Source organism: Lutra lutra, chromosome 3 (assembly GCF_902655055.1).
Source record: "Lutra lutra chromosome 3, mLutLut1.2, whole genome shotgun sequence".
Lineage (NCBI taxonomy): Eukaryota > Metazoa > Chordata > Mammalia > Carnivora > Mustelidae > Lutra > Lutra lutra.
Window position 1 is genome coordinate 56019518 of NC_062280.1, and position 922918 is coordinate 56942435.

The 922918-nt window shown below is 39.8% G+C and overlaps 3 protein-coding genes, 3 long non-coding RNA genes, 2 other non-coding genes and 3 pseudogenes across 19 annotated transcripts; 5 read left to right on the forward strand and 6 right to left on the reverse strand.

Moving 5' to 3' along the window:
* Positions 1–54222: 54222 nt before the first annotated feature.
* LOC125096619 (U6 spliceosomal RNA) lies at positions 54223–54330 on the reverse strand. The gene has a single exon (XR_007126293.1). It is a non-coding gene; the product is annotated as a U6 spliceosomal RNA (small nuclear RNA).
* Positions 54331–184390: 130060 nt separating this feature from the next.
* CCDC148 (coiled-coil domain containing 148) lies at positions 184391–457695 on the reverse strand. Its single transcript, XM_047721825.1, has 16 exons — positions 457236–457695; positions 389634–389696; positions 388551–388672; positions 381154–381257; positions 375260–375342; positions 374902–375053; positions 373168–373263; positions 372906–373087; positions 354064–354202; positions 351712–351918; positions 296471–296611; positions 268678–268796; positions 220863–220980; positions 218298–218438; positions 213939–214108; positions 184391–185916 (listed from the first exon to the last, which is right to left on the reverse strand). Exons 1-15 carry the CDS (start codon positions 457258–457260, stop codon positions 213962–213964), a joined length of 1839 nt encoding a protein of 612 aa, XP_047577781.1. The 5' UTR covers positions 457261–457695; the 3' UTR covers positions 184391–185916; positions 213939–213961.
* Positions 245959–255630, reverse strand: LOC125094921 (methylosome subunit pICln-like; annotated as a pseudogene).
* Positions 457696–457877: 182 nt separating the features above from the next.
* PKP4 (plakophilin 4) lies at positions 457878–704992 on the forward strand. 10 transcript variants are annotated; one of them, XM_047721815.1, is made up of 23 exons: positions 457898–458015; positions 489762–489892; positions 535492–535628; positions 594362–594474; positions 623061–623095; positions 642767–642898; positions 643008–643198; positions 646690–647242; positions 652851–653039; positions 655311–655530; positions 662828–662960; positions 664071–664284; positions 678653–678836; positions 681930–682047; positions 683576–683767; positions 683967–684140; positions 688153–688303; positions 691584–691779; positions 697051–697135; positions 697259–697376; positions 700082–700210; positions 701949–702022; positions 703983–704992. In XM_047721815.1, the coding sequence occupies exons 2-23, from the start codon at positions 489877–489879 to the stop codon at positions 704229–704231; spliced, it is 3603 nt and encodes a 1200-aa protein (XP_047577771.1). In that variant the 5' UTR covers positions 457898–458015; positions 489762–489876; the 3' UTR covers positions 704232–704992. The 10 variants fall into 10 exon arrangements, with proteins under 10 accessions (XP_047577775.1, XP_047577771.1, XP_047577772.1 ...); XM_047721816.1 differs by having other exon boundaries at positions 655314–655530; XM_047721817.1 differs by having other exon boundaries at positions 642767–642892.
* LOC125095438 (uncharacterized) lies at positions 602513–641073 on the reverse strand. Its single transcript, XR_007125884.1, has 4 exons — positions 641002–641073; positions 628289–628370; positions 610540–610642; positions 602513–602591 (listed from the first exon to the last, which is right to left on the reverse strand). It is a non-coding gene; the product is annotated as an uncharacterized LOC125095438 (long non-coding RNA).
* LOC125095437 (uncharacterized) lies at positions 702407–714344 on the reverse strand. 2 transcript variants are annotated; one of them, XR_007125882.1, is made up of 4 exons: positions 713638–714344; positions 711395–711519; positions 709950–710044; positions 702407–702454 (listed from the first exon to the last, which is right to left on the reverse strand). It is a non-coding gene; the product is annotated as an uncharacterized LOC125095437 (long non-coding RNA). The 2 variants fall into 2 exon arrangements; XR_007125883.1 differs by lacking the exon at positions 713638–714344 and adding an exon at positions 712209–712253.
* Positions 714345–714351: 7 nt separating this feature from the next.
* On the forward strand, positions 714352–732201 carry LOC125095436 (uncharacterized). Of its 2 annotated transcripts, XR_007125879.1 has the most exons (4): positions 714352–714719; positions 723843–723975; positions 730568–730789; positions 731259–732201. It is a non-coding gene; the product is annotated as an uncharacterized LOC125095436 (long non-coding RNA). The 2 variants fall into 2 exon arrangements; XR_007125881.1 differs by lacking the exon at positions 730568–730789 and having other exon boundaries at positions 714360–714719.
* A 78623-nt stretch (positions 732202–810824) lies between these two features.
* DAPL1 (death associated protein like 1) lies at positions 810825–831396 on the forward strand. The gene is given in 5 exon segments (XM_047722803.1): positions 810825–811203; positions 820051–820138; positions 822682–822742; positions 831117–831162; positions 831165–831396. Coding segments are annotated over 5 exon segments (495 nt in total). The 5' UTR covers positions 810825–810971; the 3' UTR covers positions 831233–831396.
* A 1142-nt stretch (positions 831397–832538) lies between these two features.
* LOC125095538 (keratin, type I cytoskeletal 18-like) lies at positions 832539–837442 on the forward strand (annotated as a pseudogene).
* A 1265-nt stretch (positions 837443–838707) lies between these two features.
* On the forward strand, positions 838708–897832 carry LOC125095539 (tetraspanin-17-like; annotated as a pseudogene).
* Positions 893713–893904, reverse strand: LOC125096702 (U2 spliceosomal RNA). Its single transcript, XR_007126356.1, has one exon. It is a non-coding gene; the product is annotated as a U2 spliceosomal RNA (small nuclear RNA).
* Positions 897833–922918: the final 25086 nt, after the last annotated feature.

Sequence of the window (922918 nt, forward strand, 5' to 3'; positions counted from 1 at the left end):
TCGTTGGGCATCAATATAAGAGTTTCTGATTCAAAAAAAAAAAAAAAGAGTTTCTGATTCAGTAGGTAGACTAACTTCCTGGGGCTGCCATAACAAATTACTACAAGCTGGGTGGCTTAAAACAAAAGAAATCTATTTTCTCTCAATTCTGGAGGCTAGATGTCTGAAACCAAGATGTTGGCAAGGCCATCCTCCCTCTGAAAATTTCCTTAGGTAAAGAAGAATCCTTCCTTGCCTCTTCCCAGCTTCTGGTGGTTTGCTGGGAATCTTTGGTGATTCCTGGCTTGAAGCTGCATAGCTGCAACCACAGCCTCCATCATCATATGGCATTCACTGCTTGTATTTGTATCTCTGGGTCTGTCTCTTCTTCTTAAAAGGATACCAGTCATATTACATTAAGGGTCCACTCTACTCTAATATAACTTCATCTCAACTTAGCTAATTGCATCTGTAATAACCTTGTTTCACATTTTGGTATATGAGGTGTTAAAACTTCAACATATCTTTTTTTTGGGGGGTGGGGAGACACAATTCAATCCATAACAGGAGTTCTAGGGTGGGACCCGATAACTTGCATTTGTTACAACTTCCCAGGTGTACTGATACTGATGCTGCTCCAGGGATCACACTTTGAGGACCAGAGGTCTGAAATATCTACAGAATAGGACTACATAGAACTACAAGTTGGATTATACTATAGAAATCACTGTGTTCAAGAATTCTATTTTAAAGCACACTTGAAAGATTGTCATCCAGTCTGTGCGTGAATACTTCCAATGACAGGGTTCTCATTACCAGCAGAGCAGACTTCTCCACAGTTATGTCTGTGAAAATTCACACCCTTTGAACTTTCTAAATATCTGATATATCTAGATATATCTAGATATCTGATGGCAGCAGAATGTCTCAATATTGTACTCGATCTACATTTTCTCTGTGTGACAGAATTCTCAGAATCCTCAAGATTCTGGCTTGCTTCTGAAGGCACACTTGTTAAGGTTCATGGGGTGATAATCATGCCTCCCACTGATTATAAATTAGAAAGAGACACTGGAATCTAACAGATGAAGATCAAAAGGTCAATTTGATTTCCAGTAAATATATAATGGAGAGTAGAACTTGGACCTTGAGTGCAGTCAGCCTTCCTCATAACCCCTATCTAGTTTGACTTACCTGACATACATACAGAGAAGCAGGACAGTTTAATCTATTCCATTGTGCAAGGTTTTGAAGGTAAGAGTTACAGCTATTACCACATAAAGAAAGGCTCCACCACTAGAAGAAGACAGGTTTTCCCAAAAGGGAAAGGAAAACTACCTTGCTTCTTTTCTCCCAAACCCACTCATCTAATAAAACAGCCTTCTCCTCTGGTTGCCAATCTACTAGCCACTCCTTTGTCTCCTTCAAACATAACGCCAATGTTATTAATAAAAGCCCCCCTCTCCCACATTGCTTGAATGTCTCAGGAAGTTGACCCTATTCTCAACTCAAGCCAATCATAGTACCTCTAATCCCATTGTAAGTGATTGGTTCCAAAGTTCAGGCTTCAGCCAATCATTGTATGGTATTACTCCAGAGCCTGCTGTTGGACCAGGGATGGGCACATGAGACAAACTCGTCTAATTAGACTGAATGAGAACTGTTGTCCAACAGTTGAAAAAGAGATTTTTTAATGAGGAAGCATTTTGTTCCAGGACTGATGGTAGCCATCTTCTAACCAGAAGAAGAGTCAGTCTGAAGAAAAAGTGTCCACTCAGAGGCTGGAAGAGTTCAGAGAAGAGCAGAGAAATAGAGCTCCATGTCCATTGATGTCTTGTTGGCTCTTTGTTTTGTTTTGTTTTGTTTTTCGTTCTTGTTTTTTGTTTTTAATTATAAAAGAAACTAAATTTCCTTATTGTTTAAACTAGGTATACCATTGTTTCTGTCATTTCCAGGTAAAATGACTCTCACCAATAAAATACTCAAATATTGTTCCCTTGGGTTAGTGAAGGTTGCCTCATGGAAACCTAAAGAAATAGAACAATAGCCCCACCAGGGCTCTGCTTTAATTTCATTAACGCTGCTCTTAAAGGATGTGCCCTTCACTGGACAGATTACCCTGGACACTGTGCAACTGCCAACTCCCAGGACTCACCACGGTGCCTTCCACAGACTCTATGCAATCATTTATTCAACAAATGCAGGTGGAGACCGTGTTAACATTTTCAGCAGACACATAACACTTGTCATATTAAGCTCAGATAAATTAAAACCCCTAGAATATTTTTTATATAAATTGATGTCAAAGCTGCCTGTTTCCACCCTGTATCTGAGCTGTTGCATGTGTATGGAGTTTACTTTTTAACGTTTTTACCCAAAGGCCTTGAGGTTTATTGCTATTCAGTCATACCTAGGAGTTCCAGCTCTGTTGACTGCAGCTCTGTTGAGATAATTTTTAGTTGTGGTTTCATCATTTGTCACGTCAGCTATTCTTCCTATTTTGGTATCAACTTCCAAAAAGGTAGACATTCCTACTCTATCTTCCTATGAATCAAATAGCAAAGCATTGACTGAAATAGCAGCCATAAGAGAAGACGGTTCACTGGAGTATTTGCCAAGAGTAACCACTCTATCCCTTTCTGTGCATTCCTGACTTGGAAGGTAAATTAAAAACTCTTGCCTTTTCAGAAAAGGCTGGTTCATAACTTCTGCCACTTCTAGTCCACTTCCTCTACTTCTACCCATGATTGGTGATTAGTGAATTGTGGAGAAGGCCCTAGAAATCCTGCCTGAGTCCTCTCTGAGTTCTTTGAAGTTGCCTCTACTCTAGGAAACTCTTCTCCTCCATCAAACACCAAGTTGTCTCCCCAGGGGAGGCCCACAGTGGCCCAGCCATGCCATGACTGGATAGGGTTGCAATATTAGGAATTTTTAGTGGACATTGGTGTTCTTATATCAGTTTTACCCAAAACAAGGGCGTAGGGGTTTTTTTCTCTGTTGGGTTGATACCTACATGCATTTATCCATTGCTTCTGAATCTGGATAGATAAGAACAATTTGTTATTAACTGCCTGTTCCCAAACAAAGCTCAATTAAAGGTTTTCTTGTTTGTTTGTCTGTTTGTTTGTGTATTTTACTTTTTGAGTAATCTCTGCACCCAATGTTAGGCTTGAACTCACAACCTTGAGATTAAGAGTTTCATGCTGACTGAGCCAGGCAGGTGCCCAAAACAAAGCTCAATATTAAACAACATTCTACATTTTATTGTTAAAGGGCACTAATTCCATCATGATGGCTATACCTTCATGACCTAATTACTACCCGAAGGCCCCATATTTTAAGACTATTGCACTGGGGATTAGGGTTTCAACATATGAATTTTGGAGAGTACACAAACACTCAATGCATAGCAATTATTATTTTCTTTTAAAAACCTGAATTAGGGACGCCTGGGTGGCTCAGTTGGTTAAGCGGCTGCCTTCGGCTCAGGTCATGATCCCGGCGTCCTGGGATCGAGTCCCGTGTCGGGCTCCTTGCTCCGCAGGGAGCCTGCTTCTCCCTCTACCACTCTGTCTGCCTGTGCTCACTCTCTCTCTCTCTCTCCCTGACAAATAAATAAATAAAATCTTTAAAAAATAAATAAATAAATAAATAAATAAAACCCATGAATTATCTGCTGTTTAGTAAAATCTAGATGCATATTAAAATGAATTAGCCTTCAAGTAAAACATTTATATTTTCCATGATTCCCACTTTTCTTCCTAATAATCAAACTACTTCTCCATATCTCTCTTTTGAAGCCACTCCCATGAACCACAATTCCTCTAAGATTTCTGTGGCTGTGAAAGGGCACTTGGATTTCTTTCAGTACCTTAGAACATAATTCCCAAGGTCCAGAGTCTTGAACTCATAAAAACCAAATAAGTGAACTTCTACCAGATATTGTTTCTTGAGAAAATTAAACAAACCATAGCAATTGTCACTCCAAGTTGTCAACTGTCTATGAGAGACTCAGAGATCCATGGTTGGTAACAATTTGGTACTTTGTTGGCCATCTGGCTCTGGCCCACTCTCATAATGGTAAGTGGCATTAGTTTGCCTAGCTGGTGACAGCCTAGTCATCTGCCCAACATCCCCATCTCAACTGTGTGTTCTGCATGTACTCTTTTATCTCTTCATGGTGATTACAACTGTTCTGTCTTTATGAAAAGGATGCTGAAAAAAAGTGATTTCCTGTTGTTATGATGGAAGTAAGAAAGGTCTAAAGAAAAGATGACATTCTTGAGTTTAAAAGTTTATAGAGGTCTTCTCTCAAATGTCCCATGAGTGCCAGTGAACTCATTTACTTTGGTGGTGTGATAGCTTATTGAAATATTGATTTGGGGACGCCTGGGTGGCTCAGTTGGTTGAGCGGCTGCCTTCGGCTCAGGTCATGATCCCAGAGTCCTGGGATGGAGTCCCGCATCGGGCTCCCTGCTCAGCGGGGAGCCTGCTTCTCCCTCTGCCTCTGTCTGCCACTCTATCTGCCTGTGCTCACTCTCTCTCTCTCTCTCTCTGACAAATAAATAAATAAAATCTTTAAAAAAAAAAAAAAGAAATATTGATTTGTATTGTACTCCAGTATTTTCTTCTCTCTTCATTTTAAGAAGATAGGTCATTGGTTGGCTGAATAGGAAGCTGTTTTTGGAATAATTTTATTTCCTATCTTCTGGGAAAAACTGAACATGTTGAAAAGGTTATACTAAGAATTTGAGAGAAAGATTAGAGAGGAAAGAGAAAGAGATTTTCCCCAGACAGAGAAGGGTTAGGATTTGATGGGGTTGTGATGCCCTTTACTAGGAGAAGTAGCAAGACCTCAAGACCTTCTAGCTTCACTGAATTCTGCTGCAAAAGAGAGAACTCTGGCTTCTATGGATCATGTGGCAGGTGAACAGAGAGAACAACAGAAAAAATGACATGGCCTGATAATTGGATATTTTGGTAGAGATTGCTAAATTTCATCAATATCTATTTCACCTGTCCTTCCTGGGTACACAGGTCAATTCTACTTCTCTGCCAGTCCCTTTGCATTTATTTAAGCAGAGCCAAGTGCCTAAGTTGGCTGAAGTAACAGGCACCACTTTTAGGCCCAGCCCTTAAAGATGTCTTCATAATCTCTCCATTACCACCTTAAATCACCTTCTGGTCTGAATGGCAGAAGCAAAGGATTGCAAATCCCCAAGGATGATTGGAATATCCCACGAGAGAAGGATTCCTGAGCTACCATTTAACACGAGCTGCCCAGCATGGCTTCCTGACTAGGAATATCCATGTTGGACTTCACGTGACTAAGAGACAAACTTATTAAGACACTGTGATCTGGAGTTCTTTTACACAATAACCGGCTTTAATTGCCTTGCCTAATTCAGATGTCGAGTCCCTCTTTCCCATGCAACACATGCCTCCCAGATCCTTACCCTTGGAATAGAGTGGGACACCCAAGTAACAGCTGAGATAGAGCTGTTCACTGGCTCAGTGGAATCCCAAGAGCTGCATTTTGCTTGATTTAAAGATAATACATTACTTTGAAATAAGACTTGACATTGTAGACCAAGAGTTTTATCTCATTTTTCCATTTGAATTCCCTTTTCTTCCTGGAAAAGACATAAATTGAGGAATCTGGCCTCCCGACAGACAAGATTCCCCAGCACACTCCTAAGAGGGGTGCTCCCTGCCAAGGTACGCATCAGCTTTCTGGCCTCCCACCCCATCCTTTTATTTTTCAGCCCTTTGAGCTCCTTCGAGGGTACGGGCGTGAACCTTAGAGGTCTGGACAGCAAAGAGTTATGCCTTTCTTTCAGGTCTTTTCCTTCTTCAATCAACTAATTAGATCAACATTTCAACTCGAGGCCGCTCTGCTGGTCTTAGCTCACACCATCACCTGAAATACAGCCCGCCACACACATGCTTTTGACAGCAAGAGCCGCTCAGAACCTCTCCATGCCTCTATTCCAGGAATAATCCAAGGAAAGGGGTGGTACCTGTGAAAGCCCTGAGTGCTGAAGGCCTCTCTGTTGATCTGCTTCAAAAGAACAACTACCCTCAGTCTGCCTTTATTTTGCATTATAGCTCTTCTTTTTCAATGAAAAGTCCCTGCTCTCTATTCATTATAAAGAATAAAGAGCTTTTCAAGTGTGAGTTGCTCAACCCAGAAGGGAACAGAGCTATTTTTAAGAGGGTTTCATCTCTGAGCTGTTACACAGGCCAGCCTGCCAGCAGCAGAGGTCTTCCAGGGAGGCCCAAGGCAATCGCAGCCTCTCCTCAGGAGGGGATATTCAAGAAGGAAGCTCCTGGGGCAGAAACATTCTAGTTCTCTGGCCCACAGATAGCCCTGGAGCCTTCACACCTGGCTCCTCTAGGCAGAACCTCACAAGGGGGTCGGGGGAGTATTTTTTATTCTCACCCATTTGAGGTTTGCCTGCTGCCTTAGGTTTCTCACATCTACTTCCTCCAAATAGGAAACAATCTGCTTGATTCTCATCCAGGAGCACTGAGAGGAGGGGGGGGGGGGCGCCTTTATGTCCTCTCCTATCTTCGTCAAACCATATGCAACTGGCAGCCACCACACTTCTCTCTGTGGGAAGAGGATAATCAGAGCTGGATTCCTGAATGAAAGGAGGAACATGCAGAGTCGCCTGCCTCCTGTCCAATGGTAGTGGAATCTTTGTGGCCTGACTCAGTCCGGAGCTCATCTGAAGTCCGTGTCTTTGAGGGATTGGGATGGGCTGTCAGATTCAGAGTTAGAGGGACCTGGGTTCAAGTCTCACCTCTTGGGCCTCTGTTCTTTTAGGGTAAATGAAGATAACAGTACCATCCTCTCAGAGGTACTGTAGGGAGGATTACCCATCCCGCAGTGTCACATATATGTTCATCAGTGATCTGAGGGCTGGCAAGATATACTCTCTAGATTCTTTCAAGAGCCAAAAATGGTGCCACTGGATGACAGAAGAGATATTGACAATTTGATGGAACTAACAATTCAGGAGGCTTGAGATGACCTTCTATTCTCCCATTCCTTTAGGCATCTCCAACAGAGAGAAGGGGTAGGGAATTGAAACTATTCCATTGTTCTGGTAGCTTTGGGGAGTAAAAGAAATGTGTGTATACTAAATGGTGGGAGGGGACCAAAATGTCAACTAATTTCATACAAAGAACAGCTAAAAGAAATAGAGAAACTTTTTTCATTATAATATACCTTGCACCATGAAGGTACAGAGCTTATAAAGATACATTTCAGTGATTTTTAAAAGGAAATATAATAGCCAGAAAAATACAGGCTGATTGGACCAAAAGGTAAAGATAGTGTAAATATATACATATGGTAAGGTTGTACTGTTACAAAGATGGGGCAACCACTTAGGCTCTGAGCTTCCAGTAAGCCAAAGCAGAAAGGGAAATATTATGTTACCAAATGTATATCTTTCATGAGGAACCCCCTACTGCTACCAGTTCCTCATCCTTTTTTATCATGAGATTCATAAGCATGGATAATTATCTTCAGGAAGAGAATACTTAGGGAGTTTCACTACGGCCTCTTTCAAGTGTTTGATGGGCTGCCAAGTACAAAAAGGAAAGATTGCTTTGGGTAATTCCAAACCACAAAACTAGAATCAATGAGTGTAAGTTAAAGGGAACAGATTTTGGTTAAAAATAAAGAACTTTCTAACAATTAGAGTTGTCCATAAATGGAATGAGCTGTCTGGCAAAGAAGTGAGCTCCCTGTTACTGGAAGTGATCAAACAGAGGCTGGCTAACCATCTGTTAAGGATAAAAAGGATTTGTACATAATGAGAGAATTATGCAACAACATAATACAAGGCTCTTCATGACAGTTTTATTTATAATAGTGGGAAAGAAAATAGAATCAACCTAAATGTCCAACAATAGGGGATTAGATTATTATGGTACTCTCCTATGACTTTTTTTTTAAACAGATTTTACAGATGTTAAAAATCAATAAAATGATGACATGGGAAATGCTTATAATCTATTACTAAGTGGAAAAAAACAGGCTACTGCAGCATATATTGTGTGATGCCATTTTGTAAAAAAATATTTGTGTATGGAAGAATAACACTAAAAAGGACATATGTGAAAACATTAATAGTGATAACCATTGGTGTTTGAATTATGTGTGATTTTCCTCCTCTGGGTTTCTCAGGATTTTCCAAGTTTTCTATGTTGAGCACCCACCACTTATGTAACCAGGAAAAAAAAGTAAGAAGAAAAAACCCCAAAGAGTCTCTTATTAACTAGTAGCTTCAATTAGATGATCCCTGCAGTTTTTCAAACCTAAGGTTCTATGATTTTTATTTTAAACTTAGGTTGATTGTTTTTCTCATATAATAACTTATCTTTTAAAAAGGTTTTAATCAAATATAAACACACTCCCACCAAAAAAAGGTTGGCTTAAATTATAAAGTTCTTGGTAAAATCGAATGCATTTCTGATTGCTATGGCCATTTTCATCGGAAGTCTCTTTTGAAGATACATGGGATATCAATGGAAAAGTCTGACCAGTAGAATAGAAAGAGCTTACGATTTGGAATCGGACACCACTGGGTCTCAAATTGACTCCACTACTAACCAGACTTAGTTTCCTTAACTTGAATATAGGATAATAATAATAATAATGATGATAGCGAAGATCTACAGAAGATTCATTATGTGCCGGACACTGGTTCAGTGCTTCATATGCAATGGAATCTTCAATAAAATCCTCCGAAGTGAATTCTATTCTCCTTCTTTTTCAGATGATAAAACTAAAGCACAGAGAATTTCCATAGCTTGCCAAGATCAGACAGCTCTAAGTGATGGAACACAAATTCAACCTCAGGCAGTCTAACCTTGGGAACCATAGTGTTAACCACTGTACTATTCCACCTTGTAGAGTTGTAGAAGAATTAATTAAATTAACATACTTTTAAAGCGCCTACCAGAAAAATAGGCAGTCAGGGTGTTAAGTTTTTCCCTAAACTTTTCCATAGCTATTCGGCCCCAGAAAGACTTTTGATTATCTTCTCCAAGAATGCATTCAATGAACATACTGGAGAAATGCGTCTCTGTGGTAAGCAGTCTTACAAGTTCATTATCAATGGCATTCATGTCAAACTCAGAGATATTAGAAATCATGTCCCACAGGATTCCATTCTGGGACTGATTCTTTAATATTTCATCAATGATTTACATGGATAGAACAGAAAATAAGCTCCTAGAGCTGACAGATGATACATGCTGTTAGCAGATGACACCCATCGTCAGTTAGGAGGGCTAGCATCCAGGACAGGATTAGAATTCCAAATGGTCTGGCAAGATGGAGAAGAGGTGGAGGCAAAAAGAATGAACTTCATTAGCAACTAGCACAGAGTAATACATTTATTAAGAGGGAAAACATTATATCGGCATATCAAGGGCAGTGACTAGCAGTGAGTAATCATTGCTGGAAAGAGTTAATGGTTAAAGTTGCTCATAAGCTGGAAATGAGACAGAGAATCAAGTATGATTCTGGAAATGTACTGAAAAAATAAGACTATGTTGGAGTAAATCAATTTTCCCCCGTTATATACCATATTTTAAACACTCTTGAGTTCTGTGTTTTTTCCTTCAATATTGTTCTGGACACCCTGGAAAAGGTATACAAAAAGCAAAAGACATTTTTACCATTATAAAACACAACCTGGGGAAATAGTGAAGGAGCTGAGATCTTTTAGTTGAAGAAGACAAGTCAGTTGCTGACAATTGATTTAAAAATTGCTTACTGAGCAGCATCTATGTCCCAGCCTTCGTGCTGGGTCCTGGGAGACAGAGAGAATCAAGATCTGGTTTCTGCCCTTGAGAAGCTCAGAGACAAGAAGACAATCACTCTTAAGTTACAAAGATGGTTATTTAGAACTCTGATATTTGGGTCGTTCCTGGCTAACTCCTATGCATCTCTTTCTTTTATTTCCTCTTTCTTCCCTCATTTCCTCTTCTTTTCTTTTTTTCCTTCCCTTCCCTCGATGTTAGGTCTGTGACTGGAGCCCTCCAGCATGGCAGGTTAGCTAGGTATATTCAATAGGGTCTCATCTGAGACTTGGCCAGGATACTAATCCCTTCTCTTCTTATGTTTCAAAATATTTCTATAAATGTATCTTTCATCCTCCACACACTTCCAAAACAATTGTAGGCAATGAAGCAAGACTGGGAGAGAGAAAAAAAGTAGGTTCCCGGATGCAAAATAGATCAGTTTGGCTGGAGAGAATGCTAGAGTAGATATATTATGAATTTTATAATATTAAGGAATTTGAACATTCTCTTACTGATAACAGAAAGTCAATGAAAGTTTGTGGAAAAGGGGGTGACAAGATCAACTTGTGTTTTAGAAAGAGTAACTTATTGCAATAGACAGAATGGGTTGGAAGGGGACTGGCTGGAGGAGGGGTCTTGTTAGAAGGTATTATTAACCAATAAAAAATAACCAGAATTAGACAATAGAATTAAAAGAGATAGAAGATATGTGGATATGAGAGACACTAAACAAGAAAAATAATTAAGATTTCATGCTTAAGTAAATATGAGTACCAAGGGAGGGAGAGAATTTGAAAACAACTCCTAGATAGTAGATAAGGAGTTTGGGAAATGAAAATGTACCAAAATGGGGCAGTGGGAAATTGAAATGTTCTGTGGCAAGGGACTCATAATGGGTTCGGGGCCAGATATGTTGTCTTTTTGTTGATGGAATATATAAATAAAAACCATATATCCAACAGGGAGCTAGGAATAGATTTTCTAGAAGATCATCCTCACAGAGGTAATAGTGTGTTTTGGACACCTCCACCTGTATATCCCACTGACACATCACACCGCATGCCCAAGACTAAACTCTACTGTCATTCACAAACACAAAATTTAATTTGTGTTTCTCCTCCAGGTTAATTATGCTTTTAAATATCCAGGCTACCAAAATCAGAATCATTTCTGGCACCTTCGTCTCCCATCCTTCCTGGACCCATAAGCAACTAGCCATTAAAACAATTAATTCTAAAAGCAAAATACGTTGTATATCAATTCCTAGTGACATAGTTAATGCTCGCATGATTTGTTCCCTTAACTAGAACACAGTTTATAGCAGATTTTCTTGCCACACGAGCCTGTATTTTTCCACTGGCTACAGAATGAAATTCAAAGTCTTCCAGGAATGAACATACCTGACCAGCCTAATCACTGAGAATATCTATACATACCCAACATGAAAACCCCATCAGTTTCCTTGCCTTACTTTAATGATGCCAGACATTTCTATGCCTGATGTACCTTTATGGATGATGTTCCATTATTTTGGAATAATTTTTTCTACTTAAGGAGAATAGCTTTCAAGTTCTGAGTTCCATGCTAGTCCCAATGTGAAGGTTTCTCTAATCTCCCATTGCTTGTCTCTCTTCACTCGTGTTGCTTTTTTTGAAAGCAAGAGTCTGACCAGGGAGGTGAAATTAGACATGGGAAGAAGCAAAAAATATAATAAAAGTCTAACCAAAGGATTGATGGACACAGAGAAGGGAAAATTTCAAGGTAAAATGACAGTCTTGGCTAACCCTGGTTCACTGGAGAGAATTACTGTCTCAAAGAAAGGAAAGGAAAGAAGGAAAGGAAAGGAAAGGAAAGGAAAGGAAAGGAAAGGAAAGGAAAGGAAAGGAAGGGAAGGGAAGGGAAAGGAAAGGAAAGGAAAGGAAAGGAAAGGAAAGGAAAGGAAAGGAAAGGAAAGGAAAGGAAGGAAAAGGAAAGGAAAGGAAAGGAAAGGAAAGGAAAGGAAAAATAATTAATTTGACTTTGAGCATGTTTGAGTTGAGAGACTGGCACTGAACCCAAGTCAAGCTGATAGGTGAAAAGCCTTACAGAAATGAAAAGAGTCGTTGAGGCTAGAGAAAACCATTTGGAAGTTATATGCACAGAGATGATACCTGATGTGTGGGAATAAATAAATAGAGGAGTCCATTAGGGAAAATGTTGTTCTGAGGATAGAGCTCCAAACACATTACCGGAGTTCCAGCCAGGATGACAACTAAGGAAGACCTGAATTCACTTCCTCCAAGGATACACCAAATCTATAACTGTTTATAGAGCAATTCCTCCTGAAGAAGGTAGATGAAAAAGAGAACAAAGAGAGAATGAATGGCAAGAGAGACAGAAACAGGCTAAAAAAGGGAAACTCCGCCTGCCCACTTAGTGAACTATAGTCAGGAGAGATGATAGTACTGAGGAACCATGAGCAGATTCATCTGTGCTGGAGCTCAGAAAAAAAACAAAACAAACAACAATAACAAAAAAACATGGTTTAAAAGGGTGACTAGAATATAAAGGATCCGTCTGGTGAGTGCCACAGTTTACATTTGTCCTCTACCTTGATAGTACAGAGAGGAGCAGGGGTCCAGTGTCCAGAGCCAGCCTGCCACCTCAGCAGGCCCTAGCCCCCTTAGCCCACACCAGCTTCAAATGCTATAGGGCACAGGAAAAAAGGTGTACTTTAAAAGAGCAACTAGAACATAGAAGAACTAACCCTAGAGCCCTGCCAAATGGTAAGGGGCTGCTGGGACTCTCTCTAGGCCAGAGGGGCTGGCAAGCATCATGGTTTACATTCCTCCTCCACCTGGGATGGGAGCAGGGTGCCAGATGTGAGAGCAAGGCTACCATATCAGTGACACCCTGGTACCTAGCCTACACCAGTCACAGCTGTCCCACCAAGGCAGCCCAAGCTTACTGGGACATCCTTGGTTAGCCATCACTATGACTCTGGCCATCTTGCCAAGGTGACACACATACAAAGTACACCCAGAATACTCTAGGCCAACACCATTTCAACTCTAGATGACTTGCTGGGCCACCCCCCAAAACAGAGCACCCCAGGATCCCATGGCCATGCTTGTCTCAGCTCTAGCTCCCCTGTCAGGGCGCCCCCTGCACAGAGTGCCTCAGGATCCCCTGGCCCATATCCCACCTTGGCTCCAGTCTTTCTGCTAGGGAGCCCCTGTGTGGAGTACCCTAGGGTACCCTGGCCCACACATGCCTCAGATTCAGCTGCCCTGCCAGTCACCCCTGCATGAAACACCCCGGGAGAGCCCCATTTGTACCCACATGAGCTTCAGCTGTCATTCCAGCATGCCCTCGACACAGAGAGCCTCAATCAGTTCCCACTGAGGCTCCAGTCATCCTAGGAAGCCCCAGCACAGAGTGCCCCAGGACCCTGAGCCATGCCAGCCACAGCTCCAGCCAGCCAAAGTCACCTGGCACACATAGTTTACAAAGGGGTTGATCATACACAAGATCATTTTTTCAAGTTTAGGAGAAGTAGCTGTTCCATTCATAGAAACAAACAGAAAGTTGAGCAAGATGAGGAGAGGAATATGCTTTAAATGAAAGAACAAGACAGAACCTCAGAATAAGTACTGAATGAGACAGTAATAAGCAATCTACCAGATAAATAGTTCAAAGTAATGGCCATGTAGATGCTCAATAGACTAGAGAAAAAAGAGGGTGAACTCCCTGAGAACTTCAACAAAGAGATAGAAAGTTTAAGAAAGAGCCAATCAAAGTTGAAGAACATAGTAATTGAAATGAAAAATATACTAGAGGGAATCAACAGTAGATAAGAGGATACAGAAGAGCAGACCACAATCTGGAAGATAGGGTAATGGAAAGCCCCCAAGCTGAACAGGAAACAGGAAAAAGAACTTTTAAAAAGATGATAGGTTAAGGGATGTCTTGGACAACATCTAGTGCATCAAACTGTTGCATTATAGGGATCCCATAATCCCTATGAAGGAGAAGAGAATAAGGGGGCAGAAAACTTATTTGAAGAAACAATACCTGAAAACTTCCCTAATCTGAGGAAGGAAGTAGACATCCAGGTTCAGGAAGCACAGAGAGTTCCAAACAAGATGAACCCAAGGGGGTCCGCACTGTGATACATAATAATTAAAATGTCAAAGTTTCAAAATAAAAATGCCAATTCCTCACATAGAAATATAAAATTAAAAGCTCCGAGAGTAGGCATCAAAATCTGCATTAAACAACAAGATCTCTGTGTGACCTTACGCTTACTAAAGTTTTTAAAGAGCTACTTGATATTAGAATGACATTTTTTTTTTAAGAATGACATTTTAAATTCCTTAAGGTTGCTTAATGTGTGTGCCAATATAATGAAGTATGTGTCTGTATGGTGGGGGTAGGGAGTGATGGATGGAGTACAGAAGAGTGCTGAAGTTCGACAGACATGGTAGTCTGGGAATTGGTTATGAAAACGAGAGTCTTTTTGAGGGTGGAGAGTGTGGTGAACAGCTAGGATGACAGAGGGAAGGTACTGGCGACTGAGATGTCTTCCTTGAATGAGTGCTTGATGCCTGTGGTCCACAACACAAGTCTCTCTGTAAAATAAACCCTGTTATGGTGATAGTTTTCAAAGACTATTATGATAAATAAACTAGATAGGCAAACATAGAATGTAAAACATGTATTTATATTTGACCAGTTCCTAAAAGATAAAAGTTGACATTTTTAGGAAAATGATATCATTTTATTTTTTTTTCTTTTTTTTTTTTAAAGATTTTATTTATTTGACAGACAGAGATCACAAGTAGGCAGAGCGGCAGGCAGAGAGAGAGGAGGAAGCAGGCTCCCCGCTGAGCAGAGAGCCCGATGCGGGGCTCAATCCAAAGACCCCGGGATCATGACCCGAGCCGAAGGCAGAGGCCCAACCCACTGAGCCACCCAGGCGCCCCGAAAATGATATCATTTTAAAATTCAAATAATGCTTGACTCATTATTTTGAATAATCTTTATCACTACTGATCCTTCTCAAACTTTAACTTAACAAGCTATAACTACTAAGTTAAATAATTTTATTTTCTTTTAAAGATTTTATTTATTTATTTGAGAGAGAGAGAATGAGAAAGAGAGCATGAGAAGGGGGAGGGTCAGAGGGAGAAGCAGACTCCCTGCTGACCAGAGAGCCTGAGGCAGAACTCGATCCCAGGACTCCAGGATCATGACCCAAGCTGAAGGCAGTCACCTAATCAACTGAGCCACCCAGGCACCCACAAGTTAAACAATTTCAATAACTAGCAGTTTATCTAGTTTCTTGAATTTCTTAGCCTCAGTACACATTAGTCTTAGGAATTCTCTCTTCAGAAAGATAAATAAGCTTTACATATAGACAATATATAGTAAAAGCTTTCTACTCTATAAAAATAGTTGCCACCAATTGTAAGCTTATCTATTACAGAGAACGTTTATGAGGAAAAAAGAAAAATAATAAACATGTCTGTCACCCTTAAATATTTCTTCGTGTGCTTTGTGACTCCCTCCCTCTCATCCCTCTTCACCTTCTACTTGGTTCCAAGGTGATCACGGACTCTGCTGTGGTCATTGTAGATCAGCTTGCATTTTCTGGAATTTTGTGTAAATGCAATCAAACAGTATGTGTGTGCTCTTGTTTTTGTCTGACTTCTTTCACTCAGCATATTATTTTGAGATTTATGCAGACTGTAGTGTTTGTAAATAATTCATCCATTTTTATTGTTGAGTTGTATTCCTTTGTGTGACCATACATTTATGTTAACCCATTCACCTATTGATGGACTTGTTAACTCTTTCCAGTTTGGGGCTATTACGAAGAAAGCTGCTATGAACATTAAAACACACACACACACACACACACACACACACACAAGTTACTCATTTCGTGTATATATATTTTTAAAGATTTTATTTATTTGTCAGAGAGAGAGAAAGAGAGAGAGAGAGCATGCACACAAGCAGGGAGAGTGGCAGAGGGAGAGGCAGGCTCCTTGCAGAGCAGGGAGGCCAATGTGGTCCTTGATCCCAGGACCCTGGATGCATGACCTGAGCTGAAGATGAGTCACTACATCCCATGATACTTGTTCTAAGATGAGAGGAGAAATTCTGAGTAGCAAAAGAACTAGACAGAGTTTGGCCACTGAGGTGAACTTACATATTTTAGTTTTCCTAAAAGGTGATTTTTTTGGTCTTTAATCTTTTATCGGAAACTTCCAATTTCTGAGATGCTGTACTTGTGATTTCAGGAAACTGCTCGATATGGTCCTTTTTGATTCTAAGTTTTGAAATTTAGTCACTTTTCTTTCAAAAGAGGTATTCCATTCATATATGAGGGTATCTAACCAAAAAACAACCACCAAGTATCAGGACATAGAATTTAAAAAGAAGTGAATTAGTAAGGTCTGTTTCACGTGATCTATTAACATCTTGGGGTGGGATGAGGGGCTGGAATAAGTTGTGTTAAAATGGATTCAATTTGACCAAATTACAGATTTTGAAAGAACTTTCCTTTCGCACGGCCATTCTTTGTCGTTTTTAGAGGAATTTACTGAAATAAAAATATTGTAAAAATGCATACTTGTTGGACACCTGGGTGGCTCAGTCCGGTTAAGCATGTGTCTTTGGCTCAGGTCATGATCCCAAGGTCCTGGGATCGAGTCCCACATTGGGCTCCTTGCTCAGCAGGGACCTTGCCTCTCCCTCTGTCTGTTGCTATGCCCCCTGCTTGTGCTCTCTCTCTCTCTCTCTCTACCCCTGATAAATAAATAAATAAAACCTTAAAAAATACATGCTTGTTGTAAAAATAATCCAAACAACCCATCAATATAGAAGTAAAGAGAAAACCCCTGTCATAATAAGCAAGTTGGCCTGTACCCTTATAGACTTTGCAGAATACATACGCAATCATGTGTATATGCAAAGGTATACACATATACCTTTTTCTGCATGTCACTTGTCCAACTTCCACCATCTCATTCCCACTAAAAACAACAAGCTACAGCAATTAACAATTACATTAATAAAGGTTACATTTTTATAGGACACCCACACACGTTGCATCTCACATGTATTATATCCTGATCCTTATTCCAATGAGGAAAAATAGGCAAGAAGGAGATCAGTGGTGTCATTTTATAGGCAATGTCTCCTTTACACAAATTCTCAAAGCTACTTGTTCTGAACAAGTTGTAACTGGACTTGGGTCCTCTGCACCAAACAACATGTTTCTTTTCTACAGCATACTGTTCCCCACAGTGGGATTTCCACATCTGAGTCTTCCCAACCTCAGCTACAGTATCCTACAGAGTATGTCAACTCAAAATTGGACTAGATATGATTTTGAACATTACCATGTATTTGTCTAGTAGTTTTCTTTAGATAGGAAAAGAGCGGCCTTCCAAGTTTGATCTACCAAGTATCTCGATTACATCTCAAAGTGATGCCAATGGGGGGTACAAGGAAAACTCTACAGGACCCCGCACTGATGTCTCTGCATGTAATCCATCTTCATCGGTAAGTATGTCTGGCAATGGCAAATCTACTGTCGAACACTGTCAAAACAAGATAACAAGCCCAAAGTGGAGTCACTTATGCTAAGTGCCACATCACCAAACGGAGACTTAATTCTAGTTTCAGCTGTTCCAGAAATGATATCTTAAACCAGTCAATCAGGAACCGCCTGGTCAACACTAGTTAGGGTAATCCTGCCTGGTAGACCCCCAGCCCTTAAAGAAAAGTAACCTTGCAATAACCAACCCACGTTTTTGCCTGGTGAAAAAGGCAAAGAAGACCTGTTTCCCTCAGCCTGTAAAAGGCTATCATTTCGTACAGCTCCTGGGAGCTCCATTCTGTCTGCTAGACTGGATGCTGCCTGATTTGAATTTATTTTTGCCCAAATAAGCTCTTAAAATTTTTCCTATGCCTAAGCTGATCTCTTAACAGCTCTAGCAAAGGGAAGCTTGTGGGAGAGAGACAGGAGGTAGAATAGGGGAAAGAGCACTGATGTATTTCATTTCTGAGAAACATTGTTTCCCCCCACGTCTTAATACTTAGTAAGAGGCACTCATCTTACAAATCCATGGATCTTTGATTTGGTAAATAGCGCTAAATGAGGATTCACTGAAGCTAGATTCTTTTTTTTTTTTCTTTAAAGATTGTATTTATTTATTTGACTACCACAAGTAGGCAGAGAGGCAGGCAGAGAGAGAGAGGGAAGCAGGCTCCCTGCTGAGCAGAGACCCCCCCCCCCCCCACCAATGCGGGGCTTGATCCCAGGACCTTGAGATCATGGCCTGAGGAGAAGGCAGAGGCTTAACCCACTGAGCCACCCAGGCACCCCCTGAAACTAGATTCTTGATGAAATTCTGGTACTTCCCCATTTGGGGAAGGTCATTTAATTCCCCAGTGTTGTGAGCAAGAGGTGACAGATGTAAAGCTCACTACAGGCTACACAGGAGTTGCTTTTAATACTGACTAACATTTGTGGAGGGTTTACCCTATTCCAGTTACTGTTCTTAGCACAGTGAGAGGATTTTCTCATTTAATCCTCATAGCAAACCTCTTAGGAAAGTCCTATAAATATCCCAGTTTTAGAGATGAGCAAAGTGAGATTTCGAAAGTTCAAATGAATATAGCTATAGGTTAAAACTGGTACGTGGCAGAGCTGGGAGTTGAGCAAGGAAGTATGAGGCCAGAGGCTCCCCCACTAACCCCAATACTATTGACCTACTTGCTAGCTATGAGTTCACATCCTTGTCCTTTTATTTTCCTTCTTCCTATTCTATTCCTCCACAGGTTTTCTAGCTGATCTTGATTTATTATAAACTCAGATGCCTTCAGGATTATAAACATAGAACTGGTGAGGGATGGTAAATGTTAGGGATGGTAAGCAATATGATTCTGAGCCTGCGTGCGTGTGTGCGTGTGCGCCTGCACACACACACACACACACACACACATATACACACACATAACACACACACTGTGTATCACATACCATGTTGACTTTTGGATTACCTTTTGCACAGACACACACACATGCACACATATACACACACATAACACACACACTGTGTATCACATACCATGTTGACTTTTGGATTACCTTTTGCACACACACACACGCATATTAAACAACACATCAAATAAAACTGAAAATAAAATAAAACAAAACAACAACCCTGGACTGACTTTTTCACTTTTGGATTACCTTTTGCACACACATACACACACACACACACACACGCATATTAAACAACACATCAAATAAAACTGAAAATAAAATAAAACAAAACAACCCTGGACTGACTTTTTCAAAACTAATACAAATTAAATTTAGTAGGGCTCTTGGAGGGTCCCCCCCGCCAAAAAAAAGTGTTGATTTCAGCTTGCTAGTCTGAGAACTTCCATTAAGTCTGCAAGTAACAATATCTATTCTGGATGGATTAGAGCAACACCTGCAAAAACTTCAATAAAGCTAAAGGAGATGCTGAAGTGGAGGAGAAGGAAACCCAGAGTGGATCTACAATTTCCTAAAGAGAAGGTCTCCAAAATGGCATTTTTATGGAGCCCTTCCTATCAAAAAACAGGGACTTTCTTTTGTTTCATGTATCTTTACGTTATACCATTTCTAAGAAGGACTAGAGGTCCTATTGTACAGATTACTCAATTAAAGCTCTTGGGTGTGAGTATAATTTGCCTAAGTCTTTTCCAGTACGCTAGCTAGCTGGGGTCAGAGGGCAGATGTATCCTGAAGCCGATGAAGATCCTCAGTTTTTTCCCAAAGCCCACAATCTGATTTTATTCATAGTTTTACGTTCTTTTTCTTAAAGAGAGCCCTCCCAGCTGTTTAAACATCAGACCCCCAAAACATAGATCCATACTGTAGGGGAGTCAAGGGCTGTGCTAACCGCTATCTTGAGCAAGGTGCCCTCTGACTCCAGCTCCCTCCCAGGTGAGTAGAAAGCTGCGAACCCCACGTTCTCTGGCCAGCTCCGGTAATGTGGACTTGATACATCCTGGAGTTCTCCTGGGGAGAAGCATCTACCTCTCCTCCGCTGGTTCACCATGAGGAGACATCGTTGACGCTATTTCGGCGGGCAGCTGTGGATTTCCTAGTAATTGCGAGGTTGCCCCTCGCCGGCAGGAAATGAGCCCCTAGCTGGCAGGAAATGAGATGCCAAAAGGAAGGGGGAGTGGATCTCTTCCAGACCTTTACAGCTCTCAGATTCTACTGAACCAGTAGCCAAAACCCTCTTTAGCATCTGAAAGGGAAGGCAATTGTATGGCTAAGCCTCTCTCTACCACCTCCAGACTTTTCTTAGCCTGAGAACAAAGGGAGAAAAGCAAACAGCACTTCACACTCTTATTCATGGGAGGTTAAAAGAGACCTCCCACTATACAAAAGTCCTTCTAAAGGTCAGTTTGGGAGTGTATTGAGGAGGGCGCTGGCCAGGGAATGAAATGTTTACCATCACTCTTCAGCCCGCAGCTGACTCTGTTTTTCTCTCAGCACGTGCACGGGGTACATCTGTCAGAATTGGACATTTTCATCCCCAGTTCCCTTGCTAGTGGTCAAATTATACTTCCTTGGCCCTCCTCAATCTTTTTCGGATTCTGAATTCCCATGGAACTAAGGAGGCAGGGTTACCCTGGGCCAGGACACCCCCCTGGGGATGGTTATTCATTCATTCATTCATTCATTCATTCATAGTCATCGAGTCAACAGCGACTGGCTGAGTATGTGACCTGTATCCAGCACTGTGCTAGGTGCCAGAAGGACTCGAGGATGCGGGAGCTGATGTGCTTGTCTTAGAGCTGCCGTTCCATGGGGAAAGCCTGCCATTACACAATGAAGCACATGCTCCGTTTTTTAAGTACGACTGTGATAAATGACTGAAAGAGCACAGCATGCAAAGGGAGGTTAACATGAGAGTGGCTGACCTCCTGTGGGCTGTCCGGGCGGGTGGGGAGGGGGGCTTCCTTGAGGAAGTGAGAGGAGGACTCAATTATGTGCCAGGGCAGTTGAGATCATGCTGGCTGTTGCAGGCAAAAAGTCCCTGACTTGGAAAAAATCGGGCTGGGCACAGGAATTGGATGACTACATGTGGCTGGAGGCCAGAGGGCAAGCCAGAATGGGGCTGGAGATTTGGCAGGAGGGGAACTTCCGTTGGGCTTTGTATTCTGTAAGCTTTGCCTTCTATCTCCAAAGCAATTGGGAAAAGGGGGGGCAGTTACAGGATTTGATAAGGGAAGTGACTTAGGAGGTTTGTAGTGTCAAGAAAGAGTTTTAAGGTCCAAATTCAGGGAGACCAATTAATAAGCTCTATCAAAAGTCAAGATAAGAAGTTCTCATATTTTAATAAATTGTCTGGGAATCCTGTTAAAAGGCAGATTCAGATCCAGAAGGTCTGGAGTGGAGCCTGAGACCACATTTATAACCCAGGTGCTCAGGTGCTGGTCTATACCAGAAACATTCTACCAGGAGTTTTAGATTAAGGCTCTTGTCATGCAGATGAAGAAAAGCAGACAAACTTGAGAGGGATTGTGTGGGAAGTGTCACAGGTCTCTGACTTGGGCAACTCTAGTGGGAGTTGCATTCACGGAGACAGGATGCACCAGAAAAGAAAGAACAAGTTTGGGTGACAGGTGAAAAGCTCAGTTCTGGACGCGCTGAGTTTGATGTTTTAGGAATCTGTAAGGAGGCTATGTTACATATAAATCTGAAGCTCAAGAAAGAAGAGGAAGCTGGAGATACAAATTTAGGAGTTATCAATATGTAAATGGCAAATGAAACTATGAAAGTGGATGCTATCAGCATAGGCAGAGGGAATGCAGCAGGTGGCACGAACTTAAATTTGACCTGCTGTCCATCTGTTAGTCTTCTAAGTGTCTTGGGAAGACAAGAGGCCCAAGGTGAAGCAAGTATTTAATGACTGAGTGGGAAGGAGAAGCCAGCAAAACAATCTGAGACAAAAATGTCAAAGATAAAAGAAAAACCAAATTGTTATCCAACAACGTGGGGAATTCTTTCTCGCTGACCGAACAGCATTGAGACTGGGGGATGGCTTGAGATTCCAAAGGTAAACCCTGTCCATAGCCCCAGTGGCTGAGTCGTGGTTGACCTAAACCAGACATAATCTCGTTCGACTCTGCCTGAAGATTGGACCAGTAGTGGGCTCTGACCCATGAAAAAAAGGGCATGGTGGGGGGGCACTGAGTGGGGCATTCAAGGAAGGCATTTTGCTTTCCTATGAAAAAAGGACGAGAACGGGAAGAGCTTCATGGTGCCGCTACGCAAATCCCCCTTCTCTGCTGTGAACTCAGACATGGTGTCAGAGCAGTGTCAGGCATCCTAGGACTGAGAGGGATGAAATGCGGGTGATAACAGCTAAGCATAGCAGAATTAAAAATGAAAAAGTGTCCATGTTGCAGATGACACAGCTGAGCTGCTTAGCTGCCCTGGAACCACTTTCTTCTACTGATTTCGTTAAGTGAGATGATAAATACTCGTACTCCTTAAGCCACAGTTGGGGCATTCTGTCACTTGGAGCTAAACCCACCTCCCGCTGTTAATTAGTGTATATTGTGTAGTGTAGACCGGGAGTTTAGGTGGATGTGGTTCAGATAGACACAGCGCTTCACTTCGGACATTTTGTGTGTTTCCTCATCTGCAAAATGGAGATAATAATGGAATCTCCCCCAAGAACTCTCCTATACTGTTGGTGGGAGTGTAAATTAGCAAAACTACTTTGTAATTTGGCAGGATTTACTAAAACTGAAAATGCATGAAGCTTAAGGCCTAGGCATTCTACTTCTAGGTAAATCTTAGAGAGATTCCTGCCCAGTGCATTGAGTGACATGTACAAGTTTATTGGTTTGAAGCCCTTTCTGTAGTAGGAAAGAAGTAACAACAGTCTAGATATCCGTCAGGGGGAAATACATAGGTAAACGATCATATATCAATATGATAGTATACCACGGAACAGTTTAAGCAGATGAACTAGCTCTCCCTATATATATCAACATGGATGGATCTCAGAAACATAATGCTGAATAAAAAAAGCAAATTGCAGAGTTAGACATGCAGTATGATCCATTTATATATATTTTAAAAGCAGACACTACACTACATATTTTTGTGGATCTGTAAGTCTATGGAGAATAGATTGGAACCACATACATTAGATACACTCGGGAATGAGGGATAAAGAAGATAAGAAAAAATAGGGGTCATGTCTAGACAGATGATTATATCATGCCAGTCGCGGGAAAGAATGACTGACTGGATCAATTCAGTTCTCTGCACCTGCAGTTCAACCTTAGAAACAAAATAAACCAAAACATAATAGTATCACTCTTCTAGGATGAATGACATTATAGCTCGGGGGCTCATAGTAAGGGCTTAACAAATGGTGGTCATCATTATTATTATGTCCACTTGCTGTGCTCTGCCTTTTTGCTTTCCATAGGCTCTTTCTATTAGATCAATCTTAGAAAGTGGGGGAATTTGGTTGGCTGCTACTCTCTGCACCCAAATTTCCAATTCCCATTTACTGGGTTGAGAGTCATAACAGCAAAAGTCTTGGTTTGGGCCAGGGATTGATGTGCATGAAAGCTACTCTAATGGGTTAAAAAAAGAAAAAAAATGCCACAAAGCGCACCCAGCGGCAGCTCCAACCTCCCAACATCCCAAATCATCCCAGAGACGGGAACACCTTGCTCTTGGGACTCCTTGCATTTTGCATACATAGCTCACTTAATCACAGCTGGATTGAGCAAAACAAGACATTGCTGGACATGTGAAAATTGGGAATTTCAAGAGAAAGACCTGGCTTCAACTTTTTCCACTGAATCGGAGTATTTTCACTGCCTTATACCTACCTACAGCTGCCATTGCCAAAGCTGAGGTTCCTGCTGCGTGCAGGGCTCACCTCCAGGTACAGTTTTGAACCTGTCATGCAAGCAACGGAAGAAGCTCTGGTTCACCGAGGTGGAAGAAGGAAGGCAGTAGAAGCATACATTATAGGTCGCAAAATTAAAGGAAATACTGCAAGCCAGGTCTTGGGAAGAAAGGAAAAGAGGAAGCTACAAGATCTTACTAAGGAATATATGTGTTTTCTTTAGTCATGGCATGGGAATAGAACATTCCACCCACCTAGAGTCTCTGTCATTCTCCCTGAAGAGTCTGACTGGATTAGTTTGGGCTATATGCGGTGCCTTGTGATCAACAGTCCTTTTAAGACTCCATAGAGGGGCGCCTGGATGGCTCAGTGGGTTAAGCCTCTGCCTTCAGCTTGGGTCATGATCCCAGGGTCCTGGGATGGAGCCCTGCATCGGGCTCTCTGCTCAGCGGGGAGCCTGCTTCCTCCCCTCTCTCTCTGCCTGCCTCTCTGCCTACTTGTGATCTCTGTCTGTCAAATAAATAAATAAAACCTTTAAAAAAAAAAAAAAAGACTCCATAGAATTGGGAAGCAGTAGTCTCCCCCGTCAAAGACAAGCTGTTTCCAATACAAGGGGAAGGATGCTGGCCTAGCAAAAACAGCAAATGTCTGCTACACTGTTAAATGTAGTCTGCATCTAATTAGGAATTCCAAAGGTCACAGATAGAAAGATAACTTCATCATCAGCTTGTTTAGTGACCTGGGGAGCTTAACTTCACAATTCTCTCTTCCGTACTGGCAAAGTGGGGTTTATGACACGTACTCCTTTCTTCTGTCACCAAAGGAAGTCTCAATAAATTAACAATAACCCTGAGCTGGAAAGGGTCTCAGATGTCTTAAGGGAGTGATTCTCAATCTTGTCTTGGCTGCACATTAAAATCACCAGGGACACTATTTTAAAATGCACACACTCAGAGATCCTGATTTAATTGCTTTGGGACAGAAGGTTTGGGCAGCAATACCTTTTTTTTTTTTTTTTTTTTTGGACCAGAATACTTGAAAAGCTCCCCAGTGGGGTGCCTGGGTAGCTCAGTTGGTAAAGTGTCAGACTCTTGATTTCAGCTCAGATCATGACCTCAGGGTCCTGAGATGGAGGCCCGCGTCTGGCTCCATGTTGTGCTGGGCGTGGAGCCTGCTTAACATTCTCTCTCTCCCTCTCTGCTCCTCCCCATTCACACTCTCGTTCTTTAAAATAAATAAATAAAATATTTTTAAAGTAAATAAATAAGTAAATAGTTCCCCACATCCTTCTAAATATGCAGCCAAGGTTGAGAAGCCCTGGGATAAACTTATAGAGATAGTTTGCACTCATTCCACTGTCCTCCTATGGAAAGTCCCTCTGTATCTCTGAAAGGGGTCTGTCAGATTGTTTTAGTGATTCCAATGAGGGGAGTATCTTAGTGTGCTCAGACTGTGATGACAAAGCACTGCAGGCTAGATGGCTTAGCAGAAATTCATTTTCTCACTGTTCTGGGAACTGGGAAGTCCAAAATCAAGGTTCTAGCATGGATCAGTTCCTGGTGAGAGCTCTCTTTCTGACTTGCCGATGGCTTCCTCTTCACTGTGTCCCTTCCATGCAAAGTGGGAGCAAGCTCTCTGGTGCCTCTTCTTATAAGGATACTATCCCATTGGATCAAGCTCTGCCTTATAACATCACTTAACCTTAATTACTTCAATAAAGGCGCTATCTGCAAATACAGTCACATTGGGGTTTGAGGTTTCAATATGAATTTTGATGGGGGACACATTCTATCCTTATCAACAAGGTCACAGCTCATCGGGTGGTAGGGTGACTCAAGTTATTAGAGAGCTCTTCATATTAACCCCAAGCCTTTCTTTTCCTAAATTCTTTCTATCTCTTGGGTCTTAATTCTGCAGAAAGGTTTAAGAGAAATGCAAGGCAACTAACACAAGAATGATGATTTTGCAAGCATTATAATCTCTGGAATTTCAGGAGAATACTGTGAGCAGGATATCATTATCCCCAATTTACAGATAAGAAAACTGACACCAGAGAGGATGAAACATCTGCCTAAATCCATAAAGCTGATAGGTGCTGAATGATAATTCAGACTCAAGTCTTTCTGCCTTCTAAGCCCATCACCTCTTCTACACAAAAACCCCTTGGATGTAAAAGGTTGACTGACTCCTGAGAACATGCCTTGTCCATCCAAATGCTGGGTTATTGCTTGTTTTTGCTTTTCTATCTCTCCCTTTTCCCCCTTTATTTCATCCTTCTATTATCTACTTTTCACCGTACCTCTGATTTACTCTTTTCACCTCATAATCTTATTTTTCCTCAGTGCCTTTCCTGGAATTCCTTTCATTTTATCAACTGTAGCATGGACCAAATTTTAGCACGTGTAAGAATCATACAGAGATATTCTGATTTGCTAGGTAATGTGGGCCCCAAGGATGTACACCATGGTTTGTTTATAATGTGTTTGTAATGTTTTTTCTACCTGCTTCCTTTCCCCCTTTTTACTGCACAACATTTCTCTTTCATTTTTGGGAAGTGCTTTTAGCCCGCCCACTCTGTGTGATTCTGGTGGATCTACTGGTCATGTGGTCCCATGTAATCCACCATAGGAATGGAAGGACAGGAAGCACAACAGCATGTCAGAATGTGAACACCATTTCCCTGGACACAGTGATTGGTCTACCTTGTCACTCAGCAGCTGATCCATGAAGGGCCAGTCAGAATCCTTTTAGAGAATTGTCATGGATGCAGGGAGAAAAAGAGATCTTTTCCTTGCTGTTGCTGCCTGTTGGTGATGCTGGCAGCCATTTTGTCTTCCCTTGGAGGGAGTCTGCCTGGGAGTGAAATGACCACGGAGGGAAGGAGAGCCTGAAGATGAAGAGTGAGAGGAACCAGTCCCCATGCCACCGCATCTAGATCTGCTGAAGGCTGTTTCTCCCTTAGGTTGCCCATTCCCTTGAATCAGCAAATATTGTTTGGTATAAGCTTATTAGAGTTGAGTTTTGCTCCCTGCAACCACACTTAAGCTATAAAATGTGTCCATTTTGTCCAACGTTGCACTCAATACTTATTCACGAAATATGCAGCAAATTAGTGAACAAGAGAGCATTCTCTGTTTCAGAGAGCATTGTACATTTACTTTCCTGGGCCTCAGAATTGGCTGAAATAAGACAATTCTTGATGGAACTTCATATAGAAACTACTTCAGAATCTGTCTTTGATTCCTGGGCTGCAACAGATACTGGGATGGGAAGGGTGGTTAAGAATCCAGGATTTGGGGGCACCTAGGTGACACAGTCAGTTAATAGATGACTCTTGGTTTTGGCTCAGGTCATGCTCTTGGAGTTGTAAGACTGTGTCCTGCTTTGGGCTCTGTGCTGAGTGCAGAGTCTGCTTGGGATTCTCTCTCTCCCCCTGCTCCTCCCCCGTCCCTTGTGTTCACTATCTCTGTAAAATAAATAAATCTTAAAAAAAAAAAAAAAAAAGAACCCAGGGTTTGGGTTGGGTAGAATTGCATTCAAATATGGCTTTACAACTTGCTACAAAACTGTACCCTCTCTGAGGCTTAATATTTTCCCATTTGTAAAATGAGGTAACACGATTTATGAAGCAACTATCACTTTGGTCTGCTTCATTCCTCTTGCTCACTCTTTCTTTCCCCCATAACTGAACATGCTCCTCTGGCCCAAGTGGGGCATTTGTCTCAAGCAGGGCTGACAAGAGTGCCTTTATTTCAGCAGAGTCAAATTAAACTGTGCCTGGAATTCAAATTATCAGTGAAAACCCACAGGGAGGGGAAGCAATTTAGGTAGGGTCATCTGATGATGACAGTGCCATAGAATGAGAAGAGAACCTAGAGCTGTGACTGAGTCCCTCAGAGCGGCTGTGGTTTCTGTCTTGCCTAACCCTGTTTGTGCAGCTGTTCTGATTCATGAGCCAGTCCGGAGGTCTTCTTCGGATAAGCTCTTTTTTGTTTATGTAGGATATAACCAAAGAGCTTTAGTGAAGGAATCCACCTCAAAAGTTAGCTCTGAGAATTAAATAACAGAATACACGCAAGGTAATCCGCTCAGTACTGGGGATATTATCAATGCTTAATACATGTTAACTAGTACTCCAATTTGACCTCCTGATTTGTGACTCCTAATGGTTAAACAAGTAAACCCCTGCTTATTACCCAGAAGTCAGCTATGTGGAGTTTCCCATGTGAGAAGGGGTTTGTGAACACCAGCATCTACTCTTGTGCCTTCAGTGAGGGTAAGAATCAGATGGGAAGATCTGATTCAGTAGCTCAGTGGTAGGAACGTTAAATTGGAAGCCACCAATCATCTTCTCTATCCACGTGTCTTGAGCCACATGGCGGTTTTCTTCTGATTGGCAGATACACGAAACTCCCATTGTTTCTCAGTATCAGGTCTAGAAGCAGTTTGGTCTTTGAGAAGATGAAACCTCCCCAAACTGATTTCATACATATTACACGTGTGACATCAGTCCCTCTGTAGTCCCTCAAAGATGCCAGGTCCTAATTCCTGGAACCTAAAGATGTTAACTTATAAGGAAAAAAGGGTGTTTGCAGATGGGATCCAAGTTAAGGATCTTGAGATGGAGAGATGATTCTGGATTATCTGGGTAGGCCTTACATGCTGCCACAATGCCCTTATGAGAGAGGCCAAGGGAGATTACACGTACGCACAGCACAGAGGGCCATGTGAAGACAGGCAGAATTGGAGTGATGTGGCCACAAGCCAAGACAAACTGACAGCCACCCGAAACCGGAAGAGTCAAGGAACAGATTCTCCCCTAGAGCCGCCAGAGGGAGTGGGCCCTGCCGATGCCTTGATTTCTGCTTAGTGAAACTGACTTTGGATTTCTGGCCTGAAGAACTGTAAGAAAACAAATTTCTGTTGTTTGAAGCCATCAAATTTGTGATAATTTGTTACAGCAGTTTCAGGAAATGAATACATCACCTAAATACATTTGTCAAATGTATTGAAAATCTGTCTAACCAAAAGCTGTAAGGGACAGAAACTTTATTCTATTTATATAAATTATTTGGCCCTTTCCATTCTACTAACTTGCCAAAAAGCTGAGAAACGTTGTGCTTTTATTTATTTATTTTTTTTAAAGTAAGTTCTGCACCCAACATGGGGCTTGAACCTACAATCCCAAGATCAAGAGACACATGCATTACCAACTGAGCCAGCCAGGCACCCCCAAGAAAACTTGTTAATGCAAAGATTCAACTCCTCCTGTAGTATCATATACAAACTGCCTCCAACTGAATCACCTTTCTTGAACAGGCACACAGGTTGCTTGGCTTCTGGTGCAGTTTTCACTGGCCGTGGATCTCAGCTGCAAAGCCCTTTGGCCCCTTCTGAGAAGGAATGAAAGAGTAGGGCTGACCACAGATAAGAAGCCCTTTCCTCTCACGTCTCCAGGAGCAAGAGACTGGTTCATTGCACAGTGACCTTCAGACATCCCTTCTCTCCCCATGGGGTGGGGTCAAGTGAAGTCAAACCTCTTGGAGGGAAAATCAAGAACATCACTAAAGACTTCTTCTTTCATTTCCCTCCCTCTACAGCAAGGATCATTTTCATTTTTCTAGTATTTTAAAATATTGTACAATTGCTTGTAGAAAAAAATCATACACCATGGAAGAATGTATAGCAAATAGTGCGAGTTCCTCTCTCTACATCTTCCCACTTTACTCCTCTCCATATATGTAACCACCACTAAAAGTTTGATGTTTCCAGGGCACCTGGGTGGCTCAGTTGGTTGGATCACAAACTTCAGCTTGGGCTGTGGTCTCAGGGTCTTGGGATCAAGCCCCATATCAGGCTCCTTGCTCAGCAGGGAGTCTGGTTCTCCTTCTCCCTCTGCTGTTTCCCTGACTTGTGCTCTCTCTCTGAAATAAATGAACAAAATCTTAAAAAAAAAAAAAAAGTTTGATGTTTTCTTCCAGAAATTTATTTAAATGCTTATGTACTCCATTGGCATGTGCTTGCCTGTATGTGTACTTGTACACATATAGACACAGAGGATTTAGGTAGGTGTTTTTGTTTAAAATTGTATCAATAATGGAAAAGGGTTAAATACTAAATCAAAGCAAGTCTGTTATGCCAAGATCAGGGCCATGGTTTAAAAAAAAAAAAAAGTAGAACACTGACACTCAAACTGGGGACATTTGGGTAGATACTATTTAAGATGATGAACCCTTGACTTCTTTGAATCCTCCTGGCTTACAGAAGTGACCATCCATCTCTGTTAAAAGCTAGCACTCTTTCCTTGCTTGAAGATGATGCAGAGGTCTTTCCCTGCAGGGCAGAATGTGCCTTCCTCATAATCGGACCCCATTTTTTTTTCTGGTCATTAGGCCTATAACTAGGGTTAAGTTTCAACATAACATAGCTAGGGACATGGTGGGCCTGATAAAAAGGAAGGAAAGAGACTCTTACCTAAAGGAGTTATAAGACCTAATCAGAATGTACTGGCAGCAGCTGACGGAACATTAGAGGAACTGGATTCTGAGACTGCTCTGTCAAGCAGGCTAGAACAATATACTGGAGAGAGGAGAGTTTATTGATTTGTGGACACTTCCTAAAATATAAGATTTAACATTCTGTCAAGGATCTGAGCAGACAATGTGAAATCTACTAGTATGGGTCCTAGAAGCAAGGAAAAAATGATGGCTCATGCTAAATGAAGGGGAAATGCCAAAATTGCTATCATAGACAGTGGAGAAAGGGATGAAATGCCCTGGGGAAATGGGCATGCTCAAATGGAAATGTATGTAAGGCTGAAAGAGACCTCAGATGATTATGTACCCTGGAAAGGACTATTGGATACACCATCGCCAAGGTCATAAGTAATACACTCATGAGAGCAGTAATAGCATTATTAAAAAGTTCAGTGAGGAAGCTCTTTTATAAGACAGGGTTAACAGTAGGAAAGGCCAATACAGAATTAGGCTCCATAATAGCAGTGGGGATGATAGAACTCCAAAACCAGAGAGAGTGGGTAGTGCCACTTAACAGCCAGAAGGAAGATGGATGTAATTTTCTTAATGAGTGGCAGAGTCATAGGGTATCTAAGGGGGCCTGATCTGCAGAGAGTAATAGAGATGTTTAATGGAACACAGTATGCCTAGGAGCAAAAGAGACGGGCACCCAATAAGGGTAGAACTCAGCTTGTTCCATCAGAAGAAATAAAAGATAGATGACTGCTAGATTGAGGGCAATTAAACGTTTTGATTTCTTGCTCTGCTTCTGGCCCTGAATTGGTTTTTGGATACAGACCCATTGACTGAATAGTCACTTATAGTTAGGTATCCCAAACATTCTGGGGACTGTGGGAAACAAAGGTCTGAGTTAATATAGATATTCAGAGACCCAAAGTATCATTATGGTCTTCCTGTTAGAATGGAGGTTTATGGGGGCACCTGGGTGGCTCAGTCATTAAGCATCTGTCTTCAGCTCAGGTCATGATCCCAGGGTCGCAGGATCGAGCCCCACCCACATTGGGCTCCCTGCTCAGCTCCCTGCTTCTCCCTCTCCCACTCCCTCTGCTTGTGTTCCCTTTCTTGCTGTGTCTCTCTCTGTCAAATAAATAAAATCTTAAAAAAAAAAAAAAAGAATGGAGGTTTATGGAGTCTTGACCAAGGTCCTGCTTACTAGTTCTATTGGTCCACCTAGTCGTTTTCATGATCTCGGGGTATATAATTGAGATTGACCTATGCAGTAGTCGGTACAACTCCAACCTTGGGTTCTTGGCCTTTGGTGTATGGGCTCTTATAGCAGGGAAGTCCAAGTAGAAGCCTCTGAAAATATTTCATCCTCTCCCCAGTCCCAACCCAAAACCAAAACCGATATCATGACTCCAGGTTGGGAGATGGCAAAACTAAGGATATAAAAGATGTAGGAATGGGGGACTCTACCACATTCTCCATTTAATTTGCCAGTCTGTCCCCAGAAGAAGATGGGTCTTGGAAAATGATAGCCTACTGCAGACTTGAATGATCTGTCTGCCTGATCGCAGTCACAGTACTAGATATGATTAACATATTTGCTAGAGCAAATTAAGGTGGTTTCAGGTACATGATACATGGTGATTGACTTGACAAATGTATTCTTTTATATTCTGATAAAAAAATAGCATCAGGAACAGTTTGCATTTACATAGAGTAGATAATAATACATATTTACAGCTTTTTCCCAAAGCTATGTTAATTCTATGCTTTCTATAAGAATATAGGCCAAAACGATCTGGACCATCTGGATGTCTCATAGCACTTCACACTGACCTATTACATCAATGATATTATGTTAACTGGGGCTAATGAATAAGAATGGTTAACATACTAGAGCACTGAGTAAGACGCATACTCTGTGTGAGAAAAACCCTACAAAGAATAAGAATCCTGACACATAAATAAAATTTTGCAGCCTTGTAGCCAGTGGTGTGCCAGGGGGTAGCTTTCAAAGTCAAAGACAAGTCATTGTCTTGACTTCCCGCTGCAGAATGGAACTCCTATCCCTGAGAGGTTGCTGTCAGTTCTAGAGATGGCATATACCACACCAGAGAATACTTATCTAGCTCAGATACCAGGTGACAGGAGACGATGGCAGCTTTCAGTAGGTGCTGGCACAAAAAAGAGTTCTTCTGCAAATACAAGTTGCAGCGCGAGCAGCCTGACTGCTTGAGCCCTCTGTAGGGCTTTGTGGTATTCGAGATACGCGGCAGGAAAAAGGTGCAACACAACCACAGGGCTTATAGCAAAGCCCAGTGGGAGAATAACAGTGCAGACCCCTGAGATTCTGGCACAAGGAGCATTATATACTTAAAACACATGTGCACTCACACACACACACACACACACACACACACACACACACACACACTTCTGGCATGCTAATGGACATTGGGACAGATGGAATACCTGCCCATGAGACACTAAAGGACCATGCTTCCATGAGCTGCCCATCAAGAGCTGGGTTCACGTGAGGTTACTTGAATCCTGCAGCCGTTTGTTGTAAGAGGAGCATGAGCTCAAGCGTGGGAAGGACTAGACAGAGAGCACAAACAAGCTGCGTGAGCAAGAGCCCATGACCTTCACCACTGGGCACCAGCTCCTCTCCCTCACCGCACTGTGATGGTACTAGGAATCTCTTATCCTCAGCTGACGGAAGAGCAGCATCTACAAGCTTGGTTTACAAATAGAACAGCTTAGTCTGCCGGTGCTTAAAAATGGAAGCAGCTGCACAACAGCCTTATTTGGAAGTGGCTTTGAAAGACACTAGAGAGGGAGAATCCTCCTAATGGGCAGAGGTTGGGGTGCTGCACCTGCTTATCCACTTTGTGAGAAGGAAGTAGCCTGAGGTTACAATATACCCAGATTCACGGGCAGGCACACGTGAAGGAGTAAGATATAAAGGATGGAACAAGGCGGTTGATGAGCGTAACGGGAATGGGAGCAAAGCATGAAAATCTTTGTATTATATGTTAATGCCCACCTGAGAACACCAATCATGGAGAAAGATCTAAACAGCCAAGTAGACATGATGATTCCGTCAGTCTCGCTCGCCAGCTACTTGGGTGCTGGCTCAGTGGGTCCATGAATGCAGTGGCCATGTGGGAGAGATGGATGCTAGACATGGATTCAACAGCATGGCTTCCCGCTTACCAAGGTGGATTTCACTGTTGCTGTCATCACATGCCCAATGTGCCATCAGGAGATACCAATGCTGAGCCCCCAGTACAGGGCTGTTCCTCAAGGAGACCACTGGTGGCAGGCAACTTAACTACATCGAGTCTCTTCTATCCTGGAAAGGCCAGAGGCTTCTTCTAACAAGAATAAACACATATTCTGGGAGTGGGTTTGCTTTCCTGCCTGCAAGGCCTCAGTACTGGAACTATCCAAGAATTTATGGACTCTTCTATCCCTGAGAAAGGATCCTATGTAACACTGTGTCAGAGCCGGGAGCCTATTTTATTTTACAAGATGGTATGGGAGGGCTTCCTGACTGGCTCAGTTGGTAGAGCGTGTGACTCTTGATCTCAGGGTCATGAGATCAAGCTTCACGTTGGGCATCGAGATGACTTAATAAAGTAACTGTTTTTTTTTTTTTTTTAAAGAGGAGGTAGGGATGTGGGCCTACGGCAAATGGATCCATTGGGCATACCACACACTGTACCAATCAGAAACCACCTGTCCGATTGAACATTAAAATGACCTTCTGAGGACACAGTTGAAATGCTAGCTTAGAAGCAACCCTCTGTAAGAAAAGGCATCCATCCTCTGGAAGATTGAATCTGAAAAAACTTGTGTGACACTATATCCCCAAGTAAGATTAACTCACAGATCCAGTAACTAAGGGATGGAAGTAGGAGTCATCTCAGTTACTATGTCTCCCCGTGACCCACTGAAGACTTTGTCTTTTTTGACCCCATAATTCTAGACTCTGTAAGGTTAGAGGTTCTGGTTTCCAAAGGGGCACACTTTTGCTAGGGGACCTAGCAAGTGTCCCATTGATATACAGACTACAATTGCCATTACGAGTGCCACTAAGCACTTCAGTTTCCTTGTGTCCAGGGACTGGCAAACAAAGAGAGGAGTTACCACCCTGGAAGGGGTAATGGGACCTTGATCTTCAGGGGGCAGTAGAGGTGCCTTTACACAGGGATAAATATGTATGGCCCCAGATAATACACTTGAGTATGTTTTTGTACTCTTTTGCTCAATGGTGATGGTAAGTGGACATGTCAGCAGTCCTTGCCTCCAGGTGTCCAGGGATGAATCATCACCCTCAGGTGTGGGAGTATGGATACCACCATTAGATAATTCACCAAAATCAGCAGAAGTAGTGCTGAGGTAATAGGAATCTAGAATGGGTATTGGAGGAGAAAGACGATGACTATCACAGTCTTAAGACCAGTTCTACTGGTAGGGTCTGCAATTTGTCCCACTAACCCTTTACTTCTAAGCTTCTTTTGGAAAGAGGGGGACATTAGAATCCTAGAATAATAACTCTCCAACTATATATGTATGTACCTAAGGAAATGGTTCCGAGTGACACCAAGAGGGGACTGGAGTGGATATGGACGTGAGCTACAATGATCCCCTTCATGGAAAGACTTGCTGTTCCATCTGTCAGCTCCTTCAGACTCTATCTCAGCTACCTTGCTCAAGAATACATGCTTTCCAGGTGTGTTCCAGATGTGTTCCAGGATACCTTTCCAGGGTATCCTATATCTGATGACTTGTCACATGAAGGTGCAAAGTCCTGGTCACTTGGGGGGTTACTGTGGAACAATTCTGATTACTAGGTATACATTCCAGAGCTCCCAGTGCAGATGGTTTAAACTTTGCTAGAACCACATTATAGTTCATCTTCTCTCTCTGTTCAATCATTCTTCCTTCCCCTTCTTTCCATGAATGCTGATTTTTTTTTAAAGATTTTATTTATTTATTTGACAGAGAGAAATCACAAGTAGGCAGAGAGGCAGGCAGAGAGAGAGGAGGAAGCAGGCTCCCTTCTGAGCAGAAAGCCCGATGTGGGGCTCGAACCCAGGACCTGGGATCATGACCTGAGCCGAAGGCAGCGGCTTAACCCACTGAGCCACCCAGGCGCCCCAGAATGCTGATTTTTTAAAAAATATTTTATTTATGTATTTGAAAGAGAGAGAGAGACAGTGAGAGAGGGAACATAAGCAGGGGGAGTGAAAGAGAGAGAAGCAGGCTTCCGGCTGGGCAGGGAGCCCTATGCGGGGCTCGATCCCAGGACCCTGGGATCATGACCTGAGCCGAAGGCAGACCCTTAATAACTGAGCCACGCAGGTGCCCAGTGAATGCTGATTTTTAACAGCAATCCTTCGCATTAAACTTGACCTCAGAGTTTGTTTCAGTGGAGCTCAGCCTATAATGCCATCCTTAACCCCTATTCTGAAGATGTGAGGAGGGTATCCTCAAAGTGGCACCACTATGGAATGGGATGTAAGAACTGATCAGGGTGAGGAAAGCAGATATGTGGAAGCGAGAATGACAGCACAATTCAGAGGAGTACGCGAGGGACTTAGTCAAGCAAGTACATGTTAATTAATTCATTAGTGTAAATAAAAGAAGAATGGTTTTTAAAAATATTTCTGGGTCAGAGAATTTTCCAGGTCAGGAAGAGAGGTTTCAAGGGAAGATAAAAGAAGACAACATTCTTGCTTCAAGATCTTGGGTAAAGCCACCTATTTCATGGTGTCATCTGCTTCTGGAGGCCGAGTAGGTTCTGGAAATCCTGAGTTTGCGGTCACTCATAGGGATGGCTCTCTAATGGTTATAGAGGTGATGACCTAGATCTAGCTTGGTGTGTCTCATGTGAATCCAAGATTTTTTATTTTGGGGACAGTGCAGATGGTTAGCAGTACTTCCTAAGGCCTCTCCCTGTGAGGCGATGATGTGTTTTCTTCTAAAAGCTGTGACACACTCTCCATCTCCTGCTTGTAGAACTCAGGCCGCGGCAGACCCGCACACCCTGGGAGACAAACTCCAGGGCCAACCTCGGGCAGCCTCAGGCAACCCGCTACAAGTAGTTGTAGCTGCGCCCGTAAAGGAGCAAGTTCAAGGTTGTTCCGGAGCCTGGTTCTGCCAGCGGGGAAGCCTTGCGGCGGCTCCCTGTGCCATCTGTGTCTCCCGCGGCCACCGGATCCGTTTGCTGCCTGCCCTAGGACCGTGGAGGGTTGCTCTAGCTCTTGGGCCTGGCCGCAGGGAGCAGCAGAGCTCGGGCGGCAAAGCTCAAGGAGACTCCAAACTAGTCAATATTTAAAATAGAGTGGAAGCCAGTGTTTTCACTGTTGGAAAGGGTAAGTATAAACACAGGAAAGGAGAAAATCAGAATACATGCTTGATCTTGGATTAGGGGACGCACTAATGTGAACTCTTTGGTTTTTAACATATAGATATAGAAATAAAAAATACAGATGCAACTGTGTGCGTGTGTGTGCGTGTGTGCGCATGCGCGCCTTTGTAGCTAGCTGTGTCTACTGAGAGGGACTGGGAGCAGTGGCATGCTAATATTAAGGAGAACATTGAGCACTCAAATGTGGTTTTTATTTTTTTTTAAGATTTTATTAATTTATTTGACAGAGAGAGAATATAAGCAGGTGGAGTAACAGGGAGAGGGACTGGGAGAAGCAGGCTCCCTGCTGAGCAGAGACCCGGATGTGGGCCTCGATCCTAGGACCCGGATCATGGAAGATACCATTTTCCACTCTCGGAACTAAGACTCGCGGGAGACCCGGCTGCCTCCAAAGCTGGGGCGGGAAAAGAACAAGATGATCATAAAAGACCGTGTTGTCCTAGAGAGCACGTTTTGTTAGCAATCCTGAAGCGTCAGAGAGTTTATGCTGTTTGCGAATGAAGACACTAGTCTGCCACAGTTTCCCCACTGCTCACAGAGGCCAGGGAACTCCTGAGTCCGGCATAGAGAAGAACACACTTGAAGAAGTTCCCGCATTGCAAGCAGCCGGAGCGTCATATCTGCATCAGTTGTCCTGTCTCTCAGCCCCGGTGGGGCCGACACAGAGTGGGAGCTGCGCATGCAGAGTCTGTCACAGCTGAGAAGCCCCAGGCTTAGGGAACCTGTATGCTGTCTAGAATTCCTTTCCACTTGTCTTGATTTGACTAATAGTGACTCACCTTCAAGACTCAGCTGTCTTTTTTTTTTTTGGAAGCCTGCTCTACATCCCCAGTTCGGCCTAAATGCTCCTCTTCCAAATGCCCTTCACACTGTGCATTGCCTCTATCCAAGTACTTAGTTATTTAGAGAGATGCATTCCTGTTAGACTGTAAGCTTTTTGATTCCAGAGACGGTATTTTACTAATCTTTGTATTCCTTGTGTGAAGTCCGATACCTGCAAGAGTCATTATTCATTCAATGTTTTTTGAGTGTGTGCATTTGAACTGAACCGAACCAATAAAGGATTCACAGTTGGTATGAACTTGACTTGCCTGGCTCATCCAGTTATCGAGACCAGGGACAAGGAGTGTCCAAGTTGGGGAGGTTTAAGAAGGGAATGGTAACACAAATGCCTACCAGTTAGGGAGTGACTACATAAACAATGACACATTCATACTATGGAATAGTCCACAGTAACTTTAAAAAGAGAGAGAGAGAGAGATGGCCCTGTATATACTGAAACAGAAACAAAAATCTACAAAACATACTAAGATTTTTTAGAAGAATATTGAGATTGAGGGTGATATATAAAATATTACTATACCAATATTTGCAAGTCTGTGCATGTGTATACTTATGTGGGCATACATAAATGTGTGTGTGTTTTTTCATTTACATGACAGACTCTGATGTTTGCTCACCTATTGGTCTTCTTACCTTCTTTCTTGCAATCATATGTCTAATCCCAGGGCATGAATTATATATGATTGGTTTAAACCATCCTGACTATTCCATTTCTCTTTGACTATAATGGGTTTAGAGGCATGTCATCAAATTCTGCTCTGTTGAGAACTTTAGGAAAAGACTATCCTCTTAGGAGAAAACCATGAAAGGAAAGTCTTTTGCCCACTCATACTCCTCTCCTATTTAGATATTGCTCAAAGTCAATGTGTGATACTGGTATGCTTGGAGTTCCAGCAGCCATTCTAGGACCACAATGGGAGACTCGGCTGATATGCTGAGAATGGCCCAGAAGAAAGATGGGAAAAGCCAGACCATTGACTTCACCATGGGCTTCCAGACCAGCTAGGGACCACCTACATCCATACTGCTCTTAATTGAGGAAGGACTGTCCTAATGGTCGTCACCATTGGTTGAGTTTTTTTGTCCTGCACAGCCAGAATTATCCTATTTGCTGGGTGCTATTATTATTTTACAGCAATATCATTTGAGCATTCCCCTTTGCATTCTTAATTACAAGATGTAGAATATAGAATACTTATATTCTTGTTCTCTTCAGCTTCCTACTTTTTCCTTGTCTTTCACCCTTACATCCTCTGCAACTTTTTGTACTTTAGCTTTCAACCACCGCTCCAAGCAAAACAGGAAAGAGTCCACATGGCCAAAGGCCTGTTGGATTCCCCATCAAACCAGACCTGTTTCTGTTTCCCTTTACCCTCCACCTAAAATATCGGATAACTTTTTTGGGTTCAATTAATACCTGGGATTTTATAACCCTCTTGTGGATATTTATAAGGTACAAATAATCAGAGATAGAAAGCTATGATGAACTGAAGTATGGTGTCTTTCAGACATTTGCTCAAGACTTAGGGTAGTCCAAGAGTCACATTGTATTTGAAATCTCTCATCTGATTCTGATAATTTGCTTAAATAAAATTTGTCTAGTAGTTCTAGATGGAAAGATCTCCATATAAGGGAAGAAACCTTCACATACTAAGTATAAGAGATGAGGGGGTAAAAGAGTGGGGATGATGACAAAGTCATAGGAAACCAAGTGTAATGGGCTAATGAGGAATAAGCCTGTTATAATAAGAGGTGGGAGTGCCTGGATGGCTCAGTCAGTTAAGCATCTGACTCTTGATTTTAACTCAGGTCATGATCTCATGGGCCTGAGACTGAGCCCTGCATCAGGCTCTGCGCTCAACAGGGACTCTGCTTGAGACTCTCTCTCCCTCTGCCCCTCCCTACTGCTTGCTTCCTCTCCCCTCTCTCTCTAGTATAAATAAATATGTCTTTAAAGCCATAATAAGAGGTGAACGTGGACTCTCTTCATAAATATTTTGCTGTATTAAAGAAGTTTGGCTTGAACTTCAGGGAGCTGAGTCCCTACCTTGTCAATATTTTTGTGACTTTTGAAATTTTCCTTCCTTCCTTCTTCTCATTTATAAAGTGGGATAATGGGATTGGTGTGAGGCTCAAAAGAAATCATGCATGTGAAATTACTTGAAAAAGAAGATTCAATGGTAAATGTAAGCCACTTTTTTTTTTTTTTAAAGCTATTAAGCTCAAAGAGAGAGGTCTTTCTGGCCATATACAGATATTCACATCTCCCATCCCTTTTTTTCCCAACATATAAAACAAACATGAGTGGATTAAAACTTATTTGGCCTCAGGAGTCAGAAAATTTGGATTTGCATTTTGCTGTTAATCCTTGCTCAGTTTTGCACAATCTTAGACAAGTCACACTTCTGTCAATCTTTTGCTATCTGTATGTCAGGAAGTCCTCCTTACTTGTTTTCTTCCCTTCAAGGGAAAGATGTCACACTTCAGTAGAAATAAATCCAGACTTTTGGAAAGATTGTTTCACAACCCTCCCCAGGAGACACCAGGAATGGGGCTAGCTGGTAGAGGGGCAGGAAATTCTAAGTGATCAGAATCAAATGGCCACAGGTCATAAACCCAGATACTTAAAATCTACTGGCAGGGACTTCTGGGTGGCTCATTTGGTTAAGCTTCTGACTCTTGATTTCAGCTCAGATAATGATTTCAGGGTTGTAAGATTGAGCCCTGAGTGCCCATGTTGGGTTCCCTGTTCAGTGGGGAGTCTGCTTGAGATTTTCTCTCTCTCTGTCCTTCTACCCCTCCCCCTCCTCTAAAATAAATAAATAAATCTTAAAATCAACTGGCAGAGAATCCTTGGTGAGGGTCAAGTATTCCAAACAACCAGGAGTTTCCTTAGTCTTCAGACCTTTTATATTCATCTTAGTAAAAAAATGTTAAATACCATTTAACAATTTCTTATACATATGGGATTATTAAAACCAGTAATTCTTTCTTTTAAGAGTATAATATAGTGATTCAACAATTGTATACATTAGTGCTTATCATCTAAGTGTACTCTTCATCTCCTCCACCTATTTCACTCATTCTGCCCCCCCAGCAGCCACTAATTTGTTCTCTATATTTAGAGTGTGATTTTGTCTTTTTTCTTTGTTTTTTTCCTTAAATTCTACATATAATTGAAATCATATGGTATTTGTCTTTCTCTCACTTACTTCACCTAGCATTATGTTCTCTAGATCCATTTATGTTGTCTCAAATGGCATGATCTCATGCCTTTTTATGGATGAGTGATATTCCATCATATATATAATATATATCATATATTCTTTATCCATTCATCTACAGATGAACACCTGGGTTGCTTCTATATCTTGGCTATTATAAATAATGCCACAATAAACAGAGGGGTGCATATGCCTTTCTGAATTGGTGTTTTCATTTTCTTTGGGTAAATACCCAGTGGTGGAGTTATTGGATCATACGGTATTTCCATTTTTAATTAGCCATCTGTATGTCTTTTTTGGAAAAATGTCTACTCCTGTCCTCTGTCCATTTTTAAATTGGATTTTTTTTTTTTTTTTGGTATTGAGTTGCATAAGTTCTTTATACATTATGGATATTAGCCCCTTGTTAGATATATCATTTGCAAATATCTTCTATTTATTAGGTTCCTTCTTTGTTTTACTGATGGTTTCCTTTGCTATGCAAAAGCTTTTTACTTTGGTGTAGTCCCAATAGTTTAATTTTGCTTTTGTTTCACTTGCCAGAGAAGAATTTTCTTGTAGTGTTTTTATCTGGTTTTAGTATCAGAGTAATGCTGGTCTTATAGAATGGATTTGGAATCTTCCTTTCTATTTTTTAGAATAGTCTGAGAAGAAAAGGTATCAACTCTTCTTTAAATATCTGGTAGAATTCACCTATGCAGCCATCTGGCTTGGACTTTGGGGTTTTTTTGATTACTGGTTAAACATCATTGCTAGTAATCAGTCTGTTCAAATTTTCTATTTCTTCTTGATTCAGGAATATAACCATATATGAACAGACATTTCTCCAAAGAAGACAACCAGATGGCCAACAGATACATGAAGAGATGCTCAACATCACTCATCATCAGTAAATGCAAATCAAAACCACAATGAGATATCACCTTACATCTGTCAGAATGACTAAAATCAAAACCAGAGGAAACAGCAAGTATTGGTAAGGATGTAGAGGAAAAAAGGAATCCTCTTGCACTATTGGTAGGAATGCAAACTAGTGCAGTCACTGTGAAAAACTGTCAGAGGTTCTTCAAAAAAGTTAAAATAGAACTACCTAGAGTCTCTGGGGGCCCTCTGGTTAAGTGTCTGACTCTTGGTTTTGGCTCAAGTCATGATTTCACAGTCTTGAGATTGAGCCCAGCATTTGGCTCCAAGCTCAGTGAGATGTCTACTGGAGTTTCTCTCTCTCTCTCTCCCCCTCTGCCCCTCCCAACACACACACACACTCTCTCTCTCAAATAAATAAATAAATAAATCTAAAAAAAAAATAGAACTACTCTACCATCTAGTAATCAAACTACTGGGTATTTACCCCCCAAAATACAAAACACTATTCAAAGGGACACATGTACCCCTATGTTTATTGCAGCATTATTTACAATAGTCAAATTATGGAATCAGTTCAAATGTCCATCAACAGATGAATGAATAAAGATGTGGTATATATACATAATGAGATATTATTCAGCCATAAAAAATAATGAAATCTTGCCATTTGCCACAGCATGGAAGGACCTTAAGAGTATAGTGGTAAGCACCATAAGTCAGAGTAAGACAAATACATATGATTTCACTCTTTTATGGCTTTTAAGAAACAAAATAAGTGAACAAAGGAAAAAAAAGGAAAGAGAGACACCAAGACACAGATTCTTAACTATAGAGAACAAACAGGATTACCAGAGGGGAGGTGGTAGGGGGATGGGTGAAATAGGTGATGGGGATTAAGGAGAGCACTTGTGATGAGCTCTGGGTGATGTATGGACTTACTGAATCACTGTCATGTACACCTGAAGCTAATATAACACTGTATGTTAACTATACTGGAATTAAAGTTTTAAGAATAAAAATAAATTTGAAAAGAGGAATATAACCATATAATAACAACCTAACAATTTTAAGTATTTATGTACCCAACATGGGAGCACCCAAATACATAAAGTAACTATTAACAGATATAAAGGAAGAAACTAATAGTAATATAATAATAGTAGGGGATTTTAACATTCTACCTACAATGGATAGATCACCCAGACAGAAAATCAACAAGGAAACAATGACTACATCTTTTTTTAAAAATTATTTTAATTTAATTTAATTTTAATTTTAATTTTTTGAGAGAAAGAGAGTACAAGCTGGGCCTGTGAGGGTAAGAAAAGGAGACAGAATCTCAAGCAGTCTCCATGCTCAGTGGAGGGCCTGACTCAGGGCTCGGTCTCACAACCCCGAGATCATGACCTGAGCCAAAATCCAGAGTCAGACACTTAACTGACTGAGCCACCCAGGAACCCTGGAAACAGTGACTTTGAATGACACATTGGACCAGAGGAATCTAACAGATATATTCAGAAAATTACATCCCAAAACAGTGGTATACACTTTCTTTTCAAGCACATATGGAACATTCTCTAGAGTAGATCACATGTTAGGCCATGAAACAAATCTCAACAAATTCAAAAAGATTGAAATCATATCATGCATCTTTTCTGATCACAACTGTATGAAACTAGAAATCAATCACACACAAAAAAAAATCCGGAAAGAGCACAAATACGTGAGGCTAAATAAACACACTACTTCACAATGAATGAGTTAACGAAGAAGTCAAAGAGGAAATTTAAAAAGTACATGAGAGGAATGAAAATGAAAATGCATTGGTCCAAAATCTTTGGGATGCAGCAAAAGCTGTTCCAAGAGGGAAGATTAATACAAAAAGGCCTGCCTCCTGAAACAAAAACAATCTCAAATAAACAACCTAGCCTTACACCTAAAGGAGTTGGAAAAAGAACAAACAAAACCCAAAGTCAGTGGAAGGAAGGAAATAATAAAGATGAAGGCAGAAGTAAATGAAATAAAAACTAAAAAAATCCAGTAGAACAGATCAATGAAACTAGGAGCTGGCTCTTTGAAAGAATCAACAAAATTGGTAACCTTTTAGCCAGAGTTATCATAGAGAGAGAGAGAAAGAGAGAGAAAGAAGACTCAAATAAAACCAGAAAGGGAGGAGAAATAGCTGACATCACAGGAATATGAAGGATTATAAGAGAATATTATGGAACATTATAGGTCAACAAATTGGATAACCTAGAAAAAATAGATACATTCCTAGAAACAAATAACCTTCAAAAACTGAATCAGGAAGAAAACCAGTAACTTAATTCTATCAAAGTCCAACTCCCTTTTTTATGATAGATTATTTCATGAACTGCTTATCATTCTTTCATTTAAAACATAGATTAAATAAATGTTTAAATAAACATAACCTATATATGTATGTAATTTCAAAAAAAAGCAGCACAGTGCCTAATTGTAAACATAAAAGGTTGCTTATATTACTACAATATGCAAATGTCCAGGTATGACGAGCGCACATAATAACATAGTCAGGGGTTCGCATCTGTATTTAGAGTCACTGTAGTGAGACTGCTATAAATGTAGACTGACAGAAAGTGCTGTACTAGAGACTCAAAAACTATGTCCAGCATTGCTACTCATGATGTGATTTTCCTAAATGTTGCATAATTTATGGTAAATTTCTAACACAATATTCCTAGAAAATTGAAGTCTATTACATATGTGCAGGAAATACTTGGCACTTATTTGTAGAATTGAGTTAGGTTCTAAGTTCAGATAATTAAAAACCCACTTTCACCTAAATACATGTCTTGGTGGATGTCAAAAAGTATGCAGGATATGAGACAACCCTTACTCCATGGGACTATGCCAGGCGCTTTAAAAAATGTTGGTACTGGCTTTAAAAATGCCAGTACCAGCCCACTAAATACTAGTAGTTCCCAGTTATTTTGATATTATAAAAACCTTGCAACAAATGTTTATAATGCCCTCAGAGAGTGATATCATGCTTATTGAGAAATTCTGCTATAAGCACTATCTGGCATCAGTATGTGTTTAATTCCTATTTATTGATGGGATGGATGAATGAATGTATAATGTTATATTTCTAAAAATAGCTAAATTTGATGGCAAGTAACAAAAAACACAGCTAACTCCAGTTTAGACAAACTTTTTTTTTTTTTTTAAACTAAAAAGTTTAGAGTTAGACCACCTAGGTTTGGTGCCACAGCTCACAATGTTGTCATTGTCTACGGTTCCTATTTTCCTTCCATTTTGCCATTTGGCAAATCTGGTGTTTTTTTTTAATCGCTTCATAAATTAAAGATTACCATAGCACTTCTGGGGTTTATATATGTATTCAAAGCAGAAAAGGGGAAGGAGGAGGAAAGGATTATGACTAGAAGACTTCCTTTTCTGTCCTATTGGCCAGAACTATGTCCTACGGCTAGTGCTGGTTGCAAAGGACGCTATGATCCTCCCACTGAAAGTAATAATACTGTCATGCAAAATGTAAAATGCAAAGAATGAAAGAAACAAGATCTTCCAGATACATCACTGAGCCGCCAAGAAGTAAAAATTCTAAGAAGCTAACAAGTGAAATGAACATAGATCTCCTACAAAGTGCGGAAGTACTAGGCATGGCTTTCCTTGGACATATGTGCCAAACCCTGATGGTCTTTCAATGGTTTTCACTTTCAATGGTTTCACAGAGAGTGGGGATTGGGGACAGATGATAATATTTAAGGCCTGCCCAATGTAAGAAGTGTAATAGAGTTGGACTCAAAGTTGGAACATGAAAAGGCAAGCCACAGGCTGGTAGAAAATATTCATAACTCTTTGTATTTAGAATATAAAAAACTACAAATCAGCATCAAAAGAAATATAATTTAACTTTTCAAATGGATGAAGTTCTTGAAAAGACCCTTTAGAAAAAACAACACACTTGTAGCCAATAAGCACATATAAAGGCACTCAACATCATTAGTCATCAGAGAAATGCAAATTTAAACCATGAGATGCTATTACACATCCATTAGAGGAGTTCACATTTTTAAGGATTAACCAAACCAAATGTTGGTGAGATAGAACTTGCATACATTGCTATTGGAATGTAAAATATACAAATACTTTGGAAATTGTTTGGCAGTGTCTTGCAGTCTTAAACACACACTTAATATATACCCAAGAGAAATGAAAACACGTATCTGTACAAAAACTTGTGCTTGCCAGGTGCCTTGGTAGAGCAGTTGTTAAGTGATCACCTCCTGGTTTCAGCTCAGATCATGATCTCAGAGTTGTGAGACTGAGCCCTACATTGGCAGCACACTTAGTGCGGACTCTGCTTAGGACTCTTTTTTCCTCTACCCCTCTCCCACATCCTCCCTCTCTCTCTAAAATAAATAAATAAATCTTTAAAAAAAAGGTGCAGTTGAATGTTCATAGCCACATTACTAATAATAGCCAAGATATAGAAACAATGCAAATGCCCATCAGTTGATGGATGGTATACCACAGAAGGTGGTATAGCCATACAATGGAATATAATTCAGCCATGAAAAAGGTGCTGATACATGCTACAACATGGATGAAATTTGAAAACATTATGCTAGGTGAAAAGAAGCCAGACACAAAAGCCACATACCATATGATACTATTGTATGGTATATGTCCAGAAAAAGCAAATCCATACGAACAGAAAGTAGATTAGTGGTTGTCCAGGGCTGGGAGAGGGAAAAGTAATGTGACTTCCAATATGTATTAGGTTTCTTTTAGGAATGATGAAAATGTTCTGGAATGGGATAGTGGTGACGCCTAAACAAGTATACTAAAAACCACTGAACTGTACAGTTTAAATTGGTAAAGTGTATGGTATGTGAATTATATGCAATGTCGTCGTTATAAAAAAACAACAAAAAATATATGTAGAAAGGTCACTGACACTGCCACCATCCCAAGATTACCACCGCCATCATCTTGGTGCATAGATTTCCAAACTCATTTTTGTGCATCATATGTACATTTTTAAAGAATAAAAACTGGGGGGATGCCTGGGTGGCTCAATCAAGTGTCTGCCTTTGCCTCAGGTCACAATCCCAGGGTCCTGGGATAGAGTCCCGCATCGGGTTCTCTGCTCAGCGGGGAGTCTGTTTCTCCCTCTGCCTGCCACTCACCCTGCTTGTACACTCTCGTTCTCTGACAAATAAATAAATAAAATCTCAAAAAAAAAAAAAAAGAATAAAAATTGGAGCGCCTGGATGCCTCAGTTAGTTAGGCATCTGTCTTCAGGTTAGCTCAGGGTCCCAGGGTCCTCAGATCAAGCGTGTGGCTCCCTGCTTAGTGGGTAGTCTGGTTCTCTCTCTCTCCCTGCTGCCCACACATGATCTCTCTCTCTTTCTTTCTCTCAAATAAATAATAAAATCTTAACAACAACAACAAAAAGAATAAAAATTGGGTCAGACCATATAAAAGATATTTTTACCTATAATACATAATTTTAGAATTATAAAGTAATGTCAGACTGGAGGGTGATTGTTTTCTTCCTGGCACCTTGCTAGAGAAACTTCCACCCTTTCATCCTCAAGTATGATGTTAGCTGTGTAGAGTTTTTGTAGATGCCTTTTATTAGATTGGAAAGTTCTATTCCATTCCTAATTTCCTAAGTGTGTTTTGTCATGAAAAGGTGTTGGATTTTATAAAATGCTTTTTCTGCATCTGTGGAGATGATCACATAAGATTTTTTCCCTTTATTCTATTCTTATTATTCTATATTACATTATACAGATTGATTTTCATATGTTGAAATAATCTTGTACTCCCACAATAAATCTCACTTGGTAAGGTATAAAATCTTTTTATATGTTTTGCCAAATTTAGTTTACCACTATCTGGTTGAGGAGTTTTGATTCTGTATTTATAAGGATACTTATCTGAAGTTTTCTTTTCTTCTGATGTCTTTGTCTTGCTTTAATATCAGGCAAATCCTAGCCTCAAAATACTGGCCTCTCTTAATATCTGCAAAAGCTTATTGAGAATGGTATTAATTCTCTAAATATTTGGTAGAATTTACCAGTGAGGCCATGAAGTCCTGGGCTTTTCTTTGCCGGGAGTTTGTTGCTTACTAACTTAAGCTATTTACTTACTACATGTCTCTTCAAATTCTCTATTTCTTCATCGATCAACTTTGTTTCCAAACTGAGGATTTTAGAGGAGGGGGGGGGGATGAGTGAGCCTGGTAGTGGATATTAATTAAGGAGGGCACATATTGCATAGAGCACTGGGTGTGGTGCATAAACAATGAATCTTGGAACACTGAAAAAATAAAATGAAATAAATAAATAAAATAAAATAAATAAAAATATAATCATTAAAAGCCCCCCTCCCCAAACTTTGTTTGTTTCTATGTTTCTAGGAATCTGTCCATTTCATTTAGGTTATCTACTTTGTTGACCTATAATTGTTCACTGTATGCATTATGTCTTAGGTATCTCAGGCTGCCATGACAAAATACTGTCTATGGGGCTGGTTTAAACAGTAGAAATTTATTTCACAGTTTCGAGGCTGTCAAGTCCAAGGTGCTGGTTGATTTGGATCCTGGTAAGAGCTCTCTTCCTGGTGTGTAAACAGCCACCTTCCCATTATGTTGTCACACAGTCTTTCTTCAGTGCATGCACATGTTGAGAGACAGACAGATGAAGAGAGATATCTAACTCTCTTCCTCTTCTTCTATGGTCATTAATCCCTTCATAAGAATCCCATCCTCATGTCTTTTTTTTTTTTTAAGATTTTATTTATTTATTTAATTGACAGAGTGAGAGAGAGAGAGAGAGAGAGAGAGTGAGGGAACACAAGCAGGGGGAGTGGGAGAGGGAGAAGAGGGCTTTCTTCTAAGCAGGGAGTCTGATGCGGGGCTCCATCCCAGGACCCTGGGATCATGACCTGAGCCTAAGGTTGATGCTTGTCTGAGCCATCCAGGTGCTCTCCATCCTCATGTCTTAATCTAATCCTAATTACCTTCCAAAGGCCCCATCTCCATATACAGGTGATATTTTGGGAAGGGGGAACACAAACATTTAGTCCATAATATTCCACTCTGGGCTCCATCAAATTCATGTTTTTCTCACAGGTAAAATATATTTTATGTATCCCAACAACCCTAAACATCTTAACTTACTCCAGCATCAACTCTAAAGGCCAAAGTCTCATTTAAACATCTAAATCAGATAGAGTGAAACTCGAGGTATAAGTCATCCTGAGACAAATCTTCTCCAGCTGTAAACCTGTGAAACCAGACAAATTATGTGCTTCCAAAATACAATAATGGGACAGGCACAGGATAGAAATCCCTGTTCCAAAGGCAAGAAATAGGAAATAAGGAAAGGGTAATGGGTCCCAAGGAAATCTAAAACCTAGAGGTGAATTCCATTAAGGCTTGAGAGGACTGTCTTTGGTTCTATGCTCAGCCTTTAGGACCACTGAGCAGAGATCTTGCCTCTGAGCCTTTGTTGGACAGGGATTGTGCCCCAAAGATTGCCAGGTAGAGGTCTTGCCCCCAAGACACTTCAGGGTAGGCCTGGCCCAGAGCTCTGCATGATGATTCCAGTCCCAAGGCCTTTGTCAGAGGCCATCTTCTCTGTTGAAACCAAGGCAATGGCTCTGATGATCTCTGAATCACTTTTAGGTCATTTTTTTTCCTTAAAGAATAGCATAGGTTCTAACTGAATAGCATTATCATCCAGTCCTGTTAATTTCATAAAGTCTCACAGACTTTCTTCGTTTTGTCTCACCTCCATTTCCCTCAGTTCAAACTGGCAGTACTTCTTACATAATCCCACAAACCCCTTATCAAGAGATTGTCCAGCCAGAACCCATGGTGTTCTCTTTAATAAATGTGTTCTAATTTTTTGTAATATGTAATTATGTAATATGGATAGGGGGAGAATCTTTCAAATATCCAAATTCGGATTCCTTTTTGCTTAATAATTTATTCTCCAATTCGTTTCTCTCTTGTATTTTAATATGAGCAGTCAGGAGGAAGCATAACACTCCTTCAAAACTTTGCTTAGAAATCTTTTCAGCTAATTCCAGACTTCAAGATATACTACAAAGTTGTAGAAACCAAAGCAGTGTGGTACTTGCACAAAAATAGACACATAAATCAATGAAACAGAATAGAGAGTTCAGAAATAAACCCACAATTATATGGCCAATTAATCTGTGACAAAAGAGGTAAGAATATGCAGAAAAGACAGTCTCTTCCATAAATGGTGTTGGGAAAACTGGAAAGCTACATGTACAATAATGAAACTGGACCACTTTCTCATACCATATACAAAATAAACTCAAAATGGATCAAAGACCTACATGTGAGACAAGAAACCATAAAAATCTTAGAAGAAAACATGAGCAGTAATTTCTTTGACATTGGCCTTAGCAACATTTTTCTAGATATGTCTCCTCAGGCAAGAGAAACAAAATAAAAATTAACTATTGGGACTATACCAAACTAAAAAGCTTTCACATGGCAAAGAAAACCATCAACAAAATAAAAGGCTACCTACCGAATAGGAGAAGATATTTGTAAATGATATATCTGATAAAGGGTTATTATTATCTAAAATGTATAAAGAACATAACATATATAACACAACACCAAAAAAAAAAAAAACAAAAAAAAAGATTCCCAAATAATCTAGCTTAAAATGGGCAGAGGACTTGAATAGACATTTTTTCCAGAAAACATCAGATGGCCAGCAGATACATGAAAATTTACTCAACATCACTCATCATCAGGGAAATGCAAATCAAAACCATGATGAGATATCACCACCTGACACCTGTCAGAATGCCTAGAACCAAAAAAGACAAGAAATAACAGGTGTTGGGGTGCCTGGGTGGCTCAGCTGGTTAAGCCACTGCCTTCAGCTCAGGTCATGATCTCGGAGTCCCAGAATCAAGTCCCGCATCAGGCTCCAAGCTCCATGGGGAGTCTGCTTCTCCCTCTGACCTTCTCCCCTCTCATTCTCTCACTTTCTTTCTCTCAAATGAATAAATAAAATCTTTTAAAAATAAAATAAAATAAAATCATGAGATGTTTCATACGTACACAGAAATTAAAAAAAAAAAAGAAATAACAAGTGTTGACAAGGACATGGAGAAGAAGGGACACTCTTGCACTGCTGGGAATGCAAACTGCTGTAGCCACTGTGGAAAACAGTATGGAGATTCCTCAAAAATGGAAATACCAATTGATCCAGTAACTCCATCACTGGGTATTTACCCAACGAAAATAAAAACACCAATTAAAAAAGATATATGCATCCCTATGTTTACTGTAACATTCTTTACAATAGCCAAAATATGGAAGCAACCCAGGTGCCCATCAGTAGATGAATGGATAAAGAAGAAGTGATATATTTAAATAATGGAATATTATCCAGCCATAAAAAAGAATGTGATCTTGCCATTTGCAACAACATGGATGGATCTAGAAGTTATTATGCTAACTGAAATAAGTCAGAGAAAGGCAAATACATTTGATTTCACTTGTACATGGAATCTAAAAAAAAAATGAATAAACAAACAAAAAGCAGAAATGCAGCCATAAATACAGAGAACAGATTGATGGTAGCCAGAGGGGAAAAGGGTGGGTGATGGGCAAAATGAATGAAGGAGAGTGGGATTACAGGCTTCCACTAATGGAATGACTAAGTCATAAGGATGAAAGACACAGCATAGAGACTATAGTCAATGATACTGTAATAGCATTGTATGTTGATTGATGGTAGCTGCATTTATAAAGAGCACTGCATAACATATAGACTTGTCCAATCACTATGCTGTACACCTGAAACTAATATAACATTGTGTATCAAAATTTTATTTTGAAGAAAAATAAAATGTATTAAAAAATCATTTTTTTAAAGATTTTATTTATTTATTTGACAGAGAGCGAGATCACAAGTAGGCAGAGAGGCAGGCAGAGAGAGGGAGAAGCAGGCTCCCCACCAAGCAGAGAGCCTGATGTCGGTCTCAATCCCAGGACCCTGAGACCACGATCTGAGCTGAAGGCAGAGGTTTAACCCACTGAGCCACCCTTCTAAACTAAATATCCAATTTCATAAATCGCAAGTTCTATTTTCCACAAAACACTAGAACAAAAACAATTCAGCCAAGTTCTTTGCCATTTTATAACAAGGACCTCTTTTCTTCCAGTTTCCAATAATATGTTTCTCATTTCCATCTGAGATTTCACCAATGGCCTTTAATGCCCAAATTCCTATCAATATTCTATTCATGATTCTTTAGGTCTTTTTCAAGAAGATGGAGCTTTCTCTTCAGCACTCCTCTTCCTTCTGAGCCCTTATCAGAATCTCCCTTAATATCCATATGTCTGGCATGGACCTCCAAACTCTTTCAGCCTCTATGGCTTGTCTAGTTCCAAAGGTACTTCATGGGTTTAGGTATTTGTTATAGCAGTACTTATAAAAATCTGTCTTAGTTAACTCATGTGGCCATACTAAAATGCTACAGACTGAGTAGCTTAAACAATAGAAATTTATTTTTCATAGTTCTGGAGGTTGGGAAGTCCAAGATCAAAGTACCAACTAATTTGGCTCCTCGTGAGAGCTCTCTTTCTAATTTACAGAGAGCCACCTTCTCTTTGTTCTCACTTGGTCATTCCTTAGTGTAGGCACCTGGAATGGGGATGGGGTGGGGAAGAAGGTTAGGGAACAGAGAGGAGAATCTTTCTCTTCTTCTAACTTCACTAATCTCCTTATGAGAACCCCACCCTTGTGATTTAACCTAGCCTGAAATACCTCCCTAAGGTGCCATTTTTAAACACCATCCATTGTGTGTTAGGACTTCCGTAAATGAATTTTAAGGGATGTATTCAGTCTACAACTCCTTATAACCTGCCCCCCCAACCCCATAAAGTTGGTAGTTATGTCTTTTTGTTGGTAATTTTAGTAATTTTAGTCTTCTCTTTTTATTTGCTTAATGAGGCCAGCTAAAGATTTGTTGATTTTGTTAATCTTTTCAATGAAGCAACTTTTGATTTTGTTGATTTTTCTCTATTGTTTCTCAATTCTCTATTTCATTTATTTCCCTCCTGCTTGCTTTATATTTAGTTTACTCTTGTTTTTCCTCATTCCTTAAGGTGGAATGTTAGGTTATTAATTTGAGATTTTTTTTTCTTCTTTTTCAATATGGGCAATTACATCTATAAAGTTCCTTCTAGGCACTATTTTCACGGTATCCTTAAGATTTAGCATGTTGTACTTTCATGTTCATTCATCTCAAGTATATTCTTATTTCTTTGTGATTTGTTTCTTGACCCTGTGATTATTTATGATTGTGTTTAATTTCCATTTGTAAATTTGTCTCATTTCCTTCCATTTTAATTCCTAATTTCGTTCACTGTGGTTGGAGAGCATACTTCACGTGATTTTAATCTTTTGAAATTTATTGACACTGGTTTTATGGCCTAATATATTTCCTATTCTGGTAAATGTTTCACATGTACTTGAGAAGAATGTGTACTCTGTAGTTGTTGAATGGAGAGTTCTTTAGGTCCTTGTTAGTTGAGTTATAGTGTTGTTCAAGTTCTCTATCTGCTTGATGACTTTTTGTCTAGTTCTATCATTTTGGAAAGTGAGATATTGAAATCTCCAATTATTATTGTTGAATTGACCATTTTTCTCTTCAATTCTCTTTTGTTTCATGAATTTGTTATATATATATGCTTATAGTTATATCTTTTGGCAAATTAACTCTATTATTATCAAGTGTCCTTCTTAGTCTATAGTAATAATTTTTATCCTAAGGTCTACTTTGTCTGATATTAAAGTAGCCATTTTAGGTCTCTTCTGATTATTGTTTGCCTGGTATATCTTTTCCCATACTTTTACTTTTGACTTCTTTGTACCTTTGAATCTAAAGTGTGTCTCTTATAGACAGCATATGATTGGGTTTGGAGGTTTTTGTTTTCTTTGTTTTGTTTTAATCTGTTCTGAAAATTTCTGCCCTTCAATTCAATCCCTTTTCATGTAATGAGATTACTGATAAGGTCATGTTTACATTTGGCATTTTCCTATTTGTTTTCTAAATGTCTTTTTTTTCTTTTTTTGATCATTTCTCCACTATTATTTTTGTTTTAAAAGGATATTTTCTAGTGAACTATTTTAATTTTCTTGTTATTTCTCTTAATGTATATTTTTAAAAATTTACTTATTTTAGAGAGGAGGGAGAGCCAGATGGAGAGAATCTTCAAGCGGACCCCCCCCACTGAGCATGGAGCCCAACTCCGGGCTCGATTTCACCACCATGAGATCATGACATGAGTTGAAACCATGAGTCGGTGCTTTAACTGACCGAGCCACCCAGGAGCCTTTCTTACTATATTTTTTGAATCATTTTCTTAGTGGTTGCTATGAAGGTTCAATTAACATCTTAATTCATAACAATCTAGTTCAAATTAATACCAATTTAATTGTAATAGTATGCAAAATCTTTGTTCCTCTATGACTCCTCTCCCCTCATTTGTGCTGTTATTATAATGTAAATTACATCTCTATAGATTGCATGCCCATCTACACAGAAAATACAAGGAATGCTTTGCACATTTATAAGTTATCCTTGCACAGGAGCCATGTTAGTCTTTTTTTGTATTGTTCCAACTTTAATATATGTGCTGCCAAATTGAGAACAACATGATCTAATATTGACATTAGAAACTACTCTGGCTTCCAGTGTGAAAAACAAATTAAAGGGGAGGCCAGTCTGGAGGTGAGAAGACTAGATAGAAATGCTGAAATATATCAGGTAAAAGATGATAGTAGAAGATAGACCTAGAGTTCAGTACTAGAACACTGGAGAAGAGATATAGACAATGTATTTGAAAGATATTAAGGAGATAGTATTAACTGGCCTTGGCAACTGGATGTATAGTTGAGCAAAAGGAAAGAGTCGAAATGACTAATTCTCTGTATCATGCAACTGAGAGAATTATAGTGCTATTCACAGAGAAAGATAACATTGAAATAGAAGCTTTGCGAAAAAATACAATGAGCTCGATTTTAGACTTTTTAAATCTATGATGCTTGTAGGATATTTAAATGAAAACGGAGACGTTCAGTAAAGATGGGATATGTAAGTTTGAAACTTAAGTGAGCAATAGGGCCTGTGGATAAAGATTTGAGAGTGATTAATATGTAGATAGAAATGAAAGTCTTGAGAGTTTATTAGAATGTCCAGTAAGTATATATAAAGTGGTAATAGAACCAAGGATGGAATCTTAAGGAATAGGAATATTTTGACTTTAAGGAAAGGAAGACGATTCATCATAAAAAAAAGTGAGAATAACTCTGGAAGTATCAGGAAAACCAGAAGACTGTGTTGTCATGGAAGTTGAAAGAAGAGAATATTTTAAGAATTGAGATGTAAAAAAAAAATAAAAACAAGGAATAAATAAAAAACATAAAATAAAAAATGCATTCTTTTTTTTTTTTTTAAAGATTTTATTTATTTATTTGACAGAGAGAGATCACAAGTAGACGGAGAGGCAGGCAGAGAGAGAGAGAGGGAAGCAGGCTTCTTGCTGAGCAGAGAGCCCGATGTGGGGCTCGATCCCAGGACCCTGAGATCATGACCTGAGCCGAAGGCAGCGGCTTAACCCACTGAGCCACCCAGGCGCCCAAAAAATGCATTCTTTTCATTGGATTTAGCAATAAGGAAAACCATCAATTACAGCAGTATGTTAAAGATAGCTTTGAGTTCTTTGCTATTTCTTCCATCAAGAAATAAAATCAATTTCCCTCCTCTTGAAGCCCTATTGGGCTTGTATTGACCAATAAAATGTGGGAGTGGTCTGATTGTTTAACTTCTGAGACTGGACAACTTCTGCTTTCACAAACTTAAAACACTCCCTCTTAAAACTCAACTTTCATGCTGTGGGAAGCCCACATGTGGAGGAGCCATGAGAAGAAGGACTCATTTCCAGCTGAGCTCCCAGCCAAGAGCCAATACCACCTGCCAGCCATGTGAATGAGCCATAGTGGATGTTCTAGTCCAATCAAGCCTCCAGATGAGCACAGCTCCAGCCAATGCCATGCAGAAAAAAGATTATCTGCTCAAGCCTAGTCAACCCACAGAATCATGAAAGATACTAAATGGTGGCTGCTGTTTTAAATGACCGCGTTTTGGTGGCAAATTGTTACTTAGCAATCGATAATCTATTTTATTACTATTTTGTAACATTTATAAAAGACAATGTCCTGTTGAGGTATTGTAAGTATAAATTTCTATGGGTTGAAGAGTATCTTGATGAATAGGAACCGGAGACAACTATTTTAGTAAGTTGATTATGAAAGAGGGATGCCTGGTTGGCTTAGTCGGTGAAGCATCTGTCTTTGGCTCAGGTCATGATCTCAGGATCCTGGGATTGAGTCCTGCACCAGGATCTCTACACAGCAGGAAGTCTGCTTCTCCCTCCCCCCACCAATAAAGAAATAAATAAAATCTTTATTATTATTTTTTTTTTAAGACTTATTTATTTATTTGACAGAAAGAGAGAGATCACAAGTAGGCAGGCAGAGAGAGAGGGGGAAGCAGGCTCCTCACAGAACAGAGAGCCCTACACGGGGCTTGATCCCAGGACCCTGAGATCATGACCTGAGCCAAAGGCAGAGCTTAACCCAGTGAGCCACCCAGGCACCCCAATAAATAAAATCTTTAAAAAAGAAAGAGAAAAGCTATTTAGAGCAGTATATATAAGAAAGTCTGAATTTAGCAAAGGTATTGTTAGGTTTTAATATGAAAAATTTATTTTTTATCTTTTATTTTATTTTTTTGAGAGAGAAAGAAAGCTCGTACATGCATACACTCATGTGAGTTGGGTTGATAGGGGCAGAGGGAGAGGGAGAGAGAGAGGATCTCCAGCAGACTCCCCATTGAGTACAGAGCCTGATACAGGGCTTGATCTCACCACTCCGAGATCATGGCCTGAGCCAAAATCAAGAGTTGGACACTTAACCCTACTGAACCACCCAAGTGCCCCTTTAATATGAAAAACTTAAACGGAATTTAAGAAGGTGCATCCCTGTTCTACAGCAGCAATATTAATATACTTATAAGACAAAAGAAAATACTTATAACTATGGTTCCCCAGTGACCCTGTAAAGAGGTCCTTTCCACAGAAAACATTGAAAATACAGAAGAGAGATGTGTTAACTGGTGGAGAAAGGCTCCTGAGGAGATGAGAGCAAATTTTACCTCTTCCAACTCTCCCAAAAAGGATCTTATTAGTCTCCTTAGACATGATCCATTATAGAGTCCCTAACATATGGACTCTCCATCCTGACTCCTTGCATTCACTGTTTGCATAGCTGCTTTTAGCTCAAGCACTAATCCTTCACTTTTTTTTTTTTATTAAAGATTTTATTTATTTATTTGACAGAGAGAGAAACAGCAAGAGCAGGAACATAAGCAGGGGGAGTAGGAGAGGGAGAAGCAAGCTTCTTACTGGGCATGGAGCCTGATGTGGGGCTTGATCCCAGGACCTGAGCTGAAGGCAGATGCTTAACAGACGGAGCCACCCAGGCACTCCGCACTAATCCTTTTCTTTTTTTTTTTTTTTAAAGATTTATTTATTTATTTATTTGACAGAGAGAGATCACAAGTAGGCAGAGAGGCAGGCAGAGAGAGAGAGAGAGAGAGAGAGAGAGAGGAGGAAGCAGGCTCTTCCTGCTTAGCAGAGAGCCCGATGCGGGGCTCGATCCCAGGACCCCAGGATCATGACCGGAGCTGAAGGCAGAGGCTTTAACCCACTGAGCCACCCAGGTGCCCCATGCACTAATCCTTTTCTAATCATTGATGGCTAGTGTCTTAGGTTGTATTAGCTAGGATATTATGTTTTGGACCAGAAGTAACAGAACATATATTTAAAGAGGCTGAAATATAAATCTGAAGTTTGAGGTTTGGTTAATTCAGCCACTCAACAGCATCATCAAGGTCCTAGGTTCTTTCTTTCTTTTTTTTTTTTTAAAGATTTTATTTATTTATTTGACAGAGAGAGATCACAAGTAGACGGAGAGGCAGGCAGAGAGAGAGAGAGAGAGGGAAGCAGGCTTCTTGCTGAGCAGAGAGCCCGATGTGGGACTCGATCCCAGGACCCTGAGATCATGACCTGAGCCGAAGGCAGCGGCTTAACCCACTGAGCCACCCAGGCGCCCCAAGGTCCTAGGTTCTTTCTTTAATTTCCTCTGTCATCCTCATACTTTCATCTCATTCTCTTAGGTTGGCTCCTGTAATTGTCTCAGGATGACTGCTGCAGTCCCAGGGGTTATATTCAGATGTCACAGGACAGAAATAGGTTTCTCCTTGCATATTCCATTCCCGTAAGTCACATAGCAGATTTCTCTTCTAATGGGTAGAGTCTCATAATATGCCCAGTCGATTGCAAGGGTGATTTTAGGTAGGCTTTTTATACTTTCTGAGCTTCAGTTTTCACATCTGTAAAGTGGGTAGCACAGTACCTGTCTTAAAATTATTGTAAGGAATAAAAGAGAGGATACTATTAAGTGCATAGCGCATTGCTTTGTTCACAGAGCCGCCTTTCTCCTATTACATCCTCCATACTGTGTTTAGAGTTTATTTTCTAAGAAGCAAACTTGAGACTCTCCTCCCATTTAAAAGACCATAATAAACTTGATTTGTTTCCTGTGTGCCAGGGTCTACTTTTCCAAAAGCACTCAGAAGAGAGAAAAAATTAATGGAGTGTGGATTAGAAAGGAAAATGGTTAATGGGCAAGTAATAGTATCTGCTACACAGGACTAACAATGTACAAGAAACTGTTCTGGTTGCTTTGACTCGGGGGTGGGGGTGGGAATTCCCATGGGCTGGGTAGAAACGGAGATGTCAGAATTTCCTTTTTGGGGTAAAGGGTGGGGATCCAGAGCACAGATGGAGTACAGGTTCCGATATATGTTTTTGGGTGATAAAGTGGTTGAACATTCAGCATGATTTATTCTTATCCCAACTCTATCCCTCATAGCTTGGCCCTGGGCTCGACCACAGCCCTGCATCTGAGCCAGAATAATAAATCATGAAGTTCCTTAGGCTCCAAAGAGGGTGCTAACATGAATACTGAATAGTATTCCTGTTATCATGTTACTAAATTAAAAAAAAATGCATTCTTACATGCAGTGTGCTTTCTCTAGAAACAATTAGATTTCCCATCTAGACTCTCCTTTTGCTTATCTCAATAGACACAGTGCCATCTACTGAAAATAAAGCACCAATAGCCATGATACCCCAAGGGATTCCCAGGAGAGCCCCCCTCTCTGTGGGCTCCCTGTCTCACCCACCTCCCAGATGGACTGGAGGGAGTAGGCGGAATCCACAGGCTGTTCTCCTGTCACAAACTGTAATGCATCTGTTCCCTGGTGCTTTCTGTGAGCAGCAAGAGTAAGACGTTCCTGTAGGGACCTAAGGAGCTCGGCCAGAAACTTAAAGTGTCTGTGAAAGCCCTGTTAGGTTATCCTCTTGCCTTCCTTTGACCAGGTATAAAATTAATCTATCCTATCCAGAGGAGGCATGCTTTTCTACTGAAGCATAACAAGGATTACTGACACGTTTTCCTTTGGGTAATTACGATAGGTTTTTTTCCATGTAATAGTGTAGCAATGTATTAAAGTCTTTTGATTTTTCAGTGAAATTTGTAGTGGGTCGACTAGATAAGAGATTAAGAAAAGAATCCTGGAACATTATTGGGACTGTATCTTTGGGGTTTGGGGATAACCTAGGTTGCTATGAAAATTCATTTATGCCAAGTTCCATATTCTGGTTAATTGTGTTCTCTCCAGATTGCAGTGTCTCTTAGTTTCATAAATGGAGAAATGGAGAAACAAAAGGAAGATTGTTGCTTACATTGAGCCTCCCCAGTCAGGAATAAAATAGAAAATGGAAGCTCTTTAAAATGCACAGCCTTCTGTAGGACACATTCAACTCTTGTCCTCTGTGCCCCTCACTCCACCATTCTTCCTCCCCAGGAATCTTGGCTCCATCTGGTTGTAGCCCTTCAATGACAATCTATAATTTAAAACACTAGTTTGAATTGATTCTGATTTGGCTTTTGGTAGTCAGAGCTGGCATTCCTTCTTTTCGCCCCTCCAAATCTGGCCCCATTTTCTCTCCTTCACTTGCTGCTCATTCTTTCTGCTTTCTTCTTATTAGATTCTCCACAGCAAAACTTCCCACAGTTAAGTTTGTGGTCTGGTAATTTATCATGAATATTCTTAAAATTGCCTCATTAAAAGGGGCATTTGAAGCTGAAACTTAAGTGTCTGTTACCACGGTAACCAACAACTCTTTAGAACTGCCTGCCTAAGCCATAGAGGTAAGGATTGTTGTTGGCAGAAGTTTGAAGGTAGGCAACTAAAGACTAGTGGGCAGGAAAGACAAAAAAGGAAGGAAGGAAAAGGCCTGTAGGCCCTGATGTGGAATTCTCAACCCCAAGTCGGGTATCCTTCTAACCAACAAGACAAATCAAGTTGGTACTATGCTCCCATTCTTGACATCACACAGTTCAGGAAATTGGGGATTGGAAGTCCTTTTTACCATCAGGTTTCGGGGGGGGTGGATTTCAAAGTTTACAACCTGAAACTTATGTAATCATATGTTACCTATTCTTGAGTCTGTCATTTACCTCTCTGTGCCTCAAGTTATCATTTTTTTTTTAAATGGGCAAAATACTCTCTATGTCACCAGGTTATATGAATATCAGCGAGGCAATAAAAGTGAAGCCTTTTTGTAAACAAGGTGCTGCATCCATGCAGGCTAAAACCCATGTTTTGAGTCTACAACTGTTCTCTAGAAGCTCTTCTGGGTTACCATCAGTCAACTTCTCTCAAAGAAAAGACAATTTCTCCAATAGTAAGTAGTGTCAAACTAGCTTTATTGATTGCTTTTTCCAAGCCAGGATTCTTTCTCTAGGCTTTCCATTATTCACTGGGCCTGTACAAGAGTGAACACTGGCTTTTAGGCATGTCTTGAACTGTTATAAAAGTTTTTATAAAAGAAGTATATTTGATAAATAATGAAGGTTACAAAAAGAACAAATTACATTTTTTTTAAGATTTTATTTATTTATTTGACAGAGAGAGAGCACGAGCAGCAGAGAGAGAAGGAGAAGCAGACTCCCCTTGGAGCAGGGAACCAATATGGGACTCGATCCCAGAACCCTGGGATCATGACCTAAGCCAAAGGCAGACGCTTAAAAAACTGAGCCACCCAGGCATCCCATACAAATGTATTCTTTCATCTTTTGTTTTCTTTGCCTTTCCAATTGCAATTTTGGATAAAATGTTAAAGACACAATCAAGAATGGCAAGCATTGTAGGGACATTGTAGGGACAAATGTCAGGTCAGGGAATGGATATGGGAAATGTAGGAAGATTTACATTTAAAAAGTAGTTAAATGCTTAGGAGTCTTTAATATGTATTGCTTTCTTGGTAGAAATACAATGTGTTGAATCAATAGGATTAGAAAAATAAGACAAAGGGAAAAATACATTTTGATGAGCAACATATGGAGGCACACAGACATATGAAGACGAAAATACTGCACAGTATTGACATTCTTAGGACCACAAGAGAGAGGGGACACTTGGGTGGGGTCTTGGTAAATTATTATGGAACATCATAACCAGGAACATATGGAGAAGAGTTGGGTTATGAATATAAACTAATACTTTAAAAACGCCATATCTAGTACTTCATGGCACTGCCCACTTTTGTTGTTTCTCTTATTAGCATAACTGCCATCGGCATAAATAATTGAAATATTAGTGAATTTTTGATGACTCACTGGTGTGCCAGCATAAAGGAGCTGGGATAGGCAAAGCTCATTCTTCAGGTGCTCATCAATTGGCAATCTGCTACTTCAGATGTTTTCATTTCCTTCCTCTTATCAAGTGAGTAGGAAAGCAAACCTTCGAAGAGATGGGTAGGATATGGAGTTCCTCAAACAGTCAGGTGTTCAAATCAGAATGGGTTCACCATCAAGGGCTCCCGAGTGGCTCCATTGGTTGAGTGCCCGACTCTTGATTTTGGCCCCACTCTTAATCTCAGGGTCATGAGACTGAGCCCCACATCGGGCAGCGGGAGTCCACTGAAGATTCTCTCCCTCTCCATTTGCCCTTCCCCAGCCCGTGTGTGTGTGCGTTTGTACGCCCATGCTATCTCTAAAGTAAATCAATAAATCTTAAAAAAAAAAAAAGAATGGGTTCACTATCAGATATGTCTTGCATGCATTTTGAGAATAGACAAAACAATTCCACACAAAATCGCTAGTTTTATGGCTAATGAGAAATGTCCAAAAACATACTTCTTACTGTTTATGTTTCAGACCTTATAAATCATGAAATGTAGTTTCAAATTGTAGTGTAAGACCTATAGAGTAACACGGGTATTGCTGTTAGCTGTAAATACAGTTCTGTATTATGGTTACAGCTTGCTCTTCCTAAAATAAAACTCAGCATTTGCTGAATTTAAGTTTAGCTTGGCTTACTTCTCTGCCAAACAGAATATAAGTATACCGGATACAATATTACGTTAGCTTTCTTTTCAACATCAACCCCAAATCTGAATGTTCTTATTGTTCATTATTAAGCTTTCATGCAAGAAGAAAAAAGAGAAAATTTAAGGGCAAAATCTTTGGCAACAGATTGACTTAGTTCAGATCTTAACAGTGGTACTTGGTTGATTGCTACTCCTCACTTTATCTTTAAAAATTGGGTGACAAAAATGCCGATCTCTTATGGTAATTATGAAGTTTAAAGAAGCTAATCGATGTAGATTGTACTGGGGTATGTGTATAGCTTTAGTAAATAATACTCATTCTCCCCACCCAAGTTCTGAACCAATTAAGAAATTGACAAAACTAGGGCAACAGGAGATAATTGTCACCAAAAAAGCTGATATTGGGAAGTATGGGCTTCCTAACACTGAACACCAGAAATAAACAGACTTACCACCTGGTCAGCAGCTGTACAATATGTCTTCCACTGGGAAAAGGTATTTGCTACTAAGCTTAAAGCATGCCTGAGATCAATTGAGAACACATGCTCCCTGTGAGGAGATTTGCTACAGTGAGAGGAAGAGGTTGGATTATAAACACCCAGCTTCTTCCAAGCTCCCTAATGAGTTAATCACTCCTCCCATGGAGGAGAGTGGAAGGTATGCAGGTGTGTTACAGCTGAAGGACCTCCCTCTCATGGGAAGAAACATCAGGAGTGGAGAATTAGTGTTCCTGGCAACCGCATGTTTAACACAGCATCTGGCACAAAGAAACACTTATTATATGTTTTATAAGATAAACTGAGGCATATTAAAAAAATTAAGAGTGAATTTCAGCAAAAACTGATTCACATCGGGCAGCATCCTGGCTAGCAGATAAAAGGAGATCCGAGGAACTGTACAAAATGAAAGACTTATTGTCAGAGGAGAGCAGGAACAAGGAAGTTATATGAGGCAAAAAAGAGGGTTGGTTTTTATAAGGTCACTTTCTGTTAAGGGATGGCAGGGTCTATCAGGCAGATCACCCAACTAGTGTTGATCAGGCAAATCCTGATTGAGTAGTTCAAGATTCCATTTCTGAGAGAGCTGAGCCTAATTAAGTCTCAGCTTGGTGGTGTAAGGTTTAGCATACGCCTTTGGGACCGATGTCTTGTTTTTAACATATGTCATTTATGCCTTTTATAATTATTGATCCTTAAGGAAAAGTGAAAATACAAATTATATTTTAGATCTCGATACATGTGAGAGAGTGATAGGTGGCATATCTAGAGAAGTGGAGAAAATCTGGTAGGAAAGATCTTCATCTGCCATCATGTGCATTTTTATTTTGTTTTGTAGACAGTGGGTAACCAAAAATAATTTTAAGTTGGGGAGAGATCCTCAAGCTTTCATTTTAGCATATGAATTCTCCCTGCACTGTACAGGAGGGAGAAGACACAGTCTTCACAAGCCGGGCACGATGCTATGAACTCAGCATAGGAACAATGTTATATATTTGTAATGGTCTCTCTTAATTGTCACAATAATCTTGAGAATGATGTTGTACTCTCATTACTCTACTTTTACAGATGAGAAAGCAAAAACTTTAATAGTTTAAGTAATGTCCTCAAAAGACTCGCTTAGTGTTTAACTGAGAAACCTAGAATTTGATCTCATATCGACTGGACTCCAAGACTCAGCGCTCACGGACATTCACACCAGGCTCCGTGCTTAGAAGGCCCCATTCTTGCTTTAATGCTCTGCTGTCACCAACTCGAAATTCTTAATAATTTTCCAATAACAGGCTCCAGATTTTCATTTTGCACTGGTTCCCTTCAATTATGAAGCTAGTCCTACCAAGACATCTTTCCTTTCCACTACCCCGGTCACCACTTTCATCAAATCTGGAGATTCTACACGAATAAAACTCCTCTTTGAATCAAAGAAATGTGGAAAACTAACAAGTGTAGGTGGAATATAAATGTGTGGACGATTATATATGGCTGTTTTCGTGTTTATACATGTAAATATCCACAATTCAGAGCCACATCTCCTTCACCAAACAATCCTTTCTCAGAATTTCTTTGGTTCCTGAGTCTCCGCAGGGCTGCAAGTGGGAGCCAGGCCAAGAAGTGGTGAGGACAAGGTCTGAGGTTTAGTGGGGGGTAAATACATTCATGTCTAAACACATGTGTCTGGTCATATTCCAAGTCCAAGTCCAAGTTAATTTAGGGTTATCTTTTTGATGTTTTCCATATTTCAGCTACCATCGTTGGCGCAAATAATTAAGGATGATGGAATACATACCGGCCCAATTTTGCAACTTTTTTTTTGAAGTTATAGGCCCACTGAAGGGTAGGTAGCTCTTATTGAAGATGGAGAAGGATATTTTAGAAAAGCATGCTATGTGAGAAGCACTGTATGGGTGCCTTCTTTTTTTCCTTCCTTCCTTCCTTCCTTTCTTTCTTTAAAGATTTTTATTTATTTATTTGAGAGAGTGAGCAAGTGAGAAAGAGAGCACAAGCCAGGGGATGGAGGTGGGTGCAGGGAGGAGGAGTAGAGGGAGAGGGAGGAGCAGACTTTCTGCTGAGCAGGGAGCCCAAGGGAATGGGGAGGATGCTTGATCCCTGGACTCCGAGATCATGTCCTGAGCCAAAGGCAGACACTTAACCTGACTGAGCCACCCAGGCCCCCTGAGTGCCTTATTTTCAATCACCTTATTAAATCATGAGTTCACAATTCTCTTTGAGATAGTTGGCTCCTCTTAATATCTTTCTCAAGAAAGAACTTTTTTAAAATTAGAGAAAAATAAGAAAGTACAAAAAGAAAGACTCTAGAAAAATTATTCTAAGTCCTTCCGTATTTTTTTTCATATGCACACACACATACACACATGCAGTTACAAAATGGAAAATAATGGGTACATGGTTTGTAACCTGGATTTTTTTCTACTTAATGTACCTGGCGTTAATAATTTTGGGAAAAAAATTCAATGGTTTTTTTGGGCATTTTAATCATTTCCTTTATTTTTATTTTCATTTTTTGCCATAAAGATCCAAGGTGCATCCTGTGACCCTGAGGAGAGCCGAAGATGCTTGGCCACACTATACCACATCCATTGTACCCCCACATGATTGTAGAGACAGTAAATTCTCTCTTCTTTGGACAGAAGAGCTTTTTTTTCATGATTTTACTATAACTTTGGCTGTGCCTTTATTTACCAGGGCTCTGGTTAGGAGATATGACAAGTCCCTAAACATGCTTTCTCTTTTTTTTTTTAAAGCTAGGTTCTATTTTTCTCTGAACTTTTCTTTTCTTGTTAAATGATTTTATGATTAATTGATTTTCTCACATGTTGCCCTAGAGCTTGTTTACCTCCTATCAAATAAGTGGAAGGTTTCCAATCTGAAGTCAGAGTTAGTCCTGTTGTTGCATATTGTTGCCTAATTTGAGCTCTTAAAAATGACTTTTAATGAGTACTATATCCTAAAAAAAAATAATTCTTCCAATTAATTCTAAACCTTTGATAGTCATTTTGATGCTTGTGTTTTTCAGGTTTTTCATGGCTATTAAGTCCTTCTAGAACTTTCCAGAATTTAGCAAAGAAGCAGCAGCCTGAAAACCAGCATTTTGGGTAAGCTCAGATATTACTTGTATGGGCTTAAGACACTTTTCCAAATCCTAGGTTGGCTTTACTGGAGGCCATACTGATCAGGGCTCATATCAATGAGAAGTTTAGTAGGGAATTGCTAAAAGGAAAGCCTCTTCAGGGGCACCTGGAGAGCCATTCCAGCCCTCAACTATCCCAGCCATTTCTGAGAAATGGGTCTGTGGTAAGACCATGTAATTCCATGAGTATTAGTCCATTTTTGTACTGCTTTAGTGGGGAAAAACCTGTGATAACCTCACCTGGGGCATTTCTTCATTCTCCACAAGACTAACCACAACCATGCTCCCATGGACCTATGGATTAAGAAGGATCTCAGCATGTTCCAAGGAGATGGGTATACCCTATGATCCAGGAGGAACTAATTTATATTCTAAAAGAATTTCAAGATCTTGCTAAAATATACATCAGTAGAAACCTGGGAAATATCTGTGCATTCCAAGGGCATTTATCCAAAGAAGATATAACAGTAGATTGGATTGAACTTGTTGACATAAGTGCACCTCCTAGGAATTCTGGATTTAATATGTCAGTTCATGAAGATAGAGGTGGTTCTAACATCTTTTTTTTTTTAAGATTTTATTTATTTATTTGGCAGACAGAGACCACAAGTAGGCAGAGAAGCAGCCAGAGAGAGGGGGGAAGCAGGCTCTCCGCTGAGCAGAGAGCCCCATGCCGGGCTCCATCCCAAGACCCTGGGATCATGACCTGAGCCAAAGGCAGAGGCTTTAACCCACTGAGCCATGCAGGCGCCCCCTAACATCTTTCTTGGTTGATCAATTAGAACTTGGACTTAGTACCTGCCTCTCTGCCTGCTTGTGATCTCTCTGTCAAATAAATAAATAAAATCTTTAAAAAAAAAAAAAAAAGAACTTGGACTTAGTGTGACCTACATTTAATGAGATGACATGTCAAAGCTTCTTTGGCATGATGCAGAGGAGGAAATGCACAGGCTTAGAGAGATAAGAATGTTGGATTAGATTTATCACGTGCAACTTACATACCATCCCCACACTTTTGTTCCACTAGAAGGCCCTGCATTAAGCCATTGAGAAGAGGGAATAGCTGCATCTTTGAAACACAATGGTTGCTCTCATTTGAAGGCCAGGTATGAATTGTCGGGGACGCTGTCATTGATTATGAAGTGCTATTGGTATGGTTTCTTCATGCGTAGTTTGTTTTTTTAAAATTAGGTTTTATTAAGTTTCTTGGTCTGGATATTTATGTTTTTCCACAAATTTGGAATAATTTCTGTCATTATTTTTTCAAACATTTTTTTTCTGTCTCCTATTCTCTCTCTTTTCCTTTGGGGACTACAATTACATGGGTAGTAGATCACTTGAAGTTGTCCCATAGTTCATTGATGCTCTGTTGATTCTTTTTCCAGTCATTTTTCTATGTCTCATTTTGAATGTTTCTATTGTTTTTGAATTCACTAATGCTTTATTCTACAGTGCCTAATCTGCTTTTAATCCTATCCAGTATACTTTTTATGTCAGGCTTTGTATGTTTCAACTCTAGAGGTTTGATTTGGGTCTTTTCTTTTTTATAAGATTTTATTTATTTATTTGAGAGAGAGAAAGAGAGGAGAGGAGGAGCAGAGAGTCAGGGAGAATCCCAAGCAGCCTCCCTGCTGAGTACAGAACTGGATGCTGGCTGAGTCTCATGACCCTGAGACATGACCTGAGATGAAATCAAGCTTCAGACACCTAACCAAAGGAGCCTCTCAGACACCTCTTAATTTGGGTCTTTTTTATACCACCTTGCATTTCTTTCCCTAATACACTTATGGTTTTCTCTACTTTCTTATACATGAGGATTATAATTATCATGCCCTTGACTATTTATTTCTAATATCTGTGTCATTCCAGGTCAATTCTTTTTTTTTTTTTTTTTAAGATTTTATTTATTATTTATTTGACAGAGAGAAATCACAAGTAGACAGAGAGGCAGGCAGGCAGAGAGAGAGGGAGAGGGAAGCAGGCTCCCTGTCGAGCAGAGAGCCCAATGTGGGACTCGATCCCAGGACCCTGAGATCATGACCTGAGCCGAAGGCAGCGGCTTAACCCACTGAGCCACCCAGGTGCCCCGAGGTCAATTCTTTTTTTATCTTATTTTGTTTTGTTTTAATTACAGTGTTATTAACATACTGTGTTGTATAAGTTACAGGTGTACATTACAGTGATTCAACAATTCCACACATCACCCAGTGCTCATCACAGGTGTCCTCCTTAATCCCTATCACCTATTTCACCAATCCCTCCACCACCAGACCCCCCTCTGGAAACTATTAGTTTGTTCTCTTATAGTTAAGAATCTGTTTTTCTTGGTCTCTCTCTTTCTTTTTTTCCCCCCTTTGCTCATTTGTTTTGTTTATTAAATCTCACATGAGAGTGAAATCATGTATTTGTCCTTCTCTGACTGACTTACTCACTTAACATTATACTTTCTAACTCCAGGGCACCTGGCTGGCTCAGTTAGTAGAGCATGCCACTCTTGATCTTGAGGTTCTGAGTTCAAGTCTCATATTGGTTGTAGAGAGTACTTAAAAATAAAATCTTTTATTTATTTGAAGAGACCACAAGTAGGTAGAAAGGCAGGCAGAGAAAGAGGGGTAAGCAGGCTCCCCGCTGAGCAGAGAGCCCGATGTGGGGCTTGATCCCAGGACCCTGAGATCATGACCTGAGCTGAGGGCAGAGGCTTAACCCACTGAGCCACCCAGGTGCCCCAGTGTTTTTGTATTTTGAGGATAAATGTCCATTGGTGATTACTGGATCTTAGGGTAATTCTATTTTTAACTTTTTGATGAACCACCATACTGTTTTCCAGAGTGGCTGCACCAGTTTGCATTCCCACCAATAGTGCACTAGGGTTCCTTTGTCTCCACATCCTTGACAATACTTGTTTCTTATGTTTTTTATTTTAGCCATTCTGACAAGTGTGAGGTGATAACTCATTGTGGTCCTTGATGATGAGTGATGTTGAGCATCTTTTCATGTGTCTGTTAGGCATCTCTATGTCTTCTTTGGAGAAATATCTGTTCATGTCTTCTGCCTGTTTCTAATCAGATTGTTTGGGTTTGTTGTTGTTTTTTTATTTTGTTTTGTTTGGCTTTGTTTTGGTGTGTGTGTGTGTGTTAGGTTATCTAAGTTCCTTACATATTTTGGATACTAACCCCTCAGCTATGTCATTTGCAAATATCTTCTCCCATTCATTGGGTTGTCTTTAGTTTTGTTGGTTGTTTCCTTTGCTGCGCAGAATTTTAAAATTTTGATGTAGTCCCAATTGCTTATTTTTGCTTTTTTCCCCCCTGGCTCAGGGGACATATCTACAAAGATGTTGTTATGGCCAATGTCAGAGAAATTCCTCTCTGTGCTCTCTTGTAGGATACTTATGGTTTCAGGTCTCACGTTTAGGTCCATAATTTATTTTGAGTTTATTTTTGTGTATGGTGTAAGAAAGTTGTCCAGTTTCTTTCTTTTGCATGTAGCTATCCCAACAGCATTTGTTGAAGACTGTCTTTTTCCCATTGCCTATTCTTGCCTCCATTATCAAGGATTAATTGACCATATAATTGCGAGTTTATTTCTGGGCTCTCTATTCTGTCCTATTGATCTAATGTCTGTTTTTGTGCCAGTACCATATTGTTTTGATTTTTACAGTTTTATAATGTAGCTTGAAGTCTGGATTTGTGATACTTCCAGTTTTGTTTTTCTTTTTCACGATCCTTTTGGCTATTCAGGGTCTTCTGTGATTCTATACAAATTTTAAGATTGTTTTTTCTACTTCTGGGAAAAAAGGTGTTGTTTTGATAGGGATATTCTGGGCCAGTTTCAATTGATTTTTCTTTATCATTATGGGTTATATTTTTTTTCCTTTTTTGCATGCTTACTAATTTTTTATTGGATGCTAGTAACTGTGAACTTTTTATTTTTAGATGCTGTATGTTTTTGTATTTCTATGTGTACTATTGAGTTTAGCTCTAAGATATAGTTAATATACTTGGAAATAGTTTGATATTTTTAAGGTTTGCAAGACTTAAACTGATGCTTTCCCCTTACATATCATGTAATTTATTCCTGAGTACACTACCTGGTGTCCCGTGTATTACAAGATATTTTTCATTCTGCCTTGTGGGATCACCAGCTATTCCTGGTTATAGGTGAGCTCTGAAAATTGTCTCACCTGCTTCTGAGTGTCTTTCCTCAACCCTGGATAGTTTCCTCACATGCTTGTGTTCATCACTGTCCAGCTGAAAAATTTCTTACTTAGAAATTTTATTTATAGGATATCATTATATAAATATTATATTTATAAGCTATTTTAATGACAAGTAATGGAAACTCAAATTAGATGAAGTAAAAAAGATTACAATAATTAAGATTAAGATAAAAAAAAAAAGCATTGGTTGACCCATAAGAAAAATCTAGGCATAAAACCCCCTCGAAGACAGTGGATGAAGGAGCAAATGAGGTCTTCTATATTGTGCTCACTTTTGCTCTTTCTCCAGCTATCTTTTGCTTCTGATTCTCTTTGCACAATATTGTATGATTTCTTATCAGAGAAAGCTTCTTCCAAGCAGATGGAAAGATGGTCCTAAGCAGTAGCAGCTTACATAATCATCCTGTTAATTCTTTCCCTAAGTCCACGTATTAAATCTCAAGGAAGACTTATTGGCCTGTTTGGGTAACATGCCTATCACTGAACCATATATTGTCCCTGGGAGGTGGATTATTCTGACTGGCAAAGCCAGAGTTAGCTCTATGGAAAACATGTAAAATGAAGTCCTTGCAGGAAAGAACAGTTTTGATATTAGAAGATATTGAGGGAGGGATATTGGGTAGACAAAACAGTAGTGATCCCCAGCATCCAGTTTCCCCATCTGTAAAATCATCTAAAATGTGATAATGTATTACGAGTTTGGCACAGTGTCTGGACTGTAATAAAGGCACAGTACATCTTACTGTCACTAATCTGAGCTTGGTATCAACAGACGTCAGTAAATTTATTTGCTTCTCTGCATCACTAATTCCGGTAAAGAAGTTTCTCCGTTGTCTCTCTGGGTCAAGAGTGACTTAAATTCCTACATGGGGGCCTCAGTTTCCAGGTAACTGGGTTTCTTATCCATTGTAATTTCTCAAATGCACCTGTTTCTGCCTTGCTTATGCAGAGATCTTGTATAAGTGTCAAATTAGCAGCAGGAAGCAGTCCACTGATTAGCAGTCCACTCATATTGGGTAATATTTTTAAAAGATTTCATTTTTTTTTCTTTATTTGACAGAGAGAGAGAAAGAGAGAGAGCAAGAGAGATCACACAAGATCACACAAGCAGGGGGGAATGAGAGAGGGAAAAGCAGGTTCCCCACTGAGCAGGGAGCCCAACACAGGGCTCTATCCCAGGACCTTGGGATCATAACCTGAGTTGAAGGCAGACGCTTAACTGACTGAGCCACCCAGACATCCCTTGAATTGGTAATTTGAAAAGAGTTTAATAAAACGAATTATTAATAAACGTGTTGGCAGTTTATATGGAAATCAGGAAGGGTAGTCCAGGAACCTGGGCTAGTCAAAGGCCTGATGGGAAAAAAAGGACAATAGTAATTGAACCGGGGGCGGGGGGAGGTGGAGAGTACCTGTCAGGGCTGGGGTATTCAGACGGCCTGTAATGACCCCGAAGAGAGGGAGCCGGTGAATAGATTACCTGATGTCTACCTCTCCCTGGTCTCCAGTTCTGCCCACAAGGTGAGACCAACGGGAAGCCACAGGACAAGGAGACTGTCGTTATAGTCCAATAAGCCAGCCTCCTGCCGATGGCACAGGGAAGGGTGGCAAAGAGTAAAGAGTAGACTAGAAACATGCAGCATATCCTACAAGCCCAGTGCTCTAACCCCTGAGCTATGGAGCCGACCCGCAGGCGGCATGTCCTAGATGTCGGACCTAGTTCAGATGTTTATCCTAGCTATGAGCCTCGCACCTATCTTCGTCCCGTTGGTTGATTTCCCAGCCTATTTGGGTTCAGACTTTTGTCCCTCTTCTCAGAACATCCTATTCCTGATCGTATTCTCAAAACCTTTGTATGTTCAGGATTTCTCTGGTCCTGAGGTAGGGACCTCTGAACTTCTGGAACCCCGAATGGGGAACCAGATCGCAAGCCACAGTCCGGGATTTAAGAAAACGAGATGCCAGTGGCAAGCGCCTGACATGTGCACCCTCGTAACAGGAGGTTTTGTTCTTCAGCTGTGAGCAACATCAGGACATGTTTTGGAAGGGGTGGTTTTACTGGTTGCCTGGAGAGACTTTGCATCAAGCAAGGAGTGCTGTTACCTTCCGTGGGCTCACTGAGATTGGCTCTCAAGGCCATCTTCCACAGACACAAAACTCCCCTCATTTTTTCAGTGTCTTTAGAGAGGAAGCCACCAGTATAGGGCACAGGGAATAAAAATTCATAATAATAACAATAAAAGAGAGGGCGATGAGGTCAAAAGAAGTTGCTGGAAAAGTACACCGATAAGCGTGAGTCAAGGCACCGGGCACAGTCATAATGAAACAGAAAGTGAGAACGACTGAAGGTAGACTTTCAGCTTGGGACCCACAGGCGGTCCCGCAAGGAGACAGAAGAGCAGGCCTCACTCCAGCTTTGGTTGCGACAGAGAAACCTGAGGCCAAGCAGCTGCCCATTAACGCAGTTAGAGGAAAACGCAGGTCTGGCCCTGGAGTCTTCTCTTTATTTTGAATCTGGACTTTTGCTTTCAGAAACGCCTTGGAAGCAAGGCTGTCAAGGCAAGCGAGGAGAAGAGAAAACCTGGCCGTCTGGCGGGCCAGCGCCAAACAAGAGCTTCAGTGAGCAATTTGAGATGGTGGGTGATTTCAAGCTGGTCCCTGAAGAGATGGTCCCAGCGGTGGGTGGAATATTCTGGATCTATTACCTAATATCTCAAAAGAAAACTCACAACCCGAGTGCCCCCTGGCTCCAGTGCATGTTTATTTTCACAGCCTTTGTCTTTCAGAGATCAGCACTCTGTTGCTGTGTTGCTATTGTAAGGATGGAAAAAATAGAACCATTTTAATGTTGTGCTGTTTGCATTTTCCAACAGTTAAGAAGCAGCCCATTATTAGCTGGTAACACTGTTGTGACATCAGTGATGACTTTGCTGCTTGAGTGCAGCTCATGAAATATTTTCCTCCCTGGTACAATTATTTTTCTTTTTTCTTTTCCTTTTTTTTTCGTCTTTCACCTTTCATGTTTCATCTTCATGCAAATGAGTGGCTGAATGGCCATCCCTGCTGCCAGTGTTTTCAAGAATTGATGACCAAAGAGGCTTACTAACATGTGAGGCTGGACCCAATTTCAAAACATTAGACCCCCTCTCTGATGGCTGTTCCTTACACGGGCCGGGGAGCTGTCCCTGCTGTGTTGGAATGAGCTGCGGGGGTAGAGCGGGGAGAGTGGGGCACAGAGGAAGGACGTTGCCTGTACCCTGCGCTGCCGTGGGTGCCAGAGCCTGAGTAGGGGAAGAAGTTGTTCCATGACGGGGTAGGAAGGGGTGTGGGAGTGGTTGACCTGGCCTTGGAGACTTGATGGGATGAGAAAGAGACCCCTGCCAGGGGCGGGGACGGGGGTGGGGGGTGAGGGCAATAAGAGATTGGTCATACACAGAGGGATGGATTCAATGAGAAATATATTGAGGACAGTTGGGAGTCAGGCTTCTTATTATTGGAGAAGAGAAATACACACAAAAAGAGGAAAATAGAGGTGCCTGGCTGACTTAGTCCGAAAAGCACGTGACTCTTGATCTCAGGGTCCTGAGTTAGACCCTGGGCATAGAGATTAGGGCGTAGAGATGACTATAAATAAATAAATAAATAAATAAATAAATAAACAAACAAACAAACTTGGAAAAAGGAGAGGAAATACAAAACTCTGTGACATAAGAATTAAATGATAGATGTTCGTACGGTCTCATGGTTTTCAATGTCAGGAGATCCAGGAGTAAATATAGATGTAAAATATGCGTGTGTGTGTGTGCTTTCCATGTTGCAACCCTTCTTTCATGTGAGATTGTTTCAAAATAAAAACTAAAATCTGTTAATGTAGGAGAGTAGTACTATGTAAAATAGAGATATAATGCTAACAAGATTTGACTGTTAAAAGAGTCGAGTGCTGTAATTCATGTACCGGGTATGAGATAGTGCCTGGCACATAGGAAGCCCTCAGTAACTATTATTATAATCCCCGGGATAAAAGCATGTCACGAATACTGCTCTTCATCTCGTTTTTGTTTTCACTAAAAACGCATCTTGGAAATCTTTTCATAACAAGACATACCTGTTTATTTAAAATTCATAAATCTAGCTTGTGTTCTTTATTGTATTACTTTTATAATTAGAAAACAAAAACAAAACCCCAATAATCGTGGGGCATAATCTGCCTTAGTATGTCATCTGCCGATGACTCATAATTTAATTAATTCTTGTTGCTAATGGAAACCTCTGGTTGAACAAGGCATAGTTGTATTTTAATAGCAGTTCTTTAGCGGAAAGAATAAGAAAAACATACCCAACACCAAATCTATGAACACATGGATATTTACACTAATTTTTCCTATGATTGCACAGCTCTGACTCAAAAGCCTTGGGTGATTAAAGCGCCTCTCATAATTCATTTCTTTATTCATTTTTTCAATCTATGGACAAGTCCCTATTTTCCAATGCTCTGACCAGGTACCATTCCTACTAGGGAGAAAGCAGTGAACCCCACTCCCGCCCCCATGGGCTCTCTTATTCTATTGGTGGGGAGACAGATAATGAACAAACACCCAGTCTTATATGACGTATCAGTTGGTGATAAACATTTGATCAGTCCCTTTCCTTCATGAAGAAAGGTAACTTGGTGGTTTTTTTTTAAAGATTTTATTTATTTATTTGAAAGAGAGACAGACAGGGAGAGAGGGAACACAAACAGAGGGAGTGGGAGAGGGAGAAGCAGGCTTCCCGCCAAGCAGGGAACCTGATGCGGAGCTCTATCCCAGAACCCTGGGATCATGACCTGAGCCAAAGGCAGACGCTTAATGACTCAGCCACCCAGGTGCCCCTAATTTGGTAATTTTTAAAAGTTTATGCCTTACTAATCATTTGGCTTTTAGTAACCTTTGGAGCTTCCGTTTCCATATACCAAATATAAAAATAATAATAATTATCTTATAAGGTGGCTGTAATCAAATATGTTAAGTGCCTGGCATAAAGCCAGCCCCCTAGCAGGTACTTGATAAACAGAAGTCATTATTAAATGTAGTTACACAATTTGGGGTCCTTGCCTTTGTGACAAAGATAAAGAGGGTTGCTTTGATTTACGGGGAAGCTGTTTCCTTCCCTGGGTTGGTTGTGTCACCGATACATCTCCAGACCTTACCAATCTGTTCCTACCTGGTTAGTTACATTTCCTTTACTGTCTTTTCACACTTCTCCCTCACAGCGGTAGAAAGTCTGTAGTTCTATTGGGTTACCTTCCAGGAGGAATCCCAAGCAATGTGTCATGGTTTCTTGTCACTTACCCAGGAGTCCACACTTTGGATGGTCACCTGGGCACTGTCCTATAATTAGGTTTTCCTGGTGTCTCTTCCCAGAGGCCCAGGCTTGCACTGGAGTCTGCAAAGCACATCAAGTTTACACTTGGCCTTGCATAATATGCCTAATACATGGGTCTATATCCCGAGAACACTGAGAAATGGGAAAGGGTTTAGGAAGAGAATGGCTTGACTTCACTTGTGTTTTAAAACAAATCCCCAGGTTGTTCTGGAAAGAATGGAACAGAAGAGTCAGGAGAAGAAGCAGGGAGAGTGGGGCTGTGCTGTAATCCAGGTGGAAAATGTAGAAGCTGGACTGGGGTAGGGACCAGGTCAGGGAAAAAGCATGGGCTTGGCATTTGGTCTATCTGGAGCCAGGAGTCACAGTACTTGCTGATAAGGTTTTATGTAAGAGTGGGAAGGAATAGGGAAATTTGTAGTTTAAACATTTGGGTAATTTATTTTTTAGTTTTATTTATTTGAGAGAGAGAGGGAGAGAGTGTGTGTGCACACACGTGTACACATATGTGCAAGGCAGGGGAAAGTCAGAGGGTGAGAGAGAATCTCAACCAGACTCCCTACTGAACATGGGGTCTAGCATTGTGGAGCTCAATTTCCTCACCCTGAGATCATGACCTGAGTCAAAATCAAGAGTCAGACACTTAACCTCCTGAGCCACCCACATGCCACAAAACATTTAGGTAAATGTATGAGGCTGTGCTAGTCATTAAAAATGAGAAAAACCCATAACATTTAATAAAAACTCTCCCAACTGCCAAGGGAATCTCATGTTGAGTGCTTGACCGTGCCGGGACCCATGGGTACAACTTGGGGTTCACAGCTGGCCTGAAGCAAACCTCAGAGTCCCAGCCTAGCCCCTCGAGGACACTACATGGCTGGGACCAGTCCAAGCCCCACCTGCAAAATGTCCAGACTTCTACAAGCCTCAGTCCCACGCCTAACCCATCAATCCCTTTGGAGCTAAGCCCTTTCCTCTTCTATTCTGATGCCTTTCTATCTTCTACCTCAAGATAATTAAGGACAGGCAATGTTCTCAGCTTCTCCACCCAGCCAAGGCAATCAGCAAAATACCCCAAAGTACATTTTCCAAAGTATGGACTCTTCAGTAAGTACAGTAAGTCGGGGGAGAACCCCGTTTACAAAACTCGATGGCCTTAAAAAGATCCATTGAATTCTTTCTGAACACAATCCAGTTAAAAGTGTCCACAACTGGAGAGGAGTCAAGATGGCAGAGAAGTAGCAGGCTGAGACTACTTCAGGTAGCGGGAGATCAGCTAGATAGCTTATCTAAAGATTGCAAACACCTACAAATCCAACGGGAGATCGAAGAGAAGAAGAACAGCAATTCTAGAAACAAAATCAACCACTATCTGAAAGGTAGGACTGGCGGAGAAGTGAATCCAAAGTGACGGGAAGATAGACCGCGGGGGGAGGGGCCAGCTCCCGGCAAGCAGCGGAGCAACAGAGCACAAAATCGGGACTTTTAAAAGTCTGTTCCTCTGAGGGACACCGCTCCAGAGGCTTAACCGGGGTGAAGCCCAGGCGGGGTCAGCGTGGCCTCAGGTCCCGCAGGGTCACAGAAGGATCGGGGGTGGCTGAGTGTCGCAGAGCTCACAGGTATTAGAACAGGGAAGCCGGCTACAGAGACAAAGCCGAGGAGTAAGCGCTAAGCTCAGGCTTACCTTGAACCGGTCACAGGCTTGGTCAGCTCGGAGCACGGCCCGAGGCCAGGGTGACGGGAGTAATTGGGTGCTGTTCTCTGAGGGCGCACTGAGGAGTGAGGCCCCAGGCTCTCGGCTCCTCCGGGCCGGAGACCGGGAGGCCGCCATCTTCATTCCCATCCTCCGGAACTCTACGGAAAGCCCTCAGGGAACAAAAGCTCCCGAAAGCAAACCCGAGCGGATTACTCAGCCCGGCCCCGGGTAAGGGCGGTGCAACTCCGCCTGGGGCAAAGACGCTTGAGAATCACTACAACAGGCCCCTCCCCCAGAAGATCAACAAGAAACCCAGCCAGGACCAAGTTCACCTAAGAAGGAGTGCAGTTTTAATACCAAGGAGAGCAGCAGAATTCCAGAGGAGGAGAAAGCAAAGCCGAGCTCATGGCTTTATCCCCATGATTCTTTAGCCTTGCAGTTAATTTTTTTTTCCTTTTTCACTTTTTTTCCTCTTCTTCTGCTAAATTTTTTTAAACTTTTACCCTTTTCTTTTTTAACGTTTTTTAACTAGTTTATCTAATATATTTTTTCCTTTTTATATTTTTTCTTTATTCATTTTCTTCTTTTAGTTGTTTCTTTTTTTTTTTTTTTTTTTTTGTCTTTCTGAACCTCTTTTTAATCCCCTTTCTCCCCCCACATGATTTGGGATCTCTTCTGATTTGGTTAAAGCATATTTTTCTGGGGTTGTTGCCATCCTTCTAGTATTTTACTCGCTCCTTCATATAGTCTTATCTGGACAAAATGACAAGGCGGAAAAATTCACCACAAAAAAAAGAACAAGAGGCAGTACCAAAGGCTAGGGACCTAATCAATACAGACATTGGTAATATGTCAGATCAAGAGTTCAGAATGACGATTCTCAAGGTTCTAGCCGGGCTCGAAAAAGGCATGGAAGATATTAGAGAAACCCTCTCGGGAGATATAAAAGCCCTTTCTGGAGAAATAAAAGAACTAAAATCTAACCAAGTGGAAATCAAAAAAGCTATTAATGAGGTGCAATCAAAAATGGAGGCTCTCACTGCTAGGATAAATGAGGCAGAAGAATTAGTGATATAGAAGACCAAATGACAGAGAATAAAGAAGCTGAGCAAAAGAGGGACAAACAGCTACTGGACCATGAGGGGAGAATTCAAGAGATAAGTGACACCATAAGACGAAACAACATTAGAATAATTGGGATTCCAGAAGAAGAGGAAACAGAGAGGGGAGCAGAAGGTATATTGGAGAGAATTATTGGAGAGAATTTCCCCAATATGGCAAAGGGAACAAGCATCAAAATCCAGGAAGTTCAGAGAACCCCCCTCAAAATCAATAAGAATAGGTCCACACCCCGTCACCTAATAGTAAAATTTACAAGTCTTAGTGACAAAGAGAAGATCCTGAAAGCAGCCCGGGAAAAGAAGTCTGTAACATACAATGGTAAAAATATTAGATTGGAGATTGACAGCAGACTTATCCACAGAGACCTGGCAGGCCAGAAAGAGCTGGCATGATATATTCAGAGCACTAAACAAGAAAAACATGCAGCCAAGAATACTATATCCAGCTAGGCTATCATTGAAAATAGAAGAAGAGATTAAAAGCTTCCAGGACAAACAAAAACTGAAAGAATTTGCAAACACCAAACCAGCTCTACAGGAAATATTGAAAGGGGTCCTCTAAGCAAAGAGAGACCCTAAAAGTAGTAGATCAGAAAGAAACAGAGACAATATACAATAACAGTCACCTTACAGGCAATACAATGGCACTAAATTCATATCTCTCAATACTTACCCTGAATGTTAATGGGCTAAATGCCCCAATCAAAAGACACAGGGTATCAGAATGGATAAAAAAACAAAACCCATCTATATGTTGCCTACAAGAAACTCATTTTAAACCCAAAGACACCTCGAGATTTAAAGTGAGGGGGTGGAAAAGAATTTACCATGCTAATGGACATCAGAAGAAAGCAGGAGTGGCAATCCTTATAACAGATCAATTAGATTTTAAGCCAAAGACTATAATAAGAGATGAGGAAGGACACTATATCATACTCAAAGGATCTGTCCAACAAGAAGATCTAACAATTTTAAATATCTATGCCCCTAACGTGGGAGCAGCCAACTATATAAACCAATTAATAACAAAATCAAAGAAACACATCAACAGTAATACAATAATAGTAGGGGACTTTAACACTCCCCTCACTGAAATGGACAGATCATCCAAGCAAAAGATCAACAAGGAAATCAAGGCCTTAAATGACACCCTGGACCAGATGGACATCACAGATATATTGAGAACATTTCATCCCAAAGCAACAGAATACACATTCTTCTCTAGTGCACATGGAACATTATCCAGAATAGATCACATCCTTGGTCCTAAATCAGGTCTCAACCGGTATCAAAAAATTGGGATCATTCCCTGCATATTTTCAGACCACAATGCTCTGAAGCTAGAACTCAATCACAAGAGGAAATTTGGAAAGAACCCAAATACATGGAAACTAAACAGCATCCTTCTAAAGAATGAATGGGTCATCTAGGAAATTAAAGAAGAATTGAAAAAATTCATGGAAACAAATGATAATGAAAACACAACGGTTCAAAATCTGTGGGACACAACAAAGGCAGTCCTGAGAGGAAAATATATAGCAGTAAAAGTCTTTTTTAAGAAACAAGAAAGGTCTCAGGTACACAACCTAACCCTACACCTAAAGGAGCTGGAGAAAGAACAAGAAAGAAACCCTAAACCCAGCAGGAGAAGAGAAATCATAAAGATCAGAGCAGAAATCAATGAAATAGAAACCAAAAAAACAATAGAACAAATCAACGAAACTAGGAGCTGGTTCTTTGAAAGAAAAAGATTGATAAACCCCTGGCCAGACTTATCAAAAAGAAAAGAGAGAGGACCCAAATAAATGAAATCATGAATGAAAGAGGAGACATCACAACAAACAGCAAAGAAGTACAGACAATTATAAGAACATACTATGAGCAACTCTACGCCAACAAATTTGACAATCTGGAAGAAATGGATGCATTCCTAGAGACATATAAACTACCACAACTGAACCAGGAAGAAATAGAAAACCTGAACAGACCCATAAACCAGTAAGGAGATTGAAACAGTCATCAAAAATCTCCACACCAACAAAAGTCCAGGGCCAGATGGCTTCCCGGGGGAATTCTACCAAACATTTAAAGAAGAACTAATTCCTATTCTCCTGAAACTGTTCCAAAAAATAGAAATGGAAGGAAAACTTCCAAACTCATTTTATGAGGCCAGCATCACCTTGATCCCAAAACCAGACAAGGATCCCAACAAAAAAGAGAACTACAGACCAATATCCTTGATGAACACAGATGCAAAAATTCTCACCAAAATACTAGCCAATAGGATTCAACAGTACATTAAAAGGATTATTCACCACAACCAAGTGGGATTTATTCCAGGGCTGCAAGCTTGGTTCAACATCCGCAAATCAATCAATGTGATACAACACATTAATAAAAGAAAGAACAAGAACCATATGATACTCTCCATAGATGCTGAAAAAGCATTTGACAAAGTACAGCATCCCTTCCTGATCAAAACTCTTCAAAGTGTAGGGATAGAGGGCACATACCTCAATATTATCAAAGCCATCTATGAAAAACCCACCGCAAATATCATTCTCAATGGAGAAAAACTGAAAGCTTTTCCGCTAAGGTCAGGAACACGTCAGGGATGTCCATTATCACCACTGCTATTCAACATAGTACTAGAAGTCCTAGCCTCAGCAATCAGACGACAAAAGGAAATTAAAGGCATCCAAATCGGCAAAGAAGAAGTCAAACTATCACTCTTTGCAGATGATATGATACTCTATGTGGAAAACCCAGAAGACTCCACTCCAAAACTGCTAGAACTTGTACAGGAATTCAGTAAAGTGTCAGGATATAAAATCAATGCACAGAAATCAGTTGCATTTCTATACACCAACAACAAGACAGAAGAAAGAGAAATTAAGGAGTCCATCCCATTTACAATTGCACCCAAAACCATAAGATACCTAGGAATAAACCTAACCAAAGAGACTAAGAATCTATACTCAGAAAACTATAAAGTACTCATGAAAGAAATTGCGGAAGACACAAAGAAATGGAAAAATATTCCATGCTCCTGGATTGGAAGAATAAATATTGTGAAAATGTCTATGCTACCTAAAGCAATCTACACATTTAATGCAATTCCTATCAAAGTACCATCCATTTTTTTCAAAGAAATGGAACAAATAATCCAAAAATTTATATGGAACCAGAAAAGACCTCGAATAGCCAAAGGAATATTGAAAAAGAAAGCCAAAGTTGGTGGCATCACAATTCCGGACTTCAAGCTCTATTACAAAGCTGTCATCATCAAGACAGCATGGTACTGGCACAAAAACAGACACATAGATCAATGGAACAGAATAGAGAGCCCAGAAATAGACCCTCAACTCTATGGTCAACTAATCTTTGACAAAGCAGGAAAGAATGTCCAATGGAACAAAGACAGCCTCTTCAATAAATGGTGTTGGGAAAATTGGACAGCCACATGCAGAAAAATGAAATTGGATCATTTCCTTACACCACACACGAAAATAGACTCAAAGTGGATGAAGGACCTCAATGTGAGAAAGGAATCCATCAAAATCCTTGAGGAGAGCACAGGCAGCAACCTCTTCGACCTCAGCCGCAGCAACATCTTCCTAGGAACATCGCCAAAGGCAAGGGAAGCAAGGGCAAAAATGAACTATTGGGATTTTATCAAGATCAAAAGCTTTTGCACAGCAAAGGAAACAGTGAACAAAACCAAAAGACAACTGACAGAATGGGAGAAGATATTTGCAAATGACATATCAGATAAAGGGCTAGTGTCCAAAATCTATAAAGAACTTAGCAAACTCAACACCCAAAGAACAAATAATCCAATCAAGAAATGGGCAGAGGACATGAACAGACATTTCTGCAAAGAAGACATCCAGATGGCCAACAGACACATGAAAAAGTGCTCCATATCACTCGGCATCAGGGAAATACAAATCAAAACCACCATGAGATATCACCTCACACCAGTCAGAATGGCTAAAATTAACAAGTCAGGAAATGACAGATGCTGGCGAGGATGCGGAGAAAGGGGAACCCTCCTACACTGTTGGTGGAAATGCAAGTTGGTGCAACCACTCTGGAAAACAGCATGGAGGTTCCTCAAAATGTTGAAAATAGAACTACCCTATGACCCTGCAATTGCACTGCTGGGTATTTATCCTAAAGATACAAACGTAGTGATCCGAAGGGGCACGTGTACCCGAATGTTTATAGCAGCAATGTCTACAATAGCCAAACTATGGAAAGAACCTAGATGTCCATCAACAGATGAATGGATAAAGAAGATATGGTATATATACACAATGGAATACTATGCAGCCATCAAAAGAAATGAAATCTTGCCATTTGCGACAACATGGATGGAACTAGAGGGGATCATACTCAGTGAAATAAGTCAATCGGAGAAAGACAACTATCATATGATCTCCCTGATATGAGGGAGAGGAGATGCAACATGGGGGGTTGAGGGGGTAGGAGAAGAATAAATGAAACAAGATGGGATTGGGAGGGAGACAAACCATAAGTGACTCTTAATCTCACAAAACAAACTGAGGGTTGATGGGGGGAGGAGGGTTGGGAGAGGGGGGTGGGGTTATGGACATTGGGGAGGGTATGTGCTATGGTGAGTGCTGTGAAATGTGTAAACCTGCCGATTCACAGACCTGTACCCCTGAGGATAAAAATATATTATATGTTTAAAAAAATAAAAATAATAAAATTTAAATTAAAAAAAAAAGTGTCCACAACTCCCATTATGAAGTACAACATTTCACATGTTGTAGACTGTAGCATCTGTACTCAGATTTCTGGAAACCTAACCAGCTTCTCCAAGAACGAGAGAGAGCAGTGCTTGCTTCACAGTTTTGGAAATAAGTGGGCCATTCACAGGAAAAAAAAAAAAAAAAGAAGAAGCAATTTCCAAGAATCAGTTGTTTTGGCAAACAAGCTAAAAAGCAATCTCTAGTGGATGCCCTACCATGTGTACCTGAAGGACCCTTTCTCATTTCCATTCCTTTTTCTCTTTTTCAAAGATTTTACTTATTTATTTGAGAGAGCAGGAGGAGGAGCAGAGGAAGAGACACAAGCAGACTTCGCACTTAGTGCCGAGGTGACGCAGGGCTCGATCTCCCAACTCTGAGATCACGACCTGAGCTGAAACCAAGAGTCGGTTGCTTAACCAACTGAGCCACCCAGGCGCCACCATTTCCATTCTTATATAATAAATGCACTTGTAAGATAACTGGGTCTTGATCAGATGTGACGCTAGGTTTTGTTTCCAGGGCAGCTACTGCAAATGACTGGATTTAAACGTATCTTTAAGACAGGTTGGAGAAAGGTGGACAGTCCCAGTGGGAAGATCAAAGTGTACAAGTTTTTTTGTGTGTGACAAAAAAGTCATCAGCTCAACTCAAAGAGTGGTTGGGAGAGTCCTCACCCTCCTGGCTCCCTTTGCCTTGCTTCCTTCGTCCCTCAGACTTGGACTTCTCTGAGGCACCCATTCAATTCCCTCTCCGAAGCTAGCACTCAGTTCCACTGTGCCAGCCTCTCTGGCAGCAGCAGCAGTAAATTATAATAGCTCACAACATTTGTTAAGCCCTTTCTGTATACGGTTGGGCAGTGTGCCAAGCACTTTCCTTGTGTCATCTTACAACCTTGTAACAATTCTGCAAGGTGATAATATTATTATGCTCATATTAGACATGAAAAGCACCAAGCCTGAGAGATTGAGTCCTTTGCCTGAGGAGACACAGTTGGTAAAGTGTCAGAAGTCAGGTTTTTGTGACTTCAAAGCCCAAGCTCTTTCCTCTTTGCATTCAGCCCTTTCTTGTTCCCTTTCCTTGTTTCTCCCAGCTCATGCTTCCTGTTACCAGCCTCTCTATTCAGCTAACTTCCTCACAACAGATTGATCTTGCCCAGTGCCCGGGTGTCCTGAGTGTTCCCTGGCAACCACCCGGTCTTGAGGTCCTCAGCCTACCAGTGTCGTCGCAAAAGTGCTCTCTGCCGCCCCCTCCTGGCAAGCCTTCACACTGACTGGCATGCCTTGGGCAACACATTTGCTAAGAGCGGGACTTTTTTACATACTTCTGTTTTCATTAATCAGATGTGTATGTGTTACTTTTAAAATCAAAGTCAATTGTCAAGATTAGGATCTAAGAATACATTTAAGGTCTCAAAAATGGACTAGAAAGAATGTAAATTTAACTTTAATTGGATACACGGGTCCTCAAAAAAAAAAAAGTTAATGGGAAATAAGGACACTTCAAATTCAAAATTCTTTGAGGCTTTTCCTAGAAATGAGAAATTATAATTAAAAAAAAAACAGTGTGTCTCTTTAACATGATTTCTTGCTTATAAATATGTTTGCTCATGAAATTTGCTGGAGTGTTTCAGGAATGCCATTCAAAAGTGTAAATTCACTGGTGTGAGGTCATTGTTTCTTCAGCTCATTAGAAACAAGCCCATGGGAGATTAGCAATGATCTCTCAGAGCACTACATTGCTTGTGGATCCTGTTGTGTGCCAGGTATGCAGTAGGTGTTCAGCAATTGTTTAATGAATTATAAAGAGTATCTAAATAGCTTTTGTAAGTTACAGAGGGGTGGAGAAGAGTGCTATTTAACTTGGATTAACACTAAAATTTTCCTGGACTACACAGTTGTTTGGAGAGCTTATTCAATAAAATACTGTACGAGTACAATGAACTGGGTAGGTACCCTATTCTTCCCAAGTTAATGACTTTCTCAAGCATTTGGCTTTCTTACTATACTCTTAGCACCATTATTTCTAGGCCAATCAATAGGCACAATTCCAAGATTAAGAGCAATTTGGATCCTTATTCTCCTTTCATCACATATTCATTATTTTCTGTTTGAATAAGACCTGTAATCAGTGTTATTTACCAATCTTTACGGTGAAACTTTAAACCACTGATTGTTTCTGTCTTTGCAGGTATTAAATGCCATTTCAAATATCCTTTCAATAATTTTGTAATAGCTAATGAAGTCCATTTTTCCAGATTTTTCAGTCCACTGAAGGAGCATGGAACCCCCCAGGAGTCTTTAAAAAGTATGTGTTGTTTAATTGGCGGCAGCTGTTCCAGAAAGTAACACAAGTATATAAAAGTGTTTTCTTCCCCCTGTTTAATAGCTTTTTTTTTTTTTAAATCAGGGTTAAACTTATCCTTGAAATATATATGGAATACATATGAAGGTCCCCTGAAGTTCTTTGATATTGAAATTTTCAGATATTATTAATTTCAACATATGCAAGGCATTATAAGACAGTACCCTTTAATTTTGGATTTAATCACCACAATTTAAAAAACATATATTCTCTTGGTGCCCTGGATAGCTTTCTTCAAGACAAGTTAGTAGTTTATTGTGGTTAATTCTAAAACGTGTACATTCTGTGTTACTTGACTGCAACATTTTTCCTGCCTTGTCCTTGAATTCTTTCCAAAAATCATTAAGTATTGGATACATACAGCAATAGCAGATTTGCTTAAATGTCACTATTAATCCAGTTTATAACCTCCAACATTTTGTATGAAGAATTTTGGAAAGAAACCCCTTACATAGACATCTAATGTCCAGAATAACCAGTGCCAACTATCCTGATTTTACAGTGGAAGGATAGCCAAGATGCACATTTTCTGAGTGTGGTTTTACTGAGAGGCTGGGTGCAGAGGAAATATGGCTTTTAAGAACATAATCTCCATGGAAAATGTCTTTCTTGTCATAGCACTGGGCTGACTTTCAAGCCAAGGTCAAAGTACTTTCTGCGGGCCTATTTTTAGGTTTTCCATTTCTCAACGGGAGGTACCCAGTTCTGAGTTCGTGCAACACAGACTGAGTAGTGCTAGAGAGGAAGGCGGAGGCCTGGTCTCTGCGGTTCCCAGGCTTCTGTCCAGGGACTCCCAGTTTATACATCTCCCAGGTCCGGGATGGGCTGGCACCTCCAGCTAGTCCCCCCTGTGTGGCCACCTGGCCCCACTGATCGGTGTGTCCTCTCTGAAAGGGAAAGGCATATTGGGGCGCTCCCTCTTTTTGCTCTTTTGGATTTTCTGAGAGATTGGTGACCTGACATTATCATTATTAACCAAGAGCTGTCTAGATCTTCAAACTATAAACCTGAAGGGAACAGAATCAGGGAGGTCAAAGTGATTTCATTTAGATGAAAGTGGAAGAAAGCACAAAACAAGAGCATGTTGATAGAAAATGTCAAATGCCATTCATTTGTTTTCAAAATTGAATACAAGGCCCTAGACAAATCTGTAACAAAACAAACAAACAAACAAAAATCAATCAATACGATTCCGTTTTATATTATGGCTTTTCACTGAAAGAGACAAAGGAATGAAGATGAAAGGAAAGGACCAGGGGAAAGACCAGCAAGCAACCTCGCTGTAGGCAGAATCTCTAAAAGGAAAATATCTGATGTCATAATCGTATATTTTCTCCCCACAAAGAAATCGGTAGGTTGTCTTTTTTTAAGGAGTACTCCCTTAATTTGTTACAAGCAGCACCTTGATTTTATAGGAAGTTAGAAGCGTATACATTCACAATATATTTTATTTCTTCTTTTTTAGTGAGGAAAGATTTAAATCCTCTGTTCTGGGTGTTGGAGACTCTTGCTTCCTCTCCTCCCCCCCCCCCCCCCCAAATTTTACTTCCATTGCCTAACAGCCCCATCTTGTGGTTATTTGCGAACATTCCATTAAATAGATGTTGCATTTTCACAGTTATGGGCATAAGTGGGATCCTCTCTTTTACTGTTCCCTGTAGGCTGGGTGAAATTAAAAAGGAAAGAAGAACGAGCAAACATCAACTCAGTTTCCATGTCCGCAGACTGGAGAGGAGAATACATGGTCGGTGTTCAGTAAACACTCATTGAATTAACGCCGAGTGAAGGGAGAATGGTGCTAAAAGTGAAAAGGAAATGCAATAAGGTCCCCCCCCCCAACACCCTGCGGGGTGCACGTCCAGCTCCCTCATTATCTTGCCAAATCATTTCCCCTTGTACCTACCTGCTTCACTAGCCCTAGGAAGATCTCTTATTCTCTTATCGCTTATCCGTCTCGGTATCCCTACCACTTAACACACAGCTTTGCAAGGCTAGGCGCCTGCATGGGTGAGGACTCTGGTTTCACGTGGCAGAAACACAGCTGGATCTAGCTTCAGAAGAACAGGAAGGTAATGACTCCTGTAACCAAACAGCCAGAGGAACAGAGCAAGTGGTTAACTAGGGAAATCTGAAATAGGGATTTGAACGGCAGCGAGTCTCTTTTTCCAACTTGTGTGTCTGTGTATCTGCTTCCTGCCCCATTTTCTACTCTGCTTCTCCACTGGCTCTTTGTAGCTTCCAGGCTCACACCTTCACAGCTCTCTAAATGGAGGGAAGAAGATTGCTCTTCCCCGACAAGTTTTGGAAAAAGCCAGGGAAGAAGTCGGATTGGCCTGTTTGGGGCCACACTTTGACCAATTGCAATAGCCAAAGGACTGAGATACATTGATTGGCTAAGCTTGGGTAATTGGCCATCGTTCAGCCAATCACTGCGGGAAAGGATGTAGGGTCAGGGAAATGATAGAACGCGTCCTGAGGGAGGGAGAGAAGGAGCAGTTTCTCTGTGGAAGGAGGGGAACAGGTAGCTCAACACACTTAAAACAGATTCCCTCCTTTCCTGTCCTGTTTATGTCTGTCACCTCACCAATAAATATTTGCTCAACGAATGGCGGATTTTCTAGATGAGTAGAAGATCCCAGGGTAGGCTTAAGTGGTACCGGCGTAGGGTTAGAGGTGTGTTGGCTATCTTCTGGAGCGGGAGAAACCGCAAGTTTCCTTCCCTTACTAAACCTTGCAGCCTTTCCCCATCCCTGGCTATGGTCATGTATGTTCTTTCTTTGGTGGAACTTAAACCAAGAATCCTGGTTTTTTTCCTCTACTCGACTCAGTGAATGTCTTCTTTCTCCTTTGCATATTTTCTCCTTAGTTCTGGCTTTCAGGTCGCCTTTACTTTCCTGAGCACCCCTGTAGTCCTTGCCACACGGAAAGAATAATAAAAAATAACAAATATGAGGACGTTTCCAAGCTTCAGTGATCATACCAAATTGTTTCTCCTTTCAAGATATCTGAAAGCCGTGCACAACCAAAAGGAAGTTTTCCCCCCATGATGATGGTTTGGTTTTATTCAAATACTGAAGCGAGTTAGGTTGCTAAAATAATTTAAGTTCACTTTTGCTCATTTCTGTAACATTTTGCTTTGGGCATTTTGTTTTCTTTGCATCTTTATATTTTATTGTATTTTTTCCATAACTGTGTACCTATTACTTTGTTCTTAGAATTTTAGTTATTGGCGATTTTTATTTTTCTAAATAACACTGTGATGAATTCCCTTGCAATCTTTAAATCATGTTTGATTTTCCTTAAAAAAGATTCCTGAAAATGGGATTATTAAACTATATGAATATTTTTATTAAAAATGTATTTTATTTTTCCTTTGTTATAACATTTTAAAAAATGCTAAGAATACATACAAGAAAATAAGCATCATTCTTAATAAACTCACTGCCCAGAGATAGCAACAATTACAATTTTATTGTAATAAGTATATTTTTTAATGGCCCATTGTTATTCTATTATATGGGTGGATACTGTAATCAACCAAAATGCCCCATTGTTGGACATTTGTATTGTTTCCAGTTCATGCTACTTTAATTCTTACACATAAATCTTGGTGACTATATCTGAGGCAGGCATGAGGTATCCCTATTTAGAGATATGTTGAAACTTTTCTTAAATATTTAGGCCTAAGTTACCTGGGGGGGAGGGGGTCCTGTTGCACTCTTGCCTGGGCCCCACAGATGTTGGGGTGGGTCTAGTTGGCAAGAGTCAGATATTTAGTTCCAGATGGGGAAAAGGCCCGGAGTGGAGGGTGTTGATAATGGGAGAAGGTGGGACACGGTTTTTTACTCTCTCTCACTTTGGTAGGATGAAAACAGAAGCATAACCATGCATTGGATGCCCAGTGGTATGATTTGGGGCCACTCACTTGGAATAGATGTGTTTGGTGAGGAAGAGATAAGATTCTGGGTGCAGAGTCTTAACGCTGGCCAGAGGCGCTCGGTAATATTCGTTCTTTTTCCTGAGAAGGAGAGGGTCCTTATCCGTGAACCTTCTGGGTATCTTTACATATCTGGACAAACACACCCTTCCACAGCAATAAACCTAAAGGGAAAACAGCAAACCTGCATGTGGATGTGGAGGGAGTTTTGTACTGCTTGTTTGTGTGAGAAACAGCCCGGGTTTTGCTTTATATTGTTGATGGAGGAAAATCACAATCAGGGGCTTCTGGACAGACTGTCTTCTGGAGCCTCTGTCTGCCACTGACAGTTGTGGGTGCAGCCCCTCACTCCCACAGCCGGCAGAAGGCAGAAGCCTACTTCTGCAGGGTGCCCCATGGGGAGCCACTGAGCTGTTTAGCAATGAACTGCCCACCTACTGTTAAGTATTGTTCTGTCTCTAATACAGTCTTTCCACTTAGGAAAATGCGCTGTGCACGTGGCTGGGGTCTTCAACAGGCATCTGTTTGACAAGCCTGGAGTTGCAGCTCGGAGGCCCAACCTGGCACGGGCAAAAGGGCTCTGAAGGCCTTGCTGTCATGAGGAGCCAGAGCTACCGACGGGGTGGACGAGGGTAGCAGCTCGTCTTGGCAAAATCCATTAGGCAAGTTAAGCAGGGGAGCCCAGCAGTGGATGATTGCCTCTCCTAGAACCACCCCATCCAGCAGTACTCCCTGGGGGTTCTGCAAACAGCGGTGGGCTCTGCAAACAGCGGTGGGCTCTGCAGAATGGGCTTTGCTGCGGCATGAAACTGCAAGATAGCAAAGTTTTGTCCTGGGCTTCCCGGGAGCGGCGCTCAAGCCACGGTTTCCTTCGTGTTCCAATTGCACTCCGTCTCTTAGTAGAAGTACAGTTAGTCGGGGCTTTCTCCCCTTAATGTCAGAAAAGAAGTGCGTTTCTGATAATAAACCTTCCTTTTGCTGCCCGGCTCTATTTCAGCAAGACTGTGGTCCGCAAACGGTTGCCACGCAGCCTCAAACCGAGAGCCGCAGCTAACACATGGGCCTTGTATCTGTCTTTGCTCTGGACAGATCCGGCTGTTGTCTACCATCAAAAACATGAAGGCAGCTCCCCAAAAAGAATCACAGCAAATTCTACCACATCTCCCATCCTCTAATAGCGGAACTGTTGAGTTGCCCAGGGAAATCTGGTTGCCAGGTAATGGGTGGGTCACAAATTCTTTGGAGAATAATGCTTACGAACCCTCAGGCTCTGTGGTGATACAGAGTTTCAAAAGGAAACTTGATTTGTAGGAAGCAGAAAACTTGTGCTAGCAACAGGAGGGATAATAAAAGTACCTGCGATCTTATCCTGAGCATCATTTAATTCATCTTGTTTATGGTCATAAATGAAAAAAATATTTAGATGACAGATCTCTTTTCTTTTCATGTTAGTTGAGGAAAAGTGTTTAATCAGCCTTTTCCATGAAGACCTTCTTTGAGTGTTTTTTGCATTTATTGCTTTGGAGGGATCAAGTATTCTCTTAAAGGCTCTCACCTTGTACCGAAGGGTATGGGCAAATTACGTCAGCCAAAAAAATTCTTGTGAACCAGATAGTGCTGTGAGTTCTATACCATTGGTGTATTTCTGCTACTTTGGTTTTTAAAAACTAAGTTCGATAAACAAATGCTGTAGGTCTAAGTCTGGATGACACAAACCCATCCCTTCTTCCTGGGGCATTTGAACTTGAGACTAGCTCAGGCGACTTTGACGATTGTGAACCTTCATCTGGAACCCTGGAGGGAGCCAAAGGATTTCTCAGTCATCACGTGTTAAGAGGGACCCCTTCCCTCCTCACCTCACAAGCTGAACCAAGCAGGTGATGGTTCAGGCATGCGTCTAATCCTCTTCAGTTCTACCCTCTGCAAAAGGAGAGCCAAAGAAGAATGAGTGACTAGACTTTGTAACTGCTCATTACGGGGCCATTCATTACACTTTTTAGTATGCAGTATGTTAATAAGCCTCGATATTATGGCACAGGGTCCATAACTAATCTACTGTAATAAATAGGAGTAATGGCTCTGGTACCAGTGTATTCTCTGGATATAATGTGCTGCTGGCAAAGTGTGACATTTTAAATAAACTTTATTCTTGCGGTATTTAAAAAAACATAAAGGCAGTAATGAAATATAGACCACACCATTAGCTGACACAGCAATTCCCGCCTCCCAAGACCCTGCTAAATAACGAGAGTTTAAATCTTCATCTTGAAATACACAGCTCGTCTATGATTTTAAGTGAGTTGTAAAACTTTTATGGAGTGCGCCCTAACTTTATTTAAAAAATATTCTCCACTTTTATGGTAAAGGTGACCCAGAAGTACCTTGTGAATAATAGAACAACATATTTAAGCTCTTAAATTCACCTCTCTAGACAATACATGAGACTTTGTGGTACTTCTATCTCTCCTGGAAGGAAGTGAGAAGAGGGGAGAATCTTGAATTAATGATTTACCCCAAACACACTGACTTGAACTCCAGAAGTGATGAAGTTGGACCTCAAATGGGCAAACTTCAAACTCCTGCCACCAGGTTGAAAAGAGGATTCAAAAGCTAAGACCACTTATTACAGAAACCCAGAGAAAGTCAAATATTTGTATACTTGAGTGTTGAAATTGCAAAAAGTTCATACCCCCCACACCTGGTTTAGAGTTGTTGTTTTTGGACTTTCCAAAAGCTGGCTTGGGCCCGTGGGATGAGTTCATTCTCATATATGGAGAACCAATTTTAAGTCCAAAAACTAATTAAGGTACCTGAGAGGTTTTTTGTTTTTTTTTTTAATTGCCAGTTTCATCACCAAGTTGCAACTCCCCAATCACAGGAAGCTCCTGTATATATCTCTGTAAAGAAAAAAACATTCATTTTCTACCTTTCTCTCTCTCTCTTTTTTTTCTTGTTAGGCTTCCATTCTTTGAAAATAGCTGAAGTCTATTAAATACACATATTACATTTCTGTGTTTATATACACCATACACACAGGACTATCTCCAGCCCAACCCAGTACATGCCGTCCCATGTGGACATAGCAGGGACGTACCAACACGAGACAGCAACGATCCATCCATGTGTTTCTCCTCTTTTTCACTGAATCACATACAATAACTAGATTGCATCATAAACTCTAAAAACATTTAGCAAATAGTCTCTCTTATGCGGCGCCATGGTGAGCATTATTCAAAAGCCACTAGTTTTAGTCACTGAAAGGAGGTTCGGCTTTCTGCAAACTCCATGAAGTATCCACTTCCGAAAATATTTGCCAGAAGGCAATTATTCTCGGAATTCACAAGTCTTGTTAAGACCCTTTGGATGATGCGAGTGCTTGTCTGTTTCAGGATTTCTCGAGGGAACGGGGAACGGGGCACTGAGGGGTTTTTCTGCAGAGGAATCACTATGTGAGCATTAGCTGTCTTTTGATCAGTACTCAGAGGCCCCTCTCTTTCCTCTGTCTCCACTGCAGCCTCGATTTCGAAGGGAAGAAGCCAAGGAGAGACTCAGCAAGGCTGGGAGACTTGGGTCTAGCTGTCACCCCCGTGTCTTCGGGCTAAGTGTGCCGCTTAGCCTGGCTGGCTGGAGAGCAGATGGGCAGTGTGGACCGATGTCGTTTTATTTCAGAGAAGGTTAGGTAAACGGTTAGTCTGTACTGGGGCAAGTTTTAGTGGGAGGGAAAAAGGAAATCCTTTCTCTTTTGTCAGTAGACTCTTCCGTTCCTTTCATACTTGTCAGAGGAGCAAGAGGGAGAGTCAAGGAGTGGCAAGAAGGTAGAGAAGAGACCAGTATGTTGGATTTTAAGAAGGAAGGCACAAGGGGAAGAGGCTAGAGAGATGCCAGGAGATGATGCTGGGAGTGGGGCAGGGTTTGGAGGAAAGGAGAAGGAAGGCCCCATGGTGGGGGCGGGCGGGGAGCACAGAGCCCTCCTTCCGGAGAGGCTCCCTTCCTCAGGCACCTGCCCGCTGTTCACAGTACTGCTCTAATGTCTTCTGTTACAGTCTGAAACCAGTCAAACCAACATTTTGCTTTCAAAAATTATGGAGGGATCTGTGTGGATTCTTTCTCAATAATTTTTATATCCTCCAAAGTGGAAGGAAATCAAATCCTCCAAAACACACACAAAATGCATACTTCGTTTTACAACTATCCCCATAGCTTTCAATTGATGTGGACACCAGTGTAATTATTTTGAAAATAACTTCAAAGGGCTAGCATTAAGGAGCTTTTTGGGGTGATGGATCTGTATTCTGAGGGTTGTTACACAAATCTATATATATGTTAAAATTCATAGAACTGTATACCAAAAGGAAAAAAAAAGTCACTATTTTAAAAAGTAAAATAAAATTAATATTTTACTGCCACAAGAAAGAAGAAAGAAAGAAAGAAAGAAAGAAAGAAAGAAAGAAAGAAAGAAAAGCCCAGTTCCGTTGTAAGATTCAAGGTCTCTGTCTGTTGGTCTGTCGGTCTTTCTTTAATTAGCATTAAACATTAATGTGGCTGTTGGAAGGAGACTAGATTTACTTGAAAGGTCCAGACTTGCTCTATACAAATATAAATGCATCCAGCTGAGCACTACTTATTAAACACTCGTTGTGGAATTCCCAAAAAGTCACTTTCCTTGAGGAGCGGGTGTCAGTTTCCCAGCTACCCCTCCCGCCCTCAGGTGTTTGAATAGACTAAAATGCAGGCAGTCTGTGCTCTCCTTCTGACTTTGCAATGAACTTTTCTTGAACTTGACTTGCAAGACTCCTTCTCTGCCAAGTGGGCTTGATTCCTTTGCTTTCCTCAGGAAGGTGGGTGTGAGGAAGTGATTGCAGGGAGAACTGTGCAAACTGCTCTGTGCAACACACGTCTGGGCATCCTTAGGGCCAACTTCATGTACACTCACATCCAAAGCCTGGACAGCAGGCTCGAGGTAGCCTCTCTGCTCCTTTCCTCAAAAGGAGAAACAGAAAAAGAGTTGGTTTTCCCTGTTCCCCATGATATTCTAAATGATGACGCTCCTAAGCATGTGCTAGACAGTATCCCCCATGCTTCGCTATTCCAGGGAGAAGGGAGTAATGTCCAAGAAGCTAGAGAAGTCCATCAGGGCAGCAATGAGAAGGCTCCAGGCACAGGGCTGAAGGTCGGATGGCATGCCCCTGAGTTGTCTGTTTCCAGTTGGTGTCCTGATTGGTCAGGGGTCGTGCCCCACTGATGTTCTCTGATGTCCAACATAAGCCCAAGGGCAGAGACCACTGGGGCAACATAAACAAGTGGGGCAGTTTAGTGTAGGAATTTTAAGGCCCTCTTGGTTTGATCCTCCCCCCTCCCCATCTTTTGAGAGAGTCATGAGTACAGGGAAATACTTCAGACACTGGGAAAAGCATGACAGCAGTAGAATGTGCAAATAGACGCATGGCCTCAGAGCAAGTAAAGACTGATGAGAACCATGGCCAATTATGGGTCAAAAGGACAGCAGCTGGTTGGTGATAGACCAGGGGTTCTTAACCTTTATGGGGCTATGGGCCCCTATGGCAGTCAGACAAAACCTCTAGATCCCATCTCAGGATGAAGTTTTTATATGAAATAAAATACACAGGATTACAAAGGAAACAATTATTTCAAAATACAAGGATCCCATAGGTCAGGGTTAAAAGCAATTATACCTGTGTAGAGATATGGGTGGTATAATGCCAAATATTTTGATTTTTTTAAGAGAAACCAATGCCAATTTTTTTAATGAAAATTTCTGAGTTTTAAGTGTCAACATGACATTTTTCAAACACTAAACCAGACTACCTCAGCAACATGTCTCGGTTGGGTTGGCCGGTGGCCACCATTTCAAAACCTCCATGTTAGTTGTTGTAGGAGACTCTTTGTACAAAAGCAATGGTGAGAATCCCACATGATGTTCCCAGGTAAGACTGGGAACAGTATCATAGCCAAACCAGGGAAAGCCTAACACTTGGTCATTTGTCCGATGGAAGAGTACAAAATATGGCAGAAAAGATGCATGTGTCCTGTGTGCTTAGATTCAAGTCCATAAGGTCAGTCATTATTTTCCTTCCTTTGTTATTTTAATTTTAGCATCCCACCTTCCACTGTGATTTCCCACTGGGATACTTAGATAGATTTTAGGTTGGGCTTTGGAATTTAAGGTTTTTAATTTGCTTTCATCACTTCTTTCCACTAACTCTTAGTAAATGGAGGGTTTTTTTGTTTTGTTTTTTTGGTTTTTTGGTTTTTTTACCCTGATGGAAAAGAAGTGAGAGTTAGTTTCATGCTGTCAGCATAAAAAAGGTATACAGGGATAGACACTAAAGTAAAAACAGAGGGGAAGACCCTTATTTCAATGAAAATTTCTTAAAATAATAATATCTAAAAAGGAGTTTTACCTGTTCTGAACTTAACTGAAATTAGGAAAGATCAAATCAGTATATTTTCATATAATTAGAAAATATATTGATCCCTCTTAAGAGTTATGGAATCCATATACATTTGCTTATAAATGTGCCCTCACATTCCAATAAATGGAAGCCATACCATAAGGCCAGTCATTTTTTTCAAATGGAGTCAATGAAGTAAATAGGGATGACCTTTCCTAAATCAGTGGCTTCCAAATTTTTTGACCATCATACGTAGAAGAGAAGTATATTTTACATCACTGTATGTGTGTGATTACATATATACATACATTTATAAAAACAAAAGTTCCATGAAACAATACTTGCTCTTGCCAAGAGACACGCTTTCTAATTCTGTTCTGTTCTATTCCATTTTAAAATGTTGGTCTGAACCCACTGAATTGATCTCACAACCCTCTAGTGGTCTGTGAGCTGCCCTTTGAGAAGCAATGTTATAATACGTCACCATGTTTCTTTGTCTCTGGGCACAGTCCCCCATTCCCAGATTCCCCCGCAGAATACTCTAGGGCCCTTTGAGTCAGGACCCAGTCCTTCTTCCTTCATCCGTGCTTGTTGACGACAAGGTGTGTGGGTTCTGTATAACTTCCACCCTCTTCATTTTCTAATGTGTTCATTTACTCATTTTTTTCCACTCTAAGTTTCATTTATTCAAGAAAATATTTCTTGAGTATTCACTATGTGATCGACACAGGTCTTACATGGTCTTACATCCAGGACAATAGGCATGTAAATTGATTATCATGTCATGTATTAAGAACTAAGCCAGGTATGCCCAGATAGACATGGGATCACAGAGAAGTGGCACCTGGCGGTGGTGAGTCTGAAAGGATCGGGATGGGCCGGATGTCTGACTAGACAATCTCTGGCAGGCATCTCAGTGACCTCTAAAATAAGCCCTAGGGTTGCAAGTGAGTCAAGATCTGAGGGGGGTTGGGGTGGGCATGGGAAGGGAGTCTGTGATGACAGGGTGGGCTGAAGTGTCTGACTTATAGTTAGAAGACGGGAGAAGTGATGACATCATGGGGTTGTGGGAAAATGTGGAGGTCTCCCAGCCCGGTGTTAAGTTTTTGTCCCACAGAGAGTTGACATCGCAAAAGCGTGTTATTTTCATGTTGACAAAGGATCTCATCTTTCACTGTGACACTCCCTAAGAATGGATTCCTGCAAACAGCAAAGACTAGTCCTGAGCTGGGAATGAACAAGAACTCTTAAGATCACTCCTCATGAAGAACCCCTTCTTCCTCTGGAAGTTCAAAATTACAAGATCCCGTTAGAGCTGGAAAAAAATTCAGTAACAGTCCTGCAGCCAATTCCATCTTATAGAGGAGGACAACTGAAGCCAGTGGCCTGCCCAGGTCCACACAACTAGCCAGTAGGAGAGAAAGGCCTAGAAGCTGATCTTCTGCCTTGTGTCCCAGGCTGGGCGCCACCCCCATGACTACCTGAGGGGAGCTTCTGGAGGGTTGGACACAGGGAACATGGTAGCCTCTCCTTTGTTTCAATGCCTTTTGCTGCTTCTTATTCAAGCCAAGGGAGACACCTACACAAGTGGGTCACTCTTTTGGTAGATGATGGCTTCTTGTTTAGAGGGCACAGCTGAAGTGACAGGTCACTGCAGTATTTAACATTATTTAGTCTTCTTTGTTCGAACAGCAAACATCTGGGCTGGCAGGAGCTTTGGAACCTTACCCCATTAATGTCTTGAGCTCTCTTCAGCTCTAAATTCCCTCCTTCCTGGTGCGTTAGGGAAGCTCCTCAGGGTTAAACACATTCATTAGGCCTCTGTCTAATTTCATCTTTGCATTAATGAAATGCAACATTGTTAATAAATTGAATGTGTATAAAAATCACCTAAGGAAAAAGATCAACAAGGAAATCAAGGCCTTAAATGAAACACTGGACCAGATGGACATCACAGATATATTCAGAACATTTCATCCCAAAGCAACAGAATACACATTCTTCTCTAGTGCACATGGAACATTCTCCAGAATAGATCACATTCTTGGTCCTAAATCAAGTCTCAACCGGTATCAAAAGATTGGGATCATTCCCTGCATATTTTCAGACCACAATGCTCTAAAACTAGAACTCAATAACAAGAGGAAATTTGGAAAGAACCCAAATACATGGAGACTAAACAGCATCCTTCTAAAGAATGAATGGGTCAACCAGGAAATCAAAGAAGAATTGAAAAAACTTATGGAAACAAATGATAATGAAAACACAACAGTTCAGAATCTGTGGGACACAACAAAGGCAGTCCTGAGAGGAAAATATATAGCGGTACAAGCCTTTCTCAAGAAACAAGAAAGGTCTCAGGTACACAACCTAACCCTACACCTAAAGGAGCTGGAGAAAGAACAAGAAAGAAACCCTAAACCCAGCAGGAGAAGAGAAATCATAAAGATCAGAGCAGAAATCAATGAAATAGAAACCAAAAAAACAATAGAACAAATCAACGAAACTAGGAGCTGGTTCTTTGAAAGAATTAATAAGATTGATAAACCCCTGGCCAGACTTATCAAAAAGAAAAGAGAGAGGACCCAAATAAATAAAATCATGAATGGAAGAGGAGAGATCACAACGAACACCAAAGAAATACAGACAATTATAAGAACATACTATGAGCAACTCTACGCCAACAAATTTGACAATCTGGAAGAAATGGATGCATTCCTAGAGACATATAAACTACCACAACTGAACCAGGAAGAAATAGAAAGCCTGAACAGACCCATAACCAGTAAGGAGATTGAAACAGTCATCAAAAATCTCCAAACAAACAAAAGCCCAGGGCCAGACGGCTTCCCGGGGGAATTCTACCAAACATTTAAAGAAGAACTAATTCCTATTCTCCTGAAACTGTTCCAAAAAATAGCAATAGAAGGAAAACTTCCAAACTCATTTTATGAGGCCAGCATCACCTTGATCCCAAAACCAGACAAGGATCCCAACAAAAAAGAGAACTACAGACCAATATCCTTGATGAACACAGATGCAAAAATTCTCGCCAAAATACTAGCCAATAGGATTCAACAGTACGTTAAAAGGATTATTCACCACGACCAAGTGGGATTTATTCCAGGGCTGCAAGGCTGGTTCAACATCCGCAAATCAATCAATGTGATACAACACATTAATAAAAGAAAGAACAAGAACCATATGATACTCTCCATAGATGCTGAAAAAGCATTTGACAAAGTACAGCATCCCTTCCTGATCAAAACTCTTCAAAGTGTAGGGATAGACGGCACATACCTCAATATTATCAAAGCCATCTATGAAAAACCCACCGCAAATATCATTCTCAATGGAGAAAAACTGAAAGCTTTTCCGCTAAGGTCAGGAACACGGCAGGGATGTCCGTTATCACCACTGCTATTCAACATAGTACTAGAAGTCCTAGCCTCAGCAATCAGACAACAAAAGGAAATTAAAGGCATCCAAATCGGCAAAGAAGAAGTCAAACTATCACTCTTCGCAGATGATATGATACTATATGTGGAAAACCCAAAAGACTCCACTCCAAAACTGCTAGAACTTGTACAGGAATTCAGTAAAGTGTCAGGATATAAAATCAATGCACAGAAATCAGTTGCATTTCTCTACACCAACAACAAGACAGAAGAAAGAGAAATTAAGGAGTCCATCCCATTTACAATTGCACCCAAAACTATAAGATACCTAGGAATAAACCTAACCAAAGAGAATAAGAATCTATACTCAGAAAACTATAAAGTACTCATGAAAGAAATTGAGGAAGACACAAAGAAATGGAAAAATGTTCCATGCTCCTGGATTGGAAGAATAAATATTGTGAAAATGTCTATGCTACCTAAAGCAATCTACACATTTAATGCAATTCCTATCAAAGTACCATCCATTTTTTTCAAAGAAATGGAACAAATAATCCTAAAATTTATATGGAACCAGAAAAGACCTCGAATAGCCAAAGGAATATTGAAAAAGAAAGCCAAAGTTGGTGGCATCACAATTCCGGACTTCAAGCTCTATTACAAAGCTGTCATCATCAAGACAGCATGGTACTGGCACAAAAACAGACACATAGATCAATGGAACAGAATAGAGAGCCCAGAAATGGACCCTCAACTCTATGGTCAACTCATCTTCGACAAAGCGGGAAAGAATGTCCAATGGAACAAAGACAGCCTCTTCAATAAATGGTGTTGGGAAAATTGGACAGCCACATGCAGAAAAATGAAATTGGATCATTTCCTTACACCACACATGAAAATAGACTCAAAATGGATGAAGGATCTCAATGTGAGAAAGGAATCCATCAAAATCCTTGAGGAGAGCACAGGCAGCAACCTCTTCGACGTCAGCCGCAGCAACATCTTCCTAGGAACATCACCAAAGGCAAGGGAAGCAAGGGCAAAAATGAACTTTTGGGATTTTATCGAGATCGAAAGCTTTTGCACAGCAAAGGAAACAGTGAACAAAACCAAAAGACAACTGACAGAATGGGAGAAGATATTTGCAAATGACATATCAGATAAAGGGCTAGTGTCCAAAATCTATAAAGAACTTAGCAAACTCAACACCCAAAGAACAAATAATCCAATCAAGAAATGGGCAGAGGACATGAACAGACATTTCTGCAAAGAAGACATCCAGATGGCCAACAGACACATGAAAAAGTGCTCCATATCACTCGGCATCAGGGAAATACAAATCAAAACCACCATGAGATATCACCTCACACCAGTCAGAATGGCTAAAATTAACAAGTCAGGAAATGAGAGATGCTGGCAAGGATGCGGAGAAAGGGGAACCCTCCTACACTGTTGGTGGGAATGCAAGCTGGTGCAACCACTCTGGAAAACAGCATGGAGGTTCCTCAAAATGTTGAAAATAGAACTACCCTATGACCCTGCAATTGCACTGCTGGGTATTTACCCTAAAGATACAAACATAGTGATCCGAAGGGGCACATGCACCCGAATGTTTATAGCAGCAATGTCTACAATAGCCAAACTATGGAAAGAACCTAGATGTCCATCTACAGACGAATGGATAAAGAAGATATGGTATATATACACAATGGAATACTATGCAGCCATCAAAAGAAATGAAATCTTGCCATTTGCGACGACGTGGATGGAACTAGAGGGTATCATGCTTAGCGAAATAAGTCAATCGGAGAAAGACAACTATCATATGATCTCCCTGATATGAGGGAGAGGAGATGCAACATGGGGGGTCGAGGGGGTAGGAGAAGAGTAAATGAAACAAGATGGGATTGGGAGGGAGACAAACCATAAGTGACTCTTAATCTCACAAAACAAACTGAGGGGTGATGGGGGGAGGGGGTTGGGAGAGGGGGTGGGGTTATGGATATCGAGGAGGGTATGTGCTATGGTGAGTGTTGTGAAGTGTGTAAACCTGGCGATTCGCAGACCTGTACCCCTGGGGATAAAAATATATGTTTATAAAGCTGTAAAGAAAAAAAAAAAAAAGAAAGAAAGAAAGGATGAATCCCCAAGTTTTGTAGCAACATGGACGGGACTGGAAGAGATTATGCTGAGTGACATAAGTCAAGCAGAGAGAGTCAATTATCATATGGTTTCACTTATTTGTGGAGCATAACAAATAGCATGGAGGACAAGGAGAGATGGAGAGGAGAAGGGAGTTGAGGGAAATTGGAAGGGGAGGTGAACCATGAGAGACTATGGACTCTGAAAAACGATCTGAGAATTTTGAAGGGGTGGGGGGTGGGAGGTTGGGGGCACCAGGTGGTGGGTATTGTAGAGGGCACGGATTGCATGGAGCACTGGGTGTGGTGCAAAAATAATGAATACTGTTATGCTGAAAAAAATAAAAAAATTAAAAAAAAAATCACCTAAGGAACTTGTTAAAAATGCTAATCCCAGAGGCTATCCCCAGACATTCCAATTCTTAGGTCTTGGTATAGGTGAGCCCAGAAACCTGCCTTTTAAATGTATCCTTCAGGATAGTGATACATGTATCCCCCTTAGGGCACCTTTAGGAAAAAAATACAGGAGTAAGAGCATAAAGCGTTTGAAGAAAATGGAGAGTTGGCTCCCCAGAAGTTTTCTCCTCTCCTGACTGAAATGAAGCTAAAGGACCAACACGACTTCCTTCAGCTAAAACACTGAGGCTACTTAGAATAAACTCCTTTCCCCAAATTGCCAAGAAATCTCCACAAGTTGACCCTCCAAGAAACAGGATTGGGATGTGAACTGCTTGGGAAAAGATCACATTAGAAGTCCTATAACGTGGGGCACCTGGGTGGCTCAGTGGGTTAAGCCTCTACCTTCAGCTCAGGTCTTGATCTCAGGGTCCTGGGATCGAGCCCCACATGGAGCTCTCTGCTCAGCAGGGAGCCTGCTTCCCCCTCCCTCTCTGCCTGCCTCTCTGCCTACTTGTGATCTCTGTCTGTCAAATAAATAAATAAAATCTTTAAAAAAAAAAAAAAAGTCCTATAATGTAATTACCGGTGGGGCCCCCAACCCCTGGACAAAGCAGTACCAGTCAAAGTAACAGATCCAAGAGTGGCCACAAGGTGGCGATCTTCTGCATCTATTTGAAACGCTCTGCGTGTTCTCATCAGGTTTAGCTTATTTTCAATATTAAACACATCATTAGTTTTAGAAGTATGCATTAATTTTAAAAGGATGCAAAGAGAAATGGTTTAACAGGCAAGACTTCAAACTCGCATTTCAATCAAATACTGACACACTATAGATGGAAGAATTTAGTGAGATTTCCACATCAAACCACAGAAAAAAGATAAAAATCTGTTTGAGAAAAGGCTGTAGTCTTTGCAAAATGAAAAATGTCACTCAAAGAAAGTGTCTTAAAAGCTTTCTGAGAGGTTGGGGTTTTTTGGTGTGTGTGTGTGTGTGTGTGTGTGTGTGTTTTGAGAGCTAGTAGGTACAATCTGGTCATCAAAAAAATTTAAAAAGCATCATGTGGTAAAATTTCCTTTTTATTGGTCTGTAGTCAGGATCAGAAAATGAAAAAGGGAGAGAAAGAGAAAAAAGCTCTGGATAAACATAAAACCAGGACAGTTCTGAACGAGAAGTGACAGGGAGCTTCAGCTTGGCTGGTGTGGACCTGAGTTTCTCCCAGCGACACTGCTGGGCCTCCTGGGAGGTGCAGCAGCAGAAGAGGAAGCCAGTGGGCCGAGACCAAACAGAGAGGATGTGAGGGCTCACCATGGTGCAACGTCAGGCCAAGCAGCACAGCTTCAGACTACTGGGAGGCCAAGCCCTTGACAAGGTCTCTGTGGGCCTGGGACCTCTGGCACAGAGAGGCCGGTAGTTGGGTTTACAGGGAAACCAAGTCAACATTCCACAGGGATGGGCCGCAAAAGACAGCAAAGGTCTCAGGTCGGTGACGAGTGCAGGAGACAGGGTTGTTGCACACTTAGCAGGGAGCAGCCCTTGGCCACGCAGTAGGCCTCACAGTAGGAACAGTGTGTCTAGGAAGCTTAGTAAGAGGAGGGTGTGGTGGGAAAGAAATCAGTCCTCAGTTTTCAAGAGCACGTGGGAAAGTTGACCTCATATCTTACCCTCTCATTTCAGCTTCCCCCGAAGAAGAAACACTGGAAGGCAAGGGGACCGCACTGAAGAAGTACGAAGGGCCGTCAGGACTAAAAAAGGGGGCAAGGAGATAGAGCAGACCTCCATAGCTGGGCGTTCCTCACTTTTACTTTTCCTTGTTTCTCCCATTGTGCTTTTGGTTAGGGTAAGAAATGGTGGGAACGGGAAAACTCTTTTCCCGGCTGAGGGGGCTGTTCTCTTAGAAATTTGGAGAGTGCAGGAGAGATCAATGAGGGTTTTCTTTTCTTTTTTAAAGATTTTATTTATTTATTTGGAAGAGAGCAAGAGAGAGCAGTGAAGGACAGAGGGAGAAGTAGACTTTCTGCTAAGCACTGAGCCCGAAGTGGGGCTCCACCCTAGGACCTGAGCAGATCATGACCTGAGCTGAAGGCAGACGCTTAACCGACTGAGCTACCAAGGCACCCCTCTTTTTTTTCTCTTTTCTTTACAGCATGGGGCTTGTGCAAAGGCCCTAAGGTCCTGGTTGTTTTAAGGGACAGCTATCCTTTGGCTATTCTCTCTGTGCAGGCCCACTCACTACCAGGACAATCAGATGAGAGCTTTGGCAGAGAGGTTAGACATTCTCCCTCCAAAGCCAGTGTGTCTGCAGGACAGTGTCCCATGAGAACCTTCCCTGGGCTGCTAGGCAGCTGAGGGAGATGCTTACTTATAGAGCTGAGGAAAAGGGATATCTACGAGACATTCCCCTTGGGAAGATCGTTTTCCCACTGCATTATCCATGGATCTAGGGAGATGGACTGCCCAAAGCTGGATACACAGAATGAGTTCAAATCTTGCTAATTGTCATGAGGCCCTGGGTCATGAGTAATGTCAGATACAGTAGGTGATTTAAGGGTAAGCATTCTTATTTAATGACCCTCCAAATGAAAATCGTATCCTCCATCCAGTGTGATAGGTGCCTTAACTTTGGGGTACATGTTTCACTGACCTGGGTTGATTTACTTACATGCAGGCAATCAACTCTTAGAGGCAGGAATGGAGAACACAGAAGTGTGTTCTAAGAAGCAAGTTTTTGAGTTTGTTGTTGTTGTTGTTGTTGGGGTTTTCCTTGCATGGAGGATTTCATGTTTGAAGATGAGGTTTCTGATCTACAGTGAGGGGTGTTGGTGCTCGGGGTGATTATCCAATGAATAGGAGTGGATTTGCACAGATTTGTCCTCTACAGTCTCTGCATAACCGTCAGCATTGCACAGGCAGTCAGCCCAGCTCACAGAAAGTGAGGAAAGCTCACGGGCTTGTGCAGGAGCTGGACTTCTGGTGTGAGTCTCATGGACCCAGAGCTTGGGGCTGCTGCTCCACTAGCTTCCACACCCCTCACTACATGTCACACACTCACAACTGGAAATGAACTTTGTCTTAATTGAGACATCTTTGCAAGTATGAATGGTTACATCATAAAATAAGAAATACAGACAATTTCCCCTCAGAGATTTAGGAATATTAAATGAATAATAAACTAAGTGTAATGTTCTCAGATCAAAGCAGCCCTTTTTTAACTAATTGAGAGAGTTTCTTGTAATTAGATTTCTTTTAAAGATTTCTTTGAAAAAAACAATGTTTCCTTTGGAAGCAGATGCTGTGTTGACTCATAGTCAAATTACCAGAGTCTTAGACATTTTAATATCACTTTAGATAATTAGCTACATTGCTTTAATTTTCAACTACTGTGCCATTGAGTTCTGTCTGGCAACCATTTGGGTATTAGTCTCACAGGAAAGTTGCTGAATGGCCAATATATTGACTGCTTTGGCAAGGCCACAGAATTATGATATATAGTATGCTCTTTGCTGTTAGTGGAAGACTATGTAATTTATTGTCCAAACTGGGATACTTTTGAGAATAAAAGGAGGCACAATTAATAATCACTCCAAGAAAACAGTTATAAACTGGGACTTCCTTTCCTACAAGGCAAGGTCTTTCCTTCAAAGTTATTCTGCAGAAAGATGGAAGATGCAGATATTGTTATAAATGTTACTCAGGTTCTCATGAAGTTACTCGTATTCCAGGTCAAGCTCCTTTTTTGTTTGTTTTTTTTTGTTACTTAGAAAATACTCTTTAGGCGAGACATCCTAAAATGATTGAACCTCTGCTAGTTTTGCATTTCTGTAGAGGTCAGCTAATGGAAAACAGATTTAAAAAGGAGGGGTAGAAATTTGACCCAGAATTAGAAATTATTCCTGGGGGTCATCCCTCAAAATTTCAGTTGCTGGATTTTGCAATTATAAAAGCAAAAAGTTAAAGTGGGTAAGCTGTCAACCGATAGGATAAATGGAAATTCCTATTTTTATGAAAGCTTATGGTTTAAAAGAGAATTTTCAGCGACATCACGATGCCTGATTTTTAAAAGTACTACCCGTCAAACAACGAAGAGCAAGGTGTGGGCTCTTGTTATGAAGGAGACAATGAAGACCGAACATGCATGTGGACATTGAATGTAAGAGTGGGCAAAATGCAAAATTAAGCATTATTTTATGTAATACCTGATTTTAATATCAACATATAGTTTTTTTTAAAGATTTTATTTATTTATTTGACAGAGATCACAAGTAGGCAGAGAGGCAGGCAGAGAGAGAGGAAGGGAAGCAGACTCCCCGCCGAGCAGGGAGCCTGAGGTGGGGCTCGATCCCAGGACCCTGGGATCACGACCTGAGCTGAAAGCAGAGGCTTTAACCCACTGAACCACCCAGGCAACCCAATATCAATATATAATTTAATCAACAATTTGAAGATTATGATTAGACTTGAGTATTTTATTCATATTCTGAAAAGTTTATGTATTCAAATTGGCCAAAAACTTTCCATTGGATCTTCTTATGGGGAATCACCTTGTATCTGGGGCAACTTATATTCAGGCATATGTTGTCATCACCACATGGCTTTCTGTTCTGTGTAAGTTTTTAGCAACAGGCAGAGTGGATAAGGAGGTCGGCCTGATGTTCTGTCTGGGCAGAAAATTTGTCACGACTCCAGGTGATAGAGCACAACATCGAGCCTGTGAGCTATGTCTTTTTGTGTCCTAAGTCCAGCTGCTGTCTTTCAAAATACCACCATGCAGGGGGGAAGGGATCATGAGTTTGAGCAGGTCCTGAAGATTAATAGATGACCAGTAGGATCTCGCCAAGCAAAGTCTCTCAGGGCTACACTGAATGGCTCAGGGGCAGTTCCTTTCCATCCCAGGCTCTAAGAAGCCTCCATCATGGACCCAAGCCCTGCTTCGTTTGGTGTTAAGGTGGCCTGGGGTACATTTATCAAAAACCAGCCACTGTATGGATCTGGAAAGAATGTGTCATCCTGGTCTCCTCTGGCCTCCTGGGAGCTTAGAGTCTAGCCAGGGGGCTGATAAGATGCACTTGGGGACTAACCAGCTCTGTAACTTCAGGCAAATCCCTTAAACTTTCTGAGGGGACTGGAGGGGTTTTCTTCCAGAGCTATTTATTTTATCTATGAAAATAGAAGCAAAAGGACAGTGAAATGTTAACATAAATGGTACAGAAAATGAACACTTCAGAAGTAAAAAGAAACAAGGTCAGTGTGCTGGAGTGATTGGGGAAATCCTCTGGTTTCTTAGGTTTTTGTGAAAAAAAAAAAAAAAAATGTACTCCGCTACTGTGGACTAAGTTTAACAGATTTTGGAGTAGAAGTACACTGAGGGTCAGGGAGGAGAATTCACTTTGTTAGGCCTATACCTATACATAAAAGGCCCTTAAGAACCAGAGAAAATGGTCTAGCCTCACAAACCCTAAAGTAAGGTATTACTTGATATGTTGAGTGCCTTGGAGGAAAGGAAGTCATCTGATCCTGGCGGCCTCCCTCTCAAATTTGAGGACCCCATTCTCTTGATTTGGCCCTGTGAAGGAACTTCAGAGATTTCGAGGTGCTAAGAGCAGGCTTAGGGATGGGAGTGGCGTGTAGAGATGGAGAGCTGTGGTGCTGGAACACCTCCTGGACTGCTGGCGTACTTGATTGATCTGGCTGTTTTAAGGATTTTATTTCTTTATTTGAGAGGGAGAATGAGAGAGAGAGAGAGAGAGCACAAGTAGGGGGAGCAGCAGGCAGAGGGAGAAGCAGGCTCCCCGTTGAGCAAGAAGCCCCATGTGGTACTCTATCCTAGGACCCTGGGATCATGATGAAGCAAAGGCAGATGCTTAACTGCCTGAGCCACCCAGGCACCCGATCTGGCTGTTCTCTAAGGAAAATCTGGAGAGTCAGCCAGTGTCAGTTTAGAAGGCTTATAGCTTTGATGCTCTTCATTTTCCAACTTCCTCTAGTTGCCTTTTTAGTTGGCAGCACATTGCCGAATAACCAGGTGCATGGTCTTCTCTGTAGAACTCATACCACAACTATACCATCAAAAGCCTGTGAGATAAAACTGAGATGAAAGATTCCATGTCTGTTGCAATCCAGGTGGTTCTAATGCCTACACTTCTGGTTTTCCTTAAAACAAATCTCTTGGTTGGGTAAAATACCTCCTTGCTTTCCTTAAAAAGATTTCTTTCTTGTTTTAAGCAAAGATCATAGCCATCCGGTCCTGTTTATGATCACAATTAACAAAAAAAAAAACCTCCCTCAATGGGGCACCTGCGTGGTACGGTGGGTTGAGTGTCTGACTCTTGGTTTCTGCTCAAGTTGTGATCTCAGGGTCATGGGATTGAGCCCCGCATTGGGATCCACATTCAGCGTGGAGTCTGCTTGACACTCTCTTTTCCTCTGCTCATCTTCCCCAACTCTTAAATGAGTAAATAAATATAAAACCAAAAACCAAAAAACCAATCTCCCTCAAATGCCTCCTCCCCTATGTTTGGGCTTATCACTCTGAATGTACATCTGGGAGAGCTGAATGTTGCATTTTGTTCTGGGCAGCACATTTCATGAGGGGTATTAGAAACCAGTAAGTTCCCAGGAGAAAGGGATGGTATGGGATTATGACACATGAATCTTTTTTTTTTTTTAAAGATTTTATTTATTTATTTGACAGACAGAGATCACAAGTAGGCAGAGAGGCAGGCAGAGAGAGAGGGGGAAGCAGGCTCCCTGCCAGGCAGAGAGCCCAGTGCAGGCGGGGCTCGATTCCAGGACCCTGGGATCATGACCTGAGCCGAAGGCAGAAGCTTTAACCCACTGAGCCACCCAGGTGCCCCTGGAGAAGTGAATCTTAACCTAAAAATTGAGAGCTGGTGGCTGCCCGTTCAGGGAGAAATAGGACCAGATTGCTCATTTTGGCTTTGTAAAAGGAGGAACTTAATAGAACATGGGGCTCACCACCTTTGGAATGGGCTGGGGTGAAGTCATAAAGTCATGGGAAATGTCCTCGGAGAGATGAGTTGGGCCTCTTTCAGGGATGCCAAATCCAGACGCATCCCAGGTAGCTTGAGGTGAAAGTCTGAGTTTAAGCTGGGGATACAAATAGATGTATGACAAAGTGCCCACTGTCTTCCAGAAGAAACGATGTATAAGTAAAAATATAAGTTAACAGTATAGGAAGTGTATGCCCCAGACTAGGGGACATACTGAGGGCTGCGGGTTGGAACATGGCTGAGACTCAGAGAAGTGACTGGGGAGATTTCCAGAATGTGGCCTTCCCAGCTATCCCCCATCCCTACGAGTGCTCGCCTCACAGACCCTCCTCTCTGCTATGCATCCTCATGGTCCCAACACAGGGCTGGGAAGGCTGCATTCTGGAAATCTTTGAACTCTAGTTTGTTGGAGTAAATTCTCTACTGGTACCTGAATTACTAAATAGCAATGTCTTTCATACTTGACAGGCAGTGTTGGCTTCCTTGTGCGGTGCCTCAGAAAGGACAAATGTCAGTGTAGAAAGCAAATAACATCATGGCATTTTCCTGACCTCTTTCATCAGTGGAGTCTCTAGCCTTAACAGGCTTTTAAGGGAAATAGTACATTCTTTTGGCATTTTCTGGTATTAGCCTACCCACCCCTAAACCCTCAAAGCCCACTCTATAATTTCCCCCAGGGGGCCAGAGGTCATTTAGAACAGCAAGTGTAGGCAACACCCAGCTATTAGAACTCAAATTTCAGAGCTCTCCCTAAATTCTGGCCTGCAGCATTTTGGAGATGGCAGGGGGCCACAAAGTTGGGGAGACTTTGAGGTTATTTCCTGCCTGCAATGAAAGCGTGTGGTTTCTGAGGCTGGCATGAGCAGGCTGGTCTCCTTTAGGGAGAGGTGCAGCTCCCCTTCCAGGGAGGTTCTCTCTCCTCAGCACTGGCTGCAGGCCTTACTCTTGGCCCTTCTGCTTCCTTAGAGGCACATACTTTCCTGTTCTCCCTCTTCCTGCATTTAGCAGAACTTCTAGGGTGGGAAGCTTAGAGGAGTCTCAGGGTTGCTCCTGCACCCTGCTACCCCAGATGGGAGGGGTGGTGCAAACAGGGAGTGCTGAAAGGCACCTGTTCCAGAAGGGATCTTCCAGTGAGTCTCAGGCAGCCACCCAGCTAGCCAGTGCCTATGTGGTTTCCTGAGTGAAGGAGAAGCCAGAAAGTGTGCAATGCAGTAGTTGGTCTGCTGCGGCATGATTGCTTGGCCAAGATGGTGGAATAACCCTCCGGCTTTGTAGAGGAGGTGTGCGCAGACAAGCCCCACATGTTCTCATTGAGGGGTCCAGAAGCCCCTCAACACCCTCCACACTGGCCTACTCTGAGGTTTAAAAATGCTACCATAAGTTTGGATTCACCGGTTTTTTGTAAATATCCCTCTGTGGTTCTCTTTAAAAATGCAATTTCACCTGATACAAAAAATTAGTCTATTGGGTCATTCCTCCCTTGTAAGAGGGGTGTGTTGGCCTGACAGCTTCAGGAGTTGGAGAAAGTAGCCAAAGACAGCTGAATATTTTGAATTGAGAGATCAGAGCATACTGAGGGCCACATTTACTTTCTTTAGGATTTGCCATGGGCCAACACAGACCCAGTCAAGCAGCATCTCCCAGCTCAGCTCTGGGGTCCCCAGGGTAAGGCTCTATGCTCTAAAACGGATACTGCTGAAGCCCTGTTTTAGGTTCACTTTCTCCAGCAGCAAAACACACAGGAAACCAGAGTTTAACCATGATCATCAATTCCACCTTTCCAACCCTGAGCTGCTCTGTCTGGCGCTCTTGCATTCATTTGTACCATCAGGGTCTTGCCTTTGAAGTTGGCTGGAGCCTCTCAAGTCTGTTTTCTGTGGGAAGGAGTTTCGTTCTCACGGATCAGGCACAGCAGTCATGAGGGCGGGGCAAGTTCTCCACTCCTATCCCAGTCCGGAAGCCAATGTCCTGGGACCATCCCATGTAGAGCAAAAACTTCTGCTCAGATGCTTTCCAGAGAGAACCGTCCAGCAGGTGTCAGTAAGTTCTAAGATGTGCAGGGAGTCTGGCTTGAGGATCAAGTGTGCTCTTTTCCAAACCGGCTTAGCTTTCAAGGACTTCCTAGGGGGATGTGACTGACTGAAGGGCCATGAGTCATGGAGTTCCCAAAGAAAAGAGCAAGGAGGGGAAGTAGAAGTCCCTTTCCTTGCAGAGGAGAACTGAGATTTATCATGCGTCTGAGGATTCTAGGAAGTCTGTGCTCTAGAGCTCGGGCTGAGAAACGCATGGTGACTGACCAAGCAGAGATCGCAAGGCACCAGACAACAGCTCATTCTGTCTTTTCACGGCCTTGGGGCACAGTCTGGTCTGGACTTACAGAGAGGCAGCCTGTTCCAACCAGCCTCAGGTTTCTCATTCAATTTGAATGAGCCCTGACCTGAGGTAATTGTGAAGAGCCCAGGCACTGTCAGTCCAGCCCAGGGCATGCCACTCTACACTAAGGTGACCATCCATCACAGATAATTGTGCAAACTGAAAGCACTAGAACCACCATAGCTCGGCTTAGTGCCCTGTTTCTGGCTTAGCATCAGACCAAGTTCCACGAGAGAGGAGGCAAAAGTGTGGAGAAGAGTCTTTACCTCTCTTCATCTTTTTTGTTTGATCACCATGTATTGAAGACTGCTATTTTCAGGAGTAATGCTACAAACTATGAAGGGTACAGGGAGATAGAATGTTGGGTGCCTGAGGTTAAGGGATCAGGGTCTTTGAGCGGACTCCGGAATTCAAGGTCATTGTCGATCAGCTTCTATCCTGTCCTTACTGTGCTTGCTTCCAATTAGAGGAGCTCCTCCCCCAGTTTAGAGGATCTTGAATGAGTGGTCAACCAGGCATCGTACCCTACAACCAAGGGGTGAGATTGTGACCAAACCTGCTGACATCTCTATATGTTTGTTCCTTATTTCTTACAGCTAAAGGAAATGAAACTAATCCATAGGTTGACGATGTTTGATCTGCCAAACTGTTTAACGCTATATGAACACCAGCCTAAGTTTCCCAGGGAAAGGATTGACTGATGCAGAGATGTTCTTGTTGTATGTGGGATGCAGTTGTTCAAGTACACAAGTATTGAAATTAGTTCTCCCCTGATAATCAGCACTAGCCTTATAACCTAGTGGGACAGGTGATGTCTAAGAAGTTGATTTTCTCATTAAACTTAGATTAATGAGTTCTGAAGGGCAAGGATTGTGTCAAATAGTTGGCCAATGGTTTTTGAGGCCTTGGAGAGGCTCTGACATCTGACACTTGGCCAGCAGGAAAAGGATCCTGACCATGGACTTTGAAAGAAACTAGGCTCACAAGTTTGAGAAGTAAAAGTGCCCATTTAAAAAAAAGGTAAAATACCAGCTTTGCTTCTTTATTCTGATATTGGATACATTACCATCAGAGAATGGCCAGGAAAAGTGCTTGCTAAGTTTCCTAAGCCATTCTCTAAGATTCATAGTGTCACACATTCTGTTATTAAAGTGATATTTTGTGTTTTGCAGTTTTCTTTGTCAAAGTCTAACCTAAAGTCTTTCTACCTGAGCCTGAAAGGGATGGGGGGTGGCAAAGAGTCCATTCACCACTGTTATAGCCCCAGGTGCTAAGCAGAGACATCACGTGTTCCTGCCAAGTCCAGGGTGGTCTTATAATTGACCTTTGTACTTATAATTGACCTTGGCATTCATTACCAGTCCATTAGTGTGGGCCTACAGTATGCCACACAAGATGAAAGCTACTTTCCAGCATGAACTATAATCAGTGATACATGTTTATGAGACCCTGAGCAGAAATTTTGCCGGCTCTTATCTGTTCATAGGCTGGTCTAAGGCTCAGAGAAAGACATAACTTAAAAATCAATCAAGTATAGATTGTGACAGTGATGCTGTGAATATAAATGTTTATAGAAAGGCAAATGAAGATAAGACCAGTTACTTCTAAGTACTCAACATGTCAGTTTCCTGTCCCTGTGGGCATAAGATAAATATTCATTGAATGAAGCAAAGAATGGCAATCAGTTGAAAAGGGTGCAGGGTTTCACATTTCCAGAGGTGTTTTGCTTCACACTGACAGGTCCTAGATAGTCAAGGAGACCCAAGGTCATCTGTATGTGCTTAAAAAAAAAAAAAAAAAGACAGAGAGAGAGATAGCTCTTCAACAAAACACTGGGCAGTCTCAAGCCTGCCCTGGGTTGGGAAAGTTTCCTATCTTTATTTTATTTATTTATTTATTTATTTGTTATTTTTTGAAGATTTTATTTATTTATTTGACAGACAGAGATCACAAGTAGGCAGAGAGGCAGGCAGAGAAAGAGGAGGAAGCAGGCTCCCTGCTGAGCAGAGAGCCCGATGCGGGGCTCGATCCCAGGACCCTGGGATCATGACCTGAGCCGAAGGCAGAGGCTTTAACCCACTGAGCCACCCAGGTGCCCCAAGTTTCCTATCTTTAAGCTCATTTGTTTCCTAAAATCTCAGATTCGTTCTCACCTCAGTCAACCAGTCTTTAACCTGACATAGAGGATGGACATGTAAGAATCCCCATAAGGGGGATATATTAGTTTCCTAGAGCTATGATAATAAAGTACTATGAACTGGGTGGCTTAAAGCAATAGAAATTTATTCTCTTACAGTTCGGTAGGCTAGAATTTCAAGATCAAGGTGTCAGCAGGGTTAGTTCCTTCTCAGGGCCTTGAGAGACCATTTGTCCATTGCCTTTCTCCCAGCTTCTGATGACATCCAGGGATTAAGGACTGGCAATCCCTGGCATTCCTTAACTTGTAGATATATCTCTCCAATTCTCACATTCATCTTAGCATTGGTGTTTGTTCTCTGTCTTCACATGGCCATCCCTTTATAAAGACACCAGGAATGCTGGATTAGGGGCTCTCCCTACTCCAGGATGACCTTGTATTATCATCTTAGTTAATTAAATCTGCAATAACCCTATTTCCAAATAGGGTCAGATTCTGATATTCTACATGTTAGGGTATTGACATTATCTATCTATGACTTTGACATTATCTATTTATCTAACTGAGAGAGAGAGAGAGAGATTTTTGTGGGGGATAGAGGGAAACAATCCAACCCATATTAGGGAATGAGGAATTATCTGACCCTATCAATAATGAATGTTGCCAAAGCATAGAAGGTAAATCTTAGATAGGCTTGATTTGTGGTGGCAGGTCCATGGGGCCTTTGAAACCAAGACATCCAATAATGTATCCCCAATGGAAAAAAGAGTTTCTGTGTCATTGTTTTTCCATCTCAGCTTTGATTAGAATGTCACCTGTCACCTAAAAGAGAAACTTCTATATCCCATCACCAATTTTCAGATTCATCTTATTTTTGTTTCCTGCATTTGAAGATGCCAGGAACACATCTTTTGGTATTTGTATCAATAATAATGAGCTTTCTGTATTTGTTCGGGTGGCTTCTCTCCCCAGAGTTTTCTACCTACCAGGTTTTTGACATGGCTTCAATACATGTAGAAACAGAAAAACTATCCCCTAGAGGCTAAAATCATATGGGGTTGATTTGTTAGAAAAGGTAGTGTCTTTAGGATAAGTGGATACTTGAATAGTTGATGTCAAAGAACTAGATAACTCCCTTTTGACGGCACTAATAATGAGAACAACCAAAGTAATGATACTTTGTAGCATGCATTTGCTAGTTGTTTATAACTTCTCACTGGGAAGATGCTGGAATGATTTATTTTGTATTATGCAGCAACACTAGACAGACAGCTAATATTTTTTTCCAGTTCAGTTATTCATATCTCAGCAGTGCTATAGAAAGAAGTCATCTCTTTCCTTTTACTGCAGAAAAAGGAGTTTGTGCTACTCTTCACCATTGAGTTGGAACAGCCTGTGGCTAATGCAAAACCACATTGGGAGAGAATTTTTTACTCTTACTCTCTGCTTTCTGACCTCCCCAAAGTCATAACTGTCAAGTGTGGGCATTAAAAACTTTATTGAGAGTTTCTATAAAGATGATAGGGATAAAGAAAGAATTGTATGTGTCCAACACTTGGACTAGATTTAACTTTCTCCCTGGGGAACAGGTCAGCAAGACTAGTGTATGCCTGGTCTAGACCCTAGGGACCACTGGGGCATCTGTAATTTTCCCCAGGGAGGAAATGCCTTCCCTTGAGAGCTGCAGGTTTCTGCCTACTGCACTAAGGAGATCTAATCCATGTTGGCTGGTTACAGTTAGATACTCTCTGTTCCCAATTAAATCAATTATCTGAGTAATCTTTATAATGAATGGCAGAAGACTTGAGTTATCAGGACTGGCCATAGCAAAAATATCTGGGTATGTAGGTTAGGCCATAGTTGTTCTGTGGGTATGTGAGGCTAGGGCAGGAAAGTGGGCTGCGTGCACGCTGGGGCCAGCTTTCTCAATTATCACTGGGCTCTAACCAAACAGCAGAAAGAACTTTTGCCTAGAAATCAGGAGATAGTTAGTACTCTCGCTCCCTCTCTGGCACATTAACCAAGTTTCTTCCCTCAGAATGACTTACCTTTACATCTGCAAAATGAAGGAGGGAAGCCAGATGGCTTTAGTTAGTCTTTACAGAGCAAATGCTGACTGTCAGGCATGGTAATAAGCATTATTTCATTTAATCCTTATAGCCAAACTTTTATGAGAAACAAGGCACCAAGAGGATAAGTAACTTGCCCAGCATCATACAGCTAGTAATTTTCAAAGACCAGAGGCTCTCTAAGCTCCTTTCTTATTCTAATTTTAATGGGTAGTCCTGTGGAAGTCAAGTGGAAGATCCTGTGTCCCAACTAAGGCTTAGGTTAACTTAGATTCTTACTCCTCCATGGACAGTAACATAGGCATCACCTGCAATCTTTTTGGAACTCTTGAATCTCAGATCCCATGCAGAATCAGAACTTGCATTTTTAACCAGATAACAAGGTGATTGCTATGCCTATTAAAGCTTGAAGGGGCACTGATCTAAGGTTGACCTAAGGCCACATTGGAACCACTGCAAGGGGTTTCTGTTTTCTGTCCCCTGTGGTGAGTCTTGAAGGCGCTAGACTAAGGGGCCAGGAGAGGGGTGAGATACCTTCCTTCCTGCAGTTCCAAGCCATGGGCCCTGAGCAAGGATCTGTGTTTCTTCTAAGATTTCTTACCCAAGTCATATGCTCCCGACTCTCAGTTCCACTTCCAAAAGAAAGTTTCCAGTAGCCAGAAGAGACCTTTGTATCTTTGGGCTGACCAGAGTGGGGAGGCCATCGTTAACGGATTAATGGACTTCAGGGTTAAATTCTCTGATGTCCTTTTGCAGGCAGGAGAAATTGCTGTTCTCACTTTCCCACAGGCTTCCCTCCTTTATTTAACAATGACTGTACGCAAAAGCTTTCTATGGAAAGATAATTGGATTTCTAACTCTATTTGTTCAAAACTCACTTAACATTATAATGGCCCTAGTTATATTGTTCATATCAACTCATCAGTAGTAAAGTACCAATTTCTGAATAAATATGTAGATTTTTGTATATAAGTCTAACATTTTCCAGATTTCTAGCCAGAAACAGAAATCCATAAGTAAAAACAGATACCAGATACCTTGCTGCACTAGGCTTAAACTTGCTGGGTAAGTTTAGATTTTCAACATCTGAGTACTATTTTTATCTTAGCTATGTATGGATTTGCTTAGTATCTAATCACTGTGGAACTTCTGGCAAACTGGTCACGGAAGAAGAATATAGGCTGCTGTACTCACCACTGAAGAGCCAATTAAACTCAATCTAAAATGAATTAAACATATACTTTAATCTAATAGTGATTATCTCTCCCTCAGCATGGGGGTTACAACAGAACCTGGTTTCCTGAATATTGTAGAGGTTTCCCTCAGACATCTTTTAAGGCAAATGTAGAAGGTGTGTGTGTGTGTGTGTGTGTGTGTGTGTGTGTGTGTATTTCTAGGGATTTCCGTGTTTTCATTATGTATGTTGGATAGAGATTTCTTTTTCACCTTTACAAATATATGAAAGAAGGCCTTTTTCCTAAGATTTTATTATTTAACGGAGAGAGAGAGAGTGTAAGAGTGCTGTGCATTAGCGGGGTGGGGGGGGATGGGGGGAAGCAGGCTCCCCGCTGAGCAGGGAGTAGGACCTGGGACTGGATCCCAGCAAGCCGAGATCATGAACTGAGTGGAAGACAGATGCTTGACCCACTGAGCCACCTAAGTGCCCTAGAAACAAGATCTTTTTTCCATGCTTTTTTTCTCCTCTGCTCTTTCTCCTGGACAAGGAAGAGGCTACCACTTAAATAAAGGAAACAAAGCAGAATGTATTATTCACCAAGCTGATAACAGCCAAGTTGGTAAAACACAACCCTTGAGAAGGAAGCAGATGGTTGCTCTTATATAGGGTCTGGGGAAGCTCGGGGCTCAGAGATTGGTGGCCTCTCAGAAGCAGCGGTAGTCAGGGATTGGCTGTGGAAAGAAGGACTCAAGTGTAGCTGCTGCTGATTGGCTGGCTTTCAGAAGCCTGCTTACCGATTCAGAGTTGTCCTTAATTGATTGGGAAGGGCTTGAAAAGGAATCTGGTGGTTACTTTTTACTGTAATCAAAGAGCATCCAGTCTTTCCTTCTTGAATTTGAAGTATGGACACTCTTTATGTTACCTTCTGTCCCCACTGCCACCTCAGGAAGCCTGTGTATTCGCTATGGTATGAAATATTAAGGAATTTAATCTTTTTTTTTAAGATTTTATTTATTTGACAGAGACACAGTGAGAGAGGGAATACAAGCAGAGGGGGTGAGTGGGAGAGAGGCAGGCTTCCAGTGAGCAGAGAGCCCAATATGGGCTCGATCCCAGGACCCTGGGATCATGACCTGAGCTGAAGGCAGACACTTAATGACTGAGCCACCCAGGCGCCCCAGGAATTTAGCCTCATGAGTCCGCTGAATGGTAAAGTGCCACACCTTGGCACGTTCCTCTAGGGTAAATAGGAAACACATGGCCCAAATGTGGGCCAGTCCCCTTCCAGGCTTGCTCAAAGCTCACACCCCTCTTTGCCATGGAGCACAGATTAAGACTGGCCACATTCTAGCAGCCTCTGCTCATTAGGTGTGATTGCCAACTGATAGAAGATGATTGTCGTCTTCCATGGAGCAAAGTTGTTTGCCATTCTGCTCTTGAACACCTTTGTCAAATTTAACTATCTGGTGCCCCATTCTTTTAGCTGCTCCTTTCCAGTAAACCAGCTGGGGAGAGTTCCAGGCAGTTTTCCTCCAAAAATGTAATGCATTATACGATGCATGGTTGTCCTATAACTGTTCAGGGCCAAGATCCCGAGCTTCACTTTGTGGAATAGATCTATTCCTGAAAAGGGGCACAGTCGTGTGTCAATTAAGAGCACCAAGACAGATAAACATGTGGGTTCTAATTCAGGCTGAAACATCATTTACCAGCTGTGGAACATTGGGCAATTTCCTTACCTCTCTGAGCCTTAGTTTCCTCTCTTGCAAAATAGAGATAAAGCACATAGGATTACTGAACAGATTAGATGAGAGGAACACATAAGACACTTAGGATGGTAGCTGGTAGACTTAAAATGTTGGTTACAGCATAATTTGGTATTTTTATCTGTGAGGAAATCCCAGACCTGGGAGTCAGAAGGTCTGAGTTGGAATATACCTGATATTCCTAGCTGTGTGGCCAACAGTTGGTCACCAAAATAAGAATACTTGGATTGCCTGCGTTGTGTACTAACTTTGTGGTGCTGTTCAAATAATCCTAACAGGGCCTTGGTTTTCTTCCCTGTACAATGGGTGCTAATAGATACTCAGTCTAGCAGATCAGGTGGCTGTATTAAATAATATACATGAACTGATAAAGAACCACAGGTGGTACTCATTTCTTGAAGATAATCAAGATTTTTTGAAAAATAATAAAGGGAAAATTGGGGATCCTGGGTGGCTCAGTTGGTTAAGCAGCTGCCCTGCGTTCAGGTCATGATCCTGGGGTTCTGGGATCGAGCCCCATATCGGGTTCACTGCTCAGCAGCAGGGAGCCTGCTTCTTCTCCTTCTGCCTGCCGCTCCCCCTGCTTGTACTCTTTCTCTATCAAATAAATAAATAAAATTTTAAAATTAAGGGGAAATAACTTAAAACAGGAACCAAAATTTTTACCATAAATGGCATTTTTAAAGTACTGATTGAATTTTATTTTGAAAAATGAAACATATAGGGGCGCCTGGATGGCATAGGCGGTTGAGCGACCTACTCCTGTTTTCTGCTCAGGGCATGATCTCTGGGTCCTGGGATCGAGCCCCACAGCAGGCTCCTTGTCCAGCATGGAATCTGCTTAAGATTTTCTTTCCCTCTCCTTCTGCCCCTCTCCCCTAATCTCTCTCTCTCTCAAATAAATCTTTTTTTTTTTTAAATGAAACATATAAAAACAAGTTAGCTTAGCTTTTTTCCAGAATTTTATGGTTGTAATTATTTGCTAATTTTTAGAATCATAAGAATGAAGTGTTCATTTTTTTGTCTTAACCCGACAGGCAAAACGTTAAAACCTCCTTTTCTTCACATTTGAAGCTTGCTACACACTTATTGAAAAGGTCATTTTTTTGCAAAAATATTAAAGGACTTCACTCATTCTCCCAAGGGTCTCTTTTAATTCTCTGATATTTAAATGACTCTCTTTTGAAGCTTAAACTGTGTCCTCATCCAAGTCAGATGAAAGCCCACGTCTTTTGCAGGATACGCAATTTCACTTTGTTGCAATCAATTTGCATTTGATTTGCATTGTATTATTGACCTCATGGGAGTGTCCAACAAAGATCTTGATACCATATGTGAGAGTAGACACCAGCATAATGGGAAGTTATGATTAAATGGGAACTAATTGTAAAAGTGGTCAGTTAGTGAATCTTTTTCCTTCCTCACAACTTTTGCTTCCTCACCAAATCTTGGCACTGACTAGATGTAGTTAATGAGTCTCCTGCTCCCATTAAGACTGCGTATGATCTGTTTCCCGAGAATTTGATTTGGGATCAAATTCTTAAGAATCAGACTGTATTTCAAATGCCCTCAGATGGGAGATACTATTTCAAGGCCTGCTTTGATGTTTCTCAAGTAAAATGAAAAACCTACCTAATCCCTGACTTAATCTTACTTTTCACAAATCTGGATTTCCAGGAATCACATTTTCTTCAAGCAGCATGTATCTACCTTGCTTCAGTGAGTTGGGGGGTCAAATGATGTTGCCTCACTTTTCTCTCTGGAGGGATGCGGCCAGGCCCAAGACCATTTTGAAGTAGGCACAGGAGGGCCAGGTAGAGAAGTAAATTTCTCGCTTGCAGGGTAAGAGTGAATTCCTACATGGAGCACCTCTCCCCTTCCCTGCTTGCCCGGTGAGGCAAGAGCTCCTCCTAGCCCTCTGCAAGCAAGAAGAGTCAATGGTTGAAGACATAAGCAGGCCGGGGAAGCGTGGCCCCATCTTTCCTGAGCACCTCCCGATCCTGGAACAACCCTGAGATGTCTGGAAGGGGAAGTGTCTGATGTTTGTTAGGATCACAAAAGCCACCCTCCCTGCATCTTTTTTTTTTTTTTTTTAAGATTTTTATTTATTTGACAGAAATCACAAGTAAGCAGAGAGGCAGGCAGAGAGAGAGGAGGAAGCAGGCTCCCTGCTGAGCAGAAAGCCCGATGCGGGGCTCGAACCCAGGACCTGGGATCATGACCTGAGCCGAAGGCAGCGGCTTAACCCACTGAGCCACCCAGGTGCCCCACCCTCCCTGCATCTTGAACCAAACAGCACTCTCTAATCCTGTGGGATAAGCAATAAGTATGGCGGACATGGAACAGGATTTCACGGTGCTTTTGTTTAATTTCCTAAACCAGGCAGGGCAAAAATTTAAACAAACAAGCCTTTTAAGGGGATCTTGAAATGCCCCTGTCATTGTTGCCCCTGTGTTGCCCCTCATCTTAGTATGATGAGAAGCTTGTACTCTGAAGAACTGGGGAGACCCTTTTGAATGTTCTTAGCTCTTTCCCTCCTCCCAAGGAGGGCAGTGGGTGGGTAGAAGAAGAAGACAGAGAGAGAGAGACAAGAGAGAAGTTGGAGGGCAGAGGTGAGGCAGAGGCTCTGGAGAGAATGCTATGGTACCAGAGGAGAAGGAAGACACCATACTGCTTGTGGGGAGGATGCCTTGCCAGGGTATGAATGATTTCCAGCCCCCACCCCCAACCCTGCTAAGTTCCCTTACAACAAAGTGGCCGCAGCTGAAATTTCTTTTGCCAAGTCTAGGTCTGTAAAGCTCCCGCACACCATCCACAAAGACCCAAGCCAAATGTTGACAGTCTCAAAGCCTCACTTCACTACATCTTAAGGCAGTCCTAAATGCTTGTAGCTTCTCATTTAGGAGAGGGAAGAGAAATCCCCTTGGGAAAACTCCCTTTGAAGTCCTAAGCTCTGATGTTTAAAATCTGTTAGCAAACCACACATTTCTCCACTCTCTGAGGCAGCTGGTTTCTCTCCAAATAAAGCACAGGGCCGTTGAGCATTCTAACGTGAGATCTTTGGGGTCTCCTTTAAACATTGCTCAAAAGGCCCAGCTGCAGGGTGGTTTGCCTGAGACCACCTCCTACAGGCTGCAATCGTGTTTATAAAATCCTCTGGGACTGGTGTCTGGAAGGTGGGTTTTGGAACATTGTGTAACCCTGACGTTGCCAAAGAGTGTCAGGTGGTGGCCAAGGTTCTGGGACATCAGCATCAGGCCTAGAAGATGGGCGGAGGGAAAGTGAAGGCCTCTAATGAGGGCATTAGATGAACTGATGAACCAGCCTTCAGGGGTGGGCACCTTAGCTGCACAGGGGCTCACAGAACTTCCGTGGCAAAAAGGAGAAATGCATCACCTGACCTCATAGAGTCTGAGTAAACCTTGAATGTAAAGGTCGTGTTGCTTGTATCTGAACCAGGATGACGCAACAGGAAAGGACAGTTAGGGGGAAATAAGAAATATCCCTCAAAGGGCTATTATGTCCTTTTGTAGGAGGACCCAGAGAGCACAGAAGTCACGATCCATTCATACGGATGCTTACGGTCTAGTTGGAAGATGGATGAAGACAGCTGAGGTCTAAAGGGGTAGTTTTCTGGGGACGATGCACCATGCCAACTGAAGGGTTAGCCTCCGGAGTCCAGTTTCTTAGCACGAATCTGGCCTGCATCAGCTCACCCACCGTATAACCTTAGGCAAGCTTTTGCATTGCTGAGAATTGCTTTTGTTGTCTTCAGACACGCACATCTTAGCGCCCACCTCACATTTCAAATGACCTATCCCTGCGAAGCACTTAGCCCATAAAAGGTGCTCAATAAATATTAGCCATTGATATTATCCATTATTAAAAGATGGAATATAACGAAGCTGTAAAGCAGTGTGGCATGGCAGAATGTAACCCACAGTTCAGTGAAACAGAAAATGAGTTGCTTTGATGTGGGCTTGGAAAAATGGGCATTATTTAAATTCTCAGTGGAGAGGGGCAGGAATCAGTTCAGGACATGCAAAAAAAAAAAAAAAAAGTGAGAGGAGTCCCAGCCAGCCGTGTTCCTAGTCATGCACCAGACTGGACTGGAGGAATGGGAAGAAAAGAAAGCGTTTGGATTCGTTTATAAGGGCAGAGACAACAACTGGACTGGGGCAAATTCAGAGACAGAGAGGAAGAAGAAGTCTAAAACCTCTAAACAGCAGTGGATGTCAGGGAGGTGGAGTTTCAGGATGACTAAAGGGACACGAATCACAAGATAACAGAGAACCCAGAGCCTGGAGCCCGGCTGGCCCCCTAGGGTGACCTGGCGGTAATTGGGGGGTGGGGTGTGTGATGATAGGGATCTGGGGTAGGGGGGAGGGGTGGTTATGAAAGACCTTTCCAGGAAACACGAAATGAGACTTGGGGACACTCACCTGCATGGGATACACATTGTGGAATATGAAAGCCTTAACGGAAAGCTTTTTTTCATTCAGGTATTTTGGCTTTAAGGAACAGAAATGCACTCAAGTTAAATGAAGTAATTAAAAATGTGTACACAAGCATAGGGACTCAGGAAAAGCTAAACAAACAAACTAACCAAAAGAGGCCTCCGGGAGTTGGTAAGTGGAGAGTCTTCTAGAACCTAAACAGTTCTAGTAAAATGTTTGTGGGTTTCGTTTCAGTGCTCTACCCATAACAGACTTCGCTTTGTTCCAAGCGTGTGCATCTCCGTCTCTCACTTCCGACCACCTCCCTCGCCCTTCATGATTATATTTTGTAGTCTCTATAGCATAACAGGGATACTATTTGCAAAACATTGAACTCATGTTTTATTTCCCCTCTCAAATCATATTCTTTGTAGCTCTCCACCTCTGAGGCTCAGCCACAAAATCTCTGTCCTATGAGAACATAGTAGTTTTGGAAACTCGGCTTGGATGAGAAAGATTTTCTAAACACCTACAGAACGTCAGCAACTAACCTGTTCGGGTCAATCCCAGAATTCCCCGCGGGGAATGGCGATACCTTTTCCGTCTAACCTAGCCGGGTCCAAGGCTTGACTAGAACTGGCGGGAGGATGCTAGAGTGCAGTGAAGAGAGGAAAACCCCACTCTCCCTGGCCTGCTGGACTGGGGAGGGGGGAGAAGGGAGAGACACAGAGGTGGAGGAAAGGAGATTCCAGACACCTGTTTTGCTCTTCCCCTTACCTCCCACCGTTGCCTCCAGGCCACACTTGAAGAACCACGGATGAGAAACACCTGGGTAACTTGGAGTATTCAGTAGCATGAGGATTCTGCTCCACTGCTACCTGGGACCCCAGAAGGCAATCGCTTCCCACGCCACCTCTGGGACAGCTTCATCAAAGTCAAGCCGGTGGTGCCATGTGGCAGGAGAGATGGACTTCCTGTTGCTTCGGTGTTTTTGGTCTGCTTTTGGTACTCCCGTGGTGTGGATTCAACACAGAGGAAACTGAGACTTTGGGGAGCTCTATTTCTGAGCAAGACTGTTTTGATTCTGTGGCAGATGAATGGGAGTCACCGGCCTTTCACATCAGCAGGAGCAAAAGGAGGCCTCATGAGAGGGGCGTCCACCAGCTACAGTCCAAGCTGCAAGAGCCCGGATCACAGGTAAAACCACCTGCAGTAAGGTCACTTAATCCCCATTTGCCCCATACACCCAGATGTCACACTGAAATAGAGCAAGGAAGGAAATAAAATTCTAACGCACTGAGTAATGCCCAAAGAAATGTCAAAATTATTACTTCAAGCCAAAAATTGGGCTAAGGTGTTTTATTTTGCTTTTTCCCTTTTGTTACCCAGTCAGTGGGGGCTCATGAAGAAGATTAAAGGAGCTGTAAGTCAAATGAGGAAGGTACATTTTCTCTATGCTCTGGAATTAGAGTCTAAATAAATTTATAACCCTACCACAAGGGTATCTGCTGGCTCATAGTTTTCACATGAATATGGTTCATCTTGACTTCCCAGCCAGCTTTCCGATTGTGCTCTAAATCATGATTTACAATTTTATTTCTCACTAAGTGTCTCATCTGCCCGCTATTTGTTCGTTTAAGGACTCCCCAGTCAGAGAAGCTGCTTTGGACTAGATCGTCCCTTTGAGCCACGTTGTGCATTGAGATCTGACCTTTGCATCAGGAAATGGGAGCCAGCGCCATACATATGGGAAGTTCCAGGAGGGCATCTGAAGTAGATAAAGTAAAAGCGTAGTCAGTCAATTCCTTACTCTTTCACTCGTGCTTCAAGTCATGACCAAAGGAAAACTTGGAAAAGTATCCTGTAAAGGCATAAAAATGTTCCATCTCAAAGACACGTTCCTTCCTGTATCTTGCCAGTAGACTTCTGTAATCTCTCCTACCAGAAATACACTCAGGGTGTCCTGTGAATTTCACCTTCTTCTCCCATACGGGGAGCCAGGGATCAGTCAATTCTTTTTATGCACAATTTTATATGTATATATTCCAGTTGCTCACATATTACTGTTAATAGAATTTTGCCATTATATATTCGAAGTAGAATATGGTTTTTCAAAGAATTCAAATATATTGGAATAGATCAACTAAAATCACTTATCCCATGCCCAAACACACTATTCTTTTTTTTTAAAAGATTTTATTTATTTATTTGTCAGAGAGAGAGAGGGAGAGAGAGCGAGCACAGGCTGACAGAATGGCAGGCAGAGGCAGAAGGAGAAGCAGGCTCCCTGCCGAGCAAGGAGCCGGATGTGGGACTCGATCCCAGGATGTTGGGATCATGACCTGAGCCAAAGGCAGCTGCTTAACCAACTGAGCCACCCAGGCATCCCTTTTTTTTTTTTTTTAAAGATTTTATTTATTTATTTGTCAGAGAGAGAGAGGGAGAGAGAGCGAGCACAGGCAGACAGAATGGCAGGCAGAGGCAGAGGCCAAACACACTATTCTTGTTTAAGAGTCTGAAGATAATTCAGTATTTGGCAATCTCTCTGGTTGTAATTATAAAAATCAGTTATCATTGTTCTTTATATGTGCATCTGAGAGAGTTTTGGCTCTCAGTCTAAGTCAGTTTGTAATTCTTTCTCATGTTGGCATTCGCTCCAAATTTCATCCTATCAAAAAGCAACTTTGAGGTGTCTTGCAGTGTATTTCCTCCCTCATGAACATCTTTGTCAGGAACCACACATGTCCACACAGCAGAGATGTGGAGGATCATTTAAGGAGAGCCGATCATAAGGCCCATTGCAGGTGATCCACACTTCAGCATAGGCACAAGGCGGAGAGCCTACGAGAAAGACACATGGCGACCTGAAGGGGGTTTGGATATACAGATGACTGTTGGTCTACTCATTTGCTTAACATCAGCATCAGTTTAAACCTGCTCTTTTCTCAGATTTGTATGTCGGGTCAAGAGCAATATGCCAATATGAGGATTTGTTAGTTGACATCAGTTTTTTGGGTTTTTTTGTTTTTTGGGGGTTTTTTTTAGTTGACGTTTGTTTTAAACCTGGGTATTATCACCCCCTCAAAGGCATGAGACCAGTGGAAATGGGAAAACACAGAACGTCTCTTTAATTTTTTTAATTCAATGCCACTCCTTGGTGTCATATGTGAAAATAACATTCACTTCAACATCAGCGGTAATTGTTGAAACATAGGTTAAGATAGAGCCAAAGTGTAAATGAATGTACCTTCCATTATACTTTTAGGTAGGGAACAGCTGATCAACATTAGCCCATGCCCTTGTGGCTCATCCATTAATTTATTTTTATTCAGCAAATTTTTTTTTATAAATTGCTGAGGCACAGATCTCCGTAGCTAGCTGTCTTCCCACCTCAACCCTGGTATATTAGGGCATTTGCTTGTTTTGTGGGATGTCCCCTCCCAGGTCAGCTCAAAACTGAAGAGAGAAATATGTAGGGTGAACAGACTTGAGCAGCATTTAGTCGAGGGTAGGTGACAGGGAGAGGGCCCGAGAATCCACAGCCAACTCTTCAACCAGAGATGGACTAAAGGGTGAGGTTGGCTGGGCTCTGTCCCCAACCACCTCATCAAGAAGGGGCACTCAGCATTACAGGACATTGACTAAGAAAGAACATGGGTTTTTGCAAGAACTATTCTCAGAAGTTTTATTTATTTCTCATTTGGAAGGAATACTTGGACAAGAGGGGTGGGCCGGGCAGGGGCACTGTGTAGACTTTGGAGACAGTGAAAGTTAAAGAGAATTTTTTTTTTAAGTGAGATAGAGACAGACAGACAGACATGGGTGTGGGGTAGAGGGAGAGGGAAACTTAGGCAGACTCCACTCAGTATGGAGTCTGATGAGGGGCTTGATCCCTCAACCCTGAGATCATGACCTGAACTGAAATTAAGAATCAGAGGTTTAACACAGACTGAGCCACCCAGGCACCCCAAGAGTATTTCTGTGTTGCTGAGTAGTGGGTGTGGGCTTAGCCAGAGCTGAACTGCTGTGAATGGAAATGTGAATTGAATGTAAAGACACTGAGGGAGGTGCCTGGGTGGCTCAATTGGTCAAGAGTCCATCTGTCTCTCTCTCTTTTTTTTAAGTAACTAAAATTTTTATTAACATATAATGTATTATTTGCCCCAGGTTAGTCCATCTCTTGATTTCAGGTTGGGTCATGATCTCAGGGTCATGGGCTTGAGCCAGCGCAGAGCTCTGCGCTCCACAGGGAGTCTGCTTGAGATTCTTTCCCCTTCTCCCTTTGTTCCTTCCCCCCGCTCTCGCTTTCTCTAAAATAAAATAAATAAATCTTAAAGCAAAAAAAGACACTGAGGACCCCCCCCCCACATGTCTTCCTTCTCAGTTTGTCCTGGTGTAGCACATAGTCTATCCTCTAAGTCAGGCAAGTACTTGAAGAACATGGGTTTAAAGGGGTGCCCATTATTAGCTACCCAAATTCCTGACCATGTTTAACTCTATTCTTCTATTTTCTCTAGGAACTAAACCATCTAAGTGGCTTGAAAAGGACATCGGAAAGCAGCATGAGGACCTGAAGTGTGTTTGGAAATAGAGGTGAGCCCCCACCCAGTTTCAACCCCTGCCCCTCTCACAGCTAAGCAGAGTGGGCTCTTTAAAGATGCAATGTGAGGGGCGCCTGGGTGGCTCAGTGGGTTAAGCCGCTGCCTTCGGCTCAGGTCATGATCTCAGGGTCCTGGGATCGAGCCCCACATCGGGCTCTCTGCTCGGCAGGGAGCCTGCTTCCTCCTCTCTCTCTGCCTGCCTCTCTGCCTGCTTGTGATCTCTCTCTGTCAAATAAATAAATAAAATCTTTAAAAAAAAATAAAAAAAATAAAAAAAAAAGATGCAATGTGAGTGAATATGTCCTCGACCATCACTTTTTTCCCACTGTAGCACCTTCCCCCCATTCAGACACCAGTGCTCTTGGATTGAGCCCTGACAATTTAGGTCTCGAGATCTCCGTGTGGCTTCAGACATTCTGCTTGCCCACCCCCATCACAACTCAATTGTTATGTGTTTGATGCCCTTAGAGCTTCACTAGTGACTTTTACCAAAGTATCATATTCTGAAATAAAGGTTGATGATGGCTCCGTGTTGGACTTCTTCCCCAGAAGAAGACATAGAGGCTAAAAGTAAAGCATGAGAGATAGCTTATTTAATTATTTAATTATTAATTTAATTATTATTAATTAAACTAATTATTTAATAGATAGCTTATTTCAGAGGAAGGTATCCAGCATGGTAGGCTGTGGGACACATAGAGAGTGATCTGGAGGCTCGTGCCATCTGACGGTGTACCCTGGAAACCACAGCTCCTGGGGGATAGAAGCTTCATCACCCAGGCTGAGCCCCTGCTCTCTTAATCTCATCAGATAAGTTCCACGTTGTTTTCAGTGCCATGCAAACCATTTTCCCTCATTTTCCTTTCTAAATTTCCATATCTGTTTGTGGCCCAGCATTTCTTTGGAGCAGAGAAGGGTTTTTCAACCTCTTTTCATCTTACAACACGATACATTAGTGAGTATTTTCCCTACTGGGAACAACAAGTGCCTGGAAATCGTAGTTGGAGAGAACAGGCTGGAGCGATCAGATTCCATGGGAGGCAGGAGCACTGAGTACTTTAACCGACTCATGGATTTGGGATCTAAAACTATTTCAAAAATCAGTCTGTGCTAGAACGGTCATCAGCTTTCATTTGGAATTCTAAGTGAATTGGGAAGTATTACCTGCAGAGAAGAAGTTTGTAAATGTTTTCTATTCGCTTGTTATGATTGTATATTAGAATTCACATGTATTTGTTTAAGGCCTAAATCCTGTGGACAGTTTTCACTTGGAAGAGACTTGAGCGAAAAGGCTCTTACGTGGTATTGTTTATTTGAAACAAAAATCCCCTTCGCTCCATAGTTCTTCCTTCACGGTGCTGATTTCTTTCTTTTTTATTCCTAATAGTCAATAACCTTAATTCCTCAATTTTCTTTTTCTTTTTGTTTCCCTGAGTGGAAAAGTGGAAATATTAAGAATGATAGGCAATAATGAAGAGTACAAGGTTTTATGCTTTGTTCCTGACAAAGAAATGTAGCAAAGAGATGTAGTTGGGAAGATTCACGAGGAATACCTTCACACACTGAGGCTCTCCGTGGGCACATTCTGACATAGACCGTCTCCTGCATAGAGGGAACTTATTATTTTCTCAAGTCTGCATTTTGAAGAACGAGTGAGAACTGTTAGCAACTATTTGCTAAAAGCCTAGAGGCAAAGATTGTAAGTGAAAACTAGGAAGTGAACAGTTCGCTCCTATTTGTTTATGTGGATCACGTGGCTAAGTTGTTCCCCTCCCGCCTTCACGCTACTTTGTCCTGTCCTTTTTTCTGATAAAGTAGCAGATGAACACTGCATTGACATTAACTGTAAAATTCAGTCTCTAAAAGAGATCCTAGAATAAGAAGGATCTGGCATTTACTAAGTGAAGAAAGAGAACAAAAATTCTATTATTCAAGAAATTTTTTAAAATGAGTTTGTGTTTGCTGCTATCAAATGTGACTATGGAATTTGGAAAAGGTTGGCAGGCAGAACAGATAATATTACTGGTCATGAACTGTTAAAATTCATTGCAGGACACTCTAAGGACAGATCTATGCAGTATCCTTCATCTTATAGCAACCTAAGTTGGTTACTTAATTTTTTTTCTATGGAATTTATAAACCAGGGAGGATTTTGTACACTTACTATTTAAATCAACTTTAATGGTCAGTGAAATTCTTCAGTTAGATGTTGGAAAGGAAGGAGCTTGGGGACAGAATCCAGTTGGGCTGTGCGGAAGGCGTATTGAGGAATCTGAACTATCAGAAGGAATGATTAAAATGAATTAACAAATGGTACTTGGAGAGAAAACAATTACTACTCTTTACCGAGCACAGTGCTACCGACATACAACATTTTATTGAGTCTTCACTAAACCCTGCTCGAAGGACACTGCTATTCCCATTTCATGGGCAGGAAATACAGGTACACTGAGATGTAAGCAGGTTGCCCAGCTGTTCTGGCTCATACTTCTTCTAACAAGAAACCATGTGTTCTTTTTTCTAACCCACAAGGCCTTCCATGTAAATGTCCTGCGGCTCTGCAGTGGATAATTCATCATCTAGCTGCAAAACTATAGGGATGGGATTAAGGTTGCCAAATGGAGCGAATATAAACATAGGACATCTTGGGTGTGCCCAGATCTTGTATGGGACAGTTTTTTCTCATTAAAAATGACTTTAGGGGCACCTGGGTGGCTCAGTGGGTTAAAGCCTCTGCCTTTGGCTCAGGCTGTGATCTTAGTGTCCTGGGATTGAGCCCCGCATTGGGCTCTCTGCTCAGCCGGAAGCCTGCTTCCAACCCCCGCCCCTGCCTACTTGTGATCTCTCTGTCTGTCAAATAAATAAATAAAATCTTTTTTAAAAAATTGACTTTAATTGTGATAAATACATGTCGCATAAAATTTACCATACTAAAAAATTGTTTGTTGTGTATCTGAAAATCAAACATAACTGATGTCCTTATTTTACTGGCGATCCAATGTGGGAGATCATTAACATTTACTGAAAGGGAAGAACCTGAAGGAAAAAGCAGGCAAGGGAACCCAACAATGAGCCTAGAGTCCCATGAACAACAAGGAATTTTCCTAAGGGGGGAAAAAAAGATGTACCTTACTTAGTCCATCTGCTCATGAAGCTATGGGAGAAAGTATGATGATAGGGTAAACTTGGAAAAAGTGTCCTTGTGGTAACCATTCAATAAACAGTGACAGAATTAGGGGCTGTTATCATCTAGTATGGACTCAGTTTATTATCTAGAATAAGATATAGCATAATATCCTTATTGGCTAATGCTCTGGATACCAATAGCACCCACTCATTGTAGAGGTAGGGAGCGGCTATCTAAAGGGCACAAACTCTGGAAGGAGATTACCTGTCATGTACTATTAGCTCTGTCTCTCTGATCAGGTTGTAAAATGTCTATAGAATTCAATGCTTTTATTTGTGTAATAGAGTTGATATTACTTTCTTTAAGAGGTATTTTTTTTTTTAAGATTTTATTTGACAGAGAGAGAGATCATAAGTAGGCAGAGAGGCAGGCAGAGAGAGAGGGGGAAGCAGGCTCCCCACTGAACGTAGAGCCTGATGCAGGGCTCGATCCCAGACTCTGAGATCATGACCTGAGCAGAAGGCAGAGGCTTAACCCACTGAGCCACCCAGGTGCCCCTAAGAGGTATTTTTTACTCAATGAATGGCAGAAGTGGCCTTTCTTCATCACCATCAACACCATCATCATCATCATCTAGAATGGGAATTGCTAAACATTTTTGTAAAGCCTCAGATATAAATATTTTAGGTTTGATGGGTCATAATGTCCCTGCCAATGACTCATCTTTGCTATTGTAGTGTGAAAGCAGCCACAAACAATATGCAGAGGGAGGGCTTGTACTGTGTTCCAATGAAACTTCATTTACAAAACCAGGTATTGGGCCAGATTTGGCCTGTGGGCTATGGTATGTCAACTACTGATTTAAAGCAGGGATCCTCAGTCTCCTCCCAAATCTCATTATCGTGGGGAAGGAAGAAAAGAGAGCTTCGGGAACTGCTGGCTAAGTAGGAATTTATCTCTGTCGGGGCTTCAGCTGTGTATAATGAATGGCAACTGCTTTATGTATATACCTATACATATATATGATTTTATTTTTTTACAGCAATTTTAGGTTCATAGCAAAAATGAGGGGAAGGTACAGAGATTTCCCATATACTCTCTGCATCCACACATGTATAACTTCCCCCTGACCAGCATCCACCACCAGATTGGCACATTTGTTATAATTGATGAACCAACTGACTCCAGCATAACAGCATAATAACCTAAAGTTCATAGTTTGCATTAGGGTTCACTCTTGGTGTTGTACATTCTATGGGTTTGGACAAGTGTATAATGACATGTATCCATCATTATGGTATCATACAGGGTATTTTCATTTCCCTGCAAAGTCTCTGTGCTCTACCTGTTCTCCTGCCCCAAATACCCAACCTCTGGAAACTACTGATCTTTTTACCCTCTCTATAGTTTTGCCTTTTCTAGAATGTCATTTAGTTAGAACATATAGTATATGTACCCTTTTCAGATTAGCTTCTTTTGCTTAGTAATATGTATTTAAGTTTTCTCTATGTCTTTCCATGGCTTGATAGCTCATTTATTTTTAGTACTAAATAATATCCCATTGTTTGGATATACCACAATTAATTTATCCATTCACCTACTAAAGGGCCTTTTGGTTGCTTCTAGATTTTGGCAATTATGAATAAAGCTACTATAAACATCCATTTGCTGGTTTTTGTGTGGACATAAGTTTCCAACTCCTTTGGGTAAACACCAAGGAGTATGATTGCCAGATTGTATAGTAAGAGTATGTTTAGTTTTGTAAGGAACTTCCCAGCTGTCTTCCAAGGAAGTTGTACCATTTTGCATTTCCACCAGCAACGAATGAGAGTTCCTGTTTCTTCATATGCTCACAGCATTTGGAGTTGTCAGTACTCTGGATGTTGGCCATTCTAATCAGTGTGTTGAGAATCTCATTGTTGTTTTATTTTGCCTTCCCCTGATAACATATGATGTGGAACATCTTTACCTTTGCTTATTTGCCATCTATATATCTTCTTTGGTGAGGTGTCAAGGTTTCTGGCTCATTTCTTAACAGGATTGTTTTGTTATTGTTGAATATTGTTTCTTTGATATTTTGAATAAGAGTCACAGATATGTCTTTTGCAAATATTTATTCCCAGTACCCCTGCCTTTTGAGAAGTCCTGGCCTAGAGAACTAAGTAAGAAACATGTAGGCTCTCTCCCCTCTTAAGGAAGAATTGAATTTTCTGTACTTTTATCATTATATGTAACAGGTACTAGATGCTTCCTGTGTGCTGGAAACTGTCATTAGCATTTTATATACTTTATCTTATTTAGTACAGCTTAAACTCTAAAAGAATTAGTAGTATAACTATCTCTGCATTGCAGATGAGGAACCCAAGATTTGGAAGGATTCACATGATCCCACAGTCAGCCAGAGTTCAAATTCAAGCAGTCCAACTCTAGTGTCTGGATGTGTAACTCCCATACCATATCACTAGCGCCTCGTACTGGGCCTGGCTCAGAACCATTCTATAATCATTTGTAGAAGGAGCAAATGAGTGAATGGGTATATTATGCTGTAGACCATATTCTTCCAGGGAATTTGAAGCATTTTACCCACAAGTTGTTGAACTCATTGCCATCACTTTTGAAGGCTGAGGGATTTATCTTCTATAAGTCAAATGTGGAGAGCTGGGCATAGACAGATTAAGGTCTTCTTAACCAGAGGTAAAAATAAGTAGTGAAGAAAATAAGAGAGTGTTATTCCAAAGAAGGAGTTTGTTTGCTAGGTTTGATGGGACAGTGTATCTGCTGTAAGCATTTGCACAATTTCACTATGACTTTCAGCAAAATATTGGTAGCTGTGTTGAGTAAGTATCTGTGCATGTAGGAAAGTAACAAAAAGGAAAAAATGCAGGTTTGCAAATGATTAATAAGGCCCTACTTTATTTTTCATGGTTTTCTTTGTTTTGTTTTCTTGACGAAGGAAATTCTTATAATGTATGGAAAGGAAACTCAACATTGTATTTCTGTGCGTGCTTTGGAGAGTTGTGGGTTTTGCCTATTGAAGGTCATTTCTCCCTGATAACATGAGACTGTGCTGAATTGCTGTATTGGGATATGGAAAAGAGTGAGGCAATCAAAAATGTGAAAACCATCCCAAACCCAGTGACTTGTGGGAGTCTAATGTGTGTTAGGGGGGCTCCAGGGACAAGCTCTGCAGCTTTATCACAGCCTTCTCCAGACACATCGCCATTTGTATTTCCATTGCCTCCTTTCATCCCCATAAGCAGACCATGAATTTCACATTAGAGTGGGATAAGAATTATTTTAATTGTGGTAAAATCCATGTAACATAAAATTTACCATCTAATAATTTTTTTTTTAATTTTAGAGAGAAACACAGAGACAGAGAGCATGAGTTGGGGGAGGGGCAAAGGGGGAGGGAGAGAGGAAGGAAAGAATGCCAAGCAAACTCTGCACTGAGCATGGAGCCTAATGCAGGGCTCAGTTTCACAACCCTGAGTTCATGACATGAGCTGAAACCAAGAGCTGGTTAACCAATTGAGCCACAAGGCACCCCCCACCTTAATAATTTTTAAGTGTTCAGTGTCATTAAGAACATTCACAGTATTGTACAGCTCTCACCACCATCCACCTCCAGAACAGTTTTCATCTGTTAAATTAAAACTCTGTACTAACTGAACAACTCCCCATTCCCACCCCCTCTCATTCCCTGGCAACTACCATTCTGCTTTCTTTTTCTATGCATGTGACTACTCTAAGTACCTCATATAAGTGGAATTATACAGTAGTGGTCTTATTGTGTCTGGGTAGTTTTATTTAGCCTCATGTGCTCAAGATTCATCCATGTTGTAGCATGTGTCAGAAGGTCATTCTCTTTTAAGGTTGAATAATAGTCCACTGTATGTATATACCACATTTTGCTTATCTATTTATCTGTCAAGGTACATACGGGTGGCTCTGTCTTCTGGCTATTGTGAATAAGCTGCTATGGACATGGGTTGGGCTAAAGATTTCTTAACTTTTTTTTTTTTATTTGAGTATAGTTGACTTGCAATGTTACATTAGTTTCAGGTGTGCAGTATAGTGATCGAACTTCTCTATGTGCTCTGCTGTGCTCATCACAAGTGTAGCTACCATCTGTCACCATACAACATGATTACAATATCATTGACTATATTCCCTATGCTGTGCCTTTTATTCCCATGACTTCATTTCATAGTTGAAAGCCTGTATCTCCCACTCTCCATCCCTTTTCCTACTCCCCTTCCCTCTGGCAACCACTATGGACTAATAAATTTTACATAACACTGTGCTAAGCTCTGTACAGAGGAAACACAGAGGCATCCCTATAGGGGTTTCTGTTTTATTTTTTAATTTTTCATTTTTAATTTTTTTAAGTAGGCTCCATGCCCAGTGTGGGGCCCAACATGGGTGCCAAACTCATGACCCTGAGATGAAGACCTGGACTGAGATCAACAGTTGTATGTTTAACTGACTGAGTCACCCAGGCACCCCGGGAGTTTCTGTTTTAAAGTAACATCACATTTTGCCAGCAAATATCCTATCCAATTCTCAATTCCTTCATTTATTTGACATTTATTGAAAGCTTACTATGCACTCTTGTTTACTAAAGAATTTGGCATTGTCCAAGAGAAGTTCTGGCCTCTGCCTTTGACTTCTGGAAGGAAATCTCTGAGGCTCTGGAAAGTTCTGCCTGCTATGAGAGTCTTTGTTTGCTAGGGGCCTTTGGGTCATACTGGATATCTAGCAATGTATTCAGTTTAACAGTGTATTTATGGTGGGGGCTGCCTAAATTCATATAAGTCTTAGGATGGGGCTGGCCAGGCCAGAAAGATTAACAGTGTGGCCTAGGGTCAAGAAATGAGGGCAGTCTTGGGGACTGTGTCCTCTAACTTTGTACTTGTTCTAATTCCTTATACCTAGGTGTTGTGTTAAGCACTGAATGTATGCTATTAGATACAACACAGCTTCCTCATGGCAAGGGAAAGGAAAAGTTAGATTTCCAAATGCTAAGGAGAGAATGCTGGAAGTCCTGAAGCATGAAATTGTATGGTGCATTTCAGAAATGGCAAGAAGTTTGGCATAGGTGGTCTTATTTTGCTTTCCTATATTTTTCCTATATTTCAAAACTGATATAACACTATGTTAATTGTACTGGAATTAAAATTAAAAGACAATAAAATCAAAAAAATAAAGAAAAAATGAAAAATAAAAGTGAGAAGTTGATATGTAAAAAAGAAAGGTAATTGTGTGGGAGGAAATGAGATAATACATTTGTACCATCTTTAGTACAGTATCTGGCACACAGAGATCTGGAGAGGGCACATCTCGCTTTCTCTACCCATCTCCCTAACGTGGCTTCCTCTTTCTCCTCCATCCTTTTTCCTCCCCTCAAAAATTTATGCCTTTGTCTGATGCCCTAGTTGTTCATGGCTCCTAAATTCAGCCTTCTATCCAGGCCTCTCATTCCTTAAATGCCCCACACCAAAATAACTTCTTGCTTGTCATGACTCATCAAAGTTCCCATTTCCTGAAATTCTGATCTCAGCCAGATGTTAAGAAAAAGCACTTCAATTAGTTGATTAAAGTAGTCCATTACAAAGTGTAAATAGCTTATAAGCATTAATACATTAATTAGTACATGTCATTAGTACATGTTATTTTGTTGAAGCACATCTCTGGGGGGTGTGTGTGTGTGTGTGTGTAGGGATGCTCCCCATGACTTGTGTCCAACCTGAGGCTGTAGAGCATAGGTGATTAGGAGAGCAGGTGCTATGATTCATCTGCTGATGAATCACATCCAAACTCAGTCTCATATTAGCTATGTGACCTTATGCAAGTTACTGAGGCTATCACATATCAGCCTCTTTACCTTTACACAGGTCTAATAAAATTGTAGGGTGAAATGAAATAATTCATACACTATACTTTAAAGAGTGCCTGGTGCACAGTAAGTTCCCCAGTAAATGTTATCTATCGTGATAGTTGATCATCAGGGCAGTCACCACCCCCCATCATCCCACCTCTGCTTTGAATCTCAGAGAAGGTGGGACTCAATCTGATACTTCTTTCTCAAAAGTTTCCTAGTGATGAGAAGAGCATTTCCTTTTGTTTTGTCCATGACCAGAGAGCAAAATTCCAGGAACGCCGCATCCAAGCATAAAGTAATTTCAAGGTTTGTGCAATGGACTGAATGATGTACCCTTCTTCCCCGATTCATATATAGAAGCCCTAATCTCCATTGTGATGGTATTTGGACATGAGGCCTTTGAGGGTAATTAGGTAGAGATGAGGTCAAGAAGAGACACCAGAGATCACACTCTCTTTCTCTTTCTGCCATGTGAGGACGTGGCAAAAAGGTGCCATCTGCAACTAAGAGGAGGGTCCTCCCCCGCCGGAACCGCCCATTCTGGCACCCTGATCTCAGACTTCCAGCCACCAGAACTGTAAGAAGTTACATGTCTGTTGTATAAGCCACCCAGTCTGTGGTATTTTGTTATGGCAGCTCAGCCAGACTAATACACTTTGAGTGATAAGATTATCTTATAACCATCCAAGTATAAAATGTCAGAACTTTTCAGTGACCTGGTAGAAACTTACTAATAAAAGTAAGACTTTATTCATTGACATGTGATCTGGTTCACTACATTAATTATAGTCACATGCTAAAACTCCAGTCAGATGTCTTCTAGATGAATCACAAAATTTTTGTCTGAGCTGGATAAGAACTTAGGAGTCATTGATTTACATTCTCATGCAGCAGATGAGGTCACTGAGGCCTAGAGTGGTTAAGAACATCAGCAGAATCCACACAGCCAGAATCCAGTTCTTTCCCTCTGAAGCTAGCGTCCTCCCCGCACAAGGCTTTGTGCACATCGTCAGTCACAAGGAGGCCCCACTGAGGCTGTAGAGATGAATTAGCTCAAACCAGAGCTCCCAGGGAGGGCAAAGATTTCCTTTTCTGCTCTCCCTGTGCCCGTGAGAAAACACTGGGCAGCAGTATTAACCTTTTATTTGTGCTCTAACTCAGAGAAGACAAGAGACTGGAGCTTGTTTTCTCTAATGGGTCTAAAGTTCCTCCCGAGCCCCACCCCAGCCCCTCAGTGTGGGAAGTGGGGAGAGAGGGAGTGGTGGGTATGGGACTGTGGGTGGTGACATCAATATTTGCCATCAAACAGTATCCTGTCTCTTCCACTTAATCTCTTTTAGATCATTTGGCTTGTCTGGGTTTATTATTCCAGGTTTCTTCCCACTCCCCCTGCCCCTTCTCAAAATGGAGCACACCTTGAGTCGGTGTGTGCAAGTTTGTGTGCTGTTCTGCAACACTAAGTCTGGTCCCTGGCTGGTGACTGCTGAGTTGCCCTTGGACCTGCATCACCTTTGGGTGCAAGGTCAGGTAAGCTGGCCCTATCCCAGGGCTCCACAAGTCTACCAGTTCTTTCTGTGGCTCCTGTTCCTTCCCTGAAGCACATGGGAGCTTTGGTTCCTCTAGAACAGGGATGGGCAAGCTATGGCTCTCTGGCCAAAGCCCGTTTTTGTAAATAAAGTTGTATTGGAACATGATCATGTTCATTCATTTACACATGGACTATGGCTGCTTTCATGCAAATATTGAGTAGTCGTGAATAACACTGCATGGTTTGCAATGCCAAAATGTTGCTATCTGGCTCTTTAGAGAAAAAGTTTGCTGACCACTGGTCTAGATCAATGCTGTCCAACAGAACTTTCTGCAATGTTGGAAATGTTTCTTATCTGTGTTTTTCAATGCAGTGGCCAACAGCTACATATAGTTATTGAGCACTTGAAGTGTGGCTAGTAAAACCAAGGAATTATATTCAAATTTTGTTTAATTTTGATCACTTAAAACTTTTTAAAAAGATTTTTATTTATTTGAGGGAGAGAGAGAGAAACACAGAGGGAGAGGGAGCACGAGCAGGGGGAGGGGCAGAGGGACAAGCAGACTCTGGGCTGAGCAGAGAGCTTGATGAGAGACTTGATCCCAGGACCCTGAGATCATGACCTGAGCTGAAGGTAGATGCTTAACCAACTAAGCCACCCAGGCACCCTTTTTGATCACTTAAAATTTTAATTTAAATAGCCTTATGTGTCTTGAGGCTACTACATTGGTCAATGCAGATATAGACACACTGAACAGGCCTTGGAGAGCTAGGATTTCTGCCTCAGAATCTTCCCTGGCCACTTCCCTTGGCTTCTGGGACATGTGTTTGCACTCAAGGTTTTTAGCCAGGGGTATGCAGCTTTCCTCAGGGAGTGAGGAAGAACATGCTATTAGTCCCCAGTGTTCCAGATTCTTCCACTTCTACCAGATATTTACTATCTAGTACCACCCACATGTGCTCTAGGTTTTGCCCTAGAGAAAGGCTACAAAGAACAAACTCTAACTTTCCATGGCCCCCTGGGTCTGGGAGGGCAGGTGTTTTCTCCTTTCTGCTGTGGCTGAGACTTCCTTTACTGCTCTATCTTCCTCTTCCCTGAGATCACATTTGTTCTCCTCTCCTCCCAGGGCCATCAGATGGATGAGGTACAGAGAAAGAAATCAGCTTAACTATAATGGAGGGTCATCATGCTGGCATGTGAAAATACTGTTCTTAAAGGACCGCTACATTAACTTGATTTATGTAAGGTTAGGAGCTTGACTGTGCTCAGATCCAACACACATTTGTTGAGTACCTAATGTTTCAAGTCCTCAACCCATTGCTAGAAAAAAATCCTATCTGGTTTCCTCCTTTGTCTTTTCCTCTTCAACACTCCTAAACTGACAAATATAGTTTCACCATCATCTCTTTGAATCTGCTTCAACAGTTTTAGAGGAAATACTTGCACAACAAGCATAGTCTTTTCCTGAATAATTGACAGTTTTTGAACAATCGACTTTTCTGGATGGCTTTTCCTAATCCCATCGCTGGGGGTCTCATCACTCTCCCACCTGTGGCAGCACCCCCATCCTTTCCCTGCTTTGTTATTTTCCATAGCTCTCATCAGCACCTGCCAAACTCTATGATTACCTGCTTCACTAACTTCCTGTCCCCCCACTTAGCATATGGCTACATCCTCTGGTTCATGACTGTATTCCTAGAATACAGAATACTGCCTGAGAGAAGGTAGGTACTCAAATATTTTTTTAAATTTTCATTCCAGTATAGTTAACATACAGTGTTAGTTTTTTTTCTGGTGTACATTATAGTGATTCAACAATTCTATACATTATTCATCACAACAAGTGTACCCCTTAAACCCCATAACCTATTTCACTCATCCTTCCACCCACCTCTTTTCTGGTAATCATCAGTGTGTTCTAGTTAAGAGTCTGTTTTTTGGTTTGTCTCTTTTTCTCTTCTTTAATTTGTTTCTTAAATTCCACATGAGTGAAATCAAATGGTATTTGTCTTTCTCTGACTGACTTATTTTACCTAGCATTATACTCTCTAGCTCCATTCATGTTGTTGCAAAAGGCAAGATTTCATTCTTTTTTATGGTTGAATAATATCCGTGTGTGTGTGTGTGTGTGTACACACCACATCTTCTTTACCCATTCATCTATTGATGGATGTGTGGGCTACTTCCATAATTTGGCTGTTGCAAATAATGCTGCAATAAACATAGGGCTTCATGTATCCCTTCGAATCAATATTTTTGTATTTTTTGGGTAAATACCCAGTAGAGCAATTTTTGGAATGTAGGGTGTTCTATTTTTAACTTTTGAAGAATCGCCATACTGTTTTCCACAGTGGCTATACCAGTTTGCATTCCCACCAGCTGTGCTTAAGTGTTCCTTTCTTTCCACATCATCACCAACACTTCTGGTTTCTTGATTTTTTATTGTAGCCATTCTGATAGGTGTGAGGTGATATCTCATTATAGTTTTTACTTACATTTCCCTGATGATGAATGATGCTGAGCATCTTTTCATGTGTCTGTTGGCCATCTGGATATCTTCTTTGGAGAATTGTCTGTTCATATCTTCCACCCATTTCTTAATTGGATTACTTTTTGTTTGTTTGTTTTGAGTTGTATAAGGTTTTTATGTATTTTGGATACTAGCCTTTTGTCAGATATATCATTTGCAAATATCTTCTCCCATTCCATAGGTTGTCTTTTAGTTTTGTTAATTGTTTCTTTTGCTGTGCAGAAGCTTTTTTATTTTGATGTATTCCCAATAGTTTGCTTTTGCCTTTGTTTCCCTTGCCTCAGGAGACATAACTAGAAAAATGTTGCTATAGTCCATGTCAGAGGCATTACTGCCTATGGATTTTTCTGGTTTCGGGTCTCACATTTAGGTTCTCAGTCCATTTTGAGTTTATTTTTGTGTTTGGTGTGAGACAGTGGTACAGTTTGATTCTTTGCATGTAGCTGTCCATTTTCCCCACCTCATTTGTTGAAGAGATTATCCTTTTCTCATTGCATATTCTTGTCTCCTTTGTCAGCAATTAACTGACCATATAATTGTAAGTTTATTTCTGGGTTCTCTGTTCTCTTCCTTTGGCCATGTGTTTATTTTGTGCTTTGATTAATTTTGAATAAAAAAACCCTTTAGATTATACCTCATAGTATGACCTTGGTATTTTAAAATGAGCAAAACTCCTTCCCTTCTGGGGGTGAAGAGAGAAAAAGCCAAAGGAGAGAAGGCTTCAGAGATCTTTCTTTACTGGGGGAGCAAAATTTATAAAAGAACGTGGAATCCCACTCACATCATGGATTAAAAATACAAAACTTTGACAAGTTAAATGATAACTCATTGCTAGCAGAGAAGATGTATGATCCCACATGTCCTGTTTCCAAAATTTTATGTGTCATCCATCGTTCTTTACTTGATTATAAATACTGCAACCCAGATTAATTTCTGAAATTCCTTTATTTACCTAAACTTTCAATAATTACCAACTTCTGGAGGTGTCTTTCTTTTATAATAAAATAATTAGGTTGTGGATATTACTTCAGTTTCTATTTGGAACTAACTAGAATGTTTTCTGAATTACGTTTCACCTAGTATCTTTAAGCTTCAGCATGTCTTAAATTAAGCTTCTTTCTTAGAAAATAAAAAGGTACTGGCAAATAAAATATCTGAAGGTTTATCTTAAATAATACATGTAAAAGCATATCATCAACCATTAAGTATTCTGCAATAGGAAGGCATTTCTACTATCATCATTATCTGCAATCCCAAGAAAACTTTGTAATACAGTTTTCTTTCTCACTTTACTGAGAGTGTGAAATTATTTAAGATTTGGACATCGCCTAACACTTAGTTACTTAATGGAAATAGCTTAGATTTCCCATTCTGGTGAAGTGATAGGAATCTGTACAACCTCATCACATGAGGGTGGTAGCTTGAAAACACAGGAAAAAGGAACAAAAGGGGAATCAATGGAATTGTTTTTGAGTAATAATCATAGATTGTGAAGTGCTGATCTGGTTGTCAGGGACTTTGAATGAGACTTTACACGAGGGACACTTAAAATCAGGGTAGTTAGCCCCCCCAAAAAACAAGTCTTGATATGCTCTGGAATATTTTCTTGCCATAAAGGATTACCTGAGCACATTTCTTCCAGCAATCTCCTGATTATATGTAAATGAGCAAAATCTATGCAACTCAAACAGCCCAAATCTAGCGCAAATGTTTGTGACAAATCAATATTTAAGACAGGTTTATTTGTTACTTCCCCTGGGCCTTTTGTTTGAATATGACAGAGATGGGAACAGAGGGAAGAGTAGCTAGTGGAAGCAGATTGTTTCATTTCTCTGAGCCTTGGTTTTCTCACTTAGTAAATGAAGAGAGGGACCTGGTATGTACTGGATGAAGACTGCCTGCTGCAGGTTAGACTAGGGAGTTATTGAGCATTTGGTAAGCCTGAAGGCCTTCCTTAAAGCATTCACATTCGTGGAGATGGCAACTAGTGGGCAACAGAACAATATTAGAATGGTGGTAATACGAGGAAAGAGTATCATCATGTTTGAAGCCTTAGAACGAGTATAAACGATGGATGTGTTCATCAGAAGAATCAACTGCTTCCACATGTCCCCTCTCCATAGTACCTGTTTTTCTACAATATAAAAATCAGGTTGTGTGCACTTTCATATTGAACTTTTTTGTTAAATAAACTTTTATAATAGCCAAAAAAAAAAAAAAAGCATTCACATTAAAAAATTTTAAATTATTTCCTATTGTGGTTTGGTGAGCAGGGCCTGGGCTGGCTGCCTCTGGAGTGAATGAATGATCATTAAGGTACAAGAAGTCATATTGCTCCAACCCATATCTTTCCTTTTAGGAAACTGTTTTTGATGTCCACCTGTGCAAGTTGTCATTGTATCTCAGGTTGAAATGTGCCTTTTTGCTTGCTCTGTGAAAACGAAAATGGGCCCTTTATCTTTTAATTTTTTTTAAAGATTCATTTGTTTATTTTAGAGAGAGTGAGAGAGAGAGCATGAGGAAGAGGAGAGACAGAGGGAGAGGGAGTGTATCTCAAGCAGACTCCCTGCTGAGTGCAGAGCCGGATACAGGGCTCAATCCACCACCCTGAGATCAGCACCCAGGCCAAAACCAAGAGTTGGATGCTCGATCGACTGAGCCACCCAGGTGCCCCTAAGGTGGGCCTTTAGATGGTTTTCTTCTCTCAGGTGGCACAGGGTTAAGCTATATTGGTGGGTGATACTGGAGAAAGAGTGCAGGAGAAAGAAGTTTACTTCCTGATTCTCGTGAGCTCTCTCTGTGCAGGCAGCTTCACCCGTGTCCGGCTTCTGCAGGTGCCTGGCTTCTCTGGCAGCTGGCTCTTGTAGCACAGGTGACTCCTCCAGCATTGGACTCCTGCACTGCATGCAGCTGTGCTAGTGCCAATGCAGCGACTTCTTCAGTGCCCACTTCTGCATTGAGAGTGATTTCTCAACCATCTGGATTCTGCACCATGATGATTTCCCCAGTGTCCACTTCCTACAAGGCGTGAAGCTTCTCCAGCACCCAGCTTCTACAGCATGGGTGACTTCTTAAGCATCTGTCTCCTCTAGTACATGTAACTTCTCTACTGTCTGGCTCCTGGAAACCTTTGGGCGATTTTGTAGCAGAATTCTTCTGGCAAGACACCTCCCTGTTAACAGCTTTTTCCAACACCCTAGAGGGAATATTTCCAGCAAGTTCCACTGCTCTGGCACAACGGTGATTTTTCTGGCAATCTGTGAGCCACAGTCATGCCCTCCAACAAGATCTGGATCTTAGCCTTAGGTGGAAGAACTCTTTCTTGGGTGCTCTATCTCAGCCCTAAGTGTAGTGCCTGATCCTTATAGCTACTATTTCTTTATTTGTTAGAGTTCTCTTCATTTCTCAGTAGCTGATCTCTTGTTACTCTCATTTATGCTTAGATTTAACAATTCTTTATAGTAAATTGTCCCTTGTTTAAGTTACTGTGTGGTTTTTGTCTCATGAGTGGACCCAAACTGAACTACCCTGAAGGTCTCAGTAGCTCTCCCATTTATGTTGGTGTCACTCCAATAGGACATCCCTACCCATTCCAGGTAAGACATCTCTACTATCTCTACCTAGAATTAGACATATCTTACAATATATGCTTTAGTCTCTTGCCTTGAGTGAAGACTCCAAACTCATTTAATATGTAAGATCCCTGAGAAAAAGAAAAATTGTATGATTTCCTTATGATCACAAAGCCAGTTAATTAAGGATTTGGGACCAGAACCCTAATAGCCTGACTCACAATCTGGTGCTCCATCCTCTCTGCCACAGTGACATTATTCACCAAAAATATTAATTAAGCAACAATGTGCATATGGCCAAATTTATAAGTTTAAATTAAAATTTGAAAAAATGATCTAAGATATGGTTCTTAGGTAGAAGGGGTTGGGGAAAGTGTGGAATTTAGTATTAGAGACACAGGGGCTATTCACCACTAGGGAATTAGGGAAATGGATGAACATTGTTGTAAAAAGGAAAGATCTACATTACAGGTTTGTTGTGAAGAAACAAGATCATACACATGGATCACTTGTCATCACTAGACACATTTAGGGAAGCCAGACAGCTGAAAGAGCCCTTAAATCATGCTGAATCCATTTCATATCACACAATTATTTTTCCTGCTTGCTCATTTCTTTCATGTTTATTTTTATTTTTTTTAAGGTTATGAAAGGGCATGATTTCACTTATAATGACATAGGTGTATGATTTTACAGTAAGATAAAACTAAAGATACTAAACATGTCTTCAAGGAAGAGGGTGCTTTTTGGTACAGGTATATGTTATAAAGCTTCATTTTCCCCCTCACCCTCCAGCTTTACTGAGGTAAAACTGACAAATAAAAATTGCATATATTGGGGCGCCTGGGTGGCTCAGTGGGTTAAGCCGCTGCCTTCGGCTCAGGTCATGGTCTCAGAGTCCTGGGATCGAGCCCCGCATCGGGCTCTCTGCTCAGCAGGGAGCCTGCTTCCTCCTCTCTCTCTGTCTGCCTCTCTGCCTGCTTGTGATCTCTCTGTCAAATAAATAAATAAAATCTTTAAAAAAAAAAAATTGCATATATTCATGGTGTTCAACCTGATGTTCTGATAGAAGTATGCATTGTGAAAAATCATCATAATCAAACTAATTAACACGTTTATTGCCTCACAGAATTCTCACTTTCTTTTGTTTTCTCTTTTTTTATGTGTGGTGAAAACACATAGGATTTACCTTCTTAGGAAATGTCACGTATACAATATAGTATTGTTAACTATAACGACATTGCTGCACATTGATCTTCAAAACTTATTCATTTGGCATAATTAAGACTTTGTACCCCTTGACCAGACCAACCTTTCCCCATTTCTCTCTCTCTTCTGCTCCTGGCAACTACCATTCTACTCTCTGCATCTATGAGTCTATTTTATATTCCACCTGTAGGTGAGATCCTGTCATATTTATCTTCCTGTGCCTGGCTTATCTCACTCAGCATAATGTCCTTCAGGTTCATCCGGGTTGACATAAGTGGCAGAATTACTTCATTTTTAAGGCTTAATAGTGTTCCAGTGTATATATCTACCACGTTTTCCTCATGCATTCATCTGTTGACAAACACTGCCATATCTTGGCTATTGTGAATAATGCGGCCATGAACATGGGAGTGCAAATATCTCTTCCAGGTCCTGATTATATTTCCTTTGGATATATACCCAGAATTCCATGCATATTTTAAGAAAAATTGTTTTTTTCCAAAAGGCTTTTCCATTTTTTTTCTCCTTTACTTGCAACTCTTTCTGCCCTCACATGATAAGTGTGCATCTAGCAAAGAAAGGTCGAATGAGTTAGAATGAGTCACAGTCATTGGAGAGGGGTGAGCTACATGCTGGCTGATTCATTGCTCCTTCACGGAATCAAGGTGGGTAAGTGTAAAATTAACTGCATTCGGACAAATGTATCACAGGAATTACTTTCCTGTCTGTCAGGCACTATTGGCACTGAAATGTCTGGGTCATTCAGTGTCATTACCATCTGTGTTTGAAGTCTGATTCTTTGGGGCCAGAGTCCTGCTTAGGTACAAGAGACCCACATCAACATGCCTGGCCTTAGCCCCATGGCTGTCCCAGAATCTCCTTTCTGCAGCATTCTTACTTGACAAAGAGATTCAGATTCCACAAACCACATATCATTTCACATTTCTCTATTTAAATGTCCCACAGTTTTTAAAAAAGGGTACCATAAGATAATAAGATAATAGATAGTATTAAGGTAGTAATTGCCATCCTTTATTATGTGTTTATTATAAATCAGATATGTAATACATATTCTCTCATTTTATCTTCTCAACACTCCTGCGTGGTAATTACTATTATTTCCGCCTTACAGGAAAACAAACAAACTGAAGTTTGAAAAGATGATGACCTTGCCCAACAACACTTGGATCCACTTGACATAAAAAGAATTACCTTTTTTGTACACCCTATTGCCTTGGTAGGTGCAGTTTGTTAGTCTACCATTATGAAACAAAATGACATTCATATAGTGTGCTAGAATTGTGCTTACTTTTTCCTCCTGCTTCCAGAGCCAAGAATATGGCTTTTCTCTGAAGATAATGGCTTTCCATTTATCCACACATTGATTATACAAAAGGACAATGCAGGGGCGCCTGGGTGGCTCAGTGGGTTAAGCCGCTGCCTTCGGCTCAGGTCATGATCTCAGGGTCCTGGGATCGAGTCCCGCATCGGGCTCTCTGCTCGGCAGGGAGCCTGCTTCCCTCTCTCTCTCTCTGCCTGCCTCTCTATCTACTTGTGATCTCTCTCTGTCAAATCAATAAATAAAATCTTTAAAAAAAAAAACAAAAAAAAACAAAAGGACAATGCATCATCTGGTATGTTGTTGGTCTATTCTTATAAATCTTGGTGTTCTACTCTCTTCAAGTTTATTAAAGCCACAGTTCTCTTTCCTAGCTAGCTTGACTCAAGTTGGAACTTATCAAACTTCGCAAATGCTTTTTTTTTTCCTGCTTTGAAAAAGAATTGTGGCACCTTTACCAAAATCCCAGCCTCTACATTTTGTTTTCCAGACTATGTCCTTATTAGTGTGTGAATGAAGAAGGGATTAAGGCAAAGAAGTAGGGGATTTGAGTCAGGTGGAGCATCTCTCTGGTCCTGTTCCCTTACCCCTTTTCTCACCCCAAGAATGGAGAAAGAGCCAGGCTCTGACAAGAAGAGAGGGAAGATGTTCACAAATGTCATGAATGTGGGTTACTTGTTAGGAAACCCCATGTTGTAGCATTTTGAAAGTATCCATTTAAAGGCATGTATTTAAAATTTTTTCAAGTAAAATTTAGTATTAAACATAGTGAGCCATGCTTTTGTCCTATTTTAAATGTTGATTTGCAGTGTTGTTACACCTTCAATGAGTTAGAGACATAAGAATCAAGTGTTACCAGGAAAATAAAGGAATAGATACATTCTCATAAAGTAAATCATAGAATATAGCAGAATTCTGTGAAATGCTGATATTGGGAAAAGAATATAAATCCAAAAACTGCTTAGGTCAATTCTTTTTTTTTTAATTCTTTTTTTTTTCATTTTATTTTGTTTTATTTCTTTTCAGTGTTCCAAAATTCATTGTTTATGCACCACACCCAGTGCTCCATGCAATAGGTAAGTGTACTCTTTTTTTTTCTTTTCAGCTTAACAGTATTCATTGTTTTTGCACCACACCCATCAATTCTTTCGTGCTTAACAGAGAGAGGGCTATTTTTAGTGCTTAACAAAAATCAAACTTATTTTAAGAAAAATCTGTGCCCTGAACTATATAGTATGTACTGAGCCATGTTTTTCTTTCACCTGAGGACTGAGCCAGTTTAGAAATTCTCCAGTTTTTATACTATCATCTTTGCTTATTGAACAGAGCATGTGCAAGCAACATGGGAAACTGAGCCACGTGGACATGTCCCTTAAACAAGAGGAGTACGGTATGAATGTTAATGGGTGAACTTTAAGGAATGAAAGGGCTAACGCTAAGCTACAGAAATTAAGAGCATCAACTCATGAGCTGATGCTATCCTTGCGCAGTGACCATCAATCCTGGAAGAGACCCTCATGCCACGGTACAGGGGTTTTGCAGGATGCACACACGTGGTCCTGGCCTGCCAGAGGCAGGCCTTGGACCCAAAAACCCAGCATTAAGCTGGGACCTTGGGAATTCTGTACCTTCAGTAAAAAAGAATTAAATATGCCCATGACCCATCTTAAAATGGAAAGGAATTTTTTTGTCACCAATGTGGATAGAAACACAGTTTTTAGTGAGAAACTGAAACAAAGCATGACGTGTGGTTGCAAAACGACAAATTATGCCAGCGACATGGTGCTGAAATCCTTGGATAGGAAATTTATATAAACCAGGTCCCAGTCTAGGGATACCCATGGTGTTCCTGGCAGGAGCAGATGCAAAACCACTGCCTAGTGACACTTTCATAAACCAATGTATATTGGACACTCACAGAAAATGGGCTCAAAAATAAAACTTATGTATAAAACTTGGAAACAATCAGTTATGAGAGAAATCAATAGACACAAAAAAGCAGGAAAATCAGCACCTCCAAGAACTTGAAAGAATTAAACAGTCTGAAAAAAGTTGTAAAATAGTTCTGCTTAAAATTGTCAAGGAGACAAAAGGTGGATTAGAAAGATATGGAAACAATAGGACACAATTTAAAAAGAATAGGCAAAGTTGAAGAATTAGAATTACAGTATCTACACATGAGAAAACCGGTCGTGGGAAGAGAGACCTCAGAGGATGGTGTAAGAGTTATCCACGGCCACCATACACCGTGGCCTAGGACTCGAGTGAGGCACAACAACTATATACTGCTCACGAGCCTGGGGTCAGCTGGGGCTAGGGGGGTGACTCTTCTATCCTTGGTTTGCTCCCTTTTGAGGCATCAGCTGACTGTTGGCTGATCAAGGCTGGCTTCAGCTGGGGTTCCTGGGGTGACTGGTCTCTGATTTCTCATCCTCCTGGAGACTCGCCTGTGCATGTCCTTATGACAATGATGGCGGTGCCACAGGAACAACTGGCACAGTGCCTCATTTTCTCGATCAAAATAGCGACACAGCCAAGCCCAGTCGACGGGCAGGACAGGTCACTCTAATGGTGGTGAGAGGGTGTGGGACTGCACAGCCATGGAAGAGGGTAGGGATTCGGGCGACAGGAGTGGAGAAGTTGCTACAGTAGATGGCGATTGAGTGAAAAAGCTGGTTTAAGCATACCTACAGAAGAGAATCAGTGGGGAGGGACCTGAGGAAATTTCTCAGTCCATAGCAGAGAAGCAAAGAGATAGACTATGTGAACAAGTTAAGACTTTCAGACAGACTGAGATGGCCCAACGTGTATCTAATTGGAGAGCTGTTGTACGTATTAACACACACACACACACACACACGATCGGGTTTAAGGTACAGACATACATATAACTTGCTCATGCAGTTATAAGTACACATTTATAAGTAAAAAGGAGGATGTCCACCAACTTCAGGGGAGTGGCTGTCTCTGGAAAGAAAGCAGAAGTAACGTAAAGGTAAGGAAGGAAATTGCTTTGATGGATTCCTTTTTAAAAAAAAGTATTAAATATGGCAAAATAATAGCAATTGGTAAATGTGTCTGGAAACTACACAGGCATCTGTTATAGCTGCATGTTTTTACATGTTCGAAATAGTTCATAATTAAAAATTCAAAGAATATTGACTAACAGAAAATAGTGAAAGAAAAACCAACAATCATCACAAATAAGAATGCAGCGCTGAGCCAAGGTGAAGTGTTCAAAATAATCACTTTAGAAAAGTGATGACATTCTTAAGGATGGCATTAATAGAAACGTGAATGTGACCATAATGATGTACTCGAGATTTTTCGACTACTTTAGAAAAAACGTAAGTTTAACTTAATGTATTACACTTAGTAGGTTAGGAGACTACCCAAAGAACATGCTGTTCTCTGTCACTCGGCTAAACCCAAATTAGAATCAGTCAGCTTTGAAATTTCATGACTTTCTGGAATTCATCACCTTCACAATGTATTAGCATTATTTTCCCATTTGAGCCTTCTTGGGCAGCAGCAGTAATAACCTAGGTTTTTGTTAGAGGTTAGGACTGCACCTTCCTTGAGTTCCAAAAAAAATTGCTCCCTCTCTCATTTCAGGGTAACATCTGTCAAACTCACAGAGCTTCTTTCCAACTGAGAGTCTGATTTCCTCGTGTAGTCCCTTTGCCAGGTGGGACATTTTTTTTTCCTTAAAATAAACTCTATACCCAATATGGGCCTTGAACTCACAACTCTGAAATCGAGGTTACGTGCTCTACCATCTGACCCAGCCAGACATTCCCCAGGTGGCACATTTTCATCTGGTGTTGAAAAACAAACACGGGGCTTTAATCTCCAAGGCCTTGCATCTCCATGATGGGCAAGCCACGGGGAGTGAAGAGCCTCTCAGCCCTGCGCCTTTTCATTCCCTTTATAGAAACCACTCAGGAGCAGACAGAACCGGCTACGAGTAGGGTGGTAATTTGAACGAAATCTGGGGGGGAAATCTTAGGGAAACGGCAAGCCTGAGATAATGACAGTGGGATATAAAGTGGGCTTGAGGCCCATTTAAAAGGTCATTTTCAATTTTGACAATGAGATGATTTTTTTTTTAAAGATTTTATTTATTTATTTGACAGAGAGTGAGATCACAAGTAGGCAGAGAGGCAGGCAGAGAAAGAGGGGTAAGCAGGCTCCCCGCTGAGCAGAGAGCCCGATGTGGGGCTCGATTCCAGGACCCTGAGATCATGACCTGAGCCGAAGGCAGAGGCTTAACCCACTGAGCCACCCAGGTGCCCCATCAATGAGATGATTTTAAAATCAGCATCACTATTGGACTGTTATTTTAAGGAGCTATTTTCGTCAGCAGCATCCTCATAACACACACGCACCGTGGCTTGGCCATGCTTTCCTACCAACAGTGAAGTCTACAGTGTTTACCACCAGCAGGACAACGTGATAAAGAGAGATGCTCCTCCCATCCCAATCCTACCTCATCTTTATGACCCATGTCAAGTTTCCTTCTCTTGTTGATGCCGTTCTCCTTGGACTCTTGTCTTCTTTAAAGGACTCTGACATGTAAAAACAGTGGTGAAATAGAGAGTCCTCATAGCTCTGTAGCTGGGCAGACCTAGCTCTCAATCCCAGCCTTGGATTACTCATTGCAGGATCTCAGGCACCTCATTTAACCTCCCTGGACTTCTGTTTCCTCATCTGAAAGTTGGAGAAGTACTAACACACATTTCAGAGGGCTGATGTGAGGACTGACTGAGTCAGTCTGGCCTGGTGTTCTGCTGAACTCGTCACAACTATTGAACTATTGCTGCCTTTCTCCTTCTTCCTGGTCCTTCAGTCACTTTCCCCTTGTTCTTCAGATTTCCTTTCTGAGTTGAGAGTAATTATTTTGAATTTGGAGAAGAACTTTTAAATTTTATTCCTGGCTGCTGTTGATTTAAAAATATCATGCTTTATCCACAATAAAATAGCTCTTCTTGAATTTTTGTTTGATAGTCTTCCTCACATTTCCTTTTCTCAAACATTCTTAAGAACAGAAACATTTAAAAGATTGAAGTCAAGTGTATTCAAAAGCCACATGGTTTCAGTCTTAAGTGTCTGCTGACTTTCGCTGGCATCTCAGTGTGGTCGACTGACTAACTGAGGCACTAGTGTTAGTATTTAAGGTCCGCCACTGGGGAACAGGAAGTTTAAGCTTTCATCACACTGTGGGAGTCATGTACCCAGTAAGCAACTCCACCAAAGTAGCCAGGGCAGTTGTAAGTTAACTTCTTTTCATTTGGAGCTTGCCAGAAGAATGAATCTGAGCACAAGGAACATTCTGTGATGTCTCTCGTACAACTTCAAGCAGGAACAAACTTAGCATGGAGTAGGTGCTGAGTAATCACTGAGATGTACGTATGACACCTCCTGTAGAGATTCACCTCAAAACAGAATGTTATGGAATAATGTGTCTTCTCCAAGTTCGTATATTAAAATCCTAACCTCCAAGTTGATGGTATTAGGAAGTAGAGGGCTTTGAGGGGTGACTAGCTCATGAGGGTGGAGCCCTCATGAGGGGTTTAGGGCTCTTATAAAAAAGACCCCAGAGAGCTTTCTTGCTCCTTTTCTGCTATGTGAGGACAGAGGGAGAAGATAGTGGTCTGTGAACCAGGAAGCAGTTTCTCGCTGGACACCTGATCTGGTGGCACCTTGACCTTGGACTTCCCAGACCCTATAACTGTGAGAAATAAATGTTTACTGTTTAAGCCAGTCAGTCTGTGGTATTTTGTTATAGCAGCCTGAACAGGCTGAGCAGGTCCTATCTATCTAGAATGATTGACAACAGTCAAGTCCTTCTCATACCTCAACAAAGTCCCATAAATAAATGTCTGCACAGCTTGAAATATGTTCCTTTACTTATTATTCTAAATCATTGTCCAAAGAGAAATTTCTGAGTTTTTATACTTTAAATATTAGGCAATATAATTCTGAAAGGAAAAAAAGACCAGTGAAATTTTGTAAATCAAGAGGAGTTATTTTCTTTAAACATTTTTTTAAAAAACTCTAATTCCAGTATAATTAACATACAGTGTTATATTTATTTCAGGTGTACAATATAGTGATTCCACAATTCCATATATTACTCAGGGCTCACTGCCATAAGTGTGCTCTTAATCCCTTCCACATATTTCACCCATCCCCCACCCACAACCCTCCCCTCTGGTAACCCTCAGTTTGTTCTCTATAGTTAAAACTCTCTTGTTGTTGTTTATTTTTCTCTCTCTTTTGTCCCCTTTGTTCATTTGTTTTCTTTCTTAAATTCTACATTTCAGGGGAACCTGGGTGGTTCAGTGGGTTAAAGCCTCTGCCTTCCACTCAGGTCATGATCTCAGGGTCCTGGGATCGAGCCCTGCATCAGGCTCTCTGCTCAGCGGGGAGCCTGCTTCCCCCCCTCTCTCTGCCTGCCTCTCTGCCTACTTGTGATCTCTGTCTGTCAAATAAATAAATTAAATTTTAAAAAAATAAATTCTACATTTCAGTGAAATCATGATATTTGTCTTTCTCTGACTGACTTATTTCACATAGCTTTATACTCTCTAGATCCATCCATGTTGGTAGAAATGGCAAGATTTCCTTCTTTTTTATGGCTGAATAATATCCCATTGCATATACACCACATCTTCCTTATCCATTCATCTGTGGATGGACAGTAGGGCTGCTTCCTTAATTTGGATATTGTAAATGATATTGAAGCAAACATAAGGGTGAAGGTATTCCTTCAAATTAGTGTTTTTCTGTTTTGAGCTAAATACCCAGTGGAGTGATTATTGGATCATAGGGTAGTTCTATTTTTAATTTTTTGAGGCACTCCATCCTTTTTTCCAGAGTGGCTTCACCAATTTGCCTTCCCACCAACAGTGCAAGAGGGTTCCTTTTTCTCCACATCCTTGCAACGCTTGTGGTTTCTTAAGTTTTTTATTTTAGCCATTCTGACAGGTGTGAGGTACTATTTCCTTATGGTTTTGATTTGCATTTCCCTGATAATGAGTGATGTTGAGCATCTTTTCATGTGTTTCTTGGCCATCTGGATGTCTTCTTTGAAGAAATGTCTGTTCACATCTTTCTGCCCATTTTTAATTGGATTATTTGGTGGGGGGGTTGAAGTTATATCAGTTCTTTACATATTTTGGATACTAACTCTTTATCAAACATATTATTTACAAATATCTTCTCTCATTCAGTAGGTTATCTTCTAGTTTTGTTAATTGCTTCCTTTGCTGTGCAGAAGCCTTTTATTCTGATGTAGTCCCAATAGTTTATTTTTGCTTTTGCTTCCCTTGCCTCAGGAAACATATCTAGAAATATGTTGTTATGGACAATGTCTGAGAAATTACTGCCTATGCTCTCTTCTAGGATTTTTATGCTTTCAGGTCTCACATCCTGATCCATTTTGAGTTTATTTTTGTGTATGGTGTAAAAAAAGTAGTCCAGTTTCAACTCACATGTAGCTATCCAGTTTCCATTTGCTATCCAACACCATTTGCTGAAGAGACTGTCTTCTTCCCATTGCGTATTCTTGTCTCCTTTGTCAAAGATTAATTGACCATACAGTCATGGGTTTATTTCTGGGCTCTCTATTGTGTTTCAAGAAGCAGTTATTTTCTTAAAGCAAATTTCAACTTTATAGAGATTCCAGATGTCAGTGCTCTGTGGGTCCTGGAAAATATGTCATTTTGGGGGTATTTTTAATGTTATACACAATTACAGAACTTTTAAAACCTAACCAGAGTAACTCTAGCATCCCATGGCACTGAACATAGAGGCTTCAGTCCTCTGCAAGAATTGGGGGATGCTGGCATCCTCTCCACGCTCTCAGCATGGGTCAGCCTCCACTAGAGTCCCCTTCAAGTGACCCTGCTCATGGCACAGGCTTCATCCACTGCCCCTCTGCGTGCCTCTGTCTAGAAGAGTGTCATATAGTTCAAGTGCAGAATTTTAACAGAACTGTGGAGGGAGAAGTACTCCAGAGCACAAGAAAAACACTGGTATTCCTGGCCTTTGTGCTAAAGCTTCAATTCTTATTGCTTCTAAGTGTTCATGGAAAGAATAGTTTTGAAACACATTGCCAAGCTCTTCTTTCTTTCTCCGTACATGGCCATTTTCATAATCCATATTCCTATCTACCTGCTAGAGAATGGGAAATCACTTAGGGAATTAAGACTCTTAACAGAAGTCTGAGTCCCTAGGGAGGCAGTGTGAGGAACAATAAGATTTAAAAAGAATGTTTGTTTTCATTAACATAGTAGAAGGTAGGTCCAGTGAACTTGAACCCAGAGATTGCCAGATTCCAGGGAGAATTCAGTATATAAGGGTATTTCACTTGGGTCAGGTAGAAAAGGTACAAAGAAGACCTTACCTCCCTGTGATGAGGGTTGTGAGGTTGAGAGCAGGGAGAAGTAGGGCAAGAAGTTCAGACAGGGTCCCTGGTCACCATCTACCCCTGAGGATAAAATTCATCAAGAGCAAAAGTGCCATATAACTATCCAACTAGGCATAGGTCAACCTGACATCACTGGAGCCAGAAATGTGCCTCCTTCCACGTAACCTAGGAGAGGCGGCAAGTCTGTAGGAGAGTCTCCGCCTAGCATGGTGTGGGTCAGCAGTGCGCCAATAGTGGGCAGAGAAGAAGAGACAGCTCAAGACAAGGCCGAAGCTTATGTCTGGCATGCAGAGTGCTCTCACAAGGGAACAGAAGTTCTCAGATACTAGTGGGCTGCCAGCAGCCTGAGGACTGAACAAAGAGGCTACAAGAGAGGGGGTCATTGAGGCTGGAGACAAAGAGACAAACAGGCCAAAGACTTCAGAGGTGGGTGCCAGCATCATGTCCCATTAGTGCCGGATGGGCCCAGCTACATCTCAGTCACTCCATTCAGAAACCCACAGACCAACACAAGTAGCTACAGGTTCCTCACAAGAACACAGTGGACAGCGCCTGACCTGCCACCTCCCAGTGGAGCCAAAAGATGGGGACCTAACCACATGGATCCCAGAGCCCTCCTCTTCCTTACTGTCCAGAATCCAAGTAAGCTCCTCCCCACCCATCCCAAGCAGTATGTGTCATCTCACATGGGACAGGTGGGCAGAGGGAGGAAAACATGAACTTGGAAGAGAACGAGCCACCTAAATGAGACTGTCTAAAGCAAAGACATGAAGATGTTCTTGACTGGCAAGTTTAAATTCACCACCTCTTGCCCCAACTTCCAGGGTGGTGGGCATAGTGGGAGAGATCAGACAGCTGATAGAAAATAAGGTACATTTTCTTTGAACATATATGTAAAAACTTTAAGCTCCAACGTATTTATACCATAAAAGAAACAATTACATGTTTTTAAATACATCCCATCTTCCAAAAAGTATTTGATGCAGCTACAATCTATGTATTGGAAAGTAAACACTTAAAGGAAAGATCCTAAGAGTCTATGAGTTTTAGTTAGCAGGTATGAAGAATAGAATATAACACTGTGTGTTAACTATACTGGAACCTGAAAAATATGAAAATAGAATGATAAAGATACATTTAATATGTGTGATTCGACATGTAGAAGGTTAGCATGAGAAGTGAGGTAGGTTGTATCTTTTCTGTTTATGGAATGCCAATAATTTTGTGGAATAAATAAGAGAAGTAAGAACTGTCTTCATCAAAAAAATAAAATAAAATAAAAAATAAAAAAAAAATAAAAAAAAAAAAGAACTGTCTTCATCATACCTATATCTCCAGCACTTCTACACTTCCCGGAGCACAGTGCATGCTCAGTAAATATTTATTCAATGAATAAATGAAAAAGTAAACTGCTTAGCATCAGAATGGATAACTTAGGACATTGTTGAGCTCTTTCAAGCCATTGAGGTACCATGGGCCACATAGCAGAGTAGGGGGAACTAGGGTGGGAGGAGCTAAGAAGGGTTACCCCAAAGAGTTACCCCATCCTCACCATGAGACACCTGCTTCAGAAAGAGGGGACAAAAGAAAGGATGGAGGTGGGGACTTTACTGTGCATTGCCACCCCTATCTCTTGCAGGGTGTGTGTGTGTGTCTGTGTGTGTGTGTGTGTGATTGTTTCCTGGGCAAGAGTGCTTGTTGCAAGCCTTAGGTGAACTATAGGACCTTCTGTAGGTGCCTCATGGAGAGGTGCTCTCAGAGCAGGGACTCTGGGCCCAGGGCAGAAGGGGTTGGTCTTGGGAGAAAGGCAAAGAGCCCCAGGCATGGCCTCAGGAAGGCAGGCCTGGCCTAGCGGACCTGAAGGTGGGAGAGTATTTGGTCTAGAACAAGACTTGATATTTGCTACTCTTAAACTTGTGTTCTATCAAACTTATAGTGTGGGATGAATTAAGAAATATTTTTCTAAGCCCTGCATTGTCTTGTGGCACAATTTAACTGTGATTCTTTATTAAAAGAGTTAAGATGCCAATTTGGTAAGTGTAAATTTTTTAAAAAGTATTTTACTTATTTATTTGAGAGGGAGAGAAAGATAGTGAAAGAGAGCATGAGCAGGGAGGAGAGGGAGAAGCAGCCTCCCAATGAGGGGCTCGATCCCAGGATCCTGGGATCATGACCTGAGCTGAAGACAGATGCTTCACCAACTGAGACATCCAGGTGCCCCCATTAACTGCAAACTTTTAAAGTAGGACTAGGATAACCCCATTTTGGCCTTTCTTGATTTTTAAAAAAATGCCAGAATTTTAAAACTGGAAAGCCACCATGGCCCTGTCTGAGATGTTCTGGGGCACACACATGCGTGGAAGTAAAAGCACATACTGCTACTAATTGTTCCCTAAATGAAACCCTTTCTCCATCACCTCTCTGCATTTTACACACTGTTCCCTGGGCCAGGAGCACAGGACTCTCCTATTCACGCCCACCCCCCAGTGCTATTTTTGGGGACTACATCTTTCCTCAAAACACAGCTCATGCATCATATCCTCCCAGAGGTCCCTGCATTCTCCCCCCAGCCCATCCCGCACTGCTGGGCTCAGGGCCTCACTGAGTTTTCATAACACGTGTCATATTCTTTAGGGCTCATCTCTCTCCCCGACTTGAGTGTCAATGCCTTTAGGGAAGACGCCATCCATCTCACTCTCTTTGTGTTCTCAGAATTGAGCACAGGGCCTGGCATGAGGCAGATGCCCAGCCCTTACAGCAAGGTTCTTGGAGCCATCCTCCTAGCCCGGCCCCTTCCCAGAGTGAGAGGAGCACTGTTTTGGGGAATGGGTATGGTTCTATGTCTACAAGGGTGCATCCCACAGGTTAAGCAGAAAGCGTGCCAAATGCAGAGTCACCCAGATGTTATCCTGTCATACACCAGGACTCTGATTTCTTTTCTCCAGCATTAAAGGTGCAGAGACAGCATGGTCATAGGAGTGAGAACATGAAAATGCTGGCACTGTGGAGAAAGTGGAGAAAGACAGTGGGAAGGAAGGGGTTTTGTCTGAGCAGGGATCTGGCAGAGCCAAGGCAGGGCTGACCTTAAGGCCGGGCTGAGTCACCCAGTGCTGCCTGGCACACGGCCTTTGTTTGTACAACACCCAGGGACGGCCTTTGTTTGCCTCATGCATTCTGTATACATGCTTCCTAAAAATGAAAGCTTTTTAATTCTTTGCCATTAAGGTGACTGGCCTTTTGCAATACACTTAAAAAAAAAAAAATCCAGAAACAACCTACCTTAAGAGTAGGATTGAGTCTGAAAAGATTGAAATCTAGGGTAAATAATTGAAGACAAGCCAGAAGACATTCATGAGTACGCTGCTCTCATAGATTCTACAAAACTATTCTGCAATTCACCCAAATGATGAACACTTGCCTTAATTTCCCAGGGACTTCTTGTATGGGGTCCATCAATCCTTGCCAGCATTCGCTGGTACAGTTCGTGATCGAGACCATTGGCCGACAGAATTTGCACTGGAAACAGACTTGTTAATTAGTCTAATGAATTCACAGGAGTCATTAATTATCTAACACTTATCTAATTAGCTAACAGTTTCACCTGTCAGAGCCAGAGGTAAATGCCAGACTGGAATTCGGTGGTCCTCCTCATTATACCCTAAAAATAAATGGAGACATGCAGCACAGAATACCAAGTAGAAGTGTGGAGACTTCACGGTGGTAAGTGGGCATGCCGTGGCTCCGAATGGCCAGTGGTGGTTGGAAAGGGACAGCAGGTGGAGTTGTTGGAGATGGGTCATGTCCCAAGAGACACATGTATCACTGTAAACTACAAGCAGCTACTACTGTCCCAAGTCACAAACGCAACACAGTATTCAGGGCTATTTTGCCTCTAAGTTGTCATTACCTGTACTGAGATCATTTTCTTCAGGGATTTTTTAATTTTGGGGCAAAGTTACAAACATCTATTTGGCGGTAGCAGCAGAAAGATTTAGGCTGCTACAATGGTTCTCTAGTCTCTTTCTGTCTCATTCTATAAGCTTTGTTCCCTGGCCAAGATGGACCTAAGGAGGCCAGCATGGAGTTCGAGGAATTTGTCCAGACTGACTATCACCACGAAGAGGAGCATCTTCTGACATGGAGATCCCAGGTAGGATATGGACACTTGATTACTTACTGTCATGCACATTCTTACAAGGGAAATCCATTCACATTATGCAAAGTCTTGTATTTGTTGTTGTTTGGGCGCTTATGAACATTTTGAGCTCTGGTTTGTTTGAAAATGGTGAGAACTAATGTTCTTGAAGCTCTTATCATCATGGAACTTTAGCTGAGTGCCATGAGAGCTGGCAAAACAGGATCAAGATTAAGTTCCTCTGAAGTCTTTTAGATTTTTCCATCCCAAAAGCATAAAGTGAGAAGCAGTAGCAAAGTAGAAAATTCATGGATTTTTTTTTTTTTTAAAGAGAGAGAGCATCCAAGTTGGGGAGGGGTGTGGGAGGGGAAGAGGGAGAGTGAAAGAGAGAAGCAGGCTCCACCCCCAGTATGGAGTCTGATGCAGGGCTCAAACTCACGACCCTAAGCTCATGACCTAAGATGAAATCAAGAGTCGAACATTTAACCCATTGAGCCACCCAGGAGCCCAGGAATTCATGGATTTCTTTCTTTTTTTTCTTTTTTTTTTTAAAGATTTTATTTATTTATTTGTCAGAGAGAGGGAGAGCCAGAAAGCGAGCAGAGGCAGGCAGAGGCAGAGGGAGAAGCAGGCTCCCTGCTGAGCAAGGAGCCCGATGTGGGACTCGATCCCAGAACGCTGGGATCATGACCTGAGCCGAAGGCAGCTGCTTAACCAACTGAGCCACCCAGGCATCCCGAATTCACGGATTTCTTAACAGAAACTCTGTTTTCTAAAAATATTGGACTGCAGTTCTTTTCTTTTTTTTTTTTTAAGATTTTATGCAGTTCATTTTTCTACCTGGATTGGCCTCTGACAATTGGATTTTGGGTTAGGTTTAGCTAAATGAAGAAACCCTGGGAAACAGATTTTATTTAATTATCAGAACTTCTGTATGATTTTGAACGAGCAAAGTTCAGATGAAGGGGTTCTGAGGTCCAGACTTTGGATGTTTTCCTCACTTCTGATCACAAAGAATGAGACTGAGTTGGTGAGAGATAGAGTAGGGGTAAGAAAATGAAATGTTTGTAAAGTGGGACATTTTGGGGACACACTTTTTTGAGATAACCCAGCAGAGTTGTTATGGAAATCAATGGAGGACTCACATCCATGTACTGTTGTCTCAAAATAAATGTCAGTGTGCTACACCAGACCCACACTGGACCAAGGCCAGATGTGAGAGAAAGGTTCACTAGTCAACAGTTAACAAACTAACCAGCCTGGTCAAAAAGACAAGATGCCACACCTTCAAAGAGAGCCCATCTTCTTGGGGAAATGCTTCTGAGAGCTGGGTTGGAGTAAAAAAGGCCATGTTGAGGAGAGTATTTTTGAATTGATAAGGGATTTTAGAATGCTTAGGAAAAATTTCCACTGGCAATTTTAGAAGAAAGGAGGAGGAGGAGGAGGAGGAGGAGGAGGTTGTTTTAAAGGAGGGTATCATTCTAACTTAGAGCTGAACTACTGTGATTTGATATATAATTTAAGAGCAAATCACAATATTTTTCTTTCCTGACATCAACTTAAGAATGACTATCCACGTAGTAGAAAGTATGGCTTCAAATTTACCTGCTCCCAATAAATCCACAAGATCTGACAGGAACACATATGTTGGGTGAGTAATTTTGATTTTTTTATTTGTTCTGATGAGATGGATATTCTTTGGATTTTATATTAAATATTCATAAGATGGACCTCTGCAGTTATGTAAGTTTCTCAAGTTTAGAAACAATACAGTCAGAACACAGCTCATAATACAAAACAAAATTAAAACAATGCACGTTTTCTTCCCAATGGCATTTTCATTTCTTGGTTCTTGGTGGCATTTGGCTCATCTAAGAAAGTGGAGGAATGTATCAATTAGATTTCAATTAAAAAAAAAAAGAAAATGGGGCCAAAAAAGAAAAGTCGCAAAAATCATGCAAAAGGTTAACCAACTTGCATGAGTGAACAAACTCAAAGTTCAACCTCGGATTCAGCCTTTTATTCCAGGACCATGGGCTATAGCTAAGAAACAATGAAAGGAGCTTCCCAGTGCCTAAGGGAGTTTTAACTGTGTTGCAGCCTATGAAGTGATTTCATGTGCGTTGTGATGGACTTTACACAGAATTCACTTCTAAAATTCCGTGTATGTTATTCATCTCAGGGGTAGACATAAATCTGCCAAAGCTGTCTGCAAATTTAGCTCCAATTCTTGCCCCAGGTTCACAGAACATAATAGAGCATTAATCTTCATGAGGCTTAAGGAATTCTTGTGAGTTTCCCCTGATTTCCTGAGAGTTGTGTGAAACCTATTGCTTAGAGCCTTTATCATGTCAGCATTTCCGAAAATGCTCTGCTCACCCACCCTAAACAGAGGTAGCCTCTTATGTGTTCATTTCTTCAGGGAAGCCAAGGAGAGGGTAAGGAAAATCTATGAAGATGAAGGTAAGGGTAAAATGAAAGACTTCTCAACAAGCACTTTCCTTTGGTTACCAATATATACTACTGACCATTCTGCATAACTTCTCATGGTTTGCTGAAAGACTTTATCCTTCATCCTACCTTTGACCTGTGTTTTTGGAAAAGAAAACATACAAAGCAAGCTTGAGGAGAAAATAATAAAAGATACTCTATTCAGTAAAAATCTATTTCAGAAAGATCCAAGTATTGCAATGGTCAGATTCATACTGGGTTGAGTTTGATGTGATGACCAAACTGGTTTTTCCTTTGGTCATTGGAAAGTGATCATCTTAGAAATGCTTATTGATTAGCTCAATGGGATTTACATCTTCCATGGACATGCCCTCCAATTTCTTGACCAAAGGATTATCAGGCATTGGGGAAGACATCAAGGAAGACTAAAGAATAATACTAGTGGTTGTTCTAGCTTGAGAATTTCTTCTTGAAAGAGGAAATATGGAGTAGATCAGTGATTTTAAAAATATTAAGGTCCATATCTCCTTGACCCACTGAATCAGAATTTCTATGGGTGAGAGACTAGGTATCAATATCTTTTAAAGCACCCTAGGTGATCTGAAATGTTGATGGAGTTTAGAATCATTAAAGAAGATGAATGGCACTTTTTTATAGAATAATGATTTATAGATTCCGTGGAGGAAATCTCCAGATTTTCCACAGGAAAATCTTCAGAGAGCGAAAGCAGTTTTGTAGAGTAAAACAGAAAGTGTAAAAGAAGTTAGAAGAGAAAGTGGATGGCAATGTTTCCTCAAACTTTAATGTGCACAGGAATGGCGTTAGAGTTAGTTAAAATCAGATTTTGATTCAGGAAGTCTGGGGTAGGGACTGTGATTTTATGTTTCTGACATGCTTCCTAGGCAATGCGGCTGCTGTTGCTGGTCCACTGACCACACTTTGTCTAAAAAGGGACTATGGGTCAATGTCCTCTTACCCTTCACCAAGAGAAGAAAGGGGGTGTCCTTTTGTCTGGAGGCTTTGAGGCTTGTTCTGAAGTAGGAGAGCATACTAACATCATGGAATGCTTTATTTTTGAAACCAGTCATGATCCACTAACTAATTAAGAATCTGTTACCCTAAATGTTTTTGAGGAGGAAGTTAATAGTACTTCTGTTCCACTTCCTGAACAGTTAAATTTAATTCAACAAATAGAATTTGTTAAGCCTAAGGGATTTAAAAAAGATGTATGAGACAGCTTGCATGAGGGAATTCACAATCTTTCTGGGGAAACAGAAAATTAACATGTAAAATGCTAAACCAATGCTCTAGAAGCTCAGTGTGGGGAATCCATATTGATTGACCAGCAAGGAAAGATTCCTGGAAAAGCCTTCATGGAGGAGGTGATATTTGAATATGAAGTTGAAGAACAAGTAGGATTCCAATACATGAAAAATGGAAGAGAAGGGAAAGGATGGTTCAGGAACAAAGGCCTAAAGCAGGGGTTCCTAACTTTGGCTGCACATCAGACCATCTGGGAAGATTTAAAAAGTTCTTTCAGAGAATTGGGGCCTGAAAATCAGTATTTTTTTGAAAAGATTCCTGGTGATTTTAATGGGCATTTAGGTTGAGGATCACTGGAGATATATAAAGACACCAGGTTTTTGTTAAGATTTTTCGAGGTATTTGCAGGGAAATGGGAAGAATGCAGAACAAAAAAGTCCCAGATGGTTCTTGGCAAAGATGGCTTGACCCACTGTGGTGTGGGGAAGAAAACTCATTATCACTAATAATTAAAAGAGTATATAATTATTACTGAAATAACCAAAGGCTGTGGATGATGGGCTTCATAAAAACGGATTAGATTGTTTTAAGGTCATTCCTATAGTAGCAGTCATCTCACAGTCTTGCATACATGGCTGGCATTGTTTTGCTGAGAGAGGGGAAGGTTGGTGGTCTAGCTAGCACTGCTCTGCTGGAGGCCTGGACTGGGGCAGTGGCCACCTGGAAGGAAAGGAGATAGATTCAGCACAGGTGGTAGAGTGAGTCCTCAATGGAAGTGCTCCTTAAGGCAGGTTGTTTGGATCAGCAAAATTGGCACCAATGAGGGACTTATTAGAAATGCAAATTCTGACACATACATCCCCAACCTATTGAATCAGAATTTCTGGCAGAGAGCCCATGAAGTGTCCATTGATTCTTATGTTAGCCAAATTTTGAGAAGCTCCGGTCTGCAGAGCTGAAAGAGGCTGCAGGACTCATAGATTACATGCACACATACACTCAGACATAGACATACACAGGACTCCATGGAAAGCCAAGAAGGAGGCAAAGAAGTGTGTCAGATGGAGAAACAGGAGAGTGCGGCATATGGAAGGATTGCCATGGGAACCTTGGGCTGCCGGTTCAGGATGCAAAGTTCATGTATTGGGGGAAGGGGCTAGAGGACTGGGAGCCACGGCATGCCTAGGATGGATGGCGTGGCCAGGGTGTGCTGGGATGTTATACCCAGAATGAGTGGGAGTGAACAGTAACCACTGAATCACATTGGGTGATGGAGTGATGGGCTGGCACCATAAATGGCTACAGGGCCTTCTGGATATAGTCCTTTCTTTCTGGCAAGTCTGTCTTCCTTTGGCTCCTTAGCAATTTTTCTACATTCTCTCTAGAGAATCTGGTGGAAGAATGCTGCTGGACAAACAGTATCTATATTAAAATGTCTTCCTTCTTTTCTCACCTTCTGTTTTTCAGTTTAACTTACCTTATTACAATAATTTTGTATTATGCTGTCACATGTTTTGCTAAAATGAGGTTTTTTAATATCTCACTCCCTCCTTCTCCAAGCTCTTTAGCCTCGTGTCTTCTTCATGCTTTTCTTGAGCATTCCTTTTCTTGATAAGCTCTAAATCTGGTTTCTCCAGAACTATATGCCCATTCATTCTTTCTTTGCCCCTACCACAACCAAACCCAGGCTCTCAGGTTCCTACTCAGCTCTGTGCTTCCACCTCATCTCCACTTCATTTATTTCTCACTTAAATCTAATGGGACAAAGTTCATTTCCAGGTATGTTGACAAAATTAAAAACCTCTTATTAGTCAGGTAGGCTAATGCTGTTTAAATTATCAGTGGCTTCAGGGGCACCTGGGTGGCTCAGTTGGTTAGGCACCTCACTCTTGATTTTTGGCTCAGGTGGTGACTTCTAGACCATAGAATAGAGCCCTATATTGGGCTCTGTGCTCAACATGGAGTCTGCTTAAGATTCTCACTCCCTCTGCCCTTCCTGCTGCTCACTGGCTCTCTCTCTCTCTCTCAAGTAAATTAAAAAAAAATTGGTGGCTTCTTGCGCAATCTAAAATAGTGATAAAGTAAAGGGAGGTGTGGAGGTATCTACTCTGTAGGCTTTTGAGATCTATGGCCTTCCATCTCCTGCATTTGACCAGAAGGTAAGGGATTGAGTGAGATCCTGGCTTTTAGGAGCTATACCTAGGAGTAGGTGTGTCATTTCACCCACATTCCTTTGGCCAGAACTCAGTCAGATGACCTCAACTTACTGCAAAGAACTTGGAAATATGGTCTAGCAATGCCCTCAAGAGGAAAAAGATAGGGTTTAATGAATACACTTTGCCACACACTATTTTCCATGTCGGTCTCTCTAAAGCTGGTTGGTATCTTTCAGATTCTCCATGTTGGGGAGGCATAATAATGAGAGTTCATTAGTCTCTGTTTCTTATACCTCATGTGTGTCACAAACATTATCTCAGGCTTTAGGTCAATTTTGCAAGTTATTATTTTCACTCTACCTATTTTACAGATGAGGAAACTAAAGAACCAAGATAAAGTAACTTACGCCAGAACCCAGGCAGTCTGATTCCATAGTCCAGTAGCTTATATTGCACAGTCCCCGTGCAAAGAAAGAAAACGACCACAAGGGCCAAACAAAACTGGAGAAATAAGTGTTCTGTAATCTACTGGTTGTATAATCTTGCAGAAGTTTCTCAATTACTCTAAGCCTTGGCCTTGTTTGTAAGTTGGATTATTAGTATTACTTAATAGAATGGCTATGCAATTAAAATGCAACCTACCAGCAATGCTTGGGGATGTAAAAGTATTTCTAACTTTAAGAAAAACAATTGAGTTTCCTCTGCTACTGTTTCTTATTTTTCTAATATAAAGTTTATACCTTCAGCTAGAAAAATGTCAGATATTCCAGTAGGAACCCAAGCTATGTTGATACTCTAAAACCATTTAGAATGTACACATCATGAACAATTGTTTCCACCCCAACAAAACATAAAGTGTCCCAAACTAAATTGAATACAAGCATGATTATTTGGCTGCTCTGGTCCCTAGAGATAAATACAATTTTATTGACAATACTGCTAAGTGTTCAGAATTCATTACAATTCAGTTCACAGTTTAACATCTACATTCATAGCTGAACCTCACTAGTTCTCATTAAACCATAAAATAACTCAACAAAACTAACAATACTATCTTATTCCACTTCTTGAAAGTAACCATTATCCAATATTTCATATTACTAAGATGTGTTATTTCATAAGAAATATGAGAAAATTGTTTATGGAATACTGTTAGGAAAATTGTACATCTGTATTTATTTTTTCATATATATATACTTTTTAATTATAAAAGCAACTCATGTTCATTATTTGAAATTGGAGAAAATAAAAAAATATACCTAAAAAAACCCCTACTATCAAAACACAGGCACCATCAATTTATTTTTTCTTCCAACCCTTTTTAATAAATAGATTTTAAATAGATTTTAAAATAGCTGGAATTATATAATTTGTATTCTGCCTTTTTTACTTAACTTTATGTCATTAACATTTCCCCATATTATGACATTTTCTTTGAAACATGTTGTATATGGATGCCAAGAGGCTGTGCCATTGGTAATCTTGTCTATTGTTAGCTTTTATGTTGAAGCATTTTCTATTATAAACAGTGCTCAAATGGATATTTTTATACCTAAAGATTTTTCATATTACTTATTATGATTCACAGAAATGATCAAGGGAATAAACTTTTTAAAGAACTTCTGTTTTCCGGGGCGCCTGGGTGGCTCAGTAGGTTAAAGCCTCTGCCTTCGGCTGGGGTCATGATCCCGGAGTCCTGGGATCTAGCCCTGCATGGGGCTTTCTGCTCGGCGGGGAGCCTGCTTCCTCCTCTCTCTCTCTGCCTGCCTCCCTGCCTACTTGTGGTCTCTGTCTGTCAAATAAATAAATAAAATCTTTAAAAAAAAAAAAGAACTTCTGTTTTCCAAAAGGTCTGCCCCTATTCATAGTACCATGAGTTGTATGATTTTCTTTTTTTCTTTTCTATTATTTATTTATTTATTTATTTATTGTTGATTGTAGTGTAGTTGACACAGTGTACACTAGTCTCAAGTGTAGTGCAACATCAGGTTTCAACAAGTCTATAGGTTGTGCTGTGCTCACACACGTGAGAATTGTGTGAGAATCTGTGAACTATCTGTGCAGTGTTCACCTGACTTTTATTCACTTCTTTAGCAGTGAAAGAGCAAAAGTCAAATTTCTACATTCACTGCTTTGCTAAATCTTCATATTAACTCTTGTAGGTGAATTTAGCAGATACTAATCTCCTCCATAAAACAAGGTAATTGTTCTGAAAGGTTCAAGGAGGTAAATAAGTTATACCATATAGGGGGAAAGCTAGAACTTGGACCAAGTTTTTCCAAGTCCCATTTCCAGGCTTCTTGCCCACTACACTAGGTACACTCTCAGAGTCATAGAAACTGAGAATAGTCCATTAAATGGGAGGAGTATTGAATAAAGGGAGGAAGAAGAGGTAGAGGTTAGCTAGAGAAAAGAAAGAAGGAGAAGAAAGGAAGATGAAGGAAGAAGAAGGGAGGGAGGGTAGAAAAAGAAATAAATCTGCAATGTTCATTAATCATTGGTGCTAAACTGCTTCCCATGTCTCCAAGGGCATCTGTAATAGGCATAACACAGCTGGTTAAGGAAAAGGGTGGGATTAAACCTTAAGTTTCTCTGAAGAAAAAAGTAACGGTGCTTTCTCTATTTGAAAGAAAAAAATACTACACTTTGGTATTCTGAAGGTTAGTTTCCGGGAAATCATTGGGATAGAAAGCTTTGTCTTAGACATGAAAATTATGACACTACTAACTCTCTCTATCTCTCACTCACACCTGTCTGTCTCTCTCTCTCTCATACACACACACACACACACACACACACAAACACACATGCACACACAGTTGTCTGATCCTTGTTACAATTCCAGGAATCAGGCCTTTACCTTTCTACCCAATAGATTTTCATTTGCACTTATTCTCACACTCTGTCTGTCATAACCGCTATCCAACCTTATAAACTCACATCCACTTGGTTATGGACCTCTTCTGCAGATTCTCTTTTGGATAAATAAATAAATACATGCTCTGGTTTAGAACCTATGTGTTTCCACCAGAGCGCAACTCTTATTGATTGGGCCATTTTGTTGGATAGAAGGCAAAATTCTGTATATGTGTGTCTGTGTCTTTGTGTGTTGCATGGATTAGGGAGCAGATAATGTAGTTCCACATGATCAGAACTCACTGTTTAACCTATAGCAGGATTCTTTAGAGGCAGCTGGCAAAGTCTGTTTTATACACCTTGAAGATTTTCTTGAAACTTGTCTTCCTCCAGCCACATTTTTATCTTTGAATGAGAGCATGCTAGGTTCAATCTCTTAACTCCCTCAAATCCCAGGGCAGCAATTCTAGCTAAGAAGAGAGCAAAAAAAATCCATCAGTACCTGAAAACTCAGCCTTGTCTTCATAGAGTTGATAATCATTATTATTATTAGTATTATCTACAAAAGAAAAGGAGAACTCTGGGTGTGTAAAATTTAAGCCTTAAAAATTCTGATAATCCTTCTTATTTCCTTCATTTCCTTGCTTACTAGATTTTAAAAGGGTTTGCTAGCTGGTGCTGAAAAATATTAGTTGCTTAACACAATGTGAGTTTATTTCTTACTCACATTGACTACAAAGTGAATGTTCCTGGTGGCTTTCCTCCAACTGGTGATTCAGGGACCCAGGCTCCTTTCATCTATCTTGTTGTTCTGTCACCTTCAAGGAGTGGCTTATGAGGTTTCTCTGGGTGTCAACACCCATCCAGCAGACGGAAGAAGAGCATTAGTGGGAGATTTCCATAGGCTGGGACTGGAAGTGGCACCCATCAAAAAATTGTTCACATTCTAGTTGCTGAAACTTCAAGCATATAGCTTCATCCATCTGGAAAGGAGGCTGGAAAGTTGAATTGAGTTGTGTCCCTGGAAAGAAGGGAAATAGCTGTGGTGCTCAGCTAATCAGTCTTTATCAAATGGACTAGAAATCAGACCAGATTAATGCAACTTGGACAACATGGCAAAGTTAAGTCCTTTAAGACATGGGATATATTCAAAAGTGAGTTCATTCTGGCAGTCATTACTTTAAAGTCCATAATATATTTTTATAATTCTTCAGAAGAATTCCTTCCCAATACATTTCTATCTTCTTTGATAAAACCAGGAGAAATGATAATTTTGTGTGGGATATAAATCGTAGAAAGTACCACTTAAGGTCAACATTGGTGGTCTTCCACCATATTTTACTTCTCATTAAAGCAGCCAGACTGAAAATTGTGTCTAGAGGTGATACTTAGTAAGTCTGAGTTAGGAGTAAGTCCTCAAGAATGAAAATGTTTCTGTCTATACATATTATCTTTGTGTCTCCAGCAACATTCACAAATTCCTGTTGATTACAGCAGTATCTATAGTTCAAAGAAGAATTCAAACCACAAGCTATTCTAACATCTGTTTTGGTTTTATGGTCGATCTGAATAGTTGTAATTTACATTTGCTGGCACTACACAGTGAAGTTATTTTCAAACTACTGTATTTTGTAAAAAGAAAACAACAACAAAAATGAACTCTTTGTACTTAGATGTTGAGCCAAGTCCTAACTACCCATACCAACAGAGGGAAAAATGTCATGAATTATCAATAATAACTTAAGAACTCACCTTAGACCATAGTCTTACGCTCTTTGCTACCCAGCTTTTATGACTAACTTGCATTGCAGTTCATTACCACCCTTAGGCCCATCAGAGAAACCCAAAAGAGGGCACAGAAAAGACAGTAATGAGGGTGGAAGAGAAGCAGAGACCCTGGATAAAAGGATAATTACATCCTATAGTTGAAAATGAGTGTGGAACAGGAATTATTGTTAAATGGAAACAGAATGCATCATGCAATCAGACCACCCAATAATCCTAGTAAATCATTTGTGAATGAGGGCGCCTAGTCTATAACTTCAGTGTTGGGTACTTCCTTGGACATGTATTCTTCATCGCTGGGAGGAAGCTCGCCAGCAATCCTTCTGATCCTCTGCCTAATGCTGCCCACATCATTTAGGCACCACCAACTGCCTTTCCTTACTGGATTTGAACAGCTTCTTTTGTACTAAGTTCTGCAAATACAGAAACAATAAGCAAGTTCAAAAGCAAGGCCAGGAAATTGCTACATGATGTGAAAAATAGTAGTTGCCATTTGTTGAACACTCAGAAGTCACCTGGCTTTGTGCAAAGTCCTCTGCCATATCTGATCTCATTTTGTCCTTACCAAGCCCCCCGAAGGATGGTTCTGCATTTTTTCTATCTTGGAGACGATCATCTGAGGCACATAGAGACTATGTGTGTAACACTAAGGAAGTCACTTAATCAGCAATAGGGTGGGGCAGGCCCTTAAACACTACATTTGGTGCCTTATCTCTCTGACTTGGACCTTCTTCAGACTCTGTGCACCCCACCGCTTAGCTTAGATTTCCAAATGGCTTTGCTTCTGGTGCTCTTCTATGAGCTATACGTCCTTGGGTCTCTGACGTCACTGCTGTTGCTCACCAGGCTGCCCATGCTGTTAGGCGGCTGTCATCCTCTCTCTGGTCTCCAGCTCACCCATCCCCAACGCTGGTACACCCCTGATAGGCTTTTGCACAAGCTGATAAAACTCCCAGACAGTTTTATCACCGTGTTTTATTCGATTGGACACCCTTGACTGCAACACCTGTGAAAGTGTCAGAGATGTTAAAATGGGAACAAAACAAAAACAAAAAGAAATCACTAGAATTGGTGAAATAGCGTGGCGAGATTTCCAGTCTACATGATAAGGCTTATTCCATGAGAATTTCTTCTGAAGGAGAAGTTGGAAAGTCTTGGTGTGATTTCTTTAAAGCTTTAAGTTAACGTAGCACATTTTACAATGAAAACTACTGTTTGGGAATATGGAATGAGAAGACATATCTAAAACTCACAGTTCTTTTTTTCCTCCTGTTACTTGTATTCCATGGCCATGATAAGCATATGGCCTGCTAAGGCACTCAAATGAGCTGTCTGTATCAACTTAAGAGGCTGGTTGATGTTCACTATAAACAGCAACACCGGGAAACACCTACTTGAACTAAATCAACACCTACTTTGATTTTGTGATTACCTTTTCCTTTACTAATTAAGTACATCAAACTTGGCATCTGGTTGCCTTATTTACGGGGCAATGATGTAAATTAGCTAACTCATGAACATAACCCATAGCGTCTATACATACCCTTAAGTAAATTATTGAAAAAATAAAATTAAAACATTAAAGTTGAAAGCTGACCCTTGGTTCTTATCTTGGTTATAAGGCAGGTTTTGTTTACATTTATTAAGAATCTGCATTGGGGGGATCCCCAACACAGTGAAAGAGTTTGCAGTGTTCATGTGCAAGGAGCTGGTGGAGGAAAGTAGAAAGGACGTAAAGGATGGATGGATATTGCATGCACAAAAGTCATCCTGTGTCCTCCATTGGTCTAAGTACTCAATGGTTGCCCTTCAGGCGGTCATTACAAGCTAACAGAAAAAGGTGGGAAATTCTGCATACAGGAGTTCTTTCTCCTCACCTGCTTTGCATTTTCACACAATTAAACTAAGTGCCCAGGTGTGGCATTCATGGTTGGAAAAAATTCTAGGGGTAGAACATGGCATTCAGTGTCACTTTATTTAGTTTATTAGCTACCACTTAGCTATTTAAGTGGGGGGGGTCACCCTCAAAGCACACCTCCTCTCTTTAGTTTAGAACTGATTAGGCCTCCAGCAATTTTCTCTCCTCTACCCCTTATCCAGCTTTGGGAATGTTGAGCTTTTCGTACACAGGGGCCAATTTTCCAGATTGTCAAAACATGCTGTTTAACACTATAATCAGCTTGCTGAAAAGCTGCTAATGCATTTCCACAAGCTCTTGTGACCTGCTCCCGGATCTGGACTATGTTAACAGCTCTGGATACACATGGTGTCCTAAGACAAAATGAAAGTGGACTGATTTACCATTTTAGGGAACACATAGACCATTTTCCTCTTGGACTCCGGGGAGCATCCCCACAAGGAGAGTGTCTACACGAGAGCACCCAGATGGTCTTTTTGTCTCCCTGCCACAGGTCTGTATTCCGAAACAATTGCTTTCTGTCTCTCATGTGTCTGAACACTGCAGCCCTCCTAAGAGGCCCAGCCAGGCGTGCCAGAGGATAGGGCAGGAGTCCACTGCACATGTGTGACACTTCTAAGGAGCTGAATTACCTGCAGCTCCCACCCCAGAGGACAGCCCTCGTCCGTCAAATCACCAGATAGTACCTAGAAGGGAAGATGATGAAGGCCAGCTGGGCAGCTAAGTGGATTTGGACCAAGAAGGCCTCATACCTGCTTGTGAGGCTCAGATGGGGGAACCCATTCATTTAGTCATTTGTTCATTCAACAATCGTAGAATGTCTACATTAGAAGGAAGCTGAGTATTCTCCAATTCTGGCAAATTTTGTTTTACTAATCTTCACTTGACTTTTAGACTACAACCATTTGTCCTTTTTTGCACAGTAAATGGGTAACTGCAAAAAATGGTAACGTTTATATAAATATGAAACTATCATAAACAAGCAGTAAAACTTCAGAGTCAGAAATAAAAACAGCACTAGACGGATCCTGCTGTCCTGTCTGGGAAAAAGACCTGAAATATATATCATGTCCAGAGGTCAGCCAATTAAGAGCAGTCCTCACTAGGCAGACAGAGATTTCCAATTGGGACTCCTTCTTTAAAAATTCTTTCTCTCCAGCAGCCGCTGAAGGGGTGTGTGTGTGTGTGTGTGTGTGTGTGTGTGCGCCTGCACGTGCTCATGTGTGACAGAGAGAGAAAGAGAAAGAGAGAGAGGGAGAGACAGACTTTAGCAGGAATATATAAACCCATTTGTCATTTTATCATCATGTTGCATAATAAGTGATAATCATAAACCTATCAAATATCTGATTTAGAAGGAACCCAATAGATCAAATAATAGTTCATTCTCTTAATTTATAGTCGAGGAAAATGAGATTTAGAGAGTCTATTCATTAATGGTAGAGCCAGTGCCAAAGCCCAGACTTGTTAATCTTGGACCTACAAATTAATACAGCTTTGATTCATGTCTCCAGGAGGCTTACAGTGCCTTTGGAAGTCAGGACATGTTCAGTGGGAACCAAAAATGGGGAAGCCAGAGGTTCAAACTTTCCCTAGTTTAATATTCTTGATGGTGAAAGGGAGAGAACTCAGCTGAGCACATTGTGGTTATGGTTACAATGGGTTTCCAGATTTAGTGAGAGAATTAGTAGCAGGTATCACTTTATTGCCAAGATGCCCCTGGTGCCTGCCCAATGCAAAGTCTTTGTACCCAAGAGGAGAACATGTTGAAGAACACATTTGACCCTCTAATATTATGTTAAGAATGAAATAGCCACTGATTCAAAACTCAGTTCCAGCTACTACAAATTCCAGCTTAGAGGGTCTTTCTGGAGAGTTATTAGAACATAATATAACTACCAGGAGTTACTAAATCTCCTAAATATTCTGGTGATAAAGATTTTATTATAGCAAATGCTGAGGAAAATAGGGTTATGGTCCTGAGTATAGCAACACAACCTCAGCTATGCTCTGAATGGTGAGGTGTGAATGTAACCCATACTTCTACCCTCATACCTTTCAGAGTTCTCCCTGAATTAGCAGAGAATGAACAAGGCCACCATGAGTGCAATGAAATGGATTTACTCTTTCATTTAGTACAGTGGAAGAGGACTAATTACAAGGCAGCCAAATTTATATTTCCTCAGAATCAAGTCAATCTTGCAAAAAGCTCTTTTTCAAAGGCTCACTGAAAAGAGCCCCGTGGGGCGATGAGAAATGGCCATGCCCGGACACACCCGTACACCATGCCATCCCCACCTTCTGCTCTTGACAATGAGGGCTGAACTCAGTGTAACTGGCAGGGAGATGTCTCTGTCTGATCCTCGCAGATGGACACATCTATCAGCATGTCAGGTAGGCGTCAGTTAGAGCTGACTTACGTTTTCATCAGCTTTGGCAAAGTCATAATGATTATGTAAATTAATCTGAGGGCTGTTAACTTGTAATGAAGGAAGAAAATATGTCCTGTGCATGTACCAGTTTGCAAGATGTATAATGACTTTCTCTTTTCTCTCAACCGCATGGCACTGGCATTCCCTCCATTTCCATTATGCCTACGCTTCACAAACTCATCAAATTACTGCACCATGTCTGGTGCTGTGATGTTACTGTTATCGGAATTGGTACATCAGGGAGAATAGGTGAGATGGGTTGATTTCTATTATTAAATCCAAGTGATTTTTCCCTACAGGGTAGCTGCCAAAATAGAGCAACATACTCAGAGCCCAGCAGATACCCAGATGGGCTAGAAAGTGTCAGGAGGCTGGGCTTGAGGAAATTTAAAGAAATTTAAACTTAAAAAAAATTAAAGAAATCTAAAGAAATATTTCCTTTTTATCTTCCTCTTTTTTCCTCCATGGAAATCTGGCATTAGAGATCACACTGCCTATTGCCCAGATGGACTTAGGTATTCTTAAGGGGAAGAATGGAAGAATTGTTGACAAATATGTATGAGGGTAAGTGTAAGTTTTGAGTATAAGTATGAGTAAATTCTGAGGCTGAGGAATTTTATAAGTGACAGAAAAAGTGCTTGAAGGGAAAATTAATCACTAAGATTTGCCTTGTTTGTCAGCTAAGGAAGCAGACTTCAGAGCCCTTAGGAAAGCTCTGTTTTAGCTCATGTCAGCAACTACATTCCATTACTTGGTGGCTATTTTCCTCATGCACCAGAAGAGATCAGGCTGGGTTTTTAGAGAAGGGTCAGGTGATGTTTCCTAAGGTTTGGCCAGCCCACCCCCCTCCCTTTTTCCTCTGGTCAGGGGCTGTGCCTCTGCTTCCACACTGGGTTGATGCCAAGTTCTGAGGAAACCTCCTTTCTTTTTCAATCTTTTCTCCAGGAGCAGGCATTGGAAGGAGGTGATTTTACCATGTCTCCAAATGCAAATACAGACAGGACATTGTAACCAAGAAGGTTTGGTTGACAGTGTGACAGGACTGCATGGGCATTGTCAAAAGGGCTTTCAGAATAACACAGTTCTAGAATAAGTGTGACCTTGGAAACCTTGGACAAAGAATTAGAGAAGTGACTTGTCCAGTTGCCAGAACCACTGGTTGTGGAGTGATGCTTCACTAGAAACAGACATGTTCACAAGGATTATGCCCTTTCTACCACTTGACTTTGTATAGGGTCAAGTCCAGCCATGGCCCTTACAGGTGGCATAAAGAACATTTGTGGATGCCCATCCAGAAAGAGAGGGAGAATGTTGGCCATCATTGTTAAATCAGGCATCCTTCTGGATTGTTGTTCCACCAGCGTTACCCCCAAATAATAGGTGGTAGATAACAGTGCATTTGGGGATGAAAGGCATAAAATTGTTATTAAGATTGCTTATAATTTGGGGTTGTGGGTTCTAAGGATCTGTCTTCATTGCCCATGTCCATGCAGTGTACCATCCTTGATGCTGTGTCTGTCATGTGATATGAACAAGGGTCCAGCATGTGCAAGGCACTCTGCTGACCATCCAGCTCATGGTCATGGATCCTAGTTCTTTCATTTTGTGGCAACACAATGTATCCAGCCCATAGGCTGCCCCAGTATCTCAATGAAAGTCTATGAATGGTGGGAAATGAAACCACTGTGCTGTTGTGGAGACGTTCATTTTGAAGTTTTGTCCTCATTAGGAGCCTTAGCTTATTGATAGGATGAGAATATTTTGTTTTAAGCAACATTACATTCAGAGACGAAGGAGGTAAAACTCATTCCTTTATTGATGTTCCCACTCCTTAGATGAGCCAACAAATCGAGGATATAATACCTGATTAAATGGTACTTTGACCTTTGAGAGATTTTAACCAAGATATTAATGTTCTAAAATATCTAAATCTTAGGATGGTAGGTGAATAATATCACTTTTGATGCCCACATTTTCAAATTCCTTCTCAATCACTTTCCTGTTCTTGGGACAGTGTGAATAATTCAAGGAGCCACATATTTGACTTATTTTTTACTTACTTTAAAAGTGTCTGACCCACCAAGTTTCTTTCATCATGGGTCTCTCCCTGGACCTTCTTAATCAATCTCATGTTGATCAATATTGGAATTTATAAAAACCCAGAAGGATATGGCTGTTCTCTGAGTCAGGGGTTGATAAACTTCTTCTGTAAAGGGTCAGATAGTAAATATTTTAGGTTTTGCAGATCGTATGATTTCTGTTGGAACTTCTCAACTCTACTGTTGTAGTGTGTAAGCATCCAGAGATAATATGTAAATGAATGAATGTGGCTATGTTGCAATAAAACTTTATTTATAAAGACAGACTGAATTTGGCCCATGGATTATAGTTTGCAGATCTCTGCCCTATGGCATCTCTATGGAAGCATTCACTCATTCAACAAATTTTTATTGAGTACCTATAATGTGATAGGCATAATGCTAGGCTTGCAGGACAAGAGTAAACAGACATTGCTCTTACCTTTATAGAGCTCGTATGTTATCCCAGCAATAGACAAACAGTGAGTAATTACAAAGTATAATAAATGTTAAGACACACAGAGTCTAGGGCACTATCAATATATGTCCCCTTATCCAAGCTGTAAACAGAAACCAGAATGGGTCAAAAACTAGACCAAACCTGGGTTGGGGAGATTTAATGTAACTTATCCATATTGCTTTTTATTTTTTCCCCCTCCATGATTCAGTTTTGAAAGAACTGACTTATGTGCATAACTGAAGAATGAGTTGGAGGTAGTTTGATGAAAGAGTGTAGGAGAGGACAAGACAGCATTGTAGGCAGGGTGAATGGGAGTTGGCAGTAAATGGTTTCTCGGGTCCCTGAGACTTGAGTTCCTGAGTTCCCTGAGCAAGCCAGGCTTTGCAGCAATGAAAGGTCAGCCAAGAGGCCTAATTTACATGGGCTTGGAGTGGGGGAGGATGGACGTGACAAGAATCAGAAGGGAGAAAGGATAGAGATGCAAAGAAATTATAGTAATCAAGGAGTTGCAGAGATTAAATATCAAGTAGTCACATCACTTTATGAAAGCTACTTGGTGGCAGGCTCATTTACTTTATTCCTGACCTAATTTACTCAAATTTGAGCCTGAAGGCCACTACTAATTTGCATGTCCAAGAGTCATGTTTGTCTTGAAATCTAAACCTGATCACGTTGTAAATGTGAATCTGGAAAGACAGCAAATGTAAATGCCTGTTCTGAATGTTCCTATTTAATTGCATTTGCAAAAGAAAATAATTTAAAAGATGAAAATAGGGAGAATCATTAGCAGCCAGCATTAATTAATGTTGGCAGAATGGATTACATACTACATGTCAAAAGTAAACTCTAAGTGACATTTTCTGTAACCACTCTTTTAATCCCACATTGCAATACTGCCCTGGGGTCTACGGTAATAGCAGATGCTGCCACAGACTCCTTCCTTGAGCCCTGGCTCAAATAGGGAATCTTGGACGACATCACCCCCTGAAGTACTAAACTTGACAAGGAACTGCCCCAGGAGCTCCCCAGCTTTAGCAAGGGAATCCCCCACCCTTTACAGTCCTTAGCAGACACGTGATATATACCTAGGATTTTTATGAAGGTGACAAGAAGTTCTAAACTGGGAAAGCAACAGAAAATTGTCAGCAACTCTTTGTTATTCAAAGCCATATTTTACATTAAAAACTCTGCTTTAGAAAATTAAATAGTTGGGGACTTACAAAAGGGACTGAAACAGCCTTTTTGACTTACTAGAGCGTAAGAATGTAAGGACATAATAAGCAGCGGACAAACATCCATAATGAATTTATATTGAGAGTGGGTTTAATCCTCCAAGAACAAATCAAATACTAAAATACAATTAGCAATGTTAGCCAAATCTTATCTCTGTTTATGCCTTTAATTTAAATTGGTGACTCTGGAAAAGAGGAAATGCCGATTCTATGTTTCTGCCATTTTGAGGTACATTCAACCATACCCAGGGAAGAGTGGGGACCAGGAAATAGGGAGAAATATTTGGGGAGGAAGTCTAAAGGGATGGGTGGTCTCAGAATGGCACTTTTTTCTCTCAACCATGAGGGTTCCTGAAATCAGGTGATTTGCCAAGTAGTAGCTCTTGCTACAAGGGGTGGGAGAGGGGCCAGGAGAAAACACCCTCAAGGACAGACCCTGCTCATTCTAGAAGAAAGAACCTAAGCAGGATTGTTACCATTCCTTGAATGGCCTTCTAGAAATCTTGTAGCGTTGTTGCATTCATGTATGTTCATCAAATTTGGTATTATCTCATCTTAAATTATGTTCCTTTTCTTTTCCCTTGGATCAGACTTAGAGTATTATATTGAATTTTTTAAAAAATTATGTATGGAAACAGGTTATATTATCTTCAAATGTTACTTCAGGTTAGTAAAAGGGGTGTCAATACATATGTGTTATAGAATAGGAGGCATGTTGGGTCTGATAAGGTTGAGACTCTGTCATAGGCCACAGGCCCCTTCACTGGGAGGGTCATCAATAGGTTTTAGCCACAGCTTGCAAATGGTGGCCTGTTGGAGTCAATGTTTTCTTTGGCCTGCACAGTATTTTTTAAAATGTGAATTAGTTTGCCAACGTTGAAAATTTCTGGAGGTTTCACAAGAAAGTCCAGATTTTTGGCTTCTTGAGATAACATAACATTAAAAATATAAAATAATATAAGCATGGCAGCCCTGGCAAGCCCCAGCTATCATCCAGGCTAAGTTTGCTGAAGGTGAGGCCAGGCTGTTCTTCCCTTCAGACCAGGCAGACCTCATTGATGTTACCTGCTCAGCTTCTGGGACATGGGAGTTTGAACTGACTTAGATAACACTGTATTAGAGGTGTTGGCAGACAGCACTGAGGAGGAGGGAACAAGGAGAAGCAGACAGCCAGGGTGGAAGGAGCGTGTAAGAGAAAAGGGAGAAAAAGAGTGGAAAGGGAGCCAAAATGGGGACTGTGCAAATAATGGTTGGTGACAGAGTGTATCAGCCTTCCTGCTTCAACCCTCCTCACTCAAGAGGGAGCTGCGCGGGCACAGTGGGGGAGGCAAAATATCATGAGGCTTCTCCAAAAGGAAGAAGGAAGCTTCTTCCTTCTGACTTCACTAGCTGACACAGGTGATAAATGAACCCTGAGAGCAGACTAGAAGGAAAAAAGCAATCACAAAAGGGTGGCATGCAGCCCAAGACATATGTGGCAGGGAAGAAGGGAGACAAGTTGACTGCTTGAATATGACTAGCACTGTCCTCATGGGGATGGAGAACTGCAACGTCTCAACCACCATCTTGATCCTTAATAGCTTCTAGAGGCTTGAAGCTGCTTCTTCTCCATCAGCACCTGTCCCTGAGCCATCCCCCAGTCACAGAAGCAACCTGAGATTTTCCTCAAAGGGCAGATCTCCCGGCAGCCCTCCAGGTCTTGCTGTCCCAGTACAGTGCTAGCTGCTGTGGCCTCTCAAGGATTACTTTTCCCAGAGCTGGAGTGTTCAACACTACAGAGACTCCTCTCTACGAGGGATTCTTTTTTTTTCTTTTTAAAGATTCTATTTATTTATTTGATAGACAGAGATCACAAGTAGGCAGAGAGGCAGGCAGAGAGAGAGGAGGAAGCAGGCTCCCCACTGAGCAGAGAGCCCAATTCGGGGCTCGATCCCAGGACCCTGAGACCATGACCCGAGCCGAAGGCAGAGGCTTTAACCCACTGAGCCACCCAGGCGCCCCACTACAAGGGACTCTTAAGCCAGGCATGGCTGTGCTTCAGGTGCCTTGAGGGGGAAATTCAGATGGCTGGATGTGTCCTACCAGGAGTACAGACCCAAGCATTAGAATTAGCCATTGAGCACTTGGGTCCCCAGCAAGCCGCTTAGTGATGCTGCTGCCACGTTGGTAGGACATCAGGTTACTAAGAGTTCTCCACTTTCTTTCAGTCTGGGGTCAACCAGGCGGAGCACTGGGGTCCTTTTCCAGAGAAGAAAAGTTACATTGCTTGAAGGCAGCATATAAAGCCAGAGTCAGAAATACTGAAATGGAATCAGCAATGTTTGTTGCTCTGTGTAGATTTTGTGGTCTAAAAGGTAAGCTATTCATGAAAGCCTCTGGTCCAGTTCTCCTTTTTCATGAAGTTATTTTCACTTCACAGGAGAAGAAAAAGGGATCCAACTATATATTACTTGGGGTTGAACCATGCCTTGTAATTGTTTATAATATCATCATAATATCTTATGGGAGGCAGGACATTATTCTCATTATGCAGATGAGGAAACCAAGTCTCAAGGGTCAAAAGTGAATTGCCCAAAGTCATGAAGGTTATATAGCCAGGACCTGACAGCAAGTTCCACTTTCTTGATCCTGGTAGTGGCTGCTATTTTCTGTTGCAATTAAATGTATCAAGACATGATACAATTGAGATATTTATAAAATAGTTCATCAAAGGACAAAACATCAGTGGAGTAGTATGTTTTCAAAATTAATTTACATTCAGTTTTGTTTTTTCCAACTTTTTATTTTGAAAACTTTTCATAATTCAGAAAAAATTTTAAAAACAATAAATATCTACATACACTTCACCAAGATTAAATAATTTTTTTAATATTTTGCCATATTTATGAATGTTCTCTAAATATTTATAGATGTATATGTATGTAAATAGGTGTGTGTAAATATAAGTACACATACACCTGTTTGCTTTTCTCCTGATTCATTTGTAAATGAATTGCAAACATCATTCCACTTAGCTCTTGTGCCTCAGCATCATTTCCTGAGAATAAAGATATTCTCCTAATAATCAAAATCCCATTATCAAAAAAAAAAAAAAACTAAGGGAAGTAAAAAGAGCTTCATAACATCACTTACTATCCACCCATATTTAAATTTCCCTAGTTTTCCTAAAACATCTTGCATAGATTTTTTTTCTTCCTCAACATCAAGATAATTTCATATATTACTTGGTTTTTATATCTCTGTATTTTTTATGTCTAGAATAGCCCCCCACTCTTCCTTTTCTTCCTATGACAATGGATTTTTTTTAAAGAGTCAAGGCTATTAACTTGTTGAATAGACCGTGTTCTAGATTTGTCTATGTGTTTCATCAGAGTTTCACTTGTTCATCTTACTGTGCATTTCTTGTAAGTGGAAGTGAAGTCTCATGGCCTCACTAGATTCAGCTTTATGGCAAGAACACTTTATGGCAATGTAAACTTCCAGTTGCACCACCTCAGGGAGATGTAATGTGAAGATGTCCCACTATTAGTAATTTCAAATTGGATCACTTGGTTCAAGGGGTTAACTGCTATTGCTTTCCACTGAAAAGATAAACCTTTCTCTTTGTTTGGAACAAGTAATCTCTGCAGTGACAATTTAGCAACTGCATGAACACCTTGTAACCCAACCATCTTTTACCAATGATTTTAGCATGGCTTGCAAAATGACAGTCTTTATGCAATCATTCCCCCTACATTTAATAGCTGGCATTCTGCTTTAAGTTTTTCTCTCTCACACTCCTTTATCTCTTTCTGTCTGGTGGGGGGGGGTAGTTATTACTGCTTTGTGGATCTAGTTTGAATCAATATGTTGTAAATGGTTTCTGTCATTGTTTTTGATACTCAAACTCTCCCAAATTTGGCCAGGAAGAACCCCTTCTAGCACACTCTTTTGTCCTTTTGACATAATCCTCTTAGCTCTTGAGAATTTTCTTGCTTTCAAACACAACAGGATTCTCAGCACAACTTGCACTTTCCTTGCCTCAGGTCTGGAATGAGCCATTTCTCCAGGAAGCTCTGGTGCCTCTTGGTGGAGAATGGTAATAAGAAACCAAACATGAATGTGTCATGCATTTTAATTTTTGGTGAAATTATTCCAATAGAAGCACCAACCTTTGGCTACCACCAAAAAGAATCTGATGAAGTAAAATACAATTTTCATGAGCACTCATCAGAATAACTATTCTTTATGATTTTCAGTTATTTTCATAGTTATCCTCTAGGTTTTAAAAATTGTAAATTTTATTGATGGCAGAGAATAAAGCTATAAAGAAGCTATAAAGTGAATAAAATATTATTTTTTGAATAAAATATTCTTCATTAAATTGATTAAGAAAGCCTTAGAACTAAAGCAGAATAATACCATCTAAAATACTGTTTTTAGTGGAAAGCAGTCTCCAAATATTGACAGTGATATCCAAGAAAACATTGGAGCAATTTTTTTCAGAGAGATAGTTTTGCATTTCACACAGCAATTGTCTTTTTTTTTCCAAATAAAAAAAAAAAGGACATAAAATATCTCATCATCTCAAATGTGTTTTATGGTGTGCTTACTGAGTACATGATACAATACTAAGAAACCTAGTTTTCAAGTCAAATCTTTGGTTGGTAAGATTTATCTCAATTATTACCTTCTTAAAGAAAGGACTTTTTAAAAAATTATTTATTTATTTTAGAGAGAGAGAGTGAGAGCACACCCATGAGAGGGTGGAGGGGCAGAGGGAGAGAGAGAGAATCCCTAAGCAGACTCCTAGCTGAGCGTGGAGCCCAACTCTAGGCTGGATCCCTGGATCCTGATAGCATGACCTGAGCCAATGCCAAGAGTCAGACACTCAACCAACTGAGTTACCCAGGAACCCTAAGAGAGACTTTCTTCTGTCCATCAGCCTAGTGGTCTGAGTGCCCAGGCACTGGGGATTTAGCAGAGGACAACACAGACAGCCCCTGCCCCGTGGTGTCTAGTGAAGGAGACAAACAACAGCAAAGAGTGATGTATAATAACAGTAATATGTTAGATGCCGAAGAGTGCTGTGGCAAAAATTTGGATAGGGGAAGGGAACAGAGACAAAACAGAGTAGGATAGGAAACCACAATTTTAAATCACATGGTCAGGGAAGAATGCATGGAAAAGGTACTATTCAGGAAAATGGCACATCGATATCTAGGGAAGAGCCTGGGACATGCAAATCAAAGGCTCCCAGGCAGGAGCATGCAAAGTGTGTTGTAGGAACAAGGAGACCAGTGTGACTGGAGGAGGGAGAGCAGTGCAGAGTGGGAGGAGGTGGGGGCTGCAGACTGTGTGGTCACAGTGAGAACTGTGAATTTCACTCTGAGGGAAATGGGAAGCCACTATAAGGCTCTGAATAAAGAAGTGACCATATTGACTTGCATTTTAACAGGCGCCCACTGGCTGCTGAGTTGGGGAGAGCCTACTGGGGTGGGGGGCCACAGTCAGAGGCAGGGAGGGACGTAAGAGGGTAGTATGGTGGTCCAGGGGGAGATGATGGACCAGGGTGATAGTAGTGGAGGTAGTGAGAAGTAGTCAGATTCAAGGTACATTTTGAAGACAGATGCAACAAGATTTGCTGGCAATTTGATATGGATTTTGAGAGAAAGACAGAAGTTGAGAACAACTTTTAAGTTTCAGTCCTGAACAACTGGAAGGATGAAGTTAACATGACTGGACTGGAGAAAATTAGAAGTAATAGACATCAAACAGAGGCTAAGGAAGCAGGTGGATTTGTGAATCTGGAGTTTAGATGAGAAGTTCAGGCTGGAGAAGTAAAATGTAAGTTGACAGCATAAATTTGGCATTTAAAGCCACACAGCAGATGAGATAACAAAGCAAATGAGTCTAGAAACAGAGGAGAAAAGGTCTTCGGTTAGATGTGAAAAGTTAGGGGAGGTAAGGGAGATCCAGCAAAGACCAAAGAGGAGTGGCCAGTGGAATTGGCAGTACACCTGGAGAGTCTAGTGTCCCATCTCCCAGAGAAGAAACCTCCAAAGAAGACGTCAAGAATTATAACATGTTAATGTGTCTTTTAATCACAGGTAGAATTTTAATTCCAATATTTGTCCTTATAGTTGATCAATTATAATATATAAAACTATAAACAAATATATGCAGTAACATTTCTAAAAATACATTTTAAGAAAGAAGTTACAGCTCATACAAAGAGAATACTCGTAGAACCACAATGTCTCTCAGAATACACATACATGCAGATCCTTGTAATATATGGGTGAAGAATTCAAATGCATCCTTATCCTCTTTAAAAGGTCATCATTAACACCCTTCCCCCCTCCCCCCCGGGTTAGTGAGAGTGAGAGCTGCAGGTGGTGGCGGCTTGACCTTGCCCTGAGCAACTGTCCAATCAACACACCATCTGTAGGAACACCTGGATTTAGACATGTCTGCCCTAGGAAATGGCTCCTCGCATTTCTTTATTATAGAAATAACAAATGGTCACTTGAACCACGGCTCCACATAATATGCAAGTGGAGAATTGATAACCAGTTTAGTTAGACAAAAACTGCCTCCTTCTGAACAGTGCTGCCCTGGTTGTTAAGTTTGGTGATGACCATTAGTTCTTTCCTAAGAGGCACTGATTGGCAACCAGGAAGAATCTAGGCTTGTGAATGCTGGACCCTGATCCATCTCTCTTTAAGGGTGTTGTCAAAACCCCAGAGAGGGGTTATGAGGGAACTTTCTAGACTCTTAGACTCTTTTCTCTCCTGCTTCCTGTAGCTCTGGGAGCCCTGCCGACCTTTCCTTTCCCTGCGGCTCTGGACCCATAGGTAGCTGATCCCAGCCTTCCAGCACCTAGCTTCTGAGCCTCTGTTGCAGCTCTCGCCCTGAGCCGACATCTTCTGGACTGCCAACATTCACCCTACAGGTTGCATCTGTAGCTCTCATCCTGTAGTGATGGGAACTCTTAGCTCCTTCAGACGCCACTGTTTTCAAGGTGAATTCCTGTTACAGTGCCCCCGGCAGATTGACCAGCAGGTCAAATCTCAATGCATACAATGCCACCATGTCCCCATCTTTAATCACCACTTTATAACATTCTTCCCCCACAGCAGTGAAGCTCGGAAAAGCTCTGTGTGAATGCAGAAAGCTTGCTGTGCGGAACTGAGAGAGCCTTCACAAGAGGCTGCTTTAACATGGAGGAACTTAGGGAGAAGACACCAGTGGTTAAGTACCACTGGACAACGTATTTCACTTGGTAGCAATGGCTCAGAGCCCACAGGCTGTGGCTGGCCTCCCAGACCTATTCTCCTGCTCCCCCAGCCCCCTGCCATTCTGTTCCTACTGTTAGTAATGGCCACCCCCACCCTGTCTGTCCAGACCACTTTCTCTAATGGCCTTTTCTGTCCTTTGAATATCACCAGATGCCTATATAACCACTCTGACTTCATACAAAGTTGGTGATAGCTAATGGTTTCAACTCATAAACAGCTTGTTATTTAAACAAGGGTCTTCTAGAGGCCATTGTTCTAACTCAGAGGAGTCACTTGCTGAATTTGGATTGATGCAAAATTGGATCTTTCTTCATCCCCCGGGGAGAAGAAGGTCTTGTGTCCAAGTGGATTACCACTTCTTATCTTATGATTCATATCTGCTCTCACCACAAATCTCACTTCATCAGCAAGCCTTCCTTGTATGATGACCTCAACTCAACTCACTCACCCATTGTACTCCATTTCTCTGCATCACATTCACCACTATAAATTATATTCTGGTTTCTCTATATATTAACTTTTATGCTATTTTACATATATTAATGAGTTAGAGGTGTATATTTAACATCTCTCTCCATTAGAAATATAAGTACCATGAGAACGCGGGACCTTGTTTGTAGTTTTCTTGCTATACCCCCAGTCCTTAGGATAATATCTGCCATCTGGTCATTCAATAAGTATTTTCTACATGAATGAACAAATGAATGGAAGGAATGGCCATTAATTCTCATTTACCGTGAAAAATGACTATGGCAAATTCATCTGGTTCCTTCATTCCCTGACCACACTGATGGCTTGGAATTGCTAACGGGCCCCAGAGGATCTCTGAACTGTCCAAACAGGAAGAGGCAAAGCCTTAGAGTTAAGCCTTCCTTTGCTGTAAGATTCATTCCCTCCTGCTGCTGGAGCTCTAGCCCTTGGATCCTTTGATGTCTGATAGGTGTACAAACTGCTTGAAAGGTAGCCACGGACACCTATAAGTCACTGCTGTTATCCTGATCTTGTTATCCTGAAAAAGAACAGAGAAAATCCAGTGTTGCTTTAACAAAGATTAGGGTGAAGGGAAATGGTGGCATTCACAGAATTATTCCCCACTGAAAGGCTAAACCTTCAGAATAATGTAAACCCACTGTATAATGCTACATAAATGAATTCATCTATGATTCTATAATATGCATACATCTGTCTCTTCCTTCAAGCAAAATCCAATTAAAACCCTAACACTCTGATTAAAGATGATAATCCTTTTGAACTGTGAACTTGTGATAAGTATGTTCAATTTGTACCATTTTTAAAAGACAGTGCTACCTTTTGACATATGCTTGCTTGCATTGCAATAGGTGAAACCTAATATTTACCTAAGATTAAGTTCTGCTTAAATCCTCTTTTTTGTCTTTGTTTCTGTTATTTGCAGCACTCACTGTGGTTTTTTGTTTTGTTTTGGTTTTGGTTTTGGTTTTGGTTTTTAGTAAAAGAAGAATCCAGTGTTACTTCTTTTGAAATAAAAGTTACCAGATACTGGTAACTTTGGGGATATAGTCGTCTTTATGATATTACTTCATTACAATTCAATGAAAGGGAGCAGAATCTTGATTTTAACTCAATTTTATATTCTTCTGCTGGTTCCAGCAATGAAGGATAGTGGGCTCTGGGAACTGCATGACGATCACTGGTAAAGAAGATATTACCACAAGGATTAAAGATTATATTCGATCTGGAGTTAGAGCATTTCTTAACTGCAAAATAGGAAAAAATCAGGGTTTTTAAATATTATTACACAAGAGTAAGAAGCAAATAAATGCCACTCTCTTCACCCTCCCAAGAGACCAACTGTGGCTTGCAGAAGTTCAGTAACTAAACCTCAAGTCCCCCAGTTAACACACAGTTGAGCTGGGACTGGAGCCCAGCTCTGATTTGAGGCCTCTTTGCACCATGCCCTGCTGTGTCATCCCAGCAGCTCCCCATGGATACACGAGGTTCACAGTCTGTTCAGAAGACCAACAACAACAAAAGTGCAGATTTCTTTATTTTTTTAAAAGATTTTTAAATTTATTTGACAGAGAGAGAGATTACAAGTAGGTAGAGAGGGAGGCAGAGAGGGAGGGGGAAGCAGGCTCCCTGCTGAGCAGAGAGCATGATGTGGGGCTCGATCCCAGGACCCTGAGATCATGACCTGAGCCGAAGGCAGAGGCTTAACCCACTGAGCCACCCAGTTGCCCCCAGATTTCTTTATTTTAAAAGTTGTGAGCAGATAGTCATTCTACCTCAGCCAGCAAACCCTAAGGGCTAAGCATGTACCAAGATGGTTGGAGTTGGAATCAAATAAAGCATTAATTTTACACTTATGCAGTAGGATGCATTGCCATTATTTTGCCAAGAAAATTAGTGTATCTGGGAAATCAGGCATAAATGGTAGGTAATTCATTTATTACTTTTACAAAAATAAGATTTTAAAAAATTCTTTCTTCTTTGTTGGTTTTTATATATTTTTAATCAAGGTAAGCCTCTATAGTTTTATTTTATTTATTCTAGTTGTCCTCTCCTACCCTCTATCCAACTCCTCCCTTCCACCATACCAATACACTCACATATTAGAGGATCATTTAGGGCCACTGACTCAATCCTTTGTCTGGTTGGCATTGCTTGTGACCTTTTTGGCCCTCACTGTGACCCCAGTGAGGCTTCCTGGGTGCCCCTCCTGTAGTCTCCCACCCCCAGCACGTCAGGTTCCATCCTCTGTTAATCCTGACGCACCTCCAGTTGGGGGTCCAGCATCTAGCAGATGCTCAAGGACTAAAGGCTGCAGCTGGACTTCCTAGAGATGACAGCATGCTCCTCACACCAACAAGATAATGGGAACACATAAGCTGAGAGTATGGACCTGGGAGAGACCTCCGAGATCCAACTTGCCCCTCTCTCAAAGGGTGAAATGAGGCAAACTGCCAAGGAAATCCAGCTAGGCAGAGAAAGATAGATGGATGAGAACTGAGATTTCCTGTCTCCTGATCTCCACTCTCTCCAGTATTCCATAGGTATAAAAGAGTAACACATTTATCTACTGACAGATTACTTATGTTCTCTGTTTTTCTTTTTTTTTTTTGAATGGACATTGGCAGCAGCTTTCAATAAAGGAAGAAAGTTTAATATAATTTAAGCAAAGGTAAAGAGAATATATATTATATATATATTTAAGGGAGTGAGTGGGGAGTTTTCAGTATGAAAGAAGCCACCTGGGAGTATAGTACTAAAGCTAAATACTTAGATTAAGTTCTGAGTTTCCTGGAGGCCAAGTTGAAAATGGAAACACTTTGAGTTACATAACATCCATTATCTAATAAAAGAAAGCATTTGAGACTTCATCCAAATGTTCATCCGAATGTTAATCTTGAGTGAAATTGTCACCTATATTATAATAGATAATGTCTTCAATAATTCTTTTATAAAAGATTTGGGGCAATTCTTTTTTTTTTTAAGATTTTATTTATTTATTTGCCAGAGAGAGAGAGAGAGAGAGAGAGAGAGCACAGGCAGGCTGAGTGGCAGCAGAGGCAGAGGGAGAAGCAGGCTCCCCGCCGAGCAAGGAGCCCGATGTGGGACTCCATCCCAGGACGCTGGGATCATGACCTGAGCTGAAGGCAGCTGCTCAACCAACTGAGCCACCCAGGTGTCCCTGGGGCAATTCTTGATAGAGTTCATGCTAAATCTTGGTTCTGTCTAAAATCAGCATTTCTTTGGGAACCTAAAGCACTGGGGTTCAGGTATGTAGTTGTATCTTGATTTGATTCAGGATGAAGTTTAAAGTTTTTAAAGCAATGGTTCTCAAATATTAATGTGAAAATAATTTATGGGTAAGGTTTTCTTTTCTATGTAGATTTACTGCCCTCCCTCACCCTCATCCCTCATTCTGTATGTCCAGGATAGAGCCTAAGAATCGGCATTATCAACAAACCCTGGGGACGACTCAGTGGCTCAGTTGGTTAAGCCTCTGACTCTTGGTTTTGGCTCAGGTCATGATCTCACGGTCGTGAGACTGAGCCCTACATGGGGCTCTGCAATCAGCTTGAAGTCTGCTTGAAATTCTCTGCCTCTCTCTCTCCCTCTGCCCCAACTCCTGCTCTCTCTCTCGCTCTCTCTCTCAAATAAATAAAATCTTAAACACACACAATACAAGCTGTGGTTCTGATCCAGGGGACCAGTGGGACACATTCAAAAAATACCGGTCTAGAAGAACAAATTATTCTTATGCTCCTTGGCTTTGATCCACCCCTTTGAATATAAATTTTCTCCACTTGGTTTTGACTAGCAGCCAATAGCCTGAAATTGAAGATTCAGGGAAGATAGAGGATATGCATAGGCTCTGGGTTGTTGAGATTTCTATGTTTTATATTCCACACATATACCCAGTAAAGATGGGGACTGTAGGGGGCCATGAAAAAGGCTGGGGATAAGTGGAAGAGGAGCAGTCATAAGGGCCAGCCTGGAAACGCCAAAGCTAACCTTTGCTGCTTTGCCATTTTCTTAGGCCCAGCCTTATTTGGGTTCTGCAGTGCACAGGGCAATTTGTGCCTTGCCTTTCTGTCTTTGCCTACAGTTTATGCAAATACCTTCCTGGAAGTCCATCTGAATCAGAGAGGGAGGGCTGAAGTGGAGGTCCATCAAGATCTGTGGATTCCTAAAGTTTTCGTGGTGGATTTCAGGGGCCCTGAATTCCCTGAAATGATACATGAATATTTTGTGTGTATGTGTATTTCTGTGAAACAAGGTTCCAGTGACAACTTTCATCAGATGCTCAAAGGGACAATAAATGATCCCAAAGAATGCAGAATCACGAGGAATTCCTGGTGGGGCTGAGGTACATCAAGCTTCCTGTTCATGTTGGTGTGTTCCATCCCATGGCAGCCTAAGGTCAGTTAGTTGACAACTGCCTTGGTGACAGTTAGGTCACTAAGTATCTCTCCATAGGAGCCACTGTCCCTGCCCAATCTGAGGATTATGGTAGCAAAGCTGTCAGACTTAATTTTCACAAATTGTTTTGGGTAATTAGTCCCTTTTAATTGCTCATGGAAATAGTAATTTTAGGTGACAAGATTATTATATGCTACTTGTTAATGGGTCCTCCAGGGTCGAGAAAACACCGATGGGGTTGCTATGACCTGTTCTTTTCCATCTTTGGCATTCCCCTTGAAATCACCAGAAAAGACATTTAGTAAAGCCAGCTTCCACTCTGTGAAAAGTACAGAGCATGAGTTTCCTTTTATCCTTTTGCCAAGTGAAGGATTAGAGAAGGACTTTCAGCTTTTCCCTACTACTGCCAACCCAAATCAGGCTTCACAGACTTGCTGATCATTAACTCAAAGAGCTGAGGAAGTTTCTAGCCCTTCCCTTTGCTTATTTACCTGTTCAACCAAGTTGCTTTACAAGTGAGTGAGTTTTGAATACATAGGGTCCTAGGTGATAAAATATTTGACTCAGTTCAAGTTGAATATTTTCATTGCTTTTCACTTCACTGAACAGGAGAATCAGGTTGACCAGGAGTTCAGGGCAGGTCTGGGTAATGGTTCACCATGTGCCTGCTCAGGGGAGCAGTAGATGGAAGGCAGAGAACTCTTCTCAGCTCTTCAGGAGGCTGGGAATTCACTATTTACTGTGTCATTCTGGGCCATTTGTTTGACCTCCTTAAGCCCTCATTTCATCATCTGTCAAAGGGGATAAAAATAATAGCTAGCTCATAGTATGGCTGTAAGGACTCAATGATATTGTAAATAGTTGGCATATAACAAGAACTGAACCGAACAAAAAGGATAGCATCTCATATCATTACAGTCCATTTTTCCTTCCCAAATTGAGGTCTTATTAAGCAGTCTGAATTAGTGTGGAGGTCAAAAAAATAAATATTACATCCACACCCAACTTGATCTCCATGCCTTACAAGCTTGTTAATGTAAGCACATCTAATCCTATGTATACCAAAATGTATAACTATCTAAAATATTGCAGATGAGGGTTACCTAACTGGCTTAGTCAGTGAGCATGTGACTTTTGATCTTGGGGTCGTGAGTTCAAGCCACACATTGGTTGTAGAGCTTACTTAAAATAAATAAATTAATTAAATTAAATGGTACAGCTAAAGATAGAAAGTACTACATTGCTATCTATTTAAAGTAGTTAACATTGATTTCAGCTGTGTAACCATGTTCCTTGAAATCAAAGATTTCATGTGAAATTGACAATAAAGAATTTGTAGGGGACCCAGTTTTTCTCTCTGGTTCTTCTTGGTGGAAGAAACCAAAGATACTACCTTCATGTACCTTCATGGTGACTTTTCAAAACTGAGAGATTCTTTTGTTTTGTAATTTTTTTTTTAAGAAAAAGATATTTGTACTTCTCCCCTGGTTTCATATCTATCTTAAAATTTTTATTCCTATTCTTTAGAAACTAAATTCTAAAAAATTTGCTCCCTCATGGTGCTGGCTCTTAGGTTTATGCATTTCATTTCATATTTTCCTTCTCAAATTTCACAAGGGTCAGGGATCACATTTATTGGTATTTCCTGAGGTTTGCTTTCATACCTCTTCTCTATTTACTTTACTCTTCAGCAGGGGCTGAAGCAGGCAAACTCAAACATCGCACCACAGAGTAAAATGTCATCTCAGGAGTAATAGCTCGTCCTCCAGTAATACCCTCAAGCAAGAAGATCGTTCTTTAAGAATTGGCAATAGGATAGAAAGCTGGGAGCTTTGTGTGTCTAGGATGGCAAAGATCTCTCCGTATTCTTGTGCTGAACACAAAGTTTTCCTGAGCCTTAAAAAGGAGGAGAATGCTTAAGATTATCCCAGTTAACTTACCTAGATGCAGTGTTTGATGGAGTCCACAGAAATATGAATTATATGAAAAGCTAGAGGGTTCAGGAAGTTGCATCTATGTGATGGGAGATAACACAAAGTACATATGCTAGGGAGATCGGGATATTTGTCTGGTTTCTGTACAAAGATAAACCCATTTGTTCAGTAATGATGTCACCTGCTCTTCTAGCTCCTGCGCTCCGTGCGACGCATCTTGTTGGACTTAAATGTGACCAGATCAGCTTACCCCACGAGCAACAGCCTCAACCCCTAATCTCCAACTTCATCAAACAGCAGCTTGGATTTCATGACCAGATATCATAACTGTGTAGCCCAATCCTTCCCTGCAAGTTTGTAGTTCGAGTTGTAGTGCTGAAGTCATGTATTATTTGTGACGTTTTTATGTAGTTCTTATCCATGTGCTATAATCATTACAGAGTGGTTTTATAAAACCTCTTTCTCTTGAAAGATGAATTTATTGTAAAGGAATTTAATGCTTAATATTAAATTTAATTAAAATTTCATCTTAGAATAAGTTAGTCTAATAATTAAAAATTTAAAACTCCTGGATTGTAACATTTGGAGTTTCATATGTAGCATTAATTAAGCTCACATCAAAATAGATTAGCCACTTGTAGATACAGTTTCCAGACACTCTGTTTCTGAAACCAGTCCAGAAATGTTGGAACATTGTCAGGCACTTACTAGGTGTTGGACAAGTGACAGAAATTGATGACGCACATTTAGAATAGCTACACAAAAAAAGCGTTTGTGTGATGTAGGTCTATATGAGAAAGTCACCCTTCAGGAAATTTGACCACTCTTCTTTTCTACCCCCTGTGTGATTTCAGTGCAACATGGACTAGGATTAGAGGCTTATGTTTGCCTATATTTCTGATTTTATCATGGAGTACAACAATTCTAGGCCATACATTTATATTCAGATGAAAACCCTAGGTAAAGCAAAGGATAATCCTAATTTTTTTCAGAACTCATAAATGACTAAATTGCCTTCTAGCAGTTTTCTTGTCTTTTGAGGAAATGTTTCAAGGAAGCCATATTTTTAAATCTCATTTCAGTATTAACCAAATAGAGTGAGGAATTAATAACAACTGAGTTTAGACTTGAGTTCAGGATGAGAAAGTTGTGCTTTCATGTGACTGTGCTTCATGGGAGCTGCTGCCCCCTGGAGTGGTTTCTGAAGCCCGAGCAGTTGGGAAGTGTGGATGGGGGATGGGTGGGGGATGGGTGGAGGATGGCTGACCCACTTGTATAGTGTGTAATGTTGTGGACAGATATTTATACGGTCATGACTCAAATAAAGCTTAACACCAACCATAATAAAAATTATCTGCCACGTGAGTGACAGAGTGGAGGCACAGGGCGGGGTTCCTGTTGGTGGTCAACATGGTCTGAGCTGCTGGAGTCTGCAGGAGCCTGCTCCTGCTCAGAAAAGGATTTTCTCTTTTAGTCGGTGACAATAAACAACCCTCCTGAGAGGTGCATCAGTTTGAGGACTTCTTTTGGCAATAGATATGTTTGGAGTGCGATTTCTAGGGTGCCCCAATAATCAATCATCAGGTAGAAAGATCAGAGCTGAGAGTAATGTAGAATAACACTGCAGCCACTAGTGAGGTTTTCTCGTTGCTTCGTATCTTTGTAGACCACGTGGAATATTTCATAGTGCAATCCATTAGCCTTCAGGTTGAATTTTTACCTGTCAGGTGCTGGAAAATCTCCTTTATTTTCCTTTTCATTGGGAGAAGAGGAAGTTATGAAAGAGAGAGAAGAATTACAGTTGATCATCATCTCAGCTCCTGACTAGGAGTGTGCATGTGCATGTGCGTGTGCGTGTGTGTGTGTGTGTGTGTGTGTCCCTGCCTACATAAGTATATAAGTTTGTGTATGTATGTGTGTTTTCCCCACTAGTTATTTCCCATCTCAGGAAATGGTATCAGCAGAACAAGCCAGGGACCTGGGCGACCTCTTCAATGATTCTGTTCCCTCCCAGTCAATTGCCCAATCCTATTAATTGATTCTCCTAAATATTTCTCCAATATGTCCACCACCTTCCTGGTCCTCAACCCAGAGTCCTCCCAGCCAGCCTTGCCCACAGCTTCCCACAGTGCCTCTACGGCCTCCTCAAAGTACTCACCACAGCTTGCAATTATGTTGTGATTTGGGTCATTATTTAATGAATGTCTACTGCCTAGACTATAAGGTTTGCGAGGGCAAAGTCTGTACCTGTTTTATTTACTGATGTAACCGAAGAACCTAAAACAGTGCCTGTCACATACTAAGTGCTCCATAAATATTTGTTAAACGAAGAATGAATCCTCTTGTTAGCATTTCCTGTATAAACTCTCACAAAATGCCCAAAATCTTTGCAAGACTCATCCTTCCTTTAGTCAGTCCCTTGTCAGCATGGCTCCCCCGACTGTCCTTCCCATCTCACTTTTTGGATGAGGAAAGGCCTCTGTACATTAGTGTAGAGTTGTGGCAATGTCTAGAACCTGGATTTCTCCTATAGCATATGGCTTTCCCCGCTTCACAACCAAACCCAGATTACACACCTTCAGGAAGGTCTCTAAGCTTAGTTCCCCCTCACCCCATCATGACTTCCCTTCTTGTTCCTTTTGAACTAGGGTTACACTAGGAGATACCAAATTGTTCTCAGTCCGATATTGTGTTGAGAACATTCATCCTTTTTCATGAACTTGGCTTATGACCACCCAGCTTGTCCTCATTCGAAAGGCCCGTGTCTCCCTTCTACCCTTAGACTGCCATGGAGTAGCCCCCTGTAGGTATTTTCTGTCTGCTCACCTATGCCTGCCCTATGTCTGGGCACTCGCTTTTCACTTCACCGCTAATTTCATCTTCTCCACTCACTCATTTCATCTTGCCTTCCTTGAACACTCTTCAAGAAACAGGCTTGCAAAAACTCTCTTCTGGTTATTCTATGTATAGGGGTTTCTGTGCATTTTTTGATATGTTTGTTCCTTTGTTTGTTCATTCATTATAAATACATATCCCTCCTTCTTCCCTAAAATAATTAGAAACAGTTTATAAGAATAATAAAAGCTCATCCAGATAGTATAAATTAGAATAAATGAAGAAGGAAAGGGAAACGTGAAGGGAAGGGGCTTCACTGGCACAGAGCCTGGAGCTGATACTGAGATGCATAGATGCATTCCATACAGTCTAGTCATTGGCAGATGGCAGGCCATAAATTGGCTTTGGGCTAGCTAGCATTGCTTCATAAAGAGAAAATTTTACAATGTCTCTAAGATAAAATGTGAACTAATAATTAGGAGAAGAACAACTAGTCCTGATTCTAAGAGGTCACAGTGTAGTGCAGTGAGAAGCGTGGGCCCTGGAGCAGATGGCCCGGGTGTGGGAGGTGGGGTGGGTGGTGGTCAACGCATCTACTCCAAGTGGTTCTCAACACTAGTACACATTACGATCACCAGGGAAGCCTTTAAAAAACACCATTTGGAGACCTTCCTCAGGCCAACTAAATAAGAATCTCTGGGAATGGGACAAGGAAGCCCTATTTTAAAAATTTCCCCTGGTGATTTGCTGCCAGGGTCAAGAGCCAATGATTTAGAAGAATGGGTAGCCTGTGAATAGGGCAGGGTATTCCTCTAAGTGGACTTCTACAAGTTTTTATTTTTTTTTTTAAGATTTTATTTATTTATTTGACAGAGATCACAAGTAGGCAGAGAGGCAGGCAGAGAGAGAAGGGGAAGCAGGCTCCCCACCGAGCAGAGAGCCTGATGCCGGGCTCGATCCCAGGACCCTGAGACCATGACCCAAGCTGAAGGCAGAGGCCCAACCCACTGAGCCACCCGGGCACCCCAACTTCTACAAGTCTTTAGATGGTGTGTCCTCTGGAGTAGTTAAATAAAGATCAAGCTCTTTCACTTGACTCTTATTCCTCAATGTGTGTGTATATACACACACATATACATTTAACTGAGATATAATTGACAAATAAAATTGTATATATTTAAAGTGTACAATATGATAATTTGATATACATATATATCGTGAAATGATTACCACAATCAAGTGAACTGACACTACCCACTACCTCACATAGTTACATTTTTCACAATAGTCAAGATAGGGAAAAGACACTAAGTGTTGATCAATGAGTGAATAAAGAGAATGTGGCATATGCACATAATAGACTATTATTCAGTCATAAAAAGGAGGAAATCCTGCCATTTGTGACAGCAGGGATGAAATGGAAGGGCATTATGCTAAGTAAAATAAACCAAAGAAAGACCAATACTGCATAGTAATACTTACCTGTGAAATAGTTAAACGGAAAAAAAAAAGTCAAACTCCTAGACACAGAATAGAATGGCAATTACTAGGAGCTGGGGGTCAGGGAACTGGGGAGTTGCTGGTGAAATTGGTTAAAGGTTACAAGCTTTTAGTTACAAGAGGAATACATTCTGGGGATCACAGCATGGTGATTATATTCAATGCTATATTGTATACTTAAGGTTTACTTTTCTGGTAAATTTTAAGTGTCCTTACCGCAGAATAAATCTTTTTTAAAAAGGAATTATTTATCCCCTCCAAAAGGTATATGTTGAACTTCTGATCCCAGTGTGGCTATATCTGGAGATGGGACCTGTAAGAAATTATTAAGGTAAAGGAGATCATAGGGTAAGGCCCTGACTGGATACGATTAGGATACTTATAAGAAGGGACACCAAAGAGCTCACTCATTCTCTCTGTGTACACACTCATGGAGAAAGGGCCATGTGAGGACACATGAGAAGGTGGCCCTCTTCTCACCAGATATGGAATAGGGTAGAATTTTGATTTGGGACCTCTAGCCTCCAGAATTGGGAGAAAGAAATTTTCTGTTGCTTAAGCCACTTAATATTTTGTCAGCTTGAGCTGATTAAGACATATATTTTGTATGTATATAATCATATATATATGAATTATATATGTATGTATATACGTAATGAATTTACATGTATAACTCATTCACTCTTACAATGTATCAAGCACAGTGCTAGTGTGTGTGTGTGTGTGTGTGTGTAGTATATAATGATATACATACAAAAATAAACAAAACCAACAAACAAAGCCACCGTAAATAGGATAGATAGATAGATAAAACTAAATATATAGCTAACTGCCTGTCAACATAATTTTGCTCAAATGATAGTCTTAACCAACCTTTCAGAGTAATATGTATATATTATTCAGTGTAATTTGCTGTGTGATTTCATGAACAACCATGACCAGCTCTTTAGTCCCACGTTTCACTTCTAAGCACCAACAAACTAAGTAACTGACACACTTAACAGTTGCTTAGTCAAACTGAATCTTTGGTCCAAAATACACTAAAAAACTTCTCCTGGATTATTTGTATCTAGTGATAGAATGTTATTTAGTGCTTTGTAACTTGTAGATCCTTAACAAGGGCTGTAAACCATCCAGCTCAGAAATATAACAAAGTCAGTTTGAATTTTATTTCCATCACTTAAAAATATAGCTCTTAACATTTGGGACTCGTTTTGGAGACTGTTGATAAAATCTATGGGCCCACTCTGCAGGAAGAGACACAGTCACACATATACCCCCAAATCTGCATAAAACTTCATGGGTCCAGACACCCGCCTCAAGCTGTGCATGGCAGGATAACTTGTGTCCCCTACCTACCAATGTCCAGACCTCCTATCGGTGGGCCTTGTCATATTGCTGTCCTCTCCAGGTTCTGGTAATTTCTCTCCCTACCCCCTCAGATCAGGGCTGGTAACAGCTGTTCCCAGCTGCACCATCCTTTTTGTTCGCTCTGTCCTGACCCATCCCCCTTTGTAAACAGTCTTTTCAGTAACTCACTCAATACCTCGGTTTAATTGTACCATCTGATTCCTGCTGCGAACTGGCAATACAGCCTCCAAATTACATCTGGGGACCCAAAACAGTTTTGAAAAGCACTGATTTAAGAAACTCCATTCCATATGAAGATCTTTCGATTACAATTTTTTTTTACTGCAAAACAGAAGTTAGTATTTTTCTTTTAACTGGTAGAATACTTTCAAAAAGATAATCTTCTAATACAAGAATGTTTATTTTTACACATAAAAGTTCTCATGGAATTCTCCAGGGCTTGAAGCTTGAGAAACATGGTGCTTGACTTATTTTCCTAGAGGGCTGCTAGGCATCACGTGTTTGAAAGAATTGAAAGCTTGAGTAAAAGACAGATAAATGGCTTCTGTTGCTTGCCTCTAAGCTGCATGTCCCGTCATCCTGTCATGGAAGGAAATTAAAATTGTCTGACACATACTGAGTTTCATAAAGCCACACTGTTCCTCTACAGGATCCTGGGCGCCTGGAGAAGTCAGTAGTACCACAAGTAGATTTTTTTTTTTTTTTAAGATTTTATTTATTTATTTGACAGAGAGAAATCACAAGTAAGCAGAGAGGCAGGCAGAGAGAGAGGAGGAAGCAGGCTCCCTGCTGAGCAGAAAGCCCGATGTGGAGCTCGAACCCAGGACCTGGGATCATGACCTGAGCCGAAGGCAGCGGCTTAACCCACTGAGCCACCCAGGCGCCCCCCACAAGTAGATTTTTTGAGGATTTGATCTATAATCTTCATTTCAGAATTAAAGTTAAGTAAATTAATATTTAGTTATTGGAGTCTCTCTTTGTCCCTTTTTTTAAAGGATTTTATTTATTTATTTGACAGACATATCACAAGTAGGCAGAGAGAGAGGAGGAAGCAGGCTCCCTGCTGAGCAGGCAGAGAGAGAGAGAGAGAGAGAGAGAGGAAGCTGGCTCCCTGCTGAGCAGAGAGCAGGATGCTGGGCTCAATCCCAGAACCCTGGGATCATGACCTGAGCCGGAGGCAGAGGCTTAACCAACTGAGCCATCCAGGTGCCCCTCTCTTTGTCCCTTTTAAAAAATAAATGAACTCTATAATTTTTCTTTCCTCAGTCCTTTAGGACTTCTGTCTTCAAAGAATCCTAAAACAATAGCCAGTGGCTCTGCCATCCAGTGTCTCCTAAGATGAATAACTGAAAGACTTGTAATTTGCAACCTGCTTCATTATTAACTCCTTAACTATTTCCCCATTTCTAATTTGCTTTTTTACTCCCCCCAAATAGGTATCACTCAATTCAGAATTGGTATTTATAATTTGTTTTTCTAAACACTGAGCATGACAATTTTCACTAGAGGACAAAAGGCCACCATTAAACCACCTTTTTCCCCTGAAACTTTAAACTTGATTTAAATATTGTAAATATTAAGTAATTTAAAAATCATCAAGCAAAGAACCTAGAACCAATATTATATTTTATAGATGATTAGTCAAGAATTAGCTACAAAAGGCAGTAATTTAAGATTGTGTTTATTTTTTCTAAATTTCTAAAATTTCTTAGAAAAGCTGTTCTCTCTACAGTAGCTTATTCATTATCATCATGAAACACTGGACATTTGGAGTTACAGAAATCATCGGAGTAAACTGATTTTGCTCCATGCCCTATTAGAATAAGAAGAATGAATTATTTAAGATCTAGGTTCTTCTTTTCATTTTCATATCACATTATTTTTCATCTGAGTTTAAGGTCTTTTGCATTTACATGTCTTCACAACATTGCAACAAACAAAAACTAAGAGGCAAACAAAATGTTATCAATGTTCTACTTATTCTGGGTAAATACTCAGCAGTGGAAACCAGTCCACTACTCAGATATATTTCCCACACTTCATTGTCCTGCCTTCCTCTTTCTTCCACAGGGACTCAAAAGACATCACCCGTTATACAGCTGGTTCAATGATTGATTTAAGATTGCAATACCACAGATCTGCACTAAGTCAACAAGCAAATGGTAGAAGAAAGGTATTTATAAAGAACCTACTTCAGGTAAGTCATAGTAATAGGTGTTGTGGGAAAGCAAGACACAGTAACTTCCTTAAAGAATGTGTAGCTTGTTAAGTTTGAGGCACTAAGACAAATGTGTTATAATTTAAAAGATAATCTGATAGATTCCATAAGAGAAGTAGAAATAAAAACATTTGGGGGAGTCCACAGAGAGAATGATCATATGAAGCTAGGATTTGAAAACATTTCTTAGACAAGGTGGATATTTGAGGCAAGCTTTATTTAAGGGCTGTAATTTTGAAACACACTTGGGGGAAGGCATTTTCATTGAAAACAAAAGCATGAAATAAGACAAAGAAGGAAACTAGGATATCACTATTCTAGTCATGTCCTGTTTGGCTGAATCTGGGAAGGTAAAATGGGGTTCTATTATGTGGGACCCTACAAGTCAGGTTAAGGAGATGGGGCCTTGAGCCTAGGCAAAGGGAAGTGGCGGAAAGGCATAGAGCAGAACCAATGAGGAGTCTGTTGGAGGTGAGTGGGAGGAGGGGAAGTAAGGTAGAGACAAGTACCAGTAACAAGAAACTTTGTCCAGGTGTGGATGACCAAGACTTGACCGCAACCTTCCACAATATCCCAAGGTTGCAGTGAGGGCAGAGACGGATTAAAGACAAGCTGTGGCTGCCAAAGACATCATTTTCTTGTTAAACTAGTCAGCTCCCCTACTTGTGAAGGTCAGTGCCCTCACATTTTCACCTAATAAGTTAAGCAGCTTACATATTTCAGAATAAAAATTCCCTTTCATGTGAAGATGATGTGTTTCCCAAGTCTTTCTTTTGCTAAAAGGCAAAGGAGAGTTCGAGCAAAAGTGTATAAAATTCAATATATTAAAAAAAGGGTCAGTGAAATTCTGACATATAGGATAACATGGATAAACCTTGAAAACGCCATGCTAAGTAGAATAAGACAGACACAAAAAGACAAATATTGCATAATTCTTCTTATCTGAGGTACTTAGAGTAGTCGAATTAATAGAGAAAGAAAGTAGATGAGTTGTTACCAGGAGCTGAGGGAAAGAAGACAAGGGGGTTATTGTTTAATAGGTATAGTTTCCATTTGGGATGATGATAAAGTTCTGGAGATGGACAGTGGTGATGGCTGCACAATAATGTGAATGTATGTAATGCCACTAAATTAGATACTCAAGAAAGGTTACAATGGTAAATGTTATGGCATGCATATTTTCTACAGTTTTTTAAAAGCAAGGGCTGTGAGGTCTATATTGTGGTTTTTATGATGCCAAATTCTAATTTACTAGGTTTTAGGGAGAAAATTCACACTATGTGACCTGATAGGATCATGCCTACAGACCGTCCTTTCTACACAGGCCTCTGTTCTGCAGAAGGAGTCGTGGTCTCTAAGAGGTTACATAGGGAGTTAGGAGTCAGAGCAAAGGAGATGCATATAGTAATGGCTACAGTAGAAAGATTGTTTGGCCTAATGTTCCTGTCTTCAATGTAGGAATATATCTGCCAAGGAGGTCTGAATCTTTGCATTAGCCTGTCTGGGTACTCTTCCTCAAGACAGTGTAGCCAACCAAGGCTATTTTTCAAAGCACAGTTCATCATAGTCATGAATGCAGTGAAAAATATGACAAACACATCAATAGCTATCATAAAGAATGATTAAATCTAAAATACTCACTAGAGAGAAGAGGAGTGATACATGGGAATATTTCTACAGGATCAAAGTCTGATTTTAAAGTGAAAATTTCCTGCATCAACCCAATATGCATGGCTCTTGGTGTAAATGCCTTAGTGTCTCAATGAAAGGAGACCAATTAATAGGGCTATTTATCTTTGCGGGTTGACATAGCGCATATGGGACTCTGTAGGATCGAAATAAGCTACCAAAGAAGGAAAGAAACTGATGTGAAGTGGGAGAATCTGATAAGAAAAAAATGAAAGGAAATACTGAGAGGTCAGGAAGACTAGCAAGAAAGGAAGGCAGTTATAAAATCATGTTATGTGAAGGAAGAAGTCTACTGGGGTTGTGTAAGATGGAGAGCTAACATATCTCCAAAGCACTGGAAACATCTACAAAAGCTGTATGAAACAGTTTTGGAAGGGAATTAAAATATGCCTTAAAAAAAGAAAATTTGAAGTCAGAGTGGTGACCTGAATGGATACTGATAACCTGGAGGCTTGGGCTTAAAGCTCATTTAGACATGAGGTCTCATTTTGGGGGAGGCAAGGTGTTGGAACTAAGACCTCAAAAACCTAAAGACCCTCAAATCCAATAATCATGTATTCCCCTAAGAAATCCAAACTCCATGCTTGATACTCATTCAGACTTGGAATTTAAACTTATGTTATATTTCATGAAACCTCACTTAAAATATAAACAGAAATTTGGTTAGGAAACAGAGATACCCCTTGGCACGAGTAACTGCAAAACCCGCACTGGGGAACACAGACACGCCTACGTGGCAAGGGTGTGACAAGCTCACTGCAGATGAGCCCATGATAAGAAGTCAAAGAATAAGCAAGTAACAATTTTTGTGTGAGGTATAGGCAATGGACTCAAGATACAAAAAGATTAGACCCGATAATGGGAGTTACCAGAATGGAACTTAGAAAGTGACTACTAAAGAAAAGATCTTTAAAATTATTAAAACTGTAACAGGAGTAATTAAAACACAGGAATGAGAAATGCAAAAAGACAAGCTACTGTGAATAATGTTGGTGCTGCTGATGATAATAGTACAGTACTGGCCACTTGCTAGGCCCTTTTCTAAATGCTTTGCAAATATTAACTCATTTTGCAAATATTTTGCAAATATTAACTCATTTGGGGGCACCTGACTTGTTCAGTCAGTTAAGCGGCTGTCTTCAGCTCAGGTCATGATCCCAGAGTCCAGGGATTGAGCCCTGCTTTAGGCTCCCTGCTCAATGGGGAGTCTGCTTCTCTCCTCCCGGTTCTTGAGCTCTCACTTGCACACTGTCTCTCTCTCTCTCCCTCTCAAATAAATAAATAAAATCTTTAAAAAAAAATAGTAGCTCATTTAATCCTCACAGCAACATTGTATTATGAGGTATTAGTATTTTCCCATTTTAAAGAAGAGAAAACTGGGACAAAAAGGCTAAATAACTTCCTGTAGGTCACAAAAAAAAAGTGGCAGAGTTGAAATTTGTACAAGGACATTATTTATACAAATGTCTTAGTCCATTTAGGCTGCTATAATAAAATAGCATAGACTGGGGGGGTTTTATAAACAACAGAAATTGGTTCTTCCAGTTCAGTTCAGGAGGCTGTGAAGACCAAGATCTAGGTGCTGACAGATTCAGTGTCTGGTGAGGCTGGTTTCCCGGTTCATGGACTGCAATCTTCTTAGTGCAACCTCACATGGTGGGAGGGGCAAGGGAACTGCCTGGAGCCTCTTTTACAAGGGTACTTATTGCATTCCTGTGGGCTCTACCTCCATGACCTCATCACCTCCCCAAAGCCCCTTGTGCTAATACCAACACTGGGGGGTAGGATTTTAATACAGGATTTTGCAGGGAGTGGGGGTGGTAATGGTACACTTTCAATACATTTACCAGAATATAGGGTCTTAATCACTACACCAGACCAAAGAGCAAAGTTTATTTTCAAATGAAATGCCAAATTTCAAAGCCTTTCAAGATTTGAAAATTACAAAAATGAAAAAAACTTGTAATTTTGACAGAAACTCAGTAAATGAGTTAAATAGCAGATTAAGCACAACTGAAGAAAGAATAAGTGTAAAATAGAACTGAAAAAAATCTGAAAATATAGCCCAGAAAGAAAAAGAGATGGGAAATATAAAAGCAAGAATAAGAAATATAGAAAATACAATGAAATGATCCAACATATTTCTAACAGAAGCAGGAAGAGAACAGGAAGAACAATAAAGAGGCAATATTTAAAAACGTAGTGGCAGAAATTTCCAGAATTGGTGAAAGACATAAGTATTAAAGAAGTGCAGTATAAGTAAAGTTAAATCACACATGGAAATTTTGTAGTGAAAGTAAGAAAATTAAGAGAAAAATGAGCAAAAAAGAGAAAAACTAAGCAAAAAATGAGCCAGATTCACTATAAATGAACAATTAGATTAATAGCACATATCTCAAGAGCAGCCATAAATTCTAAAAGATTCTAGATTATCTAGAAGATAAGATCTCCAGAGTCCTGAGGAAAAATATCATAAATGTCGAGTTTTATACCCAGATAGTATATTATTCAGGCACGAGGACAAAGTAAAAATCCTACACTTACATTCCTGCTGAAAGAACAGCTAATTGAAGAATCTAGTTCAGGGTGGAAAAAAAACTCAGAAGAATGTATAGAATCCAAGAAGTAATGGTAAGCAAAGACACTGGTGAACATGACTGAGAAATCAATTTGGGAGATTAAAAAACAGTACCAGGTCACGTTAAAAATAGAAAACTAAAGTGTGATCAGTTCAGTCTGTGCACCATGAGGAAGATTACAAAGAGACTCCTTCAAGAGAGTCAGACTATTGAAATGATTGTCTTCTCTGTAAAAGGATGAGTTGAGGGAATATCTAACTGTTCGCGGGGCGCCTGGGTGGCTCAGTGGGTTAAGCCGCTGCCTTCGGCTCAGGTCATGATCTCAGGGTCCTGGGATCGAGTCCCACATCGGGCTCTCTGCTCAGCAGGGAGCCTGCTTCCCTCTCTCTCTCTCTCTCTCTCTCTGCCTGCCTCTCCGTCTACTTGTAATCTCTCTCTGTCAAATAAATTAAAAAAAAAAAAAGAATATCTAACTGTTCGCAAAGGGTACAAGTAAGGAAACTTCGTGACCCTGCTCTAGATGGGAGTTACTCTGAAACTGGCAGCATCGCTTGGATTCAGTGCTGCTCTTATGCCCACCACACAAGCAGCCCACCGGCTCCAAGGTCCATTTCCGCAGGCACTTTCTCTCTATCAGCTAGCTGTATTCCAAAGGAGGTGGTGCCAGCATTTTCTCTCCATTGTTTCTGTGCATTTTTTCATTCACTGTGGAAGACTAAGTAGTCTCAAGGGAATAATTTCATCCCTTGGGGCCTGACAGAGTTGGAGCCCGGCTGCAGGCAGAAGAGACACTTGGGTTCTCCCCTGGATGCAGACCACTACGACATCATGGCACTACTACATCCTGGCAAGCCACGCCAAGAAGAATGGGACAGACTCCTGTGGAAGAGTTGGCCTGGGATCACATCTCAAATATTAGTCCTTTACTTCTCTGGTCATAATCCCCTTTAAGTCTTTAAGCCTTCAATAAATCTTGTGAATTGCCACAGGCTGATCATAGCTATTACTGTGTGGAATTAAGGAAATCCCCTGTTTTCATGTTTGAAGCCAAGCTTAGAGAGAGAACAGCAACTGTCTATTGTGAGGCCAAATATGAGATAGCAGAAGATGGTCTTCAGAGCCTAGCACTGTGGTTGGAGTCACAGGACTGGCTAAGATGACAAGCTGCACCCAGGACAAGTTTGTATGATATGTAGGCATTTCCAGAAATGTGGAGAGGAGTAGCAAGTAAAAACAAAAGCTGATGGTTATGGCAAAACTAATGATAATATAAAAAGGAAGTGAAACTTCATTGTCACTAGTTGGGAAGTCATTTGGTGCTTGAATAGAAAGTTCTATAGAATAGACCTTGGAAACAATGGCTCAAATTAGCAGCCCTTCTAGAGGATTCACATTTTCATAAATGCTTCACTACTGGAAGGAATTTGGGCTCTCTGTGTGGGCTATCTCCCAGCGGGGTGGTCAGACTTCTCCCATGGTTAAGTTTCTTCCGAGAACACAAAAGCAGAAGCTGCCAGGCCTTTCCTAACCCTCAGGTCCAGAGCTGGCACAGCCTCACTTCTGCCCACAATACTGGGTAAAGAAGTCACAAGGTCATCCAGATGCAGTGTGGAGGGAAGGGACTACAGAAGGGCATAGCTACTAGGAGGCATAGTTCACTGGGTATGGTCTAAAGGAATTTTGTAAAAGGGAAAGGAATGAATGAATTCAGAATTCTTTTTTCTCCATCATTTGATAAGGATCAGACTCCATTCTCCCCCACTTTCACATCACCTCACACCTGATTTATTCTAAGTAATTGTAAAAGGCTCCCCCAAGTCCCAGTCTTCTCTCCACTTTCACCCAACTTGTACCAATTCTCATGTTAGCCTTCCAGAAACACTGTCTTTCTTTCTATGCCCAGGAAAGCTTGACTATGTAGTACTGTCTACATGATAAAGTTTGAACACCTTAGGCTTTTACTCAAGGGTCCACGTGCTTGTGCCTGAGAAGAGGGGTTAGGTTGGAGAATGACAGAAGTGAAACTCGCATGCCAGGAACTACTATCTTCCAGCTTTATCAAGCCTAACAGGTGCACAAACAGCACAAAGGAAACATATGAATGATGCATCCCTTTTTTTTTTCATCATAGGAACAGACCATAGAGGTAACAATGGTCAGCAGCTTGCAGGGATGGAAAAAACCTGCCAGATATGAACAAAAAGGCACCCAGAAATTCATTCTTTCCTACTGGAAGGATCCCATTATCACCCAGAAGAAAACTTCTGCTACCTTGTAAAGCCACTCAGCAAGCCATGTCACTTAAGACAATCTTCTATGCCCAATGTTTGAGCTCTGAGTCCCAATAATCTTGCTGCATAATATTCTACTATCTATTTTCCTGTGTCTACACTATAACTTATGCAGCTGCCCTTATATGTACCTGTGTAGGAGATTAGGGGATTTCCCATTTCTCCAGGAGGGCAGTTTGGGTTATGGTGAACCACAGAGGTCCTCTGCAGTGCTATCCCAATTTCATGTTTTAACTTCAGACTTACCTTTGTGCCACACAGTGTTTACCATAACCCTTTACCCCTTGATGCAAACCTTTGCACCCATTCATATTGGTCTATCCTCTCAGTTTCCTCACTGCCTAGTCCTTTCTCATCACTCTGCATAAGATAGGAAGAAATGGAGAAGATACAAGCTGTTCTGATGTCCCAAGAAGCTGAGGAGTTGCAACACAAGCCATGAGGGTAGCAAGAAGGACAAGAATGCCTTGTTATGTAGTCCTCTCATACCTACTGCCTTTTACTTGTATTTTTTCTTAAATACATGAAATGTTCTATCTCCACAGCCATACACTGAGCATGCTTTGGGAAAAGGACAGATGCATTTTATTTATTTATTTTAAAGATTTACTTATTTATTTTAGAAGGGTAGGGGCAGCAGGAGAGGGCAGTGAAAGAATCTTAAGTAGACTCCACACTGAACGTGGAGACTGACATGTGCCCAACCCTCCAACCCTGAGATCATGACCCTGAGCTGAAATCAAGAGCCAGATGCTTAACCAACTAAGCCACCCAGGCACCCTAAGAAGGGATTTATTTTAAACAGTGTCTTTCTACTCTATATATTTATACTTATTCAGAGCAGCAATAGATAATTGCTAGTTGGTTACCTCATAAAATGACAAAACTCTTACAGTTCACCTGTCCATCCATCAGTCCATTTTGTCACTGACTCAATCATCATTTACTGACTCTTCTCCACCACAAACCTCTGCTGGGCAGTCCCATCACTGGGCAGTGTATGCGGGTTCTGGTATTATTAGATTGCTCAGCATCTGATACATGGCACCAAATAAAATATTCAGCTTTAAAATTATAAAAATAAAGGGATAAAGTTATGAAAATAATACAAGCTCATGGCAAACATGAACACAGCATAGAAGGGTATAAAGGGAAAAGTAAGACTTCCTGGTTGCCACTCTACACAAACTTCCCATTCCAGCTATCCAAAAGTAATGGTTGAAGGTTTCTTATTTATCTTTCAGAAATTAGTATTTTTTTTACAAAAATAATATCATTCTATATGTGTTTTTCTCTTGTTGCTCCCACCTCTCATTTATACAATATATCTTGGTTTTCTTTTCATATAAGGCCATGTAACTCTCCTTGTTCTTTTTTTTAAGGGAAAAAAAAACCAGTTTTATTGAGGAGGGGCACCTGAGTGGCTCAATTGGTTAAGCATCTGACATTGGCTCAGGTCATGATCTCAGGGTCCTGGGACCAAGCCCCGCCTTGGGCTCCCTGCTCAGCATGGAATCTGCTTTTCCCTCTCCCTCTGCTCCTCCTCCCCACTCAGGCTCTCCTTCTCTCTCTCTCTCTCTCTCAAATAAATAAAAAAGATCCTCAAAAAAAAAAAAAAAAAGGGCAGTTTTATCAAGGGGCACCTGGGTGGCTAAGTCAGTTAAGCATCCAACTCTTGATTTCAGCTCAGGTCATGATCTCAGGATCATGCAATCAAGCCTGTGTCATTGGGGTCTGCACTAGGTGAGAAGCCTGCTCAAGATTTTCTCCTCCGTCTCCCCTCTTTTCTCCCACTTGTGCACTCTCTCTCTCAAAACAACAAAAAAAGTTTTATTGAGATATAATTCACATACCACGCAATCACTTATTTAAAGTATACCCAGGGGCGCCTGGGTAATTCATTCAGTTAAGCATTGTACTCTTGGTCTCGGCTCAGGTCATGATCTTGGGGTCCTGAGATGGAGCCCCAATCTGAGCCCATGTGGGCTCTGGGCTCATCAGTGAGTCTGCTTGAGGATTCTCTCTCTCCCTCTGCCCCTCCCCCCCACTCACACGCACTCTCTCTAAAATAAATCTTTTTAAAAAATAGTGTATCATTCAATGGTTTTTAGATTATTCAGAGCTGTGCTGCCACCACCACAATCCTCATTCATTATTTTTAATGGTTGCAGAGATTTTGTTTTATCTTATGCCATGAGGTCAGTAAATACTTGTTGAATTGGTTTAAAATATAGATTTGGTTGAGAAAGTGGAGAAAAAAAAGAAAGTTGTCTAGAAACATAAAAACAAAAAAGCTCCAAGGCTTCTGCTGGTCCTTTAAGCCAGTTTTAAGCAACTATGTTATACTGATATAATATGGATGAAAAAATATTCTTTTCATTTTATCTAGATCTTTTCTTTCCAGATAGCAGAGTTCTAATCCACATGGACACAAATTCATGTTGCATTGTGCTAGATTTCCTTTAGCAAGTCAATTATTTTTGCTTTCAAGGAATGCTTTATTTCATTTGGGTAAGTTTAAAAATAAATACTACTTTTAATAATCTTCCCAAATCAAGTTAGTCTGTAATATTTCAACAGTAACAGGACAATTTTTGCAGCATTTGTTTTAAATATACTGTGAAGGTAAGCATTTCAGATTAATACAATATTTATAAAATGTCTAAAGCAAGGTAAGCAAATTGTTTTTGAAATTATTTATAAATATTAGGAACTTTAAGCATATGTGGTGCTAAGTAATACTGACATGTCTGGGAAAATGTGCAAAACAGAGGGAGATAATGCAACTACTCTTTCCGCACACTTATATTCCCACATACAAAATAATACATTCTCCGAGGGGGAAAAAGGCACTTGGTAAATTAGTAAGTCCTACAGTGACATTAAAACATGTACTTAAATACTAACCTGAATCAGGCTAAGCAGTGGAAAATGTGGACTCAAATGCTATTGAAGATAGGAAAGGAAACACAGGCACTCGTTTGTAAAAAGAGGAAATGCTATGGTTGGAAAACATCTTTCTGGAGATTTTAAAAATATGACAAGAACAGGACAGATTTGATGCCACATTCCTCTCTCAGGATCGAGACTTGATCCCACGAGGGCATACTGCTCGTGGGTTCTATTATTATAGTCCAGTCCCACGCTGAGCCTCGAAGTGCAATATTCACTCTTCCTCAATGCTTAGTGTCTAAGTTCCTGAGAACTTTCCCCCTCAGGATGGCTCTGGTTCTCAGCAGTGATCGAGCAAGTGCTCTTCGTCAAGTGTATCAGGAAGCATGTACCATTTTCCCAAAACAAATTGATCAGATGTCAGAAACAGAATTCTCAGTTCTTTTTCTCTCCTTAGGTCAAACTCCATCATTCCTGGGATTTGACTGAGATCTGAAAAATACTGTATTTTATATTCTCCAGCCAAACAGTCATGATCTTAAAAAGTTTCTAATTTCCCCAAGTTTCCTTAAAAATGTATTTTACATTCGGGGTGGGGGGTGGGAGGTTGGGGGCACCAGGTGGTGGGTATTGTAGAGGGCACGGATTGCATGGAGCACTGGGTGTGGTGCAAAAATAATGAATACTGTTATGCTGAAAAAATAAAAAATTAATAAAAATAAATAAATAAATAAATAAATAAATAAATAAAAAATAAATAAATTAAAAAATGTATTTTACATTCTATATGACTTTATACTTTACCTCTGTGTCCTGGACTTAAAATCTAGCACAGCTAAGAAGATGATGGAGCTGTTTTAATGAGGGTAAAAGAAACCCCAAGAAAATATGGGTTCCATAAAAAATAAGCAAATATATGCCAGATATAGGAAGCTTCAGCCTCTTTGTGCTTTTTTAAAATGCCATATGGGACTCTGGATATGGGGAAATGGGCTGAACTCTTTTAGGAGAGAGAAAGTAATTTCTAGTTGGCCCATCCTTAGAGTGAAAAATCATTGCTGTGAAAAACAGTACTCAGCAATTAAGGTGACAAAAAAAAAAAAAAAAAAAAAAACCTGAACTGTTTTCTTCTTCCTGCTTTCTGAAGAGAGGGAAGATGTTAATTGAGAGGATGGACTACGAAGACACATCATCAGTGGAGAGCATGCGACTGTGCTTGGTACATAACAGGAACTGCAGAAAGATCAGTGTATTCCTGCCACCACAGTAGCAAACCGACTTCAGCTAGCTTACATAGAAAAGCAATTTATTAAAGAGTGCTAGGTATTTCTGCAAGACCAGAGAGTCTCTGTTTGAGGTTATCCTACTGGGAAGATGCTCAGCGCTTACCAGGAAACTGCTTCATGGAGACCCACGGCTGCTCTGGTAGTCCCACACACCTCTACGGGCATCACCTACCCAGACTGCTAGATACTACCAGTCATGCAACTTTTACCCCCCAAAGCTTGAAAGCCTCTATGGCTAGCCTTGCCAGAAAATGGATTCTTGCGCTCTCACATAGCTCTCTCATAATGAAATCTCAAATAGGTGCATTGGATTGCCATTGACTATATACCATGAGAACCAGGAAAATGGAGTAGCTAGCTTCCACTCTGGGAAATGGGTACATAATGGAAGACGATTCCCAAATGTGAGAATGGTGTGGCTGGGTAGCCACAGGGCATAGCACACATTTTCCGTGGAAAGAATGGCTCCATTATAGACGCCGGAGAGTTAGTAGGTCTTGACAGATTAGATATTACAGTGAGGAAGAGGGGGCAGCACCAGTGACTCTCAGATTTCACATGTGCATCTGTGGTGGATGGCGGTGCCATTACTGAGTTGGGGTGGGCTTGTTCAGTGCAAGAAAAGCCACCGGGGTCAAGAATTCAATGTGGGGGGATTCTGGGAAGATGACAGCAGAAGTGGCATAATTTGTTAATCTCCTCAAAGCAGCCTATAAAAAGAAACCAAAAATAGCACAATAAAGCCAAACAGTAGTCTTCAACAGTAGGTATAGTCTTCAACAGTAGGTATAGTCTTCAACAGTAGGTGAGAAGGAATTCCCATATGTTACAAAATATGAGTGGGTAAGGAGTAACCACTGACAGCTTTAAGACCTGCTTGTACCAACACCTGCACAGGACAGAGGGAAGCAAGGGACATCAGACAGACTGGAGAACCCCAAAGAGCCGAGAAGTACTCACTGGAAACTTCAGAAGACTGACAGGGGTTTTATACTCTAATAATGAATGAGCATAAAGAGCTTGCAGTGAACTCTGAAGGGGCGACAGAAGTCTGGGTCCCATGAAGTCCCACACTAAGTATTCAAAACTTACTTCTAGGACAAAGTTCCATCACTACAGGAAATGTTGCAAGGAGAATGCAAATTGAGCACCACAGGAGCGGCAAAGTCCAAGGAAATAGCAGGTCCAGTTAAAAGTAGGGGAGGATGTAGCTCCAGAAAGTAAGCGACACAAATAGAACAAAAAAGAGAGAACTATAGATCTGTGAAGTTAGAAGGATTATCTGGAGCTACAGTTATTTCTAGAGTTAAGGAAAACAAATTTTAAATATAAATGAACAAAAAAAGAATCAGATCTTCGTGTTAATGTAAACAAACAAACAAACAGATTAAGAGGCAGAATAAACATCCCTACAGATTAGGAAGGAACACTAGAGAGACATTACCACAACATGTCTTGCCACAGAGAGAGGATGTGCTCTGACATGAAAGTAGGGCTTTCATGGCTTATGGTCTGAAGCTTTGTGTCAAATAAATTGAGGGCCCATGAAGGAACACTGTGACCATGGGAGACCTTCTCAAGAGAGTTGCCAATGTTCACAGCCCTGAGTCTTGTTAAGGATTCCTTTTCCTCTTCTTATTAGGAGATGTGATGATGCAAAAGGCTGAACTGGGAGGGCATTACAATGAATTGTGGATAGAGATAAGGGATTTTGCCAATAGACTTTTCAGTGAAGGTTTATTCTAATGAGCTGGGTTTGCTACATTATTTATTCCCATCATGTTGGAATACTCATGAAGCCAAATATTCCACCAGTCAGACTGGACCTTCTCTTTTTTTACGTTATTCCAGTAACTGCAACCCCTGAGCTAGAGGTGCCTAGGAAATGGCAGGGAGTTGCAATGGAGAGGAAAAGAGCTTGAAGTCTTCCTAACAGTAATAATGGCAACTTCCAAAAACTTGCTCTTCTGATCAAATAATCAATTTTTTTAAATAGTAAGAAATATATGCTTAAGGTTTTTCTTTTTAAGATTTTATTTATTTGAAAGAGAAAGAAAGAACGCACAGGTGGGGAGGGGTTAGGAGGAACAGAGGGAGAGGGAGAAACATACTCCCCACTGAGCAGGGAGCCCAACCTGGGGCTCAATTCAAGGACCTCGAGATCATGACCTAGGCTGAAGGCAGACGCTTAACCAACTGAGCCACCCAGGCACCCCATGCTTGAGTTTTATTTGAAATGTTTCCTACCTGGGGCACCTAGGCAGCTCAGTCAGTTGATTGGCCGACTCTTTTCTTTTTCTTTTTTTTTGAATTTTCATACTTTCATTTAACCCAGTGTATCCAAAATATTTTAATTCTGATGTGGAAGCATTTACAGTTATTAATGATATTTTACATTATTCTTTTTTAAATTTTATTTTATTTTATTTCAGTGTTCCAAAATTCATTGTTTATGCACCATACCCAGTGCTCCATGCAATATGTGCCCTCCTTAATACCGACCACCAGGCTCACCCAACCCCCACCTCCAAAACCCTCAGTTTGTTTCTCAGAGTCCACAGTCTCCCATGGTTTGTCTCCTCCTCCGATTTCCTCCAACTCATTTCTCCTCTCCATCTCCCAATGTCTTCTGTGTTATTCCTTATGCTCCACAAGTAAGTGAAACCATATGATAATTGACTCTCTTTGCTTGACTTATTTCACTCAGCATAATCTCTTGATTTAGGCTCACGTTATGATCTGAGGGTTGTGGGATCAAGCCTTGCAGTGGGCCCTGTTCTCAATGGAGAGTCTGCTTGAGATTCTCTCTCTAAAAATGAATAAACCTTCTTTAAAAAATGCTCCTTATCTATAATACTTCCTAGATCTTACATAGATAATTTGGAATTTTTGATAGCTTTTAAATTATAAATTTTAAAATACTCCTTCCAAACAACCACACAAATACATTTTTTTCCCAAGCCAAAACAGATATTCCCGTGCTTGAAATGCTGTTTCTAATTTCTAACTTATTTTTACAGACTAATTTGCAAAATGAAATTGTTCGGATAATTGGTTTGCAGTAAACATGGTATACCAAATTGGTTTCTAAATTTAGAGAAAGGTTGAGTCTCCTTTTATAATAATCAAGAAATAATAGAAGTATTAATGATAATGGAGTTTCCATAATTAAAAAGCCAAATTCTGAAATAACAAGCAGAAATAAACTTTAGCAGGTAGTAGCAACATAAATTATAATTCTTGCAAATAGTTATTTTGAGCTTTTTTCATGGGATAATGCAATCTCCAATATGCAATTTACTAAATGATAAAACATGTATCATATGTGTCATAATTATGTTTCACAGTCTTGTTGAATTTGGTACTATTAGACATAACAAAGATATGGGAAATAGTGCATGAAATTCTGAGAGTCATAAAAGACAAAGTTGTTTTAATTAATGCTTTGATTTCTATGTCTGATATTTAAAAATTTTTAAAAAGTAGTAATTGTTATCCATATAAATGTTTTCAAAGAAAAATCTTGCTTACATGTAATAGGATTTGCAGATGAACTATATTTTAAATACAGTAGACTCCATGTCCTTTCTTGGAGGTTTTTGAGGACTGATTTTTGGTAATATCTCTTTGGCATAAAATGTTTTATGAAGTCCAGCTTCTCGAAGTGCTAACTCAAAACGGAGTCTAGGGTCAGAAATTATCTGTAGAAATAAAATACATTTAAATAAGTAGCAATTCATTGAACTAAATTACATTTTATTATTTTGTTTCATATTTCCTCAAGCTGTTTAACTTTTTTTCTGGGTAGATGACTATAAACTTGGTATATACAGTGACTATATTCTGTTGAGTTTTGTTTGTTTTTTACTGGAAATGTCCAGGGGCACCTGAGTTGTTTGGTTGGTTAAGTGGGAAACTCTTTATTTTGGCTCAGGTCATGATCTCAGGGTCTTGGGATAGAGCCCCAAGTTGGGGAGTCTCCTTGTGGATTCTCTTTCTCCCTCTTCCTCTACCTCTGCCCCTCTCCCTACTTGGGCTCATTCATGCTCACTCTCTCTCTCTCTCTCTCTAAAATAAATAAATAAATTTTTTAAAAAAGAAAAATAACACACACAAATTAAATTAAAAGAAAGAAAAAGAGAAGAAAAGGAAATGTCCAAATCTTCTTAGTATGATTATTTTCCAGTGTATCCCTCATTTCCAACATAAGGTATAGGGAATATCATGCCAAATTAGTCAAAAAAAGCCACATTGAAATTATTAAAAAATGGGGTGGAAAAAGCTTACTTTCAGTACTATTCACTGATTCATTATTGATAGCTAGAATTAGAAAATAAAGACAATCATCATTTAAAATAAATCTAAACCACAACCTTATACACTGTTCTTTAAACATCAATTTCTCCATCATTCAGCAACATGTAAATTATGTTTAAACACATGGCCCCTACTTTAATAACAACAACAACAAAATCAATCAAACTCTCCTTCCAAGGCTGGATTTCTATTTCAAGCAGGATTAGAAAATGTTTCCACCAATGTGATTCTAAGTGGGAATTGAAATATGAGTAGCTCAATTTCTATTTTCATTTATAGCTGATTGGGCCTTTTTCCTCTTCCCCTTCTTCTATGAACATTAAATGTCAACAGACACTGCTTGCTATGATAAGGTAGCCACATATGGATTTTAGCTAATGAGGCATTTTACATGGACTTGAAATTCCCCTAGAGGATGGGATAATAAGCTGTTGAAAGCAGCCCCTCCTTGAAGAAGCTCTTGAGCTAACAGGAGTAATAAGAATGTATACAGATAACTGCAATTCGCGTGGCCCATGTGACTGATGTTCCAAGAGTAGAAGAACACAGAGGTGCATTTCCTCATGCAGGTGAGACTAGGATGACCTCAGGTAAGCAACAGCACTTGAGCTAACTGTGATGTCCACCCTATTCTTCTACAAAGCAGAGTGGGGAGGAAAACAGAGCAGGAAAGGAAGGCACATGCAAATTTAGAGGTGAAATAGGTCAATTTGGGACCAGGGCTGTTCGGGTAGAACAATGGAGTAGCAGCAGTCTGCTACAGTGCTCTACCCATGAAGTACTAAGTGCCTAAACTTGGCTGGCAGCAAGAAGAAAGAAAACACGATGAAGGGAAGAATCAAGAGATTGTGGCAACTAAAGAGGGACGGAAATGAGAGACAATGGTGCATGCAAGTCAAAAATACAGAGATTTTGTGTCTGAGAAGCAACGTAGTTGATCCTTCCACCCAGCGTCTCTTCTGGATACAGTCTCCGTGGTCCCCCTCATCCACATCCAAGGATTCAGGCTCCACCTGTATGCTCCCTAATTATCTCCTGGATTCACCTGTCTTCTCAGCTTCTGGTTTGTGAGGTTTAAAATGTCTCATTATTCTATTTTTAAAATAGACGAAGTGAAATGGAGATCTCTCTCAAAAGCTGACCGTCATTTCCCCCAATTCACCTCCCCAGAAGCAGCCAATCAGTTTCTCGTAAATATGTTCTAGACATCTTCACCCTAGACATGACAGGAACAAAACACATTCTCTTTCTCCCTAAATCTGTTTTTACTTCTGTATTCTTATATGGTTAATGGCAGCCACAACTAATGATTATAATTTACTGAATTACTTCTAGGTGCCGGGCAATATCCTAGGCAATTGACATTTATTATCCTAATCCTCATAAGAACCTTACAGATTATTATTTTACAGATGAAGTAAACAAGACATAAAGATGTTAATAGCTTACACAAGTTCACATAGCCAGTAAATAGCGGACGTGGATTTGAATCCAAAATGCAGGCTCTCCTCAGTATCACTTGCTACCTAGTTTGGTATCATTACTCCCTCCTCTCAGAAAAAGCCATTCATGCCCCTCCATCCCGTGTTGATGAGGCCTCTGCCATCTGAAAAGGGTCTGACCCCCAAACCCACCAATTTTCTATCCAGGACATGTTGCTAACACATATCTGATTATATAATTCACCTGCTTCTGAGTCTCGCCTGTGCTCACAAGATAATGTCTTAGCAAGCTAGAGCTTCTATACTTTTCATCCTGACCGTAATCTAGGTTTCCAGTCTCATCTCCCAGCACCCACCCTTGCCGCTTACTTTACAATGAAGACACGCCAGTAAGGGCCCCTTTCTGCCCTCCTCTGCTTGGTGAAACCCTTAATTGCCTCAGCCCAGGTACCTGAAAGTTTTCCAGTTTCTGACCAATTCTCTGCCAACCCCGACTGCCCTCCCTGCTTTGGCTTCTGGAGACACACTTACATCCTTAAAATGAATCCCTTTCTTTTTACCCTACCCCTCCTCCCAACGTATTTTTGTTTGTTTGTTTTTAGTTTAAATCACCTAGAGTAAATTTTGTTACTGCTGCTAAGAATCCTCGCCTAAGATGCAGATTAGTTTCTTCTTTGACACTTTGACTTCCCTAGTCAGCGTGTCCATGCATGTCCATGGTCTGCTTACCACTGCAGCCTTTAGACCTCCACCACTGAGGTAGTCTCACCCCAGGGGCATTACTGCCACACAGGCTACTTTCCCTCCCAACCCAGCTACCCTGCTCACTTCCTCCAGGAGAACAAGTCCATCCTGTTTGGAATGCAGCCCTGGCAACTCCACAATGCCAGAGACACTGTATGTTCCATAAATATTTGTCCAATTAATAAATGAATTGTTCACAAAGAGGCACACTCAATTTATTTGCCAGTGGGTGAATGGATGCAGTTTCTTACTTTTCAAATAATTAAACATTGAGCTGCACTCTTTAGATTTGTAAAATTAATAAACTAGGGGGAACTACTCTCTCCCTTAATTTCAGTGATATCCATTCATTCATCTGTCTTCCCTCCTGCTTTCCATCCATCCATCCAAAAAGACTTTTTTTAAAAATATTTATTTATTTATTTATTTATTTATTTTACAGACAGAGACCACATGGAAGCAGAGAGTCAGGCAGAGAGAGAGGAGGAAGCAGGCTCCCCGCTCAACAGAGAGCCGGATGCAGGGCTCGATCCCAGGACCCCGGGATCATGACCTGAGCTGAAGGCAGAGGCTTTAACCCACTGACCCACCCAGGTGCCCCCCAAAAGGCTTTTTAAGATTCTTTCTCGGTAACAGACTAAAAGGAGTCAGAAGTTCCTGGAAATGGTTAAATACACCTTAATATTTTTCCACAGAAAATGATTTCTTTTATCACTAGCTCTGATGTATTATCTTCATTTTAATTTCTGAAAGCTCCCCTCTGCTTTATCCTATCAGTATCATCAGCTGTTACTTTAATAGGACTTATATTATGATTTTAAACAAATTCCAAATGATAGAGAAACATTTAAACAAAATACAATATTAACACAACTTTAAAGTTTACAAGTTTTAAAAATAATTTTTAACATAAAAATGTAAATTTAAAAAATAATTTTCGGGATGCCTGGGTGGCTCAAGTCGATTAAGCAGCTGCCTTCAGCTCAGGTCGTGTCCCAGGGTCCTGGGATCGAGTCCCACATCGGGCTCCTTGCTCCGTGGGGAGACTGCTTCTCCCTCTGCCTCTGCCTGCTACTCTGCCTTCCTGTACTCTCTCTATCTCTCTGACAAATAAATAAATAAAATATTTTAAAAAATAAAAAATAAAAAATAATTTTCAGTGACAGATTCATATGTTCAGATAAACTATTCCACGGTCACCTATCAACTATTTTATAACATTACGAATTGGGCAGTGATTGTGTGTTATCATTTAGCAGTAAAAATTACGTTAATCCATGTGGCATTCAAATGTAAATATTGAAAATAATCTGAAACCCAAAACACACACTTCCATAAATCTTACCGTCATGGCTTTTGCATCAATCATGCTAATTCCCATAATTACCTGGTATTCATTGTATGTATTCAATGTAAAGAGTGGCTTTTGAAGAATAAATTCTTCTTCAATTCCAATACCCATCCTTGCTTTCGATGCCGTTGTATCTGACATCATTCTAACGGGATCAAACTGAGCGACAATAGCAACCTAAAAGAAGAAAAAGCACAGCTACTTGGATTAAGATACAAGCTAACTACTTCTGGGGAACACTACTATTAATGTTTAATGTCTAATAAAATTTCCTAACTTTAAGGAAGATAAAACCTAAGGAAGGGCAGACAGAATATTAAACCAGGCCAGTCCTAGAAATCCATGAAGGAGTTAATGGTTTAAAAACAAAATATGTTAAAAGGCCATGATATATATTGTTTGCTACTGATTGAATAATTACAGTTACGATTAAATTTAGATAAAAATTTATATTTCTGGTACTAAGAGGAAATCAAGCCTAGAAAACCTACATACTGAACTACCCTAAAAGTAACCAAAAGATAAAAACATTGACTTTTAACCACTATCAGCATATGGCCATGGTAACAACCCCATGGAGCTTTCTAGGAAGTTTAATCTGATCAAGCTCAATCTAGAATATATTATTAATGGGTTAAGTTGAGTTGTGTTGGCATCATTGGGCAAGATGGGTGAATGCCATTGTGTAAGTAACTAGAGTTCCAAAGATTGTTGTAAACCATTGTTTTCCCTTCTACTAAAAAACTGTGTAGTCATTTTAACATAAATGCCCTTGTCCTTTATGATAATTGAATCATTCAAACCTGTATCCTAATGAAAAGAAGCCACTAATTTTGTAAATTATATGCACCATTAGTAACACCTGCCTGTTAATTCCTAAAGTCAAGAATTAGCATTAAGAAAATGGCATTTTTAATGCCATTTAGAAACCGTAATGACATAACTGAGTTGAACGTACTTTAATTATTATAGGTTTCCTAGCCAAAATGTCTTATACTATAGTTCTAAACACTGATTACAGGTAATGGGCACGGATATTTCCTCTTTCAAAGAGTTCACAGATGGGAAGAATTCTAATTATATGGACTCCGTAGTTATCAAAGTTATATTGTGAACAAGAATGTGTTTAGAAATAGTGACATTAAAGTTTTGTCCCCAGGAATGTAATTATTTGCTAATGATAGAGTAATTTAACGTTTGTTGAATCTAGGATGACAGGTCTTAGGTTCCTATGCTTTGAATTTATTTCTGTCAACTATTTTATCAAGGAAGATGACATAATAGTTGTATGCATTAACACTTCCCCTAAACTATGCCATTTAACTAGACTTCCTCAGTTTGAATCCAGTCTGACAGTTACTAGCTGTGTGACTTTGGGGAACCTATGCCTCCTCAGTTTCCTCTTCTATAAAACAGGAATATTGCTATAAAATAGAAATAACACATACATCATGGGGTTGCTGTAGAGATTGAGATAAAAACCTAAGAACATTTAGAAGAGGGCTTTATACTTAGTATTAATTTTAAAATATGAACACACATTGGGCACCTGGGTGACTCAGTGGGTTAAGCCTCTGCCTTCAGCTCAGGTCATGATCTCAGGGTCCTAGGATCGAGTCCCGCATCAGGCTCTCTGCTCAGCAGGGAGCCTGCTTCCCCCTCTCTCTCTCTGCCTGCCTCTCTGCCTGCTTGTGATCTCTCTCTGTGTGTCAAATAAATAAATAAAATCTTTAAAAGAAAATATGAACACACATTACTGCAAACCTATGGGGCAGGTACTATCATTAGTCCCATCTTTCAGAGGAGGAAAGGAAGCTTAGGGAAGTTGGGTAAAAAAATCCAAGTTTCCTCTGCCAGTAAGGACCGAGCCAGGTTGTACCAGGTTTAAAGGACACTGGAGGCCAAGTTCTTATTCAAGATTCCATGTTTCCTCCACCGACATGGAAGGGAAATGAGATAGTCATTTCCTCTCAGCCAGGAAATGGTGTCAATGGACTTTGGAGCTTATGATTTGAGCTAATTATTTTCAGATCAAAACCTCTGAAAAATTACCAAGTAAAACTATTTTATCACATTTCTCAAATTCTTACACTCCTGCTTTTGCGATCTCCTCTCTACTTTAAAAACTTTTGCCTATTTTCACTAGGCAAAGCAATGGGAGGCTTTAATTATCTCACAGAAGTTTTTAAAAAGCGGTTTTTCGCATGTTTGCTAACTAACGGGTATTTCTAAACAGAGGTTCCTACCCCAAAGAGGATTCCCTTGCTCTAGCTCCCCCAGGTTTTTTGAGAGCATAAAATCCTTCTGGTAGATGTAGAATTTCACTTCTGTAAATGGATACTCTTCAGCTATTAAACTAGAGGTAATATGGATGCATTTAAATCTTGGGAGAGCTTTTTGAAAGATGCTGATAAAGTTATTTTAATACACTAAGAAACTGGAAATCGTTCAACATAAACCTAATTGCTCCCAGGAGTGAAGACCAGTGTCCCAATTTGGAAAAGTTACATTTTATATCACAGAGTTTGTGATCTAAGCCTACTAATAATGTTATGAAGGACACTCAGAAACCACCCATGAAAATTTCCAAATTAAAAACACCTGTTTCCTAAGGGCTTCTAGACGCCTCTCTCTCTCCTCTTCTTCATGAGCGTCTCGAAGGGCCACTTCTTTTTTCTCCATCAAACGCTTTTCCAGTAATTCTTGTCTATATTTAACCCTTTAAAAATAAGGCAGAAAGACGTGAGGAAAATATCATAATAATTGTGGAAATTATATGGACAGGAGCATAGGGGCAGGAGGCATGTCTGAGGTGACATCATGGCCAGAATTTGTTCTTACTTGCTTCTGGTTGATTTCTCACAGCCACATAATCAAATACACTGGTATAAAATGCAGGCTGCAGCAATTCTAAGAACCAGAGAACTGCAGATCAGGAGCTAGGAAAATGTAGGGTAAAATCCAATCCATCTCTTTCATCGCTGAAATCATTGTATTGACTCTCAAACTATCCGTCGCCTATCACAGCTGCAGCTAATCTAACCCAGCAGATGACAGTCTCACTCCTGAGTGATTATTCCAGCAGCTTTCTGAAGAGCAGTTCTACCACAGTTTGAGATGTTAAAAAGGCTATGTACTAGTTAAACATCATACTTTTAGAAAGAATAGTAAATAAAATGCTGTAATAATATGCCAAATTACTGGAACTTAAGCCAGACTTTGTCTATATTGTCACTCATTCTGTCAAGAACGCCCTTTTGGATGTGTGTGTGTGTGTGTTAAGTTTAAAAATTGCACTTTGACTGTAGATGGCAGCAAAAACATAATTTTTCCCTTAGCATTGTTTCTATTCTCCTTAAAATCAGCAAATACTAACCCAGAGAACATTTCAGTACCTCCAAGCTCATTTGACCCTCTTTTGCTGCCTTTTTTAGACAGCCTCCTTCCCATCTTCTTGCCCAAGCCACTCTTCTATTGAATTTTAGGAATGAGATTTGTCTTTTCTAAAAAAAGTAGACACTTGGGTTCTCAAGGGAGTATGAGGTCATTGCCTCTGTCTTCCATTATTGATGGTTTAGATTTAACTTTAAGACATCAGTCACAAATGTGCTTTGCCTTTTGTGCGTATACCTGCATTTTCCACAGATGAACCAGTGAGGACTAGACCTATTTAATTCTGGATCTTGAGGTTTACTGGGGTAGCTGTTCACTACACATCAACTCTGTTGCTAAGTGCTTTGTGTGTTTTAGCTCAGACTTCACCACAACTTGATGTTGGGGTACCAGTGTTGATCCCGTTTTAAAGACAAAGAAATGGAGTTATAGACTGGTGATGTAACTTGCCCATGTTCTCACACCCAGCAAGGGGCAGATCCAGAGATCCAACCCTGGCAAACTGGCCCCAGACCTCCCGCTGACTCTGACCCTCCCACCCCCCTGCTATTAGCCACTATGCTCTTCTCTCTTCTCCCCTTGATTTTTCCACTCCCCTCACTGACACGAATACCTGCTGCATGCTTCCTCTGTGCTAGATATTATAAGCACATCGAGAAAAAGACAGCTCTTAGACACTCGTAATTTAATATAGAGACAAAAAGACGGGCCTAAGAAGTAGTCAAGGTATGTAGTGCCTTCAGAGAGGTATAAAAAAGGTCCGCTGAGATTTGCAAGGTTGTGGGAAGGACTGGGAGGCTTCAGCAAGAGCTTCAGGGAGGAGGCAGCATCTGAGCTGGGTCTCAAGGATTAGCATTTGGAGAGACATGGTAGTGGAGGGCAGGCTGGCCTTCCTGGCAGACCACCCTGGCAAGGGTGAGTCAAGAAGGGCGCTCACACTCAGGCCCATGCAAACATTGGGTTGGCATCTGAGAGTGGGTAACTTTTAAGTTTTGCCCCCTGGGCACCTTGCTTGCCTTACTGGTCACAGTCCTTTGAAAGGAAGAGTTCAAGGTGGCTAGAACAGAGTAAGGCATCTGAAGCTGCGTCATTTGAGCCGGGTGAATGAATGAAAGAGAAGCCCAGAGAAGTACTGGCAGGCTGAGTCTGGCAGTCCCTTGGTTCCTTCAGGAAGATTTGCTCCTGGGGAGGAAAAAATCTTTAAAATCAGGCTGCTCCTGAGGCTGACATTAAAGCAGCAGCAGCACAGGAGAGGAGAGGAGGGAAGCATGCAGTAGACACTTGCAGAGTACAAAACCTACAGTGGGATTTAGAAGGCAGATCCTAAACTCCTCTGACGGCCATGGCTGTCCTCCTCATCTCCCATATCAGGAGTCAGTGGTCAGATACACAGATTAAAGGAGCTACAAACCACATTGCTCCCTTTCTCCAAGGCCTCCACGTCATGGGAAGCTCTTGCTCATTCTCCCCATTTTCACTAAAGGCATGATACAACCTCCCTAATGAGGTTCTACTCAATTTATGTGCTGAGTACAAGCTAAGGGAACTACTGTGAAGGTTCAATTAAAAGATACCCTGGGATTTGATAATTACCATATGCTAATCCTCAGAACCTTTGAAAAGTTTCTCTTCCTCTGGGATATATAGGTTGCTTTGTCTGCATCAGAGTTTTGTCTGCTGTGAAAAAGTAATAGTTGTTCCACTGAGGGGAGCTTGACTAGTGAGGAAGAAGTTGCAAACGAGAATCAGGCATTTGGACCTGTGTCTGAAAAGGCCTGGCTCACAGTTTACTCTGAGGCTCACTTGCTCATTCAACAAATGTTTACTGAGCACCTGTTCTGCATCAGCCACTGTGCCAGGTACTGGAGATACAAGTTCAACATGGGAGGCATGCTCTGTCCTCACAGAACTGACAAACTAGTGAGGATACAAAGACCCAGGCAATTTTGACAAGGGGCGGGGGGGGGGGATAGTTCTGGAGAGGCCATGTGTCATAGGAGTTGGGAGAGGCACCTTGGCAGAGTGGGGGCATTCAAGGGAGACCCAAGAGGAAGTTCTCCGAATTTCAGACCTGAAAAAGGAGCAGAGGGGGAGAGAATAGGATGTTCCAGGCAGGGAAAAAAACATATGAAGGCCCCAGAGGATGACCAAAAGCGCACGATGCAAAGTGTGGAGTGCCAAGAGCCGAGGCTGGAGGGGCAGAAGAGGCCAGATGCGGGCTTTGCAAACATGAGGGCCTTGATTAGGGAAATGGGGTGATCAGAAAGACCTCTCCTGTAATATGGAAATGGATTGTAAAGAGCCAAGACCAGAGAGCGGTATCCACAGGCAAGCTGATGTTTTCCTAACCTAGGGAATGGTAGGAGGTAGATATTGAGGAGATACTGAAGAAGACACAGACTTAAAATTTATGTAGGAAATAGAATAAATTGGAATGTTTAATTTATTTCATGGGAAAGCAGAAGAGATAGAGAGAGAAAGGAGTTAACCTTTCTTTCTTGCACAATGAGCAACGGTGTCCCTTAGTACATCTGGGTACTTAGAAAAACAGGGAAAAGAAGGAAAATAGGTTCAGTTGGAACATAGACCAGCCTTCACAGATCTGGGCTGAAGACGGAGATGGGGGATCTTAATCAACAGCATGGAATCCAAGCCAAGGAGCAGATGGTATCAATCAGGAAGAGAGTGTGGGGCAGTAAGAAAAGTAGGTCTAGGAGAGATAGCCAAGGAAGTATTTAGGAAAGGGACAGAGGAGAAAACTGTCTAGGAGAACGGGAGAAATGGTGCCAAAGCAGTGAAGGAAAATGACATTAACACTCTCAAATGATACAGCAAGTTCTGATGTAACACCAAATGGTCGCTGGATGAAATAAGAGGGAGTCATTGGTGATCTTGGCAAGAGATGTCAGAAGAGAGGTGGCTGAAGAATTAGTGGAGCCCACGAGGTGGAGGTGGGTGAGGAACTAGAGACAACCCCTTCAGCAAGACTGGTGCTGCCGTGGAGAGGAGTGGGGGGAAGCTGCCGGGAGCTCGCAGCCCATCACACCTGTGTTGCCTCCCAAGTGATGATCAAGATTACTCTGGCCACCTTGAGGATTTGCCATGGAAAACTTAAGCAAACAGGCAACACACCGAAATTCTTCATTTATACAGATGCTATGGTTTAAACTCAAATAATAATTCCCTTGAAAAGGGGAAACTCTTGGTGCTGCTTTCTTCTCCCAGTCTGGATAGAAACTTTTCTTTGCCTAAAGAGAAGTGATGCAGAAAAACTCCTGGGAGGAAGCCAAATACTCACATATTCATGGGGAAAGAAAATAGCAACACAGTAAAGTCAATCATTTGGAAAATTTTCCACATAAATACCTTTAGCTATTTGAGGTGGCAGATTTTCTCCAAATTAAACTGTTGCTATGAAAGTCAATGTCAGGAAGTGGCTAAACTCAATAGTCTTTAAGTTGTGCACAGAATTCCTGAACAGGAGTCTTGCATCCATCCCTAAGTCCCTTTTATGCTCTTTGAGTTCACAGAGGTTGGAAGTGTAGCAAAATGGGCATTTTCAGCTTCTTGTCAAGGAGGAGAAGCATCCCATTGTTCAAAAGTGACAGCTGCTACAGAATCAGGCCCGGCATTAACAATAATCTGGGAAGGATTTTCTTTAAGCCTCCAGGCCTGAGTAGTTGAAGGCACAGGAAGCTTTCATGTAGAAAGGGAGAGCTGAGGTAGGTTAGGAGACTGTACGTGTGTACTGCTCTCGAACAGATGAATGGACAAATGCAAATGGCTTGGAAGCACCTTGAACCTTAGTAGCAGCATCCCTTTACTTCAGTAAAACTTCAGTGAAAACTGGGCAAAATATTACATACTAAACCTTGACCTGCCTCCTGTCTGAAACCCAGGTGACTTCAGTCTAAACAAACCTATAGCAACCCAGGGGGTTGGTAGCCTATAGTGGCAGGATCTACAATAAAAAAAAGACAAAAGTTTAGGCTGTAAATAAAACAACCTTAAGACACGTCTTAATCAGGGTACTGGAACCAGTATTAAATTCCCCCCGAAACTTTTTCAGGGAAGTAATTTGCCCTACTGAATTGAAGGCAGTTTATGCGCAAACTTGCTACTTAGTGTTGAGGTCACGTGGTTCACTCACTATTGAACAAGAACCCTTTAAACAGACACCTGCTGGGGTGCTGCTCCCAGAGGCCCGGGAGCAACAGCGTGCTGAAACTCTTCCTGCCTGTTGGGAAAGCCATTTTTGGCTCAGACGCACTCAGAAAGTCATTCTGCCCACCAAGTGGAGAGAAACTCTTTTAGCCATAGGGTACCCCAACAGGGAAGAATCCATGGATCGAAACACAGGCAGGCCAGGTGGCATCATCTGTCAAGAGGTAGATGGTGGGCAGGGGAGGGTTGAGAGAGAAGAAGGAGAAGCCAGCCCAGAGAAGAGAAGGAAAATAACGTAACTGGATGCTCATTGGATGCCCCTGGTTGCTTCTAATGATATGGGCAATGAGACTCCACTCTGGGCATTCTGTCTAGGGGCATAAGCAGAGACCAATTTCTGCCAACAGAATGTGAATCGTGATACGGGGAAGTGATATCCTGGTACAGAGAGGCATGGGGAAAGAACAAAGAGGATTCACAGACCCAAGAGATGATCCTATGCCAGCCCCAAACACAGATTATTCTTCCAGCTCAGAGCACTTACTGGTTCCTTTGTGAGGTATAAAGACAAGTGGTCATTGGAACTCTATTCTTTAACTGATTGATTCAGTTAGTCAACATATGGTTATTTGAGCACCTACTATGTACCAAGCCCTGTCCCCAGGTCTAGGATATAACAGGGAAAAATTAAAACTTGGCCAAAAATATCCCTGCCCTCTCAAGTCTTACAGTATTTGTGTGTTTTTTTTAATAAGCAGGCCTAAATTAACATTCTAATAAAATATATAAGATTGTTCTTAATAAATTATTTATCACAAAGTCTTAAATTAGCCCCTTCTTATATTGCTATAGAGTGATGGTCTTCAACTATGACAGTCATTAGAACCACTGAAACTTATAAAAAGTTCTGATGCCAGGTCCCAAGCCAAACTAATTACATCAGAATCTGGTGTTGTGTTAGTGGGGCTCAGGCATCGGTATTTTATAAAAAGTTCCCCCCAGATGATTCTAGTGTACAGTCAGTCCTGACAGCTACACCCCCTGGCCCATTGGTTCCCTAACTTGAGCTATCAGAATCACTTGGAGGCTTGTTAAAGCCCAGACCACTGGACCACCTCCAGAGTTTCTGATTCAGTAGTAATGATGTGGGGTCTGAAATTTTACATTTATAAGATATTTCCAGGTGACACTGATTCTGGTGGCCTGAGGACTACATTTTGAGAATTAGAGTATAAATATTCAGATTACAGGGATTCTGCATGACTATTGTTATCAAGACCAAACCAGATACAGCCTACTACCCAGACAGGGCTGATTTCGGTTTGCATGTGCCAAATAGCACAGTTATATGCCTCAGGACTGATCCAAACTAGAAATTCCTGCTTTGGTGCTACTGACTTTCAAGAGCAGAATCCTTCAACTTCTCCTCCCCCTCCATGACCCTACACACACAAATGACAGGTTTCCCCAACCACAGTGGCCCTCTCAGCCTTGGGCCAGTGTCAGTGACAAGCAGTTGCGAGAACCGCTGCTACTGAGCCAATTCCTTTCTCCCCAGTGGACAAAGCGCTGGTTATCCTATGACAGTTGAAAACATCAGGCTACTGGAGATACTTAAAGGGTACACTCAGTAAAATCAAAGAAGGAAGAAAACACTTGAAAGCATTTGAGCCTTAAAAAGGAGGTATGATGGGGCACCTGGGTGGCTCAGTTGGTTGAGCGACTACCTTTGGCTCAACATGGTCCTGGAATCCCAGGATCGAGTCCTACATTGGGCTCCCAGCTCCATGGAGAGTCTGCTTCTCCCTCTGACCTTCTCCCCTTTCGTGCTCTCTCTCTCACTCTCTCTCTCTCATATAAATAAATAAAATCTAGGGGGGGAAAAGGGGGAGGTATGAGCCACTTCCTTTGGAAATAACTCTTGTAGCTCCAAGGGGGTGGGTATTTCTCACACTGGAAGTGAAAACCCATAAAAGAGAATGAAGTATGTTTTCCTGGTTGCTGTGATCAATTTCAACCTCGCTGTCTGACTTCACTTGAGTTAGAAGTATGGTCTTATAAACAGCAGTGAAACAAGGACTGAAGCCTAGGAATCCAGAGTTGAATAGTGATAAGATGTAGGGAGAGGGTTACTGAAAGAATGTCGCAAATATCATATTAGCTCTTTCCCCATAGTAGTGCAGAAAGAAATTTTTTTCTTTTCCTTTCTTTCTTTCTTTTCTTTCTTTCTTTTTTTTTTTTTTTTTTTAAGATTTTACTTATTCATTTGACAGAGAGAGAACAAGCAGGAGAAGTGGCAAGCAGAGAAAGAGTAAGAAGCCGGCTTCCCGCTGTGCAGGGGGAGACTGACTCGGGACTTGATCCCATAACCCCAGGATCATGACCTGAGCCAAAGGCAGTCGCTTAACCAACTGAGCCACCCAGGTGCCCCAGAAAGACATTTCTACAACAATTTATTTACCCTCCTCTTGTTGACCCTTTCCTAACCCTTCTAGATTTCAGTAATCCTTTCCTACCCTTAAATTTTGCCTACCACACTCCATTCTAATCACATTTCAAGAGGTGCACCTTCTATAAAGAATTAAAAGCAAGAATAAAAGTCATTTTTTTTATCACACACTAGCAAGTCTAAACAAAGTGAGTGATGAAATATTCCCTTCACTGGAGCATATAACCCCATCCCACGTCACTCTTGGTTGCTCCTTTTAATAGTTTTTCTTAATTGAAAACCAGTGCTTCCCAGGTGACACTACTCCCATTGCTTCCCTTTAAAATTGTGGAAGGAGAAGGCTGGCATTTTCCTGGCTTTCTAGCACCAGTTCTAGGAAAGCTTTATCCATTGACAATGAGGTTATACCACCCTCTTTCTGATAGGATTCTTGGAATCAACTACTAGTTGCCCATGTCACTGCCCAACACTTACTGAGGGTTATTCAAAACTCCCCCCTTGCAGTCCCTTGAGCCTCAATAGCATCCACTTCTCCCCTGTCTCAACAGCTCATTCCTTTGACCAGACTTGGAGCTTGGCATCACCTAAGACTGTTTCCTACCATCTTTTTAAAAGATTTTATTTATCTATTTGACAGACACAGTGAGAGCAGAAACACAGGCAGGGTAAGTGAGAGAGGAAGAAGCAGACTTCCCACCGTGCAGGGAGCCCAATGTGGAACTTGATTCCAGAATCCTGAGATCTTGACCTGAGCCGAAGGCAGACTCTTAACGACTGAGCCACCCAGGTGCCCCAAGACTTTTTTTTATTTATACTTTGACTGAGAGAGAGAGAGAGAGCGTGAGCACACAAGCAGACAGAGCACCACGCAGAAGGAGAGGGAGAAACAGGCTCTCCGCTGAGCTGATGTGGGACTCCATCCTGGGACCCCCGGATCATGACCAGAGCTGAAGGCAGTCGCCTAACCAATTGAGCCACCCTGGTGCCCCTCCTGCCAAAATCTGAAACTGAGGAATCCTGTTCTGACTCTGATATCAGGGCCACCACATATACTGATAAAACCTGCACAACTCCAGGGGTGGGTTGCCTGCTAACTGCCTACCTTTCTTATGCTCTCATCATCTATCCTTACTCAACCAGCTACTCTAGCCCATCAGGTTCTCCATTTTTCAATGATCTATTTAAACTGTGTTCTATGTGCCAGACATGGGGCTAGATCTTCCCTCATGAAATTTACTGTTCTACTTCTTTCCCCCACTGCCCCCAGGTTATGAGACACAGCCAGATTTTCTTTACTTCATTCTCTTTTCAGTATCCCTGGGTCTATGTTTGTAAGGGTATTATGACTAGTAACCCCTACTTGTTTTCTTTTTTTTCTACATATGTCCTGCCAACTCCCAGCTCCAATCCTTTGCTGAATTTATTATGTATTTATGAGGTCGAACGTTACCTGAACACTCCACACTCACTCCTTCAAATTGTATTTTCACCAGCTGCTTAACATTCTCCCTCTTAGCAGAGAACCTCCCTTCCTACTTTACTGGAAAGGCTATAAGCATTCCTTTCCCCGACGTGCTTTGCCCACTTCCAATTATGTTAAGGCTTGTTCTTATTCAAGTCCTTTGCTTCTTAAACCTGGGCTTTTATCCCATAAGCCTAGTTGTTTCTAGGACCTTGCTTTCTAGGACCTTGCTTGAATTTCCTCCTTTCCTATTTCTTCAGTCTCTTTCTTGATCCCCCTTCATGGATCTTTTCCCTCTATAGACAAACTTCTTCAAATGGGGGAAAATATGTCTCCCAACTCTGAATCCCTTTCCAACTGCCATCCTCTTATTCATTTTCCCATTGCTGCAAAATTTTTAAAAGAAAAAGCCATACTCTGTCAGTTCTTCACTTCTCATTTAACCCAAAACCCATGCAGTCTGCCTCCTCCACTTCCTGGAAATCATTCTCCCCAATATCACCAGGGACTCTCAAATGTAAACCTAGCTTCTTTTAGAGCTCCTCTGACTTAACCTGTCCACAATGCCTGCTACTAATGAACCCATCACGAAATGCACATCCTACCCCTCTGCTTTCCCCTCCTTTTCTTTTACAGGTTCCTCCTCATCTGTCCACCCAAGATTTTTCCAACATGAAAAATCTTATTAATTTAAAAACATCTTCTGGGGAGTATGACTCCTGCTATAATCCAGGCAGCAGTATCTGTAGCCTCCACCTCCTTAAAACCCCCCAAAACTTGGATCTTTTATTTTTTTCTTTATGCAATATCACAAAATTGGTTTCAGACAAATCTCTCAAGTATAACTACTTCATATTGATAGTTATATATAACTATCAATAATACAGAACATCTGCTTTAATGGGCATCTGAGTTTGGCATAGTTTTTTTCACACACAAAAAAATCTTGGGAACAAACCTAATAACACATGCCTATGAGAAGTCTGGAATGCCACCCCACATCCTCTTAAGAGTTGAGAGGGCCAAGATTCCACCTAGTCTGTTTTTTTTTTTTTTTAATATATAATTTTATTTTTATACTTGACAGAGGGAGAGCACAAGCAGGGGGAGAGGGAGAAGCAGGTTCCCCACTGAGCAGGAAGCCTGATGTGGGGCTTGCTTCCAGGACCCTGGGATCATGACCTGAGCTGAAGGCAGATGCCCAACCGACCGAACCACGCAGGTGCCCCTCTACCTAATCTGTTATTTTAGGATTGCTCTAATCCAAAGGCAGAGAAATAAGTTCCTATTGCTTAATACCTTATAATATGTCTGTAACGATTTTAACCTGAAATATTTATAGCAGGGTTAATCATTTCAAGTATTTAAAAATCATAGAATATATAACTTTGAACAATACAACATCTTGGAGCCAAGAAAATCTTTTATATAATTAAACTTGTCTGAGGTCACAATATTTGGGATTATTAGCAATAAACCATTTTATAAATTAGAAGATGCATTCTAAAAATAATGACTTTAATATTAGAAAAGTTGTCTTTTATTAATTTTTATCCCTAATTTTTGGCAGTAATTAGATACTAGGCTAACTACCTATTATGGCCAAATCTAGATTTTAATAATTAGACCACATTGTTGTAGACATCTGTCTGGTTTATCCTCTAACATCAACCTAGTAACATCAATCCCTTTCAAATTGCCTTTCCTCATTCCTTCTAGGTCTGTTGAAACCTTTAATCAGAGAATACCACCCCCCTCAACATTCCTGGTAACCAGATACGGTTAATAATACTACATTGCAGTTATGACCACAGTGATTGGCCCAATCACTTAGCTGAAGTGTGAGCTTCAATTAAGTCAATCAGAATCTTTCCTGGGGATTTATATGGCTTTTGAAGAAGAAAAGTTTTCTTTTCTTTCAAAGGTCACTAAGTAAAAATAATGTAAATAAGCCTGGAGCTGTTCAGGAATAGTCTCCTTTCTCCCCAGTTTCCCCAGCTCAGACATATGAGAAAGTCCAGACCAATGCGCGAACAGGTAAGAGTAAAGAAGTAGAAAGAGAATGAGAAGAACCTAAAGATGCCATTTGAGTCCCTGAGGCAAGACTCACTCTTGGATTCCCATTCGTGTGACTCAATCTATTCTCCTGTCTGCCTAAGCTAGTTTGAGTTAGGTTTTTCTCAGTTGCTTCTGAGGAGTCCTTACCAATCAACATATCATCTATGTATAAGGGAATGCTTATCTTTTCATCCTCTATAACAGGAGGGCATGTACCCAGCTGTCCCAATTGATAATCAACTCATTTCCAAAATTGATGGCTCATGGAATGTTAATATCCCACAGGATGTTAAGATGTGTGCCATGGATAGTGTGTTTGGCTATTCAAGTAAGCTTCAGAAAGATAAACAAAGTGAAATGGGTTTCTTTATAGTAGAATCTCTCAGAATATTTATTAGAATATGGTGGTATGCATTATGAATTTTCAAAAAGAAGACTAGTATGCTAATTTCCCCAAATTATCTGATAATAGCTTTTTCTAATAGAATCCAGTTTGGGAAATATTACTTGTCTTTCCATTGAACAAGCAGAGATATTCAAGTAAGCAAAGTAATAGGCATAAACAGATATACACTTATTCATTTACACTACAGTGATTTGTTTCCATGTGTTGTTTGTGTTAGACTACATTTCCTGAGTACATTGGCTATGTCTTAAATGAGTTTGTATCTCTAACAACTAGCATAGTGCCTAAAACAGAAGGCAATATTCATTATTCATCAAAAAAATGAAAGAATAAATGACGAACAAAATTTTAAATGTAATGGCAAACATTCAATTAAATTTTCTAAATTGTAGATAAATAACAAGAGTCGACAGAATAAAAAATAAAGAATAAGTTGAATACACACCCTTCTGTTAAGCCTGTCTCATCAATGGGTATTCCTTGTAAGATATGTAATCATTTGAGGAGGTGACAGAGGAGTAAGAGAAGTTGAAACACTGGAGAACAAATCAGGTGCTTAGATCCTTGGACAATCTGGAACCAGGGATGCTAAAAACCATGACATCCGTGACACAGACTTGCTAGTCCTGTGGTTTTGGAGGGGCAGCAGAGGCAGGAATGACTTGGCTTTCAGCAATGATTGATGATGATCTGGAATGTAACAGGCTACCCCAGTACAGCAGCATTTATTTGCCTAATTGCCTTCATTATTTCATTTGTTCAACATATTTTTATTAAGTGCCACATATATGAATATGTAAAAATCATAATCCTATGATTTTTATGATAAGCCCAGAGCAATTAGAAACACCTATCAAGTAAACAAACACATAGTTTTTAATCCATCCAGAAGCTTGCCACTTGCCATCATAGGAATTCACTAAGAAGAGACATCTGTCATTCGACACTAATTGGGTTTTGCACAGTGACTCTTGAACTCACAAATGGTTCACAGTAGATAAAGTTTAGTGTTACAGCTAATATGTATTGCATTTTAAAAAATCTTCAAGAATCTATCTAATCATTTTATCCGTTATATAAGAAGGGAACTCATGTTGAGGGTTTACCTCACAATATTAGCTTTCTTTAAATTTTCGCACTTTGGTTTGTAAAGAAAAAGAAATAATTTAAAGGTAAGAAGGTGACAAGCATGGGTGTTTTGTTTTACTGGATTTTTTTGTGAGGAATTCTTATAAGATATGTATAATTTCTGATGACCCTAATTTCAAGAAGAGTGTTTTCAGAATAATCAAAACTGAAAGAAGCATCATATTAGACTAAAATTTTAAAAAGCCATACTAATAACATACACCACTGGGTTATCAAATTATAACATTTCAGTTTGCTTGGTTTTTTTTTTTTTTTCTATTTTCAACTTTTGACTTCAACTGGTCCGTTATTTCCAGAGATAGACATTTGTGTCATTTTGATGGAACTGGTTTCTCTTCTTCAGGAATCCCGATGGGATGGCATTGAGAACAAAAGAAACCACAATCCTCTCCCTCAAACAAATGATTTAAGTAAATAGGATTAATAAAACTTGCCTTCTCTAATATTGTTTGAAAATCCCCCTTACATTCTCTTTCTTCCTTCCCAGGTCTCTCAGAACTTCTGTAGACAGCAAACATCAAAAGGAACAAAGATTTTTATAGTGATTCAGCTGCCCACAGCAATGAAGTAAACCCTGATTTTCTTTGAGCCTAGGAAATGATCAGCGAAGAGGCTTCACAAACAGCCTCTTTAACATTTGAAGTTTAAAAAAAAAAAAATCAATGTAGCAGAATGGTTACTTTCATAAACACCTTTGGGGGCTTTTTTTTTCCTCTCCTTTTTTTTTTTTTTTTTTTTTAAGTAACCCTGCTAATCCTCCCTCTACAAACATTATAGAATATTTTCTTTACCACGAAAATATTTTCTTTTTGATTAGACATTTTAAGTATGTTTTCTTAAAAAAAACAAAAGATGAAATGTATTTTGTTTTGGGCATGATTTTCCTCATATTTTTTCCTTGGCTCCCATAAATGCTGATAGACTCTCGTCGCCCCTGGAGTTTCTGCCTCCAAGTTTCGGCTCGCCTCTCCAGTGACTTCCTGCCCAGTCATGCCTCTCTTAGCAATCTCCTCTTGGTCTCAGAATTCAGCCTTAGGGACTGAACTCTGAAATCACTGTATGTTTTCTTTCTTTAGAGGCAGATTCAGTGCACCCTACAGTCTGGCCAAGTGAACAGTGATGTTTCGATCTCAGGGGAGAGGGCCCATCCCCAGGGCCAGCTCCATGAGCTCTAATGGCAGAACTGCAATTTTTCCAGGTGAGATGCTGAAGCCAATGTTCAAGAAAGGCTATTACTTGAAGCCAAGAGAGAGATGTGTGGCTTTCTCCACAGCTCAAGCAGATAAACAAAATTGGAAATAGTACTATAGACTGAAGTGACAGGAAACCAAATTTACCGGAAAAGAGAAAATAATAAACAGGGCAGAGATCCCGATAAATTTAAAGGTAATGCCTACAGGGGCGCCTGGGTGGCTCAGTCGGTTAAGCTTCCGCCTTCGACTCAGGTCATGATCCCAAGGTCCTAGGATTGAGCTGCGTGTTTGGAATGCAGCTCAGCGGGAAGCCTGCTTCTCCCTCTGCTCCTCCGGCCCTGCTCGTATTTTTTCTCTCTCAAATATATAAGTAAACTCTTTAAAAATAATAATACTTACATCACTGACCTTCAGCTCCCCTTTTAAAGGATATATATTTTTTCTCAACAACACTGTTTAGTTACAGGCAGAAATAAATTTCAAAAAACACTGTATTTTCCTTTCCTACATTAAGCTAGAGATATCCACACCCATATTCCTTGCAACCTCTCTTTGAATGGAGAAACGGAGAAATTCCTAGAGGAGAGTTGTGGATCAGAGAAGTACAGTAAAGCAGGTGAACAAAAACACACAATTTGTACAATTTAATAGAATATCAGAATTATAGTTTAATCCCAAGCTTGGGGAGCAGTTGGGGGAAAGGTGGACAGTCTAGAAGAGAAGTAATGCAGAGTTTCCTAAGTAAGTTGCTGGTGTAAAGAAAACAGGTAATTAACTTTCATGGAATTTTACTTAATAAAAGTTATATTTAAAAAAGAGTTATGGGGCGCCTGGGTGGCTCAGTGGGTTAAGCCTCTGCCTTCAGCTCAGGTCATGATCTCAGGGTCCTGGGATCGAGTCCTGCATTGGGCTCTCTACTAGGCAGGGAGCCTGCTTCCTCTCTCTCTCTCTCTGCCTTTCTGCCTACTTGTGATCTCTCTCTGTCAAATAAATAAAATCTTTAAAAAAAAAAAAAAAGAGTTACATTAGCCAGATGATGGCCTCTCTAGACAGCTAACAAAGATACCAGAAGATGGGTTGTCTCTGTACACATTTTGCACAGAGTGTAAAGCAACAGCATGAGAGGTTCCTTAGGAAGAAGAGCTGTCTCCAGTCTTAAGACCTTCTTAGTTATCAACCTCAGAAAAGAAACAAGCCTGGCTCTCCCAGGAGCGCTAATCATGACCCCCAAACAGTAAGCCAACAGGAAAATCCACTTAGTCTAAATTAAACTAACGAAAGGTCTAGATTATTTACCCTAATTCAAGTTACTGGGTGATCCAATGGCCTGGATAGCAAAAGAAAGTGATTTTTTTTCCTTTAAAAGCTATAACATGAAGGTGGACACAATTCTAATTTCCTTTTTTTTTTTTTACATAAGGAATTACCTTACTTATTAAAGTAATCAAAATTGATAAAACTGGAAAAATAGTTTTGAAACAAAAATTAAATATGGCTGCCCCAAATGACTAACACAATGGGCAATAGTTAAATTCGCTCTTCAAATATTAACACTACATGTACACATCCTTCATCCTTACTTTTTTAAATTGAAGTATAGTTGACACACAATGTTACATTCCTTTCAGGTGTGCAACATAGTGATTTGACAAGTCCTTATGTTATGCTGTGCTCATCACAAGTGCAGCTACCAATTGTCCCCACACAACACTATTACCATACCACTGATTGTATTTCCTATGCTGTACCTTTTATCCCTGTGGCTTATTCTATAAATGAAGGCCTGTATCTCCCATACCGCTTCACCCATCCATCTTGCCCATTCCCCTACTCCTCTCCCCTCTGGCAACCATTAGTTTGTTCTCTATTTACACACAGTTCTAATTTCTTAAAGATACAGCCAACCTTGTCACATATATGAAAGGCAACTCACATTTTCTCTCCGAGTAACTCTAAATTTTAATCTTTATTGTCCTCTCCCAGATGTCACAACTCCTCCTGCCAGATTCTCCATTATTTCAAGAGAAAGAATATTCCCTAAGGCCTCCTTTTGAATATACATCTTTCTGAGATCATGTTTCTGGTTTCCCTGAAGGCTGTCACATCAATAAATCGATCTTCTGCCTGGATCCTCAGTTTTGAAAATAATTTTGTCACCTTAGCCAGGCATAGCCAGCATTTCTCTCTTACAGGTATTTGTCAATCCAAGCAGAAATGTCCTGTTTGAACTGCTTCATTTGAATGCATAAAAACATCTTATGTAGACGTTGGCATAATTGCAAGATGGACATGAGTCTTTCTGCAAATAGGCCAATTGCCAAACAGACCATAGGAAGATCCTATCTGAACCTGGTCCAACATAAAATCAGTTATGTCCACTATGTGGAAGTCTTAGGAAGGTATAGTTTGTGGAGCATTAGTCTGAGACATCATAAGGATTAACTTGTACCAAAAGCTCCCAAGTATTTAAAAAAAAAAAAAAGTATCAAAAGCCTTGCTCTTCTAGAAACGTTTAGAGCTTTCAAGACCACACACATTCAGAGAGTACTGATAATCCTCTCTCTGTTTGTAGGATTTGGAAGAGCTACAAAGAACAAAGAGCCACAATATTTGGACAAAGTGATGTATTCTTCTCTTCAGGCATATGTGATGGAAAATATGGACTTTCCCCCTTCAATTAATAAAATATCATAAGTACAAGAAGCTTTGAGTATATAAAGACTTTCTAGGAATATAATAAATACACATATTTATTTGGTAGATTTAAAGTACGGATATTTTAAATATCACCTAGTTGTATAAAACTCCAATTTTCAAGATACTCTCATATACATTACCATGAAAGAGTCAGCATAGCACATTTTATTATTCAACTAATATCTAAACAGCATTACTTACTTTTTCCACTTCTGATTACATGAGAGAGGCCATCAGCAATTAATTTTAAATTTAATTAGGATGTTTATCCTACCTGTTTCCAAACAAGATTTAAAATGATGCGTAACATTAAACCTAAGGTAAAATGGCAACATTAAAAATCAAAGAAGATACAAAACCAAGTAAAAGGAGTAGATGTTTCCAAGTAACTGCAACAAATTGAGATAGCTGGGCCATGAACTTGCCTCTCACAGGAGTTAGCATTTGCTCACCAGGCAGAAATGCGGAAACTCTGGGCTATTAACAGAACCATCTCACCATCAGGGCCCTTGGATTAATGATACTTCTGTATTTCTCAGAAAGTGGTTGGTGAATTAACTGAAATGGGATTTTCAGTGGTGTTTATTTTTAGAATGCAAATTCCTGGGCTTAACCTAAAATCACCAGTGGTAGGATTCTGGGATTATATTTTCACATAATCGTTAGGTTGTATTTTTGCTCTGTAAATTTGGACACCACTGCTTCTCTGGATTAGTGCTTGTTACATAGGAACAACTGAAAACCCAGCACCAAGAAAGTAGAAAATAAGGGGTGCCTGGGTGGGTCAAGGGGATAAGCGTCCAACTCTTGATTTTGGCTCAGGTCGTGACCTCTGGGTTGTAAAATAGAGCCCCCCCCCCAATCAGGCTCCATACTAGGCGGAGAGACTGCTTGGGATTCTCTCTCCCCCTCTTCCTCTGCCCCCTTCCCAGACCTCTCTCCCTCTCTTAAAAAAAAAAAGAAAAAGAAAAGAAGTAGAAAATTGTTTTGGTAATCAGTCCCTTGGATGCTGCTTTTTGCCTCCCTATTTCTGCTCTGTGTTCATACTATTTCCAATGCCTTGACCATTGATCACTTAATATCCTACTTTGGATATTCCCACACACTTGGCCTTTTCTGACTATAATATTCTCCTTCCAGCATCCCATCCCCTTCCTGCTCATCAGCTTGTTTTTGATTCCTGCCATAGGCTCCTGATATTTGTGTATGTTCCATCACCTGCTGGTAACTCCAGGCTCACTTTTATAGCTCTGCACATGCTGTAATCTCTACTTGTCTCGCTTGGGGATAATGTGCTCCACTGCTGTTTGTGGGAACATGTGAGATCCTCCCTCCTTGGCTTCTGGCCATCCATGCCCAAATGTGAACCTATGTAGGAGGAATTATCTCTTCTCTACCCTTTGATGTTATTTCCAGTTAATGGACCTTATTGGGTTATTCTCTATATTTGAAGTACATATCTCATGTTTTCCCACTCTCCAAATGCTCTCAGACAGAATCTACTGCTCTTGTTATTTTCCACTTTCCCCAATATATTCATTGGCTTATACTGTTGTCTCCTGTGTTTCATCATTCACTTGAAGGCATATCCAACATTCTAATTAAATTTAAAGTTCATGGTCCTAATTTCTGTGCTATAATTATCAATCTTCTAGTCATATGTTTGGGAATTCATCATCATTCAACAACCATGTAGCCCCAAGGTTTTGCTGCTCTTGTTCCCTGTGAATTTTTGCCTTTTCTCTTAAAATTTAAGGTAATCCTCTGCCCCACCCCTGACTTTTATTAGGACTGTGAAGACTTCTGCCAAAAATATTTGCTCCATCTTAAGAAGTAACTTTGTTTGTAGCTCAGACCCTGTGTTTCTGGTCATAGACCACCTTGGAAACTATTTTTTAAAGGTCATATACAGCACAACCTAAGAATTACCTATGTGTGACTGCTTCCTAAACTACCAGTGTTAGTAAGTACACAAGATGAAAATATTCCCTGTATCCAGCTCCTTCAGTCTTCCACTCAAGACTTCCAAGTTTCTGGAAAACCTTCTACTTTTCTTCAAACTGACCAGACAAGCCAGAATAAGTGAAGAGTGTCCAGTAGGTGCATGAGGTTTAGGACCTCACTTCTGAATTTTGGGAGAATTCACAGGGAGGCAGAACAGCTAATATGGCACAGCAAGTATGCAAACAGGCAATTCCATAGCAAGCCACAGGGAATCACAATTATCTCTTCATGAGACTTAAGTCCTAGGATTGCTTTCATCTGCTGGGGTAACTGTGAGCCTTAGTCAAGTGCGAAAGCTGTCACACCAGCTGGAAAGAGCCAATTGCTAATCGTTCAGGACCTTTGCAAGCTAGTTCTTTAATACAGCCATTAATAAACATTATATTAACTTACAATGAAACAAGTTGTATTTAAAAACAAAGGTAACATGGCTAACAGATATGGGAAAAGATGCTCTCAACATCACTCATTATCAGAGAAATGCAAATCAAAACTATGTCACACCTGTCAGAATGGCTGAAATCAAAAACACGAGAAAAAACAAGTGTTGGTGAGAATGTGGAGAACACAAAGGGGAACACTCATGCACTGTTGATGGGAATGCAAACTGATGCAGCTACTGTGGAAAACAATACGGAGGTTCCTCAAAAAAGTTTAAAATAGAACTACCCCACATTCCAGTAACTGTACTACTGGGTAGTTACTCAAAAAATACAAAAACACTAATTCAAAGGGATATAAGCACCCCCGTATTTATTGCAGGATTATTTACAATAGCCAAATTGTGGAAGTAGCCCAAGGGTCCATCAATAGATGAATGGATAAGGAAGAAGTGGTGTGTGGTGTATACACAATGGAATATTATTCAGCCATGAAAAAGATGAAATCTTGTCATTTGTATCAACATGGATAGAGCTAGAAAGTATAATCCTAAGTGAAATAAGTCAGAGAAAACAAATACCATATGAATTCACTCATATGTGGAACTTAGGAAACAAAACAAATGAGCGAAGGAAAAAAAGAGAGGCAAACCAAGAAACAGACTCTTAACTATGGAGAACAAATGGATGGTTCCCAGAGGGGAGGTCTTGGAGGGATGGGTGAAATAGGTGATGGCAATTAAGGAGGGCATTTGTGATGAGGATCACTGAGTAATGCATGGAATCATTGAATCACTGTATTGTACACCTGAAACTGATATAGCACTATATGTTAACTACACTGGAATTAAAGTTAAAACTTAATACAACACTAAAAAATTAACAAAGGTAATAAATAATAAAAATTCATCACTTCTTAATTATTTTACTATTACCTATGCTCTTGAGTTTATTTATATCTGTTGTGTCTGTACAGTAGGAATACTATATAATGGTATATAACTGCACATTTCCTCCAGATTCTGTGTTAGGTGACATCAGGTTGGTTGTTTGAAGTAAGCCATGGTGAAAGTATGTATACCACAGAAATCAGTAAATACTATAAATCAGGGCTTATCCCATCCCCTTCCCCAAACCCCAGCAAATCATTAAATATTTACTAGTACATTATTGCTGTGAATCCCCTTAGTAGTGAAATGGAAAAACACAAAGATAAAGTATAGTTATGTGAAATTTCTCAACTTTAATTCACTTCCCCACTTCCTCCAACCTGCTTTCCTTTCAAAGTGGTCTGACTTCTCCCAAGTCAAAACATGTGGAACCATAACCTATACCAAACAACTGACCTGAATAATGTTCATATTGAGTCATTACTTTATTAACTGGCTCTCCTAAGGTGAAGTCAGAAATTCCTTTATGTAAATTTTATATCTGATTTTTTTCTGTTCAAAATCTCTGCTCCTTTGTCTACATTGTCCCCTAGACCCTATTCTGCACATGTGTGTTTGTACCTGTGCTTGTGTCAGTGTTTGTGCATATCCATGTGCTCTGGACAGTAGCTGTATACTTACTTCTTATTAGCTAACTTGAACCTCAAATAACTACAATTTAAGCCCAACTCTGTATCTACTAAGACACTAGAAAGGGAGATCATTAAATGTCTCGGAATCAATACTTGAATTCTTAAGAGGGAATTCAGAAGGAGGTCAGCAAATGTTATTAAAGGATCAGGAACTGACTCAAGAAAATATAAAGAAAGTAAGACTCCTTATATAGCAATGATAAGGCTAATGGGAAACTGAAAGTGATCTTGGAGAATGACTAGGAATTTTATACAGAGGAATCATTGTTCTCTGTTTCCACTTGGGATGAGCTAAGAGAGATTCAACTTACAGCACTTCATAGAAAGAACTTGAGAAGAATTCAGTAAGAGAAAATTGTCTTAAGGGTTTTTTTCCCCTAAAGTTGTTTTTAATCAGCCATTTTAATCAATGATTCCATAGAAGCTTAATTTGGAGGTAGAGAGTCTTATTGCTAAAAAGTCACTCAAAAATGCAATCAATGGAAGATGGGATGTCTGGATTTTCTCCAAAAGTAGATAGGGACTTTAGCTTTCTAAATATTCTCTGACATTCTAAGCTCACCTAAAGATCATATTTACTGAGGCTACCTCAAATAGATGGGTATGTATACATAAGGGATAAGGATAAAAATACCCAGGACACATAATACCAGATCAGACCAAAAGAAATGCTCTGTCTGAGACTCAGTTTCTGATCATGAGGTCCCTTTCTGGGAAGGTGTGGGGTGGCCTTAAATAAACAAGTTTCCTTAACAACCTACCATTTGTGTGTCTAATCCCATTTTAAAGCCATTTATGCATTAATAAGTACAACCCACCCATGGTAATTACTTCCCTAGTTCTTTTTTCTTCTAGTATTCTAGATTTGTTAAATCTCTATGCATATATTAAAATCCTTTTGGAAATAGAAAAAGTATAAGCCACTAAATGTTTTAATTGTTTAATTCAATTAATTATAATTAATAAATTAAAAGTCAGAATTTACCGAACTCAAACCCTATAAGATGTAAGACTTCTACGGACTTCCCATAACTTGGATTCAACTTATCCATTTAATCTTTTCTTTCACCACAACCTTTCCCTAGCCCACTCCAAATCATATGCTTCAACTATACCAAATCACTGTCAGTTCCTTTAAATGGCCATGGGTATTTGGCAGAAAGGTATTTCCCATTTCTGGAAGAAGTTTCCTTCAACCATGAAGACTTCCTGACTCCCCCTTCCACCTCCTACCGCTCCCATTTGTTCCCATTGTATTTGTGCTTGCCTTCACCAAGAATATCTGAATTCCTCATTAGACTGTCAGGTCCTTGAAAACAGGGACGGTCCTTTTTGTTCATCACTCTTTTCCAACATAGTAGGCATTCAGTTATAATTATTAAACTTATAAATTAAATAGGTTAATAGATTTAAATAATAATATCACCACTATATTCCATACTCGAGGTTCCATCCATCAACTCTGGCAACTCTTACAAGAATGACTTGATTTCATGGTCATTATAGGCATCATTTTCTGAATCACATTAGGAATAATTCAGTCTCCCAAATACAAATTTATGATGATTTTGTACACATGCCAAGTCATGTTTTTGCTTTCTTTCCTAGTTGGTGTCTGGGATTTCTGTTGAACTTTCTGGCTAATATTTTCAGGCAATACTTGTAGTGGCCTCAAGGTCTATTTTACAGGTTGGAAAAGAGACTTTAAAACTACCATCCTATAAGAATGATCTGTAGGATAAAAAAGGCAGAAACAGTGAACTGGGTTTAAATTTGTCTTGTTTGATTTTGTATGTTATTGGTAGCACACGCTTCAGCCCTTTGTTAAACAAAACTGAAAAGCCACTGTGAAGTTCAAAAACATCTCCTCCCCTAAGGAACAAAAGCAGGAGAAACTTTCATTGTGATGAGGGAAATTAAGCCTTGATTTTGAAACAGGTTTGTCCTCACAAAGATGACTTATTAAGACAGGAAACCAAAGCAAGAGTGGAAAAATAAAGGCAGGGATGATCAGACTAGTGAAGATTAGTTGAACGTAAAGACATTTGCTCTAAAGTCATGTACAGGCTTTGCCGGGAGAACCGAAGACTGTCATGGCAGTAAGGTGTGAACTGGGGGAAAAAAATGTTGATCTATAAGAAATCTTACTTGGCTTTATTAGTTTGCTCAAAAGCATATGATACTAATGATGTTAATTATTTTATTTTTTATTTATTTTTTATTTATTTTATTAATTATTTTAAATTTTAAAATATGATAACTTAAGCTTGGGAAATAACTGTTTTTTAAATATTTTCAACTAAAAAGATATGTTGATTTTAATTTAAAACCAGTTTTGAGCTGGTAAGTTGTTTTGAAGTTATTTCCCTATAACAGAACTTAGTAGTTTTAAATGGCCTTTTGTGAAATAAATTGAGATTTTAATTCCAAGTCATGTCTCATAGGAAAATGGCAGGTGAATAAGGAAGGTCACCTTATTAGTAAAAATACAGTTATCTACTTAGATTGTTATTAGGAACAAGCAAATTTTTCTTTACCTTACCTTTGGGAATAAAAGGGTTAAATGATACAAACCTCCTACTTGTGACAGATAATAATTAAAGATTGGTGATTAAAGCATAGGTGGTGTTTGTTGTTTTTTTTCTGCCTCCCTCACTCTTCATAAACTTGCTTTCTTAATTATTTTAATCAGAAGTTTAGAGAAAAATAGGATTGATTTTATGTCACAAGACTCTGAAAAGCAACCCAGAAGTGTTGAGACACTCTCAAGCAAGTCATTCTGGTAGTGATTGCAGATCATTCTTTTTTTTTTTTTAATTTTTTATTTTTTTCAGCATAACAGTATTCATTATTTTTGCACCACACCCAGTGCTCCATGTGATTGCAGATCATTCTAATGGAAGAGAGAGGATAACCAAATGATTCTGCACAATGGTCCAAAAAATCATCAGGGATGTGGAGACAGGATTTAGTGGCATGGTGTGTAAAAAGGATGATTGCTAGATCTATCTAGATCTACACACACAAACTGATTCTTATGCCTCACTAGTTTATTTTAGGCTGAGCAGTCAACAGTTCCATCACTTTTACCCATGACACTGACTTTTTTGAAGCATTTAAAGTTGTTTTGTGGCATATCCATCGTTTTGGATTTGTCTGATTATTTCCTTTTGGTATCTAAACCTTTCCTGTCATCCCTCTTCCCCCCTGACTTTCCTTTAAGTTAGGTCTCAAACAAGACTTGATCAACTATATAACTCATAGGCCAAATCCAATCCCCCACTTTATGTTTGTAAATAAGGTTTTATTGGAACAGTGCCACACCCATTAGTTTACATATTGTCCATAGTTGTTTTCCTGGGGCAGGTTGAGCAGTGGTGACAAGAGACCACATGGCCCACAAAGCCTAAAATAATCATAGTCTGTCTCTTTCTAAAAAATCTTTGCTGATTCCTATACCAGAAAATTTATTAGATTGGGATAAAGTATTTTTGGCACAAAGATGATGTATTTCATATTGCATCATTTCAGGAGATTATTAGTCCTCCACTAGTGATGCTGTTTGTATACTTAATTAAAGTGGTGATAGCCAGATCTCCTCATTGTACAGGCATGTTTCCCCCCTCTTTTCATTGAGTAAATAATTCATGGAGTGATACTTGGGCTCTGTGTAAATATCCTATTTACCATCTAAAACTCTTCCATCTAAAGATTTTACTATCTATTGATGGCCTTCACCTGAAATAATTACTACATTGGAGATTGAAAAGTGCCAGTTTCTAAATCTATCATGTCTTCAACATTTATGAGATGACAAAATAAAACAGCCTAAGCTCATTTTCTTAGCTAACATAATGGTATTGTGGTTACATCGGTGATTATCCTTATTCTTAGCTAAGTCATGCCAAAATATTTAGTGGTGAGACTTCATGGTATCTGCGACTTTCTTTTCTTTTTTTTTTTTTAATTTTTCAATTTTTTAGTAAACCTAGATTTGTTAAACTATTACAAAGACAAGACAATCATCATCCAAAGTACTCTTAGGACTTCATCCCAATTTCACTGTTGTTATGGAAACCAACCTAAGAGGTTAGAAATTAAAGAATATAACCTAACAGGTTATAACAAAAGAGACTGGTGATACATGGCAAAAGGAGTAAAGGCTAGTAAGAAGCACTTGTGTTAGTGGTAGTATATGTGGTTAGGATGTTTGCCAAAAGGCTCCCTGAAGATGCCTGAGTGAATTAACCTGGGTCCCCAGTTAGTGAAAAGACCATTCCCCCTGTGGAGAATGAGCAGAGGCCAGAGTTTCTCTGAGATCTTTTTGTCTTTCTTTCTAAGGTGTGAGGGAATGCTTAGGCTGTACAGGGGTATAGCTTGGACTCAGCCTCCCTTCTTCCCATCCAGTCTACCTACACCTTCAAACGCCTGCGCATTCTCAACGTGTGGACCTGCGAGGTTACAGAAGATCCCTAGAGTGAAGGCAGGAAGTATAGGCCTACTCAGAGGGGACCTATACACAGAAAGTTTTGTGGTAGATGATAAACTACAAATACCCTCTTGGTTAATTCACCTTTGTTAATAAAGATCATAGTTTCTTCTGCTGGCAACAAGTTCTTGTCTCAGTATAGTCTTTCTCAAAAAAGAATTGGTTCAGATAAATTTTGGAGAAGCAAAAAGCCTTTAGTCAGCACCGACTGCACATAAGAGGCACCCAGTTCTTTCCTACAGCGAGGAGTAGAATCTCACAGCTGCATAAATCATTCTCGGTGATCACCATCTGCATCCTCAAACTGTCCAGCAACCGTTAGTGTAGTAGCTACCTCCACCCCGTCTTCACAGTCCCTTACTGAATCTTGTCCAGACTCCAGCCATGTTACACAGACTGCGCACAGACAGAGAAAGCATTCGTTCTCATCTCTTCGATGCGGCTTGGCCTTCTGCTGTTAAATGAGATAATCCTTCTTCATAGGTGTAAAATGAAGGGATGTCTCCCTGCGCTTGTTCCTGAGCTTCCATAGCCTATTCTTCTCCATCACAATCATCTGAATTGTCATCCTAGGGATCTGGATGCAAAGCCTGGCATTCACACAGTGCAGTGAACAGTGCTGATTTATCACTAGGCACAAATCTAAATTCAGCAAGAGGTTCAACATTATCATCACTGTCTTCTCTTCAGCAACAGATTCTTTTGATTCTTCCCCAGATCTGGCATTCACCATAACATACAAATACTCTCGTGGATAGGCATTTAGGTCCCTGGACACTACTGGTGGGGTATTCCTGTGAGAATCCTAATCCAGGGCCGTCTAACCAAGACAGATGGCTCTCAGCCAGGTAAGGGGTGCTGGGATGCCTTGCTGTGCAGCACAGAGCCCCTCAGCTGGGCCTGGCAGCAAGAAACTTTTAAGGAAGCTCATTGCAGCAGGGGGCATGGAGACAGGGGGCTGGGGAGGGAACGGAAGCACAGCAACCCCAGCTGCTTGCCTGCAACTCTCTTCTAATCGTGTATGGCAGACCTCCGTGTGAGGGGTGGGCTGGAGGGAAAGAGAGAGAGCAAGAGTACAAGTGATGAAGCAAATAGGGCAAAATACTAAAAGTTCGTAAATCTGGGTAGAAATTCCTTTGTACCATTTTTGCAACTCGTCCTTAAATTTGAAACCCTATCAAAAGTTAGAGGTGGAGAAAAAAGAGAAAGAAAATCATGAGTTTAATATAGATTTTTTAAAAGAGATCCACATACACACGCATAAACGCTTTGTCACCTTGGGCAAGATTAATTAAGATGTTTGTGCTGGAAAGAAGCTTTAATTGTGCTCTGCTTTGGCAAAGGGGTAGAGCGTACCTAGAGCTCTAAGTGCTTTAATGTGAAAGGGAATAGACAAAAAAGAATGTACTCAGAGGAAAGGATGGTGCTTTGGATTGAGTAGAATGTCAGCTTTTCCTAGCTTTCCTTCATTCCAGTTCAATTTATCTAGAGGCTAGTTAAGGATAGAACCCAAATACATAAGGATATTTTGCAAAAAACAACAGCATTAATGCCCTTCCCTTCTACAATCTCACTAGACCTAGGATCAGCAAACTTTTTTTAAAGGGTAAGATAATAAATATTTCAGGCCTGTTGTCCATATAGTCACTGTATGTCCTTATCACTGTGGGCCATGCAGTTGCTATATGTGTCATTGTGGCATACAAAAGCATCCACAGACAGATGAATGAACATGGTTGTGTTCAAATAAAACATTGCTTTATGGACACAGAAACTGAAATTTCATATAGTTTTCACATAACATGATCTTTTTTCCCTAACCATTTAAAAATGTAAAAAATATTCTTTGCTTACAGACAATACAAAAAGTAGAGAGAAGGGTAGATGTGGTTCAACCCAGAAAACAAAAGGGAAAAACTTACAATTGTGCCTTTGTGCTGACTGCCTTTTAGCTGCCTCACTTAGCTCTGGTAAAGGAAAGGGGCTCCTCCTCTGAATGGGGTGACAGGGCTTAGCAGCTTTGTGCTTTCAAACCATCAAACAGATAGTAAATCTCTTCCCAGACTTCCAAGATCCAAGAAGTCCATCAGTTCCTCTAAATAGTAAGGCTGTTCTAAGTTAGGAATCACTGTAATTAGGAGAAGTCATAATGTAGGTAATAACAACTAGAATCTTGGTCTATCAGCCCAGGATCCACCTGGACTAGATGATTTCTCATTTATTTCCTCCTGCAAGTGAAGTCACCTCATCCACTGTCTTTACACTGGGACCTTGCCATGGCAGATTTATGTCATGTTAACACCTCTGTGCAATCAAATTAGTTTGCCTGTAGATGTAAACTTGTCTTTTTTAAATAAATGTATGTTAGATACTTACACAAATAACTTTCTAAGTAATAACTTTTACTTACAATAATTTCTATCCTTTGATAATATTTCCATAGTGACCCTGAACCATGACATGTGCTGAATCATGATGGGTCCCTTTGGCCAGTGAGGGTTTTCCCCTAAGCCCCTCCTTCCCTGCAAATGACAAATGAGTTGAAAACCTACCTCTCCAAGAAGAGCTTATGAAAAGGAAGGGCTTATAAGGATGGAGATGGAGACGGGGAAGGAGAAATACATAACTTTTCTTAGTATTTAAATGGTTGTCAAGGAAAAGAAGGTTCAGACTTTTTCGCTTACTCTCAAGCAATAGAAGGAGAATTAATATATGGAAGCTGAGACAGAGCTGGGCTTACTACCAAAAACTAAAGAAATAACAAGAGGGAAAGAAAAAAATTCAAGAGCTGTCCAAAGATGAAATGGACTGTCCTGGAAGATAGCAAGTTCAGTATCCGGAGATACACACATACGTAGGGTATATGACCACTTAGTGAACACAAGATTCAAAAATTGAAATCATTGAACTAGGTAACTTTTAAGATTTATGACACTTAACACTTAGGCCTGACACTTTGAAATGGCACTCTTCTTAAGAAAAAAAGGGGCAAAGATAAATAATTGTAAGAGTGAGGCAATTCATATTCCTCTAGTTTAACTACAACAAAGACCAGTGTGGCTCATTCACCTACAGTAAACTGAGGCCCTATCATTCCCCAAATAGTGCTTTATGCTAGTTATAAGCATTCTCCCATATAATGACTATTTATTGAGACTGTGTGTTATCTATCTACATTTACAATGTGCCAAATATGAGGATATTATGGTATAGACACAGATTCTTTCCTCATAGAATTTATAATTTGTTGGAAAAGATAAAAATATAATTAGTAATTACAATTAAAATATGGGTGTTGAGATTGTGTAGATATAGGGCATTGTGATGGTCTTTGAACATGATGACGGAGGTCAGTTAAGTGTCTGCCTTCAGCTCAGACCATGATCTCAGGGTCCTGGGATCCAGCCCCATATCCAAGTTGGCTCCCTGCTCAGCGGGGAGTCTGCTTCTCCCTCTTCCTGTACCCCTCCACCCACCTGTGTGTGCTCTCTCTCTCTCAAATAATAAAATCTCTTAAAAAAATAAATAAACATGATGACAAATTATTTGATATTTCTCCTGTTGAGAGTTTGGGGCTAAATTCTCTTCATTTGAATCTGGTTGGGCTTTGACCAATAGATAAAATAGAAATAACACTATGTGATTTCTAGGTCCTGTGGCTTCTGCCTTGTTTGTTGGAAGATGAGTTTCTGGAGCCCTGAGGTACCCTATAGGAAGTCCAGCTACTCTGAGCCCACTGTGCTTTGAAGAAGTCAAGCTTCAGAGAGAGACCAGGCAGAGCTCCAGCTAATAGTTTCCTGCTACTCCCAGCTTTCTAGTCATCCCAGCCCAAATGAAAGAGGAATTCACCAGAGTATTCCAGCTCCAGGTATTCAAGTCACTCCCAGCCATTCATGCCTTCTAGGCTGATAGTCCAGACATCATGGAGCAGAGAAAAGCCATTCTCTCTGGGACGTGTCCAAACTCCTGACCCAATGAATCCATAAGCATAATAATAACATCATTGTTATCCCATGCCAATAAGTTGTGGGGTGGATTGTAACAACAGTTCATCACAACAGGCCCATGAGAACATGTATTAAGAAGGCATAACCTTGTTTAGGGGCCAGAGAGGTCCTCTGAGGAAATCACATTTGAGCCAAGACATGAAGGAGTAAAAATTAGCTACAAGAGTGTTCTCGGAAGAAACAGTTTGAAGAGCCAGCGGAGGCAAAAGAAATACCTGGGTCCTTCAGGAACTGGTAGAGTGTAGTAGTCCAAAAAGGAGTAGGATGCATAGGAGTCAGGTGGGAAGTAAAAGATGAAGTAGTCTGACCATGGTCATCTCATAAGCAATATCATGGCATCTGGGCTTCGTCAGAAGTGTGAAGATAAACCACTGAAGGGGTTTTGGTATCAGAATCACGTGACTGGATGTGTTTGCATTGCAGGCAAGGATGAAATAGTGAGAAGTTAGAGCCTTAATTCTGGTGAGAGATAATAGTAGGCTGATCAGGATAGCCATAGGGATCAATATTCAAAAGGTAAATTCATGGGACTCACTAAGCCTTTGGCTATGAGAACGTGAAGTGAGAGAGGGAGGAGTCACCTAGGCAGTGGAGTGAGTAGTGGTATCGATTACCCGAAAGGAAACAGTGGAGGAAGAACAGATTAGAAGGGGTGATGAACAGCTTGATCTGGGGCATGGAGAATTTGAAGTGCCAGAGAGACATCCATGTGGCAAAGCCAGGCAACAGTTGGTTAAACATTATCAGTAAGGAGGAGAGTATGGAGGGGAACTAATATTACCAAGTAAGTATTTTAATCCAGGTACTGTTATTTCCCTTGATCTGATAACAACCACGTAGGGTGTTCAGAGAGGTAAATAACCAGCTTAAGATCAGAGAGACAGGAAGTGTAGGGTAGACATTTCAATATAGATCTTCTTAATTCTAGTTCAAAGTAAAAGACACGTGGTACTACTTTCCACTTCAAAAAGAAAAAAAAGTTGTAATGCTGGGTGATACTCTTTGGATTTAGAAAGCAGCAAAATCAGCATTTGAGAATGCCTCTCTAGTCAGTTTAGTGGGTGACCTGAAAAGCTACAGTTCTGAAAAGGGGCCAAAGAAAAAGAAAGCTGTCCCACTGATCTAAGCCACAGTGCAGACAGCAATGCCACGTGGCCCCATGACACCATGGATTCACTGATGTATTCTGGATGATCAGAATGTTCGATAGAGCTTGGCTAGTGAGATCTTCAGGATTCGACAGCATACTCAGGCCTTCTTTGAAAGTTGTGATTTTTCTTTGAAGAACTAGCTCTTGGTTTACAGAGGGACCATGATAATTACTATAACTACCATTTGTCAAGCAGGCACAATGTGGTAGGCATCTTGTAACTGCTTCCATGTTTTAACTTTTTAATTTCTCATAAAAATCCAAATGAGATAGGTATTATTTTTTAGTCTACCTTTTATAGATGAGGATGGGTATCAACTGGACTTTTGACTTTAAGACAGCAGGTGACAATGAGATTCAGCTACTCATAATGAGCTGGATGCTATCTGAGACACCCGGCCATAAAGCTGGACGTAACTGGCAGCAAAGACTACTGAAACGAAAGCAGATTGAGCTTGAGGATGAGCATGACCAGAAGACACAGATAATTTGTATGAACAGGTATGTCACTGTCCACGCTGACCTCCCTCTCAACACACACATCTGGCCCAAGGGGCATTCCCAACAACTAGTTGACTGGAGAAGGGAAAAATGAGCCAGTTTTATAGCCAGGTCTACACAAAAACTGGCCCCAAACAGAAGTAGACAGCTATGGTGGATAGCTCTGCTCTGAAAAAATTCCTAAAACAAGGTAAAAAAGTGAAATTTTCCATGTGGGTATAATTTTAAGAGGACTGTCTCAGTGTACACTTTACCTCAGGTTAAGGACGAGTGACTGCCACACATTAGGTACTCAAATATTTTTAAGTAAATGAATAAATAATGAATTAATAATTTGTAGACACTAGTGAATAGTTTGGTCAGCTGGTTAGGGATATTGAAGGAATGAGATTGGAGGATTTGTAACGGGAAGATCCAGAGAGATTATGTGGATGGACCTAATGGACTGGTTCATATTGTGGGAATAATTTATGAGTGGTTTTAAAGAATTAGGTAGAAGAGATGATCTGCTATAAGTGTGTCAGTCTTCTTCCCTGGCAAATGGGTACTTGTTCAATGGGCTCATAATAAAATTCTCACAATGGTGGGAACAAGACATACATTTCTCAGGTACATGAATTTATCCTTATCAAGACTGATCTGGCTGCTGTCAGTATGAGCCCTTGACAGGGTAAAATACACCAGGGGAATTAGACAGTGTTAGCTGGTTATAACATTGTATCACACTCATTCTGTAATGGGAAAGGCAAGAAGAATTTGGACTTTCTTTCCCTGTATACCACATGTGCACTGTTTGTGCACTCCTAGTACATCCCACTAGATGATGCTTCTTCCTAAGAAACTCCCTTAACTGTGTAAGAAGTAAGGCAGTGGGCTGAAGCCCATATGCTGCTGTTCTTATTGAACAAAGAAATGGCCTCTTGAAGACTCAGATACGTCATAGCTGTGAGATAGTATTTCGTGAGCTTGGGTGCTATTTTACAGGAGGTGGTTTTGTTCTGAAGTATTGGCCAATATATTGTGCTGTTTCTCAACACAGCCAGATCACGTACAGAGGGAATGGTGCTTTTCATTATTAGCCCTAAAGGCCCATTTCCAAAATCTCTTTTTCCCATCCCTGAAATCCTTATCTCTCCTGGTTTTAACTTTGAATACTGTCACTAGGAGGATAACAATGGTTACATTGAATTGGGAGCTGATACAAATATTTGCCTTTTGGGATTTATCATACCACTAAGTAACCAGGTAGAAAAGGAGGTTACAGTGGTGGAACAGTTGGCATCAGAGGGAAATAAGAATGCTGTTTTTTAATAGAGGCAAGAAGGAGATGGAATCCAAGGAGCTCCTAAGATACCTTCCGGTATTGCATGGCCAGTGGTAAAAGTTATCATATACAAGCCAGTGTAAATCAACCCATTGGGTAAAGAACCTCACCCAGCCAAGATGCTGGCTGAAAGCAACGAGCAAATGTAACGCTTAGCAGAAAAGAAAAATCACAAATTTGAATTGTCATCTTGACTGTTTACTCAAGGTGTTCATCACCTGCCACATACACATACATATATATGCATACATATAATATGTATAAATACAGATCTTCCTTGACTTACAATGGGGTTACATCTCAATAAACCCATCATATGTTGAAAATATTATCATTTGAAAATGCATCTAATGCACCTAACCTACGAAACATCATAGCTTAGCCTCACCTACCTTAAATGTGCTCAAAACAATTGCATTAGATTACAGTTGAGCAAAATTGTCTTACGCAAAGCCTATTTTCTAAAAAGGTGTAGGAGTAACTCATATAATTTATTAAATGTTATACTAAAAGTGAAAAAAGGAATGGTTGTATGAGTATAAGTGTATCTATCAATTGTTTACTCTTGTGTGGCTGACTGGAAGCTGCAGCTCACCACCACTGCCCAGCATCAGGAGAGAGGACCACAATGCAGATCACTAGCCCAAGAAAGATCCCAAATCCTGAATTCATTTTGTATATATACGAGTTTTCTGTCTGCTTTCTTCATTTCTCTTTTCCTTATAATTTTACTTAAGACATGTTTATTGGTAGTAAACTAAAATTTATTCCATAGGTCATGGAATATTTGGATGGATCATAACAGAACCAGAGGACAATAAGGCAAAAAGATATCTCTTAGAGTTATATCTATTAATCAGAGTGTTAGGTGGAAGGAAATTTTTTTGGCAGTGTAGTATAAAAAGAAAAGTCTATTGATTTTGCCAACTACAGTTATAGACAGTAAGAGAACTTCCTTTTTTTTACTTTTCTTTCCTTTTCTTTTCTCAGCTTCTGAATCCCTCTCCTTCCTTTGAAGAAATCTATAAAATGATGTCAGATACTTGCTTTCCCACCTTTGCAACTAGCTCATGAGCATTTGACCTAGTTCAGCCCAGGGGTGCTTCACTTGGAAGCCAGTGATGCAAAGAGGCAGGGCCTGTGTAGATGTCCATTGGCAGATGAATGCGGTGTATTTATATATACATGTGGTATGTGTGTGTGTATACACACACACACACACACACACACCATGGAAATTATGCAACCATCAAAAAAGTGGAAATCTTGCCACTTGCAATGATGTGGATGGAACTAGAGGATATTATGCTAAGCGAAATAAGTCAATCAAAGAAAGACAAGTATCCTACGATCTCACTGATATGTGGAATTTGAGCAACAAGGCAGAGGATAATGGGGGAAGAGAGGAAAAAATGAAACAAGATGAAACCAGAGATGGAGACAAACCATAAGAGACTCTTAATCTCATGAAACAAACAGAGTTGCTGGAGGGGAAGAGAGTAGAAGAGATAGGATGGCTGGGGGATGGACATCTGGGATGGTATGTGTTATGTTGAGTGTTATGAATTGTGTAAGAATGATGATTCACAGGCCTCTACCCCTGAAACAAATAATACATTATATATTAATAAATTTTTTTTTAAAAAAGCAGGGCCTGTGGAGACACTGTGAAGACTCCTGGCAGAGCAGCAAGGCAGGGGTATGATTAAAAGCAGCACTGCCAACTAGGATGTCCAGAATCCAGAGATGGCAGTGGAGGAGGCGCAAGCCATGGCATCTGGTGGTCAGTGGCTGGACTTGCTGGGATGATTCTGTGCAGGGAGCTGGAGTACAGCCTTGACTCTTCTTATCTTCCCAGCCTCGGTTGTTCCCAAGCATTTTCTAAGCTCAGGTCTGCAACTGATTCTGTAAGCTACCTTAATATAAAATATTTTTATTGCAAAATTCAAGCAGAAATGGTTTCTTATATTTGCAAACTAGAACCCTAGTTAATACAAGAAGTCTGGGCTAGGTGCTTTCCAAGATTCTGCCCGGCTCTAAAATTACAAGACTCTGTAAAACTCATATTAAAATACATAAAATAAGAAAACAACCTAGATTATAAACATGTTCCTTTCACTAAGTAATTACTATTTAATATCATCTGATAGCTGTGTGTGTGTGTGTGTGTGTGTGTGTGTGCGCACACGCGTGCGTGCCTTACAGTAGTTCCAAGCAAAGGAAGGAAGGATAAACAAGTGCTCGAAGCTATATTGTATCCATCACAGTGGTGTTATTTTGTGAAAGCTACCATTACATTTCTCCTAGCCCATGGCTTTATACATCCTTCATTTAACCATGCTTGCTAAGTTTCTGCCTACCTAGCCCCACAGCTTTAGAAAATCTTCCTAGAATTTATGCCTAATAGGTCCGTATTTCATTACCTGAAAGTCCTTAGTAAAACTCCCTAACTAAGGAGTTAGCAATAAAAACCTCAGTAACCTAAAGAGTGTTTGTCCCCTCACTCAAAAATACTGTGTGGGGCATCAGAGGACTAGCATCCCTTTGCTGTAGAAATGACATAGCAAATTATTTGCCTGTACATATTGGTACAAATGTTGAATGGGAGAAAGGCAATGCAGTTTCAAAACAACCCAACCCCCAGTAAGAAATTTTTGAATATCTGTAGCATTCATTAATAATTACAATTAATTAATTAATTAATAATTAATAAGGCAAGATAAAAGTCTGTGTTCCTGTGGAGAGAATATGAGGTAAGTGATTCTTGAGAAAACCACAGCATCTAGCTATCCTATTTGAAATGGTAGCATCTGTGGTCACTTCATTGATACATACATATGAAGGACAAATAATGCTAAAAGGGTACTAAAAGGAAGCAATAATGCACATTTTATATAAAAAACGCATTATCAGGGGTTCTGAACATTGCCAGCCCTCTACCAAACACATACCTGCTGACATTCCACTTTATGTCCTAAGCATGTAACTGTAACAGACAGATCAACGTGGCATATGGTAGAAAGCCTGTAGTTTTTTAATGAGCAAAGATTTCTAAAATCAAAAATCAAAGTTGTAAACAATAAAATAAAGCAACCCAAAGTACTAACAAAAGATGCTCTCGGATTGTTGTGGTTTGGTAAGGATCATAAATCTAAAGCTGGACTTGATGATCAGGAGATAAATCGTCATCCAAGACCTCTACAATGACCCTTAGCTGAGCCATCTCTGCCCAGCTGGTGCTCCGTCTGCCCGCTGGCACAAGCTTGCTTATTTATTTTCACATTAAAATTACTATACATTGCTTTGTTCATAAACTTCTTAGCCTCCCTCTTATGCTTGCTCAGCTAAGATTCATTCAGGGACCATTACAATTAAGTCAAATAATCTGTGTATTCATGTTCCAATGTATGAAAATACACACACACATACACACACACACACACACACACACGTCATAATTCATTATGTTATACTGATGAGCAGGTTCTCAGTATTATTATTTTTGACAGAATTACCTCTATGAGTTGGAAAATAGCATGTTGGCTACCAGTGGATTCTATTTCAATCTTTAAATTTTTAACTTGTGAAACATTTCTAATATCCTTTAAAAGACAAAACAGACAGTCTTACTAAGAACTCTATTTGTTTAATGCCTCACAGTGATCCTTGGTCGGCATCATTTGGCACATCTACTTGGAATGGAGATTTGGTTGACAGAGATTTAATGAACAAGAGCATTCCACTAATTTTGGGAAATCTCTTGCTGAGAAGCAAAAACATAACAAATGTTTGTAAAGTTTCTGTTAAAGTCACCCTAATAAACATACTCTTTAAAAATCACAGATTAGACTGTGAACCCACTTTAAATGTCCTTAATGTCTTCTAATACAACATGCTGAATTTTGCATATTGTTAAGAAAAGACACGGAAAATAGAAACATCTGGTTTTACTACTTAGAAAATGCAATAATTGTCAATTCCCTGCTGTTGGCAAGCACCCCCAAACACACACTAGATTAACAAGGCCAATTTTGTGTTAGAAAGGCAGCTGGCTCTAGTTTCTTCCTTCCCAAATGGTCATCACCATCTTAAACTTCAAATATGTACTGTTTTGCAACAAAGAAAAACTCCTTTCTTTTGGAAACAATAACTAAATAACTAAACAACTAAATAATAATTTCTCCATTAAACACACACCCATGCACACGTATGCACACACATACACGTTTGCTTAGACAGAAACATGCAAGATTTTTGCTTGCAGAGGATTCTTGAATTGATAAACTCCTCCATGAATATAAAGTTTCATTTCCATGACTTCCCTGGACTATTTCAATGAGGGAATAGGATCAGAAGAAAAAAATTCAGAGGCGGGTCTACAAAAAGTGGGATCTTCTCAAGAATCCAATAGAAGATTTGGGTCCAGACTTCAAAAAGTATAAAAAGAGGTCTAGTATAATAGTCCTCAAACTTCACTGCATTTTAGAATCCCCTGAAGATTTTCATAAACTGTTGGGACCAAAATCCCATTGCCACAGGTTCTGATTTAATTGGTTTGGGTCCTGGCCTACGCATCAGGACTTTCAGGACTTTTTCTGTTCTAGCAAAGAATGCAACTGGGGCCCTAGTATTACACTAGCATTGACCAATGAAGTTCTTATATCCTTACCTTCCATCTGTTGGTCATGCAAGCTTCATTCAGTCTTCTGGTTAAGAAATGTTATCCAGAGGGGCTACTTAGCCAAGGAAGTCTACTTTAGAAATCTTTAAATTATCCTCCAGAGCATATAGTTAAAAATTAAAATATGTTAAAGTTACTACAAGGGAGGTAAGTGGGACAGGCAGGCTTTTTATTAAATTGCAAGGAACAACAATGAATATAAATAATTGAAAGGTCAGATTTACATACATCCTTGTAAAAATAATAATTGACAAATATGGAAGGAGAATATATGTTAGCTGCACTTCAGAGAGTGAACTTCAGAGAAGTTAGAAACTGAACATTTTAATAAGTGTTTACAAAATGTCATAATGACAAGAGGAGAGAGGGTCCCGTGCATTGAACGGTGATCTAATTTCTGCTTATTTACTCCACAACCTTCAATGGTAATGAGAAGCAATGATGTTTTCTTCTCCTCCCTGTGCATGTCTCACATGAAGAATGCTCTGTAAAGGGGCACGTGGCTGGCTCAGTCAGAAGAGCATGCAAGTCTGGATCTCAGGGTTTTGAGTTCGAGCACCACCTTGCATGTACAGATTACTTAAAAGTAAAATTGTGGGTGGCCCTGGGTGACTCAGTCGGTTAAGTGCCTGGCTCTTGATTTCAGCTCAGGTCATGATCTCAGGATTGTGAGATCACATCCCCTTTGAGGTCTGTGCTGCTAGGTGTGGAGCCTGCTTAAGATTCTCCCTCTCCCTCTGCCTCTCTCCATGCTTGCTCAATTGCTCTCTTGCTCTCGCTCTCTCTCTCTCTCAAATATATAAATACGTCTTAAAAAAAAAAGCCAATTCCACCTGTCACTTTTTACATCTTTAAGTGTGGCTATGAGAAAATTTTAAATTATATGTGTGATTAGCGTATATTTCTACTGGATAGTACTGCCTTGTCCCCTGGGGAGATAGAAGGATGGGATGAAATTGCATAGGGGAATGAGGACCCTGAAGGGTGTCAGAACCTATAGGCTAACCAGGCATTACATCCTTCCATTGAAGGAGGCTACCTGACCGGTCTGGAGTTGGTATTTTACACCACTAAATGGGTAGAGATAATCTAAAATGAGATAATTTTGAAATGAAAGTGCTTGAGATGACTTTTAATTGAAAAGTTTTCATCTTTCTTCACTACCCTGCAGGAAGTGGTCTCATATAGAAGTTGAGATCCGTTATTATTCTTCACACATTTGGGAGTGGTGTGAGTAAATACTTGACCTCAGTACAAAGTAAAGTCTTTTACAGAATTCATATCATGCTTTTATATAAATTTTGAACCCTACTTGGTTAATCATCCTGCATACATTAATCTCTCACCACCAGGAAAAAACATATATTGCCCTAGCAAAACAGATTTAAAAAGTAATGCTGAGGGGTGCCTGGGTGGCTCAGTGGGTTGAGGCCTCTGCCTTCAGTTCAGGTCATGATCTCAGGGTCCTGGGATCAAGCCCCGCATCAGGCTCTCTGCTCAGCGGGGAGCCTGCTTCCTCCTCTCTTTCTCTCTCTCTGCCTGCCTCTCTGACTACTTGTAATCTCTACCAAATCAATAAATAAAATCTTTAAAAAAAAAAAAAGTAATGCTGAAATGGAATACTATTTGGAAATAAAAGGAAAAAAATAATACATGGTATAACATGGGTGAGCCTCAAAAACATTATGCTAAGAACCCAGATGCATTACATTTATATAAGATAGCCAGAAAAAGCAAATCTACTGAGACAGAAAGAGATTAGTGGTCATTTCAGGCTGGGAATAGGATCAGGAATTAATGGAAATGGGCACGAGAGACCTTCCTGGGATGTTGTAAAGCATTTACATCATGATGTAAAACTAGACTATAGCAAGGGTTGTACACCTATACAAATTTACTAAAAATCATTTAATTGTACACTGAAAACAAGGGAGTTTGTAATATATAAGTTGTTCTTCAATAAAGAGGTATTATTTATTTAATGTTAAAAGTAGCAAGGTCAGGGCGCCTGGGTGGCTCAGTGGGTTAAAGCCTTTGCCTTCAGCTCAGGTCATGATCTCAGGGTCCTGGGATCGAGCCCTGCATCAGGCTCTCTGCTCAGCAGGAAGCCTGCTTCCCTCTCCCCCCCCCCCCCCCCGCTTCTCTCTGCCTGCCTTTCTGCCTACTTGTGATCTCTTTCTGTCAAATAAATAAATAAAATCTTAAAAAAAAAAAAGTAGCAAGGTCAGTAGCTTCCCATAAACCATTCTAAATTTTTGCACATTGTTATGGAAAGATGTGGAACATAGACACATCAAAAAAATTGAAAACTATCAGTAACCCTGCCTTTGGCAAACACTTCAGTATCAACCAATTTATTGTTAGGACATCAAAAATGAAATGTAAGTTATTTAGAAATTAGATAATGAAACCCGATTTCAAAACTTGTAGAATACAGCCAAAGATACACAGAAAAAAAGGAACCCATAGCTAAATAAATTTATTAGAAAATAAAAGAGACTGAAAACTAACTAAAGCTTTTAACCTAAGAGGATAGAAATAGCTCAATAATATTCAGAACCATGCTTCTTTCTCTGTTCTTCCCTCAAACTCCACTCCCAATGAAACAAGTTATCATATTTCACCCAATCTAAATACTTGATGAACATTTGTCACCTTGGCATCCCCACTTCCACTTCCTAGTTCATACACTTTTCCTCACACAGCTACTAAAGAAATTTAGAATCAGCTTCTTGGTCATCAATTTCTACTTATTCCAAAATAATTTCCAAGCCTTCACCAGAAAACAAACAAACAAACAAACTATGAAATCTTTTGCAGAAGTGAGAGAAGACTTGAACTGGAGAGCTATTCCAGAAGGATGATCCTAGATTGGAGATTAAATTTGGTATGTATGTCAGCATTCTCTAACAAAATTGCAATGCAAACAATCAACAGGATTTTTAAAAATAAAATTAGACACAAGAATAAGATATTTTTGAAAAGAATAATGAGTGAACACTTGTTCTATCAGATAGCAAAACAGATTAAAACAGCACAGTATCGATGTAGAAATATAAATATAGATCAGTTTTATTTAATCTACTCAAGAGTCCATATGGATATGAAAGTATAATTAGAAGTATAATATATAATAAAGGTGGCATTTCAATTCAGTGGGTTAGGATGAATCATTAAATAATTGGTGTTGACAGAGTTTGCTATCAATTTAGACCAAAAAATGAAAATCAGATTTTAAGTCATATCATTCTTGGAAATAAATTCCAGATGGCTAAATTTTAGAAGAAATGTGGATAATACACACTATTTAAAAAAAAATAAGTACATCTATTTGCAGGGGTGCTATATATCATTTTGAAGTTTGTGCTTTGCAAAAGTAATGCTGGCCCAGGAGTATAAATAGGGAATGGCATTCAGCTTTGTCACTGCTTGTCAAGCTGCCTGCCATGGTCCCCCCATCTTTTCCTAATTTGTCTATTCAGGTAGGGAATCTATGCATTTTGCCACCAGAACAGAGTACCTTTTCTAATTGGCACAAAAACCTTATCTGCTAGCGTAACCAATAAACAGTAGTTAATAGTAATAGGTAATTTGTAGATACATAAATGCTTTTTTAAACCCAAATGATTGCTATAAACTGAACGTGTCCCTCTAAAATTCATAAGTTGAAGTCCTACCACCCCCCCCCCCAATGCAATAGTGCTTGGAGATGAGGCCCTAGGTAATAATTAAGTTTAGATGAGGTCATGAGGGTAGGTCCTCTGGATGGGATTAGTGTCCTTAAGAAGAGACATCTTAGAGCTACTATCTCTCTCCCCACCTATGGGCACAAAGCAAGAAACCACTTGTCTATAAGCCAGAAAGTGTTCTTCCCAGAAACTCACCATGCTGGTACCTGATCTTGGATTTCTAGTCTCCAGAACTATAAGAAAATAAATTTATGTGGTTTAAGCCACCAGTCTGTGGTACTTTGTTATGGCAGTTGGAGCTAATACAATAGTAGTATATTATAAAATGTATTGGGTTTTGTCTTTGTTTTTGTTCTTAAACTCATTTTTTTTGTATAGGTATATAGAGATAGTATGTATGCATATCTATCAATAGACAACTGATAACAGAAAGGACTTCTAGAGAAGACATTGTATGAGAGTAGTGATCAAGGGACACTTTTGCTTTAACGTCATGTTTTTTATTTTTAATAAAAATGTCCTCATTGTTACATGTTTTATCTAAAATATTAAAATGGGTGTTAAGGAGGGCGCGGAGCACTGGGTGTTATACGCAATAATTGAATCATGGAACACTAGATCAAAAATTAATGATGTACTGTATGGTGACTAACATAAAATAATAAAAAAAAGAAAAAAGAGAAAATATTAAAATGCTTAAATATTTTTTTAAAGATTTTATTTATTTATTTGACAGAGAGAGAGATCACAAGTAGGCAGAGAGGTAGACAGAAACAGAGGAGGAAGCAGGCTCCCTGCTGAGCAGAGGGTCCAATGCGGGGGCTCGATCCCACGACCCTGAGATCATAACCTGAGCCGAAGGCAGAGGCTTTAACCCACTGAGCCACACAGGTGCCCTGTTTAAATATTTTTTTAAAGATTTTATTTATTTGAGAGAGAGAGAAAGCACAGAGGGAGAGTGAGTGAGAGAAGCAGACTCCCCACGGAGTAGGGAGCCTGATGCAGGGCTTGATCCCAGGACCCTGAGATCATGATCTGAGCTGAAGGCAGATACTTAACTGACTGAGCCACCCAGGTGCCCCAAAATGCTTAAATATTTTAAGAAATTATTGTTAGAAGGTATCTTGTGTTTTAAAAATTTAGTTGATAGTAATCACTTATATTTAATATGTGCTACATTCACTACCTCTTTAATCCTTCCAACACTCCTAAGAAGTAGACACTAGATATGTCCTTATCATACAAAGAAATTTAAGCACAGGGAAGTTGAATAACTTACATCGCTATAAAGATGTAAAAACTTGAAAAACTCACATCGCTATAAAGAATAGAGCCAGGAGAGGCACCTGGGTGGCTCAGTGGGTTAAAGCCTCTGCCTTCGGCTCAGGTCATGATCTCAGGGTCCTGGGATTGAGCCCTGCATCGGGCTCTCTGCTCAGCAAGGAGCCTGCTTCCCCCTCTTTCTCTCTCTCTGCCTACCTTTCTGCCTACTTATGATCTCTGTCAAGTAAATAAATAAAATATTAAAAAAAAAAAAAAAAAGAATAGAGCCAGGATTCTAATGTCAACAACTTGATTAAAGAACCTTCCCTCTTAACTTCTCTGGCATGTTCAGAAAGAAAATAGGGAAATGAGGAGGTTAGTGGAAACTTCGGTGAAAACAATTTCAATAAAATAAAATAACTCTTAACTATAGGAAATAAACTGAGGGTTGCTGGAGGGGAAGTGAGTAGGAGGATGGGGTAACTAGGTGATGGGCATTGGCATTAAGGAGGGCACTTGATGGAATGAGCACTGGGTGTTATATGCAATGGATGAATCACTAAATTCTACCTCTGAAACAAATAATACACTTATATGTTGATTAAATTTAATTTGAATAAAACAATTTAAAAATGAGGGCAAAATACAGAATATAACTGAGAAGGGAAACATAATTAATAAATAAAATGAATCACTGAATCTTTTTATGTTGAACCACATGAAACTGCCAATACTTAACCATTTCTGACCTGCAGAAAAGGAATTTTCTTTTGGTTAGACCTAATCAATCTGCTAATTTATGAATATTGTTTTCAAGACACTTAGAATTAAAACATAGAAGAAGAAAATAAACAACAGAAAATTTTAAACCCTTAAGGCCATGTGTGTGTTTTTAACAGATCTGGAAACTGTTTTAAGCTTTTATTCTGATATTAAGAAAAAAAAAGTGCCTCTGGTTAAAAAATTAAACATGAGATTTGTGAACTGTATTTCAGTAGTAGAGAAAAAGCAATTATCCAAATCTCTTAGTGTCAGGGTGGTTACAAAAGAACACAACTTCTAATTCTTGCCAGAAGCAAAAGCAACCAACAGTTTTTATATGTTGGAACTCCATCTCCCTAAGTCACAGAATGAGGACAACACTTTCATCTACATTATCCAAAATTTTCTGGGGACTGTTTCTTGTTATATCATATTATCCTGATATTTTAATGACCTTCCTTACTGATTTCCCATTGGCATGCAAGTACTGGACTCATAACAATCCATATCTACAACATTTCACATGAGTTGAATACACAGATCATAGACCCCTAAAAGTTGATAGCTCACTTAGCCCTCAGAAGCTATCCAGTTCAATTTTACAAAGAACAAAGCAGAGCTTCACAGAGGTTAAATGAATGGTTTTAGCCAAGTCATACACTATTCCAAGAAGATTTAAGACTAAAACTCTGGTCCCCTGGTTCCTAGTCCTTAGTACTCTTTCTGCTATGTGTGATATGCCTATTTTTTCCTGTTATGTAATGCAGATTAATCTGATTTTCCTTTTCTTCTTTTCAATTGGAGTTCTGAGTCAGCTAATCTTGATAATTATTGAAACAGGAAGCAAAAGACTGAAATGGCTCTCTAATCAAAGAAACTCCCTGGCTATGAGAGGAGATTCTATTAGAAGCATGTCTGCTAGATGCTGGGACCTCATATCTCTTCATTTTCCCCACCCCCGTTAACTCCTGTGGCTCTCTCAATTCCCCAGCATAGCTTCAGACTATCCAACAAGCCTTTGACCTCACCATTGTCTTGCTCTTTAGTGGGATTTTTGTCTCTGACCTATGGCATGACCTACCTGCTGGTATCCACTTTATCTTGGTTTGTGCTTTTTGGCTGGTTTCTCATTAGCTGTTTCACCTCTTAGTCTAGAGACTTGGCTTTGCTGTATTCTCATTTGTCTCCATAATAGATTAAACTGAACTCTAAAATCCTGAGATACCTAGAAAATTATGTAAGTTTCATCTGGAAAATCCTTGGGAATTGCCCAGCATCTGTGTGGAACTCCAGATTTACTCTGCAAGTTTGGTGGCTAGAGTTTGAGATAACTGTCCCATGACTCACAAAGGAAGCTTCCTTGATAAAAGTGAAACTTGTTGTATAAAATGGTTATGTCTTCCAAGGTTATGTATAAGTCTAAGAGGTAATTTTATTTTGTATTTATTTATTTATAATAAATAAGTAAAGATTTATTTAGAGAGAGAGAGAAAGGAAGGGTCAGAGGGAGAGAGTATATCCAAGCAAATTCCTGCTAAGTGTGGATCCCAACTTGATCTCACAAACCATGAGATCAGGACCTGGGCCAAAACCAAGAGTTGGAGGCTTAACTGACTGAGCCACCCAGACACCTCTAAGGGGTAATTTTCTAATAGACTTTATTTTTAGCAAAATTGAGCAGAAAGTACAGAGTTCCAGGCAAGGTTTTTTACACTAACAGTAAACTTATTGTGATTTCTGTTATGAAACAAAAGAGCTATTCTTAATTTATTTCTTGTGAAAATCTACTCAGAAGCTAGCTAACTAGATAACTATGCTAGTTACCAATTTATTGTCTGGCACAATGTTAAGCTATGTTAGAAATGTGTTCTGGAAAGATGCTGAAGAAGGAAGAGGCTTTCTTTTCTGGTTCCCCTTTTCTGGTACCCCTCCTTGCTCCTACCATATGGCTACCTGCTGCATGTGTGGGGAACTTACAATGGCCCCTGTGCCCATGGAGTTCCAATGGCAGCCAGTGGTCAGTTTCCCATCAAATTTTAGAGGCACTCCCAGGGTCAGATTCCCACTGAGTTTTGCGAAGCATCCCAATGGTTGACTTGCAGCTTTGGCCTCCTACACTCAAGCAGGGCATTTCCTGCTTGTCCAGTGCTATGAACAAGTTCTGGTTGAGCCCTTTTAAAACTTCTCCACCATGCATTGGGCTACAACCATGCCTTCAACAATGAGGTCTGAGTCTTAACCATGGGGGTTGGGGTGGCTTCCATATTCTTTTTTTTTTTTTTTAATTTTTTATTTCTTTTCAGCATAACAGTATTCATTGTTTTTGCACCCCACCCAGTGCTCCATGCAATCCGTGCCCTCTCTGATACCCACCACCTGGTTCCCCCAGCCTCCCACCTCCCGCCCCTTCAAAACCTTCAGATTGTTTTTCAGAGTCCATAGTCTCTCATGGTTCACCCCCCCTTCCAATTTCCCTCAACTCCCTTCTCGTCTCCATCTCTCCTTGTCCTCCATGCTATTTGTTATGCTCCACAAATAAGTGAAACCATATGATAATTGACTCTCTCTGCTTGACTTATTTCACTCAGCATAATCTCTTCCAGTCCTGTCCATGTTGCCACAAAAGTTGGGTATTCATCCTTTCTGATGGAGGCATAATACTCCATAGTGTATATGGACCAAATCTTCCTTATCCATTCATCCGTTGAAGGGCATCTTGGTTCTTTCCACAGTTTGGCGACCGTGGCCATTGCTGCTATAAACATTGGGGTACAGATGGCCCTTCTTTTCACTACATCTGTATCTTTGGGGTAAATACCCAGTAGTGCAATGGCAGGGTCATAGGGAAGCTCTATTTTTAATTTCTTGAGGAATCTCCACACTCTTTTCCAAAGTGGCTGCACCAACTTGCATTCCCACCAACAGTGGAAGAGGGTTCCCGTTTCTCCACATCCTCTCCAACACATGTTGTTTCCTGTCTTGCTAATTTTGGCCATTCTATCTGGTGTAAGGTGGTATCTCAATGTGGTTTTAATTTGAATCTCCCTGATGGCTAGTGATGATAAACATTTTTTCATGTGTCTGATAGCCATTTGTATGTCTTCATTGGAGAAGTGTCTGTTCATATCTTCAGCCCATTTTTTTAATATGATTCTGTGTTTTGTGTGTGTTGAGTTTGAGGAGTTCTTTATAGATCCTGGATATCAACCTTTTGTCTGTACTGTCATTTGCAAATATCTTCTCCCATTCCGTGGGTTGCCTCTTTGTTTTGTTGACTGTTTCCTTTGCTGTGCAGAAGCTTTTGATCTTGATGAAGTCCCAAAAGTTCATTTTTGCTTTTGTTTCCTTTGCCTTTGGAGACATATCTTGAATGAAGTTGCTGTGGCTGATTAAAACACTTCAAAGTATAGGGATAGAGGGAACATCCCTGAACTTCATAAAATCTATCTATGAAAGACCCACAGCAAATATCATCCTCAATGGGAAAAAACTTGCAGCCTTCCCGTTGAGATCAGGAACACGACAAGGATACCCACTATCAACACTCTTGTTCAACATAGTATTAGAGGTCCTAGCAACAGCAATCAGACAACAAAGAGAAATAAAAGGTATCCAAATTGGCAATGAAGAAGTCAAACTCTCTCACTTTGCAGATGACATGATTCTTTATATGGAAAACCCAGAAGACTCCACCCCCGAACTACTAGAAGTCACACAGCATTCAGCAACGTGGCAGGATACAAAGTCAATGTACAGAAATCAGTGGCTTTCTTATACACTAACAATGAAAATACAGAAAGGGAAATTAGAGAATCGATTCCATTTACTATAGCACCAAGAACCATAAAATACCTGGGAATAAACCTAACCAAAGAGGTAAAGGAACTGTACTCGAGGAACTACAGAACACTCATGAAAGAAATTGAAGAAGACACAAAAAGATAGAAGACCATTCCATGCTCTTGGATCGGAAGAATAAACATTGTTAAAATGTCTATACTGCCTAGAGCAATCTATACTTTTAATGCCATTCTGATCAAAATTCCACTGGTATTTTTCAAAGAGCTGGAGCAAATAATCCTAAAATTTGTATGGAATCAGAAGAGACCCCGAATCACTAAGGAAATGTTGAAAAACAAAAATAAAACTGGGGGCATCACGTTACCTGATTTCAAGCTTTACTACAAAGCTGTGATCACCAAGACAGCATGGTACTGGCATAAAAACAGACACATAGACCAGTGGAACAGAGTAGAGAGCCCAGATATGGACCCTCAACTCTATGGGCAAATAATCTTCGACAAAACAGGAAAAAATATACAGTGGAAAGAAGACAGTCTCTTCAATAAATGGTGCTGGGAAAACTGGACAGCTCTATGTAGAATAATGAAACTCGACCATTCTCTTACACCGTACACAAAGATAAACTCAAAATGGATAAAAGACCTCAACGTGAGACAGGAATCCATCAGAATCCTAGAGGAGAACATAGGCAGTAACCTCTTCAATATCAGCCACAGCAACTTTTTTTTTTTTTAAGATTTTATTTATTTGACAGACAGAGATCACAAGTAGGCAGATAGGCAGGCAGAGAGAGAGAGAGAGAAGAGGAAGCAGGCTCCCTGGGATCATGACCCGAGCAGAAGGCAGAGGCTTTAACCCACTGAGCCACCCAGGCTCCCCAATCCATATTCATTTCTTCAATGGGAAACCTTCTTCAGCCAGGGGGGGGGGGGGGTGTGGAGGGGGTGTCTTTTAAAAGTGCCCTTTATCTCTTTATATAACAGAGGTTTTCTATTAGAATTAGTGATTCTTTATCTTAAACTTTCCCTATTCAAATTACTGTGTTGTCTCTGGCTCCTTGCTGACACTGATTGATATGGTAAACTTAGAAAAGTGATTTTAATTTCTCAGGGTACTCATTCACAAAATGAGGACACTGGGTTAGTTGATCTCAAATGTCCTCTTCAGCTCTAAAATTACACTATTTGATCTTGATGAAGTCCCAAAAGTTCATTTTTGCTTTTGTTTCCTTTGCCTTTGGAGACATATCTTGAATGAAGTTGTTGTGGCTGATTAAAACACTTCAAAGTATAGGGATAGAGGGAACATTCCTGAACTTCATAAAATCTATCTATGAAAGATCTATCTATCTATTCCAAGAAATCTATCTATTCCAAGAAATCCTCTGTGTTTTCCTACATAGGGTGCATTCTAAGTATACTAGAATTAATCACATACACAGTATAATTGTGCATTGTCTTCCCCAGCCATAGTCACAATAAATGGGTCTCCCTTCTTTTCTGAATAATGGTTTCCTCCTTCTATGTCACCATATTAAGTCATAGCAGCAGCCAGTATCATTTCATGCACACAGTGGGCAATCAAATACTATGAAATTATCTGTGAGGGTTTGAACTTGGAAGCTATCTAAGTAACTAAATGACAAACTAGAGATTTGTGTATGAATATGAGAGACTGAAATACATTATAAGTGTGATTTTATCTATTTGTGAATATAAATATTGTAAGAATACATTAAGTTTAGAAAAATGCTCCCTCTGTTTACTCTAACCACCTCCATTACTATGCAATTTAGGATTTTTCTTTTACCTTTCTCTGTCTTTCACTGACTGTTCAGCCATTAATTTCTTCAGTTCTTCCAGACACTGAAGATCTCTTATTTCCATTTCTTGCCATTTCTGTTCTTTTTTAGCCCAGTATTTTCTTATCTATAGTACAAATGATATATAAAATTTAAATTAACAATAGATAAGTCAAAATGAAGAGAAAAGTTATAACAACATATCTCCTGATTCATATAGCCAATATTAATTTAATGGCATGTTATCTTTTTTCATTTCTTAGATCTGCCTACAGTATATTGAAAACAAATAAAAATGAAAACATGAAGGTACATGTCTTGAGAAACTGCATGGTTTAACAACTTCTAAAGTGGAAATGTAACTTATGCTGAGATCTGAAGTTTAAATCTATGGTTAAAATAATCGACTTTCAGAGAACCACAATAGAAGCATGTTATCTCTAAAATCTATGATCTACCTGTTACTCAAGAATATTTTTATCCTCTTACGATAATGCAGTCTTTAACAAATATAGCATTAAACCTATTTTTACTTTAAAAGCAAGGGTTTATTTATGCTAATGGACAGCAGGATGTCGAAAGCTTTATGCTTCTGGGGAAGTGGCAGGAGATAGGTGGGAGGAAGGAGGAGAAGAAAAAATTAGCAGGGTTGTGATATATAGTAGTTCTGACTTATGTGGTAAAATAAAGGACAAATTTATCAAGCTCAGAAAGGTGAGAGCTTTGTTCTTCCTAGACCTGTTTTACTTCGCTTCTCTGAAAATGGAGGCAGACTGAGAAAACTGAAAGCACTCATATGGATTTTCAGGAGGATGAAACAATTATTCAGGGTTCCCCTAGTTCCGCAGGTGGGACAGTTGAAGTTAACCACTCTGGCTTGTCATGTTGTGTGTGACTCAAGAGACTGGATCTTGCTGGAAAAAGCAGAGTACCTCAATGGTAAATGATAGTGAGTAACTGCCAGCAGAAGGTCTGTTGTGGAAGACACTAATTAATATGCTTGTTTCTCCCCCGCTAGACTTCAGAAAATGTGATTTATTTTGGCACTTCCAACATTAATTAAGGGTTTAGACATTAATAGGGGTTTATAGTATATACCAAAAAAATTTTTGATTGACGAATGAATTACACAATTGTGAAACTTTTTCTATAAAATTTTCTACAAAATTTATTTCTACAAAATTTCTACAAATTTATGGTTTCAACTGAATCTTCATTAATAACCAGCATTCCTTTTATGAATTCCTGGTTAATGACTCTTAATTTCTCATGGCTACATTCCAAAACCTGTTCACTACGTTAAGATCTATAACTACCTCTTTCTTCACTTTTACCAGGAAAAATGGAGGCTCTAAATGATACCTTTCTTGACGCCTTGCCCCTCAGAAGAGGAGATGTCATTCATTTGTACAAGATGGGTTCCAGATTCTACTCCCCATTTCTGTCTTCTCCATAACCTTACTCTATCATCTACCTCTCTTCCTTTCGTACCTTCAATCTCTTTGTCTGTGCTGCTTCCTTCTCCTCACATGGAAATACGTACAAATCTCACCCATTTACAAAATTTAAAATAATTTTCTTTAGATACCCAAGACTGTCCCTTCATTGTTCCTTTTTCAGTCAAGCATCTTAGAATACTTATTGTTCTTGAATTTCACATCTCCTATTTTTATTTCTCATCCATGACTTTCCCACCTCTGCCTTCCCACCAAATTCACTAGTCTCACCAGTGACAAACTAAATGAGCAAACTAAATGATCCTTCTCAATCCTTATTTTACATAATGTCTCTTGTGTATTTAATTCTGTCAACCGTTATCTCCAGTCTTAAGTAAGATATTACTGACTTTGGTACTCATTTGTTCAGCAAATATTTATTGAACACATGCTTTAAGCCAGGTACTGTGCTGTGTACTTGGGATATGATGCTTAAAGAGAAATAAGGCCTCAGCCTCATAGAGCTGGGACTTCTAGAAAGAGAGAGAGAAAGAGAATAAACACATAAATGAATGAACAGAATATTACATGTCAAGTTCCAAGAAGGAAATAAGTATAGTAATGATTTATTTGAAAATTTGGGGTAGAATTTTCATTAGAAGGCATATTTTTGTAATGATATTTGAATCAAAACTTGGAAGATGATTGTGAGATAATGAGAATGATCACCACAGAAGTGGGAGCTCTAGGTACAACAGCATTGAGTAGGGAAAGACCTTGTGCATTTTCAGACTGGGAAGAAGCCAGTATGGCTGAGCATGTGGTGTGAGTTAGAAATGGAAGTGAGACTGAGAAGCTAGCTGGAGGCTAAGTGATTAGGTGAGGATTTAAGGTCTAGAAAAAAGGAAAAGCTATTGAAGAATTTAAAGCAGGGAGTGACATTATCTGACTAATATTTTTAAAAGGTAGTTCTGGATATTGGGTGAAGAATGGATAGTAAAGGAGCAAAGGAGAAACAAGGAGACCAGATAGAAGAATAAGGCAAAAATGATCACTTGGACCAGGAGATGAAGGGAAGTGTGCAGACTTGAGATGGCTTTTGAGTGGAGCCAGACTGCTCACTGGGGGATTGGGTATGAAGTTTGAAGAAAAAGGGAATCTAGATTTTTGCTAGAGCAACCAGCTGAATGATTAAACCAATAACTGAGATGGAAGATTAGAAGAATAACAGGTTTGGGAAAGAAAGACAATCAGGAGCTCAGTATTGAACATTGAACAATTGACATGACTGTAAGACCTTGAAGTGAAGATTCCAAACAAACATATGGAGGGTGCAGATGGGTAGCTCAAGGGTTGATTCAAGGATGGAGATCTGAATTAAGGAAATATCCACTTAAAATGGTATTTGATGCCACAGGATTAGATGAGAGCATAAATAGAAGAAGATGACCATGTACTTTCTTTCCTATCTGCCTTTTGCAAAATTTCTTAACTAGGATGACATCCTTTCCCTCTTCCACCTGTCAGTTTTACTCTACCCTTACTATCAGAACAAACATCATCTCCTCCTTGAATCACCCTCTGAACCCTTCCAGGAAAATATCTTAGCTCCATCCTTGACACACCAACGACCTCTGGTGAAGGTTTATACTCTCCATTTTGTCCTGCCTTGAGTTCCTTGTTACTGATATATTTAGGCATTTACTATATGCCCAGCATGGTCTGCCCTGCCTGTAGCCTGCTAAGTCCCTCCTATCCATTCTTTAAGACTCAGTTTTAGCATTGCTTTCTCAGCCTTCCTCCTTCTCCCTCTCCTCCAGGCATAGGTGTACCTTCTAAGGCACTATTTATGTATCCTTAGCATAGCACTTTCCATATTGGTCTGCATTATTCATTTTTGTATTATAGTATCTTGTATCATGTCTGACACAGGGCTTAATTGATCATTGGAAGCTTCTTCTGGTCTCTGGTCCAAGAATATCAAAGTTGTGGATGGGAACAAGGCCAGCATTTTTAGTTGCAGGATGGTAAAGTCTGAACTAAGGACTTCCCTACGGACAGTTCCATTCACTTTTTGACAATTAATAGAAGCAGGAATTGTGTGTCAAGAATTATTGACTTTGAAAGCCTCAAACTAAAGTTAAGGCTAAGGAAATTCAGCTAGTTCTTTGGGACATTTGTTGAGACACAGATTTCAAACATGCTGTTTTTTACTTTTTGAGTGATCCTTATGACATTCTAGGGATAGGAAAATCAGAAAGTAAGTTCAAGTAATAAGAGTTGAATTTAAAGTTTCTTCCTTGACTTTCACAGATGACATTTTTAGGAAAAGCTTGCTTTTTTGAAAAACAAAACAGGACTTCATTCCCCCCGATCTCCTCGTATTATCTCAGATTCACATTGGATGTTCCCCTTTCACAGTCCTACAGTTTGCTCGTTTTGGTGAAGTTAAGTCAGTAAAGGTGTAAATAAACCAAAGAAACTATTCTGTAAAATAATGCTATGCTAACTTTTCAAGGAGTTTGAGATCATTTTTTTTAAAGATTTTATTTATTTATTTGACAGAGAGAGATCACAAGTAGACAGAGAGGCAGGCAGAGAGATAGGAGGAAGCAGGCTCCCCACTGAGCAGAAAGCCTGATGTGGGGCTCAATCCCAGAAACCTGGGATCATGACCTGAGCCGAAGGCAGAGGCTTTAACCCACTGAGCCACCCAGGCGCCCCCGAGGTCATTTTTACATCCCATCTTACCTTTCTAATCTTCCAAACATGTTTCCTGTTAAAAATTCCCCTAGGACACAATGTTTACAGCATTAGAGTACCTCAAAGTTTAATTCTAAAAAACTTGGACTAATACTACACAACCATTAAATTATATTTTTTCACGCCCTCAATCCAAGAATTATTATAATTCAGCATAAAATAAGAATTTCTTGTTTACACACAGAAAGCAAAATGTTAGGAGTAAAGCATTGTAGAAGGAAGATAGTTTGGTTTCTTGATTTCAAGCAATCTGTATGTTGTTGAATCTTCGAACAAATAAACTTCTATACTTTGTTCCTAGGTCATTATCTCAAGGGCTTTATAGACTTATTCAGAAGGAGGTCATAATTCTTAATACTTAACTAGATGCTTAAAATATATGAAATAGGAAATCCAAAACATCCAATTCCATTACTCATAAGCCACTGAGATAATGGACTTTTAGTCCATTTTCTAGATTCTAATTTACTTAGCTAATTCTTTGTATCTTACAGATCTTTCTACTTTTGGTATGGAATATGCACCCTCACAAAATAGAGATATTGTTACATGTAAAAGCAGCAGGTCCTCTTAAAAGAAAGTTATTGTGCTTTTTTTTTTACTTTAACTTTTTTTTCCATTTGCTCCATTTAGATCAGCCTGTATTCCATAAAATCGCCACCAATTGAAGTATGACTATTCTTTCCCTACAATCGATTTGATAAGCATCTATATTTCATCACATAATCTTTCACACATTTGTGTGAATTTCTGAAGGGTAAGGAACATGCTTACACTGTAATACGTATTTGTATCTAGTACTGCATCTTGCAAATGAGAAATACATGATATACCTCTGCTAAATAAATCCAGTGACAAACAATATAGAAAAGCAACACTGCACAAAACTCTTCTTATTTCAACTTATATAAAACCAAAACTACTAAAAAAGTATTCAATTAGAAAATAACAACAGACAACAAACAATCAGTGGCTCACTCCACTAACTCATGTATGGGGTAGAAGTGCATTTAATCTCAAAAGAACCTGAGGGTATGGTATTTCTCAAGGTAGGTCATCTATGAGAGTCAGATTAAAAATTTTTTTCTTCTTCTAGAGAGGGACACTCTGTCACTCTATCCTCAAAACCTTTCAGCCAACATCATCTCTTCTATAGTTTATGGTATAGAGAGCTCTGTGGGCTTCAACCTAGGACCTGGTGAAGCTTCTCAATAAAAATTCGGCCCCAAAAGAATTACTTTGCATTGCACTCTTTATGCAAACATTTGAACACTCTTTATATGGGTAAGAAATCAAAATAGAAAGTCAAATCTGCAAACTTCCTGCCTGGTTATTTGAATAGATCTCCTTTCAGTCCACAATTCAGACTATTTGTATTTCAGCTACTTACCAGTATCCTAAACTTGAACATTTTTGCCACCAATCTCCAACCTGATAAACAAGTACATCCACCACTGGTAAGAGGGTAGATTGACACACTCTTTCTAAAGAATAAGTAAGAAAATCACTAGCAAAAAGCCTCAAGGATTAAGAAACAAAGTTTAGAATTAATAAGCAGGGACATATGCAAAGACTTAGGTATCAGTATATTCATTACAGCCTTAAAATGGTGAAAGGTTGGAAATAATTTAATACTCCAAAATAAGAAAGTGGTTAAATGCAATATTTCACATGACGAAACACTATGTAAACACTAAAAAATATGTGGTAGGAAAACAGGGGAAATATATAAGATTTATTGATAAATTTTTAAAATAGGTTAAAAATAATATATGCAGTATGATTCTAGTTAACTTAAATTCCCCATGTATGTAGAAAAAGGAATATAAGTCACAAAAAACTGAGGGTTGCTGTGGGGAGGGGGGTTGGAAGAAGGGAGGTGGGGTTATGGACATTGGGAGGGTATGTGCTATGGTGAGTGCTGTGAATGAAGTGTGTAAACCTGGCGATTCACAGACCTGTACCCCTGGGGATAAAAATATATTATATGTTTATAAAAAATAAAAAATAAAAAAAAATGAAAAGAAAAAGAAAAAGGAATATAAGAACCCTTAATAATTTTCTTTTGGTACTGGTTTAGGAACTGGGGTGACTTTTATTGTAGTCTGTGTGCTTGTTTGTATTTTCCAAACTATCTACAATAGACATAAATACAATTACAAAAGTATGTTTTTTGAAAGTCTGGCCAACAAAAAACATCAATGTTTAGAAGGAACGTCTAAGGGACATGACTATTATTCATTACAGAAGTTTCCAAACTCTATTTCTATACCAAGTCAGATGACAAGAACATTGAATATTCCTGTATATAACATTTTCACTTTTTATCACTCTTGCATGCAGCATCACTTTCACTTTTCTAGAGAAAGTTTCACAGGACTATGGTTTAATTTTATATCCTAGGCCTTATAAAGGTTGATGCAATATCATATGAGGATTGATTTAGATTTTTCTGTAAAGCAGTTCTACTAAAAATGCTATCCACTGGGTGTTTTGCTTCCCTCCCCCCCAGTACACGCTGTCAGCTCCTGATGTGCTAGGATGTTGTCTATTATTAGCAAATAAGAGCTAAAAGCTTCCTTTTAACTTTAACCATGTTCAATTACAGCACCCCTTTTTAGTCCTGGTTTGCTGACATAACTATATTCCCATCCTCTTAATTTTTTGTCTTACATTCTCTTACTAATTTTCTATTTTAATGATTCTTAATAGGAAACAGATGGCATGCTCAAAATTAGAATAAATGAAAAAGAATATAATAAGGGGACAATTGACAAAGGAGGGTTGGAATTCAGGGCAATCATAAGACATCATGCAATAGCTGAGCTCCTTTATCACCAATACCAGAGTCAGAGAAAGCTGTGTGAGGAGGGCCACTGGACAGGAGGGGCTGAGAACTTTGGTGGAGGACACAGCTGGTCATCACAACTCTGCAAAGCTAGGAGCTGGGGAAACAACTCCCCCAATGTCAGTCTCCTTTCTCATCACCATCTCTAGTGTTCCATTTGACTGAATCTGACCAGAACCAGAGGGCAAGGGAGTTGTACAAGACAACTAAAAAAAAATGGAGAGTAGATATGACCCAAGGGGAGGGTGTTCAGCACAGTCGTATTAATGCCTCTTATTATAATTTGGAAGTAGGTAATGTCTATATGCATAGATAAATTATATTAATCTCTTTTAGGTGGTGTTCACTTTGGTCATTTATGAGAGCATTTTTCCACAGCAGAGCTGTCTACTTGAATTGGCAATAGCTGTTTTGTGCTGTGATGTAGTCTTATGCCCTTAGAACAATGATGAGCCAAGAAAGTGTTTTGGGGTAAACACATTAGTTATCTCCCTCTTAATTGAAATGCCAGGTAGATTAAAAAATTACTGTCATGTCTTCTTTAGAAGTAAAGTCTATTTTCAGTATGGGCATTGAAATATTACATAATGATCATGTCATATGTTGATATTGCTAAAATGAATTTGTCTGTAATCTTGTTTAATTTCTCTCTTTTCACTGTTCATTAGGAAGGGAGTATATATACTGAAGATGTTGTATTTCACAACCTGAGGTGTCACGGAGACTGAAAAGTGGAAAGTAATCAAACCTCAGAGTCATTCAATCATAACTTCTTAGAGCTGAGGTGATTTTAGCAATCATTTAATCCAAACACCTCATTTTACAATTGAGGAGGCAAAATCCCACAGAGCTGTATAACTTGCCCAAGGTCATCCACCTTTTTTTAAAAATATTTTATTTATTTATTTGACAGAGAGAGAAAGACACCAAGAATAGGAACACAAGCAAGAGGAATGGGGGAGGGGAAGCAGGCTTCCCACTGAGCAGAGAGCCTGATGTGGGGCTTGAGCCCAGGACCCTGGGATCAAGACCTGAGCCAAAGGCAGATACTTAATGACTGAGCCACCTAGGCACCCCCCCGAGGTCACCCACCTTGTTAGGTCCTCCTAGTTCAGCATATTTTCCTCTATAGCTCAGCATTAAAGTACAGCTGCATACTGCTCGTTCATTATATTCATTCATTCAACTATTATTTGTTGAGTGCCTTGTGTCAGGCACTGGAGATAAAACAACGAAAATAGAAAAAACCCTCTTTTTTTATTGTAGAAGAGAAAGAGAAAACAGTCAATAGATAAATAAATGTGTGTCAGGTGGGATGATAAGTGCTAAGAAAAAAATAAAAGTAGGGCAAATGAACAAAGTGACAGAAAAAGAGGGTGCTATTTTAAGTTTGGTAATTGAGGATGAAGTTTGTCTCTGATAACACAATATTGGAGTGAGACCCTGAATGAAGTGAGAGTGAGTTATGCAGACATCTGGAAGGGTAGTATTCCAGACAGCAGAACAGCCACTGCAGAAGCCTAAGACGACATGTGCCAGGGTGTTGGAAAAGGAGGAAGTAGACTGGTATGGCTGGCACAGATGACTTAGGGGGAAAGTGGCAGGATATAAGATCCAAGAGATATAGAATGTAAAGCAGGAAGTGACATAATCTGACATGAATTTTAAAAACATTTCTTTGATTGCTGTGTGGAAAATGGCCTGGAGAAGGAGAATGGGAATGGAAAAGGAGGAGGCAGAGAAACTAAGAGATTAAGAAGTTATTATAATATTTCTGATTTAAAAGGTAGAGCCTTTGTTTATGACAATAGATGAAGGTATCGGTAGGAGGTGTGCAAGGGGAAAAGTAAGAGTCAAAGATAATACCAAGGCTTTTGGTTGGAGCACTAGGAGAATAGTTTCCATTTGTTGAGAAAAAGAAAACTGGGGAAGGGGAAGGTCTGCAGGGAAAAACAAGAATACATTTTGGGCGTACTATATTTGAGGCAATAGGATGCATGAATTTGGAGTTCAGGAGAGAAGCCTAGACCAGAGATGTTAATTGCTATTGTCAGCATATAAATGACATCTAAATAATACTGCATTGATTGAGATCACCTAGTAAGTACATATACTTAGAGCCCTCAGGGCACTCCAAGGCCCAGAAGTTAGAATGATGTGGAGGATCCATCCAAGTTTATTGAGAAGGAGAAACCAGTGAGGTAAAAGAGCAAGGGGAGATAAAAGCAGAGAGAATGGCTTCCTGGGAGCCAAGTATCAAGTTTTCCAAGGAGGAGGTGGTGATCACTTCTGTTTCAATAGTTCAAATAAAGTGAGGACTGAGAACTGACTCCTGGAATGAGCAATATGGGATCAATGATGACCTTGGTAACCACAGCTTTGCTGGAGTGGTAGGACAAAGTAGCCCATGAGAGAGTGAATGGAAAGAAGTTGGAGACAGTGTGTAGGCATAGAATGGTACAATTTCTAAGGGAGGAAGTATGGGGTCAAGGGAGAGTATTTTTTTAAATAGAAGTCATAATGGCAGATTTGTAGGTTAATAGGAAAGATCTAGAAGAGAAGAGAGAAATGGTGGTGGGAGAGAGATTGGGATGACCTTGAATAGGAGAGAGAGGATAGGGTGTAGTGTATGAAGGGGCTGGCTTTAAGAGCACAGATACTTCATGCATTGTAAAAGGGAAAGTGGGTAATGGGTACAAATTCTGATCGATTGGTAGATGTGACACTGGAAGCCTGTGGAGATTGTCTTCTTGTTAAATAAGATACCGAAAGGTTAAAAAAAAAAAATCACATCGAAATCATTATTTTCTTTGGTCTCCTTAACAAAAGAAGAGCACCAAAGAAGCAATGAAAGTGGTTTTTAAAATCCATTCATAACACGTCTTACACTTGACACTTCAATTGTGATCAAACTATAACAGTGTATGTAAGTGATGAATCACCACATTCTACACCTGAAATAAGATCGTACTGTGTGTTAGCTAGCTAGAGTTTAAATAAAAACTTGGGGGAAAACACCTATAATTGTGTGGTTTCTTCTAAATTGTTTAGTCATAGTGGTTCATTAGCCCAAGGAGAGAAATCCTGAAGAAATATTAAGAGGAAAAAGGAGACAGACACAGTGATACTGTTTGCACATATAGAACAACAAATACTCCTAATAAGCAGATGACTCAAGAGTTTTAAAATTATCAGTTTCCTACCTATTTAGAAACTCTGAGTAATCTAGAACAGGGCCAATGCCATGAAAATGACCCTAAAGCAAAAAGTTTTAAATGAGTTTTCTCAAAATTTATTAATCACAAAACTAATAGCAAATAGCAATCACAATGGTGCACAGCATAGCACAGTGTTTAGAATCACAAACTATGGAGTTAGTCCTGCTGAGTTCAAATTCTGAACCTCTTTATGGTTGTATGACTTTGGGGAAATTATGTACCTTCTATGTGTCTCAGTTTTTTCTTTTATAAAATGAAGATCACATTAGTACCTTGCCCTTAGGGTTGTCAAGAAGATTAAATGAACATAGAACAGGGCCTTGCATGAACCAAGCATTGTATAGATGTCTATTAATTAAATCAAATCACCAAAAAACCAAGACCTAGACAGAAAATATACTCAAAAATTGATACCTGGGGTTAATTTTAAAAAATTTTAAAACTGCCTATTGAAAAATCTCTTCCAAAGAAACATACATCTGGCTCTTGACTAATCCAGGCTGCTTTTTATTCCCTCTCCATTTGACTTTTTCTTAAAACTGTGTCCTGACAAAAAGTAGGAAGATCCTATCATCATGTCTTTGTTTTAGTTTTACTTTTCAAAAAGAAGTTCTAGTAGAAAATTTCATTTTTTTCCAGTTTTATTGAGAAATAATTGGCATACATCCTTGTATAAGTTTAAGGTGTGTAGTATGATTTACATATTGTAAGATGATTACCATAATAGTTCAACTAACATCCAATTTCTCATATGGATACAATAAAAGGAGAAGAAAGAAGAAAAGAATAAAGGGAAAATATTATTTTCTCCTTGTGATGAGAACTCTTAAGATTTACTCTTTTTTAAAGATTTTTAATCATTTATTTATTTGTCAGAGAGAGAGAGAGAGAGTGCACAAACAGGCAGAGTGGCAGGCAGAAGCAGAGAGAGAAGCAAACTCCCCGCTGAGCAAGGAGTCTGATGTGGGACTTGATCCCAGGATCCTGGGATTATAACCCCAGCTGAAGGCAGCGGCTCAACCAACTGAGCCACCCAGGTGTCCCAAGATTTACTCTCTTAACAACTTTGTATACACCAGTGTTAGCTATGGACACCATGTTGTACATTAAATATCTGTAATGTGTCGTTTTATAACTGAAAGTTTGTACCTTCTGACAATCTTCCACTAATGTCTCCTCCTGCCACCCCTCCTTGTGATCATAAGTCTTTATCAGAGTTTTTCTTTTAAGATTCCACACAAGTGAGATCATATAGTATTTACCTTTCTCTGACTTCATTTAGCATAATTACTTTCTCTGACTACACTTAGCATTATGATTTCACTTTCTCTGTCTTACTTCATTTAGCATAATGCTTTCAATGTCCATCCAAGTCATTGCAAGTGGTTTATTTCCCCATTTTTAATGGCTGAAAATATTCCATTGTGTATATACACCATGACTTCTTTATTCATTCATCCATTGATGGATACTTAGGTTGTTTCCATATCTTGACTATTGTAAATAATGGTGCTTTGAACATGAGGGTGTAGATATCTTTTTGAGTTAGTGTTTTTAAAAGTGTTTTATTTAGGGTGCCTGGGTGGCTCAGTTGGTTAAGCGACTGCCTTCAGCTCAGGTCAAGATCCTGGAGTCCCAGGATTGAGTCCCGCATGGGGCTCCCTGCCCAACAAAGAGTCTGCTTCTCTCTCTGACCTTCTCCCCTCTCATGCTCTCTCTCACTTTATCAAATAAATAAATAAAAATCTTTTAAAAAAATAATAAAGATTTTATTTATTTATTTATTTGAGAGAGAGAGAGAGAGGGAGAGAGAGAGAATGAGATGAAGGGAGGGTTAAAGGGAGAAGCAGACTCTCTGCAGAGCAGGGAGCCCAGTGTAGCACTTAATCCTGGACTCCAGCATCATGACCTGAGCTGCAGGCAGTCACTTAACCAACAGAACCACCCAGGTGTCCCTGAGTTCGTGTTTTTGATACCTTTGAATACAGTCTCGAAAGTGGAATTTCTGGATTATATTATCTATTTTTAATTTTTTGGATCTTCCATATGGTTTTCCATAGTGGCTGTACCAATTCACATAATCTCGCCACCAGTGCACAAGTGTTCCCTTTTCTCCACATCCATGCCAGTGTTTGTTACTTCTTGTCTTTTTGATGATGGCCATTCTAAAGAGCATTAGGCAATATCTCATTGTGATTTTAATTTGCATTTCCCTAATGACTAGCGATGTCGAGCATCTTTTTATGTACCTCTGGCCTTTTATATGTCTTCCTTGTAGAAATGTCTATTTAGATCCTTTTAAAATGCCTAAATTTTTAATTGGGTTATTTTGTTTTTGCTGTTAAGTTGTATGAGTTTTTTTAATGTATATATTTTGGATATTAACTCTTTATCAGATATATGGTTTGCAAATACTTTTTCTCATCCCATAGGTTGTCTTCACGCTTTTTTGGCAGTTTCTTTTGACTGAGAACTTTTAGTTTGATGTAGTCCCACTTGTTTATCTTTTGTTGCTTGTGCTTCAGGTTTCATACTGAAAAATCATTATTAAGACCCATGTCAAGGAGCTTTATTCCTGTTTCTTTCTAGGAGTTTCACAGATTCAGGTCTTATATTTAAGTCTTTAATCCATTTTGAGTTAATTTTTGTGAGTGGTATAATATATGGTTCCCTTTCATTCTTTTACTTGGGAATATCCAATTATCCCAGCTACATTTATTGAAGAGACTATCTTTTCTCCAGTGAGTATTCTTGGCTCTCTTATCAAGTGTTAGCTGACCATATAGGGTTGAATTTATTTCTGGGCTTTCTATTTTGTTTCATTACTCTATTTGCTTATTTTTATGCCAGTACCACAATGTTTTGAGGACTATAGCTTTATAGCACAGCTTGAAATCAAGAAGTATAATACCTCCTGCTTTGTTCTTTCTCAGGATTTCCTTGGCTATTCAGGGTCTTCTGTGTTTCCATATATATTTCAGGAGAGTTTTTTCTACTCTTATAAAAAATGCCATTAGACTTTTGATAGTGATTGCACTGAATTTATAGATGGTTTTCTGTAGTACTGACATATTAACAATATTACTTCTTCCAATCCGTAAACATGAGATACCTTTCCATTTATTTGTGTCATCTTCAATTTCTTTTATCAGTGTCTTGTAGATTTTAGCATGAACACATTTCACTCCTTAGTTAAATTTAAGTATTTTATTGTTTTTGATGCTTTTGATGCTACTTGTAAATGGGATTGATGTCTTTGTTTTTAAAAATTTCATTTTTACTGTATAGAAATGTTACTGATTTTTGTATGTTGATTTTGTATCCTACAACTTTACTAAATTTACTGATTAGATTTGTGTTTTTCTTTGAGACTTTAGAATTTTCTATATATAAAATTATGTTATCTGCAAATAGAGACAATTTTATTTCTTCCTTTCTGATCCTGAAGCCCTTCCCTTCCACCCTTTCTTCCTTTTCTTTCATTGTCTGATTGCTCTAACTAGGACCTCCAGTACTATGTTGAATAAAAGTATAAGAATGAGAATCCTGTGTTGTTCCTGATGTTAGAGGAAAAGTTTTAATTCTTTCACCATTGAGTATGATGTCAACTGTGGGTTTGTCTTATATAGCTTTTATTGTGTTGAGATATCATGAATGGATGTTGAATTTTGCTGAATAATTTTTGTGCATCTACTGAGATGATCATATAATCCTTTTCTTTCATTCTATTACTGTGATGTATCACATTGGTTGATTTGCACTTGTTGAAACATCTTTGCATCCCAGAGATAAATCCCACTTGATTATGGTGAATGATACTTTTAATGTACTTCTAAATTTAGTTTGCTAGTATTTTATTGAGAATTTTGGCATCTCATTCATCAAGATAGTGACCTATAGTGGTTTTTTTTTTCTAGTTTCCTTTCCTGATTTTGGTATCAGGATAATGATGGCCTCAAAAAATGAGTTTGGGAATGTTCTCTCCTCATCAAATTTTTGGGAAGAGTTTGAGAAGGATTGGTGTTAACTGTTCTTTAAATGTTTACTAAAATCGAACAGTGAAGCCACCTGGTCCTAGGCTTTTCGTCATTGGGAGACATTTTATTCATGATTTAATCTTCTTAGTAGTAATTGGCCTATTCAGATTTACTATTTCTTACTGATTTGGTCTTGGTAATCTGTATGTTTCTAAGAATTTTCCCATTTCTCCTAGGTTGTCCAGTTTGTTTGTTTGGTTGTTTTTTTGACATATACATATTCATAGTAGCCTATGATGGTTCTTTCCTTGTCTGTGGTATCAGTTGTAATGTCTCCTTACTCATTTAAATTTTGTTAGTTTGGGTCTTCTCTCTTTTTTCCTTTCTACTAAGGGTTTGTCAATTTTGTTTATTTTTTAAAGAACTCTTAGTTTGGTTAATTTTTCAATTGTTTTCCTGTTCTCTATTTATTTCTGCTCTAACCTTTATTATTTCCTTTCTTCTAATTTAGGCTAATTTTGTTTTTCTTTTTCTAGTTCCTTAAGGTGTAGAGTTAGGTTGTTTACTTGGGATATTTTTTACTTCTTAATGTAGGCACTTATTGCTATGAACTTCCCTCTAAGAACTGCTTTTGCTATGTCCCATAAGTTCTGGTATGGTGAATTTCTATTTTCATTTGTCTCAAGAAACTTTATTTCTTAATTTCTTCTTTGATTCATTGGTTATTCAAAAGAGTATTGTTTAATTTCCTGTGTTTGTGAATTTTCCAGTTTTCCTCTTGTTATTAATTTCTAATTTCATGCCATTGTGGCCAGAGAAGATACTTGGTACAATTTTAACATTATTTTTGCTAAGACTTGTTTTGTGGCCTAACATAAGGTATGTCCTAGGAAATGTTCCACGTGCACTTAAGAAGAATGCATATTCTGTTGTTGCATAGAATATTTTGTATATGTCTGTTACTTCCATTTGATCTACAATATTTTTTCCATTTTATTTTATTTGTTTTCAGTGTTCCAAAATTCATTGTTTATGTACCACACCCAGTGCTCCATGCAATACATGCCCTCCATAATACCTACCACCAGGCTCACCCAACCCCCTACCACCCCCTCCGAAACTCTGTTTGTTTCTCAGAGTCCACAGTCTCTCATGCTTAGTTTCCTCCTCCGATTTCCCCCATCTCACTTCTCCTCTCCATCTCTCAATGTCCTCTGTGTTATTCCTTATGCTCCACAAGTAAATGAAACCATACGATACTTGACTCTCTCTGCTTGACTTATTTCACTCGGCATAATCTCTTCCAGTCCTGTCCATGTTGATAAAAAGTTGGGTATTCATCCTTTCTGGTGGAGGCATAATACTCCATTGTATATATGGACCATATCTTCTTTATCCATTTGTCCATTGAAGGGCATCTTGGCTGTTTCCACAGTTGGCAACTGTAGCCATTGCTGCTATGAACATTGGGGTACAGGTGGCCCTTCTTTTCACTACATCTGTATATTTGGGGTAAATACCCAGTAATGCAATTGCAGGGTCATAGGGTAGCTCTATTTTTAGTTTCTTAAGGAATCTCCACACTGTTTTCCAAAGTGGCTGCACCAACTTGCATTCCCACCAACAGTGTAGGAGGGTTCCCCTTTCTCCACATCCTCTCCAACACTTGTTGTTTACTGTCTTGTTAATTTGGCCATTCTAACTGGTGTAAGGTGGTAACTCAATGTGGTTTTGATTTGAATCTCCCTGATTGCTAATGATGATGAACATTTTTTCATGTGTCTGTTAGCCATTTGTATATCTTCTTTGGAGAAGTGTCTGTTCATGTCTTCTGCCCATTTTTTGACATGATTATCTGTTTTGTGTGTGTTGAGTTTGAGGAGTTCTTTATAGATCTTGGATATCAGTCTTTTGTCTGTAGTGTCATTTGCAAATATCTTCTCCCATTCTGTGGGGTGCCTCTTTGTTTTGTTGACTGTTTCCTTTGCTGTGCAGAAGCTTTTGATCTTGATGAAGTCCCAAAAGTTCCTTTTCGCTTTTGTTTCCTTTGCCTTTGGAGACATATCATGAAAGAAGTTCCTGTGACCGATGTCAAAGAGTTTACTGCCTATGTTCTCCTCTAGGATTTTGATTCCTGCCTCACGTTGAGGTCTTTTATCCATTTCAAGTTTATCTTTGTGTATGGTGTAAGAGAATGGTGGAATTTCATTCTTCTACACATAGCTGTCCAATTTTCCCAGCTCCATTTATTGAAGAGACTTTTTTCCACTGTATATTTTTTCCTGCTTTGTCGAAGATTATTTGACCACAGAGTTGTGGGTCCATATCTAGGCTCTCTACTCTGTTCTACTGGTCTATGTGTCTGTTTTTGTGCCAGTACCTTGCTGTCTTGGTGATCACAGCTTTGTAGTAAAGCTTGAAATCGGCATCATGATGTCTCCAGTTTTGTTTTTCTTTTTCAACATTTCCTTAGCAATTCGGGGTCTCTTCTGGTTCCATACAAATTTTAGGATTATTTGTTCCAGCTCTTTGAAAAATGCCAGTGGGATTTTGATTGGGATGGCATTGAAAGTATAGATTGCTCTAGGCAGTATAGGCACTTTAACAATGTTTATTCTTCCAATCCATGAGCATGGAATGGTCTTCCATCTTTTTGTGTCTTCTTCAATTTCTTTCATGAGTGTTCTGTAGTTTCTCGAGCACAGATCCTTTAACTCTTTGGTTAGGTTTATTCCCAGGTATCTTATGATTCTTGGTGCTATAGTACATAGAATCGATTCTCTCATTTCCCTTTCTATGTTTTCATTAGTGTATAAGAAAGCAACTGATTTCTGTACCTTGATTTTGTATTCTGCCACATTACTGAGTTGCTGTATGAGTTCCAGTAGTTTGGGGGTGGGTTTTCCATATAAAGGATGCCCACTCTCACCACTCTTGTTTGACATAGTACTAGAAGTCCTAGCAACAGCAATCAAACAACAAAAAGAAATAAAAAATATTCAAATTGGCAATGAAGAAGTCAAACTCTGTCTCTTTGCAGATGACATGATCTACATATTCTTCAGATCCACTGTTTCCTTATTGGTTCTCTGTAAATCTACCTGTTGTTTAAAGTAGACTATTAAAATGTCTATTACTGTATTACTATTTATTTCCCCTTTTAGCTTTGTTAGTTTCTGCTTTACATATTTAGGTGCTCCGATGTTAGGTGCATAAATATTTGCAGTTATACCATCTCGATGTCTTAAACACTTTTTCATTATATATTGACTTTGTCTATTTTTACCATTTTAAATTTAAAGTCTATTTTATCTGCTGTAAGTATAGCTACTTTTGGAGTTTTATTTGTTTTGTTTAGTTTTTTGTTGTTTGGTTGGTTGGCTTTAATTACCATTTGCTTGAAATGTCTCTATCCATCCCTTCACTCTCAGTTTATGTGTATCTTTAAGGCTAAAAAGAGTCTTTTGTAGGCAGCATGTCGTTGGGTGTGGGATTTTTATTTTTTTTATCAAATCCATTCAGGCATTATATGTCTTTTGATTGGGGAACTTAATCTGTTTACATTTAAAGTAATTTTTGATAGGTAAGAACTTATTATTGTCATTTTGTTAATTGTTTTCTGGTTATTTTGTAGATCCACTGTTCTTTTTTATCTTTTTTTTTTTTTTTTTTTTAGTTTTGATGTCTTGGTATTAATATGCTTTGACTTCTTTATCATGTTCTTTTGTATAATTACTATAAGATTTCCCTTTGTGGTTATCATGAGGCTTATATAAAATATATTGAAACTTATTTATTTATTTATTATTTCAATTTTTTAAAGATTTTATTTATTTATTTGTCAGAGGCAGAGAGAGAGCCAGCACAAGCAGAGCGAGTGGCCTACAGAGAGAGAAGCAGGCTCCCTGCTGGGCAGAGAGCCTGATGCAGGACTTGATTCCAGGACCCTGGGAACATGACTGAGCCAAAGGCAGATGCTTAACCAACTGAGTCCCCCAGGCATCCCTATTAAATTTATATTAAACCTACTCTAAACTGATAACAAATTAACTTCAATAGAATTAATATATTTTACACATTTACGTCTTTCCTCCCCCATACTTTAGGTTATTGCTATTACAATTTACAGGTGTTTTCTTTTCGTTGTGTAACTAATAACAGATCATTGTATTGATGCTTTTTACCATATTCTTTTTTTAACTTTTAAGCTAGACTTTTGAGTTATGTACCACTATTACCATATTGCAGAATCTAACAATGACTATGTATTTACCAGTACCAGTGAGGTTTAGCCTACTTTTTTGTGTTTTAATTATGTTAATTAGCATTCTTTTACTTCCACTGAAGAACTCTCTTTAGTATTTCTTATAAGGCAGGTCTGGCGGTAATGAACTCCCTCTGGCTTTTGTTGTTTGGAAGTCTTTATTCCTCCATTTCTGAAGGACAGCATTGACAATTATTTTCTTTCAATTTTTTTGAATGTCATTCCATTGTCTCCTGGCCTGAAATGTTTGTGTGGAGGAATCTACCTATGGTCTTATCAGGGTTCCCTTATATGTAAGTTCTCTCTTTTTTTCTTGCTGCTCTTAAAATTCATTCTTTGTCTTTGAATTTTGACAATTTACTTATCATGTGTCTCAGTGTAGCCCTATTTCATCCTACCTTTATGTCACCTGTTCATTAATATACTGATAGCTGTCTCTACATTCAGTCTCATATTAGAATGTTAGAATCAGTTAATAAGCTTATGTTAATGTTCATTTCTAAATTTTAATAACAAAATAAAGAACATTATGAACATTTAAAAATTACATGATCTTTGATTTCTTTTGGATAATTAAACTTCCCATATTACATTAATTTCTTTATTTAAATAATATTATTCAGAGGACTAATATTAAAAATTCAGAAAATAAACTCTGAACCCCAGTTTCTTTGGAGTCAGTTTTACATAAAATATATATTAACTATGTCCTCCTTCTGATGATTATAATATCCTGATAGTTATTTTACTCACTAGGTTTTATAGCTCCCCAGTTGGGATATTTCATCAGATTCCCAAATAAAAAGACCAATAATTAAAGACAAACACCTCCTCAAATGTTTACTGCAACTTCACACTTTTAGGAATTAGTAATTGAGACAACCACAAAACTGAGGATAGGAAACAGTTCAACAGATTGGACCTCAGCCAGATGGAAACACTTTGGCTTTAGTAGCAGGTGGTTCCTTTAAAAAGAGGATGTTTGCAAGTGAGAGGTTTAGGTGGGTGTATGTTAGAGCAGACATCAAACTGGAGTTCAGAGAGTTTGAAAGACATATTTTCAAGGTCCAAGGCATTGATCAGAGTTTTTATATTCCATATTCTCCATTTATGAGAATGTAAAAAAGTGCTTTAAGCAGATTTAGATCACCTGAAAGTCACTGCATTACTGTGTTGCTGAGTGCTGCCAGAGTGTTTTTGTAAGTTCACTGTTCAGTTGGTCCCTAGTGATACACTACAAACTTTACAGTATTTATATCTTAAGTCATTTTAGTCTAAGTGGGATCCAGTTAGATCACTAGCTCTCTTTTGCACACACACACTCCTTTAATCAGTCAGGGGATGTTTTCCAGGCAGTGCTCTTATCTTAAACATCCTTTTTCCCACTCCCTAAGTCCTTAAATCTATATCCCCCACCCTCTGGAATAGCAAAGCTTGCACTGGAAATAAAAGGTAATCAGCCATAGGCATTTGAAGGAAATTGCACAGGACAGTTCTATATTCTGCAGTTCCTGCAGTGCACAAATGCATACAGTAGCAATTAAAAGCCTAAACAAAAAGAAAAAATTAATAGAGACTTGATGAACCTTACTGGAGTCAGTCAGGGCAAAATGTTCATATGTTAAGGCCTGAACTTTGATCAATGGTAGCAAAACTAATAAATTTTATTGGCATAAGAGGATTCACACTAGGAAGTAATCAGACTAGCATGGACCATCATGTGAGGACAGATACCCAAAGTATGGTTTGCTGATACAGAACCAGGAAATAAGAGAAGAGGAGGTCTAGGCATGAAAGAAGGCGAAGGCACTATCCTAAACTCCCTAAGCAATCAGGACCCAGTGAGAGAGGCAGGAAAGTCACACTATACTTGTGTGTGTGTGTGTGTGTGTGTATGTACCTACACAAATATACCCATTTGTAAATACTGTGTATATATGCATATATATTTAATTTACTATACATAGTCATGCTTAATTTAACTAATTGCAAACTCTATATATTTCACTCCATTTTGTATTTTTAATTTTTCTCTGTTAACCCTTTTGCTTACTCATAAAGTTTGAAGATAAAAGAAACACTTCTGTATTATTAGTTAGAGCTTCTACTAACCTAACCAAGAATTATGTATTATCTTTGTGATGGAGCAGGTAAACACATTCCTTTAAAAAGATATCAAAGTCATAGGATAGTTCTATTTTCAACATTTTGAGGAACCTCCATGCTGTTTTCCAGAGTGGTTGCACCAGCTTGCATTCCCACCAACAGTGTAGGAGGGTTCCCCTTTCTCCGCATCCTCGCCAGCATCTGTCTTTTCCTGACTTGTTAATTTTAGCCATTCTGACTGGTGTGAGGTGATATCTCATTGAGCAATTCCACTACTGGGTATTTACCCTAAAGATACAAACATAGTGATCCGAAGGGCCACATGCACCCTAATGTTTATAGCAGCAATGTCTACAATAGCCAAACTATGGAAAGAACCTAGATGTCCATCAACAGATGAATGGATAAAGAAGATGTGGTATATATATACAATGGAATACTATGCAGCCATCAAAAGAAATGAAATCTTGCCATTTGCGGCGACGTGGATGGAACTAGAGGGTATCATGCTTAGCGAAATAAGTCAATCGGAGAAAGACAACTATCATATGATCTCCCTGATATGAGGAAATGGAGATGCAACATGTGGGGTTAAGGGGGTAGGAGAAGAGTAAATGAAACAAGATGGGACTGGGAGGGAGAAAAACTATAAGTGACTCTTAATCTCACAAAACAAACTGAGGATTACTGGGGAGAGGGGGGGTTGGGAGAGGGGGGCGGGGTTATGGATATTGGGGAGGGTATGTGCTATGGTGAATGCTGTGAAGTGTGTAAACCTGGCGATTCACAGACCTGTACCCCTGGGGATAAAAATATATGTTTATAAAAAATTTAAAAATTAAAAAAATAAACACCACCACCACCAACAACAAAAAGATACCAAAGTGGTGGGTGGGTGGCTCAGTTGGTTAACTGTCCAACTCTTGACCTCAGCTCCAGTCTTCATCTTAGGGTCATGATTTCAAACCTAACATTGGGCTCCACACTGGGTGTGGAGCCTATTTAAAATAAATGATAGATAGATAGATAGATATCAGAAAAGGGGCAACTTCTGTTTGAGTAGGGTGACCTCTTACAATTTCATGAAGGACTGGGTATAATGTGTGTCACATTAAAGACACTTGGTACATACTTAATGAATAAATGAATACATACATGGATGAATGATAATCCTAAATAGGACTTCTAGTGACCCCTTTGGATTTATATACAATCTACTGTCAGCATATCTTACTGGAAGGTGATACAACCATTCTATGTATAAGGTGGTGAAAAGTAAAGCGAAGATTTTCCTGAGCCTAGATGGGCGGGTTGGTCCAGTGGTAGAAGTATTAGGAATGCCAACTTTCTAAGTAGTTTTATCAGCCTGCTTCCTGCCAAGAGAATTTTGGGAGGTCCAGGAGCCTCCTTTCATTTCATACTCGCTCTGTCCCTTTCAGTCAAGCTGGCAGTGTTTCTGAAAAATTGTCGCAAGAACCAAGTGAGCCTTTGCAGATTTTATGAGGATTCACTCCATTAGACAAAAGCCACACACCCACAGGTCTTTTTGAGATAATCCTTTCTCTCTCTCTTGGTTTCCTATTGAGATGGCTGAGAGAAATTGCCCTTAAACTTCCCAGATCTCTAGTTTGAGATCTAAGAGAAACACCCTTAATCTCCTAGAAGGGTCTTTTATATGACTGAATACTCTGAAACTGTGATCTTTTCAATGCTGTAACAGGATTGTATATTCACACTTTCAGCCTTTTCTCTATGGCATGATGGTGGCAATAATCTCTTAACTCTGGAGTCTTTTGCCATTTACATAGATTGAGAATTTTCCCAAAGCATCAAATCTCTCCTTGTTACTGTAAGCAGCAAAAAATCCTAGTGACACCTTCAACATTTCAGTAATCTTCTTTGCTCATCACATATGAAGTTCATTACTTGGGAATGTTTTCCACCTAACTGCAGTGCAGTGCACCTAATTCCTTAGGCTTCTTGTCACCACATAACAGTGATCCTTTCTCCAGTTTTAAAGAACATGTTCGTCACTTCCTTCTGAGACTCAGAAGCCACATCTTTACTAAATCAGTTCAAGGCATTCTAGACTTTTTTCTGTCATGTTCCTAAAATTCTTCCTGCTTCTTCCCACTTCCTAATTCCATTCCACATTTTCAGGTATTTGTTACGATAACAATTCACTTCTAGATATCAAAAACTGTACTAGTTTTTTAACTGTTGTGTAACACGTACCACAAATTTAGCAGCTTAGACCAAACTTACTTATGAACTCAGACTCCTTTAAGTCAGAAGTCCAGCATGGTGTCCCTGAACTCTTTGCCCATGATATCACAAGAACAAAATCAAGGTGCTGACAAAACTGAGTTCTCACCTGGAAGCTTCAGAGGAAAATATGTTTCCAAGCTCATTCTTGGTTTTGGCAGAATTCAGTTCCTCACAGTTGTAGGACTATAGGTTACAGGTTCCCATTACCCTTCTGGCTGTCAGCCAGGGCCACTTTCCGCTGCTGGAGTTTACCCACATTCCTTGCCATGTGACCTGCTCAATCTTCAAGCCAAAATATTTAGTCATGTCCTTTTCATGCTTTAAATTTCTGATGACCCGGGCGCCTGGGTGGCTCAGTGGGTTAAGCCGCTGCCTTCGGCTCAGGTCATGATCTCAGGGTCCTGGGATCGAGTCCCACATCGGGCTCTCTGCTCAGCAAGAAGCCTGCTTCCCTCTCTCTCTCTCTCTGCCTGCCTCTCCGTCTACTTGTGATCTCTCTCTGTCAAATAAATAAATAAAATCTTTAAAAAAAAAAAATTTTCTGATGACCCCTCTTATGACAAGCCAAAGAAAACTCTTTACTTTTAAAGAGCTCCTGTGACTAGATCAAGTCCTTCTGGGTAATCTCCCTTTCCCAAGGTTGTCTGTGCCATATAATATAACCTAACCCATGGAAGTTATAATCCTGGTGATTATATAGGATATGTATCCCAGGAGGGCAGGAAATCTTGGAGCCTATCTTAGAAGCCCGCTTATCACAGGTGTGGTTCATTGGCCCCTTTCAGTCCCAACAATCCTGAAGTAGAGTTTATAGTCTGGGAATTTATTTTTCATCATTCTTCAGTGTCTATCTACCCACCCCCCTACTCTTAGCTCTTTAGGTCAGTATATTATTAGATTAAGAAACAATGGGGAGGGAATTTCATGATAAATTATTCTCATAAGAATGCAAAGATTCCCACACTGAGAGAATAGCTTTGATATGAATTGAGAAGACACCCTCCAAAGAGCAGAGCTTCTTAAATCTTTTAGGAAGCAGTACTGGCCTAGCCCTCTAGCCTGCATTCTGTTTATGATAACCTACCCTTTTTTATTTTAGACTGTTTTGGCTGTCTTCTGGTTATCTGTAGGATGAATGTAATTCTGAGTATTTACCAAATCACCTGAGGTCAAGGGAGACCACGTAAGTGCCAAGGTTCTACTGATGCCTGGGTCTATTGATATTTACTGATATGATGTCCCTTGAGGCTGAGAGATCACAGAATGATAGATTTCTCCCCAGAAACATCTCAGAGGGAAGGCTGAAGGTCACATGGCTGGTGGGCCACAGCTGTTGAAGTTATTCTGACTTTCCTGATAATGCTTCCCATCCTTCAGCAGTACAATGTGGGGGCTTCAGTGCTGGATTAGGAACCAGTAAAATTGGGAGAGAAATGTAACATGCTAGAGCAAGGAAGGAATCTGTCTCCTTTTAATATGAGCCTTGCTTGAAATCTCTATTTTTGCAGTGAGGCTGAAACTATCCTTGCTTTGATCCCATAGAACTCCAGGCATGAAACAGTAAAAAACCTCCTAAAACGCTGTGATGCAGAGTAGTTTTTATGTTATTCAAGCCATCCAAAATGCTACATCTAGTGAAAGGGTGGTACTGGGACCAATATTACATATCAGGCATTTTAAGGTTCACCTAGCACAGTAATTTTGTTTCTTACAATAGCTCCTAGGGATAGTTTATGGAAAGACATTATTCTTTGAGTTTTATCATGACAATAATATCAAAAGTGAAGAGATGTTTCTGAAATATTACCATTATCACCTAACAGCCTAGGAATAACAACTTACTTTGAGTCGTGAGATAAAACTATGAAAACTGGGTATCCTATGTTCAACTCAAGTTTTAAAGCACAGAAGAAAAAGTAATTTAAAGGTTGGTTTAAAAAGAGTTGGGCATCTACCAGAGTAAACTTTGGAATACAAATTAAAATTGTTATTCCAGCAAAAAGACAGTGTCATTCCCTAAAAGACAAGTTGCTGAGAAGAAGAATTAGGAAAAAGACGATCTGTTATTCAGAAATCCTCAGGTGGGGTATTATACATGAAACAGTTTTTCTACCTCTATGGCTGCTAGCTTATGAGAAGAGAAATCCAGGCAGGTGAAACAGTAGATGAGGAAAACCAGAGCACCAGCTAACAAAGCAATCAGTCTCAAGTCAGGGGGAGCTTCTAATTTGAGAAACTATAGGAGGGTTTCTGCCAAAACAGTAAAGAACTAAAATTTGTCTCTAGCATAGAAAATAGAACAAAGAGAGTCTGGATTCATAGTATATATAAAGGCAGCCAGAACTTTGGTCAGTTTGTCTGAGTAGACATAGAAATCTCCTTTCCTACTTTAAAAACATAGAAATTTTGGACAAACTATAACACAACTGCACACAAACACACACAAATGCCCCAGTGCTGAAGATAAAGATGGAACTCAAAGTCAGAGCAGTAAGAGGTAGCCAGAGCCAAAGGGTTCTTGTATAGAACTGGGCCTGAGACAGGCCTGAGGAGCTGGTGGCTGGGTCTTTAACAGTAGCTATGAGACTTTTGTGCATGGGAGCTGGAATCATGCCTCTTAAGAAGAGCAAGAAGTCCTGTAGGACTTGTCCATGCACACAGTGAGACTCAGACACACCAAGACCACTCCCCAGAAAAGTGATAAGGGGGCTAACTTTCTGGTTAGGACCAGAGAAGGAGAAGGGTCATCAGAGGAAGCCAGGCTGGTGCTGTGTATGAGTGCTAAGTTAGCACTGTCTGCAATCTCACAGCACAGGTCCCAAATCTCACATGATACATGCACTAGTCCTGGGCCAGTAAAATGTACAAGGTCCTAAGCAGAAGTGATCAAGAACTCTAAAGATGCTCTCACTATCAGGTCATGGTTCATAAAGGAAAGCACAGTTTGCAAAGGAGAAAAGTTTAATAACTTTGATTACTTGATCATTTTAAATTTCCATTGAACCGTAGACACTATAGACCAAATTTAAAGGCAAAGATGACCAATGAAAGAAAATATAACTGACAGAAATAGTATCCAGAATTTATAAATAACTTCTACAGATTAATAAAGAAAAACAGACAAACAAAAAGTACTAATAAGCAATTTACAGAGGAAGAAAATGGCCCAATAAACAAGATTTTTCAATTTCACTTGTGAAGATTGAAGGAGAACCTGACTTAAAACACTGACACACTGTTCACATTCATCCGATTGGCAAAAGTCAAAAAGAAGATTTATATTATCTTATAAACTAAAAAAAACTTTATAAAATTAAAAGCATACAAATCCTACCACACGGTAATTCTCCTCCTTGGTGTACCGTGGAGAGAGCTGTGCACACACAACCCAGTCGATATGTACAAGGTGGCTATGCCAGCACGGTTGCAAGAACAAAACTTCAGAACCATAAGTGTCAACCACTAAGGGAAGGGATGAAAGGCAGCTTTGTTCTCCATGGAAACAGTATATCACAGCAGAAAGGGGTGAACTCCATCTCTGTTTATTAATATAGCTGTATCTCAAAAGTTAACGTTAAATGAAGAAGTACATGCCACAGAATGATACAGTCCGAAAGTATTCAGGAAAAAAATTTAAAAGTCACAAATTACATATTAAAAGATGTTAAAAGCAGGGTTCCTGGGTGGCTCAGTCGGTAAAGTGTCTGCCTTCTGCTCAGGTCATGATCCCAGCCCCACATCAGGCTTCCTGTTCATCAGGGAGCCTGCTTTTCCCTCTCCCTCTGTCACTTCCCCTCCTTGTGCTCTCTTGCTCTGTCAAGTCAATATATAAAATCTTTTAAAAAATGTTAAAAGCAGGGGCTCCTGGGTGGCTCAGTGGGTTAAAGCCTCTGCCTTCGGCTCAGGTCATGATCCCGGAGTCCTGGGATCGAGTCCCGCGTCGGGCTCTCTGCTCAGCAGGGAGCCTGCTTTCCTTCTTCTCCCTCTGCCTGCCTCTCTGCCTACTTGTGATCTCTGTCAAGTAAATAAATAAAATCTTAAAAAAAAAATGTTAAAAGCAATTGATGGCCTGTAAAGATAGGAATAAATTTTATGATCAAGACTGGCTTTGAGGAGGTAAGAAGGAAAATGGTACTGAGTACATCCTCAAGAGAGGACTTCAACTAAATCTGTAAGATAAAATAAATCTATAAAAGAATAAAAAACCTTAAGAGTTTCAATGCTAGGTGATGAGTACTAAAGTGTTTGTTTACACCACAAAAATTGATAAAATAAACAAAAACATCTAAATAAATACCCCAGACACATGTTTAAAATCCCATCTCAAATTCACTTTTTTCCTTCCATGGAATATCAGCAATCATTTTGAAGCTGTTAATAAGTGTTGTGATTAATTTTTTGAAAACTGGGAAGCAAATGTTTGCTCAAAAGTAGAGTGATGAATTCGTGTCAGCAAATGAAAAACAAACAATCTAACAAATAATAAGTCAGGAAGTAAATTCTTTAAAGGGCCTTCTGGTGTGCCATAAGCTGCTCTGACCTTGGTACAATATATTTTACCAGCAAAGACCTCTTTTGACAGTTGGTTGCTACACTGCAGTCAACCAAAAAGTTACCCTGGTATCCTCTTGTCTTTGCATGTTCCTACTTAGAACAAGACTTAAGTCATAAACCCTGACTTTTCTTTCCTTACGGCCTTTCTTCTAATCACAAGTACCTGTGCTCATGCAGGTTAATAAAGTGGATTCTCCTCCATATCCACAAATTTTGAAGCTTAAATGAACTGAAGCAAGACTCCACTAGAACCTTATGAATCTTTCTAAGAACTGCCTATGATGATTCCATGTCAAACACCAAGATAATCAGAACTCAGACAACTGAACATTCATTCACACATTCGCAGAAATAGCAGATTTCATACTTTCTTTTTCTTCTCTGCTCTTTGTAACAATTCCTTCTCCTTCCAAAGCTTCTCTTTCTCCTTCTCCTTTTCTCTTCTTCTGGCAGAAATTTCCATTTCCAATCGTGCTACCTCTTCCTGGTGGGCTCGCCATTGAAGAACCTGAAATAAATGGAAATTCATTCCAATAACTATACCCAGAGGTTTATAAGACTATGTTCTATATCAAGCAGGTGTCAACGCTTTTCCAAATACACATTAAAATTCTGTGTGTGACGTGTGCATGATGTGTATGTAAGATTGTGTGTGTGTGTGTGTGTGTGTGTGTGTGTGTAAGTGTTAAAAAGAGAAAGCAACTTTAAAATCATCTCATTCAGGGATTCTTCACTTAGATTCATGGACTGAGATCCTAAAGAGTCTGTGAATTGACTTCAAAGAATCTATGAATTCTCAAAAATAGTACATATAAATTTCTCTATTTTTGCACAGGTTTGTTTTTCTGAAACGACAGTTCAAGTTTCTAATCAGTTTTCAAAAATTCTCAAATGATCCTATGATCCTAAAAGTTTAAGAACCACTGATACATTTCATCCTTATTTTATAAGTGAGGAAAATGAGCCTGTTTGAAGATGAAAAAAAATTTTAAGACATTTAAAAGAACTTTCTGGGTATTGATTGATATTATTGGTAGAAGCATAATTGGTACTGCACTTCTAAAGGACACTGGACAATATGTAAATTAATATGTACCACAATATAAAATATGCATAGCCTTTGACCCACAACCACATTTTGGGGAAATTACTCAAAAAAGACAATCAGTTGGATAAGTGCACAAAAATGTATCCCCAGGAGTGTTCCCTGTGGTGCTGCTTAAGCAGAAAAATTAGAAAGAGTCTAATTGATTCCATGTCAAACACCAAGATCAATCAAAACTCAGACAACTAAACATTCATTCACGCATTCACAGCAACAGGATGTCTGGCAACAGGAGATGCCTTAAATTAATTCTGATACATCATGCAATGACTGCCATTGAAAAAGAATGGTCTATACCTATATTAATTGACATAAAAATGTCCGCAACATATTATTAGATGCAAAAAAGCAGGTGCAAAACTACATTAATAGTATGATCTCAACATCAAATATCATCTATGTATTGCTATATACTTTACTCTTAGGACCCCCTTTGCTGCATCCCAAAGATTTTGAGCAGTTGTGTTTTCATTTTTGTTTGTTTCCATGAATTTTTAAAATTCTTCTTTAATTTCCTGGTTGGCCCATTCATTCTTTAGTAGGATGCTCTTTAGCCTCCACGCATTTGAGTTCCTTCCAATTTTCTCTTGTAATTGAGTTCTAGTTTCAAAGCAAGGTGATCTGAAATATGCAGGGAATGATCCCAATCTTTGGTACTGGTTGAGACCTGACTTGTGACCCAGGAGAATCTGGAGAATGTTCCATGTGCACTAGAGAATAATGTGTATTCTGTTGTTTGGGATGGAATGTTCTGAATATATCTGTGATGTCCATCTGGTCCAGTATGTCATGTAAAGTCTTTATTCCTTGTTGATCCTTTGCTTAGATGATCTGCCCATTTCAGTGAGGAGGGTGATAAAATCCCCTATAATATTGTATTATTGTTGATGTGTTTCTTTGATTTTGTTATTAATTGGTTTATATAATTAGTTACTCCCATGTTAGGGGTATAGATATTTACACTTGTTTGATCTTCTTGGTGTACAGATCCTTTAACTAGGATATAGTGTCCTTCCTCATCTCTTTTTATAGTCTTTGGTTTAAAAATCTAATTTATCTGATATAAGGATAGCCACTCCAGCTTTCTTTTGATGTCCATTATCATGGTAAATGATTTTCGAGCCCCTCACTATAAATCTGGAGGTGTCTTTGGGCCTAAAATCAGCCTCTTGTAGACAGCATATATATGGGTCTTCTTTTTTTAATCCGTTCTGATACCCTGTGTCTTTTGATTGGGGCATTTAGCCCATTTACATTCAGGGTAACTACTGAAAGATATGAATTTAGTGCCGTTGTATTGCCTGTAAGGTGAATATTACTGTATATTGTCTCTGTTCCTTTCTGGTATATGTTACTTTTAGGCTCTGTCTTTGCTTAAAGGACCCCTTTTGTTATTTCCTGTAGGGCTGGTTTGGTGTTTCCAAATTCTTTTAGTTTTTGTTTGTCCTAGAAGCTTTTTATCTCTCCTTCTATTTTCAATGACAGCCTAGCTGGATATAGTATTCTTGGCTGCATATTTTTCTCACTTAGTGCTCTAAATATATCATGCCAGTCCTTTCTGGCCTGCCAGATCTCTGTGGATAGGTCTCCTGCCAGTCTAATATTCCTGCAGTTGTGGGTTACAGACCTCTTGTCCCAAGCTACTTTCAGGATTTTTTCTTTGTCTCTGAGACTTGCAAGTTTTACTATTAGATGACAGGGTGTGGACCTATTTTTATTGATTTTGAGGGGGGTTCTCTGTGTCCCTTGGATTTTGATGCCTGTTTCCTTTCCCAAATTAGGGAAGTTCTCCACTATAATCTGCTACACTATACCTTCTGCCCCCACTCTCTCTTTCTTCTTCTTCTGGGATCCCAATTATTCTAATATTGTTTCATCTTATGGTATCACTTATCTCTCAAATTCTCCCCTCATGATCCAGCAGTTGTTTATCTCTCTTTTTTTCAGCTTCTTTATTCTCCATCATTTGGTCTTCTGTATCACTAACTCTCTCTTCTGCTTCATTTATCCGAGCAGTAACAATTCTTGATTGCATCTCATTAACAGCTTTTTTTATTTCAACTTGGTTAGATTTTAGTTCTTTCATTTCTCCAGAAAGGGATTCTCTAGTATCTTCTATGCTTTTTCAAGCCCAGCTAGCATCTTTATAATCATCATTCTGATCTCTAGTTCTGATAGCTTCTTAATGTCTGTATTGATTAGGTCCCTAGTCGTCAGTATTGCCTCTTGTTCTTTTTTTGAGGTGGGTTTTTCTGCTTTGTCATTTTGTCCAGAGCAAAATAGATGAATGAGAGAACAAAACACTAAAAGGGTAACAAAGACCCCAGAAAAATATACACTAAACAAATCAGAAGAGACCCAAAATCAGGAGGAAAAGAAAGGAAAAAAAAATATATATGACCAGGCTGGCAAATAGAATAGAGCCATACACTTGATTTGGGGTGTATTTTGGTCTGTTAGAAGAAACTGCCTCCCAAAATTTTAAAGAAAGAAAAACATATATATACAAAAATAAGGGTAAATTTGATGAAGTGATAGAATAAGACTATAAAAATGAAAATTTAAAAAGATTTTAAAAAAGGAATAAGATAATAAGTTGATTGAAAAAAAGAAAGAAAAAAATTTAACAACAACAACAAAAAAAGACGGGAGACTAAAACAAAGCCATACACTAGATTTAGGGTATATTTTAGTCTATTAGAAGAAACTATCCCCAAAATTTTAAAGAAAGAAAAGCTTATATGTACAAAAAATAAGGTTAAATACAATGAAGGGATAGAATATGACTATTAAAATGAAAATTAAAAAAGATTTTTAAAAAGGTATTGATAAGATGTTGGTTAAATAGCAAAGAGGAGGGCGCCTGGGTGGCTCAGTTGGTTAAATGACTGCCTTCGGCTCAGGTCATGATCCTGGAGTCCCAAGATTGAGCCCAGCATGAGGCTCCCTGCTTGGCAGGGAGTCTGCTTCTCCCTCTGACCTCTCCCCTCTCATGCTGTCTCTCTGTCTCTCTCTCAAATAAATAAATAAATAAATAAATAAAATCTTTTAAAAAATACAGCAAAAAGGAAAAGATTTTAAAAATAGAAAAACAAATCATAAGGAAAATTTTAAAAATTTAACTTTGAAAAACTAAAGAATCATGGGGAAAAAGCCATGAATTCTATGTGCTGTATTCCCCTAGCACTGGGGGTTCTGCAGTTCTCATTGGTAAGTTAACTTCGTCCTGGCTAGATGTTCTTGCTGATCTTTTGGGGGAGGGGCCTGTTGCAGTGATTCTCAAATGTCTTTGCCCAAGGCAGAATTGAACCACCCTTGCCAGGGGCCAGGCTAACTAATCTGCTAGGTTTTGGTCTCAGTAGCTTTTGTTCCCTGAATGCTTTCCATACAGCTTTGGAGGATGAGAATGAAGAAGGTGGCCTCCCAATCTCTGACCCCAGAGGAGCTGAGAGTTCGGGGCCCCCCTCTTCAGTGAGTCCTCAGAGAAAAGCAGTCAATCATGCTTATCTCTCTGGTCTCGGGGCTGCACTCTGAACTCTCCTGGCCTGTGACTGAGCATTTCTATCTCTGGCACATGGCCCATTTGGAGTCTCCAAACCTAGCAGATTCTTACAGCATGCTCCTGTGCCACTCCAGAGCTGCTGCTTGTTGGGTCTCTGCTTGAAGAGTAGTGGCCAACTGTCCCGGAGATCACGGTTTATGGCAACCCTGAGCTGAGAGCCCACTCCTTGGCTCCATCTCTGCAGCCAGCTTCCCCCACTCTGATACCTGGGAGTTCTGCCACACTCAGGCACCCCTGGTCTTTCTGTGACTCTCAGGATCCTGAGACCACACTGTAAGGATTCCACTCCCCTGCTTAGCCACTGGAGTGATGTCCCTCCATGGAGGAGCCTTCTACAAGTTCTGATTTTGTGCTCTGCTGCTCAATCATTTGCTGGGAGCTGGCCCCACCCCCTGTAGTCTATTGTCCCATATATTATCTCAGATTCACTTCTCTGCAAGTCCTACCTTCCAGAAAATGGTCTCTTTTCTGTCCACAGAATTGCTGCTATTCTTTTTTTTGATCTCTTGCTGCATTTGTAGGTATTCAGAATGGTTTGATAACTATCTAGCTGAATTCCTGGGACCAGAGGAAATTTAGGTCTCTTACTCCTCTGCCATCTTGATCCTCCCCCACTCATCTATATATCTATACCTAGAAAAAGACTTAGAAGGAGATTTACCAAAATAATGATACTGGTTATTTCTGAATAGCATCATTTCATGAAATTCAAAAAATTTATTCTTTAAGTCTTTCTGTGCTGAGTGACATTTTTACAATAAGTATGTGTTATTCTTTGTAGGCAGCAAACCAATGAAACTAACAAAATAGAAACAAACATTTACATGTTCTACATACACTAAGAAAATTAAGAAAGCAGAAGAAGGAAGATGAAGATGCAGAATTCTTTTCAGAAAAGAAAGGAACTAGCATTTCCAAATTAATACCTCATATCTTATGTTTGATATAAGGATGACTCATTATGATAATACATAAAATGAGAATAGAACAAATAAAATGTCCTAAAATATAATGAATTAAAGTGACTAAATAGGGGACGCCTGGGTAGCTCAGTTAGTTAAGTGGCTGCCTTCGGCTCAGGTCATGATCCCAGCGTCCTGGGATCGAGTCCCACATCGGGCTCCTTGCTCAGTGGGGAGCCTGCTTCTCCCTCTGCCTCTGCCTACCACTCTGTCTGCCTGTGCTCATGCTCTCTCTCTCTCTAACAAATAAATAAATAAAATCTTTAAAAAAAAAAAAGTGACTAAATAGTTAAGCTCTTTGTGCACTTTCACTGCTCTAAGTTTGTTTTCTAAAAATATACTTTGTCTTATTTACCAAAATAACCAAGGAGGGGTGACTGGGTGGCTCATTTGGTTAAGTGCCCAACTCTGGATTTCAGTTCAGGTCATAGTCTCATGGTTGTGAGATGGAGCCCGGCATGGGGTGGGGGGAAAGTCCATGCTCAGTAGGGAGTCTGCTTTTCTCCCCCACCCCTGGCTCCTTCTCTTCCTCACATATGCTTTCTCTCTAACATAAATAAATAGATTCTCCCCCCCCCCCGCAAAAAAACAAGGAAATTCAGACTCTTGGTTTTCAGACACACCTAGGTTTCCCCATCTGCTGCTTGCCCTAGTCCTTATATTTACCATCTCTTTTGGAAGCCCATTCCTAGGATAAGATCACATGTCTTCTGTCCTGATCTCCCACTCCCAAACCATTCCTTCCTATAAGCCATCTTCCATCTGTAACATACTGTATTAAAATCAAGTGTCTTGTGAAATGTTGCTAGTGATGGTGGTACATCATGTTGACCCTGCTGACCATCTCTTCCCAATTAAAGTTCTTTCCTTCCTGACCCAAAACAATGTTATCTCTCCTTATCCACTAATGTATACTACTCTCTTCTTTTCCTGTTCTGTCCATCCTCCACTCTCAACTCTCCTGCTATTTTTTTTTTTTTTTTGAGAAAGCTAGAGAGCATGAGTGGTGGTGGTGGTGGGTGATGGCAGAGGGAGAGAATTTCAAGCAGACTCCATGCTAAGAATGGAGCCTGACCTGGGGCTCAATCTCATGACCCCAAGATCATGACCTGAGTCAAAATCATGAGTCCAGCGCTTCACAGACTGAGCCACCCAGGTGCTCCTATTGCTATTCTTTTTCTATGAACTCAGCCTCTCTATGCTTGTTATGTGTGTCTCCTATGAGTTAACCTATCACTTCTGTGTGTGTATGACTAAAGTGTACAATATCAGCTTCGTCTTTTTGTCTGCAATTCTATCCTAGCAAATGTTTAAGGTCTTTACTATTTGCACGTGTACTCAAAATACAATATTTTCAAAATTAAACTCAACATTTTTAACTTTGCCACCCTCACAAGCCCTATGAACCTGCCTCTTTTTTCAAATATCCTGGTTTGTTCTGTGGAACCACAAGTATCACTATAGTTTGTATTTTTTTATTACTGTGTACACCTATTAAAACAACTAATTCTTTACATTTTACATGTGATTTGGGCAATCTTATATTTCTTTCTTTTTTTTTTTAAAGATTTTATTTATTTATTTGTCAGAGAGAGAGAGATCACAAGTAGGCAAAGAGGCAGGCAGAGACAGAGGGAGAAGCAGGTTCCCTGCCGAGCAAGGAACCCGATATGAGACTCGATCCCAGGAAGCTGGGACCATGACCTGAGCCGAAGGCAGCCACTTAACCAACTGAGCCACCCAGGCGTCCCAGGGCAATCTTATATTTCTTAAGATCAGATGAGTTTTACTTATGACAAATCAATTTCTAAAGTACTGAATTTTTCTAGGCCACTTCGCTGTAGTTTCCTTGTTCACCCAAAGTCTATGCCAAATATATTGAGAAAAATGCCAGATTTCATGGGGTGATGACAATTTATCCCAATAGGACCTAAGTAATTTCGTTTTCTTACTCAAAATCAATGTTTTGTTTTAATTTAACTAATGTGTAATCTCTACATAGATTTTTTTCTTCCTGTGCCTTTCCATATGTGACCATTCTTGTTCTTAGCCTCATGGTTTGGTCCAAACTGTTCTCCCATCTGAAACACCCTCCATTTCCCCCTATTTCATTGAATGCTTCTTGGCCCAGTACATGTTCCACTTCTTCCACGTAATATTCTTCAACCCATAATTGTTTCTCTTTTCTTATTTCACTTACCATACCATAGGTGTTCTCTAATCATTTTGAGCATAATGTTTAATTTTTATTTACAGAAGGGTCCATGATACATACGTATTTTGTCTTCCTCTTATACCGTCTAGCAGAGTACAAGCACATCATAGATGCCCAATAATTACCTTCTATGTAATTTACAAAACAAACCTTTTTTTTTTAAGATTTTATTTATTTATTTGACAGAGAGAGATCACAAGTAGACGGAGAGGCAGGTAGAGAGATAGAGAGAGAGGGAAGCAGGCACCCTGCCGAGCAGGGAGCCCGATGCGGGACTCGATCCCAGGACCCTGAGATCACGACCTGAGCGGAAGGCAGCGGCTTAATCCATTGAGCCACCCAGGTGCCCCCAAAACAAACCTTTTTAGACAAAACCTAATAAATGAAGAAGAAATAAATGTATTAGATGTATTAGAATCTACCATTTTGTAACAGCTAATGAAATCATAAATCCTTGTTTATGATCATCAATGACTACTAAATACTTCATGTTAATAGCAGATGGGAAACTTTATAATAGAAGAATCATTGTTAACTGAACAATGTTAACATCACAGAGAAACAAGCAGATATTTTGGTCTCCTGATGGAAATATACAACATTCCTTGAAGTATTTTTGCCAAAAAATAAAAATGAATATCATCAACTCCCTAGACCTATCTATTATGTTATGGGAAATTCAACTAATGGAGAAATAGTTACATGGGGATGTCATCAACAAAACTGAAATTTGAAAAACATTAAAGGACTTTAACAAATTACAAGAAAAAAGGAAAGAGAACTATTGATAAAGGAATTTAAGAAATATAGTAATCAGATGCAATGTATAGATTATATTTGGTTTTGATTTGAATAAACTAAATGTAAAAATTATAAAACAAAAATATTTGGATATTGATTAGTTGATACTATTAAGGAAATATTGTTGAAGCTTTTAGGTATGATTATAACATAGTTCTGGTTTTTAATTTTAATTTTTTTAAAGATTTATCTATTTATTTTAGAGAGAGACAGAGAGAGAGAAGGGAGAGGAGTAAAGGGAGAGGGCAAAGAAAAGAAGCAGACTCCTCACTGAGCAAAGAGTCTGATGGGGGACCCAACCCCACAACCCCAAGATCACGATCTAAACTGAAATCAAGATTCAGACACTCAACTGACTGAGCACCCCTAGCTATGCTTTTTTAAAAAGAGTCTTTTTAATTTTAGAGATATATATTGAAATACTAACAGATCTAATGGTATGATGTCTGGGGATTTGCTCACTATTATCCAATGCTCAAGGGTATCAGTATACATAAGACCAATTTGACTAATGATTTGGTAATTGTTGCCATTGAGTGATAATAGACTTGTATATGTTTAAATTTTTCCAAAATTCAAAATTCTAAAAATTCTGTAAAAATAAAGAAACCATAAAATATAATGTATGTCCAAAGAGCTTTATATAATAAAATACTGTAGTCTCAAAGTTCTCAGACAGTAGAAAGGGAGATTTGAGGCACATCGAACTAATGAAAAGAAAAGTAGCATAAATTTAGCCTTTCTGAGTACTAAGACTACCAGTTTTATAAATTTCAATAGAAAGAAGCTTGGGTTTTAGAACTACTCTTCTCACCTTTTAAGACTAACATGGGAATGGGGATGCTTTGGTGGCTCAGTGGTTTAAGGCCTCTGCCTTTGGCTCAGGTCATGATCCCAGGGTCCTGGGATTGAGCCCTATATTGGGCTCTGCTTCCCTCTCTCTCTCTCTCTCTGTCTGCCTCTCTGCCTACTTGTGATCTCTGTCAAAAAAATAAATAAAATCTTAAAAAAAAAAAAGACTAACACAGGAATTATAATGTGATTATATGTGATGCTTAAGACTTAAAGAAGCCAATGCATAAGCAAATATCTATAATTGGAGAAGATGTCTGTTTCCAAAGGCAAGTATAGCAAAATAATAATGATAATAATAATAACAACAACAACAACAACCAGACCAATAAAACTGGAGCAACACACTTCATCCACCAATTTAACCAATTTACCCCTCTTTGTATTTGCAAGTCTAAATGATGTTTCTCCTATTCTCCAGAGAAGAAAGATTATGGTAGTTTGTTATTTTTTTAAGTTTTCTTAGCTGGTTAAGTTTATATTAAATCCACATAAGTAAAAACTGTTTGAGAGGCTATGGTAGGTTTTGAAATGGGACAAACACACTGAAAAATCATGAAACAAACTGAAGTTCAGCAATCAAAAGCCAATGGGTTAAGATGTCAAATAACACACATATACATGAAATTCTGGGGAAAAGACTCTCAAGCAAGTCAGCATCAATCTTTAGAAACTAAATTACTGCACCTAATATTGGAATTATGAGAATGGTTAGGGACCCTTAGAGGGCTGCTTGAAATCAATAACTTATAATATCATCTGTAATTATAACCATGCTCAAAAAAAAAAAAAGGTAAAGAATAAAGGAGAGAAGGTTGTTGAAGGTAGCATTATATCCTAAGTAGTTAGAGTTGTGAGATCTTGACAAGAAACAGGCTCTGCAGTAATCAGTTTCTAGGCAGTAAGGTAAACAGGACTTTTCGGAATACACAATGGACACAGTGAGGAATCTGGTGGCAAACGGGTGCCATTGAAAAAAAAAATCCTTATCCAATGGATTCCCAGAGGCAGTCAAGGGATTTGGATGGCTCCCATGTGGAGAGAATGACAACCAATTTTGGTGTTTTTCAGACGCTCAGGAATAAGAAAGCTGGCAGGTGGGCAAAGGAATCAATATTATTACAATAAGCTAACATATAGAAGACTCTTGAATGAACAGTGAGCAAAAGGAAGAATAGCCCAGTAGAACATTTTAGTGGTTTGCTAATTATATAGCTTTAAAAAGAGCATGTGAGCATAACTGTGCAACAATAATAACCATGAAAGAACATTACCACTGTGGCAGTCAGGTGCATGTTAGAAGGAGAGCATTATTTAGATTATTAACTACAGATTATTTTCCCAGGTCTTTAGTTAATACCTTAATATTCCTGCAAAGGTACAGTTTGAATGAAACCTTAACCCAACAAAGAACAAATGGAGTTTAAAATATGTTCATCTACTGCAAATAATAAATTAAGGGTTTAAAATGAAAATGGTGAGTAGCATTATATGTATTCCTTGCTCTTAATGTAAAAGTAAAATTGTTCAAGTAAAATTAATAAATACACATATTCTCAGAGTAAATAAAGTACTAGAAAGGATGAATGGATAAAGAAGATATGGTCCATATGCACAATGGAGTATTATGCCTCCATCAGAAAGGATGAATACCCAACTTTTGTATCAACTTGGACGGGACTGGAAGAGATTATGCTGAGTGAATTAAGTCAAGCAGAGAGAGTCAATTATCCTATGGTTTCACTTACTTGTGGAGCATAAGAAATAACATGGAGGACATTGGGAGATGGAGAGGAGAAAGGAGTTGGGGGAAATTGGAGGAGGAGACAAACCATGAGAGTCTGTGGACTCTGAGAAACAGAGGGTTTTGGAGGGGAGGAGGATGGGAGGTTAGGTGAGCCTGGTGGTGGGTATTATGGAGGGCACGTATTGCATGGAGCACTGCGTGTGGTGCATAAACAATGAATTCTGGAACACTGAAATTTAAAAAAAATTTTTTTTTAAAAAGCACATCAAAACTTCAAAGGTAATAGTGGAAATTAATATCAAGGTAACAACATCAACACAATTTTACAGCAAAGTTGAAGGCCTTGAAAAAATTCTACAAGTGGCAATGTGGTATGAAGGAAACAAATAATGAACTGTTGGTCAGAACATCTGCTTTTTTGTCTTATCTCTGCCACTAACCAATAATATTGTTACTTTGAGCAAATGGCTAACCCAGTCTTCTTGTGTGTTAAAGGGGAGGACTGGATCAGATGACTTCCATGATTTCTTTAAGTTATATTATCCTGATTCTATTTTACATTTTTGTTATATAGAGAGATCGCAATATATGACACCTGCAATTTTCTTCTGCAAGCAAAATGAACTGCAATGAGAAACATCAGTATTTTATAGGCCTGTTAAATAATAATAGACAAATATTAATATAGAATTCTATCATTCATATTTATGGAAACATTGTGTCATGTGTGTTGTCTTACACAGGAAAAGTTCTGTCTGACCACTACTTATAACCGGCAACAATAAAATATTAAAAATTGCCATTTATGAGGGCTTATTGTATGCCAAGCCCATGCTTTATAAAGGCACTGAACTCATGGTATGATGTAATCTTTGAAACAAGCACCTTATCTTCTTCACACTTCATCTGGCTAACTTCTACTTACCCTTATTCATGTCTGAGCTTAGAGATCATTTGCTCCAGGAAGCTTTCCCTAATTTACCATGTCCATGCTAGGTGTCTCTTCTCCATTTCCCTAGCACATTGTCCCACTCTTCTATTACAACATGCATTAAACCATTTACCTGTACTTCCAACTTGGCTATAAACTTCTTAAGGGCAGGGACCAAATTTGTTTTATCTATAACCGCTCTACAGAGCCTATCACGGGATCTGGTACTTAAAAAGAGTTCAAGAAATACTTGGGATATGCACAGATAAGGCTCTGAGACTATCCTTGGCAGTTAAATTGACAACATTTCCCCTTCCCCACACTGGACTGATCTTTAGAAAGAAAAGGTAACCATGCTTAACTACACAGACACAGACACAGACACACACACACACACACACACACACACACCTGCCCACCACACATGCTGGACTGATCTTTAGAAAGAAAAGGTAACCATGCTCAACTACACACACACACACACACACACACACACACACACACACACCTGCCCACCACACATGCTACCATTTCTGACTCCCCCACGGGAGACTTTCAATTCTTGATTTCCCCAGTCCTAGTTGTTTCCATGCCTCTACAGCTCCATCTCTGCTTGCCTGACAGGGAAAATATCCAGAAAACCTTGTCAGGGTTTTCAATGACTAATTCACATTTCTAGCAATGAGAAGACATGTGTAAAAAAATGGTAAGCTCTCTGTCTTCTCCTTCAATATTCCTATAAGTTTCTAGATTCAGTTCAGCTGAGTAAACTCCAAATTTCCTTTTTATTAAATCTTAATCTGATAGTTTCATTAGTTCTTTCCAATTGTCCCACTATTTTTCAAAATTACCTAAGCTTTTTAATCTCGTGGGTTCCATTCGTGTTTAAATTTACTCATGACATATAGTACCTGTGATTTTGCGTATGTTATTAAAGCCTTCCATTCTCTCCTTGGCATTTTTACTTAGCAGAAAGACTTGTTTTTTTCTTTTGGTTTCACAACTGCCCCCTTGGTTTCTTGGGTTATTTCATAAGTGTATTTTTTATCACCTCACTTTGATAACCACTTTCCATTTTCCATGGCTTTTTATTAGTCTTTTGCAGAATCTCAAAGATTATTCACCATTATCTTGACTGTTTCATGTCCTTTACTTTTCAGATAAAGTCTTGCAAAGTTGCATTTAATTGGGTCCTACAGGCTCTTAACTTTAGTGGAAAACAAAACTTGTGGAGAAGGAAACAAACTAAATGTCAATAAGCAGAAAACTATCAGTCAGTTTTATGTATGAAGCTGACAAAGCCAAACTGTATATTATTGTCAGAAAATGGGGCTAACAGTCAGGAAATCACTTGCCTGTTGGCTATGAGATCCAGGGAAATCAGTTCCTATTTCTGGGCCTCAAATCCTCATTGAAAAGATGAAGAAGACTGGTTCACTTTTTCAAAAGAGTACCACAACTCATTAGTAGATAATGAAATTGATTTTGTGGATGGGAACTAGTGTTTTCTTACAAAAGAAAACAGTACAGAAAATATCAGAGTGCATCTCATATTATTATAGTAACACAGTTTCAAGAAAATTGTGTTTCCATTTGGTGTGTGTGTGTGATATAAAATACATTTCTCATTGTAGGCTATGGTCAAAGAAGCTTGAAAAATACAGTAAGAAGTTCTCTATAGTCCCTTCCAATGCTAAAATTCTATGACTCTGTAATATAAAGACACGAGTTATTGTGTTGCCATCATTAAGCCACAGCCCTTATTCCTTCTGCAATCAACCCAGAAGCATAATATAGATGAGAAAACCCAGGTTTTGCAATAATAAACCAGAGCTTGAGTCCTACTAATTTATTAATGGCATTCTCTGGGGTCCATTGCTTAACCACCTAGAACTAGACTAATGTAAAATGGGACAACAGTGATGCATGCCTTACAGGGTTTCTGTGTAAACACCATCAACTTGTACAAGCCAGAAACTCAAGAATCATTCTGCTTGTCCTGGCACTCCATTTATAATCAATGGCTAAGTCCTGCTGACTATACCTTTGACTATCTCTTAGACCCCATTCACTTCTATCCATCTTCACAGCTTCCATCCTAATGCTACCAGCATACATCAGGCATCCACTCTTATTTCACTCCATGCCCACATCCCCATCTCACTGCCTACATTTTCAATGGTTTCCATTGTTTCCAAAAACAGACCATAAGGCCTCCAGGGTTTGGCTCTGCCTGTGTCTGCAGCCCCAACACATAACCCCATACTACTCATAGACTCACTCTCTGTGCTCCAGGTGCACTTGTCCATCTTACAAATCCCTGAAAAGGCCACATTTCCTCAGCTATGTGGATATTGTACATGCTATTTCCTTTGCTTGGAATGCTCTTCCCTCCTTGCTTCCCCACACCTTTTCCTAATCAATACTTACTCAGTTCCAAATTTCAGTTCCAATGCTGGCAGTGAAGCCTTATCCACCCACCCTACATGAGGTAAAGCTCCCTCTTTCCCAGTTGCATATTCCCATAACAATTTATTTTGCCTTCCAGATACTTCTCATAGTCTAAAATGAAATATTCAGTCTTATGATTACATGACCAGTGTCTGCTTCCCCACCAGACTGTGATCTCCACAAAGATAGGGACTGTACCTAATAGGCTCATCATTACATCCTCAGCACCTTACACACCACCTGACACCTAACAGATGCTCAATAAATAAGTCTGAATGGATAATAAGTGAGATAAGAAAACATAAGTGCTACACAAATGTTAACTATGTTCTTGGACTGATGCAATTATTTTCCAGTTGACTTTTCCTGACTTCAGTGTCACTTTGATTCAACCTATTCTGTATACATTTGTCTACTAGATTATTTCTTACATATTTTTGCTCAAGATTTAATAATAGGGGCTTTGCAATGGTTATCATTTCAAGTGGCTTTTTAAACTATTTATTTGGACACGACTTTTTTCAAAAGGAGGATTTAATCTTTAAAGGCATATTTGGACTTCAACCCATACATATGACCTTATTTCCTGTTATACTCCAGGGTAGACAGTCCACACCTTCTTCTTCCTCCTTTGCCTCTTTCTCTTCTCCCTACTCCTACACACTCATGCTTATCTCTGTCCCAGGCCTTTGCCTAGAAAGCCCTCACTTCATTCACCTGTCTTTCAGGATCATTCAGAGCCTCCTCCTAATTATTTTATCCAACATTTGCTATCCCATCTCTGGTCTCTATTCATGAATAGTGTCTAAAATAGACACTATCCAGTCACTCTCTAGTCTGTCTAGATTTATTTTCATTTCATTTATCACTTATAAAAGTATATTACCCTAAGAGTTTTCATCACAAGGCGAACTTTTTTTCCTTTCTTTTTATTGTTAGATACATTTAGATACACTGTAGACCATGAGATGATGGATACTGATTAAACCTATTGTGGTTATCATTTCACAATATATGTAAATCAAATTATCATCCTGTATGCCTTAAACTTATATAGTGATATACTAATTATTTCTTAATAAAACTGAAAAAAATAATATTATTAATTGATTTTATTTTCTTGTCTTTCTCACTAAACTTTAAGCTCTGGGGTAACAAGGACTTGACTTTTTTTTACTGCTCTAACCCCACTCCTGGAACAGCCTCACCCAAAGTAGTTTCTCTATGAATATTTCTTAGATAGATGAATGAGCGTCCAAAACTCAGATTATAAACTGTATATTTTTTAAAGATTTTATTTATTTATTTGACAGAGAGAGACACAGCAAAAGAGGGAACACAAGCAAGGGGAGTGGGAGAGGGAAAAGCAGGCCTCCCACTGAGCAGGGAGCCTGGGCTCGATCCCAGGACCCCGGGATCATGACCTGAGCCGAAGGCGGCTGCTTTACAGCTGAGCCACCCAGGCACCCCATAAACTGTATATTTGCTTAGGCTATAAACCTCACAAAAGTAAATGCAAAAAAAAAAAAAAAGGCAAAAATAAACAAGTGGGACTATGTCAAACTAAAGTTTCTGCACAGCAAAAGAAACCATCCACAAAACAAAAAGGCAATCTACCAAATGGGAGAAAATATCTGTAAATTATATATCTGATAAGAGGTTAATATCCAAAACATACAAAGAACTCACACAACTCAATAGAAAAAGAAAACAATTTGAAAATGGGCAGGATCCTGAATAGATATTTTTCCAAAGAAGACCTACAAATGGCAAACAGGTATATGAAAAAATGATGTTCAACATCACTAATCATCAGGGAGATGCAAATCAAAACCATGATGAGATCTCACCTCACACCTGTTACATCAAAAAGACAAGAAAAAACAAGTGTTCGCAAGGATATAGAGAAAAGGCAAATCCTTGTGTACTATTGATGGGAATGTAAATTGGTGCAGCCACTATGAAAACAATATAAAATATTAAAAATAGAAATACCATATGATCCAGAAATTCCACCTTTGGGTATTTATTTAACAGAAATGGAATCACTATTTTGAAAATAGTGGATCTGCAACCATGTTCACTGTAGCATTATTTATAATACCCAAGACTTGGGGAAAATCTAATTGTCCATCAGTGGATGAATGGATAAAGGAAATGTGTCTCATACACATACATGTGTATTCGTAAATATATATAACATATATGTATATATCATATATATTATTCAGCCATAAAAAAAGAAGAAAAGACCTTGAGGGCATTGTGCTAAGCAAAATAAGTCAGAGATCATACACTGTATGATCTCACTTATATGTGGAATCTAAAACAAACAAAATGAACTCATAGACACAAAGAATAGATCGGTGGTTGCTAGAGGTGGAGAGGTTGAGGTAAAACAGATGAAGGAAGGCAAAAGTTACAAAGTTTCCGCAGTAAGATAAGTAAGTCCTGGGTATGTAATAGGCAAAATATACAAAATATATATTGTATATTTGAAAGTTGCTGAGAGAGTTAGTCTTAAAAGTTGTCACCACAAGAAAAAATAAGTAATAATTATGTGTGGTGATGGATGTTAATTAAACTTATTGTGGTAATCATTCCATGCAATATATACCTTTTCAAATCATTTTATTGTACACCTAAAACTAATACAATGTTATATGTCAATTACATCTCATTTTTTTAAAAAAGATAAAAGAGGTTTTGTTTATTAACCATTTCACATGCACATCCCACTTTCCAACTAGATTATATACCACTTATATTCTAGATCAAGGTTTATGCAGTTTTGTAATCCATAAAATCCGCAACAATGCAAACTCATAGGAGATACTCTAAGAAATTTTAATAAGATATCTGTGACCTTTTTAAAAAAGATTTTATTTATTTATTTTTGAAAGAGTGAGAGAGAGCACTCATATTTGTGAATGAGGGGAGGGGCAGAAGGAGAGTATGTTCAAGCAGACTCCACACTGAGCATGGAGGCTGATATAGCTCAATCCCAGGACCCACAAGATTGTGACCTGAGCCAAAACCAGAATCAGATGCTTCATCCACTGAGCTACCCAGGTGCCCACAAGATATCTGTGATCTTACAAACATCCTATAAAAGGTTGAGACAACTCTCGGCTTGGCAGTAATTGTAGTTTTGTATCAGAGATTTTCTATAAAGACACCAACCCCAGAATGGCTTCACATTTTATTCTGCAATTCTGAGCTTCCTTACCTTGGGCTATGGTTAAAAATAAAATACAAATAAAATTTGCCTAACAAGGCATTTGCTTAATTAATACAAGTGAAAGGGATTACTGAGAAGAGAAGTTATCTAGAATCCTTTCCTGTATTCAGGATGGTATGATGTCTAGAGGGAGAAAGTGGAAGATGTGTATTACATAGTGTAAATAAGCATTAGTAAACTATTCTTAAATGCACAAGTTTACATAGCATAGCTTATACCTTACAGCTCTGATATTTCCCTTAGAGTTATTATTTTAACGAACAGAACCTCAAGAGAAATGCTCATAGATCAGTAACCACTGGAACAGTTTTTTTTTTTTTATGAGAATAAGATGATTTTGGAACTTTGAAATGGAAACCACTGCTGAGAACAAAAATTAAGGAAAATGATTATAGAGTGTGATAAAAGTGATTACAGTTTATGGATTTCCTAACTCTTAAGACCCAAATAGGAAGCCTACAAGGAGAACATTGTTCTCCCCCATCAGCTCAGTTCTTTTTAGATATAGCAGAGAATCAACAACAGATAATTTACAGAACTTGGCAGTACTTTTAATCTCTTCACACAAACTCATTATATCTTACCTATATGGGGGCCAAAAAGATAAGTCAAGCAGAGATCACAAAAAGTTTAACTGGGAAAAATCATAAGGGAAAGTGACTTCCATTATCATCAGCAGAACTCCCTTCACTCAGGATGTTATTCGGCAATAAATATTTCAAACTAGATATAGTGCATATTGATATATGCATATTGCCTGAGTGCTTCCTGCAGAAAGCACAGTCAGAACATATTAGAGGGAAAAAAGCCCTATCTTCTTATGGCGGAAAAAAAGCAAAAGGAAAAAAGGGGAGCTGAGGAAGACAAAAGTTAAAATGAAAATTAAGGTGCCATTGTATCTATGCACAGGGACCTCACCCAGATTATCCTCCAAAATGTTAATGGATGTTACACACAATAATTCCTCAAGCATTCACAAGATGATAAATCCTGTCATCTTGAACTTTTTCCAAAGAGATACTAAGGAAGAAACAGGATGCTATACTGATATTACAATATGTTCATGGAAATGGGAAATCTTATTCCTTTCCATAAAGTCTTAGTAAACTTCTGAAATGAATGTTCTGAGCAGATAAACACTAGAACAATGTGCATTATTTTGAATTCATTTATTTTATGTTCAAGATTTAACCAATTTTACTTCTAAATGACAACTCCACTGAGTCTCATTTATATATTCCCCTACCTTCCCCAAACTTCTAATTACTTATTCTGCATACTTGTCTCACAGGAATAGCTATGACCCTTTACATAAAATTCTATACTACTCAGCCAAGGAGACATTTCTGTCCTAATCCATAAAAACGTATTAAATAGAACATATAAAGCATGATGGTGTGAATCTAATTGGCACTTAAGCTACAAGATTTAGAAATTTGAATTTGGTCTTTCAAGTCTACATTCTATTGCAAGTTTCCTGCTTACAGATAATTGCTCCCAGCTAGAAAAAAAAAAAGATCCTATCTGCTACAACAGGGCTAAAGCTACTGACCGATAATTCTGTACATCATTATTTACAAATACCTTGGGCATTTTTTACATTTAAAACAAATTTGTCTTTTCAGAGGAGTAAGACAAGTTATGGCAATCCAGGTTTCTCATATGTGTGAGTCGTCTATGTCATGTGCATTCCATGAATCACATAGAAAGAGGCTCTGATCCTTGAAAAATATTACATTAGTGTTTAAGACATTCTATGACATTAACAAGAAAGTGTGTCTAACTTACAATTGAATAAAAGCATACTTTAAAGAGCTAGTAACATGTCAGAATTAATAATGCCAACTGTACATCTTCATTGGCTACTTGAACCTACCTCCTGTATGTTCCCTCTGTGTTCCCAGGGTATCCTTTTCCTTCTTTCCTTTTGACTCAACCAAAGGAACATGCTCATAGCTCCCACACTCATGACTCCAGATCCATATACACAACTGCCTGAAGGGTAACCCACAGCGCTCTAAATGTAATGCATTCAAAAAAAGAATCACTATTCTTCCCTCAGAACCTATATTCCCTATCTAGGTTGATGGCATCATAGATAATCCAGTTGTCCAAGCCAAGAGCCACTCCAGACTCTTTTCTCTCCTTACCCCTCCCATCTTGTCATCAAATCCTTCTTAATATATCTAGACTCTTTTATCTCATCTCCAGCACCAAAACTACTATGTTCAGTCAAACCTTCATTATCTTTTTCTTACATCATGAGAATTATTTCCTAACTGGGCTCCCCACTTTCAGATTTATCCCATGTCAATCCATCCTTCACATCATGTCTGACTAATCCTTTTATAATGAAAAATCTGATCATATTACTCCACTGCCTCAAGGCTTTTAATGGTTCCCTACTATGTCTAGCAGAGGCACAAGTTCAAACATCTGTCAGGGCCAGGTGAGTATCCAGTTATTAAAAGGGGGTGGATATAAGATAACAGGTGGTTGCTGGAGCTATATCCAGACAGATAGGCACATGCTCTACCTAAGGCACTTAAGGGAGGCAGTTGCTTCTGACTAGCTAGTTGTTGTCACATAGAAACATAAGTTCTGGGTCACCAGATGTTCCAACTTCTCAAGAGAAGCTGGAAGCCTGGGTTTGTATGGGCATTTTCCAAAATTATAATGTTGAAAATAGACCTACATTCTTAAAAACAAGCATATGAAGACCTAATTTAATATTTAGGCTATCATTTTCAACCTCTCATCTACTAGATACAATTCAACTCCTGGCGTGACATACCAGATACCCTATTATCTGTCAAAGAACATTTCTTTCTTCAGCCTCCATGTTCCACTCATAACAAACTACATGCCATGCTCCTTTAGGCTTTCATGGCTTTGAGCAGCTTTTCTACTTCTGGAACACCCCGCTACCCCTACTCACCTCTTATTTTAATAGAAAATTATTTACTCTTCCAGACTCAGATCAAGCATCTCTTTCTCCATAAAACCTTCCCAGATCCAGCCACAGTAAGACAGTTACTTTGTCCTTGTGACCACCATTCTAAAACATACACTTATTACAGAATTAATCACAGTTTGAAATTATTTATTTTATACTTGTCTATCCTATCAGATAATGGAACTCTTTTTCTTAATAATTTTTTAAAAGATTTTATGTATTTATTTGTCAGAGAGAGTGAGCACAGGCAGACAGAGTGGCAGGCAGAGGCAGAGGGAGAAGCAGACTCCTTGCTGAGCAAGGATCCTGATGTGGGACTCGATCCCAGGACGCTGGGATCATGAGCTGAGCTGGAGGCAGCCGCTTAACCAACTGAGCCACCCCGGCATCCCGATAATGGAGCTCTTTTAAGGCAAGGACTTATTCAGCCTTTTACATCTATTCACAGCCCATAGCCTGTTATTGAATATATACTACTACTGGAGAGAAATAAGACCTAAGTGACTATGCCATTTTCCCCAGTTTATAATAAAGTATTAACAGTAGGAAAACAAATAGAGACCTTCACTCATGTCTGAATGAATTTAACTTTGCTTTCATATAAATAAAACAACCTTAGCTTTAATTGAAAAATGCTGACAATCTCTCTCTTCTTCCAGGCTAGTCAGTCCTTCACTCATTTGCAGTGACTTCAGCCCTGTTTCCTGACTCTATAATTTTGCCTTTTCCAGAATGTTATAAAAAGGAATTACACAGCATGTAGTTTGGGAGTCTGGCTTCTTTCAGTTAGCATAATGCATTTGAGATTTCTCCATGTTGGTGCATATATCAGAAGCCAATTCCTTTGTATTGCTGAGTATTCCATTGTATGGATGCACCACAGATTGTTTATCTACTCACTAGATCCAGGACATTTGGATTGCTTCCAGTTTTTGGTGGTTATAATTAAGCTGCTATAAACATTTGCTGAAGGTTTTTGTATAAACATAAGTTTCATTTCACTTGGATAAATACCCAGTAGGATCAGTGAGTCATATGGTAAGTATATGTTTAACTTTATCAGAAATTGCCAAACTGTTTTTCCAAATTGGCTGTCCCCATCTGCATTTCCATAAGCAGTGTAAAAGAGTTCCAGTTGCTTCACAACCTCTCCAGGTCACGATGTTGTCAGATTTGGGGAAGGTGAATTTTTTGAGGGGAGGAATTATTAGAACCATTCCAACAGAAGTGTCAGGGTATCTCATTTTGGTTTCAATTCGCCTGACCTCCTATAAATCATTTTATCTTTATTCTTCCTTACTTGCTGACATCCTTATATATCAGACATCTTTGCCCTATACATCAGATATCTCTGTGTCCCACCTCACATCCTCTTGGCCAACGTTTTAAGTGCACCATTGTTGTGGAACCAGCTGTTCACAGGGATGACCTGAAAGCAACTCAGCTTCACCTCACATGCACCATGTATCTTTCCTTTCTGCCCCGCAGCATCTCTGTCCCCATCCCCCACATGAAATATATGCAAAAACTTTCTCATTCTGATGCATGTGTAAACCTAGAAATGTAAGAACATTTATACTCTAGAGGAGGAGTCAAGATGGTGGAGAAGTAGCAGGCTGAGATGACATCAGGTAGCAGGATATCAGCTAGATAGCTTATCTAACCATTGTGAACACCTACAAATCCAACAGGAAATCGCAGAGAAGAAGAGCAACAATTCTAGAAACAGAAAATTGATCACTTTCTGAAAGGTAGGACCTGCAGAGAAGTGAATCCAAAGTGACGGGAAGTTAGACCGTGGGGGGAGGGGCCCGCTCCCGGCAAGCGGCGGAGCAATGGAGCACAAAATCAGGACTTTTAAAAGTCTGCTCCACTGAGGGACATCGCTCCAGAGGCTAAACCGGGGTGAAGCCCACGCAGGGTCAGCAGGGTCACAGAGGACCGGGGGTGTCTGAGTGTCGCAGAGCTCGCAGGTATTAGACCAGGGAAGCTGGCTACAGTGACAAAGCTGAGGAGTGAGCTCTCAACTTGGGGTTACCTTGAACCGGGCACAGGCTAGGTGAGCTCGGAGCGTGGCCAGAGGCCAGGGAGACGGAGTGACTGAGCACTTTTCTCCAAGCGCACAGCTGGAGGCCAGGGAGACAAAAGCGAGCGAGCGCTTTTCTCCAAGCGTGAGCGATTGAGCACTTTTCTCCAAGCACGATCAGAGGTCAGAGAGATGGGGGCAGTTGGGTGTTTTTCTCTGAGGGCGCACTGAGAAGTGGGACCCCGAGCTCTCGGCTCCTCCGAGCCAGAGATTGGGAGACTGCCATTTTCATTCCCATCTTCCAGAACTCTACTGAAAGCACTCAGGGAACAAAAGCTCCCGAAAGCAAACTCAAGTGGATTACTTAGCCTGGCCCCTGGTAAGGGCAGTGCAATTCTGCCTGGGGCGAAGACACTTGAGAATCACTACAACAGGCCCCTCCCCCAGAAGATCAACAAGAAATCCAGCCAAGACCAACTTCACTCACCAAGGAGAACAGTGGAATTTCAGAAGAGGAGAAAGCAAATCTTATCTGGACAAAATGACAAGGCGGAAAAAAAAAAACACAAAAAAAGAACAAGAGGCAGTACTGAAGGCTGGGGACCTAATCAATATGGACATTGGTAATATGACAGATATAGAGTTCAGAATGACGATTCTCAAAGTTCTAGCTGGGCTCGAAAAAGACATAGACGATATTAGAGAAACTCTCTCTGGAGAGATAAAAGCCCTTTCTGGAGAAATAAAAGAACTAAAATCTAACCAAGTTGAAATAAAAAAAGCTATTAATGAGGTGTAATCAAAAATGAAAGCTCTTACTGGTAGAATAAATGAGGCAGAAGAAAGAATTAGTGACATAGAAGACCAAATGATAGAGAATAAAGAAGCTGAGCAAAAGAGAGACAAACAAATACTGGACCACGAGAAGAGAATTCGAGAGATAAGTGACACCATAAGATGACACAACATTAGAATAATTGGGATTCCAGAAGAAGAAGAAAGAGAGAGGGGAGCAGAAGGTATATTGGAGAGAATTATTGGAGAGAATTTCCCTAATATGGCAAAGGGAACAAACATCAAAATCCAGGAGATGCAAAGAACGCCCCTCAAAATCAATAAAAATAGGTCCACACCCCATCACCTGATAGTAAAATTTACAAGTCTTAGCGACAAAGAGAAAATCCTGAAAACAGCCCAGGAAAAGAAGTCTGTAACATACAAGGATAAAAACATTAGACTGGCAGCAGACTTATCCACAGAGACCTGGAAGGCCAGAGAGAACTGGCATGATATATTCAGAGCACTAAACGAGAAAAACATGCAGCCAAGAATACTATATCCAGCTAGGCTATCACTGAAAATAGAAGGAGAGATAAAAAGCTTCCAGGACAAACAAAAACTGAAAGAATTTGCAAACACCAAACCGCCCTACAGGAAATATTGAAAGGGGTCCTCTAAGCAAAGAGAGACCCTAAAAGTAGTAGATCAGAAAGAAACAGAGACAATATACAGTAACAGTCACCTTACAGGCAATACAATGGCACTAAATTCATATCTCTCAATAGTTACCCTGAATGTTAATGGGCTAAATGCCCCAATCAAAAGACACAGGGTATCAGAATGGATAAAAAACCAAAACCCATCAATATGCTGCCTACAAGAAATTCATTTTAGACCTGAAGACACATCCAGATTTAAAGTGAGGGGGTGGAAAACAATGTACCATGCTAATGTACATCAGAAGAAAGCTGGGGTGGCAATCCTTATATCAGATCAATTAGATTTTAAGCCAAAGACTACAATAAGAGATGAGGAAGGACACTATATCATGCTCAAAGGGTCTGTCCAACAAGAAGACCTAACAATTTTAAATATCTATGCCCCTAACATGGGAGCAGCCAACAATATAAACCAATTAATAACAAAATCAAAGAAATACATCAACAATAATACAATAATAGTAGGGGACTTTAACACTCCCCTCACTGAAATGGACAGATCATCTAAGCAAAAGGTTAACAATGAAATAAAGGCCTTAAATGACACACTGGACCAAATGGACATCACAGATATATTCAGAACATTCCATCCCAAAGCAACAGAATACACATTCTTCTCTAGTGCACATGGAACATCCTCCAGAATAGACCACATCCTGGGTCATAAATCAGGTCTCAACTGGTATCAAAAGATTGGGATCCTTCCTGCATATTTTCAGACCACAATGCTCTGAAGCTAGAACTCAATCACAAGAGGAAATTTGGAAAGAACCCACATACATAGAGACTAAAGAGCATCCTACTAAAGAATGAATGGGTCAACCAGGAAATTAAAGAAGAATTAAAAAAATTCACGGAAACAAATGATAATGAAAACACAATGGTTCAAAATCTGTGGGACACAGCAAAGGCAGTCCTGAGAGGAAAATATATAGCAGCATAAGCCTTTCTCAAGAAACAAGAAAGGTGTCAAATACACAACCTAACCCTACACCTAAAGGAGCTGGAGAAAGAACAACAAAGAAAGCCTAAACCCAGCAGGAGAAGAGAAATAATAAAGATCAGAGCAGAAATCAATGAAATAAAAACAAAAAAAAAAAATAGAACAAATCAACAAAACTAGGAGCTGGTTCTTTGAAAGAATTAATAAGATAGACAAACCCCTGGTCAGACTTATCAAAAAGAAAAGAGAAAGGACCCAAATAAATAAAATCATGAATGAAAGAGGAGAGATCACAACCAACACCAAAGAAATACAAACAATTATAAGAACATACTATGAGCAACTCTATGCCAACAAATTCGACAATCTGGAAGAAATGGATACATTTCTAGAGACATATAAACTACCACAACTGAACCAGGAAGAAATAGAAAACCTGAACAGACCCATAAACCAGTAAGGAGATTGAAACAGTCATCAAAAATCTCCAAACCAACAAAAGTCCAGGGCCAGATGGCTTCCCGGGGGAATTCTACCAAACATTTAAAGAAGAACTAATTCCTATTCTCCTGAAACTGTTCCAAAAAATAGAAATGGAAGGAAAACTTCCAAACTCATTTTATGAGGCCAGTATCACCTTGATCCCAAAACCAGACAAGGATCCCATTAAAAAAGAGACTTACAGGCCAATATCCTTGATGAACACAGATGCGAAAATTCTCAGCAAAATACTGGACAATAGGATCCAACAGTACATTAAAAGGATTATTCACCACGACCAAGTGGGATTTATTCCAGGGCTGCAAGGTGGGTTCAACATCCACAAATCAATCAATGTGATACAATACATTAATAAAAGAAAGAACAAAAACCATATGATATTCTCAATAGATGCTGAAAAAGCATTTGATGAAGTGCAGAATCCCTTCCTGATCAAAACTCTTCAAAGTGTAGGGATAGAGGGCACATGCCTCAATATCATCAAAGCCATCTATGAAAAACCCACTGCAAATATCATTCTCAATGGAGAAAAACTGAAAGCTTTTCCACTAAGGTCAGGAACACAACAGGGATGTCCGTTATCACCACTGCTATTCAACATAGTATTAGAAGTCCTAGCCTCAGCAATCAGACAACAAAAAGAAATTAAAGGCATCCAAATCAACAAAGAAGAAGTCAAACTATCACTCTTTGCAGATGATATGATACTATATGTGGAAAACCCAAAAGATCCCACTCCAAAACTGCTAGAACTTGTACAGGAATTCAGTAAAGTGTCAGGATATAAAGTCAATGCACAGAAATCAGTTGCATTTCTTTACACTAACAACAAGACAGAAGAAAGAGAAATTAAGGAGTCCATCCCATTTACAATTGCACCCAAAACTATAAGATACCTAGGATAAACCTAACCAAAGAGGCAAAGAATCTGTACTCAGAAAACTATAAAGTACTCATGAAAGAAATTGAGGAAGACACAAAGAAATGGAAAAATGTTCCATGCTCGTGGATTGGAAGAACAAATATTGTGAAAATGTGTATACTACCTAAAGCAATCTATACATTTAATGCAATCCCTATTAAAATCCCATCCATTTTTTTCAAAGAAATGGAACAAATAATCCTAAAATTTATATGGAACCAGAAAAGACCTCGAATAGCCAAAGGAATATTGAAAAAGAAAGCCAAAGTTGGTGGCATCACAATTCCAGACTTCAAGCTCTATTACAAAGCTGTCATCATCAAGACAGTATGGTACTGGCACAAAAACAGACACATAGATCAATGGAACAGAATAGAAAGCCTAGAAATAGACCCTTAACTCTATGGTCAACTAATCTTCAACAAAGCAGGAAGGAATGTCCAATGGAAAAAAGACAGCTGCTTCAACAAATGGTGCTGGGAAAATTGGACAGCCACATGCAGAAAAATGAAATTGGACTATTTCCTTACACCACATACAAAAATAGACTCAAAATGGATGAAGGACCTCAATGTGAGAAAGGAATCCATCAAAATCCTGGAGGAGAACACAGGCAGCAACCTCTTTGACCTCAACTGCAGCAACTTTTTCCTAGGAACATCACCAAAGGCAACAGAAGCAAGGGCAAAAATGAACTATTGGGATTTCATCAAGATCAAAAGCTTTTGCACAGCAAAGGAGACAGTTAACAAAACCAAAAGACAACTGACAGAATGGGAGAAGATATTTGCAAATGACATATCAGATAAAGGGCTAGTATCCAAAATCTATAAAGAGCTTAGCAAACTCAACACCCAAAGAATAAATAATCCAATCAAGAAATGGGCAGAAGACATGAACAGATATTTCTGCCAAAAAGACATCCACATGGCCAACAGACACATGAAAAAGTGCTCCACATCACTTGGCATCAGGAAAATACATATTAAAACCACAATGAGATATCACCTCACACCAGTCAGAATGGCTAAAATTAACAAGTCAAGAAATGACAGATGCTGGCGAGGATGCGGAGAGAGAGGAACCCTCCTACACTGTTGGTGGGAATGCAAGCTGGTGCAACCACTCTGGAAAACAGTGTGGAGGTTCCTCAAAAAACTAAAAATAGAGCTACCATATGACCCAGCGATTGCACTACTGGGTATATATCCTAAAGATACAAATGTGGTGCTCCGAAGGGGCACATGCACTCTAATGTTTATAGCAGCAATGTCCACAATAGCCAAACTATGGAAAGATCCTAGATGTCCATCGACAGATGAATGGATAAAGAAGATGTGGTATATATATACAATGGAATACTATGCAGCCATCAAAAGAAATGAAATCTTGCCATTTGCAACAACGTGGATGGAACTAGAGGGTATTATGCTTAGTGAAATGAGTTAATTGGAGAAAGACAACTATCATATGATCTCCCTGATATGAGGAAGTAGAGATGTAATGTGGGGGGCTTGGGGATAGGAAAAGAAAAAATGAAAGAAGATGGGATCGGGAGGGAGAAAAACCATAAAAGACTCAATCTCAAAAAACAGACTGAGGGTTGCTGGGGGTAGGGTGGATGGGAGAGAGTGGTGGGGATATGGACATTGGGGAGGGTGTGTGCTATTATGAGTGCTGTGAAATGTGTAAATGCTGGCAATTCACAGACCTGTACCCCTGGGGATAAAAATACATTATATGTTTATTAAAAAATTTAAAAATTTAAAAAAAAACAGATGAACATAGGGGAAGGGAAGGAAAAATAAGATAAAAACAGGAGAGGGAGGCAAACCATAAGAGATGCTTAACTATAAACTATATATAAACTACTGAGGGTTGCTGGAGGGGAGGTCAGTGGGGGGTTGGGGTAACTGGGTGATGGGCATTAAGGAAGGCACATGATGTGATGAGCACTGGGTGTCACATGCAACTGATGATCACTAAATTCTACCTCTGAAACTAATAAAATAGTATACGTTCATTAAATTGAATTTAAGTAAAATTTTTTTCAAAAATTAAAAAAATGTAAAAAAAAAAAAGAACATTTATACTCTATTGGGCAACTTTTTTTTGAAATTTTTTATTTCTTTTCAGCATAACAGTATTCATTGTTTTTGCACCGCACCCAGTGCTCCATGCAATCTGTGCCCTCTCTAATACCCACCACCTGGTTCCCCCAACCTCCCACCCTCCATCCCTTCAAAATTCTCAGATTATTTTTCAGAGTCCATAGCCTCTCATGGCTCACCTCCCCTTCCAATTTCCCTCAACTCCCTTCTCCTCTCCATCTCCCCTTGTTATTGGGCAACTTTTGACCAATGGTGGATGGAAGCTGGTGAATACCTACTCCTTCCCTTGGAAGAATGGTTCCATCCCTTGGAAGAATAGTTTGAAGGCACGTCCTTGATAGCTCCTCAGAGGATCCCAAGTGAGAATGAGTACAGACTAAATGTTGTGTTGCCCGCAGTGGTGATCAGCAAAATAATATATCTCAGCAAATGCTTTCCCTCCTTCTTTGTTTAACTCTTTTGATGCCCCTACTTTTTTTCCTTGAGGTTACTTTCCAAAATAAATTATCTGTACACAAGCCCTTGTCTTGGGCTCTGCTTTAGGTGATATCCAGGCTAAGTCCACTTTTAGAAAGTACTTCAGCTCAAAGAGGAAGAAAATAATAGAACCAAGCAGTACCTATGCTAATACTCTCTGTAAGAAACACAAGAACTACATTTTTTTTTTCTCTTTGGTGGTTACTATTTTTAGGCATGCCTTCAAGTCTAAATCAAGCATAAGATCACTAAGTTATAGGACTAAACTGTTGGATTTTTAATACTTAAATATGTCTCTTGAATTAGCATCTCAAGGAGATATGTGAAGACAGCATTTTAGATGTACTGAAAACAATATTAATGTCAACTTGCTAAACATTAATATTTAACGTTTATTCTACACTAATTTGTAAATTTGCATTGTTTTATTTTATTTGCATGTTTTGTGACAGTGCCTCATGGGAATAATGGAAAACAATGGGGGTGGCTTACTTAAATGTGGTTTCTTATGGAACGGGGGTGTTACTGTGTACAGAGGTTCACATCAGTTCTGAAAAGAGGACATGAGTGACCCTTGTGTCATTTAGGACAGAAGCAAATAGCAAAGGAAAAGTTTACTTTATTTCATATGAGGAACACAGTCTTGATGGATAAGTCTGTCCACCAAAACCATACTCAAGTGGCTCAGATAAATCTTACGCTTTTAAGTGTCCATATGGGAAAAAATTTATAGGTAAACCTGGGATCTTACAAAGGTTTGTATTATTATCATTGCTTTTAACAACAGATACTACTTTTCTGGTTGTCCATACAAAAGTAGCTTTTGTTAGCAGGCAAGAGAAAGCTAGTCTATTCATAAGGCTAGATCTCTAAATTTTCTTGATGACAATACAAGTATAACTCAACACTTTTTGGCACATATCTTTCTGGAACATATACATTATATATATACATGTTCATTGATTATATCTACAGGCACTCTTTCTGTGGGAGTTCTTCCCTATTGCAAGAAAGCATTCTTAGTATCTTTGTAAGAAGTAGAAGCTAGTAGAAGCTAGTAGAAGTAGAAGTAGACAGAGCCACATATGTATACACTATTAGAAGATAGCTCCTGAATTTCATTCACAGTTTTTAGGCTTCATAGATGAATCCTGGAAGAAAAGCTCCTAGGAAAAATGAACAGTTTAGGTGTGATGTGATTCTAGATAAAAAATGCATAAGAGAGGGATGCCTGGGTGGCTCTGTTGGTTAAGCATCTGCCTTTGGCTCAGGTCATGATCCCAGAGCCCTGGAATCAAATACCACATCCAGTTCCTTGCTTGGATGGGAGGGAGCCTGCTTCTCCCTCTGTTTGCTTCTCCCTCTGTCTGCCACTCCCCCTGCCTGGGCGCTCTCTCTCTCTCCGAAAAATAAATGAATAAAATCTTTAATAGTAATAATAATAAATAAAAATGAAAAAAATTAAAATACCTAAGAGAAAATCATACAAATAGCTTACTATTTATAGCAATCAAGCATTGTAAATATTTACAAAATATTGTCTTGTGAAACTGCTTCTCTTTCATCAACTAATGGAGTTAATGATATAGATTTTTATAGTTAATAAGCTACTTTGAAGATTTTATGTGTACTCTTCTAAACTTTTTAGATAATAATTCACCAGTACATGAGTAGCTTGCAACATATCTATTTTATTAAACTGAATTCAGAGAAAATCTTGACTGCTGATTATTTTTATTTAGGAGTACAACTATCATTTAAGCAATATGCCTTACAACCAAACTTAGTGATTTTGGCACAAAAGTAATTTCTCTTCTCTTTTCTCTGTTATTCTAGGCACTTCAGATTGGACATTTTAGGACTCTTACAACTTTGTCTCCCTATAGTAAATTATATTAATTCATCCTTTGTTTTATTCAATTCTTTTTTTCTTTCCTTCTGTTCCCTCTCCTCCTTTCCAAATCCAAAAGACTAGACTGGTGCTCTATTACTATCAGTACCAATTGTAAGTGAGCTCTGAGAAGACATGAAAATTACCTGACAAGCTTAAATATGGCATTCCAAGAGGTTTTCATAAGATTTATAGCAGGTATTTTTATGGTGGGAAAGCACGAGGAGCTGTAGTTCAACTTTAGACTTATGAATGATCATGGAATAAGTCTCAGGGACAAGTAAAGCATGTGCTAGAGGTGGAGACAAACATATGGGTCCTAAATCCAAGTTAGTCCCCTTGATGGAAGAAGGAGGCTTTCATAACTCCTTCTACATCTCTGGTTTATGGAAGGTGAAGTACAGTTCTTGGATGAATGGAATAAAGTATCCTTGAACAAAAGTCAAGAAGAAAAAGAGCACAACTACTTCAATGCTTTGGCAATTCTTATCTTTGACACGAAGAAGAAAAAGAGGAAATTCTATAATGCCTAACTCTCCATCAAGTATGAAACTCTCCCCAAGCAGAGAAGATGCAGACCTTCTGATGGAGCTTCTGCAGAAGCCTTGCCCAGAGAACAGGACACCAGTACTGCACGGGCCTGGATGTGTGGGTCTTACTGTAGAAGACAAGACACTGGATGCAAATCTGTTGTGGGGAATCAATCTTCCCGGTGTACTCAGTCAGGGCTCAAGAAGAGCTTGCCTAGAATCAAACATACCAACCCCCACATCTCTGTTTATTCATTGGGAAAGAATTGAAATAATGAAACCCAGAATATAGATATCTCTGGGGCCTGAAAAAAAACTTATCTCACAAATTGAAGCCCTGGAGACAGAAGAAGTAGACTAATTTTTCTTCTAATTGGAGATTGTGCATTTGGAAGAAGCTAGAGAATGTGAGAGGTAAATGGCTGGCTCCGAACAAAGAGTCAAGAAAAGATTTGCTTTCTATACCACAAAGTAGGATTCTGGATCACCAAACCCCTACATGAGCATTTTATAAAGATCAGGAAGAAAATATAGGTGGGAGTCATATAGATCTGATATAAAAGATGTCAAACTATGAGGAAATGAAGATGGGTAAAAAGTGTACATTATGGTGATAACAGGCATGATATATAGAGAACAACAGTAAAGAAGGTATTGATGATTATCAGTAATAAATAACAATATATCCAATCTCCAGTAGTAAATAACAAGGTCCCCAGTCTTCAACCTGTGACTACAAATAGTCACATTAGCATTTGTGGACAAATTTTACTGCCTCCTTATGCTTACCCTCTCCCGTGGGATTTCAGCCCACTGTAAAATGCTCCCAAATTATTTCTAGAAATTAACAGAGAGTATACTAACAAATGTTTACATGTCTGTTGGGCATTTGCCTCTTTCTTAGACGTCAGGGGAGGATCTGCCATCTCTCATCTGATCCACTAAGTCTGCAGTTCTTACAAGGGATTTCCTTGCAAGCTATCTCCTGGTGCTAGCAAAGCCACCAAATGCTACAGGTGCTAGCTAGCCCTGCATTCCCTCCAGTCTTTCTGTACCATAGCGATTCTAGGTTCCTTACAGTAATGCATCGTGCTCATTGTTCCGTTTCAAAGGATTCAGATTCCATGCCATACCCCCATCATAATCTCTCATGCACTTGTCTAAGGTACCTGAATACCTGAATAGATACGTGGCATGAAATTATAGAATCAGTTCAGGTTTAGCAGGGTCTATCTTGCTCCTCTGTACTACCTGCAAAATACGACAGTCCCTTGGAGACGACTCCAAACTTAGCCACTGACTCTCTGAGAAGGGGACAGTGTTCTTTCTGTAGTTTCCTGATCTCCATGGCTAAGTACCATAATAGCAGTTACTGTAATACTCAGATGACCCCCATACTAGAATTCATAAAGTCTTGCATGGAACTTCAAAATTTTACTGGAATATCCCTAGATGTTATTAGTCTCTGCATACAAATGAAATCCCCCCAGTCTAGGCTCTGACTATTCAACATGGAGTCCATGGACCTACAGTATAGGCTCACCTGGGGCTCATTAGAAAAGCATAATTTCAAACTCCCTCCTAGAATGTGCAGTTTGCGGAGAACTCCAGGTGATTCATGTTTACATTCAAGTATGAAGAGACAATGTTACAGACTATATCACTAAATTTTATCATTTTGTGTGTTTATTTTTAAGATTTTATTTATTTGACAGAGATAGAGAGTGAGTGAGAGCAACAGTGCACATGAACCAGGGTAGGGGCAAAGAAGCAGGTTTCCCACTGAGCAGGGAGCCCCACGGGGGACTCAATCCCAAGACTCTGGGATCATGACCTGAGCCAAAGGCAGATGCTTAACTGACTGAGCCACCCAGGCACCCCGTAAATTTTACCATTTTAGAAAATTACATCACTGATACCAACACTGCTCATGGATTTGAGTCATGAATATATACATCTGTACCCATCTGTATCTGCAGCCTTCACAGTCTCTGTGATCCTGAATATAGGCACAAGTATCTGACCATTGTGTCTTCTGGTGGTGTCACACCCACATATTTACATACTTAAGTCCATATTCTTTTATACTAAATTATTTTATTTTACTTCCCTTTTACATTATTGTTGGGGCATTTTATTGATTTCATTTTCAAGTTATGTGTATAGGCTGATTGTATTTTCTATGTGTTTCATTTTAGGAGAGTAAGGAGATTTTATAGAACACTGTTACAAATAAGAGGTATTTGGTCCAAGGGCATTGACAAACACTGACAAGGTCCATGGGAAGCCATTCCAAGTTTTAAGCAGGGAACTAACATGGCTAGATATTTTGTTTCAGGTAGAATCTTCTGGCAGTTGTTTGGAGGATAGATTTAGGTCCATAAGACTGGTGTTGGAGGAACCCATGTGGGAGACTATTACTGCAGTCTAAGAGAGTCTGGAGTGGCCATAGACTGGAAGAAAAATTTGGACAAGGAGGATTCTCAGAAGCAAGGATGAGAGAATTCAAGAAGGAAGAGGCAAGTAAATAGAGCCAAATGGATTTATACAAATTTATTTAAGTTGGTAGCCAGATGGCCACAAAATGTGGCCCATCCCCATATAGCTGGGAATATCAAGACCAACTCACTTTGCTGTGGCATGAGTATTGAAGGAAAAGGACACAGAAAAGGAGAAAAAGGAAGGAACACTTCCTTGCTTTTCTCAGAGCAGCATTTTCCCATTTATTTCTATGTCTCTGTAAGTGATCCTGCAGTCTTTAGAAAATGGCAGCGGTAAGACTCTGCAGAATGAATTCCAGTCCCAAATCAAATGCCAAATACGTCACTTCTGACAGGCCTATTTTCTTTGACTCAATGTCCTTATCTGGGGCTTAGGGGTAATAATTTGTCTTCTCTCTTAAGATAGCTTTGGTGACAGAAACATATATATATATATTTGAAGAATTAATATATATAAATATATATATTTGAAGAATTAAGGAAGATAACTAAATTGTGACTGTTGTATTGTATAGATTTCAACAATATATTAGGTTTCCATTCAGAGCATCAGTATGCATGAGTGGGAGCCACGCCACTCACTTCTAGGTAGTAATTAGGTTTTTCCTTTCTCAAAAAAGAAAGAAAGAACTTTCTGATATTAACGCTTCTCTATGGCTTCATATTAGGGAATTTATGTGAACAAAGGGGCCTAACAGTTCTGTGCCTTTTTGGGTCTCTTTTTCTTTTCTCAAATCCCTGTCAATCTTGTTTTATAATCAAAGTACATTCTTTGGAGACCTTTGGCGACAGCTGGAAGTCAGAGTTGCTGTTCGTTATATTTATTCAAAGTATTTTGTAAAAGATTCTTGATGGGGAAATTTTAAATTGAAAAAAGTCTCTGGAGAAATTATTATTACTTTGGAAAAGTATAAGTAGTCATGATGACTTTGAAAAGGTCCATATTATGGTGAGCTATTTTCCTGCAATGTAAGTTCCAGACAGAATCACCCATGCACATCATCAGCAGTATTTGTTAGTATCCAAAGAAGTCTATGGCTTGAGCATATATGTATTTTAAAATCGAAGTATTACTAGTACACCTATAAATTTCTGACAAGCTTTCTTTTTTTAGAGAAAGAAAAAGATGCCTAAATTCTCCAAAAAATTAAATTTATTTTTAATTAACTATAAAATGATATATAGTTATAAATTATTTATATAAGTTGAATTTTTTCAAGAGTCTTATCAGACCAGGATGAGGCATTAGAAGTTTACTGGGTTGGTGTTCAAAATTACCTAATTGTACCATTGAGCCAACTTTAAGTATGAAGTATTACATTAGGTGCACTGCAATTCCATTCATACACACAAAATGGCATTTCCATTATCACTGATGAGGAGTTTTTTCAGCCATATGAAATACTGTGAACTAAGTAGGCATCTAAAATGGTCATTTACACATGGATAATCATGGTTCTGGACCAGACTTTGAAAAGGGTCTCTTGGATCAGACTAAACCCCATTATTTTAAATGCCACACATTTGTTCTAGAACACAGATGCTCTGTTAATATGACAAATGGAAAAAGTATGATGCTATGATGCTTCCTACTAATTATCAGCCTATAAACAGAAATTTCAACCTATGCAGCTAATACTAGAAATTGACTCAAAGACACAAGTTCACAGCAGAGATACTAAAATCACGTGTTACATGCAAATCTTATAGTTTTGGAACTGGAGATAATTTAGTCCAACTTTTGTCTTTGACAAGGAACTAGAAGCCTGAAAATATTAGGTCATATCTCCTCCAGATTACTTATGAGCTTGTTAAACTTGATCAAGTTACTTAACCCCTCTAAGCTCCTGTTTCCTCATTTTATAAAACAGAGAGAATTAAAGACCTAACTTACTGTGTTATAGCAAGTATTAAATGAGGCCATGTATTTAAATCAGATGGCATAGTCCCTAAAATGCAGTAAACATTTCATAAATGTTAGGCATTACTTTCCTTGTTTGTGAGTCAGAGAGAAAAATAACATTAGCCTGATTTGGAACTTTGGTAGGTATGAATTGTTAAGTATCAAGAATGACCATGATCACCTCAAGGAAGTGTAGGGTGTGTTAGAGCAGCTCTTCAACTCTTCAAAATGATTTTTTGCATGAAATAGTCAATCCTGCTGTGACTAGTCATTCAGCCTGTGCACTGCCCAACTTTAAGTTCTGCAAATGTCACCATCCCTTGAGCTGTGTTCTATATTTACTTTGCACAGCTAACATGTAGCAGCCCTGGGAATAGTTTTCAGTAATGATACAGTCTTAAAACATTCACAATATTTATTTGTGATCCATAATTGGACTTAGGGTATCTGTTGTAATTGGTCTTAACAATTTTTTAAATTTTTTTTTAAATTTTTTAAAAGATTTTTTATTTATTTGACAGACAGACCACAAGTAGGCAGAGAGGCAGGCAGAGAGAGAGAGAGGAGGAGGAGGCAGGCTCCCTGCTGAGCAGAGAGCCCGATGCGAGGCTCAATTCTAGGACCCCGGGATCATGACCTGAGCTGAAGGCAGAGGCTTTAACCACTGAGCCACCCAGGCACCCCACAATTTTTTTATTTTTAAGAGAATTTTTTTGAATTCTAGTTTTGGCCCTGGAGGTAAAGAAAGATATTTTACACAAAATACAAGAGCATTAACCATCAAAGAGAAAGGTTGATAAGTTCATTACTTAAAAATTAAAAACTCGCCTATGCAGAAAGTTAGTACTCAGACAATGAAAATGAGATGTACAGAGTGGAGAAAGATATCTGAAACACATAAAATCCACAAAGAGTTTATATCCAAAATACTTAGTGAACAAGTATAAACTGATAAGAAAAACACAGACTATCCAACAGGGGGGAAAAATGAGCACAAGATTTGAATAGGCAATTTTACAAATAAATCCAAATAGCCATTAAACATGCTAAAAGACCCTCAACATCATTAGAAATTAGAGAACTGCAAGTGAAAATCACAACAAAATACAATTCACACCCACCAGATTGGTTAAAATGAAAACATCTGAGAATACAAACATTAGCAAGAATGTGGAATGGGAACTTGCACTCTGCTGCTCTAAGAGTCAATTGGTACAAACCCTTTGGGAAAAAAGTATAGTAGCAAGTAGTACCTTGCAAAGTTTTAAATATATATATGCTATGACCCAGCATTCAACTCTTAGGTATTCTCCACAGAAATGTGGTACCAGGGAATATACGTAAAAATGTTCATAGCAACATAGTCCCTTAAAAAACTCTAAACATGCAAATAGTGCAAATATCATCATTAGCAAAATGGGTCATTTAGTTGTAGTATACTAAAGTCACACACAACAATAAAACATAGAGGGAAAGATGCCATGCACAATGAAATAACATACTGTTTGAGTCTATTCACAAAAGTTCAAACACAGGCAAAACTAATTTGTACTGTTCAGGAATGCATATCCAGTGCTAAAAGCAGAGAAATGATTATCGCAAAAATTTGCTTATACTATTCAGAGGCTGAAGGTTGGTGTTAGGATAGAGTCTGAGAGGGAAACTGGGTAGAGGTTGAAAGAAAGGGACTAAGAGAAGCACACAGCCAAGGGACTGGGGTGGGGCAGAAGTCATGGGGAGGAGGAGGTGAAGAAGAACTAGACCTGGAGGGACAAGTAAGATGCAGATACGGAAGTTGAAGTGAGTCACACAGGGAAGGGAGCTGAGGCGCAGCAGCAGGCTAAGGAGGTGGGGTCACCACAGCAAGCTAATGGAGAAGGAGGCTACCTGTGGGCAAGAGCTGGGCACAGGGCATGCTCTGCCAGGCAGTCAGGTTATTGTTATACCTAACATTCCATACTACCAGCTCTAGCCTGGCTAACTGCAAAAGCCTCCAAATGGGTCAGCCAGCTTCTTCCCTTGCCCCTCTAGCTTATTCTCACACCAACAGTTAGAGGGATCCTGTTAAACTGTTGATGTCAGCTCATGTCATTCCTTACTCACTATAGCCACAATATCCTCATTTCTGTTCCTCAAGTACAATAGGCAGGGTCTTTGCACTTGCTGTGCTCTTTGCCTAGATTTGCCTGTTATATTTCCCCTCGATACATAGCTTGCTCTCTCGTCTCTTTCAGGTTTTTACTCACCTGTCGTCTTCTCTCTAAGGCTTTTCAATGATAGGCTATCTAAATATTCAACAGCACACCCCCCAGTTTGTCTCTTTCCTTTTTAAAATATTTTTCTTACTAATACTACTCTCCTGCATTATATGTTTTACTTATTTACCTTGCTAAGCATCCCAACTTCTATTAGAATTTAAGTACTGATATACATACAAGGGTTGGGACTTAGGGGTCTTTTTCATGTTTGACTCCCCAGTATTTAGAAGAATGCCAGTATATACTCAGCATTCACTTATAATTTGTTGAGTTAATCAACAAACCCACCCATCCAGTAATGAAAGCTAGAAACCTGGGCACTTTTTCCTCTTTCTTCTCTGTCACCCAGTTCTGTCTATTTAATTTTCTAAATATCCCTCTACCCCTTCCTTTTCATCTCTATTTCCATCACTCTAGCTCAGACCACTATCTTTCACCCAGAATATGACCATAGATATCTGACTTCTGTCCCCTCCTCTAGTCTATGCCCCATAAAATCCATCCACCCTGAAACTATCAGATTGATCTTAAAACAGGTCGATCTCCTATAACCCTTCGATGGTTTCTCATCACGCATGGTGATGACAACTCCAGTTCCTTGACGTTGCACATCCCTGCAAGATCTAGTACACACTTACCTCTCTAGCCTTCCTCTCATTACTCTGGACCACAATTTACTATCAGGAAACACCAAAATGCTTTTGTTTGTTTGTTTAAATTTTTATTTATTTTTTAAATTTCTTTTCAGTGTTCCAGAATTCACTGTTTATGTACCACACCCAGTGCTACATGCATTTCATGCCCTCCACAATACCCACCACCAGGTTCACCCCCTCTCCCCTCCAAAACCCTCAGTTAGTTCTTCAGATTCCACAGTCTCTAATGGTTCACCTCCCGCTCCAATTTGTATGCTAACATGTTTCTGATCTGTGGGAGACTGACTCATCTGTCCTGTGTTAAGAATGTATTCCCACTTCTCATTTTACCATGCTAATAAATACCATTCTTTAGGATTTAGTTCAAATGCTTGCCTCTATCAGGGCTTACTATTGCTGCCTGCCCTGTTTGCTATGTACCCTCCTCCATACTCCCATAATTTTCATACACACTGTCCTGTGACACTTACCATACTCTGTCATGACTATATTTATACACTGCTCTCTTCTACTGGAATCTTTGTGTGTGTCTTAGTCATCTCTGTATGCCTAGTGCCTCTATCAGTGCCTGACATAGGCAGGTGCTCAAAAATATTTGACTGAGTAAATAAGTGAGTTATGCTATACACAAAGAAAAGGAATTTTTGTAATAATCACTAAGGAAATTGGTAACAAGCAACTTGTGTCACTTGCAAATACTCAGGCATTCAACATATGTCTTTTACAAATTCCATCTTTTGTGAAAATAAAGAAATAGGCACAGAGCCCAGAAGAATCACTTTTAACATGTCTCTTATGGTTCTTTCATGCCCAGAAATTTGCTTCTCTTTATTGTAAATGCCTCAGGCACCAACAAATCATTTTCTCATTTTTTTGTTCAACTTTATCCCTTCACTACTCTGCCTCTTTCACCTACAAAAAAAAAAAAAAAACTTTCAGGGAACCACCATAACCAAATGTAACATTTGTTATAATGAGACAATATAGGAGAAACTCATATACATTATTTTTGACATTTGCAAAATGGGGATTTTCTCAAGTAGCCTGCAGTGAAAATAGGCTAATGGGAATTCACTGGGTAAGAATCAGCTTGGTGACAAGAGACAAGCAGTCATTGTGTTCAGAGAACTAAGTGCTCCACTAGGTAGAAATATATACCATAGATAATACAACAGAGATTTCCTTTTAATAACTAATATATTTAATTTCTCCATTATTACCCAGAGAGGTCTATGAAGATACATCTCACATTAAAAAGATACCTTCATCTGTCCATTTATTAACTGTTAATCCTAAACTTGAAACTCTTTTGTTAAAAGACTTCCTGTTCCATCTGGAGCTAAGAGCAAGGAATCAGGACTAGGTTTTTCTACCCAATTATCCTCTCATTCACTGCCTAGAGTTTTCCCAATCAAACAATGCCAGGGTAAAAGGGCAAACTATAAAAAGCAGGCAGATCTGCCCTTTGAGTTTCTCGTTGGAGAAAAGTATATATAGAAACTAGAATGAGCTCTGGTGTCATAAAAACTATAGGGATTGTCTTAAAAAGACTTGGATGAATTAATGCCATAATACCATACCATACCATTTGATTTTAAAATGCAAAAAAGTTTTTAACATTAAAAAAACATAAAAACCAGATGTGAACAATATGAAATGCAAGCAGATTGTCAGAGAACATAAATGGGTATACAAGATTCTTCACATAGCACTTTTTAAAAATTAAAGGTTGATTTTATACAAATACAACTTATTCAAGGGTATATGAAGTCAATATGGGCTTTTTGAGTACCTATTATAGATTATAACTGGCATTAGGCATTAGGGATGCAAAGATGAATGAAAAATGTATCTTTCTCTTCATATGTTTAGAGTTCAGCAACAGACATACAAACATTAGCATCAGATATAATAAATGGAATGTGGGAGGTGAATATAGGGAAGACAATGTGGGGGAGGGAGGAATAACACATTTATCTATTGCAATACATATAAAATTAGATTTCTAGAGAAAGTTACACTGTTAATATACCATTATGTATAATGTAAAGGAGCCAGCATACCTTATATTTATCTATATATTAGGCTGGGCTTGCCATAGGATAGTATTAATATTTAGCCATTTCTGATCTACAAAAACAGGAATTTGACACCATTTATCCTATGGGTTTCAAAACAAAGTTTCATTTGTTTATTCTACAAATATTTGGTCATCATATAGCAAGGGCAGGTGGATGAGGCATGGAGAGAAGAGTAAATGGCACCAAAGGGGATGAGAGAAGCTAAAGACTATAGTTACCCTTCGGCTGAATCTATTTTTTTCCTGAGGTTTCTCCTAAAAAATACCATAGACTCAGCCCTCGAAGAGAACAGTGTGCCTCTACAGGCCCTGTGTTTGTCCTAATAGATAATAAGCTTTTGTGAGATTGCCTGCAGTAAAAGGAGAGTCTTGGGGAGGCAGGGTCCCCAAATCCTTTGCTGACACCTCATAGCCAGAGTTTGCTGGTTATCCCTCTTACTTACTCTCCCCTTTTTTCATGGAAGTGACCTCCTAACTTGGGTGGGCATTAACCACCTAAAACAGACACCCTGTTCACCTTGCAGTCACATATGGCAGGTGTCAGGTAAGTGCTGGTTCATGAGAAGCCAAGTGGAATCAGAGTACAATTTCTGGAAAGTTAACTTGGAGGTAAGTGGCCTTCTCCTATTCCTCTTCCTGCTGATAATGGAAGTCCCTCCTTCCCCAGTTCTTAACTCTTTCTTTGCAAGAAGATCATATAACTGAAATCACATAGTAGGCAGCCTTTTGCCTCTGGCATTTTTCACTTGTAATACCTTTGAGATTTGTCCATGTTGTTGCATGTTTCCGTATTCATTATTTTTATTGCTAAGTAAAATTCTTCTGTTGTATGGAAGTATCATAGTTTGGTATCCCTCCTCCAGTTGAGGACATTGGGGTATTGGGGTTGCTTTTGGTTTTAGCAATGACAAAACTGCTGCACATGGTCACTTATAGGTTTCTGTGTGAACATAGGTTTTCATTTAAATAAGTAAACACCTAGGAGTAGGACTTCTGGGGATTGTGGTAAGTGTACGTTTAAGAGCATGAAGAACTGCACAAATATTTTACAAAGTGATTGTATCATTTTGTATCTCATTGCATCATATACACATCACTGCATACTTCTGCAGCAATGTATGAGATTCAAGTTGTTCAAGCTGTTCCACATCTTTGTCAATATTTGGCATGGTCAGGTTTTTTTTAGACTTTTTAATAGATCTATAGGAATATCCCATTGTTGTTTTGATTTGCATCTCTCTAGTGACTAATGATATTGAGCATCTTTTCTTTGGCAAAAGATATTTGGCAAATATCTTTTTTTTAAAGATTTTACATATTTATTTGACACAGAGAGAGAGATCACAAGTAGGCAGAGAGACAGGCAGAGGGAGAGGGGGAAGCAGGCTCCCCACTGAGCAGAGAGCCCGATGCAGGGCTCAATCCCAGGACCCTGGAATCGTGACCTGAGCCAAAGGCAGAGGCTTAACCCACTGAGCCACCCAGATGCCCCATTCTCCCCAAATATCTTTTTTGTGAAGTGACTATTCTTCTTTATTGACTTGTTTGATTACTTATTATTAAGCTTTGAAAATTCTTCATTAACTCTGATATGAGCCCTTCATCAGATATATGATTTGCAAATATTTTCTCCTAGTGGGAGGCCTGCCTTTTTATTGTCTTCACAGTGTCTTTTGATGAGTAGAACTTCTTAAATTTTTTAAAGAATTATTTATTTTTTTTTTAAGATTTTATTTATTTGACAGAGATCACAAGTAGGCAGAGAGGCAGGCAGAGAGAGAGGAATGGAAGCAGGCTCCCTGCTGAACAGAGAGCCCAATGTGGGGCTCGATCCCAGGACCCTGGGATCATGACCTGAGCGGAAGGCAGAGGCTTTAACTGACTGAGCCACCCAGGCATCCCTTTTTTATTTATTTTAAAGAGAAAGAGAGAGAATGTGCTAGCAGAGGAAGGGGCAAAGGGAGAGGGAGATAGAAGCAGAGTCCCTTTGAGCATAGAGCCCCACACAGGGCTCATCTCACCACCCTGAGATCATGACATGCACTGAAACCAAGAGTAAGAAGCCCAACCCACTGAGCCACCTAAGCACCCCAGAATTCCTAATTTTGAGAAAGTCCAGCTTATCAACTTTTTCTTCTAGGGATAGTGCATTTGGTGTTGTGTTTAAGAAACTTTGCCCAACTCAAGGTCATAAAGATTTTCTCTTTTATTGTCTTTTCCTGTGTTTTATAGTTTTCAGTTTTACATTTAGATCAATGATCCATTTCGAGTTAATTTTTGTATAAAGCACATGTTATGTATCAAGGTTCATTTCTTTTTGCATCTGGATATTCAATGGCTCCCACACCATTTGTTGTTGAGACTACTCTTTCTCCATTGAACTTACTTTGTATCTTTGTTGAAAATCAACTGAGCATGGATGTGTGGGTCTATTTCTGGATTCTCCATTCTGTTAAGTGACACACAGTTAGAGTTTTTTCTAGTAAATATATATTTATTTTTAATAGGAGTTTTTAAAGTGCTAGATTTCCAACCTCAAGTTGTGGCTTCTTCTCTTAAATTACCTAGTCCTTATGATTATGTTTGCCTAAAGTTATATTGCATAAACTCACTCTAAAATGCAAACATACAATATATGTCACAACAAGTATCCTCATTTGTAAAACATCTTATGAGATGTTTTTATGACTTGCCATTGAAATATAAGGCATTCATTTTAAAGAACATTAAAAAGTATAGTTTCTTTTAGACTTCATTAAATAGACCTCAATGCAGACAAATATGCTTTTTAAAACTAAGACATTTTAAGAGTAGGGCTATTCCAACTATTTTACTTGGAACTAATACATAGATTCATCAAGTCCCCAAACCCTGTGGAATTTCAATTAGCTACCTGCCAAGAGCCACAGATAGCATAATATAGCTGTATAGAGGAAATACCATCTGCCTCTGTGAACAAAAATCACTCTAGTATCGATGCCTATGGTTCCTCAGAGCTCTCGATATTGCCAATATTATACCCATGGTTAACTACAGTGAACTTCTCTGAATGTCCCCAACTGCAGAGACTATAGGGAAGCCAACAATGCAAAGATTCACCGATAACACTGATTATGCTGAGGGTGCATAGCACAGTTGACCACACTAAGACATCCATAAACAAATTCCCTAAATTGGCAGAAACTACTGAATTCTTGCCAGTTCCTGTGATAAACTAGACATCTAAGTTTTTCCAATTACTTTGTTTCTTCTTCTTTTCTAATCAAGGAAGCATGTAATATGAGCATCGTTAATGCCGAGAAGAAACTTCCTATATCTCCCATTACCAAGGAAAAAAACCCCAGAGGTGATATCAGATATATAAATGGAAATGAATTACAACTATGGAGATTGAGAGATTGTTATCATGTGGTGAAAATAGCCTTTCTCTTGATAATCAACTCAAGCCATGTGACTTATGGGTAAGTTTTTTGTGGCCACCTCTTCGTTTAACATGGTCTTCTGTAGAGTCCTGTATGCCTATAGTATCAATTCCAGCTTGAAGCAGGTGAGTGACGGGCCATTATTGATTCTTAACGTGCAGTCAGCAAGCCAGCAAGTTAGAATAGCATAGCAGAACGCATATGTCACCTGGGTTTGAGTTATTAGTTGCATATCAGAATCTACCCTAGTTAGTTTAAGAAGGAAAGCATTAGGGGCGCCTGGGTGGCTCAGTGGGTTAAGCCGCTGCCTTCGGCTCAGGTCATGATCCCAGGTCCTGGGTTCGAGCCCCGCATTGGGCTTTCTGCTCAGCAGGGAGCCTGCTTCCTCCTCTCTCTCTGCCTGCCTCTCTGCCTACTTGTGATTTCTCTCTGTCAAATAAATAAATAAAATCTTTAAAAAAAAAAAGAAAAAGAAGGAAAGCATTAATTGCAGGATTTTAGAAAGTTTCCAAAGTCTTTGTAAGGGTCAGAGAAGCAAGCTCTAGACTAAGCTTCCAGGAATAACACCCAGAACCACATATCACAGACTTGGTCATGTCATACTGACTCTGGCACAACTGGGAAGTTGCTACTATCACCATTGACCCAGCACATGCTGCTTTTGCTCTTGATTGCACCAATGGGATGGATCTCCATGTTGTATCTGTCTCTTCACATAACTCTTTAACTTTTGTTTCAGTAGCTTGATTATCATGCATCTCAGTATTATTTTCTTTGTATATATCCATCTCAGGGTTTGCTAAGCTTCTTGAAAATACACATGGATGTTGCTTGTCAAATTTGTGAAGTTCTTGGATGTGATTTCTTCAATATTGCCTCTATTTCATTCTCTCATTCCTCCTGGGGCTTTAATTACATATATATTATAACTGTTTGCCATGTTCCATATTTCTCTTATGTTCTCCATTCTGCTTTTCATTTTATTACTTTCTCTTTATATGTTTCAGTTTGAGTATTTTCTCTTAACCTGACTTCAAATTCATTAATTCTGTCTCCTGCTATGTCTAATCTGCTCTAAAAGCTCATCCAATGAGTTCTTAATTTCAGGTATTATATTTTACATTCATTTCTAGAATTTTTGGGGGGAGGTCTTTTAACTACAGTATCTATATCACTTCTGAGTTTGTTTTATTCCTTGATTATCTGTTAGTTACTTTTTCCTGTTTTTTTGAACACTTGACCATTTTAATTGTGTGAATACAGGGCTCAACTTCACAGCTTTTCTTATTTCAAGAATTTTATCTATGCACTTTTTGTCCAATGCCTGCAAACAATATTTTTAAAAAATATTTTGCTAAGTTTTTATAGATGTCTATCATATCAACTATTCATTATCACTGAAATTGAACCTCAAAAAACTCTCTATTTTAAATAAAAAAAAACTCTCTAATTTAAATTTAAAGTATCATTTCCCATCAGATTTGTGAAACCTAAGTCCAAGTTTGTTCTCCATCGGGAAAGGAGCCTGAAGTCTATGGAGAAGGGAGATTGTGAAAGGAGTTGATGCTCTAAGAAATTATCAAAATGTGAAAAGTGTGTCCATATGTTATTTATTTAAAAAGTATCTTCTACTCCATCACTATCTGATTCTTTAACTACTATGGCTTCTTGATTACATTAGCTGATCAGCTAGAGATGGGGCAAGAAGCACAAAAGTAAGAGGAAGTGGAGAAGAGTGGAAAAGTGCCTGGTCGTTTTTTGTTCATGCCTAAAATGTACCTCAGTTTTATAGGTCACCAGGTTTTATTTTTATTTATTTTTATTTTTTTTTATTTTTTATTTTTTTTATTTATTCATTTTACAGACAGAGATCACAAGTAGGCAGAGAGGCAGGCATAGAGAGAGGAGGAAGCAGGCTCCCTGGTGAGCAGAAAGCCCGACGTGGGGCTCGATCCCAGGACCCCGGGACCATGACCTGAGCCGAAGGCAGCGGCTTTAACCCACTGAGCCACCCAGGCGCCCCAACCAGGTTTTATTTTTAAAACCACATTTGAGTACATGTGTCCTGATGTTTATAGTAGCATTATCAACAAGAGCCAAACTATGGAGAGAGCTCAAATGTCCATCAACTGATGAATGAATAAAGAAGATATGGTGTGTGTGTGTGTATACACACACATATATACACACACAATGCAATATTACTCAGCCAATCAAAAAGAATGAAATCTTGCCATTTGCAATGATATGGATGGAGCTAGAGTGTATTATGCTAACTGAAATAAGTCAGTCAAAGAAAGACAAATATCTATGATCTCACTCATATGGGAAATTTAAGAAAAAAAAATGTGAACATATGGGAGGGGGGTGAGGGAGAGAGAGAAATAAACCATAAGAGACTCTTAATAATAGAGAACAAACTGAGGGTTGATGGAGGAAGGTGGGTGGGGAGATGGGATAGATGGGTGAAAGACATTAAAGAGGCACTTTTTGTGATAAGTACCAGTATTGTCTATAAGTGACAAACCACTGAATTCTACCCCAGAAACCAATACTGTACTGTATGTTAACTAAATAAAATTTAAATAAAATAACATAAAAATAAATTAAATAAAATAAAACCACATTTGAGATTTTAGCATATTCAATATTGACAATTAAAACTTAGACTTCATTTCTTTTTTTTTTTTAAGATTTTATTTATTTATTTGAGAGAGAGACAGTGAGAGAGAGCATGAGCTAGGAGAAGGTCAGAGGGAGAAGCAGACTCCCCATGGAGCTGGGAGCCTGATGTGGGACTTGATCCCGGGATTCCGGGATCATGACCTGAGCCGAAGGCAGTCGTCCAACCAACTGAGCCACCCAGGCGTCCCTAGACTTCATTTCTTAATGCTTTGCACATCCATATACTTGTTTCTATAGCTAGTTTTCTCAGGTAAAAAGAAGATAGTGAAAATAGTACTATATCAGAAGGTACTGAGAAGAAGAGGGAAAAAATGCCCAAGGCTTATTAAATATGTCACTTCAACAAAAGTTACTGAGTACCTACTATGTTCCAAGCACTAAAAAATCTGCAACAGTTGCAGGTAGTGGTGGGTTCAAACGGAAGGTGAAGGTATAAAGGAGTTGGAAGGGGTGTATGTTATACCAAGATGAATAAGATGGGGTTCCTGCTTGCATTTGTGAAGCGACATAGATTTCCCAGTGTGCCATAATCATTGTCAAGTCAGGGTTATGTACAAAGAATAAGGGAGAACCAAGAATGGATTGAATCTGACCAAGGACTAAGGAAGACCAAGAAAGTCTTCCTGTAGCAAACATTTAAGCTGAATCTTGAAGATGAGTGAGACTTAGCCAGACAAAGGAAGCAGAGGCATTCTGGACAAAATTAACAATAGCAGGAGCAAAGGCACAGTCAGGAAACAAAAGGTTGTACAGTGCAATGGCAGAGGTAGAGTGGAAGTGGATTACAAGGAGTTTGACGTTTCTAAATTGTAAAGTATGAGGTGGAGTGTGTCAAGAAAGGAGGCGGGAAAGGGAGCTGGAGTCCATGTTATTGAGGACCTGGAAAGCCATGCCAGGAAGTTTGGCCATTATTTTAAGCAAAGGGTGCCACAGAGGTGTTATCATCAAGGGAGGGCATAACCCAAATTGCATTTTAGATATAGCATTCTGCCTACTGTTTAGGGGGAAAAGTTCAGAAGGGCAGGATTTGACCACCCAGCATGGATGCAGAGAAAGCCGTTAGAGTGCCTCTGCAATAGTCCAGGAACAATGGCCAGGCCCAGGTTAAGAGAGAAAATTTCTAAAGCTGGTAAATAGCTATGGGGGTGAGAGAGTGGGAAGAGGAAGTTAAAATAAGTTTTCAGAAAAGAGTGTCAATTTATAGGAGGGAAACAAAAATTCCCATTTTGGACATAGACTTCAAGGTATCTATAGACTTTTAAGTTGATCTAATCAGTAGGTAGACGGATAAATGAGGTTCAAGAGAGAGCTGTTCAGAGATGAGAAAAATGAGTGGGCATCTAGATGGTTTAGTCAGTTAAGCGTCTGCCTTCAGCTCAGGTCATGATTCCAGGGTCCTGGGATCGAGTCCCACATCAGGCTCCCTGATCAGCAGGGAGCCCACTTCTGCCACTCTCCTTGCTTGTACTCTCTCTCTTTCTCTTTCTGTCAAATAAATAAATAAGTACATAAATCTTAAAGCATATAAAATAGGTAAAAACATAAGTGGGATTAGGAGCCAGTGAAGTACTGAGAGAAAAGGAAAGAGCAAGGACAGCAAGTGAGGAAACCAGGGTTTTAGGATGGTGCAGACGATGACAAATACACAAGCAGACTAAGATAGGGCAAACAGAATAATATTTTAGAAGCTGAAACAGTATTTTAGAACAAAGAGTACATGGTCAACAATGAGAAATGAAGCAGAGAGGTCTACTGGCCTAAGGATGGAAGAGCACTGACAGGATTAGGTAATTAATTGAGGTCACTGGTGACCTTGGGGAGTTGAGAGGATCTTGGTAGAGTAGAGAGGTCAGAAGTCCTGAGAAAATATAGATTATTCTTTCAGATGGTTGATTTCAAAGAAAAGGATAGAGATTAGGGACTACCTAGGAGCTAGAGGATGACTTCCGAGAAGAGAAGGTTTGATTTGAGTAAGAAAGACTTAACCACATTTATAGGCTGGAAGAAATACTCATAGGATAAGAAAGAAAAATAATAATAAAAGGAGATAATCAGTAGAACCAAGTTCCTAAAGTTGTTAGATGGGTTAGAGGCCGGAAGACTGGGGGAAGCACTGGATATGAGCACTTAGAAGGCATCACATCTTGCATCAGGAAGAGAGTGGGTGGACTAGCAGAAGACATAAGGACATAGGGTGCGGCAGGAATTAGGGATCTATTTCACAACTCCATGACTTCATTTTATTGATAAAATAGAGGCAGGTTGTCTCCTGGGGCTGGAAGGGGATGGTGTGTGGCATTAGGTTCCAGGTACTGAAAGGATTGGTGACCTTTTGAAAGGGTCATTAAGAGAAATGGGGAGAACTGTAGAACAAAGGATAGGACTAAGGCCTCTCATGCGGCTTTGAGAGTCCAGGTAAACTTAGTAGCTTTTGGCCACCCAGCAAGGGTGCAGAGAAAGTAACTAAGACAGACCTGGGAATAAAGTTCCCCAGCCATGGTGTAAAAAAGCATGCTAAAAAAATCAAGTGCACAGCTAACAGAGTGGTTTAGGCTGCATGCTGGGGAAGGGCTGGATTTTCGGGGATCAAAGAGTGAGCTTTGTGGTAGCAGGAGAGTGAGACTTCCATTTCCCTGCTTTCCTCACTGCTCTGGGAAGAGTTCTCTACTTGGTACAGCATCCATTACCGATAGAAAACCAAAATAAAACACAGAAGGGGTGAAAGAGAGTAAGAAAACTCATTATTTCAAAATTCCTTTAACACTTTCCTTAAAAGGCATGAATCACGTAAATCATCCCCCAAAATCCTTTTTAAATTCCAAGACTAAGAACAAAATTATGGTTAAATGTTTAATTAATGTTTATTATAGCTAGCATGTTAGTTTTAGAAAGGTCAAATTTATGATACAGTGAAGTAATATTTTTCACATTCTGTGTGTCTATTTTATAGTGCATTGGGGCTCAAAGTATAATAAATATCTTCTATTATTTTTGCAAGATTCTTGTATGCAAAGCTGTGTAGGGCCAAGATAATCTTGAATTTCAAGTCAAATGAGCTGGCATGAACCTTAAGCAAGTCACTTTATCTTTCAGGACTTCAGCTTTTAGACTTGTAAAATGAAGGATGAGGATAAATCTCCAAGTTTCCATACAGGTTAAAAAAAAAAAAGAGCATAATTTAGTATTTTAAATTACTTAGAATTGATAGGATTACTTTTTTTCCTTTATGATATACTTTTGTTTCTAGCTACAACTTAGAGCCTCAGTCCCTGACCAGGAACACAAACTCCAAAGATAATACCATCTCTATGGGAAATAGAACATATTTTGCATCACAATTTAGTTTATGTTCCACCATTCTCTGCTCATATTTACTCTTTGGAGGCTTCATCTCCAAAAGTTCAGAGACATTTGTTCACCATCTTGTGACCATGGGTCTCTGAGGAGATGCCATATTATATTGCTTCCAGAAACCAAGCCCCTGATTTCTGTGGGTGGGTACTCCACAGCAACCCCTACACATCTTGGATTTGTCACTGAAGATAATATGATAAAATGCTAACAGAATGCCTGAAATGCAGGAACACTTCATAGAGTATATCCAATACACTGAATAGCAAGATACATGGGAAATAATCAAAACACAGCATTATTCTTGTCCCCCATTTAGATATTTCTCCTGCCACTAGATGAAAACTAAGCAGAACCCATGGTTCACCCTTGGGTTACAAAGGGTCTTACAGTCACTTTAAGTCACAAAATATAGTTAATTCAAAATCAAATTGCCCAGTTCCAAGAGATTAGTCAACTCTTTCCTCTTTATTCAGACAATGACCTCTCGTTTCATTCCTTAGGTGTTTAGACCATCAGAGTCCATGGGTAGGAGGGAGAGGGAACAATATGTATATTGTATATATAGGAGAGGCCAGCAGAGTTGTCATTAGCCTGGTGACTGACAATGTCCCCCAGTAAACCTGGCAGGTGGTTAATGCGGACTCTTGCCCTCCTATAACTTTCATTGTCTTGATTGCCAGCTGGGAAACATTCCTGGAAACATTCCCCTGATGTGGGTCGTTTACATTTTCCTTTGTCTAGCTGCTTCTCTTCCATCTATCATGTTCCCAATTAGGCTCTTCTACCCTACTTTTGGGGGGTCCCCTCCCCATTAGCAGAAGTCCTATTGGGAAGAAAAATCTTAGGCAGGCTGCCTTTGAAAACGACCCTGTGCTACTACGCAATGATTTCTTAAGCAGGGCACACACAAGATTGATAAATAGTATTTCATGAGGACCTTCCAGGTTCCATTTAGAATGTAAGAAGCTGGAAAGAATGTCACCTCCCACTTTAAGCACAAGGAAAAACTATATATGAACTTTTCTCAAATCCATCAGAGGACTGAGGTCGCAGGGCAAATAAGCCTGAGATTTAAAGAACGGCAGATGTTTCCAAAGAAAGAGGCAATATAGAAACTGACTTATTTGAGACAGAGCACCTAAAAAAGTCAAGGCCACTGTATAAGTGGGAAAGAAGATTGCAGCTAATACTCTGTAATGAGTCAACAGTTAAATTTTTTTATAATTTGCTGTTGTCATAAAGCAGGGAGTATAGAACCCATGGAAGTTATAGACACAAGGGAATTTACACTCCCTTTCAGGCTTTTCTCCACAGAAAGCTAAAAAAAAAAATAGATCAGGGTCAAGGGAGGTGAGCAGAGGAAGATTCTTAAGTTAATACAGGTCCAAGAAATAAGAAAAAAAGCCCTATGTAAGTGGCTAACTCTTGGTTTTGGCTCAGGTAATGATCTCAAGGTCATGAGATAGAACACCCCACCCTATCTGGGCTCTGTACTCAGTGGGGAGTCTGGTTGAGATTCTCTCCCTTTGTCTTTCCTCCCACCCTCTCTGTCTCTGTCTCTCTCTAAAAACAAAATCTTTAAAAGAAGAAGAAGAACGAAGCCTTACAGAATAAAAGTCACTGGGGGTGGGGAGGGATGTAAAGCAGGGAACCCACCAGGGTACAAGTGTACACCTATTACAGCTGGGGGAAAAGACAAAAAACAAAGATACCCTCTTCTCTTGGGGTAATGGGGGAAGCTCTCTCCCACACAAGAACCACCAAGACACAGGGCAGAGTTTGTCTGCCATGGTGAGGAGGCCAAGATCACTGAGTAGGTTCTGGTCCCAAGACCAAGTGAAAAAAACCTGCCTGAGGCTATGGCTGAACCAAGAAGGCAGAAGGCCTCTCCCTTATCAGACACAGTCCAGTAAGTGTCTAATAAGAATCTACTACTGGGCAAGGAAAACCAGTGGCAAGTCTCTCTGAGGCACAGGCTCACAGGGAAAGCCTAAAGCCTACTCCACCCTAACCAGAATAACACTAATTGCCAAAAACTGAAAATAGCTGGTGAATGGATAAACAGTGATTAAACCACAGACTACTACTCAGTAATAAAAAGGAACTAACTATTGATACACATAACAAAATGGCTAGATCTCAAATACATTATGCTAAGTGCAAAAAGCCAAAACCAGATTTCCACATACTATATGGTTACATTTATATGACATTCTAGAACAGCCAAGTACAGGGACAGAGATCAGTAGTTGCTAAAGGCTGAAGGTGGATGTGGGGTGGAGCACAAAGGGCAAGAAGAATTTCTGAAGGGTGATGAAGCAGTCTGTATGTTACTTGTGGTGGTAGTTACACATCATGCATTTGTTAAAACTCAGGGAACTACACACTAACTAAAACAGGTGATTTTATTGCATATAATTTATATCTCAGACATTTAAATTAAAACAAAGAATTTCATTGAAACTAAGAACTTTTGTTTAACAAAAGACACCATTAAAAGAATGAAAAGTCAAAGAAAGAAAGGAAATAGAATTTGCATATGGAATATATAAAGAACACACAAATGAATAAGAAAAAACAGCCGAAATAGAAAAATGGGCAGAAGTCTTGAGGGACATTTCACAGGAGCAGATACCCTAAGGCTTAATATGCATGTGAAAAGACACTCATCATCTCCTCTGAAGGCAGATGAAAACCTTGTTGAGGGACCACTACACATATAGGAGACTAGCTAAATGTAAAGATTGGCAATATCGGATGTGAGGGCGATCTGGCTGCAACATCTGTCACCCCATTGATCGCCAGGGTTGATTCGGCTGATCTGGGGGCTAGGCGGGTGTCCCCTTCCTCCCTCACCGCTCCATGTGCGTCCCTCCCGAAGCTGCGCGCTCGGTCGAAGAGGACGACCTTCCCCGATAGAGGAGAGGACCGTTCTTCGGTCAAGGGTATACGAGTAGCTGTGCTCCCCTGCTAGAACCTCCAAACAAGCTCTCAAGATTGGCAATATCAATGTTGGTGAGGATGTGGAGCAACTGAAACCAGCGGCAAATTTGTATAACCACTTTGGAAAACTATTTGGCAGTATTTACTAAAGCTAAATACCCCTGATCTGGCAATCCCACTCCCAAGTATAAATCCTATAGAAATGAGTGCATATGTCCACCATAAGACACGTTCAAGAGTGTTCACAGGCCCATTATCATAATAGCAAAAACCTGGAAATAACATGAATTTCTATTAACATGATAACCTACAAATAAATTGTGGTATATGTCTACAATGAAATACTACCCAGCAATAAAGAAAACCAAATAATTGCAACATGCAACAAGAATGAAACTCACAGATATGATGAGTGAAAGAAGTACAAAAGAGATATATGTACGATTTGAGTTATATGAAATTCATGAATAAGAAAAACTAATTTATAGTGATGAATTTAGAATAGTGGTTATGGGTATGCATAGTATATGCTAGGAAGAGACATGAGGGAACCTGAGCTGCAGGAAATGTTCTCTTTTCAGCTCAGTGGTTTTTACATGCGGCAGTATAAATTTGTAAAATTTCATTCAATCACCCACTTCCCTTCTCTGTTCTTTACTGCATGTTTACCTCAATGCAATACAATAAAAAGAAAATATTCCCCCACAGCACAGCTAAAAGGCTAATGATACTGTGCACAAAATGAATATAAACAAGACTCTGGAGTATATAGAGACTTGTCCTTGTCCCTGACCCATGTGTGTTTCTTATCGGCTGCAGGTAGAGAATAAATGTGCATTAGCTCTATAGTCCATGGTAGGCAGTTCAGACTTGATGCAGCTTCTGTTCCTTCTAGGTCCCAAGCTTATCCAATGCCCAATATAGTATCTTTTTGTTTAAAAAAATATGGAATAGGCATTTCTCCTCTAATGTTTTAAAAGAGACATTTCTTTTTACATGCTGTTAATTGCTGTGGTATAACTATTAATTGCAGGTTATTTTTTTTTCTACCAACAGAATAAAACTTCTTGTGCCATCATTCTCCTACCATGTCATTTATCAATAAATAAAGATTTGCAGGGGCGCCTGGGTAGCTCAGTCGGTTAAGCATCTGCCGTTGGCTCAGGTCAGGTTCTCAGGCTCCTAGGATCAAGCCCCGAATTGGGCTCCCTGCTCAGTGGGGAGCCTGCTTCTCCCTCTGCCTGCTGCTCTCCCTGCTTGTGATCTCTCTCTCTCTCTGTGTCAACTAAATAAATAAAATCTTTTAAAAAATAATAAAAATATATAAAGATTTGTGTATTTTACTGTAGATATGCTGTACCTCAACACAATTTGTTTAATAGTCCTGACAAGGAAGGCTATATCCACCTCTGGCCTTCAGGACTCATGCACCAGTGAGCAGTCTGGGGAATGAAATTATTCCCAACACAGCAGCCATCCTTGTTTTCAATTCTGCCGTGGAGGCAGCTCCACTGGCTTCCTGTGACCATGAAACACTAGTCCTCAAGCTCCAACTGCAGGGGTTCTCCACTAACCTCACCAAGCCATCCCGGAGACCCCCTCATTGGGTCTGAGGAAGAGGAATGCCCCACCCACTCCACCTTTCACTTTGCCCATCAAGTTCCTCCCAACATATCTCTTCACAAATCTTCTCTCCTCTTCATAATTTTACCTTTTTTGACATCTTTAATGTGAATGAGAGGTCCAAGAGTGAGCTCGAATCAGACTCTACTCTATAGTTACTTTCTGCATTTTCATCCAGCACCTCTCACGTAGCATTTGTAGTTCGTGTTGGATATCGCTCAATCCAAATTTGAACATTGACCTGTCATGTTAACTTCCACGTGAACCATAAGAAATTGTTGATTGTTGACTACTGTTGATCTAAAACAACTGCAATTTCATATGGTTCCAACTAACAGTTTTATTCAAAATAAAATTTTTAGAGAAACTGAACTTCAGGTTGGGTTTGAGCAAACAGGACAGTGGGTTCTTAAATGAATGCCAGGGCAAATCCCTAAACACCATCAGCAGAGCATCTCACCTTGGCTTTCAGATGAGCACACAGTTCCTGCTGCTTTCTCCTGTCCTTAGCCAATGTGTCCTCCATTGCATGTGTTGCACAGGCCTCAGTGAGGGTCAGCACAGCCTTCTGGATAAAGTCTCTCCTGTTCTTATTCCAATTTGATATCAGGATCCTTCGCTGCTCCCTGGCAAAGCGATATTGATCACAATATTTCTCATGTTCCACCTGAAAAGAAAACAGATGGCAAACACTTATGAAACTGAGACTATGCTTTATGTCATTGCTACAAAAAATGAATAAAGTGAATTATAACCAGTAATTTTGAAAAATCAGAGACAAACATCTTAACAGTGAATGCAACCAGGACCAGGTACAATTCCCCAAGTTCTGAGCCTGTGGCTAACTGGTGACTAAGGACCAGTTGTTTAATGTTTGTAAGTCCTTAGTTTCCCTGTATGGGATGGAGTCTGATTAGGCAGCCCTAAAACATTTTCCATGTCTACATGTCAGTGAATTTATTCACAGAAAGTATTACTTCCCTTGTATATAATTTCAAAAATATTCCATCTGTAATTTAGTTTGGGTATTTTAACAATTACTTCAAGTGCTTCACTTAGACACATGCTAATAAACATAAATTGCTACCATAATCCCCAAAACTCAGTTTGTCCTTGATTACTGATATATTCAGGTTTTAGGATGTCTGAACTTAAAGGAATTACAGCAGTCATATTAGTTCTTCCCATCCTGCAGTCCTGATGGACTGATATTCTCACATGGGTACTGGCAGTTCCTGTTGGCAGTGAATCCCAACCATGAGAGATCTGAGAGTCTTGAGGGAAAGTCTTGAGGGGAAGAACAGGGATGGAGATTGCCTGAGTCGTTTGAAAAGTCTTTGTAGGTGATTCTGAAATGTTCTTTATATGAAGTTGTGTCTTCTGAAATTGAGAGCCACTGACCCTCTAATTCTTTATCTTGCCAGTATAGACCACATCTCTGAATTTATACATTATTTAACCCCTAAGTGATGTGAGAAAAGAATCTAGCAAGAAGGATAAGGTTGTTGTTCTAAGATAATAATCCAGGTATGGTTAATTAGGTACATGATGAAACAGGCTATGGATTCAATTAAACCAAATATCAGCTGCTAAAATATGTTGTGGAAACTTCTGAGCTTTGTTCCCAAAAGTCAAAAATATACTAAAAATCTGTCAAACACTAAGAAAGGAAGCATATACCATGCAGAAATGCATAGTAATCAACCCATAATAAAAATTTTTATCATGTTAATAGGTAAATACCAAAAGTTAAAAATCATAACTGGTCACAGAAACAAATAGAATCAACAGGGAATAAAAGAAAGATCTAATTTAATAAATTAAAACTTTAAAAAAGCTAGAGTGAATTATTTATTATATAACATGTTTTTTATATAATAGGTATCTGCTATAAAATAAAGATCAAAATTAAAACAATCATTTGGTGGGGGAATCGGGGAGAGGAGAGGATGGTCATACTAGATGTGTGACCTTTGCTTCAGTTTCTTTATCTGTAAAATATAATAAAAATAGTACTCTTTCATCCACTTCTGTGTGTTATAGAAGTTTACTCATGACTGAAATAAGGTAAATTCTATATACACGTCGGTACTATTGTTACCTGCTTATTTAAAATAATTACAAAATTCAGAGTATGTGATAATATTTTATAGCATGGCCCATTTAAAAGTTTAAATGTGTTTACATATATGTTTTAAGATGAGTCATTGTAAAGTTAATTGGCGACATGGTAACTTCTGTTGTCTTTGTGGTCTTATGAACTAAAGACCCTTCTCAGGGAAATTTCAGTCATGACTCTGAGTTCTAATTTGGGGCATTTGTATTTCAGACCCATCTAGGGTGATCAAGTGGAGATGTTGTTGTGGGGATGATATAAGTAAGCACCAGCCCCCAGGGCAAGTGCTGCCTTCCCCATGACTAGAGGGGCTGAGATGTGGGAGGTTCTGCAGATAGATGGGTAGCAGGCACCCCCACTTTCAGGTAAGAGCCAGAGATTGCAGAACCTCTGAGGGTGGGCAGGTGAATGCACAGACACCTAGAGGTCAATTACGGGCAGAGCAACCCAGGAAGTCACAGTAAAGATCTCTTGGGCAGGTAAGCATAGAAGAATGAATGTTGCCTGAAGGGTTCTCTACATTCTTATGCACCATATGACTTGAAAAATGGGAGACTTTCAACCTATAACTCTATTATTTGCTAGAGTGTAGGAAAAAAAAATTTTAGAGCACCATTCTAAAAATACAAATTTTGCCTAGTAATTATTGACCACTAAAGCAATTTAACTTGCTGTTATATAGGGTCCTGTACTCACCAAATCATGCCTAGATCTGTGAGGAAAATATCTTTGTAACATGTTCAGATACAGAGTTCTTCTGTTACAGAGCTCTCCAGGATACTGATCCAAAACAGCCTGGTAAATCCAGTGGTCTTCTTCACTTAACTGGAAGTTTCTAGAAGCAACAAAAGTGTCACAACACATTGTTAAGCAATCACCGAGTTTGAGGGAACTCAAACTGCTCAAACTATTAACAAATGGTACTGATTATATAAAATGAAGTCTGGGGTTGGTTTTTTAAAATACATTATAGCCAAACTATATGTCTGCTATAGAAAAGGTTCTAAATCCTAATACGATGGGTTCTTCAATTCTTTATTGGTCTTGCCACAAGTTCCAGGCATAATTTCAAGAAGTTTGCAAAGTGACATAATATTTTTAAAATATTTATTCTATCTTCCCTATAAGAATATTTAAAAAATCACAATCAATGAGTGAAATAAATGAACATTGGGAAATAAAACATACAGACTAAAATGGAATTTTTATTCCTGGAGGAAAACACAAAAGTAGACAGTTAAATGAACAATTTTACAAAGAAAATTAAGGCCGAGGAAAGCACTTATTTAAGGTTTCACTTTAAAACAAGTCTAAAATTATCATTAATTTACTCTCTCAACTTCTCGTGTGGTGGGATTAAGACTAGATAATGTTAGTGAGAAGATTACCAATGGCATTAGATTTTAGATCACTGAAGAAATCATTTGTAAATAGGACCTCTTCAAGGCCCTACCTAGTAACATGTCCACCTTGGTCCAGAATGCCTTTTTCATTTCAGGGCACTCCTGGGCACTGGCCTGGTATGTGTTTTACATAAGGTATTAGCAAAGCCCTATGCAGAATGGAAAGGGTGCGATATCAGATTAAACTCTAAACTGAATTAATGCCTCTTTATTATTCTGGATTTATTTGCATATTGTTATTCCTGTTTAATAAATTGGAAAAATGAAATACAGGTGCAATCAGAGTGAATATTATTAGCAACAAGTATTTCTTTGATCCAAGATGGAGACTTGCTATTGTTTATTTCTACTATATCAATGATCTTCTACTTTAAAGTTAATAGTGCAATTCAACGAATTCATAATATATCTTCTATGCTCTTGAAAAATACTTGACAATTTAAAATGAATAAAAACCTCTTTAAATCAGTGATACTAATGGGAATTCCACTGTCCTCATATCATACAAAGTTACCTGGTTTTTGTAAAGTGTTTCACTATTCTGGTAAGTAGCAAGAAAAAAAAAATTCTCTTTCAAAAAAGATAATCTTCACTAACAGCTCTATAATGGGAAGAAAAAGAGGCATGGAGGTATTTTACCAGAAGCAGCATACTCCACAGTTCTTCTGTATGACATAATCTATTGCAGAGAAATAATTTGAGATGAGTTCATTCATTGAACACACTGAGTGTATTGCTTCTTTCTGAATCAGGTATGAATGTATAGACATTCAAATAAAGCATTTCATATAGGGGTATTAAGCCTGTGGAAACACTTGCCTAAGTATACTTGGCATTTAGAACACCCTCAAGACTTCATGGGTAATACCTAAGGTCCTCTCTCGAACTCATTTTGTTCACAATAACAAAAATGCATTTTAATAGCAAAGGCAGCCACATAAATTCTCTATTACTACACCACAAGTAACAAAAAAAAAATATATAGACCTGCGGTCCATGTCTTCATTTATGCTTTTAAACTATCTCTAATCACAGAGACTTGAACATGGTTTGACTTTCCACCTTTATTTAATTACAAATGTGGATGTATGTGGCAGGGTATGCTGAGGAGGGGAAAATAACAGATTTGAGGTCAATAAATTGTCCGTTTGTTTTAAGTTGTCATCCATCTATTTGGTGGATGCTGTTGGTGCCATGCTAGATCTCCCTTACTAGCTAGAAGTCCCATCACCAAGATGCTGATAATTCACAGATGCACCTGTTTCTCTGCAGAATTGCCCCAGACCAAATGGGAAATGCCTCACCCAGGAGGCTTCTCTCCCACGCATTTTTGAGGGCAGCTGCCACCAACGTTTGGCTGATATGGGGGAACAGAAGGTCAACCCACTTGCCTCACGATGGAACCAACTCTGTGATACCATTCATGCTCTAGAATTTCACAGTGGAAGCAAACTGCAGGCTGTTTCCACTGAGCTCACCTTCATGCAGAACCATTTCCCCCTCCTCTTTCTTTCTTTCCTTACCATCCTTCTCCTGAGAGCATTGCCCAACAAATCATTTGTTCTTACAATTCCTATCTCAGCTTTGCTTCTATAGAACCTGACCTAAGATAGTATCTAAGCCATCTTACCCATAATTTTCAAAAAATAGTTTTAATCCTTTGGTAAATGGAGAAGTTCTTCTAAGCTAATTGCTTTGATGATCTCTCATATTGAATGGTGGTACAAGATTTCGGCTACACTCAAAGAGAAAGTGCAAATGGCAAACATTTACAAAAACGCTTTTCAAATAAAAGCACACATTAAGCAGTGTGCATTGCTATAAATAAATATAGCAGCAGGAGAATCTGTGGCACTGAGTGCATTTTTACGTATTGTGCGAATGTATTAATTACGTGCCATTATAGTGACAACATTAAAACCACTTAAACATATGAAATGATAATATAACATCAAAACTATTTCAAACCAAGTATGCCACAGAAGATCACATCCATTTTGCTCTTCTTATTGATTTTAGAAACCTCACATTTCAACAACTTTTTCTAATTACCACAATTATGCAAACTGTAAGTCATTTTTCTAGTATACATAGAATAAAAACAAAAACATACTTTAAAATGATACATAAATACTCACAACATTATTATTTTAGAGTATTTATAGCAGTTTTTAGAGCCAAAGGCTTAAATTTTGAGGCAAATATTCATACTGGCAATAGTAATAGCACAGTCATACATCTCCATTAGGATGCTGTTTGTGAGGGAGAAAGCCCCCATCATTATATATTTACTGAGTCTTCTGGATAGTAAAAATCTAAGAGGAATATTCAAATATAATGGCCTCTTCAGAATAACAAAGTAGCTGTTTTCTATTTAGCCTCTAAAATAAAATCAAATTTAATAAATCTGAATTTCTAAATTCCAATCTGGACATTTTTCTGTCCTAATCTAATATCTTTTCATTGTACAGAAAAACCTATGTAAAATAGCTAAGCTATATAAAATAACTAAGGTTAGCCTTTTTTTTTTTTTTTTTAGTTTTATTTATTTATTTGACAGACAGAGAGAGAGCACAGCAGGCAGAGTAGAGGCAGAGGGAGCAGGAGAAGCAGGCTCCCCACTGAGCAAAGAGCTCAGTGGGACCAGGGACCAGGGACCAGGGACCAGGGACCAGGGCTCCATCCCAGGACCCTGGGATCCTGACCTGAGCCAAAGGCAGTTGCTTAACCAACTGAGCCACCCCGGTGCCGCTAAGGTTAGATTTTACCTTCAAAGTTCCTGTTTAATTTAATTGCTTTGCTGGTGATTCCAATGACAGAAGTAGCTAAGTTATACAGCTATTAAAAGCTCTTCTAATCATTTACCTACTTTCTGAATTTGAAAAGTGACTCCATAATTTTAAAAAATTTAAAGAAGGCTTTAAAATTATCCTAAACTTTTGTAATTTTTAAATTATCTTTAGAGAAAAAAATCTTTGGCAGGTTTCATAGTTTCATAGTTTTCATCTTTATAATAGCATACCAAGATTTTACAGTTTCTAGGCTTACTGGGCACTTCTAACACTTCAGGAAATTCCAGACTGCAGAAGTGTAAAATATCTACGGTTCAGTCTCCACCTACCATCCCCGCCCCATAATGAAGTCCCATGATATAATTTTATCATGATATCCCAGGATATGAGACAAAATGGGTAATTCAGAAAAGAATGACAGCTATAAGAATCTAACTACACCAAGGCTGACTGTCTCCCTAATTCTACCTGTTTGAATCATTCCAAAAATTCTAAACTGACTCACAATTAACTTAGCCACCAATTTTCTTCTTAGTCATGCTTAAGTCATTTCCTTAAGGTTTCGGCTCTATGACATTAACACACATTTGTGGTGGGGGGAGAAGCAGAGAGGCAACCAATGGTGGCAAACAAGGTGACTAGTACTTTAACAGCAGAGACAAGTTTATGAAATTAACCATTGTGTTCACAAATGGCTGAAAGTTGTTTTATAACTTTCTCAGAGTGAAGGGAGATTTCCAGCAAAATGGTAGTACCTCCTGAAGCTGCGTGATACATCTAATAGCTAGGACAAGATTGGCAACTGGCCACAGTGAATCTGGCCTGGAGAAAAACTCTTAACTCTTCTAGTGTAACAGTGGCAGGAGACATCTAGTGCTTCTCTCCACTAAGAAGTAGGATTGCAAGGAAACACTGGTGGATTAAGGTGAGTAAAAGATAGCTCTGATGTAATCGGCTTTTTGGGCTGTATTGGGTCTGACCCTCTAGGAGATATAACTTGACTCTACTTTTTAATGTTGTCTTTCCAAATCAGACCCAAACACTGAATCTAATTAGCCTGATTCCTGAAACTGTCACCCCACCCTACTACCACACCACCCCACTCCCATTATCCAAATATAAACCTCTCTTTGGTTTCCGGCCGGGTTTACAGGGGGCTCCTGAGCCTTAGAGTTACTTCTGACCAACAGAATCTTCTCCTTGGATTTTGTTTGAGTACGTATATTGTCTTTCCAGGGACCCATTCTTACTTAGCAGCTCTCACTTCCAGGGTCCTCAGGTTCTGCCCAGTCTGCCTACTTAGGTGGAAGCTGATGGCTAGAATAAGGTAGGCTCTCACAAGTATGGCCCTCACTTCTCAGCCTTTTGGCTAAGATCAGTTGTAGATGTATGGCCAAAATCCACTGAATTAAAGAATCAACAACAAAACTGCCTATAGGGTAAAGCCAGAACTTACATCAGCATCCAAAGCCACAGTCTCCTGAGAGCCACAGTAAAGTGAAAATATGGCAGGGCTCTAAAATTGATGACTCCAGAATTTCTTCCAGAAGGGTTTAGGGGCATGAATCTGGCCAGAAGAGGAGGTTAAATGATTTATATGGAAGCTGCAATTGCTATTGATATGGCAAGCACACATCTTTCATAGATTTTTTTGTGGAGGAGTAGTTGTCATAGAAAGCTCAATTTTTTTACTTAGAATGTATATTTTTTAGAAGTGGAGTAGCTGGGATGATGGCAAGGCCCCTAAACCATCATTTGTCCCTACATCCATCTACACAGTTTTAAGAGGCAATATAATTCCTAGTGGAAGTTTTGAGATCGTATGATTAAGATAAAACAGCCTGTTAAAAGTAACACATAACGGCTCAACCACTCCACATGCTATGTTTTAAGTAATTATATTCATCATAAGTGTAAGGAAAAGGTAAAAAGTAGCAAACATTTCCCCTACTCCTGCTTCTGCTCATCAGAATCCTAATTTTATTCAAGATCTACCTTTCTCCATAGGGCCTCCACTCCAGGGAAGGTGGGCACCATCCCCATCCCTGAGAGAGAATCTTGACTGATTTTAAGCCCTTTACAGACATCCATTCACAAGCTTCCTGTTCTTCTGGCCAATGTTTGGTATAAGTATGGACAAAACACCCAATTCTGGCCAATGAAATGTGAGAACTAGTCTTCTAAGGCAAAGGTTTCCTAGCTTATGAGAAAGAAAAGTTCTTTTTCTGCCTCTGAGTGTTATGGTGGGAATTGCTGCAGGAAGTCAACTACCTTGCAGGAAAGCAGGGCAAGAGAATGCAGAAAACCAGATTTCACTGTGCTTGGACTTCTCTACTTCTGCATTTTTATGGGAAATAAGACATCGCTGTTATTTAAGTGATGATGACTTGGGTTGGGATTCTCTTACTTACAGCCAAAGATACCCAATTTGATAGGGTATCTTGAAGGAAAGAAAAATGACTTTTTAAATGTGTCCAGAGACCCCCATCTACACTAACATTTCTCCGATGATTGGTAACTGACAAGTATTCAACATCAAGGACCATTTTAAAGGCAAAGACCCAGAACTAAACAAAACCAGCTCAAACTCGAATGTATACAATCAGTAAAAGATCACCTACAAACACACAATATGCTCTATTCTTTTTAATCCCACTGAGCCAGAACTTGCCTCCATGTACCAGTTATTTTTCATTTTGGGGAAACAAGAACATTTTTAACTGCAATAAAGGTGAAGTGAATAAAGTTACTTATATAGACATTATGACTCAGTTTTCCAGATTCAAAAACAAGAATAATAAAACTGGCCTATTACTTTGGGATGGCATGAGGAAACATTTAATTAACCATTGAGGACTTTTGACATTTATTTATTTATTTATTTATTTATTTATTTGGCTCCACACCCAAAGTGGGGCTCGAATTCACAACCTTAAGTTCAAGAGTCACATGCTCTAATAACTGAGCAAGGCAGGTGCCTCAGGCTTTTGAAATTTTAAATGCCACATAAAAATGTTGTAATATCACCTCAAACCAACTATCAATAGTCATTAAGAAATTATAAGAGTAGATTAGAGGACTGATGATTCTCTTTCCCAGAGAAGTTTATTATTTTTTAGACATTATCAATATTCAACTTTATGTTCTTATATAAGCACTAAGATGGCAGATAAACATAAGCCTGAGCATGGGGATTATAATTTCTTATGTTACTGGTTCTCCATAGTCTCAGTTCTAATGATACAGTTTCCTCAAAGGATTGGACCTCAAGGTACAAGGAGTAGGAAAATCTTGTTATGAACAATTGATTTGATATATAAAATAGGCATTATAATTCCTCTCTTGTCAAAATTTGGCAATCCTGTCCATAGCAATTTTAATCTTGTCTTTGTTTATAGCTACACATATTTTATTATGTTAATAATAAACTCTATCTGTATTATCCAGGTTAAAAAATAACATATGTCAATTGTCCTGGACACAAATCGCTCGAGCTGCTGTGTTTCCATTTTCTCCAATCTGATTTACTCAAGATTAATTTGATTTCATATCCACCAAAGAACAGAAACCTCTCATAAATGACTTTCACTCCTTCATCCTATAAAAAGCAGATTTTTCAGTCTCCAAAAGTATTAAAAAATGTAGCCTCGGGGCGCCTGGGTGGCTCAGTGGGTTAAAGCCTCTGTCTTCAGCTCAGGTCATGATCCCAGAGTCCTGGGATCGAGCCCCGCATAGGGTTCTCTGCTCAGCGGGGAGCCTGCTTCTTCCCCTCTCTCTCTGCCTGCTTCTCTGCCTACTTGTGATCTCTGTCTGTCAAATAAATAAATAAATTCTTAAAAAAAAAATGTAGCCTCAAACACCACTCACTACACTGTGTAGTTTCTAGCTGAAACAATTATATCAAGAAGGTAGGTGTGGGCTTCAGTGATACTAACAGTAAGGACTGTTGAACCTAGAAACTTACAGCTATTATTTCTAGATTTATCCTCACAGATACATTTAAACAAACATAACATCCAAGTAAATATACAAGATGAATTATTAATCAAGCAAGGCAAACTCTAAGACTAGCTTTTCGGGTATCCTATAGAAAATGCATCCATTTTTCTCTCTTGATAAAATACATTACACTATAGCCAAAAGAACTTAAAATATACTTTATTCCCACAACAAACCTGAAGTAGGTTAAACAGTTGTCAAATATGGCTTTTAGTTCAAGAGTCATAAAGTAATTATTTTCAATGATGTATTTATTTTAAGAGAAAGTTATTAAATATATATGACAAAAAATAAATCATAGTCTACAATTTTGACCTCCCTCTAAAAAATATAAATTGCAAAATCAGGTTGGACAAACCATGTTGGAATACCTCAAGAGAAAATGAGAGTTGCAGTTAACAGGGTGTTGCTCGAGTAGGTCATGTAACCAATGTAACTAAGTGAACATGCCAATGTTCAAATAACCATGTTCCTAATTCTGAGCACTTTTCCACTTACTAGCTACCCTTGACATACAAGCAGCCCAGACCAGAAATGTAGAACCTGAGACTGGACATCCCTAGGCAAGGAAATTTTCCAAAATTTCTGAGACTACATTCTCTAAAAAGAATCCCACCTGGTAATTAAAGCCCCATTGTTTTAACTTGTAACGTCATCAAGTAAGCAAGTATCAGTTATTCCATCCCTTTCCTTCTCTTTCTTCTATCTTGTATTCATCAAGCAATATCCTCATATGTAAATATTTGTTTATTAAAAATACTTCAGGGGCGCCTGGGTGGTTCAGTGGGTTAAGCCTCTGCCTTCAGCCCAGGTCATGATCTCAGGGTTCTGAGATCAAGCCCCATATCAGGCTCTTTGCTCAGCAGACAGCCTGCTTCCCCTTCTCTCTCTGCCTGCTGCTCTGCCTACTTGTGATCTTTCTCTCTCTCTCTGTGTCAAATAAATAAATAAAATCTTTAAAATATAGGTATTTTAAAGAAAATTACATGAAGTCACTCATTGTTTCCTGAGTGCTGAGTTTCTGATGCTGGCTTTTATCTTTTTCATCTTTTTGCCAATTCTGTTGGCAAAGCTTTCACAAAAAGACAGTGACAGAGCTATGCTATGTAAATAAGTACTGAAAAAGAGAGAGAAAGAGAATATGAACAAGACACTGGTGATATTCACACAGGATTATAAAATCCAATGAAATCTAAAGATGAACCAAACAATGGAAAGTCTGTTGGTCAATGTATAAAGTGTTTCTACTTTTCTGGAGAGCAATATAGCCATACTCTCAAAAGTATTATAATTTTTCAATCCCTTTGACTCAGCGATTCCATCTCTAGAAATTCGTGTTAAGGGAATAATCATGGGATTACTCAAAATATAGCAACAGAGTTATTTGTCCCAAGGTTTTTAACCAAATACCAAAATGTATACTAAGTAATTATCTAAAGCCAGAAGATGGGTTGAATTTATCTGGTACAACGACATATTGTAATGTCATATGTATAATAAAAAATACATTGTAAAGGAATATTTAATACAGTGATCTAAGACATAGGTTAGTAAACACTGATTGGAAAAATGAATAATATTAGATTTGATTCACAAACAGGAAAAATAATGAGTAGGTGTAGAGTATGTTTTCATTTTTATAAACATACATTTTTAATGTATATGTATAAATATACATTTTTATAAACATTTCATTTTTATAAACATACATATAATTTAAATATATAAATTGTTACCAGAGACTGTCTCTTGGTGTTGGGAACTAAAGACTAACTTTTACTTCCTTCTCTTTGCTTGCCTTGGTTTTTTAAACATTTTCTATAATGAATGTAATTATTTCTATATTAAAAGAAAAAATACATATATAAGGAAACATATATAATGCTACTAGTTATCTTGAAACTTACTAGTTAGTAATTTACTTGCCTTGTTACTTGAAAGTTACTAATTAGTAACTTTCAAGTAATAAGTTACTAGTTACTAGTTAGTAAGTTTCAAGTAACAAGTCGAGTAAATTGAAATAATTTAGTTGAAAAAATATGAAACTATAGGCCTTGGCAATGTACACATAGAGGGACAAAACTGTTATAATCATTGTAGATTTTAAATAGTATTCAGATTCTGATCTCATAAAATAACAGGATAATAATTAGAATCAATATTTAAAATTTAACATGCCTATCAGACAATAAAGTAGAAATTACTCATTATCACTCTATAGCTTTGCTGTATATTGGCTTCAGATCTGACATAGCTAAATGGAGCATCAGACAATTATGTCTCATCTATATGATTAATTCATCTAAATGTTAGGAAATTAAAGCCACAATCTCATCGGAGTCTAAAACAAGCAATTAAACTTGTCTTCGTGTTACTAATGAAATACAGCTTAAATAAAATCTAAATAGCTTCACACATATTGAATAAAGCGATAGGTTCAATTGCTGTCAGATTTAAAGAAAAAAAAAATGTTAGAGTAAAAGACAACATCCTTTAAGGCTGTGTTGTCCAAGACAGTGGCCACGAGCCACTATGTCGTTATTCAGGACTTAACATGTGGTTAGCACACCAATTAAGGTGTGCTGCAAGTGTAATATCCAGACCAGATTTCAAAGACTTCATATGAAAAATGGAATGTGATATATCTAATTATTAATTTTTAAATAGATTTAATTTTTAAATTAGATTTAAAAATCTAATTTTTAAATACTGATTGTATGTCAAAATGCTAATATTTTGAACTATTGAGTTAAATGAAATATACTATTAAATTTCATCCTTTAAAAAATATTTTAATATGGCTACTTAGAAACTTCAAATTCTATATGCTGTTCACATCTGTGGCTTGCATCGTACTTCTGTTCAAAAGCACTGCAATTTACCAACACAACTGATACATGTAAATGCTTGAATTGGAGTGGTGTGAGGGAAAGCTTTCAATTCAGAGGAGCAGAAGAAACTCATTCCTATTCAGCTATCTGGTAACTGAGAAACTTTGGAGAGATTGTTCACTTTCCACTTAGCTGCAGTTTCTTCATTTGTAAAGTCGTTTTATAAATGGGCTGTATTGACAGTTAAAATGGCATGTACCTGTCATGTCATTTAACAGGTACTCATTAAATATCAATAGTATCCCCTACACTCTTTCACTTAGATTTTTAAAAGTCTGTGTTTTGCTTTACAAATAGAAAAAAGCAGGTAGGCCAAACTTATTTATAATTTTACTTCCTGGGAATAACTATTGTTATTGCTGGTTTGGATAAACTTCCAGTTTTTTCTGTAGCTTTGTAGATGTAGATGTAACACTTTCAGAGGGAAAAGGGGAAAAAAAGAGAGAGAGAGACTCCACTATTTTGTGGCCTAATTTCTAATTGCACAGCAACTTATTGAAACTATTTGTATCATTAAAAATTATTTAATATAATTATTAATGACAGTGTGGTATTCCATTACATAGGTACATTGTAATTGATGAAGGTAATCCTCTAATTGTTGGCTATTTTGTCATTTTAAAGATTTTGCCATCACTAAAGAAAGGGAAAAAAATGTTGACTATCCTTGAAGGCAACTACTTATTTCACTTCCATGATTATTTCCTTTAAGATTATTTCTAAACAATGATCGCTCACATTTATAAAGATTCTTGACAACACAGTTTCCTTTAAAAGGAAAGGGTCAAAATTACCTTCTTCATAGCCACAAGCAGCCTGATTATAATGCATCCCCCAGAAAAACAAAAGAGCAAAAACAAAAAACTCTCTCCTTCTTACTTGATGAACTCTAAAATCTCCTTAACAAGGTTGGGATGGGGAAGGAAGGGAGGATGTTTATTTTACAATTAGAGACTTCAACTAAGTACATGGCTGAGTTAACATTTCATTGTGACTGAGTTTCAATAAAGTGTAATTAATTAATCAATCAGCACAAATGAAAGATATATTATTAATTTTCCACCAGCTTTAATGCAAGGTGGGATGGAATAAAGGAAGGCAGAGAGGCGGGGAAAGAAGGGACTCTTAGAAGACCAAAAAGTGTCTGCCTACAAGGAACACCTGACCATCCCCATAGAGATGTAAGAAAAACATGGGTCAGGAAAGAGTCAGACATCACCAAGGACTGCCTCTCCAAGTAAGACACGTAGAAGCTGGGTTTGTAGACTCCAAACGGGGCCATGTGCCAGAGGTAGAAATGCTCCATCACAGGCTGGGTGAGCTCGGAGTGCAGCCCAAGACCAGGGAACAGGAGTGATTAATGGCTTTTCTCTGAGACCACACTGAGGAGTGGGGGCCCTGAGCTCTCAGCTCCTCTGGGCTGGAGACTGGGAGGCTGGTATTTTTATTCCTGGCCTCCAAACATATACAGAAAGTGTTCAGGGAACAAAAGCTCCCGAGAGCGAACTCAAGCAGATTACTCAGCCTGGTCCCTGGCAAGGTTGGTGCAATTCTGACTCAGGCAAAGACATATGAGAATCACAGCAAGTCCCTCCCCCAGAAGATCTCAAGAACACCCAGCCAAGACCAAGTTCACCAATCAATGAGAATTGTAGAACTCCAGAGCTAGGGGAATGCAACACACAGAATTCATGGCTCTTTTCCCATGATTCTTTAGTCTTTCAAGGTTAATTTTTTTAAAAGATTTTATTTAGTTATTTGACAGAGAGAGAGATCACAAGTAGGCAAAGAGGCAGGTGGGGGGTGGGAGCAGGTTCCCCACTGAGCGGAGAGCCCGATGAAGGGCTCGATCCCAGGACCCTGAGATCATGACCTGAGCTGAAGGCAGAGGCTTAACCCACTGAGCCACCCAGGCACCCCTCAAAGTTAATTTATTTTTTAATTTTATTTTTTTCTTATTCTATTTTTAAAATTTTTTCCTCTTTCCTATTTTAATGTCTTTTTAACTATTTTATCTTATCAATACCTTTTTAAAAAATTTTTTAAATTTTTATTGTTATAATCATATTTTATCCCTTCATTGTATTTAACCTTATTTCTTGTATACATATAGGTTTTTCCTTCCTTAAAATTTTGGGATACAATTTCTTCTAATAGATCAAAATATATCCTAAATTAACTGCTTAGCTTTGTTCTAGTCTCCAGCCTGATCTCATTCTTTTCTCTTTTTTTTTAAACCAACTTCTTATCTTATCAATTCCTTTTTTAGAATCTTTTTAAAATTTCATCTTTACAGTCATATTCCATCCCTTCATTGTGTTTATCTTTATTTTTGTATATGTATGTAAGTTTTTCTGTCTTTAAAATTTGGGGAGATTATTTCTTCTAAAAGAACAAAATACACCCCAAATCAAGTGTGTAGATCTGTTCTATTCACCGGTCTAATATCTATATGTATATATTTTTTTTCTTTTTTCCCCCCATCCTTCTCCCCCCAGTTTCAGGTCTCTTCTGATTTGGTTAGTATATATTTTTCCAGGATTGTTGCTACCCTTTTAGTACTTTGTTCTCTCATTCATCTATTCTTTTTTTTTTTTTTTTTTTTTTTTTTTTAAAGATTTTATTTATTTATTTGACAGACAGAGATCACAGGTAGACAGAGAGGCAGGCAGAGAGAGAGAGGGAAGCAGGCTCCCTGCTGAGCAGAGAGCCCGATGTGGGACTCGATCCCAGGACCCTGAGATCATGACCTGAGCCAAAGGCAGCGGCTTAACCCACTGAGCCACCCAGGCGCCCTCATTCATCTATTCTTACCTGGATAAAATGACAAGGTGGAAAAACTCACCGCAAAAAAAAAAAAAAAGAAGAAGAATAAGAGGCACTGCCGACGGCTAGGGACCTAATCAATACGAACAGTAGTAATATGTCAGAACTAGAGTTCAAAATGATGGTTCTCAAGGTGCTAGCCAGCCTCAAAAAAGCATGGAAGATGTTAGAGAATCCTTTTCTGGGGAAATAAAATCCCTTTCTGGAGAAATAAAAGAACTAAAATCTAACCAAGTTGAAATCAAAAAAGCTATTAATGAGGTGCAATAAAAAATGGAGGCTCTTACTGCTAGGATATATGAGGCAGAAGAGAGAATTAGTGATAAAGAAGACTAAATGATAGAGAATAAAGAAACTGAGCAAAAGAGTGACAAACAACTACTGGACTATGAGGGCAGAATTGGAGAGATAAGTGATACCAAAAGATGAAACAATATTAGAAAAACTGGGATTCCAGAAGAAGAAGAAAGAGAGAGGGGGACAGACGGTTTATTGGAGCAAATTATAGCAGAGAATTTCCCTAATCTGGCGAAGGGAACAAGCATCAAAATCCAGGAAGCACAGAGAATGCCCCTCAAAATCAATAAAAATAGGTCCATAATAAAATAGGTCCATCATCTAATAGTAAAGTCTCAGAGACAAAGAGAAAATCCTGAAAGCAGCTCAGGACAAGAGGTCTGTAACATACAATGGTAGACATATTAGATGGACAAAAGACCTATAAACAGAGACCTGGCAGGCCAGAAAGGACTGGCATAATATATTTAGAGCATTAAATGAGAGAAATATGTAGCCAAGAATGCTATATCCAGCTAGGCTATCATTGAAAATAGAAGGAGAGATAAAAAGCTTGCAGGACAAATAAAAATTAAAAGAATTTGCAAACAACAAACCTCCCTACAGGAAATATTAAAAGGGTCCTCTAAGCAAAGACAGAGGCTAAAAGCAACAGACCAGAAAGGAACAAAGACAATATACAGTAACAGTCACCTTACAGGCAATACAATGGCACTAAATTCATATCTTTCAATAGTTACCCTGAATGTAAATGGGCTAAATGTCCCAATCAAAAGACACAGGATATTAAAATGGATTAAAAAAAAAAAAGACCTATTGATACGCTGTCTGCAAGAGACTCATTTTATACCCAAATACACCTCCAGATTTATAGTGAGGGGGTGGAAAACAATTTACCATACTAACGGATATCAAAAGAAACCTGGGGTGGCAATCCTTATTTCAGATAAATTAGATTTTAAGCTAAAGACTATAATAAGAGATGAGAAAAGACACTATATCACACTTAAAGGGTCTGTCCAACAAGAACATCTAACAATTTTAAATATCTATGTCCCTAACATGGGAGCAGCCAATTATATAAACCAATTAATAACAAAATCAAAGAAACACATCAACAATAAGACAATAATAGTAGTAGGGATCTTTAACAACTCCCTTACTGAAATGGATAGATCATCTAAGCAAAAAATCAACAAGGAAATAAAGGCTTTAAATGACAAACTGGACCAGATGGACATCACAGATATATTCAGAACATTCTATCCCAAACAACAGAATACACATTCCTCTCTAGTGCACATGGAACATTCTCCAGAATAGATCACATCCTGGGTCACAAATCAAGTCTCAACCAGTACCAAAAGACTGGGATCATTCCCTGCATATTTTCAGACCACAATGCTCTGAAACTGGAACTCAATCACGAGAGGAAAGTTGGAAAGAACTCAAGTACATGGAGGCTAAAGAGCATCCTACTAAAGAATGATCCACCAAGAAATTAGAGTGGATTGGTTGATCCACCAAGAAATTAGAGAAGAATTTAAAAAATTCATGGAAACTAATGAAAATGAAAACACAACTATTCAAAATCATTGGGACACAAAAAAGTGGTCCTGAGAGGAAAGTATAGAGCAATATAAGCCTTTCTCAAGAAACAAGAAAGGTCTCAAATACACAACCTAACCCTACACCTAAAGGAGCTGGAGAAGGAACAGCAAGGAAAGCCTAAATCCAGGAGGAGAAGAGAAATAATAAAGATCAGAGCAGAAATCAATGAAACAAACCAAAAGAACAGTAGAACAGATCAGTGAAACTAGGAGCTGGTTCTTTGAAAGAATTAAGATTGATAAACCTCTGGCCAGGCTTATCAAAAAGAAGAGAGAAAGGACCCAAATAAATAAAATCATGAATGAAAAAGGAGAGATCACAACCAACACCAAAAAAATACAAACAATTACAAGAGCATGTTATGAGCAACTATACGCCAGCAAATATGACAACCTGGAAGAAATGGATGCATTCCTAGAGATGTATAAACTACCAAAATTGAACCAGGAAGAAATAGGAAACTGGAACAGACCCATAACCGGAAAGGATATTGAAGCAGTCATCAAAAATCTTCCAACAAACAAGAGCCCAGGGCCAGATGGCTTCCCAGGGGAATTCGACCAAACATTTAAAGAAGAATAAATACCTATTCTCCTAAAACTGTTCCAAAAAATAGAAATGGAAGGAAAACTTCCAAACTCATTTTATGAGACCAGCATTTCCTTGATCCCAAAACCAGGCAAAGACCCCACCAAAAAGGAGAATTACAGACCAATATCCTTGATGAACATGGATGCGAAAATTCTCACCAAAATACTAGCCAATAGGATCCAGCAGTACATTAAAAGGATTATTCACCATGACCAAGTGGGATTTATTCCTGGGCTGCGAGGTTGGTTCAATATCTGCAAATCAATCAATGTTATACAATACATTAATAAAAGAAAGAACACGAACCATATGATACTCTCAATAGATGCTGAAAAAGCATTTGACAAAGTACAGCATCCTTTTTTGATGAAAGTTCTTCAGTGTAGGCATAGAGAGTACATACCTCAGTATCATCAAAGCCATCTATGAAAAACCCACAGTGAATATTATTCTCAATGGGGGAAAAACTGAGAGCTTTTCCCCTAAGGTCAGGAACATGGCAGTGCTGTCCATAATCACCACTGCTATTCAACATAGTACTAGACGTCCTAGCCTCAGCAATCAGACAACAAAAAGAAATTAAAGGCATCCGAATCGGCAAAGAAGAAGTCAAACTATCACTCTTCTCAGATGATATGATACTCTATATGGAAAACCCAAAAGACTCCACTCCAAAACTGCTAGAAATCATACAGGAATTCGGTAAAGTGTCAAGATATAAAATCAATGCACAGAAATCAGTTGCATTTCTAGACACCAACAGCAAGACAGAAGAAAGAGAAATTAAGGAGTCGATCCCATTTACACCCAAAACCAGAAGATACCTAGGAATAAACCTAACCAAAGAGGCAAAGAATCTGTACTGAGAAAACTATAAAGTACTCATGAAAGAAATTGAGGAAAACCCAAAGAAAAGGGAAAACCTTCCATGCTTATGGATTGGAAGAACAAATATTGTGAAAATGTCTGTGCTACCTAAAGCAATCTACACATGTAACACAATCCCTATCAAAGCACCATCAATTTTTTTTAAGGAAATGTAACAAATAATCCTAAAACTTATATGGACTGGATAAGACCCCAAATAGCCAGAGAAATGTTGAAAAAGAAAACCAAAGTGGCACCATCACAATTCCAGACTTCAAGCTCTATTATGAAGCTGTAATCATCAAGAGAGTATGGTACTGACACAAAACCAAACACATAGATCAATGGAACAGAACAGAGACCCCAGAAATAGACCCTCAACTCTATGGTCAACTAATCTTTGACAAAGCAGGAAGGAATATCCAATGGAAAAAAGACAATCTCTTCAACAAATGGTGTTGGGAAAATTGGACAGCCACATGCAGAAGAATGAAACTGGACCATTTCCTTATACCACACACAAAAATAGACTCAAAATGGATGAAAGACCTCAATGTGAGACAGGAATCCATCAAAATCCTTGAGGAGAATATAGGCAACAACCTCTTCGACCTCAGTCACAGTAACTTCTTCCTAGAAACATCACCAAAGGCAAGGGAAGCAAGGGTAAAAATGAACTATTGGAACTTCATCAAGATCAAACGCTTTTGCACAGCAAAGGAAACAGTCAACAAAATCAAAAGACAACTGACAGAATGGGAGAAGATATTCACAAATGACATATCAAGATAAAGGGCTAGTATCCAAAATCTATAAAGAACTTATCAAACTCAACACCCAAAAAACAAATAATCTAATCAAGAAGTGGGCAGAAGACATGAACAGACATTTCTGCCAAGAAGACATCCACATGGCCAACAGACACATGAAAAAGTGCTCCATATCACTCAGCATCAGGGAAATACAAATCAAAACTACAATGAGATACCACCTCACACCAGTCAGAATGGCTAAAATTAACAAGTCAGGAAACAACAGATGCTGGTGAGGATGTGGAGAAAGGGGAACCCTCCTACACCGTTGGTAGGAATGCAAGCTGGTGCAGCTACCCTGGAAAACGGTATGGAGTTTCCTCAAAAAGTTTAAAATAAAGCTACCCTACGACCTAGCAATCACACTACTGGGTATTTACTCTAAAGATACAAATGTAGTGATCCGAAGGGGCACGTGCACTTGAATGCTTACAGTAGAAATGTCCACAATAGAACCTAGATGTCCATCAACAGATGAATGGATAAAGATGTGACATATATCTACAATGGAATACTAAGCAGCCATCAAAAGAAACGAAAACTTGACATTTGCAACAATGTGGATGGAACTAGAGGGTATTATGCTAAGCAAAATAAGTCAATCAGAGAAAGACAATTATCATATGATCTCCCTCATATGAGGAATTTAAAAGGCAGGGCAGGGGGTCGTGGGGGTAGGGAGGGAAAAAATGAAACAAGATGGGATCAGGAGGGAGACAAAACTCTTAATCTCATGAAACAAACTGAGGGTTGCTATGGGGTAGGAGGTAGGGATAGAGTGGCTGGGTTATGGACCTTGGGGAGGGCACGTGCTATGGTGAGTGCTGTGAAATGTATAAGCCTAGTGATTCACAGACCTTTACTTCTGGAGCAAATAATACATTATATGTTAATAAAAAAAATAAAATAAATCCCCTAATGTTGTATTTTGTCGTTCAGAAGAGGATTTGTCATTCTCCGGATACATCCAGAAGTCCCATTTTCTAAAAAAAATTAACATGTTTTTAAAAATTTATAAAACATACTTTGTGTTTACTGTAGAACAAAATCACAGCAGATTACAAGTAACATAATTCCATGGATACATTTTGTACTGCAATCAATTATTATTAGTATTGATTCATAAATTTCCACTGAAGAGGAGCTTCACACATTAAAGTGAAAATTCATGGTTACTGAAAACTGTTTCTTAATTATTCAGTAAAGAGCTCAGTGAGGTGGTATTTTCATCATGTTTCAACCTTATAAAAATTTAAAGTCATTGTTCAGGAAAATTATCTTGGAGGAAAGAGAACCCTTATTCAACAAATGGTCAATCTAAACATTTGCTGATTGACTATGTTCCAACCACATAATAACTATGAAAACAATAAATCAGAAGTATAATAACCCCTAATAAAAATAAAAATGTAGTGGCAGAAATCTACATAATTCAAGTAGTGTTATCACCTGGATATGTCTTCTAACTGCAGATCAACGTCTTGAAGTTTCTTTTGATAATTCTCTGTAAAGTTACAGAACTCATGAAGAATTGAAGATTTCAAATCAGGGTACGGGCATTCCAAAGTTTCTAATTCCATAGGCAGTTCACTAGGCAGGTTACTTCTTTCTTCTGAAGAATAATCTAGTATCTGAAAAAAAAATTATATGATTGTTGTACTTAACATAAATGACAAATTGATAAACAAATTACTATACACATCACACTTACCTTCATACTCCAGTCTGAAAGATAATTTTCTATTTTCTGTTGCTCCAGACTAAGACTTTCGAAGACAGCTTTCAATTGTTTCTTCACGAAGTCAATCTAGAGGATATAGATAAGAGAAGTTCTCTTTGAGGACCTGTGGAAAAGGGTTCAAGAAATGCCACAGCCAGATAGTGCTTATCAGAGTGGACCTCTAGACACATATCCTAAAAATGGGCCTAGGAAGTACAGTGGGGTCATAGCCACTCTGCATTCTCATTTGGATTTTGTTTGTGTTAAGACAGAGAGCTTACCAGATTGTCTCTGGTTTAATCACCCTCTTCCTCCCTTTGCATCCTTGCCTCCAATCCCCAGCTGGACATGCATTTTTGTTTTAAGATTTTTTTATTTATTTATTTGTTTGTTTGTTTGTTTGTTTGTTTATCAGAGAGAGAGAGAGAGAGAGAAAGCATAAACATAACCTGAGCCAAAGGCAGACGCTTAATCGATTGAGCCACCCAGGGTCCCCTTATCTATTTTTTTATTAGTCTATTGACTACATCCCCTGACTAGAGCATAACCTTCACAGTCATAATGGCACTAGATGTATGCTTTTAGATGATTTTTCTTACCATTTTTCAGTTATTCTGTAGTGTTGTTATTTTGCTTTCATAAATAATATATATATTTAAAGGCATTGAAAATCCCTTGCCTAGGCACACCCGGATGGCTCAGTGGGTTAAGCATCTGCCTTCAGCTCAGTTCACGGGATCGAGTCCTGTATCAGGCTCCTTGCTCAGCGGGAAGTCTGCTTCTCCCTCTCCCTGTGCTCCTCCCTGCCCCGCTCATGCGCACTCACTCTTTCTCTCTTTCTCTCTCACTTTCAAATAACTAAGTAAAATCTTTTTTTAAAAAATAGATGATTATCAAGAGGAGGTAAGTGACATAAAAACAGGGTAATATAATAGAGAATGACTGTAGCTTCTCTCATGTGGATGATTGGGACAGGCCTCTCAGGGGAAAAGACACTTAAGCTAAGACCTAAGTGACAAAAAGTGGCATCAGTGGGACAGAGAAAACAGGTGATGCAAAGGCTTTGAGATGAGGAGTCTGGCACCTCTGAGGAATAGATGGGAGGTCAGCCTCAGTGTGACAAGGTCTAGGAAAAAGGGGAGTGTCAGGCAAGAGATGAGGTTTAAGAGGAGAGAAGCCAGGATGTATCAGGAGGAATTACGGGCCTTGAGGGGATCTATCAGGGGGATGACTTGATCTCCCTCCACTTAAGGTAGAATACCAAAACGTACTGTGAAGAGTGGCAAGAATGAGTGCAGTGAGACTTGTCATGAGGTCATTGTAACTTTTCAGGACAGAAATAAGCATGCTTGGACAGATTCAGGGATATGTTTAAGATACTGAAGAGACACAATTTGCTATACCTTGTATTTTTTTTTTTATTTTTTAAAAGATTTTATTTATTTATTTGACAGAGAGAGAGAGAGACAGCAAGAGAGGGGATATAAGCAAAGGGAGTGGGAGAGGGAGAAGCAGGCTTCCCGCAGAGCAGGGAGGCTGATGCGGGACTTGATCCCAGGACCCTGGGATCATGCCCTGAGCTGAAGGTAGAGGCTTAAGGACTGAGCCACCCAGGTGCCCCTACCTTCTATTTAAATACAAGGCACACATTTATTTCCTATGTCAAACTGTTCTAGTTGGAACAAAAATGAAATATTATATTAGAGGTAATGGTAATATACTGACCTCTTCCAGTACTTTCACCGAGTTAAGCTCAATATGTGAGCATGAATGCTGTGAAATGTGATGCTGTCTGTATTTTAGATCTGCTCTCAGTTGCTGAATAGGACTTATCACATACTTAAGAAATGTGCACCATTGTTCTGATAACTCTTGTTCTATGAAGAAACAAAATTACATCCAGGTAACCCCTTATTATTTTAAGTTCCTTCAAGAACCGGTCATTACAATGCAGATTTAGCTTTGGATTCCTTCAGAAAAAAACAAGCAGTTAATAGGAAGAGAACCTATGGTGAGTGGCCCACTTTCATCTTCAAAATGAATCTCCCCTTTAAACATAGGATCAAAAAGGAAAACAACTCACCAAAATTTAGAAGGTCAGAAAGACATTCATTTCCAATGTTTTCCTCACTGAGAAAGGATTTTATTTCAGATTCCACTTTACATCTGAAATAGACATTATCTCCATCAGTTTTTTTTAAATAATCATAAACATACATAGATTTTAAAATTCACCTGTTCATTTATTCAGACCATACACTAAATTCCTAGCATGGGTTGGACACTTGCTAGACATGGAGATAGAAGTGTAAGTGAACACCCCCAAGTAGAAGTAACAGCATGAGCATAAAGGCAAGCGCATGGCACATCCTAGTATTGCTTTGTGTGGAAAGCGCTTAGGGCAGTAGGAAGCCACTGAGGGATATTCAGCTGACCTCACCTGCCAAGCAGATCTGTGTTTTGGAAAGATTCCCAAGGCAGCAAAATGGGGTGTGGGCTGGGAGGAGGGATGGTCAATAAAAACAGAAAATGAAGAGGGAGGGGGATCAGGTAAACCTGGACCAACATGGAAGTTATTTCAAAAGTTAAGAGATTATGAGGTCCTGAAATAGGGAAATAGGAATACAAGTAGGATTTAATTACTAATAAAAGTAATACATCTTAATGACTTTTTATCATATTACTTAAATATAGTCATTTTTAGAATAAAACCATAACCAGCTCTAAATGGACATCCAAAAACATTGTAGTCTATCCCATGCTTATGGCAGATTTAATGAAATCATAGAAAAGAGTTTTGATTATCATTTATCAACATCAAAAATGATATCAAATAAGAAAATAGTATCAATTACTTTAATACAATGATTATTTTTATTTTTGCATATAAGTTTCCAGTCCCTGTCTACATGCATATATATTTTAAATAACTATACTTATGACATATTTACCATTTTATATTGGGATTTTTCAATAACATTTTAAGATATTTCTAGGGGCACCTAGGTGGCTCAGTCATTAAGCATCTGGCTTCCGCTCAGTCATGATCTCAGTGTCCTAGGATTGAGCCCCACATCAGGCTCCCTGCTCAGCCAGAGGCCTGCTTCTCCTTCTCCCACCCCCACCCCACTTGTGTTCCCTCTCTTGCTATCTCTCTCTCTCTGTGTCAAATAAATACATAAAATCTTTCTAAAAAGATACTTCTAAGTAATTCTCACAATTGCCATTTATTTTAATGGCCTCATAGTATTCTATTTTATATATGTGCCACCATCTTCTAAGCCAACTTACTTACATGGACAGAGGTTTTATTTGTATCTATAATGGAGGGATTTGGGGTACCTGGGTGGCTCAGTGGGTTAAGCCTCTGCCTTCAGCCCAGGTCATGATCTCAGGGTCCTGGGATAAAGCCCCACATCGGGCTCCCTGCTCAGCAGGGGGCCTGCTTCCCCCTCCCCCTCTGCCTGCCTCTCTGCCTACTTGTGATCTCTCTCTCTCTGTGTCAAATAAATAAATAAATAAATAAAATCTAAAAAAATTAGTGATTTAAAATATATATATATATATATATATATATATATATAATGGAGGGATACTATTGTAGATGATACTTCATTGTCTACTTTTTTAACATGTAGTTTTTGCCAGAAATATATTTGAAACTGTTACATGAAGGATGGTTGCATAATTGTGGAATAAAAACAGAAATTATTTCATGGTGGATTTGTTTAAACAAAAACATAGCACTTATCAACCATCTGGCTCAACTCCCTTAAGTTTTCAGCACCCAGAAAATCATAGTAAAACATACAAGCCAATAGGAGAATTGACTTTGTTCATCCAGGAGACCAACCTGCTACTTACATGTAATAATTCTAGTAAGTTCCATCTTGGTTTCCTAGGTTAACAACCTAACTCATCTGCCAAGATCAGGCTTTTTCTCTGATAGTCCTTATTGCCCAACAAAATTCAAAAGCATTTTTTTAAGTCCTCAAGAACTATGAGACTCTGAAACTAGCTTGTGAATATAAGCTAACATTTCCCGAATTGTGTTCTATAAAACAATACTGTCAATGAGATGCTGGGATTGGGGGGAATGGGAAATAGTAAACTAAACAAAATTTAATATGTTTCAGCTTATCATATGTTTCAGCACAGGATTTCTCAAAAACTTGATTATGCTAAAGTGCATTGAGGTGATTTTCTTGAGGTGATTGAGAAATAGATTTTCTAATTTATAGGAACATGAAATTCATTATTCTCAATGGAGTATCTCAAAGAATATTTCTGTTTTGTAGAATTTGATTTAGCAAATATAAAAATTGTGGTTGGGGGCTGCTAGGTGGTTCAGCCAATAAAGCATCTGACTCTTTAGCCTTAGGTCATAATCTCAGGGTTGTGGGAATGAGACCTGCATAGGGCTCCATGCTCAGTGTAGAGTCTGCTTAAGACTCTCCCTCTCTACTTCTGGCCCTCCCCACCCCCAACTAAAATCAATCAATCAATCTATCTATCTATCTATCTATCTATCTATCTATCTTTTAAAAAAAATTCTGGTGGATTCAAAAGCATTAAAAATTGTAACTCTGGAGAAGAGAACCCTGCCCTATTCATCACTGACTTGCTAGACCAGGTCTCGGGTGTTTTCCAAGGTGGAACTCTGCAGCACATACAATGTCTACCCCTCTGAAGAGTGAGCAAATGTAAGGCAGCTTTCTGTGCCCAAATCTGGCAATTTAAGTACCTCCTAATGCTATTTGGCCTATCCTCTGTTACCAGTGAATCTGACAGCACTACAAAAAAGTCTCCTGAGTTTTTGCCTAGATGATATGTTCATCTACTTCCTAGATCTGCCTAGTTGCAATGCAACCACCTCCAAGGTAAACCAGCCTGGTGATGGGTGTTATTGAACTCCTGGGAGTCTACTGCAATACAGGTCCTCATCCTTCCAGGATGGTGCCAAAGTTCTAGGTATAAAATCAGTCTCCTCAGAACATCAAACATCGCCAGAGCTTCCTGAGATTTCTAGGATAATCACTTGGTTACCAATTTGGGTAGAACAAACAAAACATGGGGTACAAGAATGGTAGAGACAGAAGCCATAAGCAAACAATAAGCAAAGGGACACGGATCATGAAAGGCAGAGCAAGAGAATATGATAAAGTTTCATTAATGAAACTAACAGACAGGAGACCTGCAGAAAATTAGGGTACCAGAGCAGGCTGAAGGTCAAAGCTCTGTCCCTCCCTCAGGGAAGGAACTTAGCAGGTCAGGCAGCTTGGTTCCTTACACTCAGCTATTTGATCCACTTCTCACCTGAGTTTGTCCCAAGTGAGCATACCACAGAGGCAGAGAAGGGAGTCTCACAACCAATGGCTGGGGAAGGCACTGAGGAGCCCCTGGGCTTAGAGAGTTCTTTGAGGCTCTGAGTTGCACAGTATGAATACCGGTGTCAATTTTCTCTTTAAAGATATATTTATAGACATTTAATTGTTGTTGGTAAAACCCCATTATATCATCCGAAAAAGGAGACATTTTAAAAATAATATTTTAAGATTAAAACTGTAAAAAAAGAAGAAAGAAAACAAAACTAAAACTGTGAGCAAGAGACTACATGTATTTCTAAGGGATTTGGTTATAAAACATCTCTTGTAGGAATTATCATACAAGTAGTAAAGTATACGAATGAACCCTCCAAATTTTATGATTCAACAATTCTGACTAAAACAAAAATTGTAATTCTTTACCACATGGTCAATATAAATAACTCCCTCCTTAACTCTAAACCAGTCATTCTGAAACAAGGAAGCAAGTGCCTCTGAGAAAGTATATCAAGGTCTTTAAGAGGTATAGTTTGGGAAAGCACATTAAATACTAAATGTAATTTTATAAGTTTAAGTGTGAAATACTATAAATTTAAATTTTATATATTTTAAATATTATATTTAAAAACTATATATTTAGAAATTTTGTATGTCTAGTTTCCTTAGGACAGATTTCAAAGAATTAAAATTTGGCCAAAAAAAATTTTTTTTTGCTAGCAAGATTAGACCAATTCAATCATCAGGTGATATGAATGGAACCCTGTGGGGGAGATAAGCTTCTGAACTCCAACTTCCTGGAGCGCAGGAGTTAAAGGCAAGTGCTCCAATGCCATCTTCACATAAACAAGCTGATTTGCCTTCTGTGAAAAACTTTGATCCTCTGAAACTCAAGATTGTCACCTGTAGAGTGGGGATGCAAAGATACCTACTCTGTAGGGTGGTCATAAGGACTTAACGAAATAAAGCATATAAATTATTTACCATATTACCTGGCACATACTAAATAACCCAACAAAAGTTCAATGTCATTGTAGTCACCCACCTTCTGTGGGCATGAGAGTCTCAAACGGACTCTCCTATGGTGAGGCATAAAAATATTTTATTTTTAATCTTTTATTAAAAAGGAGTATAGGTTTTTAAAGGTTGGAGCTCACACTCCTGACTTTCTGGTGGTCCCTAAATTCTCCACAAATCAAACCACTTCTCTAACTTTCCTCCTTTCACTCTTAGTTTTTATTTCACTGAAAACATATTGAAATGAGTCTGCTTTCTAGAATAACACAGAAAATTATCTTAGAATTCTTTTTGTTCTGTTTTTAGCACTTACAAGTTTCAACACATTAAGGCTATTCCTTGAATGCTCCTCCCTTCCATTGCCTTTGTGTCATTCCAGGTCAACCAAAAGAACCATTTTCCATAATGATATGTATATGCCTCTTCTATCTAGCTCTAGAACAGCTAATGCACACATTTAGAAGCATGTGGAACAGCCAAGATAAAAACTTTCACCAGAGTCTTCCTTTACCTTTGAGCTTGCATCAGTGAGCGCTGTAATAAAAATTTTCTAACGGCTTTTCTTTCTACCAAGTTATGCAAATTTAAAAAAAAATTTCTAATGGGCTCAAACATCCTCTCCATAAAAGGTGACTTTTTGAGACATATAATGGGACTGATTTGTTTTTATGTCAGCAGCATGGTGATGGAGTCTAATAATTTTGTTTTTATATGTTTTAAGTTATACAATGTTGTAAAACCATTTCCAATCATGAGCCTTTTAGTTCAGTTCAGAATCTCTTGCCAGAATAAGAAACTCCTGCTAATTTGAAAAGTACCTACAAAAGTACCTATCAAAAGTAAAGTTAATGACCTTTGGGTTTGACTTAGAATAAGACCATAAAACAACCTATTTTAATATAAAATATATGATTAAAAATATACATTTTAAAAAGCATACTTTATAAATATCACCATCATTAAAACTAGTATACATGTTTCATACGGAGGGGAAACATATCTGCCTTCTCCTTCTGCCCTGACCTTTGAAAGAAATGTATTTTTCAAGGATTACAATTAAGAACAAGGATAGAATCATTATTTTGTTGCTTCATCTTGAAACAAGTGCTAGAAATACTAACAAAAGTAAAAAATGCAAATTGACTAAGTTAGTCATGATGCAGCTACATCTAGAAATCAGTGAACAACTTGAACCCCTTAGTTCATTTTTTATTCATTTATTGAAATCTTTTCTGTCTCCTCCTATGAATCCTACAACGAAAAGATAAAACTGATGGTATGTTTGCCCTTGTTTGGCACTTCATAGGGAAGACAAACATGTAAACAAGATATTATAATTCAATGTGCTAAGGGCAATATGAATAATTACGAGTATGAGAGGGAATGTAAAAGAATAAATGATCAGCAGATATAGAAGATGATCTTTTTTTCCCGAAGGAAAGCAAAAACCATATTAATGTATTCACTGGATTTCAAATTAAATTGAGGAAATGAAGGAATTTTAATTTAACTCACAATCAAACTGTAACTTTAACTCTTTTTAATGGTTCAATTAACATGGAAAGTTATGGAACTTCTAACTAAGTGCAACTCTTAGCAAGTCTCACATGTTCTTGTAGAGATTTCCCTCAGTTCTTACCTGATATCAGTTAGCCGTTGGTGTTCCTGCCACCACACTTGCTTGTGTTGTTTTAGTAGTGTTTGTTCCTTAGATATCTTTGAAGTCTCCACTGCTTTCCTGATCTAGATTTAGAAGAACAAAAAAGGAGTAATTCCAATGTTTTCTAAGTGTGTTTTCCACAAGGAAATTGTTTAATTTGTCATTTCTAAGTTAAATATTTATTCTTTTTCAATCCTATTAGTGCATTCTCTAACACAAAATCCACCTTAAAATAAGTAATTCATTAAACAAAATGCAGGATGGTGAAAGAGAAAATGGTTTGGAATACTGTCCAAGTCAAGAATTGGATTTAAAGTAGTTATGAAAAGAAAGATGATGTAATTCTATTTTCCTTACATACAGTGAAAAACACCTTAATTCACACAGTCTCAGGAAAATTTTTCAAGAGCTTTCCATATATTTCTTCTCTTTTTGATACCTCTTCCCTACCAGGCATTATGGCCATCATTATCCCCATTTGACTTATGAGGACACTGAAGTTCAGAGAGGTTAAAAAAACTTGTCAAGATCATAAAGCTCATAAACTTCAGAAACACATAGAACCTTGGTGTTCAGATTGGCTTTTACATGCTCCTTCAGCAGAGGATTGGGAAAAGTCAATTGGATAAGTTGTTAGAAAGTCTGGCTTTAGTTTCAGCTTCAGCACCTACTAGAAATATGACTTTGAAATCCAGTTTTCATCTTTCAACTCCATGACTTCATAAGTAAAGTTTTAAAAAATTTAGGCAAATATTTATTTGAAGGAACTTAAAGAAATTGTGAAAAATCATGTAACACTAAAGCCCACATTTGTAATTAAATTTTAAATTTCCCCAAATTTTATGGCTTTTTGAAAATGTCGTTCATAATTAGTGCTTTGGAGTTTGTTGACAAGTTATATCAGGCCTGGATCTGTTTGCCTTAACATCCATTCTTGGCCATCTCCCCGATCTGCTCCATATCACAGAGCAGCCCGTTTCCCAGACAACCCTATTAACAGGCTTCCAGCTGGTTTCAGCCAAAGGGAGAAACTGGTTTCAGAGACTGAACAGAGGGAGGAAAGCAGAAGCCAAAGGATTACTCTGCCTGCCTTTTCTACTCTCAGAGTGGTCTCCAGAAGCATCTGCACCTTCTCCATTGCTCTAACTTTTCTTGACAGTTCTACTATGGTTCCAACAATTTCTGGGTAAACTCAGCCCACACAATGTGGTACAAACTTGCTTTTTTCTAATGTCCCTCTGACCCAAGCATGGCAGTGACTTTTGCTGTTGTTAACCCCTATATTCCTTCATGGCCCCATTTGGCTTCTCAGCCTGTATAACCATTTCCTGCATTAATGACACCTAAAATCCTCAATGTCTGGATGCCTGGGTGGCTGAGGGTCATGATCCTGGAGTAACAGGATCCAGTCCTGCATCGGGCTCCCAGCTCCACAAGGAGTCTGCTTCTCCCTCTGACCTTCTCCTCTCTCTTGCTCTCTCTCTCTCACAAATAAATGAATAAAATATTTAAATCCTCAATGTCTGTTTCCTTGTTAGACTGATATTCATGTGTTCACTGAATTCACATATCCAATATTAGTACTTCTAAACATCTACAAAAGTGCTACTCTCAAATCAGAAATTTGATGAAATATGCATATTTTATGTTTTCTGTGCTACTAGAATACTTAGTAGGCTGAAAGCTTTAACAGATCAATGCTGAAGATAAAAAAATTTCAGAAGACAAGTCTTAAAAAGAGACTCTTTATAATGCATGCTATTTGTAGCTGTCATTCACTGATTGCTTTAACCTTGAGTTTATCTTTCCACTGTTCCAGTTACTGATTCAAAATTAGGGGTATAGGAAAACAAAAACATGAAGTCAAAGTCAAATCTTTTTCTCAGGAGGTCTTAGGAGTGTTACAATTAGGAAAAGTACATTTAAATAAGAACAGGAGGGGCACCTGAATGACTCAGTGGGGAAAGCTTCTGCCTTCTGCTCAGGTTGTGATCCCAGAGTTCCGGATTAGCCAGAATCAGACTCCCTGCTTAGCGGGGAGTCCGCTTCTCCCTCAGCCTCTCCCTCTGGCAGCTGCACCCTCTCTCTCTCTCTCATTCACTCTATCTCTTTCTCTCAAATAAATAAATAAAATCTTAAAAAAAAAAGGACACTGCAGAGAAACACTCAGCAATCCTTATTTCACCTACTAAAAACATAAAAGTACATAGTGTTTCTAAAATCTGACACTCTTGCATTTGCTTTAAGAATGCCTAAAACCCCTTCCAATTATTTGCCACCTATAGCCTCTAAAGTTTGTTGCAGCAGACACAACTTTTAAAATTAGATTTCTTTGACATATTTGGTCCATGTTGTACAAAAAAATTAAAACACATTGGTGAGAGATGTAGACACATTTTTATAGCTTAAAAAAATCAATGTTGTAGCCTTTGAGCCCAGGGTAAGACCAATTAAGTAGACTATAAAAGTGGAAAATAAAGCTACTATTTTTCACTAGACACTTCCAATATTTAAAGAACATCCTGATTTTTTGTAAGTTCACTCATTGACTCCACTTCTATCCTCAGGCCAAAAATGAAGGAAAAATAAAGTCTTAAAAGAACAAAAAGATTTAAAGTTGTATCTTTTTCAATAGAGAGATTTCTAGGTGATTCTAATGTATTTTGCTGGGCAATAAGCCATACGAAATCAATATTTAAGGTGTATGATGATTTATGCAGAATGCTAATGAATTAAAAATAGCAAAAATAATAAATTCATTAACGAATAAGAAACTGGAGGTTTCCTATATGGTCTATTGTGATGATCCAAAATAATAAGGCTCTAAATCGGCACCTTGAAATGCATGAAAACCCTTTGGGCAGATGGTCCATTTTTAAATATAAGCAACAATAAGTAGTGGACAACTTAAATGTTGGTTACATATGTATATACATTTGTCAAAATTCACTGAGATGTACATAAGATCTGTGTACTTATTATACCTCATCAAAGGTAAAAGAACAATTAAGTGTATAAGGAACTGTTAACATAAATAAAAAGAAAAAACCCATCTACCTAAGATGTAATTCCTCATCTATCAAGTTAGAAAACTTCAGATGTGTCACAAAACACCCTGTGAGGCTATAGGGAAACATATTCTTTCCTGTTGCTGGTGGGAATGCAAAATGGTGCAGCCTCCCACAGAAAGGAATCTGGAGGTGTATAGTGAAATTTCTAATGGATTTACCCCCTGACCTAGTAAATTTGCTTACAGAAATGTATCGGAAGACTATACTGACAAAAGTATAAAAAGACAAATAAACAACAAACTATTCACTGCAGCACTATTTGTGATGGAAAAAGACTGCAGTACAAAAATTCTATCAATAAGTGATCCTGCCAAAATAATTGAACCGGAATCTCATCAAATCTGCAGATATAACTACCAATTTACTGGAAATACAAGAGACAGAAAAACATGTTAAGTGACACCACCAGGATGTAATCAGCAAAATCCAGACTATAAGAAAATATAAAAGACAAACAATATAATTTCTTCAAAAAATAAATTACAAAAATACAAGAGGATAGAGGAGGAGACCTAAAAAATAAAAATCAACTGTAATATACAGATCCTACCTAGATACTGATTTGAACAAACTCTAAGTAAAAAGAATTGAAGACAATCATGGAAATTTAACACTGGATATTTGAAATTAAGAAATTATTAATATCCTAATGGTAATGGTATTATAAGGTTTGGGGTGGGGCTGTTTAGCCCTCATCTTTTAGAGATACATGCTGAAATATTTATGGTTAAATATTATGATGCCTGAGATTTACTTCAAAACAACCCGGCAGAGGGGAAAGTTGTAGTAAGGACTACAGAGAAAACAATAGCCAAGAGTTGATCATAGTTGAAGCTGTATAAATTACAAAAAGATTATTAATCATTCACTCTCATTTTGCATGTGCTTACAATTTCTGATAATGTTTTTTAAAAAAGAATTAGTAGACAAATAGTTAGATAAGAAATATTTATTCTTGCTAAGCAAAACTATTCAAGTAAAAATAATTATAAAGATCTCTTTTATACTTAACCTAAATTATATGTGAACAGTTAACATATAATATACCAAAAATTGGTCTCTGTTTCCAGCCCAAATCTACTTTTTGACTTCAGGTTCAATCTCAGCCTGTGAAAGACTAGATCACTCTATGTTCACATCAGTGTCTTATCTGGCAGTCCACAACTTGTGCATGATCAATGACATAGACACATCTGATCAATATACCAATACGAGTAACAGAAACAAAGCAAGTCTTCTGAATTTACTGCTAATTAACAATAATTATCAAATATAACTAAGTACTCTAGATCCAACTTAATGCAAATACATCCTTAGTGTTAACATTCTATCCTTCAGTTTAAGTATATTTACATTTAATATTGCCAGAGTATACTGCTATAGTAATTAACAATGATTGTTAAAGCTGTTAATTCACGAGCAAGAAAAGAACATATTTAGTTAGGTAAAAAGTAGGAAATGAACTGATATTTAACAAAAATATTGAAAGAATGTGGTAACTATGTAATTTGAGGAAGAAAAATATTCTTCTTGAGCCAAGGCATATTTTATATAAATGTAAATAACAATATAAGAAAGAGTAACAGAGATAACATTATAATAATAATCCCAGTTGGTATAGACTGGTTCGTATATATATTAGCATTCATAACATTAAACAAAATAAACTTTAAGAATTATACTTAATTTCTAGTTATCTAATTCCATTTAAGCCATGAATCTTTCAAGGAAAAGTCTTATTTAGGAATTGTTCACATTTTGTAAGAGTCAATTAAAAGCGTCAATTAAAAGAGTCAACTTGTTATCTCTAAATTAAAAGAGAAGGAAAGACCAAAAATCACATGAAACAACATTCTCAGTACATCTTTCTTAATCCAGCTGTACTAAAAAATGAAAACTATAAAAGGAAAGAAGAAAGTATTAGAAAATGATGAGGTATCCAGGATACGCTTTGTTCTCACTAACTGAAATTCAAAACAACAGATACTATAAAAATGCTCTAACAGGACAATTCCTTATCATTATGAATCTATGGAGACTAAAAATGGAAGCAAGAAGCTTATCAAAATGATTGCTACAGACTGTGGACCATTTTCAGTAGCTGAAGACAAGGGATTTTTGAGATTTGCCAAGCTATAAATCCCAGGTACAGTTATTTCCAGAAAATATGTAACTAAAAATCTTCTTCCTGAATTATATTCTATGAACAAAAAGATTATTGATGTTATTTAAAATAACATCTGTTGAAAGTGATCATCTGTTTAATCTCACAAATGTGTAATACAGTGACCAGAGAAGCAATCTAACAGCTGACAGGGCTGAGAAATTACTGCCCTTGCACTTAATATAAAAAACTGAAAGCCACATCAATGATTAAAATTTTCAAACATGTTTATTCTTTAATAGTGATTCTATTATGAAAGAGAAATTCCCCGTGGCCAACAATGAGTTCTGACACTCAACCATTCTACATTCAGCAAAAAAAATTGTTTTGGAACATGATGGATGGACAAACAGAGACAAACAGATATATAGATAATATTTAAGATGTATGTGTGTATATATATGAATATATATGTACATATTCCAATACTGAAAGGGTGTAGAGGAAGTACCTGTGGTGATCTTTATTAGAACAACACTTTGGAAAAGAACTTTTTAAAAAACATCCAAATTTTTTTTCCTTGAACACTCCAATCATGGGAATTTATCCTATGAGGGTAAAAGATTCTAAAACATGAAAATTGTCTCTGTATGAAGATATTTACCAAAGTACGATTTCTAATATTGTAAAATTGGATACAATCCAAATAACCAAAAATCGAGATGTGATAAGGCATATTATCTTTTTCTATTTGAAGTACTCATCACTCCTGTTTTGGCTTAATTTTTATTGGCCTTGACATCCCAATTCCAATGTCATTGCCTCAAAAAGGGCTTTCCACTGAACTACGATCAAGTCCTGTTAGTATACACCAGACAGCATGTTTTTATTATTTGAAAACACTCACTTTCCTCCTTCTCTCCTATAAACAGCGCATGCCATGAGGGTAAGGGATGTATTTTGCTCATTATTGTATTATTGAGCCACATAATAAATATTTATTTATGAGAGCAATTAAATATTCTATAATAAATATTAAAAAGATTATGTGGCAAAGTGTTGGGGGAAAGTATACAGGATTTCATGTCTACGTTTATCATGGGAGAAAATAAAATATATATGTATATATTTATGTCTATATATGTATGAATATATGTGATGTATATACAATGGGTCAGAATAGAAGTCAGAAATATGAAAATAGTTTTATTAGGATGATGGTTACATAATGGTTATAATGGTTTATATGGTTATATAAGTGATTTTCCCATAACATTTCTTTCAATGTCCTGAGAACATCAAATTTAAAGTTACATCTGAACTGAAAAAATAAGGCCCTTTCTAAGAAGTCTGCTTAGTTTGAGGGGATATATCTCATGGGTAGATAGTCATTTCTTTAAAATAGGTACAAAATGTGCTTTGGAATCATAATGTTTGCCATTTAAATAAGACATTAACCATAAAAAGCCATGTAAAACTCTCTCCCTCTGTCAAATAAATAAATAAATAAAATTAAAAAAAAAAAAAGCCATGTAAAACTAATGTAACACAAAAAATATTAAATGCAAATGAAAACTTTTAATTGCTTAATATGTCACTTTGCCAAATCAAATTTTTAATGTAACAAAGCAATGAACATGTTGCTTGTAATGTACTTTATTATTTGCACAAGAGAGAAACATACTGTAAGAGTAATCCTAAACCACACTTGGTCCTAAAATACTGTACAATCATTTGTACAAAAAGCTTTTGAAAAATCTAGTCCAGGTTCACCTTTTCTGAGATGAGGGCAAAAAAGGGAATTGTAGAAAAGAGAGGCACTTGAGGGCATATTTGCATCATGCTGCAAAAGGAGCCTTAAATCAGATGGTAATCCATGGCTGACACTTATTTGCAGTTCTTATTTTTCAGAGTAAGTTAGAAATTGTCAAAAGCTAATAAAATAGCTAGCTTTCTAAAAGTAAAGACCTCAGGGATGTTATGAACATTAACTGAGGAATGCATGTAAACTATATAGCAAAGAGTCTGAGAGCATTCAATAAACGTCAGCTGCTCTTCACTATTATTAATAGTTGGAAGATTCTAAAAACTATTTAGAATGTCATTAATATTCACATTTACATTATAAATATCATTTTACTTCCAGGAAACTCAATTTTCCAAAACTAGAAAACACACATACACACATACACACTTCTAACCTTTAGCTCTGTAGAGGCAGAAGCTAATTTTTTTGCTTCCGTTAATGCATGCAACTGTTGATAGTCTACTGGTTTATACTTGATGTTTCTCATTCCATTTTTCATATGGAACACCAGATTATCTGTTTTTCATTAAAACAGAAGATGACAAAAAAATAATATCACATTATTGGAAGTCTCAAAATAGCTACAGCAACATGTCAACTGTTGTCTTATTTTTAAATATTTTTAAGCAAAAACAAGAAATGATATTATAACATTCATAGTATAGTTGAACCTCTATCTTTAGAAACTTTAAAAATGATTACCACTATATACTTTGCGTAAAATTACTTCTAAAAGAACATAAAGAGAATACTTCCATTTAAGTAAGTTTATTGAGAATTTTAGAAAATTGTCAAAATTGTCAAAGTGTAACATCTTTTTATTTTAAAAAGTTTTAGGCATCAATTGTGAATATTTAAGTATCATTATAAATAAAATTAAGTAGATTTTTAAAGTCATAGCTGCATTTCTAATAGAAAAAAATTGAAATAATTTCAAGTAAATTTGAAAAAAGGTTGAAACTTAAAGCCAAAAAATTTAATGGGTCAAATAAGAATAAAATGATGTAAAATGGTCAGGTAGGCATTCTCCATCCAAATACATAAAATATCCTCGTTTAGTATGATGTTCGCTTTTCTGATAAAGTAAAACTTAAGTAGAAGGTACTCAAAGGCCACGTAGCATAAAGTATAATAATCTGAGTAATTCAAGGGCAAAAAATGCATTTTTGCCCCAATTATATAAATAATTAATCTGTACCATACAAAGTAATTGAGATTAAGTATATCATGAATCACATGACTTTTAAGTAGACTCCAAATGATTTAAGGACAAACACAATAAAGGAGATTATTGTTATCTTGACCACTGTTGAAGATTAAAGTATACATTGTAGAGTATGCATTGTAAGAGAACTGGAGAAACCTTCAGTATGACCAAACAATGAGCTTTCAAAAATTTTGAAAATCAACATTCCAACTTCACAGCATCCATAATCCACTATAAATCATAGGACAGATCTGGAAGTAGAAAAAATACCTGAGCTATCGTTTTTCTGAATTGTCATGAATGATTGATCTCTTTTATTCAAGTCCTCCATATCTGTGGAAGAAACAAGAGACAGCTAAGATTTCACAATGTTACTTCCCAAGTGTTTTTAAAGATGCGTTAATCGTAGTTTTTCTTTCTTTCTTTCTTTCTTTCTTTCTTTCTTTCTTTCTTTCTTTCTTTCTTTCTTTTCTTTTCTTTTCTTTTCTTTTCTTTTCTTTCTTTTAAAAACAAGGCCCATGGCTGGATGCCATAACTCTTTGTATTTACTAAAATTTTCTTCTCCAAGTTCTAGAGTTTTCTTCCTTCCATTAGTTTTTTCCCCTCCATGCCTTTCCTGTTCTTGGTGTCTCCTTCCAACCTCTGATGTTTTAATCCCCCTCTCTTGGATTGTCTTAGTGACTGATAAATATTTTGTGATAAAAATTGTGTAAACTTGGGGCACCTGGGTGGCTCAGTAGGTTAAGCCTCTGCCTTCGGCCAGGGTTATGATCTCAGGGTCCTGGGATCGAGCCCCACATCGGGCTCTCTGCTCAGCAAGAAGCCTGCTTCCCCCTCTCTCTCTGCCTGCCTCTCTGCCTACTTGTGATCTCTCTCTCTCTGTCAAATAAATATTTAAAAAAAAATTGTGTAAACTTTATCCTGAGTCCCTAGGAGGAAAAAACTACATAAATTAAAAAATAAAGCAGCAAGGGGGCACCTGGGTGGCTCAGTTGGTTAAGTGACTGCCTTCAGCTTGGGTCACGATCCCAGGGTCCTGGGATCAATCCCCACATCGGGCTCCCTACTCAGTGGGGAGCCTGTGTCTCCCTCTCCCTCTGCTGCTCTGCCTGCTTATGGTCTCTCACTCTTTCTGTCAAATAAATAAATAAAATCTTTAAATATTTATTTATATATATATTTATATATATATAAATTTTAAAAAAAGCAGCAGGCCAAGTGACTCACTGCTCGGATGTGCCATCCACTTCTAGAAAGCATTCGATGCCCAGCTGTCCCTTCTTTCTGAGAGTTGGACTCAGTTTCAGAGAGTAACCTCGTCCAGAGATATACAAATACTGGGGCATCCTACACCCAAAGACTGAGCAAGGCAGGATTATAAAGTCTGACCAGTTTGGATCCAATGTGAGTCATCCTGATGAGCAATATTTCATCCAGAGTTCCCTGCAGGGTTGACCCACACTTTGCTGGACCTGCAGTGAAACTGACTTTTTCATCTGCCCAATCCTGCTTCCTCCTTCTTCCTTTCACAGATATGGATCCCTAATGAATATCTAGCACCCAACCTCTGCCTCAGCATCTCCTTCCTGAGAACTCAACCTGCAGTAGCACCAAACTAAACTGGCATCGTTTTAGGGCACCTCCAGGGCAACAGACTAGTCAAATGGTGTAACAGTACCATTTTTCATAAATTTTTATTCCATATCCACTAGGTTCAACTACTCATGTCTGGTGGCTTTTGAGGTAATCTAAGTCTTCTTAAATGAAAGAGAAAGTAGCACAAGTACATGATTTTTGGAAACTCTTCCAAGTTACTAAGAATCATGGTGATTGCCCACCAGCTTTCAGAATACAGTGATAAACTCCAGTGCGTAGATCAGGGAACTCTTGTTTTAAGCCTTCGGTAACACTGACATTCCTCCCTATAGTCTGGTTTCTACTCACATCTACATCCTATCCATTAGGATTCTTCTTTTGGGGGGAAGATTTTCACCTGTCAGTCTGCACTGCCTTAAGCCACCATCACCTCCTGCCTGATGACAGCAGCAGTTCTACTTTGTACCCTTAGAGACCATTCTTCACATTCTAAGCAACCTCTTTAAAAATTCTAGTCTGACCTTGCTGAATCAATCCTTTCAACAGCTTCCATTATCCTTTACAATAGTGCCCTAAATGGCCCATAAAGCCCTGCATAACCTTGCCCTTGTTCATCTCTCCATTCTGATCTCATTCACACATTCCAACCACACTCTCTTTCTGCTTCTCAAATATACCAAGTTCATTTTGCCTTAAGGCCTTCCCACATGCTGTCCTCTTTACCTTAAAGATATTTCCTTCCTCTTTTTTTTTTTAATTTTTTTTTTATTTATTTGACAGAGAAATAGAGAGCACAAGTACAGCAGCAGGCAGAGGCAGAGGGAGAAGCATTCCCTGCTTAGTAGGGAGCCTGATGCGGGGCTCGATCCCCAGACCTTGGGATCATGATCTGAGCGGAAGGCAGCTGCTCAACCGGCTGAGCCACCCAGGCACCCCTATTTCCTTCCTCTTTTTACCTGGCTGGTTCCTACTCAGCTTTCAGCTAAACCTCAGAGACTTAACAAGACTTCTCCATCTAAATAAGGGAGAGAACACTTTGTTTTTCTCTCTCATCCCATTCCTTCTTTTCTATGATAATTTGTATTAGTCTTCGCAACCCCATGTTTACTGATTCAATGTCTTCTTCCTCCATAGATCTGTGGCCTATGTGTGTCTTCTGATTGCATCCCCAGTGCTCAGCACAGGTAGTAAATGTTCAATAAATACTATTTGAGAAAATGAGTAAAAGGTAGCTGGTGGTAGCTCAATGTCTTCTAACCCCCGGAAGGGCTGCAATACCAATTCCTTAGTCCATACTATAGCCTCCCTCTCCAACAATAAATTTCCACTTTTCAAAAGGCTGCCTTAGTAGTGTAGCCTACAGGCAGAAATGGCACATTTACATGCCTTCAGAGGCCATCACATCAATGAGAGAGTGACAAGGTACACAACCACAGGGAGTGCAGAAAACATAGAACACTAAAGAGCATTCCGTGCCCAAAGATAATCAAATACATTTTTTTTCTTTTAATTAACAAAGGTATGCCACAGATAAAGCCAGTATCCAAAACAAATGGATGCTGCATTTAGCAAGCCGTCTGTGAACTCTAGCTGACTGAATCTTGCCTTTTGTCTTCTCCGACTCCCACCAGGAACTTGACATGAGCTTGCTATCTCCATCTTGGAGAGATCTTACCAGTTTTCTAATTGATTAGCTTTAGGTTTTTCCTCAGTGGGGAGCCCAGCCCCTCAGATTTAGGACTCACTTTCGGGAGATTTAGATTGCGTGACTGAGGCCCTGAAACAAAGTGGGGTTTTGCAGACTCCCTTTAGGTTACCTTGGTTGAACGTTGCTTAGATTTTCAGGTTTCCAGAGGAAAGTCATGAATTCCACAGAACATTTCTTACCATTTCTGCATGGTGCAAATATTAATTATGACTGTAAGACACTCACAGTAGAATACATTCTGAAAATCAAAATTGCAAACAAAAACTACTCTGTCTTCATGAACCTGAAATCTAGTTTGGTTGCAACTATACAGAAGACCTTCCAAGCAAAAACACTTCTTGACCTACATTCTTTAATATTTGTATATAAAGCATAAACAGTTACCACTTACATTCCAGGGATATTGAGGATCTCTGAACTAAATAATTGTTAAACTGAAATAATATAAGAATGACATTCATAGTGTTTCTTATATCAAAGAATTAAGTAGGCATTATATTTAGAATCTGAAAAGTTCACATAAAATTCACTTAGTCTAACTTCTCATTTTAGCTTATGAGATGATTGCAGCCCAGAAAAATGACCAAGATCACAGAGAACTTCAAGTCCAAAATCTCATTTTCATAATACAAAAATCTCTGAAAATAAAGGTGTATATCATAATCAAGATGGTGTCCGAATCCAATCTGAGCTGAAATCACTTGGTGGCAAACTTGACCCAAACCAAAGTTTATTTTATTGAATGTAAACATTCATACATTTGTCTAAAAGTGTTAATGTGCTTTATTATAGGGCGCTGCCTAGATACCATCAGTTTTAAGTAATATAGGGCATATGCTCTATATTACATTTGCTCTATAGTACATTTCTAAAAATCTGAAAAACCAAAACTACATCTGGCACCACAGACTTCAGATAAGGGAGTATGAAACTGTACTAAAACAAACAGTCCTTGATTCCCAAACAAGCATATGTCATCTAGGCCATTTCAATTTTATGCTTACCAGTGAAATTCAAAGTGGCTACTTCAGCCTGCAGTTAAAATGCTTTTGACTGAGTAACAGCTACTTGAACAGAATTTTCCATGTTAAACAATTTTAAGGCACTTAGTTTTAGAAATTAATTCCAAGTTCACATTATGTGACATTTTAGAAATTGCTTATGAGGATTATCAAAATGTTAAACCTTTTAGATTTACTCAATTACTGAAAATATTTTAAAATAATATATTTTTATGAGAAGTTTCTTATAGGAAGAAGGTTATAATATATAATGTAATGATAGCTTCACAGTAGCTAGAGGATTGAATAAAGATTTTAATATAAAGTTAATTTTTACAGATTTGATAGAGAATCTAAACTTAAAAAGCTACATGACCTCAACTGGTCTCTATGGGGTAGGTGAGCAAGAAGGACTTCTCTAGAGATGAGAAAAAAATAGCAAAGAGATCATTTATATAACAAGGCAATCTTTTTACAGTATTAAAATTTGTATTCTTCTCTTTCCTAAGAAAATTTCTTTTAATACTCCAAGGAAGAAAATCTCAGTTGTACTTAGGCTTAAAATTATACAACGCATGGATAGTCTGTTAACTCTAAACTGCCTAACTGTATAGATATGTAGATTAGCCAATCACCCCATGAAGGTAAGTTTTCAAAAGTGGTAGGGATTCTGCCAGGCCAAATAGTGTGAGAACAATGCAAATATGAAAAAAAATACCTTGGATGTAGCATCATATGAAAGATTTCATTTCAAATGTGAGTTCAAATACTATGGCCAAAGTCTGGTTTAAGCAATAGTTTTCTAACATGCAAAATTCTCTTTTAAATTATAAGCAGAACAGTGCATATTACTTCCATTATGAAACATTATACATTGTAGTCAGCATGAGATAAAAATATTGTCCTGGAAAATGAATGGAAGCAAAAGTGAAACTATTAAAGTTAACAAAAATAGTTAAATAAAGTCTTCAGTTACATAATAAATAATAATTTCAAACATAATGCAGAAGGCTCTCAGTCAAAGGAACAACTACAACAGAACAAACAAAAACAAAATACCTAGGAATAAACTATACAAGAATTGTATAGGACTCATACCCTAAAAAACCACAAAAGTTCATTAAAGGAAACAAAACTTAATTCTGATTCTGTGGGTCAAATACTTAATAGTGGCAATTTGGGGATAGTAGGATTAGAGTTGATTTTGATTTCTTCTTTTTGTTTGAGCAGAATTTCAAAAATATTTACAGGAAGAAAAATATACACTTTAAAAAATACTAAGCCAAGACAATACTTATTTCACTATAAATTAGGGGAAATGATACCACAGTTTCCATATTTTACCAGTCAGAAAAGAAACTGGATTTCATGACACCAAGAAATCTTTAAGATGTGAACTTATATTGAACTGAATATTGAACTGAAATATTTTTCACTAGTCCTCTTCTATTAAAAAAACAGGGTATGTAAATACATTTGTAGCATTTTTTAGAACCTGAAAATGTTAGCATTAAAATATTCACAAGGTCACTTTTTAATGTTGTATGAGGAAAAAATATATTAAACGATCCTTTCAATTATAAAAGTACTGGTTAAATAATATGAAACTATATAGAAAAATATATGGTAAAAATTAAAGTTTCCAGCCCTACTTAGCCATAATACTCCAGATGTATTTAGTTCTGGCAGTCATTTTCAATGTTTTATTGTATATTCTTTCAAAGATTTTCTGTGCACATAAACAGACACATGCATATCCAATTTTTACACAAATGCAATCATGATACATGTACAATTCTACAAGTTGCTTCTCATTTAATAATTCATCTTTCCGCATCATTCTATTTGTGTGTCTATGCATATATGGATTTATCTTTAATGTCTGCTAAATAACTAATTCACAAAATCACCATTAATTAACCAGTATAAGAATCCAACAATGAAATTCTTCAAAAAATATTTTACCCTTTTATGCAAAATAAAATCCATAAGTAGACAAAGGTAATTCTATAAAACCTCTACCCTTTTCATAATTCATATAAATTCACTTATGAAGCAAATTCTACATATAGTCACTCTTTTTGAATATCCCTTTTTTTATGTCTAGAATAGCTCAAAGAGGAGACTCTAAATCAACCTCACTAATGAAAATGATTCAAATAAAAATCTATTTATCCCATACACTTTTCCAATAAAAGTCTGGGGAGCAAAATCAAGTAGAAAGTACAGAATTAATTAAGGCAAGGAACTTAGAAGTTTCTGACAGATTTCAGAGTTCCAGAGAGTAGAAATAACTTCTGTAGAACCTCCCATGCCCTTATTCCTCCTACATCCTCAAAGCTGTTTTAATCATTTCAAAAATACAAGAGAAATTGCATGTGTACCTATTTAAAGTAGTATATAGTAGTAAAAACAAAGGGTGGGGGAAGGAGGGAAATTGAATTTATCTATTCCCTCTTCTCCCTGAGAAATTCACGTTGATTGCCTCAGAAATTCCAACCAGAAGACATGACTGGCAGTTTTAAGCTCCGGCAAAACAACTTGGGGAGATTAAATAATTATTTATGATGAAATATTACTTTGTCCTAAATTTTCTCCCTAAATGTGCAACCCATAAAGGAGAGTATTAAAAGTGATCCTCTGTTGTGAGAACACTCATCACTTGTCCTTCTTCACTTGCCATTTTGGACATGCTTAAACTGGAGACTTTGTCAACTTTCTGATACAATCTGGGAATCCAGTTCCTCATCCTATATAGCTGGACTTGAAGTTAGAGGCTTATCTGCTTCCCCCGCTCATTTTATTTCTAACCTCTCCATCAGTAGAGGAGCATCATGTAATTCACCCCTTCCAAATCTTTTATGTAGATTTTTGCAGTAGCAATAGGAAATTGACAGTGCTCTTTTAAACCTCCCTACTTTTGCATATGCTGTTACCTGTGCTTGGAATGCCCTTCCCAATCACTGCCTCTCTGGCCAATGACTACATACTTTCAGTCTCATTTTAAGCATCCTACTGAAGCTTCTCTTAATCCAGATATAGATTATTTATCTTCCCTCTTGTGCTACTATTATATTTTTGTGTATCCCTGCTGATGCCATTATTCATTTATTCAGTGTTTATTGAACATCTATCATAGACTAGTCTAAGGGATATAGATTTATTCAGGCTCTACAGAGAGACCTGCCTTGGGCATCTCATCTAAAGTAGCCCCCTTCACCTTCAATCACTCTTTATCCCCTTAATCTAATTATTTCCCTTCATAGCTCTTCTCATTATGTGGCATTATACTATATATTCATTCATTTGTTGATCTGCTTATTGTTCACTTCTACAACCAAGGATGTATGCTCTATAAAAGCAAGGCCTTTAGCTGATTATCTCTATTTCTCCAGAATGCCTAAAATAGTGTATGTCATATACTAGACACTCAACAGATATTTGCTTAAAAAAGCATCACGTGATTGCATTACAGATCATGGTCCTCTCCTTAGGGCATGGTACTATAAGAGACAAACACATAGTTTCCCTTCCTCTTTTCCAATGTTTAAAATCTAGGCTCACTTGTATGAGATGAAAATTTTTATAAAAACAAATTCCAAATCAAAATGGTCAGTGTACTAAGGCATATGTCAAGAAGTAAGAAAGGAGAAATACCCCTACTTTATCTTGGTGAGTTTCAGCTCTGACTATAAATTCATGTTAATGACAGTTGAAGGTGCCCCTTGACCAGCTATTCAGCTGCTAATCACAGCACATAACACATCTGTGTCATCTTACCTCTTCAAGAGTTTGAGGGTAAGATCATTCTTTGCATAGTACACACAGATTATCTGGTTTTATCTTCAACATGTATTGTTCAATGAAAAAAGCAAGTTGCACCAACATACATATCATGTGATACCATTACATAAACATACAAAGACACCAAAAAATGTTATGTATATTACAAACACACTCTTCCACACATGCATTCTACAAAGGGTTGCGCATGTAGGGAGAAAAGTCTAACGGACATATAAATAGACCAAACTAGAGAGGATACTGAAACTGGAGGTTAGTTTCAAAGGGTATTCTAACTATCTGTAATGAAATCTTTGCCTTTTTACAAAGAGAATGTATATGTGTGTGTGTGTATATATATATATTTATATTTATATATATTTATATACTTAAGAGTAATAAACATTACCCCCAAAGATCTTATTTCTAAGTACTTATATTATCTATTGTATAGTTAATACAATTACATTTGAGTTTATAAGTGATTATCCAGTGGGTTCTATCAGTGGAGCCCCAGGGCCTAACAACCCAATTGCACCCATTTCAGAACCTGTTAAACGTGGTCTACTTCCAAAGGAACTTGACCCTCCCAGGACTGACAACCCGTAAAGCCCAGCCTGAAATATCCAGTTAACTTTAGCTTTAACTTTGAATATAATTAAATTTGGGGGTGGGGAGGGAGAGCGTGCACATGTGCTAGCAGCAGGCAGGGAGGGACAGAGGGAGAGGGAGAGAGAGAATCTTAAGCAGGCTCCATGTCCAGTGCAGAGCCTGAGGCCAGGCTCCATCTCACAACCCTTACAGAGAAAATGACCTGAGCTAAAACCAAGAGTTGGATGCCTAACTCACTGAGACACCCAGGTGCCCCAATCAAATAATTTTTATACAAATTTGTTGTGCCTTATATTAGAAATTTCTTCTGACATCTTCTTTAACAAAATGATTCAAAACACAGTATTTTTAAATTTTACTTAATGGTCACAAAAGCACTGCTCATTCTTTTGATTGCAAGTTTGTTCGTTAAAAGAGAACTATTAATATCAAGGCCACAACAAGGTTATAGAGTTTAACAATTAAATGGAATTTTCCACTATTCCACTATTATTGCTGAGAAAATTATGCCATTCTTCCTTTTTTACTTCCTAGCATAACCCAGTTTTATTCAGGATTAAAAGACTGGCTGTCTTTGATATCCCTTAGATTGAAGTGACCATGTGACACAGTTCCAGCCAATGAGATATAAGCAGACGTCTGCTGAGAATTGGGGTACGGGACTTGCTTCTTCATAGGAGTACTATCCCTTCCCTGTCCTCCTCCTTTCTTCTTGCCTGGCAATGTGAACGTGAAACTGGATATGGAGAAGCCATCTGTGACTATGTAGTGAGTATTAGGATAAAAGATATATACCAAGTATCCCAGAGAAGAAAGCCAAAGGGAGCCTGGGACACTGATGATATCAAGAATCTGCTACACCAGCTGTAAACTACTTCTCTTTGGACTTGTTATGAGAGAAATAAATCCCAAGCTTCTGCAAGCAGGTTCTGTAAGTTTCAGTCTAACAAAATTCCCAGCTGACACAGAATGGGAAAATCTGAAGCATCCAAGAAGTATTGATGCCCTTCCATATACAGCAGTATAAAAATTCTTCTAGAAAAGCACCCATCAATACAACATAGGATAAAATACTAGAAAATATTACGTGGTTGCTTTTCAACAGTAGTTTGAGAAAATCACAGCTAGAAAAATTTCCTATTTGAAAACTCCAATAGAGTTTCATTTGCAGTTCAACATCACTGAAAGAGAGTAGGTAAAGAGTGTAGGTGGTTCTGGAAGGGAAAAGAAGAAAAATCTTCAGAAACTTAGTTTCACTATCAAAAAATAACACAGAAGAATGTATCTGTGGGTTTTCAGTACTCCAGAATAAATAATTTTCCACAAAGGATTAACTACTTGAAGAGGAATTTTCTCTTAAAATGCTACATGATTTTTAAAAATTTTAAATAAAAAATGGCAACCAAGCACTCTTTAATAATAAGGACTATAAGAATCCATTAAATGATAGTGCTTGGAACACAGTAGCACTAACACATTTTGAATGCATGAAGTAATTATAATGGGTAGGAAATTTTAACTCATTTTTGTATAAGGGAAAGATCTCTAAGGTGAAGTCAGGAAGAAATGAAAGGAAAAGGTTAAAGAAATTAAGATAGTTTAAAGGAGGGAAAGAAAGTATGAAGAAAAAGAAAATTAAAAAGAACAAGGAAAGAAAAAAATTGTGTTCATTTCTTATTTCTACTTTCTAGTTCCCGTAAGTTTGGTCAAAGAAGAAGGCATCCTCCTCCCTCTAAAGGCAAACTCACAGCTTAGATCAGCTTCACTGAAGTGGTTAGAAGTCTTATTGCAGAGGATGTAGAGCAGGTAATTTTCAAACACAAAGGAGGACCCTAACTAAGGCAGGTGTGGTGGTATTCCCACTGGCAGCAGGCAACTAACTCAGGATGAGCAGCTCCACTCTGAAGAAGAGAAAGGGAATATCTATTTGGTGTGACCAGATGGGATGAATGCAGAAGATATAATGAGAGATGTCAGTCTTTTCCTGTTTCAATTTTTGTTTTAACCTAATTCTCCACACAGAAAAGGAGAAAGGAACCTTCCACTTTCCTCTATATCATGTTCTCCTTCCACAGGGATCCATATTCTCTGAATAAAGTCGGAAGTCCTTGGATGGAAAAAATCTCAATAATATCTTACGAAAGCTGGGGAGACAGAAGAAAAATAGATTTCTCTCCTTTAACAAAAAGAGTGAAAGGGGCGCCTGGGTGGCTCAGTCATTAAGCATCTGCCTTCGGCTCAGGTCATGAGCTGGGTCCTGGGATGGAGCCCCATGTCTGGCTCCCTGCTCAGCGGGAAGCCTGCTTTTCCTTCTCCCACTCCCTCTGCTTGTGCTGCTTGTGCCCTCTCTCGCTGTCTCTCTCTATATATCAAATAAATAAATAAAATCTTTAAAAAAAAGTGTGAAAGAAGAGTTCTTTCTGCCTGGGGTGGTACAAGAGGAGAGTAAGGGGGAGGGTAATGAGAGGGCCAAATGTCATGTAACACAAGGACAAACAGTAAGAATTTGGCTGCACACGATTTTCCACTCGGCTTTAAAAACACCATCGCAGTAATTTGGTCCAAAATATAATGGTCTATAATACATAAAATGATCATTGACATATGACTAGTACTTGTCAGTGGTAATTGAAGACACCAGATGCATGAGCTATCCATGCAATGGGAGATTTTAAAAAAATTGCTCCTGTAGAAAACATTGCCAACAACATGGGGTTTGTTTAAAATTTAATTGATATGAAAACACACATTCTCAAAACTAAGATACACCTGAACTCTGGAGGACTGTTGGGCTTTAGAATGAGACTACAGAAGAGTGAATTCCAACTCACCAATTTTAAATTATGGAACTCACAGCAAATTACTTAAATGATAGAAAAGACTGAATACTGTAAACATGTCAATTCTTTCAAATTAATTTATATACTTCAATTGAAATCCTAGAAGATTTTTTGGCAAAAAATTGGCAAGCTGATTTAAAATGTGTATAGAAATGCAAAGGACAAAGGACAGCCAAGGAAATCTTGAAGAAGAGAACAAAGCTGGAGGGTTTATAGTACCATATATCAAGATCCATTATGAAGCTGTAGTAATTAAGACAATGTGTTATTGGCACAGGGATGTACAAATAGGCCAATGAACAGTACAGAGAAGCAAGAAATAGATCCATATATATATATATACATAGTCACCTGATTTAAGACAGAGGTGAGTCACACTGCAGTGTGCAAAGAACAGCCTTCAATAAATGGTCCTGGGATAGCTGGATGTCCATATGGAAAAAATGAATCTTGACGCCCTACTTCCCAACATTCACAAAAATCAATTCCAGATGTATTAGATATCCAAATGTGAAAGATAAAAAAAAATGAAGCTTTTAGAAGATTACATAGGAAAACATATTCATGACCTTGGAGTTGGCAAAGATTTCTTAAACAGTTCACCAAAAAAAAGCTAATCATAATTAGAAAATGTAATAAGTTGGGGAATCCTAAAATTAAGAACTTCTGTTCATCCAAATACACCATTAAGGTAGTAAAAAGGCAACTTTTTCCCACTATAAATAGTGGGAAAATATATTTGCAATAATATATTCAACAAAAGGCTTGTATCCAGAATATAGATATATTTAATATAATGTATTTAAATACCTACAAATTAATAAGGAAAAGTCAGAGAGCCCAACAGAAAATGAGGCAGAACACCTGAATAAACATTCCACAAAAATGTGGAAAAAAAGGAAACCAAATGGTCAATGAACTTATTAAAAGGGTTCAACTTTATTCATTAGGAAAAATCCAATTTATTTTTAAAGGATTTTATTTATTTGAGAGAGAGACTGTGTACACCCAAGTAGGAGAGGAGCAGAGGGAGAGGGACAAGTAGACTCTGTGCTGAGTGTGAAACCCTCACAGGGCTCAATCCCACATCCCTGAGATCATGACCTGAGCCAAAATCAAGTCAGACACTTAATCAACTGAGTCACCCAGATACCCCAGGCAAATCAATTTAAAACCAAAATTCAGTACATCTAAAAACATACTAGAGTGGCTAAAATGACAAATATCAAATGTTGCAAAGAAGGTGGAGCAACCAGAACATTCAAACATTGCTGGTGGGAGTATAAGTTGGTACAACTGCTTTAGAAAATTCACTGCCAGTTCAGCTACTATGACCCAGTGAATCTACTCCCACATGTACCCAACAAAAATGTGTACATACATTCATCAGAAGGTATGTATAAGAATGTTCATAGAAGCACTATTCCTAGTAGCCCCAAATCATAAACTACTCAAATTCTATCAGTGGTTGAATCAATAAACTGTGGTATATTCATAAATTTACTATTTGACTTTAGTCGTTAGGAACAAGGCTATGATAAGAAGTGTGTAGTCAAATATCCATCAGTAATAGTGCCTTCTTGGGTCAAGAAGACAACTTGCCCCAAGAAGACAAGACGATAACTTCTGGTTTTGTCCAAGGGGAAGTATTCATAAGAAAAAGGATACATTAATATCAGGCATTATTCTTCTTTAATATTTGCATAACTTACTTGTTCAAGATATCTTTTTCTTTATAATTGCTAGCTGATGTTAATTTGCCATGGTGACAGAGATGACAAACTTGATGAGAGGCACTCAATTATGATAAAATCAAATCTGAACATTTCAAGCAATAACATATTTCACATGCAAAAAAAAAGTCACCAGAAAAATTAATATTGTAGGAGCACCTGGGTGGCTCAGTGGGGTAAGCGTCTGAGTCTTGGTTTCAGCTCAGTCATAATCTTGAGGTCATGGGATCGACCTAAGTAGGGCTCTATGCTCAGTGCAGAATCTGCCTCAGATTCTCTCTCCCTCTCCCTCCCACTCTCTCTCATTCTCTCTCTCAAATAAATAAAATATTTTTAAAAATTAATATTGTAGAAGACTAATGAGATATAGATTACATATAAATACAAAAATCTTAAAGCAAGATACAAAATAGGAAGAATTTTAATTTTATAAAAAGTGTGTACGTATATGTGCCTACATGAATATTTAATAAATGATTGAGAACTGTATACCACAGTATAACAAAAAGTATGAATAGATTTTTAATTTCTTTTTGTTCTGTATTTACAAATTTGCAAGTGATTGAAGAAAAAATATTTTCTTTTTAAAAATTTAATAATTTATTAAAAATTTCAAACAATCACAGACTTACAGAAAAATAGCAAGAACAGCATAAATTTATGTTTCTGAAGGAAGACGACTCCATTTCAGAGGAAGTTGCTGCCCTAATTCCCCATCACTCCTAAAGACACATAAGGATGTCTTTCCTATTAACAAGGACATTCTCTTGCATAACTGCAAGATGATTATTAATAAGAAATTAACATTGATAAACACTACTATCAACTAATCCTCAGACCCCACTCAAGTTTTGCCCATTGTTCCAATAATGTTCTTTATAGTAAATAATGTTCTTTATACTAAACAACTTCAGTTCAGAATTAAGCATTACATGTAATTGTCATGTCTCTTCAGTCTGAAATCACTATTCAGTCTTCTTTGACTTTCATGATCTTCATGAAGATCTTTGAAGATCATAGAACAGTTATTTTGTAGAATGATCCTAAGTTTGGGTTTCTCTAATGTTTCTTCACAGTTAGACTCAGGTTACACATCTTTGACAGGAATGTCACAGAAGTGATTTGTGTGCTTCTCATTGCATACTATCACCTGATTTCCATTTGTCCATTACTGATGATGTTCATTTTGAACACTTGATCAAGGTAGCATCTGCCACTTTTTTCCACTTCTAATTAATAAATATTTTGTACAGACTTACTTTGAAATGCTGTAAGTATCCCAAATTAAACATTTAATTTGTATATTTCTTTGCCTGTATCTGTATAGATTGATTTTATTCAGTGGGCTATCATCTGTTACTATAATTATGTTTTCTTAAGATTTAATTTTTAAGGGGTATCCAGGTGGCTTAGGTGATTAAGCATCTGCCTTTGGCTAGGTCATGGTCCCAGGGTCCTGGGATCAAGCCCCACATCCAATTCCCTGCTCACTAGGGAGCCTGCTTCTCCCTCTCCCTCTGTCTTTCCCTACCCCTGGCTGCTCCTGCTCTCTCTTTTAAATAAATAAATATAATCCTTAAAAAAAGATTTTATTTTTAAGTAATCTCTATACCCAATATGGAGCTCAAACTTACAACCTTGAGATCAAGAGTCTCAAGCTCTACTGACTGAACCAGCCAGGTACTCTGTTACTGTAATTATTTATTTTGATGCTCAAATTACCTTCAGTTTAGCCAGGAGATAGCTCTTCAAGTTGGTTCCTGTGTCTTACGTGTTTTTAAAAAATAATACTCATTTATTAGCTCATAGTTCCATAGGTCAAACATCTGGTATGGTATGGCTGGGTTCTTTGCTCAGGATATGACAAAGTTGAAATCAAGGCATCAGCCAGGTTCAGTTTTTCTGCGGGTGCTCTGGACAATATCCACTTGCAATCTTATTCTTATTGTTGGCCGAATCCATTAACGTGCAGTGATAGGACAGAGGGCCCTTTTTCCTTGCTTGCTTTCAGCCAGTGGCCACTCTCTGCAACTAGAGATTGCATTCCTTGCCAAGTGGCTCCCTCCGACTTCAAGACCACCATGGATAATCACTCCTATGTTAAATCTCTCTCATGCTTTGAAACTCTGACTTCTTCTGTCTCTGACCATTAAACCTTGATTTAAAGGACTCAAGTGACAAAAGCAGCCCACTCAATAACCTATCTATCATAAGGTCAACTGATCTGGGACCTTAATTACCTATGCAAAATCCTTTTGCCATATAAATAACAAAATCACAGGAATAATATCTCTGCATATTCATACTCCTGGGGATTACACAAAGCACACACACCAGGGAACAGGAAGTTTTGGAAGCCATCTTAGCATTCTGTCTCCTATTGCTTACTATGTAAAGCTCTAGAACAGTGCTTGGCACACTGTAAGCACTATACATGCATTAGCTATTATTATTATTCATTATCTTACAGATTCACAGAAATTTTAAAAATAGCAATGATACAGTAATGACAAAGGTGTAGTAAAATGATACTTCAATGTAACATCAAAGAAATACAAATTGTTACACATTTCTGGAGATCACTTGGCAATGTGTACTGAAACCCTAGTATTTTCACTTCTAGGAATTCATCCTAGAACAGAGGTACACACAAAGATATAGGAAAGAAGATTTTAATTATAGTATGTTTATAATAATAAATACTTTAAAAGAAATTTTAAAATATCTTTTTTAGGGGTTTGGTTAAATAATAGTGTAGTTTTTCAATGGAATACTATGAAGCCTTAAAACAACAACAACAACAAAACACAAAAATACATGACATGAAAAATATTGAATAAGGAAGGAACATACTCATGTTAGGAGTGAAGGAATTACAGGTTACAAAATTGCCCTTTGTAGTCTTACCCAATTTTAGTCAAACACCAAATGGATTCCTGCTTTTCTCTCTCTCTTGAGCTGTTATAGTTAAAGGCCTATGTTATGGAAAGATAGGTATTAGCCTCCCTCACATTGCTGTAGGTCAAATAAGGTTTCTGGCAACTGCTAAGGGAGCCCTGGCATGTTTCTGGGAGTGGGAAGTGGTCCTTGGGCAACACAAGGTAACATGAAAAGAGGGAGAACTTTCCCTGGCACAACCTCTCTGGTCATACCCATTTGCCAAAGCAACAGAAGCATCCTGAAGACCAAGGCTCTGCATCTTCTCCCCTGCTTTACTGTATTGCTGCTTTAACCAAGAAATTAAATTGCAAAAAAAAAGTGTGGTCTTGCTTCTTATTTCTAATGTATAATCCACTTTATACTAAATTGGTTAGATTATACTCTCAGCTTAGATTCTAGAGTATAATTTTTGTTTAGAGGCATCTGAGAGTAAGAAATATGTTTGGTAAATTAATTGGGTAAAGGGGGAACAGAAGTTTCCCTTTATTGAGAGAGCACCTATAACCCTTTTAATACTATAAAATAGCTACTATTAGTCCCATTTTACAGGTTAGAAAACTGAGGCTCAGAAAGGTTAAATAACTTGTTCAAGGACATACTTTTAGGAAATGGTAAATATAGGTTTTGAAGCCACTGGCTTCTTCTCCCTGTTACCACTCCAGTGATTCCTGGTGATTTCTGATATATATATATATATATATACACTTTATTTATATATGTATATTTTTTATTTATGTATTTTAAAAGCTCCCTACAAAATGTCAACGATTAGCCAAGGTTAAGACCTACTATGTACACATCACTGCTTCACTAAGCCTGAAAGCAAGTTAACCATAAGCAATGTGATTAATTTTTTTCTCCTAAGCTTTTATCAGCTCCAGCCTCTCAGACTTTTACTCTCAAATTAGGAGATACTCTTTTAACTGGGGCATCCAGATATCACCACAAATTCAGATTGAAACAATTTTTCCCCTTGCTCCCTCAGCCCAAAGACAGATTCCAAACTCCATGTCCAGAAAGAGATCCTTCCATAGACCTAAAAACCATGGATAATTTCTTCTACCTCTTTCTACGACACAATTCTTTTTTTTCTTTTGCTTTGAAATAACTTTTATTTTTTAAATAGGGTTATTTATATACAAATGTTGCTTTTCTGTACTCTCAACTGATGAAAGGTTTTCTCCATTAATAAAAATTACAGTGAATAAGTATTTATAAATACTTTTAAGTTAATAAATATATATAAATCTATTTTTTAATTCAGTTAATTAACATATAGTATATTATTAGTTCCAAGGTAGAAGTCATTGATTAATCAGTCTTATATGATACCCAGTGCTCATTCCATCACATGCCCTCCTTAATGTACATCACTCAGTTACCCCCACTCCTCTTCCCTCCAGCAACCCTCAGTTTGTTTCTTATGATTAAGAGTTTCTTATGGCCTGTCTCCCTCTCTGATTTCTCTTGTTTTATATTTTCCTCTCTTCCCCTATGATCCTCTGTTTTGTTTTGTTTTGTTTTTTAATATTTTATTTACTTCACACAGAGAGAGATCACAAGTAGGCAGAGAGGCTGGCAGAGAGGCAGGCAGAGAGAGAGGGGGAAGCAGTCTCCCCGCTGAGCAGAGAGCCCGATGCAGGGCTCGATCCCAGGACCCTGGGATCACTACCTGAGCCGAAGGCAGAGGCTTTAACCCACTGAGCCACCCAGGCGACCCCCTCTGTTTTGTTTCTTAAATTCCACGTATGAGTGAGATCATATGATAATTGTCTTTCTCCGACTGACTTATTTTGCTTAGCATAATACCCTCCAGTTCCATCCACGTCACTGTAAATGGCAAGATTTCTTTTTTTTTTTTTTGATGGCTGAGTAATATTCCATTGTGTAAATGTACCACTTCTTCTTTATCCATTCATCTGTCAATGAACATCTGGGCTCTTTCCATAGTTTGGCTGTGCGGACATTGGTTCTATGAACATTGGGGTGCACGTGCCCCTTCAGATCACTACATTTGTATAATTGGAGTAAATATCTGGTAGTGTGATTGCTGGATCATAGGGTAGCTCTATTTATTTTTTGAGGAACCTCCATACTGTTTTCCAGAGTGGCTGCACCACCTTGCATTCCTACCAATAGTGTAAGAGGGTTCCCTTTTCTCCACATCCTCGCCAACATCTGTCATTTCCTAAGTGCTTAGTTTTAGTCATTCTGACAGGTGTGAGGTGGCTTCTCATTATGGTTTTGATTTGTATTTGCCTGATGTCAAGTTATGTTGAGCATTTTTTCATGAGTATATTGGCCATTTGGATGTCTTCTTTGGAGAAGTGTCTGTTCATGTCTTCTGCCCATTTCTTGATTAAATTATTTGTTCTTTGGGTGTTGAGTTTGATAAGTTCTTTATAGATTTTGGATATTAGCCTTTATCTGATATGTCATTTGCAAATATCTTCTCCCATTCCGCCGGTTGTCTTTTGGTTCTGTCAAATGTTTCCTTTGCTTTGCAAAAGTCTTTTTATCTTGTTGATCTCCCAATAGTTCATTTTTGCCTCTGTTTCCCTTGCCTTTGGCAATGCATCTAGCAAGAAGCTGCTGCAGCTGAGGACACAGAGGTTGTTGCCTCTATTCTCTCCCAGGATTTTAATGGATGTCTGTTTCCCATTTACATCATTCATCCATTTTGAGTCTATTTTTGTGTATGGTATAAGGAAATCGTCCACTTTCATTTTTTTGCATGTGGCTGTCCAATTTTCCCAGCACCATTTGTTGAAGAGACTGTCTTTTTTCCATTGGATATTCTTTACCACTTTGTCAAAGATTAGTTGACCATAGAGTTGAGGGTCTATTTCTAGGTTCTCTATTCTATTCCACTGATCTATATAAATGTTTTTGTGCCAGTACCATAGTACCTTCAAGATCACAGCTATGTAATAGAGCTTGAAGTCTGGGATTGTGATACCCCCAACTTTGGTTTTCTTTTTGACCATTCCTTTGGCTATTTGGGGTCTTTTCCAGTTCCATACAAATTTTAGGATTATTTGTTCCAGCTCTGTGAAAAAAAAGTTTATGGTATTTTGATAGGGATTGTAATAAATGTAAAGATTGCTCTAGGTAGCAAAGACATTTTTAAAATATTTGTTCTTTTGATCCATGAGCATGGAACGTTTTTCCATTTCTTTGTATCCGCCTCCACTTCTTTCATGAGTGTTCTAAAGTTTTCTGAGTACAGATCCTATGCCTCCTTGGTTAGGTTTATTTCTAGGTATCTAGGCAATTGTAAATGGGATTAACTCCTTAATTTCTCTTTCTTCAATCTCATTGTTAGTATATAGAAATGCAAATGATTAATGTGCATTGATTTTATATCCCACCACTTTGCTGAATTGCTATATGAGTTCTAGCAATTTGGCCGGGGGGGAGGGGTGTCTTTTGGGTTTTCCACATAGAGTATCATGTCTTCTGCAAAGAATGAGAGTTTGACTTCTTCTTTTGCCGATTCAGATGACTTTTATTTTGTTTTTTGTCTGATTGCTGAGGCTAAGACTTCTGGTACTTTGTTGAACACTGGGTTTAGGCTTTATTTGCTGTTCTTTCTCCAGCTCCTTTAGGTGTAAGGTTAGGTTGTGTATTTGAGACCTTTCTTGTTCCTTGAGAAAGGTTTGTAGTGCTATATAGTCCTCTCTTAGGACTGCTTTTGCTGCATTCCAAAGGTTTTGAACAGTGATGTTTTCATTTTCATTTGTTTCCGTGATTTTTAAAAAATTCTTCTTTGATTTCCCGGTTGACCCATTCTTTCTTTAGTAGGATGCTCTTTAATCTCCATGTTTGAGTTCTTTCCAACTTTCCTCTTGTGACTGAGTTCCATTTTCAAAACACTGTGGTCCTAAAATACGCAGGGAATGATCCCAGTCTTTTGTACCAGTTGAGACCTGATTTGTGACCCAGGATATGATCTGTTCTGGAAAATGTTCCATGTGCACTAGAAAAGAATGTGTATTCTGCTGCTTTGGAATGGAATGTTCTGAATACATCTGTGAAGTCCATCCGGTCCAGTGTGTCATTCAAAGCCCTTATTTCCTTCTTGATCATCTGCTTAGGTGAACTGTCCATTCCAGTGAGGGCATTGTTAAAGTCCCCTACTATTATTGTATTATTTTTTATATGATGATGATAGATAGATAGATAGATAGATAGATAAAGAGAGAGAGACTACACCATGTACAGTAATATGTCCAACTGCAATACAACAGTATGAAGTTCATTCTCATTCTGTCCTTTCCTACTTTTGTAACTTATTCTAATAGTGAGATACCTGGCCGCCCATTACCCTTTATATATTTTTATTTCATCAACATTCTATATATAACCAATCTCTCATCTCTGATTCCATTCCTCCTCTACACCAACTCCCTCTTCAACCCATTTGGGTTCCAACAATCCAGAGCAGGTACCCCACTACTACCATATAAGCACCAATATTCCATGGCAGACTAGAATCTTCTAAATAGACTTCTTTCTCACTTTGACTCCCCATCTGACTTTGCAGCCCACTGCATGGACATGGCTGCCCCTATGGCAGAGTTTCAAAACCTCATGTCAGACTGCCCTCCATTTATATATTCACACTCTACTCACCCTACTTCAGCTCTAACACACTACACTAGATCACCCCCATTCGTAGATTCTCCCCCCCAGCTACACTTGAGTTCTGGCACCTGTATGAGGCTGCACCTCCACATGGATGTAGTCCTTATTTTGGTTGGTCAGCCCTCCCAAATGAATCCCCTCCTCTCCTGTTTTGGGCTCCAATGCCATGCCCTAAGCCACTGCAGTTCCCTCCTCCTTTAGTGCAGAGACCAGTCTTGTTCTTCCCCTTCAAATGGCTTCAGGACTGATTGTTCAGGAAGCGAAGAGAGAGAAGAGGAACTTGTGTAGAGAAAACAGTGTTGCCTTCCTAAATAGGTAATATACCTCAATAGAAATCTCTACTTTATTCCTACTATAGTTAAATAGTTTGCTATTGCTAACTCCAAAAATATATTTTATATAAATTAATTTATCCAATAAGCTGTCATACTCTTAAAATAAGGATCAGTGAGTGCCGCACCTGGGTCCTTTAGTTGATTAAGCATCTGACTCTTGATTTTGGATCAGGTCGTGATCTCAGGGTTGTGAGACTAAGCCCTACTTTGGGTTCCAACTCAGCACTCAGCATGGAGTCTACTTGTCCCCCTCTTTCTGCTCCTCCCCCAACTTGCTCTCTCTCTCTCAAATAAATAAATGAATAAACTCTTCTAAAAAAATAGTGACCAGTCAACATTTTCTGAAGTCCTTTTATTCTAAGAAATTAAAATTTATAATCATTAAATTAACAAAAGTAATTACTTTCTAGTGATCATAATTATAGGTGACCAATGACAAAGAAAGGGAATAGTACCCATTTTTCCATTTAGGGAGGGAAAATATCATACTATTCAAGAGTGTGAGCTCTGGAGCTAGAATATTAGAGTCAAAGCTCAACTCTGAGGTCTTTGGCAAGTTCCTTAACTTTTTTGTGACTCGATTTTCCCATGTGTAAAAAGAAGGTAACAGTGGTACTTCTTAGAGTCATGAGGATTATGGCAGATAATATATGAAAATTTCTTAGAAGAGCATCTGGGATCAAAAATATTATAAAATATTATTTATTGATGTTATTATAAGAATACTCTCAAATACTAGAAAATGTGTCCATAGACTCTGTGATTCTTAGACCCTGATATGAACAATATATTAAAATGTAGACTCTGGCACTTAGGTGATCACTTGGCACTTACATATCATAAATCCATGAGCACAAAAATAGGCACCAAAAAGACTACATATTTATCTTCTTCCCTTAAAGATTGTGTTTGAAATAAAAACATGAAATAGTTAAATTCTCATAGGAAACTTCTAAATCTCCTAGCATATATTGGTGATCTCTAGTGTGACAATAACTCCTTAGAAAAGAATAATACATTTTCATTTTCTCTATAACTTGAAGTAATATAAACAAAGATTAAATAACCTTTTAATGAATTTTATTTTAGTTTAAATTGTCAGGGCTTCTTTCAATTATTCTAAATAAGAATCACCTGAAACAAACAAAAAGAGAGAGAGAGAAAGTTTATGTATGATGGAATTCATGCTAATCAACTGCAGAACATGAGAAGATTATGATGAACTTAATTGAGCTGATCCTAGATCAACTCCAATTTTCAACCCACATTCTCTTATGGGCAAGATCATTACTGTTTCAAAAGCACTTATCCATATCCTCATAAACTTATTAATGTACAACTTCATTTTTCTTCATTTAAAAACAATTTCACCAGAGAGATCAGAGTTGAATGCTCCGTAGGATTACTCCCTTACTCACTTAGATTCATTCTGCTCTCTGACTCTATTAGTAATTATTTTCTCAAGATTTAAAATGTTTTTCCAGGACAAGTCTCTCACATTTTCTGAATTCAGTTCAAAAGTTTCAGTGGAATAGTGAAGGTGAAATATCCTACTCTAAAAATGGGCTGGCAACTCCTTGGTCATAGCCAAATAATGTCACTGTCAAACATTGACTGAGGTTAGGCTCTGCTATGGCTCACAAAAAAAGGAACCTTAATTGTCCAGGAACAGAAAGGAAAGACTATATTGCTCATTCTCATGCTTCAATATGCATGTACCTCTTTACCAATCAAGGTCATTTCTGAGTACTTGTTTCAGAGAAAATTCTAGTTGTCTGAGGATTGAAGGTGTCCCACTTTACAAAAGAAGTTATTTTAAGAACTTCTACCCTATTTACATGCTGCTTGGGAGTACAGTGGATATAAAATAACTGCCTTTGTCCTTAAATGAAAACCTTTTAAAAGCAGCAGGAAGATTTAATACAGTTATGGGTATGTGTATTCTTGAAACTTGCACATTATATGCTCAGTTCCTCCCAGACAGAAAGCTGGAAGGGGATTCCCTGGGCAGGGAGTCTTCACTCAAGATAAGAGGATAGAAGGACTCAAAGGCATATCAAGCCTGAGGAACAGGAAATCTCAAAACCAAACATGCCAGGGGGTAGAGTTAAGAAAGGGGAAAGACAAGGCAGGGACATCCAAGTTCACAAAGAGGAAAATGATGCTGAGGGAAAGCAGATGGGGATAAAATCAGGAGAATAAGAAAGGAGGAGTGGGATTGCAAATTAATTGCTTAGAGCAAAAATTTTTCAGACCGTTTTCAATAGCCAAACTCTTTGGTAAACAAAATTCCTTTTACAAGATTTTAAACTTAAGGACAAAGAAAGCCTGAAGTCGGTCTTTATCCGTGACTAAAGTTCTAAAACATAAAGCTTAACAGCTGTCACAAGCTATGTTTCCTACTAACAGAAACCAGTCTGCAGTGAGCATATATGAAGCCAACATCTTGAGAGATGGAGGTGGTGAGTTTTTCTGAGGCAAACACTGAATCTTGCCCTTTCATCCGCTTCATTTGTTCTACCTTTGTTGTATTCCTGAGCAAATGTTTTTGTTTTTGTTTTGCTTAAGCTATATTCCATTGTAATTAAGAATCCTGACAAATATACTTGGGCCATTTAAAGGTTTGGCAGAAAGTAATTTACTGATTGCAGAACCCCTCAGCATCTCCACAGAACATCAATGTTCTGCAGATCCGAAACTGAAACTCCCTGCCCTAGTAGCTATTATTTGAGACTTGTTTTTCTAGATAGAAATAGGTATAATGTGTGGTTGGTGTCAGGGATGAACCCACACATATTGCATTATTCATTCAACATATATCTATTGGATTTCTGTTAAGTGCTAGCCATTGTAGTACACATATGGTCCGCTACAGTAGACAAAAGAGACATATTGCTCCCTGCTTTTCATGGTACTTACTAATGGCGTAGTGTGATCCTGGCCAATGAATTACAGAAGGCAAGCTTTCCTCACTATTGATGGGTTGCTACTCTTGCATAATAATGCAATGAAAAATATTAGTGCTCAAATGAATATTCTATATTTATCATGAACACTTAATTAAAAGATCAATATTATTTGTGAAATACCTATATTACCAGTCTTGACATACTAGCTCAGTTTATAACTACCTTAAAATCTCATAGAACATTTAATCAAGGTGACAGAGATGAATTAAACATTTGCCACAAAGTAATGAGGCTTTATTTTATACTAGTTATTGAAACCATTTTGTTCTTCTAAAATATTGAGAAAATATCTTTCTTTAGTTCTGAAAACATGTTAATTGCTAGCCCATATTACTTTCCTTAGCACTTAAAATGATTACTTTTGCATAGAAATGATTAAAGAATTCCTTTACTACAGACCAAGATCTTCTAAGGATAACTAATCCTTAAATAGTGAAACAATTAAGTCCTAAGGTGAGATTTTTGGTGTGGTACCACGACATGAATTTGAAAGATTTTTGCCACTATATTGAAGGACAAGCCTGGGCTTGCAGGGTTATATAAGTATAGTTGCAATCATTTATCAGAAAATACTTTGGGGACTGTTACCATAGTAGAGACAAATAAAATCATTCAGGAATGCAGGTGAGTAAAGTTCCGTAAGTCTCTACAGTAACAGAGGCACAAGTGGAAGGTGTGAGAGGACAAGACCTGGATTTGAATCTGAGTAATGAGGTTCAGTTTTAAGATAAAATCACAAGAGAATGATCCCAAATTCCTTCCTTTGACTGGCAGTCTCTTTCCCCATGAGACAGGAGGTGCTGACCTCACCAGACATATTTACATTACAGGATCATCATTTCACTGCATGCACTCAGACATAAATCTACTTCCTTCATCTGACTCATCTGATTTTTTCATCTTGGTTTCTCACCTCTAGATTGAGGTTGTACCAGTACCAGTTTAAAACAGAAGAAAAGATTTGGGTTTCTCTGCAGAGCATTCACCTTCCTGCATTGATTCTACCATTGATTTATTCCTCACTTATTTTCTGAGCATATACTATGCTCCAGTCACTGTGCCAGGTGCTGGAGCTACAAAGATGAGGAAGACACAGTCTCTATCCTCTAACAGCTTTGAGCATTCGGTCTCTAAGCTCATGATAGTGCTCTCTCAACTTTTCTAATCCATACTCTTAATAAAATTTTTATTATATCCTGTCAATAATGGATATTTACTATTTGTACATTATCACAACTATAATAGGTTATTACTGTTATTGTATTCCTTTCATCTAATATCTCAGGGCAAAATAAACCCTTAGGATAATGTTCCTAGATAGCAATAGTTGATGTAAATCTATTGATTCTTTTAATTTAAATTTTTTTTCTTTTTAAAGATTTTATTTATTTATTTATTCATGAGAGAGAGAAAGAGACTGTGCCAGAAAGAGAGTAGGAGCAGTGGGGGAGGGCATAGGGAAAAGAAGAAGCAGATTCCCCACCAAGCAGGGAGTCTGACACAGGACTCAATCCCAGGACCTTGGCATCATGACCTGAGCCCAAAGCAGATGCTTAACCAACTAAGCCACCCAGGCACCCCCTATTTATTTTTTTCTTAGATTTATTTGAGAGAGCGAGAGAGAGAGAGAACAGAAGTGGGGAGAGGGGCAGAGGCAGAGGGAAAGAGAATCCTCAAGTGCAGATCTTGAGTGCAGAGCCAGGACACCGGGCTCAATCCCAGGACCTTGAGCTCAACCTGAGCTGAAATCAAAAGGTGGCCACTTAGCCAACCAAGGCGCCCAGGCACCCCAGTGTAAATCTGTATTCTAAATGATCTTCATAATTTAAGTCTTTTTCAAAATACGATCAGGCTGCTACTGTTACTGTTTTTACTTCTAATAGGTCTGACAGCCGGGCCCCTGCATATTATTGTAAACAGCCACATGCCGTATTGCTGCCCAGGAAGTCCTCAGAGACAGACAGAAGAGTTCGCTCTGATAGCTTCTTGTTCCTTGTTGTACCTACAGTACAAATATCGTTAAGAATCCAGGGGTTTTGAAGGAATATACTTAAGGCATCTGCCCATTTTATAAAGGTTAGCTTTGTTTTAAAAAAATAAAACAAGTTAACATCGTTAAGTTCACTTAAAACCATATGAAAGTAATTTACAACATTTCAAAATATGCTGAATAAGAGGAAATGAGTGAGAGTAAACTTGGTATAATGGGGGAACTGAGTGAAAGTACCAGGATGTATCCATGCATTAAAGACAAGAAAAGTTAACTTTACTTCCTTAGATTTAAAATAAATATAAAAAGAAAATTAATATTGCCTTCCTATATTTTCCAGCATGGGGTCAACTTGTCCTCCATCTGGGAGAACACTGGCCTGCAGAGTGAGACAAAGACCCTGACATCCAAGACGCTGGAGCATAAAGGGCAAACAGCTTCATTTCGCTTGAGGTGGAAGGCCAAGGTGGACAGAGGTAGGGCTGGAGACGTGTAAGGTGACTCCTAAAGAACAGTAAGGTGGTTTCATCACGTATAGGAAGAGAGTAGGCCTCAGAAGATACAGCTTTTGAAATCAGGGAGCACAAGAGCAGGACATGTTTGGAGGAGTACCAGCAAGCAATTCTGCATGCCTACAGGTGAGGGGGCCAAGTGGGCAGCCTTAGATATAGACAGAAATAATGGATGAGAAGAGGACTGACAGAAATCTGCTGGTGCCAAGAACACTGATGGCTTCAATTTAGAAAAGGGCAGCCAAAATTAAATAGATGAGCTGATGAGAGAGCAGATCACAGAGGTGGATAGATTTTTAAAGAGAAATCACTGAGGAACATGTCATATTAAAAGACACAGCTATAGAGTTGCTTTCTTGGTAACCAAATAAATCAGTCCTATCTCCTGGAATATCACAGAGAGTAGAGCAGTTATCCATAAAAGCCTTTCCTCGTACCAGTTATTTGTGGGTTAGACAAATGGAATAATTACATAATAAATTTGATTTTAAAGGATATAATGATCACTTTGCTTTAATGGCCAAAGAGCTTTCTGAATTCTAGCCCCAGATATTCCTCTTTGTAGCTTTGTTCTCTTCAAAACCTCTCAGGGACTCTGGGGATTGACCAATGAGAGATGTCTGGGTCCAAATAGCTGAACAAGTCCTTATCATTGAGCTGTATCCTATCACCGTCTACCAGTTTTGAATTTATTTACAAAAGGTAAAACTTAGCTATTCATTAATCTATGCATACATTTAAACACCACTCTTATTATGTGAAATTATCCCATCATACCTTAAATGTCTTATAATTTTGTCAATTATGTCTCAGCAAAGCTGGAAAAAATATTACTATTCTATGTTTGGAAAATGCAAACTTATGAAGAAAGACAATATACTATAGTTAAGCCAAAGCAAAAAAATGCCACTAACAAATAACCAGGAAATTCAGTGGAGGATCCCAGGTTGCATTTGAACCACGATAAAAGAATAATGTTTTATAACTGGTTTCCCAAATGAAAGAAAATAGAACTATTCTGGGATAGCCAGAAAGAAGATAAGAGATTCATGTTGCAAGGAAGCATGAGAAAATTCTACATTAAGGGGATGTTTTGGGCAAAGCTGTCTAATAAATAGCAGTCCTAAGGCTTAGCAGATGTCAGGGAACTCTTAGCATCGAATCACCCTGAATTCTTCCAACTCTTCTCATTTTTGCTTGCAGAAGGAAAAAAGATCTGGGGAAACCCACACTCCATAAGGCTCTAGGAGTGGGGAGAAAGAGAGAGAAAAACTTTGAAAGTCAGCTTTTCTGCTGCTCCCTTCATGTGTCCTACACCCTTACCAGGGCCCCTCTCATTTAAGATAATTCCAGATTTAGCTCATAAGCAGTGAAACTTGACCACCTTATTCTTACCACACCTTGACAACTAAGAATTTTTTCACTATGCTTCAATAACGTAATTCTGTTGTTTGTTCTTCTTCTAAAATGAGTTATCTTATTATAAAAAATTCAAATAATACATAAAACGTCCATCATAATCCTCTCCCTTAGAAACAGCCATTTTGTGATTATTTCTTCAGCTTTGTTTTCTCTTTCGTTATTCACTGGGTTCCTTAATCCGAACAATAACAACAACAAAAAAAAACACAATTTTTTAAAGATTATACTTTTTATTTTAGAAGTATAAAAGATGTTCAAAATCTATCAAAGCAAAAATGCTGCATTCTCTCTCTCTCTTTTTTAAAATTTTAGTTGAGTATAGTTGACACAGAATATTACATTAGTTTCAGGTGTACAACAGAGTAATTCAACTTCTCTATACATTATGCTATGCTCACCACGAGTGTAAAAGTGCTGCATTCTTGTAGCATAAATGTAATGGAATAAAAACCACCAAGCAATAATATGGTCTCATCTATTTGAAGGGATAGCTCTAGGCAAAAAGTGAAGTAGCTAACAAACTTGCATTTCTGTTTTCCTGCTTCTAAGGCAGCCAGAAGCCTAACCCTGAGACTAGGAGCCTATCCCAAGTTACTCCAAGCAGTTCCTTCACCTGAACAGTGACCCATACCTGAGAACAGCCCCTTTTTCTCCCCTCCTGTCCTAGGAAAATCCCAAGATCTCAGCTAGTTGTTTAAAGAATATTTTCTGATTAATTTCACATTAACACATGATTGAGACAATGGTTACTTTAGCAGAGACCTTCTAAGGAACATGCTTGTTAACACAAAAGAATCTCTAAAGGCTAGAATTTCAAGGTGCATGATAAAGTGAAATGGAAGAACTTCCAGTAGTGTGCAAAGATAATTTTGATTCGAGGAACTACCCCCAGTGAAACTGAAAATCACATGGAAACACTGTTGCGCATGCTTGAGTTCCAGCATAATGCTCATCTAGTTGGGATATAACACTAGAAAAGCAGGTAAGAGTTGAGCAGCAAGATGAAGGGCTTTGGACAAAGGTACATGTGGATTCAAACCCACACTGTACCTAGCTGGAGGAATGCCTTGGGCATGATGCTGTTGCTATTACTGTTGAGATTTCCAGACCTCTTTCATCACCTGTGATGCAGGATTGCTTTGGGGAGTAAAAGGAATAAAAGAGCATATATAAAGTGTTTGTTGGAACACAGTAGGTACACAAAAACAGGAGCTACTGTTCTTTGTGCTGTTCTTTTGGTGTCTATACAACATGTGATAAGCTGGGGTTTTGCCAGTCTTTTGTTAAGCAATAGTTGATGGAGTGGCCAAGGAAAGTCTAACTACTAGCCAAGGGGAAACAAAACATCCCTTATTGTACCATGTCACAGCTCTTTGAAATGGTTAGAATGTTGCAAAATTCTTCTCCTGAGAGGTTACAAACCAGGCCAAATTTGGTCCCCAGATGTAATTACTTTAACCTTCACAGAGTTGTGTTTAGGTTTTTTATCTGAATTAGTTGCCAGCATTTAATAATCAGGAAATATGTCATAAAATCTATATTTCCATCATTTAAAAAAAAATTCATTTTTCCGGGAGGCCTGAGTGGCTCAGTCGGTTGAGCACCTGAGTTTTGGCTTTGGATCAGGTCCTGATCTCAGTCAGGGTCATGGAATCGAGCCCTGTATTGGGCTCCCTACTCAGCTGGGAGTCTGCTTGAGATTCTCTCCCTCTGCCCCTCCCTCCACTGGTGTTCTCTCCCTCTCTCTCTCTCTCTCTCAGAAACATAAATAAATCTTCTAAAAAATTCATGTTTCAAAGCTTATTCCCTAATGAAAACAACTGCTGGAGTAAGCAGCAGTTAGCTTTTTTAGGTAGAACATATGTTCTCCAGTTAGCCACGGTCCTTGTCGTGCTTTATAGCACCCCAACATGGTAGAAAAATGTCAGTTGCCATTTGTCATCTGACTTGCACTGTTGCCTTGCTAACTTTAGGCTTTCCCCACTAATTTTCAATTCTGGCCTAGTTCCTATGGACATTTGAGTTAGTGACCTCTGCCACAAGAGCTAATGAGCATATTCTACAGTATGCAGTAGGGTATTTAGGTTCTGAAACCTGATAATCTGGGTTGAATACTGATTCTCCAGATTACTAGTTTTGTGACCTTGGGCCAGTTACTTTACCTCTCAGAGCCTCAATTTCTTCAACTGTGCAAGAGAAAGAGAAACTGGCTCATCTCACAGGACCATTGTGATGTTTAAGTAATATAATGCAGAAGAAGAGCTTTTCCTCACACCTGGCTGTAAAAAGGGGCAAAATGTTAACTACCACAATGACAACAATGCTGAGGACAATGCTGATGACAGCTGCTATTGTGACTCTCACCATTACTGCTAGTAGCAGTATCATGACAATTACTATACTAGTGTTTGTCAAGAAGGATAAACACACTTCTGGGCTTACTTCATTCACACTTCTGTTTTCACAGGCTAAAAACTGAAATTGTTTGGAAAGCCCTAGGGAACATGGAGCCTTTCAAAAGTGGGAAAGAGCAGTTTCTGTCTAATGCTGTGCAAGAGCACAATGAAATGGGCCATGGGATGAAGTAAGAGAGCTTCTAATGTCAAAGGCAGTAAGACCACCAGCAAGCCAGACTCATGATCAAGCCCAGGTGAGGAAAGGCAAGAATGTGTCACAAAATCCCCATCCCTGTAAGAAATGTTTTAGATAAGATAATCCAGCAGACAGAACCAAAATGGGGAAAAGGACCTCTAAAGACATGGGGCTAGAAAGCTCCAGAGGGGTGAGGGCGGTACCCACAAGTTGGTACTGACCCGGGGAAGACAAGCCTTTCTCTCTGGGGACGAGGGACTGAGGCAGAACAATGGAGGAATGGGAGAGTACAGCTAGAGAACCAGACAAGACTAGAAGAGAAGGGAGATCATGTAGATGGTGCGAATTTCACCATGTGTGACGGCACACAATCAGAAATTACTTCTCCTTAGGGCTTCCACCAAATGGAGAAAAACAACTAGGCTGTGTACCTAATGTACCTAACAGCCCCAAGGCAGGACTTTCATCACCAACACAACAAGTAACATCCATCTTGTACAAAGTACTTTCATGTTTATCATTTGATTCCAGACTAGCTATAGGATATAGTATCCTCTTATTTTACAGATGAATAGCGAAGAAGAGATTAAATCAATTGCTTAAAGGCACAAAATCGGTAAGTGGTGAAGACTGCTAGAGCTTAATTCTTCTGAAGCCGATTACTTTGCACCGCTTGCTGCACTGTCTTCAGAAATTGCATTTTGATCACCAAGTGGTTTCCAGGTTTGTTTTTTCCTTTATAGTTTTCTTAATTTGCCTAAAGGAAGTTTGTGTTATTGTTTATTTGTTTGTTTGTTTGTCTGAATGCAGATAGATATGCCTTGGTTGAATATGGAAGAGAAAGGTCAAGAAAAAGACCTGTCAAAGCCCGGGCCAGCATAGCGAAGAAGATCAACTTCTCTAGGGTGTCAGACATGGGGTCACCAACAGTTCCAGGTACAGATCAAAGTAACCCGATTTCCCTACCACCACCCAGCCCCGACCAATGGAGTTGGAGATTACAATGTAATAACATTTCCATACAGGATTTATAGTAACTTCATCCAAAATATCTTTATCCTCCCAATGGATAGGTTAATCTTGTATTATTCTTGTCGGAATGAAGGATTACAGTCAAGAAGAGACTTTAAAAAGTTGTAGGAAAATGTAACTCAAAGGAATATTCTCTGCCAGGATTTGGAACTTGCCTGTTTAGATAGTATAAGTTTGCCAAGGACTTTCCAGTTAATACTATGCTTTCAACAATGATTAGAAAGTAAAATGTATTATCTCAAACTGGAGTAATATATATATTTTTTGCAGGTCATGTGATTTTGCTTTAAAAGATTTTTCCAGAGCTGAGAATAGATCATGTCTCTAAGGCACCCAGTCCAGTGAACTAAACAATGTGGTTTCTTCACTCTTAAATGGTCTGTTTTGAAATGAGCAAATCTTAACACTTCATCAAGCTAAGAAAAGAAACAAAAGGAAAGAAATAGTCTCTTAGGCCAGGAAAAGCTGAGCTCGGTTTAAAGATGCAGAAGCTGAAGTTACCTGTAAGGCTGCCAAACGAAACTGAATCCATTGATTCAATTTTTTTTTTAATCAAACAAAACTCAACACAAACCTATTTTTCATTTTTTCTAACCCAAAGTCTGCCTTTCAAAATTGGGTGAAATGCCTATGAAATCCAATGATACACAATAGATTGGCAGATGTTGATATTTCATAAGATATAGGGATTTAAGAATCCAGGGTGTAAGCTTGTAAGATGGGGCTTGCAAACAAGGTGTGCATGTGCACACAGACACACCGCCACACATACCCACATGCCACACATGCATGCATCTTCTCTCCAGAAGGCACAAAGTATTCATCTCAACCACTGAGGGAAAGCACCTGCAACACATATAAAATATCTATTACATCACCCATTAAAGTGTATATTTTTAGAGCTACTGACCTTTATGTGAACTAAACAATAAGCTGTTCACAAACCTGACAGAGAGCAGCTTTTCCAACGTAGAAGAGTGAACCATTGTCCCTAATGCAGCCATCAAATTGAACAATTAAATGACATCTAGCACAAAATTTAAAAATCCATTGTAACAAAACACTGCCAAGATTATTGGTCCTGTGTCAAAAAAAAAAAAAATCATTGTTTTTCTCTGGCAATTATTTAAAAAAGAAAAGGAAAAGAACTAATTTATTTATTTATCTGCTGAATGGCCTGAATAAATTTAAGCCCCAGCAATTCAAGCTGCCAAACTAACTTGCACACTGGTGGCCACAGGCTGACCCTAAAAACACTCTTAAGATCAAATAGTTATTGGATGGATGAATTCAAGTCCTAATTCCTGGGTTATTAGTTGCATGAACTTGAGTAAATTAGTTAACCTCTTAGCTTCCATTGTGTTTTGTAACATAAGTATCATAATACTAGTTGCCTATTGGAAGTTATACTATATGCAGTTATAAATTAAATCATATGTGAAGAGTTTAGCACAGTGCCTGGTATAGAGCAGATGTCCATTAAATGTTAGCCATTATTAGAGTTGAGAAATCTCATAGGGTGATCATATAATTTCTCATCCAAGCCAAGACACTTTTGAGGTTGAAAGGAGCTCTATTAGCCATATGGTGGCAGGGATGGAAAGTCAACTTAATCACTGTACAGCACAGTTTAGTAGCATAGAATACTGTAACTATAGACTAGGAGCAAGATTTTCGTGATGAGCCACATGAAATATAAAATTGCATTGGTAAAGGAAAATGCCTAACTACCTAGCTATGCAAAGGAAAGACTCAGGTTAATGAAAAATTTCTAGTTTTGTGCAACAAAATGGATGAAGCTAGAGAATATAATACTAAGCAAATAAGTCAGAGAACGACAAACACTGTACAATTTCACTGATCTGGAATTTAAGAAACAAAACAAGCAAAGAAGAAAAAAAGAAAGAGAGAGAGAGAAACCAAGAAACAGACTAAACTATAGAGGACTAACTGGTAGTTACCGGAGGGGAGGTGGGTGGAGAGATGGGTGAAAGAGGTGATGGGGATTAAAGAGTATACTTGTTGTGATGGGCACCAGGTGATGTATGGAACTATAGTCACTATATTGTATGCCTGAAACTAATATAACACTGCATGTTAACAATACTGGAAATAAAATGAAAAACTTAATAAAAAAATAAATAAAAATAAAAATTTCAAGTTTTGTAATCAACTGGTGGTATGATCATACCAGAGGCAACTGTCAGTATCAAAATGTTTTCAAGCATTCTAATTTAAACAGGTCAAGCTTTTTTACAACATCACTTTACACAACACTTTGAAATTAAGGGTTTTTAACATTTGAATTTATCATAAAACATTCTTAACCATTCCTTAGGTCCATATATATCTTCCCATGTGGTGTTTTTAGGCATAGCTTTTATGCTAAAAATTAAACTAATGTTTAAATTAGGGAAGAAATAGCACAGCAATTATCCAAATAATCAAGCCAGGAAGGCAGTAATCTGGATAGTGTACCAAAACATTCCAGTCACTAGAGAGGACCAGCTTCCTCTCTGACATCCTTAACTCAAACATTGTGCTTATAGCAAATTAGTTAATCCATTCAGAAATTTACAGGAGTGCAATCAATAAATGTTTACCTAAAATCATCTCGTTAATTTTGGTAACTTTATGGAGATCTTGTGAATGTGTATATAGAGGATTTCATTAGCCCTCTTTGCAAAGAAAAGGTGAATTATTAACTGACAAATGAATTAGTAGCAATATTAAAAGGACGTTATGGGAATTTGTATAGAACCACCAAAAGACCCTGAATAGCCAAAGCAATCTTGAGAAAGAAGGACAAAACTGGAGGTATCACAATCCCAGATTTCAAGATATACTACAAAGTTGTAGTAAAACAGTATGGCACTCCCACAAAAACAGACACAGAGATCAATGGAACACAATAGAAAGCCCAGAAGTAAACCCATGCTTATATAATCAGTTAATTTATGACAAAAGAGGCAAGAACATATAATGGGGGAAAGACAGTCTTTTCAATAAATAGTGTTGGGAAAACTACACAACTACATGCAAAAGAATGAAACTGGACCACTTTCTTACACCATGCACAAAAATAAACTCAAAATGGATTAAAGACCTAAATGTGAGATTTGAACCCATAAAAATCCTAGAAGAGAACACAGGCAGTAATTTCCTTGATATCAGCCTTAGCAATATTTTTCTAGATGTCTCCTGAAGCAAGGGAAACAAAAGCAAAAATAAACTACTGGGACTACCCTAAAATAAAAGGCTTTTGCACAGCAAAGAAACCATCAGTGATCTCCTGAATAGGAGAACATATTTGCAAATGATATATCCAATAAGGAGTTAATATGCAAAATGTATAGAGAACTTTTACAACATAGCACCAAAAGAACTAATAATCTAATTTTTAAAAATGGGCAGAGCACCTGAATAGACATTTTTCCAAAGAAGACATCCAGATGGACAACAGACATGTGAAAAGATACTCAACATCACTCATTATTAGGGAAATGCAAATCAAAACCACGATCGATCAGTTATCATCTTACACCAGTTAGAATGGCTAACATCAAATTGGCAAGAAGTAACAAATGTTGACGAGGATATAGAGAAAAAAGAACTCTCATGTGTTGTTGCTGGGAATGTAAACTGGAACATCTACTGTAGAAAACAATATGGAGGTTCCTCAAAAAATTAAAACTAGAAATACCACATGATGCAGGAATTCCACTACTGAGTTTTTACACAAAGGAAATGAAAACACTAATTCATAAAGATATATGCACATCTATGCTTATTGCAGCATTATTTACAATAGCCAAGATATGGAAGAAACCCGAGTGTCTATCAACAGATGAATGGATAAAGCAGATTATATATATATATGATACACACAGACATACACACTGGAATATTACTCAACCATATAAAAGGATGAGATCTTGCCATTTGCAACAACATGGATGGACCCGGAGGGTATTATGCTAAGTGAAATAAGTCAGAGTGAGAAAGACAAATACCATATAATTTCACTTATATGTGGCATCTAAAAAACAAAATAGGGAAACCTGACTGGCTCAGTTAGCAGAATATTCGACTCTTGATCTCAGGGTTGAGTTTGAGCCCCACACTGGATATAGATATTACTTTAAAAAGGAAAATACAATCTTTTAAAAATTGCATAATCAAACCAAAAGCAGAAACAGACCTATAAATATATGATGGCTGCTGGGGAATAGGAATGGGAAAAATGGGTGAAGTGGAACAGGAGACACAGGCTTCCAGTTATGGAACAAATAAGTCATGGGAATAAAAGGTACAGCATGGAGAATATAGTCTGGTTTTGTAATAGTGTTGGATGGTGATAGAGGGTAGCTATACTTGGAATGAGCTGTCGAGTCACTATGCTGTAATACTGTTGTGTCAACTATACTTCAATAAAAAAAAAAGAAAAAAGAAAAAAATGTGTGAGGTGTTTTCAAATTTAATAATTTTGATTTGACAAGCTAGTAGTATAAGATATATCAATATTTTGGGGACACTTGACTGGTTCCATCAGTAGAGCATGAGACGTTTGATCTCAGGGTCATGAGTCCAAGCCCCATGGCAGGGGGGGCGGGCTAGAGTTTACTTAAAACAATAAATAAAATTTGTTTTTGTTTTTTTTTGTTTGATGATTTTATTTATTTATTTGACAGACAGAGATCACAAGTAGGCAGAGAGGCAGGCAGAGAGAGAGAAGGAAGCAGGCTCCCTGCTGAGCAGAGAGCCCAACACAGGGCTCGATCCCAGGACCCCGGGATCATGATCCGAGCCAAAGGCAGAGGCTTCAACCCACTGAGCCACCCAGGCGCCCCATAAATAAATTTGTAAAAAAATTTTTAATTTAAATTCTTAAATTTTAATTAATATAAATATTCTGAGTAAGCAATATATAATGTAACTTTCCTTCTTAGAGAAAATAAATGAACACATTTTTTAAAAATTGAAAAAAGGGGGGCGCCTGGGTGGCTCAGTGGGTTAAGCCGCTGCCTTCGGCTCAGGTCATGATCCCAGGTCCTGGGTTCGAGCCCCACATCAGGCTTTCTGCTCAGCAGGGAGCCTGCTTCCTCCTCTCTCTCTGCCTGCCTCTCTGCCTACTTGTGATTTCTCTCTGTCAAATAAATAAATAAAATCTTTTTTAAAAAAAATTGAAAAAAGGGACATTATGGGAAGAGTTTTTAAATTTTGCCTGATTTTGAAAGACTACGAAAAAAACCAGAATGCATATTTGGGTTTTCTTGTATATTCATTAAGGAACACAGAAAAGATTAAGAAACTACTAAAAATCGGGACGCCTGGGTGGCTCAGTTGGTTGGACGACTGCCTTCAGCTCAGGTCATGATCCTGGAGTCCCGGGATCGAGTCCCACATCGGGCTTCCAGCTCCACAGGGAGTCTGCTTCTCTCTCTGACCTTCTCCTTGCTTATGCTCTCTCTCACTGTCTCTCTCTCTCAAATAAATAAATAAAATCTTTAAAAAAAAAAAAAAGAAACTACTAAAAATGATTATGTATGAGGCAAGAGGAACATGGGACCCTGAATGGAATAATGGTTGGATTTCTCCATGCATACCTTCTAGCATCATTTTAATTTTTGAACCGTATCAAGTTTTCAATATTAAAAAAATTAAAAGAATTTTGGGGCACCAGCGTGGCTCAGTTGGTCAAGTGTCTGCCTTTGGCTCAGGCCAAGATCCCAGGGTCAAGCCTTGAGTCTGGATCTCTGCTCTGTGGGGAGTCTGCTTCTCCTTCTTCCTCTGTTCTTCCCCTCTACTCCCCACTCATGTTCTCTCTCTCTCTCGCTCACTCTGTCTCAAATAAATAAATAAATAAATCTTTTTAAAAACTAAAAGAATTTTTAAATTGTTGGTTTTAAAAAGTAAAAAGTCTTTGTTTTTTAAAGTAAAAAGTCTTAAAGAGACTGTTTTGAATCTACAAACAATGAAACAATTTAAACATAGAGGAAGAAAAAGTACCTTCCTACCTCTTACAACTATAAACTTTACTGGTCACGACAGATGATGATGAGCAAGTCTAAATGAGGAAAACAGGCCAGCCTTATAAGGATAATCCATATAAAGACAATAAAACACGTAGACACAATTCACATTTGATCAGCAATCTCTTATTACCCCTATTTTCAGTGAATTTGCAAATGGAGATAGAAGCAGAGGAAAAACTGAAGAAAATATTAGAAATATGTGCAAAATATTTTAAACTTAATCATTTACATGAATAAAATGTGTTAGATGTTTAGTTAATTAGCATTAAACATTAAATTAACAGTTCAGTGAGACTGAATCATGTTTTTTTAACGTTCCCCAGCCAAGTTAATGACTTCCTTATTTACATATTTCATATTTTGTTGTAGTAGACACAATAGGAATTATTTATAATAATTGCATTTATTGGATAGTATATTTTTGGATATTGTTAATAGTGTAAAGTAAATCACATGGAAGAATGGCTAGGGTTCATAAATATATGTATATACAAAGCATGTATATGAATTGTGTATGTATGTATATGTGCGTGTTTTATAATTTATATATATGAATGTTATGACTTCTGAAACTATTTCAATGATTATTTGTAAAAACATGAAAATTCTAACTACTTTCTGACTATGAGAGCAATCTGGCTGAAACATCTACCTCTGGATTGATTGCCAGGGATTCTGTATGATGCGGCAGACTGGACCAGTGCTTCCTCCTTGATTTCTCGTTGTAATCTCCCCCAAACCAGCTTGATCTGTGACCTTGCTACCTTGATTCACAGTTCCTCAGATAGTTGGAACCCTAGAAACAAATCACAATGCTGTAGAAGCTCTGGCTGAGGTCTGAAATGTCTTTACCCAGTTATGAAGGCTCTCCTTGTCCTCTCTACTGCCCGAAGCCTAAGGAGAAATTCAGTTCTTTGTAACAGGGCTGACATAGAGGGCTGGGCAGGGAGTTCACTACCCAAGTGGTTCTGGCAATGAAGAGAAATGGTGGCTGAAGTCTTGACTGTGCTTGCTTGCTAAACCACATGCCGTGGCGTGGGGCTGCATCTGTCTGATTTACACAAAAGTGTCCCATGGGCTACTGTGAGCCCCGAGTCATTATCTGACATAAAGGTGAGACACTGGCCCTTTTGTATTCTCTGATACTCTTCCTCTCACAGTGAGACATAAAACGCTACAATGTACACTCTCGGAAAGTCATTTTCAAGTACACGCTTGAGGTTATAGCCAGGTAGGCAGATTACATTTCCACTGTATCAGTGAGCCTGGTTTTGTCCAGTTTAAAATAAGTGTGGCTTCTTTCCTGAACTTCTCTGTCTGTCTGCTTTTCTCCCTGTCCCACTCCCCTCTCTCTCCCTTCTCCTCCCCCTCTCTTCCCCACTCACTATTTCTCCCTCTCTTCCCCCTCTCTCTCCCTGTCAACTTCATCCCTAAGACCTTGAAGAAAACAAGATTCTTTCTGCCTGAGTTTTTGATACAATGCTCAAATTTGGGTTGAAACAGTTCTCTCAGAAGCCATCTGCCACCCAAGCTGTTTGCATCCCTCAGTGAATTCTCATTTCTAAAACTAGGGAGGAATCAAGGGCCTATCCTGTCAGCTTCCTCTGAATTCACCCCTTTTACTCCAGTCTGCCCGATGGTTTTCATTGCTGGTTTCTGATTACCACAGCTTTCCCCCCAGGCATCTTCTTTTTGATCACATGGTCTATCAGGAGTCACCCAATCTCAAGGTATCTATCCCTCTATCATTCCTCCATCAAACTGTCAATTTCTTGTTCTTTACATAAATAGCATTCTCCAAATCCACAGCTGTATCAAATTTTTTTTAAAAGGACATGGTAAGCAAAAGAAGTACAATGACAGTTTATGTCCTATTTAACTGGAAAGAGAGATGCATACAATCAGGATACCAACGCAATTATGAAAGTTTGGCTGCATGACATCTGATAGAAAAAAAAAAATTAAGGTTAAAGACTTCTGGAGGTAGAGCAAAATTTAAAATAAAGGGGGTCCAATAAAAACCAGACTTTAAATTGGCCCCTGGATAGAGTCCATTATTATATGTCAGGGTTAGTAAAAACCTTGTAATTAGATGCAAAATTTTTGTGTGTTAATTTTCCTGGGGAGAGATTACACAGATTTCATCAACTTCTCAGAGGGAATCTGTGACCCAAATAAGCTTAAAATATTGAAGGAGTGTCAGTGACTGAAACATCAAAAGAACTTCACTCTAAGTAATTGGTGAAATTAACTAGTATTTAACCTATTTTAAGTGCAAATATTAAATTCTATGTGTTAACATTAAAATGGTCTCATTATTGGTGGGAGTATATTTTAGGTCCAGGTAAGCTTTTCAAGCCCATATTACTTCATCCATGTTCAAGAAAAATGTGAAGGAATTCTTTAAAGTAGCATTTCCTAAAATTCTGTGATTATGTGAATCACTTGGGTTGCTTATAATTAGAAAACAAGAAGTCTAGGGCCCCACATTACAAATACTGATTCAGAATTTAGAGGAAAGAGGCCTAGGAATTTTTTATTCCTTTTTTCCCGAGATTTTATTTTTTCATGAATAGTATTAGGTTCACAGCAAAATTTTAAAAAAGGTACAGAGATTTCCCATACACTCCCTGCCCCCCAAACACGCAAACAAGCCATTATCAATAGCTACCATTATCAATATCCCAACCAGAGTGGTGCATTTATTATAATTGATGAACCTACATTCATATGATATATCATTAGCATTCAAAGCCCATAGTTCTAAGTTCACTCCTGGTGTTGTTCATTCTATGGGCTTGAACAAATAAATGTAAGACAGAATAGTTTTGCTGTCCCGCAAAATCCTCTCTGCTCTGCCTATTCATCCCTTCCCCCTGGAAATTTTTTTTGAAGTGATGATTCTTATCAACAGGAAGAATTTTACGGAAATTTTTGAAAGCTCCTATTAATTAATGTCCTTGTTAATTACACAAAACCAAATGGACTGAGAAAATAAAATCATAGAAGCCTGTGCCCTAGTTTTTAAAAAAGTATCATCTATTTAAGTTACATTACTTTCTTTGTGAAATTTTGAATACAAATGATTAATCAATTGTAATAGCTTAGAAAATTTTTACCTTTATAGTAATATAACAAGTATTAATTTTGTAATTCATCTGTAACCAGATACAAAGGCTTTTCTACCCAATTTTCCCAAACCAGGTACTATAATACATTTACTGAAATATTTAGAGAGCTTCATGCATGTGAGTCTAGGAATTTGATGAATTATCATGCCTACAGTATTAAGAAATTATGAAAGGAGTCTTAGTACAAAAAGCAAAAGTTGAAAGAAGCAGCAGGGGATCAAGTATTCACTCTCAAACATATTATCTCATTAAACTAATAGTTTATTCACAAAGGGAATATTTTTCTAATGTATTACAAATCACCCCAGGAAAATTATTTATAATGGTCACTCTACTGCACAAGCCCAGCTAGTTTATTCTATAGTGCCAGCTTTAATAAAAAACATACTGGGGGGGGCGCCTGGGTGGCTCAGTGGGTTAAGCCTCTGCCTTCGGCTCAGGTCATGATCTCAGGGTCCTGGGATCGAGCCCCGCATCGGGCTCTCTGATCGGCAGTGAGCCTGCTTCCCCCTCTCTCTGCCTGCCTCTCTGCCTACTTGTGATGTCTTTCTCTCTCTGTCAAATAAATAAATAAAATCTTTTTTAAAAAATCATTTAATAAAAAACATACTGGGAAGCAATTTCTTTTTAAGTATTTAATTTTTTAAATTAATGCAATCAGTTCAAGTTCACAAATATTTGTTTAGTATCTACTACAAACCTGGCTCTAGGCTAGCTACTGAGGATAAAATGACAAATAAGGCACAGTCCCTACCCTCAAGAAGCTATCCTGTTCTAGATATATATATATATATCTATATATATGTATATATAGATATATATATATTTTTTTTTTTTAATGTTTATTCTGCTTTTCAAAATTTTGGGTAAACTAAATCAGAGGTTGGCAAACTTTTTCTGTGAGAGGTCAGATAAATATTTTATGCTTTGTGGTGTGGTCTACAGTATCTATTGTAACTATTCAGTTCCATTGTGTGGCATGAAAGCAGCCAATATGTAATCTAAAAATCATCATTCCAATAAAACTTTATTTACACAAACAGACTGCTGGCCAGATTTGGCCCTTGGGCTTTTGTTTGCCAACCACTAGACTAAATAATTTGTGAATGCTTACTTAACCTTTCAAATACCTATTTAATCTTTTATCATATCCACTCTACTAAAAATGCTTATGCCAGGAATAGTGAAAGGCAGCTATACCAAGAAGATAGGTAATTAAAGAATTACAGAAAAAAATAGGCTGAGAGAATTCAGGAAGTTGTTAAAGGAGGAAAGGCAGTGTCACCTAAATAGAAAACGATTCATCAAGAAAGGTAAAGATCTATAGTGCAAGTATGATAAGGTTTCTTCTACGCAATATCACCTTTATAGCTCTAATTTCTTTAAAATGCAGATGTGTTAATGAACTGGGCATAAAATTATAAAAATGTAATGCATATTCACTTTCTAAATTAAAAATACAAATAAGTACATAAACAGAATGTAGTATCTCCTCAAATACTACAAACCAGGGATAATACTTTTCAACTGAATAATTTTCAAATATTTTACAAGAGCTCACTCTTCAAAGGATCCTTCTGCAGCTTAAGAATCAGTGCTTCATGTATTCATTCACTCCCTAAGTTCACATTTTGGAGATTGCCCAATCTGTTCAAGCAGGCATCCTGCAGTGCTCAACCCCCAAGGGCCTATCACCATAGGAATACTGTGTGCCAGGCATATTGTATGAGGAGCTTTCTGGAGATCACCTCACTACATCCGCCCCACAATCCGAGGAGGCATGTCCATGTTAGAAATGAGCAATCTGAAGCACAGAGAAGTAATTTACTCATGGTCAAGTATCTAATTAGTGACAGAACCACATTATGCACCCAGAAGTTTTGTCTCCAACTTCCATATTCTGAATCTTTAGTGCTTCCCCTAAGGAAAAATAGGATCATACACACCATATCTTATAGCCCTGCCATCATATTCTGACACTAGTTGCTTTGATTGTGATAAACATATATAGGAAAAGTATGTCTCTGTCACTCATGAAGAAATAATGGGAACAAAGCCAATTTTCAGTGGTTTGATAACTCCTGCTTATTGACTTTTAGTAATAAATTTGAGTCCATACTTTGGTTGCTGAGGGCCACATTTATTATTTTGTAATTTTTAGTTCCAATGTAGTTAATATATAGTGTTATAGTTTTAAGTATACAGCATGTGTCAATAATTCCATATATTATTCAGCTCTCATCAAGATAAGTGTACTCTTAATCCCGTCACCTATTTCACTCATCTCCCTACCCACCTCTCCTCTGGTAACCATCAGTTCTCTATAGTTAAGAGTCTGGGTTTTTTGGTTTGTCTCTTCCCCCCCTTTTTTCATTTATTTTGCCTTTTAAATGCCACATGAGTGAAATCATATGGTATTTGTCTTTCTATGACTGGCTTATTTCATTTAGTTTTATACTCTCTAGGTCCATCCCCATTGTTGCAAATGGCAAAATTCCATTCCTTTTTTTATGGCTGAGTAATATTCTGCTGTATATAGGCCCGATCTTCTTTATCCTTTCATCTATCAATAGACACAGGCTGCTTCCATAATTTGGCTACTGTAAATAATGTTGCAATAAGTATATGGGTGCATATATTCCTTTGGTTTCATATTTTCGTATTCGTTGGGTAAATATCCAGTAGTAAAATTACTTGATCATATAGTACTTCTTTTTTTAATTTTTAGGGAAACCTTCATTCTGTTCTCCACAGTGGCCACACCAATTTGCATTCTTTGAGGGCCACAATTGAATCAGGTGGGTGTCAGAACAGGCAGTGGTTCCGAACTTTTGGGGGAACCCACCCTCTTAGCAAATATGACAAGAGCCACTGATGCTTTCCCCAAAGAACACATAAGCATAGTGAGATGGTGCTGGAAATTCACCACTTAATCTCTTCCAGAGAACTGCTGCCAGGAGCAGAGTTGATAGACAGCCCCAGTTGTTGCCCCCTTGGATCCATGATAGTGTTCACAACAAAACCACACTTCCCCTGGGGATGCTTAGAGCCAATAACTGAGCATGGCAGGACACTAGTGCCAGTGCCTTTCAGCTGGACACATGATACCTTAACTCAGAAGCTTTTCCATGGGGATTCCCCATCACCCTGGCTGATGCTTTCTTGGAACGGTACTGACATTTGAGACTTTCTACCCAATTCTTCCTTCCCTTTTTCCCTTCACAGATGTCAGACTTATCTTGTGCTCTCATTGTTACCTTTTCCTGCTCCCTCTCCTTTATCCTCCGTAGGTAGGCATTTTCCTATAAATTGTCTAAATCTTTTTTGATGTCTGTTTCTTGGAGGAGCTGAAATGATACTCATAAGCATGTAAGATGTGCAACTTTCCATAGGGTTAATAGAACCCTGAAGCCCATTTGTGCATCCCTTGGGGTTTAAAAATACCAGGTTAAAAACCTCTACGATGGTACAATGAAAGTCAAATGAAAGATAGACACTAATTCAACGTCTGAATTATTCTTTTCTTGTAAGAATGTGGCCAGGGTGCCTGGGTGGCTCAGTCCGTTAAATGTCTGTCTTCGGCTCAGGTCATAATCCTAGGGTCCTGGGATGAAGCTTTCTGCTCAATGGGGAGTTCGCTTCTCCCTTTCCCTCTGCCACTCATCCTGCCTGTGCTCTCTCTCTCTCTCTGAAATAAATAAATAAATAAAATCTGAAAACAAAACTAGAAAAAAAATAAGAATGTGGTCAATGATTTTTAAAAACCATGTGCAATCCTAAATCAAAAAGATTCCTATATACTGGTTAAGTTATGATAATTTACTATTTAAAAGAAATTTCAGTGGAAAACAAAGAGCCATAGAAATGCCATAAATTTGAAAAACTTTGAAAGTTTTGTTTGAATGTTTTCTTAGAAACTGATTTCTGGCAGTGCCTGGGGGTCAGTTGTTGAGTGTCTACCTTCAGCTCAGGTCATGATCCCAGGGTCCTGGGATTGAGCCCCACACTGGGCTCCCTGCTCAGAAGGAGGTCTTCTTCACCCTCTTCCACTCCACTTGCTCGTGTTCCCTCTCTCACTGTTTCTCTCTCTGTCAAGTAAATAAATAAAATCTGTAAACAAACAAACAAACTGGTTTCTGGAAAGAGCACTGGACTCTGCAATACTGAATCCTGAGCTCATATTCTAGCCTGCCTGGGTTTGCTACATTTTCTCCTGTAAGTCAACGTTTCTGGGCTAACATTGCCTTATCTCTAAAATAAGAGGTTGCTGGGGGGGGGGGGGAGGGACCTGGGTGGCTCAGTTGGTTAAGCGACTGCCTTTGGCTCAGGTCATGATCCCAGGAGCCTGGGATCAAGCCCCACATTGGGCTCCCTGCTCAGTGAGGAGCCTGCTTCTCCTTCTCCCTCTGCTGCTCTGCCTTCTTGTGCTTTCTCACTCTGTCAAATAAATAAATGAAATCTTTTAAAAAAATAAAAAATAAAATAAAATAAGAGGTTGGACTACATAATTCCTAAAGAACTTGTCAATTTAAAATATTATAATAAGATATGTTTCAATTGATGAATTGTTTCAGAGAGATAACGTTAATTTTAAGGCAAATATAATAATATAAAAATGTTATTTCTGAAGAAACTGATGGTAACTTTAGGTTTATTTGACATCCTCATGATCTGGCCCCTGACTCTTTTTCCAGCATTATAATCTCTGTTCTAGCAACACCTTCTTTCTGTTCCCAGTACCTCCCAAGATCATTCCTCCCTCTAGGTCTCTTGCATCTGTTTGGAAAGTAGTTCTTGCAGCTTTCTAAAGGGGTGGCTCCTTCTTATAGTTAGTTCAGGTCTTGGTTTAAATGTTACCTCCCCCCAAAAAGGCTTTATATGATCATCTTGTCCAAAATAAATCTCCCATACCCTCCCCAAGCCTCATTATCAGAATAGCCTGCATATTTTCTGAGCAGCAGTTCTCATTACTTATTGTTTGGTTGTCCATTTCTCTCCACTAGAATAGAACCTCTATGGGAAAAACATTTTGTCTGTCTTCTTCATCATTATATCTCCTAGAATGATGCCTGGCAGGTAAGAAGCACTCAATAAATAAATGTCACATGAATGAATGAGTTAGCAACTAAATAGATGCACCCTAATAGAAAACATACATTTTAACTTTTAAGAAAATGAAAGGAATTATAAAAATCATAGCTCATTCCATTTTTTTTTCCAGGGTCATATAAAAGCAGAATATAAACGTGGCTCTGTGTGTTGTTTATCATGGCTAGAGTAGATAATACCCCAAATGTGAGCCAGAAGTAGCATTAGTGTTAGCTTTCAGCTAGGTTTTTCTGCAGAAGGTCAATAGAATTTTATGCTGATTAATATCAAGATCATGTTCTAACTAATTGAGCAAAAAGGCTTAAATTACTTAGTTTTTAATATTTGGAAAAAAGTAAGTATCAAAATAGTTCTATTGATTTCCAAAGAATTGAAAATCACAATGTCTAATAATAAAGGCATGAAATAACTCTATGAAAATTTAATCATTATAGAAAGGTCATATTAAGAATGAGTCATAGAAATTTAAAGAAAACATTTTTACAAGATAATCCTTTAAATGAATTTGATATCATAAAGTACAAAGAGCAAAAAAATTTGAAGTCAATTCTCAACCTTCCATGATATAATCAAGCACTGGCTCATGAAGAAGTAGCAGAAACAGTATAGGTTTTGGAGTGTTGTAGATCCTGGCCCTGGCACTTACTAATTATGGCTCTAAATAATTCACTTAATTTTTAGTTTGTAAAATAGTACTACTAATGCATGTTGCACTATTAGAATACTTGTTTTGAAGATTTATGATAATGAACACAGGATTAGCAACATATGAGATGGTGGCTAAGCTGAACAATGAAAATGCATTGCAGTGTAAGTCCATGGTGCTCAACAGTATGTGTTTGTGAGAAGAGAGAGATACTAGAACTACCTCTATAAGCCCATTTCCCTCACTAGAAACTAGATACTATTGCATTCTTTGTGAAAATACATAATACGTACAGTTGAAAACTGAAATATTTTGAAAGTAGGCCTAGTTTCCCTCCCTGCCAGAAATACAAATGGCAAACAGCAACCAGGGGGTGAACTTTTCAACCATATTTTTAAAAAGAAAAAAAAAAAAACTTGCCCTCATAATGAAAGTTTACTTGAAATTAAATTCTGCTATGCTATTATTTTCAATGAGATATGAACCTCATTTTTTAGAGGCTATAAATAAACTGTCACTCAGAATATATGAAATGATGTATATTAGGTAATAATTCATAAAGTGGTCAACAAATTTTCATTTAGGATCTATCATGCTCATGATCCCATAAAAATAAAAAAGCAATCATTGACTTGTTCATTCAACAAATATTTATGTAGTGCTTACTGTTGAAGACATGAAGCTTATTTCCACTGGGGACAAAGTGGTGGTGACATAATTAGTTTTATCTAAGTATACACAAAGTACATGTTTAAAGATAAAGGAAGGCAAAAAAAAAAAAGATAAAGGAAGGCTTTCACAAAGCGCATGTTCAAAAGTAAAGAAAGGATTTCTTGAAGAGGTGATAGGAGCTAAAATCTATAGACAAATAAGAATTAACCTGGAGAAGGGTATGATTTGAAGGTGAAAGATAATTGCAAATGTTGAGATCTTATGGCAAGAAGGAATGTGACATCTCCTAAGAATGGAAAGAAATTCAGTACGGCTGGAACACAGAGTGAGAGGTCTTATGGTGAGGAAAAAAAGAGAGGTAGACAAAGGCCTTTTAGGTCTTGTTTAAGATTTGGGTCTTTATCTAAAATTAATGAGACTCCACTGAGGATATTCAAGGAAGAAGGTGACATGTGTAGATCTGCATTTTGGAAGATCACTTTAGCCTGAAGTATTGGATGAATAGTTAGAGGGGATATACAGAGGTCAGTTAAGGGACTGTTATTGTAGTTAAGGTGAGAGATAATATTTAGCTTGTGCTAATTCAGTGGCAGTGGTTAGAAATGGATGGAGTCAAAACAACTTAAGAGGTAAAACTGGTTGACAAAAAAACCTCTGTTGACAAAGAGACTACAGAGGCACAGGTGGGGATGGCAGAAGACTAAGGGAAAGGAAGCTGTCTAAGATTCCTCCCTGGTTTCTGACCAGCACAACTGGACATGGTGGAGGTATATAAAACACTGGAAGTGCGTCAGGTTTGGGGGCAGGGGTCAGGGCAGATGAGAAGATCAGAAAGGCCAAGTGATCAAAAAACAAAGATACAAATTATCAATATCAGAAATGAAAGAAGGGCCATCACTACAGACAATATACACCTTGAAAGCATAATAAGGGAATACATTATAAACAAATTTACACCAAGAAACTCAACAACATAGATGGAATGTACAAATTCCTGAAGGATGTAAATCATCAAAGGTCACTGAAGAATAGAAAACCTGAATAGCCTTATATCTATCAAATTAATTACATTAATTGATTTTTTAAAAATTCCCAATCCTCTTGAAGGAATAAACTCCAGGGCCAGACCATTCTACTGCTAAATTCTATTAATATTTTAAGGAATAAATAATGCTAATCCTAACCAAACTCCTTCAGACATTAAAGGAGAAGGGAACATAGCCTAAATTTTTTTTTAATTTTTTAATTTTTTTATTAACATATAATGTATTATTAGCCCCAGAGGTACAGGTCTGTGAATCGCCAGGTTTACACACTTCACAGCACTCACCATAGCACATACCTTCCCCAATGTCCATAACCCACCACCCTCTCCCTCTCCCCTCCCCCCAGCAACCCTCAGTTTGTTTTCTGAGATTAAGAGTCTCTTGTGGTTTGTCTCCCTCCCGATCCCATCTTGTTTCATTTATTCTTTTCCTAACCCCCAAAACCCCCACGTTGCCTCTCTACTTCCTCATATCAGGGAGACCATATGATAATTGTCTTCCTCTGATTGACTTATTTCGCTAAGCATAATACCTACCCTCTAGTTCTATCCACATCATTGCAAATGGCAAGAGTTCATTTTTTGATGGCTGCATAGTATTCCATTGTATGTATATGTGTGTGTGTGTGTGTGTGTGTATATACACACACACCACATCTTCTTCATCCATTCATCTGTTGATGGACATCTAGGTTCTTTCCATAGTTTCATAGCCCAAATTTTTTAAAAGGTTGGCATTACCCTAACACCAGAACCAAAAATGAAATTACAGGGAAAGAAAACTAAAGACCAATATTCCTCAGGAGCAAAAACAGACAACTCCTTTTTAAAGGAGCATATTGAATCTAAAAGCATAGTACACTTGACCCAGTGGTGTTTATCCTAGGAAGGTAGTATTCATTTAACATTTGAATATCAATCAATTAAATTAAGGATATTAACAAAATAAAGCAGAAAAACTCTTTGATCATCTTCAGATGCAGATATCTGACAACATTTAACATTACCTCATGACTGGAAATTTCAACAAACTTTGATACAAAGAAACTTCTTTAACTTGATAAAGGGCATTAGTAAGAAATTTTCAATTATAACAATACTGTATGGTAAAAGAGAGAGTGCTTTTCATTCTCAATCAGAAACAAGGCAATAATGTATCCTTTGGCAACTCCTAGTCAACACTGTTCTCCTCTTCACAAGTACACATAAAGAAAGAAAAATGACATAAAATGCCAAGACTTTGGAAAGAGGAACTAACACCATCTCTATTCAAAGACAGCATACTGGTCTCTCTGATAAGAAGAATTTGAGAGGCAGGATTGGGGGCTATTGGAGGTGGCGGGGGGGGAATGAAACAAGATGGGATCCGGAGGGAGACAAACCACAAGAGACTCCTAATATCAGGAAACAAATTGAAGGTTGCTGGAGGGTAGGGAAGTAGGGATAGAGTGGCTGGGTTATGGACACTGGGGAGGGTATGTGCTAGGGTGGGTGCTGTGAAATGTGTAAGCCTGATGATTCACAGACCTGTACCCCTGGGGCAAATAATACATATATATTATTAAAAAAAAAAAAAAAAACAAAGACAGCATACTGTGCCTATAGAAAATATCAAGTAATATACAAAAACAAAACAAACAAGCAAACACCCACCAAAACTAATGCAAGTTTAGCTAAGTCACAGGATATAAGAATAATATACAATACTTAATTGTATTTCTACATGTTGGTGATGAACAGTTGGAAAATGAAATTTAAAATACCATTTAAAATAGTGTCAAAACTATGAACTACTTAGGAATATATAGCAATATACATTCAAGACCTCTACCTTAAAAACTATAATATAGTCCCAAGAGATATTAAAGAAAATCTAAATTAAGAAAGAGAAAGGGGCGCCTGGGTGGCTCAGTGGGTTAAAGCCTCTGCCTTCGGCTTGGGTCATGATCTCAGGGATCTAGACCCATGTCGAGCTCTCTGCTCCGTGGGGAGTCTGTTTCCTCCTCTCTGTTTGCCTGCCTCTCTGCCCACTTGTGATCTCTGTCTGTCAAATAAATAAATAAAATCTTTAAAAAAAAAAAAGAAAGAGATATACTATATTCACGGATCTAAAACTGATGTTATTGTCAGTTCTACCCATAGTAATATAAAAAGTAATGCCATCCCAATAAACTTCCCAGTTGGCTTCTTTAAAAAATAGAACTTGATAACCTGATTATAAAAATTTATCCAGAAAAGCAAAAGACTTAGAACAGCCAAAATAATTTTGGGAAGGAACAACAAAGTTGGAGAACTTACACTATCTCATCTTAAGACTATATAAAAAGTACAAATAACAAGATATTATAGTTTTGGCATAAGGATAAACATACAACAATGAAAGAGAAGAAAGTCTAGAAATAAAATCAACAAATATGGTCAGTTGATTTTTTTAAATTGTGGTAAGATAAAAACAACATAAAATTTACTATTTTTGAGTGTATAGTTCAGTGGCACTAAGTACATTCCCATTGTTGTGCAACAATCACCACCATCCATCTCCATAATTTTCTCACCTTCCCAAACTGTAACTCCATATTCATTTAACACTGGCTCCCCACTGTTGTCCTCTTTGACCCCTAGAAATCACCATTCTATTTCCTGTCTCTATAAATTTGACTTCTAGAAGAAAACAGACATAAATCTTCATCACTTTGGAGTAGAAAATGAATTCTCAGATAAGACAGTAATGCCCAAACCATAAATTAAAAAATAGAAACAGTGGACTTAATCAAAATTACAACTTTTGCTCTTCAAATGACACTGTTTAGGAACTTAAATTACAAACAAAACACTAGGACATATATGTAACTGGTACACATATCTGATGTATGATAAATGTGTATGTATCTTTGATACATATAGCTGACAACCTGAATCCAGAATATATAAATACCTTATAACTTATAATTGTAAGAGAAAGCAATTTAAAAAGGTAAATTATTTGAACAGATGCTTCCCAAAAGAAGAGCTACACGTGTCCGATAAGCACAAGAAAGGATATTCAACATCTTTAGTCATTAGGGAAACAAATTTAAACCACAATAAGATACCATTACACACATTAGAATAGCTAAAATTTAAAATATTGACAACTAAGTATTGACCAGAATATAAAGCAACTGGAACTTCATACATTGTTGATGGGTGTATAAAATGGTATAGCTACTTTGGAAAACTTTTGCAGTTTCTTAAATAGTTAATCATAAACTTATCATAAGAGCCAGCAATTCCGTGAGAAATATAAATATATGCCCACACAAAAACTTGTACACAAATGTCCACAGCAGCTTATTTATAATAACCACTGAAACAATTCAAGAGTCCATCAATAGGTAGATGACTAAACAAATTGTAGCATATACATATAATACAGTACTACTCACCAATAAAAAGGAATGAACTAATGATATATACAATATGGCTGCATCTCAAATCGCTATGCTGAGTGAAAGAAGTCAGAAACAAAAGAGTACATGTATGATTCCACTTAAATGAAATAAATCTAATGTATAATGACAAAAGGCAGACCAATTGTTGCTTGGCAAGGGCCACTAAGGAAAATTTTTGATGTGATAGAAATGATTCTATTGGTGCTTATGTGGATGAATGGTCTATCAATACTCATCAAACCATGCTCTTAAAATGAGTATATTTTGTTTTATGTAAATTATATCTTATTAAAGTTGATTTAAAAATGAAATGACTCACCTCCATCCTAATGTTCAATATTGATAGAGAGGAGAAATATGAAACAGGAAAAAAGATGAAGATGTTATCAGGAAATTGGATGATTTGGAAATTAGAAACTCAACTCTAAGTCTTCCATGTAATATAGGGCATAAAAGGCCAGACTCCAGAACTAGACTCAAGCTGGTTCAAATTCCAGCCTATGCTATTTAGAAGTTGAGTGATTTTGGACAAGCAAAGTAACTTATCTGTGCCATAATTTAATACCAAGTGAAGATAATAATAGTATACTTACCTCATATAGTTCTTATAGAGATAAATGAAATAATATACATGAAGTGCTTAGAACTGTGTCAGGCATACAGTAAATGCTATATAAATGTTAGATATTATGGTGCAAATAAAAACGACTACAAATCTACTTCACATTGCTCATATCTGAATGGTTTTATCTGACGGATGTTCGGTAGTCTAGTAAAAAATAAATGCAATATGCTCAATAACGAGAACCACCTCCTATGTGTTATATAAGCAGACTGTCCAAAGATTTCATGGAAAGAAAACTTGGAACAAAATCTGAAGTACTATTATAATCCTGAGGTGAGTGAATTAGCATACAACACCAAGTTTGGACAAACTAAGGAGATGTTAAACATCTCTTACACGGGTCCTATTAAAAATGGGATTTTGCTTTCTAGAGCTATCAACTGGCCAAATTAAACTGTGAAAATCCTAAATGTACAATATTATATAAGAAGCAAAATGAAGAGATTATCAGAACTAATTATATTAACCATAACATTTCTGAACTAAATATCACACAAAAAAATCTAAAATAAATCAGAAACATCTAATTAGAAGGTTGCAAAATAATCACAGAATTTAATTACCTTATATATCCTGGAACATCTATTGACTTCCTTATTTTTTTATGTAATTGTAGCTTCTTTTTACTAGTAGGAGTGATAACAATAAAAAATTTTTATTGTGATAAAAATATAAAATTTACCATTTAACCATTTTTTCCATTTATTGAAATATAATTGACATACAACATTGTGTTAGTTTTAGGTTTATAACATGATGATTTGATATATGTATATACTGTGAAATGACTATCACTATTAGTTTAGTTAACAGCTACTACCTCACACAGTTAGAAATTTTGTGTGTTTGTATGACAACTTTCAAGATCTAATCTCTTAGCAACTTTCAAATACACATCGCAGTATTTTAAACTTTAGTCACAATTTTGTTTACATCCTGGACTTATTTATCTATAACTGAGAGTTTGTACCTTTTGAAATGTACCCATTTCACCCTTGCTTCTGGCAACCACCAATCTGTTCAATGCATCTGTGGACTGTGGCTTTTTAGATTCTACATATAAATGAGAATCATACAGTATTTGTCTTTTACTGTCTGTCTTATTTCACTCAGCATTAATGCCCTCAAGGTTCATCTTCGTGGCAGGATTTCCTTCCTTTTTATGACTAAATAACAGTTCAGCATGTGTGTGTGTGTGTGTGTGTGTGTGTGTGTATTACAACGTCTTTATCCATTCAGCCCTTGATGGATGCTTAGGTTGTTTCCATATCTTGATGTTGTAAATAATGCTGCAATGACCTATTGTAATAAAGGCTTGCAGATATCTTTTCAAGATAATTATTTTTTCACTTCAGATAGATACCAAAATTGGAATTGCTGAATTGCATGGTAATACTACTTTCAATTTTTTTAGGAACCTCCATGTTGTTTTTCATGTTACACCAATTTATATTCCCACCCAATGCACAAGGGTTCTCTTTTCTCCACATTCTCATCAATGCTTATCTCTTGTCTTTATGATGATACCATTCTGACAGGTGTCAGGTGATATCTCATTGTGGTTTTGATTTATATTTCAATGATGATTAGTGATATTGAGCACCTTTTCATGTATGTGCTGGCCATTTGTATATCTTCTTGGAAAAATGTCTATTTAGTTCCTCTGCTCATTTTTAATCTGTTTGTTGTTGTTGTTGTTGCTGTTGTTATTGAGTTGTATATCAGTTTCTTGCAATGATCATGTGATATGTGACTTTCTCTCTTATTTTAGTATTTGAAATAAAAATTTGCTGAAGATGTTCTATTAAAAAGCATATTTTTTGCCAAGTGACATCCTTTAATTGGGAATTCTAATTTCTACTTTTGTTCATATATTTCTTTTTGAGATTCAAAAATATTTATGACCTGATAAGTACATGTACTAACATTTTCCTTCTTCCCTAGAAAACCATGAGGAAAAGTAAAATGCTCATTGATTGAACCAGATTTGGTATCTTCCATGCTCATCAAGTATGTACAGTACTATAATTTTCTAAATACTATAAAATTTTGGCTTCTCACCAGTCAAAATTATCTCTTGTACTTTTTTTTTCATATGACTTTTGTTATGCTAGCTCTACAGAAGATTAGGTATATGGACTCCTTAATCAAAATGGATAAGCCCTTCCCCATTTAAAAAGCTCACGTAGTTGAATATTAAGGTGGAAACTATGTTTTATACCCAAATGACAATCTTGTTATTAGATTTGGCTGCCTTTTTATTATTAAAAGAGCAGTCATATTTTTAAAACCTGCTTTTATAGAGAATAGAAAGAGAGCTCTGTTATCAAAAACAAAGACTTGTTAAAGGTAGTATTGAAAATAAATAATTGGCTTTTGTTCATGAATGGCTAAATCTATTTTGTGGTTCAAAGAGCTAAGAACAGATTGCTTCCCTTAGATTGTTAGCAAAGAAATGTTTTCATCAATTAACATTCTTTGCTAAGAACAATTTTTTCCAGTGCTATTTCTCAAATGGAGCATTACATAAATGGAGCTGCCCAAAGGACAATTCTTGGGCTTTTTTCTTTAATGTTCTAGAGTATAATAATTATGGCATACCAGTTCAAAAGGCTGGAAAAAAACAAAACAAAACAAAATCAAGTTTCAAACAGATAATTTACGTGGAGGAAAAAGTTGCCATTAGGTAGCCATTCCTGCAAATTAAATAAAAGGTACATCACCCACAAATTGTGCCAGTCTTCCTCTTCATTGTGCTTTTGCCCAACATTTACATCCCAGTAGGATGAAAAGTTAAGGGCAAGGTGTAGGAAATACAGAATGTTGTCACAAAAGGCATCAAACTGTAGGAACACACCATTCAATTTACCCAGAGCTATTCCATTGCCTCAGCTTTATCCTTTCCTCTTCTAGCTTGTGCTGAAGTGATTACCACCATATGAGGGTCCACAGAGCGTGTGCAATAATCGTGGACGTTTATCGATCAAGTTCTTATAAGACAGGCACTATACTAAAAGCTTTACCTATTTTGATTGAGTTAAGATTCACAGTGATATTTGGATAACACTGTTGTTCCTACTTTGCAGAATAGGAAACTGAGGTAAAGATCATACAACTAGTGGGTGGTAGAAACCAGATACACACCCAGGCTCAAGAGCCCATGTACCTAACCTCTCTATTCTCCCTGTCAGTGAAGGGAGACAACTCACAGGCAGTGTTCCTCAACATGCAGAGAAATGGACCTCTGTCACGATTTTTTTAGTAGAGAGATGTTCCCTAAGGGGAAAGGGAAGGTCCTAGAGGGAGAGAAAAAAAGGCAAGATACAAGTGGGAGTTAAGGGGAGAGACAGATATTGAACCAAGAAAAAGAAAGCAGTGTATGTAAAGGCAGTTTATGAGAACATGAGAACAAAGAGGGCAGTGGAAATAGACTTAAGGGCAAAGTGATAAACATTTGTGGTAAATTTCCTTCAAGAAAATAAAGAAAACAAAGCCAAGATTTAGAATGAGATCATGCATTTCATTTAATACACAAATTAACCTAAACCCAGAAAAGATTTGAGTGTGACTGATATATTTTACAGATCAGTAAAAACGGCCAGACAGATTAAATGACTTGTCTAAGACCTAAGGAAGCAGGTAGCATAGGTGAGGCTAGAACCCACGCAGATCTCCTGACTTTTGAGCTCAATGCTCTTCCACCAACTATAGCAAACACATTTTGTCAGCTTTTAAAACAGAGGTGATGGCCAATAGGTTTTGACTCAATTTAAGGACCACCACCTCTGTGTTCAACACGTTGAAGTTTAAACACAAAATACCTTAAAGTTCTTAAAGTTATCATCTTCTCAATAGTCAAATAGTATTGTAGAGGAGCAATGAAGATAAAGTAGTCATTTATAAATGCAAGGAAGAGAGTTCTTGGCATAGATGCATTTTTTTTTACCTCTAATGTTTTATTCCTACACAAATTTTTAAACTGAAATTATTTGAGTTTTGAAAAATTTAGTCACACATGTATGTATGGCAAAGAGTGAAATATCTAAATCATACTAATTTGTTCTTTACTAGAGAGACTGAAAAGGTTGGATGGTGAGAGTTATATATCCAGTGTTAATGCTGGTTTGTAATCTCTAATTTTCTTCCCAGCTCGAAAATTCTATAATTTTAGAAAACTGGTAATTAGGTGTAATTAGATAAAATATTTTTATAATTTAAGTATATTTGACCCAATGAGATTACAATACACCACCTAAGTCTATGAGAAAATTATTTATAGTGACTTCAAAAAGGGGAGATTTATAAGTTAATAAAATGCTGATGGTTATCATCTATGGCATTTCAGACTATGGTAATTGATTAAAAATTTTTTTTAACTTGTTGAAAAATAGAAGGAAGAAAGTAAAAAGGAAAGCTGAAGTAAAGTAGAAATGAGATCTTTTCTCATATAATCTCTTAGATACCAAGGACCCCTGTATTTGTGATAGGTACAGTAGTATACTCATACTAGAAGCTCAGAAGTTACATATTTCCCTTTTTTCAGGTTTAAAAGTTAATGAGTAGTGTTTGTGAGAAAGGAGAAGTATCTTATGCCTCATTTTCATTAATGTGGGGGCAGTCAGTGGAAAAATAAATGAGTTTTCCAAAGCCAAATAGTAAATCATTGAAAGCCTAGAGTTTTGAAATCAGGTTTTCTATTGACCATAGAAATGAATTAATTCTGTGTGGGTGGAATTTTTTTCTTATCTCAAATTCTCTATCTTATGGCAATTTCCTTAGCCTTCATTCTACTGTATTTGCGTTATGTCTCACTTCCACATCATTTGGCTGTGTCAAAAGAATAATCTTCTCAATACCACTTGAGACTTTACCTCTCTCAAGATGGATCACAGTTATGATTAGTGACTCTAATTATGTTAGAAATTCAAATGTGGCTTGTTAGAGGTAAATGATCTAACTGATCTTCAAGACAACAAAAACACCAAAAAATTAGAATGTAGTTTTCCAGAGATTTATATCACCTGTGGTAGACAGAGGAAAAAAACTAAAAAACCAACAGAAACAAAGCAAACAAGAGGGAAAGAATGTACATTATATCTAAGGATGTTCTACTAAAAATGAGGTCTGTAAACATTCTCAATCACATATCTCTATTACCAAACATAATTATAAATTATTTAAATGTAATGTCTTAACATATAAAACACAAAGAACAATCCACAAGAACAAAAAAAAAAAGATGTACTGAAATATATATTGGTGATTTTTTTTTTTAAAGATTTATTTATTTGAGGGAGGGAGGGGCAAAAGGAGAGAGGAAATCCTAAGCAGATGCCTTGCTGAGCACAGAGCCCAACGTGAGGTTTGATCTCATGACTCTGAGATCATGACCCCCACTGAAACCGAGAGCTGGATGCCCTACCAACTGGGCCATTTGGGTGCCCCTATGTATTGATAATTTAAATAAATTTTAGTGAGAGTTTTGTGATGGAAAATGTTGCATTACCTTGAAAATCATGGTTTAATACCTGGTCATAGAAAGATTCAAATTTAAGATCAGTTTATTCCCATACTTGGCTGTAAGGGCTATAAAAGCTAAAATAGATACCACAAAAAGATATGGAAGAAATACAAAGTTGTCTTCATGTGCTCAATTACGACACTCAAATTTCAACTCCAACCAATAGTTATACTAAGGTTGTAATTTAGGCTTTTTCTCTAATAATTTTCTGACTTCCCTATCAATCAGTTTTCCCTGAAAGTTTTTTTTTTCTTTAACGTTTAACAAACAGCCTCTCAATCCACTGAAATGATATTTGGAAGATTTTCGATCATGTTAGAAGATGATGTTAGTAAGATGATACGCTTACATCATTTTTTAAAGTTTTTGTTTGTAATAGCTTGAGACATAATTTATATTCCATGAAAATATAGCCATTATAAGCATACAATGTGATTATTTTTAATAAATGTGTAATTGTGCAATCATTACCACCCTTCAGTTCTAGGATATTTCCATCATCTGAAAATGTTCTATCATATTCACTTACATTCAATCTTCACATCCCAGCTCAAAGCAATCAATAATTTGCTTTTTGTCTATTTTTTTGTTTTTTGGAAGGGTCCTACAAATGGTATTATATAACATGTGGTCTTGGGGCACCTGGGTGCCTCAATCAGTTAAGCATCCCACTTTCAGTTTTGGCTCAGGTCATGCTCTCAGGGTCGTGAGATCGAGCCCCTCATCAAGCTGGGTACACAGCACGTGGTCTGCTTGAGAGTCTTTCGCCTCCTCTGTCTCCCTGCGTTCCTCCCTCCACTCAACCTCGGTCTCTAAAATAAGTAAATAATTTTTACCACATTTTATCTAATAATTACTTGACAGACATTTTGATTATTTTGTTTTTTCCAACTATGAATAATACTGATATTATTGATATAAACATCTTTGTGTAGACATGTGTTTTTATTTCTTGCTGAGTCATATGGTAAGTTCATACTTATATTTAAAAAAAAAACTGTCCAGTGGTTTTCCAGAATGGAAACCAGCAACTTAAAATAGTTCCAGTTTTCCACATCCTCATCATCACTTGGTATTATTAATCTTTTGTCTATACCCATGGTAGTGGTTATATAGTTGTATCGTGGTTTTAATGTCTATTTCCTTTATGATTAATCATGTTGAGTATCTTCTTCTATTATGATTAGCCATTTATATAACATTTTGGTGAAATGTCTATCCAAATATTTTGCACATGGGCACATATTGCATGGAGCACTGGGTATGGTGCATAAACAATGAATTTTGGAATACTGAAAAAATAAAATAAAATAAAATAAAATTTATTTTGCACATTTTTTTTTAAGATTTTTTTTTAATTTATTCATTTGACAGAGAGAGATAGAGATCACAAGTAGGCAGAGAGGCAGGCAGAGAGAGGAGGAAGCAGGCTCACCGCTGAGCAGAGAGCCTGACATGGGGCTCAATCCCAGGACCATGAGATGATGACCTGAGCTGAAGGCAGAGGCTTAACCCACTGAGCCACCCAGGCGCCCCGATTTTGCACATTTTTAAATTGAGTTGCTTGCCTTCTTACTTTTCATGTTTAGAAATTGAATATATATTCTCTATATAAGTCCTTTATCAGACTATGATTGGAAAACTATTTTTCCCCAGACACCTGGCTGGCTCAGCGGGAAGATGTAGGACTCCTGTTCTCAGGGTCAAGAGTTTGAGGCCTACATTGGGCATAGAGATTTAAAAAAAAAAAAAAAAAAAAACACTTAAAGAAAAAAGAAAATATTCTTTCCCAATCTATGGCTTATATTCTCATTTTCTTGTGTTTTGAAAGACAAAAGTTTTATTTAAAAAAAATTATTTTTATTAAATACAATTTATCAATTTCTTCTTTTATGGATCATGATGTGGTATCATATCCAAGATATCTTTGCCTAAAGCAAAGTCACAGAAATCTTGTATTATGCTTTATTCCAGAAGTCTGATAATTTTATTTTTTTAAGATTTTATTTTTAGATAATCTCTACACCCAACATGGGATTTGAACCCATGACTCAGATATCAAGAGTCGCAGCCCTTCCAAATGAGCTAGCCAGGTGCCCCCTAGGTCTTATAATTTTAGTTCTTAGGTCTATGATGCAAACTGAGTTAATTTTTCTGTGTGCTGTAAGGTAAGAGTAAAAGCTCATGATTTTGCATATGGATAGTTAATGCACTTCATGAAGAGACAGCCCTTTCCCCACTGAACTACCTTGGCATCTTTGTTGGAATTCAGTTGACCATAAATGTTAAGGACTTGCTTCTGCACTCTCTATTCTATGTCATTGATCTACATGGCTATCATTATGCCAATACTATATTCTGTTACTGCGACTTTTTAATAAATTTTTAAATTGGATATTGAAATTCTTCCTACTCTGTTGGGTTTCTTTGGAGGGAGCTGTTATTCTTGTTTCCATGTATGTGCATTTTTTAAAGGATTTTATTTACTTATTTCAGAGAGAGAGCACAGGCAGGGGGAGCAGCAGAGGGAGAGAAAGAAGCAGACTACCTGCTGAGCAGAGAGCCCCATGCGGAGCCGGACCCCAGGACTCTCGGATCATGACCTGAGCTGAAGGCAGACACAACCCACTGAGCCACCCAGGCACCCCTATATGTGCATTTTAACACTGACTTATCAATTTCTATATAAAGCATTTGCTGGGATTTTGATAGGGATCACATTGAATCTATAGGTCAGAGATCTTATACTTTTCTAAAATATATTCCTCAGGATATGTTTGTTTTTATGTTATTATAAATGGAATTGTTTCTTCAAGTTTACTTTCAAATTGCTAATTCCTAGCATATGAAAATACAACTGTTTTTATGTACTGATCATATATATCTTGTGACCTTGTTAAATTCATTTATTACTTCTAGTGTCACTTTTGTTGAATTTTCTTCAGAATTTTCTATGTATATGATGTTATCTGTAAATAAAGGTAGCTTTAAATTTCCCATTCCAATTTATATGCCTTTATTTTTTTTTCCTTATTACAATGGCTAAAGCCTTTAGAACAATGTTGAATAAAAATTATAAGAGTGGATATCATTTCATTCTCAATCTTAAGGGAAAATATTCAGTCTTTTACCACAAATGTGATGACAGCTATAGGTTTTTCATAGATGCACTCTATCACATCAAGGAAGTGCCCTTCTGTTTCTAGTTTGTTGGACATCTATATCATGAATGGGTTGTTCTATCTTGTCAATTGCCTTTTCTTCATCTATTTTTATCATTTTTCCTTATTTTTAAAAGCTACTAAATGACAGAAAAATTTGGCATTTCTTGCCTTGTGGTTCCTGACAAGATAATGTACCAGCAGGTGCTGCTGACTTATGGTCCTAGTCCAACTTGAGATGCATAGAAGTTGTAACCAGCTGTGTGGAAGTCCTGTGATAAGAGTTAGCTGACCTGGTGTGTAAAGGAAACAGGGGTCCGGGAATGAGAAGGGCTGGGTGCCATGGTTGGAAGATAGGATATAAGGAGAACTCTTGTATGTGATTTATATTCTCTCCCCTACTGTTCTAATCAGCTCATTGCCATCTTTATGAAGCAAGCAGATAGTTCTGGAGTTAAGAAACTAATGAAGTCATATTTTCACAGAATTTATTTAAGGAAGATAACTTCAAATCTATACCTTATACAACAGTTTGGTGTGGTGATCATTTGATATCCCAGGGTTGGAACTGAGTCTAGAACTACTTTACAAATGGAAACTGTTGATTTTCCAAGTGCCCCGCATCTGTCCGACAGCCTTCTTTTGCTTTAGGCTTCATTCTAAGCTAGAAACTAAATGGATTTCATCAGTAATTAGTACACTTCCAACATAGATCCATTTATGAAAACTGTCATATTAATTTTTGACAGATCATTTTTGCTTGATATGGAATTCTTGATCTATAGGTTTTTTTCTTTCAGAACTTCAAATCTATTCTTCCATTGTTCTCTGGCGTCTTCTGTTTCTGATGATAAGTCAGCTAATAATTTTACTGTGGTTTCCTTGAACATAACGAGTTGTTATTTTCTTGTTGCTTCAAAATTTTCTTGTCTTTGTTTTTTAGCAATCTGATGATGATATATCTAGTTTTGATTTTTATGTTTAGTCTATTCAGGATTTGCTAGGTTTCATTGATCTGTAGATTAATTTTTTTATAAAATTTGGGAAGTTTTTGGTTGCTGCTTCTTGAAATATTTTTTATATACTCTTCTATCCCTCCTTTCTTTCTTGTACTCCCAGCTGCTCCACAAAGTTTCTGAAACTCTGTTCATTTTTCTTCAAACTTTTTTTCTCTCTGTTACTCAGAGTGGGTAGTTACCATTTCTTTTTTATACTTTCTATTTCTTTATTGAGAGTCCCTATTTGTTGAGTCATTTTACCTTTAAGTTTTTAAATGAATTTATAGTAGCTCGTTTGGATTAGTTGCCTACAAAATCCAACAGGTGGGCTCCTCAGCATGTCCACTGGCTACCTATTTTTCTGAATTTGGGTTATTTTTCCCTGTTTTGTTTTGTTTTGTTCTTTGCATGTCTCAAAATTTTTTGTTGAAAACTCTATTATTTTAGCTAAATATTATAGCAATATTGGATCAATTCTGGTTTTCCTCTTGAAAGATTTTCTTTAAATTGGTGGAAATTAGATCTCAGAATCTCTTTCCACTGAGCTGTGTAGTCACTGATATCTCTGGCAAATTTTCCTATCTCATTTTTATTTTTTAGCCCTGTTTCTAAAAATTAGTATACATGTACAAAATAAATATAAATTCTAATTTTTTCTTTCTACATTAGTAGCATGGCAAATCATTCTACTTTAAAAAACCAAACATATTGCTAATCTTCTCAAAGTTCTTCTCTTGTTCCCAATTTCATGGGAGGGGAACTGAGTAGAAGAATATAAGGCTTTAAGGTTGGGGAGTGGGGAGTAATAGACACCACAATAAATAAAGTTCTTTTAAATGAGACTGGCAATATTTGGAACTAAAAAACTAGGTCATTTTTTATAGTTTGTTTGTTAGACAGTTTTAGATTGTTATTCTTCATAGTACAATAAGATGGTCATAATACATGTTCTGGTTTGTTGTCAGATATTTGCACAATATTGCATTGAAATCTTTTTATTGTAAGAAACAGAGACTCAATAAATGCAAACTGGGAAAATAAAGTATTGGGGTGACTATGAGAAACAGAAAGTTCATGGAATACTAAAAAATGAAGTGTATTCTGGCTTTGTGGGGAGAATAGGAGCCCTGAAAACATCAGGGCCAATACAGCAGTTCTCTCTAGCTCACTTGTTCTCTCAATTCCAAATTTCCAGGAAATGAATCTGATTGGCCTTGTTATAGGTTATGGCCAATGGTCTGCAATGAACTGATTACATTTGAATCAGGTCTCTCTGGCTGATACCATGGCCAGATGCTAGGTCAGGAAGCTTGCAGAGCTGCACACTTCAGTGGCTGTGGATATAGGTACTTAGAAATATGTCTATTACACTTACCAGGTGTTTGATGCCTTCGTGATTTTATAAAGTTGTTACATTCTCACGACTCTACTGTGTTCCAAAAAACAGAGCAACTTGGATACTTTGGGTGGAAAAAAATGTAGGTAACTCTTATTTAATCTGCTTGACAAGGCTGAGTTTCAACTGCTTTTCCCAATACATAGAATTTTAGCTCTCAATGTGGTAACTTCACCCCAAAGCACATGCCGCTAGTCCTTCTCACACAGTCCCTCCCTCATAGAGGGGCAGAGATAGGTCCTCTTAGCGATAAGATTTAAAGCTTTTCTCCCTTGGGAGGCTGCACGGCAGAAACCTCCCCTCTGCTCTGTAATATGTTATCTCCCCTCTCTACATTGAACCTCTAGTCCCATCTTCTTGTAAGTACCTCCCTACATTACTGATTCTACGTTTTCATTGTTAGAAGTCAAATTCTTCCAAGGACTGAAAAAAAGGATTAATGAATGTTGGCTTTTCTTGCTGTGGGAGATACTTTAGTAGTCCAAGGCACTATGGAGGATACAGTCATAACTATTACATGTATCCTATCTTCTAGGAGAGGAGGCTTACACATAACTAACTATACCATGGGGTAGAGAGTGACACAATAAAATACTAAGGCAGAAATCACCTTCTCCAGAGGTGCGAGTAAGGTGGGGGGAAATTTTCAGAAAGGCTTTAGAGGTACCAGTTGGGCTGGGCCTCTAAGGGCAGGGGAGGATTTGCATAGTCAGAGAATAGTCTGGAGGTGGGACACAGTCAATTCTGAAATCCTGAGCAGAATTATTATTAAGCTCTAGCAGCCATTCTCAGGACCAGTTTACTTCACTGCTCTCTTTCCTTCATTTGCCACCTGCCTCTGTTTTAACATTCCTTTTAAAAACAAACAAAAAAAGCAACTATCAATTAGTGTGTTTTTTGGAATTCTTGTATTTACTTCTTCCACCTTCTCCATATGCTTCTAAGAATGAGAAAGGAGCCAGTGTTTCTGCTCTCCCCCTTTCCCTTGCTGCCTCTGCTATTATTTTTCAGGAATACTAATCATGATGAGCTAATATGAAAATAACAAACATTGGAAAGTTACAAAGTTTTCATAATCATGAAAGGTTCTGACTGACTTCTTCCTGAGATGGTAACTGAAAAAAAAAAAAAAATCCTTTTGATTTCTGCAATTTACTTTTTTTCTCGAAGGTGGTGCTCACCAAAACCTCTTCAGTCTTTAGAACTTTGCCCTAGGTCCCACATTCAGTCAGGCTCAGCAGAGACCCCTCTTCCCACACTTCTTCCCAGTAGTAAGAACCACCTACCTAGGTGGTTTGGCTAGCAGGTTAAATGCTTCCTCTTCTCAAGTTGTTCATTTGCATTAATATGGAACCTCTGAGTGAGAGACAACGGTTTCTACCCTTCACTGGAAATCTGGAATTAAGGAACTGCGACTTGCAAGTATAAGGCCCTTTTGTAGGAGAGAAACTTACTGACAAAATGAGTTAGGATTTTGAGAAGAAAGTGCAAAACCTTCAGAATCTTTTCAGTTGTATTCAAGGGCCAGGATATTGAAGGTTAAAAAATAAAAGCCTTAAGAAATTCCCTTCAGGGGCGCCTGGTTGGCTCAGTGGGTTAAAGCCTCTGCTTTCAGCTTAGGTCATGATCCCAGGGTCTTGGACTTGAGCCCCGCTTTGGGTTCTCCGCTCAGCGGGAAGCCTGCTTCCTCCTCTCTCTCTCTCTGACTGCCTCTCTGCCTACTTACGATCTCTGTCAAATAAATAAATAAAATCTTAAAAAAAAAAAGAAAGAAAGAAAGAAAAAAAGTCCTTCAGACTGTTTTTTTGGTGAGAAGAAAAGCCAAAAGATGGAGAGGGAGGTAGGCTGAAGAAGAGTGGTTTCACAAATGGTCAGGTATGTTGTAAGGTGTAGGGAAGAAAAATTTTTGGAGGAGAAAATAACATATTATCTAAGGGAGAAATTATGATCAATAGAGGATAATCCTGGGGGGACAAGATGGTCCATGTTTGGGAGTAGAAATGGATAATGAGTCTAGAACAGAAGAGGGGCACTCCTTCTCAGTCAGGACTAAAGTAAGTGATCAGGTGTAAAAATTGAGACGGGGTTGAGGAGAGTTAAAGAGAGAAACCTCATGATGGATCCTCAGTTTATAGAACTGGAAGAAGACAAAGTACAGTGGGGACTTGAGGAGAGCAGAAATGGGACAGGTTCAGAGAAGTGCCTTGGATAATGTCCCTGCTTAAGTGTTCTGTTTAACCAATCTCCTGATGAAGAAAGGAATTTAGAGAATCGGTGAAGACCCAGCCAAGACTCGATAGCATAGACTTTCACTGGAACAAAGTGATTTCTTAGCCTTATCCAGCAAAGCATGGTAGTACAGGAGCAAGTTCAAAAGAAAATTTTCAACTGCGAATAAGAATTACAAAAAATAACTAATAATAATAATAATAATGTCAAATGGCAACATCTTAAGGACTTTATTCACAGATTTTAGTGACATTTTAATCACTGCAAACATGGAATACGATATCAAAATACTCATCACATGATCTGAGAAAAATACAAACAGAAAAGATTACTGGAGTAAAAAAAAAATTAATTCTTGTTTTCTTCTTTCTATGCTAGCCTAAGGCAAGAATAAAGGAAACATCAGTGGGGGCACCTGGGTGGCTCAGTGGGTTAAAGCCTCTGCCTTCAGCTCGGGTCATGATCCCAGAGTCCTGGGATCGAGTCCTGGGATCGAGCCCCGCATCGGGCTCTCTGCTCGGCAGGAAGCCTGCTTCCTCCTCTCTCTCTCTGCCTGCCTCTCTGCCTACTTGTGATCTCTGTCAAATGAATAAAATCTTAAAAAAAAAAAAAAAAAGGAAACATCAGTGTAATTCTTTCCATTAGACACATCTTCTATTCATTATTATTAGATATTTTTTAAAACCAGGGGCGCCTGGGTGGCTCAGTGGGTTAAAGCCTCTGCCTTTGGCTCAGGTCATGATCCCAGGGTCCTGGGATCGAGCCCCACATCGGCTCTCTGCTCAGCAGGGAGCCTGCTTCCCCTCCTCTCTCTCTGCCTGACTCTCTGCCTACTTGTGATCTCTGTCAATTAAATAAATAAAATCTTTAAAAAAAAAAACCAAATCATTGGTATCTTCTTAGTACATTAAAAATTAGTCATACAATTTGCATTTTATTTTTTCTATTCTCCAAAAACAAACACGCATACAAAAGCCAGAAATGAAAAGCATGATGTGCAAACTTCCACGATAGCAAGGCATGAGACGAGCACACACTATCGTCCCTGCTGATTCCTTGTCCATTTTAGAAATATTTAGGGGGAACATTCATATGTTCAACTGTTTTGTTCCACAGATCAACCCTGCATAGGATTACAAACTAGGTTTAAATTTTACTACAAATTTTAAGAGATGTTTCTCCAATCAAGGCACCATATTAAGTCTTATCTATTTATGTAATATTCCAATTATAGTAAGATAAAAACTAATAGCAAAGCATATTATTCAACTTAAAATTCCATACAGTAGTTAGACCTATGTAGCTTGCACACATAGTCATCTGTTTCTCTCAATAGATATTTGTAATTTCCAAAATCCTGTTAGCTTTTTCACAAAATATGGTCCCTCTAGGGTGGTAACATAAACATTGCTTTCTTACGTCTTACTAACATGGCAAAATCACCAAAAGAATGTCAGTGGCTACATGATAGAGCTATAAAATGCTTAAAAGCGTAATATTTTCATGAAGACCCACTTGAATAGCCAGTATCTAAATATCAAAGTTATTTACAAAAAAGTTGGTATTGACAAACAAGCACAAAGTGAGTAAAGGAAAGCAAAGAACTTATGAAAGCTCAAGATTTTTCTGTGTACTAACTGCATGTCTCAGTTCATTTCTTTATCAAATTTGAGGTAAACTGGAAAATACCCAGAAAACAACACCTCTCAACTGTAAACTATTCTCTTTACTCTGTGAGATCACCAGAAGGCATGAAGAATCGACTTTGTCACCTGTCTTTCCTCACTCTGAAAACTCTTAGGGGAAAGAGCGTGCACGTGCCAAGCTCACAGTGCATAATGTACACACAGGTGGGTCTTTAATAAAAATCCTTCAATGGCGAGATTAGAGGTTTGCTTGGAGAACAGAGAACACATCATCTTATGTGATGACTCAATGACAACCAACATAATATACGTCAGCCTGTTTCCTTACCAAAATATCATTCAAAGGATATATTCTTTGAGTCTCCTTTAGGTAAGTCTGTTAAGTTTTTAGACCCAACATTTTGAGGCAAGATCCGCCCCAGGGAAAGGGGAGTGGTTGAACGAAAAACAAGTAGAATTCAGGTGGATCAGCGACGTCAGGAAGCAGCAAATTAAGGGATGGCGTGCAAACTCACCTGGAGTAGCAGAAGCTGCACACATGTCAAAGGTCAAAGGGCAACGTCTCAGGGGCTCCCGGTCGCAGGAAAAGCGAAATGCCCACTCCTAGACTCTCATGGATTCGAGGTTTGATGAGGGACAAACCCTACCATGCACAGCTGGGGTTGGCAGGAAGCCAAAGCACAAGCTGCCTCAGGTTTCAAAGCCAGCATGCAGGAATCCCCATGTACCTCTTCCCTACAGCCCCTCCCGCTCCCAAAGCCTGAGACACCTTCAGCCTCACTCCCCACCTTCTTCAGGCCCTCTCGCTCTTAACAGCATCGGTCTCTATGGCGACCTGAAACCGCAGTTCCCATTGGCCGGTTCAATATGAGGGCCGGGCCAATGGGGAGGGCCAGCCTTCTCCTTCCGACCAATGGGGTTGGCGGGGAGCAGGTCCGGAGACGGCGGCGTGCTGACGTTCCCGGGAGCCCGGGGCTGGCTGGGCAGGCGGGCTGGCGGCTGGGCGGGCGGCGGCGGCGGCCTCTGGGCAGTAGAGGGGGCTCCGGGGCTGAGTCCGTGTCGACGCCTGCCGCCGAGGCGGCACCATGGGCACCGGGTAGAGGGGCAAGTTGGCCACCGCCGCCGTCGGGGGTGGTGGGAAAGCCGCTTCGGGGAGGGGGCGGGTGGGGGAGGGAGGGGCGGGCAGCCGCTTGGCCGCGGCACTTTTTTAATTTTTTCGGGTGCCGCAGCGGCGACCCCTCGGCGCAGATGTCCCTGATTCTCCGAGCGACGACGGGCGCAGCCTAACCTGGAAAGTAAGTGTGCGAGCTCGCGGGAGGGCACGAGGACTCCTGCCCCCGAGAGCCCCGGCCCTCGCCCCCTCGTGCCCGAGCCCGGACCTGCCCGTGAGGGGCGCGCGGGGGGACGGGCGCCTCCCTCCCGTTACTCCGTCCCCACCGCCTCGCGGCCGCCTCGGCTTTCCTGCCCCGCCTCGTGTTCCTGCCCGCACTCGCCTGCCTGCTCCCCTCCCCCCGGCAGGCGCACAAGTTTCACCCTCCATTTGCTTTTCCCGGCTATATACTCTCCTGGGTCTCCCTTGCACGCCGCGCAGGACCCTCCCCACGTTGGCATTTTCGGATCCAGAGCCCCCGGCCCCGAACTTAAGCGCCACGCCGAACCCTCCCGGACGTCTGCCCCGAGGCTCCCCCGCTCTTGTCCGCCTGGCACGCCGCCCCGCGCCCCCAACACCGTGGGGTTCCCGCCTTCCCCAGCCTTCGGGGCGGTCTGTCCGTCCCTCCAGCCCCAGATCCTGCATCCTGGCCCCCTCTTTCCTCCCACGCCCGGGTTCCCTGCGTGGTCTCGCGTTTGCCTTCGGAGTCCCGCGCTCCTGCAGGTCCTGCCCACCCGGCTCTGGCCAGCGCGCCCCTAGCTCTTCACGGCGTATCCTCACGCTCCACCCCTCCGAGTTCCCGAGCCCGGAGCTTCCCCGGCTGCCCTCCTCCGCCGCCGCTTTCCCCTCACCCTGCCAGGAGTTGAAGCGAGCTGCGCCCCCACCCCGCCACCCCCAGGCGGTTCTGGTGTCCCTGCCCACCGCTCGGGCTGCCTAGCCCTCTCCCTTTTACCCCTACCCGGGAAGCAAGGGGTTGAGCGGCGGGGCCGGGATTTGGCTGCGTGTTGGCTGAGTGCGACAAACAGCGAGCGCGGGCAGTGGAGGCGCCGCGGCGGCCGTGGCCACTCGGGGCGCAGCAGTAGGCAGGTGTGTGTGTCCAGGGGGGGAACGCGCGCCGCGGGCTCCTCGGCTGGCGACAGATTGTGCAGGAATGCGAGGAATGCACCAGGGGCATAGTCCACACGGCCCGTCGCTGCTGCACTAGCGCCTTCCCGGCCCAGCTCTCGCCACGCAGCCAGAGGTCACCGGAGCATCTTCGGAGCTGGTGAGCCTAGCTCCACTCCTCTTCTCCCCTTAACCTCTCTCCATGCGGCAGAGAGGGCGCGGAGGGGAAGCGCGGCAGTTCTCGGGCTTTAGCTAGCCGTTAGCCTGGGTTTTGCTGCATTGGTCTCAGGGACCGTGAATTTGAGGCGGATGGTGGTGGAGCCAAGGTTATTGATCGTTGCACAAGGTTCTTGGCAAGTTTGGTTTGCAGGGTTTGAATAGTGCCTGGTTTTTACGATGGTTTTCTGAAAACCTGCAGGAAAGGTGCCCAAGGTTCTTAGAGTAATGAGCTTGCAGCCAACGCATTTTAGCTCTATCAAAAATGTCTGTTAATGCTCACGGATAGGGATGTACAGCAAGAGAGAACTTGAATGCATCACTTTGCTGTCATAAGAATTGTAATTTTTTTCTCGTCATGCTGGGTTGTGTTTAGACCTCTTATAATACATAATGAATAGAAACAGAGAAGCAGTGTTTGGTCAGCGATGGGACAGATAGAACTGTCTGGTACAGTTAAATTCGGGGCGTGTCAGTTACCACTGGAAGTAACACAGGGACAACGCAATCATGTATATTTAGAGATGCGATTTATTAGTTGAGGTCGCAGTTCTTTTTGTTACTAAGTTTGACTGAAAAAAATAAATACAGTCTTCCAACTTTTAAAGAATAGTAATTATACAATCAGTAATGATTCATATACATTTTTGGTCAAATTTTATTTTCTTTAATGCAGAAAAACAAATTTTTGACAGACGGTGCTTTTCTAGAATTGGGCTTACATTATTTTATTTTAAAAGGGGAAGTAGAAGACTGCTTTTCTCTTTGAATACAATATATTGATATAGAAGTATCTTCTTTTCTGGTGCCTGTGAAACACTTATGGAAATGGTAACATAAAAATGAGAACAACTGATGTCGAAAATAAGGTTTCTGGATGTTGTAAAGCATACTGTGTGTGCCTTTGTTTGACACTTTGTTTTGGAGGTTGAGTTTACTATATGCCTCTCCACACTTGGTTATTTTTGTATCAGATTCAGGAAAATAATAAGTTGATGGTCTCAGCTGTCTTCCAATACCTACTTTGTATGGATCAAATGCATTGAAAAGTATAAGATGAGAACCTTTTGGTTAAGGACTCAGCAGAAAGGAAAAATGGAAGAAAAAAGCAAAACAAAACAAAAACTTTGCACTGGGAAAGGTTGTGTCTTCTGCCTGCCACATTGTTTTTCAGGTATATCCTTAATCTGTAGTATTATAATTTACAGGTTTAACTCTGAATTAGAGTTAGTAACATAGTATAGGATACTGGGAGGTGTTTATAGATGCCAACAGGAAACTTGTTATGTAACAATATCACATTACAGCAGAGTTTAGCACCCGCTTATTTGATTTGATGTGAAGATTAGAAAGTAAAAGCACATTCAGTTTCTCTGCTACATTAGAAATTGAAATAACTGGTTCAGGTGTATAGATAATGTATATAAACGTGCAGATAATTTTACCTGCTTCAAGTAAAGGTAGGCTTTCACTTAGAAATATATTCTAGTTGTTATAGATATTTGAGGAGAAGTTTCAAAACTAGTAATCATTTACAACCAATAACATAAACTGTGTTTTGACCAAAGTATATTCCCTCACCAACCCCCACTATTATGTAAGGAGAAGGTGCAGCATTTCATGTATTGTATGTTATACTGAAGATCCTAAATTGTGGATCTAGGTGTCCAGTTGTCTTAATTTTTATCTATGCTGTTTTTGAAGGGAGATAGTGGAGCGGGGTAGTAGTGATGGAAAGCATAAGAGAAGGTAAGCAGAAATTAGGAGCAGTTGGTATTCATGGAGGGGGTGGGGGATGTTAATGCTGCATTTATAAGCTGAATAAGCCAAATCTACTTCATCTACTTCTGTAATTCTGATATATTAAGACTTTAAAAAAAAAAACTATTCTCAAACTCAGTTTAATAAAAACTTTAGCAATTGTATGACCTTGAGTATTTGAATTAAGTCTATATTAAGTCAGAACTGCAGTTTTTTTTTCTTTTCTATGCAAACTGGGAAAATAAATTTAAAACTTTTGCATTCACTTAATTAAAAAATCCAGTTACTGCCAATTTTAAAATTGAATTATTTCCTTGTTGTTGGCCAAGAATTGATTTAAATAGAGAATTTTCGTATCCTAGATGATGCGAATCACTTGAGAAGTCCAGTCTCACTGGACTGCTTTGAAATATTAAGATATTTTGAGAGTGCTCTCTAATATTCTTTTCCTGTTTCAACCAAGAGGTAAATCCCTAATTTGCTTATTTGTAAAATGGAATCCGAATAATGAAGTAATATTTTCATTATTAACTGGAAGATAAAATAGAGGTTATTGTAGGGTTATTCTAGGGCATAAACATTCATGAAATTGTATGACACTTTGGGAAGTTGCCTTCACGCCTTCAGTGTACTGGGAGATAATGACTTCTTCAATGTGTTAAATGGTTATGTAGTGCCTTTCCTGCACTGAAGGGGGAAGAATAATCTGATGCAGAACACCAGTGGACTGACTGTGTTTGGAAAATTAGGTAACTATTTCATGCCCAAACTATAACTACAAATAGCTCCAGAGTGTGAGAGTGAGGAAGTAAAACTTTAAGCATAACTGGATGTAAGGCTTCATAAACTGCCAGTACTCAGGAGGTCAATTTGATGGCCAGCTGTAAGAAATAACAGGTTCCTTTTAGGATAAGGAGAAAAGGACCTAGGTCACAAAGAGCAATCATTCATATGCTTGCTGGTTTCATTTGAGAAGTTGTATGACTTTCAAATATTGTTTACATTACCACTTTAGTAATTCATTGGAATTATCTTCATCTTTTGGGGGCTATGTTATCATAACTAAATTGAGGGGTTTTTTCCCCCTACTTATTTATTTATTTTAATAAACATATAATGTATTTTTATCCCCAAGGGTACAGGTCCGTGAATAGCCAGGTTTATACACTTCACGGCACTCACCATAGCACATACCCTCCCCAATGTCCATAACCCCACCCCCCTAAATTGAGGATCTTATATGATGTTGCTTTTCAGTTTGCTGCAGATATTCCATTTGTCATTGATCTAAGTTGTTTTCTTTCTTTCTTTTTTTTTTTTAAGATTTTTTATTTATTTATTTGACAGAGATCATAAGTAGGCAGAGAGGCAGGCAGAGAGAGGAAGGGAAGCAGGCTCCCTGCTGAGCAGAGAGCCAGATGCCAGGCTAGATCCCAGGACCCTGGGACCATGACCTGAGCTGAAGGCAGAGGCTTTAACCCACTGAGCCACCCAGGTGGCCCTAAGTTGTTTTCTTTTTATAACTTAGATTTACTTTTATTTGGTACACTGATGTTAGTTACAGTCCTGATCATTTTATTATTCATAGTCTTGATGATATTATAGTTTATTTGACTAATACATAATGATTCACTGCAGATGATAAAAAGTCATTAGAGATTGATTGTAAATTTTTACTACTATAAAATATATAAATTAAAATATGGAAGTGTCTGCATTATTTTAAGTCACGTCATTGTGAAACACTTTTCTTGAACTGACTAATGCCTGCCGATTGGGTAGATGCCAATCCTCATAGGCAGATATTATATCATATAGCCCTCATAAAGTCCAGAACTCGCAAATGGAGGGTTGGGGAGGGAGGGGGCAAGCGAATCAATAACCCTCTTCCTTCAACAGCCAAGGCATATTTGGCTTCTATGATTATTGTCTGTGTTAAATATAAATTTAGTGAGTTGTAAATAAATTTAAATTTTGTAAATTTAGTGAGTTGTAAAGGGAGTTTAATTCTATTCTTCCCTAATCTGCATCCCCTCCCTAACCTCCCTTCCCTCCAGCACACACACACCATCACCCAATGCGTATGTCTACTTGGAAAGGCAGAGAAAGCCCCTTTTCAGGGACCACTTGATATAGAAGTTGGTGCTTTGTGTTCCAAGTTCAGTTTAGAGTGGATGTGAGTTTTTGTCATAAAAATGGCATTATATATGAAACTTGAGTAAAATGTGTAGTTGAAGAGGGATTATCAGAGTATTGTGAAGGCTTTGGGGGCCTGGTCTGGAACTTGGAATACTGTTTTTCATAGACACCCACAACTGACTTACAAATTGACTTAAAACACTGGGTAAGTGGTGTTTGAAATTCTGGTCCATTGTAAGCTCTCTCTTAAATTGCAGACATGAGGAGGAGATGAAAAGCACCCTATTCCAGAAATAAGGAGATCTAAATCTATGGTGACAAACCATTTAAAACATTTGGGTTTGTAGCTTTCTCCTTTTGAAAATGCAGGGTTTGGATTGCATTGATCTAAGATACATTTTAGCTCAAGGTTTCCAAAGCCCCCAGTGTTTTTTTTTTTTGTTTTGTTTTGTTTTGTTTTGTTTTTTAAGAAAAGGTTTCCTAAGCATTCGTTTATGTAATGAGTCCTGTTTCTCCTCCTCCTACAAATCATAGCAACAAGATAGTTGGGGTTCTCTTTTGAGACTTTTGAATCTCATGTTCATCTTAAATTGTTGTTTTTCCTTTTTTTAACAATGTCATTTTGGGAAGTGAGGGGAGGGATCAAAATATACAGTGTTTTCAGGGTCTTGATTGTCTACCCCCACCCCTCATCCAGGATTAACCATGGTAGTTTAGGCCAGAAAAAGTCCTTGGGCTTTCACGTTGACACTGAGTGAATTCCATAAAAAGTGTCATTAAGGCAGTGAGTGAGGTGTGTGGTTAGTAGCCAGACTGTCATAGTTCAGTTCTGTTTATTTGCTAGGTATGTGACTTGGTAAACTACATAATCCCTGTGGATCCCATTCTTTTTTTTTAAGATTTTATTTATTTATTTGTCAGAGAGAGAGAGGGAGAGAGAGCGAGCATAGGCAGACAGAATGGCAGGCAGAGGTAGAGGGAGAAGCAGGTTCCCTGACGATCAAGGAACCCGATGTGGGACTCGATCCCAGGACGCTGGGATCATGACCTGAGCCGAAGGCAGCTGCTTAGCCAGCTGAGCCACCCAGGCATCCCCTGTGGATCCCATTTTTAAAATGAGATCTCATTTACTCATTTACTCATTTGTAAAACAATGATTAAAAATATCATTTTTATCAGGATTAAATGAGTTAATATATGTGAAGCATTTCAAGCTCTGGGGAAGCTTTTAATACATTTAAGTCATTATTCTTCCATTGTGGTACTTAATAATACTTTTTTAAAAAGCTGTATTTATTTATTAGAGAGTGGCAAGTGGGGTGGGGGTGAGGGAGAGGGAGAGAGAGAGGAACTCGAGCAGACTTCCACTAAGCACAGAGCCTAAGGTGGGACTCCATCCCAGGACCCTAAGATCATGACCTTAAGCCTAAAGGAAGAGTCAACACTCAACCAACTGAGCCACCTAGGTGCCCCCTTAATGATACTTTCTGTAGCTTCTACTGTATACCAGGCAAATTATTGGCTTGCTTTCTTTGATCTTAGTCAACAAGATTATGAATCTAAACATAGTATTTCAGGGAAGAAATAAACTCCTAAAGAGAAATTATGATCTTGATAGTTTGTAAGAGATTGTCCATAAGGAAGAAAATCCAGCAAAATAAATCAAAGAAGGACCTTTTTAAAATAGGGAAGTTAATACTTTTTTTTGTAGGTAGGCAATACGTAGAGTCATGTAAAACACTGCTAATCCAACACATGTAAGAGATTGATTCAACATTCCTTAATAAACTTATGTTTAAAAGGTAAAAACTGGGGCACCTGGGTGGCTCAGTCATTAAGTGTCTGCCTTTGACTCAGGTCATGGTCCCGGGTTCCAGGAATCCAGCCCTGCATCAGGCTCCCTGCTCAGCAGGAAGCCGCCTTCTCCCTCTCCCACTCCCCCTGCTTTTATTCCCTCTCTTGTGGTCTCTGTGTGTCAAATAAATAAATAAAATCTTTAAAAAGTAAAAAAGTAAAACGTAAAGACTGATAATATTGTATTGCTGGGGTCAGAGTGGAAACCTTGCAAAATATAAAACATACCTTTTAAATAAACAATTATTGCATTTGTAATTCTAAAGTAGGAGTCATTTTATACAATGTCCTTGCTAGTCAGTACCTGAAGAAAGTGCTAGTGTTAATCATTTATGGACTCATGCACCTAAAGCTTGTAAACTAACTTTTTAAGCTGCCTTTTCTGTCCAGAATTGATCACACTTAAAATTGGCAGGAAACGGCCAAAACAAGGACTAGAAGAGACCTTTGGAAGATATTTGATGTAATAAGCCAACAGACAGTGGTTTAAGAGATATAAAGAGTATCTAATTCTAGACCTGGCTGTACTACTAAGTTGTGTGTATATATCTCATGAGTGAGTCATTTAACTCTTGGGCTCTAGTGTTCTTGTGTATAAAATGAGGGAGTTGGACTTTCTAGAACTCTAGTACTTATATTTATTTTACTGTTCTTAAAACATTATGCATTCTCATTCCATTTCATTTTTCCCTCAGCAAAAATGAAGACTGTCTTCTCAAGAATTTCTTATCATTTACTCTTTGGGGTAAGAGGAGAAACTTGAAGTTGTATACCTGAAATGCTCAGCTCATAAAAATGTGTATTGTAGCTCATAAAAATGTATTTGACCCCATACTGGCTGAATTAGTAGCCAGCTTCTTGGATTCATTTGTTAAGTCTGTCTCCTGAGCACTTTTGAGTCTTAGCCTCTAATTGAGACTAAATTTTCTGGAAGTTGGATAGAAACAGAAAGGGATTTAGATAGTGGTTAGAGGGGACTAGTCTGTTAAATTGAGAAAAACCCACTTACCATTTGTTTTGATTTGTTCTCAAAGAAATTAACTAAGGCAAAGTTGTTCCTCTGAAAGCATCTTGCTTTTCCATAAATACTTTATGTGCCTAGGAACTCCCTAATTCATATCTTATTAAAGAATATAGGTACCTTTCTATTAGTTCTAATCTTTAAATATGGACAATATACCAGTGTTCAGAAACTAGTGGATTTCAACAGAAGGATGCTGTATTTGAATTTGTGCTCTTGGGTTTGTATAGTTTTGGGTTTTTTGTTTTGTTTTGTTCTTAAACAAAAACTTGATTGAGGAGAGCTGCTTCTAGATCCTGCCCTTACAAAGGGGGGGAAAAATCCTTATAGCACTTATATATGTATACATCCATAAATAGTAGTTTAAAAATATTGAGATTGACTGTTCTCCTTTGCTAATGCATTAAGTACATTACTTTCAAAAGGAGAGTCAGTTATACTACTAATGCATGCAAGAGTAAATGAATTTTCAATGTCATGATCAAAGGAAACACTTGAATAGGATTTCCAGTTTCCATACCTTCAGAAGAATTAGAAACACTCATGTAAAATAGAAACCAGTAATAACCACTTTGAAGTGAAGTACATCATATTTTCCTGACACCTGTACCCTGGATTGAATGAGGAAAAAGGACTGTTTTAGTTGGAAGTAACTTCTAATTCCTGATTGCCAACAGGGATCCAAATAAGGGGACTGAACATGATTAGTGCTTCATATATTTACTGGAACCGTACTGTATATGAAGTATTATGTTCTGTTTTGAATACCTCATATTTAAAAAGATACAGGATTCATTTTAGCTCCCTTCAAGCAATATTTATCAGTTCCCTGCTCTGTATCAGACTGTGCTAGGCCTCATGGCCAAGTAATGATTTCCCCCAAGAGTTTTGTAGTCTGTGTTGGATTCAGTATTGAAAGTCTCCATCTTTAAGGAATCTGTGATTAATTTTACAATGTAGCTGGGAAAGATAAGACACATGAACTGGAAAAAAATGTCCTAGAAAACCTTGGTATATAAACAAACATGCAAAATTTTTCTTGAGATCACAAGTGTTAAGAACGAGCCATAAAATGACTTTATATTAACTAGGCTTTAGCTAAATCTACTTTTTAGGTATGTGTTACTTGATACATTGCCAGAATCTGGATAGGCAGCTGCTGCATTAACCACTGTTAGTGGCTTTCATTGGAAGAAAACCTTTTCATTGGAAAAAGTGCTTCCTTACCAATAATTAGATAGAGATTTCAGAAAAGGTTTTAATCATGAACTTGATTATTTTGGTTATAGTTCTTGGAATACTTTACCACATAGCCTACATGAAATAATTGATCATGGTGAAAATGAAATATTTGTGAAAAACCATAATTTATTTTTTAAGACTTGCCATTTTAAGGAAGTTCTTATTTTCATACAGCAGTACTTTGCTTTATTGTGTTTTGTGCTTTTCTTTATTCTTTATGCAATTTGTGTGCCTTTTTAAGTCCAAACTTATTATCTGTTATTGAAACTATTCTCTTCTGTTGTTATGAATAAACACAAGAATGCTTTGAAAATCTCTTGTGACATCTGTTAGAATAAATACTCTCATTGAATCTTACCTTGCATCTCAGACTGATGGACTGATGGGAATTTTCCACTTATTGTCAATTTGTCAATGACTGAATAAGCAGAAAAGTCAGCTTTTTTAAGGCACTGAAAAAGGAATCAAAAACCCAGTTGGACTTGCACAAGAACTGTTATTATTTTGGGATCTGTGACAACTCAGCTGTTAAATGTCTAATTCAGACTGTTGGCAGATGAAAAATATGTGTTGGTCTGAAATCTTTGTACAGTATATTGGCAGGTGTCAGTCTTCAAAAATATTGTTGTGGGTCATTAGATTGAAGCTCTGAACATAATTTTCCATAGAAGCAACATAAATCCAGAAATTCACTATCCTAAGATGTAACTGGAATATATTGGTTCTAGGATTCTCATCCTTCTCCGAGGTACCCAACAGTAGGGACTTTGTCTTTTTATAGGGCTTACTCTTCACCTCTAGTCTTTCTAGATACTTTGTATGAATAAGTTTGTTTTTTTAAAAAATATTTTTTAAAATATTTATTTGAAAGAGAGATCACAAATAGAGAGAGAAGGGGAAGCAGACTCCCTGCCAAGCAGAGAGCCTGATGCAGGGCTTGATCCTAGGACCCTGAGAGCATGACCTGAGCTGAAGGCAGAGACGTAACCCACTGAGCCACCCAGGCACCTCAACATTTTTTATTTGTGTATAGTTGACACAATATTACGTTAGTTTCAGGTGTACCACATAGTGATACAACTTGTCTATATGTTGTATGATGCTCACCCCAAATGTAATTATCTGTTCCCCTGCTGTGCTTTTATTTGTTATACTATGTCTTTTATTCCCATGACTTATTCATTCCGTAACTGGGAGCTTGTATCTCCCACTCCCTTTACTCATTTTGCCCATCACCTCTCCCTTCTGGCAGCCATCAGTGTGTTCTCTGTATTTATAGGTCTGATTCTGATCTTTGTGTCTTTTTTTGTTTTTGTTTTTTTAGAATCCATATATAAGTGCAGTCATGGTCTTTTTCTTTCTCTGACTTATTTCACTTAGCATAATACCCTCTAGATACATCTATGTTTTCTCAAATGGAAAGGTCTCATCCTTTTTTATGACTGTGTAATATTCCACTATATATATGTATATGTATGTGTATATATATACATATATATGTATATGTATGTGTATATATATACATATATATGTATATGTATGTGTATATATATACATATATATATATATATGCATGCTACATATGCTCTATCTATTCATCTATTGATAGATGCTTGGGTTGCTTCCATATCTTGGCTATTGTAAATAATGCTGCAATAAGTATAGAGATGTATGTATCTTTGTGAATTAGTGTTTTCATTTCCTTTGTGTAAATACCCAGTGGTGGAATTTCTGGATCATGTGGTATTTTTATTTTTAATTTTTTAAGGAACCTCCATACTGTTTTCCACAGTAGCTGTACCAGTTTACATTACCACCAACAGTGCATCCTCACCAACACTTGTCATTTCTTGTCATTTTGATGTTAGCCATTCTAACTGGTATAAGGTGGTAACTCATTGTGGTTTTCATTTTTCATTTCCCTGAAACCAGTGACGTTGAACATCTTTTCACATATGTGTTGGCTCTCTGGATGTCTTCTTTGGAAAAGATCTATTCAGATCCTCTGCCCATTTTTTAATAATCAGATTAGGTTTTTTGGTGTTGAGTCGTGTATGTTGTTTATATATTTTAGATATTAACCCCTTAGGAGAGATGTCTTTTGCAAATGTCTTCTCCCATGAATGAATGAGTTGTAAATTACGATTTTGGAATACCGTCTACTACTCTTGGATGAACTTCTGTCTGCAACCTTCTTTCCTTCTATAAACTACTTTTATAAACTGGTTTTAGACCCTCAAAACTATTTATCATGCATATTTCAGAGGAAAAACTGCATCTGCCTTTTTAAAAAAAAATTTTTTTTAATAAACATATAATATATTTTTATCCCCAGGGGTACAGGTCTGTGAATTGCCAGGTTTACACACTTAATAGCACTCACCATAGCACATACCCTCCCCAGTGTCCATAACCCCACCCCCGTCCCCCCAGCACCCCTCAGTTTGTTTTGTGAGATTAAGAGTCACTTATGGTTTCTCTCCCTCCCAATCCCATCTTGTTTCATTTACTCTTCTCTTACCCCCTTAATCCCCCATGTTGCATCTCCACTTCCTCATATCAGGGAGATCATATGATAGTTGTCTTTCTCCGATTGACTTATTTCGCTAAGCATGATGCCCTCTAGTTCCATCCACATCATCGCAAATGGCAAGATTTCATTTCTTTTGATGGCTGCATAGTATTCCATTGTGTATATATACCATATCTTCTTTATCCATTCATCTGTTGATGGACATCTAGGTTCTTTCCATAGTTTGGCTATTGTGGACATTGCTGCTATAAACATTCGGGTGCACGTGCCCCTTCGGATCACTACGTTTGTATCTTTAGGGTAAATACCCAGTAGTGCAATTGCTGGGTCATAGGGTAGTTCTATTTTCAACATTTTGAGGAACCTCCATGCTGTTTTCCAGAGTGGTTGCACCAGCTTGCATTCCCACCAACAGTGTAGGAGGGTTCCCCTTTCTCCGCATCCTCGCCAGCATCTGTCATTTCCTGACTTGTTAATTTTAGCCATTCTGACTGGTGTGAGGTGATATCTCATGGTGGTTTTGATTTGTATTTTCCTGATGCCAAGTGATGTGGAGCACTTTTTCATGTGTCTGTTGGCCATCTGGATGTCTTCTTGGCAGAAATGTCTGTTCATGTCCTCTGCCCATTTCTTGATTGGATTATTTGTTCTTTGGGTGTTGAGTTTGCTAAGTTCTTTATAGATTTTGGACACTAGCCCTTTATCTGATATGTCGTTTGCAAGTATCTTCTCCCATTCTGTCAGTTGTCTTTTGGTTTTGTTAACTGTTTCCTTTACTGTGCAAAAGCATCTGCCTTTTTAAAGAGATTACCTTTGTAATACAGCTTTCTAGATTAATAATTAATTATTTCAAATTCTTTACTAAAAATCATCAATTATGGGGCACCTGGGTGGCTCAGTGGGTTAAAGCCTCTGCCTTCGGCTGAGGTCATGATCTCAGGGTTCTGGGATCGAGCCCCGCATTGGGCTCTCTGCTTGGCAGGGAGCCTGCTTCCCTCTCTCTCTGCCTGCCTTTCTGCCTACGTGTGATCTCTCTCTCTCTGTCAAATAAATAAATAAAATCTTTGTTAAAAATCATCAATTAGAAGATTTAAAACAGATTGATTCATGTTCATATTAATTTTAATTGCCTGGATTGTAACTGTGATGCCATGAATTTACGTAGTGCTCTTTCTCAGATATCCATATGCAGCCATCAAGTACCAAGACCAGCTTGGTCAGGCTTTGGCAGTATGACTTTGAGCAAACTTTCTGTGTCCTTGTCTTTTGTGAATTAGTAATAGCTTTTATATACTCACCTGATGAATTGAGGTCAAAAGTAGTTGTAATTTTAAACATGTGAAGTTTTTCAAAGGAAAAAAGTTACTAAAATGGTATAATTCATACTATAAAAATACATAAGCATTTAGAAGTATTATTAACTTCCATCATTACAAGTATCCCCCATCTTGCCTTTTTACAGCCACGCCCTCACTTCTCTTTCAATATCTAGCAACTAATATCAATATCTAGCAACTAAGTGTCCTCCATTTCTATGATTTTCTCATTTTAAGAATGTTATATAAATAGAATCATATAGTATGTATCTTTGAAGGGTTTTTTTGCTTATTTTTTGTTTTTACTCAGCATAATTCTTTAGAGATTCATTCAGGTTGTTACATGTATAAGTATCTCTTCTTTTTTATTGCTTTGTAATACATAATATGAATTACCACAGTTTGTTTAATCATTCACCTGTGGAGGACATCTCAGTCATTTTTAATTTATAATAATTTTCAATTTATAAATATAACTGCTATAAATGTCTGTGTACAGCTTTCTGTGTTATCAAGCTTTAGATTTCTTTGAGGGAAATGCCCAGGAATGCAATTGGTGGATTGAATTATATATATATTTTTGAGGATTTTATTTTTAAGTAATCTCTACACCCAACATGGGGCTGAAACTCACATGCTTCTCCAACTGAGTGAGTGAGGCACCCCGAATTATAAATTTTTTGAAGCTTTCTTTTGGTTATTATACATTGAATCCCATGAGACCTCAGTAATTTAAAAGTTAGGTAAATTATAAAAACCTGTCTATAAAGTCTATAAACATCTTGTCTATAAATATATATATAAAGTTTCTTATTTTTCTTACTGATTTTATAAATACTATCTACTACAAGTTTACCTCATTTTTAGTAAAACTCCCATCATTCGTTTTAAGTGGAAATCATGCAGTTGCTTTGTAGCAATTTCAGTGTTTGTGTTCTTCTATTTTGTTTTGGACAGCAGGTATATTCAATTTCTGGTAACAATACTGTATTTTTAAAGGCAATTTTTAACATTAGGTTTTGTTCTGAATTTCATCTGTGTTGGATGTAAGTAATCATAGGTAATGTTCTTCCAAAAAAGATGTTTATTGTGTACCATGCTAATGGGCAAAGTGGGGATGTATAGTAAAGACAACAGTATCCTTGTAGGTGACTGGAATTGATGCAGTTGTCAGATGGAAGACAACAAGCATACCTGATATTTTTAAAGGCAAGGATTCTTTCTTTCCTGAAAAGAACACATTTTTTTAAAGCACAGTTTTCTCACTTTCTCCCTTTCTCCCCCGACCACCTGCTTTTTGCATGACTATATACAATTTCTGCCAGAGAAAAATGTTGAAATTGGGTCTGGCCTAAGTAAAGTCTTTACTATTGATAATTTGATTTTTTGAATTAATGTCCTTTCTACCTAGAATGTCAAATAATGTTTCTCTTCATAGTTTAAAATACCACCAGATCATTTAGTTTTATATCATGTTCTGTATTATATTTTTAGTCTAATATTTTTATCAATGCTTTTAGCATTCATAGTCTTCCAGAATCATAGCTGAGAAGACAATTGATGGCCATAAGCAATCCTGAAATACAGTTTATACAGTAACATTCTTTTTTAACACTGTGCTTTTAAAGATTTGATCCTTTCTTTATATTTGAATGATATATCCTCAGTGCCCTTTAATTTCCCAGCAGTATGATCTTGCCAACAACTTGTATATTTCCTGAAGGCTTTTCTCTAGGTAACTAGTATTCCTTCTCTGCCTAGTGAGCCCATGGTTTTTTTTTTTTTTCCTTCAAGGTCTAACTCGGTGACCCTTTCATAGTGAAGCCTCCTTTGGCCCTTCTTTTCTTAACACTTTGTGCATAAATGTGCTATGAACATGTGTCACATTGTTTTCAAATTTTTGTGTCTCTTTTCCTGGCTGTGTTGTAAACCCTGGTCAGGTTAGAGCTGTGTCGCAGCCATCATTATAGCTCTCACATAGTAATGTGCCTGCCATATATTATGTACCAGATGCCTGCTTTGGGTGAATAAACAATTAAATTCTTTGTTTATAACCTTAGTTGCCCCTGCCTCCCCTAACCTTCTGTAACTCCTGGTTGTTTACCCTGCAGGATGGCTTCAAACTCCTTAGCCTGCCTACCATTTAAGTCCTTTTACAATGAAAGCCTAATTAGTGTACTTTCTGAACCTTCCACATCAGCAAAACTAGTTTCTACACAGTGTTCTTGCCTTCCTGCACTCCACATTTAAATCTTTCACAATCCTCCAAAACCTAGTTCAAATATTTCCTTTTGTGGGTGACCTTCTAGGACCACCCTGGCTGACTGTCCTCTCTCCTCCAAGTGTTTTTACTTATACTCTGGCTTTTAAACATAAACTTACCATGATGGTTTTTCTCTTGTCTCTTTCTTCCAAGTAGATTGTAGTCTATTGAGGGAAGGGTCCTTGTCTTGCACATTCGGTATAACCAGTGACACATTTCAAGAAGTCATTCAGGAAGTAGAGGTGGTGTCTGCTGGTGATGCTGGCAAGTGGGATTAGCCTCTAATTTAGGCATACCGAAATGTCCATGAAAGGGCAGTCTCTCATTTGTCCTTCCATTAATAATTATTTGCATAGCACCTAGCATTTAGCGGTCTTTAATATGTCACTTAGATATTTTGGTGACCTCAGTAACCAAAATAACCTAGATCCAAGTGAAGTTTTGATATTTAAAAAATTCTTGTTTTTTATTTAAATTCAGTTAATTAACATATAATGCATTAGTTTCAGGGATAGAGGTCAGTGATTTGTCTTACATAATATCCAGTGCTTATTATAGCACGAGCCTTCCTTAATATCTGTCACCCAGTTACCTTTCTCCTCCAGCAACCCCCTCAGTTTGTTCTTTGAAAGACTCCATCTGTGAAATAGGCTGTATTAAGTGAGAGTTTGCTTCTCTAAGTTACTGTCTTTTATTTTTATATATTAGCACCATGTATGAAAAGAGTGAAACATGTGGCTGAGAAAACAAACTTTTACCTCTTTAAGCTTTTGTTTAACAATGAAAAGACTATATGCTTCTGAAGCTATAGAGTTGTGATGTCCATTATGGTAGCTACTGACCACATGGGCTATTTAAACTTTTTAATTAAAAATTGAGTTTCTGGGCGCCTGGGTGGCTCAGTGGGTTAAGCCGCTGCCTTCGGCTCAGGTCATGATCTCAGGGTCCTGGGATCGAGTCCCACATCGGGCTCTCTGCTCAGCAGGGAGCCTGCTTCCCTCTCTCTCTCTGCCTGCCTCTCTGTCTACTTGTGATCTCTGTCTGTCAAATAAATAAATAAAATCTTTAAAAAAAAAAATTGAGTTTCTTGGGGCGCCTGGGTGGCTCAGTGGGTTAAAGCCTCTGCCTTCGGCTCAGGTCATGATCCCAGGGTCCTGGGATCAAGCCCCGCATCGGGCTCTCTGCTCAGCGGGAAGCCTGCTTCTCCCTCTCTCTCTCTGCCTGCCTCTCTGTCTACTTGTGATTTCTGTCTGTCAAATAAATAAATAAAATCTTTAAAAAAAAAATTTAGTTTCTTATCCTCACTGGCCACTGGATTTTTAACTGCTGGATGACTATATGTGGCAAGTAGCTATTATAATGGGTAGATACAGAATGTTTCTGTCATTACAGAGAATTCTGTTGGAACTGGTATAGAGAGTAGCTGGGACCAGCTATAAATAAAGAAGAAAATTATAGATGCTTTTAGAGTAATAAAGCAAAATAGCATAGCTTTACAGTCTTTAAAACATTTATACTAATATTCATTTAATCTTTTTAATAATTATAAAATAGGTGATCCTCTGCCTTCATTTCACATGCAAGGAAATTATGAACATCACAGTGGGGAATAAAAAGAGTAACTCTTAAAGGGCATTAAAATATACTGTAAGCTTGTGGTTCAGTTCTTCATACTGAAAACAGTTGTTATTTAATAGTAAATATTTGATTAATGAATTATGGAATGTGTTTGATGTACATGAATGTGTGTTATTTTTGCTTTCACTTAAAATTTCACCAAGTTAAAAAAAACTCAATCCATTTCCTTTTGAAATTTTCAAGAAAGCTCAGTGAATCTTAGTCAATAACCATTTTTTTCTGAGGCCCTGTGGTAGGCATGAGGAGGGATGTGGGAATATGCAGAAAAGGTCTAATTCTTTGTTAATGTCCTACACTAAGGATATTTGCTCTACAGGTGATACTCTAGTAGCAGTTGAACCTCAGAGATCCCAGAAATGTCACTATTGATTATAGAAAAGCTTGATTGTCTTCACATATGTAGCAACTTCAAGCCCACCAGAGCCCAGAGCCTTTTACTCTCCTCTATTCCATTTACATGCTGAGACCTATAGGGACAGCAAAAGTATAGAAGGCAAAGAACTTGTCCTCAGGAAGCTTGTATTAAAACTTTTACATAATTCTGGGGACAAAAGAAGGAAAGTAGTTGTGCTGAACAGCTTCCATTTGTAGTTTTGCTTTGAAAATTTTAAAATTAGGGGCGCCTGGGTGACTCAGTCTGTTAAGCATCTGCCTTTGGCTCAGGTCATGGTCTCAGGGTCCTGGGATCAAGCCCTGCATCTTGCTCTCTGTTCCGCCGGGGCCTGCTTCCCTCTCTCCCTCTGCCACCCCCCTGTTTGTGCACTCTCTCTCACCCCTTTCTCTGTCGAATAAATTAAAACAACTTTTTTTTAAGAAGAAAATTTTAAAATTAAAAACTGTCTGGAACACATAGATATATGGGTATATGGAATTCGTTAACCCACATGCACAATATTAATTCATTTAGTATACAGACTGTCCCCTTGCTTCATAGTCATAGGGAAGTTAAAGCAAAGTCCTCCCCCTTCTCTTATTTTTTCCTTTAATGCTGACTTAAGACCCAGACATTTCTTTTAAAAAAATTTTTAGTTAAATTTTTTACTTAAATTCAATTAATATACAGTGTATTATTAATTTCAGAGGTAAATGTCAGTGATTCATCAGTCTTATATAATATTCAGTGCTCATTATATCATGTGCCCTTCTTAATGTCCATCACCCAGTTACCACTTTCCCTCAACCCCCAAGACCAGACATATCTGATTTTAAACATCCATAATTTAACTTCAAAACAAAAATGCTGATGTACAATTTTAGTTGCTTTAAATTGATATATCTCAACATTTCTTGTTTTAAATATTTAACACGTAACAGATCTATGCAACATAGGCTATGGTTTTATTTCTCACTGCTATTAAGAAACTAGGTGATTCACTCTCTTCATGTGAACTGTGAACATGTAGGCTGTAACTTGTACAGGCCACTTCCCAGCTCTGACTCAGTTTGATTGTAAAGACAGGAGAACTGATAGAGTCTGTTTGAAGATAGTTTTCATTCACCTTTTTTGGATTCATTTTAACTTTCAGTTTTGTACTAAGCCTCTTAAAGCTTTTTGGGGCAGAGAACAGAGCTGAGGAAGAATGCATTTTTATTCTGTATCTTTTAGAAACCATTTGATTTGGTAAGCTATATTTAAATTTTGGCTGTCTTGTAGAATGAGTCTGAATAGTTTAAGACTGTTTAATTTTTCAATAATCAAAAGTGTTTAAATGATTTTGTTAGGTTTAATGTGGTAACTTAAATGGAATTACTTTTCAATGAACTAGTACTGTTTTTCTTTGAAATAATGCTTAGTTTGATAAATGGTAGTTAATAGAAGAAGGAAATTATCCTGATTTTGTAACTATGAATAAGATTGGAGAAATATTAAAATAGCATTCATTGATATTTAGGTTGGATGCCACTGCTTATGTCAAATCAACTAGATGAAGAGACAAATCTTACTTCCATTGCGTCTCCTCTCATATGTGTGATGAGCTTCTGTTACCGCAGTGATGTGCACAATTTGAAATAAAGCACAGTTCTTCGTGTCAGCACTTGAAGGCTTTTTTTTTGACAACAAGCAAAATGTTAGACATTTCAGCATGAATAGCTCTCATGATCCAGAAAATACGAGCAGACAGTTTAATTGTTCTTGACTGTAAAAATTAAATCTGATACTAAATTTAATCCAGGAATCTATTCATGTAGGATTTTCCCTTATTTTAAACAAAAATTAAACTTGCATGTCTAAGCAACTATATTGATAAAACATTCAGAAGAAAATTCATGCCAAGTGATTTATAACCCATCTTTACTCACCAATTATTCTTTGACTTCCTCACTCCATCCATAGCCATGCTCACACCACTTTAGAACTTTTTTTCTACTAAACCCTGTCTTGGGTCCTGATTATTTCTTCTTGACCTCTAAGGTCTTGAAAGATTCTGCTGTCCTGGGTGGCTCTAGTAGTGTTTGTTGAAAGGGGCTTGGACTGTCAACCTGGGGCTTAGGGTAGGACCGGGGTCTTGAAGCTGTGTTTGTAACAAGCATGGTATTTTTAACTTAGACTGTTCATGAAATAGGGTGACTTAGCTGTACTGACAGGAGTTCCCGATGTGGTGGGCTTTCACCCGTGTCCTAAGAACCACAGGCTTTTTGCCCTGCCCTCAGCAGTTTGAGGCTTTGTTCCATAGTAGAGATAGGAGAGGAGAATCAAGGCAAGATTTTGTGCCTTTCCTACAGCAGCTGCTGTGCCGGTGCACCAGGCTTGCACCTAGTGGGAGGTTCTCTAAGGACAACCTGAGTGTGAATTCACCTCTTGACTGCGGCCCTCCAGGATTCTGTGTTCTCTTGCTTGCCCACATTCATACTTTTCCGATTTGCTAAAAATTCTAACTCATTTCTTACTGGCATTCAGCAGCATCTGCCCAAGTAAGTCGGTCTGTTCTTGGAAGTGCCTCTCATCCTTGAATTCCAGGTTAGTTGGTTATACTGAGGTTTCAGCTTTTTGGTGGGTTGGAGGAAAATTGTGAATTAGCAGATTGTGTGGTGGTTTTTGTTGGTGCCATCAGGGTGAGGTCTCTGCTTTTCCTTCCTATCTTCTCGAAGAAATGTTACAAGTACTTTTTATAGCTGCTTTGAAGAATATAATCTTTCTACTTGAAATGCCAAGAATCCATGGCCCCACTCTTTAAATCCTTTTATTGGAGCTTTTTTTATTTTTTGGTAGCTTATGATCCATGTCCCCACTAAGTTGTGGACTAAATGTCATGAAACTGACTTTATTCTTTTTTTTTTTTTTCATTCTTTTTTTAATCTTTAGCGCCCAGCAGAGTACCTGACACAGAGTAGGTACTCTGTGTTTATAGACATTGTAGTAACATTTTAACTTAAGTGAGGGCATTTTTTCTTACTGTATTTAATGATGGCAGCATATTCTGTGTCCTGCCCACATCCCATGGCACTCACCATTGTCTTCTGACCCAGTAGCTTCCTCCTGCAAGCCCCTGGGACTTTTATCCTGAAGACTTTCTCTGCCTCTAGCCAGCATTAGCTCAGGTGAAAAGTGCTAGGAGTTTATCACCTGTAGTTATCACCCTAGCAGCCCTCAACCATTAACAAACAGGAGCTGGACCAGTAGCCTCTTCACCCCATCAGAGTATCTCTGTGGCCTGCCCTCTGTAGACTTCAGAAGTCCCCAGCAAGCATGAGATCTACTTGATCACAGTAGTAACCTGCTCACTAATGCACTTTGTATTGATGTCCTTCCCTGGCCTATCCCACTTGTCCAGCTCCCAAGTCAGTTGTTTGTACTCAAATCCTTGGGGTCTCATTCAGTATGGAGACTTTAAATTTACATAAATATTTAGACACTTGAAGTAGTTCTGTATATTAAAAACAGTCTGCAAAATTAAGGAGACTTGAGTATAGGCAAACATACGTACGTACATACGTACATGCATACATTTATTTATTTATTTATTTATGGGGAGCAGTTAGAGCTTTCAGACGAGATCGGGCGCGCTCAGGGTGGTATGGCTGTAGACCAGTTATAGCTTTCAACAGATTTTTTTTTTTTTAAGATTTTATTTATTTATTTGTCAGAGAGAGAGTGCACGAGCGCACAAGCAGGCAGAGTGGCAGGTAGAGGCAGAGAGAGAAGCAGGCTCCCTGCTGAGGAAGGAGCCTGATGTGGGACTCGATCCCAGAACCCTGGGATCATGACCTGAGCTGAAGGCAGTGGCTTAACCCACTGAGCCACCCAGACATCCCTTAACAGATTTTTAAATGGTTCTTTGTTTCTCCTTTCCCCAAAGAGTTAGGATAATTGCAATAAATGAAAAGAAATATCCTTTTTTCTCTAGCTTAAGAATTTAGAGTAACTCCCTTTTTTTTTTTTTTTTTTTTTTTTAAAGATTTTATTTATTTATTTGACAGAGAGAGATCACAAGTAGATGGAGAGGCAGGCAGAGAGAGAGTGAGGGGGAAACAGGATCTCCGCCGAGCAGAGAACCCGATGCGGGACTCGATCCCAGGACCCCGAGATCATGACCTGAGCCGAAGGCAGCGGCTTAACCCACTGAGCCACCCAGGCGCCCTAGAGTAACTCCCTTTTAAAAAAAGACTGGTATACTGATTCTATTTAGATGTGATGAGGAAATCATTGGGGCATTGTAGGTACACATGTGATCAGATCTCAGTAATTGGATTTTAAAGATAGGATTTCAGGTTACATTTATGTTACTGGTTATCTCCACGTGGCACAGCAGAAATGTGTCACATTTTTCAGTTTCCTATGCTTTTGAATTGGGGCTCATCCTCGGAAGTTTTAACTGAAGTAAAATAGTGTTAGTCTTGGAATAGAGAACTTCTATTTTAAATACAGGAAAATTCACTATACTGTTTTTCTGATCATAAATGTGATGCATACTTTTGTAGAAAAATCTTTATGCAGAGGAGCACGAAAGAAGAAAGTAAAATCTACCTATATTTACTTGCACCCAGAGGTGACCACTGTTGCCATTTTGTTGTAAATAATCAAATTCATTTTTAAATTTATGGTAATGTTAATGGTAATGTTAAAGTTAAGCCACAGATACTGTGATCTGTGCTCACTGGAGGATAGCACTGCTGTCAAGGTCAGTGCTTACAGAATCAAAGACTTTCAGACCAGAGAAGGAGATCAGAAATTACCACATGCAATCCCTTCCTTTTCCAGGTAAATGACCAGAGTTCTGCGGAGGTGGTTACTCAAGTTGATTTGTGCGCCTGAATCAGGAAGTATAGATAGTTACTCCTTATAGGAAGTACCTATATCAGGAAGTATAGGTACTTACTTCTTAAGTAGTTGTGTCTGTGTGTATCTGCAGCCTGGTCATCCTTTGGAGGAATAGTCTTTGTAGGCTGGTCCTCACAGGCTTATGACTGAGTCCTTCCCAAGATGGATGCCAGATTATTCTCTGCATGCCATATCCCTCTTTTACTTCTTTAGGTGGTCAGTTTGCCGCTTCATTGGTCACTTTGCCTTAGGTCACTGTGGAGGAGTTATTTACGAGACTAGACTCTAGGTTGAGTTTCAGGAAGCAGTGGCAGGTGTGCGGCATCTTTGGAATCTTTGTTACTGATATCTTTGTCATCCAGTCTCCCAGACAGTCCTAAATCATAAAGCTAAAAAACGATAGAGACCTAAGCCTTGGCCGGAAGCTAAGCCAGATACCTTGTTAGTAACCCAAAATTATTAACCGGGTTGTAAAACGTATGTTAAATTTACTGAGAGTTAATATCTCTTCCTTTCACTTCATGGATTAATTTCATGGATTTAATTTCGATTTTATGTTTTAGTTTGTAGGAGTTCCTTTTTTAGCTTTGTACAGTGATTACTATATTAAGCTGTTAAATTTTAGGAAATACTGAAGGAAAAAAAATACATGCAAGTGGTATGGAATCCACATGTAGCCCCAGATTTGATATTCAGATGTTTTCAAAAAGTAGAATCAAGCTATTATGCATATTCAAAATACGCTTTTTTTCTAAGAAGTAAATACAAGTTACACAGTTTCCAGGATAACACAGATGTTCAGTGTAAGTTGAATCAAGTAGTTGATCCCTAGATCGTTCATTCTCACTGTGTTACCAAAACATTCAAGGGCCCCTCTCTCTGTTCCTGGGCTTATCTTGATGAAGTAGCCTAGCCAAGACCATCTTTCTGCTTCATGTTAAGTAGCTGGCTGCAGTACTTACAGCTTTGATCTAGTGGTACATTGTGATGATACTATTTACTATTTGTTCATAAGATACTATTGAACTAAATCCTAGGTCCTAGAAGTTACATAAAAGAAGTCTGTGAGGTAGCAGTGAATGACGTCCTAAAGATACTTGCATCAGAATTTGTCTTCTACTTGTGTAGTTCAGTTAGTTTCTTGCTTCAAGTATCATATCTTATGGTCATTTTATTTAAATCTAAGAATAAGGTCAGTGTGGGGGGAGGCCTATCCATGCTGTCTAGCTAGCTAGGCAATTTATTTTTTTTAAAAAGATTTTATTGATTTCTTTGAGAGTGTGAGAGCACAAGCAGAAGGAGCAGCAGGCAGAGGAAGAGGAAGAAACAGGCTCTCCACTGAGCAGGGAGCCCCATACAGGGCTCGATCCCAGGACTTTGGGATCATGACCAGAGCTGAAGGCAGATGCTTAACACACTGTGCCACCCAGGCACCCCTTTAGCTAGCCAAGTTAAAAACAATCTCTTAAGTGGCACAGTCAAACCCTGCCATAATAGTATTAATGGGATACAAAAAATTCAGTCCTGTGAAATGTGGAGTTGGATCAGTACAAGGTTAATGAGGTCACCAAAGTAAGTCTGCCTCTGAAACTAGCCAAGCACAAATCCTGGGAGTTTGAGTGCCAGTTCAATTATAATATAAATTTTTTTTAAGATTTTATTTTATTTATTTGACAGATGGAGATCACAAGTAGGCAGAGAAGCAGGTAGAGAGAGAGAGAGGAGGAAGCAGGCTCCCTGCTGAGCAGAGAGCCTGATGCTGGCTCCATCCCAGGACCCTGGGATCATGACCTGAGCTGAAGGCAGAGGCTTTAACCCACTGAGCCACCCAGGTGCCCTATAAATTTTTCATATGTGAATTTATATTGTCCTAATTTGTATAGTTGTGAGGCACTTATCATAAGATCTTGCTGTGACTTGTTCATTACAGAAAGTCTTTCCTTCCTAAGTTCCAGACTTGTTCCTATCCTGCATTTGTTAGTTACCAGGAAGAAATTCAGGGTAGGGACCCTTTGGTATCTGCTAATCATTATATCCAAGTAAAGCAGTAAACCAGCATCAATAATTACAGAAATCATAACTGCTTGGTTAGGTATTTGTTATTTTGGAACACTGGCAATGGCCAAATATTTAGGTCTAGAGTATGAACCTGATCTATTGGTTTGGCCAGAATTGTCTCAAACCTTTAGATGTCTACATGCATCTAAATAGCACTGTGCCTCATACTGAAGACACAAGGGAGCTCAGTGCACTCCATGAGCTTTTAATCTAGTCTTTCTCCATTATGTATACTAAGGAGAGGAAGAGAATGTATTGGCAGCAATAGATAGCGGGCCCAGTTGTTTCAAGGCCACAGGAAACTTTCTCAGAACTGCCCACCAGTGTGAATGCATAGCAGCATCTTGGGCAAGGCACCATGTTTCCTACTAGCTAATTTAGATGAGAATTCAGGACTTTAATCTCGCCCTCCCAACTCTGCCCCCAAAATTTAAAAACAGGAGGTGATCTAGGCCAACTCACCTGGAGGTTCTTTTTACAAACAAGGAATTGGAAGAAAATCATGCCAGAGTGAATGAACTACTTGAGTGCAGCAGAAATATCTTATACCATTGAAATATTAATTATGGCCTGATTTCTTTGGAGGCCAAGCAGCAAGGGACAGACACTGTAAAGAAAAGTGAAGTATCAGTTTTATAGCAAGGGTCCATAAAATTCTATTGTCATATTGATCACATGGGATTAGACTGAGGTTCAATTTCCTGGTAATAGTTTGCTGATGCAAAAAAATGGTAAAACTCCATGCCGACTAAGCCATAGGGACTAGCTTCTGAGGTATGCAAAAAAATAATCTGATAGCTGTAATATGCTTGATGTATGTAACGAATAAGCCAGGAACAAAGTTTATTCTCTCAACTATTGTGTTCTAGAATGAAATTTCTCGTTCAGACTTAAAAACATTTCCAAGTGTTCTAAAATAGACTAGCAAAGCTTAGAGATTTTAAATTTGCAGTTTTGTTTCTGAAAGGGTATGGTTTGAAATTTAACTCATGTTAGCTACAATATATGAGGTTGTTGAATAAAGAGGAATTTTAACTTTATCCCGGATTATAAAGACAATCATTAGAGTATTTTGAGTTTTTTTATTTTTTATTATTTTTTTAAGATTTTATTTATTTGACAGAGAGATCACAAATAGGCAGAGGCAGGCAGCGAGAGAGAGGGGGAAGTAGGCTCCCTGCTGAGCAGAGAGCCTGAGGCGGGCTCCATCCCAGGACCCTGGGATCCTGACCTGAGCTGAAGGCAGAGTCTTAACCCACTGAGCCACCCAGGCGCCCCTTTGAGTTTTTTTAAATTAGAGAAGTATTAAAAAAAATTCTCTACCTTAAAAGTAATCACATTATGTTATATACTTTGTTTCTCCATTCAGTGAGTTAGAATATTGTAAGATGACATGCTCACAAGCTGATAACTTGCTATGAGTTTGACTTTCAAAGTTTAATGAACACTTTGGACTGTGCTGACAATGTAATGTCTTTAAATTCTTTGTACTAAAAGATAGTCACATGTGTTAGAAGTATTGTACTAACTACCATACTAATCGAGATAAATGGAATCGTCAGCAAGTGTGTGTCATCTGCCTGCTGTACACCTCTCTTCCTTGGCAGTATCTCATCTTTTTCTGTTAAATAGCTTTGGAATATTTCTGATTGAATTACCTAAGTTATTAGTAATGGCTTAAATCTCTCAATCAATATGGTGAAACACAAAATATGAATTATTTACATGATATTTTGGTAGTTGTCCAAAAATGTAATTTGAATTGAATGGGTAAAGGGGGTAACAAGGTACAAATTTTCCAGTCATATAAATAAGTCATGGGGATGTCGTGTACAGGATGTTGACGTTACTATATTGCGTATCTGAAAGTTGCTAAGAGAGTAGATCTTAAAAGTTTTTACCACAAGAAAAATAATTTTGTGACTATGATGATGAGTGTTAACTACACTTACTGTGGTGATCATTTCCCAATATATACAAATATCAAGTCCTTACATTATACACCTGAAACTAATAATAATGTTAAATGTCAATTGCACCTCAAAAGAAAATCCCATAATTTTGGTTTTTGGGGTAAATGAAACTGGCAATCGCTAATGATAATGAGACTTCTTTGTTAAAGGTTTTTATGGAATATTTCAAATACAGAACCCATGAAACTCATTCAAGCTTAACATATCTTGTTTTGCCAATTTTGCTTAAGGTTTCTGAAGTTGGTATTTGTCCTTTTCATCATGTTTTTATTTTTACTACGTACATTTTTATAAATATGGGCAGACTTTTAGCTGAAAATCTTTGTTATGGCTATATGATTTCCTGTTCCTTTTTCTCTGGTATTAGTTAGTAAATTTAACCTATTAAGCACTTCGATGGAGGTACTCCCATTCCTTGTCTAGGCTGGACTACTAAGCCAGCCCACTCTGTTGCTGTTGTTTCTCTTTTTCTATTAATAGGAATTGCTTAAGCAGCATTACTTTTTTTTTTTTTTCAACATTTTCAGCTCTCCAGCAATTTAGATGTTAACTATTACCTAACTTTTAAATGTAGCATAATTTTTAAAATGTAATTTTCCCTTGATATATTCATTTTTAAGCTTCTATAAGCAGTTTGACATTTTTGCACTTAAAAGGAGAATCTTAATACATCTATCAATTTGGAAAAGAATTCAACTAATAGCAACCATAGTCACAGGAAAAAACTTCATTAACCCATAACAGGTGGTAATTTGATTAAGATGACAGCTGAATAAGACTTTATAGGTAGTAATTGCTCTGTGATTTATCATTTAGTCTCTGTCTTATTATATGACCCAGGCAGGCAATCCTTTTCCACGCTATGAAATAAAATGCATTTTTAAAGCATTTGTGCTTTCTCTTTTGGATCTGTGCAAATTTTGTACTTCTGTGTTCTTTTTTGCCTTTTTGTTCACCGCAATTTCTCTTTGTATCTTCAAGGAGAGAAATTTCAGCCCATTACTTATGTTTCCTTGGCTTAATGTTGAAATCCAGGGCTTGCCCATGTGACTTAAACCTTAACCTCTCAGATTCTCTCCTTTATCACCTGAGGAGAATGTCAGAAAGAGGGGGACTTAGTCTTTCTTCCCAGACTTTAGCTCAGACCTGCTGCTGCTTCTCGATGAGAGCCTTTATTACAGACTTACCCTGTATCTCTAGGTTAAGGGCTTACACCTGTCCTTTTCTACTCAGAAGTCAGTGCCAACTCAGAGGTTTTCCTGATTTCTGTTTAATGTTTCCTGTCTTAATTTTAAATAACTAGTGGGGCACCTGGGTGGCTCAGTCGGTTGAGCATCTTATTCAGTTTCTGCTCTTGATTTTGGATCAGGTCATGATCTCAGGGTCCTGAGATCAGGCCCTGCATAGATATCCCCACTCAGCAGGAGTCTGCTTGAGTCCCTAAGTCCCTCTTCCCTTTCTAAAAGAAATAGGGGGCACCTGGGTGGCTCAGTCGGTTAAGCGGCTGCCTTCAGCTCAGGTCATGATCCCAGGATCCTGGGATCGAGTCCCACATCGGGCTCCCTGTTCAGCAGAGAGCCTGCTTCCCCCCTCCCCTCTCTCTGTCTGCCACTCTGCCTACTTGTGCTATCTTTGTCAAATAAATAAATAAAATCTTAAAAAAAGAAAAAAAAAGAAAAGAAATAGGGATGCCTGGGTGGCTCATTTGGTTAAGCCTCTGCCTTTGGCTTGGGTCATGATCCCAGGGTCCTGGGATCTAGTCCCGCATGGGGCTCCTTGTGCAGCGGGGAGCCTGCTTGTCCCTCTACCTGCCAGTCTCCCTGCTTGTATGCTCTCTCTGACAAATAAATAAAATCTTTCAAAAAAATAAAAATAAAACATAAAATCTTTAAAGAATATATTTTTAAGTAACTAGCAACCTTTAAAATTTGCCTCCTATATAGAACTTTAGTTTTCAGATCTCTCTTCTTACACAAAACCACTTATTTGAAATGATCAGTATTTCTTCAAAGAAAAAATAAACACCCCCAGGATAGATAAAGAAAAATTATATAAGCAGAAATTTACAAATTTAAAACCAGGGGCAACTGGGTGGCTCAGTTGTTTAGCATCTGCCTTCAGCTCAGGTCATGATCTCAGGGTCCTGGGATCGAGTCCCACATCGGCTCCTTGCTCAGCGGGGAGCCTGCTTCTCCTCTGCCCCTTACCCCACTGCTTGTGCACCCTCTTTCTCTCTCTCTTTATCAAATAAGTAAATCTTAAAAAAAAATTAAGACCAGATTGAAGTGCTTTTTTAACTTGAGATGTATTTCCCATACCATAAAATTTGCTCTTTTATTTAAAGTGTAGAATTCAGTGGTTTGTTTTTTATTTTTAAGATTTTATTTATTTATTTTACAGACAGATCACAAGTAGGCAGAGAGGCAGGCAGACAGAGAGGGGGAAACAGGCTCCCTGCTGAGCAGAGAGCCCGATGTGGGGCCCGATCCTGGGACACTGGGATCATGACCTGAGCCGAAGGCAGAGGCTTTAACCCACTGAGCCACCCAGACACCCCTTCAGTGGTTTTTAGTACATTCACAGAGTTGCATGGTCATCATCAGGCTTACTCCAGAACATTTTCATCACCCCCAAAATAAACCTGGTCCATGTTAATCAATGATGTTAAGCAGTCATTCCCTGTTTCCCTTTCCCCCTAGCCCCTGGAAACAACTAATTTACTTTGTGGATATGCCTATTCTGGAGATTTCACATAAATAGAATCATACAATATCTGGACTTTTGTCCACCTCTTATACTTGGCATAATATTTTCAAGATTCATCCATGTTGTAGCATGAATTAGTACCTAATCCCTTTTTATAACTGAATAATATTCTTTTGGATGCATATACGAATCACATTTTGCTTATCCATTTATCAGCTGATGCACATGTTGGTTGTTTTCTTTCTTTTTTTTTTTGGCTATTAAAATGTTACTGTGAACATTTGTATGTTTTTGTGTAAATAAGTTTTCAATTCTTCTGGGTGTATACTTAGGAGCGGAATTGCTGGGTCATACGGTAACTCTGTATTTAACTTTTTGAGAAACTGTCAAACTGTTTATAAAGCAGCTGTACTTTTTTCCTTTGCCACTTTTCCCACTGCCGATATCTGAGTGCACCCAGTCCTCTACATTCTGGGTCCCAACACTTGGTATTATCCATCTTTGATAATAGCTTTCCTAATGAGTGTAAAGTGATATCTCATTGTCGTTTTGATTTATATTTTCTTTTAACTAATAACTTAATAACTATATTTGAGCATATTATCATGTATTTATTGGCCATTTGTATGTCTTCTTTGGAAAAATGTCTTTCACATTCTTTGCCCATTTTTTAATTGGCTTATTTCAAGTGCTTTTATTACAAGTATTACAATTATTTGGGGGGAAAGAAATATTTGTAAGAATGAATGATAATGAGTAAAATACATGTGGAGAAATGAATGCCATGTAACATACAAAAATATAGCAAAACTGGTTATATGGTGAATTTTACCCCCCCCCCACCATGTATTCTTAAAATGGTGCCAATTTTGTTTATAACTTTAGTGTCCGATTTTAAAACATTGTTATTGCTAGTGATATCTTACTGTATTCTACTTAAGAGTAATATCAGTAAAGTTTGCAGATTTGTTAGCTGTGGTCCTGGCTTAATTATTTGTACTGTTTAGTACACTAGCCACATAATTAAAATGAAAAACTCAGTTGGTCACACTAGCCACATTTTGAATGCCTACCATGTAGGACAATACAAATATTTCCATCATTACAGAAAATTCAGTCGGAGAGTGCTGGTCTAGATTTATTTTATTCTGACATTTCTTACCTAGGCATATTATCACTGGAGTGTAAAAAAATAATTTTTTTATCGGAGTTCTCTTAGAGACTTATCATTTGATACAGAAACGTTAGCAAAGGTGCAGATCACTGTAGTGGGTGGTGATTACAGCTGTTTATATTATTCCTGTTAACACTGTCCTTCACTCCTATGAATTTCATGTGTCTTTGCTGTTTGTAGCAATCTTCTTAAGACCTCTAACGTCATTTGCTGTGTAAAGTTTTTGTTCTTGTTTTCCCCAGAGGGGTCAGATTGACTTCTCTCTTAATGCCTGTTGACCCTTCTGAAATTCTTGATATTCTACTTGCATATAACAGTGTGAAAGAATTGAATTTTGGAGGTTTAGAGTGTACTGGTTTTTACCTGTACATAGGCCAAGTGATTATTTAAAGTGACTTTTCCCAGGGCATCTGGGTGGCTTGGTTGGTTAAGCGTTCAACTCTTGATTTAGGCTCGCGTCATGATCTCAGAGTCCTGAAATCCAGCTCTGTGTCAGGCTCCTTGCTTGGTGTAGAGTCTGCTTAAGATTCTCTATCTCCCTGTCCCTCTTTACCCTTCTACCCAGTGCATGCCTATGTACACATTCTCTCTCTTAAAATAAATAAATAATTAAAACTAAAGTAGCTTTCCCCTCCCGTTGTGAAAATAGTAAATATTCATAGCTAGCTAGGTCCTGAAACTTAGACATTAAAAGTCATCTTTTGGCCCACTTCTAAATCACCAGTGAAGCTGTCTCTCCTAGTATATGCTGAGGAAAATCAGTATTTTTGATTTGGAGAAGTTGGTATCTTTTGAAAAGTTGAGGTTAAGTGTTAGGGACCTAATCATAGGTTTTGTCCAGTTCTCATGGTGGAGTTAGTTTTTAACCTCAGCCACCTGTTCTGTTCTTTGTTAATACATTTTTCTTGAAGCCTCACTAATTTCTAGTGCCATTTTGAGAACTCTTGATCCTTTCTCTCCTTTTTCCTTTCTGTGTTACAGTTTGTTCTTCCTTTCATATGTTTTTGTTTTTGTCATTTTCCTCTCATGATGTCCTTAAATTGTTGAGGTTTGTATCTTCTACTTGCAACCTGATCTCTATCATTTCATATAAATTTTTTGAGTCAGTAGAGCCACCTGGAGATTAATTAGCTCTGGCTGGACATTAGTGACATAATATGTAATACAAACTGTTAACGTAGCAGGTTGGGAAAAAAGTAATGTTTTGTGCATTGAGATGGTGTTTGGGGAACCTACAATCTAGAAGAGTGATTTTTGCTTATTTAATTGTTGATTATGTTGGTTGTACTTTCAACATTTTTAAAGCCCTTAACATTAAAAATAACTGATAGTTTTTATTAAAGTTAATTATTGCTTTTAGCTCTTGAATTTATTAACGTCTTATTAAAACCAACTGAATTTGGAATTAGATTGTACTCTAATAATATGTATAAATTAGAGGAGAAGTTAACAGATAATTTGAAAAGTGTTACTTTTCTGCAAAGTATTTTAAAGCTAGTAAAATTTATTGTCTGCGAGTTTAGGTTTTATTTTCTCATCTTTTGCCAGTCTGACTAATGAGTCTGTACAGGGTGTATGTGAACATTAAAAAGTTAGGCATACCAGCATGAATAAATACACATTTATTTTCCAGATCTTTTGATTCTGGACTAACTGCATCAATTCTACTACTTGACTGAGAATTGAGGCATCGAGGTTCTGCTGTTTGAACTATCCATTGCTTTCCTGATTTAGTAAATGTGTTAGAGATGTTTCTAGTTCAAGGTTAGTGTTCCTTAATATATATGTTGTCTGTTCTTAGGAAGAATGCCTTCCTTTGCACACTCATATACACATAAATGCCTTTCCCAAGGGAAGACTTTACCTATTGAGGCCTCTGGTGCATTTCTTGTGATGAAGATGATCACAATTGAACTTTATTCCAAATAGCATTTTAGAAAGTTGTAATAGATGGACTTTTTTCCATTAAGTAGGTTGTTACCCATGAACCTATTTGGGTTTTTTTGTTTTGTTTTGTTCTGTTTTTTAATATTTTTAAAAAGATTTATTTGTTTATGTATTTTAGAAAGTGAGTGAGCTGGGGAAGGGGCAGAGGGAGAGCGAGACTCCCAAGCAGACTACCTGCAGCGCACAGAGCCCTTCCTGGGGCTCTCTCTGATGACCCTGAGATCATGACCTGAGCTGAAACCAAGAGTCAGACACTTCATTGACTGAGGTTCTGTAAACACTGCTAATAAGTGGGGTGCCAGCAGAGCCACATGCGAACTTCTTAGAAGGGAGTGCTTACAGTAGGAAAGTTCTGTAGTAGCAATCAGAATGAAAGATATGAAGATATTGTTACTAAACCATTCCCCTTAGCATCCTGATATCTCACCTCAGTGCACCTCACTTGTTGTCCCCAAGTGCCAGATCTCTAAATAAGAAGGGAAAAAACTGCCATTTGATTAGGTCACTTAAGACTGAAAGCCTGACTGTAACCTACAAAACCTTGTGTGACCTGCCTTCCCCAATGAGCAGAGATTCCAAACAAGTCCAGATTTCCAGCTTCTCTTCAAATAACAGTCATTGCTTATTGAGTGCTGACTATATGACAGGAACTATTCTAAGTGTTTTATGTGAATTAATTCATTTAATCCTTACAACCATCCTTTAAGCCAGGTATTATTAGCTCTGTTTCACAGAAGAGAACATAGAAATGCAAACAGTGAAGTATGTCATCTAGACATACACAGCTGGGAGGTGACACAGCAGGAATTTTAGTCCACACCACTTTATCCTAAAAGCCATGCTCATAACACTTGCTGTGCTGAGATAGGCCTTTAGTGTAACCCGTATCGCTACTGTTCATAATTTCACTTGACTGAAGTCTGTTTTTCCTACAAGACTGTAAGTTCCATGAAGGAAAAATTACATCTTTTCTCCCTTTACCATTGTTTTTAGAGCTCTTTACAAGCATTGTACTAGGTGGTCCATGTATATTTGTCAAATGAATAAATGAAAGTGACTTGACGTGACCCATTACTGAGCTTGAACATGAGACTCAGTCCTTCTGTAAGAAAAATTATTTAATTCTTTAGTTCATTATCATCTGTAAAATCGTAAAATGATACTGAAATTTCTGTAAAGCATGTTGAATTTTAATACAAAAAATGTGTAACTTCATATTGGCCAAAGATTTGCTTTTGTTGTTTTGTTTTGGGTTTTTTTCTGTTGTTTTTTTAAAAAAAGATTATTTATTTACGACAGAGAGATAGAGAGCATGAACAGGGAGGAGGGGCAGAGGGAAGAGAGATAAGCAGACTCCCTTCTGAGCATGGAAACTGTGGGGCCCAGTCCTTGGATTTCAGGATCATGACCTGAGCTGAGGCAGATGCTTAGCTTACTTAGCCATCCAGGCCCCTCTGTAGTTTTGTTTTGATCACAAGTATGAGAATAGGTATTAGCTTATGTTCAGTTCTGTCCATCAGTAATGTCAATAATTAAAATATGCTGGCATATGTAATCTAAGGTTATGTTTAGAGTAAGTTATTTTAATCTATTTAAAACATAACAGCATTTATATTTTGTTACAGAAAGAAAATGTACATTTTTACTTGAGTCCCATTGAGTTTTTTATTTCTAGTTGAATCTATATAATCACTAATAGTAGAGTTCAAACTAAAAGAATTACAAAAATGGAATTTGCTAAGGAAAATTGTATTTTGTAACATTTAATTTATAATTATGGTAAAATTATTTTGGAGATGGTTGGCAGCTCAATTTCTCAATTCTTTTGTGATAGGCCATAATTAAACTAGTTTCTTCCTATTTGAATATGTAGGTATGATATAAGAAGAAAATGTAAAAAAAAGAAAATGTTATTAAGTTATATGAAGTATGGAGAAAATACTGTATCATAAAAAGTAGGATTTTTTTCTTTGAGGTTATTATTAAAGTAATAAATGATGAAGTTGAGAAACTTAAGCAAAATATGGCTGAATCTTCCATTGTATCAAATCTTACAGTTTTTTTAAAAACTAATACTTTCACAGCAATGTCAAACTGAGTTTTAGATGAAATGGAAGAGTGAAGGACAAAGTTTTAAATAAGATTCATAAGCCCTGCAGATCTCCAGCAGATTTCTGAGCAGTGTCTCAGTTTACTAAAAGTAGTGTAGGATCAAATAAAATGTGGAATTTAGAACCAAGTGGCCCTGTTCTAATCCAACTCTTCTTGGCTAAATCATAAAGTAGAGAATTTATTAAATAAAGCAAAATAAACTAATACCTGCTATATGGCAAGACCAATTTGGGAAGTGATCTGTGTAAACACTTGAAAGATGCACCCCGAGTATCACCAGCAACACATCATTGTCATGAAGTATAGGGTAACAGTGATTGAAAGTCAGTCTTTTTTCTTGGGATGGTTCGTCTTTTTTTTTTTTTTTTTTTTAAGACTTTTTATTTATTTATTTATTTGATAGACAGAGATCACAAGTAGGCAGAGAGGCACACAGAGAGAGAGAGAGGAAGGAAAGCAGGCTCTCCGCCGAGCAGAGAGCCCAATGCGGGGCTTGATCCCAGAACCCTGGGATCATCACCTGAGCCGAAGGCAGAGGCTTTAACCCACTGAGCCACCCAGCGCCCTGGGATGGTCCGTCTTGAGCATGAACAACCCAGGGCTGGATTAGAGACAGTAAAATGTGTGACTCCAATGACATTCTTTGTAGGTTGAATAAGACTTTGGGGACTGGTCATTTTAGTCATGGCTGTGCATGTGAAGAATGGTTTTTGTCAGAATTAAAGTTAACATTTTAAACTCAAAGAAAAGTATATTCTTTGTAACTTGTATGTAACTCATATGCTTCATCTTCATGTACTTGCTTCCAGCACTAAGATAGATTCTTTATGAATGTTACGTCAACCTTATACCTTATATAAGGTATAACTATAAAGAAGTGTGGGACAGAGAAGTGGCCAGAGCATGGAGTTTATCACAAAATAATTGAACCTTTGGTGATATCAGCACTAGCCTCTCAACTTTGTGTGTTAGTTAAAAACAGTTGCAAGTAACATAGTGGAGCCTTAAGGGCATATGTAAATAGGATGTTTTCAACTGGCACAAAGCTCTTTTAAAATTGCATTTTTGATGCACCTAGTTGGCTCTGTTGGTTAAGCTTCTGACTCTTGGTTTCAGCTCAAGTCATGATCCCAGGGTTATGGGACTTGGCCCCACATTGGGCTCCAGCTTCATTGTGGAGTTTGTTTCATATCCTCTCTTCTCACCCCCCTGCTCCTCCCCCTGCACACTTGTTCATGCTCTCTCTCTCTCTCCCAAATAAAAATAAAACTTTTTTTAAAAAACACCAAATTGCTTTTGTATAAACCAAACAGTGCTTCTGTATATTTTCTAATTTACCAGTTGTCTTAACTATAATCTTTGGAAATGTGTAATAATAATATCATACATGTTTTAAACACCAGGAAGCAGACTAAGAAAGATCTCTGACTTGCCTAGGCTCTTGCAACTAGTAAGTAATAGACTCAGAATACAAACCTTAGTTTTCTGTTACTAAAAATAAAAAGCCTCTGTAACCATGCTGTTCCTCTGAGTTAATGTGGGCTATGTCATATATAGAAAGAACCCATTGTTCAAGTTACATTTTAATAGACTTGTGCTGAAAGAACTTAAATGTTAGAATAGTTTCTGCAGGAGTACCTGGGTGGCTTAGTCAGTTGAATGACCAGCTTTTGGTTTCAGCTCAGGTCATGATCTCAGGGTCCTGGGGTTGAGCCCTGTTTCTGGCTCTGCACTCACTGTGGAGTCTGCTTGAGATTCTCTCTCTCCTTCACCCTCTGCCCCTCTCCCCCACTCATGCTCACACTCTCTTTATAAAATAAATAATGAAATAAATATTTAGTTTCTACAACTATTCTTTTTATTCCACACTTTTTCTTTAATTTTTTTTTTAAGATTTATTTATTTATTAGGAGGGCGATGGGCAGAGGGGAAGAATCTTCAGTCAGAGTCCCTGCTGACACTGAGCCCGATGGAGGTCTCATCTCAGGACTCATGAGATCATGACCTGAGCAGAAATCAAGAGTCTGACACTTAACTGACTGAGCCAACCAGGCTCCCCAGACACTTTTTTCTTTATATAATTTTGATTGCCGAATAAGGACATTGTATTCTACCACTGCCATACGCAGCCCTGGCCGAAAGGTCTTAAGTCTTTATTTGGCAGATGTTTGTGTCTTGTAAGAACAGCTCTTTTGGGAATAAATATGATGATGAAATATGCAAAATAAATTAAGTAGAGAACTCCTGCTAGGTGCCTAAATCATTACAGGAAATGTTAATTTGTTTCTTCAGTTACAGAATGATTCACTTCTGAATTCTTCCGTAGGATATGACCATAATCTAGGTTAGACCCTCCACTTTTTTCAGTTTCTTCCCTATATACCCACAACTTTATCACTGCCACGTATTGAATTATTTCTAACCATTGTCTGGGTGATCCTACAGATTTCTGTACACATGCACTCCAAATCAAATTTTACATTCTAATGAAACCAAGTTATAAAAATAAAAAGTTGGTGAGGGAAGGTTATAAGATGCAAATAGGGTATAAACTTTAAAAAATGTAAAAAATCTAAATTTAACAAATATTTGTTGTGCTGGGAGCATCCTCTTCCTTAACACTCACTAGCACATGCTATCCCTACTAAAATTCCTTTGCTTTTTCTTCATTCCCCACAGAGATGAATCTTCATTTGGTCTTACTCTGATTACTGAGGCTTTTCCAAAAATGGTGCCTTGCTGAATTCACTTAATCTACTGTGTGTTCTTTCCTTTTTTCCCATATCACTTATATTGTTTTGCCACTTATAAAGAAGGTGAGGAAGCATTCACAAAGAAAAAGGGGTCATCCCCAACCCTGTCTTGACTCTGGTACTTACTTACCTAACTTATATGTGGTTATCCCTATATGGTAATATATGGTAGACAGTTCTTAAGATAGCCTCCATTGATACGGAATGCATGCCTCTGTGTAATCCCCCTTGCTCATGGCCTGAATTTATTATTCAGTTCTTATGAATAGAATATTCCTTAGCATGATGGAATTTCACTTCGAAGAACTGCGGTATTATCAATATTGTGATTCTTGATACCTTTGGTGAAAAAACTTCCAGTCCACTCCTGAGTCAGGGAAAGTACAAGGCCCTTGACTGCTTAAAAAGAGCTATCCAAGAGTTATCTGGAAATAGATAGGAGCAGGTGAGCGAGGCACTAGGCCTTCAAAAGTAGGCTTGTCTTCATTTCTGTTGGCTACCTTCATGGTCTGGGAGAAAGCGTTACATCTCTCTGAGCCACTATTTTTTCCTCTCTTCAGTGGGAGGGAGTTAAACTTGAGAGTTTTTTTTTTGTTTTTAAAGATTTTATTTATTTATTTATTTGACAGACAGAGTTCACAAGTAGGCAGAGAGGCAGGCAGAGAGAGAGAGAGGGAAGCAGGCTCCCTGCTGAGCAGAGAGCCCGATGCGGGACTCGATCCCAGGAACCTGAGATCATGACCTGAGCCGAAGGCAGCGGCTTAACCCACTGAGCCACCCAGGCACCCTAAACTTGAGAGTTTTGAGAGAGTTTCTACTCACTGCATTTAAGCCTGTTATCCATGTAATTTACAAAATTTTCTTGCCACTTGGAATCTGTGGAAATAATTTTTCAAGCTATGTCTATCAAAGCAAACAGAAGTATATATGTTAAAAATATAATTGTGTCCAGCAAAACTTTAACAAGAAAAGGGCATTGAGGTGAGTGGAATCTGGCTTTCTCAGGTCTAGCTTGTGCTGGCGAGCTCTAAAACTCTCCTTACAGTCCTACCACTTCCCCCAGAGAAAGCAACTAGGAGTATAAATCCTGTTTCTTTAACTCCTGGTCATTAAGGATTAACGGCGGGAAATCTTATTCTCAAATTGTGTTTTTAAATGGACACGTTAAGTGATACTAGATCAAACAGTTGGATTTACTTCAAATATGGTCAGTTTAAGGGTATTTAAATCATTAATGCCAGATGGCATCTACCTAGGATATTTGAGGGGATCTAGGACATTAGTTGTTCACCTTTCTTTCTGTCTAGGCTTCTGGTACCTTTGTGATGATAGACATGGTTACCAAATCAAATTTTAAAAAACTCTGGAGGGAAAGCAAATGTGAAAAGACAAGGAAAAACATTGGGTGCCTGGGTGGTTTAGTTGGTTAAGGGGCTACTTTCAGCTCAGGTCATGGTCCCAGGATCCTGGGGTGGAGAACAGTGGGCTCCCTGCACAGCAGGGAGTCTGCCTCCCCTCCATGCTCTCTTGCTCGCTCGCTCTCTCTCAAATAAATTAATAAAATCTTAAAAAAAAAAAACAAGGAAAACATTTATTAGAGTTTTTTGAGGGGGTTAAAATATACATAAGTGAAGTGTATGCATTTTTTCTAAATTTTCAAAAACCTATAACAAGTATCTGTCTTTTTTTAAGTAGGCCCCATACCCAGTGTGGAGCTTGACCTCAGGACTGTGAGATCAAGAGTTTCATGCTCTACCCACTGAGCCAAGCAGTTGCACCCAAATTTCTGCCTTTAATGGCTGTTTATAAAAATTGCTATTAGGCTTTAAATGATGATAATAGCTTATTTTCCTAGATGATTGAAATTTGGAAATGGGAAATAACAAGTTGGAATACTGAGGCATTTTTCCTGGAGAAAGAAGTACGAATAGCAGTGTTCCCTAGGAGGAACATGGGCAGGGAATGGTTTTTAACATCTATCTTATCTGTCTGGAAGAGGGCACGAGTTTTTTGGTTTTCAGTAGTGGATACCCTAGAAGACTAGTGAAACTGCCTTCATTTGTTTTTCTTACTTCTATTTGTTATCTGTACTTCATTTGCATTGCTAATTTTTATTTTGTACAAATTGGACTGAAATGAGAGTTGAGTTGTTCATACATTTCAGTTGATGACAATTTGTCATCATTGGTCTGGCCCAAGTCAATGTTTTATTTATTCCCTGTTAACTATCTCCTACATATACCCCCCACTCCACAACCACTTGTTCTAGGGTGTTTAGTGTGCAGCTTTTTGTTTGTATGTACTCTTGGTGTAATGTATATTTTATATTATGTAAATTGTTACATAAATGGTATTATTCTCATTTAGTTAATGTTTCACTCAGCATTTTCATTTAAAGAGCTGTCCCTGGGCCTGTGTGAATATTAGCTTCTTGGTTCCACAGTTGAATATTTCATGATATACGTTCATCTAGTTTTACCTCTCTACTACTTCAGTGATAGGGATGTAGACTGCTTCCACCTCCCCATCATCATGAAGTGGGATTCATGCTCCCTAGAACATTAGTACCCTAGAATTAATATGACAATTTCTTTTGGAGCTATGCTGATCACTTTGTACTTTTTAATCTGCATTGGCAGTGCCTGACGGTCTCCAGGATGGCTGCGTCTGTCTATATATCCCCACACCCCACCAACACTTGGTGAGGTACAGCTTTCTAATTTCTGCCAGTCTATCAGATATATAATAACCTCATTCTTAGTTTGAATTTCTCTGACTACTTGTGAACTTCATCATATGTTCATCTGCTTGTTGTCTCTTTTAATATTCTCTTACATAATTTTTTAATTTATAGATTTTGCTCGCTTTTCTGTTGGGATTCCTATCTTCTTATGTTGATTTGAGGGACATTGTCATATTCTGGATATTAGTCCCTTATCAGGGCATTGTGAAAATCTTCTAATCTCACATCTGCCTGTAAACTTTGTCCGTTGAAAAGAAATAATTAAAATATGCTATCAAAATTGGGGGGTGTCACTTCTTTTTTTTTTTTTTTTTGGCCTTATGGCAGGTAGGTACTAAATCCTTCCCTGCCTCTAGGTTTCAAGATGTTCTCCAACATTTTCTTCTATTATTGTTTTACATTTCATAATTTGGCTTTCCCTCATCTGGAGTTTGCCTCATGTCATGGCCCTGATTAAAAGCCTTCAAGTGGTCTAAGTTGCCTATGTAGTTAAATCAGAACACTCAGAGGGCATAGGAAAGCCCCTCAACATTAGTCTCATATCTTTTCTCCCATTAAGATGTGCCTATACTGCCTCTTATTCACCCTTGTATTACAAGTACACAAAATCTGATGTTTTCTAAAATGTTCTGCAACAGAAAAGTGAGCATTGTGACATAATTCAAAAATATTTTCCCTATTTTAGTCATTTTAGGTGAGCCTGAGTGCCTCAGTTGGTTAAGCATCTGCCTTTGGCTCAGGTCATAATCTCAAGGTCCTGGGATCGAGCCCCATGTTGGGATCCTTGCCCAGTGGGGAGCCTGCTTCTCCTTGTCTTTCTGCCCTTTCTCACCACTCATGCACACTTGTGTGCTCTCTCTCTCTGTCTCAAATAAATAAATAAAATCTTTTAAAAAATCATTTTTTAGTGTTTAGGAGGTGTTTATTTTGTTAATTTTTAAACAGAAATACTTCTTTTTAAATTATACAAGGTAGTGCATTCTTATTATTTCAGGAGTCAAACAATATAGAATAGTGCAGAGTAGGAAATGAAAAATTCTGAACACCAATCCTTTCAACAAACTCTTCTCTTTATACACAGTCATGGAGGGTAGAGGGCCAGGGAGGGATGTCAGAAGTTCTAACGCCCAGGCCATGTTCCAGACCAGATAAACCAGAACTGCTGGGGGTGCAACCCGGGTATTGGTATTTTTAATAGATCCCTGAATGACTCTAATATGTAGCCAGTGTTAGATATACAAAACTTCTTACAACATAATTCTTATAACACTTAAAAAATCAAAATGGGTCATACCAAACATACTGTTCAGCATCCTGTTTTGTTTTTTTGTTTTGTTTTGTTTTTTTGTTTTGTTTTGTTTTTGTTTTTGTTTTGTTTTGTTTTTGTTTTTGTTTTGTTTTGTTTTTCAGAAGAACTTGCTAAGTGAGATTTAAAACCCTACCTTCAGGTTAAAATTTGAACCATAATGAAAAACTATTTTGAACATGTTATCAAGTATACCAGCCCTGTTAATCAACTTGAATAGCATTATGGAGTAATTATTTTAAAGTGGTTAAGTATTCTTGTGAATAATGGTAACTTTTGACTTACACAGTAGTAGTAATAGTAGGCTCTTCCCTTTTTACATTAGAATTCAGAGATTGTCAACACCCATAATGAATGGCCAAACTTCTTTTGGGTTCTTTGTTTTTATTGTGCCAAATGGCAGAATATAATCAGTCACTGAGTAGGAACCAAGATTTATAAAAATTAAAAGCCCCCCCCCAAAAAAAACTTACTCAGTCTTGTCTTTTTTGTTTGTTTTTGTTTTGTTTTTTTACCTGGGATAACGTCTTTTCTCTTATCCTTACTCACTTCCTTTCCACTGTCTTGCTTTAAACATCTCTCCCCAGATTTTAACAGCCAGACACTTGCCTTTACCTCCTGAGAACTGGCCTGGGCTTCCTGTTAATTCTCACAGCCGAGTGCCTGATGCTTACCCCTCTTCCTCCATCTCTTTTCTCTGCTCAGCTCCTGCAGCTCCGCTCCAACGTTGCTCCAACTTTGCTCAAGAAGATTCTGTGATCTCCTAACTGAGGTTTTTAATGCTTCATCTTGAGCAGCAGCATTTGGTTCTATTGACTTCCCACTTCCTGGTGACATTTCTTATCTTCCTTGCCTGTTAGGATACTTTTTTATTTTCCTCTGTCTTCTTTTATCTTTCCAACTCCTATTTATTTATTTGCTTATTTATTTATTTATTTAAGATTTTATTTATTTGAGAGAAGAAGAGTGTTGGGGGGTGTGGGGGGCAGAGGGAGAGGAAGAGAGAATCCTAAGCAGACTCCCCGCTGAGCCTGGAGCGTGACTCAGATTTCCATCCCAGGAGCCTGAAATCATGACCTGAGCCAAAATCAAGAGTCTGCTGCTTAACCATCTGGGCCACCCTCCAACTCCTGTTTCTTAGAAGGTTCCATTTCTTTTTTTTTTTTAAGATTTTATTTATTTGACAGAGAGATCACAAGCAGGCAGAGAGGCAGGCAGAGAGAGAGGAGGAAGCAGGCTCCCCGATGAGCAGAGAGCCCGATGCGGAGCTCGATCCCAGGACTCCGAGATCATGACCTGAGCCGAAGGCAGTGGCTTAACCCACTGAGCCACCCAGGCGCCCAGAAGGTTCCATTTCTTGTTGACTACTTTTCTCCCACTTGTTTCTTGTTACCTTTTTTTTTTCTTTTTAAAAAAGTGTTCCACGTGTTTACAGTAAAAAATATGGAAAATTCTTAAAAGGTAGACTAACAAATATAAGACCATTTAAAAATAACCTTTTGGTTTAGGTTGTTTATGAAAAATAGGATCATGCTGCATACGCAGTTTTTATACATAACCTTTATTTCCTTCCTACTCAATAATATATATTTACCAACCTGTTTTGTTTTTTTTTGTTGTTGTTAAAGATTTTGTTTATTTATTTGACCGAGAGAGTTCACAAGTAGACAGAGAGGCAGGCAGAGAGAGAGGAGGAAGCAGGCTCCCTGCTGAGCAGAGAGCCCGATGCGGGACTCGATCCCAAGACCCTGAGATCATGACCTGAGCCGAAGGCAGCGGCTTAACCCACTGAGCCACCCAGGCGCCCCCAACCTGTTTGTTTTTAATGCTGGATACAGTTTCAACTTTTTTTTTTTTTTCTTTTAAGATTTTACTTATTTGTCAGAGCAAGAGACAGAGAGAGAGAGAGAGCATCCACATGCACAAGGTTGGGGAGCAGGAAGCAGAGGGAGAAGCAGGCTCCTCACTGAGCAGGGAGTCTGATGTGGGGCTCTATCCCAGGACCCTGGGATCATGACCTGAACTGAAGGCAGATACTTAACCAACTGAGCCACCCAGACACCCCAGTGTTTGAACTTTTAAAAATTCTTTTAAATTAATAATAATACTGAAAAGCATGTAATAAATTAGATTAATCCTCTTGCCTTATTCTTTTCCCCAGAGGCATACTTTCAATTATTTTAGCTGCTTTTCCTGATATTTATCTCCTAGTTTGTAAATAATGTGGTTATACTATTTCTTGAATCATTAATATTGGACATTATCTGTTTACTTATTTTTTTCAAGATTTTATTTTTATCCATTTGAGAGAGAGAGAGCACGAGTGAGGTGAGGGGCAGAGAGAGAAGCAGACTTCTGCTGAGCAGGGAACCTGATGTGGGGCTTGATCCAGGACTGCAGGATTATGACCTGACCCGGAGGCAGACACTTAACAGACTGAGCCACTCAGGCGCCCCTATTTACCTATTTTTATGTAAGTGAAAATTTCTGCCTTACACCTCATTTCCCTCTTTCCATTTTTCTAATACTGATAAATCACAAGTTTTTAAAAATTAAATCACTATTCATTGTTTGCATTTTTTTACACCATGTAAATATCATTCATCAATAAGCCATGTAGTCTTTTGTCTTTTGTTCTGTAGCGGTATCTATCCTCCAGTGGAAATGCTTCCCTCATTTTCCATTTCCTTAATTTTGTTTTGGTTTATGGCTGAATCTTCCCACACCCTTCTTCAGCCCCTTAGTAGCATTTCCTCTATGGTATCAATCTAGCAGTGACGTGAACTTCATTGTTTTCTTTTGACCCACCCTCTTGGGGCCAGCCCTGTCTTCCTGCACCAGACTGGGTTGGTTGCCCTCTAGGTCTGCTTCATAGTTGAATGTTACTGCACCTGAGTAACCGTCATCAAGGGAGCAAATAGATCCCTGGCACTCCATGTCAGGGGTTAAATTCAGTGATACAATGATGTTAGCAAATTTGGTAATTTGAGGAGGTCTCATAAAGTCTCTAGGCCCTCTAGGTGTCAAGCACTTGATGATGAAAGTGAATAGTGGTTCACCCTGGCCTTACATTTGTGTGTGCCCACTCGTTTGTCAGCACACGTCTTGATGTTTAAAAGAATGCTAGTCAAGGTCTCACCATTGATTTCCTCTTTCCCTTTCCCCTTTCTTTGCCCCACTGAGATCCCTTCTCTTAATCTTCTTTCATTCTCCCCTGTGATTATTGATTGTACTGCTAACATTTTTTGGTCCTTTGGAAAGAAGGAAATGGAATCCAGGGGTGCAAGATTTTTTTTTTAAATAAGTCTGATATCTTCAGGCCTCAGGAAGTAGGCAGACAATTGCTGTTATAAAAATGGATCATTTTCTTTTTAAAATTTAGGAACTTCAAACAATTACTGTTGAAGAGGGAAAAGCTGTTTGCACTCTGCATATTTCTCATTATGCTTCAACTCAAGATACTTATCTATTATACTACTTTAGGCATTTGCTCTGTTTTCAGCACTCTAGGACAAGACAATCATTTCACCTCAGCACTGAAATTATGTTTATAGATTGTGGAGGGGCAATTGAGTTCTGTTTAAAACAAAAAAGACTTCGTAGTAGCAAAAATTGTAACCTTTATACAATTTAACCTAAAGTTCAGTTCAAGTATCAACTGTGCCAAAATATACCATGAACTAGAAAGTTCCTTACAATAGTTTGAATAGGTAACTTAAAATATACCTTACAGAACGCCTGGGTGGCTTAGTTGGTTAAGTGGCCAGCTCTGGATTTCAGTTCAGGTCATGATCTCAAGGTCCTGGGATCAAGCAACCCTGAGTAGGGCTCTGTGCTCAGCGAGGAGACTGCTGGAGAATTCTCTCTCCCTCTGCTCTTCCATATGCTCACACACTCTCTTTCAATCCCTAAGATAAATAAATAAATCTTTTAAAAAGTTAAAAATAGGGGCACCTGGGTGGCTCAGACGGTTAAGCGTCTGCCTTTGGCTCAGGTTATGATCTCCAGGTCCTGGGATTAAGCCCCACAGGAGTCGGCGTCTCCCTCTTCCTCTCCCGGCTGCTCATGCTTTCTCTCTCTCTCCCTAATGAATAAATAAAATCTTTAAAAAGTTTCTTTTAAATACTTATACCTTAGTTATTTGAAATGAGATGAAATTATGAACCTGATAAGTCTGAAGTGATGATTAATAACATTAAGGATGATTTGTTTTAGAATAAAATATTTGAACTAGGTAATCACAGATGGTAAAAACACTTTAAAATATCTTGGCAGATTACTTTCATTACTCTATTTTTTAAATTTAGACTTTTAATTGAAATTTTCTAGACCAACTGCAAAGAGTTTCTTGAGGTACTAAATATTCTCATTATAGAAAAAATGCATTTAATATTTCTTTCAATTTTTAAGTAAACAGTTATGATTTTTTTGGAATCAGTAGGAATCTTAGTTTTGCTGTTTGCTTGTCCATTAAATTTGAGCAAATATTTTAATCACTTTGAACCTGTTTCCTTATCAGTGAAGTCAGAATAATTCCTACCTTTAGGGTTTTTATGGGTTTTTTTAACTGAATGAGGTGAAATAAATGGTTGTGTTTCTATCTTTTTTAAGTTCTCCATTTTAGTAGTAACTATTAAAACAATATGGTATCATGTTTTTCAGACTCAAAAAGACTGGAAAGAATGACTGAACCTTGTACAGATGAGGCTCAATGAGTTGAGCTCCCGTTACTGCCACTCTTTTAGAAAGGAAGTTGGCCCTAGACATCAAGAGCCTTAAAAAAATCCAAAAAGTACATTTGGTCCATGACTTCGAATGTAATGAAAGGCAATAATCACTCAAGTGAACAAATTGTTTTCTGCTGAGTTGTTTTAGAGTATTAAAAACTGTAAATCTGTTGTTAATACATCATATAAGAGACTTCTGTGTACCCATTAAAGATAGTCATATGTTTAAAAAACACGCTTGCATATTTAGCCTTTCATTATGATAAATGGGTATCAGCTTAAACATATTTTTTAAAAGACTTAAACGACTGGCCAACTTTTGCTGTTCTGTATTGGGCTACCTTCGCATTTTTGCATTTTTGAATGACCTTCCTTTTTCCCTTGGCTCTTTGCCTAGTTTAAAGTTCCAAGTGCGCTTCCCTTGTGTCTGCTTTTTCTACTCCTCTTTAGTGTCTTTGCTTTTGCTTGCCCAGTGCTAGATATACATCACATGCAGAAAATAAATGCTGGTTGAGAAGTTACTTTCTCTTAAAAAAAAAAAAAAATTCCAGTTCTTTAAAGTGTGACTTTAGAAATGGTCTTTCAGTTTTACTAGAAACTTACGGAATGAGCTTAGGAGACAGGTAGACCTGGGCTTGAATCCAGACTGTGTTATTTGCTATTTATGTGACCTTGGGCAAGTTATTTAATTACTCTGGCTTCTGTATTTTCAACAGTCATCAACCAGGGATAATGTGTGACTCAGTTTTGTCCTGAAGATTAAATAATACAGTGTTTATAAAATGCTCAGTAATATTTGACTTATGGGAAATATTCAACAGATTGTTGCTGATGTTGCTATTATAACATTAACTTTTTAGAGATGGAGGCCAGACATCTTCTTTCAAATGCTGTGTCAACTGTTTAAAATGCCAGTAAACGTTGCCTATTCAGTGTGTAGTCAAAAACCCCAAAAAACAAATCAACAGAAATGGGGGGTAGAACTCAAAATTCATCTGATGTTTTACATACAAATATGGTATAAACTTAGATGTCGAGTGTGGCAGGGAAGGAGAAAAAGGGAGGAGAAAAAAACAAGTCTTAGTTCTCACCTAGGTTAAAAAAATGATGAATGGATGACTGCCTTGAGGCAATGTGAGAATGGGCAAAAGGGGAGAGCAAGAAGACTAAAATGTACAGCTTTTCACACATTTTTAAATGAATGTGAATGTAAAATTAGAAGGTTTAGGTGATTTGAAATGGACAAAAAAACCTATTCAGGTATAAAAAACATTTTTACATTCTTCACTACATTCTCATAATGGATTCCGTATTTTGGTACTTTGTTTCAGAATTTTATTAGTTAATGTTATTAGTTTTACCTAGTGTTCCAGTAATGTTCATTGTGTTGTGAAAAGTAATTTTGTTTCTTGGGCTACATTTTTCTCTTAAGCATTCATTTAATGATAAAAATCATTGGGATGTAGTTTATTATGCTGATGTTGACCATTTAGCCACCTTCTCCAGGATATTTCTTTAATATCTGGGGATACTACAGTGTTAAACCATGGAAATAAGTTGGTAGGGCAGTCTTAGGCTGCTCTAGAACTTATTCTGCTCTGCTTTGCTCTTCAACGTTCTCCGCTCCTTTTGTTCAGATAATGCTATTTCTCTTTTGCCCCCAGTGGGAGGGTTGTAAATGGATTTTTCTTCACAGGTAGGAGAGTTGGGGGGATCCAGTTGTTCTTTCTCTCCTGACCTTGGGACTATTCACAGCACAGTTGGTGATGGTGACATCATAGCCTGTGGCTACAGAAAAGAGCAGAGCTTCCTGCCCACAGATTGAGCCCATGGGGCTAGTGCATTTACTTCAGTGCTCCTGAATCCAAAATAAGTATGAGGCATGTACAATAAGAACAATAAAATACCTTTCATGAAAGAGGCTATGTAAGGGTACCTTCAGGGGTCCAAAATAATAATTACTTTAGATTCTCTGCATGTTTGAGCGGTTGATAATGGTGGTTAAGAGAGAAGCCTTTGGAAACTTCATTTTAAAATGTATAAGACTGAATGACCCATTGGGTTTTTGTTTTTTGTTTTTTTAAATTAGAAAATGGGCCCCTTTTACATCAGCACTCTAGACGTGTATGCTGCCTGAGGATGCATCACTGCCAACCCAAGTAGGCATTGTTCCAGGGGTGGGGGGCCACCTTGAACACAAAGCCAGCCCAACAGCCTTCCTGCTGAGCAACCCTCCCCATCCCCTACCTTCTGTCAGTGAAATATGCTGTTGACTCACCTTGCTCAGTTTCTGACCTTATTCTTGGGAGAAGTGAGTTCTTTATGACCCAATTGTGTCTCTAGCTTTAGAGAAATCTTAACACCACTGAGTTTTGGCTGGATAATTTTTTTGAAGATTTCTTTATTTATTTGAGGGGGGAGGGAGAGAGAAACTTCAGCCGACTCTCCGCAGAGCTCAGAGCCTGATTCAGGGCTCAGCCTCACAACCCTGAGATCATGACTGGACCCGAAACCATGAGTCAGATGCTTAATTGACTCTGTCACCCGGGTACCCCGGTCAGATAATATTTAATCCATGTCTTCATTTATGTTAGAATAGCAGAGGTTGGTGTTCTGCTAATTCTAAAGGATGATTGGTCACATGTCCATTGGTCACTGGCCTAATGGAAAATTTATATTTGTGTGGGTGGTAGAGTAGAGCACCACTTACATAGTTTGAAAGCTCAGTGGCCTGACTTCATGGCAGTGTGTTCTAACTCATGCCATTGTCTTACTACTTGTTCTTCAACCACTTAGTTAGAAATTAGGTCAATTATTTCTGGAAGAAAATTTTGGTAATACTTGGACCAGGTTAAAAAATGCTCCTGCCCATAGATTTGTCTAATTTTCTTGAATAAAATGAAGAATATCTGAACATGAAGAGTATAGAGATTCAGAGTTTAAAGTGCAGGATGCATGAATTGATCAAAGTCTCTCCTCTCCAGACTTGAATTCACAATTTATGGTTCTATTATTATGCACAGTAACTGTATCAGAAAGTGAGATGCTAATATTCCATAAATGTTAGTACAAATTATTGCACTAATGCTAGAGAAGGTAGTCATGAAAGTCCTCTTCTATAGTAAGTTGTTGGCACTTGTAGGGATGTATATAAGGTAATTTAGCATGTTTTACATTCATGAATAATCAAGGCAGACTACTTTTGCATGTTTGTTTCCTAATGATTCTATTTTTAGCACTGCCATCATTTTTCTTTCTCCTCCAAGAAGCTGGAACACCCTAACTGCAGTGCAGTGCACACACCCACAGCGCAGTAGCAAACATGAAGGCCTTAGTAAGCTCATTTGCTTCTGTAGAGAAAGCAGTCATCCTGACAACTGCCGGTAATGACAACCTTGTTGATTATACCAGTCAAGGTCTATTATTAAGCATGCAGAAAATTTTATTTTGCAGATAAGTTTGATAAACATGCATAATAACAAAAAATAAAGATGACCTTTTCTTACTTAAACCTGAGTTCATAAAGAAAAGTCACAAAAGGCTTCCCTGTTTCCCTGTTTATAGATATTTTGTTTCCTGAGCAACAGAAAATGCAGTCCATATTTAACTTAGCAACAATACCATGGAAAAATAGAATCCTGCAAGTGGTAATGGCCTCCATTTTTCCCCCACAGATGTACCTCCAAGTAATAATCTGTGGCTTACTTCAGCTGTAGAGGCCATGATAGCATGCATGAGATTGAGCCAGCTCTCCCGTGTTGTTGGCCTAGGGTCCCCCCGGGCTGTGGAGCTACTCTTGGAGAGTTGGCCTGCTTGGGCCTTGAGCCTAGCTGGTGAAAAGCAACCTGTAGCTGACAAAGCTGTGGTTCTACATTAAGTCCCTTCTGGTTCTCTGCTAGCCTTCTCCCTCAGAGTGACCCACCAGGTGTACAAATCTGATGTGTCCAAATTGAGAGCCCTTATCATTGGCTCCTCCTTTCGTTTTCTCTGGTTTTATTAATGGTACCAGACAAAACCGTAGCTCATTCTTGAGTTGTCTCTTTCGCTTACCCCCATGTCCAGTCAGCTGTCTTTGTTTGATTGACTTATTTGTATAATATTTCTCAAACCGGTAGTCTCAGCTCAATTCCTGCTTTTACTTTTCTTCCTACCTGAACTGTTAGGATAAGCTTCCAACAAGCCCTCCTGTCCCCTCTTCTTCTCAGCCAGTCTAACTTGGTAGCCAGAGTGGTCTTCCCGAAATATGAAGGTGATGCTTTCATTCTCCTGCTTGAATATTTCCATGGGAGCCCTGCCATCCATCCCACAGGATCTGACTTCTTAGCCTCACCTGCAAGACCAGCAGCCATCCTTTCGTTTCCCGGGACTTATCACTGCCTCCCTTCAGGGACCCTGTCATTCAGCGGCACCAGAGTGATCATCAGATCTATACACATCCTACAGTAGGTTGCCCCCGTTCTTTCTGACTGTGCACTTCACTCTCCATTGAATTTTCTTTTTCCCATTTTTTCCTCACTATTCAAGGGCTTTGAACCCTTCAAGGCTCTGCTCAGGTATTTCTTCCACAAAGGTGTTCTGTTCGCTAGTACCTTACTTCCTCTTGCTTACATGTATGCATACATATCACAGCCCCTTTATTTATACCTCTTTTAATTACCTCAGATACTTTTTGACAATGTGTTTATAGCCATATGTCTTATTTACTTCTGAACTTAATTTCTTTGAGGTTAGAATTTGTTTCCGATTCACTGTTCTATTCTCCATGGTACCAGGCATGGTGCCATATGCATCAATAAATGGATCCACAGGTCTTCATTTTTAAGATTCCTGCTTATCTGTGTTTTGTTCTCTACAAAGTACCTTTGATATGGGAAGTAATGTTAAGAAAACTAATTCTTGACCATTTATAAGAACAATTAACATTCCTTTGTTTTTTTAACCAATTTTATGAGGATTTTGTTGTAGCATTTATTATGCTCTATTTATAAGTGGGGAAAGACAGGCTTATAATAGAATGAGGATGGAAACATCTCTTTTTATACTTTGGAGTAAAAATCTCTCAGTCAACTTGGTAAGATGTTAAATGCATTTTTTAGTATATCTAATAGGCCATAGGAGTTTGTATATTGGTGAAGAAGTCATAAGGGTTGACTACCATGGGAAATGACTTCCATTCTTCTGTTAATTAGAAAAGTTTCCCAGGGACATCTGGGTGGCTCATTGGGTTAAGCCTCTGCCTTCAGCTCAGGTCATGATTTCAAGGTCCTGGGATCGAGACCCGAATCTGGCTCTCTGCTAAGCAGGGAGGCTGCTTGCCCCCCTCTCTCTGCCTGCCTCTCTCCCTACTTGTGATCTCTCTCTCTGTCAAATAAATAAAATCTTAAAAAAAAAAAAAAAGATTTTCTTTATTTATTTGACAGAGAGAGAGAGATCACAAGCAGGCAGGCAGAGAGAGAGGAAGAAGCAGGCTCCCTGCTGAGCAGAGAGCCCGATGCGGGGCTCGATCCCAGGACCCTGAGATCATGACCCGAGCTGAAGGCAGAGGCTTAGCCCTCTGAGCCACCCAGGTACCCCAAGAAAATCTTTTTTTTTTTTTTTAAAGGGGAGGGTTTCTTGTAAGAGAGAACCTTTTAGACTCTCTAATATTAGAGGGAAGGAAATTCAGAGAGATAATAGATATCTGGAAGAGGACATGGACTAGTGTAAAGGTATTTATATTCTGAGCTACAGTGACAACTGTGCCTTCAGGAGCTATCTGGTCAGCAGCTCTGGACCAGGCAGAATGGATACCGGACAGTTATGACAGATCCAAATCACAGTGCCCAGCCTCCTCACTTTTTACTGGGCTGCTTGAGGCTGCCTCTAACTGGAGCCATTTTGTAGAACCGTTGCTTTGTCTAAGACCTCAGAAACCTGGGAAAATGTAACATGGCTGCTAGACCTGGGCACAGATGGGTTTTAGATTGAACTTGGCAAGGACAACAAGCATCTTCAAAACTCCCTGAGGAAGGGCCCAGGCTCAGCAGCAATCTGCAAACACTGTACTCCCTGGGGGTAGGCTTCCCCACTCTGCTGCACCAGATCGCAGTGCCTCATGGGCTATGGCCTCAGGTGGGCTATTTGACTTCTGAGATGTGGTATTAAAAAGGCTAACATTAATGTCTCACTTAATAAAGCAAAACAACAAACCCAGTGTTTGTTGTTGCCTTGAAACTCTGCCTTTTTGGCCTTCTAGGTATCCACTGATGTCACTTAAAACGAACCATTTTATTTCTAATTGCTACATGCCAGTTTGGTTTATGCGCTTCTGTTTCTCAGCGTTCCACAGATGCCACATTACTCAAAGCTGTGCTTTAGTGCATCTTCACAGATTTCTCCCTCCCTGCCCTGCACAGCCTCCCTACTTGGTGTTCTTATGTGGCAGCTGCTTGCATACCCTGCTGATATCCTTCCACAGCACATGTCCAGCCAACTGAGCTAAACTGGAGTAAGCATGGCTTCAGTGCTGGTGACCTGGCTATGCTCCAGGACTTTGCCATTCTGTCTCTGTCTTGCCATCTGATACTGTTTTGTTAAAGAGGCAGATTTGAATACCTGAGAGAGGGTAGAACTAAGTTGATAGCTCTGCGAAAGGTACATGATTTGTCATTTAAGTCTCTCCTAAAATGTGTGGTTTTGATTCGTTTTCATACTGGCTTCTTAGCACATACACAGTATCACCATGCAGATATAAGATTTTCTCGCCTAAAATAGGGTGTGACCTTGATCTGCCCACAAACATTTCAGTCCTTAGTATCTTTAAGACTACAGAAAATCTTGATGTTGGTTTCTGGAAGCAAGGGACAGGACATAGGTCCGTTAGAATCCAGATTCCTGCCTTGTAGCTTAGGGTCCGTCTGAACTCTGGTTCTATTGTTCTGAGGTTGGTCTCTTCCTGTTCCTAGTGTGGGAGCTCCCCAGAAGGCTTTCAGAGCAGCTAGAGCCCAAGCTAGTGTCCTCGGTTAGAAACTTTCGTTTGAATTATCTCTCAAATCCCTTTGAACTTTAAAATTCTATGACAGAATGCCTCCCCTTCAGTTCCTACTTCTGCGCTTTGCCTGCTATCTTACTTGTCACCAAGTCCCATCTGGTCTGCAGCTGCGGTGTCTTCCCTTTACCCCTCACCTTCAGCATTATCCTTTCTTCCAGCTCACCTTCCACATGGATCACTGCAGTCATTTTTACCAGACTTCTTTCCACTCCCTCAGCCCAGCTAGTCTCAGGGCAAACAAAAAGCATTTCCAAGGCACCACTACCCTTTAGAGAAGTACTCAAATGCATTTGGTAGTAGTTGGAGACAAACAGTACTTCCCAAAGTTGTGTCAAGTCACATGCTAATAGGTGCTGATGGTGATACAGAATGTTTACTTGTGCTGCGGTGCCTATGGTGTGTTAGAAATCGTTTTTGTAAGAATAAAAGTAGACATTCATAAAAGCAAAGAATAGTAAACTCTCCCTGTTTTAAAATAAACTTTTGGCACAAATCCTTGAGGCTTTCTGCTCCATCGTATGCTATTTATATATTTAAGAATGCTGTGGGAATTCTTGGTAAGAAGTGTTAAAGAGTTTAGGCCTATGTTCTACCTCTCTTAGCTTTGCTATCCACACCTGTTTTGCATAAATCCAGTTAGAACCTCCCCTCATAGGAATTATTTAGCCTAATTAAAACTTTGAGCCATAACACATGTGAAGGAATTGGAAAAGCTCCTGGAAGTGACATTTGTCAGATGATACAAGCAACATCCGATTGTTAACAGTACTTGCTGTGCTTTAGATAGTTCATAGGTGCGTGTCACCTCATGTAGAAGATATGTTAAGAGGAATTTCACTGATGCTCTGTCTTTAATTTGTTTCATGTTTAATTTAATTGGTAGCCATCTCTAACACTTCAGCTTCCCATGCTCTTGATTCTTTTACCTCTAATTGCCTCCTGCTGTGACTCAAAAATACTGTAATACCTTATAAACAAATGATTCAGTGGCTTGACTAAGGATTTGCTACAAAAAATAAACTTCACAAGTAATTTCATTGAGTAATTTCTGTAAAATGAAATTATATTTTCATATATAAACACTTTATCAAACATTTTCTGAGTGGGGATGTACTCATGAGTTTTTTAAATTGTGGTTTTAAGACCTTGTATTACTGAAATTTTATGTGAAAATTTTGGACACTTCCAAGCATTTTAAACCCCCCCCCCTTTTTTAAGATTTTATTTATTTATTTGACAGAGGAGAGAGAGAGCACAGGCAGAGGGAGAGGGAGAAGCAGAGTAGGCTCCCCACTGAGCAGAGAGCCAGATGCAGGGCTCCATTCCAGGACCTTGGGATCATGATCTGAGTCAAAATCAAGAGCATTTAACTAACTGAGTCACCCAGGCACCCCCTAAACACCTGTTTTTTTAATTGAAAATTTAACCAGCTTGGGGCACCTGGGTCACTCAGTTGGTAAAACATCCTTCATTTTGGCACAGGTCATGATCTTAGGGTCCTGAGATAAAGGGGCCCTGTAGTGGGTGTAGAGCCTGCTTAAGATTCTCTGTCCTTCTCCCTCTGCCCCTCCTGCTCACAAGTGCACACTCCCTCTTTAAAAAAAAAAATTAGCAGCTGGGCAAAGTTTATGCCATTCCTTTACTTAGAACAATTTTTAATTCCAAGCCCAATAAATAATTTTTGAATTAATTATTGAGTATCTGAAAGTTCAGCATTGATCCTACAGTTAAGAAGACATTGTGCTCCTTAATATTTTTATTGTAAAACTTTCTATAAATATAAACCCAAACTGTATTTTCATCTTTATGTATAGAATTATGAAAACACTCTGTTTTATTATGTTACCTCTGATTTGTTGTTTTGGCGCATTGATTCTCAGTCTTTGATGTGTGTAAGAATTACCTGGAGCCATTGTCAGAAACAGTGCTGTGCTCTCCTCCCAGAGGGTCTGATTCACTAGGTCTGGGGCATTGCTCATCCCGCTGGACTATTCTTTTAGATCCACTGGCTAGGAATTCTAGTAAATAGTGATCTTTACGATTTTCAAATACAATGAGTGTGAAACACAAGAGAATATAAGAAAGGTAAGAAAGATTTAGCATAGATTTCACAGTTTGTTAAGTTATATTTAAGTCGCTTTTGCAGGGGTGGGGGGAGGGGGGCAGGGCGAGGTGGAGAAAGAAAATCTCTAACACAGGACTCAGTCTCACAACCCTGAGATCATGACCTGAGCTGAAATCAAGAGTCAGTTGTTTAACTGACTAAGCCATCCAGGCATCCCTAAGATGCTTTTAAACCATATTCCCTTTCTTGCTGTTCTCAGGATACTGCATTCCAGTTATTTGGATTTAAATGTATGTAGTGCTGACAGTATGACTGCTATTACTTGGTAAACTACCAAATGTACATTTGCTAGTTTATTTGAGAGGTGGCGATTGCAGCACTGCAGTGACTTTTATGCTGTTTACATTGCATCAGTATTAGAAAGTCAATATAAATAGGTTTCTCTAAAGCACGTGGCCCAGCACCTGATGCACAGTGGATGCTCAGTAAATGTTGGAATGAACAGTGAGTGCACGAGCAGCCCGTTTTCTTCCACCATAACACAGTTACTCCTTGAAAACTTGGCTGGTCCGACTCTGAATATCAGAGTTATCTGGTGTATTGACTTTACCATTTTTGCCGTCTTTGCTTCTTATGCCTGTATTCCTGAGGGATGATAATCTCACTGATAATTTAGCCCTTCTATTCGCAGGAGTGAGAGACAAATTAAACATGAAATTAAGCCCTCCCTTTTTTCTTACTTGTTTGTAATACTTAGTCACTGAAATAGGTGGTGTTAAGTTAAAATTCCTTTGGGGATGATTTGTGTTCATTATTCAAGCTAGCCTTGATGATCTTTTAAACATCTATTTTTAAAACCTTTATTAGCTGATCTGGAATGTAAGTGATACAAAGTTGGGTATTATTTTCTTTCTTACAAATACACAGGAATTTCCAGTTCTTTATTATATTCTACCCGTTTATTACGATAGTTCCCAAAGTATTGAATGCATTGAACATCTAACGTTATATTTTCTAATAATTTCAGTGCATTACAGTGATGTTTTAGCTTTGTTTTTTGATGGCTGTCCTGTTCATTATAACAGATTAAGAGTCACTGTAGAGTGCTAGACTGCCTGCTCATACCTGTTCACAACGATGCTTCTTTCACATGAGAAAATGGACAGAAGAGCTTAAGTGTTTTCAGGTGGAAATTAAGAGACAGCTCCATTCCTGTCCTGGCTCTGATGCCATAATTTCATGGACTCTAACTCATAAAACATTTCCTTTTTTAAAACTATATTTTAAAATTTATTTTAGAGAGAAAGAGCACATGCACATGCAACCGGGAGGGAGTGGTTGGGAGGTATGGAAGGGACAGAGGGAGAGAGATAATCTCAAGCTGACTCAGTGCTGAGCAAGGAACCTGATGCGGGCCTTGATTCCATGAGCCTGAGATCATGATCTGAGCTGAAATAAAGACGGTGCCCCTCATAAAACATTTCTGTACTGCTCCTCCTTAGTTCATGAGATATTGTAAGAGTGAGTTAAATAACTATTTTGAATGGCTTAAGATACTGGTAAGAAAGGTACTCCATAAGCCACACAGATTTAGGAAAACAATGAATTCAGCTGTGGACATGCTGAATTTGAGTGTCTGGAAGAAAACACCCTGTTGATGGCCAAGAAACATGAAAATCGAAACTGAGCTCAGGGCTCCAGAATTATATTTTTAGATGTTAGCCTAGCAGTGCTCATCAGAGCCTCAAGATTCCACCCCACTCCCAGAAGTAGATCTACCAAGAAAACCAGACAACCCCTTGGGAACTGCTGGAGCTTAGGAGGAATCAGAAAACTGAACCACAGTCGTTCTACCAGGGCTTCACCGAAACCAGGTTCTTCCTCCTGCACCATGTTGCCTATTGATAGCTGTTGCTTTTGATAAACTGGTGAGCCAAGTCTCTCCTACACACATGGAGCTTATTTGTGAGGAAAGAGGAGACCGACCAGGTGGTAATAAGTGCTAAGAAGAAAAAGCAGGGTGAGTTGAGGGGAAGGAGTGAGGGCCATGAGATGACTGGGAGGGGAAGGGTCAAGGTCAGGAAGGTCTCAGCTGAAGCAAGTGACTCAGCAGTATGAAGTAAGGGACAAAGCGCTAGAACGGGAGCATGCCGGGTCCTGGAACAGCAAGGACAGAATCAGTTTGAGGGGTAGAGTGTTGCTGACCCAGAAGTACAGGTGCAGGGCTGAGGGGTATGTGATATAGCTGCCAGCCTCTGTGCCGGCCTTACCTTACCAGGGAGACCTCTGAAATACTCGGGAAGCACACCTTTCGACCCTGAATTTGAATGGTCCTCATTAAGCATCAAAACATTTGGAAAACAGTAAATCCCAACTTTTCCCCTCAAAGCTCTACTGTAAATTTTGAAATTTAAAAAGGCTATAGCATTAAGAAAGTACTTTTGAGTTGTTGAATGGTAACACACTCATGTTCCTTTTAGGATTGCAGTGCTTTGGTTGCACCCTGCAGCTGAAAGAACCCTGCCTTGAGAACCGGCAGATCCATTAGCCAGACCTCAGGCAGGTCGGCTCCTGGCTCAGAGCCTCCAGTCATCTCTCTAAAGTGACATCCTTGATCTCTTCTTCAGAGAAGCTGCCTGACCAGCGGTGGCTGAGGAGGTGAAGATGGCCCGGAAGAGCAGCTCCTGCTTTTGCTTTTTTATGTGTTGGTGTTACTCTCGAGTTTATTTAGAGAAAGGGGTTAAGAAGATAAGGAATTTGGGAGCACCTGGGTGACTCAGTCATTAAGTGTCTGCCTTCTGCTCAGGTCATGGTCCCAGGATCCCTGCTCCATGGGAAGCCTGCTTCTCCCCCTCCAGCTCCTCCTCCCCCTGCTTGTATTCCCTCACTGTTTCTCTCTCTGTGTCCAAATAAATAAATAAATAAATAAAATCTTTAAAAATAAATAAATAAATAAGGAGCTTGGAAAACCACCCAAGTAGATGATCTTCAAGGTCCTTCCTCTTTCTAGAGTTCTGTGAAGCTATTTTTATTCATCCTCAAGTGTATGTTGCTACCACATAATTTAGCCACAACAATGTTTGGTATCTGTTGGTGATCTCAGGCATTTCTGACAGAAGTGCTTCTTGACTAATCTTGTATTTGGTTAAAGGGCTTCCTTAGTGTTAGTTTCTACTATGTTTAATACTATTTGTTTTGTGATTATTTTTGAAATCTGATCAAGAATTGACACATTTATCTCTTGAAAATTTATACTTATGCCTATTTTTTCACCCATTAGTAAAATTCTATTAATTAGAATATTATAATTCTCTGAAGAGAATAAGAAATAAACATGAGAGTGGAACTTTTCCCTACTCCCTCTGACTAAAATGCTTTTATGAACTGTTGCCAAGAAGTTCCTATAGATAAAATTTTGTCTTGTATACTCTTAGGATGGGTGGCCAGCCAACTGCTGGTAAAAATATTTTGACTAGGGAAGAGAAATCAAAAGTGGTTAATAAAAAAACGTCTGAGTGTTTCTAAAAGTACCATATTTAGTTAATGGTTATTCTTTGTGGTTGCATTCAACTTTTGAAGACATGGTCTTGCCAGGTGTGCTGCTATTTTGTTTCCCTTGAATGACAATATAGAATTATAGAAAAATCAGAGGTGAGAAATGGTCAAGTGATTCCCCTGGAATCACTTGATTCATAAAGTGAACACAAGCCTGTTACATCCAGCCTTACGCTGTTCTGTACTTTGTTTTGCTTTGAAGGCCGAGATGACACGCCTGTCACTTGCATGTTTCATATTTTGCACATTTATCATGATACATGTATTTTGCAGTGGTGCAGTTATATTGACCTATAAAGAATTGGTATCACATACTGAATCAGAATACATGAATTGAAGTCTAGAGAGAGACCTGTGTATTTCTCAATGTTTCCGTGTGACTGACCACTGTGAGGATACGAAGATGACTATGCTGTTAATATAGTGGCTTTGTTGTGATGTAATTTCAGTCGCAGCTCATGGCAGCTGTTAGTCGAAGGTGAATTGAAAGCTAGCTGGTTTAGGTATCACAGAGTACTGTGAACCTGGGACTCAGTTATGGCAACATGAGACTATCCCAACTGATTCTCAGATGTTTTCATCTGACACTTTCCCAGCTCCATCTCTAGCCTACCTATTCCGTTTGAAAAACTCCACTTTCTTCAAGGGATGAATTTTAAGTCTTGATAGAACAGACTTTGGGGGGTACCTGGGTGGCTTAGTGGGTTAAGCCTCTGCCTTTGGCTCAGGTCATGATCCCAGGGTTCTGGGATCAAGCCCCGCATTGGGCTCTCTGCTCAGCAGGGAGCCTGCTCCCCACCCCCCTTTCTGCCTCCTGTTCTGCCTGCTTGTGATCTCTCTCTGTCAAATAAATAAATACAATCTTTAAAAAAAAAAAACAGACTTTGGACTTCTTGATGAGTTTACTGTCTTTCAGTTATTTTGTGACCTTCAGATTATTAATGTTGATGTCTTGCTCAAACTTCTTTTATTTCTTTCACAGATATCAAAAGAGCAGAGTAAATATACTATATTAAATAGTTGATAAGAAAGTGATGTTTAGGACCATGGAATTTCTTAGACCACTACTAGACAAAGCTCTCTAAATCTTCATTGCCAGTTAAATGCAGGATAATGTGAACCCGGTGCTCTCCGTGGTGACCTTTCTTGTTCATGACTGAAAAATTCCTGGATCCATCCCCAGTGTAGACTCTCTCCACTTCTGTTACTGTGACTGTGCCACGAGGTGGCTGCTGCCTTTCTCCTTTCATAGGTACATGAATTTCCCCACCCAAAAAGTACTTTATCCCTTAGACATTCCATCTAAAACATTGAAAACAGAAATAAAGATGCCAGCAAGGGAAAGTTAGAAACCATTTCAAATCCTAGACCCTTCCTAATTCCCACTGACAATGCTTGCATGTGTTTTGTAATAGTTTACCGTTGGCATATCGGTAGAAAATTGATAGAGATCCAGCTGCTCTCAGAGCAGTAGTAGTGACTCAGAAAGAAGAGAGAATCGTTGGGCTAGAAAGTGAGCAGATTGCCTTTTCAGTGTCTTTTTTACTCCATCAAAGTGGCAGCTTGTTCCATCTTCATCAAACATTAAATTAAATGTCTAATTTATCATAGTACCTCTGATGTTCAAATTTATATATGTTGCTATATTCTTACCACAAGTTGTGAGGGTGTGTACTTCCGTTTGGACAGGTGGTACTTTTGACACAGCTGCAATAATCCTTCTAGGCTGATTGAACATCAAAAATTTATATTCACACTATTACCTTAATTGTTGAGAGATTCCTGGGTGGCTGTGGAAAGTCATCTAACATGTGTTCTTTTTTGCACTGCCAAGGTTCTAAATATTTATCAATCATTACTTATTTATACTCTGTAATGCCATACTTTATTGGTGAATGTTCCACTTCTCAGAGGGCATTAGGTAGGTTCTCTGCAGTATCTAAGAGAAATATGAGCATGTCCCTGTCAACCTGTCAGTGAACTTCAAATCACAGTTTATGATCTTCAGATTAATAAAAGCAAGTCTCCTCCTATTCCCAAAATGAAAATGACAGGAACATGCACCTAGGGCACAATATTTTAAACTCAAAATACTTATTTTTTGAGACTTGGTTATATCACATTCATTTAGATTCTGAATTTGTGATCAGTTTGATAGCCTGAAGTTACCTTTACCTTCTGAATAAATGAAATATTAAGCCAAAAAAATAAAAGGTAAAATTTTAAGAGATTTAGATGTAGCTCATCTTTGTAGTTCATCTTTAAGGTATTCTGTCACACTGTTTTAGAATCACTAAATGCTGCTTTGGATCCATTCATTAAATCAGGGCACAGGTACCTGTATTTTTAATGGCAGCAATAAAAAATGTTTTTATAATACAGAATATTATAAAACAAAAAATGTTTTATAATACAGAATAATCCAGTCCTTTCATTTTCCTGCCCATTTAATCTGAATGGGTAATGTTTCAGTATATTGAGACACAATCAATTTGATAACAGCTTTCTGTTTATTATTGTGGGAATCATAGTTCTGATTTATAGGGTCTCATTAAAAGTACCCTTTAGTGGGACGTCTGGGTGGCTCAGTTGGTTGAGCCGCTGCCTTCTGCTCGGGTCATGAAACCAGGGTTCTGGGATGGAGTCCCACATCGGGCTCCTTGCTCGGCAGGGAGCCTGCTTCTCTCTCTGCCTCTGCCTGCCATTCTGCTTCCTTGTATGCTCTCTCTCTCTTTCTGACAAATAAATAAAATCTTTAAAAAATAATAATAAAATAATAAAAAAATAATAAATAAAAATAAATTTAAAAATAATAAATTAATTAAAAATAACAATAAGTAAATAAATAAATAAATAAATGTACACTTTAACTAAAGTCTGTACACTAAGATCTGTAACCGAGAAATTTAGAAATACCAGAGTGATCACATCATGACATGGGGTAGGTTATCTCCTACTAATGGAATGTAGCTTCCTTGAGTGTGGTTATTTTTCCTAAATTCTTCCTTTAAGGAAGTCAAAACCCTCACCTAAAAAGAAACAAGTTACCTAACCAGGAAGAGAGAAAATGAAATCTGATTCTTTTTGACATTTTTAGTGCCAACTACTGAACAAAAGACTTCTTTAAGGAAGTTCTTTGTTCAGGGGTTCTTTGCCTTTGAATAGGAGCCAACCAATATATTAAACATTTTTCAGCAAGTACAGAAGAGTAGTGCCAGTTTCTGTTTTCAGCCCCTCACATAGTAAAACCAGTTCCGTCAGCAGGCATTGTATGAAATGCCCCAGCACACGTACTTGGTATCCAAGAAATTACAGACGTAGGAGACAGGATCCTTGTCTCAATACACTAAACTCTAAATAGGTGAAGGGAGCATTTTAAGAACAGATACAAGTGGGCCAGAGTGAGCACTGTGTGTGGTTAAGACTCTAACTAGATTAGTTGGACCAGAGGGATGAGTCATCAGAAAAAAAGGCAATTCCAGAGCACATTGAGAAATGCCTTCTTAAGGGTGAGGCACAGACAAAGTCTGTGTGTGGAAGGAGGAAATGGTGGGGTGAAGCGGAGGCAGGGAGCTTGGCTTACACTCGCAGAGCTGGAGGGGCTGTGCTCTGGAAGCAACAGGAAGCACAGGGCTGGAGCTCTGGGGGGCTGAGTTGAAGGCTGGAAAATAGCACCCCACAGCGGGGCTGTGTTGAGAAGGAGCTGCTGCTAGCAAGGACGCCCACAGTTTGCAGACAAGCAGACACAGAGGGGCCCCTTCCAAATTTCTACCTAACTTTGGCCTCTGATTTTTCTAGTGGTTCGCATGAACATTTCTGCCCCATTGTTCTCTTGTAGTTCTTTATTCTTCAAGGTCCAGCTCAATTCCTTTTGTCCCTAAGGAGCACCTTGTGGTCAGGGAAGAGCTATGAGCGTGTGAGCCTCAGTGAGTTGAGGGAGAGCCCCAGAGAAATGTAAGGGAGAAGGAACATACAGAGGTCTTTAAAACCCATGTTAGAGCCCTACTGTGTTACCCTGCCATAGAACCTTTCCTCAAATCCTTTAAATTTAATTTAAATCAAATCCTTTAAATTTAAATTTAATTTACATATATATATGTCCATACATAGACATCTACATAGAAAAACAAAAGTATGTTTTTCAATTAATTTGAATTACACAATTTGATTTAAATGCTAAAACTTACCAGTACCTCCAAACAAACAAATGTTTGGAAGAAATTAGCAAGTTGGAGAATTTGCTGTAACTTTGAACAATTTAATGTATTATTTATCTGATGAATAACATTTGCTTAGTTAAGTATATCACCTGATTGAATTTCCTTCTGGAAATCTGAGAGTGGGAGTGAGGGTGAGGGAGACAGACAGACACACTGAAACCAGACAGGAAGACATTTGCAAAGTGAAACTTCCACTGTGAAATTTTTTGTTTAGGTTTTCAAACAGAAAACACTTCTTTACCTTTCCTGTGACTGAGACACGCCATTTTAATTTTATACATGAAATAGGAGAATATGTAAATACAAGCTAAGCATAATAGATAACCTACTCTAAATCAGTCCCATTGGGTGTTTTAAAAAATCCTGAATAAAGCATATTTAGTCATAAAAATGGGTAGGGTTAAAGCCAACAGAAATGGTATGATATGAATTATAACACAGCACTGTGAATTTTAATGATAGGCTTTATTTAAAAATCTATAAAATAGACATAATTGCCTAGGTGCTTTTTGGATATCATGTTTGGAATACTGAACCATGTTATCGTGGTTCTTGGTTTAAAATTGCCCTTCAAATAATGAAATGCATTTTTTTTAAAAGATTTTATTTATTTGAGAGAGAGAGAATGAGTGAGAGAGAGAGAAGGGCAGGGCAAAGGGAGCGAGAGAAGCAGGCGTCTCACTGAACAGGGAGCCCCTGATGCAAGACTCAGTCCCACAACCCTGGGATCATGACCCAAACCAAAGGTAGACGCCCAGCCGACAACGCCACCCGGGTGCCCCGCGCCTTTTTTTTTTTTTTTTAAAGCAAAATTTTGAAATGGATTATTAGACATAAATAGTATCTCAAGTAAGGTATGGTTCTGCAAAAGTTGATCTAAACTAGTGAATGCTATAAGAATCTAGTTTAATTAACATGTATATTGTGGCAGTGCAAAGCACAGACATTGCAATTGCACAGCAGTGTAGAGATTTGTGGAACAGTTGGCATGGACAATGTTCCTAGGCAGCTCTGTTAAGTATAGCTGTTTTCATCCTGTTCTAGAATGACTAACAGTTGTTTGTTACTCATGGTGACTAACCGTTCTTAAATTTCTGAATTAGAATGAGTGACCAGTCATCTAGGTTGGTGTCTGGGGAGGACAAATAGTGGTAGAAATGAGGTTTCCCCCAAAATCACACCACTGAGCTTTGAAGTTACTGCAGTCCTGAGCCCGTCCTCAGTGTTTGGGTTCTAAGAATGAGGACTAATATATAAACCAGTGTGCTGGTTTGTTAATGCATAGTTATCAAAATGTCCATGTTGGCCAGACAGGGTTCTCTCTCTCCCTTCTGGCCATCAGGGTAGCTGTAGGAGTTGTGAACCTAGAGTCCTGTCAAAGGTGAAGAGAGAGTTTCAAGAGAGAATTCATTTCAAGACCGTCTCTGTCCCTTTCAGAGAAGATCTCCTATTTTTTTACTTCCCTAGACAGAGCCAGAAGCGAGGTTTTCCTTTCCTGGGATTCATACCGACTCTTCCCTTCTCCAATTCTGATGATAATCACATACGCTGGATCATAATCATATTCTGATTCTGGGCTGGATGTTAAGATCTTTTCCTTGATTTTGTTATAAAGTCTTTAGAAAAGCACATTTACTGATTCTTAGTTTATTTCCGCCCGTATATAATCTTACCCTTATCTATTTTTTCTAAATTTCTCCTGGGAGCAGTTCTTCATTCCCTCTGGATTTTGAGGAGCAGCTCCCTGTTGCGTCCAAGTGTGCCCTATGAGAATAGTGATACATGAGGACTTCCTTGTAGTCTCCTTAAACTGACCACCTGGATCATGAAGGACAAGGTTTCCTAGGATTATGTTTATCATTGTGTCTCCAGGGACTTGGCACCTTAAGGAGGGAAGAATCGTCTTTTCTTGCAGGCTCTGTGTGGCATGTTCTTGAAGTCGTCTTAGGTGAAGTTGCTTCGTTCCCCTCAGTTGCTTTCTAGCTCTTCACTGGATCTTTCAGATGTTTTACTGTTCTCCCAGGTTGACACCATCTAGTTTTTACCCTCTTCCCCTCTTTCTTATCCATGGTGTCGAGCTCCAGGTCACATTCCCACCTTCGCAGGGGCAGACACCTGACTCAGTCAAACTGTTAACTCAGCTTTCACCATCATGTGAGGCAATCCATCTCTTCCCCGCCATCATGGTTCCTTCATCTTCTCATCTCCAGAGTTTTTCTCCCTCTTTTTTCCACCTCCTCCCTCCCACCCCAAGGTTAGACCATTAGCATTCTCTTCTACCTCTTTGTCTTTGTGGTAACTCATCTTCCCCGATGACCCTCCTACTGTGGTATATTTTATGTATCTTTACTGTTGGGTTTGTCACACTGTTTTTATTCCTTTCTTTCCTTCTAGACTGTGAGCTGCTTTAGCATCTTGATGGTTCTGAAACCTGACACTACCTTCCATGTAATTGTTACTTCAGTGGGAACACAGTATAATGCCATTCTCTCCCTCATTTTGTTTCATTCTTTCACTGAACAAACCCTATTGAACACCTACTGTGTTTCAGGCATTTTTATTGCTGCTGAAAATACAGTGGAGATACAGATGAAGATAGTCCCTGCTCTCACTGAACCTAGACTGTATGGTTGGGGGATACAGAACACTGAATTGGAAATTACAGTATGGTTCACTGATGCGCCATCTGTAATCAACAAAATTCTAGGAACTTTGTGATCGTTGGTATTTTTTCTTGTGCTTTCTTCAGAAAGCTGTTTGGAGATGTTAGGTGTGAAGATATGTTTGTCTTCTTGGAAATAAAACACAGCATTAAACATACAGAATCTAAACTGAATAAATGAGACCGAACGACAACTATCAGGTCTCTAACTTAAATTTGCTGAAGACAGAGACAGAAAGAAAGGATTCTTAGTACCATTTATTAATCTCCTGTGCTTTATTTTTGATGCCTAAAATTTTCCCTTGTACACTAAAGAACTATTATGAAATTGGAAATCATTAGATCCATCATTGCTTAAATCAGCATTTTTTTTTAAGATTTTATTTATTCGAGATAGAGACAATGAGAGAGCACAAGTTAGGGAGTGTGGCAGAGAGAGAAGGAGAATCAGATTTCCCCACTGTGGGGCTCCATCCTGGACTCTGGGATCCTGATATGCATCAAAGGCAGTTGCTTAACCAACTGAGCCACCCAGGCCCCCCTAAATCAGCATTATTAAAAGTAACTTTAAATATGTATAAAATTAGTATTTTTGATGATACTCTTACTTAAAACTGTCAACTTTTTCTTTCTCACTTGTACTTTCAGTAAGACATCTTACAGATAAATACCTGCCCCAAACTTCACACCTTTTAAACCAATTGTTATATCCCAGATGGGGAATTGATCTCTCCAACCAAAGCTCCAATAGGCACTATATACACACCTAGTCTTTTTCCACATGAGTGTTCGTGAGGCAAGCATGAAAAATATAATTAAAACTCACACCCGGCCTGGAGCAGGCTGGGTTCTTCTTCTGGAAAATCATTTATTCCTTCATTTAGAAATTAAGTTTTCCAAGAAATTGGTACCCAACTTACAGCCAAAACACAATTTCATGCTTAATTTTGTTGGCAGGAATCTTTATTGAAAAGAGCTTAAATTTTTCTTTCCCATTTTCTTAAAGGTACTTAATTAATGTTTTTCTTTTAATAAACTGACATCACTGGAAAAGCTGGGAAGAGCCCAATTTTACTTGTAAAGGATGGAGCAATGCCTTTTTCTAGCTACATTTGCTCATTAATAATACGGATTGTTATATTGTGGAAGTTCTCAAAGTACGTTTCTCAAAGTGTTACTAGGTGACCCTCAAAAACCATAGGGGTCAACAAATGTGCGGTGCTGAGTAAGATGTGATTAAACAGGTTCATTTACTATAAGATTTCTCAAAGTTTTTTAAATGCTCTATATTGCTGCTGCTTAAACTTGAAGGTGTGTACAACAGGGATCTTATTCACATGAAGATTCTGATTCAGTAGGTCTTGGGTGAGGCCTGAAATTCTGCCATTTCTTATAAGCTCTAAGATGCTTCCAGTGTAACTGGTCCACAGATCATCCGTTAGAAAATAAGGTTTTGGGGATCTTCAAGAGGAAATAGGCTCTGTAGTATTTTCCAGATGTACTAATCCCAGGAACCTTGTTTTTGATGTACTGGAAGTCATTTATGGACTATACTTTGAATTTTAAATTTTAAATGGAATTTTTCAAATTACAAGTGAATGCATAATTTAAATAGAAGCCTAATGCAGAGCTTCTAAGAAATTTAATACATAAGTAGGTTATTATCAGCTAGACAGCTTAGTAGAAATCCCAGGACACTGAAAAATCATTTAGCTAGTCCATGTAAGAAGAAAAATCAGTATAATGAACTAAAAAGACAAGCACTGCATAAGGTAGTGGGTTGTTACTATAGTTGTATACTTTTTATTTTTAATAGACCTTATAAATATTATTAAATGCCCAAGTCCTTAATTAAACAATTTTACATTATTTTTATTGCCTCTAGTAATTCACTTATAAATTACCATATTTCAAAATCCCCATATGTGCTGTGTTAGTGATTTCATTAGTTTTTAATCTTTGTTAACACTAGCATTTGATATGAAAAACTAATGATAAAAACAAATCTTTTATTTAAACAGCTTGAGATTTGATACGGCTTAGATATTCTTAATTGCGAGTGATATGAAACAATAGTCTAGGGAGGTTTTTGAGAAATCTATTGAATCTAAAGCAAAATTTTAAATGTAAAAGCTTAATAAAATTAATTAATACATTATAGATGGGCTTTCCCCCACCTGGGTCCTTCTGGTGCACCTGGAATAGCATCCACATTTATTCATGCCTTTTGAAACCCCTCTTTGAGCACCTGCCTTCTGTGTTTGAGCTCTTAGTGCCCTGTTCATCTCAAGCTGCATTTTAATTGTAGTTGCTTTTTTATTTGTCTTCCCTTTTAGACTGTAAATTGGATTGGAGGCCAGGGTCTTATTCACATTAAACTCTCAATAACATCTAGCTTATAGTGTAATACATAAGTGGAAGATCAATAATGCTTTAAAGAAATACTATCTTTATAATTCAGCATGAAAATTTCAATTTTTTAATCTTATGATTCTTAAAAATAATATAATTTTCCCCCTATCCTCATTAATGGTTGTATTAGTTTCACTTGCCTGTCATGTAACAAGTCTTTTTAAATCTCAGTGATTCAAACAGGGGTTTTTAAATTTCACACAAGTCTTAGTTGGCAAGAAAATAAAATAAGCTTTCCTTACTTTATTTATTTAGTTATTAGTTATTTATTTGGGAGGGGTGCGGTGTAGCAGGAGAGGGAGTGAGAGAATCTTAAGCAGCCTCCACACCCAGGCTAAGTAAAGCTTCCTTCAATGTTATTTCTACATTCTTCACTTTTCCTGTTTAGGGAATTTGTCCCTTCTGGGCATCAGTAGCTGACTAAGGCCCTGCTCTGTCTGGATCAACTCCTCCTTTGCCTGTGGCAAATGTTTGAGCATGTCCACTTGACAAGGGCAGACCACCTTACTGCATTAGCTCTACCCGTCATCATCTTATCTTGACCCTGACCTAAGAACCTAGGATCTGTTACCTGAGTAGCCCGAGTGTGCAGTCTGCCCTCCATCCTATCGCAGCCTGCTCCAAGGCAGTCCCTCTTCTGTTTGGTGCTGTGGTTCCCTCTGGTATTTTGCCATAGGTTCATACTCATTATTTTTCTGACTTTTTAGAACACTGGTGGCATTTTTTAAATTTCTAAGCTAATTTTCTGATCTTAAAAAAGAAAAATAACTTTTCTGTCATTTCCTGGTGTTTCGAGTTGGAAAAGAGAGGAAATGTGTGCTCATCATGCCTTTTGATCCAGTAATCACCCCTCAGCTTTAAATACATTCTTAGCCTTTTGATTATCCCCGTCCTATCTTTTTATCAGCCCTTAACATTTAATGCTTCTCCTCCTTTTTCCTCATCTGTGTAACAGATCCCAAATCCTACAAGGTGAGCCTGTAGCATTTTCCAAAAAGAGATTTCCATTTTTCCTTCTTTGCTGTCCATAACAAATAAGATACCTCGGTTTTACTAACAGGTTTTCAATGTTTACCTGTGTGACAGGAACCGTGTCCATCCTCTGCGCGGCTCAGGGAGCATCACTCATAAGAACGCAGTGTGAACTGCTGACTGCAGGTGTGAGCACTGTTGACCTGCTGTTATATATTCACTGTGTGTTTTGTTTGCAGGAATTATTAGTGAATGATATATGGGGTTGCAGACATTCTTTAGTGTAAGCCTCTTTTTTTCTTGAAGTAAATACCTTCACGATATTTATGAGTTATAACATTTAGTGAAGTTTTTTTTAGCGTAGTTTTATAACCAGAAGTAGGTCGGTTCTCTTTAAAAAGGATGGTCTTTAGTACTTAAGCTGTTAAACACTATTGCATTCTATTTATAAATACTCTAAATTTTTCTATTTACAGATCGCATATAATAACAATTTATCATGTAAGTTTGTTCTGCCAAATTATTTTTCCTTTTTCATGAAAAAGCTGTGGAAAAGCCCATAAAATGCATATACAGCTAAAAAACATCCGTTAATAATTGCCCATATTAGTCCGCACTCCAGAAGCTCTTAATGTCCCCTGTAAAATCACGACCCACACCTTCTTTGCAGAAGTAACCACTCCTTTGACTTTGAGAGTCATTTCCTACAAAGGCATCCTTTTTTTTTCAATTAACATATAATGTATTATTTGCCCCAGGGATACAGGTTTGTGAATCATCAGGCTTACACATTTAACAGCACTCACCATGGCCCATACCCTCCCCAGTGTCCATCACCCAGCCACCCTATCCCTATCCCCCACCCCCCAGCAAGCCTTGGTTTGTTTTGTGCGATTAAGGGTCTCTTACGGTTTGTCTCCCTCCTGATCCCATCTTGTGTCAATTTTTCCTTCCCTACCCCCCCAAAACCCCCCACCCTGCCTCTCAAATTCCTCATATCCGGGAGATCATATGATAATTGTCTTTCTCTGATTGACTTATTTCACTCACCATAATATCCTCTAGTTCCATCAACCTTGTTGCAAATGATAAGATTTCATTTCTTTTGATGGCTGCTTAGTATTCCGTCGTGTATATATACCACCTCTTCTTTATCCATTCATGTGTTGATGGACATCTAGGTTCTTTCCATAGTTTGGCTATTGTGGACATTGCTGCTATAAACATTCGGGTGCACGTGCCCCTTTGGATCACTACATTCCTATCTTTAGGGTAAATACACAGTAGTGCGGTTGCTGGGTCATAGGGTAGCTCTATTTTCAACATTTTGAGGAACCTCCATACTGTTTTCCAGAGTGGCTGCACCAGCTTGCATTCCCACCAACAGTGTAGGAGGGTTCCCCTTTCTCCACATCCTCACCAACATCTGTCGTTTCCTGACTTGTTAATTTTAGCCATTCTGACTGGTGTGAGGTGGTAACTCACTGTGGTTTTGATTTGTATTTCCCTGATGCCGAGTGATATGGAGCACTTTTTCATGTATCTGTTGGCCATCTGGATGTCTTCTTTGCAGAAAAAATCTGTTAGTGTCCTCTGCCCATTTCTTGATTAGATTATTTGTTCTTTGGGTGTTGAGTTAGATAAGTTCTTTATAGATTTTGGATACTAGCCCTTTATCTCATATGTCATTTGTGAATATCTTTTCCCATTCTGTCAGTTGTCTTTTGGTTTTGTTGACTGTTCCTTTTGCTGTGCACAGGCTTTTGATCTTGATGAAGTCCCAATAGTTCATTTTTGCCCTTGTTTCCCTTGCCTTTGGTGATGTTTCTAGGAAGAAGTTGCTGTGGCTGTGGTCAAAGAGTTTGCTGCCCTACAAATTCATCCGTAATAAACAGATTTATCATGGGGTGCCTGGGTGCCTCAGTGGGTTAAGCCTCTGCCTTCAGCTCAGGTCATGGTTTCAGGGTCCTGGGATCGAGCCCCGAATCTGGCTCTCTGCTCAGCAGGGAGGCTGCTTGCCCCTCTTTCTCTTCTTGCCTCTCTGCCTACTTGTGATCTCTCTCTCTGTCAAATAAATAAGATCTTTTTTAAAAAGTAAACAGATTTATCTTGCCTATTTTTTTAAACTTTACTTAAATGGAATTCTACTGTTTGTATTCTTTTGTGGCTTCTTTTATTCAACAGTATGCTCGTGAGAGTCATTCTTGTTGGATAGTGCTGTTGTTCACTTGTTGTAGTAGATGAAACATAGTGCATGAATATACCACAATGTATTTACCCATTTCACTGTTGTCATTTGGGTTGTTTACAATTCAGAACTTCCACAGAGTGTGGCCATGACCTTCCTTATATGGCTGTCCTGTGTTTGTGTGAAGAATATCTCTGTGTATCAGGAATGGAATTACTGGGCTATGGAGTATATGTATCAGCAGCTCGACTCTGTAGATCCCAAAATGTATTCCCAAGTGTTGGCTCCTTTCCCGACCAATCAGCAGCCCGCTGCATCTTCACCAGAGTTTGATATTGATTAATGTTTTGTCATTCTGGGGGTTGTTTATTGATATCTCATTGTAGTATGAATTTGCATTTTTCTAGTTACTGATGAGGTTGAGCACCTCATTTTTGGCCACCTAGATTTCCTCTCCTCTGAAAGGTCTGTTTACACCTTTTGCCTTTTTTTTTTTTTTTAAATTTATTTGACAGAGAGAGATCAGAAGTAGGCAGAGAGGCAGGCAGAGAGAGAGGAGGAAGCAAGGCTCCCTGCTGAGCAGAGAGCCTGATGCGGGACTCGATCCCAGGACCCTGAGATCATGACCTGAGCTGAAGGCAGAGGCTTAACCCACTGAGCCACCCAGGTGCCCCTACACCTTTTGCCTTTTTAAAAATATCGGGTTATCTGGCACTGATCTTTTGATTGTAAAATATATAAGCCAAAACACTTAACTGCTATATATATTTTATTCTCTGGAATTACTGTGCTGTTTGGCATATAACTCCCTTCTAAACAAATTCTTGCCAAGAAGTTTCAATTTTTTGGATGAACTGTCTGATTAGAAGTTTAGTATGTAACTATCTGTAAGCTTCCTAAAGAGTTGCAGATTTTAGAAATGCTTCTTACTTCTAGGATATTTTAAAACCCTAACTGTGAAAAGTTCATCTAGTACTCCTTTTAGAATTCTAGAATAGATTCCATATGGTCCTGAAGGTGTTTAACTTCTGAGGCATATTCCTGATTCCCCAGTACCTCATTCTTCTGTAGTTGCACTTTCATTATAAGTAAAGCAAAGAAACTTGTCTTTACTACATAGGATACTCAGTGATTTTTTTTCTGTTTTTACTGTTACAGTGTTTTGTTCACCGAATGCTTATTCCAAAATCTTTATTATCCTCTATTTTAGTTTGAATAAAATTTAATCATGCTTATTTTCTGTTCTATTATTTTTCTTAACTTGTTCTTAGGCTTCATAATTTTGTCCTGTCAATTTTGAAATGGTTGTCATCATCCATCATAGCATCTTCTGAGTGTTCAAAATGAAGTCATGAGATATGTTATAGTCCAAAATACTAATGCAAGAGAGAAAAGAAAAATATATAGACACCAGTTTATATCACTGGATAAGATGAAGCAAAGTATACTTAGTATACTTTTGCCAAAAATTATCAGTAAGGAGAGTAGAAATGAGTAAATAGAGGACAAATACAGTCTGTAGTTGATCTTCTATCCCAGAAAGATTTATCTCAGAGATAATTTTGAGGATTAGTATCATCTGTGGTAAAAGTGATTATAGATATTGAGTCATAGGTTTTGCCCATATATATTACATGCATAGCTCTGTATGTTACATCCATACCCTGCATTTATTACATCCACATCAAGATTCAGTACTCACTCTTGAATGTATCTAACCTGCAACCTTGGGCAGGAAAAGTTCCCACTAGTCAGTGATAGTTCACCGTAAGATTGAGATACACACATGTACACAAATACTAATATTGCACATAAAAGCTTCTTTGTCTTCAATAAAGATTATAGTGAAAGTACATATTCTGCCTTCCAAAAAGTGTTTTTACAAGGTGTAAAAGAATGCAGTTCAACAAAATGATAAAAATAGACCTGGGCGAGGGGAAATTTAGTAAGTAAAGCCTGGGATAAAATAAGAAGACACTAGTGAGAGTTGGTCACAAATTCATCTCAGCTTTGTACAGCCAAACAGAGAAACAGCATGAAGATTTCCGGTGTCCATCATGCCTTCAGGAAAAGTACAGCTTCCTGCCCTCCAGGTGCCTTTTAACAGATAGCTGTGATATGATAGACAACATTCTGAAAACTGAGGAACACTCACATCAATTTGGAATGTAGAAGTTGTCTTATCTTAGTGTCTGCCTCAGACACTTGAATGTTTCCTTCAAAAGGAAAGAATTTGCTGAGCTTCCTCTCTTGGCTCAACCTTTTATTTTGATTAAAAATAATATAACCATTAGCCAAATTTGATTAAAAGTATAAAGACAGTAATAAAGGCAAATACAAGTTTTGTTACAAAACCATTAGGTTTTAATCTAACTCTTAGGAACATAGCCTAAAATGTCTAACCTCGTTTGTCAGTGGCAGTCCTTCAGAGGTTTATAGACATCTGCTTGTCTGCACAGTCCTCTTCTTGAGATCAGACTTACTCTTCTTGTTCCATTAACTGCCCTTCCTGTGTGCCCCCCTCCCCCCACACTGTTAAGGTCTGAGCTCCTAAGGAGCAGGAGCTATCATTCATTTTGTCCCTATACCTATGAATGGTAGGAATGACTGAATACCTTCACCATCCTCTCCTGAATGGATACATTTGTGTCTGTTTCTACAAATGTGCCATCTGTAACTGTACCTGAACATGTCCCAAGGAGCCTGAAGGAGAGGTGTACATTCATATGTCCCTCTCTTCCTGTCATCTTAAATACTGATATCAATACAGTATAAAATCACCTTGTCTTTGGAGCACCTTTGTCTCATGCATGGTTCACTCATTCTGCTCTTGAACCTGAAGTGCCTAAATCTTTTCCCCAGTGTGCTGTGAAGCTAACTTCAGTATAAGACCCCAGATTTATTCCTCTTGTTGTTATCACATAGAGGCAGCTCATTACTGCTATAGAGCAATGTTTTCTATATTTTTATTTTATTATATGAATTAATTCAGTATTCATAGTCATTGAAGAATTTGAGCGTGCCTGTGCATCATTTACACTATAGCTAAACTTTTTGGTTAGGATTGAGTCAAGATCAAAGTTCTCCGGCATTACATTAGAAACCTTTATAGGATAGTATGCTTCCTTCAGCCACTAAAAGACTGTGAGAGTCAGCATTTGCCCTGTGCCAGCCCCAGTTCTCTGCTGATTATAATATCATTGGGGGACTTCTAATGTACATGCCTCACTGGAGTCTAGACACACTACATTTCCATGGTTACACTGCCAGAGACAGAAATTAGAACAGCTTAACATGACTTTCCTTTGGTGTGCCCCTTTCTGGTTCTCACAGATCATCTCTTGGATAAAATCCTTTTAAGAATCTCACCTAAGATCCATGTCTAGCTCTCTAGTTTATGATGTAAAGAGAGTCTACTTTCTTTTCTTCAAAAACAGCAGTGGCATTTTCCTGCTGCCAGTTTTCTGGCACCTCTGCCATTCCCTGTGATTCTCCAGAGAGCCCCCAGAATGCTTCAGTTTTCTCAGGTCCCTAGAATGTGTTTGTCCAGATCAGGCAAGTTGAAGTCCTGGAAGGAAGCACAAGGCCTTATTTCTCACAGTTCCTTTGCTAATGGGGAGAAGTAATAATCTCACTCCGTGATTCTAATCATAGCTCGATTCCTGTAACTCCTTAAATTGTTATGAGAACTACAGGGAACTGGATAGAAGACCTTATTACAATTAGAACTTGTCAGTCCTGTGGCATCCCTCCTCTGCCCAGTGTTGGGTTCTGTTATTTGAGGACTGTTGCGGAAATGAGGGGCAGTAAAGTGTCTCTTAGGTACGCATAGGCACCGTGGTCATTCTTCAGCCCAGCAGCGTTAACGAGTGCCTGCAATACCTTTCAGTCTTGGAGAAATCGGAGAATAAAAAATATCATCCCTGCCTATGAAGAACCCCTCTCCTGCCTGGTACTGGTTTCTTTTACAAATTCCTAAGTGCTTCACAGCCTCTAGCCATCAACTTTGGTGGTGGTAATCCATTGTTTCCATCTTGCTATACTTAGCCTTGATCTAATCATATTTTGCTGCCTCAGCTAAGGTGATAAAGCACTACAATGGTCAGTGACCCTGTCTTATGCCTGAACCCCTGTCCCCTGCACATGTGGGCAGAGTGGTATTTGGAAAATGCTCTTCTGATATTGGTCCTGGACAGTCAGAATCATCAGGGTAAATATGGTGAAATAAATGTGGTGTACTTATAGTGATATAATTAGAATAATATATGTTTCAGTAAGGTTCTTCCTGTTTATGTAAATAATTAATAATTATATGATGCTTCTATTTTCTCCTTTTCTCAGATTTTCTTTGTTCACTGAATTTGTTTCTCTTTTCCTTACACATTGGTATTTCGTGATATTATACTCTTGACATTTAAAAATTTTGATTCTTGGCATTATTTGTTTCACTGTTGCATAGTAACATTTTTGTTCTTTGCAACCATCTGCTTATTTTAAGGTGTGTAATTTTTCAATGGCATAGACTACTTTCATATCTTTACTTGCCTTAAATGTTAGTCTAAGATCTTTATGTGTGGCATTTTTTTCTTTATAGACTTCATATCTGGTTTCTGTTGAGTACCCAGTAAATACAGAAATGGGCTATTTTATTCAATTGATGATATTGTAAGTATATTTTATATCTCAGGCCTACCATGTATACTAAGAAGTAGATTCCCATAAAATCCTTCCATTCTGCGGTAGAAAGAATTAGTAAATCCTTTTTTAAGGATGAAAGTGGGGCTCAACAATGGCAACTTGTCCAAGGGCACTTGGGTTTTGATCCTAGACCCAGTTATCCCAAGACTGAATGAAGCTCCTCCTCTACTCATACTTAAGGAGATCCTTGTCCTTGAAGGTAAGGCTCTACCTAAGCTTGGGCACCATAGAAATGAAAGACAGAATTCACCTGCTAGAGTAGGCATACGGACTCTTCATGAAGCTGGCATTAGGGAAAATGCACAAACTTACATTCACTGCCCATTTCTGCCTATTAATATGGCAAGAATAAAGCCACTAACTATTAGAAGCCTGGAACCCAAACCCACCTTCGCTAATGTGTAAGTCAGAAGACTGAGGATGAGAGATGGAGAGAGGTCAGGTGGTATGCGTATATCTTCCCTTCTCTTACAGATGATGATTTTAGAAAAAGCAAACTGATCCTGAAATTTGAGGGAATGGGGGAAAAATCCCCAGATCATACTATGGAATTGAACATTGTGGAAGTTGATAAAAAAATAAAAATATAACAATAGAGTAATTTTTATGAGAAAACTATGAAGAATGTTGAGAATAGTATTTATGGTCTGACGTATTCATATATGAGTTTACAGAGTAACACATTGAACAAATAAGATCTCATGAGTATCACACGCTTGGTGAGATTTGCCTGATGACTCCAATGAGACATGGAAAAGATGGTCAGTCCTTCATTTATGTATTAATTTATTCAACAAACATGTATTGAATACCTATTACATATGCCAGGCAGTAGACTAGTCTCATGGTATGATAGGCTGTGCTCTCAAGGAAACAGACTGCGTGCAAACAAGTTATTAAAATTTTCACAGCATTTTAGGTGGGAATCTTTCTCTAGTCTTCTGCATTCATGAAAAGTCCCTATCAGGTCAGTGGTTTGGCAAGCACATCACTCTTGGTGTGTTGAGAACTCATCCTTTCATAATCTGTGGGTCTGAAAAATAGACCCTCATTAAATACCATCTCCATTGCCATTGTCATTTTTGGGTAATCAGATTCCTTTTTTTTTTTTTTTTTTTTTAAAGATTTTATTTATTTATTTATTTATTTGACAGAGATCACAAGTAGGCAGAGAGGCAGGCAGAGAGAGGGAGAAGCAGGCTCCCTGCTGAGAAGAGAGCCCACTCTGGGGGCTCCATCTCAGGACCCTGAGATTCATGACCTGAGCTGAAGGAAGAGGCTTAACCCTCTGAGCCACCCAGGCATCCCTGGTAATCAGATTCTTCTAAGGAAGCCACATTAGCTATAATAGTCCACCAAAGATATCCTTGTTCTAGTTATTAATGACTTCCGTTTCTTTTAAATACAGGAGACTTTTGTTTATTTTCTAGCCCAAGTTTAAAACCTTTTTTTCTTAATTGCATAATCCTCTTCTGTAACTGGTAAAGCATTTGTGTATTTGTAGACATCTTCTGGTATGGGAATTTTACAAACTGGCCCCTGTAGCAATCTAGAGGATTTATTACTATTTGTTTCATGATATAATCATATTTACTCATTGGTTATCTGATTAGAAAAATCAGTGATTCAGCAAGCTTCTAACAGTTTTATTGTCCTTAGTACATTTTTAACTAAGAGCCCTCTTCCCCAACACTTTAGTCTTTTTTTTTTTTTGCTATGATGTTGTTTATACATTTGCTTAGTATATATTATTACTGCTACTACTACTATTATTATTTTAGTATTCAGTCGTACTATCTATACTTTTGGCCCTAAATGTTGCTTTTAAAAATCAAATAGCTGTAAGGCGTTGTGATCTTTGTGCATAGAAGTCCATAGTATATCCTAGGAATCATCTGCAAATCCTCAGTCCCTGCCTGTTCTTCCATAGGAGAACATGAACAAGTGTTAATTCTTTGTCTGCTTGTTTGCAGGAGGAATGCCCGCTCCTGAGCAGGCCTCACTGGTGGAGGAAGGGCAACTACAGACCCGCCAGGAAGCTGCCTCCACTGGCCCAGGCATGGAACCCGAGACCACAGCCACCACTATTCTAGCTTCCGTGAAGGAGCAGGTATAGCCTCTTATTGGAATTTGCAATCAATTATTTCTTCAATGCCTTTAAAAATTAATCTTTGGATGTGTTTTAAACTTGTCTAACGTCCTTGATGCCTTCACGTTTTTTAATTATAAGGTGTTTACATCCCTGAGTACATTGGGATGACTGGCACGTAGAGCCGCTCCAGGTGCCAGTCAGAATCGGAACATGCAGGATACTTGTGCGTCTGCAAGTAAGGACAATATCGATGGTGCTTGGTGTCTCTGTCTCTCCCACATTGCAGAGTGTGTGCATGCACGCCAAGCCTTGTGAAGCATATTTTACACTGCTGACTTTTCTGTCAGGACTCTGGCAACTTGAGGCCTGTAATATCTTTAGATACATTGAACGGTTTAACATTTTAATATAGGTATTATATAGGCTGTCTTTGTGATTTTTGGATAAAGGCTATATTTGTTGTGTTTGTCTGAATCAAAGTATATTCATTTTGTGAGCTAGTGTTCTAAAACTTGTCAAACTGTGCCAGTTTGCTTCAATGTCATGTTTATGTTGACTTTTTATTTTAAGGTACTTAATGCTATTTATCCTTCAAATACAAGTAGCTTTCTAAATTATTGTGCTTAGAGAAATTGGAATTCCTGAATTTAATTTCTTCAGATTTAGGAACTTAATAATAAGGTGAATGTAAATTTAAAGCTCCAGGGATAGTTGTTTTTTTTTTTTTTTTTCCTCTCTCCCTCAAAAACAAAACAAACGTATTTGCCTTCTCTGAGGGTTTTTCTGTTGGAAATAATTTAATATTACAGTTTTTTAAGCCTTGTGATTAAACCTCTTCTCAAGAGTTATAAACTTAGGTGTATATTTGATGGAATGTTCTTTCAAGAATCAGTATCAGCAATTCAGATGACTAATGATGACAGAGTAAAGGAATATTTAATACCTCATTATTTTACTCTTTGCTGTAACTTACAACTAGTTATGTCGAGTGAAAGAATACTCCAGAATATTTGACATTAGAAATGTGTTTTCCAGAAAAGTTATTTCATAGCTTATTTGAGTAGCAAGATATCAAATTACTTTCCATTCCCCCACTGAAATTTGAAGTTTTCAAAACATTCCACAAACTAAGAATTTGAGAAGACATAAAAAAAATTGTAGTCAGTACTGTTTCCATTTTCCACTAAACTATAGATTATCAAGCTTCTCTCACCTTTATGGAGGAAAAAAGGATTCTTTTCTTATTGCACTTCATAGCTGTTGAGATTTGACCCAAGGAGCTGTAAAATGAGAAGACTCTGATTTATTTTGAGCTGTGAGTGTATTCCCCATTTTGGTGAAATATAATGGTAAATTTATCAAAATGCCCAGAACTGACTTAAAGCTAGAAACTGTGTTCAGTAAATATAGCTACAGGAACTTTGCATTTGTACCTTGAGACTGGATGATACCCTGCATGTTGAAGAAAATTGGAAACCTATCATGATTTTGGCACTGGAATTCCTTGGCAGCCTCAGATGACGTCAGCATTCTATCTTTTGGTGATAAATAGTGTTCTGAATGAATTTATTTTGTGAGAGATAGCTTGAAGCGTCCCTGTTTCTGAAGATAGCCAAAAGAATACAAGTATTGTTCTTTATGAGAAGAATTACCATATATATCTCAGATTATTTAGTTAGTGGGAGGCTATACTCTTCTATTCCTGTTCTAAGAATATGAATCCACTAATATATGTTTGCAATTTTCATGCTTAATTTCTTTTAAAATTGTTTATCAGTGCTCAGCATTTCATTCAACCCAAGACCATATCCATCTCTTGTTCCAGGATATCCACTGATTTTAAATAGCCAACTCAAGCTTCCAGGCAAGATCCTCTGATTTCTTTATAGTTGGGGTAGAAACTTCTTACATCTTTTCTCAAATGTCAGTCCCTATGATCTGTCCAGTGAGACAGAGTACAGAACAGTTAGTCATTAAAAAGCTAGTTATTATGCACCTTCTGTATTTGATTTGAAAATAGTCAGAATGTGACATTCTTAATTGTGTTAGGCCCAAATGAAATAGTTAATGTCCTTGATAATATTTTATATCAAAAGAATAATATTCTTGGATAGGATGTATTACTTTTTTTTTTTTAATCTCACTACAGTGCAATGTTCACAGCCATGGAGTGAAAACATGAGCTGCTCTGAGATTAAAAAAAAAAAAAAAAGACCTTGAGTGGCAGCCATGTGTCAGGAAGAATGTTTCATTGGGTAAAGAAGGAAGAGACCCTTTCAGAGCAATTGAGTAGATAGCCTGGGTTCCTGTCCTGCACCCACTGCTTTCTGTGTCATCTTGGGAAGATTTCTTAACCTCTCTGCCTCAGTTTTTCCTCTAAAAATTGGTGACAATGATAGTTATTGAGAACATTAAATTAACCATTGTAAAATCCTGACAGTGGTGTCCAGCACTTAGTAAGTGCTCACAGTAGGGGCTAATATTACTATTTCAATTGGCATTTCTACCTAAGAAGAAAAGGCACCTCTTAGGAGGAACTGGTGGTTCTATTTTTAAGTATGTGTATATGCATATAGATGCATATACATATAGATACATATACATATAGATGCATATACACACACATACACACACCCAGTGAGCCTTCTTTGGACAGTGATATGAAGATAAAACAACTTTGTATATATTGAGCTATATTTATGCTATGACAGTATTTTATTTCTATATGGCATTAAACTTTTTTTTTTTTAAGATTTTATTTATTTATTTGACAGAGAGAGATCACAAGTAGACAGAGAGGCAGGCAGAGAGAGAGAGAGAGGGGGAAGCAGGCTCCCTGCCGAGCAGAGAGCCCGATGCGGGACTCGATCCCAGGACCCTGAGATCATGACCTGAGCCGAAGGCAGCGGCTTAACCCACTGAGCCACCCAGGCGCCCAATATGGCATTAAACTTTGAAAACTTCACCATGCTGAGCTAACAAATTAGAACAGCCTTATGTATGTATTATAAGAAATAGAGCGTGTAAAAATAAATTTTACCAACATGCTGATTTTGTGCAACTCAAACATAATGTCAAGGCACTTGGTTAAAAAATTGGAAGGTATTTTATTTTATTTTATTTTATTTTATTTTTTTAAAGATTTTATTGATTTATTTGACAGAGACAGAGGGAGAGAGGGAACACAAGCAGGGGGAGTGGGAGTGGGAGAGGGAGAAGCAGGCTTCCCGCCAAGCAGGGAGCCTGATGCAGGCTCGATCTTAAGACCCTGGTATCATGACCTGAGCCAAAGGCAGATACTGAAAGACTGAGCCAGCCAAGCACTCCGGAGAGTATTATCTTTTAACATACACCTGAATTTTGAGATAGGAAGTCTGGGTTCTTCTTGAGTAAAAGTACGTCCAAGCCACTAAAAATACCTCACGTGTACTCCCCCTGGGCCATTCATAGTAAGCAGTAGGGAAGGGACTAGCAAGCAACCAAAGCAGTCTTGTTAACAAAGCATTAGTCTGTTAATATCTGAAATTGGATTTTGGGTGTAAAACCACAATTAAATCTTCCTCTGCTGGGCCGTACTTTCCCTAGGATCCCAAAGACAGAAGCTGCAAAATGTTGAGATTCACATTCTCTCCCTTTTGTAATGTGATAACATTTTACATTGATGTCAGTCACTTAGATGCATACCTGTGCAGTCATAAAAAGGTCCTTGCTCTTTGGCAGAAAGAAAGAAGTAGCCTGCTTCTGTTCAAGTGCTGTCTCTTTTGGGATGCCATTTGCACCCCAGCTGAAGTCAGATCCCTCTCCTCTTCAGCAGTTTATACCACTGCTTTGACTCTTTCTGTATGCTCCCGTGCCTTATATAATCAGCTCCGTAACAACAGAGCCATGTTTTATACATTGTTTCACACAGATTTTACAGGCTCCCCCCTCATTGCCTTTAATGATACTAGATTTGCAAGAAATGATTGCTTAGAAAGGGAGTGGGTGAATAATACTGGCTCTCAGATTACTTTGTCAGCAATTAACTATTTTGTGAAGATAATGGGACCTGTAGCCACATTCATAGAGCATTACTGAACATGAGAATCTCACAGACAGCACTGAGAAATGTGGCTATTCAGTGGTTTATTTTTATCCTTTACACAATTTGAATTGAATGTATCCATATTGATGTAGGAATTAAATCTGATCTCTGCATGGAGCAAACTAAAATTTTATTTCCTTTTAGTGGCCAAGAAGTGACATAGGTGTTATGAATTTCTCTTCCCATCTATCCCAACTTAACTGAAAATTAAGTGAATGGAAAAGAAGATGTGGTTTATCTTGGTAATGTCACAAAATATCAACCAGCATCATATATACCAAGTGATAGAGCTAACCCCTGAAGAAATCATGCTTTGAGAGAAGTGAAAGTCATCTTATGAGAATAACAAAATAATGTGATCCTTAAACTCAAATCCAGAATTACATGAAGTGCCAGTTAAATGGAAGCCACCAGTTGGCTGTAATCAGGATCAGCATTGGACAGTTTCTCCTGTTCAGCTCAATTGCTTAATGGAGATCCAGGAGTCCATGATGAATACAGATACTGGAAATAAAGAATTTTTTTGTATCCTGGTAGTTTTCAAGTATCTGGCAAATTTAAGAATGGCCTGTGCCTAGCTTATTATCTTACACCTAGTACAATCAAGAAATATGCCAGATGTGGTACTCTCAAAAGGGCCCTGCCTCCTCCTGTGAAAACCTTAGGTTTAAATGATTGATTTCTCCTTGAAGTGGTTGGTAAGTATTTGGATATAGAAGAATTGGAATTTGATAACACACTGGCTGCTCATCCAGAGCTTTGCCACCACCCCCTGCCACACAGATGTGTCAGTGTCCTACCTTCACAGGCACAAAGGAAACAGTGAGCCAAGGGCCATTACTGTCAGTTGGGAGAGTATATTGTAGTTTTTATAACTGACAGGATGTGATCTGGATTATAGAAACTCTTTAAAAGACCATATGGCCAATCATAGGGTTAACAAGCATATTTCTTGGCTCCATATAGGATGCAAGTTGATTTGCATTCTATAGAATCACACATAATTTTTATTACACTCTTTTATTTTCTGTTGTTAAATTGCTTGCATAATTGAGATCTTTATTTGAACTTGGCCATACTCAGGCACTTTAACTTCCATTCTGCTCTTCCCTCACAAACTGCACTCTTTTATTTTTGGCTTCCAATTTAAGACATTTGGAAACCACATTTAAGGCTGAGGCCAATCCAGATAGCATGAAATCATAAGCACAGAATAGATTTGGTGAAACATGCTCATTTTACATGTAGTCTATTACTCTGGTGAAGTCCTAAATTATGTACTGTATATACTTCTTTTGTTATCTTTGATGAGTGAAAATTGCAATGTACTTTACTTGTGAGGCTCTTAGAGAGAAGCCTCGAAACAATATTTTCTGACTTCAGTGAAAATTTCAATTCTACCTTCAGTGTGGCCATATTAACTTAAATGAAACCTTAATATCAAAGAGTGAAATGAGAGTCATTAAAGATCCTTAATTTTTGAAGATAGAGTAAGGAACTTTGGAGCCAACTGTGCCCTATTGATATTACTTCATTTTTACATGGATATGTTAGTTCAGTAATTACACACCCTTCCTGTATGGCAGAATGCCCAGAACTGAACAAATTCCAGTACAATTATTTACTTTATTCCTCTGAAATTGAAACAACTCAACTGTTGTGCACCTGCCTTAGCAGCTTCCTTTTATTTGGCCCCCAAGTTTATTTACAATGAAATCATTCTCTGACACACCTCAACCACATGCAGAAGACAGAATTTTAATTTCAACCGTAAACAGGCATAGTTTTTTGCTTAGCTAAAAGCAGTGTAAGTACAATGCCTAAAACTTCGCATTTTTCCTATTAGTAACTTAGTCATTTTTCCCACTGGTAACTGACTTATCCTGGCAATTGTAATTATGTATGATGAAGTCTTCCGTGCCTGAACTGCATCATCAAACACAAGGTAAGATCTTTTCTTAGTGATTTCTGTGGGATCATCAAATTTTACAGCTTTACCTCCTTAATATTATGGAGATGTGGTTCAGCATGAGGTCAAGTGGCAGAGCTCTTGTGACACTGTTTGGTCTGGATTCAAAAATTCTGAGCCCTCCCAGTCGGTTTTCTGATCAGCCCTCTTCATTTGTGTATACTGTTGTCAGAACGTAATGTTTCTCTTCTGTGTGTTCATGGTGTAAGGTATCCTCCGTTTCAGGTATCTCTGTGGTTAAGGAATACAACAGAGTATGGCCTTCAGGTTTATTTAGTATGTGAGTGTATGCAAAAATCTTGCCCTCAGCAACATAAAAAAATGAGACTGCCAGGTTAGCAACAAGTATATACGTTTTGTGATAGCCCAATAAATGATCAGCTGGACCTGTTAGCAAAGTTGCCCAGTATTAGAGGTCCCAGAGGTACATCCCGAATATCTGTGTATTTGTTCTATTTGATCCAGTTGGAGACATCTTTTTATGTTTATTCAGACTCTAGGTTTTGTTTATTTGTTTTGTTTTGGTGTGTTTTGTTTTGTTTTGAAGAGCTCTTCAATTCCAGAAATTTGAACAGACTCCATCTGGCTTTTCACACATAGCTAGATCACATGTGCAGACATGAAATACATAGTAGGTGCCCAAAAATATTTATTGGGCTAATGAAGTGAGAATGTAAAAATGTTTACAGTTCTGCTGTAGTTAGATTTAGTGCTTGCTTTTATCTAAATAAAAAATATCGATTGAAAGCCTACTGTGATCATAGCACTCTATCCAGGAAAAGGAGGAGAGAGATGGTAAGGAGGCCTACAAAGATGATCTCTTACGTAGTTTCCACCCTCAGAAGAATGCAGAGGGACAAACCATATTTTATACTTTTATGTGAAGTAATGGCACAGTATGAATATTCATTAATGGAACCACAAAATCCAAGAATGTGTATTTTTGCCCCATTTTTTATTTAAGCAGGCTATAGATATGTGGCTATAGATATGTATTGTATCCTATCAGTTTTATATAAATTTGCTAACTTAGGCATTTTTAACTTCAATTTTTGCTGTTGGATTAGCATTACCTTTTGTTTACATTTGAAAGTAATAGAGTTTTTGTCCTTTATTAACACTTTGAGCCTCACTTGGTATGTTTAAAAGGATAATTTCCTTTTCAGTTGAATAACCATTCCTGTTCAGAGTTAAATTATGAATACATGATACAATTTTTCCCCTGTACATGCAAACTTTATCCTATTAAAGTGGAAATGACTGACTGCTGAGTCGGTGAGATTAAATGGGTGACAGGATCGTTCAGCACTGAATTCCCTGCACTGTGTGATCATTTTTCTTTTTAGAATCATTTCTGAAGAGAAAAATATTTTAGAAACATTCTTTTTCCCTCAGGTCTAACCCTGCAGTTACTTTATAGCTATAGCAAAACAGCCTGTCTTTATGTGGAAGTGCTCTCAATTTCTCAATTACCATTTTTGTTACTTTTGCAGAAATGGGTCCATATGGTCTTACTGTATCTGTTTATATATTATGAATGTATTGTTTCCAAAGTGATTGGATCTGCTTGTACTTCAGCAAAGTAATTTAGGTTATGGTTATTTCATTTTAGACATTCCTAAGTTTTTTTTTGTTTTTTCTCAAGTAGTTTGAAGACAAATCTCTGTCTTAGCTTATAGAGTCTTAGGAGTTTTTATATACTCAGACCTTAATTCAGAGGTTGCATTATTAGAAACAGTCTGCAAGCACGTTGAAAGAGCACATTATTGAAACTTGAAGATAAATGCATGTTATGCAATTAAACTCTATATAAATCATATTTCAGATATGACTGTGATTGTCATGAATTGAAAGTTTTCTTAGAATTGAAGTCTCTTGGCTCTTGAAAAAATGTAATTTTCCTTTAAAAATTGGAGCTCAAGGCATTTTTCAATGTATAGGCTCTTTATATTTTAATTTAGAGACTTTTACATATGAAAATTCCTATAGAGCAGCATGACACCAGAAAAGTATTCATCATGTGGTATCATCCTCTGTAATGGAAATATATCTGATTTGCAAGTTCTCCTAAATAAAGCTTAAAATCAAGGTGAAGGTCCTTAGTCACTGCATAGGACCTTCTATTAACGCTATTTTGGCAGAATTAAGTCTTACTATGTCCTTCAGATTGAGCATTTCTGCATTCTGTTATTCCTTTAGAAAATTCCTTTCCATCATAAAGTTGATGTAAACTCTCAGTTCTCCCCTTTGCAAGTATTTTTATAAATTGTTTTATTAAAAAAAATAAAGAGTAAGCCTACCTTGCCCAAGCTCAGAGTAATTGGCACCTCCTTTTTTTCACTCATGACCTTAGCTGCTTTATGTGTTTCTTGCTTTAAAGCTATAACTTTTGTAAGGGGAGAAGCTGGCTGGAGTTTCCCATTGCCCCATTTTCTCATTTGTTTCTTAATAAGGTGAATATTGTTTTCTTTATATAATGTAAGCGCTTCACAGCAGGGTCTTGATTTTTCTCTTATTCAGTTAGCAAAGTATAATGAAAAAGTGGATTCTTATTAAATTATTTTGCAGAGAAATGTATCTTAGTAATTGCTGGTATTGGCATTATTTTAAGCTGATGAGATTTGATGGTCTGTAGGTAAGAATAGGAAACTTCTATTTGTATAACTATGTGTACTGAACAGAATGCTGTTACAGGTAGCTTATTTGATTTGCACCACAGAGTAAGGAGAACTTATTTTACTGGTGTGTAACTATTTTATTTGGTTGAATTTTTTTAATTGAGCCCTTGATAAAATTTGCTTTGATTCCCCATTAAAAACTATGAGGACATTCACCCTATTGTCAGAGTTGGAGAGTTGTCCTGTTGTAAAGCCAGTAGAGCAGGATGAAGAACAATGGCCAGTGGGTTATCTATACCAGGTCTGCCTCTGTGATCACAAAGACCGACCCCCCCATTGTTTTACTGGGTTTGCTGCCTCTTAGTACAGCCAGACTGCTGTTTTCTTCTCTGCCTGCCATCATCACTGCTACCACCCCTACTACTGGAAACATTATTAATTTGGAAAAGATTTTGTCATAAGGATAGGATATAAGAATCAATGAACTCTATGGAATAGAAATCTATTAGGAATTACTAATACACTAATATAGCACATATTAGTATATTATAGTATAATATAGTATAGTATATATAATATAGTATGGTATAATATAGCACATATTAGTGTATTAGTATATATAGAGAATATACTAATAGCTAACATTATTACTTATCATGTGCCAGGCATTGTGCTAGGTGCTTTACATGGAGGATCGCTGGTGTTCTTTATCACAACTTCATGAGTTAATGCTTTGAAAATCTCCATTTTTTTGGCCACTGAACATCTGATCCAAATTTCTTTATTCCATGCATTTTCCCACCTTCGTGGAGTTGGTGGGAAAATATGTAGTCTTAAGTGATATAGGCAAATTTTTTCTGTAAATTGTTTTTAATCCTAAATTAGCCACGGCATTTTCTGTTGCTTTTAACCAAAAACCCTGAATTATTCAGATAGTTGTTATTATTGCCCCTACTTACAGGGAAACTGAAACTCAGGAAAGTTGATTAACTCGCCCAAACTTGCCCAGTGAATTAGGAAGGAATCTGGGATCCATATCCAGGAAGTTAGGTTACAGAGATGCTTACTAGACAATTAAAATCTGCAGTGGAGCCAATAAAGAGAAGAATGGATATAGGAGAAAGGTAAATCATTGGCTGTCACAAGAGTAGTTGAGAAGTTATCTTGGAATAGGAAGGAAAAGAACAAAAAGGATATGATAGATGTTACTAGACATGGAGTCTACAGAAAATAAATCTAACATAAGCAAAGCACTGCGAATGTTCTCAAGAGTTTATAGTAGCTAGAACAGAAGCTTTACTTTAATATAATTTTGAAACATTTTTTCTAAGCAGAAAATAAAGGTGTGAATATACAGATTTGAAGGGGTAATCACACTCCAGGCATCACTATGGAAAAGAGACCAATCTAGGAATAACTGACAAAATTTTATATTTACAAAGATATAGGAGGAAAAAAACTACAAGAATCCAGAGAAAAGACATGATTTATCTGCAAAAGATAAAATCAGACTGAGATCTAGCTTTGCTGAAACAGTAGATATAAGGAGAGTGTAGAGCAGTGTGTTTAGAGTGATGAAGGAAAAATACTTGTACTCTAAGAGTTTTACATCCAGCTAAATCGTCTGATGTGTGAAGGATTAAAAGGATATTCTCAGACATTCAGGATCTCATGAGATATATTCACCCTTGCACCCTGGTATCCTTTTTGATAATTGAAGATGTGTTTTTTTCAGAGAGTAACCAAATTTAAGACTTACAAATAAGAAATTCACATTATGGGGCTCCTGGGTGGCTCAGTCAGTTAAGCGGCTGCCTTTGGCTCAGATCATGATCCCAGCTTCTTGGGATCGGATTGGGCTCCCTGCTCACTGGAGAGCCTGCTTCTCCCTCTGCCTCTGCCTGCCACTTTACCTATTGTGCTATCTCTCTATCAAATAAATTTTTTAAAAATCTCAAAAAAAAAAAAGAAAGAAATCCATGTTATAAAATAACTAGTGCATCTTCTTTACTCAATTAAGACTTCAAACCAAGAATTAAGGATTACTACATGTTATCAGTTAGATTTTGCAGTTATTCTCTTGTGCTTTCCTGCTTCCTCTGTCCAGGAGCTACACATACTCCTTGGATGAATGGATATGTTACTCTGGTGACTGCCACTATTGGCCGTTGTTACTGTTCTGATTCACTTTTGATAATAGTAGCTAAGTTGTAGACACTCCACAGGGAGAATACCCTGTCAGTACAGAGTTTGATTTAGGAATTCGGTGGCATTTTTCATTGTCTCAGCATGTATGATATTTCGCAACCTGTAAACTTATATTGAGTAACTTAAGTCATGGGTTGTTGGCTTATTGAATTTGTAAAGACACCCCCCTCCCCCCCAAAAAAATCTGCAGTTTAAGCTGGGAACAAATTTCTATCTTTCTTGGAGTATTATTTTAATTGTGCTTAAAATGTCAACATCGGTAATACGATCTTCTTAAGATATATACTTACACAGAAAATGTTTTGTAAGGAAATTCCCAAAGGTGTTCTGGACTGCAAAGAAAAGGATTTGTATCTGTAGCACCAGACAAGATAAGCAACAGTAGTTTAGCATACACCTGTTGGATGAGTAAATAAAATGAATGTAATCTATGTAGAGTAATTACAAATGAGTAAGGAGAAAGGGGGTATTTGACAACAGAAGGAATATAAAGGACCAACATGTACATGAAGTAATTTTCTTAACTCACTAGTATCACAGAAATATAAATTAAAATAATGGGAATATATCTGCATTATGCTGGCAACTATTAAATCAAAGGTAAAACAGCATGAGTGTTGTGATGTTGGCAATTTCATGGAGTACTGGTGAGAGTAGAATTGGTACAGCCATTTTGGAAAGCACTTTAATGATCTGTAGTCAAGGCCTTAAAGATGGTTGTGCCTTTGGTTCAGTAATTCTAATTCTAGGGATCCAGTCTAAGGAAATATTTACTGTTAACACAAGAATATTAATCACAGTGATGTTTCTAATATCTGAAAATTAGCAACAACCTAATTGCCCAATATGAGTAAAAAGATTACATAATAGCATATGTATTTGATGGGGTTTGTGCAGCCATTAAAAATCACATTTTTAAAGAATTTTTAATGACATGGGGGTGTTCACAATACAAATGAAAACAAGTTATCTAACTATATGTGTAGAATCTTCTATAGAAATATATATTTATGTATATACACACGTGCACTCAATAATACAGGAGATACTTTCAAGGAGGTATGCTTTTCCCTGTGTATTTTCTAAATTTCTTATAAAACACATGTAGTATTTAGTAAAAATTCTGAAGCCACAAAATAAGATGACCTAGGAAGGAAAAAAGCCTTTATAAAAATTACAATAAAATGTTACTACAGACTTTGGTTGACAGAGAAGGGAAGAATAGACCCTTATACAGGTTGTAAGGTATTGAAAACTTGTCAATGAACCATAGTTGAATTGGAAAATTTTGCATGACTATCAGTCTTCAGATCCAGAAGGGTATCATGGCAGTGGTTAAGATCAGGAGCTCCCACTTCTACCCTTGGCTATGCTATGTGACTTTGAACTTTGGGTGAAGGCTCCTATGTCCTCATAATGGTTCCAATCTTATTAAAATAGTTAGGTACTCAGTAAACGTGCACTACAGTTGTTATCCTTGAGATGATAGAACAGTTGTGGAAGAAACATATTCCAGCCCCGGAACCACTTAGGGGGGACCTGGATCTAGAAAGAGGAATACTCAGAGGGATGGGCCCAGGCTAAGACTTGGCTCATGAAAAGGGTGCAAAGGACCAGGCAGAGGTTACATGCCTAAGGGCCCTTATATCATCATGATGAGGAAGCTAATGGGAGGGGCCAATGTCTGTCTGGATCCATGGAGATATGGGTTGTGTCATCTTAAAATAATTTTGCAAATTCAACTCTTTGCAACTATCTTTAGAGTATATTTAGGAATCTTCACTAAGAAATTCTTCTGATACATCTTTACCAGTCACCTTGGAGGGAATTCTACCACGTATCATTAAGTAAAAGAAGGAAGATGCAGAGAAGTGTGATAAATACCCATTTTTTTGGACTGCCCCTCTCCAGGATATAAATTCCAAGGATGCTTTCCACAGTATTCCAGAGCTTAACATAGTGTCTGGTACTAATCAGCTCTCAGTACTTGTAGAATACATATTTTGAAAATGTTTGAGTGTTCCTGGAAAAGAAATAGGGAACAAAACACAAATAGACTAGTGTACATCAGACTCACATTAATTACCTAGGAAAGGTGAGGGAGTACATAAGGACCCCTCCCCCCAAAAACAGTGTAGGAAGAGCATATCCACCGTAAATAGTTTCTTCATGACATTTATGATAGATACCTGATGATTTTTTCTTGCTATTAGAAAAATCAATTCTGCAGAAAATCAGTAGTGAAAAGAGATTGTTCAGAAATGGATGTTTGTTTTCTAAAGTGTAATGGTGGTCTTTGCATCTTAACCAGAACCACATAACACTTTGGCTGCTTCAGTGTGTACAGATAGGTATCAGTCTGTCCAACCCAACAGCCTAGTGACAGCAGACTGACTACATCTTAAAATGATGTCACGCATTTTTGTGGGGAGTGGGGATCATCTGTACTGACGTGACTATATTTTCTAGCTTTTAAATCCTTCCAGCTATATTTCATTGAAAATGTAGCTTTAGTGAGTCATGTCTAAACCTGAAGAAATACTGTGCTTTTGCAAAGAAGTTGAAAATTTGTCACTGCTGTGATGGTACATACCCCTAGTCTATTCTCACCTTCCATAATCTGAATGCAGTCCAAAGTCACTTGTAATCACTTGGACTGATTTATTTGATCTGGCCGAACTCACATTGGTGTATTCTAAATGCTCCTTTATGATATATTCCTACACAAAAAGGTAAATGTAGTAATTAGGACTGTCTCATGACTAGAACTATGCAAAAAATATGGAGCCATATCCAATGTAGTTCTTGTCTCTGAAAAATAACAATTTCAGAGTCCTTTATCCCAGGAAGACTAGAAATGCACAAAAAATTGAGTAGATTGACCACAAAATATTGCAAAGCAAAAGATACAGTTTGCTATTCTGTGGCTGTTTTAGGGAGCATTTTGACTGCCCTAACTAGGTTTTTAAACGTTTTGAGGAAACCATGTTCACTATTACAAGTATCTTGACAACTCCAAAAAAACGTGAAATGGCCCCATGAGAGCTCAGGACCAGGGAGTGGATAGGGGGGACCAGCAAGGAGGACTGAGCTAAGAAGACACAGGTCCCTCCCATTACCTTCAGTTGGATGTTTTGGAATGTGCTCCTGGGTGGGCTGATGATGATCAGCCCATCAGCCAGGGCATCCTCCCAGCTGGCCAGCCTGCCAGCCCACTCTTAGAATCCTCTAGAAGAGGCACACAGAGCCCTGGGAGCTTCATTTTGTCCTGAGGATACCACTGTACCATAGTGATTATAGTATGAGGTTACCCTCAGTATTATTTACAAGTAATAATCTAATAATCCTAACTCATCAGTGAACTCTTAATAGAATTTCACTGTACTCTTCTAGTAGTTTTAAAATTCCTCCTGGTATGGCAGAAAGAATGGAGGCATTGATGTCCAACCAACCTGGCTTCAAATACAGACTCCCACAGATAACTCTATTATATTGGAAGGCCCCTTAACCTCTCCTATCCTGTTTCCTCCTCTGTAAAATTACAATAATAATGTATAGTTTGTTGGTTGCATATTTAAAATGCTGATAATGCTTGGTACTTAGTAGATGGTCAAGTCTCTTTAGAAGCAGAGCTATCTCAGGTGTTTCATGAATAACGATGCTTTCTCTTTTGGGGGGGGGTTAGTTTTAAAGCTTCATTCAAATCTAATTGCTCTTGAAATTGTTATAGCGAAATGAAGCCACCCGCCCAGTGTGGAGTATTGTTTACTCTGTTGCTCTTTATTTCCTGCCGAGCATTAAATTTATTTTCCATCTTTATCTACCAGAAATCTTTAAATCCCAGTCTTCCAGTTTTGTTTGATGAATTGAGAAAAAGCCCCATTTTTTTCTCTGTTAGAACCTGCCTTAGGTCTCCTCTTACCTGATATGCATTTGAACATTTTGTTGTCTAGACTGATGTAATACAGTTATTCCACAAGAGCTCTCTGTTGGACCTAAGAAGCCACTGATTGTTTTGAGAATATGAGCTGTGGGCAGAAACAGTAGGTTCTGATTCCCAGTGCAGGATGGTGTGTTCAGGCAATCTGGTGTGCTCCAGGGATTAAAGTCATCACAGGGGGTGGGTCATGTTCTGTTTTGAACCCCTTAAAGAAGATTCCCAACCTCTCCTATTGAAAAGAATCCAGAGGAATTATTTCTCGAAAGTGTTTAATATTTTCAATTTTTAATACTGGGTCACAAGTGCTCTGTGACATATTACATTCAAGAAGTCTTTGTAGGAGTTGAGGCAGATAGTCAGCTCTGTCATAAATATGTGCTCACTGGGCTTCTAGTTTAGCTGCTGTGATGAGACAGCATAATAGTGTGGCCTAAACAAGAAGGAAATATAATCTCTCTCGTAAAACATTCTAGAGTGTGGTGGTCCAGAGTTAGCCAAGGCAAGGGTGCCACCCGGTTGCCTTCTCTGGGTCTGAGGTAGCTGCCAGTTGTCATTAGGACTTGGCCGGCAGTAGGGGTAAAGAACCAGGGAAACACACATACACCTTTCTTTTGGAGAACAGTCTAGATGAGGCTTGTTCTTCAGAGCAAGAAGACCCCAAAGCTAGGGAATGTATGCTTCAGTTGAGCGACAATGAGATCATCGAAAATTATCTTTTTTTTAAAGATTTTACATATTTATTTGACAGAAACAGAGATCACAAATAGGCAGAGAGGCAGGCAGGGAGAGAGAGAAGGGGAAGCAGGCTCCCTGTTGAGCAGAGAGCCTGATGGGGGGGCTCGATCCCAATACCCTAAGACCATGACCTGAGCTGAAGGCAGACACTTAATCCACTGAGCCACCCAGGCGCCCCTCGAAAATGATTGTTAACAACCGTCAGTCTACTTGGGAAGAGAGTGGGTGCGCTGGCACCTGGGCCTTGTTGCTCCTCAGCTCTTTTCAACCTGCCTTACTGTACCCTCCTTTAGGTTATCACTGGACTGGGCTATGCTATACTGGATGTTTCACGGTAGGTCCGTAAAGGAGACACTGATTTATATATTTCTTGGGAGATGATTTTGGTTTTCTATCTAACATTTGTAACATTTGTAACAAAAACATTTGCCGTGAAGAATGGAGTAAAATTTGGTCTCCTTGTGTTCTCAGTACGTTTTTATTTTAAAAATGCTTCTTCAAGTTCGTCTCTCCTGTAAATACTGCTTAAATTTTTAAAAAATCCTCATATTGAACTTCTCATGATAATGCCATCTGTAAAATGATAATGGAAATTAAATTTTTAAAAAACATTCTCATATTGAGCTTTTCACATGTAGGGGAGGAAAAGGTTTTCCCTTTTTTTTGGTCAAGGCTCTTCCAGCTGGCTTAGGAATTAAATTGACATGAGACAGATTAATAGGAGAAAAACCCAAAATTTTATTACATGTGCATGGAGGCCCAATAATGAAATTGAGACCCAAAGGAGTAACCAAGGCAGGCAGTTTTTATACATTTTAGACAAAGAGACATTAAGTAGTGAAGAACTGGCAGGATAAAGAAGGCAGATGCTTGGGAGCTTTAATTAGTAAAGAATCCTAAGTGGAATTTGGGCTGAGTTAGTAGATTAGTGAAAAAATGTAACAAGGTATCTTTCTATAGCTTTCACCACTTTAAAGTCCCTCTCTCTGATCATTTTACTTCTTAGTTACGGGGTGGTACTTTTCATATGGACGACTTGTTTCTTGCTTTCAGGGGGCAGAGAAGAGTTTGAGTGTGAGTATCCTTACACTGTTTCCCTGGTAGCTTCAATTGTATCAGTATGCCATTGTGGCACATTTTGAGGTGGCCTGCCCTGGGACCCTATACATGCTATTACCTTCTTTAATATAATAGTAATGTAAATTGCTGAATATACCCAGTATAAAAATTAATGTTGCTATGAGATCCTAAATGTTTTGTTTCTATTTCTTTACTTCTCATTCCTTATATTTGGAAAAAAATCATTGTATTACCGCAGCATCTTAAGTTTAAGTATTTTTTTATAATACCAGGTTTTTATCCAGAGAATTCGGAGTCTCAAGTTATATTTGTAAGCATGCTGAATCCTGATAATCCCCCATTATTTGAAAACTTTTTCCTTTACAATTTATAATTGGAAATGAGTAAATTTCAAAATATAATCTCAACTAAAAAAATCTCAACTAAAAATTTGCTTTTAAGAAAACAAAAGTCGGGACACTTGGGTGGCTCAGTCAGTTAAGCATCTGCCTTTGGCTTAGGTCATGATCCCAAAGTCCTGGGATTGAGCCCTACATCGGGCTCCTTACTCAGTGAGGAGCCTGCTTCTCCCTCTTCCTGCCGCTCCCCTTGCTTGTGCCCCCTCTCTCTGACAAATAAATAAAATCTAAAAGAAGAAAACAAATTGTCAAATTCAAACATTTTAATCCATAAGAATAGGAAAAATACCTATTTATTCAACTTTTTATTCTTGATACCTAGAATAGTGCCTGGCCCATGGTAAGTACAATACTCAAATATTTGTTGACTAAATCATATTTAACTTTTTTTAATTAAAAAAAGTTTCCAATTTTTAATGTACTCAAAACTGTAAAATAGAATACTTAAAATATTTTGAATAGCAGCTACCCTCCAAATACCCAATACATCCACATACTGCACACACATACATACACACACATGCCACTTATGTGCACACTCATGTTTATTTGGATCTCAAGCTGTTGGCAACTTCAGCCCTTTGAAACATACTAAAAATTGCAATGAAAAAAAAATTGCAGTGAAAATGTCTCTGAATAACTACATGGATCCTATACTTTGCTCTTTGGGCCCTTACCTTCAACCTCGTACATTCTAATTTAAAAGACATAATTTGGTTATATTTTTGTAGGTTATGTTTTTAAATGTGCAGATTTGGCTATGGATGGGGAAGAGGTGGTGAGGAGAGGGTACCAATGTTAGGAACAAGAAAGAGTGGAGATCAAAATTAGAAAGGGAATAGTGTAGCCCCAGCAGACATTCCAAAGTCAAGAAAGGAGACAGAACAGCTTATGGGCATGTCCAGAGATTAATTACTGTTCATCTGGTTGTGAGTAGTCATAGTAATGCACTCAATTATCAAGAAAAGTGTGTATCTTCTGTATATTCTATTTAACAAGTTAGGAAGAAGTATGATACCTTAGGACTATTTGGAATTAGAAAATAAATTGGCATTTGAAGGATATGCTTTGGATATCCAGAAGTTTTAATCCTTCCTGTCAACAGCTTTTTAGTGAAAGATGACAGAGAAATGAGAAATGATTACCTAGTACAAAGGATCCAACTAACCAGTTGGAAAAAGGAATGCATTAGAAGGCCATAACTAGGGAAAACATCACTGAGGGACTAGATTAGTTCTACCCATCTAGTTATCCTCACCAATAGGCAGGGTAGGATTTTATTGCTAGACATACAATTATTGCTTACTAAGCACTTCTTATGGGTCAGGTACTGTCCAAGTGTGTGCCTCACTTAATTCCCCATGGCCCTGTAATTTAGGCATTACAGGGATTTTTTCATTTTAAGTAAGAGGGACCTGGGGTATAAATGGGGTGAATTGCTGCTTGTGGTCGCACAATTCATAAGCAGTTAGCAGGAATCTTCTTTCTTACCCCTCCACCCCCAGTTGCTGAGCTTATGCTCTTGGCCAGTGTTCAGGAGAGCCACACTTAGTTGAAGCAAAACCACTTTCTAGTTGTGTAACTCTAGCCAGGCCATGTAGTGTTTGCAAGCCTCAGTCTGTCTGTTGGATGATGGGGATAAGAGTGATTAGTTGACTGCCTACTACATGAGGGCATTATGAGACTCATGAGAGTAAAAGTATGTAGAAATCCTCTTAAGTTGTAAAAATTATTGTTCTAAAGCATTGTTATGATATTGTTATATCATACAACATCATTATTACATCATACAACAAAATAATAAAGTTATTTCCATTTAAGAAGTAGTATAATATAGCATCGTGGACTAAGAAATAATGGTTAATTTAAGCCTCAAATATTTTCAAGTTAGAAATCTTAATTTGGTTCTCCCTGCCATAAATATTCTCTTTTTCTACTCTCACCACCCTCCCCCAGCTTAATAAAAAAAAGTCCTGGTTATGTTGTGTTTGTTTCATTCCATTGATATGTAGGCTGCATAAAGGAGGCAGTGACACCAGTGGAGAATTTGTTTTGATTGGTGATTCCTTTTGCTGTGATTAGTGAATGTGGTTTGAATTGAACATACCACCAGAAGCCAAAAGGTTCTGTATTCACATGCAGTCATCCATCCAACTCAGTATATACACATCTATTTTCCATATATAACTAAATGTCAGGCAAGTTCTCTTGGAGCTTCAGGACAGCAGAAAGCATGTCAAGAGAAGGCCCTCTTTACCTACAAATGGAAACAGGGAATGGTAACAGTGAAGAGACGTTTCAGGAAGCTGGAACTTAATGAAGCTTGCCTGTCCTGCTAGTGCCTTCTACCCTCAAGGCTTTTCATTCAAAAGACCAGGATCTAGTTCTGTCCTCTGCACTTGAGTACACAGTATTATTGGGCAACCAGAGATCCGGCATTTGTAGACTTCAGTTCAGAGCATGAAAGAGAGCAGGTGGGTCCACGTTTATTTGGGGGCCACAGGGTGGAAGACAGTGGAGAATTACTTCTGATCAGCTTTGTTTCCTCTCAAGGAAGTCCTTCTTCTCTCTTTGGAGGCTTGGCTTCCTCACCAGGCGCCTCCTCACTCTCCCTCCGATTCCCTCCGATTCCCTTACTTTAACAGCTGTTTCCTTTTCCTGCTTCCACAGCTCTGTTGTTTTTGCTCTTCCTACAACCCTACCAGCATTGTTTCCTATTGTTTGTTCAAAGAAAGGGAGATGGAGAAGAGTTTTTAAAATTTGAGGTATGGGCGAGTCTGTTCTTTTAAGTTGTAAACTGATGGTGGATGAGTGCCCTTGTTACACATTGCAGAGCACTGATAAAATCTCCTGAGTTTAACTGCTTTTTATAGTAACAACACAACTATTATGGGGTCTAAGGTTATCCAGAAGTTAGGATTTTCCTAATTATACCTGCATTCAGTTTATAGTCTTCGTATTTATTTAAACCCACTTCCAGTAGTTCATCATCATATCCATGAGCAATTATCACTATCCATTTATATTTATGTATGTGTGTGTGCGGCATGTACAAATTTACTACCTAGGCTCACGTTTGATTCAAACCTGGTACTGTAGTTTTCCTGTCTGTAACTGCTGATGAAACTTTGTAACTGCATTGCATGATTTAGTTAATGTTTATAAAAAATTCTTTGAAGGTAAAATCTCTTCATAAATGCCAAGGATTATCATCACTTTGTTCATATAATTCCCAGGCCTCGATTTCTCCTGCATAGAGTTTCTCACATGATCAGTCAAGAAAGGTTTATATGTAATACCTTGGACAGTATTTCACCTTAGAAGCATATTTTTGGTTGAGGTGCATACTAGATTATTTTTGCTGGTTTTAATCTGGAAAAAAGTTAACTGTAAACTCAGATTAAATTGATAACTTCCTCAACCATTTATACCTGGAATGCCTTTTGACTTTTGGAAGCTACCCATCAGCCTTGCTGCATTAGACTGTCAGATTGTTTATTAAATGTATACTGAATTTTTGCCACTATTCTGGGATTTATTTGAACTGAATTTGTTTAAGTAGAGAATTCTGTGATACACGCTAAGTGGTCTTAAATAAAATGAATAATAAGATTTCAAATACCAGTCTTTTTAGATTCCTTTGCTATATGAAGTTGTTTCCCAGCTTTTGTTTGTTTGTTTGTTTTTGTTTATGTTTTGTTTAGTTTGCTTTTTGAGGAGGGCGCAAAGGGAGAAAGTGAATCATAAGCAGCCTCTCTGCCCAGCACAGAGCCCAGTGGGTGGGGCTGTATCTCAGGACTCTGACATCATGACCTGAGCTGAAATCAAGACTCTGGACACTCAACTGACTGAGCTACCAAGGCATCCCCCTGCCCCCATTTTACTTTTTGATACGGTTTTGTTGAAATGTTGTTTTTTTCTCCAGATTTTTGATGTATTCTCCTTGAAAGATTATAAGAACTGTCTCTTATTACTGTGTTCAGAGAAGCCTGCAAATAAATACTTAGGTAAAGTTGGTTAGATGGAAACGGTAGGTACCGCGTATTTAAACCTGATACTTTTGGAATCTTTATTATGTAGTCACAAAACGTTTGGAATTTTGTTGACCTCAGTATACAGGAAGAAAAGTGAAATTTTTCTTGGTACAGATAGCTGCATAAATAGGGCATGAGCCCCAAAATATAGCATTAGACAGCCCAAGTGAGTAAAATTTCGCCTAATTTCACTTTTGAAAAAAGATTTCCTCTTAGGCAGTGCAGTTTGGTGGATAGAAGATAGGCATAGAAAAAAAGGCATGGAGGGACGCCTGGGTGGCTCAGTTGGTTAAGCAGCTGCCTTCAGCTCAGGTCATGATCCCAGCGTTCTGGGATCGAGTCCCGCATCGGGCTCCTTGCTCAGCAGGGAGCCTGCTTCTCCCTCTGACTCTGCCTGCCATTCTGTCTGCCTGCACTCGCTCTCTCTCCCTCTCTCTCTGACAAATAAATAAAATCTTTAAAAAAAAAAAAAAAGAAAGAAAAAAGGCATGGAGAACATTGAGGAAGATACAAATTATAAATAAAAAGCAATGGGGTATAATTTATGGATAGACAGTATAAAAAAAAAAAGGCCTGAGCAGAAATGGAGAAATGCAATAATGGCTGAAAAATCAGAATTCTGGTAGTTTTAAACGTAAGAAATAAGTTGGAATCAAGGCGCCTGGGTGGCTCAGTGGGTTAAAGCTTCTGCCTTCCACTCGGGTCATGATCCCAGGGTCCTGGGATCGAGTCCTGCAACAGGCTCTCTGCTCAGCAGGGAGCCTACTTCCTCCTCTTTCTGCCTGCCTCTCTGTCTGCTTGTGATCTCTGTCAAATTAATAAATAAAATCTTAAAAAAAAAAGCAATAAATGGGAATCACAAAGCACAAGGCTAGAGTAAGCCATGGACTGCTTTTATTTATTTATTTACTTATTAATGTTCATTCTAGCACTGTACACTGAATGATTTCAGAAGAGACATGTGACTTCTTAGCATTCCAGCTTCCCTACTGACAAGGTAACCTATGGCATGGCAGTTCAGAGAATAGCCTTTGGAGTTTGGCCAGTCTTGAACTTTGAATTCATTTTTGAATGACAAGAATTACATCAGGGTAGTAACTTATATGTAGCAAGTATGTTTCTAGAATTTGATCCAGAAAACTGCCTGTGAAGTGCAATTTTGCATTTCTTTGAGTATTTTAAAGAAGAAAAACAGATTAACAGTTAAGAAGAACTTCGAATATATCTTAACTTAGTTAGTCTGTGCAACATTACACTTAGAGCAAAATCAACAAGCATTACAAGAAAACTACAAATCACTATCTTGCATAATCATAAATGCAAAATGCTTTTACAAAATATTATAAAGTCCAGTCCAACAATATATAAAAAGTTAATTCATTATGACCAAGTGTGGTTTATCCCAAGAATGCAAGGTTAGATTAGGATTTGAAAATTAAGCAGTGTAATTCACCACATTGATAGAAGGATGGAGAAAACCCCTGTTATTATCTCAATAAAGAAAAAAATATTTGATATATTTCAACACCCAGTTGTAATGAAGTCTTCCAACAAATTTATGGAAAACCTAAAGCTAGTAAATTTAATGATGAAACACTAATGAGTTTCCCTTTTAAGATTTTGGCCATGTAGTAGGGCAAGAAAAAGAAGTAAGAGGCACACAGATAAGAAAGCAAAAGTAAAGCTGTCTTGATTCACAGGAGTCATGATTTTATATGTATAAATCCCAAAATAGGAGTCAGCAAACTATAGCCAAATTTGGTCTATCACCTATTTTTGCATGACCTGTGTCTAAGGTGGATATTATACTTTTTTGTGGTGTAGGTATAAAATGGATATGACCATGTTGGAAAAGAGCTTGGCAGTTTCTTGTGAAATTACTTATATGCTTATTGTATGACCCAGCAATTCTCCTGGATATGACCCAGAAATGAATGAAATATGTCCACACAAATACTTGTGTATGAATATTCATGGAACCATTATTTACAGTACCTCCAAATCAAAATTTTATCAGTAGGTGAATAAATAAGCAAAGTATCTTACATTCATACTGCTTAACAAGAACAAAAAAGAAAAAGCTGATACAACATGGTCTCAAAAATATACTGAGTTAAAGAAGTCAGACATAAAAAAGTATTTTATTTCATTTACATAAAATTTTAGAACAGCCAAAATTCATCTACACTGACAGCAAATCACTGTTGCTAAGGAGCAGGGGGAGGAGCCATACTACAAAGGAGTTAAGGCAGTGTTCAGAGGTGAGGTGAGAAATTAAATGTAATTTGAGTTGTGGTTCATTGTTATGTACATGTAGTAAAACCCATCAAGCTACACCTTTAAAATGGCTGTGTTTTATCGTATGTAAGTTATATTTCAACAGCGTTGGCTTTAAAGGTAAAAAATATTAACTTATTTTTTTTTTTAATTCCGTATGACTTAGCTTAGACATTGAACTTCAGTAAAGCACAGATTGTTGATAGACTTTTTTTTTTTTTTTTTTTTTTTTAACCTCCAGCATGCAGCTTGGTGCCAGGCACCCAATAAATATTAGGTGAAAGACAGGAGCAAAGTGACATTATAGGCTAGGAATAGAAGAACAAAGTTCCCTGGAAAGGTCAGCCAGCAAGGCTCCAGGGCCAGAGTTCAAGCCTAGCAGAGGCTATGTGAAGCTGTTGGATATAAAATTTTTGTTTTAGTTTTGTTCATCCTAACATGCATTTTTCTGTTTGGAAGGAATGTGTGCAATGTAGTCTGCCACGGGTGGAATTACAGATAAAGTCTTGTGGATGGCAGACAGGGATTCAGACGATTAACTGTGGAGTACTTTATATAGAAACGATTTTACTGAAATAACGTAAAGAAGCCTGTATTGGTAGTTTTAATAAAATCGAACCTGACTCATCTATTTGAGGGCCAAGATTATGGAAATAACATCTTATGCTTCAGGAGTATTTTAAGATTGAAACAGTTATGTTCATATTTACTTAGGAAGAAACAGAATTGGTGGATAAGTAAAACTTTAACCCTGTGGAAAAATTTAATATTTGTATTTGGCTTCTCTGTGTTAACGCTGGAGAAATTGCTTTAGGTTATACAGCTCCATAAATGTTACGTTTCCAGTATTACCAGAAGGGTACTTTTACAGAGGATGATCATGTTTTATTTCACATCTGAAAAATAAACTTGAGTCAGTGTATTCTGCTTTTTAGTCCTTTATTTAAAATTTTATTGCAGTACTTTTCAAGGGTTTTGGGGAAAATTCTCAGTAGCCCTGCACCTACATTCTTGTAAGAGATGAGTGCTTTCTTTGAAGTCATCCATATTTCAGTCTACTTTTTTTTTACTGTAATAATTTATTGGCTCATCTTTGCCTGTTACGAAGAGTTCACTTATTTGGTTTTGTGGGCTTGTTTGGATCAACAAATGTGGTTAATCCAAGGAATGCATTGTGTTCTACTTACACACCTCTTACAACTGAATATAGATGTGTCCTTGGAGAGAGAAGAAAATTAACCCCACCCCAACCCCATTCATTTACCTATAATTTCCTACGAAATGTTTTGCAGTCACTTGGTACTTAATATATACCAGACCTGGTATTTTGACAAATGGGACTGTTTCCTTCTGGAGGAGGTTCTTAGTGGGGTTGGTCCAGCCTTCCTCTGGCAGCCTTACTTTCAGGTAGTAAAAACCAGATCCAGATTTCTTGGAATGTGGTTGATAGACCGTCTTCCTCAGAATCATCCATTATGTCTGCTTGTGAAAAGTTAATCCTAAAATGATAGAATGGGGGTGGGGAGTGCACAGTTGGCAACATTATTACAGTAGTAATTTTTTCAGGCAAGGATCACCAGTGGGTGCTAAAACTAGGATGTAAGTATGAGAAACAGGATCTGTTTACATGATCTACTTACATAGTCTCAAATTATCTCCCCACAATATATTATTAATTAGCAAGGAAAATAAGAGCTGAACAGCGAGAAAACCTGGCACAGACCATCTAAACCAAGGGATTTAAGTCCAAACTAACATTAATGGGACAAATCAGTATGTGCCTTGTCCTACTTTCCCCTCCCCCTTAGTTTACCATACATAGATGAATCTGAATAAGCTAAAATTTAGGTCTACTTTTCTTCCCTCTGATCGTTTCTGTGTATAAAATGTCCTAGCCAGTGTCTCTGGACCATGATTTCCAATATGGAGCAAAAATTTTGGCTTCCCTTCAGACTATGCTATATGCCATAGTATTTTAACACTCTGGTGTATTTTTTTTTTTTTTTAAGATTTTATGTATTTGACAGAGAAAGAGAGATCACAAGTAGGCAGAGAGGCAGGCAGAGAGAGGAGGAAGCAAGCTCACCGCTGAGCAGAGAGCCCGATGCAGGGCTCAATCCCAGGACCCTGAGATCATGACCTGAGCCGAAGGCAGAGGCTTAACCCACTGAGCCACCCAGGCGCCCCAACACTCTGGTGTATTTTTGCACCTTGAAAGCATACAGATAAACTAGCTAGGTGATTTGCTTAGGTGCTCTCCTCTCTGTACAAATACCTGTTTTAAAGTTTTGAGCGGTATTACTTTTGGTTCCCAGATGGAGCTGTTAGAAGGGATATGGCCCACAGATATCCATAGAGACCTATATTGGATTTGTTAAGGCTAATTGGCCGTGTATTCCTGTATCGCTGTAGGACCTCTGGTCTCCCAGGTTATATTATTCATCACCAACACTTGATCCATTTCCTTGATGAACGAACTTGGCAAACATCAGTGCTTTCATTGGTCTAGTGGTCGGTGTGAGATTCTGCAGTCACCATTTGCTAGCTCTCTGTTCCTAGAAGGGTGGAAGCCAGTCTTCTCTCCCTTCTCTGAGTGGCCCTGCATATAAGATTTGACAGAATCACCAGAGACTAGCTCAAACACCTAGCTTTTAACAGGTGGAAAACATCTTTTTTTTTTTTTTTTTTTTTTTTTTTTAAAGATTTTATTTATTTATTTGACAGAGAGAGATCACAAGTAGACAGAGAGGCAGGCAGAGAGAGAGAGGGAAGCAGGCTTCTTGCTGAGCAGAGAGCCCGATGTGGGACTCGATCCCAGGACCCTGAGATCATGACCTGAGCCGAAGGCAGCGGCTTAACCCACTGAGCCACCCAGGCGCCCCATCAGGTGGAAAACATCTTTATCCTCCTCTAAAATTTGTTTTACAGAGGCAAATTAGGAATTGAATACAAACAACTTTATTTTTTCTTTTAATGTATTAGTAAGCAGTGGGAAAAGGTAGAGATTGATTCAGCTACATAGCCCAATATTTTATTTTATTTTGTATTGTTTTGGTTTTTATTTTTATTTAAATTCAGTTAGCCAACACATAGTATACTATTAGTTTCAGATGTAGTGTTCAGCAGTTATCAGTTGCATGTAAGTCCCCGTGCTTATCACATCATGTGCCCTCCTTAATGTCCATCACCCAGTTACCCATCCCCCCACACACCTCCCCTTCAGCAACCCTCAGTTTGTTTCCCATAGTTAAGAGTCTCTCATGGTTTGTCTCCCTCTCTTATTTCTTCCCATTTAGTTTTCCCTCCCTTCCGTTATGGTCCTCTGCACTGTTTTTTATATTCCACCTATGAGTGAAACCATATGATAATTATCTTTCTTGGACTGACTTATCTCACTTAGCATAATACCCTCCTGTTCCATCCGTGTTGATTAAAATGTATTTATTCATCCTTTCTGATGGCTGCATAATATTCCATTGGATAGATGGATGGATAGATGGATAGATGGGTGGATGGATGGATGGATGGATAGACAGACAAACCACATCTTCTTTATCCATTCATCTGTTGAAGGACATCTCGGCTCCTTCCACAGTTTGGCTGTTGTGGACATTGATGCTGTGAACATTGGGGTGCAGGTGCCCCTTAATTTCACATCTGTATCTTTGGGGTAAATACCCAGTAGTGCAATTGCTGGTTCATAGGGTAACTCTATTGTTAACTTCTTGAGGAACCTCCATACTCTTTTCTAGAGTGGCTATACCAGCTTGCATTCCCACCATCAGTATAAGAAGGTTCCCCTTTCTCCACATCCTTGCCAACAGTTGTTTCCTGACTTGTTAATTTTAGTCATCCCAACTGGTATAAAGTGGTATCTCATTGTGTTTTTGATTTATGGTTCCCTGATGGTGAACGATGTGGAGCATTTTTTCATGTGTCTGTTGGCCATCTGTATGTCTTCTTTAGAGAGATTACTGTTCATGTTTTCTGCCCCTTTCTTAACTGGATTATTTGATTTTGGGTTGTTGACTTTGGCAAGTTCTTTATAGATCTTGGATACTAGCCCTTTATCTGATATGTCATTTGTAAACATCCTCTCCTATTCTGTAGGTTGCCTTTTAGTTTTATTGACTGCTTCCTTTGCTGTGCAAAAGCTTTTTATCTTGACAAAATCCCAAAAGTTCATTTTTGCTTTTCTCTCTTGCATTTGAGCATGTGTCTAGCAAGAAGTTTCTGTGGCTGAGGCCAAAGAGGTTGCTGCCTGTGTTCTCCTCTGAGATTTTGATGTATTTCTATCTCACATTTAGATTATTCATCCATTTTGAGTTTATCTTTGGGTATGGTAGAAGAGAATGGTCAAGATTCATTCTTCTGCATGTGGCTGTCCAATTTTCCCAACACCATTGATTGAAGAGACTGTTCTTTTTCCATTAGATATTTTTTCCTGCTTTGTCAATGATTAGTTGACCATAGCATTGAGGGTCCATTTCTGAATTCTCTATTCTATTCCATTGATCTGTGTGTCTGTTTTTGTGCCAGTACTGTACTGTCTTGATGATCTCAGATTTGTAATATAGCTTGAAGTTGGGCACTGTGATGCACCCAGCTTTGGTTTTCTTTTTCAACATTCATTTGGCTATTTGGGGTCTTTTTTCTGGTTCCATACAGATTTTAGGATTATTTATTCCAGCTCTGTGAACAATGTTGATGGTATTTTGATAGGGATTGCATTGAATATGTTGATTGCTCTGGGTAGCATAGACATTTTAACTATTTATTCTTCCAGTCCATGAGCATGGAATGTTTTTCCATCTCTTTCTATCTTCCTCATTTTTTTTATAAGTGTTCTGTAGTTTTTAGAGTATAGATCTTTTACCTCTTTGATTAGGTTTATTCCTGGGTATCTTACAGGTTTTCATGCAGTTGTAAATGGGATCGATTCCTTAATTTCTCTTTCTTTAGTCTCATTGTTAGGGTATAGAAATGCAAGTGATTTCTGTGTATTGATTTTATATCCTGCCTCATTGCTGAATTGCTCTGAGTTCTAGCAGTTTTGGGGTGGGATCTTTTGGGTTTTCCACATAAAGTATCACATCCTCTGCAAAGACTGAGAGTTTGACTCCTTCTTTGCCAATTTGAATGCCTTTTATTTCTTTTTGTTGTCTGATTGTTGGTGCTAGGACCCCCAGCACTGTGTTGAACAACAGTGGTAAGAATGGGGATCCCTGTCATGTTCCTGACCTTAGGGGAAAAGCTCTCACTTTTTCTCCATTGAGAATGATATTCGCGTTATAGTGCAGTATTTTCATATTTAGTGTTAATCGGTTTGGAAAGAGTTAATATTCCAATGCCCATATTTGCATTTTTAACAAAATTTAGAATTAGAAAGTTTTCTCAATTTAATTACAACTATTTTATAGAAGATCTAGTAGCTATTTTGATAAAACTTACTTTCTTTCAAACATTAGTTTAAAAAAGTATATGCTTTTACAGAAACAGAATATCTAGTTGTGAAAAGTACTTATGAGCATGACTAATATAAATGATTATGGTTTTTTAAAGGGTTCCAAAATGATTCAAGTAAGTAATATTTTACTTTAGAGCAGCATAGCTAATGGTAGTTAGTATCATTCCAACACCTTGGAGAAGACACCACAAGGGTCAGGCTCACATAGAGGACCAAAATCTCACTTTCCAGAGGCCCTTTCTGTGGCTCTGTTCCAAAGTTCTATTTATAGATCTCTCAAGAAAAAATTATTCTGTTTCCCAGAAGAAGTTAAATTGAACAATCTATTAATAAGGGGAGATGTTGCCTAAAACATAATGTGCATCAAGGTCGATTAGTGAGTGAATCTACAGCGGTATTGCCAGAAACGTGAGAGAGGCACCTGTACATTAGAATGTCGTACCTTCATAAAAAGAGAATAGAGAGGTGTGTGTTAATGTTTTTAACGCAAGTTTATTGAGGTATTATGTACATGCAATGAAATGTACCCTTTCAGAGAGTAGTCCAATGAAAACAGCCATGGAACCACAGTCAAAATGTAGAACATTGCCATCACCCCAGAAGATGTTCTGTAGAAAGGTTTCCAAAGGGTAGTTGGAATGTTTGGAGTCTTTGGACACACACAGTGAGACCCAACAAGCACTTGCCAACTGCCGCTGTGGCCCTAATGGGGTGATCTCCGGTCCTTTTCTTTGCACTGTCTCTAAGCGTGGCAGCTTAGCTTCTGTGTAAGACCTTTGCAGTTAGGATCATGGAGTCTGTCTGCTTCTCAGTCAGACCCAATGGAGAATTTCCGGCCCTCTGTGTTCCAGTGAAAAGCACTGCTCTTACCACTAGTGTCCTCCACCTGTGGACTCTTATTTACGTTTGTGCAGGACTGGGCATTTATATTTTAAGTATTCAACATTTATTGTTTGTTTTGTTAGTTTAGGTTTACAAAATAAGTACTTTATGAGAAAGCATATAAGCTTCTGGGAAACAAATGGCATGCCCTACTGGGGATCTCAGGGGCTAACCAACCTGGGAATAGTGGAGAAAACAGATTAGGTTGCTTTGCTTTGCTGTCTTTACATCAAAATACAACTCTATACTCAAAGTGATTTGCTTGAATCACTGTGTTTTAGAATAACATTTTACAAATGCAGTTACCTGGTGAACTTTATTCCTTTTACTAAATAAATAGTAATGGTCATTCTCTAACATAACTCTGGTTTGCTTGCTAGGCTTAAATGAAAAAGAACAGTATCCTTTCTTGGTGTTCAAATTTGCACCAGACTTGTGACCTTTGGGTTAACTTTACCAAAACATTTAAAACTATTGATAAGGACACAGTTTTCATTTGGCTGTTAACAGCTCTAGACGGAACATTGCAAATTGCTTGCTTCTAGGTTAAAGAAAAGGCATTAATTTGTTTCACACTACCAGTACTTCTCTGAGTCTTCCCTTCTCTCTGATAGCAGCAAACAGCTGGGAAACTAATTTCTTGGCTGTGAAGCCACTCCTACGGTAACTGATCAAATTGGCAAGGACTGGCTGCCTGCTGCCCTACCAGAACTATCCCAGCCATTGTTCACCCATCGGTATTTGATCACCCTTGGCCATGCTTTATCCCAAAGAGTCAAAGTATAACCTGAATAAGTTTTAAAAGAGAGATGTCGGCCACTTACTTAGCCACTCCTAAAGGAAGAAAGTATTTTCCTAAAGAGTAGTTTCCTGAAATAAAAGCATATCTGTTCCTAAAGTCTTTCAACTTTCTGTGGAAGTTTTTTTAAATCTTTGCAACTATTTATATTTGCGAATTGACCAGTGCTTACTGTATTTAGCTGTACTGTCAACTTCATTTTAAAATTATGTTTGCAAAGTTAATTACACTTATCTGTAAATGGAAAAATCAGAAGAAGTGTTTCATATTAACGTAATAGCATTAGAAAAGTAATTTTTGCTGCTTTTTATTGCAGTATTAAGTAACACATGGTCACTTTGAAAGAGCCAAATTCAATTTTAACACTTCTTTATAGACATAATAGAGTTATGGTAAATTAATATGCTGTGCCTCTATAGTGTGAGTATGGTGGGCAAAATAATAACCCCCTCTCCAAAGATATGAGTCCCAGTACTTGTTGCCTGTAAGGTTATTTGGAAAAGAGATCTTGATGGATGTAATTAAAGGCCTTGAGGGTAGGAGATTATCGTGGATTATTCAGGTCAGCTCTAAATGCCTTCAGACTGTCCATGGAAGAGAGAGACAGAGGGCGATTTGACAATGTTCAGAGGAGAAGGCAATGTAAAGGTGGAGATAGAAATTGCAGCGTTGTGGCCACAAGCCTGGTATGCCACAAGCCCCCAGAAGCTGTAAGGGGCCAAGAACATATTCTTCCCTTCAACTTCTCGAATGAGTATATCCCATTTTACAACCATGATGTCAGCCAAAGCCAAGTGAAACTAATTTCAAGTTTCTGGTCTCCAGAACTGTGGCAGTATGAATTTCTGTTGTTACAATCTACCCGATCTGTGATGGTTTGTTACAGCAGGCCTAGGACAGGTTTTGATACTAGGAGGTGGAATGCTGATGTAACAAATACCTAAAAATGTGAAAGTGACTTGGGAATCGGACAGTGGGTAGAGGCTGGAAGAAATTTGAGGCATATCCTAGAAAAGGCCTAGATTGCCTTAAACACACTCTGGTTAGAAAGAGGGACTCTGAAGGTGCTTCTGGTGACAGCTCAGAAGGAAATGAGGAAGATATAGTTGGAGACTAGAGGAAAGGTGACCCTTGTTATATAGTGGGAGAAAACTTAGCTAAATTGGCTACCAGAGTTGTGTGGAAAGCATGTAATCAATGAACTTGATATTTAGCTGAAAAGACTTCCAGCCAAAATGCTATAGGTACAGCCTTGTTTCTTCTTCCTGCTCATGGTGAAATGTGAGAGAAAAGATAGAAATTGAGGGGAAAACTCTCAGGGCAAAAATGAGCTACGGCTTGATGATCTGGAAAATTTCCAGTCTATCCAGATTGCAAAGACAGTAGAATTAGGAAATTTATTGTTCGGAAAGTGTGCTCTGGAGAGAAGGCCAAAGGTGTAACTAGACAGTCTTTAGTGCTGACAGAATTAGGTGTGTGACTCATGGATCCCCTCAACCGTCTCAACAGGAAACAGGAACAGAGATGGGATTTTCCAGGAAAGATCTGTAGTGGACTCTCATGTTTAATGGCATGAATATACAAGAGACCCACATGGTTTTTCAGACTGTTAAATCGGCAAAAACAATGCCAACTTGACTTTTGAAAGCACAGAGACAGGATGAAATGTAAGAAGGCTGTTGGACTTCCAAAATTCTATAGGCAGAAAATAGCCTTATAAAACTACTCAGGTGCAAATATGTGCTACCCCTTAAGAAAAAGGAAAAATGACTCCAAGGGTAGAACCTCAAGCCATGGAGTATTACTTACAGGCCTTGAAACCTTGCCCCACTGGATTGTGAAATTACTTGGGCTGCATGACTTCTGTTTTCTACCTTGTAGAGTGGGGGATGTCATAGCTGTTATTTTATGCTTGCCTCACCATCTTATTTTGGAAGCAGATAACTTGCCTTCTAGTTTCACAGATCAACAGATGGAGAGGAATTGTGCCCCAGGATGGATCATACCCAGAATCTCACCCATACCTGATTTAGATGTTTAGATGATGAGATTTAGGACTTTAAGCAGATGAGGTTTACAAGAGATTTGGTTCTTCTGGTTGATGTTATCTATATAGGTTGAGATTTAGGATTGTGTTGGGTGGGGTCCACATATTTTGCTCATGGAACAGACACAAATTGTTGACTGCCCAAGGATGGACTATGGTAAGCATAATAATGCTGTGTCATATCTCCCACCAGCCCCTGGCCCCCACCTCTGAAGATAACACATCCTCATTCCTGGACCTGTAAATGTTACCTTATTTGGAAAATGTCTTTACAGATGTGATTAAGGGTCTTGAGATGGGAAAACTATCCTAGATTATCCAGGTGAGGCCCAATACCATTACAAGTGTCCTTGTAAGAGAGAGGCAGGGGGGGAATTAACACACAGACGGCAGTAGGAAGGTGAAGGCAGATATTGGAGTGATGAGACCACAGACAGACCAAGGAACATTCAGCAACCAGAAGCATGAGAGGCAAGGAATGGATTCTCTTCTGGAGACCCCCCACAGGTATCATGGCCCTGTGGGCACCTTGATTTTGGCCTACTGAAATTGATCTTTAAATTCTGGACTTTAGAACTGTGATAAAAAGTTTGGTTGTTTTAAGACATCAGGTTTATGGCAATTTGTTAAAGCAGACAGAAGAAACTAATACAATGACCCTTACACATTTATCCCTTAGTAAATGTTTGCTTTATTTTCCATTTCAATTTGATCTATCCCAAGTCATTACTAAGAATCATCTAACATTTGAGAAAATACTTTTTTTTTTTTAAGATTTTATTTAGGTAGAGAGCACCTGTGCACATGAGTTGGGGAGGGATAGGGGAGAGGGAGAGAGAGAAAGACTCTCAAGCAGACTCCCTGCTGAGCACAGAGCCCTACTCAGGGCTTGATCCAGTCTACCCAACTGAGCCACTGGGCACCCCTTGAAGAAATACTTGATTGTACTTTTAGATTTTTTTTTCCTTTTTGTCAAAAAAGAATTTAGTAATTTCTTGACTCTTGCTTTTTAAAAATGTGATGCTTGGTTTTCATATATATGTATTGCTTTATCTAAGAATCTTTATTCCTTTTTGTAGGAATTCTTCCTGTTAGTCTTCTTAAGTCTCGGGTAGAAGTAATTTTTAACAGTGTTACCTTGATTTATATTTATCTTTTGAGTATTCCAGATACATATGACAAAAGAGCTCTAAAAGACATTGTAATTATCTTGGCTGTTTTAATCAGAGGTAGACTTCAGTTGTTAAAACTTAACATGGTTGTAGTTAAATGGCAGCGTTAGGCAATACTTTGCAGTTAAAAAGTATATTGACAAATAATTACACATTTATTCCTTCAACATATGAATCCTGGTAAGAATATAGTGATGAAGAAAAATTTAAAATTCATGGTCCCTATCCTCATGTAACTCAGATTCAGCAATTCTAATCATTAGAATCTATCCTGTTATTTAATGATGGCTCCCTTCCCACCTCTCTTTTCATGGTTTTTTATCATACTGGGCTTATAATCAATCTCATGGGGGAAGTCACACATTAAACAAAATAAAAAATATGTGAATTGATTTTGAGAAGTGCTCTAAATTAAAAGAACGGATATTACAGGAGAATATCTTGGGGGACCTACTTTAAATGGATGTTCAGATAAGGCCTTTTTAAAAAGGTGGTGTTGAAGCTGAAACCTGAGGAATGAATGTTCTTTTCCTCATGTTTCCTTCCCACTGCTTCCTCCGTACTAGTTAGGAAAGTTCCTTGAACTAGAAGAAGACCCCATGGGCTTCTATCACCAAAATATGTCCAGAAGCCAGCTACTGTCTCTCTCTACTGCCCAACCGCTCCGTGGTCCGCACACCACCCTCGTCAAACCGCAGCCTGGACTTGGGGAAGCCTCCTGACTAGACCTCCTGTTTCTATCTTTCATTGTCTAGTCTAGTCTCAGCAGAGGGATGATATTAAAAGAGATTCTGTCACCTTTTACTCCAAAATTTTTCCAGCTATTTTCCATTCTCAGCATAGAAGCCAGATGTCTTTACAAGGGCCTCCAAAGACCTCCCTGATCAGACCCGTGGTTTCTCCTTTTTGTCGCTTGCTGCTTCAGATATCCAGGTTTCCTCAGTGAACCCACACCAAGTACATTTCATGGCCTTTGCACTTGTCCTTCCCTCTGCTTGGAACACTCTTCTTTCATTTCTGCCTGCCTTGATTTTTTTCACTTCTCGTTGTGATACATTTGGTAATCTCTGCAGGATACTGTCTAGGTATGTCAGCAAAACTTGGAAACAGAAGTTGCTGGTTGGGGCTGCCATGTAAGAATATTTAGAGGGGGATTTTCTTTTGGCTCCATAGTCCAGTAATGTGCAGACATGACCTGATCGTGCTGTGGATCAGGACCTCTTTAACTCTCAGGCTGTGATGCCAGGTATAAGATCTGTGACACCAGGGAGAGGTGACTGCCAATTCACCCCCCTAAGGCCTGTGACCCTCTAAAACCTGGAGCACCTACCATCCCTGTACCTGAAGCTCAATAAGACAGCTGTATTTAGCTCTTTCCTTCCCTTTCTGCCAACAATCTACAATTTCCTGCCCTGTACTTCTAGAGGCATTAAGGACTTCATCTCTCACACCTCACTTTGTCTTTATTTCATTCAACACCAGAAGTCCACTCCTGTCTGGTTATCCTGTCAGCTGCCAATCTTCCATCGCCATCTATCTATTTATTCTCTTGCCCAATCTAATCTCCATTTTCCCCCATGCTCCCTCCCAAACTCTTCTTCTGTGTTCTCTGGAACCTCTGCTCTGTGGTCAGCCACTAACCCCACATCCTCACCCTCTAACCCCACATTCTCAACCTCCTCAAATCTTTCCTTCCCCACTTCTTACCCTTAATAGCCGTCTACCTGTCTCCTAAAGGGGACTCCATATACCCTAAAATTTACTCTAGGGGCATCTGATTATTCTGTTAACCTCTGAGTTTCTCAAATTCGGGGAGTAGGATCATTTTTCTCCTCAATTCCCAATCATTTACTTATAAGCACCCTGCACAAATCCCTGCTCCTTTGAGACTTCCACACCTGGAAGTCGTGGAATATAACCCTTTCCTTCTCATTACTATCATTCAGCAGCCTTCTGGTTATTCAGCCTCATTCACTGAAAACTCAACTTCTGCTGTGTATCTCTAAGTGACTTCAGTATCCACCCAGACAGCCCATCCAATCTGTGGTAGAGCAGTCCCTTGGCATCCTTACCTTGAGTGGCCTTTTCCTTTAAACTTTGTATTCTTAGACCAAAAACCACTGTCCTTTAGCTCACTTCCAGAAATAATCCTTCATCTTCATTAAAAGTTCCTATTCATCAGTCTTGGCTTAACCAACCCTATTGTTAACATACCAAATTCACATGGTCCAAGCGTAGGGAAGGTAGGGAAAATCAGAATGCCATATCTACAAGAATGGCAAAAAGATGCCAAGTGGCAAATCACAGGGGTCCACTATGTAATACTTGCAATACTGCATGTTTCCATTGTATTTTGGTTTATTTTTTATCTTGCTTGAGATAAATAGTCCTGAATATTCCAATTATATGATTAGATTCTAAGAAAATTGTCCCTTCAAAACCATGTCTAATCAGTTAAATATCAGTACATGTTTATTTAGTGAAATGATAATTTCTAGTTGTGCTCTAGGTGTTTAAGGTACTTCCCCGTCTTCTAAGAAGGTCAAATGCAACATCAGCAAAAATGGAAGAAAAGAAACAAGTAACTTAAACCAATCTTATGTAAACTCTAAGTGCTTCTAAAGTAATTAAGGTTTAAGATTGTTTGTCCACTTCTTTTTTCTCTAGAGCCTGTCTGGTGTATTTGTAATTGTGAGCCAGCTGTCCTCCTGCCCAGCAGGCTTCTGGGACAACCACCTTTCCCAAACAGCAGGTGTATATTAAGGACATGTAAACTGATTTTACCAAGAGAGCAAAATGCAATTAGAAAGGCAAGTCTGCCACAGAAATATTATACCATGCATTGCAAAACCAAATGTAAATAATTTGGATTAGATGTACACCATTGGGTATCTCTAGTAGCATAAGTAACAGAATTGGTTGTATGAAAATAACTCGTCATGAATGCACTTCAGTCCTTTGGTTTGAATGTTTGTAAAATACTTTGTCTCTAGCGCCCTTTGTATAGTTAACCATGGGAAAAGTTAGTTAAATGTGTTCTATCCAAGCATAAAGATGGAGGGTAATAATTCAGTCTCATCTAGATTTGCTTTGGGATGATTTTCTGGTGTTTATGATGGGTCTTGCCCATGCCATCTGTATCTTCATCTCATCTTACTTTGGATCTTGACATCATTTGTAAGGTGGCTGACATTCTGTGATAAAACACAGACATAAACTACTTTTTTCTCTGCAGCCTTTTTTTGGGGGGCAGGGGAGGGTTATCAGTGTATTATCCCAGCTAAGCCATAGGCTCAGTAAAATCTGTGAGACTGAGGTTGTTTTAATGTCAGATTGTTTTTTCTGTAATTATTTTGGCCAAGGTACTTTAATACTCCTGAAGAAATTCTAAGAACAGTGATTTCTATTCTGTCATAATAACAATGAAACATTAAACAAATATTTATAAACTATCAATATTTACCTGTGATAGAGGGTAATGCCTTATCACATTACGACACTCTGACATTGGCAAGTTCTGAAATAGTTTAAAGATGTCTCTCTTGTTTTCCGAATAAAAGAGAAGTAGGCTGCATGCAATTAAACACATATCAGTGTGAATGTATGTGTGAAAAATATCTTCACATGGAGTAATTTATTTTTTTTTAAGTTTTTATTTATTTATCCGACAGACAGAGATCACAAGTAGGCAGAGAGAGAGGAGGAAGCAGCCTACCTGCTGAGCAGAGAGCCCGATACGGGGCTCGATCCAAGGACCCTGGGATCATGACCTGTGCTGAAGGCAGAGGCTTTAACCCACTGAGCCTCCCAGGCGCTTGGAGTAGTTTATTTTTTAAAGTTCCTTCAATACACTAATGACATACAATTTAGTTTAACAGCTCGGTGTGTTGTAATCAAAAGTGTGAATAGGCAATCAAATACTTCTGTGAAATTCTCCCGGAAGAATTCATAGCAAGCCTGTTGCTATGGTGCATTCTCACCTGGGACTTGTTTAGCTTCTTTCTCAATCAGATATATTGACAATAATGAGCTAAAAAAAAAAAAAATCCTCATAGAAAATTCAGAATGGAGAAATCCAGATAGATAAATGAAGCAAGGTGGCTCTCTCTTCTTGTTCTACTTGCACCTAAGAGTTTTTATTTATGATCCCAAGAGTATTAAGATCCACTGAAGGCATTACTGTCTCGCCGTAAAGTGTGCTGGATGTCATAGAAGGCACCTTTCATCAGATGGAAACCATGGAAAAGATCATCTCTGAGAACTGCAAACTAGATTTTCTCCATCCGCAGCTCCTTCCCTTCAACTTTAGAAACTGTGTTCGTTGTTTGAGACCATCAAACTATTCAGACCATTCAGTAGTGCCATCTTCTTTAGATAATGCCAAAGAAGAGCTTATGAGTTGCGGTTATTAAATTGAAGGAGACGATCACATCCGAGTTAAGTAACAAGCTGGGCAGTGAGACTTTTGATGGATTACCTAGGCTTGTATTGTTTTTCAGAGATTATTATCTTCCCCTCTTCACCTTGAAATCAATTTTATTGCCACACTTTGTAGGTCATGGTGTTAGGCTGAAAGACAGTGATAAAGAGCACTGACTCTGGAATCACACCTCTTAACTTCATATCCCTTCTCTGCCACCTACCAGGTGTGTGACCTTAGACATTTATGACCTGCATCTCAAAAATAAGAGTAATAATAATACCTTATAGGGCTGTTGCAGAAATTGAATGAATGCTTAGCACATGGAGACCATTCATTGGATATTGGTTGTATTTATCATTTATAATATGCAGAGAAAGCATTAGTACAGTATCTAGTTCATGGTAAAGACCTAATAAATAATAGCCAATTATCCTAATGTCATTATAACTCTTTAAAATGAATCTGTGCCAGATATAGTCTTTAAAAACATAGGACATATTATAAGGGAATGGTTAAAATTTGATGTAATTCTGTAATAAAAAGTCTTCACTGTGAAATGTGTAAGCCTGATGATTCACAGATCTGTACCCGTGGGGCAAATGATGCATTATATGTTAAGAAAAATAATTTTAAAAAAATCTTCACCAAGTGACTGAGATGGGATAGGGAGCCAGAAGACATCCAGGCCCTTCTGTATACTGTCCTAGAGTTGCAAGGCTGCTGGGTCTAGAGTCATCAGCCTGCAGTCTTTGCAATGAAAATGTCACCTTTCTTAAGTTAAATCTATCCAGCTAAGTATGTTCTGTTCTGAGACACTGTGTTGTTCAAACCAACTTAGTGTGTACTACTGAGAAAATGCTGATTTGCCAAATCATGTATTTTTACCTCCTGTTTGATACTCTCTACATTCATTACCCAGTGCTGTTATGTTTCATCTTAATTCTACATACAGTATTTTAAAATATATATGTCACAGATATTGATTTAAACTGATTATTTAGGTTTAGATTCAAGGAGAGCAAGGAATAGCTAGAGCCTGCCTGTGGTGATCTTCTCCACAGCCCTTTTATTCGCTCTGCCGGTAGATTCAGGTTTCCTGTAGCAAACTGTGTTAACCTTTCTGTCCTGTGGGACCTAGTCTCCATATCCTTGCTCAGATCCGTGCAGGCAGGCGTGGTCCCAGCTCCTAAGGTTGAGGACACCTCTGAGGCAGGTGCAGACCCGCTTACCTGTGCCTAAGGCCCTGGACTGCACCTAATAGTCTGCTGACCATTTGCACCAAGCATTCACTTTAGAAGAAGAAGCATCCTCTTGCCACATCGGCTTCTTGCTTTTGGAAGGAGAGAAGTCAGTTAAAGAACTCCACTTGGTATTTTCCTGTCTGTCCATTAGATGTATGAGCTTTGGGCATGGAAATTACTGGCTGAGGGGCCCGTGGGTGGCCCCGGGTCTGGCTCTGTGCTCAGCAGGGAGACTGTTTCCCTCCCCCTCTGTCCCTTCCTTCTCCTGCTCAAGCTCTTGCATGCTCTCTCCCTCTAAAATAAATGAACCTTTAAAAAAAAAAAAAAGAAAAGAAAATTACTGGCCGAGATATCCTTGGAAAATGAGGAAAACTGCTGTTTTTATGTTCCTAAAATAGACATAAGGAAGGCATTCCTTTTTAAAAAGTTTGAGATTTAATTGACATATAACATTTTATTAATTTCAGGTGTACAGCGTAGTGATTCAGTATATGTTTATATTGCTAAATGATCACCATAGTAAGCGTAGTTAAGGAATTTCTTAATGGGGTAAGATGATAGAAGATCCTGAATAAAGGCTTTGTGCCTTAACTCAGTATCTGAGTATTAAAGAACTTAATATATTTACCCACCATCTCCATACTGTTTTTTGGCATTGATATTTTGATATCTTCAAGCTGGCTATATAAAGAATTTATGCATTTTAATTTTGTAAGAGTCATAAGAGCCCCTGAATTTGCTGAGATTGCTTGTTCTGAAACTTAAGAAATCGAAAATAGAGCATATGATAGTAGCAAGAAGCAACCGCTCTCTTTCAGTCATTTGTTATGAAAGGTACTTCAGCCACTGCTCTCTTCTTATGATTTTATATATAAAATTGGATCCTCTTAAATGAAGATTAAGAGAGAACAAAAAATGACAAAGCAGAGCTATTGAGAACAGAATATGATCAGATGATGAAAGAAAGATAAATTATTAACTGAATGGTATTATAACATCGTACAATGCTAACAGCCTAGGAAAAATGAAATCCAAGACATCTATCTTTGCTCCAAATTACTTCATTTTTCCTCTTCTTAGGAACTGAAAATAAATTCCCAATTTTTTGGTAAGTAATCCTCAGAGGAAGATATGGTACATTTTTGTGATGTATATTTTTACTTTATAATGCCTAACAGCTTGACAGTTTACACAACATTTAGCATCTGTTCATACACTCACACCAGCTCCTGTATATGATATGGGTATTATACCCATTAACAGATGATTAAACTGGGGTTCTTAAATGTTAAAGTGATTTGTCCAATATCACTTGGACAAATGATATTTGTTCAATATCAAATATATTTGATATTTGGTATCTAGTCTCTAGATATCAAGTGATAGAGCTGAGATTCAGATCTAGGTTGGACTCCAAATCCCCTAATCGTTCCATCTTTGTTTCTCAAAGGATAGGCCTGTAAAGAAGCTTTATAAGCTTTTAAACTCTGGGGTTCGGGATGGCCAATCTGGCCCTCTACCTGTTTTGGGGTTTTTAGAATTGTTATATAGCCTACAAGCAGAGGTTTGTTTTTTGTTTGTTTGTCTGTTTTATACATTTTTTAGCAGTTTAAAAATCAGAAGAATATTTCATGACATTTGAAAATTAGATGAAATTCAAATTTCAGTGTCCATAAATAAAAACAACCACACTTATTTTATGTTACTTTTCTATGTCTGCTGTCATACTACCAGGACAGTGGTGGCTAGTTGTGACAGAAAGCTAGCTTACTGTCAACAAAGCCTAACATATTACTATCTGGCCCTTTTTTATTAATTTATTTGAGAGAGAGCGAGAGAGCAGGGCGGGGTGGGGATGTGTGAGAACAGAGAGAGAGAAGAGAATCCTGAAGCAGATTCCCCACCGAGTGCAGAGCCCAATGTAGAGTTCCATTCCAGAACCATGAGATCATGACCTGATCTTGACCAACTGACTGACTGACCAACTGACTCAACCAACTGAGCCCCCCAAGTGCCCCTATCCAACCCTTTATAGAAATGTTTGCCAACTCCTGTTCTAGGATATCAGTACCAAAATCTGCGATTAGAAGTTTTTTGTGGAACATGAAAATTCATGAAAGCTTTCACACACACACACCTTAGGTCTTTTGATGGTCCCAACAGCTAGAGAGGCAGATGGTGTTTGCCTTCTTATACCAGGCAACCAGAAAATGGATGCCAAACCACGTGGTCTCGTCAGCACCACACAGCTTTTAATGTTCACTAGCTTTCTAGGTACTTAATTTTATTTGGCATCTTTAAGTGGGAGTTTATTTTGACATTTCAGCTTGAATGTTGTAATCCAATTTCTCATTGTCATGAAGAGAAACGTCATGTCAGTTTATCCTCTCTGCTCCTGGGACTCCCCCGCCCCCCAAAGACCTCATGGAGCTGGTTTTAAAACCCATGCACTCAGACTCTCTCTGTCTCTCTCCTTCCCCCTTCTCCTTCATCTCTCTCGCTTCCTTTCGCCCACCATAGTGGCTGTCACTTAGTAGGCACTCAAAGTTTTAACAAATGAATATTTAACCAAGTTAATCTTTTAAATTACCAAAGGAAAAGCTGTAATACTGGTTTTATCCTTGTAGATAAAGCCTTTCGTTACTGAATTTTGTCAAAGTTAATAGTGTCTTGGACAGAAGAAACTAGTGTAAAAAAAAATGTGAATTTCAAGATACTTTTTGTTGTAGAATTTGGCTTAAATTTGTTGTAGAATTTTGGGTTTTTAAAAATATGTAGAAGTAGCCCAGGTATCCATCAACAATGAATGTATAAACAAAAGGTGTCATAAACATACAATAGAACATTGTTCAGTCTTAAATAGAAAGGAAATTCTGATGACTGCTGCAACATAGATGAAACTTGAAAGCATTGTATTAAACGATATAAGGCAGTCACAAAAGGACAAATATTGTATGATTCCACTTAAGTGGGTTACCTAGAGTAGTCCATTTCATAGAGACAGAAAATGAAGTGTTGGTTGTCAGGAGCTGGTTGGAGGGAAGAATTAGGAATTATTATTTAATGGGCACAGAATTACAGTTTGGGAAGGCAAAAAAGTTCTGGATATGAACGGAGGTAATAGTTGCCCAGAAGTGTGTATGTACTTAATGCCACCGAACTACATACATTAAAATTGTTAAAATGATGAAGTTTTATGTATCTATATTTTATCACAATAAAAAGACTATATATATGTATATAAAAGTAATGAGCTATTTTAAAAAATCTTACTTAGTATACCTATCAATTATATAATACAATAAAATGACCACTCTTTCAAACTATTAATACCTTTAGTTTATCAAATGAAAAATTTACCATTTGGTATATAGTACCTGAGTGATTGGCCCTGAAATTGTTTAAAGTGTAAGGTTAAGTATAGCATTCTCTTTCGTGTTTAATTCCAAAATGTATGTTGATATAGAGAAATTATGAGAAAAATTGTATAAATTTGATTTTATGGTTACACTGAGCATAAGTTGATCTTTTCTTCCTTATTAGCAATTTATGGAAGAAAATTAATTAAAACCATAGAGCAAGCTGAGAAGCACCTTTCTAAAGGTACCAATGCTTTATTAAAGAGTCCTGCAGAGTTTCAAGAGAAATATATATACAGTGGAATCTGTTAGATCAGTCAATTCATTATACATCAGATATTTTCAAACAAGATAATTACTACCATTGTCACGTATTTCATGCCCTTCATGAAAACTAATTCTTAAAACATTGCCTTCTTTAATAGGTCAAAATTAGAACATTTAACTAATTGTAAAAATTAGCATCTTGGTGTGGTTTTTCATGAATATACAACTCTTTTTCTATTTTATTTATACAAGTAATAACAAATGAGAGCCCAAGCTAAAAGAGATAAAATTATTCAAAAAAGTATAAAATTAAAAGTAAGCCATCCTACAAATGTAGGGTTCTCTTTCCCTACCATTAACACTTTCCCCAAAATTAAGTTTCTTGAGTAGATGTCAAAAATTTTTCTGCATACTCTAGCAAAAAATAAGTCTTTAGAAAAATAAGTGCCTGGCTCTCCTTTCCTGAATAATCTTTCTTGGAGATTATTCCACAGTAATGCATGTGGATTCACTTAAATCCTTTCTAGGATTGCATGCAGTCCTATTAATATATGTATATAATGTATGTAATCAGTTCCTCATTGATGGATGTTAGATTGCTGCCAGTTTTATTTGATGGTTGGTTTTGTATACTTTTCCAAGTATATCCAGAGTTTCAGCCTTGGAACTGGTGGGCCAGTGGGTAGCTACATTTTTTATTTTTTTAGATATTGTTAAATTACCCTCCAAGAGTTTGCACCAACTGACATTCTCACAGAACATTTTCTCTACACCCTTACCAGTGCTGCACACTGTGAAATCTTCTAAGTCCTATCGCATTGTTAGAATGAATCTTTACAGGTCATTAGAATATTATTGAGCCCCTTAGAGTACTTTAATAGCTTCAAAAAAGCAAAAATAACGGTTCTCCTCAATCAGAATACCGTTTTCCAGGAATTAGACTATTTCTAAAACAGGATGTTTATTCAAACAATTCCTTCCTTCCTTACTTCTTTCTTTCTTAAGATTTATTTATTTATTTATTTATTTAAGAGAGAGTGAGTAAGCAGGGGGCAGGGCAGGGGGAGAGGTAGATAATGAATCTTAAGCACACTCGCGCTGAGCATGGAACCTGACGCAGGGCTCGATCCCATGACCCTGAGATCATGACCTGAGCCAAAATCAAGAGCAGAACGCTCAACTGACTGAGCGACCCAGGAGCCCCAATAATACTTCATTTCTTTAGCGCTCTTTTCTTTCTTAATTTTCTGAATTAGATTTTAATTAAACAAGTCCTATGCTAGTTATAAAAAGTGAAATAATACAGAGATAAGATAAAGATGTAAATAGTATCTCAGTCCCTTTCTCAGTCCTACCCTCCTGAAGTTACCAATCATACTGACCTGCTACATTTCTATCACAGTTTTCTCCATGGTCAGACAAACTCATGGAGTATTTTTTATTTTATTATTTTTTGTGTTTTACTCAGTTTTCCAACTGGCTTTTTCACTTAATCACATATAGTGGTTTTTCTGAGACAGTGGATGAAAGTTCAGCTTATTCTTTTTAATAACTAATTTTAGTCATTACATGTAGTGTGGAGATTTCATAGTTTGTTAAAATATTGCCATGTAGGTAGACATTCAAATTGTTGCTAATGGTGCTGTACTTAATATTTCATATATATGATTGCTTTTATTTCTATAGAGTAGATATCCAGAAGTAGAACTGCAAGGTCATGGGAAATATGTATTTGTAATTTTAATAGATGTTACCCGGTTGTTTTCCAAAAGGGTTGTAGCAAATCACACTAACATGAGTAGTATGTTCAAGTACGTTTTTACCTGGCTCCTCGCCAGCTCTGGATGTTACCACTTTTTTTTTTTTTTTAAGATTTTATTTATTTATTTGACAGAGAGAGGTCACAAGTAGGCAGAGATGCAGACAGCGAGAAAGGGGGAAGCAGGCTTCCTGCTGAGCAGAGAGCCCAATGCGGGGCTCTATCCCAGGACCCTGAGATCACGACCTGAGCCAAAGACAGAGATTTAACCCACTGAGCCACCCAGGCGCCCTGGATGTTACCACTTTTAAAATGTTTGCTTATATGGGGACACCTGGGTGGCTCAATGGGTTGGCCTCCAACTCTTGGTTTTGGCTTGGGTCATGATCTCATGCATGGTTGGATCAGGCACCCCCTTCCCTCCCCACAGGGCTCTATGCTCAGTGTGGAGTCTGCTTGAAGATTCTCCCTCTGTGCCCCCTTTCCTCTCCTCAGACAGTGAGCACTGTATCATTCTCTCAAATGAATATATAAATCATTTTAAAACTGTTTGCTAATATGATGAAAATAACATCTCATTGTTATTTGACTTTCTTTCTCCTTATGAATGAAATTTAGCGGTTTTTTCTAATACTTTAATTAGCATTTACATTTCATCTCCAGCCACTTGTTTTTTTTTTATACCCTTTGCCTATTTATACTGTGTTTTGTAAAATTTGTTTATAGGTGTTAAATGTCTGTTATGTATTATAAATACCACTTCTCTCATTTCTGGTCATTTGACTTTATTTGAATGATTTTTTGGCATATGAAGTTTTATTTTTATGAAGTTAAATATTCCTGTCTTATCCCATATCATTTTGGGGTTGCTTGTCTTCTTATGGAGGTTTCTATCATCCCCAAATTATAAACATATTCTTGTAGTTTATCTTTACATAATTAGGGTTTTTCTACATTGATTATAGGACATGTGTGGTGTGTGTATGTATCTGTGCACACGTAGTTTAGGATAGTAATCTAGTTTTGTTTTCTCTAATTATACCAGCAGTTCTTTTCTCATTGAATGAAATTCTACCTTGGTCATAATTAGGAAGTTCCCATATATACTAGCATCTGGCTCTTTAATTCTTATTACATTTCAGGGCTTTATTTGATTTGGGAAGAAAGTTTTGAAACAGGAAAACCTATTACAGTTCTAAATATAACCTTCAGGAATAGAAAATGAGACAACCTCAATTTTTTCAGCTACCTGTAATGGAAGGAGCAAGAATATAGAATTCCATTCCTGTTCTTCATTAATTATGTAACCTTGAGCAAGTCATTTATTTTGCTTCTCCCACCATTAGATTGCTCAACTCAGTACTGTTCTGTACTTTTGTAAGGATTAGAAAAAATATATGTAGAGTGCCTGACCCACAGTTGGCATTCATTCAGTGGTACCTAGTATTATTATTAGTGCTATGACTTAACAAGAAATAAGGAAGTAAGAGGTTTAGTATCAAATTGTACCTGTTTGAAATATAAGCAGATGTATTTCTTCATGAGTGTATATTATATACAAGAGAAAAAAATTCTAATTGTGGTAATTTAATAATTCTTCCAGATAAATATATTAATCTGAACAGTAAGAATAACATATTCAAATCTGGCCCTTTTTTTCCTAAACACATGTCTCTTTTTTATCTTTTTTTCCTAATGAGAGCCATATACACCTCACACAAGTAGAAAAGCAACAGCATGTAACTTTGCTTTTTTAGGTAAGTGGGGGAAATACAGCTATTGAATAAGGGTAACAAAGAGTAAATGAAAATTGCTTTTATACACTAACCAGTGGAAGGAGCAGGGTATCAGAGGATAAAGCAGAAGAGGCAGAGAAAGAGAGACCTTGAGTGTAGAATGACAAAGGGCACACTGCGAACCTGAAGACTGCAGTGGGCATGATTCTGGACCAGCCATATTGAAGTTGGACTTGACCTTTAACTAGACATGCCCCAATTCTGTCCTAAGGCTTTAGTGCTCTTTGTAGGTTAGATATATCCTATGGCTATCAATAATGTATTGATTTTTTTTTTAACCTTATTTTTCACAAATCCCAGGATGCATTCTGGAAGTTTAGAAAGGCAAGATAATGTTATGGAGCCATACGGATAAAATGTAAAATTAAAAAGTTCATAAGACAAAAATAAGTTCAACACCTCTTATACCTCTTGAGCCAGATAACAGGCCTTTACAGTGAACCATTTAATTGGCTGCGCCCAACCATTAAATGTACATTCTAATTCTACTAATTCCCCACAGACTTTAGCCACAAAATATCTGCAAAACTTAAAGAACAACTATAAACTAAGCTTAGTAATTAAAAAAGTATCATCATAAGAAAAGATCTACCTGTGCTGGTTGGCATTTGTTTCCTTTTCCCATTACATTTCATTAAGTTGCTAACCAAATCTTAAATTAATCATTTTTTAAATTAGCCTTATTCCCTAGTGCTACTTATTAGACCTACCGAAGAAAGGAAGATTTAATTTAGCCTTTGTTTCTTTTACCATTTTTATGGATTTTGCTGTGCTTGCTATAACCAGTCCACATGGAGGAAGTGGAAGATTGCTCATTTATTTTTCTCAGTTTTCTGTTTCAGCAGGTAATGATTTATTTGCATTATTATCATCTACTGGGCAGTCAATTAACTCTCAAATAAGCATCTAACATTACGTGATATGCATCATTGATCTTACTAATTTTGAAATATTTATGTACTATAAAACCAGATAAATTGTTAATGTTGTCATTATTATTTTTCATAATTTCTTAATGAACTTTGAAGTAATTGCTAGTAAAATTTTCAAGATATTACATTTTAAAGAAAAATTTCCTTGTGTTTTGACATTAATTCTACCAAATAACTTATCTTGGTCAGTTGGAGGGCAGATTTTCAAAAATGGTGTGCCACTCCTGGGAAACTCCTCATTTTCTCTGAGCCAGGGTATGAAGCCCAAGAGATCAGAGAATTCAACAGGTAGACGTAGATATAAGCAATTGTGGGGTGGGGAGAGGTAAGCAGTGGCATGAGATAAGTCATATTAATGGCAATAGATCACAGTGTCACTGAAATTATGTGTACATTATTTATCTAAAAAAAATAAAACCTTAATTTGCCCATGTTACCATGAATAATAGGAAATTCCTGGTAGAGCTAATTTGTTGGGACATCTGGGTGGCTCAGTCAGTTAAGCATCTGCCTTCCACTCAGGTCATGACCCCGGCGTCCTGGGATCGAGTCCCACATTGGGCTCCTTGCTCAGCAGGGAGCCTGCTTCTCCCTCTGCCTACTGCTTCCCCTGCTGGTGCTCGCTCTCATTCTCTCTTTCTCCCTCTGGCAAATAAATAAATAAAATCTTGAAAAAAAAACTAATTTGTTAAAAGATCAGTCTACAAAATTATGGGAAACCCAGGTTCTAGTCCAGCTCTGCCCCCACATAGCCCTATGACTTTAAATAAAAGTAGAACATTATTTTGTACCATTAATTACCTGCATTGTAAGGATATGATCATTATCATATCCAAAATGCTTTAAGAGCCTAAAATAGGATCAGCCATAATATATTATGCCTGTCTCTGGTATAAATACTCGGGAATCAGTTAGTTTAAAAATTTATGCAATCAGCTATAAATACAAATAAAATGTGCTGTATAAAATTCACCCTGAATGAATTAGCAGGGTTTTTTTGTTTTGCTTTTGCAGGAAGCTGGAAGGATACTAAGATTAATGAAATGGATTCCACTCTTCTTTAAGAAGAATCCAACTTGGTTTTGAGCACGTGTATTGGCAAGCACTTTGCCCAAAGGCTAGATAAAGGGGTATAGTCATTCATGGGAGGGTAATACTTCAGGGTTATGGAACAACATGAGAAAAAGCTTTGAGTGGTATGTATAGAAAATCATAAATAGTTCAGTCTAGGTGCATGAGGGAGAGTGATAGCAAACCAAGAAAAAGTATTTGTTTGAGGCAGGGAGTGGGAGGGTACACCACCTTGGGTCTTAAAATACAGCTGAGTTGACTTCATAAGTTATATTATGGATGGGGTAGGAAGGTCATGGTGCACAATGGTTAACACTATAGAATTAGGAGTCAGGGTCATTTGATTTCAAATCCTGGTTTTGAATGACCTGAGGCCAGTCAGCCATCCATGAAATGAGGGTAACCCTAACTACTTTGCTGGCTGAATGGGAAGTTAACCAAGTAGTGCATTTAGCAGAGATCCTGAAGCCCAGACAGCTCTCAGTATAGAATAGAGATTATTGGTGATTAGAATTGTGCTTTCACAGATATAGCTAGAAAAAATGTGAGAAACAGAGGCAAGGCCTTTTGCCACCATGGTGGGTGAAGACAAGAGAGAAGAATTACTGCAGTAGTCCTAGGTCAATGGGAGCCTGAATTAGGGGGAATGCAGGAATGGTGGGGAAGGGAATGGATTCAACCCATGTTAGAGAGGCAGAGTGACAGGATTTAGGAAAACATTTACCTTGAGAAGCAGGGGAAGTTAAAAAAAAAAAAAAAAAGGAAGGAAATTGTGAAAACACTTGTGGTTTGAGCCTGTGTGAGAAGAGAAGGCTGTTTCCATTAGGACACTGGTCCTTGACATTCTGCTTGCATGAGATCTCCTGGAAGACTTGTCCAAGTACAGGTGGCTGGACCCTACCCCTTCTGATTCAAAGAAGCTTCCAGGCAGTGTTGATGCTAATGCTGCTGGTTCAGGGCACACACTTGGAGAACCACTGCAGTAGAGCAAGAGCACAGGAGGCAGGAGAGGTACCACAAAGTGGAGGACGTGTCTTCAGGTACAGCCACTTAGCCAAACATTGAACCTGACCAGAGATCGTGAACTTGTGGGTCACCAGTGTGTATGGACCTGAGTGATGGTCACATTGCCAGGTGAGAGATTGAAGAGCCAACAGCAAGAGTTAGCATTAAGGCGACACTTTTTTTTAGAGCCATCAGTGGTGTTATAAAAAATGCTCAGACTTTACCTGTTTACCTCGATGTTCTCATCCACACCTGGTTCTAGGCAGAAAGCTTTCCTTGTGGGTTTTAATGTAAACCTCTCTTCCTTTATTTTGACTTCTAATAAAGGAGCTTTCGTGACGGTGTTACAGATAGGAACCTGAGCTTTAGAATAAACATTTAGAGCATCTGGTAAACTTTGCTGTTCTCTGCTTCATTAAAACTGAAGGATAAGAAGGGCACCTGGGTGGCCCAGTCATTACTTGTCTGCCTTCGGCTCAGGTCATGATCCCAGGATCCAGGGATTGAGCCCCACTTCAAGCGCCCTGCTCAGTGGGAAGCCTGCTTCCCCCCTCTCCTACTCCCCCGGCTTGTGTTCCCTTTCTCTCTGTGTCTCTGTCAAATAAATAAATAAAATCTAAAAAAAAAAATTCAGGATAAGATATCAAAGCTAGAACCTAGTATAATCTTGTGTGGTTTGGTAGGATGAAACAATAAAGATCTTATTGTTGCTCATCCTTATTGGAATGTTAGCTAGTATAACCAAAAAATCAGACAGTAATTATTATCTTGTATTTTTCTTTTATCTTAAACAAGATGTAAATGTAAGAAGCAATGGGCATAGTATAGGCCATAGTCCAGCAGAGGTGTGCTAATCAGATGTACCCTTCATATCTTCAGAGTGGGATGAGGTCAGCAGTTTCCATTTGAAGGTTAACCCTTTGTGGTACCCTGCCTTTTGTGAATATTCTGTCTGGACAAAAGTAATTAAAATTTTGTTTTCTATTGTATAAAATATATTACTTCAACCATCCCTAATTACAATAAATGAGCTTTATTTTTCAGTATTGCCTAAGTTGTATTCTGCAAGACACTATTGTTTTCTTGAGATGTTAATAGTTGTTCTTTGCAAATGAAAGAGTGTGCTTAGTAAGCTGATTTCCTATTGATAGGACTTCTCAGAACTTTTAATATGCTAGTGTTGCCATGAATCTCCAAGATTTGGAATCTTGGGCATTTCCCAGACCATGTTGATCTGGAAACCCCTTCCTTTCAGGGCATATTTTATGGGAAATTGATGTTCTCAGAGCACAGTTAGAGAAGGCAGTGTTAGTTGTTTAAGTCTTTTTAATTTTGAATTTCATCTTAACAAAGGGAACTAGCCAGTACAAGAGAGATGGACATGATATGCCTAGCATTTCTATAATTATGTACAAATTAAAGACTGCCAAGTAGACCTTCTGATGATTTGTCAGTTATTAAAATGTGATAGAAAGGACATTTAATCTCTTCTACATTACTGACTGGTTATTTGGAGGCTGAAAAGTTCAAGGACCCTTTGAAAATGTGGTTTCTTTGTTTTTGTACCAGCCTAGATTAAAGACAGTGCTTATTTGCTCTTAAATAATCATTTTTAGGGGCGCCTGGGTGGCTCAGTGGGTTAAGCCGCTGCCTTCGGCTCAGGTCATGATCCCAGGTCCTGGGTTCGAGCCCCACATCGGGCTTTCTGCTCAGCAGGGAGCCTGCTTCCTCCTCTCTCTGCCTGCCTCTCTGCTTACTTGTGATTTCTCTCTGTCAAATAAATAAATAAAATCTTTAAAAAAAAAATAATAATCATTTTTAAAATAGTTCCCTAGACCTGGCTCAAGACCCTCAAAGGTATGATCATGACCATAATTTACTCATATTCTGAACATGAGAAAGAGAAAAAAAATGCTATAGTATATCCTGAGAGCAGGACCTATCCAGCACAAACCTATGTACTTTAAAAATCTAACATTTTGTTTAGTGATAGTCTCTTAGTGATACAAAACTTTTTTTTTTTTTTCCCCAGCATACTAGGGCAAGAAAGTAAATTATTTTTTGGAAGATTTTTAAGCAAAAGTGATTGAAATAAAAATGCTTTCTTCCTTCACCACTGATTGCACCATATAATGATCATGTCCGTTTTCAAACCAGTACTCAGTACTTCCTGCTGAGATTTATAGTCATAGAAAGGCATGTTGACCCGTGGTGTGTGGTACATGTTCTGCTGTGTGAAATGATTTTTAGTACACAGATGAAGCCCTTTAAAAATTATCACATATTTTAATTTATATTAAGAAAATTATAAAAAGGGGCGCCTGGGTGGCTCAGTGGGTTAAGCCACTGCCTTCGGCTCAGGTCATGATCCCAGGTCCTGGGTTCGAGCCCCACATCGGGCTTTCTGCTCAGCAGGGAGCCTGCTTCCTCCTCTCTCTCTGCCTGCCTCTCTGCTTACTTGTGATCTCTCTCTGTCAAATAAATAAATAAAATCTTTAAAAAAAAAAAAAGAAAAAAAAAGAAAATTATAAAAAGCTTTGGAAACCAGAATTTTAATTATTTTAATACCGGAGACACTGCGTTTTCAAAACGAATCAATTTAAAGAAAAATATTTGGCAAAAGATAGTATAGGTCAAAGGGGAAGGAAGCAGAGACTGAAGAGTCCTGAGATCAAGAAGATGCTTTCTGAGGAGAAAGATTTGAGCCTTAAACTGAGAAGAAACACTGAAGAATCAGGAAAAAGAAGCAAAATCCTGGAAGAGGCCAGAGGATGTGGAAAGGTAGCTGTTGACAGGAGGGGACCATTCCCTCCACTGAGTCTGGAAGAGAATTGAAGATTAGTTGAACGTGGGGACAGGAAGGAAGTTGGGGTATCATCGCTCATGGCCTGCTGTGATGCCTACTGCTCGCTCTTAATTGTCATCATCACGGCAATAATAACTATTATACCTACTCCTGAAGCAGTAAATCGGAATAACTAGAAGAAAATAGATAATAGTGATGCAAGTGGGCAACCATAGTGGGACTGCATGAGCCTCAAAGCACAATGAGCTTTTGCACGTATTTGGAAGAATAATGGTTTTTATTAATTAAGGAAAAAAGAGCACAATATACTAATATCAGGAATGTAAGAGGAAATGTTATTCCAGGTCTTAACTGGCATGACAACAATGGGAAATATTATAAGCAACTTTATGCTAAGAAGTAGAAATAGTGAGGAACCAGGACTTTGGGGTACTTCAGGTCTGGGCTGTGAAGAATGTATAGTCTTCACCAGAGAGCATGGCACAGATAAAGCGCTATTTTCAGGAAAGAACTGTATTTCACTTAAAAACCTGTCGAGGCTTCTTAGTAACCCAGTGATGGGGAATATTCTGAGCAAATAATGAAGAGCTTATAAGGAGAGAATTTGCAAACTGGAATGAGGCTTCCAGAAGGCATAGTTGGAAAGAGTCAGGAGATAACGTCACTGCTGGCCATCAGTGAGGACATACAAAGGGTAAGAGAGAGACTAGGAGGCCAAGGAAAGTAAGGTATGCCCTGTTTTCAGTACTAGGAGCAGAGTCCTTGAAGCTAAGGTGGAGTTCTTCCTGCTTATTAAAGAAGATGAGAGGGCAAGTACCTAATGCTAAAAGCTTCCTGGAGCTTCTGGAAACCAGAAGACGTAGACAATAGCCTCATGACTAGATATGCGGGGTCCATAGTGCTTGTTTGAAAAGAACACTGAATCACCAATGCAAGGCCTCATTTAGGACTGAGGTAGGTGCCTGGGAGTTTGAGTAAAGAAAGGTAAACCTAAATAAGAAGAGAGGAAGATAGAAATTCCACTGCCAATGAGCAGTTGGAACAGGTTGCTACATATGATAAAGAACTAACTAGAATTCTCAGAAATGGAGAATACGGAAATGGAAAACAAGAAGAATCAATGAAATAAACCCTTAGCAGGGAACATAGAGAAGTACTGAGTTGAAAGTAACACTGAGAAACTTCGCTGGAATATAGCTTAGAGAAACTAAGAGAAAATATGAAAAATCTGTTAAGATTCTCATTTCTGACATACCCTAGCCAGTCCTTTCCCTGAAGGAAACGAAATATGCTGAGTAAAATCTTTTGCATTGTTGTAATTTTTTTTAAAGCAGAGCTAAGCTGGAAAGAAAGTATTCACAGAAACCAAAACTAAAATGAAAGTGGGAATCTTAAACTAAGTAAGCAATAAGTAAACCTGGCTTTCAGCTTGAAGGTACCTGCCAAACCTAGGTGATCTTGAGAAGGCCATTTGATAGCTATATCCTACTTACCAACTGAGGGCTGCCCAAGGTGGGGAATCTTAGCAGGAAATTCCTTACCCAAAGCTAAAATTTTACAAAACTACATTAGTATAAGGGTAATAAGAAACCTGCCCCATAGAGGAGGACAAGCCTGGGTGCTGGAAGTAGGAAACATTCTCACACATGCAAGAATTTGATACCTGTGATTTACAAAAATCTAAATGGCCAATAAACATATGAAAAGATGTCAGTTATCAGGGAGATACAAATTTTTAAAAATGCATCGTAGCTTCCCATATTTATCAGATTTACCATAAAGGGAAGTGTGGGAGGCACCTGGGTGGCTCAGTGGGTTAAGCCTCTGCCTTCGGATTGGGTCGTGGTCTTAGGGTGCTGGGATCGAGCCCCACATCGGGATCTCTGCTCATCAGGGAGCCTGCTTCCCCCTCTCTCTCTCTTCCTGCCTCTCTGCCTACTTGTGATCTCTGTCTGTCAAATAAATAAATAAAATATTTAAAAAAAAAAAAAAGGTAGTGGGTATTTAAGCCCCCAAACACACATTGACGTCCGGGATAATGTGGAGACACTGGAACTCTGTCCTCTACTGCTGACTGGAATATAAATTGGTACAACTACTTGGGAAAATAGTTGTGATGGTCATCATCCGTAAAGATGTGCATTACCTTCAGCCCAGTAATTCCATTTCTAGGTTTCTGCTATGGAAAAGTCAGGCACACGTGCGCAAATACAAGGATGCTTATGTGGCAGCAGGCTTAGAATTGCACAGAGTTGGAAACAACCCAAAGATTCATCATGTTGAGAACATAAATACATTGCACTTTAGCTGTGCAATAGAATACTGCTGAGCAAGGAAAATAAATGAGTTCTGTGTCTACAGATATTGATATATCTCAAAATCATAATTAAAGCAGTCTGCACAGTATTACCACTGATGTAACTTATGTGAACACGCAAGACAATACTATATGTCATCTGTGGATCTGGAGATATGGAGTAGTAATAATAATATAAAATACTCACATGAATTTTAAACACAAATTCAGGTTAATGGTTTCTTCTGAAGAGGCAGGGAGAGAGAGAAATAGGATCCGTTCGAGAGAAACCAGGGTATTTCAGTCTATCTGTGATATTTTGTTTTTCAAAAAACCTGAAGCAAATGTGGCAAACCATTAAGATTTACTATAACTGGGTCATGTTCTCAATGCTCATTGTATTATTGTCTACTTTTTCTGTACATTTGAAGTATCTCATGGTATTTAAAAAGTAAGAATAAGAGGAAATATCTCTCTTTATATAAAAGGAGGCCAAAAAAAAAAAAAATACTGTCTTAGGTTGGGTTCTCACTGAGATGGAGTTTTCGGTGCAGAGTATTTATTACAGATAGATACTTGTGGAGGAGAGGGGAAGGAAAAGCAGGATTGGGTAGAGGAAAAGTTCAAATACTCTGCAGGCTGGCCCAGCTCATATAGAGCTCTAGAGCAATGGACCCCACCTTTGTACACCCACCTCAGTCAGTGGCTGGCTGCAGCCTGCCCAGAGGGCATGCCCTTGAGCTAGCTGTTCTCTGCTGCTGAGGCACCCCTGAGGGCCTGAGAGCTGGGGCAGCAAGTGCTTCCCTGGGTTTCCTGCCCAGCTCTGTCCACCATATAAAGCATGAAAATGGAGCTTTGTTTTCTCCTAGTCCTTTGGCTAACTGTGAGAGTATTTATCAGTGTATTTACCTGAGAGAGATGAGGTAAACATTTTAAAAAAGTTTTCAAACACTTGTGAACACACTCCATTTTATAGCATATTAGTAGCCTTGACTTTCTAAGTTTGTTTATGGTCTTGTGTGCCAGAATTTAAGAGGAAATTGTCATATGCTAAATCATTGGCAAATGCTTTTAATGTTGTTTTCATTGTCTTCTCAAAGGAGAACAAATATAGGGTCCCCTTATAATTCAGATGCACAGTTTTGGATACCGGTTTAAAGATTAGCCTTTACAATGTAAGTTTAATAAACCAGAGTGTATGGTAAAATACAAATTTTACATTTATAGGTGGTATCTCTGTGTAATCATCATAATGAGTGTTAACTTTAGAAATGATCAGGTGTGTTTTTGTCTGACTGTGTAATACTATCTTCTTCATCAAGCAGTCTACGAAGCTGGTAGAGACAGAATTGTCAAATTTTTATATCCTGCTCATCCATCTTGGTGTGAGTCCCATATGGGTGTTCAATTTATATTTTGTAGGTGTGATATTAATGATTTTACAACAAAGCATACATATATTTTCCTTGTAAATATTCACAGATATTAGGTAACCTTTACAAATTTCATTCTTTATATCTTCCTGATACTCTGCTTTCAGGGCTTTAATGACATCCTGCTTATGAGAAGCAGGAGCAAACAATGGGCAGAATGATTTTGATAAAAGGAGCTTGTGATGTTCAGTATTCTGGGTCCATGGCCAGTAGTGATAAAACGCGGACTTTATTCAGGCTGTATGAACGTTGAAGGAATTACCCAACTTTTAGATGAAAAATGTAGGTACATCATGGGTACATAGATTCTTCTAGCAACTTGACTACTGTAAATGGTTTCTATAGGTGCTTCATTCAAGATTTCTAGTTGCAAGAAAGAGACTGACAAAGCTAGTTGTGCAGAAAAAGGCATTTATTAAGCAAGTATTTGTGATTTCCTACATTTGTTGCAAGGGCTGGAGAACAAGCTCTGAGATTTAACTTCCAGAAACAGTGTCTAAATCTGTGGCACAAAATTAGGTAGATAAAGAAACCACCAATGCTGCCACCAGGCATCAACATAGCAGTTTGTGGAGATGATCTCTGTAATAGGAATTTGACCTGACACATGTTGCAGGGCAGCAAGAAGGTGAAAGAGAAAATAAGCTTCGTGTTTTCTGATGTCAGAGTCTTAGTTTTAGTGCCTGAGTCACAGTCTTACATCTTGGCAGAGCCAAAGTCACTGTATCTCTGCTTCTGAGGGAAGGAATTATGGGACAGTCAGTTCCAACTTCTGCCTTCAAGTGGGAAATTTCCCAACCATTTCCTTGAAAGGATACTCAAAAGATCATAGACAGCCATGAACATGACAGAAATCTGCTGAAATGGAGTTTTTTTGTATGAATGAAATTTTTTTCTGTTCTAATTTGAAACATATTTTAATCCTACCATGGTAATTTTTGGCCGTCCCCAGATGAAGAAAACTCAGCAGCCCTCCATCCCTAGTAGCCACTGAATTCAGAACATAAAGGTAATGTGATGGCTCTGAGAGTATTTTTGGATTCACAGGTGGTCCATTTCTGGCCCAGCTTGATACACGCAACCAGTCTTCTGGGATAATAGTAGATAACAAACAGCTAAGTAAAATAATTGAAAGAATGGAAGTGTGTCACAAGAAATATGATGCTGTTTAAGGGCAAAGAAAGACCCAAATATGAGATAAGCATAAGACTGTTTGCCCTTAAAATCAATTATCTTAGCCTGATACTGAATGTTGTAAAGTTATTATCTATCTGGTCTTCCGTTGCTAAACATTTATTAAGAACAGAGGTCTAGGAAATGTTAAGCAGAGATAGGAAGCGTCCCACTTTGATCATATTGTACAACATTACTGAGCCAAATATTATTCATTCAGGCCATGCCCTATATACCCACACCAGCTGGGCTCATTAAAAAGTATTCTCAGTATCAGAAAGAAGTTAAGGAGTTCAGGGACTGTATCTTAGAAATCATTCTAAGAATAGTTTGAAGAATTTACAAAGCCAGTGCTATCAGTAATAGTGTGTTTGCCTGATTCCTCAGGGAGCTAATACACGTCAGTTAAAATGTTTTAATTTTTTGCACGACAAATTATGTATATATTGTCATAAGCAGTTTTTAAGGTAGTTTTATTTCTGATTAGTTTCTAGGTTTAGGGTTCACATACCTGGTATTTTGAACTAGCAGTCATTGTCCAACTAAACTACTTAAGTTCGGCATTTGCCTTGAGTAGACTTATAAGGAGGTAATACGGTACAGGGGAGCTTGAGGTGTTATTGAAGGTGTAATTTGTGGCTTAAAGCCTTTGGAGTATACTTGATTTGATCTATAGATGTTTTATAGCATAGCATTCTTCCTGTTTGTTAAAAACTTGTCAAGGTAACAATGAGATAAGTACAAATAAAGTCAAAGCATCTTTTCCTATGATAGAACTTACTTGCCTTCATAATGCAGCATAGAATGAATAAGATCATTTCTTTAAACAATCTTCCCAGCTTTTAAATACCATTTTAAATTCTGTATTGTGGCTCAGACTTTATTTTTCCTTCCCTCACACAGTGACACATGAACAATGAACATGTTATTTCATAACAATAGAAAAATTTTATTGCTTCTATTGAAGATAGATATAGCAAGATTTTTTCTGGAGGTTTGGAAGGATTTTTTTCCCTTAACAATTAAAAGGCTCTGTATCAAACGTGATAAAGTGATTCACATCATGGGAATTTACATGTTTTCAGTACAGTATACAGGATTTTAAAAAGTAGCTCTTGAGGCTATAGAGCTTACATTGGTTGGTGGGCCCCTGATGCAGACACATTAAGGACTCTGCAGATCTTAACATTGAATAGAGAGTACTGTTTGCAAACCTCAATTAGAAGAACAGACGGAAAAACAAATAAATATCTGTGATTCCCATCCCAAACAAAACTTAATATTCTAGTGCCTTTCAGTTTGAAAAAAGCACAAATTGGTAGGTTATCTAGACCTGCAATTCCACCCAAAACTTTTTAATTTCACGGGGCCACACTAGATATAGTGCTATGTTATGGGTATGTTCCTGTGTTTCCTGTGACATGCATTCACATATATATGTCTTGGCACCTTATATGCCTTTTATTTCCTTGAATCACAGGAGCTTCAGTTTCAACGACTCACCCGAGAACTGGAAGTGGAAAGGCAGATCGTTGCCAGTCAGCTAGAGAGATGTAGGCTTGGAGCAGAATCCCCCAGTATCGCCAGCACCAGGTACAGGGCCAACAGCTCTATCTTTTTATATGCCTTCAAGTACCATGCCTTATTAAGTTGTCCTGGATGCAGCAAATGATTCTCTTAGTTTTGTTACTGTTAACTTGCCTTTCTGAATTGGACACCAAAACTGTCAATTTGTCCTAATTTGAGAAGCGTCTTGCAATATTGATTATCCTTCAGTCCTGTGCTTAAAGTGTTTTATATGGCATTGGTAAGTTTCTGTATGCTACTTTTAGAAGTTTGATTTCTCATATGTAGACACAGTTAATAGATGTTTTTCACAGTAATTACTAATTATTTGGCAAGGCTAATTGACTTTGAAAACCTGGTATTGATTTTTTTTAACAAAAATATTTCTAAATGATAACATTTAAGTAGCTTTTAAAAATGTCTTCAGTTGACTTTGAGTTTTGCTGAACTCTGTAAAACTGCCATACAAAATAATTACTAGATGAAATAATTTAGTGTATTCACATAATAAATTGAAAACCAGTATATTACTGAAAAAAAGCCATGTTTAATCAGAATTATTGTTTTGTTTTTAAATGCCTCATAAGCTATTTAAAAACATCATTATTTTAAAAAATTACTGCCATAAGCACCAAATGGTGAAATCACTGCTTATCCTATTTGTGGATTTCCTTCTTGTTAATTACATATTCTAGTAAGGCCTACCATAAAATAACTTCTATTGCTTACATTTTTAAGCTTGGTTTCTTTATTCCTATGTAGGTATGTACCAACAGTAACTTGTCTCTTTAGTTATTTCTAACGTCGTTTTTGTTCTACTTGTCAGTATCATCTACTATTCTTAGCCAAGAAAACCTTCTTAGTGAATAGAGTGCTGTTATAGTTCCTCTGTTCTGTGTAATTCTATTGCTATGGATTTAAGAATATTAGGCTGATAAGTTGTGTTCTTATGAATTTTTTCCATCTCTGGCCCTTAAGAGTTGTGCGTATTGTTATGTTTAGTAAGGCATAAAGTAAACAAATAAGATTAATAAAACTTTTAAAACATAAATATTAAATTATGTGATCATTTTTTAGTTATCCAGGCAGTTTTGTGGGGTTTTTTTAGGAAGAGAAATTACAAGCAATGAGTAAAATTGTAAAACTCTGGCTTTGTAGTTACTCAATGAAATAATTTATCAAGGAAGTTAAAGTTGTTAAAATTAATTTTAATTCTATTTAGTATTTTTATTCAGTATTTTTAAAAAGCTATCTGGATGTTTAACACCAAAAAGAACAATTCACAAACTCAATAATATGGTATTGTATATATTTCCGAAGACAAAGAACCACAGATTTAAAAATACATAATTTTATACATAGAAAATTTAATTCAACATTTAACAAATTCAGTTAGGACTTTTATTCTGGTTAATTTAGCTTATTAAACTAACATTGAAATTCTTGATAAACCCCCGGAAATACTTGGTATATCAATAAAGTAAGTCAGTACTTAGAGAAAATGACAAACTAGAAAGGAAAATTCCCAGGTACTAGAAATAGGAGAGAAACTGAAAGCAGGAGACTTAGGGACGGTGAGCCCCTCCCCTCCAAAAGCACTGGAATCTTATATTTAATATCCATGCAGTGACCCAAGAATGAGGCCTTGTATATGTTCAAGATGGTACGTGTGTACTTAAGATTGCTGTATTAAGCTGTGGCCCTCAAAGGGCTGCACCCATGGTAAACTCCCAACCTTGTACCACATGTGGATTTGGATTCCGGATATGATTCTTCACATTGTTCAGAATCCCCAGCTGAGAAACTGGCATCACTAAAGATAAGCTCACAATCAGGTATTATAATACTTGAGTCATGAATCTCAGCTAGCAGAAGACTACGATTTAAAACTTGAAGAACATGCTATCCTTGGGGAAATTCTGATAGGTATGCACAGTACGACAGATACAAGGGTGTTCATTACAGCATTATTTGCAAAAGTAAGATATGAGAAAGAACATGATTATCTTTCGGGATGGAAATGGGAAATACACTGGATAAGTGGACTCAAGAACAATTAAAATGAAGTAATTCAGTTACATGTATGAACATGAATATCTTTGCAAAACAGACTTCTTGAGTGAAAACCACAAACTGTAAAAGAACAGATATGGGAGGATATCATTATGAACATTCTAAAAATATATGCAGCAGCAGTGTATAATACTTAACCAGTGTTTGGTATTGTTTAGGAATGTATGTATGTATAGTAAAAGTATAAAAAATAGTTGGAATGATATCAATTTAAGATAGTGGTACCTCTAGGAAGGAAGGGAGGAGGAAGCTATCAGAAATTAGGCATTAGCCAAATCTGTAACATGTTAGTTAAAATTTGACATCTAGAGAAGACATGACACAATATTAACATTTGTTTAAATGAGGAGGGTGGTTGATATGTGCATGGCTTTTAGATTATTTTCTGCACCTTAAGTTTTAAAATATTAAATAATCCTAAGGTTACATAGTTGAATTAGCTAATATCATAGGTTTGTTTAAAATGTTACTAAAAATACATGTTAAAGTGTTTACTCTGAGTGATTTTGTTGTTTTGTCTCTGAGTCTCAGTGCGTAGTGTGGTGTGTGACATGTCACTGGGCTCCGTCAGTGACTTTTGGGTGAATGAATGGATTTTTCAGAAGGGGAAACTGAGTTGGCCAGAGAAAGAGGGAAAGCAGGCAGAGAGGTAATATAGGATTTCCCACTGTGTTTGTATTGGACCACTAAGAGGTTCAGGTACCTAGGATGTGTCCTAAAAGAACCTAATGGTTTATGAGTTTGGAAGGGTAAAGCTGACATCTGATTGGAGAACTGGGAGCTAAGGTAATGATTAGTAACCTTCATTAGGTCTTAAAGGAGACCTGTTGAAGGTTGTTTTTGGTGGCACCTGGGTGACCCAGTCGTTAAACGTCTGCCTTCGGCTTGGGTCATGGTCTCGTGGTCCTGGAATCAAGCCCCACATTGAGCTCCCCACTCAGCGGGAAGCCTGCTTCTCCCTCTCCCACTCCCCCCACTTGTTTTCGTTCTCTCTCTCACTCTCTCTCTCTCTCTCTGTCTCTCTCTCTCTCTCTGTGACAAATAAATAAATCTTTAAAAAAAGAAAGAAAAAAGAAAGTTGTTATTTGGAGGTAGTTGTCCTGGTAGTGTAGTGCATAGGTCAGAATGAAAAGAGACCAGGCAGCAGGCCAGGAATTTATTGTGGAATCTTAGGGTTATGAGAAAGGCTGGTTTTGTCATTCAGTGAATTAGAATCACAAATGATTCATTTTGATTGTCCTACTCACATATCACATTGGATTCTCCTATATTCTTGATATCCCCAACATAATGCTAACCCTTCCTTACAGCCTTTCCCAAGTTTCTCTGGGAAGGTCATCTTTCTTCATCTGAACTCATAGCTGTTTGTGCCTTTGTCAATTCTCCTATGAGATGGTAAGGCCCACCCCACCCCCACAGCCCCAGCACAGTGCCTGGTGCTCAGCAGGCAGGCTCTCAGACAAATGCTCATTGAATGAATAATGAACCTCAGCAAAGCCCTGTGATTTAAGCTCATCAAGTAAGCGTGCTTCACTGGGAGGTTATCTGCTTGGCATCTTTGGGTTTCTGTCTACCCTTTCTCATACCTGCTCTCTCTTTCAGTGTGCTTCTCAGTGGACCTCAAGAAGACTATTGATACAGTTACTTTGCTCTTTGACCACCAGGTTTCCACACTAGCAAGGAGCCCATTAGAAAGCAATGTTAGTGAAGGGAGCATAGGTTTTTGTCACTTGAGAGACCCCTCTGTGTCTTCCAGTCCCCACCAACTGTCACTCTCAGAACAAGAATCTAAAGATACAGAAAAACAGAAATTAGCTCTCAGACCCAGGGTCTCTTCCTTGTCAGCCATTTCTGATTTGCTCAAGGGAAGTTAAAAGTGCAACCACTGCTTATGGCCATGAAGTTTCCTTTGGATTCAGGTCATTCTTATGTGAATTGAATGTAGTCAGCAGAACAGGGGACTTGAAACTAGTTATCTTTCATATTGTTTTATTGAGATCTGTGGCAGAGTTGGTAAGGTGACCTGTAAGATTTTCTTAAGTTTCCTAGTCCGAAGATGATGTTATAATTACCCAAAGGGAAATGAAAAGCATAATTTTATTAACTTTTTCTGTTGTTCAAAGCATTTGCTATTATTGTCCTTACCCTGTGAATAAGAAGGCAGAGGCAGTAGCATGAGGTCCTGCTTAAGAAAGGATTCTTACATTGTGCTAAATGATATGCCATGGAGCCCTTTCCCAAAGGAGTAGCTCTAAAACTGAACAGTTTAGTTCCCTCACATTTGTAGTACCAACAGTGAATTTTTAACCCATGCCGTGAGATGTTCTCATTTTCTAGGCAGAGAAACTGAGATTCTGCTTATATTTATTTAAAACAGTGTCCTAAAAAGTAAACTGCCTTTGGCAGTTTATTTGCAGTATGCCTTGTTGCAAACTTAAAAAAACAAAAATCATTAAAAATCATTTTAAAATTTTAATGATTAAAGTAATCACTTAGTTTCTCTGTTAATGCCTCTTTGGAAATCTAGTTCTAAACAAGGTTAATAAAAACCCCATTTCTGGTATGATTTCTCATTTGCTTTATTTACTACAAAAAAGCACTAATAACCCAAACAACATCAATTAGAATGATCCTTAATCTGGAATTGATGGTGCTTATATTCTAAGATGATGTGTTAGGCCAAAAATAATCGTGACTTTGAAAAGCCTGAAAATGAGTTATGACGTTAGTTAATAGAGAAGTTACAGCCTGTCTGCTTTGTGCCAAGTGCACTATAGTTACCTATGTATTTACTATTTCACCTCATTGAAGGTAGGCTATGGAAATATTTAATAAGGAGGTTATGACTTTTCTCCATTTGTACTGACTGCAGCATAGTTCTTTATATATGTAATATTCATTTCATTTAAAGTGGGCTGTGGGATCAGTTAATACAGAAGACACCACTTTTCTTCCCTTATTTCAAGTATACTATGGTTATCTACGTATTTAATATTTTGCCTCATTCCAAAAGTGTTTGAAACATCTTTTAAAAATACAAAACCCAAAAATGGAGTGAGGAAATGAGAGCAAATGGAAGATGATTAGAAAAATAAGATGAGGGCGCCTGGGTGGCTCAGTGGGTTAAGCCGCTGCCTTCGGCTCAGGTCATGATCTCAGGGTCCTGGGATCGAGTCCCGCATCGGGCTCTCTGCTCTACAGGGAGCCTGCTTCCCTCTCTCTCTCTCTCTCTCTCCGCCTGCCTGTCTCTCTGTCTACTTGTGATCTCTCTCTGTCAAATAAATAATAAATAAAATCTTTAAAAAAAAAAAAAAAGAAAAAGAAAAATAAGATGAAACCAATGTCAAAACAGTATAAAACTGTATGTTGCTAACATTCCATGCATTTGCTAGAAGTAGGGATCCACTTTGGCTCTGAGTGACCTAGTACCCATTCTAAAGAGAGAAACATGAATGAATTATATTGAAAATATGTGTAGAATAAAAACAAACCAGGTTGCTCAGGAAAATCTACCTTTCCAAGGGCGAAGATTTGAGTGGTTTCTCCTAGGAGCCACCACTGAGAGACCTCTTCATGATGTGGCAGACAGCATCGTTTGTAGTCTCTCGCTGTACGAAATCAGGCTCATAGGTCTCTTTCTTACACTGGTAAATGGAATATAAATGGATAGAAAAGCACCTGGAAGTAATTCCCCAGGAGGCCAGTTCTGACACTCTGTATTTCGAATCAAAGATGATATTTAGTATATGTAGATGGATGGGTTAATTTCAGGTCCTCTAAGCAGGCAGCATGCCACAATGACTACTTCTGTCTGCCACGCTCTGTACAGTTATGGTAATAATGGGTGCCGCCATGTGAGGTGCCCTGTGTTCTAGGTCACTGTGTCGCTACCTGGTGTGCGTGCCTTAACAAGGGACATGTCCCTCATGGGAGGTGAGGTCTGTACAGCTCATCTCAAGAGAATCTCATCATGGTTAACTCAGAAGAAAATTTGCTCCTTCATCCTCTTCCCTCCCATGTGCTAAGTAACAGCCTTCAAATTCAATCTTTGATGAGCATGGAATTTATTCTTTTTCTCCTTGCAGCATTATCAACAGGGTTTCTTTCTGACAATAGTCTAGGTTAGATTTCACTGGATAGGGTGACAGTAAAAGGTCCCAGTAGCCCAGAGTAAGGGGCCCACCTCCCCACCCCAGTATTTCCCCTGTCCACCTCTACTCCCGAGGGCAAAGGGAGGGAGGGGTGGCTAGAGCAGTATTCTTCCTCTGTTTTGGGTTTTGGTTTTATTTTGTTTTTTTTTTACTGACTGTGAAGTTAAATAATGGTCATTTCAGACAACTGGTAAAATTCAAAAAAGTATGTAAAGAATAAAACCCATAATTCTACCATTCAGAGACAACCATTTTATTTTCAAGTCACGCTTATTGAAGTGTAATTTACTTACAGTAAAATTCACCCTTTGTAACATGCAGTTTTATGATTTTTTAGATTTTTGGCATGTCATTGTATAACCACTACTGCATAGAACATTTCCACTAACCCCAAAAAAAGAGGCAACCACTTTTAAATGTTTGCTACACTTCATTGTCTTCAGTTTTGTTTTTTTGTTTGTTTGTTTTTTATGTTTGAGGCCATTCCCCCTGGCTAACCTTGTGTCTTGTTCCTAAAGTCCCACTTTGACCTGCCAGGCCAAACTTTAATGGCTCCCACTTGCCTGAGGACTTCCCAGTGGAACAAAGAGCTTGAGGCTGAACCAGTGCCCTAGGGCGGCTAATTCAGCAGTGCTTAGAGATCATTACAGCCTTCCAGTGGCAGGCGGCGGCACACTGTGGGAGGAAGACTTAGCCAGGGGAAATACTCCAGGGCAGATTTAGCCTTCAAGGATTCAAGGTGTGGCCTGTGCTTCATGTTTCATGTAAGCAGAAAAATTACATGAGTGGTTCAACTTGTTGGGTAACAAAGCTGTGCAAGAAGAAAATGGAATTGGAAATGAAAAGTCAGTAAATGAAAATATGACCAGCTTTGACTTTAAGAAACTATTTCTGAGATTTTATTGTACAGAATTTCAAAACTATCCCTGATTGCAGACTTGCAATCTTGCCATTCATTGTCCAGAAACAAAGTTACTTCTCGACAAGCTGAAAGAAAAAGTTTATTTCTTTAGGATACATAAATTGGTTCCATGAATTTTATCTTGTAAATCATAGTTTGTCTACTTATTAAGATGAGACAGTAAGTTTTCATTTATATTGAAGTTAAGAAAAATCCAAAAAATGGACCTTTTAATAATTGTAGAAAACATTAATTTCAGCTTTGGGAATCAAAGTACAGCTTTAAGTTTTCATTTGATTTTTGTACATTGTCTTGAACTTTGATGACCCCGTTCGGAAACAGTTGGTCCCCTCACATTGTCTGTCCTTTGACTGGCTACGTTCAGAAACAGTTGGTCCCTTCACATTGTCTCTCCTTTGACTGGCTACTACTGATGTTAGGAAGTTACCCTAGACTGAGAAAAATCCTGCCCATATCAACTGAGCAAGGGGGAAAATGGGTGGCAATATTGAAATTAAATAACTTCACACTCTTCCCAAGATTATCTCTCCTTTCAAGTTAGTTTAAAGCCCTGATAAAATAGAATTCTTTATGGTTTTGAAAAGGTCATATAATCTTGACAAATAGTCTTCTTATCCCCACTTAAGAAAAGAACTGTTATTTTTTAATGAAAAGATTTGATTCCTCACTGCCATTCAGATTTTTTTTTTTTTACACTTTATGGGGTCATCTGCTAGTGCCCATCAGGCTTCCATTGATACTATTAAAAATTCTAAAAATGTTTTAGGCTGACAGTAGCAGAAAAGGCTTTTTCATGGTTCAGGTCTTTTCTTCAGCAAATATTTTTAAATCATTGCAAAGTAAACCTCCTCAAATGATACATTCTTTAAAAATGAAGAGTCTTTGAAAAAATTGAATGTTTGTGCCTTGACAGTTTATTGCTTATTTAATGTACCACTTCAGGAAGATGCTTGATAAAGTTCTGTCCCTTTGACCTCCAGAGCTCTCACCAGCAAAACCTGAGTTTTTTATTTTTTATTTTTTATTTTTTTAAGATTTTTTATTTATTTGTCAGAGAGAGAGGGAGAGAGAGCAAGCACAGGCAGACAGAATGGCAGGCAGAGGCAGAGGGAGAAGTAGGCTCCCCACCAAGCAAGGAGCCTGATGTGGGACTCGATCCCAGGACGCTGGGATCATGACCTGAGCCGAAGGCAGCTGCTTAACCAACTGAGCCACCCAGGCGTCCCAAAACCTGAGTTTTTTAAATAAAAGTTTTATTAAGATATATTTCACATACCATAAAATGCATACTTTTAAAGTGTACAATTCAGTATTTTTAGTGTATTCACAGAGTTTGTTCAACCCTTACCATTGTTCCATTTTAGGGCGTTTTTATCACCCTGTGAAGAAGCCTTCTACATATTAGCACCCCTTTCGCATTCTCCCCTCCCCATGGCCCCTGAGAACTATGCATCTACTTTCTGTCTCTGTGGATTTGTCCATTGGACATTTCCTATGTACAGTATCAGGCAATATATGGTTTTTTTGTGAGTTGGCTTCTTTCACTGAGCATGATCTTTTCAAGGTTTACCCATGCTATAAGCATGTATCAGTACGTCATCCTTTTTTGTTTCCAAATAATTATTCCACTGTATGGATATATATAACATTTTTTTATTCATTCACCAGCTAATAGACATTAGGGTTATTTCTACTTTTTGACTATTGTAAATAATACTACTAAGCCTCAAGTGTTGAAAGGGGTTTGCTTTAGGCATTCTTAGTTGGGGGTCAGGAAGTGATAGAAGTTTTCCTGAGCCTCTCCACCCATCCTTCTGCTCCCTCACAAGAACTTGCCTTCTTTCCTTTCCCCTCTGCTTTCTGTTACGGTAAATCTCGGCAATACTGCTGAGCTAGTTTTCTGTGTTGAGTTACTTTAGCGCTGTTTGGGAATCCAGTAATATTCATCAGGGTGTAGCTCAACCAATTTCCATTCCTAAGTATTGTCTTTGGTCACTAGTGCCTCTCCTAATCGTCAAATAAGTAAAAGTTCTCTGATTTCGTTTCTAATTCAGACGAAATGATGAATAAACTATTTGATATTTGAATGTAATTATCAGAAACTCTGGGGCATCTGTGCAGCGAATATTTATTAAATGGCTGCTCTTATGAGCAAATTTAGTAACACTGAATTTTTAAGATGTAACTCCTATTGTAAACACAGTAAAGAGTACCACATCTGAAAGATATATAAATGAGTCTGTGGCTGACCTGCAGCTCTACAGAAGTCATTTATCTTGAGCAGTTTACTTAAGCACAGTTCTTCCAGAAGGCATTTTAATTACTTCTCATTGCCATTCCAGTCACAAGCCAATTTCATCTGGGACATACAAATCCAAGTGGCAACTATCTCTGCTGATTTGAATTAAACTTGTATAAACTAGGTCTTCTGCAGGGCAGATGAGCCCAAGGTAATTCAACCAAAATTCCATTAAGCTAACCTATATTAACCTAAGAATGTTACCATGTAGAATGTGGATTTTAAGCCAGGTAGTTTCCGTAAGTAATAGTTTTTTATGGACCGAGAACATTATGCAACAAAATGTTTTAATCACAGTAAATAAATATTTCAAAATGAATTACCTTTTTCTTAGACTGAATGTTTAAAAATGTTAAGTGGGTGATAAGGTTAGAAGGAACCACAAAAAGAAATCAAGTTTATAGTTTGCATCAAAGTTCCACATTATCTTAAGACTATTTTAATGTATCTGGTTAAATATAGAGGCAGCCCAACTATATTAATTTTCTAATTAATGAAGAGGAAAATACTTCTTAAAATTCAGAGGCCCATGCTTCTAAAATATATGTATCGTGCCATTATTTAGTTCTTTTAAAGCACCATTTTAATTAAAATAATATTATTTCATTTTCTGTAATTTTTCATAGTTCACATTCTATAATTACTATTCTCACAATATGTAACAGTGATAAATTTTTCAGTCAATACAGGAGTTATATTACCAGCCCCCCCTTAGTCATTAGGCTTTTTAAACTATGTGTATATATTGATAAATAATAAAGTAATTTAAATAAGCCACAGAGAATATTTCAAGATGCTTTCTGAAAAAAAGTTTACCTTTATTGCTTCATAGGAATTAATAATTACTTTAATCATGTATCTTGTATCTACTGTCATTCTGGGTTTTATCTGTATTTTTTAAATCTTTATCTTAAGAAATGTTAGAAGTACTGAGAAGCACAGAGAATAATATAACAAAAGCTCAAGTACTCACATCCCAGAACTGAAAATTGTTGACAGTTCATCATATTGGCTTTTTATTTAAAATTTATTTACAATTCAAGCCTTCTTTGCCCCCTTTCTCTCTTCCCAATAGCTAACCACAAGTATGTATCTTCCAGTTTACTTTGTGTGCTTTTATATCATTATACATCCTTGGCCAGTACTTTGTGTTTCTTTTTTAGCCTACACCATATGGTGTAGTGTTTATCATTGTGCACTAAGTATTTTTCTACTCAGTATTTCTAATCTTCCCATGTTGATGTGTGTAGATCTAGTTAATGTTTTTAACTGCTGTTATGTAGATATTTCATACAATGGTCAAATGTTTGGCCATTTCCTTACTGAAGAACATTTTCCTTCCACTTTTCAATACTGTAAATAATGTAACACTGAACATTTTCTAACCTATCTCTCAGTTTACACCTGTAAGGTTATGGAAAATACATCACGATAACTAGACCATTTGGGTCGTAATAAATGTACCATACCAATTTTTCTAGATCTTCCTTAATAGCTTTCTAAAGTATCTCAACAGTTGTACCTTCTCAAGCACTATGTGTTAAAGTTCCAAGGTGTGTGTGTGTCTGTCTGTCTCTTCTCTTTGTCTTTGTTTCTCTCTCTCTTTTTTTTTTTTTTTTTGCCAATATTTATGATTAGGCAGGCTCTTTAAATTTTACCAATCTAATGTTATCTCATTTTACTCTGTATTTTCTTGATGACTAATGGGATTGAGTATTTTCTTGTCTTTATGATCCATTTGAGTTTCCTCTTCTATTCATATTCTTTGCCCACTTTTCTTTCTTTCTTTTTTTTTTTAAGATTTTATTTATTTGTTTGAGAGAGAGAGCAGGGAGAAGAGCAGAGGGAGAGGGACAAGCAAATGCCATGCTGCGCATGCAGCTCAGTGGGGGGCTCAATCCCACAACTCTGAGATCATGACCTGGGCCAAAATAAAGAGTTAGACGTTTAACCAGCTGAGCTACCCAGGCTCCCCTCTTTGCCCGCCTTTTTTTTTTTTTTTTTAAGATTTTTATTTATTTATTTAACAGACAGAAATCACAAGTAGGCAGAGAGGCAGGCAGAGAGAGGAAGGGAAGCAGGCTCCCCGCTGAGCAGAGAGCCTGACACAGGGCTTGATCCCAGGACCCTAGGATAACAACCTGAGCCGAAGGCAGAGGCTTTAACCCACTGAGCCACCCAGGTGCCCCAAACAAAAAAATTTTTTTAAAGATTTTTTATTTGTTTGACAGATATCATGAGTAGGCATAGAGATAGGCAGGGAGAGAGAGAAGGGGAAGCAAGCTCCCTGCTGAGCAGAGAGCCCAATGTGAGGCTCAATCCCAGGACCCTGGGATCATGACCTGAGCCGGAGGCAGAGGCTTTAACCCACTGAGCCACTCAGGTAGGTGCCCCTTGCCCGCTTTTTTAATGAGTAATTTGGCTTATGGTCTTTGGTTCTGTCATTAGTTTTTTTGCACTGAAAAAACTCTGGGATGTATATGTTAAAATAATACAGGTCTTAGTATATCATAGCACTAAAAGTACACTATATTAATCCATTTCTAGAATACAAGTTCTTTAGTATCAATACAAGTACATAGGAGATACAACCTCTATATGATATATAATAATAGATACCTAATTATCTACATCTGCAGTTGAGGGAAGGTAAGAGCCCAACCAGATGATACTAACATTACTTTCCATTTCTAGATATCCTTTCATGATTTTGCATTTACTTATATACTTTTTGAAAATATTTATGATGTCTTCTCTAAACTCACTCAGGAAATATGTATACCTTTACCTTATTACAGAAATACAAAGATGTAAAAGCCTGGAAATTTCCAGTCTAGTAGAAGGGACCATTTTATATAACTAACAATATGACAAACGTGCTTAGTAACAATGTTAAGTATATGTTTATATTTTTTTATTTTTGGTTTTGTGAAGAGCTCCATGTTGACCAGATTACATTGTCCTAGCTCCATCCCAGGAGACTCTACCTGGGTGTCTTTCATTCTCATACCCTCAGGTTAAAATACTTTATAGTATAGGGGAGAGAACAATAGCCATCAAGCACCTATTCCATAACAGACACCTGTACTAATAGATGTTTTATACCCTTTATCTTCTTAACTTTTCAACAGTGTTTCCTTTTTGGTGTTTTGTGTTTTAGTTTGCTTTGGTTTTAATTATTACTGTACACATGAATTTATTATTAAGATGGTATTGTCCTCTTAAGATAGTGTTATTTTATTGGTTTTTCCACTGGGTTGTCAGTAAATGGTTTAAGAAGACTTAAGGGGCACCTGGGTGTCTCAGTCATTAAGCATCTCCCTTCAGCTCAGGTCATGATCCCAGGGTCCCTGCTTGGCAGAGAGCCTGCTTCTCCCACTCCTACTCTCCCTGCTTGTGTTCCCTCTCTCTGTGTCAGATAAATAAATAAAATCTTAAAAAACAAAAAAAAAAGGAAGAAAGGAGACTAAGAATTCCTCTCGCATCTACTCTGCCACTCCAAATAGACACAGCCTATATAAAATGGTGTGCAGCATACAAAAGACAATTATAAAACCCCTAGCCACCAGCCCCATCTCTACTACTACTGTTTTGTCTCTCCCTGATGGAAATTGCTGTGGTTACCATTTATATTCTTGGTCGATCACAAACATATTAAAAGAAGTCATGTAGATATTAATTTAAAGATTCTAGAAAACAATCTTGAAAAACATATTCCCATTAATGTACTTTCTAAGTTTCATTATTTTAGGGAGAAAAGTTTACCATTTCTTCATCTAATCATTTTAATCTCCATGATGAAATAAAAGGAGGTTAGTATTAAATTCACATTCTCATTACCATCTGGCAGTTTAAGGGTCATGGAGTAGAAAGACTGATGAAAGTAATGAGATGTTTCTTTAACCCTTCCGAGAACTACTATATCTAGGTCTAAACCAGTGTAGGAAAAGGAAATAGAAAATGTGATTAGCTGCCTAAAAGTGAGTGCCATCCATTTTAGTGCATTTCAGCCGTTAATCAGCTTGTCCTAAAACTGAACATGGCATGTCTGCCAGGGTGGGGAGGGGATGCAGCCAACAAGTTTGCCAGACTTTGTAGTGACTGAATTGTTATTATGGTTTTCCTCCCAGAGGCTTCACAATCTATTTAATAACAAATCAGTCTAATCTATTTGTTGCATAGATTTGTCTATTCTCCTGTCATGTTACTCCACTATTAAATAGAGGGGAAAGCACTCTAAAACTGAAGAGGAAAAAAGCCTGTAGGCTACAGATTTTCACAGCCAAATAATTTTTATATTAAATAATTATACACTTTATCCACTGTCACATAGTTTAGATGTAACGTTTGGTTTGCATTAATCGGTTCTTATAATCCAAGGAGGAATGTCTTTAGGGTATATGTGTGTGTCTCTTTTAGCTTTTTTTTTTAATTGGAAAAGAACAAGTAACAGCCAGTTATTCTAGGATCCTGTGATGTGTCGTTTCTGCTTCAGAGCAAGTCAATTAAAGGTTGATCTACCCCCACCTTTAGTTACAATATCAGTAATGGGGCTATTTGAGTCACAAAGAAAATTCAAGTGAAATTATCAACCATGATACAAGAACCTAGGTACTTAGGAAGGACAGAGAACAGATCTATATCTATTTTCTCAGTGGCATTAGTAAAATACTTCCCAGTAAAAACTTATTTGAAAATAGTCAGTAAAACAGTATTGTATTTCTGTGAACATAAATACAAAGGTAGAGGTTATATTATTGACAGAAGTAGTACATAAGTCTAGAAGTTAAAACTTGGGTGAACTTTGCAACTACTAATGAAATAATTAATATATCTAGATCAGTAATTATCGACAGCATCTGAACCCATCGATCTATCTTATGTTAATATTGCAAAATGGGAGACAGTCAGAAATTTTAGTATCCTGATGTAACCCAATGGGAGGACATGACGTCACTTGTGTCATATTGCCCCCAAATTGCTAGTCATCTAAGTATAAATACCTAGTCATAGGAAATATGAAGCCTAGGGAACATGTTAAAGGACAGTGTGCTGATGCCATCAGTCAGATCCAGCCTATTGGGCAAATGAAATAATTTCAAACAGGAAAAAAAATTAAGAGAGGGAGAATGAAACTAGGCATTAGGAGAGATGTTTAGAGACCTAGCAACCAAATATAACTAGTGGAACTTGATTTGGTTAGTTTCAAACAAACTATTTTAAAAAATCAAAACAGGGAATTTGAATACTGGCTAGTATTGGGGGTGCCTTGGGGTTCCTGGGGTGGCTCAGTTATTAAGCTTTTGCCTTCTGCTCAGGTCATGATCCCATGGTCCTGGGATCAGCCTCACATCCGGCTCCCTGCTCAGCAGGAAGCCTTCTTTTCCCTCTCCCACTCTCCCTGCTTGTATTCCCCCTCACTGTCTCTGTCAAATAAATAAAATCTTTAAAAAAAAATAAAAAGAATTTTACTTTTCAGGGAGCCTGGGTGGCCACATCGGTTAAGTGTCTGTCTTCAGCTCAGGTCAAGATCCCAATGTCCTTGGATCAACCCCCTCATCGGGCTCCCTGCACAGAGGGAAGCCTGCTTCTCCCTTTTCCACTCTCCATGCTTGTATTCTCTCTCTCACTGTCCGTCTGTCTGTCTCTCTGTCAAATAAATAAATAAAATCTTTTAAAAAAATTTTACTTTTAGGGGAGCCTGGGTGGCCTACTGGTTAAGTGTCTGCCTTCAGCTCAGGTCGTGATCCCAAGGTCTTGGGATCAAGCCCCACGTCCGGCACCCTTTACACTTGGAAGCCTGCCTCTCTCTCTCTCTCTCTCTCTCTCTCTCTCTCTGTCTCTCTCAAATAAATAAATAAAATCTTTTTTAAAAAAGCATTTTACTTTTAATATTTTAGGTGTGATAATGTGAATATGATTTTTTTTAAATATCTATTTCGGGGTACATCTCAAGTATTTATTAGTGCAGTAATACGATGTCTGAGACTTGCTTCAAAATAGTAATTCAGAGAAAATAGTAGGTGAGGGTAGAGATGAAGTGAATGTGACATGTTCCTTTTTTTGTTGAAGCTGGGTAATGAATACATAAGGGATTTATTATACTGTTTTCTTTTTTATTATATATGTGTGTGTTAAATATTGTATAACAAAGTTTTTAAATGCTAAGTGATTCAGCTCTTTATTTTCTGACTGAAATTATGGATAAAATTTATTTGTTTCACTTTTATAAAATTAGGATGGTTCTATCTCTTAAAATCTGCTTGGTAGATGTTCTCTTTAATAGTTTAAAGACTATTTAAATTGCGTAGACTGGGAATCTGTAAGGAGTGCTCTACACAGTTCATGCTGCCTTTTCCGTCAATAATGTTGGCTTGTTATGGCAATGAATGGGAGGGGGAAGTAAAAGGGATAAAGAAAGATAAAGCTGATCAACCTTTCTTTCTGTCCTGTTGTAAACCATTGTTGTTCTTTTCATTCATATCTCTCAAAAGAAAACTGCTAGCCATTAAAGCTAGGAATTTAACACAGTCTTGCCCAAATACTTTGCCATGTCTGTTTGCCATGGAATGTACCTGTTAAACTACCGAACAGTGCTTCTGCATCACCCATTCTGTATCCAGAATGATGTTTTAAAGAGAATTTACCCTGACCGTCCATCATCATGCTTGTTATTCCTTTTCATTTGTTCTAATAGGCTTTTTTCTTTTTCATTCTTCCATATGGTAGAGTGAAATCCTTCACACTTGACTGTGGGGGATAAACAAAGAAGGGAAGAAAACAAGGTTAGGATGAGGGATGTGTGACAAATTAGGGATCCACAAGAGCTTTCAGAAGATGTTAAAGCATTCTAGAACCACTTTCCTAAGTTCCATAGGTCTTACTACATAGACAAATAACATATGCCATGCCAAATATTGACTGTATCCTTGTGTCCATTTTTTTTTCCAGAACAGTTACTGGTGATCCTGGCTCTGTACTCTCTCTCACGTGTGAATTCATTCCTCCTTCAGCACTAAAACAGCTATTTATGATGCTTGTCCATGAATTAAGAACTAAAAATGCTGTAACAGTGAGAAACATTTTTTTTTCAAAAAGCAAAGCAGAAACTTAAGAAATATGTTCTTTCTTTTCACACTTAAAATGAAAATAAAGATTTTTTTCAGAAATTAAACTTTACTGTTCCTAAAAATTAAAAAAATAAATGTTTACATTGGGTAGTCAGTGGAAAGAAAGTGAATAGCATTCTTTAGACATGCCAGATTTGAAAGTGTCTTTATGTAGAGAGTATAAAGAATTGTATGTAAATAAATCATTTGCTTTTGAATGTCCAAATAGGATCAATAATCAAGGGGAGTATATGTTCAATAAAAAATTGGGGCTTATGATAATTTAAAAGTCCTTTTAAGTAAATTTTTAGATAGGCTTTTCAAAACAATTAAATCCTAAAGTAAAATAATGAAATTGTATGCATCATAAACAAAGCTATTTATAATGACAAGTTTTAAGGGGTTTGGATGTCGGCCTACGTGTCTTACTGCAGATCTACTGTTTAGTCCATGGTCACTCTGCTCCATCTCATGCAGAGCAAGTAGAAAAACAGGACCCTTTCCCTGCTCCCTACCAGTGCCAGCTCTTTTAATATATTTTTATGTAAGATTTAGGGGCGCCTTGGTGGCTCAGTCTAATGTCTGCCTTCTGGCCAGGTCATGATCCCAGGGTCCTGGGATCAAGCCCCACATTGGGCACCCTGTTCAGCAGGGAGTCTGCTTCTCCCTCTCCTTCTGCCTCTCCCCCCAGCTCGTGTTCTCATTTACTCTGTTCTCTCTTTCTCAAATAAATAAATAAATAAATAAGTATCTAAAATATATATATAAGATTTAAACTGTTTTACACATCTAAGAGTGTATTTATGTGTGCTTTTCTTTTTTTATTTTAAATCTTTAAAAATGTTTTTCACTTTTTTTTTTTTTTTAACCTATAAAGGGTTTTTGGAAGACCGAAATGAGGGAGAAAATAGCAGTTGTTAGACCATGGATGCAAACAATTTGCAGTAGCCCCATCTATTCCAAGGCTGACCCTTGGCCCTAAGTAGCACCCTAAGTTATGGCAAAATACTTAGGAAAAAGAACCTAGTGTTGTATTTAACCATTTTACTATTTTCATCTCACTTGCTTTCACTCTGTCAAATGTCAGCTGAAATGTTAGAAAACCCTTCTATTCTGATTTCTACCTTTACTGGTTGGAACACCTGTTCTGGGCTGGGCTTAAACAGAAATCATGCTTCCTGTATAATTTATGGGGATACCAGAGGGAACTGTTTGTTTCATTTTTGTCTACTACATCCTTTTTGATCTTCCCCTTCCCATATGGTCTTCTGGATCTTTTATTCATAGATTCAAAGCACTAACACAAAATGCTTTTGTCAAAGAATATTTAACATCTTCTAAAATGTGTTTACCTCCAGTCCCTATGAAAGTTACTTGACTTGTGAAAGGCTAGTATTTTCTATTCCTTTAATGTTTTGGCTCTGCATTAAATACATAATTTTCTCTTTAGGAGACTGGTTGGAATATTATTTATTTGTATCTTACCTTTTCCTGGAATTCATTTTACACAGCCATTATAAGAGCCCCAAAATATGATAGAGTAGCATGGGGAAAAGTGGAATGAAGAATTAAGAAAACAAGGGTGAGAATGAAAAGAGCCAGTAATGAGACCAAAATGTTCATGACAGTGGCTGGTTATATATTCTACTTTAAACTTGCTAACAGCCAATGAAAACCAAGACTCTGCTGTCCCTATTACTCAATGATATTTTAAAGACTAAAATTATAAAGCACATTCTGAGAGTACGGCCATTTTTTTTTTTTTTTTCAGGTAAAATGTCACAGAGGGAATGTATGGATCAGACTGTAAGCCTTAGATCTTTCCCACATTCCATGAGCTATCAGTCCTACACATCTATGGCCTTCTTGTTTGCACCTTCTGTTGGTCATACAGGTGATTGGGCGTTGATTGTGGATGGGTCAGCCCAAATCCATCTGCACTCAAGAAAATGACTCAGGGCTCGTGTCCTGGTGCTGATGGGTCAGAAGCAACTGCATCCTACATGAAGGACATAATTTTTCAACCAAGTGCCCTTTCTTTTCTCTAACCTCGGTATCACCCTCAGATCATATAAACAATTGTGAAGAGAGATCCCTTGGCCTGTCTTCACTTGTTATGCCTTGCTCAGTCCAAATTATAGGTATATACCATTTCAGGGGCATTTTAGAGCCATAACACACAAAAAACAGTAATAAACACCATTACAGGCATGTTTTCTGGTTTCCCTTTTCCTGACTCCTGAGCAAGTGGTCCTCTCTTAGGAAGCAGGAATCGATTTCCATCCAATAGAGAATTGTCCAGGGTCTGATACCATAATAAAAATACAGAAGGGAACTTCGGTCCTAGAAAAAAATCATAAATTTAAAGGAAGAGTTTTTGGTTTTCTTGAGATTGATTGTGAACAGACCATAAAATTGTGAACAGACAATAAATTCAGAAGAAACTCTTAAAAAGTAGTTAGATACCAAAAAGGATTGCTTTCTGAGTATTATTGCGAAGATATCCTTATTGTCTATAGGCTAGTGATTTCTCAAACTAGGGTCCTCAGAGCCCTGTTAGGACAATAATGTAGTCGATGGGGATAGCCGTTTTCCTTCTTGCTCCCCACCTCTGCATCAGCTAGGGAAAGCAGTTCACTTTCATTATCTGTTCTGCATATTGGCCTTTCTACCTCTGACTTACTGAAATAGCCTATTGGAAGAATGAAGAGCTATCCACATCTGTCTTGGGCAGAACAATCATAATATATTGTTTAATTTTGTCTAACTGCTCTAGTTGTTCTGGTGGTAGGATAGAGAGTCTCTTTAATGTAAAGGATCTATTTCCTTTGTTTGTTTGTTTGTTTGTTTGTTTGTTTAGAGAGGGAGGGGTGGTGAGGGAGAGAGAGAGACTCTTAAGCAGGCTCCATGCCCAGCCCAAAGATCATGACCTGAACTGAAATCAGGTGTCAGACACTTAACCTGCTGAGCCACCCAGGCACCCCTATTTCCTAGTTAATTATTATCTAACTAAAAAACATGAGGTACTTATTTCCCAAACGTAGGAAAAATGAAACTAATTATAAATATCAGTTACCTGTTGGTAGGTGCTGTAAGTTCTTGGAACATCAGACACTGACTTATAGCATTAAGTTCTTGGTTTCATCTCAGTCTTCTAGACCCCACTTTTCACCCTGCCAATTGTGAGTATAAAATAAACTCAAGGCCATTCTTGTTGAGGGGGTGAGAGAAATTTGACCCACTTGCATGGTGAATGTTTTTAAGACCTTGGGACTACCAGGTGCCTGGGTGGCTCTGTCAATTAAGCATCTGCCTTCAGCTCAGGTCATGATCCCAGGGCCCTGTGTCAGGCTTCTTGCTCAGCAGGGAGTCCGCCTCTCCCTCTGTCCCTTCCCCTGCTCGGCTCTCTCTCTCTCTCTCTCTCTCTCTTGCTCACTCTCAAATAAATAAATAAAATCTTTTTTAAAAAGAGAGAGAGAGAGACTTGGAAAAGACTTGGGGCTTCCAAGTCTTGACATTATATTCAAGAAGTAACATTCTCAGGAATTCAAGAGCGCTCAAGATAGCTAAAGCACAGAATGAGCTCTATCTACCTAGCCAAGAACTCACAAGACACCAGTAGAATATTTTGTAAATGCATTAAGAGAAACAGTGCAAAATTTTAACTGTGCTGATTAAAAGGGATGTCAAAGCAATACTAAGTAGAAATAAAAAAGATTTAAAGTATGTTATGATATTTAGGGTGCCTAGATGGCTTAGTCAGGTTAAGTCATGCTCAGGTCATGCTCAGGATTCTAAGATGAGCCCCTGTGATGGTCTCTCTCCCTCCCACCCCACCCCCGTCCCGCCCCCACCACTCACACACTCTAATGTGTGCACATGCACACTCCCTCTCTCTATCAAATAAATATTTATTTAAAAGTATGCTATAGGGACGCCTGGGTGGCTCAGTTGGTTAAGCAGCTGCCTTCGGCTCAGGTCATAATCCCAGCGTCCTGGGATCGAGTCCCACATCGGGCTTCTTGCGTGGTGGGGAGCCTGCTTCTCCCTCTGCCTCTGCCTGCCATTCTGTCCGCCTGTGCTCGCTCTCTCTCCCTCTCTCTCTGACAAATAAATAAAATCTTTAAAAAAAAAAAAAAAAGTATGCTATAATATACTCCCAAGTAGAGACTAAAACTTAACAGTCATTAGTAGTTATTTTGCCAGATTCCTGGGGTAGAAAATCCTAAGTGCATAATAGGAAATACGGAATGACCTGGGAACTCTGGAGCCCAGAGTCCATATCTAAGAAGATTATGATACATTTCATTAAAAAACAATTTGTAATGCCTAAAGGGATAACAAGGTGCTAAGTAATTGCAATGTGAATTCACTGCCAAATAATAAAAACCCAAACAAACCATTTTTCTTTTTAACTGAAAAATGGACCTTGGAATCAGTTAACAAGTAGACTTATAAATATTAGAGCAGTAGATTATAAAGGAAATTATAGCAAACTAATATAGAGAGTCATTGGAAGTTTTCACAATGGATTTAGAATCTGAAAGATCTATACACTTGCTAATGGAATAACTCCAATTAGTAGAATAATAAAGCCCACCCGATAACAAGTGAAAAAGTTGAAAGGTAATTTTTAACATAAGCAAATCACAAACTGGAAATAAGACAGTAATGAGTTGGTAGAAAAAGACAAATGCAATTTGGAATTTATTTTAGCTACTAGGATTTTATCTGTAAACATGTGGTAGTTCTTGAAGAGTTAAGATGTGCAGAGAAAATACAGAACTTTTGTATGGAGCTCAGAACTTCCAGTCAGAACTCAAAAGAGTAAAACTAATAGTAAAAATAGTTAGTGAACATATGATTAATGAGTGTTCATCTGTTAATTACCTCTGTTCAGTAAAGGAAGATCAGCTAAGAATTGTTTTAAAAACGTTGTGAAAGAATATGTTGTAATAGTGAAATAAATAGATCAGGTCATGCTCCTAAATTGGGATGGTTTAAACAACCACATGAAGACATTGTCATAACACAAAGGGGAGAGATTTTCGTTTTACTTGGATATGTCGAATATTATGTTGGTGGTCTCCCAGACTGGCTAATTGCCAGCCCTTCACTATTTTTGAGCTGTGAGAATTGAAGCGAACTCTAGAATATGGCAATACATGTCATACTTCTTCATATTTCTCCCACTAGAGCCTTCACATTCAAATTTCTACCTGAGTGGTCCCAGTACTAACTTACTGCCTCTTGCTAGGTGAGTTAGGAAAAGAGCTAGATCTTGTTTTTTGTTTTAAGACAAATGTTTCGCACTTTGGGTTGTCACAGATACGTGAGTGCTTCTTCCGTCAAACACTGCTGTGCTTGTCAGAGTCCTTTCTTAAGGTTTCTGGCTTTTAAGAACAGCCTCCCAAAAGTCTCGTGACACCTTCTTGGCTTTGGGCATGTGATCCAGTGGGGGGAGTCACACAAGTGCCGTAACGAGTGTTTATTAAAATAGTTGTAAGCACTGGAACACATGGAGTTTGTGTCTTTTCACTATTACAGCCCAACATCCAATAATGTCTGGCACTCAATAGATAATCAGCAAGTATTAATTGGATTCATGTTATATGTACAATAAACATCTTTTCTATAAGATACAGAAAGAGCCAAATCAAGGAGCGAGGGGGATCTGACTCCGTAGAATAAAACAGTTTCTAAAATTTACATAAGAATTACCTTGAAAAGATTAAAGAGTTAAGATTAAGATCAGCTATCAGTTATTTAGCATCCTATTCAATGCTAGTTGATAAACACAAAATTAAGACACAATCTTTATCCTCAAGAAGATGGTCATAGTTTCGTGACTATGCTTAATATTTGAACTATTAATGAGGGTTCTATTTATATACATATGTGTACGTGTGCTTATAAAATTTCTTGATGGAGTGGTTTTCTTCTTTTTTTTTTCTCCTATTCCCCTTCTCCCATTTTGCCCATCCTTCACTGCCCTCCCATCTGGCAACCATCAGTTTGTTCTTCAGACTTATGGGTCTGTTTCTGCTTTTTGTTTGTTTCTTATTTTGGTGCGTTTTTTTTAAGATTCCACATGTAAGTAAAATCATATAGTATTTGTCTTTCTCAGACTTATTTCACTTAGCATAATACCTTCTAGGTCCATCAACATTGTCACAAATGTTTAGCTCGCTCTCTTCTTTTTTTCTTATGGCTCAGTGATATTCCTTTGTATGTATACACCACATTTTCTTTATCCATTCATCTCTCAGTGGGTACTTGGACTGCTTTCATAATTTGATTATTGTAAATAATGCTGCAATAAATAATATGAGTACATATACGTTTCCAAATTAGTGTTTTTATTTTCTTTGGGTAAATATCCAGGAGTGGAATTACTGAGTCATATGTTAGTTCTATTACTTTTTTGAGAACCTCCATCCTATTTTCCACAATGGCTATACCAATTTGCATTCCTACCAGCAGCGCACGAGGGTTACTTCTTTACATCTTCACCAACACTTGTTATTTCTTGTCTTTTTTAGTTCTAGCCGTTCTGACAGGTGGAGGGTAGTATTTCATTGTGGTTTTATTTTGCATTTCCTTGAGGAATAGTGATGTTGAAGATCTTTCCACCTGTCTGTTGGCCATCTGTATGTCTTCTTGGAAAAATGACTTTTCCGGTTCTCTGCCCATTTTTAATCAGATTATTTGGGAGATTTTTTGGTGTTGAGTTGTGTGTGTTCTCTCTATATTTGCATATTAACTCCTTAGCAGATAGATATTACTGGCAGATATCTCCTTCCTTTCAGTAGGCTTTGTTGACGGTTCCCTTCACTGTTAATATGGAGATTTTTTTTTAACTTAACAAACAGTTAAGTTTTACAGTTTGACTATGTTCTAGTCTCAAGCTGTGGCCTGGTTTTCTTTTCAACAGAGAAATAACTCTTGGGTTCTGTTCCATTGAGTGTGTCTTGTAGGAGAGTAATGGTAGTAGCCTGCACCTACTATTAATAGGAAGAACCCCATCTAGACCCAGGAGAAAGAAGGGAAGGACAAAGTAATGTTACTTTGTGGCATCATCAAACTCTCCACTGCCCCCTCCGCTCCTGCTTACCGATAGTGTCCACTAGTACAGGCTAGCCCACATCACACACAGTAGAAGGAAACTGGGGACAGACTTAAGTAGACCATTTTTCAAAATTATTCCTAAGTGATACAGTGAAAATAAACTTTTTATTAGAATGTTCAATTTCATGGGTATATAACATGCATATTGTAACAGGGTACCTGTATATGCCATTCTAGGATTTGTATAATTCTGAAAGAATTTCCAGACTGTTTCTACACATTCTATCCCCAAAATAGCATTGGTAGCCTGAAGCAACATCGTTATGTGTGGGAACTGCAAGTAATTAGAAGTGCCTAGACTGTAGGCTTGTGTGGAAAAGGGGTGACGAGAAGGAACCGGGTGGCAGAGGGCTGCCTAGGGCATACTGAGATATTTAAATTGTATCCTCTGGGTCTGTTACCTATCAGCATCACAAGAATGGTGTCGGCCCCAGAGGTTTGAAAAATCACTGTAGCAGCATCATGGAAGAGAGCCTAAAAGGGTGAGAAATCAGAGCCAGGAAACAAGTTAGGAGAGTTGGAAGGATGTTTGAGCCAAAAGACACTGAGAAGATGAAGGCCTGAATGTGATAGTAGGGATGAATTCAGAAGGTTTATATTTTAAATGACTGCCACGGGCCAGATGCCTTAGCATCTGGAAGTCTAGCTATGAATGAGGCTGACTTTGCTGCCTTCATGGAGCTTTCCACACTGGTGGAAATAAAATGATTTTATAAAATGATAAAATGATTCCATGTTCTTCAGTTTGAGTGACTAGGTGGTCATGATTACGTGGGAGTTGGTTTGCAGGGGGCGGTGGGGCGGGAGAGTTTCAATATGTTGAACACAAAGTGTGTTATATCCTGTATGCACTTGGAAGTTCAGCTTTAGAGTTAAAGAATAAGATTTAGCCTCTTTTCAGAGGGCCCGTTTGTATTTGTTTTCAGTTGTAATACTTCATTTTATGGCGACATCAGTCAGGGGTTTTGGTTGCAAATGGAAGCCTCTCTGACTTGTAAGTACCACAGGAACTTACTAAAAGCTTTTTGGTATCATCTTGGTGAAATCTCTAGGAAAGTCAGAGAACCTGATTCTGAGGGAGGGTGTCTAGGAACCGTGCCCACTGCCACTGCTGGGTCCACTGTAGATGCCCCGCGCTGTACCACTGCCATCCCCTCACATGGCTTCCTACAGACCCTCAATCCCTGGTCCCCCTCCCCGCAGAGGAGTATGAGCAAGCACGTTCTCTGCCTTGTGGGACAATCCAAAATAAGCAAACACAGCCATACATGTCTAGCAAACATATTTTTGCCTCCATTTATGTCTGTGAAATGAAAAATCAAACATTTAATTTCTGAAGTGTGTAGAATTTTACAGTGGTTTACTTCAGATTTTTATGTAACACTGTGATGAAGGTATGGTGTCTTCCTTAAAATTAATATTGTTCACATTAATATATTAATTTGCTGGTGAACTTGCTTTTACTTGTTGTTCATTGTGTGACTAGCCAGTCCCAAACTTATGAATGGATTTCTTTCTAGAAGGTTGTTGATAATTAAGTCATTAGAAATTGTGAATGCATCTTTCCACTGAAACAAAGTTATCATGGATGATTCAGTTCTCATATTTTAAAATGTGTTTTACATTCCAGCGGAAGCTCCTAGAACACAAGCTACTTGGCGTCTTCAGATAAGAAGTGAAAGGGAGTGGGATGGAATCATTTGTGGGCACAGTGCCTATAGACACATTGTAGACAGTCAATAAAAGTTGGGGAAGTGTTTCTAGGATTAGATGGTTGGAGAGAGGAAGGGAAGAAGGCAAGTATAAGCCTGTTTCTAATATGGAGCTGCCTCTAATTGTTCTAATAAAAGCAGGTTACATTCAGTGACTTATAACAGCATTTTAAAATTGCACATATTTATTATCTAATCCCCAAATCCCAGAGTAGTGAACAATTTACGAATCATTTAAAATGAGTGTTTCAAAAGAAAATAGACTATTCTGAAAAACATGACCAGTTATAACAGAATTTGTAAGATTAGTGTGAAGTAATTGGGCTGAATATTCAGTCTTCAAAAAATACCATCGAACTTTTTGCTTATTTTTAATCCAAATACTAGTTTATTTTCCTAATGATTTTTATCTTTTACCTAAAATAGATAAGAATATTAATTGAGGCTTCTGTTACCTTCATCTAGGAATGGCTATTTGTATTTTTTAATTTAAATCCAAATAATTAACATATAATCTATTATTAGTTTCAGAGGTAGAGGTCAGTGATTCATCAATCTTACACACAGTGCTCATTACATCACATGTTCTCCTTAATGTCCATCACACAGCTACCCACTCCCCTCCAGCACCCCTCAGTGTTTCCTGTGATTAATAGTCTCTTATGGTTTATCTCCCTCTCTGATTTTTGTCTTGTTTTGTTTTTTCCTCTGTTCCCCTGTGATCCTCTGTTTTGTTTCTTAAATTCCACATATGAGTGAGATCATATGTATTTCGATGACCCTGAAGGCCTTTTCAGCAGTAAAAATGCTGTTTACCTAATTGAGGCTACAGGAATTTCCTACCTAGAGTGGAGGAGAATAAGTTGATCTGGTTGAGGAAAGTAAACTGATACTTTATATATACCTGATCATTCAGAACAATTAAGAACTCTATTATGGGTGCTTGGGTGGCTCACTTAAGTGTCTGCCTTCAGCTCGGGTCTTGATCTCCATGTCCTGAGATGGAGCCCTGCTTGTTCCTCTTCCTCTGTCCCTCTGTCCTGCTCTTGCGCTCTCTCACTCTCTCTCTCTCTCAAGTAAATAAATAATAAATTTTTTAAAATCTTGTTTAAAAAAAAAAACAAAACTCAATATTACTTCTACCCAGTTTGTTACAACAACATACATTAAGCATCTGCTATGTGTGAGGCAGTATGGCAGGCACTCGACATGAAAAGATGAGCAAAATAGCCACAACCTTTTCCCAGTTTGAGCAATTAACATGAATTATATTCTGCGATCTATAATTATGGGAATAAAAAATCTTTTATTAAAGTATTTCATTAAAGTTATGTAAGTTTCAAACTCAGAAGATAATTTTCATAGTATTCCCATGAAACTTGAGGTATAGTAAACATTTCTGGATGGCAGTTTAATTTATCACATATTTTAATATTGGCAGACTAGATAAACATTTTGATAGGACCACAATTGGGTAATATCAACCTCAGTATTTAGAAAACTAATTTAGACGATAGAATGAAATTAAAAAACAGATTCAAGTTGATTCCATGTAGGGAACCACTTTTGGTGTCACAGAATGTGATAACCAATCCTCGAGAGAAAGACAACAAATGTGCCCTTACTGCTGTTTGACCAAGTCAGCATCTTTTCCTGTTCCATCAGTCCCTTCTGAAATCAGGAGTGTGCCAGATAAAGGACTGTCAGCGGAGTGCTTAAGATTTGCATTAACTGATTGACTCCATTCACTGGGAGCCTGTCCCCTCCCCCTAACCCCCAGCTTGCAGCTAGTTCAAGGTCCCCAGTGGAAACTGCTTTGCCTCTGACAAAGTAAAGGCAATTCACACACAAAAATGAAGTTTAGGGAATTCTTAACTGAATCCGGAGTTTCATTAACCACTTAATGAATTGGGGACATATCAGGGGGTTAACAAGAGCTTAAAATCTTAGAACTATAGCACTCAAAGCATTTTTCCCTTCTTCTGTTCCAAATCCTTTGTTTTATAGTGTTTCCTTAAACCCAAAGTCACATACCTTTTACTTAAATTTAATACACTCCAAAAATCTGTCAATATATGCTTTTTTTTCTGATTTCAAAAAAGTACAAATGTTTAAGAAGAGAGAGAAAAAAAACTTTACTTGTACTCCACAGAAATAACTGTTGTTAACACTTTGGTTTTTATTTTTCCAGACTTCTTTCTAGGCATATTGTATGTACGTATCTGTACGTGTTTAATGCAAAAATGGGATCAGAAGCCCTTCTGCCATATATAGTAGTGAGAATCCCTGACTTTGGAATCAGGCCATCCTGGGTTTAAATTTCAGCAGTTATGGTTAATAGCAAAGATTTTGGCCAGTTTGTTTACCTGTAAAATAAGGATGATTACGTATCTATTCATAAGGTTGTTGTGAATAATATAAAGGAGATAATTGAAGTACTTCATTATGTTTGATAATCCAGCCTCTTGTTCTCTTGCTCCTGTGTTCTACCACACTGTCCCTTAACACCTGCTTTCCTGTATTTGGGGGGCAGGGAGTGTGAGGCAGAGGGGCAGGGAAGCACAGATAATGTTTGCACAAATTCGTTAAAATTTAAATTTATTAAACTCTGTTAAGAGACATGATAACTAAAATATTCTCCTGGATTTTCAAACCTTATATTTTTGATATAAAGATTTATTATATGACTTAAGTTTTATAAGGTAGCATTCAGTTCAAACTAAACCTATTAACTTTTGTATATTAGAGTTTCTAGGGCTTCTTTTGAAAATAACTAAAATGAATGAAGTTCTTAACAGCCTTTCGGGTCCTTTTTGATGTGTGTATATATAGAGAAGTACTTTGTGTATAATGTAGATGTTCTTTTTAATGTGTATACAGTTTACATAGTATCACAAAAAGCAATATAATATGTCATAAGTACCATGAATATCATATATAGTAATGCTATTTTATTTGTCTTATCCAAGGGGAATTTGTCACTTAATAATTTGCCTTAATTTTCTAGTAGAAATAAAGTTTTGCCCCAAATTGATATGGAAGGTTAAATAGTGTCTAAAAATTAACTTAGTTAGAAGCGTGGCTTTAAATTTTGTTTGAGATTTTTACTCTTTTATGTAATAAAATGTGAAAATTAAATGTTTATGTGCAAAATAGGCCCACAGTTAAATTTTATGACAAAGGAAGTAAATGTTCCATTTTTTTTTCCCTTTTCTCTAGCTCAACTGAGAAGTCATTTCCTTGGAGATCAACAGGTATGAGTTTTTATCAGATAAAAAATCTTTCTTATGTCTTAAACACACAACAAGAACAGTTGCATAGCATGCTCTCTCAATTTACTGCCTCTTGGTGACATAAGCCAAACAAAGCCTTTACCAGTGACAATATTGAGCTGCCTTGATTTGAAGTGGTTCTTAGTTTACTTGATTTTTTTGAACATTATGAAATAGGTTTGTATATGTCAGCTATAAAGAAAGTTCAAGCATCGGACATCAACGTATCAATGTTATAATCACTGGACACTTTTAATATCAACTTATTTTACCTAAATATTTTCTTTTCTGTCATAAGAAAGTACAGCAGTGCCCTCACAGAAGTTACGGCATCATCTGGGAACATTGGCTAATCGTTTATATAAATCAGGGTCTCTCCTTTCATAGTGTTTCCCACACTCAAGAGAAGAGTTGCCTTAAGCATTCATATTCTTTATGTGTCCATATATAAAATATATGGTAGCTTCCAATATAGTCAGAAGCTTCTTATGTAATCTCCCTATCTTTTTACCCCAAGTTCATTTCATATAAAGGATGAATTACATTAAGGAGGGTGTCTGCCCTCCTGCCAAATATTTGATGTCTTCATACTCGCTGTTCATTGTTTGTCGAGCACCTGCACCAGGGACCCTGTACTGTACACATCGCTGGTCACATGGTGATGAGCACAACACGTGCACGTTGCTGCACTTCCTGTGGCACTTATAATGGGAAGGACCATGTCATCAATATATAAATGGTAGAATGGGCCTTGAAATATAAATACTTTGACAACTTTTAAACGAGTTTTGTACTTGATTAGAACTCAAAAATCCCCAAACGCCTGGTATTTCAGTTTACCAGAACCTGTTATCGGGATCTTGGTGTTACTCGTAGTGCATACAAGACATTCTGCTATTTTATAAAGAAGCTACTCCCAAGAATTGTAGCTTTTATTCAAACCAAAGACAAACATAAAGCTACTTAGCACTAAGACTCATTAGCAGTAGTTTAATATAAGATTTTAATCAGGCCACGAGATAATCGGTTAGATGCCCGAAATATATTGCGTGGAAAACGTTGTAAATGGACAACCTACTTCTGAGATAGCTTTGCAGAGAAGGTGGGACTGGAGCCTAGGGTTTGACGGGTAGCCAGGCTCTGGAGAGTGCTTTGTCACTGGGCAGCAGAGGAGACAGAAATGTCACACCCAGACATTTAAAACTGGTTTGGGAGATGGTAAAATGTGGAAAGTTTAGATAGCCACATCAGATCAAATTACAGAGATGTGTAAATACAACTCCAAATTGAACTCTCCTTCAGCTCATGGGGGAACACTGGAAATTCTCTGAGCAAGAAGTCACCTGACTGAAATATTCCTCAGGAGAAATATCAGAACTGTGTAACTGTTAAAAAGTGATTTGAAGAATTTAAAGAAAAATGCAAAGCACACAGTAGTGCATTTGGTACTTGGTTATAGCAAAAATTTACCACTTAATGTAAAATTCTTCTGTAAGTTTATCTTCAATAGTGCATCATTAATTTATTCCAGAATATTTCTTGAGAGCCTTAAACAGTTGTCTAGCATGTAGTTGTCAATGTTTAAATATCCTTGTCCTCTTAAGTGCTTCAAGCCTAGTGGAGGTATATAACTCTATACACTCAAAATTTGGTGGTGGTAGGAGCTATAAAGGAAAACTACAGGTGTATATACCATATTTACTGATATTCCCTATTTCTGGACATTTGGGTTGTTTCTAATTTTTTACTATTACAAATAACATTGTGGTAAATACCCCATATATAAAATTATATCTGTACCTTTGATTTACTTTAGGCTAGACTTTTAGGAAATAAAATATTATTTAGAGTATATGAACATGTTTTAAGGCTCTTGCTATGGGTAACCAAGTTGCTTTCCTGAAAAGACTGTATTATTCCTCCCTCCCTTTAGGTATGTAACATTGATCCTCTTGTACTTCCTCATTTGACGTCATCATTTATATTTCCTTCTAGGTACAAAATACTAAAATCTCCTATACATTGCCCTTTTCTGTTGAGTGGTAGTGTTTGATAGGCGAGAGCTCTGTGCAGCCCAAGGCTGATAGCTGTCATCAGTCAGGCAGGGAAAACCCAGCCCATGCCAGGTGGTTCCACATGAGGGATTTGATTTGGGAGGTTATGGTTCAGGTACGGGTTGCAAGGTCTGGGAGAATTGAACAGCATGCTGAAGCACCCAAGAGACTGATCATACCTGCAGCTGCTACCATTTCTAGGACTGAGGGGGCAGTGGGTTAAGTGGGGCCAGGGGCGATTTCCAGCATTAGCTGGACCCAGGAAGGAGATAAAGCCCAGCCAGAAGTGCTGCCTGGAGCAGAGCAGGAGAACGTCTGGCTGAGCTGAGCTGCAGCAGGCAAGTGGTGGTTTCTCACTACCTAAAGCCAGCCAGGCGCAGGGTATTAGTGTGTTGATTTACATACAGAGAGAATGAACTGAGATCAGGAAGGACACATAACAGAGAATGAAATATCTGGGCCCTTGATGTCCTTTCTACCCCCCCTTCTTTCCCCTCTGGTATTTTACTCAGTTTCAGTCATTTGACCACCACCCTCGTGATTTACTCATGAGTTAAACATAGATATAATATTATTTATGTGTGTGTGTGTGTGTGTGTGTGTGTGTGTGTGTGTGTGTGTATTGTCCAAGTAGCTCCCTAAATACCTTAGCACTAGGGAAATACAGCTCCAGTAATTCATGTGTCTTCAAGACAGCTACATTTGTAAATCACACCTAATAACTATGTTTCATCTCTTAGTTTTGTCAGAATACACTCTTACCCAAACTCCTGTTCAGAACTGGCAGGTGTTGCATTTACTTACCCTTTTTTTTCTCTTGGGGGAAGAGGAGTGTATTAATCTTCAACCACTGCCATCACAACTACTATTTACTCCACTTTCTCTTATTTAAACTGTATTAACATTACTTGTGTGTTTTCTCGAATTTGCCTACTTTTCAGCCATACTTAGGACATTTAAGTTGTAACTCTGGCAATAAGGTACAAAGATAAGGGTAGAAAATTGAAATTTGATTGTATGCATAAAAGTAAAATCTGATTTGTTTCATGTTTCTTTTCCTGAGTAGTTAGAGATGTCTTTAGAAGTTTGACTAAAAGTAAATAGTGGCATAAAATGGAAGTTTTGCTGCTACTTTCCTATAAAGTTTAACAGCTATCTTCTCTTTACCACATTGCATGCAGAGATACTAAACGTAGTAGAAAAATCATCTCATTTTTAGAATTTGGCTGTCCTGGACAGAATAAGGGGCAGGGGTGGCTTAAAAGTAAAAATATATATGTATTTAGGGACGCCTGGGTGGCTCAGTTGGTTAAGCAGCTGCCTTCGGCTCAGGTCATGATCCCAGCGTCCTGGGATCGAGTCCCACATCGGGCTCCTTGCTTGGCGGCGAGCCTGCTTCTCCCTCTGCCTCTGCCTGCCACTCTGTCTGCCTGTGCTCACTCTCGCTTCTCTCTCTATGACAAATAAATAAATAAAATCTTAAAAAAAAAAAAATATATATATATATATATATGTATTTAAAAGGTCTTCGGTCCAGTCCACGTTTAGCTAGATCTTTTTTTTTTTTTTTTTTAAGATTTTATTTACTTATTTGACAAAAAGAAAGACAGTGAGAAAGGGAACACAAGCATGGGGAGTCAGGGAGAAGCAGACTCCCTGCTGGGCAGGGAGCCTGATGCGGGGCTCAATCCCAGGACCCTGGGATCATGACCTGAGCCAAAGGCAGATGCTTAAGGACTGAGCCACCCAGGCACCCTGTTTAGCTAGATCTTGACAAAAGTAACATATTTATTCAATTTTCTTGGTTTCCTAAATAAGAAAGGATTTACATGAAAAGATTTAGGATTGAAAGTCTCTTAATGTTCCCCATTTTTCTTTAATATTTTGAATGTTTTCCTGTAGACAATTTCTCTACCTTTATATATATATATATATATATATATATATATATATATATAACAAATTTGACTTGAAAAGCTGGCATTTTAAAAGCTTTTTAGCAGTCAGGTAAATTGTTAGTGGAGCAGTGGTTTGTTCAGTACCTGGGAGAGATCCTTACCTGTTCAAGTATTTTCAGGACGGTACATTCTGTTGAAACGCCGGAAACGGAGAACAGCTGCTGAATTTTGTTTTTAAATAGCTAACTTACTACAGAGTCATTTTCTAAGGAAGAGCTCAAGCTCAGGGTGCCCTAGGCAGAAAAGATTTCCATTGCTTGTGATTCAGTTCAGCAGAATCCCTTTGCTCATTTGCTTGAGTTTGGTTGGTCGGTCATTTGGTTGGTTTTTGTATGAGGGTTGGTTGGCTGTTTGAAAGTAAAAAGCCAAAGCTTTTTAAGCTTGGTGCTCAAAGAGATGACTTCCCAAAGCATGAGGAAGAACTGTCCACTCCACAGAACATTTCTGTGTCCTCAGGCTGGTTGGGAAGGAGTCTTAAGGAGAAGCTTCCCCAGAAGGAATAAAGTTGTCTTGAAGCATTTATGCTTTATTGTTATCTTGCTTTACTGTTCCTCCTCTCTTCATTGTTCTGTATTTTCTAGCTTATTAGCATTACACATCTACTGTCTAAAAACATAAAATGCACATCTTTTTGTCTTTTGTGGAGAGTTTATCATTTTCTGTTTTGGCTCAGTCTTTTCCCTAGCCTTGCATTTCTTATAACCTTGCATTTTTGTGTTTTATATATATATATGTTCTGCTAAAAATGAGTGAGGAAGGAATGTTGTCTTAGTGTTCCTTCCTGTTTTCTCTTTTATTAGTGTTCCATTTTCGACCAATCACATCCTCATATCTCTTAAAAATTTATGCATTTGTACAGTTTCTTATGTTCTGCCAGAATTTGAGGTAGCTTTTGAGAACACAGACAATAAAATAGAAGATAAACACCAGAATCATGAAAATATATAATAAAGTCATAGGTAAAACCCTGAGGAAAGTGAGATGCATATACATTCCCATGTAATTATAATGCTTCATGATGGAAAACATTATACAGAGTAGCTTTTAAAGAAAAGGAAAAAAAGACCTCGGGCTTACTTCTCTTTTAAAAAAAGCACACCAGTTTACTCACACACACACACGCACACACAAAAACACCGCCATACATAGTATGTGTTACCTACCAGACAGAAGCTGTTGAAACCATAAATTGAGTCCTTTTGTTAAAGTGTTCATTGGTTGTTACTTAAATCCTCCAGCCATATCCTGTAAAATGAATTGTGCCACAAGTCACAGTTTCACAGTTTTTCTGTTCCAGGAAAAAAAATTACTAGAGTCTAGGCAGTTTCCAGTTTTAGTACTTATGTGTAAAATGAGGGGCGGGGAGCAAAATGGCATTAGCAGGAAAATCCTAGCCTTCCCTTCTCACCACCACGCCATCCCCCCCACCTTCCCTAGAGATTAAGAGAAGAAGCCTCCTTCCAAACCCAAGCACACTGTCTGTTCCCGCAGGCCAAAGAATTAGGCTCATTTGCACTTGAGAAGTAGTCGTAAGAGCAGATATTAATGTATGTTAAATAACTGATTGGGAATTACCACTCCTAAGAAAGAAAAGAAGCCAAAAGATGAGAGTCTTTCTGAAAGCAATGAGTTAGCAAAAGACACAGGCAAATGAAAGTAAGGGGAATTTCTGGTTGACCTAGAAAGGATTAAGGGTAAAGAGACTTGATTGAGTCTTTTACAGTAAGTAATAAGTAAGAGAGAAAATATTAATGACTTTAGTTGAGATAGTTGATATTTGATAATAAATACGAAAGAGAACGAAAAAGATTGTGATAAAATAGGAATTTTAAACTGATAAGATGATTTAACTTCACAGTGCCACATCCCTTTGCTGAGGAATATGTACTGGAGGGCCACAGTTTTCACACACTGTCCATTTAAATCATTGTTGTGTGGTACGTACTGATAGTAGTAGTTCATGTACACTACGAAATTTAAGACTTTATTGGGATTAGGTTTTGCATTTTGTTTATATATTTAAATTTTGTTCCAAAACGAATGGACACAAGTTTCTTCCACTGTGGTGGGTTAAAACAAACAAACAAACGAAAACATAAATACTGAAGATTAAAGAGGAATGAAAGACTAGCCCTAAGTCGATTTATTTTTCTTTTTCCCTCCATCTGAAGCAAGTAATTTACAACACAAAAAAGCACTAGCATATCAGGAGATAAGACACAGACATAAATGGGGACACTTTCTGCCTCAGTAGAAATGTACCCGGTTAATGAAGGCGATAGAATAGGAAGCTATATTATACATGTTCCTAAATAGGATATTAGATTAGCAATCATGTATAAAGGACCATTATTTTATTGAGGCTTTTGGATGTTATGATTTAGTGTGCCTATAAATTATACTAATGACAAAATTTCATCATACAGTCATTCCTTCATATTTCTCTTCTAAATAACAGGAGGATACGAATTTCTGTGAAAATCGGCCAAGTTTTTCCACCCTTATTATTTCAGGCCTTTTGAGCCACACAGTCTTCTTAACACAGCTACAGCACTGTAGCTTCCTTGATCACCAGTATGAAGTTTCTCTTAACGTTTAATGTTTTATTCCTAAAGGCCTTCTTATATTTTACAAAAATTGAGTCTGGGAGAACTTGGACTAAAGGTGAACATTTCCTTCTTCCCCACATCTTTCCAGACCATGGCCATCACCCCACACACCTAAACACACACACACACACACACACACACACACACAAAACTTGGAGTAAAGGTAAACATTTCCTTCTTTACCACATCTTTCCAGACCGTGGCCATCGCCCCACATACCTACACACACACACACACACACACACACACACACACCCTTTGGGTTTGTTTTATTTTTAATTCAATGAGGATATATTATACATTGTCGTATGATTGGTTTTTTTCTTAACAGTATAGGAAAAACCAAATGTGTTTCTGTATCAATATGTCAAGATCGGCCTCTTTTTTTAAAAATTATTTTTGTTAACATATAATGTATTATTTGCCCCAGGAGTACAGGTCTGTGAATCATCAGGCTTACACATTTCACAGCACTCACCATAGCACATACCCTCCCCAATGTCCATAAATGGCTGAATAGACCTGGTTTAGAAAATTTATGTAAGCAGTCCCTTACTGGTAAATATTTTGTTTTTTTCCAAATTTTTCCTTTGGCAAACAGTGGTATAAGTTTTTTACACATCTATCTGAGTATCTTTGTCAATTACATTTTTTTTAAGTGGAACTGCCTGGGCAAAGGCATATATGGGGGCTTTTTGGGCAAATATTGTCAAATTGCCCACCAGAAATACAGAACAATATGTGGGAGGGGTGAGTCTTTTCCTCTGCTTTCTTAGGTTAAGTGACTGGGGGTGGCCAGTGATTTAACTGACAATAGAAGAATAATCCCCAAATATTTATATACACATAGGAGCTCACAAAAATATTTTACCTAAGATACCTATTTTAGATAAATATTAAATAATAATAATAAATATACTTAAATTATAAATATAATAATAGATAAAATATTTTATCTACCTAACTTAATGGAGTAGAGGAAGTGGGCAGAAAAGGCTTCTGTGGGGAAAAACAAATGGGTTTCTAGGGGAACAAACAGGTATAAGAAATCTTGTGATAATTTGTTTATGCAGGTGCAAGTGGTCCTCCTGTTTGTTTCTTCAAGCCATAAATCTCCCCAGAGGGGACCCATGGCAGCCTCACTCCCAGACTTTTCTGCTTTTGGCGAAATAAGGGATGCTCCATGAAGGTTTCTTTCTACATCTGTTGAATCGCAAATGTCTTTAGTTTAAAATAACCTTTATGCCAACTCTCAGAGTCTGAGAGGGTCCCTGCAAATACCCATTCCCACCTATACCAATTGTTATGTCTGTCAGTGCTTACTATGTTGCCAGAGTATAGGAGTGTAAATTTTCATGAATATATAAAATTTTAATAAGTTACTAGACTTTAAAAAAGCCATTTACTTCCAGTTCCCCTATATCATAAGCTTTATTATGGACAGATTAAATAGTGAAATCACTTAAATGATTCTTAAATATTCATTAAGTCAGAACATTACATGAAGACCAGCATACCACTGACCATTCTTCCATTTGATTAGTTCTTATGGAAGTTAGGAATCAACCCAATCTTGGAATTTCATAAAATTGTCATGTTTCATGTCTTTCTTTTCTTTTCATATCTGGATCAAAATGATCACATATATTTTTCTGTCAACAAAAATGCAACAGCCACTACCAGAACAAGCGAAAAACAAACTTTTCACCATGGAGGTAATCGAGTACCAACACCTCATTCCAGAGGTCCCCAGCTTTGCTGTATATTCATGTCACCTGCGGAGCTGATAAGTCTGGGCCCCGAACCAGGCATCAATGGTCTTTGAAGATCCCCCCTCATGATCCCACACTGCAGTCTGAGAATACTGCCTTACTCATAAGTAAATTAATCTAATTGCTGGTAATTAAAGAAAAGAATTAAAAGTTTATCCTGCCAGTCCTATACAGATTATATTTTAGGATAACCAAATAACCCTGGCCATTAATAGATTTTAAAGATATCTAAAATATACCAAAGGAATTTCTGCTGATAAATGTAGAAAGGACAATAAAATTAGAAAAATCACCAATTTGCATCGTCTAATGAAATAATTGATTCAAGCAAAGATTGTCAGTGTATGCAGAAACCTCTGTATTCTCGATCCTGGCTGCACATTAGAACTACCTTGGGAGTTTTTAAACTCCTAATATTCAGACCTCAGCTTAGGCTGATTGAATTGGAATCCCTGGGCATGGGACTCAGCAATAGTTTCTAAGCTCTACACCCACCCCTATCCCAGGCCATTACAGTACACAAGCAAGGTTGGGAATCATTGCATTAGGAGAGAGGTTGATGGTGAACTTGAAAATATGGGAAGATCAGACTACCACCGTTTGAATTGACTGACTGATCTTAACTGTAAAAGTTACAATACGACAGGACATAAAGTACACTACACCATCCATAAAGTATTCTAACCACAGAAGTTTGGCCTGAAAGCTTCTAGTTCTTTCTGCTTAAAAGACATACAGAGGTTAGAGGATATGTACCTGCCACCATGAGAAACCCACACACTAATTCAGAATATGGAGCATCCTGAGTTTATTGCTGTGGTTCCCTCAGTGAGCCAAGAAAATGAAAATGAGGGTCTGAGAACCCTTTTTAGACTTAAGGTACTAAGTAACAATCAGAGTCCAACACTATCTGTAAGTCTTATTTCAGCCTGACAAGTACAAGCCAACTGAAGAAAAATTTTTGAGACATCAGGAAAATGTGACTGTGAACTCTTTATGTGGTGTGATGGAATAAATGTCGTTTTTTGAAGTCCGTATTTTACAGAGCTACATATGGAAGTATTTAGAGTCAAAATGATCTTATGTGAGGGATCTGTTTTAAAATTCTGTAACAGAAGAAAGGAAAAAGCAATAAATGGAGCATAAAAAGTATGGCATAATGTTGTAATTATTAAATTGGGAGGGTTGCTAATTATACTTCTGTTTGTTTGGGGCTTTTTTGGTTAAAGATTTATTTATTTATTTTCGAGGGAAGGGAGAGAGAGCTCCAAGCAGACTCTCTGCTAAGCATGGAGCTTGACACGGGACTTGATCTCATGACCCTGAGATCGTGACCTGAGCTGAAATCAAGAGTCCGGCGCTTATCTGACTGAGCCACCCAAGCGCCCCTTCTCTCTCTCCTCTTATGTTTGAAAACTTTAATTCTAAAAAACTTAAATACACATTCTTTAAACAAAGGGTTCAGCATATTGGGGGTTAAAACAGTACATCACACTGACACATGTTAAGTCCAGCCAGCTGTTGGCCATACTGCCAGTGTGAGCCATGACACAGATGAATGCAGTATGAGATGACAGTTTCCAGCCAGTAGACATGATTTAATGTCTATCTTCCACACTGGTGGGATTTTGTTAAATGAATTCTAATTTAAACCGAGTTACCTCTACTGTGCTGGACATCAGCCTCTCTGCTAGTTTAGAACTCTGCACTTACCGCTGTGTTTGTGTGAGTTCTAGGCAGCGTCACTGTACACATCGTAGCCGCAGATACTTTCGCAGCATAACTAGTTAGCCATAAGGCGGTTGTGCTCTAAAAGATAAAATCATGAAAAAAAAAAAGAGATTCATTCAAAGGACGTAATGAAATAAGAAAAATGAGTAGCAAAATGTAGAAGACTATTGCAAAGGGCAAAATATTTGAGTACGTTCAAAACGTGTAATGTAGAGTCCTAGCAATACTGCTTCTATTTTGCAGATTGGACCCCAGCATTTATCTTCAAATCTCTAGTTGATAGCATTATACACTTTGGCTTGCTGATGTATCTCCTTATTTGGCATCACATTTTTTCTGTTTTCTTCATTAGGAGAGGCATCAGGTTTCAAATACTAGAATACATCTTTGAACCTGAGTTTTGTGTTGTGCTGTGATAAGGCTTCTACGCTGTTGTTTGTTCTTGGCACACTTTCACGTGTCCATTGATAGATGTCCCAAAGTTCTGTGCAAAATGTGGGCTCAGAACTCTGCACCACTATATAGACTATTACAAGGGCTTAAGATTTAAGTAAAATAAAAAATAAGAGTACTACATCGATAAAGAAAAGAAAACAAATTGTCAACCAGGTTTTTTTAAATTATCTTTTATGGCAAACTTGGCTCACAGCCAGTTAGTGACACAGCAAAAGTGTGTTGAAACTGCTTATGGTAAAGTAATCTATAGCAAAGATGCTTATAGTGAAAAGACTGGACAGAGTATGTGCATGGGTGGCAAGCATCAAATAAGAATGTTAGCATTTTGCTTTAGCAAATATGTATCTGAATGTTCCTACACCATTTACTCATACTTTATGGGGATGTATGTAACACATCCCCATAAGACTTAAATACACTGAATTAGGGCTTTTTTTAGAGAAAGAGAGCACAGGCACGGGATGAGGGACAGGAAGATGGAGGGAGAGAATCTTAAGTAGGCTCAGTGCTCAACACAGAGCCCAACACAGGGCTCCATCTCACGAACCTTAGATCATGACCTGAGCCAAAATTAAGAGCCAGGCGCTTTGCTTTACCAACTGAGCCACCCAGGTGCCTGGTGAGGTATTAAAATTGCACATCCGGGACACCTGGTGGCTCAGTTGGTTAGGCGTCTGCCTTCAGCTCGGGTCATGGTCTCTGGGTCCTGGGATCGAGTTCCACATTGGGCTCCCTGCTCACCGGGGAGCCTACTTCTCCCTCTCCCTCTGCTGCTCCACCTGCTTCTGTGCTCACTCTCTCTCTCTGACATATAAATAAATAAAATCTTAAAAAAAATAAAATAAAATCACATATCCAGTGTTAGCCTCTAACATTTTATGTTTAAAATAAACACATTAAACAAATATTTTAAGTGTTTCTCTCTTAGTGATATGTGAACAATACTCTATTAACTGCCTAAAATAAAATAGAAAGTATCAAGTTTAAAAGCTCCTTTTCCCATTACCACCTCCTCAACACACAGAGCCACACACTTCCTCGGTTTACAGCTGTTGCTTTGGGAAATGTCAGAAAGGCTACCATCTGTAACCCCACATTTCATTCCTAAGCCAGAGTTAGTCTGCATTTAGCTCTATCATTATAATCTATACCAAAAAAGATAGCCCAATAGAAAATCTCAGTAAAACCTAGTTTCAGAAGACCTTTTCTATTCTTTTTGATAGGAATATCATCCTACCCTTACAGATTTCTATGGGTTTGGTTTGGTTTGGTTTGGTTTGGTTTGGTTTGGTTTGGTTTGGTTTGGTTTTAAAGAAGTTTTCTTGGGGCACCTCGGTTGCTTAGTTGGCTAAGCACCTGCCCTCGGCTTAGGTGACCCAGTCCTGAGCCAAGCTCTCTGCTCAGGCAGAAATATGCTTGTCCCTCTCCCACTGCCCCCCACCACCTCTTCTCCCCCTCCTCCCTTACTCTCCGCCACCGCCCTCCCTCCCCTGCCAGCTATTAATGCTCTCTCTTGGATTAAAAAAAAAAAAAAAATCTTTAAAAAGAAAAGGTTTTCTTGGCTTTTGTTTTGGGGGTTTTTTTGTTTAGTTTTAGCAGAGGGTATCTGTCTTTTATGACCTACTATCAAATATACCCTTTCCTATATTTGGTAACATTTTTTTGCCCTAAAAGGAATGAAGTATATCTTTGAATTTGAATGATTTTTGAGCACTTATACTCCATAGATCATTGATTTTTTTACATCACAGAAAATCCTTGATTCTTTTTTAGCTTTCTCTGTAGGAAGCAAGAGGCCCGTGGCCTTTTATGATCCCCTACTTATAAACTCAGTGTTGGAAACTTGACATGTGTGATCTATTTCTTTTCATCTTTATAGTTCTAAACTCCTTATTTTTCTAGTTGTCCTCTTACATGTATAAATGCTTTATGTAAGTGTAACACCTGTATTTTAATTCATGCCTGGACTCAAAATACTCAAAATTGATAAATACTCATTTTAATATGACTATTTGCAGAAAGACCTTTTTTTCTAATGATTATTTTTTAATCATTTTGTATTCCTGAACAAAATTCAGGAATTTTAAAATATTATGAAGAAGAGATCTCTGTGGTGACATATAAAACTATAAAATACTTTTTAGATTTGCATTATAGAAATTAAATAAAGTGCTTTATACCAGCTTATGCAGAAACTAAGTTTGCTTAAGCCACAAAATTGAATTCAGGCCGATAAGCTTTTACAGTGGATTTTAAGGGAGGCTAATTGGTGTTTAGAGCAAAGTTTAAAGTGAACTAGAAGATACTTCATTAATGGTTTCCATTTTCCAAGGCTTTTCACTCAACATTTTCTAGATGAGTAAAATTTTTAGAGCCACTGTCTCAATATTTTAAAAGATAGCATAAGTATGTATAAGATCCAAGAATCTAGATACACTCAAGAGAACCAGACAAGAAATAGTTCAGTAAACAAGAGCTTCTGCCCATTCTTGCAGGTTTTAACTTATTTTAAAGCCCAGCTTTTAGAGGATATCATATGTATATAGTAATTCATATCTTGAGTCCATACACCCCACATATCTATGATCTTAAGTTATTAGTCAATGTCTATCTGTGTCTTCTGTGAATCAGAGAATGCTTTTATGGTTCATGTTTCCATCACCCTATTCACATTTCCACTAAGCAACAGTATTTCCCAATCATCTCATTTCCTCTGGTAATTGGGTTACCTACTGTAGAAGTGAATCATCAAAGAAGTTACTGAAGAGGAGAAGTCTTCAAGGCTATCATCCATGTTCTCTTCCAGAATTTGGACTAGAGCTTTACTTCTTAGCCATAGAAGGCACTGGAATATTGTTGTAGCTTTGGGGAATGTAGACTCCCTCCTGAACCTGTTGCCCTACAAGAAGCCAGAATACCAGAGCCAAACAGGAAGTTGAGTCCCCATAAGACAAAATTAAAAAAAAAAAAAGACAAAATTTTCTACTCATATTTTCATAAAGTGTTGCCACTCAGAGTATGAAAGCCTAACCTCAACTCACAGGCCAAAGTTGGAAGAAAAGAGAGCTACTCAATTCCCTTAACTGTCAAAGACAGCATCATCTGCCTTAACACTGCATTCTATTACCATCCCAGGAGTCCTGCCAAAACTCACATTGCACTATCTTTTATGTAAGGGCAAACCTTTAAACACCATAGCAACTCAGAACAGGCACAAACAAGAAGAATCTAACAAAAAGTTATAATATGCTGGACTGTGAAAGACTAGTTACAGAGTTGTATATACTTAAAATCTCCTTACTGATCTCTAGTTTCCTGTTTCCATGGTGATTTAACACATAGTATAGATCTCCATTTCATATACCATAAACAGTAAGACACAGAAATTAACAAAGCAGAGCAATTTCAGTAATTTCAGGTTATTTAGAGAGACCTTGGTCTGTTTCCTGAGCCTATTTTCAATGCACACTTGGTGCGTATTTGGGAGATAAATCATAGTACACTTTGTGTTTTATCTTTCAGTGTGAGCTTAATGGTGGATAATACATGAGATTTATGTAGCCCTACAGCATTAGTGTCCCTTACCCTCTAGTATTTTCTTAGCTGCAGCCTTCTGCTTTTTCTAATTAATTGCCCTTGTTTAGGTGATTTGGGGGCAACTCAGATGAAATGTAGCAGGCAAGAAGGACCCTGGTTCCAATAATCTCCCATTCACAAAACACAAACAGAAATTATTTCATTCTTCCTTGAAGTTTGTTAAAGTTCCATATTCTTAGACATGCATTTTCATAGAAGATGCTAATTTGATATTTGAAAATGCCCCATAAAATATTTTTGATGTTCCACAAAACATGTTTGTAAAAAAGTAACACATATTCCTCAGTACACAGATGAAAGAAGTAGCATAGACATTCTGTTTGCCATTTTTTTTAAACTTTATTTTTTTCAGTGTTCCAAGATTCATTGTTTATGCATCACACCCAGTGTTCCATGCAATACGTGCCCTCCTTAGTACCACTACCAGGTTCACCGAACCCCCCACTCCCCTCCCAACCAAAACCCTCAGTTTGTTTCTCAGAGTCCACAGTCTCTCATGGTTCATCTCCCCCTCCGATTTCCCCCATCTCACTCCTTTCTATCTCCCCATGTCCTCTGTGTTATTTCTTATGTTCCACAAGTTAGTGAAACCATATGATAACTGACTCTCTCTGCTTGACTTATTTCACTCACCATAATCTCTTCTACTCCCATCCATGTTGGTACAAAAGTTAGATATTCATCCTAACTGATGGAGGCATAACACTCCATAGTATATATGGACCATATCGTCTTTATCCATTCGTCTGTTGAAGGGCATCTTGGCTCTTTCTACAGTTTGGTGACTGTGGCCATTGCTGCTATGAACATTGGGGTACAGGGCACCTAGGTGGCTCAGTTGTTAAGTGTCTGCCTTTGGCTCAGGTTATGATCCCAGGGTCCTGGGTTCGAGTCCCACATTGGGCTCCCTGCTCAACAGGAAGCCTGCTTTTCCCTCTCCCACTCCCCCTGCTTGTGTTCCCTCTTTCACTGTGTATCTCTCTGTCAAGTAAGTAATAAAATCTTTAAAAAAAATAATAAAGTGAACATTGGGGTACAGATGGCCCTTCTTTTCGCTACATCTGTATCTATGGGGTAAATACCCAGTAGTGCAATTGCAGAGTCATAGGGAAGCTCTATTTTTAATTTCTTTTTTTTTTTAAAGATTTTATTTATTTATTTGACAGAGAGAGATCACAAGTAGATGGAGAGGCAGGCAGAGAGAGAGAGGGAAGCAGGATCTCTGCCGAGCAGAGAACCCGATGCGGGACTCGATCCCAGGACCCTGAGATCATGACCTGAGCCGAAGGCAGCGGCTTAACCCACTGAGCCACCCAGGCGCCCCTATTTTTAATTTCTTAAGGAATCTCCACACTGTTTTCCAGAATGGCCGCACCAACTTGCATTCCCACCAGCAGTGCAAGAGGGTTCCCCTTTCTCCATATCCCCTCCAACACACGTTGTTTACTGTCTTGTTGATTTTGGCCATTCTACCTGGCAGTAGGTGGTATCTCAATGTGGTTTTGATTTGAATCTCCCTGATTGCTAATGATTATGAACATTTTTTCATGTGTCTGTTAGCCATTTGTGTGTCTTGCTTGGAAAAGTATCTGTTCTCTGTTTGCCATTTTTGTTCATCAAAACGTCTCTCGGTTTCTTGTTCTCATTGTGCTAAATCACAACATGCCAGTTATTTCACTCTAGTTTATGGCAGTGATCCTGAAGTGATCCCATTTTGTAAGACCGGTTTCTCTGGTAAATTTGACTAGTGTCTTCTTTTATTCCTCATAGCACCTATTTTTAAAAGACATTTATTTTAAAGTAAGACTACATAAATAATACATAGTTAATACTTTTGAACCTTACCCTACTACAAGAATACCTTCTACAATGATGGGGAACTGGGTCCTCTTACTAATAACAACTATGTGTGTATATATTTATTTGTGTGTAATTTGGGGGTTACAAGTTGTCAAGAAAACAGTAAATTATAGTAAAACAGTATGAAAATGATTTAACTTTCTTTTAATGACTGAGAAGAGATACCAATATCTTTTTGTCTTTGCAGATATATATTACCATTAGGTTTCATTATAGAAGTAGAAAAATGACCAAAGACCCCCTTGATAGTTTAGAATTGGTTGCTTTATAGCTGATTAATATGATAATATATCATAGTTATAATATGATAAATACATATTTATCAACTTTTTTAAAACTTTAACTTCAGGGGCGCCTGGGTAGCTCAGTGGGTTAAGCTGCTGCCTTCGGCTCGGGTCGTGATCTCGGGTCCTATGATCGAGTCCCACATTGGGCTCTCAGCTCAGTGGGGAGCCTGCTTCCCTCTCTCTCTGCCTGCCTGTCTACTGTGGTCTCTCTCTGTCAAATAAATAAATAAAATCTTTAAAAAAAAAAAAAAAACAACAACTTAAGTGTTTACTTAAAAACACTTAGGGGAGCCTGGGTGGCTTGGTCAGTGGAATGGCAGCTTGTGATCTTGGGGCTGTGGGCTTAAGCCCCACACTGGGTGTAGGGATTACTTAAAAATAAAAAAATCTTTAAAAAGAAATAAAATTTAGACCCTGTTCTCTAAATAACTCAGGTATTTGAATCATCAAATTAGATTTGGAGGACATGGGAATTTAGTATTTTAGTGTTCTAGTTACCATCTATCTCACTGTCCTTTTCCATATTCTATTTTTTTTTTTTTTTTGAGGTCTTATATTTAGAAGTATAAGAAACAGGTTCCTGGGTGGCTTGATTAAGCATCCAACTATGGATCGTGGCTCAGGTCATGATCTCAGAGTTGTGGGATTGAGCCCCACATAGGACTGTGCATCCAGCAGGGAGTCTTAAGATTCTCTCTCCCCCTCTCCCTCTCTCCCTCTGCTCCTCTCTTCCTCTCAAATAAATAAATCTTTAAAAGTATAAGAAATGGATACTAATATTTAAAGAGGGTACATGGTTGTGTTACTTTCAGGGCAGTTTTGTTTATTTTGTTTGTTTTTTTATTTTTTGAGATACTAATTCTGTTAATTAGGGTGACCAGTGTGGAATCCTGTACCTCACAATTTGTGCTTGCTCTGTTTAAGATTATTTATTTTAAATAGCTTCTCTTAAAGAAGAGTTTAAATGAGCACAGTTGTTTGTCACACGATTTGTGAAGAACTGTTCCACTGGATGAGGAGACACAATCGCCTCTTTCTCTTTTCCTATTTAAATACTAGTTCCTAATAGTTAAAAAGAGAAAAAAGAGGCATACATGGACTCTAATGGGTTTTGGTTTCCATGGTGATAAGTTTTCAGCTCCTGACACTGCATGCCACCTGGTGTTTCCAAGCCAAAAGCTTTGATGTATTGGAGACCCGTGTTTTAATCTTGTACTAAAGCTGAAGCTAAGAACTATCTAAACCTCTTTTTCTTTTAAAAAATGGTACATTTTCCATGTAGGAGAAGTCTTGGCGCTCCCACAGGAGTGCTTCCATATCTCCAGAGAGTTGCCCTTTCACATTCGATGTGTCAGAGCTCCATTTTGGATGAAGTCACAGTAGACTGGGGCACAGCCCTGCTGTCTGGCCGTCCCTCGTGTCGCTATTCCCCGGCACACCAACTCTGCATAATTCTCTAGTAGTCTAGCAAACTACGTATTTTTCTTAGTCCTCCATAGCATTCCAGCCAGAAGTGCTACATAAGAATAGGTAGAACCTGAGAAACTCGTAACAGAAGACTTACGAATGAAGCGGATCACTCCCCGGGATCATCAGCCTGACAGAGCCTCAGATCAGGTTTCAGTGTGTACCAGGGAAACCATATACAATCTGTGATCTTTATGGAAATTCCAAACTTCAGAATTCAGAACTGTCACAGAACTCTACCACCTAGAAGTGTACTGTCAAAAAATAAATCAGGAGACAGGTTGTTAAAAGTCTATATTAAGAATGTCAGTGAACATTTCTGGAGGCTAGGGAACAAAACCTTGGATTGAATTCAGTGTCAGGCTTAAAGGTTTAGAATGCAGCGGGGCTCCCGGCTCTCCTATAAAACTTGTATTTGCTTTCCAAAATAGCTTGATCAGCAATGCCTACAAGTTTTACTTTGATTTGCATAGATAAACTTTATTGAACATAGTAAGCTACAGCACGGTGCCAGGTGTGAATCCACACTCAATAAAGAGAAGCTGCTCTTCTTAACTGGGAATTTATTCAACAAATACTTACCAGTCACCTACGGAGTACAACAGTACCTATCACAGGCACTGAGGACATAACATAAACAGACCAGACAAAAGTCCCTGCTGGCGCTGAGCTTACACACTAATAGCGAGAGTTTACATGTGGTAAAGAAGGGGCAAGCTTTACTTCCTATAGGAAATTTTTCCTAAGCTCCTTTCCCCCAGATGCTCCCTGTGTCTCCCCCACACACCTATCTTTTCCCATAGCTGCATCATTCTTAGAGCCTTAATAAGTAGTTAAAGGAAGAAAGAAAGGAAAGACAAATGAAAACATTGAAATCCGTAAGGGATTCAAAATGTGATAAGGACTTTATGTAAATCTTCAAAGAGATCGTGAAGCAGCATTCCTGAAAAAAATGTTTGTTAGCAACCTGAAGGTTAAGTTTGAGGAAGAGACTTCTGAAGATAATCAGAAGATGGGCAAATATCTTTTGAAGAAATAGAGAAAAGAGGTCACATTTGAATGGAAATGGGGAAAGGTAGTGTGATTTACACCACCCCAATTTACAGCATACAAAACAGATGTCGGAGATAGGGAAGGGGATAAATAGTTTTGTTTTTAAGATCAAGATGGCAAAATGACACAGTTGAAAGTAAAATAAGATAGTGGGAGAGACAGATTCGGAGTGAGGAAACAAGAATCAGGTTTAGATATGTCTATATTGATTCAGAAAAAGACTAAAAAGAGTAAGGTAAGCAAATAGATAAAAAATTAAAATTTCCATCATTTGTAACTCTGAGAACACCATACAGAGTTCCATTGATTTTAGATAACATGAAATAAAACATAAAACCCTAGCTCTGCCTTCAGAGATTTCATTACCAAGCTCAATAATATAAACACCATGCAAGTTTTTTTTTTTTTTTTTTTTTTTTTTTCAAACATTTGGAGGTATGGAGGATCTTTTATTAAATGCTTGGCCACCATCCCTACCCTGAGTCTTCCTCTTGGAGGAAGTCACTTAAGAGGTGAGTTTTTCAAGGAAAACAAGGTCAGCTTTCAGATTTTAATTTCCTGTAATATATAAGTTAACTTGGGGTGGTAATCAGGATGAAAAATTGTCATAAAATTTAGACAAACATTAATAAAATGAGTATATGAAACACTTTCATATAAAAAGAATCTAAATGATTATGCAGTTTACAATGAAAATGGTATAGTATTAACATGTAGATTATAAGAAGTTACAAATATCTGAATCTTTGTAGCAAGTTTTGATGTAATACTGTCATTAGATTTAGCTGATTAAACTTATCTTCTTACAGATGTGCCAAATACTGGTGTAAACAAACCTAGAGTTTCTGACGCTGTCCACCCCAACAACTATCTCATCAGGACAGAGCCAGAACAGGGGACCCTCTATTCACCAGAACAGACATCTCTTCATGAAAGTGAGGGTCTGTTGTATTATCTTTTAAGTATCGATTTGTTTTTAATTTGTGCTATTTGAAAATGAGCGTCAGAAGTGTAAAATAAATATATTTCCTGCTGGTTTCATTCCTTCAGGATCATTGGGTAACTCAAGAAGTTCAACACAAATGAATTCTTATTCTGACAGTGGATACCAGGAAGCAGGGAGTTTCCACAACAGCCAGAATTTGAGTAAAGCAGAAAATAGACCTCAGCATTCATTCATAGGATCAACTAATAACCATTTGGTGAGAAATTCAAGAGCTGAAGGACAAACACTGGTTCAGGTAAGCCAAGCACATCGAGAGCCTTGTGAAGAAATAGCCTCCTAACCGAGTATCATTTGTAAGTGTTCTGTATTAGATGTAAAATCAGTTCGTACAGTTCTGATCTTATAGAATGGACAAAGTAGTAAAACCATTTTAACACTATTCAGGTCTGTGATATTTAAAAAAAAAAAATCTTGTAGGAATTATTTATTAGCTCATATTAATGAATTCTGACAAATTCCAGATACGGGAGAATAATTTTTTTTAGAAGAAGCAAGTTTGGCATGGAAGGAAGAGTCCAGGGCAGGAGTATGAGAAAACTGGGTGGATCATTGTATTCTCTCTAGGGGTCATGCATTCCTGAAAATGATAGAGCTACAATATGTTCTAGAGAATCCTAGAGGGCAGAGCACTATTCTCACACCTGAATAAAATGGGACTGGCCTGTTCCAACCAAAGTTTTTTGCCTTCACCTTTGGAATTGTTCCCTGTAATCACAGTTCTTTGTTAGAATGTAGTTACTCTTGGGTGCCTGGGAGGCTCAGTGGGTTAAGCCTCTGCCTTCAGCTCAGGTCATGATCTCAGGATCCTGGGATCGAGCCCCACATCCAGCTCTCTGCTCATCGGGGAGCCTGTTTCCCCCTCTCTCTCTGCCTGCCTTTCTGCCTACTTGTGATCTCTCTCTCTGTCAAATAAACAAATAAAATTTTTAAAAAAGAAAAAAGATTGTCTATACTCTTGCCTATGGAAGATTATCATATACAAGTGTAGCCATTCTGTTAAGTTAGGATTTTCTAACTTGTTGGTCAAAAAATAAGATGGCCTGTGTATATGTTTACAAAAACTCCTTAGCTCCTCCCACACTGCCACTTTATTCACATCAGTCCACTAGCATGGACCAGAATTAATGGAAGCAATAGGATCCTGAATGAGAGTAACCAGTGAGGATAACAATCTGTCCAAGTACCCTAGTGATTTCTGTGGAGCTGAAAAATGGCAAGATCATCCAAGAAGTTAGGCAGCCACCAATCTTCCGATGATGTAATAGAGGGAGCCCTACAGTTAACACCACAGTGGACCAGGCTTTACATGCCGAAGGAGAAACACGAGAAGGCTTTGGCACTTTGGCTCAACAATTTAGAAGAAATTTTTTTTTAATGGATTTCTTTTTTTTTTTTTTTTTTTTTTAAGATTTCATTTATTTATTTGAGAGAGAATGAGAGGGGAGAGGTCAGAGGGAGAAGCAGACTCCCTGCCAAGCAGCGAGCCCAAAGTGGGACTAATCCCAAGACTCCAGGATCATGACCCGAGCCGAAGGCAGTTGCTTAACCAACTGAGCCACCCAGGTGCCCAGAAATTTTTAAGTAATGAGAAACATTTCTGTATTAAAGTAAACAAAAATACAGCTCATGAATTTTTTTTCTTGTCCAATCATCATGTTCCTATTGCATGCATTTTTAAGCCAAGCCGCACCCCCAGTCCTTAGAGTATACATTTATTCCTTTGCCGATAGGGATGCTCTGATGGGAACGTGTGAGCAGCTTTGGACTAAGTGCTTACCGGAGTTTATCTGCTTAGGTGAATTTTTATATTGGCTGGTTTGATCACACTTTAGAATAGTAATGATCTTAACTACAAAAATTTGTTGTCTCCCCGCCCCCCGCAAAAGTGGGCATGTTACCTCTTTTTTCTCAACTTACGGTAAGCTGATTTTGTTCCTAGAGCTGAAGAATTAGATTGCAAGGGGGTCTCTGAAATCTCTTGATTTGCATGTAGTCTGAGCAACACATTTCTAGCTCTTAGACCAAGGATCCCATTTTGGTAGGAAATCACTCATATGTGAGATCTTCTTAACTTATTTTTAACACTATTTCTAAACGCTGAGCACAGATTTTAACTTTCCAACTGTCTACTCATTTGAAAACTCCCTCTTTCTTGCCTTGTTGTTTTATTTACCATCGCTTTCCCACCCCAATCTTCTCTCCATGGCTGTTGCCCTTCCAGAGTTGTTGAGTTTGAGCACGCATAGGTCTACTTGCTTGTCTTCCTAAGACAAATGATTCTTCCTCTTAATGACATCTAAGAATGTACAGAGTCCTTGCCTTATTCCAGTTTGTCCTCTTAGTGTCCTAATTTAAAAAAGCGAGAGGGGGTTGGTGGGAACGGTACTCCAGGAGCCTAGTCCTGGGCTTGCAGCTCAGCACCCTGTTGTCAGATCCTAGGCCTGTTCCTCTCAGGCCAGTGCCCCAGTCCAGCCACCATCCCTCAATGTGCTGCATCAAGAAAGGCCTCTGAGACCTAGTGTTTGCAGGAGTCTACAGATTCATAGTAGGACCATCCATAGCAGAAATGTTCTTCATTTCCCATTCTGGTCTTTTCCAGCTGGCTAGCCAAGAACCCACCAGAGACTTTGAGCATTCCTCCTGCTGCAACAGATTTGGGGGTACTTTTTTGCATCTCTTTAAATCCACCAGCCAAAGTTAAGAGCTCATACATCAAAGGAGGTAGAAAGAAATGCCCAAAATGACCAGGAGCCACACCTGAGCCAAAAGAAGAGAAATTTGGCTGGAGTACCTGTGCAACCAAGCTGTCCTTTGAGAGTAGATAAACAGAGGAGAGCTTTGGACCCCAGGTCCTATGCAAATATTCATTTATTCCACATTGAGAGAACATTCCTTTTGTTAATGGGGCCAGTCCATAAAGATGAGTAAATTATAGACAGTCCTCTAGCTACATTTAGATTGATGCATTCAAATTTTGTTTTGTTTTGTTTTGTTTTGTTTTACATAAATGCATTACCTTGGCCAAAGTTTGACTCACAGGGCACAAAATAGATTGTTCCAGTGACCCTTTACACTTGCAGTACAGCATATTTTTTATTATAGTATAATTAACATACAGTGTTATATTAGTTTTAGATGTACCGTATAGCAATTCAACAATTCTATCTATTGCTCAGTGCTCATCACTATGAATGTTTTCTTAATTCCCTTTATCTGATAATTTCACCCATCGCCCCACCTGCCTCCCCTCTGGGAACCACCAGTTTGTTCTCTGTATTAGAAGTCTGTTTTTAATTCCATTGTCTTTTTTTTCTTTGTTCCTTCATTTGTTTCTTCAGGTCATGTGAGTGAAATCATACGGTATTTGTCTTTCTTTCTTTCTTATTTCACTTAGCATTGAAAACAACATCTTACCTGTTGTGAAAAATGCATAGGCAAGAGGGTAAAATATATAAAGACGAAAGAAAAAGGAATATTAAGTATTCTTCAGATCTCTCTTTAGTAGTTGGTTTTTAGTATTCTGAAGGAGAAAAGATAGAGGTTAAACTACCAAGAAAAGGTAGACCAAGTAAAGCACAATAAGGACAAATACCCAGCTCTAAAGCATAAAAAGGAAAAAACAGTGAATTCACGTTCTTTAGTGAGTTATGTGCATTTTGTTTCTGTAATGACAGTGGACACAAAACCCTGGATAAACCCATTCTCTTTTCTCCCCCCTTTCATCAGCCATCAGTAGCCAATCGGGCCATGAGAAGAGTTAGTTCAGTTCCATCTAGAGCACAGTCTCCTTCTTATGTTATCAGCACAGGCGTGTCTCCTTCAAGGGGGTCACTGAGAACTTCTCTGGGTAGTGGATTTGGCTCTCCGTCAGTGACCGACTCCCGACCACTGAACCCCAGTGCATACTCTTCCACCACGTTACCTGCTCAGCGGGCAGCCTCTCCATACGCCACACAGAGACCCGCCTCCCCAACAGCTGTACGTCGGATTGGGTCAGTCACCTCCCGGCAGACCTCCAATCCCAACGGACCAACCCCTCAGTACCAAACTACCGCCAGAGTAGGGTCCCCGCTGACCCTGATGGATGCACAGACTCGAGTAGCTTCCCCATCCCAAGGCCAGGTGGGGTCGTCGTCCCCCAAACGCTCAGGGATGACTGCCGTACCACAACATCTGGGACCTTCACTGCAAAGGACTGTTCACGACATGGAACAATTTGGACAGCAGCAGTATGAAATTTACGAAAGAATGGTTCCACCTCGCCCAGACAGCCTGACAGGTGAGTGCAAGGCGACAGCACTACATAAAGCCCGGGGAGGAAGCCTTGTGCGCAGTTGTGCAGTCGGAGCTGAAACAGAGCACGATGAAGTAGGAAAAGCTCATGTTTTTCTCTCAAAGTTTACATTGCTGACGTCAGGCCGACTTCTTTCAAGCTCTAATTCTTAATGCATGAAACTGTGTACATGTCTATCAACCAGAAATCTTTTTTCACAAGGAATACATTCTTCCCTCTCCCAATATTAGGATATGAAAAGTACGTTTTTGCATTGTAGAAGCACTGGTTGGAATTCTAAGCTGTTTGTTGGGTTTGGGTTTTGTTTTTTAATGAAAGAGTTTTCACCAGCTAAGCTTACCCCTCTCCAAACCCCTAAGTTATGTTAAAAGATGGTATCAGAATATCTCTTGAGATACTGAGCTTTTTTTTTTTTTTTTTTTTTTTTTAAGAAATGCTTTAATGTGGGGCGCCTGGGTGGCTCAGTGGGTTAAGCCGCTGCCTTTGGCTCAGGTCATGATCCCAGGTCCTGGGTTCAGGCCCCACATCGGGCTTTCTGCTCAGCGGGGAGCCTGCTTCCTCCTCTCTCTGCTTGCCTCTCTGCCTACTTGTGATTTCTCTCTGTCAAATAAATAAATAAATAAATCTTTAAAAAAAAAAAAAAAAAGAAATGCTTTAATGTTACACAATATGGATTTTTCTCACCAACTGCCTTGATTTTAGCTTCACGACAGGAAATTCACAAAGCTCCTATGATTACCTTCAAATGCCACTCGGATTAAATCAGAAAGACATCAGGAAGGTGCTTGATATTACAGCCATTTCCTTCTGGGTATTTTCATGAAGGGTTTCCCACATAATATATAGACATTGTTCTTTTTATCAAAATGAAACTTATCTTTAGTTAGTGTTTTAAGTTACAAGTGTTTAAACTAACATATAAACAATGGGGAAAAAATTAAAACTCTATAAGAAAATATGGAATGCAAAGTGAAAATCCCAAGCTCCTCTACCCTCACTCAGTCCCACCCACCAGTGTATGTGTCTGTGTTCATATGTATAAGTATATATATATTACATACACATGTGAACACATTGTTTTTTTATACTGATGGGAATTCTACTATATATTTATATACCTTATACATCTAGAAATATGTGTAATATACTTATCTTTTTTAATATGTCTGAGAGCTCCATTCTGTCAGTAGATGCCTAGGGCTCCAATTTTTATAGATGTATTATAATTAATTTAATCTCTTCCTTATTAATGGACATTTAGGTGGTTTTTTCATTTTTAGATATTAGAGAAAATGCAGTATATATTGTTAGCTCTATATTGTTCTGGCATATTTTGCACATAGATATTAAGATAACTATGAGATCCATTTCTTAAAGTAGAATTGCTGAGTCAAAAAAATGTGCTTATGTGTTCTTAAAGAAATACTGTCCTACTTCCTGCATTTCAGGAAAGCAGCACAGATTTCTATTTCCACCAATAGTTTTGAGTGTATCTGTCCTCCTCATCTTCACGAGCACTGCGTATTGCCAGTGCTGCATCTTGGCCAGTGGGATAGGTTAAAAGCTGCATCTCATGGTTTCCCATGCCCTTTATTGAGCTATGACTGAGGATCGTACATGTTTATCAGCCATTTTAGGTCTTTTCTACAAACCACAAGTTTAGGATTTTTGTCTGTATAACTTGTAAAAGCTTTTTATACTCAAAGTAAAATAGCTTCTTGTAATATGCTTCTCAAGTATTTTTTCCATTTTGTAACCTGTCTTTTGACTTTGTTTTTGATATTTCTTATCCAAGTTTTTAAATATTTGGTGTGGTAAAATCAATATCTTTTCCTTATGGCTTTTGAGAAAGGTAAAGAAGCCTTTTGAGACTTTCTAATTGAATAATTTTGCATGAGGAATTAATACTGAACTAGAATTTAGCTCAGAGAAAGTCCTAGTGAAGAAACCACCTCTTATTCATTCAGTCATCAGAGCAGTGCTTGGCTTAGATATTTTCTAGCATGCCTCTGAAAGTCTGCAGCAAAGTGAGGTAGGAATCATTTATGAAATACTGTCTCCCAAGGAAACCTTGAAAGATAAATAGTTCTGAGGATTTCTATACTCCCCTCTGTGAATGTATAGAATGGCTATGCAGAAATCTATGTTTGCAATAAAGTGAAGTAGAAACCCAGGAAAGGAAGTGAGTACATAAATTACTGTCTGTATTTAACTGTGAGATGGATGATCTCCTTTGGTTTAAAAAGCCTGCCTTCTGGGGACGCCTGGGTGGCTCAGTTGGTTAAGCAGCTGCCTTCGGCTCAGGTCATGATCCCAGCGTCCTGGGATCGAGTCCCGCATTGGGCTCCTTGCTCAGCAGGGAGCCTGCTTCTGCCTCTGCCTGCCATTCTGTCTGCCTGTGCTCGCTCTCTCTCCCTCTCTCTCTGACAAATAAATAAAATCTTTAAAAAAAAAAAAAAAAAAGCCTGCCTTCTGACATTGCAGGTGAAATTAGACGTTGTTTCAGGGGGGAAAAGGCAGACCTAGCCTATCACAGATTTTTTTTTTCCTAATATTTCCTTATATAAAGGGTGTAGAGAAGCTTTGCTTCTCATCTGCCTGCCTACTTATTCTGAATGTGGATCCTATTTCATGAATTCCTTTTCTTTTATTCTTACTTCAGAAAGTGTTTTACTTGTCATGATATTTACTATGGTTCTTGATTTCAAAGGATTAATAACCTTCTAACTGATAAGCCTGGAGCAATATTTTGAAATAGATTCAGACACTTGGATATTTGGTGATCATAAGTTCATTGATGATCCAATATGTGTAAAAATTACATCCTACATCAGAAAAATGTGCCTGCCCTAAAATACTACTTTAAGTAAAATCATAGCATGTCAAGAAAAGTTTTGGGAATGCAAGGAATACTATTTGGAAGATAAATTTGTATTTATTTCTAGTATCTTAAATATAAAGATTTTAAATCACAGGGAATATGTCATTGTAATAGCTAAACTAGTATGTAGAACTGCAAATAGAAACTATCGTATAAGTAAATAATATTGTGGAAGATCAGTGTTTTCCATTAGTTGGAGGGGGAGAGAAGACTATTAAAAATTAATTTGTGTGAATACTTCTGGAAAAATTATTTCTAATAACAATTATAGAAGATAATTTATCTTCCAGTTTAAAAGATACTTAGTTTTGGTGGACTTTCTACACATAATCATTTTACTTATTCTATAGAGGCTATGTTATTTTTTAATTTTTTTAAAATGTAAATCTATAGGATTACATTTTATTTGCATGCATGAATAGATGAACAAAAGTAGTAACCATCACTGTTACGTTATTCACAAAGATTCTAAAATCAAAAAGTAGTATATTTCACTCTAGTTCTGGAGCTTTTGTTTCCCATTATAGTCTGTCACATATAGTAATTTCATCTCACTAAGTAATCTTATAACAAGTGAATATTTACTGGATGCTTTTAAGAGTTATCAACAAGCTCTTTTTGTTACCTTTTCCACAAAATTATAGTAAATATGTACAATATTTGTGAATCCAATCATACTGCAAGGTTTCCAGTGAAGAATCTAGCCAGATCCTTGCAGAGCAACACTAACGTTCTGAGAATGCTGCAGAATGCTTTAGTCTTATTTCACGGAATAGTGGAGAGTGGTGGGAGCATGGCAGCTCAGATGACTTCAGGAGCATCCAGCGCCGGTGCCCAAGTGTTGAGTGAGCTACAGAATCTCACAGCAAATCACAAGAATTTGTGGCCCCACTGAGTGTTAAAATACCACCTTGTGTTGAAAAGATTACCAAGGACCATGGTCCGTTTACCTGCCTACTTTATATCACCATTGACAAATACAGTGCCTGTACCTTTTTTCAAAATACTCATGGGTTCCATAAAGAAATGGAGCGTTGCTCTACTAAGAGGAATGAGAAATCTGCAAGTGAATAAGAAGCTGAAATCCCCAAATGAGAACTTTACAGTAAGGATCACAATATCATCTTTAGAGTTATATTGGCTCCCATATCCCCCTGGTGGGCTGACCTGGCCCTTTAACTCATGGAGGGCTCTGATGAGTTCAAGATTGCTCACACCATGTCTCCTTGAGCCTTGAGGGTTTGATGTGTCCAGTGTTGAGAATTTCCTCTCAGCCCTATCAGGAAGCAGTTCTCTGATGGGAACGAATCTGACTTCTTTTTGGGCCCTCAGTTTCCTTGGTTTTGAAATGAGGTTTGCCCAGACCATCTCCCAATTGTATGATTGTTTAATCCTATGATCTTCATTTTAGCAAGTAGAGAGCCAGTAGCTAAAACCCACATTGGTTCATTTAGATTCTTTCCATGTCGCATTGCTGTCCAGGGTAGGTAATAATAATCATTCATCTCAGAAGCTCTACATATTCAAAACTTTCTTGCCACTCCTCAGTAAGCAACAGTATCACTCATGTTCAGGCCCATTTGCTTTTAATTCTGATATGATTAACAGAGCTAATAGGAGGTGAATGATCCTATCTTTTTGTAATTAGTTATTGTGTCAATTATTTGCAGTCTTTTAAAAAACAAGTGCTGACTTCAGATATGTTTATGCTTTCTCTTGCTCATATTTGGAATGTAACCTTAGTATTCTTACTAAGTGATAGACTTTACTTCCTAATATCGACAAATCATAAACTTCAGAGCATCATAATATTGAATGTACTAATTTACTTTCTCTAAGAAAATAAAATATTTGGGTTTGAACTGTACTTTTTTTTTTTATCACATGTCCCATTTAAAAAATGTTGACCTTTTAGTTATTAGCAATTTAAATGAAAGAATATTTCAAATGATTTGGTATTGATGTACTAACTTTATACTTTTCCTTTGCACTAGAAGGAAGGTAAACAAGAAGCTGGCATGTGGGTTCCTGCAAAAACAGCTATGTTTGTTTAAAAAAAAAAAGGAAAAATACAGTAACAACAAATAGTAATATAATACCTCATAATATTTAACAAACGTTATTAGTTTACTGATAATATTCTGAATTTTGTAACATAAAACTTCATGTTTTCCTGTAAAACTCATGGGTAAATTGAGAGACATATTCAAAAGTGTTCTTGAACATCAGCCTTTATCAAGCACTATTATGTAGACATTGTCTTAGATGTTGAGATTTAAGAGGTGTGGGACATGGTGGGCCCTGCCCCCAAAGAGCTGGTAGTCCAATCCTGTGGAGCAGCAAAGAGAATGGCCTGAACCATTGTTCTTATGTTTTAGCAATGAAAATTGTGTAACAGTAGAAGAGGACATTGTCTTTTTGGTCACCATGATAAAATAGCTTACAGTTGTGGGATGGATTTCAGAGTAGCAAACCATCTAATAATTTCCTATTTTTTCTTACAAAATTTACCTTTATCTGGCTGCCAGAGAAAGTTTCCCTCTAAGAATATATATGGTGTCTTTCATATCTGGCAACCTCCTTTTGTAAAACTCAGTAGGTTTGGTGTTTAGACTTAACATTTGGTCCTCTTAGTAAGTTCCTATTAATTGAGGCTTTTAACCTCAGCACAATTTTCTCAATTTCTTAATGACGTTATTTTCCTGCCTCTAGGCTTACGGAGTTCCTACGCTAGTCAGCACAGCCAGCTTGGGCAAGACCTTCGTTCAGCTGTGTCTCCTGACTTGCACATCACTCCTATATATGAGGGGAGGACCTATTACAGCCCAGTGTACCGCAGCCCAAACCATGGGACCGTGGAGCTCCAAGGATCTCAGACAGCACTGTACCGCACGGGCTCAGGTGGGCCTTGGCGCAGTTCAGCTTGATTCCCAAACACATAGGCCCAAGAGCAGAAGATTTTTATTGAGATTGGGTGCCCTGTTAGTATGAAATCATGTTGCCCATTTGATTGTCAGATAAGCAGCTGTGACAGCTGATCAATAAACCATAAAATAGAAGTTCATGTTGTACCTATTTATAGGTTATTTTTTTTAACCTTAGTTTTATCTAATCAGTGAACATGGTGATTATACTGTTAATTCACAGATAAGTTTATAGAGCTCTAAATCTGACTCTCCTTGGGTTTAAAACATACCAGATCTAGAAAGAAAACCTTTGTTGGAATATTCCTTTGTGATTTTTGTTGCCTGGAACGTATATTTAGAGAAGATCCCTTTATGAGTTATTTGCCTGTCTTCAGTTTAGCTTGTATGCAGCCCAAGTGTATTTCGTATTACTCCTTTTTAGATACTAGATGTCCTCTGAGTGTCTAAGTGTAGAGTGAAATAAATATTCCTTGTGATGGACCCTACCTGGGACAGAATACAATAACAGCATTTATAAAAATAGGGAGCTAATGCATCACACCTATGCACCCCCACTCATATATATGCCACACCATAGTGGCTGATAGAGCAGAAGCTATACTCATGGCCATGTGAGCTGCCAGATCGTGCTGCAGGTCTGGCTCATGGAATCCCAAGAGACTCGCCCGCCCTTCCTTCCTTCCTTCTTTCTTTCTTTATTTCTTCTTTCTCTCTTTCTTCCTTTCTTTCTTTCTTTTTTTCTTTCTTTCTTTCTTTCTTTCTTTCCTTCTCTTTTTTTCTTTTTGAAAAGAGCTAATACAGGGATGCCTGGATGACTCAGTTTTTTGAGTATCCCACTCTTGGTTTCAGCTCAGGTCATGATTTCAGGGTTGTGGGATTGAGCCCTGTGTCAGGCTCCACACTCAGCAGAGTCTGCTGGAGATTATCTCCCTCTGCTCCTCCCCCTGCTCACACTCCGTCTATCTCTCTCTTTATTCTCTAAAATAGATAAATAAAATCTTTAAAAAGCAAAAGAGATAGGACAGATTTATTAACATGCCCACAGTGATAACCCCTTAAAGGCATAACTCTAGGAGGCATACCTCCAGAACACCAGGAGAGAGGAAACTGTATCTGAACCGATTCTTTGCCAAACACTGACAGTTTGGTCTGTTGCAGGATTTTTCTTTTAATAAAATGTACCAATTTTTAATAGTTATTAATGAAGAAATATTGTACTTGTTGTGTTCTATAAATTGAGGGATTTTTTTAAGGATCTAATTGGCTTTATTAAATGATTGGTGATTCAGCATCCTATCAATCAAGTATAAGGGAACTCCCAAGGAATTTCTTTCATAAGATTAAGAAATAAATAATGTTATTAAAATCATTTAATTGTGGGAAGAATACATCTGCAATCATTGGAGAGATACCTTTTCCAATAATTAAGAAAGAACTATTACATACAGTATGCAGTACCCTTAAACATAGCATTATGCAAAAATTTAGGGGAGTAGCTATAGAAGAATTTGCTGTATCAGTCTTCCTTCTTATGAAGTAAATTTTCCAGTATTATTAAAATCCAAAGGTCTATAAATAAAATGTATATCAAAATAAGTAACTTGTTTATGCTTCATGTTCGAAGTTTGACCTCAATTATCTAGACTTGAATAATTGTTTTTTCTTGCTAAGATGAAATTATGACATTTTGTCATTTATTTTTCAAATTAGTTTAATTCTTTTCCTGTATTTCCCTTGCACTTTCATTACTAAATCTTAATAAACGTAGTAAGCTCAATCATGTAAGCAGATTTATCATTTTATTTTTGTTCTTTTCTGCTAATGAAATTGGCATATTGTTTGTGTATACTAAAAACCTAAGTGCCTTTTTAGCACTAATGAGCTAGATTGGTAAAATCTAAATTGTTGGAGCGCCTGGGTGGCTCAGTGGGTTAAAGCCTCTGCCTTGGGCTCAGGTCATGATCCCAGGGTCCTGGGATCGAGCCCCGCATCAGGCTCTCTGCTCAGCAGGGAGCCTGCTTCCCTTCCTCTCTCTCTGCCTGCCTCTCTGCCTACTTGTGATCTCCGTCTGTCAAATAAATAAATAAAATCTTTAAAAAAAAATCTAAATTGGTAATATTGATGAAATCTATAAAGCAATTTATGTAATTGTTAGAACTGTAATCCTTCTTAAAAATAGTTTTACTTTGGAAAGTATCACCTCATGGAGAATATACTAATCATTTTAAAAATATTGGCTTTCTAGTAGGTGTTGGAAATCTGCAAAGGACATCCAGCCAACGAAGCACCCTTACATACCAAAGAAATAATTATGCTCTGAACACAACAGCTACCTATGCGGAGCCCTACAGGCCAATACAATACCGAGTGCAAGAGTGCAATTATACCAGGCTTCAGCACGCAGTGCCGGCTGACGATGGCACCACGAGATCGCCATCAATAGACAGCATTCAGAAAGACCCCAGGCAAGTACTGGTTAGGAGTCTCCAGAATGCTACAGTATCATGGGCATCAACGGTTCCTTCCTTCTGGCTTTTTTTCAAGTTGCTGAGTCTATTATAGTATCAGTTAACTCGTTATCTCTAGTATTTCCAGTTGTGTGATAGCCTCTTGGTCTGAATTATATGAAAGATTTTAAAAGATCATTTTACCCCTTTTCCTTTATCCTGACTCTTTAGATGAAGGCTTCAGAAAAAAAGTATGGTGTTTTAAACTGGAAAAGACCGGTGTTGCGTACATTTTGAAACGTACTAGTCAATGCTGTGTTGTGTTTTTATTAACTATTAACTTCTGCCATTTAGGAGAAAATAGTTGACAAAAAATTCTTATATTTTAAAAGCAAAAAATGGCCAGTGGTACATGTTTCCTCCTTTTAATTTTATTTGGCCATGTAGAAAGCCTGTTTTATTAAGATAAGTATGAGTCATTTGGTACTTGATTGATTTTGAAAAATAGCCTCATCTGTAATGAAAGCCATTTAAAATATTCAGGAAATAAAAAAGATATTTAGAAACAAAGAGAATTTTAATTTCTGAAAGAGTGGAATTATTGCTAAATTTTAAGCAGCTTGAGTATTATATGAAGGCATATATTAGCAAGATTTCATTCACTCTGCCTACAAATTGTTGTTTTACTGGAAAATTGTTATAATTATCAATTCATTTTCAGCAACCTACCAACTTATTCTAATGAATGTGAATTAAATACGTGAGTGAGATTTTGCTCATTAAAACAAAATAAAAGTACTTTTGAGTTGAATGGGAAACCCACTGCTTCACTAAAACCTTTCCACCTGATCACTCTTTTTCCTAAAGTTCTTTATAGTTCATACATTCATTTGGTTCTGCTAGTCCGTGTTCTTGCCATTTTAAGGGTTTTTAAATGATTTGTCTTATAGTACCTCCAATATAATTAAGTCAAAAATACCTTTGTATGATTTCATTTTTTAAAACCTCAAAATGACAAAATACTGAGGCACCCTATTAGATGCAAAATTTCCCAAAAGTGTTTTAAATTATAGGCAATTTAGACCATACCTCAGCTGAACCTGCAGAGAAAAGAATAGCTATCCAGAAAGACAGTGAAGTATGATTAGAGTTCTGAGTTTAATTTGTGTCCCTGAAGACTTTAGTTTTGACCTCTGATATAAGTTGATTCACTATAAATAAGGATTTCGTGTATGATAATATACTTCAGTTATTCATAGTATGATAATTTTGTAGTCTAATGCATGAAACTGTTACGGCTAGCTTTGGTTATGTGAAAGTTCACTGATAATGCATTTGGTAAGATGAATAAATGATTATTTTATAATAATTGTGTTTATTCTAGATGAAACTAGAATCCAGGTGAATCTGAAGTTTAAATATTCAAACCAAAATAAAAAGCTCATGACAGATTTTAATTTTTAGTTTTGAAAATAGCAAACTTGAAGTAATATCTTTAGTCATTTCTAAACCCATGTTCTTTACCATTAATACTGCATTATAATTAACCTGAAAATTTCTTTTTTTTTTTTTTTAAGATTTTTTTATTTATTTATTTGACAGAGAGAGAGAGATCACAAGCAGGCAGAGAGGCAGGCAGAGAGAGGGGAGGAAGCAGGCCCCCCGCAGAGCAGAGAGCCCAATGCGGGGCTCGATCCCAGGACCCCGAGATATGACCTGAGCCGAAGGCAGCGGCTCAACCACTGAGCCACCCAGGCGCCCCTAACCTGAAAATTTCTTATAAGACTAAAGGAGTTATTGATGTTTTCTATATAAATGGAAATCTGTGTTGTCTAGTGTAGAAGCAAAATCGATTAGTAGTATAAGTGACACATCTAGAAAGAGTAACCAAAGTACCTCCTATGGAAAGTGATAGTGACATAAAGAATAATAGCATTCATGGTGGTCACTTTTGAGCAGGGCCTGATCTGTGGAAAATAATTCCATTCGCTGTCCCTTTGACCTTTATATTGCCAAATATTTTACATCTACGTCCATAATAAAACTTATAGCCTTATTATTTTTACTGTAAATATTCAATTCTCTTTTAAAGAAATTAAGAGATGAAACAGTGATCTTGATATTCACTTCATGTTTACCACATATAGTTCTCTTCTTATATGTTCTTACTGTAAATTCAGGTTTCCATCTCAACCCATTTCCCTTCAACCTAACCCTTCCTTTAGCCTTTCTTGTGTTGTGTGACTGCCAACAACAAATTCTCTTAGCTTTAACTTATCTGAAAATGTTTTTATTTAATTCATTTTTAAAGGATATTTTTACTAGATATAAATTTCAGGATTGGCAGGTATGGGTTTTCCCTTTCAGTTCTTTAAAAAAATGTCATTCATTGTCTTCAGACCTCCATTGTTTCTGATGAGAAATCATCATTCTTACTATATACCTTCTCATTGTCTTTCTCTTTATCTTTGACTTTCAGCAATTTTACTCTGACAGGCCTAGGTATGTGGGGGTTTTTTGTTTGTTTGTTTTGTTTTTTCTTTTTTACATTTAAGCTGCTTGGGTTTCACTGAGATTTTTTTGAATGTTGGTTGATGATTTTTACCAAAACTGGGACATTTTTAACCATTATTGCTTTTTTGCCCCAAAGTCATTCTCCCCTGGAATAAGTTGACATTATCCTATAGGTTACTAAGGTTCTGTTTATATTTTAAAATCTTTTTTCTCTATATTCTTCATATTGGTATTTTTTATTGATCTGTCTTCATAATTTACTGTCTTTTCTTCTATAGTCTCCCCAATCTGTGCTAAGCCCATGTAGTGAATTTTTTATTTCAGGTATTTGAATTTGGTGGGGTTTTTTTTATAGTTTCCTTGTGTCAGAAGACATTCATCTGTTCATTCCCTACATGGATGTTTTCCTTTGTTTTTTGATTTTTGGTTTGTTTTGTATTGTTTTGTTGTTGTTTTTTGTTTTTTGTTTTTTTTTTTCTTTTGAGCACATCTATAATGACCATTAGAGTCCTCCTCTGATAATTCCAATATCTGGGTTTTCTCTGGGTCTGTTTCTGTTATTTGGGTGTTTTGTTTTTGTTTTGTTTTCTTTTGTTTTTACATCTTTGTGGGTTACATTTTCCTATTTTCCTTTTTTTTTTTTTTAAGATTTTATTTATTTATTTGACAGAGAGAGATCACAAGTAGGCAGAGAGAGGAGGAAGCAGGCTCCCTGCCAGGCAGAGAGCCTGATACGGGGCTGGATCCCAGGACCCCAGGATCATGACCGTAGCCGAAGGCAGAGGCTTTAACCCACTGAGCTACCCAGGTGCCTCTCCTATTTTCCTTTTATGTGGAGCAATTTTAAATCATATGCTAATTATTGGTGCATAATAACCTTGTAGGGACTCTGGATTCTGTTGTCTCCTATTAGGGTTCTGAGTTTGGTTGCAGCAGATAAGTATATTACTGACAGATGCTTTTGATCCTGTCAAGACTGGTTTTATTCTTCTAGGATGGGTCTATTTCAGGTTTGTTTTACTCCTAGTGTATTCTTCTACTCTGTGGCATAGTTCTTTGTGGAGACTAAATCCTAAAGTGCTCCATGAGGTTTGCTCTCTGACTGGGCTGGAGGTCCAACATCACATGGCATAAGTTCAGCTCTGTCCTCCAACAGCTACTGCACCAACCTGTACATGTGTCATGGACAAGTACAGCCCAGCACTCAACTAAAGACTTGTGAGTAACCCTCCTATAGGCCCAATGAATCTCCTCTGCATTGTTCCCTTCTCTCCGGTACCCTGTCCCACAAATCAGAACCACTTTGGCATCCCCAGATTCTAGTCTCTCCCCATCAGTTCATTAAGTCCATTGCTTTATTTCATGGACTCAGCTTCCTATGTTATGATTCAAAAAAATGCCCTCGGGCAGAAAGCCAGGGAATATGGGGCTGCTGTGACGATTCCCTTCTCTCAAGGATTAAATTCTTGTGTCACCCATTGTCCAGGACCTAAAAACACTTCCTTCCTACATTTAGTGGAAGGGCAAAGTGCAGTACCAGTTACTCTATCATGGCTGAAAACAGAAGTCTTGGCTTAGGTGGGGTATTTTTGTTGTCTTTGTGTTTTTTAATTTATTTTTTTTATGTTAAGTTAGCCAGCATATAGTAGTACATCATTAGTTTTTCCTGTAGTGTTCAACGATTCATTATTTGCATATAACACCCAGTGCTCATTACCGCACGTGCTGGGCTTAGGTTTTAATGATGCAAAGCCTGCCATCCAACCAGCCCATGAATTGATAGCAGTCTTTTCAGGGTAAAATTCTGCTGAAAACCAGGGTTGGAATTGATGTCAGCCAAGCCTAATTGCCCATCTCCAGCTGGAGCCCACCTTTTGTATTGTCTGGCCCTCATACTACCCAAGGATACCAGGAAATCTTGACCACGTCTATGCCATTTAAAGAGGAGAAAAATGTGTATTTGTTTAATGACTGTGAGTCATCAAGGAAAGATGAAGTCACACTCCTTGCCCTCTGTTAACAGTTACAGCATAGTTTTACATAATAGACTTTAGACAGATTTTGACCAGAAATAGTTATATAGTTAACAGTGCATAAAAGGGAATTTATTTATAATAGCAAATTACCCTATTTAGAATAGTTCCTTTTTTAGGGCTGACGAGTATTAATAAAACATCCATCAATATTATTTCAAAGTACATAAAATATTTTAATATACATCATCACAATTTAATCATCACAGCCAACCTAAGAGGAAGGTAGAGATGATAGTTTTATTGTTCCTGTTACACAGGTAAGGAAAGTAACACTCCAAATAATTGAGTAGTTTTCAAAATCACAAATAAAAGACCTGGGAACTTGAACGTGGGCAGTCTAACTCCAAATTCTGTGTTTTTTCTGCTGTGTTAGCCTGCCTCTCTTGGCATTTGTGGTATTCTTGTTTATTAATGATATTCTCACCCAGTCTGTCCCCCAAACCAGAAATCTCCATCTCACCCTTGGCTTCACTTTTATGAAAATGATCTGGCTGCTGTGCAAAGAGTAGATGGCTTGGGGGGTTGTTGTTTGAAGCAGAGAGAGCACATAGAAGATGGTTAGATGGGCCAGACAAGATGGAGAGAATGGGTGGGTTGGGTTTATATGAAATATTATAGAGATAGTCAACAAAGCTTGCTGATAGGTTGGATAAGAAGGATTTAGGAAAGAGAGAAGTCAAGGATGGCTCTATTTTGTTTTGAGCAAATAGTGGATAGTCTTGTCACCAGTATTTTCTGATTCTGTTACATTCTCTACTTGGCCACCAGAGTTATCTTCCTTCTAAATGTGACCTTATAAATGTTGCCTTGTCTCACTCTTCTGCCTCAAAACCTCTGCCTTCTGTTCCTTATGTGAAGGGGAAACATATGGACTACCTGGGTTTCACACACTCCGATCACTTAATTACTAATCCCTGTTACTTGTCTCTATTAAATAACATTTAATAGTGCCTACTTCATGGGGCAAGTCATGGTAAATGAGGTAATGCATATAAAGTTTATGCCATCAGTAAATAATAACCATCAATAAATAATCAATAAAGAATAACTCCTGTTACTGATATTAAGAGTAAACTTTTTAGTTGGGCATATAAGACTCTGTATATGAAAGGAATGCTTGTATCTTTCTAGCGCCTGCTGTGGCACCTGCAGCATAGAAAGGATGCACTATTCATTTGAATGGGTATGTCTGTCTGTGCAAGGGTAGATTACCCCTTTGCATTGGACAAGCAAGTGAATGCATGGAGCCTTCCCAGACCAAGAGAGACTCTAGGCCTTTATAAACTGCACAATAGAAGTATCACTAGGTTGCTAATTTAAAGGTTTAATGTTTATTCAGTATCCATTTTTTGGTAATAGTTCATTCTGTAGTCAAAGTCTGCAAATTTGTTGTTTTGTGAACCATTTCTAAGAAGTTGGTCTTCATATGATATAAGCATATATTCAGATTTAACAAGGATCCCAAACAGTGAGCCAGTCCGTTGACATCAGAAAATACTAACAATGTGATATTACCTGAAAAGGCAGAGTGTAAGAGTATATGAGCTTAGTATGATCATATACTCATTATACAAGAAGTTGGGATAGCATAGGGGTTGCTAACACAAACTCTGAAAGCAGACTGCTCTACTGTTGACAAGCTGAGTAACTTAAGACAAGTTGTTAGCCTCTCTGTCTCAACCTCCATATCTAAGTAGTTACAATAAGAATCAATGAATTAATACAAATAAAGTGCCCAGAATAAGTACTCATGAACTAAGTGCTATTTAATTATTGAAAAATTCTTGAAAATTAATTTTAAATTATTGAAATTTTCAATTATTCAAAAATTATTTCAATTATATATTTCAATTAAATATTTCAATAAAAATATTTCAATTATTCAGAAATTAATTATTGAAAACAGTTCTGTAGACCCACATGCACATTTGCACACATGGTAGAAAAAAAAAAAGACCAGCTGGAAATGTCAACAGTATTTTTTTTCTGGGTATAGAATTATTGATTAAATTTTTTAAATAATTTTCTATGTTTCTATCTTATAATCTAGAGCAACCATAAATATTGAGTTTCTTAAGAACCCTCAGGGGCGCCTGGGTGGCTCAGTGGGTTAAGCCTCTGCCTTCGGCTCAGTTCGTGATCTCAGGGTCTTGAGATCGAGCCCCACATTGGGCTTTCTGCTCAGCAGGGAGCCTGCTTCCCCCCTCCCCCCCTGCCTGCCTCTCTGCCTACTTGTGATCTCTCTCTCTCTCTCCGTCAAATAAATAAAATTAAAAGTCTTTTAAAAAAATAAATAAATAAGACCCCTCAGGTGCATGTTATTTGCGGATTCCAGGCTGACACCAGATCTGCCCTGTTCCCACCAGCCTTTCTCTCTCTGCTCAGGCATGACTTCTCACCTGACTAAAGTGCTCCTGTTCGCCTGAGCCTTGCACCAGCAAATTTCTGACACAGGAAGAAGGGCATAAAATTAGAATCGCAGAGGAAAAGGAGAATGGAGAAGTTTTTCATATTAAGAACTTCCTTTGTTCTCTTGAATCTCTTTCTGCGCATCCATTTATCGTGATTTCTTTAAGATCAGAAGCATCTGGGCCTCTGCACATGTTGATGCGGGGGGAGGGTTACTTATACTTCTCCTATTTTAGGAGTCCTGTAACTTCCAGTTCTGGCCTCAGCCAAGCTTTTATTCTCCTGACAAGTGCTTCCTCGAGTGCCTCGTTAAGGCATGGTCCTTCCTTTTTTGAAGCCGTGTTTTTCTCGCACAGGGAGTTTGCCTGGCGTGACCCCGAGTTGCCCGAAGTCATCCACATGCTGCAGCACCAGTTCCCATCAGTGCAGGCGAACGCGGCCGCCTACCTGCAGCACCTGTGCTTCGGCGACAACAAAGTGAAAATGGAGGTACAGCCCCCAGCGCCAGGCAGGCCCCCCTTCCATGGATCAGTCACATGTTTGTGTGCTTTAGAAATTACCAGATGCAGTTCCGAGGCCCTTTCAAAGGGATATTTTGGTATCAGCTACCCTGTTACTTCTTAGCCACGCACTGCAGTATTTCTCAGGAGAAACCAGGATGAGTATACTATACTCTTAGAGTGCTGTTAGCATTTTCAAATCATGTGTCCACCATTAGCTTCTTATTTATAAAACATAAAGCAAAAAATCAACTTAACCTGCATTTTTAGAGTAGTTTCCAAAAATCTACTAGATGAAAATCACATGTGAAACTAGTGAGCTCATGTACTTGACGAGGTTCTGGTCAAGATCTGTTCCAACATACAATTAAGTCATTAACAGAGAATTTATAACCATTACTAATACTGACCCTATGTGCATATTTTATTTGAGATTTTAAAGTTTTTTGGCATTTATAGAAATATAGTGAGTCATTGGTTATCAATTAGTGTCCTATGACATACAGATTCTTTCTTTTAACATCTTAGCATTTTCCCCCTGCACTGGCATATGGAACCTAAGTGTTTTTCATCAACCTACTGTGCAAAACAACATACCAGTTACTGAGCTAAAGGTGGATAAAGGAAATAGAGCCCAGAAATATTTATGTAATGTACTAATTGACAAAATGAAAGATTAGGGAGAGTAGTCTAGAGAAACAGTTGAAACCAAGTGACTTCAGTCAAAAATCCTTTCCTGTATGTTACCTCAGATCCTACTCAACAGCTTTGTTATGTTTGTGTATTTGCTCATTGCCCTCAGAAGTGTATGCATAATCCCTCTGTGTGTTTAGGAGGTTGGAGTAGGATTGTGCTAGCTACACATGGCCATTAATACACCTAGTTCTCCCTTCCTTTTTTTAAGCCAAACCCAGAAAAACAGCTTCATCTTGGAGAGTGTCCTTAATGTTTATAAAAGATGTGTTATTTAGAATGAAAAGCAGCCTTTTGAAATGATCTGGAGTTGTCCATTTCCCATAATCTTCCCATAACAGACTTCGTTTGATCACTGATTAATCATATGTCACTTAGGCCTGGTACCTAATATTTTTCATTCTAGGTGTGTAAGTTAGGGGGAATCAAGCATCTGGTTGACCTTTTGGACCACAGAGTTTTGGAAGTTCAGAAGAATGCTTGTGGTGCCCTCCGAAACCTTGTTTTTGGCAAGTCTACAGATGAAAATAAAATAGCGATGAAGAATGTTGGTGGGATACCTGCCTTGTTGCGACTGTTGAGAAAATCTATTGATGCAGAAGTAAGGGAGCTTGTTACAGGTGGGTGAACAATGTGATCTTGTCCTGGAGGAAATGTTGCAAACCGTCTAGACAAGTATGGTGGCACTGGGAGGAAGTTGGGGGTTCTCAGTAGGAGATGATAGGAGGTGAACTGTAAGGCATGGCATGGCCGGTTGGGGCCTTTAAGTGCATTCTTCCAGCGACCGATGGTGCAGGATTGATTTGAAGTAGATGCACCTGACGTCTGGGAGTCCTGTAGCCTGGAGGTAATCCTTGAACTGCATTGGTGATAGAAAGAAGGGGTAGCCAGTTGAAGAGGGAACAGTGAGAGAGACATTTCACCTCGAGAGCATGGTGGTCCAGTGTGGGGAGTGAGAGAACAGGAGGAAGTGAATGAAGCTATGTCTTGAGAGACTGGAGTGTTGCAGCACTATCAGCGGGGTTCAAAGGTTCTTGAGGAAAGAAAAAACCAGACGAAAGGACAGTTGTACAGCAAGGCAAATTAATGACAGCATTATTTATAATAGAGAGTTAGGGGGAAATGCTGAGTATCTACCAATAGGAAAATTGCTTAATAAAGGGCAGCACATTCACAGCAAAACTATAGACAAGGGTTAAAACATGCATTTGAGCTATCTGTGGCAACACAGATAAACACCCAGAAATACTGGCAGAATGATATACACAGCATAATACTGTTGGTGTAAAGTCTCTAATATGCAGGTTGAGTCTATACATTAGTTTTTGGTATATACACGTGCATTACAGTTAAAATTTTTCATTGGAAGGACAGAAGCTAGGTTAAGGATAGTAGCTGCCTCTGGGGTTGCAGGTAGAGAAAAATGGGGTTGGGGGGTATCATCCAGCTCTGTTTCTTTAAAAAGAAAAACCTGAAACAAATAAGACAAAATATTATTTAACAAAACTAGATAGTAGTTACCTGGGTGTTTTATATTTGCTATGCTATTGTTCATGCTCGAGATACTTAATTTAAAATTTTCTAACAACGTTTTTTAAAAAAATGAATCCCATTCTCCACTCGCTTCCACTATGAAGTTAGAGCTGTAGGTTCTGTCAGATGTAACTCAGTAACACTTGGGAAGGTAGCAAACCATCATGAATCTAATATTTAAGGGGAATCAGCTTTCTTACAAGGTATTAAAATGTTGAAAATACAGTACCCTGTACTCCAAATAATGTTGGTATGAAATTTACATAATAAAAGTAGAATACACTTTATGTATAATCCTAAACTCTGGAATGAACTGCCTGCCTTAATGTAGTTTGAATATTACTGTTTCAACACATCTAAATTGCATATTGATTTATTGGTACGTTTTCTTTTTCAAATGTTTTGGGCGCATCAAACCCTCTCACACCAAAAAATAAATTATTTACACTTACATGTATATGGCATATGTGTATAAAATGAAAATTAAGACAAACTAAATAGAATTAAGGGAAAAGGAGGAATATAGATATAACCATTCTAGAAGTCAACACAATCACTGTGATTATGCCCCAAAATTAGCATTAAGTTCTCTGTTAGGGAGGTTTAGAGGAGACAGCATGTTTGAAGCATATGAGTGCTTTCTTCTCCATCACTGCGACCTTCCTGGGAATTGTCTAGATACTTTCTCCCTGTAATACCGGGGCAGCTAGTGAGCCGGCAGACTAACCTGTGTGGGCTCCCTGCAAGATCAGTGGTGATCCGCGGATATCCTGATGTTAGAAGCACAGCTTCTACTCAGATTTGGTTCTCTTTTGATTAACTAGTCACGATAAATATACAGGTTTTTTTTTTTTCTCTTCTGTCATAATTTGTCACAGCAGGAATAAGTCTTTGCTGGATTTTTGTTTCTGAGGCTTTATCCTTGGGTGAAATGGTTACAGTACCTGTCCTGAGCCAAACTCAAGGAATTTGTGGGATTTAGTGATAAACAAGAAGCAAGTACATGAAAATTTGGTGATTTTTTTCATTTGAGAGTAAATCCGATTTATTTGAAGTAGAGAGCCAGACTTTACTACTAAGAGCTTTTAGGTACTAATTCACCTGGCGCGTACTCTAGCTCTAAGTGCTACTTTAGGCTTCCCTCCATGTTCCACTATTTCTGTGTGGGTGCAGTATTAGCTGCTGAGAACACAAGATGTTTTCATACATGGGCCCTAGCCTTGAAAGGAGGATATGAGTGTTTATTAATTCAAAAAGGTCTATTTCGCCAGTAGATTATATTGCTTTCAATGTAAAACTAGCAACAACCTCTGATTTTTTTTTTTTTCTTTTTAAACAACTGCCAGTTGGCTTTAGGCTTTAAGAAATATTTTTTGTCCATACTTGTAGGAGAGGGAAAATTAGGAATTGCCTTTAAACTCTGTACTTTTACTCCTCATAATTTATACTGATAGAAGAGCTGATTGCTTACAAAAGATTCTCTTCAAAAGTTGTCTTTGCTTTGGAATGGGAGTGGTCAATTTGTGAACACTTGACTCAGTTGATTTATATAAAGGAGTTGGACCAGAGGACTTCAGAAGTGAATTTCCAGCTCCAAAATGCTAAATATCAGCCTGAGTTTGATTTGTATATAAACATTATTCAGCTAATATGAAACTACAAAGTCATAATATAAATCTAGCATAGTTATGTGTGTGTGTGTTGCATGCATGCATGTATTTATAGACCAAGATTTATGAAGACAAGAAAAATTATATGTTCACATTTTTCAGTTCCAGAATTTAGTGGTACCACCTTTAAATGCTGTTCGGTAATTTTTTTAAAAATAAGTAGTCCCTGAAGTGTCTGAAAGCATGACAATATCAAGACACCCTTGTACTCTTTCATTAACTCTTTCCTCAAGTGAAATACTCATAAGCCATCTTTGAACCATAGAATCACAGGGTTGGAGGGGACCTCAAAATAAATTCTGTCCCTTCAGCTATCCAATGCATGTATCCCTTGTACAGCTTCCAAGTAAAGTAGCCACCCATGATGTGCTTGGGCCCACAGGGACAGAGAACCCACGGCTCTGTGGGGTTAAGACTGAGTAGCATGTTATCCAAAGAGCAACAAGAAGACATTAAGTATGGCTTGAGAAGGCAAGAAAGATGGGCCCTCAGGAGCTCATTTGAGGAACAGCCCTAGCAGACAAGAACAGTAGGCCCTAAATACAGCATCCCAGATCTCTCCTAACCTGGAAAGTGTGTCCCACTCCAGACCATTCTCATTAAAACATGTCTGCTCCAAACATGGGCAGCTGAGTGCTATGTGACCACATCACTCGGCAGGCCATATGAGCTGCCCATCTCCTGTGAAATCCTCTTTGAAAACAGAACGTTATTCTTCCAAACTTCAATGTTCTGCAGTGTTTCCACAAATCACTCTGGCCCTGGCCAGCCTTGCACAATGCTTGCCCTTCGCAGGTGTGGTGTAAGAGTTCCTTAGTGGGGATTATAGTCAGTTTAGTATCGTGCATTGTTAAAGCACAATGAACTGCTGTATGTCCAAAATATTGTGTTTTCTGAAAAAATTACTATCCCCTTTGAAACTATTTTATTTTTAGTAGTAAGTAATTCCACCTAGTTATTAGTCCAAAGACATATTTTTTTCTGGTCCCCTTTGTTTCAGTTTGGCATTTTAATGTACATAAATGAAGAAATTTTATCTGTTGTTTTAAAAAGATACATCACCTTTGCTTGGAATATAATAAATGCCCAGCACCTGCATTTTGGACCACATCTTTATTGGCAAGGAAAAATGCTTTTTCCGAGGTGTATTTTCTCAAGACAGTATGGCTGTCATTGTTAATTAAAATGGTCCTCTAATAATGTAACAGGATTCTTGTATTTTCTTAATTGTGTTCAACATTTTCCAGGTTGAAACCTGATGAGCTTTTTTTTTAGTAATTGCTAACTTATATGGGTGCTTGGAGTGGGTCTTTTGGTTTTGGGTTTTTTTTTTTTTTTTAATATATATATAATCACAAAGACACTTTTTGCCTTTATTGTGCTTAAACTTGAAAGCTACATGAAGTATGGTTGTTCCCAGTCGGGTTATAAAATGAATGTCTTCTAGGCCACACACTATGGGTGGAAAGTGGGAACATCTTGTCACTAGAAAAGATATGTAGAACTCATTTGCTCAAGATAATTAAATAGTGTTTCTAAGCCAGGAAATATGAGTTTCGAGTTATTGAGCATCCTGAAAGCATCATTTTTTAGAAGCTATCGAAACTGATAGTGCACAGAATCCAGAAGCCTACGTTTTAACATACCAGATGTCCTAAAACTACCACACTTCTATTATCCCTATTAACACTAGTGTTAAATATCAAAAAGTAGCCTTTGTTCCTGAATAATAATTGAGTTTGTTTAAATGACTGCTATATTCACATTCTTTCCAATTTAGCAAGTGATTTTTCATCCATATGGCTAAGTAAAATATTTCCACAGTTTATTTAAAAATTTTTGGATGCTAGCAGTAGATTTCAGACACTATGCAGAACATGAAATAAGGTTTACTCCCTCACCAATCATTAGTGCCATGTTTCTAATTAGGTAATAAATTAAGAGGAAAATGATAGCCCTGCACTAAGGAAGGGTAGATGGGCCAGGCTAAAGTTGAGCAAACAGTAGGATCTTCTATAAAGAACAGGAGCTTAGTGGACATGCATTCAGCCATTTGGACTGTTAAGTGCCATTACGGGATGAAATAATTTACTAAACATGTCCCCTTGGTCTAATTATTATGCCTTCAAAAAAGCCATTTCTTCTTTGGTCCAGAGAGGAGTTAGCCTATTTCTCTCCTGCTTTTCGTGGACCACTAGAGCCATCAGGTGTTACATGGGGAATTTCCAGAAATCTAGCAATACCTCTTCCCAATTCCCAGCCAGCATCAGTGGGATCCTTAACTACATGCCCCACTTTATAAAACAGAAAAAACAGACCCCTGGGGATAAAAATATATGTTTATAAAAAATAAAATTAAAAAAAAAAAAAACAGAAAAAACAGGATCCTGTGCTTTCTTATTTACTGAACATTTCAAACCATAAAAATTGGTTAATAAGAAATAAAATGACAAAGAAGTTTAATTGGTAACAAGACAAAATGGTGTCTTATAAATGGGACGACTCCTAATGCAGAGTCACAGAACTTTGAACTGGAAAGGGCCTTAAAAAAATCTTCTATTCTTCCCCCCTATGTTGCAGATGAGAAACTGGGGTCCAGAATGATTGAGTCGTGGCTGGGTTCTTGTCACGTAGGCCAGAGCATGTCCTTCCCTGCCTCTTGCTCTGCCTCCTCCCTGTCCCTTCCCTGGGCCACTGAAAAGTGCTGAGCAGGGGCAGAATCTGGGGGTGTACCAGCCCATTTTCAAGTGTTATCTCCCTTAATTCTTTCAAATTACCACCAAAAAGGAAAGAAAAAACTTTTACTTTCTGAATTTCGCCCGAGAATGTAGAGAAATGTGTTTGAATTTGGCCACTAGCACGGTCACATCAAACCAGTGGGTATAATCAGAGAGTGTCAGGTTGCTTAGAAAACATGAAATGTGATTTTAGTCTATTTATTTTAGTGAATATTTCAATATTTATAGTATGACAGATTGAAGTATGAAAAGATTCAACCTTGTAAGTAGAATATGACCTCCTATTTTATGTGTAGGCTTCTAAATGCCAAGGAAAATGAGGCAGTCAAGTGGGGGGTCTCGGGGTCCCTACAGAACCCAGGTGGTCAGCTGTTGGTCAAAACAGAATTTCTAAGCACAAGAGAGGCCCCACAGTGACACACTCCCTCGGGAGATCAGACCATCAGTATATCTGAGAAAGATGAAGGCATATGACAAAAATCTAAAAAGAAGACGCCCAAGAGACGCCAGCCCAGGCCTCTCGAGTACTTCGCAGTTTCTGAGTCCGTAGAACTTCTCATGGCTTAGTACTGGAGGTACATTTGCCTCTAGGCTTCTGCTGGCACCAGACAGCTAGGTCAGTGATTTCGTGCCCATGAAGAAGCACATTCCTGGAACCCTTCAAAGTTAGCTATGGAACACATAACTTCAGTGACTTTTTCTCAGGCACATCTCTAGGATAGTAAATGACCTAATTCTGTGCCAGAGGCTGAAGTAACCTGAAGAACAACCAGGGTGGCCAGGTCACTGCTCTCCCTGCCACCTCGCCATCACTGTGATTCTCTCGGGAATATTTCCCCGTGTGTGACCCCATTCGCTTTTACAAACTCCCCCGACAGAAAGAGCCATCTTTTACATCCCTTACGGGCATTTATATCCCTTACAGTCAGCAATTCTGAATTGCTGATTTATTTTCAGCAGAAATGCCTTTCCAGGGTCTGGAGGACTCCATAACTACATTATGTAGTTGATCCTCTCAACCCACCCATGAAGATGCAAAATGACCTGAAATAAAAGAAGAGTATGTTAAAATGTAAATGTGAGTCTGTAAACGGATCTCTAGAAATTGACAGATCTTTTCAAAGATGCTGTGATCCACCTTTGTACCTGAAAAATCACAGAAACGCAGGCTAACCCTTCTGTTCTTTAAAGATTTTAAAGATCTATCACTCGTGTCCTTCAGCAGGGGAAAACTTTAACAGCAGGAGCAATCTCCTTCAAATTGAATATGTAGGCTAAAGCCCCACTGTGTGCAGCCTCTGCAGCTAGCCCAGGCCATGGGCTCCCCACTGCCCCCTCCAGGGAAGATTCCTTCCACCTAAGCGCCTTCTCACTCCTGCTGCTGAAACCAGATGTGGTGACCACTGTGCTCATAGTTGGGCCCAAGGGAACTTTTCCGTGCCTGACAGGGAGGATGCCATAGCTGTGTGCGGGGAACCACAGGAAGCATGCAGGCGACCAAGGCCAGGCCTCCCTGTGGGACCCAGCCCTCGGGGCAGTTGTGCCAGCCTGCAGGGAGGACAGCAAGTAGGCCTAGCCTGGCAGCAGGGCAGGAAGAAGGAAGCCATGAGAATCCATGATGGCATGTTCTACCAGGAGTCACTGCACATGGTTCAGCCAACCCCTGCTGAGATGGGAGCTTCAGAGGAAGCCTGGGAGCTATTAGACACCACCAGGAGTGTTGTGTCCTCAGCATTTAGCCAGAGGAAGAAAGCCTTTTCTATGATTACAGACAGTACTTCTGTTCCACTCTCATAATAATTGCTTTCCCATTATTTCAGTTCCATTCGTTTCATAATTTGTTCACAGCATTCCAGTCCTGGTGGAAAGCTTGAGTGATTTGCCTGAAGCCATAAATCGTAGGCATTTTTCACTGTAGTGAGCTCTTCCTACTGCCCCTCGATTTCCTCCTTCCCATTACAGTTCCAGATCCTCACACAGATGCCAAGCTGGGGCTCAGCTTGGAGGCTACCCTCACCTTGCATCAGGCTCCAAACTGTCAGCACAAGCATTCACCCTTCCTCTTTGCCTTCCCATCTCATCATCCTCATCACATTCCCCCTAAACTCCTTCCTGGAACATAGGCTCTGCCGCTCCTGGTCCATAAGCACCCCCATCACCCCTGGGATCAAACCTGTCCCTCCCTTCTACACCTCTCCACTTCGCTGTTCATGTCTGTAGCCCCTGTCCTTCCCTTCTAGGCCAGCCCAAGCCTCACAGCTCCCCAACTCCTGCCCCTCCCCCTGGGCTGCAGCCCACCTGGAAGGGTTTCCCCCACCCCAGTGCTTCTCTCTGGCCTTGGCCCTTCACACTCCAGCTCAGGTGTGGTGGTGCCCAATCCTACCAGACAGGTTCCTACGTGCAGAAGAACAGCCAGGGAGAAGCAGCATGCTGTTGGAAGTGACTGAGCTTTGGGATGAGATTGACTTGTTCCTCCCAGCTCTGTGGCCCCAGGCAAATCACCCCTGCCAGTACCAGCTCTCCCAGTGATAAGCCCAGTACCTGTTGCTTGGCCTGACGATGGGTGTGGAGTGCCTAGCACAGATGACATGCGAGCTGTGCCTGTTGCTCCTCCGGCTCTTGCATGCTTTGTGATGGCTGCTGTGGGTTGTAACTGCTTGTGGCAAGGCCTCTGAGAGCAGGGGGGTCCTACAGGTCTCCCTTAGATGTTGGCGTGAAGTGAACAAGTATCTCTCCCAGCACTTCCCAACAGACGTATAATGTAGGGCACATGTAATTCTGAACATGCAAAAGTAAAGAGGAACAGGTATTATTTACTTTAAAAATGTAGTTTATTTAACCCAATTCTTCTAAAATAATTTATAAGCCATATAAAATTATTAATATGAGGTTTTACATGCATCTCTTTCATACGAAGTCTTCATGCTCCACTATATAGACGTTTCTAGCCTGTCTCAATTTGGACTAGCCGCATCCGGCCCATAGTTCCTCTGTTGGGCGGCACAGATCTATACCATTCTTGGGTATTAGTAACATGCATGCGAAAGGCCTGAGCTGCACAGCCTTCATGAACAGGGACATAGGAGGCCATACTGGGACCAGATGTAGTAGCCATCGAATCTTGACATTACTGTCTTCCCAACAGAAAGCCTCAGAGGTTGATTTAAAAACAAAACAAAACAAAACAAAAAAAAAAAACCTAAGGGGTTAGGCGAGAGCTTCAGGGGCAGCTTCAGTGAGCAGAAATGGAGAGGTGTATTTGCTAGATCATAAGTGTTTCAGCAAAAGATCGTCTAGGGGGATAATAACGGAAGCACACGCTCAGAACAGGCAGCGGCCCTAGCTTCAGAAGCCCACATTCCTGCCTTGTTATCCACAGACTGAGTTTGCAAGATGCACACAGACTTGGACCTTCATAGGCAATCTGAAGCCTTGAGGTTTTATATTTTCACTGTTAGCCTAATATTTGTATCCCGACTTAACCAAGAGTATTTGCAAGGTGGGTATCCCAACACCATTGTGTTCCAAGGAGCACACACAGATGGCGGGGCGGCGGTGGGGGAGGGTGCGGGGGTGGGGGGGCAGAGGATGAGCGCGTGTATCAGAGCTGAAGCAGAGACATGAGAGTGACCTGTCATGATGTTCACTCTGTGCCAGAATAGTGGGACCTCATCCTCTGTTCTCTGATCTAATACTGTCCTCCCCACTAAGGCTTGGGTAGTTCTCTTTACCTCATGGACATCTTGTGAAAGAGCAGGACTGACAGAATAAGGCTTACTTGTGGAAGAAAATGCAGGAACATGTCCAGAAGTACACTAGTTTTTTTGGCCTTTGGGAGGGGGGGCTTTTTATAATTAGGACACTGGACATGAATTGAATGTTATGTAAAAATTCATGCTTTTAGATTTCTTTCATAACAGAAAGCAATTGTGTAAGCTGTTACATATTTCTGCTACCAGAGAAATAATATTTTCCAGATATTGTTTGGTTGGTTTTTAATGTCCATTAAGAAACACGTTTTTCAAATAGGGCTATTACTTTAATTAATCAGTAAGATCAGTTTCTAACATGACTATAAAATTATCAGTTAGTTGTTAGAATAGCTATAAAGCTATTTTTAAATACAAGCTCTTTCAAAATTCTGCAGTGTAGGATTTATGTGAAGTAGTATTTTAACTACTTTATTCATTTTTTGTGGGGGAAATGAACTTTCATCTTTCATGGAAGTATTTCATTGCAATTATTGGTTACTCATAATTGCATGTACTTTTTCCTGCGGTAGAGAAGAAACAGCTTTTTCTAGAGTAATATGCATGAAATGCTCTAATATTTTCTGAATTAGTTTGTATGTGTATATTCTTAGTCCTCACAACAAATAGCTAATTGCCTTAAATTAAAACCTCAAGCTTCCTAAACCAAATTATAGTTTATTTGTAACTTTCTCTTTAGAAACCGGGGGATAATGGAGTATGCTGCTAAATATTTTTGAAGCAAACTTTGCATGAGGATGTAGCCGCTGGAGGTTTATCATGTTATTAAGGACGCTAATCCTATGGCTCTCTGTTTTCTCAACAGTCTCGCCACATCTGGGAGTTGGTGCATTTACAGTTCATTACTTACTGCTCTAGCAGCATTCTTCCTGACCCATTAAATGAAGGCCTAGACAGACTAAGTGGGGAGAACATTGTTTTATTACTACTGTAGTGAGGTAGAGTATACACAGGTATTATTAGCTGGTCTAAGAATGGTGCTTTTTACTTTGAATAGATCAGTCAAATTAATCATTCCATAGCTAAAGCTTTTAAGTTTAATTGAACCTTCTTCATCCAATATTGGTTGCTCAGAACTGGTTGTTTAGGCTTTCCATAATCTTGTTTTTGAAATAGAAGGTGGGGAAGAGAAAAATCAATGTCTCTGATATTTGAAGTGGCTGGTTTAAATCCACACCCAGTACTGTAGCTCTGTGTGTTACATGGTGAAGTGCAGGATTAGAGGGATAATGTAACTCAGTGTAAATCATTACGCTTGCCTTGGTATGGGTCCTCTGAATGCTGCAGACTTAGCAAAAATAGAATCATTCCCTTTTTTGTGGTCAAGAATAATTTTGAACATTTTTTGAGGTTACAGAAAACCTGTAGTAGACTTTTATATAGTAGACTGGTTTTACAATCAGTAAGTCATCTCACCTGACCAAAAGATAACACAGTCACCTTGTGTACCGAAGGGTTACATATTTTCAAACAATTTAACATTTTATAATTGGGCAACACCAATCTTTTTCTTTATTGCACTTTTGAGGGGTTAGGATTCTGGCCTGCTACTGTGTAACTCTTAACTTCTGGAAATGTTCTAGAGATGTAACAGAAACAGAATTCTTCTATCCTCAGTGCTAAGATGGTGATTTCAATGACCATGTCTTTTAGTCTTCATAGGAAAGGCGAGCAAAACTATGCTGGCAAATTCCTTTAAAGATCCAGGATTTTCTTCTGACTTCTCCCTGTAGTTATAAACCTTAAGACACTGCTGAATACTCAGCTTAAGGAAGTCAGGTAATAATTATGAGCTAAGTCTGACAGAAAGGAAATAAAAGGATAAATCAAAAATAAACGCATGCTATTAAGTTGGACGCACCAACAAATATTTGTGAGCACCTATTGTGTGCTGCATATGTGTAACAACACATGTAAAAGAATGGATCATGGTAGAATTGTTCCTCACTATACTTGCCTAATGTAATTAAAATTAAATTTAGAAAAACAAATACCCATCCTTTAAAAAGTCAACATGCAGAATATTTCAATCCCACAAAATAATTAAATGGCAAGTTAATTCATTTTGTGCAGCTTGATTCTATATGTAAAGCACACAATGCCTGGCACATAGTAAAATCACAGTAAATGATCATGTTACTGTGTTTATATTGATTTATGAGCATTTATGCTGTTCAATCCCATGTAGATAAAGGCTAATAGTAAACTATAGAATGACATAATTCCACTGGTCATTCTAAATACGTGATAAAAGAAAGAGGAGGACAAAATTCTGGTACGTGCACAGAAAGGCAGGGAAATCCACAAATCTGGGAAATACCCTCTTCCCAAAAGTAGGTGTTAGCAGGAGTCAGGAGGGGAGGCAGGAACCATGAAAAACAAGATTTTCTACCAATGATCAGAAAATTTCTAGCCATCAACTCCTAGATCCATCGTGCTAAAGCACCACCCCTTTTCTTAGTCATGTTTTCACCTGAAGTCTGTGACTCACCCTGTTTCATTTTCTGTAGCCATATATCTAATTTTATACTTAAACCCTATAATGTAATAGGCTTTCCTTTTCATAAGCCTTGCCTTACAGTTAAGTTTTATACATTTCTTCTGTGAAGTACAACGTAGCCTATTAGAAAATGGTGCCCTCCCCCATGTGTTGAATTCTGTGAAGTGAAGAATCTGAAAATATGTTATAAAATTGTCAGAGAAGTTTAGGAGATGACCTCCTCACCAGCAGTGTCTGGGCTACGTGCTGCCTGTGGCTGGCTCGGCCCCAGCAGGCCCCGGTAGAAGTGCTAAAGCCCCATTCATGGCAGCCTTTATCACCCCCCCCCCCCCTTCTGTGTCTCAACCCACTCTTTCTTCCATCTTCTCTACCTTCCCCCGTCTTTGCATCAAAATAAACCTCCAGGGACTTGTTTTTCATCCTTAGCTCCCAGGTCTCTCCCTTGGTCATCAGTCCTCTGATACCTTTCCCCTGAAACAATGCTTTTCAAGTGTCTTTTACACATGAAACCCTGTTTCCAACAGAAACATACAGTGTGGCCCTGTCCTGAGAACAGATGAGTGTGGAGCCACTCTGGGTGAGTTGGGGTGGGGACCTGGCAGCCTGCTGCCAATTCTCTCCCAACACCTCACACGGCTACCCCTGAGAGAGTCCAGTGAAACCTCCAGAAAATAGGTAGCACAACCTCCCTAGATTAAAACCATTTTATATAGAAACTTCTGGCCAATTTTGTCAGAATGCAGAGAGAAATAGCCCCACCTGAGGAACTGAAGTTCATCTCAGAAGCACCCTCAGTGTATGCTGCACTCTTGGCTAGAACCCATCTCTTGTTTGCCACGTGATAATTATAGAAGCAGAGGTCTATAATGGTCGACAGAACAAGCTTTCAGAGACAAATCAAGGTCTTTACTTTTACTGATCACAAATTGTCTACCTCCCTCCCATTTGGAGCCTAGCTAGATGAACCACTGCCGAGGCTAAGGTCCTCTGGTGATGGTGAGCTAACCCACCCCAAAAGGTAGGAGCAAGAAAAGGGGGAAAGACCTTGAGAAACAAGGGTAAGACCATACCGCCAGGTCCAGAAGTCAAAGCCAAGGGTAAGAGGAGAGCAACCAGGCACAGGGCGGAGCAGAACCCCTTCGCAGACCAGAGCCCAAGCATCAGCCTCCATCAGCGACCTCTCTCTCTGCATCGTGGATAGGGCAGGGTGATGTGCATGGAAGGGGCGGTCCTCTCTCCACTCAGAGTATCAGTTTACTATCTGCAGTTCTGGCTCTATGCTTGTACTTCTCCTTCCTCCAAAGGAAGAGCTCCTGTCAGCTCTCACACCTCCCTCCTTTGTAGAGGGCCCTGCAGTTTCTCCAGGCCTCGGAAAGGCTGAGCAGACAGTCTGCTGTTACCGGGCGGGCACTGGAGCAGCAGTTCTCCCCACATTCTTTTTTTTTTTTTTTTTTTTAAGATTTTATTTATTTATTTGACAGAGATCACAAGTAGGCAGAAAGGCAGGCAGAGAGAGGAGGAAGCAGGCTCTCCACTGAGCAGAGAGCCCGATGCGGGGCTCAATCCCAGGACCCTGAGATCATGACCTGAGCTGAAGGCAGGGGCTTTAACCCAATGAGCCACCCAGGCGCCCTCTCCCCACATTTTTGATCGGTCATGTTCACAAGCCTCACACGCTCCCATGGAAATGAGCAGATTTGCCCGCTCCTTCCCCTCCACAGGGCCTCAAGCGTTTCTGTGTGTTGATAATTCTAAAAGCACTGTATGGGCTTTTAAGTGTCTTGTCAGGGAGCCACCAGGAGTGCAGGACTCAGAAGGAACCTCAGCACCAAATGTGCCACCTCTCCTTGCCCCTCCTTTTCCTTGGGGAAATGCAGTAATGTGAAAATGACATAGAGTAGGTATACTCTTGAGTTTGCTCTAATTTCTAAAAGGATAATTCCTAGAAAATATGTGTGCTGTAACAATAATTTAACCCACCTCATCGTTAAGACAGAAATGAAGATGCTCTAATATGCTTACAATTTCAATACCCCTCTAATAAGCTACGTTTAAGGTCTGTCATCTGGGCAATCCTGATACAAATTACAATATGAGGGATTTAATGTCTGGTTAGTCTCACCTGTATCCAAAAGAGAATAGCAGTAACTTGCACATGGTAATAAAACTCTTAATGTGGAAATAAAAGTGTTTAAACCTTATCCTAATGAGGGAGACAAAGCAAATGGAACTGCAGTGTAAGTTATGTATGTTACTGCAAGCATATTTAAGCTTGAGCTTCCCAGGAGCAAAAGTAGAAAAAGGAAGCATGATACACAGAAATGTGTCAGCCTTTTGAGAAAGAGAAATTGTTTCCAAGTATGAAATTCTAAAAATTGTTTGTCACACAGAACATTGAATGTAAGGGATGATGCACGACAGCTTTACGACAATCACAGGTGCATTAAATTCATGACCCTTGATTGGATTGTGCCCCTCCCCCTCCAAGGGTAGCTCTGATTTGCTTTGCAGAAGCCACAGTCATCTTGTCTGGTAGCACATAGGCTCTAAAACTTAAGAGAAGGACTCTTAGCGCTTTGTAATACGCTGCCAGAAGCTCACATGTGTTCACTCAACATTTATTAGAGGTCCATCCCCTGCCTAGTTGCAAATTCAGGCCATAGGTTAGATTTGGAACAGACTGAGTTCACATCACTTAGGGCTAATATGTTTGTTTTATTCCTGAACCTGCAGGATCTCTGATGGTTTGATTTTTTTTTTTTAATCTCATTTTTTAGGAGTTCTTTGGAATTTATCTTCATGTGATGCTGTAAAGATGACAATCATTCGAGATGCGCTCTCAACCTTAACAAACACTGTGATCGTTCCACATTCTGGATGGAATAACTCTTCTTTTGATGATGATCATAAAATTAAATTTCAGACGTCACTCGTTCTACGTAATACTACAGGTTGCCTGAGGTAAATTCTTTATTTCTTCTTTCCAATTAATTATTTGATTAAATAACATGTGTCATGGGTGAGTTGATTTTAGATTTATTTCATCTTATAAACACTTACCTACCTTCCTAAGTTTGCTTCAAAATTTAGGCCACTGGACTCTTATCCTGTGAGGAAAACACCATGAGCACAGACTAGTAGCCTGAAAGACATTATCTGATAAATGACTCTTCTGTGGATTAGGAAAAAGGGCCCTTTCAGTCTGAAATTACTGCCAAAATTCCAGTGTTTTCTACTTAACAGCATTTTCCTGGTTATCACATCCTGACTGCTAATGTGTTTGCAGCCTGGTTTTTGTTTAAATTCAAAATGTGATGGTTAAGACTTTCCTGCTTTTTAAAAGCTGCAAAAAAAAGGTGTGTGGTTTAAACAATTACTGGGTTTGAGTTTATAAATAAATGAAAATGAGCCCAAATACTATTTTAAGTCATTATCTTTAACACGTGAAACTCATAAGGGCTCCTTTAAGTGTGGACAGGCGTGCTTATTGTTTACCGTTAATACTCATCAGCTCAGCTTCTACCCAGTGTCCCAAGTGTACAGTGCTCTGGGAACTTGAAGCAGAAGCCTTGGGACAGAGTGGCGTGGTGACACTGAGAGGCAGCCTGGCTTCCCGCACCACTCTGAGCCTCAGTCTCCTCATCTTTAGAATAGGCATTAAAATACCATCTCACATTTGTGAAGAAGCAGCTCATATAAAGTGCTTAGTGTAGTGGCTGACACACAGTGGGCACTAGCTAACATTTAAGCATCCCTGTAACAGCTTGAAAGATGGGGAGGAAGCCTGGGTTGCTGCTCTGAGGCAGCACTATTATGACAAGTGACTGTCAGCCTCCTTGCTGTGGGTGGATGACAAGAGTCAGGATCCTGGGAAACAGGCCAGCTCCCTAACTCAGATGCCTGCATCAGAGGACAGATTATATTACCTCCTGATGGTCTGTGGAAGGAACGTCTCATCCTTTCTCTGCTCCTGGATCCAGGGACGCTGTGATCACTCCTTGGCCAGCCTGCCAGCTTTCCAGAGACAGGACACAGCAGTCCAGCTCCCACAGTGGCTCCGGGCTATAACCATTTTTGGTGCACACCCCCTGTGTGAAATCAGTGATGAACAAGACAGGTCCCTGCTTTGAGAGAACCGTATTCTATTGAAAACTAACAAGAAAATAACAGTAGGTGCCATGGTGATGTAAGAGTCATTAGAAGATTATTTTCATGGTCAGGTGGCCCCTCACAAGAGGTGAAGTTAAAGTCTAGATCAGAAATACCACCAGGAGCTGCTCATTGGAGGATGGGGTGGGGTCAGGAGGACGCATGTTCTTAGCAAAGGGAAGGAAGGTAATGGAATGGCTCGGAGACAAAAATGGGCTCAAGGCTGGAGCTTAATGGGTGAGGCACAGAGTGGTACCAGATTATGTAAGATTTTTGAAGTCAGAGGAAGGAGTTTATAGTTTATTCCAGATGTCTCAGGAAACTGTCAGAGGGTTTTAATCTCGGAAGTAGTGGGACTGGATCCTGGCTTCAGTGTGAAGACTGAACAGGGCAGCAGTGGAAGAAATAGGAGGCTGAGGCTGTTGCAGCAATCCAGGCAGACCACGACAGTGGCCTAGACCAGGTGCTGGAGCAAGACAGGAAATAGGGGGTATTTTTGTGGAGGGAGAGCTAATACCTACATCTTTGGCTGGATCAACTGGGAGCACAGGAAGAAGAAAGGGTGGAGGGATGAGCTGTTGAGAGTTTTGACCATGTCCATCTGAGATGTCTAATTAGCTCTCCACGTGGTGATGCCAGGAAAGCAGTGGATAAAGGAGCCTGGAGTTTTAGAGAGCGGTCAGCCTAAAGGTAAATGTTTGGGAGTCTTGCCTGGGCCTGCAGGTTGGCTTAAAGCCAAGGGACAGAAGGAGAACACCCATGAGAATGTAAAGATAAAGATAAAGACAAGAAGGGACCAAGGTAGTCCTGGGCACTCCAGAGGGACCCACCAGCAAAAGAGACTGAGAAGAAAAGGCAGCAAGATGGGAGGAAAACTAAAGAGGTAAAGAGTCCTGGGGGCTTGTAAAGGAATGTAAGACAGCGGCTGTTGAGTGCTGCTGAGAAGTGACACAAGATAAGAGCAGAGGAGGGACCAGGGGTGACACTCTCTGGCCCCAAAAAAATAAAAATGAAAAGAAAAATCATTCCAAAACCCCCTTATTTGGCCTAGGTTTTTACAAAATCTCAGACTTAGCCTAGAACTCTTGTTAATAAGATATAAAATTGATTCCTTAAAATTTTAGTGTCAATTCATGAAGGCAAACTGATATCAAAAGTTTCAGTATGGGGGCCCCTGGCTGGCTCGGTTGGTACAGCATGCAACTCTGGATCTCAGGATTGGGAGTTCATTCCTACACTGGGTATAGACATTATTTTAAAAATAAAATCTTTAAAAAGAAAAAAGTTTCAATATGGATGAGACCTAAAACAATTTTCAGGGCTTTTTATATTTGGGAAAAAAATGAGGAAAATTGTACCATAAGCAAATGTCCATATTTAACATGAATGGTTATACAAGAAATGACATTTCATCTGTTCATTCAGGAAGCATTTATGACCACCTACCACAGGCAAAACATTATAATAGATTCAGGGACTGCCAGTCGTGGTGGCCCAGGGTGGAGCAGAGCATGTCTAGAAATAACAACCATGGTTAACAGACACTGCAGGCCCTTTGCTAATTCTTTTATAAGGAGTGTTGCTTCCTCACACGACCCTGTGAGGTGGTCAGTATTATTCTCCCCTATTTACATATGAGGAAACTGAGGAGGATGGACCTCAAAACCATTTTTAAGAGGTTAAAAAGTGGTTATCATAGGAGGGATACAGAGTTTCAGATGGCCCTGCTCCCTTCTGTTTGAGTGGATAATGAGGGGTTAGTCATTGGGAGTTCTCAGGGTCTCTTCACACGGGATCTACATGGCTGCTGTCTGTCGTCCGGCCCCTCAGACGGTCAGGTAGGGCTCCATGGCTAAGGAGTGAGTTGTTCATCTCAGCAGCTTCCATGTGTCTCTGCCCATTCAGGAACCTCAGCTCCGCAGGGGAGGAAGCCAGGAAGCAAATGCGCTCCTGTGAGGGGCTGGTGGACTCGCTGCTGTATGTGATCCACACGTGTGTGAACACATCCGATTACGACAGCAAGGTCAGTGCTGGCTGGCCACGCGAGGGGCGCAATGGCAGGTGACACAGCTGCCTGACGCTGCTCTTGCATGCCACTGGTTCTTTCTGGAATTCTTGAGCCTTTCATACTCATTACACTACACTCCAGATTAAGTTGGGGGGTCTCTCTTAAAATTACAAATTAACAGGGACATGACAATTTAAGAAAATAGCCTTAGAAACCATGAAAACTGAGTAACTCCGTGTGGCCAAGGACTGAGCATAGGATGGCAGGGTCCCGACTTTCTTTATGGTTGTCTTGGGCATCATCATTGTGGTTGCCTCTGCTGCTGTTGCCTCCAGTCATGTGCCCTATGGCTAGAATCCGATCCATCTGTATTTGAGTATCTACTGAATAAGCATTCCTAGTCGAGGCGCTATAACCCAACAGCCTCTCTGCCTCTCTAGCCCCAGTGCAGGCCATAGCCCCCTACCCCACACCCACTTGGATACTCTTCTCTACACATCCCCAGTCATACCCTTTCATCCCTCCCTCTGTTGCCATGCTGGTTGGTCTGTTCCCAGTAGGTGCCCCTTCTGCTCCCCTCCTGTTTTCCCCATCCTTGCCCCAGCACACAGCCTTCTACTCATCATTTTTTTAGTTGTGACAACCACCTAGGATCTGCCCCAGGAGCAGGGACTGAGGAAGGTGGCAAGAAACAGGAAGGAGGGACTAAAAGTGTCAGGATTTCCAAGGTAGGCCAGATACTTGCCTTTCAGGACAGGCTAGATGAAAGGCCATAAGTAAGCCTTGTGTCATAAATGTGGCTCAGAGAGAGAAGAGAATGATGATTGGTAGGCTCAGGGAGAAGATAGGGGGAAAGTTCAAAGTGATAGCCAGGTTTTTGTTTGAACCTCATTGAACCAGAAGATCTGTAGATGAAGTTGAGAGGAGTAAGCAAGTGGAAGGAGAGCTTCCCGGGAAAGGGGTGAGCTTGGCTTTAGGTGCTCTCAATGAAGTGACAGCCCCACAGTCAGAGGTGTGATACAGACCTTAAGAAGCAAAAGACCACATACAGAAGGCAGAATGGCACAAAGAGATCATGGAACTTTCCGAAGAGGGAGGGGAGAGTTCGGAGATGGATGGAAAGGCCAAAGACAAGACTTGGGGGGAGGGCCTTCTCCAGAGATGGGGTTGCTCACACCTCTTGTCATGGGGAAGACTTCTAGTGGCAAGAAGGAGTGAGGTTCTGGCAACTTAGGTGCCTCTCTGCCCCTGCAGCAACCCCGAAGCAGAAACGCTGGGCATTTTCTCTTCCAGAGCCTTGCACATTTTAATCAGCACGAAATCAGATCCACAGACATAGCAGGGACAGATCTGCACTCTGTCATTTTGGTATCCCACAAAAATTGTAGAATCATCGTTCTTTCCCTAGACTGTTTCAGGTTCCCATGAGTAAAAAGCAGCCTTCTCAGATTCTACATTTACTTAAGCTCACTGCTGCTCAGTACAGAAGCGTTTGCAGTAATGTGCCATGATGGTTTTAATTATATGCCGTGTTGGTTTGCAGACTGTGGAGAACTGCGTGTGCACCCTGAGGAACCTGTCCTATCGGCTGGAACTGGAGGTCCCGCAGGCCCGGCTGCTGGGGCTGAGTGAGCTGGATGACTTACTAGGAAAAGAGTCTCCCAGCAAGGACTCGGAGCCAAGCTGCTGGGGGAAGAAAAAGAAAAAGAAAAAGAGAATGCCACAAGAGGATCAAGTTAGCATTTTATTTGACATGAAACTCTAAAGTTTCATTTTTCTAGGAGTAAGAAATCACATATTTGGCAAGAAAAGAAAATTTCTCATTATACAGTTTTTCTACCTAACTATAGCTGAATCCAGCAGAGAGGAATGTTTTCAAGTATTGGAGATTGTGTTCATTTGCTTCCATTTCATGTGTGCTCTTTGTCTTTCAGTGGGATGGAGTTGGTCCTATCCCAGGACTGTCAAAGTCCCCCAAAGGGGTTGAGATGCTGTGGCATCCATCAGTGGTAAAACCGTATCTGACTCTTCTAGCAGAAAGTTCCAACCCAGCCACCTTGGAAGGCTCTGCCGGATCTCTCCAGAACCTCTCTGCCGGAAACTGGAAGGTACGATGTCCTCCAGGGGTCCCCACTTCTTTCTATCTGTGCAGCCAAACCAACAATGACAGTGAAAGGGACACAGTTATTAGGGCAAAAAGGGGAGAGGGGCAATAGCAGTTGACTCTAGGCTCAAAGATGAATGTGACATAGCCCTCCCTGTACAAACTGAAAGCTAGCAGGAAGAAAGTACAGATCAAGTCGGTATAGTGTAGAATATGTGTACTGTAGGGTCTTAAAAAAAGACATCTAACCCAGCCTGGCAGGTGAGAGAAAGGCAAAGAGGGGAGCCCAGAAGTAGGGAAGGTTACCTGGAGAGGTGGTGCTGCCCCAGTGGAATCTTTCAAAATGAACAGAAGTAAGCCAGCAGAGTCTGAGGGTATAGAGGCAGTGGTCCAGAGAAAGGGACAAGAGAAGAAAGGCCTTGAGGTGAGAAAAGGACAGCATGGTGGAGACTGCAAGATGGGTGCTGGGCATCAAGGACAGCACAGGTGTGGCCCAGGTTGGACCCAGGCATTGGAGATAGGCCTGGCAGCCAAGCATCAAGAGCTGGGATTTGACCTGCAAAACAGAAGGGCCACTAAAAGGATTCAAGCAGACAGGTGACGCAGATGTGGATACTGTTGGGTCCCTTCTGCCACAGTACAGAAGGTGAATTCAAAGAAGAGGAAAGTAGAGACTAGGATTCGGTGCTGAACATGCCAGAGGCCTAAGTTAGAGCTGAGCTAGGGCAGCGCTTGCAGGGGAGAGGGACCCCTCTTCCTCTCTCACACGCTTACAGAACATACATGTGTGGCAAAAGTTACTGTGTCCCCTTAAAAGTGTGTAACTTCTTTATGAAAACTGAAAGTGGTTTCCTACTGTTACCACTGTAAGAGGTTCTCAAAACTTTATAAACATCATCTGCCAATTTCCCAGACAATCCTTTTCTGAAATATTTTCAGCCTCTAAACATTTCTTGACAAGCGTATATTTTTGGTTCCAGTTTTTATTTAAATTAACACTTAGTTTAATATTGGTTTCAGGAGTAGAATTTAGTGATTCATCACTCACAACACCCAGTAATCATCACAACAGGTGTTGATCTTAATGCCCATCACCCAGTTAGCCCATCCCTCCACCTCCCCTCCAGCAACCCTCAGTTTGTTCTTTATAGTTAAGAGTCTCTTATGGTTTGCCTATCTCTCTTTTTTTCATCCTTCCCCAATGTTCACCTGTGTTTTTTTTTTAATTCCACATGTGACTGAAATCCTATGGTATTTGTCTTTCACTGACTGACTTATTTCACTTAGCATAATGTATTCTAACTCTATCCACGTCATTGCAAATGGTAAGATTTCACTCCTTATGGCTGAGCAATATTCCATTGTGGCATGTGTGTATGTATATATGTATATAGAGATACACATCTATATAAACACCATAGCTTTTTAATCTAGTCATCAGCCGATGGACATTTGGGCTCTTTCCATAGTTTGGCTATGTTGATAATGCTGCTATAAATATTGGGATGCATGTGCCCCTTTGAGTCACTATTTTATGTCCTTCAGGTAAACACCTAGTAGTGCCATCATAGAGTAGCTCTATTTTAAACTTTTTGAGGAACCTCCATACTGTTATTCAGAGTGGCTGCGCCAGTTTGCATTCCCACCAACAGTGTAGGAGGGTTCCCCTTTCTCCTCATCCTCACCAATATCTGTTGTTTCCCGTGTTGTTAATTTTAGCCATTCTGACAGGTGTGAGGTGGTATCTCATCATGGTTTTGATTTGTATTACCCTAATGATGAGTGAGGTTGCGCATCTTTTCATATGTTTGTTGGCCATTTGTGTGTCTCCTTTGGAAAAATGTCTATTCATGTCCTCTGCCCATTCTTAACTGGATAATTTGTTTTTGGGCATGTTGAGTTCGATGAGTTGTTTATAGATTTTAGATACTGACCCTTTATCAGAGACATCATTTGCAAATATCTTCTCCCATTCCATAGGTTGCCTCTGAGTTTTCTGATAAGGGTATTTTAGTAGAGTTTTTATAATGCTTGTTTTTGGCTTCTTCCTTCACCACACCTCCCAAAGGGGGAATCTTTTGGCCACTGTATTGTCCATGAGAGTGAAAAGCATTGGTCAAGCTAGGTGTGGTTTGTTTCATGCAGTCACCTGCTATAATGAATGTATACAAGTTATTTAGGCCTGGTGCTAAGCCAGCATGGTCATTTTGTTATTGTTGCTCTTAAGTAACATGCTAATAGCTCAGCATCTAAGTGCTGGCTCTGGAGTCAGACGCCTTGGTTTTGAATCCTGGCCCTTCCACTTAATAGCTAGGGGCCTTGGATCTTTCCATCCTCAATTTCTTCATCTGTAAAATGGAGATAATACCATGAGGTGGTATACTTCATGAGGTGGTTGTGAGAGTTAAATGAGATAATAAATGTGAAGGACCTAGGACAGTGTATTGCACATAAGTATTTATAAATATTTATGTTGGTGACCCAGTGTTCACATCCAGTTTCTTGTAACCCAAGAGATACATTTGATGACAATAAAAAAGATAGTAATTGAAAGAGATGAGATTTGAGTTGTTAATTTCACCTCTTGAGTCATTTAGTGAGTGAAAGTTAGATGGCAAGCTCATTTAAAATATAAATACTATATTAAAATCATTTCAAAAGTATCTAAAATAATAAATCAAAATATTAGAGCCTCATTAAGAAAACAAGATAAACATAGCCCAGATGTTATCAAGTCAGAAGCTATTTGGGGAGTGATGAAAACTATAGTGTCCCCAAAGGGAAACACTCTGGGCTGGGCTGGACTGGGCTAGGTGGTCTCCGGATGAGAAAGGTGTTGGCTCTGTCCTTGGAGATTTCAGAGAGAGGTTGAGAAAGCTGCCTGGATGCTTTACTCTATAGCAAGTCATGTATTCCATTTCCTTCCCCTCACCCCTCTGCCATAGATTTCATTTGATTTAGAAAATAGAAGTATTTTTTTCATATGAAGAATGTTAATAGGATCTTTGAAAAGCATTTTTCCTCTTACTTGTATTATTAAAGTAATCTATTCTGCTGGTATTCAAGAAACTGAGTGGTCAACCGTATATTTTAATGTTCAAAATAGTACAAAAGGCTGGCCGATCTTTGTCCACCTATCTTGACCACAGCAGGAAAGTATTAGATGTTTTATGAGCAACATTTTTCAATTATCCTAAATTTTGAAAAACAGTATGCATTGGTAAAAAAATATCAATAAAAACTCAAAACAAGATTAAAGACCCAATTTTCAAATGCTACTTTTTTTTTTATTTCCCTGATGACTTAGCTAGCATTCATTTCCAATTCAAATGGTACACACGTTGACTCGCTGAACAGACTTGCCCCATAGCCACAAAAAGAATTTCTTGACTATGAATTAAAAAAAGCAGCAAACTAATCTTGCATAAGAAAGCATTTTGCACACAAATATACTTTTTCACCAGTCTGTATGAATTATGATGCTCGATGTTTCTGGAGAATTCTTTTCTTCTGAGGCAAGGGCTTTTTTTCAGTCAATCTCTTTGAAAGGTTACTGAACTCTAAATATTGTTGCAGAGAATACAGGAAAAGAATGTACTGGTGGAGAAAGGTTCTCCTGTCATGTGCACTGATCAGCTACCATCTCTGCCATCCTATTTATAGCCTCTGGACCTGGCATGGGGCCAATTGCAGAGAAGACCCACGATCCTTCCTTAATCATGTTTATGTATCTGAGATAGAAAGCAATCACTGCCTTCTCTTTCTGCACAAAAATATATGGCAGATGGTGGTTTGAGATTTTTAGGCTTCAGGATTTCTTTTTAAATCAGTCATCCTTGCCTGTCTTTATCTCTAACTATAGCTTTTTCTTTACTGACACCACAGATTTAATCTCTGATTGAAAAGAAAACATTTAATCTATTAGTTTATCTTCTGGAAACATCTTTTTTAGGTGACAGTAACATTTGAGAGTTGAACTGTGTTTTATACTACTGTTGGCTTGTTTTACTCTTTAGTTTGCAGCATACATACGGGCAGCTGTCCGCAAAGAAAAAGGGCTCCCCATCCTTGTAGAACTGCTGAGAATGGATAACGATAGAGTTGTTTCTTCGGTGGCAACTGCGTTGAGGAATATGGCACTAGATGTTCGCAACAAGGAGCTCATAGGTATGTTCTGGTAACAAGGTAAGTTATAAAGAAAAAGTAACTACATTTATAAAACTACCAGTGCCTGGGTGGCTCAGTCAGCCATCAAGACTGAGATCAAGTCTTGATCTCAGCTCAGGACTTGACCTTAGGCTCATGAGTTCAAGCCCCATGTTGGGCTCCACACTGCATGTGGAGCCTACTTAAAAAAATAACAATAACCAAAAAAACCTTTTCTTTTGATTTATAAAAATACAACATTTTAAATGATCAGTAGCTGAGTTCTACTCTCTGGTTTCCTGGCATATCTGTGTATCCTTTGTGCTTTCTATTGACCATTCCTTTTCAGCAGGAGGCAAGCTCATTAATTAAACATTGATCAGGGAAGGAAAATTTTCAAAAAAGATGGCAATTTCAGTTACACGTTACTACATTGCTTGATTTGGTGTCTCTATTTCCCAAAAGAGATTCATATCCTGAGCAACAAGAGAAGTTAATTCTCTCTTCTGATTTTTGAGACTTATATCTGCTAATTTACCAACACTACCATGTTCTAAATTTAAAAAATAATAACATAAATCGTTTGTAGCTTTTCTCTCTCACATTTGTGTAACTGTTCGTGCTAAGGCAGAACCACTGTCCCAAGGCCATTTCCACACCAGAGCAGGGTCAGTACTAGGCTAAAGCAAGGGAGGCACATAGGATATAAAATGGTAGGAGGCACCCATCCTCAGAGCTGTCCAGGTGTAGGGTTGGCACTTGCATGAACCTGACACTGAGCACGTCTTCAAGTTTGACACCCTCGGCAGCTTCGCATGCTTGCCTCCAAGGCCATTGCCACACTCTCAAGCAGAGTGTAGGGTAAATAGATCAGAGACTCTCTAGTTGACCTCAAGTGAAACCCCAGATCTGCTTCTCACTGGCTGTGTCCTGTGAGTGAGCCCACTCAGCTTTAAGTCTTTCATCTAAATTTGAAAACTCTTCCTTAACTCTGTGTCTGAAAGGGAGCTGACCACCTTGCTGTCCTTACCACAGATTTGCTATGCAACTCAAACAAGAGAATGAAGCAGCTCCTTAGAAAACGCTCCCCGCCAGTCCCACAGCTGCTGACAGGCTAGGAGAGAGGGAGGGGAGGGATTTGACAGGATCTTATTTGGAATAGTGAATAGGTATTGAACTCGTTAAAATATGCCTGCCCTGGGTGGGGGGCAGGGGGAGACTAAGAACAAGGGCAGTAATATTTACCTTAAAGAGGATTCACTGTGGCACCTTAAATGAAAGCACCTACACAGGGCCTGGCAGAATTGTTATTTTAAATTATCACCTAGATTAACCTGCTCTTAACACACCATTCCTTTGAGCCAAATTGTCCCCCATGGAGAGAAAAGCAGCCTCTTCCACACCCTTCATACAGTCCAGCTGGTGCCTGTTGCCAGTATGCATACAAGAACTCTTAGTTCCCGCACTTCCTTGAGAGAAATCCTTTAGGTCCCTAAAGAGATTTTTTGTTTGTTTAAGTTATTTAAAAATCTATAGTGTTAGGATTTCTTATAAGAAGCACATATAGTTAGGGAATTCCTGATGCTAAAAAAGAAAGGGTTGACAACATGTGATGACATGTGGCCTATCATTCCACAGCTGGAAGGGGACACAGAGGTGCAGAGATATGGGCCCGCACCACTGAGGGCCAGGACCTCTGGGAAGGACGGAAATGTATGAGAGTCCTGGCTTCTCTCAGTGCATCCCTGTGTTTTCTGTGAAGGTCCTGACGCTCTTGTAAACTTTCACAAGCATTTTCTCTCTCCAGCTATGAGCATATTTTTACCCAACTGGAGCACTCTTAAATGGTTTCATGAATGACTTTCTTGTTTCTCTATAAAGTTCCCTTCTTCCCTGAGGTCTAAGCCCCTCCCAGATTCAGTATTCAACTAATTCACTCAGTACTTCTGTTACTAAGAACCATCCCCTTCTTCATCCCTTTCGCTCTCTGTTCATGTCCATCACCAGCACTAGCGATGGACTTTCTTTTCAGAACCATTTTTCACAAGGAAACAAAGTTTTGTCACTCTACAAAAATTACTGCATATACTTGAGTTGGACCAACCCAGCTATCCAGAGCTGCAAGCTCCAAGGGGACCACCGGGCTCACTCGGAGACAGAGTGAGCTGCCTTACCCCAATCTTAGGGGGCAGCTTAAAGTTGTGCCTTAGCAAAATGACGCCTTGTGTGTCATGGACATTTTGGGTTTTCTTGAGTATTCAAAATCACCAATACTAACTTCCATCTGTTCTGAAAACCACATTTATCTTCTGGCTTATAATGTCAACATTGTTTTTCTGCTATTCACAGCAGTGTTCACTGTGAGTAAACCAGAGCCTTCCCTTTGAAATGCTGTAAATTATGCAGTGTGTAGTCAGGGCCTGTCTTCTACTGCTTACCATTGTAATATAAATAGGACTTTAATAAAACACCATTTTGTATCCACTCAATTATTAGCATAGGAAAAAAAAAACTAAGAAAATATTTACTTGAGTTTTAGTTCATTTCTTCTGTGTGTCGTGCAATTATTCTAGTTAGACAGTAATTGACATTGAACAAGCTAGAGATATTTTGGTTTTGGATAGAAGAGAAACTGAGTATGTATAAAGAAATGCTTCAATAGCTAGGGGGCTCCCCAGCCTTGTCCTGTCAAGAATTCTGTTATCATTGCACCCCTACCAGATAATGTAGCCATCATTTTAATTCCAAATGTCACTTGTGTCTTGTTAAAAGAAACAATCAGCTGGTATTTACATTCAACTTGATAAAAATGTGTAATGGTACCCAGCTCACACTTAAAGACCCAGAGAGATATAATGAAAAGTATCGTGTGGGAGCTTTACTTGGTCCAGCTTTAAAACTTATTCAAAGGTAACTCTTCAAAAGCTTTAAGAAGAAGTTAAGGTATTTTTGATACATAGGAATTCAATTGAGAATAAAACTATTATCATTTATTTCTGTTAATGAAAATAGTTCAACTAAATCAACTTGATTGGTATACCCAATTTTATACACTGATTTACATTTTCTTGCAGTGGCTTGCTGTAATGTTTTATACACCAATTATTTCGTCGAGTGGCACTGTAGTAAACATTAACTTCCCCCCTTCAGTTATAGTATTTGTCAGTTTCTATTTTGCCATGTTATTGTCTTCTGAGGTTCTGTTTTTAAGAGAGAATACACTGTCACAATCTTTCAATAGCAACAATAACAAAACCCTAGCACCTTCTGAAAGTGGAATGAAATCTTTTGCATTTGGCAGGTAAATATGCCATGCGAGACCTGGTCAACCGGCTTCCTGGCGGCACTGGCCCCAGTGTGCTGTCTGATGAGACCATGGCGGCCATCTGCTGTGCTCTGCATGAGGTCACCAGCAAAAACATGGAGAATGCCAAAGCCCTGGCCGACTCAGGGGGAATAGAGAAGCTGGTGAACATAACCAAGGGAAGAGGAGACAGGCAAGTGCAAGGAGATGAGGAACGAGGCTCTTCTTACTAGGATTGTCCTGTGATAAGGGCCTTTGAGAAGGAAATTTCTATTGGAAAGGATTTATTCCTGCATTTCTTACACAGTCTCCACCAATGAAAACCTATTTTGTAGAGAAGGGGCATTTGCAGCCATGTGGCCCCTTTTTTGATAATTACTTGGTTCTAACATCCTGACATTCGTTTTGTCTCTAAAGCCATGTTTGCCTTTGCTGACCCTGGAAGAATCAGAAATGCTATGATGAGGAATATCTGAGGGCACCTTCCCTCTCACCTTTGACTATCCGGGCTCTAGGGCCTGTTGTGCAAGAACATCTTTTTTTTTTTTTTTTATAAACATAAAATATATTTTTATCCCCAGGGGTACAGGTCTGTGAATTGCCAGGTTTACACACTTCACAGCACTCACCATAGCACATACCCTCCCCAGTGTCCTTAATCCCACCCCCCCAACCCCCCTCCCCCCATCAACCCTCAGTTTGTTTTGTGAGATTAAGAGTCACTTATGGGGACGCCTGGGTGGCTCAGTTGGTTAAGCAGCTGCCTTCGGCTCAGGTCATGATCCCAGCGTCCTGGGATCGAGTCCCACATCGGGCTCCTTGCTTGGCGGGGAGCCTGCTTCTCCCTCTGCCTCTGCCTGCCATTCTGTCCGCCTGTGCTCGCTCTCTCTCCCTCTCTCTCTGACAAATAAATAAAAAAAAAAAATCTTAAAAAAAAAAAAGTCACTTATGGTTTGTCTCCCTCCCAATACCATCTTGTTTCATTTACTCTTCTCCTACCCCCTTAACCCCCCATGTTGCATCTCCTCTCCCTCATATCAGGGAGATCATATGATAGTTGTCTTTCTCCAATTGACTTATTTCGCTAAGCATGATACCCGCAGTTCCATCCACGTCGTCACAAATGGCAAGATTTCATTTCTTTTGATGGCTGCATAGTATTCCATTGTGTATATATACCACATCTTCTTTATCCATTCATCTGTTGATGGACATCTAGGTTCTTTCCATAGTTTGGCTATTGTAGACATTGCTGCTATAAACATTCGGGTGCACGTGCCCCTTCGGATCACTACGTTTGTATCTTTAGGGTAAATACCCAGCAGTGCAATTGCTGGGTCATAGGGTAGTTCTATTTTCAACATTTTGAGGAACCTCCATGCTGTTTTCCAGAGTGGCGTGCAAGAACATCTTATTGAATCCTCAGTTCTGGGACTGAGGTGCCAGTCACCTGACACTCCCAGGTGCCCAAAAAGGATTAAAATTACTGCTCTGCATCAGGGCCTGCTGTGTGGCCTCGGGATGTGCCCAGGGCTGGGATCATACATTTCCCTTTGCTTCTGGGTGACACCTAATTGATGAAGCAGCAGAAGTAGGGATTAGGGAATTGGTGGCAAAAATAGAAGGTTTTGGTTTTTGGTTTTGTTTTGTTTGGTCACAGAGCTATAGCAGTTTATAGCAGTTGACTATAAATTTGCCTTAGTATCAGATCAAAGAATCCTTCAAGGAAGTGGGAAATAGGGCTGTTCAAAGTTCAAAGCCTTCTCAATACACAGGACAACAGCCACCTGATCCATAAAATGGCACCTGTCTCCCCACTCTCCACCCCCTTTCCCTGCTCTGTTCTCCTTCACAGCACTGATGAACCCTTGCCTGATATGTTATTTAGTGTTTTCTCTAAAGGCCTCTGACTCCCCGAGTAGCAGGGATTTTGTCTTTTCTTCACTGCTGTACCCTCTACATGTAGAACAAAACCTGACCTATGAGAGATGCTTGGTCAGTATTTATTACTTGGCTGAGTGACAGTGCTGAAACTCACATTATTTCTTGTCTAATCTTTTAGTTTATACTTTTGTAGGAATTTCTAAAATAGAAGAATAATTAGCAAAGCATGTTCTCATTCCCCACAAGTCACACCTATCAACATTAACCATATTTCCTTTCAGTCCTTTTTTCTTCTGTATCTTTTTAATCTCATTAGTAATAAATGCACACACACCTTTTTATTTCAGAGGAAATGAAATGTTACAGATAAAGCTAAGGTAATCATAATCACTTCTTGTGTTCTTAAAATTTCATTAAAGGGCCTTCATTTGTGAAAGGCGTAAGAAGAAGCTAGAGAGATTCTGAACTGGTGCCAGAACCTTTGTATATTTAAAAAAAAAAAAAAAAAAAAATCTCATCCAGTAATCTCTTTTCAAAACAAGAGACTCAGAAAGTCCTGGATCAGCTCAGGTTGGCCTCTGAACACACGCTGATCTTCCCTTAGGAGTCATTCACCAAGTTCACTGCCCACCTGCTATGTACTACAGCAGCAAGCAGATCACACAACAACCCCTACCCCATGGTAGCTTACGTTCCTGAGCGACATAGATGAAGTACCAGTGAGTAAGAAACACCACCTGTCAGATGCAGATGGAGCAAATAATAAAATCAGGAAAGGTGGTAAGAAAGAAGCGAAGGACCTCACATGTGGTGGACAGTGGAAAAGCTAGTGGGAACAGAGCAAGTCAGGAGGAGCTGGGGGGAGGAAATGTAACCAGAAATATAGGACCCTGTGGGTCAGTGTAAGGACTTAGATTTACCCTGTGGAAAACTGAAAGCCACTGGAGACTGTTCAGCAGTGGAGGGACATGGTCTGACTTCCCTTAAAGGGGTCACTGTGACTTGACAAACCTTCCCTTCCACCAACTAGAGACTAATGATGGCAACAATTGTAGCGGTGAAGAAGCGGTTGATTCTGACATGGTTGAAAGAGTCCATGGAATTTGCTGAGGGATCAGAAGAGCAGCAGGAGAGGAGGAGAATGTCAAAGACCCCAAGGTCTTTGGCAAAAAAGACAATGGGATGAAATTGCAGTCACCAAAGTGAAGCAGCCTGCAGAAGCAGATTTTTTAGGGAAGACCAGGTGTTTGTTTTGGATAAGTGACATTTGAGACCTCTATTAGATATCCACGTGCAGTGTATGGTCAGCAGTAGAATATACTTGAGTTCAGGATAGATGTCCAAGCTACATATATAAATTTGGGAGTCAGTGTATAAATGGCATATTTAGAAAAGTGAAATAGACTAAGATGAATAAGGAAGAAAACTGTAGATGGAGAACCAAAGAGGTTTCAGGGCTCATAGCTAGAGCTCATAGCTAAAAGAGCTCAAGAATGAGGAACCAGAGCATACAGAAGAGGGTGTGCTGGAAGCCGAGGGAGGAGGTGTGTCAAGGGTGAGCACATGTCAGGTGCTCCTGCTCAGCCAGGGAGGATGAGGACTGAGACTTGTCCAGTTGAACACTACTGAAGTTACACATTTCCAAGAAGATGAGAAATTGGAGGAGCAGAATTAGAGTTATGAAAATATGTAACTCTTCAAAGAAGTTGTGCTGTAGAGGGGAGCACAGAAACTTCCTTGCTTTTCTCAAGGGTTGGTTTTCTACTAATAGAACTCGTCTCTGCAGACACCCTACCTAGCTGTTTGTATCTTGGTGTATAGCCGGCATGCTCCTGCTTCGTCTAGTGTCTCATCGTAGTTCTTGGAGCCAGTGTCTTCTCCTAGCCCTTGCACTGACAGACAGGGAGATGAGCACCAGCAGCACGGCCAGGACCCAGCTGAGAAGGGCATGGCTGTGAGGTATGAAGACCCTGCAAGGCCATCCCGGGTGTCCGAAATTTATTTCATCTCTGCTCTTTTTTTTTTTTTTTCCTTGCTCTCTGGTCCATTTTGAAAATACAAAATTTAGGGGTGCCTAGGTGTCTCAGTGGGTTAAGCCTCTGCCTTCAGCTCCAGTCATGGTCTCAGGGTCCTGGGATCAATCACTGCATCAGGCTTTCTGCTCAGCAGGGATCTTGTTTCCCCCCCTCTCTCTGCCTGCCTCTCTGCCTACTTATGATCTCTGTCTGTCAAATAAATAAATAAAGTCTTTTTTAAAAAAATAGAAAATTTAGAATAGCTTTGAGTGGGTTGGTCTGAACTGGTTCTAGCCTTGACTCAATGAGGAACACTGATAAGGAGTCTTGGAGGGGCGCCTAGGTGGCTCAGTGGGTTAAAGCCTCTGCCTTCGGCTCAGGTCATGATCCCAGGGTCCTGGGATTGAGCCCCACTTCGGGCTCTCTGCTCAGCAGGGAGCCTGCTTCCTCCTCTCTCTCTCTTTCTCTCTGCCTGCCTCTCTGCCTACTTGTAATCTCTGTCAAATAAATAAATAAAATCTTAAAAAAAAGGGGAGGGGGGGAGTCTTGGGTGGGAGGTGGTAGTGGAGATGGATGCAGAAATGCCCAACCTCTAGGAACAGACTGTGCCACCCCTGAACTTGGCAATACTCCGTCCTTGCTGAAACCCTTGGAATCACTGCAACCCATATCCTGTTGTTTGGAGCAGAGAGCATACTTCCCGTCTGCTCACCTTGCTACTCCTCCCTTTCATGAGAGTTTAACTGAGAAGATAAGGAGAGGAAATCAGATTTTAGGTCCTGTGATACACACTTGAAGTCAAATTTTTAGTGCGGAAATGAATTCTCAAGAAGTATTCCATTATCCTTCCAGCTGACTCCCCAAATACTGATCCACCCCCTGGTGTGGTGTCTGGAGGCCTGTGCTGAGGCAGGAAGCTACACTTCCCGCTGAGGCCACTGAGTTAGGGGAGCAGCTCCTGAGGTGAAAAGCAGTGACTCATGGCCAGCAGTGCTTGAACAAAAGGCCAATATTCAGCAAATGTCTTCAGAGAGGAGAATTTACAACCAACCCTGTTTTCCACATTGAACATTAGGGCACAGATGTACATTTGTTAATGTAGAGGCATAAATGATAAGGCAATGCAGGTGTTTATATAAAGCCCTATTATAGGAAAACAGATTAACTCGGGAGGGTCCTCTGACCCTCAGGATGCGTGGTTGTGGTTGCTTTCACCCCAAAGCACCAGCAAGGTCAGCCCCTTGGGAGATACGGGGGGAGGCTAGGGGCTGACACCTGAAAGAGGCCCCCAGCTCAGAGAGTCACTGCTTATCCCAGTCACAGCCTCTCACCACAGACTTGACTGCCTGAGAGCCTCACTTCAGTCCTTGCCACCCTGGCCGGCCCTGAACTTGCCCAACTCCCAGGTACATCGGATCCCTTGGTTATGTTTTCCAGCAGCGGCCCCTGTGCCCTCTGGTCCTTGGAGAGATGGCATCTTGGCCGCTGGTTTGCAGCCTGAATCTCTGCAAGTGAGCCTGAGGCTGTGCCGCCCACATTCATTAACATCTTCGCTGTCTCCCTAGATCATCTCTGAAAGTGGTGAAGGCAGCAGCCCAGGTCTTGAATACATTATGGCAATATCGGGACCTCCGGAGCATTTATAAAAAGGTAACTTACAAGAATAGCTCTGGCATAATTAGCATTCATCAAAGCACACATCCATAGTCATTTATTGTAATGAAATGTCATTATTCATTTTGAGAGGTTTCTTTTTCTCTTTTAACTCCACAGGATGGGTGGAATCAGAACCATTTTATTACACCTGTGTCAACGTTAGAGCGAGACCGATTCAAATCACATCCTTCCTTGTCAACCACCAACCAACAGATGTCACCCATCATTCAGTCAGGTCAGTGGGCAAACTCCACTCCTTCGAGGGAACATTTGTGTGACAGATGTCATTTTCCAGCCAAAGAAGACTGAGCGTAGACTATTAAGCCTGTCTCCTCCAAACACTTAGGAGGTGTATTTGCTTTTCAATCCAAGAGCCTTCTTTGGGAATTACATGCCACTGGAAACCACAGACCCACTTTCCTCCTTCCATTTTAAGTTTATGCAAGTTTACACGTAAATGTTTCCCGAGGCCCTCCACCCCATCTCCCCCAAGGTTCTGCTTCACTAGGTTTGAGAAGGGGCTGGGGACTCCGTGTTTGACAGGCTGGCCGGGTGATGTGGATGCTGGAGTGGAGCAGACTTCGAGAACCACTAGTTACACTTGAAAACAGCTGCCCTGCCTGCCCACTGGCCATACATTTGGAATCTCCTCCAAAGTGATCTTTTAATTTTCTTGGTGAGAACTCTTAGAAACAGAGTCCTTTAGACATGATCTTCATACCAGCATTTGGGGGAGCCACAATCTTCTGTACCTTCCTCCTTCCCAGTTAAACCTCCATCCCCTGGCTGTATTCCAGGACTGCCTCCCCACCCACCCCCAGATCCAGGGCTGATGGCAACAGGCCCTACAGGTGGGTTTGCAGGAATTCCCTTTGATGTGTAAATTGGGAATCTTGGCAACCACACTACCTACTTCTTAGTGCCTAATTTAGTAGAAAGAATGTTCTGAGACTCAGACTGGCTGGGGAGAGGGGGTTGGGTTGTTTTTTTTTTTTAAGATTTGAGAGAGAGAGAGAGAGAAAGTTGGGGTGGGGGAGTTAGAGGGAGAACTGGGACTCCATCCCCAGGACTCTAAGATAATGACCTGAGCCAAAGGCAGAGGCTTAACCGCCCAGGAGTCCCCAGACTGTTTTTTTATATGTAAGGGCAGAATATTACTACCAAGCCAAGTTCTATAAATTTAATTCCTAACTAAATGAAATAGGAAAAGTAATAAATACCTTTTTTATTTGGCTTTAAATCCCCCATTCTGACATATAATATTATCTGTTGTATTCAACTGTGCTACTGCTGGCAGTCTTATTTCTCATGTGGACAAATGTGACCAAAAAGACGAATATAGGACTGGCAGATCTTGCCACATAATTGGACATCTCCACTTGTATGAGGAATTTTTTTTTAAATTATCTGTGCCTGCTGCGTATGGTGTATATTTTTATCTTAGTTTTTAAATTTTGAGTTGTTTTCTTCAAAGAGACTTACGCTTGGTTTTTGACATCCTTGCTGAGCTCCCAGGTGTAGCCCGAGGCTGTCTTCTTTTACAAAACTCAGAATCCTTTAGGGACTCCGAAATAGGGGTGTCAGGGGAAACAAGAGATTTGGCTGCTTAACAAAAGGCATATGTAGTATAGGCAAAAGAATAATTTCAGACTGATGAGGGCGTAGTTACTAAGCAATGAACCTATTTTGAGGACCTCATATGTACACACTGGACAATGCTGATGGGCCCATCCAAGTTCCTAGGTACCTTTTTGGATTCTGTTTCAGAGGTAAGATATAATTCATACTTGTTGCTCCAGTTATGCTAAGGGCTAATCCTCCCATCTCTCAGCGCTAACCTGATGCCTTGCTAATGTACTTGTGGGAGGTAGGTGGGCGCGTTCTTTGTCCTCTTACCTTCCAGAAAGAAAGCAAGGTGAGTAGCACACAGACACTGCCTGTGCACGTCCACCTTTGTTGAACACACAGTAACCCTGTGTCAGTGAAGGGACTTTTTAGGGAAAATATTTTAGTGTCAGTCTGCCTCTGAAAGCATCAAGGCCTGCAGAACCCCTGGCTGCAAGGCTTGGGGGTGGGGGGCACCTGCTTTCCAGTGGGTCAAGTGAACAAGTGACCACTTTTATTTGGAATTAACTTTCGTGCAAGCAAGAGGACTTTTTAATGAGAAAAAAGGAGTGTGATGCTTTCCTTCTGTGCAGAAATGTTCACAAGGATACCTATGGGTAGATACTTATTATTATATGTTTGGCTCTAACTGGGATAAAAAAAAAATGTCTGGGGTTTTGCAAGGCTCGGCTTGTAAGCACTGTGAACTTCTTGAGGAGCCAGTCTTACTGAGTTTACAAAATTTCCCTGACAGCTGATCACCATAAAAAGAACTATAAATTTTATGGGCTGGGCACTTATACTCAAACGCATTTCAAGATGCAGATATTTTTGAAATAACTAAAAAAATCGAAATATGCCATAAAACACCTATTTACTGAAGAGCTGTCCATAAAGGATAATAGATGGGTGTTTTACAAGCAACGGAACTGAGATCATAAAATAGCAAATGGAACTCTTACATGGCTAATAAGTTATTCTCCTACAATTGTAAAGACCGACTGGAGTCTCGGAGGCCCACCATTGAGAAGGCTGCACGGCTAGGGCCCTGCGCCCCTAACCAGGCAGCCCGCACCTCAGCTCTTGCGGCAGCTCTGGGAGGGCCATGCTGGCTCCGGGTCTCTCCGCAGCAGGACTGGGGGTCGCCTTCCCAGGCTTTAGCACTGGCTGCTCTTCAACTCACAGTATCTCTGAGAGCTGATTTTCAGCACCAGCTGCGTGGCATTTCTAATTGCTGACCTTTATTTTTCCAGAGAGGATTTCGCAGAGACACTGACAGTCTGCTTTCTCTTTCTTCTCCTTTCTCGCTCCCTCCTCCTCTGCCTCTCCCTTCAGTCGGCAGCACCTCCTCCTCACCAGCACTGTTAGGAATCAGAGACCCTCGCTCTGAATACGATAGGACCCAGCCACCTATGCAGTATTACAATAGCCAAGGGGATGCCACACATAAAGGCCTATACCCTGGTAAGACGCCAGCTGGGTGTGTGATAGAGTATCTCGAAAAGCCACTCATTTCCAGGCACCCCGCCATCGGCCTGGGAAGTAGCCCTTGCCTGTATTGAGACGGTCCCCCAGCAGCTGACCCCATTCCAGTCTCTCCATTTCCTGCTTCCGGGGTTGTTGCCTTTTCCTCTTGTTTTAAGGAAAACAAGTTAAGGTAGTGGCTTACTGACCACAAATAAAAAGAGCACCGCTTCCAAGAGAGATGGTTTCTGTCTGTCCCCCATTGCAGTCCCTTCGCTCTGCTCCTGCCCTGTCCCTGCAGTGTCTCCCTGTGTTTCCCCTGTGTCAGAACTCTGCGTTCCGGAATGCTTTGTAAGGCCGCATCTCCTAGACTGGCTCATCTCTTAAATTCAAATCTGAGAATGGAGATCAATTTCATTTACATTTTCATAGAAAAGAGTTTGAATGAATAACAAAATGTATAATGTGATTCTTCCCGCGGTGATTATATTTTAAGAATAACAAAAATAATGTTGCATAGTATTCATATTTTTATGTCATTCAGAAAGCTGGGTATCTAATTTATGTAAAGGATGCCAGCCCGAAGAGTAACCAAGATTTCATATTGTCCCCATTCTCAACTCTCTGGCAAATTATAACTACTCTAGAGCTTTCAAATACGGGTGTGACTGAGCTACCACAAAAGAATACTCTTTCCTCAAAAAAAAAAAAAAAAAAAAAAAAAACCCTATTTATTAAAAAGAAATGAAAGCTGGTGGCAACTTTAACAACTGCTGGGGGAGCCGTCTCAGTTGTGCTGTTGTCTTTGAAATTGTGATTTCACAGGACTGTTTACTAATCGACGATTGTTACTATGGCAGTTAATAGCTCAGAAAATTGCAGATGCTACATCTCAAACACCAAGCTCTTTGCAAAGGAAATGCACAAACTGAAGTGCATTGTTGCTTCAGATTTGCAGCAGCCTGCTTTATTTTAAAGATCGCCTCTTTAGCCTGCATGCCCTTCTGTATCTTCTTTGCTTGCTTCAATAAACTAATTTGCCTCAAGTATGTTTCATTTTCCTCATTAAAAAAAAAAATCTTTGCTAGCCCTAACAGTACTAGAAGGGTAGCCATTGACATCATCGGGAGTCTGTTGTGGACTCTTGAACAAGACAGCCATCTGATTATCAGATTCTTGTTTTAAAATGTACTTAAAGATGGCAAACACAAGACTGTGCCCCCATTTGGCCAGACTGCTTAGAACACGCCTGTGCCTGCTCCTTCCGGGACCCAGGACTTTGGATCCTACCTGTTCTGAAGGCAGGGAGCTTGTTCTAATATGTTTCCCTTCCCCCATCTGACCCAGTGCTCTAGCTCAGAGCCCTGAAAAGCGATGTCCATCGGCTCAAGGAGCAAGGCCTGGTTCAGAGCCAGCCAGGGAAACCTTCACAGGTATGCACAGCTCCCCACAGTGACCAGAGGTTGAGAAGGCAACCTTTTTGGATTGGTATTGCTTTTTGGTGAAACACACACGTGACTTATCTTTGCCATATCCATTATCCCCTAACAGCCCTGAGGTGAGCAGCTGCCAAGCTAGATCCGGGGAACTCAGACGGCTGCCTGTCCCGGTCTCCCCTGGTACTGGGAAAGGCAGGCCCTGTCAGGGACTGCACCAGCCCTAGTGCAGGGAGCCCACACAGCCTAATGGCCCGGAGTAATGAGCACTAGTTTTAATTGCATAAAATATTTTCTTACAGGCTCCAGCAAACCTTCACCAATTTACATCAGTTCCTATTCCTCACCAGCAAGAGAACAAAATAGACGGCTACAGGTGAATTTGCAATATCATTTTTACAGAAGGCCGATTAGCAGGGATGAACACCGTAAGGGGTCCACGCCGGTTGACCTACCAGAGCTGGCCCAACACAGCAGGGGCCGAGGAGCTTTCTCTGGGGATCTCTGCTCCTCAGAAGCTCATCTGTGGTTTAAGCAAAGTACTTCCACAGTAGCTTCATGTGCTTGAGTACTCAAATCCATGCTGCTGAGATCACCATTGCCACTGATGGGAACCACCTGAGAAGTCTTTAATGCATAGTCTTTGCCCAACAATCTCCTTTTCCCACTCCTTTTTTCTGTTAACGTCCAAATTCTCTTCCATCCTCTGGGTGGAAAAAGGTGGTAAGCACACTTCATTCTCTCATCTCACTGTTCTTTCTTGTACATCTCATTTCCCATCTTCATGACTCCCTCCACATTCAAGCATCTGTGGTTTGAAAACACTTGAGTCAGTGGCCAGGTCTCCATTAATCTCAGAAGTCCAAGGGGATTCAGCCTTACTGGGGTGGACCCCATTCTCCATCAGAGTGGGAACTAATGGTTGTGGCATCCAAGCTCTGCTTTCATGGGGCCTAAAATTTTTATCGGTCCTTTTTTTTTTTTTTTAAGATTTTATTTATTTATTTGACAGACAGAGATCACAAGTAGGCAGAGAGAGAGGGGTGGAAGCAGGCTCCCTGCTGAGCATAGAGCCTGATGCAGGGATCAATCCCAGGACCCTGGGCTCATGACCTGAGCCCAAGGCAGAGGCTTTAACCCACTGAGCCACCCAGGCGCCCCTGTATCAGTCCTTCTTGATGCCATGCTCACATAGGTTATCTGATCTCTCCTTTTACCTTCCAATAATACAAAGGCAGCTAGGGTTTTCCAAACAACCCTGCATCCTGAACTTCAGATAAGGATACTTATAAGATCTCCCTCCATTTCATCATCTTTTCTCTGTAGATGGAAAAAAAAAGAACTTCCCAAATTATTCATAATTTATCCTATAGTTTTTAAGTCAGGAGAAAAAAATCTTAAAATCATAACTAACTTAAAAAGGGAATTTAGCTCTGAAATGCTTTTAATGTTAGAATGAATTTAGTTTCAGAACATGATGTTTATATGTACATGGTGAATTTGTTACATCTTACTAAGTGGGGGGTTTGGGGCATGATCAAGAGGGAAAACAGACATTAAGAGCCATGACAGTTTTTCTCCAAACATATTTGAAGAAATTAATTTGAGGTCAGAGATGAGATAAGGTAACACAAAAGGAAATTAGGGGAGGGTACCCTGAGGTGAATGCCCACATGGATTTCACCTTGCTTTCTTACAAATTTATTAATCCTGACATGGGGAAGGTGTTTCCTTTAGAACTATTTGCTCACGTGTCTCTCTCAATTTTATTATCCTGCTGCCCAGAGATTGCTTACTCCTTTAACAATACCTCACATTTCTTTTAAAACTGAGGGATGGACTCAATCTTCATCTCTGAGGTAAATGTTTTAAAGGATGGTTCTGTACATACACAACTATCTGAAGCATGAATATCCAATCTACAGTCAAATTCATGATGTACTACTCATGGTTCCCTGTGTCAAAACAAAAATCAAGGCCATCCTTTCATTGGGCATGCCCAGGTAACAGGCTGCTCCACAGCAGAGCACAGAACTGGACCTCTAAGGGGAAAAGAGGTACCAAGGGGCCATCTTGGGCTCTCCAGAGACACCAAGTTCTAGAGGCCCTAGAACAGGACTTGAGCAAACTCTGCCAGCCCACTTGTAAACATAGTTTAAAATCCTTACACTCTAATAGTAAATCTACAGCGTGTACCAGAAAGAACTCTGAATCATGTATGCACAAATATTAAATACTGCTTTAAAAATATGAAGCAAGAAACCCACATTAATTTCCCTTAAACACATATTTCCAAAAATTGCTTTCATTTATTTGCTTTTTCATTTCATCAACAGCATCAACAGCTCTATTATAGTCAAGATGACTCCAACAGAAAGAACTTTGACGCATACAGATTGTATTTGCAGTCTCCTCATAGCTATGAAGATCCTTATTTTGATGACCGAGTTCACTTTCCAGCTTCTTCTGATTATTCAACACAGTATGGACTGAAATCGACCACAAATTATGTAGACTTTTATTCCACAAAACGACCTTCTTATAGGGCAGAACAGTACCCAGGGTCCCCAGACTCGTGGGTGTAGCATCAAGATGCTCGATAGAGGAACTCTTCTTTCTAACCTTGTTTGGATTGAGATGAAAAATCCGTCTTGCTGATTTGCTGATGAAATGTGAAAGTGAAATGGAAGGACTGAGTGAAGAGCATATTTTTTTTTTCTTTTTTGAGGAATTATCAGGGAAGTAAGGAAACCTTTGGGAGAGAGGACTTTCTAAGCTCTATTTAGGTGTTAGATCTAATTACTTGTAGATTCTGTAGTCGGGTGAAGGTGTGGGCGATGTGATGAGAGGTTTTAGAAATGGGTGAAATGAGTTGGGGGATGTGTAGGTCAAATCAAATTAAAGATGATTTTTTTAATGTGAATAAAGTTATGTTCTGATAGTTTGTACAGAAAAAAATAATAAAATGGATGCCCTTCATGTTTTATTGCTATTACTAAATGTCAAGATTGTATGCTATTATGTCTTGTAAATTTCTTTTGTTGGTGTAAATATGGAAATGCCACATTGGTTAAGTGCCATCATTTGTAATGCAGTGTGTCATTTGAAAAGAGATTTGAAGAAAACGGACAGCTTAAAAAACAAATGGGAAACCCAAGGAGTTGTTAGCAATTAAAAACAAACTATAACATCCTTTGTTTTCAAATGAATAGTGTACCTTTGAAGCACAAAGTCCAGTCTGGTATAGAAGCGCCATGCCCATTCCCTGCCTTTTTCATAGGACACTTCACTGCCATTTTCTATGCACATGAAAGAAAAATAAATGTGGAAATTTCATCCTTGGAAATTTGTTCCCTGTTCTTTTTTTATTTTCTGTGTGTAATATGGAAAAGCACATTCTATAAATGTGAACCTAACTGCATGTTGGAAATAGCTTAAATATATCTGAGTATTATGGACTTTCCTAGTTTTATACACTTTATGAGAGGGACCATACCAAAGAATGAAACTATGAAATTTCCTCATCTTTATCTACCTTAGTATTTTTATTTGGAGGAATCTGTTTTGAATCTAATGTACTTGTCTTTTTTTTTGGTCTTCAGACTGCTATATGTATTTAACACAGCTTTTCACCTGAGTGAAATTACATCTGGTAAGACAAGCCCTAACTAAACTGACAATGACTCCTTTTGGCAGTTTTTTTTTTTTTTAAGAACTCAATAATTAGGTAAAAATAACGGTTGGGCACTTAATTACCTGACACCAATGCAGGAAACTAAAACAAATTCTAAATAATTATTTTGCTGAATAATCCCATGAGACAATAATCCCTGGATTAGAGACAGAGTGGAGGAAGCCCCACATCCATGAAAGGGGTTCCAGTAACCAAGAAGCATTACTTGTAAGCTTTTTCTCCATTTGTTGAGACGAGGGGCACAAGCCCCAGGAGGCCTCCTAAGTCGTACGGTTTCTACCCTGGATCTTACATGGCAAACTGCCCATTTGGCAAGTCAAACCCAGAGCTGTTGACTGAGCTCAGTATATCCTGCAAATGAGGTATAAATCATAGATTAGAACGTGTGCTTATATTTGTGAGTATATGGAAAGAGATCTAGGAGAAAAATGATTTCTCTTGTTGATGGACTGCAGCCCAAGATTAGAATCCAAAGTGAAATGGAAATCCAAATACAAACAGAAATATTCCTAAAGTCTCAGTGGGGGACTTTCTGACGTGCATGCCTTCTGAAATGACCCACAGTAAGACTGCCCAGCTGCCCCAGGCCTCACATACCCTGGCAGATTTCAGCAAACAGCCCTCTAGATGGCAGACACTGCCAGACTTCCCCAAGGAAATGGCATTAAAACTGTTGAGATCTCTGGGTAGCCATCTGTGCTTTGAATCACTGACTTGAATCTGACATCTTCATGTCTGGGTTGAAGGCCCTCTCTCGAGGAGTCAGGAATACAATAGAATCTATAGCTGGTATGAGCTAAGTGACAGTAACTGACTATTGCTTTTAGTGACCTCATATGTCTTTGGGTAACTTAGTGGACCCAGGTCCCTAATTCTGACAGGCAGCATTTCAGAAAACATCCAGACTTGGGTTACAAAGAACTCACTTGGGCATCCACCTGGACCTCCTAATGGGCCAGAAAGAGGCCTGTGGGTGAGGAATGGGCAGAAGATCAGATGCCCGATAAGGCTCCTTCTTTGTGACTAGAGATAAGAAGCTATGGACAGAGCCTGAAAGACAGAAAACTGTATCACTGATCAAAAAGCTAATCCCACCATCCCTTCCAAAGTGTAAGAATAAACAAGCTCTGCTATAACCAAGTTGACTTATTTTTTAAAGATTTTATTTAACAGAGAGCATAAGCATGAGCAGGGGGGAGGAGGCAGAGGGAGAGGGAGAAGCAGACTCCCCACTGAGCAGGGAACCTGACACAGGGCTCGCTCCCAGAACCTGAGATCATGACTCAAGCCAAAGGCAGGCACTTGGCTAACTGAGCCACTCAGATGCCCCCAAAGTTGACTCTGCATTGATGCCCTTCCGTTACAAGATAGCATGCAGAATTCAGCCCCCCAGAAGAGGTCTGTGGTTCTGCTCAGTGCAGTTTCACTTGCATCTCTCAAGGTCAGAGCTGAACTGAGCCAATGTTGGTGAGCTAGACCAGTATGTCTTTACCCTGACTGCACTTTAGAACCGCTTGGGCAGCTTTCACAACTAGGAGTTGTGACTTATCCTGACTAATCAAAAGCACAAGAAATGGGGTCCAGGCACCAGTATTTTTGATAAGTTCCCTAGATGACTGTCATATGCAGTCAAGGTGAAAGCCACTTGGCCCACATGCCATTACCCTCTACCTTCCTGCCCTGTGACCTGACATTTTGGTTGTCAGAATTTCAGGTGTGGAGTTTGCCTGGAAAAGTGACAGAGATGTGGAGTATCATAACTGGTTTTAAAAGTGAAATGTGAGAGGTGAGGTTTTCTCTTGCCAGAGTACGTTATCTTTTGCTTATGCACTATTTAAAGTTATGTCTTTTCAAGCCCAGGGATGTTTCATGAGTATCAGAAATGTTGACCTTACAGACCCATTAATTAATCCAATAATTAATCCCTGGCCAATATGTGGTTGTCCACATGACTAATTATTGCAGTGAAATACCAATAGTTCACTTCCTCGAGCACACACTGTGTGCTCTAAGTATCATATATATTATCATTTATCCTTTATAGTGACTGTATGAAATCTGTACTAATATCCCATTTTACAGATCCTAAAGCACCCATGGAGCGACTTGCTGAAAATGACACAGTCTGTAAGTGGCCAAGGCCAGATTAGTACCATGGTCTATCTTAACTACGACACCAGTGTTTTTAAAATTCAGTCATTTGAGTTCCAACTGAGCTATTAATGAAAAATGTTCATATTTGTCTTTAATTTTCCAAAGGAAACTTTATCCCTGAAGGAAAAACCATCACCTGCCATACCTAAAAAGTCACCATAAAAATGAACACTTAATTACTAAACACACAAATTTCCAGGGACCACCAGAATTCACTGTCCACCACAACTGGTATTACATGCACCATGTTTTGGGAAACTTGGGTCCTGATCAGTCTTGGTGTGTATGACAGTTTAGGTGGGCTGAGAACTCTCCTTAGGACGTTCTGAGTCATGCCTCTGAATATAGGCCCATTGAAAAAAAATCCTCCACAAGATAACCCTTTTGTTGGGGGGCCTCAGTAATACATTTAAAGCATCACAGATCTAAATCCACTGGATGGTGATGTTATTTCTATGATCAAATTAGATTATAAGGAAAAAAATATTTGTAAACTTGGCCCCTGCTGTTCACTTCACTAGATTTTTTAAAAGTTGTTTATAACAGCATTATTCATAATAGGCAAAAACTGGAAACAACCCAAATCTCCAACAGGAGAATGGAGAATGGTACATTTATGTAATAGAATACTAGTCAGAACTAAAAAAGAATAGCCACAGATACTTACAAGAATGGATGATCCTATTTCAATATCAGGTAAAACTTATCTATGCTGGTAGAAGTCAGAACCATTATTGCCTCTGCAGGTGGATACTGACTATAGAACTTTTGGAGATGATGGAAATGTTCTATATCTTGATTGGGGGAGGGGCTCTTACACAGGTATATACATTTATCAAAAGTCATGAAAATGTTCACCTAAGATCTGTGCATTTTATCACATATAAGGTTTATTCCAATTTAAAAAGTTATTAACATTTGTCTTAAAAGGCACTAAGGAAATATGTGATGACATTGTCTGAGGCTTAGTTTTATGACTTAGAATCAGAGTGATTACAGAGTTGAGAAAAATCTGATTTATAAATTTTAAACTTTCCAAAATTATCAACTTAAGATGTGCTGTTAGAGGTGGTCAGGGAGAGGATGTGAACACCAACTGACTTGAGAGCTGGACCTAAGTAATCAGAGGCCCCTGATCCCCTTCCCAAACATCCTTAGAATAAGCATTCTGCTTGCCTTCACCACCCTAGAAGCTGCTGCAAGGACACAGCCTTGAGATAGTAATGTGGCATTGAGGCCATCTGGATGGCATATGTTACTAAACCCAGTTAAGGCTTCTTTATAAACGTCAAAGATTCTGGTGGGCAGGTGCAGAGATCTGCTCATTTTGTGGCCACCCAAGACAAGCCTCATAAATTATCTTGCTTATTAAATCTGTCACCTACATATCTGGATGGTCCACCTCTTCAGTCTCTCCCGGCCCTCCATCTACAGGGGACCATTTGCAGACCAACAAGCAGTTTCTCAAACAAAAGATTGTAGTACAAAATTCTTTGTAGTTATATACACAAAGTCTATTTAAAAGCTGACAGCTTACCAAAGTTAAATTTAAACAGAATTCTAGAAAATACATATTTGAAAAGCACTATATGGGAATGTCTTTTGAATGAGCCATGCCTATACAGATTTACGTGTGTGTTGACAAGAAAGTAAGTTGAGAAGTAAAACAGGCTCATATTTAAACATGTTGCCAAGAGAGAGAAGTGTGTCACCCCTTTTACCTAATGATCCAAAGAGAGGTGTGAATAAATACCTCATCCACCTCAGTGCCTCCCAAGGCACAGGGAAGGAGTGTGGGGAGAAAGTCCTTTCAGCAAGGTACGGGAGAGATCAGCAGCAAAACAAACAGGTCAGTGAAATCAGAGGCAGAGCAGCTAATGGGACTTTTAACTCTACAGATGCAGAGCACACTTTGAATCAGAAAGGATCTTTGCTGTAGGTCAAGGAAATCCTTGCTAGAGAAGTAGAGAATAGTCTTACTCTTAATTAGAATGCTGCTGGGGAGGGAGCTGGAAGAGAATAAAGAATGCAAACCATGTTTGGAATTCTCTAGCCGATTTCCACCCTGATGGATAGCTGCCCTTTGCTAGCCTGTGCCAAGGAATGGACTCAGCCTCAGAGAACTATGTGCAGCCCTGAACGGCCATCCCTACACAGTAACAATTCTCCACTGGTCCTTGTCAATTCTGCCTCACTTTAGAAGACCATGACTTTTGGGGCGCCTGGGTGGCTCAGTGGGTTGGGCCGCTGCCTTCGGCTCAGGTCATGATCCCAGGTCCTGGGTTCGAGCCCCGCATCAGGCTTTCTGCTCAGCGGGGAGCCTGCTTCCTCCTCTCTCTCTGCCTGCCTCTCTGCCTACTTGTGATTTCTCTCTGTCAAATAAATAAATAAAAATCTTAAAAAAAAAAAAAAAAAAAAAAAGAAGACCATGACTTTTGTCTCCAGCTTCACTCACCCTTGTGATGGCAGTTTGCTGTTATGCATCTGCCTGATGGCTTGACTTGACTTGCTGTCTTGATGAATGCACTTATTCAGGACAATCCTTCAAGGCTGTAGAGACAAAAAGGAAATTATTAGCAAGCAAATTATGACTTGAATTATATCTGTTTTAGTGCCATTCCCTGTTTTATGTCAGCAGCTTTGCTAGAAGCAGCTGGCATGTCCCATAAGTGGCTGTTTGTGCCTATTGCTGTTGCCTAATTCTAACTCAAAATCACTAAAAAGCATTTTGTGCTATGATAATTGTCTGCATGAGCCATAACTAGCTCTTTCATTATTAAAGCCCATCCAATGGTTGGGGGAATTTTGATAAAGACTTCATAATACAATGGACTATTTAACCCTCCATTCACAACCCAGTGATTCCAGAGCTGACCAATGCACTACCTTGTAAAATACAACTAAACACAACTTGTGCTGGGTCAAAGATGTAATTCTGAGCTCAATGGGAAAATATCCAATTCTTCCCTCAGAAATCCCCTATAACTGTTTGTTTGCTCCCCCAGAGGAAACACCCCTGAAATTTACCTTCATTTGCTGGCAATAAAATGTAACATGTTGAGCTTTGGCCTTGATGAGCTGCCATCCACTGAGTACTAATCTAATAAAATGACTTCAGGGAGGATGAAATCCCTCTAGCATCTCTCTTCAGAGTTCTTCAGAGACAGTGGCTGTCCCAGCCCAATGCAAGGAACTCTCTTTCCTTCCCAGGTACAAGAACGAATAGAATGAGGTACGCCCAGCTTCCTGAGAACTAGAGGAAAAAATTCAATCCAGATGGGCTCCAGGATGGAAATACCATCATAGGAGGAGATCTGGACATTAAAGAGACGACTGTGCTGTGAGGGATGTATTTCAAGATTTTACAAAAATATTTTCTGAAGACAAACCAGGAAGCACATTCTATAGCTAAGTGAATAAAATATTTACACGTCCACCAACATCACTGCAATTACGTCTAGACTTAGTAACCTGTAGGCTCATTCTTGTCTGTAAACTGTGGTCAAAAGATAATGGTGTGTTTACTCAGTTTGCAAATAATTAGATGCCTCCTTTTTCATTTTTCTCTCATGTGCCATACTTTTTAATTGTTTCTTTGATAATTAACTCTTCTATAAAGAAAAACTATCAACAGAAAGGTGAGGTGGTATTGAAACTCTTCAAGCCTATAATTATAAAACATCTTAATTGGAGAAAAGCTGGTCCAATACCACTTGAAATTACTAATATTGTCCTCCAAGGCCACATCACTGAGTCATAGTGGCGATGTATCATCACTAAGGAATTATACTTGACTGGTAATAACAAAGTATCCATCCAAAATTGTGGCTTCAACAAGATGAGTTATAGGTTTTGGGTTTTCTCTCCTTCACATATTGGAATGAACATAGAAAAACAGACCAATACTAGGATGGTGGCTCTATAATGTCCTCTTGGACCCAGGTTACATCATATTCTCTGGGCATGGGCCTCATCTTTAGGGCTTCCCAGCTGACGCCTGAATCTCCAACCATCACATCTTCATTCTTCAACAAGGAGAAAGGAGTAGGAAAGTTGAACCTGCCAACTAAATCATTCTCTTAAAAGATCTTTCCTCACCCTTACATCTTATTTTTACCTGGGCCCATTGCCATCTCCACTCATATAGGAGTTCTGTTGATAAGGAAAATGAGGAGATGGATAAAAGAAGGTCACAATCAGTCTCTGTGTAGGATTCAGATGATTCTATGAGGTGATGCCTACCCTTCCATTACTTTGGTTCCTATGAATGTAAGCCCCATGCCAGAGACCTGTGTTGTATTAATTCCATGCTTGGGGAGAAGCCATAGTACTCATCCCTCCCTAGACTTGAAAGATAACCAAAAGTGGATGAAATTTCTCAAGTTCAGGTTGTCCCCAGCAGGTCAGGTTCAATTTACTATTCCATCTCATAGCTTAGAAGTTAACCATCAAAAGCCAGTTACCATCAGTAATCTGTGGTCAGAAACCCCACCCTCATTATGACTTCTAGTCTCCAAGGGGCAGAGCCATGGGTGTCCACAAAAGCACCTCAGGAGTCAATGGAGAAGGACTATGGACCCATCTCCCCACTGTATCTATAGCAGCCCACGATGAGCAGTTTCTATACCATATGTCCATGTAAGATTATATTAACAAAATTTCTACAGTAAAACCAAACAAAGTAGTAATAGCCATTGCATGGTCCGTGACTGACCTTAGGCAGCTGGCTGGAGACCTATAGCTCTGTGTGCTCCTGACTGAAGCCTGGTAGACTCACAATGGCAGCCGCCTTCTTCGGGTGAGTCACTTTAACTCATTATGAGTCTGTGGAGTATTCCCCTACAATGACCTAGGCATCTTGGAAAAACTTGGAGGCTTATGAGGCTGCCATTACCTCAAGAACTTGAGCCTCACTGAACCCATCGAGTCTGAGTTGAGCTGTCAAGGAAAGCCTCAGAGAGCAAAAGGGACTCAAGCTGAACTTCAGATTAATTCTAAGCAAAGGTGCCAGGAAATAAATATGATTGGCAGGGGGTTAAGGAGAAAATCAGCTGAACTCAGGACAAGAAGAAGGTCAAGCAAAAGAAAAAAACAACAGTGAGTTTCTCTCACTGGTTTTGGGTAAAAACAAACCTAAGAATAACCCTTTGCTGAATGTTTACTGGTGTCAAAGACTGTGCTAGTGCCTTATCCACATTATCCAATTTAATCTTTTTTAAAAGATTTTATTTATTTATTTGACAGAGAGAAATCACAAGTAGACAGAGAGGCAGGCAGAGAGAGCGGGGGAGGCAGGCTCCCTGCTGAGCAGAGAGCCCAATGATGTGGGGCTCAATCCCAGGACCCTGGGATCATGACCTGAGCCGAAGGCAGAGACTTTAACCCACTGAGCCACCCGGGTGCCCCTATCTCATTTAATCTTACAACAGTCCTAAGACAGACTATAAGAGAAAAAACTGTCCTAAGAAATGGAGAGTAAGTGTTCCAAGCTCACATTAATCGAAGACTGTAACTTAGATCTGTTGGATTTTGGAGTCCCATTAGCCGTTTGGGTCTCAGAAGAGACCAGAAGGCTCCAACCTTCACATACTCTATGTTTATGCTAAAGTAAACCCATGTGACAATCTCTCTCAGAATCAGGAACATCCTTCCTCATCCTACTAGCTCCTGGGCCAAATTAGGCTCAAAGAATGCAAACGAGTTTTAATGTTTGCCTGGGCAAACATACCTAGGAAAACACCTTATTTGCTCAAATCAAAGTTGATGTTTTTAAAACTACAGAAAACTACAAAGTGGCCTGTTCGCAAACTATGCTCTGAGTCTCCGCAGATGGGCTGCAAAATCAAAGGAACCCAAGAGAGCATCCCACCCTCCCTCAGCTCTTCCCCTATCTGGGCCAGCCCATTGCCTCCAGCTCAGCCAGAACAGGCAACTCAGCTGGAGCTGAGGCCTGGGCTGGAGGTGGGGGTCAGGCCAGCAGTTCCGCCTGGGAAAAGTTTAGGAGGCTCAAAGGGAGCCTAACTTTGTGGAAAAAGACCTTCCTGAACAACGGTCACTCACAGTCCTGCAAGTCTAAAAGGGAACTATGGACATTCTGGAAAACCCTCAAGCAAACTTTTTGTTTCCCTTCGCGCTCCACTCACTTTTTAACTCCTCACTCCTCTTCAAGGGCAGGGGAGGGGCCATGTGATGAGAGGACGAAAAGGTCAGGTTAGGGCGCTTCGTGGTTCCAGGTGAGGGCCAGAGCCTCCTGCACTGTGGGATCCGGACGGTGGAATCTGCACAGTGGAATCACCAGGCCCGCTCTGCCCTCGGGGAGGCCTGAAATCCTGCTTTGGGGAGTTCAGGGTGAGTTCGGTTCATCCAGTTATCCACAGAACAGACTCTTCTGCTCTGGTTCAAGCGATCAGTCCCACTTCGCAAACGAAATCGCTCATCTGGCGTTTTAACACACATAACTCCTGTGCCTGCTCCCCTGAGAGAAGAGGACTATGTGCAGAACACCCGAAGCTGCAAAATGCCTGACAGGTTCTCAAGCTGTAAGACAACCACCTCCCTGAGAGGAGATAAGAGAGTCTGTCTTCAGGGCGGAAGTCCCGCCTCACAAGCCGGGACTGCACCGGAACCCAGGAACACCTTCCGGTGAGCTCTTTCTGCTGCGCATGGGTAGACCTGACTATGGAAGTCAGATTTCACTATTTTCTCTTCGCCTCTCTACATTGACAGTCAAGTCCACAATGCAGGTCTGAGCAGAACTTCCCTCCCGTCAGCGGTCGGAAGGGAAACTAGAGAAAGGCTGCATTGCAGGAGTCCTGGCAGGGAAAGAACATCTGAGCATTGTAGAGGCTGGGCCGCCCCTTTAACCCACCCCGGGGTGAAATGTGGCACAAGAAATAATGCCACAATGGATTATTTTATTCAGAGGTTATGAGGCAGGTGCCACTGTTGAGTCCATTTTATAGATGAGGAACCCCAGTAGAGGGAGGTTAAGAAAGTCATCCCAGGTGACAATGGCAAAGATCTGCTGCCAGAGCCACCTCCCTAAATGAGTATCAGTCTCTCGCCTATCGCCTGTCGGATTAATAACTGCTCCTCTACTGAAGAGAGCAGGGAAGAAGGGGCAGGAGCTCCTCTGAGCAGCCATGGCACTCTGGGGGTTAGTGCGGACGTCTCATCTTTTGTGGACAACATGGAAACTCCATTCCAGCTTCCTACCTGTGGCTAGGTGAGTAGGGTGGGTCAGACCTGCCATAGGTTTCCCTCACTCTGTCACCATTCTGCGGCGTTCTGTCTCCTCCCCAGTTCTCCTCTAGAAAGCCTCCACTTCTGCTGTTCCCCAAGGTCTGACCTGGGCTTTCAAGTCACCTCTCTATCCCCCTGACTCATTAATCACTTTGATTTGGGTGTATTCCCAGCCTGTATCACCCCCAGCCAGACACTCCTGCACACCTCTGAGTGAGGGTGCAGGCGTCCCTAACTTACCTTCCTGGAGCAAGCAGGTGGATTTCCCTGTTCTAAGCAGCTCTCAGCACACAGAAGACCACTTCATCCTTTTGCCAAGTGGAGGAATTTCCCATGTTCCATGGAAGATGAGTTCTACAAAATTGTCCCTAAGAAGAGTTTTATGGTCGATTGAGTCTGGAAAATGCAGCATAGTGTGTCTCAGAGATTCACAATATCTTTAATGCTTATATTGAAGGCTCTGAGAACTTTGTGGTAAACACTGGATTCAGAAGTCCAGTATTTCTCAAGTTTATTAGGCCAAAAAACCTTTTCTTTGGGGTAGGGGTACCTATTTTAGAAACAGTATTCAGCAGAACTCTGTGCAATGTGAAAGTAGATAAAAGTTTTTTTTTTCCCCTCACTTATAGGTGAGGCTTCTTTTTTACTTACATATTCTGTACTTTTATAATTAAAATTTATCTTCTTAGACTCTAAGATCCCCTTAAATATAAGATAGCCTAATTAAAATCTAAACCCACTTATTTATTCTGTAGCTGTAGGGAATAGGCATATAATATGACCCTAGGTACTGATTCTGAATGATATAGGGATGTTCTGTATACTCATAGCTTCAGTAGTTATCAAACTTTCTGGTCTCAGGATCCCTTTATGTTCTTAAAACATATTGAGAATACCCAGAGTATTCTTGTATATGTGGCTATATCTATTGATATTTATGATATTAGAAATTAAAAGCTCAGAAAACTTGTAAATATTTAATAATTTATTTTTTTTAAAAACCCATTACATGCTAACATAAACTACACATTTTAGGAAAAGTAACTTTCATTTTTCAAAACAAAATAAATCAGTAAGAAGAATGGCATTGCTTTACTTTTTTTAAAATCTCCTTAATGCCTGGCTTAATAGAATATAGGTATATCCTCATACCTAGTTCTAGCTTCAGTCTGTTCTGACATCACACGTCATATGGTCTTCAAAATGTGCCACTGTATGCTGATGAGAGAATAAGGGTGAAAAAGGAAAATGACATATTAATATTATGAAAATTTTGATCTTGTGAACCCCCTGAGAAGGTCTGTAGGGCCCCAGGGTCACAGTAACACGTTTAGAGAACTGCTACTTTAGATGATTAGCCCAGTTCCTTCTTATTCTGTATATACCTGAGAGGGGTGGAGGGTTGGATGGGTCTCCCTGCTCCTGGGAGTAACATTTCTATGATCACAAGGATCCACTTCTCAGGGATCCCCAGTCCTCTGGCCTGGCTGATACTCATTCCTCCCCACTCCTATCACTTCTCACTATGGTTACTGGAGCCCAGAGGAGTAGAGGTCAGTTTGCATGTTCTTGACTCAGAAGTTTTTAAAGAGCTTTGATGTATAGAATTTCATTAAAGCCATAAGGGCCCCAAGGTAGCCATTGTGCAAACACAGATATTGCCTTCATTTGTAAGCCGCCTAATTCCTTCAAAAATGGATTTAAGCTCTATCTATAATCCATGTCCTGTTCTCCTGCAGGGTTTGAGTAGGTCCATGATATGAATGAGCCAAGAAGAGCTATTTTTTATTTTTCTTCACACATGGGAGGAGGATGAAACAGTCTTTTATCTTGGCCCTGGGGAGGTTTGAAGTTCAGACACAAAGGAGAACAGAGGGAAAGACAGACACCAGCTCTGGTAGATATGAGCATAAAGGTGACATGCTGCACCTGTGCCAGAGATGCTCCCTTGGTCAGCCTCCTAGTTCCAAGCAAGAGATGGTTCTAGATAAGTAGGACCCAGATGGGTCCTGGTTCTGTAGAGTCCCCAGGTGAACAATCAGACAGAGCAAACAACTTTTCTGCCTTGGGCTAAAATGAGAGAAAATGAAACCCTGAGGATCTTGCTATATACCATGGCAGTAGCTACTACCAGCTTCCTGTGCAAGAACTTGTGTTTATGAGGTGTGGGTTAGAAGTTCTGATTTTGGGGTTGGGGGATAGGATAGAGTCCACCCTCACCCACTAACTAGCAGGGTGATCTCCAGCAAAGCACATGGTCCATTGAGATTTAGGTTCATCACCTATAGAATGCGTTACTGTGGGATTTGCTGAGACAGTGCATGTAAGCACTTTGCATAGTGCCTGGCCTACAGTTAGCGCTCAGTAAGTGCTTGCCATTGGTTTGCTTTCCTTCTAACATGACTAGAAGCACAAAAGTGCAGGGCTACCCTTAACATTGATGGTGCACAGGGAGATAAACAGAGGCCCACATATCATTTAAATATATAGACATTTAAGATCTAAATCTGCTAATATTATATGAAATGTTTCATATATTTATCTCAACAAAAGATACTCTTCATAAAGACAAAAACTTTAAACCATGCCTACAGGTATGGTTTTTATATGACTGAAAGTTTATAAAATATCAGATATGACTGATTTTAGTTATTGCACATATCTTGAAGGCAGCATTATTTGGAAGGATAATAAACATAATTCATTATTGTAAATTTTTTTTCATATAATACCTTCTTGCCTTCATTTTGGCAAAATCATTAATGATGTGATTATGATCAGTACTTTTACATAATATTATGTATAATATTATAAACATAATAAATGTTTTAAAATGACATTTTGTATATGCAGAAAATCTAGTCATATTAAAAATTATTTAATAAAATGTAATTTTCTTTAAAGGGCGGTATATTCAAAATGTAGGTATATATTTTTACCAAAATGCAAAGTAAAGTGCATGTAAAGATCAAAAACATAAATTACTTTTCATGTTTCCAAAATATCTTCCTCCTAATATATTCAAAGTTATAGAAGGCAAAATATAAATTCTAATTAATAAATAGAAAATTTTTAATCTAAGAATTTAAATAAAGCTGACATCAATTTCACTTTTGAAATTTGATTAAACCTTACTACCTATTTCAATAAAAACGAAACTTTGCAATTCTAGATGCTTGTGCACCTAGTTACCAAAAAATAATCATTTTCATGCTTTATGCATATTACCTATAAATCATCATATGTACAAATTTAAAGTAACATAGATCAATACTGCAAAGTTCCCCAGTTACTATGTGCAACTATTGTGAATACACTGCTCCCTACTGACTATTGTTAAGAACCCCATATCAGGGCGCCTGGGTGGCTCAGTGGGTTAAAGCCTCTGCCTTCGGCTCAGGTCATGATCCCAGGGTCCTGGGATCGAGCCCCACATCAGGCTCTCTGCTCAGCAGGGAGCCTGCTTCCCCCTCTCTCTGTCTGCCTCTCTGCCTACTTGTGATCTCTCTCTCTCTGTCAAATAAATAAATAAAATCTTTAAAAAAAAAAAAAAGAATCCCATATCAGAACTTAAGGAGAAAACAACAGCAAATCAAATAACCCAATTAAAAAATGGGCAAAAGGCTTGAAGAGACACTTCTCCATAGATGATAAACAAATGGCCAACAAGCATATGAAAAGATACTCAACATCACTAGTCATCAGAGAAATGTTCATTAAAACCACAATGAGAGGGTGGTTTTAATGAGCGCCTGGGTGGCTCAGTGGGTTAAAGCCTCTGCCTTCTGCTCAGGTCATGATCCCAGGGTCCTGGGATGAAGCCCTTCGGGGGGCTCTCTGCTCAGCAGGGAGCCTGCTTCCTTCTCTCTCTGCCTGCCTCTCTGCCTACTTTTGATCTCCATCAAATAAATAAATAAAATCTTAAAAAAAAAAAAAAAACACAATGAGATGTCAGCTTACACCCATCAGAATGGTTACTACCAAAAAACAAGGGGTGCCTGGCTGACTCAGTCAGGAGAGCCTGTGACCCTTGATCTCAGGGTTGTGAATTCAAGCCCTATGTTGGGTACAGAGATTTCTTAAAAATAACATATATTTTTTAAAGATTTTATTTATTTATTTGAAAGAGAGGCAGTGAGAGAGAGCATGAGCGAGGAGAAGGTCAGAGGGAGAAGCAGACTCCCCGTGGAGCTGGGAGCCTGATGCGGGACTCGATCCCGGGACTCCGAGATCATGACCTAAGCCGAAAGCAGTCGTCCAACCAACTGAGCCACCCAGGCATCCCAATAAAATATTTTTTTAAATAAAATCTTCTAAAAAATAAAAAACAGTTTAAAAAGACAAATGTTGGCAAGGGTGTGGAGAAATTGGAACCCTTGTACACTATTTGTGGGATTGTAAGTTGGTGCAGCTACCATGGAAAACAGTATGGAGCATGCTCAAAAAACAAAAATAAACCTGTCATGTGACCCAACAACCACATTTCTGGGTATATACCCAAGAAAATTGAAAATGAGCCCTTGAAGAGATATTTGCACACTCATGTTCATAACGGCACTATTTACAATAGCCAAGAGATGGAAACAATCCAAATGTCCATTGATGGATGAATTGGTAAACCAAATGTGGTCTGTACATATGATGGAATATTACTGAGCCTTTGAAAAAAAGAAATCCTGTCATATGCTACAAAATGGATGAGCCTGAAGGACGTTATGCTAAGTGAAATAAGCCAGTCACCAAAAAAGAAAGAAAGAAAAGGAAGGAAGAAATATTGCATGAATCCACTTATATGATGTAGCTAAAGTAGTCTAATATATAGAAATTTAAAGCAGAATGGTGGTTACCAGGGGTTAGAAGGAGGAAGAAAGGAAAAGTTGTTGTTTAATAGGTATAGAGTTTCAGTGCAAGATGAGAAAATTCTGGAAATCTGTTTCACAAAAATGTGAATATATTTAACACTATAACAATATGTTAGCTACATATACAATGTTAATATATATTAATAATATGCTAATAATATATTGAATCATACACTTAAAAATTGTCAAGATAGTAAATTTCAAGTTACAGTTTTTTACCACAGTAAAGAAAGTGTGTCTGTGTGTGTATGTGTGTGTGTATAATTTAAATATTCGTGATCAGTGAGTAGTCAGTCCTTTGGGATTTGAAATAAGCACTGTTTATCTGGCCAGAGAGATATTTGAGGATTGTCAAAACAAAATTATCTCAGCAAACTAGGAATAGAGGGGAACTTCCTCAAACTGATAAGGAACATCTACCAAAAAACCTATAGCTTACTTGATAGTGAGAAACCTAAAGATTTCCCTCTGACATCATGAACAAGGCGAGGATATCCCTTTCACAACTGCTTTTTAACACCATACTAGAAGTCCTAGCTAATGAAATACACAAGAAATGGAAATAAAATGTAGGCAGACTGGAAAGGAAGAAATAAAACTCTTTGTTTTAAAATGACATTTTGTATATGCAGAAAATCTGAATCAATGACAAAAAATCTGGAACTTATAAATGATTGTAGCAATGTTGCAGGATATAAAGTTAATAAAATCATTTGCTTTCCTTTATACTAGTAATAAACAAGTAGAATTTGAAATTAAAAACACATGGCCATTTACATTGGGATCCCCCCAAAAATGAAATACTTAAGTGTAAATTGAACAAAGTATGTAAAAAAATCTTTATGAGGAAAACTGCAAAACTCTGTTGAAAGACAGCAAAGAAGAACTAAATAAATGGAGGGAAATTCCATCTTCATGGTTAGGAATACTCAATATTGTCAAATGCCAGTTATTCCCAACTTGATCTACAAATTCAGTGCAATCCTATTCATAATCCCAGCTAGTCATTTTGTGAATATCAATAAATTAAAGTTTTTATGGAGAGGCAGAAGAACCAGAATAGTGAACTAACATTTTTTTTAAAGATTATTTATTTGAGACAGAGAGCATGGGGGGGGGGGGTTGGCAGGAGGGGAGTAGAGACAGAGGGAGAGGGAGAAAGAGAATCCCAGGCAGACTCCCCATCAGGTGTGGAGCCTGACAAGGGAGTTAAACCCATGACCCTGAGATGATGACGTGAGCTGAAATCAAGAGTCAGATGCTCAACTGACTGAACCACCCAGACATCCCAGCCAACTTAATATTGAAAGAGAAGAACAAAGTCAGAAAACTGACACTACCCAACTTTAAGACTTACTGTAAAGCTACAGTAATCAAGACAGTTGTAATACTCAAGAAGAAACAAATAGATTCATGGAATGGAACAGAGAGCTTTCCCAGAAGTAAACCCACATAAATGGAGTCAGCTGATCTTTGACAAAGGAGCAAGGGCAATACAATGGAGCAAAAATAGTCTTTCAACAAATGGTGCTAGAATGTCAGGGTATCCACATTAAAAAAAAAATGAATCTAGACACAGAATTTATGCTCTCCACAATAATTAACTCAAAATAGATTATATAATATTATTAAATTACGTAATGCACAAGGAAATAAGCCACCCTGAATAAGAGTCAGCAGAAACTACAAATAAGAAAAACAGGTGTAAAAATGCATCAAATGTTGACATCATCAGAGACAATAATGCCAAATACATATTTAATATCATTAAAGAAATAACATTTAAATGTCCATAGAGCAAGATGCTTTAAAAAATTATGGCTTATATTTTTTAAAGACCCAAGTAGATTTCCTAGAAATGAAAAGTAATATAATTTATTTTTTTTAAAGATTTTATTTATTTATTTGACAGAGAGAGATCACAAGTAGACAGAAAGGCAGGCAGAGAGAGAGAGAGGGAGAGAGGGAAGCAGGCTCCCCGCTGAGCAGAGAGCCCGATGCGGGACTCGATCCCAGGACCCTGAGATCATGACCTGAGCCGAAGGCAGCGGCTCAACCCACTGAGCCACCCAGGCACCCAAAAAGTAATAGAATTTAAATGAACAATATCAATTGAAAGGTTAAGTAGCTTACTGGACCTGATAAATGAATACTGAACTAGACAGTAGTTCTAAACAAATTACCCAAAATGCAGCCCAGAGAAGCAAAAAGGAGGAAAACTATAAATGAATAGTTCAAGAGACTACACAATAATTCAGAAGAAAATTAAGCATAGGGTTTGCCATAGACTGAGTATTTGTGTTTCCTCCAAAATTATTGGAACCTAATCCCCAATGTGAGGATATCAGGAGGGGAAATTGGTATGGTATAGTATGGTATGGTAAGGTCACGAGTATTGAGTCCTCACAAATGGAATTCCTGCCCTTGTGAAAGAGAGACCAAAGAATTCCCTTACCCCTTCTGCCATATAAACATACAGCAAAAAGATGGCCTTCTAAGAACCAGGAAATGGGCCCTCACCAGTCACTGAATCTGCCAATACCTTAATCTTAGACTTCCCAGCCTCAGAACTGTGAGAAATAAGTTTGTTTATAAAGCCAGCCAGTCTATGGTATTTTGTTATAGCAGCCCAAATGGACTGCACAGGGCTGGTTCTAAATTTCAGGCCACCTGTCCTTCTACAGAATGTGTACAACCAGATTTGCAGACTGAACTTCTGCTCCCTGAAACAATTTCGCTTCATTACTACTTTTCAGAACCACACTGTGCTAGACTCTAACTGTCCTTCCGGAATAAAGTGCAGACCCCCAAGGTGACAGGGGAGAACCTGAGAAACAAATTTAGCTGGGTGCCTGCCACAAGTGGGATATGATACTTTGTGATAGGGCAGTCTACTGCATTCATACTACCTGAGAATGAAGATTTGACACACTGTTTTATAACTTTTCTTTTTCTTAAGCATTTTCACTACTGAAATTCTTCCTGCATTCTAAAACAAGATCTGTCTCTGGTCTAGGCCACTATTCTACATACACTTTCCTGGCCATCTGTAACAGTGTTAGGTTGTAAGTTCATAGTGCAAGAGGTATGGAGAAGCTTTTCTGTGGGTCCTGAGCGGTACTGATATGGATAGCAGTTGTTGATGAGACCCAATTGGGTCTAGGCTCTCTCAGCAAAGCACCAGGTCCTGAGTGACCAAGGGCTGTGTGTGGTATGTACCAAGCCTAGAGCAGAAACCCCTTTTGTCCATGTCTAAGGGCAGGGCCGCAAAGGGCCTTGGTGAGTTCTCCTACCAAATATGGGACAGTTGGTATCTTATTGTCTGCTGGACACCAGACACCTGAGAAAGGGCAGAGATGCCCCAAATATTGCCAGAAGCCAGGTGATGTGCTGACTGCTGATTCAGTTTTATGCATGGCTTTCCCGCCCAAAGAACCAAGGCAGGGAAAAAAAATCAAGAAATCAAGACAAATAGCTTTTTTCAGGTTATTCTTGTGAATCACCCAGATATCTTACTTCTCCTCCTTGTGGTTTGTCTTTGGGCATTTCTTGTCTCCCTGGCCCCCACTGAAATGTTAAAGCCCTGTTGAGGGACTCCAGTGACGGCAGGGATGATCTGTGGTTCCCATTAGGTACACAGAAATTAGGGATTCCTGTCACTACAAATTTAAAAAGCAGCTACACCTCACCTGAGTCACCTGAGCTGACTCTTCAGCAATGAAAACAAACAATGTCAAGATTAAAGGGGAGGGGCGCCTGGGTGGCTCAGTGGGTTAAGCCACTGCTTTCGGCTCGGGTCATGATCCCAGGTCCTGGGTTCGAGCCCCGCATCGGGCTTTCTGCTCAGCAGGGAGCCTGCTTCCTCCTCTCTCTCTGCCTGCCTCTCTGCTTACTTGTGATTTCTCTCTGTCAAATAAATAAATAAAATCTTTAAAAAAAAAAAAAGATTAAAGGGGAAAAAAATTAATGGATGTGTAAGACTGGTTTTAACCAGATGTCTTCTTCTGAAGGGGAATTGAGCTATACCTACATTCAGCATTCCTCTCCCCTGTCCCTCATAGTTATTCCCCCAAAAGCCAAATTAGGTTCAGGTGTGTGACTCTCCTTCCCCCCACAGAAAGTATGGCCCCAGAGGGGACTGATTTCTAATATGGCCTTCTAGGAGGGCTCCACCCAAGGCCAGGTAAGGCCATGTTGGGTTTAACAACCACCTGTTTTCTCTCTCTCTCTCTCTATCTCACCAGGCAGCCTTGGGAGAAGATGAGCTATAGAATGTTCCACAGCAGAAAGAGAGAAATCATCAGAAGAAACAACCAAGAGCATCAACAAATCAATTCTATTACCTGTCTCTTACCAGCCTGTAGTACAACCCAAAAGGTAAAAACCTAAGAGTTTGTTCCTGATTTTTCAGAGCAGGTGTCTCCAAGGTCACATGCTTCTCTGTCTACTGCAGTGGTTCTCAACCAGGGGGCTGTTTTGCCTCCAGGGAACATTTGCCAAAGCGACACAAATTTTTGGTTGTGACCCTGGAAATGGAAATTGCCCTCAGAGCAAAACTTCTGTGGGAACCATAGCTGGGTAGGAAAACCTCATCTGTAGTCAATGAATTGGTGGAAGCTCAATAATTCATCAGTCTCAACTCTAACAGTTCAGAACTCCAGGGAACTCCAGTTTTAGTGGAGGAGGAGGGACACATTTTTGTAAGCCCTCCCAGGTTCTCACAGTGAATATCTCCTCGTGCTTCTGGGAAGAGGGGAAAGAGTGTCACTTTAAAACACACGAGAATAATCTATTCTTAACAAGGCCTGCCCTCAAGGGAAACTGTTTTATCAGAGCCCTATGTACCGAGGTACTAACAGAGCCTAACAAGCCTGAGAGAAGACAGATACTTAACTCCACACCGCTTGACTTCCTCTCCCACCTAAATTGGGGGTAACTGAGGAACACGTGTGAAGGTTACAGCCCAGGAGCACAGGATCACTAACAGACTGAGTTCTAGTCATAAGACTGTAAAATATCCTCCTTCCTCCATACTTCACCCCTACAGCACTAACACCCATTTACCTCAGTTCTTTTTCCCAGTACATCGTGTCTGGCTTTCAACAAAAATTACAAGACATACTAAAAGCCAGAAAATACAATTTGAAGAGACAGCAAGTGTCAGAATCAGATTCAGATATGCCAGCAATGTTGTTAATATCAGGTGTTGAAAGAGAGGGGTTGTAAGGTCTCCTGTGATAATCACAGATTTATCTATTTCTCCTTTCTCTTCTGTTCATTTTTGCTCCACATATTTTGCAGCTGTTTGGTGGGCGCACATTGAGTGTTGCTAAATTGTTTTCTTGGTGAATTGCTCCTTTTATCATGACATAATGTCCCTCTCTGTCTCTGGTCATTTTTTTTTTTGTTGTTCTGACATGTACTTTATCTAATATTAATATAGTCATTCCTGCTTTCTTTTGATTAATGTTTACGTAATATATCCTTTTCTGTGCTTTGACATTTTTATTTTTATAATTCTAACCATTTGTAAGTGTACAATTCAGTGGCATTAAGTGCATTCACATGATTGTGCAACCATCACCACATCCAGAACCCTTTTATGTTCCCAAACTGAAATTCCTATATGATGAAACCACAGCTCCCTATTTTCCTATCCCCACTAGTCGCTAAAAACCACCATTCTACTTTCTACCTCTTTAAATCTGACTACTCTATGTACTTCATATAAGTGGACTCACACTGTATATGTCCTTTTGTGACTGGCTTCTTTCACTTAATATAATGTCTTCAAGGTTCATCCATGTGTTAGCATGTGTCAGGATTTCCTTCCTTTTCAAGGCTGAATAACATTCTATTATATGTATATACCACATTTGATTTATCTGTTCATCCTTCAGTGGACACTTGGGCTGCTTCCACCTTTTGGCTATTGTAAATGGTGCCTCTATAAATATAGATGTCCAAATAGCTGTTGCAATCCCCACTTTCATTTCCTTTAGGTTCATACCTGGAAGTGGAATTGCTGGACCAAATGAAGAGTAATTCTATGTTAAATTTTTTGAGGAACCACCATACCATTTTCCATAGTGGCTACAGCAGTTCACATTCTCATTAGCAATGCACAAAGGGTCCAGTTCCTGCATACCCTCTCCAACACTTGTTCTTTTCTTTTGGTTTTTGTTTTAATAGCCATACTAATGGATGTGAAGTGATTCTATCCTTTTACTTTTGACCCGCCTTTGTCATCATATTTGAAGTGAGTTTCTTATAGACAGCATAGAATTGGGTCATGTTTTTTTTACCCACTTTGCCATTCTCTGCTTTTTAATTTATGTTTTTAGACTCTATACAGTTAAAGCAATTATTAACATGTTAAGGCTTAAGCCTGCCATTTTTTTTAATGTTCGTTCTGTTTTTAATTTTTTTTCCTTTTTAATTAATTTATTTATTTTTTATTTTATTTATTTATTTATTTATTTTTATATTTATTTATTTATTTTTATAAACATATAATGTATTTTTATCCCCAGGGGTACAGGTCTGTGAATTGCCAGGTTTACACACTTCACAGCACTCACCATAGCACATACCCTTCCCAATGTCTATAACCCCACCCCCTCTCCCAACCCCCCTTCCCCCAGGAACCCTCAGTTTGTTTTGTGAGATTAAGAGTCACTTATGGTTTGTCTCCCTCCCAATCCCATCTTGTTTCATTTATTCTTCTCCCACCCCCTTAACCCCACATGTTGCATCTCTACTTCCTCATATCAGGGAGATCATATGATAGTTGTCTTTCTCCTATTGACTTATTTCGCTAAGCATGATATTTATCTTTTTCGTTTTTCTGATTTCCAGTGGCTTGCTTAAACATTATGTAGAATTCCGGGGCGCCTGGGTGGCTCAGTGGGTTAAGGTCTCTGCCTTCGGCTTGGGTCATGATCCCAGGGTCCTGGGATGGAGCTCCCAATCGGGCTCTCTGCTCAGCAGGGAGCCTGCTTCCTCCTCTATCTCTGCGTGCCTCTCTGCCTACTTGCAATCTCTGTCAAATAAATAAATAAAATCTTAAAAAAAAAATTATGTAGAATTCCATTTGGATTTACCTATAATTTTTTAATGTATCTTTTTGTATACCTTTTTAGTGGTTGCTCTAAGCATTACATTATACATACATAATTTATAACAGTATACTGGTATTGTCATTTTACCAGCTTGAGGGAAGTACAGAAACTTTACTTTACCTCCTTTTGTATCCTTTATCTTCCTCTGTTTACAATATAACTACCTTAAATATTTCCTCTACATACATTAAGAACCATGTTAGACATATTGTAATTTTTGCATATTGTAATTTAGAAAACTGAAAAGGCGATGTAAGGACTATTGTAATTATCAGTATTTTTTGCTTACCACATTCTTTCTTCTTTTCTGAAGAAAAGAAGAATTCCGAAATTCCTTCTTTTTTTCATTTCCTTTCTGTTTAGAGAACTTCCTTTAGCCATTCTTTTAGGATAGCTCTGCTTGCAACAATTTCTTTTGGTTTCCCTTCACCTCAGAATATCTTGATTTCCCTTTCATTTCTGAAGAATATTTTTACTGGCTATAGAACACTAACCTTAATGCTAATTATTTTCTTTCAGAACTTTTAAACAGTCATGCTGATTCCTTCTGGCCTCCATTGTTTCTGATGAGAGATGCACTGTCATTCAAATAAGTTTTTTCCTATAGATGTTGGTATTGTTTTTCTCTGGTTGCTTTCAAGATTATTTCGTTTGTCTTTGGTTTTTAGAAATTTGATTATTATGTGTCTTGATGTGGATTTGAGTTTATCTCATTTGTATTTCCCTCAGCTTCTTAAATCCGTAGTTTTATATTTCTTGCTCTTTCTCCTGTTGCCTTTGTTCTGCTGTTGAGCCCATATATTGAGGCTTTTTATTTTAGTTATTGTGTTTTTCAGTTCCGAATTTCCTTTTGATTTTTTATTTACATCGTATTATATTATTAATTAATTATATTATTCTTATATTGCATTGCCGATACTTTCTGTTTCATTGCTGGGACTTTCTCTTCTTTCATTTGTTTCAAGCATGTTCATAATGTCTTCGTAAAGTGTTTTGATCACGATTGCATTAAAATCAGCTAGGGGCACCTAGCTGGCTTAGTAACCCTTGATATCAGGGTCATGACTTTGAGCCCCACATTTGGTATAGAGATTACTAAAAAACAAAATAAAATAATCATCAGATAATTCCAACATCTCTGTTATTTCAGTGTTGCGTTTGTCAATTGTCTTTTTGCATTCAGTGTGAGAGCTTTTTGGTTTTTTGGTATGATGAGTGATTTCTAATTGAAACTTGGACTTTTTTTTTTTTTTAAGATTTTATTTATTTATTTGACAGACAGAGATCACAAGTAGACAGAGAGGCAGGCAGAGAGAGAGGGAAGCAGGCTCCCCGCCAAGCAGAGAGCCCGACACGGGACTCGATCCCAGGACCCCGAGATCATGACCCGAGCCGAAGGCAGCGGCTCAACCCTCTGAGCCACCCGGGCACCCCGAAACTTGGACATTTTTATATTGTTTTCTGTTTTAGCTAGTTTCCTTTGACACTTCACTAGCAGGGGAAGGAGGGACTCAAGCTGCATCATTATTGCCATGTGGAGGTACTATTCCAGGTTTCCCATCCAGCCTCCCTTGATATCTGGAAGTGATGGGGCTCCTTATTATTGCCAGGTGGGAGTTCTAGCTCCTAACATGGTCTCCACTGACATCATTGTTGGGGATGGTCTTTTTGCCACTGGACAGTGGTGAAAATCCTGACTCTCCATTAGGTCTCCTGTGACGCTACCCAGCCAGGGATGGGGGAGGGAGCAGGAGATACATTATTACTCTTAGGTCAGGGTAGAACTCCAGGCTCCCTATGTGGTCTCCACTAACACTGTGGGAGAGGAGGATACAACATTACCTGCCAGCAGGGGTAAAAGTTCTGCCTCCCCTGCTTGGCTTTCTCCAGTATCACTTTGGTGCGGGTGTTGGGCTCCTCATTATAGCTTCATGAGGGTGGAAATCTAGTTTCACCACTTGGCCTTTACTACTAAATGTGGAGGAGGGGACACAATATGTTTCTCTGTTATTGGAGTAGAGTTATTATCTAAAAGTCTTCTGTCTTAGGGGTGCCTGGGTGGCTCATTTGATTGAGAGTCCGAAGCTTGGTTTCATCTCAGGTCATGATCTCAGGGTCCTGGGATCAGTGGGAGTCTGCTTGAGGATTCTCTCTCTCTCTCCTCTGCCCTTTCCCCTGCTCTCGCTCTCAAACAAATAAATAAATATATTAAAAATAAAAAATAAAAGTTTTTTGGCTTAGAAGGCCACTTTTCAGGTCCTTTGGCTAGAAAAAACAGACTTGTGCAGGAACTTCTTTTGCCTGTGCTTATTGCTGTTTTGAATTTCTACAGCTCCAAATCTTGGATATTTGAGGCAAAAAGAAAACTCAGAGAACTCATCATTGTATCTTTCCTCAAGTCCTAAGTATTCTAGCCTATCTGCCTTCTTTTCTTTTCTTTTTTTTTTTAAGATTTTATTTATTTATTTGACAGAGAGAGAGATCACAAGTAAGCAGAGAGACAGACAGAGAGAGATGAAGAGAAGCAGGCTCCCCGCTGAGCAGAGAACCCGATGTGGGACTTGATCCCAGGGCCCTGGGATCATGACCTGAGCCGAAGGCAGAGGCTTAATCCACTGAGCCACCCAGGCGCCCAACTGCCTTCTTTTCTTTACTTTTCAACGTCTTCTTATGTTTGGTTTGTGTGCAATATCTATGTTTTCAGTTGTAGTTAGCAGAAGGAATAGGGAAAATTTTGTCCATCTCCCCAGAAGTAGAAGTTTGAGAGAATGAATTTTAGCCATGTTTTTAAAATGAAGTTGATATCAAGAACAGCATTATCTTATTTTGTCAAAATCAATAAGGACTATAGAAATTTTGTATAGCCAAAGGCGTAAGAATGAACATCAGCATTTACCACTCTGTTCTGAGACTCATTAATAGTTGTGCCACGAGAATAATATTCTTTTATGATCAAAAACATCTGGGAAAGTCTTCATTTTATGTCCTTCCCTTTGGGACTCTCAATGCAATTAGCATACTAAAGGCTCTGAGAAAATCTGCAGTAATGAAAATGCTTAATTTTTAATCCAGTGTTTCCCAAATTAATTTGAGCATAAAACATGTTTTCCCAGAATATCTAGTAATATCTTCTAATAGCATCCACTTTGGAAATTCTGAGCCCCACACATAATCCAGGGGGTTATCTCAGGACCCACGGTCTACAAGGAAGGGACTGGCATCTTACTTTACGAGCTGTCCTCCTTGGTCTCCAGAAAGGTGGACATTCTGTCGAGACAGAACACATACGGTAGAGTGGTAGAGGTAGCACGGTAATCTTTTGTATTTTCCCAACACTAATAACCTTTGCTTTTACTCTCTTTTATTTACCAATTTAATTATTTTTATCTGTATACTACCTCTGCAAGGTAAGAGGGGAAAGTGTTACTATCCTTATTTCTTAAGTGACAGAGACCCAAAGAAATATAAGTGTGTTCCTAAAGGTCCTTCATAATCACAGAGTCCCTGCAATTTCTGACTGGAGCCCTGTCCTGCTAGATATGGGTGCAGTGTGACCTCCTGGGCTGGCCCTTTGGCATTCCATGCCCTGAATCCTAGGTGGGCCTCCCTCAGGCCCCCCTAGCAGAAGCACACCAATGAAGCATCTAGAACCTTACTCCGTCCTCTTGGCTCTACACAGGGCTCTGCCAGGATGGCCTTCCTGCTTTCCAGAAACCTTTGTTCTGTGGAAAACAAGTGCTGTTTTCCAGAACAAAACCTCTGGGGAGGTGAAGGGAAGCTAGAATCCTAAATACAGGATGAGGATCAAAATTGCTCCCTGACCCTCACTTCCTCTTTGGCCACCACAGCCTACTGTGCGACTCAAGACAGGAAGTGGCCTGGGCTTCAGAAGGCATTTACAGAGAAGAAATGTTCCCAGGAAACATAACATCCAAGCAGCATGCCCTGTGATCCCAGAACAACACAATAGTGATTTGTCTGCCACATTGCCTTCAGGGAATCAGGAGGAGGAAATGACCACTCTCTTATTTTGAAGAAAGTTCAGCACAAGGGCAAAATCATCGAAAAAAGTGAGACACTGGATGATGTTATAAAAACTAAACATTTGTCCCAGAAAAGAGCTCCTGTCTGAAGGCCCTGATATTTGTTTTCTCAATGGTGACATCATAGTCCCCCTTTTCTCTGCAAATGGTCAGAGAGGAGAGCAGTTCTTTAGTGAGGGAAGAGAAGAGAAAGGACAAGGGACTTTGGGGTTGACATCACTTGTCTCTGCTGGCCTTGCCTTGGAATTTACCATTGCCCGCAATTAGTTCTTCTTTCTACTTTGCAATTCTTCTTGCTGCTAGGGACATTAACTGAGGCATTACATTCTTAAATAGATTCTTCCCTCACCAGGCCTGGCAGCTGCAATGGCTCTAATAGTCCTTTGCTTCAAGTCATTGACGACTGCTGTTAAAATCCAGCTATAAAATGTGAGGGGTGGTGGGGTGGGGGAATAGTGTCAGTCGTTAACTCTTTAACTTGAATTCATTTTTCCAGCTTGACCAGATAGGCTCAAGGAAGCAGATGTGGACATGAGGCAGATTTGATTGGGAGGGACATCAGAAAAATATGGAACATGTCTGAACAGTAGGCCCAAATGGGGCCCAGAACAGCCACTGTGGTCAGCCTGGAGCCAGCATGAGGGCCCCAAGTACTTGAAGCAGGCGGGGAGGAGATGGTGAGAATGAGGGAGGAATATACTTCATTTTTTTATTGAAATATATCTGATAAAAAACATTTATAAATTTAGGGTGTACAATGTGTTGATTTGCTACATTTGTCTAATATGACTGTCATTGTAACAATAATTAGCACCTCTCTCATGTCACATAATTACTTCTTTTTTGTAGTGGGAATAGTTAATACCTAGTGTCTTAGTGAGTTCGATGATTCTAACATATGACTATTTATATTCACTATACTCTGCGCTAGATCTCCAGGATGTATTTGTCTAATAGTTTCCGGTCTGTACCCTTAAACAACTTCTCATCTATTTGCTACCTCCCAGACCTGGATAACCACTATTTTCTTCTTTGTGTTTACAAGTTTGGCTTTTTCAGATGCCACATATAAGTGATACTGTGCAGTATTTGTCTTTCTCTGACTTACATTTGTTAGAATGGCTATAATTGAGAAGATAAGAGATAACAAGTGTTGGCAATGATATGGAGAAAAGGGAATTTGTGCACTGTTGTGGGAATGTAAATTGCTTCAGGTACCATGGGAAACAAAATGGAGGGTCCTCAAAAAACTAAAAATAGTGCTGTGATCCAGCAGTCCTTCTGCGTATATATCCAAAGGAAATAAAAACGGAATATCAAAGAGATGTCTGTACCCCCGTGTTCACTGCTGCATTATTCATAGTAGCCAAGACATGGAAGAAACCTAAGGGTTCATCAACATGAATAGATAAAGATGTGGCATATGTGTGCAATGGAATATCATTTCACCACCACAAAGAAGGAAATCCTGCCATTTGTGACAACATGAATGGACCCTGAGGATATTATGCTAAGTGAGGAAGGTGAAGTCAAAGAGCCGGCAGGGCAAGTTCATCTCAGACCACAGCGTCACCCTCAGGGGACCCTGGCCTAAATACTGTCCTGTAGGTGGAGTTAAAAGAAGAAACAAACTCGGTAAGACAGCCAGATTCTCCTCCAGAGTCTGTCGTCAGCACCCAACTGTGTGCCCTGGGGCAATTGCTTCAACTTCAAGACAGTTTCCTCTTTGGGGGGCACCTGGGTGGCACAGTCAGTTAACCGTCAGACTCTTGGTTTCGACTCAGGTCATGATCTCGGCATCCTCAGTGGGGAGTCTGCTTAAGACCCTTAAGACCCTTAAGACCCTTTCTCCCTCTTGCTCTGTCCCCCCAACAGAGAGCTTATGCTCTCTCTCTCTCTCTCTCTCTCTATCAAATAAATTTAAAAAAAAAAAAAAGACAATTCCAGAACTCTTTGGACTAGATCATCTTCAAGGTCACTTCCATTGCATGATTTTTCAAAAATATTTTGGGATTTTTTTTAATTCTTTTCCCTCAGATTTGCATGTTTATTACATATTCACCTCAACCAATTACAGAAGTGTATAAAGTAAAAAATGAAAGATCCCTACCCACCTCCCCAGACCCACTTCTCCCAGACCATTGCCCCTGGGATTTCATTCCACTCAATTGGAGCAGAGTTTAAGACCATGGACTTCAGAACCACATAGCCTGGTTCAAATCCATTTCCTTCCCAGCTCCAGGGCCTTGAACACAGCTGTTTTCCTCTATTTTTTTCCTCTACTGTAAAACTAGGGAAATAATTGTATATTTGTTACTACAAATTAACGCAACAGTGCCTGGTACACAGTTTTCAATACACATTAGCTATATATTTACTGCAACAGACCTCCACTTATAGTAAGGGAACAATAAATATAGCAGACCTGGGTGCTACCTGCAAAGAGTCCACCCAGGCACATGTCAGGACCCACTCTGTGTCTGTTCTTGCCCCTCTGTATGGCTCCTTTACAGAAAGAAGGAAATACTAGTTAGAGCAGAGAGTAGATAAGGAGCCTCCCAGGACTGGCATATCACACACAGTGACAGTGTGCAATCCCTTCAGCCAAAGGAGTCCAAAAGGAAGCTGGGCAATGCATTTAAAAACAAGCATCTGAAAATAGCATTCCAGAAAAGGCAACAGAGGGAAAAAACGACTTTCCTATCAATAATAACGTGTTTTTTAAAAAATCCATTCAATGCAGTAATTCCCAGTCAGGTATTATCTGGTGTTGAATACTGCATTCTGTAGTAGAGGAATGCAGAAATGCTTTCTGAGGAAGAGAGCAAACAAAATCTCTCCCGTCCCCATGCATGACTGCCTTCCCCACATTATGTCCTGCCTTCTTAGCCTACGGAAATGAGCTGAAGACATTGCCAGGCTCCTCAGCAGACCCCCAGCCCAAATGCATGCTATCAGACTTCTCGAGATCATCATTACAACAGCTCACCCTAGGCTGATTGAGTGGCCTGTGACCTTGGGCTCCCAGTCTCCTCCAATAGCCTGGTCCCAGCAAGATTTTGCGTCTTTCCCCCAAGCACCAGCTGCCCCTTTGTCCGATTCTTTAAGATTTATCCATGTTGGGGGTGCCTGGGTGGCTCAGTGGGTTAAGGCCTCTGCCTTCGGCTTGGGTCATGATCCCAGGGTCCTAGGATCAAGCCCCGCATCGGGCTCTCTGCTCAGCGGGGAGCCTGCTTCTTCCTCTCTCTCTCTGCCTGCCTCTCTGCCTACGTGTGATCTCTGTCTGTCAAATAAATAAATAAAATCTTAAAAAAAAAAAAAGATTTATCCATGTTGTAGAGGGCATCGGGAGCTGTCAAGAAAACCATGGGCTTTGGAGTTAGGACCTGATTTAACTTCTGTAAATCTCAGTATTCTTATCTTTAAAATGGGTTAATAATAGTGTCAGCTTCAGAGGCTTGTGGCAAAGACTAGTGAGATGATAATGTAGTATAAAATGCCTACCATTAGACCTAACATATAGATGGTACTCAATAAATATTTGTCCCCTTCTCATTTCGTATCACAAATATACATCAGCCTATCTGCCCTACTGGGCTGTGAGCTCCTCAAGGGTAAAAACTCTGTTTTACTCATATCTCTGTCTCTCATTCCGTGTGGCTCCAGACTCCAGACTCCTAGTGTACAGTAGGTACCCAGTGTATTGGCTATTTATTGCCATAATAATTCTGCATAGCAAACCAAACTTAAAACAATCATTATTTAGTTCATGATTCAGCAATTAAGCAGTTTAAACTAGGCTCAGTTGGGTGGTTTTTCTAGCATGGGCTGAGCCTAGCTGCAGGTCGTATAGGCTCTGACCTGAGGATAGGGGATGGTGGGAGAGGGTGATGGACATATGTCTTTCATCAAACAGCAGCTGAGCCTGAGTCTGTTCACATAGCCGTTGGAAGGATTCTCAAAGTGGAAAAGTGAAAGTCATGAGGTCCAGCCTTGAGACTGGCACAACGTCCCTTCTACCACATTCTGTCAGCCAAAGCAAGTCACAAAGCCAGCTCAGACTCAAAGGGAAGCAAAATAGGCTCCATCATTCCAGCTTCCAACGGGAAGAGTAGAGTCACATTTTGGAAGGCATGGATTCAGAGAGGAGTGGCAAGTTATCGCCATTTTTGCAATTTACCACACCCAGTTTTTGAATGAAAGAAGTTAGTTAGGGAGAGAAAAATGAACCGAAAAGTCAATAAGAAGAAATGTCCAATTTATGTTCTTATGGTTGTGGGCAAGGACACTTAAATTCTAGGTTGCTCAATACAAGCAAGATGAAAATTGACCTCTCAAACCATTAAGTAGTTGAGCATTCTCTAAGGTACGGTAAAGAGAATATGTGCCAATTGGGGGATAAATCAAGACACTCCTCTGCCAGTGTCTTGGGAAGGCAGATGAGCCTGGATTTATCGAGGACACTCAGCCTCCTGACAGCAGTATAATTACCGACTCCAACATCATTAATCAGCAATCACTGAAGACCAAGGGAGTCTATAAACCTCTAACTCTCTGTTCCAAAATTGATTCGACTTAAAAACAATTATTTAGGGGCTCCTGGGTGGCTCAGTGGGTTGAGCCGCTGCCTTCGGCTCAGGTCATGATCCCAGGTCCTGGGTTCGAGCCCCGCATCGGGCTTTCTGCTCAGCAGGGAGCCTGCTTCCTCCTCTCTCTCTGCCTGCCTCTCTGCCTACTTGTGATTTCTCTCTGTCAAATAAATAAATAAAATCTTTATTTAAAAAAAAAAACAATTATTTAAATTCCACATACTTGAGCATTTGGCCTAGGAGAACAAAGGAAAAAAATATCCAAAAGAGAAGTTTGTATTTTTATTACTATCTCCAGAATACCTTTTATCAGCCTTCCAGTAATTTGATGGATCTTCTGTTTTACACACACACACACACAGCTTCTGTCTGAGAGACTCACTAATACCAAATTAAATGGATTAGGAAACCCTCCATCTCACCTACTGCAGAAAAATCTGGCATTCCCTAAACTGTGTGTGAATTTCCAGGAGTAGTGGCTCACATTCTTCTGGCCACTCCTTGCTACCAACTGCTTCCTCACTATCACCCCAACTCCTGCCATTCCCACCTCTCTCCTTTCTTAAGATAACCTGGCATAGCTCAAAACCTCTTGTCCTCCTTTCCTGAAAAGTTCTTTGTACACAGCTTCATGTAAGTTTTTACTGAAGGTTTTGTGGCCACAGAGGGTAATTATAGCACAAAGTAGGAAGTAAATTTGATAAGGGAAATCTGTGTTCTAAGGTGGCCACCAATCCAGAAGGGAAATCCCAGTCCCAGCCCCAGGGCCATTCTGGGTTCTTCCTTCTTCCCCACCTGCCGTGGCCCCAAAAAGTGCCACTGATACAGAAGTAAAAGTGTATAAACTACCCCCTTTGTATGTGCTCAGGCCTTAGACCTTGGGAAATTACTGTCCTCTGAGCCTGCCAGGTTAAACAAACCTCTTATCTTCCAGGGTCTCCAAGGACCGCTTGTTTTTTTGACCAGGATCCAGTCCAGGTTCCGTAACAAATTCACTCTCAGACAGACATCACTTTTCTTAATTTTGGTGGCTTCTGCTCACCAGCAGGGCTTTCCTTTCTGGTTCTGCCTCTCATGTGCTGTAGCCTTATGCCATGACACTGTGCCCCATGCTTTCCCGAGAGCTCCCTCTAGACCACTGGACCAACTCCTGCAAGTCTGTTCTTCTGTACTTTCATCTCTTCCCCCTCCTGGGTGCTAACAAAACTTCAACATTTCTTGTTGAATATTTTTTTTTAAAGATTTTTATTTATTTATTTGACAGATAGAGATCACCAGTAGGCAGAGAGGCAAGCAGAGAGAGAGGGAGAAGCAGGCTCCTCACCAAGCAGAGAGCCCAACTTGGGGTCTCGATCCCAGGACCCTGAGATCATGACCCGAGCCGGAGGCAGAGGCTCTAACCCACTGAGCCACCCAGGCGCCCCTTCTTGTTGAATTTATACAAGAGCTTTTTAGCCTCTTTTAGTTTCATCCTTTCCCATCCAGCTCAGGCCCAGTGATCTTATCTCTCAGCGCTAGGGAGGCTCGGCTCCTGTAGTTGTGAGAAACAACAAAAAGGCAGTTCTTCTCACTGAAAACAATTCTTCCTCCCAGACGAGAAAAAGAAAATATGCATTCAACTTCTGACATAACAGGTGTTTTCTCCATTTGTCTATTTCTACCTGCCATGTGATTTGACACTTCAGAGAGGTGCTTCTCACCTCTATGCCTGACACCCCCACCAGAAAGTTCATTCTTTCAGATTAAGGGATTATATCCAGAATACACATATAATCAAACATTGTATTGGAAGAAGTGACCCATTAAGCTGGTTTTCAAGCACAGTGTATACAAAAATCCTCGGGGGTACATGAGTGTCTCAGTTGGTTAAGCCTTCACTCTTGATTTTGGCTCAGGTCCAGATCTCAGGGTCATGAGATTGAGCCCTGCATCTGGCTCCACTCTGGTCACAGAGTCTGCTTGGCATTCTCATTCTCTCCCTCTCCCTCTGCCCTTCACCACCCATCCCCCATTCACAGACATATTCTCTCTAAAATAAATAAATAAATAAATAAAAATCTTCTGATACACAGGTTAAAAATACAGCTTCCCTGGTCCTATCCTGTCAGAGTCTGATTCTGAAGATATGAGGTAGAACCTAGGAATCTGTATGTTTTTTAAAAAAAACTGTCTCATCTCTGTCTTTCCTCCAGGTGATTCTGATATAGAGGATCAGCTGTCCATACCTTAAGAAACACCACTTTATTGTTTGACCTATAGAGAGGAAAATGGGAATACCAGAGATCAAATTACCAATGTATTAGTTTCATATGGCTGCTGTAACAAATTACTACTGACTTGGTGACTTAAAACAATAGAAGTTTGCAGCATTATTTACAATTATCAAAAGGTAGAAACAACCCTAGCGTCCACTGATGGATGAATGGATAAATAAAATGTATATGCTACATACAACTGAATATTATTCAGCCTTAGAAAGGGAGAAAATTCCGATACATGCTGTGACATGGGTGAAACTTGAAGGCATTATACTAAGTAAAATAAACCAGACACAAAAGAATATTGTATGACTTCACTTATATGATGTATCCAAAGTAGTCAAATTCACAGAGGCAGAAAGCAGAAGGTTGTTTGCCGGGGGCTGTGGGACAGGAGGAGGGGGAGTTCCTGTTTAATTAGTGTGGGCTTTCAGTTTAGAATGATTAAATAGTCTAGAGATGAATAAATGTGATGATAGCACAATGATGTGAATGTCCTTAATGCCACAGACTGTACACTTCAAAGTGGTTAAAATAATAAATTTCATGTTTTGTATATTTTAACAGAATTTTAAGAAACTTAAAAAATAAAACCCAGATATTTATTCTCTCACAAATCTGGAGGCCAGATTTGAAAATCAGTATCACTGGGTCTCACTCAGAGTGTCAGCAAGTCCACACTCTCTCCAGAGGCTCTAGGCAGAATCTGTTCCTTGATTCTTCCAGCTGCAAGATGTTGCCAGCATTGTTGGCTTATGGCCACATCACTTCAATTTCTGCCTCCCTCTTCATGCCGCCTTCTCTTCCTTCTGTGTGTGACATCTCCCTCCACGTCTCTCTTACAAGGACTCTTGTAATCATATTTAAGACCTACTCAGATAATCTCCCCATCTCCAGATCCTGAATCACATCTGTAAAGTCCTTTTTTTTTTGCCATACAAGATAACATTCACAGGTTCCAGGATTAGGATGTGGATATCTTTGGGGGACCATTTTTTAGCTTACTACGCAATCTCTCAGGGTTCTGGGGAATGGGGTCACGGTGAAAGGAGGAGAAGAAAAAGAGATCAAGGTTCAGGATTTTGGCCAGAGGAAGAGTGAGTCTAGGGAAAGGACGGGCATCTTGGAAAGGTGGGAACACTGCTTTGTAGCTTCCGAGTGTTGGGGGCACTGTGCCAACCCAGCAGGAAGTACTGGCTTAAGATGTCCATTTGTCAGGGAAAAGCGGCCAGGAGGCAGTCAGGGGCCAAGGTCACTGTGCCGCTTCACAGATCCTCCATGGCTGACCTGACGGGCCCCCAAGCGCTCCTGGTACATGCTTTGGGGCCAAAAGGCAAGCAGGAGGTGACCACAACCTCTCTCATGCCCATCTTGGACTCCAATGAAAGTACCCCATGTCCAAAGGAAGGATAAAGAATCAAATTTAATTCTTACTGTGTGCCAAGTGCAGAACTGGGCTCTATTTATCTAATTCCCAGGAAGGGGGTATATTAGCTCCCCTTTACAGATGAGAAACTTGCAGCTCAGAAAGAAGCAGTTTGCTCACAGGAACACAGCATGTCCATCTGCTGACTCCCATCAAGGCGAAGAGCTCCAATTTAAGTTGGACAGACCTGGGTTCACATCCTGACCGTGTACTTACTGGCCATGTAGTGTTGGACACAGCCTGTCTGCACCTGCTCCCTCATCTCTAACCTTGGGGGTACTGCTGCAGGAAGCATTTGTCTCCTGGGGTCAATTGCTATGAAGATAAGCATGGTGCAGGGCATGGCATTTGGCACAAACATGCCCAGATAACCAATATGTGTGTTCCCAGTTGTGCCCAGGTGCAGAAAGTAGAGCCTAGGCTGGGCTCCTCCCTGTCCTGCCCAGCCAGAGAGCCTGAGGCAGGCATGCAGCCAGCTGAGCTGGCCTTCTTGGGAAAAGGGTTTCAATAAAGAGGAACACCTGGGTTTATAGCAACTGGCCCTTCTGGCTCCTGCCTTTCTGCCTCCCCAAGGAGTCCATTATTAACCCTCAGCAGAGCACAAGGAAGCCTCAAGACAATTCCCCATTTGTTCTCCACTCCCAACGCCAACATGGACCCCAGTGGTCTTCAAGGACAGTATTGTTCAGCTTGCTCAGGGTCCTCAACAGGCCTAGCCTCGCCCCAGTGACAGCTGCAGCCACAGAGCTGGCAGCCAGACTGGGAAAGTCAGGGAGTGACCGCACCCCCTGCCCCGGGCCTTCTGGGGGGTTTGCCTGCACAAGAAGCCCTTTCAGAGCCATGAATACAGTGTGTGACAAGCCTGCGATTGTACAAATTGTTTTAAAGAGCTTTAGCAAACACAACTGGCCCAACAATTGCCTAACATTGACTCTGGAGGTCACTAAGCCCAGGGTGCCCACAGGCAAACCACTGTGGCACTGCCTGAGTAAACAGGCACCTGGTGGTAGGTGGACAGCGGGAGGGAATCTGCCCTTTACTGAGCACCATTGTATGCCACCTCTGGCCTCCCCATCATAGGTGAGGGGCCAGGGCCCTATAAAAATGCCATATGGCTCTGCCCCAAGGCTTCAGTTGAGTTTTTCCCAAATGAACCTCCTGCCCTCAGTTCTAGACCTACCTGCTCCTCCTCGGTATCTCTAGTTGCTGCCCTGAATCCCCAGAACTGGCCTGTACCCCAGCCCCTCAGAGAGGGTGGTGCGACAGATCCGCTCCCCACCCCACTTGCTCAGCATCTTGCCTGTTCATTGCCAACCCCATCCCTATTTGTCATAAGTCTTACCCCGATGTAAACAGCCAGTGCCTGCTGGCTCCAGGGCTCAGGTCCAGCCCTCATGGCAGCATGCCCTCTCTCTTTTCATTGCAATTTTACAAGTCTCAAAGTTCATCCTTTAAAATAAAAAGTGCTGCAGGTATAGCATATGGACTGACTGTGCTTATCTATGACCTCATGAACCAAAAAAATAAGAGCTCCCCTACAAGGTGAAGGAGCAAATTTCCTTCATTGTTTTTTTCCTAAAGATTTTGTTTATTTATTTGAGAGAGCACAGAGTGGGGAGGGTCAGGGAGAAGCAGGTTCCCCGCTGAGCAGGGAGCCCAACTCGGGGCTCCATCCTGGGACCCTGGGATCATGACATGAGTGGAAGGCAGACTTAACTGACTGAGCCACCCAGGTGCCTGTCCTTTTTAATTTAATTTTATTTTTATTACAACTTTAACTTAGCATCTGCAGACTATGGAGCTGCAAAAGGCCTTCAAGAGTGTGAAGTTCATAAAGGGTATCATGCAAAGTGAGATAAGTCAATCAGAGAAAGACAATTATCATATGATCTCTCTGATATGAGGAATTTGAGAGGCAGGGCCAGGGGTCTTAAGGGGGTAGGGAGGGAAAAAATGAAACGATGAGATCGGGAGGGAGAGAGACTGCAAGAGACTCTTAATCTCAGGAAACAAACTGAGGGTTGCTGGGAGTGCGGGGAAGGGATAGGGTGGCTGGGTTATGGACATTGGGGAGGGTATGTGCTATGGTGAGTGCTGGGAAATGTGTAAGCTTGATGAGTCACAGATCTGTACCCCTGGGGCAAATAATACATTATATGTTAAAAAAAAAAAAAGGTGTGAAGTTCAGCCCTTAGGTTTATAAACTAGGAACCTGGAGCAAGGATGCCCTCCAAAACACACAACTGGGACTGGAGTTTTAAATTGTGTGACCACACCCCACGCCCTAATACATTAATATTCCTGCCGGCAGAATGACAACATGGATGACACAGTTGGTAACTGGTGTCCCACCAGTACTCTCCCCAAACAAGGATCCGGAGCCACAGTCCTGGACAAGTGTGAGCTTGCAGGAAAGACTTTGGGGCCCTACGTGGGCAAGAGTGATCCATGAGAGAGTTGGGAGGCAAAACTGAAGTCACTAACTGACACAGACTGATGGAAGTGTCTTCGGGAAGTGGAGCAGACAGAGGGAATCCAGGCACTTGACCTCAGCGTCACGATGGCTTCCGGGCTGGGAGGGGGTGCTTCTGAGGAGTCCCTCCACCCCTGCACAGTCCCACAGTGACTGGATGGTCAAGTGGTACTCGGCTCTTGCTTCCCTGTTCTTATAAAACTGGCTGGATGCCTACATTGCTCAACTCTACCAAGTTCAGAATCTGCTTATTTTCCTATTAACATGGAATAGAAACTTATTAACTGACTGAAGATTAATCAGTTTCAGAATCAGTATAAACAGCTCAATTTTTGTAAGTACATACCAGTACGAACAAGATCCCACAGAACCACCTCTCCCACCTCCCAGCCTAGAGCTCTTCCCACCAGACCAAGAAACCCGTTGCTCATACAGAACCTGACTTCGCTGAAAAAAAATTTTTTTTACCTGCCTATATTTTTATCCTTCTGTCATGGCCTGTGTGAATGGAGTAAGAAACTGAAGACTTAGCTAGTTTTTAAAGTCCATCTAGCTCCCTAGCGAGCAGAAGTCCTCCTGTGGGGACAGGGAGGTCAGCCATCAGTCCTCAAGACAACTCACAGATGGAACTACTACTCTGGGCTTCAGTTTCTCTAGTTAAAAAATTAACGCAGAAGACAGAGAGGAGGCTTCCCTACTGAAGGATGATTTTCAGGGGCCTCAAACCTGCACAAGCACTTTTCAAGGCTTATAAGTAGTACATTTATAATTTTGTGGGTTTTTTTCAAGGGAGGCCCCAGATTATACGTGCCTAATATTCTGTAAAAACTCACTCATCCCCAGATGGCGTCATGTAGCTAATTCAGAGGCACTAAAGATGCACAACATTTTGAAGAAGGAACCCAAATTCCTTGAAAGACTAGAAATCATACAATTTTATCTCTACTTTTGCCAACTCCTTTGGTTTTTCCCATGGCTGAAGTGTTGAAGATGCTGGCATCAGCAACAAGCTAACATCAGATATTCATCAGATATTCATGGTTTTACTTGAAAAGCTGCAGAGCTTTGGGTTACAATGGTGTCTCCTATTAATGAGGAGGTAAGGAGCTTCTGCTGTGAAGAAATAAAACTAAGCTCATACACAATTCAACTTGGCTAATTTGACTTGAAATTGCAAAGGTTGTTTGAGGTTGCAAAGCAGGAGGAAGCCAGGAAGAGGAGAAAAAAGAAAATCAGAAAGGGTATGGGGCAGAGGAAGACTGGAAGCCCAGTCAACAGGACAGGAAAAAGCCATCCCCTTTGCCAGGGTTCCCCTTGTAGCACAGAGAAAAACATCACCAAGCCTCTGCTCATGTTCTAAGTAGCCACTGAGATCACAATCTGGAAGAGACCCCCTCCTGTACTTAAAGACTGATTACAGGATATAATATGAAGGGATCCAGTCATTCATTGTCTGTTCAACAAATGTTTTAAGTATTTGTTACTAGATGCTGGGGACATAGTGATGTGTAAAACAGATGTGGCCCCTCATCCCAGTCTGGAGGGGAATATAGAAAAGCACGGAGATGACTGCAACTCAGTGTGATTATGAGCTTTGGTAGCAGGGGTAGCAGGACATTAGAGGAATCCAAAGAGGGCCTCTGATCCAGATTTAGGGAGTCGGAGGAGACTTCTCCAGGGAAGTGGAGAAACCATCCGAGACCTGCAAGATGAACAGTCAGACATCAGAGAAAAGGACTGGGAAGCATGTTTTAGGCAGAATGAAGAGGGATGCAGTTCGGTGTTACTGAACCAGGAATGTGTGGGGTTGTAGGAGGATGCTGGGGGGAGACAGGAGATAAAGAGGTGCTGATCCTAAAGGTTTTGAAAGCCTTCGTAAGATGTGTGGACTCTACCTTAAAGGTAATGGGAATGCCTTTCTGAAATCACTCAGATTGTGTGGGGAGTGGACTAGGGAAAAGCAAGGGAAGGAGACCATTTAGGAGGCCATGGCAAAGACAAGAGTGGTCTCAATGGAAGGAAGTTGCAGCCGTGAGATACAAAGATGTGTACAGACTCAAAAAAAAAAAAAAAAAGTCACACGTGTGCTTTGATAATTGGTTAGAAATGAATTGTGAGATGGCCAAGGAATCTAGGATGACCTCAGGTACGTCTGGCTTGAGCAGTTGGGCAGCCAGATGGTAGAGCCATTTGGAAAGACAGTGGCTCCAGAAGGAGCATGTTTAGTGTTTCTGAACTGAGTCACCCATTAGGATAAAGAGAGGCTTCAGAATTCATAGCAGAAGTCCAGGTTGAAAAGCCCGACAACGATGGAATTATGAAAGCTATGGAGGTCAGAACAGAAGAGGAAAAGGCAAGAGGTCAAGAAGGTCAAGTGAAAGGATGTTTATGGGAGAAAAACAGGCTACAAAAATGTCTATACAAGAAAACACACATGCACAGAATAGATACAAGGAAAAGATGGGTGGCCTGTCTTCAGGAACACACTAGCAGCAATTACTGCCTCCTAGTGAGGTGACTGGTGATTAGCATTTCCTTCCCTCTGCTTGACTATATTTGCAAGGCTAACGATTGTATAATAAGTGTGGGGCTTTTTCAGAATAAAAACAAAAGCTATTTTTTTTTAAAGATTTTATTTATTTGACAGAGAGCAATCACAAGCAGACAGAAAGGCAGGCAGAGAGAGAGAGAGAGGGAAGCAGGCTCCCCGCTGAGCAGAGAGCCCGATGCGGGACTCGATCCCAGGACCCTGAGATCATGACCCGAGCCAAAGGCAGCGGCTTAACCCACTGAGCCACCCAGGCGCCCCAAACAAAAGCTATTTTTGAAGATTGGCTGTGTAGGTGAGGGAAGATTATTAGAGGGGTTTTAACTTGAAGTGGAAAACTTAACTGGAAGGGGAAAAACTGCAGCTTAAGGAGATGAGGTGATTTGCTGCCTCACAAACTTGGCTGCCTATTGAGATCACCGGCGAGATTTAAAAAAATACTGACCCTGGATCCCTCCAGAGATTCCTCCAGATAGTCTGATTTAATCAGCAGGAGGCGGCATGGCCTGAGCGCTAGAGACTTTTTTCATGCTTTTCAGGTGACTCTAACATCAGCAAAGATGGAGAACCACTAAAGTAATTAGCAAAAGGTAAGAGAGCTCACTTTTCAGAATAGCATTCTGAGTTCATTAGAAAGGAGCAGGAATCTCCTGGAGAAGGTTCTTGCAGTGAATCCATGAAGCAGGCTCAAAGGTTAGCAGTGAGCGCCCCCAGGGTCAGGCATGGGGTCAGTCACATGGTGTGCTTGCAAATGATAGCCAGCTGTGAAGTGAGCTGAATGCCATCTAAAAGAAAGTTGCATGAAACTCTGCAAGACGTGGAGGCATATTACGTGGAAAGTAAATCTGAGGTCCAGGAGGCCCCGGCGCAGTGAGGAACAGGTAGCAGCTTCTCCTGCACCAGAGGCAAGAGCTTTTGTGTTCTAAGCGGTTGCTGTTCAGCCAAGAGCACCATTGGGCCAGCAACTCAGCTGCAGGCCTTCATGGCCACAGAAAACAGTGTCTGGATTACTCACTGACTCTGAGGAATGAGTTTTGAACAGTTTGCCATTGGAGGCTGGCTGTGGTTGCAGTGCAGCCCTGGTGACAGCCAACAATGCACTTGGAGTTACTCCATTTCCCAAGCCTTGGGCTCAGAGGCACTGCTGTGATGCTGTCCTTCTAGTCCCAGTACCCCCCCGATGCTGGTCCTTGTCTTCTCTGGTGAGTTCTTTCGTGCCTCTGACCTCATTCTCTTCACTGGCAAAGGAGGGGATAATGGTAGCTGTTCAATAGATTTCTCCGGGTTAAATAAGAACATTATGAAAACAGCTAATAGGCTTTTCACATGTTTTGTGATTGCCATTGTTTGAAAGAGGAAAAGGGGGTACAATAGCTATTAGGGTCAGCCTGGACCAACATCTTTCCACCTCATTTTCATCTGTCATGAGATGTTTTCTTCATTCTTCTCTAACTCTAGGCTCTAAAATATGGTGGCTAGAGGAGACAAAATATTTTTTTCTTAGTAAGAGATTAATGGCACAGAGTTGGTGGACCTTAAAAAAAAGTAAAAATAGAAAAAGCAGAGTAAATCTCAAAATTTCATTTTTATGTAAAATAACTTGATGTTAGGAATTATCAGAGTTGAAACAATGATTACTGAAGTTTAAATTAAGAAGAAAAGGCAAGATGGTGAAGTGTGTGGGACTTTTACTTGCATTTCTTTAAATCTGAAATGCTTTGGATGTAAGATTCCCTGTCACTTTCTGTATCATTAAGAACAAAGAATGTTCCTAATTAAATTATGACACGATGCTTTCTTTCCTCATAATTTTTTTCTCTCATTGAAAGAGCTCTTTTGGATTAATTTAAACATCTGTTGTTACCACAAATCACTCTCATACATATCTAAAAAGGGAGACAGTGAAATAAATTGGTTAAGTTGTTCCGCAAAATTTGTTCACATTCAGTTGAATTTTTCCCAATCACTTTTAAGTCACCCATGGCCATAGTTTTTCCTACAATCATGTCCTCCAGGCTTGCAAGTGAACTGCTGATATGTTTCCTTATTACCTATATTCTTTTCTCTAAGACACTGTCATCTCTTTTTGTAGGCTTTTTTGCCTAGCGTGTGATAGACAATCCTTCTGTACTTATCTTGGTTACTAAACATAACTCAGCTTTATCTACTGGCGGATATATTCCTTTCTTGAGTCCTATAAAGCTATACTTCTCAAACTTTCATGTACATACAAATCACCTGAGGATGCTGTTTTAAAGCAGATATAAAAGAGGTGTGGGCTAGAGCCTGCATTGCTCTAGTTGTCATATGCTCCCATACAGACAGTACTGCAGTTCAAATAGCAATGCTACCACGCGATTGGTTCAGTCTCTGCTTTGCAAGAAAGTTTAGAGGTATCATTATTCTTCTAGTAGATGTTTGTTTCACTAATATCAAATTTAGTCCTTGCTGTGCAGTTTTCATGTCCTTCTGTATACACAATTTTTCATTTAACACCAAATTATAGCACAATCCTTTTTTTTTTTTAAAGATTTATTTATTTATTTAACAGAGATCACAAGCAGGCAGAGACGCAGGCAGAGAGAGAGGGGGAAGCAGGTTCCCCGCTGAGCAGAGAGTCCGATGTGGGGCTCGATCCCAGGACCCTGAGATCATGAGCTGAGCCGCAGGCAGAGGCTTAACCCACCGAGCCACCCAGGTGCCCCTAGCAAAATCTTTTAAAAACATATTTAAATGGCAGTGAAATTCAACATGTGTAGCCCCAGGAACACACATCATTCATTGGTGTAGATGATGGCAGAGTGAGGAGCTAGGAATAAGTTAGCACACGTAGTCAGGGCTGTGCCCCAAATGGGGATAGTAAGGGGCACCCCAACATCAGAGATGCTAAAAAGTGCAAAAACATGCAGCTTCAGCTCAAGGAAATATGGAGAATCTGTTGCAAATCTCTGTACTGTTTTTACCGCCATTTTTGCAGGGGTTTTTTTTGGTTTGTTTTTTGTCTTACTTAAGCAAATGCTGACCTCAGCCTTAGGAAGTATGATGGAGAACAGTAATAACCTCAGTGTGGTTCTCAGTGTCTCTCTTCTTAACATTTGGCTTCACCGATGTAAGTGGAATGCCAGGAGGGAAGTTCAGTGTGTGAGCCTCGGTGTTATGTGTGCTTACAGCTAACTTCTCAGGGCTCTGTCTCCTGAGTACTTGTTGAAAAATGCCTAACTCTGGGTCCCCCCAACCTACTGAAGCAGCATCTCTGGGAGGCTGATCTGGGGGAAACCCTGTCATCAAGTCCCCCACGAGAACCTACCACCACTCAAGCTTGAGAACCATTGGTTTAGTGTCTTCACACCTTGCTGCAGGACTTAGTCTCTCAGTTTCTAGGTAAGGGGCACCTCCCATGTACCAGAATGAGGAACACGGAGTCATCTGGCATAGTATCTCTCCCTGTGCTCCCAGAGCCTACAGTCCAAATAGGTTAGCAGAGAAAACACTGGCTCCAGGCATTTGGGAAGGGAGTGGAAGAGGAGGAAGGAGATTGCTTCCAGTGGATATAAGGATAAAATAACTTTCTGGAAAGGCAGGAAATGTGCCGGATCTTGAAAGACGGATGAACTTTGGATAGGACAGGAGAAGAGGGCATTGTAGGCAGGTGGTTCAACATAAGTAAAAATGAGGCAGGAGGGCACTAGTCACGCTCCACAAAGAGCAGGCTGTGTGTTCTAAGGAGACGGATCATGTCACAGAATCCTATATGTTCAAAGAGCTTGACAGAAGGCCATGCCCCAGGAGAACTTGCTCTCTTAAAGCTGGTCTTTCCAATTAGAGTTTGAAATTTTGTTTACTCTTCTTTTTCTTCTTTCTCCTTCTCTTCCATTCTACTCTCTTTTCAAGTTAAGAGAGAAGACACCCAGAGCCTGGATTTTTTTTTTTTTTTTTTTTAAACCAGTGCTTTAGGCCATGTTCCCCCTTCCCTTCATGCTGGCTTCCCCTGCCACTCAGCTTGTTCCTGCAGACTCCTCTGCCTTACTCCCACTGCTGTCAGCTGGTGCATGAGGAGAAATGCAAGCTCATTGCAATATTAATCTCCGCAAAACATAACCAGAGAGGAAATTTTGCTGCTCTGTTGCAAATAGCATATGGTACCTCCCAAAAGCCAAAAGAAATGATTTTTTAATCATCTGCTGTTCAGGATTATCCACGCTCCCTTTCCTCAGTGTGGATAATTGAGGGCTGGCTGTATTTGGATTTCAAAGCAGTTTGGACTTTATTGAAATCCAAGGCTCCCAGTTTGTACCCTGTACTCGGTGGGCATTCGTGCCTATAATTAAATTGATCTGTGAGAGGAGGACCACAGAGGTACCTCTGATATGAGAGGCTGCCAGAGAAAGACAACTGGTATTTTTATGTTGCTCACGTGGGACCAAAATAATAGCAACTGCTTTCCTGCAGGAGAGATGCTTTTTGTGCCTTTGTGCTCCGGGTCTGGGTGCCATTTCCTCCAGACATTTCAGTGTGCTTCCCGGAGTTGTGGGTTGGTGGGGGGAGGGAAGTCTTTGGTAAATTTACCACCTTTTAAGATGGCTTTACTTTGATGCTTGCTGGGTTTCTGTGATGCAAGAGAGATATTAGAGATGATTTGTTGTTTTTTGGGGGGTGGTGGTGGTTGTTGTTTTAAGATTTCATTTATTTATTTGACAGATGGAGATCACAAGCAGGCAGAGAAGCAGGCAGAGAGAGAAGGGGAAGCAGACTTTTTGCTGAGCAGATAGCCCCATGCGGGGCTCAATCCCAGGACCCTGGAATCATGACCTGAGCCAAAGGCAGAGGCTTTAACCCACTGAGCCACCCAGGCGCCCCTGAGATGATTTGTTTTTAAGGTGGGCAGAAGTTGGCCAACATGTGTATGTACAAGGGCACACATACACGTGCACACCCCCACACACATATGCTCACACACATGTATACACACACATACATCCTGAGAGCTGAAATTTTGAGTAAAGGGGAAGCTGAAATCAGCATAGCTAGAAAAATATGTCTGTTGTCTGCATGTGTGTGCATTTTGTAAGAAGGACAGATGGCAGCCTCTTCTAGGACACATGGGCTCAAAGAGCAAGAGGTGTGTTGCTTCAGAGTTTTCCCTGGCCACAGGGAACAGGAGAGGAAAAGTAAGGAAACAGGAGCTAGTCCCTCCACTAGCTGTGTTTGCCACCTCGAGAAGAAGTGAGGAAATGTTAGAGATGGAAACGTGCGTGTTCCTACACACATAGAAGCCATCCGGGAGGATGTCCTCACCATCCACAGAGGCTCTACAGAGTACTAGGCTAAGGGCTGAGAGGAGAAGGCCAAGGAGCCAGGTTGTTGCTTGCTGGGTAGGGGCCTGGGGAGGGGGCTGAGCGCCTTGGGGAGCTGGGCTATTGGGCAGAATGACAGAAAAAGATCAGAGCAGGATTGCACCCCTTCCTGGTGGACATCTTTGGAGGCTGAAGCCTCCTGGGCACTTTCAGCGACTCCCTCTCCTTGTTGATGGGGGCGCTCTCCCAGGTGCCAGCACCCATGGAGAGCATTATTCTGGAACCAGCTGCCTTCACCCAAGCACGGGGCAGCCCCTGCACCCTCTTGCCTAAGATCAGGAGCAGAGAGAGAGAGAGAGAGTGTGTGTGTGTGTGTGTTGCCTCACCCCTTCTTTGTTAAAGTCAGAATTAAGGAGTTGGGGATATTGGGCCAAATCACATAATGCCAGCCTCTCCTCACCCCTCTCCCCTGCTGCACCCCTGCTCCAGTGCAACATCCCTCTTTGTTTGGCTGGCGGGCATCTGATGGCCCCTAAGAATCTTTGATCAGTGCTCAAAGTCCGCAGCCTGTCCTGAGGTCAGGCCTCCCTGCCTCGTGTATCCCTGGGCTCCTGTCTCCACTTCTCTGCTTCCCACCAGAGAGGCTGTGCACTTCTTGCCCATTTCTTCCATCAAGACTTCCCGCACCCTCAGGGAGCTCATCGCCGCTATTTATGCATCCTGCCTGCACCCTCAGCACCACACAGACACCGAGAGACAGCAGCCCTGCACTGCCAGCTGCCTCCCCACTGCAAGGAGGGTGAGGAAAGACAGCCACCCATAGCATCACTTCCCTGCCCTTCTCGGAGAGCACAGCCCGGCCATTTCCATGATTAAACCCACTAACCATGCCTCCGGACCTCTGCGATGGCTTCTCCTGACCACAGTGGTTACTGATTAACAAGAAGCTGGATTATTTTTTTTTAGAAGAGAATTAAAGCCAGGGGACAGGTGGTGGGGAGAGAAAGAGTAAGAGAGAGACCCTGGCTGCAATGACCCTGGGGAGAACCACAGATTATTCAGTCCATCTCCACTCTCATGACACCCAGCCTCCCAGTCACCCTGGAGGCAGGCCAGAGGGCGGTGCGTATCTTGGGGAAGCCACTCTGGTCCTGCTCTCACCAAGCATGTAGCAACTCCTCCTGAGCACCATGCGCTGTGCTGGGTCCCGAGTGCAAAAGCTAAGTGTCCTCAGCTCCCCCTCCCAGAGGAGCCTGGCCAGTGCTGAGCATCTGCAGGAGGACTTCTGACAGTCCCTCTCCGGCTGTTCCATCCTGCAAAGCTGTCCATGCATCTTGCTTTATAGACTGTAGAACTACAGCTCTGCTCAAAAGCTAACATGTATCCTTCTGGCTTGGGAGCAATGAACTGTCCACTGGCAGCTCTCCCAGCAGGAATGGAAATCCTATGCCTCAGATGAAGTTTCCGCTACAAAAAAAAATAATAATATAAATAAGTCACTACCCTGGTGTTTCCCATCTGTGTGCCTGCCTTTTATGGCCTGGACTCTTGACTCTCATTGGAGTTGCTGATGAAAAGCTACTGACAGAGCCCGGGGGTGTCTCGAGGATTTCTATACGAGGGGCCTTAGGTGGCATTGTGGTCAAGGGGGGCCCTGTTCATTGAGCACACTGGTTATTTGGGAGATGCTGATGGAGCCTGCAAGAGCGTTAAACCCCCTTCTATCATCCCCACCGTCCTTGGCAGCGCCTTTCAAACTGAGCCTGTGTTTGTGAATGAAGCCAGCGCAGGGGGTAAGGAGAGCCGCATCCTGGGTCCAGCTCTAATCAACAGAGGGACTTTGCACCATCGCCAAGATTCTCATCCATAAAGAGATTGGGGCTGGACCACCTTTCTAAAACCCTTCACAGTGATTCTAGGCCTCGGAGGAAGGAAACAAGACTGGAGATACAGTCCCCAACCCAAAAAAGCTAATGATAGTGAGTGAGAATATACCTCCAAAAGGCAAAACTGCATGAAACTACAAATGGTCAAAGCATGGAGAGCTCATGCTTCTCATCCACCAGCATCTAATCTCACCACTTCTGGTGACAGCCCCTAATTTCCATGTGGGAAGGTCACAAGGTTCTGCTTCCAGGGATGGAACCCATAACGTAAAATACTCAAGTCTAGCTGCTTCTCTTGGGTCCCAGCCACTGTTGTCTGTCCCTGCTTCCCCCAGCCCTTTCCACACAGCAGCAAAGTCCTCTTTTTGTTATGACCTGTTTTATATGTGTCTTTTTAGAGTTGTGAAAGAATTACAACACGTTGGTTTGATACATTTACATACTGGGATCATGACTGCAGTGGCATTAGTGAACACCCTCGTCCTGTCACACATTTATTATTTCTTTTTTGTGCTGATTGGGGTTCCGAGCTAGTCTCTTAGTAACTTTTAATAACAGTCTCATTGACCATAATCACTAGGTTGTACATTAGATCTCCAGAACTTATTTACCTACTAGTTGTATATTTGGACCCTTAGAAAACATCTCTCTAATTCCCCTATCCCCCAGTCCCTGGTAATCACCATTCTAATCCATTTTTTACAAGTTCAGATTTTTAAAAATTTCACCTGTGAGTTCATGCAGTATACCTTTCTTTGTCTGACTTATCTCACTCAGCATAATGCCTTCAAGCTCCATCCATGTTACTGCAAATGGCAGCATTTCCTTCTTTCTCATAGTTGAATAATATTCAGTTGTATACATACCATGTTTTTTTATTCATTCATCCATTGACAGACCTTCAGATAGTGTCCATGCCTTGGCTATCATGAATAATACTGCAATGAATATGGGGAGGGTTCATGAATCCCTTCAAGATACTGATTTTACTTACATACCCAGAAGTGGAATTGCTGGATCATATGGTAGTTCAATTTTTAACTTTCTGAAGAACCTCCAAATTGTTTTCCATTATAGCTGCAACAATTTACATTCCCGCTGACCATGCACAAGGGTTCCCTTTTCTCTACTTCTTTGCCAACAACATTATCTCTTTTTGATGATAGTCATTCCGACAGGTGTGGATTTCATTTGCATTTCTGTGATGCTCAGTAATGTCAAGCACCTTTTCATATACCTGTTGGCCATTTGTATGTGGACATATTTTTCCAACATAACTCATGTTGTGTCTCTTCCCTTCTGGAAAGAATCCAGACTCCCCATCATGGTCAGAATAAAGTTCTGTCTCCTTGCCTCAGCCTGCAGAGCCCAGTATATGGCTCTGCGCCTTCTCCCCTCCTCTCCCACTGCGCTTGCTCTCCATGCCGCTCTGGCCGCACCAGCCGTTGTGGCTCTTCCTTAATAAGCCTGGCTTAATCTGCCTCAGAGCCTTTGCACCTCCTCCCTCTGCCCAGCATGTTCTGTACCCAGATCTTCCTCACACAGTCTCTATTCTCATTTCATTCAGATCTCTGTTCAAATGCCACCGCCTAACAGAGGCATTCCCTGACCATCTTATCTAAAGCAGCACTCCACCCTGACCCACATCACGCTCTACCCTCTTAATCTGCTTTGGTTTGTTGGTTTATTTGTTTGTTTGTTTTTTAATAGCTCTCATCATTTCCTAATTTTGTGTCCTTTTATACAATGTATTTGTTTTTTCTCCCTCTTACTGGAAAGAAAGTCCCAACAAGGTAGGGGTCTGATCTGTCTCATCCCTACTAAGTCCCCAGAATATACAATAGTGCTGGCACATAGTAGTTGTTCAGTCAACACTTGGTGAACAGGTGAGAAAGCCAGTGAAGCTGGTCCATGCACTCAGTGTCCTGGCCACAGTGGTTGGTTCAGGGATGGGCAGGTGACTTAACCTGGTCTGGGCAGACTGAATCTCCAAGTGGGTGCCAGGATGCCAAGCCGGAGGCGCACGTTTTTCTCTGCTGCCCTAGGTGTTGCCATGGTGAGAGGCTACGGCCAGAGCTGCCAGATGTATCCAGGGACAGGGTCTACCCAGGGGAAGAAAGACCAAGAGGCAAACCTGGTGGTAGCCTTAGAGCTCTGAAGGCTGCTGCCTGAAACCAAGACTTTCTAAGGACTTTCCAGCCATCAGCCAATACATTTCTGGTGCAGTGCGTAGTTAATCCTCACACAATACCAAAGTAGTTCTGTTTCCCCACATTTCCCAGATGACAGAATCAGGAAAAAGCTTGAGTCACACAGTCAGATTAGGGCTTAGCTTCAGATCTTCTGACCAGGATGCCACATTGGGTGTTCTCCCCTTTGCCTCAGAGGGCCCTTCTCGATGGAAGGCACAGCCCTACTGACATGACAGAGCCTAAACAGGGATGGGGGGGATTAGCCTCAAAGTGGAACATCCTGCTGTTGGCTCATTCTGTTTATACAGGGCTTTTCTTCAAAGTGCTCCACCTGCTTTTGCAAATAACTATTACAAAGCTTTTCTGCAGCAAGTCTAGAGGAGAGAAGTCAAACAATGGCAACAGCGGTTCTCCAGCCTTAGAAACCAATGAGTGCCCACCCTTATCTGCTGACAGGGTACGGGATTAACAGCACAGGCCTCCGTGATTTGTCTGGTGAAGTAACACAGCACCTCACAGATGTTTAATCCTCATTATCAGCCCCACCAACAGCATATGAGATTACAAAACTCTTTATGTTAAAGACAGGCAAATGCCTGGCCCTCAGCCCCTGCAGGCTCCTCTCCCATGAAATCCACTGAGGTGGGCTTTGCTGGGCTGTTCTCACAGTCTTCGGTGCCTGGCTGGCCCTGCCCCAGGAAGAGCTTCATTTCTCAGAGCTGGGCTCACACTATGTGAATCCCAAGCCCATCTACCTCCCAGGCCTGGGGTCTGTCCAGAAGCTGCCTGCTGACTGCCAGAATGGCTGTCCTTAGGAAGGAGCCTGAAGGGAAATCTCTCAGCCGTGTGCTCTCATGTATGCCAAAGGCTGCCAAACAGTGTCCAGTGAGGTGTGTGCTTGAGATGGTGCCTGAGCTCCCCCACCAAGCCCCCAGCCTCTTAGTGAGGGATAGGATCCATGGAAGACGTTTCCATTCATCCATGGCAGCCTGTTCATGGCCTACCAGGAACCTCTCTGCAGCCTGGGTTAATGAGCTACTATGGCTCCCACTTTCCCTCCCATTGAGGCCAGTGTGTTCCTTCCCATGCAACCTGCTCTGCCACTCAGACCAGGGCACACCTCAACACAGATATTTAAGGAACCCTCACCTAGGTGATGGCACCCATCCCAGCATATGATCCTGCAGAAGGAGGGAAACTTCGCAGTGTGGAGTCCAAATTCAGCTAGTAAAAATAAGATCATTTTCATCTGGACCCAACTATTGACTTACTGAGGCAGTTCTCAGAAAACTAGAATCAGGACAGAGAAATACCAGTTTTTGTCTGCCTTTGGACAAAACCTGCTAAGCTTATACTAAATGACCATCTGGCTCCAGACCCCGCAGGGTCCGATGATTCCCAAAAACCCTTAGTTTTCCAGCAGAGAAGTGCACAGGAATCAGGGAGGGGACTGAGCTCTATCCTCAGAGATTTGGGTTCAAGATGTCTGGGACAGGATCATTACACATGGTTCCACACTCCCATACCCCAAAGCCTTAAATTTCAGAGACATAAAGAAAAGATAGAGGGAAACTTGAGAGGCAGTCTCCGTGGGGAGGACAGTCTCACCTGTCAGTGGACCGTCAGTGAGCGGGTTTTAGGTAAAGATCCGCAGATGTCCCATGCTCAGTGCCAAATGGAGCAAGGAACTGGCCCTTCTCCCACCTTCTTTATTCTCTCCTTCACTGGAGAGACATCACTAGACATCAGGAATCACTAGACTCAAATTCTTCCTAATTTGTCTCTAAGACAGTCAGGTTCTTGCCATCTGGGGAACGAAGGCAACGCCTGCTTTCCATCGGGTACAACTTATTGGCCAGGAAGCCAGGCATCTGGCCCCAGGCCAGGACCTCAGCAGGAGCCTGGCAAGTAGCAGCCACCCCAAAGCCAGAGGGACTCAACTCTCCTAAAGGGATGCTTCTCTTGATCCTGATGGGGACAGGGGCAAAGTGGATGTCTTTAGGAATAGCCTGGCCATAGTTCAGCAGGAAGCAAGCCAGGTATTTATTCGTGGCGAAGGTCACATTTCACTGTTGGCTTAGTTGGTCTCCAAGCAAGCGGTGGCTGTCGCCACTCTAGAAGGTGGTTTGTGGTAGCTTTCTCTGCAGCTGTACTAGGACGTGTGTTGCCGTAATGCTGTGTCTACCATCAACAAGAACAGCAAGTACTTTCTAAGTCTGATTCTAAACACATCATGTTATTAATTTATTAATACTCATTATAACTTTGTTAGGTGGGTACTAAAATCATCCCACTTTTTTCTTTTTCCTTTTTTTTAAAGATTTTATTTATTTATCTGACAGGGAGACTGTGAGAGAGGGAGCACAAGCAGGGGTAGTGGGAGAGGGAGAAGCAGGCTTCCCACAGGGAGAAGCAGGGAGCCCAACGCAGGCTCCATCCCAGGAGCCTGGGATCATGACCTGAGCTGAAGACAGACACTTAATGACTGAGCTACCCAGGCACCCCAAATTCACCCCACTTTACAGATAACTGAAGCACAGATAAGTCGTGTAACTTGTCTGAGATCATGTGGCAAATGGGTGGAGGAGCTGGAAAGTGAACCCAGGTGTTCTGAACTTCAGAGTTCTCCATTGTTTGGGTGTGAGGATGGGTACCAGGTAGGTCTGCAATTCTGTACATCAACATTCAAGGACCCTTCCTATCCAGAGGGACTGGTGACAAAGGTACCATCTGCCCAGTAAGATGATGGAGTTGGTGTAGTCCGAGCACCTAGGGTCAAGGTTTTTGTAACTAATTCACAGATAAGTGATTGGATGGCATAAAACACCATCAGAGTGTTCCAGACAGGTGTGTCTGGTGAAGCAAAGAAGGAGAACAGGACATCAGCCATGGACACCTAAAGGGTAGGGGAACCCCAGCTTCTGCTTTCCCCAAACACAAGTTCCAATATCAGCAAAGTAAAATCAGAACCACACTCCAAAGAGCATGCCTTGGCCCACCAGATTTAGACCCTATCCAAGGTGGCTGTTGTGATCCTAGAGGATCTATGGTTCCCTCCATCCTCTCCCCTCAGTCAGGCATCAGAACCACAGAGGAGAAACCAAACAAAGCCTGCCTCCTATAGCTGTAGCTGGCATTGTCTGTGTGTAATTCATAAGCCACCTACCTTCTCTTCCTGTGTATCTGCCCATGAGATCCCTCCCCTGCAGACCTTAGTAAGGGAAATTAGCTGGATGCATTGTTAGGAGTCCTTACTCCTGCCGTATCCCGTGGGTGAGTGGGAGACGCTGAATGGTTTTGCTGGAACAAAAGAGCAAAGACTCGTGGGTGGAGCAGAGGATAGCTAGAAGCAGAGAGAGCAGGGAGCCAGAGTTCAGATTGTCCAGAATGGGGGCAGAGACTGAGCAGATGGGGGCACAGCTGCTCCCTTGGGTGATTTCGGGGCAGTTGGTAAGAGAGCAGATTGGTCCATGGGATGCCGCAGAGTGGAAGCAGGAGAATAGGAACTTCTTGGGAACCAGAGGAAGAAGCACTTGAGATGGAAATAGGAATCCATAACTTGAGGACAGAACTCCCAAAGTTCTAGACAGAACTCCTAGACTAGACAAAGCCGTAGACCAGAAAACCCTCTGACTTTAATTGTGAATCCATGGGGACTAGCCCTCGGGAGCGAACACATGCCCCAACGGGCATTTATTGAGGAAGAAGACGTGAAAGAAAAATGGAAGGCAACCTTTCTGAGACCCCACATCTCAGATGGAGGTACCCTTGGGATGCTCCCATAACCTGGAATAGGAATCGGAAGACCACCCAGAGGCTGGGAGATGCAACACGTCTGAGCCTTCATGTCCTCCCATTAATTTGCTTTTAGTGAATTACCACCTTTGTAAGTGGCCTCATGCTGTTCCTCTAGGTGACCCAGATGCCACAGTACTATCCAGGGGATTGTTTCTGCAATGATAGAAATGTGGTTTGTGTGTGTGTGCTGTCCAATACAGTAGCCACTGGTCTGGTCAGAAGTGACTATTGAGCACTTAAAATGTGGCTAGTACCACTTAAGAATTGAATTTTCCATTTTAGTTCTTCTAATTTTAACTTAAACAGCCACATGTGGCTGGTGGCTATCATAATAGATAACACAGCTCTACACTGTAGCTTCATAGAGGCCGAGACAGAAGTTTCTGCTTCCTCCTCATATTGCCACAGCCTGGAGTTAAGCGTGGGGCCCTTGGCAGGCCCTTTGTAAATGAGGCTGACCGAGTGCCTGAGTGATCCCCGTTTGCAGAGAATCATGAATAGACCCGTTCAGCAAAGGTGACATAACTGACCCCTCACTGCTGTGCAGTATAATGGAGAAAAATGGAATTAATCCGGGCACTGAGAGTGAAGTGCTGCTCGCTCCGTTCTCTGCAGCAATGGATTGCTTCATTATCCAGCTCATTATCAAGTCTGTCCCTGCCTGGGTTTGCATGTGTGCCTGTTAATTGTTTGTGTAAATAAGAATGGCCCTGGAAGGGTGAAGGAGCCGCCCGTCCTCATCTTCCTGGCTCCGGCCCTTCCTTCTGCGTCTCTTGTCCTGGTCTCCTGCACATTTGGGCACCTGCTGAGAGCAAGCAGGCTTGAAAAGGGGAGGGGGGAAAACCCACTAGAGGAACTGAGCAGACCGAATACATTGTCGCTTGACAGGTGAGAGAATCACCCCTTCTACCATCGTGTTCAGGAAACACTACCACTGACACTCTCTTGGGAATAACAATAGCCCCGGTGAATGAGGCCGTTTTTCCTCAGAGCTGAACGTTTCCATGGGTGCACATTACCTCTCTCTCTTTCGCTCTCCTCTAGGAAAAGCCAGAGTTGACGGCTCCATGGGCCTCTAGTAGATTCCATCCCTTTCTTCTTATTGTCTTCAAGATGATCAAAGCTCTACCATCTTTAAATTGGACCCGAGGGATTCGATTTAGGAGTTATTTTTGAGCTGGGGTGGGATAGCTTGTTTACACAATCTCCTCCACTTCAGCTCTGAGCCTTGAAGCTTCATTTGCAAATAAAAGCTCTTCTCTGGGTCTTTATTACGGTGTGTGCGCCACCTAGAGGCCACTGTCTTAAATTCAGCCTCACTTCCGGCCGCCAACCTGTTGTGTCTTTTTCCTTTCTCATTTTTTCACATGGAGCAAAAAAACTCAGAACACCTCTCTTTGTTGAATAGACCCCATTCCGCTTCTACCACCTCAAAATTGGCTTTCTGTGATCCCTCCCCTTACAGTGCTCTCGGCCTGAGGGAGGCCCGCACAACCAAGGAGACTTTCCAATACTTTCTAGCCTCTGTCAAAAGAACAGAACTTTTCAGGCTGTCTTAAGACTTAAGGAAGATGCTTGAAAGAGACCAAAGGAGACTTCTTGCCTATGTCCCAAACATACAGGCCCTCTCTCGGTGCTGCAGTGTGGCTGGGTTCTTTGGGGCGGTGGGGGGAGGAGGGGTGGGTCGCGCAGTGGTCGGAACCGAATATCCAGTCCATCTTGTCCTTCCTCCACTGACTGCATCTGTGCCACACAACCACACGTGGGTGTCCCTGGGGACGGACACCATGTTAGGGGAACCGATACCACATATTTTATTGGTGCCATTGTGGTTTGTTTTATTGTGGTAAATTATGCATAACGCAAGATTTGTCTTTTTTAACCATGTTGAGTATACGGTGCAGGACATACATGCACAATACTCTACAACCATCACCACGTTTTATTTCCAGAGCTTTTTTGTCATGGCCAACAAAAAATTCCATCCCGTTAAGTAGCAACTCCCCATTTCTGCCTGTAGCCCCTGGTCACCTCAATCCTACTTTCCATCTCTATGATAATTTGCCTATTCTGGGTCATGGAATCATATAATTTTTGTCCTTTTGTGTCTGGCTGAGCCAAATATTTTTAGCTGTGGCTGTTTGACTGGGGCTAGAGAGGCCTGTCTTTCTTTTCTGTTTTCTCTCGAGTGGAGATGGGAAAGAAGTCAGCAAAATGAACTTAAACCTTGCCCTTGAGCCACTGCCAACCCTGGCTGAGCTGTCTGGCTGGGTGTGCCCCTGAAAAGTGCTGTGGAATTGAGGAAAGGAGGAGCCGCCAGCTCAGATCTCTCCAAACAAACAAGGAAGGGGCCATTGTTTAGGGGCTTAGACAAATCAGGACTTGGCTAGCATTTCCTGGCCTGGTTTGAAAGGGATCCTGAGCAGGCTGTCACCGTGAAGTCTGACAAGAGGGGTTGCCACTGCAGAGAATCTGACCCCAGAGGTTTTGGCCAGACAGTCAAGAGGCAGCCCTGAGTGTCTGCACATGTGTGAGGGGTGGTTTCCAGGTTTCTGCTTGGGGATAGCCTGAGGATTGGAGGGGATGCTGTCCACACTTCTTCCTCCGTTCTGTAGAGCACGGGTTGTGTACTTTACGCTCACCTTCTTATTGCACGAACAGAGTGGGCCCTCTTAACAGAAATGGCTATTGTTGTATGTGTAGGTTTCAGTTATTTTTCTATTATGAGACTATAATTCTGAAAAGTTCACTTCCCAGGGAGAGGGGGATCACAGCACCGGAGTGAGTCATCAGGATAGTAACAACTAACATTTATATAGCATTTAATGGTTTATAAAGCTCTTTTCACAGACATGATCTCATTCCTCATCTCAAGAACATAAGAAGGTAGGGAGAGTTTATAAGTAGCACCAGGAAGGGATGCCTCATGTCTTGGTTTCAAGAAAGTGGTGATCATCTCAGATCTATAAATGGGCTTCAAGCCCAAGATATCTCCTTGGCTGAAAACGGAGACTGTGTAGGAGATTCCCCTCAGGAATAAGAAAACTATATCAGGAAAACACATGTTTGGCTAGGAATTTTAGGAAATTTGAGATGTGTAGGATACAAGCTCCTAAAGCTGACCTCTAAGTCAAGGTGTTTTAGTCAGTAAGTGGGAAATGTTGAGTTAAAGAACATTAATTTAGTTTTTTGCAAGACTTTTCAGAGGTTTTATGTTATGTGCATTGTGACCTCCCAAAGGAGGGCTAGAGTATATGTTTCTCACGTGAATTTGGTAATGGAATAGTTATGATAGCTTGAGACTAATATCCTTAAGATACAGTTTTGGAAAATGAAACTAGGTGAAACGAGGACCAGCAAAAGATAGAAACAAAGTGTTTTCCAGAGAGATGAAGGAGGCTGAAGATTTAAGCAGAATGGCCTGAAGCCCAGAGATGGAGAAAAGAATGGGAGGGATTTATTTCTGGAGTGAGTACAGATCAGGTGTGAAGGCAGAACGTCTATAGAACTTCCCATGGCTGTCTGGCCCATTTGAGTGTGGTCAGTGCAGCATCTGCCCTTCTGTCTCTACCAGGCTGGCAGCAGTGGGATGAGGGAAAGCCCACATCACCTCAGGTCATGAGGAGTCCCTCACACTGGTCCAACCCCCTTCACATGGGAATTCAGGGATACCTCACAACATTTACTCCTATGGGGACTGAACTCAAAAGGAGACATCAACACAGGCTTGGAACCCTCAGTCATGCTCTTTGGATGGCACATGTATTTGCGTGGAGTTTAATTTTGATCGTACATAAACATAGAGGTTGTTGAAATTTTGCTTTCCTGGTCTCTTAAATCAGAGTCATAATAATATCTGCAACTTGGGGCCCTTTTATGTGTCAAACACTGCGCTGAGCTTTCATTCTCCATCACAGTTTTTACCTCACGCTCAAAAAAATCCTCTGGGAGAGGCTTGATTACTTTCTTCATTTCACAGATGAGGAAACTGTGTCTTAGAAATGTTGGGTGTCTTCTTGATCCGTTGATCATACAGCCTGTAGGTTATAGAGCCCGGATGTTAACCCAGGTAAACTCAAGGCTCCATGTTTAACCATAAAGTTTTACTGCCTCTGCATTGTAGATAAGGTTGTTCTTTGCTCCACCCTCCTATTCATTCTCCCCCTCCACCCTCCTATTCATTCTCCCCGTCTCCCTTTTCTGAAGAATCTGTTTTAGTCTAGAAGGCCAAAACTACCTCCCCCAGCTCCCTTTCAGCCTGGTATGTTCAATGAGAGAGAAGAAAAGTTGTATGGTGTAGCTTCTGGAACAGTTGCTTAAAAGGCTACACTGTTGCAAGACATACTCTGTTCTACTCTTGAGGCTTCCTCTTGCCTAAAACTTGCAGGTGTTAAGTGGAGTTACAACAGCCATTTTGGACCATAAGTTTCCCAGGGATGGACATCACTTGCTTAGTATAATGAGGCAGGAAGGCAGAAGCTCCTACTCATCATGGGATGGAATCAACACACCTACTCTGACTGCATAAATAAATTAGCCCCTATTGTATTTAAACTACTCTTATTTGGGTTTTCTGCTCTTTGAAGATGAAACTAATCCTAACAGATACAGCAAACTGTATTTCAAATTGTGCTTCCTGGTCTTAATTTCTAACTGCTTGCCCCATCAATGAATAGTTTCCTCCATTAAGCCACGTTTCCCTTCTACACCCCATTCCCCAGAGAAGCGTGTTCCCTCCCTGTCTGAATCAAGTCCTAAGTCCCAGTGACCTTTTCCATATCCACCCAGCCTCTCCCTTTCTAAATCTAGCAATTAATACTGTAATCACACATCTGGGCCTTGTATTCTTTTCAGCACCAATGAAAATAGTATTAGGAATGTTTTATACTAACAACTGTTTGGGGAGAAGCATGGTTTGGTGTAAAAAGCACTGACCTGGTAGAAAAATAAGGGGGTGGCTCTGCCCTTTGCAGAGCTGCAAGGTTGTAAGGAAGGAACTGGTAGGTGATCACTTCCTCGACATGAGCTGAGACCCCCTGACTCAGCCAGTAATGACTTTTCCAGTTTATGGGAAGCAGATGGGATTTTAATGGACTGTGACGGTTGTCTGTTTTCTTTAAGCAACATACACTGAGATCTATGCGCCCCTTCCAGGAGATAGCATGCATAGTCACAAAAAGGAAGGTAACATTTGCAAATTCCTACTTAAACCTTTTCCTTTAGAAATCATGCTCCTTTTTTTTTGTTTCCTCCAAAAAAAAAAAAAGACCCAGCCCTTCTGTTTTGAGGTAAGAATTGTGATTGGCTAGCAACCCAATGCCACTTTTTCTTTTTCTTTCTTTCTTTTTTTTTTTTTTTTTTTTTGGACAGAGCAGTGGAGGACTCCTGGATGGCTGGCAACATTCTCCCTTCCAGTGAAAGTGCTTATTATGAGTTTTCACATCATAATTTGTAAAAGCTACACATTTGTTTTATGCGATTTTCTGTATTTGTGTTACATTTAACATAAAAGGATAAAAAGGGGGAGGGAGGACAGGGCACACTTTCCCACTGGAACTGTTTCCTAGCTGTGTTCATCTGTAGACAGTTGCAGGATTATCTCTCCCCATTGCTTAGGAAGCAGTGCCAGCCCCAGAAAATGGAAGAACCCTGTTTCTGTAGAGATCTAATGATTGCTCACATTTCTGGAGTACCTACTCCAACTAATTCCAGTTGAAAGACTGTTATATGTATTTCCTCTCCTAGTCCTTAGGGCAACCCCATGAGACCAATACTTTGATTACCCCCTTCTCACAGATGAGGATACTGAGGCACAGAGGTTGAGGAACTTGTAATTATAAGTGCCTGGGTCAGAATTTGAATGTAGGTACTCTGAATTTTCCTTACCACCTACTTAGGGGCAGTGGGGAAGGGTGGGGAGCAAAATCATCATGGCTACTCTCTATCTCTGGGTATCTTGCATTTCTATTTCATTAGTAAAATGTGGTCTTGCCAGAGAGGGAAGGCAGTCCTCATCTCAGCAGGCCCTTCAACAGTTGGCTTGAGCCAGTTCGGTTGTGCCAGCAAGAAGGCACAAGCTCCTTTCCCTTCTGAGTGTGACATGCTCTAGTGACTGACCGTCCCAGTGTGCCCCAGACCAAGAGGTTTCTTATGTATGGGGATTTTGATGCTAAAACTTGGAGAGTTTCAGGGAAACTGGGAGAGTTGGTCACCTTTAATGGGCCCCTGCATTCAGATCATGGAACGATCTCCCTCAAAGCACAGCTCAGGTGATAGCTGGGGCATTATGATGTGCCTGTGAGCCACAGACTCCCATCAGGGAGCACATGGAGAAACAGAGAGATCCGAGCACTCAGAGCCTGGGCAGGCAAGGGGCTACCCCGATTGAGTCAACTTCCTATTGCAGAAGGCTGAATTAATCCTGACAGCTAGAGAAAACAAATATCAGTGATAGCATAGGAAAGGTTTGAATGAGAAAAAAATTTACATATTTGTATACTGGGCCGTAATTCCCCCCTTGGACTCACCATCAGTCTAGACCACATTTAATTCTGTCAGTCACTCTGAGGTAGCACTGTATTCTTACAGACAAGGTTTCGTGCACACTGCTATAATCCTTTCCTGTGGACTGGGGCTCAGGGCAGCCACAAATGTCACATGCACCTCTGAAGCTGACTTAGAGTCGTTAATACTGTTTGGCTCATTGTCAGAGGATGTGAGTCAGTAGAGGCCACACGACTTGCCACCAGCTTCCTTTTCCTCTGGCCGCATAATGATCAGGAGAGGCAGATGTGGAATTGTAGAGTCTCAGAGGTGGAAGGGACACGGAAGAGATGTGTGCCCAGCAGCCTGTGGGGAGGGGGGTGGTGCTCAATGGGTAGTGGGGGCAGACAGCAGGGATGGGGGGCAGCAAGCGCGAACATTGAAAATGACAACCATGTGACTTAGTCTCATTCATATTCCTTACTATATTTCCTTCAATATTCCTTCAACAAATAGTCAGGAAGCACTTGCTGAGTATTTACTCTTGGGATTGAGGACCAGCAGTATCATAGACAAAGTCTGTGTCTTTGTGGAGTTACATTCTGGTGGGGAGCTAACCTTCTGGAGGAGCCTACGTTCTAATACCTGGGTCTCACAGTCGTGCTGCCTTTATTGATGTTCATTATAAACTTTATACCCAGAATATCAGCGTGTTACCTTTTTTTCCCCATGATTTGATTGATTGGTTGATTGATTTCACAGACAGAGATCACAAGTAGGCAGAGAGGCAGGCAGAGAGAGGAAGGGAAGCAGGCTCCCTGCTGAGCAGAGAGCTCAATGCTGGGCTCCATCCCAGGACCCTGAGATCATGACCTGAGCTGAAGGCAGAGGCTTAACCCACTGAGCTACCCGGGCGCCCCTCAGCATATTACCTTTAAGGATCTGTTGAAAAGGTACCATTTTGAAGAATGTGCTTAAGAAGAGGGACTGGTATGTCTATTTCCTTCCTATCTTCCTACTTCTTGCTCAGTGAATATCTCTAAGGCAATCCTAGAGCCACCAAGGACAGCTGTACAGGTTGTACACTGCACAATGTCCTAGAGCACTATGCACTTAGATTACAACAGGTCCCCCTGGACTTGCACAACCACCACCTACCCAATGTAGATATCCTACCATCACACCCTGCCAAAGAATGAAGCCTTTAAACTCATCCACAAAAGAGAGTTTACATTCTTGAGTTCTGGTCCTGAAATCTTGACCTGTTTCATAGTTTTTTCTAAAATGCAAACTGGTCCTATTACGTCATTCAAACCCCTTTAAGGCAGTGACATTCAAATTTTGGAGAAATACATCTTAAATTATGACCCAGCCCACATACACTCATATACACATACATATAACTAAAACCTTACCCTCAACTACTTAACACTGCCTTCTCTTTTCTGTTGAGGAAAATGGTGGTTGAGAGGATGACTGTGGAGCCAGACTTTTCCATTTCAGTTCCCCACTTACTAGCCATGTGACCATATCCGGTGGCTCTGACTACCATACAGAGCACAACCAACTAGGTGGCTTAGAACAACAGAAACTTATTCTATTATAGTTCTGAAGGCTAGGAGTCCAGCATCAAGTTGTGGCCAGGGTGGGTTCCTTGGGAGAGTTGTGAGGGAAAAGCTGTTCTGGGCTTCCTTCCCAGCTTCCGATGACAGCCTACAGTCCCTGGCATTCTTGGGCTTGTGGATATCTCACTCTGATCTCTGCCTCCATCTTGCCATGGTGCTCTTCCTGGGTCTCCATCTTCACATGGCCATCTTCTTAAAAGGATACCAGTCATATCAGAGAAGGGGACCACCCTACTCCAGTACAACCTTCCTCTTAACCAATGGCATCTGCAACCACCCTACTTCCAAATAAGGTTGCTTTCTGAGGGCATGAGGGTTAGCACTTCAGCATGTCTATTTTTGGAGAAACACAATTCAACCCAAAACAGACCTTAGGCATGTGCTTCAGGTTCCTCATCAGCAAAATGGGAAAAACAGCAGTACCAGCCTCAACTTGTCATGGAGTTAATAGTGAATACAAAAACTCTCAGAACAACGCCTTGAATGTCATCATTACCATTTAAGAATTTACCATTACTACTTTATTTTTATACAGTCATTATAAACCACTGTAATGATTTCATACCCACATTTTGAAGATCATTGCTGTAAATGTATCTGATCCATTGTTGTCAGAAAAGAATTCCAACTCTCCCCACCTTCCCCGCAGCACACATGGCTTCCAAGACCTTCATGATGGGCCCCTGCTAACCACTCAGCTTCCTCCATCCCAGTCTCCCTTTCCATGATGAACTTCTTTCAGTTACCTGAGCATATCATAACCACTCTTGCTCCCAGGGCTTCACACAAGCTCTCATTCTATTCCTATGCCTAATCATCTGGAAAACGTCTCCTTTATCTCTCAGCTCTCCATCAAAGACCATCTTCTCTAGGAAGTCTGCCCGACCACCAATTATGGGCTACTCCTCATGGTTCTCCCCACACAGCACTTACACATTATATTGTCAATGCCAGTTTACCTGAACTAACAAGCTCCCCTGGAATGGCATCGGACTTAATTAACTTCTATATGCTCAACGTTAACTACAGTGCCTGGAAAACACCTTGATGGCCTGCCAAGAGTCATTTCTTTCTTTCTTTCTTTTTTTAAGATTTTTTATTTATTTGTCTGAGAGAGAGAGAGAGCCACAAGCAGGGGGAGCAGCAGGCAGAGAAGGCAGAGCAGGCAGAGGGAGAAGCAGGCTCCCCACTGAGCAAGGAGCCTGATGTGGGACTCAATCCTAGGACCCTGGGATCATGACCTGAGCCAAAGGCAGACGTTTAACTGACTTTGCCACCTAGGTGTCCCCCAATAGTCATTTCTTACTTACCTCCCCGCTTTTGTTAAACCTAACTGAACCCTATTTTATTCTGATATCAGTGACTCCCACAGACTAAGGGAACTCTTCGCATGAATCATGACTGTTCTGTCCCAAGGATGGAAACCCGTTCATCGTGGCTGGAACTGATTTAGGAACAGACAAAGGACACTTCTAGTCCAAGAGACATGAAGGCAGGTCTGCTGCCTGGGAAACAGGTCCAAGAAGATTCTGAAGAGTTGCGTGAGAAGGAGCCCATGCCTGTCTCTAGGTGACTGGAGTGGCAGCCATCCTGCAGTCATGACAAGAGAGACAACAGGACAAATGTGAATCTGCTGAGGATGGCAGAGCCAAATGGTAGATGGAATCCATCTGAGCCCTTGGTGATTTTGCTAAGACTCTGCATTAACCATTCTACCTCTGGACTTCCTGAATGAGATCATACCTTTTCCTTATTATTTACTGCCATTTAGGTGAGGTTTTCTGTCACTTGCTGCTGAAAGCAACCTGACAGATACAGATCCTCAGTAAGTATTCTTGAATGAATAAATGATTACAAGCTACACATGCTAAAGAGGGAGAAGAGAGAAAACAACTAGGAAGTGGCCCATCCAGCAAGAGCAGGCAGGAGAGGGCTCACTTACGTATGGTACATTGCTTATTCTTCAGAGCGGACCATAACCACGGTAGCCTTACTCATGCTGGAGACAAGAAACTGAAGCTGAGAAAAAACATGTATCTTACCCAAGGTTCCAGAGTTAGTAAGTGCTGGAACTGGGAATTAATTACTGTTTTATGAGGACTTCGCTCAGCATCTTGAGACTTTTCATTTATAATATAGGACTTCTATTTTTTTTTAAGATTTTATTTATTTATTTATTTATTTGACAGGGAGAGAGATGATCATAAGTAGGCAGAGAGGCAGGCAGGGGTCGGGGGGAAGCAGGCTCCCCCCCCAGCAGAGAGTCCGATGTGGGGCTCAAATCCAGGACCCTGAGATCACAACCTGAGCCCAAGGGAGAAGCCCAACCCAGTGAGCCACCCAGGTGCCCCAAACACAGGACTTCTTAAATTCCTTTTTTTTTTTCCCCTTCATTTCCACTTCCATTGAATTTTTGCTGTTAGTTTAGAAGTTAAGTCTTTTAGGAGCGCCTGGGTGACTCAGTCAGTTAAACACCGACTCTTGATTTCGGCTCAGGTCATGATTTCAGGGTCTTGAGATCAACCCCCACCTTGGGCTCCTCACTCAGCCTGGAGTCTTGAGGATTTTCTCTCTCCCTCTGCCTCTCCCCCTGTCTGCCCTCTCTTTCTCACAAACATGATAATGCATAAATCTTTTTTTTTTTTTAAGTATTCTAATTTTGACCTTATCCTGGTCACTCCTAACTTTTGATTCAAACTCATGATCTTATTTACTCCTACTAACTTCTCAAGCCCATCACTATCTCTGTCTCTCCCCATCCCTAGCAAGTAGGGTGCATCTCCCCTTCTCTGAGAGACAGGTCCAAGGGGCTTTCCAAGGGACACTCCCGTGTCACTTAGTCTGCTTAACTCCTCTCCTACCTCTCATCAAGTTAGTACTGGAGTTTCTCCAGGGTTGCCAACAGCCCACGCTAGTTTGCCATCTTGGCAGGAAGCCCAGGCGTGGGAGGTGAATCCCATACATGCCCAATTCCAAAACGCATTATTTTCACTATCCCGAGAGGCCTGCATAGACACATGTAGCCTACAAGTAGATTCTCCTAGTAATCTTAGAAACAACAAAACTCGTTCATTCAGCTATCTGCAGCCCTCTTCTCCTCCCCTTGGTGGGAATGAATGACAGGAACAGAGGACGCATTCTTTCCTCCACCCACCAGAATGTGTGCCTCTTGCAGCCAGCATTTCACAGATGAATGCCGTAGAAAATGCCTTAGCTGCATCCAGGGAATTTCAAGTGCTTTCCTCCTGTTTCTGAGGGAAAACAAACATACAAACAAACAAACAAAAACTGTCCTTTCTGCAGCAAAAGCCACCCAAATTGGCTGTGGAGAGTCCGTGTGAGCTGGAAACCATGTGCCCTCTAGTGGTCATCTGTAGGAAGTCCCACCAGATGGTCATTTCCTCAGAAAAGCAGCAGGGAGTGTGGGAGACAAAAGACAGACAGAACACTTAAATGATAACCCTTAATGGTGGAGAGCCACTTGCTTTAGAATTTTACTTAAAATACCAAATACAAGTTATGGGAGTTAAAAATGGACATCCAAGCTGTGCACAAGTCCTGGCAGGTTCTAAGGAAGCTGCCCTGGCATTGGCCTCCTGACCCTGAGCCCCCATAGGCTTGGATGGCTTCCCAAAGCACGGGTGCTGAGCTGGAAGAAATCCACTCACCAGAATTCCTCCTGGGAAGGGAAGGCTGTTTCCAGTGGGAAATATTTGCTAAGAAGCTGAGACCTGTGTGGACAGAATGGTTCTGAGGAGACCTGGGAGGATTGGCTTTTTTTAAATACAGCTTGAGGAAAGGTAGATGAAAAGGACAAATGGAAAAGCTAGAAACCCAGATGAGGGAAGGCTGCCCGCCCCCCGCTGTGTGAGCTTTCCCAGGGCCCGCTCCACCACAACCCCCATCAAGCCTTGCATTGGGGCTCCACTGCCCACTAATGTGTCGGGGGTGGGGGTTGGGGGCATCTCAAAGGGCATCTGAGTTCTGCATTGGAGTTGGTGCAGAAGGGAAGACTGCAAGTGAGCACAAGAAGTGAGGCAGATGTGCAGGGGCTGGGGTTGCGGGGGCATCGGCTAGAGAAGCACAAGGAAGTAAGTCCCAGGAATTCAGATCTCTGAGCAGGAAGAAGAACCCTCCCTACCTTGTTAAGTTGGACAGGCATAAGTGGTTAAAGTAGATGTTTAGGTTTCGGTTTTCAGAGACAACTTCCAAACTTACCTGAAACCCATGCCAATACATAGTAATAACAAAAGCAGTAAGACACCATCATAATGGCCCTTGCCAATTCAGAAATGAAAAATGTGACATTGGGGTTCAGGAAGAAAGCCTATGATCTTAAAACAATGTAATAAGTGGCTGAAATTTCTTTGGCTTTAGTTTTTTTGTTGCCAAGGTGGCTGGGGGATAACAACCCAAACCCACATGAGCAACTCAAGGTCCCCCAGGCCCATGTTAGTTGGAACATGACACATGCATAGCAGATCTAGGATTCAAACCCAAGTTTTTAATCACAAATCCCATGTTCTTCTCATATCCTTTGTTGCCTGTTCCACACAGAGAGTCTGTTTTTATTATTTTTTTATGGTGAAATAACTTCTGTTGAGAAAAGCACATAGTCAAATCCTTCTCTCTGACCTAACCTATTGCTTTCTTTTGGTACTAGAAAATCAGTGTTATAACAGCCCTATAACTGCCAACCCATATGAGAAATATTTAGCCCTTCATCTGAGGATGGGACCCCATTGACCACATAAAACCAAAGTAAAGCACATGTAACTGCTCTTTCCCAAATCTTTCATGTGTGCCTGGAAACAAATTTTAGATTCCTTTCCACTGAGATTTCTTTCCTCCAAAATAATCGAGGGATCTGACTTCTTAACATATACCGTCTTACACATGGACACATTGAGAGCAGGGTGAGATCTTACTCGTCTTTGCTTCCTGGGGCCTGGCACCTTTTGGGCACCTTTCAGTAAACGGGCAGTGGGAAAATGCTCAGAAGTGGACAGCAAGAAGAGGAAGTATACTCCTCCAATTTTTCGGCAGGAGACAACAAATGAAAAGAAAGGGCTAGGTCAGGCCAGGGGACACATTCACCTCATCATTAGTTTAGAGCACTGCATGCCAGAGTCAGAGTTTCCCCAGAGTCTTATGGTAATTGCATAATGATTCATTCAATAACCTCCAAATGCAATTTCCATCCCCTGGACTGACTTGTGCAGGCAGGATAAAGAAAAGACAATTTGAAGTCATTTGCTTTGTTGCCCCAATAAAAGAAAGACTTGGATTTACACAGCCTCTCTTCTCCAAGAGCTCAGCATGCTTGCCCATCTGGTGTCTCATCTGTCTTGGTTTCATCCTTGTGAAAATCAACAAAGGGTGTGGTGCTGGTGGTGGTAGGTAGGACCAGGTCAGGTGAGACCATAGGTAGGCTCCTTCCTGCTCACCACAAGGGGGAGCCCACGAGCCCCCTAGTCACACATTTCTTGCCAGAGTCTCCTATTGCCTATTTAAGTGGCCAGCATTGTGCTGTGGGCACCAGAACATCTCCACCCACAAGCAATCCCAGCCTGCCAAGGCTAACAATGGAGAGAGACAAGTGAAGGCAGAATTGCAATATAGAATTACGATATCGTGTGATAAGAGCAAGGCTGCAGGGATGGATTAGGTATGCGTGTGGGGAGTCTGGGATGGGCACAAAAGGGAGGGAGGGAGTTATTGAAGCGTTTAAAAAGTAAAGTTTGTAAGTGAAATAACTGAAAAGACAGTATTAAATTCTTTTTAATTAAGTTAATTAAATAAGAATTTCCATTCACCAAAGTGACTGTTGCTTATATGTTTTCTATGCTTGATTGACAAATTTGGCTGAAAGGACTAGGCATGGAGCACAGGGTGTGGTGCATAAACAATGAATCTTGGAACACTGAAAAAAATAAAATTTTTTTAAAAAGGAAAGAAAAGCTAGACATGAAAGGTAATTTACTGTATATAATTCCATTTACACAAAATATCCAAGATATGCAAATCCATACAGACAGAATGCAGATGGGTCATTGTCCAGGGCTGGAGAGAGTATTGAATGGGGAGTGACTGCTTAATGAATATGTATTATTTTGAAATAATAGAAATGTTTTGGAGCTAGACAGAGGTGGCGGTTGCTTAACACCGTGAGTGTACTGGGTGACATGAAATTGTTTATATGGTTTGTTTTATGTTATCTAAATTTCACCTCAATAAACCTGTTTTTATTTGTTTTTTAAGATTTTATTTATTTATTTGACAGAGATCACAAGTAGGCAGAGAGGCAGGCAGAGACGGGGGTGGGGGAAGCAGTCTCTCCACTAAGCAGAGAGCCTGATGCCGGGCTCGATCCCAGGACCCTGGGATCATGGCCCGAGTGGAAGGCAGAGGCTTTGACCCACTGAGCCACGTAGGTGCCCCAATAAATTTGTTTTTAAAAAGTAAGTCTTGGGCGCCTGGGTGGCTCAGTCCTTAGGTGTCTGCCTTCGGCTCCGGTCATGATCCTGGGGTCCTGGGATCCCTGCTCGGCAGGAAGCCTGCTTCTCCCTCTCCCACTCCCCCAGCTTGTGTTCCCTCTCTTGCTGTCTCTGTCAAATAAATAAAATCAAATCTTTAAAAAAAAAAAAAGTAAATCTTGAGAGGTGCCTGGGTGGCTCAGTTGGTCAAGAGTATGCCTTTGGCTCAGGTCATGATCCTGGCATCCTGAAATTGAGTTCCGAGTTGTGTTCTCTGCTCAGCAGTGAGTTTGCTTCTCCCTATGCTTCTGTGCTCCCTCTCTCCCTCTGTGCTCTCTTGCTCTCTCTCTCTCTCACTCTTGCTTTGTCTCAAGTAAATAAGTAAAATCTTAAAAAATAGTAATAATAAATCTTGAGCCAAGAGGTGACTGGGAACGGGAGGACAGTGGGATCCTGACAGATGGCCTGGAGGAGGGCATGGAAGCCACATGGAGCATCGTGTACAAGAGGAAAGCACAAAACAGCACGGGCGGTGTGTCTGGAGCGGCCAGAGTCATCCCCTGTGAGATACACAGGGGGAGTTGGTCTTGAAGAGGGCTCCACCAGGGAGCAGGAAAGTAGACAGCAAATAGTTCAGAGATAAATTTCCTTAAGTCTCTGTGTCCTGTCACAGTGTCCTGTTATATTTCCAAATACTAAGACAACTGACCAAGTGAGGTAGGAGCTGGGCCAACCAGGGGCCATCACAGCACCAGACAGAGCAGAACAGGGCTCACCTGAGGCCAAGGCCAAGATTTGTCCCAGAAGCTATCACTTCTAGATCTCCATCCAACCACCCCTTGAATAAATGCATGATCAACACCCTAGACATGTACCCCATACCACAGTCCCCTCTGCTGGGGCTTTCTCACACGGCTAAGTTACCCTCTGGGGCAGAGGCTCTTAACCCTTATTGTTCTATGGGCCCCTCTGTGCTTCCTTGTTAACAGAATTGAGAACATAATCTACTGATGACTAATAATTACACCGTTAGGATGAGCATACACGGTATTCTGAGATACCTGCAATGAGTCTAACGTGACATAAAAATATCCGTGATTTCTTCTGTTGAAGGAGTCACTATGCTAACCCTGTGGTTGTTGCTTCTACTCATGATTGAGGGGAATACTAAATTTCAGTTAGACGCTAATGAAAATAAAGCTTACAAACCCCCGAGTGACAACCCAGAAGGTAGGAGGCAGAAGTTAAAACTCTCATTCCTCAAAGCGACTGGTTGTCACTGGGGTTTAACAAAAAGAACTGAAAAATATTCATGGCCAAATTCGCTGAGGTTGGTCCTCTCAGCTGGGTTGGAGACAGCAGGCAAAGGCAGATGGGCCAAGCTGAAGGAGAGCAGTGGCAGGGCCCCGGGGGACAGGGAGACTGTAAAGGGCACAGTCAGCAGGAGGGAGACATCTAGGTGGCACTTAGGTTTCCTACCTGCTCAGCTGGCTGGGAATGTGATGGTGTCTGCAGTTTTCTTTCTGGAGAACTGGCCAAGCAAGTCCTGCTCAGTAAGGTTTGTGAACCACCAACTAAGCAGAGTGTTAGGAATGACATTTTTGCTCAGGCAAGTGTGTGTGTGTTTTTGGGGGGGGTGGAACATATATAGAAAAAAAGCTCCCCAGAAATTGCTCTTACCAAGCACATTGTAAAGCAAGGAGAAAACCCAACTCAGAGCCATATGCTTCTTAATAATACAAACCATAATGCAAACTCATCCCCTATTTTACAAAGCCTCATTCCCTGTAGTGACCATGAGGGTTGCCTGGATGGAATGGCCATTGAATGTGTGTGCACCCCTGCCCCCCCATTCTCCCCTCTGACCCTTCCATACTCTGTGCCAAAATGCCATCCCTCTTCAGCTTGCCCCCCCAAGGCCCAATATGAGCTGCCTCTGATAACCTCCCCCCACAGCCTCTTCCTTAGTTATTTCTGCCACCCTCACTTGACACCCAGCAGGGCTGGGCCACCCACTTATCAGTTTCCCTGATGGGCCAGGCTCCCTCACCTCCAGACCCTTCTCCACCATTCTGGCCACTCAAGGATCTGTCATCCTGACCATCACCAGGCAAGGATGGGTACCATGCCTTGTTTCCGTCAGTGGAGCCTCAGCACCAGGACAGAGCCAGGCCACATTTGTTGAGTAAATTGACATTTAATTGTCAAATTAATACTCACCAAATACAACAGAAGGTAGCTGTTTGGGTCTTACATCTGTCTGTTCAGGCTGCTATAACAAAATGTCCTAGACTCTGTGGCTTCAACAAACAGAAACTTATTTTCTCACTATTCTGGAGGCTAAAAGTCCAAGATCAAGGTGTCAGCTGGTTTGGTTTCTCCAGAGGCTTCTCTTCTTGGCTTACAGATGGCCGCCTCCCACTGTGTCCTCATCGGCCTATCCTCTGTGTATGCATAACCCTGATATTGCTTCCTCTTTTTTTTTTTTTTTTTGGACAAGATGAGAGAGAGCTGGGCGTTGAGCCTGACACAGAGCTCCATCTCATGACCCTGAGACCATGACCTGAGCCAAAATCAAAAGTCGGATATTTAACCGAATGAGCCACCCGGATGCCCTTTTCCCTCTTCTTACAAAGGCACCAGTCCTAATGGGTTAGAGCCCTACACTAACATCATCATTTGAACTTAGTCACCTTTTAAAGATCTTTCATCCAAATACAGTGACATTCTGAGGGGAGACACAGTTCAGCCCATTAGCAGGTCTGGAACAATTCATTGGGCAGGGTAGATGGCGCCCTGCGGCAATGAATGGGTTCACACCCCACTGCTGCCCCTTCTTCCTGTGCTGCTATTTAAATATCTTAATGAATATAAAGCCCAGTGAATTGAGACTGAGCCCACATGAGCACAGGCCCTTTTTCTAGGGTAGTAACTTTCTTTGCAAACTTCTCCAGAGCAGGGCTGGAGCTAAAGGGGTACTTAGAAAACATTCCATAGTCACACTTTCTCAAAATTGAAGAAAGCCTCTTATAAAACTTTCAGATCCATTTCAAAATAACCGAACAACTAATAATCACCAAATTAGAGACATTTTTGTCTTAATATTTACTGGAGACCTCCTCAAAGAGCAATATTCAAAGAATCTTAGAGAATCAACCACAGGGTTTGGTCCTTCCAGATCCCCAAAATGTGTCTCTGTGCTCTGAGCTGCCCTGCGGCTGCTGACCCACCTCCAGCTAATTTCCCCAGGGGCTGCTGTTCAGGCAGACACTGCTCGTGCTGCAGGACACATTCAACTCCACGTTTTGGTTTCTGTTGTTGTTACTGTTGTTTTAAAGATTTTATTTATTTGTTAGAGAGCGAGAGAGATAGAGAGAGCATGAGTGGGAAGGAGGGGGAGAAGAAGGCTCCCCGCTGAGCAAGGAGCCTGATGTGGGACTTGATTCTATGACCCGAGCCAAAGGCAGATCCTTAACCGAATGAACCACCCAGGCATCCCCAGTATAAACTTACTAGTAGTTTGAAGTAGAAACAGATTATTTTTTAAAGATTTATTTATTTATTTATTTATTTATTTGAGAGGAAGGGAGAGAGAGCATGCATGCAGGGAGAAGGAGAAAGGCTTCCTGCTGAGCAGGGAGCCCAGGACGCCAGGATCATGATCTGAGCTGAAGGAAGATGCCCAACCAACTGAGCCATGAGGTCCCTTCAACTGTACATTTTCTTTGGACTGAATTCTGTCCCTTACCTCCAAAATTCAAATGTTGAAGCCCTGATCTCCCGCCCCCTCCCCACCTCCACTGCCCAAGACTATATTTGGAGATAAAACCTTTAAAGAGGTAAATAAGGTTAAGTGAAATTATAAGGGCAGGATCCTAATCCAATAGAACTGGTATCCTCATTTTTAAAAAAAGAAGAAGAGACACAAGAGCTCTTGCTTCCTCCGTGTACACACAGAGGAAAGGCCATGGGAGGACACAGGGAGAAGGTTCCCCTTTGCAAGCCAGCAAAGAAGTCCTCACCAGAAAGCAACCACGGGCTTGGATTTCTAGGTTCCAGAACTGTAAGAAAATAGATTTCTGTTGTTTATGTCACCCACTCTATGGTATTTTACCGCATCCCAAGCAGACTAATACAAGCTTGTAAGAAATGCAGAATCCCAGGTCCCACCCCAGACCAGCTAATGAGAACCTGGATTTTAAAAAGGTTCATTCCTGTTCACATTTTTGCAGTTTGAGCTGTGCTGCCTTAGAACACCTACTGTGTTAAAGCTCTGTTCTGCTTTTCATGCAGTGGGCCCTTCATGAACCTCAGCTATACTGAGAGCTAACAGACAAATTAAATTAGATGAAACCCCCCCCCCTTTTTTTTTAATGACAAACACATGCAACTGGCGTGGACATCTGATGCCTTTGTCTGCCTAGCACTCCTCTTCCTGCTGGAGAATTTGTCACATAGTTCCCACAGGGATATAACCAAACAGGTCCAAGCAGACTTCCTTATGATTTGCTGTGTGGATGCTGCAAGAGAGAAGATTTCTTTTGGATCATAAACTGCAAGGACATAGGTATAAAGCTGCCAGGCTTCAGCAGGAAAAAAATAAAACCAACCTGCAAAGAAAACCAGAGATGAGAGTTGGTGAGAGAGAGCCCTGACAGCACTGTGTGGGCTCCCCAAATCCAGCTGGACCCTTGGCTTAACCAGTTCTATAAACCAATTTATGCTTACAGGGAGATGGGTTTCTGTCATGTGCAATCAATATATTTAGGTATTAGCACACTTCTCACAAACCTTGTATGCAACATTCCATCCAGAGGTGAACCAATCTGGTACCCACATAGTAAGTATTACATGCCAGGCATCAAGCCGGGTGCCAGGGATACTAACATGAAGGTGTAGCCCCTGAATTCAAGTGGCTGACAGGCTGGGAGCTGGGGCTAGTGGAGTGTCAAAGATGTGAGCAAATCATGCAGTAAAGATGATAAGTGCCATCACAGAGCTATGAGCAAAGCCTTATGGGAAGATAGAGGAGGGAAGGAGAATCTTGAGAGGACAGGGAACAAGCAAAGGCTTAACAAAGGAGTTAGCATTGAACAGAATCATAAAGTGGGACTTTCCCAGGAGTTTGGTCTGGAGAATGATGTTCCAAGCTGAGGAACTGGCATGTGCAGGAACAAGAATCTGTGGAACATACGATGTGGGGTGGAGGTGGGGTGCTGGGATGAGCCCGCAGAGGGCGTGGTTGAGGGGGGGAGGTCCAGCAGAGGAATTGGGTTAAATCTGTAGGCAGCAAGGAGCAAATGTGGGGTTTTGAACAGAGAGGAGTTATGGGCAGATTTGTAATTTATCAAGATCCCTCTGGAGGTTAAATGGGATCATTCAGCAATGAGCCCCTGGCTGGCAGAAACATCATGGTACATGGTAAGATATTTTTTTAATCATTTTTTTTATTTTGGGGGAACCAGGGTGGCTCAGTGGGTTAAGACCTCTGCCTTCGGCTCGGGCTGTGATTCCAGGGTCCTGGGATGGAGCCCCGCATCAGGCTTTCTGCTCAGTGGGGAGCCTGCTTCCTCCTCTCTCTCTCTCTGCCTGCCTCTCTGCCTACTTGTGATCTGTCAAATAAATAAACAAAATCTTTAAAAAAAAAAAAAGAAAAATAATTATTTTTTATAAACATATAATGTATTATTAGCCCCAGGGGTACAGATCTGTGAATCGTCAGGTTTAAACACTTTACAGCACTCACCATAGCACATACCCTCCCCAATGTCCATAACCCCACCACCCCTTCCCTACCCCCCTCCCCCAGCAACCCTCAGATTGTTTTGTGAGATTAAGAGTCTCTTATGGTTTGTCTCCCTCCCAATCCCATCTTGTTTCATTTATTCTTTTCCTACCCCCCAAACCCCCCATGTTGCATCTCCACTTCTTCCTATCAGGGAGATCATATGATAGTTGTCTTTCTCCGATTGACTTATTTCACTAAGCCTAATACCCTCTAGTTCCATCCACGTCGTCACAAATGGCAAGATTTCATTTCTTTTGATGGCTGCATAATATTCCATTATATATATACAGGTACATGGTAATATTTAATAGTATTTATTGAATTGGGAGACAGTGATTGTCTTAGTGTAGGCAGTAGCAGTGGGACTAGGAAAAAGGGAGCAATGTTGATACATGTTGAGCTAGACTCTGTAGGACTTATCAAAACAATTAGGAAAGAATTACAAATAATTTAGCAGTTTCTCTCTTGGGTGACCAGATAGGTAGAAATAAGAAATAGGTATATATAAATAAATAAATATATATATATATTTTTTCCAGGTAAAGATAATAACCTCAATTTGAACATATTAGATGTGAGTGGCCTAGGAATCCAGGGTGAACTTTGTGGAAGGAAGTTGGCCCAACAGACTAGGAGCTCAAGGAGTTCACAGCAAAGGACAGTAGGGCCTAGAAGTCATCATCACAGAGATGCGGTTCAGAAGAGAGGGTGTTAGTTGAGAGAATTAACCTCTGAATTGCCAGAAGTCACTTAAATTTTGACTCTCCAAAGGAATGTGTCATACTCCAAGTTCTTTCATAATTCACATGCAATGACAAAGCTCCCACATCCCCACACTCCCAAATTCCTCCGCAGTACAGGTAGGGATAAAACAACCAGAATTCTAGTGATTTGACTCCCTTGGCATGTCTGGACCACTAGCTGTCCATAAGCTTCTGGAGATTCTGGCTGGCAGCTGATGTGGGACCATTCATAAGGAGAAATGGTACCAGCATCCCCTGAACCAGACAATGTTTGAAGCTCTTCTGCCAACCCCAGGAAAACCATGGAACCAGGAGTTCTTCTAGACTTTTCTTTTTCCTGCCAAACTGGCCATGTGCTCAGTCTCCCTCTCTAGGAGTCCCTGCCTACCCCTCCATAAGCACCTAACAAGATGCCAGCGTCCTTGTGGTGGGCACACACATGAGTGATGGTGGCTGGCGGTCATGGCCAGGGAGCCAACAGCCCAGGGCCTGTGATTCTTAGCTAAGTGGTCTGAACCTATGAGAAAGCTGATTACTTTTCTTATTACAACTTTTTCTTTAAAAACAAAAGAAAGAAAAGCAAATTAACATAGATATTTCTGCCATAAAAGACACATCATGTAACAGTATTATAGTATGACCTTTTAAGTATTTTTTTAAAGCACATGCATGTGTTTGTGTTTAGAATATACCCAAAAGGATCACACCCAACACTGGGAAGATAGGATGAGGAGATGAGGAAGGGGGGATTGGGAGCTTTTATTTTTTTACCCTTCTGTACAGTTGGTTTAAATGTAAAACCTTGTTAATTTTCAAATAAAACTTTCCTCAAAAATCAGTGAACATTTTAATCAATCATAGAGGGACAACCAAAAGGTAATAGATTTCCCAGGTCTGTTCAGGGACATGCATCACTGAACACCGTAGTTTCAAGCAGATATTCTTAACCAAGTCAGTACAAGTCTCTGATGACTGCCTGAACAAGAAGGTGGCCTCCTGTCTCTAAAGTCCCTCCCTGCCCTCTTTCATCCCTCCCAGGTCAGGTAAGAACTTGTCTGGAGAATGTGTGTAGGAGAAGGGAGTTACCACAGTGGTAAATAGGGGAGTCACTGGCTACAAAGACTCCGTGGAACAAGGCCAGGCACTGGATTACCTACTACAAATTCATGGGGAACTTGAGACTCTTTGCCCAGACTAACACAAGTTTATCATACTCGATCTAAGTTAACAGGAAATTCATTTGAGGTCAATGGTCAAGTCTAAAGCTGGCTTGTCCTTGGGTTGAAGGCAGGTGGAAACATGTCCTGAGCTGACTTCTTTCCCTCAGCAAGAGCTGGATTGCTGACTGGTTGAGGTTCACCTCCCTGTCACCCTAGGGAAAGGCCATGAGGAGCATAAATCATGAAAGCCTCCTCAGAATAATTAGAAGAAACCATGAAGAATCAGGATTAACTGGCTCAGAAAACATTTCATAAGGGCAGAGATGAAGAATTCCCATTTGGGGAATTTAATTAAGACGTTAAATAAAATTAAAGATAAAAATCAATTTGGAAAATGATAGACCCTCGATTACATTTCTGACACTTTTTAAATATCAGGAAATTGAAAATGCCAACATCAATGATCAGAAGCCCAAACAGGAAAGGTGGTTCCTTAACGTCCTATGACATGACCAGTAACTCCTCTGCGGGCACCCGGCCTGCCCTAGGAGGAGGAGACTGGGAGGGAGGAAGCCTGCTGAGCTTCCTGTCCACCCACCCACTTCCCCATCACCTCCACCCTCCACCACCCCCATCAAAGGACAAGTCTGACCACTCCCACCACTACCACCCTACAGGTCTTCATCCTCCACTTTTTGTAAGCTGTCTTATTTTTGTGTTCATATTTGCTTAAAATCAGCAAATTCCTAGGCCAGGTTTAGGTAATAGAAGGGCTTTATAAGCAGTTTATGTTGTCTAGACCTTAGGTCTGCTGAAAGCACAGTCTGAAGCAAAGTAGAAAGCAACATTTTCCTCAAGAGAGTTTAGAAATTCTAACCCAGTGATGCTTCTTTCTCTGAGAGCAGGGCTGAGTTATATGTGGCCCTGAGGCCACATGGAGAGACTACCAAAAACAAGACCAACAAATCCACAGTACAGATATCACAATTCAAATCACCTGCACTTAGATAAACTTTGTAAGATAGATGTGCCATCAAAAATAAGATCACTGCCCTTGGTTAGCCAGCTGCTGGCTCTACTAACTCATGTCATGTAGCATTTCAGATATTTGTACACTCAAGTTCACAGCAGCGTCATCCTGTAATAGCGGAAAGGTAAACACAATCTAAGTTGTTCACCAATGGTTGAATGAGTAAACAAAATACCTACACACACACACACACACACACACACACACACACACACACACAGGAATATTATTCAGCCTTTAAAAAGGAAGAGAATTCTGACTCATGCTATGATATGGACAACCCCTGAAGACATACTAAGTGAAACAAATCAGTCACAAAAGGATATATATATTTATGATTCTACTTAGGTACCTAAGGTAGTCAAAGGCACATAGGCAGAAAGGAGAATTGTGGTTACCAAGGCCTAGGGGGAGAAGGGAATGGGGAGATAGTGTTAAGTGGTTATAGGGTTTTCATCTGAGAAGACGAACTAGTTCTGGAGATGGATGGTGGTGACAGTCATACAGTTAGAAAGCACTTAATGCCATTTAATGTACATTTTAAAATGGCTAATATGATACATTTTATGTTATGTATATTTTACCAGAATAATTTTTTAAAGGCTGTCACTAGGCCACAGAGAGACTTTGCATTAATTCCAATATATGTAGATACGTGTTCAAGTGGATCCTTTTCTACTTCTGGAAGTTGGTTGATTTTTCTGGTTATGATTTCAAAAGTTGTTGGTATCGTCAGCCTTATAGTCTCATCTGGCTCACAATTTTCCATCCTGAGCCTTATACTCTCCTTCTCTCAGCAGCTGGTCCCTCCCTGGTCTCCCTCAGTCCCAACCAGTACCTATGGCAGTTTCTGCTCAATTAGCCCAAGCACAGCCATCTTTGGCTGACCTTGTCCCTCCATGTTTTAACCCTACAGGTCGAGCCTGACTTCTCCTTCTACAACACCCAACACTATCATCATCTAAAACCCCTTCAGAGTACCAACATGCTCTGTACAGAACAAATAAAGGGCACAGTTCCTGTGTCCCGGCAGATAGCATTCTAAGGATGACAATGAGCTTAAGAGGGTAGAATTTATTCCCCAACTTGTGCTTTTAAAAATCCTTGGTGGGGGGTGCCTGGGTGGCTCAGTGGGTTAAAGCCTCTACCTTCGGCTCGGGTCATGATCCCAGGGTCCTGGGATTGAGCCCCGCATTGGGCTCTCTGCTAGGTGGGAAGCCTGCTTCTTTTTCTCTCTCTGCCTGCCTCTCTGCCTACTTGTGATCTCTGTCTGTCAAATAAAATAAAATCTTTAAAAATCCTTGGTGGAAGGGGTGCCTGGGTGGCTCAGTTTGTTGGGTATCCAACTCTTGATTTCAGCTCTGTTTATGATCTCAGGGTCATAGAATTGAGCCCCATATTAGGCTCCATGATGAACATGGAACCTGCTTGGGATTCTCTCTCTCCCTCTCTTTCTTCCCCTCCCACCACTCACTCACTCACGATTGTGTGCTTGTGTGCTCTCTCGCTCTCTCAAAAAAAGGAAAATCTTAGTGAAAGGAATCTGGCCCATATAGTCAAGAGATAATCATTTCTTCTCATTGTATCTCTTCTCTCTCTTCAATCTATTTCTTCCTTTCTTCTAAACACACACACACACACACACACCAAGATGAAACACAACTCAACTCAACTCATCCCAAGTGAAGTTTCATTTCTTTCCCTGAAACATTAGAGTCTGGAATTTCAGCTGCTACCCCAAGAAAGCTTATCAGAAAGTTCTTTTCAAACAAGTATTCATTCTAAATATATTTTGGTGAATAAAAGAATTTTGATCTAGTTATACATATGTGTATACGCCTCCTACATTTTAGTTTTTAGAGTTGACCATGCCCTTTCATGAGCATGATCAGATTTGATCTTGCCAAGAACCTTGGGAGGTTGGTAGGTTCATTAAGCCACCATGTAATAAACGAGAAAATTGAGGCCCAGAGAGGTTGTGTGTGGCCCAAAATTATAAGTGATCAATCAAGAAAACCAAGATTTACTCCAAAATATCTTCAAGTCTATTGCTTGTACTACTACATTGTGTGGGTCAAAGCAATTAACCAAACACCATTGGTAACCAATTTTGGCTTTCTACTGCATCCAAAATCTGGAGCTGACTCTAGAGTGCCCAAATGGAGTCCCTTCCCCCAACAGATGGTTCAGTGAGAAAAGAAGAATTTTTTTCAATAGGAAGTGGCTAATGCCAATCACCAAATACACCCAATAGGCAATAAATGCTTCAGATGCCATGTCCTACAACTCCTGGCACAGGAGCAGGCAGGACCTACATGGTATAAGACTAACACCTTGGCAGGACCAGTGAAAAGAGTTTGAAAGACCAAGACCCCCTAAAAAAGATGAGCTCCTATGAGTGATCTGAACTCCTCCCTGCTTCTAGGCACTGACTGCATTGGTCTGCCCTTTGTTTTGTCTGGCACAGCTGCCCTTGGGTCTTCTTTACCCTTTTCTGCAATAGACCCCAACAATGACTCCTCTTCTCTTCCACATCTTGCCACAAGCTCAGGTGTGCTGACAAACCTGGCCTAGAGCTACAGACATCCTTGCTGTGGATCCTGCCCACTAGGCCACATGCCCAGCCTGCCATCCATGATCGCTCGTCTTCTTCTGGAGCTATTGCTCACTCTTTCCTGGAATAATAGTGCCCCACCTGTCCCTGATATTTCAGAGAGTGAAATCCTTAGACAAAGATAATTCAAAAACTACATTATTCAATAAGCATTTATTAAGCACCTAGTAGGTGCAAAACACTTAGGATCTCGAGTTTGAGCTATCAGTAACCATCAATCACATTAATAATTAACTAAACAGACATTTATGTCTGTGATTTACCCTATTGTAGGTGGAGTAGGTGGCCAGTGTTAACTGTCTAAGGCTCACCCAAGTTATCTTTCTGTCAGACTGCCCAATTTAGAACTTGCAGGGAAATCTGGGAAGCCAGACACATCCAGCTGCCACCACTAAAGAGACTCTTGTTGACTCGGTATTTCTGGACCCATTAGCATTATTGTGATATTAGCTGAAGGAAGGTCTCAGAGAGACACTCAAATGGTACATGGGGCAGAGAAAAAAGAAACCGAAGCATAAAGCATTGACCAAAGAAAGCTGGCATAAGGAGCAAACGATTCTGAGTGACCTTGGGCAACCAAAGGTTTAATGCAGAACATCAGGGGGGGAGGTATCTAAAAGGCAAAAGAGAGTAGGAGAGGCACCAGACAGGGAGCGGACTTCCCCATGGTTTGGCCCTGAGCCAGCCCTGAGCATAGCTAATGGAAGTCTTTGGAAACAGGGACACCACCCCTCAGTGCCTCCCAACCTAGCCTCAGGCTGGAAGAGAACAGAGTGCCAACACTGAAATGCTAGTATGCTCCATTTTGTGTGACTCTCAAAACTACTGAGTCCTCTTCTTTGGAGGCTTTCAACCTAATGCTCCTCTTAGGCCTTTACCCTGTAAAGAGGACAAGACTGTCACATTCAAGATTCACAGCCCCTTGGAATCTTCTGAATAGAATGGGATCCTGCTCTGGTTTTCCAATCCATCCAATTCACTGGCCAAATTATTTTGTGCATAACATTAGGTCTGTGACCAGCCTTTGGTGGTCTGCCATATTGTTAATGTGCCAGAAAACAGTAGAGATTAAAGCTTAATGGAGCAAAGGGAAATAATCTGTAATGAGCATTAATAAGCACTAAGGGTGAAACTATTAGTGGGATTGTTACTGGGATAAATCGCCATTTTAAATAGTGTGAGATGCTTTGTGGTCCACAGAGTACAGCACTCTGTTCTTGATATTTTGTCAAACCCAGGAAAGCAATCCGTGTTTCAACTCTCCGGGACATTTTCCCCCTGTAACTACTGGAAATCAAAACAATAACTATAATGGGAGTTTTAAGGGCAAAATTTTATAGCTGTTCCACACTTACAAAATATAAATATCACGTGATATTTTGTAGCTGTTTAATTTTCTAGGATTTTTCTCATTTTTATACTTGTAAGAAATGGGGGGACTGGGACTCATTTGAAAGTTTCTTGAATCTTAAAAAAAAAAAAGTTTCTTGAAATGTACAAAGTATGATTTCCCCCTTTTTGGGCTATTTTATTATGAGGATGTGTACTGTGTCAACATGGCTTAGCTGGAACTGTGTTTTCCAGATCCCCCTTATGGTTCTGAGATAGAGTTGGCCAAAAGAGGCATTTGGGCAAGGTTTGGAGGGTGGAATTATACCAGTATCCATTATTCTCTGGAGGAGAAAGACACAGCAGATGGACAAGTTCCAGCCTATCCTCACTCTCTCCTACTCTGTGTCCAGCTCTTCTCAACGGCCAACACTACTGACCACCCACTCCCCAGGGCCCCCTCTAGGAGCTTAGCTGCAGACCTTCAGAAGCCATAGTTGCACACAGATGACCTCTTTCACGGTCCTATTCTGGCAACCACATGTATCTAGTTTCCCACATAGATGCCCCTGCAATTTGCCCACCATGTCCACCATCGAGGGGGCAGATAAGTGACTTTTCTCCAGCGCCTCCTTTCAGGATCTTACTTTACCTCCTCTCCCACCATTGTACACTGAATTCCTTCCTCCATAATTCTGCGTCCCTGATTAAACCCTCACTGAGTCCCTTGCCTCACTGTGTTGGAAGCAGTCAACCAGCCAAAGAGATTTCACACCAGAGTGAAGAGTTGGCTCCATGCTCCTCATTCCTGCAGAAAGATGTACAATACTAAACTTAATATATCTATTAATAATTCTCACTAGAAATAAAGATGAACCCTGTAAGGCAATATGCTATGTATATCTTCTTTCTTGAGCTCTAAAACAAGAGCCTTGTAAAAGGGCTAAGAAGTTATTAGTTTTTAAAGATATTTATTTATTTATTTATGAGCGCCAGCAAGAGCGAGCATGAGTGGGGGAGGGGCAGAAGGAGCAGCAAACTCCCTGCTGAGTAGGGAGCCCCATGTCAGGCTCTGTGCGGGGCTCAATCACAGGACCTTGGGATCATGAATTGAGCCAAAGGCAGCCACATAACTGACGGAGCTTCCTGGGCACCCCCAGAAGTTATTAGTCTTTAATTGTCCTTTTGGATCTCAAAGATAGTTAAATAGGACGGGTATCAGTTTTCGGCAAATGTTGATGCCCCAGTTTTACCTGCTAGTTCTCAGCAGTGCACAAAGAAAAAGGAAATTGGAAGCCATGGGATTAGGCTCTGTTTAAATGGTAAGAGTCCCGTCTTTAGTCTTGAGCTGTGCACAGCAACAACAGAGCCATCATAAATATTTTTCCACCTTCTGAAAGTATATTACACAAGAGATCTCCCAAACACGAAGAATTCCTTTATTATTCACATATTTCATCCTTTTACATACCCCCAAGGGTCTCATCTCCACCTCTGCCAAATGCAGCTTCTCCTGATTATCTCGTGAATTCCTCCATGAACTGCTGGCAATTCTTGTCTGCCTCCTTGCTTTCTCCGCACTTTTTTAGGGGCCCAAGAGACAATCCTAAGCCCCAAATCCCTCATCTGTTGTAACCTGAGAATATTCTACCATGTGGCAGTTAAGTGTGGCAAGAGGACTCATACACAGCATTACATACATTACCAGGATGTCACACACAAAGGAAAATGGCAACTTAAGGAAACCTGGTATGTCACCAGAGAGGCATCTGCCCATGGTAGAGCTATGTGTGCTGTCCAGTGGATGAGATAAAGAGCTAGAATAAAAAAGATACCGGACAAGCAACAGGAAATCTGGGAGAACTGGGTTTTATGTAGTCCTGACTCTACAGTCACTTGCTGGGTGGCTATGGGCAAATCACACACATCTGTTGGGGGGAAAAGTATTAATTACCCCAATATACATTTGTAATTGTGTATAACTGGCAATGGCAAATGTATCTGAGCATGTGACAGCCAGGAATAAAGACTGCATTTCCCAGCCTTCTTTGCAGCTAGATGTAGCCCTGGGATTAAGTTCTAGCCAGTAGGGTATAAGGCAAGACTACATAGAAGTTTTCAGAAATTTCCTCACAAGACAACAGAGGGATGCATGGGTGGGTCAGTCTGTTAAGCGTCTGCCTTCAGCTCAGGTCATGATCCCAGGGTCCTGGGATGGAGCCCTGCATCAGGCTCCCTCTCTTACCTGGGATGCCCAATAAATAAAAGCTTAAAAAAAAAACAAAAAAAAAAAACAAAAAAAAAAAAAACAGAGACATGTGCCCTTTGCTTTTTCCCCTATAGAATCCTAAATTGGGCCACAATCTCAAGAGCCACACCCTAGTGACTGTGAAGTTGAAAGCTAAAGGCACCCTCAGTTGCCAATGACTGAGAAGCCCCCACACTAGACTTTTATGTGATAGAAAAACAAATATCTCTACTGTTTAAGTGCTTGTTTTTCATATCTGTTTCAGTTACATCTAATCCTAACCAATATATGTGTTGCTGTGTTCTCAATTGTATTTAGACACCATTAAAATTAATAAGATAAATGTCCAATTGAAAGATATATTACATTAGCAATATTTTGAAAATATGTATTTTTTTATCAGTCAAAAAAAAAGCTGCTATTGCAGCTTTTCTGGAGATTTTTTTATTAAAAAAAATCTTTATTCAAGGGGTGCCTGAAAAAAAAGAAATTTAAAAAAAGGGGTGCCCGGGTGGCTCAGTTGGTTAACCATTGGCCTTCAGCTCAGGTCATGACCCCAGGGTCCTAGGATAGAGCCCCACATCGGGCTCCCTGCTCACTGGGAAGCCTGCTTCTCCCTCTCCCTCCACAGCTCCCCCTGCTTGTGCTCTCTTTCTCTCTCTCTGTTAAATAAATAAATAAAATCTTTTTTTTTTTTTTTAAAGATTTTATTTATTTATTTGACAGAGAGAAATCACAAGTAGGCAGAGAGGCAGGCAGAGAGAGAGGAGGAGGCAGGCTCCCTGCTGAGCAGAAAGCCCGATGCGGGGCTCGAACCCAGGACCTGGGATCATGACCTGAGCCGAAGGCAGCGGCTTAACCCACTGAGCCACCCAGGCGCCCCTAAATAAAATCTTTTAAAAAATAATAAGTAAATAAATAAGTTTTTATTCTTAAAAATATTGGACACTTTGGGAGTTGGGCAGAAGTTGGAAGTGAATAGAGGAAAGTAGGAAGCAGGAGTAAAAAATAAGTCAAAAGCTTGACTTTTTCCACTTCACATTTCCACCTAGTTTATCTCTTGGCATAATGGGAGAAAGAATAATAGAAGCAGTTGGAGGAAAATAGCCAAAGGCTCCACCAAAGCTCAGCGTCAACAATACTGCTGAGATCTGTCAGCCGGTGCCCCAAGTGGCCGGCTTAGCTGGGCCTCTTAACCACGTTTCTCTAGGACTCCTGGCGTGAGCTGTTCATGTCTTCAGTGATGCAGGGGTATCTGTGTTACCTGCCCCTTCCCTTGCCATCCTTTGTCACTCTATGTCTGCACTTGAGCTAGAACCTTGACAGCACTCTCAGCCCAGATTCTCTCTAGAACACTGGCCCTTTTTGTCTTCCCTGCTGTTTGTCCTCATTTCATCCATTTCAGCTCTCACGGCCTGAAGATGCCCTTTCTCCCACCAGTCCTGGCTCTCTGGGAAGATGCAAAATTGTATGGGCCTACTTAGCCAGAGCGACTCCATCTCGGTTAAACAGCCATTTTGTTGTTTATGCAGTAAAACTTAAACTGACCCTGCCTCCCACCCCCATGGGAACTTACTTAAAAGCAAGTCTGGGAAACCAGTAAAATATGGTTGACCAGTCCCTGATAACAGTGCCCAAATACAAGGACGGGTCAGGTCAGGTGGAGATAACAGAGCCCAGAATGCAAGGACGAGTCAGGCCAGGTGGAGACATCCAATCAGTAAAGCACACATACTATCTCCCTAACCACCAAAGAATATAAACCCCACCTTTTGAGCGCCAAACTAGGGCGCCAATTTTGACCAGAGTGATAGGCTAGTTCAAACAGCTGCTATAGGGTAAATTGTAATTCAACTGGCCACCCATGTGTGACCTAGCATGACTATGCAACTTTCTCTGTGTATTACAATCTCATTGGCCAGGCTCAACCACATGGCCTTTGCTCTATAAAAGCTAGTCTGTGAGGCTGGGGGTGGTCACTCTCTCCATAAGAGACGGCCCTGGCCGGTCAGTTTGGTTCTCGGTGCTGGCACGAAATAAAGCTTTGCTTGACCTGCGCTTTGTATCAGTCTCACTCCTTTCATCACGGACCCCATCAAAATAAGATGCACTGCTCAGCCATCTCTTCAGGTGTATTACATACTTCTTGATCCCATGTCAGCTGAGAGGCAGAACGCAGATCATTCACCGACTATCACAGGAACCCCATTACTCCAAGCTCTTTGACTTTCTCTGGTCTTTCCTGATGCTCTGTAGGTCCCACAGAGAGGTCAAATGAAGCAGCATATTAGATACGTCTATTCTCCCCGGGCTCTCTCTGGCCTTCCCCCGCGCCCCCCCAACATTGTTATCAGAGCAGTTTTCTTTTCAAGAGGTTCCTAGATAGCTCCCAGCCCCTCTGCCTTCCCACCTTCATTCTCCCTCCCTACTTCCTATGCCATTTTCTGTGCAGAGCATTTGAGCTTTGCTCAGCTTTGAGCCCATTTTTGCAGAGCCCATCTCTGCAGATTCAAGTTCTCCAAGGTGCTCAACCAAAAGCCTGGCAATTGACAGAAACCTTCTTTGGAAGCCAGTGTATCCATTCTCTCTTGTTGGCTGACTTTGCCCCTTGGGGCCTCACCCTTCCCTCCCAGTTTATCATATGTATTACTTCCAAACAAAAACAATTCCCTTCTCAAGAAGAAATCTACCAGCAGCTAAGAGAATAAAATGTCTGTTTCTGCCTTATGGATCTCCCTGTAACCACTAACCTTATCTCAAGTATATTTTCAATCACTTGTTCATTTCCTGGTTTGTTAATTTCATGAGTCGATTGAAAAAATGTAGGGCTTATCCCTTTGCTTTTTTGTTTTCTTAAAATTAGTGTTTGTGATGAGCATGATCTAGAATGTTTCTGCATTTATACTTAAGAACAGGTAGGCATTGTCCCTCTAGGAAGGTACTTGCTCTTGGGTTTTAATATTTGCTGGTAAAGAAACTAAATGGACTTTTAGCAGAACGGACATTACAGACTTTATTCTGGGAAATTGAAAATGGAATCAAGTGAGTCTGACCCTTAGCTCTGGGCCTTAAATCACACCTATTGTTTCCAGCTGATCCCATTAGCCCCTATAACATAAGGAAAAAGGCATAATTTTTTTAGTAGGGCATGTAGGTAGGAAGACCATTTCTTTGTCCAGGACAGTCCTAGCATAATTATAAATAGAAGTTCTTTCCATTCTCAGGACACCTGGATGACTCAGTGGGTTAATCATCTGCTCAGGTCATGAACCCAGGGTCCTAGGATGGAGGCCCGCATCAGGCTCCCTGCTCAGCAGGGAACCTGCTTCTCCCATTACCTGCTACTCCCCCTGCTTATGCTCTCTCTCTCTCTGACAAATAAATAAAAGCTTAAATAAAACAAAAGAGTCAGTGTTAAAAAAAAAAAAAGTTCTTTCCATTCTCAAAAAATATCCCATTTTGGGCAATACTAGATATGGTCACCTGTGTGAGGCATTTACAGTCCGGTACTAACAGAATGACTGGCCTGTAGTTAGAGGTGGTGCCTGTAGGGCTTAAGAATACGGGCTCTTTGGTCCAACTGTCTGGATTCAAATTCTGGTTTCCCCTCCAGAGTGTTCAAATCAGTTCGGGTCCTCAGATACAAATGGCAGAAACTAACTTTTGCTGATTTAAGCAGAAAAAAAATTATAAGGAGGCAGGTGGCTCATCCAGAAATTTCCAGGAAGGCTGGAGAACTGTGCTCAGAGGTGAGACATTTGGGGGCACTACCCAAAAACCACATTGCAGAAGATGTCTGGTGATGGAAGCGAGCGCTATGCCCTTGAGGGCTACTGTGCCTCCCCCTCCCAGCCCCTATATGGCAACCTTGCAGGCCTAGGACCTAGGACTCCATGGCCCCTGCTTCTTCCCATTGCAGAAAGCTTACAAAGTAGAGCTCAGGGCTGACCCTTTCACCAGGTCATTTCCTCACATCTCCTACATTTTTCACTCTTGCAATGCTTTTCTGAAGCCTCTTCTACCATCCACACTGGAGCTCCTAGGTCCCTGATTTTACCACCCAGGAATACTCTATTCCAGTATTTGTAAAAAAAAAACAAAAACAAAAACAAGTTAATGAGCAAAAAACAGGCTCTTTGGTGAAGCTCAAAACCATCACTATAGACAAAGAAGAAAAAGGCAATATAACAATCCTGTTTAATCTAAAAACATTAGAAAGATGTGCTCAGACTTTTTATAAAAAAGCAGTATATGCTGACAAAAAAATCATTAATCTGCACCTAAATATATCCCCACAGTGGACTCCGATATACCTTGGCTTTTTTTATGCCTTATATTGAGCAATTTTTTACAGACCTTGTCCAGCATCTCAGAATAATGCTCAACCAGGGATTTACACATGAGCCACTGACCATGTTAAATCAGCAGGTCATTATCTGAGTCCTGGGCCTTTGAGCTCTCTCGAGAAGTCATGGGCAGGGAAACACAGTCTCTGGGCCCATTCAAATTTACCCTACTGGTTTGGCAGAGATGCCCAGGCAGATGAATCCATGGCAAGACCCCGCACAGAGTCAGCATTAAATGGAGAGGCAGATGCTATTCAGGCTGGTCTCCCCAAAGCTGGCATTCCCATCCCCAATGAGCAACTGAGATACCATCCGTGCTTGCCAAATTCCAGAATTAGAAAGCTGGGCCTAGGCTATTGTTGTCCAATGAATTTAATGGACAATGACAAGATTTGAAGGTGATTCAAATGTGTTCAGCTCTCGATCATGTTCTTGGGAGAGGTTCCAACTGCGGTAGATGGAATTTTCTCTGTTAATTACAAGCCACTAGTGAACTAGATTTGAAATTTTGCAAATAATAAGCAAGTCCAGTTCTCAATTTTCATTCCACAATTGGATACTATGGAAAAATGGTGGCAATAATTGTTCCTTCCAGATTTTTGTGTGTTGAGCCTGTGAGATACTTGTGAAATCAGAATGGAAGGGGTGGCAGGAAGCCAGGCAAAGTCTCTGATCTGGATTTTATTTCATCTGATACATAATATAGGTTTGTTGGGCTTCCTTCCTCTGAATGTTGAAATTTTACAGAAAATATATTTTGCATTGGGTATGAAAATCATGACAATGAGGGGCTATTTCTGCTAAATGAAAGGCTAAGCCCATTTTATTTTTTAATTTATTATTATTATTTTTTAAAAGATTTATTTTTTTATTTATTTGACTGATAGAGAGAGAGCACAAGTAGGCAGAGCGGCAGGTAGAGGGAGAGGGAGAAGCAGGCCCTCCACTGAGCAGGGAGCCCCATGTGGAGCTCAATCCCAGGACCCTGGGACCACGACCCAAGCTGAAGGCTGCTGCCCAACCAACTGAGTCACCTAGGTGCCCCAATTTTTTTATTTTTTAAAGTAATTTATGTATTTGTCAGAGAGAGAGAGCACAAGCAGGGGGAGCAGCAGACAGAGAGAGAAGCAGTCTCCCCGCTGAGCAAGGAGCCCGATGCGGGACTATATCCCAGGACCCCAGAAGCATGACCCGAGCCGAAGACAGACACTTAACTCACTGAGCCACCCAGGCGTTCCTAAGCCCATTTTAAAGAACAAAACAGACTACATAGTTTATACATGAAGGCAAATACAAAATGAATTGTGGGAAAATCTCTTATGTAGCTAATCTCCATGAATAAATCAGAAGCTGACCCCATGAGACTTTAGCTGGCTTATAGGGAAACTTGTACAGGTTAGAAAAAGCCAGGCCTTTTTCGGTGACCGAATCCTGGGGGAACATGGCTGTGCATTATGGCAAAACAAAAAAACATGACCCAGGGTAAGGGTCCTGGTTGGACTTTAGTGCTCACCACCCCTGAGCTGGATGCCTGGGTTCACCCCATGGCCTGCACTGAAAGCAGAGAATGGAGATATAAAGGCAATGGGACTAAATGAATTGAATTATTTCCCTCCAAAAGATGTGCCTGTAAATGTGAACTTATTTGAAAAAAAAAGGGGGGGGTCTTTGCCAAAAATCAAGTTAATATGAGTCATGAGGGTGAGCCCTAATCCAATATGACCATCCTCACAAAAAGGCAGAATTTGGATGTGGAGACAGACACACATAGAGAGAAGCCAGTGTGAAGACAAACTAAAAAAAATGGTCATCTACTAGCCAAGAATGTCTGAGGCCACCAGAAGCCAGGAGTGAGGCCTGGAGCAGATCATTCTCTCTCACCTTCAGAGAGAGCATGGCCCTACGGACATTGACTTTGAACTTCTGGCCACCAAAATTGTGAGACAAGAAATGTCTGTTGTTTAACCAGTTAAGTTTGGTACTTTGTTATGGCAGCACTAACAAACTAATACAGGGAAAAACAGTAGGGCTGCACCAGAATGCAAAGCCTGGGAGTATGACCTGGACCAGAAAGTCAGAATTCCACAGAGGCCACAACTCACCCAAACTTCTCTCTCAGTGCTATAGAAGCCACATAACAGAAGCAAAAACATGGTTCCCAGGAAGGGCTGAAAGCTGCAAACTTATGGGGGAGGGATGGAGGCCAGCTCTGGAAGAAGGCAGAAGGTACACAGAGGCCCAGTCAGAGTCATGGGGGTACCATCTCTTGGCCCGTGGGGATAACTGCCAGCAGACATCTTGCCAATAGCACAAGAGTAAGACAAAATGTAGGGCCTTGGGCCTGGAGAATAAGAGGGACAAGGTCTAAAGGGGAGGTTTTGGGGCTAAAGAAATCACATTCAGAGCCAAGAAGCTTGACCCATTCAAAGACAGAGAAAGATGCTCCTAATTCAAATCAAAGTAACTGGGCAAAAGGAAAACAGAAAAAAACAGTTCTTCAAAAATAAGATTATGTTCACAATATGTCCATTTACCTTCATAAAAATAAATAAGGTAAAAAACAGAAACATAAAAAAATCCCCAAAATGTGTATTAGTGCTTATTACTGGTGGGTCTAGTTTCCTTACTATGTACAGAAACCAACAGAACATTTGAGGCTATTGAAGGATTTTCAGCTCTGGCCAGAGAGAGATACCCCATGCCTGTATGATTCCATCACACTAAGAATTTAATTGGTTCCTTTAGGCAAAATATCTGAATGTTTTCTATTTCCTACAGATAAACATCGAGCCATAACTTGCATTTTTGATCCAAGGGAAATACCAAGGCAGTTGTCAGTTCAGAAAAGATAAAGTCTGATGGCCTAGGAGTGAATTTACTGAGTCTCACGTTACATTTGCAAAACAACCAGAACTGAACTGAGCCTGCAAGTAAAATGGAAATCGTGTTTCAGAACAAAAATAGAATAATGCATGAACTCTCTCCACTCTTGATCACATCTGAGTAGAGGCAGAGGCACTGGGTTTTCATTTCTGTTTGGCATTCTTGTCTTACCCACACAAAAATGAACTAGCTAACTGAGGTATAATCATAGTGCCCCAAATGGATCCATTTTCCTAGACAGTTTCAAATCATCTCATAAGCACATTCAGTTGAAATATGCTTTCCTTGTAACCCATGAAAGGAATATTACATTCCTCTGTCACACAAAATATGAACATTATCCACATTTCCAAACGAGCACAAGACTGCCCAGATGTTTATTCTGAATCCTACAGAAAAAAGAAAAGAAAACACACACACACACAAACAACAGTTTTCTTGTAAAGAAAAATGGCTCTGACTCTTATAAGAAAGGACCATAAATATATATTCACAACAAAAAAAATCTATAAAATCTTTGGAAATACAAATCATGATGGAAATGTTCTTTTTTTTTTTTTTTCCAGCTTTGTTTAACAGAGCAGCTGAGATTAACGGTGTATCTGTGACATTTACTTCATGTGATAGAAGTGAAATGCTTCCACATGATGCCAAGTCAAAAATCTCTGAAGAGTGTTGCCTGGAACTTTAATCTTATTATCTCCTAGAGATCTTAAGGGAAGAGATCACAGTCGATTTGTTAAATACCACCAGACACTGTTTTGCCAGGTTAAAAAGACCTTTACAAAACATGTAATAACTAAATAGGGTCATGGAATCATCCAGTTGGGGGACATTTTAATTAGTAACTAGACTCAACCATGAATCACTTTGATCTTGGTAACAAAAATGATCAAAAATACATAATTGAGCATTTTCCCATCTGTTGTGTTATGTTGTGTGAAGACCCCGAGAGGAAGATATGCACAACCCAACCAAAGAAGTGATTATATTAGAACACTTCTACTGAACAAGAATTATAGTAATAAAGTGGCAACTGTCTGTTGAGAACCTGTTATATCCTGGGCGTGGTGTTTAGGCTTTAATGCGCACCATTTCCTTTATCTTCACAACTCTTTGAGGCAGATGTTATCATCTCCATTTTACAGTTAAGAAAACTAAGGTGCAGGGAGGTACTCACCAAACATCTCACTGTCAAGAAGGGTCTGAGATTTTACCCTACTTGTAAGTTAATGAACTAGCCTGCCAATTTCATGCGTGCTGGCAGAAGACACGAAACTCCTGGGTCGGAGACTGAAAAAAATTATTTTCCTAGGGTGCCTTGGTGGCTCAGTTGGTTAAGCAGGCAACTCTTGATTTCAGCTCAGTTCATGATCTCAGAGTCATGAGACTGAACCCCAGGTTGAAGTCCGCACTCAGCGAACAGTCTGCTTGAGATTCTCTCTCTCCCTCTGCCCCTCCCCGCTAAAATAAATAAATCTTTTTAAAAATTCATTTTCCTGGAGTAGCAGACACCCTGAGCTTTGCATACACATCAATTTCCTACTTAGAGTGACCATCCATCCCACTTGCCCAGGACTGTTTCAGTTTCTGCATTGAAAGTACCAGGTGGGGTACCTGGGTGGCTCAGTTGGTTAAGCATCTGCCTTCGTCTCAGGTCATGATCTCAGGGTCTTGGGATGGAGCCCCATGTTGAGCTCCCTGCTGGGGGAGGCTGCTTCTCCCTCTCCCTCTGCTCCTACCTGCCCCCTTCCCTTGGGCTTGCTCTCTCACTCTCTCTGTCTCTCTCAAGTAAATAAATAAAATTTAGAAAAAGATTGGGGTGCCTGGGTGGCTCAGTGGGTTAAGCCTCTGCCTTCCGCTCAGGTCATGATCCCAGGGTCCTGGGATCGAGCCCCACATCGGGCTCTCTGCTCAGCAGGGAGCCTGCTTTCCTTCCTCCTCTCTGCCTGCCTCTCTACCTACTTGTGATATCTCTCTGTCAAATAAATAAATAAAAATCTTTATTAAAAAAAAAATTGGGGGCGCCTGGGTGGCTCAGTGGGTTAAGCCGCTGCCTTCGGCTCAGGTCATGATCTCAGGGTCCTGGGATCGAGCCCCGCATCGGGCTCTCTGCTCAGCAAGGAGCCTGCTTCCTCCTCTCTCTCTGCCTGCCTCTCTGCCTGCTTGTGATCTCTGTCTGTCAAATAAATAAACAAAATCTTAAAAAAAAAAAAAAAAAAAAAAAACCTTGTTAAAAAAAAAAATTGGGGGCGCCTGGGTGGCTCAGTGGGTTAAGCCGCTGCCTTCGGCTCAGGTCATGATCTCGGGGTCCTGGGATCGAGTCCCGCATCGGGCTCTCTGCTCAGCAGGGAGCCTGCTTTGCTTCCCTTCCTCTCTCTCTGCCTGCCTCTCTGCCTACTTGTGATCTCTCTCTGTCAAATAAATAAATAAAATCTTTAAAAAAAAAAATTTAGAAAAAGATTAAAAGCTTTAAAAAAAAAAAAAAAGTTCCAGGCAAACCAGGGCAGAGGATCATTCCAGTTCCCCTTGCCCCCAAATCTACAAAGGCAATGGGGAATAGCCCAGGTGTGATGCTCTTACACTAACAACTGAGGACTCCCCCAAGCCCAGGAACATCCCAGTCTTGTAAGATATCGGTTAGTAAACTTGCCCACTTCTCCCCTGAAAAGTGACATTATTTGTATTATCTTGGGTAGCAACAAATGGGACCAGTGCCCTGGGGGGAGACGCTTTATCTTCTAAGGCTGTTTACTATACAAACACCCTTGGAAAGATGATCTGATACAAAAACTATCTCAAGTGCAGAAATGTGAGACTCAGAGAGAGCTATCTCCCAACTTTCATAGCTGATAAGTGGTGAGACTAGTATTCAAATCCAGATTCTTCAGATGTCGAAATCCCTGTGCTCTCCTGCCAGTTAAATTACTCTTCTCAGATCTACAGAGTTAAAGTCAAAAGAGGGTGAGGTTTTCTTTTAGCTGAAGCTTTGAATCCTTAGTCATATTAAAAAATATATGGTGTTTTCCATCTTGAATGGACTTACAGAAGAGATATTTGGAGGTATTGCAGAAATGATATTGTAATCCAAAATAAAGTACAAGGAGTCTGTTAAGCTGATTTCTAAGGGTTCTTTCTGGCCCGAGAGCCTGGCATTCTCCAACCACATTATTACCACCTGTTGTTTCTTTTCCTCTTGTGCTGAAGGCTTTCTACAGAGTTATATTCTTCTGCCTCATTTGAATCCAGGCAGAATTTCAGCAGCAAAGCTGGGGTATGTATTTTGATACCAATGTAATTTAACAACAAATTACATTATAAAGAGAAAACTAAGATTATACCAGAGAAACTCACTTTTTCTTTTTTTAAGTAATCTCTGCACCCAGAGTGGGACTTGAACTCATGAACTCAAGATCAAGAGTTACATGCTCTATGGACTAGGCCAGCCAGGCGCCCCTCACCTTTTTTTTTTTTTTTTTTTTTTTAAACAAATCTTCATTAATTGTACAGTGGTAATCACAGCGTCAAATAGATACGACCTTTTTAGGCAAAGCTTAAAGGGTATTTTTGTCTCTGATACTGAGATCAAGTTTCCTTTTTCTTTTTTTTTTTTAGCCAAGATTCTAGCAGGGGAGGATATTACTGTATATTTTAAAAGGCTATTTTGCATTCCTTTCTGCACAGAGCTGGTTTTTCTCTCTATTGTTCTCTAAAGATTGAAGAACGGATGAAAAGATGAAAAGAAGAACCAAATAAACAAACAGAGAACAAAGGACCTGTGAGAAGAGAGTTTCTATATTGCCTTAGTGATAATTTGCTGGAAGGACTTTGTGGCCAAATGGGGCCAACAAAAGTTAAGCAAAAATGAAAAAGTTAATAAATAATAACCCATCTTTCAAAGAGGTAGCTGATGATTAAGAGACCCTCAGGACATGATCGCATCCCCCCCAACCACATAGATTCCCTTGTAGAAATAATTTCATCCCCATTCTGGGATGGCCAGGCTGCTCGGAGACTATAAAGATGAGTACTCATGACCCAGATCTATTTTCAATGCGGCAAAATTATCCACTCTCCCAGCAGGGGCCTCCAAGAGCCAGACCATCTAACCAGTGTATGAAGCAGAAGGAATACCATAGGGGGTGGTGTAAATTCTGGCAGACTAACAGAGCACTCATCCCACCTAAAGGTATTCAAATTCAGTTTAAACAAAACTGCCCAAATAAACTTTGAGCCATTCCAAATGGCAAAACGGCACCCCCTGCCTCCCAGGTTAGCTCAGCCAGTTTGCTGAGACTTCAGCAGCAGTGAAGAAATGCCCAACCAAAGCTTTGGTGAAGACAGGAGAAATAGGTCGTGCTTATCAAATGCCTTTTGGCTGACAAAATTCTTTCAGAACATGGCATCCATGGGATAAAAGACAATGAAAGGGGTGTTTAGAGCTTTTTTTCTCTCCAAATGAATTGAGATCCAGCACACTAGGAAAAGAGCCAGAGTGCATTTGGCTCGTGTGAGAGAATTTAATGAAAGTTGATTTTCAGTAAGCTTATTTTTAGGAGAAATACTCTTTTGAGGGCTCCATATTCTATTTCCCTACACAAGGCATGAGGATGCCTCTGGGTTGGAAGGACAGGCACACCGGCCTTATTGACATTTCTACTTGGAAACTGAATGGGCTTCAGCAAAGGATATTGCTGCTTTTCGGAAGCATTTCCTGCTGGCTTCAAAATACAGACCCTCTGGCATTTCAGTAGGGCCCAGTTACCTAGATAGTTGGAGAAACCAGGTCCCCTCCCCCTCTGACTCCTCATCTCCACCCAGCTTTCATCCTTTACAATGTATTCTTTGCATCTTTCTTACTTTCGTCTCTCTCTCCTGCCCAGTTTTTAACATTTCCATTCACTCCCTGCTACCACAGCTATTTTCTGACCTTTTCCGTAGTTCACAGGCTTAAGATGCTTTTCTTGTCATTTCTGTTTTCATGGGATACACACTGGTCACAGGGAGAAACGTTAAAATTACTGTTTATCCCAAGTGATTGGCATTTTGTCTGCCAAGTGCATCAGTAAGATTCGTAGGTGACCTGAATTAGAACAACTCTCCCTTTCTGAGGTGAAATTCTGGAAGTTGGAGAAGCCAGCTTCCTGGGTGACTCTTCCTGATACCACACAATAGAGATCAAAACCCCTTTCACCACTGTCCTTCCTAGTATTCTCAGCACCAATAACACGCATTATTTTGTGCCGACCACGTGCCATGTGATCTGAATAACAAGCAGATTCCACTCTCCTAACCTCCCCCCCGCCGCCCCTATAAGCGCATGCAAAGAGAAAAAGGCAGATGTTGCAAATTAGCCTGCGCTAAAATCCATCCAGAAGCTGAAGAGACCCAGAATCCAGAGTCCAGGTTCTTGTCCTGACTTCCTGCATCTTAAAATCTGTGACTTTCTCCACAGTCACACACAGAACGCAGGATTTCAAATAGCATGTAATTCAAGCAAAGCAAATAGAACAAAGGGACTATTTTTTTTTATTTTTTATGTATTTTTTTAAGAAGATTTTATTTATTTATTTGACAGAGAGAGATCACAAGTAGGCAGAAAGGCAGGCAGAGAGAGAGGAGGAAGCAGGCTCCCTGATGAACTGAGAGCCCACAGGGCTTGATCCCAGGACCCTGAGATCACAACCTGAGCTGAAGGCAGAGGCTTAACCCACTGAGCCACCCAGGTGCCCAGGGACTATTTTTTTAAATCCATATTTAGTTTTGGTCTTATAAGAAAGGAGGAATTATTTTATCATTATCTCCTTGAACAGGTTTTTTATTCAGAAATCAGACTATTGGGTAACATAACACCCAAAATGTAATAGTGACATAGTATAAAATTTTAACATATATGTGTATCTTATTTTTTTAATCACCAACCAATGCTATTAAAGAGCATATTATTTTAGGACAGTGGGCATTTTCTCACTACTTCTCTTCAACCACAATTGAAATCAGATTCTACAAGGCCAATCAGATTCTGTCAGTGTCTTCAGATTCTCATTTATTTTTCAATTTCTAAAGTTCCTCAATCACCACACACACCAACAGCACAGTCTCCAAGAGAGAAAGGTACCTCCTTTCCGAGTACATCCACTCCTCAACCCACACCAGCACACATCTTCAACTTGAGGACAGATTATTGTCATTTCTTTCAGATCCACAGGAAACAGGAGGCCCAGAGTAGGGACATGCGTGGAAAGTTTTCAAAGAAGAGACTTTGTTTGCAGTTGTGTCATTTATCACTTCATGTTTCACAATAGGATTATCATGAGTTATGTTTAGGAAAGTCATTCTTTATGGTTAAAGTAGGATTAACTAATAGGATTGAGAGAATTTTCAAACCATTCAGAAAATAAGATTATTCACGGTTGTGTTTCTACTTATGTGAATAATAGGGAATGTTCTCTTACCAAAGATGACCATGAAGTTCACGTCATCTAAATGTGTAAGCACTAGAAACATTGCAGACATTGTAGCATGGCTTTAGAAAAAGTCATTTTCCATTGAGAAACCATGTCGGCTACTTGTCTTTGAAGAAATACAGTTTTAATGTAGTAAAAAGCAAAGACACTTGATTGCCTTTCAACACGTATTTTTTGAGGACCCATGGGTTGGTCCAAACCCGAGATACCGTGAAACTTCATTTATCAGCTGTACAAAGAATTATAACTGGGGAGATGTGGGTGATAGGAGAAGCATTTCACAGATGGTAGGGTCACGAAAGGCTGGGCATCAGCCAGAGCGGGGCAGTACAGAGAGAAGAGGGAAGGGAAAGCTCAGAGCCCCAAAGACACATAGAAACTGAGAGCCGGCATGGCCCCAGCTGAGACGCAGGTATCAGGAGCTCCTGGAAAGACATATTCCAAGCTCCTAGACTTTCACTGGAGTTTTAGAGGCAGCTGGCAGAAGCATTTTTAAAAATGAGATGGAATAAGCAAGTTGAAGAAATCCTTATTCAAAATCAAATGAGGGGGCGCCTGGGTGGCTCAGTGGGTTAAAGCCTCTGCCTTCGGCTCAGGTCATGATCCCAGGGTCCTGGGATCGAGCCCCACATCGGGCTCTCTGCTCGGCAGGGAGCCCGCTTCCTCCTCTCTCTCTCTGCCTGCCTCGCTGCCTACCTGTGATCTCTATATGTCAAAAAAAAAAAAAAAAAAATCAAATGAAAAGGACAAGAAGGTATCAATATGCCTGAAATACAAATACATTTTGACACAGTAAGCCAGCATATACTTCCCACAAATACCTGACCTTAAGTCTAAAAAGAACCTGGGGTTACCTGGGTAGCTCAGTCAGTTAAGTGTCTGCCTTCGGCTCAGGTCATGATCCCAGGGTCCTAAGATCGAGTCCCACATCAGGCTCAGCGGGGAGTCTGTCTCTCCCTCTGCCTTTCCCCCCCGAGGCTTGTGTGCACACACTCTCTCCCCTTCTCTGCTCAGATAAATAAATAAAATCTTAAAGAGAGACACTAAAAGGAATCTGAACCAAAAGAACACAGTGTTGTTCTGAGACTTATACCATGTTAAATATGAAAGCCGGCTCCACACATTGCATTTTCTCTCCACCCAAAATGAAGTTGGGAGGGGTCTCCCCTCTAGCAATTCATTTTCTATAGAGACAAGTTTTGTTTTCCACATCTAATAGTGTTCTTCAAAACCAGAATGTCAGCTAAAATATCCTATCAAACTCCACAGAATACCCAGAGAGACAACCAAATTTGATGTGTCTCTTGACATAATTCAACAGGAAGTGCACACTAACCCCCGAAGTCTACTTGCCAAAAAAAAAAAAAATTAAATTTGAATCAGATCGACCTTCTAGTTCTAAAGATCAATTTGCAGGAAATACAAGACAATAGGAAAACATGTTAAAAAGCAATATGACATGGGGCGCCTGGGTGGCTCAATGGGTTAGGCTGCTGCCTTCGGCTCAGGTCATGATCCCAGGTCCTGGGTTCAAGCCCCGCATTGGGCTTTCTGCTCAACAGGGAGCCTGCTTCCTCCTCTCTCTCTGCCTGCCTCTCTGCCTACTTGTGATTTCTGTCAAATAAATAAATAAAATCTTAAAAAAAAAAAAAAAAAAAGCAATATGACAAATCTGACAAAATCTAGAATGTGGCAAGTTTTCCAGGACTACAGACCCACCTTCTTTTTTTTTTAGTTTATTTATTTGAGAGAGAGAGAGAGACAGAGTGAGAGAGAGAACACAAGAGTTTGGGGGGAGGGCAGAGGGAGAAGTAGACTCCCTGCTGAGCAAGGAGCCTAACGTGGGGCTTGATCCCAGGACCATAAGATCATGACCTGAGCCGAAGGCAGACACTTAACTGACTGAGCCACCCAGGCGCCCCTATAGACCTACCTTCTTTAATAATTGTGAGAAAAAAAATAAGGGAGGGGAACCTATATAGGTTTAAAAGATTTAACAGATCTATCAACATAATGCAAAGTGTACATTGGATTGGATTCTGGTGTGAACAAACCATCTACAACAAAAAACTTTGGAGACGATCAGCCAAATTTGAATACTGATGAAATACTTGTGTTTTTTTAAAGATTTTTTTTTTTAATTTATATATTTGACAGAGAGAGATCACAAGTAGGCAGAGAGGCAGAGAGAGAAAGGGAAGCAGGCTCCCCGCTGAGCAGAGAGCAGAGAGCCCGATGCGGGGCTCGATCCCAGGACCCTGAGATCATGACCCAAGCCAAAGGCAGTGGCTTAACCCACTGAGCCACCCAGGAGCCCCCTTATGAAATATTTGATGATAGTAAAGAATGACAATGAATTTTGCATAGAAGACATAGAAGTGATATTTTAAAATGATAGGAATCATTATGGCAAAATTATAGAATGCCAGGAATTTTGCATCTGAATGGTCCAAGAGCCGGGAGAAATTTTGTGGGAGGGTGGGGGTTATAGAAAGGTTGTAGATTAACTAAGACTGCTACGTGCTGATGATTGCTGGAGCTGGGTAAAGGATGCCTGGAAATTTGTTACACTGTTTGCTTTACTTCTGTTATGTTTGAAAATATCAATAACGAAAGGTTTTAGTTTAGGACGCCTGGATGGTTCAGTCAGTTAAGCATCTGCCTTCAGCTCAGGTCATGATTTCAGGGTCCTGGGATCAAGTCCTGCATCAGGCACAGAGTCTGCTTCTCCCTCTCTCTTTGCCTCTCCCCCCCATGCTCTCACTCTCTCTTGCTCTCTCTCTCAAATAAATAAAATCTTTAAAAATTTTTTTAAATTTCTTTAAAAAGAAAGGTTTTTGTTAAATGAATATGTAACAGCATTAAAAATAACAAAATTTCCTCCAGAAGAGATTTTTGACATAGGCATCAATAATTTATACATGCTTTCTAATTTACACAAAAAATGATCAAAGTGTTGCTTGTTACGCTAACAGTATGTGAAGAGTTTCAAAAAAGCAATAATAAAAATGACCAAAACACCAAAAAAATTAATAAGAGAATCAACATAATTTATAAGCAATTCACAATAAAAAATATGAATGTGTATTAAACATTAAAAAATTTTCAACTCCTCTTCATAATAAGAGAAATGTAAAGTTAAAAATCAATACTGGGGGCGCCTGGGTGGCTCAGGTCATGATCCCAGGTCCTGGGTTCGAGCCCCACATCGGGCTTACTGCTCAGCAGGGAGCCTGCTTCCTCCTCTCTCTCTGCCTGCCTCTCTGCTTACTTGTGATTTCTCTCTGTCAAATAAATAAATAAAATATTTAAAAAAAATAAATACTATTTTTCCAACCTATCAGCTTGACAAAGATAAAAAATTGGCATATTGGCTGGGGCGCCTGGGTTGCTCAGTGGGTTAAGCCGCTGCCTTCGGCTCAGGTCATGATCTCAGAGTCCTGGGATCGAGCCCCGCATCGGGCTCCCTGCTCAGCAGGGAGCATGCTTCCTCCTCTCTCTCTGCCTGCCTCTCTGCCTGCTTGTGATCTCTCTGTCAAATAAATAAATAAAATCTTTAAAAAAAAAATTGGCATATTGGCAAGACAATGGGGGAAAAGGCATTCATATATTTCTGGTGGGAATTACCCTCCATATTTATGGAAGGCAACTTGGCAGAGTCAGTCTCACAAATACACCTATGTGTTAATACACCACCCTACTTCTAGGAATTCATCTTATAGATAAGCTGACACACACAGGCAAAGTTGCTTTTGTACAAGATTATTCACTGCAACATTTTTTGAAATAGTAAATGGTTAGAAACAACTTAAATCTTTATAGAAAGGCACTGGTAAAATAAATTCTAATCCATCCATAAAATGAAAATCACTGAATAATGGTAAAGCTCTTATGTCTGATTAGGAAACTATCTTCAAGATACACTGTAACTGGAAAACATTAGGTACATAATAATATATGTGTGTATTACCATATGTGTTATAAGAGGGAAAAAACATTTATGTATGAATTTCTTCTTAATATCTAAAATACCTTAGGAAGCTGATTACTTCAGCTGCCCTGGAAAGGGGACCTAGAGGTTCCTGGGAAGGCCATCAGAGGATGGGCACACAGATTCACTATATACCTTTTTGTATCTTTTGAGTTTTGAATTAATATATTAACTATTGAATAAATTAAAAATGTAACAAACTTCAGAGATGTTTAATTGACTAATCCGTAGGAGCTTTAGGACAGGATGCAGTCGATACAGGCATACACAGTAAGTCCTTAAAGGGGAGGATTTTCCCAATACCAGGATGGGACTTACAGAGGAAAAGGCCATCACATGACTATAGGGTTCAGGATCCATGTAAAGAGATTCCCAGGCTCAAAAAAATCTACTCCCCTATCCCGTGTGGCACTGCAAGGAGGCCCCCTCCCCCAACAGGCAAATAGGTCTTTTCTCTTTATTTTTTTTTTTTAAAGATTTTATTTATTTATTTGTCAGAGAGAGAGAGGGAGAGAGAGCGAGCACAGGCAGACAGAATGGCAGGCAGAGGCAGAGGGAGAAGCAGGCTCCCCGACGAGCAAGGAGCCCGATGTGGGACTCGATCCCAGGATGCTGGGATCATGACCTGAGCCGAAGGCAGCTGCTTAACCAACTGAGCCACCCAGGTGTCCCGGTCTTTGCTCTTTAAAGACCAAATGATCAGTGTCTCTGTAAATGTACCCCACACCCTACACCCCACCTAGAGCACATGTAATAGGGAAACAGGAGAGAAAATAATGAAATCCAAGGGGAAAACAAAGCACTAAAATAAACTGATATAGACTAAAGAAAAAATTATAGCAAAAATGTCTGCTATGAATTTCCAGCTCTAGTTTCTCTTCCAACAGGAAAGGCAAAGGAGGGCCTTGGGCAGGAGGGGCGGGAAACCATCAGCAGAGCAGGTCCAGTCCAACATTGAGCCACAAAATGCTGGTAGTTGGTGACCTGGCAGGGCCTCCCTTTCCCATGGCCAGTCTGGCTACAGCTGGAACTCCTTTCAGAATCTTTGGTACCTAAACCTTTATAGCAGAGGGAAAAGGTGTCCCTCCCAGTGATAGGTATGACATGTGATTGGCACCTGCTGCTCTCAGTGTGCTGGTCTTGGGCTGTTTTCTTGTCGGTGAGAGATACAGATCCCCAGTGTGACTTCTCAGATGCTGCTCGGGTCCAGCTCCCAGACAGTAACAAAGATGGGCCACCAATGGATCAATAACCACTTCCAATCATTTCCCTGCCATTTTAAAATGTGTAGGAATTCATTTGCCTCTCTTTATCTCCTTTTGCGGCCTTTTCCCACCTATGAAATGGGGTCAATACATTTTTACTTTAGAGGAGGCGGGGAAGGTAGGGATTTGCAGAAATTAGTGTTTTCAGTAATCTGCTCAAGTGTACTTCTATAAACAGGTGATTATTATTGTCTTTTAATGAATACTCTTTGTCTCTTTGCTGTGATACCCACCAGTAAGTCTCTAAGGCCCCAGGCAAGATAAAGTATACTCTCCACTGTTTACCTTGTTATCAAAACCAACTAATATCAAAGCTATGTGTATATGCCATCCCATGAGGGGACTCCAGACTTGTTTTGTTGCTGGGATAGTCCTGTATCTGCAATGGTGTCTGCCTGCGTGGTAACTCAGAGGAGAGATCCCTACATACACCTCTGAGTTAGTAATGGATTCTTTGTTTTGGGTCTGGCAAGTGGGGAAGGCAGCCCAAAGCTTGTAGCTAAAGAATACCAGGAATTTAGGGGCACCTGGATGGCTCAGTCAGTTAAACATCCAACTCTTGATTTCTGCTGAGAGTCATGAGATCGAGCCCCAAGTGGGGCTCCAAGCTGAGCACGGAGTCTGCTTACGATTCTCTCTCTCTCCCTCTGCTTCTCCCCCTGCCTCCCATATGTTTTCTCTCTCTCTCAAAAAAAAAAAAAAAAAAAAAAGAAATGTCCCTGGAGGAAAGGAAAATCCTAGTGTTTTGGAGAAAGACGGGAAGGGAGGACATACTACATCTTAAAAACAAACAGAGGAAGCTGGTAAACCCAGGCAGGCACTGAAAGCTCAGATGCATCTTACAAAACAGGGACAGGGCCCCTTGAAGGGGGCTTCCCTCAAAACCACCCCACCCTTTCCTCCCTCTCCCCCACCCCCAGCAGAAGAGTCAGGCCCTTCTTGGTTAGCTTTCTTGCAGATGACAGTGTGTTAAGCATCTGCCTTCAGCACAGGTCATGATCCCAGAGTCCTGGGATTGAGCCCAACATGAGGCTCCCTGCTCAGGGGGAGTCTGCTTCTCCCTTGCCCTCTGGCCCCTCCCCGTTACTGCCCCCGCTCATGCTCTCTCTTGCTCACTGTCTCTCAAATAAATAAATAAAATCTTAAAAAAAAAAGCCAAATATAAAAATGAACTGCCCACTGCCAACTTGTGATCATATGAAGAAGCTAATGATGGCTCCATACACACAAATTAAAAGAAGAAAGTACTATGATGAAAGTGTTGTATAATTTTAAATATTATTAATGTCTTTAATGTTATATTGTCCTTTCACTTACAAGGCAAAAAGCTATCTGGCAACTTCACTGTCATGAGAAGCCATTTTACTAGGCTGTTAGCATTACTAAGCACAATTTCAAATACTTTGGTCCTCGCAGAACTACTCTCCCATTATAATTACCTAGACCAATAACCCTCTTAAAATGAGGTTTATAAGCCTCATTTTAAAGGATAATAACATGTTGCCTTTTTTTGGATGAGACTTTCATCCTGCTGGAGGCTGTAGTCCATCCCCAAAGAAATCCAGGCTATCCTCACCTCACAGCCTGCGAAATAGGTGTGGACTTTTAATGACTTCTGTAAGATCCAGCAAGGGAGGACCCCACCCCGCCAGGGTGCCGCCCCACAGTGGTGCACCTGCACCAAGGGAGTCGGATTTGGGACTCCAAACCTCCTGTTCCCATGGACACAGAGATGGTAGCAGGGTGGGAAGGAACATGCTGGAAGAGGCCTGGAGGGAAAAACACACGGGCCTCATTTTCGCTCTTCCCCTCTTCCTCTCATGTTTCCACAGTAAAGTAGGTCTACCGTCTCTTTGTAGGTCATGCCACTCCTTACAAAACCCCATTTACAGTCCTGTTAATAACTTGTGGTTACTTTCTATTTGGGGCAGAAGTCAACAAGACAAAAATTAACACATTACATATTTGTCTGGGAGGCTCATGTGAAATACATCGGGTTAGGACAGGAGAGAGAGGGGAGGCCTGTTGACTCCACTTACACCCTTCCCCTTGCCTCAGTTCTTCCTCCTTCACCATCAGCTCCTGGACACCATCACTCCTGTTACCTCAGATCGCAGTGGTCCTTCTTGGATGTCAAGGGCACAGAGTCCAAGGGTTTTTATTTAGGGCTGTGAGAACATTGGTTTCCGTCTTTAAAATGTTGCCAACTAACTCACTCTCCAGAAGGTCAAAGCACACATCACGTCGAAAGCCTTCCCCGTGAATGAGGTGAAAGGAATTCTATTTATCATAACTTCATGGTAAAACAAGCATTTGCTCAGAAGCAGCCTGCCTTGCCCAGACATGCATTTTATTCTGATCCAGTTGGGCTGCCCTCCGTGCGGCTTCTCAGAAGGGTTGGCTGCTCTTTGATGCCTTCCCAGCGTTCTGCACCATGCAGAAATCGAGGCTGATCAGTGAATTCTGGGCAACAGTCATGCATCTAGGTTTTATGCTGCAGACCCATGCTATCCAAAATGGTAGCCACAAGCCACAGGTAGCTATTTATATAAGTATATAAATTTTAATTTAAATTATGTAACTACTTAATTTTCATCAAATTGAAAATTTGATTTCTCTGTTCCATCAGCCACATTTCGAGTGCCCATATTAAATGGGGCCATGGCTCCCCTCTTGGTCCGAGCAGATACAGAACATTTCCATCATCACTGGCTGGTCTTCATTTCCTTAATAGAAATGACATTTCTATTGTCAGCCACAGAAGGAATCCTCTTCGCCTTCTTCCCATCTCATCATCTACATCCCCCATGAGACTGGGAGATTCTTTGAAAGCCCGGGTGGGGTTTTGTCACCGGGGCCTACCCTGGCTCCTAGTCCAGGACTCTACAGGGAAGGCACTCACAAATGTTTGCTAGATAGGGACAGTCCCTTCTCTTGGTTTCCACAGCAGGCCCTACCTTGGTCACATTTCAACACCATTTCCCCCAAAAAAGTTTTTATTGAGTTTTATTGCTTTTACAGTAATATAGAAACAGGATGACTGGGTGGTTCTGTTGGCTAAGCATCTGACTCTTGATCTCAGCTCAGGTCTTGATCTCAGGTTCGTGAGTTCAAGCCCTGTGTTGGGCTTAATAAATAAAATTTTAAAAATTAAAAAAATAAATTAAAAAAAGCTTAATAAATAAATAAATAAATAAAAGTAATACAAAAGATAATAAAATCAACACGTAATTGTCCCACCTATAGACAACCACTCTTAACATTCTGGGATATTTTCATTCATTTATTTAACAAATAGATATTTTTGTTGTTTACTGAGGTACAATTTGCATACAGTAAAATTCACCACTTTTATATGATATGTGTATGATGTGTGATGAATGTAATCGCCACCACATTCTCCCGAACATTTCTAACAGCCTCAAAATCCCCTCCTGCCCCTTTGTGATTAGACCAGTCTCCCCACCCCCTCCTCTGGCAATCAAATCTGATTTCTTATCCAGTAGTTTTGGCTTTTCATGAATGTCATACAAATGGAGTTGTACAGTAAGTGGCTTTTTAAGACTTACTTCTTTAGCATTTAGCATATTGCTTTTGAGATTCGTCTGTGTTGTTGCATGTAAATATCTGTTTGTTTATTATTGCTGAATAATTTTTTTTCTTTAAAGGGAGAGTGCACAGGGGTTGGGGAGGGGCAGAGAGAGAGGGACAATCTTTTTTTTTTTTTTTTAAAGATTTTATTTATTTATCAGAGAGAGAGAGGAAGAGAGAGCGAGCACAGGCATACAGAGTGGCAGGCAGAGGCAGAGGGAGAAGCAGGCTCCCTGCCGAGCAAGGAGCCCGATGTGGGACTCGATCCCAGGACTCTGGGATCATGACCTGAGCCGAAGGCAGCTGCTTAACCAACTGAGCCACCCAGGCGTCCCGAGAGGGACAATCTTAAGCATGCTCCATGCTCAGTGTGGAACCCAACATGGAGCTCGATCTCATGATCCTGAGATCATGACCTGAGCTGAAATCAAGAGTCAGATGTTTTAACCGAGTGAGCCACCCAGGAGCCCCTTGCTGAGTAATATCCTATTGTATGGCTATGCCCAATTCATACATAGATTTTTGTGTACATGTGTTTTCATTTCTCTTGGGAAAATTCCTAGAAATTGGATTGTTAGTCATACAGTAAGCATGTGATTAATTTTATAAGAAATTTGATAAGAAACTGTCATAACAGCTTCCAAAATGGCTTTACCAGTTTGCATTCTCATCAGCCACAGATGAGAGTTTCAGTCGCCCCACTATGTAGTATATTTCATTGTGGTTTCGATTTGCATTTTCCTGATGATGAATGATGTTGAACATCTTTTTATGCACTTGTTGTCAATATCTCTACTATGTGAAGTTTTTGTTTTATAATCTTTTGCCCATTTTTAAAGATTAGGTCATTTGTTTTCTTATTACTGAGTTGTTTCTTTATGTATTCTAGATGCCAGTACTTATAGGAATGTGTTCTACACATTTTCTTATCTTCCTCTCAGCTTGTGGCTGGTCTTCATTTCCTTAACAATACTTTCTGAAGAGCAGAAGGTTTTTTTTTTTTTTTTTTTTTTTTTTTGAAGAGCAGAAGTTTTTAATTGTATTGAAGAACAAAGAAATATGTCTTAGTAACTGCCATACACCCAACTTTGATCAGCACGGGAGATATAATAAAGCTGAAATTTGGACTTTTTCTTTTCAGCAAAATTGGCATCCATTGGCTTCTAGCCTATTTTTTCACTATCTGACCATGAAAGTTTTCACATCATTAAATATTATCTGAGAATATGATACGTTATGTGTACATAGTATTCTCATGGCTATATCTTAACTATCCCTCTCTAATTTGGGATGTTGTATTGATACCAGTCAATCTAAAAAAATAACAAAAAGAAAGAGGAATGCATGATTGACATCCTTGTTCAGAAGTCTCTGCGCACAACCCCGCTTCCTTTCTTAGCGTGAATGCTTATGGTTGCAAAGGCTGGGGCAAAGACGTCATCTTTGTTTTCTAGTTGTCTCTTCAGCAAGCCTACAGATGTCTTGAAACAAAAATCTTGACCTCCTTGTCATTTCTGTCACATTGTAGGTGCACCACATATACTCAATGGAGGGATAGTTAGAAAGAAAAAGGATTGCCCTGAACTTCATCCTCTCTCCTTCCTCTGGCAAAAGAAAATGGGAGTTTCCCTCAGCTGTCTACCTTGCTTTCTGAAATAAAGGGACCGAGAAGAAAGTTTTCTTTGAAGAGAAAACTTGCCAAGGAGATGTGGGTTCCCACAAAGCTTGGTGACAAGCCCTGTTGCTGCTCAGCAATGCCCTTAAGGGGCCCCGCCCCCTGCCCATATAAAGCCAGGCTGCACTGGGGGAGCAGCAGCTGGCACGCAGCCTCCAGCCTCCGGAGCACCGTCCTGGCCTTGGCACTGGCACTGGCACAAGCTATGGCAAATGAAGTGCAAGTCCTGCTCTCCCCGCTGAAAGGGGGGCATCCTCCTGCAGGTAGGCTACCCACCTGCCCTCTGCCGTCCTGCAGAGCGCACCGGTCTCCCTGCTGCTCCTCTTTCCATCAGCGCCTGCAACAGGGGCTCCCCAACAGAGCCAAGGTTCTTAGCGTTCCCTTGTCATATTAACGTCGCACGACCTCATTGCCTCCTACATCTTAGAACTCTCCGGGCTTATGTATACACCACCTGAGGATTGGTCAAGCCCCAGTTGAATTAAAACCTCATTAGAAATGAAGGGATAAGGGATTCAGAGCTTGTGAAAGGGAAGAGCTAAGGTTGGACCTTCCCTCCTGGGCTGTAGGTAAGCAGCGAGGCATCCACAGGAAGGCAATTTACTGCCATGGTAACCTTCTTCCCAAGAGGAGCCAGCTCTAAGTCTCAGTCACCCCAAGATGACTGTGCATCCTCTGACTTCGGACCCAGGGAAACCAGCTTCCACACAGAGGACAGCAACTTTATTTTTCTCTCTCTTCTCAGGCTTGGGGTTTGGCAGTGTTATCCAGAATGTAGTTTGCTTTGTCATCAAGCTGAGGAACACTTTTTAATACAGACCCAAGCACTGGAGGGGGCTGACTGGGGAAGGTAGCCATCAAAGTATTTGGCAAAGGAGCCATAGTTTTCTCTCACTCTTTATTTTTCTTTTTCTTAACGTAGACTCTCTGTAATATGGAAGTTAACTTTATTGTACTTACTGTTCATATAGCTTGGCTGAGGTGAGCAGGTCTATTTTTAGCCAGTTTTATGTTCTTTCAACTGTCTTCCTTCTTTTTTTCCTTAAGAAACATCTCAAAATCTTGACCACGTTGTTCTTGCCTTTCTCCATTGACAAAATTTATTTATTGGCATAATGCTTTGGCACCTTAAGCCAAGGTTTTTTCAGTTATCTTTGCTGCAGGGGATGCTGGCAGGAATCACCTTCAGAAAGCTTTGAAAATGGACACAGAGGTTCGATAGCTTTGTGGCAGACCGCTCACCTGAAAAGAGTCTGAATTTTACTACTAATTCTGAGCTTTAAGTTCTAGGCACTGTGCCCCGGTTTCCTGTGGCAGACTCCTGACCTTTTATACTTGCCATTGGATTTGGCAATAGTTAACATTATCTGTATTTAAAGTTAATGATGCTGGGGCGCCTGGGTGGCTCAGTCAGTTGAGCGTCACACTCTTGATTTCGGCTCAGGTCATGATCTCAGGGTTGTGAGATCAAGCCCCATATCAGGCTCGGAACTGGGTGTGGAGCCTGCTTGGGCTGCTCTCTCCCTCTGTCCCTCCCCACCTCTCTTAAAATAAATAAACAAAACAAAATAAACAAAATAAAGTTGATGCTAACTAATGGTCAGGAACTATACATGCAAATTATTAGAAGAAACATTCATTACAGAGAGGGAAAAAAAAAGAATACATTCTCTTCCCACCTCTTCCACCCCAATCCTTCATGAAACGGAGAAGCTAAAACCTGATTCACTAAATTACATTTATGCACAAAGAACACGAGACAAACTTAACCAAATAAAAGTTTGAATGAAACCACCAGGAACTTTCTATCCCACTGCTAATGATTGCTAATTACTCTGTGTACATAGCACACCATGACTCCATCAAGCATGTCACAATGCCCCTGGCATGACAATTAATTATTATGAACTGTGACACTACAGATAAGAGGTTTGGGGTAATTAGGATGGAGATGAAGGCAGACTTTTGCCTCCCCACGGAGAGCAAGCGAACAAAGAAACCTCATTCTTCAGCTTGTCTTGCTACATATTTTAAGTCTGAACCAGTTTGCTGTGGTGCAAAATGTTATTGATGGAACAATAATTCATTGCCAAAATGCCACTAAATCTTCACCTGATTTTTATAAGCAAAATAGAGATCCCTGAAAGTGGGCAGCAGGGGCGATATGGCGGGAAGGTACTGACACCACCTTTGGAATCGGGCAGAGTCTCGGCTTACCCTCTGCCTTCATTCCATACCCCTGGCTGCAGAATCCTCATCTCTCTTTTTTTTTTTAAGGTTTTATTTATTTATTTGACAGAGATCACAAGTAGGCAGAGAGGCAGGCAGAAAGAGACAGGCAGGCAGGCTCCCGCTGAGCAAAGAGCCCAAATGCAGGGCTCGATCCCAGGACCCTGAGATCATGACCTGAGCCAAAGGCAGAGGCTTTAACCCATTGAGCCACCCAGGCGCCCCAGAATCCTCATCTTTAAAGCAGCGGCTAATAAACAGCATCGATACTATTAGATTGTTATGATAATTAAAGGAGAAAACCCATGTAAAGCAGCTGACACGTGAATGTTAGTCGCCTTAAAATGCAGGCCCTAGGGGCACCTGGGAGGCTCAGTGAGTTGGGCCTCTGTCTTCGGCTCAGGTCATGATCCCAGGGTGCTGGGATAGAGCCCCGCATCAGGCTCTCTGCTCAGGGGGGAGCCTGCTTCCTCCTCTCTCTCTGCCTGCCTCTCTGCCTACTTGCGCTCTCTCTTTCTGTCCAATAAATAAATAAAATCTTAAAAAAAAAAATGCAGGCCCTAGTGAAACACACCTCTGGCAGAAGGAATGATCCTTCCTGGTCGCTCACAAGGGGTTCTGATGTTCACAGCAGTCAGAACAGAAGGGAACTGAAGGAAATGGACAAGATAAATGTGCTTGCCTCCTCATAGTTGAAAATGAAACCTCTCAGAAATCAACCAGCTGTCACTCTTTCCCACCTCCGTGTGAAGTGCTTAGTCACGTTTCTTTTTTGTATATTAATATAACATACATCTCAGTTTGGTTAGCCCTGGTTATCAGTTTGTGCTGAGAAACAAGACTACATTAAGCTTGAGGTGGTCTAGGTGCTATTCAGCTTAGCTTTGGATTTTCTGCTTTTTTGTTTTGCCTCGCTCTCAGTTTTAGAGGAAACCCATCACATGTATGGCCAAAAATCTGTGAGCGGAAGGTGATAGAAGGAAGCGAAGTACACAAGGAACTAGAAAGAGCAGGAGTTCCGAGGTTTTCTGTATTTCTTGCACGTTGTAACTGGGTGGGGGTCACTTTGAAACCCCCAGAGAAAATCAGTTTTCTGGCTCACTAATGAGAGAGGGAAGTTTGGAGACATGCGCAAGTGTGAATCTTATACAGAAAATGAGGGGGGAGCCATAGCTACAAAAGGGCTCGGATCATTTAAAATAGAATAAACACCACAGGCTTCCTTTTCTCAACTCCCGTCTGCTCAAGTCAATGTATGGGGGTTGATCTGTGAGGCTCAAGGAGAGGTTGTGAGACCCAGTCCCCCAGACATCACAGGGACAGGGGTTTGGATGACTGCAAGACCAGCTGCTTTCCTAGACACGGCCGCAGCCCTGCAGACCGGTGATGCACTGTCCTTGTTTCACAGAGGAGCAAACTAAATGTCAACAAGGTTGAGGGACTAGCCTGAAGCCATGCAGCTAGTGCGGGCAGTGGGGCTGAGATCTGAAAATAAAGGGGGCCCCATGCTCCCCTGCTCTAGAGCCCTCTCTCTTTACTTCACCAACTTTTCCTGACTTTCCTTTTGGGTCTCGATTGACATCTTAAAATGGGCTGACAAACTGACTCTAAATGCAAAGTGAATGTTTTATGCATATCTCAACTTTTAGTTAAAATCTTCAAATATAAGAGCTCGGTCACAAGGCAGCGTGTGCACAAACCTTTGTGTTATTCAGCCTTTTCCCGCCCATTTTCCACTGATTCGTGAAAGAGAAAAGCTTCTTTTGCGGGCAGATGTGTCTTTCTTTATCTTGACTATCCTCTACCAGAAATGTTGTCTGGAAGATCTTAACTGGAAGATTATCATATAGCATCCTAAACTCAAGTGCCTATTTTTGCAAGGTTATAAACTACAAAAGCAGCCAGAAGAGTATAATGCTTGCTCAGCAAAGGTTCATTTTCCCCACATAAATTTACATTTTCTAATGAAATTATCCAGAAGGGCATCTCTCTCTTTTACATTTTTTAAATCTCTAGTTCATTTTGCATAAAGTCTTATCTTATGTATTTGTACTCAACTATTAAAATGTTAAAATCAGTTCATATTTTACCTTGCCCAATTCCGATTGGTCCTTCTATAGAAGTTCAAAAGGCATTATAGTCTCAAACATGGAATTGTGTAAATTACTACAGCTTTAAGTAAGCTAAGTTACAGTGAAACTTCGAAGAGTTCTCATGAGTTGGTCCTACCTGGTCTATCGAACATGGGCAGTATCTGATTGTGTCAGATTGTAAATATTTATTTACAGTGGTTTATCTCAATTCTGGGAGACCAGTGTGACTAGTGTTCCCAGCAGAGCTTTGATGATGACCCTCCCGCAAACTGGTTCCATCTGGTTCAGTCACCCCAAGTAGTGCGAGGAGCCTTAATCTATATCTTAGTATGTCCATGTAGAGTATGGGGATATTATTTTCTGTGTCTTTCTGCTGTATGTGGCTGACCAAGCAAATTACCTACCAGAACAAGTTTGACACCAGAACTGTGCTCTGGAAATCCAAGGTGTGTGGGGTTTACCTATGTCTCCTAAATCACTGAGTTAGAGCATAGAGCCCCATCAGAGAGGATTCAAAGACTCCTGGATGAGAGTAGGAATCTTCTGGGAGGATTTTTAATTTCCCCTCAAATCTCTCTGTCTTATTATTCTTAAGAATACATTCTTCAATTTCTTCTGGCATTTACTTCTCTGTTAAGTGCCTTATATTCTTTCCAAAGGGAGGAAAGTGATTTTATTTTGGAGGCAAAGACTTAATGATAAAGATCACCTACTTCAGCTTCCATCAAATTCCCCCCAGGTCCTCCTAAGATGTTCATGTCAGGGGCACTTCTTGAACACACTGAGATCCAAGGGACTTACTGTTGTACTAGGCACCAACTTCCCTTTGAATAATACAAACTAGCCAGGCTAGTAGCCAGGCTCTACCTTTCTGGAACATTTATCCTTTGGTCTTCAGTCTCTCCTCTGGAACAACATCAAGTAAATACAAGTAATAGCAATTACCATAAACCAGGTGCTCATGTCACCTCTATTGTCTAGAGTAACCTGAACAATTATTCTTATTGAAGGATGCAGAAACTGAGTCTTAGGGGGATTTAAGTGTCTTGCTCAAGGTCCCAGAGCTCAGTAGGGGTAGAACTATCTGACCCTACATGAAATTTCCTCACCAGCATGGGTGCCTGGGTGGCTCAGTTGGTTAAGCATTTGACTCCTTTTTTTTTTTTTTTTTAAGATTTTGTTTATTTATTTGACAGACAGAGATCACAAGTAGGCAGAGAGGCAGGCAGAGAGAGAGAGATGTGGGGAAGTAGGCTCACTGCTGAACAGAGAGCCCGATGTGGGGCTCGATCCCAGGACCCTGGGGATCATGACCTGAGCCAAAGGCAGAGGCTTTAAGCCACTAAGCCACCCAGGCGCCCCTGCATTTGACTCTTGATCGCAGTTCAGGTCTTAATCTCAGGGTCTTGATCTCAGGGTGGTGAGTTTGAACCCTTTGTTGGGCCCCACACCTGGAATCTACTTAAAAAAAAAAAAAATTCCTCACCGGAAAACCATTCCTCCTCCACATGATAGCCCCTCAGATCTTTGGAGATGCCACCTACATTCTCTTGAGTCTATCTTCTTCAGAAGTGACGTTTCCATACTCCCTAGTTCCTCCTGTGATGTGGCTCCCTTCCTCACACTGGCCCATCTCCTCTTGACTTGTCTAGGTTGTCAAGGTTTTTGCAAATCAGTAGCACAGAACTCAACATTCCAAGGGGCATCTCATTTTTAACTATTGCTTATTTTAACTATTAACAAGTTTGCTTCTATAGTTGGTGATAATAATCAGTCTAGTAGAATAAATACATAGAAACAATAGCATCAGGGAAAACACAAGGAATGTTAATAAGAAAATAATTACAGCACTCTATATTTCAAAAGCACTTGTCACAGGGAGAAAGAAAAACACAGTTGGGAGGGGTACTGAAGGCCCAACCGCTAGACCTCCTGTTTGGCTCCTCTCAGCACAAGAGTCAGGGGCTGTGAACACCAGCCCCTTCACACAGAGGCACTCCCTCCTCCATCTTCCTGGGAAAGCCATCCCGCGGTTTATTTCACATCTACATTCCGTGGCTGTTCAGAAGATGTTTTCTCATCATTTGATTTCTGTTGCTGATTACTCTGCATGCCTTTTTCTCATATAATATGTGTCTCTTTCTGGGTATGCATGAATTTAAAGCAGACCATGTGTAAAAATAGCATTCTTTTCCTAGACTAACTCTAATACTGCAAAATTCTCATGAGAAGCTTTTATAGTCAATGAAAAAACAACTTGGTGATTCAAAATGACCAAGTGGAGTTTATTCCATGAATGCAAGAATGGTTTGATAGTAAGACAACCATTAATCTATCTTTATAGATTAATATCTGTTAATATAAGTAACCACATGAAGGATAAAAATCATGGATTATATCCATGAATGCTAAAAAGGCATTTCTAATTTTCAAGCCCAACGAAATAGTAATAGAAGAACATTTCCCTAATTTGAAAAAATATATATATTACATATACATATATGTTTTGTGTATATGTGTGTGTATCCACCTAAGTACACATCATATGTAATGAAAAAAATTAAAAGCAATCCCTTAAAAATTATTATAATGAAGATGTCAACCATCATTGACTATTTAACATTATTCTACAGGAAGTAGTACTATAATTCTTTACAGGTTATATAATGTTTTTTACCTGAAAAACCCAAGGGAATCAACAACAACAAAAAATTATAAACAGTAAGAACTCAATAAGGTCTGGGTATAAAGTCAGTGATATAAGAACAACAATCTGTCAGAGTTATAATTGAAGAATTGACCCCATTTACAATAGCAGCAACCAAGGTAAAATGCTTAAGGAATAAACTTGACAATAAATGTGTAAGATTTATGCAAACCAGTTACTGAGGGACCCCAAAGAAGATGTGAACAATGGAAATGCATACCATGTTCTTGAATAGAGAGTCACCAGAAATATAAACACATGAATTTTTCCTTAAAAAAAAAAAAAATCTTTAAATTTAAAGCAAGACCATTAAAAAAATGGACAAAAAAATTGAATGGCTCATAAAGAGAAAATAGAAATGGCTTCTAAAACACAGAAATAAGCTCAACCTTTAGTAAAATAGAAGAAATGCAAATTAAAACATGTTATCTTTTTAACTTCCTGGTCGATAAAACCAAATATTTCCCAGCTCCCATTGTTGTTAAAGTAGGAGGAAAAAAATCACTGTCATCTTCATTCCTGAGGCTGTAACTGGTACAGCCTCTGGGAAAGGCGATTTGGCAAGTTGTAACAAAATTTTAAATGCACATACCCTTCAGAACTAACAAGATCACTTGCATTGTTTGTGACATCAATGAATTAGAAACATCTGAAACGTCTAACATTTGGGAATTGGTTAAGTAAATACAGGACGTTCACATAATGAAAATGTAAAGCAAATGTTAAAAAGAACGACACATTTCTCTATATATAGATAGATAGGGAATTTACTCCAGAATGTATGATTGAATGAAAAATATAAATAAACAAGATGTAGAACAAGGTGTATCTTATGCTGCCATTTAAACAAGAGTAATATGTGTAATATCTGGGGATGAACACATAGGACATGTCTAACATTAGCAGTATCTAGGAGATGAACTAGGGGCTGGAAATAATGGTGGGAGAAGTGACTGCAGACTCTTTCACGCTTTTTGAATTATGGGCCTTATGCATATTTCACAAAATCAGCAATATATGTAATAATTTTTAAAGAACAGTGATAAAGTCAAATTTCTAAGTGCATTGAGAAATAGAATAGGTTTTCCTTACTTTTCATTTTATTGGACCGAGCTTTGGAATTTGCCAATTTGACATTTCCATAAAAAGAATTAACAGGTTCAAACAAATCAATGTCCATTTAACTTTTTCTCATTTGAGCTTGTCAGATTTTAGATGTGCAAATTTCCTGGGAACAGAGAGAAGTATTTGCTTTGACTTGCAATCTGAAATGGGTTTCCTTTTCAAAAGTTGATTTCATCTGACATTGTTAAACACTTGAATTGCTGTGAGGTCATCTGTAGCCTAATTAACACTAATTGATCTCCTGAATGGCAGGATTTTTAATGTAGTTTATTTACTCATTAGAACATCTGAGCTTGGCCAATGTCCGGAGGTTTGGGGTCTGGGATGGAAGGTGGGGTTCCGGTGGGATCAGAGGCATCTCTCCTGAATTAAATGGCTGTTACCATCACATGCCCTGACCTTTGGCTCATCTCTCAGAATCTGTGCTTTTGAATGCTTTAGTTGGAAAGAAAAAAAAAGTGCAAGGCTTGCACAAACTTTAATCTTATGGGAAAACAAGAGGGTCACATTGTAATTGTCTGTGACTATCATAAAAAGCATAGTTGGTTTGATAACAAGAAAAAAATGTTTTTCAGTGAAATGCCTAAGGGAGTATGTTGCTATTCTTCTCCCCAAACCAAAGGTGTAAATCTCTGCTACTTTTCTTAACCTCAGTTTCTGCTCTCTGAACATAAACAAGCAGACCTCAGCCCTTCTCCGCTTCCCCACCTTGTCTGCCTAACACAATATTTTTTCTTCTATTCAGTTCAAGGTAACGTTTTATTGTGTTGTTTTAAATAAAAGTTTAGATCTTCAAAAAAAGTAAGTTCTAAAATTCTTTTCAAATCTAAATTCATACCTTGAATAAGAAAAGCAAGCCTACTGTTTTTATTCTAATCACAACTCCTGTGTTGATGCTTGTTTGTTTATCTGTTTTGGTTTTTTTGTTTGTTTGTTTGATGCTTGTTTGTTTATAGTAAAGGCTGGAGGAATGAGAATTTCCAAAAAACAAGAAATTGGCATCCTGGAGAGACATACCAAAAAAACAGGATTAGAGAAAACAAGGTAGGGATTACTTAATTTCTTCTCCTTCATCACCTCAAGGAGTTTTGAGCGACTGCTTCCAGAAGTCAGAGGCCTCCCTGAATTTTACGATAAACCAAGGCTCCCCAGGCCTTTACTGAACAGGGTTAGAGGCAGCCAGCTGAGGAGTGGGGACAGGGGCTAAAGATGAAAGGCACATTCAGGTGAAAGGTTGCTACCTTCTAGAAAACTCTTTCTGGGCCCACTCATTACCCACATCCTCCTCCTCTCTGCAGCCCGCCCAGCTCCCTTGTACTTACAAAGCACAATCCTGAGTGCATCCAAACCTGACTCATGTTCCTTGATCCTATTTTCAAATTAGCCTTTATAAAATAATGTCCCAAGGCTGGCCCTGTTTTCATAATATGCTTTCTGCTGTAGCAAATCTTCTGAATTAAAAATAAATGGTTTTGGGGGGGGGGGCGGTTGTTTTAAATCCATCACTTAATTATTTAGAAAATAATGGTCATGATATTCGGCATAGCCAGAAGGCATAGAGATAACTGAAGTTGGTCTCTCCCTGTTCTTTTTGCTGTGACCTTGACAAAAGGCACAACTCAGCTGAGAGCTGTGGGCTGCGGAGGTGCGCAAATGGCCCAAGCACGGGACTGTGGTTAAGGAAAATGACTGTGTTGAAAAAGAAAGAAACGTGCAAAACTCCAAGGAGGTGATGGGGACACTTAGAGACAATTTCAACATGGTTTCTACAGATGAGTTGAAGAGTGATTCAAATGGAGTCAGTTAGAGGACGTTCAGGGATGCGTAGGGAAGTGTAACAGTAGTCTCAGAAGGGAATGCAGTGGGAAATAGACTGTGGAATTTCTCTGGCTCTTTCATATAAAATTATTTTGAAATCATTTTTAAAGTTTTCTTCCCAGTTTCTGGGAAGAGAATTTTCTGAGGATTTGTTCCACTTTTAAAATGAAATGCGCATTGGCCCCATTACCAGTTAAGTTTTTTGTTTCTTCTGATATCAGAAAATAATTGCCACACAATGAAAGCCAAGGCTGTAAATCCTCAGCGGCTGACCCAGCTCTAGGACAATTCTTAGAACAGAGAAAGCCCTTGAAACGACACCAGACTGTTGTTGAACTGCAGGCTGGTTTGATTCTGTTACTAAAACCTGATCAAGCATAAGCCCTGTTTATGGTGGCCCTGGTTAGCATGCCTGGGCCAGGGGCTGGGGAACTCAAAAGTCATGGCTTGGAAATGACATTCATTTGGCAGCCAGTAGACGAGGCATTCGTTCCTCTGCACCTCAGGAAATGGGGACTCAACTATGAATTCTGGCATCAGCCGAATGTTGTGGGAAGAGCTGACCAGAGAGTAATAAAGTGGAGATTGGAACCCTCTTTAAAAATTCAGTTGTTGTCTTATAGTCATTCAAAAATGAGAATGGGGGAGGGGTGACACCCGGGTGGCTCAGTTGGTTAACCGTCTGCCTTCAGCTCAGGTCATGATCCTGGAGTCCCAGGATGGAGTCCCACGTCAGGCTCCCTGCTCAGCAGGGAGTCTGCTTCTCCCTCTACCCTCCTCCCCCTCTCATGCTCGCTTTCTCTCTCTCTCTCTCTCTCTCCCAAATAAATCAATAAAATCTTTTTAAAAAATGAGAATGGGTCCACAGCAGAACATAAACAGCAGGAAATAGCTCCACCTCTCTATTGCCCTATTCACTAGCATCAGTTATAGGTATGGGGGTCCGATGTGTGTAGGATTTGGGGGCCACTTTAAAGAGAAGTAATGAAACATCATGTATATTAAAGGGCTGGGCACTGGCCTGACCGTGAGGGGGAAGGAGCCGGTGCAGGGCGAGGCCCTGAAGCTGGAGCTTCATTCCCTCCACCCTCAATCTCCTCAGCCGTTGACATGCCTGTGCTTCGGGAGTGCTTGCAGGAAATAGGAGGTCCTCATTTTCATGGACAAACATCCTTCCTTACATCTTCTTGGAGGATGGCTTTTGCAAAATGTATCAGAGAAAATAAATTTCTAAGTATCATCCGTCTATGTCCATGTCCTAATAACTTCCCCTCACCAATGCCAACCATCCAGGGGGGGAAAAAAAGGCCAAATGCAAAGTTTCCATCAAGAAGCTGTACAAGCAGGCTCAGCCCTGATTGACGCTCTCCTACAAAATAAATTGGCCCAAGAAAAAGAAGCCAGACGCAAAAGAGCCCATGCTGTGTGATTCCTTTTATGAAGTACAGAAACAGTCGAAACTAATCTGCAGGGCTCTAAGTCAGGGGAGTGGTTATCCCTGGGGGCGGCTGGTTTGGCTAGTTGTGAAGAGTCACCAAGCTATATACACCCATGGAAAGATGAAATAAAAATACACCAGTAATAATAACTTGGCCTACAAAGATTTTTACAGCACACGGACACACAAAAGCAGAATTTTTTTTTCTTCTGGATACTGCCAAGCAGAATAATAGCTTAAAGGCCAAGTAGACAGTCGCTGTAGCAATCATTTAACGTCCTTAGTAGGAAAGTTTTTGGGTCCTATGTGAAATTTTGTTTCATCTTTACAGTGCCATTGCAAGTGTTGCCAAACTCCAGGCCATGGATGCTCTGAATGACACGCTGGAGAAGGTGAGGCAGGGGTGTGAGTGAGGCCCCTCATGGGACACTCCCAGTCAGGATTTATCCAACGGTCAGGTCGAATGAGTGAACAAAGCTGAGCACTGAGCTTTTATCCAACTCAGACATTTGCCGTTCTTGTGGAGGACTCCACTCTCAGTCCAAGGAACACAAAGAGGTTTTGGTGAGAAGACCTGTTTCTCCCAAGTTCCTAGTGTCTATTTAATAAATCATCTCAAAAATAAGACAGAAAACAAGGCAAGAATCATGACACTGAAGTGGCAGAGTTGTACTGTGACATCCCGAATATTTCTCAGAATCATCAGCATGTTTTTATAAAAAGGCAGCCTTTGGATTGGGACTTGAGCAGTGCGGGACCTTGCTACCCACCACTTCCTACCCACAAGGCAATATTTGATTTGAGGTGAAAGTGGGTGGCGGACGGTTGCACAGGTTAGGGCTGGAGGAATGCTCAGCACTGGCTAGGTTTATCCAGGAAAATCTGTTCGTGCAGGTGGCTGGCCATTGCTAAATTTATTCTCTATCTTGTATTTCTTCTAAGTAGCTCCAGAAACTCAGAAAACTCTTACCAGATTAACAGTGGTTTGGTTTTGGATTTACTAGTTTGTTTTTGAATTTCGTAGGTAAACTAAGTGAAGGTCCTTATTCTACCCCGCTGGGGCAGATAATTTGCATTGAAAGCAAGGAATAACCACTCTGCTGCTCTCCTGTTAATGGAAGGGACAGGACTGTGCATAATTTATAGAAGGAAGACTGTCACTGCCAAAATCAGGGCTCTGGAAAAGATGGGAGCAGAAACTGAGCAGCTAGACCTCTAGGGGACTCCATTTGGTAGCGGCTTCTCTACTTTATTGGTATGACCTTGAGCAAATTACTCATACTGTGCCCTAGATAAATTATTTGTAACATGGAGATAAGGAAGGGCGCCTGGGTGGCTCAGTTGGTTGAGTGTCTGACACTTGATCTCCGCTCAAGTGTTGATCTCAGAGTCTTGATCTCAGGGTCACAAGTCCAAGCCCCGTGTTGGGCTCCATGCTGGGCATGGAGTCTACAAAAAAAAAAAAAAAAAATGATGATAAGGAAGAGTATATCCTTCACAGGGTTGTTGTGTGGAATGAATGAGTTTGTACGTGTGATGCTTTTAAAACAGTGCCTGGCACATTGTAACCTGTTTGCACTCTGGTTAGTAGTACTGGTTCTGTGACAGCAAAATAAATAGATGTGTCTGAGGTCCACGGGATGTATCAAGGCAGATGGTACTAAGCAGATTTTTTTTTAAAGTAATTTCCATGCCCAACATCAGCTGAAACTCACAACCTCGAAATTAAGAGTGGCATGCTTTACTGGCTGAGCTGGCCAGGTGTCCCAGTCCAAGGCGAGATCTTGATTATAGGCTACAGCTACAAAGCCTTCTAATGTGAGGGGCTTGGTTCTCCCACAAATAGATTTGAGGTGATATCATAAACAGCCCTCTGCCTCCCTGGCTTTAGCAGAGGGGCTGGGATGAATGTGCCAAAGCAACACAGGCTGCAGGCTTCTGCATCCCACGTCCTCCACCTGCCCACCATACCCCTCTTCCTCGGGGGCCACGGACTGGGTGCACTCGTAAATGGAACTGGAGGGATTGGCACAGTCCTCTAGAATATATGTTAACCCAAAATAAAATGTTTAAAGGGAGTGGTCAGTAGAAGTTGATTATGCTATACATTTTTTAAAAAAGATTTTATTTATTTATTTGACAGTGAGAGAGGGAAAATAAGCAGAGAGAGAGGGAGAGGGAGAAGCAGACCTCTTCCGAGCAGGGAGCCCGAGGCAGGGCTCGATCCCGGGACACTGGGATCATGACCTGAGCCAAAGGCAGACGCTTAACAGCTGAGCCACCCAGGCACCCCTATGCTATACATGAGTTACGGTGCCAGAGTCTATATTGTTTTTGATAGACATCTATGCTTATGTCTTGACATAGAGGAGTTCTTTCCCTTTCAGTTAAAAATATCACTTCCTTATTTCACAGATTAAAAGAAAAATCAACAACAATAACAACAAGTTGTATTTGTAAACCACAGGAAAACATTGAGATGGTGTGTTGTTACAAATATTTTTAACAGCAACTGTACCTATTTAAAAAAAGAAAAACACAATTTTAACTCTTAGTTCAATGTTTACTGCCGTAGGGTTGTGGCTAAGAGTATAGAGTTTACTAGTTAGAGCAGGGCTGACATCAGACATCAGATGTGTCTCCTGATGGCTCTGTCACTCAGATTTCCTCCCTTTCCTATGCCTCTGGTTCCTCATCTGTAAATGGGAATGTGGTTAATAGGATCCAGTTCACAGAAATGTTGTGAGAATAAAACGACCTTATGTAATATACACGAAGTACTTAGCAGAGCCAAGTGCAGTTCGCCCTAATAAATGTTAGCTTCTATTCCCGGGCAAGCATGCTACAGGACCTCACTTGGAATCCTAGGCAAAGGATAAAAGGCCAGCAACAAAATCAAGTCCCAAGATCACCATATATGACTATCTTGAGTATGGTAATTGGTGGGATCCATGTGTTTTCTTACCACTAAAAAATCCCTCCTGAGTCCATAGTTCAACCTGAAGCATAATAAGATTTTTTTTATAAGAGAGAGGGAGAGAACACAAAGGGTGAGAGGCAAGGAGGGAGGTACAGAAGGAAGGAGAATCTTAAGCAGATTCTGCACTATGCTAGGGCTCTGTCTCTTGACCCCGAAATCAAGAATCCAAGGCTTAACCCACTGCGCCACCTAGGAGCCTCTTAAGATTTTATAGTAAAGGTCAACTTGGGATGGAAAAACGTTTTAAAAATAGATCTGTTGAGATCTGTGGTTGTCAGGAGCTAGGGGTGAGAAGAGGGTTTGACCAAAAAGAGATAGGAGGAAATTTGAGGGTTGAGGGTTCTGCCTCTTAATTTTGGTCACAGACTGTATATACTTGTGAAAACTCATAGAACTGTACACTAAAGGGGTATATTTTACTGTAAAAAATTATATGTTAATTTTGGGGCGCCTGGGTGGCTCAGTGGGTTGGGCTTCTGCCTTCAGCTCAGGTTGTGATCCCGGGGTTCTGGGATCGAGCCCCACGTCGGGCTCTCTGCTCCGCAGGGAGCCTACCTCCACCTCTCTCTCTCTGCCTGCTTCTCTGCCTACCTGTGATCTCTGTCAAATAAAAAAAAAAAATTATACGTTAATTTTAAAATGAAAAATGCATAAACTATATACTGCCTCATACAAAAAAAAATAAGATATATAAAAGATAGAGAAATGTAAGTATAGATATCTACTGATGGATTTTCACCAGCATTACCATTCCCCCACAATATATTTGTCATGAAGACCTAACAATATTTAATTGGCCAGAAGAAATACAGTAGCAGAAATGAAGGTCATATCCTCTGCATTTAGAAACATTCATGCCCTCAGCTAGAGTTATGTCTGGTCCCAAGAATCCATGTTAATTCTCATACCAATGCAAGAATTTAAGAGTCTAAGGCAGTGGGGCGCCTGGGTGGCTCAGTGGGTTAAGTGTCCGACTCTTGATTTCAGCTCAGGTCATGATCTCAGGGTTGTGAGATCGAGACTCACATCACCTCCACGCTGAGCATGGACCCCACTTGGGAGTGTCTGTCTCCCTCTCCCTCTGCCCTGTCCTTCACGCACATGTGCATTCTGTCTCTCTCTCTCTCTCTAAGAAAAAATAAAAAAGAGTCTAAGGCAGTAAGAGGACAGTCTTATTCATAGGATCTCATCAACCACTTACACATGGCAAGACATTTCTATCCACATGTCACTCATCCCTGGATACCATGCTTTAAAACTGACCTAGGGGTTGAGATGTAAGTGATTGAAAAACAATCCCCCAAAGCCTGTAATTGTATGAATCTAGGTGGGAAGCAGGCTGAAATTTTCCCTTCCCACTACTTCCCCCAACTCTCCTCTGCACACAGAACTCTGTCTCCCACTACCTTTCTCCTTGCCTCCTTCCCTCTCCAGATAGCCCTTCCTGCCTCTTCCAGCCCTACTTAATGAGAAAACTCAGGTTCCCGGGTGACAGGCCATATAACCTGGTATTCCTGCAGAAAAGGCCTTAGGTAACCCCCAAATTCTCTCAGCTGAAAATCTGGAAGAACCGGTCTTAGACCAAGTTCCACCAACTCCTTCAAGGCTGTTTGACTTTTTAGAAGACACGTAGTTCCTCTGAGACTTACGGTCGTTCATTTAATCTTTTTTTTTTTTTTTTTTTTTTTAAGGCAGGGAGTGGAAGACAATGATACTGCCAAATATAATTCTGTAGACGGTTATGGAAATAAAATTTGGCAATCATTGTGAAGCTACTCTGAACATGAAAGTATCCAGTTGAAGCATTAGTAACAGGGTCAGGTTATGGTATGGCGTGGGGTGGATTGTTGAAGCCTAGTTAAAGTTGGGGCCACTTTTCAAGTTGCCGAATGTGTCACCACTGCCAGAGTTAGTGAGATGTATGTGAAATGGGATCCTGAGGGAGCGGAAACTATCAAAGGCATCTGCAAATCTAAAAAGGTGTCTCTTGTTCTGTAGATGAACATCACCGTAGGAGTAGCCTTGAATTTCATTGACTCGAGCTGAATGTTTTGTTTTAAGCATTTTGCTTAACAGGGTGTGGAAATCTAAGTGCTAACATTCAGGCTGGAAGTTAACACCCTGGAAAGATGAATAGAAGAACTGCCAGTCTGTGAATACTACCTAACTTAGGGCTCTAAAACAAAACCTGCCACTCATTTTCTTGCATCTAGAATTTCTTTCACATCTCCAATCATAAAGACTTTTATTATGCTTCTTTTGCTTTTTTCTCGAAAACGCAAACTATAGATTCTGAGGTCACAGCTACCCAAGATGAAGGTAGATTCTGCATGTGGGAGTTTCTATTGATCTGCTTTTCAAGTTCAGTATGTTGCCCCTTATGTGATGGAGTCTCAGCAAGACCGAAATCCTTGTACACACACTGGCCTTGAATTCTTTCCCTTACGGGGTTCCTCGAGATTCTCTATCCTAATGAATCAGACAAGAAACACCTTTCTTTTTTTACAAACACTGTCATTCTATAAAGACTAATGATGAAAAATCCAAAGCTTCCCCAAGGTTCAGATGCCAGACTGAAGCCTGGCTGGAGGTGGTACTCTGGAAAGCTATTCCTACTTATTTCTGGTTCCCGCTAGAAAAATACAATCGCCCTATTGCCATTGATACAAAATCTACAGCAAAGATTTAGTCTATTTCAAGGTTAACCATTTTACTAACAGTTTCAATTCTGATAGAAGACTCTTTGTAGACTCTCCACCTGCAATCCGCAAGTCCTTCTACATTCAGGTTTTCTCCATTGAGGGAATGGAGCATATGAGAAAGAGAACTTGATTCTCTTGTTGATTATTCAAGAGTTGCTGGACAGCCCTGCTCTAGGCTCCTTAAGATCTGTACATTTGTAATTTAATAATCATGGGCAGTTTCCCTAAGGCTGTTATCTTGGCCAGAATTATTTCCATTTCTTTCTCAATCCTGTTGATTTTTTCCCCCTTAAACTTTCCCAGATCAGTTCACAGATGGCCAACAGGCCCCAGGGACAGCCTCCCATTAATTCTGATCTTCCTGAAAAACAGTTGAGCAGAACTTTGAGGACCTCTGTTAAATGCCTTAGTAAAAATGTAGCCCCTAACCCTTATGCATTACTGGTGGGAATGGAAAATCTTATAGCCACTATAAAAAAAAGCCACAATATGGCAGTTCCTCAAAAAATTAAACATAGAAATCTGTCATCCAGCAATTCCACTTCTGGGTATATACCCAAAAGAATGGAAAGCAGGGATTTGAACAGATGTTTATACACCAGTGTTTATAGCAACATTATTCACAATAGTCAAAAGGTAGAAGCAACCAAAATGTCCATTGTCATATCATCATCACACATCCATATGAATGGAGAAACAAAATGCGGTATACACACAGTCAGTGGGATACTGTTCAGCCTTAAAAAGGAAGGGAATTCTGACACATATCACAATGGGGTAAGCCTTGAAACGAAAGAAGCCAGACACAAAAGGACAAATCCCGCATGAGTCCACTTACACGTGATACCCGGAGTAGTCAGCAGTCATAAGACAGAAGGTAGAATGTGGTTGCCAGAGGCTGGAAGGTGGGAGGAGGGAGCGAGGAGTTGTTGTTTAAAGGATACAGAGCTTCAGTTTGATGTGATGTAAAAGTTCTGGAGATGAACGGCAGAGATGGTTGCACACCAGTGTCAATGCATTTAATGCCGCCAAACTGTACGCTTGAAAGTGGGTGAAATGGTCAATTTTGTCCTGCGGATTTTACCACAAATTTTTAAGAGATTAAAAAAAAAAAATTACAGCCTCTAAAGTGTGGAGATAAGCCTAGAGACGGTCAGGTCATGAGTTGATGCCTCCCCTCCCCCGCCGTGGTCACTGTCACAGCGACTCTGTGGCTTTGTCTCCTCAGCATCGACTTGTCATCTTGCCCTGTCTCACCTTGGCTACTTGCCCACATTTCTTCTATGTCAGAATTACTTGTTTCCTTTCCCACCCCCTTCATCTTCTGCTTGACTTCATGTAACCTGGCAGGCGTTCCTCCCACCTGTAATCTCTTGTATGTGGTTTAGAGCCAACCTGAAACAATCCATCTGTTCTAGTCGACACTGAAGACACCCAGTCTGGAAGAAAATTACTGAAGTCAGTGGCCTCTTAAGTTTCCTTTTGGTTCTAATGTTAAAACAAAAACAAAACACACTGCCCTTACCACACTCTAAAATATCTTGTGGCCCAATGATAATTAATCTGGCAAAAAAAAAAAAAAAGTCACTCGCTCTTTTTTAGATTATAAAGCAACATTTATGACTAATACCTCGATTATATTTCTTCCTTCCTGCTAGAACGCCCGCAGAGACCATCCTTGGGTTTCATTATGATATTACTTCTGCCTGCTCATGGTGAAAGAAAAATTGTAGAAAAATACTCACAGGCAAAGTAAAGAAGAAGATGGGGAATTGCTCATAATTCCTCAGAGATAAGCACTATTAACACATCAGTGTATATTCCTCCAGGGTGTTTAATTGTTTAAGACCAAGAAGAAAGGACTTTGTGGAGTCAAGTAGCACATGAAAGGGAACGCTGTGTGCCTAGAGCTCAGGGACATTTGAGAAGAGATATAAGACACGTATGTTTTCCCTGGCTTAGAAGAGGCCAAACAAACCATAAACAATGTGATGCTTGGGGTCATATGTAGTTTATCTCCCCCTTTATTTGGCTTGAGTGTGAGGGCAAGGGCATGTAAGTTCTGCAGCGATGTTAATTCCTCATGAGCTGAGGCATCCCTTCCTTGCTGGCTAAGGTGGGTGTCCTTAGGTATCTTTCTGTTGTATTGATTGGCTTAGAAACCAAGAACTGGAATGGACCCAAAAGGTCACTAGGTCCAAATTCTTTTCCTAGGAGAACTGCATGTGAATTGTTTACAGTACTGGGCACCTTTTCCATCTGAAGCTGTCCTTAGTGTGAATTCCATAAGGTCGCTTGGTTCCATATGAAATTCCTCTTACTGTCAAAAGTCTCAGTTTGTATTCACTTGAGCCGTTTTCACTTGTTCACTGGAGCCCTATTCCTCACAGATATCTTCCGTGGGATGACTAATAAGAACTTTTGTTACCTGGAGCTACTAATCACTCCTCAGCTTTCTTTTTATGAGGCAGTGGAGACTGAACCATAGGAAAATGCCAATATTGGACCATTTTTTTACCTACAGAAACAGCCATTTCAAGCTTCAACATACTAACTGGCCCTAACTCTCCATGGCTTCTTTCAGAGGTTCCTTATTTTTGATCTTTTGACAATGGAAGGAAGGGTTCCTCCCCAGTGGGACCTTCTCTGGTGTTCCCTACAGCCTCCTTAGAATATATATATACTATATATATATATATATATATATATATATATATATACTGATCTATATATGCACCAAAATACTTGTTAATCTTGGAGGACTGATGAGATATAATTAAGCATTCCTACCTTTAAAAGTGTCACTTCAAAACATACATATAAATGCATATGTGTATCCTGTACATCATCTTGTGTATAATATAGTTGATAGTTTTCAAAATCAAGAACAAGCTAATGAGAGAAACTGGATGAATGCATCCATGTGTGAGCCCAGAACAGGAGGTGGTATGGGAAAAAGACGTATGAAAGAAGTAACCAGAACTGTGAAGTTGCCCTGACCAACCATGTGGCCCTCTGCTACTGTAACACTTCATGACCAAAGAGATCCAATGCGCTTATTTTTTCTTTCCTTCTCACCTTTAGCTCAGCCATAAATTTCCAGCAGTAATGCATATGGCACATCAAAACCCAGACCTGCCCTGGAGAAGGTCACTCCACTGAAAAGGATCTACATTATTCAGCAGCCTCGAAAATGTTAAGCTGGAACGTAAAACACAGGCGTCTGGCCAACTGCCGCGAACATCTGACAGCTTAGTGAAAAGGACCAAAATGTTCCATAGGCCTAGTGCACTTGCTTGGTAAATAAAACAGCTTTTGTATCTTCTCTTTTGACTTTAGATAATAAAGCATCCAAATTTATAAATCCAGTGCCTTCTTGGGCCTCATTTTGGTCCAGGTCAGGATCCCACAGATGATTACAAAGGTAATCCTGTGGAAAACTGGAGAATCCAGAACACTTCAGTATTCCACGCCACCTCCTAGGTTAGGCCCTTTTCTCCTTGATGCTGACCCTGAGCTCTTCCACCCACAGTGAGTTCGCTCGCAAGGACAGAGGGGAGACGGGAACACTCTGAGCTGTGCAGAGGCCAATACTCTATGAAAACGTGAGGCGGGATTCTTCTCAGTATGTTTGTCCTAAGATGCTCCAGCTTTCACTTGAGGTGAAATGTCGTTTCCAGCTCCTCACATAAATATGGAAGTTCCTTTTGAAGGTCTGGTGAGGGAAAATGAAAGCCTTAGGTTTGTTACAAACATATTGTCTTCTGTAAAGCTATCAAGGATGAAAGGTAGAATTACAGTTTCAGCAGAAGATTTGTTCAGGGCTTCCCACAAAGTTCATGCTCTTGAACCTGGGGATGGGGGGGTCATGATGCTGTAGGGCATTGTGATTAGGGTATAGATGTTGGTTTTATTTTTTTTTAAAGATTTTATTTATTTGACAGAGGGAGAGAGATCACAAGTAGGCAGAGCAGCAGGCAGAGAGAGGAGGGGAAGCTGGCTCCCTGCTGAGGCAGAGACCCCGACATGGGGCTCCATCCCAGGACCCTGAGATCATGACCCGAGCTGAAGGCAGAGGCTTAACCCACGGGGCCACCCAGGCACCCTGTTTTTTGTTTTTTTTTTAATAAAGATTTTATTCGTTTATTTGTCAGATAGAGAGTGCACAAGCAGGGGGAGTGGCAGGCAGAGGGAGAGGGAAAAGCAGGCTCCCCACTGAGCAAGGAGCCTGATGTGGGGCTCAATCCCAGGACCCTGGGATCATGACCTGAGCCAAAGGCAGAGGCTTTAACCAACTGAGCCACCCAGGCGCCCCTGATCTTCACTAGTTCTTCAACCTTAAACAAACTACTTAGCCTTTCTGATTCTTGTCAGATGGGCATAATGACACCAGACCCTCCCACCCCCAGTTTAACCTTCCCAGTGGCACACTAGGAAGAAGACAAAAGGGACACTGAGATTTGTAATAAGCCATTTCAAGAGTAGTGAGAGCATGGTAATACCAGGATGACGGTTCTAGAAGCCGCCAGAGCTATAGCAGCAGGAGAACGATTAGAGATGGTATAACATGATTCTAGAATAGGAGTTAAGGGAAAAGCTGAAGATTGGGGCCAGATGGAAGTGGGGAGTAAATGGGAGAGGATGATAAGGGAAATGGGAAGCTGGGATGGTGGCACTGATAGATTTGCCTCTCCCAGGGGCGGCAGGAGGGCCAACCACCCACAGAAAAGAAGAAGAGAAGGATGCCATTCTCTCCCTCTAAGTTGAAAGGTGTATTGCAAGGGAAGAGAGACCGCTCAAAGGGAAACCGCTGTGCAGTCTGGAGCCCAGCATGGATTTTGGTCCACAGTTACAGTCACTCAAACCACCACATCATAGAAAGTAAGAAGTTTGATGAGGACTTCAGATCTGAAAGGAATTGAAATTATCTCAGAGAATGTGTAAGAGGAGGGGCACTTGGGTGGCTCAGTCATTAAGCTTCTGCCTTCAGCTCAGGTCATGATCCCAGGGTCTTGGGATCAAGCCCCACATCGGGCTCCCTGCTTGATGGGGGCTTCACCCTCTCCCACTCCCCCCTGCTTGTGTTCCCTCTCTTGTTGTGTCTCTCTCTGTCAGATAAATAAATAAGATCTTAAAAAAGAGAGAGAGAGAATATATAAGAGGAAAAGGGCCAGGCCACTAAAAGCACTTTGTGGTGATATGGCTGCCTATGTAGAAAGCCAAAGGGGCTATTCCCTCTCCCTCCCTCTCAAGCCCTACGTGGATGTGCTGTGGCTCCACTCAGTTAGAAGCCCCTGGGATACGTTCACAGGCCCAGCAAAAGCTATGACAGTGACGGAGGCCGGTGTCAGAAAGTGCGAGGCTGGGGATTGTCGGGCAGCCGACAATCTTTTCAATTCTTCAGCTCTTTTCAATTCAGTTCAAGCCACTCTGTGTTAGGCACTGGGACACAAAGGTGAGTAAGAAGTTGCCCCTGCCTTCCACGAAATTCTAGACCAAAGGAAAATAGGCATGCCAGCAAATCCATACGGAAAGAGAGCTTAGAAATGGCTTGGCGGGGGGCCATGCTGGGGAGGAGGTCACGTACAGTAAAAAAAAAAAAATGTGTTGGCTATGGAGATCACTAACCCACATACAGATCTTTAATAAACAGTCTCGGGACGCCTGGGTGGCTCAGTTGGTTGGACGACTGCCTTCAGCTCAGGTCATGATCCTGGGAGTCCCAGGATCGAGTCCCGCATCGGGCTCCCAGCTCCTTGGGGAGTCTGCTTCTCTCTCTGACCTTCTCCTCGCTCATGCTCTCCCTCATTGTCTCTCTCTCAAATAAATAAATAAAATCTTAAAAAAAATAATAATAATAAACAGTCTTTAGTTAAGGATTTTATTATGGAGATTTGCATGGAGAAACATGCAAAAGTTGAGTGAATATTATACTGAACCCTCATGTACTTGTCACAGAGCTTCAACAATGTGGCCAGTCTTGTTGAATCTAGAGCATCCAGCCCTCAACTTCTCCCTCTATCCCTCTCCTTCTGGATTCTTTTAGAGCAAATCCCAAGCATAATTTCATGTAGAAATACTTCAGTATGTTACCTCCAAGAGATTAACACTCATGTGTACACACACACACCCTCTCTCTCTGTAAACTAAATTCTACAAATATTGTGACGCAAAAGGGAGTTTTATGTAAACAATCCAAGAATCTTTCACAATAAAAGCAAGACTGGCATTGTTATGCGCAGAGCCACAAGAGCCAGAAACAAGTACACACGTGTGTGCACATATGCACACACAGCTGGGCCAGTAGTGCCCACACAAACAACTGCTGTAAAGTTGGAGAAGGCGGTGAGGGATGGAACTTCAGAAGGGGAGGTAGAAAATGCAGATCGTTTTCAGGTTGAAGATAAGAAACGGGTAAACAAAGTTGGTGGGAGCAAATGAGTAAACAAGAGGCACAGGCAGAAACCACCAGGGAAAATTAGTCCTCGATAAGGAAAAGAATATAGAAAACACAGAAAAATAGCTACTTCTGAAGTTACTCAAAGGAATAATGGGGTGACAGGCTTGCGTTAGATGGAATCCAAGTCTGAGGAGGATATGGCTGGTTTTGGGTGCCTATTGTGTTTTCAAGTGAGTGTCTGGATGTCACTGGAGTGACCATCCCCTTCAAACAGATCAGATGAGTTCAAGCCCCCATCTTCCCCCACATGGATGCTCAAAGCCCTCCCACCATGTCTGTGAATCTCCAGGGGGTTATTATGGTCACCTCTGACTTCCAGTGAATTTGTTGTCCCTAAGTCCCGCCATCCTGATCTCATCTTGGGATTCAGCCCTTTTCCATAATTTTCCCAAAAGCCTACTGCAGAGGGTGATTAGCTTACCAAAGATTTAGCAGAGTTTATATCACAGGAACCAGAAAACCTGCAGTAGAATATTAGATTTCCCAGATTTTATGTGTACGACCTTCTATTACTTCCCACTCCCTCCAGCCCACGATTTTGTTCATTGCTCATTGTACCCCTGGCAAGCTTCTATTCCTCCCACCATCTTGCTGATGGCTTCCCCCCTCCCACCCCCCGTTCCTCACTCTCCTACTCTTCCCTTCCTCCTGATTTCTGTTCAGTTCCACGTCAACAATTAGTACTTCTCATGTTGCCCTGATTCCTGGAAAACACATCCTGTGGGAGTCACCTTATCCCCAAATAATCGCCCTGCTCCCACCAAGTCTCACATCAACTGTCAGGATGTCAACGTTTTCATCCAAATATGAAGGAATGGCTGAGTAATCAATTAATTCATTAGAAAGACTGAAGTGACTGAGAACTTGAGCCAAGAAAAATGAGCCAAAGGAAAAAGTGGAGAACTTCCAAAGGAAATGTTGAAGGACTGAAAAAAAAAAAAAAAAAAACCACATGAAATTAGGGTGAACAGAGCTTCAGCTAAAAATATAGAATCCACGTAGAATTTTGAACCTGCTTTTGCATACAGTATTTCATGAACTCTTCACAAGAATCACAAGATGGGTAGATGTCATTATCCCATTTTGCAGATGACAAACATGAGCCTCAGGGAAGTTAAGAGATTCCAAGGTTTTGTAGTTTAAGTGGAGGAATTTCTCTGGGAATCTCTTAATCCCAAACTATAGCTGTCTCTGTGACCCCATGAGAACACAGGCTGGAACTAACGCTTAGGAGTCTCCAAACAGAGAGGATCTGGATGTAATTCTGACTTTAAAAATAGAGCTGCATTTGGAGAGAGAAATCTGTGTGAACAGACTGGTTTAGGACTAATCAAATCCCTCAATAGGGGAAGAGCCATTCAAGTTCAGATTTTCAGGTTTTTGTTTAAAAGACACAATGTGGAAGTTTGAAAGATCATAGAAGCAAACCAGGTTGGGAGAAAATAATTTATAGATATGAACCCCCAAAAGAAAAAAAGAAAACCAAAAAAAAAAAAAAAGAGAGAGAGAGAGAGAGAGAAAGAGAAAATGTCCACAGTCTTTAGTTAAGGACTGGACGCCTCCCTTGTGCACAGTGAAGGCATGAGGCTGGAGGAGATGCCCACGATGCATCTTGGGAAAGGAGCCAGGGAAGTGGATAAACAACAGTGAAACACATAACAGAGATGTGAATGTTTTCTACAAGGGCTTTTCAAATCAAGCTAAATAATTGCAAGAGCAGTGGCCTGAGCCTGAGTCCTGGCCTCTCATCTTACTCCCTGAACAGCAGAACTTCACCACCCACTCCCCCTTCTCCTCCAACTATCAGTCCCTGGGTTCCATGCAGTCACTCAGCCACCAGGTCTGGCTGGCCAGCGTCTATGCAGGCGCCCAAGGGCTGAAGCTCCCAGATCTCTCCATATCCCTCTCCACCAGCTTCTAGGGGCCTGGCCACCAGGATAGCTAGAGGTCTGGCAGGCATAGGGGGCATCCAGGTAAGAAGGAGATCATGCAAGACCTGAATGACTGCCTGGCCTCCTACTTGGAGATAGTGAGGAGCCTAGAGGCTGATAATCAGAGACTGGAGATCAAAGTCTGGAAACACTTAGAGAAGGTCAGAGACTGGGGGCATTACTTCAAGACCACCAAAAGCTAAGGGCTCAGATCTTTGCAAATTCTGTGGCCAATGCCACAGACAGTGACGACTTCAGAGTCAACTCTGAGATGGAGCTGACCATTCACCAGTCTGTGAATGACATCCATAGACTCTGCAAGGTCACTGATGACACCAGTGTCACTTGGCTGCAGCTGGAGACAGAGGTCGAGGCCCTCAAGGAGGAGGTGCTCTTCATGTAGAACCATGAGGAGGAAGTAAAGGGTCTACAAAACCAAATTGCCAACTCTGGGTTGATGGTGGAGTTGGATGCCCCAAACCTCTGGACCTCAAGATCACAGCAGACATTGGGCCCAGTATGATGAGCTGCCTCAGAAGAAGCAAGAGGAGCTGGACAAGTACTGGTCCTGGCAGACTGAAGACAGCACCACGGTGGTCACCTCGAAGACCGCTGAGATAGGAGCAGCTGAGATGACCCTCACGGAGCTGAAACATGCGGCCCAGTCAACCTGGACTTGATGAGAAAACTGAAGGCCAGCTTGGAGAACAGCCTGTGGGAGTTGGGGGCCCTCTACACGATGTAGATGGAGCAGCTCAATGGGTCCTGCCGCACATGGAGTCAGAGCTGTCCCAGACCCGGGAATAGGCACAGTGCCAGACCCAGGAGTACCAGGCCCTGCTGAAAATCAAGGTCAGGCTGGACACTGAGATCACCACCCACCATTGCTTGCTGGCAGACGGGGAGGGTTTCTGTCTTGCTGTTACTCTGGACAGCAACAACTCCTTGCAAACCATCCAGAAGGCCGGCACAGCAACGTGGTACCTGAGACCAATGACACTAAAATTCTGAGACATTGAGGCAGCAGAAACAGGGTACCCTTTGGGGAGCAGGAAGTCAATAAAAAGTTCAGAGGTAGATAAATAGATAAATAGATAGATAGATGATAGACAGATGCAAAAGCATGTTTTGAACAACCTGTAGGCCCAGTTCATGAACAGGCATACCACAGGCCTCAGGCCCACATTTGCTCTGGTAGTTTTCAACCCTGCGGGGCTCGATCATACCACGGTTATAATTACCAAAGACCTGTGAGACAAGAAAAGAGGAAGATGGCACATAAATGTTCCTCATGGACAAGTTTCAGGATAGTTTGGGGAAAAAAGGCAAGTGAATTGAGTCACCATAGAGTTGCTAAAATCAAGAAACTGTCCAAATTAGCCAGGACCATATCGATTAAAACAGCAATTTATTATAAATAAAATTACCAGGTCAGTGATACAGGTCCAGAAAACTTTTTTTTTTTTTTTTAGGGTCCATCAATTACTCAAGTTTAAATGTCATTAAAGGATATTTCCTGCCAATGCTAACCATTTGAATTTCGTAGGACTCAGAGTCTTATAAGCAAAAATGCCAGAGATTGGGGCACCTGGGTGGCTCAATCGGTTAAGTGTTTGCCTTCAGCTCAGGTCATGATCCCAGGGTCCTGGGATTGAGCCCCATATCGGGCTCTCTTCCCTGCTCAGCGGGGAGCCTGCTTCTCCATTTCCTTCTGCCTACCACTCCCACTCTGTGCTCTCTCTCTCTCTTTCTGTCAAATAAATAAAATCTTTTTAAAAATGCCAGAGATCATAAAGCGCAGAGTGAAAAATTTTATTATTTCTATTCATGCGATGTCAGAGATTGAAATTAATTTCTTAAAATGTAGGGAATTAGGTAAAAAAGTGAAGAACTGAAGTTATGCTCCCCTTTAAAGATTTCAGAATGATGGAACTTTTTTTCAATGACATAGAGAGAGCTGTCTCAAGGAATATAGCTAAAGGCCTCCAAGAATAAAATAGATCTTACCTCAGAAGCATTTAAGGGAGAGCACAGACAGATAAAAACCAAGGTGAAGACACTGGGGCCAAAACAGTGACATCAAAGAACAGATGAAGCAGAACGGGGGTGTTAAGAGCAGAACCAGGTCATAAAAGAACAAAAACACTCCCTTCAAAAATCAAAGGTCTATGAAAAGAGAGAGGATTGTTGCGAGTTGAAAATGGGTAGAATACGGTACCCAAAGAGAGCCTGAGATAATAGAAGGGTTTAACCAGACCTATCAAGTGCAAGGAAAGATTGAGCCATGCACTTGGCCATGGCTGCTGAAGATACGAGTGGCCCCACAGCGGACCTGGTGGGTCAAGTGGTCCTCAGTGAGCCGGATCTGGAAGCAAGGAAGCCCTCCTGGCTCAGGCAGCCATGCAGTCCAGCTCCCCCACGCCTTTAAGAACTGAGCAAAGTGCTATTTTCAATGGCAGACACTTAAGGGGAAGGTGAACTGAGCCCGACAGGGAAACAAGGAGCTTGTGGTACTTTACAAAGAAAAGAGGACATTGAGGACAAGTTGCCACTATCTTTAGAAGCGCGGAGCAGGGGACTTTTGTAGGAAATTTTCCACACCATAACAGAATGCTCAACAAAGTGGAAAAAGAAAGCCCAGACTGGTGGAAAATCACAAAACATGCCAGGGGGCTTAGAGGGGATAAATGACAATGGGGAAGAAGTGGGAGAGGAGAGATGATGCTGGGGTCACAGAAGACTTGGGCAGATGATGGATGGTCTCTGCTGTGTCTCAGAATTGAGGGATATGAGAGCAGGGCCTGCAGTGGGGGTGCGGGGACAGGAGTCAGCAACCCGGAGAAGTCAGCTGGAGCTCGGATGCGAGGATGATGAGGAACAGCTCGCTCTGGGCAGAGCCCGGCTTCAGTTTCCACAGGCAGTAGCAGTCTGGCAGTTGCGGAAAGCTTATGTCGGGGCTGACAAAATAAAATACAAGGTCATAAAAAAGAAAAACCGGGGAAATCTGATACTGTTGACAGGATGGACTGACGAAGAGGCTAGGCCCATGAGGATTTTTACTTCCAGGTTTGGCAGGTGTAGAATAGTAGCTATCTTGTTTTGAGAATTTACTCGTACCAAGGACCTTCTGTTCTTTTTTTTTTTATAATTTTTTTTAAAATATTTTATTTATTTATTTGACAGAGATCACAAGTAGGCAGAGAGACAGACAAGGGAGGCGGGTGTAGCAGGTTCCCTGTTGAGCAGGGAGCCCGATGCAGGGCTCGATCCCAGGACCGTGGGATCATGACCTGAGCCGAAGGCAGAGGTTTTAACCCACTGAGCCACCCAGGTGCCCCAAGGACCTTCTGTTCTATCTAACCACTAATCTTTACAGCAACCCGTTTTATAGAGCCAGATTAATTGTTTGGAGAGGTTAAGCCCCAATCACCCCTGGATCTATATTCTTTTCCTTTGATGTGGACATTTTTCCCTCGTCTTTTTCCAAGGTATACATTACAACATTATTCATATTAAAAAACAACAAATGTCCAAGTAATTCCACTGTTAGGTATCTACCCAAGAAATAAACATGTGTCCACACAAAAAGTTGCATACCAATGTTCATAGCAGCATTATCTCTAATCACAAAAAATTGAAAACAACCCAAATGGCTACCAATGGATGAATGAGTGAACAAGATGTAGTATATCTATACACGGGGATATTATTTGTCAAATGAGGTATGAGAGCCTCCTATAGCATGGACGGATCCTGAGTACTTCGTGCTATGAGAAAGAAGCCAGTCACAAAGGACCAAATATTGTAAAATTCCACTTATATGAAAAGTCCAGAATAGGCAAATATATAGACACAAAAAGTAGATTAGGGGTCGCCTGGGGCTGGGGGAAAGGGGGAAGCAGAAGTTTGGTGGTGGCAGCTAAAGGCTATGGGGTTTCTTTTTGGAGTGATGAAGATATTCCAAAATTGATTGCACTTTTGCTTGCACACCTCTGAAAATACTAAAAGCCATTGAATTATACACTTAAGTAGGTGAATTATATGATATATACATTACCTCTAAAAAACTGTTCCTAGGGCGCCTGGGTGATGGCGCTGGTTAAGCATCTGAGTTTTGGTTTTGGCTCAGGTTATGATCTCAGGATCATGAGATCGAGCCCTGTGTTGGGCTCCTCGCTCAGCACGGAGTCTGATTGAGATTCTCTCTCCCCTCAACCCCTCCCACTTGTGCACTCTCTCTCTCTCTAAAATAAATAAATAAATCTTTTTTTTTTTTTTTTTAAAGCTATTACCAAAAAAATAAAGCAAAAACACAACCAGAAAACTTGGTTTTGAATCCTCGGTCATGTGTCATGACACACCTAAAGAAAGTAATAAAGGTGGCACTGTTTTTACATTCCAGCTCCATCCCGTGGCCCCATCCTCAGGCTCACTGTCCACAGTACTGGTGCCTGGCTCTGCCCCCAGCCTCAGACTAGACAAGGCAGCTGAAAGGCTATTCTTGGGGCTTGGTCAGGAGCTAGAAGAAGTAACAAGTGCCAGTATCTCATGGGAGAAGGGTGTTATTATCATTCCCCTTGAAGGGAAAAGGAAATATTTAGTAAGATCGTATCATTTACAAAAGAGCGCTAGTATGTTGCAGAAGTAGGGTGTGAACCCAGACTGTCTGATGTCTCCGCAGGGACTGTGAACTGCAAGCTTCCAGAGACCAGGTGGGTCCTAAGAGTAGGACACCACATTCTTGTTCACACTGTTAGTGGGACTGTAAATTGTAGCACACTTTCAGGGGAACAGTTTGGCAGGAGGCATCAAACAGCAAAAATAGAGGCACACGTTTTGATCCAGCAACCCCACATTCAGAAATTTATGCTACAGAAACCATCAAACAGTGGTACCTGGGTGGCTCAGTGGGTAAGCCTCAGTCTTCAGCTCAGGTCGTGATCTCAGGGTCCTGGGATTGAGCCCCTCATCGGGCTCTCTGCTCAGCATGGAGCCTGCTCCCCCCTCCCTTCTGCCTGGCCCTCTACCTACTCCTGATCTCTCTCTCTCTCTCTCTCTCTTTGTCAAATAAATAAATAAAATCTTAAAAATAAAAAAGAAATTATCAAAAAAATGAACAGAGATATATACTAACAGAAGGATTTTCATCAAGGTGTTGTATACACAGTAATAGGCCAAAAAATTTTTTTTAAAGAATTTATTTATTTATTTGACAGAGAGAGAGATCACAAGCTTAATCCACTGAGCTACCCAAGCACCCACCCCACAAAAAAATTTTTTTAAGAAAAATCCATGTTTCCATCCACAAAGGATGGAAACAAACAAAACCTAGATCTTGGGTTGCAAAATATTATTTCTAAATAGTCTGAAATAGCTGTAGGGACTCCAGGTCTTCAACTTAGGCTGAGGGGCAAGGCTAGCCTGCCTTCCTTCGTTGGACCTCTCGGGCTTACCCGCTCATCCATATTTCTCCTTTCTCCAACAGGAGCAAGCTTAGTAACGAAGTCAGAGACAAAAAATGCAAAGTCAGAGACAAAAAATGCAGGCCCAGAACCTGACCACATTTACCACGGTTACAGATGGAAACAAACAATTGGATTCGAAATAGGTAATATTTATATTTTTAAAATTCCTTTTGGGGTGCCTGAGTGGCTCAGTGGGTTAAATAAAGCCTTTGCCTTCAGCTCAGGTCATGATCCCAGGATCCTAGGATCAAGCCCCTTGGGCTCTCTGTTCAGCAGGGAGCCTGCTTCTCCCTCTCTCTCTGCCTGCCTCTCTGCCTACTTGTGATCTCTTTCTGTTAATAAATAAATAAAATCTTCAAAAAAAAATTCCTTTTAAACAATGTAAAATTGAGGAATCTTCTTCCATGCCTGTTACTGAGCTATAATGAGAGCATGTAGAATTTTTAAAATTTGGGACACTGGGGAAGCTTCAGGCTTTTAGAAATGAATAGCTTGATTTATACCAACAAGAGAAGGAAAAACTGGGCGCCTGGGTGGCTCAGTGGGTTAAGCCGCTGCCTTCGGCTCAGGTCATGATCTCAGGGTCCTGGGATCGAGCCCCGCATCGGGCTCTCTGCTCAGCAGGGAGCCTGCTTCCTCCTCTCTCTCTGACTGCCTCTCTGCCTGCTTGTGATCTCTCTCTGTCAAATAAATAAATAAAATCTTTAAAAAAAAAAAAAAGGAGAAGGAAAAACTGATCTTCTGAGACTGACTGGGAATCTATGGGAAGTGTTTGATGAGCTCCTCATCTGTAACAGTAGATGGCCCGAAGTCCATTTTGTACAATGTGAAAGTTAAGATGGGTCTTAGGTTTAGGAGACATCTGTTTCCACAAGAAGACTCTCTGGTTCACATCATATCATTGCCAATTCAGGAACCTGGTCACCATATTAGAGTCTATAGAAATACATGTGGAGGGGCACCTGGGTGGCTCAGCGGGTTAAGCCTCTGCCTTCGGCTCAGGTCATGATCCCATGTCCTGGAATCGAGCCCCACATCCCCCTCTCTCTCTGCCTGCCTCTCTGCCTACTTGTGATCTCTGTTCGTCAAATAAATTAATAAAATCTTAAAAAAAAAAAAGAAATACATGTGGAAATATTTAGAAGTAGAGGATCATGAACTTCAGATGGTTCAGACACAAAATTAGAAGTAGATCATAGCTAGAGTACATTCATATGCGATTCAATGCTAATAATAAATTTAACTGGTAAAGGACACACAGATCTCCCTTGTGCTCTTTTTATTTTTGTAATTTTTTAAAAATCTGATATTATTTCTAAATCAAGTGTTAAAAGTAAAAGAAGACTTTAGGCCAGAAACTAAAACTACACTATTGCTTCTCAAATGGTAACATATTATCTTGGCAATATTACTGGCCTATGTCTGATATTACTTTATTTTTTTGCAATTATTTTAAATAGAGTATATGTTTATATGATTGAAAAATCTGACCACTGGGGCACCTGGGTGGCTCAATCAATTGGGCATCTGCCTTTGGCTCAGGTCATGGTCTTGGGGCCTTGGGATGGAGCCCCACATCAGCACCTCATCCAGTGGGAAGGCTGCTTCTCCCTCTCTTGGCTGCTCTCCCCACAGTCCTACTCTCTCTCCCAAATAAATACATAAAATCTTTTTTAAAAAATCTGAACACTATGAGAAGGTAGATACGGAGAAATGTCACTCCTGCCCCATCCCCATCCACTTAGCTACCTCACATCTGCAGATAACTACATTTATTAGCTTCTGATTTATCTTTCCAGTGATTATTTATGCTGAAATATATTATTCCTCCCTTCCTTACAGAAAATGGGCTGTGCTGTACACATCATTCTGTGCTTTGCTTTCGTCACCTAGCAGTATATCATGTCGATCTCTCCATTCTATCGCTTTAGGATATTATCTTTGTTTATAAAGAAAGAGCTATAATAGCTGCTTCATTTATTTACACAGAATGTGTGCTCAACCCTAGGACTTGGCTGTGGGTTAAAGCATATGTGCTTTGCATTTACCTTTCACGGCCGACTCAAAAAGTCAGCTTCTGGGCTTGTCAAAGGTCAAATCCAAAATACCAAGACATTTTCTTAAATATTCTGACCAGTTTTGAACATCAAGGAACAATAAAATTTCAAATATGTTTCTTGAAAGAACACTGAAAAGATGGGCTGACCACAGAGTGTACTTACATTTTCATTGTTCCTTTTTTAAATGCCTCACTCTGGGAATTTTCAGACAATGTTAGTTTTGTGTTCTTGCTTTTTGCTCTATGTGGCTATAGCCCAGAACTGTCAGAAGAGATTAAGTTTTTATAAAAGAGAACTTTCTAAAGTTTTGGAATATTATGAGCAAATGAAATACTTTTTTTCTGCCCATAGTGCAATTCAGCTCAGTTCAACAGACATTTACTAGGTAGTATAAACTACCGAGCTTTATTGAAAAGATGGCTAAGACACTGGTCCTGGCTTCAAGATGCATACAAAGAATGTCCCCTTCATGTGGACACGGCTGTGCTGTAGCAGACACACACAAAATACTGCAGGAGAACAGAGGAAGGACACAGAGCCCTGCCTCATTAGAGAAAATGAGCTTAGTTGTAAAGACAGGTTAATGCTGAGCAGAGAAAGGGCTGGGGCAGCAGAGGGGCAGGTCATTAAGCTTCATGAAGACACAAAAGTAGCCAATAGAGATGGGGAAATGGCAAACGGCTCAATGTCACTAGAGTTCAAGGTGTTAACAGACATGGCTAGCAAGCGGAGGGCCGTGTATGGTCTGTGCCAGAGCTGGGGCTTGACGCTGGGCATTGGTTAAAGGATGGAGTTTGGGCGGATTTGCCTTTTAGAAAGCTCATCTTAGCTTTGGCCTGGAAGGTGGATTTGAGGAGGGGATCAATCCAATCTATAGGGATGGAGAAGAGGGGGCATATTTGAAAAAAACACTACAGGACTTGCTGACTAATGGGTGTAGGGAAAGAAGGCCAGGAAGACCCCTGGGTTCTGATTTGTGTGACTTGGGGAATAGCGGTTCCCTTAAATGAAATGGGGAAAGGTAGGTGGAGGAGGGACCTGTTTGCGTCAAGTTGAATTTGAAGGTAACAGCCAGATGCAGCTATGACCCTGAAAATCAGAAAAGAGTTCTGGTATTTAGAGATATAGATTTGGGCATTGTGTTCATTTCCTGAGGCTGCTGTAATAAATTACCACAAACTTAGTGTCTTAAGACAATATAGATTTATTCTCTCACAGTTCTGAAGGTGGAAGTTCTAAAATCCATCTCACTGGGCTAATGGTCAAGGTGTCAGCAGGGCTAGTTCCTTCTGGAGGCTCTAGGGGAGAACTTTCCGTACCGTTTCCTGATTCTAGAAGCCAGAACTTCTAGCTTCCTTCTAGCTTCCTGCTTCCTTGGCTTGTGGCCCTTCATTCATCTTCAAAGCCAGCACTGTAGAATCTCGTTTGTATCTTCTATTGTCAAGTCTCCCTCTGTGTCCCTTTTATAAGGACACTTGTGGCTACAATCTCCCCATCTTAAGAGCCTTAACTTATTCACAACTGCAAAGTCCCTTCTGTCACATAAGGCAACATTCACTGGCTCCAAAGATCAGGACTTGGATATAGCTAAGGGATATTATTCAGCCTACATGTGTGGTTGGCATTAAGTTAATGAGGGTACATACATAGAGTCAGTGGGGTAGAGGTGTGGATGGAAAGAAGAGCATTGGATCAAGAACAGAACAGTGGGAACACCAAAGTTAAGGGAGTGAGCCTTGGTAGAAGGAACCTAAGGGAGATGGAGAAAGAAGGTGAGTACCAGGAAAGAGCTGGTGTCATGGAGGCAGAAGCTGACAACTAATAGGGAGGAGGGAGTGGTGAATAGATGAAATTGAGAAGACCACCAGGAGGTCCCGAGGTGTCTTTTCCATGGCAGCTTCAGTGGAGTACAGGGGGTAGAAAACAGTATGAAAGGACGATGAGGAAGGGTGGGCCACCCAGTCAACAATTTGGCTAAGAAGGAAAGAGATAAGATGACAAGTAGAAAAAAAAAATGCAGACTCAAGAGAAGTTATTTTGTTTTATTTTGCTTTGTTTCTAGGAAAGTGTGAGTCCAGAGCATACTTGTAGGTTGAAAGGAAAGAGCTCATAGATTGAGAAACACCAAAGATTTATGGAAGAGCAGAGATACCTGGTAGAACAAGGTCCCCAAATAGTCTGATGATGTGGCTTCCAGGAGCTCAGATAAATAAAATTTGACATAAGCCTAACCTTTGATTCAGCTTCTAGAAATTTATCTTACAAAAGAAATCTTACCAAAAAACTTATAAAAACACTCACATAGAAGGAAAAAATATACAAGATTGCAAGATTCTTCAAAGGCAAAGAGATACGTACAAGGGTGTTCAAGACAGTATTGCTTATAATAGGGAAATTTTGAAACAATTTACATGTCTCTCAGCAAGAGATTAGTAAATTCTGGAGTTGAGAATAGCTTTGAAATCTTGGGGTGCATTTTTAGTCTCTGACTTTTTTTTTAAGATTTTTTATTTATTTATTTGACAGACAGAGATCACAAGTAGGCAGAGAGGCAGACAGAGAGAGGGGGGAAGCAGGCTCCCCGCTGAGCAGAGAGCCCGATGCGGGGCTCGATCCCAGGACCCTGAGACCGTGACCTGAGCCGAAGGCAGAGGCTCAGCCCTCTGAGCCACCCAGGTGCCCCTAGTCTCTGACTTTCTTACTGAGCTTGCTCCTGTTGGAGAAAGGAGAAATATGGATGGGCAGGTAAGCCCGAGAGGTCCAACGAAGGAAGGCAGGCTAGCCTTGCCCCCCAGACCTACGTTGAAGACCTAGAGTCCCTACAGCTATTTCAGACTATTTAGAAATAGTATTTTGCAACACAAGATCTAGGTTTTGTTTGTTTCCGTCCTTTGTGGATGGAAACATAGATTTTTCTTAAAAAATATATTGGGGGGGGGGGCGCCTGGGTAGCTCAGTGGGTTAAGCCTCTGCCTTCGGCTCAGGTCATGATCTCAAGGTCCTGGGATCAGGCCCCACATCAGGCTCTCGGCTCAGCAGGGAGCCTGCTTCCCCCACCCACCCACCCCCACGCCTGCCTTTCTGCTTACTTGTGATCTCTGTTATTTATTTAATAAATCTTTGGGGCGCCTGGGTGGCTCAGTGGGTTAAGCCGCTGCCTTCGGCTCGGGTCATGATCTCAGGGTCCTGGGATCGAGTCCCGCACCGGGCTCTCTGCTCGGCAGGGAGCCTGCTTCCCTCTCTCTCTCTCTCTCTGCCTGCCTTTCTGTCTACTAGTGATCTCTCTCTGTCAAATAAATAAATAAAATCTTTAAAAAAAAATACATAAATCTTTAAAAAAAAATCTTGGGGTGGAAAGATTTCCCTATATATGATATGATCCAGGAATCATAAAGAAAGGTGTTACATAATTGATAATAAAACGAACAGCTTCTATAGACCCTATAAACAAGTAGACTAGAAAAAACATTTCAGTCTACCTAATATATAAAGAACCCTTCAAATTCTCTCTCTCTCTTTTTTTTTTAGCAAGACAGAAAGAGTGAGCAAGCAGGGGCTGGGGAGGGTCAGCGGGAGAGGTAGACAGAGAATCTTACACAGGCTCCATGCCCAGCACAGAGCCCTACACGGAGCTCGATCTCTCAATCCTAAAATCATGACAGGAGCCAAAATCAAGAGTCAGACACTTAACAGATTGAGCCACCCAGGCACCCCGTTTCAGTTAGGCATCAGACTCTCAGTTTTGACTCAGGTCATGATCTCAGGGTTGTGAGATGGAACCCTGTGTTGGGCTCCATGTTGACTCCTTCTCCCCCTCCGTCCCTCCCCCCACTTGCTCTCTATCTCTAAAAAATAAATAAATCTTTTTAATAAATAAATAAAATAAGAATGACAATCTAATAGAAAAATGGATGAAAGCAATTAACTGGCATTTCATAGAAGATGAAAGTCAGATAGTTAATAAATGTATATTTAATGATCTATCTCATTAGGGATGAGAGAGATGCAGTAATACCATCATTTTGCCAATAAGATCAACAAAAATTCGAAGGATTAATATCTGTTGTTGGTGAGGTTTTGGGGAAAAAGATACTCATAGGGTTGATGGAATTTAAATATATACAATCATTTGAGGGAGCACTTTGGAAGTATCTATTAAAATTTTAAATGTACCTGACTTTTGACTTAGCATTTCCACTTCTGAAAATCTATCTTACAGAAATACCTCTGTACAGACACAAGAAATTATGAGTAAGTATGTGTTTTACTGGTACCTATTTTTATACTTGCCTGAATAGTGAAAAATTGGATGTGACCTGAATGTCCATTGAGAGAAGAACAGTAAATAGATTATGTAGCAAATATATGATGGAATACCAGGAAGCTATGAGACAGGAAGAATTAGATCTAGATTTAATAAATTATGTGAAGTTGGGTTATAATATTTGGGTAAAACAAATAAAAACATTTATACATTTATGTTTTTATGTTATATATACATTATACATATACATTTATGTTTATATCTATTATCTATTGTATATTATATTTATAATATAAATACATTATATTTCTAATATAAAATATTATATATTATATATATAAATTCTAGGTATAGCATGCTCCATTTTTGGAAACAAAAACTGTTTCCGCGTACTAGACAAAATAAGGATTCAGTAACATGCAAACACGGACAAATCTCCTATGCATTATGCTAAGTGAAAGAAGCCACACTTAAAAGGCTGCATGCAGTGTAATTCCATCCATATGACCCTCTCGAAGAAAGCAAAACTATAGGAACAGAAAACAGATCAGTGGTTGCCAGGGCTGGAGGTCGGGAAGGATGTCATCTGAAAGGGACACAAGAGAAATGTTTGTTGTGATGGAAACATTCCTTAACTCAATTGTGGTATCAGTTCCACAACTGCACGCATTTATACATCACAGAGGGTAAAGTTTACTGCATATGAATTATACTTCAATACATCTGTCTTTTTAAAAAATTTGTAAAGATTCCCAGTAAACTGCTAATAATAATTACCACAGGGAGAATGTGTGTGGAGGAGCATGGGAAGGGAAGAATCTTGCACCATTTACACTTCTGTATAATCTGGATTATTTTTAGTGAGCATACACTGCTTCTGTGGTTTTTGGTAAGGTTCTAATAAGTACGGCATACTCCAACAATGGAACATTATGCAGCCACTGGAGGTGTTAAGTAGAAAAAAACATATTGTATGACAATACACAATCACAGGGTTGGAAAAACACAATAGAATTAAGTGTATAGGGGTGCCTGGGTGGCTCAGTGGGTTAAACCTCTGCCTTTGGCTTAGGTCATGATCCCAGGGTCCTGGGTCGAGCCCTGCATTGGGCTCTCTGCTCATCAGGGAGCCTGTTTCCCCCTCTCTCTTTGCCTGCCTCTCTGCCTACTTGTGATCTCTCTCTGTCAAATAAATAAATAAAATATTTAAAAAAAGAATTATGTGTATACACATATGTTTAGCTTTATATGGGGTTTTATCTGTGTGTGGGTATGAGTCCAAATAGAAAGGATACATGCCATATATTTACCAGTACTTTACCAGTATTCACTTTTGGGGCATAGTATCATTGTGGATTTGTTACAGCCCAATGTGGCCGTGACTCCAAGAGAAGGCAGAAATATAGCTTTTTCATTTTTTGATTTTTTTAAAGGTTTTTATTTACTTATTTGACAAAGAGAGAGAGAGCACAAGCAGGGGGAGTGGCAAGCAGAGGGAGATGCAAGCTCCCCACTGAGCAGGGAATCCCATGTGGGACTTGATCCCAGGACCCTGGGGATCATGACCTGAGCCAAAGGCAGACACTTAACTGACTGAGCCACCCAGGCATCCCAAAATACAGCTTTTTAGATGAAATCATCCAACTAAAAATATTGACAGGTAGTTAGATGTTTCAAACGCTGTCCAGGCCAAAACAAGATCTAACAGTCCATTGCTGCTGGTAGGCGGGGGGGTGGGGGGCATGTATGTGTGTATGGTATGGTTTATTTTTTCCTAATATTACCTATGTCTTTACGGCCCTACATCTCTTAACTCACTGAAGCTTGTTTCGGTGGGAGGTGAGATAGAGTTCAGAATAATAACAAAATCATCGCTCAGTTGTGATGTTGAGTACATGCCTTTTAAAGGAACCCAGAAGAAAAAAATAGTTTTGAAATTCAAGCTTTCAGAGCCAAGAACTGATACCTTTATGAGAGAGAAAAGTGTTTCTGTATTTTAAAAACTTCCTCTTAGATATCTAGAGCAGGAAACTGGCTTTCACAGAGCCCATAGGAGAAGGATTTCTATGAGATGTGGGAGTTGTTTTTTGCCTCAGGAGAAGAGTGTCATCATTTGGTTGGCGGGAGCAGGGAGGAGAGCACGAGTATTAGATAGGAGAGTAAGTCATAAATGCCCATATAGGTCCGAGGTGGGGGGTGGGTGGGGAGTGGTCAGGGGTCACTCATGTCTTACTTCCCTCTTGAACCCCTGGGAGGAGATGTCTTCCAAACTAGCATTGGGCAGCCGTATTCCAGTAGCAACTTTAGTAGGACAAGTCTAGACAGACAGAGGGACTGAGTTAGCCTCTGCTCTGACAAGTCTCTCTGACTCTAAGAGGCCAGGATGCTACTAAAATTTCCTTCAGGCCTCAGAGGAGATGGAAAAATGAGCAGAGAGGGTGGCTGGCAAGCCATGGAGTCACCATCATGAGGGATGAGCTGACCCTGTACCCATCCTAGTCAGAGCAGACCATCGGGAGATCGGCACAGCCAGTGGGAGCTGAGGTGGGTAGCAAACAACAGAAATACGAATCACAGGAGATTCTAAGGCATGTTGAAGTGAAAGCGCAGGGAGTTCACATTGGCTGTTGCCTCGCTGGGTAGTCGGGGAACAGTGTGCGGAGGGGATGAGAATACTCAGAAAACGATTCTAATTACCTGATGAGCAGATGAAAATCATTCTTTAAGTGCTGACAATGCAGGGACACCCAGAAATGAAAAAAAAAATTTTTTTTCTAAGAATATTCTCTTAAGGCACCCAGGTGGCTCAGTCAGTTGAACATCCAACTCTTGCTTTCAGCTAAGGTCATGATCTCAGGGTCGTGAGATCAAGCCCTGCATCAGGCTCCATGCTCAGAGCAGAATCTTCTTGAAATTCTCCCTCCCCTCTGCCCTTCACCCCACCCATGCACTCTCTCTCTCAAATACATACATAAAATTAAAAAATATGTATATACTCCCCTCACTTCCTTCCTCTTCTCCACAAATAAATAAGCAAACACTAAAGCAGTCATTACAGGAAACAAATCAGAGATTGGACTTCCTTCTGCTCTCTGAATTACATCTAGGACAACGGCACCATAACGTTTTCCGTGCCTAGGGCTCTACCGTGGCCCTGATTTCCAGGGGAGCGAGTACCTGAGAAACCACATCTGGACAAGCTAACTACGAAAGGTGCTCATGAAGAGAAGAACAAGGAGGTCTCGGGTTAAAGAGGACTTCCCAAGATCAGAGAGCTGGTGAGGTAGGAGAGAGGATGTAAGGGTGTGGTCAGAGCCCGTGTGCACAGGCCTTGGGCTGTGGCCGTCAAGGCGGGGGACTGAGTGGAGCTAGAGAAGGGCACAGGTTGCTGTCAAGGTCACCAGGATAAAGAGGTGGTAGGACTGAGGAGTTGGGTGCCACTGTTCAGTGAAAGCGGAGGGCCTCCTAATCATAAACAGATGCCAGATGCCCCGTTCCCATAATTGGACCTTCATCTAATGTAGCCATAGGCATGTTAATTGAGTAGTAAGTTTACATGGAATACTAACAGAATTACAAATTGATTAATAACATTATTTTTCTCCTGTTTGTCAGACTTCAGCGAAATTAGGATCTATATGTGCAATATTAACTCTACTGGACTGCTTTTTTTTTTAAATTAAACACACATATAAACTTGTCCTTCCCAAGTTTTCAACTGACAAAAGGAAACATACTATCATTTGAAAATTTTGAGTTTAGTCAGTTAAAGGTGGACCTGAGCTCCCCGGGGGCGCCTGTTTTGTGCATTTTCATTTGACATCCACAGTGAGATGGCAGAGACAGTTTTCCATTTGCATAAATGCTTGTTTTCTTTTTTAAGTCTCCAGAGAAAATTACTACCCAGGAAAGACCTTTTTTAAGACTTGTTTTCTTTTGCCCTGTGCCAGACTAAAGTATTCCTGAGAGAAAACAGACCTTCTCAGGGCATCCCGTACTCAGTGCATAATATCCAGTTCTGAATGAATTAACATTTTTCCTACCGAAATGAGTGAAACACAGGCTACCAGGCAATCTGTGTTGACTGCTGGTTAATCTTTAGTTTTAAGATGCATTAGCCTGGTCTTTTCTCCTTAATGATTCAAATATCTGATGCTAAGTTTTACTTGTCAAATAAACTGAAAGTCTAGCTTTCTTCTGTCTTCAAGTTTGTAGCTACAGATTTGTCTATGGTCTGAAGAGGGAAAAGTCAAGATGGTTATAGTGGAATGTTGGAAATGGTGACATAGTTACTGTCATTTTAAAGGCTCCGCTCTGGGGGCGCCTGGGTGGCTCAGTGGGTTAATCTGCTGCCTTCGGCTCAGGTCATGATCTCAGGGTCCTGGGATTGAGTCCCACATCGGGCTCTCTGCTCAGCAGGGAGCCTGCTTCCCTCTCTCTCTGCCTGCCTCTCCGTCTACTTGTGATCTCTCTCTGTCAAATAAATAAATAAAAATCTTAAAAAAAAATAATAAAAAAAAATAAAGGCTCCGCTCTGTTGAGTTAAGGAGGTTCTTTTTGTTTTCAAAACGATGTCCACCTAATTTTCTCAATTTTTTTTTAAAGATCTATTTATTTGAGAGAGAGAGAGAGAGAGCACATGCATGGTGTGGGGGAAGGGGCAGAGGGAGAGGGAGAGGGTCTTACACAGTCTCTGCACTGAATGCAGAGCCCCACACAGGGCTGGATCTCACAATCCTGAGATCATCACCTGAGCCGAAATCAAGAGCCTGTTGCTTAACTGACTGCGCCATCCAAGCACCCCTAATTTTCTCTAATTTTTATTTCACCTTGTTAATTGAGATTTTCACAAGCCCTTGAGGCTGTCCTGGATCAGGTCCAGGAGTTGGTAGGATAAGGGAAGTCCTTATGAAAATCTAAGCAGTTTGATACCCCCAATGGAATGGGCTACAATTTCAACTATCCTCATAGAGAGTAAGAAATTTTAGTGAGGAAAACCGATAATATGATAATATGGAAATCCTTTTTATTCCCTTTGGACGCTTGTCCCAGTGCACACACATTTCTATTACATAGCAATGTGCCATGACTGCAAATGTCCACGAAGTCTTGTGGGAGATACTGACCGGCTTTTGTATCTCCCCGGAATTTCGGGAAATCATGGGGAGAGGTGTGTCCTGGGGTGGAGACTCTTCAGGAAAAATTCAAATTTACAGGTCTCCAGAGTAGGCAGTTTTCTGTTACACTTTAAACCAGCTGCATGGTTTTCCTATTGCTGCTGTAACAAATTACCACAAATTTAGTGACTTTAAAAACAATAACATGGGGCACCTGGGAGGTCCAGTCAGTTCAGCATCTGACTCCTGGTTTCGGCTTGGGTTGTGGTCTTGGGGTCCTGGGGATTGAACCTCACGTTGGGCTCCGCACTCACCGGGGAGTCGGCTTGGGATTCTCTCCCTTCCCCTCTGCCCTTCCTGCTCCTACTCTCTCTCTCTCTCTCTCAAATAAATAAGTGAATCTTTAAAACAACAACAACAAAACACCACAGTTAAACTATCTTACAGTCCTGGAGATCAGACATTCAAAATGCGTCTCATGGATCAACGTCAAGGTGTTGACATGGCTGTGCTCCTTTCTGGAGGCTTCATATTAAAATTTATCTCCTTCCTGCTTCCAGTTTCTAGAGGCCACCTTCAACCCTCCATCTTTCCTTCTGTGGTCACATCGCCTTTCTCTGAGGTAGATCCCCTTGCCTCCCTTTTAAAAGAACCCTTCTGAATGCACTGTCCCCACCCAATAGCCTGGGTTAATCTCCACATCTCAAGATCTCACAATAACTGTCTCAGCAAAGTCCCCTTTGCCTTGCAAGGCAGCGTATTCACACATCTCAAGGATTAGGACGTGGACGTTGTTCAGCCTACCACACCAGGGCTGGCCGCGTTTCCTCAAACCTGGGACTGATCTAGTCTTCATTTATCGCAACAAGTTTAATCTGGGCTCGGGATGCTTCCCTTACTCCATGATCTACAGCCAAGCAGCCAGGACAGAGCCTGAACAGCCATAGAGAAGAGCTCTTGAATCCCCCACAGCAAAGAGCCCACAAAATCATTTCAACCCAAGTGAAATGGATATGGTGAAGAAGCATGAATTATATGTTATGATATAATCAAAATACACTTTTATTTTTGTCTTCCACTGTCTTTTTATTTATTTATTTATTTATTTATTTATTTATTTGACAGAGAAAGAGAGATCATAAGTAGGCAGAGAGACAGGGGGAAGCAGGCTCCCCGCTGAGCTGAGAGCCCGACTTGGGGCCCGATCCCAAGACCCCGGGATCACAACCCGAGCCAAAGGCAGAAGCTTAACCCACTAAGCCACCCAGGCGCCCCATTCCACTGTCTTTTTAAAACTTTTCTCAGGCAAAGGGTTCTCCTGTCCTTTCTTCTTTGAGGGTGTCTCAGTGGAGACACTGTTAGCATTTCAAGCAGGACAATTTTCAGGATTTTTAGCATCCCAGGCTCTAGCCCTCCAAAGGCCAGCAGCACCCTCTTCACTAATTATTGTGACAATCAAAACACGCTCCCATACACATCCTAGTGACTCGTCAGGAGGTGGCACTGGCTGAAGGCAGGACGGTGACTGACCAATTCACTCTCAAGTCTTCAGGGACTAATTTTTTTGTGGTTCCTTTAGGTCACATACACAGTTTCTATTCAATCATTAGGATGCCTGATCAATGTAAAAACCAAAACTCTGATGGAATTTGGGTGGCTAACAGGGGAAATCTACAGTAGGGGAGGGAATTCTGGTCAACTTTCCCCGTATTGCATTCCGGACCCCAGCTTGCTAACATGAGTGGGGAACTTTCCAAGTTCCTTGACAAAGACTTAATCACAACTGACTTTTCCTTGAGCGGGGGTGGCTTTTGTGGGTTTTTCAAAGATTCCCATCCAGGAATCACTTGTATAACTCTCAGGACATATGGAATGCATTTCATTCTCAAGGCCCATCCCCATCAACCCCCACTGTCCCTGCCCTGGTGGAAACCTCTGGGGCTCACCTCCCTGTGGGTTACCAATTACTTCTTCATTCTACTTACGGTTACAGGGCCTCCCTCGGAGGGTCACATCTATGGCATTTTAGTATCCCGTTGAAATTTCCATCTCAACATGTTATTGTGGTCAGAAATTACGAGGATAATTTCAAAATAAATAACTTAGAGCCCATTCATCAATGCCTGAGAGCTTCTCGGTGTCTGAGATTCTACAACATGGGAAAGGACATACAATTTATTTTCATAATCCAATAGCTTTTCAAGCTGTATTTTGAAGACAGTACTAAAAATATCCCCTTGTCTGAAAGGCTGTTTGGGCATTTCTCTCCCTCCCATTAAAATTCTGTTCTTCTCTTTTCTCCTAACTCTTCAAGCTCTTAACCCTGATAGTTTATATTTTAGTCCCTTTAAAATGGAAGTTTGGGGACCTACATGCACGCTCTGCTTTGACTTTAAGGAATATCTGGAGAACAAAGCAGTGACTGAGACAAATACGATGAAAACATAATGACCTGTTCCACAATAACTACCACATGTGGCCCTTCACAGCTTACAAAGATTTTTCTCCTTTGATCCTCATGAGGCAAGTCTGATTTTATAGGTGAAGTAAGTAAAGCCCAGACAGAAAAGGAAAGAGAATTAACATTTAATAAGTGCTATGATATGCTGGGGGTTGTTTATATACTCGTCACCTCATTTAATGCCTGTAATAAATATAGAAGACAGGTATTATTATCATCCCAAGAAACTGAGGCTCAGAAAGATTAAGTCATTTACCCAAAGTTACACAGCCAGGCAGGAATGCCTTTCTGCTGTCCTGTACATTCAGTCTCCTCTCTTGAACTCAAACTTGTTCAGTTACCCATAAAATGCTTTGACATTCGATGGATACTAGAAAAAAAAAAAGTCTAGGGGTGTTTTGTCTGGTTTATTTGGCCAGATAGCCAAAAAGAGTAGCCTTTTATGGCTCCCAATTTGGGCATGTAAGAGGGAGTGAAAAGGAACACAAATTTGAAGAAATACAGAACCAGGCTTTGCGTGTCTTTGTAAGGCTGTTACTTTGCGACCCATCAAGCCAAGACGAACGCTGAGTCATTTCAGGGGAGAGCAACCCAATCCCGTCTGTGTATTGCTCCTGAGGAACCCTGAGAACAACACTTAGGAGACTGGCGGTGGCAGGTGAAACTCCGGAGCGCTCTCAGCAGCCTTTCCAGGACCTCCTTTGCCCTTGGTCAGCTGCACCTTGAAGAGCTTCTTGAAGGCAGGGGGCCCCTTCCTTGCAGGCCTCCCACTGTACAGAGCCTCTGCCCTTGATTGTACTCTTTACCTGTCATTGTAGGAAAGCCTTGTTTGCTCCGTGTTGCAGAGTTCTCTGCTGTCTGATAGACGAGGCCTTCCCAAGCCCCTTGTGCCCTGAAGATTTACGACTCTTGTCAATTCCTCTACTTCCCCGGCGCTCCCAGCGCGTGGGATTCATTATCCTTCTGTAAACTCAAGGATTACTGTGACCCGCCTCTCGAAATCGCGGAGTTGTGGCAAAGAGCTGTGCCCTGCAAGTTCAGATAAGGTTGTTTTAGAGGACACAGGAGATTCTTCAGATAACAAAGAACATAAATATTTAGCAGTGGTGATGGGACTATCCACACAATACCATCCAAAGTGAGAGAGACTGGCCAGCAAGGTTTGGGGGGCCCCATCTATAGGGTGTTTGCTAGATGTGAATAATACGTGTCACTAGTCAGGGAGAATTAAGAAAGGGACAAGGCAGGGGCACCTGGGTGGCTCAGTGGGTTAAAGTCTCTGCCTTCGGCTCAGGTCATGATCCCAGGGTCCTGAGATGGAGCCCTGCATCTGGTTCCCTGCTCAGCAGGAAGCCTGCTTCTCCCTCTCCCACTGCCCCTGCTTGTGTTCCCTCTCTCGCTGTGTCTTTCTCTCTGTGTCAAGTAAATAAATAAAATCTTAAAAAAAAAAAAAAAAGAAAAGAAAGAAAAAGAAAGAAACCTCCACTCTCTTGACTTCTTACATATAGAGTCACCTTGGTCAGAGCCCTATTTCTGGTTCAATCTGTATGGCCGGGTTGACAGGGTCTCATACTTCGTGGTAACTTGGGTGCATGGCAGGAACTCAAGCGGCTGTGGATGGTTGGGCCCTTGGAGGAACCTGAGCCAGACGTTATAATGACCATGTTCTACCACAGGGAGGCAGTCGCCCTGGGCTCCCCAGGTCAGAGGACCAAGGCTGCCGTTTGGGAGCACAGATCACGGCTGCAGGAGGCTTCGCAGGCGAGTCTTACACCCACAAGACTGCTCTAAGACCGGGTCATCTTGCTGGTAAGGTCACAATGTTACTACAGCGTTCTCGTTAAATATATACCTAGTGTCAACCGTGAATCCCAGAAAAGCCTATGGATACCCATTACCTTGTAGGGCAGAATATTTTCACGTTTTCACGGCCTGGGCGGAATGATTTTTTTAGGCAGGTCTTACAAGGTGAGGAGCTGGTTGGAATTAATCAGAGTTTATGACACAATGGCTTTGCCTACATGGGCTCAGTGAGGCAAGGGTCTCGAGGAGAATTCTCGATGCACAAGCTGTTATTCTTGATCCGGAAGCTGTTCAGTGGCTCCTCCTCTTATCTCCCACAGGTAGCAATGTCGTGGAGCAGGCAGCTAACTTATTTTTGCCTTGTCCCAGCATTGGTTAACACAAGAACAGAGAATTCTGTTTTTCAGTTCTCATTAATTTACTTGTAAATTTTTAAGGCAATTCCTCATGTATCCTACTCTAATCGCCTGCCTTCCAGTCCATCAACCACAAACCAAGGTTACAGCTGTTGGAGACGTTGGGCTATGAGCGCAGGTTGTGATAGGGCGGCTGTTGTCTCTTAAACCCTTATGAGAGAGTCAGATGCTTTTCATACTGCATCCGTTGTTCTCATCTTCTCAAGTGTATGATCCTGGGCGGTCCTCCATTTCCTCATTTACAAAATCGGGAGAACAAAAATGTCTGCTTCGTGGAATTGTCGTGAGGTTTAAATGAGTTACATACATGTGAAGGGCTCAAAAAGGATTTTTAGTATTGTTTCCTCTTTTCTCCAGCCTGGGTTCTGCAGCAGTCTGTTATGCCATGAGCGCATCTTGGGAAAGTCCTGTAGCACCTGCCCCAGGTCTGCTGCCTGCTCTCCACGCACCCTCAGTAACTAGGGGCACCTGGATGGATGGCCACAGCTATTTAAAATACTGAGAACTTCCAGGGCGCTTGGGTGGCTCAGACGGTTAACCGTCCCACTCTTCATTTTGGCTCAGGTCACAATCTCAGGGTCGTGGGATTGAGCCTGGTGTTGGGCCCCACACTCAGCAGGGAGTCTTGTTGAGATGCTCTCTCTCCCTTTCCCTCTGCCCCTACCTCCCTCCTCCTTGCATGTGCATGCTCTCTCACTCTCTTTCTAAAATAAATACATCGTTAAGAAATAATTAAAATATTGAGAATTTCCATCCAGGTATACAAGTCCCTCAAGTGCCTACCACCACCACCTCTCTCCTGGGACACTCATATTTCTGTCAGGCAACTGAAGAGAAAATACCTTTACTGGGTTTCCAGAGAGCAGCTCAGAAACCCTGCTCAGCACAGCCTTCTCTCTACTCCCTGCTTCTACTCTTGGTTCTAGCCCTCTGAAGACCCTTTTTGTTCATTTCTCTCAGTGTTAACCTGCCCAGATAATAATGTGCAGCTTTAAAAAAATAATAAAAGCTGCTACAAGCCCCCCCACCCCTCCCCGGGGACTATATCCAGGCATACACAGTTATAAGAGTCTCAGTATGTTAATCACTTGAGTTTGATTCCATTTAAGAATGCTTTACTGAAAACAGCACTATGCTGAGCTGGGGGTTACCAAACAAGGAACTCTTCTCAAATCCTCAGCTGAAAGTGTGCTCAGTTGGGAAGGCTGTGGGAGCCCAATAGCTGAGGGTCCTCTTGTCCTCTGGAGCTCAGCCGATTCCCTGGCCACAGGCCCCTGCCTGCTCCCGCAGCAATTGGCAGCAACCTTGGAGCCCACTCTAATATGGGTCTCCTGGTGTCCAGCTGCTGCCAGATTAAAGCCTCTCCCTTCCCTCTAACCATTTTTCCAGCTTTGTACCTGGATGCCCGATTTCTCCTCAATTTCTTGGACTCCAAGGCAGCGTGTTTCCCCAGAAGGGGTAAGGAGACCTTCCTTCTCACCTACTTACTGCTGGAGGCAAGCGCTGCCTGTAAAACCATAAACATCACCTCACACATCCAGACCCTCCCTCGAGGTGGGAGTTGGGGTGGGGGGTGGTATTCACCTGCACACCTCCCTGTTTCTGAGCCTTCCCCAGTGTTCGGAATGTCAACGGCAGAAATTCTGTTGACTCAAGAGTGGGAGGAGGCAGGAGGCACAGTCTGTGTGGGAGGGAGCAGATGGCTGCAGTGGGTGAAGGCTGGGCCGCCCTCCCCTGCCCAGGCTGGTCCTGTCCTGGCAAGTTCACAGACATAGAACAGCCTGGGTGTCGGAAGAGCCACCTCCTTGGCCTCCCCCCACGGCTCTCTCCCACTGCCATTCGCCCTCCACGGAAGCCAGTGTTCTCTTCTTCAACAAGGAATCCGCTCACATTCTGCTCAACAGCCTTTGATGACTTTGTGAGCTACAAGAGAAAACTCTAACTCCTTAACTTGACCTGGGTCACCTCCCGTGCTCTGCTCATCACAGAATGCTCCTGTCACATGACCCTTCAGTCATTCCTAAAGGGATGATACCTGCAGCCGTGCTCTCTAGACTGCCCTGGGGTCCAGGCTATTCCTTCCTGCCAGGATTCCTAGGACCTTCCCTCATACCCTTTCCACCTACCCAACTCCTGTTCACCCTTCAAGACCCTTCTACAATTTCCCTTCCTCTGGAAGTTTTTCCAAAGCCTCTGTGGGAAGATGGTGGCTCCCTCCTCAGGCTCCCCTTAGCACTGAATTCATACATCTAACACCATGTATTCTAGGTTTATTATAATTCATCTATTTGCATATCTCCCCCAGTGGGCTCTAAGGTCCTCAAATACATAATCTCTCTCACAAGCTGATGTTTAATATATTTAGTGAATAGGTTAATGAAAAGTCTAATGCACACGGCTTCGAGTTTCTTCTTAAGCATTAATACGCTTCCAATAGTATGGATATTCTTGTGTGCCCCCCTTTCCCTCCCCATTTACTCTTCCTGGGGCTTAGAGGTTATAGGAAAAGGGAAATTATAATGACTGTGAAGTGGGGCAACCCTGTCTCTGGAATATTCTACCTGTTCTTTAGTGATGTCTCTTCCCCCTTCGAGAGCCTCTCCAGCTCCAGATGCCACAGGGAGAGCAAAGCCGAACACCACAGTTAGTGTCCAAGCCTGGGTGAGTCGTGTAACATTCTAGACCGCATTGGCGAAACGAGGGATTTGAACCAAAGGATGTATAAGGTTATTTGTTGTTCTAACAATCTGTAAGTCATAAGGCAAGTAACTGGAATTTCAGGCATTCCCAGATAATAGCAAAATTATTACTGTGCGGAGGGCCTTTTCGGCGTTTCCAGGTAATGTCACTTCTCTGTGAGTAAGGCCAACCCCGGGGATCGCTTCTTCTTCTTCTCGTGATCTCCCACTACTTCTGACTCAGAGCTACCTGCTGAGTTGCCAGCCCAACGCCCTGAGAAACTTCATGTTGGGCTTGTTGACTTTGATGCAACAGTGTTTACAACTGCTACAACTTGAATAGTTCAGACTCTTCTATCAAACGTTTCTTGTGTTTTCTCATCTCCTGAAGGTGACAAAAGCCACCACTCATGCCCTGGACCATTCTCAGAGCCTCTTCAGAGGTGGAGAGTTCTGGGCCCCTGCATTCTGAGGCTCTTTAGCAGTGCAGGCAGCACACTGAACAACTCTAGGGGGCGCCCTTCATACTGAGATCACCGTAGAATTGTACATGCATTAGAATAGTTTTCTGGGAGACGGCAGCAAGTTGAAAGGAAAAGCTTTCTTTTCTTAGTCATACAAAGAAACTGAGGGTTGGCTGCTGTGGTGTTCTCCCTCTTTTTTTTTTTTTTTTAAAGGAAGCTTTTCCAGAATAAGGTTATGCAAATCTTGGTGGGTCGTCCATGTTTCCATGAAACAAATGAGTATTGTTTTAATTGCAATAAAATATATATAACATAAAATTTGCCATCTTAACCGTTTTTATGTGTGTAATTCAATAATGTCAAATACATTAACAGTCCGGGGCAAGCAATCTCCAGAACCCTTTTCTTCTGGCAAAACTGAAATTCGATACCCATCAAACAACAATCCCGTCACCTCCCCCCAGCCTCTGGCAATCACCCTTCTACTTCCTGTCCCTATGAATCTGACTACTCTAGCTACCTCATATAACTGGAATCATATAGTGTTTGTCTTTCTGTGACTTATTTCACTTATTTCACTTACTGTCATGTCCTCAGGGTTCATCCATGTTGCAGCATGTGACAGAACATCTTTTTTTAAGGCTGAATCATATTCCATTGTTTTGTGTACTGCATTTTGTTGAACTTTCTTCTGTTCACAGACCAGGTTGTTTCTACTTTTTGGCTGTTGTGAATAATGCTGGTATGAACATGAGTGTACGAATTAATGTTTTATTTGTTTTGTTTTTTAATTTCATTTTATTTTATTTGAATTCAATTAACATACAGTGTATTATTAGTTTCAGAGGTAGAGTTCAGTGATTCATCAGCTGCATATAACACCCAGTGCTCATGATATCACATGTCCATCACCCAGTCACTCCATCCCCTACCCCCCTCCCCTCCAGCAACCCTCAGTTTGTTTTGTATGATTAAGAGTCTCTTATGGTTTGTCTCCCTCTCTGATTTTGTCTTATTTTATTTTCTCCCCCCTTCCCCTATGATCCTGTGTTTTGTTTGTCAAATTCAACATAGTGAAATTATATGATAATTGGCTTTCTCTGATTGACTTATTTCATTTAGCATAATACCTTCTAGTTTCATCCACGTCATTGCAAATGGCAAGATTTCATTCTTTTTGATGGCTGAGTTGTATTCCAGTGTGTGTGTGTGTGTGTGTGTGTGTGTGTGTGTGTGTACACCATATTTTTTCATCCATTTATCAGTTGATGGACATCTGGGTTTTTTTTCCACGGTTGGCTGTTGTGGACATGCTGCTATAAATCCTGGGGTGCAGGTGCCCCTTTGGGTTACTGGATCTGTATCATTGGAGTAGATGCCCAGGGGTGCAATTGCTGGGTCATAGGGTAGCTCTATTTTTAACTTTTTGAGGACCCTCCATACTGTTTTCCAGAGTGGCTGCACCAGCTTGCATTCCCAGCAAGAGTGCAGGAGGGTTCCCCTTTCTCCACATCTGGTTTAATGTTTTAAACATACCCAAAAAAGTTGCATGACGAGTAACTCCTTTGGGCCTTTTGGAGTACCTCTGGGTTTACTTTATAAACTATTTCCCTTCGTGGGCATTATACCAGGACCCTACTCTTCCCATGCCACGCTGCCACAGGCTCTTGGTATATAACCCCACTAGCAGGACTCCCTTGCATAACTGGCAGCCAGAATAGATTTTTTTTTAAGATTTTATTTATTTATTTGACAGACAGAGATCACAAGTAGGCAGAGAGGCAGGCAGAGAGGGTGGGGGAAGCAGGCTCCCTGATGAGCCCAGAGCTCAATGCAGGGCTTGATCCCAGGACCCTGAGATCATGACCTGAGCCGAAGGCAGAGGCTTAACCCAGGAGCCACCCAGACGCCCCCAGAATAGATCATTTTTTATACCCCTCCCATAAACAACCGAATTTCAGATATAATCATGAAATGAAAAAGGAGTAATAATGATAGCCAGAAAAGAAATGCAGACAGCATGAACTTTATTTTATTGAGCTTCTTTATTGCACCTATTGCATACATTGAGAATTGAAACTGTGCAGTCACACAATTTACTGTCTGCAGTAGTGTGACTTTCTTTTTCCAGAAAATTCTTGATGAGGAAAATAAAGTGGGATTTCCTGAGAAATCAATTAATCCAAACAATAGTCTACCAATTTGTTCTTAGTGGGGTGTCTTAGTTCAGGCCTCCATAACAAAATACGATATACTGCATGGTTTGAACAATGGACATTTATTTCTCAGTTCTGGAGGTTGGGAAGTTCAAGATATGGGTGCCCCCAGGTTCTTGGTGAGGGCCCTCTTCCTGGTGTGTTGGCAGCTGCCTCTCACAGGACCTTTCTGTCAGTACACATGTGTGGAGAAAGAGAGTTCTGGGGTCTCATCTCCTTCTTTTAAAGACACTAATCCCTTTATGGAGACCCTACTTTCATGACCTCACTTAAACCGAATTATCTCCCAAAGCCCCACCTCCAAATACCATTACATTGGGGATTAGGACTCTAACATGAATTTGGGGGAAACACTAATTTCTATCATATTAAAATTTTCCCAAATTTTTCTTTTACAAAAGTCAGAGAAAGTTGATAGTAAACGTTGATTGTGATCCTTTACCTTAGAAGGACGGCCTAGTTCATGGTGAAAATGATTGAAGCATTCAGATATTGTCCTTTTGATTTCTTCTGGCCATGTGCAAGACCAGTATCTTTTGTTGACAAGACATTGTCATTCTTCTTTGAAATGCCTATTTCCCTGTGCTTTGCTTTTGCAGAGTTGGTGGTGTTCGCCACAGTTTCTCTGTGCCAGTCTTTAATGAACAATCCAAAGCTTGTCATTTTGGGGTGCCTGGGTGGCTCAGGTGGTTGGGCATATGCTTTTAGCTCAGGTCATGATCCAGGAGTCCTGAGATCTAGCCCAGTGCTGGGCTCTCTGCATAACGGGAAGTCTGCTTCTCTCTCTGCCTCTCCCCAACTTGTGTTTTCTCTCATTCTCTCTCTCTCTCAAATCTTTAAATAAATAAATAAATAAATGAAGCTTATCATTTACTGTACATTGTTCTAGGTTGATTCTGATGGTTTGCAAATATGTTTGCATGGTCACATGTGGACAGAATTAAAGTTGCTCTAGTTCCTTTCTTGGTCTTTACAATAACGAGGTTATCATTGATTAGTTCAGATCTACACTTTAGACTCAGGAGTATGTAACCAACTGTGCCCAAATTGAGGTCTAAATGATTCCAACTGATCATGAACTTGTTCCTAAAACAAATACTTGTAGCTGAGTCTGTATGTGTCCTAGGCCAGCTGATAACCAGAAGTTCTCCAAATGAATTTCATGGTGTAAAACACAGTGTTTATGAAAATATGAGTAATAAAAATGTAATTGGAAATATATATTTTTAAATTTTATTTTTTATATATATATTATATATATATTTATTTTATATATATGTGTGTGTGTGTATATATATATGTATAACTATATACACACACACACATATACTAAATAGGAACCACAGTAGTTGTTTAGAAGTTAAACAACAACAGGGGCGCCTAGGTGGCTCAGTGGGTTAAGCCTCTGCCTTCAGCTCAGGTCATGATCTCAGGATCCTGGAATCGAGTCCCGCATCGGGCTCTCTGCTCAGCAGGGAGCCTGCTTCCTCCTCTCTCTCTCTGCTTGCCTCTCTGCCTACTTGTGATCTCTGTCTGTCAAATAAATAAATAAAATCTTTTAAAATAAAAAAAAGAAGTTAAACAACAACAAAAATTTTCAGGGAGAATTATTTTATCACTGTAGTTTTTTTAAAATTGCAGGCTGGTGGTGATAATAAAAACCACTTTTAGTTGGTTTATTGTTTTTAAATTCCCTTTAGACAATGCGCTCCATATGGCCTGTCTGAGGATTGTTCCCAGCATCCTCTCAGCTCCAGGCCTCCACCTCCAAGTCAGCCAGGGATGCAGACCAGGGGACAAGAGAGACTTAAGTCTTACTTAAGTATGTAGTAGGATGTCTTCCTTGTAAACAGAAAATCAATTTTCTTCAGGTCTCTTCCTCTCAAAGAAGGGGACCCTATTCTCAGTTCAGGAGAATATACTGATTAAGATTTTGTGTTCATTCAATTTCCCTTGTCTGTGATTGGTTTCGGTATGGGTATTTGTTGAAGTTCCAGCCACAGATCCTTGAAGGAAAGTCAGTTGTGAGGGATTTCAAATCCATCAATGCACCCCAGCATAGTCTAGACTTATAAAAAAATATATAAGCCTAAGACTTATAAATAAATAACACACACATGCCTATCTATGCATCTGTGCATATATACAGATATACATGTATGTGTGTATGTATGTATATGGACATATATACAGGATAATACATGTATGTCATCTTGTTTTCAATCTATATGTATACCATTGAGATGAATAAAAATGCATCCCCATAAAAGAGATACTAAATTCATAGTAGCTCCTTGGATTTATATATTTTTCTCAGTCAAAAGATACTAAAAGTACAAATACTATCAATACATGTTCATAGCTTTATGGTTAAAGAAGTATTAATAGGTGTAGTATCAGAATTTCCTACCAACCACTAGAGGGCAGTATACACCAGCAAAAAGCCCAGCCATCCTGTCCGCGGAGGCCTGGTCCTGAGACCAACTAAGCCACTAAGCCGTGGTAAACAGCCACTTCTTCAGAATGGCCACTTAGGCAAAACCATGCAGGTCCCATTTTTCTCTAACTCAGAATGAAAATACCTTTACTAACTCTCATGAGGAATATGTACATTTTAACTGGTTCGACAATCTTGGACATGTAGTGTTAGGAATCTAGGGTCAGAATGACTGGGTTTACATCTCGCCTCCATCCTTAATAGCAGTGTGACCTTGGGAAAGTTTTCCTACCTGTTTCCTTATCTGTAAGATGATAATAATAACAGTAGACACATGCTCCGTAAGTGCGAGCTCTTATTAAAGCTTCAGGCACTGAGGCTCTGCAGTTACCCTGCCTAGCTTCAAATACTGGTTCTACTAAGCTAAATAAAGAGCTTAGTACTATGGACATAATTTTCTTAACCTTGCTATTCTCATCTGTAAAATGTAGCTAAAATGCCAACCTGATGATGATTGCTTAAAGATTAAATGTCCGTCAGCGGGGTGCCTGGGTGTCTCAGTTGGTTAAGAGGCTGCTTTCTGCTCAGGTCATGATCCCAGGGTCCTAGAATCGAGCAGAGCCCTGCGTTGGGCTCCCTTCTCGGCGGGGAGTCTGCTTCTCCCTCTGCCTGTCGCTCCCCCTGCTTGTGCTTGCTCTCTCTCTCTCTCTCTCTCAAATAAATACATAAACAAATAAATGTACATCAGCACATAACAGTGCCTTGCATATAGTAAAATGTAATATATGCTTATTGTTAGCATTACTTTTAATAGTCCTTTTATAGGGGCACCTGGGTGGCTCAGTGGGTTAAGCCTCTGCCTTCAGCTCGGGTCATGGTCTCAGGGTCCTGGGATCGAGTCCCACGTTGGGCTCTCTGCTCTGTGGGGAGCCTGCTTCCTCCTCTCTCTCTCTCTGCTTGCCTCTCTGCCCACTTGTGATCTCTCTCTGTCAAATGGATAAAATCTTAAAAAAAAAATACTCCTTTTATAAATACTAATGATAGTATCATTAGACTTGGAATTAAATACTTGTCACAGGCATTTGTGCCATTTATTGTTTACCTTAAGGCACATTTGAGAAGTAGCCACACAAAGTACATTTTCTGATTGTTCCCAAAGCTAGACAGTACCCTGTCTACAGACTGCTCACCACTATTGTAAAGCTTGCTTTCTACGGGAAAACCAAACTGGAAAACCATGCAATTAAGTGGAGAATTTTATTTTTGTCCACAGATGATGTGTGGAATTTGTGCCCCTTTAAAACTTGCTTTCTTTTTGGAAGGAGATCTTTTATTTGGATCACTCAAAAACTTCTGAGTTTCTGCTGTGAGACTGTGCGCTAGGTGTCCTCCCTTGTTTCTTTCTCGATAGACCTTGACAGATCCCGGTGAGTGTCTGCTTTCTCAGCTGGTGTCAGCCCAGGCTTCCTTGTTATTGAGCAAAGATGGCGGCTTTTTGCAGCCTAGCTTACGTCCTCCTATCTCCATGGAGAAGCTTGCTTTAAAAAAAAAAAAATCAGACTTCAAAATGATATAAAAACATCATCAGTCATTTTGAGTGTTTTATTATATCTGCCAGAAGATATAATAATTTGATGGTGTTGGACTGTTGCTTAGCATTGTAGTCTCTTTCAGTAATAAAAAAATGATTTTTAATGTTGACAACAAAAATGAATTGATTTTTTTACCTGACCGATAGTATTGGGGGATTTAGCATTTGCCAAAATGAACCAAGAAGGCCAGATTGCTTATAAACCCCACAGCCGCCAGCCAGTCTGGTCAACGCCTGGCAACGGACTGACTTCCCCATCAGCTTTGCTGTCTCACCTCTGAACTTCCTGTTCCACTGGACACCACTGTTGCTCGAATCAACCCCATTACAGCCAGGGCTCCAGTGGCGTTATCATGGAAAGATGGAGAAAACGGCTGGTTGGGACCACCGCAAGCCCTGGATCATTTCCAGAAGACAGCTTCCCCACGGGAGCCAATGAATCTGTTTTTTACCAAGAGTTCAAAAGTCTTATCCAAAAAGTCCAGAGCTTCAATAGTTGGACAACTGGTGTTCCAGTGTGATCATGTCTGCCCTTTCAATGTAACAACTGAAGCACTTTGTAAAACCTGAAAACAGTTTAAGACATTAAAAAGACACACCCCCTTCCAAAAAAAGGAATTTTCATGTACTGTAGAAACCATTCAGAGGCAAAACATCACATCCTCGTGAATATAATGGGGTCTTGCTTCCCCCTCTTATTTGAACACAACTCTCATTGACTTAAAAGTGACATTTCCAAACTGGCTGCGAGAATGATTTGTCCTCTAAACAAAGCAGGCTGCATTTGTTCTGGTAGAATATGGCTTCTCTTTTTTGTCTCCGGATAATTTGATACAGCATTCATTCATTCAAGTGTGACTCTCATTTGAAAAATTTCTCAATGAGACCATTTAAAAAATATTTTTTAATCTGGAGCTTTCATGACTTCTCTAAGGCTTCTTTCAGCCTTGTCCTTGTCAGCTTAATAGAAATGGCAAAAATTGATTTTTTGAAATAAAATTGTTCCCAGTAAATTTCAACCTAAAATCAATCATTTGTCCCTAAAACCTTGTTTGTACTGTGCATGGGCAATTTGTGTCTACAATTTTAAGACGAGGGATTTTCTAATTGCTTCAAGGAATTTTTTTTTTCCCTCCAGATAAAATGACAAGCTTCCAGCCTTTGGACTTGGAAAGGAAGGAAAGTTACTTAAATCTAGTATCTTCCACATGCCTGGGGCTATTTCAAGAACAACAAATCTCTGAGTGTTTAAAAACAGTGCTGTGGAAATTAGAGCTACAGGTAATATTATTTTCTCTTCTGGGAATGCACCCCATCAAGGGTCAGATTCCACGCTTCCCACCTTCTCCAGTCTCAGGCACTTCCTGGCCTCTGAGGTCAGAATTCCCATAAATTTCAGGACCTGCCATTTTCTCAGGGCAGAGGTGAGACCTTGGAAGAAGAGACCCCACAATCACATCTTCATAAACTCAAACAAAGCAGACTTGCAGGGTTTACATTTTAAGCCTATGAATCTTCTTCGTGATGGTTCTCATGTCTCTTGAAATAAACAATGTGGGAAGAAAAATATTATGGTCTCTATTTGCAGCATTTTGTTCTGAAAATAACTTGGACAGGAGAGGTGAACCAGTAGTGGTACATGCGCTGGCAAAGCTCTCTGACTTCACTGCACAATCGTCTCTTCCTCTTAAACAGCCAGCTCCCAGTTACCACAATACCCCTGTGTACAGAGGAAAGCCAAAAATTAAAAGGTCTCTTTAATACTCAAGGTAAGATTCCAGTTAAATTTAGGGTTAATGAGAAGGCAGTCTGGTTGGTGATTGTGTTTTGCCTTCAGCTTCTGTTTTTAGCATGTGAATAAGGTTTAAAGGAATAATGGGAATTTAAAGTCGGTGTGGCCCTTTAAGTAACTGAGACCATCAATGAGATTGTCAAGTATCAAAGAGGTTACTACTACATCTTAAATTTCCCCTTGAGTGAGAAGGGAATGATCAAATTCAGAAACACTTCATTTGATAAAGCTAAATGCTCTTCTTCTTGCTAATCTCCTCCTGAGATTTCACTCTTCACTTGAACAAATTAACTGAGGGTGAACGATGATCAAAAGAAAAACTTATGAAGAGCAAACGCCATAAATCGCTAGTGAGTCTGAAATACACATCAGAAAAAAAATTTTCTTTAGTCAGATAGAGATCAGAAGCAAAAGACACAGATAGAAGCATAAGATATCTGCTATAAAATAAACAGAACACAGACACAGTCAGGTTTGGGGCAGGGTTAAGAATGTCACTATATCAAAAAAAAAAAAAAAAAAGAATGTCACTATATCACAGAGGAACTTTGTGGGCCCGGGCACTTCCCCTTCCTACACCTTTCTTGGCAAGTAGAGTCTGAGTTATGAAGAGCTCCCAGTCTATAACCTCCCTATTCCCACCCCATTCCCACACACACACCAGTTTTCTTTTTTATAAATAGGGATCACACAAAGCCCTTGAGCTGAGTTGAAATTAACAGAGGAAACTTACATGGACATTAAGATAGTCGTGCTTGAAGAAATAGTAGTCTGAAAATTACTTTTGGAATATAGCCTACAGATATAACTGCCCACATTACCAAGGAACCTGTGTAGAAGGTTATTCATTGTATGTAGTGTTATTTGTAAAGAAGTAATTGGAAACAGACATCCATCAGTTGGGGACCGGCTAAATAAGCCTTATCCCCACAGTAGAGTCACACGCAATGGTAAAAACGCACTGTATGAGGACGCTTTCCAGGAAATACTGATGCTGAACGGTCTACATAGTATGTTATATCTGTACGAATGGAGAGGAGATAGGAATATATATTTGTATTTACGTAAAGAAACTCTGGAAGGAAACACAAGTTAATGAGGATGTTTTCTAAAGCGGCGCAGTCAGAGGTTTAGAGGGTACAGAGTTGGGCACTTCCCCATGAATGACTTTTTTGAACATTTCTGTTTTTTTTGACTATGTGAATGTATTATCTATTCAGGATTTTTAAATTTAAAATAATAATGATACAACTCAGTAACAAAACAATCCAATTTTCTTTCTTTTTTTTTTTTTTTTGGTAAGTGGAGAATTTGGACACTTCACCAAAGAAAAGAGATGGGTAGCAACGAAGCACATGAAAAGATGCTCGACATCGTTAATCATTAAGGAAATGCAGGTTAAAACCAGAATGGCTCCAGTGAACAAACCTGACATTACCAAGTGCTGAGGAGGATGGGGAGCCCCGGGAATTCATACCCTGCTGGTGGGAATGCAAAATGGTATGGCCACTTTGGAAAGCAGAGTATGTTTCTTGTAACATGGAACATGCATTTACCATATAACTGCCCAGAAATCCCACTCCTATATATTTAACCAAGAGAAATGGCTACATTAAGTCTCTCCATCCAAAAAATCCAACAAACCAGAGCATAAATGTTTATTGTGGCTTTCATTGTAGTCACCCAAACCTGGCAACAACTCAAATGTCTACCAACAGATGATGGATAGCGAGTTATAATTGCTGGAATACCAGTTAGCAATAAAAAGGAAAGACCTGACACATGCGGCTAATGAATGAATTTCAGATGCTTTCTGCTAAGTGAAAGAAACCAGACTCAAAAGGCTACATACAGTGTGATTGCACTTCTGTAACATTGTGGAAAAGGTACTGCTCTAAAGACAGAAAACAGATCAGTGGCGAGGGGCTGTGGGTTGAGAAAGGTTTGGCTACAAAGGGGCTCAAGGGAACTTTGGGGGACAAAGGAATTTCTCTATGTTGTGGATGTGGTGTACATTTGTTAAACTTCAAGGAACTGTATCCCTTAAAGGGGTGAATTTTACTGTTATGTAAATTATTCCTCAACAAACCTGATGTTAAACATTTTTAATAGTAAAATATGAGGGAGACGTTGTCAAACTTGTGCTTTAGAAGGGTCACTCTGGTTGCTATGTGGTAAAAACACCAGAGTAAGCAAAAATAAAATTGCAGCTGTTACAGGGGTTTTGTGGGACACCTCCCCTGAGAGCCAGGACCAAAACGGTGGTGAAACTGGACAGAGGCAGGCCCGTTAGAAACAGATTTTGGAGTGCCAGATGGGAAGACTTGCTAATGGACTGGCTATGGGTCAGGAGAGACCGAGAGTTGTCAAAGGGGACTCCAAAGATTCTTCTGTCTCCCATGTGTCTTCGTCCATCTGGGCTGCTATAACAAAAATACCAACGACCTGATGGTTGAAGGAACAAATATTTATTTCTCACCTTTCTGGAGGCGCTGGAAGATCTGATCTCTGGAGACGACAGAGATGGCCATCTCTTCACTGTGTCTTACCTGGCAGAAGGGGAAGGGAGCTCCCTGGGGTCTCTCTTATAAGGGCACTAGTCCCATTTGTGAAGACTCCACTCTCATGACCTAATGCTCTCCCAAAGGCCCAACTTCCAAATACCACCACACTGCGGGGGGGGGGTAGGTTTCAACATAGGAATTAGAGGACATACACATACACGTATGAGGCAGGTGCAGAGCAGAGATTATCAAACAGTTCTAGTCCCAATGCCACCATGAATTATCTGCAGAACTCTATTAGGGTCTCTTAAGTGTGTGCCAAGGACTGGAATAATAATGTGAAAACTGCGAACATGAGACCAAGAATCCTTTAGTTGTTTGTCCTAGAAATTAAAGGGGAAAAAAACAAGTCTGGGTCTTCTCAGCTAAGAAGGGCTACTATGGGGGCGCCTGGTTGGTCCAAGAAGAACTTGGACTCGTTCGTGGTCATGGGTCATGACTCAGGGTCATGGGTTCGGGCCCTTACTGGGTATGGAGATTACTTAAAAATAAATAAACTTTAAAAAAAAGAAAAGAAGAAGCTTCTTCCCCTCCAGGAGGGCAAAACCAAAAAGATGAAACTCTGCCACTTCTATTTGCTGGTCAACATAAAATGGCCTAACAAGAAAAGAAGAGGAAAAAAATTAACTGAAATATATTTTGCTTATTAATTAATAATAATTCATGTGTGGGTTTTTTTTTTAATTGTGTAAAGTTCATTTCCATGCTTGCACATGTATTTGCTGTGACTGATTGTGGACTGACGAGTGATTGCCCATTAGCCTAGTGTGGACATTCCTCACCACACTGTTAACATGCTGACCCTAGTCTGGGTCTAACAGTCTCGAGCAGGGCAGCTGCCTTTGGTCCCCTCAGTTCAGAGTCATTTGGTCAGAATAGCTAAATCTTATCTTAGAATGCTATGTGAAGTTCAACAGGAAATCCTTGCAGGTTTATGCTCATGAAATCCTTTTGTGATAAAGGTGAAGGCCAGAAAGAACAGCAGTAATAGAGCCCAAACCCACTATGTGCAACCTCTCGTTCTATGTACACACATACACATGCTTATACAGAGATACATTCTGATTATAAAAATAACAGACGGTAGCAAACATTTTAGAAAACCCTCCCCAATGTCACTTACCAGATACTCACTGTAGGCTTTTTGTTATACATTCCTCCAGATTGTTTTCTGCACAACTACATTTATTTGAAGAGTATTACTTACACAAAGATAATTTAAAGAAATTTCAGCCAAGATTTTGACACTGGATATTAATACTTCTATAGTGATTAGAGGGAGGAAATTAAATGAGAGAGGATATATCTAAATATCTCCAAAGGATATGTCTAAATAATTCATTAACTTTTAAAGTATTAATCTAGGGTTGTTTCCTTTGATGGTTATTAAGAGAACATGGTAGAAAATTCATGTAAAAGAGTGAACTAAAATTACAGAATTATCTGATTCTATATAAAGATTCTTAGCAACAATATTTCAAAGAGTTAATACATTTAATTCATGATGGTGACAGGGTTGAGAACACACTCCTCCCAAATATGACACCTTGGCATATGGAATGTTTTAAGCTCAAGGAATTTGGGAAATGGCAGGTGCAGGAAGGACTCAATGATCTTCCCTTATGCCCTGAATTAGGTCATAAAACCCTCAAATGAGGGGCGCCTGGGTCTCTCTCTCCCTCTGCTCCTCCTGCCCCATCCCTGTCGTTAAAAAAAAAAAAGACAAAGGGACTCTGAGAGGGATCCAAACAAGTATTGCTAAGTTCCCCCAGTTTAGCACTCTCAATTTGTACACTTTCGCCCTCCCACATTTTCCCACGACTTTCCACTCTTCTTCAAACTGAGAATAAAACCACTCAGGTTTAGCCATTTCTTGGGATCTTCATTTCTTCATGAAGGCTCTTGCATTACATAACATTAAGATTAAATAAATTTGGTGATTTTCTCTTACTAATCTTTTAGGGTTGAAGAAAAGGATTTTTTTTCCTAATAGAAAATTTTTACTCTGACAGAAATGTTTTCTAAATAATACAATATAGTATATGTCCTAATGTACTTAGCCACTTGAATTAGGAAAATAGTGATTAATAACTAGTAGATAATTAATATCAACATATCTTGTTTATCTGGACTCAACCTATTCCAGAAAGCTTAAGGAAACCTTGACATAAATATCTTTTGTATCACCTTATACACAATTTCTTTTGGTTATAAAAATATTTGGGGCAACAAAAAATACTCAGATGTGTTTTGGAAGATCAACTAATACCACCAAATTTATGATAACAATCAGCAACAACAAAAAAACAGTAGTTTGCCCTGGAATTAGATTCCCCAAAAGCAGAGGCAATTTTTAATTCAATAGCTGTTTCTCCTTTTATATTTTACTCCTTAGTTTTAGTAATAACAGTATGCAGCTACTGATTAAACAATTTTAGACATTATGTACTGACTTCCCATTATGGAAGGACTTAATATTCTTTTACCTACTCCTACACACACACACACGTTCTTCTCCCCCAACCCTGTGTATTTTAATCATAATTTTGTATTAAATGAATATTCAGTTTTTATAATATAATAATGCAAATATTGCTTGTAAGTAAAATGCATTGTATATATTTCTTTTTTATACTTCTATCTTTCCAGGAGCTAAATATTGCTTATTTGTTTTGCTTTGTTTTAGTATGTGTGAATGGAAGTCATATGTGCATGAGTATAATTTTTCTTATACTTCTCCAATTCTCTTCCCAGCAACATTGTCAAGCACCTCAAGTTTTCTTGTGATTTTTGTTTTTGTTTTTGTTTTTGCTTTTAATGGAGACATCTCTCTCAGACCCTTCCATCCTGCTGTTTCTATCAAGACTGGTTGATCTCTAGAATGGCTAAATTTTGTCAGCCTCATATTTTCTTTCTCACGACTCTAGAAATTCAATTTGCCTTTTTCCTTTGTTGGAATTCTTGTTTCCTTACTCATGTCTTCCACTTTCTTTGTTTATTCTCTTCCTTTGGTAGCATACATGTTCCAGAAATTCCTGGTGGGAAAAAAAGATGTAAAGCAGAGTTTTTGAGACTTACCTATTTGAAAACATCTTTTTTTCTATCTTCATATTTGATCGTTTAGCTGTGCAGAAACTTGGATTGGCAAGATATTCCCTCAGAATTCTGAAGGCATTGCTTCATTAGCTTTCAACCCTTGGTCTTGAGAGTTCAACGCTACTCTCTTTCCTCATGAGCTTTCTTTTTCTTTCTGGAAGCTTTTAATTTTTTTTTTTTTTTAATCCCTACTGGGGATTTTACCATGTTGTGCCCTGGTATGGGTCATTTTCATTTCTCTATCTTAATGGGATCCTTCCTATCCTTTATTCTGGGCTATGCTCCATATCTATCTATGATGGTTCCTTCTATGTGTCAGCTTGGCTGGGCCACAGGTGCCCAGATTCATGGTCAGAGGTTATTCTGGGGGTGTCTGTGAGTGCTTCAGGATGAGATTAATTTTTGTATTGTTAGGGACTGGATTCTGGCAGAAGAACCAAACCATACTCGGAGACCTTGGAGGATCCAAGGTTCACTTCACCCTGGCAGGCCCAGAAAAGAGTAATCTCTCAAGGTCTGAGCCCCAAGCACAAAGTGGGTATCTTACACACTTATCTCATATACTTGTACTTCCGTATCTCTGCCACTCTTGCAGCTGGGTCCAGTGGGGCTAGGGGAAAGCCTGCAATGGCCCTGGGGCCGGGACTGGGATTCCGCTGCTGGTTTGGTCAGCCACTCAGAACACAGACTTTCCTTATCAGAATCAGTAGACTGAATGCAGCCGAGTGCCCTCAGCAGTGTGGGCAGGCCTCACTCGATTCACTGAAACTCCAGGGACAGAAGCAAATGTTGTTTTAGAGAGAATTCACTTTCTCTTCCTGACTGCCTACTACCTGGGCTGTTGGCGTTCTCCTGTCTTTGGACTCCGACAAGAACTGGAGCTCTCCCTTCAGCTCTCCCAGGTTTCTAGCTTGCTGACTGTAGATCCCGGGACTAATTGGTCTCCACGTTCAAGTAATCTGATTCTTTATAATGAATATATTACATTCATATGTTATCATGCTGTTGGTTCTGTTTTTCTGGAGGGGCTCTAGTTACAGGGCAGAGTGAGGGAGTATGGGGGCTGCATGGAATTTCCCTCACCTTTCTTTGGTCATCTTAGAACTGTGCCTGGTTGCAAGAAGCCGACTGGTCCGTTAGGGTCACTCAATCCCGCTGTCTTCTGTCCCATGCCTCGTGCCCACCTTCAGCTGTGCCTGGAATCATCCCTGAGTCCACAGTCTCTTGGGCATTCTCTCTCCATCACCAAACCTCCTATTTCCTTCTTGGGTTGGAGATGTAATCACTGGACTTCAGGGGTGGGGAGAAGTTCAAGGTATCTAACTGCTCCTTTTGCAAACTCTCAACTAATTATTCTATGTTTATCTCACATCTTGCCCCTCCTTTGAAGCTGTCTAGCTTCTGAGTCTTTCAGGTGCTCTGGGCCATGGATCAGTTTGCTTCTCTCTTGCAAGCACCTGTGCAGAGACGTAAGCTTCAGGTCTCACTGCTGTAATACTTCAGGTACTACCTAGCCACCACTTTAACCTTCTAGAATGCTGTTGTCTCTAATCCTCGATCGCGGTCTCTGTTCTACTCGCCCTGTATTGTCTCTTTATGTCTTCACTGTCATTTTGGTGAGGTTTTAGGAGAAAGCATAAATGAACACAAAACACACATTCTAAAAGATACATTATCTTTTAAGAGGGGTGCCTGGGTGGCTCAGTCGTGAAGCATCTGCCTTCAGCTCAGGTCATGATCCCAGGGTCCTGGGGTTGAGCCACATGCTGTGCTCCCTGCTCAGTGGGGAGCCTGGTTCTCCCTCTGCCACTCCCCCTGCTTGTGTTCTCTCTCTCGCCGTGTTTCTCTCTGTTAAATAAATAAATAAAATCTTTAAAAAAATAAATAAATGAATAAAAGATACTCAACAGTCCTCTGCCACATGTAAGCGAAGAGAGCAAAGCACCGTTCTCTGTTGTGCCAAGGCACTGGCTGTGGGCTGGCAGGCTCAGCCTCCCCCATCTCCTCTTCATGGTTACACATACACGAAGGATTTGATTCTGTATTTTTCGGTCAGATCTTGGTTTTGTTATTTAACAAAATGTCTTAGAGCTACTTCCGTATTCGTTCATATAGGCCTATTTCATTCTATTTAGTGACTACATAGTATTCAACAGTATGAATTTATCATGATTTATTTAATCATTTCCCCACTCTTTTTACCTTTTATGCAGGCACACAGATACACATCTATACATGCACACACTTACATTATCTTAGAAGGTAAATAAATTAAGTGAATAAATTGCATAAATATCCATCATATTTATGCAAGGAAGGGATCAAAAGAATATCAAATATCATACACATAGACATCTTCACTATTGACTTACTTCTAATAGTGAATGACTAGAGCCATCTCCAATGCCTCCAAAAACAGAGATATTAGGATTCCCCTTCAGTTGAAGATACATCATAAATTAAGCTACAGCACCCTTGAAACTCTGGAAGCCCACAAACATAGATTTATGTAAATGGAAAACTAGGATTCAATTTACAATTTATATTTCTACAGAACAGGTCATGTGTTCTCTGCTAATCAGATTTTATGTCAGTCAGAGTCCTGACGGAAAACAGATGGCATTTTCCAATGGGGAACTGAGCAGAATTTAAGGGAGGGACCATTTTCAGTGGTGTGTCAGGGTTCAAGGAAACCAGAATGGGATGATGAAGCACTTTGGGGCTAGAACAGAGAGAGCCTTTGCCTTTCCTGTGCCTGAGGGTCAAGAGACAAGAGAGTTCCTGGGAGTGGAGAATAAGTCTGTCTGTAAGATGGGCCACCTGCAGGGGCTGTGGCTTTGTGAAGGGACCCAAATGACCTTCAGGAACCAAAGGAGGAGGATTTGGCGGGGAAACATCCCACCTCGCTCTTCATCCTGTAGTTTTGCTAAATCTGGCAACCCTAGGTGGGGAAGAGTAGACCATCAATCGGGAGGGGCAAATGGAGAATTCTTCTCCTACCCGAAGGAGCAATGTTGTACTGTGCTCATTTGTAGCCATGTCTGTGGACCTTGGGGCAAAGCCAATCACGAAGAACCACAGACAATGTATTTATCCAATCATGAAAATGAGTTCATTAAGTCAGCTCTGAAAGTTGCCCACATCTTGGCTCATAATTCCAATTATATGGAAAAGAGACTCCATATTAAAAAAGTCAATAAAAACAGAAAAGCAAAATTTTCATTAAAAGAGTCAATAAAAATGAAAAAGTAAAAATTTCTCTTGTTGTCCCCTCTCATTAGTATTTGATTTCTTTATTATTCCAGCCCACGGGTCTGCAAATAAGATATGGCATCAGTAGCTGAATGGAATGTCTCTGTCCAGGCATTTGGAGAAAAATTCCATCACGAATAGAGGCTAAACAGACCAGATAACAAGAGGGATAACTTGAGCAAAAGGTAGGAACCAAACTTACATTTATAATAAATATTAATTCATGACAGAAACAACATGAAAGAAGAAATGAATGGGGCCCATAAGAAAGGAGTAACCCTCACAAATCAATATGATCAGATAGTAGTCTGGTAATTCCTAAGCAGCAATCTTCTTTACAAATAAAATTTATTTTAATTTATAAGGAAATAGAAAAAAAATTAGAGATGCAGTGTGTAAATAAGTAATATTGGATATATTACCTTAAAATAATAAATCTGAGGGGTACCTGGGTGGCACAGTCGCCTGGGTGTCTGACTCTTGGTTTCGGCTCAGGTCGTGATCTCATGGTTGTGGATCGAGCCCCTCTTTGGATACCTCGCTCAGCGCAGAGTCTGTGTGGGATGCTCATTCTCTCTATACCCCTCCCCACTGTATGCTCGCTCTCTCTCTCTCTCTAAAAGCAAATATGTAAATCTTTAAAAAATAATAATAAAAATCTGATTAGATGGGGAGGAGAAAAAGAGACTCAAGGAAACACTAAGATTTTATAGGTTTGGAAACTATTTTTCCCCTTAAAAAGTCTTTTTTAACTTAAAGACAGATTCTATTTATTCCATTTCCATAGTTCATCTATTTACTGCCAAAGTATGACACTTTTATAAGTTTAACATGTTATACTTTTTATTATAAAATTTGTTTTTCAAAAAAATACTGAGGAAGAAAAATTATTTTAAGGTTCTGCCATTTGGCTCAACAGCTGTAAGAGAGTTTGAACTCATTTTTAGTGATGGGCTACTGCATACTTGATGCCTGGGGAAGTCCAAGATTCTGGTTTCCAAATAATGACCCACATAGCAAAGTGATCTACCTGGGATAGATCACTTTTTAACACACCCTCTCTATGTGATAAAAATAAACACTTTTTTTACTGTTTTATTTATTTATTTGAGAGACACTGAGTGAAAGAGAGAGAGAGAGATGCACAAACCATGGGGGAGGGGCAGAGGGAGAGGAAGAAGGAGATTCCCTGATGGCGGGGCTTGATCCCAGGACCCCAGGATCATGACCTGACCCAAAGGCAGATGCTTAATTGACAAAGTCACCCAGGTGGCCCTCATATTATTTATTTCTAAAAATAATCATGTCAGTAAAAAACAAAATATGATATAACTTACAGTACCCCCGCAAAAAGAATTGGATTAATTCTGTTAAATTACATTATGGTAGGTCTTTTTTAAAAGGAGGGGAACATATAAGGAAAGGCTTCCAAAAATTGTGACGGCAAGGGGGTAACACAAGGGACTTTGCAGCTATGGAACAATTCTCTGTCTTGATTGTGGTGGTGGTTATACAAACCCCCACATGATAAAATTGTACAGAACTGTGTACACACCCACAAATGCGTGCACGCAAAACTGATGAACATGGAATGAGGGCTGTGGATTGCACCAAGGTCAATGTCCTGGTTTTGATATTGCACTATAGTAAGGTTAAGATTCCAGCATTGGGATAACTGGGTGAAGAGTAACAGGATCTCTGTGCGTTAATTTTTACAACTCCCTGTGAACCTATAATTATTTCAAAATTTAAAAAAAAATTTTTAAAGGTTACATACTGTATGATTCCATTTTTTTTTTTTTTTACATCCTCAGAAAGACAAAATTATGGCAACAGAGAACAGGCAGTGGTTGCCAAGCATAAGGAAAGGATAAGACTACAAATGAATAGCACTAGGAGATTTTGGGGGTGATGGAACAGTCCTGTATTGTGGTTGTGGTTACATGAATCTATACACACGTTTATAAAAATTTAGTCAACATCTTAAATATTTTTTGAAAGCTTTTGAATCAGTTGCTTTCACTTCAATATTGGAATATTGAGCTCACTTATATGGGGAATCTAAAAAACAAAACAAAACAGACTCAGAGTAGATTTGGGAAGCAATCTCTTGGTTACCAGAGGGGGAGGGGTTAGGGGTAAAGGGGATTAAGAGGTACAAACTTCCAGTTATAAAATAAGTAAGTCACCAGGATATAATGTACAGTGTAGGGAATATAGTCAATAATAGTGTAATAACTGTATGGTGACAGGTGGTATCATGGGGATCATTTCATAACACATGAAAATATCTAATCACTATGATGTACTCCTGAAACTAATAGGATACGTCAATTATAGTTCAACTATGTCAATTATACTTCAATAAATAAATAAGTGGGGTGCCTGGGTGGCTCAGTGGGTGAAAGCCTCTGCCTTCCGCTCAGGTCATGGTCCCAGTGTCCTGGGATCGAGCCCCACATCAGGCTCTCTGCTCAGCAGGGAACCTGCCTCCTCCTCTCTCTCTCTGCCTGCCTCTCTGCCTACTTGTGATCTCTCTATCTGTCAAATAAATAAATAAAATCTTTAAATAAATAAATAAGTAAATGTCGGGACATTGGGCACATTATTCTCAGTTATCTGTAAAATGGTAATATTAATGTCCATCTAATAATAATGTATGTAAAGACCTTAGCATATTGCCTAGGACTTGGAAAGCACCGATTGAATAGCATTACTTGTTTTTATTTACTTCTTATTTTGGGAATTCATTCTGTAAGGAAATTTGTTTATTTTTAAAGATTTATTTATTTATTTATTTATTTATTTGACAGAGAGAGATCACAAATAGGCAGAGAGGCAGGCAGAGAGAGGGGGAAGCAGGCTCCCTGCTGAGCAGAGAGCCTGATGAGGGGCTCGATCCCAGGACCCTGAGATCATGACTTGGGCCGAAGGCAGAGGCTTAACCCACTGACCCACCCAGGCGCCCTTCTGTAAGGAAACTTAGAATAAACAGAGGAGATTACTGGATGTTTCTCTGAAAAATTACATTTCTTTGAACACACCCTTTCCTTTATCTTTGATTCAAGCTTTTCACTGAGCTATTTTATAATTCAATTTGTAGATAGGTGATAGCAATGAGAAATAATTATCTAGTGTCATGGAAATAAATTCTATGGTGGAACTGTGGTGTGGTGATTCAAATGGACTTCCCCCACACCCCTGAAGCCCCACCCAAGTAAAAAATGCCAGTATTGTGTCCCTACATAAATTCATTTCAACATTTCTTTACTCCATATAACATGGTGTTCTTTTGATTTTTCCTTTGAACCAGATACACTGTATTTCCCGTTTCTTCACTGAATAATGAATTAAGTAAAATCTTTAACAGAAGTTCATTTCATATCTGCTTGAGAGTCATGATTTTACCATTTTTAGAAATCTATCCTTTAAAAAAAATTTTTTTTTAATTTATTTTTATTTATTTGACAGAGATCACAAGTAGGCAGAGAGGCAGGCAGAGAGAGAGGAGGGGAAGCAGGCTCCCTGACAAGCAGAGAGCCCAATGTGGGGCTCGATCCCAGGACCCTGGGATCATGACCTGAGCTGAAGGCAGAGGCTTTAACCCACTGAGCCACCCAGGCGCCCCCCTTTAAAAATTTTATAGCTGGAAAATGCTGAAAGACAATGGGAAATTGCACAGCATCTTATATACTAAGTCATTTTGGCTATTCTTAATTATCTGGCATTTCCGTGTCTTGTAAATAAACTGTCCTGATAACCAAATAAAGTTTTTTGTTACCCTTATCAATAAGGCTTTGAACAGAGGAGGTCCTTGATAAATATTTGCTAAGTGAATCAATAGAATTGGCATTTCATCTGAGATCCCTCCATCAGGTGGCAAGACAGCCCTTATCTTTTGTATTCATGGTCTGAGGCAAAAATCCACAATGCTCTTCATTCTTCATTATGGTTATTCTGAACTTTATCTGAAATACTGTGAATCTAAACTGTGGAGGGGGCGCCTGGGTGGCTCAGTGGGTTAAGCCCCTGCCTTCAGCTCAAGTCATGATCTCAGAGTCCTGGGATCAGGTCCCACGTTGGGCTCTCTGCTCAGCAGGGAGCCTGCTTCCCTGCCCACCCCCCCACCCCCCCGCCTGCCTGCTTGTGATCTTTCTCTCTCTGTGAAATAAATAAATAAAATCTTACAAAAAATAAACTGTGGAGATATTAGAAATTTACTGTATACCTTTGTCCCTCACAAATCCTTTCCCCCACTACTATGCCATAAGAAATCATTCTTTGCGTTGTTTTCTTCTCAGAGTTTACAGGAAAAAAAAACAAAGAAAACTTTTATTTTTATAGTCACGTGGAAACCACTGAAGTCCCTGGTAAAGGTGAGGAGAACCTGTAGGCACTCACCAAAAAGTTGGCATAATCTGGATGTCTAAAGGGAAACTGAATGCTTAGAAAGAATCAAAATTTCAAACGAGGGGGAAAAAAAGGAGGAATGAAAAAAATAGTTCTAATTGGATAAAAGTTAGAGATTTTTCAAAAAGCAGCTGGGCGGGTCTAAGAAATTACCTACCTCACAATCCACCAGAGGAGTGACTACAGAGCCCTCGCTGATTTTTGTGTCCTCCTTGGTGAAGACAGGATGATTATGCCTTGGCACCATTTTAAAACAGGAAGAATGAAGGTTTTAAATCACTGTTTTATTGAAGGAAAAAAACGGAGTCTGCACCAGAGGATTCAAAAAACCCAGGAAGTGAAGTGTAGCCAACTGCTCCCTGGGGTCTGGGGGGGCCAGGTCTGTACCTGGATCCAGACCAAGTCTGTTTCAAGTTTATTTGATTGAGAATTTCACTTTGAAAAGAGTACTTCACGGGACCTTTGGGAGCTGTCAAATGCTGCCCCCGGGGCAGAAGATTAACGGCTCTGTGGACCAGCAGGGAGAAGCCTAGTAAATCAGAGGCCCCTTGTTTGTGGGTCTGTGGGCTTACAGGTGGCAATGTAATGGGCTGTGCCTCTCTGCAGGCGCCTGCGGGACTTAGAGTTTATGAGTCAGAACTAACCGTGTGCATGGAAAGGAGCATTTGAATCCATTTTCCAAACTGCTGGTTGAAAAATGGGCTTGAATGAGCCTGTAAGAGAAAAGTTTCCTTGCATTATCTGTCTTCTGGAAGGATCCCCAGGAAGCTGGTGGCAGTGGTGGCTTCTGGGGAGCGGAAGAGCCCTTTTGTGTCTTGTAGGAGGGGGGAGGTCAAGTGTAGCAGTTAAGAGCCTGGCACTGGAAACTTTGGTCTGTCCTTTCGTTGTTTGGATTTTCAACCTGCCGTGGTCTCAGCTGTGAAATGGGGATTAAAATGAGGATTAAACGAGTTAATTCTGTGGAAAGTGGAACAACGAACATAGTACTATATACAACTGTTGACTTTTATCATTACATGTATTTGCATGTATCACTGAAAATTATTAGTTATGTTTTTATAAAGCCTTAGAAGTATTTCTATAAAATGAATAATTGTCTTATAATCTCTGTTTTCTGGCATTTTCTTTCTATAATTAACGTTTTCTTACAGTTAGACACAACTCTAATGCTCCTTCCTCCCTGTCTCCGGTCTTTGCATTTCTCCTCCATGATTCTGCTCTGCCAGTGCAGGACTCCCTTCAGATCTGGGGTGGCCGGGAAGTGTGAGGGGTCATTTCTATCAGTTATCCCCCAAAGCCTGGTTCTCCAGGTAGCACCTGACTGCTCCCCAGAGAGTTTATCAGTAGTAGAGGAAATGAAATAATATTTACTATCCCTCAGGCACTTCCCTGCATTGCAGGCACCTGCAAAAGAGGAAAGTGCTATCTTCCTCTATTTTATTATGCAATTAGTAAAGGCAAGGGAATGCCTTCTCAAATGAATGCCCAAGAGCATGGATGTTAAATAGAACCACTACCCTCCTTTATTCATTTAAAAAAAAAAATTTTTTTTTCAAATATACAAAAGGGTAGAGAGAATAACATAATGAGCCCCCATATATCCAACACCCAGATTTAACGATGTGAACTTTGCTATATTCCTTGTTTTATTTTTATTTTTTAGTATTTTTTAAAAAAATTCCATTTATTTGAGAGAGAGAGAGCAAGGGCGGGGGAGGGATAGAGGGTAGGGGAGAAACAGGCTCCCCACTTAGCAGAGAGCTGGAAGTGGGGGTCGATCCCAGGACTCCAGAATCATGACCCAAGCCCAAAGGCAGATATTTAACCAACCCCTATTTGCTCCTTGTTTTAAACAAAATTATAGAGCATGACTCTTTTCCCTTCTTTTCTTTTTTAAAAATAGCTTTATTGAGGTATACTTCATAGAGCATACAATTCACTCATTTAAAGAGCACAATTTAATGTTTTTAGTATATTTACAGGTATGTCCAACCATTACCATTATCAATTTGAAGACACTGTCATCACCCCCAAAAAGAAACTAAATTCTCTAGCTGTTAACCCCACTTCCTACCACTTCCCTAGCTCTAGTCAACTACTAACCTACTTTCCGTCTCTATTATACATTTTGTGTGCCCTAGACATTTCATATAAGTGGAATCATAACATATGACCTTTTGTTACTGGCTACTTTTTTTTTTTTTAAGATTTTATTTAGGGCGCCTGGGTGGCTCAGTGGGTTAAGCCGCTGCCTTCGGCTCAGGTCATGATCTCAGGGTCCTGGGATCGAGCCTCCGCATCGGGCTCTCTGCTCAGCAGGGAGCCTGCTTCCCCCTGCCCCCTTCCTGCCTCTCTGCTTACTTGTGATCTCTATCAAATAAATAAATAAAATTTAAAAAAGAAAAAATCACGTTCTGGTTGGAATACCTGGGTGGCTCTGTCAGTTAGGCATCTGAATCTTGATTTTGGCTGAGGTCATGGTCACAGGGTCCTGTGGTTGAGCCCGTGGGATCGAGCCCAGAGTCAGGCTTGGTGCTTACTGGGGAGTCTGCTTCAGGATTCTCTCTCTCCCCTTGCCACTCCTCTGGCACACACACTCTCCCTCTCAAATAAATAAATCTTTAAAAAAAAGAAATAAATCAGCTCTGGCAGTCCATAAGAAAACAAAAAATGGGGCTTCCAATAACCTCAATTCTAGTTATGCTCATTCATTGTTTTTGTAGTGAGGTTGAATCTCCGTCCTCAAAATAACTGTAACTTTCTTTTTCTATATAGAACTTCCTTTGAGCCCTGTCCTATTCTATTACATGGTGGACACTTAATCATGACTAGGTGGACTTTCATCTTTCCCCAGGGTGGTGTCCAAGTTCCTGGGGGTTTACCCTGGATTGCCGTGTTTCCGTGGCATCCACTGAGACATCCAGATGGCCTTTTGTCCGCTCAGTGCATGCAGATGAGACCCCACTCAGCCTGGAACATGATGTCCTTAGGTCACCTGGCTCTTTGGGCCTTGTCAATGTATTCTTGAGCACATAAGAAAGATCCTATGGCTCCAATTTTCAGTCAGGTGATTAGGCATTCCATGGGGCCATTTTATGTCCGATTGTCCAGACTTGGGCTGTGTAAAATGGCCACCAGCTATAGCTGGCTGCTGAACATGAAACTGAAATATAGCTACTCCAGACTGGGATGTGCTGTGACTATAAATACATACTAGATTTCAAAGACTTCGTACAAAGAATACAAAATATCTCATTCACAATTTCTGTATTGATTACATGGGGCAATAATATTTGAATATATTAGGTTAGATAAAATATTTTATTAAAACTCATTGCACCAGTTTCTTTCTACTTTCTTTAATGTGGCTACTTACTAGGACACTGAAGATTCCATATGTGGCTCAAATTGTATTTCTGTTGGACAGCGTGCTGGTCTAGACTCTCCACATGGCCATTTCTTCCTGCTCTTCTAAAGCCACACTGAAGCATGGACAGCTCTGGTGTTTTATTACCTGGACAAGCTCTACTCTGGATAGGATTGAGCAGAGTGGGATTCACCAGGGATTCACCAGGCCCCTTTCCTGGGAGGGAACTCACACTAGTATCTCACTTGTTTCCTTTCTTATCCACCTTCCTTTCTCTTCTCAATCTGACCACATTTAGTCAAGGGTAATAGAGCCCTTCAGCCGCTCTTCCATATATGTTATGTACACCCACCTAAGCTTTTGAAAATCAAAAACCAATCATTGGACTCTGATTCTACTGTTATTCTTACCTGAGAGAGTCTGTGTACAGAACACCCTAGCTGCCACCAGGATGGGGGAAGTATTACAAAGAATAGAAAACTGAGAATGAAAACTGCATCAGTTACTATATCAAATACCGCCCATCATCTGTCATTCTGGAAATGTATTGTGCAATGATTCTTTATCAAATGCTATCCAAGGATCTGGAAATACCAAGATAAATGAGAACCAGGTCCTACTCTTAGAAAGAATTGAAGAATGTAAATCCATAGGTGCAGTGGAATGTTGGAGGCATTTCTGCTGAAACATTGGTTCAGGACACCATAGGGCACAAGGAAATGGCTAGACTGGCCACTTCTTGCGGTGGGCAGGGCAGCCAGGAAATGCAAGTCAAAGCACTATGGAAACCAAACACTTTATTATGGATTGTTCTGGTGCCTCAGGAAAAATCTCTTTCTGAGCCTTGGTTTCTTCAACTGAAAATAATGTGGATGATTTTGAGCTATTCTCTCTACCTCAGAGCACTGTTGCAAAGGGGAAATGTTCAACAAATATACCAAACTGTTAACGTGGTTTGGCATTGGTGGTGGGATTATGGGGTGACTATTATTCTGTTCTTAATATTCTGAATTGCCCAATTTTATATAACGAACAAGTATTAATTTTATAGTCTGTAAAAAAAGAGAACAATTTTATTTTAAATTTTGCCTTTGCTGCCAAACTTCTTGACTTAGTGGTTCCCTCTACTTCCTCCCCATTCACTGAATCCAACCATTGTAATCTGGCTTCCACCCCCTCATCCAAAGGTCTCCAGTGGCCTCCCACTTGTGAAGGCCAATGACCTCTTTTCAACCCTTGTCGACTTGACTTCTCCACATCATTAACACAGCTCCTTAAACTTTCTGAAAAATCATTAAGTTGTGGTGCTAACAGACCTATACTATGGAAAACAAAAACAAAAACAAAACCCTAGTGTCTACAACTGCCACCATCATAATACAAGCATAGCCATTTTGGGGTATTTCATCACCTCCTTGAAACTCTCCTTATTTCCACAAGACAGTTCTTTCCTGGGTTTTCCACAAATCACTCATCTCTCAAGCTTATATACTAATGCACTTGTGTGCCTAAAATTTCCTAAAATGTTTGTTAGAATGCAGATCTCTGGACTCCACTCTACCTGCTCATTCATATTCTATTTTATTAGGATTGATTTGGCCCCAAGGGCCTATGTTTTCTGCTTTCTGTAGCATGTGGTCCAAAGAACGCACCAAAAACACACACATCTTCACAGCAAACAGCTAACCATGTCACCCCAAACAAAAAACAACCTTGCAAACCCAAACCACTGTTTCCTAATCATCAGATTGTGTAGGGCTAGGATTTGTGAGTAGCTGTATATTTTTTACATCCTCCTTGTGATTCTGATGAACCATTGCCTTAACCATAACCACACTATTCTATTTGCATTTCCCTGAACACACAGCTCACTTTTCAAGTCTCTGAGCCTTTGGCTGTTCCCTTGGCCTGGATTCAATTCCCTGTTGCATTCTTCCCTGAGCCTAGCTCAGAGGTGGTCTCTCCTGTGAAACTGCATGGACGCTTCTCTTCCATCTTCCTTTCCCACTCATAAATTAAAGTTAGTCATTTAATGTCTACATCTTTAGGCTGGGCAATGAGCTACTTGGATGTAAGTTCCTACTTCTGAGGAACACATTACTCTGAGACTTAACGGTCTGAAAGGATTATAAACATTTATGATCTCACAGATCTCACAGTATCTGTAGCTCAGGAATTCAGAAGCAGCTTAGCTGGGTAGTTGCTCAAGAAGTTGCGGTCAAGGTGTAGCCCACGGCTGCTAGTCATCTGAAAGCTTGATTGGGGCTGGAAAATCTACTTTCCAGATGGCACACTCAAGTGGCTACCAAGTTGGAATTAGCTGTTAGCAGAAGGCCTCAGTTCCCCTCCCCAGGGATCTTCTCAGGGGTCAGCATGGGTGTCCTCACAACATAGTGGCTGGCTTCCTTCAGAGCAGGTAATCCAAGAGAGAGCAAGGTGAAGCCTGCAATACCTTTTATGACTTAGCCTTGAAGGTCACACGCCGTCTCATCTGCAGGATTCTATTAGTCACAAAGGCTAGTCCTGATGTAGTGTGGAAGATTGTGCAAGGATATAAATACCAGGAGGTGAAAATCCTTTGGGGTCATCTTTGAGGCTAACTACCATAGTGAATATCTATTATTTTTCTCTCTCCTTCACCCCTTTCTCTGTGTGGGAAATGCATTTCATGTTGTACAACTCATCTGGAGGGAGGGAAGCAGCTAACCTAAGCATGGCCTAATTGAATATTCCATTCTCCTGGCCAGAGTGGGCAATCAAATGGGCACGCCATCAACTGCAGCCAGTCAGAATCTTCCTTGATTTTTGCCAAATGGATCTGAGAGAGAAGGTCTCTATTCCTCTGCTATTTTGATCCCTAAGAATGACTTAAGTTGAAGCTTCTTAAAGCCATTGGTTCAGGTTATATTGGGGAGGGTATCTTTAAGAAAATGAGGCCAGCACAGAAAGAGAGTCAAAGATGAGCAGAAGTGAAAAGAGAAGCTCCCTTGATCCATCCATGCCTAAAATTTATGCTCGGACTTTTCAGTTACAGGAAGCAACACATTTCATTTTTTGTTGAAGCTACTTTAAGTTGGATTCCTACTACCTACAAGCAAAACAAGTCCCAACAAATGAGCAGGATCCATATCTTATTTCTCTTGAGTTTCTAGCATTGGGTTCAGTTCCTGGTCTCAATTCAAATGTGATGAATACATTAATTAATTATTATATTTTTATATAAAATCGATCTGGTATATGCAAATATTGGGGATTTTTTAAAAAGTATTTGGAACTTACCAAGTAACAGTTATAAGAACCCTAAAAGTCCTAGAACCTTGAAATGTTTGTGGATCTGGCGGCTGCCAGAGCCTGATGTTAGGTCTGCTGAGCTCACAGTGAGTTTCCTGTAGTTCTGTGATGTGGCTGAGTGAGTGGTTTGCCAGGATCCTGAGTATACACAGAAATAGGCTGAAAAAAGAGGATAAGAAGAGAGGCACACCATATCCCCTCAAGGACAGGGAAATAGAAAAAGGCCCTGAGTGGACCTCCAAACACTCACTTCTGTGAGATGTGGGTAAAATTATGCTGTAGGAATTAAAGCAAGTAAATGGTAAAGGATCTGTAGAATGCCAGCTGTGGGCTGGTGGTTTCTGTCCCCTCGAAGAACTGTCCACGGAGGATCTTGCAAAAGCAAGGCTCAAGATCAGATTTGTAGCTGCAGGTCAAGAATTCGCCAAATAACTGTGCCGGTGATCAGATTATCCAACTCTTGGAAGGCTGGGTGGCTCAGTACGTTAAGCATCTGTCTTGGGCTCAGGTTGTGATCCCAGGGTCCTGGGATCAAGTTCCACATTGGGCTCCCTGCTCAGTGGGGCATGTGCTTCTCCCTTTACCCTTCCCTGCTGCTCGTGATCTCTCTCATACTCTCTCTTTCTCAAGTAAATAAATAAAATCTTTAAAAAAAAAATTAACCAGGGCACCTGGGCGGCTCAGTGGGTTAAGCCTCTGCCTTCAGCTCAGGTCATGATCTCAGGGTCCTGGGATCGAGCCCCATATTGGGCTCTCTGCTCAGCGGGAAGCCTGCTTCCCTCCCTCTCTCTGCCTGTCTCTCTGCCTACTTGTGATCACTCTCTCTGTCAAATAAATAAATAAAATCTTTTTTAAAAAAAATTAACCAACTCTTGCCCTGGCTGAGGGATTGAAAGGGACAGAGAAAAATATGCTTTCATGCAGGGATGTTTGTGGTGACTTACATCAATAACCTCACATGTGTGAACAGTTGATCTGGTATGGAATGATATAGGGAGATGGAAAAGGAAGGAAGTGAAACGTGGAAGAGAGAAAAACAGCTTGTCTGCTGCCTGCCTTTTTCTTCAAAGTCTTCTAATACTCAGCAGCTTTGTTGCGTCTAGGAGAACTGTTATACACATCATCGACCAAGTGACAGGTCTTTATTTTAATTCATCGCAGAAGCCCTGCTGCCCAAATGATGCCTGACAGAAAGCTCTCTTGTTGGCAAGGGCCTTTTCTCAAGCCAAGGAAAACCGCAGAATTCCTTAGTTTTCCCCTTGGGCTCTTAGAGCAAGTCCAGTTTTCTTTAACTCTATAAACTCCTGTGGCTCCTGGTCACATAGCGATGGCTATGTTTCAGGAAGGAGACTCTGGTTTCTAGGGGCATCTGGGTGACTCAGTGGGTTGAAACCTCTGCCTTTGGCTCAGGTCATGATCCCAGGGCCTGGGATCGGCCCCGTATCAGGCTCTCTGCTCAGCAGGGAGCCTGCCTCTCTCTCTCTCTCTGCCTGCCTCTCTGCCTACTTGTGATCTCTGTCTGTCAAATAAATAAATAAAATCTTAAAAAAAAAAAGACTCTGGTCTCTAAAACTATGAGAGCTTGGATTCTGGAGTCAGACTGCCTGGGTTCAAATCACTGCTTGTCCACTTACTCACTTTGTAGGATCTAGGACAAGTTGTACTTTGTCCTCCTATTTCCTGAAACAGTTAAATATATGATAACTGGGGGCTCCTGGGTGGCATAGTCGGTTGAGTGGCTGACTCTTGGGTTTGGCTCAGGTCATGATCTCAGGGTTTTGGGATAGAGCCCCGCATCGGGCTCTGCACTTAGCAGGGAGTCTGCTTCAGGATTCTCCCTTTCCCTCCCCTCACCCTCCCCCACTTGCTCTCTCTCTCTTTTCCTAAAATAAATAAACAACTCTTAAAAAAAAAAAAAAAGAATATGATAATAGTATTTCTTCATGGAGCTGGGGCAGGTATTAAATGAATACATGTATATGTTTATGTTAAGAGAGAGTTTCAGACATGTAGGAAGCCTTATATATAATTCATTTACATTATTATCATTATGCAGACAAAACCTCATTTTTATCTATGAATCTCACTGAATCTTTGTCATTGTAAGTACATTTTCTTTTTTCTATTTGGCCGTCTTTTTTTTCTTTTTCATTACATCTCATGGTAATTATTTGTGGACCAAATGTTGGTTCACTGGCTTAAGCCAGTTTGATAGTACACTGTTGTCAGCGTCTTGGTGGGGCCTCTGCCAATTTGCATCCAGAGTCTGGGGCATCTCGCCCTCCATAGGGCCACTGGACAGTGAGTCCGTGAAAGTCAGTGTTTGACCAAATTCCACGCCCAAACACTGATTGGCAAAGAAACACAAGAGTCCTTGTTAGCTCCCTAAACTCAAGGCTCCTGACCAGAACCTTACATTGAAATATTTGCCTGAACCATACCACGTGGTCCTAAAGCAGGACCTGGCCACACTTCTCACTGACTCAGGTGACAGAATCCTGCGTGAAGCAGGAGGCACAGGACTAAACGAACACCCAAACCGACAGCCCTGTTCAGGACTCATCCAAAACTTAACGCCCCTTTCCTTTAAAGGTGAGATTCCTGCTCTCTACACGTACCGCAAAACCCACGCATTTCACTAATAAAAAGTTCTTTCTAGTGTCTCTTATGCTAAAGAATAAATCCTCTAGTGTAGATTCAGAAATGAATTGTTCAAAAAGCTGTAATAGCCACAGATCCCAAGGCCAAGTTCTGATTAGAGCCCTTCAGTGCTCACAAACCCCCTGGAGTTTGTATTCCCCATTAGAGCACTTTAAAGTAGTCATTAACAACTCCTAGGGTGAATATTAAAACTAACTTTTAAAGCACTCACATATATCTTGCTGTCTAAACTGAAGTATTTAAATTATGACAATAATCGCCCAATGCCTGTGAAACCTTCAGACCGTAACTTGATTTTTTTTAAGTGACAGTCTACCTATTAAGTCTGATTTTTTGAAGACATTCGTAGATTCTTCATTAAAGACAAATAATTAAAATAACACCAGCTGATGAAATACTCTGAAAGAAATCTTCACAGCTCTTGACTTTTTAATCGCTGAAAAATGTGTTTTCAGACACGTGGGTGGGTTGTAAGTGATTCTACATGTGACTCAGGCTCTTTAGAGCTGATCCTAACCAGAGCTCTTTAATACCAGAATTCTCAGTGGGAAACGGTCCCCAAGGAAATAGATTTTTGATGAAGCTTAAATATCAATATATTGACACAGAAGTTCTTTTAAACTCTTACCGTCTGTAGAAAACAACTTTCGTAAAAAGCTATGCAGCCAAAACAGTAGAACAGAGTTCAATGCCCTGTTTATTTAGGACACACCTCACTCCCTTGCTTTTGAAATTGAGCTAAAAGTGGGTCACAGTAGGCAAAATATTAAAAGAAAATATAGATATTTATTTTTAGTGTCCTTGATGGTACATAAGTTTGGCTCTAGTTAATTGCACAGAGGGCAGCAGGGGGCATAGCTTTTCTGCAGGATAAGAGAGAGAAGGCAGAAGGCAGGAAAGATTAAGAAGGGCAATTGCCAAGGACAGTGCGAAGTGTCTAGTGCGAAGTGGGTGGTATGGGGCACCTGGCTGGCTCAGTCCCTAGAGCATACAATTCTTGATCTTGAGGTTGTGAGTTCCAGCCCCACTTTGGGTGTAGAGATTACTTAAAAAAAAAAAAGTAGATGGTGTATCGCTTAAAAACCCAAACCCCAATTTTTTGGTTTTATTTCTTGTTATTGTGTTATCAGGGGAAATGAAGGAACTCTATGCTTATGGAGGCATAATGATTCACTGGGATGTAAGCACGAAGTTTAACCGCTCCCAGCCTCCTCTAGTGGAATCCCTGGGCAATGGGCTCCTTTCATACCTGACTGACATTCCCTCCCGATTCTGGAACTCCCCAGTCCTATTTCTAATGTTCAGTTCTCCTTATTTCTCAACTTCCATCTCAAGAACAAAACAACACAAAAGTTAAATGTCTGTCTAGAGGGAGTGGGGGTGGGAGATGTGTCTGCCTTCACACACCTATCTTCTTCTTCTGTCCTAGAGATGACCACCCGAGGTTTGGGGGATGGAATGAGAGGTGGGCTCTCTTCACTTGCTCCTTGAGGCAGGAGGGCAGGGGATGCTATGGCCAAGGTTGCTGCTGCTTTTCTAATGCTAACAGATTTTCTTCCTCAGCATAGCTGCCTGTCTCACCCTCCCTGGGAGCACATGTCCTACCACATAGTCTCTTGAGCTGGGGTCTGCCTCAAGCTCAGCCACTTTTTCTTTCTCTCAGCTCAGGCCTCCCCCTACCCAAGTGGCCCTCTTCTACAACATTCTCTTGGATGTGGTACTGGCAAGGTGGCTGGGCTCAGTTACTGGGTCGACTCCACTTAGAGGAAATTCTATCCTTGCTGTGCAAATGGCGGAAATGCAGTCTGGAGCCTCATGAAGAGTGAATTAGAGCACTTTGTAGGAAACAAGTGGAACAATAGAAAACCATCTGTCATTAACTCAAAGGAATGCATCATTCCTAGAAGTAATGCAATTCCAGGCTGAGGCGGGGAGTGGAGAGAGCAAACTCCCAACCCATCTCCTAATTCTAGGCAATAACTTAATGCCCAGTACACAGACAGAGAACACATCAGATGCTCTAATTGGTGAAAGCAGATACTGAATTTGATTTTAGCTAATAGGCAGAGAAGAGATAATGGTTCTACTTAAGCCACACCTTTCCCTTTCACCCTTGAGGTGGAAGCTACTACTTCCAGAGCTCCCCACACCTCTCCAGTGCTCTGAATCTTGCCCTGATATGAACTGTTAAAATGCTCCTGAAGAAAAATATTTCCTACTGGAAATGATTAGTTGTTGTGTGTTTTTTTAAGATTTTATTTCTTTATTTGAGAGAGAGAGAGAGCACACACAAGCAGTGGGGAGGGGCAGAGGCAGAGGGAGAAGGAGACTCCCCAATGATCAGGGAGCCCAATGCGGACCTCTATCCCAGGGCCCCAGGGTCATGACCTGAGCAAAGGCAGAAGCTTAACCAACTGAGCCACCCAGGCACCATGGAAATGACTAGTTTTGATGTCTCCTTCATGAGGCCTTATTCAAACCCCTCTTTTCTATACTAACTCATTAAACTTAATTGTTTGGCTCCATTCCCCCAGCTCCCATATTTTCTGTACCTCTTTGAGAGGCAGGGACAACTCTGGGGCTCAAGGGAATAGACTTTTTTTTTTTTTTAAGATTTCATTTATTTATTTGAGAGAGAAGGAGTGAGACAGAGAAGAGAGAGAGAGCCTGCACGCATACAAGCAGGGGGAACAGCAGAGGGAGAGAGAGAGGGAGAAGCAGATCCCCACTGAGCAGGAGCCCGAAGCACGGCTCAGCCCCAGGAACCTGGGACCATGACCTGAGCCAAAGGCAGACACTTAATGACTGAGCCACCCAGGCACCCCTGGACTATTTTTTTTTTTAACTTTTTATTATGGGAAATTTCCAAATGATAGTAATAAAGTTCTACAATGGTTTCATAAAGTGAGATCCTAATAAGGTTTATCTGTTTCATTTGATTGAAACATTTCTTATATGAGGCAGACTACCTGAGGTTATGCTATGGTAGCAGGCAGCTCCAAAATCATAGCAGTTTATAACAACTTGGGGTTATTTCCTGCTCACGAGAATCTCCGTTGTGAATCAGCTTCACATACTCTTCACTCCTGGCCACGGGCTGAAGAAACAGTCCCCGTTTGGGATACACCCACTTCCTGGCAGATGGAATGAGAAATGGTTAACACACAATGACTTTTAAAATTATTATTTTTTTTAAGCTCTTATTTATTAATTTGACAGAGAGACAGTGAGAAAGGGAACACAAGCCAGCAGAGAGGGAGAAGGAGGCTTCCTGCTGAGCAGGGAGCCTGATGTGGGGCTCGAGCCTAGGACCCTGGGATCTGACCTGAGCCACCGTCAGGTGCTCAACGGCTGAGCCACCCAGGTGCCTGACTTTTAAAATTTCTGCTCAGAAGTAGCAAATATCACATCTGCTCACATTTCATTGATCAAAGAAAATCACATGGCCAAAGCTGAGGTCGGTGTGGAAAAAAAAAAGGATAATTCTCCCAAAAAGGAGGGCCACATGTATTGAGAATAATGCAATCTGTCATACCTTCTAAGTTTCTTTCAATGTTAGGTTTCTCTCCTCATCTTCCCCCCCCCCCCAACAATCTACTAGTTGAAGAACTTGGGTAATTTGTGCTATAGAATTTCCTATATTCTGGATTTTGCTAATTGCATCCCTGTGGTGTACTCGTTTAACACATTCTCCTATCCTTCTCTTTCTTCTAAATCTGTCATTAAACATATAGGCATGTTCACATTCAGGTTCAAATTTTTGGCAAGGATACTTCCTAGGTGGTTATGTATGTCGCTAGTTGTCTCTTGCTGTGTAACAAATCATCCCCAAATGTGGTGGCTTGAAACAACAGTCATTATCTACTATCTCGTGGCTTCTATGGGTCAGGGATTCAGACAGGGCACAGGTAGACAGCTTGTTGCCTTATGATTTCTGGGGTCAAGCTGAAAAACTCAGAGGCTAGACTGAAATCACCAAAGGCTGAATGCCTTGTTCAAGCCGGTTTACTCACTTGTTTAGCAAGTTGGCATTAGTTAAGTGGGTTCTTTTTCTATGTGGGCCTGTCTGTAGGACTCCTTGAGCAACTTCACATCATGGTAGTTGACTTCCCCCACACTGATAGATCCAGAAGAGCAATGTCGAAGCGGCAGTGTCTTTCCTTACTTACCCTGTGAATTCATACGTTGAGACTTCAAATGGGCACAAAATCAGCCCTTATTCAGGGTGGGACGTCTACGCAAAGGCATAAATACCAAGAGTGGAGGTTCACTGGGTTGGTCACCTTGGAGGCTGAATGATCTATGTGTCATGTGGTTTTTGATGTTAAAAAAGATAAATAGGAACAATCGATAGCATGTTATATGGGACAGTGGTTGTCAGCATTTGAGATGGCATGGTCCAGGAGATTTTCAAGGGGTAAAAATAGGTCTAAGTGGAACTACTACATCTTTGTTTTGCCATGTAAAGTCACTCAAAAAGAATTACCTGTTCATTCTGCCATTATTTTTTTCATTTTTTTTTAAAGGTCTTTAAAAAAAAATTATTTATTTATTTATTTATTTATTTGACAGATAGAGATCGCAACTGGCAGAGAGGCAAGCAGAGAGAGAGGGGGAAGCAGGCTCCCCGCTGAGCAGAGAGCCTGATTCGGGGCTCAATCCCAGGACCCTGAGATCGTGACCTAAGCTGACATCCTTCTCCCACCCTTTTCTTCACACGGGGTGTCAGCGGGCTCTCCCTTAGTCCCGGCGCCGGCTGCTTCACACTGGAGACTCTCACTCATCCCTGATTCAGGGGGGCAGGAGTGGCTGTGTGGTCCCCACCCCTCGGTGCTCTGTGTGGCAGAAAACCCCTCCCCATCCCGGCCCGGCTGGGCTTCTAGGGGCTCTGGTCCACGCAGGACTGTGGGGGGCCAGTGCAACCCCTACTCTGCTTCCCTGGCCAGGCAGGAGGCCACTCTCAGTGCCTTTGGGGCCAGCAGCAGCCCTCCCAGCTACCGGAGATGGGCTGCCAGAGGAAATACTCTCCCTTTGGCTTCAACATTGTCTTTTGGGTGCTGGCTCCTGGGCCTGGGATGAGAAGGGCGTTCTCTCCAGCAGCTCGGTGCTGGCAGGTCCGGGAGGCTTCCACCCCGCCGGGCAGCTCATAGGATCAGAGGCACCATGTTGGTGCTGGGCTTCGCCTGCTGCATCCAGGCCCTTGGGGAGATCACCTTTCTGCTCAAGTTTTTCTCGGTGTTCTTGGGTCTCATCGTCTTCCCGGAGCTGGCATCAGGGATCTCTTCCTTTGTGTTCAAGAACACAATTTGAGACCTGCTCAGTTTCTTCCTCAACAACAACATCAAGGCCTTTTGGGACAACATTGACTTCCAGAACCTCATTGACTTTGCTCAGGAATATCCATCTTGCTGTGGAGCCATGGGGCCTAATGACTGGAACCTCAATATTTATTTCAACTGCACTGACTTGAACTCCAGCTGGGAGCGCTGCAGGGTGTCCTCCTGCTGCATCAGAGACCCTGCGGAAGGTATCCTCAGCACTCAGTGTGGCTCGGACTCCAGTCTCAAACTGGAGCTGGAGCAGCAGGGCTCCATCCACACCAAAGGATGCTATGTGGACCAGTTCGACAAGTGGCTGCAGGATAACCTGAATGTTGTGGCTGGAGTCTTTGTAGCCATCACCTTCCTCCAGATCTTTGGTATCTCTTTGGCCGAGAGCCTTGTGAATGACATCAAAGCCGCGAAGGCCAACTGGTGAAGCTGCCACAGTGGCCATGGCTACCTGCCTACCCAGTGACCACCCCCCAACTCCCCCTACCATGCCACTGTGCCCGTGAGGGCAAGGACACAGGTGTTTCTGCTTGGACCTGAGCTCCATATAGCATAGTGTAGGTGTGCAATGTGCCCATGGAGACAGCTGTGTGTCTCTGCCTGGGCTGCCTGTTATGGAGCCATGTACATGGTGGGTGAGTGTGTCTATGAGAGTGTGCACAGGAGCCACCATCTTGGCTGTTATCGGGTGGTGGGCTCTCCAGGGCCTAGGAATGGCACAGCTAAGAGGGTGTGGGCAAGGTCGGGTAGGGGTCTGCCTTGTCCCCTCCCAAGCTAGGACACACTTCTCTGTGCATGGCTATGTGGGGCAGGATTGGGGCTGCTGTTGCCTGGGACACAGCCTCGGGCAGCTTTAGAGCTGTCTTCCCTACCAGCTGTGTCTTTGACCCTGCCATGAGCACACTTCGGCCTCAATATCTCAGACTCTAAAATGGATCCAAGAATTTTTTCTCCCTTGCTTGCCTCTCAGAGATGGCTACAAACTACTCAAATAAACAAAATCCTAAAAACCAAACCAACCAAACAAACAAAAAAGTTTGAGGCAGATAATCAAGCTAAGAGGATGATGATCAAGAAAGCCTGAGCCTATAGGCAATTAATAATATATCTTATTGGATGACAAGATGAAAACCTTCTTTCCAAAGTACTGGTGGAAAAGTAACAGAGAAAATAAGAAAGTTAGAGAATCAATCTAGGAATCTATCATCTGATTAACAGGAAAGAGGGATTTTTAAAAAGAGTGAACAGAAAAAAAATGGATTGGAGGAAATTAGCAAAGAAATAATGGATGAACATCCCTCCAACTGGATGATGTCAATCTTCAGAGGCTAAGGTCCCATTGAGTGCTCAGTGAAACAAATGAGACAAACAACAGACAAAAAGCCAGAGTATGTCTGGACATAGGCCAAGAACAGCAAGGAAAAAGAGAAGAGTCTAAAAGCTTTAAGAAAGAAAAAAAAAAAAACCAGGTGACCCATAAAGTAATAGGTAGGAGATAACACTAGACATCTTAATAGCAACATTGGATGCCAGAAGACAATTCTGGAGTGGGGGTGGGGGGTTATCAATTAATACCCAGCTAAACTGTCAATCAAGCTTGAAGGAAGAATAAAAGTATTTTTAGTCATACAAGGCCTTGGAAGATTTACCTTCCCCTCTCTCAGGAAGCCATCAATGGTTGGGCTCCAGCAAAATGAGTGTGTAAACCACGAAAAAAGATAGCATGGAACAAAGGAAACAAAAGTCACAGGGGTACCTCGGTGACTCAGTGAGCTGAGCATCTAACTTCGGCTTAGGTCATGATCTCAGAGCGATAAGATGGAGCCCCATGTTGTCGGGCTCTGTGCCAGGCCAGGAGTCTGCCTCTGCCCCTACCCCTGCCCCATTTGTGCATGTTCTCTCTCTATCCCAGATAAATAAATAAAATCTTAAAAAATAGAAGGGGGGCCCCAAAAGGAAACCCCAGGCATGCAAGAGACCTAGAAAGAAATCACTCCACAGGGAAGCAGGATAATGGCAGACTTAGAGAGGGTGGTCTCTAGGAAAATGATGATTAATACACTTGAGAGTTTGGCAGAATTTATAGCTTTATAAATTCTCATTGCTCTATTCCTATGTACTTCATTATTTTAATTACTGTATTCATATTATGCTTTGATATCTAAAAACACAAGAACATCCTCATTATTTTTCCTTTTCAAAAGTTGCTCTTTTGGATAAGCTTAACATTTAAATTGCAAAACAAAATACACTTTCGAGTCCATGAAAAATATTATTGGGATTTTTATTCTAAAATTTTCATGGCAGTATAGTAGGGTTAATACTGAGCCAATAGGTACTGCTTGGTTCTTCTAGTTGTTTCTAATTAGCAGTCACTTTGATTACCTGACATCTGGGACATGCCAATTTTAAATATTTTAAAATCCCTGTGGCAGAGATGTTAGCTGGGCATATACTTGCCCAACCTTACTATATTTCCCAGTATCCTCTACAGTTTTCTTCAGTGAAATACCAGGGGAAGCAATGAATGTCACTTCTAGCCAGGCCAATAAAAATTTCTAGACTTATCCCTTTATCTTCTCCCCTCCCTCCTCATTTCTTAGAATGATGATGGTGACAACCAAAGTCACCTTAGAATATCATAAAAAATGGCAGACACACTATAATCATGGATCCCTGGAGAACCATGTAGATAAGAGCCATGTGCGCAGGGGCGCCTGGGTAGTTCAGTGGGTTAAGACCTCTGCCTTTGGCTTGGGTCATGATCCCAGGGTCCTGGGATCGTGCCCCACATTGGGCTCTCTGCTCTGCAGGGAGCCTGCTTTCTCCTTTTTCTCTGCTTGCCTCTCTGCCTGCTTGTGATCTCTGTCTGTCAAATAAATAAATAAAATCTTTAAAAAAAAATAGGTATTTAAGAGCCATGTGGGCAAAAACCTCCCATCACTCCAGTCCTACCACTACCAACAGAAAAATCTGCTTTGAACTATTACAGAAGAAAGAAGTGAACTTACTATCTTGAAACCATGGACAGTTTTTAGCTCTATGTAGCCTACCTAACTAATATAATGACTAAACAAATGTTACACTTTTTTAGAGGGCAATTGGATGGTACTTATCAAAATTGTAAAAGCAGAAATATTCTGATACAGCAATTTCATTTATAAGAATATCTCATACAGAAATACTTAAATAAGCAGGAAAGGTTTTATGTACCAGGATGTCCACTGCAACATTATTCACAGTAACAAAAAACTGAAGACAACCCAGAGGTACATCTTTAGGGAAATGCTTAAATAAATTATATAAATAGCCAATGAAATGCTACTCAGCTCTTTAAAAGAAGAAGCTCTGTGGCATGAGGATAAATGATGTCTTTTATAAATTAATGAATAAAAATTTTTAAATAATATTCATAGCATTTTCTGGGTTTTGTAAAACAACTATAAATACATAATCTAATCTAATATAATTATAATCTAAAATATATCTTATATATAAAAATTCATATGTACATTATACATACTTATACATACATAGAAAATCATCTAGAAAGTTATATACCAATATATTAGCAGTAATTACCTTTATTTTTTTTTTAAGATTTTATTTATTTATTTGTCAGAGAGAGAGAGGGAGAGAAAGCAAGCACAGGCAGACAGAATGGCAGGCAGAGGCAGAGGGAGAAGCAGGCTCCCTGATGAGCAAGGACCCCGATGTGGGACTCGATCCCAGGACGCTGGGATCATGACCTGAGCCGAAGGCAGCTGCTTAACCAACTGAGCCACCCAGGCGTCCCGAGCAGTAATTACCTTTAAAGATTAAGAGCACTGTGGTAGTTTTAAACTATGTCCACAAGTACTTCCGTATTCCTCTTTGCAAACATGGGGCCCAACTTCTATCCCCTCGAGTGTGGCTGGATTTAGTGTGTGTGTGTGATTCCGGAGATGAGTTTATAAAAGACATTCGGATGCCTCCTTACTCTGCCTTTTGGACCATTCACCCTTGACACAGCTAGCTCTTACCTTGTGGAAACTAGAAGCTTGAAGGTGAGGTCCACTTGTTAAAGAACTGAGGCCTGCCAACAAGCAGCCCTAATTGGTCAGTTATGTGAGTAGATCCTACCTTGGTAGTGGACTCTTCAACCCCAGTCAAGCCTTCAGATGACTACCATTCCTGCTGGCATCCTCACAGCAATTTGTGAGAAACTCTGAGCCAAGAACCACCCAGCTGAGCCATTCTGGATTTCTGATCCACAGAAACTGGTACAATAATAGATGTTTATTGCTTTAGGCCTTTAAGTTTTGGGGGTAATTTGTTATGCAATAGTAGATAACTAAAATGAGTATGAAGAGAAGGGTAAGGGAGAGCACTACTTTAACATTTTTCTCTATTCTTCTTCATTGTTTACATTTTTACAGTTAACATTTATAATTTTTAAAGATTTTTTTATTATTTATTTATTCGACAGAAAGATATCACAAGTAGGCAGAGAGGCAGGCAGAGAGAGAGAGGGAAGCAGGCTCCCTGCCGAACAGAAAGCCAGATGTGGGGCTTGATCCCAGGACTCCGAAATCATGACCTGAGCTGAAGGCAGAGGTTCAACCCACTGAGCCACCCAGGCACCCCAACATTTATAATTTTCTTTTTAAAGATTTTCTTTATTTATTTGAGAGAGAGAGAGAACGAGAGATAGCATGAAAGGGGAGAAGGTCAGAGGGAGAAGCAGACTCCCCATGGAGCTGGGAGCCTGACATGGGGCTTGATCCCAGGACTCGGGGATCATGACCTGAGCTGAAGGCAGTCGCTCAATCAACTGAGCCACCCAGGCGCTCAACATTTGTAATTTTTAAATTAAAAAAAAATTTAAGTTGAAGAGGGCAAACTTTAAGGAAAAGTAGTAGCTCATCATTTGTGGGACCTATAAAGAATCATACATATTTCAAAGGTTGTGTAAGAAACTCTTCCAATGACTAGCAGAAGTGACTGCATATATAGAGAAACAGGCCAAAAATTTATAAAAATATTAAAAAATAGTGATATAAAATATAAGACTTTGCCAGTCGTCGATCATTATTATGTTTTTCTGCCTGAATATTACCCAGTCATCCCTGACTTGCAAAGGAGAAAACCACAGAAAGGCATTTCTCTGTGTTGTACAAATGTTTGTGTTTGTGTTAACAAAGGACAAAGAGCCCCTTTCTGAATTTTTTCCTTCGAGAACCAGTACTTAAACTTGCAGTTTTGATTAATGGTAATGCCCCTAGTTAAGACACCAGCTGAAGAAGTTAAGTAAGTATTTAACATCTGCTTCTTTCTCAACACTCCATAGCCTTCCTCTGGGTTGTACCCATTTGAACTTCAGTATTTGTCTTTTGTTTATGTTATTTCTTGTCTTCTACCCAATTATTGTATCTCTGTACTCCTTGGACAAACCCAACAAATCAGTCCAGCCAGGTTGCAAAGCAAGGACTTCTTAAACAAAACAAAACATTGACTTAATGACTTCCCCTGGTCATAGTTACATTTAATTCCTGTTGAGCTAATGGAACCAGGGGACTGATGTCTGTATCCTGCAGCAAATATTCCCATCATTTCTTCCTCTCCACTTAAAAACATTCTTTAGCTCTTACTAAAGTTAAGGACCCCAGAGTTCTTTATGTGAGCATTGGATGTACGGTTACAGGGTCTTTATTCATGTACCAGATTTTTTAAAAAGTGAATATTCATCTTTCCTCTTATATAAACTAAACATCTGCAATTTTCCATATGTAATGACACCATCAAGGGAGCAAGGAGTGTAAGAGAAGAAGGGGAAAAGTCATTAAAAAGAGAATGTTAGGCTGGCCATTTCAAAGGAATCTAGACCTAGCCTGTCTGAAAAGTTAAAGTAATTGTTCAACTTGAATTACATCATCAACCCAAGTTGGGGTGCTCAGCGCATTTCAATCATGGCTATTCCAGCTAACCACCCAAGTCGTATAAAAACTGCTCTCAACCTGTTCTCGTTCATTTTTAGTATCCAGGCTTAATTAGCATTCAGACAGGAACTCGACACCTATTCGACACACTTAAAATATGTTAGTAAAATAATCGTCCCCATATCCTCTGCTAGTCCCCTTTGCTAACATAGTCAAAGCATCCACTATGAGTTTCCCAAAAGATAGTGGAGATCTATACTGTTTTGACTACGGAAAGCAGGTCTTTTTGGGTACTGACTGTGTTATGGTCTCATTTGGATTGTGGTGGGTAAATAAGAGTGAGATAAAGTCCGAATAAACTGGCTCTCAAATCCCCATGCTTACATGGATTTATTTGGTCCTTTGATGTCTTTTTTGTTTCTCTGTTGGAATGTTTCAAATATGCACTTAAGTCACCCATAGAAAAGGCTGGTAATGTAAATGGACATGTGTTTAGAATGGGCTGTCATCTTAACCTTCCCAGAGATGCAAAACCCATAAAGCACAAAGGGTCAATTGGAATTACCTCTTCTGTTTCTTCTTTTAAATATGAGAGGTTGCAGAGTTCAGAGTGCCCTTTCCTTCTCGTCTCTCTATTTATTCAGGTGACTTAAATTTTGGCTGTTCTAAGGAGGGGTTGACCCTCAACTCTAGGACATTCTTCTTAAAATTGAGTTTTAACTTTCATGTCTAACTGATTATTTTAAGAGTACTATTTGAGTCTTTGATACTCTATCTTCATAGTGTTTCCCATTTAAAAAAAATATATTAGGAATATAGGAGTGCATAATCTGAAGTATTTGAACTCATATTGTAAATGCTCTTCAGATTAAAAAAAATATTTTTAATCAGAAAAGTAACACTAGGGGTGCCTGGGTGGCTCAGTGGGTTAAGCCGCTGCCTTCGGCTCAGGTCATGATCTCAGGGTCCTGGGATCGAGTCCCGCATCAGACTCTCTGCTCAGCAGGGAGCCTGCTTCCCTTCCTCTCTCTCTGCCTGCCTCTCTGCCTACTTGTGATCTCTGTCTGTCAAATAAATAAAATCTTTAAAAAAAAAAAAAAAGAAACGTAACACTAAAGAAAAATTGGAAAACAGAGGGGAAAATCATCGGTAATCTATGACTCAAATACAAGTGCTACTAAAATAGACCCACAGAGAGGCAAGGTAGGACAGTGACTCAGCCAAGCACATCCAAGGTATATTGAAACCGGTACATACTGGCTACTTAACAGCCCTAGAGCCAAAAGGCTGTATATGTATACAGACCGCTTTTTACAGATCATGTTTTATCATGAGTATTTTTGAGTAAGGTCTTCCTAAGACAAGGAATTCTATTCCTTCATGTTTGTAATTTTTTTAGAATATACTTCAAAAAGTCAAAATCGAGCTCTGTTATATCAACAGCTTCAACTTTGGTGGAATACTTAAGGTCTTACAGTTAGCTGTCTAGTAGAAATGAGACACAATGTAAAAACTATTTTAAAAGCTTAAAGGATCATCCTCCTTTTGCTGACAATTACATCCCTCGAAGAAGCAGGTCAGGGCTACGCAACCATCCTCTACCTGAGACGTCTAGGTTAGATCAGCCTCTCTGGCAGTGCTTGAGTGCAGAGCTCACTTCAAAACGCTAATCCCTCCCCAAATCAGTATATTCAGAGCAGTAACAAAAATGTGTCTATAATGCTTTTAACGAACCTAACAAAATTACCTGCACTCTCTAGGGATTAAAGGTGAGATTTATGTAGTAGCAAATAGAGCTCTTGAAAACAATTGGGTTGGGGTGCCTGGGTGGTTCAGTGGGTTAAGCCTCTGCCTCCAGCTCAGGTCATGATCTCAGGGTCCTGGGATCAAACCCCGCATGGGGCTCCCTGCTCAGCGGGGAGCCTGCTTCCCCCTCTCCCCGCTGCCTGCTTCTCTGCCTAATTGTGATCTCTGTCTGTCAAATAAGTAAATAAAATCTTTAAAAAAAAAGAAAAGAAAAGAAAAAAGAAAACAATTGGGTACCACCCTGGGTGCTAGAAAGCATTCTGAAGTGATCATGAGAAGGTTTTGGAGGACCAGAAATAGCATAATGCTGCCTCTCAGTTTTGTGGCAATGTCTGTATGATCAACTTGGCATTCCTAATATCTCCTTCTCCATAATCTCATTTTAGTCAATGTTGCTTCTGGCTGTGTCAGGTTTAGTTTCAAGTGAAGTCAGTTCAGTTGGTAGCCTCATTGTACTAATGAGGCCACAGAAGTTTGCACCATTTGGCTTTGTGGAGAGAATTCTCTCTTAACAATAAACCTTTTCTTCACTCTCTGTTCCCCTATCCCACCCGACCCCCCAAGGCTGGGAGGTTGTAAGCCACTGATACCGGGAGCATGTGATACTTGCTTCGGGAAATAATGGAAAAAGCCCTGACTTTGGAATCAGATGAAACTGAAATCAAGTGTACACATTAGATGGGATTCTTGGATAAATTACTTGACCTGTCTAAGCCCCAGACTTCTCATCTGAAAATTAAAGCTAGACAATATCAAGGTTTGTTATGAGAATTAGATAACATGAGTGATATGACTCACAGCTGTAGGTAGGTGGTCCTCCCAGTAATGCGAACTCTCTCCTGTTATTAGCGCCACCCCCCCCCCACCCAGCATGTGGTAGGGCTGAACTTCATGGTCCATTTATGACTGTATGGGGCCCTGAAACTGGGTCTAGCTAACGAATTATGAGCAAAAATGATGCATATTTGAAAGTGCCAGTGCAGTCTCCTTTTGACCTGGTGATAGGCAACATTCAAGATGGCGGCAGTTCTCTCAGCTTGGGCTCAATGGCTGTCAGGAGGAGAAGGTCCCTGCTGACCCATTAAGGGTGAATAGAATAAACAAGAAACAAATTTTGGCATTTTTCAGCCACTGAGATTTGGTGTTACTATTACAGGATAACCCAGCCTATCCTGTTGCTTTCCTCTATTTGAACAACAAAGTTTAAAAATAGAGAGAAGGAAAAAAAAACACAGAGAAAAGAGGAGCACAATGTAATTAATGGATTGTGGAGACATCTGGCAGATTTTCTGATTTCTCCCTGGTGTTATGGTAAAGTTGTATTTCCCAGACTGAATCAGAAACAGCTTTTCTGGTGGTAGAGACAGATCCATGTTTCAGCCCAAATAGGGGAGCTTGGGGACGCAGAGATATGAGGGCAAGCTATTTACACGGTCATAATGGACACTTGGGGAAATCTTGAGACATCTCCTAGAGCTTTTATGTATTTCAGATTTCCTCTCAGCTAAATCAACAATAGTGTACTCTCCCCACCTCTACTGGCAGTCTTACTTAGAAAGCATTGTTGAGTTCCAAAGAAACGAATATGCTCTATTTATAAATAAAAGTACAGACCTTATCTCTTGGAAAGGAATATTTCTTTTCACCAAATAAAATGTAATTTTGAGAAAAATAAATGTTAGAGTATTTAAATGTCCTATTCCCTTCCTCTTCATTCAATTACTAGATTTATCAATAAAATTATCTCCTCAGAGAGCTAGTTGAATATAACCTAGTAGCAATAAAAAAATGCAGTAGGAGGGCAAATTTTATTTTAACAAACGTTATTATAGCCAATGTCTCTGAATAATGAGAATGTTTACCAGCCCAAGTTGAAAATGGAGGATTTTATGTGTTATTTACTGTTAACTGAATTCCACAATAATAATGGTGAGCCTCTCCTAGTGCTTAATATAATGACAGCTGATTCATAACTGGGATACTTTATAGAAAAATAAAAGGTAACCTTTAGTCAGGTATTACTGTTGGCAGGCAGTCTGCTGAGTGTTTGGAACAGGATTGCAGTCAGCTTCGCAGGACAGAGCTCCAACCACAGTGGCTTAGCCAAACAGAGTTCATTTTTCCATGTACACGAATTTCGGAAGTAGGTAGTTCACTTTTGGCCCGTCTGCTTGAGAAAATCTTCAAGGACCCAGAGTCTTCCTAGCTTCCTGATCTAACATTCTTAGCTTTTGTCCTTTTGGTTACAAGATGGCTGCTCTTCTAGGTGTTCTCATGTCAATACAGAATGAAAAAAGACCAAAAAACAAAATACGTATCTTGGCTGGCTCTGTCCCCTACTTAAAAAAAAAAAAAAAAAAAAAAAAAAAAAATCAGAAACTATTGCTTTTCTGGAAACCCTTCCCTATAGAACAGGAACATATGGTCACCATAGTTGTAAGGGAGTCTGTGGAGGGAATATTTTAGCTGGGCATATTGCTACCCCAAATGAAATCATGTTTCTTTTAATAATTAAAAAAAAAAGAGAGAGAGAGAGAGAAAAGTAGAATGGATCTTGGATAAACAGTTAGCAATATCCTCCATTAAACCTCAAGGGCATTATCCCAGATTCTTCAACAAAACTACAAAGCAGCTACTATTATTTGCCCATTTTATACATTAGGAAGTCGAGGAACTGAGGGCTGAAATTGCTTACCAAGGGTTACACAGAGGTGGTTGGTGGCAACGGCGGGCGGGGCTAGGCGCCCTGTGGAAGACGCCTCTCAAGACTCATAAAGGTAAAAACGGCAAGCTGGTCGGCTTTGGGGCTTGGTTGTCCTGGGAGTCTTCCCACTGCTTAATCAATCACACAGCAAGCCAGCTGGGGGCATGGCCAAGGTCTCTTGGGCTGTTTGCCAGGAGGTCCCCATGGGAGGCAGTTATGCTGTCATACTTTCCCTGATGTAACCACCTACTCTCAGACTCCAAATGGTCTTGAGGCAGCTGTGACAAGCATCAGTATGAGCCTGCTAATGAGGCAGAGTTCATGAGTGCAAAAAACTTCTTGGCACCTCATGATTCTGGGAAGCAACGTGGGTTGGGGGAGGGTGATTTCCAAGGTGTGGCCTTCTGCCCTCTGTCTTGAGGGAGCTTTGTTTTAGGAATGGTATGGGCACTTGGGGCTCAGGGAGAGAACAAATCATCTTGAAGCAACAAATATTAACAAAAATTTAAATAGTCATTAAAATGCAGGTGGGGGGCGGGGAGGAGCGGTTTGTACTGCCCTGTTATCTTTATTCATTGCTTTAGTTAACTTTAACAGCTCCTGGCCTCTGGTAAAATACATGAAGTAGTGTAACAAGAAAAAAGGCTCAGCTCAGGGCAGGAAAGCGCAGGCACTGGGAGCTAGCCAGTGTTCTCAGGTTGTAAAATAAAATCTCTAGACCAGTCGGACACTGGCCTCGGGCCATGGCAGTGATTAATGCCAGAGTTGTAAAAAGTGCTATGGTGGGAATGGTTAGCCAGGTTGTAGTGTGTGTGTGTGTGTGTGTGTGTGTGTGTGTTAGGTTTTTCCTTCAAAGCAGCTTAGCATGAAACATAATTTTTAGCTGGTTTAGAATCTGAAAATAAAGAATCTTTTACTTTTCTTTTTAAATTAAGAACTTAAGCACTTTATAGGAAAAAAGAAGCCTAAGAAACATTAACTCTAAACTGGTTACATCATTCCAGTTCTTTCCTGATCTTTGTTCAGATACTTTCATACAGTTTTATACAATTACAATTGTTATAGTAGAAATACAATTCTGGGTTCTACTTTTTCCACTTAAATTTATTTTATATGAATATTTTCATACTTATTTTGGAAATATGTATTTCTTTTTTTTTTGAGCTTTAGTGTATTTTATTACATAGATCTGCCATGGTTTGCTTATTGTTGAGCATTATGGGTTGTTTTCATGTATTTGCTGTTATAAATGATGCCACTTCCAACATCTTTGTATAAATTTTTAATTTTTTTTTCCCTTGAGGTTATTTCTTTATTCCTTTTGGTTATGTTCCCCAAAATGGTATCATTTAGTCAATAAGTATGAAGAGTTACTTGTCTCTCTGCTCTGACTCACAGTATCCTCAGCAATGTAGAAACCCAGCCGCTTTTCCACATCACAGGGCATGCTGATTATTTGCCTGTTATCCCTTAATTCCCCATTTACCCATCCACACAATCTTCTTCGGAATGCTGGGGCTAGGAGCCTGCAAACCTCATTTCTCAGGCTTCATTTCTAGCTGGCTTTCTGTTAGGTTCTGCCAATAGAAGTTTCCAGCAGCAAATTAGAAGGCCTTCGAAGGAAAGAGGGGAGAAGTCATAGTTCTCTCCCTTTCTGTTTCTGGCAGTATCTCTAGGAGTGACTTCATTTCTGGATGCCCTCTCTCTGGTGTTCCCAGCACCCTGCTTAGCATCTCCAGTGACACAGTATGAAATGCAATCCTATTTTATTACAGTGTTATCTCCTCTTTTTTGTTCCTTCAGCTGCCGTCTGTCTTTCTGTCCTTATGAACCTCAGGGTTACTGACTTTTCCCTTTTTTTTTTTTTTTAAAGATTTTATTTATTTATTTGACAGAGAGAGATCACAAGTAGATGGAGAGGCAGGCAGAGAGAGAGAGGGGGGGAAGCAGGATCTCCGCCGAGCAAAGAACCCGATGTGGGACTCGATCCCAGGACCCTGAGATCATGACCTGAGCCGAAGGCAGCGGCTTAACCCACTGAGCCACCCAGGTGCCCGACTTTTCCCTTTTTGACCTTTTAGCTTTCACAACAATATAATTGCCTATATTAAATGCTTTCTCTCTGAAATACCTAGTTTGGTTTCTATTTTCCTGACTAGATCCTGATTTACAAGCTGGGTCTTATAATTCTACTACATATTTTATTAAGGTGACTGGTGTTCGATGGCTACCCAAAGTCTTCTTTTTCATTTGTGAAAGTTGCTAGTGGAAACAGATTTTCTTAAACCTGTAAACATTTGACCCATTTGTCGTCAATCTAATTGTTCTGCGAGTCTCTACAATGATAAAAATCTCTAGATGGTTACATCTACGGGCATTATTTAAAGACGATAAATTACGTGCCTTTAACTTAAAAAAAAAATAAAATTGTACACATTTCATTAACAAATTAAATTATAGATTTAAATCTAGTCTTAGAATCTTTACTCACTTTTGTTAGCCTATTTTCCCATTTTAACAAATCCTGTAGTGGATTGAGTGGTGGACCCCAAAAGATATACCTGGAACATATGAATGCTACCTTATTTGGAAAAAGGGTCTGTTGATGTAATTAAATTAAGGATTTGTGTATTAGGTCATCCTGGATTATCTGGGTAGGTGCCCCAAATGCAATTACAAGTGTCCTTATAGAAGACAGTCAGAGCGGGGTGCCTGGGTGGCTCAGTCAGTTAAGCATTTGCCTTCAGCTCAGGTTATGATCTCAGTGGTGTAGGATGAAGGCCCTGTCTGGGCTCCTTGCTGAGTGCGGAGTCTGCTTCTCCCTCTCCCTCTGCCCCTCCCCACCCCTGTTCCTGTACTCTCTCTCATAAATAAATAAATAAATAAATAAAATCTTAAAAAAAAAAAAGAGAGAGAGAAGGCAGAGAGAGATTTGAGCCAGATGGAAGAGAAGAAAGCACAGACACGGAGGAGGAGACGGCTGTGAGCAGTTGGAGGTAGAAACTGGAGTTATGCAGCCGCAGCCAAGAAATGCTGGGAGCCTCAGAAGCTGGAAGAGGTAAGGAAGGATTCTCCCCCACAGCCTCTGCAGCGAGCAGAGAGGCCTGCCCGGCTGACATCCTTATTTTAGACTGCTGGCCTCCAGAATTGTGAGAAAGGAAATCCCTGTTGCTTTAAGCCACCGAGTTTGTAGTGATTTGAAGCAGCAGCCATGGGAAACTCATACAAATATTGTATCATTTCAATATCTCCTGTTAAAAACTGTTTTTTCTTTATTCCATTTGTAATATTCAAAGTATTTATACATTAAAAGGGAAAAGGACGGGGCGCCTGGGTGGCTCAGTGGGTTAAGCCGCTGCCTTAGGCTCAGGTCATGATCTCAGGGTCCTGGGATCGAGCCCCACATCGGGCTCTCTGCTCAGCAGGGAGCCTGCTTCCCTCTCTCTCTCTCTCTGCCTGCCTCTCCGTCTACTTGTGATCTCTCTCTGTCAAATAAATAAATAAAATCTTTAAAAAAAATAAAAGGGAAAAGGAACACATCAATATTGCCATTAGAGAATTGGGTTTCAGATGCTTCTTTACTTGTATCCATCTCTTATTTAGTGTTTGTTCCCACCTTTTTTAGGTGAGATTTATTACAGGTTGTTCTGTTCTTTTCTGTTCCATTTTGCTGATGACTCAAATAAACCTGATAATTAGGCCTCTGTGTCATTCACGTTCAAGGGAAAAAAAAAAAAAAACAACCTAATAGCTTTTTATTGAGCCAAGACTATTACAAATCATTGTCTTTGTCTATCAGATGTTCCTTGACTTACACGGAGCCACAACCCAATAAATCCATTATCAACTGAAACTATCGTAAGTCAAAAATGCATTTAATGCACTTAACCTACCAAACAGCATAACTTAGCCTAGCCTACCTGAAACATGATCAGAACACTTCCATTAGCCTACAAGCTGGGCAAAACCATCAAACACAAAGCCCCCCGCCCCACATTTTTAAGAGTGCAGAAAATCTCATGTAATGTATTGAATTATGGCACTAAAAGTGAAACACAGAATGATTGTGTGGGTGCAGGATTGTGGCAATTGTACAGGATGATCGCCCCTGAGATCTTGTGGGGACTGGGGGTGCCATCAGAGCAGATCATGCCACACTTCGCTCACCTGGAACAGATCCAGATTCAAAACTGGAAGGACAGTTTCTATGGAATGTGTATCACTTTTCTACCACCATAAAGTCAAAAAATAGTCAACAAACCATCCATCAGGGACCAACTGTATGGTTTTTCCTTTCATTCCTTTTTTTTTTTCTTTTTCAATCCATCTATTATTATCCTGTTCTTTTCCCCCTTTTTGGCTTCTTCTTATACACGTAATTCCCAATTTGTTTTTTCTTGTTGTTGTTGTTCGTTTGTTTTATGGTAAGGGGTGCTTGGGTGGCTCACTTGGCCAAGCCTCCGACTCTTGCTTTTGGCTCGGGTGGTGATTCCAGGCTCATGGACTCAAGCCCCATGTGGGTCTTCGTGCTCAGCGCTCAGCATGGAGTCTGCTTGTCCCTCCCCCTCTGCTCCTCCCCCTGCTTGTGCTCTCTTTCTCTCAAATAAATAAATAAAATCTTAAAAAAACATTGTGGTAAAACACACATGCTTATTTTTTGACCACCAGAGATACCTTGATGATTCCCCCACATCCAGGGTTCCTAATTTGGAGATTTTTGTCTTTAACCTGCTTTTGCCACTGGTGGTGGATATTTGTTGGTTTGCTTCTCCCCAATCAGATACTCATTTGGAAACTTACTTTCTTGGTGTAGCCCACATGCTTCAAGGCAAACTAACCATCTCCTCTAATGCCAGGGCTAGGCCATGATTGACTTAGGTAATCAGCACATTCCAGCCCCGTCCACTGACATTGATTTGATGGAAGAGGACATTGGACCACATGGTCCAGTCAAGGTCAATTTCAGGGCTCTTGCTTGGAATTTTGGGACAGGAATGTGTATTCTCTCCTACTGGATATAAACAAGGAAGCATACAGCTCAACTGAGGTTGATAGTTCTATTGTTATGAGGTGTTAAGATGAAGGATGAAGCTCACATTGTATGTACCTGAGTAGAGGAGGAAAAGAAAATGGATCTTTGATTACCTTGGTGAGTTTCTGGGTCATCTAATTTGAAGTTTGCTTTACCTGTGGCCTTGGCACTTATGTGAGCCAGTAACACTGTTATTGATTAAGTGTTTTGAAGCTGAGCTTTTCCTGATTCTTTATCAAGAAATAATTATTTTTACTAAGACATGTAAATTTGAATCTTTGATCCATAATTATAACACCTGTTACCATTTGTTATCTGTTGTGTGCCATTACATTGAAAAGTAGGTACTATTATTCAGCCATAAAAAAGGATGAGATCTTGCCATTTGCAACAACATGGATGGAGCTAGAGAGTATAGTGCTAAGTGAAATAAGTCAGAGAAAGACAAATACCATATGATTTCACTTGTATGTGGAATTTAAGTAACAAAACGAATGGAGGTGCCTGGGTTGCTCAATCTGTTAAATGTCTGCCTTCAGCTCAGGTCATGACCCCCAGGTCCTAGAATCGAGCCCCGCATTGGACTCCCTGTTCAATGTGGAGCCCGCTTCTCCTTCTCCCTCTGTCATTCCTCCCTCTTGTTCTCTCTGGCTCTCTCTCTGTGTCAAATAAATAAATATCTTAAAAAAAAGAAAAAAGAAAAAAGAAACAAAACAAGTGAGCAAAGAGGGGAAGAAAAGAGACAGAGAGGCAAACCAAGACACAGACTCTTAACTGCAGAGAACATACTGATGGTTCCCAGAGGGGAGGTGGGTGAGGGGACAGGTAAAATAGGTGATGGGAATTGAGAAGTGCACTTGTTGTAATGAGCAATGAGTGTTGTTATGGAGTTACTGAATCACTGTACCATACACCTGCAACTAATATCACACAGTATGTTAACTAACCAGAATTAAAATAAAAACAACAACAATAAAAAGAAAAGTAGTTACAATCGTACTCATTAAACATATAGCTCAAATGTCAGCTGCAGAGAAGGGTAGAATGGCAGAGAAGGACACACAGAAGCAATGAATTACCACAACTTTGTTTTATAAGACTTATTTGAGAGAAAGAGTGCATGCGCCAGTCAGGGAAGAAGGAGAGGGAGAGAACAAATCCTCACGCAGACTCGCTGCGAGAGCAGAGCCCAACACAGGGCTCAGTCCCAGGACCCTAACATCATGACCTGAGCAGGAATCAAGAGTCATATGCTCAACCACTGAACCACCCAGGCATCCCAATTTTAAATTAAATAATAGGCACTCTCTCATCCTTAAACTGTTTCTTAATTTTTTTTTTTTAAGATTTTATTTATTTATTTGTCAGAGTGAGCACAGGCAGACAGAGTGGCAGGCAGAGGCAGATGGAGAAGCAGGCTCCCGCTGAGCAAGGAGCCCGATGTGGGACTCGATCCCAGGACACTGGGATCATGACCTGAGCCGAAGGCAGCAGCTTAACCAACTGAGCCACCCAGGCGTCCCCTTAAACTGTTTCTTGAGGGCTGCTTGGCTGGGTATTGATCTTGAGATCATGAGTTCAAGCCCCTCACTGGGGTTAGAGATTACATAAAAAAATAAAAAATTTGGGGCGCCTGGGTGGCTCAGTGGGTTAAAGGCTCTGCCTTTGGCTCAGGTCATGATCCCACGGTCCTGGGATCGAGCCCCGCATCGGGCTCTCTGCTCAGCGGGGAGCCTGCTTCCTCCTCTCTCTCTGCCTACTTGTGATTTCTGTCTGTCAAATAAATAAAAATCTTTAAAAAAAAAATAAAATAAAATAAAAAATTTAAGATTTTTTTTTTAAAGATTTTATTTATCCATTCGACATACAGAGATCACAGGTAGGCAGAGAGGCAGCCAGAGAGAGAGGAAGGGAAGCAGGCTCCCTGCTGAGCAGAGAGCCTGATGCGGGGCTCGATCCCAGGACCCTGGGACCACGACCCAAGCCGAAGGCAGAGGCTTTAACCCACTGAGCCACCCAGGCGCCCCTTATTTAAGATTTTTAAAAAATATACTTATTTGAGAGAAAGAGAGTAGAGCAAGAGAGAGAGAACATGAGTTGGGGGGGTGGTGAAGAGGGAGAAACAGGCTTCCTGATGAGTAGGGACCCTGATGTGGGGTATCAATCCCAAGACGCTGGGATCATGACCTGAGCCAAAGACACATGCTTAACTGGCTAAGCCATCCACGTGCCCCTAAAAAAAAAAAAAAAAGTGTTCCTTGGTGTACTCATTGCAGGAAACTTCTGGATCGGGGACGGGGGTCCTCCATACACACTGCTTCATCCTTTTGCTATCTTACAGTTTCCTTTCACCTCCTCTCCTTAGAAGCAAACACAAATTCCTCTCCTTGTCACACTCAGAGCACTCTGGCCCTCGTCTGTGGTATCTTGCTAGTTAACTTGTACTCGGGACCAAAGGTCTCACTTCCTGACCCAATAAATGTTTTCCCAGTAAAGATCTTCTAAAGGGAAATTCTGATGCCAGTTATTAAGATAAGAGTTTCACCCTGGGGTGCAATGAGGTGAAATTTCCGGCTAAAAGAGGCAGAAGTGGGATGTGAATGCAGGTCTGCCTGTCTCTAAAGCCCTACGCCTTTTTATTCTGGCATGGCAACTCTCAACGAGAACATTAAAGATTATGTGACTTCTGAGTCCAGGTTCGAGAAGGTCATACAGCTGCGGCTGCTGCTCTCGGGAGCTCACTCTGTAAGCCTCCAGCTGCCATGTGGGAGGTTTGGCTATGCCAGGGCCGCCACGTGGAGAAACCATGCAACCAGACAGAGAGATGCCTAGGAGGCCCTAGCTCTTCCGGATGCCAGACCTTGCTGAGCTGTACTCTGATTGCAACTCGTGATGCATCCCGGGTGAGGACTGCCTGGCTGAGCCCGGACCGGGAATCATCATGTACAAAGACACCACGTTTGCGGTGCTTTTCCCCGCAGCGCTAGGTGACTTGGAAAAATGCGGAATTTATATTCACTCAATCACATAACACATTCCTTGTCCTTATGCAGCTCACGTTCTAGCAGAAAACACCGTCAACTTTTCAGACACTCTGCCATTTGGTAACTGGCATTATTTACTGTGCAGATCGCTCTTGTCAAGGGCCCCTGGAAGTTATGTTTCAATCAACATCTGGAGCCAGTCTTTGTTTCTGATACATTTGTCACTGTGAGTGATGACACACAGGACCTTCTTGTAATGGCTCTTTTAAAAAGTATTATTTTGATTTTCACCTTTTTGAGTATTTTTTCCCCATCTGATTTTTTTAAAAATTAAACTTTTTATTTTGAGGTCATTGTTAATAACACACGCAGGTGTGAGAAATAATACAAAAAAAAAAAAAAAAACCCCAAAACCAAAAAACAGACAAACAAAAACCAAACCTCTTCTGCCACTTTTACTCAGTTTATCCCAAGTTCTGCCTACTTGTGATCTCTGTCAAATAAATAAATAAAATCTTTTTTTTTTTTAAAGATTTTATTTATTTATTTGACAGAGAGAAATCACAAGCAGGCAGAGAGGCAGGCAGAGAGAGAGGAGGAAGCAGGCTCCCTGCTGAGCAGAAAGCCTGACGCGGGGCTTGAACCCAGGACCTGGGATCATGACCTGAGCCGAAGGCAGCAGCTTAACCCACTGAGCCACCCAGGTGCCCCTAAATAAATAAAATCTTAAAAAAGAAAGAAAGAAAGAAAGAAAGAAAGAAAGAAAGAAAGAAAGAAAGAAAGAAACAGAACATTCCCATCACGACGAGGATATCTTCTGATGTCCTCTCATGGCTCCCTCCTCTTCACACCATCCCTGACTCCTGGCCACCACTAATCTGTCCTCCATTTTTATAATTTTGTCATTTCAAGAATGTTATATAAAACGTTCTTTCGTTATGTAACCTTTTCGAATTGGCTTCTCCCATTCAGCATAATTCCCTGGAAATTCATCCAAGTTGTGTTCATCAATATCCATTCCTTTTTACTGCTCACTAGTATTCACAGTTTGTCTGACCATCCCTCGGCGGAAGGACATTTGGGTTATTTCCACTTTTGGCTATTACAGAGGAAGCTACTACCAACACTTGTGTATGGGTTTTTGTGTAAACACACATCTTCATTTGTCTGGGGTAACCGTCGGGAAGTGTGGTTGGTGGGTCATATGGTGGTTACATGTGTAGCATTTTCAAAAGAAATTGCCCAACAGTTTTCAAGGGTGCTGTTTCATTTTATATTTCCATCGGCAATGTATGAGTGATTCAGTCTCTCCGCATGCCACCTGATTTTGAATGGTAAATTAAATATAGCTTACCAGATAAATATTAGGACATCCCCCCCCCACCTGCCCCCGCAGGTACCAATTCTTTGTAACAAGCTTTAGGCCTCTAACATTCTGATTGGTTCTTAGGGGTAGGATGAGGGTGTGAAGAATTAGAAAGAAGATGAAGACCGATGAGGACACCATCTAATTTTAACCCCCAGTGACTGCTGTCTTATTTTGGGTTCCTGATGTCTTGTTTTAACCTGTTTCTATTGTAATTGTATCAGTAATCTCTTTCCCTTCAGGAGGTCTTTTCAAAGGCACTGAAAACCTTGAAGAGAGGCAAAAGAGGAGCTGTAAAAGCGAAAAGAGGCTTAGGAAGAGCTTTGAATCCACTGAAAGGTAGCAGGGCTTTAGCTACAGCTCACTAGGTAGTCAAATCAATCTTTACTAAGTAGCTGGTTTTTAGAGCAAATGCTCTAGGTAAGAGGTGACTTCTCTAATGAAGCCCAGTGGTTTAATTTCTCGTGATAATTACATTGTGTCCTATTTTCTCTCAGGCAGACATGACTCCCGTTAAAGCTACTGAAACATTTAGACATGACACACACGGAAGATAGAGCAAAAGTTTATATTTAAACATTTCTGCCCCAAATTTAAAATGTTCAGATCCTTAATAGACTGTTTTAGATAGAGCTTCTAATTATTGGATTAAAATCCCAAGACTAGTTTAAAAAATGGTTTTCTAAATGCAGGAAGCCTGCTTTATGTACATTTTGTTTTGGAAGCTACATCTGTCTATCCTGCATCTCCTCTTAGGGGAGAAACCTCTCTCAGTTCTAGAAAATTGATTATCATCATCATCAATATTCCTCATCTGTTTCTGGATTAGGTTGTCTGATCATCAAAGGAAAAACAGCAAACTGATATTTAAATAAAACCAAAGTTTCCATCTTGGCTAAGCTGTCCGTATTTATGCTCCCCAGCCCCATCCCCTGGCTTAAACAGAATCTTTTGGTAGGTGCTATTCCCTGATTTATATTTCTTCAAGTAAATATGCAATTGCAAAGGAGGTTTGACTAGTGCCTGGTCTTACAGAAAATATTTATACGAGTTCAAGTTCATAATCTCATTTGTATTGATCAGTGCTATTTCAGAATTGAAAGCATGGTTAGTTATTAGTAATGTAAATAACATTGTAGTGGCACTTGCAAAGAATCTGAGCAAGAAATTTTTTTAAGGAGACATTTCCTTTAAATTCATACACTGTGTGATTAAGAATTTCCATATGTTGATTTGCATAACATGAGGTGCACTTGTATATATATACTGTGATTTTTCCTCTTTAACACAGGAGAAAAAGGTAACTCTGTAAATGGCTCCTGATTGCTTCTGTTAGAAGAACTGTCAATTTACCCCCAGATGAGCCTCTGAGAGCTTAATTGGAGTTATTATCTACTAGTAAATCATCTTTAAGGCACTCTTCCTTTTACATTTGGCAGATGTGGGCATTCTGGACTCCTCTGATCAAGACTTTAGGTTATTATTCCATCCAAAGCAGCCTCGGGTCAGGGGGAGGGAAAAGCACAGCTTATTGTCTACTAAATAAAAGTTAGGGGCGCCTGGGTGGCTCAGTGGGTTAAAGCCGCTGCCTTCGGCTCAGGTCGTGATCCCAGGGTCCTGGGATCGAGCCTCACGTCGGGCTCTCTGCTCAGCCGGGAGCCTGCTTCCCTTTATTTCTCTCTGCCTGCCTCTCTGCCTACTTGTGATCTGTCAAATAAATAAATAAAATCTTAAAAAAAAAAGTTAGCTTTTGTGGAACACTTTCTAATTTTTGAAGCGCTGCTCCCCTTATTTCATTTAATCCTCCCAACAAACCTGTGAGGCAGAGATTTTTTGCTCTCCTCCTTATTTCAAAGGAATTGCCAGGAATCACCAACAGAAACTGCCAAAGTCAAACCCAGGATCTAGATTTCACGACTCTCGTGTCAGTGCCTTTTATACAACTTGCTAAGAAGAGGGAAAGCACCACTCCCAAGGTGGAGAATATTAAAATGCATTTTTTTTTTAGATTTTATTTATTTTCTTGACAGACAGAGATCACAAGTAGGCAGAGAGGCAGGCAGAGAGAGAGGGAGAAGCAGGGTCCCCGCTGAGCAGAGAGCCCAATGCGGGGCTCCATCCAGGACACTGAGACCATGACCCCAGCTGAATGCAGAGGCCTAACCCACTGAGCCACCCAGGCGCCCCTAAAATGCATTTAAAAAAAAAAAAAGATTTTTATCTATTTATTTGCCAGAGAGAGACACAGTGAGAGAGGAAACACAAGCAGGGGTGTGGGAGAGGGAGAAGCAGACTCTTCTGAGCAGGGAGCTCAATGCAGGGCTCCATCCCAGGATGGTGGGATCGTGACCCAAGCCAAAGGCAGACACCCAATGACTGAGCCACCAAGGCGCCCCTTAAAATGCATTTCTTATACTCAAAGTTAACAGCATATTTCTTTTTAAGCCATATTAACTAGACTCAACGACATTTATTGGAGGGATTACTACTTGACTGCATTACTTCACCCTTCCTAACGATGGGAAATTTCGATTTCTCCCTATAGACTATTTCACTGTCAGAAGATTGAATTAAATCTATGTTTAAAATGTTAATCGGATGGCATGCCATCTTAAACAAAATTTTCCTGGGATTTTAGTTATGCCTATTTTCTTAGAAGGAAATGTGAACCCCTCCATCTATTTCCCTAATTTTCTTCCCTTAGTGGGTTCCTTTTCAGTTTAAATAACTCACTGCCTAGCCCCTATTGGATGAGTTTCTACAATATTGGGAGGCCATGTGCTAGACCTGCAGAGGGGTTTATATGTCCCATTAGATGACTTTTAATTTGTCTGCCCGGTTAACTGTATACAAATACGGCTTTTGATATCCCAGGACGAATGTCTGCAGTTAGTCCACCTCTGACCATGGTGTTGATACACATGTGTGACCATGAATTGTTATATACCCAGGAACTGTGTAGGGTATGCAATTTCATTGCTTTTCCCAGCGGATTTCTAACTATGGCCCAATTTGTTTCAGCATTCCCCACTTCTTTGAAAATGCTTTTTGTCCCCAAAGTGTTAAAAGGGAAGGGAAGACTGAATGGACCAAAGGAGAATGCATTATGTAAACTTTAAAAGACACTCCAAAATAGGCAAAAAGTGTTTGTGGGCTGAATTGAGGCTGGATTTTCCTACCTTGCCTTAATTTTTTTTTTTTTACTTCCATCTCAGTTTTTGTATTTAATTCCTACACTGTTTTAAACATTTCACTTCTCACTATGTATTCTATACCACACATACCATAATAAACACTGGCTCTGATCCTAACTTAGGCTTGATTTAAAATAGAAGTACTTAAGAATCTGAGCAAGGGGAAAAAAGCATACTAACACTCACGAGACACATTCTTTTCTCACGCCTTCCTCAGCCTATTGCCCTGGGCAGTAAATTTTACAGTAAAATAACCAGTTTATTATTTGCTGTTTTCTCTCACTCTGCCGAGAAAAGCTATCATTGCTGGCAAAACCGACAGAAATTTTAAAATGGAATCCAATGTATTGCATGTATGCTTGGTGAATATGTTCAACATATAACACTAATGTGATCTATATTTGTCTTTCAATTATTTTTTCCAGCTGGAATCAACAGAAATGCAATGAGTGAGTTTTTTAAAAATCAATGGGATAATCAGAAATGCCCTAAGGAATGTAAGAGGTGATTCTTGCTCTCCTCTCCCCCTAAAAATAACAATTGCTTAACAACTAACTAAAAATATCTTTTATTTTTTAAAGGGAAAAGGAGATCCTTAGTAAGCACTGAAATTTGTTTTTTGAACTTGTGCTCAGCTAATACTTCATATTTTTAGATTCTTAGAAAATGTTCAAATTTTTCTCTTACACACTTAATCTTAATGGACCTCCCCTTCCCTCTTCATGCATGAATTCTGATTACTCGGTGTTTTTGGCCTTGTCTTCTATAAAATGTACCATTTTCACTCACCGCTTAAGACAGCTTTGATGTTCTTAGTATGACATACATACTGTATGTAATGTTAGCTGTTTAAAGCTGGTGATCAGATTGTGCATAATAACATGTAGTTTGGATTATATAAACACTACAGGAAGAAGAGGAGACGGGGCCCTTCTGTGTACAAATTTCAGATTGCTAGCAGTATGCCTGTTTAGAATGTTAAACACTCCTAACTAGGCAGTGATGAAGATACTTCTTTAGCGACTGTGACTTCTGGAACTATAAAGACAAGAATTCCCCAATTAAAAATAATTTAAAGATAATGTTGATAATGAAAATATATACTTTCTGTGATTTCTACTTGCTACTTTGGATGCTTTGAGGAAAGAAGGGGGAAAATGAATATCATTGTCTTCAAAGCCCAGTTTAAGCAATTTCATCAAAAACTTGGAGAATATGGCTTAAAGGAGCCAAAGACAGAAGAATGTGATTAAAATTGTAAATTTCACCCGTTATACATTTCACCCATTATAAAGAAGTCTGAGGCAGACAGTTTTACCAGTATATTTCCCTAGGATGGTTTCTTTTATATTTTAATATTTCAGTTTAGTTAGATCACTGTGGACTCTTTGTTTTGTGTCGTTCTTTTATTTTTAAGGTTGTCTTAAAAATAAAGACTGCCTTTTCATCTGTTGTTGAAAGATTGGTAACTTTTATACATTTCATTTTGAGAGAAATTAAATAAAACATATCACTAAATTTTTCAGCAATGAGACATTTCAGAGTGAAGAAACAGGTCAATACTTTTCAGTTTAATAAGTTTATATGTTATTATAAATATTCATATCCTGCTTTGAGGAAGACTTTGGGCTGTGGATGTGTTTACAGCTCAAATATCAGCACAATAATAATCAGACCTTTGAAATTATAGGTGAGAAATCCAGCGAATTTCAGTCATTTTTCATTTATGTAGGAAGATTGCTTCCTATCCTTTTCAATAAGAACTCTAAATATGGACACTCCTCTCTGGGGGTATCTTTATATTGGGACGCTCTGCCTAAGGTTGAAATTTTTATGGGCAACTTGTTTAAAACACAGTTAAAGGCAGGTTTGCCACAGCAAGGTTAGGGGTTGCCAATAAACCCATACAGCAACGTCTGTATTCCCAGCTCCAGACACACCATTGGGGTAACCCGTGCACAATTTCCGCAGGCCACACAAGGCAGCAGCAGTCCTAGTTGCTTTCAGTGACCGCGGCAGGTCCAAAAGGCTTCAGGCGTGGAGTGGGCTGAGCTCTCCCCTGGCTTGAATGGACTGCCTGGGATTCCTGCGGGGTGCTAGCAAACCCAGGACTCCAGAATCTGTAGGCCCTATCCTGGCTTTCGCCCTGCTGGGAAATAACAAAACATTTTGGGAACTCGGGAATTTAATTTACTGCTACCAGCCGAAACAATAATAACATCTTTGTCTTACCCCCCCTCTCCATACCTCCCTCCTCCCACCGACAGAAACATGATGTTGGCCCTTTGTGGATGTAGCATAGACAACACAGGGCCAGCATGGAGGGGTTGGAGGGGGCTGCAGAACTGGGACCTGGGGGACCCCCCTCTCCCACCCCCGGCAATCAACAGTCCCTGAACATCCTTATTTCGCTTTTGGGAAGAAAAAGACAGCAGGGGAGATGCCCCTTACACCTTCGACCTCCCTTAGCTCATTCGTGCCCCAGAAAGTGAGTTTTCGAGTGTGTATGTGTATGATAAGTGAGGGAAAGAAAATTCAAGAAAGCCACAAAAGTCACCGTGAAGCATCCACCAAAACTTCAGCTTAATTACTCCCATATGTCTTCTTTGGCTGTTTTCAAAACGCGGCAAAGAGGAGACGCCGTGTCACTACGCTGATTCCAAAGAGGTTGAAAAACTACCTTTCATCCAATCCAGGCCCGGAGGGGCCCAGGCACAGCCTCGGGAGATTAACCCCCTTGGGGGGGCGCTGGAGAC

What these genes read in the sequence shown, in the direction of transcription:
- PKP4 (XM_047721815.1), top strand. An exon ending in ACATAAAGGCCTATACCCTG is followed by an intron (nt 700,211 to 701,948) that starts GTAAGACGCCAG and finishes ATTTTCTTACAG; the next exon opens with GCTCCAGCAAACCTTCACCA. An exon ending in AACAAAATAGACGGCTACAG is followed by an intron (nt 702,023 to 703,982) that starts GTGAATTTGCAA and finishes TTTCATCAACAG; the next exon opens with CATCAACAGCTCTATTATAG.
- CCDC148 (XM_047721825.1), bottom strand. Translation starts at nt 457,260, where the DNA reads ATGTGTGCAGCTTCTGCTACTCCAG. An exon ending in CAGTTAGAAGACATATCCAG is followed by an intron (nt 354,203 to 372,905) that starts GTGATAACACTA and finishes TGTTGCTTCTAG; the next exon opens with AAACTTCCAGTTAAGTGAAG. An exon ending in ATACATACAATGAATACCAG is followed by an intron (nt 214,109 to 218,297) that starts GTAATTATGGGA and finishes TTATTTCTACAG; the next exon opens with ATAATTTCTGACCCTAGACT.